We start from the raw sequence: 1,116,725 nt of genomic DNA, 5'->3' as shown, positions 1-1,116,725 counted from the left end.
GCAATATGAACAGTATATACTTGATCATGATTATAAATGACTATGTCACTGATTTATGTATTGACTATACTATACTTTTTGTTATTTTAAAGTGTGCTAATTCTACTGATAAAAAAAAATGATAACTGTAAAACAGCCTCAGGCAAGTCCTTCAGAAGAAGGCATTGTTATCACAGGAGATGACAGCTCCATGCATGTTACTGCCCCTGAAGACCTTCCAGTGGGACAAGCTGTGGAGGTGGAAGACAGGGATATGGATGATCCTGACCCTGTGCAGGCCAAAGCTAATGTATGTGTTTGTGTCTTAGTTTTTAACAAAAAAGGTTTTGAGCAAGTAAAAACTAAACTAAAAACAATTTAAATAGAAAAAAGCTTATAGAATAAGTATATAAAGAGGCTGGGCGCGGTGGCTCAAGCCTGTAATCCCAGCACTTTGGGAGGCCGAGACAGGCAGATCACGAGGTCAGGAGATCGAGACCATCCTGGCTAACACCGTGAAACCCCGTCTCTACTAAAAATACAAAAAACTAGCCGGGCGAGGTGGCGGGTGCCTGTAGTCCCAGCTACTCGGGAGGCTGAGGCATGAGAATGGCGTAAACCTGGGAGGCGGAGCTTGCAGTGAGCTGAGATCCGGCCACTGTACTCCAGCCCGGGCGACAGAGCGAGACTCCGTCTCAAAAAAAAAAAAAAAAAAAAAAAAAAAAAAAAAAGAATAAGTATATAAAGAAAGAAAATATTTTTGTCCAGCTGTCCAATGTGTTAAAAAGTATCAGTAAGCTAAGATTAACTTATTGTTGAAGAAATAAACATAAAAATGTTTTTATAAATTTAGTGTAGCCTAAATGTGCAGTGTTTATAAAGTCCACAGCCTACAGTCTACAGTAGTATACAGTAATGTCCGCCGCCTTCATATTCATTCATCATTCACTTTTTGACTTAGCAACTTCCAGTCCTGCAAACTCCATTCATAGTAAGTGCCCTAAACAGGTGTACCATGTTAAAAGGTACAGTAAAAATATGGTATGAAAGGTTTTTAGGACACTAATATAATGATTTTTTTTTTTTTTCAGACATAGTTTTGCTCTGTCTCACCAGGCTGGAGTGCAGTGGCACGATCTTAGCTCACTGCAGCCTCTGCCTCCTGGGTTCAAGCGATTCTCCTGCCTCAGCCTCCCTAGTAGCTGGGACTACAGGCGTCCACCACCATGCACATTTCACACTGATCTCTTCCCTCATCTTGTGGCATTCTCTCTCTTCTCTCTTTCTCTCTGTGTGTGCATGTGTGTCTGTCTGCAAACTTCCCCTTTTTATAAGGGTTATATTAATGTCTACTCTAATGACCTCATTTTAACTCGATTACCTCTATCTCCAAATAATGCCATATTCTGAAGTATTGGGGGTTAGGGCTTCAAGATATTTTTTAGGAGGGAGGATAGAATTTAACTCATAACGATGAAAAGAACTCTAATCTGTGTAAAATGGAAGACTGAATTAGAAAGATGAAGAGAGTATTGAGAAATTCACCCAAAATATATACCAGAGAGACAAAGATGTGTGTGCGTGTGCTTGTGTGTATTTATTCTGAACACATAGATGTGTATTTGTTTATCTCTTTACTTCAGTTAAGATACAAGAATGATAGACTGAAAGGTTCCAACATTCCAGCATATCTAATAGTTTTATTGTAGAAAGCATTGGTGGCTGCCTACCCAGTTGCCATTGCTTTTTCTTCATCCTTAATAGCAGAATGTTGATTTTTCTTTTCAGGAAGACAATGTGCCTAGCTAAAAATACTTAACTTCCCAGCCTCTCTTGCAACAAAGATAGTCATGTGACCAGTTCTGGACAGTGAGGTAGCAGCAGAAGTTCCTAGGCTGACCATTCCTTTCTTAGTACAAAGTCAAAGTCCCATTAGGAGAAAGTGCTTCACCCCATAGCAGTTTGCCCACTACTCCTGACCTTGAGACAGAAGTCCCAGTTGATTTTCATAGAATAATTTAACAAACCTTCAACAAACATAATCTCCACTGTTTGAAAAATAGTGAGGAAAAGCACTCAATTCATTTTATGAAGTTATTATACTTTTGTAACAAAGCCGTTAAAAAAAAGACCAGTATTTCTCATAAATACAGATTTAAACATCCTAAATAAAATGTGTGTGTGTATATATATGTACATTATATATATACATACATTATATATATATATATATTTCCCCCTCACCCCATGGCCAAGGTTAATTGATCCCAAGAATAACATACAATCAATTAAGAGGAAAACATATGATCAATGTAATAGATACAGAAAATAGAAAGCACATTTGATAAACCTTTATGCATTCTCATATTTATTCATTTAAGGGGAAAAATGAGCAGAATTAGTGTTGGGAGTAGCAAGTTGCTATCATATAAAGTGTTCCTTTTATAGATGACGTTTGAGTAGAAGAGGTGAAAGAAGTAAGAGAGCCAGCCATGCTGATATGTGGGGGAAGAATGTTAGGAATATGGACTTGAAGATGAAAGCATGGGTAAGGCTTTTCAATTTATGTAGAAACAAACAACTAAACACTTAGCACTAAGGGATAGAATACAATACTCTTAACTGCACAAAAAGTGTCTATCAAAATCTTACAAACATTAATGATGAAGTTTTGTTACACTATATTGTCACAACCATTTTACATTCTACTGAACCTACGAGACAATGCAATAAGATGAGAAAGAATGGAAGGTATGAAACTTACGAAGACATTCCAAAGCAGATCTTATTTGCAGTCCACATATTTGACTCCATAGGAAATCTAAGAGAATCTACACGAGTTAATTAGAAAGTCATTGAATGCTGCTAGATCCAAGATCAATATAAAAACATTTTATTTCTATATAACAGTAATAAGCAAATTGCAACTGTAATTGCAATGATGTATCGTCAACAATGGCAATAAAACTGTAAAGTGTTTAGGAACAAATCATACCCTTTAGATTAGCAAATTAAGTAGTTAATTTAAAAGATTGAAAACAATGTGGATAAATGGGAACTTTCATATACTGGGAATGGGAAAGTAAATTAATACAACTGCTTTGGAGAGTGCGTTAGTCCATTTTTGTGTTGCTATAAAGGAATACCTGAGATTGGGTAATTTTTTTTTTTTTATAAAAGAGATTTTATTTGGCTCATGTTGCTGCAGGCTGTACAAGAAGTGTGGTGCCAGCATCTGCTTCTGGTAACAGCCTCAGGAAGCTTTCAATCATGGAAGAAGGTGAAGTGGGAGCCAGTGCATCATATGGTGAGAGAGGGAGCAAGAGAGATGGGGGGATAGCCCAGCACAGTGGCTCATGCCTGTAATCCCAACACTTTGGGAGGCCAGGGCGGGTGGATCACTTGAGGCCTGGAATCCCAGACCAGCCTGTCCAACATTGTGAAACTCGGTCTCTACTAAAAATACAAAAATTAGCCAGGTGTGACGGCACACGCTTGTAATCCTACCTGCTTGAGTGGCTGAGGTGGGGGAATTGCTTGAGCAGGAGGCAGAGGTTGCAGTGAGCCGAGATCACGCCACTGCACTCCAACCTGGGTGACAGAGTGAGCCTCCCTCTCCAAAGAGAGATGGGGGGAAGTGCCACACTCTTTTAAACAACCAGAACTCAGAGGGGGAACTTGCTGGCACTAAGCCATTCATGAGGGATCCACCTCCATGTGCACAGTTCACAATAGGGTTGGTGCTCCTGTGAGAATCTAATACCTTTGCTGATCTGATAGGCAGTAATGCTCACTAGCCTGCTGCTCACCTCCTGCTGTTCAGACCCATTCCTAACAGGCCATGGACCAGTAGGGGTCCGTGGCCCAGGGATTGGGGACCCCTGTTCTACAGAATGTTCAGCACACATACTGAAGGATACATATACAAAAATATTCATTGTAGCTTTTCAAAACAATAAAGATTTGATAACAAAGCAAATGATAATCCACAGGAAAATACTGTGGTCATGTAGCCAATAAAGTAAATAAATGAACTATACTTACATGTATCAATTTATGTGATAAAAGCAAGTTTCACATAAAAAAGAATAGTGCTTCATATAAAGTTTAAAAGCATGACATCCAATATTATAGAGGTACATGTGTAGGTAACACAACATAAAGTGCGATGAAAAGGGGTAAACATTTGGCCGGGCGCGGTGGCTCATGCCTGTAATCCCAGCACTTGGGAGGCCAAGGCAGGTGGATCACGAAGTCAGGAGTTTGAGACCAACCTGACCAGCATGGTGAAACCCCATCTCTACTAAAAAAAAAAAAAAAAAAAAAGAAAGAAAACTACAAAAATTGGCTGGGCACGGTGGCAGGCGCCTTTAATCCCAGCTACTCAGGAGGTTGAGGCAGGAGAATCGCTTGAACCCCAGTGGCAGAGGTTGCAGTGAGCCAAGATCATGCCACTGCACTCCAGCCTGGGCAACAGAGTGAGACTCCATCTTAAAAAAAAAAAAAGGATAGGCCGGGCGCGGTGGCTCAAGCCTGTAATCCCAGCACTTTGGGAGGCCGAGACGGGCGGATCACGAGGTCAGGAGATCGAGACCATCCTGGCTAATATGGTGAAACCCCGTCTCTACTAAAAATACAAAAAACTAGCCGGGCGAGGTGGCGGGCGCCTGTAGTCCCAGCTACTCGGGAGGCTGAGGCAGGAGAATGGCGTAAACCCGGGAGGCGGAGCTTGCAGTGAGCTGAGATCCGGCCACTGCACTCCAGCCTGGGCGACAGAGCGAGACTCCGTCTCAAAAAAAAAAAAAAAAAAAAAAAAAAAAAAAGGATAAACATTTAATGCCAGAAAGGGACTTCTTATGGGCATGGGAGGAGGAAAATGTTATAGGAGTTTACATATATTTGTAAAGTATCCCTTCTTTTAAAAGATCTGAAATGACTAAATGTTAATGTTTGATAAAGCTATTAGGTACAGGTATTCTTTTAAGTATTCTGAATGTTTGATGTATTTTACAATATTTTCAAAAGTGAGATGATCTTCCAGGAAGCTGACATTTTTTATCTCATGGACCACATCCGGTGTTGCATAACTTCAAGTTTCTGCCCAGTGAGTACTCCAATTCTCTCTTAGTTCTCTATCTCCCCTTTGGGAGTTAGTTTGAGGTCATGTCTGTGTAATCACCAGGGAAGCACAACAAAAGCCAGCTATTTATTTGTTCTCCCTATGGCTTTTCTTTTTTTTTTTCCTGACATGAATTAAAACTCATGTTCTGATTTCTATCCCCATGACGTTGCTCATCAATTGACATTATTAAACAAATACTTCAAGAACTTTGAAATTTCTCTTACGTTTCCTCAGGGTGTGGTGATAATTGTGAGTAGAAAGACAGTCAGATGGGATTACCAGGCAAGCTTTTGTTTTCTTCTTGATTGAAAGGATTTACTCCTCTTTTTAGCTTCTCACTGAATCCTTTCTCACTAACAAGTATCTCACAGCTTTTCTCTCTCTTTTTCTAAAGCACAATTTAATTCATTTTTGTCCAATAAAGCATTTTTTGCACTTCCTTTCTATGTCTACTCCACATAGAAGAACTTTACTCATCTCACAGAACCTTTGCGTCCTCATTTTACTTTCCTTTGCAAATCTTGAGCAAGCCTCGCCCTTATCTCCACTCCCTCCATCTTGGTCTCCCAGACGCCTTTGTCTTTATAATATTTTCAAAGGCAAAACAAATCAGTTAAGAGGCCAGTAATATTTTTATCTCTTAAAAACCCATTTCCTTGGCCTTTCCTTTTTCCTTGTTTGGGCGGGAATAGGACAATTTTTGATTTAAAAAACTCAGAGTTCCCGGCTCAAAATCCTCCCTAAGGTTAATTCATTTCTGCCCAGTTTTATGTTCAAAAATCCTGTCCTTGTTTTTTATAGGCAGCATGCCTATGATTAAGCATAAACAGTGAATATCCTTTTACATACGAATCATGCTTTCCAATGTATATTTTTTTGCGCATTAATTTTTTCCCCAATAGCTCTGTGAAGTAGACACGACAGAGAGAATTGCCCTCATTTTACTCCTGAGGAAGCAGAGGCATAGAGACATTTACTCCTTAGAGTTTGTCAACTGAAAAAGGTAGACTTTAATTGAAGTTGATAGAAGCAGGGCAGTTAGGAAATGGAAAGGCCCGGCTGCCAGGGGTTACAGACACAGTCAATTCCCTATGAAAGTGCTTTCTTCACTTGGCTTCACTAACCGGATTTCCTTGAGGCAGGGAGTAGGTGAGTATGCCTGGTGTGATAAAGGTTCACTCCAATACATGAACAGAAAATATTTCAGTTCAACAAAAGCAGAGCCTGGGAGAGAAACCCAGGGGGTTTACACCAAATCTGGAAGGAGGCAGGAAGCAAGCAGAGGGGAAAAGGACAGAAGGAAAGTGAGCGGGGAAGGAGAGTCAGTGACAAAGGAGGAAAAGGTGTGAAACAATTTGCTCCTAATTTATCTTTATGAAAATTCCTCTTTGAAAATGAGATAAAGAAGTAATTATTTGCATCACAAATTAACTCTTCACTTCAAAAGAGTATTTACCACAGGTGTGATTCTGCAATGTGAGGCTTTAGAAAAGAACATGACTTGGGAGAGGTGGGAGATTCAAACAATCAAATCCTGATTATAATATAATAGGAAATAATTCCAGTGATAAAGGGGGAGACAGCTAAAGAAGGAGGTGGTTATACAGGGAGCTCTCTGCAGAGCTCAGGCTTTGAAAAAGACATGAACAGAAGGCAAAGGGAGGGGATTATAGATAAGCTTGAACACAAAAGACTATCATGAACCTTCAAGAACAGAATAAAGGAGGCTAAAGCCAGCAATCAGCTGAGCTTTACAAAAAAGCGCTAAAGGCCGCATTACTTAGAGTAAGGAGAAGCACAAACATGGAGCAACCTGCTCTTTGAGGAAGTAAGGTAGTGTAATGTTAACAGAAGTTCAGCAGTGCTTACTTTTTTCTAGTGTTCATTTTGCTTCTGTCTTCTCCTAGGTGCAAAAAGTAGTTGTAACTGATATTTCTCTTAGAGAGAGACTGTATTTGTGCCGAAGGAGCACACTGATATTATCCCACTAGGGAAAGGGACAGAGATCCCCAGAGTCTCAGCCTCAAAGATAGGAGAAGACTTAGGAGCTCCCTGGCCACATTTGCGAGAAAGATGGTGAGAAGCAAGTATAGGAGCGACAAAACCAGGAAGACAGTGATCTACCACACCCCCTCTTCCCTGCTGTGCTCAAATCTTGTGTAATTCTTCTAAAACTTGTTAATTGCTTCGTGTGAGTGAATTTCCCATGGAAACAGAAGATGAAACTCAGCTTGGCTCTCTACGGCACATGGTGAAAATGAAAGCCAACTTTCAGATTAAGGAGCCAAAGGAAAGAGACATAAGGATATACAACCTTCAATTTTTTTTGTTTGTTTGTTCTGAGACAGAGTCTTGCTCTGTCACCCAGACTGGAGTGCAGGGTACAATCTTGGCTCACTGCAACCTCTGCCTCCCGGGTTCAAGTGATTCTCCTGCCTCAGACTCCCGAGTAGCTGGGACTATAGGCACACACTACTGGGCCTGGCTGATTTTTGTATTCTTAGTAAAGCTGAGGTTTCACCATGTTGGCCAGGCTGGTCTAGAACTCCTGACCTCAAGCGATCCACCTGTCTCAGCCTCCCAAAGTGCTGGGATTACAGGTGTGAGCTCCCGCCCCTAGTCTACCACCTTCAATTTTGAAAGGAAGGTGCAATAAGAATTGAAGTCCCACATAGGTGAGAAAATTAAGAAAACATGAAACCTGTCTAAGTGGATTTAAGTTTCTAGAGCTAGGGGAACTAAATACCAGGAAATTGAAATAATATGCAGTATCTGAGACCCTCTGTCAATAATCTGTTGGGAATTGCAGCAAATGGGAGAGCTGCCTGAAGGCTGAAAACTTTTCACAAAGGGGAACGGAGTAGATTCTATGAACTAGAGATCAATAAGCAAGCATTGACATCTATTCCACTACAAATGATTAATTCAAGACTAAGCCAATCATGGTATTCCATTCACCTTGCTAGGATGGATTGCTGCTGTGATTTAATCCTGGTTAATAAGATACAAGGGGGAGTTCTGGGAGTATTGGGCAAAGAAATGACATTAGGAGAAGAGTGGTTCTGGATTTACCGAACATTGTTGTGTCAGATATGACTCTTAGAATGGCTCCATCATTACTTATGGAGGTGGAGGTTGGGGAGTCAGCTCGAGAGCAAAACAAACCTCTGGAGTTAGCAGACAGGGGAGATGGAAAGAGCTTGGATCCATGATGACACTGCTAAACCATTGAATCTGCCAGTCTGAAGCTCATACTTCATATAGACTTCTTCATGAGTGAGTAAAATAAACCTTCTCATTGTTGAAGAAAATCTGAGTCAGGGTTTTCTGATATTTGGGGCAAAGACACATTCTAACTGATACAATGATATATTTGGCAGAAAGAGTATGTGATATTCTATGCAAGTACTACAAATAGCATATGACACTGACTCTGACCCTTAGGATTTAGGCCTCAGTGTTTTTCAATAACATGACAACATTCCCTTTAATGTATTCTTCCGTTTGAAGATAATTCAATTCTCAAGGGAAGTCTAAGACAGTAGCTATTGTAATTTAAATTCAGTGACTAAGCAGGCTGGAATGCTAGGATAAAACCAACAAGTCGAATAGATGATGAATACAAGATCCAGCATTGGTTCCAAAAATCTACATCCAAAGTTCAAGACCAGGCGTGGTGGCTCACACCTGTAATCTCAGCACTTTAGGAGGCTGAGGCGGAGGAGATCGAGACCAGCTTGGCTAACATAGTGAAACCCTGTCTCTACTAAAGAATACAAAAATTAGCCAGGCGTGGTGGCACCCACCTGTAATCCCAGCTACTCAGGAGGCTGAGGCAGGAGAATCACCTGAACCCGGGTGGAGGAGGTTGCAATGAGCCGAGATCATGCTACTGCACTTCAGTCTGGGTAACAGAGCGAGATTCTGTCTCAAAACAAACACACAAAAATACAAAAGTTCAAGACTTGGTTTAATAGAACTTTAGTGGAAAACATCTGAGAATTTTAGTTGCGCACATGTAGCAGATGTTATAGTCTACTGCCTATAGTCTTACATCAAAACTAAGGCAGTTATTCCCCCAGCTGAAGGGAGTGTTGGTTACGTATGGCCAGTGGCTCTCAGCTAAGTCCCTGTCCAGGACTGGTCCTCAGCTGAACAGAACCATCACTCTTAGGTTGTGCCTCCTCCCTGGAGACAGATACTTCTTATAACTCAGTAATATGGGCATATAAAAGTCTGTTTTGTATGCCTAAAGGCAGAACAAGTTTGAAGGTCTATCCCAGAATCTGAGATCCCTATGGGATCTGCCAAAGTCCTTGTTACGATTGAATCAGAGTCCCACTCTTCTTCCGCCCAGGCTTCCTTTATCCTACATGAGTGTGGATCCTCAAGTTCCAATAAACTTTCTGCATGTGAATCTCCAACTCAGAGTTTGTGTTTGTTAGGGACCCATGTCACCATGGACTTCCTGTTGGAGTGAGATCATATGGGAGCCAGGTAGTACTTGTAACATTGGCCTAAGTGTGACTCATGGTGGGTCATTTTCTTAGTTCCCAAATGTGTAAATTCCAATTTAAAATTGGGATGGACATACGTGGCAGTTGGCTGAACCATCATTGTGTGCTTGACTTTGGAGAACTAGTGTAACGGGGAAGGCCAAGTGGAAGCTTCTGAAACTTCCCCTCAAGGCAAGATAATAAATTTTATTTTATTTTATTTTATTTTATTTTTTTTATTTATTTATTTATTTTTTTTTGAGACGGAGTCTTGCTGTGTCGCCCAGGCTGGAGTGCAGTGGCCGGATCTCAGCTCACTGCAAGCTCTGCCTCCCGGGTTTTTACGCCATTCTCCTGCCTCAGCCTCCCGAGTAGCCGGGACTACAGGCGCCCGCCACCTCGCCTGGCTAGTTTTTTTTTGTATTTTTTAGTAGAGACGGGGTTTCACCGTGTTAGCCAGGATGGTCTCGAACTCCTGACCTCGTGATCCGCCCGTCTCGGCCTCCCAAAGTGCTGGGATTACAGGCTTGAGCCACCGCGCCCGGCCTAAGATAATAAATTTTAAAAATGGGGGTAGGTGGGATGACAGAAATTAGATTGACTATTGAAGATCTAATGAATTCAGGGTTGATGGTCTCCAGTAACGCATCAGTCTGTCCCCTCCAAACCCTGGAGGGTGACAGGAGACTGCCACACAGTCAACTAAGTGGTAGCCCCTAATTGCAGCTGTGGTGCCAGATGCGATGTCTTTAACATGGCTTCAAGTATGTACTATGAGGCCATTAATCTGGTGTGTTTATGTGTTCATATCCATCCCTATTAGTAAGGAAGATCAGAAATATATTCACTTGGGAAGAACAAAAGTTTACATTTACTTTTTCTTGCCTCAGGACTATACAGATTCTCCCATCTGCAGACATAATATAGTCCAAAGGAAGCTGGACTACATGGACATTTTGCAGAACTTCTCATTAGTTTGCTACATCTGTAACATCATATTAATCAGACCAAGTGAACAACAAGTGGCAAGTGCGTTGGAAGCCTTGGCTAGACACATATACTCCGAAGGGTGGGAGATTTTAAAAAATACTCTAAAGATTCAGAGACTTTCCACATCAGTAAAATTTTTAGAGGTCCAGTAGGCTGGGGTATGCTGAGACATGCACTCCTAAGTAAAGGACAAATTATTGTAACTTGCATTTCCCATAACTAAGAAGGAAACCCAGCACCCAATAAGCGTCTTCTGGTTCTGAAAGCAGCACTTTTCACACTCAGAGACACTACTCTAGCACATACACCAGCTGAATCATGAGTCTACCAGATTTGGAGAGAGCCCAGAGCAGGAAAGGGCTCTGCAGCAGGACCAGGCAGTAGGGCAAGCTGCCCTGTCATATGATGATTTTGGTCACATGATGTGGTAGAGCCTACAGTATAGGAGGTATCATTGATAGAAAAAGGCTGTGTACATTTTATGGCAGGCCTCAATAGGAAAACACAAATAGACCCCTAGAATTCAGAAGCAAGACAAGCTATATGCAGCAGAGAACTATAAGTTTAGATCAATATTCCTGGTGCGCTACTGGTTCCTAGTAGGAACACAGCACGCAACTATGGGATGCCAAGGGTCCACACAGCAAGGACTGACCATAGCAAGTTCTGACAGACCCCCATATCATGAAGGCAGGCAGGCTTACCCACAATTGTAAGAAAGGAAATGATACATTTGGGATCAGCCATTAGCAGAGCCAGAGAGTACAAATAAGTTGCACATGTATGTGGCCCAGACTCCTAGGTCATCCACCACATTTGCACTGATGCCTCACCCTTAGCTCACACTTATGGCAGTGTGGGGTGAGGACAAAAGCTGAGTTTGATTTATGGATGGGTAAGATTGGAATGTAGTAGCAAGCTAAAAATAGACTATTGCTATATAACAGGGCTACATCCTCAGTGTGTCCCAGAAAAATAGGGATGAGGGAAATTCTTCCAATGGATAAAGCATAAGACAGTGCCTTTGTCAAGAGGAATACTCTGAGATAAGGTATGTACCACTTATAGGCAGTAGTGAATGATTTGGACAGTTGACTCTATACAACCTAGGAAGTAGAATGTCTTAGCCAGCTGATGTCAGCCAGCTCTTATCAGTGCTGGCACAATAGGCACATTAATGGACCATGGGTAAGGAATGGAGACACCATCCTAACAAGACTAATTGACTTTACTTTCCTTTTTTTTTTTTTTTTGAGTCGGAGTTTCACTCTTGTCACCCAGGCTGGAGTGCAATGGCGCCATCTTGGCTCATTGCATCCTATGCCTCCCGGGTTCAAGTGATTCTCCTCTGTCAGCCCCCTGAGTAGCTGGGATTACAGGCGCCTGCCACCAAGCCCTGCTCATTTTTGTATTTTTAGTAGAGATGGGATTTCACAATGTTGGCTAGGCTGGTCTCTAACTCCTGACCTCAGGTGATCTGCCAGCCTCGGCCTCCCAAAGTGCTGGGATTATAGGTGTGAGCCACAGTGACTGGCCTAATTGACTTTCTTAATCAGGAGAAGATAGCTCTTCTCTTACATGATGGTGACAGAAAAGAATTCTCCCTTGCCTAATTTTGATGGTAAATGGGTAAGTACAACAACCATGACTGAGAAACAGTGGTGGCAATGGAAGCTATTTATAGGCCCAACAACATGGGCTCTCACTTGTTAAGGCTGATCTAATTACTGCCACTGCTGAAGATCCAGCCTGACAGCAATAGATACCATCATTGAGTTCCCAATACGGCTCCATTCCTCAAGAAGACCACCAGCTTCTTAACGGCAAATTTATTACAATGGGTCCTTTCCACCATGTGATTTTGATATGAATTTGACGCTTATCTTTCCTATTCATACAACTTCAGCTGGACAATGCCTATGTAGCATTTGATCCACTGCAACAGGATCCTGCCAAACATTGCATCGGTCTAAAGTAACTGCTTATGTTAATGGAAGTATGGCTGTGTGGACATGACAATGTGATCCACTGCTCCTATTACACACCACACCTCTCTGAAGTTTCCAGCCTAATGGAATGTAGAACAGCTTTTTAAATGCACGACTGAGGCATCAGCTTGGAGATGATACTTTCCGATGATGAGATACCAACTTTCAGACAACAGTATACACTCTAAATCAATGATCATTGTATGTGTTGATCCGATGAATAGAATACATGGATCTGGGAAATAAGCTTTCTTGTGTCTTTTCTTATAAAGACACTAATCCTATCATATAAGGGCCCCACTCTTATGATGATCTCATTTAACCTTAATTACTTCCTTGTAGGCCTTAACTCCAAATATAGTCACATTGGGGGTTATGGATTCAACATACGAATTTTGGAAAGCTCTTCTTTCCCCATGGATTGTCTTTGTTGAAAATCAATTGACCATAAATATAAGGATTTGTTTCTGGACTGTCAATTCTGTTCCATTGGTCTATATGTCTTCTTACTGCAAATACCATACGGTTGATAACTGCAGCTTGATAGTTAGTTTTGAAATCAAGGAGTAAACATTCTCCAACTCCTTTCTTCCCACCCATCGAAAACCACCAATCTTTTTTCTGTCTCTATAGATTTACTAGATATTTTTATTCTAGATATTTTTCTTTTTAAAAAGTGTCTTTTGGCTATTCTAGGTCTTTTGTACTTCTATGTAAATTTTACAATCTGCTTGTCAGTTTGTGATAAAAAAGGCTGGTGGAATTTTGAGAGGGATTGCATTGTCTGTATATCAATTTGTAGAAAGTTGCCATCTTAACATATTGAGTTTTCAAATCTCAGAACATAGAATGTTAGAGGTCCCTGGTCTTTTTGAATTTTAAATTTCTTTTCATAATTTAAACATTTTTTCTATTAAGGTAAAATTCACATAGATAAAATTAACTAAAGTGAACAATTCCGTGGCATTTATTACATTCACAATATCCTACAACAACTACGTCTATCTAATTCCAAAATATTTTCATCACCACAAAGCAAAACTGTGTACCCATCAAACAGCTACTCCTCTTCCCTTTTTCTCCCATCCTTGGACACCGCCAAACTTCTTTCTGTCTCTATGGATTTACCTGTTACCTCTGAATATCTCATATAAATGAAGTCATACAACACGTGACCTTTGTGTCTGACTTCTTTCATTAGCACAGTGAGTGTCTTCAAGTTTCATTCACATTGTAGCACATATCAACTTCATTCCTTTTGATGGCTGAATGATATCCCAATATTCTTTCTATCTTTTGGCTATTGTGAATAGTGCTTCTATGAATATTTGTGTACAAGTACTCATTTGAATACTTGCTTTTAGTGGTATATAACTAGAAATGGAATTGCTGGGTCAGATAGTAATGCTATGTTTAACCTTTTGAGGTAAAAGTCCTTGTTCCCATATGTCCTCGAGGGCATAAAAATCCCATTAAGCTCTAAGTTATGGCTTCCACCTAGTCATTTGGAGCTCCTCATGCCAGAAGACAAACAACCAAGTGATGGAGCATCATGGAAAGGATGATTAAATCTTGATTTTTCAGGAGAAGGAAGGAATGTTGTACAGTGAGAACATGGAAGAATGCATGTCGTACTTGGGTGATTCACTGAGGTGTCTCTTTACATCTCTTTGCCTAATTTTGATGGTAAATGGATAAAATGCAGCAACCATAACTTGAGAAAGTCACCATGTCTCTCAGAGTCACTCCACCACTGTGATGGCTAATTTCAGTTATCAACTAGACTGAATTAAGGAATACCCAGATAGCTGGTAAAGTATTATTTCTGGTATGTCTGTGAAGGTATTTCCGGAAGAGATTGGCATTTGAATCAGTAGTAAGGAAGATTTCTTTTTACCCAATGTGGGCAGGAACCAGCCAATCAACTGGGGATCCAGATAGAACAAAAAGGCATAAGAAAGGTGAATTTGCTTGCTTTCTCTTCTGGAGCTGGGACACTCATATTCTCCTGGCCTTGGACATCAGAACTCCAGGTTCTCTGGCCTTTGAACTATGGGATTGCAGCTGTGGTTTCCTAGGTTCTCAGGCCTTGGGCTTTAGGCCCAGAGTTATACCATCAGCTCTCTTGGTTGTCAGGCCTTTGAACTTGGACTGAGGTAAGCTACCATCTTCTCTGGTTTTACAGTTTACAGATGGTGTATTGCGGGACTTCTTAGCCTCCATAATTGTGTGAACCAATTTCCATTATAAATCCCCTCTCACGTATCTATATCTACACATATCCTATTGGTTCTGTTTCTCTGGAAAAGCCTGACTAATACAACCATCTAGACCAGTAGAGTGCTAGTCAATAGTGAGGAGAATCTGGAATAGATCGTAGAAAAGGGTGATGATAATTACTTTGGCTCTGAGACCAGCTGCTGTGACAGAGAGTACAGTTCGTCCCACTAACCTTCCCCAGGAAGTGATACCAGCTAGATTCCTGATAAAGCTGTTTCTAGCATTTATTATTTGAAGAAACTAGAGCCAAGTGGCATACAGTGTAGACTACAGTGGATGCTGTGATGTGCTACCAAGATCTTACTGGGGAATTTGTTCCCCCAGTTGTTGGGAGTGTTGCCTGCTGAATACTTTCAGTTGAAGAGAGCTTCTTTGTCTAAGCATGCATTCTGCCAGAGGCAGCCCCCATTTAATAACTGTCTGGGGCCGTAACTGTCCTGCCCTCTACAGAGCTCCCTATGGGATTCTCTAATCTCTGTGTGACTGCATTATAGTACAACTCTTTCCTGTGCTGAAATCTACTTCCTTCACTCTCCTATAGGTGTTGATCCCTAAGGCATACCTCATTAAACTTATCCATTCTGCATGCAAATCTCCTTCTCAGAGTTTCAATGAGCCCTAAAAAGTCAATGCAATTTCAGTTGGGTCATTAAAAATTGAATATTCTAATCATGGGAAATAATGAGTTCGTGGCACTCTGAACTGGTTACACAACATTTAGAGGATTGTGTCCTATTTGGGGTCTAGTATTTTAAGACAAATTAATAACATGACTACATCCAAAGGAAAGCAACCAAGATGGATAGTGTAAGAAAATATTACATGAAGTAGAGGTAAAGCAATGGAAGCTTTGGAGAACTATTTTAATCCCACAAAGGCTGCGGTGGGGAGGAAAGAATAGAGATTCCTGTGCTAGAGGAGAGAATAGGAATCAAAAGGTGGATTTTGTAAGGCAGCAGATTTTGGTTTAATGAAGAGAGGAATTTTCTAAAGGATGACCTGTCATGTGTCTTAGGAAGAAGTGAGCCAGCTTCTTAATACAGCTAGATGACCATGGGTCAGAGATGTTCCAGAGAGAATTTCTGCAATTATTAGCAGACCGGGCTCAAGTCTCTTCCAACTCTCAAATCCAATGATTGTAGGTTGTGATAAATTACAGGCTTCTTGAGAGTCTTTCATATGGAGTCTTATGGAATCTGTCCAAGCATAATACAAGACTCAATTGTATCAGTTTTTCTTAAAGAGAAAAAATACCCCCATCACCATTAGTCAGTCTGGACTGGTGCTGCATGAAATAGGATAAATACATGATTTTCCTTTTTCACTTTCCCCAACTCCAATGAGTCTGCTATTAAATTCCTTTTTTAAGACACAGAGAAGCAACAGATTGTCTTTGTACAGGTTTAATTTTTATTAGTAAACATATTTACAGGTTTTTAGGGCTCAGAAGATAATTCATGTCCTTCTAGAATTATTTTTAGCCTGTCTTATCACAGCCTTAGGAATCCAGACTTGCTGTTATTTACTGATAAGAAAGTTGAGCTTTAGTAAGTTTACAGACTTGACCCAGGCCATCAAAGAGACTACATGCCAATGCTGGAAGCTGACATCTTGTATTCTGAATGAAACAGCCTTAGCACATTTCCCCTAGTCATCCTGCCTGTCATACCACCCTCACTATATTTTATGGGTTGAACTGTATCTGCCAAAAATATTTGCTGAGGTCCTAATGCCCGGTCTTTGATCCTGTGTTGAAATAGGAACTTTGCAGATGTTATCAAGTTAAGATAAGGTCATATTGGATTAGGGTAGGCCCTTGTGATTAGCCTCCAGAATGGTGAGAGAATAAGTTTCTGTTGTTTTAAGCCACCCAGTTTGTGGCACTTTGTTATGGCAACCCTAGGAAACTAATACACCATATCCAACGCACGGCTCCCAGGCAGGAAGGGATGGAGTAAGAGGAAGGGATGTCAGGCTCAGATATCAAAAGGGACAAAGACAGAAAGTATTGAAGAATAAATGTGTTCTGCACCTCATTTTCTGGCCAGAAGAGGAACAGACTACCCAAGAAGCCTTTGGCAAGCAAGTATCTGCCACCATCAGCCTGGGTATTAGAGCATAACATACTTGTGCACTGGACTGTGTAAGCAGGAGAAGGTGCTCTGTTAGGTACTATCCATTTTTCTAACAATCAGACTACAAAGTCAACCAAGTGTCCTGGGCATGTATAGGGAATAAAAGACAAGAGAAAAATCAGATTTTATGTGAGAGGTTGAAAACACTATGCCAAGTAAATAGGGTCTGGGTGGGCTATGAACTAGACAGACATGATAGGAATAATTGCTTAGGGTGAAAAAAAATAACAAGAGTACCAATAATAATAATAACCTCTTACATTTGTTAGGACTTTACAGTTCACAAAACACTTCTGCTGTGGTTTGAATGTTTGTGTCCCCTCCAAAATTCATGTTGAAACTTAATCTCCAATGCAATAGTATTAGGAGGTGGGACCTTCGGGAAGTGCTTAGGCCATGAGGGCTTTGCCCTCATGGGTGGAATTAGTGTCTTATAAAAGGGCTACAGGGATCTACCTGTGCCTTTTGCCCTCTGCCCTTTTACTACACAAGGACACAGCGTTTACCCCTTCAGGAGGACTCAGTAACAAGGTACCATCTTAAAAGCAGAGACCAGGCCCTCACCAGACACTGAACTTGCCGGCATGTTGATCTTAGATTTCCCAGCCTCCAGAACTGTGAGAAAATAAACTTCCATTATTTATAAATTTCCCAGTCTGTAGTATTTTGTTACAGCAGCAAGAGTACACTAAGACAGCTTTAAATATGTGATTTTTATCTAATCTCCAAATGTTCTAGTAAGGAAGATTGGGCCGTGACTGGGCACGGTGGCTCACGCCTGTAATCCCAGCACTTTGGGAGGCTGAGGTGGGTGGATCACCTGAGGGCAGGAGTTCAAGACCAGTCTGACCAACAAGGTGAAACCCCATCTCTACTGAAAATAAAAAAATTAAAAAAAAAAAAAAAAGAAGATCGGGTCTTCAGGTCACCATTTTATTCATGAAGGAACTGAAACTCATAGACGGTAAACCACTTGCCCAAAGTAACTTGTCTGTGCTAGCACTAGAATGCCAGTCTTTGACTCATTTCTGTTCATTTTATTTCCCACAAGGTGGTCAGAACCACCCTAGGTTCAGCCCAGCTCCCTCTCTGGGACACATGTATCCTCAGAGGCTTATAACCACCACTGACTCCTCTGAGTGCCCTGCACACTATACACAAAGCAGAGAGTCAATGCATAATAATGGAGATGGGGTGATTAATTGAGGTGACGGTGGGTGGAGCAAGAGGTCCCAGGTCTTGTGCTTGGCATGACTCTCTGGTTCTGCCTCTGCCAGTGTGTGCTGCAGACAGTTAAGCTAATGCTGGCATCACCTGCACTGAGTCTCTGTGTCATGAGGTAGTCATGGAAACTCACTCCCTTCCTAAGGTAATGAGGAGACAATTAGGTAGAAAGGAGGAATCGAGTTAATTGCCTGTCATCCCCTCTCTGCTCTCTGTGTATTAATTCAAATTAAGCTTTTTCAGTTTTCTGGTGTCAGCAGATACCAAGGATCGGAGCACAGGCCTGGGAACCAGGACCTCCAGAAAACAGCCAGTTCTGCATGAATCACTTGCCCTTCCTGCCTTTTTGTTTAGTCCTGACCCAAGCATTCAGGAAAACAAATCTCTTTGCCTGACCTCCCTTGGCTTCTGACCGAAAGTCTCTGAATTGACTTAATTTTAACCATCTCTGGCTCCACATCCATTCAGCTAGACATTTCTCTTCTTTTAGAGAAAAAGGGAGGAATTCAAATTAAATTCTACATTTGTGGAAATCCAATGTAGCTCAGAGAGATGTAGTTAAATAAATTAGTGATGGATGTTTTGTGGTGTGTATTGTCCGCATGGATGGTAGAAGAGGCAAGACCTAGAGGTCATTTGTGAGTAGGGTCCCCATAGGCTCAGCTGTCACTTGAGCAGAGCAGGAAAAGATCTACCAAGATCACACCTTTTCCTTCCCTGTCCTTTCCCTTCCCTGTCCTTTCCCTAGGGTCTCCTCTCTACAGCAAGATGGAATTATTTGAAATTCCTTGCATGGTCCTTGCTTCTACTTATCTTTAGCTCTTCAGAGGTCTGCTCTGTCTAGAACGCCTTTCCCAGTTTTTTATTACGTCTCAACCCTGACAATACTTGTCCAAGAAGCCTTCTCAAGGTGGAATATGGAATACGGGGCTTCCAGGTTCACAAATTTCAAGAATTCATGGGTTTCCAAACACCATGAATTTCTCTTTTTTATAGACAACAAGCAGCTCATCACTGTACACCTAAGTTCTACTATGGGCTGGAAGCTTCTGGGGGCAGGAACCATATCTTCTTTATTTTTTGAGGTGGTGTTTCGCTCTTGTTGCCCAGGTTGGAGTGCAATGGTGCAACCTTGGCTCACTGCAACTTCCGCCTCCCGGGTTCAAGTGATTCTCCTCTGTCAGCCTCCCGAGTAGCTGGGATCACAGGTGCCCGCCACCATGCTCGGCTAATTTTTGTATTTTTAGCAGAGACGAGGTTTTACCACGTTGGCTAGACTGGTCTTGAACACCTGACCTCAGGTGATCCACCATCCTCAGCCTCCCAAAGTGTTGGGATTACAGGCGTGAGCGACTGTGCCCGGCAAGCCACATCTTCTCTGATGATGTTTCCCAGTACTAAGCACAATGCCTGACACATAGAAGGTTATCAATCAATATTTATTGAATAAGTGACTGATTTAGTAAATGAGTAATGGATGGAGTATTAGAGGATTGTGTCCTGGAAGAAGAAAATATTTACATAAGGTCTAGAGTTGAATGTTGGTTATAATCTATGTGGATTTCCATGCTATTTGCAGTTTACCCAAATAGTGTGGGCAACTATGAGACTTCTTTGGATCCAGAGTAGATCTGCCCCAAGAATCCTGCTCTGTTTCATTCAGGCCAACCTCTTTCCTGGGATGTTTGGCCATGCTGGCTCTGAAGGTAGTGAGCTCTGAGACTAAGTGTGTGAGTTCATGTGGGGACTGTAGAGGCAGAGGAGGTAGAATGAGGAGTCTCAGCATGAAGAGGCTGAAGTGCTAGCTTGGAGATTTGTTTGGGATTCCTCTAGGAAGCTCTTCCTGGATCAAAAGAAAATGCTGGGAAAAAGATGTTGTCTAGAATTAGGGATAATAGACACTATCTAGAAAAGGGGCGGCTCACAGTTTAATGGTGGAGGTGACTATAACTTTCACTTTGTATCTGCATGAAGTTTACAGTTTTTATAGGGCCCTTAGGAATGCAGCAAAATAGAAAGAGTACAGAACTAGGATTCAGCACATTCGAGTGCCAGTCCGTCATTAACCAGCTAGGGGACAACACTTCTGGGCCTCAGTTCCCTTTTCTGTAAATGAAGGAGAGGGCAACCCAAATATGCTCTAAAAACTGTTCCATGATTCTATAAAAATAGATGAGTTTCCCATGCTACCATTTTAGAAACTGGACGTAGCAGGAAAGTAAATTAATGTCTTGGGTTGGGTTCTTGGGAAAGTTTGGGGTGCAAGTGGATTAGGTAGGATGCGGCTGCCCCAGGGATCTTTGTTCCATCTTTTTCTTCCCCCCTCTTTCTCCCCTCCCCTTTACCTCTCTGGTGGGAGGCAATGTGCTGTAGTGGCAAATTAACTGGACTTGGAAATCAAACAGAGATACATTTTAATCCATGCTCTGCCACTTATTGACTGTGTGTGACCCGGGGCAAATTTCTTAACCTCCCTCTGCTTCAGTTTCCTCATCTATAAAATGGAGTTTATCTTCCTGAAGGCTATCATAAGGGTTGAATATTTGATGTGAAAAAAGGACACAGGAGGTTTGTTATTATTCTTCCACAAATATACTAATACTGGTGTTGTTTATGTTTTTTTTTTTTTTTTGAGACAGGTCTTACTCTGTTGCCCAGGCTGGAGTGCAGTTGTGCAATTCCGGATCACCGTAGCCTTCATCTACTGGGTTCAAGCAATACTCCTGCCTCAGCCTCCTAAGTAGCTGGGACCACAGGTGCCCAGCTAACTTTTAATTTTTTTGCAGAGACAGCATCTTGCCATCTTGCCTAGGCTGGTCTCAAACTCCTAGGCTCAAGCAATCCTCCTGCCTTGGCCTCCCAAAGTGCTGGGATTACAGGCATAAACCACTATGCCCAGCCCGTTGTTTATGTTTATGACTTTAGGACTCTGATTTCGACACGGAATTCTATGATCTTTTACTCCTCCATCTCATCCATTTTCTGTTTATTTTGCATGGAAAAAACCTGGAAATCATCAATTTTTACTTTTGCAGATTTTAATTGTCTCAAGGCTCAGCTTAGCTCACACCATAAATCTGGATGAGCTGGGTGGCACAAGGTACAAGAACTAATGGGCAGACAGAATTTTCCCACCAAGTTACAATATAAACATTATTATAGGCATTTAAAAAATGCTTACATTGGCCAGGCATGGTGGCTGACACCTGTAATCCCAGCACTTTGGGAAGCCAAGGTTGGTGGATCACCTGAGGTCAGGAGTTCAAGACCAGCCTGGCTAACATGATGAAACCCTGTCTCCACTGAAAATACAAAAAATTAGCTGGGCCTAATGGTGGGCGCCTGTAATCCCAGCTACTCAGGAGGCAATCACTTGAACCCAGAGACAGAAGTTGCAGTGAGCCGAGGTCATGCCATTGCACTCCAGCCTGAGCAATAAGAGCGAAACTCTGTCTTGAAACAGAAAAAAAAAAATGCTGGCATTAAAAGTATTCATGAGTAACAGGTAACCAACTCACTGGGAGTGTATGTATTTCCTTATTATATATTTAAGGGTAAGAGGAATAAAGACAATGCAAGGGAGGCCTTGGATTCCTTGTAAAGTCCTAGTGTACTTTAAAGTTTCAATAGCAGGCTGGGCTCGGTGGCTCACACCTGTAATCCCAGCACTTTGGGAGGTCAAGGTGAGAGGATCACTTGAGGTCAGGAATTCAAGACCACTCTACCAAAAATATAAAAAAATTAGCCAGGTTTGGTGGTGCACACCTCTAATCCCAGCTACTCAGGAGGCTGAGGCAGGAGATTCGCTAGAACCCAGGAGGCAGAGGTTGCAGTGAGCCGAGATTGTGCCACTGCACTCCAGCCTGGGTGACAGAGTGAGATTCCATCTCAAAGTAAATAAATAAATAAATAAGTTTTAACAGCATCGCAGCAGGTATCTGTCATGGTTATACACTAACAGCTCTTAAAAATAAATTTACTGAAGTTCAGGATACTTCATAAATTATCTATAAATTGTATCTTGATTCTGCAATCAATAAAAATAGCTTCTGTAGGTGAGAAGTTAAATGGTGAGCATTTTCAAGTTCCTTCTAAATGCAGTTTTGAATAACATTTACAAATTATTTCTGCTATACCTTTAATCTCAGTTGTTGGAGGGGTGACATTTAGGATCTGCACAAGGACTTTACAAAGAGTGTCCATGTGATGGCTTTGGATAGCCACCCCGCCTGTTGCCCTCAGTCCTGAGGTCCTCCGGCAGTCCAGATAAGTTCCTACCACACTTAAAGAGTAAATGGACGAATACAAAAGCAGGAAGTGAGCTCCTTGAGGGCAGGAGCTGTGTTATTCATTGTTGTATATCTAGAACCTGGGGAAGTGGCTGGCACTTTGCAGATACTACTTAGTGAGTCTCAGAGTCTGAGAGTACAGTCACACGTTGTTTAACTACAGGGATATGTTCTGAGAAATGCATCATTAGGTGGTCTCACTGTTGTGCAAACATCATATAGTGTACTTACACAAACCCAGATCATATGGCCTACTATGCAATTTAGGCTATATGGTGTAGTCTATTGCCTCTAGGCTATAAACCCAGACAGCATGTAACTGTACTGAATATTGTGGGCAATTGTAACCCAATGGGGAGTATTGGTATAACTTACGTAGAAAAGGTACAGTAAAAATATCATATAAAAGACAAAAAATGGTGCACCTATATAGGACTCTTACCATAAGTGGAGCTTGCAGACTGGAAGCTGAGTTCAGCTGTTAAGACTGGGTGAGTCAGTGCGTGAGTGGTGAGTGGATGGGAAGGCCTGAGATATTGCTGTATGCTACTATAGACTTTATCAACACTGTACATTCAGGCTACACTAAATTTATTTAAAAAGTTTTTCTTTCTTCAATAATAAATTAATCTTGGCTTACTGTCCCTTTTTTACCTTATAAACTTAAAAATTTTTTGACATTTTTGACTCTTTTGTAAAATACTTAGCTTAAAACACAATCACACTGGATAGCTGGACAAGAATATTTTCTTTCTTTATATACTTACTCTATATATTTTTTCTATTTTTAAAATTATTTTTTGCATTTCAAACTGCTTTTTTAAAAATTAAGACAATCACACACATTAGCCTAGGCCTAAACAGGGTCAGGATCATCAATATCACTGTCTCCCACCTCCACACCTTGTCCCATTAGAAGGTCTTGGAGGGTGATAACACACAGGGAGCTGTCATCTCCTATAACAATGCCTTCTTCTGAAATACCTCCCGAAGGGCCTGCCTGAGGGTGTTTTATGATTGCCTTTTTTAAAAATAAGTAGAAGTACACTCTAAAATAATGGTGAAAAGTTTAGTATAGTAAATACATAAACCAGTAACATAGTCATTTATTATCAATATTAAGTATTATGTACTGTACACAATTGTATACTTTTACATGACTGGCAGCATCATTTTGTTTACAACAGCATCACCACAAACATATAAATAATGCGTTGAGCTATGATGTTGCAACAGCTATGACATCATTAAGCAATAGAAATTCTTCAGCTCCATTATTATCTTATGAGACTACTGTTGTATATGTGGTCCACTGTTGCCCAAAATGTCATGATGTGGTCCACTATACTGGGTCCCTGTTAAGCAGAAATGGAGATGCCCTGGGTAGGAACATTTGGTAGTGTTGTGAAAAGCATATCTAAGGCATGTTCTGAACCATAAGGTTCAACAGTGAAACTACAATGGGATGTGTCATTCCATCTTCAGATAATATCCCCATCTTGAATAATTCTGGGAGTTGAGACTCTGAGATTTCCTCTAGAGAGTAAAGGAATGGAATCAAAATGCCTTCTTAGCTAAAGTTAAAATACAAGGGTAGCAGAGTTTGAAATGAAGCCCCTGTCCCAATGTGGGACAGTGTTTCTCTTGTGGTGAGAAATTCACCTCACCAAATGTAGCCCATCAAATCCTACAGAGAGGTAGAAGCACTGGCCTTGCCATTCATATTTCCAGATACAGTGAAAGAAAGAAATGACCAAGAGGAATGAGCCTATGAAAGTACAAGGTTAGCCTGACAGTTAATTAGAGGTTTGAAGGAAGACAGATTGGCTGTTCTAGAAGGTGGTTTACTGGCTGATTTCAAGGACCCCTGCAAGTTGAGAATGATGAGATCTGTTCATTTTTCCTTCAGTGTAATGAATCATGCCTCCGATGACAATTTTGTGTGAGTCATGTTTTATCAGCTTCTTTCTGAATGATTGCTTATCACTCGGGAGCTCCCCAATCATTTGAAGATTGTCAGAATGAAGTCAGATTTCAGCTGGGGAGGTAGAATGTTCTGTTTTGGAGGACACATTTGGTTATACCTGACAAGCAGGGACGTCCTGGCTCCAGGAATCTTCTTCCTATTGCATGCCGGAGGACACTGCACAGTCTTTCTGAGTGGGCCGACAGCCTGGCAGCTAGAAATGGGTACAAGGAGTGTTCCCTCCTCTGTTCCCTCAGCAAGACAGGATCTTGAGGAAGGCTTTCCGGAACTCGATATTGAAGGTGGTATAGATCACGGGGTTGAGGGCGCTATTCACATAGCCCAGCCATGTCGTGGCACTGTAAAGCTCTGGGGACACGTGGCATGTCTGGCAGTGGGTATTGAGAACATGGGTCAAGAAGAAAGGCAGCCAGCAGACAATGAAGGCCCCTAAGTTGCCAAAGAAGAGAGAAACTGGGTAAGGGATTTGCTTACTCCTTTTGTTATAACATGAGAATGACTCACGGTTGTCTACTTTATGCCAGCCACCAAGCTAGAAGTTTTGCATACCCACTTACTTTTTTTTATAACAACCCTAGGCTGGGTGCAGTAGCTCACTCTTGTAATCCTAGCACTTTGGGAGGCCGAGGCGGGTGGATCACCTGAGGTCAGGAGTACAAGACCAGTCTGGGCAACATGGTGAAACCCTGTCTCTACTAAAAATACAAAAATTAGCTTGGCGTGGTGGTGCGTGCCTGTAATCCCAGTTACTCGGGAGGCTGAGGCAGGAGAATCGCTTGAACCCAGGAGACAGAGGTTGTGGTGAGCCAAGATTGCGCCATTGCACCCCAGCTTGGGTGACAGAGTAAGACTCCATCTCAAAAAAAAAAAAAAAAAAAAAAAACCAAAAAAACAAAACAAAACAAAACAAAAACCCCAACCCTATGAAGTAGGTGTGATTAGCCAAATTTTTTTAGGTGAGAAAACTGCAAGCTAATGTTTTTGATTCACTTTGGCCTTTGTTACTAAATCAATTTTCTAGTTTAGTCTATAGGTAGTTCTTTACTAATCTTTTTCTTTTCTTTTTCAATTCAATTCAGACATTTATTTAATGTCTACCTATGCAAAACATGATCCTAGGCACTGATAGGTATGAAGACCTTCAAGATGTGACTGACATAGTTTCTGCTGTCGAGGAGATTACATCTAGGCGTTCTAGTAAACTCCCTGATACAGGAGAGGGTTGGGGTTTGTCAGTGACACTGAACAGGATGAATTGCCTTCACTAACTCTATAGCGTACCTGTGATTTATTCATTTTTAATTTCTTTATTTAAATAAAGTTCAGGCTGGGCACAGTGGCTCACACCTGTAATCCCAGCACTTTGGGAGGCCAACGTAGGTAGATCACCTGAGGTCAGGAGTTCAAGTCCCAGCCTGACCAACATGGCGAAACCCTGTGTTTACTAAAAATATAAAAATTAGCTGGGCGTGGTGGTGCATGCCTGTAATCCCAGCTACTTGGGAGGCTGAGGCAGGAGAATCACTTGAACCCGGGAGGCAGAGGTTGCAGTGAGCCAAGATCGTGCCATTGCACTCCAGCCTGGGTGACAGAGTAAGACTCTGTCTCAAATAAATAAATAAATACATTTCATATTTTATGACTCTAAAAATTACCCCTGATTCTGGTGGGATGTGGTGGCTCACGTCTATAATGCCAGTGCTTTGGGAGGCTGAGATGGGAGGATTGCTTGACGCCATGAGTTTGAGACCAGCCTGAGCGACGTAATGAGACCCTGTCACTACAAAAAACAAATAAAAATTTAAAAATTAGTTGGTCATGGGGGCATACGCCTGTAGTTCTAGCTACTCGGTGAGCTCGGGCAGGAGGATTACTTGAGCCCAGGAGTTCAAGGCTGCAGTGAGCTATGACTGTGCCACTGTACTCCAGCCTAGGCAACAGAGTCAGACCATGTCTCGAAAAACCAAAAACCAAAAAACCTTGATTGTATGCATTATGGAAAGCTTGGTAAATCAGATAAGTAGGAAAAAAGGAATAAGCACCCACCACTCAAAGACAATTACTTTGGATATCTTGGTGAATTTCTTTCCAGTCTTTTTTACTCTGTATTTAAAATAATCTAGATTTTATCATACCATATCACAGTAGTGTTTTGCATCCCTATTTTTATCACTTAATTTTTAAAATAACTAAGCATTTATCAAATATTCAATATGTACCAGTTTTATTGAATCATTATCTTATTTATTGTTTGATTTATGTGTTCTAGCTGCATACAATGGACAGCAAAACACAGCTCAGTTAAGTGGCTTGTTCAGCTTCATAAATTTTAGCCTAGGTCTTTTGAATTTCCACCAGAGTTAGCATTTATACACAAATACCTTTCAATTATATTGTGAACATTTGATAAACATTACTGTCATCAAATTTCTGTCAAATGTGGCTACCTTAGCATCTTCCACCAGCTCCACTTAACACAACCTAACCCAACCCAACTCAAGTCAACCCAAACTTACCAAGCACAATGGCCACCATCTGGGTTGCCTTCTTCTCCCGAAGTGGCACCCCCCGAGGTTGCAGGGGCCCCAGCTTCAGAGATGTTGATAATCTGCCATTGCTGAGTTTTCGAACCTCTAGGCTGAGCTTGGGTGCTATGGTGGGACTCAGGGAGTTCCGAGTCCTCTCCTCTCTTTTCAACTCTCCTCCTCTTTCTTGGAAGCCTGGTCCACCCAAGGCAGTGTCTTGGCAGATGCTGTAGTAACGCTTCAGCTCCAGATGTGCCCGGTCAGGAGAGAGGGTCTGCAGGTGCAACAAGAGGGAATCCTGACATTTCTAGGGGTATTGTTTATCTTCTGAATGTTCATGAAAGGGCCAGAGAATTCAAAGAAGGAAGTGGGGGAGCATAGTTGTGGGAAACCTACAAAGGGGACACCTGAGAGAGCGGTGGGACCATGAAAAGTTAAGGGAAATAAAATTTACTTTAGACTATACAACTAAAAAGCACCCACCATATCATCAGAGTGAACAGGCAACCTACAAAATGGGAGAAAATTTTTGCAATCTATCCATCTGACAAAGGTCTAATATCCAGAATCTACAAGAAACTTAAACAAATTTGCAAGAAAATAAACAACCTCATTAAAAAGTGGGCAAAGAATATGAACAGACACTTCTCAAATGAAGACATTTATGCAACCAATAAACATATGAATAAAAGCTCATCATCACTGGTCATTAGATAAATGCAAATCAAAACCACAATGAGATACCATCTCACGCCAATTAAAATGGTGATCATTAAAGAGTCTGGAAAACAACAGATGCTGGTGAGGATGAGGATAAATAGGCACGCTTTTACACTGTTGGTGGGAGTGTAAATTAGTTCAACCATTGTGGAAGACAGTGTGGCGATTCCTCACGGATCTAGAACCAGAAATACCATTTGACCTAGCAATCCCATTACTGGGTATATACCCAAAGGATTATAAATCATTCTACTGTAAAGACACATGCACACGTATGTTTATTGCAGCACTATTTACAGTAGCAAAGACTTGGAACCAACCCAAATGCCCATCAATGATAGACTGGATAAAGAAAATGTGGCACATGTACACCATAGAATACTATGCAGCCATAAAAAAGAATGAGTTCATGTCCTTTGCAGGAACGTGGATGAAGCTGGAAACCATCATCCTCAGCAAACTAACACAGGAACAGAAAAGCAACCACCACATATTCTCACTCATAAGTGGGAACTGAACAATGAGAACACATGGACACAGGGAGGGGAACATCACACACTGGGGCCTGTCAGGGGATGGGGGGCAAGGGGAGGGAGAGCATTAGGACAAATACCTAATGCATGCAGAGCTTAAAACCTAGATGATAGGTTGATAGGTTCAGCAAACCACAATGGCGCATGTATACCTATAAACAAACCTGCACGTTCAGCACACGTACCCCAGAACTTAAAGTTAAAAAAAAAAAGCAGCACCCACCACGTATAGAACATTTGATAATCACAACAGCCCCTTGAGCAGGGTAGCACAGAATTGTAGTCTGGCCTTTTTGAGTTAGAATGACCTGGTGATACAGAGAAACAGATTAAGTGACACTGCTATGACATAAGCCCCAAAATGTGGAGTGTGGGAAACTCCACAAGACAAATGACTCAGTTTCTTCAACAGATAAATTTTAACAACAACAATGACAATACTTAACAGTTGCAAAATATGTGCCTTATTTGAATTGTGATTCAAACAAACCAACTGTAAAATAATTTACAAGATAATTGGGGAAATTTGAACATCAATTGGACATTTAGTGATATTAGAAAACTATTATTAATTTTTTAATGTAATGTGGTATTATGGTTGTGTGTCTTATAAAACAGTCTGTATTCTTTTTTAGTAGAGATGGGTTTCTCTATGTTGGTCAGGCTGGTTGTAAACTCCTAACCTCAGGTGATCCGCCTGCCTTGGCCTCCCAAAGTCTTGGGATTACAGGCGTGAGCCACTGCACCCGGCCAATGGTCTGAATTCTTTAGAGGATCTTGCAGAAATATTTTGGTTTGAAATAACATGGTGTTTAGGATTTGCTTCATAGCAATCCAGTGGGGATGTGTGAACATAGGTGGGATTGTAGATGAAATAAGATTGGCCACGAGTTGATCACTACTAAGGCTGCCTGATGGCTACTGGGGGTTTGTTATATTTGTCTTTCTACTTTTTTATTTTTGAAAACTTCCATTACAGAAAGTTAAAAAAAGAAAGCCCAGGATTTTCTTCTCAGCTTTCTTACTTAGTAGATGTATCTTTAGGCAAGTTAATTTAATATCTCTGAGCTTCATTTGTAAAACAGAAAAGAAATAGGGAAAAATGGGTTTTGGATGAGTAGCCTCCGAGAATGGAAAACTGAAGTATGTTAATTTTTCTGGTATGGACGGGGAGATGTGTGTGTGCCCAACTTGAACTTCTTTTCATGTTTGAAGAATCAAACTCTTGTGTCAGTCTTGAACAGGAGGCAGAACTCAACTCCTCAACTCCCCTTACTGATGCCGTAAAAGCCAGATATTCACTTCACACCTCCATCCCCACACAGCTAGAACTCAGGCACGTGCACCAAGCCCAGTCAACTGCAGATTCACAGCTGAGACTTTGAACTGGAACTTGTAAAGCAGGGAGACTTCAGAACTCCTCCAGTAGTGGTGACATTCAATGTCCAGTGTCCTAGGTCTTCTAACCAGATAATTTCTTAGGCATGAAAAGCATCTTTCTGAAGCTCTTCTTCAGCCTTCTCATTGAGCCTGTGAGCCGCCTGACAGCTCTCCAGTAAATCTGTTTTCTACATAAGTTAGTCAGTGTCAGCAACCAAAACCCCTCACTTTGGTTTCCTTAGTTCAAGGAAGCAGTTTTCTAGATACACAGAGCTGGCACATTGTACATACTCAGAATGAATGAATGAATGCAAGGGGTCTTCAAGATGATTTAGTGTTATTTATTTATTATTTTTAGTAGAGATTAGTTCTTGCTATGTTGGCCAGGCCGGTCTCAAATTCCTGGGCTTAAGTGATCCTCCTGTCTTGGCCTTCAAAAGTGTTGGGATTACAGGTGTGAGCTACCATACCCAGCCAATTTAGGTTTTTAAAATATTAATTAATTAATTAATTAATTTATTTATTTACTGAGACAAAGTCTCACTCTGTCACCCAGGCTGGAGTGCAGTGGCATGATCTCGGCTCATTGCAACCTCTGCCTCCCAGCTTCAAGTGATTTTCCTGCCTCAGCCTCCTTAGTAACTGGGATTACAGGTACCCGCCACCACACCTGGCTAATTTTTGTATTTTTAGTAGAGATGGGTTTTCACTATTTTGGCCAGGCTAGTCTTGAACTCCTGACCCCAAGTGATCTACCCGCCTCAGCCTCCCAAAGTGCTTGGATTACAAGCATGAGCCACCATGCCTGGCCTAGAGTTTTTTTTAAAAATTGTACTCCACAGAGGTATTCTTAGGAATTCTAGAATAATACACATTTTTTTTGAAGATTTAAAAAATTCGTATATAATAATTTTACATATTTATGGGGTAAATGCAATATTTTGATACATGCATACAATGTGTAATGATCAAATCAGGCTAGTCATGGCTTCAAACAATTATCATTTCTTTGTGTTAGGAGCATTTCAAATCTTTTCTTCTAGGTGTTCTGAAATATACAAAAACTGCTGTTAAGCATAGTCACCCTACTGTGCTATTAGACACTAGAATTTGTTCCTTCTATTTAATTGTATGTTTATACCCATGAATCCACCTCTCTTCCTTGCCCCTTCCCCCCATCTCCTTCCTAGCCTCTGGTAACCATGAATCTACTCTCTATTTTCATGATAACCACTTTTTTTTTTAGCTCCCATAGGTGATTGAGAACATGTGATATTTGTCTTTCTATGTCTGGCTTATTTCACTTAACATTACCTCAAGTTAAGAGAATATGTATTTAAAATTTTTTGGTTTTATTTTGATGGCATTTTCTAATAATTAAAATAAGCATATCTCATTTTATCTGAATGCCTATTTACAATTGAGATTATGGTGTGTTTTTTTTGGTGTTGTTTTGTTTTTTGTGTTTTTTTTTGTTTTGTTTTTGAGATGGAGTCTCCCTCTGTCGCCCAGGCTGGAGTGTAGTGGTGCAATCTCAGCTCACTGCGACCTCTGCTTCCCGGGTTCGAGTGATTCTTGTGCCTCAGCCTCCTGAGTAGCTGGGATTATAGGTGCATGCCACTACGCCCGGCTAATTTTTGTATTTTTTTAAGTAGAGTCGGGGTTTCGCCATGTTGGTCAGGCTGGTCTCAAACTCCTGACCTTGTGATGTGCCCGCCTCGGCCTCCCAAAGTGCTGGGATTACAGGCATGAGCCACCATGCCCGGCCCCAAGATTATGTTTATAATTAAACTGGCACCTACTGATCTTCTGAAAGTGACAATATTTGACTTCTAACGCATTATTTCTAAAACTAGGGGATGGGAAACAAATTCTTGGGATTGCCTAAGAAATCCCATATTTAGCTGGGTGTAGTGGATGAGATGAGAGGATTACTTGAGCCCAAGAGTTCAAGGCTGCAGTGAGCTGTGATCACACCACTGCACTCCAGCCTGGGGAACAGAGTGAGACTCTGTCTCAAAAAACAAACAAAAAAAAAACAAAAAAAACTCAGATTTGAAAACATTGATCTAGTATACCCTGTTTCCATTTTACAGATATGGAAATTCAGTCCTATAGTAGGAAAATGATTCTTCCAAGATTATATATTGGTGAGTGTATTTTTCAGCTCTGTGCAAAACCTGTTCACTACTTCCATGACTGACATGAGGAAACACTGGATTTCTCTGGGTCTGGCTGGCAGAGCCCTCCACTCCCAGATGGCAGGACAGAACCTAATTCTCCACACTCTTGGAAATGCCAGCCTCTTGGCTGTCCCATCTCTCGTTTGTATTCAATATTTTTCCTCCTTTTGGCCTTGAAGCCTCCTCAGACCTTGGATCAGCCATAGGCAACTTTGAGCTGCATAGCTATTATCATTTAAAATTATTATCTCCAATTACTATACCAGGCCTGTGTAAAAAGTCATTAACTATACTGAGATTGAACAAAGCTCAGACCTTAATTATTACAAATTTTTGAAGTTTTATTTCTAATGTGGAATTCAGAGAGAGGAATACTGTTCTTATATCTAACACCTCCAGATTCCATTCTGCACTCTGCTAGCTGGGCGAGGCAGGCCTGGCTTGAATTGCAAGAACAAGACTAATGGTGACCATGAAATTGTCTTCATTTTTCCCACATTCAGTAGTAAATATGGCACTTGGAATTTTCCTTTCTCTGCCTGGTTTTTGCTCTGCCCATGTGTGTTCCCTTGACGTCTGTTTCCTCTAATGCAGGTGGCCTTGGATGGCATTGCCACACTCTGTGCAAGAGTCATTGGCTCCAGTCACTAAGGTCAAGCCCAATAGTCATATGCTTTCTGAATTATCATCTGATGAATTCTATTCTGCAGCTTAAATTAGGAGGCATTTCAGATCTTGTCTTATAGATATATGTGTGGGAATCAGGGCAAGGTTTCATTCTGGGGTGAGAGTAGAATCAAGATAAGCCAGTATTGTGGCAAAAGGTCTCTTATTCTTTCTCTACGATCAAAGACATGGCCCAGGCCGGGCGCGGTGGCTCACGCCTGTAATCCCAGCACTTTGGGAGGCCGAGGCGGGCGGATCACAAGGTCAGGAGATCGAGACCACCGTGAAACCCCGTCTCTACTAAAAATACAAAAAATTAGCCGGGCGCGGTTGTGGGCGCCTGTAGTCCCAGCTACTCGGGAGGCTGAGGCAGGAGAATGGCGTGAACCCGGGAGGCGGAGCTTGCAGTGAGCCGAGATCGCGCCACTGCACTCCAGCCTGGGCTGGGCGACAGAGCGAGACTCCGTCTCAAAAAAAAAAAAAAAAAAAAAAAAAAAAACAAAAAAAAACAAAGACATGGCCCACTTACCATTTTTCCTGTGGCGTCTGATGGAAATCGGGCCCTTACTGAAAACTGCCGAATGGGGTGCAGCTGCAGACAAGAAGACTAGGGGTGGAGGGTTGAAGGAGGAACAGTCAGTTGTGGGTCTAGCCATGTTATAGGTAGCCATGTGACATAATAATATTTTGAATGCAATACTTTCATATCCTCAGCCTTGGGTCTTGATCTTCTCTTTCATGGGGATTAATAGTCTTGTTTCACTCAAGCCTTGGGACTTCAACTTAAGAGTCTGGCCTTCATTCATACTTTTGACATCATCAAAGACCTTAAGAGGTCATCAAAGATAATCTAGGTCATCAGGCCGGGCGCTTACGCCTGTAATCCTAGCACTTGGAGAGGTTGAGGTGGGCAGATCATTTGAGGCCAGGTGTTAGAGACCAGCCTAGCCAACATGGCAAAACCCTGTCTCTACTAAAAATATAAAAATTAGCCAGATGTGTTGGTGGGCACCTGTAATCCCAGCTACTCAGGAGACAGAGGCACGAGAATGTCTTGAACCCAGTAGGCACAGGCTGCGGTGAGCTGACATCATGCCACTGCACTCTAGTTGGGGTGACAGAGCGAGACTCTGTCTCAAAAAAAAAAAAAAAAAAAAAAAAGATTATCTAGGTCATCAAAGATTAATCTAGACATCCAAATCGGATCTGCCTTCAAGATCAAACTCAATTCTTACTCTGTCTATGGAGTCCTTTCCTGAGTGTATTAATCTATTTTCATGCTGCTAATAAAGACATATCTGAGACTGGGTAGTTTATAAAGAAAAATAAGTTTAATGGATTCACAGTTCCATGTGGCTGGGGAGGCCTCACAATCATAGTGGAAGGTGAAAGGCATGTCTTACATGGCAGTAGACGAGAAAATTTGTGCAGGGAAACTCCTCCTCATAAAACCATCAGATCTCGTGAGACTTATTCACTATCATGAGAACAGTAGCGGAAAGACCCACCCCCATCATTCAATTACCTCCCACTGGGTCCCTCCCATGACACGTGAGAATTGTGGGAGCTACAATTTGAGATGAGATTTGGGTGGGGACATAGCCAAACCATATACTAAGCATATTGGTTTTTCTCTTCTATAGCCTCCAGAGCACTTCATAATTGAGTGCTTAATTGTCTTCACCTCACATTTGGCAAACATCCTATTCAGCTCTGGGCTCTTTATTAACTTTGAATGGAGGGGTGCTTTATTTGCTTGTCTAGATTCTAAGCTCCATGAAGGCAGAGGCTGTTTAATGTTACCACTGTCCCTTCCCTAGTAGATTTCAAGTGATCGGTATATATCCATTCATGCTTCAAGTACATCGTGGGAAAGCTACTAAGTGCCAGGCAATGGGGTAAGGAGAAATTAAAGCCCTAGAAATTGGAAAGTCATCGCAGAGGCAATGATATTTCTTTTCAGAGCCTAGAAAGAGCCAGTAAAATGCTTTATCAGCACCATATCCCACCGGCTTGTCGGTTCCTTGACACAGGGACAGTTCCAGTAAGGAAAAAAGGTTTTGATGGACCCCAATGATCCTTGGGATGAGTGTTTTAGACAAAAAGTCAGTTCTGGGAACCCACCAGCAGTGCAAGGTACAACTGCTGCACTTAAACTTCAAAACCTGTGGGACATCTGAACTGCTGCCCATTTGGGGAAAATGAAAGACTTTGAAGGGAAGCAGAACAAGCCCAGGAGCTATCCAATCACTTTGCCAGGTAAGGTAGGCTCTAGAGACAACTATCAGTGTTTTCTTGAGATTGGATTTCCTACCTTCAAAGCACAGCCAATATTAGCAGATTACAAAGTGGGTGTCAGATTTGTGTCTCCAATGTAGCTAAACGGCAAAATCGTGCACTGCTGGACACAGGCTGGGAAGTCAGGAGATTGTGTGTTGTCTTCCCTCTACCCACTCCAGGGTGCTTACTTGTTGAGGGAAGCCAGGCCTGACACTGTTGCACTGACTGTTCTGTCGAGTGAGGATCCTTTTCCGTCTCCTTTGTTTTAACACCACATAGATTCTGGCATAGACAAGGACGGTCACTCCAAAGGGCAAGTAGAAGGACACCACTGAAGAGTAGATGACAAAATCAGGATTGGAGATGGAGCAGACAGTGGGGTCCCCTGTGGATGAGAAGGGGGAAGGTAAAGCAGTTAGCAAGTATCAGAACTCAGTAGGGAGGGTAAAACACGGCCCCATGTCACACATGGTGCCCGCACCTTCTGCTGCACAGCAGGTGGGGAGGATGCAGTCTCAGATATGTATACTGTCAGGTCAGTGAGGGTAGAAGGTCTAATTCATCTTTGAGTTTCTCATAGTTTACTTAAAAAGAAAATTTACCAACAATCATGTTCCAGATACTGGGGCTACAAAGATGAATGAGACACCATGTCTGCTCTCAAGGGAGCAAACAGTCTAGATAGATGATCCCTTTCATAGGATGTCACAAGTGTCACACAGAGACATGCAGCCTGGGAGGCTGGGGAGAGCATTACAGGGCAACAGGGCAGAGGCTCCCAGGAGGGATGCAGCCCCAAGAAAAGGGCCTGCTGTTGTGGAGGCATTCGAGAATTGTTGGAATGCAATGAAAGGAAGAAGCCTTATTTGCTGAGAATGCCAGTTCTCCAATTTTGAATCTGGGATGGAGGGCAGGTGGTAGCTGAATACAAGACAGAGATTTGATTTTTCAGGGAATCCCAGCACTTGTTAGAGATGGGGTGGGGAAAAGGCAGGTAATGATATTGTGACATGGAGAATGTGCATTTAGAAAGATCTTTGTCCCTGCTTTATGTCCTGAAATGTTCCTGCCATTTCTCCTTGGGAGGTCCCTGTAGCTTTGCCTTCTTCATAGCAGATACTGAGATTCCTCCAAGGCCCAAGATGGGCCTGAAACGTGCCCCATCTTGAAAAAGAAAAGAAAAGCAAACTAATATCTGTCAGGCAATGAGCCAAGAGCTTTGTACACCTTATCCTACCTAATAATTATGGCAATATTATATGAGGCAGGTGCCATTACCGTCTCTCTTCTCAGATGAGCAGACTAAAACTCAGAGAGGTTCAGTAAGTAGCCCAAGGTTGCACTTGTCAAATATGTTCCTGCAGCCAGTTTTATGCCCAAGCCAATGTTCTTTCTGTAGTTTTAACTCCCCATCCCCCTTTACTGTTGTGAAATGGAACATCTGTGCTTCATCCAGCACTGTCAGCACAACTGTTGGTATACCCAGCCAGTCTTCATAACGGGTTGGGGATTCTCCAACCCCAAAGTTGGCCTTGGAAGATGAAGCCTTAGGTGTGGGCTGGTGGGGAGAGGGCAGTGGCCATGTAGGCTTCTTATTCTGCTTCTTGGTTTTCTGAGGTAGGTGGAAGTCAGAGAACCCTAAGTGTGAGATTCAGGTCTGCTATTTATTAACTGTGTGATCTTGGACGCGTTTCTTTTATTTATTTATTTATTTATTTATTTATTTATTTATTTAGATGGAATTTCGCTCTTGTTGCCCGGGCTGGAATGCAGTGGCTCGATCTCAGCTCACCGCAACCTCCACCTCCCAGGTTCAAGCGATTCTCCTGCCTCAGCCTCCTGAGTAGCTAGGATTACAGGCATGGGCCACCATGCCCAGCTAATTTTTTTTGTATTTTTAGAAGAGACAGGGTTTTTCCATGTTGGTCAGGCTAGTCTTAAATTCCCAACCTCAGGTGATCCACCCGCCTTGGCCTCCCAAAGTGCTGGGATTACAGGCGTGAGCCACCGCGCCCAGCCGACACGTTTCTCAAATATGCAAAGCTTCAGTTTTATTATCTGTAAAAAAAAAAGAAAAAAAAAAAAAAAAAAGATAGAAATATTTTATAGTAGTTGTGAGAATTAATGAGAATAAATGATAGCTATTATTTATATCTATTCATTATTTCTCTCCCTGAGCTTTTTGAACTGAAAGGGAAGGTATCATCTGGAATGGAAATTTGGAGACAGACTTACAGGAAACAATGTTTGTGGGAGAAGGAAGGGAATAAAAGCTAAGAACTAAAATGAAAAGAGTGTGCTCAGTGATGCATTTTAATGACAACTTTGCCACTAGAATCTTTTACAAGCTACTCCTAAATTCTCTGGTTCTCTGAAGAGGAGGTAAAATTCAGGTGAATTTCATGTTGTTTCACCAACACCTGTGTCATCATCCTTTAGAAAATGGCTCACAGGGGCCAGGCACGGTGGCTCACGCCTGTAATCCCAGGGCACTTTGAGAGGCCGACGAGGGTGGATCACAAGGTCAGGAGTTCAAGACCAGCCTGACCAACATGGTGAAACCTCGTCTCTACTAAAAATACAAAAATTAGCCGGGCGTGGTAGTGCGAGCCTGTAATCCCAGCTACTCAGGAGGCTGAGGCAGGAGAATCACTTTAACCCGGGAGGTGGAAGTTGCAGTGAGCCGAGATTACGCCACTGCACTCCAGCCTGGATGACAGAGCGAGACCCTGTCTCAGAAAAAAAAAAAAAAGAAAGAAAAAAGAAAAAAAGAAAAAGAAAATGGCTCATAGGCTCTGCGTAGTTCACCAAATTGGCATCTCCTGGTATTCAGGGGTGATGGAGTTGGCAAGAGGGATGGGGTGGCAGCGCATGGTCTTTCAGAATCTCTAGGGAGCCATGTCGGTGGTGATTCGCCCCTTCTCTGAAGTCAGCTTTTCTGTTGTCAGCATCTGACAACAGACTATTCTACTATTCTTTTAACTTTTTGTGTAACTAAGCTCCCCCTCCCCCAACCTAGCTCCAGTGCCCTGAAAACTAGGTGAGATGTTCTATTGATGAATTCAGATAAATGGCACTCCTCCATTTCCTTCTTTCAAAGGTGGTTTTAAATCCTGCCTATCATGAGGAGGCGTTTCACATGTCTCACGTGTGAGAAGAGGCCAGCGGGGTGGCACTGCCCATCTTGTTGCCATCTTTGGTGTCCTGGATATTCCCTGTTGGTCCCTCTACCTAACTTTCTACCTTTTCCTACCCACTCTGGGTTCTGGGAGGCTGACCTCTAAATTTTATGTATGAGCTATCTCTTCTAAAAAGTCAGGGTCAGAAGGGGGTATGATATGCTTCTATTTGTGTAAAAATGAATACACATACACATATATAAACATATACGTGTACGGACATGCACACTGTTGCAAGCATTATCTTGCAAGAATATTGTTTGTTTCTAGGGAGGGAGATGGCAGAATTTAGTAATATGGGGTAGAAGGGAGACCTACATATAAGTATGTATATATCTCATGACACCTTATGAATGTTTTATGTGCAAACATTTATTTCTCCATTAAAAATATTGAAAGAGAGAGTTGAGAGGGCAGATAGCTATTTCAGGGTCCCTAGTCAACGAAGGCTCTCACATATAATCACAGAACCTGCATTACCATCCCTTCCTTCCTCCCCTGTCTAAGCAAACTGCTTCCCTTCCTTATATCAAGCATTGCAGCCTCTTCCAGAATGTCCCCACTGCAGGCAGAGTGACACTGGAGGTGGGTGGCCAATGAGTAGGGCCTGCCCCAGCCCCCAGCAGGCCTGGCCCTGGGTGTGTGTGTGTCCTGTTGGCAGGGCACAGTGATGCGCCACACAGCAGCAGTTCTGAAATCTTCTCTGCTGTGTACCAAAGAGGTGAGGAAGGCAGTAAGGCCCCCCAGAAGCTGGCTTCCCCAGGAGATGAGGTGCCTTGCTTTGATGATTTAACGGCAAGAATGTTGTTTTGTTAGCACAATAGTTATTGAGCAAATGCATAAACAGTAAATAAATGAGCAAAATGTACAGATGAGCATTTTATGTAAACACATGAGCAGTCACTGACCAGAGGATAATGGAGAAGGCCTGTCCCGGGGGAGGGGAGGTTACTGCTCCTCTGAGATTAGAGATGCTTATCTCAACTAATCTCAACATTTCAGGAAGAAAGGATGATGATGAAGAGTCATCTATTTACTCATTCAACAAATTTTATGGAGCACCTACTATGTTTAAAGCACTGTGCTGGATGAAAAAGGCAAAGGCGTCTATGAGGCTTTTGCGGGCTGTCTTGGGAAACTGAGCCCCATCATGATGTGAACAGCTTGGCTCAGAGCAGGTTTACTTGAAAGATTCATGAACTTCAAACTAATTGACAGATTTGACCCCAACTTGATTCCAAAGACATGTGATGCCAATGAATCTGAGTTTAGGATGAGCCTATTATTCTTTTAACTTTGTGCTTCTACTATTCTTTTAACTTTTTGTGCAACTAAGCTCCCCCTCCCCCAACCTAGCTCCAGTGCTCTGAAAACTAGGTGAGATGTTCTACTGATGAAATCAAATAAATGGCACCCCTCCATTTCCTTCTTTCAAAGGAAAATCAAGCCAGCTGATACAATTTTCTTAACTTTAAGTTTCTCCTCCTTTAAAGGGTTCTTAAACCCTTATCATCAGCTTATTCACTCTTTGCTTATTCATTCTAGTTTTTAAAAATAACACAATAGCTTTCTGATTTAGCAGGAATTTAAATACTAGTTATTTTTCTTATCTATGCAATGAAAGGGTTGGGCTGCTCATTCAGGGATCTTCAGAGTTTCCTTTAGCACCAGCACACCATGCCCTGCCGTGTCAGGGTCTGTTGATGATGTGAAAATTGCCTAGACTGCTGGGCCTCTGCTGGGAGTTAAGGCAACCCTGGCCAGCCAGGCCCCCGCCTCGGAACTCTCTCAGCCAAACCCTGCCTCATGTTGACCTTTTATCTGAGAACAGGAGCAACTCCAAGTTGGAAGAGACTGAAGTTCAACTTTTCTGTATCTTATGTTCTCTGATAATTCACAATTGCATGTGGCAGCCCTTGGCACTAAAAAGAAGAGCTCTGTCAAAAAGTTCTTTTTTTGTGTGTTGCACTTATTAGTGGAAGTCCAGCTGCTTCCAATATCAGGTGTTATTGGCAGGATCCTGCCCTCTCCCCCTCTATTTTTCACAGAAGGAGTAGAAAAAAATGACTGAGAAGAGTCCTTTATATTGGGCTTTCAAATGAACTTGGGAACTTCCTTATAAATGAGAGAATTGCTGCAGGAACCCACATCTATCAAGATAATGAAGCTGTACAGTGAAGGTCAGCTTGAGGCAGAGGAGGACAGCTGGGCCTGAGCTTCGCTTACTAAGTCCCCTAACTGTGTTCTAGGAAGGGGCAACTGATCTCTAAAACCATCAGCAGAACTCTTACGGCTGCAGATGTGTAGTTACATTTTGATGTATAAACTTTTCCAATAAATAATAGCAACCATAACACCAGCTAATATTTACTGAGCTCCTACAATGGAACCTGACACTTTGACATAGTATGTGAATACCTGGAGGGCTTGCTAGAGTGCTATTAATACACTTAAAAGTAAAAGAGAGAGATTGTGAGAGACGAGGGAGAAGTGAGAGCGCACATGCTGTCACAGGCCTTTTCTGCCTTCTCAATTCTGTATTTGAAAATCCTTTTGGAAAAAATTTTCCTGAATTTTGTTTCTGGAACAATAATGATCTCACTGGTGGCAACAACACTGCAATTCATCATTCTTCTTCACTCTGGATGTCGACATTAACCGAGAACTTGGTCTAATGTCAGAATTTGGGACTGTTTCAACTGTTTCCAGTGTGGTGTGTCTGTGAGAGTGAATAAGACCGCCTCCACCAAGAATGAGTCAGGGGAACCACAGTCAGCCCAGCTGATGTTGGCAGGGATTTGCTATTGGCTAGCAGGTAAGCAGTGCCTTGGTCTAGCAGTGGTGAGTTTCCCACACTAGAAATTCCAACTAAGAATGCATTTTCATATAGAAATAAGGTTACAGAAGGTGACTTAGTTATCAGACTAACCCATAAAGCACATTTAGCATTCACCAAAAACGATATTTTATGCCACAGAGTCAGCCTCTATAGCTGTGTTAAAGGATGTTGCTTTGTCCTGGGCAATGTATGCATGTACACACGTGTTTGTGTGTATAAAGTGTCATTCAGTTAACATAACAAAGTAATGAATGGTAAACAGTAATGCAAAGATAACAACACCATAATTTGAGAATAGCCTGGGTTAAACAGGCAAATATTTGTTAATAAGTTGGCTAGTTACCCTTTACTGTGGCAGAGAAACAAGCCAGCCTTGAGTAGGTGGTACGTGCTTGGCATATTTACATATGTTATCCTGATTTAATCCTCATTTAATTGCAAAAATCTCTATGAAGAAAGTAGAGTGGAGTTATATGTAGGCTTAGATTCTAAAGTCAACAAATAAAGTGAAAATTATATAGACTCCAAATTTGCTTTGAAAATCTGAATCACATATAAAGATATACATGGTTTTATTATAACCATGAAGAGTAATAAGTTGTATGATACATATAGTAATATATCATATATCATAGAGTTCCTATGGAACATATAATTTTAGAGATAAAATTGCTGGGCTTATTTGTAGGGGGTCATATATATAAAAATAAATATTAAAAATGTTTTAACTAAATACATAGATCAAGTTCACATATTTTAATTCACTCAAGTGTATGCTCCACTGTAATTTTATCCCACGTTTACCAATGAGGGACTCAGAGAAGTTAAGTAACTTGTTTAAGGAGAGACAGCTAGTAAGTCTGGACTTTGATTGGAGTTTGGACTTAGATTTTACTTGCTCCAGAGCCTATACCTATCTTCCAAAATATATTTTGACTTCTAAATCATTGTCCAGCAAATGACACTTGGAAGATTACTTAAAGTTAGAATTTGCCCATATTTATATATAATATGTTACATATAATATCTGCATACACACAAGCACATGGCTATGTGGCTAGTACATATATACTAGAAATTTACAAACCTGGAATATAGGCATTGAATGAATCAATTCAAATGGACAAAATGAGAAATCCAGATGACCACTGGAACACTTATCAAGCAGTTTTCCCTCAGCACTCAGTGTATATTGTCAATACCCATCACGATATTGTGTGTGTTAATACCTTTCATTCGACACATTAAATTACTGAGGCTGGCCGAGTGCAGTGGCTCACACTTGTAAGCTCAGCACTTTGGGAGGCCGAGGCGGGCTGATCACTTGAGGTCAGGAGTTCGAGATCAGCCTGGCCAACACGGTAAAACCCCATTTCTATTAAAAATACAAAAATTAGTAGGGCATGGTGGTGGGTTCCCATAATCTCAGCTACTTGGGAGGCTGAGGCAGGAGAATTGCTTGAACCCAGCAGGTGGATGTTGCAATGAGCCGAGATCGTGCCATTGCACTCCAGCCTGGACAACAGAATGAGACTTGGTCTCAAAAAAAAGAAAGAAAAAAAATTACTGAGGCTAAAAGATGGACATGGTACAAACACAGAAGGCACTGATTCATCTGAGGTTTTGGTGTCATGCTTAAAATCCTGAGCATTTCAGATATATACATTGTCCATCCATCCATCCATCCATCCATCCATCCATCCATCCATCCATCCATCCATCTAGTAGATGTACCATGTGCCAACCAACATACCCAGAATTTTTTTTTTTTTTTTTTTGAGATGGAGTCTTACTGTCCCCCAGGCTGGACTGCAGTGGTGCAATCTTGGCTCACTGCAAGCTCCGCCTCCTGGGTTTACGCCATTCTCCTGCCTCAGCCTCCTGAGTAGCTGGGACTACAGGCGCCCGCCACCACGCCCGGCTAATTTTTTGTATTTTTAGTAGAGACGGGGTTTTACCGTGTTAGCCAGGATGGTCTCGATCTCCTGACCTTGTGATCCACGCGCCTCGGCCTCCCAAAGTGCTGGGATTACAGGTGTGAGCCACCGCGCCCGGCCCAGAATTTTTGTATTGAAAATAGGAAATACACTCTCCAGCAATTTGGGAATCTATACTGGTTGGTTCTGAAGAATTGGAAATTATTCTTATTGAGTAAAAAGTTAGAAGTATATATCCTACTATAAGACTTTTATAATGTGTTATTTGCATTGTAGGTCTGTTATGAATTGTTATCTTTTTATTAGCAAACCTTGCCTGAATTATTAATATATATCTTGGTTTTTTTAACTGGTACATTTCTGCAAATGAATACAATGACATTTCTTTCAAAATAAAGATGAGCCAGACTTTTCATTAATTGGGGCAGAACTTTACCCCCATGCCAATAATTGATGAGGTTTTGCTTTATATTTTATTCATAACCCACAAAGGCCAAAGCTTTGCATTCTGTGGCATTCTCATTTAATTGCAAAGTACACTGACCGGGGGTCAGAAATTTCAGGGCTGAGCACAACTCACAGCCAGTCATTCAGGTGTGCTGTGAGTCACATGGATGCTAGAAGTGAAGCCATCATCGTTACCTGTGGTATTAAAGCCAAACAGAAGAGGGCAGGACACAGCAAAGGCCAGTACCCAGACGGCCGTGATCATGAGGGTCACGCGCCGACAGGAGCTCTGTCCCGTGCCATGCTGGTAGTGAACGGGCATGACCACTGCAGTGTACCTGAAAAAGCAAGGGAGAGGGGATAGGCATGGTGAGATGGAATGGGATACTTTTCTTTCTTTGTTGCTGTTGTTTTTGGAGACAGGGTCTCACTCTGTCACCCAGGCTGAAGTGTAGTGGCATGATCACTGTTCACTGCAGTTCAACTCCTGGGATCAGATCCTCCTACCTCAGCTTCCCAAGTATCTAGGATTATACGGCTATGCCACCAGCCTGCCTAATTATTTTATTTTTTTGTAGAGATGGGGTCTTACTTTGTTGCCCAGGCTGGTCTCAAAATCTGGGGCTCAAGCAACTCTCTGGCCTCAGCCTCCCAAAGTGTTGGGATTACAGGCGTGAGCCACCAAGTCCAGTGAGGGGCTCCTTTCAAAAGACCAGATGAAAGAAGTTAGTAGAGAAATAATCAGGTTGATACATATGGCATGAGAAATACAATTTAGTTAGAGGAAGAGAGAAAAGCAGAAAGGTCAAAAATAGCAGAAGGGTTGAGATAAGATACATGAAGAACTTATTGAGGGAGGTGAACAGAAAAAGGGAAGAATACAAAAGTAAACACAGCACCACTGAATTGCTGGAGAGCTTCTTTACTGGTTCTGCCTGATCGCCCAGCATAACCGGCCTTACCGTCACACACTCTTCACTCTGAACACTCTGGGTGCTGGTCTATGTGCCTTTACCGTCTCCTGCAGGTTTTCAGACAATGAAAGAACGTACCTAAAGAGGATGTTTACCCCCTGCTTGTGTCCTAATATAAATTATAGCCTTCATTGTGACAGCTCCTCTAAGTAGTAGATGTTTTAAAAATGGAAATGAGAAATGTCCAATGGAGGCTTATTTTAAAATCCAGTTTTCATTCTTTTACATAACCAAAGTCCAGTTCCTTACTATTATTGGACATTGTTGTGGTTTCTTTTGTATGACAATTCTTCATCAGCATTTCCAGCTGCCCGTAGGACTTAGCTGGACAACTGTTCCACAGTCATCTCAAACTCAAGATGTCTAAAACAGATCTCCCCAACTCCCCACGCCTCTCCATCTGGTTGCACTTTCTGCCTTTCTTCAAGACACCCAGACCTAGTACTCAGACCTTTTGACTCTCCCTGGACCCTTTCATATAATTTGCTTGCTTATTTATTTATTTATTTAGAGATGGAATCTCATTCTGTCACCCAGGCTGGAGGGCAGTGGTGCGATCTCAGCTCACTGCAACCTCTGGCTCCCAGGTTCAAGCAATTCTCCTGCCTCAGCCTCCCGAGTAGCTGGGACTACAGGCGCGTGCCACCATGCCTGGCTAATGTTTTGTATTTTAGCAGAGATGGGGTTTCACCATGCTGCCCAGGCTGGTTTCGAACTCCTGAGCTCAGGCAATCTACCCGCCTCAGCCTCCCAAAGTGCCAGGATTATAGGCGTGAGACCCCGTGCTCAGCCTTGGTCACTTATTTATTTAAACTTTATTCAATATTTATTGAGTCCCATCTATATGCCAGGCCCCATTCCAGATATTCAGAGGTTTGCAAAAGGCACATTGTCCCTGTTCTCTTTGAGCTTAGCGTTAAGTGGAGTGAATGAACAATAAAAAAGGAAACAAATATGTTAATATAAAATGAAGAGTACCATGAAAGAAATACGCTGGGTGATGTGTTAGAGAACCAGGGAGGAGGTAAAACTAACACAGAGTGGGCAGGGAAGTGAGTGGTACAAGAGGCAGCCAGCCATGAGGTCAGATGGGGAAGGAACATTCCAGGTCCTGTAAATTTATCCATTGAGATATCTTCCCCATTTATTTATCCACCTATCCCTTTCCTGCTACCTGATTTCTCTGATGGCTACAGCCTCCTCGTTGGTCTCTTGCTGCCAGGTTCCAAAAATAAATTTCATCACGTCTCCCTATCTCCCCAGCTGAAACTTATCTGAGACAGGCAGTACTCTAGGATGGCCCCAAGATTTCTGCCTTGTATAGTCCCCTCCGTTGAGTGTAGGCTGAACCTGTGATTATAATGTAATATCACTCCTGTGATTAGATTACTGATCAGTTGAGGTTGAGATAATCAAAAGGGAGATTATCTTGAGTGAGCCTGACCTAATTAGGTGAGCCCTTAAAGGGGACTGAGAAATTATCCTCTTGGCCTTGAAGGAGCAAACTGCTATGTTTTGGAGAGGGTCATTTTTTAAGGAGATGGCAAAAGGTTTACAGGAGCTGAGAACAGCACTGGTTGACAGACAGCTAGAAAGTAGGGACCTTGGTCCTGCAACTGCAAGGAACTGAATACTCCTAACAACCTGAATGAGTGTGGATGAGGACCTCAGGCTCCAGATGAGAACACAACCCAGTCTACACCTTGAGTTCAGCCCTGCGAGATTCTGAGAAGAGAATCTACCCACACTGTGTACAGGGTTCTGACTTACAGACTCTGCAAGATAAAAATGGGTACAGTTCAAGCCTCTAAATACGTGATAATTTGTTCCACAGCAATAGAAAATGAATACACTGTTGATGGCTCCTCTTTCACCCATAAACCAAGCTCAGCCTTCTCCGACATGACCTCAGCTTATGTTGCCAATCTGACCTCCCACTGATCCCTGACACTCACTCACAGCTCCAGCCCAACTGGCCCCGTGATGAGTACTCTTCAATAGTCAGAGACTGGTGTCTTTGTTCAATTAATCATTCCTTCTCCCTCCCTGGCCAACTTGATCTTGCCATCCATTAATCTCAGATGAACTCAACCAGCAACCTTACCGGTTCTTTCCATCCTACAGAGACTTCTAACTAACTAGGAACTCTTAGCACTTCTATGCAAATCAATTACAATGCCCTCCTGCATGCAGCTGTCTTGCCTCATGACTGAATTTGCCTTGTGGCTGAAGAGAGAGAGCCTCATATCATTTAAGTTACTTCAGGATCAAATCTTGTTGCAACCTTGATATTCTCCATAGGTCCTTGTATAAAGAAAGTAATAAGAAACTGTTAACTGACTGCCTCATGGGTCATGAAGGTCTCCTTTCCTGTAGGAGGGGAAGGCTTCCTTCCCTTCTAATCCTGGCCAGGCTCAGGGATCTAAGGTATAAGCTGGATCTACCTATGGCTTAACATTTTTTGTCTTGTCAGTTTCCAGGGAACCTGGAGCCTCCTTAACCCTTGTTGTGCACCTCAAGGCCTGGGATTAAGGAAAGAAGGACAGATGCTGGGCTAGAAGGGATTGGGCAAGGCTTCCTGATGCTCCTCCTGTGTGTTTCCCCTGCTCCTATGTGCCAGCACTGCCCGAATCTGCCTCTTGTGCAACTTGTTGTAGAGTGATAAGATTTGTATTCCCAAAAGGGCAGATTACAGTCAGCTGTGAGTTCTGAGATGAAGGTAAACTGTGCAGGACTTGGCCTTGACACCATGAGGTATGACAAAGGTGGCTTCTTTCTCAAAAGGGAAAAATTTGATAAGGTCATATTAAGATCCTGCTACTCGCTCCTTGGGAGGCTATAACAACCTAGTTCCCTTCATCTGATGCAAGTTCTCTCTTGAATCCTCTCCTTGGTGTATACAAGAGCAGGTCAAGTAGCAGCTGGTGTTTCTCTAGGCCTCTGGCTCCCCTCAGGGCTTTAGACTCTGCTGGGCTTCCAGTCCAATATGTCTACAAGGGCCTCACTGTTAGCGGTAACTATGAGGAACCTTGGAGGAGGGGCTGAGCCTTGAGTCCTGTTGCTGCCATGACCGAACAACGAGGGGAAGGAATGCTGTAGTAACTCGCTTTCTCCAGGCCTTCCACTTGCATAATATCCTTTGATGTAAAAGAGCCTGGCCCTTCTGTGTATTCAGTGGTGTGCTGGCAAATGGCTAACAATAGGCTCTGTAGTTTACAAAAAGCCCTAATTTGTAATATTTGCCAATTTCTGTGGCGTAAATACTCCCACCATGGCCGATTTTAAGCTACCACCAAAGCTTTAATAACTGACTCAAAAGGTTTCTAAAATTTTGCCAATCAGCTCTTGCTAGCCATGATAAGCTGGCTTCAGCAGACCACCGAGAGTCATATACTTTCCTAAATATGCTAGAACGTTCAGCAACTCCCTGGAGGCTCCATTAATGAAGTGAGCCAGCAAGTGTAGGAAACCTTGGCTCTATCCCATAAAGGAGGAAGCAGAGACGCAAAGATGTCAATTATGAACCCAAGGTTCTGCAGCAAATTGTGGCAGAGCCAAGTCTCCCACCTCTGAGGTGTGTTTCTCCTGAGTGCCCTCCTCCTTCTCAAGGGCATCGACAGGTCTCTGAGTTCTTGTGGGGGACAGGGGCTTCCTCAGCGAAGTCAGCATGGCAAGGGTGGTTAGTGCTTGCAGAGCAGTGCGTGCGACCACAGCTGAGTTTCCTCAATCAGCTTGATTCTGTTAATTGCCTGGGGATCCTGTTAAAATGCAGAATATCGGCTAGGCGCGGTGGCTCAGGCCTGTAATCCCAGCACGTTTGGAGGCCGAGGCAGGCGGATCACGGGGTCAGCAAATCGAGACCATCCTGGCTAACACAGTGAAACCCCGTCTCTACCAAAGATACAAAAAATAACCGGGTGTGGTGGCGGGTGCCTGTAGTCCCAGCTACTCAAGAAGCTGAGGCAGGAGAATGGCGTGAATCCGGGAGGCGGAGCTTGCAGTGAGCCAAGACTGCGCCACTGCACTCCAGCCTGGGCGACAGAGCGAGACTCCATCTCAAAAACACCACCACCACCACCACCACCACCACCACCACCAGAATATCAGGCTTAGTTTCTGGAGATTTTGATTTAGTATTTCTGAGGTGGAACCAAGAAATGTGCATTTTTGTTTCTTCTTTTTAAAAATTATTTTATTTTTTGATAAGTTATTGGGGTACAGGTAGTATTTGGTTATGCGAGTAAGTTCTTTATGGTGATTCGTGAGATCCTGGTGCACCCATCACCCAAGCAGTATACACTGTACCGTATTTGGAGTCTTTTATCCCTCGCCACGCTCCCCTCCATCTGATGCAAGTCCTCTCTTGAATCTCCTCCTTGGGGATTCTCCCCCAAGTCCCCAAAGTCCATTATATCATTCTTATGCCTTTGCATCCTCATAGCTTAGCTCCCACATATCAGTGAGAACAGAAATGTGTATTTTTAGCAAGCAAGTGCATCTTATGATTAGACAGGTTTTGAGAAAGTCTGCGTTACGGAAAATTTCTGTGACAAAGATTTTTGTTCACTTGGAAAAGAAATAAGAGACAAGACTACAATATAACACTGTTACATTAATTTTTTTCTTGCTCTTTTTAAAACATGATTAAACTGTTAGAATAAATGAGGTCCCTGCTTGTCATAAGCCCACTGCGACAGCGAGGCTGTACCGGAATTGGCCATCGGAGGGCACTATAATGCAGCAAGAACTCTGCCAGCACGGCTGGGGTGAGAAGTTCACTGCTCACCTGGGGGCTCTCCAGGCTCTGTGGGGAGGCAGAGAGGGAAAGCCCGGCGCCCTGGTTCCTGGAGCCCTGCAGGGACCCTGCATTCCCACCCAGGCCGACCGCTTAGCCTATGACTTCCTCTGGGAGCGATTGCACGTGACCGACTGCGGGCGAGGGCCGCGCCAAAGCACCCGGAGGGCTGGGCTGGGCTTGGCCGGGAGAGAGAGGCTTGGCCCAGGGCCGCCTCTGAACATCTGGCCGCTGCGCTCGCGGCGGTACTCCCGGGCGCGGACCTGCCAGCCTGGCACTGTGCGTGCCGCCTCTGCAGACCCTGAGCCAGGGCCCCTCCCCTTGTGTCTGAGGTCTTAGCTCCCTGGGCCGTTTCTGATGTGGATGACTCCGCTGACTCCAGCACTGGCAGTGTGCTTGGTGATTAAATCCGCGGGCATGAGAAGCGGACTCATCAGCTCTGAATCCCAGCTCTACCACTGAACTGTGTGACCATGGGCCAGTGGTTTGTTTTTTCTAAGAGTCAGTTTTCTCTCATCTGTACAATGGGGATAATAATTTCTGCCCGAAAAGGCTGTAATGAATATTGAATGATATTTTCTCTGTAAACATGTTTTTTTTAAACCACAGTGCCTAGTGATTAATACTAAACATTTAAAAGACAGTATTAATATTGTTATTATTGTCATTATTATTGTGCTAGCTCAAGGGATCAGTGGTTGTTAATATCAGTGAGTTTGTGGTTGTCTTCCCCTTCCTCCTGATATCAGGGAACTTTAAATTTGTTTATCCACCAAAAAAGTACTTAACACTTTCTATGTGACAGGCACTATTTGAAGTGCTTTACAAATATTAGTTCATTGAATCCTAACCACCCTTTGAGGTAGTTGTTATTATTTCCACTAAACGGATAAGGGAACTGAGGCTCTGACAGGTTAATTGACTTGCCCAAGGTCACATTGCTATTAAACTGTAGAGCCTGGATTTTTAGCCAGGCAGTGTGACTCTATAGCTAGGGAACCCAGAGCCAGACTCACAGCTCAGCATCTCTGAGTAAGGGAGTGTGCTGTAATAGACAGAGGCAGCCTGAACCCTTACTCTTGCACCAGCCAGTTGTGTGATCTCAGCAAGCTCACCTACCCATTCTAGTCTCAGCACCTTTATTTATATAATGAGGCTAATGCATCACTCTCTCTGGGTTGTCGTGAGGGTTAGCAATAATGAATGAAGAGCTCTTAGTGTCTGGCACATAGTACATGCTAAATAAATGGTAACTTTTTATTGTTGTTGCTTCCAGACTCATGTAAGTTAGCATTAGCACAGAGGTAGCCAGGCCATTGAAGGCATAGGAAATGTGCCTCATTTGGCCCAAGAAAATTGTACCTACAAAGGTGAGCTGCCAGCGTGGCCAGAGGCCCTTGCTTGGTGCCCCATCCTCACCTTCACCAATGAAGGTGTCACTTACCGTAATAGAGTGCTGGTGGAAAGTCAGGAGATTCCATTTCTAGTTCCATACCTGTGCTAAGAGGCTGCGGGACTTCATGCAAGCATTTAGCAGTTCTGCTCAAATGAGGTAACTGTGATGTCCCTTCTGACTTCCGGTTCTGTGAGCGGGATCTATATGGCTTGTCACTTACTGAAGGTCTCAGTACCTTGCAGAATTTGATTTCTATCTCAGAGCCCTGTCCCGGGGTGGGAGATGTGTGTGTGTGCATGTGTGTGTGTGTGTGCATGTGTGTGTGTGTGTGCATGTGTGTGTGTGTCTGTGTGTGTACTGACAAGGGCTGCTCTTTAGGAAGCTAGCAGTCCAGGAGGAAAGAGGCCAGCCTGGGTGGGAAGGTCTGACTCTAACTCCCTGCCTGGGTTTAATGAGCCCCAGAGTTCTGTGAGGGCTGCTTTTCACCACCTTTTATTTGGTCAGACAGGGGGCTCAATAAATCTTTAGTTCTGTGGACTCCCCTCCTGGAGTTGTTGAAGGAGAAAGCTTTTTGCAAATGACTGGAAAGCCTTTTGCAAATATAAAGTGCTTATTTAGATGCAAACTAAAAATCCAAGGTGCCTGTGACTCATCTGGTACCTATTGTGCTCGCTGCAAAGACGCGGAGGCTTGCCTGTGTGATGGGTGCCATTTGAGAGCCACTTAAAGAACTCCCTGGTGAATGAATTTGGCTGCATTATTCCTGGGCTCCTCTCGGAGGACTCTGATTCTCACCACTTGGTCGTGTCCTCCTCTTCTGACACATTCTCAGCCCTCTCCCTGAGTTAGTTTGGACCCAGGATGTGATGGGAGGGGGGCTGGCTCCCTGGGGAGGCAGGGAGCTAAAGGAGTGGGGGCTTGTGCTCAGAGGACTTCCCACTCTGCTTTTTAAAAAAGAAAAGGCAGCATTAATCCAAGCATCAGAGCTATGCCTACGAATCTAATGACAATAGTATTACTTGCTTTCAAAAACCCTTTTATCATTTCCTTTTCTTTCCTATCTCTTTCCACAGCATTATTATAGACCAGGGCTTCATGACCAAAAAATAGTGAATCCATTTGGTTAAGTTTGTCAGATTGGTGACTGGCATTGTGTGAAGACCAAAGGTCTGCGTGAATGACTGCATTTTTAATGAATTGACCAGCTATTTGTCATCACATGAACAGAATGTAATGCTATGTACTGCAAACTGCTGTGAAGCATAATGAACCCAGCTTTTCCAAGGCCTGTTTTCATTTCTAGAATAGGAGGGGGCTCCATTTTGAGGTTCGGTGAGAATTCATTGGCCCATATAGAAATATGAGCCAAGAAGGGAGTTTCCTTTTCGCTTGGGATCTAAGACATGGCTGGTTCCTTCAGGTAGGTAGGTGTTGTGTATTCTCAGAGTTTTCCTATATGGGACAGATGCCAACTCAAAGTTACTCTTGTTGGTTGCGTTTTAAGTGGTAAGAACTAGAAGTGTGCGTTAAGCATGGCTTCTGCCAGCAAAATGGTGCTCTTGTGCAAATTAGAGAAAGGCACCCTCTCCTGGCTGGCAAATTGTAGAAAGGCACCCTCTTCTGGCCAACTCTAGGCTTGGAAAAGGGAGTGATGGCTGAATTTCATTCCTACACCCTTGTGCAGGGCACAACCTGCACAACGTCACCCACAGCCCTAAGTGCGTGTGAATATGTGTGGATGGAGAGTATAGGCACGTTCTCAAGAGGGAAGAGAGGAGGCTCAGGAACTAGGAGGGCTGAGGGGACTCTCTTTACACAGTTCTCCCTCCTCACAAAGCGAACCCTCTCCCGTTCTCTCATGTCCTTTCTGAAAGCCTCCTCCCGAAAGTCAAAAGCCTCCTCCCTTTCCTCCTCTGAGTTCTCTCTCTCCCACTTCCCCTTCTGCCTCTTCTCCTTCTCCCAATAATATCATCCATCCACCTCATAGCTCCAACAGGTGACCCCAAAGAAGATCTGCCATTTATTGAGAATTTATCACATTGTGCTAAGCTTTGACACACATTAACTCATTTCATCTTCACAATTCTTTGGTGCTGTTATTATCTTCAATTTCCAACTTCTTAGAGTATTTAAGGAATTTGCCAAAGCCACACCACTAGTAGGGGGCCATGCCAGGATTAGAATTCATGTTTATTTGACTCCAAGTTAATAATCTTAAGCTTTGTGCTAACCTCCCTAAATCTCCAACTACTTCCCTGCTTTCTCCCCTGAGTTCCAGATCACATTACTTCCTGGCTAGTCCACTTGTTCCTATTGTGCCAGATGTTAAAAATTAAACCATTAAAGCGTCAAAGCATCTTGACATGGTGATCTCTTCTTGACAGCATCTTTCTCCTGGAATCTTGTGTTTTGTTTGACTCCTTTCTCTTCCTAATCTTTCATATTCAAGAGGTTCTTGTTTATAGACCCTACTTTTGCCTTTTTTTTTTTCCCCACAATTTCCCCTACTTTTCCTTTCTTGTTGCCTCCTACTTATTTTAGGATCCTATGATCCCTTACCTGAAGTTCTGCTGCACTTTCTAACTGGTCCTTCATAGCACTATCAAAATTATTCCCCCAGAATTAAAGCCCCAGTGGCCATTCCCCCACTCAAAATTCCTCAGTGCCTCCTTGGCCTATTGCATAAAAGTTAGAATTACCTCCACTGCCTGGCATTCAATGTTTTCCACAATATGACTTGCTTGACTTTCTTTCCTTCTTTCTTTCTTTCTTTCTTTCTTTCTTTCTTTCTTTCTTTCTTTCTTTCTTTCTTTCTTTCTCTTTCTTTCCTTCCTTCCTTCTTTTCTTTTCTTTCCTTCTCCTCTTTCTTTCTTTCCTTCTTTCTCTCTCTCTCTTTCTTTTCTTTCTTTCTCCTCTTTCTCTCTCTCTTTCTCCTTCCTTCCTTTCTCTCTTTCTCTTTCTTTCTTTCCCTTTCTTTCTTTCTTTCTTTCCCTCCCTCCCTCCCTCCCTCCCTTCCTCCCTCCCTCCCTCCCTCCCTTCCTCCCTTCCTCCCTTTCTCCCTTCCTTCCTTCCTTCCTTCCTTCCTTCCTTCCTTCCTTCCTCCCTTCCTCCCTTCCTCCCTTCCTCCCTTCCTCCCTTCCTTCTTTCCTTCCTTCCTTCCTTCCTTCCTTCCTTCCTTTTCTTTCTTGTTGTTTTGAGTCAGAGTCTCACTCTGTTGCCCAGGCTGGAGTGTGGTGGTACAGTCTCAGCTCACTGCAAACTCCACCTCCTAGGTTCAAGCGATTCTCCAGCCTCTGCCTCCTGAGTAGCTGGAATTACAGACACCTACTACCATGTCCGGCTAATTTTTGCATTTTTAGTAGAGATGGGTTTTCACCATGTTGACCAGGCTGGTCTCGAACTCCTGACCTCAAATGAGCCGTCTGCTTCGGCCTCCCAAATTGCTGGGATTATAGGAGTAAGCCACCACACCAGGCCTCAATCCCCCTTTTCAATTTCATCTCTTCCCAGGTTGCCCCATATCCTTCTCATGCTCCAAAGCATGATCCTCTTTTCCATAAAGCCCTTTCACATTCCCACAGTCTGATTCAGTCATCCTGGAACCTTCATAATGCTTTCTCTGTCACTATGTTGTGGCATCTCCAGCCTGCCTTTTCTAGAGGTCATAGCACAGGCCCCCTCAATTGGCCCAGTGTTGTGCCCTCTATAGCAACAGCCTCACATTTCCTTTTACATGCTGAAATGGGAATTTTGAAAAATAATGAAAAAATGAATATGAACACCCTTTCCTCTGGTGATCCTGCAAACCAATCAGCTAACTGGATTATTTTTTATTTATATGACTTGGTTGGCTAGCCAACCAAGAGGAAAGCTAAAGAACATGTCCACAATGCTGAAAATAATACCATTAAAGAGTGTGTTTAAAAATAGAGGGGTAGGCCAGGCACAGTGGCTCACACCTGTAATCCCAGCACTTTGGGAGTTTGAGGTGGGCGGATCACCTGAGGTCGGGAGTTCGAGACCAGCCTGACCAACATGGAGAAACCCCATCTCTACTAAAAATACAAAATTAGCCAGGCATGGTGGCGCATGCCTGTAATCCCAGCTATTTGGGAGGCTGAGGCAGAAGAATCACTTGGACCCGGGAGGTGGAGGTTGCAGTGAGCTGAGATCGCACCACTGCACTCCAGCCTGGGGAACAAAAGTGAAACTCTATCTCAAAAAATAAAATAAAATAAAATAAAATAAAAATAAAAAGAGGGGTCCAGGTGCAGTAGTGTGTGCCAGTAATCCTGGCTACTTGGGAGGCTAAGGTGGGAGGATCGCTTGAGTCCAGGAGTTTGAGACCAGCCTGGACAACATAGCAAGACCTCATCTCTGAAAAAAAAATTATAGGAATATGATTGCATAAATCTATAAACATAACAATATAACATCGAATTACACACTTTGAGTGGATGAATTGTGTGGTATGTGAGTTATATTTGCATAAAGCTGTTTTAAAAAGTGAAGAGTTGGGGATTTTACAATATTTTTAGCTCTAATATCTAAGTCTTTTGTATAATTTCTAGACATTTAGTGCACATTTTCAGGAATACATTATTTACAGCAGTAGAGGACTGCAGCTGGTTTGCTTCATTATCATCACCTCAAACTCTTCTACAAGACCGATCACCTGTGACATTCCCTGCTGTGCCCATTACAAAGTCTTGAACAAAGAGTATTCAGCTGAATTCAGTGGTCCCTGTTTGAAGGTAGCCAATGTTTATACCATAAAATAACAGTACCTAAGATAATACATAAGATAATAACCATACCTAAGAATTGTGAAGATGAAATGAACTAATGTGTGTCAAAGCTTAGCACAATGTGATAAATTCTCAATGAATGGCAGATCTTATCTGGGGTCACCTGTTGGAGTTATGAGGTGGATGGATGATATTACTGGGAGAAGGAGAAGAGGTGGAAGGGGAAGTGGGAGAGAGAGAACTCAGAGAAGGAAAGGGAGGCGGCTTTTGACTGGCATCAAGGGCCATAGGCTTGAAAGTGACCTCCTTTACCCCAGGGCTCTCAGTGAGGCTGGTGATGTTGGGAGGGAGTGCGGGGAGGGGGAGCCAGGTAAATCTAAGGCTCAGGCAGAGGAAAGGGGAAAGAAGAGAGGAAGACAAAAGGAGAGGGCGGAAGGGAGAAACAGAGGGACCCAGAGCAAGGGTGGTGAGTCCAGGTGCTCTCAGGGATAGAAAGCAATGCTACTCAGGCAGAACACACAGAGAGGAGTCAAAATCACAGCAATTTACCCCAGCAACCAAAATGTAATTAGAAAACATACTATTCTTTACTTGCTTCTCTAAGCTCTATGAGAGAAACATAGATCACAGCCATGCTTTCTAAAGTTGCCTTTCTCCCCCACTTCTCTCCTCTCTCCCCCTCAAAAATTATCCCTACACCTGCCCCTCTTTCTTTCTCTTTCTCTCTCCCACCTTCTCTCCATCTCTCACCTCCAACCAAACAAAACAACTACAGAATTTCCTACCAACCCCAGTCGGCTCACCTTTCCTTCTTCTCCCCCTCCCGCTTTCCTTCCTATTAGGAAGCCAAAAAGCCCCCAAAGGATGGTGGAAAAGCAAAACCAGAATCCTGTTCAGGGAGCCGGAGGAGGAGAAAGGCCAGGAAAGCTTATAGGGTCATTATTTCCCTCCTGTCGCAGGGGTTTCTTCTCACCGGCAAACCATACTTTAAAAGAAAAAGAGAGGAAAGAAAATGTTCCAGTGTCAAGTTCTACTTGGAGGTGACCCCAGTACCCTCAAGTGCAAAATCTGTCTCTCCCCACTTCCCCAGCTTTTGGGCCACCTGGAAGGGGAATTGCAGCCCTACCTGTCTATGCTGATGGCACAGAGGTTCAGGATGCTGGCTGAACACATCATGACATCCAGGGTGACAAAAACATCGCAGCAAACGCGGCTGAAATTCCAGACTCCACCTGTCACCTGGGTATCAGAGACAAGGATGTTAGTGTTTACCCCAGTGAAGGAGCAACAACCTAGTTAGCCCTATTGTCTTTCCTATGCTGCCTAGTGTAGATGTTGGTTCTCCTGCTCCCTGTGTACCATTGTTCCTACAGGGCAGACGAACATCGAGGGAGTGCCAGGCTATCCAAGATTGGTTGCCTAAAGAAAGGACACATTCACAGAATGTTAGAATGCTAATGCTGGAAGTGATCTTCCAAGTCAATTAGTACAGTGATTCTCAAAGTGTGGTCCACAGTGGGGTGTTATTAAAGATGTAGATTTCTGAATCCTTCCTATACCTACTGAGTCAGAATCTTTGGCTCTGTGGTCCGTAAATCTTCATTTTTGTTTTTTTACATTCATTTTATTTTTTGAGAGGGAGTTTTGCTCTTGCTGCCCAGGCTGGAGTGCAATGGCTCGATCTCGGCTCACCGCAACCTCTGGCTCCCGGGTTCAAGCGATTCTCCTGCCTCAGCCTCCCGAGTAGTTGGGAATACAGGTGTGCACCACCAACCCCAGCTAAAACCTTCATTTTTAAATAAACACTCCTGTACATACCAAGGTTTGAGAATCACTGTTGAAGTTCAAACTCAGGAGGCAACTAATGCTCCTTGTGGTTAAGTGATAACTTACTCATAGATGCTCAGCTGGTGGTAAAAGAACTTCGGTGACTGCCCGATGCATACATTGTGCCAAAACTGTGTCTCTGAAGTCCTTCACCCAGTAGAGAGCTCATCATGTACTCAAGAAATAAGTTAAGAACACATTTTTCATAAAATTTACCTCCAAAGTAAAAATATATCTGGCTTCAGGTTATAAAGCTTGGAAACATTCTGAAACAACATCTATGGGAATCTATATAAAATAAGTCTGTGCCAATGTGACTGCCTTCAACACTCTCCCTCCCCATCCGCATCCCAAAAACCAAAAGGTGGGGAAAAGGGCTGGATTCTGTTTACTACTCAGAATTCATGAGGATGGTTTCAACCTCATGCATCTATCTATACATGTGTTTCAAGCTCCATACCATCCTCTGAGTATGCTTACAGTCAGGAATTTAGGTAACATCATTTATATTCTAGTATATTTCTATTTATTTTTAAAACTTTTGCATAGCCTAATTGAATCAGGAAGATGTGTCAGGGAGATTGTCACCTTTAAAATGTCCACCAAAGGCCACCAATGGACCGCAAGGCTTTGTGCAGTTACCAGCTTCTTGCCTGGGGGGGTGGGCTGTCATTCTTGGGGACCCTAGTTCTCAGGGAGAAACCTGCCAGGCTTTGTGACTCTGGCTGTAGCTAAGTATTCACAATACCCCTCCTGAATAGGCCCAATGGCCATTTAAGAGCAAGAAAGTGAAAAATGGTACAGTAGCCTTCTCAACAAGAAAACAGATACTGACCAAATGACTGTGCATAAAGATAGCGCTATTCCTTCATCTGGATTCTCTATTCAAGGATCTCCTTATATGACCAGGTCACTTTACTGTTCATTTCTGTTTTATCCCAATAAAACAAGGTCCTAAAAGGCCGTCTATCCTTCCTCGTCCCTAATAACTTCTTCCCCTTGGATTTATTTCTTTTTTTGCATCTCATTTTATTCCTATGTTTGGTCATCTCCAGACTGTTTTGAGAAACCCTGACTAATGATTTTTTGTTTAAAAGCAAGAATGAAAAGTTAAAACTAGTGAAGAAATCATCATATTTTTCATTTGGTTTTGGATTTACTCTCTTTCTTTTAGTTTGACCAATTGGCTCTATATAAATAAAGGTTGAATATGAATTTATAGGAATCCTGAGAATAAAAAGCTTTTAAAAGATTGAGAGGTAAGAATTCTGATCTAAAGAGTCATAATAACACAATGATTTAGGGGAACCAGGAGAATAAAAGATGTTTTTGTTCATTATATAGGACAGTTGCATACTGTAAAAGCTTCTTGCAAAAGCTGATTTTGTATGCTAAATTTTATTTCAACATTATATCTACTCTGCAGTTAAGGTTTTTAAAAACCCTTTTTGGCATAACTGTGAACACATGTTTGTTTATGTGTGTTTCGGGCTAGGGTAGGTGAGAAAGGATAATTAGGATAACAGCAAACTTCAGTGTTTGCTGGATATTCATTCATTCATTCATTCATGCACTTATAAAGCAAATACTTGTGAAGCTCTTAGTACTTGCTTTGTAGGAGTGTATGTCATGTGTGTTGAGAGGTTTTACAAAATGTACTACAGAGTCTATCCTTAAAGAATTTACAAGATAACTGGAGAAGTAAGGCATTCTTCAATAAAATACTAGAGATCATCATGATATCCTAATCTTGTTAATAGGAATTAACATTTATTGAGAATTCACTGTACATGTGTTACCAATCCACATGACCCGTTCCACGAATTTCTATAACTTTGAAACTTCAGACTTTGAAAACTGAATTTGTTTTTATTATATGTGTTCTTAGAGATTTTTGAAGACAAGTTATACATTTACTTGATAAGAGATGGAGTTATTGTTACTTAACCAACACCAAGAGGAGCAGGAAGATTTGCTTGTTCACTGCTGCATCCCCACTCCCAGGGCAGGGCCCAACCATGAAAATACATTCTGAAATAATAAATGGCCTCTGACATAATCTGTCATAATAACAGCTAACATTTAGTGAATGCTTACTAAGTGCCTGGTGTTCTGCAAAGCACTTTACATACATGACTTCTATTGCTGATTATAATTCTATGACAGAGGATTATTATCTTCATTGCAGAGGAAGAACCTAAAAGCTTAGAAAGAATAAGCACTTTGTCCAAGGTCACAGGGCTAGTACAGGCAGACAGAGCATTGGAATGTAGGTTGTTACCCACCCTGCTACAGGGAAGTATTAGGCGAGGAGGGGTAGTTGTTGGAAAAGGGATGATACCTTTGGAAGGATGATACCTGTTGGAAGCAGGTAGATACCAGGGGAAAGAAGAAAACCAGGTACTCCTCAGGGATTTTTGTGTGGCAGACCATATCATCTCCTTTCTAGGGAAAGAGACACTCTCCTGATTGCCTCTATCCCAGGGTTCAAAGAATAGTGCAAGAGACAGTAGTACGTGCTGCCTTTGGGGCTGGTGAAAGTACACAGACAGTTTTCTTTAATACCCCTCCTGCTTAGCCCCCAAAGGCCAAAGCCCCCAAGCTGTTCTCTGGCTTCCAGGCCCCCACTGGCCCGTCATCCCATTCTGGCTATCTTCTTTTCCCATCTTCTGATTCTGCCATCAAAATTCTCATTCCCGCCTTGATTTCAGCTAAGAGTCAAGAAGAAAACAATCTGATTAGCTGATTAAAATAATTCCCACTAAGGTGCCATCACTTAGCCTTCCCTGGAGCTTACACATTAAAATTAGTCTCTAATTGGTGGGACTTGTAATGATTTTTTTTTTTTCTATTGGCATCCTCCACATCAAGCAACTAATAGTAAGGGATCAATAAAGTGCATCTAGGTGCCAAGAATATGCTAGTAACTCTCACACATTTTCTCATCACAACCTGAAGAGGTAAATGTGATTTCTAACTTATAGATAAAGAAATGGAGACCTGGAATGGTTGAGTAATTTACCTAACGACACATAGCTTGTAAAAGGAGCTAGAATTTCAACCCCTTTATATTAACCATTACTCTTCCTGCCTCCGAAGGTTAGTGGCTTGCACTTCTGACATGTGTACAATTTAACTCCATTCTAGTATCATAGGAGGTAGAGGAGTTCGTGTGTGTCCATCCATTATCCCTATAGCCATGGTCTAATGAGTGCCCATGATGTGTCTGATACTTTGCTTGGACGGATGTATTGAAACAAACCTGTTTTTGTTCCCAGGATCTCAGAATACAATGTGTGCCTATTACCAGAAGTAATGTGTGAATGGGTATGGGTGAACTGAGGGCCCAGGAGATAGGTACTTAAAAAACAGCTATGAGGCAATGTGATAGGCACCGAAGGTGAGATAGGTACGAAGTGTTGGAGGATTATGAAAGGCAAAATGATTTTTGAAATTAAAACAGATAAAAGTGAAAAAAGGCCGGGCATGGTGGCTCATGCCTGTAATCCCAGCCCTTTGGGAGGTAGAGGTGGGTGGATCACTTGAGGTCAAGAGTTCGACACCAGCCTGGGCAACACGGTGAAACCCCCGTCCCTACCAAAAATACAAAAATTAGCTGGGTGTGGTGGTGGGCACCTGTTATCCTACCTACTTGGGAAGCTGAGGCATGAGAATTGCTTGAACCTGGGAGGCGGAGGTTGCAGTGAGCCGAGATCATGCTACTGCACTCCAGCCTGGGTGATAGAGCAAGACTCAGTCTCAAAAAAAAAAAAAAAAAAAAAAAAAGTGAAAAAAAAATCAGATTGATTGAGGCTTTTTAGAGACACGATTCTTTCTCCTGCATTCTAATGAATAACTCACTTCAGAATTATACAGAAACCAGGTGGTGTTACTCTTACTTGCTAATGAATGTAACTAACTTCCTGTGGCAACACAGAAGTTGAGTAAGCAGGAAAGTGTCCTCAGGTACTGAACTTGTCTATTGATTTCAAAAGACACAGCCTAGGGCAGCATTTCCCAAATTTACTGATTATAAGGCAGCATTTCTTAAACCTCCAGATGCTCCTGTTAAACAAAATGATTCTTAGGCCTCACTCAGAGTAATAAGTCCCTCAAGTGATTCTTATTGTCTTGATTTGGGAGACACTGGTCTGGGGTTAAGGGGAGCATAAAATGATCCTCAGAAATGGTTGTTCCTAAAGCAGAGTTTCTTAAGCATTCTTTATCCTGTGGATTTTGTTAGCTTCATGATCCCCTTCTCAGAATAATGCTTTTTGTTTTGAGACGGAGTCTCACTCTGTCGCCCGGCTGGAGTGCAGTACTACAATCTCGGCTCACTGCAACCTCCACCTCCCGGGTTCAAGCGATTCTCCTGCCTCAGCCTCCTAAGTAGCTGGGATTATAGGCTCATGCCACCAGACCCAACTAATTTTTGTATTTTTAGTAGAGACGGGGTTTCACCATGTTGGCCAGGCTGGTGTCGAACTCCTGACCTCAGGTGATCCACCCACCTTGGCCTCCTAAAGTGCTGAGATTACAGGCATAAGCCACCACGCTTGGCCAGAAGAATGTTTTTAAAGCATGAAATAAATACAGTGGTTCATAAAGGATATCAATTTTATTGAAATATAGTTATCAAAGTGTTTAAAATATATGTGTTCCTTTAATAATTCATTAAATAACAAGATCTAGTGGCAGGTCCAACATTTGTATAATTTCTTAGTAATGATGAGTATAAGTGATGTTTCAAGATGTCTGCAACAATCATAATGTGGTTTGAAAATATAAATATCATCAATGTGCAGGAAGGAGTGTTAAAAAGTTAAACAAAATTTGGGAGGCTGAGGCAGGAGAATCACTTGAACCCGGGAGGTGGAGGTTGCAGTGAGCTGAGATTACACCACTGCACTCCAGCCTGGGCAACAGAGTGAGACTCCATCTCAAAAGGAAAAAAAAAAGTTAAAAAAATTGAGAAAAAAAATCTGTGATTTCTACTGGTCACACTAAAGATTTCTTCTGCTGTAGGTTGATAGCTACATTTGGAATTAAAGGAAATTCTAAATTTCATCTCAGGGAAAATAAGTGAGTAGTTTTTTTACATCCAAGTTGATGGACTCCCCAGATTAAGAACTCCAACTCTAAAGGGATGAATTTTTAGTTATTTGGAAATATCTAAGAGGCAAAAGTAGAAGTACTTCTCTAATTAGCCTCTTCAGTCCATTTTGCTTGCCACATTTGGAGTATTTCTTGGTGGGAGGGTTGCTGTGGGGCAAAACAGAATAATAAATAAGGATTTTTCACTTCTCTGCATCTTAATTTCTCCATCTGTGAAATGGGGGGTTTGTAGCTTATTGGTTCCCAAATGTCATAGCAGATGTCTAGCTGGTTGCACAAGTCATGTAAGGTGGGAGTTGGGCTTGGGGCTCATTATAATTACTCTAGACTTCCGGGGCTGCCCTGGAAATGCTGGTTTGGTAGACCTGAGGTAGACCCAACAGTTTCTATTTTTTTTTTTTTTTTTTTTTGAGACAGAGTCTTGCTTTGTCACCCAGGCTGGAGTGCAGTGGCATGATCTCGGCTCACCCTCCCGGGTTCAAGCAATTCTTCTGCCTCAGCCTCCCAAGTAGCTGGGATTACATGTACCTGCCATTATGCCCAGCTAATTTTTGTATTTTTAGTAGAGACGGGGTTTTACCATGTTGGCCAGGCTGTTCTCGAACTCCTGACTTCAGGTGGTCCACCCGCCTCAGCCTCCCAAAGTGTGGGGATTACAGGTGTGAGCCACCACACCCGGCCAACAGTTTGTATTTTTAACAAGCAGTCTCTCTTTCTCTTATGCTATAAATTAAGTGTGTCCCCCAAAATGCATGTGTTGGAAACTCAATCCCCAATGCAACAGTGTTGGGAGATGGGGCCTAATGAGAGGTGATTAGCCTTGAGGACTCTGCCCTCATGAATGGATTAATGTTGTTGTGGGAGTGGCTTCCTTATAAAAGGACAAGTTCGGTCCCCTTTTGCCTCTCTTCTGCCCTCCCACCTTCCACCATGGGATGATAGCATGAAAGCCTTTCCCAGATGGAGGTCTCTTGATCTTAGACTTCCAAGCCTCCAGAACTGTAAGAAATAAATCTGTTCTTTGTAAATTACACAGCCTCATGTATTCTGTTGTAGCTCCACAAAATGGACTAATACACCTCCTAACGAAAGTTTAGCTCAGACTGCTCAAAGTTTAGGTGCATTAGAAGTATGGAGGAGCTCATTTCAATATGAGACTCCAAGACTCATCCTCAGAGATACGATATCATTAGAATATGGCCAGGAATTTCTTGTGGTTGGATCACACTGTGGAAATGATGGCAAAAATAATCTCCAAGCCTTTCCAGCTTTACTATTCTATGACTTTTTATCAAAATCCAGAGTTTGGTGAAGAGATCGTGAGAATCTCCTGTTTTTGTTTTCCAGTAGGGAGGTCTTAAATTGCTATCACTTGGGGTTTTTTGAGCTGTGGTAAAACTTTCCTTTAAAAAAACTCACTTCTTTATTTTTAATAATCAATATCATTACAAACTCAAAGATTCCTCCCTTCCTAAAATTTTGCTCTTCTTTCCTTTCATCACCATCCGACCTCGATTGCTTTTTCTGTGGTGCGTTTCCTTGCCTGAACTCATCCTGTTCTATCTTGCTTGACTACCTTTCTTAATCCTCAAGTTATTCCTCCTGTCTATACTGGGACCCAAGTAGTCTGAGTTTAGTATTCCAAATGTTCCCCTGGCTGCTTGTACTGCCTTTCTATCCTGATAAAAGTGCTTTAAACATCACATAAGGTGCTTCACTGAGTGGAACAAAATAAGATGTTTGTGCTTGGAGAGGAAGCTCCGGAGTGCAGACGGTAAAGCAGGAAATTAAAATCTTGAGAGGAAATCTGAGATAGAACTATTTGGGATGCCTCAGAAAAGTTGAGAAAATGTTGCAAACTGATTTAAACAGATAGCCAAGCCAGGAGTCCTCTGAAATATAATCTGTGAGGTCACCTGCTTGGTTTTTGTCCTGAACTTCTCTGCCAGGCTTGAGGACAGAGAATACTGAAGAACGTCAGTGACTGGTCCCTGTGAGCCCCCTTATGTATACCCAAGTGAAGGCTCCTCTGTGTCTTAAAGATGAGAATGATACCAATGAAAGCTGACTGTGGTTCCCACTTACAGACTATCCTCTTCCATCTTTCCAATAAATAGGCCCTAGATTCCACTGGGAATCTGTGAGATCCCTGGGCAGTGTCCAAGGAAGAAACACATAACCTGTGTTAAATCAATTTTTCAATTTGGAAATCATGTGCCACAAACCAGTCCAATCAGAGCACATCTTGATACCTCTACTAGAAATTCTAAGAAAAGGATTTTCTCTCTTGCCGTGAATGGTGTGGTGTGGACATGTGAGGCCTATAGCTTGTCCTGTTGCCTGCAGGTAAGGTCAGTATATGGGAAAAGGCAGAGCTGAGAGAATTGTAGGGAAATGGAGCTGGTGCCCTGATGGAACTGTGCCTGCAGCCCACCCTCCCAGAGGACTTTATAAAGTTCCTGGTATGACAGTCAATGCATTCTGTTTTTTCATTTAAGCCAATTGGAGTTAAGTTTTTTTAAACTTATAATTAAAAGTGTCTTAAGTGAGATATTTATGGATCAAAAGTTTTGGTTATCAAAATACTCTATCAGTTGATGACAGCTGTGTCTAACATCAGCTCAAGGTGGAAAATGTTGTTGTCACCTCCATGTTATGCACTGAAATCCATGTCTTCTGACTCCCAGTTCTGAGTCTTTTTCTTGCAGCATGACACTGTGTTGAAATGACATTCATCCCAGTGAATTCCAATAAAGGCAATGTGATACTTTATTGCCTACCTCAGAGCAATTCCCCACCCCTACATCTTTTTAAAATAAAACACACATTTTCATTTTTTCTTTTTTAGCTTCCTTTGCAGCTAAAGGTGGCCTCATGACTAAGTTCTGGCCAATTAAGCTTATGTGAAATCTCTTAGAAACATACTTCAAGCTACTACAGGAAAAGTGCTCTCTCTCTCTCTCTCTCATTTACTGCTGTCCCTATCCATCCTATTTTTGAATACTGCCATGGTGCTAGGGGGCTATGGCAACATACAGAACTAGGCCAGCTTGCCAAGGATGGCGAAGAGGAAGGATGGAAATGTCTGGTCTGTGATGACACCATGGGGCAGCTGAACCAACACAACAATTCTTTTCCTCCAGAATTCTGGTTATTTGAAAAACATTAAATGTAATTAAGTCACAACTAATCAAGATTTCCAATATTTACAGCCAAAACATTCCTACGTCATAAATACTGTTGTCTGGCAAAATGAGCCAATTTTCCTTTGAAGAAGGTGGATGTGTTCAAATCAAAGCACATGAGGCTATGAATTTGGTGAATCTTTGGATCCCAAAATGGTGTTCTCCTCATGTATATCTTATCTTCCTGGGGGCCCTCAAGCCTATAGCAGTCTCGGTGATCAACATTGCACCCTTTTCTTTTCCAAAGGGAGCTCTTAGGTAAAATTTAGTAATTACTAGAGTAGCTACTCAAACTGCACTATCATTAGGACAAGTTAGTGAGAATAACACTTTGCTGCTTCTTGAGGCACATGGATTTATATATCCATAGCCCATATTTTAAGGGCTCAAAGTGCTCTTTTCTTTCATTAAGTTGCCTCATCTGCCTCTAAGGAAAGACAGGAAAACATTTGAGATTAAGAAAAGTGTAGACTGATGTAAGATAGAGAGACTTGGTCCTCTGTATTCTTCACTGGCTTTAGGGCCTCTTTTTGGTCTTACCAACTTGCTTCAAGACCCAGTCAGTGCCTTGAAGCAAGTTGGTAAGACCAAAAAGAGGCCCTAAAGCCAGTAAGGAGATGTCTCTGCTCCCCCAAATCTTCCTGATGTGCATGTAGATTTTAAAAATCATGCTCTTATTGCTTCTCAGCCTTTTGGTTAAGATCAAATGTAAAAATTATGATCTTGATCACTGAATACCTACATGAAATAACCTGTTGGACAGAGGGCAAAGTATTATGGTTTTTGTGGGGAGAAACCAAGAACTCCACCAGAGCTGTTCTCACGGAAGAAAACCTATAGGTACTACTACAGTGATTTCTTTAAGATTTCCTGTCATTTTCTGTAGTCTCAGCTGCCCCTCTATGCTCAGCAGTAGGATAGGAGCACCACTATATCAGAAGGTGTGGCTGGAAGGGGATGCCATGGATTTCTAGTGTGGAAAAGTCATGATGTCCGTCTCCTAAACCAGTATATACAGACGGTTTCCAGTATGGTCCAACCAGAGTCCTATAAATAATCACAAATACGTAGCCAACAAATGCCCCTGAGTGGCTTTGTCACAGACACCAAACGCCTGGTTTTATCTTAGAGGGAATAAAAATGCTCATTAGAGTGAAGGTCCACTGCCTATGTTTCTTTCTGACATTCATCCTTCTGGAGGACTTAAGAATCCTTGGAACATATAGAAATGCACAAAAACATTTTAGGAGGATGATGGCAGTGCTATGAGTCATTGACCAATTCATATTGGCTGGTTGCAACTTAAGTGCCTCATTCTTGAACAGAAATGTCACATGCTTTGAATTTTTTTTCAGGCTCATTATTGTTGGATGTCAAATAACAAATAGCTCATCCCCAAACGTCCTCTCACCAAAAAGTCTGACTGTAACAATAGATAGGGAGGCAGATGGTATTAACAGGAACAGCCCATATAATGCATACATTACAGAGAAGATTCATTTCATCATGCATATACCAAATGTTATAATAGTTAGCATGTATTGTGTGCCAGGTAGTATGTTTAGGCTACAGGAAATGAAGAATAAAGATCTAGTCTCTGACTTCAAGGTTGACTCAGACTAATTGGGTTGACAGAAAAATCAAGATAATTATAAGACCCTTCACCCTTCCCACTAGGATTATCCTAACTGGAAAGAGTAAATACATATTTTTTCCTGAAGAATTCCCTTAGCCTTTAGATCTACCCAGCCTAGTTGTTTTTCTTCTTTTCTTTTTATTTCTCTATTTTCTTTTTTTCTTTCTTCACATCTCCCCCTTGAGATAATAAGTCTAATTTTAGTTCCCAGCCATTCTTTAACAAAGGTATTAGCATAGGCAGTCTATGTACAAGGTTTTTGCTCTCCCATGATATGTCACACTTAATTAACTGTCACTTTTGCTATCAATATTAACTGAGATATTAATTTGATGAATCTTAATTTCTCTTAATCATAGCATCATTTCGATCCTTCAGTGGATACCTCTTTAAAATGACACACAGTAGAGAGGAGAAATATTAATAGTATACTCAGGTTTTTTTTTTTTTTTTTAAATCACATCTTAAGTAACTGCATGTTTTCTTGAACAGATATGGTCATCCTGATTTCCTTGTTAGCAAATGGGTGTTTTGTCTTGACCACCTCCTGGCTCTCTTTTGTACTCCCAATTGAAAATACTTTCAAATTTAATAAATGTTTCTCCCCAAAAGAATTCACCAGGATCTGCTGCACTATCTGTCTGGCAAAGGCTCTGTACTATTCATGGACACATGGAAAATACACATTTGAGGGTTTTGTCTGTTCCTTTGGTAGCAGAGTCTATGAAGAGCTGGTACCCAGGAGGAAACAGCAAAGAGGGACTGAACCATCGAAAGAAGTCTGATCTGTTTGCTGGTCATTCTTTCTATCTTTCCCTACATTCACTAATTTTTTTTTATATATAATTCTTTTTTTCCTCCTGGCCTCACATCCCTCCTGCACACCCTTACCCTCATATACATTGAGCACTGGTGAAGATGCCTTCTGGACTGCCTCACCCAGCCCACCATGTCATTGAGACATGTCTGGCACAGAGAATTAACTCTAGGCCATATTAGGAAGAGTCCCATCACTCAAATCCTGTCACCTGAACACTGGAGACCCACGAACAGAATCATTCTCAGCGCCCTGGTTCTGACACAGGTGGAGGATGGGATGGTGACTGTTTTCCAGAGCTTTAACGCTCTCATTAAAGGGAGAATTAGAGTTTTCCTTTCTTCCTCAGTTCCTGACTGTTTGGGGAGTCTTCTGAGCCCCGAAGGCCGGAACTCAGGGAAGACAAATACAAGCACAGTCATAGAGACAGCATGTGCCTGAAGTCTACTCACCTCCAGGTATACCACCCAGGGCATCACCAAGGTGGCCACCAGCAAGTCTGCCACAGCCAGGCTCACTACTAGGTAGTTGGTGGTAGTCTGCAGGGCCCGCTCCTTCAGCACAGCCATGCACACCAGGCCATTGCCGAAGACGATGGCCAGGATGAGCGCGCAGTAGGAGAGGGCATAGTAGGCATGTGGGCGGGCCTGGCTGGCACCTGTGGAGTTCTCCACCCCACAGGTGTAGTTCAGGTGGCCACTCAGCTGGCTCAGAGGTGCCATAGCCCAGGGGGAGGTACGTGATGCCAAGGGGCTTCCTGTGAGGAGACAGAAAACAATATTAATAAAATCAGACTCTTTGGAGCTTGGTTGCTTAGTTACATTTTTTTATTTATTGCATCAACAAATATTTATTGAGCATTTTCTATATAGTAGGCACTGTTGTGAGAGTTGGAGATACAGCAATGAACAAAACAGATAAAATCTAATTCCTCCCCTTTGAAGCTCCCATTCTAGAGGGGAAGACAGATAATAAACAAGACAAATAAAAGATGTGGTGTGTTTGATAATGATATGTATATTGGAGACAAATCAAGGAGGGGGGTAAGTAATGGGTGAAGATTGTATGTATGTGAGTGAGTATCTGAGTATAATCAGGAACTCCTCATGGAGAAATCAGCAATTGAGTCAAGACCTGGAGAAGATCAAGAAGCAGACCATGCAGATATCAGATGGGATAGCAGTCTGAGCAGTGAGAACAGCAGGTGCCAGCAGGAAGGGCTAGCACATAGAAGGCATAGGACGGAGGCCAGTGAGGCTGAAGACAAGTGAGGCAGGAGTAGAATAGGAGGGTGTGAGGTAGAGAGATTGTGCAGGGCTATTGAAAGTACCATGCTTGGACTCTGAGTGAGACGGGAAGCTGTTGCAGGATTACAAACCCAGCTCTACTGCTTCCTAACTCTGGGACCTTATGCATACTACTTTACCTCTCTGAGCTCCAGATTATTCCCATGTAAAATGTGGGAATAATGAAACCCATCTATCTTAGTCCATTTTGGGTTGCTATTACAGAACACCTGAGTCTGGGTAATTTATAAAGAGCAGACATTTATTCTCTCACAGTTCTGAAGGCTAGGGGAAGACATAAGGCCTGCGACTTTGGGTGTAACCCTGAAACCCAAGCGAAAGTGACTCTTGCCCCAGGCTGAGTCCTCCTATAGAGGAGCCTACTCTGGTCTTCTGCTATGGTTTGAGTGTTTGTGTCTCCCTAAATTCATATGTAGAAATCCTAACACCCAATATGATGGTATTAGGAGGTGGGGGTCTTTGAGACGTGATTAGGTTATGAGGACAGAGCCCTCATGTATAAGATTAGTGCTTTTATAAAAGAGACCCAGATAGCTAGCTAATCTCTTTTACCATGGGAGGACACAGTGAAAAGACAGCCATTTGTGAACCAGAAAGCAGGCCCTCACCAGACACTGAATCTTCTGGTGCCTTGATCTTGGACTTCCCAGCCTTCAGAACTGTGAAAAATAAATATCTGTTGTTTATAAGCTACTCAGTTTATGGTATTTTGTGATAGCAGCCCAAAAGGACTAAGGCACCCTCTACTGGTTATGCCTCTAGCCCCTACAGGATGATGTTGTAACCTCCCACAGTGCCAAGGAGAAGGTCCACTAAGTTTCCAACCCTGTCTAGACCACACTCAGGGAATTCTCTGCCCAACTGCTCAGAGCCTGTTTCCAGGACATCATGGGCCTCATTCTAAATCTGTCACCCTGAGGGAGACTATGACATAAATGTGTAGGGTTCCTGGGGCCAAGTGGTGGCTTTCAGTTAGAGCTCAGTCAAATAGATTCTATGTAGCCTGAGGTGGGGAGATAAGAGTCCAGGGTCCCTGAGGCAGGTTAGGGGTGGGGGCCCAGCTTCTCCTATATAGTCACATTTTGTATGGAATTTTGAAGGGTCCAGGAATCTTAAATTCAAACTTGGCCTTCCACGTTGTTACGAAGGTGTATTCATCAAGGTGGGAAGATGAAACATTTTACTCAATGGTTTGTTGGTTATGACTTTAAAATATTTAAACATGGTACATATGGACCTTTATGGGAACTCTCTCTCCAGGCCCTGGCAAAAGTAGAGGCTGGCTTGGTGGCCAGAATTTGCCCTCAAGCTAGGTATCTGTAGCTCTCCCTTGATTAGGAGACTGGCCTAATCATGGCTGTCATTTTGTACCTCACTTTGAAATGTTTCAGCCTGAAATGTGAAAGAGTTAAAATGAACAAATAATTGGGAAAGGGTGACAAACTTGGAATGAATTTAGAGAATTGTTTAAAAAAATTGTCCTTTATCTTGGCACACTGTTTGCACTCAATGTATTTTAAAACATAATAATAATTCTTGATAATAGTTATAATTTTCTCATTATTCAGAGGAGGGCAGCCGCTACCCTGGAGATAGCACCGCTGCTGCCAAGAGCTTTTGGAAAAATACAATGCTTTCTGATTGTTCAAGGATATTTCCACTTTAAGGCAGGCTCAGGCCCAAATGTCTTCCCTTTCACAACTGGGCCACTTTGGAACACAGTGGCCAGAATCCCTCTTTTCTGGGGTCTGCAGTGGTGAATAATGTCTTAGCTTCCTCTCACCTGCCAAGTAAGAGGGAGGCATAAAACCTTAGGACATTTGTTACCCTTTGGCTGGACTTTTTACTCTGCCAAGAGGTTTGACAGCTACCTAAAAATAGTATAGCTGAATGCCAGTGGCTAATTATACGAAGGGAAACCCTCAACTCTGAAAATCAATTCTGAGCCTGATGTTGGAATCACAGTTGCATGGATTTCTGATTTCTAATTTATTTTTTCCACATCTGATCTTTAGGTCCTTTATAGCAGCAGTTAGGTTAAACTGTGATTGTTCAGGTAGTTTCTGATGAGTTGTAGATGTGGGAGATGAAAGCAAAGATGCGTGAGATGCTAGATTACTCTGTCTCTCAACTAATTGTTTCAACTTCCTCCCTGCTTAGATTTTTTTTTTTTTTTTTTCAAACCAGAGTTGCTTATATAACACAGAAGTGAGCTGGGCTTTCTTCTTTCTTTTCCCTCTGTTAGATATGCTAACAGATAGGAAACGGGTCTCAGGTAGGAAGAAGCAAAGAGCCTAGAGAATTCATTAACTCAATCACTCTCTAAGTAATTTACAATGATAGGCTGGTTTCCTCATCAGCAAAATGGAGATAATCATATCCACTCCATAAGGTCATTATGAAGATTAAATGAAATTTTATACATGAAGTTTGGCACTACTGACAATTTGGGCTGAATAATTCTTTGTTGAGGAGGTTGTCCTGTGCAGTGTGGGGTGTTTAACAGCGTCCTTTACATATACCCACTAGATGCCAGTAGCATACCCCTCCCCACAAGTTGGGACAATAAAAAATGCTTCTAGATGTTGCCAAATATCCCAGGGGAGGGGGGCAAAATTGCTCTCCCCATTAACAATCATCACTCTAGCATAATGTCTGGCACATAGCACCAGAAATATAGTTGCTTTTACTGTTAAGAGGAAAGTGGGAATAGATGAAGAGTTAAATAATCTACAATTGTAGAGTATCTAGTGAACTTGGAAATGATGACGTTCATGGTGACCTCAGCAAACAGTGTTAGGAGTTAAAAGTGGGTAGGAGGTAAAATAATAGAGAAGGCAGAGAAATAGAAGAGTACTCCTGGCTTCATTCTTTTAAGATTCATTACATATAACACTATTTACACATTTTAATGAGCTTTTAAATGCCTTACAAAGTATTGATTTATCTTGGTCTTTATAGTTTGTTCTGGCATCTCTTAGAGTGAGTGCATAACCTATTTAAAAAGGCAGGGGAACAGAGAGTGGTTAGGTCCCCATCAGTTATGACATTTGTCCTGCTTTGCTGATGTTCAGTCCCTCAGTGCTGAATAACAGTCCGCCTGAAACACTCGTGGGGTTCCTCCTTAGTACCTCATTAAGACTTACAGAGTTTTAATTATTTGTTCTCTTTCTGTAAGAGAACAAATGAAGATGAAGACAACTACATCTAGGCTACTACTGTGTGTCAAGTACGAGTACTTTACATGCATTTTAATACTTACAGCAGCCCTAAAGGTGGATAATGATCTATTTCTTTTATGGATTAAAAAACTGAGAGATCAATTACTTTCTCAAGATTACACAATGTGTAAGGGGCTGATTTGAACCAAGCTTTATCTCAGGCATTCTTAAATCCCAAACTCATAATTATCTAATGGGTCTCTGCTGGGCATGGAAGTTGATGTTAATCATTCCCAGCTCTGCTTGGGGGCTCATTTCTGTAATACCAGCACTTTGGGAGGCTGAGGTGGGAGGATCACTTGAGGCTGGGAGTTTGAGACCAGCCTGGGCAAAATAGTGAGACTCCATCTTTGCAAAAATAAAATAAAAGAAAAATTAGCTGCGTGTGATGCCATGTGCTTGTATTCCCAGCTACTTGAAAAGCTGAGGCAGGAAGATTGCTTGAGTCCAAGAGTTAGAGGCTGCAGTGAGCTATAATTGTACCACTGCACTCCAGCCTGGGTGACAGAGCAAGATCCTGTCTCAAAGAAAAAACCCCACAAAACTCATTCCCAAGTTGAGGTGGATTTTACTCAACCCAGAACAAAACACTTCAGTAACAGGGTTCCATGATACATCTTCACTCATTTCACAGATCTCTGGCTGTTGCCGCATCTAATCTTTTACTCAGATGCCTCCTGACACCAGTCTCCAGAGCTTTTCTGGTCTGGGCTATAATTTGGACTTGCTATATTGCCTGATAAAATTAATGATTATAGCTAAAGTTTATAAGCATTATCATCATTCAACCTCACAGCAACCTGATGAAGAAGGTAAGCACTATTATCATGTCAAGTTTTCTAGATAAAAAAGGTGAGTCACAGAGAGGTTAAATATCTTGCTGAGAACACAAACCAGTAAATGATGGAGTTGATTCAACCCAAGATTTGTCTGATTCCAGAGTTCATGTTCTTTTTTTTTTTTTTTTTTTTTTTTTTTGAGACGGAGTCTTGCTCTGTAGCCCGGGCTGGAGTGCAGTGGCCGCATCTCAGCTCACTGCAAGCTCCGCCTCCCGGGTTTACGCCATTCTCCTGCCTCAGCCTCCGGAGTAGCTGGGACTACAGGCGCCCGCCACCTCGCCCGGCTAGTTTTTTGTATTTTTAGTAGAGACGGGGTTTCACGGTGTTAGCCAGGATGGTCTTGATCTCCTGACCTCGTGATCCCAGAGTTCATGTTCTTAACTATGCCACTTAAGTATGCCACTTTTAGGGGTGAGGCAGACAAATGTGAAATGGGTACTAATTTTAAAATCTCACTTGTTCAGAGTATCTTATGCACATCATCTGACTAGGCTTGGTGAAGTAATGCAGGTGCACACTGCTCATAGAACCAGTGGGAGTCACATTGTTATTATTATTAGAGATAGTCTTTAGCATTTCTATGCTACTTTCTTCTTGCAAATTGCTGCCTATTTTCCTAAAAAAGATTCACAAATGCATTGCAATACATAGCATATTTATGTATTTGGGCACATTTACATTGTTGGTAAATGTACAGAGAAAAACTGTTGCTGGTTACTGAGGTCCAGTAGCTAAGATAATGGTTTTTCCCCCTCATTAAACCTGTCTAGTAAAGCAGAGCATACTCACTTTCCATCACAACCTCTAAAGGCTGAGCATCTTACCATTCTAATCAGAGATAAAATGGGGAACTCAGAAAATAAATCAGTAAGCAAATATTAATTGACGACCAACTTCAATGCATTAGAAATTGAATCTGATATTGAGTAGAAACTGTTCTGTATTTGCTTTAATGCATATTCTATAATAAACAGCCTTCTGTATGGATGCTTAAATATTAGGCACCCATTTGGATACTATCAGTATTTTCCTTGCTCAATACCCTTGCTCACTGCTAGCCACACAGACCCTTGAAAATATTCAACTACAAATAAATGAGTGCCTGAGTAAGAATCTTTCTCATCTTGTCTCTACTTCTCCTTGACTATAAGAGATCCCAATGCCATGTCAAGCAGTGGTTCTTCACTCTTACCTAAGAACAGATATTTTACAAACCCTTTAGTATCAATAAGCAAAGGGCTTCACCTATAAAGAGAAACAGTCATGCACAATGAGTTTAGAATCCAAGTTTCACTTTGCTATTGCTGCATTATTATACATGCATGCATTTTGATGGTATTCAATTAAACTAAATGCATGAACTGGAACAAATACCTAATTGCAATGACTTCTGTTGCCCCAGTAAGCTACAGCAAGCAATGGAAGTCTCACAATTAAATAACAACAATACCCTAAAAATCATATACCATCATCAAAGGAAACATACACAATCATCATCTCAAGTACTACATATCTCTGCTGGGAATAATTGGATTCTGACTTGGAAACAGCCTGACTTTAAATAGACCATTGAAAATAGTGCCTCTCCAAACCTTCAGCTCTGAATTGCCAGGGTGCTGAATTGAGGAGTTTAAAATAACAGACCCTTACAATTAAGTAAAATCCTTAAGAGGAATACAATCAACTTCCATACAAATCCTAGAATAATAACCGCTTTTTGTTTTCTATCTTTTAATTCTTCCTTGATATAGCTTCTAGAGTCCACAAGGTACAATTTTGGGGAAAAAAATAGAAGAAAAAGGAATATAAAAGGTTTCTGCTGTCTAACCACTTAGAAGAAAAAGAAAACCATTTCCTCAGGGCTTTGGTTTTTAAATAAGAGTGGGTATTGAGTTTTAATGCATATTTTTAGAGATCCACAGAACCCCAAGCTGATTAAATAACCTTGAGGAAAATACTATGTACTAAATTAGAAACGAAAAGAAAAATTACTTACCCTAAAATTTTCTTCTGATTTCTGGAGACCGAGGAGTTTACCACTTCGGCTCCTGCAGCCATTTACTGACAGCAGACATACCCAAGCAAAGCAAACTTTGCCTTTCTCAGGACTCAGAAACTATGAAATGAACAGAAAGAAATCACCCATTTTTTGCCTCTAAGGTGAAATTACTTGAGTGCTGCTCTTCCAGCTTCTCTATTAGACCTTAGTGCACGTTTCATAGCTGCTTTCGAATGTATCCGTTTTCTGTAGAGGATTTGGGAGGGACCCTAAACTGAGCATTGCTTGGGTCAGCCGCTCAGAGGTTCTGTCCTTGGTGCTGAAAGAGAGATGGAGTAGGCACAAGCAGGATCCGTTTTCTACCTCGCTCTCTTTTCCTCTTTGTCTCTATCTGCTCTGGTACTGTGCTTTTTAGTACATGTGTATTTTCTCCTCAGTGCTCTTTTTAATCTTAGTTTTTCCACTGTTTTTACCTTTATGCTTTAATTTCTCTTGAATAACTCTCACCTTCCTCAGTTTAATTGCCTTTCCAGATTCTGGTGGGTGTAAAAATGATTAGTTCAGAAGAAGGAACAGATCTTCAAATTGATACCACAATTGGTTAATGGAAATCAGTACAATTTAAAACACAATTGACAGGATAATTGAACTTGGAGGTGTAAGCCTGTCTGGGAAAAGAAGGTTAAAGGAAACATATTACAAAGGCAGCAAAACTGAGGCATGGAGTATAACTGGCAATAAAGATGAAATAAGCTTAATACTGTAAGAAATGTTAAATGTTTACTTAGCAGCACTTCTTGTTTTCAGAGAACTTCACAAATATTTGCCAATTCATTCTTACTGCTTCTCTGTGATATATGTGCATATATATCTTTTAAAAAACTGGTTTAGAACAAGCTAAAGTGAGATGCAACCAAGGGCAATATCAGTGAAAGTCAGGAGTAGAACACAAACAATCCTAACTTATGGTCACTTATTCATCTTACATTTTACTGTGGAATCCTAACCATTTCCTGTTATCTCTCTCTTTTTTTTCTCCTCTGTTTAGGCAATGTGGTAATTCTTCGGCTGTTTTCTCTGCCAACAGTGGATGTACTTGGCAACTGCAGTGCAGTCATGGGGAACCTAGTTCTCTTTTGACTATGATGGAGACCTCTGCTGGCTGAAAAAGAAGGCAGCAGCATCAACAAGGTCTAAATACTGCTATTGATAACAACCATCATTTATTGAGCATGTACTTTTAGCCAGTCATTTTAATGTGTTGCTCCTTTTAATCTTTTCAACAACCCTAAGGCAGGTACTATTTTTTGCCACCCTTAATTTATGAGTAGGAAAATTAAAGCATAGAGTGGTTAGTATAATGTCTGAAAGTCATACAGCTAACAAGTGGCTGACCCAGGATTTGGATCTAAACATCCTAATTCTCTTAACCACTATGATATAGTCTTCCAAAGGCAGAAAATTTAAACTTCCCAGAAGACAGATAATATGTCAGAGAGAATAATAATTATGACAATAATAATAATGTTAATAATACATTTGTATGTCATTATATTTAATAATCATTTAGATGATTTAGAAAATCATTTTGTAAATTATGTTCTTGTTTGTACGTTACAGCAATCTTCATAATGCCATTTTTATAGAGGCTGTTATGGACTAATTTGTGTCCTTCCAAAATTCATATGTTGAAGCCCTAACCTTAGAACATGACTGTATTTGGATGTAAGATCTTTGAAGTGTGAATTAAGTTAAAATGGGCCCTGGAGGGTATGCTCTAATCCAATATGACTGGTTTCCTTATAAGAAAAAGAAGAGACACCAGAAATGTGCACACAGAGGAAAGGACACAGGAAGATGGCATCCGTCTGCAAGCCAAGGAGAGGGGTCTTGCAGGAGAGGCCAAACCTGCCAACCTGTTGATTTTAGACTTCTACCCTTCAAAACGGTGCAAAAATAAATTTCTTTTGTTTAATTCACCTAGCCTGTGGCGTTTTGTTATGGCATCCCTAGCAAACAAATACAGAGGCTTAGAGAGGTTAGGTGCCATATCCAAGGTTGCCCATAATTTATTGGGCATAAAAGTATTAGTTATATGATATAACTATATTGAACATGCCCTAAGACTGGAACTCCTGGGTTGAATGTGAACTCCAAGGCTTTTCTTCCCTTGGATAAGGGGACCAAGAGAATATGCACTGCTAAAACTTGGCTTGTCTGACATGTAAAAGCAGGGAGTAATGTTAGGCTGGAGCAGAATGAAGCAAATACCTTCTAAGGAGTAAAGAACCTCATATCACTCACTTTCAGCAACATGGTTTTTACCTTTCAGTATCTTATGTTTATTTTCTTTAACATTGGAAGATATTGTGCCTAATGATAATGCTATCCTGATAATGCGTGAATGTAGTAGGAAGAACCCTATTTCTAGACTTTCTGTGTTGAGAACACATATTCTCTCTTCAAGGGCAGTTGTAAATGCTGGCAAGATACTCTTCAGCATGTTTTTAGTGTCTTTCTTTGGCAAAATTAAAAGGAAGATAAAGAGGGATATAGACTCTAATTCTATGTAGGAACAAGAGACAGGAAAATTAACTGACATGCCTAAAATCACACATCTAGGCAGTCAACTCTGTTCTGACTTAACTCTCTGTGGTAGATTCCTTGACCCCCACGGTGAATGGGGAGGGACTGGTGTGGAAATAGAAGAGAAGCAGGGTCAATGAGGTAATTCTTTCTCTCTGGACTTCACTATAGGTGAAGATTAGCAGTTGCTCCTTTTATCCGGCACTTTCCATTCATACAACACCAAACAGTTTTATACTTTTAAGTAAATGGAACCCTTATTCATGATTGGCATTGAGATATGCCATCTGGGAAGATCTCCAGGACGCCTACAGAACAGATATGGCTGGGCAGAAATCAAGAAAAAGATAATTTTCTTCATCTTCCTTCCAGAAAATCCATCTCAATAGCATGGCTGGAACATTCTCATGTACTAGCCAACAGCCCTTCATCAGGGAAAGTCTTTATGTTTTGAACTTGAAGTGGGAAGTTTACAGCAAAAGAAGAGAGATAGTGGGCTTCTCATACACACAGTTACTCAGTGATTTTGTTTGAAAGGAAATTGATGTGAAGTGTGTGGTGGGAATATTCTCTTCTTGTCTTTGAAATGCTGCTCCAGGGAAAGATACAAGAAACCCTGCCTTGAGTGCCGACCATTGAGTACAACGTGAGTTTCTCACACCACTTTAAACGCCCCCTGAGTTTCCACTCACCAGGACAGTATGGAGACTAAATGAAGCAGTATGGTGAGCCAATTTGCAGGACCTATATGAATAGAGGAATATTTTGTCTCCACGTCTTATTATAACTAGCATTCCTTACTGTAAACTAGAAGATTTGATTATCATGATGACCTTAAACTGCATGGATACTGATCTGGTCTGAAGAAGAGCCTCTCAGTCTGTGTTTCACTAGAATCAGACCTCAAGTTGTAAAAGTGTAAATGAAAGTTGGCAAATGCAGTCAGTGGTCCAGTAGAATGGCTATTTCTTCTTAACCTTAGCCCTCATTCCTCTCCAATGAGATCTGGTGATGGATGAGAACCATCTGAGAAAGTCTTAGGTTTTATGTTTGAATTCATTCTGCTGCTGTAATACAGTTCTTGAAAGAAAAATAGTTCAACTCATTTATTATTGTCTAATACTGAGCACCACTTTCTTCCTTTCTACCAGAGAATGGCAGAAATGACAGAAGGAGGCTTCTCAATCAATCAGATTTGTACCCAATCACTCATTATAGGTAGCAGAGTAATAGTAGGGAAGGAAATAAATAAATGATATCTGTTTTTATATCTGCATCTACCCTTCTGTGTGCTTGCATTTTACCTCCCTTTTCTACTTCTATCTTAACTTTTCAACCTATTTTCCTTCTATTTTTTCCTACCCTCCATCATTGTCTAATTTTTTTTTTTTTTTTGAGACAGAGTCTGGCTCTGTTGTCCAGGCTGGAGTGCCATAGTGGTGTGATCTCAGCTCACTGCAACCTTGCCTCCCAGGTTCAAGCGATTCCCTGCTTCAGCCTCCCGAGTAGCTGGGACTACAGGCATGTGCCACCACGCCTGGCTAAATTTTTTTTGTATTTTTAGTAGAGACGGGGTTTCACCATGTTAGCCAGGATGGTCTCGATCTCCTGACCTCGTGATCCGTCCGCCTCAGTCTCCCAAAGTGCTGGGACCACAGGCATGAGCCACTGCTCCCTAATTTTTTTTTTAAGAGGGTCTCACCCTGTCACCCACGCTGGAGTATAGTGGTATAATCACGCCTCACTGCAGCCTCGACCTCCTGGGCTCAGGCAATCCTCCCCACTTCCACTTCACGGTCCCAGTAGCTGGGACCATAGACATGCGCCACCACACCTACCTTACTTGATTTTTTTTTTTTTTTTTTTTTGAGACGGAGTCTCGCTCTGTCACCCAAGCTGGAGTGTAGTGGCGCGATCTCGCTTCACTGCAAGCTCCGCCTCCCGGGTTCACGCCATTCTCCGGCCTCAGCCTGCCGAGTAGCTGGGACTACAGGCGCCTGCCACCACGCCCGGCTTGATTTTTTATTCCTCTAACTTTTCCTCAATTTCTTCCAATCTCTTCTATGTTTCTTTTCTTTTCCAAAATACATATAACTAGAAGCGATGATCGGTTAGAATTAGAGAGTTCTGAATTTTAATTAATTTATCATTTGTTCAAAAAGGATGTGGGGTTGATAGATTTGGCAGATTATATTTCCCGAAGATGATGATGATGATATGCCCCATTCCTCATGTTCTTCTAGAACCTTGCCATTCCATCCTCAAGAGGTGGAGCCTTAATTATGTCTCTCTTCTTGAGTCTGGTAGGCCTTCATAACTGTGTCTACCAACAGAGTGTGGTAGAAGTGATGCTATGTGACTTTTGAGGCCAGCTCATAAAAATGCCATATATTTCTACTTTGTTCTCTTGAGACACTTGCTCTTGGAGCTCGGTCATCATGTTATGAAAAAGCTCAGGCAGCCCATGGAGAAGCCATGTGGAGAAGAACTGAGACCATTGTGCTGACTGAGCTCACTGCTAAAAGCTAGTACTAGCTAGCCAGCCATGAGTGAGTCATTTTGAAAGCAGCTTCTCCAGTGCCCCATTGAGCTGTCCTAGTTGATGCCATGTGGAACAGAGACAAGCTACCTCTGTAAAGATTTGCCCAAATTTCAGATTCATGGGCAAAATAAATGTTTGATGTTGTCTTAGACCAATAATTTTGTTATGTAGCAATAGATAATAGATAATCTGAGACTCATTTTCTCTAAAACATGGCACATTTAGTATTCAGAAGGAGCACATCTCAAATCCTATTGAGTCCCATCTCATTTTGAGGAAATCACTATTCAATTATTTGGTGTGTTTGTTTGAATCTAGATGCTGTCTATTTCACCTTTACAAATTTTACAAAACCTTTTTTCCTCAAAATATGGGCCAAGGACCAGGACCAGCAGCATCAACTTCACTTTGGAAATTGTTAGAAATGGAGAATCTTGGCCACCACCCTAGACTTAACTGAATCCAGGATTTTCATCTTAAGGTGCACCACTGTTTATTAAAGATGCAGCAACAAATGGTGTGAAGAATAAGCCTGTAAAACAGATGCATCTCTAGACACTAGACAAATAATTTATTATTTTCCACTTTCTTATATTTTTCAATTTTTTATTGTTTTAAATACACATAACATGAAATCTATAATCTTACAGATTTTAGGTATACATTTCAGTGGTACCAAATGCATTTATAATGTTGTACAACCATTACCACTGTTCATATTCATGATTCTTTTCATCTTGCAAAACTGAAATTCTTTACCTATTTAACAGTAACTCCCCATTTTCCCCAAACCCTGGCAACCATTATTCTACTGTCTTTTTTTATGATTTTGACAACTCTAAGTACCTCATATAAGTGGAATCCTACTGTATTTGTCTTTTTCAGACTGGCTTATTATACTTAGCATAATGTTCTCAAAGGTCATTGATATCGAAGTATATGTCAGAATTTTCTTTCTTTCAAGGCTGAATAATATTCAATTGTACCACATTTTGCTTATCTGTTCATCTATGGATGACGCTTGAATTACTTTCACATTTTAGCTATTGTACATAACACTGCTATGAACATAGGTGTTCAGATATCTCTTTGAGATCCTGTTTTCAGCTCTTTGGATATATATCCAGAAATGGAATTGCTGGTTCATATGGTAATTCTATTTCTGATTTTTTTTGGCTACTACCATACTGTTTTCTACAGCAGTTGTTTCATTTTACATTCCCATCAATAGTGCATGAGTATTCCAATTTCTCCACATCCTCATGAGCATTATATCTCCATTGTAATTTATTCTTTGATCCACTGGTTGTTTAAAAGTGTGTTGTTTAATTTCTACAAATTTGTGAATTTTCCAGTTTTACTCTGTTATTCATTTCTAATTTCCTCCCATTGTGATCAGGGAAGACTTTGTATGATATCTGTCTTTTAAAATCTATTGAGACACAATTTGTGGCCTAACATACGGTCCATCCTGGAAAATGTCCCATGTGCACTTGAAAAGAATGTGTATATTATTGTCATTTTGGTAGAGTGTTCTGTATATGTCTTTTAGGTCTAGTTGGTTTATTCTGTTGTTTATATCCTCTATTTTCTTACTTATTTTCTGTCTGGTGGTTCTAACCATGATTGAAGGTGGACTGTTAAAGTTTCCAACTATTAAGGTAGAATTGTATTTTTCTCCCTTTAATTCTATCAGTTTTTGCTTCGTGTATTTTGATTGTCTGTTATGAGGCATGTTAATGTTTAAAATTGCTCTATTTTCTTGTTGTATTAAATATTTTATTAATATATAATACCCTTTTTTATTTCATAATTTTTTGACTTAAATTCATTTTTGTCTGATATTTGTCTAGCCATTCCTGCTCTCTTTTGGTTACTATTTGCATGGAATATCCTTTTCCATCTTTTCACTTTCAACCTACTTGTATCTTTGTTTTCTTTTTTCTTTTTTTTTTTTTTATTTTTATTTTTTTGTGTGTGTGTCTTTGGATCTAAAGCTAGTTTCTTGTAGACAGTATATCCAGCAACCATGTGTTTTTTATCCATTCTGCTGATCTCTGTTTTTTGACTGGGTAGTTTAATCTATTTACATTGAAAGAAATTACTGATAAAGAATGACTGACTTCTGTTGTTTGCTATTTGTTTTCTATATGCCTTACAGCTTTCCCACATTTCATTCTGCATGACTCTTTTTTGTGTGTGTTTAGTTGATGTTTTGTGGTGAAATGTTTAAGCTCCTTTTTATTTCCTTTTGTTTATATTCTTTAACTCTTTCTTTTTGGCTACCATGGAGATTACATTTAACATCCTAAAGTTATAATACTCTAATTGGAGTTTATACCAGTCTAACTTCAATAACATATAAAATATCTGGTCCTCTACTATTCTTTCTTCACTCTTTTTGGTTGTTGATGTCATAAAATTATACCTTTATATATTGTGTGACCCCAAACATAAACTAATAATTATTTTAAATGCATTAGTCTCTTAAATAATATAAAAAACAAAACATGGAGCCACAAACCAAATTTATAACAATGTTAGCTTTTAGACTAATGATTGTTTTCTTTTAAATGTATTAGTCTCTTAAATTATGTAGATAGCAAAAAGTAGAGTTACAAACTATTGTGATAATACTACTAGCTTTTATAATGGTTCTTGCATTTATTGAGCTCTTTGTTTCTTCATACAGCTTCAAGTTACTGTCTAATGTCCTTTCATTTCACCTTGTAGGACTCCGTTGAATATTTCTTGCAGGGAAGGTCTAGTGGTAATGTAGTAATGAGCTCCTCAGCTTTTGTTTATCTGGCAATGTTCTCCTTCTTTTCCTGCTTCAACCCTGCAAGTAGCTGGGACTACAGGGGCATGCCACCATATCTGGTTAATTTTTTGCATTTTTAGTAAAGACAGGGTTTTGCCATGTTGGCCAGGCTGGTCTCAAACTCCTGATTCAAGTCATCTGCCCACCCTGGCCTCCCAAAATGTTGGAATTATAGGTGTGAGCCACTGCACCTGACCTCCTTCACTTTTGAAAGACAATTGTACTGATATAAAATTCTTGGTTGACAGGTATTTTTTTCTTTTGCATTTTGAATACATTGTCCCACTACCTGATGGGCCAAAGTTTCTCATGAGAAATTTGTTAATATTCTTACCAAAGATCCCTTGTATATGATGAATCACTTCTTTTTTGCTGCTTTCAAAATTCTCTCTTTGTCCTTGTATTTCAGAAGTTTGATTATAATGTGTCTTGGTGTGGGTTCACCTTGAAGTTCATTGTGCTTCTTGGATGTTTATATTTATGTCTTTCATCAGATTTAGAAACTTTTCAGCCATTATTTCTTCAAATATTCTCCTCACCCTTTATCTAGCCCTTCTCTTTCTGGTACTGTCACAGTGCGTTAGTTGGTTCACTTGATGGTGTCCCATATGTCTTTTAGGCTCTGTTCACTTTTCTTCAATCATTTTTCTTTTTGTTCCTCAGACTGGTAATTTTCATTGTATCTGCAAGTTTGCTGATTCTTTCTTGCCTGCTCAAATCTGCCTTTGTATTTCTCTAGTGAAGTTTAAAATTTTAGTTATTACATTTTCAGCTTCAGAATTTCTTTTTGGTTTCTTTTTAGTGTTTCTGTCTCTTTACTAATATTTCCATTTTATTCATAGGTTGTTTTCTTGACTTTTTCCAAATCTTCTTTTAGTTATTTGAGACTTTAAGTTAGGTGTTTTAAAGTCTTTGTCTATTAGATCTGCCACTGGGTCTCTTTCAGGAATAGTTTTGGTTGATTAATTTAAAAAATTTTGAATGTGCCATACTTTTTTGTTTCTTCATGTGCCTTGTAATTTTTTTTTTTTTCTTTTAAAGACAAGGGCTTGGTCTGTCACCCAGGCTAGCGTGCAGTGACATGATCATAGCTCACTGTAACCTCAAACTCCTAGGCTCAAGCAATCTTCCCCCCTCAGCCTCCTGAGTAGCTAGGACTACAGGCTTACCATGCCTGGAAAATATTATTTTATTTGTTTATTTATAGAGGTGGAGTCTCACAACGTTGCCCAGGCTGGTGTCTTATAATTTTTTTGTTGAAAAGCAGGCATTCGAAGTTAATAATATGGTAACTCTGTAAATCAGATTCTCCCTCTTCCCCAGGGCTTGCACATTTTTTTGAAAGTGTTTTGTTTACTACTTTAAAAAAATGTTATGTATTGTTTCTGTGTCAAGGATTAGCCTGATGTGCAAATTTAAGGTTTCTTTTCTAAACCTGCACCTTTTCCTAGGTAAGTGCAGTCACTTTCTAATTTTCCCTTTATGTGCATTGTTTTTTAATGTCCTAGTCTTTAATGTCTGACTTCTAAAAGGGGGAAATAGAAAAATAAAGGTAGATTTTTAAAAAATGGAAGTGATTCGCCTGCCTCAGCTTCCCAAGTGGCTGGGATTACAGGCATGTGCCACCACGTCTGGTTAATTTTGTATTTTTAGTAGAGACAGGGTTTCTCCATGTTGGTGAGGCTGGTCTTGAACTCCTGACTTCAGTTGATCCACCCACCTTGGCCTCCCAAAGTGTTGGGATTACAGGCATGAGCCACCGCACCTGGTTTTAAATCTTCTTGAAGTTACTATAGCCAGACAGGGAGGGGCTTATAACAGTGGGGGAGGTGCAACAACTGTGGTAGCATGCTCCTTTGTCTGAGTCTCTGTGATCAGAAGGAGCAATCAATAATCAGACCATAGTTCCCCTCTATTTGGAGGACAAGGTTCTTTTTGCCCACTCTGGCTCCTGCAAGCTGCTCCAAGAATTCAGACACAGCTGTATGCCTCATTGCTGGGAGTGGGGAATGGGTAGTTGCTATTATGCTAAGAGCTGACATGACCAAAATAAACTTAATTTACCATCCAAGCCTTCTCCTGGAAGTTGCAAGCTTTCAATAGATTCCAGAGTTCCAAAATAATTACATCAGGCAGACTCTGGCAGTGCAATTGTTGTCTAGGTGGGGAAACAGATTCCTGGTGCTTCCTACTCCACCATATTTTTGAAAACATCCCCCTTTTCCCATTAGCTTTTATTGCTCCCCCTGGAAATCAGAGAGCTGTGTGTATAGGAGATGGAAAATAAGAGAGATGTGGGAGTGTTATTATGATGGAAGTAGAAACGTCTGAGAAAGTGAAGATCTAGAGGCTCAAAAGTTACCTGGAGACTCTAGACTGGGTGAGACATGTTTCAACTGTTTTATTCTAGGCATTTAGGGACATGTATCACAGGGAATAAGATGGAGGAGTAGTAGAGGCACTTTAACTTTTTCATAGTTGACAACATTCCATCAAATAACAGGTTGCGTGTTTTCTTTCTTTTCTTTTTTTGCAAATGTCTAAAAAATGTTCTCTAAGATTAGAAATAAACTATCATTATTTTTGTCATAAGTTGGGGTTTGTGTGTTCACACACTCTGCTGCTCTTGGGTAAGTGCCTTTATAATGGTTTGATCTCTGCCCTAAAGCACAAAGGAGCTGCTTTATCTTCATATCTTGTGTTTCAAGATACTCAGCATGTATAAAGTATATCTGCAATCCATTTTCTGTGGGTTTAATCCTCAAAAGTTCAGTTCTCCCCAGCAGATAGGACTTGTAGGACTTTGTATGTTAATGAAAATAATCTTGAATTCAATGAAGCTTTTGTTGCTTCCACAGCTCCTTTGCAATCTTGTCATTGATGTTCAGATATCCTACTGCATTGCCATGATTGAAATATGGTCATTCCCAGAGTAAAGCAAAATTGCAGACTATTACAAAGTAGTTGGTTTGAAAAGGGACAAATATTACTATCCAAAAAGGGCATTTGGTATCACTAGAACTCTTGGGAGTTCAAAAACTCAGCTTCATTGGAATGGCTTCACTATCCCTGGAAATGCCCATTTTCTCCTCTTGTCTATCTTATTTTCCCTATGTCTCTCTCAAACTGGCTCCAATTGTTACTTATGTTTTAAAGATGCCATATAAAAGTGCTGATGTTCATAATGTTCTAGTCATATTAGGGTATTTAATAGAAACATAGCAGGAAACTCAGGCAAATGGATTGTGCCTCATATTCATTATGACCAAACTCGTGAAATGAGACACTAGATAATTCGACATAATCATGCTCCCTATGCCCTAGGAAGAGCAAAAGAGAAGCAAATATCTGAGCATCTCTCCTCTCTATATAGGTATCCAAGTGCACTTGGAGAATCAAGTTTATTATTTTGGCTAGCGGTTTGGCAAATAACAGAAAACTCCTTCTCAATTGAATGAAATGATAAAGAGTTGATTATCTCACATAAAAAGTCCAGAGGTAGATGGCTTCACGCGAATTCATTAGGGATCATTTCAACATTTCTTTTTTTCCTTTTTTTTTTTTGAGATGGAGTCTCTCTCTGTCATCCATGCTGGAGTGCAATGGTGAGATCTCAGTTCACTGCAACCTCTACCCTGGTTCAAACGATTCTCATGCCTCATTCCCCCGAGTGGCTGGGACTACAAGCATGTGCCAACACACCCAGCTAATTTTTGTATTTTTAGTAGAGATGGGGTTTCACTATGTTGCCTAGGCTGGCCTCAAACTCCTGACCTCAAGTAATCTGCCCTCCTCAGCCCCCTAAAGTGCTGATATTACAGGTGTGAGCCACCGCACCCAGCCCCATTTCAACACTTCAACTTTTATAGATCTTATCCCGGGGCTGACTTGCCTCATATTCACAACATGGCTGCACCAGCTACATGTATTCATATTCTCAATGCAACATCCTGAGGTGGAGAATGAGAACTGTTTTTAACATTAAGGGAGCTCTTTCCAGAAGTCCCTTGGCAAATTCTCTTTATGTTTCATTTGCCAGATTTACATCACATGTCCATACTTGAATCAATTAGCAGCAAAGGAAATAGGAGCACTGCTGCTGACAGATTTATTAGGACATTCTGGAATCACAAAGGAAAAGAGGGGACACCTGAATAAAACGTGGAATTTTTGCTAGCAAGGAAGAGTGTAGGAAGTGACAAACGTCTACCCTTAAGATTAAAATGAACCCTAAGTAATGTTGTCAAAGGGAATTACCTGAAATACTCCAAAGAATAATATAGCAGCATTACAATGATTTAAAAAAAAAATAACAACATAATCATGCCAGTTTCATTTTGCAAATTTTATTCTAGTCTTTGTCCACTTGTACATATGTTTTACATAGTTGAAATCTTAATTTTGTAGTCTATCTTTACTGTGTAATTATAAATAATATTTGTACACATTTTATATTATGGTTATCACCTTTCATGACTAAGTTCTCTTTTATTCAGTTGATTTAACATTTTAATCCAGCCTGTATCATTTGATCCTTTTATTACTATTAAAATCAGTGCAATATATCTTTAAAGGGGTTATTTATATTAAGTACACATCAAGAGTAAGGTCATTACCAACACATTAGGAAAAGCAATGTCAAGTAGTTGAAAGATCATCAGACTTGGAGTTGAAGACTAGAGTTTTGTCTTAACTCTGCTATATCCTTGTTGCATTTGCTTTGGCTGGTTTATCAGCCTTTTGAGCCTCAGTTCCCTTATTTGGAAAAGATGAAATTGGAATAAATAAATTCTATAATCATTTCCAGCTCCAATTGTCCATGATTTTATGAATTCTAAGATCCTTTGAAAAGCTTAATTTTTGGGCCGCAGACTAGGAAACTGACTTAATAAAGGCATAGAGATGGAAAATTGGTGGCCACGTTATGCCTGTAGAAAACTCATGTTTAGCCAGCCCATTTTTATGTAAAGTGAATGCAAATACTTTTTAGATAGAGCATGCACCATTCAGTTTGGTCACAGTTTTCTCCGCTCCCTGTTGTTTGATACTAGGAGGCTTCATACCTTTATAGTACCTGTCTTGCCCCTAAGGGCTTTGAGTTTGCAACCCCTGGAAGAAGGTGACACTGTGGCAATTGAATGACTCCCCAACCTGAACTCCTGAACCTAGCACCTAGGTTTCCATGGAAGTCTTCCTTCAAAGTATTGTTGAAAGGCAGCCTTATTTGTTCGCAAGATCTAGTGATGGTTTCCATGTTATGCACATAAACACCTTGTCAGGCATCAGAGACAGGTTGGAAAGGATGATTGATGGGAGTGGGCTTGTGAAATCACACCTGCTGTCACAGCAGATGGGGAAAAAAGCCGGAGTAACCTGTGGAATTGCTGATTCTTTTTGGAAATTCACTCATAAAAACATAATTTTAGCTCTTTTACATACTTTAGATAGAGCCAGTATCACAAACCAAACTCTAGGGGAGCAACTAATATATGAGTTTGCAGGAGTATAATTTCAATAAAATAGCAAGAAGCCTTCACCAACCAGGTGAACTGGTATTTGAGCACTGGGGTGGTGAAGCAGCTCTTTCATTGCCAAGCAAAAATATGTCATTCAAGCTGCAATTGCTGGCTGGCTGCCCACTGGGCCTATAAGCATGTCCTCAGTGAATGTTATCCCAATCCATGCATAACTATTGCCTTTGGAGCACAGAATGCATCGTAGAGAGGAAAAAGGAGATAAAATAATTTTTATTTTTATTTTTATTTTATTTATTTATTTTCTTACAGAGCAAACCAATAAACAGAAAATGGGAAACATGGGCTTGCCCCAACAGGGAATCCATGTGGACCTGAGGAAGTGCTCTGAGATCTCCTTTGACTTTATTCTGTTGTTGGCTTTGCCCTGAACAGCTTAGCAATAGTTATACTAATTTTACCTGATATGCATTTAAAATTTTATTCAACAATTAGTTAATGAGTTTCCACTATGTTCATGGTACTGTTGTATAGGAAGTACAAAGCAATGTGTTTGGAAGGGTAGAACATGCACATCTGCCTAAGTTAAGAAAAAAGGAAAGAGTTCAACAGGACTAGACGAGAGACCCCAAAGTAGGATATGATAAAATCCAAATGAATTTTTTGAACAGTCAGAACTGTGTGTGTGGAAAAGGAAAAGACAGATCAGCTGAGTAGAAAACGAGGACTCTCCAGAGAAGCCGAGGATTGATTTGGGCCTCACAGTTTATGGGAGTTAGGGTCAAGCTAGGACATGATAAAGGAGAATAGTTTTACCTACCAGAGTCCAAAGTCTCTGGCAGTTCAATGAGTCATTTATTCATGCACTCCTTTGTTCATTTTTTCAACAAATACTTATTGAGAATTGATTCTATGACAGGCCTGTTTTGGGCCTAGAGAATACAGTGAATAAACATGACCGATAGATCTCTGCTCTGGTACAGGGAGGTGGAGAATAAAACCAAGGAAAAAGAGAAAGTCTCAGATAATGGTTAACATTATGCAGAGAGGTAGAATTGGGTGACAGTGAATGGGTGACTATGGTAGACCTGGTGCTTTCTTTACTTCTCTGAAGAGGTGATGGATAAGCTCATATCTGAAAGACAAGGGGCAGCCAACCATTCAAAGGTCAGTGGGAAGAGTATTCCCAGCAGAAGGAACAGCTGTGCAGAGACTCTGAGATGGCAACACGATTAGCAAATTTGAAAAGGCCAGTGTTGCTGGGTGTAGTGGATGACAAGAGAGGTGGAACAAGGTGAGGCTGGGGAGAGAAGATGCCAGATGGCGTAGGAGTCTGCATTTTATTCTAAGTGGGATGGAAGCCCTTTGAAGGTTTAAGCAGAGAAATGATGTATTTGATATGCAGGTCCCTCTTTCTTCTGTGTGAGAGTGGATTACAGCAGGAGCAAGCCAGGGTGTGGGGAGGCTAATTCAGAAGCAAGTTGGCAGCTCCCTGGACTCCAGTGGTAGTACTAGAGATGGGGAACTGTGAATACATTGGGTTATATATGAGGACTTTCAATGGATGGATTGTGGGGCATGAGGGAAAGGGAGCTGCCAAAATAGTGATTGAATTGGATCTAGTTATTAGGAGTGTGCTGGTTTCTCTGAAATGCCTAAGGAAGTTCTATAAGAGCATTGAGGATCAATCAATCAGAGGAAGCATGCTGTAGAAATAAATGAAGACCAACCAAATAAGACAGCAAAGGCTATTTATTTGGAGTTTTGCTATAGTAAGGGAGTTGGCTATCATCACTTGTGTTTTGGCAAAGTCTCAATGGCAGACAGAGGAGGGGGAAGTTTTATAATGGAAAAAAAGGGAAGGCTTCAGGTGTGCCCTGATTGGAGGCTGGTGGCATGGGGAAACTGTGGGTTAACTATTATAGAAGCAGAATATCCTCTGTGATTGGTTAGGGGTACATATTTTGCTTTCTCTGACTGGTCCTAAGTTGGAAGTGAGGACAAAAATTAGGGAAGCTGTCAGTTATTAATCAAGTCTTGGCCATTTGGGACGGATTGCTATGAATAATTATTGTTTTGCTTCTTGGATTGTCACTGAAGATAGCAATCTGGCTCCCTGCAAATCTGATTTATAGCAGGCTGGCTTCCTGGTTGCTTATTGTAGATAAGGGGTTGGTTTCCTGGGCAGGTTGCTGTAGGTAGTGGGCCAAAGTTCTGTTTTTATGTATGATCTGGCTAGGGTCTATATAGCTAATTTCTCAATGCCTTGATAACACTTGTTTTTATTTGTGACGTAGGTCATACATTTTGATACATTTTTTTCTCTATGCTCTTCCAAATTCATTTCTCTTCATCTCATTGTTGTCTGTCTTTTTCTTTGCTTCAACCTCAGTTCCACTGGTGATTACACTTGCCTTCAATAGCTCATACAACACTTACCTCTCTCCAAGATGACTATTTTATGACAGATATTCATCGAGCTTCCAATCCTAAAGCTTGAGGTTGACTAATGACATTTTATGTCTACTTCTTCCAAGTCTCCAGAGATCAAAGTGTGGTTTATCAATTGATGCTGTTAAGCAAACTTTGCTATTGTGTCTGAGATAAGGTAGGTACAGAAATTGAGAGTAAGTGTCAGAAACACTTATAGCAATTTGACAAAATACTTTTATTTCTGTTGAACTTAATATTTAAATTTTAGGCTTATACACCCCCTTTTTTCCCACTTCATCTTTCCTATAGATAGATTGGAAATTTTAAAAAAACACCAACAGAACTTTCATAACATATAGTTTGAAAAATACTGTGCTAGATTCCTTACAGTTGCCAGCTCTACAACAACTGGAATGAGATGAGAAATGGAGGCAAGCCAACAGTTTAGTGCTTATACATGAGGTCAGAGACAGTGGCTGACCTGACTAAATAAGGGCTGCTCTTCCAACCTGGAAGGCTCCCTCTCCCTGCTTCTCAGAGCAGTTCCTGAGTCAACTGGGGCTATTAAGCTTTCTGTCCCCAACATCTCTAAGATGTGTTGAGCATGCCAACTTTTCTGATCTCACAAAAATGTGGTACATTCTGTCATTAGTTTTTCATGTGATGAACTTGGACTTGCTACCCTGCCTTTTTCTGTTACTCTGAAGGCAAATGTTCTGTCTTGTCTTGCATCCCTTCCTACCGTTGCTTCCTTCCATGGGAAAGACTGACATGGTCTTGGGCATCTTGCAAAGACTTTTTATTTTTTTCTTTTTTTTGAAACCACTTAAGTAAAACAAAGTCTCTTGCTGTCAAGTCATTTGCCACTAATGTTCAGAGAAAATTCTGCTTTTCTTAGTCATCAACAGTGAAGGAGAAACAACTTTCTCCAGACTTAAGGGAACCTTGTCTGCTCTCAATTCATAGGAAATTCCCCCAGGCAGGTATCTCCAATCAGCTCTAATCTACTCATCGGTGATTTTTCTTTCAAAAGGAACCACTTGAGGCTGAGCCAGAGGCTTGTCAAGTACTTTAGGCCTTGTGGGGAACAGGGCGGAATAGAATAAAGGTGGATGAAGAGGGGAGCCATGGAGGAGCTTATAAATCTGCTACTAAATACCAGTAAAACATTTTCTTGAGGTAGAGTACCTGAATTCTAAGGAGGAGAGTGTGATTTCCTGTAAGTTATTTTTGTTTAGTTTTTGTCTTATTTTCAACAACTGGGAGATACTTTAAAAAATCTCCATAAAATGAAGGCTAGGTACATTCAGCCCTAGTGTAGGTAAGGGGTGTCTAGCTGACATTGTACTGATTCACTATGCATAGCCAAGGATGACTGACAAACCCTGGCAAAAGCATGAGTATCAAAATGAGAAAATGTTAAAAGTCTGAAATCACATAGTAAAATGTATAAAATTATGAAAATATTTCCATTATTCCCAATTTAGCTAAGCAAAGCAACTAAATCCCATAGCACTCTTTATTATTTATGTAATAACAGAAGATGGCAAATAGAGACAATAAGATATAAATTGACTTTTAAACGTTTTTGGCCTTGTGATTGAACATCTACATAGTTTTATTTTCAGATTTAAATTTCATTCAAAGTGGGGAGGGGTAGCCATGTATTGCCATCTTGAATAGTACAATTAGGATTCCAAAGGGTTAAATATAAAGTATTTATATTTATAATATTATAAGACACTTTAAAATTATAAAGTATCTTATTCACATATAAAACATCCATTTACATAAGAAGAAGTTGGGGAGATCCGGCTTGACAACACTGCGGGACTAAGACTTGGGCAGAGAATGGTTGATTGGATCACAAGCTTAAAACCAGCAATCTAGTTAAAATAAAGGAGACATCCACAAAACTTCAAAGCTGTGCAACTTTAGGCTGTAAAAACAAAAGTAGATAAAAAACTAGGGAAGGAATATCCCTGTTGTACTCTAGGCTGTCTAGGTAACCTTCGGAATGTCTTTGTGCAACAAGAGCACATTTTGAGCAGGATGGCCATGTTGGCAGAGGGATTGCTAAACATGACATAGGTACTCTGTTTTGTTGCTCACTTGACCTAGTTATTTCCTATTCATGTTGTTTGTATCAATAGCCACTTCTTTTTAATGCTACGTAGTATCCCATTATTTACCAATTTCCAGTATTTGATTATTACAAATAAAGCAGCTATGAACATACATACACAAATCTTTGCATGGATTTATGCTTCTTTTTATTTTACTTTATTTCTACTTTTTCTTTTTTTTTTTTTTTTTAGAGACAGAGTCTCACTCTGTCACCCAGGCTGGAGTGCAATGGCATGATCATAGCTCACTGAAGCCTTCAGTTCCTGGGCTCAAACAATCCTCCTGCCTCAGCCTCCCTAGGAGCTGGGACCACAGGCTCACATCAACATGCCTGATTGGACATATGCTTCTTTTCTTGTGAATAAATACTGAGGCATGGAATGACTGGGTGCTGTTACAGGTATAAACCAGTATCACACAGTTTTCTAAAGTGGCTGTACTACTTTACATTTCCACCAACAATGCATAAAAGTTCCAGCTCTGCATCCTTGCTGAACCTTGTATGGTTGACAGCTGTGTGGCCAGTCTTTTAAATTTTAGTCATACTAATAGATATGACCTGATGTCTTGTGGTTTTAACTTGTGTTTCTCTAATGAATAACAATGCTGGGCATCTTTTCTTGTGCTTGTTTACCATCTCCATGTCTTTGCGTTAGTGTAGTATCTATTCAAATCCTTTCCCCATTTTATATTGGATGTTTGTTTTCTTATTATTGAGTTTTGAGAGTCCATTATACATTCTAAATACAAGTCTTTTATCTAATATATGCTTTGTAAATATATTTTTTCCAGTCTATGTCTGTCTTTTTATGCACTAATAGTCTTTTATTTACTTTTTATTTTTTTCTAAAGTCAAGGTTTGCTCTGTTGTCCAGGTGGAGTGCAGTGGTGTGATCATAACTCACTGTAACTTCAAACTCCTTGGTTTCAGCAATCCTCTGGCCTAAGCACCCTGAGTGGCTAGGACTATAGGTGCATTTGGCTAATTAAAATTTTGTTTTTTGTAGAGAAGTGGTCTCACCTTGTTGCCCAGGCTGGCCTTGAATTCCTGGCCTCAAGCGATCTCCCCACCTCAGATTCCCGAAATGCTGGGATTATAGGCACAAGCCACCGCATCTGGCCTATAATGTCTGTTAAAGGGCATAAGTATTAAATTTTGATAAAGTACAATTTACTAATACTTTCCTTTTGATGGATTGTGTTTTGGTGTCTCAGATAAGAAATCTTTGTCTAACCCAAGGTCACAAAGATTTTCTTCTAAAAGTTTAGTATTATCAGGTTTTACGCTTAAAACTATTATTTCTTTTGAGTTTGTTTTTGTTTATGGGTACAAGACATGTATTGAAGTTCATATTTTTGTATGATGACTTTCATGTTTTCTGCCACCTTTTGTTGACAAAGTTATTCTTTCATCATTGAATTGTCTTTGCAACTTCGTGGAAAATGAGTGTCCATATGTATCTAGGTATATTTTTGGACCCCTCTTTTGTTCCATCAATATATTTGTCTATCTTGACACCGATACCAAACAGTCTTGTTTACCTTGGCTATATACATCTTCAAGTCAGGTGATGTTAGACCTCTCTAACTTTGTTCTTGTTTTTCAAAGTTGTTAGGTTATTCTAGGTCCTTAATATTTCCATATGAACTTTAAAACCAGCTTATTTTCTACCAAAAAGTCTGCAGAGATTTTGATTGGGATTGCATTTATTCTATAGATCAAGTTATATAGATCTTCTATAGAAATCAGTATTGAATCTTTTAACACATAAACAAAAGTATATCTATTTATTTAGGTCTTAGTTTTTCTCAGCAATATTTTTTAGGTTTTAGGGTACAGGTCTTTTATATCTTTTGTCAGATGTATCTTTAAGAAAATCTCATATTCTTAATGCTATTACAAATAATACTGTTTCATAATTTCTGTTTTCTTTCTCCTTTTTTTGGAGATGGAGTCTCACTCTGTCACCCAGGCTGGAGTGCAGTGGTGCAATCATGGGTCACTGCAGCCACAGCCTCCTGGGTTCAAGTGATCCTCCTGCCTCAGCTTTCCAAGTAGCTGGGACTACAGGCATGTGTCACCATGCCCAGCTAACTTTTCCACTTTTTGTAAAGACGGTGTTTCACCATTGTTGCCCAGGCTGGTCTCGAAGTCCTGAGGTCAAGCTATCTGCCCACCTCAGCCTCCCAAAGTGCTGGGATTACAGGTGTAAGCCACTACACTCAGCCTGGTTTATAATTTCAATTTCCAATTGCTTGTTGCTATATATAGAAATACAATTGCTTTTTATAGATTGATCTTGTATTCTGCACCTTACTTATTTAGTTCTAGTAGGATTTTTTTGCTGTAGATTTTATATATAGATTACCATGTCATCTGAAAATTATGACAGTTTTATTTCTTTCTAGTTGGCTAGCTTTTATTTCTCAATCTCTCTATAGCTATAGATAGATATCTATAGAAAGAGAAATAAATATGCACACACATCTACACTTAATTTATAAAACATATAAATATGTTTTTGTTTTTTTAGAGGCAAGATCTTGCTCTGTTGCTCAGGTTGGAATATAGTGGCACGATCATACCTCATTGCAGCCTTGAACTCCTGGGCTCAAGTGATCCTCCCACCTCAGCCTCTCAAGTAGCTAGGACTATACAGGTGCATACCACCATGCCAAGTTAATTTAAATAAATAAATAAATAAATAAATATATATATATATTTTTTTTTGGTAAAGACAGTGTCTCATTGTATTGCCCAAGCTGGCTTGAGCTCCTGGTCTCAAGCGATACTTTCACTTCAACCTCCCAAAGCACTGGGATTATGGGTGTGACCCACCATGCCCAGCAAAAAATTATACCTGTTATATAGAATTTAAAAATTCTTACTGTTTCATTTTTGATAGTTTTTGTTTTCAGGTGAAATTCACTAATCTTTTCTTCCATGATGTCTAACATGCCATTAATTCCATCCAACAACATTTTCATCTCCTGTATTGTCTTGGTCCATTCTGTGCTGCTATGACAGAATACCTGAGACTGTATAATTTATAATGAACAGAAACATATTTGGCTCTCAGTTCTGGAGTCTGGGAAGTCCAAGAGTGTGGCACAAACATCTGGCAAAGACCTTTGTGCTGTGTCATCTCATGGTGGAAGGTGGAAGGGCAAGAGAGGGTGAAAGCAAGAGGAGGTTGAACTTGCTTTTATAATGAAGCCACTTTCAAGATAGCTAACCCACTCTGGTGATAGAAACATTAATCCATTCATGAGGACAGAGCCCTCATGACCTAATCAGCCCTTAAAAGTCCCACCTCTCAACATCGTTGCACTGGGGATTACATTTCCAACACACAAACTTTGGGGGACACAGTCACACCATAACATATACCATGATTTTCATGTCTAAAAATTCAATGTCTTTTTTTTCTTTTGCATGCCTCTATATAACTTTTTAAATATAAAGAATACAGTAACAATAATGATGTCAATGTCCTTACCTGCCTATTTAATATCTGTGTCAGTTCTAAGTCAGTTTTGACTGACTTATTCTTTCCCTCATTATGAGAGTTAATAACTATAGGAACTAATCTCTGAATCAGGTAAAAAGAAATTCTACTGTAACAATTGATTAGAAGGCCTAAAATTAAACAGTTCAGATTATAACATAAAACAAGAAAAGTCATGAAAATTGTCTTCAGAGAGAAGGCAGATAGATGTATTATGAATTGTGAAGAACGTGCAAGTACAAGGTATACTATTGGTGAGAGGAAGGTTAAAACAACAACAACAAATCTCTATAAATGAAAAATATCACCCCTCAGCAACAACAAAGAAATACAATTAGAAACTCAGAGAAAACTGAAAGTGCATATAAGAAATTTATGTTATGAAAATAAAGTAAATTACACTGCATGATATGAGCAATTGATGGAAATGAAAAAGCAGTATTTTCTGAAATAATAAAGCAAAAATTCAGATAATTCAGAAAGATGAAGAGGAACAACTAATGCTTTGTATTCGTGTATACTTTCTTTAGGCTTGTCATAATTACTAAATGTAATTATATTCCTGTGATGTATTTAGTTTTCCCCTTTGAAACTAATGTGTCTTTTTTTATAGGTTATTTTCTTTTTCATAGGAGCTTGTCCCTATTTATCTCCTCCATGGGTTCACACTTAGTGCTTTTTAAAACTAAAAACTCTTCTGTTGTTGTTTAGGCTCAGTAGTATCTTCAGATGCTTAAAGACAGCCGATTAAGTACTGCCTTTTAGAAACGTAAACTTATGCCCATTAAGCACATGTTGAAAGACTCTTCACACAATCACTTAAACCCCTTCGTGTTTTTTCTTTTTCTTTCTTTTCCTTCTTTTTTTTTTTTTTTTTTTTTGAAACTCAGTTTCGCTCTTGTCTCCCAGGCTCACCGCAAGCTCCGCCTCCCGGGTTCAAGCGATTCTATCTCAACCTCCCGAGTAGCTGGGATTACAGGCGCCCGCCACCACGCCTGGCTAATTTTTTGTATTTTTAGTAGAGACGTGGTTTCTCCATGTTGGTCAAGGTGGTCTTGAAGTCCCGACCTCAGGTGATCCGCACGCCTCAGCCTCCCAAAGTGCTGGGATTACGGGCGTGAGCCACCATGCCCGGCCCATGTTTTTTTTTAAATTGTTTTCCTTAACTTCGAAGACAAATTTTTGATGAAACCGTTTTTTTTTTTTTTTAATAAACAATTTTCTGAAGTTCAGTGACACCCAAAGTTTCCTTTTAGTTTAACCGTCAGATTAAAATAAGATTATATTTCATAGCTTTACTTAGAAAGAAAGAAATATGTATTCACTGTCTCCGTGTTAGATGAGAAATTTATCCTTCATTTACTTCCTTCATATTTCCTCTCCCAAGTTCTGGATTTCATTAATAAAATCTGAGATTTTATAGACAGATTACTTTTGCTATTACCATTCAGATTATTTGCCATCTTTCTGACTAAAGAGTTACCTGCGACATTACTTTTACTTTTAAAAGAGGTGAATAGCAATTATTTTTTATTTTAAGGTATTGTAGGTAGTACTCCCTGTGAAGCAGACAGTGAGATGCATCCATCATAGCTCAATTTGTTCCTCTGCTCAATCCTGCTTTCCAGGATCCTTGTTATTTCTAGGTTAGATTTCTCAGGTTTGTCCTCTTGTACTGTCCCCAGGTCCCCTGCAAATGTCACTGCCCTTTCTGTTTTCTCTAATGTCAGTGTTTTTCAGGTTTTTTGTTTTTGTCTTTTTCTGCAGCATTTAATCTGTTGTTATTTGTTTTATGACTGTTTTTAATTATCACAATAATGATTTGTTTCTTTTAATTCCTCCTGAAGTCTTCTTTTTATATTGCTTTCTCTGTATTATTGGTTTTAGTTTCAGAGATACAATGCTCTTTCTTGAAAATTACAAAATAAACTAGAACATTTTGGGGAAATTTCTCCTTCAAAGAGGACAATTTTTTCTCTATTATACTGGTCTCTTTTTTGGATTATTTACATTTTTTTTTAGAATTACATTTAGGTTGATAAATTAGGTTTTTAGTTGTGTCTATTTGTATTACATTTTAGTGGATGCTACAGGGTTTATAATATACATCTGTAATTTTTCATTGTCTATTTAGAATTAATATTTTCACATGAAATGTAGAGCTCTTTCAACTATGTAGGTTCGTTTATTCCATCTCTATCCCTTACGTTTTATTTATTATATGTATTACATCTACATACATTATAAACCCTAACAAAATATTATTGTTGTTTTTGCTTTAAGCAGTTATATGTAGTCTAAAGAAATTAAGAGGAATACATAGTCCTATATATTTATCAGATATTTGCCATTTCTGATGTGCTCCGTTCCTTCCTTAAGATTTTGCTTCACAAATCAACAACCCCATTGAAAAATGGGCAAAGGACATGAACAGACACTTCTCAAAAGAAGACATACAAGTGGCCAAAAAGAGTATGAAAAAATGCTCAATATCACTAATCACTAGGGAAATGCAAATCAGAACCACAGTGAGATACCATCTCATGCCAGTCAGAACGGCTATTACTAAAAGGTCAAAAAGTAACAGATGCTAGGGAGGTTGCAGAGAAAAGAGAATGCTTATATACTGCTGGTGGAAATGTAAATTAGTTCAGTAATCTTATTACTGGGTATATAACCAAAGGAATAGAAATTACTGTACTGTAAAGACATATGTATGAGTATGTTAATTGCAGCACTATTCACAATAGCAAAGACATGGAATCCACCTAGATGCCCATCAACTGTGGACTGGATAAAGGAAATGTGGTATGTATACACCATGGAATGATATGCAGCCATAAAAAAGAATGAGATTATGTTCTTTGCAGAAACGTGGATGGAGCTGGAGGCCATTATCCTAAGTGAATTAATGCAGGAACAGAAAACCAAATGCTGCATGTTCCTACTTATAAGTGGGAGATAATCATTGACTATGCATGGACACAAAGAAGGAAACAATAGACACCAGGACCTACTTAAGGGTGGAGGGCAGGAGGAGGGTGAGGATGAAAAAAATTACCTATTGGATATTATGCTAATTACCGAAGTGACAATTATCTGTACATCAAACTCCTGTGACATACAATTTACCTATGTAACATACCTGCACATGTTCCAATCTAAAATAAAAGTTGGAAAAAAATGAGTTTCTTATGGCTAAAAAAAAAAAAAAAAAAAAGATTTGCTTTCATTTTCCTTCAACAGGAAGAACTCCCTTTACACTTTCTTATAGTGCACATCTGATGGCAATGAATTATTTTAATTTTCTTTCTTTTTCTTTCTTTCTTGAAGGATATTTTTGCTGAATATAGAATTCTGAGTTTATGTTTTTCTTTTGGAACTTTAAAATGATTCTCTCTTCATTTTTGGTATTCAGCAGTTTGACTATGATGCTGCTAGGTATGGCTTTGTTTGTATTTATTCTGCTTATAACTGAATTGCCTAAGGTGGAATCTGTGAATTTATTTTTTTCACCAAATTTAGGAAAATTGTGGCCATGCTTTTTCAAAATTTTAATGCCTCATTTTCACACTTTTCTCCTTTAAAGATTTCAGTTGCATATATGTTAGGCCATTTGATACTGTCCCATGGGTTTCTGAAAATCTATTCATTTTTTTCAATTTTTATTTGCTTATTTTTATTTTTTCAGATTGGAAAATTTCTATTAATGTATCTCAAGTTAGAGGATTGTTTTATTTGTCATCTCAATTCCATTACATCCAAGGAGTAAATTTTTTAAATGTTTACTTTTTTAGTTCTTGAGTTTACACTTGGTTTTTAAAATATAGTTTCTACTTCTCTGTTGAGATTTATTTTATTTCTTGCAATTGTTTTTCTTTACCTCATCAAGTATAGTTATAACAGTTGCTAATCCAACATTTGGGTCATCCTGGAGTTGGTCTCCATTGATTTCTTTTTCTCTTGAGAACAAGTCAACTTTTCTCATTCTTTGTATGTTGAGTAATTTTGCATTTTATTCTGGACATTGTGAATGGTAGGTGTGGATTCTGCCTTATTCTTCTAAAGATTTATTTCACTGGCATTGTTTTATTAGGCAATTGACCTGATTGCACCCTCAAGATGCAAACTTTGCTTTTTAGGTAGCAACTCAAATCTCAGTTCATTTTTTTTGTCTTTAGTTGGAATTTGCTCCACAGAGATATGGTTCAGGAGTCAACCAGAGATTTAGGCAGAATATATACACAGCATATAGAGCTTCCCCTTTCTGACTGCTTTTCTGATTCATTCCTTAATTTTCAGTGGCTGTGGTTTCCCCAGGACTGTCCTCTCATTCTTCAGACCAGGTGGATTATGATTTTCTAGTAGTTTTAGCTGCTTTGAGCAGCTGCTGACTGCAGCTTGCCTTCAGTTGCTGACTGCAGCTTGCTCAACACCATTTGAAAAATGGGAAATTCATCATGTGCCTATTCCTTTTTTACAAGTTTTAACACTCCTCCAGAATCTACCTGCTCTTGTTCACTCTCCAAGGCTTTCAGATAGTTTACTTCTTATATTTTGTGCAAAGTTTATAGCTGTTATCTGTAGGAGAATCAGTCTGGTTGGACCTTGCTTTGGCATACCAAAATTGGAAGCAAATTCCTTTCTTTTTAATTGCAGAAATTGTATAAAGTTCCAATAATTTTTCTCTGCTTACTCATCTTTAGGTTGTCAACATATGCTTGACAATTATTAGCTTACTGTAAAATATGAGTTGGAATGGGTTCTTTAAGAGACTGTGGTTGTCCCTTTCTCAATACTTCAGTCCAAAACAAAGAAGTATAAACTGTTACGTTTAGTTATATTGGAAATCCATGTTACTAGTGTAGAGATGCTGAAGTCTCAAGGGAGTGGAAAGGCAGCTGGAGCCAGGAGAGAACTGTAGAGAATTCTGCCTCTGTGCCAAAGTATGTCTCTTCTATATATGAATTGGGATAACCTTGGCAATGTCTCTGATTTTTGCCCGACAAGGCAACCTATGCCAGATGTTAGATTAGAACTAAGCTTCTTCTATACTCAGCTCAGTGAAGTTACTAGAAATAAGTTGGTAATAAAACCTGTCAATACTGAATCTGAATTCTCATAAATAGTGAGTTGCCTATTACTGGAATCATTCAAGTGGGAGCTTGACGATCATTCCTCCTTTATTATTATTACCTCTATACTTATTAAAGAGGGGTGGCAGGAGAATATATCACTGTTTTCTCCGTGGCACTCAATAGCTGTAGGTTGCATAAACAAATAGTTATTGAATTCATTGCATGAATGAATTAGAAGAGAGTTTTCTCTATAGTATGAGAAAGTATATTTTGCATTCTGAGGAGAAGAAAAAAAGTTAGGGTGAATATTGTCAAATGTCTTTAATTCAGAATATTTTGGTGGGAGGAATCATGGATAGTGTGCTAGAATATTTTAAAAGAAAAGCAATGATTTGATTACAATCAGTTAACATGAAACAATAAGCACACGAAACTGGCTACCACAATAGCTGTTTTAAAATAATTTCAAATTATCCCTGTAGGAGAAATTTAAACTAAGATGGAAAGGCTCATGGCAGGGCCTCAGAACCTAGGTGAGTTCATATGTTCATCTTTGCAAATTTCTTTTGCTATTTCTTTATAATCTTAAAGAAAAGGCTACCTGTTGATTTGTCACAAAATTTGAACAGGTGTTCCTTTGCCTTCTAGTCTAGCTATCCTAAACAGCACAAACAGATTGTTCTAAACAGCACACAAATGAGTCTTATTTCCTACCCAGGAGTGATTGAACAGTCTTGGTCTTCGTAAGTCTCTAGTCATGACTATGCTTCTTTATTTATTCTCAGGAACCAGTGTGCTCTATTTAAAGATATTGGCACAGTCATATTGGCTTTTCAAAACTCTTTGTAATGTAAGGTGAACTGGACACTAGAATGAATCTGGAAAATTTTAATTGCTCTAGGAATTTCATCTAGTTCTCACAGTGACTTCAATCACGGCTATTATCCAGTTCACACCTCCCAATCCTGCCCTCGCTTTATCACACGAATGAAGCAAGACTGCATAAGTAGAATGGCATTCACACAGGAAGCATTCATTAAGTGTTTGAATGAAGAAATGGAAAATGATCTATTTTATTCATCAGATACTTGGAAACTAAAGTTAAGTAATTCTTCCCTCATTTAAAGTTTCACAGACAGATATTTATAATCTTTGGCAAGTGACTGATAGTGCTCTGAAATCATATTAGCGGCCATTTATTGCTCACTTTGATATGTACCAGGCCACTTCTAAATCCTTTATATGCATTATTTCATTTATACCTTACAATATCATATGAGCCAGGCATTGTTATCTTTCTCTTACAGAGAAGAAATGGAAGTATAAAGAGGTTGGTTAACCAGCTCATGATCACTCTCTCAGGAAGCTTCAGAGCTGAGATCCAAGCTCCAGGGTACTTGCCTTCAAGTCCAGAGCCACTGGTCTAGAGTGCCATGGGAAACTAGCCATTACAGAACAGCTGAGCATTTTAAAAACACATTGTGAAATCACATCAAAGCTTGAGGGGAGCTAAGGTGAAAAGGAGATGATCTAAAAAGGCAAAATTTGCTTTTGTGTAAGTTTTACCTGAAACTATGAGCATATATCCCCCAAACTATCACAGGAAATATAGTAATCTCTCCCCTGTTCCTTCTCAGATTAGAGCTAGGAATTTATGGAAAATGTGGTATCCTAGAAATGTCAACCAAGGAAGAAGCTATTGGTGGAAGAAAATTTGACCTTCCTCATCCTCTCCACAATCTCTTTAACATCTCGTATCTGGCAAGGCCACAGAGTTCAAGGCATTCAAACTATTGCCTTCGTGGGTTTCTGCTGATGGTATGATTGTTTGTCGAGCACCTGCTATATTTGTTATTCTTTAAAAATTGTAGTAAAACATATACAATTTAAAATTTGCCATTTTCATCATTTTAAAGTGTACAATTCAATGGCATTAATTACATTCACCATCTTATATAACCATCACAATTTCCAAAATCAGTTCATTGTCTCAAAGAGAAATTCTGTGTCCATTAGGAAATAACTCCTCATTATTCCTTTCTCCCAGTCCATGGTAACCTCTAATATACTTTCAATCTCTGTGAATTTGTCTATTCTAGATATTTCATATAATTGAAATCATGCAATGTTTGTCCTTTTGTATCTGATTTATTTCACTTAGAGAGGGAAAGGGGTCTTAATTCTTTTTTCAGTAACCCACTCTCTAGATAATTCACTCTGCAAAACAGCATTAATTCATTCATAAAGTCTGAGCCCCATGACCTAGTCATCTCTTAAAGATCCCACCTGTCAACATTGTTGCACTGGGGATTATGGACTTTGGGGGACACATTCAAACCATAGCCCCACCTTTGGCTGTTGTGCATAATGCTGCTATCAGCATTGGCTTATAAGTATCTGTGCGGTTGCTGGGTCATAAGGTAATTCTATGTTTAACGTTTTGAGGAACAGACAAATTGTTTTCCACAGGGCTATACAATTTATATCCTTACCAGCAATGCACGAATTTCCATTTTTTCCACATCCTCACAAACATTTGTTTTTCCTTTTTAAAAAAATAGTCATCCTAATAGTTATGAAGTGATATCTCATTGTGGCTTTGATCTGCATTTCCCTAATGACTAATGATGTTGAGCATCTTTTCATGTGCTTATTGGCCATTTGTGTATCTTCTCTGGAGAAATGCTTATTCAAGTGCTTTGACCATTTTTAAATTGAGTTGTCATCTTTTTGTTGTTGAGTTGTAGGAGTTATATTTATTATCTTTAATTTTCATCACAACTCTGCAAATTAGGCATTATTGCTTTACCTTCACAGAGGAGAAAATCAAGGCTGAGAGGCTCTTACTTGTCTGAGGTCCTACAGTAAGTGGCAGAGCCAGGATTTGAATCCACATATGATCGGCCCTCTCTAAGAGGGTGCCCTATGATTCTCCCCTCCTGATACTCACGCCCTCGAGTAATCCCTTCCCGTGGGATATGAGGTGAATGTTAGTGACTCATTTCTAATGGATATAGTATATCAAAAGAGATGGGATGCTGCTTCTGAGATTAGGCAATGAAAGACTGTGACTTGCATCTTGCTTGCTCTTTTTCATTCTCTTGCTTGTTAGCTCTGAGGGCAGCTAGTTGCCACGTTGTGAGCAGCATGATAGAGAGACCCATGTGGCGATCAACTGAAGGAGTCCTCTGGCCAGCCAACAGCCAGTGAAGAGGTGAGGTGTTCAGTCCAGAAGGCTGTGAGGCACTGAATTTTACCAACTATGTGAGGAGCTTAGAAATGAATCCTGCCTTAGTTAAACCATCACATCAGCACACAGCTCTGGTCAGCACCTTGGTTAAAGCCTTGTGAGAGACCTTGGGGTACAGGCATCTGGCTAAGCCATGCCCAGATTCTTGAACTACAAAAATGATAATTAATTAATGTTTGTTGTTTTAAGCTGCTAAGTTTTGAGGTAATTTGTTATGCAGCAATAGGTAACTAACACTTCATGTCTACTACTTTTTAAGTAAGAACATTAAATTGGTTTAGATGCCAAGCAAAGACATTTTAACAGGAGATAATGGGGCAAGTACTCTCTCTGGGCCTGTTTGGGCACAGCAGACATGGGCCAACCTAAAGAAAGAATTAAATTTGGGATGGGAATAGTCAACCTGACTGTGGTTATGAGAAGTTTATTGAAAATAATTTTGTATATTGACCTTTTGGATTGTTCTTGTGAGTCATGGGGTTCAGCCTATACTGTAGTCTCCCTTAGGAGCACAGAAGAGCTATTTTGAGATATGCTTACCTCTTCTCTGAAATCCCTAAGTTCTTCCATTAGACAGAAAGGTACTAGGGAGAGGGACAAATAAGTTATGACTTCTTCCTACTTCAGAATTTTTCTGGATTAAAACCACAATGTTCATTTATCAGGCTTTGGGCACCCATTCACACAAGAAAGCCTATCTATCATCATCAACATCAGTAACAAGTAACAAGTATTGATGGCACATTGTGTTCTGAACCTGTAGTTCTTGAATGGACTATATGGGGCTCAAAGAAGCCTTTGCAATTATAGGCACAGTGATGTATGTTTGTGCAAATGTGTGCATTTGTCCTGCAGAGAGGGGCCATAACTTTCATAGACTCCCAAAGGGGTATGGAATCTAAAACAGTTAAAGACCATTGCTTGGATTTCTTATTAGCATGCTTACTCCTGGCTATAACTGTACCCTTATTTTGAATCTCAGATCAGGGATGGGCCTTTTCTGCTTGTCCAGAGTCTCCTGTTGTTGTTCTTTAGATCACCAGATTGGACCCTTTGGATACTGACAGCAGCTCAACTTGGGCCCAGGTAACCACAGCCTCTTAAGATACTGTGCCTGAGTTGGCCAGGCAACCTCCCAGTGGGACACTGGTCCATCCACAACAGTCTAACTCCTATCTGCTGGCTCACTGTGAGGCTCCTCTGTGCTTTCGTTTTTCTATCTCAGGGCAATTTACTCTTATACACACGTGATAATGCCAAGAAGAGACTTTTTGGCTAATAAATCTCATCTTTAGTGTCAAAATGATAAACAATTAGCACTGAAGGTAAAAGAACTCTAGTCCAAACTATATTATCTTATCACAGTCTTCCTGAAGCTCTCCAGTGTTGAAGAACTTCTATCATCCTGGCAAAGAACCCATTCCATTGCTTGGCAGCCATTCCAATGATTGAAAACAGCTCTCAATTCAAGTTACTTTAAGAGTTGTTTGGCTGGCTGTGGTGGCTCATGTCTGTAATCCCAGCACTTTGGGAGGCCAAGGCAGGTGGATCACCTGAGTTCAGGAGTTTGAGACCAGCCTAGCCAACATGGTAAAACCCCATCTATACTAAAAATACAAAAATTAGCAGGGCTTGGTGGCAGACACCTGTAATCCCAGCTACTCGGGAGACTGAAGCATGAGAATCACTTGAATCCAGGCGGCCTAGGTTGCAGTCAGCGAAGATGGCGTCACTGAACTCCAGCCTGGGCGATAAGAGCAAGACACCATCTGAGAAAAAAAAAAACGAGTTGTTCATGTCATGTTTTTGAGCCCCCTCATCTTGCTCAACTTGAGAGCATCTGTTTGTCTACAATAATGGAGAGGGTTTTTCTCCTCCCTCACAAGGTTCTTGAAAGTAGTCCCATGCATTAAGTCTACCTCTCCCCATCAGTTGTACTGTAATCTATAGGTTGGGGGTTCTAGATCTGAAGGAGATGTTGCTAATGTTATGCTTACACATTATGTTTATGTATGTATGTGTATATGTTTTGTATACGTTATGTTTACACCCACACACCCATACATGTCTTTCCCATTCACTGTCTTTACTCTACCATCCTCATCACAGGGATGGTGGTGAGAATAATAATGAATGTGTATTTTCTAGTCCTGCAGAGCATAATTAATCTGAGAGTATCAGATGGCAATGTCTATGCTTGAAATTGATTGGGAGACCCTCAAACTGATTGAATATGAACTGTTTCCCTTTCAGGCCAATGGAGGCTTAGAATAGATCATATGATTTTTCCAATTCTGTGAAGAAAGTCAGTGGTAGCTTGATGGGGATAGCATTGAATGGAAGACAGTGTGGCAATGCCTCAAGGCTCTAGAACTAGAAATATCATTTGACCCAGCAATCCCATTACTGGGTATGTACCCAAAGGATTACAAATCATTCTACCGTAAAGACACATGCACATGTATGTTCACTGCAGCACTATTCACAATGGCAAGGACTTGGAACCAACTCAAATGCCCATCAATTATAGACTGGGTAAACAAAATGTGGCACATATACACCATGGAATACTATGCAGCCATAAAAAGGATGAGTTCATGTCCTTTGCAGGGACGTGGATGAAACTGGAAATCTTCATTCTCAGCAAAGTAACACAAGAAGAGAAAACCAAACACCGCATGTTCTCACTCATAAGTGGGAGTTGAACAATGAGAACACATGGACACAGGGAGGGGAACATCACACACTGGGGCCTGTTGAGGAGTGGAGGGCTGGTGGAGGGATAGCATTAGGAGAAATACCTAATGTAAATGACGAGTTGATGGCTGCAGCAAACCAGCATGGCACATGTACACCTATGTAACAAACCCACACGTTGTGCATATGTACCCCAAAGTATAATAATAATAAGAAGAATAGATTATATGATTAAAGAAATAAAGATATATAACCTTATTTCACACCTGGGTGCTGTGGAGTAAAATTCATACCACTGCTTATGATTATTTAGTAATATCTTGTTTATGGAGGTTTTCATAGCAAATTTTCCAATTGCAATTTTAACACCACACCAAAGAACTTGTCAGTTTCAGGTATGTGTCTAAACAGAGATGATCTTTGTGAGAAGGTGTACAAGCTGTATTCCTGCAGCTCTTCCTTGTTTATAAAAACAGTATTATTTTTTGTTTCCTGCAGTGGTCTTTTAGGGTAGGCAAGGATCATTACCCTCCATTTTACAGAGGCTCAGAGAGATCAAGGAACTTTCTGAGAGTCAGAGGCTTGGTGGGCCTCAGGCAGGGCTTCAGATGCAGACATTGGGATTCTGAGTTCTGGGTGTGATCAGCCACTGCACACACAGCCAGGAATGGAACTTCCGGGCTGCCCCTTTTCACTTGGTACCAGAAACGTAGGTTGGAGGTGAGGGGGGTCAGAATTGCCCTTCTCTTGGCCTCCTGTATGAGAAATAGAATAGCTTTTTTATAATGAAAGTGTAATTGACCTACAGTAAAATGCACAGCCACGAAGTGCACAGGCTGATCAGTTTTGATAAATGCAGACATTCATACAACCTACATCTGAACAACATGTAGAACATTTCCACTCTGGAAACATTTCCATCACTTCATATCCCTTCTCAATCACCTACGCCTCCCTCTCTGTTCTGCCAGCAACCTCTGTTCTGATTTCTGTCCATAGATTTGGAGAACTTATTTAAGAGAGTTCTGTTTCGGTCACCTTCGGGAAGAGCCAAGCGAACAGCAGTGACTTTGTCATTCCTTTTGGTTGCCATGGTCAGGCGGGAGCCAGTCTACATGTGAGCCAGTTGAATGGGTCTGCCAACTGTCACTGAACAGAGGCAGAGTCTCTGTGACAACAGCACCCTTCTGCATTCTAACAGGTAGTGAGTGTCATTTAAGCAGCTTTGAGATCTTGCCTGAGGTCCTGGTTCACTTGCACATAGCATACTAATGGAATCAAGTTCATGTTGACATAAAAAAGACGTCAGCTCCATCCCATTCTACCTCTGTGAAGAGCAGGTATAAGCCCATAAACATCTATTCTGGGGGCTCCCCTTAGGAGAGAGACCCTCCCCTGCACACAGGCTTGGGAAGACTGAGTCATGCTTTAGAGCCCATTAGCCAACATCTTCTTCAATAGCAATCACCACTACTCCCTTTTATTAGCAATTACTCTATGGTAACTACGTTGAGATGATGTGCATGTGGGGGCCACTGTCCTTTGTGGAAGGAATTAGGTTTGAGGAATTGGACTATTGATAGAAGGTGGCTGGGCAAGTGATGAGTCAGAGTCAGGAGATGGTTCCGAGGAGAGAGACCTGGCTGCCCAGTACTGTGCTCCATATCTGAGCCCCATTTCTAGTCAGGAAAGGTCTTTCATGGGGTGGGGACAGCCAGGATGGTCCACCCCACTTGTCTCCTCCCCCAACTGGCATTCTGGGCAATTCCTTGCAAGGACATTCCTTGTCTTCTTCTCACACGGCTTGAGTGAGTACACTTTGCACTTTGGAGCAAGATCCAGCCCATCCCAGGCTGAGATCCCTTTCTATCCTGGTTAGGAACAGGTGCCAAGAGAGGCTGCCATGGGAAACACACGGCTCAGCCTGAGATGAGCACTCTCAGCAGACTCTACTTCCATTACAAGCAGCAGTAGTAGGAAGCAACGTCTTTGGAGAGCGTCCACTGCACTCTCCTTGGTCTTGCCGGTGAAGGGCAGGGGCGGGGACCAGCTCACCTTCACATTCCTGGCCATGAAGGTGTGAATGGATCCAGACAATAACATGTTTTCATTTGTGGTTGCTTATCTTTTGTCTCCAACTGGCAAGCTACAATGATGTTGGCACCATGAGACAACAGCAGGGAGTCACAGCCTTTTCGTAAATGCGTGGTGAAATGAGGCATCAGCAGGTACAGGTTACAGTGACTCAGGTGGGGCACAGGAATTTCATGATTTTAAAAAAGTGTTCCAGATTCTTCTCCTTGCCAATGGATAATTAATTTTCCCAGTTGCTTCTCTACTGCCCTCATCTTATGCAAAACTGCACAAATTCAAATGACCCCACTTCATCTAGACGAAATCGTAAAAAGAAAAGACAGTCAATCAAGATTCTGCTTGATTAACATCTTGGGAGAAGGCTAACATGAGTCTTCAGGGATGAAAATAAATGGCTCTGAGCCTGGGCTGTGGTCCTAAACATGACCTTGTCACTGCCTAAGCAAGGAAAGCAATGGAGGGAATTAGAGCTCTCGTTCCAGTGTGATTACAATTGTACCCTTAACAGGACATGGCAATGTTTTTTGGCATTCAATTATGTTTTGCTATGCGTGCATGCATAGACTCACATACTCAAACACGCAGAGCTAGAATTGAAATCATCTCAAGTGAGAATTCTTGTGATGCATTTAAGGGGCCTGCATTTGACAGGTTGCTACCTAGTTATGGACTAAAATCTCACCAGGCACCCCCATAGCTTATCGCCTGTCATTTCAAAACAAAGACATCCTGCTTCCCCTTTCTGTGTCACATCTCATCGACTCATTCTCAGCAGACTCTTACTTTCATTGCAAGCTCGGTGCCACGTCCCTGACTTTCATCAGATGAAAACTTGAAAAAAAAAAAAAAAGAAAAAAGAAAAAAAAAAAACCCATTCCATGTTTTGACTTGGACTCTAGGTGTTGTTATTCTCTCAGTCCAGCTCGGGAAAAAAAAAAAAAAAAAAGCCTACCCCACGAGGTGGCAGGCCTGCGTTCCTGTCTCCTGCCACCACACAGTCTCTGAAGTGTGTGAAGAAGAGAGGAAGAGACAATTAACACTCAGCACCAATCTGCATTTCCTTTTTAGCTGCCATTTACACGCTGCTCAGGTTTTGAAAACCAGCATTTCATGCTACTCCCTAGAGAGCCAGCACCAGCTTCAGCAGGATCCATCTGCACAGCAGTCACATTGCTGAAATCTTCAGCCAACCCAGAATTCATTTATTTATTTTTTGAAAAAAAAAATGAGAGAGAGGAAGTGAGGGAGTGCGAGTGAGTGAGCAAGCGCGCAGGTGAAAATAACAGATTAGAATCTGGTAATATTTAATGCACACGCTTGACCAGTTCCTGCACTGGTCCAGGCAGGGGTGAGTCAGTGGAGTTTTTCTTTGATCATCTTCGAGATTAGTGTGAGCAGTGAGCGAATGAGCAAGAGCTTGTGACAACAGAGGATGACAGGCTGTGAGGTTCGAGGCAGGAAGGACACACTCCATAAGTCTCGGCACTGCTCATCAGCCCGTGTGTCAGCACGCTCTTGCTGATGGGGAGCAGCGGGGAGAAATGCCATACTGGGAAGTCACTGCTGGTATGGGACAAGTTACAAGATGCGTCTGGGGGAGGAAAATGTGTATCATCAAATCCTCAGGTCTGGCCAACTTGCTTTATTTCCTTCCTTCAGCCCCCAAAGGGTGGAGCACTGAAGCATAATCGCTTCGATAAGCTTTGTTATTTTATCATTATTATTTTTTAAACTGAATTCACCACCACAGGAGGTCACAGAGTCAATGGTCACAGCTGGCTTTTAAAAAAGGGTTGAGTCATTTTGTGATTGATAAAACAGACTCAGCCTGAGATGAGGGCAATCAGGTTTCCTGCTTGAAGGCATCAGTTGATCACTACAGGGGTCAGAAAGAAGTGTTTTTCTCATGCAAGTTCTGGCATAATAGTCTAGGTGAATGCAAAAAAAAAAAAAAAAAAGAAAGTCTTTTGATTTGTTTGTTTTTGTTTCTAAGAGAGAGCAGAGCTGAAAAGCCCATCCTTACTTTAGTAGACCAACAGTGGTCTGATTCCATCTGGCTCTGCCTGCTCAGATGGCAGTTGTGATGACAGTGGTGCTACAGACACATTTACCAACTAAGCAGTGCAAGACAGTACTCTGCATGGGCCCAGACTGACCTGTGAACAAGCACAGGTGTGCTCAGATAAGGAAAATACCTTAGGGCAGGAGGTGGGGTGAGCACATGGTCGTTAAAATAGAATTTAGTGAGTTAAAAAACAACAACAACAAACCAACACAAGACTCGTAAGTACCCTATAGTATCTGCGGACGCAGTTACATGCCAAGTTAAGCCACATCTTCTCAGGATACAGGGATGTTTTGCAGCTCTCACATTAACACAGACATACAACATGGGCTTCTCAGCCTATCAGAGATGGGGCAAGATAGGGTTATAATAAACAGCTTTTGTTTTTTTTGGCTCTGCCTTTACTAGGGGAGACTTCCAACCTTACCGATTCTCAAATAGTTCTTGGAGTCCCTGGTGAGAAGGATGCCCCTCTTCCGCCATTCTGACTTAATGACACTGGAGCCACACTGCATGGGTTCAAATCCCAAACTCATTCCTCCTCTCAAAGTGTATTTAAGGGAGTGCCTACTGTGAAACTGACATTGTTCTAGATGCTGAGGAAAGAGCCATTCCAAGTTCTCCTGTAATTTTGGTTCTAGGGAAGATGTAGAAATGCAAATAAATAAACAAGTAAATGTATAATATTCCAGATAGAATATTAGAGAGATGCTGTGGAGGGAACAAAAGTCTACTTGAGATGTCTTCAAGAGAAAACAAGAAGAATGAGAGAGAGAGTAAGAACAACCATCTTAAGAAGTTTGCTGCAAGGGGGAAAGAAGTGGAGTAGTTTGACTTAGAAGTGGAATCCAAGGAAATTTGTTGTTGCTGTTGTTGTTTCTGGTTTTGATTAGAGAAATAGCATCACGTTATTCTGATGTTATTCTGATTCATGTTATTAATTATTCTCACATTATTCTAGTTATGATTCAGTAGAGAAGGAAAATAGATGATGCTAAAGCAACGTACTTGGGTGGCATGAGGGGTTGGGATCTGGTGCAAAGTGGAGGTGTTGGCTTTAGGTAGAAAATATACAGTTCATCCAGAGCAGCAGGAGTGAAGGTAAACACATGGACATAGTGTAAGAGATGTGAGGGTAGAAACTTATGTGAGTTCTTTTTCTAAATGCTCCGGTTTTCTCAGTGAAGTAGGAAGCAAAGTTATCAGCTGAGAGTATGAAGGAAAAGAATGTGTTGGAGATTTGAAGAGAGAGAGGAATATGTGAAATAGTCCTAGAAAAGTGAGTTGACTAGAGAAATACAGTAGGCTGCCAGGCTACACTAATGGCTCACTTGTGGTTTGTGATGATAACTTTAAAGTGAGACCAGTCAGCGTGGTTGTTTTCTTTGGGCATGTTTGGCTGCTTAGGTACAGGCATGGAGAAGTGGAGAACTGGCCAAGGGTTTTGTCAGCTGAGTGTGACAAAGGAAGAGAGGGTTGAGACAGTTGAAGGTGTGTGCCGTGAATAACACAACATGGTCCATGAAATCTAAACTAGGTGGGAAGAGAAGTAGGAAATGAAGGGAGTGAAGACAATAAAAAGGCTCCAGGAACAATGATTTGTAGGTCTCTGAGTGGTCCACGAGTTGTTGGAGTTGGCAGACTAGAGAAGGTGAGCTGGTAAGAGGAGGTGGAGGTCTGAGAGGGAGATGGTGAAACATGGTGCAGCTGCAGTTGTAGTTGTTGATGATGACTAGGCAGGGGCATGAACTTGGGATGCTAGTGAAGGGAGAGTAGAACCAGAATCACTGGGGGAGAGGAGGTGAGATAGTTGGGGGCCAGCACTCTGGGAGGAGCATCTCCCTGCAGGTCCGGTACATCTCTGGGAGCGGTTTCCTTGTGGTATTTTATGTGAGTAATGCCTTGCTGGAGCCCAGCTCCATGAAGTCTAAAAGGATGCTGAAAGCACAAAGCATTACAATATAAGTAGCTTTGGAAGGGGTTCAGCCAAACTGACATCTTCAAGCAATGGGTCAGAGGAAAGCGAGGTCAGGAGATGACTGCACTAAGGACCCAGGAGGGACAATGGCTTAAAAGTGGTGATGAACAGAAAGGAAGGCACTCAACTTACCTCCCAACCTAGGGCTCCAAAGAAAAGAGGAGAAGACATTTGAATGGTTGCAGAGACTCCATTTGTTAATTATGTGACTCAGAAAATTATTTAACCTCTCTATGCCTCAGTTTTCCCAAATGTAAAATGGAGATAATAATTGTATCTCCCTCACAGGGTTGTTCTGAGGATTCAATGAGGCAATGTCTGAAATGCACTTATCACAGTACCTGGTGCAGAGTGAGGATGGATAGATTTGTAATTGAAGCAGCTGATTAGCTATCTAGGTCACCAGAGCCCCAGTATTTCTGAAGGGACAGAATGAGCTCTTGGCAGGTGCTGAGGAGCTTCTCAAGGAGGGTGAGCACAGATGCTGATTTAGCCATGACAGGCGCAGTTCAGAGAGGAGGGTAAGGAAAACAGGCCCACAGCCAAGACAGAACAATTAAACATGTAGGGAGTTGAGAGGCTTGACAGAAGAAGTGGAAGTAAAACATGTTTCTAATCAGAGCTATGCGGAGGGTTGCCTGGAGGCTCTATTGGTAATTGATGTGCCTCTGACAATAATTAGAAACAATTTCTGGGGACTTACAGGATACAATCACCTAGTGATATTATTTACCACAGAGAGTAGTGTCTGAGGTGAAAATGGATGTTATTGTTTCCTGAGAGCACATTACAAAGTGACTTCATGGTGAATAGATTTTCCAAGATATTTGACATTCACTGACTTTCTATTTAGCTCCTCTTAGTCACAGAGGCCCTTACTGTAATGACAATACCTGGATTTATCTCTGTTAATGGCAGAAGACATGTGAAAGAGAAATTCTCCCTGTGTGGGCCTCCACATCATGAATGCAACAGCTTTGCCTTCTCAAGCCTCTTAGATATCTGAGGGATTCTGAGAGTGTGGAAGGCCCAGGACACAGCCTCACCCCAGTTCAAGAGATCCTCAACCACAAATGCCAAGGGACAGCACTAGCGCAAATGGTCTTGTCTTTTTCTAATGTGAGCTTTATTTTATGTCACTTGGGACTAAGTAACATAGTGTATATAAAATAGCACAGAGTCTGGCTCATAGTGAGCACTCAGAAAGTGTTGACTCATGAATTATTATTTTCTTGGGTACCTCTGATAAGACCTAGGGGGCCTCCCATATTTGGCATACTCCAAGCCCTGGGGATGGGATCAGGGTTGGGGGAGAATCAGTGGCATTTGGGCAATGGTGCTGGTGAGCTGTATTCCCTTGAGGAATCCCAAGGTTCAGTGGCTTGGGTTTTTCCTTGAGTTGGCTTCTCTTTTTGTATAAGCCTGGAGGCAAGATGCCAAATCGCAGCTCCCCTTCAAGGATATTACGTAGGGGTTTGAAGTCAAAGCTTTATAGATTGAACAGTATCTATTTGCCTTCCACTCTCTCTGCACTGGAAGTCAAATGGGAACGGAGATAGGGTCCAGGGAAGGAGGCAGGAGGGGGCATCTATGATTGTAACCTAGCCTCCAAGCTAAGGGACGAAAGGAGTCCCAACAGCTTATCCCATGCTCTAGCCCAGCTTGCCAAGATGGGAAGCAATACTTACGGCTTGTTGAAGTCTAAGCCCTACAGATGGTTTCCCAAAAGAGCGTTTTGGCATTTTGGGAGGAACGATTCTTTACTAGGTGGGACTGCCCCAGGCAGTGCAGGGTTATAGAACACCTGTTGCCTCTGCCCATTACATGCTGATAGAGTCTCCCATCCACAGGCACTGCGATAACCAAAACTCTCTACACATTTCATAACTTGCCCAGGTTGAAAAGCTTAGTATGAGTGGCAACACGCCTGGCATGTCCTTGGTGCAAATAGACCTCTCTGCAAATGTGACTGCACACGGGCTGGCTGACCAGCTGCCTGGCCTCATCTGAGTCACTCCCTTGTCCCAGTCTGAGAATGGGGAAGGCTGGCAGAGCAGTCTCCCGAGACCGAACAAGTATTTAAAGATTGTAGATCCTGGCTGTCCCCTTCACGGAGATGCGACCCTCTGCGCAAGGGCTGTATTAGTCACACTACCTCCAGTCATGCATAAGTGTCCCAGTTCATCACATACCACCTGCAGGGGGCGTGTTTACTCTGAAGCTAATGAAGCTTTAAGATTCGGAGCCTCTTTCAAGGCTCAAGTATGAAAGAAACTTGATAGAATTCCCAAATTTGAAACAATCCTAAAATTTTACATGACATTACCAATAACGTCTCATCTGAGAAATTTGGCTGTGGAATGATATTAATATTAGCTACTAAGTGTTACAAGTCTGCGTGTGTCAGACAGTATATACCAGGTGCTTTCAACCTTCCTGTGAGTTCATTTTTTTATTATCCCTATTTAATAATTGAGGAAATTGAAGAAGAGGTAGGTCAAATGCCTTGCCTAAGATCACACAGCCAACAGGGCTAAGCGTCAGGATTTGAACTTCAAACTTTCTGATTCCAAAGCCCCTCATGCTCTGCATTAGGTTACACTGCCTCTCAGGCAGGGGTAATCACTAATGCACAGAGATGCTGGTTCAAGGTGTGAAGAGTGGGGCTCCTGGGCTCATCTGACCACAGTGGGTGAAGGACAAGTGCAGGGTCCCCGAGGAGATGTGTGTTTGGCTGACAGGGCAGGGAATGTGCTAGCAGGCTAACGCGGAAATCCCTCTGGGAGGGATGGCAGTCAGACGCAGGTGGAAAGTTGAAGACTTTGACCAGGAAGAATCAAGTGGTCTGTTTTGAATCTCAGCTCAATCTGGAATGTTCTGTTCCTGAAAAAAGGAGTGACGCTCCCCTCTTCTTTGCTGACTACATAACACAGAGCCCTCAGATTTGCAAGTTAGAGAGCAGAGGTGCAGGGTCAGGCAAGCGAGCAGAAAAATCAGCAGCAAGTATTTCCCTGACGGACTGTGCTGGAGGGAGCAGCCATCTGAGGAGAGTTGTTGGTAAGGATTTGGCATTTGAAGTATTTTTGAACGAGTGCAGGTGCTGAGAATGTACATTTTCAAAAAAAATAGTAAATAAAATAAAGTCACCTATACAAGAAAGAGACAATGTGAACGAATGTGGGCAAGAACGGCACCCATCTGGCAGAGAGAAAAAGGATGTCACAGCAGGAGAACTCCAGAAGGGCCAGAAGGAGACACATTTTCTTATCCACAACATTTTCTTATCCACAATAAGCAAAAGTGTTTCTCCAGTTTCTCAGTGAGGAACGGTTCGAAATGTACATGAGAAACCCCTTTTATATCACTGATTCAATCTTGTGTGCAATAATGCTTAAATAAACTATGTGTAGTATTCATCACAATATAGATTTGTATTATCAACGACTCTCTCTTTTTTTGCCATCATAAAGAGTTTAAGATTCCCTGTGTAATTTGACAATCAGCAAAATGAAAATGCACATCTTACCAGTCACTTGTTGGAATGTATCTTACAGAACTACCAGCATGGGTATATAAAGATATAGGGACAAATCTATTTATTATGGCACTTGTTGAATAAATTATAGTTCGGCAGCAGTGGTTTACTACCAATCATTTCACAAGGTTTGAATAGATGTGTTATATTAAGTGAAAAAAGGAATGTGCAAAAATTCTTGTTGTACGGTGTACAGTCTTATTAAGAAACACTGTACATGTGTGCATATGCCTGTAGGTAATCGTATAAACAGAGGAAAACAGTCTGAGAGGACAGTGGATGCTTTTGAGAGCAGAAGTCAGAAATAAGAAAGGATTTTCACTCTTTAATTTATACCCTTCCCAAAAGGTAGAAGAGGTGGGATTGTGGGTGATTTTTACTTATTTATTTTTTGTGCCTTCTTCATGTTTTCCCAAATTTCCTATAGAGAACCTGTGTTCTCTAAATGAAGCTTGTATGATTAAACTTCATTTCTGCCTGGGAAGCAGTGCGGTATAGAGGCTAAGCCTATGGGTTCTGAAGTCAGAATACCCGGTTTCACATTCCAGCTCTACATCTATGCAGGGGATGGTAATTGTGGATGGATGACTTTGCCTCTGTGTGCCATTGTTTCCTCATCTGGAACATAGAGGTACTAACAGTATTCCAGTCCACAAGACTGTTGGGAGTATTGCATGAGACCCTTTGTGTAAAGGGTGTGGTCAGGGTGTGGTCAGGGCCATTATTAGTGGATGTGGAAAGATCAAGCTCAGGGGCACAGGTAGACAGGTTGATGTGAGCAAAGGGCTATGCTTTCCTTGTCTTCCTCTGAGATTGCAGAGAAAGAGCCCAACTGGAGGCAGAAACAAGCTGACGCAGAGGAGAGTAGAGGCCGGACTTGCTCAGGTTGCTTTTCTTCTCTCAATAGAGAGCAGGAGAGAGACCCACAGGGAGAAGGCCTGGAATGACCTTTTGTTTCGGTGACTGCCCACATTTCTCATGGTCCAGCAGCCCTTTCCTCTCTTCTGCAGGCCTTACTCCTGCCCAATTCTCTGGGAATGGAGACTGAGTGTTGTGCAGAGGGCCCATCCTCACCCCTTTCCACTGAGAGGCAGGGACAAGGGATTCCACTTTTCCTTCCAAGTTTTGAAATCCTCTTAGCAAATCCTGTCCAGGCTGAACCCATCACAGTATTTAATTAGCTTCCTCCATTCTGAGGCTTGGACAAATGATTAGACACCAAGAGCTGGGTTCTGCCCACAGCGGAAACTGGTTTCTCAGAATTTACTGTTTGACTCTAAAGCCTCGGTTGCTAAAAATGACTCATGGCTCCATTTGTGATTCCTTTTCAGATAAATCACAGGCCAGACAATCCAGTATGTTTGAAAGCCACAGTGGCTGATTCAGGGTCTCAGCATGTTTAGGCCCTATGACTTGACTGGTTAATGTACCAGAAAAGGCCTGATGTAGGTAAAAAGGGTCACCTGTTGGTCATATAAAGATAACTATACACTGAAAAACAACTGAGCATTATGGGAGCTTCATTTCTGAGAGCAGCCCTCCCTCATGTTAGCTTAGATGGCAGCTATGCCAATTTGCTCTTGAGATCAATCACCGCTCTAAGAATTCAGGTGCAGACACACATGCATTGTCATTATCCAAGATGCTTCAGAGCATCCCACATATTTCTGTTCCCCTCACCTTTGCCCTCTGCTCCCCATGTTTGCTTCTCCAAGCCAGTGCCTGCTCTCCCATGGATGGTGCTTTTATATTGCTTTTCTGATTGACTAATTACAAAACATTCTGCATGACCCAATTCAACTGTAATATGCTCTGTAATGTCTTTCTAGAGCCTTCTATGCAGAATTGATTACCTTTACCTTGGTCCTTCCTAACACTGTTCATACTTATCTCTCTTATTTTCTTTTCCCATTTACTTATTATCTATACTCATTTCTCTTATTGTGGTTTGCTATATAGGTGACTAGTAGTGCTCAAACTTTTGTGGGCATACAAAAATTAAAAGCAGCAGAATCAGTAAGAATCTGTTAAACACCTATGATGTGCAGGCCGAGGATTGAGAAAATAGTGGACTACTATTCCACCTAGGATTGGGAAAACAGTGGACTACAGTTCCACCTAGAAATGGAAAAATAGTGGGCTACTGTTCTACCTAGGATTGGGAAAATATTGGGCTACTAACTAGACTGGGTCTCAGCATCTTATGTTATTGTGTCTCCTCCCCAAGATGAGACCTCTGATCTGGTATCTCTACCACAGAGGCTGGGAATCTTCATGAATTATTAATAATAACCCTGCATGATTCTGATTCAGCTGGTTACAGACACATTCTTTGGGTAACAGTGTAGTAGATTCACAGCTTGTATTAATATAATAAATATCATTTATAAAATGCTGTGGCATAAATTTGAATCCAAGTGCTTTGAGCCTAGTATATGAGAACCAGTCAGCTGGCTAGTGAGTTAAGCTAATTAATCACCTAGGATCCTCATTTCAATAATAGTTGTGGCTCTGTATCAATCTTTGAATAAATGGTGTGGCAATTCCTAAACCAGTATGCGGGGCAACTCAATGCGACAGTATATTAATAGGTGAGCCATAGAAAACGTTAAAACTAAATATGTTTTCTTAATGTAGCATTTATCAGAGCTTACAAAGAGCTATGCACATTGTGACTTTCCATGAGGAACCTATTATAGTCACTTCCTGTTCCGTGAAGTGTGTGTGACGCATATAGGCTCTGAACCAAAAGGCCTGAGCTCAGACTGACTTTGGTATTTGTTAGCTACCTACTCAGACCAGGATTTCCCTTTCTGAGTTTCAGGTTTCTATTCCTCATTTCTTATTAATACTGGTTCTATCTAAGTCATAGGACTGCAATGAGAATAAGATGACTTAAATATATGTAATAAATGCTTTATAAATTGTAGAGTTCTGAGCAGACATTAGTTTTGCAATGCATGGGAAAATGTGCTAGGTGCCATAATTGCAGAATAAAGAAAGTACTACTGGGAAATAGAGGAGGGGGAAATAAATTAATTTTGACTATGATAATTAATTTATAGCTAGCAGTTGAATGAAATGCCAAAAGCAAACAAACATACACAGGTGTTCAGGATTGTTTTTCTGACACCATTTGCTATTCATTTGTGTGTTGCTAACTGTGAGCAGGAGCATGGGTGTAACTGGAGATCTGTGAATGTCAATCTTCGAGAGAAGGAACTGCCAAGGAGGACTTTGATATGGTCAAAGAATTTTATTTTGGATTTCAAATATCTCATTATAATTATACCTTAATATACAATATTGAGATATATTCAATTCTAAGCCCAAGAAAATCATAATATGGGGAAAGAGCTTCATAGAGTTATACAATAACTTTGTAGAATTTTAACATTCCCCAGAGGCAGCACGAGATTATGTAATTTTTTATGTGAGTTACCAATTCCAGAATAGTCTATTTGTTCAATTGGTAGTCTTCTGGCAATCCTCTTTCTCTCTGTAGTAGTGTTTTGTTGATTAGTTAGAGGAGTTAGAAAAAGTCTCTGAAATTTTGCAAGAAACACCACATTTATATCATACATTTATGTATTCATTAAAAAACTCTAGAACTATTTGTTGAGTACCTACTGCATGCAAAGCATAGTACTAAGCACTAGGAAGTCAATACTCCATAAAATAGACCCTGACCTGACCCTCATGTAGACATAGTCTAGTGGAAGCAAGCACATCATGATAATATAATGTGACAAGCTTTACATTGGAGTGTATACAGAGTGCAACAGAGCATATAGAGGGGTGACTATTTATATTTGAAGTGATTGGTAAAAGAAGCCTACAACTTTGGTTCATAGCCCTACAAGTAGGAATGAGGAGTTCCTTGGAAGTCCATTTGCTGACTCATGGACAAATAAGAAAGGAAGTGCAAAGCCAGTAAATAAGGAAAGCAAGAGGCAATTAGAGGCAACAACATAGGGACTGGTTCCTGGGTGAATTGACTCACTCTTCCTGGGAATGATCCTTTAACCTGGTGTTGCTAAAAGCTGGACATCAGTTTGCTGACTTGTGATATCTTAAAGGTGCTGCCAAGGGTCTAATTGTCACAGATGAGAAATGACCTGGCCCTGGGGCAAGATCTCCAAAAAGACTGAGCAAGTCTATGTCTAGTGTCCCAAAGGCCTACAGGTCACTCTTTGGGGCTTGTACTGATGGATTCAACTTCATACAACAGAAATCACTCTAGCTAATTTAAGCAGAACAGGATTTATTAGCAAACATTAAGTGGCTACATAATTATTTGGGGGGTTGGAAGAGCTGGCTCTAGGATGAGCATCCAGGAACTGCCAACCTTCAGAGATATACAGCCTCATCCATAATCAGAAAAGTTACATTTCTGCTGCAGGAGATCACTGAATTAGAAGGTGCTGACTGCAGAACATGCTGCTTCTGCCTCAGTTCATGCCAGATATGGGCTCTGTGTTCCCTTTCTATTCATTCAGTTTTGAATTCAAATCTCCTTTGAGCATACTGGAGAGTCTTTCTGGAATCCTAGCTGCAAGGGAGTCTGGGAAACATAGTTTTGGGCTTCCTGGCCTCTTCAGCACAGGAAAACATGAGAATGAGGTTATAATAAATTTGAAGCAAGTCGATCATAGTATCTGCCACAGGACCATATCCTTTTTAGATTCTAACCAGATTTGAAGCCCAAAAAACATACTTAACTGCCACTCTTTTAGTTAATATGATGAGAGGCTTGGGGATGGAATATTGGATACTGCTGGCCCCCTGAGGGTTGGTGACTTAGGGGAACTTGGTATTTATTCAAAGGTTGTGGGAGCTGGAGAAGGACAGCCATGGTGTGCATGAGGATGTGATGGGAAGGGTCAGGCAGGGAGTATGAGGAGTACAGTGGGAGATGTGAGAAGTGTAATGGGCATACAGAGTTCAGACAAGCAGCTGAGTTTCAGTGTCCAGAGAAAGTAATTGACCTTTCAAGAGCAGGAACTCAGGAATGGCCACCTGGTTGTTCCAATTAATTCTGCTAGAAGTCATGATGTTGGCCTGCTGCTGCATTAATCAGGAGGACACATGCACATCACCCACTGTCTTCCTGGCTTCCTGGTCACTTGTTGATTTTAACTGAGACACAGATCACTCCATTTGATTATCTCATTGAACAGCTTTCCTTCTGAGTAGGCTTGGCTTTTGTCTTCCCTGATAGGATTGGGTCATGAGGCCCACCTGCAGGCCCAGGTTGGACCTATATCCAGAGCCAATCATGGCGGAGGCCAAAAGTGAAAGAATTCCAGCCTCATCATTCAGGAGGATATAATATTAAAACTAGGTGCCCACAGACCTGATATGTGGACTACCAGAAATTCATTCCTTTATTCGTTCACTTAACCACATCTACTGAGCCCCTCTCATGCAGCAGGCACATGGGTGCTCTGTGTAGGCAAGGTCATGGTAAGCAGCCTGGAAGACAGGAAAGACTCCCTTAGGTGGAGAAGCGATGGCAGAGCTGGTCAGGCAGAGACAACAGGAAGCACACAAGCCCTGGGGCTGAAGTAGAAGTAACAAAGGGCAGAAGCCATGTGGCCGGAAACAAGGGGCAGAGGCCATGTGGCTGGAGGCTTGAGGCAGGGCCTGGACAGGAAAGGCCTTGTTGGCCCTGTTAAGGACTTTCGCTTTTCTCCTGAATGTAAAAGAAAGCAATAGAAAAAGGTGTTAGGCAGGAGGATGGCCATAATGAGGGCTGTGTTTAAAAACGGCTCTGGTGATTTTTAAAACATCCTATGCTTGCTTGCTTGCTTGAAGTATTGATAGGATGGGGTGGCAGGTGTGGGGGGCAGTGGAGGTGGGTGAAAGTGGGTGGAGGCAGATCAGTTAGGAAGCCTTTGCAGTAGTAGTGAAGGTAAGAAATGATATTATATCAGACAGGGGTGATGGTGGTAAAGAGGCAGGACTGAGGTATAGAGAGGAGGAAGAAGACAATTGAAGGAGGAAGAGCAGTGTTGTTCTTTTCACTCTAGTCACTTCAAACTCTACTTTTGCTTTTAGACTTGGTTTTCTTTTTTCATATTTATCTTTTCAACTTATATCCCAGTATAAGAAAATCAAAAGGAATGAGATTTATTTAAGAAAATTCACATCACAATATGAATATGCTTACATACAACCCATGCCAAAGACTTGGAAGTGCTATAAAATCTGTATTTTATATAGTGCCATAGTTAAGAGCATGGATTTTGCAGAGAATCAGCTTTGTGACCTTGGACAAACTATTTCACCTTTCTATGCCACAGATTCACCATCTAGAAAATGGGGATGAAAATAGTAACTACCTTGGGTTTCACTAAGAATGAAGTGAGATAATACATATAAAACAGGCATAGAGCCTGGCACAATGAAAATGCTCAGAGAATGTTAATTAGTCTTGTTATTCATAGCTCGTAGCTGACCATCCTCTATACAGTTGATTGATGCTCCCGAAGGTCTTCAGAGCCACCAGTGAGCACCGTACAAGCAGTTACAGCATGACAGACTTGTGCACAGATTGCAAGGACCCTGAAAAGATGGTTCTGCATATTGAATTTAATTCTGCCTGTTTTCTCCCAAAGCCAGGTTCTGCCTCTGGGACTGTGCAGAACTTGTTGGAGAAGCATTGCATGGCGGGGGAAATTGGGAGGTGGGGAGAAGAGGGTTGAAGAGGGTGAAGATTGTGAAGTGGAACACAGGGTTCCCACTCCTGTTGGGTAATTTTGATAGCAGTTTTATTGTGACTCATTTTGTTCTAGGGCTCTGATTTATTTTCTTATTCCTCATTCATCTATGGAACATTTAAATGTGCCAAGCACTGTAATAGGTACTGAGAACTCAGCTACGAACAAAGTTCCAGCTTCCATGGAGTTTAAATTTTGGTGAGGTTATCTCTCTTGCCAGCAAAATTTATTCTCCCAGAGTTCTTAGCTGGCCAAAGTTTGTTCCTCCATGGTAGGAAAGACAGGAACCAGTTGGGCACATTGCCTGTTCTAGAGTCATATCGAAAAGAAAGCCCTACTGTAAATGGTTTGGAGCTTATTCCTTTTGGGGGAAATTTAGTTTGTATTCTATCAGGGAGGGGACTAATAGAGAAGTTATTAACCCCAATGAACTTTCCTATTAGTCCTCAAAATATCCATATGGGTAATGTATTGCTATCCCAGATGAAGAAACTGAGGGTAAGAGGTTGGATGAATTTCCCAAATAGAGGTGAGATTCAGGATTTCGACTTTACCTCCCATGCTTTCTTTCTTTCTTTTGTAAATTGGAAGTTATTTGTTCAATTGCAAGCAAGTAAATGTAATGGCATTAGCTCATCTGGCCGTTGGCTTGATGGTGGTGGTTGGAATCTCTAGTTAATAGAGCCTATAGTGAGTATACGATCAGATAGACTGACCTTCATGGCATGTGACATAGCTCAGTGGTTCCCAAATGCCAGTTCCTGGACCAATGATAGTCTATGACAAAGTTGTCACCAATCTTAGCATTTGGAATAAAGTAAATTTAAATTAAAGGCTACTTCTCTTATGTCTTCTCAACATTCCATTATGGAATGATGGTAAAAGTAGGAGGGTTTTTTTTTTTTTTTTTTTGCTTTTTTTCGCTTTTTTTTTGGGTTATTGTTATTTTATGAAATAAAAAGTTGGCAAACCTCTCTGTCAATCCTTTCCTGTTAAAGTTTCACATTTGGTTTAATTCAAAAGGCTAGGGAAACTTGATATAGCTAACTAAATGAAAAATAGAAGTTCTGTTTCTGGCAATATGAATACTAGATATTAAAAAAATCCTTCTGGTGCAAAGCACCTAAAAAAGAAAGTGAAGTTGGAAAAAATTATATATTTTAAAAAATGCATAGTTTTATTGGCAAGAAAGGAAAATTTTTAGAGGCCAAAAATGACAAGAAAGCACAAATACAGAGAAAGCCATATTGGGGACAGAGTAGACAAATCTCAGGTTCTAAGCAAAGTGGAAATAGGATTAAAGATTCGAAGAAAGCTGGCTCTCCTAAAAGGCGACATCTTCTGTGAAAAAAGGAAATAGAGACTAAAGTGCCCCTCAAGAGGAGTCCAGCAAATACAATTGCCCTTGGAATGCTGGGAAGGATAAATTTCTCCTGAAAGATTCATAACAGTGAGTCACTCCCACTGGATTTAAGTCTAGAATCCCCATTGCTTATATGAGCTGAGAAATCCTAAGCTGATAATTCAAAATATTCTGGGTTACATTGTGTCTCCAGGTGCCCGGTAAGGGCAAACACAAATTCTTCTGAAGGCATGCACCTTGATTCCAAGTCTCAAAAAAATTCCTAAGATATAATTTCAGTTAACATTTGCTCAAAAATAAAAATCACAAAACAAAGGAGGAAACAAGATGTCATGGGGTGGGGGGATCAAAAGAAACATCAAGAATCAGGCCTGTAGAAACTTCAGGTATTAGTGATGTTGAGTATAAAATATAAAAGAGGTATTGAAAGTATAAGAAACTATCAAGCAGATTTTTAAAAAAGAACCAATTAGAACCTGTAGAAATAAAAAATACAACCACTGGCATTAAAAAATTTCAGTTACACAGGTGAAAAGAGAGCTAATGAACTAGAAGGTAGATATGAAGTAATTACTCTGAATGCATAGAGGAACAAAGAGATTGAAAACATGGAAGGTAAGAGAAAGGGAAGATAAAGTGAGAGGGTATAATACACATCTATAGAGAGTAATAACAGAGATAATGGGAGAGACTCATATTCAAAATTATCATGTATGAAAAGTTTTCAGAATTGGAGAAATAAAGAAATCTTGAGATTCAGAAATCCTTATGAACACCAAGCAGAATAAATTAGAAAATCACACTTAGACACATCATATTGAAATTATAGAATATGAAAGACAAATAGACTGTAAAAGAAGCTAGAGAAAAGAAAAATTACCTATAAAGAAATAACAATAAACTGATAGCTTACTTCTCAACATCATTAATGAAAATTAAAGGAGAGATATACATTCAAAATCCTTCACTGGAAAATATTTAGCAAGCCAAATGTCATAGCTAAAGAATTACATGCCCCAAATGCCTATGTTTTATTAGCTTTAGGAAAACACCTTTTCACCTGCAACTGGAATGAATTGCCCCACAAACTTGGAATTTAAATATGGACATTTTCCCTATTTTTCCAGTTAACTACATAAGAGCTCTCCTATGCCTCCTTATCCTGAAGCTCAGCATCTTCTTATGAGAGTTCCCATGCCCTTTAATTGAATTGTCCAAGAACACTGAACACTTGCTCCAAAGCAGGTTGGTCTCCTTCCAATGTGAGATGTAGAGGGAGATGAAATTTAGTCAGTTTATACCACGCAGTGCAGTTACTTTTTCACTGCCATGTGTATTGCAGTTGCATTCTGCCTTGAAAAATTCCATGGATATTTGTTTACTACAAGGGCACTCTAACAAATCCAGATCATTGCATAATCACAGTGAGATCCCACTGGGGGTCTCTTAATTCATAACTTTCTTGAGTGACAATTATAACCTCCTAGGAAGCCGTGGGTCACATCAACTACCTCCACTACCCTCAGATGCAGAAGTACTGTCCCAATGTCTGAGTAGAGGCAGGTTTTCTTTTTTTTTCTTTGATCCCCCCACCCCATGACATCTTGTTTCCTCCTTTGTTTTGTGATTTTTATTTTTGAGCAAATGTTAACTGAAAAATGTTAACTGAAAACTTTCTCAAGTTTCCAAACAATAATTTAATCTTTCTTTTAAAATCTTTTTTTTTTTTTCTAAAAAAAAGTACCAGGTAAAATATTTTCCTGTTTTGTTTTTTCGAGTTTCAACAAATGCTTGTTCCCCTCAGGCCAGCCCCAGGAGTCAGGACCGAGGCTGGGTCAGAGTCTGGAGTGGGGAATGGGACAGTTGGAAACCACATGACTGAGTTTGAGAGTTGCCACTTACCCCGGATGAGGTAGGTGGATCAGAGTCTGGCCAGGTGAGAGGAGGCACCCCAGTGCTTGGACTTGACTCTGCTCCCTGGACACCTTCCTCAGTCACACCCCAAAGCAAGGAGACACAGGTAGGAGGAAAGGGACAACTGGAGTCTGGAACCATAGGTGAGGGGTGGTTAACCTCTGTGTGTGTGCATACATGCACTCTCTCTCTCTCTCACACACACCACACAAAGACAAGCTTGTGCACACATGCATATGTATAATTTGACTTTCAGAGCTAGGTCAGAGTGTAGGGGAAGTGAAGGGACTAGGGGAAGGACAGGGCAAGCTGAGGCTTTGGCTACTGACTCAGTCCCTCTGGAATAAGCCCTCTTCCCTCAGCTGAGGGAGAGCAGTTCTCCTACTCCCCCCACATAAGCCTCTTCCACTCCTGAGGTTGGAGCAATATCTGAGAGTGGGAAAGGAGGGGGGTGATGCCAATGATCAGGTGTGGGAGGTACTAAGTCAATCCAATTTGAATACATTATAAATTAAAAATAAATAAAATAATAAGTGGTCCTTTTTCAGGACAGGGAGGCCACGCTGGCATGACTTGCCTGGGACCTTGCGATAACCTCAGGGTGGCTCCAGTTCCTCCCTACTACCTAACCTGGCCTGGGAGACCCAAGGGAGGGGACAGGCACATGGAGGACCCGAGGTAGGGCAGGGTGTAGTAAGGATCAGAAGCTTCAAACACCCAAATAATCAATCTGGACATGAGCATGGTGAGGGCTTTAACTCGAGCCTGAAGGGTCTCTTGCCATCTCTCCATCTATGGGATGGGCAAGATGGGCAGAGTTGAACCCACATTGGTTCAGAGTGCTGGCAATCAGGGCAAAGGTGAATAACGTGAGTTAAGAGGGGCCTCAGTCACAGCCTGAAGTTCGTAGGGGAGCCCTGTGTCCAGCTCCAGGCGCCCGCAGGAAAAAAGCAGGCAGAGATCTCCATTCTGGCTTAAGAGGCCTGAGCGGGAGCTACAGAACCGAAGGTGCAGCAAGTAGCAGAGGAGGCAGTAGGTGGGGTTAGCATTTTTCTGCTCATCCACAGGCACCAAAAAGAGGCAATGGCACAGGAAGGGCATGTGGCAGCAGGCATGTCCAAGAAGTCAAAGGTCACCGAACATCTTCACCATAGTCTGGTTGGGGTTAAATGTTACTTGCATAGTGCCCACTTTGGGCACGCTGTAACTCTTCCTCCCTGGGGAGTTCAGATCCATGAAGCCCAGGAAGGGGGTGGGGACATTTTGCTCAGAAACCTCAAAGAACGTGACAGTGACAGGCAGTGTGACATGGTGGTGGCAGTAGGACCCACTAGCTCCAGTCTCTGCTTTGAAGCCCTCAATGTGGCCAGATGGTGCAAAGCGTCCTTGCAGCAGTGATTCCTCAAAGTTGACCAGCAGGGTACAGCTGACAACAGGGGTGGGAACAGGGGAGGCACGAGGGGGGCTCAGCAGGCCTGGCCCCTTCCAGCGGCTTCAAAGTGGGCTCAGCTTCGGGTGATGGGCACCTCTCAGCCTCCGCCCCATGGGACTGCAGTCTGTTGGGTCCAAAACAGGCTCGTTGGGCCCAGGCAGCAGGTGGCTCCAGAAGAGTATGGTTTGGGCATCAGAACTGTTGGCAGCAGTGGGGTGGCCCAGGGTTCCCTGGCACCTCCAAAGGGCTGGCCCCTCTTCCTTGAAACTGACATTTGGGGCTTCTCCAGCAGGAAGCAGCCTTTGCTTGGTGGGGCAGGGGCCTGGAGGTCCAGGACTGGGGGTGTGTGTTTGGGACTGTGCCCACTGTCAATGCCAGGGACTCCCTCCCTAGGCCAGAGGCTCCCCCCATTGCCCACCCCAGCCACTGGGCTCTTACCCCTTATTTGTACAAGACTGCAAATCAGTGTCGAGCGTGTGCAGCTGGCCCAGAGGACTGGCCCTGGGGACTCCCCCGGGGACCCCTATCCCCCTGGATCTGGGGAAGCTGTCTCTGGTGTGCAAAGCATTTCAGGAAGCATATGATTGGGGCCAGGGGGGACTCCAGTCCCCTGAAGTCCAATAACAGGTAGCACTACTTCCCTGTTCCACAACACAGAGGTCACAGTGGGAGAAATGGTGGCTGGCCACACCTGCTCCCAGCCCCAGTGCCCCTGGGCCCAAGAGCCCCACAGGAGATGGTTCTTCAAGGGGTAATCCCTCTCTGGCCCCCAGCCCAGGGCCTCTCTCCAGTACCTGGGGACCCTCAGTGGGAGAGGCTGGTCGCTTCTGGGCCCTATGAGGCTCAGAGGCACCAGCTGGAGGGATACCTGGTAGACCCTGGGGGATGTTGCTGCTCCCTGTCCTCCACTTACTGGGCTGTAGCCCATGAACAGGCCACCCCGGAGGGCTCCCTGCCTGACTGGAGGCTGCGAAGGGCCAGCCTCTGGCTGTGAGGATGGAGACAGCTCTGCTTACATGTAGCACATGAAGCCCCCCTTGGGTCAGGGGAGTCACCCCCACATGGCCTTTATGCTTGGCCTGTGCTGGGGGATCTGGGGACATCCGGATGAAGAGGGCTCAAGTCTAGCCATGCATCCCCTCTTCCCAACTGATGCCTCGTTCCTCCCCCTAGCTTGCAGTCTGATACATGCCCACTGCACTGGCAAGGTGACTGCCACCATTCCATGCAGCTCCTGGGCTCAGCAGGGCCCTGTAGTTCTGTGGGTCCCATTGCACTTGAGGAGGTGGTAGTAGAGGCAGAGTTTTCAAACCACGACAAACAACAAAGGTCTTGCATTCACCTCTCCCAGGGCAGTGAAGCCTGCTCAGTCTAGACTCACACTAGAGACTACTCAATGACTCTCACAGAAAAGAGATCTTCCCAAGGAGACATTTTCTCCTCCTAAGCCAATAAGGTCATCTCACTCACAGTCCACTTCCAGGAACTGACCCCAGATGGACAGAATCTACTTATATCATGACACAGCTGCCAACTTCTCTTGCTAAAGAAGAGAATAATGCTCACAAAATTGCCCCAGATGGTGGTGCAACTGTTTTCGGCCAAGTACTACAACTGAAAAGCATGAACAGGGTTTTACCAGTAGGTTACAGGTTAGTTCATATGAAAATTGCATTCCCTGTTTATTTCTAATAGGGAAAATATTTCTGATGGTATATGATTCCTAAATGAAATGATGCTAACAAATGTTCACAAATTTTGTGAGGGAGAACACAGCAAATTGTAAGATATGATCTGCAGATATCAAACTCATTTTCTTTACTGGAAAACAAGTCTGACTGCCTGGCACGATTATGTTGGGAAAAAATGCAGCTATAGTTCTCTTCATTTGGAATACGAACGTATATCACAAAGCTAACCAGATCACATTCATTCAGTAGCAAACACAAATCAGCTGTGGCTAGCCAACGTGTGTGCAAAATACATTGACATCAACATCAGTATGGTGCTTTCTTGTGATCAAATCCAGGGAAATAGAAACTGGCCATCTAAAACCTAACCACATGCAAAAGAGCATTTATGTTACCAGCAATTTAAAGGAAATGAATGTTCACTGAGGAGTAGCCTATGCTGAACTCTCATTTTTACATGTATTCAACTACATATATGCTGGCTCATCATTGTAAAACTATTAACGGCTGGGTGCAGTGACTCACGCCTGTAATCCCAGCACTTTGGGAGGCCAAGGCGGGCGGATCACGGGGTCAGGAGATTGAGACCATCTGGCTAACATGGTGAAACCCCGTCTCTACTAAAACTACAAAAAATTTAGCTGGGCACGGTGGCACCTGCCTGTCGTCCCAGCTACTTGCGAGGCAGAGGTAAGAGAATCACTTGAACTCAGAGGCAGAGGTTGCAGTGAGCCAAGATGCACTACTGCACTCCAGCCTGGGTGACAGAGTGAGACTCCATCTCAAAAAAAAAAAAAAACCAAAAAACAAAACTATATTATGATTTATTAAATGTGATTAGGTATCTATGGATCCTTGGTCTGTTATTTTTTAAATGCATAATAAGACCAGGACTTAAAAAAAAAAAAACACACCCTGTAAAATGTACGTTTTTTAAGAAATAATAGAAGTCACTTTCATTCCAAAAAAATGCTATCTTTATAGAAATACTGTAAACATTTGTTGCAAAAACAATAAATGTTTTTTATTTTTCAAACGTAAGCAATACTTTAGTATAAAAGTAAAAACTGAACGTTGCGTATAACCCCGGTCCATCCCATTTCCTGCAGAGAACCACTATTAACAGTTTTAGGCTTATACTTCTAGATGTAGTTTTGTTTCCTGAAAGTTTCTCTTTTACTAAATACTGTATCTTAGAGATGTTTTGATATCAGTACAGACAGAGATACCTTATTGCTTCACAGTATTTCATAGAACAGATGTACCATAACTTACTTCCTACTGATAAACATTTAGATTGTTCTCAACGTTTCACACATAAAAACAAAACTGCAGCGATTAGTCTTCGCACGCACATCTCTGCATAATATAAGAATATTTCTGAAGATTTCTAGAATTGAATTAACATGTCGAAGGAGCTACATATTTTATATTTTAATACATTGTATTCATCAAAACATTTTTTTCTGGGTTTCTCATTAGATTAGATAAGCTATGTTTTGTTTTGTTTGTCTTAGCTCTTGTTTAACCTCTAGAAAACTAGTGACATGCTCTTGGAGAAGCCCTTCTTACAGAAGGCCAAAGAAGCTGAGAAAGCACAGAGGAAATAATCAAGGCTCACCTGGGAAAGCAACACAGCTTCACCATCATTCTCTTGTCCCTGAGAAAATAAATCAAAACAAACAAGTATATCGAGTGCTGGGTGTTCAAAACCACATGAAGAATTTTTTTTTTAACTTAAAATCTTAAATAGTCTTAAATGATGCAGCAAAATATGCCAATTCAATGTGGATACTTATCTCCTTAGATATGAAATGATTTTATATGGCAGTATTTTTATATTCTACGTTCTTACAAGTTTCACATATTCCATTACTTAAGCATTCATATTTCTCACAAAGACTTACGTTCCTCAGGAGTACAATGTTTTAGAACAAAGAATGCATTCAATAAATCTTTACAGAGTCAGTCTTTACAGAGGACAATTCTCCTATAGACAGGAGTGAATACATATAAAGGACAAATAATGAGGCAAGGCCCTTGCACCTTTCAGGCATCTGCAAAATGAAGAACTGAATTCAAATTTTGATAGGCATGGCTTTCAGAGAAGTCTGACAGAAGCTGTGCATGAATTTCTTTTTTTCTCTTTTACAGTTCCCTTCTTACTTAAAAGAAAAAAAATTCCTGAGGTGGCTTAGGGATACAAACTATGGAGAGAGATGTGGGTGGTTCTTTCAAGTGCACAAAAACCAAGTCTCCCTCCTGGAAAAATTCTCTGATGCTGAGGAAGATATTTCCTGTGGCCAAAAGATTTTCTTCACTAGTTTTTGTCACAATGTCTTTTCCCTGTTTAAGTTCTCTGACGTTGACTGATGTGGGCCCACTTGCAAAAGTCCTTCCCACATATCTTATAGAGTTTATCTCTGGAATGAATTCTTCAATGCCAAGTGAGGAAGAGCTGCAGGTCACAGCTTTCCTACTGTCACTGAATTCAGAGTGCTTCTCTTCAGTGTGGCTCCTTATGTATCAAAGAAAAAAAAAAAAAAAGAAAGAAAGAAAACCCACAAATTCCCACATCATTTGCACTCAACGGCTTTTTTCTCCCGAGTGGATCTTACTAAGTCGGGCAAAAGCAGAGTGGTAGCCAAAGGCCTTTGTACGTTCAAGGCACTCGTAAGGTTTCTCTCCATTGTGGCTCCTTGTGTGTAGAGTGAGGGAATAGCCATAGTAAAAACCTTTCCCACATTCTTTACACTCATAGGGCTTTCCTGCAGGGCGGGCCATACTATGTCGGAAGAAAACAGAGTGGTAGGTGAAGGTCTTCCCGCACTCACTGCACTTTGCAGGGCTTCTCTCCGGTGTGAATCTTCATGTGCCGGGTTAAGGAAGAGTTGCAGTAAAAGGTTTCCCCACATTCTTTGCACCGAAGAGTTTTTCTCCTGTGTGGGTCATACGATGCTGGATGAAGACAGAGTGATAGCTGAAGGTCTTTCCACACTCGCTGCACTCATAGGGCGTCTCTCCAGCGTGGATCCGGTGGTGGCACAGGAGGTGCGACCTGCGGTTGAAGACCTTCCCGCACTCCACGCACTTACAGGGCTTCTCCCCTGTGTGAATCCTCGTGTGTCGAAAGAAGTCGATCTTTTCACGAAAGGCTTTTCCACACTCCTGGCATTCATAAGGCTTCACCCCAGCATGAATCTGATGATGTCGAACAAGGAGGCTGTTCTTGTTAAACACTTTCCCACATTCCTTGCATTTGTAGGTCTTCCCCTCACGAACCAAAGTGTCTTTACTTGTTCCCTGGGAGTCACATTCACGGGGATTGTCTCCTGTGGAGACCGGCTCCTGTAAAACCCATGAGTGCAGACCATCACCTGTCCTCCAGACCATCGCGTTTAGGACTCACCTTCCTCCAGAAAGTCTCCGTGTGGGAGAAGGTAGCCAGACTCAAGCGCCCCTTCTGCATTTCCAACCACTCTTTCCCACACTCACCTCAACCTGGAGGAACTTCTGGCTCCCTGAGTTAGTCTTTCCAGGGACAAGGCTGGCTGGCCTTGGTTTTTACTTTGTCACCTGGACAGCAGTTTTGGCAAAGGTGTCTTCTGCTCTTTTATCGCTGCTTCAGCTGGTAGGTCAACTCCGGTTTGCACGCCCCAGTGACGAGGGGTCTGCAGGTCTCTGGTGTCACCTCCTAGTACAGGGTCCTCTGGGGCGGGTCCAGCTGCTCCCACTTCTTACAGGTTAAGATCATAGACATGTCCTGCATCACTGCCTCAGATGTTTTGTCTTGCAAGGTAGCAAGACAAAAGGTTCACGTGACACCCGTATCCGCATGCGCAGAGAGTACTTCCGACTACAGATACCAGAGAGCTGCGTGCGGCCTCCGCCAGCCGAACTACAAGTCTCAGCGGTTTCAGTTTAATTTTTTAATTCCTGGGAATTTAGCCCTCAATTCTTCTAAATTGAAGTTGATGCCGGTTGTGTCAGGGAGGACCTGCGACCTTGCGCACAAACATGCGCATGAGAACATGCATGTAAGGAACTTGTTCATGCAGGGTGTGGAGAGAGCGTGTCCTACTTACACTTAGTTTTACCCGCTGACCCCATGATAAACTGTACCGAGGGGCTGGGCATTAAAGTCAATCCAGTCGAAACAGTGTGGAGAAGACATGGAAATTCAGGGTCTCTTTTATGTTGTGGAGGGTTCTGTAATTAGTAAAATCACTTTGGAAAAGTTTGGTCCTATCTCCTAAAGGTCTTTCCAAAACAAAGCTTTCCAAGATGTACCAGGAAATGTGTTCCAGAATGCTCACATTAGCGAACACCTGGAGAGAGTTCAGGAAAGAGGATGGCCACTACACAGAATACAACACTGTTCAGCCGCCTGGGACTGCTGCCGTCCAGTACTGCTCCCCGGGGAGCCAGGGAAGCATCACAGTTTATGTTGCAGAATCCTCAGAAATGAAGGGCACAGCAGTACTAAATCGCTCTGGAGCTGGTAAGGAGTGGAAGCCATCATATGGAGATTGGTGGCAGTGACTTGAGCTTTGAGCAAGACCCTGATCCACGCCCTCCCCTTCCCAAAATGCAGCTGGTTTTTAAAGTGAAGAGAGGATCGTGGAACCAGGGAATGAGAGGCAAATTGGAAGGTTCTGGCCAGTACTGAAGAAGAGAACTGATGGTCACTGACATCTGGACCCCTCACTCCACCCCTCTTTGCTCTTCCTAGCAGCTGTTTGGAATGTTCCTCTCTCAGAATCTAATCAGCTCAAGAGGAGAGACCCAAAGACACTGATATTGCAGTTCTCCCAGTGAGGTGGCTTGACGGGTTGACTTTTAGCGAATACTTATACTTTGTTTTATTTTTCTTTCTTCTGTGCTGGCCAGAAACTCTATGTACTATATTGAAAAGAAGAGGTGCTATCAAATGCCATTTTCATTTTGCTGATTAAAAAAAATTCTAATGTTTCATAACTAAGAATGTGTGTAGTGTGAAATTTTGCTGGTATCACCAACTTGATTACTTTTATAAGATGTAAATATTGGGGCCAGAGAAATAAAAGAGCAAGCAGATATGCTAACTGGAAAATCCAACAGAGTTTTCTCACCCAAAGTATTTGGAACAAGTCAGTACAGTCACAATACAAGGCAGAAGGCTCAGCTGTGTTGTCCAGACAGCAAGACTCTCCCCAAGATGGGAGGCAATAGTGGATGGCAATAACTTAGGCAGCTATGCATGAGCTCTTCTGAATAGGTTCTGAACTATCTTACCAGGGACAATGTCCCCATCAGTCTCAGGACGCTGCACATTTGATGGTGAAGTTCTCTCCAGCAATGATTCTCAAAGTGTCATTCCTGGTCTCTGTTTTGTTCATTTTTAAGAGTTAAAGAGCTGGGCCCGGTGGCTCACACCTGTAATTCCAGCACTTTGGGAGGCCAAGCCCGGCAGATCACAAGATCAGGAGTTTGAGACCAGCCTGGCCAACATGGTGAAACCCAATCTCTACTAAAAATACAAAAATTGGCTGGGCGTGGTGGTGCGTTTCTGTAATCCCAGCTATTCAGGAGGCTGAGGCAGGAGAATTGCTTGAATTGGGGAGGCAGAGGTTGCAGTGAGCCAAGATGGTGCCTCCACACTCCAGCCTGGGCAACAGAGCAAGACTCTATCTTGAGAAAAAAAAAAGAGTTAAAGAAAGGCTGATCACTAAATACATGCGATCTAACCATGATCATGTGGGAGGTTACAAAATGAGTTAGTTTTGTTTCTTGGAAATGTCTATTTTTTTTTTCTTTAATGAATTCGTCTTTCAGCATATGGTTTTAATGATATAAAACCGCTCCTAAAAATGATAAAAAATTTCTCTCATTTGAGCTGTCAGTAGCAAAGCTTGCAAGTAATGTGAATATCTCAGCAAAAAGTTGGTACAAATTAAGTCATATCGATAACAATGCCCAGAGTCTGCTCTCTGGAAATTCTCAGGGGGTTTCTCACAAGGGCTCCTGTGGATGACTTAACCAATGTGACTATAGACTATCACCTGCAATTTTTGATCCTTGGATACATTTATGGACCTCCCCCTTATCACTGTAATCCAGGCGTGAACATAATCTCTCTAGCGTTAGACCAAACTGTGGCTTTAACAAGACTTTTCCTAGGACTGGGGATCTCAGAGGGACTTTCACATAAAGAATAACAACTGGCTACTAGATAGGGCTGTTCTTGGAGTCCTCAGTTCCCAGTCCGTTCACCTGGCCTCCATACAGCTGCCTTCTGCTCAGAGCCCATTCTCTTCACCATCATTTTAGGAAGAGGCCAGGTTTTCTCTAACACCCAGAAACACCTCACACATGCCTCAATTCCACAGTGTCTAGGCCCAAGTCAAAGTCCAGACAGAGGAACTAACCCCAATCCAGGCCTATATTCCCCATTTTCTGTTTCCATCTTTTAGAAAGATGCCTAATCAGTGTATTATCTTCTTCCTTCAGTGGAGAATCCACCTTCATTCACACAATTGTGGCCTTACCCTATGACTCCAATAGTATATCCCTTTAGAACATAGTGTCACATTTCTACAAGATATACATACTTACCATTTTGGGTTGAATTGATCCCCCCAAAAAGATGAAGTCCTAACCTCCAGTACATAAGCATGTGACCTTATTTGGAAACAGAATCTTTGCAGACGATCGTTAAAATGAGGTCATTAGGATAGGCCCAACTAAAATGTCCTTGCCTCTAAAAACATGGATTCTCCTTGATTCTTTTTTTTTTTTTATTTTTTGAGATGAAGTCTCTCTCTGTCACCCAGGCTGTAGTGCAGTGGTGTGATCTCGGTTCACTGCAACCTCTGCCTCTTGGGTTCAAGTGATTCTCCTCTCTCAGCCTCCTGAGTAGCTGGGACTACAGGTACATGCCACCACGCCCGGCTAGTTTTTGTATTTTTAGTAGAGACGGGGTTTCACCATGTTGGTCAGGCTGGTCTTGAACTCCTGACCTCAGGTGATCTACCTGCCTCGGCCTCCCAAAGTGCTGGGATTACAGGCATGAGCCACCGTGCCTGGCCGTGATTCTTTATGTTAGAAATATATTCTCCCTTGTATCTCCCTAGTCCTTTATCCTTTACTTCATGCCATCACTTTCTTCCTGGTGATACAGCTATTTGTGCAGCCTGACTCTCTCATCAAACTATAAGTTCTCAAGAGCAGAATTCCCATTGAACTCATCTTTATATCTCTCAGAGCAAGAAATAATGTGCCTTGCATGTGGCCAATGAGCAAATCCATGTTTTGCCTAATTTGATTCCTTTTATAACCCTCAGAAAAAGGTGTTTTATACCCTTCAACCAATGAAGAGGAGTGTGGCCAAAGATGAGAATGACCTGTTCACATAGAATTCTTTCACCATTGCTTATTGCTTCAAACAGTATTAAGTCCAAGAAACAACAATCAAAACACAAAACCCAGCACAGCTCATTTATTAATTATCTATTTTGTGAACCAACTCTTTCTTCGTGTGAGACAGCTCTGTTTCTGCCTGGTAAGGGAGCAGTCCACTTCAAATGCAAAAGCAAATTGTTACTGCAGCCTCAGTTTGAGGACCTGTTTCTCCTCCTTTCTGCTTGTGTGAGATGCCCTAGGGTCCTAGAGCCACTGTAGATAAGCTCAACAGCTGCCTCTTGGATGCCCAGGTGGATTCTGAAGTTCTCTCCCCATGGTGGTTGCTGTGGGGAAGAATGAGTTTCTGTTTTGCTCAGAAAATACTCTTTATGACTGGAGGTTTCCCATGTGCGTCTCGTCTGTTCTACTTGTTTACCATTTGCTGAGAAGTTGCTGAGTTCTCAATTATGTGTGTGTGTGTGTGTGTGTGTGTGTGTGTGTGTGTGTATTCATTAGTATGTTTTCCATTACCAGACTAATAGCAAATCCTTCAAATGTTATGAAATGTCACCATCTCACGCTGTAATATCCCACTAAAAAGCTTCAGAAATAGGAAACAGAAATATTTATTGTTTCTTAATCTAGAAGGGCTGGTAAATTCAAGGTGGAGAAGCTTAGGCTTAAGATGGGACTTACTTGTTGAATAACCTTGGGAAAATTACTTCACCTTTGAAGGGACAAGTAATGGAAAATAAGGGCTAAGACCAGATTCTCCACATCTAGGAATTTTCTCCTTGCCACGTTTAGGTCTCAATTAGTCTGCAGTAAGACTATAGGAGAGAGGCTATGTAGGCCCAGGTATGATAAATTAATAAATCTCAGGGTAGACGAGGAGTAGTAAAGAGAACATGTTGTCAGAAGCAGAATTTGTGAATTCACAGAGCCGTTATATTTATAACTTCAATTTGAGATTTAAAGGGCAAATTTCAGATGAACCAACATGTTCCGTTTTAATTCAATATATCTTAGGATTCTCCACCTCAAAACTCGTAGGTCCTTTGCTAAAAAGTCAGGTCCAGTCTTATCAGTCTTTGATTATCTAGAAATGGATGATCATGCTGTCTTTAAGAGCTCATTAACTAACTCCTCTAATTTCCATCCTTCCTAATAAGCCACTCCAGCAATAGAGCATGGATTAAGATGTGGAATAAGGAACAATAAATACAGTCCACATGAAAGTCTAAGTAGGGGATTTCCCAAGTCACGCCTTCCCATTCTGGGTGTCCTAGCCCTTTCCATAGCTTCTTCTTGTTTTCTTATCTAATTAACGTGTCCTCCATGTTGCTGTTCAGAGTGGTCAATTTGAAGATTCTTCTATTAATGTCTAGACAGGTGTGGCTGTTATTATTTGAGAACTTCAGCTGTCCCTCTGAAGGCTTTTTGGCCTTTTTTCCACAAGGGGAATAAACAGAGCTCATCTGGGGGATACCCTAGTATCTTTTCATTTTGGGTAGAGTTAAGACTGATTACTGTGGTGCTGCTTTCTGGAATTTGCCTTATATAAGACAGCTTGATTTATCCCAGCTGATATGGTTTGGATTTGTGTCCCTACTCAAATCTCATGTTCATTTGTAATATCCAGTGTTGGAGATGGGGCCCAGTAGGAGATGATTTGATCATGGGGGTAGATCCTGCATGAATGGCCTAGCACTATCCTTTTGGTGCTGTTCTCCTGATAGAGTTCTCATGAGATCTACTTGTTTAGAAGTTTGTGGCACCTCCCTTCTCATTCTTTCTTTTCCCCTGCTCTGGCCACGTGAAGACGTCTGCTCCAGCTTTGCCTTCCACCATGAGTAAAAGCTCCCTGATACCTCCCCCAGAAGCAGATGCTTCTGTACTTCCTGTACAGCCTGGGGAACCATAAGCCAATTTAACCTCTTTTGTTTATAAATTACCCAGTCTCAGGCATTTCTGTATAGCAAGATAAGAATGGACTGAGATAGAAAATTGGTATTGAGGTGTGGGGCATTGCTATAAAGATATCTGGAAATTTGGAAGCGACTTTGGATCTGGGTAATGGGCAGAGGTTGGAAGAGTGTGGAGGGCTCAGAAGAAGACAGGAAGATGAGAAAAAATTTGGAACTCTCTAGAGACTTGTTAAGTTGTTGTGACCAAAATGCTGATAGTGATATGGACAATGATATCCAGGCTGAGAAAGTCTCAGATGGAAATGAGGAACTTATTGGGAATTTGAACAAAAGTCACATTTGTTATGCATTAGCAAAGAACCTGGCAGCATTGTGCCCCTGTTCTAGGGATCTGTGGAACTTTGAACTTGAGAGTGATGATTTAGGGTATTTAACAGAAAAAAATTCTATGCAGCAAAGTGTTCAGTAAATAACCTGGTTGCTTCTAACAGCTTCAACTCATATGCATAAGCAAAGAAATGACTTATATTTAAAAGGGATGCAGAGCATAAAAGTTTGGAAAATTTACAGCCTGGCCATGTGGTACAAAAGAAAAACCCATTTTCTGGGGAGGAATTCAAGCTGGCTGCAGAAATTTGCATAGGTAAAGAAGAGCAAAATGTTAATGGCCAAGACAATGGGAAAAAGGCCTCCAAGGCATTACAGAGACCTTTGAGGCAGCCTCTCCCATCATAGGCCCAGAGGCATAGGAGGGAAAAATGGTTTCATGAGCCAGGCCCAGGGCCCTGCTTCCCTGTGCAGCCTTGAGACACTGCTCCTTGCATCCCAGCTACTCTAGCTCTAGCTGTGACTCAAAGGAGCCCAGGTACAGCTTGGGCTGCTGCTTCGGAGGGCATAAGCCACAAGCCTTCATGGCTTCCACATAGTGTTAAGCTTGCAGGTGCACAGAGTGCAAGAGTTGAGGCTTGGGATCTTCTGTCTAGATTTCAGAGGAAGTATGGAAAAGCTGTCCAGGCAGAAACCTGTTGCAGGGGTGGAGCCCTCATGGAGAACCTCTACTAGGGCAATGTGAAGAGGAAATGTGGAGTTGGAGCCTCCACACAGAATCCACACTGGGGACTGCCTAATGTATGTATGAGAAGAGCACCACTGTCCTCCAGACCCTGGAATGGTAGATACAATGACAGCTTGCACTGTGTGCCTAGAAAAGCTGCAGGGACTCAACACCAGCCCATGAAAGCAGCCAGGGTGCTGTATCCTGCAAAGCCTAAGGGGCAGAGTTGTCCAAGTCCTTGGGAACCCACGTTTGCATCAGTGGGCCCTGGAAGTGAGACATGGAGTCAATGGAGATTATTTTGGAGCTTTAAGACTTAATGACTGTCCTGCTGGGTTTCAGACTTGTGTGGAAATTATATGCCCTTTCTTTCGACCAATTTCTCCCTTTTGTAATGAAAGTACTTACCCAATGCTTGTATCTTGGAAGTAACTAACTTGTTTTTAATTCTACAGGCTCATAGGCAGAAGGGACTAGCCTTGTCTCAGATAAGACTTTGGACTTTTACATTAATGCTGAAATGAGTTAAGACTTTGTAGACTGTTGAGAAAGGATGATTGTATTTTACAATGTGAGGATGTAAGATTGGGAGGAACCAGGGGCAGAATGATATGGTTTGGATCTGTGCACCCATATCTCATGTTCAATTGTAATGTCCAGTGTTGGAGGAGGGGTCTGGGGGAGGTGATTGGATCATGGGAGTAGATCCTTCATGGATGGTTTAGCACCATCCGTTTGGTGCTATTCTCATGATAGAGTTTTCACAAGATCTGGTTGTTTAAAAGTGTGTGGCACCTCCCTTCTCACTCTCTGTTTCTCCTGTTTTGGTCACGTGAAGATGCCTGCTGCAGCTTTGCCTTCTGCCATGAGTAAATGCTCCCTGATACCTCCCCAGAGTCAGATGCTGCCATGCTTCCTGTACAACTTGTGGAAACGTGAGCCAATCAAACCTCTTTTAAGAATAAATTACCCATGGCCAGGTTTAGTGACTCATGTCTGTAATCTCAGCACTTTGGGAGGCTAAGGCAGATCACTTGAGGTCAGGAGTTTGAGACCAGCCAGGCCACCATGGTGAAACCCTGTCTCTACTAAAAATACTAAAAAAATTAGCTGGGCATGGAGGTGCATATTTGTAATTCTAGCTACTTGGGAGGCTGAGGTGGGAGGATTGCTTGAACCCAGGAGGTGGAGTTTTCAGTGAGCCGAGATCACACCACTATACTCCAACCTGGATGGCAGAGTGTAACTCACCTCAAAATAAATAAATAAATAAAATAATAACTTACCCAGTCTCAGGAATTTCTTTATAGAAGTGCAAGAATGGACTAATATACCAGCCCAGACTTTTATGAAGAGTCTCTCCACAGACTCTTCATAAAACTGTCCAATTCTATAGGTTTTTGTGTTTCACAATTTGAAACTCCTTCTCCAGAGCTGATAGAGAATAACTCTTCATCACTCTGACATTCAGAGTCTATCCTGTAACTCCAGAGCAGACCTTCCCTAAGAAACTCCCTCTTTAAGGTTCTCTGTAATAGGAGTATACATTCTTCAAAAATACCCAACTGGTCTGGTCCTGTATTTCTCAAACAGCTCTTTTATTTATTAATTAAAGCTTAATTGATATATACCAGTTCTGGCCAAGATCAAGTAGCCCCATTTCTTACTAGTTCTACCTCTTACAAATAAAAAATTCCAGACATAACACAGTAAACACAGGAAGACTGTCAGAGGCAGATGGAAAAAATGTGAACTGCCCTAGAACCTCAGGGCTTGAGGAACAACACAGTGGAGAGCTCCCTAGGTTTTCTTTTGGCCTCTAATCTTTCCTGAACTGCAGGGTGTTAGAGAAACCTGTAACCTGGAATCACCAATAGGCAGAGACAAAAGCAGCTCCAAGAAAATTATATATTTAGCCAAGGACTGGGAAAACAGCAACTTAATAGAACAGAAAATTTTTGGTAACACCTGGCTTGCTTTAACCAAATACCAAAAGAAAAAAATGGCCAATTTGTGGTGACAGATGTATAAAGTGCAAGAGTGAATGAAAAGAGATGAGACTGAAGATATGGGTAGAGCCTATGTGTATGCAGGTCCTTGAGTACTAGATAGAGCACCAAGACTATTTGGACTCTACATTGTGGATTTAGGGAAACTACAGACATGGCTTAAGTGACTAACAACAGGTTCAGATTTGATTTTTAGGTGGATCACCCCAAGTGTTATAGGGAGGCAATTGCAGTTCTGAGATATTGTGAAATCTTCCATTTGGCCTAGAACATTGGACTTGTGGGGGAAAGGAAAGATTCCAATTTAAGGCCTTGGTAACTGGATGTTGGAGATAGTGGTGGAGATAAAACAATGTGTTCAGAATGACTTGTAGCAGCCAAGTTAGTGAGGAAGAACCCACAATGACAAAGTAGGAGTGTTTGGACCACTAGGAAAGAATCTGAAGGATTTATGAGGTCAGACTGCAGTTGAAGCCTGAAAATGACCATTTGATTCTTATAAACGTGAGCCACTTCCACCAGCCCTCAAGAAGCAGAGAGGAACGCAGAGGTTTGAGAACAAGTGTAGTGTTCATTGAGGTCTTTTCATCTGGGTTGAGTTGACTGAGTGGCAGGAAAATCATGGATGATATGGCTAAACTGTAAACAGCTGTGTCAATCTAAAATATGACTGAAAAGTTTTTGAGACTCCTTCTGTTGAGAGGTGTGGTCCATGTTTCCTCACCTTGAATCTGAGAAGATCTGTGACTACCTGGAACAATCAAGCATGGTGCTATGTGAAGTGGTGCTATGTGATTTCTGAGGTTAGGTCATAAAAGGTCATGCCCAGTTTTCTTGGGACACGAACTGCCCTGTAAACTATCTGACTACTTTGAGATGCCCAGGATGGAGAGGCCATGCAAAGACTCTCTAGTCAACAGCTGCAGCTGAGTTCAGGCTTCCAGCCATCCCCACCAAGGTACAGATGTGACTGAAGCCATTTTGGACCCTCCAGACTAGCCCATCTGCCAACTGAGTCCCACTGAATGGCATCAGTGGATGCCACAAGGAGCAAAAATCTCACTATTATGAGCCAAATTGTATCCTCCCCAAAATTGATACGTTGAAATCCTAGCCCCTAGCACTTCAGAATGTGACTATTTGGAGACAGAGTTTTAAAGATGTAATTAAGGTAAAATTAGGTCATATGGGTGGGCCCAAATTCAATATGACTGGTGTACTTGTAAGAAGAGGAGGTTAGCACACAGACACACACAGAGGGCATGTGGAGACACATGGAAAGGTGGCCACCCACAAGCCAAGGAGAGAGGCCTCAGAAGAAATCAACCCTGCTGCCAACTTGGTCTTGGACTTCTGGCCTCCAGAACTATAAGAAAAAAATATTTCTGTTGTTTATGTTACTTTACTTTGTAACCTGTAATACTTTGTTACACAGCCCTAGCAAACTAATGCACTCACCCAGCTAAGAACTTGTCACTCACAGGAATTCTGAAAGATAATAAAGAATAAAACGGTTACTGTTTTAAGTCACTACATTTTTGGGTAGTTTGTTCCACAGAGATAGGAGTGGGAACGAGTTTGAAACTCTGAAGTTTCTCTTGCTCTGTGGATCTGGTTTTCCATCACCTTGTTGGTTTAGAATGGACTGCAGTGGGGAAACTCAAATAATTGATACCACTCAACAGAGAAGGTGGGGTGAAAGACCAGAGCCCACACTTAGGGTTTTTGTGGTACTTGAGAACCAGAATTTTTAAAACAGGTTTAAAAATATTTTCTCATTAGTTTGAAAAAGAATACTGGAAAAAAACTGCATATGATGCATTTTATATAGCTATTTTGTGGATGTGCCATTTGGTCAGGGGGGATTCCTTGGGAGAGAGAATTGCAGTACCAGATTGCAAGCCGAGGGCTCTGTCTGACCTAGATTCTGATTTTCTAGAAGAGTGATTATAGCTCTGGAGGCAGGGGTTAGGTCTCATGGCCTTCACTAGGAAGCACTTTTCTTAGCCATGGGGGATATTACATTACAGCTAATTACAGGCTCTCTGCTAAGATTTTCTAATTACTTCATTTGCATTAGTCTTGTTTTCCTAAGGAGTTGTAAGGTTTCTGGAAGCATCTTGAGGACAGGGACATGCTTCTCTGGGGTTTTCTACTCCAGACGGAGCCCACCTCGGTACCAGACACCCTGAAGACATCAGATAGTAGAGACAGGCAGTAGAACAAGAGATGTGAGGAACATGGGTTCTAGAGTCAGCCTAGATGGGTTCAAATCCAAATTTTGCCTCTCACTAGCTCTGTCACCTAGAGCAAGTTGTCTAACCTTTCCAAACCAATTTCGTCATCTGCAGAACAGGAATGTTCATAGCATGCACTTTACAAAGCACTCGGAACTGTGCCTGTTACCTAACAATTGCTCAATTCACATTAGTGGGTCATGTTAACTAATGTTTTTTTAGATTGACTTAGCTCTAAAAGTTAAAGGGCTCCTACATACTCACTACTGTCAGGTTTGGGATTTGCATGTGGGGAGGGGGTCAGGGAGGTGGGTAGGCAGATGCTGCTGGAGTTAAGAACCTGGGCTTTGGAGGGACCTAAATCCCAGCTCTGCTTTGTATAGGTTGGGTGCATTTGCATTAACGCCTGCCATTGACACAGGGCCAGATGATGAGGATTTTCAAGGTATTGCTGTCACTGCTTCTCTCTCCATCTCTCTCCTCTCCCCTGACAGGTGGACAAATCCCAGGTGAACATCTGGCTCCCAAACCTGGCCAGCTGTCCTGTCAGACCTGGAGACCCCTGCTGAAGCCAGAGAGACTAAGGATCCACCCCACCATAGCAGGGACTTTGAGAAATTAAGAAAGAGCAAGTTAATTAGAAAATGGTTAATTAGAAAACCAGTTCCCTAGAAAAAAGGAAATTAACTGAGAAATAGGCCTTAATCAAGAAAGTGTGGGCACAAGAATCCAGTGCTGGGACTGGCTTGCGCTGGCATGTGAGAGACGGTCGTGCACATCTCTTCCTAAGTTCAGCAGCATCAGGTGGGCAGCTGGAAAGCAGCCACAGTGGGAGTGTTTACACCGCCAACATTCACTAATGTTTCAAGCCAGGAATTTTTCTCAGTGATTTGGTCATTAAATATTTATTTGGACACCTAGTCAGAGGACCCCTGTATCTCTGGTGCTGCCCGTGTAGTAGGTCTAGAAACTTGTAGTGGAAACTTGACCCTGCAATTTCTTTTCTTCTTCTTTTTTTTTTTTCTTTTAAGACAGAATTTTACTCTTGTTGCCCAGGCTGGAGTGCAATGGCATGGTCTCAGCTCACTGCAACCTCTGCTGCCCGGGTTCAAGTGATTCTGCTGCCGCAGCCTCCCAAGTAGCTGGGATTACAGGCACTCGCCACCATGCCTGGCTAATTTTTGTATTTTTAGTAGAGGGGTTTCACCATGTTGGCCAGACTGGTCTTGAACTCCTGACCTCAGGTGATCTACCCGCTTCGTCCTCCTAAAGTGCTGGGATTATAGGCGTTAGCCACTGCACCTGGCCTGATCCTGCAATTTCTTGATTCCTTCAAAGCTAATGCCCCCGAAGTTATTTGCACGATATGAATCATTGGGATGCATAATGATTCCTCATTTTTTATTTAACAATTTTTTTACCAAATATTTTATTTTTTCTATTCTTAATTTTTGTTTTAGAATATACAGAGTATATTATTACAGCCATATATGTACATACTTCATATAAATATACATATTTGACAAGTCTCTGTTTAATTTTTTTTAACTTATGAAATGTGAACTAAAAAAAGATATGGAGATCATTGTTTTAGGGTAAAAGAAAAGAGAATTAGTTCTGAGAAATTCAGACTGGATAATTCAGGGATTATGTGTGTGTGTGTGTGTGTGTGAGAGAGAGAGAGAAAGAGAGAGAGAGAAGGGGGTGGGTATTAGAAGTGAGAGGTGAAGATAAAAGGCAGAAAAGGTGGTTGTTTTGCTATTTTAGGATGGGTTATTTTATTATTTTTTATCGGGGGGTATTTTACTTGCTATCCAAGAAGGGAGGTGGTCACTGTAGTGATCAAGGCAGGAGCATAGGCTGCTCCTTGAAGGTCTTGGAAGGAGAATCCTTGCAGTTGCCATTCGTCAACTAATGACTCTCCTGGAGGGCTTGTTTCAATGTTGATCACTGGGCCCCTCTTCACAGAGATTCACGTTCAGTAGGTTGGAGATGGGGCCTGAGAATTTGTCCTCCTTTTTTTTTCAGGCTTCATTAAAAATTAATATTGTATTAATAAGACTTAAAGTCACAGTCAATTTGCTATGTGTTGCTAAACCTTTATTTTCAATTTCCGTACTTGTCTTCCTGTAGACTAGTAACAGATAGTTTGGGTACTGGCACTGGTTCATGACTCCATTTGGAGTAGAAATGGTGTAAAATTCACAGATGACAATGACGTGGTGTTCCTTAGATAAGTAATCACTCACTTCTCTGAATGACTCTATGATTTTTTTTTCTATATTGTTTTTTATTTCTAAACAAATTGACATAAAATAACTCCAGATGGTTGTGAAGGGAGAGGTAATAAATTCTCAAATGATGTGATGCTGTTGATCCCAGCCCACACTTTGAAAACCAGTGATTCAAAGAAAAGTTTAAAGATAAAAGAGACTTTGCTGATTGCAAGCCTTGAGACTCAAAGGGCGGAATAGAGAGATTTTGGAGTAGTAGAGAGCTGGGAGGGTGGGAAATTGGGTCAGATTAGAGCCATAAAGGAAGAGGGGTCTAGGTGTTGAGCATTGACCTAGGGAGCTTGTACTTCTGGTGCTGGTTCACATAAACAAAGAAATAGAGGCTAAGCTGGGCTTCGCCCTGCAGACTGTAGTGGTGAGGCAGGAGGTGGTTTGGGTTAGTAGAAGAGAGTGGGTAATGTCTTAATAAGAGTCAAACAGAGCCCTGGAGGTCACATCTGTATTTTGACTCCTCTTTCTGCCTTGTAGAATTCTACATGCTCTTAGTTATTCATACCTCACATCATGCCTCACTTTCCTTTCTGAAGACTTTTCTCAGATTCTCTGGAAGGGTAACTTCAATTCTGTAAGGCAAAGATTCTGTTTTCAGACAGGGTAATTGTGGAATCAGAGCCTGACACTTCCCTTTGCCCTCTAGCCAACCCATGAGAGGAGTCATGGTCTCCTTAACCACTTTAATAGGAGGATCAAATATTTATGCTTACCACTTGTCTCTGCCTGACCAAGATGGTAAGCTATGGACATGATCTCCTTCTTGACTAGGGAGAAAGTTACAAGTCTTTTACTGAGATTTTATCATCGCTTCCCTTGAGCCACAACACAATTTACATCCATTTTTTTTTTTTTTTTTTTTTGGTAATGTGTTTTCAAACATTCAGTTTAGGCATGCCTGAATGTCCCATCACGCTTCTGAGGTGTCATCTAGGAGCACGCGAGTCTGAATATGTGGATTAGCACTGCCATCACGACTCTGCACAGGGATTGGCTGCATGCCAATGGTTGTTACTACCTCGACATTTACTTTTATATTGTTTAGACATATCTGGTTGCTCTGAGATTAGACATCCTTGCTTCATCCATAAAACTACCTGTTTCTCTGTTTACCTGACACAAATGACAATCCCATAAATATGTCTTTGCTTGTCTGTACCTGTTATTCACTCTTACAGCTTTCTTTCTGTTTTATATTATTTTTGTTTAAGTATATAACATCTAGCCAGATCGTAAACTCCGTAAGTCAACTTTCTTCTTTATATCAACCATAATGCCGAGCATAGCCATTTTGCAAAGGCAGTTCTCAGTGTCTGTTGATTGATTGACATGAAGAAATGTGTTAGGGCTGTTAAATTTGTTATGACAGAGAATCAAGCAGACTTAGCTCAGACTAGTAACTGCCTATCCAGTATAAGGAATTTGGCTAAATACTGAAAAGCTCCTTTAATTATTATGACATTTTAAATTAATTATATATTTCCAGGTGTATTTTCCAGTTGTGTGCACAATTATTGTTATGCTAAATAGTATTTATACTTAAATGTTTAGTAGTTTATGTAAGTGACTGAAAGTAGTCACTAAAAAATTAGTGTTTTACAGCCAAACCAAATTCATCGTTAATCATTGTGTTCTCACAACCTTACCATTGGTAGTTCCTTTGATGCAATGTGCAGTTTAATTATAATCACCCTATATCATGTGAGATGCATTAAATGGCAGAGGCCTTGAATTTAACCCTGAAACAGGCAGGAATTTCCTTTTCAGGGGCTCTTCCTCCTGAGCCCTGAGTCGTTGTGCTCTATCACCGTGGCTGTGCATCCCACCTGGTGTTCTCTCCCCCTTTTTTTAATTTTTAATTTTTATGGGTACATAGTGGGTATATATATTTACAGGGTACATGAGATATTTTGATACAGGCATACAATGTATAATAATCACATCAGGGTAAATGAGGTGTCCATCACCTTGAGTATTTATCCTTTCTTTGTGTTACAAACAATTCAATTATACTCTTCGTTATTTTTAAATGTACAATAAATTGTTGACTGTAGTCACTCTGTTGTGCTATCACATATTAGATCTTATTCATTCTATCTAATTATATTTTTGTACCCATCAACCATCCATTTCCTCCCCCGACCTGCAGCTACCCTTCCCATCCTCTGGTAACCATTGTTCTACTCTCTGTCTTCATAAATTCAATTGTTTTAATTTTTAGCTCCCACAAATAAGTGAGAATATGCAAAATTTGTTTTTCTGTGCCTGGCTTGTTTCATTTAACATAATGACTTTCAGTTCCATCCATGTTGTTGCAAATGACAGAATCTCATTCATTTTTAAATGGCTGAATTGTACCCCATTATATATATATATATACACTACATTTTCTTTTCCTTTTTTTTTTTTTTTTTTTTTTGACAGGGTCTTTCTCTCTCCCCCAGGCTAGAGTGCAGTGGTGTGATAAAGGACTACTGCAGTCTTGACCTCCTGGGCTCAGGTGTTCCTCCCTCCTCAGCCTCTTGAGTAGATGGGACTAGAGGTACATACTACTATGGCTGGCTAATTTTTTCAATTTTTTTTTGTAGTGACAAGGTTGTGCTATGTTTCCAGGGCTAGTCTTGAACTCCTGGGCTCAAGTGATCCCCTAGCCTTAGCCCCACATTTGCTTTATCCATCTGTCTGTTGATAGACACTAAGGTTGCTTCCAAATCTTGGCTATTGTGAATAGAGCTGCAATAAACATGGGAGTGCAGATATCTCTTTGATATCCTGATATCCTTTCTTTTGAGTATAACCTAGCAGTGGGATTGCTGGATTGTATGAAAGTTCTATTTTCAGTTTTTTAAAATCTCAAAACCATTCTCCATAGTGGTTATACTAATTAAAAATTTTTTTAAAATATTGTGGGTACATAGTAGGTGTATGTATTTGTGGGTTACATAAGATATTTGATACAGGCATGCAATGCATGATAATTACATCAGGGTAAATGGGATATCCATCACTTCAAGAATCATTTTTTGTGTTACCAACAATCCAATTATATTATTTTGGCTATTTAAAAATGTACAATTAAATTATTTTTGACTATAGCTACCCTGTTGTGCTACCAAATACTAGGTCTTACTCATTCTTTCTAGCTATTTTTTTGGTACCCATTAACCATTCCCACTTCCCTCTCACCCGCTCACTACTCTTCCCAGCCTCTGGTAACTATCTTTGTACTGTTTCCATGAGTTCAATTGTTTTAATTTTTAGCTCTCACAAATAAGTCAGAACATGCGATCTTTGTCTTTCTGTGCCTGGCTTATTTCACTTAGCATAATGATCCATACATGTTGTTCCATCCATGTTCTTGCAAATGACAAGATCTCATTCTTTTTTGTGGCTGAATATTATTCCATTGTGTATATGTACCATATTTTACTTATCCACTCATCTGTTGATGGACGCTTAGGTTACTTCTAAATCTTGGCTATGGTGAATAGTGCTGCAAAAAACATGGAAGTGCAGATATCTTTTTGATACACTAATTTCCTTTTCTGGGGGGTATGTAACTAACAGTGGGATTGCTGGATTTTATGGTAGCTCTGGTTTTAGTTTTTCGAGGAACCGCCAAACTGTTCTTCATAGTGGCTGTACTAATTTACATTCCTGCCGACAGTGTATGAGGGTTTCCTTTTCTCCACATCCTCTTCGGGATTTGTTGTTGTCTAATTTTTGGATAAAATCCATTTTAACTGGGGTGAGATAATATCTCATTCCAGTTTTGAATTGCATTTCTTTGATGCTCAGTGAAGTTGAGCACATTTTCATATACCTGTTTGCCATTTGTACGTCTTATTTTGAGAAATGTCTATTCAGAACTCTTGCCCTGAGATTATTAGATTTTTTATAAAATCGAATTTTTAAATTAGATTATTAGACTTTTCCCCTATAGAGTTGTTTGAGCTCCTTATGAATTCTGGTTATTAATCCTTTGTCAGATAGATAGTTTGCAAATATTTTCTCTTATTTGTGGATTGTCTCTTCACTTTGTTGCTTGTTTCTTTTTCTGTGCAGAAGCTTTTTAACTTGATGTGATCCCATTTGTCCATTTTTGTGTGGGTTGCCTGTGCTTGTGGGTTATTACTCAAGAAATCTTTGCCCACACCGATTCTCCAATATCTTCTCCGGTCTCTCTCTCTCTCTCTCTCTTTTTGACCAGCTAGTGCACAGACCACTCTAACCCTGACTCATGGCTGCTGGCCTCCCCAGTGTTTTCTTTTAGTAGTTTCATAGTTTTAGGTCTTAGGTTTAAGTCTTTCATTCATTTTGATTTTATTTTTGTATATGGCAAGAGATAGGGGTCTAGATTCATTCTTTTGCATATGGATATCCAGTTTTCCCATCCTATTTATTGAAGAGACTGTTCTTTCCCTAATATATGCTCTTGGCACCTTTGTTGAAAATGACTTCATTCGCTTTTACACTGTTGGTGGGACTGTAAACTAGTTCAACCATTGTGGAAGACAGTGTGGTGATTCCTCAAGGATCTAGAACTAGCAATACCATTTGACCCAGCCATTCCATTACTGGGCATATACCCAAAGGATTATAAATCATGCTGCTATAAAGATACGTGCACACGTATGTTTACTGCAGCACTATTCACAATAGCAAAGACTTGGAACCAACCCAAAGGTCCATCAATGATAGACTGGATTAAGAAAATGTGGCACATATATACCATGGAATACTATGCAGCCATAAAAAAGATGAGTTCATGTCCTTTGTAGGGACATGGATGAAGCTGGAAACCATCATTCTGAGCAAACTATCGCAAGGATAGAAAGCCAAACACCACATGTTCTCACTCATAGATGGGAATTGAACAATGAGAACACTTGGACACAGGGTGGGGAACATCACCCACTGGGGCATGTCATGGGGCAGGGGGAGGGGGGAGGGATAGCATTAGGAGATATACTTAATGTAAATTATGAGTTGATAGGTGCAGCACACCAACATGGCACATGTATACATATGTAACAAACCTGCATATTGTGCACCTAGTGTACCCTGCACGTTGTGTACCCTAGAACTTAAAGTACAATAATTAAAAAAAAATGAATTCATTGTAGGTGTGTGGATTTGTTTCTGGGTTATCTTTTCTCTTCCATTGGCTTATGTGTCTGTTTTTATGCCATTGCCATGCTGTTTTGGTTACTATAGCTCTGTAGTATAATTTAATGTCAGGTAATGAGATTCCTCCAGCTTTGTTCCTTTTTCTCAGGATGGCTTTCATTATTCTGGGTCTTTTGTGGTTCCATATAAATTTTATGATTTTTTTTCAATTCCTGCAAAGAATGTCATTGGTATTTTGATGGAAATTGGTATTTTGAATCTGTAGATTGCTTTGGATAGTATGAATATTTTAACAATATTGATTCTTCCATTCCATGAACATAGAATATATTTCCTTTCTTTGTGTCCTCTTCAATTTTTTTCATCAATGTTTTGTAGCATTCATTGTAGAGATCTTTCACTTATTTGATAAAGTTAATTCCTGGGTATTTCATTTTATTTGTAGCTGTTGTAAATGGGATTACTTTCCTGATTTCTTTTTCATATTGTTTGTTGTTGGGATATAGAAATGCTACTGATTTTTCTCTTCTTTCTTTCTTTTTTTTTGAGACAGTCTCACTCTGTCACCCAGGCTGGAGTACAGTGGTGTGATCTTGGCTTACTGCAACCTCCACATCCTAGGTTCAAGTGATTCTTCTGCCTCAGGAAGATGGAGTTGCTCTGGTTCAAATGTCTCTTACATTTCCCTCCTCCCTTATATAAGAGAATTGTAATCCTAAGGGTTGTAGGTAGTTGAAGATCCATCTTCTGTAACTTCTTCAGGCTGATTAGAGGTGATGATATTCCTGCCTAACTATTGGGTATCTTGCATTCAGGGTTCAGAGTAGCTCTGTCAGAAAGTGTTGATATGGCAAGGGCCATTCATAAGTCTTGAGTTCCAATAAAATATGATATCTGAAAGATTAATAAGTATTTAAGAAAATGTTGAGTAAACTTATTCTGCATGCCTACACAAGGAGTACAACAGCAATATATTCCACAACTCTAAAGCAAAATTATTTCAAGTAAACTAAATAAGAAGGTTTTCCATGAACTGGGCAACTGTTGGAACCAAGGTGATATGGGGTTGCTAGCTGATTCTAACATGTGCCTAGAATTAGAATATTGATCCAGAGTTTGTACATTACCCATTCCTCTTGTTTCTTCTGAGCAGCAGCCAGAGATCACTGGTTGGTTCATAGAAATAAGCAGGGTTAGTATAAATTGCAGGAAAAAAACTTAAAAACAACTAATGAGACTAGAATCTAATAACAAGTGTAGTGTTTGAAATATATTTTTGTCTCTCCAGTTGCCTGTTTGTACTAAAGACAAATCATAATAGGACCGATTTGTTTGTAAAAATAAGTTTTAGTCTTATACTTGGCCTGATTATTTGTATAAAGTGCATCAAGAATAATTATTTTTTATTTTATTTATGTATTTTTAATGTATTTTATTTTATATGTATTTAGTTTTTATTTATATAGGCTTTTAAGTTGGCTTTGACAGAACTTTGTTCCATAAAAGGAATCTTAGATAAGACTATTTTTTAGTGCTGAGCCCCAATCAGGGTTTGTGCCATCAAATAAATATGAGTTGGGTAAATTACTCTCCTCTTGAGGTACCAATATAACTTGGGGCTCCTGGGCTGTCAGAAAGTGACATTCTTTACTTACCACAGGTCAGGAACCCTGTACAGGGACTGTGTAGACAAGGTATGAGGCCAGTTTTCCCAAGGGGCTTTTACTGGCTCTATAAGTCAAGTTTGATTCGTTAAAGGAAAGCACATCATTCCAGTCAAAGCCTTGGTAAAATAACCAGTTTCTTCAATTGTGTCCTGTTATAAATCAAAACAGATTCTTATTGCACTTACGCAATACTCACAAATAGTCTCCAAATTCTGGAGAAATCAGGTAGAGAGAAACAAACATGCTCCAAATTTTGTCCATGAGAGTATACTTTACTCAGTTGTTAAAAGCTGTAAATAGTTGAAATGCTTCCTTGGCTCTGAAAAACAAAGGATCAGCAACATTTTGAGCAAAAAGTAAAAAAAAAAAAAATTACTTCAGTTTTTTATTAGTTCAGTCCATGCAGTTAACTCCTGTTCTGCTTGATATTTATTAACATTCCAGCTCTCTATGAGAGTTTTGGGTTTTTCCTCTATTCTAATATCATAATCTCCAAAGTTATCAGAAATCTGCATTCAAGAGCACCTGTCAAAGTCCTATAGCTTATTAAAAGCCACCTTTTTTTTTTTTTTTTTTTGAGATGGAGTCTGGCTCTGTCATCCAGGCTGGAGTGCAGTGGCCGGATCTCAGCTCACTGCAAGCTCTGCCTCCCGGGTTTACGCCATTCTCCTGCCTCAGCCTCCCGAGTAGCTGGGACTACAGGCGCCCGCCACCTCGCCCAGCTAGTTTTTGTATTTTTTAGTAGAGACGGGGTTTCACCGTGCTAGCCAGGATGGTCTCGATCTCCTGACCTCGTGATTCGCCCGTCTCAGCCTCCCAAAGTGCTGGGATTACAGGCTTGAGCCACTGCGCCCGGCCTAAAAGCCACTTTTAAAAGAGGATTCAAACAAGACAACAATTGTCTGTGGATGACAAAAAGTTTTAGTGAGGACAGCCACTATTAAAGCCACAATTGACTAGGAAATTTTGGTTCCTTCTGTGGCATACAACAATTTTGCATAACAATTATAATTGTTAATAATATACACTAAGTCATATCAGAATTACAGGAGTTTCCCATAATTTTGGAACACATACCAATAACATATTTATATGAATACAGCCCAAAGAAAGCAAAACAGTATTTTATATTTGACAATGCTTTCTGTATGATTTTTATACCAAATAAGCCAAATTTCATCTTTACATTAGTGTATCATTACTGTTAAACCCAATCCATAATAAAACTTTGTAGACAAATCTATCCAATCTTTATCAGTTTGACCATAAGGTAAGATTCTTATGAACTTTTTATACCCCTTTACAAATTTTTGTTAAAGAGCAGATCAGTGTTCTAAGAAAAACCTGCTGTGCTTTTATTCCAATGTTCAATTTACAGAAAAACTGTATATTACCCCTTTAACTTTAGCCAATATGTTCACACACAGAATTTCTTTTACAATTAATTTTTTAAATAAACCTTCCACAACTTGTTCAAACCTTTAGATTTTCCCTATCTCACTTAAAACAATCCTTTAACCCTTTAATCTAGGCAAAAATGTCCATACTCCTATGGCTTTTTGTAGGATTTCACTCAAAACATATTTCATTTTTATTACACACTTTGCATGAAAAAGTAGTTTTATTTCCCAAAGATTATTTAAGACATGTGAACTAAAAGGCATTTCACTTTTTACTTTTCTGACAAAATATTTGATTTAAGCTCTTATTATTTTTAAACCAATTAATCAAAGCTCTTTCATATCACATACACAACACATATAAATACACAGACAGATAAAGGACTCATTCCCTAAGTCAGGAACTGAACCCTGAACCCAGGCTGCCATTGGATGGTGGAGACCAAGAGAAAGTACTGCCAGATGGTTACAGGGTCAAGCTCCCAAGGACATGAAATAAGATGAGAGGAAAACTTTATCCAGTTTTTTTTTTTTCTTTTTTGAGAACCCGCAGCAAAGTTTATAACTGAACAGTTTGCTGGGCCATCTTGAACAGCAGGCTTATGGGGTCCTAAGCCTGCGTTCTATCCTAAGGCACCCCTGTCCATTATAGAACACAGAAAGATGCACAAAGCGCACCAAATTGGCTACAACTTAAGACTATCCTCATGAATTCTTGTCCCCATTGATTAAAACTTTGCAAAATATAGTGATGTTTACCATTTTCACAACTAGTTTGCATACACACACACACACACATACAGAGAGAGAGAGAGAGAAAGAGAGAGAGAGAGAGAGAAGCATTGCCTGAGGCAGGATGGGGGAGGTGAAGAACTCAGGGAGGCCAGTGAAAGACCCACCCATTGCTGTGACATTGTATTAAAAGTTCGGGCAGTCACTTGTCCGTTGCGAATGGATCTTTTCTAGCAGTCTCATCAGCTCTCAAGTTTTCCCCTTTAGGGAGGAGGAAGCTCCCCATGTCCCTCAGTGCTGTACATGCCTAATGCTGTCACCCATAGCTGTCAGCAAAGAATACAAGGCAGATTAATCCAAAGAGAATAACAGTTAACATCCTGTAGTGTCAAACCCATTCTTAGCTGAGAGGGACTTTACTGAGAGAGGCCTCTAACCCCCTAAATCTTAGGAAGGACTCTAACCTTTCTAAGTTGGTCTTGGAACGCTAGTTTAATCAAGTGTTCTTACCTTTTATTAAGGACCTTTAATCCTCTCTGTCTTAGGAGAGACTTTAAGTATCCTAACTTGGGCCCCTAACCCAATCCCATCCTTTACCTGGGTGAATGCCCCCACTTACTCAAAGTCAGCCAATCAGTGCTGCAGTCTATTTCCTTTGGGTCAGAGGTCTCCTCAGTATCATCCCTTTGGGGTTCAACAAAAAGATGTTACTGGAAAGGGGTCCTGTCCAGACCCCAAGAGAAGGTTCTTGGATCTCGTGCAAGAAAGAATTCAGGACAAGTCCACAGAGTAAAGTGAGAGCAAGTTTATGAAGAAAGTAAAGGGACTGGGCACAGTGGCTTACACCTGTAATCCCAGCACTTTGGGAGGCCAAGGTGGGTGGATCACTTGAGGCCAGGAGTTTGAGACCAGCCTGGCCAACATAGTGAAACCCTGTCTATACTAAAAACACAAAAATTAGGTAGGCATGGTGGCACACACCTGTAATCCCACTAATTGGGAAGCTGAGGCAGGAGAATCACTTGAACCTGAGAGGTGGAGGTTGCAGTGAGCAGAGATGGTGCCACTGTACCTCTAGCCTGGGCCACAGAGGCAGACTTCGTCTCAAAAAAAGAATAAAAGAATGGCTACTCCATAGGCAGAGAAGCCTGATCTTTATTATTTCTTTTCTTCTACTAATTTTGGGTTTGGCTTACTTTGAAGTTTTTCTGCTTTTTCAGTGTAGGCACTTATTGCTATAAACTTTGCCCTTAGTACTGCTTTTGCTATGTCTAACAGGTTTTGGTGTGTTGCATTTCCATTTTCATTTGTTTCAAGAAATTTTCCAATTTTCTTCTTAATTTCTTCATTGACCCACTTGTCATTCAAGAACACATTGTTTAATTTCCATTTGTTTGTATAGTTTCCAAAAGTTCTTTTGTTATTGATTTCTACTTTTATTACATTGTGGTCAGAGAAGATGCTTGATATTATTTCAATGTTTTTGAAGTTTTTAAGACTTGTTTTGTGGTCCAATAAGTGGTCTTTCCTTGAGAATGATCCATGTGCTGAGGAGAAGAATGTGTACTCTGCAGCCATTGGATGAAGCATTCTGTGGATAATTATTAGTCCATTTGGTCTACACTTCAGATTAAGTTATCTGTTTATTTGCCAATTTTCTGTCTGGATAATCTGTCCAATTCTAAAATTGCATCAGAGAAATGCAAATCAAAACCTCAATGAGATACCATCTCACACCGTTTAGAATGGCAATCATTAAAAAATCAGAAAACAACAGGTGCTGGAGAGGATGTGGAGAAATAGAAACACTTTTACACTGTTGGTGGGACTGTAAACTAGTTCAACCATTGTGGAAAACAGTGTGACGATTCCTCAAGGATCTAGAACTAGAAATACCATTTGACCCAGCCATCCCATTACTGGGTATATACCCAAAGGATTATAAATCATGCTGCTATAAATAAACATAAACACATATGTTTATTGTGGCACTATTCACAATAGCAAAGACTTGGAATCAACCCAAACGTCCATCAGTGACAGACTGGATTAAGAAAATGTGGCACATGTACACCATGGAATACTATGCAGCCATAAAAAGGATGAGTTCGTGTCCTTTGTAGGGACATGGATGCAGCTGGACAGCATCATTCTCAGCAAACTATCGCAAGAACAGAAAACCAAACACCACATGTTCTCACTCATAGGTGGGAATTGAACAATGAGATCACTTGGACACAGGAAGGGGAACATTACACACCGGGGCCTATTGTGGGGAGCGGGAAGACGGGAGGGATAGCATTAGGAGATATACCTAATGTAAATGACGAGTTAATGTGTGCAGCACGCCAACATGGCACATGTATACATATGTAACAAGCCTGCACGTTGTGCACATGTACCCTAGAACTTGAAGTATAATAATAAAAATAAATAAATAAATAAATCTCCAGTCATTCTTTTTTTTTTTTGAGATGGAGTTTTGCTCTTGTCGCCCAGGCTGGACTGTACTGGCGCAATCTTGGTTCACTGCAACCTCTGCCTCCTAGTTTCAAGCAATTCTCTTGCCTCAGCCTCCTGAGTAGCTGGGATTACAGGTGTGTGCCACCACACCCAGCTAATTTTTTTGCATTTTTAGTAGAGATGGGGTTTCATCATGTTGGCCAGTCTGGTCTCAAACTCCTGGCCTCAGGTGACCTACCTGCCTCTGCCTCCCAAAGTGCTGGGATTATAAGCAAGAGACACCACATCCAGCTAGCTCTTCTTTTTATTGGGGTTTATCTCTCTTTTTAGCTCTAAAAGTATTTGCTTTACATATCTGGGTGCTCCAGATGTTGGGTGCATATATGTTTACAATTGTTATCCTCTTGCTGAATTAACTCCTTTATTATTATTTAATGACTTTCTTTGTCCCCTTTCATAGTTTTTGTCTTGAAATCTATTTTGTCTGATGTAAGTATAGGTACTCCTGCTCTTTTTTTAGTTTCCATTAACATGGAATATCTTCCCATCCCTTTATTTTCAGTCTATGTGTATCTTTATAGGTGAAGTGCATTTCTTGTAGGCAACAGATTGTTGGGTCTTTTTTTTAAAAAAAAAAAATCTGTTTAGCCACTCTGTGTCTTTTGATTGGAGAGTTTAATCCATTTATATTCAATGTTATTATTGATAAGTAGGAACTTACTCCTGCCATTTCTTTATTTGTTTTGTGGTCTTCTCATCCCTTTTGTTCTTCCTTCCTGTCTTCTTCTTAGTGAAAATGATTTTACCTGGTTGTATGTTTTCATTTTTTTCCTTTGTATTTTTTGTGTAGGTGTTGTATGATTTTTTGATTTGAGGTTACCATGAGGCTTGCAAATAATATCTTATAACTCGTTATTTAATTTTTTTATTTCAATAGTTTTTGGGGAACAGGTGGTGTCTCGTTACACTGATGAGTTCTTTAGTGGTGATTGCTGAGATTTTGGTGCACCCATCAGCTGAGTAGTGTACACTGCACCCAATGTGTAGCCTTTTATCCCTCATCCTCTCCCACCTGGATTCCTCCCAAGTCCCCAAAGTTCATTGTATCATTCTTTTGCCTTTGTGTCCTCATAGCTTAGCTCCCACTTATAAGTGAGAACATAAGATGTTTGCTTTTCAATTCCTGAGTTACTTCACTTAGAATAATGATCTCCAACTCCATATCCAGGTTGCTGCAAATGTCATTGTTTTATTCCCTTTTATGGATGAGTAGTATTTTATAACCTACTACTCATTACCTGCGGGGTGTTTGGGTTGGTTCCATATTTTCACAATTGTGAATTATGCCACTATAAACACATGTGTGCAAGTGTCTTTTTTGTGTAATGGCTTCTTTTCCTCTGGGTAGATACCCAGGAGTGGGATTGCTGGATCAAATGTTAGATCTACTTGTAGTTCTTTAAGGAATCTCCATATCATTTTCCATAGTGGTTGTACTAGTTTATATTCCCACTAGCAGTGTAAACATGTTCTCTTTTCACCACATCCATGCCAACATTGATTATCTTTTGATTTTTTTAAATTATGGCCATTCTTGCAGGAGTAAGGTGTTTCACACTGTGGTTTCGATTTGAATTTCCCTGTTAATTAGTGATGTGGAGCATATGTTTGTCGGCCATTTGTATATCTTCTTTTGAGTATTGTCTATACATGTCCTTAGCTCACTTTTTGATAGGATTATTTGTTTTTTTCTTGCTGATTTCTTTGAGCTCCTTGTAGACTCTGGATATTTGTCCTTTGTTGGATGCATAATTTGCAAATATTTTCTCCCACTTTGTGGTTGTCCGTTTGCTCTGCTGATTTTTTCTTTTGTGGTGCAGAAGCTTTTTAGTTTAATTAAGTCACATTTATTTATCTTTGTTTTTGTTGCATTTGCTTTTGGGTTCTTGGTCATGAACTCTTTGCCTAAACCAATGTCTAGAAGAGTTTTTCTGATGTTATCTTCTATAATTTTTATAATTTCAGGTCTTAAATTTAAGTCTTTGATCCATCTTGAATTGATTGTTGTATAAAGTGAGAGATAGGGATCCAGTTTCATTCTTCTACATGTGGCTTACCAATTATCCTAGCACCATTTGCTGAATAGGATGTTCTTTCTTCACTTTATGTTTTTGTTTGCTTTGTTGAAGATCAGCTGCTGTAAGCATTTGGCTATATTTCTGGATTCTCTCTTTTGTTCCATTGGTCTATGTGCCTATTTTTATACCAGTACCACACTATTTTGGTGATTATAGCCTTGTAGTATAGTTTGAAGTCAGCTAACGTAATGCCTCCAGATTTGTTCTTTTTGCGTAGTCTTGCTTTGGCTATGTGGACCCTTTTTTGGCTCTGTATAAATTTTAGGATGTTTTTCTAGTTCTGTGAAGAATGATAGTGGTATTTTGATGAGAATTGCATTGATTTTGCAGATTGCTTTTGGCAGTATGGTCATTTTCACAATATCTATTCCACCCATTTATGAGCATAGGATGTGTTTCCATTTGTTTGTGTTTTCTATGATATCTTTGAGCAATGTTTTGTAGTTTTCCTTGTAGAGGTCTTTCAACTCCTTAGTTAGGTATATTCCTAAGTATTTAATTTTTTCTGGCAGCTATTGTAAAAGGGGTTGAGTTCTTGATTTGATTCTTAGCTTGGTCGCTGTTGGTTTATAGCAGTGCCACTGATTTGCATACATTGATTTTATATTGTGAAACTTTATTGAATTCATTTATCAGATCTAGGAACTTTATGGATACGTCTTTAGGATTTTCTCGGTATATGATTACATCATTGGCAAACAGCAACAGTTTGACTTACCCTTTACCAATCTGGAGGCCCTTTATTTCTTTGTCTTTTCTGATTGCTCTGGTTAGGACTTCCAGTACTATGTTGAATAGAAGTGGTGAAAGTGGGCATCCTTGTTTTGTTCCAGTTCTTGGGAGTAATGCTTTCAACTTTTCCCTGATCAGTATAATGCTGGTTTTGCATTTGTCATAGATGGCTTTTATTATTTTAAGGTATGTCCCTTTTATGCCAATTTTGCTGAAGGTTATAATCAAAGGAATGCTGGATTTTGGCAATTGGTTTTTCTGCATCAATTGAGATGATCATATGATTTTTGTTTTTAATTCTGTTTATGTGGTGTATGACATTTATTGACTTGCATATGTTAAACAATCCCTGCATCCCTTGTATGAAATCAACTTCATCATGGTGGATTTTCTTTTTGATATGCTGTTGGATTTAGTTAGCTAGTATTTTGTTGAGGATTTTTGCATCTATGTTAATCAGGGATATGTTTCTGTAGTTTTCTTTTTTTGTTATGTCCCTAATCTATGATTAAATCTTTATCTTTTGGAATTGTTCCAGTAGGATTGGTACCAGTTCTGTTTTGAAAGTCTGATAGTATTCAGCTGTGAATCCATCCTTTCCCAGACTTTTTTTGGTGGGAATTTTTAAATTACCATTTCAATCTTGCTGCTCGTTATTAGTCTGTTTGGAGTTTCTATTTTTTTCCTGGTTTAATCTAAGAGGATTGTATATTTCCAGCAATTTATCCATCTCCTCTAGGTTTTCTAGTTTGCACACATAAATGTGTTCATGGTAGCCTTGAATGATGTCTGGATTCCTTTTTTTTTTTTTTTTGAGATGGAGCCTTGCTCTGTCGCCCAGGCTGGAGTGCGGTGGTGCGATCTCGGCTCACTGCAAGCTCCAGCTCCTGGGTTCACGCCGTTCTCCTGTCTCAGCCTTCCGGGTAGCTGGGACTACAGGCGGCCGACACCACGCCCGGCTAATTTTTTTGTATTTTTTAGTAGAGACGCGGTTTCACCGTGTTAGCCAGAATGGTCTCAATCTCCTGACCTTGTGATCTGCCTGCCTGGGCCTCCCAAAGTGCTGGGATTACAGGCGTGAGCCACCTTGCCTGGCCATGATCTTTGGATTTCTGTGGTATGAGTTGTAATATCTCCCGTTTCATTTCTAATTGAGCTTATTTAGATCTTCTATTTTCTTTTCTTGGTTAATCTCACTAATGATCTATAAATTTTGTTTATCTTTTCAAAGAACCAACTTTTTGTTTCATTTATCTTTTGTATTTCTGTTGTTGCTTCAATTTCATTTAGTTCCACTCTGATCTTCATTATTTCTTTTCTTCTGATGGGTTTGGGTTTGGTTTGCTCTTGTTTCTCTAGATCCTTGAGGTGTGGCTGCAGGTTGTCTATTTGTGTTCTTTCCGACTTTTCAATGTGGGCATTTAATGCTATAAACTTTCCTCTTAGCACTGCTTTTGCTGTATCCCAGAAGTTTTGATAGGATGCATCACTATTATCGTTCATTTCAAAGAATTTTTTAGTTTTCATCTTGATTTCTTTGTTGACCCAGAGATCATTCAGGAGCAGTTTATTTAATTTCCATGTATTTGCATGGTCTTGAGGGTTCCTTTCAGAGTCAATTTCTAATTTCAGTCCACTGTGGTCTGAGAGCATACTTAATATCATTTCATTTTTTAAAAATTCACTGAGACTTGTTTTGTGGTCTATCATATGGTCTATTTTGGAGAATGTTCCATGTGATGATAAATAGAATGTATATTCTGCAGTTGTTGTGTAGAATGTTCTGTAAGTATCTGTTAAGTCCATTTGTTCTAGGGTATAGTTTAAGTCCATTGTTTCTTTGTTGACTTTCTATCTTGATGACCTGTCTAGTGCTGTCAGTGGAGTACTGAAGTCCTCCACTATTATTATGTTGCCATCTATCTCATTTCTCAGGTCTAGTAGTAATTGTTTTATAAATTTGGGAGCTCCAGTGTTAGGTGCATATATATTTAGGATTGTGATATTTTCCTGTTGGACTAGTCCTTTTATCATTATATAATATAATAATATATAATATAATAATAATGCCTTTTTTAAACTGTTATTGCCTTAAAGTCTGTTTTGTCTAATATAAGAATAGGTACTTCTGCTCAGTTTGGTGTCCATTTGCGTGGAATATCTTTTTCCAATCCTTTACCTTAAGTTTATGTGAGTCCTTATGTGTTAGGTGAGTCTCTTAAAGACAGTAGATACTTAGTTGGTGAATTCTTATCCATTCTGCAATTCTGTATCTTTTAAGTGGAGCATTTAGGCCATTTGCATTCAACATTAGTATTGACATGTGAGGTATTAATGCTATTCTATTCATCGTGCTAGTTGTTGTCTGAATATCTTGGGTTTTTAAAATTGTATTATTGTGTTATAGGCCCTATAACATTTATGTTTTAAAGAGGTTCTATTTTGGTGTATTTTGAGGTTTTCTTTCAAGATTTAGAACTCCTTTTAGCAGTTCTTATAGTGCTGGCATAGTAGTGGTGAACTTTGTCAGCATTTGTTAGTCTGAAAAAGACTTTGTCTTTCCTTCATTTATAGAGCTTAGTTTTGCTGGATACAAAATTCTTGGCTGATAATTAGTTTGCTTAAGGAGGCTAAAGATAGGACCCCAATCCCTAACAGCTTCTAGGGTTTCTACTGAGAAATGTGCTGTTAATCTGATAGGTTTTCCTTTATAAGTTACCTGATGTTTTTGCCTTACAGCTCTTAAGATTCTTTCTTTGGCTTGACTTTAGATAACCTGATGGCTATTTGCCTAGGTGATTATCTTTTTGCAATGCATTTCCCAGGTGTTCTTTGAGCTTCTAATATTTGGATTTCTAGATCTCTAGCAAGGCCAGGGAAGTTTTCTTTGATTATTCCCTCACACAAGTTTTCCAAACTTTTAGATTTATCTTCTTCCTCAGGAACAGTAATTATTCCTAGGTTTGGTCATTTAACATACTCCCAAACTTCTTGGAAGCATTGTTTATTTATTTATTTATTTATTTGGTCTTTGTCAGATTGGGTTAATTTGAAAGCTTCATTTTCAAGCTCCAAATTTCTTTCTTCTACTTGTTCAATTCTATTGTTGAAACTTTCCAGTGTATTTTTCGTTTCTCTAAGTGTGTCTTTCCTTTCCAGAAGTTGTGATTGCTTTTTATGATAATATCTATTCATCTGGAGATTTTTTTCACCCACATCCTGCATTTTTTAAAAAAATGTCTTGAAATTGTTTTTCATGTTTCTTTGGTGCCTCCTTGAGTAGCTTAATAATCAACCTTCTGAATTTTTTTTTCTGGCAATTCAGAGATGTTTTCGTGGTTTGAATCCATTGCTGGTGAGCTAGTGTGATCTGGCAGTGTTCTAGACCCTTGTTTTGTCATATTAACAGAAGTATTTTTTCTGGTTTCTTCTCAGTTGGGCAGACTATATCACAGGGAAGATCTGGGACTCAAAGGTTGCTGTTCGGATTCTTTTTTTCCCATGGTGTGATCCCTTGATGTGGTACTCTCCCCCTTGCCCTAGGGATAGGGCTTCCTGAGAGCTTTACTGCCGTGATTGTCATTGCTTTTCTGGGTCTAGCCATCCAGTGGAGCTACCAGGCTCTAGGTTGGTAGTGGGGAGTGCCTGTAAAGAGTCCTGTGATGTTATCCATCTTTAGGTCTCTCAGCCATGGATACCAGTACCTGCTTTGGTGGAGGTAGCTGGGGAGTGAAGTGGACTCTGTGAGAGTCCTTGGCTGTAGTGTTGTTTAGTGCACTTGTTTTCTCAAGTGTTGATTACACTAGCAATGAAGTTGTCATGTGGACAGACTCAGGACCTCTGATTAGTCAGGATATTAAACATAGTGGAATTAGCTGTTGTTTTCTCCTTCCTTGGAACAGGATTGTTCTGTTATGAGTTGCTGTAATGGCTTAAGTTGGTTGACCTCCAACCAGGAGGTAACATTTTCAAGACAGCATCAGCTGCAGTAGTATAGTAGTAGTAGTATACAAGTAATATAGTAGTAGTATACAAGAATGCCCTAAGGTCACCTAGATAAGTATTCAGATTTCTCAGGCAATGGGTTGGACCATAGAGCTCCTATAAGCTTATGTCTTTTGTCTTTGGCTACTAGGGCGGGTAGAGAAAAACCATCAGGTTGGGGCAGGGTTAGACATATCTGAGCTCAGGCTTTTCTTGGGTGGCGATTGCTGTGGGCACTGTGTGGGATATGGGAGAAGTTCTCAGGCCAATGGAGCTATGATCCAAGGGTGATTATGGCTGCCTCTCCTGCTTCATACACATTGCCAGGGAAATCAGGGAAAGCCAGCAGTGACAGGTGATATGGTTTGGCTCTGTGTCTCCACCCATATCTCATCCTGAATTGTACTCCCATAATTCACGCATGTTGTGTGAGGGACCCAGTGGGAGATAATTAGGGTCATGGGAGTAGTTCCCCCATAATGTTCTCATGGTAGTGAATAAGTCTCATGTGATCTGACATTTTATCAGGGGTTTCCGCTTTTGCATCGTCTTCATTTTTTCCTCTTGCTGCCACCATATAAGAAGTGCCTTTTGCCTCCCACCATGATGCTGAGGCCTCCCCAGCCATGTGGAACTGTAAGTCCAATTAAACCTCTTTTTCTTCCCAGTGTTGGGTGTATCTTTATCAGCAGTGTGAAAACAGACTAACACAACAGGCCTCACCCAGCTCCCATGCAGCCAGCAATGTCAGTCTGACTCCCACTGGCTCTCCCAACAGCCAAGAGAGCTGAATTTATATCCAGGCTTCTGGTGCATAGGGTTGAGGTCCTGCCTCAGTCTACAAGCCTCCCCATTGAGAAAGCAAGCAGGACTTTCAGCTCTTGCCCCTCCCTGCCTGCTGCAGCTTCTGTGCTTGTACCTGTACTTCTTGTTCACCCTCTTAACCCAACTTTTTTGCCCAGGAAAATTCATGCTCAGTCAAAACTATTACAAAGTTCCTTTGGAAGCCTCCTTTTCCCTGTGATCCTTCCCCAATTCCACTGACTGCCCTGCCCAAGGACCCCTATGAGATAAAATCAGAAATGGCTTCCCTGAGGACTGGGAGTGCCTACAGGGCTCTTCCTGCTGCTACTTCTACTTTTATATTTTGCTTGGCTCTCTACATTTATTTAAGCTTTAGGTAAGGATAAATCCTTCTCCTATGATCTCGATTTTCAGGTTCCCCAGTGAGGATGTGTGTTCAGAGGCAGGCTTTCCCCCTTCACACTTTTGGAACTGACCGATTTTTGGCTGTCTCACGGAGTTTGCAGTGGAAAGCCACTTCTTTCAAAGGGTCTGTGAATCCTTTTGTTTTTCTTGGTATGTTCCTGCAGTGGTTCTTGGAGCAAAAGTTCACAGCGTGAGTTTTCATATGCTGTTCTGTCCATCTGAGTGGGAGCTGCAAGTTAGTCCTGCCTCCTATCTGCCATTTTTTTTCTGAGAGCTTTCAGTTTTACTGCTGTAACCAATTATTTTAAACTGATGATAACACTTTGTTTATGTTTATTTATGACATTGCATGAACAAACAAGAAAAAAGAAAACTAATAAAAAATCTACACTTTAACTTCTTCCTCTCATTCTTAAATTTATTTGTTTCTATTTGTATCTTAATGTACTATGTCTTAAAAAGTTGTAGTTATTATTTTTGATTGACTTATCTTTTCATTTTTCTACTCAAGATATGAGTAATTTACATACCACAATTACAGTGTTATAATATTGTGCATTTTTCTGTGTATTTACTATTAGCAGTGAGTTTTGTATCTTCAGATGATTTCTTTTTCCTCATTAACATCCTTTTCTTTCAGATTGAATAACTCTCTTTAGCATTTCTTGTAGAACAGGTCTAGTGTTAATAAAATTTCTCAGCTTTTGCTTGTCTAGGAAAGTATTTCTCCTTCAGATTTGAAGAATATTTTTGCTGGATATACTATTCTAGGACATTATAGGATATAAGTTGTTTTCCTTCAGCACTTTAAATATGTCATGCTAGTCTCTTCTGGCCTGTAGGGTTTCCACTGAGAAGTCTGCTTACAAATGTATTTTGTTTCTTTTGTCTTACTGCTTTTAGGATTCTGCTTTTGTTTTTTACCTTTGAGAGTTTGATTATTAAATGTCTTGAGGTCATCTTGCTTTGTGTATTAGTCTGTTTTCATGCTGCTGATAAAGACATACCTGAGACTGGGAAGAAAAACAGATTTAAGGACTTATAGTTTCACGTGGCTGGGGAGGCCTCACAATCATGACATAAGGTGAAAGGCACTTCTTACATGGTGGCAGCAAGAGAGAATGAGAGCTTGTGCAGGGAAACTCCCCTTTTTAAAACAATCAGATTTCATGAGACTTATTCACTGTCATGAGAACAACACAGGAAAGACTTGACCCCACGATTCAATTACCTCCCACCAGATCCCTCCCATAATACATGGGAATTCCAGATGAGATTTGGGTGGGAACACAGCTAAACCATATTGTTCCACCCCTGGCCTCTCCCAAATGTCCCATCCTCACATTTCCCATCCTCACAAAACCAATCATGCCTTCCCAACAGTCCCTTAAAGTCTTAACTGATTTCAGCATTAACTCAAATGTCCACATTCCAAAGTCTCATCTGAGACAAGGCAAGTCCCTTCTGCATATGAGCCTGTAAAATCAAAAGCAAGTTAGTTACTTCCTAGATACAATGGGGGTACAGGCATTGGGTAAATATAGCCATTCCAAATGGGATAAATTGGCCAAAACAAATGGGCTACAGGCCCCACACAAGTCCAAAATCTAGAAGGACAGTCAAATCTTAGAGCTCCAAAATTATCTCTTTTGACTACATGTCTTGCATCAATGTCATTCTGATGAAGAAGTGGGTTCCCATGGTCTTGGCAGGTCTGCCTCTGTGGCTTTGCAAGGGACAGCCTCTCTTCAAGCTGCTTTCACAGGCTGGCATTGAATGCCTATGGCATTTCCAGGTGCACAGTGCAAGCTCTCGGTGGATTTGCCATTCTGGGGTCTAGATGGCTGTGGCCCTTTTTCTCATAGCTTCACTAGGTGGTGTTCCAGAAGGGACTCTGTTTGAGGGCTCCCACCCCACATTTCCCTTTCACACTGCCTTAGCAGAAGTTCTCCATAAGGGCCCCACCCCTGCAGCAAACTTCTGCCTGGGCATCCAGGCATTTCCATACATCTTCTGAAATCTAGGCAGAGGTTCCCAAACTTCAATTCTTGACTTCCGTGCCCTTGCAGGCTCACCACATGGAAGTTGCCAAGGCTTGGGGCTTGCAGCCTCTGAAGCCATGGCTTGAGCTTTATGTTGGTCCCTTTCAGCCATGGCTGGAGCAGCTGGGATTCAGGGCACCAAATCCCTAACCCCACACAGCATGGGGAACCCTGGACCCAGCCCATGAAACCACATTTTCCTCCTAGGTCTCTGGGCCTGTGATGGGAGGGGCAGCTGTGAAGACCTCTGACATGTCCTGGAGACATTTTCCCCATTTTCATGGGGATTAACATTTAGCTCCTCATTACTTATGCAAATTTCTGCAGCCAGCTTGGATTTCTCCTCAGAAAATGGGATTTTCTTTTCTATCGCATCGTCAGGCTGCAAATTTTTCAAACTTTAATGCTCTGTTTCCCTTTTAAAACTGAATGCCTTTAACAGCACCCAAGTCATATCTTGAAGGCTTTGCTGCTTAGAAATTTATTCTGCCAGACACCCTAAGTCATCTCTCTTAAGTTCAAAGTTCCACAAATCTCTAGGGCAGAAGCAAAATGTTACCAGTCTCTTTGCTAAAACATAACAAGAATCACCTTTGCTCTAGTTTCCAACAAGTTCATCATCTTCATCTGAGACTACCTCAGCCTGGATTTCATTGTCTATACAATTATCAGCATTTTTGAAAAAGCCATTCAACAAGTCTCTAGGGAGTTCCAAACTTTCCCACATTTCCCTGTCTTCTTCTGAGCCCTCCAGACTGTTCCAACCTCTGCCTGTTATGCAGTTCCAAAGTCATTTCCACATTTTTAGTATATTTTCAACAGCACCCCACTCTACTGATACCAACTTACTGTATTGCTTCGTTTTTATGCTGCTGATAAAGACATACACAAGGCTGCGAAGAAAAATAGGTTTAGTGGACTCACAGTTCCACGTGGCTGGGGAGGCCTCACAATCATGGCTGAAGGTGAAAGGCACTTCTCACATGGTGGCAGCAAGACAGAATGAGAGCTTGTGCAGGGAAACTCCCCTTTTTAAAGCCGGGAAACTCCCCTTTTTAAAGCCATCAGATCTTGTGAGACTTATTCACTATCATGAGAACAGCACAAGAAAGAAAATGCCTCATGATTCAATTACCTCCTACTGGGTCCCTCTCACAATACGTGGGAATTCAAGATGAGATTTGGGTGGGGACACAGCCAAACCATATCATTTGGGTTAAATCTGCTTGGTGTTCTAGAACCTTTTTGTACTTTAATATTGATATCTTTCTCTAGGTTTGGGAAGTTCTCTCTTATTATCCTTTTGAATAAACTTTCTATCCCTGTCTCTCTCTCTCTCTCTACCTACTCTTTAAGGCCAATAACTCTTAGATTTGCCCTCTGAGGCTATTTTCTAGATCTTATAGGCATGCTTCATCTTTTTTTATTCTTTTTTCTTTCATCTCCTCTGTGTATTTTCAAATAGCCTGTCTCTAAGCTCACTCATTCTTTCTTCTGCTTGATTCATTCTGTTCATAAGAGACTCTGATGCATTCTTGAGTATGTCAATTGCATTTTTCAACTTCAGAATTGCTGTTTGATTCTTTTTAATTATTTCAATCTCTTTGTTAAATTTCTCTGATAGGATTCTGCATTCTTTCTCCGTGTTATCTTGAATTTCATTGAGTGTCTTCAAAACAGCTATTTTAAGTTCTCTGTGACATATCTCTGCCTCTCCATAATTGGTCACTGGTGTCTTCTTTAGTTCATTTGGTGAGGTCATTTTCCTGGATGGTCTTGATGCTTGTGGATGTTCAGTACTGCCTGGGCATTGAAAGTTAGGTATTTATTGTTGTCTTTGCAGTCTAGATTTGTTTGCACCTTTCTTTCTTGGGAAGGCTTTCCAGATATTCAAAGGGACTTGGGTATTGTGATCTACATTTTGGTCGCTGCAGCTGTATCTGCATTAGGAGGCACCCCAAGCCCAGTAATGCTGTGGCTCTTGCAGACTCAGAGGTACTGTCTTGGTGGTTTTGGATAAGATCCAGAAGAATTATCTGGATTATCAGGCAGAGACTCTTGTTCTCTTCCCTTACTTTCTCCTGAAAAAATGAAATCTCTCTCTCTCTGTGCTGAGCTTCCTGGAGCTGGGGGTGGGGACACACAAGTGCCCCTCTGGACACTACCACTGGTACTTGCTCTGTGTCAGACCTGAAGCCAGCACAGCACTGCATCTTGCCCAAGGCCCATGTTAAGTACTGTCTGGCTACTGCCTGTGTTCACTCTGGCTACTGCCTATGTTCACTCAAGGCTCTACAATCAGCAGATAGTGAATCCAACTAGGCTTGTGTTTGTCCTTTCAAAGCAGCATGTTTCTCCTGGTCCCAGGTTCAGAGATGCTGTTTGGGAGCCAGGCCCTGGAGTCAGAAACCTTAGGAATCTATCTAGCACTCTACTGCAGCTGAGCTGGCATCCAAGCTGTAAGTAAAATTCCTTCCCATTCTTCCCTCCCCTTTCCACAGGCAGAGGAGTCTTTTCCCATGGCCCCCATGGCCCTAGGCCCTCAGCAAGTACTACCACTGATGTTCATTCAAGGCCCAGGGGTCCTTCAGTCAGTTTGTGGTGAATGTTGCCAGCCCTGAGACTTTCCCTTTGGGGCAGTGGGCTCCCTTCTGGCTTAAGCCTGGTCTAGAAATGCTTTCCAAGAGCCAAGGCCTGGAATTGGGGACCCTAAGAGCCTGCTTGTTGCTCTACCCCACTGTGGCTGAGCTGGTACCTAAGCTGCAAGACAAAGTCCCTTTTACTCTTTCCTCTTCTTTTCTCAAGCAGAAAGATTCTCTTCCCATAGGCACCACAGTTGCAAATGTGCTGGGTCACACCTGAAGCCAGCATGACTCAGAGTCTCACCCAAGGCCCACAGTGAGTACTGCCTGGGTACTGCTACTGATTATTCAGGGCCCAAGGGCTCTTTGGTTAGCAGGTGATGAATCTTGCCAGGACTGGGCCCTTCCCTTCAAGGCAGCAGGTTCTCTTCTGGCACAAGATGTGTCTAGAAATGTCATCCAGAAGCTAGGGCCTGGAAGCACAGTGCCCTATCCTACTGTGGTTGAGTTGGTGTCCAAGTTGCAAGCCAAAGTCCCCTTTACTCTTCCCTCTCCTGTCCACAAGCAGAGGGACAGAAGTCTCTACTGGAGCGGTGAGCCATGCTGCCTGGGGTTGGGGGAGGAAAGGCACAAGCACTCCCTTAGCCACCTCAGCTGGTATTTTACTAGGTCATGTGCCCCCCAAGCCCACTGGCTCTGAGTCCAGCACAGCACAAAGAGCTGCTCAGGAATTTTAGTACTTGTAGCCTAGACTGCCTTTCAAGTTCATTTAAGACCCTAGAGGACTTTTGCCCACAGTGGCAAGGCATGCCAGAACTCAGTTTCAAACCACTGGGATAGACGATTCCCCTCTGGCTAGAACTGGTCTAAATGCTCCCTCCATGGGCACCAGCTAAGTTTTCCCCAGAGTTGCTTTCCACTGTGACAGGCAGCACTGAATTGCAATACAAAGTCTCACAATCTCTGCACTCCTTCCACAAAACACCGAGATTCTCTCTGCACCATGCTATCGCTGTTGGGGGATGGTGAAGGGGTGCCACTGGCAATTCAAGACTTCTTTCCTATCCTCTTCAGTGCCTCTTTCAGAAGTATGAAGTTAAAACAAGGTATTTCCACTGCTTACCTGATTTTTGGTTCTTATGAAGGTGGCGTTTGTGTGGATAGTTGTTGAATTTGGTGTTCCTGTGGGAAGGACACTGGGGGAGCCTTCTGTTCAGCCATCTTGCCCTGCCCCTCCTCCTGGTGCTCTTTCTCTTTCAGCTGCACTTGAGCATCTCCTTTATTTTCATTTTGACTTTTTACTATGAGTTTTGAAAAGTAAAAGAAAGAGAATTATACCCATATTACTATCACCTAAACTTAACAATTAACTTTTTTGCCATATTTTCTCCATTTTTAAGGGTTTAAAAATTACAGACATTTCACACCAAAACACTTCAGTAGAAATCTCTTTAAAAATTGTCCTATATGGCTGGGCGTGGTGGCTCACGCCTGTAATCCTAGCACTTTGGGAGGCTGAGATGGGCGAATCACGAGGTCAGGAGATAGAGACCATCCTGGTTAACTTGGTGAAACCCCGTCTCTACTAAAAATACAAAAAATTAGCCCAGTGTGGTGGTGGGTGCCTGTAGTCCCTGCTACTCGGGAGGCTGAGGCAGAAGAATGGCGTGAACCCAGGAGGCGGAGCTTGCAGTGAGCCAAGATCCAGTCAGGGCACTCCAGCCTGGGCGACAGAGAGAGACTCTGTCTCAAAAAAAAAAAAAAAAAAAAATTATCCTACATAACCACCACAATAACAATATTATTATCACACTGTATTAGTTTGCTAGGGGTTGCCACAACAAAATACCACAGACTGGGGGGCTTAAACAACAAAAATTTATTTTCTCACAGCTCTGGAGACAGGAAGTTCAAGGTCAAGGTGTTGGCAGGTTTGGTTTCTTCAAGGAGGCCTTTCTCTTTGGCTTCAGAGGATCAACTTTTTGCTTTGTCCTTATATGGTTTCCCTTCCATCTTTGTGTCTCTGTGTCCAAGTTTTCTCTACCATAAAGACTCTAGTCAGTGTGGTTTAGGACTCATCCTAAAGACTTCCTTTTACTGTAATCACCTTCTTGAAGGCTCTATCTTGAAATATAGTCACATTCTGATGTACTGGGAGTTAAGATTTCAACATTTGAATTTTGGAGAGAGAAAACTCAGTCCATAACACACACACTTAACAAAACTAACAGTAGTTTACTAATATAATTTAATTCCGAATCTCTAGTTGCTTTTTTACAATTGTCCACCAAATCTGTTTGTTCAAACTAAGAGCCAAACAAGAACCATAAATTGCATTTGGCCATCATGTCTTCTAAATTTATTTAAATATGAAATAATCCCCCCTCCCTTCTTTCTTCTCATGAATTGTCTTATTAAAGTGATTGCTCTACATTTTGCATTTTTCTTTTTGCTTAATGGGTGGTAATTCAACTTGATTTATCTGCTGTACTGAGTTTTCTATAAACTAGAAGTTATGCCTAAAGGCCTGATTAGATTCTGGTTAAACATTTTTAGGCAAGAATGTTTCATAGATAATACTGTACATTTCCCATTGGGTCCCATTTGATGGCATAGTGTGTCTAGTTGTCCCCATTTAAGTGTTTAGATTGGTCCTTGGTATAAATTGGTGACAGCTTGATTTGCCCTTGAGCAATTCCATTTTTCCCTCTTGTGACCAGCAGGCAATCTGTGGGGGCTGCTTTAGCCCTTGGAACATCTGCTTTGCCATCAGGTTTTACCTAATGGTTTATGATCCTTAACTAAATCAACTATCTCATTAGGGTTTACAAATTTATTTTACATTTATTATCTGAAATTATTCTGCAGAGAAGCACTTTCCCTCATCAACTGGGCTATTTAGTTACCCTTAAATAGAATTCCAACTGGAAATACAGGATAAATTATTTTTACCTTCAATTACCAATTTTCAGAAAAAAAGTTGGCAAAGTATCACTTCCAATGTTGACACATGAAATTTGTTTTGTTTGTAGTTTCTATTTGTGTGTGTCATTTAGATATTTATGGCCTTTAATATATTCTTATTGCCATTTTTTTCATACTCACATTGGCCCAATGTTGGCCAGTTGTGATCCCTTCAGATTGATTGGTCTTTTCAACATGATCCCATTGATCTTTACAAGTTCTCTTATTTCCTACAAGAGTGAGATATTCCAGACTGGCTTTGTATATTCTTTGCCCCACACCTGGGGCGAGTTATTTCTCTAAGAAGACTTGGTTTCTTAAATGTGGAATGATATTTTGAAACCATAATCTGGCTCTAGGGATACCCATTGCTACTCGAATATTACTTTTTTTTTTTTTGTCTCTTTCAATGGGCAGAGTTAGACAATACAGGCATACCTTGGAGATACTGCAAGTGTGGTTCCAGAACACTGCAATAAAGTGAATATTGTAATAAAGGGAGTTATACAATTTTTTTGTTTCCTAGTGTATATAAAAGTTATGTTTACACTATACTGTAGTGTATTAAGTGTGCAACAGCATTATTTCTATAAAAAAATAAACATACCTTAATTGAAAATACTTCATTGCTAAAAAATACTAATGATTATCTGAGCCTTCAGCGAGTAGTTATCTTTTTGCTGTTGGAGAGTTTTGCCTCCATGTTTATAGTTGCTAACTGATTAGAGTGGTAGTTGCTGAAGTTTGGGGTGGCTATGGCAATTTCTTAAAATAAGATAGCAATGAAGTTTGCCATATCAATTGACTCCTCTGTTCACAAAAGACTTCTCTGTAGCATGTGATGCTATTTGATAGCATTTTATCCACAGTACTACTTCTTTAAAAATTGGAGTCAATCCTCTTGAATCCTGCTGCTGCTTTATCAAGTTTATGTAAGGTTCTAAATCTTTGTTGTCATTTCAACAATGTTCACAGGATCTTCACCAGGAGTAGATGCCATCCTTGCTCATTCATATGAAGCAACTCTTCATCCATTCAAGTTTGATCATGAGATTGCCAAAAATCAGTCACACCTGTAGAGTCCACTTCTAATTCTAGTTCTCTTCTTATTTTCACCATATCTTCAGTTACTTCCTCCATCGAAGGCTTGTACTCCTTAAAGTCATCAATGAGGGTTGAAATCAACCTCTTCCAAAATCCTGTTAATGTCGATATTTTGATCTCCTCTTATAAATCATGAATGTTCCTAATGACAATAAAGAGAGTTATACAATTTCCTATTGTATACAATTGGCATTAGGAACAGACAACATTCCTAATGGCAATAAAAGGAGTTATATAATTTTTTGGTTTCCTAGTGTACATAAGAGCTACGTTTACACTATACTGTAATGTATTAAGTGTGCAATAGCATTATGTCTAAAAAAATGATGAATCCTATCCATAAGGTTTTCAATTTACTTTGTCCAGGTCTATGAGAGGAATCACGAGCTATGGTAGCTATAGCCTTATGAAATATATTTCCTAAATAATAAGACTTGAAAATTGCTCCTTGATCTAGGGCTGCAGAATGGATGGTGTGTTAGCGGGCATGAAAACAACATTAATCTCCTTGTATATCTCCATTAGTTCTTTTGAGTGAACAGGTGCATTGTTAATGAACAATAACAATTAATGAACAATAATTTTGAAAGGAATCTCTTTTTCTGAGCAATAGATCTCAACATTGAGTTTAAAATATTCAGTAAACCACGCTGTAAATAGATGTGCTGTCATCCAAGCTTTGTTGTTCCATTTATAGAACTCAGGAAGAGTAGATTTAGCATAATTCTTAAGGGCCCTAGGATTTTTAGAATGGTAAATGAGCATTAGCTTCCACTTAAAGTCACCAGCTGCATTAGCCCCTAATAAGAGAATCAGCCTGTCTTCTGAAGTTGAAGCCAAGTATTGACTTCTCCTCTTTAGCTCTGAAAGTCCTAGATGGCACCTTCCTCCAGAAAATCTGTTATTCTGTGTACCCACCTTCATCAATGGTCTTAGCAAAACCTTTTGGATAACTTGCTGCAGCTTCTACATCAGCACTTGCTGCTTCACCTTATACTTTTATGGTACAGCTTTTTTCCTTAAACCTCATGAACCAATCTCTGCTGGCTTCAAACATTTCTTCTGAAGTTTCCTCACCTCTCTCAGCCTTGATAGAACTGAAGAGAGTGAGCACCTTGGTCTAGATTAGGCTTTAGCTTAAGGGAGTGTTGTGGCTTGTTGGATCACCTAGCTATTCAGACCACTAAAACTTTCTCCGTAGTAACAATAAGACTGTTTCACTTTCTTATCATTTGTATGTTAATTCACTAGAATAACACTTTTAATTTCCTTCAAGAAATTTTCCTTTGCATTCACTACTTGGCTAACTGGTACAAGAGGCCAGGCTTTCAGTTTATCTTAACTTTCAACGTGCCTTCTTCACTTAGCTTAATCATATCTAACTTTCGATTTAACGTGAGAGATGCGTGGCTCTTCTTTTCACTTGAACATTTAGAGGCCACTGTAGGGTTATTAATTGACCTAATCTCAATATTGTTGTGCCTCAGGGAATAGGGAGGCTTGAGGAGAGGGAGAGAGATGGGGAAATGGCCAGCTGGTGAAGCAGTTGGAACACACACTTTTATTAAGTTTGCTGTCTTATATGGACCTGGTTTGTGGCACCCCAAAACAATCAGAATAGCAATGTCAAAGATCACTAATTACAGATAACCTTAACAGATACAATAATAATGAAAAAGTTTGAAATATTGTGAAAATTACCAAAATTTGACACAGAGACATGAAGTGAGCACACGCGGTTGGAAAAATGGTGCTGATTAACTTCCTCTATGCAGGGCGGCCACAAACTCACAAACTTTCCATTTGTGAAAAACACAATATCCACAAAGTGCAATAAAGTGAAGAGCAACAAAATGAGACATGCTTGTCTATGTATTCTTTAAAATCATGACTTTGTAATGATAGTTCAAATTCAAATTTAGCATTACAGAGAGTTTTACTTAATTATTTGAGTTATTTTTGTATTATTATTTTGTATTGTTTGAGTTATTTTGTATTGTTATTTCAAAATAACAATACAACTGAATGAATTGATTATATATATTTTTATTTTTTAATCCCAGATTATAGCCCACCAAAGAAATACATAGTGCTAAGTTTCAAACTCAGTTGACATAATTATTTTTTACTGTATGATTGTTATTAATTTTATATGTGATTAATTTCTTTTTTGCTTTAATTTTAGGAATGGCTTTTCTTTTCCTTTTTTATACTACACATACACACATATATCTCAGTCCATTCTGACTACTGTAACAAAATATCTTAGATTGGGTAATTTATAAACAACAGAATTATATTGCTCATGGTTCTGGAGGTTGACAAGTCCAAGATCAAGCCACCAGCAGATTCAGTGCCTGATGGGGGCTAGTTCCTCATGGATTGTGTCTTTTAGCTGTGTTTTCACATGGTGGAAGGGGCTAACAAGATCCTTGAGGTTTCTTTAATAAGGGCACTAATTCTATTCATGAGGGCTCTACCCTCATTACTAAATTATTTTCCCAAAGGCCGCAACTCTTAATATCGGAACATTGGGAATTAGATTTCAACATGTGCATGTTAGAGGAACACATTCAGACCATACCAATATGTATTTTTTGAAATATGTAAAGGCATCACATGTTTTAGAAGTTAAAAGTTATAATTAAGAAATTCCTCTTCCTTCCCAGTCACCTCTCTCCTCATCTGCTTGTCTTTTAGCTAAATGGAACCAATTATTAAAATTAATTTCTTGTTAATTCTTACAGTTATTCTTATTACAAATATAAGTAAATCTGTAGTCACAGTCTTACACCCCTTCACTCTTTCCCACAAAGGTAGCATACAATACACACTTTTCAGCATCTTGCTATTTCACTTAACAATATCTTCTAGGGATCATTTCATACAAATGCATTGAGATGATCCTCATTATTTTTACGGATACCTAATTCTCCATCATGTGGTGGTACCACAGTTTATTGAACCATTCCTCTATTGGAGAACATTTGAGCTGTTTCCTTTTTTTTTTTTCCTAGTACAAATATGCCTAATGAATAACTTTGTGCATGTGTCATGTTGCATTGGTGCAGTTATATCCTTAGATTTCTAGAAGTGGGATTTCTGGGCCAGAGAATAAACACAGCTGTGATCTTGATAGATATTGACATACTCTTCTCCGAGGGAGTTGTATCATTTTGCATTCGTAACAACAATATATGGCAGTACTTGTTTATCTGCAGCCTTACCAATAGAATATATCGTCAAAATTTTGATTTTTGCCTATTTGGTGGGGAGGTATCACGGTGTAATCTTGATGCTCATCTCTCTATGACTGAAGTTGAGGAGCTTTCCATTTGTTTAAGGAACATTTTTATTTCGTTTTCTATGAACTCTCAGTTCAGGTCGTTGGATATGTTCAGAATTGTTGGTCTTTTTCTTCTTGATTTCTAGGAACTATTTATGTTAAAAAGCTTAATCATTTGGCTGTGAAATAAGTCCCAAAGAATTTTTTCTAGTTTGTCACTTGTCTTTTGACTTTTATAATGTTATATGAATGCAAAAGCCTTTTAAAAAAAACTTCATGTAATCAAATCAACACAAAATCCTAAGTATTGATTCAAGATTTTGAGTGACAGTTAAAAGACCCTCTACTTCCAGATTTTAAAGGAATTCACTTATGTCATGTTTTCTTTTAGTATTTGTAGAATTTCATTTAAATACATAAAGGACAGCTGATTCATTCAAATTTTCTTCTTATGGCTTTTGCGCATTTCCTATTAAACTTATTCCTAAGTATTCTGTCTATTTTTTGCTGTGATTATAGATGGAGGCTGTCTTTCAAAACACTTTCAGATTAATTATTGCTGTGACTATAGAAAGACTGTTCATGTGTATGAATTTTATATCTTGCTAATTTTCAGAGTTCTTTTATTATTTATGATATTTTCCCCATTGATTCCTTTGGGTTTTCCACACATATATAATAATCTATAACTAGAAATAGTTTTATCTCCTTATTTATAATTCTTATACCTCTAAATGCTTCTCTTAATTAAATTGGTTAATATTTCCAGTAAGTTGTTAACCAGTCCCATTAATAATGGATACCCTTGTCTTACTCCTGACTTCAGTAGAAATACCTCTAGCATTTCTCCATCAAAAGAGATGCTAGTTAGGGGCTAATTTTACATGTGTGTGTACAATTGTGTGAAAAAATAATTTACAGATTCTTCTTTCACTGAATTAAAAAAAAATCGGTCAGGCTGGGCGCTGTGGTTCATTCCTGTAATCCCAGCACTTTGGGAGGCCAAGGTGGATGGATCACTTGAGGTCCGGAGTTTGAGACCAGCCTGACCAATATGGTGAAACCCCGGCTCTACTAAATACAAAAAATTAGCCAGGCATGGTGGTGCATGCCTATAATCCCAGCTACTTGGGAGGCCGAGGCAGGAGAATTGCTTGAACTCAGGAGATGGAGGTTGCAGTGAGCCGAGACGGTGCCATTGCACTCCAGCCCAGGCAACAAGAAAATCTGTCTCAAAAAAAAAAAAAAAAAAGATCATGGGGATTGATTTTGTCAGACTGCTTATCAGAATCAAAGGAAATGATTATAGGCTTTGAAAAATATAGACCTTATATTTATTAATTAATGAATTTTGCAGCATTGAATCATTCTTGCTACCCTGGAATAAATCCTATATGATAATTATGTATTTTGCTTAATATATTATTGGACTCTGTGTAACAAAATTTTATTTAGAATTTTTTCCTCAATATTTGGAAGTGAGATTCAAATCTGGCGTTCTTTAATTGTGTGCAATCTTAATCACTTTTATATAAAGTTTGAATTCATATCACAAAACTAATTAAGAAATCTTTGTGTTCTGTGTCTGTATATTTTAAGTAACATTGAAATTATCTGCTCTTCAGAAGTTTGTTATAGTCTCTGTGAAATCTTTTAGGTATGGCATTCATTTGTTGGGGGCAGGAGGAGCTCTTGATGCTTGAAGGAGTCTTGGAATGATATGTTCATGTGTACTTCTATCCCAGTTCTAGTTGTCTTGGATGACTGAGGGCTCTAGGTAGGAGAAAGAAGGAAGGAAGTGTTCAGGGGTAGAGGCTACCTTTCCCAAGGCAAAAAACTGGGGTGGATTGATAGCATAAAGGATTGAGAGTGACAATGATTCTTTGCTTGACCAATCTTTGTCAGGCTCCTGAACATTTTCCTAGGCCCATCCATGCACTTCCTTGTAAAATCCATTTTTAGCCAAGAACAAGGATAAGTCAGTTTCTCAAGAATCCCTGTCCCCCTATATCTGATCACCCTTGATATCTTATCAGGTTTCTCATCCTCCACCATTTCTCAGGTTATGTCTGATCTACCCTGGCCTGTCTTTAGCAAGAATCCCATTAGGTCAGTTTAGTCAGAATCTTCTTTACCCGTGATGTTTCCTCTTAGCACTTTTCCATCCACTGACCTCCACCCTGATTCTTGGTGATAAATTCCCATTGCCCATGCTGTACTCAGAATTGAACCCAGTCTCTACCCCACTGCAAAATCCCATTGCCTTGGTCTCTATACCTACTGTGATGGTACAGAATAAAGGCTGCCTTACCTTTAACAAGTGTCATTGCTTAACAAGTGTCAAGAATGCTTAACAAGTATCATTGCTTTAACAAGTTTTCTAATTATACAATAGTTTAATTCCATCTAGGATGGAGGAGGAGAAAGAGGGAAGCAATGTGGGTGGGTAGGAGGGCTGTGAAGAGAGGCGTCAGGAGAGGCCTAAGCTGAGAGGATCAGCTGCCTCTTTCCAAAGATTTTTCTTCTGACTCTGCATTCCAACCTATCCTAGGGGTCTCTGTCCTATTTTCACAGCTGGGAAGAAGAAAGAAATTTCCTATAGTCGGTTGAACTTCTTGGCAGCCTTGGAGGATGGAGGAGATAGATCCTCAGAGTCACCCCACGGGAGGGAGCTTTGACAAACAGAAGTCAGCGGTCCCACCCCAAGTTCTCCTCATTTGTATTTTCCAGTGTCAGCCAAGTCCCACGGCTTAATAAGCCTCAGATCATGGGCAGTCCTTTCGAGTGGAGTCTGATTTTCTGAGGCAGCTCTCTCCACAAGTGGCTTTGGAACTCCATTACTCAGACCGCCCCACTGTGAGGAAGCTTGGCTAAGGCTGCAAGGCAGTTGGGGGTGATGGGACACAGGACGAGCCCTTTCTGGTGCCCTGGGCGGCCAGGTCCCCTTGTCTCCCCTGTGTCAGGGCTCCGGTGCTTCCTCGCCCTTCTCTTCTTACATCTACAGCAGGAGGCAGGGCCTTCTCCCCCCCCCCCGCCATAATACAACCTGCCACCAGGAGGCACTGCTCTACAGAGCGGAGAGTGGGGAGCTTGGAGGAGAGAGCACGACCCCCTCCTGCTGCAGGATGTTGCCCTTGTTCGAGGCAGAGACAGGAGGCCTCAGACAGCTGTGACAGCCCTGGAGCTCTCCTACCACATCTGAGCCAGAGGGAAGACTTTGGAGAAGCAGAAGCCCAAAGACACTGCTGGGAGATTGGTCTGTGCTCTGGGAGAACCCTAGGTTGTGTTTCCCGTGTACAAGTCACGGATCTTCTGGAAGGTACCACCGCTCCCAGCCCCGCTTGGCTGAGGGCTGAGGGCCACAGGTTTTCGGGACTGTGCCTGTGGTTGGAGGCTGTGGACTCAAGTGCGTCTGGCCCGGGAATTTCACAGGGCTCAGGGCGGGCTGGGGGAAGGCCCAGCTGTGAACTATTATAAGGGGGTTTCACAGTCTAGGCCAGCACTTCTTCCCCTTTCACAGGCAAACGTGACATTCCTTTTCAGCACCTATACTCACCCAGTTACATCAAGGCGGACCACACTTGTCCAACTCACAGCCCCAAAAGTCAGGGGAGAATAAAGCACAGTGGCTGATTTTAGCATTTTTAAAATGGAAATGTGAGTCAGCACCTGACGAACCTCACAGATCTCTGCTATGCCGCAGGGGCTGCTGACTAGCCCTGAAGGCTCAGGGTGGCCCCGGGCGCTCTCAGAGCAGGCCTGCTTCTCACAGCTGAGCCGCTCAGTGCTGGGGGCTGGTGTTGAGTGGGTGGGAACCAGCCAGGTTCCCCGTGGAGTCTCTGCAGGAGGCTCTGGAGGGTCGGGGGTAGATTCCCAGGAAGGAGACTTCTGTCATTTGCTTTCCTCCAAGGCAGCCTCAGACTCTAGCAGGCAAGTGGTCACTTTCCTGCAGAAACATCCTGTCCTCCTATTCTATCCGATAAGGAGGGCAGAATGAAGAGGTTGGGTGGAACCCTGGCCTTGGAGTCTGGAGACAAGGATTTTACTCTTGGCAAAGCACATTATATAGATAGGGATATTGTCCTCCAATTTTCCTTTCACTTCCTTAATTAATATGGTTATCAATACTATTATTGATGTATTGAACCCCTGCCATGTTCCAGGCACTGTGCTGAACACTTCACTAAACACTAGTTCATTAAATCCTCACAACCCTATGAAAGAGGTACTCTTATTCCTATATGCAGATGGGGAAACTGAGGCTTCAGGAGGTTGAGAAAGTTTTCCAAGGTCACCAAAAAGGATGATTTTGGACCCAGTCTGTTAATTATCCCCCTGGAGAGCACCATTGATCAAAATGGACCTGACCATGTTCCTCTTTGGACTGGTTACTTAGCAACAAACAGAAAAATTATTTAGCAATTGTTTAAAACCAATTCTAAGTTTCTTTGGATAGCTCATTTCATAAGACAGGTCTCACCTCTTTGGCTCCCACCCACCCCCACTATGGAAACACAGGTTGTAAATTTTTATAACCCAAATACTAGTGTCCGCCACTTTCTGTGCTCTAGTCCCACTAGCTGCTCTTGGCCCTGCCACTCCTGGCTCCCTGGCCTTAGTGAGTTTGGGAAGCATCCCTCCAGTTCAACCTCAGCACCTTGCCTTGTACACACATTAGGTATGATTGCTCCTTCAGTTGAAGACATGGTAGCTATTGAGAGGCAAGACATCTCTTGATGTGAGCCTTGAAGGACAGGTTGAATTGGGTAGGCAGAGAGAAGCTGGTAAGGCATATATTGTCTAAGGGTCTGAAGGTGGGGTATAAGGGGTATACAAATCATAGAGTTGGGAATAGGCAGAACCCAGAGAGGGGAGAAGACTGGCCTGAGATAGAAAACCTTGCAAGGGAGAAGGGCAGGAGCCTGGATGGTGTGAAATGCTAGAGATGCATGGCTGGAATGGAGGGGGCAGGGCACCAGGCTTCAGATGCTTCTGGGTGCAGATGCAGATTTTCAGGATGTACAACATGGAGCATCCCCAAGGTAACTGTATTGAGAGCCTGCGAGGCAGGTGAACGTGGATCCTCTACCCCCTCTCCTGACTGAGTTCACCAGGGAACAAGCTTTGTAAACTCTTTGAGGGTAGGGGCTGTGATTTTTTACTCTCATATCTTCAGAGCCTGGTGTTGAGGGTGGTGCTTTGTAGGCACTCAGCGACTTTCAAATGAATGAAGGGAGGGAGGGAGGAAAGAAGGATGGGTCCATGGTAGGATCTGATGATGGGATGGGAGCTCCAGGCAAATGTCAACCAATCCCTCTCCTGGGTCAGCCCCCAGGGGCTCACCCTTCTTTGCATTTCCAGCTCTCATGAGGTCAGTGTGCACAGGAAAGCTCACTCCTCTAATCTCCTCTGATCCTACTGCACCAGAGAAACTAAGCCAGAATTCAACGAAGTCTCAGTCTAGATAAACAAGACAAAAGAAATAAGATTCGAAGAGAAGATCTCAAAGAGAAAGTTGCTGTGTTTGTCCAAGACCTTTGTCCCATCCATGTATCATCCCTCAAGTAAATGCTTCTTGTTCACTTGTTCATTAGATTTCAAGTGCAGTCCCTGGCCTGTAAGTCCCTACAATTACAAGTTTCTCTTATCATTGCACATTCTTCATCAGGAGGATGCCGGAGGAGCTCAGCCAACAGTTCCTCATCAGTAGCAGATTCTTCAGAACTTGGGCACTACACAGATGCCCTTGAGCTCTTTGAATACAGGTTGATTTTTAGAAAATACATTAAGACAGAACTTAAAAACAATAGATTGACTAATTGTAGTCCAAAGACGAGTGTACCTCTAACCACAATTTTCATTTATTTTTAAATGTTTCCTTCATGGCCTTTCTTGTGGCTCCCCCTATGCAGTTTGTATATTTGTTGAAAACTTTATGTGTTTTTAACATGGTTTTTGCCAAACTTGGTTTTTCTGAGACCGTCTTTTCTCATAGGCTCAGTTTTACCGTCCTATCTGCAGTCGGCTACTTTCGGTGGCAGAAGAGGCCACATCTGCTTCCTGTAGGCCCTCTGGGCAGAAGCATGCGGTGGTGTCTCTTCCTGATCTGGGCCCAGGGGCTGAGGCAGGCTCCCCTCGCCTCAGGTAAGGCCTGAAACCCAGCAGAGCAGCGAGGAGGAAAAACAAGGCTAAGCTTGGTGTGGAGACTTGGGTGCTTGTGTAGGGAAGACTCCAAGAGCATGCCACAGCTGCTTGAGAGAAAGAAATTGCAGCTTTTAGGGTCCTGTGTACTCTCATGTAAGAAAGGACAATCTCTGAGAATGAGGTGCGGTTCTGTTTTTGGTGGCAGATGAAGGACTTTGTAGACTCTCGGGGTTGGGGGAGCCTGACTGGCCAGTACGAGGAGCAGGAGAAGAAGGAGGGCTGGGCAGGAGGCATTGCCAGTTTGCTTTCAGAAGCTCATTCCTGCTCCGGCTTCTTTTCTGTTGCCTTTGAGGAACTTTCCAGGAAAACATTATAAGTTCTCTGTGAATTGAAAATGTCTTTTTCAGAGATTCCAGAGATTCTACCACTAGAGACGGATTTTTTGTTAAATTCATTTCTTCTATATTAAAAATCGGAGTCAACTATTTCTGAGGGAGGAGAACACAAATATTTAAAAACTGTGGTATAAATTAGTTTTTATGTTGCTTTCTGAACTATCTGAGGATGGAGATGTGCCCAGGGGTGCTGGGGAGAGGTTAAGTGCTGAGAAGGTGGTTATGCCTGGGAGAAGCAGGGTTTCCTGCTAAGCTTCCTTTTCTATTGGATTTCTTGGCTTTCCTGAAGGTTTTTTCAGGCACTGCAAATGACAATCAGCCAAACAGCAAGGTTTTATTTCAAAGGATAATGCATCCAGCACAGAACTAGGCTGCGGCAAGAAACATAAAAACAAAACAAAATAAAACAAAAACAGAAGAGGTGGTGTCGGCTGACAAGGGCTTATATTCTAAGTGGGTAGACAAAATAGGCCTATGAAAATAACAAGCTAGCCATGAAGCTACACAGCAGAATATGCTGAGGGGGCAACGGCTAAGTTGTGTAGTCATAAGCCAGGCATTTAGTAAGCTGCTAATTGTACAATACGGGCAGTGAATGTGAAAGGAAAAGGGAGATTGAGATGGGCTGGGGTCTTCTAGGAGGCGGGGAGGGAGTTCAGCTTTGACAAGCCTTCCTGTGGGTGGGGCGTAAAGTGGGGCAGAAGTCGGCTCTGGAAGCATAGGGCAGTGGGTGGGGAGGAGAGGGACTGGGCTGGGCTGGAGTAGAGATGTGTGGAGAAGGATGAGAAGACTGGAAAGACAACCTGAGGGGGACTGGGAGCCTTCAATAACAGGCATGGAGAGGAGCGTCTGTTGAAATGCAAGAAACAGGAAATAATTACAGCCTCTATTGGGGAGCAACAGGATGGACTGGAGAAATTATCATTCCAAAACCCAGTTGTGGCCTCAAAGCCCCTTAGAGTGTTTCTAGGAAGGTTGAAGGCCAGCTGCTGACCCAGGACTCACATGTGCTTTGTCCTCTTCCCTAGGAATGATGACAGGCACAATAGAAACAACGGGGAACATTTCTGCAAAGAAAGGTGGCTCTGTTATCTTACAATGTCACCTCTCCTCCACCATGGCACAAGTGACCCAGGTCAACTGGGAGCAGCATGACCATTCGCTTCTGGCCATTCGTAATGCTGAGTTGGGGTGGCACATCTCCCCAGCCTTCAAGGATCGAGTGGCCCCGGGTCCTGGCCTGGGCCTCACCCTCCAGTCGCTGACCATGAATGATACAGGGGAGTACTTCTGCACCTATCACACCTACCCTGATGGGACTTACAGAGGGAGAATCTTCCTGGAGGTCCTAGAAAGCTCAGGTATTCCTGCTGGAGCAAGTTGGCAGATAAACCTCTCCCTCTAGCATAGAAAATGCAATCCCGAATCACTGCACAGCAAGACTTCTCAATTCGGGATCACATTTGAATCACCTGAGGTGATTTTAAATCCTACTGATGCCGAGGCCCCACCCAGACCAATTCAATCAGAATCCCTAATAGCAGAGCTAAACAGGGGTAGGCTCTAAAAGCATTTCCAGGTGATTCTAACAGACAGCCAATACTGAGAACCACTGTTCTTACATAAGAAGCACATCTTACCTATATTTCCTAGGAAGACCAGTTGATGAGGTCATATGCAAAAGTTCTCATTTACTGATTTAGTATCAACTGTGCAAATTAGAATTAACCCCTAAGTATATAAAGATTAGAGCTGGTTAAAAACAAAGCACAGCCTGTGCTAAGTTTAATTGTACAATAATTTACATTTGTGTGGTACTTCCAAGTTTCCGAAATGCCCTCATATTCATTATCCACCTGCACATTTAAACCAATTCCCAGAGGTTAGAAAAGGATTCTTATCTGAGAGACAGTATAGCACCGTGGTTAAAAGCTCAGACTCTGACCCCAGACAGTCTGGGTGCAAATCCTGGCTCTGCTGTTGCCCTCTGACAGGATTTCTTAGCTTCTCTGTGTATCAGTTTTCTCATCTGTGAAAGGAGGATGAATATAAGACCTTATGCGATGCTAATGTCGGATTAAATTCCCTACTACCCCTTTGCTTTCCATCTGCCCTCTTTCCTCCAGCGCTAACTGTATGGCTGTGGCTAACCAGGAGCTGTCCTGGCCCACTGTGACTGAGTCCCTCAAGGCAGGAGGAACATGTTCTGGGGAATTTGAATTCTGCAGGCACCACCCTTCTCTTATTATGGCTTGGATTCCTAAGCCACCTTTTAGCAACCCAAACCCTTAGTTAGAGGGACGAGATGTCAGGCTTCTGCCGCACCCTACTCCTTTGAAGACTCCCCTGGATACCTGAGTGCTGCCTGAGCTCCTGGGGCAGCCTGGAAACCCACCTTCAGCACGGCGTGCATGGGGGTGATGGTGTTCTTTTTCTCATGCTCTTCTGGGATCAGATCTTATTCATCTCTTCAAAACTCCCCTCCTGCATCTTCTTGCTTCCACTTACATGTTATCTCTCAATGAAATTCACTAGTTCTTGATTTCACTTATGCCACAAATATTTACTGAGTGTTCACTATGTGTCAGATGCTCAGAAAACAGCAAAGGATAAGACTCCAGAGCCTCATGTCATCCAGGGTTTCAAGCCTAGCTGGAAATAAGTGTATCTGGAAATAAGTGTTATAGGCTTAAGGGAAAAGGTTACATGCTTTTTTTCATTTTTATAATTTAATGTTAACTTTAATTTTGAATTATTTTTATTGATGGGATTTCATATTTGAAGTTCAATAAAAGAAAATATTCACTTTCTGAGTTTTTTTCTGGAACTACTATTTGTTTCATTTCATGATTACCAAAAATGATTTTGTCAAATAGAGGAAAGGAGTGTTAAAATGACCTGCTCTGGTGTCAAATATACAAGGTACACCACTGCTCAAAAGATTAGTCATTGATTTCATGATGGGCCAGATGGATACTCTGCTGTTGGGCTTAAAGGTTCTAGTCCCATGGTTACACAAAGGGCCTGATCAAAACTTACCTCTCTGCCGTGAAGCTCAGGCTGCCCTGAGGAAATCAGCTTTACTTCCAGCTTCTGCCACTCATCTCTGTTTTGTCCTCCCTCTAGTGGCTGAGCACAGTGCCAGGTTCCAGATTCCATTGCTTGGAGCCTTGGCCATGATGCTGGTGGTCATCTGCATAGCAGTCATCGTGGTGGTCGTGTTGGCTAGAAAGGTAATGGCTCTGGCTGCACATCTCAGTCATGGGCACCCCTACAGCTGCCACCCTGGTCCTTCAGGTTGTCTTTCCACCCAGAGAGAGACCCAGATGTGATCTTCCCCAGTGCTCTTTGTGCCTTTTTTTCCCTAGCACTTGTTCTGCCTATTAGTGCAGTTATTTATGCTCTTCCCTTGTCCCTCTTGTAGGGAGGGACCTCCTGGACAGCTGGACCTGTTTCCTACCCATCTTGCTGTCATCTGTAACTCCTGGTTTCTGCTTATCCCTTCAGCCACTGCTCTGAGAGTTTAATTTATCTACTATGATTTTGATGCATTCTGGGCGTCTATATGTGCTAGAGTTTTCTGCACATTCGCTCTTTTGATGTTTACAACTCTCTGGTAGTACTAGGCTACCCAACATGTCTGTAGAATGAGAAATAAACACTCCAAAAATGTAGGGCTAGGCCAGGAGCTGTGGCTCACACCTGTAATTCCACCCCCTTGGAGACTGTGGCGGGAGGATCACTTAACTTCAGGAGTTTAAGGCTGCAGTAAGCTACGACTGCACTCCAGCGTGGGCAACAGAGCAAGACTCCATCTCTAAAAAAAAAAAAAAATTGGTGGTAAAGTGGGCATGGCAAGATCAGCAGGTTGTAAATCCCCTGTGTAGCTTAAGAGTTTATGTGGCTGAGAGTAATGAATGGGGAATTGAAAGATCTAGTTTCTAGTTTTGGCACTGAGTGTATGCTTTTAGAAAGTTACTTAATCTTCCAAGGTCTTCATTTCCTTATATATAAAATGGGGATTTGTCTTAGTCTATTTTCTGCTGCTGTAACAGAATACAATATATTGGGAAATTTATAAAGAAAAAAAGTTTATTTGGCTCATGGTTCTGGAGGCTGGGAAGTCCAGGAGCATGGTGCATTTGGCAGGGTTCATCCCATGGCAGAAGGCATCATGTAATGAATGAGTGCATATGAGAGAGAGAGAGAAATGAGGCCAAGCTCATCCCTTTAATTAGGAACTTACTCCCATGATACCTAACCCACTCCTGAGATAATGGCGTTAATCCCTTCATGAGGGCAGATCCTTCATGGCCTAATCACCTCTTAAAAGCATTACCACTTAATACTATTACAATGGTAATTAAGTTTCCAACACATGGACTTTTGGGGGACACATTGAAACCATAGCCATATTATAATTTGGCTTGCTCTATATCATAGAGTTGTGATCAATAAGTGGCATATTTCATGTAAAATCTTTATAAAAAATGAAGAATTATATCAGTGAAATTTGTGTCATCAGCTGCCGGTATTGATTGGGAGGAGTGAAAGAATTTCCACTCCTTGTTTTGTCTGATCTCTTGGGTCATTTAAGTCAGCTCAGCCCAGGTCACCTTAATTCAAGTCACCACATAAATATTTTGGGAAACACAAGTATGTAATTTCTACCTTTACCCTAGACTCACCTCCTGAGATCCTAACCCACTTTTCCTCCAACTCTAATTCCATTCAATTAACAACTCAATTCTGCAGCCTGGTTGAACTGCAGTGGCTGAGATATATGGCTGGTGCTATTGGGAAGGTCAATGATCTATAATATTTTCATTTATGTGTAGGCTATCACAGTAGACATAATGAGGAAATGAACCCTCTAGGGGAAGGTGAGGACAAGAGAAATGATTAAATGGAGGGAGGAGGTGAAGAAGATGAAAGCTGATCTCTTAGCTGGGAATGGAGCTGCTATGGTGGTTGGTGAACAGGTTCTCTGCTGTTAGCAGTGTCCTGATAGTCTGGAATAAAAGAATCAAAGGCCCTTTAGAAGGAGCTGAACAACTTTTTCTGTTGAAGATTCAAGACTGGTTAATTTTCATTCTGGGCACCTGGACTAACTTTGGTCATCTGGAGGGTGGAGAAAGAGAAAAAGGTGAAGAGATCTATTAAGTCCTGTTGCCCCCCTTCTACAGTGTTTGATTTCCCAGCCCTCTAACATTTCCACTGCTTACTATGTAGTACAGGTCCTCTCTGCATCTTTCCTGTACTTTGGCTATAGTTGCCAGTCTTCTCTCTGTCTCTCCTTGCTCAAAGCATTTTATACTTGCATTATTCAGGGTTCCAGCAGGGAACACGTAGTACTTTCAAACTGGGTTGTTTGAAGACAGTTTAATAATAGAATTTCCAGAAGTCGACTAGGATGTAAGGACACCACAAGGAGGAGTAGCAAGGTGTTGTGACCATTCCTAGTTCTTCAAAGGGGACGAAGTGGGAGGGGCTAATTATTGGAGCCTGTAAGAAGAGAATTATGTGGAGGGGTCTCCTTCAGAAGTGCTGTAGTCTTTGCTGGAGGGTCACAACCAGTCCAAGGTCACCCTTCTGAGAGAACAAAGGGAACTACATACCCTCATCTCGTTCCTCTCTCCATTCCCCTACTGTTGCTCTGCATTGGCTGACCTCAAACTTAGGTTGGAGGACAAGGGGACTCATTGATATAGTACATTTAGTACAGTCTTCATAGGGCACAGAATAGGGCGGAGAAGGTTAGAGAGTAGAGCCAAGAGGCAAATGGATGGTATCCATACCAGCAGTGCTCATAGACATGAAAGCTGGACAAAGGATTTTGACTTTCTATGGGATTGGCTGGCTTCAGCCTTCTCTCTTGTAGTCTTGATCTCTTTTGATTATGTATGTAAGCAATACCCTTCTTGGCTGCCCAGCTGTATTTCTCCTGGGCACACTGTGCTCTATTAACCATTTTAATATCCCCACGGATCAGGCTTTCTTGGCTCCCATTGCAGTAATTACATCCATTTTGTTTCTTAAGTGCTGCTATCTGTCCTGTACTATTTTGGGATCTCCTCATCCTCATTGCTACTAGGGATCCAGTTCTGTAAAAGCATCTCCTACTTTAGCCCTAGCCTATAAAGGAGAGATACCACCAAACTTCTCAATGATGCTGGAGCTCCCCTAGCACATGCTTTTACAGCTTAGTAAAAGGGACATTCTTTTTCTTTTTCCTTTTCCCCCTTATTGTTGTTATTATCTTAAGGGATGTTCTCTGTATCTTCCCTAGAAGAGCCAACATAATCAGCTACTGGATTTTGGAAATTATTCAGTACAGGGATTGGCAAAGTGTCTCTGTAAAGGGACAGATAGTATATCTTTTTGGGTCTGTAGGTCATATGGTCTCTGTTGCAACAATTCAACTTTGCCATTGTAGTGTGAAAGTGCGATAGATTAAATATAAATGAATGAATATGGCTTTGTTTCAACAAACCTTTATTTATAAACACTAAAATGTTAATTTCATATAATTTTATGTGTAATAAAATATTAGTTTGTCATTCTATAAATTTTTATTTTTTAATTTTTTATTTCAGTAGGTTTTTTGGGGAATAAGTCCTTTAGTGGTGATTTCTGAGATTTTGGTGCACCCATCACCCGAACAGTGTACACTGTACCCAGTGTGTAGTCCTTTATCCCTCACCCCTCTCCCACGCTTTCCCCTGAGTCCCCGAAGTCCATTAGTCCATTGTATCATTCTTTTTTTTTTTTTTTTTTTTTTTTTGAGACGGAGTCTCACTCTGTTGCCCAGGCTGGAGTGCAGTGGCCGGATCTCAGCGCACTGCAAGCTCCGCCTCCCAGGTTCACGCCATTCTCCTGCCTCAGCCTCCCGAGCAGCTGGGACTACAGGTGCCCGCCACCTCGCCCAGCTAGTTTTTTTGTATTTTTTAGTAGAGATGGGGTTTCACCGGGTTAGCCAGGATGGTCTCGATCTCCTGACCTCGTGATCCGCCTGCCTCAGCCTCCCAAAGTGCTGGGATTACAGGCTTGAGCCACCGCGCCTGGCCATTGTATCATTCTTATGCCTTTGCGTCCTCATAGTTTAGCTCCCACTTATGAGTGAGAACATATGATGTTTGGTTTTTCATTCCTGAGTTACTTCACTTATAGCAGTGGTTTCCAATTCCATCCAGGCTTCTGCAAATGCCATTATTTTGTTCCTTTTATGGCTGAGTAGTATTCCATGGGGGGTGTGTGTGTGTGTGTGTGTGTGTATGTGTGTATGTGTGTATATATGAATATATATACATATATATTCATACACACACACACACACACACGCACACACTACAATTTATCCACTCATTGATTGATGAGCATTTGGGCCGGTTCCATATTTTTGCAATTGCAAATTGTGCTGCTTTTTGTATAATGACTTCTTTTCCTCTGGGTAGATACCCAGTAGTGGCATTACTGGATTCAATGGTAGTTTTACTTCTAGTTCTTTAAAGAATCTCCACACTGTTTTCCATAGTCGTTGTACTAGTTTACATTCCCACAAGCAGTGTAAAAGTGTTCCCCTTTCACCACATCCATGCCAACATCTGTTATTTTTTTATTTTTTGATTAAGGCCATTCTTACAAGAGTAAGGTGGTATTGCATTTTGATTTGCGTTTCCCTGATAATTAGTGATGTTGAACATTTTTGCATATGTTTATTGGCCATTTATATATCCTTTTCTGAGAAATGTCTGTTTATGTCCTTAGCTCACTTTTTGATGGGATTTTTTTTTTTAGTTGATTTGTTTGAGTTCCTTGTAGATTCTGGATATCAGTCCTTTGTTGGATATATAGTTTACAAATATTTTCTCCCACTCTGTGGGCTGTCTGTTTACTCTGCTGATTATTTCTTTTGCTGTGCAGAAGATAATACTTTTAAAAACTTTTTTTGCTTTAAAAAAACACTTAAAATATAAAAGCCATCTTTGTTCAAGGGCTGTACAAAAACCATCAGTGGGCCATATTTGACCCACAAAACTGAGTTTGCCAATTTCTGATTTATTAGGTTTATTCTAGCATTCTTGCTTCTCTGAGCCTTTTGTTTCCCTTTTCCATAGTTTGCCAAAGCAGTGTTGTCATCTCTATTGACAGCAGTATGTCAGAATCATCTCCTGGGCCCTTGTGAGGGTGTTAAATATTGAGTGTTCCAATATTGATACATTATCCCTCATCCAGTCTTATGTTCTACCTTACACCACAATCCATCACCTTCAGAATTCATGCCTAGGCATCTTCTCCCAGTCCCTGCCAGCATATGTTAGCCAGGTCCTTTAGTATATAACCTTTCTCTTCTCTTAGCAGACCCAGCACTTCCTCCATTAGCGTGGGCTGAGATTTCACCCTAATTACAGGTCTGATGGCCAGTAGGGGAGGCAGAGGCAGGGCCCAGCAGGGATTTTCTTCCATCAAGGGGAAGTGGGCCACTTTTGCAGCCCAGATGGTATAAGAGAAGCAGGTGGTTCATGGCTCTCAAATGCATCTTTCCAGAGATCCTCATTCCAAGTTTCAGGAGACTTCTCCTCTACTATCAAGATGCTAGCTTTGGCACAGAAAATTTACCTCGGCTTAGAATCCAGCCGTCTTTAAAGTCCTGTCCTTCTTACAATTAGCTTACGTACCATACCTGGTCTTCAGCTGTGGAGAGATGAGTGTCTCTTAAATGCTGCCAAGGAGGAGCTTTCACTCTCACACTTTGAGTTGCTGATAGGTCTGAGGCTGTCATTTTCTCACTTCAGTCCATCAGTGTAATTTAGCAAAAGTCAATTTTGAGTCCTAATAGTAACTATTTACCCTATACTGTTTACCCAATTCCAGAGTTCTAACAGTAACTATTTACCCTATGCATCTCAAATATTAGAGTCATTGTACCAGCTCATAGTTCCCATCCATCTGTGTCCCTCTCATTTCACCACCAGTCATGGGGTTTGTGTTGCCATCTAGCAGGCAGTGATCCCATTCCGCAATCCTGTTCTTACAGGCTGCCTCCTAGGACTGTTCCCAGCAGCAACTGTTTTAGATCAGGTCCCTGAAAATAGAGCCTGACATGCAAATTCTGGTGAGAGTGACTTATTGGGACAGCTCTGAGATGAAAGGAAATGAAGGAAGCAGTATAGGGAGGGCTAAGGGAAGAAAGCTCAGCATGGATATGGTCTCAGCTGGAGACTTGGCTGAAGCAAGAATTGTACACAGAGTTGGCTGAACCTTTAGGCAGAGAGCTGGCCTTTTCAAAATCCACCTAGGTCAGTCATTACCTCTGGCTGCTCACCAGGGAGGGCCCAAGAACAATTCTGTAGAGAAGGAGCTGCTGTGAGCTCACAGCCTATAGTGCAAGCATCTGAAAAATGGGAGTGCTGGTCAGGTAAAGAGATCTGAGCAGGAACTGTACATTAGTTATGGATCTCCGGACGGGCAGAACCAATAGGAGAGATGGATGGATGGATGGATAGATTAGATAGATAAATAGACAGACAGACAGACAGACAGACAGACAGACAGACAGACAGATAGATAGATAGATAGATAGATAGATAGATGGATGAGGAGGGATTTATTAGGAGAATTTGTTCGTGTGATTGTAAAGGCTGAGAAGTCTCACCACAGGCTGTCTGCAAGCTGGAGACCTTGGGATGCTGGTAGCATGGCTCAGTTCAAGTCCAGCAGCCTCAGAACCACCAAGGCAATTGGTGTAATTCTCAGTCCACGGCTAAAGACCTGAAAACACAGGGTCGGGGGCACTCTTTTAAGTCCTGGAGTCCGAAAGCCAGGCGGCCTGGGGTCCTGATGTCCAAGGACAGGAGGAGAAGAGTGTGTCCCAACTCCAAAGAGAGAAAGACCACTTTTGCCTCTCTTCTGTTTTGGGAGAGGCAGGCCCCCAGGTGACTGGATAGTGCCTGGCTACATTTAGGGTGGCTCTTACCCACGCACTTCACTCAGACTGACATGCCAATCTCCTTTGGAAACACCCTCACAGACACACCCCAAATGGGCTTTACCAGCTCTCTCAGGTCCCTTAATCTGGTTAAGCTGATACCTCAAATTACCTATGACAGGCACAACAGCATTTGCTGCAGACCTTGAGAGCCCGTAGACTGTGTTATTTAGGAGCATGGTCTTTGGAATCAGGCAGTCCTAGGTTTGAGTCCTGACTCAACCACTTGAGTAGCTATACTACCTAACTTTGATGAAGCTCAGTTTTCTCATCTGTAAAATGCTGATAATTATGGCATTACCTTCATAAGGTCATGAGGAAACTTCAGTCAAATAATAATGTAAGGCACTTAGCATCTTTCCTAGCATGTAAGCTGGAAAGTGATTGGGACCATCAGAAGGGATGTTTTTGGGACCATCACAAGGGATGTTTTTGGGACCATCAGAAGAGATGTTTTTGGGATCATGAGAAGGGATGTTTTTGGGATCATCACAAGGGATGTTTTGGAGATCGTCACAGTTTCTTGTGGGGTGTGTAGTGGAATTATGGATTTTCTTCTCGGAAGAATGTCCCTTTAGGCAAAATTTTCTATCCAATTTACAAATCTCCTGAAATCCAGTTATGCATCTCAGGTTAAGCACCCTCCTATACACAGTGGGAGCCACTGAAGAGTTTTAGGCAGAAATATGGACTAACCCAACTGTTGGTTTTGAGAATCACTCCTCTGGTGACCATGCGGAGTTGGACTAGAAGTAAGAGGGAGTCCAGAGACAGTGGGGATGAAGCCCAGGTGAGAGAGAAGACATGGATATAGAGATGGAAAAGAGGGAGTAGATTTCAGAACTGCCTGGGATTAAAATTGGATGAGGTTTTATAGATAAATCGAGTTGAACATTAGCCTCCATATTTCTGATCAGCTGGTGCCATAAACCAGGGCAGTGAATATAGGAGCAGGAGTGGTTTGTTGGAGCAGGAATGTGATGGTTTCTTTTGAGACAAGTTGAGTCTGAGCTTGCTGTGGGTCATCAGGTGATGATACCCAGTGAACAGGTGGACACCCGCGTCTGGAGCTCAGGGCAGAAGCCTGGGCCAGTTTAGATAGAGATTTGGGCATCTTCAGAGGACAGATGGTGGTTGTAGATATAAGAAAGTAGATACTCATGAAGTAACTCAGAGAGCATGTTTAGTGTGAGAGAAAGCAGAGAGCAGAACCCTAGGGGAACCCCATGGTTTGGGGAGCTGATGTGCAAAGAGAAAAGGGGCAGGCCTGGCTGAAGACGAAGGTGGGGGTTTAAAGGAGGAGAAGAGAATCAGGAGAGAGTGATGCCATAGGAGCCAGAGAAAGAGAGCATTTCAGAAAGGAAGAGGTCAACAGAGTCAAGTGCAGTAAAGAGCAAAAGAAAATAGAGAACGGAAAGCTGCTTCACTAAGCTTAGTGAACAGGAAGTAACAAGGTGTGTGGCACGTGGTATATGTAGTAAGTGCAGTTTCCGTGGACTAGTTAGCATTGAAATCTAGCTGTAATGCGGTTGAGAAATTAAGGGTTAAGGAACTGGTGTTGGTAAGAACACAAGTTTGCCAGTGTGCATGTGTGTAAGAAAGGATGAGAGAGATCACATTAACTCTCAATATATGTCATACTTGGGAGTAACTTTTGAATAACATCGCCACATACTCACTTTGTAGTTTGTTTGCTTTTAGAAGAAATCCCTCAGAATCCATTCTGTGGAAGGTGGCCTCCGGAGAAAATCAACTGGACAGGAAGAACAGATTCCCAGTGCTCCCTCACCCCCAGGAAGCTGTGTCCAGGCAGAAGCTGCACCTGCTGGGCTCTGTGGAGAGCAGCAGGGAGATGACTGTGCCGAGCTGCATGACTACTTCAATGTCCTGAGTTACAGAAGCCTGGGGAGCTGCAGCTTCTTCACAGAGACTGGGTAGCAAACAGAGGCATGTTCTGGAAGATCCACTTTTGTCTTGACTATTATAGATGTCTTGACTAATATATAAACAGCTGTATTCGCCATCAGTGTGCGCGCGCGTGTGTGTTCAGTTGAGTGAATAAATGTCATCCTCTTCTCTATCTTCATTTCCTTGGCCTTTTCGTTCTATTCCATTATGCATTATGGCAGGCCTAGGGTGAGTAACATGGATCTTGATCATAAATGCAAAATTGAAAAAATATCTTGACCTGATTTTAAATCTGGCAGTTTGAGCAGATCCTATGTCTCTGAGAGACACACTCCTCTTAATGGCATTGGCCAGCATTTTGGGCTACAAGGTTTTGCGGTTGATGATGAGGATGGCATGACTGCAGAGCCATCCTCATCTCATTTTTTTCACTGTCATTTTCAGTAACATTCGCTCATTCAAAGGCATGTCATAAATAAGTCCTGTTATCAGCCTCTATGGGGAGATTTGAGAGTGACTAAATCTTGGTATCTGCCCTCAAGAACCCACAGTTAAATGGGGAGACAACATTGTCATGAAAAGGTATTAGAGTAAGGAGAGAAGGAGACATACACAGGCCTTCAGGAAGAGATGACAGTTTGGGGTGAGGTAGTTGGCATAGGCTTTTCTGTGCTGAAGTGGCCTGGGAGCACCAAGGGGATGTGGAGGCTGGTCTGGGAGGAGCAGGAGTTTTGTCTAGGGAACTTGTAGGAACTTCTTGGAGCTGAAAGTCCCACAAAGAAGGCCCTGGCACCAAGGGAGTCAGCAAACTTCAGATTTTATTCTCTGGGCAGGCATTTCAAGTTTCCTTTCGCTGTGATGTACTCATCCATTAGACGGCCTGATACAGAGCACGCTAGGCTCTTCCAGCCATGCGTGCTGGGGAAGCCACAGGAAACGCACATCCCCACACAGGGAGCCAAGTCTTAGCATTTGGGCCTTGATCTACCTTTTCTGCATCAATACACCCTTGAGCCTTTGAAAAAGGAATGTTTCCCACTGAAAAGAAAATGTGGATTTTTAAAATAGAGACTCTTCCTAGAGGAGAAACGGGGGCTGGGGTGATAGAGGGTTTAAAAAATAAATACCCTCAAACTAACTTATTCGAACCCTTTTATTCACACCCTGATGTCTTTGTGCTGGGGTTGGGGTAACTGAACTGCTTATTTCTGTTTAACTGCATTCAGGCTGGATCTTAGAAGACTTTTATCCTTCCACCATCTCTCTCAGAGGAATGAGCAAGGAGGTTGGATTTACTGGTGACTGATTTTCTTTCATGAGCCCAGGAACTGAAAGAGAATGTGAAGCAAGGCTGTGTTTTGCCCATGGTTAAAAATAAAGCATTGCCCTGCTTCCTAAGACTTAGACTGGGGTTGACAATTGTCTTAGCAACAAGACAATTCAACTCCTATTTCTCCTTGGATTTTTTTTATTATTATTTTTTCACTTTTCTACCAAATGGGTTACGTAGTTAGGAAGAATGAACTGAAATCTGTCCAGAGCTCCAAGTCCTTTGGAAGAAAGATAGATGAATGTAAAAATGTTGTTTGTTTGCTGTGGCAGTTTACAGCATTTTTCTTGCAAAATTAGTGCAAATCTGCTGGAAATAGAACACAATTCACAAATTGGAAGTGAACTAAAATGTAATCACGAAAAGGGAGTAGTATTTTGATTTGGAAGAAGTGTATATTCGTCAGAGGTTGGACTGAGAGGTATTATTTAACATAATTATGGTAATTGGGAAACATTTATAAATACCATTAGGATGGTGATAAAATACAAAAGGGCCTATAGATGTTAGAAATGGGTCAGGTTACTAAAATGGGATTCAATTTGAAAAAAATTTTTTTTAAATAGAACTCACTGAACTAGATTCTCCTCTGAGGACCAGAGAAGACCATCTCATAGCTGGATTCCTGGAGACATGCACTGTCCACGCGTAGCCACTTTCCACGTGTGGCCATCAACCACTTAAGATGGGGTTAGTTTAAATCAAGATGTGCTATTGTAATTGGTATAAGTATAAAATCACACTAGATTTTGTAGATTTAATATGAATAATAAGAATACCATTTCAGTAATTTTGGTATATTGTGTGTCAAAAATGATATTTGAATGTATCAGGTGAAATAAAATATTAATATTAATTTCATGTTTCATTTTATCTTTTTAACGTGGCTACTGGAGAGTTTAAAATTGCATATGTGGCTCTCACATTTCTATGGGACTGTGCCACTCTAGTAGCTAAACCCAAGCCAAGCTGATACCCAGGGAGGGTGTCTATCTATGTCTATTGGTTTCCATTTCTTTTTCTTTCATTCAAAATAGTGTTTGAGGAAGATTTTCCTGCTTATGATGTCTTTTGGGAAATATGTAGGGAAGCATCACAGAGAAGATTGAGGAAGGGGAACACTCAGTGCTGACAGGAAGTGATGCCAGGCTTTTCCGGGTCCCCTCGTGGATTCCCTAACAGGAGGAGCGAATAGACAAATCTATGAATGAGCATTCAAGGAGGAATACATTACTGATTCCCTGACCACATTCTGAGCCTGGGCATACAAGTCTGATCCGTAATCCTGAGAATTGTACTAAAAAAATGTGAGAAACTTTGAGTCATGGAGCTTTGAGACAGATGGTCTTCATGAGTGAACAGGACTTCACTATGCAGTTTTTGTCATGCCTTTTCCCTTCTCACCCCTGCGAGCCCTGGAAGTGAGTCGTCATACACTCAGGTTCATTCAGATTCCATCAGTGCTGAGCTGGACAGGCAGGAAGGCTGGGTGTGCTGTCCGCCAATGACAGCATTCTGGTGGGCACACCATACCCCACAGAGAGGGGGCAATGGGCAGTGTGGTTGTGGCTGTTATTTGTGGGGTGTGAGTTTTGTTTAGTCTCTTCTTTCAGGTGCTGCTTCATGGCTGTAACTGGTAGTTTCCCACACCTACTCCAAGTCACACCTGTCAAGAGGTACAGGGGGGCTTTTTGTGTGAAAAGAACCTGAGCTTTCTGGAAGTCACAACGGTATACTCAATGTTTGAGATAATTTATTTGCATAAGGTAGCGTAGGACAATGCTATCCAATAGAACTTTCCGCAATTATGGAAATGCTCTCTGTCTGTCCCATCCAGTGTGGTAGCCACTAGCTGCATGCGGCTGTTGAGCACTTGAAATTTGGCTAATGTGACAAAGAAACTGAATTTTAAATTGTATTTTAATTAACAAATTTAAATGTAAATAGCAACATGTGACTGGTAGCTAGTATATTGGACATCACAATTCTAGTAACTGCCTTGCATATAGAGAAAACACAGAGAGCTGTGTTTATAGGCCATTGGATGGCTCTCCAGTTGTTATGCATTTGAAATGGCTACCACCAGGAAGAAACTTGAAGGTTCTCCTCTATTCTCCTGTATCCATCCTCTCTGATCAAGACAAACCATGAGGTCAAAGCAGGCTATACATTTATTTATTTCAGGTTTTTTTCCATTAAAAAAATCGGAGGTGGCCGGGCTCAGTGGCTCACGCCTGTAATCCCAGCACTTTGGGAGGCCGAGGCGGGCAGATCACGAGGTCAGGAGATCGAGACCATCCCGGCTAACACAGTGAAACCCGTCTCTACTAAGAACACAAAAAATTAGCCGGGTGTGGTGGCGGGCACCTGTAGTCCCATCTACTCGGGAGGCTGAGGCAGGAGAATGGCGTGAATCCGGGAGGCAGAGCTTGCAGTGAGCCGAGACTGCACCACTGCACTGCACTGCAGTCTGGGTGACAGAGACTCCGTCTCAAAAAAAAAACAACAAAACTCGGAGGTAGCTAAGTGGCCCTAAGTGGCCCAGTTCACTTAAATAGGGCCAAAACTGTCAAGAAGTTTACGACTCATAGGGATTATGTAGAAATAGACTTTCATCACAGGACTTACCTTGGACTATATTCATTCTGACTTTGTGTAGGCTGTGAAGAGCACCTTCTCTGGGACTAAAACTCTGATGGACTTCACAGAGATTTAAAAAAAAAAAAGAAGTAATTATGGAGTGTAGTGGACTGGGAATTGAGAAACTTGGTCCAAGTGCTGAGCTCTGCAATTAGTTTCATGACTTTGGATAAGCCACTTAACCTAGCAAAGACTCACAAATATGTCCTCATTTGTAAAATGGTAACATACTATCTTTCTAAGATTCTTAAGAAGATGAGGCAGGAATGTGGCTGACTGCTTTGTGAGCTGCAAGATGCTGGGTTAATATTATTGTGTTCTGCCCCAGGAGCATGTGCACCAGGCAGTGCTAATGATGCCACAGAAGTTTTCATGGAGGCAACAAAACTGGCTGGGAGCAACCGAGGTATCTGAAATTATCTATCAATGTTCTTAAAAACTGAGATACGAGGAAAGCTGAGAGTAGCAGATACAGCCTTGGGGTCCACAAGTTCTCTGTAAGCATTTAAACATTGTGTGTTTTAAGTGAAATGATAATCTTTAAAGAAGTCAAATATATCTGGATATTGATAGCCTTCTTATAACAGAGTGTTGTCATTGGTTTTAGCCTCTATGTTTGTGTTTATAATCAAGTTTATTTAAAGGCACAGAAGCTTAATTTATAAATGATTCATTTACTCCCAGATGGGCGGAGCAGTGGAAGACTTTGCTGTAGTTGAACTAATAGGAAAGTGAAGTGATAATTTACTTTGCACACTGTAGTGTAGGCATGTTGTATTCAGAAGGATGTGTGCAGTACACTTAACTCTGTGAGCCACGACTTAGATTCAGCAAAGCATCATCCTATGCACTCATTGTTATTGTAGACATTATTAATTCTATAGTTTTACTTGTATTTAATTAGTAACTTTTAGTTTTATAATTCTACAAGGGGTATAAGCATAGTGAGTTCACCTGTCATTGGGTTTGAGCCTATTTAAGAAGGTCTATAATAAAATAATTTTGCATATTTTAAATTTATTACTAGATATGAAGAATACTCACAGACTCTCTCCCATTGAAGAGGTCTGTGAAAGTATTTTTTTCCTTCATATCGGCATATACATTACTCAAGTTTGAAAATACTGGTATGGTATAAATATTATTGGATTTCAGAAAACCTCACCTCAGGCACTAGTTTATTGTTTTTTATTGGAAAAACACATATTTCTGAACCTCTGTTTTTATAAATTAGTGCAATCATAGCTACATCATAGTATTCACAGTGTAACTGTGAAGATGAAGGATATTAAGGAGAAACTTCGTAAACTGTGAAGTACCATATGAGAAGCATATGTGTCATTTACAATTATTACAGCCTGTATATAAATTGCACCACCATGTTTTTAACAGGTACAGAAGAAAACTCGAGTGTATGGATGGTGCAAAGAGAGATCCAAGACTTTGGGTGAAGCTGGCTGGCATTGTTAAGATGTTGGTTCACAGAAATCTTATAGGGACAAATTGTGTATCATGAAAATATTTTCTTCCTCTTTATACTTCTAGAATATCAATCAGGTTGACTTAGAAGTTCAGTGATCGAGTTGCAGGAAACATTTAAATTCATAGAGGTAATATTGAAATCTCAGGAATTTATTGACATCCTTAGAGGTCTCTTGAAGACTCTCCCCATCCAAAGCTCAGACCTGGATATTTTTGTGCTCCTCACACTGGTGGAAATGTCTATCCACACTCAGCTTCTCCAACTCAAAGCTTAGTGTTCCTGTGAGTCCCCGAACTAGACTGCTTATTCTTTGGACCCTTTCTTGACTCACACTAGCCATTATCAACTTCCTGTTAGTTTAGAAACTCCCTTGGCGTTGAGAGTCTGAATGGCACAATCTAGCTCTTGATTTTATACAAACCTCTCTTCATGTCTAGTTGTTAGATTTTAAGCCTTCTCATGGCTGAAATAATTTCCTGTTTTTTATTCATACATTGCACAGTGCTGAATGAAATACAGAAGACATTGTGAATTTAATTGGTGTTGACTTCACCAAGGACAAACAAGATATAAGTTTTCTTCACCATATTAGCAATTTCTGTAAGAATGATGAGATCAGAGAGCTCTTATGGCCAGGGTCACTATAAGAAATAATCTATGGGTCAAATAGGAGTCCTTTATGAGTCTCCAAAGTCATTAAAGAGGGGCATGTTTTGTGCCATGAACTTTCCTTTTTTGCACATAGAGCTAAGAAACCCAAGAGTTAAAAAGGAGACTCAGTGATCGATTCATGGATAACAGAGTGGGCAGAAACAAGAATAGGTGGGCATAGTGTTATAACATGGGATTATTTCCACAGCAGGCAGGCAGTGATTTGCATGTGGAAAAGGAAAAAATGTGAATCAATTTGTAGAGCTGTAAGTAAGCCTTGTCATTTTTGAGGTTTGAACATGTATAGGATAATACACCAATTTGCTTTATATTTCCTCAAAGTGACTTCAACATCACCAATCCTGTCTGTCGTTCCTCCTTCTTGTATTGAGAGGACTAATATACTCAGAATATTTCTGGCCTTGTAGGTAGAGTCCTCAGTTTGGATAAATAATCTCAGATTAGACATAGAATACAATGTGCAAAAGAACGTGGAGAACTGCCTAAAACCGAAACTACAATATAAAGAAGACACAATAGGAAACCAAGAGAAGAGTTTTTTTTTTTTTTAATTATTCCTTCATATTCAAACTTCACAAACAGTGTGAACTTGTACAATACCTCGGAAAGTGAAACTTACAAAAAAAGTGCTGGTAACATTTAAAAAAAAAACAACAAAAACCCCAAAAAACAAACATCATTCTTAGCAACATCAATTACTCTTCCACACAAAACAGAAACCTTGTAAAATTTATTTTCGTATTTTTAAGGCGTAATACTTCCGTATAAAGTATATGCAAGAGATAAAACTTCACAGTATTCCAAAATGTCACAATAATAATAATAATATAATAGTATAATGAAGCGCTACAGTTAATTTTTCTTTTTTTGAATGTTTTTTTCCTGTTTAAATAACAAATACAAGTCACAGGTAAATATACGTGAGAAAAATACGAGGCTAATATTAAATGGCAGGTAAGGATACTGTCACTGTAAGAAAAAACTGGCAGGATGTGTGTATTTAGTCTATATTTTAAAGCACTTGATAGAAAAGGCGTATGCAAGGTTTTTCCAAACAATTTTTCTGTTTGTTTGTTTGATAACTGACAACAATTTAAGAGTATAATGAGAAAAAAAAAAGGAACAAACTCCTTCTCAAAACTATTGACCTGCTCATCCCAAACCATGTATATGTTGACGGATGGATGTATTTGTGGATATACGGATTTATATCATGCAGAGAGTGATACAAGCAGTGTTCCATGCCCACCTGCAAAGATTGGAGGGTATAGCACTGTAGTCATTCAGCTCAGGTTCCTCTTGGGACATTAATCTTTCAATTTAAAGCTCTCTTTCCTTGCCTCTCCCTCTTTCCAAACTCTTCCTCAATTTCCAGGCCTTTGTTCTGAAAGGACAATCTGGTTAGAAAAGTTGCCCTCCACTCGTAATTCACTGGGAAATGGAAACTGCATCAACAGTGACACAGAGACACTGGAAATACCACTTGAATGAATGAATGAATGAATGGGTATGTGTGTGTGTGTGTATTTTCGATCTAAATATACTGTGTGTGTGTGTGTGTGTGTGTGTGTGTGTACACAGTAGCAATTGCAAAAAAGGGACCATATTCCTTTCCATACTAAGATACAATGTGATAAGAAACATTTCTGTGCAGGGAAAAAGGTTTCTTCGAATCTTATCACAACACTGTGGCGGGAAAATCAGGAAATGGGTTCACCTTTCAGCAGTCACCACAGTAAACTTCATTGAGAACATACATGCCCAGGTATCTCTTCTGTGCACATGTATGTGTTAACAGCTAGCCATTCAGCCAACAGGTAACAGAAAGACAGCAGATAGCAAACACATCAATAAGGTGCTCAAAGAAAAAAGTGGCACCCACTTCTCAAATGGATGGCCACGTTAAGGTGCTTCAAAAAAGTTTTTTTTTTTTTTTTTTTTTTTTTTTTTTTTTTAGTTTTTATTTCAAACATTAAGAGAGTACTGATTTTCACATGGTAGTTCTGAGTCAGGCCAAGGGTTCTGAGGTTTCTGACATCGTTCACTGAAAAGGGCTTTCACTGTAGTAGTTTTGTTCAGTTTGTTGTGGGCCACTTGAGTTTAAAAGTGTTTTTAATAGCCAGAAACTGAAATCAAATCAACATGACTAAAAGAAATAACTGATGAAATGGTATAGAACATTACTGCATTCGCATTGGATCAAGATGGTTTCGCCCATTTTTCCTCTTTCACTAACACTGTTCCTTTTTTTCCTTGTTACAATCCATTCTTTATGAACATATAGAAATGACCAAAGTCACTGCAAGTAGCTGTTTTTATTTTTTGTGATCTGTTGCAAGAGTCCAACCTTGTTTCCTCTGCTGTTGTTTGTGTAGCATCTGGTTTTGTAATGAGCATCTGGATTTGTAATGAGCATCTGATTTTGTTATGTGCATGTGTATATATATGCACATATACACACCTATACATGTATAATATATACACTATATATATGTGGATACATATAGGAAGTGTGTATACATTTATACATAATATAGTGTATATTGTTTCAACTGGAGATAAACTGCACTGGGTTCAGACACTAGCACATGCTTAACTTTCCCCTGCTCCCTCTGTATATTTTAAACAGTCTGGAGCTTTAATATTTTTTAAAGTGCATTTTCAATGCAGAAAAACTGTAATCCACTGATTCCTTGGAAAACATTTTTGATGAGAGAAATCTGACAGTTCTCAGCCCCAAGCAAGAGAAACCTGGGTTTTGTCATGCGGGGGGCTGACGTGGCAGTGCCAGGCTTGTGCCTGAGTGATTACTGGACATTCTGGACTCCGGGCACCTTAGCAGCAGCAGCAGCACCTTTATGAGAAGGTGGAAATAGAAAAGGAAGAAGGAAGGAAAGCTCAGATGAGGAAGAATGAAGTATTGTGTTTACGTATCAAAATTGCTAACTTTGAGTATAATGGATTTGTGCAGTCCCTGTTGGCCTTGACTAAGAGATGCCATCTAGCCCCTTCCCCACCAACTGACATCAAACTCCCCATGGCCCCTGCATGCTCAAACATCACCCATATGTCCCCACGCCTAAGGCTGATTTCTGTGTCAGCTTCCTGTGGGTATGTGAGTGCCAGCATCAAGTAGGAATAAGGCACCAGAGAAATCAAAATGTTACAAAAAGATGCAAACCCCATTTCAAAGAGCCTCTCCCATTGCTCCATTAAAATATTGCATGTGATACCATTCGTTTCTGTGTACCTAAAGTGTGTCAAATACAGTCTCTGAAAGGAACTCGAGGCCCTTCAGCACCAGAGATCTTTAGGAATGCACCTTTTTTCTAAACACACCCACACCCCCCCAACCCCCCACGCCCACCCCACACCACAAGCAAAAGCACCAAATTGGGAGAACAAGGCTGCTTGCCATTGCTCACCTCATTTTTGATAAGATCAAAGAAGTCTATGAAATAGAATGTTCAGGAAATGCTCTGAAATCGAATGGATTTAGGCTGTCATGTACATGGTTACTCAATGCTTTAAATGTCCAAAGAGTGTCATGAAGGGGTTGAAATGTTTGTGTTGAATGTTTAGGGAGAATGTGCTAAACAAAAGTTACTTCTCAAACGATGCCCAAATCTTCCACTAACACATCAACCTCCCCTATCATTTTTTAAAAAAAATTGTAAAGAGGAAGAGGTTCATCTAACTATAAAAGGAAAAGATGAAGGCACGTGATACTATTCGGTCCCACAATCCTTAAGAAAAATGGTATTTTGCAAGTTTGTGTGTGTGCTCGCATACATGAAATGGGAGTCCAAGGGGCCATTGGGGCGGTAGTCCAAGGGAAGCTGGAAAAGCGGAACAAGAGAGAGTTTTTAGACAGAAGAAAGGAGAAAGGAAGAAATAGAGGCCTCTCTTCAGCTTTCTGTCATTGACAGTCTCAATATTCGGCTGCTTTAGAGTCCAGAAAGGAATTTGTTTGTCTTGGTCTAGAAAGTGCCCCAGTTAAATATCTCCAGTTCATCATGGTACAGCTTTTGGTGTTTCCCTTTTCCCTTCCCTCCAGCCAAATGATTTTTTTTTTTAAATCACAGTTTTAAAAAATTATTTTTTCAATGTTGAAAAAATATGGAAAAGCTATTGAACAGCCTTAGGGCACTGCCTCTCCATCTTCACAGTGAGCAGATGGATGGACAATCCACAGAGTCAAAGAGGAGGCGGGCAAGATCCCTTGTGCTCAGTGGTCCCTTGCCCCACCTTCCTGAGGGCTGGGGGGCCTTCACACCACCCACAGCCATTTCCCTCCTTTGGGTCCCTGCCCCCCCACCGCTCCCATCCATGGAATGTGGGCTGCTGAGAAAGGCAGAGCCATGCTAGAGAACGATGATAAGAGTCATAGGAGGGTCTCAGAAGCAGAGGGTGAAGGAGACGGGAGGTGTGCTCTCCTCAGGCAGTGTTAGCAGTGCGCTCTCTTGGCAGCCTCATCTCGGGATGGGAAAGCGTGGTTGCCTACTGAGAGGATGAAGTCCCACTCACATTTTACTTCATGAGACCTCAACTCTCAGGCTCACCACCTTTATGCCTCTCTTTGCATCAGGTTGGCCCCCAGACCCTAAGAAGGCAATGATCTGAGATAAAGAGGCAGAGCCCGGCTGTGTCATACAAAAAAAGGGCAATGCACAGCAGGATTTCAGAAACAAATTTAACTTTGGTTTTTCCAACTTTTTCAAACCATAAAAATTAAAGCAGGGTTTCGGTGGCTTCGGCCATCTGACAGCTGTTATATTTTTCTCATTTGGCAAGGCTAAGGCGGGGGGTGGGGGGAAGAGAAAAGGGGTTTCCCATAATTGGTTGAAGACACAGGGTGGTAAAATGCTTCCACACTTAAACTCACAGTCCAGTGTTTTTGACATTTCATAAATAGCTTTTTTTTTCTCTAAAAAAAGAATAAAACAAGAACAATCCCTTTACTTACTCATCTGAAACAAAATAAACAGCAGTGGGTACAAACTTCTTCTTGTAACAATTACAAAAAACAACAATATAATCCCAACTTTTAACACGCATCTTGAATCAGTTTTTTTTTTTTAACCTCAAAACTGCAGCATATCCTTAAGGGCAAACTTTTCGATTAGTTTTTTTCTTTTTTTTTTTTAAATAATGTCTTCACCAAAAAAACAGTCTTGTACCAATAAAATGCATTCAAAAATAGAAAATATTACACAACAAAAATATGTATCCTTCCTTTCCAAAAAAGATTCTTCACAAAAAAATGTAGAAAAAATTCCAACAATTTTTTTTCCTCTCCTAAACATTAACTTTCAGTCTAGGGCACAATTATTTATTGATTTAAATGTCTGTTTTTGCATAAAACATGGAAGATGCAAAACATTTACTGTATTAGGATTGTGAAGTTACATCCACTCCCACCCCTGCTCTAAAACAAAACAAAACCAGAAAAAAACCAGCAAACATTAAACAAATGATAGAGTCAGTTGGCTAGGAAAAATATCGCTGTTCTTCCCTTTACTGTGCATTTGTATGGGTAAACAGGCCAGTTCCGTATTGGGGAATGCTGAAGAAGGGAGATCAGGTTTCAAGATTGCATTCAAGAGCTTCTTTAGCATATGCTGATACCAATGAGTCACTGACAGTCCCCAGGTTGTACGACTATCCATTGCAAATCCTCATGAGAAGAGAAACACATGAGGTAGCACATAGGAAGTCAGAGGACTGAAGTGTGTCCATGTGTGTACTGTACACATATATCTTGACAAACCACTTTCTCAAGCATATATATATATATATACACACATACACACACACACACTTGTTACATAGCAAATTTGTTTTTAAGTATTTTTTCTCAAAATGGAGCTCAAGCATAGGTTAAAAGGTAATGTGGAAATCCAGTGGTATGAGGAAGGCTGGGGTTATTTCCTCCATACTTTCTTCCACATTTAACCTGTTTGGGCATTAATTGCAATAATGACAAGATCTCTGATCTCAGAGGAATGCTCTGTTTTCTCTACCCCCATTGAACTACCAGGTTCCTTTTACATTTTCAGCATTGTTGTTTAAACTATGTATTTTTCTTACTTGATGATATTAATCTTTCATTTGGGGTGTAGTTTGTATGTGTTTTCAGTACAAATATATTTTTTTCATAGCTTCTTTCCCCTGTTGCTTATTTGCTGGTTTTTTCCCTCATGGTTTTTGCTTTGCTTTGTTTCTGATTTTTTTAAACAGTGAAATGTGTCCAATTTTATTTCCAGTGCATTAAACAAATTTTAAATTAAAAGAAGAAATAAACGTTTCCCCCCATCTTTCTAAAGGAAATGACTAACAAAAGTACAATATAATAGAATCAGGCATTGCCAGAAATAGCATGATGTGCAACCTTAATTACATCAAAGAAAACAAACAAACAAGAATTATAGAACATAAGCATGAAGGAGCCAAGATTACATAATCCCAACTATGGTATGATTGGCAAGCACTGGTTAAAAAACAGGTAAGGCTACTCTTAGATTTCTAACTCGACATAGTTAACCACTGCTCTTCTGTCTTTTCCTTCAATTTTTAATCTTTTACTCCCTAGTTCTTTATATCTTTAAAATGAACAAATTTGTTTTTATATTTTTGGTCTACAGTAGAATTACATATTAATAATATAATAAAAAGATATTTCATTAATAGGTTGGTACTGCATCCATGTGGGGACAATAGAAAAAAAGTACTCAAATAGACATAGCAAATGGACTCTATTCTTATAAAAATAACCACAAATATAAAGAAATTATAATCAGGGGAACAGATTAAAATGAAAAGGGGCGTAGAAAGATATATTTTAGATAATATAAACTCCTGACAAGCTATGCCCTAGAATTGCAGCCTCCAAACCTTGCCCATGATTTCCACCTTTCCATAGCCTAACTTCAAGTTCAAATGGAAATGGAAACAAAATAAAGTGAACAGGTGGTTGAGCCAGCCAAAGCCTCCAAGTTATATTAGGTGGACAGTAAGACCAGGTGGACAGCATTTGAGAAACTGGCTGGACACGGGGGAGCTGCTAATGGTATTCGTATTTAATTTAGAGGAATTTCCAGCCCACTGATAAAGAGAGAAACCAAGGAACCAAATGACTTTTCTAGTAACATATAATATATGAGATGAAATATAATTCTGTAAGAGAGGACATGGTGGCGAGGTTGGAAAGAAAAGAGAAACAGGCAGACTTCAGGCACCATTTCCCTTTGTTTTCTACAATGCATTGGTTTCCTTCTGTTGTGGAGCATTCTTTAGGATTAACTACAGACCCCAATGTCCTCTGAGTAAATATATGTCAGCTCAGCTCCTGACAAGATATCCATGCTTATTGGCCTCTTGGAAGGCTGTGTGGCTCTGGAGGGTCCCTCCCCTGCTACCACTGGCCCTTGCCTTCAATAAAGCAGAGAAGGTGTGCAAAGTTTCAATGGCAGGGGCTCTTTACATTAACTATATCTAACTGATGACTAATTCACACAGATGGTTCCATATGGAAACAAAAAATAAAGAAAAAGAACTGGTAAGAGTTGAACTCGGTAGCCAACAAGTGTGAAGTTTTCTTCCAGGAAAAAAAAACCAAAAAGAAGAAGAAAAAGAAATGGTATCTGTCAGAAAATACTGCTTTTGGTTTCTTTTAACTTTGAGCTGTCCTTGGTTTTTCTCTCAGTCAGTTGCTCCAGTTTAAAGGAGAGTTTAGAATCTAGTGCAAATATCATCAAATCACAGCATTCCAGAGCAATATCCTGTCCCTTCATCCTAAGTGGATACTATCCCTTCAAACCTCCTCAGAAGACTGGAGGCAATGGTCCAGAAAAGTGTAACTGAATAAATTATTAATCTAGTACTCACTACGACAAGAAAGGCACTATCACAACAGATCAGCCTCCAAGCATTTTCCTTGCCATGGGCATGGGCGTTTCAACCACTCCAGCAATCATAACAAAATCCAGACTGTGACTTTTTCAATACTTGAATTCATTGGCCAGTTGTCTGACTCTCTCACCAGTCACTGTTGTTGGCTCTGGCCACACAGAACGCTGATCTGCACTGTGTACATGCTGCCCTATGTTTCACCAGTGACCTTTGTTTGGTTCTAAATGGTTTAGCTCACTCTCTTCCATGGAAGTTTCTTTCTCTCCATCAGTCTCCAGGTCATGACTCTATTAGATAATTTACAGTGTCAAGTAGTGTTGCTTATTTTTTTTTTCTATTTTTTAAACCTCTGATCAAATCCAAAGTCATAAAGATAGTTCAGTACATCCTCTGATGACAAAGTCTCCTGTAAATACCATTGTGAACAGAAGGAAAACCAAAGGGTAATCCCTTGACCACCAAAGCATATCCCTTGAGCCTGTTGTGGTACTTTTGTCTGGGAGAGAGGAAATTGGGCTCTGAAGATTAAAATCTTTGGTGACAGAACTGGAGTGGATATGCACATTTCATGGAAGAAGTTTCCCAAAGCCTCATGAGAAGTATCCTAGGACAGTTTATGTGAATATATTTTAAAAAGTCAATCATTTCTTTCTATAGCTTTGGTTTGGTGCAGTCAATATCCTCTTAGTGATTACCCAATACTTATTTCTAAGTACCTGTTAAACGCTCTGGATTTAGTTTCTTATTTAAAACAGAGATAATGCTTTGAGGGTTTAAGGAATTTCTTATGCTATTTTGGATGGCTCTAAATGGAGTTTTTCTAACAAGGCTGACAACTTTCTGAACAATGTTTAAACTTGGAATAGTAGACTTGGACGGAGAGTAAAGAAGAGAGAGAAAAAGGTTATCAATGTGGTAATCTTAGGAAAGAGGCCTCAACTGAGAGTTTTGCAAATTGATGCCCCACATGTGATAGTGTTCAGAGAAATTCAACATTAGCCATTTATATGGGTTGTGATCCTTTCCTACTGTGCCAGAACCTTCAAAACTGTCACTTTGGATTCTGAAAGAGTCCTTCAGCATCTTTACTCTTGTGTTATTATTTCCCACACAATCTATTGCTTATCCTGTGATGCAATATTCTTTTATTAACAGTTACTAAAGAGCTGTCAAACTCTGATTACTTCTAAGATTAAAAAAGATAATAAAAATAAATTTAACAAAGAAAAGTTAGGGAAAAAACCAATTTCAAAATTAAACTTTTAGGCACTATTAAGGTCTTCTGCTTAGTAAGGATAGTCTATGATGGAGCAGCTAGCATGGTCTAATCCATCATCCAGTCCTTCCTCCAATGTACAAGTTGGCCTAGCTTGTTTCAAAATAAACCTTTCACTTCACCGGTTTTCAGTGTTTATTGCACTGTTCCCTATCTGTCATCTTAAAGGACTTCACCACATGCATGGCCTTCCTCTTTGGTTAGCCTGATCTAGTTTTCACCCAGGGATGGAGAAGCATACTCAGGCTGAAAGGGTAATTCCAATATGGACAAGGCTATGTGTTTTTGAAAGGAGCATATCCTACTGCCCTCTGCCACAGCAAATTGTGCACCAGCAAGGGGCTCTGTGGAGTAGGCCAAGGCAAAGACTTCTACATCATACCACTCAGCTTCTTCACTATTAAAACTCTTACTGAGAGCTCAGTCGGAAACAAGACTGGGTAAACTTTTTCTTAAATGTTCTTAATTTGCTGTACTAACTCAGCTTCTTTACAATAAGAAAACAGATCCTATCAGCATGGCGGTTCCTAGGCCTGATGAAGAGTTGACAGAAATTCCACAGATTCTCACCAACCCTGCTAAGATCAAGCATGATGAAAATAACTCTGCATTTTAGTGATGCTCCTACTTTCATAACTTGCCTTTTTCTTTCCCGTACATAACACACTCTCTCCGAGCACAAGTAAATACATTTCAGTAGTGCAATGCAGTGCAGTCATATTTAGTGCAAAAAAAAGCCCCATTATAGACCCAAAGCTCAACTCTAAACAGCTCTTACAAAGGTTACCAGTGCTACACAAGTGGGAAATTCAGTCTATCTCACACTTATGTGAGTCATCTTTTGTTGCTCCTGTTTGTTTCAGCTCCAAGTAGAGAAACTAGCATGCACCTATGTATTTTTCTGTAAAACATTAAGCCAATAGGCAGAAAATAAAAGGAAGTAGTCTAGTTAAAATCAAGGGTATTATTTAGAAGAGGAAAACAGCTATTTAATGTAAAGGTCAGTAGTGGTTTTTACTTAATAGTTTTTATCATGTCAGATGGCTCTGATGCTAAGGGGAATGGGTACAGAAAAAGATAAAGCTTTCCTGTTTCTTGAAACACAGTCCTAAATTTAACAGTGCTGGGCTTTTATTTTTGAGTAGTGCAATCAGCTATTCCTCAAGGGCTACAGGCAGCAGCCACCTTACATAACATAAATAGGTACACTAGGAGCACTCACTTTTCTACATTGATCACTTTTTCCCTCACCTCATTAGTCTCCTATTCTCTTTTTTTTTCTGACTACACATAAATACAGATATACATACACATACACAGAAATTCTCAAGGCCCCTCTCAGAATATCAATTGAAAATTGGTACAAATAGCTCAGTGACACACTCACACAGAAGTACAATTAATAAATACAAAAGTGAGAGTCTGCATTGTACCTCTTGTGTTATTCCGTAAGAAGAAAAAACATTCATAGTAGGATTTCTTAAGGAGCTTGCTTCTTTCTTAAGATTAGTCTAGAATTAGTTTGGGATGTGGCAATATTGAGTGATTCTGCAAAAATGATTTGTATTTGATCATCCTCAGGAATCTGTCTCTTCAGTTTGTCTGGGTCTTCACCCTCCAAAGTAAGTCTGCTTGTCTGCTCATACCCACACACACATGCTGTAAGTCTCAAGAGAATCAAAGTGTAGTTTAAAATAGATTGTGGGAACAAAGGAATTAAGCATAGTGGGGTCAGCACACTCAAATTATCCTAAAATATCAAGTTACCATAGATTTTCTCTATCACATCAGCTTCTCATCTTTGTCTGCCATGATGAAGATTACTAAGACACCTTGCTTTCATCTACTCTGAAAACTGTAATTCTTTCAACAGTAGTGCAGGAACAATTTTAATTAGATATATGCAAATCACCCTTAATTTATATCTCAATAGGCTCCTCAAGAAAACTGAGGTTCGAATCAATGGGCCCAAGGAAGAAGTTTAGCGGCTGAAAATACCTTTGAGAATTTTCTCCTACAAATCTACAGCTGGTTCCAAATTAAAGTTTGTCCCAAGGAGAGCAAGAGCAGAGTAACCAGCCTTTGTTTCCAAAGATACCCCTAGCTGTGAACATGCATAAAGCACTTTGAACTACAGGAAAATATTATCTGAAATCTGAACTATTATTTTACTTTCAGTGATCTCTCTGTACACTCCTCTTGTGCCTGGAGAGCACAATAGGTAGAGAAGTCAGGAGTTCCTACAATTTCTCTAGATGTGTTTGGCAGCAGGAAGAGAAATCTTTAATCACAAAGAAGTATAGTTACCTCACTAATTCTTTGAATTGTAATGATGAGAGACAGGCAAGAACGACAAGGGGTGCGTAGTGCTAACTTTCTCTGGTAACCATGACAATTGGCTTTAGGAATCCAGACCTGTATGAAATTTGGTCCCATCACATTGTCCTGTTCCCTCTTTGTTTTTCTCTGTTCACTTAATTGAAATTGCAATTATTTTAAAGATTGAGCCAAGAATGTCAATTACAGCACAAAAGACGGGTTACAAAAACGTTGTCAGGCTATCTGTTAATTGAGTTGAGTTGAAAACAGTATGCTTTCAAATGAAGTACTACAATTTCCATTTTTTTTCTTTTAAAAGTTTCTAATTTGTTTTTTCCTTCTTTTGTGATGGAGGGGTATAGATGGGTGAAGTACTGGCAATGCAGTGCCAATCTCCCTCTGTTACTGTTCCCTCTAGTGCCTGGGGTCAGGGCAGGTGCAGGGGTGTGGGGAAGGAGAGACAAGCAATGGGGAAACAGATGTTTCTCTACTTAAGACTTCATGAACACAGTCTTGAAATGGTTAGAAAAGCAACAACTACAATGATAAAAATCAACAGATCAATTGATTTTGGCATTTTAGCAGCACCCCTTCTTTTTCTTTCCTGGGTATCTTGCAGTAGATATTAACTAGAAATACCCCAAAAATTTAATTAAACTAATTTATTCCCAGCCTTATTCCAAAAAGGATTTGAGGAGGCAATAAGGATTGTAGTACAAAAATGCATGGTCTTCATTTGCAATCAATTAAAAATCTATTCTTTGGCCCCAGACATGTTAGTTTAGGTAAATAGGGTTTCTTTCTCAAGGAACAGGTTTTTGTTTTAACTATTCTATCCTCAAAGTAAAGAGAGAATTTCTCTCTTAAAAGCTCATGAGTGCTATTTGAAACGGAAGATAAAATTTTTGTGGAGGAAAAACTCCTTCATGGTAGGATGCAAGGATTTTCTTTCTAAGGGGAAAATAATACAGTAAGGGTGAGCAGTTATTTGACTGTCCATGGACAGTATCAAATTAAGAAATAAAAATCCTTCACTATCTTGAGAAGAAAGAAAGGGAAACAAATAAATCAACAAACAAACTTTACTAAAATACACATTCCTCCAGTTTCAGATTTCTAAAAAGTAACAATTATGCTTAAATCAAGGTTTACAGATAGCAAACAACTGTTTGAATGTGTGAAAGTATTATCCCTTTGCTTTACCATGTTTCACTTTCTTTGAAGGAATTGCATCTATGCACACTTATCCTGAAGTCCAGTGCAGAAAATAAACTTGTTTGCTACCAGCCTCAATCTCAGAACATTTCCTAAGCTATATTTGTAAATTCTAGAGCTACATATCTGTAAAATAAGATGCAGATGTTCCAAAATGCATTGTGTGTGTGTGTGTGTGTGTGTGTGTGTGTGTGTGTGTGTGCGCGCGCGCGCGCGCGTTGGGGAGGGAGGGGGGAGCAAAGCAAGCTTTTTATGGAGAAAAGAAGAAAAAAAAATCTCTTCCTATCCTCACAAATATATACTATAGTGTTTCTGTCTATTATTTTGATGCATTAGTTACTGTTAAGGCTATTGATGCTCCTGACAGGTGTCAGCCTGGAAAGACAGGAGGCTCATAAGCAATAATAAATTCACACCCTGGAGTCTCTAGAATATCAAACAGGATTTAGATATTAATCTGAGACTAACACAGAGGTTGTGATGAGAAATTCTGGGTCTTGGGGTTGGAATACTTCCTGGGGAACTAGAAAGAATAGCGTCAAGAAGGCATCCCAGATTAAGAGGACCAAGTAAGATCTATCAGAACCAGAGCCTCTCCTCCTCCATATTATACTTTAAATGATAGCATTTTAGTATTTAAGTCTTTCTTCCTTTGTAAGCCAGTGCCTAAGGAGAGGAGTACTTTAGATAAAGAGTACTTTAAGAAAAAAAAAATACCAGGAGTTAGAATGGACAAAGAAAAAGAAGGATATAGGATTGATTGGGAGAACATTCCAAGTGAAGATCACAGTCCTAAGCAATGTAAATATTACCTTTAAGAGATGTTGTTTTCCTACTAGACGCATGCCTCATAAAGGCTTTCAAAGCTGCTATTTATTTCATTGTTCTCTATGGTGTGAGTTGATGTTATAAACTGGTTTGATTAAGATAAAAGCTGGGTCAAGTCTCAAGTCAAATAAAAATACATTTCTGATATTAAATGTTGATTCTTTTTGTCAAAGGGTAAAGCAAGAACTGAAAGCATCCCGCCTATGCACTCAAAACCACATAGTACTCTAAATGTCATAGGACTTGTCTTCATTAAAGCTGAGAGGCGATGTGATATCATGGCAAGAACACTGGACCAGAAGTCAGGAAAGACTGTGCTACAAAGTTGTTGTGAATGTGACATTATAAGCATCCTGAAAGGGATATACCCAGAATGGCATCAGTCAGTCTTTTGGGCAATGCTCTGGTGACCAGACAGTTGTAATCCATTGCAGTGAGATCTAGCATGACAACCAAATTATACGGTGAGTATTTAGGTGCTGGGGAGTGCACTGCATGGCTCTTTAGGTATCCATTTAGCCCTGTTATTATTTTATTTAAGCATATATTGTTTATATTTAGGCAATCTCTGGTTGCAAAAACAGACACTTTAAAAACCTTATGGATCTTTTCATCCATTAGTAAGTTACTGCTCAAAGTTATAAACCAATAAATGATTTTTTTTCCAAAAGGTATTAAATAAAAAAATTCTTCCTAATTTTTCCTACAATGTGTTCAAGTGGATGTGGCTTTTCTTGTTTGAGAAGAGCTCACTAAGGCTTGAACAGTTATCAAAATTGCTTTGAAATGTTACTCTTTTCTTTAGATTCCTATAATCTAAAGTCTGGTAAGTAATTTGACTAGTGGAAACAGTCAACATTCATGATTTTTTTTCTCCATCATAAGTGGTTTACTCATATCAAGAACTTGAACACTGTGGTATTTAAAAAAAAAAAACAGAAAATATTTTTCTCTTCATCTTTGGCCAAATGTGAAGGTAAGGGGAATTAATGACCTCAGCTAGTACAGTTGACATTTAAAACTGTGACTCAGGTCCTCCTACTCTCAAAAGAATATTGATAACTTTTAAACTCTGAAGCAAAAATGAAGACATGCTTCACTCTGCCTACGAGTCTCAAGTTTATGAACTCACTCACTTTAGTGTTCTTTCATTAAATAAAGCTTAAAGAAGGATGTTCAGAATGGGGTGGACAAAGGAAGAGAAATGAACAGTTAGGGGTCATTATTATTAGAGTTTTGGGGGCAGTGATGAAGACGAATAGGTAATTTGAAATAGTCTTCAAAAGAAAGAAGAAATAAAGGGAAAGGGCTAGGAAAAGGAAAGAGGGAAATAATGAAGCTGATATAATTTGGATATTATGTGATCATTAGAGAAGAAACAGCCTCACTAACAGTCAATTCACAATTATGTTTGTCTAGTAGAAATATATTTGCTTGAACACTTTGGAGAACAGATTGGTGATTTTGCCATTATACTAGACATTAGCCCTTTCAAAGCAGACTAAGAGCACATAGTTCCTTAGTGAATACAAAAGCTTCACAACTGGAAAGTACTGCAGGGAGCCTGGCTAAGGTGAAAAGGGACTTGCTGGAGAGGCACAGCAGAATGGGATGGGATTAGAAAACAACAGTCTATTACGAAAGATGAAAGGAAGGAATTCCCCAGTGTTCACACTGAGAAGCCTTCATATTGGACCAGTGTGAGAAGATCTTTTATACTGAGGTTTTAAAAAACTGACTTCCTTTTGTCCTGAATGTAGAAGTAAAGGAGGACATTAGTTTCAGGCACCCCGGATGGTGGAAAGTTTATTCAACTGAGGCTTTCCATACGTTGGGGTGAATAGTTGAGGGAAGCTGAAGAAACTCTTTTATCTAAAAATATGATCTGAAAATAGTTATTGTATAGGAAGGCAGGATGCCTGATTTCTGAAGTTTCCTTGATGGCCCAACTAAAGAAGAAAGGCACCAAATCCTCACTTTAACAGGTAAATGGAGATCCTGAGGGCTGGATACCCAAGAGCCACCATTTTATGGATTCTTCAGATTTAAAAATGTCTCAGATAGGTATTTCCAAGTTCTATTCCTTTTTTTTTTTTTTTTTTCTGAGACGGAGTCTGGCTCTGTCGCCCAGGCTTGAGTGCAGTGGCCGGATCTCAGCTCACTGCAAGCTCCGCCTCGCCGCTTTACGCCATTCTCCTGCCTCAGCCTCCCGAGTAGCTGGGACTACAGGCGCCCGCCACCTCGCCCGGCTAGTTTTTTTGTATTTTTTAGTCGAGACGGGGTTTCACCGTGTTAGCCAGGATGGTCTCAATCTCCTGACCTCGTGATCCGCCCGTCTCCGCCTCCCAAAGTGCTGGGATTACAGGCTTGAGCCACCGCGCCCGGCTTCCAAGTTCTATTTCTATTAGCCTCTGTGGATAGAGAGTTCCTCAAACTCTGGTTTTAGTTTTTTTTTGGGAAAAACAAAAACAAAAACAAAAACAAAAAACCTCCCAGGAAAATGAATACTATATTTCCAAGCTGCCGCCAGGGAAAGGTTGCAGACTAGTTAAAATAATTCTAAGCGTATTGAAAAAAAGAAAGTAGTAAAGAACCAGTATTAAAATGAACGTTTGAGAATACAGTGGGGACAACTAGGTAATTCACTGTCTTATGCTTTTCAGAAGACTGGCCCTTTGAAACGCAGCCTGTTATTTTTGGTCAGATCATGTGGCACTTAAGTAGCCCCTTGGTCATACTTTTAAAAGCAAATATAGACAGTGACAGTCCTACAGGGGAAAATCAGATACATTCATATGCACCTCTTTTGTTCTTCAGATATTGAGTGGGTCAGCTAAACAAGATCACTTTGAATGTGAACCTCTTTGTATTAGTCACACCAACAAAAAAGTTTCAAAAACAGTTTTCACTTTCCTACATTTGCTAAGTCTGAGCTTTAACAAATTCTAAAATCCTCTAAAGACAATACTGAAGCTAATAATATAAAAAGCAAATTAGAGCAGTAATGATTATTATTAAATGCACCAGATTAACTGCAGCAGTTTGGTGATGGGTGATATATGCAGAGACATAATATTTCAAAAAGTTAAAATGAATATAATGTAATATATATTTCAATATAGAGTTGTTATATATAATGTGTATGTCCTAGGTTTCAGAAATACTGCAATGTAGTGTATTGTACTTAAGTAAGCATACCTAAATAGTAACTCATATTCTTTCAAAGTCACTAGTACTGTTAATTAAAAGAAAAAAAACCAAAACAACGATTTTTTTTTTCCAGTAAAAAGAAATACCTATGGTTACAGTCACAGACTTCTTTTGGATATAGAAAGACAATATACATTTTAAAAAGTAATAACGACAAAAAAGTGGCAACTGTAAGTAGCCTTACTTAACAGAGGGAGGGGAAAAGTCACCAGAATAGAAGAGGAAAGAAAATGTCCTCTGACTTCTGTAAAGCAGAAATAATCTACAAGTCATAAAAAATAACAAACCATCTAGTAAAAGAAGGGCATGGAAGTGAGAAAACTGAATCCTGAATTCCAGGCCACCAAGCCTTCAGAGTCCATTCATTCAGTACATTATACTAGAGTGGCATTCTGCTTCAGTGTTTGAGATGGGCAAGAGCTATCAATTCCTAGAGATTACCAAAAAATATTCCTCCCAATAGTCTATCGGTTTGCTAGACATGGTAAATAACCCACTCCTGGAAAGACTTTGGCAAAGGCCACATTGGTTTCAGGAGACACAGTTTGTGAACTATGATGATATCCTGTGAGTACAGGCAGAATTAGGAAGCTTTAGTTTGAAAACAAAATATGTGTGTGTGTGTGTGTGTGGGCGCATGCACGCACACTGGGTTGCATGGAGGAAAGGAATGAAGACCTTTGAGCTATGGGATGGCTCAGGCCAAAGTTTATGTGGGCTTTGCCTGCCTGGCATTGGTGCCCCCTACCCCCCTCCTCCTCTAGGAGACCTGAGGAGATGCCCTGGACTGCTGCTCCTTTTTGTCTGCTCACCAGTTGAAGACTTCTGTTATACCTTATTATGGAGGAAAACAGCCTGTCCCTGTGGGTTTGCTGTGGATTCAACAAGCTGCATTTGTTTCTCCCAATTCGGAAACATTACAAAAAGCAACAGAGTGGGCAGGTGACTGCTTCCTGGGAAGGGAGCCACAAGTCTTAAGCACAATGTTGGGAAGAGGCAACTGTATCTATGCACAAGGACCTCTGCCTATGTGTGCTTCATTTGGGGGACACACACACTTCCAGATGACAATAAGTATATACACAAACACACACGTGCACACACGTCAATAAATCCAATAGAACTGTAGAGTTTGTTAAATGCACTGTACTCCACATAAGCATATTCAAGTTTCTCATGAAAGGGATACATAGAAATTACTGATGGTTGGGCTCCTTCAGAATGCCCTAAAGTCTCATCACAGATACTGATGCACTCAACTAAGGCAACAAAGCAGAAGCAGATATGTGAGATATGTCAGACCTTTGACTGCTAACCAGAAGTTCAAAAATGTATCTTGTCGTCACTGGGCAATATGAATGTGAAAGTTTTATGCTGAGGGAAGCTCACACTGTGTGTGCACATGTATAAATAATGTATACTCATTTATAGACATTTTGGACAGCAGTGGTGACATACTGGATGGGTTAAGACTGTTTCATTACTTGAATCTACATATAAACTGCAATGATTTTGCTGGGTAATAACAACCGTTGCAACACTAGTAGAAACAGATGCCCCCAAGGTTTTGTCTTTTTTTTTTTTTTTTTTTTTTTCTCTCTTGGAGGTATCAAAATCTCATTGAGGCATTCTAAACCAAAGAAACCTCTGAATTTGAAAGAGGATTAGTAGGGATTTTATACCCTCATTGGGCATCCCAGAAGCTGGGACTCTCAGGACTGTGGCTAGATTTTTGCCTATGATCTGTAGATTATGCTCTTGCACCGAAGACATGAAAGTTATGAGTTTGCATTTAAACAAAGAACCACCAGATAAAAGAGATGCTCTCTAAAACTGAGGGAAAAAAAGTTGATATATATGCTATAGATAAAGAAAGCTTTTTGCTGGGATTGTTCTCCTTGTTAAGGAAATGTTTAAGCCTAGTACTCCCAGGCACCTGTGATTGCATTTTCTAGGATTCTATTTAGTAGTATGATGTCCATTTTACATTCAGCCCCAACCTATGTCACTGAAATAGAATAGGAAATAGCAGCCACTATCTGAGAGTAGTCAGTTCTAGAGAAGTTTGGTGCCTCCCCAAGAAGTCACTATTTCCATAGTCCTCAATCACGAATAGGGCTTATTTTTGTGATAATGTAACTATTAAACAGCAAGAAATGCCTATAACTTCAGAGCCTTCTCATTTCTATATCTTTTGTTCTCTTCCCAGGGTTTTCTGATTTAAGGCAATAATGCTATACTGTAAGTAGTCTCTTGTGAAAATACCTTAATTGAGGTCACTTAAGATTAGATTTCAGTCTGAAAGTCTACAGTTTATGGAGCAAAAGGTGGAGCCTGAAGAAACCACTGGAATGGCAGGTGTTTTAGTCAGTGGTATAGAAAGATGATATTTCTTGTTTCAACCCATGGCATTTTTACCCCTCATGCAGTGAGGAGAAAATATATAGTTCTGAAAAAGAACCCACACTACGTAGCCCTAATTTTCTACCTCTTCACTCTAAAAAGGATGGAAACAAGCTCTACTATTCTACAGCCATTCCTGGGGATCTGCTAAGGTACACTGCTGACTGCTATAGACTCAGTGTTAAAGGACAAAAAAAAGTCTTCAGAGACTTAGAAAAGTCTTTGGAATATTTTGGTCAGGCTAGATCATCTTGATACTCAGTGCTAGAAACGATGCTTTGGATTAGTAATTTCCACATTCTGAGTTTACAGGAACACTGAGTCACCACAGCCTTTTCTCTTATAAAGGTTTAAGTGACATCAGAAATAGCAACTCTACACAGAAAGCCCTTGGGAATATGAAAATATTCTCTCTCAAGAGCAAGGGCTCTTCCATGCCCCTTTTCTGCCTCTATATGTAGCCTGAGTACCAAGGTACAGATTGCTTTTGAAAGTTTGCCCCATGTAATCTATTTCCTGGGTACCTAAGAGAACAGCCATTTTCTTCATGAAAACACAAAGAGGGGAAAGAGGCTGCTGCTGTTCCAGTAGGAAGTTATGTCTAGCCCCCAAAGCCTGGTGGCTGGGTCAGCTCAAGCACTCTCTTCATGCACTGCAGGCTCAGGAGGCATTGGGTTGCTTTGCTTTTTCTATGGAATTAGGGAGCCTATTGAAATTCTAGTGCACCCTTCCTTTTGTTTGTCACCAAGTCACATGGTTCTGTCTTCAGTGTCCTATTTTTCTTTTTTTTTTAAATTTCTTTTTCTGAGGAACAAAATTGGCCATTTAAATAAAGTTCTTTTCCAGTGAGTAAAGAGGTTTCTCAGAGCCAGAAATCACTCAAAAGAGAGTCTGTCGACCCTACCCATGGAAAAACCCAGAGATTTCTCTAACCACTTCTTGCCAAACTTCCTAGTTTTGTGATTGGATGTTTCTTGGTTTAGCATTGTTTGGTGCTGAATACATTTTGCAATTCTTTTGTTCTCTGTCCTAGAGCTTCCATTACCCTGGACTTCAACTCATTACCAAATTAAAGAATTCTTTTAGAAGATTTCTTTTAAGAGTCAGGTCAGAAAAGAAAGGGCACCCTCCTGTTCTCCTAAATCTCAAGGGCATCTCGGGTTGTGTCTGCTCTTAGTTGCACCTTCCTTTTGTTCCCTTTTGATGTAGCAGCACACTGGCTATAGCAGAGGCAGACCTGATTTGATTATCTGATACCTTTTCCGCAGAAACATATATCCCCTGCTCCCAGCCCCAACTAACCAAATAACATCTTCTAGAACAACAGAGGAAAGCTCCAGAATGGGTGTATATCCTGTGACTCCTGGCCAGATCTACCTTGCTCCCTGTTTTCCTAGGGGTCACAGGTGTTGGGAGCATTATGGAGGAGCCCCAACAAGGAAGTGACATAAGCTTTTACTATGTTTTCTCAGGAATCGTAGGGGTTTTATAAGGGGCATACGGCATTTCTGATTTCTGTGCTGAGAGAAAACATTGAGTTTTGGGCACGGGCAGAGCACAGACAGCTGGTGTGCTTGTGTGAGGGAAGTACATATAGCTCAAGGCTTTAATATGAAACAAACATACCTGGAGGAAAATTTTCTCTTTTCATTTTCAGAATTCACAAATTCTTACCGTTCATGGGTTGAAAAAGAGTATTTTTGGACCTTATAGAATATTTTGGTGATGCAAAATAAAACTCTTATGACTTTTAAATACAGCAAACCCAAGTCTTTCTAAGGCCAAGAGCTACTGTGACCTCTAAGATGACTAGGAATGAACTGAGGCTAGAATATGAGCAGGAAACTATCCAGCACACTTAATCATGGCACAAATAGATTCAAAGCATTAGGAATTTGGGAAGAGAACAGTCTATAAGACTGTTATTAGGAGCTAAAGTTTACCACTCAATTAAAATATACAGGAAACCATTTTGATACAGAGATTTTCATTTCAGATTTTTTTTTTTTTTTTGCTTAGCTTGTTTCTCAGTTTTTCCCCCTGTGTAGCGTTCTATCAGATCCGTGTATTCCAATTATTTTCTTTTTCAGGATTATATTTCACACAGTTGGGGGCCTTTTTTGTACAAATGTTGGCATTTAATAAGGAAAAATTGCCTATGATGCTGAGATAATACCAATGTTTTTAGTGCTAGAAAATATTATTTTTTATAACCATATCTAAATATCTTGAGATAAAAATTCCCCTTTGACTTTTTTTCCTTTCCCTTGTTTGGCAAATTCCATTATAAAATTATAAATTGCTAAAAAGTGTCCTTTCCATACTAGTTCTTCTTCCTTGTACTCATCCTAAGAAGTCTTAAATCTGGAACATTTGCTTTTATCTTATCTATCTGTTTCCTGGCTACTAGAAAGAAATTTTTTTTTAGCACTGATATCACCCTACCATGAAGTTCCAAATGTAAGATGACTGTAGGACTTGAAACAAAAAAAATTAAAAATATCCACACTCATTCTCTCATTTTGAAGCAAATGTCTTTCCCTATTTCTAAAGATATTTGTGATTGTTTAACTTAAAAGTGAGAACTGACAATCTGAAAGCATCTCCATCCTTTTGAAACAGGTCCAGATTGGTTTATTTCCTAAAATGTCACTTTGGAAAGTGGCCATTTGATGGGCCAGGAACATAGCCATAAACAACTACCTCTTTGCTCCTCCAGATTAGATCTCCCACTCCAATCCAGCTTCTTCCTCTTTCCACAAAATAATTTGTCAACTATTTTACAATGTGACATGTTTGGGAAGGATAAACATACAGTAGGAATATGTCTACTGCTATGCAAACCTGGCTGGTCCATTTTGTCATGGACTACAATGATTATATCACCTCATTAAGAATTCTTTAGGGATCCTCCACCCCCTCTCCCCCCCCCCTTTTTTTAAAGAGACACTTCCTTTACAGGGAAAGGATGATAGTCTCCTCAGGGTTTCAAGTCACCTGCAGCTTTTTCTCTACATGTTCTACCAAAAGAAAAGGTGGATTCTAACCCAATTGCTTAGCATTTTACATGGCAAATCAGCATTAAGGCAAATGGGTCTATCTCAGATTTGAGAAACAGAAAGCTACATGTGGCCCATAATGGCACCTAAGATCAACTTTTCAGGAGGTATTAGTGAAAATTCTTCCTACTTTGCTAAATTTGAACAAAGACACTTTCAAGTCTACTACTGTTAAACAGTTAAACATATTTTAAAGTGGCTTTTGGCCTTCTTTCATTTGTAACATGTATTGAGTGATTTCATGTCATTATCTTCTAGCTTTGAGTTTTTTTTCTTAAGGTCAATCTTCTCTTTTTATTTTATGGGTGGAATCACTTGTTTTCCAAAATATCAAAACAATTCCATGACATAGTTAATTAACTAATGCTCCCTCTATTGGTGGTAAGTGGAAATATTAGTTTTACAACACTGATATTTTAAAAAGCAAAATTAGCAATAGAAAAATGAACTTACTTTATTTTGGAAGCTGTTCCTTACTAACTGTTAAAACAGGTCAGTTTTGGACACACAGTTCTTGGTAGGACTCCTCTTAGAAATCACAATAGGTTATACTCAATAGTCAGTTAACCACCCAAATGTACATTAAAACTTCTAGCAAAATATCCACTGAATTAAGCACTGTGGGACCAAATCAAACTCACAAACACTTCAGTTACACTAACCTTACTAAGCGTCACAAAGAACTTATGAAAAAGATCCAAGTTAACCAAATGTCTGAAATATATGAATAAAACCAATTTAGTCATTACAGAGTTGTTTGTGTTGGAAGATTTTCCCTCGTTTGCTGCACAGTTTTTGTAAATAAAATGCTGACAGGAAAATTAGAAGGAAAATTAAATTAAAATGTAATGTAATTTTGAAACTAAAATACTCTCTCCTTTCTTCTTTTTAAAACTGTAGTTTGGTGTTTTGCTTTGTTTAAAGATTTGCTTTCCCCTAAGTGTGTTAAAATATGCCCAGCAATGAAATCACTTTGGGAGTTTTAGCTAGGTTTAAGAAATCCTAAATTTGAGCTGGAATCCCTTCAGGACACTGTCTATAATGAAAATATCTCTATTATAATACCTTGATCAGGACCGAGGAGAGAAATCCCAACTAGGAAGAGAGAGTGGCATCTGGTGTGATGCAATAGATTGGTGGTCTTTTAAGTGGTGGATGTTGGCATCTGGGAATTTTTAAATTTCCCTAAACCCTCTCTAAGAAGCAAGGGTTAATTAGTCATCTGAAGAATGATCATCTTATTTAGCCCTCTTAACCATGGTGGAAATAGTCAGAAGGTGATATTTGAAAGGAAAAAAGTAATTTTGGCATCAATGCATCTTGAACTGTAACAGGCTTCTCATAATGATGCTCTTTGCAGTTGGGAAGGGTGAGGAGCTATGGCAGAGTTTTGTGAACTCCTCTTCCTGGCTGATCACAAAAGAAAAGATCCCATTTATCAAGACTTCTAGACCACTAGTGTTTCACCAAGAAAAAAAGTAAAGTCAATAGAAATTCTAGAATTGTAAGATCTCAATGAAATTTTGGAGAAGCAAGCAATCTCTGAAAGATAAAGTCTCTTCCATGAAAAAGAACAGAATTCTAGATGGATCAGTTGAAAAAAATTATTCAGTGGGGCAACTTAAGCTTGCTAAAGTCAAAGAACTACATATCAAAATACAAAGCAGCAATTCAAATTACAGCAGGGATGGGCTGGCCACAGAGGCCCTCATCAACCCAGGCAATACTTAAAATAATAAAAATTAAGAAAAATTAAAAAAAATATGAAGAAAATATCCTTCCTCTCTTTCAAATATAACTATAGTTGCCTTTTATTCTTTCTATCTGGAAGCAGTATCGCTAACCTTAACAGTCTTGACTTACCAAAAAATATATATATGTGTGTGAAATAAAATAAAAGAGAAGGAATTGGTGGCAGTGTATGCAAAACCAAAATGAAAAAAAATTACTTTTAACAATTTCACTTTTTTTGTTTTTTTTTTTACACAAATACTGTTGTAAATATATTAAAAAAATCAGCATTCTATCTGGTAAACGTCACTTTTGCCCCTCTATAAAATTTTGAATTAAAAAAGCCTCAAGAACTTTTTATTGTTCCCCCCCACCCTCCATTTCTCTTTCTTTTTCTCTTCCACAAGAATATATCCTGACACTTTTTTTTTTTTTTGCAAAGATTGTTGGAAATAATCCTTCTCTTGTACCTAGAAACATAGGTGCACATTTCTGATATCTTTGTTTTATCCGCATTCCTGCCTTTCATGAAAGTCCCTCTTGATTGTGCTGAGGCTGTGGCTCAGCGAAGACACTGAATAAATACGATAGCCACTGTTGCTTGTTGCTTGTCCAAGTCTTCCTGGCTTCTGCTGCAAGAGGGGGATATGGAGAAGGTGGGCCAGGGTGTGTGGGCCCGGGCAGAATCTGGGGGAGAAGCCTGCCATTCGTCTTTCTTTCCCACACCACCGAACCCACTGCCCTTCCCACCCCCACAGCCCTTTTATGAAATCAGACAACGTGGTAGGTGGAAAACAGCAGGGCCTTTCCTCTGGGTTTTCAACCAGAAGTGATATTCCACAGTTTTAACTGGTTACTGTGAAGTCCAAGCGGCCAGAATTGTGAAAATGTCCACTGAAACACTGCAAGCGGTGTACTTAAAGACAGTAGGCCTTTTAGATTTTGTTATATATTTTTTGTAGTGCTCTTCACAAGTGGAAATTTTTTTTTTTTTTTTTTTTACTTTTTTTTAAAAGATTTTTTTGTAAAGAAGGGTTGTATTTAGAGGCCAGTAGCTAGAGATCCAACCAGTGGACCTCTTGAAGCACTACCAGGCCTTAAGGCCACCATCCGAGGGAGACTGGGAAAACTATTATTCACCCAAGCCTCCGGAAATGTAATGTACCAGCAGGCAAAAAACAGTTCTTCATGTAGTACAAAAGGAAACGAAACAAAAACAAAAACAGAAAGTAAAAATGAAACCAAAACATTTCTTAAATTCTAGTGCCATAGCTTTTTTGTTTGTTTGCTTTTTGTTGTTGTTTTGTTTTGTTCATAAGAAAGAGAGAAAGATACTACTTATCCGTCAGACACATGCATCCTCATGTGGTCGTTGAACTGCTCGATTTGGTCAAACTTTGCTGGGCAGACGGAGCAGACGTAAGTGGTCCCCTCCGTGCAGGCCACCACGCCTGGGGGGCCAGCGCGGGCACCTGGGGGTGTGCCTGCAGGGGGGGTCCCATTGCTGGCACTGTGCAGGGCCACGTGTCGCTCCAGGAGGGTCTTGTGAGAGAACTTCTTTTTGCAGATGTAGCACTCGTAGGACTTCTCTCCCCGGTGGAGGCGCATGTGCACGTTGAGGGAGCTCTTCTGGGTGAAGCGCTTGTTGCAGATACTACACTGGTATGCCCTCACTCCTGTGTGTGTCACCATGTGCTTGATAAGGTAATCCTTTAAGGAGAAGGAGCGCCAACAGATGCTGCATTGGTGGGGCTTCTCACCTGTTGATGTAGGAAGAGACAGCAAGCAGGACAGAGCGAGATATAGCAAGGGATGGAGAACGAAGGAGAGAAAAACAAGACAACAAAAAAGAAAAACAAAACAATTAAAAAATAAAATCTGATTGCTTAATGGATCATCCTTGATTGAAAAGTCCAGGTCCTGCTAGCCTCTCATGTGCAGAGAAATTTTGCTTTATGGGGATGCCGGGACAGTTTTGTTTTCCATTTCCCTATGCCATAAAACGGCTTTCTTGGAAAGCTACCAGATATTCCCCACTAAAAGTCTTCAAAGTCACTCTGTGGAAAAGGGAGGGCTACTTTTCAAGGGGGCCACTTTCAGTGTCCTAATTAGGGGATTTAGTGTTTCCCATTAACATTATCAAACAAATATAAGAAATAAAAGAGAAGAAAGATCTCTGGAGACATGGGGTGCTCTAGAATCCTTGAGAACTAAGGATATTGGTCACTATAGCTTGGTTCCTTGGGGAAAATCCCCACTTCTAGTAGTCTGTCTTATAAATACATCTATGTGTTGATTGCGAGTTTTGAAAATATTTGCCAACATAGGAACAAGTCATTTTGAAGAGTTATACTTTCAAGTTTATCTACTTTAGACAGAAATCTTCCTAACATGTAACTTAAGGGTTAATTGTCTGTTCTCTATTGACTGTACTGAGCTGCAGGCTGGCCTCATCGGGTGTAGAGGCTGAGTAGGCAGTGGGCAACATGATGATATCAGACTCAAATGGTCCTATTCAAATCTGGGCACCAACACTCTACACACCACTCTGACAAATCACCAAATGCCTCTGAGGTATATAGTCCTACTTACCTCATTGTGCTGGTGTTGACATAAAATACATATGAAATCACTTTGCAGACCACCAAGAGCAGTGTGGGAATACATGCATGGTATTCTTATTACAAGGATACCTCCCACCCCCATTAAATGCTTCCATATGCATTTTGAACTCTTGGGTCAATTTTTAAAATAGTTTTCCTGCATCCTCCTTTGCTCTCAGCCTGTTGGCAGAAACCCTTGTTTCTCCTCATTTTACTGCTTTGGTTTGGCTTAGAAACCAAATGATCAAGTTCGTTACAAAGAGTAAGGTAAGTAATAATACTCAGTCACTTAATACCACATGAGGTATTCTTAAAGTACATGGGCCTGTGGCATCTCTTTAAGATAATTACTTAAAGACTTATTTTCTTTGTGCTGTTTGGTCTGAGCTCTGCTCCTGACAGGTGAGATGGACTGCGTATTTGGTCGATCTCTCACTTCATTCCTGATTGCCCAGTATAGGCCCTTGCCTCAGAGAAAAAAGTCCTTCTTCCATATATTCTTTCATGATCCAAACTAAAACCCAAAGCCTCTGAAACTCCTTAGGGTAACACTGCAACATTCGAACTATGCATCAAGGTAAGAAATCTTTTAAAATTTGAGCTAACTTCCATTTAAAATATATGCCTTGGCTGTTTTTCCTTTTTTCCCCATTAAGAAACAGAAGAGCTTTGATGTGTCATGGTAATAGCAGCAATGAAAACAATCGCCATGTATTGAGTGCTGACTATGTAGCAGGGTTGGTATTAAGTGCTGTATGTTCATGATCCATTTTACTAAACTTTTTTTCATCAGGAATTTTTTTTGTTGTTGTGTTTTCAAACATAAACAGATATGTTTTGAAGCACACTGACCAGACAGTATGATGCATAAGATCACAGGGTTAGAAGAGAATTCTACTTTTAGATTAGAACAGGAAAGTTTAGGGAAGCCTCATTGCTAATAATCTCAATTTGCTGAAGACTTCAGTCTATGCACAGTGTTTACATTGGTACTTTTTTTTTTTTTTTTGAAGTAAGACATTCCCTAAGAGAGACAGTCATGCATGTTTTTAGCCGAAACATTTCTGTCAGCTGTAAACATGCTTGGAAGTCAACTGGTCTTTGCTATCCTCCTGCTTTCAGACAATTTATAGAGGCTATGATGGGCTGGCCAACTATCATTTAAAATGTGTCTACCTGTCACCTTTTATGGGAAACGTGCCTTCAACTGCAGATGGTATTTTGGCTGCTAGGAAGTTGAAACTTCATCTATGTTAAAATGCTCTGCTGTTTGAAACTTTCACCTTCTGTGTGTTTTTCTTCGAGGCAAGGTCACTGATGAAGCCTTTTTATTTTCACACTCTTCTAATGTGTCTATAAATTGATTCTTCACAGTTGTCATGTTTCTCTCCATAGCATATACAGGTATGCTGTTTGTGTGCATGTAGTATTGGCTCTACCATTAATTACCCATGTGATCCGGGGCTTTTTAAGTGTTTTCATCTCTCTGGGTTTGTTTCATTTTCCGTTTGTGAGGAGTTGGACCAGGCACTTGCCACATGGTCCTTTGTGGATTTAGCGGTCCTCAGTCCATGGTGGACCACAAACCCTGAGGACTCTAGTCCCGGCCTTGTCAGTGAATGACCCGAGGGCAACCTGCTTAGTCACTGAATGCATTACCAGTCCTACATTTTAAATGAGACAAAGTATCCTGTTCCCTTCCCTGCCACAGAACAATGGTATGTTATTTAATAAACAGAAATGTTTGCAAAGCACTTGGGAGCTCCTTAAAGGAAGGTGCTGTCTATAATTATTGAGGTGCTGTGATGGTGGAGTGTAGGTATTTCAGAAACTGTTTTACTAAATGGGGTATATTTTCAGATTAGTGAGGTGCTCACAACCTTCACTTCTGTATGAATTTGAAACGCAGTCACTCAGCAGGAATGAATGATTGTGTTTTAAGAAAAAAATTTTCCCATGATTTTCTTGTGTATTACTTACAGCAATCCCAAAATGGTTTTAGGTATTATACAAAAAATGGATGAGTTCTGTTGATTGTTGCTCTCCAGGTAAAGAAACAAAAAGTGAAGATAAATGGTCAGAGATGGCTTTCCAGGTTTAAGCCTACGGTTAGGAATGAGAAGTCTGATTTGTCAGAAGGGGACACAAAGCAAAAAGTGGATACTTGAATTATAACATCAAGGGGAAGGTCATATAAGTTCCTTCACTTTAAAATGATCCATTTGGGCCTATACAGATGTAGGAGTCAGATATGAATTCCATTTCCTTGGCTGAGTGACTTGGGCCTGTCATTTAACCTCTATAAGCCTCAGTTTCCTTATCTATAACTTGAGAATAATCTAGTAAGTACCTGTTTTGTGAAGGTGTTTTGAAAATGGAAGAGATAAAGCACTTAGTACAGAGCATGTGGTCATTTTAAGAAAAATTAAACTGTTCCATTTATCACAAAGGAACCAAGGATAAATGAAACCAACTGCGAAATGACTTGCATGGCATATGGAAGTCAATCCTGAATTTTTAAAACATTATTTCAGATAATCAATAAAACAAGTGATTATATTGTAGCTATGTAATTCAGAGTTGGGGTATAGTCAACTCTCTCAATTACATATGTGAATGGCAAGAAGTGGCCTATGGATACAATGTCAGCACAGAGCACAGAGGATTTCCTAGGAAAGCCGCAACGGAGCACTGGAGGCACAGAAACCAAACAGCAAGGGAGGAAACTGAGGGGGAGGCAGTGCCCTTTACTGCCTTGCCAGTGGTGTTGGGCATGGTAAAAATACACATTTTTCTCAATTTTTCAATGCCTGCTCATCACCTTCTTCTCATGAACCAGCTCTGACACTTAATCTACTATGACTGAAAAGTGAAAAAAAAAGAGGAAGAACGATACTGCTTAGGTTAGAAGATGCAGAGCGTTCTGCCTGAAGCTCAGAAAGTTCAGGTAAAAGCCATCCTAATGGGTAAAGACACCCAACTTTGAATAGGAACCTCTTGCACTGGGGGCTCAACAAGAACCCACTTATTCTACTGATTTTTTTCCCCTCATTTTAACCAAGGCTTCTCCTGAGCTGTGAAAAGGACAATGAATGCTGTTATCAGGAGATTTTTCAGAAGCACTGTTCCTACCTAACTCTCCTGTTCTCTCTGCCTCCCCATCATTTGCCCTAGTACAATGCCTTCCTCTTTCGTGAGTATAGTGACGGGTCAAAAAACCAACACAGGGTGCTTGATGAGACAGCAGGCAGCAGGAAGGAGAAGAAAGAGGAGAAGGTGGGTAGTGGAAGATGGCCAGTGGTGAGGAGAGCAGAAGGAATAATTGAAAGTGCAGGTCCTCTGAATGGGGAACATCGAGACTGGACCAGAAAATGGGGTACGTTCCAGATTAACAATGGAAGTACATTCAGATGGAATCATATGGAGCTTTTACTGGTTGCAGAGTGTAGTCTCCACCAAGAGACGTCTGTTTAAAAGAGGACCCACATGGTCGGGTGCCGTGGCTCACGCCTGTAATCCCTGTACTTTGGGTGGCTGAGGCAGGTGGATCACCTGAGGTCAGGAGGCTGAGACCAGCCTGACCAACATGGTGAAACCCCATCTCTACTAAAAATACAAAAAAAATTAGCTGGGTGTGGTGGTGGGTGCCTGTAATCCCTCCCAGCTACTCAGGAGGCTGAGGCAGGAGAATCACTTGAATCCGGGAGGTGGAGGTTTCAGTGAGCAGAGATGGCACCACTGCACTCCAGCCTGGGGGACACAGTGAGACTCTGTCTCAAAAAAATGGGGGGCCCACACACCTGAGATATCAGTGGTGTGATTGCCTGCCAGCCTTTCTGTTCATTCCCTGGGATGTGATCCTGTTGCCAGCTTGGACTGCGAGGCTAAGAGGGACTGCCTATTGGGAATATGCTGCATTCACAAAATATCTGTGGCTTCAGTGACAACTAAGATATTTTAGTTTTAAGCAGAACTTTGGAGCGTTTCATACATGTTACTTGACTTTTCTTACAATTTTGTGAATAGAATGGATATTAACATCCCCAGAAAACAGCATCTCCAATTAGAGAGTTGTACTAACATCTTGAAGGTCACCTAAGAAGTCAGTAACACCTGAGAGTATAAAATACTAGCCCAACCAGATTATCTTCCTCTCCCCTGTTAACAATTCTTTGTTCTCTGGATTATGCCGCAAAATGTATGATGCTACTATAACACATATTAATGGCTTTGACAGTTTTACAGCATTCATAATTAAGTGTTTTCACATAAATTATGTTATTCAATTCACAGAGCAATCACGTAAAGTAAGTACTACAGATCTGAAAAACTGAGGCTCAGCTTGGTTATAGAACTTACCCAAAGTCACTCAGTCAGAAAGTGGTAATATCATGGCTTTCTCACTCCAAACCTTATACTTGTTCCTTTACACCCACTGGCTTGATATAATTAATAGTTCAAGCTCCATATGGGGATTAACACATTATCTTCGTATGACTATTATGGCCCAATCGCCAACATTGTTATGCTACTATTGTTACTATGTCTATTTACATTGAATTCATGGCTGAAATAGCTGATCTTCTCAAAGCAATAAGCAAAATTACCATATGTGCAGAGGATACCAATGGGCTAAAAACAGTCATCAATGAATGGGCTGTTGATAATATGATTCAGAAAACGCCAAAACACTTATCTTTTATGGGTTAAAAAACCCACAAAAGTGTGAAGACAGATATATGTACAATGTATTCTCTAGCAAATAAAAAAGAGAAAAAACAAATTTAAAAGTCTTGCTATGAAAAGAATGTATCTGTGTATAAGTCCCTTGAATTAAATTCTCCTGGAAAGCATGTTCACATTTTAAAATTTTCTTTTATTTATTTTATTTCAATGGTTTTTGGAGACCAGGTGGTTTCTGGTGAATGTGCAAATTCCCCAAATGAATGGGCATATGAAAGTGTGATATACATGTGTATATACATGTGTGAAATGTATGTCTCTGTGTGTGTGTGTGTTTCTGCTGTCACAGAGCTTACATTCTAAGGGGAAAGTGTTAAGCGAATACATGAAGATATAAATAATACAAGTCAGTACTGCTAAATACCAGAAGGGATACATTTGCCCTGTGACCTATGTAATTTGGAAAACTCAACTTATCTCTTACATGTGATTAGTTTCTGTGATATAATTTATCCACTACAAAATCAAGCTTTGATCCACAATTTTGATTTACTTTTTCTAAACAGATTCTTAGTAGTAGAATTTTTAAAAATAATGTTACGTAACAAAAGCAACCTGATGCCATCCTTCTAATTACCCAGGCTCACCTCTCTAGGGGATTGATTCTCAACTTCAGCATGAACCAGGGCTTGTTACAGATTGCTGGGCTCCATCGCCTGAGTTTCTGATTCAGGATGTCTGGGGCGGGGGTGAAGGGTGGGGGAACATAATCTGCATGCTGCTAGTGTGGGGATCATGCTGCTCCAGGGTTATCTTTGAATTTTCCCTATTGCTTGCCTTCCATATCCACGTTGACACTAAGGCTTATCCTTCTTATATTCTCTGTCTTTCCCTTTCATTTCCATTCCTTTATTTGACTTCTGCTTTTTTCTCTTGATGGAAGGGGGTAGAGGTGAACACTGCTTTGCTCCCTGACAGGATGGTTTGTGTTATCTTTGGTTTTTTTTCTCTAATTCTGTTGCTTTCAAACATGCCCTTAACTCTTAGTTTCCTTTCTCACAACTTTTATGCAGCTGCAGTAGGTGAATGAAAGAAACTCCTAGAGACAAGGAAGTCCTCTGTGGTTTTTTTTAGCAGTGGATAAAGATTGGTTAGGTGAAGAATTTTCATTTTTACTGTTATAAAAATTGTTAAGGAATAAGAAAATTCTTTTATGAAGAACATTCAAGAGCAATCTAAGGAGTATAAAGTAGTTCCAGTGTTTAAATTCCAAAGAGGAAGGACACATGTCAAGCGTGTATTATTCAGAGACAGGAAATAGAGCACAGCAACTCAGTGTCTCCTGGGTACTAGGGGCGAAAAGTAATAATTGATGAGGATTTTTTATTTTTCTAATTAAGTAACACTTTGCCTCTTCTGAAAAGCTCTCATATGCATCATACGTTTACATCAGAAGGCAGGAAAAAAATCATTTTTATTTTAAAGTCAAAGAAACAGAGGGTTGTGAAATTAACTGACTTGTTGAAGGACACACAGCCATTTAGAGGAAACAAAACTGGATCCAAATCATCTAATTCCAGTACAATCGTCTTTCATTTGTGCCTCTACTTTAAATTTTTGTGTTATAATCACTATGAAATATACTTTACAACTAAAGCTTCCTTGATTCTTAAAGGTAGAGCTTAGCTCCAAAGTCAATATGACGGACTACTTCTTTGTCTCAAACACATTTTTTTTTTTTTTTTTTTTGAGACAGAGTCCTGCTATGTTGCCCGGGGTGGAGTACAGTGGTGTGATCTCCACTCACTGCAACCTCTGCCTCCTGGGCTCAAGTGATCTTCCCACTTCAGCCTCCCAAGTAGCTGGAACTATAGGTATGCAGCACCATGCCTGGCTAATTTTTAAAGTTTTTGTAGAGCTGGCATCTTTCCAAGTTGTCCAGGCTGGTCTCAAACTCCTGGGCTCAAGTGATCCTCCCACCTTTACCTCCCAAAGTGCTGGAATTACAGGCATGAGCCACCATGCCTGGCCCCAAACACTCTTTCATGAATGTGGATCATTAACATAGAGCAGTACAAGATTTTAACTGGACTCTGAATCTTAGAATTGATTCTCTTCATTTTTTTTTTTTTTTTTTAAGAGATGGGTACCAGGTTGGCCTCGAAACTCCTGGGCTCAAGCAGTCTTCCCGCCTCAGCCTCCTGAGTATCTGGGACTATTGGTGTGTACCATCACACACAATTTATCTCTGCAGTCGTTGAAAGCAACTACCATCTATATTAAACTTTGGAGTTACTGAATTGCTAAGACAGTTACTCTGCAGGTCTATTGGTTTGCATAGTAGCTGTGATGGAGACAACCCAAATGTCTTTCTTTTTAACTTTGTCAAGCTATTCTTTCTTTTTAGGATTCTTTTTAGTTAGAGTATGGGTGGGAACACAGAGTCCAACCCTACTCTTACGAGTATCCCCATGCTCCCTAGAACCTTTTTATATTAACATTTGGACTTTTTGCTTTGAATTTTTATCACTTCCACTGGGCTCTTGTAAAGTTTTGAGGTTCCATTTTTTTATGTTTTCCCCAGAAATTGAAAAACGAACCCAGGTCTTGAATTATTTCCACATGTTCCGGCTGTCTTGCTTTTTGAAAATCTAGACCAATTGTTCTAAAACTTTGTTAGGTTAGGGGATCCTTCACTTAGACAAAAGTCTTGAAAGACCGATAGGATTTCCAAACTGCCACTGCCAAATAATTCTGGAATGACAGGGAAGAGCATTACTTCTTTTAAATTAGGGGCCTGATTGATATATGCACATTATTATTTTCAGGTGGGGCTATTTTATACACACCATTACAATAACATTCATAATTTACTGAGGATGTTCATAATTTACTAGAAGACTGAAGTTCACACTTTAAGCATAACTCAGATTTATAAAATGACTCTATCTATAGCTTTTGCATCTATAATGTCTGAGTGCACAAATCCTTTGTTGGTTTTCTCATGTCCAAATCTAGTTATCTCAGCTAACCACAGAATCTTTGGTGAATCCATTGGAGAAATGTATTTATACATCAAAAAGATATTTTTTGGTAGTACACTGAAAATTTTATGTTGCAAATTTAAAGACTTACCTTAGTATGTGATCTAACGGCATGTGTGAACTTTGTATCTGATAGGTCTACTTGAAGAGCCGTACAGAGGGAAGAGTAGATATGTTTATGGATCCAAGACCAGCAAAGTCAAGTTTGGCTAAGGAGATACTTTCAAATGGTCCTTCCTATACCCCTCCCCCCAAGTTCCTTAATTTAATGGCTTATACATCAGCTATCCGGGGGAGGAAAGGATATAAACTATGTGATAACACTCTATAAATAATAAGTTGCTACAAAATAAAAACATTACTATTTGATTACTTCACCTAACAATGGTGATACCTAAACCATATGGAAAATTTATTGTGATTGACCTCAGGTCATTAGCACATTCACATTTATCCCTATAAATACACATAGCGACTTACCACTACCCAAATTTCTTCCTAAATTCAGTAGTGAGTCACTTTGTTTATTTGGAAGTGTGAATACTGTGATCTTTAAAAACTGATTCTCATAAAAGTACACACATTAATTTACATAATGTCCTGACTTACACTGCAAAGAAGGCAAAGTTTATCTTAAGTAATGTTCTATTTGAGTTGTACAATTCCATGTTTGATGCCTTGTCTCCATCTCTGTTGCTTTCTTTCCCTTCAGTCCCCAATCTAAACTTTGCTCTTTTATGTCCTGTCTCTTGGATTCCTACTACTTGACCTGAGAAACAAGGTTGTTTTGAGAAACTAATTTGTTTTCATGTATCAGAATTCGAGTATGTAACTTTTCCCTGGTAAATTATGTGTCATTTAATAAGGGTATTCTGAGGTCAGGCACAGTGGCTCGTGCCTGTAATCTCAGAACTTTGGGAGGTTGAGGCAGGCAGATGGCTTGAGCTCAGGAGTTTGAGACCAGCTTGGGCAACATGGTGAAACCCTGTCTCTACAAAAAATAAAAAAGTTAAACGGCCGTGGTGGCATGTGCCTGTAGACTCAGCGACTTGGGAGGCTGAAGTGGGAGGACTGCTTCAGTCCAGGAGGTTGAGGCTGCAGTGATCCGAGATCATGCTACTGCACTCCAGCCTAGGTGACAGAGTAAAACCTTGTCTCACCAAAAAAAAAAAAAAAAAAAAAAAAGAATTTCAAATATAATTATCATCAATGTTGCAGGTATTCTTAGGTCCAAGAGAATCTAGGTGAAATCAAAATTGTTTAGGTACTCACTTATATGGAGGCACATCCATGGAATGCCCAATTCTATGGGAATTCCATATCTCTGTCCCATTATGGAGCTAAGGAAAAGGACTGGCTGAGAGATCAGGAGATCTTAGCTCTGGAATCACAGAATCTAGGGATGAAACACAATCTTGCCCATCTTGATGACTGAATCCTAGGTACAAAATCCCTAAAAATGTTCATCCATTTTCTCCTTGAATGCCTCTAATTACAGAAACTCACTCCATATAAAGGCAGTCTATCTGATATTAGAACAGGTCTGATTGTTAACAAAATTTTTCTTTTGTTTTGTGGAAAGAATCTCCTGATAGCATCTAATCACTGGTCTAGTTCTACCTTTTGGAGCCAAACTATACAAACTGGACATCTGCTCCTCTTAACCATCTTAATAATAGCTACCACTTATAGAGCACTTATTATGTGCTAGGAACTACCCTAAAGACTTCACATGTAGTAATTTATTCTCAAAACAGCACTATAAGGAAGGTGTATGACGCTTATTCTTATTTTATATGCAAGGAAACTGAAGTACAGAAAAGTTAAGTAATTTTTCCAAGGTGACAAGGTTTAGTAGTGGCTAAGGCCAAATTTAAAGCCAGGCCATCTGGCTCTGGAGCTCCAGCTCTTCCTGACTACAATATGCTGCCTCTGAAACAGAAATACTTGAATATGGCTTATATGATGCCCGGAGTCTTCTCTTCTGCCGTCTGGACATCCCTAGGACATCCCTTCTCCATAAAGGATTTCTGTGATGGTGTCTCTTGGTGGCAGGGTGCTTTGTTCTTATGATGGGAGGAACACAGTTGGGGCTTCTAGAAGAGGCTTGTGGTGGGGTCAGTTTAAAATCTGAAAGATGATCCCAGACCTTCCCTTCTACCTGCCCACTTTGCCTTCCCACAGCCCCCTCAGCCCCTGCTGCCAGGCCTCCAGGTGGGGTGGCACTCACCTGTGTGTACGAACATGTGCTTGACGTAGTTCTGTTTGGCGGTGAAAGTCTTGTTGCAGAGAGTGCACTCATAAGGCTTTTTTTCGCCTTGCCCACTGGCTGTGCTGTGGCCTGCGGATGAGGCCAGGGGCTGTGGCGCTGGCAGCTGTGCAGTAAAGGTCGACAGGCCGGGCTGGGACACTGTCACAAACTGGGTCTGCTGGCCTGCCAGGGGCTGTGGCAGGCTGAAGAGGAAAGGCTTGGGGCCACTGCCCGCGGGCTGGGTAGTGAAGAGGGCTGGCAGGTAGGTGTTGCCAGCTGTGCCAATGACCTGTGTGTTGCTGGTCAAGGTCAGAGGCATCCTCAGGTTGCTGGTGAGAGTTTCTGTCTGGCGTAAGTAGAGCTGGGTACTTGGCAATGGCTGCCCGATGGACGTGTTGACTGAAGGCTGTTGCAGGACGCTCTTGTCGGAGCTGTTGCTGACAGTGATAACAGTGTTGTCCATCTCCACTTCATTGCTTCTCTCCGGAGAGGAAGCACCTGTTTCTAGCTGGTTTGGCTGCGGGCCACCCTCGGCAGGAGCTTCTGCAGCCTGCTCAGGTTGGGCGGGTTCAGCCTGGCCGTCCCGCGCCGCCCCAGGCCCAAACTGCTGCTCCACCGAGTCAGGCTCGGTGCCTATGGAGGAGCTGACGCCCGAGTCGAAGCTTTCACCTTTGGGCTCACTCTCGGTGCCCTCGGCCTGGTCTGTGTCTTCCGTGCACTCCTCGGATTCGTTGCGCTCCAGGATCTGCACCCTTTGCTGCCCGTAGTAGTCGTAATCGTCCTCCATCTCCTGCTTGATGTGGATGTTGCCCACTAGGGTCTGGATGCGCACAGGCCGGGGCTGCTTGCGGCAGTGCGTGGTCTCGGGGGTGGTGGACAGGTAGCGCTCCATCTGCTGCGAGCGCTCATGGATGCGTGTGATCCAGCTGGGGTCTTCCATGTGGTGGTCGCGGGGCAGGCCGAGTGCAGTCTCGTGGTGGCTGACCACTGCACCGCTGTAAAAAGAGCGCTCCCCGCTGCCATTCTGCATGGAGCACGCGTAGAGTGCCGAGTAGATCCTGTCCACGCTGTGCTGTGGGTGGCTCTGCAGGTAGCCCGACTCCGTGTCGCTGCTTTGCCCTGACGTGCCTGACTCGGGAGTGCCCCGCGGCGTGTCCTGGCCCGAGTCTTGGATCCCCGGGAACACATCGCCCACGTTCTGTGACACGATGCGCGTGCACTCGTCGATGACTGTTTTGATCTGCAGGATGCTGGCGGCCGTGAGGATCTGCAGAGCTTCCGACTGCGAGACCCGTAGCACGCCGCTGTACATGAAGTCAATGAGCTTTTGCACTGACTGCACTGACACCACCGACGGGATCTCGATATCGCTGTAGCCAAGCAGCAGTTTGTCCTGGAAGAAAGGGCTGCCGGCTGCCAGCACGCAGCGGTGTGCGCGCAGCATGCTCCCGTGGATGCGCACCGTTACGTCACAGAAGTGGCCACGGTTGCGCTGCTCGTTGAGGGTCTCGAGCACGGAATTGCTGAAGTTGTGAAGGTTGATGCTGTGAATGCGCTCGGTCATCCCCTTGCAACTGATGTCACCTGCAGCATGTCAACGCAGACACAAAACAGGCATGGGTCAGATCTAGCTGGCTGCATTCCTAGCACCTAGGTTTCAGGTGAGTAATGCTCATGGCTCCTAGAAGCACTGCCCTTACATACGCAAGCGGGGAGATGGACAGGCTGCGGCATACAAGCTGTAGGTACGATGGCCTGAGGGAAAAGGACCTTGAATTTTGCTCCAATTCCGGCCTTAGCGCCGCAGCCATTTTGGGTATCCATGTTAATTGCCCAGAGCTTCGGCTGAGTTAGAGTGGCCTAATAACCAGATGGTTTGCTTGCCTGCTATTCCTATAGCTTCAGCAAAAAACTGAAAGGCAAATGGAAGACTTGTTCTTATGGCACACTATACCTCCACTTTATTTTTATTTATGCATTTATTTACTTGCCTTCACTTTAGACAGGCCTAAGCCCAGATTCTTTGGGAGAGTTTACATTTCCCTCAACTTATCCAAGTCCCTTATTTCATTCATACACAGTGACCATATTCATAGTTAACAAATAAACCTCCTTCCTATTAAGTCATGTGGCATATTATCAAAACCCACACCATGTATGCAAAAATTCGTGAAAATTCAACCCAGACTAAGACGTCTACCAAACAGTCATGACCATGCTTTCCGGATGATGGATGGGCTACGGAAAGCAATCTGCTTGCTAAAGGGGCACTCCATGGCTGCTTTCTGTATCTACTCATTCTTCTTGTCATCTCTGACAACCTGTCTGAGCACTTTCTAGGGTGGTTGCATGTGATATGGAAGGTTTTCTGAATTTTCTGAGGCTTAATGAAGAAGGAATGTTAAAAAGGTCAGAGATGGCAGTTCTGACCCAGGAGACTAGAGTACATTGGCGATCATATTTATTATTCAAGCGGGGCACTTTCAAGAGTGAAAGGGAGCATTGTTAATAATTAGGCCAGGATAGCAGGACTAAACCAGAAGTGGGATATATGATCTCCTTGGGTAATAGGGTGCTTTATGTACTTGCCACAGCGAAGTATTAAACAGCTCCCAGGAGGAAGGCAACAGCCATGTGGAGGCTGCGGATAGCCTGACCCAGTGCCACCCCTATAACATAGGCTGTATGACAAGGGATAATATTGATAAGATTTGGATTCAGAATGAGAAAGAAAACAGGTGGCCACAGCAGATCTTAGGGCTTTTCTATTTTTCTAGCTCACCTCTCAAATGGCTCTAGAGAATTCCCCTGCAAATAATTATTCAATCAGATTCCCCATTCTGGCCTTTACAACTGAACAATCAGCTTGAGAAAGTGAAGTAAGTGGGCTTTCAAAACCAAATGGCCCAAGCACTGACTGTTGGCTTGTGACCCAAATCTCTCCATCTTGTGAGAAGCCACCTGAGAGGTGACAGCCTGCAGATAGGAAGAAGGCCTACCTCCTCGAACTCTGACAGAAGACTTGTTCAGGAAACTCAGTTCAATGAGCTTTTCTACCTTGCTTCACTCAATCACCCTCACATGGTATGAGCTTAACTTAATAAATGTTCAATAATACAATTTGCACTAATTTGTGTAAGAGCATTCTTTCTTGTTTTGACTCCATCAGGTCTGTTATGTGCCTAAAATATTGTATTAGGCTACAGATTCCATTGTTTTTACTTATATAAGACAAGTTCTCTTTGCCAGATTAAAGAATTAAGGTGAATCCCCTGTAACCATGTTAATACAAAATACGGCCCCAAAGAAGGGCACAAATAACCTAGGAAGGTCTGTTCAGGAACTCAATCAGCAGACGACCAAATTTCAAGTTCTTGCTGAGTTCAATCTACATACATACCACGATAGTAATCACAAGAGAACATTTTTTAGGGGTTACGGTTCTAACTGCTTTATGTATATGATTTCATTTAATCTTACAGCAACCATGGGGAGTAGATGATATTATTCCCATTTTACAGATGAGGAAACTGAGGCCAGAGAAACTAAGAAACTTGCTCAAGTACGCACAGGCAATTGCTGGTAGACTGGCATTTAAACCCAGGCTGTCTGGCTCTAGAGTTCACCCTCTTCACTGCTTCATTATATTGCATAGTTTGCCCCGGACTGAGGTCTGGCCCTTAGGGATCCATGGCTCTGTTGTAAAGCTGTATGAAAGGCTTTGTCCACCACTACCTCCAGCTGCTTCTATACCTATCCATGATTTACTATGGCTTTCATGTTTCTAGGCTGTCATGCTTCGATATAGCCTCAGTTGTCTAACTTAAATAACTTATTTTTTTAGATGTCACAGTGCAAGAAGTAAGACAACTAACTAACTGGCACTATGGTGTAGAATTTTCGATATACAATTTTACTATAAACAAGGTCTCTTTCATTTAAGAAAAACAATAGGCAGTAAAACTGGTTGTGTCTGTGATCATCTCTGTGTAGGATGGATTTATTACATTTTTTCTATACAAGTGAAAACACTCTTTAAACACACATTTGCTGATAGCATTGGTTACAACAATAACACTAGAGATGTCATATATGACAGAGTTTTCTTTCAGATAATTCTGGGAAGTAGCTCTATCACAATTATCACAATAATTACTATCCACGTAGTATCTGACAGTGTATACAACTCTTTTACATGTAACATCTCATTTACCCCTTATAGCAAGCCTATATGTGTTCCGGACATGTTTTTTTTTTTTTTTTTTGGACAGAGTCTTGCTCTGTTGCCCAGGCTGGAGTGCAGTGGCACAATCTCAGCTCACTGCAACCTTCAATACCCGGGTTTAAGCCATTCTTGTGCCTCAGCCTCTCGAGTAGCTGGGATTACAGGCGTGTGCCACCACAACACCCAGCTAATTTTTGTATTTTTAGTAGATGGGTTTTCACCATGTTGGCCAGGCTGGTCTCGAACTCCTGACCTCAGGTGATCTGCCTGCCTCGGCCTCCCAAAGTGCTGGGATTACAGGCATGAGCCACTGTGCCCAGCCCTTCAGGACAAGTCTTCTTATTACTATTTCATATAAGAGAAAGTTGAGGCTCTTAAAATGTCTAAAAGACTTGCCCCAAAGTTTTACACAGTAGCACATGGCAGTGTTGGGATTAGATCCTATGCCTCTTAATGCTTTTTCCACTGCATAACAGTGGATCACTGAGGAATGAAACTTGAAGTGCCCAAAGATCGAGAGTTACCTTAGTTCTCAGCAGAAAAAAAAAAAGACTCTGAAAGTAATGAAGGTTGCCTTCAGAGATGAGAAATGAACACATAATCACACACACACACAATTTCATGAGAAAAATGCAAACTGACCGGACTGGATTGCAAATTTAGTTCATCTAAACAATCAAGTTATCTCCTAAATAGTCTGAGTTAAGACTTCTGTGATAATATTGCCACCAACTTCATTAAAAACCACAGAGACAAACCTAAACCTGCACACGTACACAACCTGACCTGACATGGCTGGTTGAATTTTATAGACACAATTCTTAAATATCTCCCTGAGTACACTGGCCCCACACTGCAGTGAACAGTCATGAAAAGCTGAATCGTTTTTGCTGATATGAGTACAGATGCGAAGGGGGACCCTGCCTCCCCATTCAAGCGCTCCTCATTCCTCCAGCACACAATGCTGAGGCAATTCCTTTCCCAGGCTTTCTTTTATTTTTAACACTAATACAGTGGGAAAAAGTTTCTGCCACAGCAAGGCAAAGTCCAGGCTTTTGTGAGCATGTCCTTTTCATCCAATGGACATTAATGTATAGATTCCAATGGAATAAATCTGAAATACTCTACTGTAGAAGATTTGTCCCCCATTGAAAACAAATCTTGATTAGATGGTTATTCAGGGAGTGTATAGGAAGGAATGGTGTGAAAATGCTAACTCTATTCTTTCTTAGATTGGCACTGAATAGGCATTTGGGCTATTCAAAAAAAAAAAAAAAAAAAAACCCACCACCACCCAAACCCCAACCCTATCAACTGTACAAAACCACAAAACTTTACATAGAGTATGTGATTATGTGTATTTGGGGATTCTTCCCCACCCGAAATAAAAAATGCACAGTGTTATGAACACAAAACTGATGGCAAAATGAAAAAGTGATAAAAATAGTTCTCTGTTTTAAAATAATAACTCACCTCCTTTTCACTAGAGTAAAAATATAGAGTCAGCCTGTGATGGCATTCCCCAGAAACATGGAAGGAATTGCAGTAATGAACGTCATCATGTATTCTAAGTGACTGTTCTGCGAGAGCACAACACAGACGGGGCTAAAGCAGGGGTGAGTACCGAAGGGAAAATCTGCCTGTGGGGAATTGGGGATAGAGGGCCTGACTCTCTGTTTTGCAGGAACCTTGCTCCTGCCTGTCCCTTAAGCTGCAGGGGTCCAGGGATAGGACTTAGCATGAGAATAAAAAGCTGCCTGCTCACAAGAGAAAATGAGCAAGAAAGGAAACAGCAGGCAATACAATCTCTTTTAATTAGGTGTGAAATCCAGTCCTTTCTCAATCAGGAGAGCAAAAGGATATATAAAATGAGACTAGTGCGAGGGTAAGATGCTATAGAGGGGGATGGGGATTTGAAATCTCTGGACTTGGAAGGAAACACCATCTCTCAAATGAAAACCAATATAAATTTCGGTCCAGTTAATAAGCCTAAGTCAAGTGGCAGGGCCAGAAAGCCTTTGAGCTTTCAATTTGGGGCACCAGATGAGGTTAGTGGGTCTGCACATGAAACAGGGTGCAGCTTGCCAAGTTAGTCACACTAGGAAAGAGTTAGTCATCTCTGGAGAAAGGGGGGATGTATTTTGGTGACTGAGCTCCCTTATTCTCCAAACCCCCTGCCTGGGGTAAGACTTCAGTTACATCTACTTTACCTCTTCATATATGCCAAGGGAGTCCTGCTGAATCCCTGCACTAGAGGAGGTATCATAGTTTCTCGCTCACAGGTTCCATCCAGAGCAAATGACTCTGAACCACCCTGCTCTCTCTTTCTATCTCACTAGTATCATCACAGTCTTGGGACGGTGGCTGGGAGCACTGGAGAAATCACACGCACATGGAAGGTGGCAAGCAGACAAGATCTCTTTCTCCTACCCTGGCTCCACATACCTGGCATATCCCAGCTGTTATTACCTCAGTAGTGAGACTAGGGAGGGTCATCAGCCTAGGGGAGGGAGAGCTGTACAGTTTTACTTACCCATTCTTGGGTGAAAAGGGGGATGTTTTGGGCCATCTCCCAATGAGGGTTCTCCTCTATCTTCCAGATTGTCTAAGCCCAGTCTGGAGGACCCATCAGGGATTTCAGCACATTTTTTTAGCCATTGGTAACAGAATTCTTCACATAAAACATACATCAGTTGTTGAACTTAGAAAAAATTAGACTTTACACTTGCAGAAATTTGACTTTCAAACATATTTGCAGGAATGGCTACCTATGAAAGCTGGGGACTAGCTGGATGTGCTTTTTTAGTCACTACTTATTATTTTATCTAGACAAAGACATTAAAAATTGCTAACTTGTTTACAGTATTTACAACACCACTCTATTTATGATCCCACTACTGTAATTGGGTATGTCTTTAATATTACCTGAATTTTTATTCATTCATAGAACATTTCTAGAGAATACTTAAAAGTAGTTAAAGGTCCTTGGTTTTATGTTTGGGTTTTAGGGGGTATGTATAGTTTTCATGAATGGACATGTTTATACTTTTATAGGAATAAGATCAGTGGCTTTCATCAAAATCTCAAAGGGGTCTGTGTTTTCCCCAAATTAAGAGCTGTGGATTGAGATTCAGGCATCCCTCTTGAAAATACTTGTAACTACTTTCCATAGTCAAAGCTTCTAAAACTGATGCAAACTTTGTGATTGCATTACTCTCTGATGCATAAGGTCTGTTGAACTAATCTTTTCCATTTACTTAAGTTGAGCTGATGCTATTTTGTGTAAGAAAGCAAACAATCTTAGCCAAAACGAGAAAAGTTACTTTTCAGAAGAGAAAGATTTTTGAAAAAGATTGAAAGGGAAGACAGAAATATAGATAACTACTAATACTAGTAGAAATCTGGATTATGGCAGCCAAATCGTTTACAACTGTTGAAGCTAACTATTATTTAGCAAACTTTGTCTTACTCAGAGTAGATACCTTTTGACAGTTAAGACAAATCCACAGAAAAATTAGAAAACACCCTTTAACATTTTTTGACTGTTAAAAATTAGATATTGTGGTATAATTTGAATAAAAAATAAATATAAACTCAATATACACATCTAATCAGCCAAAAAAATAGTTTACTTGCAAGACTTTTTTCCTCCTTCCCTTTCTTCCTTTTTGCTGTTAAACCACTAAGTTTTACTAAGCCTGAAGTATGGGGAACAAGGAGGCAAAATTGAGAACTACAAAAACATTTGCCCTGTGATTTTCGGGCCCATCCCCAAATCTTGACTTATCTCCCATTCCTGACTTCTTTTTCCTCTCTTCACTCCACCAAAAAATAAGAGCTTTGTACTTTATCTAAGGCTGAGAACAGATTTACATTACTAGTGGGATTTTACAGGTCCAAAGGAGAAAGTAATTCCAGAAAAGTCTTTTTATTTGGCCTTAGAGGTCTCACAGTTTCCCTTGGTTAGCCCAGGTCTTTGGCTTGCCTTTTTATGTTAAGTCTGCTGTTAATCTCTAAGAAAGGATGAGGGCATGCCTGCCCATATTGTAAAACTGTAAATACAACTGACTTATGAATGAAGTTGCTTTTGGGGTCACTTGAATTTTCACCAATTCATTAGTGAAACATTTACTGAGAATACTCCACTGTAAATGGAACCATAAGGATACAAATGATCTGAAATCTAAATCAATGAAAGAAATTTATCCATAAGGATCTTTGATGTTGGAAACATACATTAATCAATCAACTTCTCCCAGACCTCAGTGCTCACGAAAAGCTGTGTTTTGCTTTTCTTTGTGGAGCCTGTGAATATCATAACTGATCATGTTTCCCTCTTGGCTCTGTTTACTAGGGAGCTCAGAATAAAAATTTAGGCCCCCTTTTAGCAACTATGTAGGACCTCATGGTACGCTTTTCTATGTAAAATTTTCACCACCCTCATTATATTATCAATTATTTATTTTACCTCTACTCTGATTTCTTTTTTTTTGTAGTTATATAGAAATATATTTCCTACATATTTATTAACAGTTGAATATTATTTTAAGCCACCTTAAATCCCTTACTTATGAGGTGAGGGCATAATCAATCAATCAACAAGTAATTGAGCATCCACTTTATGGAAACCAATTCCAACCATAACTTAAAACTTCAGTCTTGAGTATTATCAGGCTATATGCTTTATGAATTTTTATACTTTGAGCATCCGATTCCAATGATTGTAATGAGGTAAACTGTTGAAGTTTACATTACAGTACAGTTTGTGAAAATTAAGTTTTACTCTGTGAATAAAGGAATTGGATAGATAATTTCAGACAACATTCTGAAAGACACTTATGCCCTCATTCCAAAGTTGAAATGAAATGTGGGGGAGAAGACCTGCTGGGACTAAGGAGAAAAGTCGATGAAATCTGAGGTTGATGCCTTTAAATCCTCTTATATTGTAAACCTTTTGAGATACCTTTTAGGAGTTTCATTTTTTCTATCTCTAAAGCGCTTTTTTTTACAAATTTAGCTACTGCCCTATTGTAACCTTTTCCTTTGTTCACTAAATCTGGGGAACAAAAATACAGAGATGCTACATCCGTGGGTGGGATACAAAAATGAACCAAGTGATCTACTCACATTCACAAAGTTGTGCTGTTTGAACTTGGCTTTGAATAGACCTTAAAGAAGGATCTGTATATTCAATTGTACAGTTAATAAGTTAGGTCTTTTGCTTAAAAAGAAATCATAAATTTAAAAATTGAATATATGAAAACCAGCATCTTCTTACTTAATAATCTGTTCTTGTGGTCTCTACATCATCATATACTTATTTTATAGAAAAAACCAGATTTCTAAATTCAGTGAGTTCAAAGACTCAGTATAACTCCCAGGTATGGCATTTCTTTAAAGAATATCATCACACACTGATGAATTATAGTTAGGTAAGAAACTAATTTTTTGACTTTGGGAAAACTTTCGTCTAGACTTAAATGAGTGAGAAAACAGAACTCAATAGTGTCATTAAAAAAAAAGTGTTCTGACAAAAAATATCATCAAGTTCCCAATTCATAGAACTTCCTTTAGTCCTCTGTTGCTGTGGCATTCTGAAACTACTTTTGAAGCAGGTCCTCAAATTCATGCTCAAATGTTCTCCCTGCTTGGGTCTTTCTGAAAAATAAAAAAAGTTGCTTCCAATTAGACCACTGTTTTTCAAAAGTATCTCTGTTTGTTTGTAGGAGGGGAATGCAAGATTTCTCTCTCTCTCTCTCTTTTTTTTTTTTTTTTTTTTGAGACAGAGTCTTCCTCTGTCCCCTAGGCTGGAGTGCAGTGGCACAATCTCAGCTCAATGAAACCTCTGCCTCCCAAGTTCAAGCGATTCTCCTGCTTCAGCCTCTTGAGTAGCTGGGATTACAGGTGCCCACTACCACGCCTGGCTTTTTTTTTTTTTTTAAGTAGAGACGGGGTTTCATTATTTTGGTCAGGCTGGTCTCAAACTCCTTATCTTGTGATCCGCCTGCTCTGGCCTCCCAAAGTGCTGGGATTACAGGCATGAGTCACTGCACCCGGCCGATTTCTCTATGGACTTGAGCCATGATAGATAATTTTACTGAGGAGTAAAGACCTTCTACCCCAAAGCAACAGGGAAAAGCCAAGGAAAAAGGTAAATCTGTTTTGTTGGATGACTGGTTAAAATGGAAGCACTGAAGTGATTTGTGTGGGCTAGGTTCAGAGAGTAGCTGAAATTCATCTGCGTACCTCGGGTGATCCATTATAGAACCAGGCACAGGAAATCCTTAAAAAGAAAGAATAGGACATAAGTTCCTTTTTAGCTTATACTGAGATGAAGAATAAGTGCTGTCAGATAGAACTCAAAACCTTGGGTGGTTCTGGTAAATAAGTAAAGTAGAAGGCATACTTTGTAATTATTTTAATCACAAGTAGGCATTTTATCTTTATGATATCTTTATATATTCTTTTGTATAATATTTATATTATTTACATATTATCAAAAAAGTCATTGAGCTATAGAAGTCACCTATAGCTATAGCTAACGTTTAAATTATCTGATCTCACTTCACTGATTTGGTTGGATTTGATTTTCTCTAAAATAAAATCTCTATGCTAATCCAAAAGGTTGGCCATTTTGCTTTCCTTTGTGTGGATTACATTCATTTTTACTTCTCTTCTGCTTCTTCTTCTTCACAGTTCTTCAGTTATTGTGGTTTCTCTCCTCACCAAGTCTTATCATTTCCATGAACCTTATTCAAACTTCTTCCTTCTCTGTGAAGGCTTCTGTGATTACTAGAGTTCATCCTGAATTCTCTTTTCTTGGTTTCCACTGGTTGGTGAGGTAATAAACTGAGACATTAATTTTTGGCTTGTTCTCACCGAATAAGAAAAGTTTCCTAATGAGAAGGTAGCTCCCCCTTCCTCCACCTGTAGGAAAGAACGCCAGGTTTTTGTATACTTTATAGGGTCCTTTGCTTGAGGGAGTTGTGGTTTCAGAGCCCATTAAGCCCTAAAGAAGAAACCTTAAAGAGTTTTCTTTACTAATCTCTGTTCTCTAAAATGAATTATTAACCTGGGCCCCTTCTGGGGTAAGGAGAGTGAAGTTGATTGATGCTTTGGAGTTTGAGAATTGGATAGCACTACTGGAGAGAAAAACAATCAACTTTCCCTCAAATGGGGAAGGTAGCAAGGTCTCTACTTGCATACAGCTCCAGTTGGGGTAACTGCTTGGCACACTTCTGGAGGCTGGACATAAAAAGGCACTGCTTTGAGAGGAGCAGTGATCATCTGAGGGCTGGGCCAATGGTCAACAGCAAGGACCACTGTGGAGGGCATCTGTAAACCCAGCTAGTGCAGTAGTGCTGGCACTCAGAAGGAACAGGCTCAATGGCATCTTTGTGGGGTAGTCAAGCAATGTCAATGATGGAGACCATCATGGACTAAGGAATTAGATTTCACTGAGTCTTGTACCAATCTAGGGATGAGAAGGGAGCCCCAAAACTTGGCTGTATTTCTTGCTAATTTGGTGTCAGGGGCCTCAGGTTTAATTTTCTTTAGAAAAATAAGGGAGTTTTTTGTACCTGAATGTTGAGGAGTGTTGGGGAAGTTCACCTGAACTTCCTATACATGTAATACCTAAGTTAGTTCTTACCAATGTATTATTGTCTCTTCTCTTTCTTTTTTCATTTGTGTCTGTCTTATCTCTCTAAGACTCCAAGCCTCCCAAAGGCTAGTATCTTGTCTTGTTGTAACCACAACTACAATGACAACTACAAATATATAACTGGATCGCTCGTTGTGCCCAGCATGTTTCTGTATAATGTGTGGGTTCTATGTGACTGCTTGTTTGGTCAACTCTTCACTACACTTCACAAACATATTGATGATAAGTGGGAATCTCAGGCTGCAGATTTACTCTGAGATACGTCTATGTGATATGGTCCCGAGAGGGCTTTCCCACCCTGAAGTTCTGTGTAATGCTCTTCTTCTTGTCCTTTATTTCCCTACCTACCCACAGTTCTATTTTCATTATGAATTTAAAGTCCAAGCAATTGTTTTATGTGTTCACTCAGTTGCCCACAAACTCTGCTCATTCATTTATGATTTCTGACACATGCCATGCTGTCTCTATCTCCTTGATTCCATTTCCCCAGAGAGACAGCTCACTGGGTCCCCATGTCAACAGAGGATTCAGAAACCAAAGCTAAGCCATACTTTGTAACAAAAAATAAGAAGAGATAACCAATCTATGATGTGATAGAAAAATGATCGGGCCAAACTCCGATCACTTTTGCCTAAGTTAGGGAAGCTACCCTGCTTGGTAACAGATGTTACAGAAATACCTATCAATCAGCATTGATAACAGGGTATTTATATGTACGTTAACAGTAGTGTCAAGGATTGTTTAGAATATTTTCTCTTGGTGGCCACTGGGTGTCCTCATTTACAAAGTAAATATGCAATTTTTAGTGAAGGTCACTGGAGAGAATAAAAGACACTAGTTTTCTCTTTGGCCCTTCACATACTGGGGATAAATTTATTGCTGAACTCACAACCAGGTTATATATTAGTACAGTTTAAAAACCTTCAGGTCAAACTGTTAAAGTTTATAACCAAGAGTAACTTATTCAGGGTCCAGACATGAATTTAAAAGGCTGTTTCCTCAACAGAGGGGACTGTGATCAGCTATTAGAATGAGCCCTTATTCATTTGAAAATTGGCATGGGATTTTGACTATCTGCCGAGAGAGCCAGCAGAGAGGAGCAGAGAAGGTCTTAATTTATTCTTGAAAGAAAAGAGAACACCAAATATCTCCATGGGATATTTGTTAGATTCTGTTTTTATCTCACCTTTTCTGAAAACTAATTAAAAATAATAATGAGAAAGATAAAATATGTCCTTTGCCTAGGAAACCTGAAATAATGTGAAAAACATTACAATGAGCTGGGTCAGTATACTGATTATCAAACATTTCACATTTGAAGACAAAGAATTAAATTATTCCTTTGTGAACCTGTTATCCCACCTGTAAAGTGAAGGTGTGTATGCTTCACAGGGATGTTGTAGGGACAAACAGAATATGAGGCACATAAGGTTTCTAGGAAGAGAAACTGTACATGAGATAGATTTAGAGCATTACTAATATCCTAATTGTGGCTGAGTCACCGTTGTGTATGACTGGTTCCTGCTGGAAGACAGGAGTCAAGGCCAGAGCTCACACAGCCAACAAATATGTACTGATTTGCTGCTCGCAGGCACTGAGTGTGACACACTGCTCAGCAATCACTTAGAGCTCCCTAAAGTGGTATTTTGCATTTCTAGGATTGTCATTGTCTCTTAAATTTATACGTATATACATCATTGATGAGGTTCTTCCCTTGCATGGCAAAAAGAATTTCTGCCTTCCTCCAATTCAAGATACAGGCCTACTATTGAATATATAACAATACAAGGCCTTCAAATGTCATACCTAGCCAATTAGCTAATCCTTTCCCAAAATAAACTTCACTGTAATATTTTTTTTCACTAGCATACATCCCCAGCTTAATTATTATTCTCTGGCATGTTATTTCAGTACATAAATTATCAATATGATTTTGTGTTAAAACCAACAATTTGACCAGGCATGGTGGCTCACACCTGTAATCTCAGCACTTTGGGAGGCTGAGGTAGGTGAATCACTTAAGTATAGGAGCTTGAGACCAGCCTAGCCAACATGGTGAAACCTTGTCTCTTCTAAAATACAAAATTAGCTGGGCATCGTGGCGCATGCCTGTAATTCGAGCTAGTCAGGAGGCTGAGGCAGGACAATCACTTGAACCCTGGAGGTGAAGGTTGCAGTGAGCTGAGATCACGTCACTGCACTCCAGCTTAGGCAACAGAGTGAGATTCTGTCTCAAACAAACAAAAAACTCCCAACAATTTATACAAACAATACCAGGGAAGCTAGGAAGCTCTATGAGTTATCCCTGCCTTTCAGAGATGTTTGATTGTCTTACTAGCCGAGCTTAACAGCCTTTTCTGTTTTTAAAGGACCACCATGCATGCCTCTAGTACGGCAATCTCTAACACTTAATCAACAGTTAAATCTACAGCAATACACAATAGCCAGGTCACTTTCACCCTGAGATTATACTAAAGGCTCACAATATACTCAGAGTGTATGGAAAAGTGTCTCATTTCTTCTCAAGATCCTTAAATTCCTTGCCTTTATAGTATTATCCAACTCATTAATTAGTAGACTCATTTTTCAATGACTGTAACCCCACAGATATGCATCTGCAGAGCCCTCCTGATTGTATTTTTACCCTTGGCCTTTTCTCCTTTTAGTTTCCTCAGTGTGCACCTGCAATTTCACTTTTAGAACTTCTCCAGGCTCGGTGGCTGAACACCACACAGCACAGGCTTTATCTGATGTGCTGGCGCCTGGTGTGGTCTAAGACACACTGGTGTTTTGTTCTTGAAGTACAGGACTGATGTTCTGAAACCTAGACTCTAACACAAAGGAGATCATTAGCTCATTTTAAGTGTCTCTTTTCTTCCCTCCCAGCCTCCTCCTACCCACCCCAAAACTTCCTTAGTCCTAAGTACTGGGAGCAGATGGCAACCATATTCCAAAGCTGAGTATACACAAAATAGTGCCATGGAGAACAGAGTGGCTTCAAAGTTAGCCTTTCTATTCAAGTGGGATGGCGGGGACTTCTGGAGGAGTGAACTCATCTCTCATTCATTTAATCCTCTATTCATTCAGCCAGGAATTTGTTTTCCTACACATCCTTCTACTGTCCAGCCAGTTGAGGGAGGGTGGGCATGAAGCAACTCTCTTGAGGGCCCTTCCAGCAGGAGGGCACTAAGATTCCTATGCCAAGCTCTTGTTTCCCTGGGCCAGCTCTGCCTGCTGCTGATCAAATCATGCCATTCCCGTAAGACGAGCTTGGGAACACAGTGTGTGGGGGGTGGATTTCTCAAGAACTGTCTCCTTGCTAGACTGACAGTCACATGCTGTATTCCCTAGACAAAGATGAGACCCAGGAAAAGGATGAAACAAGGAGGAGGATGTGGGGTTGCAGAAAACTGTGCAGGATGTTACAGCAACGGGAGGTGGGAGTGGGAAAACCTTTCCTTTCTGTTGTTTCAAGGTTTGCTAGAGCTTTTGCCTAATCATCTGTTTGAGCATCTTGAAAATAAGTATCTATTTCCATGATATCTATCAAAAACAGGCACCAGATTATACCACAAAGTTGACCTGCCATATTGCTATTAGAATTAAAACATGTAGCAGCCTACATTCAAAAGAAAGCTTTTCTGTTTCTCCAGCATAAAAAGCAGAGGGTATTTGTGATACACTGTTTTGTAGGTCTGCTGAATGAAAAAAAAAATCATTCAGTAAAAAATTAGTACCTGTATTTTCACAAACGGGCAGAATGCTTCCCAATGCACTACACCATTCTTTTCGCTTCATTCTCTCTACCACATTCATGTATTCATTCAACAAACATTTGCTAAGCACCTACCCCTACTCTGTGTAAGCACTTTGCTGGGTGTTAGGGATTCAGCAGCGGACAAGGTAAACAAGATTCTGCCCTCCTGAATTCTGTCACCTGGCCAAAACATTTAACAAGTACACTGCTAGAATGTTATTTGAGGAAAAGGAATAATTCATCTTACCTAGTATTTCTTCTGCATCTTTCTTAAACATATTTCTTGAAGGTCCAGACTCCTTTAACTAAGAAGTTCTATCTTAAATCTTTCTCTTTCCATTGTTATATTCATTCCTTTCTTGGCTACAATGTTGAGAGTTCAGATTGCAACTGCTATCATTTCTGGGGGGAATGGGGGTGGGACTGTAACCCTGAGAATCCTTGCTTTTCAAACTACACATATATTTTCTCTGTAAATATTGTACCATCTAATTTGCGTCTTTGGATTTTGTTGATTAGCCATCAACATGTGATTTAAGGAATACTGCATATGAGATGCAGAAATCATGACTCAGTAAGTTATTATTTTAAAGCTCTATTTTGGGATTTATACAGACTTGTGTACAGTCTAGTTTGGCTTTCAATCTAATCTGCAACTATTACTAGGAGGCTTGTAGATCAAGTTCCATACCCATGTGTCTCTGGAATTCTACAGTGAAGCAGAAGTGCTCAGGAGTTAAGAGAAGCAAACGTCCGAAATTATCTCCACGCATTACCAAAAACGGTGGGCACCACGGGACGGGGAAAACTTACCAGGTATAATGAGCCAGTGACTGTTACTGAATTTCTTAAGATTATACTTTTCCCAACTACTGCAGACTGCTTCAGAGTAGAAGAAGGTAAGTAAGCAGGGTGATTACAAGCAATCCTCCTCGGAAGTGAAACTCATTTACTCTTCTAAGTTTACCTCTATTTTAAATTATTTCAGACAACTCTCAAGCCATCAAGCTGACTGACTTTCAAAAAAATAAAAGATGCATTTCTTTACTTATAAGTATTTGTCTTTGCAAAGGGCTCTCTGATACGGTAGCACAGAAGTTTGCACATTCTAAGGATCTGATGTTTTGCCCTCTTTGGGCATCCCGGCTGGAAAGAGCTACGGTGAAAGGGCACCTAAGGTGAATGGACAGATTGTAGATGGATGCAGACAGGAAAATGTGCAGATCCTATAATGTATTCTGAGGTAAGACAGCACACAAATCCATTCCCTCTAATTTGAAAATCTCTCTTCTCTTTTTATTTTTTTTGAGACAAGGTCTCACTCTGTCACCCAGAGTGGAATGCAGTGGGATGATCATGGCTCACTGTAGCCTTGACTTCCTGGGCTCAGGTGATTCTCCCACCTCAACCTACGAAGTAGCTGGACTACAAGTGTACACCAATATGCCCCGCTAATTGTTTTGTAGAGACGGGGTTTCACTATGTTGCTGAGGCTGGTCTTGAACTCCTGGGCTCAAGCAATAAATCCACATTGGCCTCCCAAAGTGTTGGGATTACAGGTGTGAGCCAACATGCACAGCCTGAAAATCTCTCATTGACTAGAATGCACTTGAAGACAAGAAGGAACTTAATAGGTTAACAGTAGAATATAATGCTATAATGTTAATAATACTCTAACCCTTCCCTATACCAAGAGGACAACATTCAGAGAGATTTGACACTTCTTTCAGCCCCAGTTTCCTTGTCTGTAAATGGGGTGTTTCGTAAGAATAAGATTATGCATATTAGTCCTCTTTCATTTTTTAGAAAAAAAAAAATACAAATGGGGGAATAAAAGAAGGCAAAAAGATAATGGAGAAGTGTCCCAGTCTACTCAGGCCTGAATCCAAGAAGGGACAAGAAAAGGGGCACTGGCTTTTCTTGAAGTGAAGGAGGTAACTGTTCTACACACAATCTCTTCCCACAGATCTAGGGCTTTTCAGCCTCAGTCACTCTCAGGGGGAAAGGATAGGGACCTGCAACAACTCTCAGTTAGGTTGCATCAATTTTAGTTCATATTACTATTTTCAAACACTTAAAACTGTAGCTGACACTCAAATTCCTGGAGTGCTGGCTGTTTTTCTGGTGCTGCTTTAAGGGCTTTACATATAGTTTTCCATCGAATCCTTCTAATAACCCTATGAGATGGATACTATTTTTATTCTCATTATGCAATTATGCACATGAGGAAATGGAAACATAGGGAGGTTAATTAAAGGCACATAAAATGTATTCATAGGCTGAAGTTCACGTTAAAAAGAGCAAATAACTAGACCATGGGGGTGAGAAAATATTTTCTGAATATTGGAAAATAACACACAGCCCCAATCTTAGTCCATTATCAACATGTTCAAGAAATAGCTTTAGTTCTGTTCTCATACCTGCCCCTGCCCTGAAGGCATGTCGGAGGCCATCAGGAGCCACTCTGCATTGGGTTGTTCACAGGGACCTCTCCTCCTTGCTTCTTAGTTCACTCTGGGGGGCCAGGTTTGAGGATGCAGATTCTGATTAGTATAAGTCCTGAGGAAGTGGCTTTTTCCTTCTTTTAGTTCTCTGACCCCAGTGTAACAAAATCTTTAAACCTGTGTCCCAGAACCACATACAGGAAAGAATATGAAGCTCTAAAAGAAAGGCCTAGTCATGGTACCAGTGGAGTCCAAGACCTTCACGTCAAGAACTCCTGCTCTGGAGCAGGGCTGGGAGTGGGGGCACGCTTTGCCCGTATCACTGCCCAGTGAAACCAGGCCTGCTTTGCGGTGCCTGTTAGCACGTCAACCCAGGATTACTTAGGCCACTTCAGGAATCCCAGGATCTAGTCACCCATCTGGGACCTTTAGGTCAGGAATAAAATGGAATGGGCTAGATTTCTGAGCGTTTTATAAAAACTGGAAAAATTCCATTCAGGCCTACATGTAAAGACCTATAGTATTTCCCTGAGAAAATGATGTATCCTTTCCCCTGGGGTTAACTTCTAAAAGTTTTAGTTCAGAATTTGCATGTGTCTTTTCTATTAGACACAGAGTTATCTTCTGTAGTTCAAACTTATATGCACTTTTCTTTCATTATCTCCTTTACATCTAAATATCTGGTTAAGATATGAGGCAAAGAGATAATCAGTGATTATATAGGAAAGAAAGTGATTACAGCAAAAAATTTAATGACAAAGTTTATTCAATTATTGCTTCTTGAAATTCTTTGTGTAGTATTCTACATGCCACACTCAGCTTTCTTAAAAATTCTGTACTCTTTGGTCTCATATCTTTGTATAAAACTGATAACCTGACCAAGCTAAAACCAGTGAGAATAAATAAGTAGGAGGAAACTCATTTTTAGAACTGGAGAGGAAAGGAAAAAACTCCTCAAGGTTGATTTTGACATCAACTATAAATTCATTTTGGCCTTGTGAAATTATAAAGACTCATGTGCAAAATTCTTCCATGTGATTGTTTATATAATTTTCAGTAGTGACAAAATAATCTCCTTATTTAGTTTTACAGGTAATTTAATAGTAGAACAAAGTATCATTTGATTCAGTTGGTTCCAGATCACCATCCTAAAGTAAAGGTGTATCAGATACTTTGTGAACAGGTGGGATTGGTCTTTGGAATGTCTTGGACCATCACAGAAAGCAGCATACTTTAAGTAAACAAATTGAAACCTACCCTCCCCACCTACAAATAATGAATTTGAGGATGTCTCATGACAATGAAGGAGGACTTGAGAACAACACATAGGTTTGTTATTAGTAATTACAGAGTTATCGGAATTGGGCATATCATGAAAGTAGTACACAGAACATGGCTTTTAAAGAATTACGCTTTGTCATTTTAAAAACCATTGTTTTAAAAAATTATTTTAAAAATTGTTAGGATAATTTAAATGTTCAAAGTATATGACATCTATCCTCTGCTTAGTGTTCAGAGATTACTGAGGGTAAGGAACTGAGTGAATATTTGTGAAGTAGTAATTCTTGCAAAACATTGTTTCTCAATAAAAAGAAGAGAAAGCAATGTTGAGAAGTAGAGAAAGAACCAGTATAATATAATTACTGCTTCACTGGGCTTGGGTAGTGCCTTCAAATTCCTTTCGCATATATTTACCATTCCAATTGCCCTGTGAAATGGAAGATCTAATTCCCTCTCACTCTGCCTATTTAATTGCAGAGTCTCCCTTAACACTGGTTTTTCTCAGTCTATAATGGGCTAGGAATTCTTGTATCATAAAAATATTCGTTACTCCACTTTTGAGTTATTCATTATTTCTTTTTAAAACATTAAAACTTTTTTAAAAAGTACTTTGTAATAGTTGCTTTCCCATTTATCCTATGTTTGCTCTTGAACCCCTCTTTATGGTATTTTTTGTGACACATCTGATTCTGCTTTCTTGACAACAATCAGGAGGCCAGTAATCCCAAAACCCAAGGCAATCTTTTCCTAGGTCTCTCGCCCTCGTTGGTGTCTGTGCCACCTGATACTGACCGCTGACTCTTCCTCTCTCTGATGGTCTCTCTGCACTATCCTGGTTTTTCTCCTATCTCTTAGACCCCTCTTTTCTTTTCCTCTATTTATGCATTCTTCATTCTCTTGCTTATCACTCATGTAAATATTTCCCAAGGTTTTGCTTTCCCTTTTTCTCTCAACAAAGACCTTTTGACGTTTACTCCCATATCTATGGCTTATAGTGTGGCCTTTTGGCCAAAGGGTTTGCTAGTCCTAATCTCAAGCATTCCTGCTGTGCCCCAGGACCCTGTTTGTAACTCAGTGTTAGTTGTCTCCACTGGGAACACCTATGGTAGCTCATACTCAGCACTATATAAAATGGAACTCTATTCGATTCCTTTAAATGCTTTTCATCTTTCCTTGATATCTTGGAGTTATCTTTGATAACTGCCTTTGTTGTAACTAACACTCAGCTCCCAGAGCTGTCTACCCTCATCCACAAAATCTGTTGCACCTGGATCCTCCCCATTCCTCCTGTTACCGCCCCCTTCAGGTCACCAATAGTATGAAACACTGACAGTGCTGTCTGGACCCTCTCCTTCCTCCAGTTGCTCCTTCTCACAACCAGGCTGCCAAATTAGATCTTCCCAAAGTCTTGCTCATGGCAGGCCCCACTTAATACCCTTCCACAGCTCTGCAGCAGAGTGCAAACCCCTCATACCTAGTCCTAATGCTTCATTTCCAGTCTTTGAAAAGAGTTCAAAAGAAGCCATCTCTAATAAACCTAACTAGATATTACTGTTACCTGGATTAAAATATACTTTACAAACTTTCTAAATTCTCAGATGCTCGTGATGTGAGGACATGTATTGTTTTAAGATTCTTGGTGGCGGTGTGAGTTTTTCTCCACCTTTGTGTCCTCACAGAACTCACTATAGTGACAGGCACAAAAGATATATTCTATACATACTCACTGAGTGAGGGAATCAATGCTCCGGTGGGTCTGTGTGTATGGAGACATATCTTTAACCATTCTGCACGGAAGTTGTTTGTGAATGTTATTTGATCTTCTCTACAAGACTCTAAAGTCTCTGAGCCTAGGACTCCAGTTTATAAAACTGCATCCTGCACAATACTTAGCCTGTGGTCCTCCACATTGAAAGCATCCACTATATTGATGGATGAATAGTGCTGACTCTCTTCTGTTCAGAAAACATAAGTTTTTCCAGAAGCAGACTTAGTAACAGGCAGCATAAATGGTGGAAGAAAGAGCAGGGTTCTGTTTCTGACTCTGTCACTCATTATGCTGGGAAACTTTTGTTATGACACTTGCATTATTTGGGCCTCAGTTTTCTCATGTGTACAATAGTGGGTATAGACCAGGTAACCTTTAATCTTGCAGCGCTGATAAAAAGTTACAACTGGTACACATTCCTCAGAGAGAACAAATGATTCAGAGGCAGAAGAAAAGCAAAAAAGAAACTGCCCCCCACAAATAAAAATAAAGCATTCTGCTGATGAAGTAATAAGGTACGTGATTATGGTACCTAGTGTGAGGTGACTGGTGGAAAGATCCGACTTGAAGTTTCCTTAAAGCAAGAAGTCCTTAAAGAATCCTCACGCCTGCTCTCAATCAATCGTAAATATTCCAACTCGAAGGGCAGTAGTGCATGTGGCCTCTTTTATTGTAACTACAGATGTGAGAAGTCTTCACAGATATGGAGAAGCACTAATTTTATATAATGAAATTTGCCCTGAGCAGAGGAAGCACACACGAAACTGTCACTAGCAGCTGTAGATAAGAATTAAAGCGAGGTGGCTCAAGCCTGTAATCCCAGAACTTTGGGAGGCCGAGACGGGCGGATCACGAGGTCAGGAGATCGAGACCATCCTGGCTAACACAGTGAAACCCCGTCTCTACTAAAAATACAAAAACTTAGCCGGGCGAGGTGGCAGGTGCCTGTAGTCCCAGCTACTCGGGAGGCTGAGGCAGGAGAATGGCGTGAACCCGGGAGGCAGAGCTTGCAGTGAGCTGAGATCCGGCCACTGCACTCCAGCCTGGGTGACAGAGCGAGACTCCGTCTCAAAAAAAAAAAAAAAAAAAAAAAAAAAAAAAAAAAAAGAATTAAAGATGTATTCCTGCATTGGATGAGATGGCAAGATGAAGAACAGAACCCTGAAAATCAGCAGTGGGCCCTAACAATTACATGCAGACAACCATATCTATGCACTGTTTGGGAGAGCAATATGACACAGTGTAACTTGAGCCAATGGGCATTGAGACCAGACTTGCCAAGGGACCTGGGAGGATTTCATAAGAGGACAGACTGTTAGAGTCTGGAGGGGCCACAAGTCGATGACACAGTTCCAGCATGACACCTGTAGGTGACTCTGGCTCCATGAATGAACTTCTCTCAATAATTAGTTATTCTGAGCCAGGTGTGGTGGCTCATGCCTATAATCCCAGCACTTTGGCAGGCCGAGGCAGATGGATTGCTTGAGCTCAGGATTCCAGAGCAACCTGGGCAACATGATAAAACCTCATCTCTACAAAACAAACAAACAAACAAACAAACCTCAAAAAACTAGCTGGATGTGGTGGCGCGCATCTGTGTTCCCAGCTACTCAGGAGGCTGGGTGGGAGGACTGCTTGAGCCCGGGAGGCAGAAGTGGCAGTGAGCTGAGATTGCACCACTGCACTCCAGCCTGGGCAACAGAGCTAGACCCTGTTTAAACAAAAAAGAAAAAGAAAAAGAAAATTTATTTTGTGATTTACTGATCAAAATCATCATTAGGACCTTCAGAATACTTTTTTTTTTTTTCTTGAGACTGAGTCACCAGGCTAGAGTGCAGTGGCGCGATCTCAGCTCACTGCAACCTCCACCTCCTGGGTTCAAGCAATTCTACCTTAGCCTCCCAAGTAGCTGGGATTAGAGGCATGTGCCACCACACCAAGCTAATTTTTCTACTGTTAGTAGAGACAGGGTTTCACCTTTTGGTCAGGATGGTCTCGATCTCTTGACCTCATGATCTGCCCACCTTGGTCTCTCAAAGCGCAGGGATTACAGGTGTGAGCCACCACGCCCGGCCCCCTCGGAATACTTTCTTACTTCGACTGGCTATGTGGAAGGAAGGGTGCTTTTGCCTATCAGAAAATAAGTAAGTGTCTTGCTTTATTATATATTTGGAAAGCAAATGTCTCTAAAATGGACATAGGATTTAGCTGAGCTGAATTATAACAACAGACAATGTTACCCAAAAACAAATTTTCCCATGATTAATATGAGGCAAAGAATAAGAAGGCCTCAGTGTCATAACTGAACTGTTCTGTTTTCTGAAAACTCTGCGCTCTCTTCATGCCTCTATGGTTTTGCTTCTTTCTGTTCCTTCTGCCTGGAATGCCATTACTTCTGCCTTCTACTTTACAAATGCCCACTCCTTTATGATCCAGTTTAATGTCATTTTTGGTGTGGAGCTCTTTCCACTGCAACAGGCTCTTTCCTCGGGGGCTCTGTAGCATTTTGTGCATACTGGAACACTTTAATTCTGCATTTGTATTTACCCCATTATGTTCCAAAGTGTCAGGATGGGGTCTTATTCCTATCTTCATCCCTAATCTTAGCTGAGGACTTGGTGCAGAAGGAGGATCTGATAATGTTTGATCAATGACTGAATTAATGACTAAAGGAATGAATGAATGACTACCAGAAATTACTGCATTAAGTGACTATGAGAGAAATCCAATTAAATTGGTATTGTAGGGAAATAACAAGCTTTGTAAAAAGAGGGCCAATTTTAAAGATAGAGGTAGATTAAGATACAAAGTTTGAAGACCTGTGCTTTTTAAAAATAAGTGTGTCCCCAAATATACAAAGTGGAAACTCTGGGAAGTTAGAGCAAATAAAAAAAAAGAACTGGCCTTCCAATGTGTAAGTGCTGAACTAAGCACTAAAATCTCTAAACAAAGGGTATAAAAGGTAACGAAAAAATTCCGAAGAGATTATATATCAATGAACTAAGAGGCAGAAAGGTGACTTTTTAAAAAGGGAAAGACTCTTTGTATGACATGAAATCCACATTTGACAGATTACTTGGCAATGAAATGGCAGAAAAACAGTTTAAATGAAAAGATAAATCTATAGTTCCTTACAGGACATAGAATAAAGCAGAATGCAGAGCACTATGGGGGCAACGAGAGCACTTAGTTATACCAAAGATGCTCTATTACTGCTTAACTGATACGGAATTTATTAGAAAATTAATAACAAGCCATTGGATAGTGACTGTCTGTGGTTGTTATTCCATTCCATTTTGGCTATATTTTCTCCGCAAATTAGTGTGACCCTAAAATGTTTTCAGGATTGTCCAACTTGTCCTAAATTCCATAAATAAACTCTTTCAGAGGATGCTGTTTTTTTGCCATGTCTCTATTACGGTTCTTCACAGATGGACCATTTTTGTCCTTCCAAAGTCTAAGAATAACTCTTTCAGTTATCAAGACATACCAAAATCCAGTTCAGCTGCTCCTGTGGGATTCCAGTTAGTTTAGACACATCTGCTGAGATACATGCATTTGAATCCAAATGAAGCTTTTGTTTGATTATACATTTTGAACATTTATGGAGGTTTTCTAGGGCCAAAATGTTTTTCATTTTTTGGCACACCAAACAGAGATCTTCAGTTATAAACACTGCCTTCTGAGCACCTCCAACAGAAATCCAATCTTTTCATGTGAACAGGTGCCTCAGGAAGTTTTTGGAAGGTTTTACACTGAATCAGCTTTCCGATTGGAAACTTTCTGAACATGCAGTCAAATTTGCCAAAGAGACCTTCAAACTTGCTTGAACAGTTTTCACTCATACAGACATACATTCACACATAGAGACAGCCCAAGTAAAAGCAAATCAGAGCCCTGTAAAACTGAAGTATGTTTCTAAAAGGTTAAATATCATACGCAACCAAACTGAACAAAAAGAAATACACAGCAGGAGACAGAATGAACAGATAGCAAGAGGTTCTTCATTGAGCGTGTCTCTCTTAAAGCCTTACCTAGAGTTTAAGCTATACATCTTTTAGAAAAGTTTTTTTATCTCATTTGGTTTCAAATATATACTCAAGCATTTGCATTTTTAAACACGGCACCATAGAGTATTGCTACTAACTCCTTTCACTCACAAACCCGTTCAAACAGTTATTTTGAAACACTTCCTTCTCTAACACAAATGGGTAAACCAGATTTAAACATAAAGGAAGAAACAAAATTACTCTTTAAGTCAGAGGTTCTTTAGCAAAGTCCTCATCTTACCTGATTTCCTATAACTTTTACTTTCCAGTTTGAATACAGCATAGACTAAAAAGTTGTTATATAGTAAAACAACTTTTTAAGCCTTATGCCTATAAGTTTTTACAGAGTAAAATCACTCCCCCAGTGGGCATGCCTGGAATTCAAGAGGAAATCTGCTTTCAAGTTGTTCTTATGGCCCTGAACCAGATGCTGTAAGGTGGCCAGAAACCTTTGTCTACACCCACTTAGCAGATTTCTGGCTCGTTATCAGGGACTAAAAGGTTTATTCGCAGAAATGAATAATTTCCTTCAAAATATCCCTTACCCTATTTACATGCTCGCATATTCCTTCCATTTTGTTTTCCCCCTACAGCTTTACTAAGGGAATTAATTATCTGGAAGAACGGGAACATACAGTAAGTACATCTGAGTTACAGGATGAGACACAGTATGTCATCTATTAGGCCTGGCTAAGACCAGCAGCTGATGCTAAATGGGAAGGAACATGCACCAAATGTTTTTTAATCACAAAGTTAGTAATTAATTGCTCTTTAAAATACATTTTATGCTTCTTTCTGTCTGTGTACATGAAATGCACATTTATTACATGCCAAAAATTACAACATTATGGTTTAAATGTGACTGGCACGGAAGTCCGGAAATCAGAGCTAATGTTCCCACAGCAACTTTAATTCTGTCCGTGTGCACATGTAGAGCTATAATAGTCTTCCGTTTCAGGATAATACGTATAGATGGTTTTGGGAGGGAAGCTAAAGACCCATATCCTCAACTGTAGTTACAGGAAAAAATCAAAGGATAAAAAGCTGTGCTCCTTTCCACATACGTGGATAAAAACAATGTCCCCACACCCAGTGTTGTGTAATCAGGGAATGAAAGAATCTGCTGTGATGCCAGCACTCAAGGGGACAGTTTCTGTTGCTGTGGGAACCTGAACTTTGCATTTCCTGACTTTGGGGTAATTAAAATGTCAGCCTTAATGTGGCATTAATGGAGTTTGCCATAAAAATCCTCTGTTTTGTTCTCTAAAAAACTGCTTAAAAGTTCAAAATGAGCCAAATGTACTAAAAATTTTAATCACAGAGACTCGGGTGGGTGAAGCAAATGGTTGGGAGCGGGAGGCCAAGGAAGGCGGATGGCAAGAGTTGGAAAAGGAAGAGCCCACTGGCCTCTGTGAGTGTCCAGCCCCAGCGAGTGATGCTACAGAGCTAAAGTTAAACCCACCCACACAACAGTTTGGAAATGTGTAAAGGTTCAATGAAAAATAAATAAAAACTGTTCAAGCGTAAGTGCATCTTGGCAAGGACACAAAAAATGAGACAGTCTGATGAGGCCGGTGTAAAACATGGGAAGGTGAGTCACCACGGATATCAGCTCGCAACAAAAGAAAGACATCAGAATAGGTGGATCTACAGCAGAAGTAGGGAGGACGGCCACAGGGAGGAAAATCACTTCTTTCAATGGGAGCCTTATTTGGGGGAAAACAAAATGGAAGAAATATGCAAGTAAAAGTTCTGGTCGCGTCTATCACATGTATATGACTGTGATGTGCTACAGCTTGATAGCTGTCAAGAAAGGTTTTTCATATGGAGAGCTTCGTCTGCTTTACTGACTTGGTTTAGTTCTGCTTAAGCATTTAAAGGGAGCACTTGGCTCAGCTCATACTCAGCCTGTTTAGTGGGGAACTGCTCTATCAAACACCTAGGGTGTTTTTTACCCTTCAGATTCCATAACTCATCTTAATGCCTTCCATTATCACCATGTGAATTTGCTTACCATTAGATTTTTAGCAATGGTGAAGAGATGATAAGCTAGGGGGTAATGGGGGAATACTGTTAAAAGGAAATTGTGTTAGTAGGTGCACTGCAAAGCAACATACATTTTAGCAGCAATATTAACCTCATCATCTCACAACAGAAAGCATATCTCAACTATATTTCTTCTCGTTTTGAATACTACTGGGATCTTTTGCAAAATTTGAAGAGGCTCAGGAAGTCAAATAGCCAACTGAGAATTTAGGGGGTCAGACTTGTCATCTCTGCTGGAAAACACAGCCCGTGTCCTTCATATGCAAAAAAGATGGTGGGTTACCCAACCATGTCAGTTCACATGCAGAGCTGACTTTTCTTTTGTGGGGATGCTTTATCCATCATGTTTTACAACCCAGTCACCAATATGAGTAGTTGCACATTTTCAAGATGCCTGTTCAGAGCCAGGAATGCCATCTTTGGGCTCAGAACAGAGAATTCCAATAAGAAATGCTCTCACAATGAGAGTAAATCCATAAACACCCCTCAGTACCCAAATGAGTTAACCACAAGCGAGTCTTTCATCTACCTGGGTGTCAATTTTCTCAGTTTTCTCATCTGTAAATTGGGAAGGATCATACTGACAGGAAATGGGCATTAAAACATGACTAAGAATAATTTTGCTAAACACATGACAAATAAAAAGGTGCTATAAAAATTCAGGCACTTGTGAAAGCTTGGAACACTACACACTGGTGGAATGTTTCTGAAGTTAAAGAGACTAACAAGTCAAGGGCACTATTTTTAAATGCCCCAAATCTGTTAGTTCTAAATAGGAACTGAATATTTTACCTTAAAGAAATTAGGCTTTTAAATTAATCTATGGTAAGAATGACATTTGAAAGTAAAAAAAAAAAAAAAAAAAATCCTCTTGAATGCAAGAAGAGCATCCAAAAATTTTAACAGCTTAAAATAAACCTTTTTCCTGTCTTCTCTCAAGCAATCTCCAAATGGACAGATTTCTGTGAATCTTTCCTAAAAACAATTTTCTTCTAAGTGTAGGCTCAAATCAGGACAAACTACAATCCAAATATATTTGGAGGAAAGTATAATCATTTTAAACAACAGGTTGGAACAGAGAAGACTTACACATCTTAATGGCAAAATCAAACTGTCTAAAAACAGCTGGAGATCAAGTTTCTCCTCCTGGTTTGTTCTTCCAACTGAGCTCACATCCATTGGCTTCCCCAGGGCCACCAAGTAGATGTATGGTGACACCACACTCGCGCTGTTCCTTAAACTTAGTTCATGCCAATGCTAAGGCCTGGCCAGAGGATGCTTATGATAAAGCACAGTAAGTGAAGCCCAGTGCTTTTTCTATTCAGCAAAACATTCATTTTTGCTGCAACAGAAGATTTCTGGGCTAAGGCAATTCTATGTAATCCACACCCATAAGGTGCGGCAGAAAGCCAGGTAATGAAGACTTGCGTGTAGAAACTCCAGGCCCTTCACCAGAGGAACAGGCGATTTTCCTGGTGGGAAGGGACAGTGTGCACATGCCTATTGGGCACTGTGCCATGGTACTTTCCAATTCTTTCTGTCATTACTATTACGCTGGAGATTGCCAGGCAAGAAGGTCCAAGGATGTGACGATTAGGATGGTCCTCAGGACACAGTCCCTGCTTCTGCCCCCTGGTTTCTCTACAGAAGCCGCAACTTCGACTGTTCAAATCACATAGGCCACAGAGATTTGGCTCATGTTACTTCCCTTTTCATTTTCTAGTGACAGTTAGAATATGGTCTTAGCCCAACCTTAAGTAGAACAAGCTCTCTTCACCCCAACACTGGCCCCAGGTCATTTCCCTCTCTTTGGAGATTATCATGATGAAGCAAGTGGAGAATGGAATCTCCTGGACCAATCTGTCTCTTGCCTTCTTTGCAGAATGTTATATTTGTTCTGTCAGAAAAATAACAATAAAAGATTTAGAATCTCATTTCCTAATAATTTTTGTCTTTGTGGACAAAATTTTATTTTTGAAATAAAACTCTGTGGGTCTTCTGTTACTCATTTTAAAGAAGAATATGCCAGTTACTTGCATGTTACCAGACATCCTTTATGGAGATCAGTTCAGAAGAGTTGTTGGGCATCTTAAGACTAAAAGGAATATTCTTTTGGATTCGACTCCAAAGTTATTTCATTCCTTTCCATTGTCAACACACATGTTTCTTTTTCTCTGAAGTATTGGGTTACATTTCAGAAAAAGAAAAAAATCTCCTAAACGTGATTTATCAACTTGCTTAAAATAGAACTAGAAGAAGTGACTCCCAGATTAGTGGGAAGATGGCAAAAATAAACAGCAAAGAAGTGATTTCAATAGCGACGATCTCATTAAGCTGCCCATTTCCAAATTTAGCCCTTAGGCAGTTTTTTTAATTAAAAAATATTTTTAACCTGGATTCTCATTGGCTGTGTGAAGTCTGGGTGGCTTCTGAATTCTTGGAAGCCATTCTCTTTTCTTCTGTAAATTTATGCTATCCTTTAACCACTTCAAAATAAATTAAAAACTGGAAAGACAGAAATTCAGCCAAGCTACATGAGACTCCAATAACTAATGCAAATCTGACTTGTGTTATGTAATTTCAAAATGGATGTTTCCTTGTGTCTAACTGGCCTTCTGAGGTCCATGTTTGGTTGTTCAATTTAGTAATTATGGAAGTGCCATTATCCAGATCAAGAATAAATGAATACCAGCAACAAAACTTCTTTTTCTAAGTTAGTGCTATGAAAAGAACGTGGTTTATGTAATTAATTAGCCTTTTAAGGCCAAATGGCATGTCACCTGGCTTTTAAATATACTCTAGCTTTGAAAACATAGAGATGTTGGCTGAATGAAAATGGTGGCACGTTACTTTTGGCTGCCTGAGAAGACCAAATGCAAACGGCTTGCTCTGAAAGTAAAAAAGCCAGAACCCAGGGGAGAAGCACTACTCCGCACTGCGAAGACACCATCACCTTAGTGGAGTACTCACAATCAGATGACCCGGTGTGAGCGTGAGAGTTTGTCAGTGAATGTGTTGAGTGGATGAGGGCTGGGTCTGGAGACAAAACAGCTTCAAAGTTCAGGCAGGGAAGGCCCGGCTTGGCGCTGGATCCACCCGGCTGAGTAATCTCATTCTCCTCAGATGCCTTCTGGTTTTCAGCTGTCTTGGGTTTCTTCCTGAAAATAAACAAAGGGCCCTTTGAAGGAACTGACTGCATATTTGGGAAAAGGCATTTTTAGAATCTGTTAAAGATAACTTGATTTTTTTTTTCTGAAGGGGGATGGGAGGGAGTCCAGTATGTCCCTTGTTTTAAAACAAGCTGATTCTTGTTTTTTTTCCCTCCAGTAATGGCCTAACTGGGAACACATGAAAGCATATGGGCCAAGCAAACAGCACCACATTTGGACTCTGTTGGCTGCATAAAAAGACCCTGTCCCAGAACTTTAGACAGCTTGAGCTACGTATGGCTGACATTATCCAAGAAAGCATCCCTCTTCCCCCCTTAGGAGTTTTAACATGGTCTGGAAAAATACTAGTGGAAGTTTTACCGTTCTAGCATTTGTCAGGAAGCTTAGAGACAGGACTCGTGGAGTAATGGGAGGAGCACTGGACTGGGAGTCAGGAGACTTGAGCTACGGTACTAGCTGTGCCTCTAACTTGCTGTGTGGCCTTGGGCACCTCACTTCACCTCTCTGGGCTTCAGTTTCCTCATCTGTAAAATAAAGGGCTTGGATTAGAAGGCCTTAAAGGTTCCTTCCAACTTTAAATTTCTACTCATGGAATACATTATGGAACATTCAACTTTCTTGCTTTTACTTAGATTTTATCTTAAATAAATTTCAAATCACAATTTACATTTGCAGCCTGTACAGATGAGAGGGTAGTGATGGGAGGTTTCTGTTACAGTAGCAAGTGAAAAGTGAAAAGAAGAGCTTAGATTCTAGTAGCTGAAGAGGGGAAGGTGTCATGCAGAGATTTTTCTACTCCAACTCTTTATTCATCCTACGTCTAAGATTTTTGATTTGGTGCATCGTCCTGGAGTTTAGGGTATGACTGTGTGTTTGGGACACGAGGAAGAGAAGGGTGAAGGGAATTAGAAAGTAATTGTTACTAATTGTTATATGGGGTCAGGAATAGGAAGTAAAACAGCACAGCTATCAGTCAGCTCAGGTCTCCTCTCCCCAGGACAATGCAACTGATATGAAATTAACAAATACTTAGCTTATACTACTCGTACCCTAGACCACAGCCAAACTGGATTATTATTAATAGTTTCTGAACATTTCTCCAATTCCCTTGGATTTGTGTCTTTTTCTATCATTATGTGGACAGTGACCAGAAAAAGCATTTCTTTTATTTGTAGAAGACTATGTGTGGTACAGAATTTGTTGTAAGTAGATTTGTTTCCATGTTTCCCTTGTTTCTATGAGCATGGTAATGGACTTGTTATGCAGAATATTTTGTATTTAAATTTGTTGTGCTGGGTAGTTAAATCTGCCCTCGCAGAATATGGTGTTATGATTAGTATGCTGTGTTTTCAGTCCAACAGGTTGTGAAATAAAATCTGTTTCTTCAGAGGGCAGGAGGCAGAGATGGCATGATAAAGATTAGAATAGAAGAGAGGCTTTCAGACATCTTTTTCAGTATGGAGGAAGCCAATAGAAGAGAAGCAACAAATTATAAGACCTTATCAATTGTTTTTTGAATGGTGACTATGGGAGTAACCCCCAAATCTTGAGTGTCTACATGGACCCTGAAGGAGCTGGTATTCTGGTTTTCAGTCTAAAGATGTAGCCAAGATCAAAGTTGCTAAAGCCCAACTCCTTTACTATAACCAATGCTTTCTCTGAGGTCCGTATCTCTATCACTGTTGTCTACCACCAGGTTGGAAACCTCAGCATCACTATACACCTTCCTCTGCCTTAAAGTCAATTCATCAATAAGTTCTTATAGTTCTGCTTCCTTCGTATTTTTTTTCACATCTGTGTTTCCATTCCAATTTCAATGCAATCACCTTACTGCTTTTTATCTAGTCGATTGTTTACTAACTGGCTCTCCATCCTTCTTCACTCCTCTAGTCCTGTTTCTTTGCATTCACTAAATCTAAGATGACTACATTAGCCTGACACTCAAGGTTGGTTCCGTATCTCCTCTAACTTTTCTCATGTGTCCTATATATTGGCCATACTGGACCCTCAGATTTCTTGAATATCCTCCAGAACATCCTGGGAGTCTACATTCTGGGGTCTACATCTTTGCTCAAGTTTTCTCTTGCTTTGAATATCCCGTATTTCATTGCTGCCCTGTTGAAATCATACTTATTATCCTTCATACTTATTAAATGGTGTCTTCATCTTGTAACTGTCTTGATTCCTCTCTGCCAGATAGGACTTCATTCCAAACACTGAATTCCTCCCTAGGTCTTTCTCTGAAACGCCTATGCTCTTTTTTTTTTTTTTCTTAATCTTATTTCACTCACTCAATTTTATTTCAATAATGGCTATTTATGTGCATATCCCTCTTGTGAGACTGTAAGCTCTCTGAAGGTAAGGAAATGTCTTAGTTATTTTTGTATTCCTTGTTTTCATCTATTCTTTCCTTCTTCCTTCTCTCCTGTCATTCATTCATTTACATATTCATTTTACAAATATTTATGATGTCCCCATGATGTGCCAACATGGGCTAAAGAATAAAACAGGCCTGGATCCTTCCCTCCCAGAGTTTACTGCCTTGTCTATACTATTAAGCAGTGTAGCTTCGACAAAGCTGTCATTCAGTAATTGACTGTGGACAGAATGAAAGGAAGCTGAAATTAAAGTGTATTTTAAGAACAGTCATAGTCTGAATCCCAATGAAGTTTCCTACTTTTTATGCAGCAAGGTAGCAAAACTACCTGACTGGCTGCTTTTGCTTTAAGTCGATGAGGGGCATTTAATAAGAGCAGGACTATTTTGCTCAGCAAGGCTAGGCTGGCCCTCACGATTCATTTAAATATAGCGACAAAACAGTAATGACATATGTCACCTAGCAGAAAAAAATGTTTATTTTTGATATTCGTAGATAGGGCCTAGGATACTTTCAGATGTGTACTTCAGAAAATTAAGAAAGCTTTCTTTCAAACATAAAGACATAGCAAAAGCACCAATATATTACTCTTTTATTTTTAACACTGCAAAAATCATATTGTTCTTCATATCAATGCCCTTGTTTCCTTCCCTAGATTCGCTCTTGCTTCCTGACTGACATCTTGTACCACATCCTCCTGTTGCCTCAATGATCACTTTGGGAGAATATTCATAGCACAGAGGCATTGGAGCTACCTCTATAAACAGGAAATGTTAAAAACTCAACCTTTTTGGCTTACCTCCTTATTTGTCTTATGTCACTTTACTTGCCCTTATACCACTGGGATGTTTCCCAACTGTCCAGATAACAGAGAACTGCTCACCATCCTCAGAGGCAATTCATGTCCTATCTCACCCTTTCTAATGGTTCTCTGGACTCCTTTTTCTGGAGCTGAGAAACCCTAAAATATAGCACTCATTTATGCCTAGACATGCACAGGTGCTGCGAATTGACCCCATTTTTGCACTTCATAGTTTATTAAGGAGGAAAGAATAAGTCCTGTCATAATTAGTTGAAAATACATTTTGAGGCTCTGTAAAAAGAATTATAAACATGGCACATCTGAGGGCAAGTCTTTTCAAGCCTCTGTGGCGATGCACTATTCCCTGGAGCCTTTAGAGGGCAGCAGCACACTGGCTGACTCCAGCGGATTTCAGAGAGGCAAACTCCCGACCAGAACCTTCCTCCTGGTCACCATGCCAAAGGTTGATTTGCCAGGCTCTGGCCTCTCAGTCTCTCTTTTCAGTTCTCGTTCTCATTCTCCTCTCTCTCTCTCTCTCTCTCTGTCTCTCTCTCTCTCCCCTCCCACCCCTTTCCTCCTCTCTCTCTCTCTCTATTAAAATTATACACTCTGATGAAGTCGCTCCTCAACCGGAAAATGAAAGCTCCAATGAAAAAGTTAGACAAGCCAACAACAACAAAGAAAGAAACCAGGGAAAAAGGGAAAGGGGGCTGGTGGCAGGGAAGGACTTAAGAATAAGAAAAGGGCAGATGTTTCGTAAATATATGCAAAGTAAAACTGGGTGTACCCTGAACACTTCCACAGAGAAACAGACCAATCATTGTGCACTTCCTTCCGCCACACTGGTGGAGCTCTGCATTCAAAAAAAGAAAAAAAAAAAAAAACAAAAAAAAAGCGTGGCCGCAGGCACCCGCCTTTCAACGGTCAGTTCTGACATTCTGACTGAACATCTCTCAATTGTCCAAAGAGAACAAAAACATTTTCATCTCCTCACTGCAAACATTTCTGTTATGAGAAAAGGCTGCTTCAAGAACTGGGAGTGTGTTCTAAGGAGAGTGGCGGCTGAGTTAGCCAGCAGAGCCTTCTGGTTTTTAACTCTCATTGTGCTGGCCCCAGTAAGAAGTTTTAGGCTGAAACATAGCAGTGAGTAAGGCTGTGGAGGATGTTGGCTCTTTCCTAACTAGACCATATTGTATGTGGAAAGAAATATGCATTAAAACATATTGATGATATGGTAGGTATTAAGCATGTTAAATGCATGGAAATTAACCAGATCGGCGGCATTTGATGTATATATTTCACACTCTTTTGCACATATTGCACACATACAGTGATGGCAATGCTTTCTGCAACATATGGAAAAATAAATATTTTATCTGTGTGAGCTCTTAGCAGTCTCCAGGGTGTTGAGAGGAGAGCGCTCTCTTCTTTCACCCTATCCCAATTTTCTCTCTTCACTGGGCTCCCACCCTTTCCTGCACGTTAATGTGTCTTTTACTTATCAGCTTGGTCTTTCCCTATCTGATAAGTAATATGTCTGTTACTTATCAGATAGGAAAAAATTAGTTGGAACCTCCTATTGGCTCATGATAATTTAGACCAGTGATGCCTCCCCCAGTCTTGCTGGAGTCGTAACCATTTCCCTACTCTTTTCCCCAGCAATGCATTAAATAGGCTTAGTATCTGGGCAGGAGGGAAAGGGTAGGTGGCAACAAACCACCCCAACAAGGGTGGTAGTGGAACTGTGCTCCACTACCTATTAGCTCTATGCCCTAGGCAGATTACTCCGCATCTCTGAGCCTCATTTTCCTCATCTGTAAGATGGGAATAACAATACCTACCACTTAGGGTTATTGTAAGGAACAAATGAGATAAGCCACGTAAAGTGATTTGCCTTGTGCTGGCACATGGTAAGGGCTCAATAATGGTAGTTCCTCTCATAGGGATTGTTAGTTCTGTGACTTTCATGTTAGTTTTAAGAAGACATTTCCGGGCCGGGCGTGGTAGCTCATGCCTGTAATCCCAGCACTTTGGGAAGTCGAGGCGGGCAGATCATGAGGTCAAGTGATTGAGACCATCCTGGCCAATATCGTGAAACCCCGTCTCTACTAAAAATACAAAAATTAGCTGCGCATGGTGGCATGTGCCTGTAGTCCCAACTACTCAGGAGGCTGAGGCAGGAGAATTACATGAACCCGGGAGTGCAGAGGTTGCAGTGAGCCGAGAGCGTGCCACTGCATTCCAGCCTGGTGACAGAGCAAAAAATAAAAAATAAAAAAAAAGAAAAAAACAAGAAGACATTTCCTTCCCTCATTTCAGTAATCTGTTTAAACATCTAGATTTTGGGCAGGGGCAAATGGATTGCTATTGTAGCAAAGGCAGAAACAATGTTAGGACAAGCAATCTCTTCCTCAACACTTTGATCTCACTCTATACCTCCTGACATCTCCTTTCTGCTCACATGTTTGTCATTGCTGTGGCTACGCTATACCATGAGCTCCTTGAAGCTGAGGGTTGAGCAAGCTGCACTTAGCCTATAGAAGCCCATCAAGCCTGAGCACTATGGTCTATTCATTGAGACCAACCTATGGGACTCTGGCTTATCATGTTTTCTTACAATTTATCATTTCTCTACCTGGTCTGATGTCCTCACATCAATTTAAGATATTTTTGTGACTAAACACATTTTATTTTCTCAATCTTTTTTTTTTTAACCTTGGCAGGGCTGATTTACAATTTTTTTCAGTATAATTTCCTCCTAACTGTATCAGTCAGGATCCTGGCAAAAACAGATGGCACATGCAAAGTTTTTTGCTAAAGAGAGTTTAATAAAAAAACTGTATTTGGAGGTGAAGATGAGGTTCAGGGACCTCAAGGGAGATAGCACCAGGTACTAGCAATAGTGGAGACTGCCAGGTACTAGCAGTAGTGGAAAGCTTTAAACCATTTAAACTGAAGGGGCAAGTAAAATGGTGATGAATTCTGAGTCCAGCCAGAATTGGAGTTGGGAAGGAGGGCTGAACTAATACATTCCCTGACCTCTCTCTTCTCCCACTTTCACATCTCCTGCTGATGTTGCCTTTTGGCCAAATTCAAAAGGAAGTCCAAGGACAAGAGAGCCTGAGTAATGGAGTCCAGAAGGCCAGTCTTCTGGGTCACATACCTGGGCAACGAATGGTTCTGCATTATTTTGGGGGGGGGTAGAATGGGGTGACAAGACTAATCAACATATGTGTTCTCTCTTATACTTTCAATTATACTTTCTGGAAGAAGGACAGAACAAAATAAAATCAGTTCTCTCTTAGCTTACATGTACCTATTATGTTGAACTGCCATTCATAGATCAAGAAAAGAGAATGTAAGCTCAGCTGAGCAGGGATTTTTGTTTGTTTTGCTTGCTGCCGTATACCTAGTTCCTGGAACAGTGTCTGACACATAGTATATGCTCAGCAAATTTTAGATGACTGAGTAAATATACTCACCTCTGCCAAGACAGACTTTATATATAGACACCATGTCATTGAATTATCACAATGATATGGTTAAGTAGGCAGGGCCACTGAGCATTATTGTGCAGGTGGTATGGGGGGTGTGTAGGTGTTAAAATTTAATATATGCCTCCCCAACCCACTTCCAAGCCTTGAGACTAGGCCCAAAGCATTGTCAACCCACCAGAAGAGATATACTTCTGCAAATGGTTCACATTTTAATTTTTTATCCTCTTTATTGATTTTTGCACCTAGCAAGTCTCTGCAAGTTTTATTATTATTTCTCTTTTATACATTAGAAAGCCAAGTTTCTGAATAGCAAAGACTGCAAAGATTATAACCCAATCTGCCCATTCCCTAGGGCCCATGGGAAGTAAAAGCAGGCACTGGCATTCTGCACAGATGAAATACTTCCTATGACAGAAATAAATGCTCACTTGTAGACTTCTCTGTAATTTGTAGGCAACATCAGGTCCTGATTTCTAGGTCTGGATCTGGGTTCTCTGTAGCACAGGAAGGTAAGAGTGATAAGAACTCTTTTCCCTCTTAAAGGATATAGAAACTTTGAAACCCGTCTGCATCATAGTAAGGCTGTGTTATCTGTATCAGCATAGTTACTCTGTGATGAAGAAAAACTCAGAAAACTATCCAGATGTGGGAATTTCTCAGGTATTCCTTGCACTTGAACTTAAGGATGAATGAAGGCATATATAAGTAAGTTCCTTGTGTGGGCGTGGACTGAAGAAACTACGTTTGATCTTTTTTTGTCATGTCTTTAGTCCCCAGTACCCCAGCCCTATTCGCACTACAGAACACATTCCCCTCCTGGAAAGGCAGGCCTGTCTATCACCTACACATCAGCTACCATCAATTATGATTCAGTTGACTGGAAGCATTAAAGGTAAAAGAGTGACACAAAATAAAACAAAACTCTGGCTTCATCCCTTTGGGTTCGATTTATGCCAGAATAGCTAAAGACACAGAAAGACAAATGTAAACATCCTACCTGAAGCCTAAGAGGGATGTTAGTCTCCCAGCTTTAGCGTTTTCCAGTAACATAGAAGTCTGTAAAACACCATCCCATTACCTGCCTCATAACATATAGGAAAACTTGTGAATATAACAACTAGTTATTGTTTCAAAATGTATAATTCAGTTATTTTGCATGCAGAACTTCTAAATAATTCAAATGTCTGGCTTTTCTAGTGGAAAATAGCATATATTCATCTGTTATTTTAGCAATGATGAATGAATACTTGATATCGATCTTTCATTAGTATTTTCCCATAGGTATCATATCTCCTACCCCAAATTGTTTCTGTACCTTTCCTTGCAAGGTCTGTACTTCTCCTACATAAATGCCTTGCATAGCAGGAACTAAATCAACTACACAGACCCATACATCCAGAGAGCAGAGGTGAGCTGGATACAGCAGCTTAGAGATGTGGTGGAAGGAGCCCAGAGCTCCAAGGGAAGGGCAACAAGGAGACAACAGCATGGGCTGCAGCTCAAAAAATAGTTAAATCAAAGCAAGCAAAGCTGCTGGTCACAGATTTGACCAAGGTGGCATGAAATGACAAGCTACCGTGAGATTCAACAGTGACACAGAAGGATGATGAGAAGCAAACAGATTAGGAGGAGCTGCTACCACCACAGGTAGAGGCACAGATGACCAAGCAGAACAGCACCAGTCCCTGCAAGGTGTGCTCAGATACAGCTTGGCACAGCCATCTGCCCAGGAGGGAATGATGCTGCACATGGTGTGCATTGCAGCCGGGAAGTTGAGAACCGCTGTGGGCACCTCAGGACTGAGTCTGGTTACCCTGCTGATCCAAGAAATGAAGCCATCTAAAATTTTGCCTGCTTTCACAATTTTCTCTCTCTCTCTCTCTCTGTGTGTGTGTGTGTGTGTGTGTATTTAACTAAACAAAGTGAACTAAGAAGTGTTTTATTGGAGACATAATGTACTCACAGTAGTTTCAAAATAAATGGTGTCACTCTTCAGGTAAATTACTCCAAGGCTTGGGCCTAGTGCAGATGTTCATTGGGGCAGGGAACAGAGAGCGGCTGCATCTAGATCAGACAAAAAACAAAAATAAGGTAGTTAAGTGAACAGGTGATGGTGATGGCAATTATTTATTTTGATAAGAACGAACTTTGGGACTTCAGTGAGAGGTTGGTTTGTTGGTTCTACATCTTTGTACCAGAAAATGGCAAGTTAGGGAAGGGAGAATGGAGAGGATGTTGTCCAGGCTCCATTTTCAGTGCTTTCCCCTAACTGCCTGTGCAGCGTGGGACATCAACAGTACCCTGTCAGTGTGGGCGGAGCTGATTTTGTGGTTCTGACTTAGAAGCTGAGTTGTGGGTGAAAGTGGGGGAAGGAAGTAGAAACAGTGTCCTTCAACCTTGTCACAGTTGATTCTTCTAGTATCCTTTTCTTTTTTTTCATTTACTATATTTATTTTTTATTCACACATAAAAATTGTATATATTCATGGTATAAAACATGATGTTTTGATACATGTATACATAGTGGAATGGCTAAATCAAACTAATTAAAATATGCATTACCGGCTGGGTGTGCTGGCTCACGCCTGTAATCCCAGCACTTTGGGAGGCCGAGGTGGGTGGATCACGAGGTCAGGAGATCGAGACTATCTCGGCCAACATGGTGAAACCCCGTCTCTACTAAAATACAAAACATTAGCCAGGCGTGACGGTGCACGCCTGTAGTCCCAGCTACTCAGGAGGCTGAGACAGGGGAATCACTTAAAGGGAGGCGGAGGTTGCAGTGAGCTGAGATCGCGCCACTGCACTCCAGCCTGACAACAGAGCAAGACTCCGTCTCAAAAAAAAAAAAAAAAAAAAAAAAAAAAAAAGAATTACCTCATGTATTTATAATTTTTTCACAGTGAGAACACTTCAAAACCTACTCTCAGTAATATATACTACATTCTTATTAATGATAGTCATGAGGATGTACAGTACATCTCTGGAGTTATTCCTCCTAACTGAAGTTTTGTGTCCTTTGGCTGATGTCTCCTCAGCCTCTGGCAGCCACCATTCTAATCTTTGCTTCTATAAATTAAGCTTTTTTAGATTCCCCATATAAGTGAGTATTTGTTTTTCTGTGCCTGGCTTTTCTAGTACAAAAAGAGCATATTTTTTCCCCATATATCATGGACGACCTCTAGATTCATCCATGTTCTTGCAAATGACAAGATTTCCTTCTTTTTGAAGGCTGCATAGTGTTCCACTGTATACTTTTACCACATTTCTGATATTCCTGATTCCACTTCAGTCTCTCTCTCTTTATTGCTTAGTTCTTAACCTATTGTAGTGACACCCATTGATCTGGGCATGTTCTGAACATTCACTCTGTCCTTCACTGCAAATGCTCCATTTTCTTCCACAGCCTCTAACCCTGAGGACACTGAATTACCCTAATTTTTTTCCTACACCTCAGTCTGCTATTCTGCCTTCTTCACTGCTTCTTTTCTTCCTTCTGTTCTCTAAATGTAGACATTCCTCTAGATTCTCTCCTCAGGCTTTGTCTTCCCCAGCCCTCCCTGACCTCAACAATCACTTCTCCATGGAGAGCATCCACATTGCTATCTTTAGTTCTAGCTTTTCTACAGAGCTGCACACCACATTCTAAATAACAGCTGGTTATTGGTTCATTTGTTCCTCTGCCCATTCATTCAGTGTTTATATAGTATCTACGAGGCACCCGGATGAATAAAACAGGGTCTCTAACTTGGAGAAGCTCACATCTCCATCAAATACTACACAGGCTTTTCTAACTCAGAAAGTTTAGAACTGAATTCATTGTCTTTCCTTTAAAATCTGTTTCTTCTCTAGATGTCCCATTTCCTGCCATTGGTATTCTCTTCAACCAGTTACGTGGGCCTTCAGCTGGGGAGTCATCTTTAATTCTTCTGGTTTTTTTTTCTTCCCATATCCAATTAGCTGCCAAATCCGGTGGATTTTACTCTGATTATGATTCCTGAATCAATACCTGTTTTCTATACTAACCCCTATTTCTCCCTTTGCTAACTACCGTGAGGACATCTATGAAAGACTCCTGACTGGTTTCACTTTTTCCAGTTTTTCTTTACCTCTTATCCGTCCTTCACACAAACATTACATTAATTTTTCTAAAGTGCCCTTCTAAACATATCACTTCTTTGCTTACAGTCCTCCTTGCTTATTGGATTAAATTCAAACTTCTCAGTTTGGTATTCAAAGCTGCTACAGTGTAGCCCAATCCAGTTTCTTACTCTTATCTCTACACTCCATTCTACACTCCAGTAGTCCTACTCTTCCCCACCATGTTCATAGTATTTCTTCCCTTCTTTCAAGGTCTACATGTAGCTTCTTCAAGGGCCATCCAAATGCCACCTCACTTATGAAGCATTTCACAAAGGAGATTGCCTTTCTTAAATATTATGAGCACATTCTGTACTACTCCCTTTGCATATTCTACCAATTCGAATGGTTATTTGTGTAATTTGTCTTCCCTCTTCATAAGCTCTTTGAAAGCTGAGGCAATTTTTACTCCGAGTACCCTATAGTGGGCCATGATTTCTTGCATGTTAAGTTTGCACTAGGGCTGATAATCTGCTGAAACGAATTTAAAAAGAATAAACACTCTTGCCTTGAGTCATAGAAATGGGAACTAAATTGAAAAGACCTCAAAACTCATCTACTTCAACCCCCTCATTTTTCAGATGAAGAGATTAAGGGAACTGACTTGCTCAAGGTCACATCCTTGTTAGTGGCTGGGCAAGGATAACAGACATAAAAGGCCACAGACTAATATTTATCAGTGCTTACGTGGCACCAATAGGCCCAGCAGATCATCAATAATGACAAGACCAGAGAGAGGGAGGTTGGGGTGTGTAACCTGCAAAAATACATTGTGTTCCAAAAAATAACAAACTTGCTTCATTTATTTGCTTCAACAAACCGAACGAATAAATAACTTTTATAGTGAAATAATGTCTAAAAAATGATGGTGGATTTAAAAAACAAGGAAGCAAACTTTTCTAACATTACCAGCAGAAATAATAATGACAATACAGTCAACACCACTGGGGAGGAGGTGTGGATGGTTAATGGATACAAAACATAGAAAGAATGCATACGACCTACTATTTGATAGCACAACAGAGTGACTATAGTCAATAATAACTTAATCGTACATTTTTAAATAACTACCAGAGGGTAACTGGATTGTTTGTAACACAAAAGACAAATGCTTCAGAGGATGGATACCCCATTCTCCATGATGTGATTAGTTCACATGCGTGCCTCTATCAAAACATCTCATGTACCCCGGAAGTATATACACCTACTATGTACCCACAAAAACAAAAAACAAATAAAATGTTAAAAATACCACTGGGGTGATAAACTCAGGCTGAAAATAAGAATAAAGACATTTCTCACGCTTTGGAAAAGCTGTGGGTTCAGCTGGAGTTCTTGGTGAAAACATGCAGAGTCATTCTATGGTTAAATTCATTACTTTACAGAAACAAACTATCGGCAATCTGCTGTTATGCCACAGTAACACTTCTTTTTCCACCTACGTTAGCCTAGTACTCATTCTCCAGGTTTGTTTAAATGTTTACTTGTTTTTCCTTATATTACTACTTTACTTATAGAAATGCATAGACAATTGCCTCCGAGTCTGTTCAAATTTTCTTGCCTTATTCTCTTGTAGTAGAAGAAACATTAGTTGTTTCTCTTCTCTATCCTTATCCTCAAACAGAATCATTTTCTCTCACCCAAAGATGAAAAGCCCAACAAAACATGCTGTGGGGATAATAGTGTTTACCTAGGTGAGGAAAACAGACTTTTCCAGGGAATCTCAGTAATTATTACTTGGCCAGAAAAGCTCAGCTCTTAAATGTTAGCTCCAATACTACAAGACTTCATCTGCATCTCCCAGGTGAGCGCTTGACTCACTGTTACTCACCAGAGGAAAACCTTGGTAGTATTAATCAAACTCTTTTTGGCCAGTATGGTGGAGCCATGCTATGCATTGAGACATCCATTAAACAGCATCACCCCAGCTGCCACACAAACAGCAAAATGGGCTCAAGAGCTCTTCACTGTTCTTTCTAACCCGTCATAAGGCTGGACAGATTATCGACACTTCACCAGATAGAACTTCCTTCTACTTTTGCCCCCTGGCAACTACATTAAAATGATAAAGGAAATCACTCATCAATAGTACACTGCAGTGAAAAATTATCTGGCAAATTTACAAATCCTTTGTGTAATTACATAAATGTACATTTTAAATATATCTAACATTTGATTTAAATTGTGCATTTTATAATTAATACAACCATAATATGTCTGTCCTTTAATTAAATCCTTCTTTCTCAGCCCCACATCCTGCTGCTATAATCTTCCTTTCATTTTTTGGCAAATTGTCACCTAGCTCCCTCTTTTTTCCCCTTTTGCCTTAGTACACACCTGAGTGTCTATTAATCAGAACCACTGCCTAGTGTGTCATGTTTCATTGCTTAAAGGGTGGTTACACTCTAAAAAAGACTCAGTGAGAATGACTTCATGGGGTTTCACATTTATTCTCTTTTAATGACTTTCACATCCAGTGCACTCGGTTTTTAAGTCAAAAGATAATTTTGAGGGGCTGCTGATGCCACAAATTCTCCCTAGAACCTGAAAATCCAGCTGTTGTCTCTGCTTCTTACATCATCACTGTAATAAAGAATCTGCTCTTGGAACCCAGCTGGCAAGTTTCCTGATGGTGTCAGAGGCGAACAGACAGTAGGTCACTTCTCTTCAGCCCGTTTCATTGTTGACGTTTCTGCAGATCTGTCTTGAAAGCCCTTAGAGAGCAGAGCTGTTATGAAATACACTGCCACATATCACTGTAAGGAACTTTCTGCAGATGTCAACTTTGAGTATGGCCTGTCCCATTCCTAGGAAATCACACCAAATCATTCTAAAATTATAGATGGGAAGTTCATGATTAAAGTTTACAAGAAAGGTAATAGTAACAATAACAACTAGCATTTATTGGATGTCTACATTTTATTAGGGACTACACCAGGCATTTTTATAAATGAGTATGTTCTTGTTGAAGCCTCATAGCAATGCTATGGTGTATGTTTTAGTATACCCATTTTACAGATAAGAAAAAGTGAGATTTAATGAGTTTATGTAACAGGTCCAAGTTTAAAAAGCTACTGGATGGTGAGACCAGAATCCAAACCCAGATCTCTCGGATTCTAAATCTGTGCTCTTCTCACTATATAACAACTGTTCCAATGCAGCTTGGACACGGGACACATTGCTAGTTCCCACTGTGATCACAGCACAAGGAAGATGCTTATTTTCATGATGGTTCAGAGCCACTGGAAATATCTGGGAGCACAGACTCCAGGAGAAGGAAATATTTCAGAAAACTATCAGTAAGTGTAGTCCCTTCCCCGCCCCCCGTTTCTAACTGAAGATGAGAATGTCTTCTATCAGTCTTCTCAAACACTAATGAACAAATGAATCACCCAGGACTTCTGATTCAGCATATCTGGGGTGGAGCTTGCGATCCTGCATTTCTGACAAGCTCCCAGGTGATGCTGATGCTACTGGTCTGGGACCGCAGGTCTTTGGCCTGACACTCCACTTTCTCCTAGGGCTGTTTTTGAAGGAGCAGTTCAAGCCAAATAACTTGGCTAACAGTTCACACAGCCAGATGACTGGCTTCTGATTCTGGGCCAGTTTGTCAGGTCATCAGGCATTACACAGAATTCAAGGAGTTTCTAGCATAGAGCACATTGTCAAAAAATTGTTTTTAGATCCCCAAGGGGTTTCCCCTCTCTCTGGAAATTCAAAACGATAATGTCTCTAACATGCAAAGTTCCTATTTTTTTACATTATTGTTATTTTTAACAATAATTATCTGGTAATAATTCAAATAACACCTTCCCTCTGAGAAATTCAATGAGCTTTACTAACCTTAATTGTCTAACAGCAATTCCCAGGTGAAGATAAAGCTGTCTCAAAGATCATAGTAAATTTAAAATTGTTCCACTTCCCTCGTTTCTTTGCCCCAAATGTAGTGGTGAGTTAGTGGGGATGGGTTACTAACTGGCAAAGGCCCACTATCATAATTTGAGGCACAGCAAATTTCATAAAAAGGATACATCTAAGAAATAATTAGCAGAGAGGTCACTGTGGGGGATACAATGTTAGAAAAAAAAGGAAGAGTTATAAAGTGTAAGATAAGAAAAGAGAAAGTGAAATCAGGACTAGCTGATGACCTCAGATGGGACATTTAACCTCTAGGTGGCTCAGCTTTTCTATCTGTAAAAAGAGGAGGTTGGTTTTATGATTTTTAAGGTCCCTTAAAACTCTAACTGTCCCCTGAGAAGGAAGATGTGGGAATTAAGCAGCTCATCAACCTGTTAAACCATTACACCTGTTAAGGAAGTCTATTTGACTTTTAACTTTTTATCTAATTACCTGAAACAAATTCCCAAGTCTACATCACCAATCCCACCTCTCTGGAAACTCGTGAGAAAACCATTTAATGAATAAGGCACCAAAGACATCATGGCCAGATAAACTAATCAGGAACACCATCTTCAGCTTACTGATGCTGTGATAACTATTTTACTTTTTAGATTTTAGTTCCTTAATTAATCACTAGTTAATACCCATGTCCATAAGAAATACCTCTGATGGCTTGAAGACCCCTGGGATAGCCCTGCCAACACAACATGGAATCACAATCCCACTGTTTGTCACATTAAATCTATGTTAATTTTCTCCATAGAGACCTCCTGATTCCTCTTTGACAGTTTATAAACTCTGTTAATACAAGTTGCACATCCCATGCCATGAGCCTTAGCATTATCAGATACAGTTGATTCTTGTTTAAAATACGAGATCTTTTGGATCAGAGTACATGTACATACACACACACACACACACACACACACACACACAAAATCATGAATTTCTGGTTTTAATGAATCTGGCCTGGTGATGGGAACCCCTCTATTATGTCACTGGATGCTGGAACCTTCTTGTCCAGAAAGCCTGCCACAGGTCATGTCAATAAGATCATTTTAAACTCTGTAATAAGAATTCTAACATGAGCATGATTTATGACACAGTATTTTATTTGGTATTATCAGGTTTCCTATACCTTACCTCTTGCAGTAAGTATGTGTTCTGGATTAACCATTATAGTTTGTGGTAAATGGAAAAAAGGTACAGAGAAACATCACAGTGGCATTACTCCAGATAACACACTCTGTCACTGTTCCCAAAGTGAACATCTTTTCCTTTTCCTGCTCCCATCACTTCAATAGTAACTTTGGCTATTATTGACCAAATGCTTACTGTGTGGCAGGCATTGTGCCTTTTCACAGATAACTTTATTTTCTTACAATTACTCTTTGAAGTTGGGGATTATACTCCTATTTTATAGATGAAGGAGGTGAAACTGATACTTAGGAAAGGTACAGTTATTGGCCATCAGTCATGAAGGCAGAGGGTAGCAAAGTAGAGTTAAGGGCCAGGTTCTAACCACATGTTCTAGAGCTTAACCTACACTGGGCTCACAATCACCAAACCACAGATCTGCCTTCGCTCCACTCCTCTTCATTTGTGGTCCTCACCATTGGCTTAGGCTAGGTTCTTCTTCATGGCCCTCTCATGCCTTCTTGAATGTTTTTTGAAATTTCTCAAAACCTTCTACACTTGATTTATGTTTTCCCTCCCTATGTTAATACTTTAATCCAAAAACTCATTACCACTTCTTTTCAACAGACTTAACCACCCCTTTTCTTAGCTCTCATACTCCTTCTAAATTATTCTTTTGAAGCCTCACATTTGACGTCAAATGTTCCACATCCAGCTAGTGAACTCACTTTCCCAGAAGCCCAAGGAACCTACGTTTTCAGCTGGTTCATTAGTAGGCCCCAGGTGGCCCTATCAGATGTATTTGTCTAGTTTGATCTGGACAAACTGGCCCCATGATCAACCATTTCAACACTGCCCTCAGTAACCCTGCAGATATCCTTTCTTCTCTAACCTTCTATGTGCAGTGCCTCCTTTTACATTCATCAACCATGAATCCATATCATCCCATTCTCAGAACAAAAGGCTACATATGCATGCCACCTGGATCTATGCTTCTGCCCACTGTTTCCAGGTACAACCTATGGCAGTTTTTCTTAGTTAGTTCTACTTTTATGAAGTCCCATTCTCCATTCTCTTTTTCAGTTGATGAGCTAGCATCCTACTTTAATAAAAGGATCTACAGCATGCAGCGTAGTAAGTGTATTAGCTCTCATCTCCTCTAATATCTCTGAATTTTCATTATTTTATTTCCTCAGGATATATCTTTTCCCATGTTCCCTTCATAACTTGAAGGTTATTCCTTCTACTTCTGTTTATCTTCCTTTGGTTTCAATCAAGGATACTTTCTCTGTAGCTGATAGCATATCCATTTCTAACAGTACTAGATTAATCATCACAACATAGTTTTTTTGGTCCTGCATTCAACTCCTGTCCTTCAAAAATATTTTCAGATGGTATATCTTAAAGTGTGCTTCATACTGGAACTTCAAGATGCATCTCAAACAAAGTTCCTTGGTCAAATAAGTTTAGGAAACACTGAATCCTATATATTCTATTTTCAAACTCGCAAGTGTACATAGCATATTAAAGGTGCTGGAAGCCTAATCTTTGTCCAGGCTTACTGTATTACAGACTGCCCCATCCCCCTTTTTAATGGAACACTTACTTAACCTCAGAATATGCTTAGGGAAAAGATGTTTTTAGGGATTTTCCCTGGTTCCAAACTCTTAAGCCTGGGCTCGGAAATTCACTGACTCCCTATCAAATGAGTCCTCTCAGATTTCCTTTCCATCAATACTCCACATGGTCTGAATTAGTTAACTTATAGGGTGTCAGAAAGACTAAGCACATTTGTATCTCTGAGCTACTGTAGATACCAGTTTGACTGCTTGGAATACCTTTATCACCTTTCAAAAAATTATACAGGACTTTCTTCTCCTTCAAGGTCCAAATATAAAAATATATCCTTTATGAAATTTTCCCTTGTGAAGACTGCCTCAGCCCATAATGTTTTCTGCCACTTTTTAAGTACTTCAATAAATGGTTGTGGTTTACTGACTGTCTGCTATATTATTAGCGAGGGTGTAAATCCTCTTGGGCAGGAACCTTGCTTTATACACTACAGAGACCTTAGCATATACTGTAGTTTTGAGCATAGAAGGATGTTATAACCATGTTATCGGTTAACATAAACAGAAATAGATGGCATTAAGGCATGATGGTTTAAAACACAATTTCTGTAGCTATTGGGATAGTTTAAGATGCTAACAGCCCAGGCGAAATGTTCCATCACAATATTGGGAAGAAACGCCACCCGCCATCACTGCCATTGCCCTGCAGATGATACCATGTGTATCTAAGGATTTGGATAAAGGCTAGATATAGAAGAGCAAAGACAGCTCTGTTCTTAGGTGAAAGTAAGAATTTGCATTAGTTAACACCAAACGGAGATAACGTTAAAATAATCTAGGAACATCAAGAGATCCATGAAATGAATCACTGGAACATGCCAATGGTAGAATTACCATTCATAATCATTAAATCCTGGTAACTTGATGAAAAGAAAAAGGATATTTTCCTACATAAGGAAGTCAGGGTAAGTACTGTCTAAGGTTCCACTGCGTACTGTTGTGCCTGGTATACAGAATGTGTAGCAACTATTTACAGAATCTGCTGCTGCCTTCTAGTCACATTCCAAATTCTATCTCTTTGAATCAGTCTGGAGACACATTACATTGGTGAATTCAAGGCAGCTTGGCAACGACTGGCACAACATAAAACCCCAAACAATGAATTCCATCTTTCCCATAAAGCTCTTTTATTGACACAACACACAACAGCACAGAGCAGGTTGTCTCAGGCTAGTGTGTAATAACTAGATGTTAAGGGGCTCTGAGTTTTTCAGATTAGATGTTATCTGAAGTTGGGACTTAGCAGGTTTCCTAATAGTGAATTTTTAGTGGGTCTAGGACTAGAAATTTGGTCTCTTGATGCTTAGTTGGGGAGTTTTATTATGTGAGAGAAAAAAGTATAGCTTTCTTTCTTAAAACTACAGGAACGAATGACTTCCATATTTTAGCAGAAGAAAAAATGCATTTTATTGGAGTATAACCTGTGGAGTATTTTGCTACCTTCCTGGATATAAAGCAGCATACAAACAAAAAATTTAATAAAAAACTTTTATAAATAAGAATGTTTACTTATGTTTATCTTAAAATAGGTATAGATTGCATTGTGTAACATGTGAAATAGCAGGATAATGGTAAAATTTCATAAACAGAAAATTCTGTGTCAGTCTTTAGTTAAAATTCATAACAGTGTATCAGAGTGTTGATTATTAGCAGTAATCAATAAGTATTTTTAAATTGGAATTTTTATTGCAGGAGATTATTGGGTGGGTGAAGCTAAATGGCCTACATGTTTTCCTGTCATGTCAATACTTAAGAATTGTCTTTCTGGGCAATTTACACATTTGAGAGTGAAAATGAAGGGTGGCCTGCCTACTGGGTGTGTAACAGGTCACTGGGGTAAGACTGCTGTTTTCAGAGAGCCATGGGCAGTTTCTTGGTTTCTGCAATAAAGTATCTGAGTTTCTTCTTTTTGTAGTAAAAATAAATAGTTTACTTTTATGTTCTAGGTGAAGTCTGAGATCTCTGGATCTCTTTGCTGGATTTCACTCTTGGTGGGGGCAGGGAGATACTATTGGCAATGCTTTATATATATTGACTTAGATATGTTAAAGATTATGTGGTACTATCACGAACACTCTAAAAATGGGTTCTCCCTATCATGAGTTGCATAGATGAGGAGATTGAGGTGGATGGGGTGAAGAGGAAGGAAAAGGCAGTTTAAGCTGGCTAGCTAATGAGTAGTAGAACTTAATCTAAAACCAAGGTTTTCAGCAGGAAATGCTTTTTTCCCCTCCAAAATGCCATGGTTGCCAACAAGTTTTGTAGCAAATCGGGGGCAGAGCACTAGATGGAGAATCAGAAGATCTACCTTGTCCTCCTGGATCTGGTAAGAACTAGCCGTATGACCACGGTCAAGTCACTAACTTTTGTGAATCTTAATGTTCTCACTTATAAAGTCATGAGCAAGGAATCAATGAATGGCATGATACTTGTAAGCTATAAAATCTCTCTCTTGCAAAATGGTATTGACAATAACGTATGCTTTGCCTATCTTATAAAGTTGTGAGGCTAAAATAAGCTGATCCATGTGGAAGTGCTTTGTATAGTGTGGAGTACTGAATCAATGTCGTCTGGAAGATTTAGGAAAGGGTCCCGAATGTGTGTGGGAACTGACAGCCAGTCCACTTCCATTCAGGTTTTAGGAGAAGCTATAATAAAGCACTGGCAGCAGCTCAAATCCCACTCCATTCTCTCCTCTCCCAGCACGCTGCAGAGAATCACTTGAGGAAAGTTACTTGAGTGGGTGAGCCAAATGCTGAAGTTCCAACCTTTCTGAGTAGAAGCCACAGTGAGTTCTGAGCCATAGCACAGGTGACAACCACTGTTCCTCCAGGTGTGTCTGAAACACTGGGGGACCCTAGGGAAGGAGGTCAGACGTCACTGCTCCTGAGGACCCATTTTCTCCTGTACACAGCTCCAGCCCACATGATTTCACCTGGCAGCCCCAAGAGACAAAAAAAGATCCAGAATTAGCAGGAGCCTCCTCTCCCGATAACCTAAGTGCTCTGATTGAAAGGCAGAGGGTATCAGGAGAATGGCTGTACCGAGTCGGCATTGATTTCTCCAGCCTTTGTCTGTGTCTGGTTTCTGTCTCGTTTGGAGGTGGTTACTGTTACTACAAGCAGCATGAATCATGTCTCTGTTAAAAAACAGAGCTTCAATTGTCTTACATAACCCCTGGTAACTGAACGTCTAATAATAGCAAGCCATTTCCAGGTAGGGAATCAGTCTACCTCCCAGACACACATACACACACACACACACACACACACACACACACAACTCCCAGTGCTTCACAGCAGAGAGACAGACAGGGAGGAGACAGAAGGAGAAAGGGGACAGCACAACTGAATTTTTTGTATTTTAAAATATATTGAATAATCACGCATCATGGGATCTGATAAGCAATATATTTAACTCAGCTAGTTTAATAAACTGTAGAAAACAAGAATTCTTCTTTAAAGTACTTGAAACAGCAAAGTATCCCAAACCACACCAGACAGACACCTTCTCTAACACACTTATACTGCATAAAAACCCCAAGCCCTACAAACAGAGTGGGGTGAAAATTTCACTGGATTGTCTACTAGCTTGCATCAACTAGCTTCAATTTTCAAAGGATTTTTTTTTCTCTCTTTTTTGTCTGACCAGAGAATGGTATTACAAAGGTTCTTGGCTGCAATCATTGCATAAAATTCCAGAGAGTGAAAAGCAACTGAAAACATGGCTGCAATGTTCCACCATGCAGACTATGTAATGTCAGGCACTGTTGCCCGAGCCACTTTCTTTGATGGAGATGACTTTCCATCTGAGGACTTACATTTTTCCCATGAGTACACTCTCTGGCTTGTAATACACGATGAGGTCTTTTTATACCTGATCCCCACTCAGCTACCCACTAAGGTGACTACTGAAAAAAAAATATAATAGGAGAGGCTGAAAAATGACTTTTGAAAAATCACAAAGGTAGGTTTTTCTTTAAACTACCAATTTGAGAAAAATTTGAGAAGAAATTTGAGAAACTACCAATTTGAGAAAAAATATAGATGCTGGATAGTAAGTTTAAAAGTTTGTGAGGAAAAATAATATAAATGTATAACATATATACGTCCATTTCCTCACTGCTTCACCTGGCCCATCCTAGGAAAAATCACTTAAAGGCTGTATGTTTTGAGTGTGCATTCTCAGAGCGAAGTAGCTGTACATGGCATGTAAATTGGACTGGGGAAGGACTTCACAGAAAATTACAGATGGCGATTACATCCTGCCAGTCATTTGGTCTAGAACCAGAGAAGAAAAACTTTCTTTTCTGTTTTGATCATTCAGTAACATGAAACAGTGGACTAGACTAGTTCAAACCAAAGAATGTCTTAGGGCACACCCACTTTGAGGACCAGCACCTGGCTATTCTACATGCTCTTCAATTGTTTAAGCATATAAAAAGGAATGATGAGATGTTACATGTCAAAACGGCTGTGCTTCCTCCAAACAGGATTTGCTTGGCTTCTTTGCTTTTGGTGTACTCTCCAAATCCATAAACAAAGGAGAATTGAATTGAAGCAGCAAATAGGAGAAAGAAAAAGACTAAAAAGGAAAAGAGAGAGGAAGAGGAAGGAAAAATACTGATTTCCCATTATTCCTATCTGCAAATCTGGCTGGATTTGATAACAAAACTCCTACTACTGTTCTCTAATGGTCTTTGCTGCATGCCATATGGACACAGCTTCTAAAGGGGATGAATTCTAGGTTTTCCTCACAAATATACAAACACAGAACAGCAGGAATCTTGATGACTAAATCACCCTAACTCACGACGACGATCACAGAGGTGGAACATGGCTGTGGGGACTAGATTTTTCTGCTTATTTCATGTGCTTTGTGAATTAAATTGTTCTTAGAGTTGGAAAACTGGTGGACTAAATGTTTCAATAAAAACAGCCATGAGACACAACAGTTTTCTTCACAAAGGCTTTTCCCCCTAGCTACTGTGAACATATTGCTGAATGGTTTGGACTTCTGGAAGAGCAGGAGGTTTGCCTCTTTGCCTCAAAACCCAGGCTTATTCTATGCATCTGGGAGATGATTATACTCACCTGAAATCTCAGAGCACTATGTCACACAGTTCCTTCATAGTGGTGTTTGGTACCTCAGCAAGGACTTGGTGGGCCAAACACATTTAAAATGTAAAAGTGGAAGATTATATTATTTTGCATTGTAACAATGAGAGTATTTCTGGATTGTAGCTGACATGTAGATCATCATAACCATATGTGGCACAACGAACCACACAGCATTGCATCAGAAGCTTGTAGTTAATATTTTCAAATGATTCATTTTTTTTTTTTTTTTGGAAATAGAGAAATGGTGGATACTTTTTTCGACCCCTTTAGACAACCACTTATTGACTTGTCTATTGTCAGTGAGGGACTCTCTCTTCACAGAAGGGAGCTGGGCTATGCCAGAGTCTCACCATGTTCTTTCTCCTCTAACACTGAACAAAATATCAGTAAAACACCAAGTACAGCTGGTTTTGAACCTAATAAGAAATCAGTGTGTAGAAATGGGCCACATTGGTAATAGTTGGAACTGGTGATATCGATGGCAGTGGGAATTACTGGCACAGCAGTTTAGGAACGTCTCAGGGACTCAGAGTGGGTAAATGAGTAAATCTGCTCTCACCTATTTATATGCTCCAACAAATATCTGGAACTCTAGAAACTTCAAGAGTCTCATATGATCAGGCCACGCTTACAGGTATTACAGGATTCATATAAAATAAGGAGGCATACATGTTGATCTAGTGAGCTTCTCCATAGTTGTACAACATTCGGGATATGTCTGAGAACACATTTTAATTTTTAGAATCAGCTATAGAATCTGGCAGTTATTAAAAAGTAAAGTTCACTTCAAAAAAATTGAGAAGCCAGTTGATAATCAAGATATACAAAGCAACATTGGTGGGATAAGTCAAATAATTCTCTAAAATGATTACGGTGAAACTGAAGAAGGGCATGTATCTATCATATGTGGGTCCCCAGGCATGTTTGTAATCTGTTGTGTGATCTTGGGCAAGTCATGAAACTTCTCCTGAGTCTCATTTTTCTTATATATAATGTGGGAGTGTTGGATTAGATGGGTTTTAAGATTCTTTCCAGTAATAATATTTGATGATTCTAAAGTAAGAAGAGATGAAAGAACAATTCCTCTTTCCTCTTGCTTTGGTAAATACTTGCTTTCTCTTGCTCTGTGCCGATGCAGTTTGCAGTATTAGGTTTCTGGACTCAAGAAGTCAAATAGTAAATACTGAAGCTATTTTTCCTTGTACACGTGGACAAATCATAGGGGAATAATCCTTCCTTTCTTTGTATATCAATGTCTCTTCTCAAATCAGACTTATGCCTAAGGTAATCACGATCATTCTGGTGCTAATAAAGATTTTTCTTCATCCTTCCCACAAGGCCCTCACCCATGCTCATGAAAGCTTATGTGATTGGGTTATTTCTATATTTATGTCCTGGCTATTTTTTCTCTTCCAACTTGTTTATGAAGTCCCTGGTAAGCATAAAGCTGCAAAAACAAAAACAAATAAAACAAAACAGCTCTGTTTGAATAATTTACTTCAGTTGAAGCAGTATAAGAAAACATCCTAATGCTGAGGGGAAGAAAACAGGTTTTAAAAATACCCTGGTATCTTAGAAAAGGCTAAATAAAATCTTATATCAATGATAGTTTCACGTTATTGCTTTTCATTTTCAAAGACAATGCTACATATTGGCTTTATAGTCTGGTGTACAGACATGGCTACTTTTTCCCATAGCTCTCAGGTCAGTGCATCCTCAAAGCCAAGAAGGCCCAGAGCCTGCCGAGCTAGCTTTACATAAACAAAGGAGCTACACAGAAAACCCAATACCCGGAGCTTATATCATATCCTGACTAGGCACTCTGGTTACCCATGACTCGCTCTTTTCCATCTGTGCCCTGATTCTTTGCTGGTTTAATTCCCTTCACCTAGAATGCCCTCAGTTTGCCTCCCTTTACTGCTCAGAATTCCCTCTGGACACAACTCACAAGTAGCATAAGCCCCATTTCCAAGAAGCAACTTAGTTTGACCCAGCGATAATTTTCATGGACAGCAAGTGAAAATTAGTCCTTGTGATAACTGGAGTCACTGAGATCACATATCTAGGAAGCACTCAGAGAATACCAGAGAAAAGACTGTCAAGGGTTGCAGTGTCCTCATAGGAGGAAAAAAATTCCTAGCTTTAAGAACAAGCCCAATATAGAAGCTGTGGTATGTAAGAGAAAAGTTGTAGCCATGTACAGGAGGAATTGTGGGAATTGTGTTAAAACAGTCTGACCTCTTTTTTTTTTTTTTTTTTTTTTCCAATAAAGGAGAAGAGATCCTGTTTCTTAAAAGAAGTTTAGTCACTGGATATAGCAACATACAGTATCATAAAGTTTAACTGCATTAATTATGAAGCTAAAATGTCTAAATTTTAGTACAGAGAACATGGGGCATAGATAAATAGGCAAAGACATAGGAATGTGTATACAATTTGAGTTTCACTTCCTCTAAATCTCTCAGTTAGAGGATCCCTCTCAGTCTGACGGTTCTATCATCGACAGCCTCACAAACTCTGACAACACCTGGCTGGGTTTAAGGGATGGGCCATGATGTCTCTCTTTAGAGTAAAAGATGGAGTGAAACTCAGAAATGCTGAATGCTTTTATATATGTATACAATTTTATTTACGTGTATATTTATATATCAATATATACAAACATATATATTTGTATGATGTTTGGCAACCTCGCTCATGGTATTCCTGTGAAGTAGGCATGTGGTAAACATAATTAGCCCATTAAACAGATGGTAGGGCTCTGGCATATCTCACCATATTCTAAAATGGTGGAGCTGTAAGCAGGGACTAAAGAGAGTGCAGTTTGATACATGGCTAACTGCAAATCTCTGTGAATTGCTACTTTCCTAAAGACAATCTGGGTAGGCTGCATTTGGCTGAGAACTGGGGATAGTTTAGGAAGCTTTAAAAATATACAAAGGGACAACTTTTCACATTCATTCAGATATAGTATCTTCATTTTTACTTACTAGAGGCATTTTTTTTTAAAAACAGCTTTTTATCTTAACTCATCTGTGTTCCAAGCAAACTTCCAAATTGCTGAGCAGATTAAAAAAAAAAAAATCCTACATGCCAAGTAGAAACACTGGGTAAATGTTATTTTTTAAAATTGTCTTAACAAAGTGCACTCTTGGAAAGGATAAAGTTGAAAAGACGTTTGGTACTGTAAACACTTAGCTGTCATTGTAGCACAGTGACCAAATATGTCCAAAAGCAGATGTAATGAACTTTTATCTGACTGAGTTATATGACCATGGCATTGCCACTCTATAGTAGAGCAGGCTTCAGAGATCCTGTTATTAAATATTCTAGCCTATTGCTTTATCATTTGAAGTAGGATCTAGCAGAAGTGAAAGAGTTACTGAAATTAAGACATGAATTTACAAGTGTATTTGAACTGGCTTCAGGAAGACATGAAACATCAATACATCTGGAGAATAGAACTTGCAATTGACTGTTCTTTACCATCTGGTCTCAAGAACATTTTCTGCTTGGAAGTTGCATAAGCAATGAAAAAACACACAAACAACTTCCTGTACCATGTTTTTGGTCACTTATAATGACGCATTACAAAGTAAACCAGCTAAATATGAGCAACTGCGCCTTACTCCAGATGACAACATACATTATATAACTAAGATCAATGAAAAAGAACATCTTTATTTTAAGAGACCTGGACTCAAAATATTCAAGAATAAACATCCTTCCTTCTAAGGTGTTCGTACTGAGTAGTTTTGGCTAGACAGGTTTTTAGAGTCAGTACTACAAAACAATCCCTACATTTTTTCAGACTGAAAAAGGATTAAATAAAAGCAAGCTATATTGAGGAATAAAATGTTCCATATATTTTAAAATGTTTTTTAATGACATAAACTTGCCTCTTTAAGCAACAAAATATATTCTAAACATGTTTTTCAGAGAAAACTTTTATATATCTTTGTTTTCTTAAACACGGTAAGTTGATACAATTTATTTTTTTTCTATGATACAGGGTCATCCTCGTGAATATTCATTGTTCCTGTTTTTCAGTAATACACTTTTCTTACTTGTGGTGAGAACCAGCCTCGTCCCTTGGCTCAGCCTAACGGCCACAGACTGAGCTATAGCCTACTATCCACTGCCATAGCTGACTGGCGTCACTGTCCCAGTTTTTCAGACCCATCTCCTCTAAATCCTCTATGCTAAACGTATTTTCTAATGTGCTTTGGATTAGAAAATCAAATAAATAAGAGCTATAGAGACAATACTGCTTGAATGCAGGGTTTGGTAGGAGACTTGGGGGAAACTCATTTGGACACTTGAAGGTCTTCAGCTACTTCTTTGTTCAGAGTTGTAATTCAGAGATCTGAACTACCAGAAATTGGACTTTCAGGTATTATTGTGTAACACAGAGTGAGACATTTATGCACTTTTATTGCAAGGGTTCTTATTTTAAACGAGATTGTCCAGAAATCCATTCTTGATTACTTTACTTGATAGGTCTCTGATCCATTGTATTTCACTCCCTTGATTTCCTCCGGCAATGTAACTAAACATGATGACAATTGGGAAGTAAAGAAATAGCACAGTTTTAGGATAAGGTGAGAGAGTCTTGGTAACTGACTTCATCATAGTGATGGAGGTAAAAATATACAGTCAAGTTAGAAAATGTCCCTGGACTGCTAATGGGAACTCTGGCCTGACTAGACACTGGGAAAACATTAACAACTGTGAAGCTATTTACATTAATTTTCAGTGTTCAGAGAAGTAATGTCTGATCATCTTTTTTCCTTTTCTCCAAAAGGAGAAGTCAAAATAATCCACAATCTGTGATAGGATAAGGATTGTGTTGAAATTTACCTTTTTATTAGCTCTGAAAATAGGATTTCTAAGCAAACTAATAACCTTAAAACTGTTGGGAGGAAGGATGGGGGAAACCAGATGTAACCCATATGAGGGGGGGAAAACGTCTTTAACTACTTTAACATACACACATCTGATAAATTACCGACAATTCTTATTTATTTTGAAGTTAGTGCTGATGAAACTCTACTTGTTAAAACTTAGAAATCTCAGTTCAAACTACATGGAAATATTCCATGATCATGTTTTCAGCTCATTCTAGTTTGTCTGTCTCCCAGTTTATTTGAACTGATGAAGTTTTACAAAATAAACACCTTTAGCTTTCTAGACTTACGTTTTTACCCATGTAATCTGTTTGTTAATTTCTGTAGTGTGCTTATACGATAAAAAATACTACGTGAGTACTGAGTTTGCTTGTTATGGATTATTTCTGGATACAGAGAGTTTGCAAGAAACTTCAGCTTTCCAGCAGCCAAGGTTGCTGCAGACTAAAGCAGAAGTTCGGGTATAAACTTGTCTTCTACCAGTTTTCCACAACTTTGCTATCAACAGCATCTGAGGACATGGTTAATTACTTCTGAAAATCATTCACAACATTGCTAACGTTTTAGGAATCTTATAGCCTTGCCGGACCTTTCCACAATCACGAGAGAAAACCTTTGACGAAATTAGAACCAGTCCTTATACCCTCCGTTCCTTTCTTCTAGTGATTCACTTTTTTTTTTTTTTGTATTGGAACAATCGAAAGATTCAATGTTTTTAAATTCCATAGAAGACTAACGACTGAATAATTTTCTCACATCTCTGTTTGTACTTTCGCAGTCTGGTTGCATTGATTTGTGTCTCACAAGTAGACATTTCCTTTGTTGGTCACAAATCAATGCTATAGAACAAACCTGCCAGCATATTCCACCCCTACCCCCAATGTTTTGCAGTTTAAAAACAAAGCACATTTATATACTTTTTCTTTTAAAAATTACTTTCATTGGTTAGCAATACACTAGAAGTAGACAAAGCCTCAGAGTTAAAAATCCCTGGGAGAAGGAGCTCCTCTCTAGCTGGTCTCTGATTCTTTCACACTGCCTGGAGCAGAGAACTGCCTAGTGGGAGAGCAGCGCTCGTCTGCCGTCCGCTCCTGGTGTGCTCTGTTAACCCAATTAAGGTCCTCGCCTTCACACATCACAAAGCTACCCAAAGCAACACACTGTGATGTCACAGTCAGATATGATTTCACGGCAGGAAAAAACCAAAAAGGCAGAAAAGGTTGAACGTATTCTGCTTTTATTCAAATCTTCTAAGAGGGGGCAAAAGGGAAGATTTTTTTTTTTTTTTTTCTGAGAGAAAAAGAGCACAAGCTTTCTCACGTCAATGTGAAAACTCAGTTCTGAAGATACCCTGGTGCTTTTACCCCAAGTGGATAAGCATGAATAAAGAAGCACAAAGAAACACTGTCATCAATCAGAATGCTCTTGCCTACCCTTAGCTACAGGTGGAAAGCAAGAAGGCACGATTTGATTTACCTAGATTAAAAGAGCAATTTTCTATCTTCTTTTTTTCCTTTTAAAAATAGCCAATCGATTTTGGCCTAGCTATTGCTGACTGCACCAGGTCCATTTTAATACACCACTGATTAAACGGTATGTTCATGGCTGAAGGCACTACAGCAGGAACAAACAGAAGCGGCTGAAGGAAGGGGGTGGGGGACAGGCGAGAGCTCCAAAAAGCACTCACTCCACGAAGGCCACAACTACTCGGCACTTCCCCTGTAAACAGTTGATATAGCACATTTTAGGCTTGAACCAGCTGAAATATAATTCTGGAGTTTGAAGCCTGGAATTCATTTAGCTTTTTAATTCTGACCTTAAGAATAAATTTTACAACAAATCAAAGCTATGTTTTTCAAAAAACACAAATGAGGAAAATATTCTGTACTAAATTGCAATGACATCTGAAATGAAGATGCGTCTCAGAAAGATGCTTCTTATGAAAAACTTAAAATTTCATAAGTTATAGTTATCTACTGAAAGAGGATCTAGTTGTTTAGAGACTTTGTCTAGTGAAATTGCATGTAAAAGAAACAAAGAATATAGGACTTTTATATAGGGTGACTATATGTTGGGATTCATCGGGCAGCTCTCAGAAGAGGGAGAATATCTCTACTAGGTCTGGAAAATAACCATCTTGATTATTATGAGAAAGTATAACCTTTACCAAAGTCTGTGTGGCAGGAAAAATAAATTAGGGAGGGACTTTCTCGGGCAACTCAGAGAGAGATCCAACATCTGGCAGATGTTTCTTCTGAAAAAGACAAGGTCCATCTAACAGGTGAGACATCAGCTGAACAATGGATGCCAGGACATGGGAACCGGCTCTGAGAATCAGCAAACTCCATGTTTAAAACGTCAACCCACTTTTTTTTCCGTTTGCTTACTGATTCCTTGTTCCATTCTCTCCTGTTTTCTTTCTCCAATTATCATTTACTTAATTTGAAATTCTGGCCTTAATGGGGACAGAACCGTATCCAGAGGTACTATTAAGATAAGAAAATTCAGGAAGAAAGATTTAATGAGGGGCTTAGGAGTTTTTGGGTGAGGAAAAGGAAATTAGAGAGAAACAAGGGAAAAACTAAGAAATTAAGTATCAGCCTCAGCACGGTGGCTGTAGAAGAATAGCTTCTGAGAGACACAGATGGTCTGCATTCTCCAGAACAAAAACAAACAGGAAGTAACAGGGCCAGAGTCCCCTCTCCCCTTCATTCCTCTCTCCAGTGTAAATTGGAAAACAACTGAAATGTGTTCACATCAAAAAGTTTTCCGTCAAACTCTAGCAAGTGACCACAGTAAAAGATACGAGAGAGCGCTGGTTCCAGCTGGTAAAATGCTGAAAGGATGTCACATCGTGGGGGTGAGGAAGAAATCAGGGATTAAATACATACAGTTTGGAGAAAAATCAGGCTCCATAGCTAACTAATGATGAATGGAGCAGACAGGTGGCAGATTTGAGGTCTGGAGGAGAGGAAGGGCTCCATTTTGAGCCGCCCATTTTCTGGAGGAGGGGTGGGGGCTGCTGTGGAAAATGGCTACTCCCGGGGTGCACAGGGAGACAACTGACTTAGTGGAGGGAAGGGAAGAAATAAACTAGGGGGTCATCTGGGGACACACCGAGTTAGTGAGGGTTTTAGTTTGGATGATAACAAGCTCTTAAAACATGGCTTTGACTCATAAAAAATGTAGCTGGGACGGATGGCTACTTACAGGGTTAAAAGCAAATGAAGAGCTCTTCTATTCCCAAATCTGCATGCTGAAGTGCTGCCTAGAACAGCAAACATGTACATGCAAAACACCAAAAATACGCAAAGTCGGGGTGCAGAGGAGGTGCAGGATGCACCAGTCACCTCCTTCCCCACACCCTTCAACGGCACAGAGCTCTGGCAGGGTCATCACCAGTAAAACTGGAGTCTCACAGGCCATCCCACAGAGAGAAACCATCCCAGGTCCCCCATAGCTCCAGGCAGCAGTGAGGACAGTTTTCATGTTCCAAAACTAATTGGACAGTAAGGAGTGTCTGTAAGAATAAAAGCGGGTGGGAATGGAGGATGGAAATAAAAGGGGAAAAAAGTGTCCTTGTTGAAAGTTTTAAATTACAGGCTCAGTAAAAAACTGGCATTCCACCACATCCGGTCTAGTTACCAAATGGAAAAATGGGGTCATTAACATGTTTATTTGAATTACATTAGTCCTTCTCTTTCATATTTAATTTATTCTGTTAGAAAAAAACACAACGTTCTGCATGCTGGTGAAAGGCAGGGGTGTAATGGATCAGGGAGCTGAAATACAATGATCTTTACCCATTATCTACCCTGCTAAGGCTTTTCAGAACTTACTAGGATCATTCAGGGATTCTTCCCTCAGGAGGGAGGGAGGGGTACAGAAAGATGTAAGGTACAGAGACACTACTGAGTTTGTTAAAATAATATTGAAGCACATTTAAATTAAGGAGTGGAAGGATGATTTTAATATGGAAAGAAAGTTTATAAAAAGAAGAAAAGTTGGGGATAAATGACGTCTTCTCAGACTGAATGTCCAGATACAAGGTTGGTGCTAGGCTTACGGAACATTCTCCACATGATATGGAAGTTGTAGAACATTGTGTTATTAATATTCGGGGTATTAAAAGGCGAAGTCTGCCGGATGATCTCATGAGGCTTGCTGTCATCCACAAGAGGTCAGAGCAACTTCAGTACAAGTAAGTATAATGCAATACATTCAGGGAAAAATGAAAGAAGGTATATTTTTAGGAAGATGTCCAGAAATGGCCTGGCTATCTTTGTGGTGGTGACATGGAAAGCACATAGACTTAGCATCATAAGGCCAGTCCCTGCTCTACAACTTACTAGCACCATTTGCACAAGTAATTCAGTCAGTTTTCCTCATCCATAAAATGGGAACATGAACAGTTACCATAGAGTTGTGAGGATCAATTGAGATAATCTATGTGAAAGCGTTCTATAAAGCACTGTACAAATGTAAGACATTTATTTTCTGAAGACAGTGGTGTCAAGTGCGGACCAAGCAGTGTGCCAAATATCCTCAGAAATAGGATTGGCAACAAAGTAGGGAATGCTCTGACAAAGCTGAAGAGGACAAGGATCTCCCGGCTCAGTGTGACTGGGTGTATCGTTCACTCGTACCTGAAGGGATTTCTCACCGGGATGCTGACCTTGGGTTCACAGACTGCCTCCACAGTAGGTTGCCACCCACTCATAATGAGTCATTTAAAGTTCAAATCTTACTTCATGCTACCAATGCTAACACAGAGGCAAGCAGTTTTAGGCTTTTTTTGGTCACAGATTTCTGCTGCCATTGTCAAAATAGTAGCCCCAACCTCTAACTGCAACCTAGGGCAGCCAGCCCAACCTAGACTTAGCTCTGGTCACTTTTAGTGGAACAAATTGGCTCGGAAAACATCGCCTTCTACTTCTTCTTTAGGATCTCCAAAATGAGCAAAAACTTCAGTCTCTACTTTTTCCTTAAGACAAGTTTCTCACTTTGCTACAAATGGAATCACATCTTTTTTGTTATGATTCTTCCTCTCTGGTCCAGTTTGTTGAACATTTTGCCAGCTGTTTCTAAGCTGAACTTTGGCTTAAATACAATTGCAGTCACATTAAGATCATTCTGTTTTGAGCCCAGAGAAGAGTGTAATTCTGACAGAGGAAGGGGAGAGTTAAATTACGATGAGTTCTAGTAAAAGATAACGGCAACCCATGTGTGGGACACTTTCTGAAGTACTTCAAAAAATAAATAAATAAAAAGGAGAAAGTTCAGTATTAATTAAAACAATCATGATATAAGATGAAGATTTCTATTTATAATGATAAAATCCAGGCAAGGATATGGTAAATGTCTATAAAGAAACAAAAGGCCTAGGAAAGTGACTATGGATTTCTTTTTCAAATTCTAGTATATATGAACTGGAAGTCATCTTACTACTACTACTTTTCAAAAGAAACAATTTATGACAAACTGAAGAACTACTTTACACAGTAGGCAATCAACTTATAAAATTCATTAAAGGTCAATGACATAAATAGTATCACAAAGGTTTAGCTAAATTCATGGATAATAAGTCCATAGTGGGTTATTCAGAGAAACTAGGCTATCTGGAGGAAAATAACTCTAATTCTTGAAGTTAGCAACAAGGACAATTGTGTCTTATATAACAGTTTCCTGTCCCTGTGATCAGAAAATGAATGCTGAGCTGAAAGGACCGTGGGCCTGAACCAGAGGGGCTTTTCTTATAATCATATGCTTGTAAGAAAGTAGGGACTAACTACAGCGCTGATATTAAGCCTGCTGGGGCAAGAATGTGCACTAATTCTTGAACCTGCAGTCACACATGTCATATTACCTAAGTTGTATTATGCCACTCCTTCTCTACAGCAACTGTTATCATCTCCATATTATAGATGAGAGAAGTAAGGATCAGAGAAGTTCAGAGATGAAAAGTAAATTAACAAAGGTCACACAACTGGTAAATGGCGGATTTGGGATTTGAATTTAGGATTACCTGCTTCCAAAGCTCTGCTACCACACTGCTGCTGTTTTCTGCCCAGTAGCCTGATGTATTAACAGCTTAAGATGACTAATTTAACCTGTTAAAGCGATATGAAGTCTTGCTCTTAATTTCCCTTGATATCTGAACTGTGTGTGCAGTAGCTTCTTGTCATCAAATCACGTGCACATCTATGGCTTTACATTAAAGATGTCTCCAGCTCTCATTAAGAGGGAACGAAAGAAGCAAACAGATCACGAGAAGGTAAAAGGCATATGGCTTTTACATATGTTGGTATGGATTATTATAGAATACCTCAGACTATAATGTACGTTAACAGAAACTTTTTTTTTTTTGAGACGGAGTCTCGCCCTGTCGCCCAGGCGGGAGTGCAGTGGCCGGATCTCAGCTCACTGCAAGCTCCGCCTCCCGGGTTTACGCCATTCTCCTGCCTCAGCCTCCCGAGTAGCTGGGACTACAGGCGCCCGCCACCTCGCCCGGCTAGTTTTTTGTATTTTTTAGTAGAGACGGGGTTTCACCGTGTTAGCCAGGATGGTCTCGATCTCCTGACCTCGTGATCCGCCCGTCTCGGCCTCCGAAAGTGCTGGGATTACAGGCTTGAGCCACCGCGCCCGGCAACAGAAACTCTTCTCTATCAACTACTCATTCTTAATTTTCCTAAACTCATGTACTATAATAGAAGTAATATCTAAGAAGTGAATGAATATGATGAATTCCAACAACTTCCTTGCTTTGGTAACTCTAATGTTGAATGGGATATCAAAATGGAAGTTGAGAAACACAAGAAATAGCTGGGTTGGGAGAGAAGCACAATGAGGAGAAGAAACATTAGAGGAGAATCCAGAGTTTACTTTCCCAGACTCTGATTTAATCTGAATGAGCTTTGTTTTTCCACATTTTGAAGAAAATTTAAGTTTAGTAATAGGAGATTGTGTAATGCAAGAGTGTTGCTAGCCTAAAGGCTGTGATAATATATCTTAGGAGCTCTGTGTCCCTCATAACAAAAGTAACAAACCTTTCAAAATTATTTGTGGCCTTGAAATGTAATACAAAATACCTGTATCTTAATTTCTGTCCTTGTAAGATGGGAACAGTTATTTTTATATGAAACAACAAATACATAAAATACTACACATTTTATATAAAATTATATAAAATATAATTATGAAATATATAAAATATAAAATGCTATATGATAGTATATAAAATACTACATATTTTATATAAAATTATTATATTTGTTTACATGTGAATAGGAGCTATTTATGAGTTTTATTAAAAGTCTAGATAAAAGTAAAGTCATCTATAGTCCTTTCTCTGGGGTTCTCTTTCCTTTCGTTTTGTGTATTTTTGCTCCCCTTTCTCTGCCACCCATCCCCCTGCCCCCGCCCAGGATTTTAGCCACAGATGTAATGGGTTTCTGTAACACTGGCAACTCATAGCTTTTGCAAATGTTCCCTTGGCTAGGGACCACCCAAATAGTGACCAAATAGTGACTCTCACTGGCTAATGAAAAATCAATGTGGTTTGATATCATTAGGACAAGGTCAAAATAATCCTCTAAGCAGAATTTCCTTACATTCCCTCAACACCAGTGTGACAATCTTGCTGCAAACAAGGCATAGGGATGTGGCACTGCTGAACCTGGCAAATCTGTGTCACTGTTTAACTGAACTAAAGGAACTATCAGTGCCAAAGAAGAAAGAGAAAAAGAGAAAAATGTCAGAAATGACTGTCTAGATTCAAAGAAAAACTTGATGAAGGGGCATATAGGGATGGAAGACATCTTCAAGTGATGACCAGCAGTTTTGAACTCTGGTTCTAGCTCTTGATACAAACTTGATGTGTTGAGTGGTGCAAAATCACTACACTGACTAGGCCTAAATGCCTTCACCTGAAAGTGAGGGACTCCTTTCAAATCTAAAGTTCTGATTTCGTGCGTCTTGTTTGGCTGGCTTACTGGGTTAGAACATATGTTTCATAGGGTTAACATTATAGATTCAGTTCTCATATAAATCAGATGGCCTGATATAATACTTTGCACATAGTACTTGCTCAATAAATATTTGTTCAATGAATAAATGTCTTGGAATACAGGAAAACTCTATTTCATAGTCAAGGATTCTAACTTAGGTTTAAATGGAGTGGGGCCAAGAGAGAGCATAGGGCTTGATAGCAATGCATCTGAACTCCTGGGCAAAATAACTTAAAACATGGGTCTCACTGACTGCTATCACCATATAGTGATTGTGCTACAAGAACAATCTTACTATTCAGACTTTTGGAATCACCTGAGAGTGTTCTTGCCAGTAGCCTGTTCCCAAAAGAGATAACCAATCCTGAGAGAATTCCCTGATTTTAAGATTGCATACATAGCTCATCAAATCCTTACAACATTCAGCTGGGATATGAAAACTACAGATATTTTTTCCTCTCCACTTTTCACATGGAAAAACAGAAGTCTGCTTGCATTGCAGTCACCCCATCTCCTACAGGGGTGGGAAATGACTTAACCAGTATTACAGATTGAGCCACTACCTCTTCGTAAATATTATAGTTGAGCATAGAATTTGCCCACGTGTGGTATACCCAGTGATTTAGATGGCAATCACATGCCAGAATTTTGCTTTAGATAATGAGAACCATGTCATAAAAGAACATATGAAAATATAAATTGAGACACTTAAAAACATCAACCACCTGATCATTGTGGTCAGACACATGGTAATTTCAATTCCTTAGCAATACTTAAAAAAAAAAAAAACTAACTAAATAGATTAGAACCTGGAAGATAAAGAATCAAACATTAGAACAAGTAATCTGGGATCATAAATATTCTCTGAAATTTTCAATTTGCTTGCAACATACAGAGTTTTGTTTTGTTTTGGTTTTGCTTCCATGAGTGCATTGTATCCCCCAGTTTCTCCCCTTCTAGAAGCTGGCTAAGTATAGACGCAGATGGTGAAACTCAATCGCAGAGTGCTGACAGAGTTTCTCTTAGGGCCTACCGAACAGATCTACAGAGTCTCACATCTCCTGGTCAGCAGCGACAGGTAAACACTAGCTTTATTTTAGCGGCTCAGTTGCAGCTCCATGGGCAGCTGTCCTTACTGCACATAATCAGTCCCTTTTTTCAGGGGGTTATAACTCAACCATCAAAATACCAAAATATGCTCTGGTTCGAAACTTGGTGTATAGAGTCCTAAGTCCAGGAATGAATGTGGTTTACTTCCAAATTTAAGAAAATATTGAGTTTTGTAGGTTATTTATTTACTATTTTCAAATATGTTTGAAGAATCTTTTAAACTCCATAGGAAAATGTACTAAAAAGGACACACCATTTTAATACCTTGGGTGATTCATTCTGAATTTCAGCACACCACTGAAAGGACCAAATGGTGGAAAAAAAGAGTTTGTTTTATTTTCTTACCAAATACAGATGTTTTGACCACTTGGGTCCTCATCAGTGTTCAAAATATTAGTGTGTTGTAACATAATAAAATAAAGGCATTAACTTCTTTGTTTTGTTCCTTTCAGTGATGTGCAGAATGGATTAACGAGTTCTTGTTTCTGGCCCTTGTATAACTCAAAAACTCGTTTCAACTTAAATAAATTAATTAAGTAATTAGTTCATAATATGGCCTAATCACCTCTGGTATTTTGAAACAAACACAAACACAAAAATGGCTGTTGCACATTTGCATTTAATTACTTCCACATAAAATACTTGTGTGGACTTTATTACAGGTGACATAAATTTCAAATCTAAGCTTTGTGATAGAAAGCCTGGGTTATGGTATTGTGTAGACTTCCATGAAGATTCTGTAACCATCCCTACTAGTTTCCTCAAGAAAATGAAACCACAGTCTACGAAACCACATTCTTGTGCTCTTAATTGGCAAAAGAAAGTGCTTTATTTCAAAAACTCTGGAGAATAAGTTACTTCCTACAGAGGCTCAAAGGATGTTAATATAAAAGGCAGTATCATTTCTGGAATTTCTGCAGTGTTCAATTTTTGCTCTTGGAGTCTGAACAGTTCTTGTTTGCATACACGTCTATCTGGGAATTGCTCTTAGTGATCAGGACAGCCTTATGGAAATCCTTCCAGATGAATATACTCAATAGAGCAAAAAATCTTGCTCTGTCTTTAATGTAAAGGAAAAAAGGATTTTTAAACAACTGTGTAATTGTGAGTTCTAGCCTTAAAGGAACTTTCTTGGCTTGGATTTCTTCTACCCTCCCCTTCAGATACTTAATAATCAAAGTATATGCCAAGAAACTAATGATGCAAACCAGAGTATTGCACATGAACTTGGATCGCTTTCCCATTGTGTAGTGTGTGTAGTGACCAAGATTGGACCCAAAAAGTTGATGATAGAAAATAGGCAATGCAACACAATCAAGGTACGCCTACCTTGGGAAATTTACAAACCCATTTCCTATCCTTCATAAATGCATATAACGATTCTCAGTATAGATTCTGAAACTTCTAGGCTAATCTGACCATCAGCTGTGAAAGGAAGAAGGATCAACCTTGATTAGTAAATTTCCAGGTCATTTGCTTGGCAGGAACCCACTGATGTGCTAGCTGCATACCTCACAATTCTTTAGGTGTTATCTGATGTTACCATGCATTCCTGATACCCTTTGAATTTCAATACAGAAATCTAAGTACAACTAAACATTTCCCCAAGCTGTGACAGCCTTATGGTTATTACTCATTTTAGAACTGAGACCAACTTTTCTTCTGACATTTGACCTGGGAGAGTTTCTCCTTTAGCTTTCTGAGTCATGCAAATTTATTCAAATTCTGTATTACAACCCTTGTCAGTTGTGGCCAGACATTCACTTAGTGATGTCTTACACACAATAGGCTCGCAATAAACATTTGCTTTTCAGAATGAAACTAGCCTTATTATAAGAAAAAAATGGAACAGATTTCAATAGAGTTCTAAATGAACTAGAAGAAAGACTAATAGATCTTGAGTATATTAAAAAAAAAATCAAGCAGGGAGAACAGTTGGGTTTTGATACAGTTTCCCAAGGGAAGTAGTAGAAGTTTCATTACTCAGGGCATTTTAAAGTAGAATAGACAAAACACTAGTGGGGTATGTTGAAATAAAATATGCGTAGTCCGTCTGTGAATTAGTGTTTACTTTCAATATAATTATAAGTGAAGCAACACTGTAATGGGAATTTTTCATACACACGAAAGCTATGGCTACTATGTTTCCACATCGACCATATGTTGCACATATTGGTTGGTGTGGATGTGTATCCCTACTGCCCTCTAGTGGATGAAATGTAAGACCTACCTGATTAACCAGATCTAACAAGCTACTGGTTTGGGGGTATATCAATCTTTAATCATTTAGGGTAGAAAGAAAATAGCTGTGTTGATGCATTTTCCATCAAATTATAAAATTGAAGGGCATTAAAAACAACAGAATCAAACTCTGTAATTAAGACTGCCATTTAATGTTTGTTCGCACACGGTATTCATTTCTGTGTATCCCTGCCAAAGATCCATTGTGTAATGTTGTCCTCACATGACATTAAAAACACCAGTCCCCTGGAAAATATAAAAAAGAAACTGTGCTGCCTTGAAATACATGGAGTTTACTTTCAGAAACAGAACATTAATACAGACACAGTAAGATAATTTGGAACACAAATAATGGCGACAAGAAACTTGAAAACCAGGACTGCTCCTTAAATCTGAGCAAGCATATTAGCAGTCTATGGGTGTGCTGGCTGGTAGTCAGAAGAGGGCAAACAAAATGGGTTTCAGAACAGGGAAGCAGATTTGAGAAAGGACTGACTAAACACAGAGTAATGGGGCAGGAAAATAACTCTAAACACACATTTGGTACTGTGGGTATATATTTAATGCTATCACATTGAGGCTGCTTTTCAAGTGTAGAACCCAGATGCTGTACTCCCAATGAAGAAAGATAGGGACTTGTACAGTTCTTTGGCATTGTGTTATTAAGACACAGAACAAATTTGAAGGCCACTCTCTTTGTATAATTTTAATTATTTTACAGGATTTAGACTTTAATCACTAAGTTTCAGTCTCACACTTAGTATATGAAATAATTCTCCTAAAACACCAAGAGAAAACAATTATACAATCTATGTTGCCAAAACAACTGATATACCACGGAGAATAAATGAAATCCGAAAGTAGAGAAACACACCGTGTGCATGCTGAGTGCACCAGGGCAATGGCCCTTACTAGGAACGTGGGAAATAAATTGGATAAATCTTTAAATATCATAAATTGTTAGAAGCTGGTGATATGTGAGTAGATGTACACTTGAAGGGAGGGGAACTGGGTGGCATGGCCCAGATTGGTCTCTTTGAGTTAGTGACAGTTTTTACAGTACATAATTTGGTTAAAAAGTATTGGTTTAGTAATCAAAGATGGGTCTCAATGGAGTTCTCCTGGTAAACGTTAAAAAAAAAAAAAAAGCAACAGACTTATCTAGATAGAGGTACAAAGCAACATGAAAACTCTCATTACCGGAGTGATCTAAGGAAAATCTAAGTTGATAAATATCCTGGGACTATTGTTTTCATCTCAACTAGATTTACTGTATAGTAGTTAGCATATCTATAGATAGATACGGGGAAGCCCAGGAGAGCTGGGGGTAAGCAGTATGGACCACAAGGAGGAAATACAGCCAATTTCCTACTTAGCACCACGGACAGAGCTGTCAGCAGAAAGAAACATCCTTGGAGTTATCCTTGGTGTTAAAGAAACACAAAGAAATCAGTGTTGCATTTTAAAGACGCTTCTTATCCCCATTGTGACTGGCAGTCTGGGTTGGAATTATGTTGCACTGCTTCCCTGTAGGGCACCCACTGGAGCTGAACGAATAAAAAGGTGTCTTGCCCACCTGTGCACACACAGGAAGAAAAGGTTGATACAGGAGAATGATGTCTCCTTGACCTTTGTCTGACACTTCTGGTTTTTGAAAAATCATAGCACTCTGAAGAATACTATCCAGTCTTTCCCATGTCAAGACAAGTCCCTCTGCATTTCAGCCTTAGGGTCTCTATTGCTCTGGGGCACAACTAGGGAAAGGGAATAAGTAAAGACAACTCTAAAAGGAAGTAAAACGCCTTCTATTCCATCTCATGTTATAGAGGATTGCAAAGAAGACCCTCTTCTTCCTCTCAGTTCTGGCCTTTACTGGGTGGAAGTCACTATTAGATTCCATAACTGAGTAACAGATTCTGGAAAATCAGAACTCTCTCTCTCGCTCTTGAGCAGTGTGGGGGTCTCCTTTTCTGTCCTGCTGAAGCCAGATATAGAGAACTGTAGAGAACCAGTTTTACGAAAGAAAGCACCCTAGCACAAATTATTTGGCATTAAACCATACTATCATTTGCTAAAGACTTGTAGTCAAACCTTTTCTCATTTGATTGTTAATAAGAACCTTATATTTCTAAAAGAACTTGATTACCAGGGAACTTGTGGGTTTCGGCTTTAATCAATTCTGAGGATTTTTCCTATCTTTTGTTTCTTAGACCTTTATGTCCACAGGAGAGTCTAGAGAGTCGAAATTCACTTTTTGCCAGCTCACTACGCATGTTCACCAAATGGTAAAGTTCTCACTTTAAAGCCCAGCAAGACAAGATGAGCTCTGTCTGCCCAGCAGCCTTTCAGAGGCATTAAGGGTAAGAGAGAAGGTAAGTAATTCACTATGCGTTCCCATTTCTATAATGGGGAAGGACGTCTTGATACATTTACAATACTCCTCTGGGGATATTTCATCAGTTATACCTAAACTCTAATGGACAATAATTGATTTGAACTTTCCACTTAGCACAGAGCTGTAAACAGCTTCACTGCAGACGGCAGCAATGAGCCGACGTTTTGTAAAGTGGAGAGAGATTCAGAAAACTTTTGTACTGGGTCATGCCGTAGCCTAACAGCTTTTGAATCCAGGGAAGAAACAGTTTGTCCTCCTCGTTTTAATAGCTGGGCTAATCGAGTTTCAAGCCTGCAGTAGGTATAGGTTATCTTTTGAAGGCATTCCATTTTAACCCCTCGCTATTATGATGAGTTTATAACCTAGCCATAAAAATGTACTCCTAATTTAGACATACATCAGGACACATTCAAAAACATAACTTTCCGAATGTTAATTTCCTGGTAAAGGAAAAAAATAAGACATTAAAGTCATTTTAAGACTACAGATTTTTTTTTTTTTTTTAACTCTCCGTGGGTGGTGAGCCTTTCAGGGAAAATATTCCCTTCTCCTCCAATGTCCCTCATCTGGTTGACATCACCCTGTCTCTCCCTCTCCCTCAACTTCACTTTGTTTCTGGCCATATCTTAGTGCAATCTCCCATGGAATGGCCCCAAAGACTAATCTGCTACAAGGCATGAACCAAGCACAAGTATGTTCCATGACTTTCTTTTATAGCCTCCCTCCAGCCCTGTTGAACACACAAGTAGACGAAGTTTAGAAGAATTCTCACACTATTTAAATCAGCTCTTCTGTCTCACGCAGGCATGACAGAGGGTAACAACGAAGAGAAATGAAAGACTGACTACATTTTACTTAGACCACTACATCGTCTGCTCAGTCTATGGCTTTCCTATTTTGTTCCACACTCCTGGAATTCTCACAATGGGATTCAAAGCTCACCTAGAAGCCACTCTTAGACAACAAAAGACAGAGTCCCCTTTGGAGTTGTTGCTGCCACTTCTCGTGTCAAAGATGTACAAACCTTGTGGCTGTGAAGTAGGACTTTATGAACACACAGCAAGAAAGTATATTTTGTGAATATATTGCAACCGGACATTACCCAGCTTACATGAATTTGACATGGAATATGAATTTTCTCTCAATTCAGCTGATGAGATTGTAAGAGCAAAGGCATACCACTGTCAGAAAATAGATTTACCCGTCACCCCCAATTGTAATTCCCTTTCTAGAAATCTACAGAAAAAATAGGATATAATCCGACAATTTGTAAGATGTTGTCCAGAGTATGAAATGCATTAAAATCAAACTGAACATAACTTGTTCCACTTAGTCCTGAAAATTACATTCTGTAGCTTCTAGACATCAAACTTACTTCTGGTTTTGATGTGACCACTGATTATTTAGGTAACACTAAGCAAGGTACTGAACCTTACAAAGCCTCAATTTTTCCATTTCTCATTTGGGGAGAATGACACCTGTGTGTTCTTATTTATTGATTGATGAGATGAAATTATATCATAAGCTAGTGAAAAAAATGGTGTTATATATATTTGGGGTCAGTCATCTTTACTTTTACTGCAGCATGACCAATGATTGGCAAACTAGTTAAAGTGTACCTCATCCTTCCTGGGTAGAAGGCAACATGGAAAGGATATTTTCCATCATTTGACAGTAAGGGCCTAGCTCTACCCATGTTCTTCTCCAGGCAAGCCCTTTTCTCCCATAATCAAAGGGCAACATTTTAATATTTAATCTTTAAATCAAATATGGCATTCTCAAATTTGGTTTAACCAACGTCTAAACTTCACTGAGCTTTCAGTTGAGCCACGAACTCCCTCTTTCACTGTCAAGCTTCCACGCGACACTCTTTAACCACACAAGTTTGTACAATGGTACCTAGTGAGCTCAAATGATTTTCTCACTGATCAACAATTAGTCTGTAAAGTGTTTATACTGCAGAACATCACTCTGGTGTGTCAGGTTCAGCTCTCACAGACTTAACTAAGCATAAAATGTGCTTTACAAATAAAATGCTTATAAAAGTTAACAAAGAAGTAGATGACTTACATTCACCCTGTGTTTTATATCAACCTTGGAATTCAAAGTTCCATAGTTAATGGAAATGGGAAGAGCTTAGCGAGGGTTCAGAGCAAAGGCCAAAGAACCTTCCTTCCTTGTTTGCCCAAAATATTAAGAGATAATTTGATAATGGTTGTTAGTAAGATGATGTGTTAATAGATGTTCCTTATCTATCACTCAGATTAAACATTTAAAAAGGGGGTTTATGAAGTATGAGGGATTGGGTTTAGTTATAAAATTCTTACATACTTTAGGAGATGTTAAATCCTCATATGAAATACTCTGATGTCCCAGTGTAAGTTTTATGAAATACATTTGATACCTATTTATCTGTGACAATTTAGTTAACATGCTACTAGAAGGCAGGACAGGTGAACCAGAAGAGTTCTAGGCTTTAGCTTTTTATAAAAGTTAAAAATGAACTGTAGAGCTTATCTTGAAATACTCTTTCACAGAAAGTATATGTAGTATATGTATGATACAATGACTGAGACATCCCACATGCTAAGCTGACTACTGTCATAGGGAACCAACCTCGTGTGAACTGTTTGATCCCACTATTGACCAGTCTTTATCAATGCTTGGCAGAGGTCAAGGAAGTAAATCTAACACCTAGAAAACAAATAAGTGATTTCCTTGTTTGCTTTTAAAAATGCCATTTACCGATTTTATTTTTCTTTACAGTTGTTAGCTGTACATGGTCATATTATAATTGTCATATAACAACCTTAATTCAGGGACACATCTTTTGACACAATGTATTATTCAGCAACTTTGGGTAAACATGCAATTTAGGAGTGGAAAAGATGCACACAGAGACAAGTAATCATAGATACAAAGCATGGTGAATTTCTGTGCCATGCACTTCACACCCCAACTCATCTCGCAGGGAAACTAGAGAAGGGGCAGAACCATTTCAATTATGATAATTCACAAAGGGAGGCCATATAGATATGCATGCAAAGTCTCTCCCCACCTCTCCATTTACATGCCAGGATTTCAACTCTGCGACACTGAGTCCCTTCATTTAGCCAATTAGTCTTTCCAGCTTCATGTAATGCACGCCAAAAAGAAGGAGAAATAGAAGTGCTGACGTTCACTGCTTTGAAAGTTGCTATTCTAATGCCAAAGCTGCCTCTTGAGCAATTTCCAGAATGTATTAACATGGGAGCAAAGCGCTATTCCTAAAGACAGGGATCACATTATGCAGGGGAGCCCCGTTCAACATGTCACAATTGCACAGAACCTCCATCCCCTGAACGATCTCACAGTTGTAGTTAGCATGGACTCAAGTTTGTGGTCTTTACTTAGGTGAAACTTAGGAGGTCTTCCTAAAGAAAAGAAGCAAATTAAAAAATATCTAGTAAGCAAGGCATGACACATCTTTTGTACCATGGCATTGACCAAGTCCTTTTACTGTCATTCTGAGAAAGCTGGTCAAGGTGCAAAGCAAACCGGCCTCTCAGTTTAGGACAGAGTGAAGGATTCTTCAGTTTCTGTCTTTATTTTTCTTTTTTAATCAATTAAGTCAAAGTTCAATTTTAATTATTTTAATTTGGCAGATACCCCTAGAGTTTTCCCTCCATATTAAGGACCAAGCTGAAAACCATTACATAATTGTGTAGGTGTATATCTGAATGCCCTCTCACGCACGCGATTCTGATACTTAGCAGGCAATAAGGTGTTGCTCTGAAATTCGCAAAACCACTAATTCTTCAGCCTTTCACCCTGTTTACAGCTGAAGCAGTGATAGAGATTTTAATATCACTTTCTCCCTTACTCTTGGCAATGGATTTACAAAAGCCAGTTTGTGTCAGCCAGGCCCTCTACAAATTTAGCTGTTCTTTGCTTAACTCATAAGATTTGCAAGAGATGATGGGACAATTCCCCCACTGAGGCAGCATAGCAGAGGTGAAGGGGCACTTAAAGTCCTATTTCTTCTACACATTGTCTTTGCTTACTTTGACCATGTCTGTCTTCTAGGTCTCCTTTTCCCAATACACAAAATTTGAATATTGGCTGAGACGATCCTGCAGGGTTCCATCTAGTCCTTTTTTGTTTTTTTACCCTAAAAAGCTCAAAATGACTTCTTTCTCTGTCTGGCTTCTATAATTTATAATCTTCGCTCGATCTTCTCCCTTTATTTCTTTCCTCAATATTTTCTTTTGTATCTCCTAAATATGCTGTCCCTCAAAGAAACATCTTAAGGCCATAGATTTTTCTTCTTATACTCCTCATGCATCTGAGGGGTTCATGCACTCATCCATCTTTTCTCATAATCTTCCTCTTTTAGTTAGGGTTAACTAAGTTAGTTAACTTAGATAACACTTTCTCTTCAGAACATCTCTAATTAGATGGCTGCTAGCCCCTCAAAACCCATAGAACAAAAAGCATTCTCTCTTTCCTTTTAAATCATTCTGCTATACAAATCTATATAACCACAGTCTAACATATCCAATGCCTCAATCTTCTGCTAAACATTCACATTTTAATATATTGCTTCTCATATAGAGCCACTTATCAAATCTAGAAATTTTCTTATGATGTTAACTCAAATAAACCTTTTTTCACTAATATTCTTGGCCAGCTCCTAATCACATTGCCCCTAGGATATGAAAATTGCCTCCTCACTCCAAACATATTCTCAGTGGTTTGACTGTCACAGCTCTCTCTTTAGTCCTCCAGTGAATTTCTACCCTACTTCAGATCAGTTGTGAATTCTAGACTCCCAGCACTGAAAGCCCCCTGTAGGTTTGCTTGTCTAACCTGTCAGCATCCGGTGCCACTAAGGCCCACCTTAATCCACACACCAAGTCGCTTTTGTCTTCTGGCTTCTTTCCACTGAGAATACACCCTCTCCATCTCTGAACTTTTTCCACATAAGCCTGCATCTATGGAATAATCCTTCGTGCACTGAAGAACAACTTTCCTTCATTCAAATGATAACTTACACCTTACTTATGCCAGAGAGATTTCTAAGATGATTTCCAGCCAACTGTTAACCCTCTAAAACAAGGTAAGAACCACTCCACCCACCTTTCCACACATTTCAGAAAAAAAAATGTATTTTAAATTGTGTATTGTAGTTGTTTATAAATTATTTTGATGGTAGCAAAATATGGTATTTAATACAGTTTGATTATTTATTGCCTTGCAACTTTTAAGTATTGATTTCAAATTGGTATAAAAAACAAAAACGAAAACAGTCCTGTTTTGTTACTTTAAGATACACAAAGCCATTTAAGTCTCATGCTTTTTGAGAACTGTCAACTGCTATGCACATGATAGTTATTACTAAACACCTGTTGAATTGGATTGAGGAGGAACCATCTTAAAAACAGTTTACTCACAGAGGAAGGAATCAGAAGACTAGGAACATAAATATTCCATAGCAGCATCTGAGTGTAGTAACAAATAATACTAAAATGAGAGTTCCCCAAATTTCTCTCTCTCTTGATTGTTTAATATTATATTCATAAAACTATATTTTTAAAAACAGCTTTAATTTTAAAACATTAAATTTACACACCAAGAAGTAGACACTAGCAAAGTCTCACAGTCTGATTTATTTCTCTGTAATATATCTGTCTTGAGAACATCAGCAGGAATACACCAAAGAAATATGTCCCTCACGGGATCAACTATATAAAAAGACAGAACACATCATCAGCACAAAAATCATTATCCATCTAATTTCTCCCATTCTAGATGGCTCCGGTGAGCCCCTCGATCATTACTGACTAGGGTTAAGATAGAGCTTAATGGATTAATTAAGCCAAAGCAGGACTGCATTGCAGACTGAAGAAGAGAAGGTCCTGACACAGATGAGGCAACAACTCCGTTCCTCTTTTATTCAAATGTGCAAGACTCACCCACCCCCAAGTGCTACACATTTATACCGTAAATAGTCTCCAAAAATAAGATTTGGTGTCTGCTGTCTGGGTCTTCCCCTCAGCATTCATCAACATCTAATACTTGGGTGTTCATCAAAACTTATCGTGTAATAAGAAATTAAATGTTAAGACTTTATTTTTCTTCAGAAACATGGAGAATGATTGTTAACAGAGGTAAAGCAATAGAGGCAGAGTGCTCGTTTTGGCAATCAAGGAGCACCAACTAAGGGAGAGGTTATTGTTTGAATGTCAATGTGACTCTGAGAGAGGGCCAGGGACACAGAATATTCACAAAGAGCTGAAAGGAAGAAGTGCCCACAGCCATAAAGTCACGGGGACTGGGGGGGGGTGGGGGGCATGCCCAAAGGCAGCTGTCGTAATGGAAACCTTCAGATTTGTTCATTTAAAGGGGATTTTGAAATTCAAATGTAAAAAGAGAACAAGATAATCCAAAGGGCTCAATTTAGAGCCTTTTTCTTCTTGTAAGAAGAAGAGAAAATAGAGAGAATCTCTCCGCCTCCCCAACAAAGTACTATACCATACTGGCAGTCTACTCTCATTTTTACAAACCAAATCCACATATTAATGACATAAAAACCACGTTCACCATGGGGACAATCAGACGCTATCAGACATAACATTAAATACACAGGTATTAAAAGAAAAAAAATGCAAACTACCAAGAAATACCTTACTCGGGAAATGGTAAGGCTGATGAAAGCAGACCATGTCATTAAAATCAAGCACAACAGCAAAGCATCTATGGACCTAGACTGGGAGGGACAGGCCTCATTTGCACCAAAGAGAAAGTGCCCTGAAGGGGCCCAGAAGTGGGAAACTGGGTAGATTTTAGTCTTTTTCTGTTATTTATTTATTTTTTTGGCGGGGGAGGGGAATGACAGAAACCTGACAGGCTCCTCTGGAGGTCTGGCTGGACCCACCATGTTGAGTCCCAGTGTCTAAGTGAGTAATAGAAATGAAAAGACACCTATCTCAATGGTTGTCCTGAAAGAGTTTTAAGAGCAAGTACAAGTCCCCAACCCCCTAGTAGAATACTAATAATTTCATTTGTGATTCTTGCATTAGGGAAAAAACTTGTGCTAAGTTCAAACAATAGGATACCTCTCAAAAAGATATGACTTCTCACTAGAGAGAAAGAATCATATTCTGGAGTGGGAAGTGTTTTTGACCTTAGTGATCTTTTAGTCATTTTGTAAAAGAGGAAACTGAGGACTTGTCAATGGTCACAGAAGTTAATTGTGTAGTTGCAATTCTAAGCAATAATGAATTTACAGATAGATTTGGGGCTATGAGGAATCCAGTGGAATTGGGTCCTTCAAGGCCTTTTATTTAAACAATTATATATATCTATATACACACAAAAAAGATACGGGGGGGAGATATCTATAGATATAGATGAGTATGTATAAAATATATTACTGGGTAGTAAAAATAGGACCCAGTGTTGTAGCATTTTCACTACCATGGTCAAGAAACTGCTGACTAGATTCATTTGTTAAGTGAACTCTCTGAACTCTCTGTGCAAGTATTATAAAAGTAAAAACTGTAAGATTAGACATAGTTTCTGCTGCTTCAAGAAGAGTTAACAATATAGTTGTTTCACATCTGCAATACTACCTCTTGAATAATCAAGTAGTCAAACTAATTCCCATTGGAATAATCCAAATCGTAATCATTAATTTTGAATCTTGAGAGAAGGCATAAACCCTGCATTATATTTTAGTTAGACACTGGAAATAATCTGGAATGTTTCTGGTACTCCACACCTAAAGATTGGATTTCAGCTATTCTATGCTTTTGGATGTTTTTTTTCCCTTTTAGAATCCATCCTAAATTCAATGCCCTAACTCAGTAGCTAAGAAACAGAATTCTCTAGGCATTGCTCTTCTCCTTCTGCCCAGTCTTGAGAGGGTACTGAGGTCGAGGATGGGGATGAAACTAGGAATAAGGCAGAGAACCTTGCTAAGTAATGCTTCTTTCATATCTAACACATTTGTAGTCAGCTCCCTGGCCCTCCGTATCCATAGGTTCTATATCCGCAAATTGAAAATATTTGGAAAAAACAGTACCCTCCAATAAAAAAAATGATACAACAATGAAAAATAACACAAAGAAACAATGCAGTATAACAGCTATTTACATAGACTTTACGTTGCATTAGGTATTATAAGTAATTTAGAGATGATTTAAAGTATATGGAAGCATGTGCATGGGTAACATGCAAACACTATCCCATTTTATATTAGGGACTTGAGCATTTGCTGATTTTGGTATCTGTGGGGTGGGGTGGGGTCGGATGGGGTGTCCTGGAACCAATGCCCTGCTACTGGATATCAAGGGATGACTGTACTTAATCTCCAAGTCATTTCCCTTACAGCTATATTCTAGTATACGGCAAAGCACAATGATTTCCTTTGAGATGAACAAAAATCGAGTAGCTAAAACCTAATGAATACAATTAGTTTAAGTAATCTGGTTATGGAGAAAAATCACTAGTAGTAATAGCTTAAGACTAAAGAAGTGATCATATTATCCAAGGATTTCTCTTAAAAAGAAGAAAGGAGAAAAATAACATGTGAGTGCCTACCACATTTCAGTACTATGCTAGGTTCTTTACACAAATTATCCCATTTAATCCTCATAAACATCTCCTAGAGCAGAGATTATGTTTCCATTTCTTCCAGCAAAGAAACTGAGGCACAGCAAGATTGTGCTTTGACCAGACACACAAAGCTAGAAAGTAATTTTGGGCACTCATATTTGGATCCAAGTTTGTCCATCTACAAAGCTTTAGAAGCCTGCTAAGGGAGAAACCCAAAAATGAAACAACAATGAATGCCGCTGGCAGTCTTTTTAACGAATATCTACTATATGGTGCTAAGTTATGTGCAGAATTAATTCAAATATAAACACACATTTTCTGTCATCTTGATGTTTAAATATACGAGTATGAGCAAACTAACATTTGGATTCACCAAATAGAATATTAATGTAGAAAATTCAAATCACTCATGTATTAAAAAAAATTTAGAAGACAATTTACCTGATGTTGCAAAGTTATCATGCAAAAATTAATGCTAAAAACGTAAAAATATACCCCCTAAACTCTTTCAGTGCCAGGAAAACATCATGCACTGCTCGCTCCTACAAAAACCTGGCACAGTCAATTCCCTGTTAATTGCCAGCAGATAGGGTTTTATCCTTAAAAATATTTAAAGGTGAGCACATAGTCTGCTTCATTTTTACTTCCAGGGTTGGCATTCTCATTGCCTCTACTTACCTTGTTTTCTTTTAAGTGTGGAAAGGAAAACAAATGAATTTTTCTTTCATATATGAAGGCCTAGATGTCGGGAAAAGTTGTTTAAATGAAAACATGGAGTTTCTCTCCTCGTGGTAAGCTGGGGCATTTGGAGAGTCCCCTCCTCCCCGTGCCTCTCCATCAACACACACACACACCCTAGTTCATGTTCTAGTTTCACACGGGATAAGAAAAGAAAAGGAAAAACAGAAAAAGCAAGAAAAAGTACAGAAGAAGAAGAAGGTGGAAGGATAGAAGAGGGCCTAAGGAAGTAGTGCAGTCCTCCCGAGTGCTCCAGAAAGTGAAACGATGAAAAGGGTGAGCTTCAAGAGCAAGGCACCTCCCAGCTCTCCACGGATGGTTCTCTCCATCAGCTCCAGAACTAAAGCCCTCAGCAGACAGGATGGTGCTAAAAGAAGAAAAACTCTGGAAGGGAGTCAGAGACAGATATTGCAGAGCTTTCTAGTGCCTTCTATATACGTATAAAAACGATTATTCAAGAAATAGTGTAATTTTCCAGAGCATGTTCAAATGCAAATAAAAGGTGCATTCTAAGATTAACTATACTATGACAGCTATTCATTATGTTAAAGTTATTTATTATTTATAATTATTTTCTATCTATGACATTGTAGTTTTCCACTGACACTTGATATTCAAGAGTTGACAAAATACCATTTGAAATGCTTTGCTAAAGAACAAAAAAGAGGGATTAAGGTCCATAGAAAGTGTATCCACCAGCAATAAAAAAGGACACACGACTCATATCCCAATATTAATTACAAAAATATCTATAGTGAGATCCTAAGTTCTGGGTATTTGTCTAATTTTTCCACTATCAGAACCAAAGGTAAAAACAGCATTGATGGCTACTGCAGTTTGTTCTGTTTAACAGACCAAATGCTGGGATTCCAAAGATTCACGGCTGGGATTCCAAAGAGTTGTCCATGTTGGAAGCAGCATTCGCAGTAGCTTTCTGGTCAAGCGGTACAAAGGAGTGAAAGGGAGAAAAGGAATCATTAGCACCAAAAATCTCTAGTCATCGTTTACCACCTTGGCATGGGTTAGCTGAAGGCCATGGAGAATAACGGATGCGCAGTTGTTTCTTTCTTATACAGACAGCAGAGAGAGGGGGAGAAACCACACACTTATATTTTGCTAATGTAAAAGTCCCAGTGGAAACATTAGCACTCAAAGACATTAATGTGGATTTGGGACACTCCCTGAAGGATTTTGATTCCATTAGAAAAAAAAAAAAAAAAGACGGTGACAGATATAATCCTGCTTTGATATGTTTAATGCCATTTAAAGAGAAACTGTACCCATTTACCTCAGGCCAGGACACCAAGAGTTCAAAAAGTGAAATATCATTTCTCAGTGCAAAGAAAAAGCTTGGAAAATATTATGTGAAAATTAATTTGGCATGCTTCTTTGAAATTTTAGATTTCTGGGATGAGCAAATGGGTACAGTTTTCTTTTAACTGTTTTTGAACACCATGTGTTGAGAAGAAAACAACAGAATGGCAATTGCTCATCCAAAATGCTAACTTGTGGCATGGCACAGTCAAGATGGCCTGCCACAGCCAAAAAGCAGGTGTGTGCTATGCCTCTCACTTCAGTAGCATGCACGCCACATGTCCCTGCATTCGGCAACCTCTTGCATTTGCTTTTGGAACCTTTCTGAGGGGGACAGTAAACATGACTCAACAGAATGTCTAGCTGAGGAGGGACTGGCTCTCTGAGCCTGCGGTGAGACAGACTTTTTGAGGAAGAACCAAAGGAAAACTGGAATAATGTATTTATTTTGGAATTCTTTGCTATCACTTCCTGTGACCTAACACCAAGGTGACTGGTTCCAGATCATTTTGTGTGGATGAAATTTAGCATCTAATCAGGTTGGAAAGTAATGGTGAAGCTTTTCTGTGACTGGAGAGGACGTATTAAATCAGCTACCTCATTTGGACTGAGGTCACAGTTAATGTAGCTGGTACAGATCATATGAACCTAACCTACAAGCTTAGAGTAATAAACTCCTCAACCCTCAGGTCCATGGATAAGCTTGAAACAGGGTGTACAAAACTATTTGGTGTGCTGGGATGCCAAAGCTTCCTCAATCTGACATTATGAATCTGGTATGTTATTCTAGGAATTAAAATATTTTTACATAGATATAGGTCCTTTTCAACTACACAACAGTCCTACGAGGAAGAGGAGGAAACGGAATTAAAAAAAAAAGATTTTCCTTCTGCCCTGTAAGAAGCCTGATAAAGAGGCCAAGTTAAAAGTCATGACCACGTCTAAGCTCAAGTCAGGAACCACTTGGAATGAAATCTCAGGATATTTGTATTGTAGGAGTAGACAAGGTCTGAAGATGAAGTAGATGAGAATCAAAATTACTATTTTAGAAGACAGAAGTGGGACACCTCTACTTTATTCTATACCTTTAATTAATACATCAATAACAATTTATTAAAAACCTACTATGTACAAATGTCAAGAGTGGGGAAGAATGAACCCTATAAGTAATAAACTGGAAAAAAAAATCCTTAAGCTTTTCTGATGTAACTGAGTGATGTTCTCTGCTTCTGAGTAGAAATTTATGGATTCAGAAAAGGTGATTTATTTCCAAAAACACACATGCTATTGTTAATTTCACTCATTCAAATCACAACATTTACTACTATACCTTTTATTTCTGATGGCACATTCTAGGTGTTGGGGGGGATACAACTGTGTAAATACAGTCTCTGTATTTATTAAGCTTACTGTGCAGTGGCAGGAGGAATGAGACATATAAACATGCTCTAGTATAAGACAGTAAGTAATCAGTGCCACAGGAGACATACAAATAAGTGCTTTAGCAGTTTAGAAAAAGCAAGTCCTCCTGGCCCTCCTGGCTATAGAAGCACCCTCCATAACATACTGAAACGACTCAATGCACAGAAAGGAAGGATCTGTACAACTCTAAGTCAGCTTACAATCGATGTGCATTAGGGGATTGGAGGGTTAGTGAGGCTGTGAGGGGAGAGATGCGCTCACTGTGTCCCCAGCTCCTCTCACACCGGGTTACTCCATAATTAATGTTTATCAAAAACATGCATGGTTAAAGTGTAAGTCAATTGAATGACAGACCAGGTCAAAGGGTCTGCATTAGTTCTAGATATTTTAGATGATTATTAACACCCTGCTAGAAGTTGGCATTCTAAGAACATCATTTTCTTCCCATACTAGTGTAAAAAGTTTAGTTTTTTACCAATTCCAGAGTGATGGGAAGTATAATTCAGGGCTTCATCCTTTCAAATGAGGGAAATACTCGGCCTGTGCAAAATGCTCTTGGTATGGGTATCAAAATGTCTTTCAAAACAGCAACAAAGGCCGGGTGTGGTGGCTCACGCCTATAATCCCAGCACTTTGGGAGGCCGAGGCGGGTGGATCATGAGGTCAGGAGATTCAGACCATCCTGGCTAACACGGTGAAACCTTGTCTCTATCAAAAAAAACACAAAAAAACAAAAAAACAAAAAACCCCCAAAATTAGCCAATTAGCCGGGCATGGTGGTGGGCGCCTGTTGTCCCAGCCACTCAGGTGGCTGAGGCAGGAGAATGGCGTGAACCCAGGAGGCAGAGCTTGCAGTGAGCGGAAATTGCACCACTGCACCCCAGCCTGGGTGACAGAGCAAGACTCCGTCTCAAACAAACAAACAAAAACAAACAAATAAAAAAACAGCAACAAATACATTTCCTGATAGCCCCTCAGGAGTGTGAGTTGGAATCCATGTTCTCTAGATGTGACAGTGGAGTTGGGGAGAGGCAGGTATGCTAGGATCCATATAAGAAGAAAGGTTCCCATGGTAGTGGGAAATAGAATTTGAATGTCCTGGCTTCTAGGTCTGGGTTCTTCTTACAGAAACATCTTTTTCATTTTGTATTCCTCTTGGACACTCTAGTCCTTTGCCTCATGAAGAGTAGCCTTCTGCTGGTGTGCATGTGTGTGTGTGTGTGTGTGTGTGTATCTTTTCTAAGAGAGAGGATAGCCTTACTGATGTGCTTTTGTAAAGGATTCAAGGTTGTCTGGATCCTCAAATAATGCAACTGAAAAAATACTGTTTCTTTGATTCAATGGTGCTTACATTTGGGCAGCGTTTTCTTTTTCCATTCTCACATACAGTATTTGAGACAATCTGCCCACAATAAAAAGGTTTTAGAGCATCAAAAGTGTAGGTGAACCAAATCAGAATTAATCTCTGAAAATGGAGACTCAGGCACATAGAAAAAGTTTAGGAAAAAATCCAGGTGGGAGGCAATCCCATAGAAAGGTGTCTGGCATCTCTCCTGATTCGAAGTGAGGTGGAGTAGGACAGGTACGGAAGAGGGATGAAGGGTTCTGGCTATTCATATGATCCCCTGTCTCACCAAGGCTCATACAACTTGGGGCTGTGTTATCAGGCGGCCATTTTATTTATCATGTAGCCCATGTCTCCTATTGTATGTATGATCCGGAAAGAGGCTAATAAAGGGAAGTCTAAGCTTAACTGGGACTAAAATGAGGTGGCAAACAGTTATTCACTCCAAGAAGACTGACCAGACTGATCTGTGGAGTATCCAGCAGCGTTTCCTTTTATTATCATATTAAAAGCTGTGCATTTTATTGGAAAATAATTTTCTCTTAAAAAAAAAAAACTTGCACACTATAGCAGCAAAAGGGAGGAAGATAACAATGATCAATTCTGAACACCTGGTACACGCTTGGCACTGTTTTTCTTTATGCATGGATTTCTTTACATATATTATCTATTTGATCTTCATACCAACTATGAATGATTGATATTTTGCCCTTTTTTTTTTTTTTTGGTACGAGAATCCTAAGGTTCAGAGAAGTTACGTGAATATCCTCTGGTCACACAGCTAGTAGGGACTAAGCTGGAATTCAAATTGGAGCAGTAGGACACAAAGCCTGTGCTCCTCACCATGCCTTGCCAGGCCAGACTTCATGTGCTTTTCATGGCATGAAATCAGTGTTGGGGGAATTCTGCCCAGCATCTCTGGTTAGCAGAGTGAATTGCTTTTATCATTTGCCAACATGTCACAGAAAAAAACAAAACAACAAAAAAATTAAAACTCCTGGCTCTAGATTTCCTATCAACCTGAAGTTTGGCTTGGTTACATATTATTTGAATATCTGACAATCTTATAAAAAGTCTAACGAGAATAAAAAAATTCTTCATTTATGCTAGCTCCTATGTTAGCTAAAAATCTCCTATTCCTACATAACAATGTGCCTGGGGAACTCGCTCACTGCCAGAAACTCATCTGAAAATGCTGAAAAGTCAGAATTTGGGGCCTATATACTGACTAATGTTACCAGCTGTGAGTCAGCTTGAACATCAGTAATATGATATTTCCCGCTACAATTTGATTTGGTTAAAATGTGTTTGAAGTTCACCCTTTTATTAACTGGAATTACCACCTCCTGTAACTGAACAGGCTGCTGGTGCAATCCAACTTCCCACCCGCCATTGGTGCATTTCCAGGCAACAAATACTCTTAAATTGATAACTACAGAAATAGGTCAAAATGTCTTTTCAATAGTTGCTAATATTCCTCTAATGCCCCATAGCCTCTCTGATTCTCGTGCTAACATTTTTTTTCGATGATTGCAGGAGCAACAACTGTTAAAGAGAAATGACCAGAAGAAAGGAAAGCTGGCTGGGGTGGATGGAGGTGCTCTTAGGAGTTCCCCTAATTATCAGACAGAAAAGCCAGATCTCCCTAGAGGCCCAAGGGCCCCAAACTCAGTTCCGCTATTGAGTTTGGTGACCTAGAAGAAAACCTGTGTCCCATCTGAGCCTCAATATTCTAATCTGTAAAAATAGGAGACTAGAGTTGACTGATTATTCAAATTTGTAAAATGCCCAGAGTTCACAGGAGGTAGAAGCCCTGACTTATCACAAAACATTTGGGTTTTAAATTTGTGTATAGTACTCTTATAATGTTACCTGTTAGGGCCTTGGCTATCCAAGATAGAAACTTATTTTCATACCAAAAAAGTAATACTGTGTCATATCTTCATAAGAGAGACCCTTTGCTATCACAGTGGGTTTATTTACTATGTAAACCTATATTCCCTCCCTCTCTTTCCCCCAGGAAGAAAGTTTGCTTCTCTGAGTTCACATCACATGTGTGATTACAGCAAGGACAGAAGTTTGAGGCTGTAGTGAGACCTGATTGTGGCACTATTCTCCAGCCTGGGTGACTCAGCCAGACTTCAACCCTTTAAAAAAAAAAAAAAGAAAGAAAGGGTTGGGGTGGGTATAGCCACATTGGGAACATAGCTGATTCTGAGGCTGCAAGAAGAAAAGTCCCCTTGTTAAAAAAAGTTTTCCAACACTTCTTCTGAGATGCAAACATGCCACAGAGGGGTTAAGCCATTCATGCCTTGATGCTGTAACCACTTCAACACCAAGAGAGTTATCTCAGTGTAAAGCAGTTTTGGACTGGAGCTGGAGGGAGGGATAGGGATAATTCTGGAACAAGGGAAGCTGAAGGAAGGAATCAGATTAACTAACACAAGGACCCTAGGCTCTGCTGGCAGAGGAGAAGATGAAGTGACTGACAAGGACTGAAAAGAACCCAGTCTGTATTGCAGTTTTTGCCCAGCGCCTTGTCTGGAGCTGGTAAACCACTAAAAAAATCCCTTGAGAGATACCATGGTTTATCAAAAATGCCTTTGGCTCTTCTGTTGCTCCATGGTTGTGCTGTTGCTCACCAGGAGGTCAGCAAACTACAGCCTACTTGGTTGAGGTTAGGGTAGTTTAATCTCCTATAAACTCACAAAGACTATCTCTCCATCAGATCCCTTCTGTTTTCCTTCCTTTCCTAGAGGAGGGAGGAAGAAATGTGTGAAAGTAAGGGCAAAGAAGAAGGAGGAGGAAGAGGTAGAAGAAATTAACCCTTCCTCAGCTTCCAAGTGAGTTAGGCTTCGTGTTAGGTGAGCATCTCTCTAGATCCTTCCAACAGCCCTGAAGATATTATTAGTAATAGGAAATATTTTATAGGCTTTAAGAGGCTAACTAGAGCTCAAGGTGGCCAGTCAGGCTCCTTGTTACACAGCACTCTTTTCTCAGCTCCTATAACATATGTATTTATATGTATATATTTGTCTTCTCCTCCTCCTTTTACTAATGGGTGCTTGAAAACAGGTTTAGGAGCCAGTCATGTGGAATTTATCTTTCAGGAACGTTGAACATCCCTTGAGTTATCCAACGCATACCTGACTAGGAGTCAGGAGGCCTACATGTTTGGGATTAAGGCTTGGTCCTAACAAACTGTCACCATGGACAGGCCCGTCCATCTTTGGGGTCTGCTCCAGGCCTTACAATCCTGTAATTCTCACTCACCAAGGTGATGGCGGGCATTAGTGTGTATGTGCAAAACTCAGCAAGAAGTAGTCTCCCTTAGATGCTATATGTAGACTGAAGCGAAGAACTGCCTCCTGCTAATGCCAGTTGTGTTTTGAGTAAGAAGAATAAAAGGATTGATCTGAACTGAAAGCAGAAGGGAAGATGAGGGGAAGGCCACAGAACACATAGCTAGCAGTGGCATTGGTGGGGGTCTGAGAGAGGCAGAAGCCCAGGGCCAGAGCTGAGAGATCAGCTTGTTTTTAGCACACACGGATGTGTTTGATCACATGATGGTTGGGAGGTACTTAGGCTAAGATAATCTTAATGTTAGGTGCTCATTTTAAAATCTCAATTTAATGACTGAAGTGTATTTTAATGATCCAATAAAGGCTAAAGCCCTCACTACTATGATACAACTATTTTTCCCAAGTATTCACTTCTTGCAAAATAAATAAATAAATAAATAAAAATAAAAAAAAAAACTTGACTGAGAGCTATAGCGTTTCTGATTACAAAACAAGATCACTTTGATCATAATCATCTCAAGGTGCTTGGAGGAAAGAAGGAGAGATGAGTTCTTCTGAACCACATTATGTGGACAGAAATCTTCAAAAAGTTTAATGGAGGAATTAACTTTTGAGGAATTGAAAAAGGGATCATTTTCAGTAAAAGAAAAAATGACCGATATGTTCAACTGGTATGCTAGGGAAAGATAAATTCTAGGCAAGACCAGCTCTATAATTTCTGGGGCTCAAGGCAAAATGAAAAAATGTAGGGCTCCTTATTCAAAAATTATTAAGAATTTCAGGACAGCAACAGAAGTACATTAAGCCAGGCATAGGGCCCATCCAAACATGGGACCTTGTGCAAGTGAACAGGTTGTATACCCATGAAGCTGGCCCTAGTTTTAGTTATTGTTTTTACCAAGCTATTCCAGTCCCAGAGCTACCAAGACCCAAATGGAAAAGCATGCACCACAACTCTCAAAACTCTCAGTTAACCCCTGTCTCCCTACGGTAAGGACACAACTGAATTCTGCAATAAGGATCAGAAAATCCTGGGGTCTGCCAACATATTTGATAGATTGCAACTGCACTGGCTTCTGCGACATTTGTCACAGTCGCTAATCCCTGCTTCTGTCACAACCTAAGGATGCCCAGGATATCAATGTCTGGGAATTCAAACATATTTTCTAAAAACACAAATTTATTTAAAAACAACAACAAAACAAGCAGAAGTCACTAAAAAGAAGCTGAGTCCCCTGGATGAAAGTCTGCTCTTAATGTCTTTCTGGCTTTACCTTGAGTAGGTCTTGGGTGTATGCACAGAGGTTCGGAAGTGCAGGTGAATTACCACAATAACTCTTTTCAGTTTGAGAAAAAATAGTGGAAACAGGAGAATCTGGTCATAGTCCAGCAGAAACTCCCTCATTTCACTGACAGTATGCTTGCTCCCTTTCTTATTATGCTAAGTTGAAGTGATGATTTCACTCTCCATGGAAGCTAAGTTTCTCTTTCCTGGATGCTTGGAATGGGCCTGGGGAAAAGCTATTGGAGAGTAACATCATGTCTAAAAAATGTATGTATGTATGAAGAAAGGAGAGATTTAAAGAGCTCAGACCAACATCAAAGGAATAACAGCAGTCCAAAGTGAAATGAATGTGGCCTCTTTTCCAATGATCTTAGGGACTTTATATATACTTAGCCTACTTCTTGAGTGGATAGACCAGTAGCTTGGCAGATGCCTAGGATGTTTGTACAGGATGAAACTTAATTCTGTCCTTTCTAGTTATCTTTGTCCCATTAAAGAAAAATATCTAATATAGAGAACCAGTTCACTCCTACAGCCAGAATTATACTTTGACACTAGACCAATTGCTATATCCTTGATTTAGGATTTTTAAAAAAGATATCTATTGGCAAAGCTAATCTTTTATTTGGCTTAATAGGTTTGTACTGCTCTGAATAAGGCCATTAGGGTCCATAAGTAGATGGAAATGTGTTTGAATCTCTATAATCATGCTTAGATTTCAAAAGCCTTCCATTTCACAGAGGTGACGTAGGCTCAGTCATCATTTTCAAGTGTTTTAACAAATGGTAATTAGCAGAAAAGGTCTTACTTTTTTTTTTTAAAAAAAGTGACTGACCTTCACAACAGATGCACACATAAAACTCGGATTCATTTATTTTAAAATCATTCTCCCCTGCTGTAAATAGATAGCTACAATATATACATTAATATATGTGTGCACAATCAACCTTAGCAATACTGCTGTGAAGTAGATGAGGATAGATGGTTTTCTATTTATTTGACAAATACACTATTACACAGATAGGTTAAGCGATTTGTCCTGTAAGGAAGGGTGGAGCCGGGGGAAAAAAAATCCTGCCACATCCGCTCTTACATTATACCACTATGGAATTGGGTATCCTTTATTGTTTTTGAGTGACTTGATCTAAATAATGGGTAATGTAATTTTCCTGAAAAAAATTTCACTATTTCTCTCATTCCCTCTTACTTTCTTCCTCTCTCTGCTTCTCCTCTGAGATTATTATAAACTATTGATAAATGTGGTTGCTCTAAATTTACACTTGCTCTTCATGGGCTTTGATGGGTTTCAGCTCCTAAAGAGAGCACAAGGGGAGAAAAAAAGCTCATTTCTGAAAGGCAAAAGGATAGATAACGCTGGAACAGTTTATTTGAATTAATGTCACTATAAAGTTGATACTGGTACGAGTGATGTCTTGGACCCTCCTCTCGCAAGAGCTAGTCCAAAGGCTCTGAAGCGATACCACAGGAAGGAACAGCTTTTTGGAGGCAGAACCTGCTCATCAACACCCTGCTATTCTCCTGGGATCTCAGACAAAAGCCAGAGCTTTCTGTGCACCTTCCTGTTGAACTGCTTTAACTTGGAACTATCCTCAACATTAGGGCTGTCCCCTGTGAGTCCCTGACATTAGATGGTCTTTCTCTATTTTGACACATATTTGCATATCACTTATGGTGACATATTTGATAAAAAATGGGCCTCAGGGTTTTTTGGCCAGGGGAAAACTATTTTGCTATTATTTTAACTCTTTATTACCTCTTTTGTCGATTATTTGTGTGACTAAAAAGATTTCTTGCCTCTTGTCATGCTTCTGGTTACTGTTTCCCAATGTCATCTGGTAAATGCTTAGAAAATACAATTTTATTTTGATAAATTCTAAACAAAACATAATTATGAAGAAAAACCAACAGAGACAAGCATATAATGAATTTTGAAGCTAAATATAATAAATAGTTCTGAATTTTCTGCCACTCTGGCTCACTTAGAATGTAACATTGCTGACAAATTAGTTATTCATGCTGTTTTTTTAAAAATCAGGGGCAAAATTATAAGTTTCATTTCTCCTGATAGGAGCTGTAACCCCTGTAGCATGATAACACTTGAGTAATGTTTGCTATGTGAAACTGGCTTCGGTGATTTCTCCTAAAGGAAACTGCACTATCAAAATCTTCATCAAGGCTGCTTCTGTTTAAGACCCACTGCACTACGAATGTCCCTGTACCCGTCAGAACCTTGGCTGGCTGTCATCCCATCAAGCACCCTGTCTGCAGTTGCCACTCAGACACGTAACGCGTGTGTTTGGGGACAACGCGCAGTGGAATGGGAAGGGATACAGAGCTCTGTTGTACCACTACATTTATTGTAAGGAACTACTTATGTGGCAACTGCTTTGCTCTTTTATATTCTAGGCAACACAGTGGTGAATATAATTCATAATGAACATATTCAACATTTTTTCCATCAGTTCAATACATTATTCATAAATATTAGAGACGGAAAGACCTGGAAGATTATTGAGTCCAAACCTCCTTTTTGTAACTCCTTTTCCCCTAACTGTTGATGGTAGCTCAAAAAATCCAAACCAAAACCAAAACAAAAAAACACCACCAACAAAACAAAATAAACCAAACAAACAAATAAAGTATAAACACACAAGGAAAGCAACAAATTTACAAATTTTATAAGTAAAGTGAAAAGCTCCAAAGCCTGTGTTTGGTGGGGGTTGTGGAGGGCAGGATTGACACTGATGGAGCTCGCTGAAGACTAGGAGTATGGATGACTCTTTGCTTTGAAGACAGGCCAAGGGAGGGAAATGTCAGTTTCCCCCTTTTAGATAACAATTCAAGGTAAAGCCCAAGAGGCAATACCAAGTTCTTGGCCAAGTGTTAACTATCCATCTCTACAGCCTGTTGTGAACTCAGGCACTCTTCTCAGGACTCAGGCACTCTTCTCTTCATTTAGAACTTGAGATACTAATGCTAATGATAAAAAGAAAATGTATAAATGAAGAGAGAGTGAAAACTACTAGAGAATGCTCCCTGGGATTATCTGTACTATCAAGATAGGAAAACTTTGCAGATGCTACTGTCTCTCTAGAGGAATAAATGCTTGCATTTTAATATTCTCAGCAGCTGGTTCCTGTTGAATGCCATCAGGATGATTCAGCCACCCACCAGGAACACCAGTAACAGCAAGTGCACACACAGAAATCTGCAAAACTTTCTTCTCTTGATGCCAACACCATTACTCTGGCAAAGTCAAAATCCTTTATTGAATTACCAGTTCTACTAAATGTGACCTTGTTCCCCTCACAAATACCAGCTCATTCTCAAATAAATGGAACTTCTGGCTGATTAAAATGCAACATTCCTCCCGACTTGAGCACACCCTGCTGTCAGTCTCTCCTCTGCCGTGTTCATGTGATCTACCTCTTTTTCGTTTTCTTGCTATTCACTGAAACCTTGAAGGACTGGCAAGATCCATACACACTCAAAGTCCACTTTGTATGTTGCTCTGCTAACAGCTAAACCCATACATTTAATGCTATATCTCTACCCTTTCATGTCTTAAGTTATTTTATCATTTCCATTTTTTAGACATTTTCTATTTCCACAGAATGTGTTTGTATGTCTGGAAAAACAGAAATGTGTAGCTGAACTGCATTTACCAATGACCTCATTAATATAGAATTACGATGCCATATTCAAGCTAGAGAAAAATGCTATACTTGCCCCCTTCTTCAAATTTAGACCAGATTACACACTAAAGGGAAGAAAATGCCAAAGATGACAGCTAGCTATCAAAAAAATCTCACTGTCTCATTTTCAGGTCTCCAAAGTAAAATCTAAGGACATTCAACACAGATTCAGGTGCTCTCAACAGTCATGAAAATATATGGCTGAAGAGGGAATCTATAAATGTAATGAATACACAATTGGCTTATAACAGATGCAACCAAAATTAAATTCGATATCTTGACCTGCTCTCCAAAGTGAAAGTTTCTAGTTTAGGCTACAGGCAGAGGTATAACAAGCTCATTAATCACATGAACCAGAAAAATAAGCTGACACTTCTGGAGACGCCGCAAAGAGCAACCTTAAGCGGTTGGGGGTCTGTGGGGAACTTGAAAAATCATGTGGCTCCCACAGTCCACAGCAAGCAACACTATTGTATTTTACAATGTACATGGGTCAGGCAATGGCCATGACCACCACTATTTTAAACTTCCAGGACAGGATTATAAGGATCTTTGTAGGGAAATAATAGGTCCAATATGGACTTTTATAAAAAGATTCAATATATTTTTATTAGGTTCCTGTTACGTAAAAATCATTGTGTTCATTGCATGAGGAGATAATGAATTAGGTCAATCTATGACCTTGAGAAGTATATAAATGGGAAGGAACCACAGGCAGGGGAATATTAATAAGTAATAGTAGCAGGAACACTAACAGCAATGCTGAGTGATAACCTTGTACCAGTCATTCTGCTCAGCACTTTACATACTACATTTCATGGAACTCTTACAGTATCCCAGGAAGGCAGATGTCATTTTTCTCCTTACAGATGTGGAAAGTGAGGCCCCGTAAAATTCAGTACATTGCCTAAATTATGTAGACCTGTTCCTTACATTACAAATAAATACATAAATGGCTTGCATATAAAATGAAATATGACAGGGGTCATTAAAAGGTACAAAGTGTTGTAGAAATAAAGAAGGCAGAATGTGTTTCTATTTGGGAATACTAGAGGAAAAAGAATATGGATGGGAAAATGCGTGTGCTTAGGAAACAAGGATTAGTCCGGTTTGTAATGTTCATAAACCTGTTGAATCATCAATGTCTCATTAGAACTCATACTTTGATAAGACAGTAAAATATACCAATCTGTACAGGAAGATTTCTACAAAGAAATACTTCTTTCCAAAAGATCTTCTGACTACAATTTCTCAGAAGTTTTCTTTTCTTGTTATTTATTTTTTGGTGGGGATAGAGGGAGAAAAAAGGTGAGATACAAGACTATCGAGGTCTGGGCAGCAGTGTTAACTCCAGTGTCTCTAGGGAGTCCATGCATCTGGGTGCATTCTGTTTCATTCCTCAGAATGCCTTATCCTCATCACACATATTTGTCCCTGCCACATCTGAGGTGAGGTTACTGGCACAGAAATAGAAACCCTGAGGGTCTGGTTTCTTCCACTTCTTCAAAGTGGGATATCACTTACTTTTTATTTTTATAAATTAGTTTCAGTGGTCAGTCTTTTGGCATAGGAGTACATCAAGAAAACGTGAGCTACAAAACTTGAGTTCTGGTCCCAGTTTTGCCTTGCTCATCTTGAAAAGATTTTATCTCTTCTCTGTTTAAGTTTTCTTAAGTTCTCTCTTAAGTTTTCTTATTGGCAAAATGAGTAGTTTAAGCCTGAATATCATTTCTTAATCTGTTGGACAACTCCCTCACCAATTTTTTTTGATAAAAATAAAACCTCGTTTTAATATAAATCTTGCTACTCTTCCCTATTTAAAATTCCTGGTTCACAGAATACAATATACAGTACCATTAGTTCAGATAATTTTGTAGAGATTTACTTTCTCTATTTTGTTAAGTTTTTCTTGTAAATTTTGTTTTCTAAATGTAAACCATTGTAATACATATGTATTTTCAAATTCTACATGGTCCTTGACCAGATATTCCAATATTCCTTTCTGAAGAGTTGGTTAACCCACTCACCCATATTGAGATATCTAAAGCTTCTTCAAGCTCCAAGATACAGTGATTATGATTCTATAATGCTGACATTTGCTTTGTCAACACTTAAAGCAGAACTTTTCAACTTCAAACAATAACATAATAAGTTGCTGTCACAATTACACTTATATAAATCTTTAAGCAGATGTGCATAACAGCTCTTTACAACTACTATCACACTGGACAACCAAAGCTTATGATGTTGTTATAAATCCCTGCAGCAGTAAATTCTACAGTTAATTATATCCTATAGGAAAAAGTACTGTCCATTTTTAGAATTGATTGACTCTTACTTTCCATATCTGTTAATTTTGCACCCAGCTATAGGCTTTAAATAGCTCCCATAACTTTACTCATTAGCCCCCACTCTGTCATGACTTCTATGTCCCACCCTTCTGACCTTGCCCATTGAGTTCACTCTTACTGATGTAATCAAACGTGCTTCATTGTAGTTACATTCGTCACAGTGCTCATTAGAATTATCATCATTCCTACAGCACCTCAGTTCAATGAAACTGTTTGCCTGTGCAATTTGTTGTTATTTTAAGTTCTTCAGCTAGAATTTAAAAAATCTAGATGGACAATTTTATTTTATCTGACCAATAAATACCTACCCAGTCAAGTGACTCTGAAAAATTGGTAAGAAATTTATTAGAGCAAAATCTTAAGTCTAGAGAGAATTCTGTAAACTTGGACAGCAGCATTTCACTGACCTTGAATCCACAGGTTCAAAATTTATTAGTGTCAAGTTAGTCTTTTAAAACAATCCATTAAAGCAATAAGCATAAAATATGTATGATTTCTATTTATGTATGTGTTGAATTTAATAAATTAGTCAGGAGTCGAGGTATTTTTAAAGAAATATTAAATCTGTTCCACATTGAGCAATTAACTGACTTTCTAACCTTAAATATTCTTTTGCTGTAGTTAAAACCTTTTCTCTTTTTAAAATAAACAGAGTACGTAAACTGTAAGGTGGCAATGTAGTTCACTGTGACAATCTATATATTCCTTAATGTTTGTTCTTTTTATGGTCATGGTATGTAGAAGTAAATAAATGTATAATAGTTTAAAGTCCAGGAATTTTTGCCCAACTAAATTCTAAACACATAGCTTAAATAAAGGGTTGAAAGCTTGGCATCTCATCATTGCTGTTTATATGTTATAAGGTTTGCAGTGCCACCTTATAAAAGATATAGTTGTTTATTTTCATGTTCAATAAGTAGTGTAGGGTTTCAGGACTGAGAATGGATTACAGATTGTTCTCTCCTGGTTATTTTTGGCTTTAAGTATATTGATCATTTTATCATTTTCTTGTTTTAAACTACTTTAAACACAGCACAAATGTTATTCTCATCATGCCAGAAATGGGTTTGGAATTGATTCTGAGTTTCCATCAATTTTACTCTTTGCTCTTTGTGAGAAGTTTTTCACTTGCTTAAATTTGAAAGAATAGTTTTGTTTAAAAGATGTCACAGTACAACATTTAGAGAGCCTTAGCTGCCCAGAAAAACTCAGATTTTCTGCTTTACAAAAGAATAAAAATCATTGCATTTATTACCATGGACTTTATTGAAATCAGTGAAGAATATTCATACGAATACAGTTTCACGAACTTCCTCTCTCTCTTTCTTCATGTAAGTGTTTGACAAAAGCATGTATCTTCTGAGAAGCCGGCCTGATTGGTCCAGGTTGGCACTGTTTCAGTATTTGGCCTACGGCGGCTGCTTAGGAATAATTTCGTCTCATCCTCTCTATTTTCCTGGACTGTATCAAACTCAGACACGTGGTATGCAAAGGAAATCCAAGTCTTTTAAAAATGCTATTTCTTTTGGTACTAAAGCCAAGACCATTTCTACTTTGGCCAAATGATCTTATCAAGATTTAACAAGAGATATTCAGTAATATCTCCAATCTGTGAGAAGACATTCCACTAAGGAAGATAATTTATTACATACAGTTTACATATATTTCTGCACTTGGTACCAGGAAGAGACATGATCAAACTTATTCTATTGGTACCCAAAACAATGTAACACTGACAAAAATTTTGTGGCAATTATTCATTTCAATTAATTTAAAAAGAAATAAACAAGTAGCTCTTCCCCCATTAAAACAGACACTGGAAATCTAATTTCAGTCATTGCTGAAAATATTTTGGCTTCCACAAAGGCACCTTACTAACACACCTACTTTGCCCTCCATTGCGCTGTCACAATTCAGAGCTTGTAACATTTTATTCAGGTTCTCTGGACTAATTAGATGAAACAACTGCATTACAGTATTAAGATGCTTTTGCAGAATCAAATGAAAGGAGTTCTGCACAGTTTGGATAGCGTGGAAGATCTGCAATAAATATCACCAAAATCCTGCAAGTGCAGTATATTTTTCTACATTTACAAATTAGCTAATGAATAAGTGTATTCCACAATAACTGCTAGGATTTAATTTCACACTTAAGAATATCAACAAACACAGGGAGAAATTTAGATAGGTAAACTCCATTTCCCTTCCCACCCCACCCTTGTGCTCCTCCGCACTGTTTGCATTTCAGAACAAATGCTTCATGTCTCTCGAAAAGCGCCAGGAAATCTCTTCTCTAGCTATGCAGGCCTCAATTTTATGTGTGTAGTATGACACACCTTAAAAGAGAGCCCCACAAACTAGAGTGGGACGTTAATTTAAATACAGACTTAAGGAGAAGAGCTCCATCTACTGAATCAGTTAGATCATAGTGTGTACCCTATAGTTATCCCATTCACTACTTTCAACCACTTAGAGGCTCTGGAGAGAACAGAAAAGTTACAGACCTGAGCAACCACAAAAAACAGCTTTGAGCCTAATGCCATTTTGGATATTTCTCAGATACCCTGAGCCCCTTTCCTTTGCCCTTCCGATTTTCAAAGCTTTCCATGTTGCAATATAAAATAAAAATGGATGTTTTGCTATATGAACCATCTCTTGGAGGTAGAAAGTCATTGGTTGTTGAAGGAAACGCCTCAGACAGTTGAAGAGAAAGCTCCAGAAAGAAAATCTCTACCTGGCAGGTTGGGCAGCCTAGGTAAGAAGTGAAAAGAAGAGTAGCCTACTTACTCCTCCTGCCTTGCACCGCTGCTGGGGAAGCCTGCAGCCACCCAGGATCAGCTCTTCTGGCCTCTCCCCGGCTGCACAGTATTGTTGTGGCATTGGGGATTTGCTGTGGCTTCGTAAGATTATGGGGATGTGCTTCAGCAAGCCAAAAAAGTCACAAACAAAATTCAAGGGGAAAAAAAAGTATAAAAACAGCTGATCTTACTGGAGAAGCTCTTGGCATTTTCCTACATATGCCACAATTTTCTTTGGTATTTCCTGGTTCTGTGATCAGAAAAATTATCATATCATATTTATTATTGTTGTTTTTTTCAGGGTTGCTGGTAGTGACGGGCGGTACAGTGAGGGCAAACAGATGGATCGAGGAGAAGCAAAGTAAAGATTACTTCTCCCACTTGTTTGAAAGCTTTCCAAGAGATTGCAGGTTAAAAAGTCTCTCCTTCAGAATACTGAAGACATACAGATATCATATATAGGAAAAGGTGGCCATACTCCTTCTAGATTGGGAAAGAAAAAAACTTCTGACATAGTTAACAGATTTGGAACAAAGCAAACTGTATCAGAAAAAACTTAAACGTTCACATAAAATTCAGCAGCGTATAAGACTTACAAAAATACTTTATAAATTAAGATAAAATATTTGACTATAAATAGGTGTTAAGTATATATATAACTGGATAAAAGCAATTTCAGTGAATTTTTTTATTATAGAAAAATAAAATATAATGAATTAACAAAAGTTTTACAGTAACGCTAAGCTTTTCTCTTGTAGATTAAAATAGAATTAATGTAAGTGTAAAGTGGACTCATGTATCCCTGTGGGTGTGAATGTATATATATACCTGCACAGGTATTACTGACTGACACTGAAAGGTAATATGTTGCAAAGAAATTCAAACTTTGAGAATTATTTTAAATTGGGTGTTTAAAATATCAGCATTAACCTGGCAGGTTTCTTTATCTTTCTTTTTAACACATTTTCAGGTTCTGTTTTAAAGCACGAAAAGAAAAACAGATTAGAAAAGCATTGCACATCAATAAGTATTTTGTAAAATAATTCATTTGCATTTATTAGAATATTCAGTTTTCAAAAAACGGCTAATTGGATTTTCTTCAAGCCTTTTCAAGACAAGTTCAGTTCTGTGTCAAGGATAACTATGAGAAATTTCACCTCAAAAGGTAATTGGTTTGGGTAGTTATAAAGGCCTGAAAAACAAGATTATCTCCACCATAACTATAACAAAACAGCTAATGAGTAAGTATATTCTGGTAAGAATCGATAAGAATTGCAAAGCCTGAGAGGGTCATCGCAGACTTGAGAAAGGTAACCAAGTGAGGAAACATCAAACAGAGTTAAAGCATTCTGAAAAACGGAAAGTGTTAATAATCACTGACAGGCAAGAATATTCTTCGATAGTGATGACAACAACAAAACAAAACAACTAAAAACAACTGGAAATACACATCTCCAGAGGCAAAGTATGACTACTTATTAAGCAAGAGGAGAACCTGCTTCTTTGTCATTCCCTTTGGAAGCCTAGGTTTATAAAAAAAAAAAAAAAAAAAAAAAAAAAAGGTTGCACAAAAGATACATGTGTTCATTTTCTGGTATTATTACAGGCCCACCTAGATTTAGCTTTCGATTCCAGATGAGATCAGGCATGTTCAGACTAGCACATCTTTGCTCTGTAAGCACAGAGCTGCTATCATTTCACTGGCAAATTCTCGTATCCCCAAATTTATGCACAATAGATACCCTTTAAAATCTGCAAATTTTCTATTTCAGTGAAATACCTCATTGAGTTAATTTTTTTTCTTAATTTACGCTGCTAGTATTAAGCTGAAAAGTTAAGGCAGGCAACTCCTATAAAAAGGAAAGTTGAATAGTACTTACCCTAAGTGTAATGTGCAAGCCTTAATGGGGCAATTTGCTTTTGCCTATGATATTTAGAAAGGTGTCCAGGTCTAAACTCAGCTCTCGCCTTTTTCCCTTCTGGAAAACTGAACAGACCCACAGAAAGTGCCTCTGCGAAAGATCACACAAATCAACAGCCTTACCTGTGGCCATTCAGAAGACTGCACTTTGGTGTGTGTTTAAAACTATGAATAAAGTCAGATACAGCGCATGCTCAGCAGGCAATTTAAAAATATTTATAACATTGTTGTTTCAAAAACAAATTTCCTCAAACAAAGCAAAACTCACATTTTTTTATCCATGCCAAGTTTAACGTTCTGAGACAAAGCTGTTTTGGAGTTTTCCGCTGAAGGAAAAAAGGCTTTTAAAATTTTTTGTTGAACGAAAAATAGTTCTCTCTTCCCTTTTGGGTATGCTTAAAGGGGTGGAATAAATTTTTCTCCAAGTTTCAACAAAATTCACCTCTGCCTATGATAAGGCATTGCAAATTTAAGGTCTGTAAAAAACAATTTTAGAGAAACTAACAAGAAACTAAAAACTATGGGTTTAAAGAATGTAATGGTCATCTGAACTTTCAAGGCAGTCTTGCATGTAACTATACAAAAATTATATCCTGATATAAACAGGATATATTATGTATAGATAAGAATAATGTGTATACAACCATATGCATACCTAGAGAAGTTTTATTTTTCTTTTGCTAACTAAAATCAGAACTCTTTAAAACTGAAAAAGAAATACAACAGAAATTTAGGAGAAACCCAGTAATAATATCAGCACAATTCCTCTGTTTTTCATAGCAAGCATGGAAAAGAAGGCAATCATAACAATTGATTAAATTTTGAGATATATAAAATAAAAATTTGATAAAATAAGGTTTTTAAAGTATGAATTGCAGTAGAAATGCCTGTTTGTTTCGTTCCTGGTTGGAAATTTCTTTCTCCTCCTTGAATATCCCTAAGCATTCCATTTTACCATCACCAAACCCTGAACAGCTCGCAGATCTCACAGATCTTATTTAAATCTCGTACTTAATTCTTAAGTCTCTGAATGAATTTCAGCTCCTGCTCTACTTTCCAAGGGTGCTCAGCTGGCCTCACAAAAGCTCCACAGACACATCGTTCACTATCTCTGATGCTTTCAAGCTTAACAGAGGGTGCCAAAAAAAAAAAAAAAAAAAAAAAAAAAAAAATCAACGATTAAAAAAAGTTTATTAAAGTGAAACTAGGATTGCAAATTTGAAGAAGTTGCTTCTACTTTTATTTCTCTCTCAACTCAGCACAGGTGTTTCCTAACTTATACTGCCCTGCATGCTGATGAAGGGGAGGGTTAAATTAAGGTGAGGGAGTGGGCCAAGCGCAGACCAACAAGCATTTAGGATCTCCAGCCTCATGTGTTAATGGATGTGTTTAAAAATGGACCCCCCAAAAAGCCTAGAATGAGGTTTCTTTTTGGCAAATAATTAAACCAGTATACTGAAATAATTAAAGCTTTGTCTTTAAATAAAGCATCAGATCAACAGAACAAAAACAAAGATAAAAATTGCACACACATATGCATGCGCGCACACACGCTCTGACACACACAGATACGCAAAACTAGTGGGTGAGGGGAGAAGGAAATTAAATAAAAGAAAACAAACAGAGTCCTAACAGGCCATTCTCCGAAAAGGAATCTAAATAAAAAGTCATATGATATCTGATAGTGCAGGACACGTCGCCAAGAACTGGAGCGGATTGCCTACAGGAAGAAAGGGCCAGTGTATTCCAGCTCAAAGAGCTTTTCTTTCCTCCTCCTCTATTTTTTCCCCTTTTCTCCTCGACTGTGAATGTGTTACTCTCAGGTCAGATCCACGAAGAATCCCAGAATGACAGCTATCACCTGTCACTGTACTCTTGGCGGCACAACTAGCTGATAGGAGCTGCCTGAGCTGGGATCAAGAAGAGCTAGTGCAGCTTTCAGTAACAGCCTCTTCTCCTAGTCCCTCTGCTCCTTTCAAAGACCCCCTTGGTCACATCAAAAACAGACCAAAAGGAAAAAGAAAAAAGAAAAAAAAGCGGGGGGGGGGAACCAAATGAAAAATTAAAAATGCAGGGACAACAGCCCACAGCAACAAAAGAATTCGGGGGAAAAAAATAAAATACAAGCAAAATGGAAAAAAACAAAAACAAAAACAAAACAACTCTTGCCTTCAATATAAAACTTTTTAAAGACTGAGTTTCTCTTATCTGGATGACATTCTTTTTAAAAGTATTTTTCTCCTTAGGAACTATTAAAAGCATTAAAAAATTCTACAAAAATACAGAAAACTCTGAAAGCAATTCAAGAATTTTCCTAAAGAAAACATGTAACTGTAAGAAGTGAGTTACCCTGGAAAATTCTGGATTTGCCAAAAGTTCCCTTAGTTCTAATATCTTTCAGCGAGTTCAAGTGCTAACACTGGCCACCTAGTACTTGTTTTTTCTCTGAGGGTCATGACTGAGGCAACACATACATAGTAAGGTTTCCCGAAAAGACTCCTTGTTATCAAGTTACTTCAAACATAAGGCACTCACACCTCCCAGCCAGGAGGGTTTTTTGATGAAGCATCAAACTCTGCCCTGATATATATTACATCCTTAAGAAGCAGTTACATAAATGCATTCTATAATTATGGAAAATGTATATATTTTCCCCTACATTTTCCCTCCCCAGGGATATGAATAGATTTTATTTTCAGTTAATAGAAAAAAAAAAGAAAAGAGTTTCTGATTCTTGAAACAACTGTTGTAGCTGTTTTCCACTTAGCAAAACAGTTATCTGTAGTTAGGAATGGTACATAATATATATTTAAGGGTTTTTGTACAGCTTGAGAATTGTTCCCCTTGTTTAGTTTTGTATCTATAATGTACCTTAAAAAGATTTCTAAGTGACAATCAACATATAAATGCATTAAGAGGAGAACTTTCAGAAAGAAAACATTATCCTGGGTTTATAAATCCAGGATATTAGCATAAAGATATAAATGTACAGCATATATAAAAGAAAAATTGTTTACTACATTTTACACATACAGTTCACATATGATTTCTTTTTTCTTTTGTTGGAGCATTAATTTGAAAATGATAAGCATTCTGAAATGTTTGCTATAACACAAATTCATGGTAAAAATATACATGCATAGGCAAAAATTGAAATGGAGAACACAAAGCTACGTGGCAATCAGAATCGTTGACAAAATCTCCATCTAGACTATATTTTGCTTGAACTAGTGTATCATAGATGGGGCAAGTAATCTCTCTGGGGGTTTTGTCATTTACATAATTAGAAACAAGAATAAAATACAAATATCTGCTCCCTTACTATCTTTTCTTAATAACTGACAAGTCACACAAGTGGTACCTTTTAAACAGATGGATGCAAAAACTTGTGAGATCGAATGAACTGATGTACCCCATTGGTATTTTGGGAACCCAAATTCCATAATTAACTTTTTACTCAAGTGGCAAAAGTAGAAGATGTTCTAGTCACCAAATGGATTATTTGATGGACTTTGGTTCTTTCTTCCACAAGATTTTGGCGACCCAGAAAGGGTAAAGAGATGATAACAGAAGATGCATCCTGAACAACTTTTATTGTGAGTAAAAAAAAAAATAGCATAAAGTGAGCATAAGAACAGTTGGATTTGGAAAGATTAAAAGAGAAGAAAAGAGCAACATATGCAACTTAATTAGTCTTTTTCTTTTTAATTTTTTCATGAACACATATATATATATATTGGGATGATGGGGAGAAAAGATAACTGGATTTCTTTTGAATGTCTTTGTGTCTTTATAGAGTGAATGTTCTGTTCCTGTCTCTTTCTTTTTAGGCGAAAAACTAATAAAAATAGAAAAACATATATCAGACATTAAGCTCACTCCCCCCACCCGCCCCCCCCGCACCCTTCCCTTTGTAAAGAACTCTTTGTTCTCTAGTGAAAATGCTGAAAAATCCCCGGGCAGCTACTCCCTGAAACAAGTGCAAAACACTTAGAGGCTTTTGGGCTGGCTGGGAGCCAGAAACCCTCCCGCTGTCTGGTTAGAAGAGGAAAAAAAGAAGAGAGAGGGAGAGGGAGAGAGGGGAAGAGGGAATGGGGGGGGCAGAGAGAGAGGAAGAGAGAGAGGAAGAGAGAGGAAAAGAGAAGGGAGAGAGAGAGAGAGAAAGAGAGAGAGAGAAATTGGAGCTTCCTTTAATAGACATAGGAAGCAGCGTTTTTTTCTTTTTCTTTTTTTTTCAAAACTGGCGGTCAAGCGTTAAGTAACTCCCGTCTAAATCCACCTGCTAGAAATGAACTTGGGTAACCCCCCAGGGGTGCACAAAGACAGGGAAGACAGTAACATACTCCATACTCTTTCCCACCCCCCGTTGTACTGCTTCCATTCTTTCTGCTCTCATACACAAATGCCCACAGCTTCTCACGCCGCCCCTCTTACCCCCCAACAACAAACACAGCAAAATACATGCTCCCTCGGTCTCCTAAAAAAAAAAAGGCTTTTCCATCTCGGTTGCGACACAGTGATAAGGGGTAGCGAACATCTCATACCTGGTGTGAATGCTAATCAGTCAGGAGTTCTCCTTTTCCCAAGACAGGGAACTGTTTCCTTCCAAATTTATTAGAACCTCCTCCACTGCCTCTTTGAAAAACCTTCTTTGTCACCCTCTCCCAAGTCCCGATACTTCTTTAAAAAAAAAATGGCTTCGGAGCTCCTTCTATTCTTGATATTGATTCTCTCTCTCTCCCCCCACCCCTCCTCCTCTCTCCTGTCTGTGTCTCTTCTGAGTGGTCTATTGATAAGTCCCTGGAGGCACTGGGTCAGCCTGCCCGTAGGAAACCAGACACAATGCACAAATCTCCGAGTGCCATTCTGCCATCAGCAAGCAGACCACGTTTAGGAGAGAGAGAGAGGAAAAAAAAACAGTAGAGCAAGAGACAGAGAGAGAGAGAGAGAGAGAGAGACACCAACCGAGGGAGGGAGAGAGAGACTGAGAGAGAGAGAGGAAGAGAGAGGGGGAAGAGAGGGAGAGAGGGAGAGAGAGAGGCAGAGAGAGGGAGAGAGAGGAGAGACGGGGAGAGAGAGAGTGTGTGAGAAAAAGACTGATTGGAACAGGAGAGAGAGAGAGAGAAAAGGAGAAGGAGAGAGAGCGCGAGAGGGAGAGCGGCACTGCCAGTCAGGTTAATCATCCCTACTTTAATTAGCTGTTCGGCTTAGACATAAAACAATTGAATTTGAATGATCTGTCAGCAGGCTCGGCTGAACCAAAGGGGAAAAGCGAATATTACAAAAAGACTGTTGGTGTGTTCTGATAAGCAATACTGCTCGTACTGACAAATCCTCAAAGGGGGAACTATTAAAACTTACAACTAAACAAAAAGTGCAAATACAAATGGCACTAGATAGAGGTCTTTAAAAAATGGAGTTTTCTCCCCTAGTTTCATGAACCATAGATATTTATGTGCAGGTGCCAGCATATTAGGGGTTTTCGTGTAATGTATGAAAGTTTATTAACGATGGTCTAGGAGTGTAGCAGACAGATGCTGCAGAGAACAAGACAGGTACAGTCAGATGCCGAATCTAGATCTTGGAGGGAGATGGATGCTGGAAGAAGAGGCACCGTGGCAAGAGATCAGCACAGACAAAGTCAGTGGGCAGATAGGCAGACAGATTTTAGGCACGGCACGATCTCATCTAAAAAGGCAAAAGTTCTGATGCAATATTAGGTGCAAAACAATCCATCCATCCTCCTCTCCCGGGTGCACTCCAAGGTACAGTTAAAATGGATTAATCTTTGTGACAAACAGAGCTGGCAAGGCAGACTATGGCAGACACTGAAGGCGATTCGCAGACCCAGAGAATACAGAGCTAGAAAAAGCCCCAGAGATCAATCTCTGCCCCTCCCGGTTTAACAGAGAGGAAACTGAGGCCCAGAGTCGACACTAGACACCAGGACTCCAGGAGCCCACCAGGCCAGTGCTCTTTCCACCACACCAGCTAACCTAGAGTATTCTTTGAAGATCTGGCCCAACAGGTATGAAAATCACCCTTGCCTCCCAAATAAGATTACTCCACCTATATATAGTGTACAAACCTCCAATTTTTCAAAATGTTTAAATAGCCAAATGGAAATATAATTACATATATAAATATATTTCCACTTTATATATGTGTTTATGTATGTGTGTGTATATATACACACACGTATATATACACACACACACACATAGAGAGAGAGAGACCATTTTGAATGCTAGGAAAAAGGGATTTAAGTCTTTAATTCATTCTTGGAGAAAAGCAGAAAAATATAATATTGTAGAGGCCTTGTCTCAGCAAGATATAACTTGTGTCACATTTTCAAGCTAATGAAGGCTAGTGGATTGATCTACAAAGACCTCACCCTGAATTTACAATTCGCTCTATGAACATCATCTGCTGTATATCACCATGTGAGAAGATGTGGTTTTCCTCATACACCTCACTTCTAAAATACAGGCACATTGTGGGTGAAAGGGATTGAGTCTTTCAGCATACTATGTAGCTTTAAAGCACTGATGAGATTTTCCACCTGGAGAATTAGGTGTGTACAACTCTTCCGATATATTTCAATTGAAAATGAGCTACTAAAAAGGGGAAACTATCTTTCCTGCCCACGAAAGTGATGTTATCTTTTTGAGGACACATATGATCATGTGCAGTAAGGATTCCCTTTTGACAATGGGTAACTGAAGGTCCAGTTTTTAAATGGCGAAAGAGGTGTTTATGAAGAGAACAGTGCCATCAGATGTTACTGGAGAGATTAGGTTTCTTGCCCTAAAACAAGACTCAGGGTGTGTATGAAAGCGAAAACCATCTCTCAGTCATGCTTCAGCAACAACGTTGCTACTTAGGGAGAAAGAAGAAAACCGAAAGAAATGTCAGGCACCTGGGAGCCCACTCAAAGACAAGTAATCTGAGAGAAGTCATAGCCAGAGTAATTTAATTTATTTGCACACCAACCTCTTCAACAATGGCTGCTATGCCATGCCTAAAACACATGGCCTACAGTCAATTGATGTGGAAAGGGGGAAGGAATCAGTGATTTTGATAAAGGCAGATCCTTTGGCAAGCCCCAAAGTACCTGATAGGCAAGAGCCCAGAAGAAAGCGGTGGAGTGCTTAGTAAATGTGCGTTGGTGAACGGAGAAAAAAGAACAAGAGCTTTGGAGCAAACACACATTTATATACAACACTGCAAAAGTCACAGCTACTCTGAGAGCCTCAGTTTTCCTTTCTGTAAAAGGTGATGATATTGGTTCCATAGGGTTGTCTTAAGGATGACATGAGCAAACATATAAAGTACACAGCTAGTCATTACATGGTAGTTATCATGGAGGAAGGCGTACCTTGAGGGTGTAAACAAAACTGTATATTATGGATGTCCTGAGTATGCTATATTCAAAGCATGTAGGTTCACGACATGAAAGCATATAGCAAAGCAAGGATCTAATATACAGACCTCTACTAGAAAGTATTAGCAGTAGAGATTATAAAGTTTAGAACTAAATTCCTAAAATCTAAACTTCAAGGATGTTAGGTCATCTGGGGTTGTGTTATTTCTTTGTTTCCAGATTTTACTATATTTCCTGGCTCATAATAATAATGACGGCCAACATATTACTAATTGGTTTTGCTCTAAGCACTCTGCTAAGCACTTTACATTTTAAAATCATACTTTAGCATCACAAGAACTCTATGAATGCGGTACTACCAATATCTGCATTTCATAGATAAGAAAGCTGAGGTATAGAAAGATTGTATAACTTTCTCAAGATCACATGCCTAGTAAGTGAGGAGCTGGGAATTAAATCCAGGCAATCTGACTTTAAAGCCTGCACTCTCAGCCACAGTACTATACTGGCACACAGTAGGTATTCAGTCAATGTGTGTTGAATGAATGAGCAGATGAAAAAAACACTAGAATTTTTATTTCATTGGAGATCAGTAATAATTTGTGCACAACCACTTGAGAGAATCTTGTTTTCGAATTATAGAATCTGTCCTTCTTCTGTAGCTCACTTCAGGTGTAGTCCTTTGTCAGAAACCAGGGTGAGCCATGTCCCTGCACGGTGTTGAAAATGGATGAAGGGAAGATTGCTGACCATGACCACCCAGGGCATTTAAATATCTGACGGCATTTTCAGCACTTTGAGGGTAGTGTTAGCACAAGGGTTATTAATTGGCTTAATTCCAGTTCGGATAATTACATCGTGTCTCTTTAATTTTCCCCCGACTATGCCATTCTTCACTTCCTGTCACAAATGTGCTCTTTAAAAAAGCATATGAATACACACAAACATATAGTTATATTTAAGGTTTGCATAATCATTTAGGGTGCTTTTTTCTTCTAAATGATCAGTGTATAGTAGCTATGTAATAAATGAATGGGCAAAAGAATTAAAGTCATTGCAAAACAAAGATAACTATTTGAAGCTTTTTGTTTGGCAATGAAATAAACAGATTTTTAAAACATTTCCTTGGTGACAGAATTCCAATCACATTTTTTTTCTCATGGGCAGATATTTCCAGAGCTGATGACCTGCTCATAAGCTGATTTTTTTTTTTTTGAGGCGGAGTCTTGCTCTGTTGCCCAGGCTGGAGTGCAGTGGCGCGATCTCGGCTCACTGCAAGCTCCGCCTCCCGGGTTCCCGCCATTCTCCTGCCTCAGCCTCCCGAGTAGCTGGGACTACAGGCGCTGCCACCACGCCCGGCTAATTTTTTTTTGTATTTTTAGTGGAGACGGGGTTTCATTGTGTTAGCCAGGATGGTCTCGATCTCCTGACCTCGTGATCCGCCCGTCTCGGCCTCCCAAAGTGCTGGGATTACAGGCTTGAGCCACCGCGCCCGGCCTGATTTTCTTATACTATATAGTTTCCAATATAAAAAAATACCAATGAAAACTCTGATATTTTGGAGTAGAAAATGAGACTAAGTCCTGAGTGGTAGAGCATACTGAACGTATGGGTTTTCAATGACTTATTAACCCATTTATTAGCCCTGCCTTATTTGGCAGCTTTTTTTTTTAAATCTCCAAACATATTACTAGAATAATCTTCAAATATAGAAGAAAGGGACAACATATCCTAATTTAATAAGCTTAGGAAAGTTGGACGGTCATAAACAGACACAATCCCCTCTCCTTTTTCCAAAGAATTCTTGGCCTTTGAAATACTGTTTCTACATGATACTAAAGAAACACTCCCAGAAAAATGAGCTTAAAACATGTGCACGAACAGGTAAATGCACCCATGGTAGAACATAGTTTATTAGGCCTTTTTAGTGTACATTTGTATGAATAAGTCATCAAATATAGGGAGTACAGAAAATAAGAGAATAAAGGGTTAATTTATTTACTATGCATGAAGGTTTCTAGATCTTTGCTTCTTCAGCTTTTAGTTCAAAATTCCACGCATACTCTGCACATAATAATAAATGCCATATTTCAATATATCTCATAATTTGATTTACTTTCAAGCATCTTTTCTGGTTCAGCTCTCCAAGACTTCCTCCTTATAAACTTCCTCCAAATTATTTTTTGTGGCCCTCTGTAAAATATCATTTAAAGCTGGTGTTCTTAAGATGACTCTCAAGCTATAGAGAGATTTGTATCCAACTAGTCCATATTTCCTTTTGAGAACCAGTGGTCAAGTCCTATGCTCTTATCTGAGAACAAGACATAGTACATATATAAAACAGCCCTTTCCCACCTTTCGGACCCCTGTGATAATGATAGCAGTCTCTCAGTGACTGTCTTCCGGTTAGTTACTCATTCCTTGAGACTGAGCTCTTCCAAGACAAGCTCTTTCCACTCTACCTGGTATATTTAATGTATTGTCCAGCATCACACCTGCCATGGTGGTAGATGATCTCCCAGAAAAGCTGGAAGCAACAAATTTTAATTCTCTTCGTTCTTCATGTGTAAATACAAATTTTTCTGTGTGTCAAGTTTTCAACATGTAAAAGGGGCATACTTTATCCTAAGATTAGTGATGGTTGGAAAATAATATCTGAGGGTATAGTATTTAAGAATTAGCTAGTGAAAAGCACTTGTTTTGGTTATTTTCATAGTATCGCCTCTATTTTTATAGCAAGAAGTACTTAGAAAACACGTTCTAAATTCAAAATTTAAGTGAATTTTGAATTCAAAAGAATAGTGGACAAGATTTATCTTGAATATTAGAGATGGTAAGCACTTGGTTTTTACATGCCATTTAGAAACAGCCTGACAGATTTTATAGATGCAGAAGGTATTTAGGAAACTCTCTGGTTCTCTCAGTTTACAGAGAAGAGCTGAGTGGCAGAGAGATTTTATCTGACAAGCTTAAGGTAAAAAAACTTGGTAGAAGTGAACTAGTGCTGGAACCCAGTCTGTCTGTCCCTGGTTCCACACTCTTCTCACTCATACTTCGAAAGATGGCTTTTATACTCTTGATTCCAGATTCCCTCTCTTTTGGACATATTTTAGTGAAGGAACTCTTAAATCCTGGTGCTGAGAAAGGGGTACAATATTCCTAATGTAGTCTGATAAACACACCACAAAGGAACTATAGTAGGCTGAAGAATGCCCCCCCCCAAAAGATATCTATGTCCTAATCCCCAGAACCTTTGAATGGTACCTTACATGGCAAAGGGGTCTTGCAAATATGATTAAATTAAGGCTATTAAAATGAGAAGATTATCCTGGATTTTCTAGGTGGACTCTAACTGTAATCACAAAGGTTCATATAAGAGAGAGGCAGGAGGATCAGAGTAGTAGTAGGAGATGTGATGACAGAAACAAGAGGTTGGAGTTATTTGAAGAAGGGGTCATGCACCAAGGAGTGCAGGGTCCTCCAAAAGATAGAAAAGGCAAAGAAACGGATTATCCTTTATAGCCGCTAAAAGGAACCAGCCCTCCCAACACCTTTACTTTAGTACAGTGAAACTGATTTGAGACTTCTGGTTTCAGAACTGTAAGAGAATACATTTGCATTGTTTTAAACCACCAAGCTTGTGATAATTTGTTATAACAGCCATAAGAAATTAACATAGGGACCGTCAGCTACCTTGATCTGGACATAATCTTTCAACACAGCTGAAGTATTTCTTAGCCCTTTAAAATAATTATTTTAGCAGATATATTACCTTACTGGTTCAAACTGAGCTTGTGATACAAGAACCCTTACCAGTCTTCAGAAAAACATTGACTAGGATAAGTCAAGGAGAGTCCTTTCTCCTGACACTAAGAGCTTCCTTCTAAGTTGACATAAACCAATCAATCTAATGCTTGTTGGTTAATTGATCAGTTGGCTGCAGATCCATCTAATCACATTTGCCTACGTCCTATCTTATAGTAACTCTTCACTGGTGGTTTGGCAATTGTATCTCCAAGTTAATCTACAACAGTAGCTCTAGTTAGAAGCAAAGAGATGGGTTTCAGTGTCCATTTCTTGAGTGCCAGAGACCTAAACGCATTCAGAAGTGAGTGCGCTCTTGCTAGACCCCCACCCCACACTTTTTTCTAAGCTTTCTTAACAGAAGTCACAAAAAAGAAGCATGAGGCAGCCTAGGCAAAAAAACAAAAACAACCTCCCCCTGCTTTTTTTTTTTTTTTTTTTTTTTTTTGGAGACAGGGTCTTGCTCTGTCACCGAGGCTGGAGTGCAGTGGTGTGATCACAGCTCACTGCAACTTCAACCACCTGGGCTCAAGGGATCCTCCAGCCTCAGCATCTCGAGTAGCTGGGTGTGACCACAGGTGTGTGCCACCATGGCAGGCTAATTTTTACATTTTTGTAGAGATGAGGTTTTGCTATGTTGCTCAGGCTGGTCTCAAACTCCTGACCTCAAATGATCCTCCCACTTGGGCCTCCCAAAGTGCTGGATTACAGGTGTGAGCCACTCCACCCAGCCCCTATTCAAACTTTATTCTAATAAGACTCTTTTGCCTTAGTGTGTCATTGCCATTCAGTTACTGCATACATTCTATAGGATAGTGCTCCTAAAAGAGTAGTCCTTGGGCCAGCAGCATCAGCATTGCCTAGAAACTTGTTAGAAACGTAACTTCTTGTGTCTTATTCTAGACCTACTGAATCAGATGCTCAGAGGTGGATGTCTGAGTGTGTATATTTTAACAAGCCCTTCAGGTCATTCTAAAGCCTAGCTGAGAAGAACTGTCATAGGACAAATCTGTGAGGTTCATCAAGGCTAATGAAAAAACACGTTGGACTCTGAGTGAGATCACCTGCTAATCTAGGTGTCATGGTGACTCTGTCATTTGCCAGCTATGTGACTTTAGGTTATGTTCTTAGTCTACTTGTCTCCTCATCTGTAAGACGGAAATAATAATAATTAATAATAATAAATTGCTTTATGTGAAAAGTTAATGTAGGCGTTAACAAGATCATGCATATGAAAACACTTTACAACCTCAGGGTTATTATTATAGAAGAAACATCAATTTGGATTGCAAGGATCCTGGGACCACACTGTTGGTGATATTGCCTTCATATTTAATATTAACTAGGGCTCCCAGGTAGTAATATGGAAAAAAAGATCAGGAAGCTCCAGATGTCCAATTCTCCAGGCCAAACTTAAGGTTAGAAGTCTGTAGATGTTTAAAGGGTGTGATACTGAATGGAGGATCTGCTGGCATTATTAGTCTCTAGAACCAAGTGCTAAATTTCTTGATTTGAAAGTCAACCTATTTATCAGGTAGCAGAATTTAGTGACAGCTTTGAATTCTGTATACCAGTGAACGTCTATGGCTTGTGGGATTCAGAACCACAATTCTTTATCAATTTCCACTGACACTCAGTGTAAAGTGGCCATGATCGCTTTCATTTCCATACCATATTCTCAAATAAGTAAGAAGCTCCAGGGAGCTCACTCAACAATTGATTATAGTCACATATTTTTTCAATAGAAAAAATATATATCCTGGTATGTGGGAAGGATGGTCCTGATCTGGACTGAGATCTTTGTAGATGTTCAAGTCCAAACTCTGAGTAGGTTGAAAACAACTCAGATGCAACCAGATTAGACACAACTATGATTTTCATGGAAAATCATCAGAATTTTATCCAATCTCTGAGGAATGAAAATTTGCAGTATTTCTCAACAGCTCTATATATGTGGAGAAAACCACCTCATCAAAGAGAACAATCTCTTTTCCTTCTTTCGTGAAATCATACTGATATATGACTTTTGGCCTGAGGGCCCATCCTTCCTCTGAAGACTCATGTGTGCACATCACCTTTTGGCAACCCCCCTGTGCCTTGCAGGACAGCTGTGTAGCAAAGATTCTGTTTGGGTTGCTGTTTCCTCTGAGCCAGTCACACTGGTGCATCAGGAGATGCAGCTGTACCTTTTAAGAGCTCTGTGTCCTTAAGCAAATCATCTGTCCTTTTAAATTTCATAGATTTTTCCTTTGTAAAATATGAATAATATGTGCCTTATCAATCTTACAAATTGTTCTGAAGATCAAAATGGATGATGTATCCAAAATGCTTTATAAACTAATAATCTCATTTGGTTGGTGTTACTGATTTGGTTGGTGTTATTTACTCTTTAGCAGGAGAGTAAAGATATATACAGATATATTGGGTATGGTAGGCTTGAGTATTTTTAGACATCTAAGTTGTATATGCCTCCAAAGTTCCCCCTGAACTTACATCCCTTTGTCAGGTTACAGCTAAGGTGGTAACTAAGGATGTTAATTTCCTTTAGGTCCCTATAGGATCTCCATTTTGATCATGATTAGTTTATACATGAAACAGACACTGCTGCAGAATTTACAATGTTTCCATTCTGGCCAACTCAACTTTGAACATATTCCCTAAGTAAGAACAAATTAAGTACTATAAAACTGAAAAAAACACAGCATCCAAAGCTGGTATTGAGGGAGTGAAAATATCTTCGAAGGCTACTTCTTGATTGCTTAATATAAAAAATCTACTTAGAAATGTCCACTAGTTCAACAAGTATTCTTGAAGGAAATCTGTAACAAAGCTACTGCACATCAACATTTAAAAGAACAGGAACATGTAGTCTACCACAAAACAAAGTATTATTGCTTGAATTGTCCAAACTTTGTTTAAACAAAATTGAATTTCGCTTAAGTTGAATTCAGTGAAGAGCTCATAATGCATTATTGCTATTTAGATAGTTGTCATAGTATGTGGTACTCAGTAAGTCCTCTAAAATGGAAGGGAAATTAACTATGTGGTATAATTTCAACATAAATCATTAATTGTGGAAAGAATATCTCTGAATATATTGAATTGCTATTTGAATCTTTAATTGTGTATACAATTCTGTCTTTTCTGCTATGCATCCTTAACTAGACTATATGCTCCTTGAGGACAATTCCTGATTTACACGTCTCCAAATTTCCTGCTGCCTTCAGTACGGTGGTTTTACAAGTGGCACTTGCTTTCAAACTATCTGCTGTTTAATTATATTCACTTTTTATTGGCTTTTCTTGGGGGGCAATTTATGCACATAAAGTGTCCATAGATAAATGCATCATTATCACTGAGGTGAAAGTTGTGATTCTTAATTTTTTAAAAAAAACATATGCATTGGGCCACTTATTTTTCCGATGTGACACTTAACCTAATCACAGAAGTGAATAGAAAAACATGATTCTCTTTTAAAAGGCACACTTTACGTGAAACCATTTTAGGAATTCAGCTAATGTGTCAAGTATAGTCATTCTGCATGATGATGGTGATGGGGAGGCTCTATGTACTACAGTTTTGACAGAAAATATTTTAAATTAAAGCAAGCTACCCAAAAAATTACATAAACATAAATATGCACTCTCCCACAAACACATTTGCACATCTTTAAACTTAGATTAATGCAAAGAAAAGATACATTCTTTTGTTCTAGTGGAATACAAATGACGAAGACTAATAAATGAATAAATAAAGCTCTAGGTAACCAAATCAATGTCTGCTCAATTCTGGTCAAGGAGGTGAAGGGAGGTTTCCCTTTGAGTCAGAGAATGTAGTGGATAAAAAGGACGTGAATAGCTGGGGGGATTTCCTGAGGCCATTGCAGACCAGCTCACACACTGTTAAGAGGCTCATTTTCATGAGACTTTTGGTTGCATTTGTAACACTTGCTCTAGGTCCCCTAGAGCATTAAGTGCCACATCACAGCACTACAATAACAGGACTAAATGCGAGAAGGTACATTACAAGGTTCTTTTTCTTTCAGCTCTAAATATCCAGGAGTTTGTAGATGTTCTCAAGACTGTTTTTTCCCCTTCGTTTTTCCTTCTCCCCCAATCCCCACACACTCCCTTCAAATAGAACTAAGTGGAAAGGACTGCTGTTTTTTAGGTAAAAACCTAAATTCTTGTACTTAAAAAAAAAAAAAAAAAAAAAACCCCGTTGTAAAATCTGTAATGTAATTATTTCCATAGGTAGGAGATATTTTATTTTTTATAAAACCTGGTCTGACTGGTAAGTTTGTTCTAGATTAGGGATTTAGCTACAGTTTGGTGAGTGTTTGTTCTCTATTAGGCTTGGTGCATATTAATTGGTACATATTTTAACATTTCACTACTGTATTAAATTATTAATAATTTGAAATCATTAGCTTGTACTGACACCATTTTTCTGAAACAGTACCACCTGTTTCTTCTAAGTTTGGTCCAGAACAAAAATCTGAAATCTAATTTGTCAAGAAAACAAATGTGTAGTTCAGGAAAAGGATAGTGGCCAGGTGCGGTGGCTCATGCCTGTGATCCCAGCACTTTGGGAGGCCAAGGCGGGTGGATCACCTGAGGTCAGGAACTTGAGATCAGTTTGGCCAACATGATCAAACCCCGTTTCTACTAAAAATACAATAATTAGCCAGGCATGGTGGCACACGCCTGTAATCCCAGCTACTCAGGAGTCTGAGGCAGGAGAATTGCTTGAACCCAGGAACTGGAGGTTGCAGTGAGCCAAGATCGCACCATTGCACTCCAGCCTGGGTGACAGAGTGAGATTCTGTCTCAAAAACAAAAACAAAAACAAAAACAAAACAAAAAAGAAAAAGAAAAGAAAAAAAAGGGCTAGGAATCACCAAAAGAAGGAGGTCCAATGTCCAATGTTAGGATGATTATGCTGATGACAAGGCCATTTAATCTTTAAAACTAATATAAAAGACAGGTATTTCCTGTAGCAGTGCTGAGCTTTACCTCAGGTCTGTGTGACAAAGCCTCATCTCTCCTCTTATACATTCCCAGTCTTCAGACATTTAAAGTCTCTGACTATCCAGGATTTCCTTTGCGACAATAATTAACAAATATATATATGTACATTTGTGTGTGTGCATTATGTTTTAAGCATATAATATATATATGCAGGAAACCTACATCTGCAGTACCACAGTCCACAGGTCAGGACTAGATACTTAAGATTTCTAAGGAAGTGATCCAAATATCTAGTTGCAGCTACGTAGATTTCATGAAACTATCCACAGATTTCAAGAATGCAGTGAGGGGAGAAAGAGTATACTTAATATATGGGTATATATACACTATATATATCCCATATATGTATGCCATATGTAAATAATAATAGTCAACCCTCACTAACACAATGTGCCTCATATTATTGTAAGCACTTTACACCTCCTTACTTTGTTCTCATAACGTCTAAGGTAGGTATCATTATTATTATCATCTAGTTTTACAGATGAGACAAGCAAGGCACACAACTAATAAATGGCGCAGTCCAAGTTCCCGTCTGTGATTCTGTCTTTTTCATGGACCTTTTCCTATCTGCTGCCTCCATGAGAACATATCTCACCTTTGGCCTATTCTTTTTTAGGACTTTGCTCCCTCTTAGGAGATAACAAGTGTAGCTTATCTAGTAGCAGAACTCACATGTTACCCAGCCAATAGTGTACTTAGCTAGGGAACAAAAGACTACATTTGTGGAAATTCCTCACATTTGTACAAGAGAAAGTCCCAAAGCAAGACATTATGGCCTGGAAAATGGAAGAGATAGTTTGGGCAGGTGGATGTTTTGGGTCTCCCAAATCACAACACACGCTCAATGCGCAACCATCAATACATAAATCCAATTTCATTCAATATATATTTAATAAGCACCTGCTGTGAGCAAGGGACTCTGCTAGGACATAAGCTCTAGAAAGTAGCTACAAAGATTAGAAGCAATAATCCTAGTACTTAGAACATGGGAGAAAAGAAATATCACATAACTAAAACACAATGCAAATAAGATAATACCATAAAGGTTGCTAACAAAATTCTGTAGGTTTCAGTGACTTGAGGATATCATTTGATAGTCAGTGGTGGACACTGACAAAGTTACCTGAAGCAGGTAGTGTTTGAGATGGACTTTGGAATATGGGAAAAATTCCAACAATCAGAAATTGGAGAGATAGGTTTTAGGCAAGGGAAACAAAGAATCAAAGCAAGGGATAGGAAAGCACAAAGTGTGTTTGGGGTCAATTTGATTAGCTTCTAGAATACTCAAAGGATAGCAGTAGGAGTTTGAGATGCTGTGGGTGAAACATGTGAAAATGTCCACTGAGCAGCAGGAAACCCACATCTGCAGTACCAGAGTCTACAGGCCAGGACTAGATACTTAGATCTCTAGGGGAGTGGTCCAAATATCTAGCTGCAGCTACGTGGATTTCATGAAGCTGTCCACAGATTTCAAGAATGCAGTGAGGGGAGAAAGAAAGACAAACTTACATTTTGTGGGCAAAGGGAGGATGGATGAAAGATCATTCAGATGAACAGGAGAACCATAAAAACAGATGCTATGGAGTGTAAAGGTGAAGAATGCTTCAAATGCTTTAAGAATTAGAGATAGATGGTAAAAAGAATCAAATCATCAACAGGATACCTAGGACTGCTGTGAGGAAGAGGTATATTTAAGAGTTGGAGTCCTCATCGCTGTACTCATCTTTGAAAGGACCACCTCTTATTGCTTTCTACCCTTTCCCTAAACTCATGCATGCATACAATCACACACATACACATTTTTCTTCTAGGAAAAATGTTGGCATTATTAACTCTGAAGCAAACTATATCTGGAAGTTTTTAGAGTAGTTAGCAAGATCCAAACTTTATGGTTTGATTTTAATTCAAAAGATAACTGAATTTTTATATGCAGGTTAATTATTCCTTGGTGGGAATGTGAATTTATTTTTATTTTATTCTGGAAGTATTTTTGAGCATTTCCTAACTGCAAGGTATTGTGCTAAATGCTGGGATCAGAAAAATTTCCATAAATGCTCGGATGGCTTTTACCTGGGAGCACTCCTTCCTATGGTTGGCAAAAAGCTGACACCTTTGTGATGATGAGTTTCAGTCCTAGCCTCTAAGGGTTTTTGTGGTCAAGTTATTAAGTGCAATGTTTATCTGTATTTTTTCTGTTCCAAGATAATTTTTAAAAGCTTTGAATTTTTTTGTGTGTCATCAAAAGGTGCTTTAGAAGAATAAACTAACTCAAAGCCAACACAGAAACTGATTCTCTTGCTTTGCCAAAGTGGCAGTGTAGCATGTGAGCAAGTAAGAACACTTTTCTCAAGTATTTAAAACAACTACAGAAATCTTATTCTTCATTGTATTCTCTAAAGAATAAAGGTAAGAAGGAAAGTCAGCTTTTGATAGAGAATTAAAAAATAGCTTTAGCATATATTCGAACCATTAGGTCAAAATGGAGTAACAAAGCCCTGTAGAAGGGGACCCACAAAAGCTGCCCTTGGGACTTACTTATTCACTTATTTGTTTATATTTTTTGTATATGTATTTTTTTGGATACTGCTGTGACATATCGCTTTAGCTCTTTTTCTGTATGTATGAATATTCTCCTACAACATAAAAATCTTGATGTATACATTGTTTAGTAATCTGCATTCATTCTTTCAAGATAAACGTTTTAATCCTACATGGTATTCTATTCTAAGGATATATCAGCATAAAATACAATTTAAACAATCACCTATTTTTGGACATTTTGGTTACATTCTGACTTTTATTCTTTTCAATAATTCTCTGTCCAGTATCATTTGGCATAGTCTTTGCAATTCATTATTTAATGAAAAGAAATTTTTGGAAACTTTAACAGGTAATACCACAAGCAAGGAAACTTAATACAACTACCACAAGCAATGAAAGAAAAGTCAAATGCCTCAAGGAGCCAGGGTGGAAGAGTAAATGAGTGAAGTAGGTGTGGCATAAAATATGGGGTGATAGGGACTTTGTCAAATGGGAGAGAACATGGTTTGTCTGAAGCGAGAAGCTGCTACTCAGTTCCAGATATTGGTGCCACGTGTGGATGCAGATCTAATGTTGTCAGATCTCCAATTTTTCAAGAGAAGCAAGAAAAAAAAATCTAGATTTTTTTTTTTTTTGGTGTGAAATCTCTTTAACCTTAAAGTTTGGCTCAAATTATTTAAAATATTCTATGGACCAAACATACATTTAAAAAAAATTCTATCTGCTAGCTAGATGCAGCCCACAGGCCACTTATTTTAATTAAAGAAAGGGCAAGATGGTGTTTGGAAATATATTTCTAGGTAGAGAGTTAAGCAAATAAAGTTTTACTTCAAGTTTTCCTAGTCACAAGGAATGTAAAATGTGGAGAAACTGAACCTCAACGTGTAAATCTTGAAAGATGGGTAAATACTGCTCCCCACTTAACACCCATGAAGAATTAAATAGAAGAGGCTTCTAAAATGTTTTTAATTTCCCAAAGAAACATGCTTTAATGATATAAAACTCTAACCCAGTGTACTGTATGATGATATCTAATGATAATTTCCCTTCATTTCCCATCGGAACAAACATTTCCCATTAACATCCACCTGCACTACTTCCTTTCATAAAGAGGAGGTGGTATTTGGCTATGTTCTGGTTCTGATTCATGAGAAATCAGCCCAAGCCCAACATTTCTGTTCTTAACAGATTTTGGTTTTTAAATCTGTAGAACACAATGTTTCCCTGGGCTGAGTTCTAGCATGCCAAGTTTTGGCTGGCCACAGACTTTGACATCTGAGTGAAAAATCTTTCAACAATGGCATTTAAACTGAAGAATCAACAGACCTTTAATTATAACACTGCTTGTAATTCCCTCCCTCTCTTATCATGATGTTCAAATTGCCTCAAATCACTAACTGCATGGACAGCATGTTATTTCATTTGCCATTGGAAATATCATAATTTAAAAACTTGGGGGCTTGAGATTGTGTATTAATTTTTGAAAAATCAGTATTACTTATTCACCGTAAATTAAAGAGGCATATGGAACGAAGGTCAAAATTACTGATTCATTAGAAATAAAAAACAAAAACCACTCACCACACTATTTCTCAACTTATCTAAAATGCTCAAGATTTAGATAAAAACAATATTGCCGCTTGGAAATTAAGCATTAAAGATACAGAAATATGGAGTCTCTTTTTAGTGAGATTCCACTAAATACCTCTAGTATCTCTCCATAAATGTTACATGATCATTTCTTAATGGCTTTTTAAAAATGACAAAGTTTCAGATTACCCTGTGTTTCCCTTATATAATAACAAAAGACATTTCTACACTACTAAAGCACACAGGAATCCTTTGAAAGTTTCTGTTTTAGAAACTGATGTTGAAAAAGTACTTCATTTATATTTAACCTGCCTATCTGAATATACTTGCTGGAAAAATTAGGGTTAAAAATGTAAATGTGGGAAATGTTTATTTCCATGTTCTATAGTAGTTTTTGTTTGCTTTTAAATATAGATCTTGGTTATATGTGGAAGACAGGCATAATTTCAGCACCTTTTTCATCTTGAAGAGAAACCTGGCTCTCAATTTCCAGGAAATATATTTATTTAGACCCAACAATATGCCAGACTTTTATACATCATTTCTAATCTTCATAATAAGTCTACAAGTTGGGTGTCATTAATCTGTTACTGATAAGGACACTGAAACTCAGGTAAATTTAATAATTTGATCAAGGTGATTTAGTTAGTGTCTTTTTGTCCATGAATTTGAAGTGGTAGAATTTGCATGCAAACACAAATATGACTCCAAAGGCTCTGCTTTCTCCTTTAGGAGAAAAAAACACCTTCCTGAAATACTAACATCTTTTCCTTGTGTAATTGACCATCCTTTCTTAATACAATCGGTTATCAGAGCTATCATATTCTTAATTACCATTAGTATTACCTTACGATTCTAAAATTCATCTCTGTCTAGTGTATAGAATTCACATCCTAAGGTTAGGTATAGAAGCTGTAAGTCTCTGATTTCCTGGAGCAGATCTGGTTTCAAATCTTGTCTTTTATTATCCCCATATATACGCTGCATTTATAAAATTATGTCCTAAGTCTTTGTTCAGAAAATATGTAGTGTCTGACATTATTTTGTGTATACAATGCTAAAAAGGTCACATCCAGGAAACTAGTCCTGACCAGCATACAACACTCAAGAAAGGTTCTCTAAGGTAGAATCAAAGGAGAATCCCAATTGAAGTTGTTGAGGGGAGAAAAGATAATAAATAATATTAACAATAATAACTCCATGCATTGAACTCTTAATATTCTTCATCCTATCTATATTAATTCTTACACTACTCCCATTTTGCATATGAGAAAACAGAGGCTTAGAGATGGTAAATAACTGGTTCAAGGTCACATGACTAGTGGCCTTTTACCCCAGAACTTGTACTTTGTCTACTAAACTCTCTCCCAGAATATGGGAACAAAATCTAAAGAGGTAAATTCAAAGATCAATATTAAGATGATAAATACAAGATGCAGCCAGGAATCAGGGATTGGAGTGGGAACAGATTAGGAAACAAGGTGATGGGTCCAGCATGGTTGCACGGCTGAAGTCAGTAAATGTCTGATATATAGGGGTGTCATGTCACATTGAAAGTACAGTTACATCAGGGAGGTAGAGCTGACTGAGAGAGAGAATATATAAAGGGTGACAGATATAGGACTGCTTGGCTGATTTCATGTTTTTCTTTTACAAATGTAAATAAAACACTGTGTGTTGCAGGTCAGAGGGCCAAGGGGATATAACTGAGGGCTCTACTCAGAAAACATCTCGCTTCACATGCCATTAATTGAATAGGGGAAAGAAACTCAGTTGTCTAACAAGGTATTTTTTAAAATACATATTTCTCCAAGAGGGTTAAACCTCATTCACACCTTGGAGTAAATTACTTTAATGAGGTTACCAGATCACCAAACTGAGTGTAATTAAAGTCAAGAAGCTGCAGTTTGAATGGGGAAAGGAAATGGGTAACTGTGGAACTGAAGAGTGGGAGAAGGGGATGACAGTGAGACAAACAAGGATAACAAGGATTTCCTTAGGGGACTAGAAGGGCACCAAAGAGAATTTTATGAAAAGACAGTTCAGGACTAAATAAATGTAAAGTACTAACGTCATCATTATCATTAGTTCTACTCTGCACTTATGTCTAGAATTTTGGTAGTAGCCAGTGTACAATCAAAATCACTAAATTGGTTGCTAATTTCTGATTTACAAGCTAAGCAGAATTCCCTACTTAGAGTAACTCCTCAAAACATACTTGTTGAGCAAAATGGGACGTCAAAATTTTGCCTGGAAGTTGGGAACTTTCAGATTTTCATAATTCCAACCTGTTTTTACAGTCTAGGTTAATCTGGTCTAACCTATCAAGTTCATCTGAGTCCTCCATGGGAAAAAGGAAGAAAGAGGACATAGGAAGTGAATAAAGAATTGATACCTCATCTGGGCGCAGTGGCTCATGCCTTTAATCTCAGCACTTTGGAAGGCTGAGACAGGTGGATCACCTGAGGTCAGGAGTTCGAGATCAGCCTGACCAACATGGTGAAACCCCGTCTCTACTAAATATAAAAAATTAGCTCGGCGTGGTGGCACAGGCCTGTAATCCCAGCTACTTCGAAGGCTGGGGCAGGAGAATCACTTGAACCCGGGAGGCGGAGGTTGCAGTGAGCCGAGATCGCACCATTGCACTCCAGTCTGGACAACAAGAGCAAAACTCTGTCTCAAAAAAAAAAAAAAAAAAGAATTGATACCTCAGTGCTCTCCTTCCCTTCTGTGTGGCCCAACACAGCATGCTCTTGCCTCTGGGGAAGCTTCAGAATGTTTGTTCTAGGAAAACTGAGGCAATGCTGTAATAGCAAGAGCTATGTGAAAGGTAAAGTATGAAATGTATAATGGAAACCAAACCAAAGAGGTATGTTAAAGATGAGCCCATTAAGGAAGGAAAGAGCTCACCTGTTGGACTGGAATCTCAACTGGCTCTTTTATTCCACTCGAAACCTGTGCTGAGTCTGTACAGACGGACTTCTGAAATGCTTATATATACAACCTGACAGGTACAATCAGAAACAGCACAAGGACTGTGTGCCTCAACAAGAATAGCCAGAGCACTGAAATCAATTGCAGAGCACAGACATACTTCAACTGTGGGTATGCAGACAGTCCCCACGTATGGCTGGTGAACAGCATGCTTTATATGTGCTATGTCCTAGCCTTCCTGGTTTTCTTCTCTTCCATCCTACCCCTTCAGCACCCACTACGTCTTTCACATTTTATAAAATCACAGGAGATTTCTAAATCATCGTGCCTTTCAAATACTTTAAAAAATATATTGTCCTCCTAATAGAAAGGAGAGAGGTGGAGTATTTGGCTGATGAACCTAATTTGACAGTAGGTTTGCATTTTTGATGTTTCCTCCCTTATGAGTGAGTCATGAAAAATGTATATTTTGTCTAAATATTGATAAAGCTTTAGAATGTAAGAGCTGGAGTGAACCTAAGAGGTTTTGTAGCCCAGCGATTTCCAACCCAGGATGTGTCTCAGAATCACAGAGAGGTTTCAGATTCCCAGCCAGGCACAGTGGAATGTGACTGGGAAGGAAGGCTGAGGCAGGAGGATCACTGGACCCCCCGAGTTTGAGGCCAGGCTGGGGCAACACGGCGAGACCCCTGTCTCTAAAAAATAAAAAAAATAGGTAAAAAATACAAATCACAGATTCCTGAGCCTTGTCCTTCCCCTGCCTTCCTCAGGTGATTCTACTTCTATGTCAGTTTTGGCTACTTGCAGCCAGTTACGGAGAGATCTTGATCAATCTCTTCATCTATCTGATGAGGAATCTGAGACTCAGAGAAGTAAGAGGTACAGTGATTTCTCTAAGGTTACACAGTGTATTAGTCTGTTTTTGCACTGCTGATAAAGACATACCCAAGATTGGGAAGAAAAAGAGGTTTAATGGACTTATAGTTCCATGTGGCTGCAGAGGCCTCACAATCATGGCAGAAAGCAAGAAGCAGCAAGTCACATCTTACATGGTGGCAGAGAAGAGAGAGCTTGTGTAGGGAAACTCCCCTTTTTAAAACCATCAGATCTCTTGAGACTTATTCACTATCATGAGAATAGCACAGGAAAGATAGGCCCCCCGGATTCAATTACCTCCCACTGGGTCCCTCCCACATGTGGGAATTGTGGGAGATACAATTCAAGATGAGGTTTGGATGGGGACACAGCCAAACCATATCACACAGGAATATATCACAAGTGAAGATAGTCTATGGATACTGTAAAACTGACCCCATTAGCTATATTCCAAACTAGTTCATTATTTTAGAATCTATTTTGTGTGTTCGTATGCATACAGCAATGCTTCACATATCTGCACACCATTTATGTGGCATTCCAAATATGGTTAAGAACAAACAGAAAGTGAAAAAGACCTGCGAGCAGCCAAAATTGGTATTAAAGAGATCACACATAAACCCTCCAAGTCTCTTTAAAAACCTCTTCTCTTGCTTCTCTATCCAGTGAGGCATAGGTGACTCAAAATCTTTATCTCGAAGCCTGGCCCTTCTGCTGCATTGTAGTCTCATGTCTCCAAAAGCCTAGTGGACCGCTCACAAATACCCAGTCAGCACCTTCACTCAAGTGTTTTCAAAATTAAACGTGTGCTTTCCCCTCCCAACCCTGCTCCTGCTTTGCTGCCCTGTTTCTGTTTATGACTCTACTCAGGTTCAAAATCATAGAGATGTGTTTGGTGTCTTCCTCTCCCTTACTCCCCCAAATATAATGGATTAATTCTCCTGCCACGTCTCATAAATCAGTGTGCCATCTCTGTTCATTCCCTCTGCCCCTGCCCTAGTTAGGGCCTTCATTGCCTTTCACCTGGACTGTTGTAATAGTCTCCTATCTGATCCTGTGTCCTCTGGTCTCTCCCTACTCCAATCCATTTTACTCACTGTTGCCAGATTAATCTTCCTGAGGCACAGCTCTGATTATGTTACTCTGCTACTAAAAACTTTCAATAGCTCCCCGCTGTCTCCTGAATGAAGTACAAATTCCTTGCCTTAATAATCAAGTCCTTTCACTTTCTGGTCCCAGTATACTTTTACCACTTTATTTCCCACTACTCACCTTCACATACTCCATGCTCAAGTTAAACTCAATTACTTCTTTGCAGAATCTTTACCCTTTGATTCTTCCATGCTTTTCTCATGACAGAATAATGCTCTTTCCTTCTATCTTTGAATGCTCAAATCCTCCTTGTTTTTCAAAGCCCAAATCCAGTGTCATCTCTTCTGATGAAGCCCTCAGTTAGCTCTCCTCTGAACTCCAAGAATATCATATCTGTACTACTTTTACAGAGCATTTTACTTTTCACTATTAATTCTAGCGAAGTAGACATATGTCTCAGCTCTGCTGCTAGATTAAAACTTCTAGGGCAAGGTCTGTCTTATCTGTGTATCCTCTCCAGTGCTGAGTATACAAGTGCACGACTCACAGTATTTGTCAAGTGAATGAGTTCATGCATGTACTTTACACACAATCAAAACACAGTTTTTTTTGTTTTATTGTCTAAAGAAGATTAGAAATAATGCATCAGAGAAGGAATGAGGATCTTTGAGACTTGCACAACAAAAGGTAACTTGATAGCGAAAGAAGAAAAATAAAAACTATGAAAAGAAGGCATGAGAACTAAAGATATAGCAGTCAGAGGGTAAAGAAACACAAAAACAAATAATCTTATAGAATAAGGACCAAATGGTTAATTGAGAAGTTTGGAAACCATAAAATAATATTCAAATATGTAGCATTATTTTTATACTTCCACACCCTCATCAATATAAACAAATTTGAATTGTAGTTCAAGATAATAACTCTGAATCACTTAGAAAAGTTTGAATTGTGGTATGTATATTCTTCTTTTTTGGGACAGAGTCTCACTCTGTGAGGCTAGGTAAATAAGCTGTCTTTATTAATGAATAGATTCATATTTTTCTGAATATTAGAGAAATATTAATTTTTCCCTAAGATATGTTCATGATATAGTTAAGAAAATAAAGTAAAAAAACAAAAAATCTTAAAAATCCTGTATTTCCAAGATTCACAATCTATTGTTAAAAAAGGTGTGATTATACCATATGTATTACTATGTATTCTGCCTTTTAACTTAATGTATAGTATAAATAGTTCATACTATTATAGGTTCTTCATAAACATTTAGTGGCTCAAAATTCTATCTAATAGATACGTATACTATACTTAACCAGTACCAGTACCCTAGAGTTGAACATCTAGCTTATTTCCAGTTTTATAATACAAATAAAAATCTGTATTGTAACAAGATTTACCATGAGCTGATAACTGTTGAAGCAGAGTGAGGAACTCATGAGAGTTCACTATGATATTCTTCCTACTTTTGTATATGTTTGAAATATCTAGAACAAAAAGGTAAAAATGCATGTTTATGTCTTAATTCATTTGTGTTGCTGTAACAGAATATTATAAACTGGCTAATTAAAAAAAATATTTCTCACAGTTCTGGAGGTTGGGAAGTCTAATATCAAGGTACTGGCATCTGGCGAGGGCCTTCTTGCTAGATCATCGCATGGTAGAAGTCAGAGGGCAAGAGAACACAAGAGCCAGAGAGCAAGAAGGAGCCAAACTCACTTTTATAATAAACGCACTCTCATGATAACTAATGCACACACTCCTGCAGTGGTGACATTAATTCAATCATGAAGGCAGAGCTCTCATGACCTGATCACCTCTTATTAGGCCTCATCTTTCAACACTTTTCATCAGAGATTAAGTGTCCAACACAAGAAATTCTGGGGACACACTCAAGTCACAGCCATATGATAAATATCTTGTGTATAATGGTTTTTGTTTACTTGTAATTATTTTCTTAGGTTGCAGTTTATGGCTAGACTGCCTGGTTCAAAGTCTTACCCAATCATTACCTAGTTATCTAACTGTGGGCAAGCTGCTGATGCTTTCTCAGCTTCAGTTTTCTCATCTGAAAAATGGATATAATTGTAACTTGTAGGGGCTGTTCTAAGGATCATAAGAGAATATGTGCTTCTAATCCCTTCCACAGTACCTAGGACACTGTTAGTGTGCAATAAATGTTACCTTGAAAAAGCAAAACACTGGTTGCATAATTATGTGTTGTGCTTATAAAGAAACATCACATATAAACTGAAAACCATGCCTGAAATAACATCCTTAAGTGTGCACCATTTCTATTTCCAGGCTAAATACTTATTTCAAAGATACTACCATTGCTAAAATAATTTAGATCCATAATTACCATTATGAAGCATTTTCTATGTGGTTGATATTGGCCTTACTGGGCTACATGTTTGACATGTATTATCCCATTTAATCGTCACAAGAGTTTTCTGATTATAGACAAAGAAACTGATGCTTAAAGGTGAATTAATGTGCCCAAAAGGACACAGTGTGTTTTCGAACACAGGACTGAACCTCTGGAATTCATTTCTAAGCTTCTGAAAATGATCTCTGTACCCTGTACTCTTTCTTTTTTTTTTTTTTTTTTTTTTGAGATGGAGTTTTGCTCTTGTTGCCCAGGCTGGAGTGCAATGGCATGATCTCAGCTCACTGCAACCTCTGCCTGCCAAGTTCAAGCAATTCTCCTGCCTCAGCCTCCCGAGTAGCTTGGGATTATAGGCGCCCGCTACCACGCCCAGCTAACTTTGTATTTTTAGTAGAGCCAGGGTTCCTCCATGTTGGTCAGGCTGGTCTTGAACTCCCGACCTCAGGTGATCCGCCCACCTCAGCCTCCCAAAGTGCTGAGATTACAGGCGTGAGCCACCACGCCTGGTCCATACCCTGCACTCTTTGGCACAGACCTCAGTCTTTCTTTCTCTCTCTCTCTCTCTTTCTCTTTCTTAATTTTTTTTTTCTCTCTCTCTTTCTCTCTTTCTTCCTGTTTTTTTTTTTTTTTGGCACAGTTTCACTCTTGTTGCCCAAAATGGAGTGCAATGGCGCAATCTCGGCTCACCGCAACCTCTGCCTCCCGCGTTCAAGCGATTCTCCTGCTTCAGCCTCCTGAATAGCTGGGATTACAGGCATGCGCCACCACGCCTGGTTAATTTTGTATTCTTAATAGAGACAGGGTTTCTCCATGTTGGTCAGGCTGGTCTCGAACTCCTGACCTCAGGTGATCCACCTGCCTCAGTCTCCCAAAGTGCTGGGATTACAGACGTGAGCCACCGCACCCGGCCTAGACTTCAGTGTTTCTAATCTTTATTCCTCAGAGGCAGATATGAATTTTGGACAAAGTTTTGGTTCAATTTTGGATGTTTAACTGGACCTTTGGGTAAAGTACATTTTTCCTTCCCATTCACTTTAATCAGTATTATTTATTCAACAAATTTTATTCTAGCAAATAATTTTAGAGAAGAAAAAGCAGTACTCAATTAACAAGCTGACCTTAAAAATGCATATTGCATTCTGGAAAAACTAACAGCTATCATGGTTTTTTTTTGTTGTTTTTTTTTTTTTTTTTTTTTTTTGTAGACGGAGCCTTGCTCTGTCACCCAGGCTGGAGTGCAGTGGTGCGATCTCATCTCACTGCAAGCTTCGCCTCCTGGGTTCATGCCATTCTCCTGCCTCAGTCTCCCGAGTAGCTGGGACTACAGGTGCCCGCCACCACGCCCGACTAATTTTTTGCATTTTTAGTAGAGACGGGGTTTTACCGTGTTAGCCATGACGGTCTTGATCTCCTGACCTCGTGATCCGCCTGTCTCAGCCTCTCAAAGTGCTGGAATTACAGGCATGAGCCACTGTGCCTGGCCTATCATGGTTTTAAACAATAATTTTCCATTGGTTTGATTATCTTATGTCCACTGTGAAACAATTCATTATTAAACAATTCGTTATCACACAAACACATATACACATTTAATAACTTTAAAACAGTCCATATTTACATATTTTACTTTAAATATGTAATCTGAAATGTGTATGCATACGTGCATGTGTGAGAGTAAGACATAGACCCTGGAAGTCTGAATTTGGAAAAATCTCGTGAAAGTCTGAAAAAGGTGGTTTTCTACAACCTTATAAATTAAGTCACGGAAGGTCACAATTTTAAAAAATAGATACCAAATTAAGTCTTTTATCCTGGGTTTAGGGAGGCTTCTCCTGTGCAACATACTTTAGACCAAGGCAGTCAAGAAATACTAACGGGGATGCTGCAATTCCTCTGCCTCAGACAGTACATTTATGCATCTGTATTACAAAAAATGTGCCAGCTCTAGCAAGCTCACAGTACTGAGCAAAGTGCTATAGTTACAGCTGGCTCTGTTTACTTTTTTTTTTTCTGGTCTGTTCCTCCATGGGGGGGCCACAGTGGGGTGTTTTTTTAAGATGGGGGGAAGGAGGAAGGAGTTTTTGTGAGTTCTATTTTGGATTTTGGTGAATAAGAAAGCAGAGAATTTGCTAGCCTGTTACTCAGTTACACTGAAACATGATGCAAACTGACTCAATTTGGAGCACAGAAGGTGCTGAAAAATTTTTCTAAAGAGGTCTTGAAATATCTAAGTCTGTCTTCAAGGAAGGACTTATAAAACAAAATCACCATGTAAATAATAGAAATATGTTGCTACTTCTCTTAAACCTGACCTCTTGAGTCAACTACCCACATTAATATACTCTAAAAGTAGCCAGCATGATATTTCAAAAATTACTTTGTGTCCTTTATCCCCAGTAGAGTATTAAAAGGAAGATGCTTGAGTGTACACACACACGTGGGTCTTCTCTACAAAGTCATGTCTACATATGTACACTGTTAGGGGAGTATGGGCTCTAAACGATTGAACAAGCTGTATTTCCATATTTGTATTGTCCAACCTATTTTCCCTTTTCTTATTTTCCTGAATATGCCTGAACATATGTGTTCAGTATAAACATACAATTGTGTGGACGTGTCTATGTGTGTTTCTAATTCCATGCTATCTTGAAAATGGCTCAGCGTTCTAGAAATACAGTCACATAATTCGTTTTGTTTTGAAAAACTGCTCAGCAAATGCATGCAAGGTCATAATGGCAGGTAACAGACCATTTATTGAAGTGCTGAAACAAACAGAAAACAAAGTCCAGGACACCATCACAAAGCAGTGCTTCCCTTGTGAGATACTCTCAGCTAAGTAAGAATTGAGTGAGACAATAATAAAACAAATACCCATAGGCTTTTCAAACAGTAACAACCCGCTCAGGGTTAGCAGCGCTTCTAGACCTTGATGGTACAATGATGTTCTCAACCTTTGCTTTCAGACACTGGATCACTGCTTAAGTAGCCTTTATCTTCCCCCCTAATTTTTGTTGAAGATGACCTTGAAATTAGATTATATTTGTTCCTAACAAAGCTTATGTATATTGTGGCATAACTCTTAAAACCAACAATTGGGCTTAGTTTTACGAAGAAAAAAAATCCAACAACCTTTCATGCTGAGATTTCTCATGCTAGTTCTCAGCACAGAAGTGATTTTTTTTTTTTTAAGTTGCATAAAACCTAGCAAGGTTTAAGTTTTCCCAGCAAGGAGAAAGTGTTTTTCAGCTGTTAAATTTTTCAGATGCTTTTTTTGAATTTGGATAAAACTCAAAAACATGTTTGTTTTAAAATGTAAACCTTTTTATGTACAGAGGTTTGCATATAGAGAAATGCTATTACTATATTTTAAAATACTTGCTTTTGAAATAAGGAGGTCACATGCATTGAAATACAACAAACTGCATGTTGCTTTATGAATGTCCTATTAAGCCTGATGTAAATACGATGTTGTGGAGGACCACTGATGCACACGTTTGCTCATAGGATCACTTATAACACTAGTAGTGGATGTATTTCTATGGCAGAGCAAAGGGTGGTCAGGTTTGAACTGAAGAACATCCATATAGTCAGCTAATATGCTTTTAAAAGACCTTTCACCTTAGTTGCAACACACTTCTTTGTCCTAAACTTGCTGGATTACTTAACTTGTTGGCTGGACTAAAGCTGACACAATATATATTTCAAGCACAAAAATGATAAGGAACACATAGGGATGTCAGCAAAGAGGCAAAGATGATGGTAAGTCATTGGAAGGCTAGTTATTATTATTTTTTTTAACAGTTCAATGTCTTTACTGTTTTCTGTAATATTATCATTTTCCGTTTTGCAAACAAGGGAAAGAACGACGATTAGTTTCATTTTAAAATTATTAGATCATAAAGGGCAAGTTTAGGAATATTGTTTCTAGCATACTAATAGATGAAGTTATTTGTAAATCAATAGTCTTACTTCTCTGTTTAAAAAAATAGCAAAATACAGTATTCTGAGGAAAGTCCTGACAGATTGGAGTGTTACAGGATAATCTGAAATCTGTTTCATTATGGAAGTTTGGCCAATATAGAGAGAATATATTTTAGATGGCTTAAGTATATATTTTTTGTGGATTGTACATTTTGTAAGACTGTTTCAATGCCTTGAGATCCAAGTCTTTAGGTCAAGACTGAACTCTAGAAATGGCCCCATTGAATCTACAAAAGGATACATTAAAAAAAACAAAAAACCTCATTTCCTGTAAGCTGCTGATAGTACTCAACAGAGTTGAAACTCAGGTCACACGCATCCTACCACTCTAGTGCTGCTCCATTTACTAATCCAAATGAGGATAAACCCTGAGAGATCTGTTATGTTTCTACATAAGGAATGTACAAGCTTCTCTTGAAAATCAGTGCATTGGGAAGGATACAGAGAAATAACAGAGGTGAGAATCCCTCCCCGATTTGTTTGCTAAATCCCTGTTCATTCCTGAAGATTCAGATCAAATACCATCTGACTGATAGGTCTTCTCTGAGAAACTCTATTTTGCAGGCAAGTATTGGGATGACTGTATGCGCATCTCCAGTCCCAATGCATCATTTAATATAATTTGTTTCCTCTCTGTTTCTTGCTGCATTACAGGTATCTGTGTTACGTGTTCATCCTTCCCTAACAGTCAGTGGACTCTTTTAGATGAAGGACTGTGTCTCTATGTCCCTATGCTGAAAGGACAATGGAAAGAGATGGTGCTATTGATGCCCGGAGGCCTGGGTCACCAGGGAAGCTGCAGTCACAGCAGGCTTGTTCAGAGGGAGTAAACCACAAAGGAAATGTGGCTGGGATGATGATGACGCAATGAACCGTGGGGGAAAACTCTGGCCTATGCCTTCTACTGACCCTCTCGCCACTCACAAATGTCTCACAAGCACCAAATCCAACTGGGAATCTAGCTGACATGGGTCAGCCACTCTGTCGTAGAGGAAGGGGAGGGTGAAGCTTGGGTCTAAGGGTAAACACATCCATGATGTGGGAGCAGGAAGATGCCTTTGCAGGGGGGTGTCTAGGGACTATGGACTTAAGATAGCCTCACAGGGTCACCATGCCCCAGCACGACCCAGAAGGGCCCAGAGCAAGGAAGACATGACAAAGGAGCCTGAAGACTTGAGGAGGCCTTGGAGCTGGGACAAGGAAGACACATCAGGATCTACATGGACAGGAAACTAAAGACGAGGTGGGCTCTCAGACATCTCAGTGAATTTGAGCTCAGAAGACAACACTGAGACCAGACACCATAGTGAGTAGACTGTATCGAACTGCTGTCCACCCTCACTTTCATACTGCATTTGGATGGCACTCCAAGGAAGGGGAGAGGAGACCACCTAGAAGAATGGAGGCCAAATCTGAGTTACCTCATAGATACAGAAAGAACGCCTGTCATTTTTAATGGGTCTAGTCACTCTTAAATTTTAAGCAAACTGTAGACTTACTGAATAGAAGATATTATCTTAATCTACACAATTTTTTTGTTGTTTTTTGGCAGGGTTCCAAATATTTTTATTCATGACTCACAGCAAAAAGTACACTTTACATTGTGATCTAGTAACTGTTTACACACATACATGGATGTGTGTGTGTTCTGGAGGTAGAAAGTAACCAATCTGCTCCAATTTTAAATATTAAGATTATTCATAATTCTTTAAGTAGTTTATTGTTTGGAAAGTTATAGACCAAGGTTTAGAAATTCAGCAGACCTCTAACTTCTAATCAAGGACTTTAAAAAATTAAGAACACTACCTGATTTCTGATTTAGTCTTTGAAATGCCAATGCAATTCATTCATAATTATTTATTCATTCTCCAAACATTTATTGAGAGCTTACTGTATGCCTTATACTATAGACCTGCAGCACATACATAGGCCCATTACTTCACAGCTGCTTTAGGATTTATGGCAGTATTGGTCAGATGGTTCCTAAAAAGGGAAAGTTTTCAGAGGAAAACAACCTGTTCACAACATTTCTTACCTAGCAGTGAAGAGTCTTGACAGCATCTCTTTTACTTTCTTATTGTGGTTCTAGTTTAATAACATAAGTCTATTTTTACTTTTCATATTTAACCTTAATTAAACATGCTATGAGTACAATCATGAGATTTTAATAAATTAGACTATTTGAAAAAAATTTTCCCATAATGATGTCTTCCTCATATCTTTCATGATACACAAAGAGAATATTTATACAAATATTTTCTTGCTTTGAATATGCAGAAAACTGACCATTATTTATAGTGATTTTGAAAATAAATGAACTAAAGCATGTGCACTTATAAGGAGAGTAAATAAGCAGCACATCATTACCATCTGAGACAGCATGGCTGCTCCCCTCTTGGTGAGGACAGTATAGATACAGCAAGAAGAAGACAGATCATAAGTATTTACTACCAGACTTTCTTTAAGTAAATATATCCTATTCCAGTAGAAAGTATCATATAAGTATATGGCCTGAATTCAATTCAGTTATTTACATGGCTCTACCAGTAAATGGTTAACAGTGGAGACCAGAAATTTAGAAAATGTAGAAGACTGAACGATATATAAGTGATTGAGAACATGAGTCTCTCTCCTCATCATGTAGGACACGGGTTGAGGTCACAGACTTAATTGGTAGGAGTTGCTACTTTTGAAGAGTGAAATGCTTTGAGGCTTTTAAGAGAATTTTAAGTTGATTAACTTTTTATTTGTGGAATTATGATGTGGGCTTTATTAAAATATCACAATTCGGCATTGTTTCATAAACATAATTATAGGCCACCTTTTCAAAAATTGCAAGAGTTACTAAGAAGGTCCTTTGAACCTTAGTTCAAAGGACCTTCTTAGTAACTCTTGTAATTTTTATGGGTACAGTTAGTTGTCTGCATAAAGTCATTCCATTTTCCAAAGCTTCTTACTCTCTGCACAAATGACAAATTGGCACATGCACAATGGCACAGGAAAAGAAGTAACTGCTAAGGTCACATATGTGAGGACATTGCAGCCTTTAAGTATTGGAGGCCAAAGGTACCAGAAACATGGGCAGACAGATTAAAATTGTCCCTTCTTATGTTTGTGCATTGTTTCTATATGGAAAATTACATTTTTCTGAGAGTATATGTGTAAATATGCATCTGCTAGTGTTTTGGCAACTCTAAGTTACCTAAATTAGTTTTGATCAACACTGTCGGATTTTTAAACCCACCAACGTAATAAAAGCAAGTTTAAAAAAACACAAACAAACCCTACAGTACATTGTGTGCTCTGCTGTTCCAAGCCTCAGCTTCAAGACAAAAAGAGAGCGAGAGTTTGTCATTCGCTAGCTGTTAATAATCAAGAGAAGATCTGCCAGACAAGCTCTTCGAGGGCTCTGTCTGTCTGGACCAGGTATATACTGCAATACACAAAGGGCTTTGCAGGGGGAGAAAAATGAGTGTTCATGGACAATGATGCAGCTTTCTTAATTAAGATTTTCATTACTGATACATACATTAAGTTCTGCAACTGCAAGAGCCAAAGCACTGTCATGTGCAGGTAGATGTCCCTGATTCCATCTTCAGGCAGTAAAGCTAAAACATATTAAATGTGCACCCAGCAAACGTTGTGGGAGCCAGGAGAGCTCCAGAAATATTTTTGTTGGAATGCAGAGAGGCCCCATTATAGGCAGATTTGTAATGCATCTAATAGGCAGGAGAAAAGCTCGTATCAATAGAGTGTGTGTGTGTGAGTGTGTGTGTGTGTGCGCGAGCGCGTGCATGAGTGCACGCGTGCAAGCGTATGGAAGTGCTTTGAGGCCCTGGGCCACAGACAAAGGTAACTGTAGCTGATCTAGAAGTAATCCCTGTATAATAATATAATAGCTCAGGCCTTAAAAGGAACTTTGATATTTTAAATTTGCCAATGCTGATTGTTGAGACAGGAAATAAATAACTGATTTGGTAGCTTTTCAAAGATGGTAAGGACTCCTGCATACAGCCGGTCCTGACTCTGCCCCTCCTGGGGTCACTCAGTCTATTTTCCCTGGATCTGCATGCTGGTCTGAAAGTCAATGCAGTATGCCAAAGGGGTATACTATTCACATGAAATAATCCAACTGTGGTATGGAGAAATCTTTTTTTCTTAGACCAAGTTATTTTTACAAAAATAATTTTTCTAAGAAATGAGAGGAAACTAAAACCCTTCACAATCCTAGAAATGGATTACTATCTAGAGTGCATGTTTTTTATTCCATCTTAAGTAAAGCCTAACTCATTTTAGGGTGGCTGGGGCAGTTAATGTGCAGACATCTCTTGGTTGTTTTTCTGGTGCTTTTACTTGCATGCTTTCCTGTTTCCAAATCTGCATCCATATTGGGGGTTACCCATAGAGAGCCTCTGTCTCCTCTCTGAAGAACATCTCCATCTTTTGGTCACTACTTGAGTAGAGATGAGTGATGCTGAACTTAACGAAATATTATTTTATTACAACAGTCAAAAATTATGCATTCGTTTCTTACTAGATGATAAGCTCTGAATGTTCACCACCCCCCAATTCATATGTTGAAACTTACTTAATTGCCCATGTGATAGTATTAAGAGGTGGAGTCTTTAGGAGGTGATTAAATCATGAGAGCAGAGCCCTCATGAATGGATTTGTGCCCTTACATAAAAGTTGTGAAGGAGTTGTCTCTCTCCCTTTTTCTCTTCCACCGTTTGCCATATGAAGAAACAGCAAGAGGCGCCATCTTGGAAGCAGAGAGGCCTTCGCCAGACACCAGATTTGCAGGTGCCTCAATCTTGAATTTCCTAGTCTCCACAACTATGAAAAATAAGTTTCTGTGGTTTATAAATTACCCAGTCTCAGGTATTTTGTTATAGCAGCAAAAATGGACTAAGAGATTGAGTACAAGCATTTATTTGACATTTAAAGGTAATCCCACATTTTCTAAGAAGGAATAAGTCAGAATCCAACAGCAAAATGTTTCAAAAGGAATACTTCAGTGTTTTAGCTGTAGTTCTTTGTTGATTAAATTAAAAAAATTCAAATAATGGTGGTCCGTAAGATTTTGTGTGTGTATGTGTGTGTGTATGAATTCCTGCACTAAGATTCAGATCTTTGAAACTATTTTCTGGAATGTTATCCTACATGTCTAAAAGCTTTTTCTAAGTGTATCAGAGATTTGGGATGGAGTGGTAAATCTCTCTCATAGGTTGCTAGGAGGTGGGGCTTGCCTGACTGGTGATAATATAATGATGAATAAATTGGTTCTTTTTAAGTAAATAGACAGTATACAGACACCCTGTCAACAGATAGTGCATGGTTACTGAGGTAGCTAAACAATGTTAGGATTCTTCCTAACCTTTACTGAAAGGTACTGTTATAAAATTGGTAGAGGAGTGTGTGAAAGCTACTGGTGAAGAACCAATGTAGTGAAGATTATTCAAGCATGGTGGTGGTGATGGATAAAAGCATAGAAAAAAAATCGCAGAAAATTATTTTGATTGAAGACTTTTCATTACTTTTCTTATGTGTCCTTGAGTAGCTTATAAGGACCAGGCTGAAGGTTACTATCAAAAGATTTAGGTGTACTTTTCACTCATGTTCTTTCACAAGACACACAGTTCTGTCACTCAAAGTACAAGGTTAATTTTAAATTAGAGGTGAGAATTATTCTCTATGTATCAAAAAGCCTAGAAATTTACAAGGGATTACAGGTAGAACTCATTTTAGCCTATCAGAGTGTGAGAGGTAAAGTGACCTGTTTAGATGAATATCTTGAAATGATTCTCTGGAGCATGCCTGATCTGTTCTCAACATCCACACATTAGAAAAAATGAATAATAATATAGAGACTACAGAAAGAGACTATGTAAAAGAAGAACCCTGATAAAAGAAAAGAACTTTTAATTTTACAAGTTTCCTAGTAGAATTACTTCTTAAACAAGTAGGCTGTGTGTATGTGGAAGATATATAAATATGTAATATACATTTATATTATATATTTAATATATATTAAATATATTTATATATAATGTATATAATATATAATGTATATTATAATATACATTAGATATAAATATATAATATACGTAATATGTAAATATATAATATATAAATATATGATATACATATAATATATAAATATATATTTTTAAAGCATATATATTTAAACGATATATATTTAAAATATATATATATTTAAATGATATATATATATATATCTTATGTACAATCTCCCTCAAACCCCAGCTTCTGAGTATAACCTATGTTACAGAAGCATGTGGATAATACGTGAAGTCTTCTAGGAGCATCATTAAGAAGGTGAGACATTTGGCACTCTGAACCCTAAGTACACTGATTCAGTGACATGGTCTCCAAGGGCACTGCTGGCAGCACTAAAGCCCGGCTCATAACCATATGTGCACACCTCAAGATGTGTGTGTTTGTTCAGGTAGAGAACAAGCCATTTCCTAGACCTGGTTCCTACCATTCTCCTTAGCTTGCAGTTGGCCTGAAGGGACTTCCTAGACTCTAACATGTTTGCCTCTCTTTTACTTCCTTTCTGGATACTGTCTAAGGATCTAAGACACACGTGACTTTTGTGTCCATTATTTTCTGCTAAAGAGGGGGAAAAATGCCCCAGAGCACGTCATCCCTTACCATCTGCAAATGAACTTCTGTGGTCAAGGAATGCTCTCTAATTACCACCTAGAACAGCTTTGTACTACTCCTGACCCTTGGGAAGACTCGAGGAACTCACTCCCAGAACCCAGATGCTCCCTGTCCCAGAACACAGGGAAGACGCCCTGTCATCACAGTTTGCACTGCAGAGGCGGAGGTGCTGCTGTCAGTGTGGCATTTCCAATTCTCTAGCGTCTTTCACTTTCCCTGAAGTTGCTGAAAAATATTCCATTTCATTAAGTATGTAGTAATACACATGGGAATCAGACAGCGGGGGAAGATGGAGGACGTTGGTGACATGGCCTCTAGCATTTTATTTATGAGAACATACAGAAATCTCCATCTACATCTGGTAGAAGAATAGTGTCAATCTTGCCCTGGAGACATGGATCAGGCAAGGTTGCCAGTGTGCATGTTTCCCTTCCCAATAATTTACTGATTCTGTAGTCTAAGGCATAGCCCTGATGATAATTTTTACATTCCTGTGAGTCAGCCTGGCCCTTTGAGGGCTGGTGATGCCAAATAAACATAAATGTATGTAGCCAGGTGAATACTTACCACCCCCCAACCCGGAAATGTCATCGGTCTCTTATGGTGCTTTGCTTCCCACAACACTCCCCTCAAGGGCGGTGAGGGTAGGTGTTGCCATCAGAGCATAAGCAGCAGAGCTTGAGGTGGCCTTGGAGGACTTCAGGGAGCACTGCCTTTGCAGTAAAGAATGAGACTAAGCAAGCAAACTTGTTAGACTGCTCATCTGTCTTTTCCAATTTTTTATTGCGTTATTCATCCTTTCATCATTGATTTATAGCTATCCTTAAAATATTAGGGATATATCACAAATATTTTTCCTAGTTTAAAAAATGATTTTCTACCATAGTAATTTTTATTTTCATGTAATAAAATTTAAAATATATGTATTTTTTTTAAGTTTTCAGGCTTTGGTTTTATGCCTGGAAAATGCATCTCATACCTCCAGTATGAAAATATTCATGTATATGGCAAAAATTATCATTGAAAATTACAGAATTAGTGAGGAAGCAGAGAAATGGGCAGTGTCTTTTTTTTGTTGGTGAAGATATTAACTGAGGATCTAGAGGATAGTTTAGTAATATATGCATTTTACTTTTGCAGTTCCACTATGATTAATTGATCCCAAGGAAATAATCATGTTAGTGTACAAACATGTGTACACATGCATGTGCATATAAAGATAGTTATTGTGGCATTGTTTAGTAAGAAGAAAGTTCCAAATTCCCAACTGTCCATCAGTAAGTGATTGAGTCAATAAATTATCTACATATTGAAGTGCAATGTCACTGTCAAAAGATAACGTAGATCTCTATTTATTAACATGGTAAATGCCTATTACAATGTTAGGTGAAAAGAGTAGAATACAACACAGCAAGTAACTTTTCCTTTCAGTATGGAAAGAGAAAGAAAAAGAGAAAGATAAACAGGACCTTATGGAAATATATTTCCTAAGTTATTAATAGTGATTATCTCTGGGCTGTGAGATTTTAAAGGAATTTAACCTTGTTCTTTATAAATACTATCAATGCAACAAATTCAAGCAAAACTAAATGTATACTTTTTAGAATTAAAAATTAGAACTTTTACTTTTGGGAGAAAAAGAGTTTACCTAAAACCTGCAATAAGTACTTAAAAATTCCAATATGATTTTCATAGTCATCAGCAATTACTAACTAGCTGTCTTAATAGGGTGACATCAATGTCTGCCTCAAGTTTCCTCCAAGTTTGACAATTGAGATGTACATCATAGTTCTTCCTTTAAAGAATTTTAAAATATAAAATTTCAACTAGTGACTATAAGCCAAATATTTTTATCTAGGGCATGGTTAGGTAAATTCTGGGGGTTATATGTGATAGGATATTATTCAGATGTTATATCGATATTTATAGAGAGTTTTAAATTATATCAGGAATTATTTATTACATACTATTGAATTAAAATGGGATACAACTGTATACATGCAACATATGCTCAAGTATGTTAAAATCTAGAGAAGACACTAGAAGGTGATCTAAAAAATTATTAATAATAGTTGTTTCTGTGTAGTGGAATTATGGATGCTTTCCCCTTACTCTATACTTTCTTAATATTTCACAATGAGTGTGAATTATAGAATCATGAAAAAAGTAAATATTAAAAAAATAGCTGTTTTTGCTCAACAGCTGCCAAATTTTACCCCAGATGTATCTGCAATTTAGTTTTTAGTCAAATGACCCTAACATAATTTCCTAAAGGGAATCTCACAGAATGGAATGTGCCCAAATAAAGATAAGCCATGACGGCCACCACCTCTTTCTAAGCTATCATTTTATAATGCTTAAAATAAATCTGAGTAAGGGATCTTTCTTCTATTGGAAGTTAGAAACTTCCACCTCCTTGAGACCCTCTCCATATCTTCTCTTGCATCACCAGCACCTGAAATTTATAATTAATCTATAGTACCCTGGTACGTTTCTAGGTCTGGAAACTGTTTTTGGAGGCTGATGGTGTAGATCACCATTAGGGATGGAGGATTATTTATTCATTTTAAATGGGAGTTCCCTTGAATAACAAACAAGGATGAGTTGCTACATAAGATCTTGTGTAGTTAATATGCTTTCTTCCCCTTCTATATTTATATTTATTTATTTTTTGTTTTTTTGAGATGGCGTCTCACACTGTTGCCTGAGCTGGTATGCAGTGGTGCGATCTTGGCTTGCTGCAACCTCTGCCTCCCAGGTTCAAGAGATTCTCCTGCCTCATCCTCTCGAGTAGCTAGGTTACAGGCGCCCGCCACGATGCCTGGCTAATTTTTTGTATTTTTAGTAAAGACAGGGTTTCACTGTGTTGGTCAGGCTGGTCTTGAACTCTTGACCTCGTGATCTGCCTGCCTCAGCCTCCCAAAGTGTTGGGATTACAGGCATGAGCCCCAGCACCCAGCCAGCTTTCTTCCTCTCCTTTCCATCCCTCCCTTCTTTCTTCCTTTGTTCCCTCTCTGACCTATATACACTTCCTGTCTCCCTCCCTCTTAAATAAACAACTTTTCTGAAGAGTTAGATGCCAGCTCTTAACATTTAGAGACAATTCACACTATACCAACACCACAGTTCAAGTAGGTGATCTAATTTTTTCTAAATGATCATATTTTAGCAAAAAGATAATGGGAGAAATCAGAGTTGCCTCTCACATATGTATGATGCATATTAGAGGCTTGGTAATAAGGCAGAGAGTAGATATGTTTTTGAGAAAGTAAAAAAACAAAACAAAACAAAAAAAACAACACACACACACACACAAAACTGGGTATTGTCAGGACAGGGCAGAGGGAAGGAGCAGGCATAAGAAAGAAAAGGAATGACATGGGTCTCCTGGTTCTTGCAAAGGTTATTCAATTGCCTGTTCCTGGTGTTTCGGATCAGATGTCAGCCTACAAACCACCTTGGACTGTGAGTTATTTGAAGGCATAGATGGTGTCTTACTCGCCTCTGTATTTTCTGTACTAAACACAGTGCCTGATACAATATACTCAACAGATGCTTGGAGAATTTAACTAAGTCCTTTCACTGCCCTTCCTTACTGGCCTCAGCTAGAATCAAAACGAGAAGCTAAAACTCCTAATGTCACAAATGCTAGGTGAAACCCTATCCTAATTAAAACTCATTTCTTCTGATTTTGCACCTTGGTCCCCAAACTGCTGGAGAAAATGTCATGACAGGCAGATAAGTATCAACATCAACCCACCAGACTCACCTGCACCTTCCACACTGCCAAGGAGAGTCCTTCTGTATTTCTCTGGTCAACTTGCTGTCCCATTTGTCTCAAGAATGATTTCAAATCTCTACTTTCCTTAAATGTCTTCCCCACTTATTCTCAGCAGGACCTTGCCCCTTAGTGCCCATCATTTGGGAAACCTCTTAACCTTTCAGTACCAAATCTACATGCGGGCTTGCATCCGGCTCCTTTCCTTTACTCCTCCTTTCTTACAAAAATAGAAGAGGTGTCCCTCCTTCCATTTCTCCACTTATACTCAGGATTCCATCTCTCTAGCCTTATCAGTAATCTTATACTACCAGTCATCCTATGCTCTTCTCTCTCCTGCACATTGGATCTCTCCTCTCTACTGTATTCTTCCCATGAAAATACAAACCAAAAAAAACAAAAAACAAAAAACAAAAAACTAATGTTTCCATGTTTTTCAAACCTTCTTTTGACCTCACTTCCCTCCTCAAGATATTACACTAGCTCATTTTCCTTTCCTTCATAGCAAAACTTCTGAGTGGCCCACATTTGCTGTTTCTTCACTTCTCACTCTCTCCTCATCCCATTACAAACACATTATTGTTTTGACCACTTCAACAAACCAGCTTTTGTTGAGGTCAACAATAAGCTCAAAATTAATATATGCAATATATATTTGTTAGTCTTTAACCTACTTCATTGCTCAGTAACACTTCACATCACTGACCACCACCTTTGAGGCACTCTCTTAGCTTCTGTGCCTATGTTTTCTGATTTTCCTTTCACTTTCTTAGTGGCTCTTTCTGAGGGTATTTTATGGCCTCACTTTTTTCCAACAGCGGATTAAATATTAAGAGCTCTTCAAGTCTCAATTTAGGGCTTCTTCTCAATATAACCCTGTCCTTAGGCAATGTTCTTCATGCCAACAGATTCATTCAACACTATATGTTGCTTACCGTGAATTCATATCTCCAGCCTTTATGTTACTTCTGAATTCCAGTTTTATGTATATAAATACCTTACAATATGCTCACTATATATCTATCAAAAGCACCTCACACTCAACATCTCAAAAACAGAACTTACAAACTTCTCTCCAGTCCAGTCCTCCTTTGGTGTTTTTATGTAACTGTGAATGACATTATCCTTCATATAGTCTGATAAGCACCAAACCAGGAGTCATTGTTGCCACTTCTCTCTTTTATTTCACATAACCAACCATGAAAAAGTCCAGGAATATTTTACTTCTGAAGTATCTCTCAGTTTCATCTATTTCCCCCTATTTCCACTGTCACTACCCTAGTCTACCTCTTGTGTGGTCTACTGGAATAGCTCCCTCACTGATTTCCTCATATCCATTTTTGATTTCTTCCAAATTATTTACCAAAGTTAAGCAACCTTGATATATATTTTTAAATTTTTAATTTCAAGATAACTTTAGATTAACATACAGTTTTAAGAGATAATACAGAGAGATTTGTTATTCTTTTTACCCAATTTTGCCCAAAGGTAACATCTTATATAACTATACTGCAATATCACAATCAGGAAACTAACATTGGTGCAATCCCAGAATTGGAAAAAACTGCTTTAAAGTTCATATGGAACCAAAAAAGACCCTGCATTGCCAAGACAATCCTAAGCCAAAAGAACAAGGCTGGAGGCATCACGCTACCTGACTTCAAACTATACTACAAGGCTACAGTAACCAAAACAGCATGGTACTGGTACCAAAACAGATATATAGACCAATGGAACAGAACAGAGCCCTCAGAAATACTACTACACATCTACAGCCATCCAATCTTTGACAAACCTGACAAAAACAAGAAATGGGGAAAGGATTCCCTATTTAATAAATGGTGCTGGGAAAATTGGCTAGCCATAAGTAGAAAGCTGAAACTGGATCCTTTCCTTACTCCTTATACAAAAATTAATTCAAGATGAATTAGAGACTTAAATGTTACACCTAAAACCATAAAAACCCTAGAAGAAAACCTAGGTAATACCATTCAGGACATAGGCATGGGCAAGAACTTCATGTCTAAAACACCAAAAGCAACGGCAACAAAAGTCAAAATTGACAAATGGGATCTAATTAAACTAAAGAGCTTCTGCACAGCAAAAGAAACTACCATCAGAGTGAACAGGCAACCTACAGAATGGGAGAAAAGCTTTGCAATCTACTCATCTGACAAAGGGCTAATATCCAGAACCTACAAAGAACTCAAACAAATTTACAAGAAAAAAACAAACAACCCCATCAAAAAGTGGGCAAAGGATATGAATGGACACTTCTCAAAAGAAGACATTCGGCCGGGCGCGGTGGCTCAAGCCTGTAATCCCAGCACTTTGGGAGGCCGAGACGGGCGGATCACGAGGTCAGGAGATCCAGACCATCCTGGCTAACCCGGTGAAACCCCGTCTCTACTAAAAAATACAAAAAACTAGCCGGGCGAGGTGGCGGGCACCTGTAGTCCCAGCTACTCGGGAGGCTGAGGCAGGAGAATGGCGTAAACCTGGGAGGCGGAGCTTGCAGTGAGCTGAGATCCGGCCACTGTACTCCAGCCTGGGTGACAGAGCGAGACTCCGCCTCAAAAAAAAAAAAAAAAAAAAAGAAGACATTCATACAGCCAACAGACACATGAAGAAATGCTCATCATCACTCGTCATCAGAGAAATGCAAATCAAAACCACAATGAGATACCATCTCACACCAGTTAGAATGGCAATCATTAAAAAATCAGGAGGCAACAGGTGCTGGAGAGGATATGGAGAAATAGGAACACTTTTACACTGTTGGTGGGACTGTAAACTAGTTCAACCATTGCGGAAAACAATGTAGCGATTCCTCAAGGATCTAGAACTAGCAATACCATTTGACCCAGCCATCTCATTACTGGGGATATACCCAAACGATTATAAATCATACTGCTATAAAGACACATGCACACGTATGTTTATTGCAGCACTATTCACAATAATCAAGACTTGGAATCAACCCAAATGTGTATCAGTGACAGACTGGATTAAGAAAATGTGGCACATATACACCATGGAATACTATGCAGCCATAAAAAAGAATGAGTTTGTGTCCTTTGTAGGGACATGGATGCAGCTGGAAACCATAATTCCCAGCAAACTATTGCAAGAACAGAAAACCAAACACCGCATGTTCTCACTCATAGGTGGGAATTGAACAATGAGATCACTTGGACACAGGAAGGGGAACATCACACACCAAGGCCTATTGTGGGGACGGGGGAGAGGGGAGGGATAGCATTAGGAGATATACTTAATGTAAATGACGAGTTAAAGGGTGCAGCACACCAACATGGCACATGTATACATATGTAACAAACCTGCACGTTGTGCACATGTACCCTAGAACTTAAAGTATAATAATAATAATAAAAAAATTGGTGCAATCCATCTGCCTTACTCAGGTTTCACCAGTTTTATATGCACATGAGTATGTGTGTGTATATTTAGTTTTGTGCAATTTTACTACATGCATACTCTCATGAATCTAATTAATTAAACTAAAGAGCTTCCACAGTGAAGCTACTGGACAGTTCCATCACAAAAGATCCCTTGCATTACCCTTTTATAGCAACGCTCATCTCCATTTCTACCCCAACTCTCTAACTTTGTCAGCCACAAGTATGTTCTCAATCCTTACATTTTTTTTTCATTTCAAGAGTGCTATAAAAATAAGAATCATAACAGTACACCATCTTGAGATTGGCTTTTTCACTCAATATAATATACCCTTGTGATTAAAACTAGTCATTGTATGTATCAATAATGTGTTCTGTTTAGTGTTGAGAGGTATTCCACGGTATACATATAACAGTTTGCTTAACCACTGACCCACTGAAGATAATCTGGATTGTTTCCAGTTTTGGGCTATTACAAATAAAGCTGCTATGTACATTGGTGTAACATAACATACAGATGTTGTACAGTTATGTTTCCATCTCTCTGGGATAAATGCCCCAAAGTTTACCCTTTTAAAAAACAACATTGATCATGCCACACTCCTTCTTAAATTTGCTCCTCTACTGTCCTTAGGATAATCATAAAAATCCTTAAGATGGCCTACGAAGGACCTGGTATCGTTGGGCCCTATGTATCTCTTCAACCTCAACCTGGGCTGCTAGTCACCTCTTTCTCTCTATGCAGCTATCTTCAGGGACTTCATCCATGCTGTTTCCTCTGCCTGGAATCCTCTTCCACCATCCATCCTTACTTTTTGTTTTTAACCTTCAGGTATTTCAAATGTCAATTTTTCAGAGCAGCTTCTCCTGAATTTCCAGACTCACTAAAATCCTCTTCTTTTATTTGCTCTTAGAGCACATTGTACTTTTATTATGTAGTGGTAAGCACAACTTGTAATTACAAGTTATACTGTGAGACCATTTGCTTAGTATCTGTCTTACATTCCCCAGATTATAAGCTCCAGAAGGAGACAGATTATGTTAATATTCCTCACCATTATACCTTTAGCATTTAGTAGACACTCAACTTTGTGTCTAGTAAAATTTGGCTGAGGCTTTTAAGACATAGTCCTGGAATCAAATTCTATCTCTACCATTTATTAGGTGTTCTTATAAAACAACTCAAACATGCTAAATCTGTTTTCTGATCTGCACAATTAGGATTATAATAGCATCTACTTAATAGGGTAGTTTTGAAGGTTAAATCAGATAGCCATTAAAAGTATTTAGTCCAGTATCTAAAGCAAGGCAAGCACTCAATAGTTATTTCTTATTGTTACTGTTAGTTGAACAAGAAACTAGAGTTTTTGTATTTTTTTCCTAACTAGGCTTTTGTCCATTATCTTCATTACTCGCCTGTTCCCCCAGGTTCTGATTCTTCTAACTTTTGAGACTCTGAAAAGAGGCCCTTAGTTTAGATCTTGAATAACCAGTAGGACTACTGGTTCTTACCCCAGGTATAGAGAGATGAGAGCCTTGTTTAGCCTCATGGTTCTGGTTCCCATTTTCATCTCATTCAGTACCTCCTCCTCTTGTTTTCCAGTCTATGGATGTCAGTGTGGGTAAGAATGCCTCTTTCCTACTCCTAGTTTCCAGATGTTTTCTAAACACTGCTTTCCTCTTGTCTCATTCCTTATACTTCCCCATGGAGGCAAAGTATCCCATTGGTGGGACAGCCCGTGGTCTATATTTCTCAATTAGGTAGAACTGATCTACCCAAATTTGTAGGCACAGGAATTTAGCCTCTTTGTCCTTCCTTTTCTACTTAGACTAGCGGGAGGTGATGACCTGGAAAAATGTTGCTCATATGCAGATCCACATTTTCCCGTGAGAGGGCTTTTGCAAGGTTTGATTGAAGGGAAGAGAGTCAGCAAACCCATTTCCTCTTTACATTAAGCTACGCTCTTCAACCTTTATAAAAATGCTGGTTCCCTAGCTATCAGTTCTTTTGTCTTATTTTTCAATAGGTTTAGAATTTGAGTGGGGAAGACTGATGCTATTTATGGGCCCCCTTGAAGATTCCAACACTTTGGTATATGATTTGCTTGGAATATGATTCTTTTTCTCTTCATCTTTTTTACATTTTAGCCAGTTTTCAAGACTCAGCTGAATCAGTTTTACATGAAACTTTCTAGCCTGCAAGACTCTTTCATGAACGAAACCCTATGGTACTTCCTGGACTGTATCATTCCTTTTGGAACTTACTCATTTATTATCTTGGGTGCATACACAACACTCAACAATGTAACTGCTTTTCCTAACTCAATTTTAAATTCCGCAAAAGCAAGAAAGGATCATGTACTTATGCTATATTTATGCTTTAACTATCCAATAAACATGCTTTGTACATAGTTAAGTGTTTAATAAAATCTTACAGGGTGAATGTGGGGGAGGGTGGCCTACTGACCAGGCTTTGATTTGAAGGCCAAGGTACAATGGAAATGGCTTAGTAGCAGGATGGTTCCTGAAGAGGTTGTGGCAGTGCAGTGGTGAAAGAAAGAAAAGGTTACTATGGGTATGTCCCTGAGGTGTGTATCAGTGCAAGTCTGTGTATAGACACACAAACACACACACATACACACAATCTTTCTCTGTCTTACATATACATGTAAACAGAACTTAATTCTGTCTTGTGCTTTGTTTTCACCTTAGTAATATTTAACTTTATTTCTCTTATTAAAAATACATGGAGCTCACAATCTGATAGGTAGAAAGGCTAAGAGAAATGCAACCAGAGGGAGCTAATATTCCTGGCTATGGTCGATTGGTGTTCAGTGTGTTTTGATTCTCTGAATGAGTCAAAAGATTGAAAAAAAAATAGCCACTCTTATCACTAGCCAAAAGAAATGAGAAGGAAGGGTCCTGAAAATGGTGTCTGAGCAATTTAAGACAGGGAGTATTTTAAAGATCACAAAATTTAATTTATTCAACCTAAATGCATAAAAGTACAGGTGGGGACATTATTTATGCAGGTATATGCAAATCACTTTATAAAATAGGCAAAGCCCTTCTGCTTTTTATAAGTTGCCAAGGTGGTTCCTGATATTTTAAAAGCTATGCACCTTTAATGTAGTTTCCTAAGAGTTGGAATCCCTCTGTCGAAATCACAGTCATTGTCAGAGCAAGTTTATTTTATTTTTTTCCTATCCTCTGGGACATTTACAAGGATCTTATAACCATCACAAAAAGAATGGTTTCCACAGAGATGTGACTGGAAAAATCCCTTGGAAATTGCTGAGGAGCAAGTCACAGTGTTCAAAGCAGAGAACATAGGCTTTGAAAACATGAACCCATCTGACCTCTTGAATTTAGTACAGTGAATTCCTGAGCTCTGAAACATGGGGCCCGGCTGTGCATGCCATATTGGTGCTATAAGACTGGCAGTAGGTTGGCTGTGGCATGGTCTATTTCAAACTCCTTCACAGTGCCCAGTGTTGCATGTTCCCAGATGACATTTGGTTGGCAGAAGCTGGGCTTCCAAAGCTGGCAGCCTGGAATGCAGCCCACTGTGTTTTGACAAACACATAATTGACCATCTGATCACCAGCCTACGTTCTGCACTCAGGTCACTGGGGGACCTGGGCTTTCAATAGGTCCCCACTCCTCGTCTTGTTCATCTTCCCAAACCTTTCTCCAGAAAGCAATATAGAGAAGGCTTAAACACACCCACGCATATCCTCCCATTTGCAAAAGAGAACATAGTACATGAAACATAAGCTGTTGAAAATTTCCTTTAAATTGTCCTGGCAGCCCAAAGTGAACAAGAGAAAAGCACACTTATGGTGAACTCTAATTCAGAGAGAAGGAATGAATACACTGAATTGTTTCAACACCCGGCTGTGCATAAGTTGCAATTCAGTTCAATGGTTTGGAAATTTTGCTTAGAAAAAGGGAGCAATGAGAAAATGATAGGAAATTGGGGCATTGATTGACTTTAGGGGGGCATTATTTAGAAACTGTTTCATTTCCAGGTGAAAGAAGAGAAAAGCAGGACACTGGGAATGTCTTCTCCTTATCTGCCTGCTCTTCCCCCACACCCACCACGGGCAGTAGGAGGTACGCGAGCCTGGCGACCAGCGGGCAGTAGCTCAAAGTGAGGTCATATTCAAATTGAGGTCTTTGCTGAAGATCCCATAAGGATGTATTTTGGTCTGAAATTTGACTCCACACAATGTATCAGCCTTTCTCCTAGAAGGCAAAGATTATGTAATAGGCCAAGATACGCTGGAATTACACAAAGGTTAATGTCTATTTCGACACTACCAAATAGCCGCTCCCCTCCATCCTACCCCTACAGCACAGTTCAGGCCTTTGGCTTTTACCTTTGACCTGGCCTCCCTATTCTGAGCCAGCCTCTCCACTTTCACCAAGTGCTCTTTCTAAAACATACATCTGTTTATAATTCTTCAAAGCCTCCTTGAGCCTGCAGGATCAAGTCCAAACTCCTCTGCATGACATACAAGGTCCTCCATATGGTAGGCAAGGTCCCTTGCCTACCTTCCAGCCCAATCTCATACTACTCTTTCAACCACCATGTTTCAACCACACCGAACTATTCACTCCTCTGGATCTCGTTGTTACTTAATGCCTCCTGATTTTGTAAATGCTCTTACATTTTTCTCAATTATGATCCGCTTTTCTTTCTGCTCTTTCATATCTACCTGGTAAACTGCAATTTACTCTTCTGACTTTAAGACCCAGCCTGGGCAACTTACCACATGCAAATGGGCACTCCTTCTTCATTTCTCTTACTATGTCTTGTATACACCTGCATTTCAGTGTCTATCATATGCTATAGTCTTTATTCACTTATTTATTTCCCCTATGAGACTGAGATTTCTAACGAAAGAAAGCATTTCTTATCTCAGAATTTCCACAACCAAGCATAGTGACTAGCTTTCCATAAATGTTTGTTGAATGAAAACTAAATAAAGAGCTGCGCATGATAATTAATCAAAACGAAGCCAAGTAGTAGTGTTAGCTTTTATAAGCATAGTAGGAGCCCATTAGCAATCTAATGAAGGCAGAAGATCCCAGCAGTAAGGCACTTTCTGATGGGTATGGCAGGGGCTGGTGACTGGCTGGGGTGACAGTAAGAGTAAGGGATAAATTCTGTGATGGAGGAAGGTCTTTTTAACAGAGAATGCCATTAAGGCTGTAAATTAACACCCTTTTCAAGACTTAATATTCAATACAGAAATATATTGCCCTGAGAATACATCTGAATCTGAATTGTAGACAGACCTAACTCATAAGATCCAGGTTTCCCAAATAAGGTAAGTCTGTGCTACCCGCGCTTCAAGGTAGAATGGCAGATTATGGAGGGTTCCTCTTTGTTTCTGCCTAACAGTAATGGAATGGAAAATTCTTGGGAGAACATCTGACAGCTTTTCAGTTCCTATTGAAATCCAGGTCAAATACAGATAGTGATACTGGACTAAATGCACTGCTAAGAAGAGAAGATCGAACAAACAGAATTCTGTACCTGTTTAGAGGAGGCCATTGAAGAGGCACTTGGAGTCAAAGCACTGGGGAGATAATGTTCTGATCTGTTCTCAAGGGACATTGGACATTTCTTTTCCTTTTGTTGGGCCTCTGGGGCACCACCCTGGAGCCATCAACCATCAACTGTGTCTGTGGGGTACTTTAGGATAGTAGGACTGTCATAAGCCCGGTCACCCTGCTGATATGACAGCAGCTTCAAGATTTGGAACAAGCCAAGCAAATATGAAGCCTGGCCCAGGGATGGGACAAGGTCATGGGTATACGAACGGATTATCTTCTCATTACAGGTCACTCCCCCAGCCTTATGTGTAGTTAAAAAATGATGTATTTCTAGAAGCTACGTGACTGATGATTGATGTAGCATAGAACCAGATTTGCATTTTCCTATGAGCCAGAGACAGGCTTTCAACAACACTTTTTATCTCAAAAGTCTCCCCCTTGATTCCTAATTGGTGACACAGGTCCCCTGTACTGCTTGTGTCTGAGGCTCGCCCTATAGCACTGACGTCACAATAGCTGAGCCGTGCGGGCAGGAGTGCACTGTGCTGACTCATCCCGGTGATGTGAGGATTAATGCCTTGTCTAACACAGAGCTATTATGTGAACTGTTTTTACACAAAAGAACTGTAACAAAAATGATTTGCCAGTCAGAGGACTAGAAATATGCAGTGCTAGGTAACTGAGGGGACGGCTGTGCAGATATAAAGTGGTAACCATAAGCATGCATATTGACATCCTCCAAAGCATTAACAGACCCACTCTATCAACACTGAAATAGAGAATAACAAGACTTGTCAGGGGCAGGTAGGACCCATCCCTGTTGTATAAATGCATTATACACAGCTCCAGTCTTTCGGGAGTTTAATCAATCGCCTTTCTCTGTCAAATAAACTGTCACGTTACACTTTAGCCTTAGCATCCTTTGGAGGATTCTGCCTCCCTAAATACATTTGCCACTATCTTCTAGGAATGTTAGTGGAAGGCATGCACAAACAAAATAGCCATGGGAACCTCCATTCTGTGCAAATGATTACAATACAAGAAATACCTTGGAGAGAGGAGTCAGTGAAGCAATATATAATGTGAATAAGGGACAGTGCTCACCTGAGAGTGGGAAGCAGCCAGAGGATATCGATAACTATTTATCACATTAGGTGACTATCACTACCTGTAGATCTCTTGGGTGGTGTCTCTTATAAGTGACTTTGATTATTTCCATTCACTGGCCTAGAATCTCTTTCAAGCAGTTCAAAATGAAATTTATTTAAACCCATTCAATGCAGCCTCGTTTGAACTTTAAATAATTAACGTTCCCTTTTTTTCATATAAAATCAAATGGTCTTTTTTTCCCCCAAATGCCTTTCCATCTTTTCTAAAAAAGAGTGGTACCTTTATAAACCTTCTGGCACATGTGAATCTGGGATTTCTTTTTTTTTTTTCTCCTGTAGACTTCAAAATTTTGCACAAAAGTTTAGCCTATTTACTTTACAGTCTTGTACTTAGTAAAGGGATATTAGAAATTTTGTCAATAAATGAAAGCTCTGATCTAGAAGTTAAAATTAAAAACTACTGGACGTAGGGATGGGTACATAACTGAAGAATACATAATTGCCCAATGATTGACAGGGGAGCAAAAGCCCAACTGTTGCTGGTATTTGGCTGAATAATACAAGCTATACTTTAAAAGAGCAGTGACTTTTGCAAACAGCAGCTGCAGCCAAGTAAAGGGCAGCCTTTATAGAAGTACAGTGTCTGGGCTGCTGGTATTTTCTGCACCCTCATGGTTAGCAACCACCAACAGCATAGACTCCAAACTCAAAAGAAACTAATACACACTACAGAAGCACTAGAAACCACAACAAAATCAACTAGGAAATATGCCAATGAAGACCACAATTTTCTAAACCTAACGCTTTTTTTTTTAAAGGTAAATAAATCACTTTTACTTACGTAAAAAGAAGGGGCAAGTCACAGACTGATGGTCAAAGATCTGAAAATCAAAGAAAAAATAAGGAATTAAAAGCAAATCTATATATTATGCAAAACCAATATATAAAAGCAAAATGATATAGTGGGAAGAAAGCAAGCAAATCTAGGTATAGATGAGACTGGTTGTTCCTAAAGGAGCCTATTTCGTCACTTCTAGCCTCAAAATAAAGGAGATCCAGCTTCACAAAAACTTTATAAAACACCCCCAGCTATGATGACCAAGACAATACTTCCCAGCACAAGGAGTGCAAAGACCTTTCTTTGTCAATTTTTTTCCAATTATCTATCATACAGTGTGTCTGGAATTGGTGGGTTCTCGGTCTCACTGACCTCAAGAATGAACCCACAGACCCTCGCGGTGAGTGTTACAGCTCATAAAGGCAGCGTGGACCCAAACAGTGACCAGCAGCAAAACTTACTGCAAAGCCCGAAAGAACAAAGTTTCCCCGACGTGGAAGGGCACTCTAACCGGCTTCCACTGCTGGCTCAGGCAGCCTGCTTTTATTCCCTTATCTGACCCCACCCACATCCTGCTGATTGGTCCATTTTACAGTGAGCTGATTGGTCTATTTTACAGAGAGCTGATTGGTCCGTTTTGACAGAGTGTTGATTGGTGTGTTTACAATCCTTGAGCTGGACAGAGTGCTAAAAGGAAAAGTTCTCCAAGTCCCCACTAGGTTAGCTAGATACAGAGTACCTATTGGTGTATTCACAAACCCTGAGCTAGACACAGTGCTGATTGGTGCATTTACAATCCTTGAGCTAGACACAGAACGCTACACGGAAAAGTTCTCCAAGTCCACACTAGGTTAGCTAGATACAGAGTGCTGATTGGTGCATATACGATCCTCTGGCTAGATAGAAAAGGTCTCCAAGTCCCCATCCAGTTCAGGAGCCCAGCTGGCTTTACCCAGTGGATCCTGCACCAGGGCTGCAGGCGGAGCTGCCCGCCAGTCCCGAGCCGCGCCTGCACTTCTCAGCCCTTGGGCTATCGATGGGACCGGGCGCCACGGAGCGGGGGTCGGCGCCCCTCCGGGAGGCTCAGGCCGCGCGGTAGCCCACCGCAGGGGAGGAGCTCAGACATGGCGGGCTGCAGATCCCAGCCCTGCCCCGCAGGGAGGCAGCTAAACCGGCTGAAAATTTGAGTGCAGCGTCCGGGGGCCGGCACTGCTGGGGGACCAGGCGCAACCTCCGCAGCTGCTGGCCTGGGTGCTAAGCCCCTCACTGTTCTGGGCCGGCGGCGTCGGCCAGCGGCTCAGTGTGCTAGGCTCGCCGAGCCCGAGCCCGCGCCCGCGCCCGCGCCCGCGCCCGCCGGAACTCACACTGTCCCGCGAGCGCCGCGCGCAGCCCCAGTTCCCGCCGGCGCCTCTCCCTCCACGCCTCCCCGCAAGCAGAAGGAGGCGGCTCCGGCCTCAGCCAGCCCAGAGAGGGGCTCCCACGGTGCTGTGGCGGGCTGAAGGGCTCCTCAAGTGCCGCCGGTGGATGGCGAGGCCGAGGAGGCGCTGAGAGTGAGGGCTGCTAGCACATTGTCACCTCTCAATAGGATTTGGTAGAGCTATGTTACCATATAATACAATAGCACTAGCCACATTTGTCTTTTTAAATTTAAATTATTTAACATTTAATAAAAAGCTAAACATTTAGTTCCTCAGTCTTGGCAGCTGCATTTCAAGTGCTCGATACCCACATGTGGCTGGTGCTGCCTTACTGGATAGCAGAGATAGAAAATATTTCTATTATTGTAGACATTTCTATTGGGCAGCACTGATTAGAATAGGTAAAAACTTTACTATATAGTACATGATCAATTTTAGCTAATTTTGACAAAGATGAGTCAAACCCTGATGAACTTTGTCTCTTTTAAGGTATATTTAGTATGTTTAATGTCCAGAAGTTCCTATGAAGAAATTCAATACATTCGTGTGTTGCTAAGAACTCAGTCCTAAGTTTGCCCTGGGCTTGCCTTCTAAAACTGCCTCTACTCCTTATCACCAGCCTAGAAAGTCCCCTCTATGGTGGAAAATAATCTGTAAAGTGATTTTAAACAAATCATCTGTCCCACCAAACATCACTGTTTGGTGATGAAAATTTCAGATTTTGGAGGAGCTGACCCTAACAGTTTTATTGTTCTGTGTTTAAAATCTGATATTTCACTCTTTAAATCACAAGCCAGGCCAGGCGCGGTGGCTCGTGCCTATAAATCCCAGCACTTTGGGAGGCCAGGGGGGTGGACCACTTGAGGTCAGGAGTTCGAGACCAGCCTGGCCAACATGGTGAAACCCTGTTTCTACTAAAACTACAAAAATTAGCCGGGCATGGTGGCGGGTGCCTGTAATCCCAGCTACTCGGAAGGCTGAGGCAGGAGAACTGCTTGAACCTGGGAGGTGGAGGTTGCAGTGAGCCCAGATCGTGCCACTGCACTCCAGCCTGGGTGACAAGAACAAGACTCTGTTAAAAAAAAAAAAAAAAATCACACGCCAAAAAAGCTATTGTAGGACCGGTCTGCCCATCATTGTGCTTTTTTGTTGTTGTTGTTGGAGAGGGACTCGCCCTCTGTTACCCAGGCTGGAGTGCAGTGGCACGATCTCAGCTCACTGCAACCTCTGCCTCCTGAGTTTAAGTGATTCTCCTGCTTCAGCCTCCCGAGTAGCTGGAACTACGGGCGTGTGCCACCATGCCCAGCTAATTTTTGTATTTTTAGTAGAAATGGGGTTTGCCATATTGACCAGGCTGGTCTCGAACTTCTGAACTCAGGTGATCCACCCACCTTGACCTCCCAAAGTGCTGGAATTACAGGCGTGAGCCGCCACGCCCAGACCCATCAGTGTTTTGATAACTTCTCTTAGAAGGATAAAACTGAAGTAGGGGGAGACCCATGAGAAATTAATAAACCAAAAAAAGATTCTGAGAAAACAAAGCAGGTCCCTCTACCTCGAGCCCACTAAAACATATCAAGGATTTAATACAGGCTGATTCAATCTTGCCTGTCTGACACCATGATTTTAACAACTTCACATAAGGCCTCCAGAAATATGCAAAACAAACTTCACTAAAGGAGATCAAGTAGAAGGACATGATTAAGTATCTTTGGACTGAAAAGGCTAAAGCAGAAAACCAGCAATTAAAGACATCTCCTTTCCTGGAAAGTTTTTGTGACAATTGCACTATTGTAGAGATTTCTTCAGAGAAATGATTTCCCTTTGTGGTCAATGTGAAACCTCGCTCAAGTGCATGCAGGTGTGAAGGATGGTGACAAGACGAGCTAAGATGAAAATCTCCAGCCTGGATCATTATACATGCTAACACAAGGGAGGTTGAAGATCTCCAGTGCTTTAAAATTGTTTCACAAAATTGATGAGTTTAATGAAAATTTTAAGCAAGATAATTAGATTATGTATGATTCATTGAAAGTACATACAAATTTGAAATATATATATAAAAGACTGACTAGTCTTCAAAGATTTTAAAGCTCTAAGTTTTGCTATATTCTAGTCTTCTCTACAAGCCAGGATATTAGACTATGGCACTGGGACCTATTTTCTTACCATTTTCCTCCCTCCCTCTCTCCCTTCTTCCTTCCCTTCCCTCTCTCCTTTCCCACATTCCTCTCTCTTTCTTTCTTTCCCTCTTCCTTTTTTGGACTTGCTGTCTTTTCTAACCTTTGGGGAGAAGAAGAAAATATTAGCAATTTTCTATGAAATATGTTCAATGATTATTTTTCTGTTGCATGTTATAAACCCAATAACTCTCAACAATATTATGCTCTTTTAAAACTATACCTAGTGTTTGCGTTCTTATATCTAAGCACATAACTTTCTTTTCTAAATTTCAATGAGCATTTATTAATAAAATTAGTCAAAATTAATTTTTTTTTTTTTTGAGACGGAGTCTTGCTCTGTTGCCCAGGCTGGACTGCAGTGGCCGGATCTCAGCTCACTGCAAGCTCCGCCTTCCGGGTTTACGCCATTCTCCTGCCTCAGCCTCCCGAGCAGCTGGGACTACAGGCGCCCGCCACCTCGCCGGCTAGATTTTTGTATTTTTTTTTAGTAGAGACGGGGTTTCACCGTGTTAGCCAGGATGGTCTCGATCTCCTGACCTCGTGATCCGCCCGTCTCGGCCTCCCAAAGTGCTGGGATTACAGGCTTGAGCCACCGCGCCCAGCCCAAAATTAAATTTTTGATGTGCTCAAAAGAGATCATTGTAAATTGTACCCAAATTGGCTAATACATCCAAGGTCTGGAGAGAAAAACTATCTTTCCTGGATGTCAAATGACACACAGGCTGGCTGTCAATGATAGGAATCCAAAATGGAGAGAAAAATCACAGTGTGTATGTCACAGTCTAAAGCAAATTAAAGCCAAGTTAAATGGAAAGTTTTTATTGGATATAATTGTTGTACTTATATGTTAATATAAAATGATAATATTGATCCCAAACTTAACACTATGGCTAAAAATTTAATCTCAGAGTTCTTACACAATTCATAAATGTTCATGGGCATCAAAAGATGCCTACTTCTTGACTGAATTATAATCTGCTATGTAATTCTGAGAATATGTTATAATCTACATAGATTTATATTTGCTCAATTCAAATTGCTATTTCATTGATACATGCTCTTTCCACTTAAGTGATCTTCACCTTATATGTCTATAAGTTGTTTTTATCTAAAATGCAAAGAATTATCTATAATGGTTTCACAGAGGATTAAAAATATTTGCATTAAGCACACTTGGTTCAAAGCATAAATATATCTAGCAGAGTATAAAACTGTAAAGCCCAAGTAATTCAGGACATTAAAACATCAGGGTGGAGGGTGGGGGATGAGCAGAGAGAGGGAGATGATGAGGGGTGAAGTTTAATCTTCATCATATAATTAATGAGTTGAAATTATAATATGGTATCAATCTCAAAGAATCAAAAATATTATTAATTGTAACTTTGAAGTCAATTCTAGTGTAGTTTACATAAAGTTCTACAGCAGTGGTTTCAAAGATTTTGAAGTGATACAGATCCCTATGAGAATCTTTCTCCAGATAACTTCTCAAAAACACCAAGTTTCAAGGAACTCCTAGACTCTATGAAGGCCATTCATGAATCCCAGGTTAGGAACCCCTGGCCCAGGCAGAGAGGGGAGAAAACCCTCTTTCAATCCCATAGCTACTCATCTCTAGAGAGTTTTAATGAAACACTATAAACTAAAGCCAGGAGCAAAGAAAATGTATAAAAAAGAGAGTTCTAAGTGGGAAAGGGTATGTGGTTAGAGCCACACAGGCTTCTTTGGAGGCCTGCCAGACTCCTACCTTCCTAGTCCTTTATAATTTCTTTTTTAAAAAAGTCTACAAAGCCTTGGCAACAATGGAGTAGAGGAGTACTGAGCAGAGAGATGATAATGATAATAAGAGTCACTATTTACTGAGTCCTTCAGATACTTTGAAAAATAAATCCTTCTCAAATTTGGATATGAGTATACCCAGGAATGTGAGCAGTGTAACGGGAGTAGAAAAAGCCACAAAATAAATAATAAATACATAGCTGTCTTCCTGGAGGGTCAGTATTCCTTGTGGGCAAGTAATTTAAACTCTTATTTGTACACGTATTCATTTATCCAATAACTATTTATTCGATGTTATACAAACAAGAAAACAGATACTGTTCTTGTCCTCATGGAACTTCTGGTTGAGTGAAACAAACAAGAATATATTGAGGCACTGAAAGCAAAATTTGTATATATATTTTTTGGGTGAAACCTGAGACTTCACTGAAAAGTCTTGTTTGTGGCAGACGACTTCAAGCAATGTCCTGGCGGGCACCCTTAGTATTGGATCACTCACTCTAATTTGAGGATCACCCAAGTGGAACAGTTTGAGAAGCATGGTTAACAGCATATCATTTAATCCCCACTACAAGAGAAAATACTGTTACTTCCAATTTACTACAGAAAAAAGGGAAATCTGAGAAATTAGGAAACTTAGCTCAGATCATACAGCTGCTGGCATCTGAATAAGTGTGTGCCATTCCAAAGTCTACATATTTTTAACCACTAAATTACACTACCTTTAGGTGTTTCCCACTTTATGTTTCCCCTTGAATCTGGGCTCATTCAGGATTACGCAGGCTAGTTTAAGCTTCTCTTTGGAAGGAGACAGGTTTGGCTTGATTTGCATTCTAAATATTTCACAGTGGTAAGGGAAAGCTATTATTATACCCATTTTATGGTGAGGAAGCTGAACCACTTGCCAGCTGAGGTATCTGGCTGGGTTAAAAACGGAATCTGGGTCGTCAGACTCTCATTCCTCTTGACTAACTCCAATCCTAGGCACTATTACTGTCCATGGGCTTTTCTGAACATGAGATTCACACTGGGTGATAAAGAGTGAGACAAATTCTGCTAAGAGAAAACAATAATAGTGCAATAAAAAAAGGGAAAATAAGTAATCATAACTCACACAAAAATTGGTTACTTTCAGCACTGTGAATAGAAAAGGGAGAGATTATTCATCACAAATGAGTCAGAAAATTAGAATGTGTCACTGCATTGATGACAGAGCTGAGGAATTTGGATGAACTGAAGTTCAACACTTACCCTTCTAGCTGAAGAGGGTAAATGGTGTGACAACAGGACAGAAATGACCTCTTATTTCCAATCTTAATTAATATTTCCAATCTTTTTTCTTTAACTACTCTGTCTAAAAGTTAGATGGGTGTATATGTTTGTTTTCTATGTGTAGAGATAATGTTTTAACATCCCTTTAATGTTCTAGAAGTATTGCGTTAATTAATTCTTATGTGGGAGTCATTCCAAATAGTAGGATGATGATTTTTACCTTATTGATTTTCCTAATACCTTTCTGGTTTCCAGTGTTTTCAAAGGATGAGGCACTATTAGATTTTTAGATTTACATGTCTCTCAAAATTAAGTGCCTGTCAACTGATATTCCATCTCTACTCTGGATACATGATTTCCTTTATCTGACAGATTCAAAAAAATTTGTACTAGATTTAATGACATTTCATGCATTCTGAATTTGGAGTTTTTAATTCTCTGTTTTCTATTTGGCAAAAGGTTTACAAGATAAAGCCAGATGCAAGGGTATTTATATGTGCATACAGAACCTGTGCCATCACTCTCTAGATACTTTGGGGTTTCCTGCAGGCCAGATTCTTGATGTATTTTCATTTCTTTTGGTCAGGAAGAAGGAGACTATAAATGCCATAAATGGTCATACATATCTTGGGGTCTGCTTTCCAAAACCCACATTATTTTGGATCCATCTCAAGAAGAACAATAAGAGAATGATACTGAGGTCTCTTTTTCTTAAGATGCTATGATAACAATCCTAAAAAATGGCCAGTCTTCAAAATTTTGATGATGAAATAAGGTTATAATCAATAAAGAGAGAAGATTTTAAAGTTCAGCAATAAGGTCTGGGACTGCTTCTGCACCTGAGACATTGCCAAGATACAATGTAACACTCCATCCCACCCCATGTGAGTCTCCCTGTTCCTTCTTGATGCTTTTGGGGATAGGGTCTGAGAGACTAGAATGAAATGAAAGCAGTAGTGCTGGGAGGGGTGGCAAGGACCGAATTTGTTTAATACATTTAGGATGGTTTTTTATTGCTGCTAAAATAGATACAATTCCTTAGCATGATGACATTCAGGAACCCTTTACAATCTGATTCCAAAGAACCTTCTCTTCTATATCTTAAACTACTGAAATTGCAGCTCTGTAAATTCCAAATGGATTGACGTACCAAGATCTTTGACTTACAGTAAGCTTATCTCCTTAAGGGATGCTGGAAAGGTGTGGCACTGCTATCATGTGGTCTAATCATTTAGACTTGTCACTACCAACTATTTGTTTAAGAGCCTCCAAGACCTTTCACAGTCTGGCTCGGGCCCACCTCTCTAGTTTTAAGAAAAATTTTCCCACCACTACTTCTTTATATACGGTGACAGACTATTTGCTCCTTTCTGAACATGGCCTGGGACATTTATGTCCCTGAGTCAGCTAACAGTTCACACTTGAATCTCCCAAGCCTAACATAGTGTGTGAAACACAGCACGACACTCCAATGTTTGTTGAATAAATGCTGTCCATCTATTTTAGGAGGCAGAGATGACAGAAGAAAGTTGTTAAATCAGTAAATAAATAGCACCAGAGAGAGGTCAAGGAAAAGTTAATTTTAGTGCATTTTAGGAGTGGGGGCAAGATGAGCTTGAAGATTAGGAAAACTGATGCTCTTTATTCCTGGGTCTGGCCAATGCTATGAGTCAGTTACTTTTTCGGGAACAAGTTTAAACCTCAAGGTTAAATGAACACAAATGCCCTGTCCATCAGCATATAATGAAAAAGTTGTGGCTGTTTCCACATCAGCACAGTGAAATTAAAATATGCAGTGCCTCTCTAAGAGGCATCATATATGACAGAGCTTTTAAAAATAGTGCCCTTTGCCACTCAGGTATAGAAAGAGCTATAAAAACAAAAGTAAATGTTTAAAAAACTGGGATAATTTAGCTTAGGGAAGAAAGAGCTGAAGTGTGTCTTTATAGTTTTTTGACTATAAGAAAAGTTGTTACAAAGAGGATAATGATCAGCATTTTTGTCCTAGGGCAAAATGACATTAAACCGTCCAGTGCAGAATTTTAGACTTAAAGATGAACATTCTAAATATGCAAGTGGTAAATAATCAAATAGATTGCTAAGAGCAGTTCTGAAATTTCTTTCTTCCTGACTCTCTTAAAATAGGAAAAATCTTCGTCTATTTTGGATAAAATAAATGCAGCTCTGCCTCCAGTCAGGAGAATGAATTCAATAACTTTTCTAGTCTTGTTTAACTCTGTATGATTCCATAAAATTCTATAAAATGTTAACCCTAAAAATTATACAGAATCACCATACAGTTGAGTAAAATACATTCTACAGTTTAAAGAGAAATAAGCAATACAGAGAGTTGGTAAGTTATTAAATTCAAAATAGTAATATATGGTTCTTACACTTTTGATTCAATTTGCCAACTGCATATAACAAATAAAATTGGCAAAAATGTACCCAAATTTACTAAAGTTTTAACATAGTGATTAGCTAGAGTAAAACAGTCTAACAATTCTTTAATGTCTAAGAAATTTGCTGAATATTTCATAAACCTCTTATTGAATATGTATATAAACTCAATTTCCAATTAAAGAAAAAGTTTTTTAAAGGTCCGGAAAGTAATATATGAAATCACTATTATTTCCTGGACTATCTTCAAAGACAACGGGAGAATCAATAAACAATTCCTTTAAATGACCAAAATGTGCCCCATATGATTAAAAATGTAAATCTAAAAACAGACTCACAGATAAGGTCTAACAGGGGTGGCAAGTTAGTGGCTTTCTTTGTCTCTTTACCTTGTAGCTTTGGAGCTCAGCAGAAGCGTCCATTACATACAGCACAGAGTTAGATGAACAGCTCCAATGACCTTGTCTGAACCAAATTCATTTAAAGCAGTTTGCCACTTTTCTTAAATAGAAGATGAGTCCATTCTATCTATGGCCCAGATTTGGACTGGATCACTGAACTATTGCCCAACTCTTATAAGCAAAGCACTAACATGTACCAATCAACAGGCGAAGGCATCAGGAAGGTAAAAATACACATACATAAGAAACTGGCAGTACATTATAGAAGAAAGCTATATCTAAAGATGGACTTTGGCTTTTAAAGCCTTTGAGTGTTATTCGAACTTTGTTAAGAAAAACAAAAATAAAATCTTCATTCCAATGTAACTTGCAAAGAAGATCCAGTGAAAAAATGAATTTGAGAGAGAAAGAAATGTAGTTTTATTTTGCAATCCATTATTTCCATAAGAACATGAATCAAAGAGACAAACTATGCCAATTTCTTCATAGCTGACTTGTTACAGGATATTGTTCCAGTCTTCACTAATGACTTCTTGAGGTTGGTTACTACTGTGATCAGGAGTTGGGAGGGCAGAGGTCTAACTAAGACCTTTCAAAAGAAACGTTTTGTTCAGTGTGACTACAGAAAATAAAGTCGGCATTAAGCTAACTTTGACAACCTAACTAGGATAATGGTTAGTGTATGTAGCCATTGCTTATGCTGTTTCATAATGAACGGAATGAACGGAACAGCAAAGGAGTCAAGTTAACCAGCAACTTGAATTTTGAAAAGCTGTGGAATAAGCTGATAACATAGGTTGTTAGAATTAGCAAAACTTACTCTCTGCTTCCCTCACCTTTTAGTCCTATTTATTTCCACATCCACATTCCTGTCATCAGGCAGTTGAAGAAACAGAAATGTGGCTGGGATTGCTTCTTTGGGGATACTCTTAGTGAGCTCTCCATCTCCCCACCCTTGCTCTCAGTTTGCTAAAAATATATTCATTTAATTGTTTTAATACCTCTACTTAGGGGAATATGCATTTTCTTAACCGTTGATACAAGGTCCAAATTCAGTTTTTATCACAGGTAATAAGCAAAGTATTTGGGGGGTGTGTGCGCGCGCGCGTGTGTGTGTGGTGGTGGCAAATTCTGTCCTAGATGCTTCGAGTTTTCCAAGTATACTGCTAAAAGGGGTCATTTGCTCCCCACCTCAAGAAGCCAATTGTGCTTATAGTTTTACTTCAAATAAAGATATATACCTATAAATGCATACATTATACACACACCTTCTTCTCAAAAGTCATAAACATTTGGTGACTCTATGTATACTCCATGAAGTGCTGTTACTACTAAAGTCAGAGTAATTTAGGCAGAAACATAAGAAACCCCAAATGGTTTGCACTGAAATTTTATTAACATATTTGTCAGTGTTTTCCTCATGGATAATTTCCATTGGTTCCTGGCTCCTTGTCAGCATATGCTCCAGGAGCCTTTCACAATATCTTTCTGCCCTAGAAATCCTGGCCTGTGAGATTTCCTTGTAAATATCTGCATTCTTGTATTCACCTATTAATGATCCAGGGATCGAGGATGTTTTCTATCTGCTCCTTAACCTCCCACTTCAAGGATTAGATTGTAAACAACCTAGTGGGAACCCTTCAGGCCAAACCACAGCTGAACGAATCTCAGCAGGCAGGGAACCCACAGCAGTCTGTGAAATACCGTGAAACACAATTACGAAAATATGAAGGATTCACCCGTACTTTGGGGAAGAAATTATGTTGTTTCCAAGATGAGACCTCAAAAATAAGGCTAGTATACTAATTGAGAAAGACATGATTTTAAAAAGTGTCAGCAGAGGTAAATTTTTAAAAGTACCAGATTTGCCAGGTCTCTCTCAAACCATAGATTCATTTTCAGTATACGACAGTGGCCTGAGCCGACACTTCAAGGGAAGTCCCTTCGTCTCTGACCAGTGAAGCCCAAAGTACTCACTGCATGAAAGCGTTCCTTTCTTGTTTCCAAAGGCAATCAATTTTTGTCCTAGAGTCTGAAGGTTCATGGGCTTTCTTTTAATTTTGTCAGTCTGCACATGCATGGTTCCTCCTGCATGATTTGGTTCTGAGGAAGTGACCCACCCACCACGCCACAGAGCTAATTAACCCCATACTGAGCTTTTTTTTTTTTTCTCATTTCACACATCCACTCAATGCTTTAAATGACCCAGCAGCAGTATGATCATATGATTTTTTTCCCCTCAGTGAGGAAAGCATGGTGTTGGGAGGAGCAGGGTATATCTGCCCTAATTCAAACCAGCAGTGTGATCCTAAAATATTATCTAATTGCATTGCATCTGAGGGTGCAAAGTACTAAAATATCCTCGAACAAATCTCTTTCATGTCATTCATTTAACTTCTTGCAGTGTCCATTTGAAATAGCAAATAATACATAATAAACATGGAGGTAGAGAAGTTTGATCTATACTCAGAATGTTTAAAAAACATCCGGTCTTACTGGGGGTAAAAGACCGAGAGCTCCTTCCCTATCCTGAATAGCTTCAAGAGAGGGCCTTTTTTCCATTTGAAGGAACAGACTCATGTTTTTCCAGATTTATTTTTTCCAAAGGGAATGCCTTGAAAACTCTAAGATGATCACTGTTTTCTAACTTTTCAAAAAAGAAAAAAAAAAGTGAACATGATGATGGTGGGTGATTTAATGGAATCATCTTGTCAACATGATGAAACTGAAAAAAGCTCTTACAGACTCTGTCCACATGCTAAAAAAAAAAAAGAAAAAAAAGCAACCTTTAACGTCTTTAACGTTATGTTTATAGTATAGAGTGGTTTTTGTCATGGCAGAGAAAATAAATATAATTGTCTTATGCAGTAAATGTGAGGCTCTGCTAAGAATCTCATTGGATAAATCATAGAAATACATCCTGGCCAGATAAATGGAGCCAGACAAGTTCTAGGTCTTGTAAGAAGTTTTCAAAAGAATCATCATATTGTAAGTCTGTCATCTCTGTAAGTGACAAGAAAAATTCTAGGCTATTTCCCTTGGTTCTACTAGTAACATGGCTTCAAAGTTTTAAATATTTAGACATAAATAGACAAGAAAATGACTTTTTCTAAATATCCCATCTTTTAGGCAAACTATCAGATTTCTGTCATTCTCACAAGTAAGTGTAGCAAATTGGTTCACCTTGGAAGGACTTGGTTAGAGATCATATATGTCTTATGTGAACTTTTAACATCTCTTTCCTTTGCAAAGTGATTAATGCATATGCTATTAAATACACAGGAATCCTATAATTCTTAGTTCAGTGAACAGTTAGTACAAGGGAACATCTATCTAATATTTAAAATTTTTGTTTAGTGTCTTAAATCCTACACTTTGGAAATGGAGACCTTATAGATATGTTCTATAAGGTCTTCAGTGTGCTGAAAAACACATTTGCTACTACTCCCTAAGCTTCTCTTAGGTAAGGCTGCCAAATGGGGTAAACTGATGGGTAAAGCTGGCTCAATAGGCAAAGAACAAAGGTCCAGTTAAGTACAGTTTATTTTTATTTATACTGGTCAGAAATATCACAGTTAACAAATAGCCTAAATCCAGCTCTTATATCTAGGCTTCCAGCCTTTGGCTGAAGTGTCTCATCTGGTCATTCTGAAAAAATAGGGTGGTGGTTGTGATTTCAAAGACTCTCCTACCCATTAGACTTTTTCAGGCTCACTGTTGCTTGGGATTCTAAAGCCTTTACTATGGTTTGTTAGACCAATACAGTATGTCCCTTACTACTTGTCTGACTTTATCTCCTAACATTTTCATGCAAAATTGGTCCAATAGACAATAAAATATGCTTACCTATGGGTGTAGACAGGAATAGGAATGTGAATGGGGATTAAAAGTAACTAATTAATAAAAATTAGTTGCTTTGTGACCTTGTTAAATATCAACTCTTCCATGACAGCCTAATAAAATTTCTGAACTTATCTTGAGAGTAGGTTAAGATAGGGGAGAATATACAACTTATTTCCAATACTATGTATTCATTCATTAATTCAACAAATAGTTTTTCAGAATCTATTATTGATTACTCTGCCAACTGGATTCTACTCCTGCCCTCAAGGACCTTCCACTCTAATGTATATTTTGGAGAGTTTCTGTCTCTATTATCACTGAGACGTTATTAGCCCACTTTAGACAAGTTATAAATATAACCACCTGCCCATGATGATTCCTCTCCTCATTCCTTATTTGTTTTTATTCATTTGCCCTGTAATATCACCATTAACCTTTCATGAATGACTTGACCCTTTGTAACCTATATTATCAACTCAGCTAATTTTTATATAGATAAGGAACCCCTTCTCCACTCCCAACTACCTTTTCTTTCTCAAACAGCCATGAAAATATAAAAGTCTACGCAGAATTATTTAAGTTTTTGAAATGAGTCCTTACAATCTGATCTGAACTACCATTTTTTTTCCCTTTCTTTTTTGAAAGAGGGAATGCAGCCTCAGCCCCTAAGATACATATCTCAAATTACAGGCAAATTACATACAAGTCACTGGTCTCCCAGACTTAGTACTCACTCCTCTCTAGGGTAGAACAATTTCTGCACTGAACAGAGGACCATAATCTCACTCAAGTAATCTCAATCTCAGAGAACAGTTAACCAAGTGCATGTTTCTGGTCCCTATATTCCTTTATAAGGAATTACCCTCTTCACTATATTTTGCTATTTTCTGAACCTGGCTACCTTAGGTAAATGTCAGTGGACATGGTAAAAAGAACAGTAACTCTTCCTCAATTTGTTAAACTTGTTTTTTCTCCTCATATGCTTTATAAACAAAAATGGGAGAATTTAATGTATGTACAGAGCAGCAAATGTTCTCTCTGTTGCTTTTCAGACATTTTTATCTTATATAAACAGTGGTGATGAAATTATAAATACCATTATTCCACCTCTATGTTACTACTCTTATTATCTTGCATCAACAGAAGTGAACAAATACGTACATGACACCAATCAATCCCTTTTCTAAAAATGCAGTTTTCGTATTTCTAAACAGTGAAGGAAGAATTTAATGAATTTAACATGTAGTTTACCTATTTATATTTTGAATGTTAATAAAGCAAAACCAAACTATTGCTTAAGTTTTTTCACACTTATATCACCCATTAACACTCTCCATGCTGGCATGGAGTAGGGGGTGTGTAGAACTAACAACGGCAATGGGTCCAAGTCCCCTGGGTCAGGTGGTTAGGGATTTGGCAGGCTAGAGAGGATGTTTAGATGCTGGGGCAGGAGATTTCAACCTGCTTGGCAGGTTAGAGATATTTTCTGGCAGTAAAAGGAATATTTTTTGTAGAAGAAATTGCTAGGAAGAGGTCATTTGGGGGCATTAGGTGAGAGAAATATCAAAACCATACCTAAAAGCAGTCTAAGGGAACTAGGGAAAAGAAAATCACTACTTTTTCAATCTCCTCATTGGTTTCCCTTATTCCATAGTGTACTTTCTCTTTCCATCTTCTATCACTTCATATACTTTTCTCCTCCATTCCTTCAGGATTTTTTCCTCCTACCTCTTTATTATAACAAAAAAGCATTTAGGAAGAATTTTAGGAGACACTGAGACAAAAAAAGAAGAACTTAGAGAAGACATAATAACATACTGCATATTTATGCATGTATGTATGTGTGTATATATAACATATATTCAATTTACCAAGAAGGATAAACGGATTTTTGAGATTTAAAAAATTTACGGTATGTCTGGTCATATTAATCTCCAAACCAGCTGGTTTTTAGCATTGCTAGAGCGATAATAGAATCAGGAATAGAAAACAAAAGGAAAAAAATAAAATTTTACAAAGGATTTATATTTGCAAAGGAAAGAGGACTTATTTAGAGTTGTTTATTGAAATTCCCCCAAAGCTATTTTTTGAACTTATGTATCGACAACATCAAGAGAAGGAGCTTAGGAATTCTCATAGGGTTTAGGAACTACTAAACCTTGTGTATTATGTTCATCTCAGTCCACTCAAGCAAGTAAAGGATAACTAGAGCATGGTATCTCACAGTGCATAACATGGTTGGTTACTTTGCTAGGCTGACATATGGAGACAGGGCCCATAGGAGCAGGGATTTTCTTATGAATACCAGAGAGAGATACCCAGGTTCATCTAAATGTATAGGGCATGAGGGATTAGTGGTACAGTGTTATCTGCAAAGTACCTAAAAGTGTTTTCTAACCAAGAACTAACTTCTTAGCCCAGTCTTCCTGGGGATTAAAAAAAAATCCAATAATAAGTAATGGGAATACTTTCTTTGGTCACTGGGTTGGGGACGGTTGCTGAGACATATGACAATATTCAATCCATAAAGATAGGAGGAAATGAGGAGAAAGAGAAAACACAGAAAGGGAGAGCAAGGGCCAAAAGAAGAGTGTCACCTCTGTAGACTCTCTAACAGAATAAATTGATAATCTTAAGAAAAGTAAAAGAACATGCCTTGAGGGAAACCTCAGTACACTTTTGGAATCCAAGGCAAAAAATAAAACAATTTGCCTCTTGTCAAGTTTATTGCCATTGCCCCATGGGAGGTTCCTATTTATTCTGCTCTTACGTGCACAGGTATTTCTTCTAGTCTTACATTCTTTTCCTAAGGATTAGCATTCTGTGATAATGGTGGTAATGACAGCTGCCTTAAATTAATGGCAAGTTAGGAATGAAACACTGACCACCAGGCTATGTTTTTGGATCCAGTCTATGCCCTATAATGTGTTCATTCTACTTTCTGCAGTTTCTCTGAGACTTGTGGCATAAGACTTGTATTGTAGGGCCGGGCTCCTTACGGGGACACATATGACTCCAGAAAACAAGTACTCTACTTTCTTACCCTGACTTTTTGGTTTTCTTGTTTTTTCCTCTTTTTTCCCAGACTATTATTTTCCAGTTTCTTCTCTACCAGTCTGGATGCCCATTGTTGTTAACTTTAGAGATGTCCACCAGCTCCATCAAATCCCTCATCTACAGTTCTCAACTGTATTTACCTAGTTCTAGAGCTCAGATGAACCCACATGCATGTTCTCCTCAGCTTCCAGGCTGCTGATCCTTGCTGAAGAAAAAGCACAAAACTGTACAGCTTGATTCTCCTGCAGAATTATGGTTTCCAGCATAAGTTTGGGTTTCAGAATTCTTTTTCAATTTTAAAATTTGCTCCTAGTCAGTTTCCTTTTTCACTCCCCAGTTTCATTCATTATTCTATTTAACTAGTTATAACCCATACGCTACTCTTCACTCTCAGCTACTAACCTTGCCTCCTTTTACATAGAGAAAACAGAGGCCATCAAATGGCACTTCCCATCTCTCAACCTCTGCCACCAATGAATCCACCTGTAACATTTCAAAGATCCTTCTGCCTAGCACTGATAACCTCCTCCAGGATCTTATTATATCAGTTACTTTTCCTTTCGTGTTTTCGATTTTCCTACTGCCTGCCAACATGCTTTAGCAGGCTTCATTTAAAGTAACAATAAGAACAATGATAATAAACTAACAAACAACAAACCATCTTTTGCAGACCTTATCTTTCTCTCTTTTGTGTCACCTTCAAGCTTCCTAAGCTCCCATTTATTCCTCAAACCATTACAATCTGGTTTCTCTAGCTGTGTTTCTAATTAAACCATTTTTTTTTGCCAAAGTCACCAAACACTTCTGAATTGCTAGCCTCCAAAATCCATCCTTCAAACTCATTGTTTTCATTCTTTTAAAGGTCAAGTTCACTGGGGTATAATTTACATACAATAAAATTCATCCTTGCTATACTCATTTACCATTCAATAAGTTTTGCTTATATGCTGGAGGCCTGTGTAATGAAGTCCAAACCCCAAGCCCCTTTGCTTCATATACAAATCCCTTTGGCACCTCTCAGCAGTCTTCCCCACATAACCCATTGTCTGGTGACACCACACTACTCAGAATTCAAGAGTATATGCCATATACCTTCATGCCCCTTGGACTTTCTTTATGTTTCCTCTCTATAAACATATATGTCTTGGTATAACACAGTAAATGCTATTTAATATTACCACATCAATTTCCATATAGAATCATAAATCTAGATGTTATTTTGAGAAGCTGATGTTTTCCAAATAGAAGTCATCCATCAAAATGTTACTACCTGAAGATCTCTATTATTTTAGTATTATGGGTTGATTATGTTCCCTTAAAATTCATATGTTGACATTCTGGCCCCCGATTCTTTAGAATATGAATATATTTGTGAATAGGGTCACTGAAGATGTGATTAAGATGAGGTCATGCTGTAGAGTGGGCCTGTAATCCAATATGACTACTTATAAAAAGAAGAAACTTAAACACAGACATGCACACAGGGAGAACATCAGGTGACGATGACGGCGGAGATTGGGGCTGATGCTTCTATAAGCCACGGAACACCAAAGATTGCCAGGAAACCATCAGAAGCTGGGTGAGAGTCATGGAAGAGATTCTCACAGCCTTACAAGGAGCCAACCTTGCTGATACTTTAATCTTGAACATCTAGCTTCTATAACTGTGAGACAAACGATTTCTGTTGTTTAAGCCACTCAGTTTGTGGTAGTTTGTTACAAAGCCCTAGAAAACTAATATACTCAGTAAAAAAGTTCTTCAGTATATTGGAATCAGTTCTTTCACTCATCAAGTACTTATTGAGTGCCTACTATATGCTAGGCACTGCCCTAGGATATTGAATGAATAAGAATTTCATCACGTTATTGCATTTTTTGTTCACTAATAAGTAATCAATCTATCAATCAATTTATTAATAGATGAAATGCCTATCATTTATTTCTTCAGCAAATATTTGTTGAATATCTACTATGTATCAGACATCATTCTAGGCACAGAGGATAACATTAGTAGTGGTAGATCAAGTTCTCCACCTTACGTAGTTTAAATTCCAGTAGAGGAAACATACATTAAACAAGAAAACAAGTAAATAAGATATGTAATTTTACTCTGTGCCCCACACTGAGAGTCATAGGCATTGATCCTCTACATCACTAAACAAAGGATGGAACTAGATAATGAACATGTTACTTCACAGTTCACAAAGTAATGAGGAACACAATGAGGTCTCACACTAGAGGCACGTTAATTCACAGGCAATGCACAGGCTTAAAGTGTTTGGGAAGGACACCCCAAAAGCTAGGTTTCTCAGTCAGTTTGTCAGTCATTGAACACATATTTCTTTTTTCTTTTTTTTTTTTGAGACCAAATCTCTCTCTCTGTCGCTCAGGCTGGAATGCTGTGACACAATCTCGGCTCACTGCAACCTCTGCCTCCTGGGCTCAAGTATTTCTCTGCCCCAGCCTCCCTAGTAGCTGGGATTACAGGCACCTGCCACCATGTCTGGCTAATTTTTGTATTTTTAGTAGAGACAGGATTTCACCATCTTGGCCAGGCTGGTCTTGAATTCCTGACCTCGTGATCCACCCGCCTCGGCCTCCCAAAGTGCTGGGATTACAGGTGTGAGCCACTGCGCCCAGCCATTCGACACGTATTTCTTAAGCACTTACTGTGTACCAGGCCCTATGCTGAAGACAGTAGAACTGTGGACAGAGCCAACATGGTACTAATATCCACTGAGCTCACATTCTAAGGGGAAAAATCTGAACAACAAATCTCACAGTCCATTCTTTATCACTTATCTTCATAAGAATACATAAAGGGGGTTCGGAGATCACCTGGGTCAGAGGACTGGCCCATGAGGGGTTTCCAAGGGGCCTTCCTTGAAGATGTGGTGCCCAGACACTGCTTTAGGGCTGGGGTGTGGGTATTTGTTTGAGCAGGGTCATGAAATCTTAGGTTTCTTCTTCCTCATCCCCTTTCAACCATGTACACACATTTCAAATACTTAAAAGCACTCTTCAAATATACTAAGAACACCAAGAACTAAACACAAGAGGAGGGCTCTCCAGAGGAAAGGGGCCAAAAATAGAAGAGAAAAAAAAAACCCTAATCTCACCATTTGTTTTGAAAACACCCAAAATGATTAAAACATATTATAAACTAAAACATATGAACTAATCACTTGCCAAGTTTCATTTTTAAATCAAAGCCGTTTTGAGGTTCATAAAATGAAAAAAGAATCTTCAAATATGAACTTGTGTTTTCCTTTTCTTGGCCCTCAGTTGGCTTGAAGCATTTGCTGTTATGCTGTGTGGAGGGAAGGGGAACCTGCTAGTTAGGAACATGTGGCATTCATCTACTAGAAGGTAAGCTCCACGAGATCAGGACTCTTCACAGTGGTATCCCTGATAAATAGAAGAGCGCCTGGAAGATAACAGGGGCTCAATAAATACCTGCTGAATGATCAACTACTGAATATTCTGGGCCTTTTAAGGGATTCTCCAACTCTCTTTTCTTACCCAAGCTGCATCTGGCTTTAGGCCAGTGGTTCTCAATCTGGGGCTACTTTTTGCCCCCAATCAGGGGACATTTGTATTTTTTGTTGTCACAGTTAGAAAAGTTCCTACTGGCATTTAGAGGGTAGATGCCAGGGATGCTGCTAAACATCTTTCAGTGCATAGGACAGCGCTGTTCCACAAAGATTTATCTGGCCCCAAAGGTTAACAGGGCCAAAGTTATAAAACTCCGATTTACACCCTTTGTTTCTATTGGGCTGTACCTGGGAGTCAGATCCTCTGCATATTTGGAATGAAGTTCAGTCCTAAAGGAAGCACCCCAGAAGAGCCTCATTGCTTAATCCTCATTCCCTTCAAGACCTAATAGAACTGCCTCCACTCTAAAGCAGGCTCAGAGAGAGCCAATTTTGCCTTTTGCCCTCCCTGGGTCAACAATGCAATTGCTAGGGAAATCATCTGACAGTCTGTCTCCACAATGCAAGTGAATAATTTTTACTTTACATTGGTAATTTCCCTGAGCTTACCTAAGCATATATACTAATTTAGTAAAATTCTCTTGTTTACGAACTAGTCATGTATCTGCAGGAAAAAAAAAAAATCTCAAGTTCAACCAGTTTATCCATGTCTGCTCAGGATCAGTACATGAATCTAGCTTTATTCATGATAAATAAGATCAACTTCAAGAATTCCATCAAACCCCAATAATGTGCCTTTAGAGAGACTGGGTTTATAGCATTTCCTCTGCCACCTTCCTTGCCCTGTATATTAAAATACAAGTATCTGATCCCAGTTTCAATGGGGCAACTTCTGTGGTACCAAAGGAGGGCATGCGCTGATTTCCCCACTCTGATGGTTGCTCCAGTAATCTTGGTGTTGTGGCATGTGTCCCAGTTACCATAGAGACTGCATACACTAAGAGTGCAGCATTGTGATTGGTGGGAAAGACACATTTTGCAGAAGCTTTTCTGGAGAGATAAAGGTAAGACACAAGAAAGAAAGTGAGACTGCCAATAAAGAGGCAGAGCACAGAGAAGTCCCAAACAACCATACATTCTAGAAAATTGGGACAACAGAGATTACAACTACTACTATAAAACCAACATAAACTGTTCACTCAGTGGCCCCTGTCAGGAAAATTTCAAGTATAGGCAGACAGAACAGACACAAGATATTCTAGAATAAAAAGGTAAGCAAGTAAACCTACTGAGGTATAGGGGTGACAAAAGGGAAATGGCACGAAAAAATTTTAAAATGATTCAATGCTAGAAAAAAAAAAGAATATCAGAGAGCGCTAAAATTTAAAGTTACATTTCTGTAGGATGGCTGACTTACAGAAAGGCTGACCTTTGGGAAATTATTTAAGTTCTGAGTACCTCTGCTTCCTTCCCTATGAAAAAGAAAAAGAAAAAAAGAATAAAGATGGAAATAGAATAAAGATGACTTCTCTCTCACTGTTTTACAGGAGTCTCTTTAAATATCTCAATCATTTGACATTATATCAGTTGAATATGATGTACCCCCACACAAAAATTGGACAAAAACACTTAAAGGTGGTGATAAATAGGGGGACATCATTAACAATGCAAACTGCCTCATTCCATAGTTTCTTACAGTAATGAGTCAACTGACTATGTGATCTCATGTACATAATTTTGCTCGGCATGCAATTTTGAGGTATACAATTACTACAGAAATCAAGGCATACCTGCAATGTAAAGGGTAAATCATAGGCATTTTAAGGGAAGGCTGAGGATAGGATGTGTGTTGGTTTGAGGGATGAGGAGGAGTGGATTTAAGAGAAAATCAGTCTAGGAAAATATCACATAAGTGTTTGTAAGTTCTTTGATACTCAGCTCTGTATCCTGTAATGCTTTACTAGACATATTTCAGACTAATATGTCCATTGCCTACTAGACATTCATATCTCCCTGTTTTTAAATACCTTTCAAATCTATATCTTGAGCCATTACTTCTCTCTTGATCTGTAATGCTTTATATCAAATGAACTACTAGACATTTACAATTAGATATTCCAAAAGCATCCTAAATTCAACATGTCCAAAGCTGAACTCATCTTTTCCTTCAAACTTTCTCTTCCTCCTATGTTTCCTATGTGAGTAAATATTAGTAGTATTACCATTCACCCATCTGCCAAAGTTCCATACCTAGGAGTCATGGTTGGTTTTATCTCACCTTCAAATAATCATCCGTGCATATAGATGTGTAATTCTAATAACCAAAGGAGGCCTTTTTTGAATAGAAAGCAATATTTACAGTTAATTGGGTTTCGAACTAATATTAATTTATTAAATTTACAAATTTTAAAAGGCTAGTTTTCTTTATACTTTTACCTGTGAAAACACATACATATATTTTTCTAAGTCTTCATATAGCAATTTTTGCATAAAATAAGAAAAATTACTTTCAGGAAGGGTGAGATTACTAGACAAAAAATTTGGGACCTCAAACTATTTCAACTGTCAGTCAGAGAAAAGAATGAGAGTTAGGGTCTGATCTGGGAACACCTTTCAAATGATTTTGCCAAGGTCACCAGTAGACACATTGAATATTTTTTATAGTCACTCTGACAGTGAGAAATTTTAAGTCTATACCCTACAAAGGAAATTTTACAATCCATGTCCTCTATGTTTAAGTTTCATTCTTATCTAACTCTTTTATAATCACTTTCCACTTCATAGCCTGATAAAGGTAGACAGTATTTTGTGTCTCTACTAATCAGATTTCTTGAATCTAGTGCCCTTTCACTTCATAACGTTTTTCACATTTCTACCTCTCTCATCCCCACTGCACCACATTAGCTCAGAGCATCATTATCTGTCACTTGTAATATTGCAACAGTACATTGTACTATGTTTTCTTAAGTTTCTGAGTCTTTGCACATGTCACTACCTGTGTCTAGAACACCCATATTCCCTGATAAATATTTACTAAATGAAAAAAAAGTTAATAAACGCTGTGGATGTTGCTGCTTTGGGTGCTAAACAGAAATAGTGGCCTATCTAATATTCTGGATAAGCCTGCATAAAGCAGTTTTACTTTCAAAATTAATTTTGAAGAATAATAAAATTTTGCCATGGAGAATCATGGAGCCCATGCCACAACATCATGTTTTGCATTTAATAAAACACCTCTAAATCCAGGGAAAGAATCAGTTATTATTTCCTTCAATTCATACAACGAATATTTACTGAACACTCTCTATGTGTCAGGCTCTGTACTAGGCACTGAGGATTTCTTAGAGCACAGAACAGGCAAAAACAAACAAACAAACAAAAAAACCCAAAAAAAAACCAAAACACAAAACCAAAAAAACCCTCCAAAAAAACAAAAAAACCTTACAATCATGGGGCTTATAGTCCATGAAAAGGGAAATAAATGTGTAAATAAAATATATATTGTGTCTGAAGGTGGTAGATGCTACGAACCAAAAGGGGTGGAGGGTTAAATGTTAAATACAGTGGTTATGAAAGGTCTTACTTAGAAGTGAAAATTGAGCAAAGACCTGAAGATGATAAGCAAACAAGCCTTATCTGGGGAAAACATTTAAGGCGGCCAGAAAAGCAAGTGCAAAGGTGAAATCATGCATGGTAGGTTTGAGGTTAGGAAGGAGTCAATGAAGGTTGAGGGGGGTGAGCTAGGGTGGAGTGCTAAATGAAGACAGAGAGGTAATGCAGAAATTGAATATGGAAGGTCTTGTGAACTATTGCAAAGGCTTTTCTTCCAAGTGAGATGTTGAGCCATTAGAGAGTTCTGAGCAGAGAAGTGATGTGGTCTGACTGAAATTACATTACACATATTGCAAAGCATCACTCTGGCTATCATTTTGAGAATACACTGTAAGTGGTAAGGCCAGAAGCAGGGAAGACAATTAGGAGGCTATTGTAATAATCCGGGTAAGAAATGGTAGTTGCTTGGATCAGGGTAGTAGTGGTGATGAGGATGAGCAGTGGTAAGATTCTGGATTTATTCTGAAGGTAGAGCTGCAGGATTTGTTCAATGGTTGGGTTTGTGAGAGAAATACAGGTCTGGGAGAGAAGTAAATTTTTGATTTGGGCAACGCTAAAGGTGGAGTGTTATTTACCAATATTGGGGAGGCTATGTATTTGCTTGGTAAAATAAGGAATTCCATTTCTGATATGTCAAGTTTGAGATGCTCATTAGACAGATGGTGGAGATGTTGAATAGGCTGCTAAATATGTGAGCCTAGAATTCTGGGTAAAGGCCTGGACTAGAGATACAAGCTTGCACCATAAGCTTGGGTGCAAATATTAAGAGAGTGAATGGAGCTGAAGAGAAGAGCTTCAAAGATTGAGCTCTAGGGCACTCTAATGTTTACCTGCCTGGGAAATGAGAATATGCTCGCAAAAGAGACTGAGGAGGAGTAGACTGTGAGATAGGAAAAAAATCAGGAGACTGTGATGGACTGAATGCCAAGTGAAGAAAGTGTTTTAATGGAGAATGAATAATGGGCCACATAAAACGATTCTGAGAGATCAGGAAAGACAAAGACTGCTAATTGGTTAATGGATTTAGCAAGATGGAAGTCATTGGTGACCTTAGCATCAACAGTTTTACTAGACTGGTAGGCGCAAAAGCTAACTAGAGGGGCAAAAGAGAACTAGAGCATAGGATTGGAGAGTGTCTACAGTGAGTCTAGGGATTTCTTGAGAAGTTTTGCTGTAATGGAAATCAAACAAATGGGACAGGAGCTGCTAGGAAGTAGGGTTTATAAAGGTATTTTTAGGATGAGATAAATTACAACATGTTTGTATACTGATAGGAAAGATTTGATAGAAAGAGAAAATTTGATAAAGCAGAAGAAAGATGTGAGCTTTTTCAGGAGCACCATTTACGCATGTGCAAGAGGACACAGATTCTAATGCACAATGAGGGATGGGCTGAGCCAAGAGTACACAGAGGTTATCCATAGTTGTAGGAGAGAAGGCAAAATACATGGGTACAGATAAAAATGGGAGGGTAGGGGTGCTGGACAGCAAGTATTTGTGAAGTTCTCTTTTGATGGTTTCTATCTTTTCAGTGAAGTAGAAAGAAAGATTCTAAGTTGAGCGTAAGGATGGGAGAGGAGGTGTTAGAAATTTGAGAGAGGGAAAATATGAAATATTCCTGTACAGATATGGAAGAGTAAATGACAAGGAAACATTATATTTGCTGGGCAGCGTTAAGGGCCTCCTTGAGGGATCATGAATTTAAATTGAGAGTCATACATTTGCTTGTGTGTTTTTCTGCAGCCACATTCAGCTGGCACACAGGCATGAAATAGATGGGGAGTTGCATATGACCAGTACAGTTGAGATTTGTCAGGAGAGCAGAGTGAAGCCAGAGAAGGTCAACGGTGTTAAAGGCGCATGCAAGGAAATGATTAAAATCATTGTCCGTGGAATCTACACTATATAACGAAGTCAGCATATGAGAAGCTATGGGTAAAACCAATGAATTAGGGGTCCTAGTGGGCTTAAGGAATTGGTGTATTAGGGGTAACAAAGGGATTGAACTACTAAGACATTAGGCTGTGGTTGGAAAATGGAATGCTTGAAATTGAGATTGTGGAAGATTATAATTATTAGTAATTAAAAGATCAAAAATGTAGCCATGGGAATGAGCAGCTATGGCAGAGTGGTGTATCGATCATGAGAAGTTCAAAAAATTGAGAGGAGGTATTAGAGGGAGTGTGTATTTACACAGTGAATGACCAATAATTGTAATGGGGTAGAAATGGAAAAAGTGTTAGTGAGTTAGGGGCTAACGTTTTCAAGGAATTGGGAAACTTTCCTGGTAGACAACTGCATCAAGGGGGAGTTATGGGAACACCGAGCTTTTCTACTCCCTCCTCAATGTTTCCTCTCTCTCCATCTTTCCAGCTTATATAACTGGCATTACAAACTTTAATTTCTTAGACTAGATAACTACACATCACCTGTATCTTCCCTTTCTCCTCCCTATCCAAACTATCTCCAAGTCTTAAGAATTTCCAATTTTTTTTTTTCTGAGATGGAGTCTCACTCTGTTGCCCAGGCTGGAGTGCAGTCATGCCATCTCGGCCTACTACAACTTCCACCTCTCGGGTTCAAGCAGTTCTCCTGCCGCAGTCTCCTAAGTAGCTGAGATTACAGGCATGCACCACCGTCACACCTGGCTAATTTTTGTATTTTAGTAGAGACGAGGTTTCACTATGTTGGCTAGGCTGGTCTCGAACTCCTGACCTCAAACAATACGCCTGCCTTAGCCTCCCAAAGTGTTGGGATTACAGACATGAGCCACTGCGCCTGGCCTCCAATTTTGAATACTCTCCACTCTTCCCCTTTGGGGCCATCTCTACTCTAGCCTGTCATTATTTTATCACTCAGATTAATGTTCTTCATGACACTAATTGCTCTCTAAACTTAACTTGTTCATTTATTTGTTTGCTTTTTTGTTGGGGGGGAGGTGTCTGTTTTCCCTCATTAAATATAAATGTCATAAGGGGAAAAGTTTTGTTTAATTTGTGCCTGCAACATAATATGCCCTCAATAAATACTTTCAGGATGAATTTATAAATACCCCCCATAACATGCTGATGAATCCTTATATTCTCGGGTTCACACAACAGCTTTGCTTTACTATCCTACCACCTTCTCCCTCCTTTCCTGCTCAAACCATCCATTTCACCCAGTAAAGTCATTTCACTACTCCCGCAAAACACCATGTTCATTTCTATCCAGATAATTTCATCATATTTCTCCCTTGTTTATGTCTATTCCCCACATACCAATTCTTTGAGTCCCAGCTTAGGTCTTACTTGTTGGATGGTTTTTCCATGATTATCAAGAGGCCTGCTGATTTCTCCCGCCTCTAAAGTCCTGCTATCCCTAATAACATCAGCTGCTTTATATTTTCTAATTGTTTCATGTAAGTTATTCTTACCTTTTCACTTTAATATAGATTTTTTTGGCCTGAGGATCCTGACTTACATCTATAGTATACTCAGTAAAAACTAACATAGGGTAGGGCAGATAACAGGTATTCAAAGAATACTATGACCTCCTTGGATAGCTCCATAGACTTCCATCTTCCTCAACAAACATTTTCTACCTTTTATCCTGCTGTTAGCTAAATCTAACTGTTCTTCCTGCTCTGCTGATACTGTCTTCGAGACCAGAACCAACCTCTATGTCCACTACACAGAATTCTACACCCTTGCACTGCAATTCCCACAGCTAAATCGTTGTCATAGCCATTATTGTTCCTGGATTCTCTTGGCAATTTTAGCATATTCAAGGCATAGCTGCCAAGATCATCATCCTCCTTGATTGTTTTGATTCTTTATTTTTTAAATCCCTGCATTTTTTCCCATCAAACTTTAAGTGTTCCTGTGGGATTTGTTTTTCCTTGGCTCCATCCTTGGCCTGGTTCTTCTCTACTTTCTTATGTTCAGTCACTCGATTTGCCCTTTGTCTCATTTGAGGGTATCAGCTTTCACACCTTCTTTTAAACTACCTTGCATATTTAGAATATTTTCTCAAATAATATAAAATTTATAATATTTATGAATAAATGACACAATGCCAAGATATTCTGTCTCTTCTTTCAAATAACATCTGAAGATGCACCTGCACTAGTGAGTTCTATATTTAAGATATTGAATAAGTATCATTCACCCATCTGCTTTCATTCTGTCCTGCATTTTTTAGGACCTGCTTCAGAGTTGTATTGTGAGGTCTTTTGGACGGGGAACTGTCTGGCATAGTTCACAAAACGGCCTTTGCTCTGTATATTCATGTTCCTTTGACAAATAATAATTAATAATAATAGCCCACTGTGCATTTTTACATTCCACTCATAAATCCCTGGAAAAAGAAAAACTAACAACCAGGGATTATAATAGAAACACAGAAACAAAACTAACCTCTTACCAGGTTTTGCTACAGTTAACATATACTTCCATAGACCTATATTCTAACAAATAATTACCTACTTAAGTCATTTGTAAATTGTTCCTTTGCCAACATTATGTATAATAGCAAATGCCTACGTGGTTTATAGGACAGGGAAAACAACTAGAACATTACAGCTATGTGGGGGATCAGTGCAAAAGCAGCAAAATAAGAGGTTTACTCTGTTGGGTGCACAGTTTGGAAGAATTAGTCTCACAAGTAGAACTACTTGACAGAATATATGCCTGCTCTCCAGCTCCCCCTTCACCCCCCTCCAGATAGTTTTTCAATAATGGAAGAAGACTTACTTTCTTTTTTTCAAATCCAGGTGGGAAGTGTATCATTTTGCGTGAAAAATCTGTTTTTCTTTGAACATAACAAATGGTCTGATTGAAGCTGCTCTATGAAAACGGCAGTGTATCTAACGAGGGAGGGTGGGAACTATAGTTTAATGGGTGGAGCACCTCCACATTTAGCTGCAGATGAGCCACATTTAACTTTTTTAAAAAAATTTAAATTTAAAAAATAAAAGAAGGCCAAAATGTAATGAGTGTCTTGTTACTACAGTGGCCACTAGATGGCAGGTCCAAAAAATCTGATTGGAGCCTGACAGGAGGGCAAATTTTAGGAAGCAGATTGTTTCTGGCACTCAATCCAGCGTTGGTTCATCAATAAGCCTTGGCAGTTTGCTAAAATATCAGGTGGATAAGACAATATCCACGTTATTTCACAGGACTGAAGGGGGCAGGAAGCCCTTTGGTATCTAGGTTTGTAGAGTACTGTCATCACATACTCACACATCCAGATACTGCTACATCTTTGGACTTCTGTCCACAGACATTCTAGGAGCTGGTTTTTATATATGTTCAGCTGTATTCCATTATCTAATGGTCTGTGCAATACTGAGACATAATCTCAGGAGTGTAAAAGGTAGTTGTCTAATCTGCCTCCATGGAAACAAATGAAGGATGCTGTCAGGCTAGGGTAAGGGTACATATAGCTGTACTATATTTAACAACATATAGTTACCAGTAATTGCAACTTCATGTTAAATATGTGTATTTCCTATACTGGAGGTTGACCATATATTCATGTTTTGAAAAAGAGAATGTTGATATATAAGAGACTTATTATTTAATAGAATAAAATAACTAAGGCCTATGATTAATAATGAAATGAGTAAATTTAGAACAAATTATTTGTTGTACACAGTAGAGTTTTCATTTTCTTTTACTGTGATGGGAGACTTCTAGAAGTGGGTCTTATAAGACTATAAATAAGTCATTCTTGGGCCAATTATTCTGAAGATAGATTGTGTCTTTCCCTTCATAATTTTTTTTATTTTGGTTACTAGATTATCCTGATAAAAGTGATTTAACTACATGGACACTGCGTACTTTTCTTTATAAGAACTGACCTTATGATTTTTAAAAGTAGAGAATCACAAGCTCTGAGATAATTTATCATTCTCAGTAAAGAATATGTGTTCTAGAGTCAAATTTATTTTTGTACAAGAGCTGTGACATGCATTTTGATATACATTTAAGCATCTATGCCAATTAAAATGTTATAACAATAAAAGCAACAAAAACTCAATTATAGCCACACAACTCAGTCATCACTCACCTTTTGTTCCCTTTTTCTTTGAAAATTTAGATAGAATAATGGTAAACATGTTAATTTCATCTATTCTTGCTCTGTGTATTTGGATTGTGAAATGTCTACATGAGACACAGGAAGAAGAGGGCACTGGTCTTCAAGATAAAAAACAAAAAAAAATTTTCCTAAAGAAGAAATATGGGCTATATTGAATTATGACAGAAGATGTTTTAAATCAGTACTGTTTTTCTTTAGTTTAAAGTAAAATTTAAAATGAGATGACTGAAATAATTTACGATAAAATATCATGGTTATTTCTACATATTTAAGGATTAAAAATGCTCAAACTTATACTTTCCTCACAGAAAGAGCACTGAAATGGGAAACTGAGAGGTCTGGGTTCTATTCTGATTTGATAGTGACTCACTGTGTGAGATGCAGAGAGCATGACCTCCCCAGGCTCCTCACTTCTGAAATGGGAGGGTTTTGAGGACAAAGTCTCTCTCTGCTTTAACATTCAATATCCAAGTAAGCAAACTGCTACGTATTGCAGGTTTTTCTTTTCCTCAGAAATAGACTAATTTCCTCAGATGAAAGAAAAATATTGTTAAGAAGCTGATGTTGAAAGCTAACATGTCCCTGCCAACATTGTAGGCTCTACCCATGCAGGTGAAGCTAGAACTGGTTCTTCCTTCAATCCCCCTTTTCCCTATTCTGCAGCACTCTTCCATGTACTCCCCCATCGTCTTTAAGTCTAAATTCTACCTGAGAGGTCCTCTGTGACCCCTAGGTAGTTACTTGCTAATTATTGCTAATTATTTGATAACTGTTTTACTTTTCCTCTTGAGCACATAGCTAAGCTCCATTTCCCAGACTTCTCTGCAGATAGCTATGGCCCTGTGACCCAATTCTGGTGAGTAGGATGTCGGTGGAAGTGACATATGCTGCCCCAAGCCTGGTCTATTAAAAGTTCCTGTGTAATCATTGCTCTTTCTTCACCAGATTTCTGGCTGGATGTCACACCCACAGCAACCTTGGAAGCTATGTACTGGGTCAACCTGGGTCCCTGACCAGTTTTACATAAGCAAGAGAGAAACTTATGTTGAAACACTGAGATTTGGGAATGTGCATATTATAAAAACTAATGTTACCTTAACTACGACTGTTTCCTAAACCAGAAATTTGTTCTCCTTCCAAGACATTATGTTTCTTTTACCACATTTTCCACCCTTAATAATTTATTTACTGATATGTAAGCTGCTTGAGGATAGTACATTTGTTTCACTAGTGTCCCCACAGAACTCTAGGTAGTTGAATGAATTCAGAATAGAACATAGCTAGTTTGGAAATTATAGAAGATACAGAAGGTAGTAAAAGCAGTTTGATTTTTAAAAATTCTAGCTTTGTGTTTTATCCTATAATATTTAGGTAGAAGGTAGGGATGATGGGTTGGGGTTTTGTTAGTTTGGAAATGTATTGTGACAACCATAGCCTTTTAATATATTTTGTGTACTACATCCCCAATAAACATATTTTCCAAATAATGTGTAAACTAAACACAATTATGTGCTATATAATGACGTTTTAGTCAACAGTGGACCACATGTCTGACTGTAGTCCTGTAAGATTATAAGAGAACTGAAAAATTCCTAATGCCTAGTGATGTCATAGCCATCATAACATAATAGCACAATCACTTTTTAAAACATAAATTTAGTGTAGCCTAAATGTACAGTGCTTATAAAGTCTACAGTAGCATACAGTAATGTCCTAGGTATTCACATTCACTGATCACTCACTCGTTCACTCACCCAGAGTAACTTCTATCTCCAAGATCCATTCATTGTAAGTGCCCTATAAAGGCGCACACTTTTGATCTTTTATGCTTTGTTTGTACTACACCTTTTCTATGTTTAGATACATGAAGACTTGCCATTCTGTTATAATTACTTACAGTATTCAGTACAGTAACATGCTGTATAGGTTTGAAGCCTAAAAGCAACAGGCTACATCATATAGCCTAGGTGTGTAGTAAGCTCTATCATCTAGGTTTGTGTAAGTACACTCTATATTGTTCAAACAATGATGAAATTGCCTAATGATGCATTTTTCAGAATGTATTCCTTTTGTTGAGCAATGTGTGACTACATTTTGAAAAGTTAAAATAATACTAAAGGAAGGGACAAGTGAAGAGCCAACTTGAGAAATCTAAGAACTAGGTAAGTTTTAAAAAGCCCTTTTAGTTACATAGGGTTTCTAACATCATTACCACCTATGAAATTACAGGTATTAAATTCTATCTCAAAATGATCACCGCCCTTTTGATACTTTACTCTCAGTGTCATGGTTGACCTATTTTGGGTCAAGTTTATTGGACATTTTCAGTTTCATTTTTAATTCTCCTCATCCCTGCCCCTCCCTGAAATACTTCACCCCTGGTTTCCTTAATAATACTGGCCTAATTTCCCTATTCTCTATCTTTAGTTTTCTCTCCTCGTTTGTTTGGCTCCTCTTTCTCATCTATTCTTTAAGTATTAGAATTCCCTAGTGTTCTGCTCTGAGTTTTTCTTTCTCTCATAATTTTTCCTTGAGTCATCTCATCTAGTCTTACAGCTTCACCTACTACTTCCTCACAAATAACTCCCGACTCTTGACCTTTAGTGCAGACCTTTCTTTGGAGCTTCAAACCTGTATTGCCTGTAGTATCCTGGGCATTTTAAGAAAATCTAAATATTTTGTGCCACCTTAAATTCAAGTCCCAAACCAAAAGCAATCCTTGCAAGGCAAACATTCTTCCTCCTGTGTTCTGGCTCTTGGTAGATGACATCAATTTAGAAACATTAAATTCTCCTTTTCTTTCTTTCGTGTCCCTTATCTAAATCATCCAATTAAGTTCTAAATCCTATAGTGTTTTTATAGTCCATTTGAGATTTTAGCCTAAGTTTGAGGACTACATAAGTGAAGACAGATGAAAAATAGGACTTCTTTTAACTGTGTGTCAGAGAATTACTACTACAAATTTCTTTACACAAATATGTAAAAAAGGCAAACCATACAGCATTTACAAAAAGACTTTCATACCCTTCCATCATACCAGAGTTCCATTATCAGCCTGAAGAGAACCAGGAGAGCTGTCCTGAGAGGGAGTTTTCTCACAATCAGACCAGTTTGAAACAAAATACAATCAATGGAAAGAAAGATTTTTGGAGAGGGGAGAGAAGCTTTGCTTGCTGCCAGTACTTTGGTAACCACTGCAAAAGAAAAGTTTAAAAAATGACCCTGGCTGGCAAGATGGCTGAATAGGAACAGCTCCCGTCTGCAGCTCCCAGCAAGAGCGATGCAGAAGGCGGGTGATGGCTGCATTTCAAACAGAGGTACCTGAATCTCACTGGGACTGGTTAGACAGTGAGTGCAGCCCACAGAGGGCAAGCCAAAGCAGGGTGGGCCGTTGCCTCACCTGGGAAGCGCAAGGGGTTGGGGAATTCCCTCCCTTAGCCAAGGGAAGCCATGAGGACTGTGCCATGAGGTACGATGCACTCTAGCCCAGATACTATGCTTTTTTCATGGTCTTCACAACCTGCAGACTAGGAGATTCCCTCAGGTGCCTACATCACCGGGGTCCTGGGTTTCAATAACAAAACTGGGCGGCTGTTTGGGCAGACACCGAGCTAGCTGCAGGAGTTATTTTTCATCCCCCAGTGGCACCTGGAATGCTAGTGAGACAGAACTGCTCACTCCCCTGGAAAGGGGGCTGAAGCCAGGGAGCCAAGTGGTCTAGCTCAGCGGATCCCACTCCCACAGAGTCAAGCAAGCTAAGATCCACCGGCTTGTTAAGGGCAGCCAGAGAGAAAGGTCAGGTTACCGACAAAGGGCAACCCATCAGATTAACAGTAGGTCTCTCTGCAGAAACCCTACAAACCAGAAGAGAGTGGGGGCCAATATTCAACCTTCTTAAAGAAAAGAATTTTTAACCCAGAATTTCATATCCAGCCAAACTAAGCTTCATAAACAAAGGAGAATTAAAATCCTTGACAGACAAGAAAATGCTGAGAGATGTTGCCACCACTAGGCCTGCCTTATAACAGCTTCTGAAGGAAGCACTAAATATGGAAAGAAAAAACTGGTACCAGCCACTGCAAAAATATACCAAATTGTAAAGACCATTGACACTATGAAGAAACTGCATCAACTAATGGGCAACATTACCAGCTAGCATCATAATGACAGGCTCAAATTCACACATAACAGTATTAATCTTAAATGTAAATGGGCTAAATGTCCCAATTAAAAGACACAGACTGGGCTGGGCGCAGTGGCTTACACCTGTAATACCAGCACTTTGGGAGGCCAAGGTGGGCGGATCACAAGGTCAGGAGGTCGAGACCATCCTGGCTAACACAGTGAAACCCTGCCTCTACTAAAAATACAAAAAATTAGCCGGGCGTTGTGGCGGGCGCCTGTAGTCCCAGCTGCTCGGGAGGCTGAGGTGGGAGAATGGTGTGAACCTGGGAGGTGGAGCTTGCAGTGAGCCAAGATCACGCCACTGCACTCAGGCCTGGGCGAAGGAGTGAGACTCCTTCTCAAAAACAAACAAACAAACAAACAAACAAAAAAACCCAAAAAAACACATGCAGACTGGCACATTGGATAAAGAGTTAAGACCCATCAGTGTGCTGTATTCAGGAGACCTACCTCATGTACAAAGACACACATAGGCTCAAAATAAAGGAACGGAGGAATATTTACCAAGCAAATGGAAAGTAAAATAAAAGCAGGGGTTGCAATCCTAGTCTCTGATAAAACAGACTTTAAACCAACAAAGATCAAAAAAGACAACAAAGGGCATTACATAATGGTAAAGGGATCAATGCAACAAGAAGAGCCAACTATCCTAAATATATATGTACCCAATAAAGGGGCACTCAGATTCATAAAGCAAGTTCTTAGAGACCTACAAAGAGACTTAGACTCCCACACAATAATAGTGGGCGACTTTAACACCTCACTGTCAATATTAGACAGATCAACGAGACAGAAAATTAACAAGGCTATTCAGGACTTGAACTCAGCCCTATGACCAAGTGGACCAAATAGACATCTACAGAACTCTCTACCCCAAATCAACAGAATATACTTTCTTCTCAGCACCACATCGCACTTACTCTAAAATCGACCACATAATTGGAAGCAAAACACTCCTTAGCAAATGCAAAAGAACGGAAATCATAACAAATAGTCTCTCAGACCACAGTGCAATCAAATTAGAAGTCAGGATTAAGAAACTCACTCAAAACTGCACAGCTACATGGAAACGGAACCACCTGCTCCTGAATGACTCCTGGGAAAATAGCAAAATTAAGGCAGAAATAAATAAGTTGTTTGAAATCAATGAGAACAAAGACACAATGTACCAGAATCTCTGGGACACAGCTAAAGTAATGTTTAGAGGGAAATTTATAGCACTAAACGCCCACAGGAGAAAGCACAAAAGATCTAAAATTGACACTCTAACATCACAATTAAAAGAACTAGAGAAGCAAGAGCAAACAAATTCAAAAGTTAGCGGAAGAGAAGAAATACCTAAGATCAGAGCAGAACTGAAGGAGACAGACACATGAAAAATCCTTCAAAAAATTGATGAATCTAGGAGCTGATTTTTTGAAAAGATTAACAAAACAGACCACTAGCCAGACTAATCAAGAAGAAAAAAGAATCAAATAGACACAATAAAAAATGATAAAGGGGATATCACCACTGATCCCACAGAAATACAAACTACCATCAGAGAATACTATAAACACCTCTATGCAAATAAACTAGAAAAGTTAGAAGAAATGGATAAATTCCTGGACACATACATTCTTCCAAGACTAAACCAGGAGTAAGTCGAATCCCTGAATAGACCAATAACAAGTTCTGAAATTGAGGCAGTAATTAATAGCCTACCAACCAAAAAAAGCCCAGGACCAGACAGATTCACAGCTGAATTCTACCAGAGATACAAAGAGGCGCTGGTACCATTCCTTCTGAAACTATCCCAAACCATAGAAAAAGAGGGACTCCTCCCTAACTCATCTTATGAGTTCAGCATCATTCTGATACCAAAACCTGGCAGAGTCACAACAAAAAAAGAGAATTTCAGGCCAATATCCCTGATGAACATCTATGTGAAAATTCTCAATAAAATACTGGCAAACCAAATCCAGCAGCACAGCAAAAAGCTTATCCACCATGATCAAGTTGGCTTCATACTTGGGATGCAATGCTGGTTTAACATACACAAATCAATAAATGTAATCCATCACATAAACAGTTTAGAACCAATGACAAAAGCCACATGATTATCTCAATAGATGCAAAAAAGGCCTTTGATAAGATTCTACACCCTTTATGCTAAAAACTCTCAATAAACTAGGTATTGATGGAACATATCTCAAAATAGAGCTATTTATGACAAACCCACAACCAATGTCATACTGAATGGGCAAATGCTAGAAGCATTCCCTCTGAAAACCAGCACAAGACAAGGATGCCTTCTCTTGTGACTCCTATTCCAACATAGTATTGGAAGTTCTGGCCAGGGCAATCAGACAAGAGAAAGAAATAAAGAGTATTCAAATAGGAAAAGAGGAAGTCAAATTGTCTCTGTTTGCAGATGACATGATTGTATATTTAGAAAACTCCAACATTTCAGCTCAAAATCTCCTTAAGCTGATAAGCAACTTCAACAAAGTCTCAGGATACAAAATCAGTGTGCAAAAATCACAAGCATTCCTATACACCAATAATAGACAAACAGGGAGCCAAATCATGAGTGAACTCTCATTCACAATGGCTACAAAGAGAATAAAATACCTAGGAATATAACTTACAAGGGATGTGAAGACCTCTTCAAGGAGAACTACAAACCACTTCTCAAGGAAATAAGAGAGGACACAAACAAATGGAAAAGCATTCCATGCTCATGGATAGGAAGACTCAATATTGTGAAAATGGCCATTCTGCCCAAAGTAATTTATAGATTCAATGCTATCCCCATCAAGCTATCATTGATTTTCTTCACAGAATTAGAAAAAAACAACTTTAAATTTCATATGGAACAAAAAAGAGCCTGTATAGCCAAGACAATCCTAAGCAAAAAGAACAAAACTGGAGGCATCACGCTACCTGACTTCAGACTATACTACAAGGCTACAGTTACCAAAACAGCATGGTACTGGTACCAAAACAGATACATAGACCAATGGAACAGAAAGAGGCCTCCAAAATAATGCCACACATCTACAACCATCTGATCTTTGACAAACCTGACAAAAACAAGAAATGGGGAAAGAATTCTCTATTTAATAAATGGTGTTGGGAAAACTGGCTAGCCATATGCAGAAAACGAAACTGGACCCCTTCCTTACACCTTATACAAAAATTAACTCGAGATGGATTGAAGACCTAAATGTAAGACCTAAAACCATAAAAACCCTATAAGAAAATCAAGGCAATACCATTCAGGACATAGGCACGGGCAAAGACTTCATGACTAAAACACCAAAAGCAATGGCAACAAAAACCCGAAATAGACAAATGGGATCTAATTAAACTAAAGAGCTTCTGCACAGCAAAAGAAACTATCATCAGAGTGAACAGGCAACCTACAGAATGGGAGAAAATTTTTGCAATCTACTCATCTGGCAAAGGGCTAATATCCAGAATCTACAAGGAATTTAAACAAATTTACAAGAAACAAACAACCCCATCAAAAAGTGGATGAAGGATATGAACAGAAACTTCTCAAAAGAAGATATTTATGTGGTCAACACACATATGAAAAAAAGCTCATCATCACTGGTCATTAGAGAAATGCAAATCAAAATCACAATGAGATACCGTCTCACACCAGTTAGAATGGCTATCATTAAAAAGTCAGGAAACAACAGTTGCTGGAGAGGATGTGGAGAAATAGGAACACTTTCACACTGTTGGTGGGAGTGTAAATTAGTTCAACCATTCTGGGAGAGAGTGTGGTGATTCCTCAAGGATCTAGAACAAAAAATGCCATTTGACCCAGCAATCCCATTACTAGGTATATACCCAAAGGATTAGAAATCATTCTGTTATAAAGACACATGCACATGCATGTTTACTGCAGCACTATTCACAATGGCAAAGACTTGGAACCAACCCATATGCCCATCAATGATAGACTGGATAAAGAAAATGTGGCATATATACACCATGGAATACTATGCAGCCATTAAAAAAGGATGAGTTTATTTCCTTTGCAGGGACATGGATGAAGCTGGAAACCATCATTCTCAGTAAACTAACATAGGAACAGGAAACCAAACATCGCATGTTCTCACTCATAAGTGAGAGTTGAACAATAAGAACTCATGGACACAGGAGGAGAATGTCACACACTGGGGCCTTTCGGGGAGGGATAGCATTAGGAGAAATACCTAATGTAGATGACGGGTTGATATGTGCAGCAAACCACCATGGCACATGTACACCTATATAATAAACCTGCACATTCTGCATATATATCCCAGAACTTAAAGTATAATAGTAATTTAAAGAAATGACCCTAATGGCTAAACCTATAGAAACTCTAGCTAGGCCTGTGGCTTCTATTCTTTCATGGGTATAATTACAAAGGCTCAAATTTATTTTAAGTGTTACATTTTTCATTGACATTGAAATGAGACTCTCTTCTTGTCTAATTAGCTGCTTTGATTTCTTTGCCCTAAAAATCATTCTTCAATGTTTTCCACAATTCTTCTACCTTTAACTTACTATATAGTATCTGTGGTCCTTTTTCTTTCCCCAGTGTGATATATTTATCATCTATTACTCAAACCTCCTCTTTTGCTTTCTCCCTTTGCACCACCAGCTCTAACATCTTAAATTTTCATTTGACATACTGCTTACCTAAATTATTTCATGTGTGTTCCCATCCATGGAAATTCATTTTTGTGTGACATAAATCCCTACCCTATTCTATTTCACAGTAATAAAACTTTATACTGAATTGCCAGAGAGATAGGTAACCAACCACGCAGTTTAAATTAAGTGCAAGATACACATGTTTGAATATTCTGCTCTCTGTCTAAGATGTGTAGAGACAGGTCCTGTTTGTGTCTGAGCATTCTGTCATCTTATTCAAACTGTTGGAGTTAAATCACCTAAGAACTGTTTTCTCACTTTGATTCAAAAGTAACTTCTGCTATGCAAAAAAGCACAGTTATGAAATAATATGTGCATTAAAAAATCTCATAAATAATGATTAGAGTCGCATTCAGTCTGTGAAAGGAGTAGCTCCATGACTTGAGTACATGCCAATGAGATTAGAACTCATCCGGGGCTGGCATTCTCATTGATTGTTGTCCCTCTGTACCTTCAATGGTTTCCAGTCCTTGTCCAAGTTAACCTTTGCTAGTTGTTGTAGCCATGGTAAATATCCTGTTTATTGGATTTTATTAGCATTTTAAATTTTGACATTTGGAAAAGCACAATCCTCCTTCTTTTTCATCCTGTCATTTTTAATGTATAAGTGTCCAGGCTCCTTCCAATTTTAAGTTTCTCTTTCCTAGCTTTAGAAGATTATAATTTTGGAAAGTCACAATTATTCTGCTAGTTGGTGGCCAGAACATATCAATTGCATATAACAAAATTTTAGTCAGATGTGTCATTCATACATTTTAAGTCTCATAGTTTACTTCTTTCATAATTATTTGACATTTTTGGTGAAATGAGTTTAGTTCTGAATCATGCATTTTGTTATGTTGATTCTCCACTATTTTTGGTGATACAATAGTAATAATGTGAGACATTTGTATAGCAGTGTAAAGTTTTTAAAGTGCCTTCACATACACAGCTCTTATTTGCTTCTCGGTATACCTTATGACATAAGCAATGAGGTGTTATACCCATTTTACAGATAAAGAAACACAGGAACAGAGTATTACTTTGGATCACACATGGTAACTCTCAAGGACAGAATGAGCTCCTGTACTAGTATTCTTTCCTTTGCATCATATCATTACTAATGTTTACTTACACCTACATACTTACTGCTTTTCAAATATCCAGATGTCATCCCATCTACTGTACCAGTCTATTATCACTTGTGTCATACTCTGTTTTTATCTCTTTACTAAGGTTATACTCATCCTTCCAGTTCCCCACTGCCCTCACTAGATTCTGAGCTGCTTGAGAAAAATGATTCATCCATCTTTGTATCTCTAGACCCAAGTAAGATCCCACAACATTTTTGCCAAGTGTCTCTTGTGCTATAAATGTTCATCTTCTCTTAGTTGTAAATTGCTTTCAACCCATGTTTTTTTTTTTTTTTTCTTTAAACTTTTATTTTAAGTTCAGGGGTATAAGTGCAGGCTTGTTATATAGGTAAACTTGTGTCATGGGGGTTGTACAGATTATTTTAACAATGAAGTTATTAGTTATTTTTCCTGATTCTCTCCCTCTTCCCATCCTCCATGCTCCAAAAGGCCCCAGTTTGTATTGTCCCCCTCTATGTGTCCATGTATTTTCATCATTTAGCTCCCACTTACAAGTGAGAACATGCGGTATTTGGTTTTCTGTGGTTTTCTTTGGTTGCTGTGTTAGTTTGCAAAGGATAATATTACCACTGACCCCACAGAAATACAAACAACCATCAGAGAATATTATCAACACCTCTGTGCACATAAACTAGAAAATCAACCCATAATTTTTAAGTTTATATTGTAAATATTAGTATTATCTGAGAGGAAGGCATTACTTCCATAAGTAGAAGGGTGGAAAAATAAGGAGAGTGAGTGATTTATTTGAGAGTATCTGTTTTGTTAGTGAAAGAGGTATGAAACAAACCCTGGGCTCCTCCTACCTAGGCTACATCTGCAACACCAAAGTCCAATGTACTGGAACCAAACAGACTGGCTCTTGTGGGAGGCTGTGTAAGCAGCATGGACAGTATTCCCCTATCCCCAGTGCAGGCTACAATTGCTTAAAAGAACTGTGGCAAACCGGACATTTTGTTCCATTCTAATTTATCTGTGTTCCTGTAGCCATGTCTCCACTTCTAAACGCTAATCACTTCTCTAGGTGAGCTTAAGTACCTAATTATTAAGAGCCCTCCAAATTTCTAGTGTCATCTTCAATATAGTTAGTGTCCTTTCTGTCCCATTTGCCCCCTGTGCTTGGCACTGAATCAGTATAGCAAATATCCCTAATGAAGATCATGGTACAGGGTTAAATTTACAAATTAAGCAATTCCTTTAGTTTTTATGTCAATTCCTTTTATCCTTGTATCCCCACCCTCCATTTGCTTAAAATTCATCCCACTGAGAAGCTGAAAAAACAATGCTACTATGACGATTTAAAGAGAAATACTGAACCCTCTGACTTTTTCCTGAGATTCTTGTTACCTGTAAACTCTTGCATATAGGATCAGATTACCTAGGCTTCCAGGGAACAGTAGGACCATACATTAGCAGATTTAATATTAATCTCTAGAATCCCAGATTTACTTCTTGTCCAGGTTAAATGCCCTTTTGATTATTTTAGCAAGAAATAATACAAAAAATTGATTACAACCATTAATGGAGGCTTAAAATACTAACTCCAATAGCTTTAACCCAGTATCTATAATTAAATGCAAAAAATCTAAGTTAATGCGATGTTAAGGTTGAGCTTCTAATTGCACAAAAGTCATGAAATTTAAAATTAAGGTTTCTAGCGCTACGCTCTGTCATTTCCACAACATTCCTCCAGTGGTTTTCTACAAGATATGTTTCATTTAAATGTGTGTGTTATAGAGTTCCCGGGAAAGAACATAAAGCACAATAGATCAGGATTCAACTTGTGGATGCCTAGTTTTACATAATCAATATTACTGGAAAAGTGTGATTCTTTTTTAAACTACAATGCCCTATTTGAATGATTACCATATTCCTGTTTACAAATTTGCCCATTTCCTCTATAAATCCTTGAATCTTCACTTCTGATTACACACTAGCCATCCCCTGGAGAAGGAAAGAGCATTCATGTAAGAAACAAACCAAACAACCCGTGGACTGTGATAGTACCTGCAGACCTTTTCTTCAACATATGACAAAGCATATTCACGTGGGATTAATGCTGAAAGAGTAACTCAGAATATTTCGGTTTATGGGTGCATCTAGCAGAACAAGTAAAGGTGAATAGGGACTGGAATCCTATTAATGCTATTGACTAGCTAAGGAAATTTTCATCAAATTATTAAACCTCTCTGAATCTTATTATCAGAGTTAGAATACCTGCTTGTAGAACTATTATGAAGAATTAGTGAAGTATTATATGTAACACATGCTCTGTAAACTTTCTTGGAGTTTATAGTAATAGATCAACTATTACTATTAAAGAATGAATAATCATAATTTAATGATCATCTGGATGTCTACAGGTATTTTGGAAATGTGAAACAATGATAACTTAAAATTCACTTTATTGAAAGATACCTAGAATTATTTTTTTCACAATAGTTTCCTTAAGGTAGGTATTTGTTTATAGCCTACTATGGAATGCCCAGATAACATTTAATACATGATGCACTGAGCTGCATCAGCTAACTCTGAAGGCAGGTGAGTTAAATGAATTCTTGGATATTGGGCTGCCATGCCCAGTATTTTCTTCAAATTTTATGAAACATTTGTGTCTAAATAGAAAATGTGCTTGAGAAATTCTAGCCCAACATGCAATTTAAAGAGAAAGTTATAAATCATAAATATAAGAGCTTAGAGCTAAAGTGCCACCTCAACCATAACTATAATAAAAACTCCTAAGTGCATTCTGGCAGGAATAAATAAAAAATGGCAAAGCCTGTTGTGGACGGTGCAGAGCCCCGGAAGGTAACCAAGTGAGTAAACAGCTAAGGCAGGATTATCCTCATTTGGGAGGAATCCATTCCAGACAGGAATTAAAGAGGAGGGGCTGGGGAAGGGAAAATGGAGGTTGTGGGAGAAAGCGCTTTTGCATTTGAAAGCAGCTAAGTTACCTTGTGGAATGAAAAGGAAATTTGTTTTTTCCTCTCAACAGTAATCTCATTTGAGGTCTAGCAGACTGGTACACAAAAGATACATGTGTTCTACCTACTTGGTTTTTCTCCTCTGGCAGTGAGGTACACAAGAAGGGTTCAGGTGAATCAGAGCCATTCAGAATAACATAGCCAATTTCCTTTCCAAAGGTTTAAATACCTATTCTTTAATAGCTTTCTTCGATAACTTATTGCACTGTTCCTGGCACATTCGCAACCAAAATTTGTTCCCGGGAGTACTACAATACAATGCAGCACATGGGTTTAAATGAAAGTTGGAAAGATCTGTACTGAAACTATGAATCACAATTACTGAAAGCAAAAAAATCTCATACACATATAATATCCAGAAAAACATACAGTTGTCCCTTGGTATCCGTGAGGGATTGGTTCCAGGATCCCACTGCAGATACTAAGACTTGCAGATGCTCAAGTCCCTCTTATAAAGTGGCACAGTATTTACATATAACCTATGCACATCCTTCCCTTTTACTTCTCACCATCTTTAGGTTACCTATAATATTTAATACAATAAACGCTAGGTAAATAGTTGTTATAGGGTATTTTTAATTTGTCTTTTTTTGGTGTATTGTTACTTTTTATTGTTTTTTTCCCCAAATATTTTTGATGTGTGGTTGATTAAATCTACAAATGTAGAACCCATAGATACTGAGGGCTGACTGTATAATAATTTCTGAGTCCTTTTGTCTCTCCCTATGTTAAATCAATGGTGTAGATGAGATTTCTCTGAACAGAGGGGAGCAGCTGGACCAATAAGCTGCGTTATCACTTAGAGTTATCAGGACTATATCAACCGATTCAAGCCTTAGCCCCCATCTCTGACTTCCTGTGATATGCACCAAGTTGCCTTTCTTCCTGGTACTTCTGTTTCTTAACAACAACTAGTAAATTGACTATAAAACCCTTGGCTAATATAAACTCTATTAGAAAATTGGCTGCTTCCAGCATGAGCCAAGGACTCTAGCTTTCGATACTCAAAGATTTATATTTCTCAAGTTTCTTAACAACACCAGCTGTATTTATTACAATACAGTTTATACGTTTAAAATCAAGCAAAAAGTTAAGATTTTAATGGTCATAAAAATGAAGAAGGCATTGGCTATTTTCTGAGTAGTGAAAAAGTTCTCTTTTATAATAGCTTAACTCAAGAACTTTTGAAGTCTTTTTCTTCAAAGATTTTTCAAATGAAAATTACCTTTGAGAGTAAGCATGAAAAAATCTCAGGAAGTAGGTAAGTATTGTTAATTTAAATGCCTCCCTTTTCACTCCAGGAAACATTAAACCAAATGACAAAGTACAGATGATTTATTCCACAACTATTCGTTGAGCACCTACTATTCTCTGGCACTGTGGTAGGCAGTGAACAACTCTGCTTTAACAGTGAGAACAACATTCTTATCTCCTGTAACCCTTAAGGAAAGACTAGCTGTAGTTAGACTTACTGGATTTGGTCACAAAGATAAATTAAATATAAAGCAGTAACCATTTCAGTTTAATTATATTAGAGAAAATTTGAAACAATAGCTTATTTAAATCATTTAAGTATTTGTTTACAAATTTTTACCTTCTTTCTAAAATGCCAAGAATTGCCAACCATGAAATTATGAAAAGAAATCAATAAAAAATACAATGATTTGAAGAAAAAATCTATTTAATATAAAAAGGCACATAACCTAACACCAATAAAATTACCTGTAGTACTCTTAAAAACTAGATTTCTTTTTTCTTTCTCTCTTTTTTTTTTTTTTGAGAGAAGGTCTCACTCTGTTGCCTAGGCTGGAGTGCAGTGGCATCATCTGGGGTCACTGCAGCCTCTGCTTCCTGAGCCCAAGCGATCATCCTACATCAGCCTCCCGAGTAGCTGGAACTACAGGCATATGCCACCACGCCTGCCTAATTTTTGTATTTTTTTTTGTGGAGATGGGATTTTGCCATGTTAACCAGGGTGGTCTCAAACTCCTGAGCTCAAGCAATCCACCTGCCTTGGCCTCCCGAAGTGCTGGAATTACAGGTGTGCACCACAACAAATGGTCCAAAAACTAGGTATTCAAATGTATGGGGGTATCTCTCAACTATGTCAAAAATCCTATGAGTCATTCATTCAGTCTGTATTTAATACCAAAACATGGAAGATAGTATCTCTAGGAACTAATTTTACTCCAACAATAAATCTAGAAGAATGAGTACCTATTTCATGTGGTTATCATGAAAAAACTCTGTCAGAAAACTAAAATGAAATGGCTCATGAAGTTGATGTATATATGAAAATATAAGAATTCTGCTCACACCTTTTCTTTCTTCCTGGGTGTATTATCCATGAGCATCATCTCTGTATACGAAGGAGGGAAAATCTGCTTTGGATATATATGCTTCTGGGTAGTCTAATCAAAAAGGAATATGAACTCTTTTATCTCTGAATGCTTCTAAATACCACAGAAGAATAATTTATGGAGTTCTGTATATGACTAAAAGAGCTGCTAGTACTTTTAGAGTATTCATTCTTTCTTTTTTCCTTCTTCAGCGTGATCTGGAAATTGCCTTTCCCAGGACTTTCTGTCTCTCATATACACTACCATCTGTATACCACCTTTTAGGTTGCAAAATGCTTTCACATGTATTGTGTAATTTAGTTAGAAGGCAGCAGGGTGCGAGGATCAAGAACACTGGCTTTAATACCAGAGATATCAGTGTTTACCAAAGCTACTTACTAGTGGTACACCATTGTGTGAGCCACCTGATCACTTTAAGCAACAACTTTCTCTTTTGTAAATTAGGGATAACAATATCCACCTTGCAATAAGGTAGAGATTAGCAATAGGGTAGTTAAGGTGTTATTATGATTAATAACCCATAGTAGGGACACCAAGGACTTCTCAATAGTCTGTTTCTCTTCATCAGGCTGGAGAAGGGGGTCTTCACAGTTACTTATGAGTACATATTACAAGCTTCTAGTTAAAGTAATGGCCTCTTCAAATCTTAGATCTGAACCATCTTCATAAAACAGTTCTTTAATTCATGGCCAAAAACAGCCTTTCCATATACTCTCAGAGACAGAGTTCTTTTGGAGCAAGACATAAAGTTTAATTCTAAGTCTTTTTTTAACCCTGAAACTATTTTCCCTGAAGCAATCCATGTGCTGCCATCAGATTTTATTAGGTGGGCTAAAATAGAGTCAGAAGGAAATTTCTTTACATAATAGCTGTCCCTACAGACACTTGAGACAGTCAGTTTAAAAATTCTTTTTAATGAAGAATTCTCGAGATCCATAAGTACAGGAAAAAATTTGATGGTCTTTCTCCCTTACTGATTCATTGATAATTCTCAAACACTGGGCTGGCACAACTAGAGTAAATCGGTACATCTTACACAGTGGAAAGTGGTGGGTGTAGATGTTTTTGGAGCCAGTCAGTCTCTGGCAGCGGATTGAGTCACACTTGTGCTTTGTTGCCCATTTACATCTTCAGAAAGCAGCCTGGGTGGGCATGCTTATCAAATGTGTTCATTTAAGGATAAACCCATTTGAATATTATAACAACATTTGGCAAACTTCCTCTACCGAATGGTGGACCTGGCCCACTGCCTCTGAAAACTATTGCCTGGCCAGGCAACATAGGTCCTTTGACTTTCTTTACATGGTAGAATATATCTGAGACCTTCTAATCAAACACCCAGGAGGAGTCCTGAGTGCTTTACCTGTTCTTCAAGCATTCTGAAGCTCCTAGTCTGGACTAGTGGGTTATGGATATATGGATATGCAGTGAGTCCTTCCTTTGGCAACATACACCTGTTTTTTTTTTTTTTTTTTTTATCCAGACTGGAGAATTCAAATGCCTTGTTAATATCTAGTGGTCACCTATGGCATGAAGAAGTCAGCAAACATTTACTGAAAAAGTTGTATGTGGAGAATTCTGTATCATAATTAAGGAGATGCCCTCCACTCCCTAAAGATGTTTATAATTCTTGCTGGGAATAAGGGAAAAACAAAACCTATACAGGCAAAACTGCACAGCACTTATAGACCAACACAAAAGTGTGTACACACAGTGTACAAAGACTTAAGCATAACAAATAGGGTTAAAAAAGAATTTGGAAGAAAGTAATGGATATATATTTTCCAAGGTGAGAGAGATGAATACCATAGAATGAAGAAAGCATAAACAGAGGCATGGAAATGGGAAGTGGAAAGCCCACCGACTTGGCTAACAGAGAAAGCAGAGCAGTAGAGTGGCGGGTAACTACCGGGGCATGGGGCTGCATGAGGAACCAGTTCGTAAAGATTACCAATGCTAAGCCAAAGCTCTTGTGCATTCCATTCCGGGAAAACAGAAGTTGATGGAGACCTTGGAGCTGGAAAAGAAGAGGAGGCCAAGAAGGATAACCAGTAGTAGAGTGGCTTTACAGCCAGATGAGGAATATGGATTCTAGTCTTCAGGTAGAAAAGCAGCAGTATAAAATCCAAGGCCAAGAAATGAGACATAGAAAATTATGTGTGGGAGCAGGTATCCTAGATGGTTAAAAAAATTGTTTTGTGAAGATAGTCTGAAGGAAGGGTGGCCTATTCCAGTGGTTCAGGAAGGAGATAAGGGGCCACTTGGTTCACTGTGAGCGCTTGAAAATAAATAAAAGAAAGGGGCCGAATGAAGAGACATTATTGGGTGAGAACTGGCAGAGTTTAGTGACTGACTGACTGTTAATGAAGGGCAAACGAAGAAAAGACTTAAAAATGATCCTAGTGCTGGGGCCTCAGGAAAGGGTCCCATGGACAGTAATTGAAAAAGAAAACTGGTCGGTTGTAGAGCATCCAAATGATTAGGGGTTGTATGCATGTGAATGCATGTGTGTTACTATAGGCACAAGTATTTAGGGGTAATACCTCCTTTGCCCTAATGTTACATAACAGCTTACAATTTTCTTTCATCTGAAATCTTTATTTCAAGTATTTATTAAGTGCCTACTAGGTATAAAGTTTACAATAAGACTATGTGCAAGGTTTACAATAATGAAACATAAAAAAGTTCTATAACTGAACAGAAACTAGTTTAAACTTTACTGCAACATTTTACTTAAAGAGTATATTTTCATTTTTATATTAATTTTCTATTATTTGTAATTCTTAGGCCACTGACATAACAGTGCTTTCATTAGTGCTAGATATGCCACCTTGACACAATTTAAAAATCAATAATTTTTCTTAGTGTACTTGGATATCTTCTTTTTCCTAAACAGTGGTTATGCATTTGGATGAAGCCATTGAATAAGATGGCTTTTGGTTAAATTTCTACTCAGATCAGTCTGGATAGAAGGCCATGTGGTTCTCTGTAAGGGACACATGTGCATGTGCATGTGCATATTCTCTGCCTCACTCAGATTAGCCTTATGGCCATGGTATCAGAACTGCAAATAGTTATATTGTGGATTCTCTCTTGTTTGTCAGTGAGAGGAGAAAGGAAAAGTCACACTTATTTTGAACAAAGCACCATGTAGACATCCAACTGAAGTGGGCTCTGTTCATCCTCAATTCAGGTGTGATGAAAACCTGCAGGGAGTTGACCTTCAGTACTGACCTTTTACATTATCTCATTTCTCTCATGTAACTTCTGTCTAACGATCGCAAGATACCTAAGAGATCAATTAGTCTCAGAATTAAGTTCATCTACAGGTGCGCCAAAAGGATATCAAGTTTTAAAACCATGACTGTAATATTTCTTTTGTTTGTTTTTCTTTTTCTTTTCTTTTCTTTTTTTTGAGACAGAGTCTCACTGTGTCGCCCAGGCTGGAATGCAGTGGCGTGATCTCAGCTCACTGCAACCTCTGCCTCCTGGGTTCAAGTGATTCTTATGCCTCAGTTTCCCAAGTAGCTGTGATTACAGGTGTGCATCAACATGCCCAGCTAATTTTTGTATTTTTATAGAGATGGGGTTTCACCATATTGGCCAGGCTGGTCTCAGATGCCTGGCTTCAAGTGATCCACCTGTCTTGGCCTCCTAAAGTGCTGGGATTATATGTGTGAGCCACTACACTTGGCCTATGACTGGACTATTTCTTAACATTAATATAAAGCAAAGGTTGCAAAAACAATGGATGTAGGAAGTTCATTCCTTCATATTATTAAGAACTGAAAACCTACATTGAAGAAAACTAGTCATGAATAAGAAAATAACTTCTTCACAGTGGTTAAAGAAAAAAGGTACTGAAAGAAGTAAACAAACATATGAAAGCCTCTTAATATACTAAGGTATTACTATATTTATTTCTGACCTTTGGCTACTGGGAAAATGTGAAAGATGACAATTCTATAGCTATTCTATATAACGCCAGATGCTCTTCTTATTCCAGGAAACAAAATCCTTTTATGACATTTCACTAAATATGTAATCAAAGAGTATTTTATGTGCTCATTTCAGACAGCCTCATTCACTTGTCCTTATAACTTTAAATGAGTTATTAAGCAGGCCACCTTGCGTATTATTTATGATAAAATACTTTCTTTAAGATGGATTCAGTGTTAATTTTGTACTATATGACTTAGTAGAGTGGGATAATTACATATAACACTTCTTCTATCAGCCCTGTGTTTCTATGTTCTTTACTAAGATATTATCAAAGTAATAGCAAAATCCTGTTAAATGTTCAATGTATATCTTTACTGCTAATTTTTTTTCAGCATGATAATATTACTGGTACCACAGTGACTCTTCATATCTTGAATCTATGCAGTACAATTCATTCTCTACTACCATCATTTTCTTTCTGTAAACAGAAATTTGGCTTTAACACAACAATTTCCACCAAACTATACAAGTGCTAATGATGTCCAATTTAGGACATAAACAGTTTACTACTGTCCTTCTTTGAGCCTCTCTCTTTTTTCATTTCTCTAATCATCACACTAAGGATTTTTTTCTAGAAAGCTATGGGCAGAGTTGATTTCACAATGGGTTACGAGTTGACTTTTTTTTTTTTTTTTAAACTGATGGTGTTAATAGACGTTTGGTGACTCTATCAGTTAAGAGATATATCTTGTACCTGACATTTTTCTTGCTTGAGCAACTGGCCCCAACTAACTCATTTTTAATATTTTGCTTTTCTGTTTCCTCAATTTTCCTTCCATAAAATATTTTTTCTACTTCTATATAACTTCTTTTTTCTTTTTTTGAGACGGAGTCTCACTCTGTCGCCCAGGCTGGAGTGCAGTGGTGCGATCTCGGCTCACTGCAAGCTCCACCTCTCAGGTTCACACCATTCTCCTGCCTCAGCTTCCCAGGTAGCTGGGACTACAGGCGCCCGCCACCATGCCCAGCTAATTTTTTTGTTTTTTTAGTAGAGACGGGGTTTCACTGTGTTAGCCAGGATGGTCTCGATCTCCTGACCTTGTGATCCACCTGCCTTGGCCTCCCAAAGTGCTGGGATTACAGGCGTGAGCCACCGTGCCCAGTCTATAACTTCTTTATTTATTTTTTCTTCCCTTATCAAATTCCATCTCATTTTTCTTATGCAATTAAAATATGTCCTCAGTACATTTTGGGTCAGCAGTCCATCATATTTACATCACTTTTTCCATAGTTTGGATGGTGATGTGCATAGAGTACATACACTAGCCAAACTGATCCACATTCACTGCGGATAGGCTGAAGTCCAAATTGCAAGTTGATTTGTAAACAGCTTTGAGTAAGTCTGATGCCAGACAATATTTTAATTCTTCAGTGATATTTCCTCTTTACTTATGAAGGAAGCCTTGAAAATGCAAGTTAATAACTGCATTGTTTTAAATCTGTAAATGATGCTTTTTGGGGGGTTGTCTTTAAAGATTCTCATTTATTTTTTATAAAGAAAGTTATAATTTCTTATTTTCTGGTTCCATTCTTGATCTCTTTATTTTCTTTCAGTTTGTGGATTTGCTCTACTTTTAAAAACTCATAACTTATGAGTTATTTTACACATCCCAAGATACAGTTTGTTTGTTTTTTGAGACAGGGTCTTACTCTGTCACCCACACTGGAGTGCAGTGGTGCAATCTCTGCTCACTGCAACCTCTGCCTCCTGGGTTCAAGCGATTCATGTGCCTCAGCCTCCTGGGTAGCTGTGATTACAGGTATGCGCCACCATGCCCATCTAATTTTTGTATTTTCAGTAGAGACGGGGTTTTGCCATGTTGGCCAGGCTGGTCTCGAACTCCTGGCCACATGGGATCGGCCCAGCTCAGCCTCCCAAAGTGCTGGAATTACACACTACAACTGGCCAAAATAAATTTTTTTAAAGAGGATACTGAGCATCTGAAACAAGGGGGTTTGTAGACTCACAACAATTAAAAATTATTTTGATTGTCTTTCTCATTTTGAATATAGTGATGCATTTATCAGTCTATCATTCTGTAAGTAGTATGAAAAATTCTGGAAAAAAAATTCCTGTTCACAATAAAAGAGATTCAATTTGTATAACGATATTTACTGTGTTCCTACTGTGTCCTGTCCTAAGACACAGTATTAAAGTTCTTTCACTTAAACAGTTCATACCTAGCAGAGGGATTAGACAAATTTATAGACAATTATGCAAATTAAGTAATAAGCTTTATAAAAGAAGTACACAAAAGTTTATTGTGGGTGGGTGGTATATAGGAGAAGTCAATGATTTTCCTTGCATGGGAGAGGTAAAGAGAAGTAAGCAAGAAGGGCCTTATAAAGGTAGAGGCATTTGGGATGAGCCTTTGAGGACAGATAATATTTGATATATGGAAATGAAGATAGAGATATACATAAACAACAAAGTGAAGAAAAGAATGATAGATTGGAAGTGGGCCATTCAGGAAAAAAATGCTTTTCTTTCGAAACCATGGATAATATTTCAGTTTCTATTCTTATAAATTAGTCTTGACAAAGTTGCCACTTATCATATGCTCAATATGAAGTATTTTCCTTGCCTATAAGAAACATTACTTTTGAAGTCAGAAAGGATGTGAGTAGAGGTGAAACAGAGAGTAGATGTGTCCCAATTGTGCCCCAGATGTTTTTGTAAACTTCTCAGTATGGTTTCCAAAGAAATAAAGCTCACAGAACTTTTACTAAGAACACTTACATGTCTATAAATAAATGGAAACTCATCTTCAGCTAAAAATATAGTGGCGGCTCACGTCTATAATCCCAGCACTCTGGGAAGCCAATGTGGGAGGATCACTTGAGGCCAGGAGTGTGAGATCAGCCTGGACAGCATAGTAAGACTCCTTCTCTACAAAATATTATTTAAAAATATTATCTGGGCATGGTGGCTTATGTCTGTTGTCCCAGCTACTCAGGGGGTGAGGTGGGAGGATCATTTAAACCCAGAAGGTGGAGGCTGCAGTGAACCATGATTTGTCACTGCACTCCAGCCTGGGTGACGGAGACCCTGTCTCTAAACAAAACCAAACAAAACTTGGAAATTCTAGATATCCAGGTATTTCTTCACTATCACATAGCTTAACTGTATTTCCTTATTATTTTGTCTCTAGCTGAAGTTCTCTGGAATGGTCATGAAAAGAGAAGACATCAAAGATTAGGAAATATACCCCAAAAAGATCACAAAATCAAGGACAGTGACACCTTTTTGAGCTTTTTACTTGACTCTTCCTGGGTTTTTTTTGTTTTTTTTTTTTACTTCCCTTTGTCATTCACTAATCAGTTCTCCTTTAGAACCATTAAAATAATAGAAAAGTTACAGAAACTTGGTAAAATGTTTCTCTGGCCTATTTCCAAACCACCCAAAATTAATGGGAAATGGTTAAAGTCAAAAAAGCTTTTTCTCTGACATGGATTTCTAAACAATATAATTATGGTTCACTCCATGGTTATGAGCTTTGGGAGCTCCCACAAAAAAGTCTTTGCTGCAGATGTGGCCACTGGCTGCTATACCAGGCAATTTGATTCATGTTTGTTGTTGTTAAAAAAATACATAAAACTCTCTTATGTTGGATTAAGAGGCTTTTAGGAGGAAGATAGACACAAAGGCCAGGTCTCTGTCTATTTGCTCATTCATGACAAAGGTAGAAGCTTCAAATTTGTGATACATGTGAAGAATGTGTCTGTTGCTTTGTGGTACATTTTGCCTTCAGAATTACTGTTTTCAATCATTCTATTTTATATAAACGCACAAAAAATAAGTCCAAGCTAAACTAGTGATGCTGGGTCACTCCAAGAAGTCTCCTCAATATAGCTTCACAAATGTACCCTTTTCTCTCCAAATCCACATTTATTTCTTGAGACAGTTATATGATGTTTTACCAAGAAAGCAACTGGGAGCAATGCCTTATGTTTAACTGGGCTTTTAGATTTGAGAAGCAATCCAATCCAAGACTTCCACAGCAATTGTATATTAGTGACATATAAGGGCCTTAAGAACTCCACCATTTTATACTCTATATAAATGTATGATGTGGTACATAAAGTATTAATACTTCATGAGCATAGTAGCTCTGTTTATACCAATTTCTAGCAATGTATATTAAGCAATTTTGTAGAAAAAATATAATAATTGAAAGTATAATTTAGCTTCCACTCCCCAAACACTTAGCCTCTTCATACCATCCTCCTCCAAGCATTTCTTTGGTCCTTGGAAAATCAGTGAAAAATCTGAAACACTGGGATTTTGTGTTTGATTATATGTACTTTTACTACAAGTATACTGGGCTTTCCTTTTCTGATGCTATAGAGATGAACTATAGCTTTCCTAACTCAATCTTATTATTAGCCAGGTCCAGTTTATATTAGTTAAAATGAACATCATAAATTTACAGTATAACTTAGCTGGTACATTCCTTCTATTGTAGTTTGAAAATGTGCCATCCAGGACTGAAATGACTCAAACATAATCAGATTTTATTTCTAGAGAAGTAAAGTCTACACTTCTATAATTCTGTGAACCCATCAGCAATTAACTTTGTCCCGGTAGAATTAATATAGTGTTCAAGTTCAGGATTGAGTAGATGAGAAGAGGAAGGAACAATGAAACTCATTCACTCCCATGCTAGGTTCTGCAGAATAGCTTCCATATTCCCATAATGTGATATTTATCTTCCTTATTATAGCACATTTAAAATCAGTAACCTAAAAATCTCCTACATAAAGGTTTGCCTCTTCCCCCTTAAAAATGTACAGATGAACTTGTGATAAAGAGATGACGTCTCCTGCCAAACTGTAATATCAGATAGACCAGTTACCAGGCAAAGTATTGAAGAAGCAGTCAAAACTTCATATACCTATCTATCCTTGTCAGCCTCACGTATTCATGGATAGGGTCACAGCTTGTCCCTTTATCCTTTTTGGTTAGAAAGTCTTTCCAGATGAAGTCATCATTTTCATTACTCTGTTTCTTCCTCTCTCACTAGAGTGTCTTTCTAAAGGCAACCAAGGACCACTTCAGTGAAATATTGAAGGCAGGGGAGGCCTGAAAAATGATTAAAAGAAACAAAGCTTTCCCATAGCACGTGTCCTTTTCTTTGCAAGGAGATGAGGTAATATATAATCTTCCCATGTTACTACCACAAGGGCAATCTGTGGGAGGGAGAGATGGATTTCTGGGAGTGAAATCCAACTGCATAGCAAGGGCTATTTTCAGAAGGGCTCATCTTCAATATCCTCATTTCAGAATTGGTCTCTTTGCTCAGAGCAATACCTTGGGCAACACTGAGAACTCCCATCTCTAAGGTAAGAACAAAAGTTATTTCCTCATTGACGGAATATCTGATGAAGAAAAAGGAAGACAAAAAACAATAAATTATTCTTATAAAAGCTGATGCATATGAATAAATGTCAAATCCTTCTACTATTTCTCATGTGGCTTGTACACAAGACTTCTATTTGATCTTTGGCTCTGCAGTTTCTACCACTAGATGACCCACATGTGTAATCTGGATAGGCAGCTAGTTTGCTTACATATAAATTAAACAGCCTCAAGTTTCAGCAGACCTCTGTATCTTTTTAATATCCCCCAAACTGCTTCAAGTAGGAACAGTTACAAAGAACCTTACCAAAGGACATGGAATTCACACTTGCCAAAGAAATCACTGCACGTGTAAATTAGAAACTAATCATCACTTCCTCTCTGGTTACAGTGGCAGCTTTGCCTTATAGTTTATGTTGAAATATACATTTTTATGAAATATTTCCCACTGTAGTCAGCATCAATTTAGGAGTATCAAACACTGATTCCCAGTTCCGGCACACCAGAAAACTAGAGACAGAGAAGTGCAGACAAAGGGAATTGACAAAGGCCTGGACTTTTCTTATACTTGAAGATGCTAATTGTGTTTGTAAATTTCTGGTTAAAAACCTGACTAATATCAGATCTGCCACTGCAAGGCTATTCCTCAATTTCTTCATCATATATTTTTCCCTAAAGTCTCTCAGAGAAGTAAAGGGCTTCTAGAGATGAAAATGAACTTGACAATCACGTTGCAACTCAAACTGATCTTGATTCTTTTCGTCACTTTTTAATTCATTGCAGATGGTGTAAATGGGATGTTTACTGGCTGGCAGGTAATGAGTCTTGTTGTAGATAATAGTGATGGACAGAATCTCACGCCTGTCAACATCCCAGCATCTCAGCAGCTATATATGGTTATCATCCATTGCTATGAAGCACATATAATATTGTGGCAGGATGCACAATATTTCCCCCATAGAAACGATGGTTGGTACACCTGAATCTCACTAGTTCACATATGATTTGTCCTGATTCCATCCTCACTGTCCACATGAGTAGACATTCTAAGATGTGATCTAATGGAAAATGTAATCTGTTTAAACATCCAAACACTCCTCTTCCAGGTACCAGCATTTATCACAACTGTCAGTGCCTCTGTGGAAGAGTAATGACCCTCAGGCATGGGATAATGCTCCATAGGGGACTTATGAATGCCACTGCCAGGTATAGAAATTGATCGGTTTTCAGTGGGGATGGTATGTGCATCATGAAAGAGCTGCTCTTACTCACTAAATTACAAGTGGCTGTTTACCCCTTATACAACAAAATCTAGGTTAGGAAGTCACAGACCCTGCTGTCTTTAATTGTCCCAAACATGTGAGTACTAGATTTGGACCTGACTTTAAAATGGGCTTAAGCAGCTTGAAACTGGAAATTGGATCAGAGTCATTCAAAAATACATTGAGAGATAACATAGGTATTGTTACCTTCCACTTTTTTGCCTTTTTAAAAATCCTCTCTATCAACGGAAGATAACAACATCCCACCATCCACCATTAGCGATTAAAAAGTAAACAGAGTAGAAAAGTTAACTATTTGTTTCCTTCTTATAAGCTTCCCTTCATCCAGAAGAAAATCTGGATCTGGATCTGTTCACATATTGTTTCTACAAAGCAGAACAAAGATGAACAGTTATGTGGTATGAACTCATGACTTTCAAGTACCTCCCAATGGGTCTATTTCCTCATTGATGATTTCCTTGAAGTCCTCCCTACCTTCCCAATCTCATCTACATTTTCTATCAAATTGCCTTAGAAAATAGGATCACTTGCACTCTACAAACTGTTTACATCTCAGTAAATGCTCTATCGCTATGAAAGTTTCATCTAAAACATATCTGTTCCTCAGTGCTCAGACATCCTGAAGATAACCTTCAGGATGTAGCATCCATATGAAGTCACAAAATACCAGCTGATCTTATTGTGGAAATTGTTTTCCAACCTATATGAATTGAATGGCTCAACTAAATAAATGAAGAAAATAAAATCTTTTACTCACAGTGATTCATTCCATATTAAGAAAATATACTAAGTAATGAATGGCCCCTATGAAATCATAACAGTTATGAGCATCTTTTCTACTTGAGAGATCTCTGTTCCCCTGGCAGTTGAGTTATGCCCAACTTAACTAAGATTTTGGTATTCACAATGTTGTGATTATTTGTATCTCCGAAGATGGGACTAAGACACTTTCCTGAGAGGAGAAACTTACAATTAGATACACCTTAATAATTAATAAAATTAATGAGATAATGAAATTGGATGCTCTCAGTATACTGCTGAGGATGAAGGAATCTTTTTGACAATTTGGAATGTTCTAGAAGACAATAAAAAAGATCAGATTGTGAACTGAGCAAAACGACCTTTGATGTGAAGTGTCAGCTAGAAATGTCAATCCAATTCAAGACTGCATACAAAGGGACATTGTGTCTTTGAGCTGAGAGGTATTAAGTTACCTGATTATCTTCTCTGGAAGAATGCATTATGGTTTAGACACTTTTATTACCTGAATGATGTAGACAAATTAGGGAAGATTAACAACCAGTTTTATTAGGAAGTAGCAGATGAGCTGGTGTGAATGGTACTGGTTGTTATGAGTTCTGTATTCTCTTTTCAGCTTTGATATGCTCTCATGTGGGAATAGTCATCCTTGAAATTTAGATAGGATAATTTATATTCTTTTCTCCAGAGAAAAGACACTTTGGGAATGAAAGGGAGGGGAAGTGTTTAAAACGGCACAAGGACCTGGGGTAACAGAAGGGTCAGAAATTCTATTATAGAATTTTTCAACTCCGATTTAAAAAAATACAATCAACAATAACCAGTTGTTAAACCTTTATTTGAATAAGCTCGGTACATTTAGTATTTGCAGTATGTTTTTCATATATCATATATAGTACCTAATTGTTTTTGGTACACAGAATAAGGCTATTCCATGATACTATATTATTATGTTCATGTTTCCCTGGAAATATAATTTGCAAGGTCATTCTAGGAACTCTGATTATGAAATTCAACATCACTTTAAGTCAGTTACCCTGAACTCTAATGCAGTTTCTTGTCTCTTCATACTTACCCTGGAGCTATAACCTATAGTCTTATAGAAATGCCCTTTTGGAAAAGGCTCCCATTCCTTGCCTTCTGAATGACTGTCTAAATATATTTTCATCTGTAATTGCATACTACACCAAATTTGCATTATATATGAATGCCATTGAGAAATGATTAAGATAATTGTTTAGTTTATTAGTGAAAATAAGTGGTACACAAGCTAAAATAAATTATTATTTTTACACATGGCATTATTCCTAGTTGTATTGATTACGATTTACCATTTACTAAAGTATTTCAATTGGTTGACAAGGAATAATAGCACTAAACTTCCTTCAAGCAATACTGGTGACTCACTACAGCCCTAATATTAATACATTCCCTCAGACTTAATCTTTTAATTCTATTGGGAAACACCTATAAACACAACAGAATTTTTTCCTTTTCTGATGTTCATTCAAATTACATTACCTATTTCCACCATTCAGTGTAGTAATTTCTGGGAACTACCTTGAGGGGTGGATGGTGGTAAAGAAGCAGGACATTTAAACCTATATTAAAAAGGGATAGAAGAAGATTTTAGGTCACCTGTGATCTTAGGCAGCTTTCAGGAAACAGAGGAAGCACATTCGTGATGAACCTTAGTAAAACTGGCCCATATTCCCAATAATTCCCTTACCTATTAAGATTCCTGGTTGCTAAGGGCTTTATCAGTTACTTCAACAATCCTCCCTCCCCGCTAATAACAGTACCTCATTTGCGAACCATACTGGACTGTATCACAATTCCTTTTCCCCTTTCAGAAAGAACACTTTTAGGCCCCTAAATAGTCCTATAAATGGCCAAAGACATAGGACATGCTATACCTCATGAATCAGTTTCTGTCCTCTTGGCTGTTCAACAAAAGACATTTCAAATTCTCCATGAGGCAATATATTACACTGCCATGAGATTACTTTCTGTCTTCAGCTTTGGACATTTCTTAACTATTAACTGGGATTACTTCCTTTTTGCTCCTCTACAACCCATTCTCTATACAGAAACTATAGTGATTTCTTTCAATGTGACATTAGATTCTACTACGTAAATCACCAGTGGCTGCTTACTGTAACTAGAACAAAATTCAAACTTCTCACTCTGCAGTCTATATAGTCTGGTTCCTGATTCCTTGTCTGAACACATCGCCAATATACTTTTCCTAATTCACTGACCTGTCATAATTCACGTGCCTAGCTCACTTGAGCCTCAAGGCCTTTGAAGCTGCTATTCCAATTTGCCTGAAATGATTTTCCTTCACATCTTCATATGGCTAGTTTCTAACATCATTCAGGTCTCAACCAAATGCCATCTCCTTACATGCCATCTGTATGAGGTTTTACTTTTATTTTCTTCATTTCATTCTTCATTGTGTGTTAGTAAGTTTACATATTTATTAACTATCTCCCCTAACTAGAATGTTCTGGAAGGAAGGAGGGCTTAATGAGTTCTGATCACTACTATATTTCCAGTGTCTGGAATAGTAGGTGTTCAACAAATACTTGCTGAATGAATGAATAAATTAATGACCCAACAGTAAATAAATAAATAGCAAACAAGGCCAATATCAATGTTCTTTATTACAGTAGTTATTTAAATGTACCTCAAAATACTGTAAAAATAAATATGTGCTTTCCCTGAACATTAGGATTAAAAGTACTCATTTTACTAATTAAAAGCTAGGACCTCAGTTTACATTAATGACTGGTCCAAGATCATATGGTAAATATGTATTGCATAATTCTGGTCTCAAATCTTGTCAGCCCAGTCAGTCCTGCAGTGATTTTCTTAGAACACAATTGTGAACCAGGGATAATTAATTTGAGGTCCCCTGATAGGCTTGAGGGGGTTTGTGAATCCTTTGAAAAGGTATTGCATGTTCTTTTGGGAAGAGGGTCCATAGCTTTCATCATATTATCAATGGAAGCCATAGACTAAAAGAGGCTGGGAATCTCTTTAAGCAATACCATTCTCAAACAAATTATTCTGAATCCTCCCTAGGTAGATTGGAAGGCTGCTGGCTTCAACATTTTCTGTTAGAGAAGGAACACCTGTGAAAAACCTATCACTGGCTGACTAGACATATTCTCCTTTCCAGCACCAACTCTGGGGCATAGCGGGCCTCACAGGCTGGCTAACCCTTCTCGGAGGTCATGGGAAAAAGATGTCTGGTTCAATGAAGATGAGAAGGGAAGTATCATTCTAATCATGTGGAAAGCTCACTGTGCTCTTAGTTTGTGTTTGTAGCATTCTTAGCTTAATTTCAGGGATGTTACTGTAGCTGTGAAGATTAGATAATGATAAGAAAACCAATTCTTAGGCACCAGACAGACAATATGAAAAAAATACATAATTCTAAATGTAGGTCAAATTTTATATTTATCAGCATTGACGTAGTGTTGTGGTCTGTTCTTAAATTTGTTTTTGTTTTATGAAAAACAATGAATGCAATAATCTTCTAATACAGTGATTAAGAAACAGGGTATATTTTTCCACATACTATCAAAGCAGAGTAAAGAGTGAATTTTGCCATGGGAAATACTATATTGCTATAGTATTTATAGTAAGTAAGAATATTAAGTTTACCAAGTTTTTCTAGACTGAAGACTTAACACTAAATAAGGCACATTTTCCCTGTTAAGGTTTCTCTTGAGTCTGTTACTTTTCAGTAGATGATGATGATGATGATGATGATGACAGCAACAGCAGCTAACATTTGTTGCTTATTATGTACCAGGTACTGCTCTAAGTGCTTTACATGTATTACTTCACTTAATCCTCCCAGCAACTATGTCCATGAATTAGGTATTATTATTATTTATTCTTAGAGATCAGGAAAGTAAGATGAGGAGTTATTTAACTTGGTAATGAGGGATAAAACCAAGATTCATATCCCACCTGTCTGATGCCATGCCCAAGTCTTTCACCACTATGCTTTCCTGTCTCCCTCTGTGGTAGTGCAGTGATACTCTGGAGATGTAACATATCTTAATTAAAAATACTTTATTGCTGAAAAGTGCTCACCAGCCTCTGAGCTTTCAAGATTACCATCTGAGTGATAATCTTTCTGCTGGTGGAGGGTCTCGCTTTGATGTTCATGGCTGCTGACTGATCAGGGTGGCTGTGGTAATTTCTTAAAATAAGACAACAATGAAGTTTGCCACATGATTGACTCTTCTTTTCACAAATGATTTCTCTGTAGCATGTGATGCTGTTTGATAGCATTTTACCCACAGTAGAACTTCTTTCAAAATTGGAGTCAATCCTCTCAAACTCTGCCATTGCATTATCAATTGAGTTTATAAAACATTCTAAATATTTTGGTCTTCATTTCAAAAACATTCACAGAATCTTTACCAGGAGTAGATTCCATCTCAAGAAACTCACTGCTTTGCTCATTCATAAGAAACTACTCTTTACCTGTTCAAGTTTGATAATGAAAGTACAACAATTCAGTTATGTCTTCAGGCTTCACTTCTAATTCTAGTTCTCTTGTTATTTTCATCACACTATGTACAGTTACTTCTACTGAAGTCTTAAGTGCCTGAAATTCATCCACGAGGGTTGGAATCAACTTCTTCCAAATGCCTGTTAATATTTATATTTTGACCTTGTCCCATGAATCACAAATTTCTTTATGACATCTAGAATGGGGTGGATACGTTCCAAAAGGTTTTCAATTTACTTTGCCTACATCGATGACAGAAATCACTATCTATGGTAGCTATAGCCTTATGAAATTTATTTCTTAAATATAAGACTTGTAAATCAAAATTACCCCTTGATCCAAGGGCTACTAATAGATGTTGTGTTAGCAGGCATTGAAACAACATCAATGTCTTTGTACATCTCCATCAGAGTTTTTTGATGACCAGGTATTGTCAATGAGCAGTAGTATTTTGAAAGAAATCTCCTTTTTTCTGAGTGGTAGGTCTCAACAGTGGGCTTAAAATATTCAGTAAACCATGCTATAAACAGATATGCTCTTGTTCGGGCTTTGTTATTCCATTTGTAGAGCTCAGGCAGAGTAGATTTAACATAATTCCCAAGAGCCCTAGGATTTTCTAAATAGTAAATAAACATTGGCTTCCAGTTAAAGTTACAAGACAGTCAGCCTATCCTTTGATTCTTTGAAACCAGGCATTGACTTCTCCTCAATCACTATAAAAGCCCTAAATGGCATTTCCTTCCAAGTAGAAGGCTATTTCACCTATATTAAGAATCTGCTGTTGTCAGCCACTCTCATCAATTATCTTAGCTAGATCATCCAGATAACTTGCTTCTCTATCAGCACTTGATACTTCACTTTGCACTTTTATATTACAGAGATGGCTTCTTTAATTAAACTTCATGAATCAATCTCCACCGGCTTCAAACTTTGCTTCTAAAGCTTCCTCACCTCTCTCAGTCTTCATAGAATTGAAGAGTCAGTGCCTTGCTTTGGATTAGACTTTGTCTTAAGGGAATGTTGTGGCTGGTTTGATTTTTTTTTTTTTTTTTTGAGATGGAGTCTTGCTGTGTCGCCAGGCTGGAGTGCAGTGGTGCCATCTCAGCTCACTGCAATCTCCACCTCCTGGGTTCAAGCAATTCTCCTGCCTCAGTCTCCTGAGTAGCTGGAACTACAGACACGTGCCACCGCACCCAGCTAATTTTTGTATTTTCAGTAGAGACAGGGTTTCACCATGTTGGCCAGGATGGTCTCGATTTCTTGACCTCATGATCCGCCTGCCTCGGCCTCCCAAAGTGCTGGGATTACAGGTGTGAGCCACTGTACCCGGCCTGGTTTGATCTTTTATCTGCACCACTAAAACTTTCTCTATATCAGTAATAAGCTTGTGTTGCCTTCTTATCATTAGTGTTTTACCTAGAGTAGCACTTTTAATTCCCTTAAAGAACATTTTCTTTGCATTTACAACTTCCTTACTGTTTAGTGGAAGGGGCTTAGCTTTCAGCCTAGCTGGGCCCTCCTCACTCAGCTTAATCATTTCTGGCTTTTGATTTAAAGCGAGAGATAATGTGACTGTTCCTTTCACTTGAACACTTAAGAGGTCATTGTAGGGTTATTAACTGGTCTTATTTCAATATTGTGTCTCAGGGAACAGGGAAGTCCCAGGAGATGGAGAGAGATGAGGGAACAGCTAGTTGGTAAGGCTGTTAGAACATATAAAACATTTACTGATTAAATTTGTCATCTTATATGGGTGTGGTTTGTGGCACCTCAAAACAATCAGAATAGAAACATCAAAGACCGCTAATCACAGATCCCTCAAACAAATATAATAATGATTAAAAAGTTTAAAATATGGCCAAGAACCACCAAAATGTGACACAGAGACATGAAGTGAGCACATGCTGTTGGAAAAATGGTGCAATAGACTCACTCAGTGCACGGTTGCCACAAACTTTCAATTTGCAAAACATGTAGTGTCTGGGAAGTGCAATAAAGTAAAGTGCAATACAAAGAGGTATGCTTCTATATCCTCTTTTCAATACAAAGATGCTAGGTAGCCAATTTCTACCACTGTCTTTGTCTGTTTGGGTTATGCTCACTTTCCCCTACAACTTTCCCATGACTTTTATACTGTCAACTTTTTCGAATAGTAGATGAGACACACACTTGTACCCTCAGATCTGCAAAGACTCCTTTGGCCAGTTGGAACTGAATCCCATTTTTAACTGAACTTGATGAAAATAAAGTACATTATTAGCCTGAATTTTGCATAACTCTAAAATGTATTAATCTTGGTAAAAATTTTATTCTTAGTTTTAGAATCCTCATGAAGTACTTAGAATGTTTAAATGAGATAACACTGGGTATATTAAACGTTATGAAATTGCCATTTCTGTAGCTTAAAAATGGTCAATTGTTGCCATTGTCAAGTGGTTAAACCTAAGGTAAGTACTCAAATGTTAATCGCTATTGTTTGTTGTTAAGAGAAATTATTCTCACTCTACAATCCTCCCTCCCTGAAAACTTTCCTAGTTTGGAATGTACTGCTGATAACTGGTGCTAGGGAGACAGGGTTGAACTTGCTCATAATTTTAATTTGTAATACATAGGCTTTTAAAATTCATATCATAGCAGATATACCTCCAAATGATACCACAAAGACAGGCTAGAAAATGGGCCTTAGAAGATTAAGTTAATAAAGGCTTATTATTTTTCCTATGAATGTACTTTTAACTAGATAACTTATCAATAGAAATCAAGTTCATGAAGCAGGTTTATGGGACCTGTATTAGTTTCCTATCACTGCTGTAACAAATTAGCACAAACTTATAGTTCTGGAGGTCAGAAAGCCCTAAAATCAAGGTATCAGCAGAGTTGTTTTTTTTTGGACTCTTTAAGAGAAAATCCCTTTCCTTCAGTTTTCCAGTTATTCATTGGCTCATGGTCTATTCCTCCCTCTTCAAAACCATCAATGCAGCATCTTTAAATCTCTCTCTCTCTGACCTCTGCTTCCATCCCCACATCTCCTCTGTGAGTCCTGCCTGCCTCTTTCCTTTAAAATGCCCTTATAATCATATTAGGCCCATCCAGATAATCTGGTATAATCTTCCCATCTCAACAATCCTTAGTTTAGTCACATCTGTAAAGTCTCTTTGCCATCTGAGGCAACATATTCACAGGTTCTGAGGATTAGGATGTGAACATCTTTGGTGGGGTGGGGAGGGGGGCATTAATCTGTGTGTCACAGAGACCAAAATATTCTAGGTAGCCAAATTTCAAATAGCAAGCAAGATGGTATCTCATTTCTTTAAACCTCATAGCATGGTAAGCTGCAAAGACATTTTTACATATACCCTCATCATTATTTAAAGAGATTGTGATTTACAACTCTCCAGTCTCTCTTTTGGCACAAGTGTATGGAAATCATGGTCTTAGCTTTGGTTTGTAGAACCAGATTTTACTCCTTTACCCAGTTTTAGTTAATCCCATTTATATTTAAATTTGTCCTTTTTGAGCATTCATACTGCTATGCTTAGCCAAAGAATTATTAGTACAGCAAGTGCTTCCTGCACTTCTTTCTCCTAACTCTAGGAAAAAAAAGCACATGTGTTTAGTTGAGAACCAACCAATACAGAATTCTAGCACTTCTCATTACGCCTTTTTTGCGCCCTTCCTTCAGGCACTATGTTGACATCTCAATAAGCAAATAACATCAGCATTGCAGGTGTTAACACCAATGACTATACCATGAGAAATTCCCTTATGTCGCTCTTTGCATGGGTAAAGTTAACTCAAATGTCTTCCTTCTCTTACCTAAAATATCTGCTTGCCTGACCTACATCTCCCTTGTCCATTGTTTCCAATGAACACTAGCCCTTAAACACTGAAGCTTCATCAGCACATGCCCATCATAACAGCATAACATCCTTGTCCTGCTGGAAACTATTCAGCATCCAGAGGACCATCTTTATGCTGATAACACTAAAATATAAAATAATGCCAACAGCTGGTGCTACAAATGGCTTTTAAAAACGATGTTCATTCACTAAAATTCCTCTTGCTACTTTTGACATGAAACACGCAGTCTCTAATTATTCTGATCAAGACGGTGAAATACAAAAACAAACTTTAATTGTGTTTAACAGATATTTAATCAGGACTCACTGAACTACAGATTAAAGCTGAAATTCATAAACCATAATTACCCGATTGTCGCAATCTTTTGGTCCACATTCTCCTTCCGTCTGGGCGTCTGGCACCTTGCCCCGAATTTCTTTTACTGTCTTCTCAGCTTCGTTACTGTTCATGTTTTCCAGCAGAGATTTAGCACAGATTACAAAATATCTGTTCTTGGCAACTTTCTTCATTAGCTTTTTTCCCCCTTGCAAAAAAGTTTATTTTTTTTCCTACCAGAGTAGCTGGAACAGGCATACGTTTAGGGTGCTTTGATGACACAAACTAATTATATAGTTATCAGGAGATAATACGGTAGTGATAACTAAAGTTACTATAGTTATCATGTAGGTATCACGCAATTTCTCCAGTATACCATGCGGTGTGTCCCAGTCACCATGTAATTACCTAATGTCGCTACTGCATTGTTTCATGGAAAAAGCTTATCTCACCCCAACAAAACCTTTTCTGCCACATTTAGAGGAAAAATAAAGAAGTGAAATTCTTAGTTCTTATTTCCAGTACTGTTCATTCCCAGTAAGATGTTGTTACACAAATTTAAGGGAAACACCTGTCCTCTCCTGAAAATTTGCTTTTACAGGGAGCAAGTGGAGAAATTCTGTTTTTTTTTTTTTTTTCCTGCCTCACTCTTTCCAGGGAAGAGAAGTAATTACCAACAATACATACATTTTTTCTTTTGTTTTTTTAAAAAAGAAACCAATCACCCCAGCCCCGCCCCGAAAGAAACACCCTATTTACTTAGGATTCGTTTAGTCTGGCACTTCCCCCCTATACTCTTTCCTTTCAAATTTCAGTCACTCACATTTGTTTTTCCTAGAATTATGGTGTAAATCATTCTTAACAAGCTAACTTGAAACTTCTCTCACTCAGTAGAAACACAAAATGCCACTGTAATTGAAACACGGAAGCTTGAAACTCTTTCTATCCAGTTCTTTTGGGCCACTCTTCAGAAGGACATGCCGAGTTTCCCTCACAGTGCGGTAACCCCGGTGTCACACAGCTAGGATAACATCACAGACCAAGGCAAGAGCATAAAGAGAAGGCACTGGCTAAAGAAGAGGTGGGTGGTTCCTTTATTCCTCCCAGTTGGGCAGTCAACCCTATGAAGCAAGGACTGTAGTTGCTACTTATTTATCTCAAGTTGATGGCTTGAAGTCTGACCTCACTAAGACCTTTAGATGTGACATACCACCTGAGAGTTCCAGTTTAAAACAGGATGTAGCAGCTTCCTTTGCAGCACAAGTTGAAAGCTATTTCCATTTCTGCTTTTATTAGTCACCTCCCAATCTGTGAGCTGCCCCTTCAATTGTACACTTAACTCATGTCGGGGTAAAAATCACCTCCAGATTTAGAAGGGCCAGAAAAATTGCTATCCTATCCTAGCACATTGTTCTTCAATCACACAGTTCCTCTAAATACAGTTGACAGCCTTTGAGATGCAAAATGCATCACTTTAATGTAGTAGAGGTCCCCTTCACTGCATTGCCAAATCTATTTAGCAGAATCTTCTTGGAATAATCTGTCCCTAGACCTGAGGATGCACAGTGATTTTAAGCATTTTAAGCTAACGATAATAGTTAGTGCTGAGAACAGATGTACCTGGCTGTGATGTGATCTATTCCAGTAGGCTTTTATGAGCTGTTCATTCCTATTGACTTAGCATTTTATGTCTGTGCTTTTGCCTGGTGTGATGGTTGCATAGGGGTGTCATGTGTGTATTTTCCTGATGTGTGATGGCTGCACAGGGGGCTGTGTGTATTTTCTCAGTGCAATGGCTACACAGGGTGTTATATGTGTGTTTGCCTGGAGTTATAGCTGCACATGTTATTGTGTGACTTTTCTATTTGATGCTTGCTCGCAGGGTCCTATGTGTATCTTTTTCTTAGTGTGATGGTTGCACTCATTGCTGTGCTAATGATGGACATTTCTAGCAATTATCTATCTACAGGATCCTCAGGAAAAAAAAATTGCAGTAAAATCAATAAACAGTGCTAGACAGGCCCTTGTAAATATGAAATGACACCATGCATAAATGCCGTTTCCTACTATAGCATGTTAAAATCCAAATTCTGTTACGTTATTGGCATTGGGATAAAATTTCTATGGTCTCTCCATCTCCTTCATATATTGCAATCTTTTGGGGGAAGTTGAGATTACTGCTGGTTGGAGGGCTTTTACACATGAATCTATGTAATAATACTTTTTGCTACATTGTCCTACACATCATCTCTTATACTCCATTCTGACTTATCCTGGCATAATAGCTGATATTCTAAAAGTGAATATGCCTTTCATTTATTCCTTCAGTCTCACCAAGCCCTCCCCATATGCCCCCTACATCACACATACAAAACCCCCTTGCTTGCCTCCCTCTCTCTAGTTTCTCTGTATCCCTCCTGTGTTCACCAAATGGAAGTGACAAAGGAAACAACCAATGAGATTAAAATCTTTTGAAACCCCTGGAATACAGATGAGCTGGGAGGCATCTGGAAACAAAACCAGACACTTGAAATCAAAGAGACAAGTAAATTACTATCCTAATCTAGGAAGAATAACTAAAGGTGTCAGTGGGGTTCCATTGATAGCACTTGGCTCTGGGCCAGAATGCTAAGGGTTCAAACTCCACACCAGCTTTGGGCTCAGGCCCAAGACTTGCTACTGCAGGGGGCAGCAGCATGTGCTGCAGCGTTAAAGGTGTCAGCCTTCTGCAGAGAGGTTAAGTCCAAGTCCTTCTGCCTGTTTGTCATTACACCCCAGAGAGACACAGAGATAGCCCTAGCTTTCTCTTTGCTGCCTTTCTCAATAGAACAGGCCGAGGAGGAACTAGTGCTCAGCAGCAGTACTTGGTAGTACCCGTATTACACAATTAATTAGTAAAATTCCCCTTTACTGATAAGGCTGCTTGAAGTATGTGCAAGAAAATCCACTGTCCCTCTCCCCACACGAAAAACCTGATGTTTGTCCTAAAGATTCTTCCATCAATGCAAAGAGCTAAGTTTGGAAACCTAAAACCATGTGTCTAAAAGAAAGAAAATGTTTTCATTGGAACAGCTTACATGTCTGGTACACTTGCATAAAAACTATCGCATAGCATTTTAGAGCTAAAATTGCTATAAAATGCTTAATACAGTAAGAGTAATTATGAGATTTTGCATGCACAGCTGGTATACAACTAAAAGTCTCAGCCACATATTCAATGGAGCATGGGAAAACCATTTATAAAAATTCCTGGTATGCCAGTTTAACTCACCATCAACAGCCTATCAACACTTCATTCTTTAAGTGGATAGGGAAGACATTTACCTACCAAATGCTTTATTTCTTCTCTCATGGATGTTATCAAGACTTGATTCAAGGAATTTGAGTTATTACTTAGAGAGTAGAAATATAAGCTGTTAACAGGACATAAATGACCTGAATGCAAGGCTTTTCCACTGAGTGAGGAAGTTACGATAATAGTAGTAAATAATGAACCAAAAGACCTAAATAATGAACCAAAAGACCAAATCATTAAATCTACTTGTATCTTCCCTTTTTAACCTCCGCTTTTGCTATCTTCACATATTCTTATCTCTCTTCATTTCTCTAAGATTCAAATCCTTGGGTGAGTTCCTGGGTACTCTGGACCCCCTTCCATAGCCCACCTGGCCTTGCCTTCCCCTGGGTAACACCCTGAAGACAGAGCTCTTCCTTTACATTTTCCCCCAATCGAATTATAACAGGTGTTTGTTCTCCATTCCCTTTAGTTCCAGCTACATCACTTGAAAAGAAGCTGATTTGGATGAGTTGTTAATGGTTAATAATAATTTAACAAAGTTTATTTCTTGATGAAAACATTGATTTTAAGAGTCAAATGAAGAATCTCTTTATTGTGGTCTTTTAGGCTCTATGGAAAATGCCATAATAGGTGAGATGATTCTAATCAGAAGCATTGATGGATGCTCCATTGCACTTTTCTGGGCATATGAAAAGGAGCCAGTGGATATATGGGAACTCCCAGGTGGACAGGAAGTTTGGGGACACAAAGGCAGCATGACACAATACAAAATGAACTGGAACAGAATCAGGAAACTCAAGTTTTAGGACCAACAAACTTTGCCACGAAGTGTTTGGCAGACATTCAGTTTCTTAACCTGAGAAATGAGGCAGGCCCTGGGATCAGAAACTCTCCATGATCCTTTCTGGCTCTTATATTCTGTGACTCTCTGACTGCAGGTCGGTCAGCTCTCCTGGATCAGCTAACACATCCAGTTAAGAACTAATGGTTCTGAATAAAGATGGCGGTCATTCCACACTGAGCCAACCTAACTAAAGAGGTGTTGATGTCCATTGGTGAGTTTTATCTGTTTGCCTACAACCTGCATACATTACTTTTGAGTTGGCTCCTTTATGCTATACAGTATTTCTTAGCATTTTGTTTTCCCTCATTTACTTAATTCGGCAGACATTTAATGAGCACTTTCTATACATGAAACAGAATCAATCACTAAGGACAGGATTGAACAGGGCACCATCTCTGTTGCACAGATGATTTTATTATTCTTGTCCATTATCTCTCTCTCTCTCTCTCCCCACCTTCACTTTTATGCATAAACAGATATACTTCTAGAACTATAAAAGTAGTATATAAAAAATAAGAGGAATTAGACTTATCTGAGCCAGTCTGAAATACTGTTTATTTTAAACAAAGGAATATGATAATAATTTGTGTTGGCAAAATATATGCATTCAATTATGCACTTCAATAGTATGAAGGGTATTTCTCAACATGTATTTTGAGGTCAGTAATTTGCAATAAGGGTAACAATTTGGGGGAAAGAAGATTATAAAGGTAAAACTTTCCCTTCTGTAGAATCCTGATAAAGTCCTAGGATAAAATCTGTGACTTGTGTAAATAACCTCTGGGAAAGTGAGATCATAGAATATTTTTGTTTAGTTTTTGTTTTTCCTCTAAGGATTTTGGGTTCTTATCCCTCCAAATTTTATTTCCTGACTTAAAAATAATAACTGCCACTTATTGAGTAAATATTAAATTCCATCCACTTCAAATACATTATTTTTATAAATACAATATTAAATACAGTATATTAATATATTGTATAATACAATAAGATATAATATATTGTAAATATTAAATACAATATGCTATTAAAGCAACTCTGCAATATAGATATTATTACTCTAACAGACACGAAAACTGTGGGTCAGAGAGGTGAAGTAACTTGTCAAAAGTAATGCAGTGTGCAGAGTTGGAATTTAAACTCAGGTATGTATTTGTCTAGGCAATATGGCTACATAACCATTTCTTGGTTCTGCTGAATCTAACTTTATTTTAAAAATGAGTAATCTTGCTTGAATGCTTTGTTAGCAAGTAAGGAAAGCACACTTTATACTGTTTCTTCACATTCATTCATTGCATTACATATAGTTCAATGAAAACAGGAGATGGTTAAGATTTTTTCAGTGTGGATCTGGTTGCCTTTTCATATTGACTTAGACTAAGATAATTAAATTTGGGCTCTCAATCAAAGTGAAAGAATAAGCAATTTGCTATCTGAATAAGTATTTGTTATTAATTGATCAGACACGGATAAGGTGTGTTATTACAACTCTATTTGTAAGGTATGGTTTACGTTGTTCTCCTGCATATTACTCTGTGCTGTTTTTCATTTTCTTGCACTTTGGACTTTTTGTTTTGTTTTTATGAATTTAGTCACAGTTGGTTGTGTTTTGAACTTTGTAAAAATGTAATACTAAGGAAATTAAAAAAAGAAAGAAAATATTTTCAAAATGATGTCAAAATCAAATCTACCGCTCACTAATTTGATTTGTAGGAAATGGAGAACAAAGTATTAGAAGCAGAATGCTTTTAAATAATCCTAATTACTTCAATGTGCAAATGCATCGACTAAATCGAAGCATGCGTTTAACACTTTGCACTTCAATTGTGCTTATTCATCTAAGTTCTATGGATAGCAATTCTATAAAAAACAAGAGATATAGCCAGCTGTTCCAAAGTTATTGGGGGAAAACTGTTGTTCTAAAATTCAAGCTTACCCCTCAAGTCAACCCACTTTTGGACTAATGCAGATCATTAGGTCAAATAACACAAAATAACATAATTTACTGTAACTACTCAGGTTTCCCCAATTGACTCTGCCTTCCCTATTCGTTTTTTCTGCCTTCAGTGGGGTGGGGTGAGGATGTAGAGGAAGGAAAGCTTTTGTTAGCAAAGCCACGGAGTGGAAACAGCAAGGCTTTTGGTAGTCAAGCCACACAGCATTAAGCAGGGCTAATCTTGAGGAATGATGCCATGGGGTTAGAGTGGTTTGTGATCAAGGCTGAGATGGAGTCATGATGCCAGGGTTACTTAGTGCTTGGTCTAGGACCAGCTGCATCAGAACCACCTGCTGAGTATGTTAAAAAGACACATTTCAGGGTCTCACTCCAGAGCAAACCAACTGAATTAGCATCTCTTGAGGTGGAACTCAGATCTCCATTTTAAATAGGCTCCCCAAGTAGTTTTTACGCTACTGAAGACTGAAAGCACTGGCATATGCACTTAAGCTCTCTCTAATTCTATGTCCAGTGAGAGCCCTGCTGCTACACCTGTACACTCTGTCCCAGTTGTCAAGAGGTATGTGCAAGTCTAACTACTTGTCCTGGGAGGCATTAATGCTAATAATAAAGGCCCAACGGCTTAGCTAGGCATGATACTATTTGACATGCAGTATCTCATCCAATCCCCACAGCAAACTATGAGATAAAGATGATTACTATTCTCATCTTTCAGATGAGAAAAGTGAAATTCAGAAAGACTTAGTAACTCATTGTGGGTGCCAAAATAGTAACTGAAAGAGCTCTTAAGAACTATACTACTGTACTTTAACTCTTAGCCCTGCAGAAAAATATCTTGAAAGATGTTTACTTCCAAAGGTGTTCATAATTTGGTGATATCATCATTCCAAAGAAACTTGCCTAGATGCTAGTAAGATAGATTATGGAATAACACACAAGGTGTAAGCATTTCTATCCAAGGAACTTTTCCTTAGATTATTTCATAGAGACTTAAACTCTCGAAAACTAGGCTAAGAATACTTCATCAGTTTGTTCAACAATTATGCACTTTGCTAGAACCTAAGGTATACAAAGATAAACAGGACACAGTCTCTGCCTTCACTAGACTTACAGTTCTGAAAAAGAGACAAGCTTGTGTACAAATGGTTCTGGGTTAGCTTATATAGTCAGTGGAGGCCTGAAGGAGAGAGAGCAGTTCATTCTGCTGGCAGAAGGAAAAGAGGGTGAGGTCTGTAAAGTTTTAGTTACTCCAGCACTGTGCTATTGGCTAATGTAAGGAATTTAGATTTTAAAGAAGATTATATTTTTACTTGTACAGTTTTGTTACAAAAGGGGCAGACTAAGTTACTTGTATATTTTGAGCCAATAAAACTTTATCTGGTTCATTCTCTCTGGCATCAAACTGTTTTTTTTTTTCTTTGGGTAAATTTCAAGGTACAGAGCCAAGTAAGTTGTTACGTTTATTCATTCTTACACAGAGCAGCTAAGATTCTATTCTTGAAATGACTGCCTAATAAATTTTATCAGTAGTACTTTATTCCACCCAATAAAAGTGGCTCTTCGGTGACATACTGACTGTGTCCTTTATTTTCATTTGTTTCAATGACTCAGAATGCTATTATTAGACTGGCATATTTTTATAAGACAAATTTAGAAATTAAAAACAATTGAAAACATAAAGAACAATCTAGATTCTTTCCTTTGTGATAAAAGAGGATGATCTCATATACATGTAAATGTGGTTTGAGTATGTTAATGTCAGAAATGAATGAAGAAAACAAGATTCTAAAGAAAATGAGGGCCGGGCATGGTGGCTCATGCCTGTAATTCCAGCACTTTGGGAGGTCAAGGCGGGTGGATCCCCCGGGCTCTGGGGTTTGAGACCACCCTAGGCAACATGCTGAAAACCCATCTCTACTAAAATACAGAAAAGTAGCCGGGCTTGGTGGCACGCACCTGTAGTCCCAGCTACTCAGGAAGCTGAGGCACAAGAATTGCTTGAGCCTAGGTTGCAGTGAGCCGAGATCATGACACTGCATTCCAGCTTGGGCTACAGAGGGAGACTCTGTCAAAAAAAAAAAAAAAAAAAAAAAAAAAAAGAGAAAGAAAGAACGATGAAAGAGAAAGGAAAGATGAAAGAGAAAGAAAGATGAAAGAAAACAAAGAAAGAGTAAGAGAGAGAAAGAGAAGAGGAAAAGAAAGAGGAAAGAAAGAAAAGAAAAAAGAAAAGAAAGAAAAGAAAAGAAAAAAGAAAAGAAAATGAGGTGCTGGAATGTCGAAGTTCAGGCTAATCACTTAAGGCAAAGGTACAAGGATCCATAAAAGAAAAAGAAATTATGAAATATGATATGATTCAGTTTGGGGAAACTGAAAATCTATGTATCCCATATTTCAGTAACTGAATAAATTGGAATCAGACATGTATTCTTTTCTAAGTTGAATTATTAACAAATTTGAGATTCAGTGTTTAGATTATTTACTGCTTGCTTAAAACTTTTATTTTTCAAATTATTAGAGTAATTTTCAAGCATTAAGAAAGTTCAAGAAAAAGGAAATAGAAATATCAAGTAATTCCACCATACAGAGATAACTGCTCTTTATATTTGAATGTATTCTCTAACATCATTATCAAATACTTTCGTTTTTGTATTTGGGATTGTTTTAGGTATATGAATTTATTTGTATCTTTTGGATATGTTATTTTATAAACTTTTTCGAATAAAATATTATTTAAAATAAGTTTAAGAACTATCTAATTTGCATATATATGTGGTGATACATATGGCTATTCTGTAATTTAATACTTTCTTGAATTTTGTTATTTAAGATTTAAAAATCTTTTTTCTCTTTTATAAATGACATTGTGATAAACATCTCTGTACCTAAATCTTTGTCTGAGATTCTATTTCCTCTACATAGATGCCTAGAAGTAAAATTAATGGGTCAGAGGATATATTTCTAAAGCAAGGTTCTTGATAATATAATGCTGTATTACTTTGCAGAATTTTGTGTTAATATATAGATCTCCACTATCACTGTAAGTGTCTATTTTACTGTACCATTACCAGCATTGAGAATTACTATTTTTCATAAATCATGACTTTGAATCCTAGTGAATTATACTTTTTCATGTTTATTAGATATTTGTATATCCTTTCATAATTTTTCTCTTTATATATTTTTTGCCATTCTATTTGATTGAACATATATCTCAATATCTTCATATTTGTTGCTTCAACTTCATCTCTGATTGTATCACCATAGTCTGAGCTCTCCTTACCTTGCTCTGAATGATGGCATCATGTCTGCCTGGTCTGTATTCCAGGTTTCTTCCATTCTGATTTATTCTGCACACTGATGCCCAACAGTTACTTTGAAAATATGCTTTTATCATGTCAGTCCTGACCAAGAACCTATGACAACTCCTGGTTATTTATCTATCAGCTACATTCACCTGCCTTGTTCAGGGGAAAATTCATACCATTCTTGGATACTCCCTTATGAGTTCTGTTGAATAATTTAGGTTATTGCTATATGGACCCTATATGCACTTATGTTTTTATAAGTGGGTATTTCTATACAAAGACAGAGAGACACAATGCGGAGTACTAGAACACAAGAACTGGAAGGGGCTTTAAAGTACATCAAAACCAATTGTCCACATTCATAAATAAAAAAAAATTGGCCTACAGAGTTTAATGAATTACCCATGGTCATGGAGTCAATTCAGTGACAGAACTAGGACTAGAAACTAAGTTTCGTTATTCTCGTTTAGTGACTTTAAGATAGAGAATAATAAAAGTCATTTTTACAATTTAAAAAATAGAAACAGCTAGGAAGGCAGTTTAATTTCAATCTGTTGTTATGTATAAAAGATTGTTAAAATCATGCCACATAGAAGGCTTGAGGGTTCTTTTAACATGAATAATATGTACTTCTTATAAATCGATCAAATGTGTCATTAGAATTTCCATCAAAATTTGCACATCAGCAAATGACCTAGTTTATTTATACTTTGCTTATTTCCTTGCTAATCTATATTGTTTTATTTAATCTGCTTTGCTACAATAAAAGCACAGTATTTTTTATCCTAGCATATTGCAGATATTCACTAAGTTTCTTAATAATATCAATAAAAAATTCAATTTTCCTAGCAAATTCATATAAAAGATTTCTTTTGACTATAGTTAGGGATTTGAAGAACTACCCTTATAAAATAAAAAAAAATAGGAACTACTTCAAAATGCCTCTATTTAAATAGTAAACAACACGAACTATTGTGGAAGAATATGGGCTGTCATCCATTTAATATGATATGATTATTGCTATTTATATTCAAGAATCCCACTGTATTTGCCAAATGAAAACTTGATGGTAGTCACTGGTTTAGAAATGAGAGTTACCAAATATATTTATTATTTGTGGAAGAAGGGTAGGACAGAAGAGGTAAACGTGGAAATAGCCATGAATGGACCTAACTGATAGAAGCTCAATGATTTCCAAGGGCTGATTAACAAAGCACGTGTTTGCCTAACAAAATAATTGACAGAAAAGGTATTTATTAAATCACAAGGTGATTCAACTGTTTATAAAATACAAGGTTTAAACAAAATGGTAGTTCATCAGCAGCAATGAGAGCTCAGCTATGTTTTCTTTCCGTGTGCGCACGTGTGTAACCAAACAGGTCCACTGTTCACTTAACACTCAACCAATGTTTATTAAGCACCTGCTTTGTGCTAGAAGCCCTCTACTACCCAAAATAAGTAACCCTGTTATTCTGTTACAGAATACTCGACTATTCTGGACTACTGTAGAATAAAAATTAATAATAATTTATACCTGATATAAGGTGTTATAACAAAAACAATAAATTGAGTGATAAGAGGAGACAGATGAAACAGCACCCTAAATTTCTCATTTCATGTAGTATATTACTTCATTAATGACAATAATTAACCAGTCTTGAATGTTTTTCAGAAAAATAACAGTGATCATTACTAAAAGAATAAACTATACTTTAAAACTTCAAATTGCTAGATTGATAAAAGCTAAAAAGGTAATCATATATGAAAAGAGAGAGAGAGTAAGAAAGTGAGAATAGACCAAGCAAGCATAAAAACATGGAAAATATAAAAAAGATTTCTGAGATAGGACTAGATATATTTTTTACAAAAGGAATATTAGTTAATTTAATTAACATTAAAATAATAACCATAATAATTATAAAAGATAAACATAATTTAACCATAGGATAGCAGTTTAAGGACACTAGTTTTGGTATCAAAAACAGGATTCAAATATTATTCTGCCATTAACTTGTTATAATCTCTTTCCTATTGGTGTATTTAGTCTATTTACCTCAACTTTCTGCTCTAAAAAATGGAAATAAGAATAACTAAATGTAGAAAGTATTGGGAAAAAATAGTATGCAATGCTTAGTGACCAGCACAACTAAACATTCAATAACTGTAATTTGTACTATTATGTGTTTTAAATGATGTATCTAACTATGTACCCATACAAATTAAAAAAATAGAAAAATGGTGCTGATTGTCTCAATGCAGAGTTGCCACAAGCCTTCAATTCGTGAAAAAACTCAGTATCTGTGAAGTGCAATAAAGCAAAGCACAATAAAAATAATATAAAAAACATAATAAAGAGAGATAAGAATCAAAGGAGTATTGTCCAAGATATATTGTTACCTTAAAAATTCCATGAAATATAAAATGTGAAAATCATAGAAACACAGTCAGACTTAAAAAGAAGATGATTATTTACAGAAAGCTACTAAAAGCGGCCCATGGTGCTGAAGCCATAGGCCTGCTGAAATCTGGATCCAGAATCACATCGAGATACCTAGTAATGAGGTCAAAAAGGCTCCATTTGAAATGGTGGACCTGAACCTGGCTTACTACTTTATCACAAGGCTGCAAAAATTTGGCCAACTGCTGCCTGGGGAAACAGCTTATATAGGGCTGTAGGACCTGTGAGGTGGAAGAATAAAGATACAGCATTATGATAAAATATTCATATAAGAATGAAGCTGAAAGCTACCATTGTAAGATCTGGATTGTGACTGAGAAGATCCAGATAAAGGCAACTATAAAAGCACTGGTTAGGTACATGTGAACAAAACGAAACAAACAAAATAAAACCTGTAAAACAAAATTCTAAAACATAAACAAGTAACCTAATGGTAAGAAAATCAATCAATAATTGTAACATTCACTCCAGATAAATCTGATTTTATAAAATTATCTGACAATGACCTCAACATGAATATGCTTGAGATGCTTAGTGATAAAGTACTCATACCTAAAAAAGAACATGATTAAAGACAGATAGAAATAAAATGAGAATAGGTGAATAAGAGTAAAAATTAATCAGAAATCTTAAAAAATTAAAAATATTCATTAATAAAAAAGTACAATAAATGAAATAAGGCAATTTCAAGGACAGAATTAAGTGAAATGGAAGGTAATGTTAAGGAATTCACTCAGAAAAAAATTGTAGTGAGAAGAATTAATTTTCTGAAAATGAAATAGCAATTGAGATACTAATCAGTAAGTTGATTAGGAAATACCAATGTATATCTTATACAAATTCCAGAAAAAGAAAATGGAGGTAATGACAAAGAAACAATAAAGAAAAGGATAATAGCTGAGAATTTTCCAAAATTGGAGTCCTGAGATTAATAAGTACGTCCTGAGTTCATGACTAAAAATTCAAAATAAATCCACATCCAGACACATTTCAGAGAAACTACAAGACATTAAGGATATAGAATAAATTTCAAAAGCTACCAGGAGAAAAAGCAAATTACTTATAATGAGATAAAAACAGATTGATAGATTTCTCTTAATTAAGAATAGTTGACAGAACAATAGTCTAAGATATAATGGAGTAATGTCTTTAAAATACTCAACAAAAATACCCAGATAAATTGCTATTTAAGATAAAAAACAAAATAAAGACATTTTTAGATATATAAAATATATGTATTACCCAAGATTCTCACTAAATAATTACTAAAAAAATGTAATAAGAAAAGTGAACCCAGAAAGGAAGCCACAGGATCTAAGAATAATGGTAGGCATAGTAATATCCAAAAAATATTAGTAAATAAAATTAAGCATTGATTATAGAAAATAGTGATCACCACTTTTGAATATGGTTAAAAACAAATAGGTAAAACTAAAACTTCATTACACAATTATAGTAACAAGATTGATACCTAATAGGTAATTAAAAGATGCTATGCTAACCACCTTTTTTATACTAAGAAGAAGGTCAGAAATACTAAAAGGTCGATTTCATATTTTCTTAGAAAAATATATAGTTCAGTATACACAAAAGAATTTTAGAATTAGTGCTAAAGAAACAGATAAACCACCTACAGATTTCAAGCCAGAAGTAAAATCCATGTACCAGATAAAATCACAAAATAAACCAAAAAAATTTTTCAATTAAAACCATATAAACACATCATTTTATTTTAATGCATTTAAATTCAGAAATAATAAAAATAGAGCAAATATGTTTACAAAGTAAAAATATACCCTTCTAAATACCTCAAGGGTTAAAAATAAAACAGATATTATGAAATATTTAAAATTGAACAAAACGACATATCAAAACATGGTATGCAGCTAATGAGAAACCAGGAGAAAAATTTAGAGTCTGAAATTCATTTTTAAAGATAATAAAAATTATTGAAAGTAAAAGGGTAATAATTCAATTCAAGAATCTAGAAAAAGAAAAATGGCCTAAAAATATAAAAAAATGGAAGGAAATAATGCTAATGCTGATAAAAGCAGAAAGTATTGACTTAGGCTACAAATAAATAATAAAGTAGATAAGCAGAATCAAAATCCAGTTTTTGTACAAATGTAAATGAAACAGAAAAATGTCTAGGGTCTAATAAAAGAAAAGACAGAAGTGTCAAATAAATAATATTATGAATAAGAGGAGAACATAACTAAGGACAAAAAATTAAAAATCATAAGAATATATAAATAACTTTATACAAATAAATTGAAGAATAAACTGTGAACTGTACTTAAAAAATAACTTCCCAAAATTGACTAGAGAAGAATCAGAAATTTCCTCTATGATTATTGGTTTATTTAGATATTCTGATATTCAAGTCTGCCTACCTTACAACCTACTGATGAAAATTACCAAGTTCAGATGATTTTAGATGCAAGTTTAACCAAACACTCAGAATAAATAATCCCAATAATATGAAAACTGTTTAAGATATAGAAAAAATGAAATATTACTCAACTTATTTTGTGAGGCTAGTATCACTGTCACAGCAAAACTCTACAGTAACAATTAAAAAAATAAGAATTAAAGATTGACCTCCCCATGTAAGCATACTACATATCAGTAAATTAAATAGTAGATTAAAAACTACACCAAGAGCAAGAATATTTTTTCCAAGAATATAAGAAATGTTTAATATCAGGAAATATATTAATATCATATAAAATATTAACATAGTGGAAAATTTTATCATAGTATTGATGCAGAAAATGCATTACATAAAATTTAACTAGTATTTCTGATTAAAAACACTTAGAAAACTATAAATAGCTTAGGAATATATTAAGAACTTCCTTAATACAGTAATTTCAATTTCTCAAAATCCCAAGCAAATGTTATGTTTCTAAAACATTTCCATTAAAATAAGAAATAGAATAGATATTTTTAATATGACTATCCTATGACCATATATACAGAGGTTTAGTAATGCCATATGACAGGAAAAAATTGAACATTTAAGAATTAGAGTTTAAGAGAATGCCTGTCATTATTTACTGCTGACATACATGTTGATGTAGAAAACTTGAGAATTTACCAGTTTAGTAATTCAAAGTACTAAGAGAGCTAAGCAAAGTTGCTGAATATATACCAATAATAACCAATAAACAATGAAATGGAAAACAGATATGAATATAATAGTGTAAGAATCTAAGTTATATGAGGAAAAAATTTACAAAATAGGTTCAAGAAATTTATGATGGAAACTTTAAAACATTATTAAATGATATGAAGATGATCACAAATAGAGGGATATAGTATGTCACTGGGCAGCAAGACACATTATAAAAATGTCAATTCTCCCCAGATTATTTTCTAATGTTAATGTAATTACAAATAAAATTCAGCAAGACTTTTGCTAAACTTAACCAACTAGCCCTAAAATTCATATTGAATAGCAAAAGACCAACAGAGCTAAAAGAATTTTAAAGAGGAACAAGGTAGAGAGACTTATCTTACCAAGTAGAAAGAATATTATAAAGCTATGGTAATTAAGGGTTATGGTGTTAGTACAAGGATAGAAAAATAGTGCATTGGATCAAATAAAGATCATATAAACAGATTTGATATAGGCAAAAGATGGCATTACAAATTAGTCAATAAAGAATGACTAATTTTTTAAATAATGCTGGGATAATTGGGTTATCCATATGGAAAAAGAATAAAATAGGGTGCATATAAGGTACCATAACCAAAAATAATTCCAGAAGGATTAGAGATCTAAATGTAAAAGGGAAACTTTTAAAACTGTTAGAAGAAAATACACAAAAGGTAAATGACCTTGGCATGTGAAAGGATTTCTTAAATGACATAAAAGCACAAATTATAAAGGAAAATATCAATAAGCCTAACTGAGTTAATATTAAAAGCTTTATAAAAACAAATACTACTGAAGCCACAGTTAAAAGGGAACCTAAAAATTGGGAAAAAAATCTTTGTAATCTCTGTGGCCCAAAATATGAAATCCAGAATATTACAACAACAGCAACAACTAATACCAAAAACCAAATCAAGTCAAACAAAACAAAACTCTTCCAAAATAATAACAGCACAATAACAACACAACAAATAACCCAATAGAAAGATGGACAAAAGATACAAATTAGGCAACACAGAAGAGAAAATCCCAATGGCTTGCAAGTAAAAAAAAAAAAAGAAATATTATTTAATTTCGATCAGACTGACAAAAATTTTAAAAAGTCCGACCATCAAAAATGTTGTGAAGCATGTGGAGAAGCGCTCATAGATTGTTACTGAGAATATAAACTGGTACAAACACATTGGAGAGAGATTTTACAATACCTAGTAAAGTTCAAAATGCATATTTCTTAAAGTTTAGCAATTCTACTTCTATGTATATACATCTATAAAAATGTTAACTGTGGTCTTGTTTGTGATTGGGAAACATTAAAATAATGTCCAACAATGAGAGAATTGATAAATAAATTTTAGTAATACATACAGAAGAATACATTTCATATAAACCAAAATATATGGCTTATGTAAAACTAATTCATGATGACAGAGGTGACAGTGGTTTTGCTTGTTTTTTACCTTTGTTAAAACTTTGGAAAATTTCACCTTCAAGGGGCACATACAAAGGACTCTTCTTAGGTGTTATAAATATTCTGTATCTTGGGTTGGGTGTTGTCACATGTATACTCATCAAGGTAAACACTTAATTTGTCTAGTTTACTGTATGTAACCTATAATAAAATAATAAAAAATAGGTTCAGAAACAAATGTTCCAAATTATTAAACTTTGTTTAACCTGGGTTCTGGATTCTTGTACTTCATATTATCCTTTATACTTTTATGTGATTTAATTTTTTTTTTTTTTTTTTTTGAGACAGAGTCTCACTCTGTCCACCAGGCTGGAGTGCAGTGGTGCCATCTCAGCCCACTACAACCTCAGCCTCCTGAGTACAAGCGATTCTCCTGCCTCAGCCTCCTGAGTAGATTACAGGCACATGCAATCATGTGTGGCTAATTTTTTGTATTTTTAGCAGAGACAGGGTTTCGCCATGTTGGCCAGGCTGGTCTCGAACTCCTAACCTCAAGTGATCCTCCCACCTTGGCCTCCTAAAGTGCCAGGATTATAGGCGTGAGGCACCATGCCCAGCCTGTGTTTTAAATATTTTACATTAGAAAGTGTATAAGGCAAACACCACAGATCTTCCTAACTAGAATTAATCGAGGTAAAGGAAAGCACTAGTGTCATCTTCTCTTCATTATCTCTGATAATAGAGCCCAATATTAATAAGCACTTCACAGCCAAACATGCCTACAAAGTGATCATTTTGTTGAATCAAAAGCAAAAGTTTTCATTCATTTCTTGACTGACTGTAGAATCTCAGGTTTCCTTAAGTGAGTGACCAGAGGGATATATTGTTGATACAGACAGATGCTGCCAATGCACAAAAATCATCCATTTAGGATTTTCAGTTGAGGAAGGGAGGCATGCATTGCTAAAGGCTTTACTTACATGAATTAACAGAACCAACAGGTGACTTTGTATCAATACTGCTATTGGCTGGCGGGTTTCACCTCTGGTTTCAGAAAAGAAAGAGACGATAGATACCTTTTCAATGCTGCATTTCAAGTCAACCGTATGAAAAGCAAGATTTTATTCCAGTCACTTTTCTTTCTCTCACAATGTGGGAGAAAAGTGCCAGCCACTGCTACTCTCGCCTCTAACCACGGTACAGATGTTTGAAAAATACGAAAACAGAGAAATGAAACAAAAAGGAAACCCTCAAAAATTAAGTTTTGCATAAATGAAAAATCAGTATTTATGTATTATAACTGCAAAAAGATCAATGGACTTTTTTGTCCTGTGTTAAACAAAAATAAACACAGACATTGATTTTTTGACTTAGTGTTTTGTTGAAACCAGCAATTACAAGGACCAACTCAAACATGGCTAAAAGTGGGAATAAAAATAAGATTTCTTTTAATCTGATAAAAGACTTTTTTTTTTAATCTCCAAGAACGTTACAGTATGACCTACTTAAGTGAATACTTATTAAAGAAACAGATTCATTTAAAAAACATGTTTTTAGGTAAATAGGAATGGTGCAAGTGTTTCTTTGAAATCTTACAAAAGATAAAAATTAATTGAACTAAATAAGGTTCCTTACCCTAAGCAAATAAGAAATGGCTTAGAAAGAAATGTCTTCAAACTATTGGAATGTATATTCCTTAGTTGGTGTAACCAATGTGAGGTCTCAGTTACTCTAATAGCAAATGTCCTATTAGATTTAAGCACCTCAGTGCAAATTATTAAAATGAGACTGCCTTTGTTTAAAAGAAAGCTTTCAAAAATGTAATGTAATCTCTGAGGGAGTATTGCCTGAAATGAAAGTTTTAGGCCTAGCTCTGCCACAATCCTATTGTGCATCTTTGTTCATCTGATTAAACATCTTTGGGTCTCAACATTCACATACATTCACATTTCTAAAGTGAGTGTGACATAAAGTCATAGCTTGATCATCAAACTCCTTTCTAGCCCTAAAATTCTATGAATCTAATGAGATTAATTTATCATGAGGTGTTTTTCTTCTTTCCTTTGTTAATTTCCTTACATTAAAGAGACTAATAAATGATCAAATAAGCAAATAAATAAATATTAAAAACACATACACACACTGATAGCTATCCCTCCGAATAGGAAGAAAGACCTTTTTTTGTTTGTTTGTTTGCCATTATCTATTCCCTAATGTGTATTTAAAAAGACAGCTCCCACAAAAAGATTTTTATTTTTTTCTAAATCAAAAATAGCATACCATTTGTTTGCCATTTAAGTTCTATTAAGAAAGAAAACACAAAATCATTATGGAAATCCTATTAGGAACTTTAGAAAGAAAAAGCTGATGAAATTCCATTTACAATTCAAATTGTTCATTCACGCATTTTCTTTTGCAGAAACTTTAAATGCTGCCTCAAACAATCTTCACCTCTTTTTCCAGGGACAACATCCCTAACTCTGCAAAAAAACACAAGGGTGTCTTCTCACACCCTTCCCACCTGTCCTCTGAGGTAGTTGTTCCACAAAGCTAAGGTATAGATTACAGCAAGAGATATTTGGGATAGGACTAAAACATTTCACCCTGGAGACAGTACTGTGTTCAGTTTGCCAAGTCTAAAAGAAAGTTAAGCCTCATCATCACTTTGGCAAGAAATCTGGTTCTCATGGATGGACAATGATTATCATTTTTACACAAAACTTTTGAAAATGAAAGTACCTGATCACCAGCCAGAAAATAAGTCCGAGAATGCAAGTTTTTCACGTCAATATTTAAAGCAGACAAAACACTATCAGTGTACCCTTAACAGACCTGAAGCGTCTAGAAAGAATACAAGGCAGCTGACACCTTGGTGAATAAGAGCAGCTCAGTTTTATGAAAAGGCCAAAGTCTTAGGGCAAACTCTCTATTGTTCCAAGTGCTGATATACCTATGGCATCAACAAAGGCAAAACACTGTGGGGGGCAATAGGCAAGGCTTCTATTACAGGCAAGGCTCCTATTAAAGGCTGAGACCCTCTGGACTGCACACTCAAGGAACCCCAAGGGTGGGTCCCTGAGGGGAGGAAGTTTCCTCAAACAGAATGGCGAGAGGCCGAAGTTACACAGCGTAGGAGTACTCCCTGCTGGCAGCTGAGGTTGGAAATGAACTGGTGATGTCCTAGAGAGGGCTGCCTAAATTTTCTGTGAGGAGGCTAATGGAGATACAGTGCTTTTGAGGGGACAAGAGCATGGGTCTGATTAGGTTTAGATAACTCCAGATATTATGCTGAGTGAGGAGGAGGTTAAGGGAAGGTACCGATGGCAGGAACTCCAACAACTGACAAAAGCTATGTGTAGAGCTGGTATATACAACTTTCACTTAAGTTTCCCATCTAGTGTCATTCCATAAAGCATACACAGCTGTATGTGCACATGTGTGTGGGGTACAGAGCGTGCAGGAAGAAATCTATTTCTGTGCAGTTCATTTTACCCCTGCAAGAACAATCTTTGAAACAGTCTAATGTATTCACAACATTTATGTTTCACAAGGAATCCTATCCATAATTCTGATGAACCTGCCTGGTATGCCCCCTGTACCACTACACCTAAGCCCTAGACAGGTGGTCTTTATATAGGCCTGGGGCAACCACACGGGTTTCTCCTCAGTGCTCTGCTCTGTTAGGGTTCTTCTGCATAATAAAATGAAGGTCAAAATGGCAGCCTGCTAAAAGCAGCAGTATTTCAGTTGCAGGAATAACTTGCTTGTCATCAACTTGTTAATGCAATAGTCAAACATTTCTCTGATATGTACAGTATCAGCTAACTTCAGCAGATAAAGGGTCTAGAACAGGAAGATGCTGCAGATGCTTTAGCTCAGAGGAAGGCTTAGCAGAGCCAAAACGTCAGCAGGGCCTGTTTGTTCCATACTTTCCATCGGGCTCTGTGAAAGAAACGTTAGATTACTGCAATGACAAGTTTGTGACAAGCAAGTCATTTGTGCAACTGGTGCGCTCCTGTTTTTATCTGTTTACCATTCAGACTTGTGAATGCCATTTCAAGCACTTAGAGGATTTCTGGCTCCCATTAAGGGGAAATGGTTCCTCCATGTTTAGAATTTTCTACCTCAAAGAGAATTACTAAGCAATTATTTGTTCGTGTGGTCAGTGTCACACAAAAGCACTCTTGAGTTGTTTAGTTGGATTCTGAATCATGAAATGAGGTCCTGAAGACTGGATAGCTTGGAGCATCAAAAATTTCCCATCTAGTTTATTGGAATGACTACAAAGCAAGCCTGTGAGAGTCAATAAAATTATGGCCAGCTTGAAATACCTTGCCCTTTTGCTCTGGGATCATATATCAAGCCCATATGCTTCAAGGCACATAAACTCACTTGTAACAAGTAGATCCTGAGAAGCTAAGGCCTGGCGATGTCATACACTGACATGTGATCTAGCATATGATTGTTTTGGTGACAAGGACCACATTAGTTGCTGAGAAGAGAATTTACACTGACTTCTCTCCATACTTTGTGGGTAACTACAGGGTCATTACTAATCCAGAGAACATTTTAACTGTGGTAAAATAAAGTAACATAATATCAAAATAATAACTAGGGTCATCCTCACTAGGCTGACTTTTTAATAGTGAATGGAAACCCTGGTGGAGTGGAGATCAATAATTCAAGATCCTCTCATTAGATTCTTCACCTGAAGTTGCTGAGTTTCTTCAAGTCATTTTAACCTCTTGGGAGGAAGGTAGAAAATAACAGTACATGTGCCTTTTCCATCTGACACAAATGGTCTCAGGGTCAGTATTACAAAAGATGAAGAGTGCCTTCAGAACTCAAGAACAAGAATGCTACTCTCTAAACATCATTTATTCTTTCTACAATTTTACATTTTTGCCCATTGTTGGTACTGAATTTATACATAACCCTAGGTATAACTCTTATTTATTTATTTATTTATTTATTTATTTATTTATTTATTTGAGACGGAGTCTCGCTCTGTCGCCCAGGCTGGAGTGCAGTGGCCGGATCTCAGCTCACTGCAAGCTCCGCCTCCCGGGTTTACGCCATTCTCCTGCCTCAGCCTCCTGAGTAGCTGGGACTACAGGCGCCCACCACATGGCCCGGCTAGTTTTTTGTATTTTTTTTTAGTAGAGACGGGGTTTCACCGTGTTAGCCAGGATGGTCTCGATCTCCTGACCTCGTGATCCGCCCATCTTGGCCTCCCAAAGTGCTGGGATTACAGGCTTGAGCCACCGCGCCCGGCCTTATTTATTTATTTTTGAGATGAAATCTCACTCTTGTCGCGCAGGCTGGAGTGCAATGTTGTGATCTAGGCTCACGGCAACCTCCATCTCCCGGGTTCAAGCGATTCTCCTGCCTCAGCCTCCTGAGTAGCTGGGACTACAGGCGCCCACCACCACACCCAGCTAATTTTTGCATTTTTAGTAGAGACGGGGTTTTACCATGTTGGACAGGCTGGTCTTGAACTCCTGACCTCAGGCAATTTGCCCACCTTGGCCTCCCAAAGTGCTAGGATTACAGGTGTGAACCACCGTGCCTGGCCCAACTCTAGGTATAACTCTTAAAGAACGTAACAGAATGAGGCTTTGAAGCAGACACAGATGTACACTATCTGGGGAAGCAAGTCAAAGCCGGAACAGGGGGAATGTCAAGGACTAGACAAAAGTAATGATGTAAAGTGAAGCAGAGCTTAGAAAGGGCTACTAGAGAATGTTACAGAAAGCGATAATAGTACTCATTGAATAAAAATTGTATTGTGAATGATCCTTTGCCAGACACTATATGTATTATACAATTTACATGTGTAATTTAATCATTACAACAATTCTATGGTATATGCATGCTCAATATTTTTTCAGATGTGAGAACTAAAATGTAGGGATTTAAGTACTTGACACCATAAACATGTAAGCTGCAGAGATTTGAAACTAGTTTTCCCATATTCCAAAGCCCATATACTCTTAACCACAAAAGAACAAAAGTCATTTCCACTGCCTTCAGAAGTCTTCTCTCTCTTGCTTACTGGAAAACATTTCAGTCTGTAAATGTAGGAATTCATTAATTTCATACAAAGGGGCCAGTGAGAAGATTCAAGTTTTATCTGTGTTGCCATCCTTGTTAGGCCTCTGAGAAAGCTGAGTTTCATCAAGATGTCATTCCTTTCTCCAAGCCTGACCTATTCCTACTTTAATGCACTAGGGAAGAGGTAAGTGATTCTAACCTAATCACGTATCTCTGTGCTATGAATGGAGGGTGTTTGGCGGCATCTCCTTGTGTCCATGCCAATTCCTTTCTCTCTCTTCATGTGTATAGCCTTTAGTTCATCCTACTCTTTGCTCCCATATTACTTCCAGGGGGCCTTCTTTTGTCACTTGTCTGCTATTCTTTTTTAGGTGGGGGAAGGGGCGGACAGCTTTCTTACCATGACAAGGATCACTGAAACAGTCTCAACTTCAAACTTTGCACAGAATGTATCCTTTGTTCGGTCTTCTGCTTTGTTTCTCTTTAATGATAGCTTTGCCATGAGTCCCATTCGTATGTAACTCAGAGCTATGCAAATCAAGCTGGTAAGCAAGCATTTGCAGTTACTCAATCTTAAAATGAATATGTGTCCAACCAGTGGAAACCTGAGTGAGTAATGTCTCCTGAACATTATGTGTGGAATGGCCGCTTTCCTTGATGGGTGGCAAAGAATAAACTCAGTGAGATCTGCATTATATTCCCAGGTCGCTTTTTAGTGTGTGTTCAGAGTGTGTCACAAGACTGGTTTTAGCTTATGTAAAATTTTTTCTTATAGTAGTTCCACATTTTTTTTTAACTTCTTGGGGTCTCCAAAACACAGAATTCTTAATAGCTACTGAAAAATCCCCATGCCTGAAGAATCCTAAGATCCCAGAGCAAGAATATGGTAAAGAACATTAAATAACCCATGGTCTGGGTCTTAATCTGGTGCTCACAGTGATCATTCAGTCTCTGCTGCATACCACCAGGGCACGGAACTCTCCACTGTAAGACACTTTAGTCTGATCTGTTCTTCATTATGTTGAATCTTAATCTGTATTAGTCCATTCTCATGCTGCTATGAAGAAATATAATCTGTATTAGTCCGTTCTCATGCTGCTATGAAGAAATATCCAAGACTGGGTAATTTATAAAGAAAAGAAGTTTATATGACTCAGTTTCACATGGCTGGGGAAGCCTCAGGAAACTTACAATGGTGGCGTAAGGTACCTCTTCACAGGGCAACAGGAGAGAGAATGAGTGCTGAGCAAAGGGGGAAAAGCCCCTTATAAAACCGTCAGATCTCATGAGAACTCACTCACTATCATGAGAAAATCATGGGAGTAATTGCTTCCATGATTCACTTACTTCTCACCAGGTCCCTCCCACGACACATGAAGATTATGGGAACTACAATTTAAGGTGAGATTTGGGTGAGGACACAACCAAACCATATCATAATCTATCTTTCTAAAATCCCCCCTAGGGCATCTAGTTATTTCTCACCCTAACTTTCAGTTCACAGCTTCAGAAAATTATTAGTTTAATGGCTCATTTAATGACAACCCTTTTGTGTATCACACACCAACAACTGGGTTTAGATTGTCCTACCTTGTCCCTTTCTCCTCACCCAACACGATTTAAGTTCCCACTCCACCCCTCTGACAAGCCAGGGAGAAATAAAAGCTAGTCACACCCATTTCTCATTTCCATTTGGATGTAGGTAATACATATGGCAAAGCATTCTTAATCTCTTTGATATTCTGTCCTATTCTGTGGAAAAATCTTCCCGGACAACCTCAGGTATCTTTGATTGATATGGCTATTTATAGATTGACCATTTAATTTATTGTCTAAACAGGGACATTTGTGACAGTGAAAGGGCCTTATAAATAATTATACCAAGACTACAGGCTTAAACCGAAACTGTCCCAGGCAAACTTACATAACACCTTGCATATACTTTTACTTCAATACCCATCTTTTTGCATAAAAATTTTCATGTCTGTTTTTCCCACCAACTTGTGAGTACTCTTTAGCAACAGCAATTTTACCTATATAGCTTCAGTTCCTAGAAAAGTACTTACAAGTATAAAGACCTGGGGGTAAATATGTACTGATGCACATGCATATGCATATATGCATGTGTATGTGTTAGAACTGATGGTGTATTTTTCAATAATTACATTCTGTGGATCTCTCCCCTTATTTCATGGCAAATACCACCAACACATGTTAACTTCTTATTTCTGGAGATGAATCAAAAATGTTTCATTTAATGCCATAGGAAGAAAATGGTTTCAGTATATTGGTAATGGGTTTGCTTTTAATATTGACAGCAACAAACAGAAAGTGAAATGTGACAAATTTTCCACTAAAAGTCTACTGCACATTTTTTTTAACAAAGCACTGAACAATAAGCTCTAATCCCTTTCTTCACAAGTATTATAAATTGTTTCAGGCCGTGCACGGCGGCTCATGCTTGTAATCCCAGCATTTTGGGAGGCCGAGGCAGGCGGATTTTGAGACCAAGAATGGCCAACATGGTGAAACCCCGTCTCTATTAAAAATACAAAAATTAGCTGGGCGTGATGATGGGTACCTGTAATCCCAGCAGGAGGCTGAGGCACGTGAATCGCTTGAACTTGGGAGGTGGAGGTTGCAGTGAATCCGAGATGGTGCCACTGCACTCCAGCCTACAGCTTGGGCGACAGATTGAGACTCCATCTCAAAAAATAAAAATAATTAAAAAAAAAATGTCAGCAGCTGTACCCACAATTTCAAGTTTGTAGTACATCAATTATTATAGGAAATGATGGTAACTTAAGGGTGCTCCTTTAATCTCCACTAAAATATTGGTGGCATTTCTATTGCTTTCACCCTGGTCAAGCACATTTGGAAGTCCTGGTAACTTCTGGCAGTTTTTTGCTTCTGAGTAACAGTGGTTTTAAAAAAAAGAAAGGTAAGGAGAAAGCGCCTGGAAAATGTGAACCACTCAGAGAAGTCATTTCTTCCCTTCTCACTGACACATGCAGACCGCACCAGAAAGATGTGACTCTACACTGGTTAAAGAGCTTCGTAGAGGATAATCTCACAACTTCCCTTTCAGTGTTTAGCACACACTATTAAGAACCTACCTCATTATCAAACCTTAAGATTTTCTGTTGCAGCATATTTTGTCATTATCAGACCTCAGTGAAGAAAAGAGAGAAAGCCTTGTTTCCCACTTCTCCTTACTTGCTTAACAGCTACTATTAGCTCTCTACTTTAACATTCCTTTTTCCAAGATAAAAAAGTCAATGTTTTTGACTCTTCCTTGAGAATTTTTTTTTAAATGTTAAATATAAATTTGTTTGGAGGGGTTTGATAATTCTGTCTCTCTAAGATGTTTGTATTCAGTTTTATCTGAAATCAGAACAAGCATGATTAAGTATCTAATCTATGCTCATAAGAAATAAAAGAAATATCTGTATTCTGCATGCTTCTTATACATTCCACTATTATAGCTATTTAAAATTTCAGTTTGACATTTCGCACTCTTGATTAACTTTCTATAATCTACTTCTAGATGCTATTTTTCCCACAGAGGAAGTCATTCTTTATTTTCAGTCCATCAATGACATTTACCAAACCATCATGGATAATGAAAAATATAAAACTTACAAGATTCAAAAGAAACAAAGTTACATGTCTGTTATTTCAGAGTCTTAAATATGTGGAAAAAAGAAGACAATCTCACACAAAAGAAGAAACATGGATAAGCATGCTCAGGTGTTTGGTGCTAGCTCACCAGCTATTAGTACAGGCAAACTAATACAGCTATATGGAATTCGCTATACAAGTGATAAAGAAGCAGTGGATGAAATGCCACTTTTGAGGTCTGCTTTCTCTCCTGAAGAAAACTAACGATAACTTTTATTTAACAACATTTTGTTTATTCCCAGTTTTACTGAGTGTTCATTTCAGTCCTCCCTCTGAAGTGGTTATACTTATCTCTCAAATTGTTGTTATTTGGACATTGTACATAAAAGCATTGCACTTTGAAAGCATGCATTCCTTGTCCTCAACATCTAAAATAATGATTTGCAACCATTTAGAAGTTCTGGTATCCTGTTGTTAATGTGATTTTTGCATCACTCTTCCCTGCCTATTCCTTAAAACATAATTTTAAATGAAAATTAATTTCATTATGAGACTTTGAAATGTCTCTAACAATAATTTAGAATACACTGAATTTGCCAATATTGGAAAACATGTATCTAGTCTAGATTATCAAGCCAGAATCCAGGACTGACCTCAATAGCATGTCACTTCTATATCTCTCAATACTGAGTCTCATCCCCTACTAATCATTTCCTGAGAATTCTGAAGTGCTTGCCCCAAAATAAATAGGTTAGAATTTTTTATTTTTTGGTCATTTAAGACAGAATTAAAGGCTCTGCTGGTTACATGGAGTTATATCATAATACTAGCTTTGCCTTAGTTCAGCAAAACTTTCACTGGGCTAAGAAAGAAGACAATATATTATCAAGGCATTGTGTCCTGGTATCATCAAACAATGGGTAAATCAATTTTACCAGGTCTCTCCTAGGATATTTCATTGAATAAAAGTTAGAGTTTCATGTCTATAATTTGCAGGACAGAATTATTAAAAATGGTTGTATTTAAGTGCATTTTCCCAAATAGTGAGTTTCCTTTTGGCAGAAAAGAGACAATGAAGGTAAATGTGAGAGTATCATCAACCACAAACTAGTAAGCTGAACTCAAGTATGATAGCAACCTTCCTGTGTGATCCGCCATAGAGCACCATTTGTGCAAGAGTCTGAAATTCTATACTTACTTATTTTTAAACATAACAATGTTTTTAATAAGTGGCTTATCTATTAAGTTTATAGAGAACCTTCCACTAAAGAGATTACTTATTCTAATCTATTCTTTTGTCCAATCTTTTCTCCATTTTTGCCCAGTGTTTTGTTTTTATAATATTTTATTCTATAAAAATCTATATTATACATTTTCTACCTGCCTTATCTATTCTTATACATTCACAATCTATTCTACTCTTAGTATACAATTTGAACAGATTCACATACATAAATCAACATTCATTACTTCTGGGCATATAAATGGTTGCTGGGTCCATGACTGCTGGTTAAATAGGTAGCTTCCAGGCCACTATGACATAAGCAAAAACTGAAAAGTGTTATGTTTTATAATTATTGAGGAAAAGAGGATTTTCATTATGGAGACATGTACAACTATCTCAAAGGCTTATTTTTCCAAAAGGAACAATGGCAATGTCCCCATTCTGGGATATGTGCATTGAAAATTCAGTATCAACCTCTTCCAAAAAGGTAGATATTTTGAGGTATTAAAAAGCATTCTTTTATTAGTGATAACACCTCGTACTTGGGGTCCTTTTGAGTTGAAAGTTGGCAAGTAGATTTTTCAGTAAGGCAGGGCTGGGAATCACTATAAATTCATAAACTAAAAAGAAGAATGACAATTTGTTGGCCCCAAAATAGGGGATGGGGGAGATTTCTTTTGTCTTTTTTTTTTTTTTTTTGAGATGGAGTTTCGCTCTTGTTGCCCAGGCTGGAGTGCAATGGCGTGATCTTGGCTCACCGCAATCTCTGCCTCCCGGGTTTAAGTGATTCTCCTGCCTCAGCCTCTTGGGTAGCTGGGATTACAGGCCTGCGCCACCATGCACGGCTAATTTTGTATTTTTAGTAGAGACAGGATTTGTCCATGTTGGTCTGGCTGGTCTCGATCTCTCTACCTCAGGCGATCCACCCACCTTGGCCTCCCAAAGTGCTGGGATTACGGGCATGAGCCACTGCACCTGGCCTAGGAGATTTTGGAATAAAGGTGTCCCTGTGACTAAAAACATAGAACTGGTCATAGATAGTCTGTTTACCTCTAGTGTCTTTTGGAGCAAGGGTGTGGGTCTCTGTTGAGTGGTGCCTATCATTAGGCATCACAGCAACATCAACAAAACTCATCTCCATAATATAGTAGATTTTACATCATGTTAAGGTAGACCTTTTAAACAACTCCTTCAAGTGTTCTGTTGATTTCCAGCCAGACAGTCAGAGAGCTATTTCTTTTTTAGCAGGAGTAGTCAAGGCTAAAGTCAATACATGTGCCTTCCTTGCTGAGGTAGAATCAGGCATATTCCATCAACACATATGTCCCACTGTTCTCATTTCTCTCACTTTACTCTGTGATCAGTAGACAAAGTATATACTAAAGAAGAAAGAGCTGAGGAAGTTGCTAGGATTTCTAAAGAAGAAGAATCCAAATCTTGCCTACTTTAGGAAAAAACATTCTAGTATTAATTGAAAAGAGATGGTTAAATTGCAACCCATAAATTAAAATGTAGTTCCAAAGTGTGTCTATAGTGATCTACAAGCAAATACAATTTCTCATATTCTTTTTTTTTTTTTTTTTTGAGACAGAGTCTTGCTCTGTCACCAGGCTGGAGTGCAGTGGTGCGATCTCAGCTCACTGCAACCTCCACCGCCTGGGTTCAAGGGATGCCTCTGCCTCAGTCTCCCAAGTGGCTGGGATTACAGGCACATGTCACTACACCCGGCTAATTTTTTGTATTTTAGTAGAGACAGGGTTTCACCATGTTGGCCAATATAGTCTCGATCTCCTGACCTTGTAATCCGCCTGCCTCGGCCTCCCAATATATTCTTAAAATATATTCTGCAGGCTAATTCTATGTTCTCATCTCATTCCTGTTTCTTCCTCTGTTCCAGAAAGGATTAGTGTCTAGCATACAACAAACAGTATATAATAAAGAACAGATAATACATACTCATAAAATTCTGAATCCACAGCAAAAAGAGGGTAAGGTCTTAGTCTAGCAGGTAAGTCTTATCGACAGTAATAAAGGCATATTTCTAAGCCATCCATGGAAAATACCAAAAATGTTTTCCATTATATCTTGAGGTGAAGTTTTGGTGGTATAAAAAATTATGGTTAATGCTGTGTATGTTATGTTTTATTTGGCTTCATTCTGGGACCACAAAAACAGATCTAACTATAGATAGGGGTAGGAGAGCATTTGTGTTTCTTCATTAGAAGCTGTGCATGTTAGTCTATTGTATAAGAATTAGGAAAACAATACCAAATCCCTTGATGCAGGCCATGTCATAAATCCATTTATAGTTATATAATATTTTCCTTTTTCTTATTATTTCAACCTTCATGCTGCTTTCTTCATTTAAAAAACTTTGGGGTCAGCCCTCATATTACCAGATGATTTCTGGTAGTTGAAGCCCTTGGAAAATTCATTTGTCCATCCATGTTGCCTAGTTTAGTACAACACTCCAAGGGGAACATCCTTCTACCAAAGGCAATGACTAACTGGATTTAAAAAATAACTTCTATAAATATGACATAATATCTGGAGGCCACATTTATAGCTGGTCAAATGCACTGTTAGTGCTACAAAAGGCTCATGATTATGAGGCAATAACATGTACATTTCTCTTTCTGACGAGAAACTATAGGTCCTGAGTTGTATTAAGACTGCACCAATACTGTTCGTTAAACATTTCTTTTCTGAGTCTCAACAAGTCACCTTAAAATCTATGGTATATAGCAGATCTTGAGCACCTACATGAAAAGCAAGTACTCAAATGTTAGAGATCTGAATTGAAATCAAGATTGAGATCCATCCAACTTAGGAGTTACTGCTGGTTCAATGAGTCCAAGGAAGAGGCCATTTAATGATTCCTCCAAGGAGCATTAAGAGCTCCAGGGTATTCCCTTGGATATCTGGAAACCTGGGTTACTTGATCTGAGCACGACTAAAAACTGGGCAAAGTCTTGCATATTTATCCTAGGTTGGACACAGATCTCTAAGATAAGACTGGTATTTGGTAAGCTCTCATCTTTCCCATTCCTTTCTTTAGAGTTCAGATTCCTGACGTATTCTTGTCACAAGATATGGTCAAGGTTACACATGGGTTAAGAGCTCACAGTAGTTCAATAACAAACATGTTGCTGTAATACTGGTCTCCCCTGTAGACCTTGAAAGTCCAATATGCTATCTTCTAGGGCAGTTCATGGGAAAGTTGACATAATAATGCTTCAATTATTCAATTTATAAATGGGACATTTAACTGATAGAGTAGGGAAGACAACTGAGAAACGCTTGAAAATGTAAATAGTTTTTGTTTCAGAGAACAACCTTATCTCCCCAACACAGTATATTTCTTCTTTATGTAGCCACATTTCTCTAATGCTAGGCTCACACAGAAGCTATGGAGACTTCACCTAGAAGGTCTCAATGGCCTTAGAGCCATATATATTTCTACCATAAAACAGCAACAACAATTTTGGCCTAAATATAACCTAAGCAAAAATACAAACAAAATCAAACAGACGAAAACTACCTAGAATATAATTTTAAAAAGTACTGCCTATAAGACATTACCATGTATGGTATAAAACCCACCAAACTTAGATTGCACAATGATGCCATTTTCTTCAATTTTTATAATACTGCTTTTTGAAGATTCTTATTTTTATATGTAATGGGAAACATGACATCATATAAATGAGGCAGGAAAACAGAAAGGTGTAGAAGGCAAATGCAAGGTGCCTATATATTGTCTGCCCAGTGTTGCCAGTTGTGAAAGGATTTGACATGCTAATATCCATTCATTCAGAGACATTACGGAGACACTAAGAGCATGATGGCTGGCAGGCTCTGCATTTAAGTGCGGTTATCGAGGCCCCCAAATATTGACAGAGTGCCAGATTGTAAGACACTATTGATGTACACAGCCGGCCACAGCTCCAGACACCTCTCAGACAGAGTCTTTAAATGTCACAGATAAATGAATTTTCATGAAACTGAGAGAGAGAGAGAAAGGAAGAGCAAGAGGAGAGAAAGAACACAGAATGAGAGGCAGGAAAGAAACAAGAAAGAAGAAAATCACTTCCATAAGACTGACATGAAAGCATGTGGCATCTCATCTCTAAAGCTCAATCATAACTCCTTACACAGGATGTGAGATCAAGTCTGCTGAATGCATTGCATTACCAAAGCACTCAAGCACATTTAATCATTTCATTGCATGGTATTTTAAAAGTTAAAGGAGATACATGTTACAGAATAGCTTCAACAAACTATTTCTGAGCAAAATATAGTTCAAATATAAATATTGCCCAACTCAATCCTAAAGCAAATTCAAAATAAAAAAATATATATATAAAGGCCCATAGGCACAGATAAGTATTGAAGCCTCCTAAGCAGTTCTCCATATGCATAGAAGGTGAAAAGTCAAGGTGTCATGAAATCTATTTTTTGCCAAGACACAAATGTGTCCTCTGACATTTTCTTCTCCATAGTCCTACTGAAAGTAGTGACCCCTAGTGGGTTTATTGCACGATATTGAGGGATGCCTTCTTCCTTCACCTCTCTTTTCCTGCCTTTCCACAGAAAACATCTGCCAGGAAAATATACGAGTCAGTTACTTGACACATGATAACAAAAGTGAGCCATGGTTATAACTAGAACGACCAAGTATTCCTTAGAAATCATGTGTAACTCAATATATTTTAAATGTAAAGGAAGCTTTTTTACTTTGAAAGTTTTCCATCTGCTGAGGGCAGCTTCTCTTGACCTTGATACACTGTGCCATTGAAAGCAGTCACACTTTCAAGGTTCGAATATGGCTTGTTTGTGCATTTACTGTTCTATATTAGAGTTGTGCAATCTCCACGTTTTACATAAAGCGATCACGCCAAGGCCCACAAACAAAATTCTTCTTCTAATTCAAAAGCACATGGGTAAGTCTTTTGTTTTGGTTTTTAACCTGCAGCAACATGGTTTCACAAAGCCCTAGCTGCCTTTTTACTAGCATCACAAAAAGCCTTGGTGTAAGTTATTTTTCTACATCTGGCTCTCTCTGTTTTGGATACATGGGACATTAGCAGGTATATACTTGGAGAAAAAAGTTCCATAGCTCAAATGTTCAATAGAGGTTTTGTTTTTGCATCAACTTTTCAGTAATTTCTTAGTACTTTTCTTTTTTATGTTAGGAGATAAAATGAAAGGATTTAGATTTCCTGCCATGGGAAAAAATAATTATTTTCTCTGCCTTTAAAGGCTTTTATTTTGAAGACAAAATCAGTTTTAACTCAAATGGAAATTGCAGTAAAATCTCAGACACTGTAATCAGTGACTGCATTAAAACTCTCAAGAAGTAAGCCAACTTCCATGTGAGGCCACATTTCAGCCAGGATCACAAAGAGACTTTATCCACTTTGCCTGTGGCCATTCTGTCATTTTAGACTGTAAAATTTTTATCCTGTAAAATTAAGGTTCAAGGAAATCTCTAACTTTCACGTACATACACATAAATACAATGATTTTCCCCTGTAACCATATAATAAGCAAAGAGGTTTTGGCTTACTTTAGATATAAGTGTAGAAGACACTTAATAAAGATTATTAAATTTCCTCCATTATATAAGTAATAGTGTTCAAATATTCAGTGATTAGTTAACACAAACTGTGTTATACACCCTACAGAGAATACTGTAAAGTTGCTAAAAAAAAAAAAAGTAGACTTAAATGTGCTATATGACAGGCTATGACATTATATATGCTAAATCCCTCTTGTATAAAGAAAATTAGTATACATATATACACATATTTATGATAGATAGATAGGCATATACACAAACATTTTCTTCTGGAAGTATATGTAAGATACTTTTGATGTACTTGGGGAAAATAAGATGGAGAATTTTACTTCTAATTATATATTTTTCTATTCTGTTTGAATTCTTCAAACATATGTTTAAAATATAATGCCAATAGGGATGGATATCTGAGTGGCAAGATTATGAGGAATATTTTTCTCTATATTGTAAAATTTAATATATGATATTTCAAAAAGGAAGCACCTTCAAAATAATTACGTAATAGTAATTCATGTTAGTTACAAGAAACTTGAAAATACTAAAAAAGCATGAAGTATATCAACAAAAAGCCTTGTAATTCTCTGACGCAACAATAACCACTGTTGAATTTTTGCTGGGTTGTATCCAGTTTGCAAAGTCTCTTCTCCTTTGTACATTGTAAGTAAGAAAGATCCTTTACATTCCCTTAAGGAGGGGGACCCAAAACAGCTTTATGTGTCATTTGTTCTGCTATATACCTTCTTAGATACCTTCACCACTACACTGTTTTTAGTTGCCAGGACATTGTTGAAATAGCATGGGCTATATGTGACACTTCCCTAAATTACACAGGTTCTTTATTAATCTGCTGTTGTCCCCTGAAAAACATGATCTCTGTGCTATTTCATAACAGTACATGGCATTTCATGATGGAAGCCATGGAGTTGAAAGCAACAGTGGCCTCATGCTCCGTAATTATTATAGTATACATACTGAAATAGTTTCTGGAGGACTCAGAAATTTCTATGTTCTTCTCTTCTGAATACATAGAGATGCTTCCCTGTAAGGAGCTCTGCCTTAGAACTTCTTTAAAGGCTAATAAAGTTGAAGGAAAAACACAGAAAGGTGATATACTTGGTGTGATATTTTAAGCAATTGACCTAGTAATTATAATACCTTTTAATATTTTCTTTGCTGAGGATCATTTTCTGAAGAAGGGTATGAACCCTCTCTTTCATGCAAAATACCTTGGTATAACTGTTCGTCTTTTAAGTATCTTATTTGCCTTTTGGCAAATTTAAGAATTTTCCTAACTTTGTTGTTGCTGTTATTGAAAAGAAGATAATAATGACAATAATAATTTTATGGCTAACTCTTACTGGTTGCTTTCTATAGGTTGGGCAGTTTACTTACATTATTTGTATTTAATTCAAAAAATAGCTCTATTATTATTATTGCTGTTATTCCCATTTTATAGACGAGAAAACCCAGGCATAGAAATGTTGAAAAACTTGCCCAATGTCACAAATCTACTAAGAAGTAGATGAAGAAATCTACATCAGACTCATTCCAAATCTTCCTTAAGATTATTATCTAGATTAGGGTTACACGACTGTACTGAGAGGTCCAAACCATGTCCAGAGCTTTCTTATTTTTCTAATACTATGGGGGGTGAAGGGGACTGGGAGGAGAAAGAGAGTGAGTACACAAGATTCCAAATAAAATGTTATAAAATTTATGTAAGACTTCATTTTCCTCACCTCCAAAATGGACAGCACCCACCACAGAGGTTTATCTTGAGGACTAATTGAGATAATATAAGTGAAAGCATCTAGTACAACTAAAATAAAACACCATTATTGCCTTACAAGTTTCCTTCCTTTGCATAATGGATGTGTTCTGGATAAGGTGATTATGAAAAGGTATGGCTTAACTTCTGTTATCAAATCAAAGAGCAATTACATTATAACATCTCAGAGAAGGATTCCCAACAGATTGGGATGAAGACCTAATGTAAGGCACGGGTTCAGGTGGAGGCTGGGTCTACAGGAGATTTACTGGGAGCAGTCTGTGGGTTGGTAACATGTTCTAGATCCTCTTACTTCTCTCTCCTCAGGCTCCTTGGTCTGAAAACTCCTGAGTGAACTACAGCAGTTTCCAGAAACGTTTTCTTTCTTTTTGTTTTATCTGGTTACAAAGTCTAGTGGAATTTATATGCAATGACAATACTTCACTTGAAGGCTCTATCCCACACATTATGATATATAATAGTTAGAAATTCCTTTAATGTGAGATTCTCAATCAGGTAAATTCATTGTGCTGTATTTACTCTGGATGTTTGGTTACAGGTTTCAGTCATGTTATTAATAATACTTGCATTAACTTCATCATATTCATTACATTGAAAGGCTCTGAGTTAGAAAACATGTATTCTACTTTCTTGGAAACCCTACACTCACTAGTGAGACCTATAAATAAAATGAAACTTTAAATAGTGCTAACTTCACCTTCAACTCATAACTAAACCAGACTCTGGGCTTAAAGTACTATTTTCTCCCTCCAGTCTCATCAGATATAAGTATATCATGTTACCAACTGATGCCAAGCTATATACTTACACAATTCACCTCATACTAACAACCTGCTGCATTTTGCTGCTTGCCTTTTCTTGAGGTACTGGGACTTATTCTTAAATTAATGCCTTAGTTTTTTTTTTTTCCTAGGGACATCCTTTTACTTATGGAAAATATTCAGAAAGAATGGAATTTTTAAAATAAGCCATCTGCTGCGCAGACCTCAAGAAAAACAGTTATGTTTGAAAATACCAGATTCAACTAATCAGGGGCACAACAGCCTTATTAACTGTATTAGCTTTCTTATCTTTAGAGCTCAGGTAGGAAGTAATATCTGACCTCAGCATGCCAACAGGTGTCAAGTGAGAGAGGTCAGCACAGTCTACACCCTTATGATGTAGCTTAAACACATCAGCTCAGAAGCATTCTTCATAAATTCTAAAAAGAGACCTTCTTCCAGATTATCTCACACATGGCAGCAGCCTGGGAAGCCTCAAGACAAAACTCTCTAGTTCTAGAACAATTAGAATAATTCAAACAAGGTGCATTTACATTATATTTAATATTTTGCTATAAGCAGACAATACAGTCTACTCAAAACTATCTCTATTTTACTGTTTGCCCATATTCCCTTATCCGTCCTCTATTTCTCAGCTTGTATCTTTCTTGAATTTCTAAAGATAAGAAATCTAATTTATTCATGTATTCATTATACAATAAATATTAAGTATCTCAGAAAAGGGCCAATAAATAGATGATAGATGACTAATAGATAGCTAAATATACAGACAGATAATAGATAAATAGCTAGCTAAAACAGAGATGAGTTATGACCTGAAGAAATGGCTAAGGAAGAAGATTCCATATTGAGGATGTTTTAAACTAGGTATTGAAGGATACTTGGGATTTGGAAGTATAGAGAGCAAGGAGAAATCATTTCAAGCAGAATAAACTGCATGAACAAAAAGGTCATCACACATTGGGAAAAGCAGATCATTTGGTTTGTGAAAGAGAGTAGTAAAAATAAAACTGGGAAGGTAAATTAGGGTTAGATCACAGGAGAGTTCGAGTGCCAACCAAGGAATACTACTCTGTCAATAATCTAGGTTTGAAGAAAGCACAGTCAACAACTCTCTAGCTTTCATAATTTCAGTAAGTAATTATGAAATAATAAGTAAGTATTATAATCCACCAAACCTCTGGTCTTTAGGCTCCACAGGGGATATGTTAGATCAGTGGTAGAGAAAAGGTCCTCATATCTAATGAGTCCTCCTCCAGCTGAGATTATCAAGATGCATGTATTGAATCATTTCACATGATTTGAACAAGAATTTCACTGGCTCTGAATCACACTAGCACTGGTCCTTCATTCTCAATAACAAGTTCTATAGAGTTACCTAAAGGCTAACACGGAGGCTGGCTGAGACGAGAGAGGTGAGTATTCCAAGCATATGTGAGATGTCTGTCGAAAAGTTTGACATAAGCTGTCATTTGATTTTGAATAAAGCCAACAAGTTCACAGGGGATTGGTTACTTATATATATCTAGTTCAGGTTCTCCCTATGATACAGAAAGTCATTGTAGTATACGTGGAACTCTAAGATCTCCTTACACATCTTTTAAGGCTCACTCCTAACTGTTTAGGATTCTTTGATAGAAGGTGCTTTCCCAGCACCTGCTATTATGCTCCCTCTTTATTGTTCTCTATTGGATTTACTGACTTCTGATATGCTTTGTTTTTATGTATGTATTTGTTTACTTTCTGCCTCTCCTCTCCAAATGTTAGGTCTTTGAAAACAAGGATTATTTGAATGTGTCTTTTTTGCTCGCTGTTGTATCTCCAGCATCTAGAACAGATACCTATTGAAAGACTGCTTTCGAAACTGAAGACAAAATATAGAGGAAGGTAAGCACATATTAACTGGTATATGGGGGAGAAAAAGGCTTCTGTATAAAACTCTGCCCCAAAACTCATATACTACATAATTTGAAAATATCATCAGCTAATTATGTCATGGATGAATTTGCTATAAAACTCAAAGCACTTTTAAATTAAAAGTAGCTACTTTTTTTCTTCCTGTTACTGAAGTAACATCTCATTCTCTCCATTTTATACAGATGGAAATCATGACAGAGAGAGACATACTCTAAGAGTACAGCAGATGAATTCAGAGCTTCTGACTCCAAGGGCCATCTATATTCTATGCACTATTTAACATTAGTTTGTATTTCACTATCAGTGAGATTCAAGTGCTGAATTGAATAGAGTCCTAGAATTTGAACGAATAAATAATGTTATTAGCTTACGCTCTTTCTGCTAGCACATGGCCTTCTCACAGAAATAAGCAAACAAATAAATAAAGAGCAACACAGAAAGAGGAAAGGTGAATAACTTAAAGGGGTGAACATGGTTGTTCTTATTTTTAAAATCCAGATTGTTCATTTTCATTGTAATTGTATTGTATTCTGCTGGCAGAGAGAGATGAGATTTAGTGTACTATGCAAATTATAGTAGGCCCACCACAGCTTATCAAGTTCTGAGAACGGTATGGGTTCTTTTTCCTCAGATCCTCTTTTACCCTTAAAATATCTTCTGGATTAAAATTCTCATTCAATGAATCACATCTTTCAATGTAAACAATGAAATTATAAAAGTACTAAAAGAAAACATTGGTAAATTTCTTTATAATCTTGGCATAAGAAAGGACGTTTTACCTATAACTCATTATCTAGAAGCCACATAGAAAAGATTAGTAAATCTGATTATGTTTAAAAACAAACTTCAGTATGGCCAAAAAATCCATAAGAAAAGTAATAAAATAAGTGGAAAAAATTTATGCAGCTCAGATAGATAAAAGGATTATCATCTTAATGTATAAATAGCAAGAAATACATAAGAGAAAGACTAACAACCCAATAGAAAGAAAAGGCAAAGGAGATGAACAGACATCCTATAGAAAAATAAATGCTAATGCCATTAAACGTATTTTAAAAAGATGATTGACATCACTTATAATTTTGAAAATGCAAACTAAAACTATACCAAGATACCATCTTCTATCAATATAATTGGCAAAAATCCAAAAGCTTAACCAAGCACTATTTTGTTGAGGCTTCGGTAAAAGGGTACTTTTGTATATGCTAATGGGACTGCTAATTGATCCAAACCCTGTCGAGATCAATTTGGCAAAATTTTTCAAAATTCAAGATGCATATAACCCTTTGATCAATAATTTTATTTCTGAGAATTTATCCTGCTGATAAACTTGCACATCTATGAAATGATTTGTATACAAGGTTGTTCACTGTAATATTGTTTGAAATGAAAAAAATAGTTTATCAATCAGGACTGAATAAACCATGATGCATTTACATAATGGAATACTGCAAAACTATAAAAGAGATTAAGGTAGTTCTCTATGTATCAATAGCAAAAGACCTCCAAGAGATACTGGAGAATACAAGATTGAGAACAGTGTATAAAGTGGTTCAAGTTTTGTGTAAGAAGGTGGAAGGAGGGAATATATATTCGCTTTTTTTGCATAAAAAGACCACTGGAAAGTTACACAAAAAATTAATAAATAAAAGTGGTTACTAATGGGAATAGAAAGAGAAAAAGGTAGATGGGGAGAAGTGAAGACGTTTTTACATAGTTTTAATTTTTGAACCCTGGAAATACATAGCCTGCCTCTTCGACTGAACAAATATATTTAAAAACTAAATAAAAGATAATCTCATATTAAAGTAAAAATGAGAACGGCATAGCAATGATAAAAATGGTTCCTGAGCTCCATAAATTTCTCCCAACTTTTAGCTACCAGTGCAGCCAATATTTGGGTAAATGTGGTAAAACAACTTGGCAGTTTGGTCCAAATGGCATCCTTGGAGCATAAAATGATTCAGGTTCTTCCCTTTGACTTTGTAGCATTTTTAAGATGTTATTAAACAGTTATTCCTTTCTAAGCTCAATAGAGTTACCAGTAAAATGTAAAATGACATTACAGTGTTGCAGCTGTGAACTAGTTGAGATGAATTCCCTTTAAAAGCCTAGGATGATTTCCATGTGTTGAGTAGAGAAGACCTGGATGTTCGCTTGTTGCTATGTAATAAGAAGAAAACACATTTCTTGAGCAATTTGAAGTGTAAAATTATTTTAAAAAATAAGTAAAATCTATTAATTATATGCTATTTATCAATCTTCTATAATACTTAGGTGATGTATTCAGTATGCATAAAATTCTTAACAGGAGGCAGAATACAGCATTAGACAGATGATGTATGTTGAGTACTTAGAAGTTCCTAAAGGAGAAGCCTAGAAAGACAGTACATTATAATTAATAACAAATGTAATAGTATATTTTTTTGTAAAATAAGCAACATATTTTTCCACTAGTCAGAAATTATAGCTTCAATTCAATAAGCTGCTTTCTCATATTTTATTTATACTGAGAGTGCTGACTAGAACAATCTAGAAGCTACAGACAAGAGCAGGGGTGAATGCTCCTCAATTTCCCATTTCCTTTGTGCCATGACATTTTGTAAAAAGATAATCAGTGAATTACCCATTTTGTATAAGAATTTCTTCCTCTGGGTTCTGTTACATATTTTAGGCAATGATTTAAAACATGGAGGTAGGTAAGTAGGGAGTATTCATTCAATCATTCATTTGTATTAATTAAATGCCAAGTATGTTCTGTGTGTTTCGCTAACATTAGAAATGCAGAGAAAAAAGACATAATTTTTGTCCCCAAATATTTCAGTCTAGGGGGGAGAAAGGAAAGTAAATACCCAACTAACTACAACAAAGGGTGATAACCTGCCGTAACTGAGTTAAGCATGGCTGTGAGAGAACAGAGGTATGGGACTCTGACTTTTAAGGAGGAGGCTCAGTAACAGGTTTTGAGGAGTTGGTGCCTTAGCTGAAACTTAAATGATGGAAGAAGTTAACAAGCCAAAGATTTGAGAGGATGGAAAGGGATTCTAGGTATAGGTAACAGAAAAAAAAAAAAAAAAAAAAAAGTACAGAGCAAGACAGAGTATGATCCATTCATGAACTGCAGGTGGTTCCAGACAGAGGATAGAGTGATGATTGGGAATGCCAGGAAATGACTTTTCAGGCCCATCCAGATTGTGATGGAAGCACTACTTTAGATAAGGTGATAAGGGAAGGTGGAGATCTGAATGAACAGAAAGAGTCAGCCATGAGGGGCTTGGAGAGAACAGTGTTCCCAGCAGAGAACTGCACTTATTGCACGTATATGCCTATTTTAAGGAATGGTTAAAGAGCTAGGGGAACTGATTCTTCGTTGTCGGAGATGAGCAGAACTATTCCAAATACTCTTCCCCTGACAATTATCTAATCTCTTTTGTTGTCTCTGGAAGCATGGTTCTCTCCCATCAATGAATTCATTCAGTCCCTGTAATCAGCTCTGATTAGTGTTGTTTAACATCAATCTTTTCTACTTTTTTTCAAAGAAAGATACCAATCAGTTGCTGCACACCCCTGCTTGTTAAAAGCAGCACCTCTCCTGCTGACTTACCGTTCTTTTAATCAAAAGGGCAGGAGGAAGCAGTTGGGATTCACTTTTCTTTTTTTTTCTTTCAAAGTACACAAATGTCAATTTCCTTAAGGATGTCTGGCATAGCTGAGTTCAGTCATGTAACATACAGAGTCAGCTTGATCAAAAGGTTGCAGGCTGCCCACTGCTAAAATGGAGGAGAAAAGGAAACCATGGGCTTCCCTGAAGTGTGAATGAGTGCATAGGCCACTGCCACGTGTGTATTTATACTGACGACATGCTGGGCTGACAAGGGAGATTAGGAAACGTAAATCCCCACCACTACACTGCTCTATCTTCACCTTTGAACCTCTGGAGCAGCACTTTCTCTCTTTCCTATTTCTTCTGTTGTGCCCAGTGAAGGAGTTACCATATAGCTTTATAGCAACTGCAAGCCATGGCTATTTTTGTATACTTAAAAAGACATTTTTGCGGCCAGGCACTGTGCCTCCCTCTTGTAATCCCAGCACTTTAGGAGGTTGAGGCGGGTGGATCACTTGAGGTCAGGAGTTCGAGGTCAGCCTTGCCAACATGGTGAAACCCCGTCTGTATTTAAAAAATACAAAAATTAACTGGGCGTGGTGGTGGGCACCTGTAGTCCCAGTTACTTGGGAGGCTGAGGCAGGAGAATAGCTTGAACCCAGGAGGCACAGGTTGCAGTGAGCCAAGATCACGCCACTGTACTCCAGCCTGGGTGACACAGTGAGACTCAATCTCAAATAAATAAATAAATAAATAAATAAATAAATAAATAAATAAATAAAATAAATTCTTTTTGCTACTAGTGCCCCAACATTTAGCTGAAGGTTATAATTCTTACCTCTATGGACTTCAAAGTGTTAATAACTAGAAAAAGCAAAAGATTGTTCATTCATTCATTCTCTTACTCTTTTTTTTTTTTTTTTTTTTTTTTGAGACAGAGTTTCATTCTTGTTGCCCAGGTTGGAGTGCAATGGCATGATCTCGGCTCACCGCAACCTCTGCCTCCCGGGTTCAAGCGATTCTCCTGCCTCAGGCTCCCGTGTAGCTGGGATTACAGGCATGCACCCCCATGCCTGGTTAATTTTGTATTTTTAGTACAGACAGTGTTTCTGCATATTTGTCAGGCTGGTCTCGAGCTCCCGACCTCAGGTGATCCGCCTGCCTCAGCCTCCCGAAATGCTGAGATTACAGGCATGAGCCAACGCGCCCAGCCACATTCTCTTACTCTTTTAATAAATCAGTATGTATCATGTGACAAACCTGTATCTGCAATATGACAAACCCTTGTCAATAATTCTCCTGGAAGATGCTTCTGGCAACCCAGAACCAGAAAATAATTTTTCCAAAGAGTTGATTATCTTAGACTAAACTATGACTCAAGTTGGTTTTACAAATAGGGAACACTCTGTAAATACTCATGGACATATCTAAAGCTGAACATACATTCTCATTAAGCACAAAAATCATCATATATGGTTACAGCCCCCAAACAAGGCTGCAGAAGAATTTAACATTTGTAACAATGTACAGCTAGTATAATTACATTTTGTGCAACCTCATAATTCTTTAAAAGTACAACTGAAGTGATGAGAAGATGCATACTGATATAAGGTAACACAGCTCTATGATCTAGCCAAAACTAGAACTCAAGGCCCATAATTTTAATCTAGGAACTTTTATGTGATGACCATTTACCAGAAGGAATGGGAGTAAAAAGCATAAGGTAATTGATACAGAGAAACAAGGATGCTTTTATAAAACAAAAACACCAGTCTAAAATAAGACTCTTCTTTACTCACTTGAAATGGCTCTGAATTCCTGGGAAGAGCATAGGAAGAAATGTAACTATAGGATCACTTTTATGTGAGTAAATTGATAAATCATTTCCCCTACGTGCTCTAAGAAATCTTTTAGAACAATATTTCCCAAACTTCCCTAGTCATACCAATTGACTAGTTTCTTGTTTCAGATCCAAATGCCAAGGCCCCTTCAAGCAAATTTCTTATTCTCTAGGTTTATGGTAGACTCAGGAATGTGCATATTTCAAGGGTGACCCTGATGATTCTTAGTTCAGGGATGTTTGGGAAATACTGTTGTGGTGAAACCTTTGTACAATAGCTAAAACATTTCTTCATTCCTAATGAATCATCCCATTTTAATGTTTCTGTGGTGTGTCTTAAGCAGGTGCAGACTCTCATAGCAAACCATAAACTCCTATGTTCCTTTAAAATAGCTTAAGATACATTTACTGACTTTTCAGGATTAGCAAAAAGTCAAATAGGGCTGTTAACTAGCCCATTCCCACAGAAGCACCAAACTGTAATTCCCAAGTATCAATTCTAATGTGTTAAAAAATAAAAGCATATGCTCAGTCATGTAACAGAGGGTTTCTTTTTTTACTTTTATTTCGTTGTCTGTCAATCTGGTTGATCAGATTACTAATTTCTACCTACTAGAAGTGATCTTTAGAAAAATATGTCTGCCCTGTTTGCATTACAGATCCATTAACAATAATAATGATTTTTAAAAAGTAAACCAAACATAAATAAACAGGAAAAGAAACCGCCATATTTGAGTCCAGTCTTTGTCCTGCCTAGTGAAACATCTGTCTTATACCTTTTTGACAGGTAGAAATAAGACCTTTCACATCATCTCATCTCTCTGATAAATCAGTCTGTTTCCTTACAAATTTGGTTTGAGATAAAACTCTTCTGTTCTTCCATTTACCACTTAGAAAGGCACAGTCAGGAACACCATCGAAGACGAGCTCACTTCCGGTTGTCTTTCAGTTAGACTTCTATTAAATGGATACCAAGAAAGCTAACCAAGAAACAAAAATATTCCTGTCATTTCTTTTGCAACAATTCAACAAACTTGAGGAAAACTGAATTTTGAAGAAAAGAATGGTCTATGCCATCTTATAAGCATGAGACGGAGGAGCAATGACTATAAAGAATATTCGTTAATTGTGGTTGTACTGTAGTTATGTTACAAATTGCACAATTAATTCCCACTATCAAATTAAACTGGTAAACAGGCCTAGATTAAAAACACAAGCCTGTTCTGCTTGTTTTGCTCTGTTATACGCAAAGTAATCTTAAATTCAGTTTATTATCATTAGTATGGTTTCACTTTGGGGGAAAAAAAACTCTTTTTCCTCATAAGGCATATTGCATATTGAGATGATGAAGACCAAAGTCAATGCTGTAGAGAGTTGTAGGGATATAACTGCTGCTAAAATAAGCACTTGGTTTAGCAGACTATTTCCCTTAGTAGCTTGGAGCACAATAATTTTTTCCTGCTGGGAGACAATGTATATCCTGAATGGGGTAGGGCCTGAAAGACAGTGAAACACAGCAGGAAATACACCTGATGGCAGAATCCACCAGGATCAGACAGCATCAGGACAGCATTAAACAAAGTGTTTGAAGATAGCAGAGATATGTGGACTATCAAGGAACACTGAAAGATTGCACATTGTAGGTGAGCATGGTTTTGAGAATCCATCTCTGCTGGCCACAAGAATATTGGCAGTCAACATTTGCAAGGTCTGTTTAATTATGTCAGTGACCACAGCTAGCCTCCCAGGTTAAGTGAGAACGAGAACTAACAAGCTGCCCCTAGCCTCCTTTAGGACTTAAATGACAAAGCCATGGCAATCACAGCAGCAGCAGCAGCAGCAGCAGAAGCAGCAACAGCACCAGCCGAAGCAGCAACAGCAGCAGCAAGAACATGGTTTTGACCCGCAGTTCTTGCCCATCAAAGAGCTGTGCCCTGTCTGCTCCCACTGACAGGGAGATAAATACAGAGATCTGTCGGCAGTACATATTTATGTATATCTACAGCTTCCTCACACAGACTTACAGGGAATGCATAACAGCTTCTAGTGGTATAACAAATGCACCCACTAATGGGGTGAGACCCATTACTCACAAATGGGTGAAAAGAAGCATCAATATGCAGGTCTTAACCCCAGTTTGTGGGCAGAAACCTGTCATTCCATCGCAGGCCGATAGGTCTCCTATTCACACAGTCCTTGTTTAATTTTCCAAACACCCTTTCTCTAAATGGTGCTACTCTGAGCTGTGTAGTGCAGACAGACAGGTTTGACAAGCAGAGTTGTCAATTTCACATTTTTTATCCCAACTGCAGGGCAAAATCAGGCTTTGTATGCAACTGGGGTTGACTGGTTGGGAAGGCAGGAGAGGTTGGCATTTAAGAGGTATTTTCCACATTAGAAACTCAGGACTCAAGATAGAAAACTCATAAAGGGTTGTCCCTATTCAAAATCCATGAAATCAGGAGAGTCCAAATATGTGTACTGGTGGTCTACTGTGGGGCATATACATTTTGCTGAAACGAGAAGATGAAGAGAAAAGTAAGGCTTGGTTCTATCTAGAAGGAGCTCTGGGTACGTAAGCAGTGAAAGACACTCACTCAAATATCATAATATAAAATGAGGCACTTGCCGTAAGAGAGGAACATAGCAATGTGTACACACAATTCTTGGTTAACCAGGAAGTTGAAGATATAAGTAATATATTAGCCAAATTTTTGTCCTTCGGAAAATGTTGGAATTGTCCAAAGAAAGGCCAACAGGATACATGCTAGGTAATAATGGGTGGATTAGGCGTACAACGAAAGCAAGTTAACGAGCACTGTTTCTAACAATCAAGTCCCAGAATATTCTTGGGATCTCTGGGACTATCTCAAACATATAACAGAGTCTGGGATGGTTTTGAAATCTCTGCTAGCATATGCTCTGCCCTGAGGTTTATTTTTGGTGCTGATTTGCTTGAACTGAAGAAGGAAGGGAGAACACATAGAAGAAGGGTTCTCTATTTTCAGGAGGCAGTCCTAATTATATCAGTGGTATAGTTAAGAACCTACAACAAATGCTCCTCCAGAATCCCCTTGTGCAGATTAACACTCTATGGTATATGAGATTTCACAGAGTCTTGCATATCAGAAACTCGCAAATGGGAACACAGAAGAGTCTGTGTGTCCCTGAGTTTATGCTCAACCTGGCAAACATCAAGAGTAATTTTATGTTGTTCAGGAACATACTATAACAAAGCTCTCACAGGTTGAAGGCTTCAGTGAACCTGAGGGCTCACTTCCCAACCTAGACTTACACCATAAAGAGTAATGGACTTTGCTAATATCAAATCAAAAGGCAAAGGAAATCTGGCATTTAGGAGGTATTTTATAGTTACAATTACCCAATCCTAGGTGAGACTAGGATTAGAGTTGGTGGGGAAATAGACATGGAAAGTGCTGTTAAATGTTTTTTGAAATGTCCCTTTTTGATCCCCATAGTCATGAGAGTATTTGAGTCTTGATTGCTCTATACTTAAATTACTGTCATTGCCCCTCAGTTGGCATCTCTGACTAATCTCAACCCTCTCAATCTACTCTGCACACTATAGCCAGGTTAACTTCTAAAACACTCCATTCACTATTTTTGCTTGTCTCTCTAAGTGTTTCAGTTATTCAGCAAATCCTTATTGCATTCTAACTGTATGATAGCTATTGTTCTCATCACCCACAAAAAATAAATCTGAACTCTGCCTGCCTTTTGAAATTCACATCCTAATCTTCAATAACGTGGCTCTCATTTCTAATTTCACTACTTCCTGTATACACCAACTTTATTTCCACTGGTCGATATTTTTATTCATCCTCCCTACTTCTCTCTTTTCCCATATCACACCATTGGCTACCATCTTTGCTTTTTTCCAAAGGACCTTTCATTCCATTGTCTTTCAATGTCTAGCTTTTACATCTACAGCTAAAGTTCTCCCTCTACTACTAATCAAGCCTTCTATACGCCTTTCTTGGCCACCATAATGCAGATTCTTGTAGTACTTACTACCTTTCGTTATTGCTCATGTTGGTGCATAATGGTAGACTGGTAATTTCCAGTTAGTTTTGTGATCTAATTACTAGTCTCTGCAATAACAGTATAAAAACCATAAGCTCTCTATGAGCAGGTATCGTGTTTCTGATAGTAACATTACTAACTGTTGTGATAACTGCGAATTAAGTTTAGCATCATACTTGTTTCTAAATTTAAATTGTACCACTTCTAACAATATTTTCTCCATCGTTTTATTTTAAAAAAGTCCAAAAGAGGATGACAATAACGGGATCACAATAAATATATATTCACGTGTAATGGTTAGTGGTCTTTTCCAGCGACAATAATGTCGCATTTTGCTGTTACCTCCTTTCTTTTTTACATGATATTCACTATTAGACATACTACTACACTAATGCCAACATTTTCCAGTTAAAATCGACAGTAATTAAGCTTTGGTTGTTGCCAGCACTAGCCTAGGGATAGAGTAGGTATAGGGCCAATGAGACCAAGTTCAGGGTATAAGATCTCTGATATTCATCAAGGAGCTAAGATAAGAAGCATAATGAAAGACAAAACAAATGGTACACCATATAGTATGCCGAATATTTTTAATGCTGATTTTTGTAGACAGAACTTGATATCAGCTTTTACTCATTTGTTATTGATATATGTGTATTTTCTTAAAATATAATAAATATAGAAAGGGTTTGTGAATAACATAATATGAAGATCAGAATCAAGATTAGGGCCAAGGGCATCAGATTAAAATGCAGATGAATAATTAATCACCTGTAGGATTAAAGTTCCAATTCTAAATGGAAAGAAAGCATTGGCAAAGGCATAAAAACATGGTTGTAGGGTGGTGTTCACAGTTCCATGAAGGAAAAGATGAAGCAGATAGGAAGGTGGGCCTACTGTACGGACTGAGTACTGGTATTAAGGGTTTCATATTAGGCAAGAATACAAAAATAATTAGGAGAGTTTGGACTGGAAGATTGGGAATGATAACCGGGGATAGTGAATAGGGTGGCCTAGGTGTACAATGAAGTCAGCATTTAGCACATCAGGTAGGCAGGACTAGGACCTAACCAAGAAGCTGGAAATAGAAGGAAACTCATTTATTCATTCTCTGACCTTACATTTATTTATTGAATAATAGTAGTAGACTGATCTATAGACCTAAACCAGTGGACTGATCAACAGACCCAGACTAGACCATGCTTAACAGAATTTACAGTTTGGAGGGAAAACAGACATGAAAGACTTAAGTAATAAGATGAGAGCGGCCAGAGACAATGAGTACATAATAGGAGTGAGGCCCACCAAAGAAGTGATCTCATATCAGCTACTTGAAACCAGTGATGAAAGTAAACTCAGTACCAAGCTCACTTCATCCAAAGCGTGGATTCCTTATATGTTCTCTGCTTGGGATAATATTAAGATCAACCTGTAGGTAGAGCTTACACAGCTAGGACGAGCAAGCATTCCTAGGTCAGAGGAGTGTGCTCATGTGTGATGGTGTCTGTGCATGTAGGTTTTTTTCCTAACAAGTATAAACCACGATCCTATAGCATAAGAATAAGTGATGATGAGAAGAATGATAATGGTAATGATGATAACAGCAGCTGTTTATTGAGTGCTTATGATATACCAGGTATTGGTTTAAATATTTTACATTTATTAGATTAGTTACTCTCCACAGTAATTTTATAATAAAAATAAATTTATGGTTCCCCTCCTCCTTCTCCTCATCCTTAATTTACAGATGAAGAAACTGAGGCATGAGAATTAAATAGTTTTCCTAAGGTTACAGTGTTGTAGAATCTACATAGTCTTCACTCTTAATCACACTGCTCTACTGCCTAAATTCAGGCAACCAACAAAAGAGTTGCTCTGCCTCATCTTGGAGCTTATATATGTCTACAGAATATATATTATTTACATTCTCATAAATGAGAAATGATTTAAGGATATTCTTACCAGAGCAGTAGCCATTCTCAAAATTATCACAATGGTGTATTATATTGTTTAGACATATAATGAGAGTATTGGGGTAACAGATATCGGAGATTTGGCTCTTACAGATTTTAATTCTTAATTGTACTATTTAAGAGAAAAATTAAGTATTGTGAGGAAGCACTGGAACAATGGAAAAGGTAATACGGAAAATAAAAAGTTGAGTCTCAGCCTGGTAAGTGTGGCTCTCTATTTCTTCAAGTTTCCTTTCTTAACAAGGTGACATAAGGGTTAATAAGATGACTGTAAAATACAGTTACCTTATGAAGAATGAAAAATTCCATTATTACTGAGATTTTCCAAATCCTGATAATTCTGCTGGGATTTTCTGAACCATGATAATTCTGCTGGGATCTGGTATTAAACAGCATGTAGACAGATTAATCCCAAGCCCAGAAAAAGAGTGAACAAATAAAACCTAAGTAGCATAATGACTGAAGAAAGTTAGATTGTAGTGTCCAATCTCATAGTGGCCACTTTTTGTTTGCTTGTTTGTTTGTTTGTTTTGAGATGGAGACTTGCTCTGTTGCCCAGGCTGCAGTGTGCAGTGGTGTGATCTCAGCTCACTGCAACCTCCACCTCCCAGGTTCAAGTGACTCTCCTGCCTCAGCCTCCCGAGTAGCTGGGATTACAGATGTGCGCCACCACACCCAGCTAATTTATATTTTTAGTAGAGACGGGGTTTCACCGTGTTGGCCAGGCTGGTCTTGAACTCCTGACCTCAGGTGATCTGCCTGCCTCGGCCTCCCAAAGTGCCCAGAGTACTTGGGATAACAGGCATGAGCCACCATGCTCGGCCTGTAGTGCCCACTTTTGACAAAGTTGATTGTTTGTGTGGGAGCATGAACATGAAAATTTAATTACAAACTAAGGAGAAACATCCTTAACTTTGAATCTTTCCTATTGGTTTATTGGAGTCAATTTTAAAGTATCACTTAATAAATACTATTTGACAATTTGCAAATTTATATAAATGTATTTTCCTTAGAGTATAAGCATTCAACTCCAATATGATGGTTTCCTATTTTCGGTTTGTTATACACCAAGATAGAATGTACCTGTAAGATATTTAGGAAATCACTTTTAGGGGACACTATACAATACCTTACTAAATACCAAGACTACAGTACTATTATTTTCACAAATGAGCATGGGTCAAGGCAAAGAAGGGCAAGTCGGGGTAAGACTATATAGGCTGTTAACCTTGCTGTACAGGTAAATGTAAAAGTTCCTTTTTTCTAGCCTCAATATGCTGGACGATCCTCACCTTTAACTGAGTAGAGAATGTCTTAAAGCAGAGAAACAAGAACACCTGTACTCTGAACTTTGTTGGGGAGTTCTGGCCCCTTTTATCATTTGACCGTCAATGATTAATATAACTGCTTTTAGCCCTTAAGCCTGTGCCAGCTGCAAACATGACAGATACCTGTCATATTTTAGAACAGCTTATCACCTCAGCCTCTGGAGTGATTGAGTATTTATAGATACAAAGATAGAAACATAAAGCACATATGTATAGGCAGGAGTCCCCTGGAGGTGGCGATTAGGACTAGGCAGTAATTTTAGCTTGAAGCTCCTATGACTTAAATAGCCACTTGAGCTCTGCTCTTGCAGTTTACGATGTCAATAGAACCCCTAAATGAAATTACAGCCTTCTGATACGCAGCAGGATATCCTTTCTTTGCCATGCAATGTACACGGCCAGGAGAAATTGCTCTGTATATGGAGTTTCACTAAAGCAGAATTTATCATAAGGCTGCTCTGCTAAAATATCATTATGCTGTTATTCACTGGATAACACATCTAATGACTCGGGGTGCACTTGATAGCCATGTTTCAGTGAACACAGACGCACGCCCTGATGTGAACTGGGCACTCCAGTGCTTCAAAGCACTATCGATTTCAATTCTACCATAATTTACACCTGGCTTGTTTTGCCAATAGCTTGAACCCATGCTAACACTGGAACATACACATACAAACAGAAATGAGCTGTATAGCAAAAATGCATGCAGCAAACTTTCCAGGATTTTGCCTTTATAATCATCTCCCTTGGTGCCGATCAAATATTTTGCACGATTTTCCTAGTTAAGTTTGGGCATTGCCTCTGTTAGCATTATCCTATGGTTGGTGATGATAGTAATAAGAACCTCTTATATTTGGACAAGCTATGGACACTTCTGCAGCAGGATCTGGGTGCCAGTCATCTTCGTTCTCCCACTATCTAGCACAATGACTGGCATATAATAGTTGCTCATGATAATCTTCTCTGCAGGCTCCTCTTCCTCTCTCCATTCCAGAAATGCACTGTATATAAAGGACCTTCTCTCTTTGGTTATCTTTCGATATATTTTTCCTGAGAAATGTCCACTCCATAATTTTAACTATTACCATGATTTGGATGATTCAGATGACTGCCAAACTCTGTCCCTGACTTATCTCCAGTATTCCGACTAAATCCAACTGCCAGTCTGGATGCTCCCCTAACACCCCCAAATTAAACACATTCAAAAGCAAGTTTGTAATCTTCCCCCATCCTCCAAAATATGCTCTTCCTCCTCATAGCTTTTCTTGCTTAGTTGTACGAGGTAGAAACCTGGGAGCAATCCAAAATTCCTTCTCTCCATGCCCAGCCCAAGGGTTATTAAATTGTGTCAATTTTGCCTATCTCTTGAACATGTCTCCTCCTCTCTGTCTATTCCCACAGTTATTGTCCTAGTTCAGGGCTTCATTGTTTCCTGTCTGAACACTTTCAGTTGCCTCCTAACTCATTTTCTTGCCTCTATTCTCCCATTCCTATAATCTATCCTCTCCCTGCTGCCAGGGTGATCTTGTATCACACAATTTCATCATTAACGTTCTCTACTTAAAACCTTTTAATGGCTCCCCAAATGCCACAAGATGAAGTTAAAACTTCTTTGCATGGCAATCAGGGTCCAACATGATTGTTCCCTGCCTGCATCTACAGCATCGTTTGTCTGTACTCCCCTACTACACATCAGTGATAGTGTTCCCCAGCTCTGCCATGCTATTTCTAGTTAACTGCCTTTGCCCCTGCTGGCCCCCTTACTGAATGCTCTTCCTCCCTCTGACCATCTGGGAAAATCCTTCAAGTCCCAGCATGGATTTATCAGCTCTTCCGTGAAACTTTCTCTGATCCCCTACTCCAAGATACGTTCAGCTGAACACTCACTATTTTGTGCCTCCAGGGTTCCTTGAACATCCTTCAGTTATGGCACTTAGCATAATGGGATTACCCCAACTTGTTTCCCTATCTGTCTCTCCTCTAGTGAGCAACTTGAGACCATGTTGTATTCATCTTTGTATCGTAAATGACAAAGCCAATGCCTTCACAACAGCATATTAGGGTCCATGTGATCAGACACCCTTATCTCCCTTACTTCATCTTCTACTAGTCTCCTGCTTACCCACTCAGAGTCTGCCACACAGACTTCCTTGTTATCACTCAAATTTTCCAGATACATTCATGTCCAAGTCCTTTGCACTTGATGGTTCCACTGCTGAAAATGCTTCTGCTTAGATATCCACAAAACTTGCTTCTTCACTTTCATCGAGGTCTTTTCTCAAATGCTGTCCCCTCGATGAAGACTTCCCTCTCTACCTCTCCATCCTATTTAAAATTGCAAACTTATCCCTGACACCAACACACATGTACACACTCTTTCTCCTCTTTAAATTTTCTCCATAGCGTTTATGATAAAATGCCACATATTTTACATAAATATATTTTATCTTCTGTCTCTCCTATCTAGAAAGGAAGTACTAGGAGAACAAAGATTTGTTTTTTAAAAAATCTACTGCAGTATCCCCAGTCCCTGGAATAGTGTTGTACATAATATGAATGCCTCAATAAATATTTATTAATAAATTAATCTTTAGCTTCTAGAATAATAATTGACACAGAGTAGGGATTCAAAAATGTTTCTTTCTTTTTTTTTTTTTCTTCTTCTTCTTCTTCTTTTTTTTTTTTTTTTTTTGATACACAGTCTTGCTCTGTTGCCCAGGCTGGAGTATGGTGGTGCAATCATAGCCCAGTGCAAGCTCAAACTCCTGGGCTCAAGGGATAAGGGATCCTCCCATCTCAGCCTCCTCAGTAGCTGGGACTACAGGCATGTGCCATCATGCCTGGCTACTTTTAAAAAATTTTAGTAGAGATGAGATCTTGCTATGTTACCCCGACTGGTTTAAAACTTCTGGGCTCAAAGGATCCTCCTGCCTCGGCCTTTCAAAATGCTGGGATTATAGGTGTGAGCCACTGCATCTGGCCCAAAAATGTCTCTTAAACTAAAAAATAAATGGGTGAATGAATGAATTAATGTTAAATCCATGTTTAATGAATATAATGGAGAAACAGTCTGTGTACAGTACAGTCTGTGTACAGTAAGTTTAATAGGTTACTATTTATCCTCATTAGACAAATGAAATAGATGAGTCCCAGAAAGGTTAGGAGCCAAAATTAAAGCGACTATACACAGCTTAAACAGGTTTGCTACTCTTTTTCAATTCACTATTGAAAGGAACAGACAATTCTTTGCACTTTGTTCATGATGTACCTCTAACATTTGTTATATAATTTTGCTTCCTCTTGACTAGGAATGCAATTAGCAGGAGGTGCAAGGTGCTAACACTTTTTATTACAATTTATGTCTTTCCATATTAGGTGTTTCTCACAAAAAGATCCCCTTTCTTTCATTTTCACAAGTGGATTAGGCACTCATATAATTTTGCCCCTCAGAGTGGTTTGTACATGACTACCCAAGAGGACATCGTATTACAAATCCTGCCAGAATGAACTGGAACGTGAATGCAGCATTCATAGCTTAAGGATGAACAGGTTGTTTGGTGCCAGGTTTGTACTAATGGAGATGTTCTCCATTAGTGTTAACTCCCAAAGGAGAATAAATTCAATAACAAAACATTTCAGTTTTTGGCATTTCTATGGAGAGTTAACTTTCCATTGTTCAAGGGTTAATTATCTATTACGTGAATCACTTTTCTTTCTATGGCTGCTTACATCTAGGAATTCAGTTTACCAGAGAGTGAGTAGGGAAAATAAAGAGATGAAAAGGAATATTCTATATATATAAACTCCAGGAAAAAAATTGGTTTAGGGGACAGAATTAGATAGAGTTTGGGGATTGCTAAGTTGATTGACAATTGAAAATGGGTAAGATTAAAGCATGCTTTATTATACACAATATTTTGGGGTTTTAAAATTGTTTATTAGGGTCAGTTTGTAGTATGTACAGTTATTCTCTGGATGTGATTTTTGTCAGCAGAATACCATCTAGGGTGCTAGAATGGGAATTTAGCAAATGGTACTTTAGAGGCTAGCTCGACTTGATGCCCCTCTCCTCTGAAGAAGGCTTAGTGTGCTGCAGCTTAATGAATGAAATGGCACTAAGCGATTCCACCAATTTCTCTACTCATTGATGAGAAACAACTGCACTAGGCTATTTTCAGCTATTATTTACCTCAAACAGGGCATTTAATTAGTGCTTGTTAAGACAGTGCAAATGATTTGGCTGCCAGTCTTCTTGCCCCTGCTCTTTATTGTGCTGTATGTCTGCCCCGCCTCTCTCCTGTCTAGTTCACAGGGCATCCATAGCCAGTCTTCATGCCTTTCCATAACTGACATCAGCCTGACCTCCACAGATGTGGAGTCTGAGGAAAGGAAGAACCAGTGAGTAACTATAAGCAAGTATTGACAAGCTGGAGAGACTGTTGGTTAATATGATGCATTATAGGTAGGTCTGGTACTTTCTGACTACATGAGCTGATCAAGCTGGATATTTAGTCACTCTCATAAGTCCAGGAAAATTAATGGAACTACTGCAAATTCAAGATCCCATGTTCCATCAGAAATTACCCAAGCATTGTGGGGATTAGAGAAGTAACCTTAGCAAATGGTTGGAAATGCTGTCAGATAGTTGGAAGATCTAACACGGGAGTTAGGGAGGCTCAGATATAGAAGACTCTACCAATTTGTGTTCTAGACATGGACCTGTTTCTTTTTTTTCTTTTTCTTTTTCTTTTTTTTTTTTTTGAGACAGAGTTTTGCTCTTGTTTCCCAGGCTGGAGTGCAATGGTGTGATTTTGACTCACTGCAACCTCCATCTCCTAGGTTCAAGCGATTCTCCTGCCTCAGCCTCCTGAGCAGCTGGGATTACAGGCATGTGCCACCATGCCCAGCTAATTTTGTATTTTTAGTAGAGAGGGGGTTTCTCCGTGTTTGTCAGGCTTATCTCGACTCCAGACCTCAGGTGATCTGCCCGCCTCGGCCTCCCAAAGTGCTGGGATAACAGGCATGAGTCACTGTGTCCGGCCGTTTCTTTCATCATGATAAGCAAGATGTATTCACTGTCAATGCACTGCCATGTAGATATTCATTCGTTCATCACCTATTCATTGATTCTCCACTCAGACTGAGGCAATCTGACATTGTTTGGGAGAGAAATTAACAAACCTAAAACACAAAACCTGCCCTCTAACCACCTGCAGTTTCATACATAGAAAAACTTCAAATTAAAAACATATATAAATGCTAAATGAAGATAGATTTGTAAAATGCTACCAATGTCAGATCACTTTTAATTTGGGTTTTATACAAAATTTCAGAGAAAAAGTGTGACTTGTCAAGGATATGATTTGGCTGATCTTGAAAAGGTATCAGAAAAATTATGGTTGCTGATGCTAATATGTAAATACAGCATCAAAATATTTAACATACAGTAAAATAGCTGAGAAAATAGAATAAATGGGATCATTTGTATATGTACTCAGTTTTATAAAATAAAATGAATTCATTAAATGTATGCTCAATTTTAAGATAATATCAATTAATTTCTTTCTACTTAATTTTAAACTGCTTTATATATACAGCAATTAATATTTTGAAGTTGTACATAATAGAATTTAGGTTGATAAGCTAACGTGTATATTTGCTGACGGATAATTACCAAACTTATCAGCTAACTACATCTTTCTTTTTGCAAATACTGTTCATAAATATTTGTGTAAACTTTCGGTGTTGTCAGCATGTCAAAAAGTCAACTATACTTCATTTATGGTCATTATGATGAAAACATTTGACTGAAATCAAAGGCAAGTAAGCCTGTCTAGAATTTGGTCATATTTTTAATAGTTGAACATAGATATATGGTTGTGCATATCTGTAGGCATTTATAAGCTAACATACATATACAATCATATGATGCAAGCAATCAACTCCTTTTTAAGGTTTTAAAATATATGTCTTTCTTAGGGGAATCACATAAATACTAAAAACCATTTCTATACAAATAAGAAAGAACAACTTCTTATTGGGGTAGTGACAATTCTGTTATTTAGCAATTTCATTTGTGTATATTTGCGACTGCCTAATTAAATGAATATAGCGTATAGGAAGTACTTACAGCCAAAATATGCACGCAAGGAAATATACATTTCACAACATGCATCCTTACTAATTTAATGAAATTAGAATTTCCAGGTTAGCACTAGGAAACTGAGTTACTGATAGTACGTTGTGAAGGCTTATAATCAAGGTATTGAAAACATAGGTAATATTAATATAGCCATTGAAACACAAAGAAATATATCATTGTCTTGCCTTTGTATCGCAGGTATACTAATCAAATTCTGACTTCTTATATATTTCAATTTAGTCATGAAATTCTTCCACGGCCACTTGGAACTCCAGATCTCAGCCACTATAAGAGAAACCTCTCTGGCAGATTATATATTTTTAAAATGTCATGTCTTGGGAATACTCTTAAATATGTGTTTTCACCTATTCTCTGCTTAAAGTGGCTTATATAATTTCCTATGCAGTCAATAATAACATGTTTTCAAAGCGTTAGAGATCTAGCTTGCCCTCAGTGCAGTTCTAATAGACATCCCTACCAGAGACTATGAGATAGTTTTCCTGGGAGTCTGCGCAGTTTGAATATTAACTGAGGAATGTTAACCTCCTATGTAGGTCTTGGTGGTTATGGCCTAAGAGCTAGTTACATTTTTTATACCATATTGTAAACATTTAACACCATTTCCCTTTAAACTTTTTTTCTTTAGAAAACAAGATAACTAATGAAAATTACCCAAGAAATTCACATAAATAGTGTAGTACTAACTAACATGAGCTAACTACAATAGGCAAACTTTACTATTAATACAACATTAAACTTTTACCATACTAGCCCTAATAAAACTCTGAGACTATTTCCTATCACAATGACAGCTGAGGAATTTAATGTGCCTCACAAACTATAGGAATTGTGATAGGAAGCTGATTCTGTCCTAGAGGCCACTGACAAACCTGATAGGGCTGTAGCAGAGGTCAGTCTCTAAAGGAAACTTGGGATATACGAGCATGTATGAGTTCTATGGTTAAGAATCTGAATCACTCAGTATAGCAGACAAAATTCCAAAGCTGAGTACCAATGTAATATGCTGGATCACTGTACCAGCTTGGACAAGAGTACATGCAACAGGCACATACAATGCACATCTGGTTAAATGTAAAATCATCCATTGCTAAAGTATTTTAAACTTCTAGGAGAAATCTACTGACAATGTGTTAATAGCAAGGACAACTAAAACAATAAAATAGCATCTCTCTCCTAAAATTTAAGAACATCGAGTAAGTGCCCCTTAGGCTGGGTTGTGATTCCTGGAAGTTTCAGCCTATGAGAACCATATTGGGGACATCAAAGACTCCCCCTCTTTCCAAAAAGCAATTCACTTCAGATGCTGCCACACAGTCGAATGCTTTTATGGCCACCATGTTTTTTTTTCTGGTTTTTGTTTCTTCTTTTGTTTTTTCCACACTTAATATTTTAGAACATACCAGATTCTTGAAATTAGAAAGAATATGAGAAAACTCAGTAAGATGGAATACCTCTAGAAAAGAAACCAAGCAGGGACCTGATGGTAAAGGGTAAAAACACATTCCAATAGGAATTCTACTTTTAGGGAGAGTATGAGTTATTAAGAAGGATATGGAAGGCACATTTTGGCTATGAAAGCTGGTCTGTGGACTCCTCTGCTAGTCTCACATCAGACAGGATGCAACCACCCCCACTCCATTCCTTCGACAGCTTCCCAGAGCACTCTCAACCAGTGTCCCTTATATTGAGGACAACACTATATTTGGGTTTAATACTGTGAGGACAGTCATTTAGTTTTCCTGTGGCAGGATGATAAATTTCCCCGGAACCAAATAAGGATTCTCATTGCATTCTTCTGCTTGATACTATGAATGCAGAAGAATAAAGAAGAGGGTGTGACAAATCATATTTTCCAAAGGTCGGGTGTGGGGAGGTTCCCTAACATTTAAAAGCAACCAGTTAGCAAAGTGATCTTTAGAACAGTATTAGCAAGAATGTTTGCTCTACATCCAATATAGATATTCTTTCCTGCTTAGCTGGGTATGTAAGTACTGTGAGCATAATGTAAATACTCAGAACAGAAATGCATGGAAAGCTGGTGGAGTGAGACTCCAAATGAACAATTAATCCCACTTTCACTTCCCCCATCTACCTCCCTGAATACTACCTCCCTGCCCCCACTCACCTATCTTCCTCCCCCCACAAGCATGTTTGCTAGGCATGTCAAGGCTGACATCCATCGGTGGCAGTATGAAACCTATGCCTGCAGGCTGCTCCTGAGCATAGTCTCAAGGCTCTGCCATTGTCCGTAGAGTGCTCTCAGTTGTGCCCGCTAAAAATCTTCATCATTCCATTTGACTGTTTGGTAGTATTTCTTTAATTGTATTTTTTGCTTGTTTGTTTTAAAAACACCCTTTATTTCCTGCTTGCCTTAGAGACACCAAGAATAAAATCCTTGACACATCAAATTCTGGAACCTCACCACTCACCAGGACTGTGGTTCCTGATCCAAGGAGTGACGACTGAGAATCAGCACACAGTCTCTTGAGGGTGTCCAGGCCTGGCTGTTAAGCTCCCTGCTCTGATTAGTTTGTCGAGTTCACAGTGTTCCAGAGTGCTGAAGCACAGAAATTAGGGAGGGGAGGTGGAAGGAAAATCACTGGAGCCTCTTACGATCTAACTTCCACTAACTGGGAGGAAATGTCTTATAAATAAACAACAGTAAGAGAAACAAAAAAAACCCATCCCGTCCTGCCAGAGGAATGTACATTATTGTCTCCCGACGGAAAACTTTACACCACACCAGAATGCAGCCATGTCTCCTGAAACTACCTCCCTCAAAACAGAAAGAAAAAGAGAATCAAAAAGGAAAGGAGAACAAAACAGAACAAAAAAGATTTCATCCCCTTGAATTCTGTTGGGAAGTTCATGTGAGTTCCCAGTAGACAAACTAAACTAAGCAATTTCAACAGTGTCACTGTTCCAGAATTTTGTGCAGAGGCTGCTTATTAGCCAAATTTCATTTCTGCCCAGATCACTGCTGTACCATCCAGACATTTTCAGAAGGGAAGTTCAGGGAAGGGGGGAAGGGTACGACTGTGGAGAAGAGGAAGAAGAGAGGACAAAGGAAAACTCCTGATGAACCAGAATGCCCTAGCCACGGCCATGATAGAGCGAGCCCCCACCCGCCACCCGACTACTGCTTGTTGAGGACTTGGTGATGCGGTGTGTTTTATCTACTTACTCTTTCTGCTCGGGAGGCTGAGGTTCCTACATTTCCAGCTCATGCTGGACTGTACCGTAAGCAACAAGTGAAATGAGTTCAGTGATCTCATTCTAGTCCTTCGACTCCTGTCCACATCACTAAGCGACTGCACAGCTTGGCACAGGCCAGGATGAGTCAGCAGTCTCTGGTCATGAGAGGCCAGGCCTGGAATAGCAGGGGGGTTTAGGTCAGGAGCAAAATGAAGCAGAAAGGCAGTCTAGATGGCAGGACTCTGTTCTGCAATATCAGAAATCCCGCAGGTCAAAATGAAAGCGCCTCATCAGCTCTGGGGTGAAGATTGTAGGACTGTAAGAAAAGAAGCATCAAGAGAAAAAAAAGCTGCTTACCAAACATAGCAAGGACAAAACAGAGTGCCACAGGCAGAAAAAGAGGGCGCTGGTAGAGCCCTGGAGGATAAAAGATGCTCATTAAGGTTTCTGAAATATCTTTTCTTCCACATGCTCCCAAACGTGATTAAGAAATGGTGATTTCCTATATACTATCCTAGTATTTTCGCACTGTTTTCCCAATTCAGTAAGTAGCAAAACAAATAAAATGCAAAGCACTGCAGTTAAATAGCAAGAAAAGCCTCATATTTCATAAAATAATACAATTATGAGTCTGATACCTCAAGTACATTAGGGTTAACAGTGTCTGTATATAGCCTGTATGAAATGGTTAAAGAGGAGTACTCTTTAAATTGAGCTTGGGAGGGGATAGAGAAGAGCTTAAAGAAAAGAGAGATACCAGTTAATGATAAAACACAGGGGAACTATGACACTGTGACCATATTTCTACTCAATGGGACCAGCATAGACCTCCATTAAACCTCCATCAAGAAGTGATGTTCCCACTAACAGGACTTCAAACACCTCTCCCTCTGCAGCAGTATTGTAATATAGCAAGGGGAGACGGAAAATAAAATAGACAGAAAAACAAGGTTCAACATAAAAAAAAATAGTGATAGACATTTTGTTTCAGAGGAGGCAAATTGCTCTATAAGTCAACTGATACAAAAAAGTCTTGGTATCTGAACAGACTTAGAGAAATCATATCTAGATGAGGATACCAAGGTGGAGACTGATAATTGTCAGGAAATGATAGTAATGGCCATAAAGACGGAAGAAAGTAATCTCAAGTCACATGATGTAGAATAAAACAGCATGGAAAACAGAAGGAGAGCAACAGACTTGGGGAACACAACTAAAATATTTCTTTAAAGTCCTTTCAAGAGGAATAATGAGGACCCACCACATAGTTCCTAAATGTTGTCCCTTAGAGATGCACAGATGTATATGGGTAAGAAAATGTAAAATAAACTTTCAGCTTTCATTTCAGAGGGTATTAAGTCATCTCAACACATATTTACTAACTGTTTAACCTTGGGCAAATGAACTTTCTAGTCTCAGTTTCTCCCTCTTTGAATAATATTGTCATCCTCATGGAATCATTATAAGCACTGAATCAATGTTCATCAACCCTTATCACAGCGGTACCTGTCATATGGCGAACATTCAATAAATTGCTTATTATTCATATTATTTGATTATCACATCATATCATCTGTATAAAAGTACCCAGTGAAAGAATCCCCTCCAGCATTGTTCCACTGGATTGAGTGGCATCAATATGAAGACTTTAGTAAAATCAGTTGAGTAACACTGCTGACAATGCTGCTTTAAAAAGATTATTTCTGTCTGGGTACGTTAAACATTATACTTGAAGACACAGGATGTTGGAAATCTATTATGTGAAATCCTTGAATTTGGGTATCTATGTTGTCAAAGCAACTTGGAGCCTAACAGTTGTCCAGTAACTAGAGGCCCAAAAAAGAAAAGAGGAATTTTTAGAAGCTTCTCCAAAAGCAACAGGATAAAAGTGTTATTGGCCTTAACCGCATGATGAGGGCTTTTTACCAAAGGGGAAAACGTAGTCCAGTTGATCATCGCAGCCTAATTGATTAATTGTAGGTCTGACCATCTGGCTGATGAATGCTGACACCCAGCAGTGATTACTGTGTAACACAAATCCGGATGTGCTCTCCCTGATGCCTCCCACAATAATGGCAACTCTGAACTTAAGGTTAGTTTATTCAGGCCTCTTGGCTCAATCTCTTCATGGAATAGCGGTTGTGGCAGGGAATATTTTACTAGACCTGGTCAAGCATTATCTTCTCTTATTTCAGTTACCCACTCTTTTCCAACTCTACTCCTACCCACTCCTAAGCCCTCTCTTGTATATAATCACTTTTCATGCAAAGCATTCCATCTGTAGTTTTCATCATATTATCTGATTCTCTCATTTCTGGTTGCTCTGTTCTGAAAAATATTTGACTAAACTAGAAGATCTATACTGCTACAATGCTATTTCACAGGGGATCCTATTGGGACATTTTTATTGTATCTTATTTGCTACTGGTTTACTTCAAATTACTCTGTGCTTCCAAACAAAGAAAATTATTTCACCTATCTCATTAGCCTGATTAAAAGTCCCACATATGGCCCAAGTTTTCCATGAGGTTAACAATACAAGGGTTAACAGAAGATAATTCTTACATCGTAAGCCTACTTCTGACCCTCAGTTAGGAGTATCCCATGAAGAAGATTCCCCTGGAGCATACTTTACTGCTAGAGAAAGAAAGTCAGACCCATGTAAATGACAAGGTTCAATAGCAATGCCATCCACAAACCAATCTACACCTGGAGATGACTTGTGCATGGAGAATTCGCCAAGCAAATAAAACCTGTACATATAAATATAAACCCTGCGGAATTAGAACCAAATAATTTCACTGTATTTTGTGGGAATGCACAGGGGAGTAACTGACACAAAACATCTTATACAACCTTGACCAACAAGTCACAATGACAAATCATCCGTTTCCTCTTTTCTTTTCCCAGACTGATTTCCACTCTAAATTCATCTTTTCTTTCACTCCCCACAGATGCTGAATTCTTCTATGTTCCAGGCTGAGTTAGTGTTAACTTTCAGTAGAGGACGGCAGTAGCATGCTGAACTGTACAGTTCCGGGCTGGGAGTTGGGAAATGTTTTTGGCCTGACTGTCAGTAAACAACTATGTGTCTTGGGCAAGTCAAGTCCCTTAACTCCCCATGTCTCAGTCTCTTCATTGAAAAATGATAGGGTAGGACTGCATAAACTCCATAGTCTCTGCCAGCACTAAGATTCTATGGTTCTATAGCTCATTTCCTTTTTTTTCTCCCTTTGGCATCAACTGCTCAACAACTCTGCTTATAGTAATTTCTATGCTCTCAGTTACTAATGGAAAAATATGTCCTTCATTTACTACTTGGTATTTTGTATTTGTAATCTCTCTTTTTTTATTTGATGCTAGATATTTTGAGTCATAAACACCAACATATCCAAATAGATGGCTTTAAATCTGAAGGCGTTTAAGGAAAATAGCTTTCCCATGTAGAATATTTAGTGTAGCTGGGCATGGAGAAAGTCAGCCATCCAAAAGTGGAGCAAAGGGGCCAATTCACAAATGAGAGAAAGCCTTTCATAATAAGAGTCTCCAGACTCTTTAACTTAGATAAAGCTAAAATGCTACCGACTTCCAACTACTTTTCCAATCAATCCCAGACACCATCACAGACCCTTAGGACTACAAATCTGAGGACCAGCACTGGCAGCAATGCAGTTCTTATTTCACCTCCACCATCCATTGCCAAGTAGGATTTAGGATGGCATAGTAATAAGAGCCAAGAGGACAATCTGTCATTTATTTTCCTCCAAACTTTTTGAAATTTCCCATTTGGGCTCTGTTTCCCAGTTTTAATTTGGTAACTGCCATTTTTCAGCATTTCCTTTAACAGGTTACTAATAATTTCGGATACAGGATCTCATATTTCATTTTATGCTGTTAGAACTGCAGTTAATATTTCATCTGCCTTCAATTCAGCTCTGAATAAAGGCTGCTGGGTTTTGATACACTGTTAACACTTTGGTTCTGGGGATTTGATCACCATGTTCATCCAGTTTGTCCATATTTTGTTAAGAAAAAGTAATAGGTTAGCTAACTCAGAAATATCTCAGCGTGTGCTATATACATTCTATGGATATGTCAGAGTTGTCTTTTTCTGGATCTTTGATGAAAACCAACAAAAGCAAGTATCCTGCATTTGTTTTCACAAATGACTTGCCATTTGCTTCAGTGTCAGTATTCTGGAAGCAGGGGGCAGTGGTTAAGATTCAGGGCTCATAGGCAGATCTAGGTTCACATTTTGGCTCTGAAATTATTATATGTACACCTCAGGCCAGTTCCTTAACCTTACCAAGTCTTTCTTTTCCCATTTGTAAAATAGGGATGATAATAATATCCACTTCTATTAATTAATATGAGGATCCAATATATTAATATAAAGTATTGAGGACTTTCTGAGTTCTCAATAAAGGATGGTTATCATTATCCTAGCATTAATAATATACAAATTTACATTATAGAATTATTATTTTGCAACATCTTTTCAAGGTCAACAAATTATTTTTCAGTCCAACCTTTGTTGTTTGCTTCATTATAGCTTACATTTTTAAAAAGTCTCAGCAAAATCATGTAAAATATTTAAAAATTTGATCTTTAAACTGTATATACAGTTAGACTAATATATAGCACCATATTATTGTAGCACTTTCCAGTGTAGCAGCAAATTCTCAAAACTTTTTGTCCATCTAATAGCCAGCCCTAGATAATGCACATTGTACCAATACTAATCTGTTCTATAAAAAGATGACTTATAATATTTACCTTCTCCTACTCCCAAAGAATATAGATTATTTTAATATTCTTTGGGTATGTGTCAGTCAGGGCCTGTTTGTAGAGAGAGATCATACAGCAATTTGAATAGAAAAATTTAGTTTAAATTATTAATAATAACAGGTTATTAAAGTAATGAGAGTAGCTAGTAAGATGTAAAGAATACTTTAAAGAATGTAAGAATAACATGGGCCAGACGCAGGGGCTCATGCCTGTAATCCCAGCACTTAGGGCCGAGGTGGGTCTTTAGCCTACGAGCTGAAGACTAGTTTGGGCAAAATGGTGAAATGCTGTTTCTACAAAATATTAGTCGAGCATGATGGTGTGTGCCTGCAGTCCCAGCTACTTGTGGGGCTAAGGTGAAAGGATAGCTTGATTCCAGGAGGTTGGGGCTGCAGTGAGCTGTGTTCATGCCACTGCATTCCAGCCTGGGTGACAAAGCAAGACCTTATCTCAAAAAATAAAAAAGAATAGAAGAATAACAAATGTAAGGAACAGCTATTATTTGTAGGGCTAAGATAGCATACCCAAGGAAGAGTCTCCTCCATCCCTGGGCTGAGATCTAGATGTAGGACTCAAGATAAAAATCTTCTGGACCCCTGGACCAGGATCCAGACCTTGTTAGACAACGCACAGTCATAACTCATTGAATGGCGAGAAGTTGCTGGGGAGCTGCATCAGTAGAACCTGCACTCTAGGGTGCCAATGAAAGCTATTTACAGGGAGGTATCTCATCTGAGGCACTCTGCTATAAATTGCCCAATGTATGTGTACACGTTTGTGTATGGTGGGTGCCAGGGGTAGCTGCTACCTACCAGGTACTAGAGAAGCTATCTGTGCTTCAGCTGCTGGGTACCGGGTTAGTTGCATTTGCTGCAGGAGCTAGACGCTGTAAAAGTTGCTTACATTGTAGAAGCCAGGCTCTGGAGAAACCGTGCGCATTGCAGGAGGCTGCCAAAGTAGTGCATGACAACCAGGAAGGAAAATTTCTTCTTTCTGCAATGTCTCTCTACTTTCTCTACTGACAAAGCAGCCTCATACCAGCTAGCAAAGAAAAAATATTCAAAGAATCCAGATACATTTTTGCCGAGCAGGCAAGGAGGACTACATTTGGAAGGAGGCAATGGGAGGTAATATATTGGTAACTGGCACAGACATTATTTGCTCACACACTTCATGAAATAACGCACATTAGAGATTATAATTCAATATTTTCAACTGATTGCACTACTGTTCACGTTTACTAATAAACCAACTCCCTGTACATAGTTAAGCAAATACTGTCAGAATTAAGAAAAATAAGAGGCCAGTAAATAAATGCCTATAATAGAATATTTAAAAAAGTTACAGTACCAGTATATGTACAATAACCTTTTCCCCCAAGTGCTGCCCACATACATTTTAATTACATGTTTATAATTTACTTAAGAAAAAAATGTACAGAAATACTAAGCTATTGACCTAAATTTATGCAACAGTGATCTCACGCCAGAATCTCAACTAAGTGGGTAATCAGGAGAGTCATTACAAACAACCAAAAGCTTTGAGGTAAAAATTGCTTCAATTATCATTTTTCCTTTCTCTTTCCTTTTCTTTTTAATTAACTCTAGAACTCATATTTTCTTCTTCTATGACAATTTTGTGGAGGGGTGGCTCTTAAATATAGGGTTTTTTTTTTTTTTTTTTTTTTTTGAGATGGAGTCTTGCTCTGTTGCTCAGGCTGGAGTGCAGTGGTACAGTCTTGGCTCACGGCAACCTCCATCTCCCGGGTTCAAGCGATTCTCCGGCCTCAGCCTACCAAGTAGCTGGGATTACAGGCATGTGCCAGCACACCTGGCTAATTTTTGTATTTTTAGTAGAGACGGGGTTTCACCATATTGGTCAGGCTGGTCTTGAACTCCTGACCTCATGATCCGCCTGCCTCGGCCTCCCAAAGTGCTGGGATTACAGGCATTACCCACATGCCTGGCCAAATATAGGTTACTGTTTTTCAGAAAAATACATATTTAGAAATTTTTCTTATGATTCTTGTCCTATATTGTTCTACCCTTAATATTAAATAGAGAGGCATCAATAAATGACCAACTTGGTAAACTATGACATTGTGATCATTGTTAGAACTAGTTTTACATATAGGGAGAGAGTATATTCCAAATTACCTCCCCTGCTTTTGCCTAATTCCGTTAAGAAGGGAACAGGTACTTTTGCTCTATAATTAGAGGTAGGGTTTAAAACCACAAACACCTGACATTAGCAAGGAGTACGGCTGTGAGAGGCTGACAGCAGAAAAGCTAATTGGGTGAGGAGAGTTCTATGGAGAGTAGACTGTACTGAAGTCAAGACCACAGAACACCCTTCTCACCATTCATCCATTTTTACCTATGCCTGGCCATCAGCAGTACTATCTGTTCTCACTACTATGGAAGGGGTCTACTTGTTACTTCACAGTTGTGTTTTCTGAAAGCCAGTGGTATCCGCAAAGCAAGCCATGTTGGGTTGTCTCACAATCACACTGTAGGCATCTCTGCCAGCTGCAGGTGGTTATCCTTATGATTTCCTTTGGTTTGTGTTATGTGTGGTACTGAGGATAAACTTAATGACCCTATGTTTAGTTCTCTCCTCCAACACACATACACACCCCCCTCTCCTCTGCAATTCCTGAGTTCAAAAAGAGATGATGACAAAGGAGTGTCATAAGTCCTTGTCAGGCAGGCGACTCCATTTTATTTTAGTTTGCCCTTCTGTTCTGTTGGCTTTTCTGCTATGACCCACTATACTTACCCTGTCGGCTGTTCTTACTAGCAACATGCCTTTTTAATCAGCCTTCCTGGGGTCTGCATTTGATTACAGCATTTGTGTTCTATTTTGATTCTTTTGTACTGTGCCCTGTGGTGTTAGCTTGAAAGGTGTTATTTATAAAATGAAATTCTATTGTATTGCCAGTTGGATTCAAAGAGGACATATAATATTAATGCAGAATGTATTTAATAATATCTTGAATCTATTAAATCAATTTCTTCATGAGAATACAGAATGGAAGCGAGGCACGTGGGCTGATAATCAGGTAATAAGACTTAAGAATCACCTGAACTTTTTCTTCACAAGCTTTCCTGAAAGCTGGCACAAGAATCATTCTCTTAATGTCAGGGTTTCCAAGTGGAGGAGACTACCTTTCTTCAGCCAGACCAGTGCAGTGCGCACCTGTTTAAACATTCAACTGTGCAGGCCAAACATTTTCCTAGGCTTTTAGATGCAAATTTTTTGACTAAGGAAACTATGAGACCAAACACGAATATGGTTTTTTTACTACATAGGAAGATTTAGGTTATGAAGGAAATGTAATCACCTATTTCTAAGGATCTACTTTCAAGATTTGTAAAAAGAAGTATATTTGTTCTCACACTGACTCTTCTCAAAAGCAGGATAGGAAAATTCTAGTGATACCAAGAACTGATGCAAAGTTTCCAAGGTGGCATGTTCAGAATGATGTTCTCAAATAGCAAAAGGGCAGGTTTCATTATGGACTTCTGGGCCTACAGTCAAACGTTTCTAGATTAGATTGATGGAGGAGTCCCCAAGTTTTTTCAACTTCTAATTTTAATTCCAACTAAAGACGGAAACATTGTACACTGTATCACAGCTTGCACAGCACACTTCTTGCTGCATACATTCCATTCTTTCACCACAATTTTTTTTCCTGTTGATATATCTGAAATCATCAACGGCTATGCTGCTGTTTGGATAGGGAATAAGAAAGAATCTGGTTTGAAAGATGATTTAGGAATCAGGCTCTGCAGAACTTACTAAAAGAAACTGTAACGTACAAAGGAACCTGGCTGGGCAGTCTTGAGAGTTCCTGCATTTTTACCTGTTCTCATTCAGTGGCATATTATATAACTCCAGAAAAATCAGGTCCAGTTTTCTAATCACTAAAAAGGGAATAACTGTCCTTTTCTACTCGCACTGGGCTACTTTAGTGATGGATAAGAAAATGATTCCAGAATCTTCTAAATGCTTGGCAATGAAGGTGAAATACAAATGCACAATATTATTAAAATGATAGTTTAGACCCCATTTTTGTTTCTCCAAATCTAGAGATGAAAATAGTAACAAGGAAATAAATTTCTTCCACTTCAAAAAATAAATAATATGCCCTTATTTATAAATGACATGTCAAACATAAGGAACTAGGATGTATTGGGGAATACACATCTCAATTTTGAAGGCATCAAATTATAAGCTATTTGCATGAAGGAATCACATTCATCTCTGTATCCACTCAGGTTCTACCTCATTGATTTACATTATGTAAGTATTCCATTCATTAACATATGTTGAATTGAAATGAAAAATGAGATCGCACAAGTTTAGAGCTCAAATTAACTAGAGACCATGTTAAATCCTGTTGCCTCTTTTTGCAGATGATACAACTGAGGCCCAGATAAGTGACTTATCTAAGTCCAATACTAAAAATATAACAAGTTTTACAAGAGTTATTTTAAAGATCCGCCACTGAAAATACATCACTGAATTAAAACAAAATAGATATTCTTCTGTCAAAATAAGAAGCACTATTCAGCTCAAATAATTTGATGTATCCTAACCTAATCAAGAAGGCTGAAGCCTAAAGTAACAAGTAAACGTAATCAAATAGCTATAGACCCATAGGCATGTTAGAAATGCCAAGTTACTGAGTGGTGCATATCTTAACACTTTGTCTATCAGCCAGTTCAAATGGCATATTTTTTTTCAAGTAAAATTAATGTCTTAACAAATAATAGGGGTGAAGTCAGCAAAATGGCAGAGTGGAAAACTCTACCTTTCATTCTTCCACAGAAATACTGATAAAACAATGTTGGAACCAAAATACCTTGAAAATATATTCAGATTGTAGCTGAGAAGTAGAGGTACCCTAGAGGATCCCAAACTAAAAGCAGTTGCATTTGCATGGGTTAAAAGTGCAATTTCACTTTAGAATGTCATGTCACTACTTCCCCCAGACTGGCTTAGCGCATCACTTAGAGGATTGCTTCAGCTCATGATTTCTCCTGTGCCGTAGAAAGTGGGATTGGAGTGTGCATCTGGCTTCCTGGCCTCTGGCCTCTGAGAGAACCCTCTGTTGGGTCAGTTCCTATATTACCTCATCCTGAGTACTGATGCACCTGTAGAACTTTGTTCCCAGGGATGGGCAGGAACAAAGAAATGAGGAAGGCAACTCCTTACAGTTGGAGCTGCCTTGCAAGACTAGGAATAGGGGCAGAACTGAGGTTATTCTTTCACGAGGGAGGAAAGGGAATGAAGGGGGCCTTATTCTCAGCATTTCAGAGTGCCCTCTGTGAAGCCAGTTTCCATTTCACCTTGTACGACCATTAGAACTTGGTTCTGAGGGCTAGTTAGCAAAAAATAAAAGGAGCAGGCATCCTTTTGCAGCTGGCACTGCTCTGTATAATAAGAAAAAAGCGCAGAACTAAGCCTTTTCCTTGAGAAGGCCAGGAAAGAAGTGTAAAGGGCCTTGCCCCCAGTCTTAGACTGTGCTCCCCAAGGTGTTTGTCTCTATCTTGTCTCATATTAAGCACCATGAACTGGTAAAGGTCTCCACTCATCAAAACTAGTCTATAAAGACTGGGAAGATAGCTGCTACTTCAAATGTATGGATCACAAAGAAAATCTATAAGGAACAGAAAGAGTCATCTCCAATAACCATCCTGAAAGAAACAGAGATCCCTGAATTAACTGACAAAGAATGCAAAATAGATGTCTTAAAGAAGCCCAGTGAGTTACAAGAGAACACTGAGAGATAGCTAAATAAAATTAGGAAAAAGATACAAGAATAAAATGAGAAGTTAAATAAAGAGATAGAGATAATAAAAAAGAACCCAATAGAATTACTGAAGCTGGAGAACACAAAAACTGAACAGAAAGATTCACTAGAGGAGTTCAAAAGCAGACCTAATCAAGCAGAAGAAACAGTGAACACAAAGACCGATCATTTGAAATTATGCAGTCAGGAATACAAAGAAAAAAGAATGACGAAAAGTGAGGAAGGTCTAAGTGACTTATGGGACTCCAACAAGTGAATCAATAAACACATTAGGGAATTCTTGGGAGAAGAGAGGGAAAGGGGTAGAAAGCCTATTGAAAGAAATAATGGCAAGGAACTTCCCAAATCAGGGGAGAGAAATCAACATCCAGATTCATGAAGTCCAAAGAACTCCAAAGATCTACATTAAATTAAATTATAATCCAATTGTCAAAAGTCAAAGACAGAGAATTTTGAGAGCAACAAGAGCGAAGCAACTCATCACATTCAAGGGAGTCCCCATAAGACTGTCAGCAAATTTCTCAGCAGAATCCTCACAGGCAAAGAGAAAGTAAGATGACATATTCAAAGTACTGAAGATCAAAAAACAACAACAACCTGTCAACCAAGAACAGTATACTCAGAAAAGCTATCCTTCAGAAATAAAGAAGAGGTAAAGACTTTCCTAGACAGACATGTTGAGGGGTGTTCACCATCACTATACCTGCTTTGCATGAAAAGTTCTTTAAGCTGAAAGGATGTTGATCAGCAGCATGAAAAGATGAAAGTATAAAACTTGCCAAAAAAATTAAGTGTATAGTCAAATACTAGAAAGCTCTAGTGCTCTAATGATAGTGTGTAAATCACTTTCAACTCTGGTATAAACATTAAAAGACAAAACTATAAAAATAATAACATGATTTGTTAATAGATACACAGTATAAAAAGATGTAAATTGTGACACTAATAACATGAAGTGTGTATACAGGAGAAGTAAAAGAGTAGAGATTTTGTATGTGATCAAATTTAAGTTGCTATCACCTTAAAATAGATGATTATAAGTTGTTTTATGGAAGTCTTATGGTAAATACAAGCAAAACACCTGTAGTAGATATATAAAAGATAAAGAGAAAGGAATCAAAGCATATTGCTACAAAAGATAATCAAATCACAAAGAAGACAGCAACAGAGGGACAAAGGAACTACAAAACAACCAGACAATAATTTAAAAATGGCATAAGTTCTCACCTATTAATAATTAAGTGTAAATGGATTAGCTTCCCCAATCAAAAGATACAAACTGACTGAATAGATATAGATTAAGAAGACGACTAACCATATGCTGCTAAAACAAAACAAAACAAAACAAAACAAAAACACACTTTAGCTTTAGGGACAAACATAGACTCAAAGTAAAAGGTGGGAAAAATATACTCCAAGCAAATGATAACCCGAAGCTAGTAAGAGTGGCTATTCTTATATCATACAAAATAGACTTTCAGCCAAAAACTGTCACAAGAGACAGAGAAATCCCTATAACAAGAAAGGGATTAATTCATTAAAATGATATAATAATCCCCTTGATTAGGATCTTTTTGATTGGAATCTTCTTGACTGGAGTAGAACAAAAACTGAATAACTGTAAACTATTATTCTGCAGTAGAGATCTCCAATACACTACTTTTTATTTTTCCAAAGTTTTCCTGGAGATCACAGAGAACTGAACATGGAGAAAAAGTGAGCAAGAGACAGAAGTAGGCTTGATGCTTTAAATGGCTGGATAGCTAAAGATTATTGTTTGTGTATTAAAAAAAACATGATTCTAGAAACATAATTGGGGTTTCACAGATCAAATTCAAATTATTAACTTAGTATTTCAGCCTCCATTACTCGCCCTGTCTTGCTTAGGCATCCTAGGTTCCAGTACTTCCCAACAAGTGTTCTGTGGTGAATGCAGACTATGTTAGTGTTTCCCTTTATTTTGGTATTCCCACAGGAGACCTAATTTTAAATTTTCTATTCTACTATCTCCATGATTTCTTAAATTATGTCTAGACTTCTGGATTAGAATATTATTCATTTACTTACTATGATTCAATAAGCACCTTCTATGTGTGAGACAGTAGGAATAAAATACAAATAAGACTTATTTCCTATCTTCAAAGAATAATGGAATTCACAATATAGTGGCCACTTACCACGTATAACATGTGTTCCTGCTTTTAAGCTTTTATTCTTTCTATAATTAGAGTATCCTACCATTATTTTATTGATTGAATTCCTTTATTATAGTCCAGCTTATGTTCTGCTTCTTCCATAAATTAATTTTTACTTTTTATAGCCCATGCTAATTTTCCTTTCCCCCCCACTATTACAGTGGAAGTGGGCACTATTTCCTACCCAAACTCCATTTCCTCATTCTTCCTAGCCACAGACCTCTATTTTGTGCAGAGTGGCAATGTGCTCAGTGCTGGATGATGAGTTTTGAAATTTATAAGCCAATTATGACAAGTGTATTCTCTAATTTGCTTGCTTCCCTAGCAAAGAAGGGTGGCCTAGGGATTCAATTATAGCCAATAAGATCTATGTGGCAATCCACTTGAGAGGCAAGTTTCTGAGAAAGCTTTTTTTCCCGTTACAAAGAGGAAGGTAAAAGGCAATCCTTCTGTTTCCTCCTCCTTCCCTCTTTGAACATAGACATGATGCTTGGAGTTGTGGCAGCTATTTTGTGATCATAAAGCGACAAGCAAGAAAGAAAGACAAAAAGAATCCCAGAGATGTCAGCACATACTTTATCACATACCAGGAATTCCCTACCTCTCAACTTTTGGACTTCCTATTAGGTGAGAAAACTGAATCTCTATTTGTTTAAACCACTCAAGTCAGGATTTGCTACCTGCTGCTGAACACATTTCTAACCAAAGTAATAATAACAACATTCATAATTTGAATTCACCAAATTGTTCTTCCTAACTAGATAACAGACATTGGTCACATTCTTGGCACTTAATAAACATTCATTTGCTTCACATCTTGATTAAATATGCTAGACTTTTATATGTAATGAAATTCTCACACAGAAAGGAAGGGGGGAATTTGGATTAGTATCAGAAAAGAGGATTAAACCAGGTCAAAAAAAGGAAAATTAGAGTCTATAATAAAAAATTATATGACAAGAATTTGTTACAATGTAGCTCATTATACACAATATATAATTATTATATACATATTATATATAATTATAGCTCAATTATTATATACAATAAAAGCAAACTTTTAAATATTTTCCAAAATTAATAGCAACATATTTTAAGTAAGAAATAAGACAGTAGAATAAGCCCCCAAACAATAAATGTTTTAAAGAAGAGATGATATAAACAAGTCTTCTATTAAACATGAAGACAATCCTATGCAGTTCTACTTCTATTGAAACTAAGTGAGGAACTAGCGTTTGTCAAATACCACTAGCAATAAGACTCCTTCTCTGTCCTTTAGGTTGTATGACTGTGATTCGCCCCAATGCTACAGGCTCATTAGCATGCTAATTATTTCTAAAATTTTTTCACCTGAGGTTTGAATACATGACTTAGGAAACTATTATATCATTTGCTTTTGGAGAAAAGACTACATAAGTTGGGACAGAAGCTATTTTTAAGCCTTCCAAATATTACAAGTAAGTAGTAGGGAACTGTTGAGGAGAGAAATGAATAGCTTTGGGTCATTTTAGGTTAGTGACCTTGAACATAAGGCGTGATTTAATCAGAAGCCAGAGTAATTATGGCAGGAGGTGGGGAAAAAGACTCAGAGCTGTCTGGAGTTAGGGAGGACTTTGGTGGCAGCTTTCAGCTTGAGCTAAAACTGCAGGATTCTGTCAGAGGCTCCACAAACAAAGGGCTGCATTATGTAACGCATCTTGTATGTCTTTGTGAACTATTCCACAACAAAGTTTCATTAGTTTTTTTTTCTCTCCTAGAGATTTTACCACTTCCAGCGTGCAAATTGTTGCTCAGAAGGGAAACTTTCTACCTTAAATAAAAGTTTAAATCGTAAGCAAACTGACATTTTTTTCAGGAACAAATCAAATTAATTTGAACTTTATAACAACTGGGAAAATGTTTTTTAAGTTAGGTGGATGATAAGTAACCTTATTTGAAGAATTTCCCAATAATTTAGCAATAGTTAGCAATAATTTAGCAATAGTTAGCAATACTAGTTCATCTCTCTCTCCCTCTCTGTCTCTATCATTTTCTGATAGTGTTAGTCTGTTTACACATGTAACACTTTTGGGTCACCTTTCAATGGAGCATTTCACAGGCAGAATTGGAAGACAGCATGTCACATGGATGGCACATAGCAATATGTTCTCATAAATAGTATCTGTTTTCAAAAGATAATATTTATTTTGTTGCCCATTATGAAGATATTCTAAGATTAATTATAGTCCTAATACTGTCAAATTTAGCTTTGATGTACAAAACTCTATTTTTTTAGTAGTTTACTTTTTTTTTTTTTTAAATCAATTACTAACTTAACAGGCTTTCATTTTACAACACTATTTTGGTCAGTTATAAAAATAATTTAACTGCCAAACGGATTTTCCCATTTAACATTTCAAATGTTGGTTTAATGCTTATCACTTAGACCTCTATGAAGATTGACTAAGGTTTACTGGGGGATATTGCATAGACCATGTCTTCTCGTCCAACAGTCTGGGCTGTGAATAGTCTAAATTTGCATGGAAGCTCCCAACTACCAAGTTATTCAAAAACTACAGGGACAGGGTGGGGGGAATGATTCTCAGCAGGTGGCACTCTTCCTTCTAATTTGGTCTTGAATGAATGCACCAGCATTCTGCTATCTCTTGGGTGGAGTGTGAGATTGAATCATTCAATAATGCTTATAGCGCTTAAGAACCAACTTCAAGGGAACTGTGGAATGAAGGCAAGTTATAGGTAACATACATGGATTTTCATTCTGCTGGACTTTTTCATTCAAAACAGCATCACTGTCAGACTCAGAATTATGGATAACCATGCCTCTCAGTCTACTCAGGATAGTTCCAATTTCAGTTCCAATGACCCAGGCACAATTATTAGTAGTGTTCACTTTCACTCTCAAAAGTGTCCTAGTTTGGATGATAAATTATGGGGTTACTCTGTATATAAGCTTTGAAAAAGTTATTCATAACACCATTTACAGTGATAATCATTCTATTTAGGACAAATTAAAATAGACTCTACTGGCCAACTTCTATAAAAAGAAAGAGATAAACTAAAATATCATTAATTTAATCTCAGAACTTTAATCAGAAAGACCCTGCTATCTAAAAAGTTTATTTTACGATGACAACAAAATTTCTATGAATTATTTTGGATTTCTAATTTTAGGTCATTTTTTAAGCTTTATTTTATACAAGCAAGCACATATGCCCTTAAAATTTGTGGTGCAGAAAGAAGTACAATATCTGAAATAAAGTTCTTTGAATCTTAGGTTTGAATTCTAATTCTACTGTTTACTCAGTGTGAAAATTTAAATAATTTCTGTGAACATTATTATTAACCCTTTCTAAAATGTGTTTAAAAATATTTTTAAAACCAGAAGGGAAGAACTACATATGCTATGAAAAGCTGTAAGTTATTAACAGTTACTATTATTTCTTTTTACAAATAATGATAGTTTTTCCCTTTTCAACTTCTATGACACTTTTATAGACTGTAGAAAAATTTGGCCAAGCATGTGGTAGCATAATCACCTTTGACACAGATCCACAATATTTCTGGGTGACATCTTTGCATGGACACTGATGGCCTAAAAGACCTAGAGAAGAAAGACTATAGATCTTGTACACCAAGGCCAAAGACTAAAACGCTGAAATTTAAAGTACAAAATTCTTGTGAACAGTTTTGTTAGTGGTATCATACATACCACTTATATAGATAATTTTTCTAGTATAGTTATAAGAATAATTTTTCTTATATAGATATAAAATAGGGTTCCTTATATAGATAATTTTTCCTTGGAAGGAAGGGGAAACTTGAGGGGAAAAGTGGCTGGAGTAGAAAGACTAGTTTGTAAGGCAGAAAGAGTTTCTAATTACTAGGTAGATTTTATTTTACTTTGTTCTACTTATTTTTACTAGCTAAATTTTAAAAAGAGATTCCGAGATCTCTATAGACACGTTCCCCTTTCTTTTTGCTGATGTTTTCGTATTTCTTTTCTGAAATCTTAATTTGATTAGGAAAAAAAAATGGTGTTCCGATTCAATTCTCTTAGTTTACATGACATCAAAAAGTATATGGAGGGTGTCTTTAGTTTTTTATTTATATGAATGTAATCAAATAATTTTATTTTTTAAAAAAAGACTCACTGTCATTGTCTAAAAGACATTTCTTTAAAACTTTGAAGTAGTTATAGAAAATGCTCTCATAAATTATCCCTCCAAATTAACTGGTAGAAAGTGCTAATCCTGTTATGCATGCCATTTTTGTTTGTTTAAATTGACTACTCTGAGAATTAAGTCTGTATTACTTAGTTTGAGGCCTCAAGATTTTCAGGTATACACAAGGTTCTATCAACTAATTCTTTGTCTCACTGATGATCCTTTATTTTAAATATATTCTACTTGCAAAGGTGGTAGGGTAAAAAGAGGAGTGGCTGGCAAGAGACTAAAGAGGGGAAAGGATTCCCAAGAAGGTGGTACTTAATATCTCAGGGCTGAAAAAGAGCATTAGAAATCTTCTCCAATCTCTTGGAGAAAAAAATATCTTTCACACATTCTGCCTATTAGAACTTCATTTGTGTTTAACAAGCCCCTCTTTTAAAATGCAAATTTGCCTTGTGAACCTGTAAACCTCGTTCACACCTTATTGTTAATTACTTTGATGTTCTAGAATATGATCAACACTTAACTGATATTGGCAATCTAGGAATGAACAAATTGTTCAGGGTGAAAAAAGGAAAATTTTGGTGGAGTGGGGCTGTAGGTGGTAGTGTGAGAATTTCATTTGTGAGAAATAGAGCATACTGATATCCTGAAGTTTTGTCTAGGAGAATGGCAGTAGTTAGGGTACCACAAAACGAGCACTTTTCCTGATTGCCGATGTCTAGTTGAGATCAGAAAAAGTCTGGAAGCCTGCAAACCTAAGTTTTAAATATTTAGCCGTTACAAGCTAATCAAGCTTGCTATTTTCTAAAAACCTTTTAAGTTAATTCGTAATAGCTCTACAACTCGGTGACCTTGGGTTCTAAGACTCATTTGTTTCAACCTTCCAGGTTTAAAATTCAACTGATAAATGAATTCCAAGGAAAAAAAGTGAATATGGCCTAGTCCTTTTTTACTGTCTCCCTACTCATTTACTTCAGAGATTTTGGAATGCAATCCTAGAACATACTGTAAGCAATTTCAGAAGAATACACAGGATGCAGTATTTATCTATGTGTCTTAGTAAATGTCACTTGACCTGATATATCAAAAGTTTGCAAAATTTGAATTAGACTTTAGTTGACTTAAGCGACACATCTTAGCTAGGCAGAAATTTAAGGAAAAATTATTTTATGGCCTCTTGTAACATTATTAATCACCCCTCCTTTTATATAAAAAATAAATATGCTAAACTCTTCACTGTTCAGAAAGGGGGTCATCTTTCCTGCCAACATGGCTAATTTTAGTTTTTATGTAGTTGGATACATTTGTAAACTATTACATGAAAACATATGGTTGGAACATGCTTACTCCTTCATGAGTGTTCCTCTTTTGAGGCTGCAAAATTTTCCTTAGTTGCTCCATGTGCTACTTTGTTGTGCTGATGACTTCTTGTTCTAAATAATTTTCTTCCTTTTCCATTGTTAATGAAATGAGTTCTAATAAGGAACAAAGAAACCCTCTGATGAAAATCCCTTTCTTGTAGAATGGACTGGGAACTGATATAGGACACAGGGGAACAGCAAATGCTGTGTTGCATGTTCTTCAATCAAATGATCCCTTTGTAGTTTACTCACCTGAATGCATTTTGGCAAAGAGTGAAGCAATAGTGGGAAAAGGATTGTTTGTGTGGCTAATCTTCAGTTACTCAGAAAGTACTAGACATGTTTTCCTAACTATAAAACATAAATCTACACAGTTTGATTGGTGAATCACCATTTTAAGGTATCTAACCCATAAGGAAGAGTGAAAAACTTCCCCAGAGGTATTGAAATTTCACTAAACCTCTTCTTGGAGTTTTGGTGTATGATTCTCAGTTGATCTCTGAGTGTAACAGTCAACTATTAGATTGACATGACTGAAGTACAGTTTTTTCAAATAGAAGAGTATTTTAGAACAAATGAGAATTCTAACTCTTTAATTCAATTTCTAACTTTACATTTTGCCCGTACCTCTCCTTGTAACATTCTTCCCTTTTTCCCTACATATTTTTACCAGTAATCCTTTCATCTGCTCCTTGACAGTGAGATTCTACTGTTCTGGTACATTATAGGTTCTCTTTAACTATTTTTTGAGTGCACAAATGACCATTTGGACAAATATTATAAAGTGAACCATTAAAAAACCTTAATTATGCAAATTAATAAGTCTATACCTTTGGGAAAAAAGCCATGATAGTAACAAAATGAGTAACAATTCCAAGGATATTTAGGAAGGATAAAGCCTAGAAGATTAAAAATGAGATATTTTAGAATCATAAAAAACCAAACAAAACCAAATGACTCAATACAACTGAAAGCACATGTATGTGGAAAGAAGCTAATACATTATTGTAAAAAATTAAATGGAAAGAAATTAGAAATCTATTGGTATTATTACATCAAAAGCAGGAAGTTACTTCTTTCTGCTTTAGAGAGAAGAACAAATTTGCCAATGCCACCAAAGGCAGAATAGAGAGAGATGTTTGGAATTTAAGAATTACAGGTTATGTATGGTTCGTTCATATCACTGCCATCACCGCAGTTCATTCATTTTGTGTCTAATTATTGATGTTGCCACTGTTGTCAATAAATGCTCAGCATTACTAATCATCAGAGAAACGCAAGTCAAAACCACAGTGAAATACCATCTCATACCAGTCAGAATGGCTGTTGTTAAAAAATCAAAAGACAACAGGTGCTGGTCTGGCATGGTTGTGCTGGAAAGGGAATGCTTACACATTGTTGGTGGGAATGTAAATTAGTCCTACCTATTAGGTACTGTGCTCATTACCATAGTAATTAGGGTGGGATTCCTATTCCAAACCTCAGCATCACACAATATTCCTATTGACTAAATCTGCATATGTACCCCCTGTATCTAAAATAAAATTTGAAATTTCAATAAAGATGGAACTAATCCCTTATATCACAGAATTATGTAGTTGTGGGTAGTCAGGATAAAGAATATTTAGGATATAATTTAAATGAGTTCACTAGCTCTGGAGATGAAAGAATAAACAGAAAACTAATCTAGAAATTAAAATTTTTTCTTTCCCTAAGGATAATGAATAGTCCCTAAGGATAATAGTCCCTAAGGATAATGAATATTCATTATCAATATCAACAGCATATTGTAATAAATCATATGCATTTATTGTTAATATAGTTTATTGCACACACATACACACTATGAGTTCCACGATGTTCCTTGAACTGAATATTACAAAGTTTAAAGACCTATGAAATTACAGCAAGAGCTATCCATATAAAAATAAAATATTAGTGTTTGGAAGGACCAATTGTAGGAGACTATATTGGTGAGTTAATACAAAAGATCATCTTTTGTTTAAGAGTTCATATATTTTTGTGTAAATTATACTTATTTACAGAAATTTTCTTTACTACCAACTGTTCTCAAACCCATGCACTAATAAATAATTACTACATGTGATTACTTAATATTTACCTCAGACCTTTATGAATATCACTGAAAGCATTATTGGCAAATGTAATTAATTATGTAGGCAAATGGTAAGGATCTCTCAACCTCATCTTTCACCTTCTTCCCAATCACTCAAAGACTGACTATATCCATTTGTCTTGTTATCCAGCAATTGGCTTTATTTGTTAATTCCAGAGATGTTTTAACTGTAGTTTCAGCCAGCTGTTTCCTTATATCTTTCTGGGTGGCATCAGTTTACAATGGATAGTATTGTTGAGGATCAAAGTTATTTTATTTTGGTATTATTATTGGATTTTTCCCCCAGTGCCTCAAAGGGGAATGTTGAGTCATGGAGATGTAATGTGACTCCTTAAACTAAGTAGACTTCTACTACAAGTATACTTTTATTATGGAGAAGCCAAATTAATTTTATCAATTAAATGAGAATTTATTTACCATTTGGCTTTATCAGATATTTCGTTAGACACAACACCATTCTCAGACTTTACACAATTAAAAAAGATGTTGTATAAAAACTATCTATAAAGCAGGAGATATTTCATTCTTAGTATTTTGCCGAACAAATTTTGTAGCTTCAAGGAATAGAAGGAAAAGAAATATTGATGAAATACAGCCCTCAACTATGGCATAAAGTCCAAAGCACAGAGAAGGTCAGAAAAGAATGCAGCAGTTTTGCAGAATTATTGTGATAGGAAGTACTGATAAAGAAAAGTCAACTTTTTGTCTTTAGTCATTGACTGAGGCCCTTTATTAAAAATAGAGCATAAACATTTTAGATATAATTTTTTCTCAATTTTTTTGGGGAAAAAAAAAAGCATTATGTGAAAAGTAGCTAAATGGGAGGAAAGTAGGGGTCTGTGGGTGAAACAAGAGGTTACCATTGCAAACCCTGTCCTTGATGCCCTCTCTCAGTAGGACTGGTGGATGGAAGACATTTGAAAAACTTTTATGTAGAGATGAAAAAAAGTAGAAGCCCTAGTTTACAGAGAACGATAGACACATTTTTCTCCTGTGTAATAGAGTTTGTATTTGGAGAAGGAGGAGACTCCTTTCTTCTGATGAAAACTCCTTTCAAGGAAAAACTCCATTAGGAAACATGGAGCAGCAATGGGTGAGAGAGACCAGGTTTAAGATTTGTTTTGGAGGTTACATTTTTTCTGGAAGTTCATAGAATGTGGTGAAAGCAAGATACATTGTAAAATAAGCCAAAAAAAATCTTTATTCCAGCCCATTGTATTGGAGAGTTAGTTGACTTTTCTACTGTAAATGTAAAGAAAACAAAAGTTTCATTCATCCTCCTGTAATGATGCCAATCTAATTTGCTATTAAATTTCTATTCAAAAGCCCTATTTTGTTTAGTTACAAGGGATTTGATCCCCTTAAACTTTCCCAGGCAGTTTGTATGGAAAGGCAGTTGCTAAGGGTATTCCTAAGGGAACTTGCAAACGTTGGAAGATAAATAACCTCAGTACAATATGCAGATTAAGTAGAGGCGATGGTTTAAGAGTTACCTTTTGAAGGAAAAATAAAAGATTCCGAATTCAGGGTTAGAGTTGCTAGTTAATCACCGACTTGAAGGTACTTAATCAAGGCAGTTTTATACTTCCCAAGAAAGTAGAACTTTCACATTGTTCCTCTTGGGAACAAAGGTAAAATTATCATGGAGAGGAAACTGGGGAGAAATGTTCACTATTTCCCCCTTATATTCTTCCTTTCTTTCCTCTCTCTATCTCCTCTCTATCTCTAGAGCTCTTCCTCAAAGATTTAAATAACTAAAAATAGGAAGCCATGGGTGGCAGCTTGGAGTTCTCAAAAATCCAAAGCGAGGTTAAGCTTATGACCAAAACTTTTGGCAATTTCCTTAGGTCGAGTGAAAGAAGCAATGTGAAAAAGCATGAGTGTAGAGTCAGTCAGCCATCAATTTAAAATCAAACTCCACTATTTATTATTGGTGTGATCTTGAATACATTAGCCAACCTCTTTAAATTCCAGTCATTACTAAAGGGATGATTATCTATGAAACCTGTATTACATATACAATGTGTAAGTACTTAGTAAATACTCAGTACTTCTCTAGTATCTCTCTAACTTGGATTTGGCTAGTAATCATGACAGTTGTGGGAGAGAAAGAAAAGATATTTAATCCTGAGGGCACTCAGTCTCTGTAACAATCATCTGATAATTAATCAAGTGATACTTTGTTGATATCTCTTTAATTTTCCAATTGAGAAAACATTAGGAGTAGAAGAAAAATGATTAATCTCTAACTTCTATCGTTGGAAAATAACTAAAGATCAGAGCCATAAAAAGCATAAAACTTTTCTAGATTATTAAAGTTAACCTTTTAGACATTTTCCACAATCATATGGTATGTAAATTTTAACTAAATTATTTCACATTAAATGTATTTTGTGCTATGTTTTGACTAGTTGATTTTACTGTAGTATAGAATGTATTATAACATTCCTTCCATTATCCTCTTATTACTTGTTAAGAAAAAATTTGCTGAAAAAACAATTAATTATTATAATTAATATTTATTATTTATTACTAGTAGGCATTGTACTAATTACACTATTATTGGTATTTTAAATGTCATTAATAGCTATAAACATGTTATACATAATAATAATATAAACCATTTGAGGAGTGCTTACTGTGTAATACATTTTGCTAAGCATTTTATATACATTCTTAAAGTTAATAATTTCAAAGATTTAATGAGCTAAGTGTCACCAGATAAAGGAGAAGACATAATAATCTTTCTTTATTAAAGGAAAACTTGCCATATCCACACAATCTTCCAAAGCACTGATAGAACAGAATGATGGTATCTTAAATTTAGAAAGTGTCATTCATAAAAGTGTACTGTTAACTACTAATTTGTGCTATCTGCAATGATAATATTATATTACACAAGATTGAAAGGCTACCCGCTAAAAGATAGCATTTGATAAATTGTACATACAAATCTAGAAGAATAAGAGTATAACAGAGGAGTGAAATTTGATCCCGAAATACAGAAAAAATTAAGAAAAACAAAATATGTTAGCCCTACTGGAATTTGTCTCAATGTATTTCAAGGTTCAAAATATAGTAGAGGAAGATCATTGACATTGTCAGAATATTATCATTAAATTTCAACCCAAAGGCAACTAACTCAAGCTATGCAGATATGGAAAGTAGTGTTTCCTAAAATGAAACTAAGGCAAATATTATTTATTCTAGCTTCTACTCTTTTGACAAATCAGCTGACCCAGAAATTAAATATTTAAAGGCTTAAAAATTATATAATTTTAAGCAGTCGACCTATACGTTACTAAATAAAATGATCCTCGTTGTATTTGAAGTAGCTCACCATTTACAAATTTAATCTATGCCCATCCATTTTCTTTCTTCCCAAATAATACAATGATTTAATTACCCCATAGTTTGACAGAGGAGCCAAAAAGATACACCATTCCTTTATTGTTAACTTTAAGGAGAAAAATATACTATAAACTGTATCAGAAATCTTATTTTTTGGATGGCCACCACAATGTTTTCACTACTAAATCCCTTACTGCCTGAATACAAAATGTTACCATTCAATCAGACGAGTCTCCATGAAGTGAGAAACATTCAAGTGAAACTCATAAAATAAAGAAGATATACTCTAAAAATTCCAGTTCTTGAGAAGCTGATTACACACAAAAGGGCTATTAGAAGTGAAAGGGTAAGTAGAAAATCTTCTGGACTCATTTAATAAAAGAATGTAGAGTTCCATGGAATTCTTTTCTGAAGAAACCACTAACAGTGTTGCAGATCTACAAATCCTAAAAGAGTGCATAATGGACTCAAGTCTCTGCTTTGTGACTCATGGGTGTACTTCATCAGGATGTACTTCCTCTTTTAGGGGGTCATATAGGTGAATAAGCTGACAACATCTTCAGAGAGAGAAATTCCACATGTGTCACAGGAATAGAATTTATTTGATCTCAAGCTTTCTATATATAGTAAAAAAACAAATTCTAATCCAAACTTTAATGAATTCAGTACTGTTGTTGTTGGTTTGCCTCTAGAATGTCTTTTCACCAACTCATATTACTTTAAATTTATACTAGGTAAATTATATATTTCCCAAATCTTTTATAAAAGCATAAGCTAAATGAGATAACATCAAAAGGCTGATAGCTTTCCTTTTAAAAGCAGTCATAAGAATAACAGCAATAATAATATAACAAAAATATACACTACATTTTGGACACCATGCTTCAAGTTTATATACACTAATATTATTAAGGCAATCAGTGCTTTTGAGAAGCTACTCCAGACTAGGCACTACACAAACTCTGCCACACACACAAGAGAGAAACAATTTTAATTACAAAGAGAGCTAGAAAATAAAATGGATAAGAGTATCATGAAAGATTTTTTGTAAAACTGAATAGATCCTTTTATATTTCTTGGTTTTAATCTCTCCAAATATCTCTATTGTCTGCTTTTTAAAAGAAAAAACACTGTAAAAATTCTGAAAAAATTATTCACAAAGAAAACTTCCATTCATTTATGTAAAGCATTCATTCTTAACTTCATAACATGCATAATGTCATCTACTATTTCCGAAAAATCATTGAAAAGTAGCCATAAAAACTTAAAAAATTGAAAATAGTCTTTAGAGATCAACAGGCCAGGAAGAGTTCTTAGAATATGCATTGGACTTTACTAACTGTTTTCAATGCCATGCACTTTTGTCTGTCAATAGTTTCTCCTGTTATTTTTCATATCCCTAGATTAAGAAATATTAACATCTATTTACAAAAAATGTCCTAACAGTTGCCCCCACAAAAGCATATTCCCATGAAGACCAAGAAAACAAAAAACATAACAGAGAGTCAGTATCCTGAGAGCCTTTTAGTCTTGTTCCTCTTGTTCCTACTATTATTACTAGGCCTACTGCCTATTACCAGTAGGCTTTTTAAAGGTGTTGGACATAAATATCAGTTGTTAAGTTGCTATTTTCATGGCCATTTAAAATTATTTCAACCACAAATGCTTTTAATTTCCTGACTATCTTAAAGCTGTCTAAGTATAAGTATTCTCCCATTATATTTCTCTATGCTAACACAATAATCTAGTTGGAGTCGTTTCATGAAAATAAGAAAACTGGTACATTATAAACATTTTAAACACTGAAAAATATACATGATAGCTGTAGGATGTAAAGTGTAGTCAGGTCTGTAGAACTTCAGATGCATCATTTTAAAATATCATTTATCACTTTGATAAAGCTGAGGTCAAGTTTCTAAAAATACAACTTGTTAAAAGCAGGAATAAATGAATGAGAGATGAGTCAGCTCGTTTGATGGAAAGGGTTTAAAAAATACTTCAAAAGCGTACCACATGACTTGGTAAATATTCAGTGTATCAAAATGTATTTGCCATCTGGCATTGATAGACTGGGCTAGAATATGTGTTAAAAAAGTACAAGGAAGGAATAATTCAGCCAGGTTAATGTGCACTTGTCTACATTTCATGATTCAGGTATTAAGTGCTTTAATAAATACTATTAAAGAAAGGCTGCATTACAGTCAGACTTGGGCAGTATTTGTTGGGGACAGCTAGAAAGAAATGAAAGAAGACAAGACCTGATGGCACTTAAGGAAGCTAAAAACAACAACAAAAAAGTGGTTTAGGTAAACAGAATTCTCAATCATATGGTAATATTGCCAGAACACTAGCATCACAGTTAAATGCAGGGAAGTGGTAAGCTTATATTTGAAAATAAACTGAAATCTTGATTATTTTTAGCTTTGAATATTTTAATTATTCTTTTCTTTGGCTTTGACAATTTAAAAGTATAGAGAAATCCAGGGAATAAGTAAAACCATTGGTTGGGTAGTAAAAAAATAAAAAAAAGGAAAAACGAAAAAGTCCTGACATTCTTTGAAGTTTTAAAGCTAGAGTTTGCTATTAACTTTGCAATACGCAACTAAACAAAAAGTAAATGTGAAGGACTCCTCTTTTCTCCCTCTTGCTCAAGAAATAAAATATATTTAGAAAGCAGTATCATTCACAAAAGAGAAAAGTGAACACGAGCAGTGAACGCTTGCCCAAGCATTCGACTGTCCAAGGCCGTATCTGGGCTTGTTAATTAGATATTTCTTCCTTTAACCTTGAACATTTCCCAGATTTCCAAATCTTGACAATTTATGTTCTACCACATCTCTTGGAATCAGAGCAACAGGCAGAAGAGAAAAGTTTTAAAACAGCTTTAAAGGTTAATTAGGCCAGGTACCAGGGCAGCCATTAGGAAAATAGATGAAGCACTTCAGGTGAGAGGTGATTAGAATCAACATGAAATTTTTCAGAGTTGAGGTATAATTTATATTCAGCAAAATTCATGGACGTCAAAATGTACACAGAAAGAGTTCTGATAAATTGATACACCTATGTGTATAATATTTACTACCATAACAGAGACATAGAAAGTTCCTTTGTGGCCCCTTCTAGTTAATTTCCACCTCCCATAAACAATCAACATTCCGATTTTTATCACCATAGAATAGTTTTGCCTTCACATAACTTATGTGTACTCTTGTGTTCTGGCTCTTTTGTATACCACGTTTCTGGAATTCATCTACATTGTTGTATCATACTCTGTTTTGTTTTGTTTTATTTGCTTATTAGTATTTCATTATATGAATATACCACAATTTGTATATCCACTTTCCATATTTGGGTGTTTCCAATTTTAGGCTATTATAAATAAAGTCACCATAAACTTGCCTGTACAAATCTTTTTGAGGGCATTGTTTTCATTGTTTTTTGGTAAATAACTAGGAATGTAATTACCAAATAATATGGTAGGCATATGCTTAATCTTAGAAGATATTGATCCAAGATTCCAAAGTAGAACTATATATTTACAGAAAGTCTTGAAATTAGGGATGTGAGTCTTTCAACTTTATTCTTTTTGTAAGTTTTCTGCAATCTCATATACATTTTAAAATAAATTTGATAATTTATCTTAACATTAGAAAAACAATCTGTTGATATTTTGACGGTGATTGCATTGAATCTACAGATAATTTGGGGGGAAATGACACCTTAGAAATACTGAGTATTCGTCTATAACGGATTTTTCTCTAAGGCCTTTTAAAAATTTGAGTGGGGAATCTTACATGTTAAACCTTTGTTAAACTTTTATCTAAATATTTTATATTTCTAGGCTACTGTAAATTGATTTTAAAACTTTATTTTCAAATTATTTGCCAGTACTATATAAAAATGCGATCAATTTTTGTGTATTGATCCTGTGACCTTCCTAAATGCACTGTTAGCTATATTAGTTGTTTTGCATATCCCCTAAGAGTTTCTAATGTAAACAATCATGGTATTTGTGAATAAACACAATGTTACTTCTTCCTTTCCTATGCTTATACCTTTAATTTAGTTTCCTCGTCTTATTGCTCTGGCTAGGATCTTTAGAACAATGCTGAACAGAAGTAGTAAGAACATATATCTTTGCCTTCTACTATATCCTAGGAGGAAAGCATTCAGATTTTATCATTAAGGATGATATTAATTATATGTTTTCATTGAGGCCCTTCATCAGATTGAAGAAGCTTCAATCTATTCTAATTTTCTGAGAGTTTTTACTATGAACGCCTGTCAAATTTTTTCAGTTGCTTTTTCTGCATCTATTGAGATCATATTTTTCTTCTTTATTATGATGAATTTACAGTGATTTATTTTCAAACGTTAAACTAAAGTTGCATTTCTGAGATAAATCCTACTTGATCATGAGGAATTACACTTTTTACTTTTTATTGTTGAACTTTGTTTGCTAATATTTTGTTAAAGATTATTGTGCCTAGAACCATGAGGAATATTGGCCTATACTTTAATTTTCCTGTAATATCTGTCAGGTTTTATTGTTGGGATTATGCCTGTCTCATAAATCAGGAAGTGTTTTGTTTTTACCTCCTATGTTTTCTGAAAGAGGGTGTGAAGGATTAATATTATTTCCTCCTTAAATGTTTTATAGGATTCTCCAGGGAGACTATCTAAACCTGAGCTTCTTTTTTTAGGAATGCTTTTGACAACAAATTCAATTTCTTTAATCAATAAAGGAATCTTTGACTTCTTTGTGTTTACTATGCCAGTTTTGGTAATATTTTTAAATAAATCTACCTAGTTTGTCAAAGTTGTTGAAATTATTGACATGAAGTTTTCATAATATTCCCTTGTTATCCTTTAATATTGCCATCATATGTAATGATAGTCTCTCATTACTGATATTCGTAATTTGTATAATCTTTTTTCTTGATCTTTTCTGTTATAGGTTTATAAATTTTGTTAATGTTTTCAAATACTCATGTTTTGCTTTCATTAATCTTCTTTGTAGTTTGTTTTTATTTCACAGTTTTCTGCCTTTGTTATTTGCTTTTTTTTTTTTTTTTTTTTTTTTGTGTGTTTAAAATGATTATACTTTCCCACTTTCTTAAAGTGGAAACCTATGCTATTGATCTTAAACCTTTTTCTTCCTTCTAATTTAGGATTAAAAGCTCAAAATTTCTGCTAAGCCCCTCTTTGGCTCATATTATAAATTTCAATATATTGTATTTTCATTTAATCAATTTCATAGCTTTCAATATATTGCATAACTTAACTATTTTAAAATTTCACGACTTTTCAACCATGAGGTATTAAGTTTGTTGTGTAGTTTCCAACTGGCCTTTTCTAGATATTTTATTGTTTTCTTGTTTTATTTCTAATTTAATTAATTAAAACCAAGAAGCATATTTGGTAGTATCTCAATCATTTGAAAATGTTTGAAACTCATTTGATGAACCAGATTAGGGTCTACTTTAATAAACAAAGTAGAACATACATACAGGACACTATTTCCACCTGGTGAATGTGTGTTCTTTAAAACACACATTCACCAGGTGGGAATAGAACACATTCTCCAAGTGGGAATAGTGTTCTGTCTATGTCAAATAGGTCAAGGCAGTTGATGGTGTTTTAAATTTCTTGTGTATTCTTACTGATTTTCTATTTGTTCTATCAAGTTCTGGAACAAGGATGTTAAAATCTCCAGTTGTTACTGTAGATTTCAGTATTTCTCTCTAGTTTTCTGTCAGTTTGTGTCTACATGTTTATGACTTAGCATTCATGATAATTTCACACATATGATTAGGAAATATCCCTCTTTATCTCTAATAGTACTCCTTGGCATAAAGTCTATTCTATGTAATATTAATATAGCCAACCTAGCTTTCTCATGCTTATTGTTTGCATTGTATATGTCTTTCTAGCTTTTCACTCTCAAGATATCCATGTTATTATATTTAAAGTGTATTCCTGTAGACAGCATATAGTTGACTCTTGCCTTTCTATTCAAACTAATACTCTCTGTCTTTTAATTGTAGTATTTAGACCATTTACAGTGAATGGAATTATTGCTATGATTAAGTTTAGGTCTACCATTTATTTTATTATATGCTTTCGATTTTTTTCCTTTCCTTTTTTAATGGATTAAACTGATCAATTATTTTTCCATTTAACTGCACAACTGGCTTTTTAGCTGTACCTTTCTGTGTTATTCTTTTAGCAGTTGCTCTATGGATTACAATATGCCTCTTTAACTATCACTGTTTACACAGAGTTAATATTTTACCACTTTATGCAAATGTGAGAATCTTATAAGTATAATTTCATTTACTGCCATCCAGTACTTTGTAGTATTCTTACATACTTTATATCTGCAAGTACTATAGATTCATCAGAAAATATTATAATTTATGCATTAGTCAGTTTTTCTTTTAAAGAAATTAAAAGAATAAAAGGATATTCTTTTACATGTAAATAGATACTTTAAAATTATTAGTGAAAATTTTCTGTAAAACCAAGTTTCTATTTTGGTTGATAATGTCATTTCCCTTCACCCTGAAGCACTCACTACCTTTCACATTACTTACAGGAGTTCTACCGACACCAGAAAATGCTTTATTTCTTCATTATTGCAAGATCACTTTGCTCTCTATAGAATTCTGGTTTTGCAGTTGTTTTTCTTTTCAATCATTAAGAAATGGTATTACATTTAGTATGAGGAATGAGTTGATGTTTAATTGTTCCCCTATAGGTGATCTATTGTTTCCACCCTTATGGCTGCCTTTGAGATTTTTCTTCGTATCTTTGGTGTACAGAAGTTTGAATACAGTGCCTACATGTGATTTTCCTTGCATATTTTTGTGTTTTTCTCAGCAAATTTTGGACATTTTCAGCTATGATTTCCTCAAATATCATTTCTGTCCCATTTTCTCATCTGCCACCCACAATCTGCTGTTAAGATTCTCCAACAAATCATTTTTTATTTCAGATTCTGTACTTTAACCTTTGGTTCTTTTTAGTAATTTCATTTCTTTTTTCTTCTTCTGAGACATGCAAAGTATAGTGGACTGGTTGATACTGTTGTACAGATCACTCTGCACATTTTTGAATCCTTTTTACTGTCTGTTCTTTATATTAATAATTTCGATTGTCCTGTATTCAAGTTTACTGACACTCTCTTCTGCCATCTACAATCTATTGTTAAGCCACATCAATGACTCTTTAAAAAAATTTCAGGTATTACACCTTAACTTTTTACTTATTTTTAATAATTTTCATTTCTCTGCTTATTTTCTCATCTGTTCCCTCATTATGACAACATATATACATATATTTTTTGAGACAGGGTCTCGCTCTGTTGCCCAGGCTGGAGTGCAGTGGAGCAATCTCGGCTCACTGCAACCTCCACCTCCTGGGTTCAAGTGATTCTCATGCCTCAGCCTTCCGGGTAACTGGGATTACAAGCATACGCCACCACATCTGGCTAATTTTTGTATTTTTAGTAGAGACAGGGGTTTGCCATGTTGTCTAGGCTAGTTTTCAATTCCTGACCTCAAGTGATCCGCCCTCCTTGGCCTCCCAAAGTGCTGGGATTATAGGCATGAGCTACCGCTCCGGGCCTGAAATTTTTTTTTTTTTAATCCTGAATATATTTATAATTTCTGCTTTAAAATCTTTGTCTACAACTTCTGACTCATCGAGGGATCTATTTCTATGGACTTTTAAAAAAAGTACATGTCACATTTTTCTGTATCCATCACTAGTAATTTTTGAATTACAGTTGAACATTGTGTATGATATGTTATACAAACTCTGGGTTTGGTTATCTTTCTCTAATGCAATGCATTTTTATTCTAGCAGGTTATTAAATTACCGGTTGATCACTTTGATTTGAAGAGGACTGGTTTTATGATTTGCTAGAAACTTTCAATACTTTAGTTTTGTCTCTCCATTCTAGAACTAATTTCTTAGTTCTTAGTCATCATCTATATTTCTAACATTTGATCCTTCTGGGATTCATAAAGCCTGAGACATTTACCAAACCCTTCTAACTTTGTAAACTCAAACTCCTAACTTTGTCTCCTCTTCATCTAACATATCTGTTCAGCTCTTTTGGCCTTCTAGTTGTTCCTTTTTTCCAGGCACTTATAGGCTCCCACATACATGCACAGTTTATATCAGCCAAAATGTTAGGGTAACTTACAGGTAGATTTATGGGAGCCTTCCCTTGATGGCTCTATCCTTTCTAACACTTCCTTCCTCAATTTCAGCTACTCTGCCAATGCCAGCTCCATTCTCTAACATCACAAACGAATAAGATTGTGGTTTTCTGCTTGAATTCTAACTTCTCTATACCATACAGATCAGTAAGTTCCTTGAGGGAAGAAGCTGTAACAAATGTGAATTTTACCCGGCACAGTTCACTCCAGATTCTGACTGCTTTTGGTCACTCTCCAGTGCCTTCAAATAATTGTGGTGCATGTTTTTTTAAAAGTTTTTAATTGGAGTTTAGTTTTATTTTTAACCCTTAACCATGGTTTGGAACTGTTATCTGTGGAAATATTTGTCCTGAAACAGTACAAGTTACTCCTTTATTACCAAAATCAGAACTACCAAAATTGTGGTTTTATGTTAGATAGTACTTGAACTGATATGAAAAACTACATTAGAATCAAAGCCCTCTTCCTCTCTCAATATTCAGTATTTTTAAAATTGAGACAAGACTATTTTTTAACCTTAAAAAAATCAGTATAGTGCCTAGGGAAGTGCTAGACATTCCACTCAAATTTGTAAATATGGTCAATGAGTATTTCTATTATTAAATTTAGCTGAATAATCTATGTGAATAAAATGAAACAGAGCTATACATAAAGAAAACTACCTTAAGGAACTTGCTTGGGAGATTAGTGGTATGTGATATTTCTAATTATGACAGAAGTTGAACATGTGGTACAGTTGTGTAGAGAAAATGGATAACTCTTATCTTCATTACTTTTTAAGTCTTATTCTAAGAGAGGCATTTGCTAAGTAGTTTATATATATGAACTTATATAATTTTCATAACAATTTTTAAAAATAGTATCATGACATTATTTTGTAGATGACAAAACTACAAAGTATCCCAGGCCATCAGTCTCCAGAGTTAAATTCCAACCATTCCCTCTAACTACCTGCTCAGAATTGAGATCAAACTCATCCACAATAGTCATCATTTTTTCTAAGAATATATATCACCTATTAATGTTCTTTCCCATCTCCCATGTCAACAACTTTCTTCCTCTGTCATGTAAACTTGCTCTCTATCATCTCCATGCCTTTCTTGTTCATTTCATGGCACAGCCATAAAATAGAGAACAATTGAAGCAGTGAATAGCCAAGAAGTATCTCTGGAATCAATGAACCTGAAACAGCCTGTTCACTTCTGTCCATCATTCTTGTCCTTTAGAACTCAGTTTCAAATTAATCTCTTCTAGACATTCATCTCTTCCCATGTTTAATCTGGAACCACCTACCCTTCCACCAGAACAATTACCCTGGCAAATTAATGTAATAGACCAGTATTAATTATTTGCTTGTATGTCTTAACAACACTCTAGGTGCTCTGCCAAAAACAAATGAAGAGCAACACAAGGTCTTCTGGTTACAAGCACATTACATTTTGGTTGGGGAGATTTTGACCCATCTCACAGTCATAATCTTCATCCAAGTTATCTCGTGAACCTCTATGTATGCATATATTCCAATATGTTGTTTTGCTTTTCTTTCTTCCTTGTAGTAATTTCGCACAGACTATTCACTTCATGAACCTAACTAACTTCCTGTTGGTACCCAATCCTTTAACTCTGGAGGGTCGAATGGAGCCCTGTGGCTCCTGGCAATGTTCCTGAAGATCAGGTCCCTCTGGTGGAACTCAGTGCTCACTGCCTTATCTAACCTTTCTCACTCAGCTTGTAATCAACTTAACTTTTAAAGTCTGTGTACACATTAGGTAATATTTGTTCTCTGAACTCCCAGAGGGGCTGTGGTAACAGCCCAGCTAGGAAGCCCTACCCTTCATTATTCAGCAACAGCTTGAAGAATATTCTAACTTTCCGCCCTCTGACAGACCAGCTGCATCAAAGGCTGTGTTCCCCTGTTTGTTTTTTTCCTGAAGCAGAATCACCATTTCAAACTAAGTAATCTATGAGAAAAGCAAGAACTCTGGGTCCAAATTTTTAAAACATGCCTCTTCTGTGAACCATGGCAAATCTAAACTGGATTATGCCTTATGCTGGAGTCAGAACTTAGGTGGTCCCTTGTTCTTTGCCCTCGGGATCCCCGCATGCTGTTCAGGGGAAGTTACTGGCTTTTGCACTGGCAGTTTGAAAATGAAGGCATTTTTCTTTTAGGGAGAATAGTCCTTCAATGATTTAAACAACGAGCCTTGTGATCAAAATAATTCATAAAGGAAAAGATTTATGAAGTGACTTCACTAGCACACAATGCATTTTTAAAACTTTGTTTTTTAAATAAATCTGTCAGTACACAAGCCAAGACAACACATCTGAATGCAATATCAGTGGACACACCCTGAATCTCTTCTCCTTTGCTTGTCCAAGACTGTGGTAGAAAAGGGAAATGATTCTCTTTGTCTTTTCTTATTTAATATTATTATTAAAATTTTTTTTAAATTCTAGTTCCATGAAAAGACTTTGAAAAATTGTGCATACTATTGTTTCCTGCAGGAAAATCTGCCTTTAAAAAATGTATTTTCCATTGACCACTTGTGCTTGTTTAAGAAAATAAAAAATAAATAAAGAAGTCCAACTTATAATGAATACCTCTGGCATTAGGGAGCCTGTTCTAATCTCCCTTTATCAAGTTTGAGTGATAGTTCTGCTCAACGAGTATTGACAGGGCCGTCCTGTTTCTCAGGCTTTCGTTTCCCTCGGTTGGAGAAGGATACAGTGCATTTTCACATTCTCAAAGTCTGCAGTTGTTTTTATATAAGAAGCAATTTGCTTGGGTCACGTCAGGTCGAATGGGATGCCTGCCCAGCTCTTGGTTTTAAAGGAAAAACATACAGAAAGACACAAAAACACAGCAGTTTCCTTCATTAAATTCCACTCTACCTGCCATGGGCTTCTAGCCACAATGGAATTTCCCACCCTGGCCTAGCCTAGCCTAACTTTTATTTTTAGGGATTTTTTTCCCCTTTAAATCTTATGAGTTTTCTTTCAAGTGAACTTTGAGGTAAGGATTATTAAATGATAGAGTAATTGCCTGGTTAAAAAATAATCAGACATAAAAAACAAATGCCTAGTGACCTTCCATAATATTGCTGGATAACCACCCCCTGGATAACAGCCTTTCAAAAACTGTTCATAATCAGCACAAGAAGACAGGTCATGTAATTCAAAATTAAAACCTGAATCATTTAATGAATAGGGATCAGCATTTTTTTCAATAGTACCCTCTTCTTACCTAATTGCATTGGATGGAGATAATTTTGGAGAAGAAAATGAATAAATGAAAACACAAGGAACTAGATAAATAGATGGGGCGGGGGGGTGGGGGATGGAGAGAGAGAGCAAGTTAAGAGAGAGGAGCTTTTGGACCTCTCTCTCCAAAAAGCCATTTATGCTTTTCTCCATTGCCTAGGGGCAACTGATTTAATCAGGATTGTTCATGTGGATTATCTAAACTATGAAAAGCAACAGGGAGCACTTCCCAAGAAATCCAGACTGGGTCTGCTGCAGAATACTTGGTTTGGGGCCTGGAGCTAAGTAGACTGTTCACATTGTACTCAGGATCCTAAGAAAAGTGGCTCAGTGTCTCTGTAATTCTTTGTCCCTTTGATCTACCTCAACATTTGGTGTCTCTTGGCATTAGGAAAGCTCACGAAAATGACCCTGCCTAGTTAACAGATTCATAGTCTGGGCACACAAAAAAAGGGTAAGAAAGAAAACAAGCTTTGGTAATGAGGGAGAAAAACGTACCTTCTTGCTATCTTTGCTGGGCATAAATAAAAATTGAAAGATGTGATTTTTGGGGATGTGAATCCCGTTCTCCCCACATTTTGTAATAGCCTTTTCAGAGCCAATTCAAGACCTTCTATCAACCACCCCTGTTAAACATATCAAGTTGGATTTCTCATTCATTATTTTCAAGCTGGATTTTGCATAATCTTCCTTCAAATGAATAAGTTTACTTTTCAAACATGTCATTTGCTCTTAGCACTGTTGTTCTCCTTCACCCATTTTGGCTTCTTATCCTCAAATCCCTGATTCCTTATTAAAGTTGATTGTTAATGCAGCCATTCTGTAGCATCACAGCACATTTATACACCAAAAATTAGTTTACTCTGCCTGGCTTCCAAAACCATTTGCTGCTTGAAACCATTTCATGAGTTTGTCTACTCATGTGAATAAATAAAAGCTTGCCTATAATGTGAATCTGGGAAAGGAAAGAGCAACTACATGAAACAAACTCTACAGAGGCCAAAATTATTTTCACCAGTTTCATGGATTCAGCCCTTGCATGTGCCATTCTACATTAACTTTATCTCTGATATTAGGATTTTGCTTCTTAAGTAGATGTCATTTTTCTCCAGTAAAACCAATTGGTTTACCCTGGCATTTAATAATAATTTAGTGATTTCAGAGTTCCTTCTAAATCTAAAGTAAATGTTCATGAGACTCATGAACTTGTATCTAGACAATTAATCTGAGCATTTTAACACTTCCCTGAGGCTACATATAATCTCTCACAACTCCTTGCAAACCCTGAGATTTTGAACCACTGTCAAGTTTGTGGTTGCCCTGGTAAGCAGTAAAGCAAAATCATTACTTATGGCAACTACCACACAAACATTGTAGTGAACTGGAGTATAAGAAAATCACTACTATACTTTAGACAGAACATTAGGATTAATGCTGGTAACCAAGGAACTAAGAGCCTGTAAATACAACTGGCTTAAGAAGGAGAACAGGATTAAACAATATTGGAGTTTAGAAACAAAAGTAGTACTGTATCAACCAGTCACTATGCAGCCAGTCATTACAATAAAACTAACCAAAGGATGGTGGCAGAAAAAAATAAAAGCATTTTTGTGTATAAATCTTCTTGAAGCATTAATTGAATTGCATCTGTAGGGAACAGGTCTCATAGGTCTATTATTCGTCCATCTCCCTAACACACACACACACACACACACCCCCCCACATACTAGCCTAGGCCTATATCTACTGTGGTAAGTTTGCATCTGTGAGTCACTGAGCAGCTGCTTTATATATGCAGCATAGGATGAAAGTGAGAAAAATGGGGGTACTCATGGTTTTTGTGTAATATCACAAAGAAAAGAAAACAAAAACAGGCTTAGAGAAAGTTAAAGGTAAATGGGCAGTGGTACCTCATGGTTTTTGTGTAATATCACAAAGAAAAGAAAACAAAAACAGGCTTAGAGAAAGTTAAAGGTAAATGGGCAGTGGTACCTATACAGAACAAGTTAGGATTCCCCAGGAACTGGTAATAGGACTAAACTTGTTTAACATCTATCAAAATGACTTACTCACTCCAGGGTCTTGCATATACATAGCAGAAGCTCAATTAATTTTTGCTGAATGAATAATCTGGAATAGGGAATATAAAATAAATTATCGAAAAATGTTGATGGAGTGAAACTTTTCTGAGCAAGGAAAAGCTAAACTGATGGAACACAATATTTGTCCAGGTGTGCAGAAAGGTGCCAGTGCAAATATAGAAAAACAAAATATTCAAATACAGTCATGTGCCATGTAATGACATTTTGGTCAACAATGAACCACATATATATATATACCATGGTGGTTCCATAAGATTATAATACTGTATTTTTGCTGTACCCTTTCTATGTTTAGATATGTTTACATATGTAAATACTTACCATCTACTCTGTTACAATTGCCTAGAGTATTCAGTTCAGTAACATACTGTACAGGTTTATAAGGTTTATAACCTAGGAGCAATAAGTTATACTATATAGCCTATGTGTTAGTAGTATATACCATCTAGGTTTGTTTAAGTACACTCTATGATGTTTCCATGATGATGAAATTGCCTAAGGATGCATTTCTCAGACTGTATCCCCATCATCAAGTGATGCATGATTGTATATGAAAAGTTTAATTGTAAGTCTTACCTAGGAAAGGAACTTGAAGGCCATGAGCTCTTTCAGGCAAAAAGGCCTTCAAAATTTTGGCACTCATTAAGTAAAGTAATGAAAATAAAGTTTATAATTCCCTTATATTAAACCCTCTGAAATTATGCGAAACTATCTGTACTTTGAATGCCATGTTCCTATAACATAACAACTCAGGGTGTCTTACACAGGACAGTCATTAAATAATTTAAGGCAGATTAAAATAATCTGCATTAGTAGAGAACAAATTATTTTGCGGTATTAGAACAATTCATTGAACGTGAGATAAAGCAAACAAACATGCTTGTTAATAAATGTTACTTAACAGACATCACACTGACATTTCTTAGTGACTGGCTGCCATGGAAGCTTCCTAATAAGTCTAATTTTTTCCCACGTTCTGAGTTTATAAGCTAGCAATATTGTAGCTTTGGGTGTTTACCTTTGTTTATTTATTGGACGAAGTTTTATTGAGTGCCTCCTCCAGCTGTGCCAGTCTGGTAAGATCAAATGGAATCCTTTAGCTATTGTCACTATCCTAAACGGACCCCATGCTTCCTTTGTCCCTTGCATTCTCTGCTTTTCACTGGGGGTTATCTATCATGGCTTTACATCCAAGTCTCTAATCCTGTCTCCTTTCTCATCTGTTTTTCCTGATTTATTTCACTTTTCCCTTTGTATATTTCCCTGTGAGGAGCCAAGAGGCTGTGTAGTTCTCAGTAGCGGTAGTAGTGCTGTCTAGAGTTGATATCCAACAGCACCAGTGTTATAATACACTTTCTACAATCAAGAAATGATTTGATTTCCTTGCCTCAGTAGAAATTTTACAAGTTAACAGTGGTTCGCCTGATATAAACCATAATATTTCTATCATATCATGAAAGAACTCTAAAAAATCTTTTAGACTTTCTTCTACAAGTTTGCCTATTTCCTCTGAATACAGTGAATTCACCTGGCAACAAAGGAGATCAGCTATTTCTTTTTGTATGCAGACAGAAAGAAGTGTGATCTTTCTTTGCCAATAATAACTTCTGGTAAGTGGTGATAGACTTCAAAACCCTTCTTTTGATTTGAAAATCACGGTTCAGTTATCAGGAATTCCAAATTCAGAATCTAAGGACAGTGATCCTATAAAGTCTTGTGATTTTGCACATGCTAGGGATTGGTAAACTGCTGAAGACTTCTTAAATAAGAGAGGAAGCATTGTTCTCTTCATTTGCAAAGAACCAGGAGGTATATTAAAAGAGGTATTAGAGTAAATGGAATGTGTGATAACCTGTTCACTTTCTGTTTTAAAACTGTCCATGAGGTTCCCTTTAGAGATAGGATAGACCACAGAGAATGTGGTGTCTCATTTCTATGGGTAGAAATTCCACAGAACAATGCTTTGCAACGAGTCATACCACCAGTTCCTTTTCCTGTGAGATGCAAATACTAAAAACAGATATGGGCTGGACAAGATTATTTTAAAAATAAATAGAAGGCAATGAAAGCTTTGGTGATATTCTAGATTACATATGAAATGTGTAAAAGGGTAAAATGAAAAGTTCTCCACTTTTCACAAGCTGCATCAAAATTTCCTTCCTACACTGTAATCATGCCCCTCAACCCATCTATGCCTGAGGTTGCAATTTTTTGAATTTTTGCAACCAGATCATGGTGATGACCTTGAACAGTAGGATATAAATAACTCCTACATGCTTAGCGTTCCAATAATGGAACACTAGGCATAAATGCGCTAAAACATAAATTGCTAGGTTCATGATAAACAGAGCACAACTGTAAACAAAATAACTTTTAAAAAATGTGTCTACTCCCAAGACTAAACCAGGAAGAAGTTGAATCCTTGAACAGACCAATAGCAGACTCTGAAATTGAGGCAATAATTAATAGCCTACCAACCAAAAAAAGTCCAGGACCATACGGATTCACAGCCGAATTCTACCAGAGGTAGGAGGAGGAGTTGGTACCATTCCTTCTGAAACTATTCTAATCAATAGAAAAAGAGGGAATTCTCCTTAACTCATTTTACAAGGTCAACATCATCCTGATACCAAAGCCTGACAGAGATACAAAAAAAAAAAAAAAAAAAAAAGAGAATTTTAGACCAATATCTGTGATGAACATAGATGCAAAAATCCTCAATAAAATACTGGCAAACTGAATCCAGCAGCACATCAAAAAGCTTATCCACCATGATCAAGTGGGCTTCATCCCTGGGATGCAAGGCTGGTTCAACATACGCAAATCAATCAACGTAATCCAGCATATAAACAGAACCACAGACAAAAACCACATGATTATCTCCATAGTTGCAGAAGAGGCCTTTGACAAAATTCAACAGCCCTTCATGCTAAAAACTCTCAATAAATTCAGTATTGATGGAACTTATCTCAAATTAATAAGTTATTTATGACAAACCCACAGCCAATATCATACTGAATGGGCAAAAGCTGGAAGCATTCCCTTTGAAAACTGGCACAAAACAGGGATGCCCTCTCTCACCACTCCTATTCAACATCGTGTTGGAAGTCCTGGCTAGGGCAATCAGGAAAAAGAAAGAAAAAAAGGGTATTCAGTTAGGAAAAGAAGTCAAATTGTTCCTGTTTGCAGATGACATGATTGTATAGTTAGAAAACCCCATTGTCTCAGCCCAAAATCTCCTTAAGCTGATAAGCAACTTCAGCAAAGTCTCAGGATACAAAATCAATGCGCAAAAATCACAAGCACTCTTATAAACCAGTAACAGAGAAACAGAGAGCCAAACCACGAATGAACTCCCATTCACAATAGCTTCAAAGAAAATAAAATACCTAGGAATCCAGCTTACAAGACATGTAAAGGATCTCTTCATGGATAACTACAAACCATTGCTCAGTGAAATAAAAGAGGACACAAACAAATGGAAGAACATACCATGTTCATGGATAGGAAGAATCAATATTGTGAAAATGGCCATACTGCTCAAGGTAATTTATAGATTCAATGTCATCCCCATTAAGCTACCAATGACTTTCTTCTTTAAAGTTCATATGGAACCAAAAAAGACCCTGCATTGCCAAGACAATCCTAAGCCAAAAGAACAAAGCTGGAGGCATCATGCTACCTGACTTCAAACTATACTACAAGGCTACAGTAACCAAAACAGCATGGTACTGGTACCAAAACAGAGATATAGACCAATGGAACAGAACAGAGCTCTCAGAAATAATATCACACATCTACAGCCATCTGATCTTTGACAAACCTGACAAAAACAAGAAATGGGGAAAGGATTCCCTATTTAATAAATGGTGCTGGGAAAATTGGCTAGCCATAAGTAGAAAGCTGAAACTGGATCCTTTCCTTACTCCTTATACAAAAATTAATTCAAGATGGATTAGAGACTTAAATGTTAGACCTAAAACCATAAAAACCCTAGAAGAAAACCTAGGTAATACCATTCAGGACATAGGCATGGGCAAGGACTTCATGTCTAAAACACCAAAAGCAACGGCAACAAAAGCCAAAATTGACAAATGGGATCTCATTAAACTAAAGAGCTTCTGCACAGCAAAAGAAACTACCATCAGAGTGAACAGGCAACCTACAGAATGGGAGAAAAGTTTTGCAATCTACTCATCTGACAAAGGGCTAATATCCAGAACCTACAAAGAACTCAAACAAATTTACAAGAAAAAAACAACCCCATCAAAAAGTGGGCAAAGGATATGAACAGACACTTCTCAAAAAAAAGACATTCATCAGCCAACAGACACATGAAAAAATGCTCATCATCACTGGCCATCAGAGAAATGCAAATCAAAACCACAATGAGATACCATCTCACACCAGTTAGAATGGCAATCATTAAAAAATCAGGAAACAACTGGTGTTGGAGAGGATGTGGAGAAATAGGAACACTTTTACACTGTTGGTGGGACTGTAAACTAGTTCAACCATTGTGGAAGACAGTGTGGCAATTCCTCAAGGATCTAGAACCAGAAATACTATTTGGCCCAGCAATCCCATTACTGGGGATATACCAAAAGGATTATAAATCATACTGCTATAAAGACACATGCACACGCATGTTTACTGAGGCACTATTCACAGTAGCAAAGACTTGGAATCAACCCAAATGTCCATCAGTGACAGACTGGATTAAGAAAATGTGGCACATATACACCATGGAATACTATGCAGCCATAAAAAAGGATGAGTTCGTGTCCTTTGTAGGGACATGGATGCAGCTGGAAACCATCATTCTCAGCAAACTATCTCAAGAACAGAAAATCAAATACCACATGTTCTCACTCATAGGTGGGAACTGAACAATGAGATCACTTGGACACAGGAAGGGGAACATCACACACCAGGTCCTATTGTGGGGGTGGGGCAGAGGGATAGCATTAGGAGATATACCTAATGTAAATGACGAGTTAATGGGTGCAGCACACCAACATGGCATGTGTATACATATGTAACAAACCTGCACGTTGTGCACATGTACCCTAGAACTTAAAGTATAATAAAAAAAAATGTGTCTACATATATAATTTTATTACTTCTAGAAACACAAGTGTTATTAGACTTAAAGATAGCCAGTGAATTGAATCAACTTATTCTGATATGAACTGCAATGTGATCTGATTGCAGGCGGCAATGATTAACACATTTTAAAAGCAATGGGTCCACACTATGCTTTCCAAACTGCCCACCCTTCTGTTCTTCTTATGCTACAGATTTATGGCAGCCTAACCTCCAGTCAACAAGTTAGAGAATTGGGTAAGACATCATTTTGGGTTTTTAAAAAAAATTATGGATAATAAAAAAACATGACACAAAAGATTTAGTGGCTATTATCAGGGTGTAAACTAATAACTAAAGGCATTTATGTGTTAGGTAATCATGATGCTTAGAAAATTAAAAACATCAAGATGCTCTTTCAACAACTATATTCCAGATGTAGGAATTTTGTAGGGGATATAGCATAAGAGTGCTAAGAAATGTATACTTTTTTGAAAAGAAAATAATAAAGTCTGTTTTATTTATTATCTAAGTTCTTGTGTTTTCTGGGAAAAAACATATTAATAAGAGGTAGCATTATCTGATAGTTAGTGGAGAGTAGAAATCATCTGTTACAGGCCCACATGCTCACAAGCAAAATAATATTCTCTCAATCCTCAAATGGAAATGGGGATTTTAAAATGCTTTGAGACTCTGTCAACATTTCTGAGAAATTCTATGAAAATTTTATGTTATATATTTAAAAAACTGTGTACTATGATCATAACATAGTTGACTATTAAATATATAATCTTTTCTTTCAGATTATTCTTCTTCCTTAAATCTAAAGGGTATATTATTTTCTTGATTTATTCTTTTGGATAAATATCCTGTTCATAGATGCCTGAAATCCAGCCCATCAGTTTCCCTTTAAATTCTAGCATATTTTAAAGGGCCTTAAAAGATGACTGTGGAGTACTGCCTGATTTGGAACTTGCCTCTGTCTCTTACAGACTGTATGACGCTGGGCAAGCTACTTAACTTCTCAGTACTTCAGTTTCATCATCAGTGAGAACAGCACAATAATAGTACCTAGCTCCTATGGTTACTATGAGGATTAGTGGTTTTCATACTGTCAATAATAAGTTGCCTTTCTGGGTCTTTGAAGTACTTGAAATCAGGTTGCTTAAATTAAGCAGAGCTTTGGTCCCTTTGTTTGACAAGTAATCTCCAATTTTCATTTCCAGGTTCTGATCCCCTAAAATCAGTGGAATAAAACTTTGTGTAACTGCCATCTTCCTGACCCAAAGCCAAGATGAATTTACCTGTTGGTTTTCGTTTTCACTAGGTCTCTCTTTAGCTAGGTGCTTCTAAGGGTAAAATATCAACTATTAAACTATTTGAGGCAGGTAAATGTTGAAAGGGGAATTTAATTGTTAAGTCAATAGCAGTGTGCCAGCTTAGTCTGACTTTCAGAAAGATCACCACAGTAATAATGAGACCAATAAATAAATAAAAAGTATAAAATATACATCTATGCAGAATCTTAGAACCCTTTCTCTAACACGTAAGTCATTAAAGGAAGCTCTGAGGTCTGCCTATGTGATTCAACATTTACACACATCGTAGTTCTATCGAAGAAATTCTCAGTTGAGAACTTCCAGCCTTCTTCAGATTAGATCAGATTTTTCTATATTCTATTATAAACAACAATAACAACAACAAACAAGTGAACAACAACAACAAAACTGTAGTTGTGGTTCACTCCAGTAATATATACTACCAATTCAGTGGTTTTTAACTGGGGGACCATTTTGCTACCCCCTTCCCCACCAGGGGAGAACTGGATGTCTGGAGACAATTTTGATAATAATAACTGAGGGGTGCTCCAATGGGCAGAGGTCAGAAATACCACTAAACATCCTACAGTGCACAGAACAGACATCTACCCTGCATCCCAGCAAAGAATTATCTACTCCAAAGTATCATAGTGCCACTGTTGAAAAACCCTGTACTAAACTAACATCTGAGAGCCACTGGCCTTAAACCATCAGCCACATCAACACGTAAGACACTCAGCCTATGGGATGGTCTAACAGTTAAGGAAGACACCTTAGAGGGAATTACTTCAAAAATATATAAACTGACATGTGGATACGATACTAAGGAGAAAACTGGTAAAACAAGTAGTTGTTTGAAAGCTTATTATGCCCATTATTATAAACCAATAATTTCAGATTACTGAACCAACCAACTAATATTCCCTTTCAATTCCAGGGGGTATGAAAATATGAAGTCATGGACTATGCAACATTATCCTGTTATGGAGACATTCTGAAATGGTTTATAAAAGCAGTGAACACATTAAAAAAGAACTAGCCCAAATGAGCTATGCAAAGTTAAAGTCATTTTTTCTAGGACCAGTTATTTTTTCTGTGCATAGTGTTTTCCATATGTACGACAAACATTCATTTGTGTGGAATATAGCACCACACTTCTAATACAACTCCTCTCTGAAGACTAATCAGGCTAAAGCTAAGAGTTTCAGAACCATTTCTGTATGAGTCATTTTTAGCACAACATGAGCCCGAAGGTAGAGTAAAATTTATTTTCTAAATAAGTCACAATTATTCTGCAAACATTTAACCTAGCACCACTCAACTGTTAAAGAATGACAATTATATATGAAAGGAAGAACAGATACAAAGGAAATTTGAAAATCAAAATTTTTCTGAGAAAAATTTGTGAGAATTATTATGAATATAGCTAAAATTCAAATATGTGACATCTTCTTTTTTTAAGGGTTTCTCTGTCAAAGACAACACATATTTTTTCTAATGAAAGAGGATGCCTGAAGTTGACATTCATAAGAGCATTTGGATACCACCAATGTGAAGTTGTACAGATTTACTTATCTCTGCAATTACCCTCTTGTGTTTGAATTCTACTTTGGTTAGTGGTAGCAAGCATTAAACTGTATTGAGAGCTTCAGAAAAGTTGGCTTTATTTCTTTACACTTAGAACCCCAAAAAGTTGCTTCCTAGGCAGATACTAGGGAATCACATCTTACTGAGGAGGAAATAAGAGGTGGAATAACTGGACTAGCCACACAAAGAATGAAAACTCAGTAATTTCTGAGTTGGCAGTATCTTTTGTCCTCTTTTTCTCAATTTAAATTTCTAGATTTACCTTCAAAACACTTGCCTTTTTCTACCTTAAGTGAAGTTCTAGGATCAGGGAGATGGAGATAGAGAGGATAGAGATAGTTTCAGGTTTTCATAGCAGTTCAATTAAAAACTGCCAAGTACCTCCTACCAAGAGACTACCACGAAAATTTATTTCTAGAACAAGGCACAGGGAGAAGTTTTTAAAAAGGAGAAAAATAAAAGGTAGAAAGCAGCAATGTTCTAGTACTGTAAAATATTTGGGGAAAAAAAATCTAATTTCTGTTCTTAAAATGCTTACTATCTTGTTCTAGAGGAAAACATAAACTCTCTTAAAATAACAGAAGAACAATAAGAAACAGTATAATTAAGTGTAAAAATGGGTGGTAGAAGCAAAATGCTCTGGGGCAGCCATGTGTCTTACATCTTTCCAACACAGAGAAAAGAGACAATGGGTCAAATGTAGCCTACTCTAGTCTCTGATATTAGTTTCATTATACAGCTATAATCCCATTACAAAGAACTTGAAGGAACTGTTGACATTTTTTGCTGCCCTGGAGTTTATTGTCTCAAGTATTGCTTGAAATACCAGGCTACATGCAGAGATGTCTGCTCTAATGGTATTTGTTGACCTACATTATGTTAGGGTTAGCCTGAATAAATGGAGAGGAATGCTACATGGAATCAGTTAGATTGTTTGTAAGTAGGCGTGCATTATTTTTACCATGTTTTATTATTTTTAACCTAAAGACTAGGCATTTAAAGTAGGGTATTATCTGTAAGTAATCTTGTTGTTATATGAAACAGTAATATTTATTAAAAGTGCTTTTGTAAAGCCCAAAAAGGGGATCTGCAGAGGCAGATTTACTGCATATTTAATGGAGCTTAAACCTCAGGGACCTTCACTTGCACAGCCCCCATTCCAAGGTCCTGTACTTAATTTTGTAATCATAATTTTGTATTCTTTTTCTTCAAGAGGATCCCCCAATAGTTTAAGCTTCTGGCAAAATCTTGATCTAGCCTAGATATAAAATAATCTTGAAGGAATCCAAATTGATATTTCTAAAAGGCCAATGCTGAGAAAGATACAAAATGTGCTTTTACAAGGATATCATATCAATTATATTTTCCAAATGTATCTCTCTTATTGTTGTTGCCCCCAGCTTTCCTGCCAATAAATAAATGCCATTTTTTTAACCTCACTGTTAAAAGGTTATTAGACCCTTTTAGATAAGATTGGTCTGTTCAGTGACTGGGAATAACCAGAGTGTTAAAAAAAGATGAAAAATTCAGAGGCAGAAGATAATTTCCAACAATGAAAAGATATCTTAGAGAGACTCACAAAATGTTTCATTAAAACAGCAATAATTATTATCCATAGCTAAGGAGTACATGCATTTGAGAAAAGGAAGGGCATGGAAAGTCTCTCAGTACAATTTACAGTAGTACCTACTGAAAAGTGTGGTGAGTTTACACAGAGTGTGGGAATTTTTACCACCAGTAATACCACGTGTCTGTTTTTCTGGTTTCTGAAAACCCCAAATAAATCCCACAAGCACCTCTAAACTCCACCATGGAATTCTCACACTTCTGAGTAAGAAGTTCAGAACAGAATAAAAACTTTGGATGCAGTATGTCTGTCTACAGTTTTTCCTATAATGCCTTGTCCCAGTTTTTGAAGAAAACTGAACAAAAATTAACTCAAGAAAAAAATGCATGAAATTACCCCAAATGGAATATTAAATTGAAAAATAATAGTCAAATCGTTCATAACCATTTCCTGTTAACTTTTTTTTCTCTTTTAGAAATGGAGTAAGAATGCTTCAAATAAAAAACGTAAAACCCATCCCAACCCATAAAGAGCCCACTCACGTAAACAGGAAGCTTATTAAAAGAGCTTTTCTTGGTTTCCTGGCAAAATCCAGTTTTTATTTTGGTGGCAGCATCTATTAAGCAGGACACTCATTTTGTGGGCAGGATGAAAAATTAAACATTGCAAATCCATCAGGTACTTGCTGGATTAGAGTTAGCTGACTGACTTGTTGGCTACAGAGAACAAGGTAGTTCTGAAACCAAGGAACAAGCTGCCAAGGAATAGTCCAGCCCTGCCCAAAAGATGATGGTCTTCTCCATCCAGGCAGCACAAATCAACTCGAGGTTCCAAGAGGGCCAGTAGACGCCAGCCCACCTTAGTGTAAAGTGTCTCACATGCATATCTAACTGTTCTCTCCTTTCCTTTATATTGAATCCTGCTTCTCTGCTTTCCCTTTCCTGGAAGCACTGTAGCTTAATTAAAAGAGTATGAGTTTTGGAATTTCAAAACTTGGTTTATAGTCCAGCCTCTGCCAAATACTGTGACATGTTACCTGCTTGAGCCATCATTTTCTGATATGTAGAATGGGACTAACAATTCCTTAATCAGCTCAAATGTCATAAAATATGGGTAAGCATCACGTGACTCAGAATCAGCTGAGGTAAAAATCCAGATGTTAACGGCCCCTTCTTGACTTATTATATTAGAATCTCCATGAGCTAGAAAGTCTTGGAATCTGAATTTTAAACTTGCTCCCAAGTGATTTCTATACACACAAAAGTTTGGGAACCACATCCCACCTTGTCTTGTGTCAGGATTAAATAAAACCATACAGGTGAAACTTATCTGTAAATTGCATGTCAAGACATGCTTAGCTGCTCTCAACAGTGTCATTTTCCAGATAGCCCAAAGCACCAAAGTAAGGACACAGGGCCATTTTCTGAAGATCTTTCTTCCAGCTTTTCCCTGCCATGCCAACAGCATTCTTCTTTATCTTCAGGTAGGCAGGGTAGGTTCACTGGGGGTTGGGGTAGAGCTCAGCGCTGTGACACAGGCAGTACTTCTGTAGAATTTCATTTATGTGACTGTACCTACCCCACAGGGTGATATAAGGATTAATTCCTATTTGGTAATTTACTGTGTGTAAAATGCCTTGAGCCCCTTGGAGGAAAGTGCTATATAAATGTAAAATAATTATTATAATAATAATAACCTCGACTATTTAACTGATCAGTGAATTAGCCAGAAGATTTAGGCTGCCAAGGGACGAGGCTGAAACCATTATAAGTAGAAACACTTTACATCATCATATCTCATAACTGTTATCACAAAAAAGGGAAACAAAGGGTGAAAATTAAGATAAATCCATGTTCTCAACTGATTTAAATGACAGAGGATCACTAGTAATGATTCATGAAAGCCAGGAAATGCAAAAATGACAGCTGCATTGTAATTCTAACTCAGCCACATGTCCTGAGGTTTTATACACTTTGGTCTTTTATTTGTAGGGAAAATATCTCATCAGTGCAGCATCTAAAATTTAGCATTCTGAAGGCACTTGACTATGCTTTTGCTTAGTTGAAATACAGTCATAATGTATCCCCTATTTGTAGGTAATGATTTTTCTACCTAAAAAGTATTGATACTATTCTATAATATTCCAGGTAAATTTTGAATCGGTTGTTTACAATCTGACTCCCCACATACACACCCTAAGAAATACACTTTAAGAAAACAATGGTGCATTTCTAGATCTAAATTTAGGAAATCAAAATTTATAGGAGATACCTTTTCTTCCCAGGAAGAAAATGCTTTGGTACATAAACTCACATGAGCTCAACTGTCTTCAGCTCTTACATTATTTGTTTTATTTATTTATTAGATTCATGAAGATTCTTCTACCAAAAGCTCAAGGGGCTGAACCCAGAACTTTCATATATTGAATGTGAATCACTTCTTAAACCACAGAAAGGAAAATAAAGGGCTATAGAAATCTTAATGGGCAAGCTCCAGATGCTCAAAAGCAATTGTTTAGTTACTCTACTTAGTTATGCGTCATTCAAAACACTTTCTAACAATCGGGCAAGAAAGGTTCCTTTGTGAAGAACAGGCTTTGGGGCCTTGGACAAGTTTTAATTCTAGTTGTTTTATAGCTCATACAAAATAGTTGTGGTGCATATGTAAAGAGGTACTGTACCTACATGCAATAAAATTGGCAGATGAGTATTTTGAAAATCAAAGAAAAGAAAATGAGGGAGGAATAAGCCTGTGGTACCTTGCTCTATTTTTAATTATTAACTTGTAGCCTCAAAGATTTCCATTTAGTAAAAACACATGTAAACTACAATGAATGAGTACTAGAAAATAAAGTCAATCAGTATAACTCAAATTATTTTGTAAAATGTGAAATTGAGTTTTAACCTGTCTATGTGGGAGGGTGATGAATAAATGAATGAGTGAAGTAAACAATGAAAGATACAGAGTTGTAACTGATTTTCTTTGCATGAAGTAGTAAATATTAATACTAGAAATATCTTTTGATTTATATAAAACTGGCCTTGGGTATATACTACACAACACTGAAAAACATTTCAAATGTGGTATTTGTTTAAATATATACATACAGAAATACACACACATACACACACAAGTAAAAATATGGGTGTTCTGGTATAGCTTTCTGCCTTCAAAGGGTCTCTGGAAAACTCAGAAGAAAAAGTATCCTATGAACTGTTTTTGCTGAGGTCACTAGTAGAGAGCAAATCTAGGCAAGTGCTGCCCAAAATAATCTCTATTACAAACATTTAAAAAAATCTATCTTTCCTTTATATATATATAAAATATTTTTTAATTTTTAATTTTATTTTCTGTATAGCTAACAGCATAGCCAATGCCCTGGTCTTCTAGCCATACTGGAATTTCTTGTCCTTGCATCACTAGCCCAGCTATACTAATCAAAGTGGAAAAACTGACAGCATTGTCTGAAAGACACAGCTTGGGAAAACTGCTCCTTGTAGTTCCCCTGTCAATGAATATTATCATATTTTTCTCATGGATAATATTACTGTACTTTTTTTGCTGGGGGGTGGGTGTAGATTTCTACATATTTAGCTGTTTGTGGAATGGACTAAATGTGACAATGCGAACTGTAGGGTTAGTATTCCCAACATTCTGTTTTAAAGTTTTTGTGTGCATATCTTTAAAAATAATATTTCTTTATGTGTTCAGAAGAAGTAAAATCACAATGATATTTTACTTGACATTACTATTTTCTTAAGGCGGCTAACAGAAAAATCAATGGGTGGGCATAAAGAGAAAGAAATCATATGAGGCTACCAAACATATTCTGTTACTCAATTTCTTCCACCTAAATATACAATGGAATGCTTTGAATTGTATGTTTTCTTTTCCCATCATATTATACTACAGCAAAGTTCTTGGGCTAAAAGCAGAAAAAAATTGCTTTAGTGTTCTAATGACCCACACCTTTCACATATTCACTTCGCTTAAAATTCTAGATGCTAACTCAATAAGAAAGAAACAAATTCAGAGTATTTCAGTCACCAATAACAACAGCAGTAACAATAACAATAATATTAATATCAGCTAACATTTATTTAACTCTTAGATATACTGGGTGCCATTGTAATCACATGTATTAACACGCTAAATCTTCACAATAACTCTACCAGATAGTACTGTTATTACTCCAATTTTATTGGTGAGGAAATAGAGGCACAGAGAGATTAGAAACTTACCCAAGATCACACAGTCAGTAAGTAGAGGAGTCAGGATTCAAACCTAGGAAGCCAGACTCTGTCACAGGATGAATATTTTGGTTCCTAAAGGCCCCATCTTCCTTACTTCTGATCCTCTTCCCCAACTGATCAGCTTGCAGCATTCATTTTATCTTCTCAACACTTACACATTCATTTGCATACCATCCATTTTGAATAACACAGTAGTTAAAAACTCAGGCTCTGGAGTCTAATATGAGGGTTTACCGCCACATATCAGTAGTGCTTAACTTTTCTGTGCCTCAGTTTCCTTCTGTGTAAAGTAGTAATAATAACAGCAATTTCATGTATTTGTTGTGAGGGTTAAATGAGATAATGTATGTTAGAGCTCAACGGAAGGTCAATGTTTTATAAACATTAAGTTCATTATTATTGATTTTTATCTCTTAATAAATAGAATCCCTATTTCCAATTAGATTGTTTTTCAGAAAAATTGTGAAAATGAATCTTTTTTGTCTTGTGTAGGGGTTCCCAAATGTTCAATATGTTGAACTCTTAGATGTCCTAGGTACCACTGAAATCACGTGTATTAACTTTCATAAAACTCTGTCAGGTAATACTTATATTTACCCATAATATTATAAATGATATAATAATGTCTAAAATTTAGTGAGAACTTACTCACTGGACAAGTGCATTACGGCATTATCTTATTCTCCCTCTAAGCCTCTGAACTAGGGGATTTTTTTTTTCTTTTTTGGAGATGGAGTGTTGCTCTGTCACCAGGCTGGAGTGCAGTGGCACAATCTTGGGTCACTGCAATGTCTGACTCCCTGGTTCCAGCGATTCTCCTGCCTCAGCCTCCTGAGTAGCTGGGATTACAGGTGTGTGATATCACACCCAGCTATTTTTTGTATTTTTAGTAGAGATAGGGTTTCACCCTGTTGGCCAAGATGGTCTTGATCTCCTGACCTCGTGATTTGCCCACCTCGGCCTTCCAAAGTGCTGGGATTACAGGTGTGAGCCACTGTGCCCAGGCAACTAGGGGATTTTTATAACTTCAAGTTTATACAGGAGGCAACAGAAGCTCATCTAGGTCATCAGCTAGTAAATGTTCACAAAGGTAAATTCTTAACCACAATATCATACTACCTGCTAAAAAATGAATTTAAGGTAGGTCTTTATTATACATATTTGGTCTTGATGATGAATCAATTGAATTCTTTATTTCTGTTACCAGAAACCTTGCACTTACAACAAACTAATGTGGCCTTGACCAGTAGTCGCCAACACCCAGGCTTCAGACACTGGTACCCGTTAGGAACTTAGCTGTACAGGAGGAGATGAACAGCGGACAAGCGAGCATTACTGCCTGAACTCTGCCTCCTGTCAGATCAGCAGCAGCATTAGATTCTCATTGGAGCACAAACCCTATTGTGAACTGTGCATGTGAGGGACTGAGGCTGCACACTCCTTATGAGAATCTAAGAGGTGGAACAGTTTCATCCTGAAACCATCCCTGCCCCTGCAGTCCATGGAAACGTTGTCTTCCATGAAAACGGTCCCTGGTGTCAAAAACATTGGGGGCTGCTGGCCCAGACAATATCATTCATTCTGTTAACTGTTGAAAAGAGATGACTGTGTGTCAGGTACATGCCAAATACTGGAAATTTGAAAAAAAAAACAAATATATATATATATATGAAATATATATAATGGATCTAAAACTGTCTCATTAAAAGTAGCTAATGATTTAATGTCATTTAATTTACTATAATATTCTATGTTTACTCTTATAAAAATCAAACTTCTTCCTCTCCCTTTCCTCTCTCTGCCTACTCTTTCTTATTCCTTCTTTTAAATCAAAGTTTTACAGTATTAACCTTATACAGATTTTTGCCCATAAGAAGCTTATATGTTAACGCAAGGAACCATTTTAATTATATTTACTCTTCATTTTGAGTGTATTTCTTTTTCATACCTGACAAAGACTTCTGAAATGACTAAAGAAAGGCAAAGCAATCTGATTCTTTATAAAAAACTTGCATATACAATCTTTTGTCTGTAGTTTTCTCATAATAGCTTAGAAATTTTAAAAGAAGGTTTTAGCTCGTTTTGTTCTTTTCAAATTGGCAGAATTTGATTTTTTTCCCCTTCACATGTGGATTCACTTTAAATATCAACAAATAAGAAAATAAGAACATACTCAATTTAAAAAAAACGCTCTCCATTGGTTCCTTGGCATCATCAACCAATATCAGCATCACTCTGAAAATCATTTTTATTCTTTTTTTAAAAAAAGAATTTTAAAATGCACACACAAAATGCACTTAAAATTGGTCCTACTGTATTAAGGAGACAGAAAATTTAAGGGCAATGGAGAGCTTTGCTGTAACCAACTCTTCAGTCAACTATAGGATCCTGTTAATACTGCCTTTACCTCCACACTGAAGATGTAGGTACCATTTTGACTGTGCTTTTGAACAATATATATTCAAAGATTTGAAGTGAGTAACTTCAAAGTCAGTGGTTTTCAGGTATACGTCGCAGAATCATTGCATCTTATATATGACTTTAAGTTGTATTAAGTCGATAATTTCAAAAAGAGAGACTTTCAATGAAAGAAAGTTTCTGAAATTTGGTCATTAAATGGTTTAAATATGCAGAATTACTTAAAATGTAATGCCAAAGAAAGGTATTTTGTATTTATCTGGAATGCATGAGCATAAGAATGACCTTAGAAAGTTAGTATATTATTTCATTAAAGATACATTTCTAGTGCATTTATTATGTGCTAGGCCTTATAATAGACAACAAAAATGCAAAGAACAACAAATGTGGTCTGAAAAGCAGTAAAGGTTAGGGAAGATGGGACTAGTAAGAGAGAACAGAGGTGAGAAAATAAAGTGATTATAATTGTAACTGCCATGAGCCGAGGGCATATCATACATTGAGGCAAGGTCCTAGGTGCTTAATATGAACAAGCCCTGTAAGATAGGTATCATAATCTTTGTCTCACGGGTGGTGTTGGGAAAACTGGCTAGTCATATGCAGAAAACTGAAACTGGACCCCTTCCTTACACCTTATACAAAAATTAACTCAAGATGGATTAAAAACCTAAACGTAAGACCTAAAACCATAAAAACCCTAGAAGAAAACCTAGGCAATACCATTCAGGACACAGGCATGGGCAAATACTTCATGACTAAAACACCAAAAATGGCAACAAAAACCCAAAATTGACAAATGGGATCTAATTAAACTAAAGAGCTTCTGCACAGCAAAAGAAATGATCATCAGAATAAACAGGCAACCTACAAAATGGGAGAAAATTTTTGCAATCTGTCCATCTGACGAAGGGCTAATATCTAGAATCTACAAGGAACTTTAAACAAATTTACAAGAATAAAACAACCCCATCAAAAAGTGGGCAAAGGATATGAACAGACACTTCTCAAAAGAAGATATTTATGCAGCCAAAAAACATGAAAAAAAGCTCATCATCACTGGTCAATAGAGAAATGCAAATCAAAATCACAATGAGATACCATCTCACACCAATTAGAATGGCAATCATTAAAAAGTCAGGAAACAACAGATGCTGGAAAGGATGTGGAGAAACAGGAACGCTTTTACACTGTTTGTGGGAGTGTAAATATAGTTCAATGATTGTGGAAGATAGTGTGGTGATTCCTCAAGGATCTAGAATCAGAAATACCATTTGACCCAGCAATCCCATTACTGGGTATATACCCAAAAGAATTATAAATCATTCTACTATAAAGACACATGCACATGTAAGTTTATTGCAGTGCTATTCACAATAGCAAAAACTTGGAACTGACCCAAATGCCCATCAATGATAGACTGGATAAAGAAAATGTGGCACATATATACCATGGAATACTATGCAGTCATAAAAAAGGATGACTTCATGACCTTTGCCGGTACATGGATGAAGCTGGAAACCATCATTCTCAGCAAACTAACACAGGAGCAGAAAACCAAACACCGCATGTTCTCACTCATAAGTGGGAGCTGAACAATGAGAACACATGGACACAGGGAGGGGAACATTACACACCGGGGCCTATCTGGGGGTCTGGGGTTAGGAGAGGGATAGCATTAGGAGAAATACCTAATGTAGATGATGGGTTGATGGGTGCAGTAAACCACCATGGCATGTATATACCTATGTAATAAACCTGTATGTTCTGCACATGTACCCCAGAACTTAAAGTACAACGTCAAAAAATTTTTTTTAAAGATGTGATAAAATAAAAAAAAAGAATTAACCACAGTGCCTTGGCTATTCTTCTATAACAGTATCTACTTCACTCTATTTTATATTGAAGCTATTTATCTCCAAGTTTCTTTCTAGAATCTAAACAGTTAACAGCCTGAGGGCATTGACCTTGACTCTTGTCTAAGTTTTACAAACAAAAAAAGATGCACACTGCATTGATATACTTGGCCAAGTAATGATGTCCAAACGCTACAATGTCATAACCAGTGCTCAGTAACTATTAGATGAATAAGATAGAGTCATTCATTCAATCATTCTCTCCTGCCTGTTTCATTCATTTAATAATCCTGTATGCTTGTTGAAGAAATTAAAAGCTGCTTTATGAAAATGTTTTCTGTTAATTTGAATAAAAACCTTTACACATCAACTAGATACAAAAGAGAAATCTATTGTTTGACAATGATTGTTACTGAATCAAAAAACAGTGGGGACATCTGCAGGGTACAGATCATGCTAGAGTCAGGGAAAACTGGTGATAAACTGCAGAAAGCCAAGAAATATACCAGCTTACTACTTAGCACCACTGCCTCCATACAGTCTTTAGATAATTATTGACTGTCTCACACTAATGCATGAGTGCCTGTGGTAATGGTAAAAGTATACAAATTTACCTGCCCAGTTGTATCTGTTAAAACAAATACAACTATTTAATGGCAATGCAAGAGAAGAAAGACTAACATTTACAAAGCCATTTCTTATTTAGGCAAGATAGTAGACTCTAAACACATATTATCTCATTTAAATTCTCATTTAAAAACCCTTAGCTTGTTAGTATTTACCCATTTTAAAAACATAACTGAGTGTACAATTTTTATCTTATTTTATTTTTTATTTTTATTTTCACTCTTTTTGAGACGGAGTCTCACTCCGTCACTCAGACTGGAGTGTGTGGTGCGATCTTGGCTCACGGCAACCTCTGTCTCCTGAACTTAAGTGATTCTTTTGCCTCAGCCTCCCAAGTAGCTGGGACTATGGGCGTGTACCACCAAGCCTACCTAATTTTTGTATTGTTAGTAGAATCGGGGTTTTGCCATGTTGGCCAGGCTGGTCTCAAACTCCTGACCTCAGGTGATCCACCTGCCTCGGCCTCCCAAAGTGCTGGGATTACAGGTGTGAGCCACCATGGCTAGCCTGTAAACCTTAACTAAATTCCCAGAGGCAAAATTATTAGAAGGCTGGGAGCCAGGATTAAAAATCATAAAGTCCTTGGCTTTTCCATTTATTTTACATCGCCTCTTCTTAGAACACACTTCTACACCAAAGAAGTTAAAATCAATGTGGATTTGAATTTTAATAGAAGGGTTTATGGAGTAGTGGGGAAGATAGCAAATAATAACTAATGTTTATTGAATACTACTGTTCCTAACATTTTGAACCTATCCGATCATTTAATCCTACAACAATCTTTTGGAGGTGAGTGCTATTATTATTATTGCCATTTTGTAACAGAGAAACTAAGCCAAAAAGAAGATAAATGTTTGAAAAGTCATAAAGCTAGTTAGCAGCTGTGCAGCTGAACTAGACACCTATAGCCCACAGAGTTTAACCATCATGCTATATTGCTTCATTAGGTTGAAAGATTATTAAATGAAATGGGTTAAACAAAGTTCTAGGCACATGGCACGGCACAGAGTAGGTCTTCATGAAATGTTAGCTTCTTTTTTTCCTTCAATCTCTAAAATTCTGTAATAATAATAACTATAATACCTTTATTTTCAAGTTATATTCTGCTTTTTAAAGACTTTATGACATCTGATTTAAATTTCACAAAAAAACTATGGTGAATGTAGAATAAATCTTCACTAAAATGACACTGAAGATTATTTAAAGGCATAGAATGTTACTCACAACACAGATTTAAGAGACAAAAGTAGGAACAGTGTTCAGTGTTTTACCAAAAACAAAAAGGGTATATATACACAGGAAAAAAAAAAAGATTATAAAGGTATATCCTCAAAGTTTGAAAACAAATTACTTCTAGATGATTATAGGTGATTTATTTGTCCTCTTGTAATTTGTGCTATGCACAGAATTCTACACTGGCTTTTGTATGCTTTCTATACTAAGAAAAAATAAAAAAGAAGAGTAGTATTCCTTTTTCGAGATCATAATACTGAGGGGGGAAAATCAGTAGAAATGTGTGAGATTTCACCCTCAGTGATAGAGCTGGAATAGAATCCACGCTGCTCCTCTCTATCCTACTGTGTTTTATCTGACCGTTATTGTCTATTCAGTGCTTACCATAATTGATGAATTCAAAAGTAATCTATGATGAAATCCCCTGAAGGTGATTAGAGAGACTGTGATTGTAAATGTGGTATCAACCACTAACACAAAAGTCCCTTATACCTCATCAGGCTTCTTAAGTTTTTTATTCAAGCCATTTGTTTCTGAGTCCAAACCAATAATACACATGATAGACTGGATTACTTTCTCTAATTCTTCACACCCTCTCTATAATAGAACTTTACATCCGTAAACTTTACCATAAGACTTTAACGTAACTCTCAGTAGAGTATGTGTTAATGTGGGAGATGGGATATATATCTCTGTCCCTTGGCTTTGAGCTTGGTTAAGTGACTTGCTTTGACTAATGAAATATTACTAAATATGAAATGAGCAGAGGCTTTAGGTATTTTCTGGGGGAACAAATTCTGTAGTTGTCAATAGTTTATCTTCCTACATTAAATGTTTGATAAACTTTTCTAAAAGTAGGAATTTTTTTTTTTTCAGAGAGAAATATAGCTAACATGGAATATCATGTCCTTTTGTACTTACCTGGAGCCAAAGTAAACTACTTGGAAAATTAACGTACCTTTTGCTAGACTATTCCTCATTCTTTAGTTTCTTCAGTCCAGACGGGGACATTTGGTTAAAGAGGAGTAGGCTTGTGATTTTAAGGTGATCATCTTGGTCACCATACCCCAGAAAAAATCTTTACATATCCATGTCTTGGACACTGAGGTACAGAAAGAGAGTTCTGAACTCTACATTCCATTGTCATTTGCGTTGGGGAGCCTTATTAATCTGTCTCACGGAAGGTGGACTCGTCACCAGTACTCTATGGATAGAGTGGGTCTTACATTTCTGTCTAGGAAACAGACACCAGCAGGACTTCACTATCTCTCATTCTAGGCTGGCTTCGTATTATCACAGCAACAAATATCCTCCAAAAAGAGTCACTTAAAAGCCTGTTGACCTGGAGATCGAGACCATGGTGAAATCCTGTCTCTACTAAAAATACAAAAAATTAGCTGGGCGCGGTGGCGGGCGCCTGTAGTCCGAGCTACTCGGGAGGCTGAGGCAGGAGAATGGCGTGAACCCGGGAGGCGGAGCTTGCAGTGAGCAGAGATCGAGCCAGTGCACTCCAGCCTGGGTGACAGAGCGAGACTCCGTTTAAAAAAAAAAAAAAAAAAAAAAAAGCCTGTTGACCTTGAGCAGATACTTCAAATGGTGGCACATACTGCCACCCGGGTTTATATTCCCCCGGGTTTAACCAAGGGTTATTTGCAATTTTTTGGAGTACAAACTAAAATGTCATCTGTTTTTCTCCCACTTAATAAAGCATATTAGAAAACATAAGTGTAGAAGTGTGACTTTTTCATAGGAATAATCTTGTGTTTGTTTTAATTAAATTTTTAAAAGAGTAAACCATATACCTATACTTCAGGTCAGGCACAGTGGCCCACGCCTGTAATCCCAGCACTTTGGGAGGCCAAGGTGGGTGGATCACTTGGGGTCAGGAGTTTGAGACCAGCCTGGCCAACATGGAGGAACCCCGTCTCTACTAAAAATATAAAAATTAGCTGGGCATGGTGGCCTGCTCCTGTAATCCCAGCTACTCAGGAGGCTGAAGCAGGAGAATCGCTTGAACCTGGGAGGCGGAGGATGCAGTGAGCTGAGATCGCACCACCTCACTCCAGCCTGGGCGAAAGAGTGAGATACAATCTCAAAATAAATAAATAAATAAATACATACATACATACATACATACATATTTTTTTCAGAAATTTATTAGTAACATTTATTGTAACACACTTCACACTTAATTGAAACAAACCTAATATCTCTTATTATTGGCAAAACTTATTGGTGTAAACTATGCATTTAGTAGTTCATTCAACAAACATTAATTAAGCACCAGCTATGTTTCTGGGGTGTGCTAGATTCAGGAGGCCACAAGTGAATAAAACAATGTCTCTCCCTTCATGTTTTAATAATATATTGAGGTGAGCAATTGGGCTTCTATCTAGCTTTGGGAATCAGGCTATGAATGGACAATAAATCATGGGGGGCAGTCAACAGTAGAGAAGAAGTTGATGCAAATTGATTAATACAAACAAACCAACCTGAGTACCTGGCTCATTTAAGGTTCTCTCCAAAGGCTTGGGTGCAGGCAGTAACTTAGAAGGTAATCTCAGAGGGCAAGACAATAACAAAGAATGGCCAGGATCTCTGAGATTTGTACAAAATGGCTACAGAGGTAGACATTATAAAGAAATAGAGGCTGGAACATCTCTTTTTTTGGTTCTATTCCTCCTTTAGTTGAGAGGTTCCCCAGGGCATTAAGTTCGACTTCTGTAAGCCCCGCTCTCCCCATCCTAGACTTTTTGAGATCTCCCAGCATTGGAAAAGGTCCTGGGGCAGAAGGAAAAGCATACTTGAGGTGGGAGTCCAGGTTAGCAGAGAACGGCTTCAGGTGCAGCTGAAGGGACCATGGCAGTACTGCCTGACATCTCTGAGGGACCATGACAGGATTTTGACAGACATATCTGCTACAGAAGCCTATAAAGACTTGGGGTGGGGGGCAGTGGTGTATAATATACTGTGTAGTCTGATATTGCATCCTTTAACGTATGGTCTGGGGAAGGTTAGGCTGCCTCTTCTTTACTAAATGATATTCCAAACAAAGTGTCTCCTCTGACTCCTGCATGAAGTCAAACTTTGGGACAGTAAATCCTACACTGTCCACCTAAGAAAAATGACGTGTTGTTAATAGGCTTAACTGATTCTCTTGCTATGATGGCAAGATCAGATTTTTAGCAGAGCTTATGAAAATCCTGACACTCATTCACCAATTATTTTCTTCTAGGAGTCTAATATGTATTTCATCTTCCCATATTTCTGGGAAGAAATGGTTGAACGACTTTAGGGAGCTTTTCCCAACATGCTGATGCATTTTTGCAGCGTTTTGCCATAATGGGGCCTATTGAAAATTTTTCTGACATTCTGAATTCATGGCATTAAGATTTGTGTTGTTGTTTTTGTATCTGGTTTGCATTTACTTTTGTTTTTATTAAAGTACAGGAGAAACTGGGAAAGGTTAAGAGTTGCACCTAAATGTATGAAGCTTGAGGTCTTTGAACATAAATGAGTTAGATATACAGAAAGTTATTAAGACCTTTAAGCATTTGGAAACATTTCATCATTGCTGACAATATCTATCTACTTTAGTTCACCCTGCCTGAGCAGCTCCTGCATTGCTACAAGGATGAAGGTGGGGTTATTTAAAAATGTACCAAGCTGTGAAAGAGTTTTCTGGAGAAAATTGGTTTGGGGGCTCCGAGCATAAGGATAAACAATGAATACTTTTATGGTTGCAGGAGAAGAGTTGATAAACCCCTCATTCCTCTAACATAATGTATAAAGGAAAATATTGTATTCCTGGTCCTCACAAATGGGGTGGTGGCAGGGTAAGTAGGTTATATGAACACACATGTCTTCCCTTTGACAATGAGTGGGCAAGCTTTTAAAAAAAAAAGGTCTAAAAAAATAAAGAGCCCTGGGGACCATTTAGGTTCTATCAGTGAGTTCTATCCTGAGATATCAAATCCAGTTGCACAGAATCTAAATGTCAATATTTACAAAGCTCTTTCCATCTTATATCCCGCTTCCTTTTTCTTTTATTCTCTTTCTACCCCTTTTCCTTCCTCCCTATTCCCTTGATCCCCTACATCATTCTGTTTTCCCATTTGCTCTCATTTCCTAACAACCCCCATCCCCATTAGTCAGTCCAAAATCTGTTCATCCCGGTATAGGCTTCAGTGATGGAAAAGAAAGGGCCCCAAACAAAGCCACCATCCAAGACAAGGAGCTCCAGAGGGTGGTGAATTGGTGATTGAGGTAAAGCCTGGGGACTGAGAATGTTCACCGCTCTGGAGGTTCTTAGCCCGAAAAGTGATTAGGCATCAGCAGGCTTGATAGCTGTATCAAGCCTCATGATTTCAAAGCTTTCATGAGCTGACAAGGACTTGCTAATTTCAAACTTTCTAACCAATTACAATCACAAAGAACTCAGGACAACAATCAGTGAGCAAAATGAAACTGCTGGAGTGAAGCAGCCCTCGGCAGGTTTCACTCTTGTAGCTCTGCTACGCAACGTGCAGCTGGGACTCTGCTTCAATAAGTAAATAAAAATACGTTATAAAATACAAACATACACAATGGATCCCACTTGCTGTCTTGTTCCCAGTAAAGGGGTATGTAGGAACCCTGTCTTGCATTCATTCAGTCCATTAATTTCTGATGGTGTTAATTAAAAACTTTTGATGCTGGTTTGAATGGAAAATACCTCAAACAGTGTTTCCTTTATTGAAACACCAAGTTCCAAGTCTGGATTATTAGGTTAAGCTCTGTCAGTAGTGAGACCAACATAAATGCTTTTCATACCATATGCTTTGACAAAAGAGAATAGTAATAATAATAATAAATAAATGAAAAGGAAGAAGAAAAAGTGTTTAGATTGAAAACTCCTTTACTTCACAAACCTGTTTTTTTAAGGACTAAACTGAAAAACCAGGTCCCTGAATGTAGAACATATAATTTAAAAAAAAATCTTTTTTTCAAATCTTTATAGAACATTCAAATCACCCAATGTTCCAGAACCTGAATTTTTTATATTTTAAAATGAAGAAAGCTGCTTAAAATAAGTGAATCAGCTGCTAAGTGATTTCTCTCTGTCTTTTCCTCTACTCTCTCTTTAAAAAGACTGAAAAATGCTTAAAATGGTATATGCAATTGATATGTGCAGCTTAAGAAGCTTAATATAATTACTGAGGACTCAGACTTTCTATTTAAAAATAAGATATGGTAGGGTAATAGAAACTCTGAGCGGTGAGTATTCATCCCTTGTGACAGTGAGGTGTGGGAAATGTTTCTAAATGTTTAAATCCACTGAGCAAGGTAAGGAGTGAGAAGCAGCTATTCACAGAATTTTCGGTCCTTCTGAAAACCTAGGGAGGCCTAGGAAACTCAGAGAACAACTGAGGAGGATAGTATGAGAGATGCTGCGCAGGAAACAAGCAAATAAAATATCCATCTCTTCAATCCAATGCTTTTGTGAGGTATTCAGCAAACCACCAAAACATTCTGATTGATTTTTAAGACTCTTCTCTAATTTTATTTTTTAATTACTCTTCGAAACCTCTGTGTATTGGGCCTGAAGCCTTGGGCACCTATTCTGAGAGGTCCTATAAATATGTCTCATATATGCCCCTTTCTCTTTTGTTTTCTAATATACCTTTCTCTATCATTTTTCATTTCCCAACCTGTTTATTCGCACTGTCTGCAACGTCATCTGAATCCTTGAAAAACCACAAGACTTTCCCTTTATTCCCCCTGAAGGCCTTCATCACTCTTGTTCTTGTTTTGATCTACATATCTCTAACGAGAATGAAGTTCTCCACAAAGGCTAAGCAGTTTGGCAGAACTTCCTTCCTTCCCTCCCTAACCACAGGCTGTATTGACCTCATCCTCTTGGATCAGTTTGCAGAAATGGTCTCCAGACTTTATGTGATATGATAGTGAACCTTCAACAACAATGACAACAACAACAACAACAACAACAACAACAACAGCAACAGAATAACTTCAGTATAAGGCATGTGAGAAAAATACGCAGAGTAATAGAACTAAAACTCCATAAGGGAAATGGGCCTGAGCAAACCACAACATGGGTCTATTTGTTCACAAAATGTATGATTTTTCCCCAGAGTACATTGATAGAGGATATTGCCTACGAAGGACCAGTAAATGTAAATTAACTAACAGATATGTAGCAAATGAATGCATTTAAAGATGATTTCCAGCTGAAATGATTTTTTTTTCTTTTTTTTTTCTGGAGACCAAGTTTTTGTTAAACTTAATCCTTACTCTCTTTCCTTTCCAGCAGCAGAAACATCTGGTCGGTTTTAGATTCCCCTTGGATTTCCAACTTCAAAGGGAATTATAAAGAATAACAAATTCATGTACCGGCACTAAAAAAAATTAGAGCAGCAGGAGAGAATGGTAAAATTGTCCTTATTTGACTGCTAGTGACAGGCGCCACAGGCAGAACTATGAGAAAAGACAAAGGCAAGATCACCAGTTGACAACCAGAGTTCCTGCAAGAGACTGAATCTTTGGCTACATGCAAATATGCACAGGGCCCTTAACAATCCATAAGGAGATTTACTTGCTTAAGGAAAATAAATAGGTAAATAAATAAAAGGAGTTGAAAGGTTAAAAAAAAAAAAGAAAAAAAAATGAGTTCACGTTTGCCTGTCACATAGTTTGTTGAAATAACAACAAATAAACCAATAAATATTTGTTGAAAGAATGACCTGGAAATAATTTTAAAGATCCACTTAGCCCCTTGGGTTTTATTTGATTTAAAGAAAATTGTGAGAGTTCTGATTCTACAAAGGGCTGGATAAGTCATCCAAGAAATAATACAGGCTCTTAAGAGCCACTAGGTTTGGATCTCCAAAGGTCTTAAAAGTAGTTTCTGTTTCTTCTTTGGCTCTGGATCCTTATTATCAAAAGATGTGACCAGAAATCAAAGTCTTCCCAGTGGTCGGGCGTGGTGGCTAACACCTGTAATCCTAGCACTTTGGGAGGCCAAGGCAGGTGGATCACTTGAGGCCAGGAGTTTTGGAGACCAGCCTGGACAACATGGTGAAACCCTGTTTCTACTAAAAATACAAAAATTAGCTGGGTGTGATGGCACATGTCTGTAATCCCAGCTACTTGGGAGGCTGAGGCACGAGAATCACTTGAACCCAGGGGATGAAGGTTGCAGTGAGCCAAGATCGCACTACTGCAAGCCAGCCTGGGTGACAAAGTGAGACTCCATCTCAAAAAAAACAACAAAACAACAACAAAAAAACCCCAAACTAACTGTTCAGTACATGCTCAGTACTTGGGTGATGGGATCATTCATACCCCAAACCTCAGCATCACACAACATACCCAGGTAACAAGCCTGCACATGTATCCTCTGAATCTAAAATAAAAGTTGAAAAGAAAAAAAAAAAACAAATTTGTAACTGTGTCAAGTTGTGTTTGACATCACTTTATAGAAATGAATTTATTCTTCTCCTCTATCATTTTCTCAGCAAAACTGAAACACACTTCTAGAGTGCAGGTCTTGATATAATCAGACATGAGAAAATGAGAACAGTTAGAGAAAATACAATTTTGCCATTGTAATTACCTCTTACAAACAGCCTTTCCTCTTTCCTGTTTTATGTGCAATGTGTACAGCAACAACAATAAAAATAAACAAAGACATGATTAACCAATCAACTTGTTTCTCCAAAGAGAGAAATAGTTAAGGGCTAAAGTGCCTTTCAATAATTAATTATAAGAGTCTTTAAACAGTATTCAGAGGTTACAGATTTCCATACCACAAATATATTAGGTTGATTCACAGAGTGGCCATCAAATACCCAGAAAGCAAATTACTTTTGACCAAAATGTATACATCAACAGTACGGTTAGGAATGTCTTCATAGAGGAGGACAGAACATACAGAACCAGTTCTCTATGGAGCCTAGCATAGTCTCCCGTGGACCAATCCACATAAGATAAGACCATCTACAGAGCACATTCTTCATATCACAGACTCTAGGTAAGAAGAAAGTATTCTCTAGGTAAGAGGAAGAAAAAGGTGAAGATTTCTCTCTTTAACACTTCCACTATGAAAGGAATGAGCTGACTACAGAACCATTTTCTTGAATATTTTTGTCTTGAGTGGGGATTTTATTCTTCCCTCACCACCCTAGGTAGAGCAGAATCACCAAAGTTATCTCATTATGGTAATGCCATAAATCCCATCTTATGGCAGTTGTGCACGATCCTGTGTTATGCGTCCAATAAAGTTTATTCAGAAAATATGTCAGCTTCATTAAACAGGGATCTGATGATCTGAACAAACCACTTATCTTGCTTTTGTGTCATATATTGGTATCCTTAGGTCTAAAATGAAAATCTTGGTTGGTGGGGCTATTTGCCAAGGATTCCCTGCCTTATGTAAGCAGAAACATCTAACCACAATTTTGAGCTTAACTGTGGGGAAGGAGGTGGAAGGTATATTGTACTAGTTTTTTCTAAGAAATGTTTTATAGCTTGAGGATATGTGAGGTCACAAATGTAACAACAATTGAACTAGTACCAACAGCCAAAGAGGCCAAGGATAAGGAAACCTGAAGCAAGAGAAAAAGGTGTATGTGTACATATACCAAGAAGCAAATGTTATCATTAATAATAATTATTGTTATTACAGCTATTAGAATGATGAGGCATTGATGGTTCACTTGGGTGAAATATATAATACATAAGCTAGAAAGAACCGTGGATAAACTTATGGCTCTTTTTAAAAGGCAGTTTATATTCTAGGTTTATGTGATATGAGACACATAATTTAATACCACATGTAAGAACAGGATGCTGAAAGAAGTGGAGAAGAGTTGCAGCTTTAAAATAGTATAGTGGCTAGTTCCTACTGGTCTTTTCTTGTTACACCTGCCTTAGCCAAGCCACCGATATAGTTCTAACCTTTTCTGATATTTTAATAATGATGACATGCTCAGAGTAAAGGAGACAAAATAATCAGAAGATTCAGAGGGGAAAAAGAAATGGAAAGAAAAAAAAAAGAGTTTGTATTGTTTATACCATCTAATCTGACAAATTTTATATATGCTCTCTGTTTGCTTGGGATAGTTTATTGCTGATGTTATGACTTTCTCTCTTTTTTTTTTTTCCATATGCTTTGCTCTACCGGTTTTGGCTGAAAATATTTTGTATATGTCCATACTGTAAACCCTCATATTTTTCTAGAGATTTAGTGTGGTGGAGAAACTTTTTTTCTTCCCCAAGGGTTAGGCACATCAATATTCAAGCTACTCACTTTCGAGGCCAATGGAAAATGTGCTCCTAAGATTAAATAGACCTGAGTAACACATAAATTCAGTTTATACTGATGCAGTATGTTGCACAGTTACAGCCTGAATTTCTGATGAGTGTAATACACCTGTTGGACAACACATCACTACTGAATAGTCACTGACCTACAATTCGAAGACAGCAAAACAGCCTAAGTCTCCAGATACAGGTTCTCTACAGACAGCCTGATTCGTACACAGCATTCCTCATCTGTGGAACTCTGTATGTAAAGGATCTAGGCTAGCTATGGAAAGCTGGCTCATAGAGGGTTCTCTAAAATATTTTTAGAATAAACTAGAGCAATAATACAAGCACAGAGAGTACTCTTTGGTATACAACGCATAATTTCTTTCCCCCCAAACATGGTGTTTAAAAATACGATTCAGATTTTTATTACACAATTCCCCCTTTTACATATTTCTAAATGCCTCACATACCCATCACATGTTTTCCATGTCTGTCAATAACCTTAATTAAAAATTATAAACTTTTAAAGCCAGTGTTACATTTGATTTAAGTAGATTTGCCATATTTATCTGGTATTGGTTGGCTGCAGCCAGACTGGAGTTCTAAGTAATCAGGCAACTATGCTTTCCTTTCACCTCAGGTAAAGAATTGTATTCAACACATGCTTAAACCCAATAATAAGTATAATTAATGCTGTATAGATCTGGCATGCAAATTATCATCCTAAATTTGAGTCAAGTAAAAAAAGGACCAAAAGAAAATAGTTCCCCCAAGAAACCTAGCCAAATCTGTGAAATATTTCTCTAGGCAACCAAATTGCCCTCTGGCTTAAAGATGTGTCTAAGAATATTAGGGAACTCACTGATGAGATTTTACAATCAATTGTTACATGTTAGAAAATACGATGTCAGGATACTATGAAGAAAAACACTACTATATACAATAATAAGAACTATTTATCTGAATTGTTTTAACATTAACATGTAAAAAACATCCTGATGGATCTGAAATAATGATGTACTAAATGCTACGATGTCTGGGGTTTGCTTCAAAATAACATTGCGATATAGTGAGAAAATAACAGGCCATCATTGTGCAAGCTGGTGATGAATACATGGGAGTCCATTATAGTAATTTGTCTATATTCATGAATTTAAGATTTTTATGATAAAAAATTTAAAAACATATACTGATTTGAACTTTTATTTGTTTATTATTTGTTGACTGATTCATTTACTGTTTATGCAAGGTATTAAGGAGATATAAAAAATAGATAATAATAATAATGATGCTCTTGTTGGGCATTTAGGTTAAAAGAGCTATTCCTCTGCAGGAATATTATATATTTATTTTAAATGTTTACAAAGCCTATGTAATTACATATTTCTTAGGTTAAATTTTGAAAGCAGGACACAAAATTATATAGAAAGTATGATAACATCATGTTTTAAAAATATATCCTCAGGGGAAAATGAGAGTAAGGAAATATATCAAATGGTTATTAATGATTGGATTTAAATTATAGAAATAATTACTTTAATTTTTCTTCATTTTACTCCTATGTGTTTTTCTAAATTATTTTTAATGAGCATGCATCATTTTAAAATGAAAATAAATATTTATTCATTAGTGGAAAAGATGTGTTGTCCTTTCCCAAGGAGCTTTTCATTTACTGAAACAGAGAAACTGCAAACACACAGCATTGCCCTGATAGCTTAAATCTTCATACCTAGAAGGGAAATACACCCACAGGAAAAGAAGCATCAATACAGATTTTATCTGATCATAGAAACATAAAGAGCTTTCTCTGTGTTGGATAGAAATAGGGAAGAAACTAGCTTGTTTGCAAGCCAGCAAAAGTGTGAAATTCAGGCCTTTTTGTGATGAGATCATTTTGTGATAAATGCAAAAGGAGCGACAAATTAAAGTTACCAAATAAGACTTTCCCTTGAGCTCCTGAGGCTTACAATAATATGAGTTTCTTTTGGGGTAGCATAGCAAGTAAAGCATGGGAGTGGGGAGGGAGGCGGAGCTACAATCCTGAAGGCTCCTGGCCTTCACTGGTGAGATGGATACGCTCTGAGAGACAGAGGTAGATGTGCAACAGAATCAGAAACAACAACACAGTGACAACTATGGATTATGCACAATGGATATGGAAAGTCTCTTTAGAAAACTATCTTTATTACCGCAAGAGATTATTTCCCTCATTTTATGCACATTCATATAAAGCGAAGTCAAGAGTGTAATTTTTAAAGATTTGGATGAATATGATGTTCATGACCAAACAGGCCTAGAAGGAGCCAGGCAGAACACAGTTAGATGCCAGGCAAGTCACCCTTTTCCTCCTCCTCCCTCTCCAGTATATTTGCCAGTGTATTTCAGTGCAGGTCAGCCTCTAGTAAAGTAAGTTGTTTCAAGCTCTGATTGGATAATACTTTATCCATACACCCCCAGTCTTGACCTGCACTCTTCTCCCAGTCATGGAAATATCAAGAATTCTAGAAGGCCACAATACCAATCTTTTCGAAACTTTACAAACTTTACAAATTTTCACTAAAAGACACCTAGAAAAATCTTCAAGCCTATGCTCACCTGTAGCCCTGGTCTTGGTCCTCTTACTTAACTGGTAAAAGAGGATAGTCATATTCATGTCTCTAAAGGGTATTTTCCCTTTAGGCTTGTTGGTAAGTACAAGAGCAATCATGCCTGATTTTAAGATTGATCCAAATGAAGCCAATGCATTTCAAATTTACAGAATACCACAGAATACTAATGGGTAGTTCAAAGAATCACCAAATGTGTTTGGAAGGTTTTGAGGTTTTTTTCAAAACATACAGCGTTCCACACAGGAAACATCAGTGCCCAACTTCACCCTATCACCCTTTCTGTCCACTCAGGAGTCTCCTTTGGAAATGTATCTCTCTGGAGGGTCTTCCAAACAAGTCCTTAGAGTACTTCCATCTTGTTTAGCAGAGTCATTCTAAAATATTTGCCAAAATCTGTGATAATAGGTTCGGGAGGTCACGTTTCTTATTCTTCTAAATGCTGGTATTTCAAATGAACAAATAAACAAATAGGATATTAAAGATCTATCCTTTACCAATGTCAAAATATGTTCTGTCAAAATTTAGTATTGCTAAAGTTTAGACCCAAAGACTCACCACAGCCTTTGGATCTCATATTTTCTGAGGTTCATGGAAATATATTTGACTTCTTTGCACCTCAATATTTTGGACTGCCATTTAGAGATAATGAGAGTTACTTACCAGACAGCAATGTCATGAGGAATATCCTGTTAGTAATGATGAAACATTCTGAAATAAAAAGAGTACGGGTAAGTGCTAGGTATTTATTTTAATAAATGTATGACAACATGGTAATCATAGAAAATAACCCATTTATTCCTCACTTTGGGATACTGACTTAGTGGTAGTATACAAAAAGTAAAGGATGTTTCCCTTTGGGAATGGAAATGGAATTGTGCACTAAGAAAGTAGCTTTCGTAACTGCCTGCACGTTTTACTTTAAGGTCTCTAACCAGTTGCAACCAGTTATGAATGACTTGTTGCCCATTTCTGCAATTCACTGTAACTTTGTACTGAGAAGGTTATGTTTTATGGTTAATTATCCATGGTCTGTTTAAAAAAATAAATCAAACCATTGTAAACCACTAGGATTTGCAGCTCCATTTGAACTTTACTGTAATTTTGATCAAACATTTTGTCAACAAAAACAAACTGGTTTCTCTTTGTTTTTAGTTGTTTGTTATTCGTGTTATAAATATTGTGGCAATGGTGGGAGAATAAGCTATGGATTATTTACCCTCGGTTTCATGAGTTGTGAGTTATTGGCCTTATCCTCCTTTATGAGTATAAATAAATGTATAGTATTATATTCCAAGTCCTGTAAGACAAATGGAACGAGTGAACTGAAACCTTTTCGATCCAAAATCTTTTATGCGAAGTCATAGAACAACAAAACAAAACCCAAATTAACATTTAAAAAGCTTCTACTGTGGAGCAACAAAGTCTTTAAATATTATATACTCTGCATTTAAAAAATTGCTCGTCTAACAGGCAGCAGTCTATCAATCATTCTACAAGCTTTTCAGTGCCTTTAACATTTAGAAGCTACATGTGGTTTTCCCACAGATCACCCAGCACCCCCAATACCACTACCACAATGAAAGCCTTGAAAATGGCCAGCATGATTACTTTAAGCCAAAATAGATTTAGAAAAATCAGGAATTCATGTAGCTAAAAGTAATGTAACACTATATAAAAGAAGAACCCTATAGAATTTTTTTAATAGTTACCATCCTCAGACCTACATAAACAAAAGAAGTCCAAAAACAATTGTCCAGAGAAAATAAGAAAAGCCAAGATTCAAAGGACCCTGTGGCAGAGTGCATGAGGAGCATATTCGATAGCTAGAATCATAAGCACCTAACACATTTGCATATGAAACTTAATGAGGATCACCAAAGTAGCTTGCCAAAAATTATGTCTGTTAAATGAGCCAACAGTCTATGCAGCACCAACCCCTAAAAAGAACCTCTAGGAAAGACGTAAAATTGTCTTCTGAAATTTGCTTCTTTTATAAAGGCAGAAAGGATAACAAGGGTTTCCTCATAAAATGAAGTGATTGGGCCACTACTAGAACCTGAAGAGTTCTGTATCAGATTTCTTCTTACCCTTTATTACTTGCAAGGCTTACTGCTTACCTGCATCAGCACTCTGAAGGGATGGCCATAGCAGGTCCCTTACCAGTTCACTGAAACATGGAAAATATTTATGATGGTACTACTATGTGCTAGACACAACTGGACTGATTCTGCTTGAAAAGGTAAGTCAGTAACTGAGGTTCTTGTTGCGGCATTAAAAGAAAAAATCTATCCCTACTGCCAACAACAATAAGAAAAGCTAGGATGAAAGAGTTGTTAAAGACTTATGAAAAATTTGAAACTGTTTAAAATTCTCCCTAGCTTCTTTTCTTGCATGTCCACAGAACAGAAAACTTAGGCCTGCCACCTGTCCTAAGCCTGGATCCCATATTAAAAAAATAAAAAGAATAGAAAAATGAGAAACAGCTAATGTGTTCCCAAGGCCTTGGTTACAACAGAAAATGAGAGCCGAGAAGTCTACATTGGCACACATCGAGCTTTGAAAGGTCAGTCCTGCCCTAGCATGGTTCAGAGAGCGTGAAAACCCACCAAGATGAAAATGGAAGCTATTCTGACAACAGGAGGCAGGGAGAAAGTTCAAAGAATTTTCCTCTGCTTCTTTTATAACGAGATACCTTCAACTATTTTTGACAAACAATAAAATGCAAATCTCCCTCACTTTTGTGTTGTAAGTTTTTTTTTTTTTTTTAAATCTAAGCAACCCATTTGAAAATTAGGGTACTCAGAATAACTTCTTGTATACAGAACTACACATTTAAAAAAGCTTTGTGCAGATTGTTAATCATATTAAAATTACATCATAAACAATGCACTTTACATAGGGCAAATGTTTTATGTTTTTTTCTTTTGACAATCAGGCACCTACATGCAAAATTGCATATTGGAATCCAAACTCAACTATAACACATGTAGAGGAACCCTTAGAAAAATGCATGTGGGAATATGATTTCCTAGTCAGAGACGAGAATATTCTGACCAATTTTCATTACTTCTCTGCAATAAATTTATCTGAGCTATAGATCCTGTTAAGAAAATAAAGCTAAACGGAAATGTATTGATAAAATACATTAAATATATATACTAGCTTAGGCATTATTCATATTAAGATCAGAAAAGATTTCCCCAAGTCATCATAAATACAGAAATGGGATAATACCAATAATCTTGATCACCCAGTTATTGAAACAGAGAACCACATATGTGGGCAATAAAACTTTTGATTTTTATCTTGTGCACCGGATTTTTCCATACAAAGGAATTCTAAATTACAATAGTTAACATATAAGACAGTGTTAAAATAATTCATAACTTGAGTAAAATCAAATGAACCAATTTCTTATGGCTTTAATATCCAGAAGTAACGTATGATCTTAAAGAATGATGCTGATCTGAGATACAAGGAGATCAAGTGCTTCAATAGTTCCTCCTCACACACTAATGATAGCATCCATCCTCTCCCCACCCACCTCCCACCTTTTCTGGTTGTATTAAAAACAATCAAAACTACCTTGCACACACCTGAACTTAATTTCTTCTAAGAGGTGCCTAATAGTGCCTAGGGCTGTACTACCACTTTATATCCATTTTATGACCACTTGATAGGCAGAAACTAAAAAGGAAGACCAAAACAAAACAAAAAATCCCTCCAACCTCCCTTATCAGACGAATGCCTAGTTTCCAGAGGACATCAATCAGTTAAGCAAAACCAAATATTATAACAGGGAAGAAGGACTGATAAATTGCATACGAATCTCACTGTGCTCCCACTTAAGCTGGAAAGGGAGTTATTCCAATGAAAGAAAGGGGCGGGGCGTTGTGGAAAGGGGTGAAGGGCTACAGAAAGAGCGAGAGAGAAAGGGAGAGAAAGACATTAAGAAGGCAGTACAGTGAAACCAAGGGTGTTCCAGGGAGAAATGTGACAGAAAGTTCTAAATGAGAATTACAGAAACTACTCCTTCTTAAATAAAACTGTTGTTTAGATGATAAATTCTATAGAAAGTCTCAATTAACTGTCTCTGTTGTAGCATCTAGATGTTTTCTCTTTCATTAAGACTTTGGGGTTTGAATGTACTTTGTCCAAAAAAAAAAAAAAAAAAAAGAAAAAAAGAAAAAAAAAAACCCAAAAAGCATTAGAGCTTTATATAGTTCCCAAAGTAAAAAGCAAGAGAAAGATGGGTTTATATAACTGGCTTTTTTACATAAATATTACATCAGGATACATTTCAAGTGAAAACACACAAACACACACACACCCGTCTTCCTTATACTCTTTCTATTTTAAAATTCATTTCATACTTTAAATGTTGTTGGTTTTTCACAAAATAAGTAAAAACGAAGTCAAAACATCTCAAAATAAGTTGCCTTATATCACCTGGAAAATTAACCCACCATACAGGTCACAATGTCTCGTTTAAAGCCAGTTAAGGTGCTGACAATTATGGGACATTTTGCTGCAGCCTAGGGCAACTAGAAAGGGCCATGGATGTTAACTAACTCCCTTCTAAACAGTCTGAGAAAAGGGAAAAAAAAAACTGTAAGTTTCCCCATCTGTTATTTCCCTTTTTTCTTTTTGGCTGTGGAAAAGTAAAATTATGCAAGAGCTTTTGAATGTAAAGGCTGTGTGTGCTTTTTCCCTTTTTGTCTCTGTGTACCGGTTAAGTGATGTTGCGTAACTGAGTACAGAGTAGGCGGTTAGCGTTTACTATTGATTTACACTATGCCATCTAATGAATTCAGAACACTAAAAAGAAAGGAGCAGGAGAGGGAGGGAGGAAAAAGAGAAAGGGAGAAATAGGGAGAGGAATAAAAAGGAACGAAGGAGAGGAAGAAAGAGCTTATTCAGAGAAACAGTTCTAATGACTGGAATAGGTTCATTTTTATTTCTTTTAGCTCTGACTTTTGGTTATTGTTCAGCTCTCACAAAAAAAATGGTCTTGGGCTGGTGACCCCAATATTCCAATCCTATTTCCAATAAGGATTAGTGGCAGGTGAATGTCTGAAAGTTCTAATGTGGCAAATTACTTGAAAACCATTTCACTAAACTGTCAGACTCCTCCATATGCATCTATTTATGATTCTCTCTATGCATTTGTGAATCTGTATCTGTGATCACCATTGCTTTGGTCCTACTGGCTTACCCAATCAAAAATATTATTTGAAATATACCACAGGAATATCATCAGGGCAAAGAGAAATACATTCTATTTTACCCATCTCCTTTAAAAATACATAAAGAACATACTTAGAAATCTTTAAATAGATCACTATTTTACTTTGAAAACAGACATGCCACAAATTGTTTGGCTGAACAAAACAGCCCAGTATAGGACAATAAAAGAGAAATAGGCAAAATGAGGAAGAACACTAAACTGAGGAACAATATTCATAAAGAAATTTAAATAATTTCTTATGTCTATGGAGAGCCTTTAACATTTGTTTGGGTGGATTGCAGGCATTCTCAGTCTTTGAATGCTGCTCAGTGCTTCCCATGCCATATAATGAATTCCCAAAGCTTGGACCAGAAAGAAAGGGTGAAGTTGTTTCTGCTGCTAGGTACAGGTCCTTCCTGTACCTGAGTGCCCTCCTATGGCTGAGAACCACCACTAAGGTGAGAAAGAGAAAGAGAAGCTCTCTTTAGTAATCAGCTGAAAAGCTGGGCAGGGAACTTGGTTTCTCCATCAATGTGTGTTTGCAAATAATGACTGGGAGAAATCACGGGAGGTTATCCAAAGGAAAGAACAAGAGTTGGGGTTTCTAGTCATCCAGTTGTCTTCTCTTTTCAGCCATCTGAGCTTAGAAAATATTAAACTGATGCCTACTCTATCCAATTCTCAAAGATGCTTTAATGACCAATGGTGGTATGCACACAGTTGTATACCCAGCACTTACCATGGTGCTTGGCACATTTTCTATATTCAGCAAATATTTATTGAAACTGAAAAATGATTATGGGAGAAATATCTCTGTAGAAAGAGTGCACTAGAAAGGCCTCAGAAAAATATATTCCAATGTTTTCAAGAAATCTTAGGCTATATTGCTCTATCATTAATCTGCAGACAGAATAATACTGTAAAAGAAATATTAGGCTGTTATTTAGGGGTCAGTTGACTTCAGTTCCATTTTATTAGGAAAAAGCTTAACAAAAATTATAATACTGATAACATCAGCAAAGTTTTGTGTTCATTTCCACCAGCCCTTTTGGGCTGTCTTTCATTTCAGTCTTGGGCACAGAAAAGTCCATTTTAATTTCCATGGACACATTCTAAAGAAAGTCATGGGATATCAACGTAATTCATCTTTTAAAAAATACTGAGACAAATATAGGCATTTAGTAATGGAAGAGAATATGGCTTTTTGTTTAAGGGCAAGGCAGGTTGAGTTTTGATTAGGTTACACAAATTAAAATTACTAGAAGGACAACCAAGAATGTACTGATTTCCATTTTCTTGGTTAAACAGTTTTTTTTTTTTTTTTTTAAGAAAAAAAAATTCTGGCTTAGAAAGTCAGAAATGCCATCTTTCAGTTAATTGGAGAATAAGACTTTTAGAAAAATAATTGCAACTACAATTTCTCAAAAATTCCAGTGGAAGATTCAACTTAAAGCATGTTTAGCAATAGTAGCTATATTCTTTTAAAAAATGGGGCTACCATCTTGTTAATTCTGTAGGACTAAGCACGTAGATCTTAGTCAAAACCTTCAGGAAGCCTTTTCTCTCTCTCTCTCTCTCTCTCTCTCTCTCTCTCTCTCTCTCATTTTGGTCATCTGTTTAATGTAATCGGATTCAGCAACTTCTTTCAATAAGCATCCTGGCAGTATGTCAACAAGATCATTCCATGTACTCTTTCATTTCATGATTCTTAAAAGTGGATGAGAACTTGCCTGTCCTTCTTCATTTTATATATGAAGATTCTGAGGCTCAGAATTAATTTCCTCAAAGGCATATATTTTGAGGCAGAGTTGGGACTAGTATCTAAAGCTCACAGTTCGTTTTTTTCACAGCACAGACTAAATCAAAGTTGTATAAATTCAATCTTATTTTAAATGCCATAGGGGAAGATTTCAAAGGATTCTTTTATAAGACAAGGAATTCTTACATTATGTAAAATGTTCACCTCAAAGCTATCTTATACTTTTTTTTAATCTTAAATGTGAGCCTGCTATTCAAATTGTTGCTTCTCCTTTTTCTAGTCTTAATTTTTGACTCTTCAGAGTCTTTGCCTCCTGTCCTCTCACTTCTACTCTGTGTCTACTTCATATATGGCCCTTCCTGACTTTATATTCTTCCTTTTTTCTCTCTTTTAATCTGTTTATCCAAACTTTTATTTATTCTTGTTCCTCATAGAAATGATTTCCTTGTTAATGTGATATCCTCAGAAATTATAAAGGAACAAAAAGTGTAAATTTAGTATTATTACAATGAATAGGCCTTTGATTTATATTTAAAACAAAACTGCAGTAAGATATTGACAGAGTAAACTAAAGCTATAGGCTGCCCTATAGAAAGTTACAGCTGTCTAGACCTCCATATTATCAATATAGGGGATAGCATTTCAAAGTATCTCATCAAAGACAGAGAGCAAAGGCTCATGATCTCCAGACCACTCATTTCCCACCACACCAGGACACCTTTTGTTTCCCTTTTCTTTCTTTCCCTTCTACATTACAGATATTTGAGACTGATTACGGCACAGCAGGAGGAGATCCAGAGAAATCTCAGTGGCTTAATGTGGTCAAACTCTCTCAATTCCAAAAGAAAGTCAGAAAGACCTGCACACTAAAATTGTACTTACACAGAAAATGAACTCTGAGGAGGTTAAAAGAGTCTTCTGACACGAGAAAGTAGTCTCTGGATAGCAGGGACATTGCTGCCAAAATCATTGTAATTAAGATTGGGTCATTGTTTCCATTATAAACCTTATGCTTATAGGGTTTGTAATTCAGTTAAAATGATCAGCTGTAGGCTGAAATGCAGCTCCAAGTATCTTAGAGTGGGAGGTGTTTCTCCCCTCCTATTCCTTAAAAAAGAAAACACATAGCAACTATTTAATAATTTCAATGAGAGTTGTATTCTGACCCTTCCCCTACAAAAGGTAGTTAATCAATGAGCTTAATCTAGAGTGAGCCAAGGTGAGCAACATCCACTGTGGAATGAAGCACATTAACCTGGCATATGAATGGGCAATAAAAGTATTTCCTATTATTTCATAAGGCTTAATGTACACCACTCCATTCCCCTGTATTGATGTGAACAGGCTTTCAGCAACACTTTGTTGAAAAGTCTTCCACTTCTCTTTGTTAACTTAATATTGTAGGAAACATTACAATTACAGGAGACAGGAATTTCTGATGGTTTCCTTAGATTTCTTTCCTCCTAAGCTCGTTCTCAGGGTCACTATTAGATAATCAATAATTTCTAAAATCCCTTGCTCCTGTTTCTTTAGCATTGTCTACAATATCTGATAGTTACAGTATAATGCTATGTGCCACCATGGTGTGGAGGGACTGGGGAGGAAATCATGGCTATATATTAAAATTAACAGGCCGAGGAAACTGGTATTTATTGAGTACATACTATATGACATATATTCCATTAATATTATGTCATTTAATACAAACCTGTGGTGAAGTAGCTGTGGCCCATGTTTTACAGATTAGCAACACAGTTAAAGAGCTGTTAGCTAACCTGCGTAAGGAAACAGAGCGAATTAAAAAAGTGGCGAAGTGAGGTTTGAATCAAGATCTGTTTGACTCCCTGGCCCATATGCACTGCAATGCACTGCAACACCAGAAACAGAATATGAAACCAACTAACTGAAAAAAAAAATTCTCCATGCCAATGATGAGAGAGTTACCTCATGCTCCAAGTAGGAGGTAGAAAGGGTAAATGACTCCTAAAAAGAGATTCTTGCTTTGCTCTTGGCTCTGATAAATCCCTGTTTATTCATATGCAAATATCCAAATGCATATTTGGAAAATGTTTTGTCTTAGATAAGAAAATGCACAATCTCCTAGAAACCTTTAAATGAGACCAGACATTTGAATGTTTACAAAAATTCCTTTAAAGATTTATATTAGGAGAAAGTTTTAAAACATAACGCATAAAACAATCAGATGATTGGTTAGGCATGGTGACTATAGTCACCATGGGAGTCACTTTGGGAGGCTGAGGTGGGTGCATGGCTTGAGCCCAGGAGTTCCAGACCAGCCTAGACAACATGGTGGAACCCCACCTCTACAAAACACAGCAAAAAAAAAAAAAAAAAAAAAAAAATTAGCAGGCATGGTGGCATGTGACTGTAGTCCCAGCTACTCTGGAGGCTGAGACTGAGGCTGAGGCTGAGGCTGAGGATTGATTTAGCCCAGGAGACTGAGGCTGCAGTGAGCCATGATCGTGCTACTGCACTCCAGTCTGAGCGAGAGAACGAGACCCTGTCTCAAATACCCCACCCCCAAAAATCAGATGATTAATACAACATTAACACTTCAATCTGGATGTGTGTTTTGTGTGTGTGTGTGTCTATGTGCATATAAACATACAAATATACACATACACAAATTTTTTTGTCTTTGCCAAAATTTCTGGTAATTATTATAAAGTACTTGACAAAAGCTAAACAGTAAATATGCTACACCAGGAGAAAAGGAAACAGAACAAGAAAAGAGGAGTACGGGTATGTAAATACTTCCCTCAGAAATCTAACCCTAAGACATTTTGTAAGCTAAATGGGACATAGTGCTTTAGTCTAAATTGTGTGTGTGTGTGGGTGTGTATGTGTGTAAAGATAAAGGAGTTTTAATATGTTATTTTGGCAAGTGATTATTTTTCTAAAATCTTTGCTGAATTGTTTTATGTAGATATACTATAATACCCTTGAATAAATAAACACTTGTTCAAGTTAACATTAGAGCTTATCAGGTAAATAACAGAATTTAAAAAAATCTGTAGTCTGAAACACTGTAAAGTGTGCCAACTTTACACATTACATTATTTGTTCAAAATAATTTGTAAATTGAAAAGTACTCCATTTTATTCACACAATGCAATTTTTTAAATGAATCTTACACAAGTTTGTGTGTGTGTGTGTTAGAGAGAGAGAGAGAGTGTGCGTGTGTGATCCTCAAGACCACTAAGGCAGTCTTTAAAAATATTTTAAAACCATAATTTGGAGAAGAACTTAACAACAAAGTACTGAAGCCAGATTTGAGAGAAGAAGAATGAACAGTTCTTCAGGAAGCACCAATACATTCCTTAACATTCAGTAAGTCTTTATTGCTTTGCCCTTCCTTCCTTTTTTTCCTCCAGTCTAAACTCTGATGTGGAGCAGAAGTTACGAGGAACACATATTCTGGACCCTCTTCTCTCATCCCTGTAAGGAAAACCAATGGGAGACTAATGGTAGACTAATAGTAGACTAATGACAGAAAAAGCAATTGCAACAACATTGGCAGTTTTGTGGTACTGGGAAAAAGTAGGCTTTGTATTTGTACATTTCAAGGAATTTCTTCAAATTTTAGCTTCTTTGAATGTTCCTACAACAAAGCTGAGGAGGAGATAAGATCTGTTAGGGAAATAGATGAGGTTTACAGAGGGAAAAAGGAGGCACTACTTTTTTTTTTTTTTTTTTCCAAATAGCATTCAAACACATGAGCAAGATATAACTTGCAACATTAAAAAGTAAATTAGCTAGCTAAAAATAACTCACAATACCCTTCTCACTAAAACAAAATAAAATAAAGCAAAAACTCACAACCAATTATTTTGACTGGTAAAAACAGACAGTGATATGAAAGTAACAGATGGAAGCCCAGTTTTACTCACACAACACACTCACTAAAGACAATTGCAAGCATCCCCATGACAATAACTTAACAATGGTCACTTTAGCCTGAGATATCTCCTTTAGGTGAGTTTCCTTAAAGACTTCAGAGGGGCTTGTAGAAAATACTGTAGAATGAAACCAACTCATCTGTCTATACCTAGAAATAGGCGAGAGTTGCAAATCACAGCCTGTGGACAAAAGGGATCCAGGTGTCACATTTGCCAAATCTTTTTGCAAGACTGGAATAGCTTTTCTTATTTATTTTTTGTTGTATGGCAGTATTTGTAGGAGAGGTGACATTTCTGTACTTTGAAAAACGCAACACTACACAGCACCTAAAAACTTTCCTAAATCAAATAATTAACAGTAATAAATCTTCCTGCTAATTTCTCCTCAAAGTTGAAAGAAAGGTTATTTTCTTACCTTACACTGTGCCTTCTGATATGACAGTGTCACTCAGTCAATAATTTCAATGTCAGTTACTGATTTCCAACTCTTTTATTACAAAGATTTCAAGCAATAATGAAATGGTGCTGATCTGCTTGCTTTCACTCTATATAACGTCTATATTTATATGCTTATGCTTCTATTTGGATCTATATTTATCTGCTTTATCTGCCTACAGTGCATCTGTTTCTCATACACACAGACATATATTTATATATATACACACATACTGTATATATATAGGTTATATATAAACACACATACCCACAAAAATGTATGAATGTATGCTAGTGTGCTTACTTCAACAACCATGCAGGTGTATAAATATTCAGGCACATGACAAATATACAAAGAACATAAATGCACATGTAAACATAGTTACACAGGAAAAAGAATATCTTAACAACAGCCCTGTCTGCCATACTTGGCTGTTGGCCTTTTAGACTTACACACTGTTGAATGATATGTCATAGACTACTCTGAGATGGAGAAAAATCTTCTGAAGGCAAAAGTATATAACTAAATCAAGATAATGCATTCTAACTCGCTCATTTTCACAATGAGGAGTTTGAGATACTAAGGTGAAGAGCAAAGATTTTACAGCTTTCTGGAGGCAGAGCTGTAAGTTTTACTCAAGTCTCTGCCTGCTAGACAAATGCTCTCTCTACTACTATGCTTAATTGAAAGGATGAAAACAATTTTTTCAAACTCAATATCATTATTTTCTAATTGCCACTCTTTCCCATTCTTCCCTTTTCTTGCTGTGTGAAATGTAAACAACCAACATTCACTGAGGATCAGGCACTGTTCTACATATTCTATATGGACTGTATCATTTAATCTGTATAATATCTCTATATAGTAGGTATTATTATTCAAAATCTTAGTTTAGTGAATTAAATAACTCATTCAAAGCTACACAGCTAGTAAGGAAAAGGGATGAGCTCCCATAATACTCAAGACCCATGTTTTTCCCACTTAACTATGATGCCTTCCTTAATACATATTTGAATGTAATACTAACCCTTCCCTCACCATTACAGCCTGATAGTCTCAGAACTCTAACATTTGATCGTTTCAGAACACATGACAAGTTTAAAGCAGAGGTTCTCTCAGCCTGAGGGAAAAAGGAAAGATAAGTAGAGCAGGTAGAAGTTACATCCCTACTATGCAGCACATGCCCTACACTAGAGAACTGAAATATGCAAAATTCCCCCCAAAATTATCCCAATGATAGTGTGAGGTGATTTAAAGCCTTAATAACTTACAGTCTATGAACATTTTATGTCTTTTGCAAAGGATTATGGCAAATTGGTAATACTGAATCAGATCAGAAATAGGACCACAAGAAGGTAAAGGGAGAATAGCAAAAGGAAGAAAGACCCACACCCACTTCTTCCTCTCTTGGCACAACACTTCCAAAAACAAACACCCATTAAAAACAACAAAGCCAGTATCAAAATTTGGTATTTTCCCCCACTCAAGTGTTAGAGACAAATTCAGAAAACCAAGTCTACATAAGGTAGGTAGTTTTATACAAATCTCTTCAGATAGTAACCAGTTGTGAGCCATCCCAGCACAGATTTTACACTTTGGCCGGCCAACCCAGAATTCAGCACAGGGAGATGTCATGTGGATTTGTGAAACTCCCTGGGGCATACTGCATCCATAAGCCAAAGAACAGAAATTATACTGATCCATACATGCAGCTCTTCATCTGTGACATATTGATAATTACTCTTCATTTGCAAATTAAATCCTAGTTATAAAAACAAGTTTCAGACATTTGTCACAAATGGCACCTTTTACTTGACTCTTTCATAACACCATCTAGCCACGGTCTATAGGAAATTGGGGCTACCATACTCCCATATAGGTCGCGATATTATAGGCAGAATATGACGTGGAGAAAGACAGAGAGAGACAGACTTGAGTTCAAATCCCAGGTTTTCCATTTATTAACAATAAAGCTTTAGGCATATCACTTAAACGGTTCTGAAACCTCATTTTCATCATCTGTGGAATAAAGAATAAAACCATCTATTTTGCAGGAACATTGTGAGGATTGGAGACATCCCAGCACAAAGTCCCCCTCATAAAAAGGGGGCATTAAATATTAATTATTATATGTTTAAGAAGGCTATTTGTATGTGACTTTCTCTTATATAAATGATACATAAATCTGGGAGTAACAGAAGATGTGAGGTACTTTTTATGCTGTTTTAATCAAAGACAAACTTTTTGGTGATCACATGTGTTCCACGTAAAAGTGGAAATAAAAGCATATCACAGTGTAACATTTTCAGTGGACGATTTTAAAGCACTTAATAACCCTTGACTTTTTGTGATTGCTGGCATCCTCATTTAACAGTTGGGCAAAATGGGGTTCAGGGATACATCCTCCAAATCAATAATAATAATAAAGAAATCACCAGCAGGGGTTAGTAGAATGCCTGTTTTCAACATGTAAATCCCACAGTGTCCAGCTAAGGAATAATTGCTGCAAGGTCACAGATACAAAGGGCCACACTTTCCCCAATGCTCTTCGAGATTATTCACTGAGGTCAAAACATTAGGTAATGCTGTGTACATCTGCTGAGATAACAAGGGTGAGTCAGGGTTAGGTCACGGTTTCAGGTTAGAGGGGTGGGGTGAAGAGCGGCTTTCAGATCAAATGATGAGAGTAGTTTAATTTAAGCAAAGAACAAGCCATACAGTATTTTAAGTAACAGGGGAAAAAGGGGGGTGCAACTATAACCAAGAGAAGGTGGGTGGGAATACAGACCCTGTGGGGCTCAAATGGGTAACTGTGGCTCAAAGAGGAAACCCACCCATGTTCACACACACTGAGAAGCGAACAAAAAGCCCAGGGTGCAGCATAAATCCTGCTATCCCAATAACACACACAGATGTTCCACCATTGTTTTCTTTTATGCACATTTTAATTAAGAGATCAGAATCAAGCATTACAATGTTATTAAATGGCTTGTTTACATTTTTGCTATATGTCACTTATAATGCATTTTCTCAATGTGTGTATATCTATTCAGAAGGAATATCTGGAATTTTTATATCAGTGCTACAGTTGTCCCACTAACTCACAACCATTTTTGCTAACCAAATATGTGTCAGAAATCCTTTTCAGTTTAAGCTATGGGACAGGAGCTCTCATTCTTTAATTCTCAGTCAAGCAATTCCCTATCCCCAATCACACCTCCTTTAAGCATGACGAAGTCCACCACAGTACTTCAAGACAATAGGAAGGCCAGGTACACTGACAACCTTTCTGATTTTTCACAAGAGTCCCAATTTCAAATATTCTCCCATTGTCCTCACAAGAAAACAGTCTTCATATACATGCCAGATCCTTTCCCTAGAGCAGTTTTGAAAATGTCAGGAACTTGAAGCTACCACATGAAGGACCCTGACCTACGAATGTCCCCTGGAGGGGACACAGTGGAAGATGTGGGAACTAGTAGATTTTTTTTTTTTTCCTCCCCACAATCCATCTCCTATTTGCAGTCTACAACTTACCCCTATTTGCCTGGGCAGGAATTTGAGTTCTCTACATTATTCTGGAGTTAAAACAAGTATGCCTTTCCCGTCTCTCAGATTCCACAGATATCAAGACTGATGCATGCAATCCACCTGCACATGTGGATCACAGGTATCCTGTAGTCTGCCTGCATCATATAACTTAATTACTTTTAACCACAGGGCATTGTCCTAGAAGCCCAGTATTTATATTGTACCTTATCAATCATGGTACTTGGAATTGTAGAGTCTCAGTAAGCAGGAATCACATCTCCTCCATGTTCAGTTAAACGCCTAATGCATTGTGAGTGTTCAGTTAGGACAAGTAAGAGAGGTAAGGTTTTTTTCTTTCTATTTGTTTGTTATCCAGGATAAGCAGAATGCTTGTACAGAACATGCATAAGAAAGAAATGCAATCTAATCTCACTGTCAATTTATATTCTGTAAACGGTCTCATTTGCAGCATAAATGTCTACAAAAATGTTTCGGTTACTCTAAGTGTAAACCTTAAGGTAAGAGTTAAATTAAGTCCACTACAACTGGTGGACCAGAAAGGACTCAGAGAAAAGCAACAGCATGGCTTTGAATTGAGTCACTTTTGGAAGAAAACTTTAAGATGTTACCACCGAAAAAATAAAACTGGCAAAATGCTCTGGAGGGCATCTTAGCAATACACATCAGAAACTTAAAAATATATGAAGACTGTTGACCCAGAAATCTCCACTCTAGGAATGTATCTAAAGGAAATATTCAAAGATCTACACAAAGATTTAGAAGCAAGAATATTTATCATGGCATTATTCATAATTGTGAAAGACTGGTAACCTTGTCTAACAATAGAGAGTTGATTAAATAAATGATAGTACATTCCTAGACTTAAATACTATGCAGTTTAAGAAATCATATTTTATATACCACTTAATTATATGAAGAAATAGTTTTGGAATACTGTTAAGTGAAAAGGCATATAACCAACAATATATGTACAGGAAAATACATTGTTTAAGCAAATATTGCTAAGTTAAATATTGTTAACTTAAATATTGTTCAAGAAGTGATAGTTGTGTACACGCAAGGTGGAAAAAGACCAGAAAACACTAGAAGTGCTTGTTTCTGGGTAGAGAAATTATAAATAATTTTTGTTTATTTGAGCTTTTCCATAATAAAAGCACATTTATTTTATAGTAAAATATTACTTAAAATATTCATCTATACCAACCTTCCTTCTCTAAAGGCCTAAAAGTGACTCTCTGTAGGCACTTTTTTGTCTCTAGAAGTCTTCCTTCTCCTGTTTTTATAGATGTATGTGTTGCATTCTAAAATCTTAAGTATTTGGGACTATGTAGTTATAAAAGATACCCTACCTCTTAAACAAATAAAAAATCTTATTAGCTCTGTGGTTTTAATCTTAGGTTCCTCCATAGAAAAAATACCAATTTCTCTTTGAGTCCTATATTTTGCTTTCAATTCAGCCTCCAAAGTATTAATTAGCTACATTATTTAGGCCTATAGCATAACACTTTCATGGTACTTCTCATTCTCACAGTTCTTTGTAAGAGACACCACCCCTCTCATGGTTCTTACTCATCCCTACACCCACACTTGACCATAGGTAATTGTGCAAGAGACCATAAAGTAGAAAGAAAATGAAGGAAGCCTTAAAAGGCCAAGGTAGTTCCAAGTTATAAAACAGGGAAAGGCTGTTTATTAGTACTAAAGGAAAATTTAGGCAGAATTGTGGAGAAAATCCAAGCCATAATACTTAACAGTGAACTGGAGTAAAGATCCAGGAGCTCCTGGTGCAGGGAGAGACAACTCTACCTATCAATCCAGTACATGCTACTCACATAGGACTATTAATTCTAGTAAATCACCACAGCTTTAGGAGGGGCAAATTGTTCTGGAACAGGCTCCCTGTGGAAAATACAAGTGCTAAAGCCTTTCCATAGCCTATAATCAGGACTTCCAGAAGTAATATCCAGGCATCTTCATTTTAAGCTCCAAATGTGATTCCGAAGTATACTAGAGGTGAGAACCAATGGGCTACTGGGGAAGTTCAAATTCCTTAGCTCTAGCCAACTTTTATAAACTCATCTCCCTTAACGTCACAAACACATACACTCTGCTCATGCTAGGCCAGTGTCCTTATTCTCTAACCTTGCTCCGTCATAAAGAGAAAGCTAGTTTATGTCTTTGTACAATCTACTTATGACTTTATATCTTGAAAACCCTGACTGCTCCTTACTACCTATTCAAATGTTCACTAATTCCAACAATGGGTTAGAGTTTCACCTCCCTACTAATTCACACTGATTTTTCCCCACGTTAAACTACAGAATCTGTGTCTTCCCCTACTTCTACTGTTATATCATTATGAAACAATAATTTATGTTTGTCTTACATCTCAATATGATCATAAACCATATGTGTCCTTAGAAAGTGTTCATATGGTTTTGCTGGTACCTCTTTGCAAGGTATATCAGGTAATTAAAAAAAAAAATAGCAGAGTGAATTGACAGCAGTACTTGCATGTTCATCATCAAATAATATGGAACATGTATATTTGTCTCCAAAAATTCTCAGAGTTCATTCCTCATACCCTGTAGGCTTATGCTGTAAAGAAAATACATATGCAGAAATAAAAACAGAGTTTGAATCTCCAGTCCTAATCCTTCCTGTGAAGTCCTGTCTCATGTATCCAACTGCCTACTACATCTCTTTATTTGGAAAAGAATTTCAAATTCAACATGCTCCAATACTAACTCATAATTATCTCTTTCCCAAATCTGCTCATGTCTCCAAATCCCCTATAGCTCCCAACTCCATGGGATATGGCCATTTATCCAGTGACTGAGGTGAAACACCTGAAATTCATCACACCTCATGTCTCTCTCATGTAAAACCACATTGAGACCCTCAGCAGCTTTTGTCAGCCCTATCTTCAAGTTATGCAGAGTTGAACCACTTTTCATTCCCTCCTGACTGCCATTGCCCTTCGCATAACTGGGCTACTACAATAACTACTACATGTTCTTCCTCTATCACCCTGGCCCTGTTAGACTGTTCTCCACAGTGTAGCCCTGGAACTCTTTTAATATGTAAATGAGATCATACATGCTTAACAAAATCCTCTATAACTTTCTGTCAGTCTTTACCATGGCCTACGTGAGCTGGTCCCTGCTTATCTACATGATCATTCTGACTTAGGTCCACCTGAGCCACACATTTCTTCTTGCTCTTCCTGGAAAATTCCAAGTTTTTCTTACTTCAAAGTCTTTATAATATCCATCCCCTTTCCCTAAAATGTTCTTCCTGCTCATCACCACATGCTTAGGTTCTTCTCATTATTTAAATATTTGCTCAAATATCTTCTGCTCAGTGAGACCTTTCCTACCTACCCTATTTCAAATAACACTTTCTAAATTATATATCCCTATTTTCTACCTCCTTATTATGCATTATTTTCTTCCTAGATCTGATCATTATTTAAAATGATATTTTTTGTTTACATAATTATTGGTTGTCTCTCCTTCCACTATAAAACAAGTTTCATAGGAAACTTTGTTTAATTTCTCACTATATTCCCAGTAATTAGAACAATGTCTGAAACATTATAGGTGCTTGATAGCTATTAAATGACTGAATGAATAAGTAGATGAATAAAGTGTTCCAGTACTTATAAATCTCATCCCAGTCACATAAACTTTAAATAGAAAATCTTTATTCTGCATGGTGCAGTGGCTCCTCTGGATTGTCCCAGAGGCCTCTATTCTTTCCATCTGACTGCACAGGCCAGTCTGGGAAACCACCTACATGCAATAGCTCACATCTTATAATACGCTTCTTGGGAGGAGTAAGTCAAATTAGATAGTTAACTAAAAATGATATCGCTGAGTTTATAAAGGAGATGTTTTCCCAGCCCAACTGGTCCTGGTAGGTTAGACTGGTATCAAATGCTGACATGGCAATCTTGTACTTGATGAACTGTCAATCTGGAGAGGAGTGAGCTATACTTTTATACTATTCATTTTGTGAAAATTCCAAGTATAGTTCATCTTTGTACCCACAATGTTAAGAACATTGCTGAGCAGACAGTAGAGCTTCAATAAATGTTTATTCAACAGACGAACAAACTAATCCATGAAGTAAACAACATTCTAAGTGCTATTCTTCTATGTCTAAGCTTTGACGACATATGCTATATAAAATTCATTCTTGCAATTTTCCTTCATAGATTAGATTGAAAAACTCATTGTGAAGGACCATGTCTTATCCATCTTGTATCCCAAGTTCTTAGTACGGTGCTGGATGTAAAAGGAAGAAAAACTCCAAAGCAAAGGACAGAGAAGTTAGAAGTCCTGGCAGCAATCAGTGAGTATTAAAGAATGCCAGTCTGATGTGATTATCAGATGTTAGGTGATGAAAATCATGCCAACTAACATATGGATTTCTACGCTGTTTCTGTGTAAGACTTGAGCTCTAAAATTAGTTCCCGAACACAGGGGATCAGAGTTGAAGGTGATTATTTACTATGAAACTGCTACTTTCCAGAGTTACATGATCAAAGTGCTAGAAACTTAATGCATGAAAATCTACACTTCTTTACTCAACCTCTCTTATAGTTATATAAAATTCCTTAGCAAATTAATGCTATAAAAAAGAGTTCAGGCCAGGTGCGGTGGCTCACACCTGTAATCCCAGCACCTCGGGAGGCTGAGGCGGGCTGATTACCTGAGGTCGGGAGTTTGAGACCAGCCTGACCAACATAGAGAAACCTCGTCTCTACCAAAAATTCAAAAAAATCAGCCGAGTGTGGTGGCACATGCCTGTAATCCCAGCTACTCGGGAAGCTGAGGCAGGAGAATCCCTTGAACCCAGGAGGCAGAGGCTGCGGTGAGCTGAGATCACGCCATTGCACTCCAGCCTGAGCAACAAGAGTGAAACTCCATCTCAAGAAAAAAAAAAAAAAAGTTCAGTTTGTTCACTAAAGGGCTCACTTTGTTCACTAAATAAAATGATACAACAGTTTGTTCATGAAATCAAAGCCTTTTCAAATATAAGAAGCAACAGAGATGACAAAATATATAATGTAACTATTAAATCAATATGCCTTGCAAGTATCCATCATGGTTATAGTACTAATTGTCTTGGTTTATCCAAGACTGAGGACGGATGTGAGCTTTTCCGTGTTCAAACAGAGAAAGTTCCAGGCTAGTCAGGACAAGTTGGTCACCCTAATAATGGTATAACCTGCTAAGTTGAATATCAGTTATTCCGATTTATTTATATGTCAGATCTATAGGTACATGTAGAATATATCATAGATAACTAGGTATTACTAGGTTATAAGATGATTAAGAATTAGTCTGTACTAGTATACCATATGAAGTGCAAATCCCTTGTTTTATTTTCTCTTCATTTCCCCTCCCAATGTTGGACTTCTTATATTTTTAAATTGTATACTTATATTGATTTTATTATAGTCAAATACATTAATTTGGGGTGTTAGGACAATTTCTTTTCCTTCAGAAGAAAAGGGAAAGTGAGTAGCAGCAATGGAAATGGGTCTCAATTGATGCACGAGCTCATCTGTTTTTCACAACCCCAAGTGTGGTAATTCCCCACAGAATTAAAATTTCCTAACACAGAAATTAAAATTTTCCTCACTGAAAATGCCGGCTTTTTACATATTCCAAAACTGAACACATGAAGATTGAACTCCAAAAGTAAGGCAAGATCTACAGAACTATCCCAGCCCTAATTCTGCCTAGATATTTATTATAAGACAAACAAGACAGTCCCCTGTGGTCTCCTTACGGTCCTGATGGCTCCCTCAAAGCGTCATCTGGCTTTAAGAGAACTTCAAAATAGTAATTGGTCTTTGGGCACAGAAGAGCCATTGGAATCTGGATTAGAGTCTGAAAAATACTGCATTTTCCAAAGAGATTACAATGCCAGGCTTTGAACATTGAAGGGTAATATCTGCTTTCTAAGTATCTCTGGTCAGTCTCAGTAACTAGACCTACTTTTGAGGCTCCATTTCTGTCTTTTAAATTTAATGATAAAAAAGAAATATCTAAATTTATAATATACGTGAAACAGTGAAATTAGGAGAAAAATTCTATTTGATGTGTGTCTATTTTTTTAAGCTCCCATGACTAAAAAGATCAACAGTTACCTACATTTGTAATATTTATGCCTCCCAGACTCGGTGTAATGAGTTTCATCTCTGATCGAATTTTTATAACTGACTTTCACTTACCTGTGAAATAGGTAATAGGAAGCTTTGGTAGGTGTTTTCCCTAAAGAATCAGATGCAAAAGTTAGACCTACTGCAAAGAATAAAGAGAAAAAAATGTCACTCTAATATACTACTACTGTATTCCTCTGCTTTTTGCAGGAAAGGAAAGCTATCATCCTAGACAGAAATACTGAAATAAGTGAAGTACAGACGAGTGATTAATCAAAATCTGAAAATCATAGTCTTCAGCTTTCTCTTCCATGAAACCATGGTGTGTCCTCTTAACTTTGGCCAAGTGCTCCGCTAAGATAATTCTTCCATGAGATGAACATGTTTCAGAGCAAAACCTTATTTTAACTGATGGTTTTAAAAAGCCCAACTCTACATTCTGCTCAAGGCTTTGGTTACGTAGGTAAGCCAAAACAGAGGAGACATGACTTCCTCCATTAAACTGGCTGGAGCCCAGGTTACACTAATTCAGCCTAAATAGAAAACCTCTGCTTTTCAATCCCTTTGTTCTCTTGGATGTCACAGCTTCCTGCTCTATTCGCTTCCTTTTATAGTCTTCTCTCACCAAGCATTTCAGGAAAAAAAAAAAAAAAAAAAAAAAAAGCTAAATAAAGATCACAGCCTGTTCCATTGTGTCCCTTTCTTCTTCATCATCTTCTTTTCCATTTGTGCAATGTTGTGGCACCTATTAACTACCAATGTTTTCAGAATGACATTATACAAGGTGCAGGCTGTACCACTGTGCCCTAAAAATATCAACAACTGCATTAGTCTCACAATAATTAATGGCAGGCATTATGCAAATGACAACTTTTTCGCTGCAAAATAATGACATTTCTTCATTTTGAGCAGAGTTATGCAAAACAATGAATTTAGGATGATAAATCACACAGGAGAATTAAGAAAGCCATAACGTTCCTGCCCAGGCAGGCAGAAAGATAGACAGACCAACAATTTAGAAGACATTGTTTGTTCTCACACCACTATAAAAAATCATAGCCAGTCGGCCATTAATGTGTGTAGGTTTTTTTCCTTCTCCCCTTTAGGCAACAATGCATAAGGGGATACTAAATTCTAGCAATTGGATCATTACAAGTCACAAGCAAATTTTTCTTTATTAACCTTAATAAGTCATTCACTCAGAGACTATAGTCATCAAGCAAATAAAAAGTATCACATGCCATTCTGCTACACATTAACTAATTCCTTATGCAAACATCACAACATATAGCAATTACTGCCGCTCAAAAAAACAAAGTCATTTTCAATTTATTTTATTGCTTTTATACTTGGCCATTTCCTGTAGCACATTATCGTTTCTTTCCATAACAACCCGAGGTGGAATGAAGAAGAATTTCAGTAGCAATGAGCCCCTTCCTCTAGCCACCTTTGTCATACCTTTTTCCCCTCCTGGGGGCTTTTAAGGAAGGTTAGGGATAAGGTATGTGTGTGCTCCTTGACAGGAAATGTCCATCAAGCTCTGAGAGAAATGGTATATTCAGCTCCTATTCTTGCAGCACAGAGTGTGGGGTAGGCAGAAAGATCCAAGTCTGTCTCCCACATTTGCTACCATAACACTGGCAGCTTTCCTTTATTCAGTAAAACAAGGTAAAAGTGCAGGCTTAGAGCTGTCCGTAACAGGTGAACATTAAAGTCAATATATGCAATGTTGACCTGGATATAGTAATGGTTAATGAGAATTATGAGGCTAGTTCGTCTTGCTTCATTCAGCACATTAACTTGTCCCTTCCAGAATGCTGAATGAAGAGCAATAATAAATACTGAACACTACCCCCCAACATGCACAATATTAAATAAGATCTTTGTGTGTGTGTGTATTATGTTTTTAATTCTATAACATCCTTTATCCAAGACTCCCAGGATGTGAAACAAATGCTAAACAAACCTTACGCATTGCTAGCAGATTCTTTTAGCCCATTTTACAGACTGACAAATGGGTTCTGAGCAACTAGAGGCTTTACACAAAGTTGGACTGGAACAGGTCAGACTATCTTTCTAATGTTCTAACCTCTGAGGCCCGTGGCCTCTTTCTCATAATCATGAGCATTCTTTCCTGCTGATAAACAATTATGCTGTAAACACCCAGTACATGTCCCTTTTCACACAATAGGATGATAATCTCTCTCTGTTCTCCTAAATCCACAATCCATTCCCCCCTTTTTAAGGTAGAACATTTCCAAAATACACACGGGAAAAGCTCCCTTTTCAGTTTCTGCTCCTGAAGGTAATAACATTTTGCAGTTCTCCTTAAATAAAATCCAGCCCATGCTGGATCAATAAGAATGATGCCCATTTCCCTAATGGCAGCCGATTGCCATTTGCTATTCAAATCAGACTAGATAAATTACAGTACATGCCAGGGAACAGGCCAGTGAATTAAGACAGGCCTCCAGAGGACCAGCGATATTATTAATCTTTTAAGACACTATCATATTTCTTCTTGACAGTGTGCGTAGACTCACAGACACACTGCACCCAGATTGAAATATCAGCTGCTGAAAAAAATCAATAGTGTTAGAAACACAATAATTTTTGGTCTGCAGGGCCTACACTAAGCAACACTTGTACCCCTCCTGTGCCATCTCTTCTCCCACTTGCCATTTGCCATATTCGCCTCCTACCTTTTTGCTCTTCCCTTTTCATTCTCTGGCTTTAAAAGCTTGTAAGTCCAAATGACAAGATATTATGAAGAGGTTTCCACTGCTAACACTGGGCATTGTGGTTACAGAGTTGATTTTTCATGGGTTGTTTGAAATGCAATTTTACTAGTCTGGCAAAATGTTTTGGCGTGGGATTGTTTTTCCTATGAACTTAATATAGATCTTCAACTCTTGTGCACTTGATTCTGTATTACAAAGAAATGCAAATATTTAAAGTGGTGGCCATACCTGAAAGTTCTGAGGAAAGTGAAATGGACAGAAAGGAAAGTAATGGAAACCTGGCCCAGAGATGAAAAAAAGTGTGTGTGTGTGTGTGGGGGGGGTATTCACTGAAGATTCAGGAGAATAAACAAAACAAAACAAAACAAAACAAAACAAAAGGCTATAGGGGAGGTGTATGTAGAGCCGAACATGGTAGGAAGAATATTCTACTTAGATTCTGAAAACTTGTGGTTGACCTCTGCCTCTGCTGCCTGCACACTGTGTAATTTCACCAGTTACTTACCCTTGAAGAGCCTTGGTTTCCTTTTCTGCTAAAATAAAACAATATAACCACCTACCTCATAGCATTCTTGTGAGGGTTAACTAACAAGATGTGTGTGTTTTCTAAATAATAAAATGGTGAATGATATAAACTTATTTCTACTAGAGAGAGGTTTATGAAATGTGTCTGCTTTTTTCTTTTTTCATAGATACAGAATACCATAAAGGAACTTTAGATGTTAACAATAAATAAGCAAACTGATAGCCACAGAAAGGTTATTTAGGTTCACATTACCAGTAGCTAGTAGAACTTTAAGTAGACCAAGATCTGTTGGATCTGAGCCAGTCCCTTTTACATTTTACCAGATAGATTTTGCCTTTTCCATGTCTCTTTCTACTAGAGATTTGAGGCTTTGATTCTTGTCCATGTTGCTTTTCCACTGGGGAGTCAGATAAACAAAATGCCAAATAAGAAAACAAAAACAAAAACAGAAACAAAACCTACCATGTTTGTGTATATTTATATGCGATTCTTTTGATCCCAAGTCTCTCTCCAGTTTACCCCCATTTTGATTCTTCCTTTAATAACAAACTTTATTAGAAAAATTGTCCATATTAGTTATTACCATATCTTCACTTTCTATTCTTTTCTCAACTTACTCCAATCAGGCTTTTATTCGTTCCACTCTACCATATCTACTGTTGCCAAATGCAATGGTCACAATTTTCATCTGACTCAACTTCTTGGCAACAATTTAACACAGATAACCACTTCTTTTCCTTCTTGAAACTGTAATATCTTTTGGGATACCCCTCTTTTCAACTTTCTCTACTATCTTACAGGGCACTTAAGCCTATTTAAGTCTCATCGAATTTGAAATCTGTTACTAGTAATTCATTCTTATTTCTGAATTGGGATAAACACAGTATATTTGGAAAAACAATGGACTCTCAGAAGGTGCTTGTGAGATATCCAGGTTTTGATGGTCTTATTTTGTGACTTTGATATACAAAAAAGAGTAGAAAATTTTATTCTTGGTTTGGCTTGAAGCTTTTTTATTCCACATATCTCATGGCAAAATTTATTAACTACTTTTGAGAATTCATAAGTGATCATTTACCTAGATCCACTTAATCACTCCACCCAGTTTCTTCAAACAATTGTTCTTTGAGGTCTACATGGAAAGAAGTAAATACGAAATCCATTTCCAAGTGAATTTAAGTAACCTGAATATGTTTTCTGTGTTAGGTTGCTCCCCTTACCCACAGCAAAAGCATGAAGACTTCCTTTAAGAATACAAGACATATTCTAGGTCTACCAGTTACTACCACTCTGTCTTCTGATGTCAGATGGAGCTAACGTTCACTTTCATCTCAAGAGAAAAAACAGTCGTTCCTGACTTACAAACATGAGTGGAGGGAAGTACCTGAACACAGGGATTGCTTTCCTCACATCTGGCTCTAAGATATAACCATACTGTAACATATAAAAAAGTCACTGACATGAGAAAATATTGCAAGATATTAAAAGGATAATCAAAGCCAAAAAATATCCAAACCCACTTTTGGAGAGAATCCCAAGAACTTCTTTTGAATGTGATAATAAAAATAATCTGAATAAAGATCATTTTCTTAAGAAAAAAAAAAGAATGTTTCTATCACTTGCCTGCTACTTGCCACTTAGGAGTAGACTCTGGCTCCCTTTTCTGCTTAAATTCTTCCACAGAGTCAGCTTGCCAGACTCTTAACCAAGGTTTTTCTTTTATCTAGACTATAACAAATATTCCATTTTGGGTCATGAGAACATAGCAGCAAAATTCCCAGAGTTAATACTTTAATTATATACATATGTATTTATTATTTTGTATGTGTGTGAGCTGTTCCACCAAGTTAAACTTTAACCATATTAATCCAGGAAAAAAATCCCTGATTATCAAGTAACAATTTTGTAAACAGTTATCTCACAGGTTAAATATTAACTCGAAAAATTTAACTCAAAACTCCACACAAGCAGAAGGAGCCAAAAGGCCAGGAAGAAGAAGTAAAGATTAGCTGCCTTAGGAGGAACACAGTCAGGAAAGTGAGCATTTTGGTGGTAGCTGGATAATGTGGAGGAAGTCCAGGGGGTTGTGCAGGGGGAAAATAGAAGCAAGAAGGGAGCCTGGAAGACACCTGCCGCTTATCATAATATCAAAACATAAAACAATGAGGTGAGACCCCATGGAAAAGAAAATTCATGGAGCTATGAATCCACTGATAATGGCCATAGGAGTTCAGGTGCAATAAAGGTTTGGGCCTCAATAATACGGATATAGCTAAAGGTCCAACACAAGGCTTGCTGGAGCGGACTGCCTGCCACTGAACATTACAAGGAACATTCTGGGGTCCCTCTCCCACTAGAAATAATGAGATGAAGGCTGATCTGTCTGTCCTGTTTCTGTTTCCTAACAATAAAACAAAGCTGAAGTGTCTCCCTCCAGTACTGGGTTACTAGGGACACCGATTATAAGTTCTAAGCCTTTATCTAACTGTCCATCAATTCTCTCCCTGATTAACAGAACCATATCACGGAAGAAAAAGTTGGAACTAGGCAGCAGACTAAGTCAGAAAGGCTTTTCTGTACCGGAATTGCTGAACTATAAATATTGTTCTCTGGTTAGGATTTTGACTGAAAAATGTCAAGAAAATCCACATGGTCAGAGAATTTGCACAATCTTGATATCTGAGGTGTAGGGTAAAGTTGATTTATTTTAATGCTGTTTTAGGAAGATTAGAAACTGTTAAGATTCTTCCTGTCAGTATGTCAAATATCAGATCAGTCCTGCTTGCTGATTTTTAAAGAAGTCATTAAAAAAATCTTCCCAGTGAGTAGCTTTCAAGGAAGACTCCCATTTGCCCTGCAGATCTAAAGAAATAATGAGGCCAAATAATGCAAGTTTCTCAAGAGAGGTGTAGGATTGAATGAAAAAAAGGGAAGATATGCAAATGTAGGAGAAATAATTCTTACATATATAATGTATAATGTATATATGTATATATTATGTATATATTGTTTATATTCAAGAAATATGATATAGCTTATCATATATATTACTTTTGATATTTTTCTTATACATCTAGTACATGAACACATGCTTACTGGAAAAGTACAAGTACAAGATGTAGTCTATATTATCTAAATATGTTATTTAAATATATATCTAAATATATTATCTAAATATAGATGACACCTCGTACTTGTAAAGCTTTCTGAAGTTTATAAAATATTTTTGCATAAAATATCTTTGGCTTTCCTGACAACCACAAAAAGTAAAAAGGGCGGGTTCTATAATTTCTGTTCTATGGACATGCAAGTATTACTCTACCATTGATGTAACTGGTGCAGAATAAACTTGAATAGTGGAAGTAGAACCCATTAGCAGCCTGGTTATCCATATCCACATGCCAAGTAAGAAAGCAGCATGATGACTATGGAAATGGAAAGGCATTATAAGAGTGATTGTTGGAGAGGATTAAGGAGGGAGACATCAAAATAATTCAAAAGGAATTTTAGAAGGAAGTTTAGAAAATCAGTAGAAATAAAGGGCTAAATTTGGAGTAACTTTTTTAGGAAAAAATGGTTGGAGCAAGGAAAAAACTCCCAATTCAGACCATGTATTCATTTGGCATATACTAATTGTATATCTATGTTTGATTTTCTCTGATAGATGCTATTGGGCAAATAATGATGTGTATGGAGACACTGACCTGTGCCTGATGCATTTAATATCTATTTGTTGTGATAATGCCCAGAAGTAATTATTATGCAATAACATTCAAATGTTCAGAATAGGGGTTTAGAGAGAAAATCGTCACTTATATGTAGGCTGACAAAGGAAAGCTTCAGTATGATGAACAAATCTAGTTAGGCTTTGAAAAACATGTCAGAATTTGGGAGGTGATAAGACAATTCAAGTTGTGTGATGGGCATGAGAGAAAGCAAGGAAGCAGAAAATTGAGATATGTATTTGGGAGCAGCAAATAAACCAGTTAGTTGGAATTGTAATAGGAAATAATGCTGGAAAGATGGGTTGAGTGTGGAATGTGAAAAGGGGTCCTTGAATAATGGGCTGAGTAGTCCACTTTATTCTGTGAACACAAGAGGTCTATTAAAGGCTTGTAAAGTAGGACACTGGCATGGTTGCAGTGATATGCTAGAAAATAAGTAATTGGGAATGGTGGGCAGAAAAAACTGAAACAGGGAGAGCATAAAGGTAATGAGAGAGAAAGAGAGAGAGAGTGCGAGCTTGTGAGAGCTACAGAATAAGTGATCCACTGCAACAACCCAGGTACTATGTGATAAATATCTGACTTCGGTAGTGTCAGCAGAAATGTACAGGAAATAACATGTTCTAGAGACATTGTGGAGGAAAAAATAACAATATTTACTAAAGTTCTACTCTGTGTCAGGCACTGAACTGTGTGCTTTGTGTAGATTAACCCATTAATCTCCATGCTAACCCTAAGAGGTAAGTAACTTTATTGTTTCCATTTTACAGGTAAGGATTAAGCAACTTTTTCAAGGTTATACAGTTAGTAAGTGGTGAAGCCTGGATTCAAACCAAGGTAATCTGACTCCAGAGCCTGTTCTCCTAACCCCTATACTTACTGTTTGTCCTAGGTACAAGGGATCTTTTTGATGGATTATATATGACAAGATTTGATATAATTTGATGACTGACTACATAGGAGCAATAAATTCCTGAGATTCTTGGGATTCTCAATTCCGAGATTTTTGGGTGATATTATGAATAAAAGAAGGAAATAAAGAAGATCTTCTTGACTTCACATTGTACATTTGTTCCCAGCGGTCCAATTGCCTTTTGGACTTAAAGTATCAATTTACAATAAAAGTCACAGAAGCAACTGAACCACCAAACCTGAAAGCTCTTTGAAAATGATTCTTCTTTCTAGTTTCACTAATGTATATCTGGAGTATAGCATAGTTCTTGGCATATAGGGGATGCCCAACAATAACAAGATGAATGAGTCAACTGGAGAAGTATTAATTGTAAGTAAGTGAGAATAAGGGGGTGGACAGTGGAAAAGTAAAAAGAGTATGACCCAGAGTCAGACAAATACTGGTTCAAATCCTGGCTCAGGCCCCTTTCTAACTACATGACATATGGAAAGTTACTTTAAACATTTTGTGTAATACGGGGTAATTATTTGTAGGAAAGCTAGCTACCTTACTGGATTCAGGACTTCTATATAAAGGCAATGGGTGTTTGCAAACCTAGAAAGGAATGCTCCCAAAGGCTGTTATCTCTGACAGAAGAAAATCTGCAACCCCTTTATCTTTCTTTAACTTACAAAACCACACGAAGATCTAAGAAAAAAAAATCTGCCAAATAAATTTCAGTTACAAAAGGAAAATAAATTATTTTGAAAGTAAAAACTATAGTTTCAATTGAAGAAGAGATTTTAATTGCAGGGAGATACATCAGTTGAATGGTTTATCTTGGACTTGAGAAATCAGTAGCAGCCAGTGGGATACATATTAAAGAAAAAGCCAAGTTTAATTAGCTTTAAGATTTTATACAGCTTGACTCTTCCCTCCCACACCTAGTATGATTCCATTGGGTCAGCCTCCTTTTCGATCACACTCTCTTCCATCCTTTTCTCAGTTGCTGTCATGACAAGCCAACGGGAGAATGACATACAGATGAAAACAAGGTTTGAGTCATTACTGCACTGTGGCTGGTTGTTGCTTGGGTATCATTTTATTTCTTCCAATCAAACAGATCCGTGGACTTCACAGCTCTGTTTCAGATGGGGGTGATGCTGATTATATTATGACATTATAGCAAAGACAGGCAGATCAGATGAAGTGAATTTCACTCAGTAATTAAACTGCAGTTTCTTTCGTCTAAAGTCCAGGGCAGGATTAATCGAAAGGTAGCTCTTTATCATTCCGATTAATGCTGGGATTTGAAGAGTGAGCTCTGATTTGATAGCTAGCCCTGAGTCAGGCTGACTGGTGTCCCCAAATCTGTCTAACTTGCAAAAATAATATCAGATCAAGATACATTTGCAAGGTTATACCCTTCCCTTTTATTTTACTTCTTTTTTGATAAGGAAATGCAAATAGATTCAAATATGTTGCCATTTCCACTACCTTGTTTTCTATTACAAAAATGTCTGTGAAAAAAATCAAGTCCTTCCAAACCCATAGCATTTTACAAATGGTTTTCCATAATTCCACTTAACACCATGCTCTAATGGCTTCTAATTTTGTGATTTTTCATTATCTGAGACTCAATAGGAATATTTGGATGGCCCAAGCGACAGCTTTTCAGAGGCTCAAAAGTTCTACTTTTATTTTAAAGGACTCATTGTGGTACTTATATAGAGATTTTGCCACATTCAATCACTCTTTTAATGCATATGATATCACCAAATTCTTTAAGAATTATGAGTTGGATCACTGATTCTCAACCTGTGAAGCATTGTAAACAATCAATCTCCAGTCTCCACTCCAGATCAGAATCTCCACAGATCAGAATCTCTGGGATTTAGACACATGATTTTATATATTCTTAAACTCCATAAGTGATTTGAGTGTGCAGCTAGAGTTGAGAACCACTGAGTCAGCAATATATTAGCTGTATTTGCAAAGTATTTATTAGAACAAGCCATTGTTCAGGGAAATTAGGCCTCATATTATTGTGGGAGATCTCTCAATAAAATAATAAAAAGCTTATTCCAGTAGCCCTTTGCATGGAAAAATATATACTTGGGTTTCTTAAGGGAAGTAGAAGAAAAGGAAGACTGTAAAAACAGACAGGTAAGTGTTGACGGGGCTTCCATTGTTCTCTCTGATAACACTGAAGGTGATGGTTTACTGATTGAGCTCATCACATGATAACACTATAGCTACCAACCATATAATTTAAGATGACGGTTGACTAACATCATAGAATCTCAGAGTTTGGACACAAACTTGGAATTAGCTGTCATCTATTTTAACCCTTTCTCTATTCAGCTGCCTTTTTAGAAAGAGAGGCAGAATTTAGAAGACTGTATTTCGAATTCTGTTTTCAGTTCTATTTCAGAGTTTAAGAATACACATTCTAGAGTCAAACTGAATTCAGCTACTAGTTGGTGGCCTTAGGTATTTACTTCTCTAAGCCTTAATTATCCCTTCTTTAAAATGCGGCCCAGAATATGTATCTCAAAGAGCTATTTAGGTTTTATATTAATTAATTTAGATAATAAACTAGAATGCCTGGCACACAAAAGTATCTGAACTCAATAAGCTAAGTTTATTGAAGGAAACTGCAATAGTCACTTTTAAGGTTGTCACTGAGACTCTATGCTTAACAACTATCAGTTTGGTGACTCACAGATCAGTTTTCTGGAGGATTTGATTCGCCAAAGAGAAAGAGAATGAGTCCAAATAGGAATGGCTTTCACATTTAATTGAGCCATAAAATAAAATACATTTTATTAAATAAATTTTATTTTAATGATCACCTGAAAATGATCACTAAAAATGCAAATTTCTGGGCTCCAATCCCAGAGATTCTGATTCAGTTTGTAGGAGTGGAATCCAGGAACCATCCAGGTGATTCTGACTCGGGGTCAAGGGTCTTCACTTTAATAAAGGCAGTTATAAAGGAACAGAAGCTAGCCAAGCATTTATCCGCCAAATAACTACAGTGCGGCTTGACTTGAAAGAGACCATGCTTTCTATTCCTTAGGTCAGAATTCGGTTAGATGAATGTAAACCATGTGCAAATACAAAACGTTTATAGAGAATGTTTACGCACACGGAGTTAAAAAAATCTATTTCTCTTTAAACATGCCTTCTCAACAATGATCATTTAGCCACTAACATTATCTTCATTTCTTTTCATCACTAGAGGGTACATGTAAGTATACAGGCAAGGGTCAGATTTGCTATTGACTCATCCTTTTTCTTCTTACAAAATAATAAACAGGATTTATAAAAATTGGCAAATTCCTTGAATAAACAAAAGCAGTTATTTCCCCCTTTAAATGCATTGTAGAATAAAGTATTTTCAAAATGCATTAATCAAAATTGATAATGACAGTCAATATATAATTGTGAGTTGAATATTTTAAATGCAATTGATTACTTCGCTAAAATGAATATACTCAACTTACAAATGGAGACTGTTCTGGACCTAAGCAGAAATTTAAACATTTTCATTCTCAATCAGCAAAATCCCAGAAATGTGTTTAGAGTTTCTAATACAATATGCCAACAAATGTGCATTAACTCTCTATATTCTAAAAGTTACTGTGTAAGAAATAACAGGAGAATTATGGTCTCTAATTGCAGTTGAATATAAAATGGATCTGGGGAGAAAATAAGGCATCAACATGAGAAAAGTTTATCAGTATTATAAGACAATATAGGTTAGTGGCCCAGCGTGAGGTTGAAGGAGAATCTTCTTTTTAGTACACACTGTGTGAGGCAGGGTAAGCTACCAAAGATCTGCAAAAGTCAGGCACAGTAATTCACTGAGGGGGTTGTGGTGACCACAGTGGGTAATGAATAAATGTAACCTATTATTTATTGTAACAATTGACAGTTTATTTTAGTAACACAAGATATATCACAGATAAGACTATGTAACAGGTAAGACTTTAATGGTACAGGCACTGAGACTTACAGGAAGCCAAAACTGAGAGAATGCTGGCATGACTAGTAAGGGTTTTGTAAAGAAGAGGCATTTGAATGGATAATGCAGGATAGAGAGGATTTGGCTAGACAGAGGAGCAAAGATCATTTCAGACAGGGTGGGGTGTTTTGTTATGAATTGCAGGTCAAAGTTAAAAACTGTTTAAGGGCTGTTAAATAAACAGTTTAGGATGAAGCCATAAAGATAAATTTGAAGTAGAACAACAGAGGGTTCTGGATTCCAAAAATCACTTGTAGTTTCTGGTAGAATTTTAAATTGTCAAAATATTTTCTCAGTGGAATTCAATATCTCTTTAGATCAGTGGTTCTCAAATTTTAGTATGCATCAGAATTACCTGAAGGGCTTGTTCAAATACAAATTGCTGTGTTCCACCTCAAAGTTTCTTATTCAGAAGTGTGAAGTGAGGCCTAAGAATCTGCATTTCTAACATATTCCTAGGTAATGGTAATACTGCTGGTCACTTGGAGAATCACTGCTTTAGAAGACAGTGAGATAAGCCGTGCGCAGTGGCACACGCCTGTAATCCCAGCACTTTGGGAGGCTGAGGCGGGTGGGTGGATCACGAGGTCAGGAGATCACGATCATCCTGGCTAACACAGTGAAACCTCGTCTCTACTAAAAATACAAAAAATTAGCTGAGCATGGTGGCATGCACCTGTAGTCCCAGCTACTCGGGAGGCTGAGGCAGGAGAACTGCTTGAACCTGGGAGGCAGACGTTGCCGTGAGCCGAGATTGTACCACTGCACTCCAGGCCTGGGCAACAGAGACAGACTCCATCTCAAAACAACAACAACAAAACTCAGTGAGATAAGATAAGAGTTGGATGAAGAATTTCATGGATAAGAAAGAGCTGGATGATTATTTCCTAAAGTCACCATATAATGGAATAGCCCTCTTTATTTCCTATAAAATTTCATCCTCCCTTTTACACCAACTCATAGAGGAACCTATGTGGAGATTACCTAGGGATCAAAATTCTTCTTTGGCCTTCTAATCCCTTTATTGGGTTCAGGTCCTTAACTGTGGGAATGAGGAGACCAATGATCAAAAGAGCCCAGGCCCACCAGCCTGGAAACTTGAAGTCAACTTACTATTAAGGATATTCAAGAATTCAAAATAACAGAGCCAAGAGACTAAAGAAAGAAGGTGGAATTTTTATTCCAAAAAGCCTCTATCAATTCGTGTTGAACATTTTGTACTTGGGCTACACTTAACTGCCAGACCCTTAATCCACAAACTATTATCATCTCACCTTAGTTCACCTTTTTCTTTTCTTCAAGAGGCAGTCAGAAGCGAGCAGGGGCAATGAGACCTTTCTACCTAGGCGTGGGCCACTGTTCAAGCAGCTCCACCTCCTGCTTCAAAATCTTTCTCCAAAACAAACTTCCACTACGTGGTAACTATACTGTAAGAAATAATTTGAAAGGCAGAAAGAGGAAATGAAATGCTCTGAGAGACTATTTTCTCATGCATAACTTCAAGGGCAGTATCTCACAAGTCAGTACTTTATTTTTGACGGCAGACCAAAAAAAAAAAAGTTGTGTTTGAAGATTCATGTAGAAATCTTCGTGAAAAAAGGTCAAAACTGGATTTAAAATGTTCAAAATTCCAAAAATCTCTAAAGAACAGGAGCTTGTTTATTTCCTAGCAATTTATCTTTCCTTAAAATAAGAAGCTATATAATTACAAAGTATAATTAATAATAATAACAACAATTACCACAAACACAACAGAAATAATGATAGTAAGCACCATGGGCCCATATTCCCATAGTTACAAAGGATAACAATTTGTCTCAGTATATTTGAGAACAGACAGCAGCCCGATAATACAGGAAAAAAAATGGAAAGGAAATAATCTTTCTTGTGTTCCCTGGAAAATACCACAGAAAAATAGACAAAAAAATTTAATACCTGTTGTTAAATATCTTCATTGTACAGATTAGGTCAGGTGATTTAAATAGACAACAACATGAGGCTTCTAATGTCTCTTAGGAAACAGTTTCAATGTAAATTCCTAGGTGGTCCCGATTCAATTTCTAGTTAAGCATCCCCATCCACTCATAACACTCATAAGAAGGAGAAATGCATTTGTATGGTGTTTTACAGTTTATAAATTATTCTCACAAACATATTATTTGATTGTCTCAAAAATCCTGTGGGGTAGGTAAGTAGAGAAAGTATTAATAGTATACCCATTAGAAGGTGAAAGAATTAAGGATCAGAGAAAAAAGACATAAATTAATCTTTATTAAATATCTACATTGGGTCAAACTGTGCAGACCTGAAAAGAAGTCCAAATATAGTTTTACATAACATGAAAAGGCTTGGAGAGTTTGTTAACTACCCAAAGTAAAAAAAAAAAAAAAAAAATGGAAGAGCTATAACTTGAATGCAGATAATGTAGCTCAAGATGTCATGCTCTTTCCATCAAACCCATAGACTAAACTCTCAATTGTAAACATCATCTAGTTACAGTAACTTCCCCACTCAAGAGGAGGCTATTCCATTACCAAGAAATAAAACCGCGAATAGTGTTCAGGGTTTTTGTTTTTAGTTAGCCTGAAAAAAAGCACATACTCCTTGAGAAGATGTGCATCTTTTTAACATGACTTAGTCTGTCAAAAGAATAAGAGAATGTATTATTTCATTCATGTAGAATACTGACTTTTAAAAGTCACTCAATTTCTCTAATGATCAGTGATGTTGAGCTTTTTCTCTTACGTTTGTTGGCTGCGTGCATGTCTTCTTTTCTTTTGAGAAGTGTCTTTTCATGTCCTCAGGGGAGGACGGTGTGGGGGCAGAGAGAATCAAGAAAAACAGATAATGCATGCGGAGCTTAATACCTAGGTAATGGGTTGATAGGTGCAGCAAACCACCATGGTACATGTTTACCTCTGTCACAAACCTGCACATCCTGCACATGTGCCCCAGAACTTAAAATTAAAAAAATAAAAAATAACAAAACTGACTCTAGCTACCCATGGACACAAGAGACAACACGGTCCCATTTTTCACCAAAATAGACAACACAGTCCCATTTTTCACTGACATATTCTTTGCAAGAAAGATAAACTAAAAGATTATTCAACATCAATGGCTAGATTCTGGCATAGTCTCAGCTTAAACTATTAGTTTCTAAATAAGTGGCAATACATATGCATAATAAAATAGAGAATAACAGCAATGGATGTATTAACAAAATACATTTTCCATTAATTGTTGTGAACTAAAAAGTCTTGAGACTTTGAAACCTCTTGAACAAATTAACATATCTCTTTTTATTTTTACTTTATGCATGCATTTACTTGTGTAGTTGGTGTTGCTATGTTTTCTTAAATTTGTTTTTAAGATAATTATATTCTCCCTCTACTTTTATACATATATCTTCTGAGGCATTTAAAGGTTTGGCAAAGCAATGTCTTCCCACAAGAGACAGAGGTTTCACCTAGAAGCCATCTTGGGAATTTGGGCTACAGAAATCAAGGGAGGTCTGGTACATAAGTAAATATTAGGGCAATAATATTAAATTTTTGAATACTAAAGGAAAATATTTATTGAAAGAAAATTGCTTTATATCTTTAACAACTACCTTGCTATTGCGGATTTTCAGAGAATTGCAGAATTTCAGAGTTGATGCTATATGGAGGATTTTCTTTTCTTTTAATTTTTTTTTTAGAGACAGGGTCTCACTCTGTCACCCAGGTTGGAGTGCAGTGGCATGACCATAGCTCACTGCAGCCTTGAACTCCTGGGCTCAAACAGTCCTCCCATCTCAGCCTCATGAGTAGCTGGGATCACACAGCTGGCTAATTTTTTTTTTTTTTTTTTTTTTTAAAGACAGGGTTTTGCTTGGTGGCCCAGGCTGGTCTCAAACTCCTGTCTTCAAGTGATCCTCCCTCCTTTGCCTCCCAAGGTGCTGGGATTACAGGTGTGAGCTACTGTGTCTGACCCCAAAGATTTTATTTTTATAATGACAGAATATCAGTGTTAGCAGACTCCATTAAAATTATATATGACAATCATCTGTTTAACCCATTTATGCCAAAGTTTGCAATTGTGTGTGTATGTGTGTATGTGTGAAAGATCAGACCTTGGTGATGACCTTGGGCAACAGGATATACATAACTGCCACAAGCTTAACATTCCAATAGTGGAACGCTAGGCATAAATGGGTTATGGCTTCAATATCCTGCAAAATATCCCTGTAAGGTAGTTTTCTATGCTTAAACACCTTGGTCTTAGGAAACTAAGATTTGTGGATATTAGGCAATGTTATGGGCTGATTGTGTCCCCTAAAATACATAGGGTGAAGCCCTAAGCTCCTACACAACTATATTTGGAGATAGGGCCTTTGAAGAAGTAATTAAGGTTTAATGAGGTCATAAGGTTGGCAGTCTAATCCACCAGGACTGGTGTCCTTATAAGGGCAGGAAGAGACATCAGAGGTTCTCTTGAATTCACAAAGAAAAGGCTGTGCAAGGACACAACAGCAGAAGGCTATCTGCAGTCAAATAGAGAGGACTCATGAAAAACCAAACCTGATGACACCTCAATATTGGACTTCTAGCCTCCAGAGTTGTGAGAAACCAATTTCTGTTTGTTAGCCCACCAACCTTGTGGTATTTTGTTATGGTAGGCCTACAGACTGATATGGTGCCTGTATCAGTGCCTATACGGTGCCTATCTCACCACAACCTGCAAAGTAGGAATTGCTTAAAGCCAATTTATAGGTATAGAAACAGACTATGGAGCATTCAAGAAATGTCCCAGGAGACAAGGATTCAATAAGTGGCATAACTGAGATTTAATCTCGGTCTATCCTCCATATTATTTTTTACCCTCCTATTTTTTACCTTTGAGCATAGAAAGCTGCTACAAAGTTAGTGTTTCATATTGACTTGAGTATTTTATTTTTGTAGGTTTCATCACTGGCTCATGGTCATCTTGTTGGAGAAACGGAAAGCAACATGATTTATCTTTTAGATGACTGTTATTCATATACTTGAAGATAGTTATTACATTCCTTCCTCCTGAATTTCCAGTTAATCCCAGTTCCCTTAACCATTGCTCATATCACACATTTCAGTTCCCTACCATTCTGGCCACTTATACCTGAAGATGTCCCTATCTATTTAAATTTCTTGTACTGGGTTGGAAAGTCATATCTCTGCTATGTCATTCATGACTAGTCTTTTTAAAATATAAAGGCAATATCTTGCATTTATCCATTTAGAAAATTTCATCTGTTAGATGTAGCCCATAATTCCAGTCTTTCAATGTCTTTGGAACTTGATTACTTCATTCAACAACTTTTCTATGTATCTGGACTCATGTCATCTGCAAATCTAATGAATATGTTTTCATTCCAGTCATTGAAAAAAACTTGTGACCAAGATAAGGCCAAAAATATCCTTGCAATACACCACAGGAATCCCCTATATTATGATATTGAGCCATTTGCTTGTACCTAATAGTGTGGTCAATCAAACAGTTACTAATCTAGCTGTACCCAGATTAGTTACTAATCTGTCTATATATCTAACTCAGGAGAGATCAGATCACATATTGTAGACATCTTTTTACTGAAGTCATTCTAGTATCTAGTAAGCACCACTTCTTTCAGCAGATCATGATACATTATTTTATGCTTCATTGCTGTAATAATCCATTCTAGACTCTTGCTCAGGACTAACAGCAAGTTGCTTCATCATCATAAACTGCCTTTTTATACTTTCTGAAAATCAGAAGATTTCCACATCTCTAGCTATCTAACATTTTTTCTCTTCTCAAACATGGATGGTAGTAATTGATGATCTCACTGACAAATCCTCTCATGAGTATATGGTTCTATATCCCTATTTTTAGGTTCTTCCCCTTTTCCTTTTTTTCTGTTATCTTCCAAGGAAAGAGCCACTCATGTTTAATCATGAATGGTATGCTGGTCAGAGATAGACCTGCAAACTGGAACAGTTGAGAAGATTTAAATAAAGTGTTGTCCTAGAGTTCCTGACTGTGCTGGTAGAGGCAAATGTGCTATGATTAGGTGAGGCTTTGCTCTCATCTCCACACAGGGCTCTGCATGGCTTTTCTATTTCACTTCTGGCAGTACTCCTGGGGAGGGCTACATCCTTTTCCTATTCACTCTAGATGACTTCCTTTGCCAAAGATTCAAGACAGCTTTGTATTTTTCAGTCTTTCACTGAGAAAGGTTGTGATATATAATGCCTTTATTTTCCCATGAAGGCTTTCTCTGAGGCAAGCACATAGCCACGACCTTTACCTAATCAAGAAAAGTTGTTTGGGCAGTGGGGGATGGGGAGGCAGGTTGGACTTTAAATGCACAAATCAGTTCTAATAAAAACACTGAGATTCAGGTGCCTGAGGTTAGAAATACTGGAGGGAATTCAATTACACTAATTAATATTTAAGAAGGGCTAGAGATCACATAGTGAATGTGGGAAACTAGGCCAGTCAGCCATGAGCATATGGGGAGGGCAAGATCAACAGATAAAAGTAACAAACAAATCATACATAAATGCTCCAACAGGAATGAAACAGAGAATATAAAATAAATGTTCCAACAGACACTGAAGAGGAGGTAAATGGTCTACCAGACATAAAAGCAAAATGTTCCAACATACACAGGACGTTTTATTGGTTTTATGTAAACACGTATATTAAAAAAATGATTTTTCCAAATAAGTTAGTAGGAAATGTTACCCATTTATAAAAACAGACTTACGGGTTCTGTGAATTCACAGCATACTATATTTGCTCTCATTTCCTCACTGGCTCATCATGCAGGAGTCTCAGTAAGGCTTGACTTTCATAGCAGGTAGTTCTCCAATGCCTAAGCCTACCTGGATACCCAATGCCTGATAGAAGGCTGAAAAGTTGCAGAGTGTTCCTGCTTCTGCACAACTTTTTCTAGTTCTGATTGTTCTAACGTGATTTGGTTGGTGTCACAGCTAATACCACATTCTCTATTTGATCTGATTTTTCATTTCTGGCCCAGACAGTTGATTCTGATTTTTGGTCATTCTTTTATAGACTTGAAAGTTTTCTAGAGAAGACACTTGTGGTGCCAGGACTACCTTGCTTCTTTCTGTCCTGTCTACACTAGCATTTAATTACACTTTTCTACCTCTTTTCGACCTCTATGCCCTCTCTCCCTCCTTCATCTTGGGAGTTTCAGAAACTAGAAGCCAAGAGAATTAACTAGGTTGCTTTATAAAAATTGTATATAGGAAGGATAAACAAGACATTTTGATGTATATTGGATTGCTTTTGCTATCAATGGCATCATGTAGAGGTAGCAATAGACGCATGGAAGGATAGAAGAAAGGACTAAGACTGAGACTTGGATCCCTCTTTCAAATTTTCTGATGTATACATATAATAACTAGATGGCCTGGACTGCCTATGTACATATGGAATTTTAGGCTCCTGGAGAAAACAAATCAAAACAAAAATAAAAACAAAGTCTTTGTCCTTCAGGAGCTTTAGCTTTAGTAGAACAAATGATTCACATATACCAAAACCCACAAGATACGGTATCCCCAAAAAGTTAAATTGTCTCTTACCTAATAGAGGATCAGAGAAAGAAAAGAAAGTTATTTCCTAAAAATTGTTTGAACCAAATTTGTGGGTTTCAAACTATGCTTCATGGTCTCCAGTCTTACAAAGAGATGATTACGAAAAGATTATCAAATAGATATAAATAAATAAATACATAAATAAAAAGAAATAAATACATATATAATAACCTGTGGTAAATACATATATATATATATATCAATTTCCAATTGTGATGAAAATTACATAGAAATTTAAATGTATTATATAAATTAAAAAAACACTGGAGACTGATGTGTTATTACAAGTTAATTATGTAGAATAAGAATAAGCAGCTTTCATGCAAGCCTCCAATTAAGGCTCTCAGATTGGAATACAAGCTGTTAAAAAAAAACTGTTACAATATGCAACTACTTATCAGTCTCATGATTTTTTTGATACCATATAGTATAGCACAGAAAGTCTTCACTTAATGCCATCCATGGATTCTTGGAAACTATGATTTTAAGTGAAACAACATGTAATGAAAGCAATTTTAACATAGACTAATTGATATAAATAAGAGTTAAGTTCTTATGGCATATTTCTGGTCACAGAAACATCATCAAGCTTCTAAATAAAGACCAAAACACTTTTGATATTAAACACTGAAATAAATGTGAGCTGTATATACATTTAAGAAAGATTAATAAAAGCAAGAAATAAATGTGAGCTGTACATACATTTAAGGAAGAGTAATAAAAGCAAGTAAGATAATTATTTACTCAATAATTCCAGTTCAGGGTCATGAGTGGATGGAGCCTATCTCAGCAGCTCAGGGAGTAAGGTGGGAACCAAGCCTAGACAGGACGCCATTCCATCTTAGGGGGCACTCACACACAGCCACATTCACTCAGACACACCAATGAGCCTAACATGCACATCTTCGGGATGTGGGAGAAAACCCAGTACCCAGAGAAAACCTATGCAGATATGGGGAGAAAGTGTAAGCTCCACACACACAGTGGCTCACTGGGAATAGTTCTTTTTTTTTTTCTTCCCATCAGCATTATAACACCATGTTATGTGAGTATCTGCTACATTCCCCATACAAGAATACATTGATTTTTGAGCCAATACAATAATGCAATGCTGAGTTTTTATTCCTTTGTATATTTGCCATTATATTCTTAGTGGATGACTTTATAATATTCAATATGATAATATGAATTTAAAAATAAGTTTATCTCAATTAAAAATTACTCATTATTCCATATGTTAAGTTTCTAATAAGATTTAGTTTGAAAAGAGGATTCTGCTTGTTTAAAAGAAATATGAAAAATGTCTGGATCAAATAATATATATGTATCTTGTAACTTAAGGCAGTATGAGTCTCATATGGCTCCAGGCTGCTCAGTTTCTGAATTTATCAACTTGCTGGCTTAGACCACTGTATACAGCAGATGTATTGGGCCCAAACTAGATTTTATATATGGGCCACTATTCCTCCAGGCTTAAGAACAGTATTTTTGTACTGAGGAATAGCTTATTTATTATGAAACCATCATACATCAAAAGAAGTCACGTTGCCTTAAACTTATCCAGTATATGAACTATATCACCCTCAAAGTTCTAGATTATCAGAATTTAATACATTAGTTTAAAATATAACCAGTGATAACCAAGAAATAAGTGAATGGAAACCTCTTCAATTATTTAAGCAGCACATCTTGCTTATAATTGTATAACTTACAGATACATACTCATTTATTTTTCACTCAAAATACATTATATTAAAAGACTTCAGAAGATTTTTTTCCTAATATTAATCAACATTACCTATAGTTAGGAACAGAGTGAGCCAAAAAGGATTTTCACCACCACAGAGAATAAAACTAGCAAACCTGAGGAAAGATCCATTTTCCAAAACCTGAACTACACTCTATGATGGTAACGTTTCAAGCATTTATAATACTTAAGCATAAGTCAAGACTTGATTGAAGGAGGCCTTTCATGATCTTTATATACAGTAGTCAAACCAGAATTATTTATGTATTCGTTTATTTTTAAAGGTTCTCATTTGAAAGTTATCACAGTATAAAGGTAAAGGATGCACCTGAGTTTCCATTCTGACTCCACATTCCTGGCTGTGTGACTTTGGACAATTTAGTTAAACTAAACTTCAGTTTTCACTTCTGTAAAATGAAGGAAACAGTAGAGGTTCCATTGTCATGAATTTCTAGCAAGAAATCAATGAATAAATGAAATGATGAATGAATGTTGCTTAGCATGTTGCCCGGCACATAAAAAGCTCTCAGTAAATATTAACTGTAATTAAAAAATATCTAAAGTCCAGTTGCTGTCTTTTTTTAAAATATGACTTGGTTTTATTCATAACTTACTGACTATATTTTCTTCCCTTCTGGAATGATGTTCTATTGAGGTTTCTTTTTCTTTTATTCCAGAATGTTCTCTGAGCAATCTCTTCATTTCTGCTTCATTCATCAGATAGGATTGCAGGCGTTCATTTTGGTAGTTCTGCATTTGGTTTTCTGTCACTGTTTATGCTATTTTCTTGTTCTTACTCAGTGGTTTAAAAAGCAAAATTCAAGGAAGGACTAAACATAAGAGAATTTACTGGGACTAATGGTTATCAAAATTGGGTGTAAAAGGATGTTATTAAAAATAAATCACACAGAAGGAGAACAGCTGATGACAGCAGCTGTGAAATGGATGTACATGGTGGGAATCAGTGAGCCCCAAAGAAACAAACAAACAAAAAACGCTGGAGGGCCATGAAACTTACATGATTTACAAGGGAAGCCCAAGCTTTATGAACAGCCTCTGAAGACTACAGAGGCCAAGAAAGTCACTTCTGGATGAAAATTTGGATAAGACAGCAATACTGAAAGGAGTTATGTTCCCTGATCAAATGGGAGCTACAAGTAAGAAAAGAATGAGAAATAAAATGAAAATCTTTACTGAGTTTGATTTCTTTATTGTATCACCTGCACTGAGGGGACACTATCGCTGGGTATACCACTATAGATAAACTTACCAAATGGTTGGTGATTATTGCAATAGTTACAAGAGAATATATTTTAAGAGCCAAAGTTAGAAACCTATGGACAAGATGAATTAAAATTAGAGCCCATGTTGAGAGATATAGGGCCCAGGTAGTCTGTGACACGAAAGTTTGTGTTTTTATTTAAATAGAACTCTAAACACTTAGTTGTTTGAAATATATTTAATGTAGAGAAACTTTTTTTGAAAATGTGGTTTACTGTAAAGATGAATGCAGATATCTAACTTTTTGCCTTTTTTCTAGATATGGACCTACCTCTCCACTTTCATGAGCATTAAATTAAGTTAAAAACTTAAAACAAAAATATTGCCAAGGAGATTGAGATGGTAAAGTAACATCATGCCTGATAGAATAAACTATCAAGACAGCATGAACAAACCCAACTGAAATGGAACAAGCAAGCTTAACACAAGTCAAGGAAGCTCTCTATAGTGGTAAAATGAAAATACGACTAAACAGAACCAAAACTGCTATTTATGGGAATAGAAAATGAAGAATTTTCCTCAGAATCTACATGGATAACTTCTATGAGATTATTCAAAATGTGGAATTTTTTTCCAGAATTTTTCTTTGTTTCCAAATGGAATTTAATACCTTTCATGAAACAAATGAAACTTTATCAGAAATAAAACATTTAAATAACCAAAAGGCTAGCCTCCTTAGGAAAAGAAGTTAGTCACAAATGTTGGGCAACTCTGTTTTAGGAAGACATAGTAGAAATATTTTCATCAAAGCCCTGATCATCTTCCCTTTTTGAGACGAAATCACTCTATTCTGCTGGAAACCTATATTCAGTTATTTACAAACCAGTATTAAATGTATATTGTTTCAAATCTCTATGTAGGAAAAATATCTCACATTCATTCCCAATTTAGTATGAACCGTGTAAACTTCTAAAATCATCATGAAAAGAAAAACATCACCCTTTCCGCTAATTAAGTGTTCTTGCTTTTTTCTAGTAATGGGGATTTGAAAAATAACAATATGCAAGAGTATGATCTTACAGTGAATATAGCCACTCGGTCAATATGATAATTTAATGTGAGACTTTAACATTGAGCTTTCCTTTTATGCTACTATTCTATAAATAACTTATTTGTTATGATTAAAATATATTTTCATCAAATTTGATATAAATATATTAGATATGATAAATATATTTAATGACTTAAAATGACAACAATTGAATTGAATAAAGACTATATCATTGCCCAATTTTTATTTTGATAAAATCTTTTTAAGTGATATCATTTCATGTTAGGCTTTTTGTGCTGCTTAATATTATAATTAATAATTCATATTTTTGTCTTTCTCCTCTCTGACAACTTTTATTTTTAATCGGTGGGCATGTGCCAAATTGGTTTGTTATTTATTTATAAAGTAAAATGACAAGGGAATTGAATATGTGAAATAAGATAGATTTTCTTTCATATGACAAAAATTTCTTAGTAATGGGGATGCTTCTTGCTTACCCTTATAGATTCAAGGGTTTTAGAGAGGTTAGATCAAATGTCACACTTCTCATATAACATGTGGTAAGTGCATTAAACAGACTGTTCATTTTTAAAAAATTCATTTTAGTTTTGTGAAGACCTCTGGGCAAATGCATAAAAAACAGGACAAAAGAATATCAAAATTTGTAAGACTCCCCATTCTGATAAATCCCATAGTGTCAATCAAGTAAAAATTCTGACCAAACAGATGTATTTGTATTCTTTCCTAAAAACTAAAATAGGCAAATGTAATAGGAACAAACAGAGAACGTTTCAAAGATACAGAATTTCCATTGAAAGAATCAAATGTTCTGTCTGTAGGACTTTATAGAACATTAAATAATCTTTTCAGTACTGTTCATAACCAGAAACCACATAAACTGGATACTAGAACACTGACTAGTTATGACCAAAAATTCACAGTTTGATCTCAAGGGCATCAGCGATCCTGGGCTCAGGTGATCCTCCTGCCTTGGCTTCCCAAAATGCTGGGATTACAGGTGTGGGCCATCATGCCTGGCCATAGTGCCAACTTATTGAAGTGGAAAGAACTAATGCTGAGCAGAGAATGGGCCATACCTGGGTGGTTTTAAGAGGTGCTGCTATAATGAAGAATCACAGGCTCACCCAAGAACTACCATGGAATCAGAACCTGTAGGGATATGGCCCTAGAATCTGCATTTGGACCCAGTTCCCGAGGTGCAATTCAATTTGAGAACTACAGTCTTAATGGCAAAACCTTTCTATCTCACCAGAGCTTCCAACTGTCAGGCCCTTTCAATCCACCCTTTGTGTCAAACCTTAGATAATTCAAGAGACATAACAAATGTGATCATGTTACATGCTTCCTCACAGATTTCAGTGTCTCCCATTTCTTCCATTAGTTTAAAAAACATAGTCCACCATCACTGGGCCCTGCTTAAGCCAGCTCCTCCTCTCAGGCTCTGCCTTTGTGATCAACCTGTGCAAATCTTTGAGGCTGTGACATCGCCTAGTCAGTCTCCAACATCTGGAACAAGAGAACTTTTTCTAACAATTTGGTCCCAATTCCTATTTTAAGCTTAAGCATTATGACGGCTGTATCTGTATATAATATCGAACACTTCAAAACAATTTTAGATCTTAATTATTTTGTTATTAAAATGTGTGTGGGGGGGGTTTAAGTCAACATTGAGTCAGATGTAGGAACTGATACACAGTGAAGTTAAATCCTTTAACTAGGGTAAACTCATTCAGTGGTAGAGGCTGAACTACAGAGCCTAGGCATTTTGACATTCCACCACTCTGCTTATCAGCTTGCTCCTTGAGCGAACCTTTCCCTACATTTATAAGAATATGCCCATTTTATGGGCTCTGTATCTATGAGATATTTTACGTATGCTTATGTACACATGGTGTTTATCTTTCAAAGCTGGACTATGGAAAAGACTAATTTTACAAACACGTTAGTAAAAGATTATGTAATCTGGGGTGATTATGTTTAAAATGGCGATGATAATATATGTTAATTCCAGTCCTGTGAGGTACTGTTTCTGATCTGGAAAGAGTAGGTTTTTTTTAACAACTTATTTTTTATTTTCATAATCCATTTTAAGGTTTGGTATTAATATAGACAAGAGAAATAAAATATAACTGTTGCCATGCCAAATGTATATCAAAAAGTTGCTAGTAGCCATGACTACTATTTGGTCAACTGTATTTCACAATTTAAATAAAATAATGGAAAATGATATGTCGAGGATCTCATTCATAATAACTGTTATATAATGAAAGACAATAGAAACTATTAGCATAGGTATGATGCTAATGAATGGTAAATTTTCAATAGAGCTCCATCTGACCAGATTGTTTGAAAAATGTTTCCTGTGGGTAGGAAAAATGTACACAAACACACACATGCATCAAAATATCCATAATTAAGTTTTTACGGAAAAATACCAATATATGTTGGTGAAGGACTTTCACTTAAATGGCATTATAGACCTTTCAGAAATGAGAGTTGATTTATATTTCAGTATTTTGGTTCCCAAAGGTTGGGACAGTGGGTGGCAGAGGAAAAGTAGAGTAAATGGAAGATACACATGTATGTGTGTGCATATGGGCAACTTTAAGCATGTTGAATTTAATGAACAAAAATGTCATTATTCTGTGTTTATATATTTTTGTGTGAAACAAGTACTTTTCTCTATCACTGGAGTTTACATGGATTGTATCATGATATCTTTTGAGAATCTCTTTAAACACAAAATGCATTTTTCCAAATGAAGTCTCCCACAATTCTGCTTTATTAACATCTGAATGAATACATTCATTGATTTGTCCAGAAGAAGGAACTGAGTACTGTTTAGAGTGTAATCTTTTTCATGATAATTGGCAGCAATGTTTCCCTACTATCAGGAAGAAAACTATAGAAATACAAAACTTTAGATAAACATGCAGATAAAAATAATATTATAGAATCCAACTGGTATCTTTGAGGTGAGGACAGGCTGAGATGGACTCCTTGGCTTCCTTCTGTCCAAAAATTTCCTGTTTCCCTATTTCCTATGGTTACCACCATGGAACATGTTAAAATCTCAGTAGGGACTCTGTTTCAACTTTTCCTGTCAAAACACAGTGAAAAAGCTTAATGGAAAAAAATGTCCTTCCTATCTCCATGCCAGGCACAGTGTAAGATCCACAAACTTAAAAGCCAGGAAAATATTCTTTTATGTGCCCCAAAGCTGGGCAAGTGACCTAGTACTACAAAAATTCCCAAATAGGCATGTGACCTGACTAATGTGTGCTGCGAGATGAGTCAAGAAAAATGGAACCATCTGTACTTTTATTGGACAGTCAAATAATTTCTTTCTGTCCACCCAAAAACATAATTTCTATGTTAAGAGAGATACAAGGAGACTTTTAAAAAGTCTAATTTTTAAAATCAGAGATATAAAAAGACATGAAAAACATAACCTATTAAACACTGGTGGAGATAAGCAGATGGGCTTATGAAATCATTATTGCTTTAAAAATTTGTTACCTACTCATTGTGTACTAAGGCTTAAGACATACAGAAGAGATTGGGTGTGGTGGCTCACGCCTGTAATCCCAGCATTTCGGGAGGCTGAGGCAGCTGGATCATGAGGTCAGGAGTTCAAGACCAGCCTGGCCAAGATGCTAAAACCCCGTCTCTACTGAAAATACAAAAAAAAAAAAGAAAATTAGCCAGATGTGGTGGTGGGCACCTGTAATCCCAGCTACTCCAGAGGCTGAGGCAGAGAGTTGCTTGAATCTGGGAAGTGGAGGCTGCAGTGAGCCGAGATTGCGCCACTGCACTCCAGCCTGGGTAACAGAGCAAGACTCTGTCTCACCAAAAAAAAAAAAAAAAAGACATACAGAAGGAAATCAGGGAAAATGGGAAAATGAAGGGAATTAACAAATTGCAACAATCTTTAAGAAGTAGAGTATGAACAATTTTCCTTTTCAAGGATGAAAGCTACCAGCAACTGAACTCTTAGAGTGAGTGATGGCAGAAAAAATAGCAATCAAGAATAGGGGCATGTTAGCTTTCAGACATGTTCACAAAGCTCTGCTTTTTATTTCTTAAACCTGTAGGTCAACCACCCATCATACCTGCATTACCCCATATAAGAAGGGGATTTGTTGTATGTTTCAAGTTTTTCATCTTGGTGGGAAGGGGGAGGGCAGATAAGTATTTATTGGTAAAATATAATAAAGGTTGAGCCTGTCAAAGACTGTACCTAACAAAAATATGTGTAGCAAGTAAGAAAGGCAAAAATGAAGCTGGGTAGGATACTGTGGATACGGTGACAGACATGTATCTATATGAAATCCCAAGATATTTGTCCTCCATTTCATAAATTAAAGTGCCCCTCCTTTGCTTTACAGATAAGGAAACTGAGGTGCATTATAATAGCAAGAGCAGCTAATGTGTAGTAGATCCATACCACAAGTCAAGTACTATGTTAAACATTTAAATGTATCATTTAATTTAATTTTCACAGATCTCCTACAAGACAAGTGCTATTATTTTCATTTTACATATGAGAAAACTAAAGCTGACAGAGATTAAATAACTGTCCAAGGTTGCATAGTAACTAAGCGAAAGAGCCAAGATATGAACTCAGATCTGTCTGATTTCAAAACCCAGGCCCTTAAACACTAGGCCAGTGGTTTTTTAACCCCGATTGCACATTAGAATCACCTGACAAGCTTTTAAATCCTACTGAGACTCAGACCCTACCCCAAAACAGTTACATCAAAGTTTCTTGTACCTGGGCCCTGATGTGGGTGTTTGCTTCAAAGCTTTTCTGGGTGACTGTAACATATAGCTTGGGTAAAGAAGAATTGTTTTGTGTCTCCCATGGAGGCCAGCAGATCTGTGCAAATATGTGAAGCAGCACAAGACTCAAGTGTCCTCAGTCTCTCTGCAGTGGTTTTTCCCTTGCCCCATCATGTTCACCTTGACACTTTTTTTTTAAAATTATGACTATTGGAGAAGTAATATACATGTGAAAACTTTTTTACAAAGCATTGTCACAGCAGAATATGGTCATAAGTCCATCAAACAGAAACCTGTTCATACGCATGTACAGGTTATGATGAATGAATACAAAGAAGACTTACATTTATTACTCTCATCCCCAAAAGGGAAGTATAAAGCTGGCCTTAAAAGCTGTTCATACCAAAGCTAATCACTAAAATTTGGAGTGGCTTCCTCCTCTCCTTTCACAAATGCAATAGGGTAGCTACTGGATGTAAGGAGAAAACATCCAATTACCACTCTTTACAATGCTTTTTCACTTAGGATCTCAAGACGACTGACAGTCATTCAAAACATTAAAGTAAAGTGAAAATGTCTCTAGTAGAAGTGAAAAGAAAATGTCTGTAGTAGGAAGACAGTAAAATTTGGAGTCAGAAGGCCTAAATTTGTGTCTACACTCTGCCACTTTACCGCAATGACTTGAGGCCAAAAGTAAAGTGGCAGAGTATAGACACAAATTTACTGCCATGACTTGAGCCTTGATTTCTTTTTCTCTACGTACTTAAGCCATCCTTAGGGCAGTGATCCAAAAAATTTGGTCCCCATCAGCATCATCTAGAAACATATCAGAAGTGAAATTATCAGTTCCTACTCTAGATTCTGAATCAGAAACTTGGTGAAGGGGCAGTAATCTGTGTCTTAACAAACATTGCAAATGATTCTGACCACCTCCAGCTGACTCTGATGTATCCACCTCCATGGGGTTTTTGTCTAAGGATAAAAGGAGATGGTCCACACAATTGTCAGTTTTTATTACTGTCTACTTAAATCAGAAATTTCAAATTCTCTCACAGAGATATTTTAGAGAAATAATGTTACAGCCTACAGTAGTTAGATAATAACCTCATTTCTGAATTTCACTTTGAATGTGTAGACGAGGCACAAGTCAACCAGAGGTTATGCAATTAGCTTGGAGTCAAAGAGAAAGCAAGGAGTAGAGCTGAGAAGGAAACCCCAGTGTGAACTTGATTTTTATTCAATCAAACTGTTAAGGTACCAACCACGCACTTTCATCTATAATCACAAAGAACCTTTTAATAAACATGTTTCTATCCTCTTAGCTTAAAAAATATAACAGTAGCTTTTTGGATTTTAAAACAGATTGACTTCTATACCTCTGGGCTAAAGGCAGCTCAAGAGTCAATAAGAATCACAAGCTTTCCACAGTGAGAAGAAAGTGCAATTGCCCAGTCCTCTCTATCTATGAAGTGCAGACAGAATTCCTCTTCCTCACCTCACACTTTCGATTACTGCAATGGTGGAAACCATGATAAATAAAAGCGCTTATCTAGTGGTTTGGTTTTCACTTAAATTACAGACTTGTATAACATTATTTGGATACCGTAAAACACAAACCAAATTTTAGGAGATGCTTTAGGGTGTTTTTTTCCCCACCCTCCTGTCAGAAGCACTCTATCTTTTTACTGTAATTTATCTGATATAGCTACCAAGACGCTTGATACTTTTACATGCAAGGTTGCTGAAAAACAAAGAGCGAGGGAATGGGCTGTTAATGAAATTCTCTGATTGTAAAAAGCACTCTGGAATGATCAGGTGGTAAATAATAATAAGAGGAAATAACATAAAGTGCTTAGGTGCTACAGCAATAGTCACCATATAAATGCAGAAGAGATCAGACATGAATAGAATTTGCATTTTATGCAGCTGCTGTGTGTGTATATAGAATATACAGTAGCTCATTTTTCAATAATACTGGTAAAATATTGTTCAAAATCTATTCTTGTTGTTTTCTCACTTTAAAAGGCTTTATATAGAAAAACACCCATCTGTCCTAGTGCAATGGTGAATGTGTGCAAAGAGCCTAGAAAAAGAGTCTCTTTGCATACATGAAAAAAAGAACTCAAATAAAGGAGATAATGAAGAAGAGACAATAGTAACACTATTAGAACAGCTATGCAGACATGCGCAAAGGTGATCTTTGAAAAACATGAGGGATACATAACTCTGTTAATGTGTGGCAGAGAAACTACAATTAAGATATACAGTAATATACCAAAAATATAGAAATGCTTTTATTTTGTCTACTGGGCTATTGTGGTAGTGATGGTTGTTTTTGAATGGAAAGGAAGAAGAGAGTGGGAAGTATGATTTTGTTGTTTGTTGTTACTGTTGCTGCTCAGTTTAGAACAACAACATCAACTACACACCAGATCCTTCCAACAGTTCCACAAATAATGCTTACCGTGAATCTGCCCTCAATTTTCTTGTTGTTATTTTCCCTTAATACTTATTCATAGCCCACTGCCCATTCGTTAGGTATGCTAAATCCTCGTCCATGGTTACTCTCCTTTGGAAGAGACTGAGAAGATGCTAAGAGGGATTTTCTCTTACACATAAGGGAAGAGTCTTTTTAGGAATCTGAGAAAACAGAGGCCAGGATAAAAAGACCACTAGTCAATCAATATTGAGCACCTAAGATTGAATCACCCAAAGATACAATTCTCTCCCTTCCTTTGTTCTGTCTCTTAGTCAAATAAGGATTGTTTGTAGAACCTTTTCTGTTCCTGATCTCTAAAAACAGGACTGGACTTGCACATCCAACTATAATTCAAAATATCTCACATTTCCAACTTGAAAGAAGACATAAACTGTTTCAAAGAAACTCAAAGAAAGCAACTGCATATTCACAAAACTTTCACCTATTCCTAGAATAGGAAAATGGAGAGATAACTAACAACATAAGAAAGGGCTAATAATAATAATAGTAATAATGATGATATTAATACAACACTTTGGATTCTAGAGAATGATTTATCACAAAAATTCACCTGTATTAAGGGAGACTCCAGGATAAGGAGGTCATTAAGCTACATTTCCACCTTCAGGATTCAGCCAAACTCAGACTCTCCGGAAAGCTGTAAATGCTCTCAGAACAGACTTTAGTAATGAGATTGGAATGAACACTGGGCCTATGGCATAAAAGCATCTCCCTGCCCCTTGTTCTAAAAGTTAACTATTAAACCATGTGCGGTTCATCCTGATTTGGTTTACTCAATTCTAGAAACGAGGACGTGCTGATCAGATTGCCCTGGGCAATTGAATATCTACTGAAGCCTTTGGGAAGACAGTGTTCTTCCCATTACCCCTACCTAAAAGGTTTCTATTATCAGACTATCAATTCTGTGTTGCTGGTGGAGGATAGAAAGTATCTTCTTTTGAAGGACAAGTTTTTCCCTGAGTTTTCTGCTTTGGGTATATACTCAACATGTTAAGTGCTTAATCTTTTTTCCCCCATTCCCCTTTTTCTACTGTAGTTTTTTTTTTTTTTTTAAATTATTTACAGACTCACTTGTCTGGACACTTCGTTCTAGTAGAATTTGGCTGATTTTCTTTCCAACACCTTTTAGTGGAATGCGGTAACAGATGCATGGGGAGAGAATTGGTCTTAACGGTATTTTTAGGTTTCATCTGTGTCAGATAGAGATCTTTTCCCTTTATTGATTTCTTGCATACACTTTCCACACTACAGCTTGAAATGGCTACAACAGTGTTTGAAAAATTGGTTGTTCCTCACTGTCCAAATCATTTTTCAAAACAGTTGTTACAAGCTTCATTTTACTTTCTGTTATAAGGAGGGTTTTGTTTGGGTTGGTTTCATTTTCTTTGTGGCGTCATGCTAGCAGAGAAACACAGTCAGCAATAGAGCTTTTAAATATGGTATGATTGGGATTATAACCATATTGGAATCTATATTGAAAATTTATTAGATTGAGCCATGTGCAGCTAAAAAGAAAGAGGTCAGAAGTCTTCAGTATTTTTCGCAAACATGAACACCATCTCATCTCATGCAAACGTTAAAATTCACCAAGCAAATGATACCCCACTGTTGGAAATATTTTCTCATGTCAACAACTCAGGAAGGAGTGGGAAGGGAATGGGACATATATATGTGAATTTTTTCTCTATATTTTTGATAATAACTATCTGTGAATATGTCTTACTACCTAGGTAAAGCTTACATTTGTGAAAACAATATAGTATGTCAGAAAGTCAATTTTGAACAAACCTGAGAATAGCAAACTATAATTTTTAAAATACTAATCTTTTAGAACTGTCATGTTCACTTATATTTCCAGGACTCAATATTTTAAAGAGAAGAATAAAAGTTGAAGATCCTTGGGATTAAGAGAAAGGGTGCAAATAGCCAAATATATTCATATTTTTGGCCAGGCACAGTGGCTCATGCCTGTAGTCCCAGCACTTTGGGAAGCTGAGGCGGGCAGATCACTTGAGGTCAGGAGTTCGAAACCAGCTTGGCCAACATGTGAAACCCTGTCTCTACTAAAAATATAAAAAATTAGCCAGGCATGGTGGCATACACCTGTAATCCCAGCTCAGGAGGTTGAGGCAGGAGAATCGCTTGAACCCAGGAGATGGAGGTTGCAGTGAGCCAAGATTGTGCCACTGTACTCCAGCCTGAGTGACAGAGCAAGACTCTGTCTCAAAAAAGTAAAATAAAATAAAAAGACATTCATATTTTTAAAATATAGCAATATTCATTTGTTTAAAAAACAAGATTGGGAACAGACCTATATAGTGACTTTTGATACAGACACAATAAAACTTATTTAATTTTCAAAAAGTGAGAAAAAACTACTCTGCTTTAAATTTAAAGTAATAAATAATAATGAAGACATACCAACATTGGTAACTGTCAAGAGTGAGAAAAGGAAATTGAACATTCAATGTGACCAGAGGAAGGGTGAAAATGGGAGATGCTGCCCAGGAAAAGCACTCATCATGAGTAATCCAAAGACCCAGAATCTTAACAAAAACTTTTTATAGTTTTTTTTTCAAGGCAATATTTGAAAAAAGATGGTTCTGGGGTTTTTGTCTTCCTTCCTTCCTTTCTTCCTTCTTTCCTTCCTCCCTCCCTTCCTTCCTTCCTTCCTTCCTTCCTTCCTTCCTTCCTTCCTTCCTTCCTTCCTTCCTTCCTTCCTTCCCTCCCTCCCTCCCTCCCTCCCTCCCTCCCTCCCTCCCTCCCTCCCTCCCTCCCTTTCTTTCTTTCTTTCTTTCCTTCTTGGGTTTTTATTGTAGCTTTCTCTCTCTCTCTCTCTCTCTCTCTGTCTCTCTAGCTAAAAGTTCACTCTAAATTGCAGGTAATTTTCAGGAGCTCCTTTTAGAGGTTCTGACACAAATCCTGTTGTGGCAAAGTTACAAACTAGTCTACACTAACTCTCAGTCTTTGTTTAAAGCAAAATAATGGAGTTTGGGGTGCAATCTGGTGAACTCAATGGTCCAATTGCATAAAGGCAAAGAGGAAAGCCAGGCTTGGGCACTTCCCTAGACAATGAAGATTACTGGTTTGAAGGCCAGTCTTCCCACTGCTTCACTGTATGTGGCGACTATTGTTAAATTAGATATCCCTATTCTGATGAAAAGGCAATGTGCTATTTGTTGGGTATACATGTTCCAAGCTGTAAACTGCAAAGTGCTGTATAAAAGTAAAGTGGTGTTAATGCCTCATAAGATAAACATATAGATTGATGATGGATGCATTTAAAATGCTTTAATTGCCCACTGTAATAAAGCACTAAATAATTATAACAAAAACAATTCTTCGGGAAATTTGGTGGGAAAAAGGTCTATAGGATATGTTTGCTAAGAATAATTAGATTTTTGTTTTGGAGGAAGAGGTAGGACAAGTCACAGGAGGCACTCAGCAAGAAGTCGGAAATGCCTAGTACATAGGCCACACATTTTAAGTCCTTTAGTTTCTTCAAAATTGACAGTAACGTGTCCTCCAAAACCAAAAGGAAAATCAAAGGATATCACCCATACTTATGTACCTTTTGCTACTGGAGATCTAGTGAATCCATAGCCTTGGATTCATATTTCTATAACATGACAACATAGCAAAATCTCACCATCACTTTGTTTTAAAGAAATTGGCAGCTGGGCGCGGTGGCTCAAGCCTGTAATCCAAGCACTTGGGAGGCCCAGGCGGGCAGATCACGAGGTCAGGAATTTGAGACCAGCCTGATCAACTTAGTGAAACCCCACGCTACTAAAAATACAAAAAAATTAGCTAGGCGTAGCGGTGGGTGCCTGTAATCCCGGCTACTTGGGAGGCAGAGGCAAGAGAATCACTTGAACCCAGGAGGCGGAGCTTGCAGTGAGCCGAGATGGCACCACTGCACTCCAACACAGGTGACAGTTGGAGACTCAGAGAAAGAAAGAAAGAAAAGAAAGAAAAGAAAGGAAGGAAGGAAGGAAGGAAGGAAGGAAGGAAGGAAGGAAGGAAGGAAGGAAGGAAGGAAGGAAAGAAGGAAAGAAGGAAGGAAAGAAGGAAAGAAGAAAAGGAAAGAAGGAATTGGCTATGCCTCCAACTGAATTATACTACAAACTTCTTTCCCAATACCAATAATATAAATATATAACCAGGCACAAGCATGAGGAAATGGAGAAAAGGATGAATGTTGGTCTTAGAAACTTTGGTTTGTATCCCATTTCCACCTTTCAACAAGTCATTTAGCCTCTCTAGGTGAAAATTGTCTTACCTATTAAATGAAGATAATGGTACCCATCTCACAAAATTGTTTTAAGAATTAAATGTAAAATGCTTGGCACAGAGAGGTCACTCAATAAATGGCAGCCAAGTCACCACATGCAGTAAAACCCAGATAAAATATATTCAGCCAGGACTGTTGCTCTCTGAGTAGGTCTGGTATCCATGCTACAAAATCCATTAAGCCTAAATAATTTGGTCATTTTAGCAATACTCTTTAGAGATTTTTTAATGACATTTCCCAAAGGTCAAGCTAGCTTATGGTTATGTGGAACTGCTGCATTTATAAGAGAGCTTTCGTAGGTTCATAAAATAAGTCTTGCTCCCCAAATCCAGGATCATAAAGACCTTCTATCATAAAGGGTAAGAGTGACATTTAAAAAACCAGTTTTTAAAAAACGATGGTAGCCAATAAATGCAGATGATCAGGATGACAGCAAGTACCCCAAGTCAAAGCAACACGGAGAAGAAACAGGCCCTAGCCTGCAGATGACACTGTAAACACTGAGGAGAAATGGGAGAGTAAAGAGCAACATTGAGCCTCATCAGACTATAGGTGAAAAAAGATTCAAAATCTGACTCTAAAGCAAGAGGTAAAGAAATATTTTAAAATGCATATCTGTAGGAAGAAAAGCAATAAAGCAGAATTCCCAGGAATTGAGAAACACTTAGGAATAAAATGCTTAAGTAGTAGTTTCCAAGGTGAGGCTAGCTGAAGAAAATACAAATATTTATGGGTTAAATCAGGACTGAGGAGAATATAAAGCCAAATATGGGCAGCTCTGAGGGGGAAAAAATAGGCGGCTTGGTACTCAACTGTCATCACAATTCATTTGTGTTTCACGTCCCACTGTTTGTGACATTAACAGAATTTTGAATTTAGCAATGGACTATTTTTGTATTGTGAATCTCTGCAGCCATTTTCCATATGTAGCTACCACTGTAACTAGCAATAACAGCCTTTTGAGCTTTAAAATGCTTCCAATTAATAAGATTCAAATTAGGGGTCACCTAAGAGTTTTCCAAGTTAATTCTCTTTGTCTGCTCTTTGAAATAGAGTGGTATGCCTGCTATTTATTTGCATTAAGCCCAAATTATTTGACCATTTCAGTAACAAATCCTTAGGTAGCCTTTGCTTTTATTCTCATTTTCCAAAGGATTAAGTTAGTTTTAGATTTTTGAACTGTGTTTTCATTTAACTAAAATAACTAAAGCAATCTTTTAATGAAGGTATTTATTTATTTATTTATTTATTTATTTATTTATTTATTTATTTTTGAGACGGAGTCTCGCTCTGTCACCCAGGCTGGAGTGCAGTGGCCGGATCTCAGCTCACTGCAAGCTCCGCCTCCCGGGTTCACGCCATTCTCCTGCCTCAGCCTCCCGAGGAGCTGGGACTACAGGCGCCTGCCACCTCGCCCGGCTAAGTTTTTGTATTTTTAGTAGAGACGGGGTTTCACTGTGTTAGCCAGGATGGTCTCGATCTCCTGACCTCGTGATCCGCCCGTCTCGGCCTCCCAAAGTGCTGGGATTACAGGCTTGAGCCACCGCGCCCGGCCGAAGGTATTTAAATAGATCAAATTTACACCAAGTTCCTACCGTGTGTCAAACATTAGCAAAGCAATTTAAAATGTTATTATTTATGTATCAATGCATACAAATCATATGTATTATATATTAATGAGCTTATAGCCATTATACACAGGATTTTCATGTGTTATTATTGTTGTGGTTATTTCTGTTGTTAGCAGGTATTATTTATTAAATATCTATTATGTTCCAAGAACTCTACCAAGGACTATACACACTCACCATGTAATGAAGATATTATTGGTTTATTTTCCATTTGAAGAATTAGTCACAAAAAGTAACTTGTCCATGAGCATATAATTTGTGCATTCTCTTAAAATCACTTCCACTTCCACATAACACCTGGATTGACATATGCTTTTTCTTATAAAATATACTTCAATTCTTTAGTCACCTACTATGTGGCAGTTGCTAGGATAGTTATCTTTGTTTGCTATTATGCTAAATCACAGATCTGACCACTAGAATCTCTTCCTTCCTGAAGATACCCTCTTTAGGTAAAACTGTATTTCTTATCATTTTCCATCACTGATTGAATAAAGAAAGGTGGCACTATCTGGAAAACATTAGAGTGTTGGATTTACAATTTTCTTTTAATAAAACAAACCAAGTTAATCACAAATTGTTGAAACAAGATATGTGACATGAAAGGCATTTAAGGCACTTTTAGGCATTATTTCTATCTAGAAACAGAAATTTAGTCCACATAATGTCATTTATCTACTGAGCTAAATCATATTATAATTTTCATCTATAAAATCCAGATTCTTAATATGTGTTGCCAAGATAACATATCTGACCCACTCTTGAATGGTTTTGTAAGAAATGTGTCTTGAATTGTTTTGTCAGTAATAATAATGGAGTTGTACTGGACAAAATATATTTTCAGCAAGTTTCTCTGGTAATAAAAATAACTGTAATAGTAGTGATAATACTAGTAATCACCAATAAATAATAGATAGCATTTATTGAACTCTACTATGTGCCAAGTACTGTGATTAGCACTTTACATGTATTATCTTATTCATTTCTCAAAATATTACATGAGGTAAGTACGTACCGTAAATTCAATTTAACAGAAAAGCACATTGAGATATAGAAATCCAAAAATTTGGTCAAGATCACACAGATAGAAAAGAGGTACAAGTCTGCATTGGAACCCAAGGAATCTGACTCTCATATCTACTCTAGGTGGGGGTTACAGCAGGTGCTATGGTGTTTGTTCAAGAGAGTACTGCATTTGTGTTGTTTTATCTACATCATTAGGGTTGGGGCCCATTTGGTCTGTAAGCCAAATCTGAAGACAGCTGAAATGAGTTAAGGTTTGAGTTGGTGCTATTCACACTATCTGCCAATTAAAATGCTCCCTTCTGAGAAGCTGTAGCCGGTTGGCATAACCTTAGGACATAATACATGCTCAAAAAAGTATCTGAAGAATGTTAACAATGGTTTCTTTAAGTGGTGATTTTATTCTTTAAAAAATACTTTTTCCTATTGTCTGAAATATTTTCAACATGGACACATTACTTAGGTAATCAAAGGGAAATTCAGAACTTTACTTAAAGAATGTTTTTGTTTTGTTTTACAATTAGGTTGTTAGTCTCAGTTAAAACATAACTCCTGCTGGGAAACCTTTCCTGTTGCTCTACTCTCTGACCTTTTGAAGGACAGTACTCTTTACTCTGTCTGCCTCAGAACCTTATGAAGGCCATATACTTTTGTTAATTATCAGTCTTCTCTGCTTTATGTAAAGTCCCTTGAAGATTGACCCCATTACTTATCTACCTCTTAGAGCTCTAAGCATCTTGAGTGCCTACCACTCAGTTCAATGAAATAACCCAGAACACACATACACCAGAACAAGCCTAAAAGATGAAAACAAATTATTTTCCGGTTGACAATGCACACTCTTGGTATTTACAGATGACTTGTTTCTCCCCTTATATTATGTGCAGCTCCCCATGGAAAGAAGTTTCCTACAAGAAGTGTCTTGAATTTACTGGTCTATTCTCTGGAGGATTTTACAAATGCATCAAGGACTCAACATCAAGACTCAACATATGACTTAGTATATAGTAGTTCTTAATAAATGATAACTTAAAAATTAAATAATATTTTTTAAAATGGTGAGATATGGCTTAAGGGTGTTCAAACAAATTCAGAGTTTTTGTCTAGTCTAGGTGTTTCTAGATTTATGAGCAGGCAATCACATATTATTGAGTATTATGTATTAGTTAGTGTTAGTTAGTGTTAACTATTATGTATTAGTTTTATGTATTAGTTAGTTTTAGTTAGTGTTAATAAAATATAATAAACCCTCACTGATGGTTGTAGAGAAATCCTATTTTATGCTCATATACTAGAAATGTTTAAAGTCACAATTTTAAAACAGTGAACTTCAAACTTTATTATGCACAACTTATATAACAACTTTATTATAAGTTGGGCACTTTCCTAAACTGCAGATCGAGGCTACATTCTCAGAGCTTCTTATTTAGAAATTCTGGAATGGGGTTCAGGGAATCTCCATTTTAACAGGTGCTCTAGATAATCCTGATATAGGTAATCCCTGGGTAATCCTGATACAGTTGGTCCTTGGACTACTTACCAGGGACTAGGCTACAAGGTAATATAATAATAAATCTATATAGTTCACCTTTTCAATATGAAGAGAAGACTAGCCTATTAAATGTGACTTAACTATCAAAATTACCTGTGAAAAGAATAGGCAATTTGCTAAGACTTCTCAAAATGAACCAAGGGAGGACATAAGGGCAAGAAATATTAAATTTCAAGCCAGAAATGACTCTTTTTAAAACTTCAGTGAGACTGACAATCTGCTTAAAGTAAAAGTCGAAGAAGAATGGCAGCAGTACAGCAGTGTTTTATGAACAACTTAGGAAAGCAATGTTGATTTAAGAGGTTTATTTGATAACATGTTTTAGTGGTTATTATAAAAGTGAATGCCTTCTAAATCTTTCATTTGCTACTAAAAATATATGTATTTATTTACATGAAATAATTTTTTAAAATTCCCCCTTTAACTCCCTACTTTCCACAAATTGTTAGCTTACCAACATTACTGCATTAATCGTGTCTTTTTTTTTTTCTCTCTAGAAACACATGCCCAGGGATTAAAAGGGGATTACTTTGGTCTACTTCCACATCCATGTCCCAGGGAAGGTACTGCGTCTGCTTCTGACCTGACCTTTAGGTATCTGCAGCCTTAAATTCTGTACAGTGGCAGCTGCTTTAGCATTGACTTCTTTGAAAACTAAGAGCTCTTTTCAAGAGCCATTTTCAAGACAAAAAATGAAAATTATTTTCTTATGCTTACGGATGTTATAAACTGTGTAACAAGCTTTTCTCTTCAACTTTCGCTGCAAGGAAGTTTAAAGGCAAATATACAGCACTTCACTGAATATAGTTTGCATGCTGACCTCACTTCTAACTCCATCTTTATATCCTTTCCTTTATTGTTTTATTTTTCTTACCTACTTCTAATTCATGTATTTTGCTGCATTCATGTATTTGTGTTTATTTTTTCATTGTCAGCCATTTTAATTCCCTTATTAGAGCAATAAATAGTAAATAAGACAAATAAACAAAAAAACATATTGTGTATATATATTTGGTATTTACATCACATGTACTCAATATAAAAAATAAAAACTAACCTCCTAAAATAATTGACATATTTCATTATTCTTTGGGCTATAGATTCACTTGACTGTAGCACTTCCATTTAGGGAGACATAAAATTAAAATCCCACCATGAAAAAATCCAAATGAAATTTGACATAGGTATTTTCAGCCCCAGGTCATTAATTCAGTTCTGACTGATATCTTTCAGGTCTGTTTTAAAATTTTTGTGTTCAGTCTTTAGATTACACACACAAAAATGTTTTGGCTTAATCAGCCTAATAAAGCATATATTTCTGAAAACATTTTTTAATTAAACAAATATAGAAGTATACATGATACATACACATACATTTTTTTACTTGGAGTCTTCAAACCAAATATTTCAGTCCTTTGCTTCCATTATTATTTTCTTTTAAGTAAATGCTTTTCATTAAGCAACAAAGAGTAATAGTCATCTCAACAACAAAAACTTATATTCAGGCTAAATTTAGTCTACTTTCTATATTCTCCTCTGAGAATGATCCAGCCAGTCTCAGTCTGATTCTAGTAAAACTCAGGTAATGTAGAAGAACTCTAATTGAGCATTAGACATTTTAACAATTATATTCATATTGATATGTCCTTATACGACCAATCTAGGTGAAATATTACTATGCCTGGGACTTAAAGATGATTTTTGTTCTTTTATTAATTTCTGAATGTCATATCCTTCCAGATACCAAAGGAATATAGTACCACCTGGGAATAATGCCAATTTGCACTTAAAAAAATATTTTGTTGCTTTTCCCCCTCAGCATTGGCAACCAATAGCTGATTCATACTTTCATTACATCACAGTTGGACTACAGAAGTTCTCTTTAGTCTGGCCTCCGCATGTCTCTTGCAACTCATTTGTAGACAGTCCAGAAACTAGCAGCTGGACTTCATTTTTGTTCCAGCAGTCACCATTTTATAATGTTTCTCTAAGTCACTGTGAGTTTCACTGACGACAAGTCTAAAACTCCACAAGGTATTCATATGTAGTGGTTTAAATCAGAGAGAAAAGATTACTATTAACTTTCTATAGGTTCATGTCACTCAACTATACTTTGCCATTCATTTCCCATATGTCAAAAAGGTGGAATAATACTATTCTCACATAGAGGACTAATAAGATATACTTAGCAAAAGTAGGTGGTTGCAAAACATATTTTTAAAAATCAGAGTGCTGTATTTTTAAAATTTTGCATAGAACTCTGGTTCAATTTTTGAGTCTTTCCAATTTCTCATAACTCTGCGGTATTCATAATAAAGCAAGCAGATGGTTAAGTCTCTGAACATATGCTTTAAATGCCCCCTTTGCTATTTCTAAATAATGGACCAAATTTTGCCCTCAAATAGTCACAAGAAACTTTAAGGAGGCTGCCTCTTGAAATCTGAGGACAGAATGTGATCTAGTGGGAATTAAACCTTTAAAAAATATATTTTCTAAACTTTCTTATGAGCTCTATTCCCTATACTAAGGATCACATTTTTAAATAAAATAGGATATAGTAAGAGAAAAATCCTAACCAATACAATATTACATGGTTCAAGGAATAGATTAGAAGGCAACATATGTTTTATTTATTTATATTTTAAAATTCTGATTTTCTAAAACATGAGAGTCATCTGATTTAATTTCTGTGTCATTACCAGATTTTCCATTTTTATTATTATTCCTATTACTAGTATCATGTAGATGTTATATTGTTAAAGCATCTGGTAATTATTAATTAGTTAATTTAGTCTAAATTATGATTATGCCTTTGTTTTAAATCAATGTTTTTCATAGTTATTAAAAGCCAAAAGCACTATTTTTCCAGTCACTTATTTTCATTTCAAAAACAGTTTGTTGTTGATGGAAGTCGAAAAAGCATTTTCCAGATTATCACAGAATATGCAATTCATCTTCAATGGATATATATATTCTGGTAATGTTGCTCCCATAACCTAGCTGTACTTGTAAGAGTATCTCTATTTCTTAATGTCTATATTTTATACATGGAATTAACCTTCATTTGCACAGTTATATTTCTATGTATTTAAATTTAGTCCTGAAAAACCTCTAAACTAGTCTCTCCTGTCTTACAATGTCCACAAAACTTAGCATCTGATTAACATTACAGATAAAAAGACCACACAATTGACAATAAGGACACTTTAGTTATTATAGAAGTCTGAAGTTTAAGTATTTCCAAACTATAATGTCCCTTTAGGAATTCTCAACAAGGACTAGCTTGGTCCTAATGAAAGCAGTGTTTACTTTTAAAAATAAATGCAATAGTTGTACCCAAATATGTTCGAAACACTGTATGACGTGTCATAATCAACAATGTTGAAAATAACTAAAGATCTTTAAATCAACTGATAATTTTATACATATATCCACAAATGCCTGAACAAAATTTATAAATACTATTGGGACAAAACATTAACATATTCTTCTGCTAATGAAGACAAACAACTTTGAGAAAATCCTCTCTCATTCTCACGTCTCTAACTTTCACAATAAATGCAGCACTGAAACTAAATTCCCAACTTAGAAATACGCTGAGCTCCAATAAACAAGTTGATTTTAAAAACTCATCAGACTAACAGTTATGCTTCTTCCCCTATCTTTCCTTTGCTTTCCCTTGTTCTTTCACTTTCCATACACACACAATCACACTTACCTGCACAAGTCTGAAACATCAGTCTATGTATTTTTTTTGAAATGTACTCTGTACCGATGCATTTTTCTGTGTTTCTTTCTAACCCTCGGGAATGTTAAGAATTTAGGAAGAGAGCCACAGCTTAAGAGAGCAATTATTTGCCAGTAAATACTCAATTTGCTTGTCCTGTGATTTTTCTTCTAACTTGCATATTCAATAATCCGTCCCTGACTGCGTCACGAGCACAAAAAGTCTTTTCTCCAAAGGAGAACACTTTCGCCAATCAACCTTCAGCCATGCCAGGGCACAGCTCGTCAGGGTGATTTGTTAGCTTTAATTAATAATTCCTCACACTGGCCATTTTCACAAATAATGCAGTGAGGCTGGGAGGCTAGATCGCTCTGATTCAGACAGATAAAACTACGGTGGAAAGGGGATGGGGAGGGGTGTGGGGGAATTCAGACGCCGTTTATAAACACCTCTAATCATACTCTTTCAGTTTACAATATAGAGGACATCTCAGCTGAATTACCACGTTATGTCCACCACTTTGTATTGAGATGGAAACCATATGTTCCTCCACTTTATCTGCTAGGGCCTCCCTGGTGCCAACACAGTCATTGGGCAGACAACATTCACAAAAGAGGTCTCTAGCCTCCGGATAGCAAAAGTTTACTGCAGGGTGAAGTTGAGAAATCAGACATATACTGCACTTCTCAGTGAGCTTGTGTAACAGTCTGGAAACACAGAAGTATGAGTTATGAGTGTGAGATTTTCTCTTATCCTGCTGTGTGATACTGGGCATTTCATTTAGCCTTAAAAAAAAATCTCATACCTCATCCTCAAAACAGTTTGCAACAATGACTGATTTGTTCATGCATTCCATGAACATTTATTGACTCCCAAATATATGCCACACACTGTATTAAATGCTGAGAATTTTGCTTGAAAGTAAGACTTTTCCATTTAACTGGCATAATCCATGGGCTTGGACAAAGCCACCAAACAGATAGTGTGCAAATAAAAATAAGGATTCCTAACAGTTTCTGTGTGGCTAAACCAAATAATCAGTAATTGACAACACACTTGAGTCCATTGTGCAAAAGTCATGCTCGGGGTAAAAAAGAATATACAGAGATTAAAAAATAACTTTTTTCAAAGATTAAAAAATTTCCCTCAAGGTGACTAGAGCACTAAGAAACATATTAATATGTTCATAAACAATTTCCAAAGATTCACAATCACTTTAGGAACATGCAAAGAAAAAAATTGTATTAATGTCCCTAATCTTTTATAAGAATATATGCCTGTGTGTGAGACTGCAAATTTATTAATTTATTGGATACTTATTTATTGAGCATCTACTCTATTTCAGGAACTGAATAATATTGGAGATAAGTAAAGCACAGCCTCGTCATGCAAGAAGTTCACAATTTAGTCACCAGACTCTAAAAGAGAAAACACACATCTCAACTGAAAACTGTAATGCAATATAGCCAGAGCAATGACACAAATATATATAAACATATAGGATGGGCCTCCTAGAAGTGATGCATCAACTATTTGTAAAGGTTGAGTAGAAGTACCAGTGGTAAGAACATTCTAGGGAGAGTCAAACCTTTGAACCCTTTCTCAAACTGTTACTAGAAGCAGAACACCAGTTCTAGAAAAGATGGGATTTAATACATGACAATTTCAGATAAATGTTTCAGATGGTAAATATTGCAGGATTTAAAAATAAATTTATTAAGAAACAAATGTCCCCCAAAACTATAACGTCTTGATATCATCAAAAAAGCAAGCAGCTTTCTCACTTTGTGCACGTCTTTCTCACTTTGTGTGTTTCAGTTCTCTCAGGCAAATATGAAGCATGCTTGACACACACTGCCTTTCTGTGTTTTCTTGCCCATTTATCTTCTTTTACTATGGGCAGGCTTGTACTGCTTCTGTTTTCATTGTACCGTAAGATAAATCATATCTGCATGACTGTTAAAGGAAGGGGAAAATCTATGCCCATTTTGTGGCCACACATATACCTCTAGTCAGATAGCACATGCTGTATGGGACTAACGGTGCAAATGTTAAATGAGAAAGGAAATAATACTCCTAAACCCCCAAAAAGCTCTTTCATAGCTAGTAAATATTCCTGAAAACTATGTAGAAATCTTGGTGTTATTTAACATTTTGCTTTATAGTATATTTAACAGTATAAGGCAATAGCCAGAATACTACATTTACCATAGATCAGTAACATCTAGCCATTTAAAGAACTTACAGTTTACTAATTCATTAAATATGTATGAGTTGAGCTCCTACTATATACTGAGCACTTATCAGTAAATGTTTGATTTTTATTCCCACAATGCTTATACATAATAATAGTTAACATTAACTGAGCGTTAACTATATGCTAGGGACTAATCTAAAGACTCTACATATAATATCTCATTTAATTCTCACAGTAACATTGTGAGGTAGGTACTATTAATTACCATCTCCATTTAATGTATTATGAAACTCACAAGTAGAGAAGCTATATATACATGATGTGAATTCATTCTACCCAATGAGACCAGGGCAACTAATGTCCAACTAAAATCAGATTTATTACTTTATAGTTACATAGTCACACATAATGTTTATGTCATGAAAATTAAAGAAAATGAGTCTGGGCGCGGTGGCTCACGACTGTAATCCCAGCACTTTGGGAGGCTGAGTTGGGTGGATCACCTGAGATCAGGAGTTCGAGACAAGCCTGGCCAGCATGGTGAAATCCTGTCTCTACTGAAAATACAAAAATTAGCTGGGCATGGTGGCAGAAACCTGTAATCCCATCTACTTGGGGGGCTGAGGCAGGAGAATTGCCTGAACCCGGGAGATGGAGGTTCCAGTGAGCCGAGGTCATGCCATTGCACTCCAGCCTGGGTGACAAAGCTAGACTCCAACTCAAAAAAAAAAAAAAAAAAAAAAAAAAAAAAGAAAGAAAGAAAGAAAAGAAAAGAATAGCACAAAATCTAGCCCAGAATAGGGGTAAAATATATGGCATTTGAAGTATTCAGAGTTAAAGGTTACCACATACAACTAAGACTTACTGTTTCTGGACCAAATGACCATATATTATTGAAGCTTATCTTAGACAATAAATGTAAATAAATCTTAGTTAAAGCAAATTAGCCTTGGTAGTCTGGTAGGTTTTCCTTTGAAGATGTTAATAATATAGTTGAACTGGTTGTGTTTAAGAAAACAGAGCTGACAGAAAAAATAGAGATAGATGACACAGGAACTTACCAGTTAATAATAGAAAAAATTCTTGTTTTTCCAAGTGATTAATACAATATCACATTGTATTTAATGTAGATGAAAAAGCTTATTTGGGACTCACTGGGGAAGCTACCACTCAGTATAATCATATGCTCTTTTCAGATAACCCCACGCTGCTAACTTTACGGCTAATTGCCAGCATTTGCCAGCTCCGAGCACTCTGATGCCCTCTCCACATTCTTTCTTTTCTCTTGACATTGACTAAATCCAGCCAACTCTAATTCTTGACCTAAACTATGGTGCAAATATCCATGGAACACAACATTTTGTTATGGTGATAAAGCTGGTTCTAGATGAAATGGTGGTATTTCTTTATGGAGGGGCTACAAGGAGGCTCTTTTCATTTGCTTGTGTGTGTAAGTAAAGTTTCTTCTTTGGGATAAAGGACTGCCTGGACCCTCCATTATTGGTCTTTATTCTGTGGATATTGGCTGAGATGTTTTGTATGGGAAAACCAGCAGATGAGTTCATGAGCATCTGTCTGAGCCATACTAACCTAGTGGCACCTCCTGGGAAGCCAGGGCTTTCTAGAATCTGTTTATTTCTCAATTGAAAATCCTAATTCATAGAAGTTAAAAGTATAGAAGACAACTTCACGTCCTCTTTCTTCATGATACCTGGATTGGTTACAACTTAGTAAAATTTTAGCCTGTTTGGTCCCTCCTTCCTTCCTAGCTATCTGAGTCTCTAGTCTTATATAGGGAAACCTTGTCTTCTAATTGAAAATGATCATAAACAGAAGTTATGACAGACACATTTCAAAGTAGATGCTATTTTTCCAAAATAAATTCCACATACATTCCAATTTCTGAAATTATGTATTTTCACACACATTATATAAATACCTAATACTTTAAAATGTTTTGGTGAGACCTAGATAATGAAGGAATGAAAAGGTGACTTAATCCCAGTTTTTCTAAACAAGAATTTTAGAACTCACGTATTTTAAACTTGTAAGTGGTGATCAATACAATGGGCTGTATATTTGTTTGAGAGTTAAAAATCAAAAATTTTCTCAGAGTTCTTTAAGGCATTGCTTTCTCGACCTGGGAGAAATCTTCGACCTTCACATTCTCAAAAGGAGAAAAATGTTTCCTGTCAGAAAACTAGTCATGGCTAGTTCATATGAAGAAGTCCAAGACTGTGTCAGCTTCTCTGTGACCTTGCTATGAGATTTGCTACAAGTAATTTAATGCCTTTCTATGTCTCAGGTTACTTTTTATCTATGATACCTCAATGATATTATTAAGATAATGTGGATCAAGTGTTTTGATCATTGCATAGAACATATGCTAAAGCCCTAAATCCCCAAATATCAGAATGACAACTTGAATTTTAGAACGACACTAACACTTCTACAACATTAAATAGCATATTTAGCACCTCAGTATCTCCACTTTTTCAGCTATAAAATGGGTATAGTCATCTTTACATTTCCCATCAAATAGTATATTGGAATAAATAGAGATTATTACAAAATCTGTTGAAAGATTTCAACAAAATGTCATACACGCAAGTGAGGTGATGAATATATTAACTGGCTTGATTAAATATTTCTACAATGTATACACAGATCAAAATATCACATTGTACCCCATAAAATATATAATTATTTTTCAATTAAAAATAAATAAATAAAAATTAAAATGTAATCAAACCTCTGAAGCTGATTTTCAAATATATTAGAGGAACTGATTTTAAAATATCAAAGCGTAAGAAGTAAATGTTTTCAAGCATATTTAGATACTTATGAAGGAAGACTATTAAAAGACAGGGAGCAGGACTGCCTTTCCTTTGTGTGGCTGGCTGCATTTTATGATGGATTCAAAACCCCAGTAATGAGAAAACAGAATCAGAAAGAGTGATTTTTAGCAGGCTGTTGAATGACACATAAAATAAAATGTATTCATTAATGAGTCAGCAAAAAATGTTATGCATGAGCTTTTAGAGCCAGAATTTTTAAGCAGCTTTTTCATACTTGGTACAGTCGTGTTCCTGAAGTATCCTCTAACAACCCCCTCCCACGTCTCTCTCTCTCTCTCTCTTTTTTTTTTTTTTTTTGCCTTATACTGCCAGATTGGAATAATGACCAAAGGGAGGAGCAAAACAAACAGATATGCTCACTGTGGCAGAAGCCACTCCAAAGATCAAAGACCCGATTCAGCCATGGCTGCCAAAATCAGAACCACAGTGGGTGCTCATCAGCATGGTGCCCTGAGAACCACGTGGGCTACCCTTGATAGGTTAGCAACTGGGGGTGCAGGCCCCACATCCTGCTTAGAACCACCTGATAAGAACTGGATGTGCACATTACCTTACCCACTCACAACATTTGATTTCAACTAAATTCTGTTCTAATATTATGTTTATTGAATGATGTAAGTCTAATAGACACTGTAAAAATCACACAAAAACATAAGTACTGTCTACTTCAATTTCACATCTTATAGTACCCAAAAGGGAAGTCTGATTTTCCTGTATCAGTGAGTAAAATCTTGAGCAATTAGTAAACAAGATCATTTTCTTTTTCGATTTTCTATAGAAGTTGGAGATGGCCTTGTCCACATATCTACAGTAAGTGAATTATATCAGTAAATATAAGAATTACAGCTTAATTTCACCCATTTTCTGTCTTAAATAATTCATAAATTAATTAGTCATTTTATTTTATTCATTGGAAAAATTGTGTCTTAGGTGATGATATCCAAGTAGGGACCCAAAATGTTAAAAATGAAGATAAGAAATAGATACTACATTTTTTCCCACTGATTTCTATGGATTTTCTATTACAGAAATAACTTCTGCAGAGCACTAGTACTTCACAGAACACAGTAGGATATTCTCAAAACCAGGATGGTGACAAAATGAATACAATCAGCATCAAGTGATGAGAAGCAGATGAGTAAAGGAATATGCCACAGCACTAAAATAAAATGGGTCCTTAATTTAAAGAATGCTTGCTTAAATTTTATCTTATGAAGAGAAATATTGAAAAGAAAAAGGAAGAAGGAGAGATGAAGGGAGAAAAGTTGGAAGGACAGAAGAAAGGAAGTGAGGGAGAAAGGAAGGAAGGGAGGAAGGAAACAAATGGGAGAAGGGAGGGAGAAAGGAGAAAAACAGTGAGTAAAAAAGCAAGAAAGAAAGAAAGGAAAAAAAAAGGTAAAGCCATTAGAGACCCACTGGCTGGCCCTCTAATCTTCCTTCTCTGCTTCCCACCCCAACCCAAATGTCGGGGACACAAGTGGGATAGTTGGGAAAAAGGGGAAAAAAGGAAAATTTCTTTCTCCAGCTGATGCTCACTTTGGTACCAATAGCTCTAACTCAACAGTTCCAAGGGTTTTTAATCTCATGTGGTCCTTTGAGAATAAATTAAACTTATCAACCTTCTCTCCAAGGAAGGGGTGGGGAGAAAGAAAGGGCATATTTACAAATACAAATAAAGTATACATTTAGATAAAATACAAAGTATATTTGCATACATTTTTAAAGGGCTTATATAAACTTTGAGATTCATCTCTGCACCATCTAATTATCCATTAGCTTAATATGAAAAACCATTGGCTCTAGAATCTGGACCAAGCTATAATAAATGGGTAGGGATAGGGATTTGGAGAAACGGAAATGAGATACAAAACAAACCAACCAAAAACACACACACATTAAAAATAAAAAGGTATTCCTTCTCTCCAAGTCAACCCTTAAGCTTCTGGCTCTTCATTGCTTCTGGAATTTAGATCAAGAAAAAGTATGATTTAACCAATAATTATTTAATTAATAAAAATAGATAAAATTATACAGCAAGATATATAATATTATAGCAATTCTTCATGTTTTTAATCATTAATTCTACATTCCTTCCTGTTAACTGTCTTTGATAGTGCACTAATATCTAATACTGCCCTGATTTTGAACATCAGCTCTCATACATACAATAACATTGAAATCCAACACCACTTAATATTGTGATTAGCAACTCATCAGACATATAGAAAATTACAAGGAGACTCTGCAACAGATACAACAAAGCAAATAAACAATAATAAACTAATTTCAAAGTTTTAACGATTATATATAAGAGGACACAGACCTTGCCTTAACTGTACTAATGGGAATTGTCTATATTTATTTAAAACATAATATAGTTTTGAATAGTAATTCATAATCTTTGAATGCCTTAAAGTATATTTAGCTCATCTGATGTGAATATCAACTCTGGAAAGTAAATAGGAGAGATATCATTATCCTTTTTTCATAAGTGAAGGAACAGAGGCTACAAGCTATTAAATGACATTCTTAATATCACAAATCTAACATGTGGCAGAGCAAAGGCTAGAACTCACAGGTTCTGATACCCAGTAATTTTGCTACTATGCTACACAGTACTCAAAAAATATTCGTTATACATAGCTTGTTGAGGCACCTGTGTTGTCTTACTTTGGAAATTAGGACAATAGCATATATCCTCAAATGAGTTTATGCCCATAGCATTTATTCATTCACAATAAAATTTTATTTTGGCACACAGTAAAACAGCAAGTATACTAGCTATTTAAGAGGTGCAAATAGATATATTTGAACGTGTACTGCATGTGTTATGGATGATGTTTGCATGTAGTATGTGTCCATGTGTGGGGAATAGTGTATGTTTACTCATTTTGTTAGAATTTTGCTAGAAAAACAATACTGTTGAGTTAAGCCTGTGTTTTATTGTTAATCATGCATTTAGTAACAGCACAAGTTGACAAATCACTTATAATTGCTACATATTATAGCAGCACAATTCACAACTGCAAAATCATGGCACCAACCCAAATGTTCATCAATCAATGAGTGGATAAAGAAACTGGTGTGTGTGTGTGTGTATAATATACATATAATACACACATATATGTTATATACACACTATCATATATACTATATGTATACTATTGCAGCATATATATGCATATATATACATATATATGCAAATACACACACACACACACATATATATATGTTAGAATACTATGCAGCCATAAAAAGGAATGAATTAACAGCATTTGCAGTGACCTGGATGAGATTGGAGACTATTATTCTAAGTGAAGTAACTCCAGAACAGAAAACCAAACATTGTATATTCTCACTGATACGTGGGAGCTAAGCTATGAGGGTGCAAAGGCATAGGAATGATTCAATGGGCCAGGTGCGGTGGCTCAGACCTGTAATCCCAGCACTTTGGGAGGATGAGGCAGGTGGATCACTTGAGATCAGGAGTTTGAGGCCAGCCTGGCCAGCATAGTGAAACCCTGTCTCTAATAAAAATACAAAAATAAGCTGGGCGTGGTGGTCTGCACCTATAATCCTAGCTGCTCCAGAGGCTGAGGTAGGAGAATCACTTTAACCTGGGAGATGGAGGCTGCAGTGAGCTGAGATCATGACACTGCACTCCAGCCTAGGCAATAGAGCAAGACTCCATCTCAAAAAAACAAGAATGATGCAATGGACTTTGGGGTCTTGGAGGAAAGAGCGGGAAGTGGGCAAAAGATAGGAGACTACAAATATGGTGCAGTGTATACTGCTCGGGTGATGGGTACACCAAAATCTCACAAATCACCAGTAAAGAACTTACTCGTGTAGATCACCTGAGGTCAGGAGCTCAAGACCAGCCTGGCCAACATGGTGAAACCCTGTCTCTACTAAAAATACAAAAAATTAGCTGGATATGGTGGTGGGCACCTGTAATCTCACCTACTCAGGAGGCTGAGACAGGAGAATCGCCTGAACCCAGGAGGTGGTGGTTGCAGTGAGCTGAGATTGTGCCATTGCACTCCAGCCTGGGCAACAAGAGCAAAACTCCATCTCAAAAAAAAAAAAAAAAAGGAACTTACTCATGTGCCCAAATACCACCTGCACCCCAATAACTTACGGAAAAAAAAATCCACTTCACGTAGTAATATACGATAAGCACTTAGTAAATGCCAATTGTTATGTTCTTGCCTGGCAACTTTTGGTTGTCAACTGAGTAGAAAAAAGCACCATCTTTTAGAAACTTGTAATTCCTTCTTATCTGTATGTTACCTTCATTTTCATAAAAGGCAAGCAGGAAAGTGTGTTGTATCATACAGTGATGAATTTTGGAAATTATGCATAACATTTTAATTATAGCTTGAATATCCTTTATTTGAAATATTTGGGAGCAGACGTATTTAGGAGTTTAGACATTTTTCGGATTTTGGAATATTTTCATTATATATTTACCCGTTGAGTGCCCCCAGTCTGAGAGTCTGAAATCTGAAATACTCCAATGATCATTTCCTTTGGGCATCATGTCAGTGTTCAAAACATTTCGGATTTTGGAGCATTTCAGATTCCGGATTTTCAGATTAGGGATGCTCAGCCTGTACTTTAAATATGAAAGACATGCACTTGTTAAGGATTTTTGCAGAGATTTTATTTTGCAATTATGAGTCAGCCCACATATGACTTCTGTTATGCAATTACATATTTCTCAGAACTCCTCTATTTTTTCATTTATATTATTTAAATGTTTACTTAACTGAGAAATAGAAGATTCATTTTTTGTTAAAGTGCAAATAAATGACAAAACAAACTTAAATAAAAATTAGTTGATTTAAATACTCAAAAAAACCCAAAATGCTTCATGAATAGCATAGTAGAACATACTTCGAGAAAAAAATATAAACACACATACATCTGACTTCAACTATCTTCTTTGTTAGTTGATTTGTAATTAACGTAATTAAATTTATGAAATAACTAAAAACTGACTTACAAATTTATAATCATATATTCAGGTTTCTGTTGTAATTAGAGTAAAAAAGTAGTTAAAGAGTTACAATCTTATTGCCCTGATCTTTCCTATTTTTACTTGAGAAATTATCTTTTTACTCAAAAATTTTACTTCCTGTTTTTATCTCTGAAATATATAGTCTAATATGAAAATATACAAGATGGCAGATTGTAGGGGTGAGCTCATTTCTTCCTTAAGGAAATGATATAATAGAAATTATAATCTAGTGGATTTACCTGTACCATATTTCTCTCTTAAAATCCAAAGCAACCCTTCCATCCCAAATACCAGAACCAACCTTGAACAGAATTCCAAAGTGTAGATGAAATTTACCTCCAGTTCCTCTTCCTTATCCCCTCTTTGTCCATGTTTCCTTTTGACCTTCTTGGCCCTTCCTTTGACCTTGTCTAAAGATGTTATTTCTGGTGTTAGAAAGTGTTAGAACTTTCCTCCTCAATTTCAGCTTAAACTGAAGTCTTTATTTAACTTGGATTCCTAACTATAGCATCCTTAGCCCATATTGCCAACCCATGAATTGAAATGTTGCCATCTATCTGACCAACTTAATGTCTTGCATCCTGCTCTCACGTAACAGGTCACAGTCTCTTAGATACCAGTGAAATATTTTTCTGTTTCCTGCATTTATCTCAGCCTTCCATGTGAGTCACCTGTGTTAAAATTGTAGTAATCCCCACTTTCGGGGGCTGAGGTAGGCAGATCGCCTGAGGTCAGGAGCTCGTGACCAGCCTGGCCAACATGGTGAAACCCCGTCTCTACTAAAAATACAAAAAATTAACTGGGTATGGTGGCATACACCTGCAGTCTCAGCTACCTGGGAGGCTGAGGCAGGAGAATCCCTTGAACCTGGGAGGCGGAGATCAGGTCACTGCATCCCAGCTTGGACGACAGAGTGAGACTCCATCTCAAAAAAATAAAACAAAATAAAAAATTAAAAAAAATTAATAATCTCATTTCTGATTCACTTGATCTGGGCTTTCTTCCTTTTCCCAGTTGGGTTCCCTCTATGGTTCTAGTATGCTTTGTAGTGATTAAAAGGGTTAGGATAAATAAAACCACTGCCATAAACCAAAAAATTTCCAGTCTACCTCAGGCCCTAATGGTCAACTTGGTTTTCCCTGACCCCTAGTTATTCTGTTTATCAAACAGAAAATAAATATTCTTTACCAAGTTCCATAAGATACATATTTTTAAAATCTGCTAATAGCATTTAGAAGGTGAGTATTCATACTGAATTTTCTACTTCTAGACCAAAAGCACTAGAATACTCAGGGTACTCTAGAAATTTATAATGGAGGTAGGTGACTCTTCTTTTAGAATTCGTCTGTGGGAGGCAAAATAATTGCACCCCAAAATGCCCACTGCCTAAAGCCCAGAACCTGTGGTACATGGCAAAATGTTATGTTACATGGAAAAGGGACTCTGTGAATGTAATGAAGGTTGCTAACACTAAAACAGGGCGAGTATCCTAGATTATCCAAGCTGGCCCAGTCTAATCACCTTAAAAGCAGAGAACTTTTTTTGGCTGGAATTTGGAAAAGAGGTGTGGTAGTATGGGAAATTTGAAAGATGTCAAGTGTGATGATTCCAGGTGCTGTTGCTGGCTCTGATATAGGGACAGCACATATGCAAGGAGCTAAAGATGGCTCCCAGCTGATAGCAAGGAAATGGAGATCTTAGTCCCACAACCATGAGGAAATGAATGAGCATGAAAGTGGATTTTTTTCAGTCTCCTCCAGTTAGGAATCCATCTGACACCTTGATTTTGGCCTTGTAAAGCCTATAGCAGAGAAACTGGTGGAGCCATTCTAAACTTCTGATCTGCAGAACTGTGAAATAATAAATTTGTATTGTCATAAGCTGCTAAGTTTGTGGTTGGTACAACAGCAATAGAACACAAATATATTATCCAACATACTATCCCAGTCTAAAGGCCAATAGACACATAGTTTAAAATCATAGAGTAAAGAATTAGGGCAGGAACCACTATTATGAAAACAGAAAGTTCTATAAACATATTTTCCCTGATATTCCTTCTTTTAGTCATATCCTCAGAGAAAGTGAAATACCACGGGACTACAGGAAAAAGAACACGGGGAGTATATATTTACTTAAGTGCAAATTGTCCTCACCAAGGAACTTCACAAACGTGCTCTTCCTCACAGGTAAGAATACTATACTAACAGTGCAACATTACTCAAACCAACTAAATCTGCTCTCTTCAATAGGAAAAATCTGAAAAGAGCTTAAAAGATTATAAAGGCATGAAGATAATGAACATTTAAGAAACAATGAAAAGAAGAGAAAACAAGGCCAGGCAAATGTACCCAAAATTCACACATCATATGCCTACTGGGGTATGTTTTTCCTACTATACAAGTTTTCTAATAATCATACATTTAAAGGAATTTATCTTCAAAAATTATAATTATTTATTTTTATATGTCATCACCAAAGCTAGTTTTTAAAATGTATTTTCCAAAATGAATTTTATTTCTTATTCATATTTTTTACACAGCTAGCTTCTGGTCTTCACTGAACAAAGGAATATTGGGAGAAAGGCAGTTATTTCCAATGATTTTTGGCATGGAAGGTTTAGAAAACTTAACCTTTGAAAATTTACTCAACTTCAGAACCTAAAACTTTTGGAGGTATAGAACTACCAACAACATGCTGAAAACAAATACTTTTGCAATCAACTAGAAATAATTTTCACAGTAAAAGGTAAATTCTCAGCAGGTTGCACATATTCTACTTCATAATTATATCACAGTATGAAACAATATGAAAGAAAATAAGGGAAAAAACAATATAGCTACTTAAAATTCTTATAGAAACAGGATAAATGAAGTTAATTTTATATTTCTGTTGAGATAGAAAATATACTGAGCTAAAAATTACTAATACCACACTTTGAATCTTCCCTTTTGTCTTCCATGGAGGCCACACATGGAAGGATAGCTCCAATGACCTGGGTAAGAGCACTGCAGAATAGAAATGGCAATGCGAGATAATGTACACATGTTCCTTTCTTTTGAATATCACATTCTGCTTCCTAGAGGTCCCTGTAAACTTATTAAAAACTTCAGTCATTTTGTAAGGAGATACCATAATTTCCAGGGGCTTTGAGGCTCATTTATAGCAAATTAATCCCCATTTTACGTCTGTCCCCATTTGGCATTTCTAAAGGGGGTGGATAATAAATCCCGCCAACTCTCTTTTTAAGGGCTATTCAGATACTAAATAAACCAGGAACATTTAAAAATACAATCTCACAAAAATCTGCTTTGCTTAACCTTCTCTCCTTCTTTAAAAAAATAAGAAAGGCATGATGTTCTTTTTTTGTTAATTAATTCATTTTAGACAATTCCCTAAATTTTCATTTTAATAAATTTTTGTGTGGGTGCATTAATTACTCTCAAAGATGCTTTACAACTGTTACCTATTAAAAGCCTTTGTTATTGAATAAAAAAAAAAAAGAAAAGAAAAGAAAAAACTTCCAGCATGCTCCCTTCCTTCTCTATTCTGAGCAGGTCCTTGCTATCAACTGCTGGAGTATGCTTGCTTTGCACCTAGAGCTATAATTATTTTGCTTTAATTTTACAAAACCTTTTGTTCCATTCCCACGAGCCCACCTGATCCTCATATTACACTCGCTCTATTAAAACACTCATGCAGAACAAAGCATGGCTGTACTGATTCATAAGTAACTTTTTTTTTTCCTCAGTAAAATGCCACTGGCTAGGGTTCGGGACACAGTCCTGGGCTTCACTATCCTTTGCCAATTTTCATATGTTAGAAAAAAAAAATATGTTGTATCAGAGTGTGTACTCTTCCCCAAGATCCTTCCTTTGCCCCACTTGTTTTTGTGTTTTTAAACATATTTTATCTTATACTTAACTTTACTTTGGGGCAATATACGTGACAGAATGTTGAGGATAGTGGATATATTAAAAGTTTGTAATCATGTTGAGATTTCTTTTATTTGTGTGGTTAAAATTCTTAAAAATCACTTCTGTTGCCTTCTTTAATTTTTGTTCTTTCTCCTTACTCCACCCCTTTTCCTTGAGATCGTGCAATATATGTGGGTTCTGGCAGAAAAAAATTGCAGTGACTCATCAAGAGAACTGTTTGTTTGCTCTGAGGAGCACCCTGAGGACCCTCTGGGCTGCATAGGGAGCCCTTTGATCCTAGAAAATTTATTTCTTCCAGATGTTTTCCCCACAGCCACCTTTCTGCAATGTCCCTCTTCATTATGTAGCATAAGAATAAATACTCAAGACCCACTGCTATGGTATACAGTTTTCCTGAATGTAGTGTGACAGGGAGTTGACATTTGATTGAGCTGTTGGGTTCTTCTTGCCTTAGGCACAATGATGGAGGAAGATTAAAACTGAGGAAAGCAGAACTGGGTCTGTTCAGGTACAGTGTCTTTAGGATTAGGATGCAAATTATATGAACCAGGCCAAAGAAATTATGTAAAATCTACAAATCTACAGACCATTGATCATGGACCTAGTTTTCTCCAACCCTGTAAAGCCTTGATGCCTGGATCTGCCATGTTACTCCTCCAATTTTTTATTTGTTTATTTTTTTTTTACCTAAGTACAAAGTGCGGACAGGAAAGTGAAGCCATTGGACATCTCTTGTTTTTTCTTGGCTTGGCTGACAGTGCTAGTGGAAAGGAGAAGGGAGAACAAGGGAGGAATGCAGAGCAGGTACAAAGGTAAAGATGGTGTGATGGGCTGAATAATGACATCTCAAAATATGTCCATGTTCTAACTCTTGGAGTCTGAATATTAATCTAAATGAAAAAAAAGACTGTGCAGATATAATTAAATTAAGGATTTTGACACATAGAGCTTATCCTGGATTATCTAGATGGGTCCTAACTACAATTCTGTGTATCCTTGTAACAGGAAGATTCCACATAGACAGAAGAGGCCAAGTTAATGTGACCACAGAAGCTGAGATTGCAGTGATGTGGCCACAAGCCAAAAAACAGTGGTGGTCAGCAGAAGCTGGAAAAGGCAAAGAAAAAGATTCTCCCCTAGAGCATCCAGAAGGAATGCAGCCCTGCTGACATCTTGCTTTTGGCCCAGTGATACCGATTTTGGACTTTTGGCTTCCAGAACTGTGAGAGAATAGTTTCCTGATGTTTTAAGTAACCGGGCTTGTGGTAGTTTGTTATAGCAGCCACAGGAAACTAATACAGATGTTAACTATTTCAAAACTCCATTGTTCACAGCATTTGTGGAATCACTGAAGTCTCAGGTTGAAGGCACAGTGTAAAACAGTATGCCAAGGCTTGAAGACAAAATTCTCTGTGGAGATACTGGAGATATTAAGGGCACTTATAATCTACAGCAAGTTGGGAACTAAAACAGGGCAAAGAGAGTGCACAAGGGCATTCAACAGAAGGTTATACAGATTATGAATGTAAACGTTCTAATTTTCTAATGCTGGTTTGCATTTTTTATGAAGTAGGACAAATCTATATTTTCCATTTACGTTAATGTTTACATATAATGTATTACCAGCCATTTTTCCCCTAAATCAATTATCAGTATTATTAACTTTAGTGACATTTTATTTGGCAAATATAAACTATATTTAGCATATATATACTGTATTATAAAAATAAAGATCATCTATCTGCACTTGAGGTAACTTTCCTTTAGCTATTCAAAGAAAAATCTATTTTTAAGGTTTAACCCAAAGATAATATGGTACCTAAACCCAAGAATTCTTAAATAGATATATTAAAACAATAACTTGGCTGGGCGTGGTGGCTCATGCCTGTAATCCCAGCACTTTGGGAGGCTGAGGGAGGCCAGGACTTCGAGACCAGCCTGACCAACATGGAGAAATACTGTCTCTACTAAAAACACAGAATTAGCCGGACATGGTGGAGCATACCTGTAATCCCAGCTACTCAGGAGGCTGAGGCAGGAGAATCTCTTGAACCCAGGAGGCAGAGGTTGTGGTGAGCCAGTATCACACCATTGCACTCCAGCCTGGACAACAAGAGCGAAACTCCGTCTCAGAACAAAACAACAACAACAACAATAACAAAAAACCTCCCCAAAATCCAATAACTTAAATCTGGAAAAGTCCAATAGCAAAATTATTGTGACCAAACCACCCAGTTTATCCCTTTCTCTAGTTCATCATTAAAAACATTTGGCAGCGGCATTATTAATAAAGAACTGAAAATACACCTGAACTCCATGATTCTTCTTAGCTATTTTACTTTTCAACAACCAAACCATTAATCTTCATAATTACCATGAAGCTAATAGATGTAGACCACAGATAAAGATGAAGAAATAAAGTTATGGAAAGCTTAAAGAGATTCTAGATCAATCAGCAAATGAGAAGAACTGAGAAAATGAAGTAGAAACGCTGGCTGCATTCTCTAGTACCTTTGAAAAACTATTAGAGATAGAATCCTTCTTTTGGAGAAAATAGTCCAATGACAGAACATGTAAAAGATGAACAGAGTCATTTATTTTTTGCTCCTTTCATATTAACACAGAGTATTCATTTGGCAGTAGGTTTAAAAACAGGAAGAATAGTCTATTTTTAAATAAAAATTTAAAAATTTGTCTATTTTTAAATAAAATTTAAAAAATTAACTGATGATTAACATAACTACTGTACCAAAAGAAAGATATCATAGTACCAGCAGGCTAAAGATATTCTAATAGTTATCCCCATCTATCTTCATGTCAATAAACAGGAAAAATGAGAATATCAATGTGTTATCTTTTCAATTTCCTAATAATACCAGGGGGACCCAAGGCAGTTCAAATCTCAGGACTTCAGAGGCCACTGAGTTCCACTATCTGAGGCGCTGAGCAGTCGATATGAATTCCAACTTCATACTCTCCTTGTCTCCTTATTCTATTTGCTTTAACACTATGTACACCTAACTTATCTGTAGAAGGACAGGATGCATATCCTTTCTATAAAAAAAAAAAAACTATGCAGATTTTCCTAGTGCCATATAATTACAGGTACTCTTTACTTGTTTATGAACCCTTCAAGAGGCAATTGTTAGCATTCCCATTTATCACTATCTCACCTATTTCAGAGTTCCTAGAGGGTTGAAAACATTCTTTTCCTGTTACTATCTTCTCTTAATTCTACCACACCTGGTAAGAAGTTAAGTAGTAACTAGTTGACATAGAACTCTTGGCACAGAAGAATGGGTGGCCAGCATCAGTGCAGATTTGTTCATTTGGGTTTGTAACCTTTGTGATAAACTATTGAGTGCTATAGAGATAAAATATAAAATGATTTTTTTAAATCCTAATACAAAACTACCTTAACCCTTTTAGCATAGATTATGATTCTGAAAGCTAATAATCTGTACTGTGCTATAACAAATATAGGAGGATGAATTTAGTATGATAAAGTTTGCTGTGATGAAGAAATCGTTGAGATAAATGGGACTTTAAAATCAAGAGTCAAGGACATTTGGAAAGATATAAGATGTACTTAGGAATCTTACAATTGAACAAGGACTTGTCTCTAGTTTCTTTGTCATAATGTTTCTAAGACACAAATTAATCAAAATCCCAGGTTATCAGTTACTTAATATAAATTTTCCAATAAACACATCTTGATTATACACGTAGGTCTTCAAAGTGGGTAGATTTATACAGTCCCCTCTACACAGGCAAATTACATACACAAAAATTATGAAGTTATTTTTTTTTCTTTGAAGTAGTTTAGTGAATCTTTAAAAATCTGTAATGAATAAAACCAGACTTTAAATCCTCAATAAAAATGTTCTATATCAATGATTGTCATGATATGTGTCTTGGTAATAGATTATTGCATAATGTTTTTTCTTAATAAAATGGTATCTCCATCAAACACGTAGATCATGGAGTCTTCCCACAGGGACTTTTAAGATCATGTAATCCAATCCTTCATTTTACAGATGAAGAAACAATATGTGAGTGTTTTAATAAAGTCTACTGTAAGTTTTGCATTGAGACAAAAACGGTTGTTGTACGAAGAAAAAAGGAGAAAAAGAATTAACAGTAGAAAGTTGGAAGTGAAGAGGGAGGAAAAACAGAAAGGCTTTTTCATTGGTGCAGAGCACTAAGCAGAGATGCATTCTCTAATATATATCCATGTCATTGCTGGAAACTAGCTTAAATACAGTACGAAGTTGGTAGCGTCCTTTTTTTGTTTGTTTGTTTTTGAGACAGAGTCTTGCTCTATTGCCAGGCCGCAGGCCACAGTACAGTGGCGCAATCTCGGCTCACTGCAACCTCCACCTCCTGGGTTCAGGCGATTCTCTCCTGCCTCAGTCTCCTGAGTAGCTGGGACTACAGGCACGCGCCACCACACCAAGCTAATTTTTGTATTTTTAGTAGAGACGGGGTTTCACCATGTTGGCCAGGCTGGTCCCGATCTCCTGATCTCATGATCAGCCCACCTTGGCCTCCCAAAGTGCTGGGATTATAGGCGTGAGCCACCACGCCTGGCCTGTAGCATCCATTTTTAAAAGAATCACTTAGATTATAAACATATAAACAATTTACACAGATTTTCCTCTAGGGAATCACATGACTTACCATAAACAAACAAACATATTCTGTATTAACAACATGCTAACTGTTCATTCATTTACACTGTATATTGCCTGTCACTTCCCCAGCATATGTAAGTTGAAGGAAACATAACAACCATTGTTAAACTCTATTTTAAAATAAATATTATTCTATAAATACAGAAAAAACATGAATATTTTTAAGAGTCATATAAAGACAAATTTTAATTTGAAGATTTGATACTAAGGAATAAATATATATACCTAATATATATTCACAAAAGTTAAAAACTAATTTTTTAAATGTAGACTGTGGAATCAGACTCCCTGGGACTCAATCTTGATTTTTGCCCCATCCTTGACCTTGGGCAAACTTTTCCTCTCTGTGCCTCAGTTTCCTCACCAGTAAAATTAGGATAACAATAATGACTATTTACAAGAGTTGTTGTGAGGATGGAATGCCATAAATTTACATATAAATCTTTTAGAACAGGGACAGGCACATAGTAATTAATAAATGTTAGCTGTTACTTCTAATATGTACAAGTCTGTTAAACATTTTGCAGGGGGGAGATAAGGTGTCTCTCATTAACGGGACTTGTTAAGGCATTTTGTCTTTCAAATGTCTGCCTAACTTAATTCATATTGATATTTTGTTTCAGTAGGATTAATAAAATAGTATGAGGAAAAGCCTTAGTTTGGTTTGTTTAGACGTGTTTGAGACAGGGATTCTCATCCTTTTAAGGGGAGTAACCTAAAACGTTACACCCATTCCTGGCTTAAAGTAACTGAGAAGTGACTCTCACAAGATGATAAGGTTTAGCTGTATCCCCACCCAGATCTCATCTTGAATTGTAGCTTCTATAATTCCCACGTGTTGTGGAAGGAACCCAGTGGGAGATAACTGAATCATGGGGGCAGTTTTCCCCATACCGTTCTCGTGGTAGTGAATAAGTCTCATGAGATCTGGTGATTTTATAAGGGGTTTCCCCTTTTGCTTGGCTCTTTCATTCCCTCTTCCCTGCTGCCATGTAAGATGTGCCTTTCACCTTCTGCCATGATTGTGAGGTCTCCCCAGCCACGTGAAACTGTGACTCCATTAAACCTTTTTTTCTTTATAAATTACCGAGTCTTGCATATGTCTTTACTGTGAGAACAGACTAATACACAAGGTAAAGGAGAAAATGGGCGAGTAGAAGAGGCTTAGCAGGATGCATACATCCCCTGATGTGGAGAACATGAAAGCAGTCACAGAGGAAAGTGGAGGTGCTGACTCTTCAGCAAGCAAATATTCCACCTATGTGCTCCCACAGTATCTTATACATGTCTCAAAGCCTTTAACTCGCTGCTTGTAATGATTTGTTTATATATACATTTTTTTTGGTTATTATATGGTCTTCTACTTGAAGACAAAAACTGTCCCATTCACTTTTGCTCAGTAGTTGCTCAGTGGCATATTTATGGATTGAATGACTTAGTTAATTAATAACAGCTACTACAATGGGGGAGGCTATTGATTAAAAAGCGAGAGCTAAGACTCACAGGTTCTATCCCATGGAGGGGCGTGTTGAGGTAGAAGTAACTAGCTATCATGGTACTGACAATGGGTCTCTGATCTCTGTGCTGGGGATAAATGCTCTAAGTGAGCATGAAATATTTTTGAAGTTTATACATGTGTAAGTTTTTTTTCCCCTTAACCATAATTTTCTTTTTTAAAAATGCATGAATATTTGAGTAACTAAGTGCAATTTTGGGTGCAAATATAATCTGCCTAATAAACCATGGGAAAGGCCTGAAAATAAATTCAATAAAAAGAGTCCTAGATAATGTGTTGTGGGAGAGGGCAGAATAAGCAATTAATTATACATGGTGGAATTAAGGTAATTTTAGTAGAGAAGGTGATATATTTGCAGGATCTTGATGCAAATACTAAATCTCAATCTGTGAAAATAGAGCTTATATCCTTAATGTAGAAATTGGCTGATAAGCAGAAATAAGTGCAAAGTTCTGTGAATGGGTGACGTAAACATCAAAGGTATTCATAATTCCCAATATACTTGAAAAACTGGCTATTATTTGATGCATATATCCCTGTATGGCAATCAACCCAGTAAATAAAATAATAATAATGTCCTTTAAAAAATTCATTTATTCATGAATATTCATTCATCCATTCACTCTTTCAACCTAATGTGATAATCTACTGAACATCAAATTCCAAACTGTGTGCTGAGTACATTGCAAACCATGGTGGTCAAGACAGAATAAAGTCTCTGCACAAGAAGTAGGTTCAGACAATTAAATTAATAATTATAATGTGATACATATTATGTTAGGTAAAGTACTAAATGTTATGGAAATATGTAATTATAAGCAGTTTATACTTAAACTCATTACAGAAATATGGCAGAACTATATCTGGATAAATATAAAGTGCTGTTGGTTTTTATTGACCTTGAATTCCTTCTGATTTTGTCCTTTTTACCTACAGAGTAGATTGCCACATCTGGGTCTTACTTATACTGTTTGCTATTCAAAATCTTGCCTCTTGAACTACCTATTTAATTATGGATTCATAAAGCACAAATCAATTTATTTTCTTAAATTCCTTGAGACTAAAGATGGCAGCATTTTTCCTACTCCAGTGTTTCTTTTCTGTTAAGATATATCTTTTATTATAAATGACAGCAACCTCAGGAAGATGATGGTGATGATGCATGAAACAGAAAAAAACTATGCTTCCTTTTGTGAGATTAGATCTACAGGGCTGAGAAGAGTAAAATCTTGTTTGGACTAGTATATTGAACAAAAACCACATAGGAGTCACAGTGGAAGCAATTATAGTCTATACCAATTCTTATCATTTTAATGAGGCAAAGTTAAAGTTGGTCTTTTCGTTGTGGTTCTTAAATTCAAGGTATAACCTATAGCCCATGACAAATTTTTTCTTTAGAAATTATCAACCACACAGTGAATTTTCTTTAGAAACCAAAATTCTAGAATTTTTAAAGCAAAAAATGTGCTGTTCTCCTTCATTTTAATTCTTTTGGAGGAAAGGAACTTTTTCTTTTCTTTCCATAAAAAATGTAGTTAACTAGAGTTGCCATAGGTAAGAAGACTAATAGAGTAAAATACTAAATGATCCAATATATACTGCATTTATCTAACTGGATTTCATCTAGCTCAACATCATGGCTTTGTAGTCTAAGCAGTAGATGAACAGAAACAATAAATTGGGCAAGTAATGTTTTGTGTGAATAACAGAAGAGTGAACAGAAATATAACACTTCACCATTGCACAAAATACAATTAAATATGATTTTTAAAAACCCAGTCACTGATCCACTGCCCAATCATAAAACAAGTGTAATCAGTTCAAGTAGTCTTAAATATAGTGAAAATGCCCTCAAGACACACAGCTTGAGAGAATAAAGAGTTTTCACTCTCATCTGCTGGACTCAGGGAAGGTGTGCTATGTGGCTATCATTTGAGTGTTCTGTGTTTAACTTAATCAATATTATAAATTATGCATATATTTTAGAAGTTCATAATTTCTATTAACTTGTAAAGCTTTTGTAAAGAAGGATAAAAACCATACTACAAAAATGAGAATGTGAATAAATGCCAGTTTTTTCCTCAGATTACAGATGAGATAACATCGCTCCTATTTTAAGAAAATGAGACTGGATCAGATGTGAACATTTATCCCTTCTCTTTAGGATAGTCTATGAATTCAACACATTGACGCTAATTATTACAATAGTTAACAGTTACTTGAGTACTAACCATGTGCAAAGCACTTTGTAATTATTTCACATATATTATCTCATTTAATGCTCAAAACAATACTATATTATAAATAAGGAAACTGAGGCAAAGGGAATTCATTTACTCTAGATGAATGGCGTAGTAACAGGTGGACGTAGGATTCAAACCAGACATACTCCAGAATCCATACAATATTAGAATAGTCTGACCTGAAAAGACAAAACAACAACAACAACAACAACAACAAAACGGATCTAACCAATACCTTGGGAACATCATCTAACTTTTCTGGGCTTTAGATCCTTCAGCTGAAATAGGAATTGACAAACCTTTTCCATAAAGGGCAAAAATCTTAAATATTTTAGGCTTTGTGGGTCAAGAGGCAAAATCAGAGATGTCATGCTGTTTAGGTAATGATATAATTGGAGAGAAAACTTGCTGTATCTCAGCCAGTTAGATGAAAAATACATAATACAACAGGAAAGGATAATCTTCAAACTACTAAATTATAGTTCTCTTTGTACTTCTAATGTGGAGACAAATTATATTAAGAACGTGGTAGCTGAAATAAAATTATTTGAGATTAGCACATCAGGTGTTGAGTGTTATCAGTGGTTATCTTAGGGGGTGACAGAAGAAGATTTTAGGGACAGTTTTTTCACTTCTAGTTAAAATTAATTTTTTAAGTGGTGGAACTGATTGTGATTTATTATTATTATATTTTACTTTGTGTTTTGGGGTAGTTTTCAGTATTTTCTCCTGGTTTTATTGAGGTAAAACTGAAAAAAATTTTACATATTTAATATGTACAATGTGATGGTTATCAAATACATATTACCACAGGCAAGAGTATTAACATATCCATCACTTCATATAGTTACCTGTGTGTGTGTGTGTGTGTGTGTGTGTGTGTGTTGAGAACACCTAAGATCTTACCCTCTGAGCAAATTTAATGGATGCTATTCAGTATTCTTAACTATAGTCACTATGCTGTATATTTGACCACCATAAGTTATTCATCTTATAACTGAAAGTGTGTACCCTTTGACGAACTTCTCCTGATATCCCTGTCCCCAGCTCCTGGCAATCACCATTTTATTCCCTACATTTTTGAAATCCACTTTTTTTTTTCTTAATTTAATTTAAAGTTCCGGGATACATGTACAGGACATGCAGGTTTGTTAATAGGTAAATGTGTGCCATGGTAGCGAATAGCCATGTTTTCAATACATCACAAGCCATAGTAGTGAGAAACAGCATTTCTATTTTTTTTCTTTTAAAATTATTATTATACTTTAAGTTCTGGGATACACACACAGACCTTGAAAGTTTGTTACATAGGTATACACGTGCCATGGTGGCTTGCTGCATCCATCAACCCATCATCTACATTAGGTATTTCTCCTAATGCTATCCCTTCCCTAGCCCCCCACTCCCTGACAGGCCCCAGTGTGTGATGTTCCCCTCCCTGTGTCCACGTGTTCTCATTGTTAAACTCCTACTTATAAGTGAGAACATGCGGTGTTTGGTTTTCCATTCTTGTGTTAGTTTGCTGAGAATGATGGTTTTCAGCTTCTTTTTAAAAAGATTCCACATAAAAGTGAAATCACACAAGAAAGGAATTTTAGAAAAACTAAAAAATTGAATTAATATACCGTCATAGGAAGAAACAGAATTTCCAAGATGAGTGGGGGAAAATAATAGTATCAGAAATATAATAATAATAGAGCTTTTTCCTGTGGAAAATAGTACATGGAAATAGAATGTACTAAAAAGGAGAATCAGAAAAGATTATGGCTCCAGAATCACATTATCTTCTACAGTTTGAAGAAAAGAAAATGTGGCTAAAAGAAAAAATGTACTTCCATTGCATACCTTTTATAATGACAAGAATAAAGAAATACTAACAATATCAAGTATTGACAAGGATACTGACAAGGATATGGAACTACTGAAACTCTTATCCATTGCTAGTGGGAATGCAAAACTGGAAATTACCGAAATGTCTTTCAGCGAATTAATGGTAAATGATCTTCTGTATATCCATAGAAAGGAACACTACTTAGCAATAAAAAAGAAACAAATCATGAAACATGCAATGACATAAAAGAGTATTTTATTTTATTTTTTTTAAAGACAGGGTCTCACTCTATTGCCCAGACTATAGTGCAGTAGCATGATCATGGTTCACTGCAGGCTCAACCTCCCAGGCTGAAGTGATCCTCCTGCCTCAGCCTCCCAAGTAGCTAGAACCCCAGGTGCACATCCCCATGCCTAATCAATTAAAAAAAATTTTTTTTTTTTTTAGAGATAGGGTCTCTCTGTGTTGCCCAGGCTGGTTTCAAATTCCTGGGCTCAAGCATTCCTCCTCCCTTGGCCTCCCAAAGTGCTGGAACTGCAGGCATGAGCTAACCATACCCGGCCATGAATGAGTCTTAATGCATCAAGCTGAGTGAAATAAGTCAGACTTAAAAGGCTATATATATATATATATATTTCTCTATTTATATGACAACTCTTGGAAAGACAAAACTATAATGATAAAGAGGAAATCTGTGGTTGCCCTGAGTTAGTGGTGCGAGGATGGATAAAAGAAGTTCTTCAGTGTGATGGAACTCTTTCATATTCTGATAGTGGTGGTGCTTGTTACATAAATCTATATATACGTTAAAATTAACAGAACTGTATACCAAGAAATTTATTAATGTCAGTAAAACTATTCAACATTTTCAGAGGAAAAAAGGGAGCAACTGATTACATATTGAATCATTGGAAAATACAGGCTCAAGTAAAGCCATGGTTTCTCCTACCAAGAAGATAATTTGGTAAGATATAACATTGTGGATGAAAAAGAAACCTGCAGTTCTACCTCTCTGCCATTAGTTGACCAAAATGAGAATGTCTAACATAGCTACAAATTTAAATAATTCTCTGCTTGTTTAAAATATAGTCTCTAACAGTTCATTATAGTCATTACTGCCTGTGAATCAAGGAGAATACCAGTATGTGAATTTTATAAGTATGACAGCAAGGTAAAGACTGTTACTTAAGCCAATAAATTACTATATTTCATAAAACTCTAATGATTCTGTGAACAGACTATGTAGTTCAATTTTTCTTCTAAACCCTGTAACTGCAATGTATTTTCACTGATATTTTTAACAAGTTTTCAAAGGTACATTTTTTATTGTGGCAAAATATATATTAAAAATTTACCATTTTAACCATTTTTAAGTGTACAGTTCAGTGGCATTATGTATACTCACACTGTTATGGAACTATCACAACCATCTCCATCTCTAGAATATTTTAACTTTTCCATATCCAAACTCTGTAACCATTAAATAATAATCCTATTTCCCCTTCCTCCTAGCCCCTGATAACCTCTATTCTACTTTCTGTCTCTAGGAATTTGACTATTCTAGGTACTTACTTAACATAATGTATTAAAGTTTTATCCATCCTATAGCATATGTCAGAATTTGATTTCTTTCGAAGGATGAATAATATTCCATTCTATGTATGGACCACATTTTGTTAATCCACTTGTCCACTGATGGACATTTGGATTGTTTTCACCTTTCGGCTATCAACTGTGCATTCCTTTCGACATTATTGTCAGCCACCAGTTTTTTCCTCACTAGTCAGACTCAAGTCATATTCTGACACCCTTTAGGAATAAAGGACATTTCATTTACAATAGTTAGGTTTAAACAGGATGTATTAGTTTGCTCTCACACTACTAATAAAGATGTACCCAAGACTGGGTAATTATTTTAAAAAGAGGCTTAATGGACTCACAATTCCACATGGCTGGTGAGGCCTCACAACCATGGCAGAAGGTGAAGAAGGAGCAAAGGCATGTCTCATATGGAGGCAGGCAAGATAGTGTGTGTAGGGGAACTACCCCTTTATAAAATCATCAGATCTCATGAGACTTATTCATTATCATGAGAACAGCACAGGAAAAACCGCCCCCATGATTCAAGTACCTCCCCTTGGGTGCTTCACACAACACATGAAGATTATGGGAGCCACACTTCAAGATGAGATTTGGGTAGGGACAGAGCCAAACCATATCAGAGGAATTTTTAAGTTTGGTCACAAGGTCTAATTAATTATTTTCATGCATAGGATCTAAAGAGCAATTGTATATTTATCAACTTATGTGTTTAAATTTGGTCATTAGCTTAACATATGTGTTTGTATGCATGTCACATGCATGTCTGTGTGATGATACATAGAGCTGTATTATGCATAATGTTAAAGCTTTACTATTGTCTGGTTAGAGAAGCAGTCATTATCCAGAAAAATGGTTTTCCAGTGTGAAGCAGCAGGTTAATTTGACTTCACTGAATTGAAAATTTTAAGATGAAATAGGAGATGGGTTCCCATAAGGGGTTAGTGTGCAACTAGATTCCATCTTTTACCAACCAAAACAGAACATCTCGGTGGGTACAATGCATTAACATTTAAAAAAAACTTTATAAGTTTTAACATGCAGCTAGAATTAGGAAGTTCTGAGATAAAATGATCCTGAGTTGGGGGAGCTAAGAGTAAATAAGTGAAGGTAATTTTAAAAGTTGGTTAGGGCCTGGAGCATACTGAGAGGAAGGGAAGAGAAATTTGGAATTATAAATAGCAAAAGATCCACTCAAGCTAGAAAAGATTAAGTATCCTTTTAGAGTTAGGAGTAGAAGAGGGATCAGTTACAAGGATAATTAATATCTGGATTATAAGGATCTGCTATTATAACACTTATACTAGAACAAAAGTCATGAAAATGGTCTGCAGAAGTCATGAGGTGAGAATAAGATAAACAGGGAAATATTTAAGCAGATTATAGAGTTCTGGAAATGTCATCAAGTCTCTTGATTGTGTATATTTTTTGTTCAATTTAAACACTTGTCCTGAGGTTTATAAGTGAAACATGATGTAATTTATCACCTAAGTAACCCTTTATCTTATATACAAAAGCATGGTGAATACACACACACACACACACACACACACAGAGACATTTTCATTAACAAGAACTAGTACCAACTAGAGCTCAGGAAATATTTGTTGATTAAATGAATCAGTCTACTTAGAGTATGCATCTTCTTTTGTGCTACAGAAGTTGAGGCAATACAAATGAAAATAAAACTTCTGTGTGCTGATTGATTTTCTCAGTCTGCTTATCTGAGAATTAAAGAATTAATAAAATAATAATTTTATTTATTAATTGGCAAACTTTTCTTTAATAATAGATGTTCATTGTAACTAGTGAAACAACAAAAATTGTTTAAAGAAAAAATTAATAATCTTTCCTGATTCATTTTTTTGTTCCCAACTCTGTGAAATAACCAATGTGAAGAATATTGTATGAATTATTTTCTATAGCTTTCTTCATGTTCATATAAACATAAACAATATATTTATTCATAAATACTCATTACCATGAAAATTATCGTTATTCTTCCAGGTTAATAGCTATAGATATAATTCATTCTTGTCCTAATGGTTGCATTATCTTCAATAACATGGATGTATCATCTGTCCATATCATATGATATGCATGTAGTCAAATTCATGAAATCAGTGTACTTTTTTTTTTTTTTATACAAATTTTACCGAAAGTACAGGATGCTCAAAAAACGCTGAAGACCTATCCGGTACCAGCTTTGGTAACTGAGAAAGAAAATTAGTGAGGTACTCCTGGTTTTTTGCCCTCTAGAAAGTCACTGACTATAATAGGAGAGACATAACAGTAAGTTGCTTTTTTTAATTTGAGAGAACCTTCTCAGAGAATTTATAGTAACAAATGCTTTCAAAGCAACAGTTTAAAAGAAGTAATATATCACTAGCAATTCATTCTTCATTGTTTCCAATGTATGATCAGTACTTAGTAACAACAGAAGACCTCCCTAGATGATGACTCAAAAACAAATTTCCAACCACTCAGAGCTCAGATAAAGGACCTTACTCTTGAGACCTCAAAGTGATTTACATTTGCACTAGTACTTCTATTGTAATATATGATATTTATAAACTAGCCTTATTCCATGGAACTCTAAATAATACTCCATATATATCATTTGACTTTTTTGCATATATCTTTAAGATAGGAGAAAATGTCCCCTACAGATAAGGAAAATGATCTTAAGACAAAACTGACAACACCTGAATCAAGTCTCCAGGTAGCCGCATACTCTTCCCTTTCAATTATACTTGCTGCCTCGCTAGTGGTAAGTGCAATTATAATGTAGACGGTATTATGTCATCAATTAGAGAGTCTCACTTAGCTTGATATAATCAGTTTTTATTTAAAAATGAGAGCTTTCCATGCAAACTGTTTTTCTATCTCCTAAAAGGCTGGTGACTAAAACTTCACTGACAAGTTTTTTTTAGATGAGATGAGCGTAAGTTAACTACTGAGCAGCCAGAGTCTAGTCAGGCCCCTCAGACTTTCCAGTGCTACAAAAAGATGAGCAAATATGGGGTTAGATGTGTAACCCAGGTTCATAGCTGTACCTGCCAACCCTAACCTAGAGAAGGGAAGAGAACACTGACGGTAACAATAGCAACAGTAACAATGCTACATATCTATCACTTATTGATTATCTAACAAAGTCTTAAAATATCAAGTAATGTAAGCAAAGAACAATTTAGTGAAATTTTAGCAAAGGTTAGGCAAATTTTATATGGTCAAGATAGTACATTTGCAAACAAGTAGAAGACCTTGTCAAAAATCTGAATCTTCTAATATCCAGTAACTCTCTTGTCTGAGCCAATTTATTTTCTTACATCTTTGAAGACATTTTATTATAAAAGGTTATAACTGAGCATTCGACACTAATCAGAAGAGTGATCTTCATTCTGTATTCAGTGTCTCCTGACCCCCTGAAAGAAACTCAGCTCAGCATGGCCTCCTCCCTTTCCAGTTGACTCAGAGAATGGTGCTTTCAAATCGTCTTTTGGGATACATGAAGGGGTGCATTTAGAGCCAACCTGAAGTGTAACACTCTTTATTGTTCCTGAGAAACGTGTGCCTAATTCCCTAGAAATTTACTGTTTCAAAGAGTCACAAGCTCCTGATTGCTTCTCATCAGTCTTGAAGAGATTAGATAAGCTTCCTCCCTCTTACAAAAGCTTTTTCTTCATTCAAAATTCCTTTGAGAACAAAACATTGAACCAGAATTGGATTTTTAACAAAATATTATAAGATTGTTGAAAACATTTTTTTTCTCCTGAGGAGACCCAGTAATTCAAAAGACATATTAATGCACATTCTGATTTAGGACTACTAGCAACATATTGCAAAGAGCAAGGTAGTAACAAAGAACAAAGTCCCTTCTGCTAAGCTGGAAAGATATTTTTTAACTGGCTTACTTTAGAAGACTTGAATGGACTGCTAAGGGCTTTCACACAGATAATCTCAGAAGTCAAAGCTCAAGAAGCAGGGGGAAGAAACAACTACTGGAGGACCCCAACGGGTAGCATTGCCTCTAATTACTGTAAAATTGTTATGTATACTGAAGCCCCACATCCCATTCCCAGACTCAGATTATTATTCTACAGTGAGATTTGGCTTTAGAACACTTGTTTGAGTGTGTCAGTAACAGAATATGACCTCTTCAGAAATGGGGGTGTTTACATGCAGTGCTCCTAAAGTTGGCACACATGGAAGGTAATTCAGGGTTATGTTTGCAGTGGCACCCGTCATCAGCAATGTTTCAATCCCAGTCCATCTCTCTGTACTGTTTTTTTTTTTTTTTTATTATACTGTAAGTTCTAGGGTACATGTGCTGTGCAGTATGTGCAGGTTTGTTACATATGTACATTCATTTTCAATGTAGTCCTCAGTGGTCTTTAGAAAATAGTGATAGCAATTCATAAGCATGTTTGAATTTTCAAAGTTTTGCTTTTTTTTTTTTTTTTGAGATGGAGTCTTGCTTTTCTTGCCCAGGCTGGAATGCAATGGTGCAATTTCGGCTCACTGCAACCTCTGCCTCCCAGGTTTCAGTGATAATCCTGCCTCAGCCTCCGGAGTAGCTGGGATTTCAGGCGCCCGACACCATCCCCGGCTAATTTTATTTGTATTTTTTAGTAGAGACGGAGTTTCACCATGTTGGTCAGGCTGGTCTCGAATTCCTAACCTCAGGTGATCCACACGCCTCGGCCTTCCAAAGTGACGGGATTACAGACATGAGCCACCATGCCTGGCCTCAAAGTTTTACATTTTTTATAGTAGCAATAAGGCTGAGTACCTTCATAGGCCTTTACCTCTGATCACACTAAAGGCTTTAATTAAGTTAGTCTTAAGAAAAATGTAAACCAAACTCCAATTATTAAACATTGGAATTATTCCTTCTTATTGGTCTAATAATTACAATTTTTTACTTCTCATTCATTTTTCAAAGGTTTTTTTTCAGTATGATCTAGGTTATTGGAACTATTATATGTGATATGATGGGGTGTTTGGCACAGACACACAGTAAATCAAGATGATGCAGAAACGAAAGTCTAATGCTAAAGATTTTACCAATCTTCCCACATCCCCATTTTTCAAAGGAGGAAACATATAGAGAACATTATATTTATTTCCAGCCATGATGATATAATTATAAAGAAACCTCTCAATGCACTCTCTCTTTTTTGGGAAGTCTATGACAGCAGGTATTACAATTCTACTTTGCCAGATGAGGTGTGTAAACCATAGAAAACTAGCATCCAAGAGAAGAACAGACTTGGATGTGGGTAGAATAATAGGAGGAACACTTACAGTCAGATAGATCAGAGTATGAATGCAGGCTCAGGCTTTTTTCCACTAAAATGTATAGAGCAATGTAATCTCACTGAGCCTCAGTTTCTGATACTGTGAACTAAGGATTATGACATCAATCTACAGTCAATGCTGTAAGAATTAAATGTGAAGAGTTTTATGGAGAGGGTATCTGCTAAATGTAACTATTTTTCTTACCCTCCTAAATTTTTTCAGTCTTTTAGACATTTGGGCTATTAGAGAACTAATGACCTCTGTGACCACACTAGCTCAGGCAATAACTAAATGCAACAGTTTTAAAAACACCAAGCAGGAGATAGCACAGAGTTTGAATCAGTTAGGTCTAATAGTAATACACACCTCACTTACTGGCTTTGCAATTTTAGATGCTACTTAATCGTTCTGGGGCTCAGTTTTTTCATTATAAAATGGGAATGGTTCCTACTTTGCTGGGTAGTTGCTGAGTGTGGTAGCAAGGATTACAGACAACTCTTTATAAAGTATTTGGTATATTAGGTAAAAGTATTGTAATATATATTGTTCAGATTTTTTATTAATTAAGGTTTGTACATAGACTCATCTCCTGCACTTAATATTTCTTTTTCTACCCAAGACCTTGAAAGGGTTATGACAGGGGCTTTGATCACATATTAGCTGGTTTGGCTGTGGTAATTTAGCTCCTGAGTATTGGGATTACAGTACCAGCCCTGCCATTAACTATTTAACTATGACTTGGATAGGAATTCTAGGCCTGAATTTTGTTCGTCTCCAAAATGAAGAGGCTAGAATAAATAATTCCTAAGATTCCATGTCGCTATAATATTTTCTGGTTCCAGGGTCTTTTTACTGAGCTATAGCAGATAAATCCTCATATCTTTAGAGCTTAAGCTACTTCTCTATGGTTCAATTTCCACATTCCCTCTACTCTATTTCTTCTTTAATTGCAAAAGGGGATAATTTCCATTACTTTGCAAACAAACCAATATCTCTATTCTGGCTTAGTGGTTATTAATGCATCATACTTAAAAAAAAAAAAGCCTGGATTGTTCTCCAATCCAGAAATCCAGTAATGTTGTAGGTAGTAATAATGAGAATAATGATGATTTATTTTCAAGGTTTTCTATGCCTCCAGGTCCCCGGTCATTGCACATGATAAAATACACCAAAATTAAAAATGAGATTAAGGTTTAACAGATAAAAAATACAGTCTAGGAACAAAACACATTTTTGGTATGCATCTCTACATTACACAACAGCCACTTAAAAAATAAACAAAAATAAGAAATCCATTAACCAACAACAGAATTTAATAATTATTAACTAGAAAGAAAATAAAATTAACTTGACCTTATCTTAGAAGGTTGTCGGAGATCTACTCAGTTTATCCAAGTGAAAAATATGTTTTGAAGTATAAGACCTCAATTTCAGAAGTCCAAGCTCTCCTCAAACTCAGAGGTAAACCTTCAGGAAGGATTTAAAATAAATGTATGGATTTTATTAGCATGTGTATATTATTTACCTTTGAATTAATTTTGCTTTTGTCCTATTCTTGAGCTATCCTTCAATTGGTATTTTTATGTGTATCTACTATGTGCTTTCCCACTGCATTAGGAATAAAATTTAAATTCCTCACTCTGGCATTTCTCTGACCACAACTCCAGCCATTCTGCTTTGCTCACTTTGCTCTGGCCACTCTGAAGTCCTTTTAGTTCTTTGAATACAGAAAGTCTGTATTCAAAGCTTTGCATTTGAATACAGGATTTTGTATATGCAGTTTCTATCTGGAGCTTTCTCCCTCCCATACTCCCTTCCCTACCCCAAATTCTTCACCTGGCTGATATTAATTTCCGTCCTTCAATGCTCAACTCAAAGGACACTCTCTCTGAGAATTCTGTCCTGAGCACCCAAAGGAAAGTATAAGGGATTTCCCCCACTCAATGTTGTCTTGCATACATAACTCTTTACAGGGACCACAGTTTGTAATACTGTAATAATGTTTGCATTTATTTCATGTCTAATTTCCTTCGGAGACTATCAATTTCATGATGAAGGTGTAACGAATCATTTCTATATTTCTAGTATTAAGCATAGTTGAATAATGAGTTAATGATTCTATTGTGGTAGATTCAGTAGGGCTAAGAAATGTTAATTAAATATGGACTATTCCCTTAAAATTCTATTTTCTAGTAAGGGAACAAGGCATACAGATAAAGTGCTATAAAATGTAGAAAGTAATTCGTGTCTCAATAAAAGTGTAGATGAGTATTGTATTAGTTTCTTAGAGCTGCTGTGACAAGTACCACAAATTTGTTATATTTATTATATATTTATTATATTGGGTACTGTCAAAGGCATGATACCAGGAACAAAATTTAACAGTTTTGGAGGCTACAAGTCCAAAATCAAGTTGTCAGCAAGGTCACTACAGGTGGTAAGTAAATTTGGTGGTTAGGGGAGAGTGGATTGTTTCTGTCCAGGTCAAAGAAAGAAGGATTCATGAAATTAATAACATTGGAAAAGAACTTGTTAGGATGGGTTGGTTTTGCATATGAAAAAATTGAATGATGGACATTCCAGATGCTGGAACAATATGAATAAAGGTAAGTGAGAGAACTTGGCCTGAGTACATAGTACATATAACCGGGTAGGTGACAATTAACTAAGAAATGGGATTAGAGTTAGATTTTAGGATGTCATGTATATTGATTAGGGATTGTTATACATAGAATTATTGAAAGTTTTGTCTGAACAAAGGCGACATAATCTTAGTGCTCCTGTTTTAGAAAAGTTAATGGGGCAGCAGTGTTTAGGATAAACTGATCTCCCTGCTCCATCTCTTCCAATTAGGAGATTTTTGCAAGCAAGAGAAGATAAAATCCTGACTAGAACAGAGATATCAAAGAAAGAGAATGAGACTTGGCCACTTACTGGACATCTAGGAGGAAGAAGAGGAAAGAATGATATATTTTGAATAAAGATGTCCTAGGGAATTGGAGTTAGAAAAGCTACGATAGTCAAAAGGAGGATGGTTTTTAGGTAGAGGAATAAATTTAGCTTTGATATACTGACTCAGAGAAACTAGAACGATTTCTAGTTGAAGATTTAAATAAGGATGTTGGAAATATAGGACTAAAGTTTTGAAGACATATCAGGATGGGAGGTATAAATTTCTGAGTTATCCATGTGAAGTAATTGAAGTCATGTAATTCTGAGAAGCTGTGTCAAGTCATGAGAAGAGTATGAATGTGGAGTATGACAGACGTGATCACACTCTGTGTCTACTATTTACCTGTTGTATAACCTGGGGCAAATTGCTTAACTCCATCATTTTCTCATATATAAGGAAGAAGATAATTTTATCCCTTAATTAGGATTACATGAGTTAAATGCTTAAAAGCTCTGCCATGTTTAAGCTGCTTTTATATTTTGGGGCATAATTCTCAATAAGAAATACACTTATTTTGCCATCTAGTATCTTAAAAATACGTGATGTGCTTTAAAAAATATTTATTTTCCTGTGATTCTAGTACATGTGATCTTTTAAACTTTCATGGCCTACTAAGGAGTTACAACCCACACTTTGGAAAACTGATCCTCCCATACATTATGGTTGTCATCCAATTCCTCCTCTAGTCACTGGCCCCAACAAGCATTCTGAAATCACACCAATACTATTCAATGTTCTCTTGACTTTCATTTATTACTCCCTCTTCATAGGCTTCTTGCTAGTATCACATTATTCCTTCATGGCCCAGAAAAAAATGATAACCATTTACTTCCTCTGCTATACCATATAACGTTTTGTCTATAAGAAAGATGTGTTTTTCCCAGATAAATTATGAATTCCTTCATAACAGAAAATATGTGTTATTTATCTGTGTTTTTTGGTAAAATATTTTGTTCATAGGAGGCACAGAATATTAATTCATTATTATAAAGAAAAGGGAGAAGAGGTTTGAAAAGAGAACTTTGCTGGACATCTACATCTAGGACCCTGCTCTGGTATCACCATGTCTTGATTCCTCCATCTTCTCTATATGCCAAAGCTTCCATGGAATTTTTAAAGGGCAGAACTATTGTCTCTTTGTCTTTGAGGCACAAAGACTCAGGCCACTGACTTTCAGTATATGGCGGAGAGAGGGAAGGCCTGGATGGGTTAATTAAAATAATGGAAGAAACTAGAAAATGTACAGAATTTAGCTTTGGGTAAAATAACAGAAAGGTTTTTACCATAGCCTCTTTGGATTGGTAAATGACAGAATCCAATGAAAGCAATGTGAAACAAATGACCAGAGCAAGTAATTCATTTTAAAATATTAAAGCTTATTTCTTTTTTTTTTTTTTTCTGACTCTGGAAAACGTGCCTCTGATGGAAATGACCCTGGCAACAGTGACATTCTGACACCATGCATGGTGCACACCCTTGGGAAGTTTGAATTCCACGTCAAAACGGCTCTGCTCAGATTACTGGTTTCATCATGCCTGTAAGCCCAATTAAACTACTGGAGTTTCTAGTGGTCTTATGTCCACTTTGTAAATCATCATAAAGAATAATAAGTCTACCAAATAAATTTGCCTCTACAGGACTCGTTGCTCAACCAAAGGCATGATACCAGGAACAAAATTTAAAAAACAAAAACAAAAACAAACAAACAAACAAACAAACAGAAACCTCTTTTGATATCAACCAACGTTTTCAGGATACTCCTTTATATATGAATTTGAGATTTTGATGAAAGGGACTACAGTTCAACAAGTCTCAATAAATGAACCCAAGGCAATTTGCTCCTCAGGAAACATTTCTCAGACCCTGACTGTAGAGAAAAGGTTGAAGCCTCAGATTGTAAATTCAGATAGACTACCACGTCTAGGTCTCTAAGGATGAACCGTGATGGTGGTCAATATACTTTGTGTAACGTTTGTGCCCTACCCTGTGCCTCAATTTACTTATTTAAAAATGAAGCGATTAGACTTTGTTTCTTACATCCTTTCCCACTATAATATTTGGCAATGCTCTGCCCTTACATTTGCCTAAACTTTTTAATCTTAAAATATATAAAATGTTTTTTATAAAATTCTTTTATGTCATTAAATGTTATTGAACATGATAACAGTACAATTCACTAAGCCTAAATTTCATCATTTTAGTATTGCCTCAGAGGTCAAGTTTTATGAGAGCCTTAATTTGCATCACCAGAAGCTCATTTAATAAAAATGAAAGAATCCCTTTTGGAAATAAATTTTAAAAAGTGATGGTGGGGAAGAGGGACAGAGAAATATATGTAAAAAAGAAAACAAACAGGAAACTGAACTTAGAAGGTGTCAAATGGTTCTGAGTTCTAAAGAATATTGTGGTCATATTAGTGTTGAAAAGCTGGTCCTAGCATTTTATGCACTAAAAGTACATTCTGTTAATGGTTCCTTCCCAAATCCCTGGCCTCTTGACCCAATATTTATTGTACCACTTGTCCCGTTTCCCTGAAACAAAATCTATCATATGGCAATAAGGCAAACTGAGGTATCAGAGCATCATCTACCCTGGAATTGGGCATATTTATCCGTGGAGTCGACTCTAGCATGTGGAATATAAAACACATAACTTAAGTGGAAAACTGCTGAAGACCATTTCATAGGTGAAAAGGATGTGGTATGAATGGGCAATTCTCACTTTGGTCAGGAAAAAGAAATGTAAAGTCAATGAGGTAAGGGGCTGGGAGACGGATGCCTCGTATGATATGATAAGCAGAAAGGTTGTGTTTGGCAAATTCCTTGACCACCTTCTTCCTGACTGTCAAAAACTGTATTCAACCTGTGTTTATAATAAATATTCTCTGATAGCATGAACCCTGGATTTCTGACTTTTAAAAAGTTTTGAAATTAAACTAATAACAGCTGTTTCATGATTACATATTATTGTATCAAGGGTTAGGAATTACAAAAATGAGTAAGAAAGAGCCCCTGCTCTTAGAGACCTTACTGTCTGTGGGTTTGAACTGTTGTAGTTATGACAACAATAACAATAATCATCATTTATTCACTGATATCAGCCAGGCACCATGCTCAGTGGACGACATACACAAACTGCCAAAGTCTCCTTCGTTTCACCGATGCAATGACAGTGAGGTGACCTTGCTCTGTCAATGCATCATCTCTTAACAAAAATGAACTTAGCAGGAATTCACACCATAGGCAGAGACATGTAAGCAACTCCAGAACTGTCTACTCTCAACACACAAGAACTACAGTCAACAAAAATGCAGTGAACTAGAGTGAAAAATGGAAGCAATTGTCTGAATCACCTTTAGTGTACTCTGTTGATTGGGGGCTGTGACACTCTAAAAACCATGATGCAGTAGACTCCACATCTGGCATTCCAACAATGGAAGGTTAAGTGTTTTAAGACTCTTAGTGAAAAAACTTGCAATACATTAACTGTAAAACTGAGGAAGACATCATAAGCTTCTGGATTTTATTACCAAAATGTACATTTTGATCTAAAATTAAAAATAAAAACAGATTGACTTTCCTTGTAGTATTTCACAACCTTTGAGTGCAGCATTAAAAATGCTTTTCTTTTTTTCTTCACCAACTATAAGCTTCTGTTTTCTTACCCTGGGCGTCTGAATCTTTTATATGCTTGGGTTCTATTCACTGCCTGTTATTCAGACGTTGAAATCCCAAATGTTAATTGTTCTTCCAAGTACATTGACAAAACAGCAGCTAAATAAGGGTAGACCAGACTGTGGTAGACTCTGACATGCATTTATGGAACAATGGGGCTCTGAGAGACAGCCTTGTAGCTCACGGGAAGACATAAGATGTGCTATTTTGACTGCTTCGTAGCAGAATGGGGAACACACGCACACAAGGGAATTATGCATTTTACTTAGTTTTGCCCAAAGTCCTCAAGGCAACAGAATCTTGTGATGTCATCATGAACTTTATTTCTCTCCATTTCCATTGACACAAAGGCTAAAAATTTCTAATGACATCACAAAGGAAAAAGAAATCTACTTTGATTCCATAAGAAATCTTTCACCTTCAGTGAGAGGGGTTTAAAAAAAAAAAAAGCAAGAATCTTTCCAGACAGGGTGTGTGTCACTGTGCTCATGCACAGTGGGTGACACCCTCTCTAATGAAATTCAAACCAGCCAAAAGAAAGGATTCACAATTTAGGTTGGATAAAAAAGACATCCTGAATATTGAGACCAACAACTTTTTTTTTTTTTTTTTTTTTTTTATAAGAAGAAAATCATTTAAACATATATTTCTTCAGGGACATTCACATTTTTACTCGTGTCTGGTTACTATGTTACCAATGTTTTTGTCCTTTTTTGGGTTGGTCACAGAAACACAGAAGAAGGTACAGGAAGCTTTGACTTATAGGAATACAGTGCAGCTCAATCTTTTGTTTTTAAGGTGCAGTGATTTCAGTCTCTAAATGTAACTTCAGGCAGTCTGAAAAGAAACAGGTTAAAATCTCTTTCAGTTATAATTGGTATTTCAGATTTAATTAAAAATTAAACTTTCATAATGTTTCACCATCCAAAGCAATGCATTATCAGTCAAGCGTGGCTTTTCTTTTTTTCTTTTTTTTTTTTCTGTTAAGGGAAAAAAAAAAAAAAAAAAAATCCCTCTTCCCAGAGTAGTTTTTTAATGAAAAGAAAAGGATCTAAAGAGAAGAAAAAAAAGCAATTTTGAAAAACAAAATATGCCTCCATGTTAAGGACTTCATAATGATATGACTAGAAACTCAATGTTTCTGAATTTTAGCTATATTCTGATTAAAAAAAAAACAACTCCTAAACAATTTTTACAGCCTAAAGATTACAGAAAATATTAAGTTCAGGAAATAAAGAAGAAAATCTATGTATCTGAATACCCATATTAAAGGGAAATTATGACTTCAAATAGAATTGTAAAAAATTCTAGATCTGCTACTTTCCAGTGACTGAATTGCTGGTGAGATAGATGGTGAAGTAGGGCTAAATGAACATATTTAACAACACAAAATGGCCATTGAAATGTACTGTATTATGGGTTTAGCGTGCCCCATTTCACATCATATTGTACATCTTGTCACATGCAGCCACTGCTGTTTGAAGCAGCACAGGAAGACCAAGAGAGTCTGAACAAGACTCCCTGGTTTAAATAACTGTAACCACATTGCTTATTTTTTAAATATGTATTTTTAATTCTAAATTAAGTAAGAGTCCAGGCATTAAGAGCTCCAAGTATATAATAAATATTGGGCTTAAAATATACTATTTTTTCATCATTTCTTTCTTCAAACAACACCATTTATAAATAAGATAATAGTATTTTTTAAATTAAAAAAATCACACACTAGAATTAAATCATCCTTACTTTTAGCTTTGAAAAACTGATACAATGGGATTTAGAAAAATTTAATTTTTAAAATATAAATGAGGTAATATAACTCGCTTTCTTTCATTTCACAGCATGGCAGAATACTTTCTACATATTTGTAACACTAAATGTCATATGTTTATGTCCAATTTCACATTAGTGCAAGGTAATATTTTAATATTTCCCCATAGGAGAGCATAATCACAAATCACCCCTGAAATTGTACTATTATTAGAAAGCATATGTAGTTCTTACTTGTGATTCCTGTTTTCTTTTTCTCTTGAAATGTATAGAGGAATATTTTGGGTAATTGTTCTATTTGATATACATAGATTTTAAGTGTAAACATGCTCAGGTTCACACTAAATTCACTCATGAATGAGATCAGATTTAAAAGAAAAATCACTGACATTGACTACTAAACTTTTCCCCCTCCTCTCACATGCCTGAATTAGGCTAAAAATGAACCAGCGTAAAGGCAGAAATTATGGAGGCGTCACCAGGGACAACTGAATGAGAGGAGGGGAGTGCACATATTTCCTTTTAAGGCAGCAAAACATTCATAGAAGAAACTGACAAAAATAACTTGTGCTTAGAAATTATATGATATATAATATAAATATATTGAATAACAATAATCTCTGAAAAATGATTCAGAAATGTAAAAACTGCCCACCTCTGGATAAATCTGAACCACCAACTGGCATTGTTCTACTCACCAACAAAATACGGTTAGTGAAACGAATTCACTTTCTAGTTTAGACATGAAAAGGTGATAGAAACTAGGCTGAATATTTACATATAAACATTTAACTGACAACTAGTAATTCAATTCAATCAGTCAGTTTTCCTTTTCCTCAATTTGCCAGATGTTGAATGAATTGAACTATCAGCTCAAGATAATTAAATCAATTATATGAGTAGATGGTCAGTGTACCAATTTTCATTTCCCCCCTCCTCCATGCCATTTCTCCTTCTCCTCTTCGATCTTTTTCTCCTATTTCTGCATGTTTCTTCTCTACTTTCACTTTCTTTCTTATTCTTTTTTCCTTCTTTTTTTTTTTCTCTTGGTGAGGGTAATGAGGCTCAAAAATAACATCTTGTATCCTGTTGAGGGAAACTTGGTCACAACTATCCTTCCAGATGACAAACTCATTCTTAAATGTCTGTTTCCCAATCCAAAGAAAACAGAGCAGTTGAAAAAATAGAGACTCAACATCACTTACAACTACCAACACCACCCCTCTTAATTCCCATGCTGTATTCATCATGAGGAGAACTGAAATTTATTTACATTATATCTAACCTCAAATAGGACCACAAATAAGACTAATAACAGGACCATTTTGTGGCACTCAGGCAAACGGCTGGGCAAAACAGATGGATCTTACTTTGCGCCAGGACTCAAAAAATATAGTCGCCAACTCACTGTTGGCGACTACATATCTTGGCCCAAAGATGGACCTGGAAGTGGGACCGGTTGTCTTTGATATGAATAGTGCTCCTCTTCTTATCTCCTCATGAACAAATCAGTAACTCTGTCACTATATAGTGAGGTTATCAGGTAGAATTGCTTAAAAGACTGGTCATCAAGGATGTAAAATATTCTGAGGGAATGTCAGGTGAGATGAGGAACAGAAAGTCAGAAAAAATACCTTATTTTTGGCACTTTTGTCTATTTTCAGCTTTCTGTGTTTTTTAATTCAAATTCACTACTGTACACTGAACCCACCTTTAAAATAGATTTACAGAGTATGTGTCAACAATAAGAAAACTTGCTTCTCGCATTTCAGGTTCCAAAATCTGTTAAAATTTTAAGTCACATAGATCAATCTCAGTCATTATTAAAATTGACAACCAGTGTCAGACTTCTTTAATCAGAACAAAACTATGTAAGGCTTTATAGATTACAGTCAACATCCAATGATGCACTGAGCAACAGCTCAGTAATCAATGCAAATTACAAAATCCGGAAGAATGCTTTTCTGGCAGAGACCCTTTAGCAAAAGAGTTGTACATTCTGCACTCCTTAAAGGTTCTGAATGGCTTTCCAGAGAAGTAGCAAATGCATTATATTACAGTAACCTATCTTGTAAGTCACAAGGCCACAAACAAAGCCTCTAGTCAATAAAAAAAAAAAACCTGAAGGGGGGTGAGAACTATAGATCTTACCACTGACTACAAACAAAGGGCTGCTTCTGACCACATTCTACTTTTTAAAATCCTCACACAGAAGGAGTTTTAGATATCACCAGGTCACAGAACTTCAAGGAAAGAACAACAAAGCATTCCAGCTTAGGAGGTCTATGTTAATTCAGGCACTTCTCTTATTGCTCTTCCAACTATTCAGTACTGATTGTATCTTGCTCCGATTGCTTTTGAGAGTTCACTCATCTCTCTATGATTTATTTATTCAGACATTGTACAGATTTGATTTTTAAGAGACAGCCCTGTTTGTGGTCAGCATAGAAGGCTAATTATAATACTTTAATTATTTATTTTAGTATTTTTTTCTTTTCAGTATTTAAAAACTTTTTATTATAAAAAATTCAAATATATGCAAGAGTACAGAACATAGCAAAATGAACTCTCTAGTACCCATCACCCATTGTCAATTGTTTTTCCAATTATACTCTCACTACTTTTTCTTCAACCAGATCATCTAAAAGACAATCCCACATAGCTTATTATTTTATGCATGAATACTTTACTATGTGTTACTGAAAGATGACAATCAACTAATATCATTCTACATCGAAAATAATAGTAATTCTTTAATGTCATTAAATATCCTGACCATGTTAAATGATTGACTTTTAAATGGTCTTTACTTTTCATAGCTGGTTAGTTTGAATCAGGATCTAAATAAGATCTACACATTATATTCAAATGATAATTATCCTTTAATCTATAAATTCTCCATTCGCTTTTTAAAATTTTAACTTTGTATTTTGGAACAATTTTAGAATTATGGAAAAGTCGCAACGATAGTACAGAGAGTTTCCATATTTCCTTCACTAGTTTCTCCTAATGTTAATATCTTACATAACCATGGTAAATTTGACAAAATTAAGTAATCAATATTGATACAATATTATTAACTAAACTACAGACTTTATTCAGATGTCATCGATTTTTCCATTAATATGTTTTTTTTTTTTATCTGTTCCAAAAATCCAATCCAGGGTACCATACTGCATTTTAATTGCCATGTTTCCTTAGTCTCTTCTGATCTGTGATAGTTTCTTAGTCATTCCATGTTTTTCATGACTGATAATTGTGAAGACTAGTGGTCAGATATTTTGTGAAATCTTTTACAACTTTGATTTGTCCAATCCCATAACTAGATTAGGATTATAGGTTTAGAGAAGAATACAAAAGAGGTGATGTGCCCTTCTTATAACATAATATCAAAGTATATGTTATCTCTGGGTATGTTAACCTTGGTCGCTTGCTTAAGAGAATGTCTGCCAGGTTTCTCTATACTTCTCTTAGTTTTAATAAGCATAATTTCATTTGTTAACAGTTTATTGAGATATAAATTATATAACATACAATACACTCTTGTTATGTGTACAACTCAATGACATTAAGTAAATTTAGAGTTGTATAACCATCACCACTATTCTTTTTTTTTTTTTTTTTTTTTTGAGACGGAGTCTCGCTGTGTCGCCCAGGCTGGAGTGCAGTGGCCGGATCTCAGCTCACTGCAAGCTCTGCCTCCCGGGTTTTTACACCATTCTCCTGCCTCAGCCTCCCGAGTAGCCAGGACTACAGGCGCCCGCCACCTCGCCCGGCTAGTTTTTTGTATTTTTTTAGTAGAGACGGGGTTTCACCGTGTTAGCCAGGATGGTCTCGAACTCCTGACCTCGTGATCCGCCCGTCTCGGCCTCCCAAAGTGCTGGGATTACAGGCTTGAGCCACCGCGCCCGGCCCACTATTCATTTTTAGAATATTTTTGTCACCCTACGAAGATCCTTCATACCCTTAGGCAGTCAATCCCTAGACCCAGACAACAAATATTTTCTGTCGCTATAAATTTGCCCTTTCTGGATATTTTTATTAATGCAATCAAATAATATGTGATCTCTTTCATGTATCTTTTTCACTTATCATAATTCATTTTTAAGATTCATTTGTGTTGTGGCATGTAGCAGTAGTCTATTACCTTTTGTTGATGAATACCATTCCATTGTATGGATATAACACATTTTATTTATCCATTCATCAGCCAATGGACATCTGAATTGTTTCCAGTTTTTTACTGTTATGAATAATGCTGCCATGAGCATTCACATAAAATACATCTCTGTGTGGACGTACTATTTTTCCCCTCTTGGATACCTTAAAGTGGTATTGCTGGATCATAAGAGTAAGTTTATTTTAACTTTTAAGAAACTTCCAAACCACTTTCCAAAGTGACTATACTCTTACATTTCCCCTGGTAATAATATAGGAGGCTTCTAATTCGTCTTTATCTTCCAACACTTTTTACTATCTGTCTTTATTATAGCTAGTGGTTGTGAAGTAGTATCTTATGGCTTTAATTTACTTTTCCCTGGAAATAATAATGTTGGCCATGTTTTCAAGTGTTTATTAGGCATGACTTCATCTTCTTTGGTGAATCACTTTGGTGAATTGTCAAATATTTTGCCCAATTTTTAGCTGGGTTGCTTGTCTTTTTATTATTGAAGAATTCTTTATATATTATGCATAACAATTTTTATCAGATTATGATTTGCAAATCACAGTCTTGCAAATATTTTCCCCCTGTCTTTGGTTTGTCATTTCATTTCTTTAATGGGTCTTTTGAAGTGCAAAAGTTTTAAATTTTGTTGACATCCTAATCACCAAGAATTTTATTGAATCAAGCTTTTGGTGTGATAGCTAAGAACTTTTTCTAACCCAAAGTCATGATGATTTTCTCCTGTTTTCTTCTAGAAATTTTATAATTTTAGCTCTTACATTTAGGCCCATGATTTAATTTTTATGCACGATATGAAATAAGAGTCTATGTTTTTACAGTCCTAGGTTCATGAATATTTATTTATATTGTATATAATCCTAGCATCAATTACAAAAGCACTACTTATTGAAAAGACTATCCCTTCCACTGACAAATTGCCTTGGCACCTTTGTCAAATTTAATTGATCAAAAATATAATGGTTAATTCTGTGAACTTTGAATTCCATTCCGTTGATCTGTATGCCAATATCATACTCTATATAGTAAGTTTTAAAAGCAGAAATTGTACATTATCTAATTTTGTTTTCCTTTTTCAAAATTATTTTCACTATTTTGGGTCTTTTGCATCTTCATGTAAATTTTAGGATTAGCTTGTCAATTTCTGTAAAAACGCCTTTATTCTTTTTCACAGGATTGTGAATTGAACTGTTTTCTTAATTTCATTGTTCGTTGCTAGTATACAGAAATATAACTGATTTCTGTACAATATCTCTTCTTATATCCAGTTAACTTGTTGAATTCCTTTATTAGTTCATGTGTGTGTGGTGGGGGAGGTGTATGTACATTGTTTAGAACTTTCTATGTACAGGATTATATTGTTGGCAAAGAATTAGTTTTACTTTTTACTTTCCAATCTGTATGCCATTGATTGTTTCTTTCTGCTGGTGTGTCTACCCTTCTCTTTCCCTTCTGCTCCCCCTCCCCTGCTTCCTCTTCTTCTTTTTTTTTTCCCCTCTAATTTGTTTCTCTCTCTCTTTCTTTCTTGTATTTATCATTCTGGACTGGATTGAATCTCCTGTACAATGCTGAATAGAAGACATAAAAACTGACAACCTTGCTTCTTTTCCAATCCTAGGAGTATATCAGTCAGGTTTTCATCATTACATACATTAGTTATAAGTTCTTCATAGATGCCCTTTGTCAGGTTACAGAAGTTCTCTTCTATTCCTTTTGTTGAAAGTTTATATCACAAGAGGATACTGGATTTTCTTAAATGTTTCTGTGTATCTATTGAAATGGTCATGTTTTTTTTTTCTTTTTTCTATTAATCTAGTATATTGTATTAATTAATTATTGGATGTTAAGTGAAACTCGCATTCCTGGGTAAATCCTCTGTGGTCAGACTGTATAATGCATTTCTACTTTGCCACATTTGGTTAGTGAATATTTTGTTGAGTTTTGGTGTCTATATTCATGAGGGAATCTGGTCTGCAGTTTTCTTTCATTGTGATGTCTTTGTCTGGCTTTGCTCTCAGTGTAATTTTGTAGAAATAACTGAAAAATGACCTTTCTTGCTCTATTTCTAGAAAAGTTTGTGAAAGATTGGTATTGGATAGAATTCAGCAGTGGAGCCATCTACACCTAGGATTTTCTCCTAACTATATATTGTATCTCTTTACTATTATGAGTCTGTTCATATTTTCTATTTCCTCTTGAGTCAGTTTTGGTAATGTGTACATTTTTAAGATTTTATCCAGCTAACTGCTAACAACTGTCCAGTTGCTAACAATTGTCTAATTGTCAAGCAATGACAATTGAGGTCAACAAATGATCAGTCACAGGTTGTATTTCTAACTATCAAGCAATGAAAAGGATTATGAGGTTATAATATTTGTTCACAGTATAGTATGAGATCAGGAATGAGAGAGAAGGTATCACCACCAACCCTATAGAAATGAGAATGATTACGAGGTTATACTATTTGTTTATAGTATAGTGTGAACTATAATTATACTTCATAATCCTTTTCATTTCTGTGGGATTGGTGGTGATACCTTCTATCTGATTCCTCATTTTGGTAATCTGTCATCTTCTCTCCTTTTTCCTTGATCAGTCTAGCAAAAGAAAAACTGTTTTGGTTATCTTTTAAAAAACTAACTTTTGGTTTCATGAATTTTCTCTATTATTTTCATTATCTATTTCATTGATTTCTGTTCTTATCTTTGTTATTTCCTTCCTTCTGTTTAAATAGAATTTAGTTTTATGTTTATATTATATCTATACTTACCTACATAATGACATGATGAGGTCCTTTTGTTTAGGTGAATTTTAGATATGTTTTTGTCATTTCGTTTCCACTTAAAGGATTTCCTTCAGTATTTCTTGTAAGGCAGGTCTACTAGCAGCAAATTGTCTCAGTCTTTGTTTATTTGGGATATCTTTATTTTATATTTATGTATGAAGAACATTTTTGCTAAATATAAAATTCCTAAATGACATTTTCCCTTTTTTTTCCTTCTGCACACTGAATACGTTATCCCTCTGCCTTCTGGCTTTGTTTCTAATGAGAAGTAAGCTGTTAATCGTAGTGTTGTTTTCCTGTATCTAATACTCTTTTTTTTTCTTGTTACTGTCAACATTTTCTCTTTTTCTTTCAAAAGTTTGACTATAATGTGTCTATTTACAGATCCTTTTTGTGTTTATCCAACACAGAGTTTCTGTGCTTCTCAAATGTGTAGATTAATGTTATTCATCACATTTGGGAAGTTTTTGGCTACTATTTCTTCAAATATTTTTGAGCCCTTTCTTTCTTTCCTCCTCTTCTCTACCATTACAGATATGTTAGTATGCTTGATGGTGTCTCACAGGTCTCCGAAGCTCTGCTCATTTTTTTCATTGTTTTTTTTTCTCTTCAAATCAGACCATTTCTATTAATTGATTTTCAATCTCATTGTTTGTTTATTCTGCCATCACAAATATTCTGTTGAGACTCTCTTGCAAATTTTTTATTTCTGTTATTATATTTTTTAACTCCAGAATTTTTGTTCCTTTTAAAATAACTTATCTTTATATTGATACTCTCTATTTAAAGAGTAATTACGGTAATACTTTAATTATTTAACATGATATCCTGTTATTTGAACATATTTATAATAGCACTTTCAACTCTTTGTTTGCTAAGTTTAACATCTGCTGTCTCCACTTCAACCCAGACACAATTTCTAATTTTTCTTCAGACACTTTCTTTTAACCGCTTTTTAAATTGGGTATGAGTCACACTCCTGTTTATTACATGTCTCATTTTTTTCTTGAAAATTGACATTTTATATACTATATTACAGCAACTCTGGCTTCTGACTTTTCCCTGTTGAGGGTTGTTGCTGCTATTGCTGTGTTTGTTTATTTAGGACTTACCTAACGTAACTCTGTGCAGCCTGTCTTCCCCATGCTGTGCCACGGCTGATGTTTCTGCTCAGTTTGTGTAATTTCCATTTTTGTTTTTAAGCTAGGACTTTCCCCTGTGTTAACACAGTTTAGTGGTCAGCCAACGATCAGTCACAGGTTGTACTTAAACACCTATGACTACTATGCTAACTAACACCTCTAGTTGATATATATGTGTGTGTGGGGTGGAGAATGCACTCAAAGTTCAGGCAGTTTAGAAGTCTTTTTTTTATTTTTACTTTCCATTTGTTCTCTCTTATCTTCTCTCTGTGTGCCCAAAGCCTTAGGTTCAGCTAAGGATAAGTGGACATCTTGGTCCTCCTCTGGTCTTCCCCAGAGTATGTGTGCAGCCTTTCAGACCTCTAGGAATATGTGGTAGTTTACCAAGGTTCACTATGATAGTATCCTTTTCCAATTCTCCCTGCTAAATTTCTGACCAATCTGCCAGTTCTTTTCTACTCTGAACTGTAACTTCAGGCTACATATGATGTTTATTCTCCCTGCTTGTTTGCCCCTGAGATTGTCACTGTTTTGACCAAACCTAAGGGCATGGGGTTTTTCTATGTTCTGCTCCATCAAATTATCAAATCACCCACTTTCAGCAGTGAAGTTGTGGGTTTTCATGACTTGTCCTGCCCTGGCAGAACTATTGATCCAACAGAACTGTGGGGAGGGGTAATTGGAGGAAGCAGTCCTGGCTAAAACACTGGGGGCTCCTAATTGTGCTAGTTGTCACAATGTAACTTTTAATTTGGCCCCTTTCGCTCCCAAGTATCCAGCTTCTGTGATATGATTTATGACCTTTTAATCTATAATGGGCATAAACGACTTATGCCATTTCTTCAGCAAATGACCATTGTCTAATTCTTTTCTTAGTAAAGCAGGAATCAGGGGCCTAGCTGCAGGTAGGCATGCATGTGGGGTGGGGGTGGAGGGAGTCTAACTGCCATTGAATGAACATTTTCATAATAATTACATGTGTACAGAAAATCTTCAACTGCCCCTCCTACTACATCTCTAGAAGGTTTAAAGGTTTGCGGGGGTGTGGGGGGGGGGATTAAGGATTTCTAGGGAAGTGTATGGGATATAGGTCTAAGGTTACCAAAATTCTCCCATGGGAGATAAATAATTTCGCCTCACTTTATAGAGTTTGGAGAAACCACTCAGCAAGAAGGACTAGAATTACTTTGGTTAATAATGAGTTGCTATGAACTTTGGAGCTGGACTGAGTTGGAATAAACCTATTCTAAGCAATTGTAAAGAATATGTCATTTAGACTTAATCTTATACAAAACAATAATAGCTCAGAGATCTAAGTAGGTCCAAATACTTACTTGTATCAGGTTAGTATTTGCCAGCTTATTTTCTCACAGATTCCTGTGCTCACTCAGGTTATACTTCCTTGGGAACATACAAAGGGAATAAGCTCCTTTTGGAACTCAAATAACTTGTAAATCAGAAAGTTCCCATATAGATATAGAGAATAATATTTACTATAAAATAATTTTTCCTGTACATGATGATCCACAATAATGCCCCCTTGAGAATAGACTTCCCTAGAGCATTTAAATTATGAACAGATTTACAAAATAACTCCTATCACATGAAAAGAGATAAACATATAGTATCTGCTTCTATGAATTATCTAAACTTTCATTTTTCTTCAGAGACTGAAATAGAAGAAAAAAAATCAGCAAACTTTGTTCAGGAGAAATTAAGAATGTATAAAGCATTAATTATGAATATCTTACTGATATTTTTGGATCAACATAATACTTCACTTTTACAAAATATTGAGGAAATCAAAGTATTCACCAAACTTCATCTCATTAAAGTGTCATAAACTTTAATCTAGGAACCTGTAATAGTAAAGATTACTGTTTCTGTTTGGAAAACAAGAAATCTAATCCATGAAACAAAACCTTGAAACATCACACACATTGCTTAAAGATGTAAGTCTGATGATGGAGAATGTGATGAAACTCCATCACCTTGTTGTATAAGGTTATCAATAGGGCAATATCCAGGCTGCAATGAAAAAGAAACTTGAAGCCTCAAACTCCTATTGTGTATACATTCGAGTGGATTCAAAACAAATATTTAAACAGATTTCTGTTCCTGTGGAATGGTATTTTTCCAGCAAACCTCTCCAGTGATTGTTTTTATTAGGCTTTGCAATTTCTATAAAAGGATATCAACCCTATCCCAACTTGATTACTATTTCTGCTATTAATTAACAATAATAAAAAAAATAGGCTGGGCATAGTGGCTCACGTCTGTAATCCTAGCATTCTGGGAGGTTGAGATGGGCAGATCACATGAGTCCAGGAGTTTGAGAACAGGCTGGGCAACACAGCAAAATCCTGTCTCTACAAAAAATGCAAAAATTAGCTGGGCATGGTGGCACACACTCGTAGTCCCAGCTACTTGGGAGGCTGAGGCAGGATCGCTTGAGTCTGGGAGGCAGAGGTTGCAGTGAATCAAGATGGCACCACTGCACTCCAGACTGGGTGACAGAGTGAAACCCCATCTCAAATAATAATAATAACAAAAATAGTTGTATTTCAAGTAATACAATCCAGATAATCTAATATAATATAATCTAGATAATCTAGACTTCACTGTTATTCAATGAATTATATCTATGAGAAGTGTTGTCTATTTGGGCCAAATCTTTTAAGAATGGGAATACTAAAGTTCACAGTAATAAGATGTTGTCAGTCTACATTGAGGACTACAAAGTAGAATTTCTATAAAATATACTTTGTTGCTAATGAAAATTAATATTTATCTTGATATTTACATTATAATACAGTGATCCCTATACATACTGAAGAGCATCCTAGGAAGATTTATTTTTCTTAGTATCAGCATTGTATTTCTTTAAAATATATAATCAGAGCCCAATCTGTAAATGCACATAAGATTCTTTATAGGATGCTTTTTAAATGTAGGTCAAATTCTTGCCCCCTTCTCATATTTTTTCCACTGTTTACCTATTTTATTTTTTATTTACTTAATTTATATTATATATTTCATTTACTTTCATTTATATTTATACAAATATATTTCTAAATAAATATATTTACATTGTTCATGGATGTATCATTTAAGCTATCTCAATTTCTTTTTGTAACAAAGAAATGTCTGTCTCTACTGTATATTTGTCTGTCTACCCTTCCATGTAACAATTCATCTAAATTTACTATATGATACCCCAACATTTCAGATGCAATTTGAAAATATCAACTTTAGATCTTCTATAAACTCATCTATGTTTTTTTGGTGACTTTAGTTTTCTTCTACCTTCAAAGCTATTCAAATCAGAATAGCCTCAAATCTGCCTTAAATTTGTCTGAGACAAAGTAACAGATTTGTATCATCAGAGCTCAATATTAATTTAAAGCTTAGCTAACCACCTCTTTGCTAAGTCACCTGAAGATGATTCTTGCCTTTCTGTGCAAGAATAAAATAATTTGGGACCTATGGAACAACACCAACCATTTTCAAATAACTAATAAGGCATATAACATAGAGCAGACCCAACTGATTATGTAGTTTGTACCCTGCCCAAGGCACCTAGTCCATGAGTGTGTTCCACTCAATAACCCATGGTCCCTAGCCCAAGCTGCATCTGCTTGAGTAAAGCGTTTCTTTTAATAATTTGCACAAAGGTGTCCAAACAGGCAACTTTTTTTCTAAGTTGTATTAAACCTCTATATAAGATAAGGGAGGCCCTCTATAATATGTTTCTATAGTACCTCTACAGAATATAAATAATCGTATTAATATTAGCTGGCTCTCTAGCTGTTACATGTAACATAAATATTCAGGTAACCTCCTAGTAATGACTAACCTCATGAACTTAGGTCTACATGACTTGCACTAAAGAATGCTTTAAAAATAGAATGTTAAGTTCTGAGACAATGGATTATTTGTACAATAAAATACATTTCCTTTAAATTTAGCTTCTGGCTCCCATTCCTTCAGGCAGATTTCATATATTAGTAGTTACATCTTAATGAATTATCTACAGGTAGGCCATATATAACACATTTTTACATTAACTTTTTGTGACTATGACATTAATACATGCCCATGGCAAAAACAAAATAAAACAAAACAGTACACTGAAAATACAGAAAGTATGATGAAAAAATTACGAGCATCGATAGTCTGATGACACAGAGACAATAAACCACTACTGGACCTTCAGGATTTCATTCCAATGTGACACATTTTAATCCCAATTTGGCTTACCCATTTTCCCTTGCACACAATGAATAGCCTCCTATTTTTACTATATGGTATTGTGCTTAAGCAACAGAAATATTTCAAGTATTTCTATAGCAATTGTTTTCTACAAAATTAATTTAGTAATTGATCAAGTACTATTATACATTAATAGCCCTGATATTGATCATTATTCATGATACTACTCATTGTTATTGCTTATTCTTTCATGAATTTGGTTTTATACAACCATGTCTTATGGAGATTTTATACACACACACACACAACCTGATACTAAGTAAGTATTAAGCCATTTCTCTGAAATAATATGGAGGTTAGAAGTAGCTTTTAGATGAACAAAATAAAATGGTAAATTGATGCTTAAAAGTCAGAAATTTCATATCAATGCCAAAGATACATTATTTGAGATAATACTCTTTTTTCTTTATTTTTATTTTTACTATCTTTGCTACAACACTACAATATCAATATGGAGAACTGTGAGTCAGCTACGCCTATAAAGGTAAAGTGCCATAAAAGCCACAATGCGTCTCTCTCAAGAGTCTAATCTTATTCTGTCTGAGGAGCTATCCTCTTTCTGTGAACTCTGTCATGTAGAATTACATCATCTCCCATGGCTCAGATTATCTCCAATTTATAAAATGCTTTAACAAAAACTGTTATGAAGTGGGCTCTGTTATATATTCATATAACTTCCTCTTCACTTTGGTTAATACGGAAATACACAATACATCAATATGTGTTTCATTAAGACAGTTGTTTCAATATAGTAACAAGCTGGGCAAATAGAGGAAGTGTGCTGGGTGCAATTTATTTACATTTTAATAAGACCTCAAACAAATGATACCACACAGGAAGCTCAGAGATAGGTTAAGGAGAAATGGTGGCTAGAAAATGCCTTGAAGTTTGGAAGCTGTAAGTATTATCTAATCAATAGTATTACTTTTGAATTAAGACAGAATAACCATTCCACAGGGACAGGTATTGTGGTCTGTGACAAACATTATTCAATGCAGACATTAAAAATTTAGGGGAGATATAAATTTTCAAAATTTGATAAATTTTTAAGACTAAACCTTAGAATATATGCCAAATGCTAAATCTTAAAATGGATGGGTCTATGAAATAAAAATCTCATGAAAACCCAAAGTATGGCAGTTTTCTTCCTTAATATACCAAAGCTTACTGCTAAAATCCCCATTTAATAGAGACGATAACTTCACTGTTCACATTTTGGGTTTCTCCTACTATGCATGTTAATTCTTTTTGAATAGTTCTAAAAATCAAGACAAGTATGTACTTTAATGAAATAGGAGATTCAGAAAGCAATGATTTTCAGTCTACAATATAGTAGCCTGCACTATTCCTATTTCCAAACTCTGAGCAGGGTCACCTTTGTTTGAGACAAATTATCACTAGTAATATCTTACAGATTAATGTGCATGACATTCGTCTATCCAGTGTAGTTCCCAAGACAATAAAAAAAAACTTACAAAAGTAAAATTATTTAGGCTGCCAGTGAAGAAACAATTGTAAAAGTACAATAATGATAGGAAAAGCATGAAGAGGCCAGGGTGAGGTAAGTACACAAAAGGAATCTCGTAAGAACTGACACATTTGCTAAAAGAACAAGAATATGATTCCGTGTGTGTGTGTGTAAATCTCTCTCTATATGTCTATATGAAATACATTTATACAACATATATATATACATTTTATATATATATACACACACACACACACATAATAAATCAGGCCTGGCTTAGTAGTTCAAGCCTATAATCCCAGCACTTTGGGAGGCTGAGGCGGGCGGATCACATGAAGTTGGGAGTTTGAGACCAGCCTGACCAACATGGAGAAACCCCGTCTCTACTAAAAATATAAAATTAGCCCAGAATGGTGGCACATGCCTGTAATCCCAGCTACTCGGGAGGCTGAGGCAGGAGAATCACTAGAACCTGGGAGGCAGAGGTTGCAGCGAGCTGAGATTATGCTATTGCACTCCAGCCTGGGCAACAAGAACGAAACTCTGTCTCAAAATAAAATAAAATAAATAAATAAATGAATGAATAAATAAATAAATAAATATCTATATATACACACACAGAGCCATACATATATGCCTCTATAAAAATAAATATTTCGTTAGGAGTTTTGCAATTTGCTTATTTGTATCTATCTATGAACTAGAAAGTAAGTTCCTTGAAAGTATGACATAAAGTAAAACATAAGTTTTCTGTGTTGTAACTGATAAAAACTAGCATGATTCTGAGCAGAAAATTGGTTCTCAATAAATATTTGTGTGAAATATAAAAAATCTAATTTCATTTCATGCATACTATGTAAAAGAACAACATTAAAGAATTCCCAAAAATAAGACAAATGATATCATTATATGGGGAAAGCAAGTTAGATTATGCTACACTACACTGAGCCAATAAAATTAAGACCAAAAAAAAAAACCCTTCAACTGAAAATAAATCTATGTAAATACATGCTGAAATCCTACAGATGATTCAGACTCCAGAGAAATGAAACCCCAATGACAGCATCATGAAAACGAGTTGCCCCAATATCACATATCATTTCTGTCATGCTGTATAGGAAGTGGTAAAGTGTGATGAGAAATTCCAATTTCCTAATCACACAGAATATAAACAATCTATATTATAGAAGTCTATGAATTTTCTGAGGCATTATAAACTTTTATGGACGTTTTTGATTAGAATCTGAACACGATGGTGTTTCAATATAAAAACTCATAATTTCAATTGTGAATCACCATTTTACATTTAAACAATTTTAAAAATTCACATTGTGGCAAGGAATACCATTAGGTTATTTTAAAAAACTCTGAAAGTTTTCTTAATGAGGTCATAAAGTTTTTTTCTAGTTATGCAAGAGCAATTTGATAGTGGGAAATCAATTATGCTATTGCTGAAGTGTCACATTTCAAATTATCCTACAATGTTTTAAAGGGAAAGGGATATGCCTCTTACTCCCAATGCCTAGTGAACAATTTCTGGCATATAGTAAGTGCTGAATAAAATGTATGATGAATTAATTTGAGTTGAAAAATACATCTCAAGAAAAATCTATGTCCATGAATTATAATTGGACAATATTTACCAGAAAAAAAATTAATAAAAGTTAACACCCATTCCTAATAATCAAATAAGGATTCAGAAAATAGTCTTTTAATCCACTTTACCAATATATTAAATAATATCTGTCTTAAATCAATAACTAATATTTGCCTTAAATATGGAAAAAAAAACTAGAGAAAATACCAAATAATAAAGAACAAGAAATGTGCCCTCTATCACAATGATTACTTAACTGTTTTGGAAATTATAGCCAATGAAATAGGATATTAAACAGAAATAAGAAAGGAAATAGACAGTCATCTTTGTTAGGAGATAATTTAATGACTTTGAAACCCTGAAAGAACTTAAAAGAAATTATTAAAACTATTAAGAGAGCTGAATAAAATAGCTAGATCATAAATACAGATAGTCCCCAACTTACAGTAGTTCAGCTTAGGATTTTCCAGTTTTACAATGGGTTTATCAGAATGGAACCCCACATAAGTTGAGGATCATATGGATTATAAATAGGAAGTGACTTTTCTACCAAAAAATTATAAATGAAATACAGGCAATCGAGGACACTAACAAGAACATAGCATGCCTATACCTAAATATACTAAGGAATTTGGGGATCTATATGAATAAAAAGATACAATCCATTTATGTATGAAAACATACTATGCTTCTGAATGGGAAGACTGAATATTGCAAAGATACTAATACTAATTTATAGGTTTAATACAATTCCAACAAATATTCCAATGAAACATTTTTATGAATTTGACAAACTAAACAAATCCTGACTAATAAGTAGGTGACGAAAGCCAAAGCATTTTTGAAAAAAGAAAGATAAGGAAGGATTTGACCTAAAAGATACACAAACTTATTTTGAAGCTGCAATGGAAGCAATATGGAACCGGTGAAACAACTGAAAAAGCAGATAGTCCAGAACTAGATCCTAATGTTGATAAAAATTAGGAGGCAATCAAGATGATATCAAAATCGGTGGGAAAATGATTCTGGAACAATTGATTAACCATTAAGAACAAAAGTAAGTAAGATGTTTACATCATAACATGCTAAAATAAATTCTGGGAGAGACAGACAATTAAAAATATAAAATAGAACCATGATCATACTACAAAAAAAGGGTGAATATTTACTAAATTTCAATCTATTTAAAAAAGAAGATAAAAGTAATGGACACAGTCACAGAGGAAAAAAATAAATGAAATTGGCCATACAAATATTTAACATTTTCTCCCATAAAATCTTACAAATCAGTAAAACAACATGAGTAAAGGCCATAAGCAAACAATTTATAAAAATAAGAAAACAATGACAAACAAACATGTAAAAAACATTCTAGTTCCTTATTAATCAAATCAATGCAAATTAAAACAATATAGACCAGTTATTTTGCCTACAATTTGTCATATATTTATAAAATGCTACTATTCAAAACAGTTAAGAATGTAGTTAGAAAAGCACTTTTACATACAATTGCAGAAGAATTCTCAAAGGAACCTTGAGAATTTTACATCCTCTAGCCCAGAAATCAACCTTCTAAGGATGTAAGCTACAAACACAATCCAAGACGCAGATAAAAATTTATATATAAAAATGATCCTCAGAGTAGGAGAAATAATAGTGGAAAATGACCTAAATGTCAAACATGAAGGAGTTAATCAAAAATTTTGGGTACATAATTAAGATACAATATTACACAGCTGTTGAAAACGAGTATTTTATGACTCGTTTTCATAAAATAAAATTAGGCTAAGTGAAGAGATCACTATACAGACTATACAATCTAAAATGTTATTTAGAAATATACAAACACATATATATAAACACCTGTACACTTTAAAAACGCCCATATACTTGGAAAGAAGCAGAGCAAATACTTAGAATTGTTTATCCATGATTGGTGGTGTCAAGTGATTTAAATTTATTCGCTATATATATTTTCTATTTTGATACGTCCTTTCAATAAGTATACATTGCCTTTTAATCTGGACCAAAAAAGTTATTTTAAGCCTAAGATGAATTTATATGGGTTAGAATTTCACTTAAGGGAAAAAAAAAACAGATACTGATAAAAATAACTTTTCATATACATGTGGAATTACTGTGCTCTTTAATCTGTGAATGTCCATACTTTTGGCAATAAGGAACATCTATTGAGATATTGAGGTACTTGCTTTTTTTTAGCGCTGAAAAACACAATAATTTTCCTGAATTAAAACTCAAAGAAAATAAAGTCACTCATAAATACCATATTTGACAACAGTGTTCACCCAGTGCTCTGATGACCTTTCCCCTTGTTGACTTATTGATAAAATTTACCTATATTGCGAATATTAATAATTGTTTTGGTATCAATTTCAGGAATAATCAATCTGAGAATGTTTACTTGGCCCATTTAGACAACACCAAGGAAGACACCCCCAAGTAACTGTAACCAGCATTGTGAACAGTGTATTTGCGTTTTCACATTTCTTTTCCCTGGAATACCAACCTTGCCTAGTATTTTGCAAATAACAATGGATGGAACTTAGATTTTCAACAACAGTGCTTAAAAAATAGCTGCCAAAGTCAAGACATGCAATAACCTTCTAAGTAAGTTTGCTGGCTCTATATTGTGTTCGAAGGCACACCCCCTCCAAACGTCTGCACTCACCATCTGCTACTCAACTGCAGAATAATGCACTGAAGTCTGGTGTTGTTTGGCATGGGCAAAGACAGCCAATGTCCAACTCCATTCAGACATGTGCACCATATCAGGAACCTTATGACACAGTCCTCAACATCAATGCAGCACTTTCAAGCCCTGCTGCACATCAATCAAGTATGTATGACAGTCAAGCTGATAGATAAAATCTAAGCCAACTCTAAATACCTACTGTGCATGGATCTCTCTAGTTTGCCTGCAGCTCACCTTCTATTAAGATGATAGCTTTGGCCTAGTCTTCCATGCCAAAATAAGTGCATGGAGTCACTCTGGCAAGAGGAAGGGTCTATATCAATGTCAACAAACAAGTTCCTTGCGCCCGACCCTACCATCTGTCCTCCTGCTTCCCACCTACCATACTTTATGTGGACCTTGATGAATGAGATTCTAATAGTCCAAGATTCTAGTTTAGCCAGCCTTTGCAGATGGGGTCAACATGACTGCCCTCTGGCCAAATACCCAGGGTGACATAGCTGATGGGTTACCTGGAAAGTGCCTTTTTGCAGATTTAATGTCAGAAATAAAGCAAATGAAGGCGTTCCTGCAGGTTTTGAGTTTCGGGTTTATGGAAAAAAAGTGATACATTCAATGCTTAAAGTGAAGATAATTTTTCTTTTAAATTATTTGAAAATCTTATAATGCTAAAGTATTGATAAATTCCATTTTAACACTATAGGTAAGGGAAATAAAACGAATGAATAAAAATAAAACTGGGGCTATTCTAACGTATTTACAAAGCAGGTTTGAGAGAAAGACTTGAAAAAAATCTCAGAAATATGTAGAAATATGACTTGATATTGTAACATTAATATAGAAGCATATTATTTCATTCTGCATTAGATGCAACAATATTAGAGCATATTGCACAAGCTAAATGGGGAATAATAGCTTTCATACCTACTCTACAGAAGTTGTATGGCACTTGCAGATTTCAAGGTAGAGCAGTAAAATTTAATATAATATTAAGTATGAGATATAAATAGTTTCTGGAGAAATCTAATTGTTTTTACCTTAAAAAAGATATTACATGAAATATGATAAATCAGTATTATCACAAAAGTAGTATATAAAATTACTTTTTTTTTGAACATGTTGACAAACCATTTCAATTAGCTCATTAAAAAAACACTGAAGACTGAACCTGATGGCATATGAAACAAACAGAAATTTCAGGAAATGCCACTAGTTCCAATCCAACTCAATTTAATATGATGATACAATGATAAGACCTTATTTTTCCTTCAAGGAAAGCTAAATATATTCCTTGCATGGTCTCTGGACACACCAAAAATAGAAAAAGCAAAAACACAACAACATTCTACCAAGGAAACAACATCATCTGAAACTCTAGACAATTTAAGTAATAATAATAAAGTGAATCTTCACCAAATGAGTAAATGAATATGAAAATATGTTACATACCATAAAGCACCATACACAGAATTTATTCACAGCATCTAATAAAGTGCTTTGTACATAGTAAGCATTTACTAAATGTTTGTAGAATTGACTAGAATTTAATTGAAAAGAGAAGTATAATGAGACTTCTACAAGTAGAATCAGATCCTTTTAATACCATGGGAAAAAGTTTCAGTCAAATTATATGACTAGGTACATCCATTGTCTTTGATGTTATGAATCAAGATGAGATCCTATTATATCAAAAGAAAAAATATTTTTGAATTTCTCTTCGGAGAAATCACACTAAAATGAAAAGCATGATTATTTTTAATTTCGAAATATCTCCAAATTTTATAGCATTCTTTGGTCAACTAAGATAATGCTATAGAAATCCTACATAAAACTTGAACTTACAATGTCCTGGCCTAATCATCTGGCTAATCTCTTTGAGTTTTCCTGAAATATGCTCACATCCCATTTTCTATGGGAATTCTCCCACTGATTAACACAGAGAATGAGAATTTGGCCTGTGCTCTATAGGCACCATTGAAATGTGGCCACCTGAGGCATGTAGGGAGGGCATCCAGCTGGCACACCACATGTTGCCCTGGAGTAGTGTACAATGAGAGGGATATTTTGGCTAAGAATACCTGGACAATCTCTATTAAGGTCCTGATTATGAAAAGGACTTCAGCATTATCATTGTCTCATGGGCATGATATGAGCCAGGGAAACTTCTGTTTCTAAGTTCATATATTTTCCAAAGAAAGGACTTACAAGAATACAAGAAAAAATCAAAGAGCTCTATGAAAGAGAAATGCTGGGCCATTGATACTAGATTTTATGTACTATCCATATCACTAGAGGAAACTTTTTTGAGAGCTCCATGCATTTTAAAATTTATGCTAAAGCACACTATAGACTTGACCATAAAATAAAACATAATGAAATCTGTAAAATAAAGGATGCGAAAACAGCGTGAAAATTTATGTCTGTAGTGCAGTTGTTATACTATATATTATAAAAATCAATTAAGTTCACATACTACTCACGTAAGAAATATCTGCTGATTTTATTTTTATTTTATGCAATTTGTGAGGAAGAAAATCCATGCATTTGAACTGTAGTGCCAATAAAACAATTTTGTCAATTTTGAGTCTATTTTTTCAAAACACCATACGTGATTAAAACACATAATGCACTAGTATTTTTGCCAAATTTTGTTTTTAAACCAAAGCTGTTTTTGAATTACATAAGCACAAAATCAGAATTTCAAAACCAGCAAACATATTTAGGGGTGAATTTTTAAATAAGCCCACTTGATTCATTGTTAGACAAACTTTGAGTGCCAGGGACATTTTTGTGAAATTCCACTGGGGTAAATAGGGTAGCTAGGAAACACTCCTCAAAGTGAAAAATAAGTATATGCATTATTTTCACAAAGTTTTGTTAAGCATTTTCACCCTCATACTAAGTGGTTCTGGTGATATTTACAATACAACATGAGCATAAATCTTAAGGAATTTATGATGTCACCAAATGCTAAGAAACGATTACAGCTGGGTTTTACATTTGTGTTTATGTGTTATTTTGCATATAGATCCCAAAAACCAATGAAGAGAAACTTTGATACAAAACATATCCTGAAACTAAAAGACAGCTTCTATATATCAATATAACCAGTTGATAGCATTTCTAAGACAGAGTTTGACAGTAAGTGAAACAAACAAACATAATGTTTTAAATATGCCATTTCAGCCACTCCAGCTGTCATTCAAGAGGCTTTTTTTAATATCATTAATTCAATGCCACACAAATAGGAATTCGGTCTTTTCAATAAAGTTTGGTGACAACTTGTCGGCAGAAAGGAAACTAATATATATGTGGAAATTTTTATTTTGTCATCATGTATGTTTGTTTGAACTTGCTTAAAATATTGTACTTGTGGGCCTAATTTACACCTTTTTTCCTAAAAGCTCAAACAAATCACAATGATCACAGTGTCCCTAAGACTAAGGGGTCCCAATTTATACCAGAGAAAATAAGCTCAGAGAGCTAAAGAGTACTGGCAGAATATTATACTGCAAGAATAGCAATAGACTAAGTATACTCACTTGAAATCCTAATAAAACCATAAAAACTACCACTTTATATTTTTGATTAGCTTATATTTTTACTTAATTCAAAATATTTTGCAGAAAAGTTTTCTTTTAGCTTTATTGCTAGGAACAGAATAACTTTTATTAATTGAATTAATTTTTGTAATTTGTGACCAGTGAGGTTTGACTCACGTCATGCGTATTCTTTAGGAACTCAGATACTTCATAGATCTTAATCCCCTGATGAAAATTTAAGTCCTAAAAGGCCAGGAAATACTGAGATTCAAGTTGGCTCCTCCACCATCTTTACTGACAGAAATCCAGAGTGCCAAAAGTCAGCACTGCTGGTTGCTGATCATCATACCTAAATATTGATTCTTCTAAAAGGTGTATTTTGAGACTTGCTTGATTTTAGAATTACAGGTGGAAAGTCACTTCTCTTTGATATAAATTGCATGCAATAAAGAAGGAGGCAGTCCTACACAATAAATATGTAAGGAATGGTTTTCCACCTCTGCATGCTGCAGAAAATCCCACTGAGTTAAGTAGGGTTCTACCAAGGCCACTTAAACATATTAGCCTATTATGCTCCACATTTCTTTATTGTTCTCAAAAAGCTAATGAAATGTTCCAGTGTAATGTTTATGCTGGAGCACTTTTAAAGGCATTTTAGAAGTGATGTTTCTCTCCGAACTCCAGAAGGGGGTTCCACTTCCTAAAAACATTTAGTAGGCCATGAGGAGACCATGCAGCCTCTTTACTCAGACTGTTTAGACTCATAGCTGGAGAAGAAAATCCTTAAAGATAATCACTTAAGAGTTTCAGTGTGAGCTTGAGCATCATTGCAAAGCGATAGGAATTAAAACACTGACAGGCATACACGGTGTACTGTACTACTGAACAGATAGGTTTAAAATACTGTGTACTGTCTATTCATAGATAACATTGATTTACATTGGTAAATCTATTGGTTCAGCATATCAGTGCAATATTTAAGCAATCAATTGTTCCTCCAGAGTCAATTATTTTTAGAAAAATAAGGAAATGTGACCTATCACTGAAAGTCAGTATGTAGAATTGAACTTGGCCAGTTTTCTTCTTTGCTGGGGTCTTAATTTTTTCATCTGTAAGATAAATGAATCAGACTTGTCAATATCTGTGATCACTTCTAGCATTAATGTTTTCTAGTTTTAAGATTCTAAATACCAACACTGTATGTTGAGGAATAGCAAAGTAGGAAAAGAACTGTGAATAAAACTATCACTGAATTATTAACTTTTCAACAAAATCAAAATTATGTAATTTTGCCTTTAGTTGCCATAAACAACCACCTCACCTTCTGAATACCGACAATATTTATTGCCATAAACAACCACTTCACCTTCTGAATATTAACAATAATATGAATGAAGGAACATTTGTATACTAAGGTCATAGGTGGTATGGTTGAGATTAAAGCCAAGACTGAGAGTATAGTAATGAACTGAAGAATGAAAGAATCATACACTTCTGACCTAATATGTAATATGCCTTCCCAAATCGTCATTTTATACATTCGTTTTCAATGGAAAACAACAACTTGAATATCTTAGAGGTTATTTTCCCCAAGACATCAGGTTGTAATCTCCCCCCACAAAATTTAATACAGTTCATAGCTCATACCCCTACTGGATAATCCCCAAAATGTCTTGCTCCTTTTTCAAATTAGACATCAGCATTCAGTATAACAATTAATCAATGCCAACAATGCTCCATATGCTTTATTAGCATTCATTCACCTAATCCTTCCATGAACACTAGGAAGTAGGTACTAATAAAAGCAGAAACAGTTTTGAATCTCAGAGGTGGTTATCAGTAATTCTAGAATATCAGTCTGACATATGGGTCCCTGTGCTTTTTTTCAGTGCACAGCGTGAACATTGTGTGGCACAGTATTTCAAGAATTAATGTTTGATGTATATCAAAGCATTATGCTTTTTACTTCATCTTAATAGTAATCACAAGAGTGACTTATTCCTCCATACATGAAAGCAGAGATAGAAAAAAGATGACCTTGGAAGTTACACACTTTCTTTTCCTGTAAGTATAAAGACATGTCCATAAGTTATTAGAACCATAAAAAACAAAAACTAATAAGAATAAAATTGTGAAACAATATTGAAGCCTCCTTAATAAGCAGGTTCTTGTAGGATATTGAACAAGGCATATATGTTGTAGTCCTGATGCTGTATTTGTGTCATATTGAGCAAGCTACTTAACATTTAGGTGCGTAAGGGTTTTTTTCCCTAAAGTGGGAGGATTTAGGTCTCTAAATTCCTTATCAACAATATAATTTTAGAGCAAACTATCTATAAAGTCAATTAATAATTTTCCTTGATTCATTTATTATGTAATAGTTGCTAATCAAAATGAATAGTGTTATACTCACAGATTTAACTAACTTATAGCTAAGATCAGGCTTGCTTTGTAAACATCTCTCTAAAAACTCAGAAGTCCATAAATACTAAGACTTCGTTACTCCTCCTGTAATTTTTGACCTCTACTTGAAATCTCACCTGCTACCCTTGACCTCGAATACTGCAAGTATTAATACAGTTTCTGTAAATAGTGTACTTAAGTCAAGAGTCAGAGGCACAAGAAAGGTAATGGCAGGGACAAAGGTACTGCAATTCAGCTACACACTTGTAATGCTTCCCATTAGTTCTTTAGTTATATTAGTTGCAGAAACTATTTTAACACATGACAATAGTGGAGGTCATGTGTGGTAGGCTGATACTGCAAGCAAAAACAAAAGAACAATGAAATAGTAGGTCTTAGTGTTTAAGCATATCTACTAGTAGTAATACTTGACAAGCAGCCAATCTTCTTTGTGATCTTGAAATGATTTGATGATAAAGCCAAATACTAGAAATATAACTGCTATCTTTTGGGAGATCAAAGGTCATGTGAGGGGGAGAGCTAAGGTCAAGAGCAAGCCCCTTAAGCCTACTCCAGAAATTTCACTAGAGGGTGCTCTTGGGCTTTTATGACTTCTCGATACTTCAATAAGAAACAAGTATTGCTTACATAATATATTCTGCCTAGCATAACTTGTACTCCATCATGGATCCCATATCCAACACTTCAATACAGAGTTAAAGATATCTCAAGCAGGCCCTGGGCCTGGTTTTTTATTTCCCTGTGTAATTTCCCTGTTTCTATTGATAGTATACTTGTGAGTTTCACAAATTTAAGACACATAAGAGATCTTAAGAGGTCTTCAAAAGTCTACATTCTATTAAACAACCACAGGAACTTCCCAATACGTCAAAGTAAGATTAAATGGGGATTAATGATAAAGCTATTTTTGCAAATATATATTTTACAAACATTTTAATCTTGTAATACGTTCATAATTTATATATCTATTGAAAGAATTTTTATTATTCCATAAGATCTGTAGAAAGTCTGATTGCCAAATAAAATAAATTTCAATTATTTATACATGTATTATTCATATGTCTCATGACATCAAATATTGAGCACCGAATAAGCACTTAATAAATATTTCTTGACCCTTTATTGCACATACATATTTTTATACCATGTTCCAACAGGATGACATATAATTAAATTTTAATCTCTACACCATATGTTTGAAATTTTTTCTATAAATGCAGTTTCACCTTTCTGGAATTCACATTTAATGACGTATTCTGTTTATTTCTAATGATAGAGCTGCTTTTTACATACTTCCCATTTTTGCTACATTGTTAAGAGAAAATGAAACATGGAAATTGTTTTGTTATGTGATTAACTTTTTAATGTTTCCATTTGTTTATTAGAAGATTAAGAAGGTTATTTGTTTCTACATTAAAATATTGGCAATGGCATATATCAATGCATAGTGATTTTCTTAAGAATTGCAATGAGTGACTAAGTAAAATTCTTCTTCACTTTTAGGATGTAAAGAATTATGACCACTAGCCATTATGCATGGTGACGTTCTTATCACACATATTTGAAAACTCAATAGCTTTAGCATCTTTAGGGTTGACAGTAAAATTCTGAGGTTGACTATGGAATGCTAAGTCTTTGACTGCATTTCCAATTTGTCTAAACTTACAGTTTTGTTATTCCTTAATTGAATTAAGTTTAAGTTTCTCTTAAAATCAGCTTGATGCTTTTGACAAATCAGAAATTTGGGACCTGAATAGTAGCATACAATATATAAATCTGCATAAAAATGTGTTTTAAATGCACATTTGATAAAAAGGTAAGCCTGGTCACTTGTGAATTCCAGCTCCTTTCAACATCCTGCATGGATTGCAATCAGTGTGAAAAGTTGGGGAAAACTAAAGTGGTCTCAGATCTCTTATAAAGCAGTCACCTGAGCTCTTAAACTATATGGTGCTTCTCAAAAAGGGCTCCTTAAGTATCCCATCTGATGCATGTTATTCCCCAATTCAACTTGCAAAGGACAGAGCCACGAGCATATATTCAAACTGTATTTCATCCAACTGGGTTGTCAATAAGCTGAAATTACTCTATGAAGAATTGGCAAAATTCCCATGGATACTGTGAAAATAAAGGGAATCAATGAAGAGATATAATTATTTTAGTTTCAAATTTAATTAATTTGTGGGAGAGGTCATTTTCTCTCAAATATATTCAAGTTTCTTCAAACACAGGTCAATGTTTGCCAGCTAATAGGAAAAAAGAAAACATTTAGTCTGAGTTTCCCACATTTATATTAATCTCTATATCATAGCTAAATAAAATGTTTCATGAATCTTCATATAGGCAAAAGAGAGTTCAAGCTGAGGCAGAGTAACAAGCATTGTCAATAGAAAACAACCTCTTAAGTACTGTTTCCACTATTTCCTGTTCCAATTTTTCTGTTGGAGAGAATGAAACAAAATAATTTCACATCTGGTTTTATGTATCAGATCACTAAAGATTCTAGGTAGAAGTTACACAGGAGATGCAAGTATAACTTGATTGTTTTACAATTAGAACACGAAGACAAAGAAAGAATAAAAGGGGCATGCTATCCCATGCCATGCAGTTAGTATATGGCAGATCTTACTCAGAGTCCCCAGTTCCTAATCTAGTGTTCTTTCTACTGCACAAGTTTCCAATGCTGTTTGGTTTTTCATAAAGAATCTGTGTATCATATCAAAATTTCATATTGACTTTCCTTGAAATTTCAGAGAAAAAGGAGGCAGTATGAGAAAAATTACTCTTCATTGTCTAACTCTTCAAGTCAGACAGCATTCCTATGTGCAATGATCCTTGATATAGTCTAGGTCAACTGATCTCCATGAGTTTTCATACTCATTAAAACATATACATCACAAAGTACAATTACTGTTCTCACTGACTTTAGGGACTTTGCATGTTTCATCAGTTACCTAGCCTATGCCATCCTGAATCCAAGAGGCACCCTGTATTTCTCTGGAAGTCCGCCCAGCATGAAAATACTGAAATAAGAGTGCAGGTGTACTCTTTGCTTCAAGAAGACACAATAAGCCAAATTCTGAACTTACCAAACAGACAAATTAGGGGGTGATTATTCACATTTTAAAAGGATTCACCACAGGATGCTTTTAAATCATAAGCTGCTCTATTGCATTTTAAATAAGTTGATTTACAAAGCTTCCTTTACAAGTATTTTTCACCATCCAGGGTTCATGGTTCCTTACCCAAAAGCAATGAGAGATTGGTGAGCATAGTCCTATTACCTGCTAAGCCAAGCTTCCTTTCCCAAATAAGAGAATAATTAGCACTGCAGTTCATTTTTGAAAAATTAAAGAGTCTCTCACTCTTGAAAAATGTAATATACACTGAGCACTTGCTATGTGCCTGGCACAGTGCTAGGCATTTTAGATAATGATCTCATTTACACCTCACCACAACTCTAGGAGATTAGTACAATTATCCCAACCATGGATGAGGAAACTGGGACTCAGAGAAGTTAGAGTTAAGTGACTTGACTAAATTCTTGCAGCAAATAAGTGATTGTGCCAGGATTCAAAGTCAGATCTGTCTGGAGCTCTTGCCCTTACATATTTTACAATACAATTTCAGATGAAATTTAATGACATCTCTTACCTCTGACCTAACTAAGCAAAATTGTGCTCCAAATGTACTATTCCCGTGCAGCAATCCTGTCTATAGCAATAGGGACCAGTCACACAGCCTGAATACAGAAAGATAGGGGGCTCACTAACAAGGTCACCTATTCTGGTCACTGCACTGCCATATTAAGCCCGGATTTATTTCCTGTAATTCCTACCCATTGGATCTAACTTTGCTCTATAGTCATTGAGAACACTGAAAATCCCTTCTCCCTATACCTATCATATTTCTCTTATGGTTTCCTTTAATTTATTTTTCTTTTTAGTATCCAGTGCCTCCAACCTTTTAAAAATATAATGGGTTTGTCTGCTGTTTACATATATTTTATTCTTTCTTGAAACTGCTTCTTCTGGAACACAGAGAACTCATGAATGCTATTTCTAAGCATTTATGCAACTAAAAATTATTGGAACAATACACACCATAGTAGATAAGGGCACAAGCTCAGAAACCCAGACTGCCTGGGTTCAAATCCAAGCTTTACCAATTAATGGCTTGATTTCCTTGGTGAATATATTTAAGGTCTCTGTGCCTCAGTTTCCTCCTTCAACTATGAAATGAGGACAACAGTACCTAGTTAATGTGGCTCTTATGAAGATTTAAAAGAGGGGCAATAATAAGCAAAAGGCAATATAAGGAAAATTACTCTACAGTGTCTAACTCTTCACATCAGGCAACATTCATACAGCAATATTCATATAGTGCTTACAGCCTGCTAGGCAGCAATTAGGGTACTGCCTAGGTTGTAAGCACTATATAAATGTTTGTCATTATTATTGATGGTATAGGAGTGAATGAATACTTAACCGCCTTGGAAAAATATAACCTATATCATTGTATGAGATTGATTTTATTATCCAGATATAAAGAAGTCAAGTTCAACTAGAAAAGGCACTTGACTGGAGACCAGAGATGTGCTTCTAGTCCCAACTCTTTCAAACACTCCAACTGAAAGATCTTGGACTTTATCTACTTCATCTTTTTAAATAGAGGAATGGGACTCTACCTCTGCATCTAAAATGATATGTTTTTATTCTAGGATTCTAGGATCCTATTCAACCTGGACTCTGCTTAAATTTCATTACTCATTATGTTTGAAAACTACCATTACACACTAACATTTCATCTGCATGTTTATATTATATCTGTTGACATTTCAATCAGCTTATCTTCATTGTTTTCATGAAACAGAATAAGCCTCTGAGAGTCTATAGACAGGTCTGAAAAAACAAAAGTTGTTGTGATAGCACAGAGAGGAATTTAATGTCACTTTGGAGGAGATAACCTAAAGTTCTACTCTGCCAAGCCAGTAAAATCCTGTCTTCTGTCTGCAACACCTGGCCCAGTCCATGCTATCTTGCTGAATTTCAGTGCAGCCCTTTGGATAAATGCAAATTCGGGTTTGGATGGAATGCCAGGTTGATACAACTGTCATTTTTTTTCAACGAAAGTGCAGATTAGACTACCTTTTACCTACCAAAATCACCTCATTCTTTGATATATATAACATTCAGCTAATTTTATTATGACTTAGTATGCCAGTACTCCTCATATACTTTATTGTCCATCTCCAGATCTAGTGAAGGCATGGTGACTGGTATCAATATCAAGGCAATTGTCTTCAAAGAATGTGGCAATCTATTCTAACAAAGTAAATTCCACAAGGGAACAAGGGGACAGCCACCCTAAATTAACTAACGACAAAAACTTTGGCATTTTGTAATTAAGTACAATGCATTATTCTACAAATAAAAATGATGTCCTTGTAAATCTAAAAGCTATGCAATGTTATATTTTCTATTTCTAAAATTCTCTAGGCTCAAAGTCAATATGTAAGTCAATTTTTTTTTAAATGCACAAAAAGCTATGATATTTCAAATCTTAGATACTAAATTTGTGAACTGAATGAACCTGGCTTCTCCTGCTTAGATGTGAACATTCCTGTTAGTACATAAAAATTAATAAATATTTTAGGCCAAAATTTTGTGTTTGATGATTGACTTACAGAATCAGTCTAAGTAGGTGTAAAGGTGACTAGACTTATTCTGGAACATGTACAATTTCATAACAGTAACATGGCCTTTAAATAATTCTGTGTAAATGATATTTAACTCTCATTTTAACTGTTAGCCCTTGCAATATGAAGCAGCTTGATGCTGAAGTAAAGCTAAGATTTCAGTAAAAAGAATAAAAGCTTTATATTCTACAAGGTAGAAATCCTAGAAAAACCAAAGAAATTAAAATTTTGGAAGTTTTTGATTCATATATTTTAAATAGGATTCTAAAATAACATATCTCTTCTATACATAAGAAAATAGTCTGGTTCACATATATTGATTTACTGAGAAGTTATTACAATACAACTCAGGTTGCCCAATACTAACATTGCTATACCAGCTTTGTTTTGGTAAATGTTTGCATTGTAACTCTGGTGGTATTACAGCAAAACACTCAGAAGAAAGAGAGTCACTTTTACACATATTACATGGCATATGTACAGTCGTCCCTTAAAATGCAACAATACAACTGCAATACTTTAAATAGTTTAAAATACAAATGCCTTTGAAGACCATAATTTATATACTATTTATTAATAGGATTAAATCAACATTTTTATGGCTCTCTAAGCTTATCCCAGAAACTTTTCCATTATTTCACTCAGTAACAAGAGAATTTTTTTTAATTGTTTATATATTTTTTTAGATATGGTTTCACTCTATCACCTAGACTGGAATGCAATGGTGTGATCTCGGTACACTATAGTCTCTACCTCCTGGACTCAAGTAATCTTCCTGCCCCAGCCTCCTGAGTAGCTGGGACCACAGGTGTGTACCACTACACCTAGTTAATTTTTTTTTTTTTTGAGATATAGGTTCTCACTATGTTGCCAGACTGGTCTTAAACTCCTGAGCTCAAGCAATCCTCTCCTTGGTCTCCCAAGTACTGTGATTACAGGCATGAGCCGCTGCACCTGGCCGAGAGTCTTACAGATAGGTATTATTAACACCATTTTGCAAAATTTTAAAAATAAGGCACAGAAAGGTTAAAATAAATTATACAAGTTCAACAAGTAGTAAGTGAAATTCAGCCAGACTTTGAACTTAGACATCCTGTTTTAGAATCTTAATGCTCTATTTTTCCCAACGCAACCTCACTAACTAATGTACATATGAGATTGCACTGACATAGTAAGGACAAAGAAAACCCATTTTCTGTGTATATGCTATTGCCTTAGAAAATAGCTACTGAAAATACCTTAGAAAATAGCTACTGAAAAGACCAATGCTATGAAACAGTTTGGTTATACCTATTAAAAATTTTAAATCTCTGCTACACTGTATTAATATTTTGTATCTTAAAAAGTTAAAGAATAATAGAGCCTAACTTAGATCCTTCCAAATTTGTAATTCTTCAAAATCTAAAATGAATTTCTAATTAATGACTTATAACTGCTCAAGTAGGAAACTATGACAAAACCAGAGACAAGCCCTTCCAACAGTGCCTATGACATCATAGATACACAAATCTGCCCCATTTTACAGTACACAAAGAAGACCGGAATTCAGCTGTTATCAGACAATAATAAACTTCTTCTGCTAAGTCAGTCTCTTAGTCTTAGATTTACATTCCCACTGTCAGTAAGAATTTTTAAGTTAAACATTTTTGAAAATTAAAAATTCAATAAATAGCATTTATATTATCCACAGAATGTGTTTTCGTTGCTTTGGTGCTAAAATATTTTATTTTAGACTGTTCTTTTTTCTCTTTTCCATTCATCTCTTAGCTGCTTCGCTCCAATCCTTGCCCCTTTCCACCCTTGTTCTCTCTCTCCCTGAAGCCTCAGGGAAGAGGGCTGCAAACTATCTGGATGCCTGGACCCTCACGCTCCTGAGATTAAACCCAGACCCGCCCATGGCAGGAATCCCATTCTTTGTCTGAAGCAAGTGTCTGATTGAGTTAGATATGGAGTTGTTATCACATTGAAAAGAAAACCCGGATTTTTTTTTTCATCTTTGGTATTAAAAATACGTTATATTTGTATTAAAATATCCATCTAATAAACTCTCCCAAAGAATATAGTTTCATTATATTTTCACCTTATTTTCTCATTCCATTCTTAAAGCCACAGTGAAAGGAAAGTTGTTATGGTCACCTCAAAGTATTATTTTCCACTTCTAATCAAGATCAGGTTTGGACAAAGCTAAACAATAATTTTTATTTTGTATTTAAGGACGCCGGCTACTGTTTACCTACTGATGTTATTTATACCAACAGGGGTTCTCCGAAGTGATACCTAAAGCTTGCCACTTCATTGGCATTATGTCGTAGGTTTCAGGAGGGCTTTTGTAAAGTCAATTTTCTCCCAGTAGCACTTTATCCCCACGGAGAGTAAGCAGATGGGAGAGTTCTTTTTCCCTCAAAATAAGGCTTATAGCATTGACCAGGGCATTTAAATGTATCTTTACAACTCTCAACTGGATCCCCCAGGAAGAGCTTTTATAGATTTGGATTTTTATTTTTTTGTCATAAAGTATTCTATTTATTTCCCAGCAGCTGGTGTCAAAAAAGTTGTTGTGTTTTTTTTTTAATATTCCTTTTAAATAAATAAAATCTGTTTTCATATTGTGTAAAATTAGTTTTGCCTGCTGTGAGTTTGTGGCATTATGCAGTGATCATTTCTTCCCATGAATTATTTAAAGTGAGGATATCAAAATCTGATGGAACAATACAATGAACTATACAATACAATTTAATTTTATAATATGCCAGTTCATACTAGTGTCTCAAAATGCACAGTAGTTGCAATACATTGGTTCAGAATTAGGAGATGAAGTATAAGCCCCTCAGTTTCGTATTTTTGTATCTGAAAATTAGTTCTAAATTTTCTAGTGGGCTAGAGAATCATGCATATTTGGTAGTCCATAGATACCTGAAGACCTTTTGCTAATTCCTCATGCCAGGCACTGATGTTTGCCTAGTCTAGATGACTTTTTTTTTTTCTTTTTTTAAATCTTTAAGACATTGAGTTTGACAGCTGTTAACCCTTTCATTACAAAACAATATTGGTATTAATAGCATTTCCTCTGGAGTTCTCTGATCACTTTGTTTTAGGGAACAAATGCACCTATGTAACCATAATTATTCCTACTACTTACTCTCACTAAAGAGCTTCTAGAAGAAGGGAAACAATGATCCACTCAAGTGCCCCACTGCACTTATAGGACTTATAGCAAAGCTGCTAAAACTTAAATTTTAAGGTGAGTGAGGTGGAATAAGGGAAATGAATGAGCTACTAATGAATAGGGCAAGACATGATTAGAAGCTATAACAAAGTCTGAATCAAGGAAAGGTCAAAGGTTACCTTGTATTTGATATTATGTTTTAATAAATTATAATCACAATACTACACTGATTTTTTTCCTCAGTGGATTTTTTAGCATTCTGTAAGAGACATTTTGTCTGATTAACTTGCTATATTGAAAAGTGGGAGTCAGTATATATTACTCACAAATTCTCAAATAGCCTCTGAAAAAATTCCACCACAAAGATTTTTAAAAAATGGAAGTACATGGGAACAAGATCCCACAAGATGTTGGGAGTGGTTTTCCAAAGCAAGAACTGTCTTAAAACATAGAATAGCAATAATGAGCACCTTTCTTGTTAGTTGTACATACTGCAAACTAACTTATGCCCCAAACAAAACTCTGGATTCCATATTACCCACGTTGCCACTTCCTCCTCTAACCTAACTGTATTTCTCTCGTCTCAGTGAAAGGTGACACCATCTACCCAAACAGTTGATCAGGCCAAACATCAGCAACTCTTTCTGCCTCATCCACCACATCTAATCCAACAATAAGCTCCATTAACCCAAACACAAAAGTACATCTAAACCCAACCATTCCTCACTATCTCTATCACCAACCAAAATCACAATTGTCTCTCATCTGGTCTCCTAATTGATTTCTCTGCTTCCACTGTTGTACCTTATAATCCATTACCTAAACAGAAGCTAGAATTCTTGAAATGCAGGAAAGATGGTATCATTCCTTTGCTAAAATTCTACAAGTTATATAGAGTGCAGTAAGAATGAAATTAAAATTCAAAACCATGACCAGTAAGTCTCTCCATTATCTGTTCATGACCATCTTTCTGTTCTCATCTTCTAACATTTTTCCTTTGTTCACAGTGCTTCTTTGTCCATTCTGTCTCTCAAACAAGCCAACCTTATTCCTATTAGCCCTGGTCTAGCTCTATTGCCTCCACCCAGACTGCTCTGTTGCTAGACTGCTCTGTTGCTACATCTCTGCGTGGCTGATTTCTTCACTCGTAGCTCAAATATTATCTCCACAGAAAGGTCTTTCCTTATGTGGTCAAGATATCCAAAGCATTCCCAATTCATTCTACCCTGCTTTACTTTTCTCTTAGAACTAATTACTAGTATCTTCCTTATTTACATCCTGTATGTATTTGAGTATGCACATGTATGTGTGTGTTCATAATCTCTATTACAGTATAAATTCCATGAGGATGAGGTTCTTGGATGTGTTAGTTGTCTATTACAGCATAACAACTTACCCCCAAACTTAGTAACTTAAAAAAGCAAACACCACTCCATAGTTTCTGTGGGTCAGGAATCTGGACTCAGTATAGGTAGGTGCCTCTGGGTCAAAATTTCTCATGAGGTTGTGATCAAACTGTCAGCTAGAGCTGTGGTTTCATCTGAACTCTCAACTGAAGAGGAGGAGATTTGCCATGTGGGGGTCTTCACACATGAAGGTCTTCACACAGGCGTCTTCACACAGGGCTACTTCATGACTTGACCTTTGCTTTTTCTCAGGGAGAGCAATACAGGAGAGAGTGATAGAGGGACTCAAGAGGAAAACCACAAGCTTTTTAAAAACTTAACCTTGGAAGTGACATCCTATCACTCCTGTCCTTTATCAGAAATAAGTCACTAATCCAGCCAATACTAAAAGATAGGAAATTATACAAGCAGGTGAAAATAGAGGATGTGGAGATCATGTGGGGCCATCTTAGAAGCTGCCTATTACAATTGCTTACCAGTACATTCTTAGTGTTCAGAATAATTTCTGGCTTTCAGTAAATTAATGAAAAAAAAGACTCTCATGAATTAGTTCCATTCGACATTTTTCCAGTGATCAAGAAAAGGTAGTGAATAAAATTTCATTCAAACCAAAAGGGATCACCCCAGTAGGAAGGTTTCATTAGATTGTATAAGCAGAAAGTAGCAGTACAGTCTCAGTTTCTTCATCTGTAAAATATAAACAGTAGTTGTACCATATTGTCGGAGACCTAATGAGGCAATTCGTGAGGGCCTCATGAATCAAAGGCAGTGGATAGATGTTAGATATTATTTATTCTTAATAAGTACAAATGCAAGGGAAGCATTTTTGGGGAAAATAACACAAATAACGTTTTTACGATGATGGTATTTGATATAGCAGGTATAACTCAAAAACGAATTTATTTATATTAGCTTAAATATGAGCCCATAACCAAAAAGACTAATAAAATTTTGCAACTCATCAAGTGTACTGAAAATAGGCTAGAAAGCTTTTCATATATTTATGTAAAGTTTTGACATCTTCGAATGGACATAATGATGCATTTGCAATCTCCACAATCATGAGGGCCTAAATGGAGAGAGATGTGTAGATCCCTGGAACTGGAAGATCCATAGTGTGACTGGGGGCGAAAGTCTCTGAAAAGTTAAAAGAAGACTGGGCACTGAACCCTGATCTAATATGTAATGGAGTTATGAAATTTAGGCAGAGGATAATCATAGAATTGTTCATGAAATCCTAGAATATTAATACTAAAGGTCAAGCTTCATATTCAGAAAAGTACAATTAGGGTCAGGTAATAAAGCACTATTCCATATTTTTTTTAATGCCTGCCTTGGAAGGTAGAAAAAGGTAGGAAGTTGGAGAAATTCATAGAAGATATACCAATACAGTAGTGGATATATGGATTGGAGGTTGCCATCGGAGAGGCAAACAAGGATGTCTTTAAACTTATTTAATGATGTTTCCATTTACAACCAAATGGGGCAGATGCATCCCAGATTTAAAGAAGCCACTCCAAAAGCATGAACAGCACCCCTGTAAGATGTTATCATTCCTGTTCTATTAATTACAGTGTCACTCGCTCTTTTACTGATAGCCCTGATGGATAATCAGCATGAACCAGCCATTTTCCTCCCTGTATATACATTAGCAAAGCTTTGATTATTAAATAGTTCAAAGATAGGCTTGGCTTGCTGGCTCAGGTCTATAATCCCAGCACTATGGGGGGCCAAAGTGGGCAAATTGTTTGAGCTCAAGAGTTCGAGACCAGCTTCGGCAATGTGCCAAAACCCCATTTTGACCAAAAATACAAAAATGTGCTTGGTGTGTTGGTGTGTGCCTGTGGTCCCAGCTACTTGGGAGGCTGAAGTGGGAGGATCACTTGAGTGTAGGAGGTCAAGGCTCCAGTGAGCTGAGATCACACCACTGCAATCCAGTCTGCACGCTGGGTGATGGGGGCGGGGGGGGTGGGGGGGAGAGAGAGAGAGAGAGACAGAAAGAAAGAAAATCTCAGATATATCTATAACAGAGGAATCTCTCAAAACAATTTCTGCAATATCCAGTGTGGTGGATCTAATGGTGACCTTCCAAAAGAAACGCCTACATTCCAACCCCTGAAACCTGAGAATGTGACCTTATTTGGAAAAAGGATCTGTGCAGATGTAATGAGGTTAAGGATTTCTAGACGAGGTAATCCTGGATTATCCAGGGAAGCTGTAAATCCAATAACATTTTCTTGTAAGAGACAGAAGAGGAGAAGACAGAGAGAGCAGAAGGCCATGTGAAGGCAGAGGCACAAACTGGAGCTACATGGCCACAAGCCAAGGAACCTCTGGAGCCACCAGAAGCTGGAAAAGCAAGGAATGATTCTCCCTTACTTAGAGTCTTCTGAGAAATTGTAGCCCTGCCAACACCTTGATTTCAGACTTCTGGCTTCCAATTCTGGAAAAGAATAAATTTAAGCTGTTATAGGCCATCAAGTTTGTGCTAATTTCTAATGGCAACCCTAGTAAATTAATACACCCAGAACAAGTAATTATGTTTTCCAGAGAGGTAATGCAATGTAGTAAAAAGAACATTGTGAGTGAGATAGATTTAGGTTTAGACCTGGGGTTTCTCTATACTAATTGGGTGCCTTTGAACAAGTTACTTTATATATCTATCTTCAGGTTGCTCTTTAGTAAAATGACGGTAAGTCTCCCTTGTAGTGTCGCTGTGTGATATGTTATTTCTGCTCAATATTCAGTACTCAATTAACCTGTTAATGATAAATTCACACATGTGCAACATGTCTACAGACGTTAAAAACTGTTGTTTTCCTTGAAAATCAACATACATTTTAGCAAGGTATTAATTAGAGCATATGGGATTGATTAATGTGGAAACTAGTTGTGCAATACCAAATGTTTTAACAAACCTTTATTACAACCTGACTATTCATGTCATTTTAAATAACTTTCCTGGTTGTCAGCAGAACCATATTCAGTCTGTTCTTCTACTGTCTCATCCTTAATATCTTCCATAATTTCTCACAGAGAAATAATGAAAAAGCCAGAGTATTAGTAGAAAACATCTGCATCTAGCTTGGCCTTCAGTCAGATATAGAGTCAAACTTGTGATCACAGAATTCTCCTAAATGTTAGTCTCAGAAAATTGACAAGGGCATAATAATTTCTAGGACAGAGTAGTCAAATTCATATCCACCATTGATACTTTCCCATCCTTGATATTAAAGCAGACAAAAGAAGTAGTTCTCACAATAATTTTATAGAGGAAGAATATAGGAATAATGCAGTTTAGGTATTGCTTATTCTGGAATAACTCCTTAATACTAAATTGAGACTAGTGAGAGCTATTCAAAATGCATACACAAAAGTAAAATAAATTTTCAAGAAGCGATCTTTCTTACTTTTCTAGGGACAAACTTTTGAAAAAAATTTAAAAATTTTAAAAGTAAAAGATGTAATAAATTAGCTATAATATCATTTGTAGCTATTGTAATTTATTTTTTATTCATTCACTCAACAAGCATTTATTAAATGCCTAGTCAATGTCAGGCATTGCGTTAGGCACTAAAGACACAGCCTTGAACAGGACGTACTATTCCCTACCTTAAGGATGATTTAGGCAAAACAATCAATGATAATAAAGTGCACATCACAGGAATGCAACGTAAGGCAATTATAATTAGGGAATCAGGGAGGCATTCCATAGAAAATAAGCTTTAAATTGAGACTTGCAAGATTGGTTTTATGTCAGCGGAGGTGAGAAGATGGGGGAAGAAAAAAGTAATGAAGAGTATTCAAAACAAAGAGTAGAACATATGCAAAGACCAGAAACGAGAGTGAGCGTGGTGCACTGAAGGCATGAAAAACACATTTAGTATGATTGGAGCATAGAATGCTAGGGGGAAAGGGGCATGAATCAGTCCAGAAAATGAGACAGGAGCCAGATTGTAAGATTAATATTAAGGAAGTCAGAATACTATTGCAATAATTTAGGTAAGATAAGATGGTACCCCGGATGAGAGTAGTAGTTCTGATATGAAGAAGACTGAACAGATTAAGGACATTCTTAGGAGGAAGATCAAAAGTACCAGGTGATTGACTGCATGTGGAACAGCAGAGGATGTGGAAAAGGTAATGTCAGGTTTCTAATGTCGGCAATTATGTACCAATACTGGAGGTGAGAGCATGTTTGGGGCAAAGAGCTGAGTTTAGAACATGTTGAGTATGAGGTGTCTGTGAGACATCCAAGAAAAGAGGTCTAGAAGGCAGTGCTCAGAGAGAAACCTGAGCTGGAGAAGGATGTGGTGGTCATTCAGATGCAGATGCTAATGAAACCTATGGGAGAAAATGAGATTGCCTGGGAGGACTGTCCAAAGTGAGGAGAGAGCCTAAGAGAGAGTTCAGAGAACATCAACTTTAGTACTGCAAAGGTTAAGTAAGACTAGCATGGCTGCCTCTAATGAGACTTTATACAACCCCCTTCATAATAAGGTCTTACTTTCTACAGCAATTAAGGACTCACACTTCTCTTCTCTCTTTTGACTCTCAAACAAAATTGTAAGATAAGCAGGGTAGGCAACAGGACTTCTTGCAGATAAAAATAATCTAGGTTTCAAGAGGTTAGGCTTGAGGTCGTGGATCTCTTTATTTCCAGATTAGTTTTCTTTCCATACCATTACTCTACTCCCAAGGATTAGTTCCTTACAGCTTCTTCTTTGTTGTTAGCCTGGACTGTTGCCTGCGTGTCATTTTAGAGGGGTGAAACTTTACTGCATTATATTGTATTAAAAATTTCTCCATCTGGAACTGATGAAAGGACAGAAGGGCTAATCTGAGGCAAAATTCGAGAGTGGGAGAACTGTTTCTTAGAGCTTCCAACCTCCCTCATCTCTACCTTACCCCTTCTTTAAAAACTTTTGTCCATTTACTCAATAATTAGTTATTAAGATAATTTGTGGATATGGAAATAAACAAATCTCTACCTTCACGGAGCTTACACAATAGTAGAATGGCAAACATAACAACCAATGCACTAAAAGTTAAGAAAGAGAGGAGTGTGGAACCAGAAGACACCAACGGCATACCTAACCTACACTGAAGAGGGTAAGGAATACTTCTTAGAATAAGTAATATTTCAACCAAGATCTAAAAAATGGTTGAAGTTGACTGTCTTGGCCACTGTTGCAAGGAGAAAACTGATTCAACCAATGAATTTAGAAAATTGCAATGGAAACACATAAGTTAGTGTGCCATCCTTTTGTATTTTTCAAAAAAGAAATCCCAGAATTTGCAAGACTTGATACAAAAAGAATGAATCTCCTCAAACTGTGGAATTCCTGCACTAGTACGGATACAGTTTAGGCTCTGTGTCCCCAACCAAATCTTAGGTTGAATTGTAATCCCAGGGACCTGGTAGAAGGTGATTGGAGCAGGGGGGTGATTTTCCCCATGCTCTTCTGGTGATAGTGAGTGAGTTCCTATAAGATCTGATGTTTTAAAAGTATTTGGCAGTCTCTCTCTTCTCTCTTCTCTCTCTCTTTCTGTCCTCCTGCCACCATGTAAGACATGCCTTGCTTACCCTTCTGCCATGATTATATGTTTCCTGAGGCCTCCCCAGCTGTGCAGAACTGTGAGTCAATTAAGCCTCTTTTCTTTATAAATTGCCCAGTCTCAGGTAGTTCTTTATAGCAGTGTGAAAACAGACTAATACAAGTACTATCCAAGTATAAGAGAGAACATTACTCTCACCTATCTCAACTCATACCATGTAGGCAGGCCCTTAATCTATCTCCTCCTGATTTGAAGGCAAGGAAAGAACTCTACGTATCTTGTCTTATTTATTTTTCAGGACTCTAAGTTATATTATCTCCATTATACAGTAGAGAAAAATCATCTGAAAAATGACACAAATGTGCCTAAGATTTCAAGCCAGTAAATCTTGGAACTAGGTCTTCATTGTGGTCAGTTGGCTCCAAAGCATCTATTTATTCTACCTTGAATACATATACATACATACATATATATATGTATACACACACACACACACACACATATATATATATATATATATTCGTACAGATGGCGTTTCACTATGCTGCCCAGGTTGGCCTTGAACTCCTGGCCTCAAGTGATCCTCCCACCTCAGCCTCCTAAAACACTAGGATTATAAGGCATAAGTCCCCATGGCCAGCCAAGCAGAGTTTTTATTTTTGTTGTTGTTTGTTTGTTTGTTTTGAGACAGAGTGTCACTCTGTCACCCAGGCTGGAGTGCAGGGGTGCAATCTTGGCTGACCGCAACTTCTGCCTCCCAGGTTCAAGTGATTCTCCTGCCTCAGCCTCCCGAGTAGCTGGGACTACAGGTGCCCGCCATCACACCCAGCTAATTTTTGTTTTGTATTTTGAGTAGAGACAGGGTTTCACCGTGTTAGCCAGGCTGGTCTTGAACTCTTGACCTCAGATGATCCACCCTCCTCGGCCTCCCAAAGTGCTGGGATTACAGGCGTGAGCCACTGAGCCCCACCATGTTTTTATAAAGACTTGTGCACAGATGCTCATTGCTACTTTATTTATATTGTCAAAAATTGTAAACAGTCTAAATGCCCATCCTTAAGTGAATGGATAAATAAATTACAGTATATCTATACAGTGGAATACTATACAGCAATAAAAATGGTGAACTATTGATATGTGCTACAACATAAATGGATCTCAAAGTCAATATACTGAGTGAGAGAAGGACAAAACAAGTACAGAAGATTGTATTTTTATAATAGAATTCAAATTTTTATAAAATTCTAGGAAATGTAAGCTACTGTGTAGTGACAGAAAATAGATCTATGGTTGCATAAGAAAACTACTGGGTAAATAAATATATATATATATATATATGAAAGCTGGGAGTGGTAGTGCATACGTATAGTCCCAGCTACTGGGAAGGCTGAGGCAGGAGGATCACTTGAGCCCAGGAGTTTGAGGTTACAGTGAGCTATGATCATGCCACTGCACTCCAGGCTAGTTGACAGAGTAAGTCCCTGCCTCAAAAAAAAAAAAAAAAAAGCAAAAAAAAAAAAAGCTTTCATTTCTCTTGTGTAAACATGTAGGCATTAAATGGCTGGATAACATAGTAAATACACGTTTAACTTTTTAAAAACTGTCAGACTGTCTCCAAAGTGGCTGTACCATTTTACTTTACTGCCAGCAACTTATGAGGCTCCCAGTTTCTCCATATCCTCAAAAATCTTGCTATGCTCAGTCTTTTAAATGTCAGTCATTCTAAAGGATGTGTAATAGTGTCTCATCGTTTTAATTTGCCTTCCCCTAACGATTATTGATATTGCGCATCATTTCACGTGCTCATATACCATCTTTTCCTTTTTTTTTTTTTTGGTGAAGTGCCTGATCAAATCTTTTGCCCATTTAAATAATATGTTGTATATTATGGAGTTTTCAAAGTTCTTTATATTTTCTGGATATAAGTTCTTTATCAGATATATTCTTTGCAAATATTTTCTTAAAGTCTGTGGCTTACCTTTTCATTTTCTTAATAATGTTTTGAAACAGCAGAAGTTTTTAATTTTCATGAAATCGAATTTATCAACTTATTCTTTTATGGGTCATTCATAAATGAATTGTGCACTAATCATCTCCTAACATATACATGAGTTACTTATCTTTTCACTGATGGATCCCAAGTGGCTAGTAAAGTACTAAATACACAGTAGGTACCAATAAACATCTGATGGATAAATTAAAATTTCAAGTAGTGAAAGGAAAATTATAGAAACTTAGTTCATTGGCAGCATAGAAAATAAAATAGCCTCTAGTGCAAAGCCATATTCAATTTTTTGTTATCTGATCTAGTATGAAGTTTGATCAATACAAGGTCCCAAATTTATTAAATCTTGTTAAAGAACCTGATGCTCTCTCTCTAGAGACAATTCTTTCTTCCCCAAAACAGAAATGTGAAATTCTATAGAACTTAAATGTAAAGCAATAAGTCCCCTACCCACCTCTGTGCCTCACTTCACCCCTGACTCAAATGCTATATGAACCCCTGTAAATAAATCAAGGCTGCTGAATTCTCAAAAGCTCTAATTGTGCAACTGTAAATAAGCCTCAGGATGAATTTCAACCAGCAGTGTCCCCAAAATCATTACCTGCAACTATAATCCATTATTTTTCTTTTATAATTAATTTTTCTAACAGGTCAGTACTATTTCTTTTGTTTAAGCGCTATTCCAGCAATCCCATTTTACCAACAACCAATGTCTACTGTAACTATATACATATTTTCTATTAAATACAACAAATACATTCTTATGCAAAACACTAAATCGGGCAGTGAAAGTTTTGCTAATGATTAATAATTTAATATGCTACATTGGTCCTCAACTGCACTTGTCTTGACCATGTGAATTAAGAGTCTAATGGAAATTTATAAGCACCTTGAAGACTTCCAGGTATGTGGGTGCTTAAATAGGTACTCAAAAGATGCTGCTTATTTTCATAGATTTTAACCTCTGAATCAGTGGGAACAATGACAGTTATCAGAGATATAGATAAGGTGGTTAGATAAACACACAAGAGATATGTATGTTAGAGACATACATATTAGAGAGACTATAATAGGGTTGTATACACACTTACATATACCTATATAATGTGTGTGTGTGAGTGTGTGTATTTGCATGCATGTGTATGAAATCAAAATGCAATTCACTGAACACTGAAGACAGACAAAGCAGTCAAGCAGCTGAAAGAATTCACCACACTGATGAGCTTGCTTCCTCAGACAGCTTGCTCCTCAGGCCCTCACTCAAAGTCTCTTTATTCTTTTTAGACACAATTCTAAAGAGTTTGGGTATCTACTTTTCCATCCACAACAGACTAAATGCTGAAAACTCGAGAGCATAGGTGAGCTTGTGTTTGATACTAGCTGCAAGCAGCCTGACTTAGGGAGAAATAAGAACTCTCCTAGAGCCAGTCTGGGGAGTGTCCTGGTGAGGGCACTGAGACCTGCTAGTTAGGAGGAGGTCTAGAGCAAACAGGCAAAATTGCTTGGATGAAGGGTAATCAATCTGAGCCTAGTTCTTTAGGATGAAACCTTTGAGAACTCAATGACAAGGGGATATGGATCCAACAGGAGACTATAGAGAATACAAATTCATTATTTTGCTATACAATGCTAGTTGCTTTTTAAACAATTGTTTCTCTATGAATTTTACTACCAGGCTTTTCTGAACCATTCTGTGTGAATTCAATACTGCCTGGATTTTTAAAACCACTTCTGACACTACAAACCAGACAAATCTTTTTTAAAAGATAATAAGAAGATGGGGCCTTGCATTTCTCATAAAAGGAAAATGACTCCACCAAAAGCGTATTCATTACACACTTTGAGGCATGAATTCAGGGAAAATTAGACTGAATATGAGATTACCATCCTCACTTTCTGAAACACTCCCGGCGCTGTCACCAGAGTTCTTAATTCAAATATTTACTCTTGATCTAAAAATATCTTAGTCCAAGAAACTGAATGATTACTCCACAGTTAAAGTATATTTAGTGATCTGAGAAAGGAGAAGTTTCATTTCACTCAAGCAAATGGTTTTAGTACCCCAACCAATTAATAGCTTCATCATGTGGGAGCTATGATTATAAAGGAATGGGATTAATTTTTTAAACAAATCTATAGCCTTCTAACAAGGGCTATTTTTCACAATGTCACCTTGGAAGAAAGTTACTCCAGGGATACTGTCATTACTTCAGAGTTGGGACCTTACCTTTAGAATTGGTTCATGAGGAAAAAAAAAACACTTTATGCTTCACAGTTACCCTCCCCACCTAATACTCCATATCCCTGATTACCAACTTTGAATATTCCTCATTTACACTGATCAACCAAAAGCCTACTCCTGGAGATTGGTATCACGGCCTATTTATCCGAGGCTTTGCTGGGAGGGTGGGGGATGAAGATGGTTTATAGGAATTAAGAGAGTCTATTTTTAATTATTGCATCTGTGAAACATATGAAATTCCTTTGGCCAAAAATGCAATATAAAACTGAGATTATCAAGGGCCTTTTCGTGGGACGAGTGAAATGGAGAAAAAAGTCTCCATGACAAAATAGAGGACTTCAAGGAATCCTTTTTTCTTCTGAGGTTTGCATGTGTGTGTTTCCGGCTTGACTCTCACCTGAACTGCTCTTTCATAATCTACTGTAGTCATTCGGTACCTGGAATCTGGGAAAACTCCAACCTTACCCCAGCACTTGTGCAATAACACAGTAAGGCACATGGAGTCAAGTTTAAGCACCTAGTCCAGGGTTCTTTGCACCCTGTGGGCCTTCAGTAAGTACTTGTTGATTGACTGAATGTGTGGCTCACTATCAATGTGAATTAACTATATACATATTGCATTAAAATCAAACAACCCAAATACTTTCTAGCTCTCCGGAAGTAATGCATCTAATTGACAGAACCACTCTTATGCTTCCTAATCCCCACTTCCTCCAAACCAAATCAAAGGAAGAGAGAGAATATGAAGAAGCGAAAACGAACATAAGAAAAACAATTAGCTGATGCACTCTGCAAAGCCTGTAATATTATCTAGAATGACAGCATAGCCATTGTTCGTGCTGCCAGAGCCCTGCGTGTTTGCTAGCTCACCCGAGGTCCTGGGAGAATAATAAACTAAGCAGATTAGATGTAGACTGATGCCTCCATGCCACCACCAACTCACACAACACACACACTGTTCTGAGTGTCTGAACACATGCGGGCAGGTAAACCCAGAAAATGGGCACTCCATGTTGGCAGGAGGAGAAGAGGCTGCCAACAAACAGGGCCTGTTTATTATTTAACAGTTGGTACTGCTAGAGGCCTGGCACCGCTATAGAGCACTCTCTGTTTCAGTGCAAGTCAGCCTGATTATGAGAGCGTGTGAGCCAAATCGTGTTTACCATAGTCTGTGAGAACCTCTGTGCCCCCAACAGACATGGAAATTCTTACAATAGCTCTCGTCCAAACAGAAAAATCACTCCTGAGATGGAGGTAAAGGGCCCCACGTGCTTAAATTTTGTCTGATCAGCTGGCTCAGTGTCTCTACATGTAGTTGCTTTTTCCCTGCTCAAGACAAGTCATTCCTCTCTAATGATACAGTTTCTAATCCTCTGCCTTTGGTTACTTTACCTTGGGACCTAAATCAACCAAATAATATGTCAATCACCCATCTACTGATATTGCTTATGCTGTCCTGCAGGCTTTGGCTTTTCAGCAAAAGAATCTGCTGCCCAGGACGGCTACCTCCTGCTTCTCCTTCGCCAGGGCTGCCTCTGCAGTAAGTCTCTTCTCTGCCAATGTGGGCCACAGGTGGATGCCTTCCTACAAATCCAATCAGCGGGATAATGTGCTACTATCACAAGAGTGGACCTTAATGACAAAGAGCCCTGCTTAGATGGTCACCCCATTAACTTTGATTTGATTATTCTGCCCCAGCAGAACACTTGGCTTCACAACCACAGATGGCAACAGCCCAACGTAAAACCTGTAGAGAAAGTAGTCATGTTGGGTTCATACATTTTCAAAATATTAAATTTCATGTAAAAATATAAACATGATAAGTATTGAGAGAGTCCCTGGTTCCCTAGGAAAGCAATGTTTTCTTTTCTTTTTTCTTTTTTTTTAATAAACCAAGGTCAGAGCACATAAGACAATTGTGCTAACTAGGCAACAGGGATAATGTAATCATTTCTTTTGAAATTCAACATAAATCAACATTTCTTTTAAGTGTAAGAACCTGGTTTTTATCTTCCATATACAAGCAAGGCAATCTTTGATACTTTATGTGACTCTATACAATACAACTGTTTATAAATTCAAGATAAAATTGGCTCTATATAAGCTAGTTCAATATTTTGAAATTTAATTGTACCTTGGATACACTTCCTCTGTGACCACAAGTAAATCATTAAAATGCTTTCTACCAATGAGAATAAAGGCATAGCAAACTATAAGTCTTACCTGAAACTGTATGCAGTGATTGTTTTGTGTTTTGTTTTCTAATTGACAGTTGATATTTATATGCTAAATTATTCAAATATGATTTGTTTTTAATTAAATCCTCAACTTTGCCACTAAAGGAAAATGATATATGCTTTGTATTGTTAAGTAAATACATAATTTTATACTTTCCATGTTATTATGGTTTTCAAAGAAAGTAGTTGTCCCTAGGTCACAGATTATATACACATACATAGCAAAAAAACTTTACAAGGAAAATATGAAAAAATAATTGCCTAGCTCGGATCAAGTGAACCCCTAGTTTATTTTAATCATCTCCTCTACTGAGGATCTGATAAGAGATGCTTAATAAACAGCCCCAAATTAAGGCAGTAGAATCAGGAAATCTTTCTTTTTTTTGAGACAGAGACTTGCTCTGCTGCCCGGGTTGAAGTGCAGTGGCGCGATCTCAGCTCACTACAACCTCCGCCTCCTGGATTCAAGCTGTTTTCCTGCCTCAGCCTCCTGAGTAGCTGGGACTACAGGTGCCTGCCACCACGCCTGGCTAATTTTTGCATTTTTAGTAGAGATGAGGTTTCAACATGTTTGCCAGGCTGGTGTTGAATTCCTGACCTCAAGTGATCTGCCTGCCTCAGCCTCCCAAAGTGCTGGGATTACAGGTGTGAGCCACCGCGCCCAGCCAAAATCAGGAAATCTTTCCCCAAACATCCTGCATATAGCAACATTCATAACTACTACTTTATGGCAGAATAATGGACCCAATTATAGGTTCACATGGAAAAAGTTGGTATTTCAACCATGACCAAAATATAAACGGGATTTTTCATAGCGAGTAGATAAAAGGTGGTGTGTTCATCTCTGTGCTGAGATACTTCATCATAACTAGTAAGAAACATAGTAATAGCTCACATTCATTAAGAGGTATGCTGTAAGAGCTTAATATGTATACACACATTTAACCTTCATAACAACCTTTATTTTTTAGTGACTACTATTTACAGTGATTACTATTTTTTTCTCCACTTTACAGATGAGGAAACTAAAGCACAGAGTGGTTAAGTAACTTGCCCAAGGTCCTGCATTATGTAAATAAAGGGGCTAAAATTTGAACTAAGGTGGTCTGGCTCCAGAGTCAAAGTGTAATCACTGTGTTCTGCTTCTCATAATAATGATCATTCTTTCTGAGGCTTGTGTTCAATTTAAAACTGTATATTCCCTGAGGCTGTCGAATGTTAGAGCTGAAGAAATTTAAAATGATCTAACCCATGACCTAAAGATCCAGGTGGAGAGAAGATGTTTGGGAAGATGGTGTAGCCTCGAAATTCTGTGGATAGGCACACTTATCAGGGAAAAGAAATGAACCAGTGATCTAGTCCAAATGTCTCAGTTGAGAGATTAAAAAAAAATAAGGCCACAAAGCAATGGCTGTAAATGCTGCATAGTTTAAGGGAGCAATATAAGAAGAACGAAGCCCAGAAACCAGGGCTGTTTCCATTATCCTGTCTACCCAAACTCTCTTAGGTGGCTCCCCTAAAGGCAGAAGAAATCTGTGTGAGGGATGCCGAGGCAGCCTGTATCTCTACTTGGCTCCACGTGACTCAGTAAAGCAAATCACTGAGACAAGATAGCTACTGATGGAAGAAAGAACAGAAACTCTAGTGTGATGTTTTCTTGACTATTCAATGCTAATGGAAAAAAAGTTGGGAACATATTTAAGAGGTAAGAAGAAATAAAATTGTCTCTTTACAAAGTTGACTGATTTATTCATTTAGCAAATACACACACAGGTATACACACACACACACACACAATTTATTTATTTTAGTGATAGTCCAGAAGTTTTCTGAATTTCTTTTGTATTTCTCTTGAGTCTTTTCTTGTAATTTATATTTACCTAAAATTTATCCCTTATGTTCAAATTTTTCCCATATATATATATACACATATATACACACACACACACACACATATAAATATATATAAGGTATTCATTATAATCATTTCAATTTCCTCCATTTCTCTGGTTATTTCCCCATTGTATTGTAATTTTGTACATTTGTGGGATTTCTCATTTAGTAATTAAATCATGTGATATTGGTTTGTTTATTGTTCTGTTATTCTCTTTGAAACAACCAACTCTTTGATTTATTAGTGTGTCTCTTTTTTATTTTCTAATTCCTTAACTCCTGACTTTTTTTTTTTTTTTATCAATTCCTTCTTTCTACTTTGCAGATTTGTTTTTTGTTCTTTTAACCAACTTCATGAGATGAATGGTAATACGTTTATAATTATTTTCTTTCCTGTAACAGTCGTGTTTAAAGATATGGATATTCCTCTGAACACTATTTTATCTATATCTATACATACTTATTTTCTGTAAATTCTGTAATGCCTCTTAAGCAACAAATTAATTTAAAAAGTTGTTAGTCTTTTTTCTTATCAATTCTCATGAGCTCTTACTTTTTTGAGATACTATTTTTGTCTGAGATATGAGTTGCCAATCAAAATGATCACTTTTTCATATCATATAAAAACTGTTTTTAAAATTTTTATTTGCTTGAATTTTCTTATTCACAATTCTGGTAATATCAGTAGAAGTTCTTCTCCTTCCTCTCCCAACTTTTTGCTTCTTATATGGCTTTTGGTCCCATTACAGTTTTATTTTCTTTTTCCATTTCCTTCTTGCTCTCTCACAGACAATTTTATTTCTCCGTATTTGTCTTATCACTTATTTGATCCTGTTTATCTAGTTTTTGACATTTTATTTTATTTTATTTTCTGAGACAGAGTCTTGCTCCGTTGCCCTAGCTGGAGTGCAGTGGTGCGATCTCGGCTCACTGCAACCACCACCTCTCAGCTTCAAGCGATTCTTCTGCCTCAGCCTCCCGAGTAGCTGGGATTACAGGCGCCCGCCACCATGCCCGGCTAATTTTTGTATTTTCAGTAGAGACGGGGTTTCACCATGTTGGCCAGGCTGGTCTCGAACTCCTGACCTCAGGTGATCCACCCGCCGCAGCCTCCCAAACTGCTGGGATTACAGGTGTGAGCCACCGTGCCTGGCCTTGACCTTTTATTTTAAAGAGGCCATAATGTCTTCTATTTATTTGCTAGTATGGAAAATAGATATTATTTCCTTGTAAAATTCTTCTGGTATATGTTTTGATCTGGTTTCTTTGTATTACTTTTGTTTTTGTTTAATGCTATTAGCTTTGCTTAGCTGATAGCTAAGTATGGGTCCAATATAGGTTCCTTTCTGATTATTTTTCATTTTTCACTGAGTTAATTCTATCAGCTGTTTGCTGCAGGAAAGAGGCTGGCAAAGTAAACTGAGGACGTCAGGGAGTTTCATTTTGGTGCCATATTTCCTGCTATGTTTTACCTTTCTCACCAACTCGATGTGCACATTGTTCAAGAGATATGGCTCTGCTTAGTGTTCTCAGTGTCCTGTTTTCCCCATTTAGATTAGTGGGAGTTCCGAAGGGCTTGCACAAAGTCCTGCCTGTTATACATTTTCCAAATCATGATCTAATATTTCTTTATTTCTCTTCTCCTGAAGGTGATCAACAGTGGCAAAAGCTGGTGTGGTTTATCATCTCTACCTTGCCACCCATGCATCCTGCTTTTGGCACATGTGGCAGGCTGGTGTCATTCCTCATTCACTGCTACCTCCTCTGTTATCCTCTGTTGTAGAACAAGCCTTGGCAACTCTTCAGCAGACCACCTATAGCCTCACACTTTCCTGTTGCATGTAAGTAACTGGAGCATGTGTCCCTCAGGGTCATTCTATCAACTTTTGGATGTTCTGCCTCCTGCCTATATTTAAAATACTCTAAACACTGTCTCTGTTCTAAATTTCATAATAACCCATGGTTTCTGATTTGAGATTATGCCTGCCTTCTATAAGAAAAGGCTTTTTATATGCATCTCATTTTTTGTTTGTTTGTTTCACAGGAACATATGGGCCAGTATTACATTGCTTTTTCATCCATGGCCTCCTAATTGGCAAAAACAAAACTTCACTTATTAGCTCCTCTCCAACCCTTCTCTCAATCAAGTCCTTGCCCATCCTTGTCCTTAAACCCGGACTAATCCCTTGTAAGGTGTCAACTACAGCATTCACATTCATTGACCATTTATATTTCCCCTCATAAGCATATTTGCATTTAAATAGGAGATTTTAAAAATCTAAACTAAACTTTAGACTACCAGATGAAGTTATAAATTAAAACTTTGATTGTGGAATGACAAATAACATGGTATATGTGGAAAAGAAGTTAGAGGACCCAATTAGTGTCTGTAAAATGACCTCATGTGAATAATAAAGTTATGTTTGAGTTGCTTTAATCTTTAAAATTAGCTTCTGCAATGTCTCATTGTTTTCTATAATAGAAGAGTAATAGGAAAAGGAGTCATTTGTTGTAAGTACATTTTCTAGTTGCCTGTTTAAGCAGTTTACTTTTAAACTTTAAGATGAAAATCTTTACAATGAGTTCCTATTTTCTGAAACAAATAAGTGACTTGACATGGTAAAAATGTACTGGAGTGAGTAGTTCTGGATTCTTAAGCTCTTTCTGTTAGTTATTATTAATAAAATTTCGACACATCATTTAGCCTACCCAAGAGTCAGTTCTCCCATCTATAAAATAGGAATAGCAATACTTCCTTTCTTGCAATATAAGTTTTCTGTGAGTGGAAAATGACATAATACATGTCAAAATACTTTGTATACTAACAACTAGAAAATGATAAGAGCCTTAATATTCAAAGATAATCCAAACAGAATATTACACTACTATCAAAGATAATAGAGGCTCACAGGGCAGGTATATAAATACTTTCATTATTCTTTTGTATGTTTTTTCCTAGTGGTTTAGCCAAAGTACTGACTTCTATTTCAGTTCTCATTGCCATCAGTGAATCTGCCTCTAGAAAAAACACTTTCTGTCTTCCCACCTCCTCTTCTCCAGTACATTTGTATAGTTTCTTTGGTATGTTTTCTGTGGTTTCAAATTGGCTGCAAAAGACTGCATAGAGTAATGAAAAGAGAAAGCAGCTTTGGAGTCAGACAGACCTGGTTTGAATCCTGACTCTGTCTTTGTACTCACCATTTAACATCCCTGAATCTGTTTCCTTATCCATAAAATGAATTTAATCACTGATACCCTGCAGGGCTATCTAATATGTGAAGTTCTTGGATTTCATCAAATCTAATTTGCCTTCTTAAAAGTATATTTTGCTTATTTCTATGTTTTTAATTGAAGCGTTATGACATTTGACAATGGATATATTGCTGCACTGTGATCAATAATTATTTTATTCAATGAATCATTTCACTTTTTTTCTAAATGTCACCATAGAATCTAGTTTCCTTAAAATCTACTTTTTGTTAATTTTCTTGACTAATCTTATAGTTCCAATAGGTTCTCTGCTTCAATCAGCTTCCTTTTGTCTAAACTTCTTCTGTTTTCTCTTGTAAAATAATTTATCCTAATTTAATTATTTACAACAGAGACCATATCTTCTTTGGTCATAATGCATCGAATATTCTGTAAAAACCACATCACTATCAAGCAATAATTATGTATGTGAATGTTATAGATCTCATAGAACTTATCCACTCTGCCTTAGCTTATTCTTAGAAGATCACAGATTACTATCATATAGCATTTGTATAACTCTTTATCATTTGTGAACCTTTCATAATTATTTAATGGAGGTCTTCAAACTACTAGTATAGATTGATTTTGTTGTTTCCATTTTTGGGAAGGGAAAACAAAGAAGGAATGATGAAAACTTGTCAGATATATCCCATGTCACCAGGAAAAACAGGATTAGTACTCAGTCTTATTCTCTGATCTGCTGACATTGTGTTGAGCTAGCATTTTCCTAGCATGAAAGGAAGAAATATCTATTCATTTCCAATTATTATTTTTTTGGAAAAGGTATTATGGAGATGGTTCTTTTTATGTGGAACTTGGGAGAAAGGGGAAGGTAAACCAAATGCTAGGGCCAGAGAGCAAGAAGGAGGTAAAAGGGATCCAATTCGTGGTGGGTGAATCCTCATCCATCATTACATGACGGAAGTATTTAAAAAGGAAAACTACTATCTCTCCTCATCTGAGGCTTCCTCCAGAACCCTGTAGGAGAGGAAGATACACTGCTGAGTCTTCATTTGGGGAGCAGCAGGAGAAGGCAGTGCCTCCTTAGCCAAATGAACCCTTCCTGACAGCTGTGGGGATATGTGTTTGTGCCACCAGGCCCCTTAGAAAATTATACCTAAAATAACTAATGTTTAGTCAGTCAAAACAACAACAACAACAACAGAAAAATACCAGCTTCAAAGAGAAAGTTATGTGGAGAGAGTAAATAACCCAAACTTAATGTGACCTTCCTAGCATTATTTTAAGGAGGCATTAGGGTACAAAGAGTGAAAAACACCCTGAGGTGTGATTTACAAGTCTTACGTTTAGTTTCAGCAGTTTCACTGTCTAGCTGTGTGGTATTAGACAAGTGGCTTAACCTCTCTGGACCTCTCTGATCCTTCATATTTAAAATGAGGGGGTTGATTACTAAGTGATGTCTAAGAGCCCTTCTAGAGGTAAAAATTCCCCAATCTATGATAATAATAATTAACATTTGATGGTCCTTTACCACCTACAAATGATTTCCACATACATTATCTAATTTGATCTTCATGCCAGTTCTGAGGTAGTATTATTATGATTATGCCCATTTTTAGAAGAGAGATTCAGAAACCACAAAATGGCAGAGTTGGCATTGAACAGATGTTCCCAAGAGGCAAATACCCCTTCAGTAAAAGAAGCAGCTGATGCTAACAAGGATAAGTAAGAGCAGACAATTCAGCCTGTGAGCTCTTGTTTAGGGGTACAACAGAATTTCTGGAAGCTGCACTGGGGTAATGATATTGCACCATGTGGAATGTTATCTGATGATGTATTTATCAAAAAAAACTAATAAAAAGAAAATTAAAAAAAGATACAATAATTGTTACTGCACTACACCCTAATGAATTATTGTGTTCAAGGTTCTTACAAAAAAAAGTAATATTATACTCGGCTTATGTTTTAATTGATTTATTAATATTTTATCACAGGAATGTAATTTAAGCTCCTCATGATTTAGATCTCATAAACCTTTAGCATTTTGCAAATTCAAATTCCAATTTAAAGCCAGGGCGAGCAATTAACTTTTCTATCATCTTGTCAGGGGAGAAGGTTCGTGTTTAATTTGAGACAAAGTGACAGAAATATATATACACTGTATGTATTACTCCAATTTAATTTATGAGTCAGCACCATCCACCTTCAAAATGTAGATTTAATAGAAGAGGAGGAAGAAAAGGCCGTGCTGTCATGATAGGGCTGTAATATCTGCCCTGAATTTCTTACATATTAAAAAAAAAAAAAGTCACTGGTTTGTTGAGATACCAAGCTAGATTGATTGCAGGCCTATTTCCAGTTCTTTTGTTTCACACTCCACTTCCTGATTCTTTTCTCATACAGCAAATAATCTCATGGATATCACAGGGAGCTCCTACCCCCACTTCTACCTCTACTCCCACCCCATCCTCCATTTTCATGCATAGCTGCTTCTACAGGTTTATCCTAAATCTTGACAAGTAAGATATACTATGGTAAATATTGCTTTGAGATCACGTCTTCATCACCTTTCTCATCTTTCCAAAGCCACCTTCTAAGTGCTCTTTACCTAAAACAAACAAACACTAAACCTCCTCACAATTTTATATTTTAATGTGCACGGTGTATCTGGCAAGGTAAAACACTGGCACTTTCCAGTGATCCTTTACAAAATATTTAAGCACAGGATATGAATAAAGAAGCTAACACCACAGAAGGTAGTCAGGTGAACTGTAGGGAAGTACTTCCCCTTGGTGGTTATTAAGCACTGGAACAGGGCTGCGGAGAGAGGTTAAGGAATTCTTACTAGCTCCGTTATACTATAATTCACCAAAGGCACACAATGCTCTATGCTGATGAGATGAGTTACATGACATCTCCTCCCTGGTTCAATCAAAGAAAAGCAATTTACATCTCAAACCAGTTCTCTCATCAGTGGGACATAAAAACTGCAGAACAGAGATGCAGCAAATGTGCTTATTTATACAGAATCAACTCAGTTGCCACTGTTCTTTATTATTTTCCTTCTCTCCCACCTCCCCTGTATGGTGGCCATTTTGAATAGGATGCTTTAAATTCTAAAAGTGAGAAAAAGAACCAAGAACAATTCAGGAACAAAATTAACTAAAGATATCTTGTGCTTCTAACAATCAGTATCCCTTGTGGTGTTAGGCCAATCCCTTTGTTCTACTTAAAAATAAAATCAGATTCCTCTTGCTGGCCACAGGAAAAGAATTAGAAGACGATTAATGGAAAATTCTGGAAAATAGCCTCATAAATGTTTATTCACTTTTCAGGCATACAATGTTGTGGTACATAAGTGAATACAGTGCATTTGTCAAAGAAAGGCTATGTTGAATTAGTGTGAGGTCTTCATTCATAAAACAAGCTTATTTTTACTAATAGTCTCTATTAATCTCAGTTTAATTATATTAGGCATTTTGCACTTGGATACAACGTAAAAATGGCCAAAACTGCATTTACTGCACCTGCTTAAATGTAGTCATATCCCTAAAAACTATTGCAGGGAACAAGCTCCCACAGACATGGCTTTTAGGCAGAATATGGGATTATGGCAGAGGGGTTTAAATACAGGAGGTAAAAATGGTAATCATATTCATCAACAACACAAAGAAGTAAAAACAAGAAGCTCTAGATAATTCTTTTTAGTGGACTCACTAAAATAACAATAACAGCTTGATGAAGAGAAAATGATTGTCGAAAGCTTGTCCATTTTACATTTTCTCTTTACATAGTGCGATAAAAAGGAAGCACCTGCAGTTTCTACTTGTGTGTGTGTTCGTGTGTGTGTGTGTGTGTGTGTGTGATGTTGAAAGAAATCATGGACATCATACTTGCTTTAGGAGCTACTAGTCTAATCTTAAGTGCACATTTCCTACCCTAAAGTTGTATTTGAGCCCTCTAGGACCACCCGTGCAGTGCAGAAACATTCTTCAGCTTAGAAAGTACAGTCTTTGCTTCACACCCTTTTCCTTCATTCAGACACATCAGCATCTTATCACTTTGGACATTGAAGTAAAACAGACTTCTTTGTCATGAATATTTTTAGATAAATTACACCAAAATATCATGTATTTTCCATTTTCTAGTGGAATCTACTTTACTGACATACACCAGCCCACTGTAACATCACTGTTGTGATGTCCTACTACTTATCTAAAAAAGTACTATTAACTATATATCGCAAGTATTTGAAGTACATAAGAAAACCATAAACTGAATTACATTGTATGACTGGTGTGATCTCACATGACGTTTGAGCTATCATTATTAAAAATAGAAATTGCATTTAGTTAATGCATCTTACAGTAAACCAGTCAACTTTCAAGGTTGTATGATGAGAAATTTTTTTAAAAAAACAAAATGTTTGAAAAATTTCATAAGAGCATTTCACATGACAAGAGAATTCTTCCTCTCTCCCTTCTGCTGCTTTTCTTCCTCCCTCCCTCCCTCCCTCCCTTCCTTCCTTCTTTTCTTCCTTTCTCCTTTCCTTTCCTTCTTTCCTTTTTCCTCTCTCTCCCTCTCTTCATCTTCTTTCCTTCCTTCTTCCTTTTCTTTTCTCATGTTTCCCTCCCTTAGTTTCTCTCTTCTTTCCTTCCTTCCTTTAATTTGGTGGAGGAGGTGCTAAAATTTGAGTAAGAAAATAACATTTTTGTTTCAGAATCCACATGCTTTTACTATTCATCATGCTGATTTAGGGAGAAATTTAGATAACTTCTTATGGCCTTTTTTTTTTTTTTTTTTGAGTCTATAGATATCTTTCGGGGTCAAGCTATTTCCAAACATTCTATTAATGGCCTCCAATACTCCACACTGCAATATATAGCATGCCTTAAGCAAAGGTAGTCTTTTATAAAAGACTGCAATGGCTAGTGAATAAATACTTTTTTCAATTACTTTTATAAAGGCACAGAGCAAATGACAGTATAGTATGTGCATAAATAAAGCAAAGGTTCAAACTGCAGTTTTACAACTACAATGTCACTAATAGACATCATCCCCTCTCTGCTGTTCTATATATCTAGGTTGAAATCTGAGGCTTAAAACAATGTTTTAACAACAAAACAGAATAAAGGACTAACCCAATCTTTCAGGTTCCAAAAACGGGACTGAAGAGTTTTCTACTTTATAGGTGTTTGTCACTATGGACATTCAATATATATAATTCTGAAATTATGGCTGGGCACGGTGGCTAACACCTGTAATCCCAGCACTTTGGGAGGCTGAGATGGGTGGATCACGAGGTCAGGAGATCGAGACCATCCTGGCCAACAGGGTGAAACTCCATCTCTACTAAAATACAAAAAATTAGTCGGGATTGTTGGTGTGCGCCTGTACTCGGGAGGCTGAGGCATGGGAATCGCTTGAACCCGGGAGGTGGCAGTTGCAGTGAGCCAAGATCACACCTCTGCACTCCAGCCTGGCAACAGAGCAAGACTCCAAGAAAAAAATAAACCAACAACAACAAAAAATTCTGAAATTACAACAAAATTAGGATTTTAATATGTGTTTTACAGGATGATTTGCCATAGGCCTTCATGGGGGAGATGGCAATCCCTAGTATATCAAACACTGTGGTTTAATATTTTTTTAATATTCATAAAACTCTTCAAGAATGGTTGCCATAATGTAAGAAGTGTCAGCATTATCAGAACAATCTGAGATTTCCATAGGCAGAAGAACATTCGAGATTATGTCATTACAACAGATAGCCCTCATATTCAATGCATCTTACATGGTCAGTTAAACCAAAGGGTAGGAGGCACTATAGGATAATAGTGAGAACAGTTGCTTTCCAAGTGGAAGAAAGGTGAAAATAAAGCACCTGCAGTGCTGTGCTTTCATTTTACTTCCTGCCCTCACAGTCATCCTGGAGATTTTACTGGTGTACTTTAACTGTCTTGTGGCATTCTCTTTCAAAAGCATCTTCAGGGACTAAACTTCAGGTTTTATCAGAATAGACGTAGTCCTGTGCCACTTGATGGAAGGCACTTTACTCCTTTTTATGGTTTCACTAAAATCAAGGGTATCATAAAAACATCTTAAGATCTGAAACTGGGAATTGTCTCGTGAGCATGTCTTCCAGTCCTACAGGTTGTATAAGGCAAGTATGTGTAGATCGAATGGAACCCTCTCTATCTGGTTCTTCAGTATTTTAAAGACTTTCAAAGCTCATTAAATACTTCTTTGCTGGTACACACCAAGCCAAGTCCCACCTCAGGGCCTTAAGACCTTTTGTTACCCATGACAGGAAAGATCTTCCTCTAGGGTTTAACATGCTTCTCTCTTTATTCTGGTTTCTCCTCATATGTCAACTCTTCAGGAGACTTACACTGACCATCACATCAGAAATAGCTTGCCAACTTTACCTATTTCACTTTTTTCCATAGTATTTATTTTTTCCTAAAATTATGTACTGCTTATTATCTATCTCCTCTAATAACATTTTACTTCTCTGAACCAAATACTTTGTCTTATTCCTTAGTTTATCGCTAGTATCCAGTACTGTGCCTAATATATGGTAGGTGCTCACTATATATTTGTCAAATAAATAAAACTTAAAATTAATTTACTCTCCTTTATATTGTACAGTTTAAGCCTCACTTTATTTTCTGCTGATAAGAGGAGGTATCACCTACAATGACCCTTCACATTCCAGACAATTAATGAAGTCTATATGGAAGAAGAACTATTCCAGGAAGAATGTGTTCAGACCTGGTTTGAAATCACAGCCTGTTGCTATAGGGCATTTACTACCTACCATTTAGCTAGATTACTGAATACATGGAGTTAACCAAAATGCTGACAAGACACACACACACACACACACACACACACACACACACACACCAAAAAATGAAACCTCACCCATCCAAAACTCTCCTTACTCTTGTAATTGGAGTGCATTGCTACTTTGCTCCAAGCCAAAGAACAGATAAGAAAGAGAAGCAAAAATCAGAAGAACTTTGGAAGCCATTTCACTAGAGCTGCCACCTGTCACTTACGTAAGAAGATGCAATCATCCATCTGTCCAAACTGGTGAATCATAAGGTCTTAAATACTATTTACTTTCCCCAAAATAGTGAGTCCCTTGCAATTTTATACCACATAATAATAAAAGGACATGATTTTTATTTGTTTTTCCTTTAGATACACATAGAACATTTTCTTTAATGTGGCATACAACTTAAAAAATATAAACATCAATTCACTGAGGTATTTTTTGGTAGGAAAAAAGTGTCTATCATAATTTTAGTAGCAATAATAGTGCTGTACATTTCTTTTAGCAATTACAACTTCAGATTTCTAAGCACTGTGCAAACATTAATTTACTAAGTTCTGCTGTGTTCTCTTTGTGAATTAGAATATTATCATATCTTCATTATTTTTAGGTGAGAGTCACATAGCTATGAATTGCCAGGGCCACACGGCAAATAATTTTTTTTAAGTGGTAAGATGCCTCTGTTTTGAAAGTGGATGCCCAGGGAAGATTAATAAAATAGGATAAGAACATATCTAAAATGGCATCTGTTTTTGTTTTGTTTTGTTTTGTTTTTAACCTAGTGCTTCCATTAAAATTTCGTGTTGGGACATGAAGTAAGCTGATAGCTCAGTTCAAAACATCGAATAAACATCCTTGAAAATAGTAGGGTTATTCTTTAAAAATAGTAGTTATCAATTATTGAGTGTGCACCTTGTGCCAGGCACAGTTCTAAGAGATCTAGTTCTGGGAGGGAAAGTGTACGAGTCCATGTGAACAAGGACTTTGTGTCTTATTCACTACTGTATGCTCCGAGCCTACACCATACCTGGACAGTAGTGAGGGTTGAGTTGATATTTGTTGCAATAAATGTATAAATAAGGGAAGCTTTCTTGGTTCCGGAAAACTAAACTGTCTGAATTTTGAAATATAACCTATTTGTAAGTTGGGGACATCATTTTAAACATTTTCTTTTGGAAGCACAGGAGAAGGGAAGAGATTTTGTTTGACTCAATATATAACTAAATCTAGGATAATAGTGATCCTCTTTACAATAAAGTTCATTTATTCAACAATTATTTATTGAATACATACTATGTGCCAGGCACAGTTCTGAACCTCTTGGAAGAGGTTCTAGGAATAAAGACAAGGTCCTTGTTTCAGAACTTAAATTACTTTTTATGGGTATAAGAGGAAAATATCTTCACATACAATGCAGCTATGAGGCAAGATTTTTCTGTAATCTAGTGACTTCTGTTTGTTTTTACCATGTTATCCTCCTAATTTACTAAGGCTTCAACTACTTGGTTTTATTCTGAGGAGCCAGAAGGAAATTATAGCAAAAAGTAAGTATACTGATTAATTATAACATATATCCATAAAGTGGAGGGGATATCTGAAAATCACCTAGAGAATCTGACCAATATCTAATAAATTAATTTAGGTCAAATGATTAGTTCTGAAATGTCTGAGTTATCTATATTAGTTATTCATATTGCCAATTCTTAACTTGTTCTATACAAACACAATCTGAAGCTTCATCTGGGCTTCTTCAAATTGGAACCTAGTTACAACTCTTAATGGATAAGTTCAAGAATAATGCCACTCCAACAAAAAAGAAATAAAGAAGCACACAAAGTATTAGAAGATAAATTATCTAGAGATTAATAAACTCTTTGGTAAGAGTTTGCAACTCTATCACATATGGGCTAAGTGAAAATCATTGCTTCCAGGGCTAATGACCTCATCTGAGGTTACCCTGTGGGACAATAACATGGGCTACCTCTGTCCACCAAACAAATTCTGTCAAAACATAACTTACCAAAGTACAGCTTGTTGAGGAGTATACATATCTGAATTTCTTTTACTCTGATAATCTGCCTGAGAGATTATGTTACTTGAAGACAATATCATTTCTTTTGGCTTCACTTGCAGGAAACAAAATGCAGTTTTTGCAAATATTTCTGCTTGTAAACTAATTCTTCAGATATAGTACATAAACTTCACTCTATAAGAAAACCAAAGAGGCCAAGGGACCTTAAGTTTGGTGTTTAATTGCTTATAGCAATTAAATATTGCTAGCAGCCCACTTACATTTTCTTTTTCCCCTAAAAATGAAGCTGAAACATATCTTAGAGCTGAGAGTTCAGTAATGCTGAGAAAACATCCTAAATACATCTTGGCAAAGGAAGAAAAGAAAAAAAAAAGTGATATTGATGTATTTGCTTTTCTAGTATATTGAAATCAAGAACTAGATACAGGTGACAGATCTGCTTCCACCTGCTGGCTCAGTGAATTTGTAAAACTGAAATCTGTTATCTAAAAATCACTAGTATATTCAGAATTACTTAGCATTCCCTTTCTGTTTGTACATGTTCATGACAATGATAAAACAGCCCCAGGCATTCCACTACCAATCTTCATGTGTATGTTCATTGACATTGTCTCCATCAAATGCAATCCAATAAAATTAAATGGAGTTAAATAAAGCAGTCTGCTTGAACCTCAGTATCTCTCATTTCTTAGTGTATTGTACCTCTTATCATTTCTTATTTATTTAGCCAAGGTTAAAAAAAATGGTTTCTGGACTCAATTATATTTTCCCTCCTGGTCTCCTATTTCTTAAGTATTTTTTACTTTTTATTTTCATATAATTAAAAGGATTTTTTTTTTTTTTTTGCAATTGACATACAACATTATTCAAAGGAAAAAATACTTAAAGTAATAGCTACTTTAAGGTAATAGTAATAGCTATTATCTTACAGCAAAGAGGACATTTCCATGTATGTTTACCATAAAAATTTTCACTGTATTCCAACATTTTCATATAATACTATCTACAAATATTGCCTGCTTTGAGAAGACAACAAATTGTAGGAGGTAGATGGGTGATAGGTAATGCATGGAGGAAGTTGGTAAAGACGACAAATTTCTAACTACGACTTCAGGAGTTAAATTTTAAAAGAAATTGAGAAGTATACAAAAGTGTTAAGACTGATATACATACAATTGGCTTACAATTTATACAAACACTTGAGACAAGAGGGTAACTCCAACTTTTGCCCCTTCATTGCCACACTTCTTCAATCTGCATATGGATTTTATGTTTCCCCTTTACGGCTGCCTTAATATTAATTTTAACCTCATATGAATTTTTTTTGGAAGGAAGAGTAATATATACATTATGATTTTCTCTGGAGTTTTCTTCCCATAAGCAACAGTCAGATGACAACCAACTTCTCATTAATCTCTTGAAAAACAAATCAGAAAGTTTCTTATGTCCTTCATACAGGATTGCCATCTATTATAAACAGTGCTGGAAGACCCCACACACAGCAAACTGAAGCATGTGGCATTTAATCCATCACACAGAAGGATCAAGAATTGAGTCAACACTTCTAGGGCTTCTACCCCTCAACTATGCATTTCCATGGTATCCATTTCCATGGTTTTTAGAATTTTAAACAAACACATTTGTCTAAAAACAAATACATATGTAGGAAACAGTTCTCCAGGGCTCTCGCCTTTTCAGCTGCTTTTGGTTGACAGATGAGAACCCATATACAGTATTCTGAAATTCTGAGTCTTCTTGTCTTAATTCTAGAGAAAGAAATATTTGGTCCTAAGTGGCAGATCTTACTCATATCACTTCTATTAAATGGGCAAGACAGAGTCACAAAAAGAGGACTTACAGCTTTCACCTTATAATGGATTCCTTCTTGGCTTCCTTCCACCTCCTATCCATTGATTTGAACTTCATTTTGAAAACACTTACAATTATTCTGAATCAAAACTATCATTTTTATTCTCCCTCTCAAAAAAGTTTCTGAAGTAATTTGTTGCAAAGCCATGCTATCTGTAACATTATTAATATGTTAGCATATTTTTAGTACTTTACTAGATTTCATAAATCTTACCCTTATCAATAACAATCAGTATAATTTGAAGGAAAATGGAGAAATCTTGTGTCTTAAATTATATCATTTAAAATTCATGGATGAAGGTAGTATCCCTAGAAATGATCTGATTCTATGTGACTCCGGGAAAGATACTATTTCATTTCTGTTTTAGAGATGAAGAAACTAAAGTACAGATAAGTTAACTAACTTGCCTAAAGCCTTCTGGTGAATGAGATAGCCAAGATTCGAACCAAGGAGTCCAACTCCAGAGGCTTAACCACTATATTATTATACTTCTGTGTTGAGATTAATAGGAATTAAATGCATAATTTTGGAGGCAAACAGCTTAAGTTCAAATCCCAGTTTCACCACTTACCAGCTACGTGGTCTTGGGCAAAGATCTTAACCACTATGAAGCTTTATTTCCTAATGTATTTAAATAATAACTGTCCTTCACTGAGTACTAAGTTATGTTCCAGTTATTGATGCTGAGTGTTTTACATGCATTATTCCATTTAATTATCATAATAACTCAACAAAGTATGTAGTGTCATCATCCCAGATTTAAAGATGAAGAAACTAAGGTTAAGTAATTTGCCTATTGTTATGTAGTAAGGGGTGAAGACAGAATTCTAATAAGGGCAATCTCACCCTAGAAACCATAGTTTTAGTCATTAAATTTGGTGATAATAACCAATAGTGTCTACTTCATGGGGTTTGGGGTTGTATTTTGGTCAGGATTAAATTAGGTAATTCAGGTGTAATGGCTGATTGTATAGGTCAACTTGACTGAGCCACAGGGTGCTCAGACACTTGGTCAAACATTATTTGGTGTACGTTGGTGAGAATGTTTCTGGATGAGATTAACACTTAAATCAGTAACTGAGTAAAGCAGATTGGCTTCCCTCACCTTCAAACAGTTGGAGGCTGGAACAGAACAAAAAGGCTGACTCTCCCACAGGTAACAGGGAATTTCTCCTGCTTGACAGCCTTTGAGCTGGAACATTATTATTTTTTTTCCAGTCTTCAGACTCAACTGAAACATCAGCTCTCTGCAGGTCTCTGGCCTAAGGAAGTTCAGACGAGAACTATACCATTTGCTTTCCCAGGTCTCAAGACTTTGGACTCATACTGGGGCTATGGAATTGGCTCTCTGGGGCCTCCACCTTGATGACTGCAGATCTTGGGACTTGTGAGCCTCCACAGCCATGTGAGTCAATTCCTTATAAAACATCTCTTCTATACAGGTATACATTTTATTAGTTCCATTTCTCTGGAAACGTAGCACACAGTTTCTGACACCCAGAAATAGTTAATGAATGTTTCTTAAACTGCTTTCCCAAGAAAAGCCAACAAAAAAAGAATCATAGGATGAAAAAGCCCCCTTCAGTAAGAGCAAAGATAGGTCCAGATGAGGAGGATAATGTTCTGTGGGCACTGGGCTCTTAAGAGAGGAGCAGCAGTAGGGGCAAATTTTGAAACACAATCTGCAGCTAGGTCAGATGATAATCTTGTTTATGTGAAATAAGAGATGGTAGGAAAACCAGGTTGATTCAGATATCAAGAAGAAAAGCCACTTTTATCTTCCACTACTCTAACTGGAAGGGAATCTTGGTTCCTTACCATGGTAGCAAGCTGACTAGAAATATAGATGTGATCTTTCCCTTTGAAAAGTAACAGGTTACGGGGAAAGTGAAGGAATTTATAGAAAAGGTCAATTTTGTTTAGTGCCTTACTGTGTACTACTTCAGCCAATTCAACTCTTATCACCCAGGTTGGAGTGCACTGGCACAATCTTGTCTCACTGCAACCTCCACCTCCCAGATTCAAGTGATTCTCATGACTCAGCCTCCCACGTAGCTGGGGTTACAGATGCATGCCACCACGCCTGGCTAACTGTATTTTTATTAGAGATGGGGTCTCACAGTATTGGCCAGGCTGGTCTCAAACTCCTGGCCTCAAGTGATCCACCTGCCTCAGCCTCTCAAAGTGCTGGGATTATAGGCGTGAGCCACCACACCTAGCCCCAGTCGAACTCTTACATACATACTTTGTTTCCAGCTATAAGCCATAGGGGGATAAAAAGACTTCTCTATGGAACAGGTTAGGTCCCTGAAGTTTTCAGGTCTAAACATGCTGGAGATGGCAATTAAGGTGTGCTAATATATGCGAGTTACATTAATATCTTTGAAATGCTCATTCAATTATCCCAGCTCATCACCTATTACACACCCTCTCTGTCAAATCTCTTCTGAATAACTTTGTTTAGTTAGGTTTGGGGCCAGTATCGTAACTTCACGTAGTTTGTGCAGGAAGAAAATAAGTGAGCTTTACTCTGGATCTCAGGGAACATGTGTTTCTCCCATAATTTAAGCTAAAAAACAAGGAAGCTGCAACAGCTGGGACAAGAAGGAAAAGCCAATTTGATTTTTAAAGAAAATAGAAAATAAAAGCAATTTGTCCAATTCCAATGTGTGGTATCTATGCTGATTTTTCTCAAGGAAAAATGCTTATCATTGCCAAAATCCCTAAAGTAACCACAGCTGACACACTTCTCAGCATCAGAGCACTTGGCAACTGACAATAAGACCTGCTCCTTCCCCAAGCAGATAAAAAGCCAGGAACTCCCCAAACAAAACCAACAGCTTTTCTGTACGCTTAGTCTCCCTTCATATCTTCTAAGCACAGTGTATTGTCCTGTGTAATTGGAGGTTCATGTAGCACGCTGATTTTACTCAAAGCATCAAAACTAATATAATTAATTTATATAATCTGCTAGTTACACTGACTATAGAACTTACCTTCACTACCTACTCAAATGTCTGCTGCTCATGTATACATATGATTGCACAAATGTCTAATGAGTACTGTCAATAAACAGAAATTTAAGTCTGCTAAAAATGCTTAAATATACAAAGAAATGCAAATATAAGCTCTCTACCACACACAGGATCTCTGTTTATACCAGTTGCACATGATCAATGGAAGAGGACATTCAAAACACTTTTGAATAAAAAACTTATCATCTTGCATTAGCTTGTATCAATAGAATACTTCAAAGTATTTTTGTTCATAATAAAATGTGTATAGGTTGGTTTGATTACTTGTTACTCTTATCATGGCAACTCAATATAATAATACTGTGCAGGTGGAAGAGGGAAGAGGGGAAAGAAGCTGCAAATAACCAGTTTAATTACCCTAACGGTCATTTTTTTGTAGGAAAAAGGTTCCATATGATAAGAACGTTTGTTCTGATCAAGTATCTTTGCTCTATAAAGGCCTTATGAATCTTCCTTCAACGTGAAGCTAAGCTGCTTCTGAGGAGCTACTGGCACCTCCTCATTTTTTCTAGAGGTGTCCATGTTCTAAAAATCTCTAATGATGACAACTTAGGAGGTTACTGAAGCTATATAAATGTCAAAAGAAATGATAGATTTACATTTCTCCAATTTCTGCATTTGTTACACAGCATAAATTCATGATAGAAAAAAAACAATCCTCAAAACTGCTTAGAAGCTAGCTCAAAATCTTGCTTTAAGTCTACTCAACCCAAACCAAGTTCTGCTTTGTGGTAGTTTTTCATTCCCAATATTAAAATAGTCTTTTATTAATTCTCCTTCACATCATATTTTTCCTTGACTACTAAGTCAGGTCTATATTTGTTGCTTCTATGTTTTTGACATCATGGAAGAATCTGGAGCAGCGGTACATTTGGCTATTCAGAGATATTTTATTCATTTAAAATGTGTGATTACTAAGGGGTTTAATCTAGTAATACTAGATTAAGTACTGTCAAATACCATAGGAAAAAATTCATCAGACTTAAGGTGTTTCCTCTTAAGTAGAAATAGAAAGCCAAATTTCAAAGCCTACCATGTTAATAACAAATTTTTACTTTTATATTTTCACCAAAAAACAAGCCTATTTCCTTATCTAAGTTCTGTGCAAGTCTTTCTGATTTTCTCACAATAAACTATATGTGTGAAATCCCATCAGTGCTATCACCAATATTTATTCCTGATGGCCACAGCTTTTCTAATCTTTGTGTAGCCATATGCTTAATGTTACATAACCCACTTGGAATTCCTTTCTTACAAACAAATAGCAGAAATGTAAGTTTATGAAGTATGCATTCCTTTTTTAATGCCAAAAATAAAAACAGAGCAAAATTTCTAAAATGGACATGTGACGATACATAAAATCTATCTGATAAAAAGTGTGTAATTACTGTCACAAAATCTTCACACAGCCTTGAAATCTCAGAAGTAGGGTGGTACAAAGTTCCCACACATCAATTAAAGCATGTACATATATGTCATTGGCGATAGGTCAGTCTCACAGAGAATAATTTCATGATGCCAAAGCTATCCTACCTGAACTTTAATTCCTGAATAACAATGTTGGCTAATAGTGTTTTACTGGATATTGTCTTACTTGCTAACATTTCTTATGGGGATCTTGATTAATTGGCTACCTAATCCCCAAAGATTAGTCCAGAAAATAATAATGCCTGAAAAGTAGAGGTCTTTTCTCTCACCTATGCACAAATTTGTCATAGTTAATATGAAATTACTTTGTTCATCTGACCCCTAACAAGTAAAAACGCATGAACTAAGATCAGCGTGTAGGTGAAATGCACAAGAAATTAGGGCCATCTTGAGAGGACTGTTGTCTGGTATGAATCACATACTAGTTGGCCATTCTCCCTCCACTCCCATATTTTATGGGGTTATACTTAATACCCAGAACAAGTGATTAATGGAGCATTAATCACAGAAGTCTACTGACTATAAAGAACTGAAAATTCTGAGCCTTGCTTCATCACTGTGTTGTATTGGTGATGGTGGTGGGAATGTGCAAACAAAGTTGCAGCACAGGTAATCCCTAGTTGATCCAAAGAAATAGCAGCCAAACAGAAACAGACAGACAGACAGACACACACACACACACACACACACACACCCCAATATATATTAAAAATTCAGATTTTCTTTCAGTTTCTCAAGAAAATATCAAGAAGAGTAAGAGAGAAAATCTCTGTTCTTAGTTTTGGCCACTTTATTCTCCACATGGACAACCACTGGGCATCAAAAATCTCTCTCTACCCTTACTTTCACCTCTAAGTCTTTTCTCCATCCCATCTATCCCTTATGGGTACTTTTCTTTCCTCCCTCTTCATTTTTCCTTCTATCTCTAGCCCCTTGTTTTTACCCAAGTAAAATTTTGTCACTTTTGAGTCCCCCTCCCCTATGATCACTTTTCCAGTTCTATTTTTCATTCCCCTGATTCCACACTACCCAAGTTTTGACATCTAGTTGGCATGAAGAGAGTTCTTAGAAGAAATGCAAGAGAATGAGAAGAACAAGTATCTTCCGTGATAAAAGAAAGGAGAAGGCTATGATTATTGACATGAAATTAATCTTGTCTCAACCACAGACATGTACACCTCAAAGCTTTGTAAACCACTGGCAAATACCCTCTTATTATCTCCCCTGCCCCATCTCCCCTTTCATTTAATTTTTTGGTTAGTTACCCATCATAGGAGTTAACTTCCAACATACAGGGTAGACAAATCAGGGCAATCTATGATCTCTTTAGGTCCATGGATTGATGTTCACCCCCAAATGCAGAGCTCTGCCAAATACATCTTTCAGTATCTCTGCCTTCTTAGATAGTCTAAGTTATAACTCTACTTTTACTTTTAGAGGCCCCTTTTGCCTTTTTCTGGCCAGAAGAATATTGTTCTTATATGTCTTCCTTTTTATCTTCCCAAATGCCCTAACACCAGCTTAGGCTAAATGTGCTACTGGTATAAAATGTATCTTTTTCCTTAAAAAACACCAATTATTCTCAAGCTCCGGGATCCAAAGCATCTGGAATAGGGGCCCTCTTCAATAATAATCAGTAAGTGAGTAATCTTAAAAGATATGTGGTTTAGGAAGATGAAGTTCACTATTTAAGGTCACAAATCAAGTGTGGAGTAGAGTTGCAACCCATATCCAGACATTCTTTCTGACATGATCTCTCATTGTCTTTTTTCTTATATTCATTGGTTGTTAAGTCTATTTCTTCTTCATAAAAAAAGCTAATGATCATATTATTGCAACACCATACTCTCTATATCACAACCATATATACTTACTTTAGAAAGCTAAGATTATTCATGTAAGACTAAACAACACATAGGCCCTTCATAATATGCTCCTAATCTTCCCTTCTTGTCTTCCTGTCTGTCTCTTGGTCCCAGTTCCTCCCGACTTTATGTATGCCTGAGTCTTTTCATGATCTTCTCTCTGCCTAGAGTTTATTTTCACTTCCTGCCAGGAAAAAAAAATAAGTACCCTTTTTAAATAAGCAAACTAAAATATTATTTGCTCCATAAAGCCTTCTCAATATCTATTCCATGAGCCTTTTCCAACATCTCCACTTTCCTACTAACAGATCATATATCCTGTTGCTTTAAAATTCCACTGAGAGATCATATATCCTACTGCTTTCAAATTCTTTCTCCTTGCTAGATTGTGAGATGCTTACTGGCAGAATCCATGCTAGATACTGGGAACACAAGGATTAAAACCACAACCCTTGTACTCAAGAGGTTTCCAGTACACTAGTAAGTAAAAAATATAAACAATTACGGTACAGGTCTGATGTAGAAAACATATTTCTATTTAATTGACTTGAATTACAGTTGCACACATTTTGTGTTGTAACCAAGATTATGTTACATATGATGAATAATTTAAGTAACCAAAAGTTGACTCAGGTTGAGTAGAGAAGTAAAAGCACATACAAAAGAGAACAGGAAGAAATAAAACTGTAAAGATCGAATGGGAGAGAAGATACTGAGTTAACTAAGTATTGACTTAATGCAGAAAGAAGATGTTTGAGGAAAGGAAGTTGAATTAGTTGAAGACATTTTTGGTAACAAGAGTCACGAAGGTTACAGTTGCCAGAAATGAAAAAAAAAAAGACTGACTATGGAGTATTTATTAAATACTCATACTCACTGTTTGAAGTAGAAACTAAGAGGAATCAGAGGATCAAAGCGGTTGGTTATGACTTGCTCAGCTAGTAACTGCAAGTGCCAAAATTCAAACTGTGGAATATTTCAAAGTCTGCCCTTTCTACATTCAATTTTGGCCTAAATTCAAGGAGGTAGTATCCACAGATTTAGCTAGAAATTACTTATTTCCTAAAAGATCAAAGTCTCAAAAAACTCTGTATGATCCCAAGGCTGCTCATATGGTAATAGTGGATAAATTTCACTTTATAGTCTAATCAACTAATCGACTTTAGGACAGCGAATATGAATGACATGAAGGTGCCTTGGGAACCGTCGAGTCCTACCTCTTATTTTGAGACTAATTGAAGACACTGAGGCCCAGCAGTTGAATCATATAGATTATTAAAAGAAGTTCTGAGAATAAATGAAATACAAAAGCTTGGTTTCTAAGGCTGAATATCATGAGAAACTATCATGTCGTCCTGTGTCAGTGAGCTCCACGATGCCAGTATCTTATCTCTTTTTTGGTCAATAGTATCTCAGTACCTAGGAGAGTTTATGGTACTATAACTAGCACATAGTGAACACTTAAAAAAAAATAGGTGCTCAAATAACACGGTTTAGTGAAGGAATTAATGGGTTCATATATGGAAATGTGTGTAAAGTGGGTGCAAGCATGCAATTAAATGGAAAACGGGTCATATTTAGTTAGATGTGACTAAATTTATTTTTATTTGCCATTTGGATCACATGATTTTCTCCTTTAAACATCCCAGTGACATTATAAATGTTTTATGTAGCAAGGTCTTTGTCTTCAAATGCCTTCACCAGGAATTAAGAGTTTAGTATACTATCAATGAATAGAATTTACAAAGTACCCTTTGGGCAGAATCATTAAGGAATTAAGAGAAGTTTTTAAACATATTGAGAAATAACTCAAAAGATTCTGAAAATAAAGGACAATATGAATATTTCATCCTTATCTTAGTTTTGGGGGGTGGGGAACACAGAAGCAATATTTCATTTCTAAAACCATGTTCCCATGAAGCTGAGCAGAAGGACTGCTTATAACATAATTTTCCAGCCAAATTCCCAAAGGGCCCCCAACAGGCTTTCTCAATTTGTGGGCGCTGTCCTCTAACAATCTATTTCTTTCCAGACTCTCCTTGGAAACCAAAGATTTATGTCATTCTCTTCATATTTTAAAATGAAATTGTTCCAGGTTAAAGAAATTATGAAAACTGAAAGCCTGTCTTTATCCAAGAACCAACACCGCCTGGACAAATAACTTATGAATACACCCTATTCTGGAGGTATCATCAATGCCTTTGCCTCTGTAGCACTCTTACCATTATTTGGACATTTCCAGAAATCAAGATCACTTCAGGCATTTGTGAAGATGAGCTGTGATTAGACATAGGCTTAAAAAGAAAAGGTAAATAAATACTCTGTCAGGTTATATAGGGGGAAGCAGACCCTCCCTTTTATAAATAACATACACATTTGCTTAAACTCCAGAGTAAAGGAAAAGTCTCATGGACTGAAAACATTTTTTTAAAAATGAATATTCACTAAGCAATCCTGAAATGCTTTCTGCTCTCTGAATACATTCAAACAAGTAGGTATCACAGCATTTCATTGATAGCTTATCAAACCACAGAATAGAACAGGAGGACAGAATACAAAGGGCATTCTTAAGGGAGCACCATCATGATTGTTCTGTAAAAACATATGAACATATTGCTATAAACTCATCTTCACAGGAAGTCACCCAGCTTAATAAGCACAGACCTGCAAGTTAATATTAAAATTCACTTTGATTTCAGCAGCAGCAAAGCCGATCCAACTAGGAGCTATTACATAAAACCCTTATTGTCATATTCGTCATCAGCACTCTCAATAGAGACCACTGCCAGCACCAAGAAGCCAACTCTCAGTTCACCTCAGGAAACAGGCTACACAGACGACCATCCCAATAACAATGCAGCAGTGAGATGGCCCTGTTTATTTTATCAGAATGGCACTCCCTTAATTTTTCAATTCTCTTTATTGATGTCCTTTTTCATGTATAGGTCTATTAGATTCTACTTCCTTTACTGTCCTCCCAGGAATTGGTGCTTGCCAACTACAATAAGTTGTTTTGACAACTTGTCTAGCTATACAATACTCTGTTTCTTTCCCTCTGCAGTCTTTTTGGCTTCAAATGAGTGCCTTCAAAATATAGCAGAGACTATCCAACCAAACTATGCTACAAGGGAGAAGAGCTTTCTATGTGTAAGCAATGTCCTGCCCAAACTACAATCTTTCATGTGCTCCCAGTCCTCTTTCTTTTCCTATTTATTTTTATGGATAAATCCCCCTTGCTATCTTGTCTACTCCTATCTTAATAAGGAATGACTGCCGTGACTACCCCCATCTAGCTATGCCATTCACCGCCAGCACCTCTGCTCTCCTCATGTGCTTCAAGAAGAACTGATTAGCACTTTGCATAATTAACCTGATTAGCACTGTGCATAATCAAACTGATTAGCACTTTGCATAATTAAAAAGAAATAATAATAATAACAATAATAAGCACTAAGTAATATCAAAAGCTGTTAGTCCCACAGCCCTTTGGTTACCTCCAAGATTAGTTCAGTGCAGCATATTTTGCACCTTCACATTGAAATCTTTTCTTTAACTCAAAAGTCAAGAAAATAAATTAAAATATTTGCAATCCACAGACTCATTATGGTTTTCATATCCATACCAGTTACCAAAATAATCAGTTTCTTACCCATACACATCTCTCTCAGTTTGGGTCTTACATATTTTACCCATGTTAAAATGGAGAAAATTGGCATATAAAACCAAATCAATAAAAAATATTTAGAATAAAATTAGAAAACTAGATATATGATGCTTATAGGAGCATATAGAGTTATATAGAACTATATACTATAGAATTATAACTATATATAGAACTATATATATAGAACTATAACTCTATAGTATATAGTTCTATATAACTCTCTCTTGTGTTGCTTCTGGGTGACAATGAGGCACGTGGAAAGAACTGGACAACCTATCAGGAAAACCTGGCTATGACATTTAATGGTTAAGTGATTTCACTTTTTGGAACCTCAGTTCCCTCATCTGCAAAATTAAAATAATAACACCAGTTCTGCTACCTCAATAGTTGTAATTAAAATAATAATTTAGGAAGGTGCCTTGTGAACTGTAAGACACTTTACATACATGAGGTATTCCATTCTAGGTCCCTAAATCTCCTATCCCCCAAATTTTATTTCACACCATGGACAATATTATACATTATGAATAATAAATTTTAGGCTTGGTGCAGTGGCTCACACCTGTAACCCCAGCACTTTGGGAGGCCAAGGCAGGAAGATCACTTGAGGTCAGGAGTTCAAGACCAGCCTGGGCAAAATAACGAGTTCCCCATCTCTACAAAAATTTTTTTAAAATTAGTGGGGTTTGTTGGCATGCACCTGTAGTTTGTTTGTTTTTTAAATTTATTCTCATAAGTTATTGGGGAACAGGTGGTGTTTGGTTACATGGGTAAGTTCTTTAGTGGTGATTTGTGAGATTTTGGTGCACCCATCACTTGAGCAGTATACACCGCACACAATTTGTAGTCTTTTATCCCTCACACCCTTTCCCCCTGAGTCCCCAAAGTCCATTGTGTCATTCTTATGCCTTTGCATCCTCATACTCAGCAGGCTGCGGCAGAAGGATCGCTTGAGCCCAACGGTTCAAGGTTGCAGTAAGCTAAGAAGGTGCCACCACACTCCTGTCTGGGCAACATAGCAACACCACATCTCTAAAAAAATAAGATAAAATAAAAATTATATGTATAATGCATTACAATTAAAAAGTTATGAAGTCCTGTTGCATGCTTTGCCTTATGTCTTATTCAGGGCTGAATGTGACTAAAATTTTGACTTGGAGTTAAAACTGGACTCTAGTAATTATTGTTTCCATCACAGCTCTCATTTGTGTTTCTGCGGAGGTTAAAATCAAGCTGTTGCTGGAAATTCACAAGACAGTAGAAGAAAATCTAGTACATTACTATTAATTTGGGACTACAACATAGAGAATTCAGCAACTCTGCTTTTCTCCACCCCACCATAGCCAACCATCTGTTCCTTACCAACTTCGAGGCTTAGTTCAGTTCCACTTTCCTCCAAGAAACCATGTATGATACTCATAGGTTGGAAATTCTTTCTCTTTCATTCTTCCAAAATATTTTATCTCATGCTTCCATAGTACAGTGCACTATGTATTAAATATGTGTATATTTATATTTATCTGATACCTTTAGTAGATTAGCTGCTCCTAAAGAGAAACTATGCTGCCTATTCATCTTTGCCCCAGAAATAGCCGCCACAATAAATAATGTAGTGTTGAACACTCAACACCTTTGTTACAGTTGACTTAAGGAAACTGGATGGTAAAATATTTTTTTCACCAGGCATTTACCGTATAATTGTTAAATACAAGCCTGAGAAATTGTTTCAATAACTATATGCTAAAGAACAGAAAGGTGTTTGACATACCCATAACTACTTAACCATTAAAACCAATCATTCACTTATTAAAAATAGATATGAGTGCTAGTAAACACTAGGCATTGTGCTAAACACTGAATACAGCATTGATAAGGTTTAAAAGGAACTGTTGGTTCCTCTCAAGGAGCTTATAGTCTAGGTATCTTTTAAGAAGCTCATATTAGAAGAGAGACTGGAGTGGAGTAGTGTGGAAAGGAAACCTTAAAATAGCAAGATACACACCACGGAGCCATTAAGCCTCTATGAACCTATGGGAAAGGAACCCAAATAAGCAGTCAGTGTTCTTGGGCAAATCATTCATTTTACAATTCATTTAATTCAAGAAGGAAAATGCTGCTGTGGAGATTATTCAAGTCCAAATGTTCCTGGTGAAGGTGCTTCCAGTAATTCTGGGAAAGAAGCCAATCCCCTAGTTTTATATGTAAATATTTTTAAAACACACACATATATATAAGCACAAAGGAAAGGTCAGGAAGACGTAAGTCTTTTAAAAATCTATTTTAATAATTTTTTCTATAACTGTCCACAAAAGTTTGGGCTTTTTTGTAGCCTTACATTTTCTTTTACACAATACACCTGCTTTTTTTTTCTAAACTAAATATTTCTTCCATCTAATGACTCTCTTTATTAGACAGCATCTAATTTGCATACATTTACATACAATTTAACTGCTAGCTTGTGAGAACAAAGAAATGGCTCTGTATTGTACTGAAGGACAATAGTAAAGGAAGGTATAAAAACCAACCAGCTTGGTGACTGTGTAAGCTCTTTGTTTCAGATATACCAGGCTCCCTCTCTCTCTTTTAACATACCATTTAAAAGGGGCAAAAATTATTTCATCAAACAACGAAAAAAAGAAACAGCCCTACTTTGTTTAACTGTCCATTTCCTCTCCAGCTTGGTTACTACAATTCAGGGGTCCAAGTTCCCTGAATCTACTACAATTTCCTCTATTATATTTGATAGATTTAATCCCTTTATCTATTTTTGTTTCGTGTCTCATTCCTAAAACAACCTGGGATTCCACTGTGATAAAGCTCTGTTCTGATGCTAATTTGTGCTGCCATCGGCCTTGTCCCTAAGCAGACAGGGTAGAATATGGCATCATGCTCTCCAGTGAACAATGCATACACTTACCCTTAACAGGTTAATAGATTTTATTGAGACTTGGGGTCTTTATCATATGAACCAGCTCTTCAAAAAGAAATGGTTTTCAGCATCTACTGGAGAGATGATGGAAAAGAAGACTTGAATATAGGGAGGGAAATGGTAAAAGAGATGTTAGGGGTAAAAGAGTACTTGAGTCAAATGTTTCTCCACTCAGCAATGCTATCCCTTTGTAAGTCTCCAAACCTGCATGACTCTTGGAGAATTAAAAAAAAAAAAAAAAAAAAAAGAACTGAAAACCAGGGACCCTTGACTCTCCTTTGAAAGTAAATTCACATACTCTGTGACACAGGGTGAGTCACTATGACTCTTCTCTCTGTAGCTCTCATCCTTGACACATGGAAAAGGAGATTATGGAAAGCAATCTTGAAGAGGTTTGTTCAGCGTTTTGTAAATATTAACTATTGAAAACACACAAAATAACTAATAAAGCTGCGGTCACAACCAACTGAAAATAAACACTAGGTGCATTCAAGTTTCTGAAATGCCATGTCTAAAATATCACACAAAAAAGAAATATGGTATACAAAAATGCTTCAGGATTATAACAAGTTATACAAATGTAAAGCAGGACATAAGGGCAAACTGAAAATTTTAAAGCCAGGTACTAATTGGCACCAAAGGCTCGATAGAATTACTATCCATATCTGGGTGCTGCAAACGGTCATGGGAGATGCATTTCCTTGGACATATAATTGACATTATTAATTTGGCCTATTTTCTGCATCTGATAATGCATATTTACAATTTTAGTGGCCCAAAGAAGTGTGAACTTGTCAGTGATAAGTGAAGAAATTCTACCACTCTGTGGGGCTGCAGAATGCCCATATAATTTGGAACCTTTAGCAGCCAAACAGATTGCACAATCTCAACTAGCGATCTTGAAGCATGTTTGATTTTCCACCTGGTGAGAAGAAGCCTGAGTTATCGGGACCGTATGAGTGCTGGAGTGCTGGCATAGACCAACTCTGCCAACTTGTTAACCCATAAACAATTATGAATAATGATCAAAAGAGCACTTAAAAGAAATAATTCGACACTGCACTTTAAAAAAACCCTCAGTAGTGACTAAAATCTAGTCACTAGAACGAGTAGTCAGGAAGTTGTTGATCCTCCGAAAACCATGGCTTAGTTCTAAAAACAGCCTTAAATCGCAGAGAACCTGACCCTGACCTTCAAATCCCTTGCTCCATGAGGAAATGAGACTACCACCTCCTGAGTGCTGTAATGTCTGTTCTTTCAGAGACTGTTAGTAAGTTTTACAACACAATTCCTGTTTCTAAGGCTCATTAGATCTTTCTTGTTTATACAGATTTGAGATAGTACTTGTTTTCATGTGATAGAATTATCTGTGGGTATCCCACATCAGACCTATTTTCTACACTCTAACATATTAAATTCTGCCTTGTTTGTTTCTAAAGCACCTCTTAATACCAACTCAGCCAACATCACCTGTGCTGGAGGTGGTTAAGATCCACCTCCCCAATGCATGTTACCACGGTGACAAAGTAGTGACCTAATTTACACACACCTGCTGGGTTAATTGGGCCAAAATGAAAGATGATATATATGCTCAAAATCCAAAACTGATTTTTTTCCTCAAAATGAAATATTTGATTTTTTAAAAATTAGCAGTTTCTAAAGCTAAGTAACATACTCCAGGTGTGCATTTGCCAGTTAATGTACCCTGAATGTTTCATGACACTTGAGAGGCAAAATATATGGAGTGATGAATACAAATCTTTCATGTATTTTCTGTGTGCAATGATTAGTATGAGTAAGTGGTCTCGATCACTGAATGTGATTGAAGGGTCAGGCCACTGCCTTAAAGCAAACAAGGACATCTCAACTGTGCCAAGTTAGCACGCAGAGTCTGGGCCGCCTTTGAAAATGCAAGTTTGCTTTGGAGAAAGCTGTTCTCCATAGCCTGAGGCAGCCTACAACATCTCTTAGACAAAAACATCACTTACCTCTGCTTGACCTCTTCCCACCTCTATGTATTCATTCTTGCCAGACCACTGAGAGTTTTTCTTTGAACCATATAAAGTTGTATGCCAAGAACTGATGAGGGTATGAACAAATACTTTCAGATACTGCTGGGACAGACACAGCAATGTGTAAATGGTATAGCTAAATGTATCAAAACCTCTAAAATACATATCTCTTTGACTCAAATATTATACTTAAGTATTTACCTGATGACATAATCAGGGATGTTTATAAAAAATATTGTCACAATAATATTCATCGTAATTTATGTTTACTAGAGAAAAATTGGAAGCATGTCCAAAAATAAGAGATTGGCTAGGTAAATTATAATACATCCATTGTATGGAATACTATATAATCAATAAAAAAGTCATGTCACAAAAAATATTGACAGAAACAAATATTCATAATATATTGCTAGTTGAAAAATCTGAATCATAACCTTGCATAATCCTATGTTGTTACATGCATACATACATATATACACCAAAATATTAATAACTTTTTCTTTAAGTGGTAATAGTAATATCAATGGCAATTTTCTTGTCTGCTTTCTGTCCTTTTGTGTTTTCCAAATAGTTTTACATTGATAGTGTACTACTTGTAGAAGGGAAATATAAATATTATATTAAAAATAAAAGGAAGAGTAGGAAAAAAGTTAAATGACATTTCCTAATCCCTCTCTCCTAGTTATATTTCACATTTCACCCATACTTACTTCTCTCCTTGTCAACTACAGATATAAATATAATAGATGTTAAACTGGACAATGCTCTTTTATTGCTGAATATTCAACTTTTCTAGCTCAATGGATCTTTCACTTATTTACAAATCTTACAAAGATGTCAGTCAGCACAACCGTTAGAAAGAGTCTCCAATCTGCTTTTCATGCTTACAAAAACCATGTGAAATAATTGACTTTTAATAACAATGATTACTTGAAGTGAACTTTTCAAGGTACAAACAAGTCTATTTATCACTAAGCTATTGTGTCCCGCTTAAATTACAACTTTCACATTTTGATTTCATTTGTACAGATATAGGGTCTTACTGATAAGTAAGTGCTTTGCTAAGTAAGTAAAATTAATATTACCATATGAACTGGATTTGCTGTTAAAAGTATCTCACTAGGGGTTTGATTTATTCTATGATGGTTTCACTGATTTAATCATTGCTTAAATTAGCAAAATATAATTATATATTTTTATAAACAAGATGTTTTCTTGGGATTTTCCTATATTACCAAGAATAGACATCAGGGATTGATAAGTAATAAAAAATGTCAAATTTTAAATTACATTTCTCGGTCTAATACACTTTCTTTTTACCTTAGTGATGATCGCTGCCTTCCTAAAAAGTTCACAAAGTTTCAGAAAAATCTAAAATTCACAAGAATTCAAAGAATTAAAAAATTGATGCTCTTATTTCAAGTGATAAAATTAAACTTTATTTTCACTCTCAAAAGTAAGTTTTGGTTGAATCAAAGATATAAATATTAAGAGGCTAAATCATAAATGTGCTAGAAGAAAATCTGAGTAATTTTTTGGGTGTAAGAATTTTTCTAAGCCATAAAGGAAATGATTGAAAAATGAGTGGTCGCTTCAGCAGCACATATACTAAAATTGGAAATGATTGAAAAGTGAAACTACATAAAACAATTTTCTACATATACAAAACTCAAAAAGCAAATTAATAACCAAGAAATATGTTTAACACATACTACAGAAAATTTATTTTTCATAATATACAGAGGCTATACAAACCAATAAAATATTTTTAAAAGTCAGTATAAAAATACAGAAAAGTATTACAGCCAATTCACAAAAAAAGTAAAAATAGTGTAAATGGCCAGTGAAATTTTAATATGTTGTTTACTCTAACTCATAAGTAAAGAAATGTAAATCAAAACAATGGTGAAATAACATTTTCACTTTTCTGATTAGGAAAAATTTGCTAAAGCCCAGTACTGATGAAGCTGTGAGAAAGCAGGAATTCTCATATGATGTTGTTATATGTATGTGTCAGAAACATGTTTTTGAAGGCAAATTTTTAACAGGCATCAAAATTTTAATTATATAAACATATCTAAGAAAGTATGCTATGTGGATATTAAAATAAAAGCAAGGATATATTTAGAAAGTTGTTTTATAATATTTTTAAACAGCAAAGAAACTGTAAATAACCAAATTTCCATAAATAGGCAGTGGTTAAATACATTTTGTGACATCCATAAAATGGAAATATTAAGTATCTGTTTAAAAAGTGGAAAAGATACCAAAATATAAACAATGTATCTAGAATATATAAAATCTCTAAGACATGGCATTAAGAAAAAAGTACAAATGTATTTGAACAGTATGATTCCCTTTCTGTTTTTAAATTAAAGGTATATAGATATATTTCTCTACACAAATACAGTTGAAATTTTTTATCTCTGGTGAATAGTACTATCAGTCGGTAAAGACATACTTTTCATTTTATATCCTTGTGTACCATTCAAACTGTTTTTTGACCCTGTGACTACATTTTAAAAATACAAATAGCACAAAGATTGTTCAGTGTAATGGTAAATGGTGAAAGGTATATACATGGAAATAAAGAGTACTGGACTGTTAAATTTCTCATTCTAGACTTGTTTAGTCCCACGGTAAATCATTCAACTTCACTGGGTTTCCATTTCCTCACTGTAAAATAATAACTAAATTAGTTCAGAGAATAATCTGTAAGTTACCTTATAGTTCTAACAGTACATAATTTTGTGTGTTAATAATCCAATACAGAATGGTGGAAAAATATGTTTGAGACTTAAATATCCATTTTGAGCACCTATGCCTACTACAATAAACAAATCTCTACTTGGTATTTTGTATGTAGACTGTAGCCATGTCTTTATAACAAAAGCAAACAATATATACACTGAACATTCTGGCTCATTGAATAAACTAAATATTATCTTAACGACTATCCCCAGGCACAAGTACCTCTGGGTCTCAATGGTTTAGTTCTGTCAAGGTGTTAAATCAAGACTATCAAACAAGACTGATGAGAAATGTATTACTTACATACTTTACTGCCAACTTAAAGCTGCAGCCACCAAGCTGATTTGTTGAATCTACCCTTGATATATGCTCTCATATAAACAAAATGTCAAAATATCAAAATTCATTTATAATTCAGGTATATATTGCCACAAGCACTCTTAATATGTTTTTGATATTGGATAACCTGATACTGCGTGCTCACAGTTAAAATAGTAATATCTACCTTTTTTAAAATTTGTGGTACTTGAGGCTTCAGTATATTAACGGCCTTCTTCCACTGTGACTTAATATTCCTATCATTTGGATACATATTTTTAAAGCAAAAATCTCTCAATCATTATTGAGATGACAAATTATATGGTCATATCAGTTAGATATAGGAAAGTGTGCACTGTGGTATTTCTAAGAAAGCAAGTAGTCCATTCCTCCATTTCTGGGTTCGATTGCGATAAGGATAGAACCATGGAATTCCCTTGGTAGGATTCAAGGGTATAACTGGCAAGAATAGTTTCGTTTGTAAATTAGGATGTGGCTAAAGCCTACTAAAAAGCATATTGATAAATTTTTAGTATTTGTAGTGAAAAATAGTTAGACTCTCACATCAAAAAACCTAACAATTTCTGAAACTGTTATCTGACTGTATTTTTCAAATGTTCAGAGTAATTCCTTGTGCATTTTTTCACATAATATCAGCCTGGGTCATGGTAATACTATTATCTGGTATAACATCAAGCAATGGGAAAATAATGTGGTGAATGAAAAGTTGATTAGACACATTAAACTCAGGAAAATTCAATCAAAGATAATCCGTTTCAATGATTTACTACCATACATCTTTGCTTAGTTATGAATAAAAAAATTCTGAATGAAGCTTTTGGTGAAATTTCGGTTTCAAGATGAAAGTAGAAATGAGAAAAACAGATTTCCCGTGCTCACCTTAAGTGGAGAGATAACTATATATTCTGGAAAAGTTCTATGTTAAATCTTGGGCTCCTATGAAACTAATCAAAAGAAATCAGTTTAACCCTTCATTTTCAGTTTCAGTCTTGATATACGGAAAAGGAGGAAAAGGGTTGATATTACTACTTGAAGAAGTGATTTACCAAAGGGAGAAATGATGACTCAAAAATCCCTGTAGCTTCTCTAACAAACCCTGGTACCAGAGCAGACAATGAAATTGCTGGGGAGAGCTAAGAGTAGCAATGAATTCAATTCCTCCCTTTGTGGCCAAACTTAGTACAGATTTCAGAAATAACAAAATTTTAGGTGATATGGTTAAAATTTATGGGATATGGTAAAGTTTAAGGAGATATGATTAAGCATTTTTAATCCATTCCCAAATGCTTACTATGGCTATATTTAATACCAGGATAAAGAGGAAGATCAACTGGTTGCCCCTGAAGAAGCAGACCTCCCAACTGTACATTGTTAATAGTTGACAGAACACTCCTCCCTTGTCACAGTTACTCTAACACACACACACACACACACACACACACACACACACACCTTGGATGCACAACCCTGCATAACCTGTAATGATTTAGAGATTGCATTTCTTGTAAGCGAGATCTTCCCTTGAATGGCTCCTTCACGTTATTCAAGTCTTAGAATTCAAACTTTATTTCCTCAAAAAGGCCACCTACACCCTGCCCCCGGATTACCAGCCATTCTTTATCCTTTTTGTTGTAGTTGTGCTTCATGAATAGCACTTACCACTTCTTGAATGGATCTTATTTATGCATTTGTTAATTTGTTTAGTGTCTCTCTCTGGGTCTTCTAGTTCAGAGCTCTGTCTCTAGTGCCTGGGATCAACTGAATTGTAATCGTTTACTCATGATAGAAGAGTAATCCACACCAGAAAGAAATCTGCTATCTAACAAAAGAATAGTTTCTTTTCTTTGTTATTATCGGCAACAGGTACAAGACAAACTAAAATAGGTTAATTCAATTAATGTGTTTTGGGTGCAAATCCCAGTCTGGTATTATCAAAGGCATATTTTTACATTTAACTATATTAACATTTCAGGGCTTACTTAATTTTCATTTTCATTTATATTTCATCCTTTTTTTTCTGGCAGGGAAGCCTAAGCTCATTTGTAAAATTTTTCTGTCCTATGAGCATACAATTATATTTTATCCAGAACAGAACTGCACCAAAAGGGCTGAAAGCTAGAGAAACTGTTCAGTAGATGAGACCTATAATACTGGTTCTGATTAATTCATATAATCACTCTATTAATTATCTATGTTTAAAATTCGAAGTGTTGGCTTATTGAGCATTCTTAAAGAAAATGTAATATCCCAAAACCATGAGGTGGAAAGGGTCAACAAATGCTTCCAATTATATCCCAATTCTTTTAGGAATGGTTTACTTCACCTTCTGCTACCTCTACCCACTCACCCTAAAAGTGGTCTGCTCCTTACTTACAAGGGGAAAAACACAAAGATTTCCTGCAGTTTGAGAATCAACTTGGGAGAAGTAGAAAAAACAGGTGTCTGAGTTGAGCAGAGCTGAGTTTAGTCCTGTCTCAGCCACTTACTGGTTATTTAAAGTTAAAAATTAACCTTCTGAGCCTTGGGCTTGCTGTTTTAATCTAGACCTGGATATTCATGATTCCAGTGTTCATTTAATGGATGTGTATTTGCATGTGTGGCCATATCCATAGTTCTCTAATAAAGACCTGGCCGATGCTAAGTACAGAAATTAGATGGATTACCTTGTGGTCTCAACATGCAATCATCTAGCACAATATTTTTGTCCATCTATGACACAAAATTTCAATTGTATACTTGGCTTATAGAATCTGGAGATCATTATGAAAAACATTTTCTACAGCTCATGATTTATTTAGGTCACAAGTAACGTTATGTGAAAGTGCCATGGACTATAAAAGTGTATTTGGCATCTCAACACACATGGATTCACAGAAAAGATGGATGATACCAATGTCAGTTTTTCGTTCTGCAGTCCATCTGCAGACTTAGTGACTGTTGGTTACCTATTCTATACCTCAACTTTGTCATCTATAATGATAAGTTTCAGTAGTTAAAAAAAGTATGACAGAAAATGATTCATAATTCCATGAAATTCATAAAAAATACTAAGGTGCTAACGCAACAAGTATTCTAAAAACAGAGGATAGGATAAACTTTGTCAACTACCGAGGGGAAAAATAATTAACATGTTAGCATATGTCTTAGTCTCTTTTCTGTTGCTTATAACAGAATACTTGAAACTCAGCAGTTTATAAGAAAGGAAATTTATTTCTTACAGTTGGAGGCTGGGAAGTCCAAGGTTGAGGGGGCAAAACTGGTGAAAGCCTTCTTGCTGTGACAACTCTCTAGAGAGTCCTGAGATAATGTAGGACATCACATGGCAAGGGGGCAGACTGTGCTACCGCAGGTCTCTCTTTGTCCTCCTATAAAGCTACCAGTCCCACCCCCATGATAACCCATTAATTCATTAACTCAAGAAAAGACTCATCCATTCATGGGCCCTCATGACCCACCTCTTAAAGGCCCCAGCTCTCAGTACTGCCACACTGGGGCTTAACTTTCAACATGAGTTTTGGAGGGGACAAATATTCAAACCATAGCAGTGTGTAAATAAGCCTTCCAAAGATATTTACTACAGAAAAATAAAATTACTCTCTATAGTAGGTTGAATTTTGACTAGAGTCCCCAAAATGTCCTGTTCACCTGGAATCTCAGAATGTAACATTCTTGGGAGACAAGGTCCTTGCAGATGCAACTAATAAGAATCATCAGATAAAATTACCCTGGATTTAAGGTGGGTCCTAAATCCAATAACTGATATGCTTTTAATAGGAGGAGAGGACACAGAGAGATACATACAGAGGGGAAGGTCCTGTAAAGATGAAGGCAGAGTTTGACGTGATAGTGCCAAAAGCCAAAGAATACCTGGGACCATCAGAAGTTGGAAGAGCCAGGGAAAGATTTTCACTGCGAGCCTTCAGAGGGAATGTGGCCCTGCTACATTTTGATTTTTGATTTCTAGCCTCCAGAACTATGAGAGAATAAATTTCTGTTGTTTTTAAGTCACCCAGTTTATCATAATTTACTACAGCAGCCATAGGTAACTAGTACACTTTCCCTGTACTCTCTAGGACTAAAACAGAGGAAGAGGTACAGCAGTTTTGTAAGTGTAAATAGTGATCTCAAAGCCTCCAATTGATAGAAGCACATAAGGACAAATAAAAATCAATGAGAAAACTTAGAGGTTGCAGTGATGGTTTCTGGTAGTAGTAAGCCTCAAACAAAATGTACTGTCCTCTATTTGGAGTTGTTCCCTCTTAAATCCAACGCAGATGTCCTCCAAAAGTGATACGTCTTCTAATCCAATCCTTTCAAGAAAGCCAGAAACTGATCTTAAAGTGGAATTGGTCATTAAAAAAAAAGAAAAGAAAAGAAAATTAATAGGCTGGGTGCAGTGGCTCCTGCCTGTAAATCCAGCACTTTAGGAGGCTGAGGCAGGAGGACTGCTGGAGCCCAGGAGTTTGAGACCAGCATGGGCAACATAGTGAGACCCCCATTTCTACAAAAAAATTTAAAAATCTGCTGAGCATCGTGGTACACACCTGTAGTCCCAGCTACTGGGGAAGCTGAGATGGGAGGATTGCTTGAGCCTGGGAGGTTGAGACTGCAGTGAGCCATGATCATGCCACTGCACTCCAGCCTGGGTGATAAAGTGAGGCCTTTATATTTTTAAAAATTCAAGCGGTATATTGACGTAAATAATTAATATTTGACAATGATATGTGGTCAATAGCAAAAGTATTCTGGACATTACTTAATTGGACATAAATCAGTGAGCAAATAAAAAATTATTTATGTTCCTGAAGAACTTGATTCAGATACTATATATTCTAACTTTTCATCAATAGCAATTTAAATATAATATCAATAACAAATTTACACAGAAGAAAATCAATTTTCTTTTGGTCTAGAGTGTATTACTATCATGACACTTGGCAAAGACCCTAATAAGTATACAGAGCATGGCTTGAGGCATCAGACCAGCATGATTAAAGATTATGTTTGAATTGTCTCCCGACACACAGAATTAACCATTTCTTAAGTAATACTAAACTCAGCTATCCTATTTGCTACACAAATATAAGCCATTATAAAAGCAACATTTTTGTTAATTTTCAATATCTCTATTTATTTTCTGTGCATATCGTTATGTAGTTACACTTAAATCTTAAATTTCAGATAGTCCTACCTTATTTAATTTTTTATTGTTAAAAAGTCATAAACTGTGGTATAATCCTCTTTTGATATGCTTAACAAAATATAAGAATGAAATATAGTGTAAAAAGTTCAAATACTTTTAAAAATTTATTTTTAAATAAGAAATATATTTTGAAAATATATTTCACACAAATATGAATGTGTGAAATATCTATTCACACATTTTTACCCTAAATGTAGAGGAATCCTTTTGTTTAGAAAAATATAAATTGTATTAATAATTTCCCTTAAAGACTCTCAAAACCATAAGGATGATACATGCAGATATTAACTATTAGATATTACATGCTTAAAAGATGAAAGAATGAAAACATTAACTTCCTAGGAAACTGCAATATCAAATTTTTTTCTTTTGGTTTTTTAACTTAAGAGGTGTGCATTCATTACTTAATTAATTAGTCACCAAATATTCTAAAGGTGGGAACAAAAGGTTCTTACAACTCAGAGATGAATCTATTTATATTTGACTTTTTTTCTCAGACACTGGTCTCCTAACACTTTATAAGTTCAATGAGATGTGAATATAGATAATTAGGGTATTCCTATATAATCAGGTAGAAAGTGAATGCATTTGTGTCAGTAGCTACAATAATTTGAATTAAATGAATGAATGAATATAAAATAAATCATAAAAAGGCACTGTTTGGGATTGGTATAAAACATTGACTTTTAATACATAAATTATTTATATTAAGCAGTTATATTACAAATGACAGAGAATTGTTATTGAGGTACAAATAGCTCAACAGTAAATATTAGCCATGACTAGGTTATAGGGTGTTTCTGGAATTCTTGCTTCTTTTTAGATTAGTATAATGCTCTACTCAAGGTGTAAAGTAAATCTGCAATAGCTAGAGCAAATAATAAGTGGTAGAAAAAAAAGGACCTATACAGAAGACCATATTTCATTACATGGTTTCAGAATAGCATTATGATTATGATGACTAACGAGAGGAGGAAGAAGAGATGTTTTAAATTTTAAAGTGCTTTGGTACGTTGTCATCTCTAATTTACAGATGAGGAAACAGTGTAAAAGCACATGAAGGGCTGCCTATATCTCACAGCCAATAAGTGATAATGGAGAAACTTAAATCCCTCTCTTCTATTTCTAAACCCTGTACTCTTTCTACTCTATTATATTCTGTCTTTATTCCCTGAAACCAGAGATATGTATTAACAGTATAATTCTTAAATACTACAGTTAAAATAGAAATTCCTCCAAGTCAGTTTTGAAAGTGCCACAGTATTTATAAAAATAAAAATCAGCTTCTTAAAATTATTGTTCTTTCATTTTCTTATATAAATTTAAAAAGAATAAAAACTTCTTTGAGTTCCCCTATATTCCTCACACAGAATTTTGGCAGTGATAATCTGCACCCAAAATTGTGCAGTAAATTGTGTACATGAATGAAAACAATAAGAACCTACAGAAACACATGGGAGATCAAATTCAGATAGGATGGTCTGAGTAGCATAGGGACATGGATGAAGCTAGAAACCATCATTCTGAGCAAACTATCGCAAGGACAGAAAATCAAACACTGCATGTTCTCACTCACAGGTGAGAAATGAACAATGAGAACACTTGGACACAGGAAATGGAACATCACACACTGGGGCCTGTCGTGGGGTGGGGGAAGGGGGGAGGGATAGCATTAGGAGATATACCAAAGGTAAATGATGAGTTAACGGGTGTAGCACACTAACATGGCACATATATACATATGTGACAAACCTGCACGTTGTGCACATGTACCCTAGAACTTAAAGTATAATTTAAAAAAAGAAGAAAAAATATTATCACATTTCACAGTTTACAGTCTAGCAGAGGAGAAAAACATTAAACTAATGTTTTTTCATTAGTTTATTTCATTAGTTTATATATATATATATATATATATATATATATTTTTTTTTTTTTTTTTTTTTTTTGAGACGGAGTCTCGCTGTGTCTCCCAGGCTGGAGTGCAGTGGCGTGATCTCGGCTCACTGCAAGCTCCGCCTCCCGGGTTCACGCCATTCTCCCGCCTCAGCCTCCCAAGTAGCTGAGACTACAGGCGCCCGCCACCATGCCCGGCTAGTTTTTTGTATTTTTAGTAGAGACGGGGTTTCACCATGTTAGCCAGGATAGTCTCGATCTCCTGACCTCGTGATCCACCCGCCTCGGCCTCCCAAAGTGCTGAGATTACAGGCTTGAGCCACCGCGCCCGGCCTCATTAGTTTATATTTTTAAAATATGACCACTTATTTGTTTATACCTGAGGTCTACTCATTATCTTTGACTATGCCATATAATTCCAATCTTAATTCATTTGTACACATTACTCAGCTTGGCAATGCTTGATGTTCTCCTTTCTTATTTCCTCATGTCCTACGTTTCATGCTTTTTTTCAAGGCCCAGCTTAAGTTCAGCCTCTTCCCAGCAGTTCACAGAGATCTCTGCCTCCACTAAATATGTTTGGCACTTAATGATATTTTTTCAACAATGGTAAATGGGTTTCCTATTACATGAAACTTCCAACAATTGGTAATGGTTGTCTAAAGTACTGTCTTCAGAGGGACTCTGAGGTCAAGTTTTGGTGTAGAGACAGAGACAGCCATAACGGATTAGTGTTGTCTCATGGACAGTGAAGGAGAGACAGGGGATGCTGAATTTAGAACACTGACTTCACAACTAGACTGCCTAACTTAAAAAAAAAAATGTTTGCAGCATTCATTTTACAACAAATCCAGGTCTCGAGCATGCAATTTGACACTGAGAGCGCCTTATTTTATTTTTTTAAAAACCTGTATCATGTCTCCTCAAATATCATAAGATTCTTGCAGTCAGTACCATAGATACTTCTCTGTGCTCACAGCATGTAGTCATGCCTTGCAACACAGGCATCTGCTGATGACAATAAATTACCATTTTAGAATTCACTCTTATTACCATTATTTGTGAACTCCATTTATGTCATAGCTTCTCTCAAAATATTATCAATATTAAACCCATTTTATAAAAGCTTTGCAACATAAGCTATAAAATGTAAGTAAATATGTTGTCTTTATTATGACCAGATTCAAATTAAACATTAGGATATTGATAACACTTAACGATTAAATATATGCCTGCCAAATAATAAAATGAAACAAAGAGAAGATAAACAACTCCTTTTTAAATGAGTTTAAACATTTTTTAAAAATCCAGTCAGATGTGGTGGCTCACGCCTGTAATCCTAGCACTTTGGGAGACCCAGGCAGGTGGACTGCCTGAGCTCAGGAGTTTGAGACCAGCCTGGGCAACACAGTGAAACCCTATCTCTACTGAAATACAAAAAATTAGCCGGGTGTGGTGGCACGTGCCTGTAGTCCCAGCTACTCAGGAGGCTGAGGCCGGAGAATTGTTTGAAGCCAGGAAGTGGAGGTTGCAGTGAGCTGAGATTGTGCCACTGCACTCCAGCCTGGGCGACAGAGCGAGACTCCGTCTCCAAAAAAAAAATCCAAGTCTGTGTATTTCAAAATATATTTTACATACTTATTATGTCCAAAAATTTTTATCTTTTTAGTATACTTCATTTTCCTGCACATAGTAAGTGTTGAAGAAATCCACGGCGGTTAGTTTAGACCTTATATTAGAGAGATAGCTCCATTTTACATTCCCTCTTGCTAAGGAAGTGTATTCATCATATTCCATAACAGCTCACAGTTTGTTATACATTATCTGCTTATTCTCTGTGCCAATAAGACTGTGCTGGAACAGCAAATGAATTTGGTGCATTCATTTAAATGATTCTGCAAACCACAGGCTACCCAGTTGTCTAATGATAAGAGAGCCCCAAAGCCACCTGATCACCATTATACTCCCTTATTTTTTTGGATTTGCATGGTCAGTATGTCAGGATCTGCATACGGAGAAGAATGAGAAGTAAAAGTATACCTCAGACCTAATCATGAAAAGGGATTTTATTAATTTCGGCACCAGTGATGATGTGGCTAGGTTGGAAGGGGAATGGGATATAAGATCTGGAGTGCTTTATCTGCTCCAAGACCAATGCTGGTTTTGGCACTTCTCTCACTCTAGTGAGTTGCAAAAAAACAAGCAGGTGCTAGCAATCTGAGAGACCACATGCCAGCTACAGCTGCTTCAGAATGATTCAATTACATCTGCCTGAATAGTCCCAGGACATCAAACCAGTTGAAGAGATCCATAGGTTTCAAGGAGACTTTGTCTATCCTGATGTACAACTGTCTCTGAGATAATCACCTGCAAATTTCCAGGTTGTGATATAAAGTGATCATTCCATCACCAGGCATGAGAGAAAAGATGGGGGAATGCGATGTTTTATTCACTTGAAAATTAAAAATTGGTTGTAGAAAGCACAAAAGGCCCCTTTGAATTTAAATCTGAAAGTCACTGAGGCCTTATGGATACCTTGAAACAGCCCAATTTTGTGAGAACATTTCCCAAATCATTGGGTACAGCACATTTACAGAACATGCTCTTGGGATCCGGACTTCGCTCCAAACCTTGTTTGTACAAAAAGGGGCCAAGCAGCTGGGAAATTCTGGAGTGGAGTGTGTCCTCATTAGTTCCCATCTGCCACCAGAACTCAGCTCATGGCAAGTTTGGCTAAGTCCTGGTGTACTCAGGTCCAAATGTGGGTCAGTTTTAATTACACTATACAGAATTCAGTGTGCAGTTTTAAAATCCTTATTATACAGCACAGAGGAATGGGCAGCTCTCCAGCTAATCAATTTTTTAAAAGTACATATATAAAAATTTTAAACCAGGCTAGACAGACAGTGGGTGGAAAAAAAAATCTTTAAATGAGTACAAGGGTTACTTAAGAGAATTATTAGTGAAATTGGGTCATGAACAAGTTCTGCTTTAAAACTTCAAAGCGAGAAACAAACTGTTTTCATTGGTAAGATGGAAAACTTACATAAGGTACACAATGTGCCTGGCTCTTTAGCATGGATAACAATAAGCCTGTGGCCAGGGTGTAGTACACACCTACAAGTGAGCTGGCTTTCCTGTAAGCAGAAATGTTGCCAATTTTGTGACTCTTCACTCCATCCCCTTTCAGTGTTTATCGCTTACGGCAACGATTGGATAAAAGAAAAAAAATCACAAGCTACCTGGTAAATAGTGAAAAAACAAAGATGAGGAAGGAGAGTGAGAGAGAGAAAAGGACGGTACAAAGCACATGTGCTGAGTAGGCATGGGCATGGCTTGGGCATGGCTTGTCTCTCAGTGTCATCCATACAAATGGGGGCCAGAATCAACCCTTGTAGTCTATGTTCAGATTCCACCCTGTCCAAAAGCTTTATCAGGTTCAGGAGTGCTAAACACTAAGCCTTCAAAGACAATTGTCAGTAAAACACTCAGGAGTAAACACATTGGCAGTCAATGATTAGGCATTTATGCGCCATTTTTGATAGATAAAATGTCCCTTGGCACAAGTTCTAATGACAACAACAACAAAAAAACACAAAAACCTCAAATGTTCAAAGTATCTTTGGGCTTTTGACTGAGTTGTTACCAGGTTTATCCATTTAAAAAGCAGCATGGGATGCTAGGTTCAAATACCAGCATTGAATATTTACACGCTATGTGACTTTGGACAAATTGCTTATCCTCTCTGACATTTTGTTTTCTCACCTGCAAAATGGGGGAAATAACATCTTCCTCATAGGGCTGTTGCAAGGATCATAAAATATATATACACACACATATATTGGATATGTACATATCTATATATACATACATGCATATATATATACACACTCACATAAATGTGCATATATATATATAAAATTTGGAACATGAAAGTCACTCAATAAATGTTAACTATTATTAACCCAATTATGATGAACTGAATTTTATTTCCCAACCCCTCCAAAACAAAACATGTGTTGGAGTTCTAACCCTGAGTACTTTCAAAGGTGATCTTACTTGGACATAGGGTCTCTAAAGAGGTAACTGAGTTAAAATAAGGCCATTAGGGTGGGCCTGAATTCAATATGACTGATGTCCTTATAAAAGGAGAGAAACCTAGGGACAGAGACAGATACTTATAGAGGGAAGACAACATGGAGAGACACAGGAAGGAGATGGCCATCTATACGTCAAGGAGAAAGGCTGGAACAGATCGTTGCCTCACAGCCCTCGCAAGAACCATCCAGGCTAATAAACCTTGATTTCAGACTTCTAACTGTGAGAAAACAAATTTCTGTTTAAGTCACCAAGTTTGTGGTCCTTTGTAATATGCTCAACTAAATAAAAATTCCATTAATCATCAATATCTACCTTGATTCATCATGGTCAAAACTATACATTTGATGTTAGGCAGGTCTGTATTACCTGTGGTGAGTATAATCAATTCTATATATTATCTAGTGATTTTTCCATTATTTTAAAAGAATCATTTTCTGATTGCTGTTCAAGAAGATATTGCTGCAATATAAACAGCCTGGCAGAGGAAAATGGTTTACTATAATTAAGATCATCTAGTTTTTATTAAAGATAATTAAGGGAACATCATACATATAAATTCACAAATCCGCTTTTCTACTGTTGAGTTTGCATAGAAAGAAATCAGAAAATCTTACCACACTAATTTCCTTCTCAAGAAAAAATAAAACCTTACACAGCCATTTATACACTGACAACTATGCTCACTAAACCTGGGGCTGCTTAGATTACCAACAAGACCACTTTTAAGTCACTTTGATGCATGTGAAAGTAACTCATCAAGCATAGGTTCTTCATCATTTGCAAGAGACTGCTTTTAAGGATATCTGACTTTCAGAAGAGGGATGAGAGTTGTCTGGGTTGTGTCAACGGGCTTTCTATTGCAAGACACACCTCCATAATCAACAGACATTGAAGTGAATGTGAGCATCCCCATCTTGGTTTTCTTTAAACAGCCTTAGCCTTCTACAGAAATGCAGCATGTATAGTTAGAAATTATGAGTCTAACTATGTTGAACTGAGACAATCAACAGATATCACCAGAGCCATAACTTGACCAAAGTTAACTTTCTTAATATAAGTGTCCCACACTTCCTTGAAATTCCTATACTACTCATTATAACACTTTTTATATTTTGACAGGAGGAAAGAAGAAAAAATAATATATAGAGACTACTATGCAATAATATATAGGTGGTAGTGGTGCACAAAAGAAAGTATTTTGTATCCCTGACTTACTTTAATCCACATATCCACCATTAAAAAGGTAGGTGTTGTTACCACCATACTGTACATGGGAAAGCTTGAGGCTTAGTAAGGTCAGTCGACCTCAATGAGGTCACACAGCTGCTGAATAATGGAGCTAGACTTTTGGTAAAGGTCAGTGGGAAGAAATTCAAAGCTCCTAAATTCAAACTCAAGCATGAGATTTACAATCCAGATATCCTAAGTGCATCATTGGGTTCCAAGATGCTGATTTATTTAAAGTAGTCACAGGCTTGTTGAAAGCATCTGAACTCACATAAGCAGTAGATGTGTTCTTGATAAACCTAACTCAACTTATTCTCCTTATGAGGAAATCAATGCTATTCACAAACTCAACCTAAAAGGCTTTATCCAATTTAAATGAAATTAATCTTATTATAAGAACACATGAAAATGGAATTACCATACAATCTAGCAATTCCACTTCTGGGTATATACTCAAAAGCACTGAAAGCAGGTTCTCAAAGAGATAGTTGTACACCTATATTCATAGCAGGATTGTTCATAATAATGAAAACATGGAAGCAACCCAAGGGTCCACTGACGAATGAATGGACAGGCAAAATGTGGTATATACATGCAATTAATTATTATTCAGCCATAAAAAAGAAAGAAATCCTGACATGTACTACCACATGGATGAATGCTGAGGACATTATGCTAAGTGAAATAAGCCAAACACGAGAACAGAAATACTATATGATTCCACTTATATGACTACATAGGGAAGTCAAAATGACAGAGACAGACACTAGAATGGTGGCTGCCAGGGGCTGGGGGTGGGAGTGCAGAAGGAAATGGGAAGTTATATTTTAATGGGTATAGTATTTTAGTTTTACAATATGAAAGTGCTATATAGAGATGTATTGTGGTGATGGCTGTGCAAGCATTATAAATATATTTAATACCATTGAACTGTACACCAAAAAATAGTTAAGATAGTAAACTTCATGTTATGCGTATTTTTCCCCAATACAAAAATTGGGGAAAAATAATAAAAATATCACATGAAGGTCTTTTAGATTCAGTACACTGCTTCATGATGTTTATAATATCTTCTAAGGCCAGGGAAGCAGAGGTAACTTTGTATAGAACCTTTGAATACAATCTATGTGATAATGCCCAGACCAGGATTCCTGCTCTCAGGCAATTAGGTGTTCTTTTTTCAGAGTGTGAATTCCAGTAGTGGTGATGGTGGTGGAACTGGGAGTTATAGACATGACAGTAGTATAGCTAAGATTTCTTCAGTACTTGCTATGTGCCAACCAGTGTACTAAGAATCTTACATGTAGTGTGTTATTAACTCTCAGACAACAGATACTATTATTTTCCCAGTTTTACAAATGAGGAAACAAAGGAACAGAAAGATTAGGTAACTTGATTGAGACCATACTAATAATAAGTGGTGAAGTCAAAAAGAACTCTATTGATATATCTTTGTCTCTCACTAGCCTGTATGCTCTTGAGAACAAAGATTTTGTTGTATTCATCTAGCCTAGCACAATTTCTAGCAAACAGCAGACATCCATTCACCATGCAGAATAAAATGAAATGAGGAAAGGAGAGAAGGAGGGAGAAAAAAAGAAATTATATTTAGGCATGCTATGTTCTCAATCAATGTGGACTTTCTTTATTTCCTTAACCCTGAAATCACAGGGGAACCTGCAATAATGCTCAGGAATCCTAGGGATTTCTCCCTCTTCAAGATTCCAGGCTAATTCCTGACACAGGACCCTCAAAAAGCTGCTACTATCTGTCTAGTTTAATGATTAATATTCTAGCAAATATATATTCTTGGCTCATCTCTTCATTTCTAATATTGAGACTAACAGAGAGATAGAGTTTAATCTACCACACTAAGGTTCACTGGAAAAAACTGATGTCCTTGATATTGGACTCTTGCCCACTGGTGTGAACTGAGGTAAAAGAAAAACTGTTCCCAGAGGAAAGGTAGTTCCAAGCCTAAAAGTCCGTATGTCATAAACCAGTGGTACTAAAATTTGGGAAGCCTAAACAAAAGGTTTTAATGCAATAGATACTGGCGTATTATGAAAACTGTGCCAATCTTATGTGACGGGCTTATGCCACACAAAATGGAACACTAGAATCTATCTAAAGCAAGTCTTAACTGCTCTCTTTTGACTCTACTCTTGCTTGGCTTTACCTCTATTTATAGTTAAAATTTAGTGAGTCATAGAGACCATAATTATAAATATGTATACAGTAAACACAGGGTCCATTACTTTTTGCTTAGAAAAATAATTACAGATTTTTAATATTCTGATCTTAACTGACCCAAAGGAATTAAACACACATTTTATTTTTGTGTTTTAGTGAGATAGAGATAGGGAGGGAGAGAGAGAGCACAAGCCAGTGCTCAGGAAAGACGAGGCATTAACCATATAACACAGATGATTTGTTTATTTATATGCTGCAAAGTATTTCCAAGGTGACAAGTAACTTAGCCATGAATGCCTCAGCCTTATATGTATAATGGGAATAATATACAGACTTCTTGTAGTAAGTAAAACTTAGTTTAAAGCATATTGCAAATAGTGTTATTTCAATTCTTCATTAAAATAGTCAAAGAGGATCAATTCTTATACATTAATTTCTCATTTTAAGGACAGAATTTATCAGTATTCTCATCTCTGTATAACTGGCAGTATGAGAACTAAAGTAAGTCCATCAAGACTCATCCAAACTGTATAACAAGTAATAAATTTTAGGACACAATCCCTCTATTTCTAGCTCCAGAAATGTTTTATTCATAAATGCATTCATTCAACATTTACTGATCAATTACTATGTACAAGGCATTGTATAAGAGGCTGTGGCAATCCTCTACTTACCTTTGTACTGTGTTTCCTACTTCCAAAGAGGATAGTTAAATTCATACCAAACTGATTTGTTAAAAATACAAAAAAAGGATTCCAAATGGGCCAATAAAAGGAAAAGATAAACCAACTCTAAGACTTCAGATTTATGTTACTAAATACCGACGGACACTCCTCAGCATTTAAAAGAATACATTAAGGAGAGTAATGCAAGTCATTTGAATGTTTTCAATATTAGAAATTTGAGCCTACTGAATAAATTAAATATCTTTAATATTGAGTTGCAGTTTCCTATTGCATTTATAGAACTTTACCTACTAGTAAAATATACAATCTATAATAGCCTATCTATATCAAATATATAGATATCTGTCAGAAAACATACAAAGCCATAACTAAAATAAATTTAATACCATTACCAGTAACATTTATGAAAAATACCAAGCATCTAGCATTTGTTAAATTAAAGAATAATATTCCATAAAATGTACATCTGGATTTTAGCCCCCCTTTTAGAATTACTATTTAATCTTCACTTTTTTTCTCTCTCACTGCTACCCCAACAGCAACAGAAACACATACACGAATTAAGAAATTATCTTACAATATACCCTTAAATTTTCTGAATATGCCCCATGTGTCCACTAATAGCCAAATGCTTTCAAATCTGTTCAGCTAAATGGATCAATAACTACATCCAGCCTCACATAGTGGGGCTGCCAACACGGTGAAATTGAGCCAAACACAAAATGTCTCTACCAGGACAAAAATTATTATCAACCCAGTTATCTGAAGAGATATACTCTCCCAGGTATTCTTTTGAGAAGTTGGCATACACATTATCTAGGGCAGTCAACAGCTACTAAAAAAATATATTTTGAGTCATAAAACAGAGGATTTAAAGAAAATATTTAGAAGCTAAAACCGGTGAGTTTTAGAATAAACCAATGTAACAGTTCAAGGTCTACATCAAGTAAGAATCTTTCAGAGTCAGTGTACACAAAATACGTAAGAGCACAAGCACACTGCTAACAAGCTTCTCTGTGCTCTCACTCATATGACACAGCTGCAAGCAACAATTGAGCAGGTGCAACCAAGCTTTTGAGAATTCCTGCCTGTTGCCCAGGAACCACAACACCGCATGGTTGAGATTTTAAACAGGTGCAAACATTTTTTTCCCATTCGTCTAGTGCTTGAGACAGTGCAGCAGACAGTACATCTGCAACCACTCCATACCTAAAGCAACCATCACAGAAAATAAACTCAAAAGCAGCAAAAAAAAAAAAAAAAAAAAAGTTTGAATAAAACAATAATGACAAAACTGTGGTTTTGCAATGGTCTGACTCCACATCACCATTCACTTTAATAGTACAATTCCATAAAATAATCTCTTCAACAGATGAATGCTTTGTAATTAAAATTATTCTGCCTCATCAAATCTTAGAAATGTTTACCTGATTCTCACAAAAGAATAAAATAAAATATATGTATAAAATGTACTATCCTTTGAAACTGTCATTATCTGTAAGTAATCAAGAATTAACATGTTTACATTATGAAATCTATAAGCAATTTTAATACATAAAAATATAAATTCTTAGTTAATATATATATTTACACAGTTATAGGTAATTCATATACATACCTGTGCAGCTGTGGGGCACAAACTTGCAATTTATCAGGTATTCTGAAATGTAAAAGAAATATATAAGTAAAAATTAATTTACTAAGTTGAAACCAGTATTTATGTTGCAACAATTCCTGCAGAGAAGTAGGAAAAGTTTCAGTGCATAAAGAGGCAAATTATTTTTTATCAATATTTTCCCCATAGGATATTTCATATATCTGAATACACACACACACACACACACACACACGCAGAGTCCCTTAGCAGTGTATCATAAGCACCAGCAAGGGACTCTGACTCACCATGGCCTCTGAAACGCAAATGCTTTCGCTAGAGGACGAGGCAAACACTTTAAAATGATTTTTTTTTTTTTTTTTGGTATTCTTCCAAGACTATTGCCTTCCTAATACAAATATGACTGCTGCTCTCTAAAATGAAACTACTCAGATTCATCTGCACTCAGTTTGGATAGAATGTTGGTGAGGAAGAAAGGCGCTTTTGTAGAGCAGTCCACAAAAAAATGCATGAATAAATAAAAGTAAACTTTGAATGTTCATTAACTTTAAGTTACAACAGCAAATAGAAATGAAATTGATTGCTACAAGAAGGAATGCTAACACCACATCAGATATAATGCAAAATGCCTCAATCCAACACACTTTGACAAAACTGCCAGTGAAGTAGGTATTGATACAGAAGACTATGTAAGTCCACATTAAACAAAAGTAGCAGTTTACAATTAGACCTGAAAAACATTTGGATTTAGGTGGAAACTGTATTGAAATGTGCAGCCTTGGAACTACTAGTACCCTTAAAAATATTTCCTAATTCTAGCCAGGTGGGGTGGCTCACTCCTGTAATCCCAGCACTATGGGAGGCTGAGGTGGGCTGATCACCTGAGGTCAGGAGTTTGAGACTAGCCTGGCCAGCATGGTGAAACCTCATCTCTACTAAAAGTGCAAAAATTAGCTGAGTGTGGTGGTGGGCTGTAACCCCAGCCTGTAATTCCAGCTACTCAGGAGGCTGAGGCAGGAGAATTGCTTGAACCCTGGAGGCAGAGGTTGCAGTGACACGAGATTATGCTATCGCACTCAAGCCTGGGAGACAAGAGCAAGGCTCCATCTCAAAAAAAAAATTCTTTTTGAAAGCAAACTGACATGTTTAATTTATATAGTTCTTCTGAGCACAGCTGATGACAGCAACACATTATAGTCAGTAAGTCTACTTTATAATACTTGTTTAAAAGTATATAGAGGTAATAATTTTGATGACGGCTCAATAAAATAGCATCTTCATATACTTCTGATGGAAATGTGGATTACAAAAGGGTTCCTAGAAACCCATTGACTACTATGTATCAAGAACTCAAAGTTCAATATTTTTACTCAGTACTTTTAGTCCCAGGAATCAAACATAACAGAAAACCAACAGAAGTTTATGTAAAAAAGATAATTTTTATGATCGTAAAAAACTATAAGCAACCTAAATATCTAATAGAAGAATAATTAAATAAAGCATAGCACATCTATATAAAGGAATATTTGGCAAAATTTAACAAAGTACTTTAAAGAATATTTTAAATTTTATGGAAAAATGCAAATTTATAGTATTATGATGCTAAAATATTATATAAACATATGGTACCAATTACATGAACAGTATGAAATTATATGAATAAGAAAAAGCAAAGAACAAAACACAGTATTAAGAGTGATTATATCTGGATACTAAGATTTTGGGTGATTTTTTCTTTTTACTTTAATATATAGTTAAATTCTCTACAATAAGCATTACTTTTATAATAGGAAAAGATAACAGTAGGCAGGGTAGGGGTAAAAGGAAAAGGTTATAAAATGCTATATGGAATTCATAAATGTAACCTTCCTAACAGAAATAAATTAATTCAGTCACAAATAAAACCCACTAACTGTGCCTACAGCGAGAAACACCCTCACTGCTTCCTCAAAGGGGTATAGCCAGGGTCTTTTATCCCACTGCTTTGGAATCTACACAAGTAATTCGATAACACATTTTTAATCATCTTAGTAAAACTTCTTTACTTATTATGCAGAGTGAAATGATGGCAATAATAATTTAGGACTGCAAATCTCTTCAACCTAGTACAACCTTATTCACTAATTCAGTAACATTCAGTGAGCATATACTACCTTCACGGTGCTGTGTTTGGCATTGCAACGTGCTAAAAGATAAATTAGGACACACCTTACCCTCACTGAGCTAACAATTTAAAAACACTAAAAAATGTCTAGACAGAGCTCACATAAAGATGTAAACACAATACACAAGGCATTTGTGACAGATTTGGTATACTTGAAAGCAAGAAAACATACACTAGGTTTATTCTTTTATATTTCTAAGCAAACACTTATCTTTAGGTAACAATAAAAAGTCATGTGTATTAGTGTCACCTATTAATGCACTAGCAAATTAAATATTTAAGTTTTTTCCTTGTGTGATCTATTTTTTGTTAATGGACAGTTACATAATAGGAGATTAAGTATGAAGGAATAGTGACCCAATCTGGAATGCAGATGTGTAAGATTGTCTCAGTTTATCTGAGGCCACATAAAACACATGCACAATTATTAACAGGCTGCAGTTATTTATTGGAAACCAAAGCAAACAAGTTAGTTACTGGTTAATCCTGCTAAAAGCACTGTTATGACAACACCACCAGGGAAAGAAAAGAAGATAGAGCAAACCACTTTTGTTATGCAGATAAAATGATTCAGCATAGAGATTCTCTCAATAGCAGTTCAGTTTCCTGGTGGCCTGTAAACATAATCAGCATTGCCCTTCTGAGACCAGTGTTGCAGGATGATTCCAACACTGAGGTCAGTGGGGTCAGCCTGTGTGAACTGGTGATAAACAGTAAGAGAAGCTAAGAAGCTATTTGTGTGATCAATGATCCATAGACTGGGGCTCAGAGTTCTGGGAACCAGTAGAGTTATGAGGTAGGGTGGTAGTTAAGTGCTTAGCTTTCGCCATCAGACAAACCTGGAATCAAATTCCAGCTCCCTGTCTTTAGTTTTGTGATCCTACGCAATTTAAATTTTCTGTCTGTAAAATGGTGATCATGTTACTCACCCTATGAGGTCGTCTATGCAGGTTATATGTTTCAGCCATATAAAGGAACTAGCACAGTGCCAGCCATGGAGTAAGCATTTGATAAAAGGGAACTAATAGTGCTATCACAGTTGTATGAAAAGGGAAAGCATGTCTAAGCGAAGGGACTAAGCTAGGCAGGGAGAAAGGTGATAAAGGAGGCTTGTTCAAGACATCACCCTACAGTCCAGCAGCTCATCCAAAAGTCAGTCATGTGCTCGATGTTCACAGAACATTTCTGAATCAGGAAACGCTGCAACAACAGTAATAGCCACAATAACAATTCTAACCAGCACTTTTAAGCCCCATTCCTATGACCAAAAAGGAAGGCAGTAGAGTCTAAATAATACATGCAGCAATACTGCCGAACTTCTCTGGGTGAAAAATGAAGGATCATTTTTCCACATTTAACTGAAACAATCAGGGAAAGGAAAATAAGGACAAAATGAATGTAATTACTCAACTGGAATTGGACCAAGGTGCCGTGTGATGGTCTTAGCAATCACATGTACGCACTTACCACCTTTTTATGTATTCTAAGAAGATCCTGCTGATGACCAGAGCCTTATATATGAGGTTTGCAACTCTAAGTTAAAAAAATGTTACAGTCAGTTTTTTCCTTATGGCTGAGAAGACAGAAATGGATGCATACTGATGTTGTTCTAGTCCTTATTTGTGTTTTGATTTAAAGGACAGCACAGATCCTGAGTTGTTAAGTGGTGTGTCTTCAGATTCCCACACAGATCATGTACTTGCTAGAGTTGTTTCAGTCACATTGGGTGGAGTTACTATTAGCACTATTCCAGATGCAGATATACTATAGAGTGTTTGGGGGTTTTTTTACTATTTTTTTTATTTTAAAGTTCTTTTTATCTCGTGAATGGCACATCTGTGTTCTCCAGTGGGATAGGTCCAATTCTATGTTACAGAATACAGAAATATTTCATTTTCCCTTCATACTAGTTGGGACTGGCTGGAGATGCTCCTTAAGCCATTAATAAATCTACTAGCTAATTCACTTAGAGTACTAAAAAGGGTCTCACTTGGGCCTGGGGGTACAGTGACTCCATAAAAGAGCTCTAAACCTAAATTTAAACAAAAAGAATTTCACCCATGACTGAGGAAGCATCCACAGGACTATTTTACACGCTTTACATTTAAATTTGATATTTTGAGAGAAGACTATGTAATCCAAAATAATTTTATTTTATTTAATATGTATTTAGTTCTCCTCGACCCACTATAGAGCTGGATGTTGTATCATTATTATACAGTTATTATAAAATGTACACTTTTCTCATCAATAAAGCCAATTTTACTTTTGAAAATTGAGGTGCCTGGCTTCTGTGGGTTCTCTCAACAGAAAGTCCTATGAAGAGTAAGAACTATAAATTGTCAAGTAAGAACTTGAAAAACTTATGCTTATTTTGTAAAATACTGAGCTAGGTCTGGCCCTTCATTTTGAAAAGCTATCTGCCTATAAGAAAGGGGAAGTATGAGGAGCGCAGTTATCTATTTATCAACACTGTGAACTGGAAACAGATAAAGTGCAATAAAGAAGGAAAAGGAAATCATATGATAAACACCGTTAACCCAAGGGCACAGTTGATCTGTCTAGACCTTAGGTCAAATCAGCTGTAATAAAGCTACAAAATCCATGAAAAACTAAAGCTTATTTACAAAAACTGCCAAATTTGAATTTTCTAGTATTAATGGCTACCACTTAAAAATGAAACAATTTAATATCAAATTTCATGTACAAACATGATGAATTTGAACTCTCAAGTAGAAACCTGATCTACAATACACTAAGTGTTGATAATTCTATTTGTCCTATAATCCACACTTCACAGCATATTCTAGAGAAAACAGTTGTTGGGTTTTTATGACTTTATTTAAACTTAACAACTTTTAAAATAAAAGTTTAAGAGCTAATTAAAAAATGTATTTAAGAACCTAAAATTTAGAAAATATCAAAAATTATATTTTCAAAATATTCTCAACTTGAAGTTATGGCTATTGAAATCAAGGATTTATTCTCAGAAAATATGAAAAATTTACTGGCCTGCTTGTATACATCCTTGGGGTCTTAGTTTAGATATTATCTCTTCCAGAATCTGATATCCTGTGTCTCATCTTGTCATAATAATCATTTTATTGCACCGTAATTGTCTTTTACATAAGGCTGTAAGCTTGGGGACAAGCATTTGTGTCTTATTCACCATTACATCTGTAGTTTTTACTTAGCACAGTACATGATATGTGGTAAATATGCCTTAAATATTGGCTAAACGAATGTTGCATGAATTGTGTTAGCCTGCATTATTGATTATTAAGAAAATTCATACTGCATAAAAAATTAAGGAATCTCATTTGTAAACAAGTTATTTCCAATATTTAAAGGACTAATCTTCCAATCTATTTTCTTGTACTTTTTCTACCTAGTTTTCCTCTTAATCAGTACAAACTTAAAATATGAGAATTTGAGTCTCAAATGGTAACACCAGGTTAGAAAGCCTGGTTAGTTTGGCCCCACAGTGGACAAGAGTGAGTCATCCAAATCCTACTTGTTAACAGATACTCGGTATGGGAAAAGCTGATACACAGAGTTCATTGAAAGAGTTCTGCAGTTCCTAACCAAGTATGTGGTTCTTATACTTTCTCTAAAAAACTTCCTCTAACTATAGTTCCTGAGACAGATACCTCGACTATTTTATTCTTTTGCGGCATATATGACAGTTTAAATTATTGGTGTGATTATTGGCTTATGGGTTTATTATCTCTTTCTTTCCCACTAGATTGTATACTCCATAGAGGCCACACTACTTTATTCACTACTCTCTACCCAGGGTCTAGTTTAGTGCCTGACACACAGTCAACACTTAATAGTATTTGTCAGATGTATAAGACAATTATGACTTCAAAAATATAAGCAGTAAATTTAGAACAGGAGCTTTCAATCAAAAGAGACTATAAAAGTAGGCAGCTAACAGCTACCCCTAAAAGGTGTTTTCATTTCAACTCTGTGGAAGCCTTGATGATGTAGAAAATCTTGTATTGTAAATTCTATTCAATCAAAGGCAAGGTAGAAAAACTTCAAAAGCAATTCTAGGTAGGATGAAGGTATAATATCTAGAAAAAGCAATGGAATCACAACAGCAACCACTTTCAATTAGAAGTTTTGGGTTTGAAGTAAAGTTTACTAGGTATGTGCCCTAGGTAAACTTACACACCATCTCTAATATTCAGCTTAATCATATTTAAAATAAGGGGATTTTATATAATATTTTTATATTACATAAAAATATAAAAATATATATTATATTTTTATATTACATAAAATTTTATGTTTCTATGATGACTTAATGGGATTATATGTATACAAGTAGCAATTAGCATTATTTATGGCATTTAGGAGAAGGGGCTCAATATCAATTAGTTCCTTTACCTTGACCAGTCAGTGTCTGCACCAAGATCGAGTTATAACTTCATCAAGTAACCAGGATAGTACATTTTAGGTAGGAAAACATAGATGAAATAAGGGCTTAAATGCAGAAAAAAAGTAAGTAGGTATTAGAATTAATAAATTAAAAAAACATGTGTAAGACAGAGTAGCAAGGATTTCACAGCAGTTAGAAATGGAAAAAGATTTCAACATGATACAAAAACTGCCAAGAAATCTATTAGCTTTTCCCTTAGGTGACGTAGTCTTTCCCTCATATAAATAAAATAATTGCTACTATTATAGTTGGAGAAAAATCAACTGAAATGTACATTAAACACATATTAGAGATTTAACATTCTTCACATCATTTCACATGCTGAAAACTCAACCTTTGTAAATATAGCCATGAACCTTATTATTTACTATAATAAAGTAACAGGATATCCTTTTCTATGTACTACTTGCAGAAGTATAAAAGGCAAATGTGTTCTCGCTTTTTAGGTACAATTACAAGGCAGCAGAATGTAGAGTTAGGCCAATTCTTTGCATTTTGTGCTCATCAGACAGGGGCTACCAACTCTGGAAGAAAAACCTGGTACCAAAAATACTTCACTGGAAATTCTATTTTCATACTTAGTTGCTTTCATTATTCTTACTAATTTGGTCAAACTTACATCAGCTCCCTCATTAAAATTGTTTTCTGTCTAAATCATTATCTTTTCTGTGTACGTATATGTGTGTATGTGTATTATTTGGTCAATATTCAGATAGAACAAGTCTGAGATGCACTGCATATCAAAAGCAATCACCCTATCCCCATACTTCTCAGGGAATATCCACCTGGTACCAATAAGCTCATCAAGAGTTCATTTGAATTCATACCCTTTGTCAATCACAGCTGATAAACTATGATTTTAATAGTCTATGTTCCCTACAAGACCATTGTCTTCATGAGGGCTAGAATCTGGCTTATTTTCTTTCTTTTGTGTCATCACCACCAAGTTCAGGACAAGGCACACAATATACAACCATTGGATACTTCATTCATTTATTCTAAAATGTTTATTGAGTACTTACTGTGACAGGCATTGTCCCAAGTGGTGGTGATTTAGGAATGAACAAAATAGATGGAAATTTCTGATCTCATGGGGATTATATTTGTTGTGGATCCCTGATAATCAATATATAGAATGACAGACAATTATCTGTGCTAAGGAATTAAAATAAAGCAGGGAAAGGGGAAAGTAAATGATGGGATTGGGAGTTGAGGTTGAAATTTTAGGTAGGGGGACCAGCAAGGAAATTATGGAAAGATCACATTCAAGTGAAGACCCAAAAGAAATGAAGGAGGGAGTTAGCCAGAAATGCCTTAGAGAAAAGGCATTCAAGTCAAAGGAATAGGAACGAGTTTCCTTTAAAATGCCAGGCTATATTCACATAGAAATGTTTTTATTAAAATATAAAGGTATAGGAAAGGTATTCAAGTCAAAGAAATAGGAAAGAGTTTTCTTTAAAATGTCAGGCTATATTCACACAGAAATGTTTCTATTAAAATATAAAGGTCCTAGAGAAACATTTCTGTGTGAATACATAAACACCATATACATAAAAGTTTTAAAATGTTTTATAAGAAAGGAATTTAGAAATCAAGAAGATAGAGCTAGGGTATTTGGCATTACTATGATTCTACCACAAGCCCCCATGGGAATTATTCAACTTAGTAATAACCTGAGAAATTTAGGGGTAGAAATAAAGTTTGCAATAACTGTAACCACTGAGAATGGTAACCTACTAATATATCTGGAATACCTAGAAGAAACGAATCCACTTTAGCAGGACACCTTCAACAACTCAGGTCACGTGGGAGTCTCACAGAGAAAGCAAAGACCAGTGAAAAAGAGTTCATATATCAAAAATATCAAACCCGAAGAAAGGCTCATTCATAAATGAGTCAGCAGATGAAAAACTGCAAATGAAATATAAGCATTAAGTTCAAAATAGGGCACAGTCTCAGGGAACTAATCTAAGGGCCAAAATAAAAAAACAAAAAGAAACTATGAAAAAGGCAGATTTGATAAAAATACAGAGATTTATAGAAATAAAATTGTCATTAAAATTAATATCTGAAGTGAGAATGCATCATATTAAATGGAGCTAAAGGACGGATTACTGAACTGAAAGATAATTCCAAGGAATTTACCCAACACAAAACAGAGATAGAAAATATTTTTTAAAAAAGATTAGGAGATATAAAGGACAAAATAAAAAACTCTCACACATTGCTAATAAGTATTTGAAAATGAAAAAATAAAGACAAAAAGGCAATATCTGAAATGATGATGAATTTTTTCCAGAACTGATAAAACCTCAGATAACTGTAAAACAGCATCAAGTAGGTCCTTCAGGGAATATTCCAGAAGAAGGCATTGTTATAGGAGATGACAGCTCCATGCATGTTATTATGCCAGAAGACCTTCCAGTGGGACAAGATGTAGAGGTGGAGGACAGTGATATTCATGATCCTGACCCTGTGTAGACCTTGGCTAATGTGCACATTTTTGTTAGTTTTTAGCAAAGTTTAAAAAGTAAAAAAAAAAAAAAAAAATTAAATGGAAAAAATATAGAATACAGATGTATGGAAAAAGTATTTTGTACGGCTATACAACGTATGTGAGCTTCAGGCTAAGTGTTATTACAAAAAATTCAAAAAGTTAAAAAATATGTTTATAAAGTAAAACACTTGACAGTAAGCTAGGGTTATTTATTAATGAAAAAATATAAAACTTTTATAAATTTAGTGTAGCGTAAGTGTCCAGTGTTTATAAAGTCTACAGTAGCATACAGTAATGTCCTAGGCCTTCACATTCATTAACCACTCACTCACTAACTTGCTCAGAGCAACTTCCAGTCTTGCAAGCTCCATTCACTGTATTAATGATAACTTAGGAGCAAAAGACTATACCATACAGCATAGGTGTATAATAGGCCATACCATCCACGTTTACCTAAGTACACTCTGTGAGGCCCACACAATGATGAAATCACCTAACAATGCATTTCTCAGAATGTATCCCTGTCATTATGAGATGCATGACTACATACCAAAACTCATGCGATGCAGCTAAACAGTTTTAGGGAGCAAAGTACAACTTTAAGTTAATATGCTAAAAAGACAAGACAAGACTAAAACTATCAAGAAATTAGAAAAGTTACAAAAAAGTAAAACCAAAAAATGTGAAAGCTGAAACATAACAATAATACCGAGCATAAGGGAAATGAAAAACAAAAATGTAAAGACAGTCAACAAAATTAAATGTTGCTTTTTTTTTAATGACTAATAAAGTAGAAAAATCTCTGGGAATTTTTATTATAAAAAAGAAGAGATAAACACAATGAAAAAGAAAAAACAAATCTATTTGGACATTTAAAATGATTACTGAATACTATGAAATACTTTATGCTAATTTGACTTAAATATTCAAGTTATTTTACAAGTGAGATAATATCAACAATTTTGTAGAAAAATATAACTTGCCTGAGAAGAACTAGAAACTCTGATTCGACAATTATAAATAAAGATATCCGATATATGGTTAGAAATTTATATAAACACACACATGCACACACACACACATATTACCAGGCCCAAATACATTTAAATATAAAATGTAATACACATTAAAACTCTGTTGAGGTCTATGTCATAAAAATTGGACCACAGAAAACAGGAAAGCACCTCAACTCTTGTAGAAGGCCCTTGAACACTGATATCAAATCCACATAAAGGCATTATGAGAAAGAAAAATTATTTACCATGGTTAGGATTTAGAAGAGGTACAAGCTAGCCAAAAGAAACTCAGAAAAAGAAAAGTAACAATAGCTATTACTTATTTAGCTACTACTAAGTGTTTGGTAAGAGTTTTGCATATATTATTTAATTTGTATATCAGCCATATAAGTAGTTTTATTTTCTTTATTATCACAATTGTATAAAGAAATAAAAGAATGCTCAAAGAAAATAAATGGACTCAAAGTCATAAAATTAACAAGCAGCAGTGGTTGATAGAGAGAGACTCTAAAGCCCATGTACTTAAATACTACCTTCCACTACTGACTCACTCATCTTTCTTAATTATGTTCATATAGGATATTATGCTGTCTCCCTAACACTTACCAATTTTAAATAAAGTATAATTTTTGGTTTTTAGCAGCTTTGCTATGATGTTTCCAAGTATTGTTTCCTTCAAATTTATTGTATTTAGAGTTCACTAAGCTTCATGTCTTTCACAAAATTTGGGAATTTTTAATCTTTCTTCTTAAAGTCTTTAAATATTTTCTCTGTCCTATTCTTGTTCTTCAATACCCTACATGAGAGAATAGGCAGTCCCTCAGACATATACCGTCACAGCAATAATAATTTTCTAGCTATCCAAGAAAAAAAAGTGCCATAGTTGAAACTTTGGGACTTAAGTAGGGGGTTGTGAACACTAGTGACACCCAAGACCTAAGAAGGCCATTTTGAGAGGGTAGAATCAAGCCCACATGACAGACTTGCCAATGATGGTCCCAGCTCCAGACTTGGAAACGGCTCCATCCTCCTGCTATCAAAAACATCTACAAAGGGGCCTGGAAGAAGTCATGCACACTAATGCCTCAGGTGACACTCATTTGTCTTAGCTGAGGATCATAAAAGGGAGCTGCCACTTAGTTCCAGTTCCTCTTGGATGCTCTCTCAGAGCAGTCCTGCCAGCGCAGGGAAAAATAATTCAAAATAATCATTTTCAATAAGTCCAATGAGATGTAGAAAACACAAATAAACCACAAAATATAATTAGGAAAACAATTCATTAAAAAATTAGTTTAGTTTAAATATTATATTCCGTTAAAAAAAAAAAGGACCAAACAGATATCCTATAGCTGAAAAGTACGAAGACAGAAGTGAAAAATTCAATACAGGGCTTCAACAGCAGACTCAATCATACAGAAACAGAATTGGTGAACATGATGACAGGTAATTTAAAATTACCCACCTAGAGGAACAAAAACAAGAAAAAGACTGAAAAAGAGTGACGAAAGTATGAGGAACCAATGGGACAATACCACGTGTACAAACATATGAATTAGGAATTCCCAGAGAAGAAAGACAGAGTAAGAGGACAAAAACTAATATAAAGAAATATTAGCAGAAAAGTTTCCAAATTCTGGGAGGCATATGGACATTCAGATTCAAGCAGCATAAAGGCTTCCAACAACGCTCTAAGACATACTATAACCAAATTGTCAAAAGTGAAAGACAGAGAGCGATCTTGAAAGTAGTGAAAGAAAAGAGCCTTGTCCCATGTAAGTAAACATCCAAAAGACTATCAGTGGATTTCTCAACAAAAACCTTGTAAGCCAGGAGGGAATGGAATAATGTATTCAAAATGCTAAAAGAAAAACACCTGCCAAATAAAAACAGTATATCCACAAAAGCTGTCTTTCAAAAATGAAGGAGGGATAATGACATAACCAGACAAAGGAAAACTGAGGGAGGTCATCATCACAAGACTTAAAAGAAATGCTAAAGAAAGCTCTTGGAGTGGAAATAAAAGGATACTAGATGATAAAATAAAATTATGTGAAACAATAAAACTTACTGGTAAAAATAAATATATAGCCAAATTCAGAATACTCTAATACTGAAATGGTGGTATGCACATCACTTTTTAATTGGGTTATTTATCTCTTTATTATTTGTTATTAGGTATATTTTTTAACTTTTTATTTTAATATTTTTGGAAACATAGTAAGTATATATATTTATGGGGTATATGAGATATTTTGATATAGGCATATAATGCCTAATAATCACATAAAGGCAAACGGAGTATCCATCACCTCAAGCATTTATGCTTTGTGTTACAAACAATCCAACTATACTCTTTTAGTTATTTTAAATATGCAATTAAATTATATTTGACTAGTCACGCTGTTGGGTGACTTTCTAGCTATCGTTTTGTACTCTTTAACCATCCCCACTTATCCAGCTCCTACTCCCCATTACCCTTCCCAACCTCTGGTAACTGTCATTCATTCTACTCTCTATCTCTGTGGGCTCAATTGTTTTAATTTTTAGCTCCCAGAAATATGTGACAAGTTTGTCTTTCTGTGCCTGGTTTGTTGTTACAAATGACAGAACCTCATTCTTTTTTATGGCTGAATAGTACTCCATTGCATATATGGGCCATACTTTCTTTATCCATTCTTCTGTTAATGGACACTTAGGTTGCTACCAAATCTTAGCTATTGTAACTTGTGCTGCAATAAACATGAAAGTGCATATATATCTTCAATAAACTGATTTCCTTTGTTTTGAGTATGTATCTAGCAGTCAGATTGCTGAACCATATGGTAGATCTGTTTTTAGTTTTCTGAAGAACCTCCTGGCTGTTCTCCATAGTACCTATACTCATTTACATTTCCACCAACAGTGTACCAAGATTCTCTTTTCTCCATATCCTCAACATCATCCATTATTGCTTGTCTTTTGGATGCAAGTCATTTTAATGGGGGTTATATGATATCTCAATGTAATTTTGATTTGCATTTCTCTGATGATCAATGATGTTGAGCACTTTTTCATATACCAGTTTATGATTTGTGTGTCTTCTTGTGGGAAAAGTCTATTCAAATCTTTTTCCTATTTTGTATTTGCATTATTGGATTATTTTGTATATAGTTGTCTGAACTCCTTATATATTCTGGTTGTTAATCACTGTCAGATGGATAGTTCGCAAACACTTTCTCTCATTCTGTGGGTTGTCTCTTCACTTTGTTGATGGTTTCCTTTGCTGTGCAGAAGCTTTTTAGTTTGATGTGATCCCATATGTCCATTTTTGCTTTGGCTGCTTACGCTTATGGAGTATTAATCAAGAAATATTTGCCCAGTCAAATGTCTTGGAAAGTTTCCTCGGTGTTTTTTTCTTTTCCCCCCAGCATTTTCATAGTTTGAGGTATTAGACTTAAGTCTTTAATTCACGTTGACTTGATTTTTGTGTATAATGAGAGAGAAGGGTCTAGTTTCAGTCTTCTGCATATGGGAACTCAGTTTTCCCAGCACCATTTATTGATGAGACTGCCCTTTCCCCAATGTATGTTCTTGCCACCTGTGTTGAAAATGAGTTCACTGTAAATGTATGAATTTGCTTCTGGGTTCTCTATTTTGTTCCATTGCTATATGTACTGTTTGTATGCCAGTACCATGCTCTTTTGGTTACTATAGCCCTGTAGTATAATTTGAACTCAGGTGATATTCCTAGTTTTGTTCTTTTTGCTCAGGATCGCTTTGGCTATTGTGGGTCTTTTGTGGTTTGCCACAAATTTTATAATTGTATTTTCTATTTTCTGTGAAGAATGTAATCAGTATTTTGATAGAGATTACATTGAATCTGTAGACTGCTTTGGGTAGTATGGGCATTTTAACAATATTGATTCTTCCAATCCATGAACATGGAATATCTTTCCATTTTTTTGTGTGTCCCTTTCAATGTCTTGCAACAATCTTTTATAGTTTTTATTGTAGAGATCTTTCTCTTCTTCAGTTATTTCCTAGGTATTTAATTTTATCTGTAACTACTATAAATTGAATTACTTTTTAAATTTCTTTTTCAGATTTTCACTATTGGCACATAAAAATGTTACTGATTTTTGTATGTTGATTTTGTATGCTGCAAATTTACTGAATTTATTGATCAGTTCTAATAGTTTTCTGGTGAAGTCTTCAAATATAAGATCATCTCATCTGCCAACAAGGAAAATTGGACTTATTGCTTTCCAATTTGGATGAACATTATTTCTTTCTCTTCTCTAATTGTACTAGCTACGACTTCTAGTACTACATTGAATAACAGTGATGAAAGTGAGCATCCTTGTCATGTTCCAGATCTTAGGGTAAAGACTTTCAGTTTTTCCCCACTCAGCACAATACTAGCTGTGGGTCTGTTGTATGTGGCATTTATTATGTTGAGATACGTTACTTTTATACCCAGTTTTTTGAGAGTTATTTTTTTAATCATGAGGGGATATTGAATCTTAACAAATGTTTTTTTCCAGCATCATTTGAAACAATCGTATGGTTCTTGTCCTTCAATCAGTTGATATGCGGTATTATACTGATTGATTTGCATGTGCTGAATAATCCTTGAGGTCTGGGATAAATCCCACTTGGTCATGATGATCTTTTTAATGTGTTGTTGAATTTGGGTTACTAGCATTTTGTTGTGGATTTTTACATCAGTGTTCATCAGGGATAGGGGCCTGTGTTTTTCTTTTTTCTTTTTTTTTTTTTTTTTTAATGTGTCTTTGGTTTTGCTATCAGGATGATACTGGCCTCACAGAAGGTGGTCACATTCCCTCCTCTTCTATTTTTCAGAATAGATTGAGTAGAATTGGCATTAGTTCTTTAAATGTTTGGTAAAATTCAGCAGTAAAGCCATCAGGTCCCAGGGTTTCCTTTGCTAAAGGACTTTTTATTACAACTACCATCTCATTACTTGTTACTGGTCTGTGCTGGTATTGGAATCATGGTTCAATCCTGGTAGGTTGTATATGTCTAGGAATTTGTTCATTTTTTTCTAGGTTTTCCAAGTTATTTACATGTATTAATAGTTGCTTATAGTAGCTTCTAAAGGTCTCTTGAATTTTTGCAGTATCAATTGTAAGGTAACATTTTTCAATTTTGATTTTATTTATTTCGGTTTTCTATCTTTTTTTCTTAGTCTTGCTAAATGTCTGTCGAGTTTATCTTTTCAAAAAACCAACTTTTTATTTCATTGTTCTTTTGTATTATTTTCTTCATTTCCATTGCATTTATTTCGGCACTGATCTTTATTATTTCTTTTCTTCTACTGATTTTGGGTTTGGTTTGCTCTTGCTTCTCTAGTTCTCTAGATGAATTGTTGGTTTTTTTTATTGAAAGTTTTTCTACTCTCTTGATGTAGGCACTTATCACTATAAACTTTCCTCTTAGTTTTGATATGTTCTGCTTCCATTATCATTTATTTCAAAAAACTTTTAAAATTTCCTTCATAATTTCTTAATTGACCAACTGATCATTCAGGAGTATACTGTTTAATCTCCATATATCTGTATAGTTTCCACAATTCTTCATTATTAATTTCTAGTTTTATTTCATGGTGATCAGAGAAGATATTTGATATTATTTCAAATTTTTGAATATTTTAAGGCTTATTTTTTAGTCTTAGGTATGATCTATCCTTGAGAATGATCCATGTGCTAAGGAGAAAAATGTGTGTTTTGCAGCCATTGGATGAAATGTTCTGTAAATATATATTAGGTCCATTCAGTCTATAGTGTGGATTAAGTCCAATGTTTCTTTGCTGATTCTCTGTATGGATGATCTGTTCATTGCTGAAAGTGGGATGTTGAAGTTTTCAGCTATTATTGTACTGGGGTCTATCTCTCTATTTAGCTCTGATAATATTTGCTTTATATATCTGGGTGCTTCAGTGCTGGGTGTATATTTACTTACAGTTGTTATATCCTTTTGCTAAATTGACCCCTTTATAATTATATAGTGACCTTCTTTATCTCTTCTTATAGTTTTAGTCTTGAAATCTGTACTGTATGATATCAGTATATTTCAAGTATACTTACAAATATGATTACATTATTATAATGTTGTTTTTCTATGTACATAATATGTACAAAGTGCTAGTACTTTTATGCAATAATATTATTACCTTTACTGCGAGTTTTGTACCTTCAGATGATTTCTTTTTGCTCATTAACATCCCTTCCTTTCTAATTGAGGTACTCCCTTTAGCATTTCTTGTAGAACAGGTCTGATATTGATGAAATTCCTCAGCTTTTATTTGTCTGGGTAAGTCTTTATTTCTCCCTCATGTATGAAGGATATTTTCACCAGGTTTATTATCATAGGGTAAGAGTTTATTCCTTCAGCACTTTAAATATGTCATGCTACTTTTCCCTGGGCTGTAAGGTTTCCACTGAAAAGTCTGATGCTAAATGCTCTGCTGTATGTTATTTGTTTCTTTTCTCTTTCTGGTTTTAGGGTTCTTTCCTTATATTTGCTTTTGGGAATTTGACTATTAAATGCTTTGAGATAGTCTTCTTTAGATTAAATGTGCTTGGTGTTCTTTAACCTTCTTTGTGCTTGAATAATTATATCTTTCTCTAGGTTTGTGAAGTTCTCTGATATTGTCCTCAGAACAAACTGTCTACCTCTCTCTCTCTTTGCCTCAATTTTAAGACAAATAACTGTTGCCCTTTTGAGTATCTTGTAGACATGCTTCATTCTTTTTTATTCTGTCCTTCTGTCTCCTAAATATGTTTTCAAACAGCCCATCTTCAAGCTCACTAATTCTTTCTTGTTTGATCAATTCTCCTGTTAAGAGGCTGCTGCATTCTTCAGTGTGTCAACTTCATTTTTCACCTTCAGAATTTCTGCTTGATTCTTAAAAATTGTGTCAATCTATTTGTGAAATTCATCTGATAGGATTCAAATTCCTTCTCTATGTTATCTTGAATTTTACTGAGTTTCCTCAATAATTCTGTCTAAAAGGTCACATTATCTCTGTCTGAGATTGATCCTTGGTGCCTTATTTAGATTGCTTGATGAGGTCATGTTTTCCTGGATGGTCTTGATGCTTGTGGATGTCCGTTAATGTCTAGACATTGAAGAAGTAGGTATTTATTGTATTCTTGGTGGTCTGGACTTGTTTGTACCCATTCTTCTTGGGAAGGTGTTCTAGGTATGCTAAGGGACTTGTTTATTGTGACTAAATTTTTGGTCAATGCAGCTATGTCTACAATGGGGGCACTCCAGGGTCAGTTACACTGAGGATCTTACAGACTCATAGAATTACCACATTGGTGGCCTTGTACAAGATCTGGAAGAATTCTCTGGATTACCAGGCAGAGACTTTTGTTCTCTTCCATTACTTTCTCCCAAACAGAGTCTCTGTGTGTGTGTGTGTGCTTAGCTACCTGGTGCTGAGCTGGGGGAGACATAATACAAGTTCCCCTGTGGCCATCACCACTGAGACTTTGCTGGGTCTGACCTGAGGCCAGCACAGCACTGGATCTTGCAGAAGGCCCGCTATAATCACTATTTGGCTGCTACCTACATTCACTCAAGGCCCTGGGGTTCTACAGTTATCGGTTACCAATACCAGCCAGGCCTGTGTCCTCTTTTGCATGGCACCGAATTCCCCCAGCCCCAGATGGTTCCAGAGGTTCCCTCTAAGATTCAGGGCCTGGAGTAAGAACCTTTGAGAATCTACTTGGTGCTCTATTCTACTGCAGCTGAGCTGGCACCCAAGCCACAAGACAAGTCTTTTCCACAAGCATAGAAGTCTCTTCCCTTGGACACCACTGCCACAGGCCCATGGGGAGTACTAACAATGTTCATTCAAGACCCAAAGGTTCTTCAGTCAGCTTGTGGTGAATGCTGCCAGGCCTGGGACTCATGCAGGTGGTGAGCTCCTCTCTAGCCTAGGGAAAGTCCCAAAATGCCATTCAAGAACCAAGTCCTGGATTCGGGGACCCCAAGAGCCCACTTCCTGCTCTACAACACTATGGCCAAGCTAGTATCTAAGCTGCCACACAAAGTCCCCTTTTCTGTCCCATCTGTTTTTCTCGAGCAGAAGTAGTGTCTCCCTGTAGCGACCACAGCTGGGAATGTGCTGGATCACACCTGAAGCCAGCATGTTTCAGAGTCTCACTCAATGCCCATGACAGGTACTGCCTGGATATTGCTGCTGATTAGGCAAGGCCCAGAGGCTCTTTAGTCAGCAGGTGATGAATCCTGCCAGGGCTGAGTCCTTCTCTTCAAGGCAGCACATTCCATTCTAGCCCAGGGTATGTCTAGAAATGTTATCTGGGAGCTAGTGCCTAAAATGGGTGCTTCAAGACTCTACTTTGTGCCCTATCCTACTGTGGCTGAGTGGGATCCAAGTTGCAAGACAAAGTCCTGTTTACTCTTCACTCCTCTCCTCAAGTAGAAGAAAGGAGTCTCTTTCAGAGCTACCAGTTGCATTGCTTGGGGTGAGAGGAGGGGTGGTAGAAGCCCTCCCTTGGCTACCATGTCTGGTGTCTCACTAGGTCATATGACCCTCACATCCACTGACTCCAAGCCTAGCAGAGCACTAGGACTTGCCTAGGAGTTGCAGTCCTTGTGGCTCAGACTGCCTTAAAGTTTATTTAGGACCCCAGAGAATTTTAGCTCCTAGTGGTGAAGTTTGTGGATTCCTGAGTTCCAACCACTGGGATGGACAATTTCTCTCCTGTAAATCACTTTTAAGTCTAGCATAAAAGATAAAATACAAAAAGTATCAAAAACAACTACAGCTAGAATATTTATTAATGGATACACAATATAAAAATGTATAAAATGTTATATAAATAAAGGGGGGGGCTGGGGGAAAAGCAAAGTATAGAGGTTTTGTATGCAATGGAAATTAAGTTATCAGTTTAAATTTGATGGTTGTCACTATAAGATGTGTTATATATGCCTCAAGGTAACCACAAGGAAAAAACTTCTAGTAGACACAAAAAACATGAATCAAAGCAAAAATTCAATAAAATACAAAAGAAGACAGCAAGATTGGAAGAAAGAAACAAAAGAACTACAAAACAGGCCAGGCGTGGTAGCGCGCGCCTGTAATCCCAGCACTTTGGGAGGCCAAGGTGAATGCAATATGAGGTCAAGAGTTCGAGACCATCCTGGCCAAGATGGTGAAACCCCGTCTCTACTAAAAATACAAAATTAGCCAGGCGCAGTGGCAGGCGCCTATAATCCCAGCTACTTGGGAGGCTGAGGCAGGAGAATCGCTTGTATCTGGAAGGTGGAGGTTGCAGTGAGCCAAGATCGTGCCATTGCACTCCAGCCTGGGTAACAGAGTAAGACTCCATCTCAAAAAAAAAAAAAAAAAAAAAAAGAACTACAAAACAGTCAGAATTTGTCAGTAATTATTTTAAATGTTAATGGATTAAATTCTCCAATCAAAATACAAAGACTGGCTCAACAGAAAAAAAATATGTAAAATCCAACAATATGCTGTCTATAAGAGGTTCACTTTAGCCAAAAGGATACATACCCAAAAAGTGAAGACATGAGAAAAGATAATCCATTCAAATGATAACCAAAGGAGAAAAGGAGTGGCTATAGTTAACATCAGACAAAATAGACTCAGTCAAAATCTATCAGAAGACATAAAGAAGGTCATTAAATGATAATAAAGTGGTCAATTCATTAAGAGGATATAAAAAATTGCACATAATACATGCACTCAACATTAGAGAATCTAAATATATAAATTAAATGTTAACAGAAGGGGAAAATAGACAGCAGTACAATAATATTAAAAGATTTCAATATCCCACTTTCAAAAATGGATAGATCATATAGACAGCAAATCACTAGGGAAACAGTGGTCTTTAAAAGTACTACAGACCAAATAAACCTAACAGACATATATAGAACACTCCATCTAACAGCAGTAGAATATACATTTTTCTCAAGTGCACATGGAACAGTCTCCAAATAGATCAGATGTTGGGCCACAGAACAAATCTTAACAAATTTAGAAAAAACTAAAATTATCTCAAGTATCTTTTCTGACTACAATATAAAATTAGAAATCAATAAAAGAAGAAATTAAAAATGAAAAAATAAAAGTGAAAAAAATCACAAATATGTGGCAATTAAATAATACACTCCTTAATAGCCAACGTGTAAAAGAAGAAATCAAAACCAAAATCCTGAATTTCTTTAAACAAATGAAAATGGGCACACAACAAGAGGGAAGTACATAACAATGAATACCTACATTAATAAAAGAAGAAAAATCTCAAACGACTTAACTTCACACCTCAAAAATTAAAAAAAGAGCAAACTAAGTGCCCAAAGTCATCAGCAATAATGCTATATTAAAAATTAGATCAGAAATAAATGACATAGAAAATAGAAAAATAATAGAAAAGATCAGTAAACCTAAGAGTTCGTTTTTTTGAAGATAGATAACTCTTTAGCTAGATTACCCAAGAAAAAAAAGAAAGAAGACTCAAATTTAAAATTTTGTAATGGAAAATGGATACATTAAAATGACAGAACAGAAACACATGGAATTATAAAAAGACTATATTGAACAATTATATTCCAACAGATTAGATAGCTTAGTAAAAAATAAGTTCCTAGAAACATACAAGATGCCAAGACTGCATCATAAAAAATAAAATTCTGAATAGATCAATAGCAAGTAAGGAGATTGAATCAGTAATAAAATGTGCTCCCATCAAAGAAAAGCCCAGGACTAAATGTCTTATTTTTTGAGACAAAGTCTTGCTCTGTCACCCAGGCTGCAGTGCCATAGTGTCCTTGGCTCACGGCAACCTCCATCTCCCGAGTTCAAGTGATTCTCCTGCCTCAGCTTCCCAAGTAGCTGGGATTACAGGCACCCACCACTACACCCGGTTAGTTTTTGTATTTTTAGTAGAGATGGGGTTTCACTGTGTTGGCAAGGCTGGTCTTGACCTCCAGAATTCAACTGATCTGCTTATCTAGGCCTCCCAGATTGCTGGGCTTACAGGCGTGAGCCACCGTGCCTGGCAAAAGAACTAGATGTCTTGATGAACAGATTCTACCAAGCTTTAAAAAATTAATGCCCATCCCTCTCAAACAGTTCCAAAATGTTTACAAGAATGACACACTCCCTAACTCATGTCAAGGCCAGCACTGCCCTCATACCAAAGCTGGACAAGAGTACTACAAGAAAAGAAAATTACAGAGCACTATCTCAGATGAATATAGATACAAAAGTCTTCAACAAAATACCACCAAATCAAATTCAATAGCACACTAAAAGGATCATACACCATGATCAGGTGGGATTTATCCCTGGGATGCAAGGATGATTCAACATACACAAATCAATAAATGTGATACATCATATTAACAAAATGAAGGATAAAAATCATATGACGATCATCTTAACAGTGTGGAAAAAGTGCTTGACAAAAATTAATGCTTTCTTGATAAAAAGCCTCAAAAAATTTGGTACAGAAGGAACTTACCTCAACATAATAAAGATCATATATGATAATCCCATAGATAACATCATACTCAGTGGTGAAAAGCTGAAAGCATTTCCTCTAAGATTGGGAATGAGAACACATACTCACTCTCACTATTTCTATTAAACATAGTATTGGAACTCTTAGCCAGAGCAATTAGGCAAGAAAAAAATGGGAAAGGAAGAAGTTAAATTGTCTCTGTTTATAGATGACATAATCTTATATGTAGAAAAACCCTAAAGACTCCAGGGGAAAAAAAAAAAAAAAAAAAAAAAAAAAAAAACTTTTAAAACTGATATATGAACCCAATAGTTTCAGGATAGAATGTAAACATACAAAAAGCAGTTGCAGTTCCATATATTAACAAAGAACTCTCTAAGAAATTAAGAAAACTATCCATCTTAGTCTGTGGGCATTGCTATAAAAGAATACCTAAGGTTGGGTAATTTATAAAGAGAAAAAAATTATTTGGCTCATAGCTTTTCTGGCTGTACAAGAAGCATGGCACCAGCTCCTGGTGAGAGCTCAGGCTGCTTCCACTCATGGCAGAAGTTAAAGTGAAGCCAGTGTGTGGAGATTACAAGGCAAGAGAGAAAGAAGAGGCAGCTGACAGGCTCTTTTTAACAATCAGCTCTCATGGGAACCAATAGAGCAAGAAATCACTCAATACATCAAGGAGGACACCAAACCACTTATGAGGAAACTACCTCCCCTTAGGCCTGACCGCTAACACTGGGATCAAATTTCAACATGAGGTGTGTGGGGACAGATATCCAAATTATAAAACAATTCCACTTACAATAGTATCAAATACAATCAAATACTAAGAAATAAATTTAACCAAGTTGATGAAGGATTTATACACCGAAAACTCTAAGACACTGATGAAAGAAACTGAGGACAAAAACAAGTGTAAAAATATTGCATGTTCGTGAATTGAAAGAACTGCTGTTTTTAAAATGCCCATGCTACCTAAAGCATTTTCAGATTCAATGCAATCTATCAATATTAAAATGATATTTTTTACAGAAATAGACAAAATTCTGAAATTTGTTAGCCACAAAAGATCACAGACAGCCGTAGCAATCTTGAAAAGGAACAAAGCTGGAGGCATCACACTCCGTGATTTCAATTTGTCTTATGAAGCTATAGTAATCAAAATAGTTTGGTACTGGCATAAAAACAGACACGTAGGTCAATGGAATAGAATAGAAAGCCCAGAAATAAATGCACACATCTATGGTTAACTAATCTTTGGCAAGGGCTCCAACTATACACCATAAGGAAAGGAAATTCTCTTCAATAAGTGGTTTTTGGGAAACTGGATACTCAAATACAAAAGAATAAAACTGGATCCTTGTCTTGCATTGTACACAAAAATTAACTCAAAATGAGTTAAAGATTTAAATGTAAGATACAAAACTGTAAAACAAAGCTTCTTGACACTGGTTTTGGCAAAGAGTTTTTGGATATTGACATGAAAAGCACAGGTAACAAAAGCAAAAATTAAAAAAGTAGTAACTGCAACAAACTAAAAACCTTTTGCACAGCAAAGGAAACAAAAACTGAGAAGGCAACCTACTGAATGGGAGAAAATATTTGCAACTATATATCTGATGAAGAGTTGATATTCAAAATGTATGTAGAACTCACACAACTCAATGGCAAAAAAAATAATACCAATAACTCAATTTAAAAATGAGAAAAAGGCCTGAATAGACATTTTCCCAAAGAAGGCATACAAACAAATGGGCAAGAAGTACATTAAAAAGTGCTCAACATCAATAATCATCAGGGAAATGTACATCAAAACTACAGTGAGATATCACGTCATGCCTGTCAGAAGGGCTAAGAGATAAATATCTGCAAGAATGTGGAGAAAAGAAAACACTTGTCCACCGTAGGTGGGAATGTAAATTGGTTTTGCCATTATGGAGAATAGTATGGAGTTTCCTAAAAAAATTCAAAATAGAATAATCATATGATCCAGCAAGCCCACTTCTGGGTTTATATCCAAAGGAAATGAAATCAGTGTCTTTAAGAGATATCTGTACCCTCATACTTATTGCAGCATTATTCATAATATCCAAAAGATGGAAACTACCTAAGTATCCATCAATGGGTAAATTGGATAAATGAATAAAGAAAATGTGGTACATATACACAATGAAATATTATTCTGCTATAAAAAAACAAACAAACCTGTCATTTTCAACAACATGGATTAATCTATAAGACATTATACTAAGTAAAATAAGCAAGATATAGAAAGGCAAACAGTCTGTGATCTTGCTTATATAAAATCATATACAAAGGTGAATCTCATTGCAACAGAAAGAGTGATGATTGCCAGGGAATGGTGGTGGAGAAAATAAGGAGACGTTGATTCAAGGGTGCAACCTTTCAGTTATAAGTTGAACAAGTTCCAGGGATCTAATGTACAGAATGGGTGGTGAAGAATGTGTGAATTAATTTGATTGTGATAATCACTAAGAAATGTATGCATAAAAAATCACAATGCACACTTTCACTATATACAACCTTTGTCAATTTAATATTTTTAAGTAAAAAATAAATAAAATTGTACTTCTGTTTTCTGAGATTCTGCTTATTTTTTATCCACTCTTTTTTCTCACTCCTTTTTAGATTAAACCCCTCCTCCATTATACTGTTAATCCTACTAATTTATTTATTTAATATAATACATTTCTCTGTTTTAAAATTTCTTTTTTTTTTTTTTTTTTTTGATATGGAGTCTCATTCTGTCGCCAGGCTAGAGTGCACTGGCACCGTCTCGACTCACTGCAACCTCTGCCTCCTGGGTTCAAGCAATTCTCCTGCCTCAGCCTCCCGAGTAGCTGGGACTACAGGTGCCCGCCACCACACCCGGCTAATTTTTGTATTTTTAGTAGAGGTGGGGTTTCACCACGTTAGCCAGGATGGTCTCAATCTCTTGACTTTGTGATCCACTCCCTCGGCCTCCCAAAGTGCTGAGATTACAGGTGTGAGTCACCGCGCCTGGGCCATTTGGTTCTTTTAATAATTTCTTATTTCTCTGCTGAGATTTCCTATCTTTTTGTTCATTTCAACCATATTCCCTTTCATCTCTTAAAGCGCAGTTTTAATACCTGCTTTAATTTTCTTGCCTAGTAATTCCAACATGTGGGTGATTTTAAGATTGCCATCTGTTGATTTTCTTTATCCTTAAGAAAGGGTAACATTTTACTGGGTTGAAGTAATTATGGGATTTTTTGTTTGCTTGTTTTTGTTTTGTTTTGTTTTAAGATGGAGTCTCACTCTGTTGCCAGGCTGGAGTGCAGTGGCACGATCTTGGTTCACTGCAACCTCTGCCTCCTGGGTTCACACAACTCTCCTGCCTCAGCCTCCCGAGTAGCTGGAACTAAAGGTGCCCGCCACCACATCCGGCTAAATTTTTGTATTTTTAGTAGAGACATGGTTTCACCATGTTAGTCAGGATGGTCTCGATCTCCTGACCTCGTGATCCACCCACTTTGGCCTCCCAAAGTGCTGGGATTACAGGCGTGAGCCATCGCACCGAGCCAATTATGGGTTTTAACTTAGACATTGTCAATGTTAATTGTGGATACTCCAGATAGTGTCACATTGAGCCAAAGAGTGCTACTATCTTTGTTTTCACGGGACATTAATTTGGCTAATCTCATATTGAAAAATTTGTGCTTTTTGGATTTCAGTTTGGATTGATTTCAGTCTGCCCTGTGCATGTGCAGTTCAGGGGTCAGCCAAAGACTTAAGCCATAATTTATACACACAATTTCTCATCTCTGTCTCTTTACTTTCCTATGTTCTTCCTCATTCTCTGACATCCCTGTTCCTTCCCAGAGTTCCTATAGCCTACAGAGAAAGCAATGGGCTTTCTCTTGGAGTTTAATTTTCCCATGTTGCCACTACACTTGGAGACGCCCTCAGAAAAAGCCTTAGAAATGTGAAACTCACTTCACCTCATGACATTGGCTTAATACAAAGTTTGAACCTATTTTGAACTATTTCTCTAGTCTCATCCATTCTCCAAAACCTTTAAATAGCTGTATTGTGTTTTGTTATGCTTTGCTTTTATTTTTTGTTTTTGTTCAGAGTTTATAGCTACTATTTGCAGGCCGGTTGTTTGATTGGATGTTTATTTCTCCACACAAGAAGCAAAATTCTTGTATCATTATTAATCCTGAGAACAGAAGGTTACAGAGAAAAAGACAACAGAAGACTCTAAAAAAGTACCAAGAGATACAAATAAAACTTGAATAAAAAAAAAAAAAAACCGAGAAACATGTCCCTGGCTTCTGGGAGAGGGCTGAACAAAGGCAGATGAAGAGGCAATAACGTAGGTAATAAGTACATTTACAGAAATATGTACCATCAAATAGGTAAGAATGCAAGCAAAATTTATATATAACAGAAAGTTTTGGAAGTAGAAAAAATGTTAGTAAATAGTTTGTATTGTCTAACAATCTGTCACCCAGGCTGGAGTGCAGTGACACGATCATAGCTCACTGCAGTTTCAAACGCTAGCCTCCTGAGTAGCTGGGACTACAGGCATATACCACCACACCTGGCTAATTTTCTATTTTGTTTTTTGTAGACACAGGGTCTCACTATGTTGCCCAGACTGGTCTTGAACTTCTGGGGGATCAATCAATCCTCCCTGCTTGGCCTCCCAAAGTGCTGGGATTACAGTGTGAAAGGAAAATAAATCTTGGGGTCCAAAATCACTACGCTAAAGGGAAAACTCAAGCTGGGAACTGCTTAGGGCAAACCTGCCTCCCATTCTATTCAAAGTCATCCCTCTGCTCGCTAAGATAAATGCATATCTCATTGCCTCTTTGGCAAGGCTAATCAGAAACTCAAGAATGCAACCATTTGTCTCTAATCTATCATTGGCCTGGAAGCCCCCTCCCACTTGGAGTTGTCCTGCTTTTGCTTCGAGTTGTCCTGCCTTTACGAACCAAACCAGTGTTCATCTTACATATGTTGATTGATGTCTCATGCCTGCCTAAAATGTGTAAAACCAAGCTATGCTCCGACCATCTTGGGCACATGTTATCAGGACCTCCTGAGACTGTGTCACCGGCAGGCTTCCTTAACTTTGACAAAATAAACTTCCTAAATTGACCGAGACCTGTCTCAGATTTTTGCAACAGGCATGAGCCACCATGCCTGGCCTCAAAAGTTTCAAAACCAACACTCTTCATCAGATCCCAGAACCAAAGAAGGAAAAAACAATTGAAGAATTTATGTCCGCAGTTATGCCAAGATTTACACTAATGCATACCACATCTCAAAGATTGAGGAACTCTCTCAAGAACTGGCAATAATTAAGTTCCCAACCAAATTATATTTTCTAAATTAAAAATAAGCACACACCCAAATATAAAATTTTTAAAAAACCCTGAAGCTAAAGCACATTCACGTTATAGAAAAAGTGGAGTCCATATCTCTCTATTTTATAAATGCATTTTCAGACTTGATGCATTATAGGACATGGTAACCTCAAACAGCAAGGAAAAAATCTTATTTAAAACTCAGTAAGAATATAATCTCTGCAAGAAATCTATAATTTTAAACAATTTCATTAAATTGTTTTTTCCTTTGGTATACCCCTGCATGTAACACTATTAGGTTATAGTGAAAAACACCCTCAATTAACTATCAAAAAGTATGGTTCCACCATTAAGCAACTATGAGACTTTGGACAGGTCCCTTCACCTATCTAGGCTTCAGTTTACTCATGTGAAATGTGAGGCTAGAACAGATGGTTTCTGCTTTCCAGATGCAAAATTCTAAAACTACATAACCTTATTTCTAGGCTCTTCAATAATTGAAAGATTCTTGTACAATTTCTAAAAAATAGATTTGGCAAATTCCTCAGATCTCAGGCCCAAAGAAAATATTTCAGGAGAGATATATTATGCCTTTCACACAAGTGCAAAAAAATTAAAAATGTAGACTCCCACATACAATCTCAAGCAAATCATCAACTGACATCTGATGCTGTCTTATCTACAGAGATAAGAAGCTTGTTTACATCTGTACTTCAGGTGAGTGTGATAATTTTGTGAATGGTATGTTAAAAATAATTTCAAATTTGAGGATTAAGCAATGAGAAATGTGCTGTAAATTTCAAGAAAAAGATGGTGCAATATTGTTTAGGATTCTGAGAACTTTAGATCTATCTTCTTATAAAAACTTCTGCTTAGAAACAAAGAAATAAACAAAAACCAGGATAAACAATACAATGCTCTTTCCAACTTGCTGGAAGTACATTCACTCAGAAAAACATTTATTAAGCACCTAATTGGTACAAGGTGTACTGTCCTCTATGAGACACACACACACACAGAAAATAATTTTATATCTGCTTTAGTGAGTTTGTAATATGCCAGAATAAATACATGCTAAAAGGCATATATACATAAATAATATAATGCATTGCAGTAAGAGGTAAGAGGTAAGTACTATGATAGAGGGACACAGAAAGTCCTGCGCCTCAGGTTTTACTCCCTGCAGGGCACTAAGCTATTTTGAATCAAACTGCAGGAGGTGGCCAACCACACAGCATGCAGTGCATCAGTACTATCCAGGGAAGAAAAGACTACTACATGGTTAAGAGAGCCTGAAAAAACAGAAGCAGAGAGGTGGACCTAGAAAACTAGCAAGTCAGTTGAAGGTCAGTATGTGCCTACCTGGAAAATAGGGTCCAATTACTGGGCAGAAGGCTAGGACCCAAGGGTGATTCTGTGCAACTGGGGGAGGTGAGAAAGGAGAGAAAGGAAGTGAGTATTCTGTTGTGGGAAGAAGGGTATTCCAAGATGACAACACACCAAGAGCATAACCATAGATGAGGGAATTCTGAATTTCTTCTAGTTTCCCATCTCATGATCATGTCAATATAAAAGGAAATTACCACAAAATGTAATAATTTCTACTAGTCTACAGATTCTGGCAGGCTAAATTAAACCTGAAGATAAACACAAAATTATATTCCAGTTCCTACTTACAACTTCTGTCACATAAAGGGGTACTTACATAGTTCATATGTGCAAACTGAGTTGCATCCTTTCTAAATCGTTTTATTTAAATGTGAAATGTTTGGAATTGGGTATCACTGGTCTTCATTTTGTTTTGAAAAGGCAATATGAATGAATTAATCTATAATCATGCTAATAACAAAATAAGAATTTTAACTCCTTCCTTTGAAATGAAAAGACACATCCTTTAGCCAAGAGCTTCCAAGTTTAATTTACAATTCACAAAAATCTACAAACATAAATTACATAGTAGAAGTTTCCCTTATTCTTACTTGAATATAACTCTAATCATTTGAATATCAGTTTTAACAAAATGAATAAGAGTACAACAGAGTTCAGATGAAGCTCGTTTCTTGCCAAAATCCGTATGAATGCCAAATACCTTCCAAGCACAAATAAATCCTGCCCTCCATTTAAACAAACAAATAAATAAACAACAAACAAAACACCACATTTCCTAAGATTGGGCAATCACTACTAAGTGACTACTAAGTAGTGAGTAAGAGCTAAGGGAAACAGAGTGAACTTTAGGTCACCAGGGCATCCTACACTGAAAAACATGTGCTGCGCTTCTTCAGAAACAAGCTACAACAGCAGAAAGACAAGGTACCTTATATCTTGTTTATAAATCTTACTTTATAAAGGAGAAAAAAGAATGGAAGAAAGGGAAATCATATTCCGTTATATCCTATTTTGTGCTAGGCACTTAGACAACGTTTTATCATTTAATTGAAACTTGAGTTGAATCGTTAGCAGGAGCAGAGAGCGGAACCCAGAGAGCCCTGAGCAGCTCCATCACCGCCCCCGGCCTAGTTACCCTCACCTCAGAAGGAGTCACAATCCTGCAGCCAGCAGGTCACCATCACAGCAACCACAACTCTGAGCAAAGATGCCCAGGCAGCCAACCCCAAGCCGGCACCCCCTGCAGAGGCGCAGGTAAGGGCGACCTCACAGGCGGCGCCTGCTGGTGGGGATAAGATCATTGCAAGGAAGATTTGGGGAACAGTAAAATGGTTCAGTGTAAGAAATAAACGGTTTCATCTATGGGAATGGCACCAACGAAGATGCAGTTGTATGCAGAATGCCATACAGAAGAATAACCCCAGAAAGTACCTTAGCAGTGTAGGACACGGAAAGACTGTGGAGTTTGATGATGTTGCAGCAGAAAAGGGTGCAGAGGCAGCAAATGTTACAGGCTCCTGTGGAGTCCAGTTCATAGCAGTATATAATGCAGCTGACCGTAACCATCATAGACGCTCTCCATGTGGTCCTCAAGCAATTACCAGCAGAATTACCAGAATAGTGAGAGTGGAGAAAAGAATGAGGGATGGGAGAGTGCTCCTTTAGGCTCAGCCCAACAATGACGGCCCAGCTGCAGGCGAAGGTTCCCGCCTTACTACACGCGGAGACCCTACGGAAATCGACCACCATATTCTAACCCTCCCTTGCAGGGAGCAGCGACAGAGGGTGCTATCAACCGGGGTGCAAAAGCACAAGGTAGGCCAGTGAGGCAGGATATGTGTATGGTTTATAGACCATGATTCTTCAGGGAACCTTCTCGCCAAAGCCATCCTAGAGAGGAGGGCAGTGAAGAGGGTAAAGAAAATCAAGATGAGACCCAGTATCAGCAGCAACCTCAACATTGGTGCTGCTAAAACCCCAGTTATCTATGTAGACGCCCAGAAAACCCTAAACCACAACATGGCAAAGAGACAACAGCAGCCGGTCCAACAGTCAAGAATTCTGTGCCCGAAGCAGAAGAAGGTTGAGTAAATGCCCGTCTACCATCTCCACCATCATCCAGTTTAGTCATCCAACAAGAAGAAATGAATATGAAATTACAGCAATAAGGAATGCAGGAAAGATTGGGGCTGAAGACCTTAAGTGCTTGCGTGCTTGCTTTTTGCCCACTGATCAGATAACCAGAACTACCTGCATTATCTATGAAGTATGGGGTTTTTAAAATTATTTTTACCTAAAGACATGTCTTTTTGGTAATAACAAAAGTTGTTGTTGTTGTTGTTGTTGTTGTTGTTGTTGTTTGTTTGGTTCGTTTTTCTCAACATGCCTTTAAAAGCTCTGAAATTGGTTCATATGTTCTCAGGTTGAGATTTTTAAGCACTTCATTTTTAATTTGTAATAAAAGTTTACAACTTGATTTTTCAAAAATGTCAACCAACTGCAAGCATCCATTAATAAAAGTCTTAAATAATAATAAAAAAATTTAAATTAAATCAAACGGGATTTTAACACCATATAATACAAAAAAGAAGTGAGGTTCGAAAATTCCAAGTTCCTTTTGTGATGCCACGTGTCACCTAACTGGTAGCACAACTTGATTGCAATCTGACTCTGAAGCTTTTCTTCATTCCCAGACATCTTATTTTTTTTGAAGTCCTAGATTTTTAAAGTATAAATTTTTTTAGGAATAAAGCTCTGGTAGGCAGGAAATTCTGCTGAAGCTGTTTCTGGGCAACTTGACTTTGCCAGGGCCTTTGCACTGATTGTGTTAATGGCCGCCTCCTCTCCAGATGTAGGGTTATGGATCACCTGTAACCACCTGTAACCTGTACAACAAGCTGAAGGAGTATTTGCGTAATATCCAATCCACAGAATTTATTTCAAAAATGGTGAGCTTCACTAAGGTGATAGCAGCAGCCCGTCCACAGGCTGATCAACAAAATTTTGTCTTTGATCCATGGTTTCTGCTCCTTGGAGTCTCCCAAGGTACATTCTGCCACTGCCGGACCTAGAATCATAGTCTCCTTTCCTGCCAGCCTTCTCACCCTGCCAAACTTATCATATCTAATTATTTGACATCATAGATATTATCAATCCCTAGGCCTCTCCAGCTTTCTGCTCTTGCAACTCGTTTTACATTGTTTTTGTCACCTAGCACAGAACCCATACAGAAGCCATCACTATTCTCTTGGAAATATTTTCAGTTCACTTCTTGGTTTTCCTATCTTACTTACCAAGCTCTCTTAGTACAGATCTAAGATGAGAATTTTAGTACAAATAATTTATGTGGGGAACAACCCCATGGAACACTGGTAAGGAAGAAAGGATGAAAGGTGGAAAAGGGAAATAAGATAGAATGTTTGCAAAGATAACCATCAATAGTTCCTCAAAGCCTTGCTCTAGCATGTTGCTCTTCCCATCAAGAGGCAGAGTTTGTTTCCTGCACTCTTGAATCTGCATTGACCATGTGCCCTTTTTTGAACAATAGATTGCGGCAGAAGTGATGTTACGCTAGTTCTAAGCCAAGGCTATAAGAGTCCTGGCAGCCTCTTCTTTTGCTTTCCTTGGATGCAGATCCATGTAAAGAAGCTCAGGCTAGATTAGTGAATGATGAGAACCAATGGGAAGAGAGAGGCCCAGACAGACCCCAGACATTCTACACATTGCGCTGAGGCCCAAAACCCATAAGTAAAGCCATCATAGTCATTCCTGATCCAGACAGGCAGGCTTCCAGTCAAGTGCAACTACATGAGTGACCCAAGCTATTACTAATCTAAGCCTGGGCACACCAAAGATTGGTAAAAAAATAACATATCTTTGTTGTTTTAAGCCCCTTTGTTTCGGGGTAGTTTGTTACATTGCCATAAACGAAATGGGGACAAAGCCAAAAAAGGGTGCAATTACTAAGCAAGTTACTGCTATGGGAAATGAGTTTAGTCCTACTGGGATACTTTGGAAAACAGTATAGAACATGCTTCACAGTTATTCCATGTGAAGGGTAAGGATGCTAGTGTAATCCACTAACTTGCTAAGAGTTATTTGCTTAAGTCTTCTTCTAGTGACAGTTACTATTTGGTACTTAAAGCCTGTCCAACACTGTGAGCCAAACCTGCTCAGCAGCCACACACAAAAAAATGCCTTCAGGCAGACAGTCACGGTATCAGCAATAAGCAGTCTTCTGTGACAAGAGATGAACAGTGGAAGGAAACAGGAAGAGCATCAACACAGGTGAAAACCCAGGCCTAGAGCAGTCCAGCTATCTGCTTTCTCCAATCCTAGAACTGCAACAGCTAAAGTGGGTCACATACACTCACAGATTATAACCACTACACATCTATAGCTTCTAAGCTTAGCTGGGCCCCAAATGTTGCTTAATAATCCTTCCATGTTTCCCTAATTATCTGTTTACTTTAGTATATTTTACATCTATTTCAAATTTTCCCACTTTTATTAAATCTCCTATTCCACTTACCCCGTCCCCTTCAGTATCAGCAATCTGCTCTCTATCCCAACGAGAAAACAAAGGTCATCAGCTCAATTTTTTGCTACCTCACTTGCACTGCATTCATAACCATCCTTCCTCTCTTCCCTACTAATAGCACAGGAAAGGGTCAAGGTAAATGCAGCATTAATCTGGCACCTCTCCATCTCTGAACACCCCACCTTAGAACACAAGAACCCCTTATATACTTGCCTTTTTCTGTCTCTCTTATATCCCTAATGCATGAATCTCGAGTTATTGATCTGTTGAAACCCTACACCTATGGGTCTTTGCACCAAGCACTGTTCCTACTGCCTAAAATGTACCCTTCCCCAACTTTCCCATTTCTAGACTCTTCCCTGGCAGAGTCCTCTTCATCTTTTAGATCTCAACTTAGCTGCGACCTCTTCAGGAAAGCCTTCTTTACTTTGCTGCCCACCATTCCTCAAATCTATGCTTACCTCTGCCACAGCACTTTGGTCTTTTCTGAAATTGCTCATTCCTTTTTCTGATATCCTTTTCCTCCTCCTTTACCTACCACTGAAAATAAGCTCCTCCAAATCAGGTATTTGTCTTATATATTTTTTAACCATAGTATCTACGCCTAGAACATACTTAGGGATTAACAAATAGCACCAAATTTGAATAAATAAATCAATCATCTCTTTTCCTTAAGTTACTTTCCAGAGTAACTTTAGTGGAAGCTGCAGGCAAGATTTATGTGTACTGTGGCCCTTCCTCTTTCTATCCTCTTTTTTCTTTTTAACATTCTAAGACGTATCATACAGGTCATGATAAACTGAGTCTCTTCTAAATTTGCATATAGTGAAAAATAACAGGTCAAAATGCATTTGCTTAGAAGCTCAGAAATCCATTGTTCAGTTAAAACTTGTTGCCTTGTTATAATGTTATGACAAAATAGGCTTCCATATTGGCTTTTAACATATAATTGTTAATTATCATCACCAAAGTTTCAAAATTTCTTCAGTTTTAAAAAGATTTTCATAGGCAAAAATGCATATAGTACTTGTATACTCACAGTGAGCTTATTTAATAATATGTTTGTAGAAATGTAAAATCGCTTTCTGTTTTATGGTCAGATTTGATATGCCTATAAAAATTAGTTTTTATAGATATGGTTTCTACTTTCATCAAAAAATGAGCCATCAACTTTAAGAGAAATGAAAAAATCAATTTGGGTCATGGTAACTTCTAAGCCCTACTACGTAGGCCTCGAATTTGTTCTTAATAGACCAGACTCTCTGCGAAAGACTTTGAAACAAAGAACATATACTTTGTCTCCTCCCTACCATGTTCTTGGCAACTAGGGAATGTGGGACATTTTAAGTCTTTAAGATAAAATTAATCACACTGATTTAGAATAACTAAAATCTTGTCAAAGTAATTCCTACCTTCTCCCTTCCCCACCACGTTACCTTTAGGAAGAGGAGACACACTTGAGGAAGCTCTTAAAGGCTGGTCTTCAGGGAAATAAAGACATTGAAATTCCACTCCAATTATTTTTTATTTCCTGCCACCTTGAATCCAGAATACATGTTACATTATGAAGTGTTGTATTCTTGACTCAAAACATCCTTCCAATTAAAATTTTCTTTTTAAAAAAAATTATGTTAAAGCAAAAATGCAGAAAAGAAGGGTAAATAAGATTAGTAAACCATCTGAAAATTATTGCATTTTGTAAACTTTGGTGAAATGTATGAAGCAGCATGTTTTCCAGTCTACTTTCTCGGACTGTAGATACCTGGGACATAATTCAGTTGGCCATCCCCTGTTCCCAGATCAGCTCAGTCTTTGTTCAGCTCCATCTTCAATCTGGCATATAATTACTTCTTCAGCTCCTGTGCTATTTGGTTTTAAGCACCTCTTACCCCCAAGGCCTCATGGCTCTAAGGGCTTGTTGAATTTAAACAAGCACATTTAAATCTTTGTCTTTAAATGAGTAAAATAAAAGTCTTAACACCTAACGCAGAGTACTCTTCTATCTACCTACACTCTAAATGTGCATGTTGTAATTGTCTACCAGATCATAATGAGCATCTATCCATCCTCAAAATCAGAGAAAGGAGGGCTCATTCTAGAGGTAAATTTACAATAAATGGCTTTATTCTTGATTAGCTATGTGTGTTTGGGGACACAGAGATTGGCACCTGCATAATTTAACTACCTGATAGGAATCAGATGATCAGGGACACCTTGGAAATAAAGGTGGAAAAACGACAGTGGAGGAAAAACAAAAGAAAAAACAAAATTGTTAAAAGAAATTAATAAAATACAACTTAAGGAATTTTAAGCTTTACCTCTCATCCGAAAAACACTGCAAACTCATACAAACTCATACACACTCACACTGATGCATGCACACATGCATGTGCACACACACATATGCAATATAATCATAGAAATGTTAAAACTATTTGTCTTTCCTGAGAGTCAGGAGATGGTGGATTCTACCACTACTGCTGCTGGCAAATCATAAATACCATCTATGATTTTAGTTTAGCCTGAGTAAATGAGCAATCATTACATTTCTTCCACATACATACTTTACTCCAAACACTGGTAGATAAGTATTGAATGAGACCCTCATTCAAATACACTGTCAAAAATGCCACAAAAAAAGTATTATAACTATTAATTATAAGTAAAGTTTTTTAATGAATGAATAAATTAGTAAAACGAATACATTTTAATAGATAGGAGAATGGCACGAACCTGGGAGGTGGAGCTTGCAGTGAGCCAAGAATGCGCCACTGCACTCCAGCCTGGGCACAGAGTGAGACTCCGTTTCAAAAAAAAAAAAAAAAGAAATTAAAATTAAAAATAAAATAAAATAAAATAAAAAATTTGTTTAAAGTTCTGTATAGATTCTGGATATTAGCCCTTTGTCAGATGGATAGATTGCAAAATTTTTTTCCCATTCTGTAGGTTGTCTGTTCACTCTGATGACAGTTTCTTTTGCTGTGCAGAAACTCTTTAGTTTAATTAGATCCCATTTGTCAGTTTGGCTTTTGTTGTCATTGCTTTTGGTGTTTTAGTCATGAAGTCTTTGCCCATACTTATGTCCTGAATGGTATTGCCTAGGTTTTCTTCTAGTGTTTTTATGGTTTTAGGTCTTATGTTTAAGTCTTTAACACCCATCAATGATAGACTGGATATAGAAAATGTGGCACATATACACCATGGAATACTATGCAGCCATAAAAAGGATGAGTTCATCTCCTTTGCAGGGACATGGATGAAGCTGGAAACAATCATTCTCAGTGAACTAACACAGGAACAGAAAACCAAACAACACATGTTCTCACTCATAAGTGAGAGTTGAACAATGAGAACACATGGACACAGGGAGGGGAACATCACACCCTGGGGCCTGTCTGGTTGTGGGGGGGTATGGGAGGGATAGCATTAGGAGAAATACCTAATGTAGATGACAGGTTGATGCGTGTGGCAAACCACCATGGCACGTGTATACCTATGTAACAAACCTGCATGTTCTGCACATATATCCCATAACTTAAAGTATAATAAAAAAAATATTCTAGAAAAAAGAGTTGCATCTGTATTGAATATGTACAGACTTTTTTTCTTCTCATTATTCCTTAAACAATACAAAAAAGAAAGTCTCAGCTAGGTTGGTAGGGAGTCCCTGAACCAGAGTTACCCATTAGAAGAATCTAGTGTTGGGCAGAAATGTCCTGGATCTGGTATTCCTGACATGTTCAGTCACTGGGTGGAAGCAGCTCCAAAGAAGGATGGTTTTGGTGTGAATGTTGTGGTGGATCCACAGGTATAGCAGTTGGAGGCTGTCAATTATGCTCTCCACAAAAGCTCCTCTTGAAAACAGAGCTGAGAAAGACACCTGCATGACCACTACATATGACTTTATTCCAGTTCTAGGAATCTATCTCAAGGAAGCAATCTAAATACCAAAATAATAATGATAAAAAGCTTTATGAACAAAGATGCTCATCACAGTCTTTTAAAAAATAATTGAAAGGTAGAAACAATTTAAATGTCCAAGCATAAGGATTGGTTAAGTAGCTATAGTATGTCTACTTTACCAAAAATGCTGTGGTTATTACAATGGAAAAATACTTATATTTTAAGTAAAATTGAAAATAGAGATAAAATATGGTATAACTTTTAAAATTCAAGGCTTTGAAAAGATACATATTTTAAGACTGGCAGAAAGTAGACCAATATGGTAGTAATAGGAAGCTTTTTTTGCATTTTTGAATTTTCCAAATTTTCTTTATTAAAATGTATGACCATTAGCTGAGGGAAGGAAGCATTCAAAATAAAAAGGCAAAAAAAGCAAAATAGTTAAAATGATTTAGAATCGAAGTAAGCAGGGAAATATGAAGCTATAGAAGAGAAAACAAAGATGACAATAAAAATATCTGAAGAATACTGTCTTAATAATTATGGGACTAGTTGTGATGGCTCACTCCTACAATACCATCACTTTGGGAGGCCCAAGCAGGAGGATTCAAGGCCATAGTGAGTGATTATCATGCCACTGCACTCCAGACTGGGTGACACACCAAGACCCAGTCTCTAAAAACAAATTCTGGAAAACAGTTTCATGGCTCCAACATAACACTGAACAAAGCCAAAGATGGGAAAGGAAAAGAGAATGGTTTTATTTTAATTGTTGTATTGGGTTTCTAAATGAAAACTGATGTTTCATATGCTCTTCTATGACTATTCAGTATATGTGTTTCACCGTCATTGTAAGGAGTATCTTCTGTATATGTAGGTATGTGTGTTCATTAGTGCATTCATTTTTCAACAGGTGATTGAACAGTTTGAGAGTAACCATTTGCCAGGTACTGTGCAAGCAAATCAAAGGTCACAGTGTAAAATGAGAAAGGGTATGTTTTGGCCCTCTATTCTAGAATTGTTTATAGAAAGTGCATAATTTAAGCCCATATGTCCCATATCCTAAAGATACCTGTCCATTAAATACAGTGCATTTCATTGCCTTTTCAGACTCTCTTCATTATGCACATTAGTGACAATGTAATTGCAATTTGATTAATTCACATAAACTAAGAAAGGAGGAATTATTCATTCATTTCTGATTTTTTTTTTTTTTTGGACCATGGAAAGTATCCTGAGTCCTACTATAGTCTGCCAAACCCTCTCAGGGTAGACCTCTATTTGCTTAAAAGAACTAGTTTCACAGACTGCTGTCATGCACCCTAATTAGACAAATGTGTTTTCCAGGTCTATTTGAAGGACATTCTGATGTAATGCATACCTATCTTCTTAATCTTCTTATTCAGCTTATGCATATTTATTTTCCTTTAAAATCCATCAATAAATGATCTGTGATCTTTAAGTAATTAATTTAATGATTACATGAATTAAAATAATGCACATTGCCTTAAAGGAGTTAGTATTTTCTGTTTATGTTACAATATTGGCCTTGGATAAATATCATCCATTGCCTGAATTTCATAATGGTTCAAGGATAAACCATTTCCTCTTTGTAATTCAGTAAGTTTGTTCCAGAGGAGCCTATCGCTCCTCTACTCAACAGTGAATGAAATGCATTCAAGGACCTTACGGGACCTATTCTTAATAAGATGGAATCCTTTCCCAGTTTGTTAAATTCACTGAATTTATAACTCATTGTTACTGATGAAGGAATTAATCCAAGCCTATTACCAAATTGATCTCCTAAAATTCATAGAGTGAATTTGGTGTCATTTTAAAAAAGAAGTAAAATAACAAAAATAAAAATACAAAGGATGTCAGTAAGTTACAGATAGGAGGGCATACCTCACATTCATCGCCTGGCAAACTACAGAAAAGTTTCATCAAAACTGTTTTATGCGTCTGTGCAGTGCTAAACTCATCTGCTACCATCAGCACTAATAATGACAGGGATAACAATAATAATCTCTTACATTTACATAACAGTTTTTACTTTGGGAAAAGATTTTCACATACATCTCTTCATTTAGTTCTTATAATGACTTTGAGTATCTAACATAAATGTTTTACAAGTCTCATTTTGTGAAAGAGAAATTATAGTACAAAGAAGAGACTGACCTGACAATAACATTTAGCTGGAGTTAGACTCCTACTTCAGGTTTTTAAAATGCTTTCAAATCAATAGAATTCATGATTTGCAATGTTTTCCCAAATTCTGTAAAAACACGCTTAGAACCATAAATTTTCATCAACCATAACAGGCAACTGGTAAGCAGGCATGTGATAAACAATTGAGATGTTAGAAAGAAAGATATGTCTCTGATGAGTAGGGCAAAAGTGAATGTAAGTCAAAAGATAACTAAAGACTATAGCTTCTGGAATAATAAACTGGTAGTTTTATTTTTCATTTGTTGTTTCAGAAAGTGTTTAACTTTTGATACTATCACCACTGTAAAATATAATAGATTATTAGTAACAATAAATAAATCTCCATGTTGTCCAAATAGGTGTGCTTATCCAGGTCCACACTGTTCAAGTTTTATTAAAACTGTTTCATTTTAACCAGGTTCCCAGTATTGCATCTCCTAATACAAACACTGATATTTATCTGCTGATGATTGTTTTACTAACCAAATATTACATTATGCACGGTTTATCACATTATCCAGGGAGGTGACAATATTTCAGGAAAAAAATTAACAAATCAAAATAACTTTGAAAACTGTTTATATCCCATGTACAAAAGTACTGTCTATGCCTAGTTATTCACTACTATATCACTATGTATACAAGATATACATAAATCAGTTTTTAAATAATACCGACTTCCCCTTATAAATTCCTTTACCTATTGTGAAAGGAACCTAGCACCATTATGACACAGTTAAGCATTAGTCACAGTTTAATAAATAATTTAGTTATAGCCTCCTAGTCTATTATTATTATTTGGATTCTCAGAATGCATGTAATTACCTAAATTAGAAAATTTCCTTTGTACCAGGGATAACCAACTTTCTTTTATAAATAATGTTATTTTTGGTGATTTTTCAATATCAGAACAGTATAGTTTTAGCTAGGGAAATTACTATAAGCATTCAAATAGAGATTAATCTATTTATATAATGCAAATAAACTTCTTTTTGTACACTTAAATACTGAAAGAATAATATATACATTCAAATATTTGTAAGAAATTCATATAGAGGGGAGTATAAAATACATATGGAAAAAGAGGTATGTCTGCAGAAGTTACTTTGTAAAGAAACATAGTGGTTAACTACCACCCTCCCTCAACTATCATGTCAATCAAATTAGCATCATAAGAAGAACTCCAGTTCTACTATGATAGAGTAGCTTATATCAAATCACCCCTCTCATTGAGGAAAACTATTAAAGCTGAATAAAATGAAATTATTTTAAAAACTATTTGAAGGCACCAGGCACCAACCAAAGTAATTTCAACTCAAAACTCAGTCGTCCATAAAGGAAGTAAACACATTAAAGTAAGCCCTATGTTGTTTACTACTTTTCAAATTCAAGGCATTTGCTGTTTCCTAAGTAGAACAGGATGCAAGACGGAGCACAAAGCTCCAGATTAGAACATTAAGAAGTCTTGTAAAGAGAGGAGGGCACAAATTACACTTTGGAGCTGTCAGCATAGTCAAGACATGAGGAATAGAGATCCTGGATAAAATGTAAATGCAATGAGGTGAGGCCTGTATTGTTTTTCCACTTTTAACCCCTAAAACATTTCCAGTTCCTCTTTCTTGGAGTGAGAAAATCAAAAGAGAAACAAGCAGAAAACAGCAACCTGAATACTAGGACATTAAAAAGAATATTCAGTAGTCTTATACCAACGAAGCAAAAAACTGGATTTTAGTGACGACTTGAAAAGCACTCCAGAATTTTATTTGAACCTCTAAATGACTATTTGTAAAACTAAGGGAAAACCATAACTAGAGTAGCCATCACAAAGATGGAAACCCAACTGCGAATTGTCTTAATCCTTGATTAGATTAAGGTAAATTACCTTTATTCTAATAATCTGTGAGGAGAAAATTAAATCCCCATGGAAACATATAATACCATACAAAACACTCTAAATTTTTAATATGTAAAAATCATCAAACACGCTAGGAATTAGGATCAAAGAACCAAACAGAGAAAAAATAATAGACAAAAACATAAATTCAAAAATGATACAGATTAAAGAATTATCAGATACAGTCTTTTAAAAGAAAACAGTGATAAATATGGTTTCAGTGGTAGAGGAAAAATAGTTACAATAATCAGAGAACTGGGATTTATATTAAAAACCCAAAGATTATTCTAGAACTAACAATAAAACAAAATTAATAACTCAATTGCAGCCAGTTAGACACAACAGAAGATCCGATTTGTGAACTTGAAAATAGGTTAATAGAAAATATCCAGAATAAAACAAAGAAATAAATAAAGATGATAACAAAAGAAGAAGCAGTAGAGATATATAGGAAAAAGGTTAAAAATGTTTAACATACAAATATCTCTAGTCCTAGAAGGAAAGGGTAAGGAGAATAGGCAGAAATAAAATTCAAAGCAATAATGGCCAAGAATTTTCCAAAACTGGCAAAAGCATCAAGCCACAAATTCAAGGATGTCTACGAACCCCAAGCAGGATAAACACACAGAAACCAACTACAAAAAAAAAAAAAAAAAAAAAAAAGCCTATTTGTAAAACTATTTAAAAATATACAATAATCAAAAAGGCAATCTCAAAATAGCCAGAAAAATAAAAATGCATTACTTTGTAAGGATTAGTAAGTTGGATAACTGATTGCTCATGAAAAACAACTGAAGCCAGAGAACAAAGCCATGATATCTTTAAAATGCTTTCAAAAAGTAACTATCAACCTAAGAAAACCAAACAACAACAAAAACTAAATAACCTGATTAAAAAATGAGTAAAAGATCTGAATAGACATTTCTCAGAAGAAGACATAAAAATGGCCAACAGATATATGAAAAAAATGCTCAACATTACTAATCATTAAGGAAAAGCAAATTAGAACCACAATGAGATCACCTTGCACCTGTTAGGCTACCTCCAAAAAGTTAAAAGATAGCAAAGGTTGGCAAGAATTTGGAGAAAATGAAACTCTCATACATTGTTGGTAGGAATACAAATTTGGTACAGCCATTATGAAAAACAATATGAAGACTCTTCAAAAACTACAAATATAATTACCATATGATCCAGTAATTTGACTTCAGGATATATATCCTAAGGAACTGACATGAGTATGTTGAAGAGATATCTGCTCTCCCACATTCATCATAGCATTATTCACAATATCTAAGATATGGAAGCAACCTAAGTGGCATCAACATACAAATAGATAAAGAAAATGTGTTCAATACACACAACAGAATAATATTCAGCCTTAGAAAATAAAGAAATCCTGTCATTTACAACAACATATGTGGACCTGAAAGATATTATGTTATGTGAAATAAGCCAGACACAGAAAGACAAATACTGCATGATCTCACTTAAGTGTGAAATCCAAAAAGGCAACAGATACAGAGAGCAAAATGGTGGTTAGTAGAGGCTGAGTGTTGGATGATGATGAAGAAAGGGGACATGTTATTCAAAAAGCACAAAGTTTCAGCTAGACAAGAAGAATAAGTTTTAGAGATCGATTGCACAGCATGATCACTATAATTTATAATAGTGTATTATATATTTTAAAACTGCTGAAAGTATACTTTAAATGTTCTTACCATAAAAACATAAGTATTTGAAGTGATGAATGTTAATTAGCTTGATTTAATTCTACAATGTAAACATATATTGAACATCACATTGTACCTCATAAATATATATAATTACTTGTCAATCAAAAGTAAAATAAAAATAAAGCAAAACACATATATACACAAAAAAGTAAATACCAACCTAGAATTCTCTAACCAATGAAAGTATTCTTTTAAAAAGTCAAAATAAAAATATTTTCAGAAAGACAAAACTGCGGAAATATTTCACCGAAAGATTCATACTACAAAAGAACACTAATAGGCATCTTTCAAGTAAAAGGAAAAGCATCTCAATGATATAGAAATGCAAAATAAAAAAAAGTACACAGACAAGGTTAGTATGTGTACAAATATAGAAAAATAATAAAAATAATGTTTTAGGAATTAGAGCACTTGAAGAATTATAATTCAGGACAATGATAAGACAAAAAATGAGAGAGGGACAAATAAAAATCTTCATCGAAAAGAGATAAAAGGTATAAGCTACAGAAGAGCTCATTAGGGTAACCACTAAGAAAAATTAAAAATATATAATTAGCAAGTTAAAAGAGGGGGAAATGAAATAAAAAGGCTGATTAATAAAAAGAAGTTAGGAGAGAAGAAATGGGAAACATAAAAGTGGTAGAAAAAATAGAAAAGTACGGTAAGATGATAGAATTAAATCAACAAATATTAGTAAGTGCAGTTAATGTAAATTTAAAAGTTGCATTGACAGACAATGTCAGACTTCGAATTAAAAATCACCATTAATAATATGCTATTTGCAGGACACATACCTTAAAAATAGTATACAGAAAATGTGAAAGGAAAAGTACTAAAAATAATTTACCAAACACCAACCAAAAGAAGGCTAATATCACTATACATTATAGTATCAGTCTAAATAGAATGAAAAGAAATAGTACAAGAAGAGCATTACATAATACTAGTTAATCTACTGGGAAGATATCACAGTTCCAAATCTGTACAAACCAACAACATAAGCTTAAAATGTAAAAATTGACCAAACTAAAAGGTGAAATAAACAAATACACAATCATGTTAGAAATTTTTGACATATTTCTCTCAGTAAATGATAGAACTTGGTAAAAAGTTGGTAGATAAAGGTTTTGAACACCAAGATTTAGCAAATTTGATCAATTTATATGTACAGAATCGTGCACCCAATAGCTACAAAATACACATATTTGCAGGTGCACATAGAACGTGTACCAAAAGTATCCTTAAATTGAGTAATATAGCAAGCCTCAATAAATTTCAAAGTATTTATATCATATAGAATATCTTCTCTGACCATAATTGAATTAAGCTCAAAATTAATAACAAATGGTTATTATAAAATACATCAAATATTTTCAAGCAAAGCAATAGATAAACTTGATAAAAGTCAAAAAATGGTGTATTTTTGTAAAGAAAGACAAATATAGTAATAGTCCTCTAGAAACACAAATTTTAAAGATGGAAAAGGACAAATAATCTTAACAGGAATGAAAAAAATGGAGTATTCTTACAGATGCTATAGACATAGTACAAAGACAATAAGATCTGTTGAACAAGTTTACATCAATAAACTTGAAAAATTTGATGAAACGTATAAATCCCTTGAAAAACACATATTACCAAAATGGACACAAGAAGAAATGGAAATCCCTCATAGTACATCTTTTAAAAGACATGAATATTTGATTTGGAAAACTCTTCTGGACACTGGTCTAGAGAAAGAATTCATGAGTAAGACCCCAAAAGCACAAGAAACCAAAACAAAAACAGACAAATGGTACTTAATTAAACTAAAAAGCTTCTGCCCAGAAATAGAAATAATCAAGAGTGAACAGACGACCTGCAGAATGGGAGAAAATATGTACAGACTATCAGTCAGACAGAGGACTAATATCTAGAACTTACAAGGGACTCAAACAACTCAACAACAACAACAAAACAAATAATCCTATCAAAATGTGGGCAAAAGACATGAAGAGCCATTTTTCAAAAGAAGTCAGACAGATGGCCAAGAAACGTGTGAAAAAAGGCTCAACATCACTAATTAAAGAAATGCAAATTAAAATCACGATGAGAGATCATCTTAGACTAGTCAGAACAGTTATTACTTAAAAAGACCAAAAATAGCAGATCTTGTCAAAGAACTGCAGAAAAGGAAATGCTTATACACTGTTGGTGGGAATGTAAATTAGTACGATCACTATGGAAAACAATATGGAGATTTCTAAAAGAACCAAAAATAGATCTATTATTTAATCCAACAATCCCACCATTTGGTATCTAGCCCCCAAAATAAATTATTATACCAAAAATATACCTATACTCATATGTTTATCATAGCTCTAGTCACAATAGCAAAGATATGGAATCAACTTAAACGTCCATCAATGGATGATTGGATTAAAAGTGTGAAATATGTATGCAATAGGATACTATCCAGCCATAAAAAAGAATGGAATCACATCTTTTGCAGCAATAAGAATGGAAGTGGAGGCCATTATTATAAGTGAAATAACTCAAAAACAGAGAGACAAATGTCCTATGTTCTCACTTATAAGTGGGAGTTACCTAATGTGCACACATTGACATAGAGGGTGGAATGATAAACAGTGGAGACTGGGAAGGGTGAGGAGGAAGGGGGTGGATATGAGAAATTATTTAATGGGTACTATGTGTGTTATTCAGATTATGAATACACTGAAAGCTCTGAATTCACCACTATGCAATATATCTATGTAACAAAATTACAATTGTATACTTAACTTTATACAAATAAAAGATAAACTAAAAAAATATTTCCACAAAACTTTCTGACTCAAATAGTTTCACAGGTAAATTATTTCAAAAATTTAATGAAAAAAAAATTGCAACAATCATATACAACTCTTCCAAGGGTAGAAATAAAGGGAATACTTCCCAACTCATTTTATGAGAATAATACAACTATGCAGAGAAAACCTGACAAGAACATTAAGAGAAGGTAAAATTACAGGATAATCTCTCTTTTGAATGCAAATAGAAATATCTTAAAGAAAATATTAAGAAAATCAAATTCTCTATGAAAAGGAAAATACAATATCAAGTAGAGTTTATTCTAAGAATGCAAGGGTGGATTAACATTCAAAAATAAATTAATTAAATTTACTAGGTAAACATATTAAGAAAACAAAAATCCTATGATCTCAATAAATCCAGAAATATATGTGAATATTCCTTGTGATTTATAAAACAACACAAAACAAAATAGACAACACAGAAACACATATATAAAACAACAAGATCAACTCAGCAAACTCACGAGTTGAAGAGAAGTTCTCTAGTGGATAAAGGAAATTTACAATTTTCAAAAAAGCGAAACCCAAACCTAGAACAAATGTTATACTAGTGGTCCTAGCTGTGCACACAGTGGTCCTAGCTAGTGCAACAAGTCAAAAATATTTGTAAGTTAAAGTTATATGGAATGAAAAGGTAGAAATAAAACTGTAGTTATTCACAGAAAACATGATTGTGTTATAAAAAATTCAGAAGAAACCACAAAGTCTAATACAATTAATAAGTAAATTTAGCAAGTTTCCTGGCCAAGGTGAATAGGTGAATCTCTCTCTCTCTCTCTCTCTCTCTCCCCCCCCACCCCCGTGTGTGTGTGTGTGTGTGTGTGTGTGTGTGTGTGTGTGTGTGTGTGTCATAGATAGACAGATAGGTAGGTAGGTAGATAGATAGATATGAATTGTTTTCCTATATAGTAACAATACACATTTAGAAAATAAAACTTAAAATGCTACCAATTACAAGAGCATTAAAAAATCTAATTGTAGAAATGAATCTAACAAAAAGTATGCAAGTCCACTGTGCAGAAAACTGAAGAAATGAAAGAAGAATAAAATAAGTGGGAATTATAATACATTTATAGATTAGATATCGGTATTCCCAAAATACCATCTCAATCAAAATCCCAGCAGATTACATTTTGTAGAGATTAACAAGCAGATTCTAACATTTTTATAGAAATAAAATGGAACAAGACTAACTAAAAGAATCTAAAAAGATGAGCATAGCTAAAAGATTTACACTACCAGATATTAAGATTTCTTCTAAATGTTCACTATTTAGTCATGCATCATTGATGCAAGAGTAAATAAACAGATTCATGGAATAAGAGTCCAGAAATATATCCATGAATATGTAGGCACTACATTTATAATAAAGTTATTGCTGACGTACTCAAGGAAAGGACAACCTTTTCAACAAATGGCACTTGATCAATTTTTTAAAAAGAAAAAATGAATCCTGTCCATCCTTGTCCCCATCTCACACCTAACACACAAAAAAAATGAATTTCAGGTAAAATGCAGACCTAGATTTTAATGGCAAACAATAAAGATTCTAGAATATAACAAAGAAAATGTCTTTATGATATTGTAGGCAAAAGCTTTTCCATTTTTTTGTTTCGGTTTTAAACAGGATATAAAACACTAGCTCCACAAGAAGAAATTGATCATTGAGATACATTAAAATAGAAAACTTTTGTTACCAAAAGACAACTATAAGACCAGGCGTGGTGGCTCATGCCTGTAATCCCAGCACTTTGGGAGGCCAAGGTGGCCAGATCACCTGAGGTCGGGAGTTTGAGACCAGCCTGGCCAACACGATAAAACCCCATCTCTACTAAAAATACAAAAATTAGCTGGGCATGGTGGTGTGCGCCTATAATCCCAGCTACTCGGGAAGCTGAGGCAGGAGAATCACTCAAACTCAGGAAGCAAAGGTTTCAGTGAGCCAAGATCACACCACTGCACTCAGCCTGGGCAACAGAGTAAAACTCTGTCTCAAAAAAGAAAAAATGACAATTATAAGACAGTAAAAACATAAGCCTCAGAATAAAAGTAGATATCTGTAATAAGTATATCTGACAAAGAAGTATGTATCAGAATATAAAATGAAATCCCAATAACTTAATAATAAAAACAGTAACAAACCCAACTGGAGAATGGGCAATACCTTTCAACATGCAAATCACAAAAGAGGATACCCAAGTGGAAAATAAACATAGGAAAAGATGCTTAATTTCATTAATCATTAGAGAAATGCAAACCAAAGCCACCACCGGCTACCATGTCACACATGCCTGAAAAGCTAAAATGAATAAAGACAGATAATACTAAGTGTTTTCAACAAGTAGAACAATAGGACCTCTCTTATACGGTAGTCCCCCTTTATCCATGGGGAATACACTCCAAATCCCTTAGTGGATGCCTGAAACTACAAATAGCACCCAATCCTACATATGCTATGTTTTTTTTTTTTCCTATACATAAATACTTATGCTAAGATTTAATGTATAAATTAGGAACAGTATGAGATTAACAACATAATCATAAAATAGAACAATTATAGCACTATACTCGTTATATGAATGTGGTCTCCCTCCCTTCTCTTCTCTCTCTATTTCCCTCTCAAAACATCTTTTTGTACTTAAGGGTGAGCCCTTCTTGTGATGATATGGGATGATAAAATTTGGGCTGCAGTTGAATACGGATAACTGAAACTGTGGAAACTGAAATCATGAATCAAGTGGAGGGGAGGGCATTACTGTGCTGCTACTGATAATGTAAATTGGTACAATAACATTGAAAATTATTTGGCACTATCTACTAAAGCTGAACATAAGCATACCAGCAATATCACTCCTCAGCATATACCCAGTAAGAATGCTTAAATATGTAAAACAAGACGTGTAGTAGAATATGCATGTGGCCACCACAATTCATAATGGCTTCAAACTGGAAATAAGCCAAATGCCCATCTATAGTAGAAGAGCTGAAAATAATAATAATAAAATTGTGATTATATTAATACATGGAAATATTATAAAGCAATAAAATAGTTTTAAAATCTGCAAGCACATGTAAATGCAACATAATATACATGAATCTCAGAAATGTGAGCATAAGAAACCATATACAGAAGAATATATAATCACATAATTCTATTTCTGTATTTTTCAAAAATAAACTAATATTAGAAGTCATGATAGTGGTTATCCTGAGGAAGTAGAGACTGGAAAGATGGATAAAGGGATCTTTGTGGTCTGCTCACTTGTTTTTTATCGGTCTGGTGCTGCTTATATGAATATGTTCACTTTGTGAAAATTCACTTATCTATATTTTTATAATTTCTGAATTTTTAACTATGTTTTCCTGCATTAAAATACTTCGTTTAAAAATTATCTTTAAAAACAGTTATGGCCATAGAATTTCCATTGCTTTTATTTTTTTCTCTGTTTTCCTGTGACTTAGCTTTAAATATGGGCATAGTCACAGAAATGCGCATATGAGGTAAATAAAGCCCCAGCTTGCTGGCTGGAGGACACAAAGGGGAGCTCCAGGAAAACTAAAAAATACTAGTGAAAGAGCACAGAGACAAAGGGACTGCAGAAAGTGACCTTACAGGGTTATAAAATTCTGGGCTCATCTTTAGCTGTACATGCATGGATCTGATTTTAATCAGCATATGAATAAAATTGAGAATGAAATTAACAGATAGACCAATGCCTACATCCAAGATTGTTCACTGGTATACACACAAGAGACCTGAAAAGCACTGTAAACAAATCTGACATTGAAACCACAGAAGGAATCTTGTATCTTACAACCTGAAACTAACCAGGTCAATTGCCTATTAAAACAAAAATGTCAGCCTTCCCCACAGAATTTAAACATGACTCAGAATCTCATAACATGATATTAAGAATGTCTAAGAAATAATCCAAAATCACCAGGCACATGAAGAACTAGGAACATGTCAACTCACATGAGAAAACATAATCAATGGACATAAAACCTAAAACAACAAAGATGTTGGAACTGTTTGACAAAAACTTTAAATTTACTATTCTAAAAATGCTGAAACAAGCAATGAGAAACAGGCTTAAAACTGAAAAATAAAAATTTTTTAAAATACAACAAAATATTACTGGATGGTCTCCAACAAAATAAAGATAATACAGAAATTAGTCAATAAACTTTAAGATAGATCAACTGAAATTATCCAATGTGAGCAATAAAGAAAAAAAAGTGGCTCAGAAACCTGTGGGACAATAACAAGAAGTCTAGCATTCATGTCATTATATTAACAGAAGCAGAAAAGAAAGAGTATGCTATGTGTTGAATGCCCCCTCCAAATCTCATGTTGAAATTTAATTGCCATTGTAACAGTGTTGAGGGTCAGGACCTTTAGGAGGTGAGTAAGACAGACTAATGTCATTAATGTGGGAGTTTATTAGTTATCACAGGAGTGAGTTGTTGATAAAAAGAATAAGTTTGGCCCAATTTCCTCTCTGTCATGTGCTTTCTTGCCATATGATGTCTTCCATCATGAGATCACCCTTGTCAGATGCTAGTGTCATGACCTCAGACTTCTCAGCTTTTAGAACTGTGAGCCAAATAATTATGTCTGTTCTGTATTAATTATCCAATTTGTGGTATTCTTTTATAGCAGCAGAAAATTAACTAAGATTATAACTCTGAAAAGGCATTTGACAAAAGAATGGCTAGAAAATTCTCAAATTCTGGGAAATACATAAACCCACAGAGTCAAGAAGTATAGCAAACCCCAAACAGAAAGAAAAACAAAAACAATCAGTCTCTGGACACATTAAAACAGAACTGTTGGAGATTGAAGACAGGGAAAACTGTCTTGAAAGCATCCAGAGAAAATCACGTATTATCTATAAGGAAACAGGATTCAAATGACTGTGGAAGTCTAATCAGAAACCATGAAAACCCGAAGGAAATGGCACCCCTTTTCTAAAGCACTGAGAGAGCACAGAGAATTTTATATCCTGTATAAAAATACCCGCTCTAAAACGTTTGCTAAAAGGAAGTTCTCCAGAAAGAAGGCAAATGATACAACACTGCCATTGATATAAACACTGAACATCAGGAACGAAGGAAGAGGAAAAAAGTGACAAACCTATGAGTAAATATAAGAAACGATTATTCTCTTGGGTTCTTTAAGACATGTTTGACAATTTAATGCAAAATTACAACATTATCTGATAAGGCTTCCAATGTATGTAGATATAATATATGACACAACAATAATGCAAAACTGGGAGAGTAAAACGACTTATATGGTTTTAAGATTTCTACATTCTATTTAAATCTATAAAATATTGATTCTAAGAAGAGTATAAAAAGATATGTATATTGAACAACTTTAGAACAACCTCTAAAAACAACTATACAAAGAAATATCATCATCAGAACAATAGATAAATTTGAACTGAATAGTAAAAAATGTTCAAATAACCCAAAACAAAACAGAAAATGAAAAACAAAGGAAAACAGAAGAAACAAACAGAAAACAAAATATAAAATGAATGACATTAATTGAAATGTAACAATAATTACATTAAATGTAAATGGCATAAATATACCAATTAAAGACAGAGATTATCAGAATGGATTTTTTAAATGACCCAATTATACAGTTTTCAACAAATTTACTTCAAATATAATGAAAAAGGTAGGTTTGAAGAAAAGTACATGTGCTGCAAACTCTAATTATAATAAAGCTGGAATGGCTATATTAATATTGGACAAAGTAGATCTCAAAGTGAACAAAACTGCTAGTGATACAATGTGCATCATATAATGTTAAAGAGTTAATCAGACAGTAATATATAATAATTCTAAATCTGTATGCCCTAACAACAGAGTTTCAAAATACATGGAGACATAAAAACTGACAGAACCGAAAGGTGAAATGGAAAAATCTACAATTATATTTGGAGATATCAACACCCTTTTCTCAGTAATAGACTAGTAGATAATTAGTAAAAACATAGAACTGAAAAAATTAGCTTCATAAGAAAGGGCACATGATCATTCAAAAACTTAATAGCATTTAAGAGATTATATTCCTTACCAAATTTTTAGCTCAACATGAGTAAGGTTTTTTTATATAGCCAACTACAGTTTTGGTGAGAGTAATGGTTAGTTCTCTAGAGAGAAATCGTATCAGCAGAGGCAGAAAGCTGAGAATGGGGGAGGTCAAATCTTTGTAAGATGGAAATTGAAAATAAAGTTATACAGAAATGAATTTCTGCTAATCTCACTGTGAAAGTGCAGTTTTCATACTTTTATGAAACAGGCTTGCTACTTTTTTTAAATATTTGTGTAATCCAAATGGTTTTGACTTCAGTTAAGTTGAATATTTGATTTAAATATTTGTTTTTAAACCCCATTAATCAATTCTTTAGAATGTTATATAAAAGGTAGGTGGTTTCTGCTTAGGAAAATAATCAAAAATCAGAAAGTGGCCATTTTAATAATGTGAAATGATTTCACAAACAGAAAACCAATATTTTCTTGTAAAATCAGTAAAGTGGTTGGTAGGTAGCTATAAAAATATGTATATTTTTACTACATATTAATCCTTAAAAGAAATCAGGTAATGAGTCTGAAATAAGTTTAATGTGTCCTTCTTGTTTCTATTTTAATTACACACACACACACATATACACACACACTCTTACAGATAGCAAAATATGCTAAATAGGAAGTAAACATGGTACTGTGGTATGGATTAATAAGAAAGTCCTACCTTAGATAGCATTATCTGAGAAAGTGTTTTTGACTTTAAGAAGGATTCGACTAAGCAGTGTGAGTTTAAGTGTTAGTGCCGGTGCCAGCATGCTTCAATGAGAACACTGAGAATAAGTGAAAGTTGAATTGTCACTGGTCTCTTCCAAGCTAAGATAAGGTTTGGGGCACCTAAAGTGCACTCAACTGCAAATACTGTTAGAGGCCACTCATCTTCCAAGGGAAGTATCAGAGAAACATAAAACTTCATTGAGTTCTGGCTAGAACAACATCTTATGAAGCTAGGTAGACACCATGTTGCCCTAGGTGATACCAAGGAACAAAGGTAAACAAAGATGTCTTCACTTGCAGTTGCCATTGCTGCTGACAAAGCTCATCTACCCACAGAGTGGTGAATAGTAATTCTAAAGGAACCTTCTTGTCTGCCAAGAAGAAGTCTGAAGTTCTGTGTCATCCCATACAATTATCCCATAAAGAGCAGTTGAACCCTGAGGTGAAGGATACTACTGCCCCTACGGTTACCTGAAAGTTGGAGATCAGGCTTTGAGCCCTTCACCAACTCAGGGTAAACCAGCACAATTAGCCCTCCTATAACTATGAAAGAATTCTGATAACTCCAGCTCCAGAGACCCTTAGACAAGTTACTAAATGGCAGTAGACAAAGACAGGATAGCTGCACCTTCAGCTGTATACCTGAACACTCTAGCTGAAAATCAGATATATCTATCCATGCACTAAGTGGTGGAGGATCAATATAAACAAAACACAGTTGTCTGAGTTCTGTTTACAGAGCACATACAAAATTGTCTTTCTTTTTCTCTCCACCTTGTTTTGCATCATTCCTAACCACTGAATTGAATTCACTTGTTAGTTGCACTATAGAAGACTATCGTGCAAGTCTTCTGATCTTGCTTTACTGACTTAGTAACAACCACTCTCTAAAGACTGACAAAAATCACACTGTTTCTTTTCACCCTGCCCAACACAAGTGGGCCAAGTTCTTATTATCTTAGCTCTAGTACTTAACCTTGAAATCGTCCACAGAGATGTCTTCCATGGAAGATATTTCTCACTATAAGGGAAAGTTAGGGCACTGGTAAGTCATCATCTTCAAATAGAAATGATAGCTCCAAAGGGGAAAAGGAAAAACAACCATCATTCCATCACCTCTCTGACTCTGGCTTTCTAGGGAATCAGTTCTTCTGGGTAAAGTTAAACCAACCAACCAACAAACAAACAAAAATGGAGGTCGGGGGTATATTTTATTCTGTTTTGTTTTTAAAGAACTGACCTCTTTTCATAGATAGAGTGATGTAAGTGGAAAATAACCAGGAGAGGGTTTTAGTGAAAATGGACAAGGAAAAGGCAAATTTTGTGACATACTAGGTCTAATAATTGTTTAAATCTAAAGTTTGGTGCCAAATAGTGTTGGTTTTAATTAATAGATAGATCTGAAACACCCATATATCATGCTAAAGATTTAGTACTAAATGTGTTCTACTACTGAAAATAATACCAAGGTCTCTAACAACAAGATAAACACATGCTATATGGACAAAAGTATGTAAAAAATGCTAATCAAACTCAGCTCATAGGAGCAGGAGCTGAATGGAATGATCTTGTTCCCCCAAAATATACTTCCAATTCACTACTCAAGTTATTTTCCAATTGTCACTGGGACAACACAACAAAAGCAGGGGACAAACTTAAACCCTGGCCTTTTCAGTCAAACTAGTGGACAAATACTCAAGACAATAAACCAGAAACAAGGAAGATGACAACAGAAAATCCCCCATATTCAGTTCACCCCTTTGTGACCAAACCCTGTTCTGCAGGTCTTCTGATGACTCAGACTTTAAGACAGCAAGGTAGACATCCTGGAAATAGGCCAATAACAATCTTCAACTAGGAAGATATACTGAAATCACTAGGGAAGCTTTTTTCAACATAACCTTTCCCTCCCTCAGCTGAGAATCATAGATTAGATTTAATTTGTATAATCACTTCGGTTTGAAGTAGGTGGATGACCTGAAGAAAATTAAGGTATAATGGCAGGCTTCCCATCAGCAAGTATGCTTCTACAAACATTCTGACAAGCTATATCTGGAAATATCCTGAGGATCCAAGAATCTTGGTTAACTTTATACAACTATGATAAATTGGGCACTACACCAAAAGGCTACTTGACTCTGCATTTTCCTCAATCAACAACATGTAAGGGAGAGGCCTAATATACCAAATCACCATAGAACAGCTTAAGGATGACTCACTTTGACAGGAAGAGCAAAGTGTTTCACTGTCATCTCAGTGAACCCTGTTCATATTGACATAATGCCACACGGTTCCTAACATGCAACAATGTACACTGTTCCAGCAACATAGAGGCAGATTTGAGCTTTTGGATCCAAATTTTGTGAGTGAGCTGGGCTAGAGTTTTCTGTCTCACTTCCCTCATTATCATGGCAACAGAGGTCAAAGGTGGCAGTTAGGCTTTATGCCTGGAGTGCTGGCATACAGGTCCACACCTCTTCCAAAACAAAATTTGGACAATAGTTACACATGAAAATTTTGGGCTCTGCTTAGGTTATAAGGAAACCAAATGATACTGCAGGCAACTCTTCAGTTATTTTCTCTTTTATCCTATCTTCACCAGGAAATTTAAAGAGCTCTAAAACAGTTTTTCTCAAACTGTAGGTCACAGTGTCAGTGCTCTTGAAATTAAGATAGGGGGCTGTAGACTTTAAAGAAAAGTTAGGATAAGATAAAATAGGATAGGATAAGCTAAGATAGGATGGGATGGGATGAGATACTAGAGGACAGAATGGAAAATGCAACACATAGGAAAGGTAAATATTGTCTTATGAAATTTTGTTTTAATTATATGACTGCATGTAGACAGTGTCATGATTTAAATGTATTTATCTCTGTGGATTATTAGGAAAATGTATGAAAACCACTGCCATAAAGAACATCTATCTTATTGCCCTAATAGCATTTCTCTACAGAAATACTATTGGCTTTGTGACTGGGCAAATCTCTTTTCTAAGTAATTTCAGCTATTCATGGCAGAATTTAACGTCATCTCTTTCCCCTATCCACTAAATTCCAGTAGTGCTTCCTTTTCATCGTGACAATCACATGCTTTAAATGCTACCTAGGAGGAGTTATCACTGTCTAGAGATAAATATGAATCCATAGACAAAAGGGTGCTAGCTCAACTCATATCTGATGAGAAGCAAGTGTTTCCAAGTATCCTTTTGTATCTAGAGTTTGTCCTCCAAGATGAATGGAGGTCAGCTTTGATAGCTCTTATCTGGGTTGTGTACACTGTTCCAGCTACTTATTCTGCAAATTAAGTCTTCCTTTCCTAGCACCCATCAATCTAATACTAAATTCATTAGCAAAATGAAATGAAAAGAACACAACATACATTGCTATTAATGGAATTCCATGCATGTCACTCCCCACACATTGTACTAAAAATGAACTCATCTCTATTTGAGTGTCTCTACACAAATATCTGTGTTTATTAATACATAGCATTTCAGAAGTGACATTTTCCTTAAAGCCGTAAAGACATTTGCTTTGTCAAGCTCCCTTTTCAGGGAAAAACTTCAGGAATTTTCACTGTCAATTTATGTTGATTATTTACTCTTTGGTGGATCTGCTATTCTGCAGACAAAATCCAATAAGGAGAAATCATGATTTCCGTCTAAAGAATTTATTTTGTAACATTTTTTCTTACTTCCTGTAACTTACTTTGTGTGACAGTAATAAACAGTTCATAATGCTCCATCTACTATCCTCATCCATAAAATCTAGGAACAGTTCAACATTTAAAAATGTTTTAATGAAGACAAAAATCAGCCGGTGACTTTCTACTGGAGCACAAAATTAACACTTGCACTGGAGTGGGTGAGGTTTTCTTACTAAGAGCAGAATACAATCTTTATCTTAGGGATTTAAAAAACTTAGTTATCTTTCCCTAGCTTGAAATAATGGACATTTTGGGCTGGGCGTAGTGGCTCATGACTGTAATATCAGCATTTTGGGAGGCCAAGGTGGGCAGATCACTTGAGGTCTGGAGTTCGAGATCAGCCTGGCCAACATGGTGAAACCCCATCTCTACTAAAAATACAAAAAATTAGCCAGGGTGGCGGCACACACCTGTAATCCTAGTTACTCAGGAGGCTGAGGCAGGATAATCACTTGAACCTAGGAGGCGGAAGTTGCCATGAGCCGAGATTGCACCACTGCACTCCAGCCTGGAGTGAGACTCTGTCTCAAAAAAAAAAAAAAAAAAAAAAAAAGGAAAGCTATAATAGGCATTTTGAAGACATCAGGAGAAAAAGAGAAATAGCTAGAATTCGTAAATTACCCAGAAGTGATAACACTGTACTTAGATTTTTCACATATAAATTTTCCTATTCCTGGATAGCATGGGACCAAACTATGTATAACCAAGTTTTAAGGTGACCAAAAATTAAAATTCATAAATACTCTGAATGTCTCAACTACTTTCCTTCCAGAAACCCAAGAAAAACTGAAGTGATTTCTCACTTCCCCTAATGAGCAATAATGACAATTAGAGATGAACAGCTAACCTTAAACACACTTAAAATAGTGTTTTTAAAACAGAATACCACACAGGTTGTTTAAGGCTTACCTTCAAACATTTCCCTCAATAAAATGTTAATAAACAAAAAAAAATTGACATAAGGGAAAAGAGAATCGGAATGAAGAATATCCTCCTTTACTTTTAAATGACAAAATGAACAAACATGAGAGAAAATACCATTTTTAAAATGAAAAGATCGCTCAAATGAGAGAAGGCAGATCACATAGTGGAATGTCTAAGGGGTAATCCAGGTGGATTGCCCACTGGAGTATTCAGTTAAAAAATACCCAAAGGAAAAAAGAAAAGACATTAGATATTGGGAAAGGTAAGTGAGTAAGTAAATAAATAAATAAGAAAAATGATGACAAATTTGCAAGGGACACCAACACCAAATGCGGTTTTTGTTTTGGTTGTTTTTGTCTATATACCAAAGAAAATCAGTCAGCTAGTAACAAGTAAGGAAATTCAAACAGTAGTTGTTGTAGGTCAAAAACAAAACATATATATCTACACACACCACACACACACACACACGTCTCTATTTATATATACACACGCACACATATACACACACACTTGGAGACTCTCATGCCTCAAATATATTTTGAAGCATACAAATTTAGACGGTCTATATTTAAAACAATGGCAAATACAAAAGTCTTTCTTAATTAAAAAGCTAGCTGCAGATAAGTAACTAGCATCAAGCAGGTACCAATCAAAATAAAACTGTTCAGAAAGACTAACCTGTTCTTAAAATGGCCATTTTCACAAAGTACTGAAAGATTGGCAATGTGGCCAAATCTCCCCCAAAAAAGGGGGTTTAGAAGCAGCCCCTTTGTAACCAAAGGCAAACAGTGGGAATATGTATAAAACAGGAAGATCCACAAAAAGCTTTTGCCCTCTTGGTGAATTGAGTCTCTCTATCTAAGGCTTCTTGTGGCATTAAATAAGCATCTGCAAATGCAGTAACTAGAATATATAATCTATTCAGATTTTCAAAAGGCTTTTGAGAAAGTTTCATAGCAAAAACTGTGCAAATAAATTTTGGGTAAACATGGAATTAGAAATACGTATTTTCACAAGCACAAAACTATGTTAGATATAGGAAGAAAATGTGAAGTGGAAATGATGAGAAAATGCTTTTATAAATTTTGACTGTGGAATTCAAAGTGTCAACTGTACATGTTTATATTTCACTATCCTTTTCAAATAGTAAAATATCAAACCACAGCATCATGGAATCCTAAAGAGCTGGGATGACTCCCTACGTACTACAGATTAAGAAACTGAGACACAGAGGATTAATAATTGCCCAAGGTTAAAGCATACAGACATAAAGAAGATTTTATAACACTTACAAATTTAAACAAAAAGTACCACATGAGCTCCCCTATGGGGATGTGTTGAGTATTATATTTCACTAGTGATAAAGAATACAAAACTGTTCACATAAATATGGCCTTTAAAACATGATCCCTAAACAAGAACCTTAAAAGAATTATAATACATTCCCTGAAAACATTTCAATGTGTTCTGATTAGAAAGATACCCAAAATTCTAGACATCGTCAGAAGTGCTTTGCATCCAGTCTTAGGGAGATCCAACATTTAATAGCTGGATATCAGAAAAAAATGCCTGCAAAGGACATAGTGAGGAAATGACAAGGAGCTTAGTAAGAAAATCAAGAAAGCATGATGCCATGAAAAATAAGGGAAGAAAGCATTGCAATAAGGAAAGAGTGGTCAGCAAGGTCAAATGCTCACTGAGGTCCCAGTGAGAGCTAATTTGGAGAAGTGATGGAGGTCTCTGAAGCAGACAAGGTGAACTGCTGAATGGATTGGTAAAGAAATGGAAAGAGAGAGTAGAAACATTTCTTTGAAGAAATGTGAGTGTCCTTCTGCAGGTAAAAAAAAAAACATACACATGATAACTGGTCAATCTCTGAAAGTGTGGGCCCAGTGGTTTTAAGAGGAGATTCAATAGTACCCACCATCAAACTTTTTTTTTTAACCATAATTCCTAGTCAAAATATGTCATAAGCCCAGGAAAAGGCTCTTGAAAGAACTTAGAACTATCCTCCTTTAGTACAAAAAATAAAAGGCATCTGGTTTGCAGTAGGGTTGCAGACCTTGCAAGACTTCTGCATTTTGGTTTAATCAGAGATTTTCCAGAAGTCTAAAAATAATTATTCATCTTTGAAAAAATAAGGGTACCATACAGCTAGCTAGCTCTGTAATCCAAGGAAAAATCAATTATCTTAAAAGATGCCTTATGAGGTCATTGTTTCCCATGATAAAACAAGAACATTAGGAGGACAAGTCTCGGTTAGAAGTCTCAGATCACTCTAATTGTTCTAATTGATGAATCTTCTTCAAGGAAAAAAGTGGGCTCCATTTCTGTTTTTAAAAATCTAGAGTATCTGTAATAGTGCAACTAATGACAACCTTCCCGTTGTTCTTGCCTAAGAGGAAACCCTATAATAAGAGCTTCCCAAAATGTCAAATAATACTTGTCTCATAACAGGGCTTCTTTGTTCATTCACCATGTCTCTTTTGATATGCACAGATAATAAAAGTTCATGTAAAACTAAAGGTAATATAGAGCAGAAGCCAACACTAATTCTGTATAAATATGTCTGATTAATAAGAATGCCATTGTTATGGTTATTTCGTAATGTCACGATTGTTACAAGAACAGAGGATAGAAGTAATCTTACTCTTACTGTTTTCGTTCATCCTCTGTCATCCAACCAGTTTGCAAATTTCTGTTCAATGGGAAAATGAAGGATAGATTTTTGTCCATTAATTATTTCTGCTGCATAAGTTAATCTCATAAATTGTGAAATGAGCATTAGATTCAGGGAAAAATTAGGGGTTTTATTTTAAAACTGAACTCCACATCCACTACAAAAATGAACACATGCTCCAGGCTTACTTTCCATGCTCCCTTTTCCACATGCACAATTGCTATATTCCTCTGGTGCTCATGAGCACATGAAAGATAATATTTGGCATGATAGCACTAAAATCTAGGTAAGAGCCTAGTATATTATACCTAAATTGTGGTTTAATACAACAACCATACACAAGACTGTATATGGGATTTGGTCCCAAACATTAGAACCCCACCCTGGTGAAGTAATAAGAAACCCCACCCAGATGTGTGTATCTGGTCCCTTATTGGAAAGGAAATAGAAAACAAGTAATAAGATAACAGTGTATACTCACTGCAGATGGACAGCCTGATAGATTTTAAAGAAAATTCTAAGGCTGGTAGATAAGTTTGTATTGTCATTATTTTGCTTTTCTCTTTAAATTCTCATCTCCTAGATCCTGGTATTCCCCCTTGGGGCAGCAGTATAATATAAAAGTTTAACAGTCCATCTTAAATTTAGCTGACATTTTTATATCCTTCAAAACATACTTTTTAGATTCCACCCAAGAAGGAGATTATTAAATAGTAGCAGGAGACCAGTTAGTGGACCATTTTGACTGAACAAAAAACAGCACTGTGCCTTCTTTGTTGAAAAGCCAAAAAACATTTATATAGTCATTATAATCAATTTCATAAATAAAAGGCTATTAATGACTGAGAAAAAAAGGGAAAAATTATATTTCTTCCAAGTCTCTTCATCCTCTCTTAAACTCCATATTAGTTTAAGAAAGTGGAGGAAGCTATGCATGAAAAAGAGTGTACTTAGTTGAGCTGGAGTCTCTTGTGAAACAGGTTCTGTCAGTCAGAAGGCAAGGGTACATTTCTGTAATTATTTAAGCCTATTTTTTTGTAGTAATTAGCCAGAGCTCCATTTTGCTGGAGCTGGCATCACTCACAGCTCACTATTTTTTTTCAATTTAGACTTTTCGTTCCTTTTTATAAAATAAATTTACATATTTTCAGTCTCTCAATCCCTTCTATGTTTTATTTATGAATATAGCCCTTCTTGATGGTAACTCTAATGTGAAAGAGGTAGTAATTAATGTCCCAATCTGCTAGGTTAATCCCTTTCCACACTCTCTATAGAGAAGTTTAAGGTAAGTAACAGTTTACAGTCAATATTAGGTTTAATTATGCTTAATGAGAGTTGGTGTCTCTGTTTACTAACTGCATTTAGGTGTGTGGATCCTAGATGAATTTTCCCTTGGCCTCATTCTGATTTGTTAATAGTGCCACTGTGTACTGTATACTCAGTGCTTAAATCTATAAAGCTGCTTCTGGAGAACAAAGCAAGTAAGGCACCTGTTTCAGTAGAAACATTATTAAACAAATGAGTGCAGTTTTACCGCAACCACATCTTTCTTTGGGAAGGGTGCTATTATTTTATAATGCTTTCCAAACAGATTCATGTAAAAGGCTAATTGCTGCCTAAATTCAAGATCCTAGGTTAAGTCTATACATATTAAAAAAATGTTTCAAACTAAGTACAATAATCAATGATGAGTATTTTAAAACTATGGAGTATTAAACACTTCTAAGACTTTCTGTATTAATCCTTCAATGTTTTCATTCCAAGTACTATAACTGAAAACTACTTTGACAAGTAGTGTTTTTTTTTTGCCTTGAAAATGTCTTTTGTCTTAAAATTATATTTAATTTTGCTGTGTATAAGATAAAACTTTTGTTTCCTTACTGAAACTATAGAAATAAGCATCAAACTCAAACACCCTGGCCTCAAGGAAATCAGAGAGTAAGCCGAGGGAAATTTAGCAAACAGATTTTTAAAGAACCCCTTTTTGCTATATTTCTGTTATGGATAAATTCTGTATACAACTGACAGTGTAGTTTCTTTAAGTCCATTCATAGGCTAAACAATTTAGTAAACATTTATTCAGTACATACTTTGAGTTAAGCACAAAAATGAACATGACATACTCCCTTCTCTCAAGAAGTTTACCATCTAGAAAGGAGCCAGGCATGAGTTAAAAACTTTAATAGGCTGGGTGCAGTGGCTTACACCTGTAATCTCAGTATTTTGGGAGGCCAAGGTGGGTGGATCACCTGAGGTCAGGAGTTCAAAACCAGCGTAGTCAACATGGTGCAACCCCATCTCTACCAAAAATACAAAAATTAGCCAGGTGTGGTGGCGCACGCCTGTAATTCCAGCTACTTGAGAACCTGAGGCAGGAGAATTGCTTGAACCCAGGAGGCAGAAGTTGCAAGGAACCGAGATTAGGCCACTGCACTCCAGCCTGGGCAACAGAGTGCGACTCTGTCTCAAAAAGCAAACAAACAAAACACAAAAACACTATGCTACAATATGGTAAATCATACTCATGTATTAAGGAGATACAGAAAAGATCAGTTGATCTGTAGAGGATAAATAAGGCCTCTGCTGGTGAAATAGCAGTTTTTTCTGGGTCATGTGCAGACTATAGTAGGCTAAATGAACAGTAAGAGCAAAGGCAGAAAGCATGGCAGCCACAGTGTATTTAAAAGACAGCAAACAGTGAAGTGTGTATGGAAAGAACTATGTGCCTGGGTGGAGGAGGTGGGGGTGATGGGAAGAGAGATGGGAGTTTAGAAGTTAGGGGTTCAAAGAGTGGACTGAGACCGAATTAAGAATTTTCAGTGTCATCTTGTGTTAGCTTTTATGTAATATGAGGGATAGGAAAAGGTAAAGAGGTATCACTACTAAACAAGGATAAGGTCTGAATGAATTCCTTCAAATTAAACTGAATTCTTCTAAGCTTACTGATCTTTGAAAAACATTTTCAAATTTCAACCTCCCATAATGTAATTTGGAAGCCCTTGCATTTAGATCAAATAATTAGTTTGTGCCATGGGGAAAAAAATTCCCAAAATGTGTCTATCTGAAAGATGGGATGATAACGTATTAATGGAAGCTAGTAGAAAGAGAAGCTGTTAGGTTTATACCCCAGGGAATCCTGAGAAATCTGCAAATAATAAAATGTACTTCATGACATAAAAATCTGCTTATAATTAATTTCAGAAATTTTCTGCCTTTTGAAAATTCTCCCTTAGTTAATATATCATGACATTGTTTTTGCTTTTTAAATTTTAATTGACAAGTAAAAGTTGTATATGTTTATGATATACGACATGCTATTTTAACACATGCATTACTCCACATATTTTTGTAGTGAGAAGACTTAAGGTATACTCTCATAGCAATTTTTAAGTATAGAGTACATTTTTATTTACATGATATACAATGTATTTCTTCAACTTATTCCTCCTAAGTGAAATTTTGTACTCCTTGACCAGCAGCTCCCTGGTCTTCCATCCCAGCCTCTGGTAATCACCATTCTACTCTCCATTTCTATGAGCTTGACTTTTTTAGATTCCACATATAAGTGAGATCATGCAGCATTTGTCTTTCTGTACCTGGCTTATTTTACTTAACGTCCTCCAGGTTTATCCATGTTGTCACAAACAACAGCATTTTCTTTTTTAAAGATGACTTACATTTCATCATGTTTATGTATATTATCCATTCCTCCACTGATGGTTACATGATAATATCCATTCTGACAGGTGTGAGGTGATACTCACACTGGTTTTAATTTGCATTTCTCCGATGATTAGTGATGTTGAGCATTTTTTCATATACCCATTGACCATTTGTATATCTTCTTTTGAAGTATGTCTATTCAGGCCCTTTGCCTATTTTTCAATTGGGTTATTTGTTTCCTTACTATTGAGTTGTTTGAGTTCCTTATATATTTTGGATATTAACCCCTTATCAGCTATATATTTTGAAAACATATTCTTCCATTCCTTAGGTTGTGTCTTTACTCGGTTAATCATTTGCTTTTACTTTTGCTTTTAGAAAAATTAAAAAAAAAGAGGCAAACATTTCCTTAAAATCCATAATTTTAAAAGAAAAGTTTTAAATCCATAGTTTTAAAAGAAAAGAATGCCATCCAAACTACATAATCAGAAAGACTTTCTAAAGCTTAGATCCTGTTTTTATAGTATTTTAGAAATGTCTAAACACATGGCCTATGATAAATACTTGCCTCTTTTTGGAACATCAATTACTTCTTTGTAACAGTATACTGATTTCCTTTTAAGGCATAATCTCTTTCTCTTCCGGTATAGTATTGGTGAAATGGTAACTCCAGGTTCAAAGATAAACATGGGGAAATCAGGTAGATAAAAATAGAGAACATGCCAAAAAAAAAAAAAAAAAAAAAAAAAAGAAGCACACGAGGTGAATGAAGAAAAACGTAGCAAATGTATCAGAAAGATTGAAATTGTTTAAAAAAGTTTCAATATTTTCTAAATATGGTGAACATTTCTCCAGTTTAAATAATCATCAGTTTTTAAACACTTTCTATGTGTTAGGCATTAAATTCATCAATTTATTAATAATATCTCCAATCCTAATTATAACCCCAATAGATAGATGTTATTTTTTTCCATTTTCTTTTATCGGTGTGTAGGCTTAAACCCAGAGAACTAAAGTAATTTGCCCAACTTTCAGTAAATAGTTCAGCCAAGACTGAATCTCAAATCCAATGGAAAATAAAATGGTATTTCCAGTATAGGAAGTACAAAACATATACCTATCAATAAGGAATTCCAAAATTACATCAGTCTGTTAAAAACATAAGCCACTCAAAGCTCTAGAGTCAACTAAGGTAGTAACATAATTCTGAAATTAGAATGAAAATGTTTACATAAAGTAAAATAATTTTTAAATATCTTTAAAAAGTACACTCAGACATCCTGGAAAAATATTTTCATGGGAAACATTTTAGGATAATACTATCTATTCTGTAAGAAAAGAGTCACTTTCCTGAAGAGTTCTTTGCTTTCAGTGCTGTTGCCCAAATTAACTTTCTGTTATGAAACACATCACGCTAGTTTTAACCTAGAGAATAATTTGAACAAAACCAAGTTAACCATTTCCAAAATACTTAAAATACAAAGAGGTGGTTGTGTACCTTTAAGATAATTATTCAGATGTTTTTAAGCATTCATCTCTCCATAGTATTTTAGATTTAATTTTGTGAATTTAGCAACAGAGAACACAGTTTAGCACAAAATGAGAAAACCTGTTCAGAAGTGAAGAAATCATCAAAATATTAATAGATTTTATTAAATAGCAGCAGAAAACGATATACTTGGTGTTATTTTCAGCTATATAAATATCTTATTTTTATCCAATAAAAAACATACTAAATTCCTCCATTTCAAATACTGATGATATCAGCAAAGTGTTCACACATCTGGATATCTTTCTGTGTTTACCTAAACTGACCTTTCTGGTATGTACTGTACTTTCTATCTCAGTACCTTCAGTGTACATTTGCAAAAACTACTTGAACAGTTTACATTTTCCCACACCATGCTACTTCAAATGGTCTTCAAGACTTTCAAATTACTGTCAGACACTGGGCATTTTGTAGGCACATACTTTTGCATTCCTGCTCAAGGGCAAAAAAAGGGAAAAGCCTAGATTCAAATGGTTATAAAGTCTCTTTCACCCTGATAAATACATTTAAAAAGTTGATCTCTGCTGGGCACAGTGGCTCACGCCTGTAATCTCAGCACTTTGGGAGGCCGAAGTGGGCCGATCACCCAAGGTCAGGAGTTTAAGACCAGCCTGGCCAACATGGTGAAACTACGTCTCTACTAAAAATACAAAAATTAGCCGGGCGTGGTGGCAGGCACTTATAATCCTAGCTACTCAGGACGCTGAGGCACGAGAATGGCTTGAACCCAGGAGGCGGAGGTTGCAGTGAGCCAAGATCACGCCATTGCACTCCAGTCTAGGTGACAGAGTGAGACTGTCTCAAAAAGAAAAAAAAAAAAAAGTTGATCTCATTCTGATGCTAGAGTTGTATAAAATAAGTAAGAGCTTATGGTAACTCACAAGATATTATATAAAAATCTTTATATGTATGTATACCAATGTACTATGCATAAACACATTTGAATGTAGCATGCATATACATGCTATCTATTTAGTATATTTGAATGTATGTATTACAATAGATACATATGCATTTACATTTCCACATTTATTCTGAAAACTTACAGAGAAAATACTTAAACTGTTTTCAAAATACAAATTCTAAATGAAATAAAATGTTCTTTAAAAACTGTAATTAATGGCTGCTATGTCAAACTGTGAACCAAAAGGTCAAACCTTATAATTTACAGTTTGAGAGGTCATAGCTCAAATTATAACTTTAAAAAACTGATTATTTGTAAGTAATTTGACAAATGCATCTAATATAAACTGAATGCTTATAAAATATTTTTGAGAGTAAAAAGAATGTATGTCCAAGTGGACAGCTGATGGAGGAAATGTCTTTTACTGAACAAGGCTGAAGTCCAGCATAATGACTTGGAATGCCTTTGAATGAGCATGCAGGCTGGAAGGCCAAACAGTACACACATCCAAAAGGGAGCATAATGAACAATCTGATCAGAAGACAAAAATACTCCACATACACTTCCAATGAGAAAAAAAAGAAACACACTTCCATCACCTCCTCTTTTTTCGTCATTACTATACCCCAATTCACGAATGAACTCTGGGCTATTGATAAATAATCATCAAAAGAAATGATTTTTATAATTTAAAAATACTAGAAATTTCTACAATATTTCAATCTGGGATTTTCAAATGTCTATGGAGATCTTCTATATCATATAAAGTAAGCCAGGTTTACAAAACTGTTTACAACTTATCTTGCATGCAAATATTACCACATCTAGCTTCACCTCAAAGCCACCTGCTCCTTAAAACATAATCTGAAATAGTTTGGCCTCTCCACAATTTTTAAAGTAATCCACTTTTAAGAAGGCAGATCATTGAAGATAATTTTCTCCACTGTAGACTCAGTTCCCTAACCCAAGCTAGAATTGAGAAGATTAGCAAAATAAGTCATTGTTTAACACATCTATGTCAGTAATATTTATTTATGTGCTTATTATATCTCCCTATTAGACTATAAGCTCCACAAGGATATAGACTAAGTCTCTCTTGTTCAAGATATCTATAACATCTACAAAGTTTCTGGCACAGAGCTGACATTCCATAAATATTTGCTGGAAAATGGAAAGAAGGGATTGACAGAAGAAATGAGGGAGGCCTGAAGTTAGCTAATCTCCTCTGGTATTATTTGTGCAATTGTGGAGAGAAAAATCCCTAAAAATGTACAGTGTATTTAATCAATGTACCCATCCAACAATTCATTGATACATCTATCCTTGAAACCAAAAAAATTTAAAATGGCTTCCAAAAGTACACAATTATAGAATAAAATAAATTAAAACAGATGAAAAATGAAAGGGATACAAAGTATAGTGGGGAACAGGATATTTCCATATGTATACCGGTAAAGTCAGCTAAATCACTGGAAAGAGAAGGAATTTGCTTTTTAATTTCTCCAATTTAACCTTATTATAACTACTTTTATAATAGTGTTATAAACACTAAGCAAATATTTACTAGTTCCTTGTCTAACCATTACTATGGCAAATACTCTATAACCAGGTACCTTATATCATAAGCCAGGCAATCTGTTGGATAAGACAAATACTCAGTTATAAGAAAGTGTAATATGTATGTTATAACAGTAAAATTTTAGATTTTTGTAGGAGAGAAAAGTAGCATTCTCTGAACCAGCAGAAATATTTACATGGTAACTGCTGAACTATGATCCCAATACTTCATGTACCAAAAGATTTTTCTGATACAGGTAAATATGCATAGTTCTTGATACACAGGGAAATATATGGTCTCAAATGTTACCAGTACAAATGAGACTTGCACATGTAAATCACAATATGATAAGAAAACACATTTGAAAAGCATTTTCTTGTAAGCGAAAGCTTAACTCTGATTCCACTTAGCCTGGTAAGTGTTTCTGTCATTCCGTGGGGCCAGCCCACACATACTGGGCTCTTGATAGGTCCTGGGCTCGACCATCTGGCCCTTTGTGTACTTAATTCTTTTTTAATACTGACGAGTGTATTAGTAACACTTCCTTGATCACTGGTAAATATACAGCCACCATACAACTAAGATTTTCCTTAATTCTGAAATTCACTAATTAGTTGTGGGTACGGGTTAGTATTACAAAGGTATGTTGAGTGGTACTACAATGAGTAATCTAATTCCCAAAAAGAAGTGTGTTAATTTACTTCCCACTTCATTAGAGGAATAAAAAACATCTTATCATCACTAAAGGATACAAAAAGAGACTTGGGTATTTTAGGGAATGGTAGACAGGGAGAAAGCATGAATGCAGCATTGAGGCAAGAAACACAAATCACCTATATATCTTGGACAATGTTCATGCTTTTTCTTAATACCTTCTGATTGCTTCATTTATTAGTGTGTTTCATGAAAACATTTTATTCAATTTAAAACAGGTTTCCAAAGAAAGCAAATAAGGTAAATGATTCCTATTTTCAAAAACTTACCATTCTACTGGTACTTAAGTTATGCATTAGCCAACTCTGGAAGCTGCATTAATCTTTTCAAGCCAATAAGGTCTCAATCAATTACTTGAGATAGCAGAATAAAATACAGGCTTAAAAGAGATAATGCAGCCGGGCGTGGTGGCTCAAGCCTGTAATCCCAGCGCTTTGGGAGGCTGAGGCGGGCGGATCACAAGGTCAGGAGATCGAGACCATCCTGGCTAACACGGTGAAACCCTGTCTCTACTAAAAATACAAAAAACTAGCCGGGTGTGGTGGCAGGCACCTACAGTCCCAGCTACTTGGGAGGCTGAGGCAGGAGAATGGCGTGAACCCGGGAGGCGAAGTTTGCAGTGAGCCGAGATCATGCCACCGCACTCCAACCTGAGCGACAGAGCGAGACTCCTTCTCAAAAAAAAACAAAGATAATGCAATTTCCAAAGGTGCTACCAAGTCATTTAGAGAGAATATATGGTACAATTATAAGTATCAAAACTGGGAATTTATATATTTTAAGCCTTCCATAAAATATATTTACTTTTTTTCTTTTGTTGGATGAGAGATATTCTAATGCTGTTTATTTTTCCAGAAGATTCAGATTATTCAAAGTGTATCAGCTGATTGTTATGTGTGTTAATTCAAGCATTGAGTTTAAATAATCTTAACTCCCTAAAACTAAAGATTCTGTGTAAGGTTAGGCCAGTTGCCCTCATTCTAGAATCAAACCATGTAAGACCAGACAAAGGTCTCTTAGAGATTTTGGGGGGTCCAGTCTTTCTCCTTTGTCCATAGACATGTTAGGGAAAGGACAACATTTCCTTATAGTACTTACCCCAAATAACTAAAATCTCAATTGAAAATGTATAGAAGTGGGGACTGTAGAATAGGTGTTAATAATTCCTTAATCAAACCTTGTAACTAATGAAAAAACACTAGTTTATATGCAGAAGTAAACTGATGAAAGGATGAACAGAATAAACAAGGAGGAAAAGACACATTTTTAAATATGTAATTTAGAAACTGTCAAAAAAAAAGTGGGACATGTCTTATTTAACTGGTGTATGAGAAGAATGGATGCTTTTACAGCCACATAAATGCAAGTACAAAAAGGTAATAGGAGCTTTGTGTTACAGTGGAACTTAAACTCCTCTGGGCAGTGATCAGCTAAGATGGAACAGAGACAGTTACAATGCAATGATTAACTAGTGGACAAAGCTATTATTCATGGCAGGTATGTAAGCAATTGGAGCAGCAATGTTGGAGGCCTCTTCTCATCAAGCAGCTTTGCCAGTACAGACTGGATGCCTGGAACCAGGAAAGACACAAAAACAATAAAACCTAGAGCCAGCTAAGGGAGATTCAATGCAATCCATCTCCAAATTTTAAATATTACTGGAAATCTACACTGAAGAATGTTTTCCCTTGGGCTTGGCATACATTGTAGTTATAGAATGTTGACCAACACTTACCTCTGTTTATCTTACTATGCAAAGCAATATGCTTAAAATACCTACTTGGAAATTCTCATTATATTACAGAAAAAGGAGATTCTAACATTAGTTGGCAAAACTTTTTGTTGATAGGTATGACCATCAGGTCATTACATGAACAGATGGTTAAAGTGAATCCATTTCATTGACAGTACATATTGTGGGTCTTTTTATTCTGAACAACCAAACAAAACAAACACACAAGAGGTCATTGTGCCCTCCCTCATTTGGTTGGCAGCTTTATCTGTAAAATATGAAAATAAAAAACTAACATGGACTACAATCCTGCATGTACCATTGGTACCTGCATAGCACCATTTCTGCATAATATTTAATCAAATATTTTATTCATATTCAGAAATCCTGATATTTGTGAAGATGAAAAAACACATGAGATATTTTTAACTTTCAACTTCATGATCTCCAGTAAAAGTAGAAAAATAATTGTATTTCACATTATTTGGTTTTTTGAGCTAGCCAGAAAACTAATAGTATACAAGAAAAAAAGGAAGTTACCACTCTTTATTTGTCTTCAGGTCTTTTAATGTAATCTCAGGAAAAAAATATATTGAACAAAAAAGGAAATTATCATGTTAAAATCTATTCCACTTTGAAAGGCTATATTCTCTCTCCCTCTCAGATAATTTTAAATATAAAAGCTGAAATGTTTATAACCAAATAAATCATCTAGCAGATATCCAATCACCAAACATTAATTTTGCACCATGAGGTTTCTTTAATCTCTCTCTTTCTCTCTCTCATAGACACACACACATACAAACACATACACACACACACATTCACACACACAGGTTGCTAACTTGATTCTTAGTATGGTAACTTAATCTCTATAACCACTCCAAAATATACTTTACCTTGATTTTGTGAATAAAAATAAATAATCTTATGGGGCAAGGCAGGGATAAAAATTAGAAGTATATTTCTAACTATAAGAGCTAATAATAAAAAGAACAGCACTGAAAATTATATTGCTAAAATGTATCTGTACATGTGGCTGTGAAAACTTAGGTGCAAAGAGAATTCTAGTTAACTACCTTCAGAAAGAGCTAATGAAACATAAGGTTTAAGAGTACATCTTTAGTACTTCTGTACCTTAAAATATTGCCGAGTATTAATTTTTCATCAAGTTGTCATTTTCTCTGACATTTGGTTTTATTAATCAAGGCATTTATCATTAATTTGTAGAAAATATCGTAATTAAGCCAAATAAAATAAAATCCTTAAAAGGTTAAAATTAGAAAGCAGGTGAATTAGAACTTTGACATTACCCTATTGACATACAGGAGCTTTTTGAAAGTATGAGAACGAAGTTTTTTTCAGTGAGTTTGGTGCCTTGATCTTGGGGTTGGCTGGTTTTTAAAAAATGTTATAAAGATTTGATTTAAAGCTCTCTGACAGTTTTGACATTCAGGTGAAAGTACTGCTGCTGCATTTGGAACAATTTGCATATCCCACTGCTAAACGGAATGTTTGAGGTGTGCACTGGTGTAAAGAAATTAAAAACAAGCTATCACACATGCTTAAGTGTATGTATTCACAGAACTGATGGTTGGATCGCACCACCCCATCCCCCTCCAATGTAATCTGTGATTTACTCTTCTATAATAAATTACCCTACCATGTTAGTCTCTCTGGAAAATCTAACCATGCATGTAAGAAGCAAAGTAATTACAGCCCCCTCTTGTCTAAGAAGCCTCCTTCAATCCCTATGAGCTCTTTATACACAATGCAGCCACACGAGTCTATTGTAAACTTCTTGCCTGAAATTCTGGACTTCTGACTATCAGCAGCCACTAAACATCATCTGAACAGTTTCGTTGTCCCCAACAAATACAATTTTATTTCTTATAGTTAGTTGTAAAGCTCTTCCTCAGGAGAAATTGTTACTGACATTTTGACTTTAAGCCATTTGTCTATTTAACGAAAGAACACAGTTTAAAATTTGAGTTCCAAATCAGTAAAAAAAAAAAAAAAAAAGGAGGACAGAGGGACATAATACATAATGAAATAGAATGAAGAAGAGTTATAGCAATACTTAATTAGACTGAAATATTCAGAAAGAGTATAAAATTTCTACATCTTTTACTTACAATTTTGTATTATTTTTAGGTATACATAGAAAAAGATATTTAATGTGCTTAAGGACAATAAAAGAAAAACAATAAAATAAAAGAAAATTTGAGGTAGCAAATCCAAGACCTTAAATATCATAAGACAATTAAAGAAGATAAAGCCCATTCAGGAAAATATTATTGGACATTACCTTTAGCCTTCAGAGTCCCAAAGGCAATTCTTGACACTTCTTTTTATTTGTCTGTAGAAAAAAGAATACTTAAAATTGAAATCTTCCAAGGAAAACATTTGCATTTCTATAATATCTTTATGACTCACATAGCTGAGTTTGTGTATGCCAACTAATATCTAGTTTTAAAAAGAAAACTGAAAGCTAACACATTCATATGTGTACAGGTACTCAGTAAAACATGGCCCAAATATACACTGCATATACATTTTTGAGAAGGGATAGCATGGTGCTTGCTATAGTATCATAAGAATTTATCTTAACTCATAAGGATATTTGCATTTTTATTTTCATATTTTCATATTTTCTTTTAAGAAAAGTAAATCCCAAATTGCTTTTAACCTATTTACTTGCTCATTCTTATTAACAGAGAGTTTGCCAAGATCTATGATATATAATGTACTGGTCATCACTGGTGAGTTTAAAAGTATGCAAAGATAAAACACAAGCCCTATTCTCAAAATAGTAGGTAAGGTTAAGAGACATTTGCATAAACACAGATAATCCAAAGAAAATAAAAAGAAAATGGGTGGAAAGAAATAAAGATGCAAAGGGTAACATGTTCAGTACAGTTTAGTACCCAAGGCATTGACATTAAAATGTGACTTAATATTTCCCATCTTAGCAGAAAGGCTAATAGTAGGGTCCTACTCCTATTTAGATGCAAGGATGCCAAACAAATGGATGGGTTGCTTTTAAATTTCTTTAGTATAGAATTGAAGCTGGACAGGGAACAGGCAGGTTGAGGTTACTTTAAAGCCAATTTGGTGACTTTGACTATCGAAAGACTAAAAACAGCTCCCCTATTAAAAACTGAATTCGATGTTGTGTTCCCATTAGAAAATGATCTCTCTAAATTTGCTATGAATTCTCAATGATGACCTTGATGCCATATTTACTAATAATCTCCACAGAGATTTGGCGATTCAAAGTTTCAAAAGTAGTTGTAATAATGGAAATGCAATACATAAACATATGCTGATTCTATAGTCTAGTACATCTACAGTAAAATGCCCATTAGAATTTTTAAAATCTGAGGATTTTAATTGACTATATCATTAATATGCATGCACAATATTTTTGCAAACAACAAACCACACTAGTAAACCAAAACAAACCTAAGGTTTGGCTGCACTAATAGACAAATACGTTCCAGAAAGGGAATCTGACAGTCTTGTTATATTTGAGGTACATCAGCATTATTATAGTTATTCTGCATCTGCAAACTAGGAGAGATGCTAAAAGTTAGTAACTGCTAGGAGGAGTGAGACCAGAAGAATTAATGATGAAGACTTAGGATGATTAGGAACAGAAAAGAAAAAATGTTCTGATCATAGAGATAAGGTGGAGGACACCTTTGAGAAAATTAATTTGGCCACTACATGATATATTACCAAAGTTATTTTTGTTAATTGATTATCTGTCTCTTCCCTCTAGAATGGAAGTAACATAAGGGCAGGCACTTTGTCTTTTTCACTGTAACATCATTTTCTTGAATAGTGCCTGCCATATACTAGGAAATCAATGAGTATGTACTCAACGAATGAATGAACAGCCTAACCAATAAAACAGGCACTAACTCTGTATCTATTCACAGATGAGAAATTCAGGCTTAAAGAAATTACATCACGTATACTAAATTAAACTACAAACTCCTACAATGCATTGTTTATTCCTCCATTCAACATTCATTCTAGCAATAGGAGAAACAGGCAATAAGCAAATAAATTGTTAGATGTATAATGTCATATAATTAGTACTATGAAGTCAGATAAAACAAGATAATGGCACTGAGAGTTACATGACCTGATATTTTAGATAGATTTGGACAGGAAAGCTTCTCAAAGGAGGTAAGAATACAAGTAACCTGAATCAAATAAAGAAAACAGTCAAAACAAAAAAATCTGAAGGACTGGCCAGGTGCGGTGGCTCATGCCTGTAATCTGAGCACTTTGGGAGGCCAAGGCGGGTGGATCACCTGAGGTCAGGAGTTCGAGACCAACCTGCTCAACATGGCAAAACCACATCTCTACTAAAATACAAAAACTTAGCCGGGCGTGGTGGCAGGTGCCTGTAATCCCAGCTACTCGGGAGGCTGAGGCAGGAGAATTGCTTGATTCCCAAGAGGTGGAGGTTGCAATGAGCCAAGATCGCACCACTGCACTTCAGCCTGGGTGACAAGAGCAAAACTCCATCTCAAAAAAAAAAAAAAAAAAAAAAAAAATGAAGGACCATCTGAATTGTTTTAGGATTAAATAACACGTATTTCCTTGCCTAGTATAATGGCCAGCATATACCAAACAGTGCACTCAATATTTTTTATTATATTGCTAGTATTTTTATAAATTGTGAATTTCCCCACTAGATTACTTTGTCAAAGGCATTTACTGTTGTTTCCCTTAAAGTTCCTTAAATAGTGCCTAGCAAGAGCTCAATAAACATTTAGAGAACAAAAATAGAAAGACACAATTTTCAGTTCATTAATTAGAAAATAAGCAGACTACATGAATATGAAAAAGTCACCATCTTTCATATGCCTGAGTCAATCTAACTCTGTTAAATCAATTTCACAAAATATTTCATCTTTCCTAAATTAAAACAAAAAAGAAAAAGGGGAAAATGTATAAAATGGCTAGGCCCAAGAAGTCATAGATAACAAAAGAATAAGAAAGAATCAGAAGAAAATTAAGTTATTAACATGAGGTCACTCGCTTTACCATTTCCATGCTGTCTGACTCCATCAGATTAACACATTTTTCCAGTGCAGGGACATTGCCACACAGATATCTGATTCATTTATGTATTCCTAATGCAGGCACAAGCCTTGTTATATAACAAACATTCAAAAAAATCTTCGTTGTACTGAAATGAACTAAAATGATTTTTAGTAGTTTTGATGCTTTAAAGCTAGCTCAAAACAATAACAACAAACCAGGGGACTAAGAAACCTAAAAAACAAATTTATACAGAGAAAACATCAAGTATTAGGTTTGAGTCCTGCAGCAAAGGAGCAGAGAACAAGGTAGGTTCTTTCCAAAAAGTGAAATATAAGTGACAGTGTGATATTGGCATTGGAAGAGACAGATCAGTAGAAGATGACAGGGGGACTCAGGTATGAGGTAAATATTACAAGTAACATTTCCATGAACAATGTTAAGATAGCTGACTGATTACATGTGGAAAAATAAATTCTGTTCTCTAATTCTTATCAGCACTAAAATATAAATCAGGTCAGTAAAACTCAATATAATATATAAAACAATCAAGGACCTCTAAGAAAATACATATGTATAATTTTCTGAACTCCAACATGGGAAGGACTTTCTAAGTACATACACAGTGGTATATAATATAAGCATAAAGATTTATGATTTTTACTACTTAAAATTAAAAATTTTAGCCTGGGCAACATGGTAAAACCCTGTCTCCACAAAAAGTACAAAAATTAGTTGGGCGTGGTGGTGCACAACTGTAGTCCCAGCTACTCAGGAGACTGAGGTGGGAGAATCACCTGAGCCTGGAGAGGTCAAGGCTACAGTGAGCCATGATCCTGCCACTGTACTCTGGTTTGGGCAAGAGAACAAGACCCAGTCTCAAAAAAAAAAAAAAAAAAAAAAAAGTGTAAGGCAAAAAATATCTTCAACAAAATTCAAAATTAAGAGGCCAACAAAAAATAAATATTTTTAAAGTGTATAATGTTCATTGGGCTAAGAGTCTTTATAAATAAATAAACATATTATTCTACTTTTTAAAATGAGCAAAATACATGAATAGGCAATTCACAATAGAATTGTGAGTTATCTTCTAAACTATGGAAGGCATTTATAAATATATTTTAACATATATAAAATATATTTTAAACTATATATAAAATAGTAATACTTATTAATTATTAATACTGAATAATACTATTAATTCTAAATAATACCTATAAGTAATAAGGTGAAATAAGAAGCTAAAATACATATGTAATAATATTAATCTGCAATAGCAATGAAAGAAATGCAAATTAAAAACTAAAATATGAGGGGCGGAGCAAGATGGCCTAATAGGAGCAGCTCCAGTCTCCAACTCCCAGCGCGAGCGACACAGAAGACCGGTGATTTCTGCATTTTCAACTGAGGTAATGGGTTCATCTCACTGGGGAGTGCCGGACGATCGGTGCTGGTCAGCTGCTGCAGCCCGACCAGAGAGAGCTGAAGCAGGGCGAGGCATTGCCTCACCTGGGAAGCGCAAGGGGGAAGGGAGTCCCTTTTCCTAGCCAGGGGAACTGAGACACACAACACCTGGAAAATCGGGTAACTCCCACCCCAATACTGCGCTTTAAGCAAACAGGCACACCAGGAGATCATATCCCACACCTGGCCGGGAGGGTCCCACACCCACGGAGCCTCCCTCATTGCTAGTGCAGCAGTCTGTGATCTACCGGCAAGGCAGCAGCGAGGCTGGGGGAGGGGCGCCCGCCATTGCTGAGGCTTAAGTAGGTAAACAAAGCTGCTGGGAAGCTCCAACTGGGTGGAGCTCACAGCAGCTCAAGGAAACCTGCCTGTCTCTGTAGACTCCACCTCTGGGGACAGGGCACAGTAAACTAAACAAACGCAGCAGACACCTCTGCAGACGCAAACGACTCTGTCTGACAGCTTTGAAGAGAGCAGTGGATCTCCCAACACGGAGGTTGAGATCTGAGAAGGGACAGACTCCCTGCTCAAGTGGGTCCCTGACCCCTGAGTAGCCTAACTGGGAGACATCCCCCACTAGGGGCAGTCTGACACCCCACACCTCACAGGGTGGAGTACACCCCTGAGAGGAAGCTTCCAAAGCAAGAATCAGACAGGTACACTCGCTGTTCAGAAATACTCTATCTTCTGCAGCCTCTGCTGCTGATACCCAGGCAAACAGGGTCTGGAGTGGACCTCAAGCAATCTCCAACAGACCTACAGCTGAGGGTCCTGACTGTTAGAAGGAAAACTATCAAACAGGAAGGACACCTACACCAAAACCCCATCAGTACATCACCATCATCAAAGACCAGAGGCAGATCAAACCACAAAGATGGGGAAAAAGCAGGGCAGAAAAGCTGGAAATTCAAAAAATAAGAGCGCATCTCCCCCGGCAAAGGAGCGCAGCTCATCGCCAGCAACAGATCAAAGCTGGACGGAGAATGACTTTGATGAGATGAGAGAAGAAGGCTTCAGTCCATCAAATTTCTCAGAGCTAAAGGAGGAATTACGTACCCAGCGCAAAGAAACTAAAAATCTTGAAAAAAAAGTGGAAGAATTGATGGCTAGAGTAATTAATGCAGAGAAGGTCCTAAACGAAATGAAAGAGATGAAAACCATGACACGAGAAATACGTGACAAATGCACAAGCTTCAGTAACCGACTCGATCAACTGGAAGAAAGAGTATCAGCGATTGAGGATCAAATGAATGAAATGAAGCGAGAAGAGAAACCAAAAGAAAAAAGAAGAAAAAGAAATGAACAAAGCCTGCAAGAAATATGGGATTATGTAAAAAGACCAAATCTACGTCTGATTGGGGTGCCTGAAAGTGAGGGGGAAAATGGAACCAAGTTGGAAAACACTCTTCAGGATATCATCCAGGAGAACTTCCCCAACCTAGTAGGGCAGGCCAACATTCAAATCCAGGAAATACAGAGAACGCCACAAAGATACTCCTCGAGAAGAGCAACTCCAAGACACATAATTGCCAGATTCACCAAAGTTGAAATGAAGGAAAAAATCTTAAGGGCAGCCAGAGAGAAAGGTCGGGTTACCCACAAAGGGAAGCCCATCAGACTAACAGCAGATCTCTCAGCAGAAACTCTACAAGCCAGAAGAGAGTGTAGGCCAATATTCAACGTTCTTAAAGAAAAGAATTTTAAACCCAGAATTTCATATCCAGCCAAACTAAGTTTCATAAGTGAAGGAGAAATAAAATCCTTTACAGATAAGCAAATGCTTAGAGATTTTGTCACCACTAGGCCTGCCTTACAAGAGACCCTGAAGGAAGCACTAAACATGGAAAGGAACAACCGGTACCAGCCATTGCAAAAACATGCCAAAATGTAAAGACCATTGAGGCTAGGAAGAAACTGCATCAACTAACGAGCAAAATAACCAGTTAATATCATAATGGCAGGATCAAGTTCACACATAACAATATTAACCTTAAATGTAAATGGACTAAATGCTCCAATTAAAAGACACAGACTGGCAAACTGGATAAAGAGTGAAGACCCATCAGTCTGCTGTATTCAGGAGACCCATCTCACACGCAGAGACATACATAGGCTCAAAATAAAGGGATGGAGGAAGATTTACCAAGCAAATGGAGAACAAAAAAAAGCAGGGGTTGCAATACTAGTCTCTGATAAAACAGACTTTAGACCATCAAAGATCAAAAGAGACAAAGAAGGCCATTACATAATGGTAAAGGGATCAATTCAACAGGAAGAGCTAACTATCCTAAATATATATGCACCCAATACAGGAGCAACCAGATTCATAAAGCAAGTCCTTAGAGACTTACAAAGAGACTTAGACTCCCATCCAATAATAATGGGAGACTTCAACACTCCACTGTCAACATTAGACAGATCAACGAGACAGAAAGTTAACAAGGATATCCAGGAATTGAACTCATCTCTGCAGCAAGCAGAACTAATAGACATCTATAGAACTCTCCACCCCAAATCAACAGAATATACATTCTTCTCAGCACCACATCATACTTACTCTAAAACTGACCACGTAATTGGAAGAAAAGCACTCCTCAGCAAATGTACAAGAACAGAAATTATAACAAACTGTCTCTCAGACCACAGTGCAATCAAACTAGAACTCAGGACTAAGAAACTCAATCAAAACCGCTCAACTACATGGAAACTGAACAACCTGCTCCTGAATGACTACTGGGTACATAACGAAATGAAGGCAGAAATAAAGATGTTCTTTGAAACCAATGAGAACAAAGATACAACATACCAGAATCTCTGGGACACATTTAAAGCAGTGTGTAGAGGGAAATTTATAGCACTAAATGCCCACAAGAGAAAGCTGGAAAGATCTAAAATTGACACTCTAACATCGCAATTAAACGAACTAGAGAAGTAAGAGCAAACACATTCGAAAGCTAGCAGAAGGCAAGAAATAACTAAGATCAGAGCAGAACTGAAGGAGATAGAGACACAAAAAACCCTCCAAAAAATCAATGAATCCAGGAGTTGGTTTTTTGAAAAGATCAACAAAATTGACAGACCACTAGCCAGACTAATAAAGAAGAAAAGAGAGAAGAATCAAATCGACGCAATTAAAAATGATAAAGGGGATATCACCACCGACCCCACAGAAATACAAACTACCATCAGAGAATACTATAAACACCTCTACACAAATAAACTGGAAAATCTAGAAGAAATGGATAATTTCCTGGACACTTTCACTCTTCCAAGACTAAACCAGGAAGAAGTTGAATCCCTGAATAGACCAATAGCAGGCTCTGAAATTGAGGCAACAATTAATAGCCTACCAACCAAAAAAAGTCCAGGACCAGATGGATTCACAGCTGAATTCTACCAGAGGTACAAGGAGGAGTTGGTACCATTCCTTCTGAAACTATTCCAATCAATAGAAAAAGAGGGAATCCTCCCTAACTCATTTTATGAGGCCAACATCATCCTGATACCAAAGCCTGGCAGAGACACAACAAAAAAAGAGAATTTTAGACCAATATCCCTGATGAACATCGATGCAAAAATCCTCAATAAAATACTGGCAAACCGGATTCAGCAGCACATCAAAAAGCTTATCCACCATGATCAAGTGGGCTTCATCCCTGGGATGCAAGGCTGGTTCAACATTCGCAAATCAATAAACATAATCCAGCATATAAACAGAACCAAAGACAAGAACCACGTGATTATCTCAATTGATGCAGAAAAGGCTTTTGACAAAATTCAACAGCCCTTCATGCTAAAAACGCTCAATAAATTCGGTATTGATGGAACGTACCTCAAAATAATAAGAGCTATTTATGACAAACCCACAGCCAATATCATACTGAATGGGCAAAAACTGGAAAAATTCCCTTTGAAAACTGGCACAAGACAGGGATGCCCTCTCTCACCACTCCTATTCAACATAGTGTTGGAAGTTCTGGCTAGGGCAATCAGGCAAGAGAAAGAAATCAAGGGTATTCAGTTAGGAAAAGAAGAAGTCAAATTGTCCCTGTTTGCAGATGACATGATTGTATATTTAGAAAACCCCATTGTCTCAGCCCAAAATCTCCTTAAGCTGATAAGCAACTTCAGCAAAGTCTCAGGATACAAAATCAATGTGCAAAAATCACAAGCATTCTTATACACCAGTAACAGACAAACAGAGAGCCAAATCAGGAATGAACTTCCATTCACAATTGCTTCAAAGAGAATCAAATACCTAGGAATCCAACTTACAAGGGATGTAAAGGACCTCTTCAAGGAGAACTACAAACCACTGCTCAGTGAAATAAAAGAGGACACAAACAAATGGAAGAACATACCATGCTCATGGATAGGAAGAATCAATATCGAGAAAATGGCCATACTGCCCAAGGTAATTTATAGATTCAATGCCATCCCCATCGAGCTACCAATGACTTTCTTCACAGAATTGGAAAAAACTGCTTTAAAGTTCATATGGAACCAAAAAAGAGCCCGCATCTCCAAGACAATCCTAAGTCAAAAGAACAAAGCTGGAGGCATCACGCTACCTGACTTCAAACTATACTACAAGGCTACAGTAACCAAAACAGCATGGTACTGGTACCAAAACAGAGATATAGACCAATGGAACAGAACAGAGTCCTCAGAAATAATACCACACATCTACAGCCATCTGATCTTTGACAAACCTGAGAGAAACAAGAAATGGGGAAAGGATTCCCTATTTAACAAATGGTGCTGGGAAAATTGGCTAGCCATAAGTAGAAAGCTGAAACTGGATCCTTTCCTTACTCCTTATACAAAAATTAATTCAAGATGGATTAGAGACTTAAATGTTAGACCTAATACCATAAAAATCCTAGAGGAAAACCTAGGTAGTACCATTCAGGACATAGGCATGGGCAAAGATTTCATGTCTAAAACACCAAAAGCAACGGCAGCAAAAGCCAAAATTGACAAATGGGATCTCATTAAACTAAAGAGCTTCTGCACAGCAAAAGACACTACCATCAGAGTGAACAGGCAACCTACAGAATGGGAGAAAATTTTTGCAATCTACTCATCTGACAAAGGGCTAATATCCAGAACCTACAAAGAACTCAAACAAATTGACAAGAAAAAAACAAACAACCCCATCAAAAAGTGGGCAAAGGATATGAATAGACATTTCTCAAAAGAAGACATTCATACAGCCAACAGACACATGAAAAAATGTTCATCATCACTGGCCATCAGAGAAATGCAAATCAAAACCACAATGAGATACCATGTCACACCAGTTAGAATGGCAATCATTAAAAAGTCAGGAAACAACAGGTGCTGGAGAGGATGTGGAGAAATAGGAACACTTTTACACTGTTGGTGGGATTGTAAACTAGTTCAACCATTATGGAAAACAGTATGGCGATTCCTCAAGGATCTAGAACTAGATGTACCATATGACCCAGCCATCCCATTACTGGGTATATACCCAAAGGATTATAAATTATGCTGCTATAAAGACACATGCACACGTATGTTTATTGCAGCACTATTCACAATAGCAAAGACTTGGAATCAACCCAAATGTCCATCAGTGACAGATTGGATTAAGAAAATGTGGCACATATACACCATGGAATACTATGCAGCCATCAAAAAGGATGAGTTTGAGTCCTTTGTAGGGACTTGGATGCAGCTGGAATCCATCATTCTTAGCAAACTATCACAAGAACAGAAAACCAAACACCGCATGTTCTCACTCATAGGTGGGAACTGAACAATGAGATCACTCGGACTCAGGAAGGGGAACATCACACACCCGGGCCTATCATGGGGAGGGGGGAGGGGGGAGGGATTGCATTGGGAGTTATACCTGATGTAAATGACGAGTTGATGGGTGCAGCACAGCAACATGGCACAAGTATACATATGTAACAAACCTGCACGTTATGCACATGTACCCTACAACTTAAAGTATAATAATAATAAATAAATTTAAAAAAAAAATAAAAAAATAAATAAAAAATAAAAATAAATAAATAAATAAATAAAATTCTGTAAAATAAGTAAAAAAAAAAAAAAGATAAAAAGATGAACCAAAAACAAAAATAACATTTTAAGACACTGAGTGTATAATCAGATATAAATAGAAACAAACAAAATTAAAGAAAACAAGGGGGAAAAAAAAAAACAATAAAACAAAAAAAAACAAACAGAAAACAAAAAAAACTAAAATATTCCAGCATAGTGAACTGGTTAGATAAATTATATGTAATAGGATATTAAGTGTTCATTAGGCAAGTGAAAATATATAATACATCATTAAGCTTAGAAAACAGGTTATAAAATGGTAATAATGATAACATACCAATATTTAATAATTTTTCTCTATATAATATAAATACAAACTATGCACAACTTTTGGTCATATGCATATACAAGTATAGATCTGTATGTACCAGGCGTATGTGTGTTTGTGTGTGTGTGTTTGCATGTATATGAGAAAAAGCATGTATGTGACTGTAAAAAACTTAAACTACATTATTCTTTGAATTTATCTTAAGATTATGACAGATTTTTTTCTTCTTAAAATTTATTTCCAAATTTTCTATAATAAAAACAAATTATTTTTATAAACATTAAAAGCACTAAAAGAAGGCACCTAGTTTATGTTTCAGGAAAGAAAAATTTAATGTTATATTATTAGAATTCTTGAATGTTAAGAAAGACATTTGAAAATGTCATTTTTGGTGAAACCTTTTTAACTGCATAGATTTTTTTAAAAGAAAAAAATGTAAGGAAGGAAAGGAGAAAGGGCAGGTGTTGTGAGGAAGGGAAGAAAGAGAACAACAAAGAAAGAAAAGATTTATAAAGATAACAGCAACAACCCATAATGGTATCTATTAGGTTCCTAGCAACCAACTGTTAACTGGTAACATCTCTAATTAAATTTCAAAGAAAAGCACAGACTGGAATGTAGAAAACTTAAGTTGGAGGTTACATTTATACTGTAAACATATTTTACAAGAGAAAATAGATAAAATGTTCATTGATTTCAATGATAGGACTACTGTATAAAGAGAGACAAAATATGCCATGAGAACATAAGATGCTCCAAATCAGTTTTGGAAGTAGGAGTAGTATAAATTTCAATTAAGTAAAAGTTTAAAGTAAGCAAATTTTAAGTAGCTATAAAATCATGTTCATTCCCATATAAGTAATACTTTTCAATCCATAGTCCTTAACATGTCATTCAAAACATATGACCCTACAACATATGAACTATGACTTCTGGTTAGTTGTTTCAATGGACATTATTCTGTATAAGGCCCTCCCAATGAGTACAAAATGAATAGAAACTGTTAAAGACCATTCTCTATCAATAATTACAGCAAACAAGTCTTCATTAAATAGAAATTTAAACATGAGGTTTAGTTGTATTTTATTTTAAAAGGCAAATGAAAGCCAATTGATGATCCTGAAAGACCATAAAGAACCTGTACAGTTCCATTGTCAAGAAGACAAGATACATTCCTTCAAAGACTTGAAAAGCCTTAATTTCAGTTCATCCATAATCATGCATCCTAAGGTGGAGGTATTCATTTTGGATTTGGATATCTTATTAGAGTTTTTAAAACACCAGGGAAATCTGGTAAGTTCTATGGTATATTCTCAAAGAACCCTTCATAAGATTGGTCTGGCTAAACCCCATACTAAAACCATCTGAAATAAAGTCAAATTCCATGGAGCTGGAGCTCGAGAGCAACAACAAAAGACCATTCACTGACTCAGTTATACTTACTCTTAGGTATTTCAGGTTCGCTTCTAAATAGAGGGAAAAAGTACAGAAAGATTAGGTACTAAATACTGTTTTTAACTCTAAAATGCAATCAAGTTTTTTCTTTACTTTCTATTTAAAAGTAACCCAAGCCCTTCCTTTTATTATGTGAAGCTTCACTCTGTTTATTTTTATTTCCCAGGAGCAGAATGCCTTAAATAAATTCTAAAAACCAACACACCAACAAATAAATAAATTAAAACTCAATGACTATAAAAAGTACACAATCTAACCTGCTTAATTATTAACAGGTAAATAGAATGCACTTCTAAATTATTTACTTAATCCCCTTCAACTAAAAACTTTAAAGTTTTTTGCCTTGAAATGTATATCCTTTCTAAGGATCCATAAAACAATTATTTAAAAATCTTCTATTAAGCCATTTTAGTAAAAGCAATTTTAAAATACCAAAGTAAATATGCACTTAAACATCTACATAAGTTCATAAAAAATAGAAGACTTTTAAAAAATTGCACAGGTCAGTAAAATTATTTTTCTTCCAGCTTTCCCTAGTCTTCTGTCAAATATTTTACTCTACCATGAGCAGACATATTCAGTACTAAATTATATTAGATTGATATAATAGTTTTGAAGTAAGCATTTATAGAATACTCTTATTCCTAAGCATACCATAAGGAATATATAATTATGAAACTATGAAAATATTAATAATTTTGAAACTTCAAGAAAAAAAGAATGAAAAAATTCAAAATCACCATTTTCTAGATAAGACTGGATTATTTTCACCAGCATAGCTAATCACTGAAGAATGACTGCTGCTTGATGCAAGTAACCATTGATTATCTGAAATGTTGGTTAGTTAAATGTTCTGGTTAGCTAAGGGTTCACCGGGGGGAAAGTGTTTTTGTTTTTAGATAGTTTTAACAAAACATGTAAGATGCTCTAGTAGATTTCTCTGCCTTAGCAAATAGGGAACTATAATTTTATCTTTCACTTCAAATGAAAAAATTATGTTGCCTTAGAGGATGGTTCTTGAACTTTTGGGAAGTCAGAAGGGGCTCTGGGATGATGATTTAAAAAAAAAAAAAAGAATCTTTTTTCTCTATAAAAGTGCATATGATCACGAAATTTTGTATAAAATTTCCAGGGGTCCAGAGACCCACATAAAAACCCCTTGCCTTCTAATATTACAGAATTCTAAGTACTTAAACATATGAGATTGCACCCATACAGTAACCCCCAGGACAAAAGGAGAATGTTTGAAGTTCCTTCTGAAGACATGCCTAACAATGAGCTATTCTGTTATGATTTGTATCCTTTCTTCTAAAAGGGGTGTGTGAAAACAATTCTGGATAATTCAGTCTTGGTTAAAGTTTAAATATGTTTCCTTTAAGGACAATTGCATCACAAGGTATTTGAGCTTTGAAACAAAATAGTGCTGCCTTAAAATCATTCCACATTTTAGAAGTGACAAAAATTTTCTTCCTATATTTTTGAAACAATAGAAGGCAGAGTCGAAGAGAAAGCTATTTAATTTTCATCTTTACTTCTAAAGATTAACAGATAATAGCAAATACATGAGCAGTCCCCATATTCAGGTTCTGTTCAAAGCACTTTTATTTGTATTTACTTATTTAAACCTCACAAAAACTCTAGGAGGTAGGTAATATCATTATATCCACTTTATCGACGTGTAAACTAAGGAACAGAGGGAGTAAGTAATTTGCCAAAGGACACCTTTTTACTAAGTGGCAGAACCAGGATTTATGCCCCCGTCAATCTGGCTGCAGAGTTTTGATTCCTACAGACCATGTTCCACTCCTAGAGAACATGTTCCATTTCCAGCTTCAATCTTTCATGAGTTCTTCAATCTTTCATTAGTTGATGGTTTTTCTTGTGTGTTATTATATTTAACACAAGTCTACCTCTTCACTACCATGCAAGGAACTTTCATAATGGTTTTCCCAGAAAAACTCATTTGGTGAATTGTTCATAAGATGCTGACAAAACTGGCCCCACCTCTGTGCAGCTGGCAGTTTTATACCATAGTAAATTTCCCAGAGTCAATGCCCAAAATTGAAAAAATAAGATACCACCAGTTCAGTAAATGTGGAATTATACAATGAAAGCTGACCTCTCATTTCTTTTTTGGAAACAGTTTTCAGGGGATAAATACGTGAATGATTATATATTCTAAAGGCAACCAAGACAACAGTATAAATGGGCAATATTATCATAATAACTTCTCAAAGGTAGGATTGTCTGCTATTCCTAATTCGTCTGATGAGAGGTACACCAGTCAATACAACTTTTACTTTCTAGTCCTAAATCATTTATATGAAATAACCTATCAAAGTAAAATGCATACTTAGTGAGGGCCAGTAAGTGGCCAAAATTGCAGTATGAATATTTTCTTGAAATATCCTCTTGGCAGATTGTTACCAAAGACAGCAACCAATTTGTAATGCAGGATTTGCTTTTAGTGTACCAATCTTTATACATTGAGTAATTCCATGAAGAGCAAAGGCTTTAGATATAAATTCATTCAATTTAATTTTTATTGAATTACTCCCTAAAAATAAATGCAAACAGGCAGATACCAGTGAGACACAAGTATAAAAGGGCAAACTAAAGCAGAATGTTCAAAGTCCTAAAATATGGTTAAAAAGCAGGTATACAGAAAAGAAGGTACAACTGAAGGCAAATGGAAATACAAAAACAAGATAACATAAGGAAGAAGCTTGATAATTAAGGCAGTTTTTTGTTTTTGTTTTTGTTTTTTTAACATTAGACCTATAAACGTTTATGAAGAAACTCATTTCAATGCAGCCAAGCTAGGCTGGGAATGAGAACCTGGTTAATATAAAAGTATGCCTGGAATAAAATATCATCCTTTGCCTCTATCTATCTCTATAGCATCCTATACACCATAATAGAACAAATATTTGAAAATCATCTAGTTATTTCCTGTAATAGTTCCTAATCATTTACAGTATCAAGTCTTACACACTTGGTTTTCAAATTCCTCCATAACCTGGTTCCATTATATAACCTCACTTCCAAATAATGCAGAAACTATACTGTCTCATCCAATGAGATAAGATTTTAAATAAATATACATTGTTTCACCAAACAATTATTGGGTCTACAATGTGTCATGCAATGTTCATGTAGCTGAAATATTTTCACATATATATCAGGCTTTTCCTATGCCCTCAACATGTCCTTCATGATGTCCTTCCTATATAGTTCAGCATGAGGTACTTGTCTCTACTCTGTCAATTTCTGTTAAATTCATAGTGAACCCAAATTAATTTTAACTCGAGAAATGCCAGTTAGAGAAATTAAAGTATGATATATAATTGCACTGAGGAACCAGATTTAGAACCTGAGCAGCATTGTTTCTCAAGGCCGTTCTTGTCTTCATATTTCATGGTCAAAGGTCAACGTTGAAAAAGCTGATGAAAGCTAATAGTAAAACTCACAAGTCTGTTACCCAAGCAAAGCACCTGATCAGTATCTGATCCAAGCAAGCCAAAAAAGGAAAGAAGTTTGTGTATAACTTCTGGCTTCAGACTGATATGAAAGGCTTCATCCTTTCAATTAAGGCATAGACTTCCCTATCTGTGATATAAAATATATTAGCAGCTATAGACTAGGAATTTTTACATTTAAGCCAAAATACAGCCAACAGAGTTTAAATTTTAAGTATTTTGTTAAACTAAATTAACTGAATTTTCAATTATAGATTTTAAATGCTTATAAATTTTCCACACTTTTGTTATAGACCTCTTGTTATTTTCTAGTTTCAAAAATGTCTCTCTGCATAAACTCATGGTTTTCAGGTTTTTCACAATTGCTTCAATAAGCATTACAGTAATGCTTTTTAAAACAAAACTATTTCCTTTGCTATATTACTGCCCACTTGACTTTCTTATCCAAAGCCAGTTTTGCTCTCTGAATTTACTTTTTTCTTTCTTCTCCCCAAAGGTGTATTGATATGGTACATACTCCTATTTCCTGGTGCAATTCGAACATGCCATCCTCCCAATCATAATCCAGTCCATCTACTAACAACCTATTTTTCTTCTGTGAGGCTGGCATTGATGATGGAGATCATGGGGTTTAGGATGCCTCTTTTCAGTCATTCAGCCTGGCCCATTCGCAGTCCTAATCTTTTCCTTGTTAAAAATCAATTATATATTTTTAAAAGCTTTGTCCTTTTCTCAAATCCTCCCTCCAACAACAGGAGGCAGCTTTCTATAAATGTTCCTGCTCAGTTACCATTTTCTGTGAACAAGTCTCTGCTCCATCAGGATGCACAAGAACTACCCAGACCCAGGTACTGACATTCCAAATAAGCTTCTCTTTGGTCTTGGAGCCAAAGAACCAAGTACTAATTCCCAGTTTCTCCCAAACTTTCGCTATCTCAATGTATTCTCTCTTCTCACTCTTATTCCTATCAAGACACCTATGAATGGCCTTCTCTTTTATTGAACAACGGTTGATTCAAATACAATCAATTCAATAACTCTCATTTTAGATATGAAACATACATTTATGTTTAGAAAATACTAATCAATTGAGTACCTTAGAAAACAAACAAGGAGCTAATTTTGTGTCCTGTTCCCAGGCGCACTCTCACACAGACACAAAAACACACACTCACACTTCCCTACACACAAATTGTTTTACTAAAATCCAGCCACACTACGCTTTTTGTCTTCCTTCATCAGGCCACACTTGTTTGGGGCTTTTGAACATGCTCTTCTACAAGGCTCTTCTCCCAGATCATTTCATGATGGCTTCCCCTTCTCATCATTCAGTCCTCAACTCAAATGGCACCTTGTTACTGTTCATCCCACCCTATCTGACCCAAGTCACCTTGATCCCACTACCCAGATTTCTTTCCTTCACAGGATATCACTATCTGCAACTATTTGACTTATTTATAAGCTGATTCACTGTCGATTTTCCTACATTAGGGAGGCTATCTGTCTTATTCTCTGCCAAATCACTTGCCCCTAGGTGTCATGCCTGGCACATAGTAAGCATTGAGAGATCTGAATAACGAATAAATGAATTTACAAAAATCATTAGCCATAAATATTTTTCAAGTGCTTACAATGTAGAAGGTAATTTTTTTTTTCCAGTTCAATCTTAGGCTGAAAAATGCTCTATCCCTCAGCATTAATGGGGCACAGTAAGTCTACTTGAGAGATGGGTCCAAGATCAAGTGGATGACACTTATTTTGAAAAAGTTCTAAACAAAATATATTGCTACCCCATTAGACCTAAAATGTCTTAATACATAAGACTAACAACATTGTTCTTCTCAGCTATTGTTTCCTTCACATTTCCCCATTAAACTTTTGATATGTCATTATGTCCTTTTATGATGTCAAGAACAATTGAATGGAACTGAATGAAAGTAGTTACCATGACACATATCCAATTTGGGACCTTTACTGCCAAAATAGATGGGTCATTCCTGACGAAACATGGGAATATTCAGGGTGAGACCAAACCCTGAATCTTTACATGTTCACTCCCTCCCACATTCATGCAATGTACAAATATTCAGACTATACCTAGCCTTAACAACAATTATAATGCCTTTACAGGTGAAAACATTCATTCATTTAAACAAGGACCTTTATCTATAAAGTGCCAAATAATAAATCTTTTAGCCTTTGCAGGTCATACAGTTTCTGTCTCAACTACTCAACTCTGCCACTATAGTCTAAAAGCAGTCATAGGCAATAAACACATAAACAAATGACCATGGCTGTACTCCAATAAAATTTTGTTTACAGAAGGGGGTGGGATGCATTTGGCAAACCCTGATCTAACCCATCAGTGAAGCCTCCAAAATTTATATATGCGGAGATTTAGCAAGAAAATTTGATCAGAAAGTGTGTTGGGAGGACTTATGTTAGCATCTACTTTTCCGTGATACATATTTTGTTTTTATATGAAATATATGTGTATGGGGTGGGTTGGAAAAGATTACAGGAAACCTGAACCCCACAGGTCACTCTTGTCACTGCCACCTAATCCTGCAATCCATTTGAGGGTGTTCTTGGCATTACATTTTGGCCTTCTATAGATTCATCAGCTTTCTCTGCATACTTTATCCATCAGATTATTTATATCGTAAATTTACAATTATTTTTGAAAAGCTATAACAAAGACTTGGTTGAAGTTCAAAATATACATTCCCTTTAACCATGCTAATTCTGCATTCTATTTTAAACATTATTAATTTTGTCAGGCATGATTTGTTTATAATAAACTCATATTTTTCATCACTCATGATTCCTTTGTCTTCAAGATGTTTATTAATTTCTCTTACAGTGTTTTATGAGAATGTTGTCAGATACCCTGCAAGTCATTTAACATTACATTTACATCTACTGTAACAATTCTTTCTCCCTCACAATCTTTTAGGTCTTCTAAATTTCCCAATTGGAATATACTTTTATCCAAAGTATAATAAATACACCTTTATCTGTTTCTGGTTGACAGCTATTTTCAAAAGGCATTTTAAACACATTATATGTTTTTTAAAATTGTGTTTTAACACCAAAACAGCCACACAATTAAACTAAAATTTAGTAAAGATTCTAAATGATAACACATTGATTTACACAGTCACAAGATACATTACATATTAATTAGTAATGTTATCATTTTCTACTCTCTATCTTATAGTTTCTTTAATAAATTCTACTGCCAATCAGCTTTCATTAAGATATCAGCCCTTCTAATCATGATAACCAATAAATTGTACTCTATGCTTCTGACATCCAATTCTGCTTTATCTATTCTGGCTACATAAATCTCTAAAGTCTATAGTGTCAAAATATTTTTGTAGCTTCAACTAGGGTTTGACAAAAATGCTAAAACTATAAAATCTAAATGTAAAGTTTACCATTAAATTATATCAGCATGTCATACAATCATGATTTTTAAAATAAAATGAAAAAGTACAAAAAGTGAGATTTTAGATAACATGATAAAGTCTGCTTCAATTTGATTCAGTATTCAATAAATAAAACCACTTGAGAATCCTAGTAAAAGTAAACCTTGAGATGGTTGAAATATCCATTTTAAATAATGGGAACTTTTAGGTAATTGTCTGTATAAAACAAGAATCAGGCTTTTGAGGTCATAAAATGCTTGACCTTCCCAGGTACAATGAATGCAGAAAGCTTACTACTAAGTTACACAATAGGGGTAAGATTGTTGAATCTATCTGAAAAATAACATTTTCAAAAGCTCCACAAAGTAACTGATTCATTAAAGAAATAATTGGAAAGATTATTTCTCTTTCCTCATATGAAGGAGAAATCACAAAACATTGCAGTATTTTCAAAAGAGGATGAAGTGCTCACATTTCACTTGTGAGGTTTCAATAGCTTTATTACCTATGCTCTTGCTATGTGTTCAGCATGCTGAAGAAAAGTATTTCCAAAATAACATAGGTTTCCTAATCCTTGGTTCCTGATAATATCACATGATAGGATAGGAGCTTTCAAACATAAGCAAGCTGACAGTCACTTGCTCTGTATTCAGAGGGACCAATTTTTCCCTACATACATGAATACAGCACAAATAATAGAGTGCCAAAAGTTGAGTGTAAGTGCAAACCCTTCAACATCACTCAGGTATCAACAAAATTACCTGTTTAGCTACATATAAAAGAAGTCAGGTACAATATGTTGAAGGGGAGGGAAGATTGGAATTGAAATAATGTATCTGTCTCTGCTAGTTAATCTGCATCACTGAAAAGAATTAAACCAACCTTGCCAAAGATAAGTCTTGTCTAGGTAGAAACTGTCTTATCAATGCCATCTCACCTACTCCCTGTGGTCTTCTTATCTCTCTTTCTCTCCTAAACTATCTTTTTTTTTTGTAATAATCTCTCTCTTCGCCTAAACTTTTCAACTTCTCTCTCTTTCCTTTTTACTCCCTCCACTAGACATACACACATTCTCTCTCTCTCACACACACAAATACTGTATGATGCTAACTGCTAACTTAAAGGAGATTCAATTTTACCAATCAGATATGATTATTGATGTGACAGTACAGGAGTAAATATGTCAGCCACTGAAAAATTAGGGCAACATGATCTAAATCAAGTGCTAAATACATTAATCATATACATACTATGCATTTCTGTAGAACACTTATTAGGCTACAAGCAATCATAAAGATTAGCATAAATATCCTAAAATACCTATTAAAAGTCAAGACAGGCAGATTTGGCTGACATAGTTGTATCTCTCTTTCTTTTCATATAAAGAGATATTCAGTATGATTTTGCTAATTAAGAAGTGAAACAAGTTAGAATGAAAGCTATAAAGGGAAATCTCTGGGTGTCAGACAAAAAGAAAGAACTCAAAGCTAGAGCAGGAGGTGGAGCTGAACTCTTGGTGTTCCCCTACAGCACCACAGCCACATATATCCATATATTTGTCCGCAGTGTGGGGAAACAGACAAAGCCTGAAGCCAATGACAGGAGTGGAACAGAAACTGAGACTCACACTTATTAATGGATGTCCCCTCCTGCATCTGTAAGATTTACACTAGAAAAGTCTATAGACTAGCCTAGAGACAAAGTAATAAAGCTAGACATCTTCTTAGGGCTCTGGGTAATAAATAAATAAATAAATAAATAAATAAATAAACACATAGAAAATGAAACCCAGATACGTGCCATGGATGCCTTAGGAATCAGCACTGCACTAATTGGGAGAGAAAACTGAAAGCCAAAAATTAACACAAAAACCAATGAGGTTTTCCATAGACCACTACAGGCACACACATCTTGGGTTACACAATAGAAGGAAATACTAAATTACTTTGGAAGGACCCACAGAACTCACAGAGAAAACAACCTTCTTCAACTGAGAATGAGCTAACCATAGGATCAAAAACTGATACTCTTTTGTTCAATTCAACATCTATCTATTAAATGCTTTTTTAGGCAGATACTATTTTGGACCCTGAAGATACATTAGTGAATAAAACATAATTCCTGTTCTCAGCAAGTTTATATTCTCATGAGGAAGACAATGAATACAGAAATACAAAATATAATGTTCAGTACCAATAAATGCCACAAGAGAAAAGTAGTACAAAAGAAAATAGATGAAGAGATGGAGAAACAGATATGTTGAAAAAATATTTATAGAAACACTCTAAGAAGGTGATATTTGAGCAGACCCCTGAACAAAGTAAAGGAGTGAGTCATGAGGCAGAAGGTACATCAACAGGAAAGAATAAAATTAGAAAAGACACAGAAGGTTTAAACTACATCATTTTGAACTAACTGATGTGTAAAAATTTCCCCCCTCGAACATTGTACATTCTTTCCAACTAATGTGTAATATTTATAAAATTCAACCATTATGATCTAAAAGAGGTATTAACAAATACCAAAGAATTGATATCACAAAATAAGGTATCTGACTGCAATGGAATAAAATAAGAAATTAAGACAAAAAGATAGATTAAAAAGCCCTATATATTTAGAAACTAAAAAAAATTTCATAAATATTCCATGAGTCAAAGAAGAAATCATAATTGAAATATTAATTATTTAAAATGAACACAATAAAGGCACTACATATCAAAACCTGTGGGATGCAGCTAAAGTGGTTCTTAGTGGAAAATTTATGGCTTTAAATGCACATATTAGATTTTTAAAATATGTAAAATTAATTAGTTAAGGATCTAATTTAGCAAGTTAAAAAATAATAGCAGAATAAATCCATGTAAAAGGAAAGCCAATAATGATTAGAAGAAAAATTAATAACATGAAATAAATGTACAATAGAATCAACAAAACCAAAATTTTGTTCTTTAAGAAGAGGTGTAATATATTAGGGTAAATCCTATTTAGTATTCAACCCATAGTAAAACTTATGCTGATCAAAAAATATTAATCATTAAATATTTAAGAAAGAAATAGAGGCACTAATTAGAAACTTTAGGAATGAAGAGAATGTATCTCGAACAATACAGGAAAGATTCAAAATAACCTGAGAATATACTAAACAACTGAACAACTAAATGGCCATCAATTTACAAGTTTGAGTTTACAAACTCAAATGAAATAGGCAGTTTCCTAGAAAAGTGTAACATAAGAAGACTATGTAATTAGAAATAGAAAACCTGAATAAATTTATGATCAATAATTGAGAGAAAAAATAATCTCCTGGCAAGTTACATCTCACAGGGTTTAACAGTTGAATCCTGCCAAGTCTTTACGGAATGGATAATCTCAGCCTTTTATAAACTATTACAGAAAGAAAAATAAATATCCAAACTTCATTGTCTTCTTATTTTTTTTTCAGAGTACTTAGTGTCTTAGTAATATTTTCACAACAAACAGCTTAAAAGTATGTAACAGATCCATTAATTTAGTCGTTAGGTCTAAACAACTCAGTAAGTATTTTTGTCCCAGCAATACAGCCCTATAGAAACAATAAACGTAAATTTTTAAAAATTATTTTTACTTCATTCTTATATAGCCATCTTTAAGTTTATTATTATTGGGATACGTGTGCCTGTCAGGCACTGCACAACTTTTCAAACCTTGAAATCTGACTGGACACTGCCACACTTATTTCCTGTTCTATACTGATTTTCATGCAGTACCTGCTTTCTATGACAGCAACCACCAAAAACCAAGCTTCACAAAGACATGACACCATCAGGATGAATTTACTGAAATCCCATGCTAAAACTGAACTATTCAAGCTAGTGTCTGACCTGGTGTCTGACAGATGTTGAATATTGCTACGTTTCTCTTAAAAATTTTAAATAGCTCATGGCCCACCTGTGAGTTCACTGTGGCCCTACAGGAGTGCCTTGGAACAGAGATTGCAAACCATGGCATTATGGTGAGAAATGATTTATGTAAATTTTTAAGTACACAAAACTGCACCGAATGTTCATTGATAAGTGTATGCACATGTGCATGCATGAAATGAAAATATAAAAATAGCAAAAATATGAACTGAAAGCATATGCATTAACTTCAGAAGAGTGGTTACCTCTAGGGACAAAAGGTGGAACTGTAAACACAGGGAACTTCAACTATTTCTGCAATGATTAATTTCTGTAAAAACAAAATTCAAGCAAATATGGCAAACGCTAATTTTTTAAAAATATGGGTGATGGATATTTGGTATTTATTACATTAATTTTGTTCCTTATTATATTTTTGAAATAGTTCATAAAAGAAAATAAGAAATGATAAGCATCGTGAGTTTTCAAAAGCTTCATATAGGCTGCTACTTTTAGCATGCCATTCTAAATCCCAGGACATCTGGTTACTGTTAAACCTGCTTTTCTAGTTTCCATTTAGAATCATTAAACTATCCATTGGGAGTAGTCTTAACATTTAAAGAAAAAAAATCATATAAAGACCCCTATTTCCTAAGCTTCACCCTAAGTCACAAATGCTGCTTTTATTTAGTAACTTTGAAAAAATCTCAGCAGAAATCAGATACAAGTGCTTTCTATTCACTTATTTAAAATACACTTATTTTCTCATTTCAGTTATTGAAAATAATACCACAGTATGATAGAACATAACATGTATTCATTTAGTGCTATCAAAAACCCCACAAATCTCTGGTCAATTGCAAGAAACATACTTATTCTCAAATTTAGTATTAATTATCTATTTTGTAGGATACTAACCAAGTCAAAAATGAAACTAAATTGAATTAACAGATGATTATGCCAGATGCACATTAAGTTGGTGTTAGTAATGTATCCCAGTTCCTCACATCCATCTTCCCTTTACCTTCTCCCAACCCCAATTTTTTAAAATAAAATTAATATTATTCATTAGAAGCAGGAAACTATAGAGGGAATGTCAGCAAATGTCAGGAGTTCCATGTATCAATCAAAGATCAAAGAAGTTCCATGATAATAACATGAGTTATAATAATAAATTAAAGAAAATAGCAATTATCCCACCTTACTCTGAACTGGCCAGATCATGGCATGTATCTTATATAATGAGGACACTGCCTCATCAAAAAGCCTAAAGAGAAAAACATATAGAGTGGTGAGAAATATTTCTTTTCTTTTTTTTAATTATTATGCTTTAAGTTCTGGGGTACAGAACGTGCAGGTTTGTTACACAGTTATACACATGCCATGGTGGTTTGCTGCACCCATCAGCCTGTCATCTACATGAGGTATTTCTCCTAATGCTATCCCTCCCCTAGCCTCCCAGCCCCTAACAGGCTCCAGTGTGTGATGTTTCCCTCCCTGTGTCCATGTGTTCTCATTGTTCAAATCCCACTTATGAGTGAGAACATGTGGTGTCTGGTTTTCTGTTCTTGTGTTAGTTTGCTGAGAATGATGGTTTCCAGCTTCATCCATGTCCCTGCAAAGGACATGAACTCATCCCTTTTTATGGCTGCATAGTATTCCATGGTGTATATGTGCCACATTTTCTTTATCCAGTCTATCACTGATGGGCATTTATTTGGGTTGGTTCCAAGTCTTTGCTATTGTGAACAATGCCACAATAAACATACATGGACATGTGTCTTTATAGTAGAATGATTTATAATCCTTTGGGTATATACCCAGTAATGGGATTCCTAGATCAAGTGGTATTACTAGTTCTAGACACAAGTTAAAACCAAACAACCCAATCAAAAAGTGGGTGAAGGATATGAACAGACACTTCCCAAAAGAAGACATTTATGCAGCCAACAAACATGAAAAAAAAAAAAAAAAAAAAAAAAAAAAAAAAAAAAAGCTCAAAACTACAGTAAGATGCTATCTCACACCAGTTAGAATGGAGATCATTAAAAAGTCAGGAAACAACAGATGCTGAAGAGGATGTGGAGAAATAGGAATGCTTTTACCCTGTTGGTGGGAGTGTAAATTAGTTCAATCGTTGTGGAAGACAGTGTGGCGATTCCTCAAGAATGGTGAGAAATCTTAAACAGTAGGGGCAGTTGAGGCAACTAGGGAGGGTTAACTTGGAAAACAGAAGACAAAGAGAGAAATCTCCAGTATCACCATGTTTTTGATAGAGTATTATGTAGAGAGATAATCAGGTAGTTACAAATTACTGGAAGAGAAGAGCATGGATCTCCAGGAATGACTGCTAGATCCACAGTGTAGAATCTTTGGGGTGATTAAAATGTACTGGAATTAGATAGTGGTAATGTTTGTACAATGTTGTGAATATGCTAAACTCTACTCTTGAAATGGGTGAAATTTTATGGTATGTGTAAAACAAATTTTTAAGTGTTCATTAGATTCAGTAACATGATTAGTATAATCCAAATAATACACGAAAAGTCAAAAAGCAAACAATAAAAACAATGGTTTCCAAAGAAATGAAGTAATTTTTCAAGGCAGATTGAAATGTTAGGAAAGAGTTTTCTTTTTCTTTTCTTTTTTTAAAAAAATAGTGAAGGGCTTGAACAAGTTTTAATGTTGATAACATGGAGTTTACAAAGAGACAAAGCATGAAGACATAGAAAAGATAAAATTAATCAGTAGTGCAAAATTTCTAAAAAAGTAGAATTAGTGTTCAGAACATAGGTAAACAGATTAGTCTTTTTAAGTGGTATGTTAATTTCTTTTTACAAGACTTCATGAAAACAGGATACCACTAGCTAGTCCCTCTCAGCTGACCCAGGATATTTACGGATTTTATCTTGGGATGTTAAGCATGTATTTAGATGAAGGTGTCTACTTTTTTTTGACTAGATGATAACGTAATCTTCTGGGGAGAAGAAGGAGCAAAGGTAGAAAGGGCAAATAATTTGTTCAACATTAGCCAGCTAGAAAATGATAGATTTTATTTTTAAAACCATTTATTTTTTTAGTATATATTTAAGGTGTTCAGCATGTTTTGCTATAACTATAAATAGTGAAATGATTACTACAGTCAAGCAAATTAACATCTTTTTATTTTGAATTGATTATATATACACATGAAGTTGCAAATTAGTATAGATAGGTCAAATTTACCCATTACCCAGCTTTCCACATTGGCACCATCTTACATAACCATATACATTATGAAAATGAGGAAGTTGACCTAGCACAATAAAATAAACAACAAATTTTATTTGTATTTCATCAGTTTGTGCATGCACTCATTTTTTGTATGTCTTTGTATCACATATATTCATATAATCACCAACAAAATCAACAGAGCTTTTGTGCCATCACAAAAGAATTTGTGACCTCTTTATATGCCTGACCTTCTGAAACCTCTGAAAATAACCAGACTTAATCATAAGAGTAATGGGAAACTACCAAAGAGTATTAAGTGATAAAGTCACATGGCAGACTGTTTCATGTTTCCCTTTATCTCAAATAAAAACAGGGGTGCATAACTGAAGAAAGAGGCAGCATTAGAATATTATTTCAATAACTAAGGTAAAGCATGATGATGCAGAATAGAATAGTGACTCTAGATATGCAGAAGACTGGATAATTTCAAAGATGTAGATTCAAAAGAATCTGGTAGTTAACTGAATATAGTAGTCAGGAAGGGATCAAGTTGAGCTTATCTGACTTGGGTATCTGGGTTGGTGGTGATACCATTCATAGAGATGTGAAACATGAGGGAAGTGGCTTGGATGTGCTAAGTTTGTTTCTTTATATGTTTAATTACTTACGGGTTATTCAAATGAAGATGTCTAGAAGGTAATTGGTATTGGAGTCTGAGGTTCAGGAAGAGAATCGTGTTGAAGATAAAGATGGGGCTGTTATCAATCCATATATAGCAACTGAAGCCATAAAAATGGGTAAGATCAATCAGAATATGGTATCATCAAAGTCAAGAGAAAAGAATGAGGAGAAGGGAGAGAAAAGGATGGATGGGAAAGGAGGGGAGCGGAGGGGAAAAGGAGGGGAAAAGAGAGGAGAGGAGCAGGGAAATGAAAGGAGGAGGGAAAGGAAAGGAAGAGGGAAATCAAAGGAGGAGGGAAAGGAAAGGGAAGTAAAAGGGAAAGGGAAAAGGGAGAGGGAAAGGGAAAGGGAGAGGGAAAGGGAGAAGGAAATGAAAGGTGGAAGGAAAGGAAAGGAGGAAAATGAAAGGAAAGGAAAGCGGGAGCAAAATGAAAAGGGGGAGGGAAATTTTCAGGGGAAAACAGAAAGAATGGAAGGACAGAAGGATGGAAGAGAGGAAGGAAGGAACTTGCACAAATTGAGGGTACATGTAAAAACTTCAAATATCATGTAATCATTACACATAATTTGTGCTATATAAAACTTAATGCAAACTTATCAGCTTTTCTTTCTGAAAGGAAGAAATTTTTTTCTACATTTTTTTTTCTTACTGTTTTTCCATCAAAATTTCTTTATTCTTAGAAGGAATTTCCTCAAATATTTATACTCGATCCCAATATTTTTTCTAGAATGAAACATCTCTACTTTCTTGGCCCAAGAACTGTGGTAACTAGCTTGAAAACAGTGCTATATATTTGTTATGTCAGGAAAAAATATAGTTGAATGAAGTGTTCTATTTCCCATAAAGAAAAAAGAGTTCCAAGCTACATTTAAGTTTTGTTTATACTACCACCTCTCCAAGCATTTCAGCTATCATTGTTTTTTAATTGCCTCTACAATATGCAGCCAAATATTCGTAGATATTAAAAGATATCAAAAGATATGTTAGCAACAACAATAAAAATAATAAAACAATTCTCAATGATAACTGAAGCTACTGCATAATTTAAATAAAATGGAAAAAGTCAGCATCAACTTTGAATTCATTGGCCTTTGTTAATTTATGTTGCAATCTTATATTTGTTTAAGGCATAACTCTGAATTCATTTAATGACCTAGACTATTTTGTGTTGGACTTTCATTTTTTAAAAAAATAGCAAAATAAAATGCCATCTTGTAGAGTGCTCTTTACCATATGAGATCCATCTGGCAATACCATGGAATATTTAACTTTGAAGGCACAGTTATCAAATAGTTGCTCTAAAGTGCTTATAAGAGGCAAATTCTTCTGGTTTTTCTTCTAAGGCATATTAAATTACTGATAACTTTAGTATAACAAATCTGAATGTAGATGATTTTAAATGTTGATTATGGTGCATTATTTAATATTTTAAATATTAACTAATTCATTTTCAAATTATTTGTAAATTAGCAGAATTTTTCTTTTATAAAATTAAATATTTTGTATTCTCCCACCCCACCGCTAGAAGTCCTAAAACATAAACTTTAAGGGAAATATTATGATTTTAAAATAAAGGATTTAAAGTAACATTTTCCTGTTAGTTTTGTGGCCTGTTTTCTTTTCCAGTAATACATTGAGACCAGTTCACCATGACTTACATTTAATATCCTTTCACATTTCCCAAACCCTAGAAACACTTAACAGATTTTTCTCTCCATAGGTTGGCTATATTCAAAAGAAACACTGGCCTATCAGGACCTCTCAGTATTGATGTTGTGGACAAGACCAAAGAGAATTTAACACTTTAGCTACTTTAACTTATGTGTGACTCATAACCATTTAACTCAGTGTTACTCAGCGTCATGCTGCCAAAAGTAATTTTCCAGGTTCCAAATGCTATATCCCTGGATACATTGTTCTCCAAAAGCAAACAAACAAAAAACCTCATTATATATATTTTTTAAAAAAATATGGTCCCCACTACTAGGTCAGCAGAGAATTCTGAGAATATATAACAAGTCCTATGACTTCAGTCCCAAAAGCTCTGGCACAGGAAAACACTATCAACTTCTTGCAATAACAGAATACCATCAATACTAGCAAGGACATACTTATGTCTACATTTAGGTGAACTAGCAAAATCTTTCATCTGATATGTACTAAATTCTTGATCATTAGAAAGAAAAAAAAGTATATCTGCTGTGGCATATTCTAAACGTGATGAATTTCCCACAAATCAAAAAAACAAATTTCTCACAAGTTAAAAAAAAGGAGCCTATATTACAAACTATTACCTGTATTCTAGGCTTCTGAACAATTTTATTATATTCTTCAGTGTTTTCCAGGTTTGTTAAAATAAGCACTTTAAAAACAGGAAAAAATAAGCATCAAAAGATAAATTCTAGCACTCTACTCTTACAAGACAAAAAAGTCAGACTACTCTTTTATATCCAATGGAATACATGAATTGGACTTACAAGATAGTTGGAAACATACCACACCACATTTAATACACATTCCAGAAAAAACTTCAAATAAAAACATGAGCTGTTGACCAATAGCAGTATTATAAATTGATAATGGGGAGCTTTTTTAAAATCACATATTAAAAAGAAGAATTGGGAACCATATGGAAGCAAAGAGCAATTTAATATACTTACACAAGTTTAGGGATTTTTTTAAACAGAAATTGGGAGTCAGGCAGTAAAGGTATACAAAATTTGTGTTTCAATATATTACCAATTAAATATTGAAATTTAAAATTGAAAGCATAACACCTACACTAAGACCAAAAAATTAAATAAATTCTTCATATAAAATCTAACAAAATATGTATAAGATCGATATGAAGAAAACTACAAAACTCTGATCAAAGGTATCAAAAAAGAACTAAATAAATTGAGAGATATTCCATGTTCATGGATAGTATGACTCAATACTATCAAAATATTACTTCTTCCCAATTTAATTTTTAGATTTAACATAATCCCAATCAAAATCCCATGAAGTTATTTTGTGGATATTCACAAACAGATTCTAAAGTTTATATGGAGAAGCAAAAATCTAGAATAGAAAACACAATATTGAAGAAAGAGTCAGAATGCTGACACTACCCAACCCCAAGACTTACTATATAGCTACATGAGTCAAGGTAGTGTGGTATTTGCAAACATATAACTAGATCAATGGAACAGAAGAGAGAGGCCAGAAATAGACCCACATAAGTCTATTTGACAAAGAAGTAAAGGCAATACAATGGAGCAAAAGTCTTTTCAACAAATAGTCCAATAACTGAACATCCACATGAAAAAAAATCTAGATATTGACATTAACTTCATAAAAATTAACTCAAAATAAATCATAGACCTAAATGTACAATGCAAAACTGTAAAACTTTCAGAAGAAAATAGGAGAACATCTAGTTGATCTTGGGATTGGCAATAAGTTCTCAGATATAACACCACAAACCAGATTTATGAAAGAAATAATTGATGTTAGATTTTGTTAAAATTAAAACTTCCATATTTGTGAAAGACAAATCACAGACTAGAAGAGAGTATTTGCTAAACACATTTCTGATTATTGACAATTATCCAAAATACACCAAAAAGTCTTAAAACTCAAGAAGAAAAACAACTTGAATAAAACGTGAGCAAAAGATCTGAACAGACATTTCACCAAAGAAATGCAGATGAAAAACCTGCATAGAAACCGATCAACATAACATGCCATTAGAGAACTGCAAATTAAAGCAATGAGATACCACTAAACACCTATTAGAATGGCTAAAACTCAAAACACTGGCAACAACAAATGCTGTCAAGGATGTGGAGAATACAAACTCTCACTCATTGCTGGCGGGAATGCAAAATGCTATTTGGCAGTTTCTTACAAAATTAAACATACACTTACCATATGATCTAGTAATCGTATTCATTGGTATTTTGTTGAAAATTATGTTCCACAAAATCCTGCACATAAATGTTTATAGCAGCCCAATTTACAACTGCAAAAAAATTGGAGGCAATGAAGATGTCTTTAAGTAGGTGAATGCATAAACAAACTTGTACATCCATACAATGGAAGATTATCCAGCACTAAAGAGAAGTGAGCTATTAATCATGAAACTATACAGGGAAACCGTAAGTGCATACTGTTAAATGAAATAAACCAGTCCAAACAGCTACATCTTGTATGATTCCAACTATACGACATTCTGGAAAAGGCAAAACTATAGATACAGTAAACAAGATGTCGGGGTTTGGAAATGGGGAGGGATAAAGAGGTAGAGTACAGAGGATTTTGATGGCAGTGAAAGTAATTTGTATGATACTACGATGGTGGGCACACGACATCATGCATTTGTCAAAATCCATTAAATGTACACCCAGTGAACCCTAATGTACTATAGTTATAATAATGTATCAATATTGGTTCATTAGTTGTAGCAAATGTACCACCATAGTTAATAATAGGGAAAAGCGGGGAGGAGAAGGGTGAATGGGCATATAGGAACTCTACTTTCTCCCCAGGTTTTTTTTTTTTTTTTCTTTTTTCTTTTTTTTAAACCTAAAACTGCTACAATAAATAAAGGCTACTGTTTTAGTTAAATCCATTTATTTCTAACATTAAAAACAGGAAACATAAAACAACTAAGTTTAAGAAGCTGAGTGTGGTGATAGGAGCCTATAATCCCAGCAACTTGGGAGGCTGAGGTGGGAAAATTGCTTGAGCTCAGAAGTTTAAGGTGAGCCTGGGAAACATAGTGAGCACGCCCCTACTAAAAAACAAAACAAAACAACAACAAAAACACCAAGTTTCACAAATACTATGTTTTCAAGTGTCAGGTGACAGGCATGTTTCATTTTTTTCAATATTACCTGTCTAGTGAAATCAGATATAAATATGTAGCTGAATTTTACTTACTGTGAACAATCAGGTGGTTTGAATTTCTCTTTTCAACAGTAGAAACAAATGTTTTGGAAATCAATATGGATTTTAAAAAGCTCCAAAAAACATTAACTCGTATTTATCAATATTATGTCTTCATTATTATATTGTCAGAACAAAAGGATTAAGATTATTTATAAAATTTTTAAAATGTGTGTTTTTACCTAGGAATATAGTCATTTTAAAATTAATGCTACTGTCAGGATGAAGGCAGGGAGCTCCGATACTTTTCAAACAACCTATTCTAGCACTTGAGATTGCTGCAGAATTTGAGCCTATATTGTCATGAGAACTTGGGATTTCAATAGATCTGCTCATGGTTTCAATCTCTAGTTGGTCTGCAAAGAAATTAACTCTGTGCTACTGCCCAAAACTATCCCCCAACTTTCAAGGTCTCCTGTCTTGAAAATATGCACATTTTGTCCTCAAAGAGCACAGAAACATACCTATAAAATCTGCACTGCTATTGTTTAAAATGACCAAAAAAAAGCCTTGCCTATAATCTCTGTATATGCAAGACTGAAGATTACATTATATGGAAGTATTCTGTAATCAAGAGTCTTTGCCTTTAAAACAAAATATTTTTTTTTTCCTTAGAGGATAGCTATTTGGGGACTTAGAAAATCTGGACAACTCTCAGAAACAAGTTTTTCTTCCGTAGAACACACACTAGGGTTTGTGCCTCTTTTCTTTGTTCAGTTTTATACATGTATAAAGGAAAGACAAAAAACAAGAGGGTCTTTTCATTTTTCCACAGTTCCCTTTCTTGGGTGCCATTCCTCTCATTGTTCACAGATGAATATTCAGTGTATTCTTCTCACACAGAACACTCGGCCAGTTTTTCTTTTGCTCTATTTTAAAGGGCATAATATTTCTTTAACTGAGGAAGACATATTTATAATATAATTTTGGATTAAGATTTTTATTTACAAATCATTTCATAGAAAGTTTCTCTAAATTTTTAGCAAGAGATATTTGGCTATAATTAGTCAGATTTATCTGTCTTCATTTCAAGGATCTCTATGGTACTGAAATTTCTGTTTAAAGAATTTTAAGTATGTTCATTTATACACAGTTCATGCAACTTATTTACTTATCCCCCTTCTGCATGTCAGCCATTTCTTTCCAAATGTTAAACAGAGTTTCTAAAAGTTATGTGTGTGTATGAGTGTGTGTATGTGTGTGTGTGGGCCTGTTTATGAAGGAGAAGCAGAGACAGAGGGAAAGTGGGCAGTCATTGTACTCAAGCCAACAACCCCATTTCAAAGGAGAGGGATTTTTACCCTGAAAATTTGTTTTCAATTCTTCACTTTTAAATTAATACATTTAGAAAAGGTTTAATAGAATGTGGCTGAACCTAACTTAAATAAAAATTTCCACCTCTTGGTTTTATATTTTTTGTTTTAATTAATTAGTCATTGGGTTTACCTTTATACGTTTTATCTGTATTTGTATTTATTATATCTGTATTTGTATTTATTTGTATAAATTTAACTGTATAAATTTTTCATAACCCCAAATATATCATGAAAACATTTAAATGTTTTCCCTTATCTAGGAAATCATACACACGTTTGAAAACCAAACAGTTTATATCTGACTACATGTTTAGTTACTATTACTATTTTGAACTTGGAATGGACTTATTTTTAAATAAGTTATTTGTAAAGAACTGAGATTTACTGCATCCTACCTTATGTCAGGTACTCATGTCTCGTCTCAAATCATGTTCTGAACATCTCTTTGCATTAATATAATTAACCCCAGTTTACAGAAGACAAAATTAAGAAACAGAGAGAGACTGGGTAACAACCAAGGTGATTCAGGACTTAACTGACAAATCTATCAACTTCTCTCTACCTCCACTGCTGCCTTCTTAGGTGACTGTAACTTCCATCCTGGACCACTGGACCACTGTATTCATCTTCTAACTGGATTCCTCACCAACTGCCCTGATAATTCTAATCCATTCTGCAACAGAAGCAGGTTTATTATGGGACTGTGTCATAATTTCCTGGCTTCCCATTTCATTTAGGGTAAAATTCTATAAGGTCTGTCTCTCCATTTCTCTTTAACTTCATTTTAATCTACTCTCTTTTTAGCTCACAGCATTCTACCCACATTAATGTCCCTTTTGTTCCTAGACATTGCCAAATTTTTGTTTTCTTTTTTCTTTTTTGTTACTGCTTTCTGATCTACTATAAAATGCTTTTCTTCTATGGAGGCTTCAAACATACTATTCCTTGCCCTGGATTTCTGCATCACTTGATCCTTCTTATCATTTGAGTCTCAACAGAAACACCACCTCTCAAAACGGTCACCCTCTGCTTCTTGCCCAGACCTTTGTTAGTTACTGTCAGAGAAAAATAACTTCTTTATTTACAACGAACTAGTTTGCTTGTTTGTTTGTTTATCATCTATTCCTCCACTCTCTCTCCATTCCCTCTCCATAGTATACTGATATCTCTATGAGGACAAGAATATTATATTTTATTTACTACCCTCATATAGTTCCTAGCACTTCAGGTACTGAATAAATATTTGCTGGATGAATGAAGTCTTTGCTTTCTCCACTCTAAAATGTGCTCATATTAATTAAATATACTCATAAAGTTTATTCACTTGGAGATATATATATATATATATATATATATATATATATATATATATATCTCCATTTGTCCTTAGTAAAGCTTGAAATATGTGAAATGATGGCACTTCTTTTTTTCCCCTGAATATTATTTCTTGGTCAGAACATTATCTTCCTCCCTGGCAAAAATATATCGCGCCTTTATGTTTTAGTAAAGTATCTCAAAGAATCATATAACCATAGCATAATGGAGCTGAAGGGCACCTTAGAGCCCACCTACCCCTATCGTGCACCTGGCATCTGAGCCTATTCTACAGCACCAAGTGGCCACTGAGACATACGAGGCTGGAAGAACTAAGTACCATTTAAGGCAACACATCTAATTCTTAGTGTGTTTTAATAGCCTAATATTTATGTTTAGAGTTTTGGTACTAAGACATTCCAAGTTTCTACTGTCCACTGACTTTTCACTATTTGTTCCCTTTGATATTCATTTGAAATCTTTTTAGTTTAACGTGATTTTGTTGTTTCTTTTTATTTAAAAAAAAAAAAAAAAAAAAAAACTTGAGGTAACTTCTTTTCTGATTTAATGTAGCAATACCAGAAAATCCTTTTTGGGTTTAGTCTTTCAGATTGTTAGTAAACTTAATGATCAAAATAGGAGTATTTGTTATTTTTCTGCAAAATACTTCCATCTATATTTCTTTCTACTTCTCATTGTGCCAAGTCCGTTCTTTCATTAAGACACTGTAATTACATTAGAGTCAGTATGTTTTAAGTAAAATTCTGAGATTCATTTACTTTTTCTTGAGGCGTCTAAAAAATATTGATAAAATCAAGTGAAATATCCTTTATGACTTGAACTTCTAGAAATTCTTGTCCTCTATATATTTTATCAATTAATTTGCCAATTATGTCTACTCCTTTTGAATAAGGAGGAAACACCATTTTCTGAAATAAAAAAAGAAAGAGAAAGAGGAAAAAAGGAAATTAGAGAATATTTTAAACAACGTGTTCTGTGTGTTTTTTAAATGTCATCAAACTCATTCTTCAGGACTTTACTCATAATAAGATGTTCAATGAATACTTATTTAACAATTGCTCTGTGTTCTATTACTTATCCCTTTTTCTCACCTATATGCTCAACTTTTTCATTATAAGCCCTTTATTCTTAGCATATAAACATGCAGGATCATCTCCCATCAAATATACACAAAAATAAGCATACAATAAAAAAGAAAGAAAATCCTTTTTTGAATATTTGCTGTTACCACTTTCTTCTCTCTTATTTCTAGTCAAATCTTTGAAGAGAGTTTTTACTTCTTTACCTCTCATTCTGTTTACAGTCCACTGAAAACTGACTTCTGCCATTAAAATATAATTTAATTATTCCCACCATGATCACAAATCACAAGACTGTTAAATCCAATTGAATACATTTTGACTTGACCTTACTTTATATCTCAGATGTTTTGACATTCTTAACAACTCCTTTCTTTCGAAAACACTGTCCTCTCACTGGCTTCATACTTTTTGGCTTTTCTCCTGCCCTTCTCTCTTCCTTTGCAGGCTCTTCTGCTTCTTCCTGACCCTGACCCTATATATGGGTTCTTCTTCTGCTTCCCAACAGTCTCTTGCTCTCATATTATCCTTTTCCTTGAGTGATTATATTCACATCTTCAACTTCAAACATCATCTTTATTTTGATGACTCTCAGGTCTGTAGCTCCTGCCCTTATCACAGCTCTTCTATAGCTCTTCAGTTGGATACATACTGCTGACTACGGAGTATCTTTAGCTGAATGCCCCATAGATACTTCAACTTATGACATATCAAACTGCAGTTTTTCAATCTTCACTCCAAAGTGATATTTTTCTGTTCTTCTCATATCTGTTAATGGTACTGTCATCCACCAAGGGTGTTTGGAAGAACCTTGAGTTCAAGCCCTTTCCTTTGTTTCCCTACAGTTGCCCTGTAATCTGTATGCTGAGGGTTAAAGGCAGGGCTAGGAGAAAATATGTTTATATTAGATGAGATGTATCATCAATATTCAACTGGTATTAGAAAAATAACCATAAAAATGCTCCTGATAATAAGCAGCTAAAACATAAAGAACATCTTTTTGTAAGTAACCATGAACAATGTTTGAGAGGTAGAAGGATCATTCAACAATCTAAAAATTCTAAACATAATTTTACATATTAAAAAAACAGTCCTAGACAGGAAAGATAAATGTCCAATATAAAAGTAAGTTAATGAAAAAGTGTGGACTAAAATCTGGACCCATTTCTGTAATTTTTGTATTTCCTTGGTATTAGAAGTAACTTACTCCTCCCTGTCCCTGATCTACGTAATGGCAAACATTTTTTCTTGGTAGGAGATAAATCAGGTCATACAAACATAGAAAGCAAAATTTAAACAAAGTATATCTGTAGTATAAATTTCTGCTAGCAGAATGTACCCTACATTTTAAAAAGTGAGAGTTATTTCTCAGCTGCTGTCTAAATAACTTATACTATTTATGCTCCCACCAATCCTGTATATTTCTTATGTGCTCACAAACCATGAATATTATCTAATTTGTAAAACCTTGTCAATCTGACAAAGAAACTTAGTAGGTGTGTATATAAGATTGAATATTTTTATATGTTATTGGACACATTTTTATGAATTATGTTTTTATATCTTTGAACATTTTCTATTGGGTTATTTATATTTCTTGTTTTTGAATTTTCTTCTGTTTCTTGGATAAGGTTTTCTTCTGGAATATATTCTTCAGACTTTTTTTAATGGTATATATTTTTGTTCTGTATTATTTTTACAGTTATGTCATCTCATTTGAAATGTACAATCACTATATAGCCCTTAATCTGTATGGTTAAAAATTGTGTGAGTAAAAACTCTTTGCCACTCTCCCCCCCACCCCAATCTGAATTCAGATTGACTTACCCTCTGAGCTTTTATTCCAGGACTAAAATTTTGCTTTAACAGAGCCAATAAGCCCAGGTGCTTACTTTCTCTTACATACCTATTCTCCCAACAATGCTTTTGCATCCCCTTTCAGGCGGTGAGAATAAATCCAGTAAAATAATTACATTCTATCACAATGTTAGTCCAGAGTTGGCAAGTAGAGGTTACATATGTACCTGTGCATATGCCTCTACACCAGCTTCCTCTTCCTGAGAGGACTGGGTATTTGCTATGATTTGAATGTATCCCTCAAAGTTCATGTGTTGGAAACTCAATCTCCAATGCAACAGTGTTGAAAGGTGGGACCTTTGAGAGATGATTAGGTCATGAGGGCTCCATCCTATTGAATGGATTGATGTTCTTATCACAGCAGTAGCTTTGTTATAAAAGAAAGTTTGGCTCTTTCTTGCTCCCCATTTGATGAGCTCTTTCACCATGTGATGCCTTCTACCACGTTGGGATACAGAAAAAAGTCCCTCACCAGATGCCCAACACCCTTTTATAGGACTTCACAGACTCGAGAACTGTGAGCAATAAATTTTTCTTTATACATTACCCAGTCTTTGGTATTCTGTTATGGCAACACAAAATAAACGAAGACAGTATTATTTATTTTTTCTTTTGTTTTACATTTTACTAATTGCCTACTTATTCAAAAAGGTAATTAGTTTTGGTTAATTATCAAAGTTTTGTCTTTCCTTTCCTACTTTTCTGCCACTAAGCAAAAAACAAAACAATGAGCATTGACCTTTACCTTTCTCTGGTAAGGGAGTATGGAAGGTTTTCTAGTACTTTGTAAAAATACTGCTACTCCCATATTAACGTTGTCACACTTCTCAGTAATGTTTCTCTAAATTGGGATTAAAGTTGCTTTTTTTTTTTTTTAGGATTTTATCTAATAAATTTTTTTAAAAAAATTTCTGGTGGGAAACAATGTTAAAAATTAAGTTATATTAGTTGTCTCTCTCTTTCTCTGGCTGCCACTTTTCAAAGTTATGGAAGAAAGTTGTGTTCCTTCCTTTTGCTAATTATTGTTGGCAAGTTTTGGGGGATGCATAAGAAAAATTTTGTCAAAAGTATTTACTGAGAGAGGGGCCGAGTAAGAATGCAGAATAGAAGGCTACACCAATCATCCACCCTCTAAGGACACCAATTTAACAATTATCTAAACACAGAAAAGCACTTCATGAGAACCAATCATCAGGTGAGTAGGCACAGTACCTGGTTTTAACTTCATATCACTGAAAGAAAAACTGCAAGAAGGTAGGAAAGACAGTCTTGAATCACCAACACCACTCCTCCCCAACCTCTGGTAGTGACTGTGTGAAGAGGGAATCTGTGTTTGGCAGAGGGAGTGCACAGGGATTGTGAGAGAGAGTATCGAACTCAGTGCTGCACTGTCACAGGAGAAAGCAAAATCAGGCTGAACTCAGCCGATCCCAACCCACGGAAAAAATATTTAAACCAACCCTAGGACAGGAGCAAGATGGCAGAATATTAAGTTCCACCAATCATCCCCTCTGCAAGGCCACCAAATTAACAACTATTTACACAGAAAAAAACACCTTCAAGAGAAACAAAAATCAAGTGACCACTCATAGTACGTGGTTTTAACTTCATATCACTGAAAGCAGCACTGTAGATATAGAAATAATAGTCCTGAATCACCGACACCAGTCTTCCCCAGCCATGGCAGTAGTGGTGTGGTGCTAAGAACTTCTCTGGGCACTGAAGGAGGAACACAGCAATTGTAAGGCAGTGAACTCAGTGCTGTACTGTTAGGGTAGAATGGAAAACCAGACCAAATTCAGCTGATACTCACCCATGGAGGGAACATTTAAAGCAGCAGTAGCCAGAGGGGAATCAGGAGGGAAGAGTGGAAAGAGCAGTGTCTTGTGGTTTGAACCCTTGCTCAGTTCACAATACAATAGACTGCAAAATAGATGTCTAAGGTTTTTGACTCTAACCCCTGATTCCCGGATGGTACTTCTGGGTCCATGTAGAACCTGGGGGTCCTTGCTGTCCTGAAGAGAAGTGCACAGGCCTGGCTGGCTTTTCCACTTACTGATTGTAGAATCTCAGGCATTGAGCAAATATAGGCAGTAGCCAGGGAGTGGTTACATCAGGCCTTAGGTGAAACCCACTGCTGTGCTGGCTTCAGGTCTGACCCAACAGTCTTAGTGGTGATGGCCACAAGAGAGCTTGGGTCACTCTGAACTTTGCATAGCTTACAGCAGAGAAAGAAGGACTCTGTATGCTTTGGAGAAAATAAGGAAAGAGAACAAGAGTCTCTGCCTGGTAATCAAGAGAATTCTCCCAGATCTTAGCCAAGACCATAAAGCTGATACCTCTATAAATCAGCAAGAACAACAGTGTTATTAAGCTTGGGATGACCCTAAAGTAGATATTGCTTAGATCACAACACTTGGGTCTTTTCAAATATCTGTAACATCTTTCCAAGAAGGGCGGCTACAAATAAACCCAGAAGGTGAAGACTACAATAAACACATAACTCTTCAATGCCTGAACAAACACCTGTAAGCATCAACACCATCCAATGACGTGACATCTCCAAATGAACTAAATAAGGCACCAGGGACCAATGCTGGAGAAGCAGAGATATGTGACCTTTTAGACAGAGAATTCAAAATATCTGTGTTGAGGAAACTCAATTAATTTCAAGATAACACAGAGAAGGAATTCAGAATTTTATCAGATACATTTAACAAAGAGATTAAAGTAATTAAAAAGAGGCAAGCAGAAATTCTGGAGCTGTAACATACAATTGGCATACTAAAGAATGTCTCAGAGTACTTTAACAGCAGAATGGATCAAGCAGAAGAAAGAATCAGTGAGCTTGAAGAAAGGCTATTTGAGAATATACAATCAGATGAGACAAAAGAAAAAAGAATAAAAACCAATGAAGCACACCTACAGGATCTAAAAATAGCCTCAAACAGGAAACCTGATTATTGGCCTTAAAGAGGAGGTAGAGAAAGAGACAGGGGTAGAAAGTTTATCCAAAAGAATAACAGAGAACTTCCCAACCCTAGAGAAATATATCAATATTCCAAGTACAAGGTGGTTATAGAATGGCAAGCAGATTTAACCCAAAGAAGACTACCTCAGAACATTTAATAATCAAACTCCCAAAGATCAAGGATAAAAAAGGATCTTAAAAGCACCAAAAGAAGTGTAACAAATAACATACAATAGAGCTCCAACACATCTGGCAGCAGAGTTTTCATTGGAAACCTTATAGGCCAGGAGAGAGTGGCAGGTAATATTTAAAGTACTGAAGGAAAAAATATTTTACCCTAGAATAGTATATCTGGTGAAAATATCCTTCAAACATGAAGGAGAAATGAAGACTTTCTCAGACAAACAAAAGCTGAGGAATTTCATCAACACCAGACCTGTTCTACAAGAAATGCTAAAGAGAGTACTTCAATCAAATAAAAAAAGGATGTTAATGAGCAATAAAAAAAATCATCTGACAGTACAAAACTCACTAGTAATAGTAAATACACAGAACAACACAGAACATTATAATACCATAACTGTAGTGTATAAACTGCTGTCTCTTAAGTACAAAGAGTAAATGAACCAAAAAAAATAAATAAATACAACTTTTTGAGACATAGTACAGTAACATATAAGTACAAACAATAAAAAGTTTAAAAGTCAGTGGACAAGGTTAATGTGTAGAGTTTTTCTTAGTTTTCTTTTTGCCTGTTTGTTTGTTCATGCAAACAGTGTTAAGTTGTTGTCACCTTAAAATGATGAGTTATAAGATAGTAGTTGCAAGCTTTGTGGTAACTTAAAATTTAAAAAAATACAATGAATACACAAAATGTAAAAAGGAAGAAATTAATCATATCACCAGAGAAAATCATCTTCACTAAAAGAAAAGAAGAAGAAAGGAAAGAAGAGAAGACCACAAAACAACCAGGAAACAAATAACAAAATGGCAAGAATAAGTTCTTACTTATCAATAATACATTGAAGGTAAATGAATTAAACTCTCCAATCAAAAGACACAAAGTGGATGAATGAACAAACAAACAAAAAAGATCCAATGATCTGTTGCCTATAAGAACACATAATACCTATAAAGACACACACAGACTGAAAATAAAAGAATGGGAAAAGATATTCCATGCCAATGGAAAGTAAAAAAGAGCAGGAGTTGCTATACTTAGACTAGGCAAAATAGATTCCAAGATGAAAACTATAAGAAGAGACAAAGAAGGTCACCACATAATGATAAAGGGGTTGATTGAGCACAAGGATACAACAACTGTAATATAGGTACCAACATTGGAGTATCCAGATTTATAAAGCAAAAATTTTTATAGCTAAAGAGAGATATAGACCCCAATACTACAATAGTTGGAGACTTTACACCCCACTTTCAGCACTGGACAGATCTTCCAGTCAGAAAATCAATAAAGAAACATCAGATTTAATCTGTGCTATAGACCAAATGGATCTAATAGATATTTACAGAGCACTTCATCCAACAGCTGCAGAATAAACATTCTTTTCCTCAGCATATAGTTCATACTTAAGGATAGACCATATGTCAGGTCACAAAACAAGTCTTAAGACATTCAAAAAATTGAAATATTATAAAGCACCTTTTCTGACCACAGTGGAATAAAGCCAGAAATTAATACCAAGAGGAACTTTGGAAACTACACAAACACGTGGAAATTAAACAATATGTTCCAGAATGACAAGTGGTAAATGAGTAAATTAAGAAGGAAATTTAAAGATTTCTTGAAACAAATGATAGTAAAAACACAACATACCAAAATCTATGAGATACAGCAAAAGCAGTACTAAGAGGGAAGTTTACAGCTTTAAGAACTTACATGAAAAAATAGAAAAACTTCAAATAAACAACCCAGTGATGCATATTAAAGAATATCAAAAGCAAGAGCAAATCTAACACAAAATTAGTAGAAGAAAATAAGTAATAAAGATTAGAGATACATAAGTATAAAATGAAGAAAATAATACAAAAGATCGCTAAATGAAAAGTTGTTTTTTAAAAAAAGGTAAACAAAATTGACAAACTTTTAGACCCAAATAAGTAAAATCAGAGATGTAAAAGGAGACATCACAACTGACACTGCAGAATTTAAAGGATCATTAGTGGCTACTATAAATAGCTATATAGAAAGAAATAGAAAAATCTGGAAGAAATGGATAAATTGCTAGACGCATGCAAGCTACTAAAATTGAACCAGGAACATATGCGAAATCTGAGCAGACCAATAACAAGTAATGAGATCAAAACCATAATAGGAAGTCTCTTAGCAAATAAAAGCCCACTACCTGATGGCTTCACTGTTGAATTTTACCAAACCTTTAAAGAACACCAGTCCTACTCAAATACTCTGAAAAACAGAGGAGGAGGAAATACATTCAAACTCATTCTATGTTTGACAGTATTACCCTAATATTCAAATCAGAAAAGGGCACAACAAAGACATATTTTGGATCAAATGGCTTTGATCCAAAAGACAGTAACAAATGCTGGTGAGGACATGGAGAAAAGGGAACCCTTGTACACTGTTGGTGGAAATGTATATTAGTACAACCACTATGGAGAACAGTGTGGAAGTTCCTTAAAAAACTAAAAACATCTACCATAAGATCCAGCAATCCCTATAAATATATAGGGGTATATATGTATATATACACACACATATATATATGTGTGCATGTATAGTATATGTATATATACACACACACTAAAAAGAAAAGAAATCAGTATATTGAAGATATATCTGCACTCCCATGTTTATTGCAGTGATATTTACAATAGCATCAACAGATGGCTAAAGAAAATGTGGTATTTAAACAGAATAGAGTACTATTCAGCCACAAAACAGAATGAGATCCTGTCATTTAAAACAACATCGATAAACTGGAGATTATTAGGTTAAGTGAAATAAGCTAGGCACAGAAAGACAAACTTCACATGCTTAAACTTATTTGTGGGGGCTAAAAATTAAAATAATTGAACCATAGAGATAAAGAGTAGAAGGATGGCTACCAGAGGTTGGGACAGATAGTTGTTCGGGGTAGTGGGAAAAGTGGGGATGGTTAATGGGTTAAAAATAGCTAGAACGATTGAATAATACCTAGTATTTGCTAGCACAATGGGATGGCTATAGTCAAAAATAATTTAATTGTAAATTTAAAAAAAACTAAAAGTGTACAATTGGATTGTTTGTAATACAAAGGATAAATGCTTGAGGTGGTGGATACTCCCTTTACTCTTATGTGATTATTACTCATTGTATGCCTCTATCAAAACATCTCATGTACCCCATTAATATATATACCTACTAAGTACCCACAAAAATTAAAAATAAAAATAATAAATAAATATTCATAAATATTTTTTTCTGTGAATTATACGATCTCCTAGGCTGTTAGTCTGCTGGGAGATGTAGCAATGAATCAAAAAGTGTTCTTATGGATCTTAGGGTATACTAGTTAACGTAGAAGGGTTGCTCTAAATTTCAAAGTGTTTGTTTATCAAAGCATCTATGATTCTCAGTGTCTTTTTTGTTTTTTGTTTCCTTATTGTTTGTTTTTCATTTGAGTACTTTTCTCATTCAAACACTAGCTTAAGCAACATGTCAAGGAGTACTGTAAGACAATACAAAAGACAACAAAACAAGCTTTTCATTGCATTGCCTCACCCATAAACTTATAAAGTGGCTGTCACTTTATAAAAGCCTAAGAAAAGCTATTTCGTTGAAAACCTTATTGGCTGTCTTAATGACATCACATTTGTAGTTCTGTTATGAGGTAATAAATCATGGAAGGAGTGAGGAGAAGTTTAGCAACAGTTGTGATGTCTTACCTGCTGTGTGATGGGTCTCGGATGCCCTACATGCTATGCAAGTAGAAATCATTGCTTATTATTTTAATGTAAGATTGACTGGAATGCGACTAATTACATAATAGTTATACAAAAAAACATATTCTAGATCAGCTAATTAAGATGAGCAATATGATATACAATAAGATATGTTCTGTGCACAAATAAAGAAACATGTTGTTTCTTTATTTATAGTAATAAGATAGGTAAATAAAGTTATTTTGGACTGATAAATATTTTTTTCAACTTTTAAAATTTCCAGGGTACATTTGCAGGATGTGCAGCTTTGTTACATGGGTAAATGTGTGCCATGGTGGTTTGCTGCACATCAACGCACCACCTAGGTATTAAATCCAGCATCCATTAACTATTCTTCCTGATGCTCTCACTTCCCCCAACCTAAACCCCTGAGAGGCCCCAGTATGTGTTGTTCCCCCTCCCCATGTGTCCATGTGTTCTCATTGTTCAGCTCCCACTTATAGGTAAGAATATGTGGTGTTTGGTTCTCTGTTCCTCTTTTAGCTTGCTGAGGATAATGGCTTCCAGCTCCATCCATGTCCCTGAAAAGGACATGATCTCATTCCTTTTTATGGCTGCATAGTATTCCATGATGTATATTTACCACATTTTCTTTATCCAGTTTATCACTGATGGGCATTTGGGTTGATTCCATGTCTCTGCTACTGTGAATACCGCTGCAATGGGCATACATGTGCATGTATCTTTATAATAAAATGATTTATATTCCTTTGGGTATATACCCAGTAATGGGATTGCTGGGTCAAATGGTATTTCTGCCTCTAGATCTCTGAAGAATTGCCCCACTGTCTTCCACAATGGTTGAACTAATTTACACTCCCACCAACAGTGCAAAAGCATTCCTTTTCCTCTGCAACCTCACCAGCATCTGTTGTTTCTGAACTGTTTAATAATTGCCATTCTGACCGGCATGAGATAGTATCCCATTATAGTTCTGATTTGCATTTCTCTAATGATCACTGATGTTGAGGTTTTTTTCACATGTTTGTTGGCTGCATAAATGTCTTCCTTTGAGAACTGTCTGTTCATGTGCTTTGCCCACTTTTTAATGGGATTGTTTGGTTTTTCTTGCAAATTTGTTTAAGTTCCTTGTCAACTCTGGATATTAGACTTTTGTCAGATGGGTAGAAAGGAAAAATTTTCTCTAATTCTGTAGGCTGTTCACTCTGATGATAGTTTCTTTTGCTGAGCAGAAGCGCTTCAGTTTAAGTAGATCCCATTTGTCATTTTGCTTTTGTTGCAATTCCTTTTAGCATTTTTGTCATGAAATCCTTCCCCATGCCTACGTTCTGACTGGTATTGGCTAGATTTTCTTCTACGGTTTTTATAGTTTGGGGTTTTACATTTAAGTCCTTAATCCACCTTGGGTTAATTTTTATATAAGGTGTAAGGAAGGGGTTCAGTTTCAATTTTCTGCATATGGGTAGCCAGTTCTCCCAGTACCATTTATTAGAGGGAATCCTTTCCCCATTGCTTGTTTTTGTCAGGTTTGTTGAAGATCAGATGGTTGTAGGCTTGTAGTCTCATTTCTGAGTTCTCTATTCTGTTCCATGGGTCTATGTGTCTGTTTTTGTACCAGTACCATGCTGTTTTGGTTACTGTAGCCTTGTAGTGTACTTTGAAGTTCAGTAGTATGATGCCTGCAGCTTTGTTCTTTTTGCTTAGGATTGTTTTGGCTATTTGGGCTCTTTTTGAGTTTCATATGAATTTTAAAATTCAACATCCCTTCATGTTGAAAACTCTCAATAAACTAGGTATTGAAGGAACATACCTCAAAATAGTAAGAGCCATATATGACATACCCACAGCCAATATCATACAGAATGGACAAAAGCTGGAAGCATTCTCCTTCAAAACCGGCACAAGACAAGGATGCCATCTCTCACCACTCCTACTCAGTATAGTATTGGAAGTTCTGGCCAGGGCAATTGAGCAAGAGAAAGAAATAAACGTATTCAAATAGGGGGAGAGGAAGTTAAATTATCTTTGTTTGCAGATAACAAGATCCCATGTCTAGAAAAGCCCATCATCTCAGTCCAAAACCTTCTTAAGCTGATAAGCAACTTCAGCAGTCTCAGGATACATAATCAATTGTGCAAAAGTCACTAGCATTCCTATACACCAACAACAGGAAAGCAGAAAGTAAAATCACAAATGAACTCCCATTCACAACTGCTACAAAAAGAATGAGATACCTAGGAATATAGCTGACAAGGGAAGTGAAGGACCTTTTCAAGGAGAACTACAAACCACTCCTTGTGGAAATTAGAAAGGACACAAACAAAAGGAAAAACATTCCATGCTCATGCATAGAAAGAATTAATATCACGAAAATGACCATACTGCCCAAAGTAATTTATAGATTCAACGTTATTTCCATTAAACTATCATTGGTAAATCTTTTTAAGAAAAATTTATAGTATAAATTAATAGTTTAAAGATGGCAATTTTTATTTAGATAGGTCAAGAAAAAAAATGCTGTCACAGAGAGATGTGAATTGAACTACCTATTGAGGAAGTATGCTATCATTAAGGCTTTCTCACAATTTCTTTCATATTCAGGATTTTAAAAAGTTTAAATATGTACAATTTCATTTGTATCACTGCTATAATTTCTTTATCAAATACGTGTTGAGTAAATGCTATGTTTCAGACATTGTGCTGGAATTGGAGATACAATGGTAATGAAATGAAGGATGGATCATGGATCTTACAGTCTAATTGAGGTAGAAATACAAACACACATACATATATACAACACACATGCACATACTAAATAATCACACAAATATATGAATATGTGCTTCAGAAAATGTTACTAAATTGTGGTTATTTCCGTGCTGGCAAGAAATACCCAGTTCCTTGAAATTTATATTTCAATGACTTCTTCCAAATTTAATCCTGTTTATGCCTAAGGATTTTTGTTGTTGTTTTTTTAATCTCTTAAAGTTTCAATCACACATTGAATCACTGCTGATTTGTATGTATGAAGTTACCAGGACTTCTAATTTTGTACAAAGTTTATATGTGCTAATATTTTCCATTAGTAAAGAAGACTGAAAGATGTCTTGGTTGCCTGGAATTTATGCCACCAAGGAAGAACCGTGATTAGTGTGTTTAAAGAGTTAGATCTTTGGGTTAATCATGCTCTGCCATAGTATCATTGCTATCCTTTAAATAAATTTTTAAAAAAGGTTTAGTTAGAAAATTTGTTAACAAGATAAAATTAACCACAGACTATAAAGGAAAGTAATTTCAGCAGGATTATTTATTCTCCCAATGAAAGTTGAAAAATCAACAAACCAAAAAAGGTGTATATGTGACATCTACTTAATTTTTTAAATATGATTCTTTCCATCTTTTGTTCTTTGATCTCCACATGAGCAGAGACACATAAAATGGCAATGGGGCCAAGGGTGCTAGATGTCTTGGCATTCATTAACTATGGCAATTAGCACCATTTAGATTGATATGTTTCCAAGATGAAAGTAAGAATTGGACTAGACAAACAAAAAATGATGATCACACTTGTGAAAGTGGAACAACACTGACCAACAAGAAACAAAGAAGCAAAGCTCACCTTAAAAGACTTGGAATATTTGAAAAATTGATTATATGATAAGATAATTTCAACATAAGTACAATTCCTTGCAGAGTTATTAATGCTTCGGTAGCATTAAAGTAAAATGAAAAGACACCAGGGCAGTCTGCTTCAATAGCTTGCTGGCTTGAACCCTAATACATAATGTTCTTGTAATAGTTTATGGGTGACTGCAGTAAATTGGTAGTGAATGTTTTTCATTTTTTTGGCTCTTCATATCAGATCTTCTCTTGGAGAACATTTTGTTCTGAGAATATTATGAAGGCAGTTGATCTACTTTAGAAGTTGCTTGACAATTTTAATACAGTGTTAACTTTTCTCCCCTCCAGATTTTGTGCTTTTTTGTCCTTTGTACCCGACATCAAATTATAGTTTGAAATTCAGCAATTTGCTCAGTTATACTTTACCTACCCTGACTAAATATTTTGTAAGTGCTGCCACAAGAAAAGAAAAATCTAATTTTTCCTGATGTTGTTGTTACCCCTCTCTATTTATATAGCAATTTAAATCTGCCCTTCATCTTGACAGAGAAAAAAATTTAGACAGATTAATTATGAACCTACATAATTCATTGACAAATAATTTATGATCATATTCAGGGGTTGTTTTGGGGCAAAAAGAAAATTGCATTGAATGAATTTTACCAAGTGAAATCATGGTATTTTAAACAAAATGAGGTTTATAATTACCTGGGATTTAGTGAACAAAATTATGTAACACAGGAATCCCTGAAGAATTTAGTGCATGTCCTATGTTTAGTGCTTCAAGCAGCAAATATTATGTAAATACAATAAAAAAGGAAGTTTCAGACTTAATACATACTGAAATGGTCTCAATGTTAACATTAGACTCATGAAAAATTAGCAGACATCTGAGTACTTTATTTGTTCTTTTAGTCTTTGCTGTACCTAGGAACATTTGTTTCATATAAAAGTTATATTACAAAATTAATGGACTAAGGGTGGAAAGAGAATTTGAAAGAATGTGAAATAAAGTCTGAATATATATACTGAATGCAGGTGGAAGATGTCTGAGGAACATTAATGACAATGAAGTGCAGTCTCTTCCTAAGGTACACACATCCAAAACCAAAATAAGAGTCAACATGGTTATATAAAACAGCAAAGAAAATCTTGGTTGGACAGAGAACTCCGAAGAGGCAGTAAAAGGAAAAACTGAGCAAACTAGGGAAGACACACGCAGAGAAGAGTTAGAAATAATTAGAGAAGAAATAAAATGCTTCCACAAAAATAAGAACAACAAAAATCCAGAAGGTAAATGCAGAACAGTCCAGCTAACAGAAAAGGATTTTTGAACTGTGCATGCAAGAAGCAGACAGCATGATTGGAAATGAAGTATTTGCTCTTTCCTCTAAGACTGGAAGGACAAGACATTCCTGGGCAGCACAACTCTGCCTAGGATTAGTTGCACTTCCTCAAATGTATTTTCAAGCAAAAAGCTGAAACCCAAATGTCTTGAGCCACCAGAGTACCCAGGCTCTTATGTAATACAGGCTTTAGTGTTTTATTGCTTATTCAAAAAAGACAAATTATATTTTAAAATTGATATATGTGTGAGCATGGTTATGCTATACCTATAGATTACCAAAAATAATACCAATTGCAGCCAACCAACAGTTTAGCCTCAGTATTTTCACAACAGTTCAAAATGTTTTGTTAAATCCCATGAAAGTAGCTTCAGTGACAAAGGTTTCAGATCTTTGCAAATGATAATTAATTCAGAGGCATATAACGGGAAACACTACAGTCAGGTCTAGACAGGTTTAGATAAACTAATGACCCAACTAGTTATGGCAGCTACAGTTTTTAACTTCGAGTAAAGGAATCTCAAAAGCAGTTCAAGGAAGAAACATTTTCTTTCTTTTCCTTTTTAAAATATTTAATTGTCTTTTTCGAGGATGATAAAAGATAAAATCTAGAGACTTTATTGTACTGTACTCATTACATTCTCTCCCCTGCCTCATAGGTAAATCCAGTTTGCTTCTTCATGTTTATTCATCTCTACTTTAAATAAACATATTGTACATATACTCTCTCTATACACACACACATATAATACCTATTCTCTTCCATTTATGCTTACATTGTACGTCTTTTAAACATTTATTGAAATATTTTTGTTGGATTGACTTTACATTGAAGAGCTTTATTATAAATGAAAGACTTCCCTTATATTAAACGAAACTTTCTTTTAATACCACTATGAGGCAGAACATTATTGCTATGGTATAACTTTGTAAGATCGAATGTCCTACTGGCTAGATCTGTGAGTTAATTTAAATTTTTACAGGCTGTTAGATGGAGTAAAAGGCAGGATACAGCCATGGACTATAGGTTTTTTATCCTTTAGTTACTTCTTTTATTTTTACTTTACATTAATGGACAAGTTTCATCTAGTCTAATTTTATGTACCACTTGAGTCTTTCCTCATATTTTTGGAATGCCATTTTTAATTTAGAGTGTTTTCTAAGTAAAAGTCTTAATTGTTCTTTTCCCGGATAATAGCTTGCATGAATACAAAGAACTTTATGTTTGAATTTTGGATTTAGTCAACTTGATTTTTCACTGAAATCAGGCCTAAACATATGAAGTTCAGCAGCAAAAACAAAATCAAGCTTACTTACTGAAAACGCATTGTCTTTCTATAACAAGCTTACTGTAAAGATGGGGGTAGTATGTATATTTCCATAGATACATATATATAGTATCTGTGTGTACACACATACCCATGAAGTTAAGAACGTTTGTAAAAAAAACTACACATATGCAACATTAGAAATATTGTTAAATGTTTATGTGTAATGAAGCTGTTCTTTTCAATGATGTCCTACATTGTAAAAGTTTTATTTAAAAATTTTTATATAATGAATGCAAACTTGAGTCAATGTTCAAACATGAATATTTTCTCAAATGAACATATTTGCATGTGTTATGCTATATAAACTAAGTTCTGTAAAAAGGATCCTTTTTCTTCTGCTACCAAGAAATTCTACTTTTACAATTCAAACAATCTACTCTCTTCCACGCTCAAAATAAGTCATCATTACTTAAAATATGTGGAGTCTAACAATGGAAATGTTTGTATATTTGTCAAACTAAATATTATGTTAAAATATTTTATACATTTCCACTGAGAATGCTCTTCTTAGTTAAAAATAAATTTAAAAAAAACTTGGAGACATTTTGAAAGTGGCTATTCCAGGTAAGATAAATATTTAATTTACTCCGTAGCATAATAATTTTAGGAATCCCTTCATTTTGAAAAATTATTCTGAATACTAGCAACATTTTGGCCTTTAAGACACTTTAGTAACAATTTTGAAGAAAAAGTTAAGAGACATTTGTTCAAAAGATTTGAATCTATGGAGATGGAGATAAAGAAACAATGAGACCAGCCCTGACTCATGAACAAATAGTGAGGTAAGGAGATAACCTTCAATGACTACTGTGAGACAGATTTAAGTGTTCTTTTGGAGTTAGAAAGCACTATATAAATACAGAGAGAGAAAAATTCATTTTAACTGGAGCATGACATTTAAATTGTACCTAGAAGGACAGAGATTGAAACCTTAACAGGTCGAAATGGAAGAAAGAACTAGGAGGAAGTAAGTTTTCAACGTAGCATAGGGTTTCTATCTTTAAAAAAAAAAATGGACAGTTTACTTTCTATTCATAGCTTACACAGTAAAACTGTGCTTGTTTCAACTTTGCTGGCGCTACACGACATGCCTAGATTCAATTCTGTTGAATCCCATAAACTCTATTTTTTTTGTTTTGTTTTTCATTCTGTCTTTCTATGCCTGTGTCCCATGTGTTCTTTCTCAGCTCTCATGTCTGTGTCTTTTTCAGTTCTGCATCACCTTCTTTTCTTCTACATTCCTTATCTCTGCTATCCCTCTCATAGTCATCTTCCCATCTTGATTGTCATAAGGAATTGAAATATACTGTACTTCTCTTAGACAAATCCAAACTTGAGTAAACTGTTCCACTATAGAGTTTTCAACAAATCCTTACTCTTTGTACTTCTTTCTTTCCTTTTTTAAATTGTTCCTTCCTTTCACTTAATTTCTTTGTAATCTGTCCAAATTTTATATTCTCCCTCCCCCACTTTTCTCCCTTTTCTTTCTCTCCTTTTTGATTCTTACATTACACTACTGGTGTACTCAGAGGGGAAAAATGATGCTAAAGTAAAGAAAATGTTCTTTACAATCAGAATATTTTTAACCAGTACTTCCAAGCATAACTAGTTCAATCATAAAAATTCAATTAAGATTTTAATGATTCCAACTTATATCTCTTTATCTCTATTTGAGTCAAATATTAAATGACTAGTACTTCAAAGTTAAATGTATTTTACTGTATAATTTTTGAAACTGGTATTTATATTTGATATCTATATCTCATTTCATAACTAAACTACATGGGTTAATGTATAACATATGGAAAGTTTTTGTAGTTTACCTCTTCTTGCAAGACTAAATGAGAGGACTACTGTTGGGAGAAAGCAAAGTTGGTCAAGGCCAAAAATAGGACTGACAGTGTTTTCTTTAGACTCTCCCTTTTTCTTCCTTGTAATAACCCCTAACTCCTAGATTCAATTTTTTCCTTTATTTATCCAATAAATATTTACTGAATCCTAACTATTTTCCAGGAACTATGGTAAGTGCTATTGATAGATGAATTAGGCATTCTTTGACATGGAAGAGTTTACAACCTAGGTGGAGAGGGAGAAACTGCAATATAAATTGATAAGGCCCATAATGGGACTAAGAACAGTCTACTATCCTGATTATACATCTGGTACTCAGAGACCTCTACTTGATTCCTTGGATTTTCCCCATACTCGCAACCCACCTTTTTATCCTCCTCATTAAAACTTAACTGTTATTGAGTCTCATTTTCCCTTAAGGCACCCCTTTTGGATTGGTGCTTTGGGAAAATAATCTCACAAATTAACTCACACTGGATATTAAAAGAGTAAAGCATATATCTCACATCCCTCTTGCATTTTAACAAGTCACTCCATTTGAAAAGAACTGTTTGCTAGTGATGGGAATTTCAAGAACTGTACAGTAGGCCATTAGAAAAGTAAGACTTTCCTCATACACTTCAATCACAACAGAGAGGGGTTAACTCTACCACATAAAACTTCCCTTTAGATGCCCTAACACTATTATTATTTAAACAACATAGCAGCTACATATTCACTAAGAAAATACAATTGAATTTAATTATTGTTAGTAGTAGTAGCTACCACTGGTAACTACTGTTACTAAAATAGAAATTATGTATCAATTTAAAATTATAAAATTTGCCTTATTCTTTTTTTTAACTTTGTTCATTACAAAGGTAAATTTGTGTCATGGGGGTTTGTTGTACAGATTATTTCATCAACCAGGTATTAAGCCAAGTATCCATTAGTTATTTTTCCTGATCCTCTCCCTCCTCCCACGTTCCATCCTCTGATGGGCCCCAGTGTGTGTTGTTCCCCTCTATGTGTCCATGTGTTCTCATCATTTAGATCCCACTTATAAATGAGAACATGTGGTATTTGGTTTTTTGTTCCTCTGTTAGTTTGCTAAGGATAACAGCTTTCAGCCCTATCCATCCATGTCCCTGAGAACATGATCGCATTCTTTTTATGGCTGCATAGTATTCCATGGTGTATATGTATCACATTTTCTTTAACCAGTCTATCATTGATGGGCATTTAGGTTGAATCCATGTCTTTGCTATTGTGAATAGTGCTGCCATGAACATACACATGCATGTGTCTTTATAACAGAATGACTTATATTCCTTCGGGTATATTCTTTGATATTATTATGAAGATTCACTTCAGATACCTGAAATAGCAAGGAATGGTTTTCTAGTTGGAAAAGCATGATCCCCACAATAAAAGTAATAAAATATAAGAAATATTTACATATATCAAGAAAAAATGATTCATAGGATCACAAAATAAAAATTATACAAATTGAGGAAAGCCTTATTTAATATAATGTCTTTAGGAAAAAAATTGTATCTGTGGACCTGGGATTCCTCCCCTGTAAAATGAAGGGTTTAAATAAGAATAAACTCCACTTTCCTGCTTCCAGGCTTAATACATATGTGAAGGATTTGCATAAATATTTCTCAATTTTCCTATTACATGAAGGTAATTAGCTTTTATCTTTCTGACACAAGCTTAAAGTGTTTGTTCTTACATTAAGGGAAATTTGTCCATTTAAATTTATACTAAAAATATTGTGTTACTGACAAGGCAAGAAAAGAAATCAATGCTGCTGAATCACGCACTCTTATGGATATTCTGTCTCTTCCTATTCAACACATTTTCCTTTGGCAATCTCTTTTCATGACCTTATCAACTACCAATGTATTGATAGCTTCAAATTTCTCTTCAGGTATGAATTCTCCTTTGAGCTTGAAACTCCCATGTCCAAAGGTTTCTTGACTATATCCTATGGTGTGTAATGCAGTCCTTTGGATTCTGCATTAATAAAAGTAAAGTATTCTTATTTCACAAAATATTCTGTAAGTAATTACCCAATTTTGTTAATCAAGTAATATGGAAGACAATGCACACACACACAAAATAAAGAATAAGAAATGTACTACAAATATTCATAAAGCATTAAAATATGTCAAAATACTATTACAGATATATATAATAAAATTGAAAATCTCAGGACATAACCTTCTAAGAGAATATAAATTTTCAAAATTGACTCTATAAATGGAAAATTTTAAGAGGCCAATAAATTTAAAAATTAATTACAGAAAGGTTCCAGAAACAGGTGGTTCAAGAGAAAATTCTATTTAATTTCCTTTTTCAAAAATTGATAGATAAAATTCTATGTATTTTCCATGTATACCATGATGTTTTTAAGTATATATACCTTGTAGAACAACTAATTTAGCTAATTAACACATGTATTACCTCACATAGTTTTTTTTGAGTAAACATCCACTCATCATTTTTCAAGAATACATATATTATTAACTATAGTCATCATGTTGTACAATAGATCTCTTAAACTTATTCCACCTAATTGAAATGTCATATCATTTGACCAATATCTCCTTAAACCCCAGTTTTAACAGAAAATTGAATTTCATTAAGTTTTCAAGGATCAAAATAAACCCATAGCATAGTAACAAAAACAAAATATTTCCAAATTCATTTTCTAAGGCTAGCAAAAGCCTAAAAATGTGACTTCACAGTACAGCAAAGGAGGCTACTGAACACTGTTATTTGACTCCGTTGGATTAGGATCAGATGCAAGTGTAAAGCATCAGATTTTTAGAATTCACTATAAAAAACTCTAAAATAACTCATTACCATTTTCATATTACATATTAAAATGGTAATATCTTGGCTATATCATTTTAAATAAAATACATTATTAAAATTAATTTCACCTGTTTCTTTTTGCTTTTTAAAAATGTAGTCACAAGAAAATTTTAAATTGCATATATGGCTCACATTGTATTCCTATTAGTATTAATATAGATAATTTTGCTTATAAGGATATAAAACTTCTCAGCAAGTAATATATAACAATATATTAAAAATAATTTGTGATGACCAAGAAAGTTGAAATAGTTTTCCATTAGAATATCTACTAATATATTATATGATAAATTTAGATAATAAATATAAGTATGATAAAAACAATAATTTTGATAGTGCTGAAAATGCATGTAATAAAAATCAATAACAATTCTTAATTTTAAAACTCTTAATAAACTATGATGAAACTCTTTAACATAATGAAGAATATCTACCTATAAAATGGTTGACACTACACCTAATGGTGGAAAACATTAGTGGTATTCCCACTGAAGCCAAGAGAAAAACAAACTCTTGCTAGCCCTTATTATTATAATTTGGAAGCTCCAGCAATACCACCTAACATGAACTATAAATATGAGAAAGGAGTAGAATAAAAAAAATTAAGAAATAATTAGAACTTATAAATCAGCAAGCTCCTTGTTTACTATACGCGCGCACACACACACACAGACACACATACATACCAAAAACAGCCATTTAAAAGTGCAACAGAAAGAACAATCTCTTATTACCAATGATAAAAAATAAAAAATACATAGAAACTAACACTACAAGAAAAATGTTAGACTTATATGGAAAAAATGTTTTTCTAAGTAATGTTAAAAATATCTTGAATATATTAAGACATCTTACAGATAAGAAACCTCTATGTCAATTTTCCCCAAAACAGTTCATAAATTTAATGCAACCATTCTCAGAAGTCCAATAAAATTGAAGTGGGGCAGGTAGTGGTAGAGAGGCCTTGATTAAATAATTCTAAACCTCTTATTAAAAATTGGTTAAGAATAGCCACTAACCTTTTAAAATGAAAAATACTAAAAAGAAACTTTCATTAGCAGGTTTAAACTGTATTGTAAAAGCCACAATAAATAGCATAGTCCCAGTAAACCATATAGAAACTGATAGAACTGAAGAGAAAAAATAGGCTGGAAATCAAATAGAAAGGCAAGAAACAAGCCCATTTGTAAATTAAGTATTTAGCATATGATAAATAATGCATTTTAAATCAGTGGGAAAAACATAGATTTTTTCAATTGATGGTGCTGAGACAACTGGTTAAATATTTAGAACAGAGTAAATTTAGAGCCTATCTCACACTGTATATCAAAATAAAATTCCAGATGGTTTGAAGAGTTATATGTAAACAATAAAACCATAAAAGAACTAGAAGCAAATATAGAAGAATTTTTAATCTTATCTTGGGTTGGAGAAGGTCTTCCTAAGCATAAAAGCAAAGGCAGAAGCCATAAAAAATGTAATATGTTTTTTAAAAATAGAATATTTGAACACATAAAAATGAAAGGTCTGTATAGCAAAAACAAATGAAACTAAAAGGCAAACAATAAATTTAGAAAAAACTATTTGCAACATATGACAGAGTATCATACAGCAGCTGAAAACAATGTCCTATGAAAAATAATTAAGGACCTGGGAAAAACAACTAGCATATAGTGTTAAACGGAGAAATTGTTATAAAACAGTACATACATTATTATAGGAACTTTGTAAAATACACTTACATTTGGGTATAATGACTTCCCACATATACCATGTTTATAATTTCCATGCTTTTATACATATAGTCCCCTTTGACTGAAGAGATCCTCCTTCCTTCCCTGTCTATACATCTCCTGTTCATCTTTCAAGGGTCATTTCTGACATCCCTTTAGACAACAAGAAGTCGTCTTTGAATTATCAGGCTGGAATATGTGGCCTTCCTTTGTTTGCCCATAGTACATTGTTGCACTATTTAATGCTATTTAATATTATCTGTTTACATGTATTACTCCACCCCTATGATTAAAGTTCCTCAAGAGAAAGGGTAACATTTTACCTCTTTCTCCTTGCTCATTTCCTAGTATTATATCTGTCAATTAGTACACATTCGAAAATATTAGTTTGAATTATTGCTAAAATATCTTCTAATTAAGATTATTCCAAAATGAAGCTAACGTCAATAGGGAAACAAACAACACAAGAGGCATCAAACTGTGTAAGAAGTGTGAAAGAAAAAAAAAAGACAACGTAATGAGATCATTCTGTCCTCCTTTCGACGTTATACCACAAGCTTCCTTCAGGGTACAGCTCAATGAGTCATCCTAGAGTATTCTAGGTATATATTGATATTCCTAAAATTCTAAACACATGTACCATATACAAACTGTGTCCCACAATTTATCACTTGAAGTTTATTGTTTTTAAATGATTTCTCATTTATGAGTCTTTTCTCTCATTAGATGTTGATTTCTGTTATGTGAAGAGGTCATGCCTTATCTAGGCAGATATCCTACAAAGTGTTTGGCTAAGTACCCTAGTACTTTAATAAAAAGTCAATATGCATAAAATTTCTATATAACTTTAAGTAATTTTCTGTTTTTATTTACATACATCCCTTCATAATTTTCTAAGAAAATCAGGATCTACTCCAGTTTCCTCATTGCCCGTCATCATCCAGAATGATGAAGAGATGTATATATTAAGAAAATATTTGTGTTTGCTGAGTAAACCTGGTATTATCTAATCAAAAGAACAGCTTCAGCTGTGCTTCTCCTAGCTGTGCTAGTCCACACAGCTTTCCCAGTTTTCATGAATTAGTGGAGGTAATGGTAAACCACTTTTCTAGTAAGAGTGCATAAGGATATTTAAGTGAGCTCATCCCTCTAACAAAGGAAAGAATAATTATCATTAATCATTATTCAACAGTACATCTTCTTGAACTAAATCATGAGAGGAGGAACTTATGATGTTTTTTATTAGTCAAAACATTTTCTATATAAGCCTAGTATATACAACGTGCCAAAATACAGAATTCTATTTACTGCTAATGTCGATTTACCACCACATTGCTTGATATAATTCAAAGTTTTCCAAGGAGCTATTTGACCTCCTTTAGACTGAAAATAAAATCATGAGATTTAAATTATTTAATGCCAAAAAAGAAAGTCATCCTTTTCTCCTTCTTATGTCTTTGTTTCACAAAACTATTATCAGACAGTCCATGCAAACAACTAAAAACAAAAAATTATATGGTGTAGTTAATTGAAAAAATGCTTTTGCTACACACAGAAATTGACACTAAGTGCTGTATTAGAAGGAAATCAGTGATTTTCAATTGACATTGCACAGGAAATCGTTTAGTGTCAATTGATATTAAATGGGTAAAATTGTACTGAATTAGTACAAAATGATTTGGTGGAAAAAATGTGCTTCCATTAGGTGACTTGATATTAAGTGGGCTCAAATGTAATAAGTTTTAGAGGTCACTAGTCAACAAAAATTGGGGCATGCTATCCAACCCTGAGTACATCAGACTGCTTGCTCTTAATACCCTTATCAAAAGATAAGTTAGTGTCATATTATCATGACAAAATTGTCTTCCTTTGGGCTTTCAAGGGAAGTGGGAAAATTCAAATTGTTTAAATGAGCTAAATTAGCCAGTGGTAAGAACCATGACTTCTTAGATATATCTGGTGGTCCTAATCCTTTAAAAATATAATTTTTTCTAGAATTTTTGGCATGAAATGAAAGGCAGTATAACAGCATGTATTTTATTTAATACGGTCCAGATTGAGCTTTCTCTATAAAATGGCTTTGACAGTAAGCACACAATAAACTATATTGTATTAGGGAGTGATATGATTATATATAATGAAGTAACCACTTTATTGATCTTTTAAGAAACCTATGTTTTTAAACCTGAGTAATGAGGAAAGAGAAGTGTGTGACTGCAGGAGACACAAGGAAGGAGAAAAGACAGGAAAAGTTACATTACACAGTCACTACAAGAACAAATTGAATAAAATATTATAGATATTTTCTGGGAACAGAAATGGGGGGTTGTAAGGTACAGAAAACTGTAAAACTAATTTGTTAGTAATACAAGGAACAATAACAATAAAACAGACATACTGGGAACACTCCACCCAACAACAACAGAATACACAAGCTTCTCAAGTGTACATAAGGCAACTACCAGTGTCCAGGATAGACCACATGTTAGGCCACAAATTAAGTCTCCATATATTTAAATAGACAAATATCATACAAAGTATCCTTTCTGACCACAAAGGGATAAAGTTAGAAATCAGTAACAAAAGGAAAATAGTTAGGCAACATACTCTTAAACAAAGGATCAAAAAAGAAATCACAAGAGAAATTAGAAAACATCTAGAGATGAATGAAAAAGTGTTATCCCATATCAAAACTTAGGAAACACAGCAAAAGGAGTGCTAAGGGGAAAGTTTATAATTATAAATACTTACATTAAAAAACAAACAAGATCTCAAATAAGCAACCTAACTTTACAACCTAAGGAACTAGGAAAAAAAAAAAAAAAGAAATTAAACCCACAGCTAGCAGGAGGAAAGAAATACATATTAGAGCAGATGAAAAATACAGAATAGAAAAATAAGATAAAACCAATAAAACCAAAAGTTGGTTCTTCAAAAATATTAACAAGATTGACAAACCTTTGGATATACATACTAAGAAAAAAAGAGAAGACTCAAATTACAAAAATCAGAAATGAGAGGGGAAGCACTACTACTATTCTACAGAAATAAAAATGATTATAAAAGAGCACTATGAGCAATTGCTAGGCCAAGAAATTGGATAACCTAGTTGAAATGTAGAAATTCCTAGAAAAACAAAACCTACTATAACTAAACCACAAAGAAATAGAAAATCTGAATAGACCTATAACTTGTAAGGAGATAGAATCAATATTCAAAAATCTCCCAATAAAGAAAAGTCCTGGACCTGATTGGTTCACTGGTGAGTTCTACCAAATATTTTTAAAAGGGCTAAAATCAACTAGAGGTTCCTCAAAAAAACTAAAAATTGAGCTACCACATGATCCAGTATTCCCACTGCTGGGTATGTACATACCAGCAGAAAGAAAGGAAATCAGTATATCAAACAGATATCTGCACTCTTATGTTTGTTGCAGCACTGTTTAAAATAGCTAAGATTTGGAAGTGTCCATCAACAGATGAATAGATAAAGAAGATGTGGCATATATACATAATGAAATATTATTCAGTCATAAAAAAGAATCCCTCTCAAACTTTTCCAAAAAATTCAGAGAAGGAAACACTCCCTGGTTGATTCTATGAGGCCTGTATTACCCTAATGCCAAAACCAGACAAAAACACAATAAATAAAAACAACAGACCAGTATCTCTATGAGCACTGACAAGAATTGAAAATCCTTAACAAAATGTAGCAAACCAAATTCAGTAGCATATTAAAAGGATTTTACCCTATGACCAAGTAGGATTTGTTGTTGAAATGCAAGGATTTTTAACAGATGTAAACCGATCAACATAGTATACCACATTAACAAAATAAAGGGAAAAAACAATAATCTTGATTAATGCAGAAAAACTACTTGACAAAATCTGACATCCTTTTATAATAAAAATCCTTAAAAACTAGGAATAATAAACAACCTCAACATAATAAAATCCATATATTGAAACCCCACAGCTAAAATAATACTCAAGAGTAGGGACTCTTCCTCTGAGATCAGCAACAAGGCAAGTACTATTCCACATAGTACTGAAAGTCCCATTCAGAGCAGTCAATAGGAAAAAAAGAAATGAAAGGCACCTAAATCAGAAAGAAATAAGTAAAATTACGTTTTTTATTTGAGTATGACAACAGGTCATAGGCAATGACAACAAAAAACACAAATTAGGCTTCATAAAAATTAAACATTAAATGCACATCGAAAGTCACCATCAACAGAGTAAAAATGCAAACCACTGAATGAGGGAACATATTTGCAAGTTTCATATTGAATAAGGGGCTAATATTCCAAAATATATAGAGAACTCCTAAAAACACAACAACAACAACAACAACAACAACAAAAAACCTGAATCAAAACTGTGCAAAGAACTTGAACAGACTTATTTCCAAGAAAGATATACAAATGGCAAACAAGCACATGAAAAGATGTTCAACATGACTAATCATTTGGGAAATGTCAATCAAAGCTACAATGAAATGGAATCTCACACCAATTAGAATTGCTTCTATCAAACACACACACACACACACACGTTTTAGTAAGGATGTGGAGAAGTTGGAACCATTTTATGCCTTTGATAGAAATGTGAAAAACATCATGGCAGTTTCTCAAAAAATTAAAAATAGAACTACCATATGACAGAGCAATTCCACCTCTGGGTATATATTCAAAAGAATTGACAGCAGGGTCTTGAAGAGATATTTGTTCATATGTTCACAGCAGCCATATTCACAACACCCATATTCACAATTACTAAAAAGTAGAAGCAATCCAAGTGTCTATTGGATGGAAAAATGGATACACAAATTGTGATGTATATACACAATGGAATATTATTCAGTCTTAAAAAGTAAGGAAATTGTGACATATGCTACAACATGAGTCAACTTTGAGGACATTATGCTAAATGAAATAAAGCCAAACACAAAAAGACAAATACTGTATGATCCAGTTTATATGAGGTACTTAGGGAAATTAAAATCACAGAGACTGAAAGCACAACGGTGGTTGTGGGTAGGAAAAATGGATGCTGGTGGGGAGGAAAAATGAGGAGTTATTCTTTTATGTGTACAGGCTTTAAGTTTGCAAGATGAAAATAATTCTGGAGATACTTGGTGGTATTGGTTTCACAATAATATGAATGTACTTAATGTCACCAAACTGTACAGTTAAAATTGAATAAGGTGGTGAATTTTGTTATGTGTATTTTACTCCAATAAAAAAGTTGAAAAAAATGGGAGAAAAGCTTTTTGACTTTTTTTTCTTTTTTTCTTTTTTCGAGGAGTCTCACTCTGTCGCCAGGCTGAAGTGTAGTGTCGCGATCTCGGCCCACTGTAACCTCCGCTTCCCGGGTTCAAGTGACTCTCCTGCCTCAGCCTCCCGACTAGCTGGGACTACCGTCTTGCTCTGTCTCCAGGCTGGAGAGCAGTTGTGCAATCTCGGCTCACTTCAACTTCCGCCTCCAAGGTTCAAGCGATTCTCCTGCCTCAGCCTCCCGAGTAGCTGGGACTACAGGCGCGTGCCACCACACCCAGCTAGTTTTTGCATTTTTAGTAGAGACGGCATTTCACCATGTTGGCCAGGATGGTCTCGATCTCTTGATCTTGTGATCTGCCCGCCTCCGCCTCCCAAAGTGCTGGGATTATAGGTGTGCGCCACGGCACCCGGCCACTTTGTGATTTTTTTTAAATGTGACCTGCCCCACCCAAAAAATACATATATAGGGAACTTTTCATGGTAATCACTGGGCTTGAAGAGACAGCATTAACTTTTTTTTCTAATATGGCCCTGAGACTGAAAAAAATACATATCTGTAGGGACTCTAACCCATATAGAACTTACGATGAATGTCCACAAAGTAAACCAAGAACATTCCTCCTAGCATTAGCAGAAAGCATTCTAGAATATAATTTAGTTTCATCATAGAGGAAGCTTACAGTGAAACTGGAGCTACAGTCTTTAAGGTTCAGGAGAATGATTTGCTGATTCAAATGGACAACAGAGAAATCTGATTAAATAATAATATATTTATGATCATTACTGTTTATTGAGCTTTTACTAATACCGAGGATAATCTTGAGCATTCCTCATTAAATATCATAATCATTTTGCTTAACAATCTGGTAAGGTCCACCTATTTCAGAAACAAAGATCGTGAGATTAAGAAAACTGACCAGGTGGAAGGGGCGGAGGGAGGAGGTGGAAACGGAGTCTCACTCCCTCACCCACGTCGGAGTGCAGTGGCACAATCTCGGTTTAGCGCAACCTCCGTCTCCCAGGTTCAGGCGATTCTCCTGTCTCACACTCCTGAGCAGCTGGGATTACAGGCATGTGCCACCATGCCCAGCTGATCTTTTTCCATTCGTTTTTAGTAGAGGCAGGGTTTCACCACATTGGCCAGGCTGGTCTCAAACTCCTGACCTCAAATGATCCACCAGCCTCGACCTCCCAAAGTGCTGGGATTACAGGCGTGAGCCACCATGGTCGGCCCCAAGTAAAGAATTTTTAACTAGATAATTTGGACTTTCAAAACTGGGACAGAGTTGGTAATTTAAAATAAAAATCCTCTTGCAAGAATATCTGAAGCTAAAATGTTCCAAAGCACAATTGGAGCTGTAAACAAGTTAGTAGTCTATAAGGAGAAGTATAAATACATTCTAAGAATTAATCCAGGGGGAGGAATGTGGTTTAAGCAGTAATTGATAGGTGAAGATGAGCACAAAAATCAGGAAACACATAACTGTACCTATAAGTTGCTATTTCTTTAAATCTTGCCTTAAGTGTTATTTTTAAATAAATAAATATGCTAGAAAACATTTATTCTTTGAGGTTTTAGTACACAGAATATTTTAATTTCCAAATACCACAAATGAGGTCTAAAACATGATTAAATAACTAACTCCATTATCCTTACAACTATTCAAACAATGAAGTTTCACACGAGTGATGCCACCTCCTACACTGTCACACATTACAAAGTTATAGTCACAGGTTTTTAAAGAAATAACATTGGGAGGCTAAGGCAGGTGGATCACGAGGTCAGAGGATCGAGACCATCCTGGCTAACGGGGAAATACAAAAAAATAGCTGGGTGTGGTGGCAGGCGCCTGTAGTCCCAGCTACTCCGGAGGCTGAGGCAGCAGAATGGCGTGAACCCGGGAGGCGGAGCTTGCAGTGAGCCGTCGCGCCACTGCACTCCAGCCTGGGCAACAGAGTGAGACTCCGTCTCCAAATAAATTAATTAATTAATTAAAATAAAATTAAAAAATAAATAACAGCTTTTCCGGGTTAAACTTCCAATCTCAAGCCTATTCATGATGATAAATGTCACAGGGTCAAAAACCTACAGGGAAAATCTATGTTAGCTCTAAGGTGGGTTAACCAGTACATACTGGTTAATCCAAAATGCATTTATTAGGAACAAGGCAAGTACTACACACCCTTCATTTTGAAGATACTCATAAACTCAATTAACAATTTCCAATAACAAAGCTTGTCCCTTTTATGTATAATAACATCACAGAACTCTATGATACAAGCACATACAAAGCAAGGTGAAAACTGACTTGGCCATAAAGGTTTACAATATAACTAGAAAGCGTAAATATCACAAATAAATAGGTGTAAATACAATCAGTACATTGATAAACATACTTTATACACTTATGCAGTAAATACTCAAAAACATAAGCAATGAAAATAACATAGAATACTTGTTGAATGGACGAAACTCATCCCAGTGAAGTTTCCTGAATATATTTTTCCTTCAATTTTTATTGTAAAACCAAAGCTAAATTTTCCCTAAACAAGTTTGTCCCTAAATATAAACAATGCATCCAACATTATAGAAATCATCAATTTTTAAAAATCTGTTGCTCGTAAACTATTAACATCATTATATTCAAAGGAAATGTTAAAATTAAAATTTTAATATTTTAATTCTAAATACTATCATCAACATTTGCTTCACACATCTGCAATATGAAAGTGGTAACATCTAAAGATTTAACATTTTAAAATAATATTTTCACCACCTTTTAGCCATTGTATTACATCTAAGTTATGCAATTTTTTACCCTTTTATTTTTTTTTTACACTCTCTCCCTTTACTGGAGATTATTGCCTTCTTCTCTGACATCATAACTAGATAATATCTCAATGACCTGTTACTGTATCCTCGGATAAGATGAGATAGCATCTCCAGTAAGGTCAGATATGAGTCAACCATGTGATATGGGTACTGAAAAAATCCAATTAAATGTTAAACTGACCTGACAGAATAACAGTATCTAGAATAAGGGAGATGACATTCCCACTCTCATCAGCAATGGTCAGATGGCATGATCAATACTGTGATACAGATGACCCAGAAGCACAATAATATTCTAAGAAGGGGGAAAAGGAAGGGTGAAAGACTAACATCATAACATATTTGGAATGGCAGAAAGAATCAAGGGTATTACATGTTGACTGTGCAATTAGGAAAACAATCGGGATAGAAAACGTTTCAAATGTTTGAAAACTTCAAATGAGACTACTCTATACGTTCCCAAGGGATATACTCTTAATAAAATGATGGGTTGAGAATACTAGATATAGTTTCAACTCAAAGTAAATAAGAACCTCTCAACATCAGAATTGCTCGCAGATGATGTGTTGCTTGAAATATTAGTCAACATAAAGAGACTGGAGGTGTTTATGCCAAAAGTGGGGAGTTGGCCTAGATTACCCTTAAAGCAGTTATACAATATGATTCTATCAGTCTTCTCAAAGCTCAGAATTAAAATACTTAATAATGTTGAGTGGTGGATGTTTTTCCAATGTGGCCTGGAATCTGCAGTTATCAACCTACAATTGTCTGATTTTTATCAGCAAAGTATTAAAAAGTTTTTCATTTTCCCAATTTAAGAAGTTTATGCACTGGACATTGCTTTTCAAAAGTTATTTTTTGAATAGTGGTGGTAACCAAAGGTTGTGGCTTGGGGGGTGTGGAGAATGGGGACATGTTGGTCAAAGGGTACAAAATTTCAGTTAGACAGGAGATATAAATTATGGCGATCTATTTTACAGCATGATAACATATAGTTGGTAATAAATAATGCACTACACACCTGAAAATTGCTGAGAGTAGATTTTAAATGTTATCACCATATACACACATACACACACACATACAAATGATAAATATGTGAGATGACAGATGATAATTAGCTTGATTATTTCACACTGAGTGTGTATATATATATGTTAAAACATCACTTTGCTCACCATAAATATATACAATTTCATTTGTCAATTAAAAATAATAATAAAGTTATATACATAATTTTTTTAATTTCAAGTGGTATGGCTTTATATAATTCTGAATGACTCACTGACTGATTGAATCATTGTCATTCATTCAACAAATATTTATTCAGAGCCTGGTATGTGCCAAAGACTGCCAAGTGGCATACAAAAAGAGAGAATAAGACAAAGCCTATGCTTATAATATGTCAGGGTAAGCAGACACCCAAAAATAATCATTTCCAAAGTGTAAGATCTTATTCTAGAAGCCTGTGCTCTGGGAGCACACTGGAATGGCATTTAACTTTCCCAGGAGAATCAAGGAAGACTTCACTGAGGAGGTGATATTTGAGCTGGGCTTTAAAAGATCAATAGGATTTCACTAGACAGTAAGGGAATGGAATGATATTTCAGGCAGAAGCAGCATTATGTACTCAGAGGCATGAAAGTACATGGTGTGGTTAGTGAAAAAGGCAAGAAATTTGGTAAAGCTGAAATGTGAGGCATACAGTATGGAAAGAGTGAAAAGAAGATTGACAAAGCAGATCATGACTAAATATCTGGGGTCAATATAAGCCATGCTAAGGTGTTTGGGTTTAACCTTGCGCACAAAGAAATGTTTTCAAGTAGAAAGGTGACATGCTCACATTTGCAGTTTAGACAATATATATGCATCATGTGTGAGAAACTCATTTCTATAAATACTAGTTTTTGCCTTGAAACATTTCAGGGGTAGTGGAATCCTCAAATTACTGGCACCAGCAAGGGTAAATTAATGGGCACTAGATGGCGACATAGAGTGCCCAAGTCTTCATAACATCAGTTATTATTTCTGAGCCTGTATTTTTGACTTAAATAATTCCTTTATTCAAAAATCCCATTAAATGAATATGTACTATTTAGACTGATTGGCATGAAGTAATAGACTACTGTAAGGGGAACATGCATTTTTTAAAAGAGGTAAAGCCCATGTTGGTGCATGATGGAAAAGGCAGTTGAGGATTATAAAAATATTTGGAGAAAATTAAAAATACAACCTTGAGTTCAATGGAATCTTAAATTTCTCTTTCAAAAGTTGCCATTTGTTTTTAAATAATAATAATACATAATATGTAAAACACCTAAAATTCATAAAGTAATTTTATATTCACCATCTCTCCTCTTCTTCAATTACCACCATTACAATATGGACAAACATTACAATTCACATTTTACAAGGAATGAAACTGGGGCTCATGTAAATTATTTTCCCAATTTATATGGTACAGTTAATAAATAATAGTACCAAAACCAAAACTCTAGTTTTTGGATTACAAATCCAGTCTTTGGTTCACTTTGTCATGTTTCACAACTGAAAAACAATTGAGAACTAGGACAAGATTAAGACAAGGAAATGATAGAACCAAATGATTCTAATGCCATTCTGTGATAAACAGAGAGGAAGAGAATGCAAATGCTATAAATTGGATTGTATATTCATTAAGCCCATGGTTTCTAACAATTATTTTGGAAGAATTTATATGTCAAAGAAAATTATGACCAATATTTAGTTATACCAAGGAATTTACATTGGAGAAGCTCTATATATTTTTATGTTTGGTTGATAATATGTTAACATGATTAGTAAGAAACACAAAAATAGTTTGTAACTTAGGATGTAAAATGTTCCAAATAACTATAAATTCCTTATAGAGAAGCAGTTCTGTTTGCCCCATGTCATCACACCTTTAAAATTAGACACAAAAGTTTGAATACTCAACAGTAGAATTGTTTATTTAGTAGTGTGGAAGGTCTCCCTCTGTCTATTTCCTGAGGGAAAGCGGCTACAATGAGCCTGCTTGAATTATGAGAATAAGGTTTTCCTTTTTTAAAGAGTTTATTCTAACAGATAGGGGGTAACTTTTATTTCTGCCTTCCTCTCTTGCCACTCCATCTCCAGCTAAGAATCCAATCCCTTAACAGCTGTCCTCGTTTTTCTTGTTGTTGATGATACTCTCCACCAAGACAAACTAAACCAGACTGAGACCATGCCATTTTAGCATTATGAAACAAGAAAGAAAGCAAAAGTCATAAGCAGAGCAATACAGGAATTTGAGATGTACAGAGGAATTGAAAAAAGAGGAGCTGATAGGAGCATTCTCTTTCAAAGCTCAATTTAGTGTTCCAACTACTTAAAACCCTATCACAATATACTCTATGCCGTCGGTGAAGAAAAATGCCAGTTTTAAAACATTATGTTCACTTTTTTATAAAAGGTAAAACATGTTAAGGTCCATATGTAAAATCTTTCCAACAGATCAGTTCATCTGCAAATTAGTAGCTGAAGTCTGCTCAAATGCAGAGGAAACTTCCATTTAGGTCTTGAAAAAGAATAGAGCTCATTTTAAAACATCTTTATTTATTTGTGCAACAATGAGTTTAGAAACAAAGTATCCAGTATATTTTCCTAGAGTTAAAAAAAGAAATATTTTTATTGAGTACATTCCAAAACAATTAAATTCTCTTACCCCACCCTTTTCCCCAACTGAATAGTTTTCGTTTGACCTTGAATTACCCACTTACTGATTTACAAACTGGTCAAATTCAGCATATATACCCACACTCATACAAAATGCATTCAGGTTTCCCTTTTTGGATTAAAAACTAAAATTTTATTTTACAGTGAAAGTTAATTTGTTAGGTAAGACCCAATTAAATCAAGAAAGAGAAATATAAACTTACTTCTTCCAAATTTGAAAATTATCCATGAGATCTTCACCAATAAGCTACATCTTTTCCATGCGTTATGATCATACTCCATTTTTTAAACCAAATACAAAAGTATGCAAAGAGAAAGGGGACTATTATCTTTGATCATAAGTGTTGATATCCTAAATTAAATCTAAGATTTGGGGCCTTATTAATACAAAGGGAGAAAATAATTAACTGAAGATGTCATTAGTAAAAATTTTCATTAACTTCTCTCTCTATAATTTCTGGCCTTTCCAGCTTTTGGTTGCAGCTTTCTAGAAATGCATGTCCTTTTCCTAGCCTTAGCTCTGAAAATATTGCTTCTACCCATAAAGTCATGTTGACAATGCTTTAAATATTGAATTATAAATTTTCTATATAAGAATTAATGAGCCTATTTCATGTTTTAACACTGAAAACATAGTCTAAGAGTTTACAACGTCTTTTAATAATTTGTTTAAAAAGCAGTTGAAGGTCAGGCATGGTGGCTCACACCTGTAATCCCAGCACTTTGGGAGGCCGAGGTAGACTGCTCACTTGAGGTCAGGAGTTTGAAACCAGCCTGGCCAACAAGGTGAAAACCCGTCTCTACTAAAAATTTTTTAAAAAAATTAGCCGGGTGTGGTGGCAGCCATCTGTAATCCCAGCTACTCGGGAGGCTGAGGCAAGATACTCACCTGAACCCAGAGGCGGAGGTTGCAGTGAGCTGAGATTGCACCACTACACTCCAGCCTGGGCAGCAGAGCAAAACTCTGGTCTCAGAAGAAATAATAAAATAAATGAAAGTAGTTGAAACCAGAAAAAAAGAGAGCATCTAACATATAGGAGTAGAATTTTGAGATACAAAGTTTTACTCCACATTTTCTTTGTCACTAATATTCCCCCACTATTCCTTGCATTCATAAGCCCTTATTTTCAGAATTTATTGTCTCTTATGGTTTTAATATGTGTCCCCTCCAAATCTCATGTTGAAATATGGTCTCCAGTGTTGGAGGAGGGCCTGGTGGGAGGTATTTGGATCATGGGGGTAGACACCTCATGAATGGCTTGGCACCATCTCCTTGGTAATAAGTGAGCTCTCACTGTGAGTTCACATGAGATCTGGTTGCTTGAATGCATGTGGCACCTCCTCACATCCTTGCTCCTGCTTTTGCCATGTGAAGTACCTGCTTCTCCTTTGCCTTCTGCCATTACTGTAAGATTCCTTAGGCCTCCCCAGAAACCAAGCAGATGCCAGCACCATGCTTCCTGTACAGCCTGTAGAACTATGAGCCAATTAAGCCTCTTTTCTTCATAAATTAACCTGTTTCAGGTATTTCTTTATGGCAATATAAGAATGGCCTAACACACTCTCCAAGAAGTTTCAAATCACATAAGACTAAATGTTGGTATTCTTACTGCCAGCCAACTAGTGTAGGTTCACCCTCTTTTATTTTGCAGTGAGAAGAAAAAAAAAAAAAAAAAAAAAAAAAAAACTAAATTCAGACAGCTGATTTTGATTTATAGATACATTCATTTTATTTATAAGTATCAGGCATACTGTTTTCCAAGCTTCAGACCTCCAATGAGCAGGCAAAGCTTAATGTGACTCGGTCTTATTACCTGGCTAGTTTGAAAGGCAAAATAAGTGACAGTAAAGAAATAAAAGCTAAACCAGATGATGTTGGTTTGTAAACTTTAATGACTACTTATTAAACTTTTGCAAAAAATGAAATTGGTTATTATCTATATCAGTGATTTCCAATGGCGGCTACTGTAAGAATGGCTTGGGAACCTTTTAAAACATACCAATGCCAAAGACCTGCCTTACACCAATTAAATCATATTTGGCAGTGCCAAGTTTAAAACATACCTGAGATAGTATTTTATTAAGACTGTTTAACAAAGTTATCAAGAACACAAGCTACTTTCAATCTAAACTTCATTTTCCTCATCCCCAAAATGGGCAGAATAACTACATTATGTGGATACTGTGAGAATTAAATGAAATAATGCTTAAGAAGAATCCAGAACAATGACTGGCTCACAGTATGCACTCACTTGTAGGTGGTATTGCCATTAGAGCTCCTGCTGCTCTGCACTGGTAAAACCGGTAGGTGTTACAGAAAGGAAATGGTATGCCTATGAATAAGGAAAAGGAAGAACACTCTTTAAACATCAATCGCAGCCAGCAATGTGCTATACCCATGAGACAGGATATACAGCAGCAAATCATACTTAGCATTCCTGTGATAGATGTTAACCTTAATGAAGTATCTTCATGCCATACGCAGGACCACAAAAGCCTCTGCGGGACCCAACATACAATTTCCTGTAATAACTCGTGAATCCCATTCATTAAGTTAGTCACATTGAACATTCTTATTCAATTTCTCTATATCTAATGCCAATAAACTACAAAACATGTAGTATATGTTCCTATTTATATCTGCATGTAAACAAATACATATTTTTACATAGATATGAAACATTAAAAAACAAGTAATTTTTTGTCTATATAATTTTCCTGTAGTGGCCGAATTTCCTACAATAAGCATACATCATTTTTATAAGTAAGATTACATAGCTGATTTCATTTTAATTAAACAAATAAAAAGTCATATATTTAAAACTATGAAGACACTACACCTTTCTACAATGAATTTATTAGAAGTTTATTTACAGATATTGTTATTGTCTGCACTAACCTTAAGACTCCTTAAAGAAAAAAAAATGGCAAACAGTAAAATGCAATCAATCCAGTCAAATTCATGGTGTTATAAAGTTCTTCAGAACAGCACTAACATGGAAGAGTTTTATAACAGGAAAAGAAAAACCAAATAAGAGAGAAAGAGAATGTAAATAAATTATTTAGCCCTCCCTTTTAAAAAGTAAATATTTTCAGAATAGATTATTTCTTTAATTATACTACTGACATATTCTTTCCCTAAATTCTAATTCTGATCCAAATCTTTTTCTCTACTTCTTTTTTCTCCTCATATTTTAAGATTATAAGACTGTTCTCAAACTGTTGGCACCTGCTAGATCACTTGATGAGGGTTCAACAAGCATGTGGACCACCAGTTTTAGTTGGAGGAATGCCATTGTTTACAATCTTTCATCAAGGTACCTCTAACTGGCTCAGTGATAAATTGTGTGAGCCATAGATCAGGTGAAATTTTTATCCAGAAAAATAATTTTAAAATCTCTTTGTTTTTTTACTGAATCAGAAAATCATGACATACTTCGAGGTCACTGAGATTAATACTGAATTCGAGATGGCTCTGTCAGGTAGTTCTAGATAATTTGCAACAAGCATCAACCCAGAGGTTATGAAAAGGTTTCTCACTGAAGACTACCTTCAAAATGTAACAGATGCTAAGTCAAAAATTCTATTACACACAAACCTAAAACGTTGAAGGTCTTAACTTGGAAGATGGAGAAAAAATGGATTCTTAATTCATCTTTTGACAGCACTCAGTTCTATAAAGTTGTTAGAAAAAAAAGTATTTCTTCATGTTTTGCACCCGGAGATTATTTTTAAAAGGGCTTAATAATGTGGCATCAATTATTTCCCCCCCAAATGAGTAAACACATCAAATTTTGGGTAAGAGTCATGTTCTCAATGATCATTGAGCCATAGGTACCAAAATTTATATTCTAAAGAAATTCTGCTATCTTGTCCTCAACTAAAAATCTTGTTGATCTTAAATTAATAGGTCAAGGCTACTGAAGGATTGATATGTATGACTTAATAAAACTACTTGAAACTATAGGAATAGTTTTTATAGGATTAACAAGTATTATGAAGAAATATTTTTTCATTTTTTCATTCATAGTTGCAAAATGTAGGTTATGAAATAACTTTAAAAAACAACATTTCCATTCACGTAAAAACCTCCCTCTCCTTGCTATGGGCAAGTCTGGTTCTCCATACTGTCACAATGACACGTTCTCAATCAACATCACAGCTCAGGAAATAATTATTAAAAACAAACACACACAAATATCTATTATAGAGTATGGGTTTTCAGTGATAAGAAAAACAAACGTCATCAAGCATTTCTTCACATATTCACAGAACAAATGCCAAGAGCTTATTTAGACCTTCCAACTTAAAATTTAATTATCTGCTACCACATACATTAGATAGTATCCGTTTTTCCACAATACAGTAATATGTTGATATAATGCAAAATCCAACAATTTGGTATGATAAAGGAATTTTATCAATACTTTCTTCTGCTTTCCCACTGAACATACTTGTCATCATCTTTGAGGCTGATTTACTAGTTTTGAAGCAATCCTGCACATTACTTGTAACTGTTTTTGCTATGAGGAGTACAATTCTGAATGAAGTCTTTGTAGTTTTGATCTTTTCACCTTTAGTAATAAAAGTCACCTATTTTGTACCAGAAAACAGTAAAATGGCAAAAACAAAGTTTCAATAGCTTCCTTTGATTATTTGACAAAGTTTGAGAAAAGACAACATACTTGGAACCAGAGAAACCAGGAAGAAAAAGGACTGCTGGTATTTGTCACTGGGCTTTCTATTTGTGCTTCTTAAGCCGATTGTACGAAATCCTTCCACTTGCATGCTCACTTCTCCCAGCACTTATTAAATGTACATTTTATTGCTCCAGAAAACTATTCACTATTTATACTTATAATCATTATTGTAAATTATTGTTAGAATTTTCATATTTTTATATTTTAATGAATCTACTTTAAACTACTGATACATTTTTGTGAATTGGAAATAGAAAGGTAACAATGAATAATGCAAAATTTAATAAATGTAAACAATCTGCAATTTATGTAAAACATATTAACCCAGACATACTATATATACTGTATCCTCTTAAATGACGGTTGGTTGAGATAAACACAAGCAAATCAGTTTCAGGATCTAATTTGGTGGTGAACAGCTTTCACTATACTAAAGTTAACTTCATGCATAATGAAATTGTTTACAAGGCCTGCATTCCACACAATGACCTGGAATTGTGATAATTCCTCAGTCCCAGAGATGCTATATTCATGATTTTGTAATAAACAAAACTAATAATTATTAAGAGCTAAGAAAATTTTCTGGCCAGGCACGGTGGCTCACGTCTGTAATCCCACCACTTTGGGAGGCCGAGGCAGGTAGAACACGAGGTCAGGAGATCGAGACCATCCTGGCTAAGACGGTGAAACCCCGTCTCTACTAAAAACACACAAAAAATCAGCCGGGCATGATGGCGGGCGCCTGTAGTCCCAGGTACTCGGGAGGCTGAGGAGAATGGCGTGAACCTGGGAGGCGGAGCTTGTAGTGAGCCGAGATCGCGCCACTGCACTCCAGTCTGGGCAACAGAGCGAGACTCCGTCTCAAAAAAAAAAAAAAAAAAAAAGCTAACAAAATTTTCTAAATTAAATCCTAAATCTTTTCTTAATTGGATCACATCTTCACATACACACAAATCTACTATTTCTATCTCAATTCAGTTAGCTTTATATTCCTGACCTGGTTTGACTCAGATAGAAAAGTTCCCACACAAGCCTATGCAACAACTCATTTTGAGACCATTTCAAGGTCTGCCTATTTAATGTAGTTTAAATCCTATGTCAAAGTCAGGGCCTTGGGTTTATAAGATTTATACTGATAAATCATAATGATAATCATAATAGTATCCCAACAGAAATGTCTGTCATTTCAGGTAAGATAAATAATCTTGACTAAATTAAAACAAATGTTGAGGTGATTATCACTATGTACATTTCAAAGCAACCATAAGCTTCACAAAATGAATCAAATTCACAGTCGCTACTCTCACAAAGTTTATGTATTAAGGACTATTGTGAAAGGTCATCCATTAGTCTTTTCTCACACAAATAGGAAGTGAAACCAACAATTTGCCCTTTGTTTATAAAGATGTGACTATTTTTAAATTGTTATTTACACTTAAATTGAGCATTTATTTAGCACTTGTCTTAAAACAGTAATTTTTGGATGATATATAAAACAGTATTTATTAAAGGCTTCTATGTAAAAAAGGATTTATAGCAATCCATGCATGTATTAGCTTGCTTCTACAACCTCACCTTTCACAGGTACACATACTTGAACCTCCAAACTTACTCCATTCATACTGAACTATGTGAACGATATGCAAACCCGTGAACCTGTCATATACTTTTTTTTTTAATGCTAAGCTTGTTAATAAGCTGTTTCTCTTCTTATAAGACACTTAATACTTGTAACTCTGGCTAATTCCTACTCAGCTTTTCAGTGCTCTGTTAGCCATCATGTCCTGTAAGAAGTCTTCCCTGACTTGGGTTAAGTGGCCCTTCTTGTGACTCTATACCTCTCTGGTATATATAGAGAGAAATTATCACTCAACAGCAATTATTATAGGATACTGAAAATGTCCAATGCCCTGCCTGACTCTCCCACTATACCATACATTCTCAAAGAAAAGGAGTATCTGGTGGTTACTTTTGTATTTCTAGCACCTAGACAAAGAACAAGTATTGACTAAATATATTTCAGAATACAAGTTGGGTATTCCTTATCCAAAGTGTTTCATATTTCAGATGTTTTCAGAGTTTAGAATATTTGCATACACATAATGAAATATTCTTACAATAGAACCCAAGTCTAAACACAAAATTTATGTTTCACATATACCTTATATATGTAGCCTGAAAGTAATTTTGTACAATATTTTATAATAATTTTGTGCACCTCTCAAGTACAGTTAGGTGTGAAATTTTCCACTTCTGGAATCATGGCAGTGCTCAAAAAGTTTTGGGCTTTGGAGTATGTTACTTCAGATTTTCAGATTACGGATGCTCAACCGGTATAAGGCAAACTGTTTAGTCAATGTTATTTCTCAGAAGAAAGACTCTCATATTATGGGCCACACTTCCAATTACTTTCTTATAAACAACAAAGCACTATTTAGGAAAGATTTATTAGCAAGAAATGACCTCAATTGGTATTGGTTTGTCACGGCTTTACAGGTCAATCGGCTAGAATAGTTAAAAATAGAGGCAAAATAAAATGTAATACAAGTTTAGTTTTTATTTCTGGAATCTTTTTTCACAATTGCAAATGTTAGATGCTGATTTAAATATGCCTCGCAAACATCATATAAAATAGCCAAAAGATTATATCGTTATATAGTAGAGATCATAAATATATGCTTAAAGAACAAGTGTTGAAAAAATTCCCATAAAGTTATGGAAATGGTATTTGTGTCTTCTGATGAAATTTTAAGTGATAGTATCAAAGATGAATTTAAAACATGTTATAACTGAAATAACTTAGGTAAAACCAAAAATGATGTGGTTCAGAAAACACTGAAAAGGTACTAATTTTATAAATGTATGTGAAGAATATGAATAAAACTTTCACAAAGTTAGGATTGAAAATTAATATTAGTAAATTAAAATATTATTTTATATGACTAGTTAAAATTATGCATATTTTATGAAATTATAAGTAAATATTTGTCTCTCATATCTAAAGCTCCCTTCAAAAGGGTTTTTTATGATAAAATATGAAATTCATTAACTTAGACTTACATTATTTAGGGGCATGTATGACATTTGATAAATATATGATTAAGTGAATGAATTAAGCTCTCTTCATCTTAGAAATCAAAACTAGAATTATATTATCAAACACTTTTATGTTTGTTTATATAAAAACAATTTTAATATATTTTATTAATTATGATACTTTAAGAATATATGCATTCCTATGGGTCCTCTGAATCTCTCAATGATTTCTTAACTTTTATTTCACTTTCTATAATCCCTACCATAAATATGCAGTCACACACCATCTCACGCATACAGGCTAACTGGCATGTAAACTTAGGGAACTTTTTACCAAAACTTTTATGTGCATATGACAGTTCTGATTAAAGGCTATGATCAATATGTCCACTGATACGGACATATGGTTAAAATATCACTGTGTAGTTTTCCCTACAGAAAAGGGTAACAATAAAAGGATGGTAATAAGATGAAAGCTACTCTACAACTCTATTAGAAACAACAGAAAAACAAAGTCAATCCAAAATCATAAGAAGACAAAATTACAAATTTTTGTTTTTAAAATAATGATCTATCATTTTTTAGCACAATCTTCAATTTCAGGTGTAAGCTTCAATTCCAATACTCAGAAATTCCAAAATGCTGTTATTTAAATTATTAATGACTTAACAGAAATTTTACCCCAATACTAAAACTTAAAGCTTAAGGTATCTTGGCTAAATATTTTTGCTAGGTACATTCACTCAATAATTCATTCAGACATTTAGATAATAATTAAATGACTATTAAGGTCCTATTATATTTTGGGTAGTATGTTAGTTCCTATGGTGACAATGAGAAGAAAAAAGCAGACACAATTCTGTTTTCATATTACTAATGCCTTGTGGGAAACAGACATTAATCAATAATTGTAAAATTATTATATAATTATAAATAGATTTTGGAGAGAAAAATGAGATTCCATGATAGCATCTGAGGAAAAAAAAATTGACATGCTTGGGAATATTTCACTGAGAAAGTGATGCTTAAGCTGATATGATAGATGGGCAGGAGTTTAGAGACCAACAAATTAAAGCTAAGAGGGGCCAGGATTAATATGAAGAGGTTCTTTTTTAAATGAATACATAGATATTCATAGGAAGTAAGAGCTGTTGATTAGTAAATTGTTGGGACAGGAATTAATGTTGTTACAGTTATAATAGTTTGTTCTCCTAAAATAGTTTGTTCTCCTAAACTGGCGAGAAATCATTCTGGAAATGCTGGCCATAGTATCTTTGTGTTTGACAAACCCGTTTTTTGTAAGACAAATTTCAGCAAGTTCTTTTTCCAAAGAATTATCATACATTTAGAATTATACTTTCTGTCTTCATCTAGTTTCACACTGCTATGAAGACCTACCTCCGATTGGGTAATTTATGAAGAAAAGAGGATTAACTGATTTAACAGTCCCACAGGCTGTACAGGAAGCATGGCTGGGAGGCCTCAGAAAACTTACAATCATGGCAGAAGGTGAAGGGGGAGCAAGCATGGCTTACCATGGAAGAGCAGGAGAGAGAAAGTGAAGAGGGAAGTGCTACACACTTTTAACCAACCAGATCTCGGTGAGAACTCACTCACTATCATGAGAACAGCAAGGGGGAAATCCGCACCCATGATCTTATCACCTCCCACCAAGTCCCTCCCCCAACATTAGGGATTACAATACAACATGAGATTTGGGTGGGGACACAGAGTCAAACGATACCAGTGAAATCCTAATTGATAAGACTTTAGCCACAATTTAATGATATATAAAACTTTCTAAAGATAAAAGTGTGGTTAGGCACGGTGGCTCACGCCTGTAATCCCAGCACTTTAGGAGGCCTAGGTGGGCAGATCACGAGGTCCGTCCAGACAATCCTGGCCAACATGGTGAAACCCTGTCTCTAATAAAAATACAAAAATTAGCTGGGCATGGTGGCACATGCCTGTAATCCCAGCTACTCGGGAGGCTGAGGCAGGAGAATCGCTAGAACCAGGGAGTTAGAGGTTGCAGTGAGTGGAAATTGCGCCAGCGCACTACAGCCTAGGTGACAGAGTGAGACTCTTTCTCAAAAAAAAAAAAAAAAAGTGACTAGACCACAGTACTATCTCGTATACTAAAGAAATATGGAGTTAAAGAGATGAGATTATAATTATGCTCTAATAATAAATGGAAATTCATCTTCCTGCAAAGTTTAACTAAAAGACAAATATCTTGTTCATGAAGAAGCTTGTCAAGTTTTCATTCCTATCACTGATTATCCTACACACACACACACACACACAAAAGTGAGCTAATTTAAGAAATCATAAATTTAAATTACTGAGAGTTTTGTTATCATGTTTGAGGTATATCTAATTTTCACTATAAACAATAAATGCTATTATAGGAAACTCAGAAAATGCAAAAAGCTAGAAATTTCAGAAAATAAAATTATTCAGAATCCCATCACTGTAAAATGAGCACTGTAAACATTTTGATGTTTGAATTGTTTTTATTAATAACAATTTTCTTTAATTGAATTTTTAATTAATTTCAAAAATCTTTATAGCTAATCAATCTCTATGGTCATTCAGTTTTTTGTACTCTTCAGTTTTTTGTACTCTTCACTAAAACCCACAGTGAAGGCTAATCTGAATGCTGACATCATTGCCTATAATTCTCTCTGCTGTGGTTTAGCCATTTTAGCTCCCCTTTCAAGAATAGTAATTCACCCTGAACTAAATATTGTTAACCACAGATAAAGAAGTACAAAACAAAGCCTATGTTGTTTTCCTGTGAAATCCAAACGAGAAATAGTGACTTTAAAATATTTTATCTATCCCTTTAAAAGATGTAACACATTGGAGACTATAAATCTTCTCCCTATGAATCCAACAGAGCTTTTCTTTTCCTTCATCATTGGAACTGTTTCTTGTTTATTTGTTTTGCTTTTATTTCAGTTCAAAACCATATAAAGTAACTGAATTGGTTTTAGGTCAAAGCTATGTATTTTTGGGTGTCATCAAATATTAGAACCATTCAGAATGGCAAGATGCCCACATCCTGAGAAGTAAACAGGGATGGAAGCCAATCATAACTCCAATCTCTCTCAGAGCGGTGAGTTCACTAATCAGCAAGAGCTTATTTAAGTGGAATAGTGAGAGTACTTGCTCAATAATTTGATATAAATTTCTTTTTTAAATGAATGCATATAGTTAAATTTGTGTAAATTAAATGTGTATATCAACTTACATTTATTGAAGAGATTCTACTGTATTTCATCCTAACTTTCATTAGAATACATATACATTCTATAATTTAAGAATTTCCGTATTGAAACCTGCGAATAATTTGTTCTCTGCTTATATTATTTGAATGCCCTATAAACCAGTCTGATACTTAAATTCTGAATCAAACTTCTAAGAGATTAAGATGATAATATCCAGAAAAATAAAGAGGAAGAAAGGATGAAAACAACAGAATGTATTGGTATTAGGACACGTTGCAAAGATTTTATTGGGTTTAGTTTGTGGTTGGTTTATCACTACATTGCAAAAAACTCTCCCATAAACTACGAATGATTGCAATTTCAATTAAATTGGGCTTTCATGTTAAATTGTTTAAATTAGTTCTTTACTCTGTAGGCATAATCGTAGCCGACTGTCTCCCATTAATCAATATCTGCTTTGTAAAATTAAATATTCCAAATTTTAACATGTGAGGCATTGAAAAATACACAATGCTTTTCACACACCCAAGACAGAAAGCCTATGACTCAACTTATGAAGACACAAACTATAGAGAAATAGCTGTGAAAAAATACTTCTTATTATGATAAAAATATCAAATGATCTGTTTATAGGGAGCAATAAAAGCCACCATGTCAACTTTCAACATAGGTTGTTCTTTTTCATTTGTATTTCCGGGAAAGCACTGAATAGTCATCCAGTTTAATTATTCTTTAAACTTTTTTAATTTAAGCTCAACAATTTGAATCATAGCAAGTTTGTAAGCTTCTCAACTAACGTCTTAATATTAAAAATGAAGAACTTAGGCTTAGATAGATGGTATGAATTATCTCACATTTTTGCACTTACTCAGTAGCAGCATTAGAACCCCAACTCAAATCTTTTCCCAGTCAAGTATTCCATTAGAACACTACAGCATGTTCTATTTTGAGTCTCTCTAGGCTAAGACTACATAGTTCAGTGAAAATTAATAATGCATAATTAATTATTTGCCAAACAGGAGGAATATTTAAGGTCAACCATTATCGTGCAAGCAACAATTACTTAGATAATACAAAATCAACTGATTTGACACTCTGATTATTATAAATCATAAAACAAATAAAAAACTAGGAATGGCTCCCAGGTTGGTCCATAGTGGGATGATTAATATCCCTACATGTATTCATAAAAGTAACACAATAATTTTGATTTTTCTTAGCTCTTTATGCTTTTCACACTCAGTACTTTACTCTTATAGTGACTTACAGGCATCAGGAAAATGCAGAAATTAATTATAAGAAGGGTTAGGACTTGCCTCAATTCTCCTGCTAATTCATGTAGAAGGTCTTCAACCTCAGGTCTGAGTTCTTATAGAAATCAAAACTTTTATAGGAGTCCATGTATTCCTGACAGCAGAAAAACATTCCAGGGGCTCCTTGAGACAAAGCCATGTACACAATGAAGGTCCCAGTTTGTTGGACTTCTTTCTCTTATCACTAATATATATAGCCACAGAGTAATTTTAATTTACAAACTTTTGCTCCCTCTAACTTACAATATTTTGCTCCCTCCTGGTAACCTCTCTCTCTCACTGACCACTAGCCTTGGGAGAAACCAACTGTCATGTCATAAGGACATTCAAGCAGCCTTACAGAGCGGACTTTGTGGTCAGAAACTGAGACTTCCTACCGAGAACCATAGGATTAAGCCATTTTGGAAACAGATTTCTCTATTCGTTAGATGACCACTGACCTGGCCAATACCTTCACTGCAACCTATAAGAGGCTCTGAGTTAGAAGCACCCAGTAAAGCAGCCCCCAAATTCCTGACCCACAGAAATAGTAAGATTAATGTTTGTTGTTTTAAGCTGCTAAGTCTCTGGTAATTTGTTATATGACAATAGATAGCAAACACCCAGTATGAAAAATCAGGGTTAGCTACTGAATCTGTTTCTTCACCGTTACAATGAGATAATAGAGATACGAATATCTAACATATCGCATTGTTGTAAAGATAAAGAATTTTAAAAACACTGTCCCTAGAAGACAATAAAAGCTCAATGAATGTCATTTTTTATTTTTCTATTAATATTATAACTTTATCATTATCAATCACAGAAGTTTACCATGTTTCATAATCTTTTGCTGGCTCATGTTTACTTCATTAGCTAAGCAAGTGAAATTCATACACTAAAATAAATACAGAGCATTGAAATTAATTATAGAAAACAATACAATAAACGTATTATAAGAAAACACTAAGAATATTTTCATAGCTTTGGGGTAGAAAAATGTTCCTTAGCATAATCCAAGGTAAAGAAACCTCAAAAAGTTGAGAGATATGACTACATAAAAACTGAAAACATCTTTAGAGTAAATAATTCCACATAAAAGTTAGAAGTCAAATGCCAAAGGGTGAAAATATTTTATATATATCAAAAAGGGAATATCTTTAAATTACAGTCTTACAAAATAATGAGATACATATAAGCATGTATGGGAGTATGTAAAACATTTTTACAGCAGAATAAAAAACATGCAAGTAAGTGAATAGAAATTTCACAGTAGTTCAAATGACTAGTAAACATATAAAGAGATACTCAAAAAATAAAGGAAATACAAAATGAAAAGGTCATGGGTATCACTTTTTACCTTGGCTTAGACTGAAAATGTTTAGTATCAATGAGAGGGTAGAGAAACTAACACAATCCTGTGAGAGGTAAAGCATTTCTGAAGAGTATTCTGGCAATATGCATCATAACCCTATATGTGCTCACTCATGCCCCTGCAACCTGGCAATGATTTTATCCTAAAGAAATAATCATACAAGTCATGCATGATTTGCAAAGAGTCATGGGCACTGATACACATAAATACTTGAAAAACAAGCATCTTCATATTTTTGCATTTTAAAAAGTTAGCTTATAGAATAATATGTGTTATATGTTGCCATTTTTGCATTTTAAAAAGTGTCTTCTCTTCAAAAGTCATTTTTAAAATACCAAACTATACTAATGGTTGCCTGAGGGTATGTGGATAGCATCAGGAGGATCTTCTGTTTATATCCAGAAAATAATAAATCATAAAGCTACCTAGATCTTTAGTAGCCAAATCTTACCATCTCAATTTTGTTATACCATTTACGTAAGTGGTTATCCATATTTCATTATAGGGTGTTTGGGCTTAATATGAGAAAAGGAGGAGCAAAGAAGTAGAATAAGAAAGAATTTATTCTCTTTTTCTTAGCCAGAAAATTTGGATTGAGACATAGCTACTTAACAATAACAGGTTTGTGTCTAATGAGAGCCTCAAGGAGTTGGAGTCATTCTGTTGCAGCATACTTTGAGCTTATCTATTCCAGAATATATGTGCTTGTATAAATTCTCTGTTTAGAATAAAAATAATCTACATATTCTAATTACTTAAACATATTTTTCAAAATTATTATAGAGTCAAAACAGTCAACACCATTTCATCATCCTTCTGTCTTCTCCAACACCCCTGGTGGATGAGCTGCTATTGCAACTGTCATTGCAATTATTGACTGCAATTTTTGTCATTGCATTTATTGATATAGGTTTAAATCCATTAACTTTAACTTCGTATGTCTTTTCTGTCTCATGTGTTCTTTATTTTTTTTTTCTCTTGGTCTGCCTTCTTTTGAATTAGTTGAGTATCCAATGTTCCATTTTATCTCTATTTTGGCCTTATCGTTATATCTCTTTATTTTGTAATGATTATTGTAAGGTTTACAATATGTAACTTTAACTTATCAAGGCTACCTTGAAATAATAATATACCACTTCATATATAATATCAGATCATTTCAACAAAACATTTCTATTTCCCTGCTCCAATTATTTATGTAATTTATGTCAAACATCTACTATATAACCCACAATACACTGTTAATTATTTTGCTGCAAAGAGTTATCTTTTAAATAAAATTTTAAAAGAAAAAAGTATGCTATATTTACTCATGTATTTACTATTTCTGGTACTCCTCTTTACTTTGTGTTATTATAAATTTCCATCTTACTTGGTTTCATTTTCCTTCTTCCTGAAGAACCTCCATTAACACATCTTGTAGTGCTTGTCTGTGGGTGATGATTTCTCTTTCCAAAAATCTTTATTTTATAGAATTCTAGGTTGACTTTTTATCTTTCAGCATTTTAAAAATGTCTATATTAGTCCATTCTCACACTGCTAATAAAGATATACTCAAGACTGGGTAATTTATAAAGGAAAGAAGTTTAATTGACTCACAGTTCAGCACAACTGGGGTGGCCTCAGGAAATGTACAATCATGACGGAAGAGGAGGCAAACACATCCTTCTTCACATGGCAGCAGCAAGAAGTGCTGAGCAAAAAGGGGAAAAGCCCCTTATAAACCATCAGAGATCACTCATTATCATGAGAACAGCATGAGGTAACCACTCTCATGATTACATTACCTCCCATGGGTCCCTCCCACAACACAGGGATTATGGGAACTACAATTCATGATGAGATTTGGGTGGGGACATAGTCAAACCATACCAATGAAATTCTAAGTCTTCTAGTTTGTATTGTTTCTAACAAGAAGTATTTAATATTTTTGTCTTCCTCCTGTATGTAATGCCTCCATTTCCTGTCTCTTTTGGGGATTTTCTTGTTATCAATTGTTTTCAACAATTTTAGTATCATGTGTCTTGATGCCATTTCCTTCATTTTTCTCCTCTTACTTATAATTGAAATCTCTAGATCTTTGTAAATATAGTTTTAGTTAAATCTGAAATATTTTCAGTGGCCAGGCATGGTGGGTCATGCCTCTAATCTCAGCACTTTGGGAAGCTGAGGCAGGCAGATCACTTGAGGTCAGGAGTTTGAGACCAGCCTGGCCAACATGGCAAAACCCCGTCTCTACTAAAATTATAAAAATTAGCCAGGCAAGGTGGGGGTTGCCTGTAGTCCCAGGTACTCAGGAGGCTGAGGCAGGAGAATTGCTTGAACCCAGGAGGCAGAGGTTGCAGTGAGACAAGATGCGCCACTGCACTCCAGCCTGGGCAACAGAGCAAGACTCCATATATATATACACACACATATTTATTTATTTACTATATATATTTTTATTTATTTACCATATATACACACTATATATTATATACTATATATAATATATATACACTATATACACAAATATATATATATAAAAGCCTTTCATTATCCAAGTAATTTTTCAGCTTTCCTTCCCCACCTCCTTTTTAGGACTAACATACGTGTTAAACTGCTTTGTAGTGTCCCATAAATCTCTGAGGTTATATTTGTGTGTCTGTTTCAATCTTTTTTCTCAGATTGTGTGTGTGCTTCAGATTGGATAGTTTCTATTGCTATGTCTTCACATTCACTAATCCTTTTTCTGTAGTATCTAATATCCTGTTATACCAATGTAGTAAACTTTTTCATTCCAAATATATTTTTCGTCTCTAAAAGTTCCATTTAGTTCCCTTTTATGTCACTCATTTCTCTCTTCATCATAGTCAAGTTTTCCTTTAAATCCTTGATCATATTTATAATAGCTGTTACAAAATATTTTTCTTCTAATTCCATCATCTCTGTCATTTTTGGATGTTTTTTCATTGGTAATTTTTTTCCCAGTTACATATCACATTTTCCAGCTTTATCATGTAACGTAAATTTTATTTTGATGTCATTCATCATAAACTTTTTGTTGTTGGACTGCTGAATTTTGTTAAATTCCTTTACAAAGTATTAGACTATTAGACATTTTTCTGGCAGGCTGGTTAATAGCTTGCAATCAGTTTGGTTCTTTTGAGTCTTATTCTTAAGCTCTATTAGGGCAGGCTTGTTAGGCCCTACTGAAAAAGAATTATCCTTTTTGGGATCTCTTTTCCCTGGCTATTAACAAAGTCTCTCCGCTTTGGCAGAAAAAAACTCAAACACTTCCCATCCCCGAAAGCTCTAGGAGTGGTTCACCTCTTCAGCTCTCTGGTTGTTCTTTGCTGGCCTTCTGGAGGTTTACCCAAAGTATGCACAGTTTAATATTCAGCATTCAATAGGCTCAAGGCAATCCTTTTGCAGATTTCTGAAGCTCCTTGTCTGTATATCTCCCTTCCTCCAGTATTCTACCTGCAAATTCTACTGCCTCATCTCCCTGAATTTAAATTTCTATCTCCTAATCTCAGTGTGATCACGGTGCTCTGTTTAGGTTTCCCTTCTGTACATTATGATCAGGAAAGTATATCCAAGCTAAAATTTTTTCTATGCAACAGAAGACATTAATTTCAAGTGTATACCTCTCCCTATTATGTCATACAAATTTCAGGGTTTATGTCTTTTATATGGTATAAATATAAATATATACCATATTTATATGGTATATAAATATAAATATATACCATATTTATATGGTATATAAATATATGCCATATAAGATACATATTTTTATATATATATAAAAAAGACAACCATGTCTTTTATATGGTATCTGGTTATGTTGTTAATATTTTGAAATAATATACCAGAATTATATTTATTCAGTGTTTTATCTTTGAACAACCTGAAAATTGTATAGCAATTCCTTATTTTCTCACCCAAACCACTGATATATAAAATACTATTTAAGACAACAAGATCAAACAAGGTCATTTACTATCTTCCTTTGGGCATACCTATATTCTAGCCATGTTGAACTTTGTATCATTACTCAAACAACCTCTTTAACACCCATTTTCTTGATTCTATTTTTAAGAGAATGAGATCTATGGTAAACTGTCTTAAGTTCAAATCCTGATCCAACTAGTTTATAAAGCAAGTTATACTTAAAGCATCTTTGACTTCATATTACTATGTCCATGTAGAAATAATAATATAGAATCTACCTCAAAATGATTGTTATGAAGAATAAAGGAAACAATATATAGTCAATGAATGTGAGCTAATGTTATCACTTACAAACTTTTCCCCTATTTCTTTATATGCAAACCCTATCCATAATTCAATTTCAGTTAACATGCCACCTCTACAGGAAGGCTTTCCCCAGATCCATGCTGAGAGGATTCTTTCTTAAGATATTCATCACAGGGCATTTATGTGATTTATATTTTTCTTCTTAGCTTCTATACTAAGCAATTAAGTTCTTGAAAGGAGCTTCCATGTTTTACACTCTCTTTTTTCAAAAAAGGTATCCCACAGTGGATAGTAAATTGCTTTGTATTTAGTAGGCTATTCACAAATACTTGCCTTAGAAAAGAAAATTAAACAAGACTATATGGGTGAAGTTTTTCAAATAACTTATGAATCTCCCTAAATCAACTGCCATCATTTTGTCAAATCCCTTGTTTACACCAAGATATATATGTTTTCAAAATTTTCTTAGCTAACAACCTAGTTAACTTTATCAGAAAAGGAGAAATGAGATTAGTATGACATGACTTGTTCTTGGTAAAATAACACCTTGGTTTCTACATGCTCACAAATAATCTATTCAATATTTCAGAATTTTGCAGGAGATAAAGTTAACTCTATAGGTTAGATAATTCATCTTTATTTTATCTTTAATATTTTATATAATTGCTTGTGTCTATTATTTTATATCTTCCAATTCTCCAAATGTGATCATTTCTGGAAGTTATGATGTTCAGTTAAAAAAAAGTATAGACTTTGGAGCAAAAGTCCATAGGTTTGGATTCCAGTTGCTCTGATAGACAGTAGTATGGCTTGAAAAAAAAATATTTACTTTCAGTTGACACAATATTTTCTTGGGGTATGGTGATTATTAAATGAGAATAAGTGAAAACGTATGACCTACCGCCTACTGCTTAATACTTGCTAGTTGCTTCCTTTTGGTTTCCTCACCTGTAAAATGCAAAGTCATCCCTGTTTACTTTTCAGGATTCCCATAAGGGTTCAGTGAATACATACATTGTGATGCTTTGAAAAACACACATTATATAAATATGCAAATTTTTTTAAAAATTATGGTCAATATCATTCTTGAATAAAAGTTACCAAACTGGATTTTGATTGTAAATTTGCCAAAATAGTCTCCTATTAACCAATTTATTGATTTCCATTCATTTCTTCTAATTTGAAGATTATTCTTCTTGGCAAAGAAAAATATAGGCAAAATATTTGTTCATCATCTCTCCCTTCTCTGTGTCATCTCTGAACGTTACGTCATATTCTCCTAAGTAATGCCTCTATCTATGCAGTCTGGGGTGACTTTTCAAATCTCTTCTAAAAGTTTATGATTCTAAAAGAGTAAATTAGAGTGTTCTTGTACACACACAAAAGAGGGCAAAAAAAAAAAAATCAGAACAGATTTTCACAAACAGCTGAAACTATTTAATATGGGTATCCTTAAAAAAATACAATATTATGAGCAGTAAAAGTCAATTATTTATTTTATGACGGAAATATTTCAGTGTGATTATATCTGAGTGCATCTTGAATTTTTTTTTGTTCAGGCTGCAAGCATTGGTCCTTTTTACCAACCACTACAAATTATGCACCCTAAACATTATGCACTCTATGCTATAAAATGACAATATAAAAATATATTCCAGTCTACATTAATTGAACATAAAGTACATTCTGATACTCAGCTTAGACTAACCATAACACAGAATTTGTCATTAAATGTTCAGTTCACACACATACACTCAAAACTGATCCAACAACTCCTATTATGCCAGTTACCAGCATTGCCAGCCCCTTTGCCCTTCACTGCCTGGAGAACGTCCATCAGAAACAGGGAAGCAGAGCAAACTGCCACAATGCACCATTGATGTTTGAGCAAGGCTGCCCAAGCAGCTGCAATAACAGGGCAACTCTTCAAAGTGTCAGCATTGAAACTTACAATTCTCTCTCCCATACACTATCAATGAAAACCTTTATAAGCTACAATCAATTACAAAATAAATCTTTGAGACAAATCATGTTCTTTCTTCATTTCTTCTCTCCTTCTTTTCCTCCCAAAACCAAACGTCCTTGGTTCAAAGAAAAATTCAAGGAGAAATTTCCCCCCTTTCTATCTTGGTCTCTGCCTCTCTTATGTTCTAAAATTTCCCTCAAGGAGGTTTAAGGATGTCTGCTAAACACTTTTGTTTACAAGACAAGTTCTAGGGTTTTTTGTTTGTTTGCTGTTGGGTTTTTATTGTTGGAATGTTTTTATTTTAAAAATTCATAAGTCACTTGATATTTTGAGCACACTCATACTAGATTTTTGGCAAAGCATGTTTTTGATTATTAAAAGACAATCTAAATTCTGAAATGCATGCACCAAATCACATAACCTCCATATTTTTGTAAACCACAACAAAAGTGCCTCATATTAGCTACAGATGAATAGCTAATGAGTCAGCAAACAGTTAAAACATTCCGTGAGCATAGATGCACTAGCCATGCAAAGTTTTTGAGGGGAGAAATATATTAAGTATTTAAAAACTACTTAGAATGAAGGGAAACTATTCTTTGTTTAACAAAGCAACTATGTTTAATTTGTCTTAGGATTATACCTACCAAACCAAATGAAAGTTTATCTGTCATTTTTTATTTCTCCTTAGCTATCAATAGTTAATGCCTTTTTAAATTTTGTAACATATATTTAAGGTCTTAGAATTGTAGCAACAACTTTTAGATTCTTCATCATTGCTTTTACCATTCAAACAGCATACGAAAACCCCTTCAAATATAATGTCAAGGTATAACTCTAATTCCTGCAGATAACGAAAATATATACACTTCATCATGAGTTAATCTACTACCTGAAAAATCAAAGTCCAAAATACTTGGTATCTTAGTTCAAGCTGCAATAATAACAAATTACCACACACTTGGTTAAACAACAGAGTTTAACAAAAAAAAAAAAAAATGTATTTCTCACAGTTCTGAAGGCTGAGAAGTCTGAGATTAGAATGCCAGCATGACCAGGTTCTGGTGAATGCCCTTGTCCTGGTTTGCATATAGTAGTCTTCTCACTGTGTCCTCACATGATGGAGGGCCAAGAGATGGAGTTGAAGCAAGCTTCTATAAGGGCACTATTCCCATCTTGAGGGCCTCACCTTCATGGCTTAATTATCTACAAAGGTCCCATGTATAAATGCTGTCACATTAAAGATTAGGTTTTCAATATATGAATTTTGAGGTGACACAAACATTCAGCTCATAGCATTTAGAAATCTGTTAGAATTTTTAGTTATTTCTCATTGTTGTCAAAGCAACACACACACACACACACACACACACACACACACACACACAGTTTACCAGTTAAATAGGACCACAAAGTTTATACAAAATACAGCATCCCGTATCCAAAACTTTGACCCTCTGCCAAAACTCATTCTAGTGTTTGCCTCATTTCTAAATAATATGCTTATACTGTTATGTTTATTTATAAATTTTAGACATATTAACTTCCTATCATGGCAGAAGACTTAGTTCTTTGACACTACCTCATTTCCCTTTCTTTCATCCTTCCAGTAATCAGTGAAGTAGTATTTTTGAATACATTTGGTACCTTGAGTAGTAACAATATTTCCTTCCTAGAGTTAATATTGTCACTTTGCCCCCCCATTCCCAATGTTTGCAACAAAAATGTAAAACCTCTACAAATATAATATTTCACACTCTTACACATGAAGAATCCTATTCTAATTTTTTTCCCTTAAGACATCCCTTTCTGGAGTTCTCCATTGTCTAGCTCAAGTAAAGACTGCTTATTTTAAGATCAATGCACCGAAGTTATCCAGGAACTTCCCTTCATGTTTCTCATCTCATTTTAATCACCTGTTTCCTGAACCCTCTATCTTGGTCTTTCCTCCTCAGTTTTTCCTCATTTGGATGTAGCATATCCTTGAAACAATTCCTGAGAAAGCAAATGTGGGGGGTATATTTGGAGAGCAATGTGTCTAAAAATAAAAAATTTTTTCTACCCTTATACCTAATTGGTAGTTTGGGTGTGGAATTCGAAGTTAAGAGTAATTTTCTCTCTTATTTATTTATTTATTTATTTATTTATTTTTAATGAGACGGAGTTTCGCTCTCGTTTCCCAGGTTGGAGTGCAAGGGCAAAATCTTGGCTCACTGCAACCTCCACCTCCCAGGTTCAAGTGATTCTCCCGCGTCAGCCTCCCAAGTAGCTAGGATTACAGGCATGTGCCACCACACCCAGCTAATTTTAAATTTTTTAGAGATGGGGTTACACCACATTGGTCAGGCTGGTCTCGAGCTCCTGACCTCAGGTAATCTACCTGCCTCAGCCTCCCAAAGTGTTGGGAATACAGGCATGAGCCACCGTGCCCGGCCTTCTCTCAGAATTTTAAAACCACATCTTCTAGCTTTGAATGTTGTCATTAAGAAATCAAATACCATTCTGGTTCTTGAGCCCAATGTATGGGGCCTATATTTTCTCTCTGGAACTTTCTATTATCATCTATTGATTACTGCTATTCTGAAATTTTCCAATTATGTATCTTGGCATGGATTTGCTTTCACATTTTTATGGGCACTCAGAAGACCCTTCCAAACTGGAACCTTGTGTCCTTTAGAGCTGAAAAATTTTACTATATACTTTTATAACAGTTTCTTCCCTATCATTTTCTTTGCTCTTGCCTGCCTTCTGAATTTCCCATTAATCAGATTTGTTGAATCATTTGTCTGATTTTATCTTTACTCTCCTATTTTCCATTTATTTGACTTTTTTTGCTCTATTTTCAGGAAAATTTCAATCATATAAAAGCTATTATTTCAGTTATTATAAGAGTGCTTATTCTCTGGTTATTTCTTCTTTTTATACAATCTTGTCATGTTTCATAGAAGCAGTATTTTCTGCTATCTCTCTAAGTATATTAATTACACTTTATTTTTACTTCAGCTACTGTTTTCCACGGGACATACTGCCTCTAATTCTTAAATAGGTTCTGGAGTATGAACTGTCTTGTTTCTCATTGATACAACACTCTCCTGTCACATGTATTCAGCTTTCCCAGTTCTGCCAATTCCTCCTTTACATCTTCCAAAAGTTGGGTCTCTTTAATATGTTGCTTCCTCTTCCTTATGCCTGTGGATTTATATATTTTTTAGTCTTTTGCTCAAATTTTTAGTCCCTTACTAGGAAGGAGCAAGGAAAAACATGTGTTCAATCACCAAGTTTAACTGGAAGTCTGCTGTTAAATTTCCTGAAGATGTTAATCCTACAGTTATAATCATGCTATTCACAGGGTCATAAAATCATAGGGCTCTTACTATAAAAAGGTTATCAGAGATCATCTGATTCAACCCTCTTATTTTAAAAGTAGGAAAATGGAAACTCAAAGAGGTTAAGTGGTTTGTGCAAGATTATTTAAATAGCAATCCATACATTTGGTATTTGACTTGCTTTCATTACCATAGTGCCTCCTCAAATAGATACCCCCTTAAAGTAGTGACTCACCAAAGACTCCCAGACACATTCTAAGGTTAACACATTTGAATAAGCCAGTCTAGCTTTTGGATATGAAATGGAGGAAAGCTGTCATTAAAGAAAATCTGGGAAACAATGTCTCCAAAAATAAATATTTGGCTCTGGACATCCTATTTTCTACTAGCAGAAATTCCCTAATCAATACTCTACATGAAACTTATTCCCCTTATTCAGCTTCAGCATAACACACTTATTCTAACTTTTACTCTTTCAGGTAACAGAATCACATCATGTTTTCTCAAAGCAAGGTAAATTTGTGTTTGAAATTCAAATGAATCTTTTATATCTTTCCTAAATTTCTACCCTCACTTCCTTCCTGACCTCTTGCTGCCCACCAAACTCCTACTCCTAAAATAGTCCTTTTTTTTTTTTCTGCAAATGGCACCACCCAGGTACTCAAGAAAAATATCTTGAGAGTCATCCTAAACTTCTCTGTTTCTTTAACAGCACCCAACTTCCATCCTCCACCGATGGAGTACTCAAATCTTATCAATTCTACTTCCTAAAAATCTCTTGAATCTATTCCTCTTACGTTCCTCATAGCTTCACAGTCGCTGTTTCAGTTCATGCCCTCACTATACTTCACCCTGATTTCCATTAATTGTCTTCTAACCGTCTCACAGGCTCTGGTCTGCTTTCTTTCTACCCCTTCTTCCAGACTCAATTGCTGAAGTGCTTTTTCTCAATAAAATTAAGAGGTCATTTCCTCACTTAAAACCCTTTAGAGGATCCCACCTCATTTCTGGCTTCTTAGTATGGCATATATAAGGCACTTCATGATAGGCACCTACTTATCCCTCCACCTTCGTCTCCTGTGGCTCTTCACCTTGCATGTTATGGAACTAGAAATCAGAAAATCAAAAGTCTCCTCTTGGGGTTTGTGGGGAAAAGAAAGAGAGATCAGACTGTTACTCTGTCTATGTAGAAAGAAAGACATAAGATACTCCATTTTGTTTTGTATTAAGAAAAATTCTTCTGCCTTGAGACACTGTTAATCTCTAACCCTATCCCCAACCCTGTCCTTGCAAGAGACATGTGCTGTGGTGACTCAAGGATTGATGGATTTAGGGCTGTGCAGGATGTGCTTTGTTAAACAAGTGCCTGAAGGCAGTATGCTTGTTAAAAGTCATCATCATTCTCTTAATCTCTAGTACCCGGGGACACATACACTATGGAAGGTCCCAGGGACCTCTGCCTAGGAAAGATAGGTGTTGTCCAAGGTTTCTCCCCATGAGATAGTCTGAAATATGGCCTCGCGGGAAGGGAAAGACCTGATCGTCCCCCAGCCTGACACCCGTGAAGGGTCTGTGCTGAGGAAGATTAGTAAAAGAGGAAAGAAGGCCTCTTGTAGGTTGAGATAGAGAAAGGCATCTGTCTCCTGCCCATCCCTGGGCAATGGAACGGCTTGGTGTAAAACCCTGTATGCTGAGCGCCAGTGCCCTGGGCCCACTTTCCTTTCTCTATACTTTGTCTCTGTGTCTCTTTCTTTTCTCAAGTCTCTCGTTCCGCCTGATGAGAAACGCCCACAGGTGTGCAGAGGCAGGTCACCCCTTCGTCTGGCGCCCAACATGGGCTCAGCATACCGAGGACCCGTGCCGGCACCGGTCTCTGAGTTCTCTCAGTATTTATTGATAATATCTTTACCATCTTTTAGAAAAAGGGGAAGTGGCAGGATAATAGGGTTATAGTAGGGAGAAGGTCAGCAGAAAGACATATGAATAAAGATCTTTGTGACATGAGTAAGTTTAAGGAAAAGTGCTGTGCCTTGATATACATATGCAAACATTTCCATAAACATTTTCAGTGCATAAAGAGCAGCATTGCCACTAGCACGTCCCACCTCCAGCCCTAAGGCGGTTTTCTCCTATCTCAGTAAATAGAACATACAATCGGGTTTTACACCAAGACGTTCCATTGCCCAGGGACGGGCAGGAGACAGATGCCTTTCTCTATCTCAACTGCCAAGAGGCCTTCTTTCCTCTTTTACTAATTCCTCAGCACAGACCCTTCATGGGTGTCAGGCTGGGGGACGATCAGGTCTTTCCCTTCCCACAAGGCCATATTTCAGACTATCACATGGGGAGAAACCTTGGACAACACCTCGCTTTCCCAGGCAGAGGTCCCTGCAACCTTCCGCAGTGTATGTGTCCCTGGGTACTTGAGATTAAGAGAATGGTGATGACTTTTAACAAGCATACTGCCTTCAGGCACTTGTTTAACAAAGCACATCCTGCACAGCCCTAAATCCATCAAACTTTGAGTCACCACAGCACATGTCTCTTGTAAGGACAGGGTTGGGGGTAGGGTTAGAGACTAACAGTGTCTCAAGGCAGAAGAATTTTTCTTAGTACAGAACAAAATGGAGTATCTTATGTCTACTTCTTTCTACATAGACACAGTAACAGTCTGATCTCTCTTTCTGTTCCCCACATTTCCCCCTTTTCTTTTGAATAAAACCACCATCGTCATCATGGCTCGTTCTCGATGGTCGCTGTCTCTTTGGAACTTCTGGGTATACATGCAGACTAACAACAGACAGAACAGGCACACAAGGATTAATACGAAATTTACAATAGTAGTACTTCTGATGCTCTTAACCCAAGTGACAGGGTTAAGATTTGTGAGGCCATCAGCAACTCCTGCAATTGCCTCAGTTTCTGGTACCAACACAGAGATCACATACTTCACAAGGTAATAAAATATCACAAAGCAAGTGGACGCAGGGCGAGATCACAGGACCGCAGGATGGGGCGAAATTAAAATTACTAATGAAGTTTCCGTACGCACTGTCATTGATAACATCTTATCAGGAAACAGGGTTTGAGAGCAGACAACCTGTCTGACCAAAATTTATTAGGCAATAATTTCCTTGTCCCAATAAGCCTGGGAGCGCTACAGGAGACCGGGACTTATTTCATCCCTTCAGCTTCAACCGTAAAAGGCGGTCACCCTCAGGGGGCCGTCTATAGACCTACCCTTAGGGCGCATTCTCTTTCTCAGGCATGTTCCTTACTGAGAAAAAGAATTCAGCGATATTTCTCCTATTTGCATTTGAAAGAAGAGAAATATGGCTCTGTTTCGTCTAGCTCACCAGCGACCAGAAATCTTATCTCTCTTGTTCCCTGAACATTGCTGTTATCCTGTTTTTTTTCCAAGATGCCCAGATTTCATATTGTTCAAACACACAGGCTCTACAAACAATTTGTGCAGTTAATGCAATCATCACACGGTCCTAAGGCGACATACATCCTCCTCAGCTTACGAAGATGACGGGATTAAGAGGTTAAAGTAAAGACAGGCGTAGGAAATCACAAGGGTATTGATTGGGGAAGTGATAAGTGTCCATGAAATCTTCACAATTTATGTTCAGAGACAGCAGTAAAACAGATATAAGAAATTATAAAAGTATTAATGTGGGGAACTAATAAATGTCCATGAAATCTTCACAATTTATGTTCTTCTGCCGCAGCTTCAGCCGGTCCCTCTGTTTGGGGTCCCTGACTTCCCGCAACAGGGTTTATATTCACACTGGATTTTCAACACCAAATGCCAACATGCCAACTGTCCCTTCCCCTGTCTTCTCCCAAATAAAGGAATCCAACAAAAGAGAGTGAAAAGATTAAAAACCAGTTAAAACCATTTAAAATTATGAAAGTGTTTTTATCATAATATTTTATATTTATATTTATAATATTTTATCTTTATCTTTCAGGGATTATAGTCTGTTTAAATATATTGGTAGTACATTAAATTCAGTATTCAGAACACTGAAGATGTAAATTAAATATGTGACCATAACAATAATAATTTTATCATGTGAAATAATTAAGGAATTAACACATGATTATAGTAAGGGCCAAATCTAAGAAATGTACTATACCATACCACTAGACTACACATTTTTAGTAGACATGACTGTGTCTTAATCATCTTTACATTCCCTACTATGCCAGATACTATCCCCAGCATAATAGGTGCACAGTGAATTAGTAAATGATTAAATAAAATTATAAATAGGCCGGGCGCGGTGGCTCACGCCTGTAATCCCAGCACTTTGGGAGGCCGAGACGGGCGGATCACGAGGTCAGGAGATCCAGACCATCCTGGCTAACACGGTGAAACCCCGTCTCTACTAAAAAATACAAAAAACTAGCCGGGCGAGGTGGCGGGCGCCTATAGTCCCAGCTACTCGGGAGGCTGAGGCAGGAGAATGGCATGAACCCGGGAGGCGGAGCTTGCAGTGAGCTGAGATCCGGCCACTGCACTCCAGCCTGGGCGAGAGAGCGAGACTCCGTCTCAAAAAAAAAAAAAAAAATTATAAATAATATCACACCCACAAACCCAGGAAGCAATTGTTTGTCTACTACTTGATGAGGCCAATAATTCAATGGTATTTATTATTAGTTGGTAGATTTAGTCAAATGTCATGAGTACCTATGAAAAACTTTATATATACACACACATTTTTCAGCAGATCTTCATATGGAACATCAATCTAATCTTTATTTGGGCATATGTTAAATCATTCAATGGATAACATAGTAAAAATTTTCAACATAACAGAAAGACATATGCTATTTGAAAAATCAGTAAAAACAAAAAAAAGATGATTCTATTGTTGGTATTCTTATCTTCAGATTGTCCTCCACAGCACATCCCTCTGATACAGAGAAATAAAAACTTTCTTACCTAGAACTTTGATCAAGTTACTGCCTTTTATACCACTATAATGATATTCAAACTGCCTTCAAAGCAAACTAGAACAGAAACATTGCACACGCACATGCACTTGAATTGTACACTTCTTCTATCATACCAACTTCATGTACCATGATATGCTCGCCATTAATATGCACTAAAGCTAACCTGCTTGCCTGCTGCAATTTTATCGTTGCAGCAAAGCAATGGTGGTGGATTAACCCATCACCTCAAGTTAGCAATACATCCTGGACCAGTTACAGATATGCATTAATCCACAACTTAAAATGTAAAATATCAAGGAGCTGGGTCAATACAGGAATATGAGTCAAGAACAGAGTACTTCAAACATATCCAAACTGAAACTGGTTCTTTTCTCTGCCTAGAAAGGTACTTAACAATGAGTTCTGAATATCATGTTGACTGACAGGTATGTCATATAAAGAAGGAAATCCTCTCAAATCTTACCTCCTTAAAAATATCAGGTTTAACAAAAGTGTATGATGTGTAGATCCCTACTGGATAGAAGCCTGAATACCTAACCCATTATATAAATAGTACATATAGTATAGTATGTAAAGGCTGTGATTTTCTGGGCTGCTGCCTACTTTTTATGTTTTACTGTTGTCTTCATGTAAAGTAACTATATGGAAATGGTGTATCTCAGGAAACAAAATGGGTGAAATTTAAATCAACAAACTAAGGATAAACAGTATAGGTCAAAAAGAAGGATACATGTTAACAATATGATGACACACAGCAAAATAAAGAAAATATATGAAGAATACACATCTGAGGGCAAAAGGCTGAGGACAGTTGAAATTGATAGAATATGTAATGACTGAAATAAAAGCACAAGAAAGAGTAGAGAAGAAATTTGAACAATAGTTATAGATAGGAATGAACTGTGAGGATTCCAATGCCATGATAAGGCATGATGTAGAACGACTGTATTTCTTTTATCCCAACAGCTTCATGACGGGTAAACATAGACTATAATCCGAAGAACAAATAGGCTTAAATTCCATTACAGGCCCAGAAAGTGACCAATAGTGATACTTGTAATATTTAAGAAAGCAAATGAGCACTTAACTTTAGATTATGCCATTTAAATTTTTTTTAACTTGGGAAAATGTTTCAAATTCCACTTTGCTGCCTACTGGCTTTATTTTTTAAAAAATTAGAGAAATGTCATGTAAATCACTGTAGAGAGCATTGCATTGCTTGTTTGAAAAAAAAAAAAGTTGATAGTTTGATAGTGCATTCATTCTTATGCCACCAGCACTGAATCAACCATTATAACATTCAAACCAAGAGGAAACTTTCAACAGTATTGATGCTGTCTCCTACTCTGAAGCGTGAGTCTCTTTTCTATGAAGAGCACATGCTTAGGGAGGAAAACAGGATATGAAATTATACAAAAATGTGTGTGCTAGCATTCAGAAAGAAAGCAGGTAAAAGCTTAATTCTCCTCCAAAAAAAAAAGCAGTTTCTAAATGTGGATTCATTAATGAAAACTTACAACCTAGCAGTTAGCAGAAGCATTTAGGAATGGAAAGCATACAGTCAATGCCAACTATTAGAATCAGTGTTCTACTACCACCCAACTATTCCAGCTTAGCTAACAGTCTTTTTTGTCAAGACTTTTGTTTCTTTTTCCTTTGTTTCCTCTGTTTTCAATTGGGAGAGAACTGTGTGCAGCTGAGTGTTCATTTAAGTCAGAAACACACTGGCTAGATCTAGGTTCAGTGTGGGTGAGTATTGCGTAAGCATTCCACACACCTCCACCAATACGCCGCGAACTCTCCATATCCTAAGCTTTCTGATAGGATTCAGCTGAGACTACACATGGTGCTTTTACTTATGTTACACATACGATCTCAGGTCTCAGCATGTACTGACATACGTAGTTACCATCAAACTTGCTCTTCTCATAAATCCTGAGAAAAAAGGGGAGGGTGGAGGTAGAAAATGGACAGAACTTCTCTGCTAACCTAAACAGAACTAGTATGCATTGCTGCTAAAATATTCCAATAGCTGGCAGCACTGATCCATAATATTATATTTGTAATATAAGTATACATAAACCCTACAACAGATGATCTCAGATTGTCATTGATAATGATGACGGCTAATTTTTTTTAGTATGTTACTTGTACCAAGCATCACTCTAGGTACTATACATCTCATTTAATCCTCATACACACACACACACACACAAATTCTTGTTGGGTAAAGTTATTTTCATCTTCATTTTACATAAAAGGACATTGAGATACAGAAAGAAACTGGTTACATTGATTTTAACATATTTAACTTATTTAAAGTTAAAACGTGACATTATTTACCAACCTTTTGATGTAGGGCCAATGGCTGTCACTGCCTCTTGATCTGCTATGTAAAGTTTCACGTCTTTCTTCTTGCTTAAACTGCACCATGATGTATCACCTATGATTTCCTGTTTTGGATTACTTAAACTCAGTGACAGCTTAAAGGTACTTGGAAAGCAAACTGAATGAGGGATCCTTCCAGGCTTTTTACATTTTTTCACCCCTACCTCAGGCAATCTTTCACAGTTGTCTAGCCCACACCTATTTAAACTGCAATTTGTTTTAGCAACTCACCTTTAAAAAGTCTTTCCAAAGCACCAACTTAAATTTTATAAAATCAACAAGTCTTTATATTTTTGAACTCATATTTCATCAGTTTGCATAATTAAATTACAATTGCACATTTATTCGGCATAAACAAATTTGAAAACAAACACAAATGACGCTAGATAAGCGGAGCAGCAGGTAAACAGATGAACAGAAACATACCATTTTTTCAGAGTATTCTGTTGGCCAGAAGCAGGAATAACCTAAAAGGGAGTCGACTGTATACCTATCATTTCCTAATTATAAATAGTACTATTTAATAGGTATACTAGCTTTCTGGAAGAATGGATTTACAATGGAAAAATACAAACAAATTTAGCAAAGAGGTTCACAATGATACCAAAATTCTACACTAGAAAAGTAATACATTCCTTCTTATCTTTCTTTAATTAGAAATTGTAGGAGACTTCTTCACTGACAAAAACTAAGCACAAAATTCCACCCCAAACTCAATTCAGCATAAGACTCCTACCCAAAGCATAAATACATACACTCACATACAAAAAGAAAAACAAATTTTAAATTAATAAAGAAATTAAGGTCTTATGAAAGAAACTTTCTCCCTACTAGAGAAAACCATCACCTCTTGATGGGGAAAACTCTGAATTTAAAGTTCAGGTTCAGGCAATTACTACTTATTTGATGGGGTAAATCACTTCACCTCTCTGAGCTATCATATCCTTTTCTGAAAAAAAAAAAAAAGAGAAAATAATAATGGTTCTCTCCTTCTCACAAAACTATAGTCAGAATTATATAAAATAAAATATATAAAGACACTGCAAACTATCTATCATCTTATACATATAAATTGTTATTACTGGAAATCCTAACTTATATTTTCGACAGAGAATTTCAGAGTCAAGGGAGGTCATTTCACAAATGACAAGGCTGTGCTTCAAAAGCCTAAATTACTTTCCTACTTACAGTGGCATGGATGACAGAGCAGAAATAGAGAATTCTTGATTAACCAGGAAAAAAATATCATAGGCATGGGTGTGAGATCAACTGGAGATTCAAGGAAGCTAAAGTGCCCAGAATGAACTACTGCTGTAATGTAGACTGTGAGCAGAGATAAAATTCCAGAAGCCAAGGAGTGTTGTACAGTAAGTCCTGGCAGTGAGGATATCCTTTGGTGAGGATAGTAGAGAAGAAATAGAAAAATTAGTCAAAAAAATTTCGGCCATACCAAGTAAGTATTCCATCCTGCACAGTAAAATTTTGATGCCTTTACAAACTAAACAAAATAGGGAATTTAAGATAATTCCCGTGTTTATGCTGTTTCTTTCCACTGGTCAGAATAATTAACCATAGGTTAGGAAGTTAGGAAAACAATAGGATAGACGTCAGTGAAGTTCAAGTGCTTTAATTGGATTCCTTTGGGTACAGTTTGTTTCCCTTTTTCTCTGGCCATTAATCCAGCAGAGGAAAGTGATCTAACACAGCACCATGACATGAAGGGACGGACCCTGAGAGCCTGTCTCTCTATGATGACTGTTCTTGTGCATCCAGGCCGCCTATTGAAACTAACAATGCCTGCTGCTGCTGCCGAAGAGGATCATCCAAACTCTGAAAATGAAACACATCACACAAAGGGATGAAAGAATTCTTATTCCACAGGGTTTAGCTTGCAGCTGGTCATGCATGCCAGAGGGATGTGCCACGAGGATGACAAAGAAGCTTCCAAAGAGAATGGAAGGGGCAGCCAGCCGGACATTTTGAAATACTTAGAAAACTATTCTTTTGAAACTAAGGCAATAAACTAGACTTCTTTATGGCAGAACTTGAGAAAGTCAGGGTTTTTTTTTTTTTTTTTTATCTCTGCAATTCACCCACATTTAAACATTCTTGTGAGTAAAAGAAACTTGAATAATTCCTAACTGGTTATACATTTTTGAGGATTTCCCATTTATAAGAAGAGATCATATTATATAATTGATTATTTTTTCCTCTGGGTTGGAGCTCAATATCACTCCAGAGTTTAAAACTGTATGGAAGAATAGGTGTTGGACTTTTCTGTAATTGATGTAGAACAATGTATAATAAATACGCTTGTTACACAAAGTAGCATGCTGGTTAAGACCACAGACTTTGAGGTCTCAGTGATGAAACTGAGGGAATACTCATTGCATGGCATCAGGTCTCATGGGCTCTAAGGATCCCAAATAGCTGTGCCAGGTAAGAGTTTGCCCACAGGAAGTGCTCCAAATAGAATTAATAGTCATAAGAACCTGCCCTACAGCTGCCATTGCTCTTGGCCACTCAATTGGTCACAGCAAGGCATAATCCAGCTCTTAAGCTGCCTTGGATATCCATGTTTAAAGAGTGTCAAAAGCAGCACCTAAAGTTTTGAAAGACAATGCTGCACTGGGGCATCGGCCTTTTCTGATTAAGTTCACTCATTCATAGCAGTCTAAAAAGAATACTGGCTCTCCCTCCCTGGCCCTTATCCACTACTGTTCCAAAAAGCTCACCTTCTTCTGTTTACAGAATAAATGCGAGAGGCTCCTTTCATTGCCCTTAATGGTATACACAATAGACTTAGCAATCATTTCTACCAATTATATCACTGACTCATATGAACTCTGCATAACCAGATGTGTGACTTTGTGGACGTTATTTCATCTCATTTAGCCTTAGATTCCTCATTGGTCAAATGAAAATAATATCTGTCTTATGAGACTGTTGTGAAGAATAATAAGATAATATTTACCTCACAGTTTAGTTATAAGCACAAAGGGTGATTCAATAAATGTCAGTCATTACCAGTGTCATTTTCTATAACAGGAGTAACAAATAGTTCATGTAAGAAACTGAAATAAGAACTGGAACACAGTATCAAAAATATTCCCCTATCTTGTCAAGATACTATTATTGATTCAAACATTCTGTCATTTATTTCAGGTTAAAACACAGTTTAAGAAAAGCATCGCTTCCTCAAAAGATTATGTCAAAGTGAAAATAAATAATTGGGAGAAATATTTCTTTTCCATGCATTCAGCTTGTTCGTTCTAATTAATCTCCTTCAAACTACTGTAAACAAGTTCTTGTTAAAAGTGTTTTAACTTCTCAAATGGCTACTATTATACAATGTTTTATAGATAAATCTTTGGCATTGGAGGGTTTCCCTAATTGTTCTGATATTTCTTATTCCCCATTCCTACCATCCACTTGCTCAGAAGCTCTTGCAACCTCTCTCAAAGAGAGAAAATAATTTGAATGAAAACCAATACTACAAAAGCAACGTTAAAATATATTTGAGAAAAAATGACTGTCACTCTAGGTCATGCTACAGGCGCTGTACCATTCAATGGCACAAAATTAACTTTTAGCCCTAAGTCCATTACCAATGAATTCTAAAGACTAAAGAAAGCACAGGGAAATAAAAAATATTTGTAAGTATAAACAAAGAGATTATAATGAGAAAAAAGTGTACATAAAGAGATAATATTTATAATATAATTTTAAATTAACCCTATACAATAAAATTTAACTAATAATAAACCTTTCCCTAAGAATTATATAATATTTTAAATTCAAACTTAATACTAGTAAATAAACTAAGAATTTACATAAATCCCTACCATTAATTACTTCTTTGCATCATGAAACTTTGCTCCCAAAATTTTATGCTAATTTTCCATTTAAGTTCTAAGGACAAAAAAAAAAAAAGAAAACCTTACTATTTCATTCTAAAAGAATTGGTCCATAATTAGTGAAAATCTAAGTCATTTTTCCCACCTTTCCTTTCAGCAATGCCCATCCAATCAATCACTAGATCCTGTCAACTCTTTATTTCCACTATTATAGCCTAGAATCCTAAATAATCTAATTATTTCCAACCTCTTACCTCTTTCATCCATATTTATGCTTCAATAATTACCTTCTATTAAAAAGAAAGGCTCAAGGAATTTCCCTCACCTCCTCAAAAACCTTAAATTGTTTATAGAATAAAATGTATCACTAAGCATAGCATTCAGTCTTTCACAGTGTGGCACAGAACTACAATTAACAGTAATTAAATAAATGTAAAATGTATTCATTAACTGCCTGATAGGTTCCACACTCCAAACTTGATAGTGGGTTGGTAGTGGTGACAAAGATGAGCTCAACACAGTACCTATTCTCAAAGAAGCCAGTTTAGTAGGGAAGCAGATAAGTAAACTAAAATTTGTAATGCCCTTTAGTGAGTACAAAAAAAGGTAAGTAACTACATGTGCTACTAGAATTAGATGGTAAGTCCCAACTCATTGAGGAGAAAGGTAAAATAGAAATATGTTGGTTTTCTGCTTCTGAAAATGATGAAGTAATAGAAACAGCATATACTTCCTGCCTTAAACGACTAAAAATCTAAACAAAAGATATAAAATATTTGCTTGCAGACATTGCACAACACGCACAGCACAGCAATTGCTGAGAAAAGGAAATTAACGAGGTTATTCCCGCTATTGCTGTAGCATACTATCTTGAGAAAGTTACCAGACCATGACTCAGGGAGGTAGAATCCTAACAGAGACTGCTTTATCCAGGGCCACACTAATAGCTGGGAGTGGAGTTGGGCCTCTGATAGGAATCTTTCTAACTGCAAAGTCCCCAGAAGTTTTAATTTTTACTCACCTCTACCTTTCTATTTTTTCTTTTACACTATAGAAATCATACTTCAAAATTTAAACACTAATTCATTCAGTGAATCTCCCCAATCCCAACTGTCCCCAGTCACAATGAAAATATTACCATCCTCTAAATATTGTATTACTTTATGTTTACTGTTATATAACATAAACTTTCCTGCTATATTTGATAATAATTTTAACGTGAACTAACATTTATTGAAGCCTTACTACATTATTTTACGTTGGTAAGAACACTTAAAATGAGATCTACCCTATTAGCAAATTTTAAGAGTACAATATTTTTAAGTGTGCAGTATTGTTGACTACAGGTACAATGCTGTACAGCAGATCTCTAGAACTTATTCATCTTGTTTAACCGAAACTTTAGTTATTAGTAACTTCCCGTTTTCCCTTTCCTTCAGCCCTTGGCAACCACCACCATTCTATTCCTTGATTCTATGAATTTAATTATTTTAGATACTTCATGTAAGTGGAATCATGTAGTATCTGTCTTTCTATGACTGGCTCATTTCAATTAGTATAGTGTCCTCAAGTTTTAGTCATGTTGTCTCATTACAGTATTTCCTCTTTTTTAAAGACCGAATAATATTCCACTGTATGTATATACCATTTTCCTTATCCATTCATCCATAGAAGAACATTTAGGTTGTTTCCACATCTTGGTCATTGCTAATCTTTTTCAGATCCTGATTTCAATTCCTCTGGATAAACAACAAAGTATCAATAGAAGTGAAGTACATCAACATGATAAGGACATATATGAAAAGGCTACATACCAGTTTTCAATGGAAAAAAAACTGAAAGCTATTCCTCTAAGATCAGCAACACGGCAAGGATGTTCACTCTTGCCACTTCTATTCTACATAGTACTGGAAGCCTTACCCAGAGCAATAAGCCAAGAAAAAGAAACAAAAGGCATTCAAATTGTAAAGGAAAAAGTAAAACTGTCTAGTTGGTAGAGTCTATGATTTTATGTATTAAAAATCCTAAAGACTCCATTAAAAAACTGATAGAACTAATAAATGAATTCAGTAGAATTGCAGGACACAAAATCAACATACAAAATCAGCTGCACTTCTATATATTAACAAGGAACCATCTGAAAAAAATTTAGAAAAACATTCCCATCTAAAATAGCACCAAGAAGTATAAAATACTTAGGAAGACAATTAAGGATATTAAAGATTATATACTGAAAACTACAAAACATTGATGAAAGACATTCAAGATAGAAGATATCCTGTGTTCATGGATTGGAAGACTTTAATATTGTTAAAATGTCCATACCCAAAGTGATCTATAAAGTCAATTCTACATTTCTGTAATTCACATGGAACCACAAATACCATGAATAGCCAAATTGATCTTGAAAAAAAAACAAAGATTGAGGCATCACATTTTATTGCTTCAAAATATATTACAAAACAAAATAATCAAAACAATATGGTGCTGGCATAAAGATAGATATATATACCAATTAAACAAAATATAGGGCCAAGAAATAAATCTACACATAAATGGTCAACAAATTTTTTACAAGGGTGCCAAGAATACACAATGGGAAAAGGATAGTCTCGTCAACAAAGGGTGCTAGGAAAAACAGCAAGATAATAAAATTGGATCTTTATCTTACAACATACACAAAAATAAACTCAACATCGATTAAAGACTTAAATATAAAACCTGAAACTCTAAATCTTTTAGAATAAAACATACAGGAAAAGCTTCGTAACATTCATCATAGTAATGATTTCATGGCTGTAACATCAAAAGTACAGGCAACAAAAATAAAAATAAACAGTTAAGACTATACATCAAACTAAAAACCATTTGCACAGCAAACAGCATAGTGAAAAGGCAACCTATGGAATAGGAGAAAATATCTACAAACCATATACCTCAGTGATTCCCAAGCTTTTTGGCACCAGGAACTGATTTTGTGGAAGATAATTTTTCCAAGGACAGGAGGGTGGTTTTGGGATGAAACTGTTCCATCTCAGATCCTCAAGCATTAGTTAGAGCCTCACTTATGAGGCTCTAGATCCCTTGCCTGCACAGTTCGCAATAGGGTTCACATTCCCATGAGAATCTAATGCCACTGCTGATCTGACAGGATGCAGAGCTCAGGCGGTAATACTCACTGGCCGGACACTCACCTCCTGCTGGGCAGTCCAGTTCCTAATAGGCCAGGGACCATTATTGGTCTGCAGCCCGGGGTGCGGCGGGTGGGGAGGAAAACTCCTGATATGTCTGATAAGGGGTTAATATCCAAAATACATAAAGAACTCCTATAATTTGGCTGGGCGCGGTGGCTCAAGCCTGTAATCCCAGCACTTTGGGAGGCCGAGACGGGCGGATCACGAGGTCAGGAGATCGAGACCATCCTGGCTAACACTGTGAAACCCCATCTCTACTAAGAAATACAAAAAACTAGCCGGGTGAGGTGGCGGGTGCCTGTAGTCCCAGCTACTCCGGAGGCTGAGGCGGGAGAACGGCGTAAACCCGGGAGGCGGAGCTTGCAGTGAGCTGACATCCGGCCACTGCACTCCAGCCTGGGCGACAGAGCCAGACTCCGCCTCAAAAAAAAAAAAAAAAAAAAAAAGAACTCCTATAATTTAAGAACAAAAAGAAAAAAAAACCTAATAATCCAACATTTAATAATGGACTATGGAATTTGCTAAGGTCTGAATATTGCCCCTCCACCAAATTCATATGTTGAAACTTAATTGCAATGTGATGGTATTAAGAAGTAGGGCTTTTAGGAGGTGATTAAAGCATGAAGGCAGATCACTCATGAATGGGACTAGTAATTTTAAAAAGGGATGATGAGCTGTTTGCCCTTCCACAATGTGTGGGCAAAGAAGGCACCCTCTATGAAGAACAGGCCCTCACCAGATACAGAAACTGCCAGTGCCTTGACCTTGGACTTTCCAGCCTCTAGAACCATGAGTAATAAATTTCTGATGTTCATAAATTACCCAGTATTTTCTTAGAGCAGCCCAGACTAAGAGAGACTTGAATAAAGATTTCTTTAAAGTAGACATACAAATGGCCAAGAGATACATTTAAAAATATTTAACATCACTTATCATCATCAGAGTAATTCAAATTACAACCACAATGAGGCATTGTCTCACACCTGTCAGGGCTGTTAATAAAACAAAAGGCAAATGTTGGCGAGGATGTAGAGAAATTTGAATCCTTGTACACTGTTGGTAGGAATGCAAAATGGTGAAGCCACTACGGAAGATAGTCTGAAGTTTCCTCAAAAAATTAAAAATAGAACTGTTATACAATTCAGAATTCTTACTTTTAGGTATTTATCAAAAGAAACTAAAATTAGTATCTTGAAAAGAGCTTACCACAGAATTTCTCTAAATGCTGCACTTGTACCAAATCATTTAATCCTCAGGACAACCCAATAGGTACTACTTTTAGCTTCAATTTGTAGATAAGGAAACTGAAACCCAGGCTAAATAACTTGCCTAAAGTGAAATAAGTAGTGAGTTTCAGAATAGGAATTCAAAACAGAAAATCTGGCTCCAAAGTCCATGCACATAACCTCGTTGTTTCCCTATCTGAATCACCTAATAGACTTCTTAAATATAGAGACAATTCATAACTAATCTTGTTATGTGTATATTTCATACTATCTAGAACAACAGTTATTGCTAATAGCTAGTCTATGTTGTTTTTGACATGAATGAATGAAGAAAAGAGCAATATGAAGCTATGGAGGAATAATCACACTGAGTGCTAAGCCAGAACTCTGGTAAACCATAACTATACATAAAATGTGCCGAAAATTCTTTATGAGAAATTATTTTTCATCCTCACAACTCCTCAGAAATTTTATCCACAAGTAACTAAAGTTTTCACAGGTTTCACTGATAGGATCTTCACTCTTAGCTAATTTCAATATTGGAAAATCATAGACGATTATTTTATATCTATTTTTAATGACTATTATGACACATATTTCATATATTTTAGTCTACATATAGAACATTATCAGTAACAATGTGTGTGTGTGTGTGTGTGTATATATATATACATATATATGAAGACTGAGATAGAGAGCGGGGTAGATGATATGGGGGTTGAGGTAGTTGGGAATGAAGAAACCAGCAATGGTAAAAACAAGATAATAGAAATAAAAACAACTAACATTTTCTCAAACACCTACCAATAGCTAGGCACCTTATTAGGTCTTTTAAGTTCATCATCTCACCTAGTCCTCACAACAACAATGAGGTAAAAATAAGTTGAACCCTGAAATTTTGATATTCCTTTTCTTTAACAATAGATTGTATCAAGTGAATTAAAAGAATGTATTTGCAAAGTGAATAACCATTTTATTAAATTAGAGTAGAAGCTTAAAAGTCATTGGACTGCTATAATACATGAACTACATTTTTTTCAATTAGTGCTTTCACCAACTTTATAAAAAAAGTCATATAAAGGGCTGACAATCACTATTATTCTGTTTATACTGATACCATCATGAGTTCACATATGATTAATATTTATTCCACATAAACTTATTCACAAGTTAGTACACTATTCACTAAGAAAATATGGTAAAGTTGTCAGATTCTTGAGGTAGGGCACGATAATAAGTGCTAGAATCAATGCACTGTATGAATTGCCTTGAATAATTCTCTAGGTGTTCAAGAAGTTTCCACTTACTCTCCAGGTCTAATGAGTATTACATGCAATAATCATAATTAACACAGAAGTAATGGAAAAATGTGCACATAGCTACAAAATACCATAATCTCAGAATTAATCTTCAGTCCCTCAAGTCTTTTTTATTTTTTATTTATTATTATTATTATTTTTTGAGATGGAGTCTCCCTCTGTCACCCCGGCTGGAGTGCAGTGGTGCAATCTCAGCTCACCGCATCCTCTGCCTCCTGGGTTCAAGCGATTCTCCTGCCTCAGCCTCCTGAGTAGCTGGAATTATAGTTGCCTGCCACCATGCCCCACTAATTTTTGTATTATTGGTAGAGATGGGGTTTCACCAAGTTGGCCAATCCAGGCTGGTCTCGAACTCCTGACCTCAAGTGATCTACCCACCTTGGCCTCCAAAAGTGCTGGGGTTACAAGTGTGAGCCACCATGCCCTGCCTGTAGAGTCTTAAATCACAAATGTTTATCAAGAAGTTTAAGTTTTGTTCATTAATTTAATTCACTCCATTCTTCGTAAAAACTCTGATATGCTAAACCTTCAATTATTCAATTGCATATTATCCATACTTTAAAAATAATTGCTCAAGTGACATATCACATGACATGACATGACATGACATTATTAATGGATACTAGTAATAGAGTGCCTACTATGTGCTGGGGAAAATATTAGTTGTTTACTATATGATCTTATTTATTCTCCATCATTCTAGTTTGGCTTTCTTATCCGCATTTTACAGATGAGGAAAATAGCTCAGTGTTACAAACTGAATGTTTGTGCCCAAATGTATATGTTGAAACCATACTCCCAATGTAATGCCACTAGCGGATGGGGCTTTTGAGAGGTAACTGGGATTAGATAAAGTCATGAGGTTTATGGGATTAGTGCTCTTATAAAAGAGACCCCCAAGAGCTAGCTTGCTCTCTTTCTACCAGAACCACAATGAAGAGTTAGCAGTCTGCAGCCCAGACGAGGGTCTTCACCAGAACTCAACCATGCTGGCACTCTGATCTTGGACTTCCAGCCTCCAGAACTGTGAGGTTACAGCAGCCCAAATTGACTGAGACACTCAGAATAAGCTATCCATGGTCTTACAAAGATCAAGCATTGTATTAGAACAGGAACTCAAATCCACCTCGGGCTACCACAAACAATAAGAAAATTTTGCAGACTAGGAGACTATAAAGTTAACATACAAAAATCAACAGCCTTCCTACACAGAAACAAATGCCAGTTAGAAAATATAGAAGAAAAGAGCCTGTTTAGTATAGTAAGGCTGTAAGAAAGTAAGCAAGTACATAAATAAGTGAATACAATACCAAAAGGTAGACTTAATAATAAATGTTTAAACCTAAAGCCAAAAGGAAAATTAAAACATTTCAGCAAGACACAACAGTTACTGGGCAAATGGAAATAAAAAACAGATTCTTGGATAAAAAGATTCACCCTCAGAACATTAATTGTTGTGATGTTAATTCATAAATTCCTTAAAATTTCAATAAAAATGCCATCAGGGATTTTCTTTTTCCTCAAGATCTGCTAGTTGATTATAAAGTTCACTTGGAAGAACAAATAAGCAAGAAAAGCCAGAAAACACTGAAAAAGAGTAATGGTAGGAGCAGGGAGGGAAGCTAACATTTCAGATATAAAAACACGTTATAAAGCTTCTATAATTAAAATAATGTGATAATTTTCACATGCATAGACAGGTCAATGGCACAGAATAGAAGAATATAGAAATATGTCTGATTATATAGAAAAACTTACTACAGGGTATCATGCAAGTACTAGAAGAAACATTGATGAATTCCCTTACAAACTGAGATTGGGAAAACTGTTTCTAATTATGCTTCAATGTGATAATATCCAAGAAAGTCAACTAAACAACGGCGTATTAAAGGCAAATACCTTTTTATCAAATAAACATCATTCTCTCGATTCTATGTAAAGTAATATCTAAAATACCCCTGGGAATCACATAAATCTCAAAATTGTTGAGTAGAACAAACTTTAACAGTTTCTGTTCCTTCATCATCATTTTTAAACCCCAGCAGAAAGATCATAGTAATATCACCAAAACCTAAAAGAGCCTAAAACACACATCTGTAGGGTTTGGTTGGAAATAAACTACACTATCCTACATCCAATTCATATCTAAGACTTTTCCTTGCATTTCAGTACAATGATGCTTATGTTTTAAGAGGGATTACAATCCTTGAATATCTCAATCCATAATTTATATTAAAAAATGTATAAGTAATTTATATGTGCTAGAGGGCAAGGGCCCTTAATAGATACTTAGATTTATCCTATAATTAAAAAATAATAATAATGCAAATGTATGTCAAAGCTCTGTAAACAATATTTTCAGAAAATTTGTTGTGGAGAAGGACCCCTGGTGTCCAGCTGGATTTAAGCCAGTCTATAATATAGCTGTTGACTGCATTGCCTTCAAGTCTATTATCAGACAAATCTTTACTTACCTTGAAATGTTTGACTTCACCATAAAATATATCAAGTTTCTAAAATTTGTAAAGATTATATTTAGGAATAAAAATATTGGTAGTGTTACATTATTTCCAAATAAACACTCTGAGAAGCATGATACAGATTCTTTAGAAACAGAATACACCATCACTGACTGGCAGGAATGTATCTCAGACACAATAGTTACGGTGTCTGATTGGTGTCTCTGGAACATATAGATAGCATTTACATTTATAAAAATAAGTACTATATTCACAAGTGGCTTCTGGAAAAGCTTCTTTTAAAAACCAACATTAAAATGGCACATTGGCAAGAGACATCACAGCCTTGCTATATACTAACATTGCTTTGCAAATGAAAACCCTGTACTATTCCTTATGATCAGGGTTTCACCCATTTATTTGGTTAATCATTCAAATGGCTAAACAGACCTCTAATTTGAAAATAAAAATCAATTGATGCAATCACAAACAAGTTCTAAAATTGCGGTTTATAAAAATTGAAATCTTGTTCTAAGCCAAAACACACACACAGTTACCTTTTCCTAATCAGAGCATTCATTTCTCCTCATTATGATCTCACAAGCACATTAAAATCTTATTAACATTAATTACTTCTGAGCGCCTATGCATGAGCAGTGACAGTCGTGAGTGTGCGCGGGTCTGGATCATATCTACATTTATATACCTTGCTGCACTTTGCTTATAAAACATGTGAAAATATTTCTGCTAACACCAATTAGCTAATTTCACACACACACAGATAGTAAACTGCTGTCTCACTGCACAGCCTATCAGAAACCAGTAAACATATGGACAAACGGACGGGAAAGAAAGCAGAAACACCTCTTGAATGTGAAAACTAAAATGCCTTGTACTTGAGCCTGAATTCTTAAGGTGAAAACAAGTTGGGAGGACAAAATAACAAAAACAGAAAATAATTTTAAATGATGAAACCAAGCATTCTATTTTCTACACAGATGAGTTCAGTGATAAAATGACAGAGACAAAGAAAAACTGGCAAGCTAACAGGAGCAAACACAGGAGAAATACACAGAAATGAAAATGTCCTTCTTTACATGTGTACATGCACAAACACACATATATCTGCTCCTCTTAAATATGCTCATATTGTAATTTGAATAAAAACAATATAAACTTTACTCTGACCATAAGGTAATAGCACACTACATTTCAAAGTCAAACAGGTCTATCCTCACAAGCAAATAAATATTCCTGCTCAAACCAAATGCTTTCTGGATTCTACTTATACAAAGAACACTATATACAGGAGCCATTAATACCTACAATGGAAACTCAAAGTAAATGCAAAAACCTAGGCAGTTATAGCCACAAAGCTACATATAATTCTTATCTCTTTGCTTCACAATCTCCTCCTCTCAGAATACAACTATTTTATCATTCATACATATACTCCATCAATTTGTGTCCTTCTTTGCCTCATCATATGTCCTTCATTAGGAATATTATTAAAGAATAACCATTGATCATCACATTCACATTTTCTTTTTCGATCCATGTGCCTATCTTCTCCTCACAGCCTAGAGTATGTAAATCCAAAGTCCTAATAGATACCACTGTATCTATGTAGCCTTTCTGCCATCTTTAATTTCTTTGTTGCCATCAAACTATACTGTTTCACGAAGAAAATACCAAAAAAGTCTGTATTCCATAATGAAATTTTCAGTGAGGAAAACACTTAACCTCATTGGATTATGATACCTATGTTTGTAAACAAAAGCGAATAATAAAACTTAAACCTAAGAGTATTATACTTATTACATTATTTTAGAACATTTGACTACAAAATAAATACAGAAAGAATATGATATATTCAGCCATCCAGCACAATTCATGTTAAGTTGATATACACAGTTAAGCTATAATTATAGCTCATGCTATAATTCCAATTTTCTACCTATTGTCCAGCAGGCTCACTGGCCTATAGTACAGCGGTCAGTGACCCATGGCAGTATAGGTATGCATCATAGAGACAGGCTACATAACAAAAGCCTAAGTGCTCTCTCTGTAGAGTAGGATATATATTGGAGAAGAAATGGTAGGGAGCAGAGAGAGGGTTTCTAAATATTTTTGAAATAGTATTAAAATATTTGACATTGGTATTAATATAAAATGCAAATGGTAACCAAGAATATACTGTATTTTGTTTTAATTTAGTATTATTCAACGTGCTCATAACTGAACAAAGTTTAGTGGATACTGTCTGTGAAAACTAAAACTTGCTAATATAAGGACTATTAGCTAATAAAGTGTTAAAAATTTTCATAAAGGATAGTAAAATAATGCTAGATGCAATAAAATGGTATTTAAAGATGAGAAAGAGTTATTTCAAGTAATTTCCAGTTTACCATAACAATTTACATATTAAAATTATCATCCTTATGATGTTTACATAGACTTTGTATAGGTAAGTAGCAACCGTCACAGTAATAATATTTACTACTTGTAAACATTCTGACTTAACCAGGCTTAGCATACTACATGAAGAGTGCCCTAAAACAAAAAAAAGAAAAAAAAAAAAAGCCTAGAGAACTAAGAAAATAAAAAGTTGAAAACCTAATAGAATTAGTGGTTACCTGTATCATAACACAATAGCACTCTATGCTTTAAAAAAATGGATTTTTAATTAGTAAACACTGAAATATTTGTTTATAGGCCATTTATAGCCCACTAAACAAAATCTTGGCACCAAAAATTAAAGTATTACCAACAATTGCCAAATGAAGGTCAATCCATTTTTTTAATATCTAAATTAACAGATCAGTGGAAAAAATATGGGACTTGTTTTTTTAAAAGTTCAATTTATATTAACATTTTCAAGAATACATTGCATTAAAATAGATCCCAAATGATCAGAAAATTATGGAAAATCAGGAGTGAACAAAGAAACAATCTTGAGTAAATATAAAAAGTATCATCATGTTAATCAGTTAGCTATGCTGCAGAAAGCATCCCAACAATCCACTGACATATGGCCAAGACAGAACTAGCAAAAAGTGCACAAATACATTGAGACTCAGAACCCACCTTCTCTTTCATAAATGCCCCATCACAAACTGCAAAGATTAGGTGGCCAAATTTCAACATCAAAGATTCACTTGGCATTTTGAACCAGATCTAAGAATCATGGTCTTTATTTTCCAGTAAAAGCTAATAAGCTGAGACTTACTTAACTCTTTCCTGTTTTGTTTTGTTGCTGTTGTTGTTGTTGTTGTTTTGAGCTTCTCAAGGAATACTACATGTGAAAACGATAGTTCGTCATTTCCAAAAAAGATACTCATCCAGATTGTCCTCCAATCGGTGAAATCTGAGATGTCTAAAAAGTCTTCTTTGTGAAAGCCTTACAAATATATCCAAAGATGTTGAGTCCCATATGGCTCTGATAAATGAAACCCGTTATTGTGAATTTCAAGCTCTTCCTTAAATCAAAACACTATTGGGTGAATTTGGTGCTCATGAAATAAAGCACTAATTGCGTGGCCTAACAACACTGAATCCTCTGCCTAGCAGACATTTTAAGTGGTGCCAAATTGGTTTTGGGATGTGAACAAATATCCTGGAGCCAGACTCTCTCACATGCACACACTACTCCCTGGAAGTAAGTTGGACACTCTTGGAAACTGCATTAACTCTTTCAGGCCACCAGGAAACCTAACTCTCACTAAAGGAAAGGCCTCTTTTAAGATAAAAACAAGTCATTTCATCTAAAGTTAAACCTACGAAAGAGGTAAAAGAGCAAAAACTAATTCGTGGCTAGTTAAACACTAAAATGTCCACAGACGTAAAATAGTCCCTATACCCCAATGGATGCTTTTTCAGATGTATACAGAAAACCTTATTTGGGCATAATTTCCAAGACATTAATAAGAGTTGTGTGCATTCAGGAAAAGAGAATTCATTTTAAGCTTAATATGCCACATTTGCCTCAGGCCGAGTGATAAGAAACTTTTGTTTCTTTGGTAATCACTCTCAGCTTATTATATCAGGAAATTTCTTGAGTTTTTATTTCACCACATGAAATATGATTTCCACACTAGAAATTTTTTTTATGGTCTTTTTGTTCTGGTTCAGAAAGATGCCTACAAACATGAAGCTGAGTATTTAAATGGCAATTAATGTAATCCCATCTCCCTTGCTCTCAAATTTAGGAGTTTATAAAAACAATTTTTAAAAGCACCTAAATATAAGAAAAATGTACAAAAATGGGCTTTGTATTTCTTTCTCTTTTTTTTTAGTCTTAATTTCTTCAGCAGTAATTTCTTAGAAATAAGTTGTTTACTTTGGTGGGGCATTTTAATTAAGCATTTTATTTACAGTATGATGAAACTACAGCATTTCTTTCCCCTTTTATCTCATTAATAAATATCCTGGATTATATTTGTCCCCAGGATTACCTAAACTAACTACAATTTTACACTTTTAGGTCACTGTCATTTTGTTGCTGTCATTCATCTTTCACCTTAAAGGCTTATGAAGATATAGATAAAGCAAAAACTACTTTTTGTAGATGGAGATACCTAAATGCTTGTGAAAATGGTATTTTTCAGTCATTTCTAGTTTAAGGCTTCTGTATTTCTTAGAGAACCATATTTATTTTGTGTCAATTGGTGTGAATTTAAGAATATTACTAGAACCCTATGTTCCACCTCCAACAAAGCTTTATATTCTAACAATTAGCCTGCATGTGCTGCTGCCACTGACTTTTAATAATACATAAAAAAAAAAAAAAAAACTACCCTTGTCAGCCAACCCTAAAAGGAAACTAGCTGCTATTTGCAAGTACACAGGACACAGTTGTAAATCAAATGTGTGTAGCTGCTTCTGGCTTCTATTGGTTCAAACTGCAATTCTTAGAATGGAATACAGGCTATGGGTATGTCTATACGAAGGATCTCTACCTGATTTTCACTGGGGTTTTTGGATCTCTGAATAATTCATATATTTCCAAATCAAAATTTAGAGGATCTGTTAGAGCAGAGGATCTGTTAGAGCACTGGTCTGTGTGTTTACTATGTCTGATGTGATGGCATCACTTCTAAGTTCTGTTGCATATTTAGTTAGCTGCTGGTAACCAAGTAAAACTCACATTCTAGTAGTACTTGTTTGGTATCTAGAACCTGACTAAGGACACTAAGGGGTAAATGGTAATATTCAACAGATACCACATTAAAAAGTTTTCAGTAATTTTTAAGTCAACTATTTATCATATCAGTGAGAAGTTGGTCCAAAACATATTCACAACTTAGACAGAGTGATACTAGGGCCAAATAGCAACTTTCCCCTGGTGTTCAAGCACAGAGGCTAACTGGGACAGTTATAAACTTTATGGAAGTCTAAAATTCTGATTCATATTTCTACCATGGTCCTCCTTTCCAACCTAAATCCATCTAATGATATCAATTTAGGAGGAAAAGGTATCAAAATTTAGCTTATGTTCATTTCAAATACCTCAGATAACCGTAATTAGGAGGTAAAGATAAAAATGGCCTATCTTTAAATAGGTGTCCATCACATTTTTCACATTTAGAGCTCTGCCATGAGCTCAGAATTACTTATTCAATGACATTTCCTTTTTTTTCAGTTATATCTTCATTACATGATCCAAATAAAATAGAGAAAAAAGGCTTAACATGATGCACACTGTCCTTACAGTTCAGCTAATTCTAAATGGTTTTAATAGTCTAAATATATTTAATAACTAGCCTCTACACCTAAGATTATCAGCAGAATACTTTTTTAGATGTTAAAAGACAGTAGCCAAAGGAGAAGAGGAAAGAAGAGGTGAGTAGGGATATTAGGGGAGCATATTTATCAACAAAAAAAAGCTGGATTGTCCAATTTCCTCACTGGAGCAATGAATAACCTAGTTCCTAGTAACAACCCCAACACTGAAAACTGCTGTGTAACCGTAGGCAAGTCATTTAACTTTAACTGGCTTCCACTTCTTAATCTGTGATGCAAGCGTAATACAGCTTAAGGCACCAACTGCTTCCTGCATCCCTATACTGGCTAGTATCTTTTAAAAATTATTTCCTGGCCAAAACCTCACCCACATGCCATCAGTTATTTTCCCTCCTTTTTCCTGTCTCCTTTGCCTCTGCAGGGAAATAAAATTAGCAGTCAAAGTTAAACATGCCCAGTGGGCAAGACAGACTTTGGTTTAAGGAAAGGGATGGAGTAAGTTGTGTTAAAGCGCTTATTTGGCCCCAAAAGGTTCATTGTTGGGATACTACCTCCCACAACTAGCTCCACTGGAATTTTTCTCAGGAAAATGGAGAACTGTTTTAAGATAGACATGCCCTGTAAGCTGGTCTCAAATCAAAATAAATTTAGGATATTCAAAAAATGCCCTACAGGATTTTCCCTGTGGAGCCTAAATAAATCACTGACCAAATTTTCCAATTCATGCTCTGCTGCTAAATGGGACTTTCTGCAAAATCATGTTTTAATTTCTACATCTGAAAAAGGACTATAGGTGAAGTTCTTCACTTTGGGTTTTCATTCTTCTCTCTTCTCTGATAGTATTCTGAAAGAATGCCATTTGAGAAAAGACCACTCTTAGAGAAGAAAATTGAAATATAATCCCAAATTTCAAATAAACTTGAAACTCTGCTAAAGACAAGACTATATCCCCAGTTGGTGATTTTGTGGGTCTTCTTTTTTAAAAAATGAACCTTTTAATACATAGAGAGTTGTTAAGAGTATCCCAAAAGTGTACACATATCTAAATTTATAAAATCACTATTTTCACACCTAAAGGATATATTTCAGTGCTCCTTTAAATTGTGACTGCCCTTACTGCATTTTATTGCATGTTAATAATTTGCATATTATTAAATGTATGAAAATATATAAAAATTACATTTTTAGCTATTCATACAGGATAAGTGAGAAATTGTACAAGTTTGTATACTATATGGCATACACGTGCTGTCTTTTTGTACTATGAGGCATTGTTTTTTTCAGACAAGAACATCAGGAATGCTCAGGAGTCAGTTTTTAGATTTTATGAAGCACTGAGGAATTGATGCTGTTAACACTTTCATTGAAATTAAAATGCAAACCAAATATTGCAAGACCAATAACAATGGATATGCCACGAAATTGTTGTGTTTCACAGTGTGTCATAATAGGTAAAATTGGAATTTTCCTTCAAATAATCTGTCCCATCCAAGAGTTTTAACTCTCAAATAAAAATACAAACAAAAGATTATTCACTTCAACCGATTTCCCTAGAGGATTATGCATTATTAATTCCAAACTTTACAAGATTTAAGAAATTACTGGACTGATTAAGTGTGGCAAAATGGTTTGTTCCCTACAAAGGAAACAAACTTAAATCCCACAAAGTTTAATTAGCATTTAGTGGCTCAACAAATAGAGGGACACCCTGATTCTGAAGAGTAACTGCAAAGCAGAGTCAGAAATTTTATATACTACTGGTTAACTTTGCTGTGAAAATTAGAGTGAACCGGAATTCAATCCCAGTTCTGCCACTTACTAGATCTGCAATCTTGGGTTAACCACTTAACCGTTCTAAATCTTTCTTTCCTCATCTTTAAATAGGGTTAAGAAATACCTCATAGCAAAGGCATGGTGGTTAAAAGAGATGCCATAGGCAAAGTTCCTTAACAATTCATTAACTATGATTATCACTACAATTTAGACCCCTTCTGACCATTGAGAACACATGAATTCTACATCCAGCTAAAAACCATTCTTCAATAGAAAAATTTTTTCAAAACTCAATTTACATGGTCTAAGCAACAATTATGATAGCATGTCGGGGCTAATGTGGTGCCCAAAGTTAGACATTATCATTTAACACAATGGGAACCTGGTAAAAGATTTACTGAATGAGGAAAAAATATAATAGGATGTAATAGAAAGAACAGAGACTAAATCTTGGCTTTGACTCTTAGCAGCTGTGTGAATTTGGCAATTTTTTCTGTAAGCTTCAGTTTTTTCATCTAAAAAATAGGCAGAAAACCAGTGTATGCAACAAAGTTGTTGTATGCAAAGATTAAATTAAACAGTTTGTGTGAAAGGTGCTTAGTAATAGCTCACTTCCTTAATTTTGGCATCATAGGACAAGAGTTCTAATTGGTTTTCAAGCCTAAACTTTATTCTTATATAGCAGTATCAACTCTGGCCTCCTACATAAAGTAAGATTATGTTTAGTTAAGGCATAATGTGAGAGATGAGGATAAATTCAGGTGTGACAGTAAATATATTTTAACAATATACCCTAGAAACAAGAGTAATGATTCTCAAACCTTGCAATATTGTTAGGATCTTTGGGGTAGTTTTTGCAAAATATAGTTGCCCAAATACCAGTCTAGAGACTCCAATTTTAGATATGTGGGAGTAGAACCTAGGAATCTGTGTATTTTAAAATCCCTTAGCTGATTACGACATATAATAATCAACTAAAGTCGAGTTTTCTGAAGTATGTGGGCCAGCTACAACTCAGGATGCCTGAGTTCCATTAATAATGGAGCCCAGAAATTTGAATTTTAACAAAAATCTGAAGAATATCTTGTGTATACTAAAGTTTGAGAACCCCTGGACTAGAATATAGTACAATAATATTGAAAAGAATTTTTTTCATATTTGGCTATTTAAACATTTTCCTTCTATTTTTAAATAAACATTACTGTCAAAATTTATGAATGATGGGTAAAAATTTTACCTAAAGAAAATATTAGTTTTAGGGTACGTATTATCATTATTACTACAGGTTTCAAAACCAAAACGGGAAATAGAGATAACATTTTAAGTCATCTACAGAGGGTCTACCAGCACAGAAAAGCATTTCACCTAGGAAATGCCATGCGTTTCAGTGTTTCTTAAATGTGTGTGTTTTGCTTTGACTTAGTTTTTTATTATCCATTCCTTCTTTAATTAGAGCAGTAATGCCAATACATAATATTTGTATACTACTTTACTATCTATAAAGAAACTTCATATATATTAACTTAATCCCTACAATAACCTTGTGAGGTAGATAGGAAAGGTAATATATATTATCACATTTCCGCCAATAAGAAAACTCTTAAAAAGTTTATGCAACTTTCCCAATCATAAGTTTGCTGGTATTTCTGGTGATATGTGGACTGAAACCTCTAGATGTAAATTTCATGCAAAACTGTGTGAAATTTAAAACTTAGGATTCATTTCTAAGTGTTGTGAATCAAACTCAAAATAGCATGAGAGTCTCTAAACTGCAAGTAGGCCATAGTCCTCTACCAACCTGTGGGTTCATCTTACTATATAAGTTCATTGTACTTTATTTATTATATGGTTAAAGAATAGAAGGAAGGTGGAGCTCAATTAACCAAAAACAAATGAACAAAAAAGTGAAAAACAAATAAAAAATTGGAATACTCATCCATTATAATACTATTTACCCTGCCTACTTGCAATTCAATCCCCTATAAGCCCCTTTGCCTCAGTTTCCTCTTCTAAAACATGAAATATCAAATGGCACTTTCAAAGGCTAGCAATTTCCTTCTCAGCTATGATGTACTTTAAAAAGTGCAACTAAATATACAGCTAGAATAATACTGACATTTGCCCAGTCCCTACAAAAATGCTGTCAAATCAACTAGTCCAGTCCACTCATTTTATACATAGGAAGTAGACCTAAAAAAAACTTATGTTACCCCAAATAATAGCAAATTTGTTGTAAAGCTAGAATTTTTTAAAAAAAATTATCTTTACATCAAAGTCAATTACAATACACACTTGTGAATAGGCAATGCCTTGTTTTCATAATCAAAAAGAGAAAATGGTCATTTTAATACAAAAGGAAGAAGGTAATTTATAAAGGGATGTTTAGGCAGGAAGTGGTATCAGAAGCTGTTTTTCCAAAGTAAAAAGGCTCCAAATTTATTTACAACAAAGAAATGTGTAATATATATATATATAAAATATACATATAATATATATATAACACACACATATATATACACATGAGAATGTTATAAACCAGCTAGACATAATCATTTGTTTAGACCTCAAATATTTGTATAGCTCTGTGCTGAATGCCAATAGAAGGTTCTGGAGGATGAATAAGACACAGACGCTATCCTCAAGAAGCTCAAGGTTTAGTTGGAAGATGTGCTTACAAACAATGGCAATACAATGTGAGAGCTGATATTGCCAAGTTATGCATATAAACGTTGCTGTGGGAATGTGAAAGAAGGAGCACCTCAGTGTCTGAAATGACTGAGCTTAAGTGAATATCTCTGACAATCCCTGTCTTCTCCATTTCCAATTCTAAATTAAATGCATCCCTGTTTATGCCTAGAATTGTTAAAGAATTTTTTATATATACACTGGTAGGAGAAAAGTAGTAAAGTGCACACATCCTAACTTTTCCTTGAGTAAAAACAATTTTGGAAAACTAAAATCTATTACAGAATTTTGGTACAGCTACTACGAAATCAGGGTCTGAAACAATTTGCCAATTTTTTGCAAATGTCCTGTTCTTTTTTTTTTTTTTTTCCCACTGACTCATGCATCAGTTACTTGCACAGCAACAGGGACACAAGGTGGCACTGTCGTGCTGACATTCATTTCAGGGCCCTTTCTAAATGGACAAATTTGTAAGAGGCAAAATAGACCCTATTGTGACAACTAACACGAGTTGTAATACTGGCCGCCTTCTGGGTCTACCAACATTAACACTGGCCTAAAGAGGAGTATTTTGCATTTCATGAATATCATATCATGCCTATATAGAAATAGGACATATTCTCTGATGATTTCCCCAAAATGTCATGTGTGTATTCATAGAAATGTCCAAAGGCATAGAGTGCAGCTTTGCCATTAGGAAGTCAGAAGTGAACTGCTTGTTATTGGCAAGGCAGTGGACGCGGATCGCCTCTCCATCTAGTGGCCAGTGGAGAGGAATGGAGCCATAGTAACCATGTTGCACTTCATTCCATCAAAAACAGTCCTTTTACCAAATCACCCATAGGCAATTAAGTCCGCTTGTCTGACAAACAACAATTTTTGGTTTATGGCATTCATTCAATCATTGAACACATTCAATAATACATTATGACATGTAGTTAAGCTAAGAAAAATCATCACAAAGTTAAGGTGCCTGTGCTCTCTCAAGCCACATAAATGTCTGTTATTCTTCCCTTATTACCCACTCTAACTTTTCTCCATTTATTTGTGACTTTTAGACAGAAAATGCAAGCAAGATTATCTACATACATAACTACTTAAAATCATACGGTCTTTAAGATGAAAAAAATATTTTAAAAAGCTTTTCCCCTCATTTTACAAGAAGGAAACTGAGAGACAGAGAGATGGTGATTTACTCAAAGTCACAAAATCAGAACAAAAAACCAGACCTCCAGATTTAACCACTTTAAATCCTTTTTGGTATTGATTAATACCTCCTGATTCCCCAGGAAATGCTTTTTATACCACACCATAAAGTTTCTTTCAACATACCAGGAAAATAATTTCTTAAAATGTTTTTTATTCATATATTTTCAGGCTAAGGTGATATGAATGAAACTATTGTGTATAGGCCCTACCACATCTTCATATCCATAGGTATATTTTGAATGTGTTATAAGATCACAATTATTTTTATATTAAGGAATTATATTCATTCAACATTTAGAAAGCAAAAAAGCAAGTGGGGTAGGGAATAGGTGGAATGTGCTGGTCAAAATTACTATACAAAAAATGGTTTCAGAAAGCCATTATGTGAAACAAAACCTGAATCCATTCAGACTGCTAGAAGAGTTGTTTTTTGTTTTGTTTCATATAAATTATTTGACTTTATTTTGTTTTTAAAAAGGAAACACACGTACATTTATTCAGCTAATCACTTCATCTATTTTAATTCAGCATGTGATGCAGTTTGGGGGCATGTTTTGGAAATGCTTTGTTGGTAAAGCTTCTTATCAGAACAAATTAAATCTGTCCACCAACTATAAAAATCTTCTCACAACTCCGAACCCAAGAATTAAAGGGCAAAAGGTATGAAGGAAACTTGGCAGTGGATGTTCTAGAAATGTGAGATGTTTTGACTTTCTCTTCTATGATCTTCTTTGGTGGTACCACTGGAATCTGCCTTGGAGTGCAGAGGGAATTTAGATAGATATGCTTTAGAGAGATGCAAAAACCAATGCTGTACAGATAAGTCAAATGCCTTTTAACGGGAGTTAGGGAAAAAGTATTTTTATTTCATTATACTTCTAAGTTTAGAAGCTTCAAAAGCACCAATCCCTCAGCTACCCTCAGCTATACCCCTGTACCCTCAGCTTTATCCCTTTACATTATCTCAACTTATCTCTACTTGTTTCTTAATCATCTCTAGTTGTCTCCCTTCTAGAAATGAGGTGAGGGGATAAAGATCATTGTTGATTTGGAGAACTAGAGAAAGTAAGGACTAATATAAAAAGTAAGTTATTTTTGCCTTACCTAAAGCTAAGATAATAGGTAAAAGTCACCAAGAAGATGGAGAAATTAGTAAATATGTTCAGAACCAGAGTGTATTTATTGGGCCAAGAAGAATTTTAATGTGTCCAGTATTTAAGAAGAAAAAAACCCAAAAATTTTATAAGGTCACCCTTAAAATGTATTTGTCTAGTCTATTTAAATAATAAAAGAAAGGAACATTTTTCTCACCGTTTAAATGTCCCTAAATAAGGTATTTTTGTTTATTTAAAATGACAGCCACATAGTTTTCACATACACATATATATATCAACCATTACATAGCCTGGAGCATTTCTAGTTTTCTGCTAGTAATAGCTTTTTTTTTCTTTTTTTACAAAGTTTCAAGTTGCTACCTGAAAAAACTGACAACATTAATTTTCTCTTAATTACATTCCATTTATAGGAAAGAAGCTCATACTATAAAAGGAATTGCAACAACAAATCACAATTTAATTACAACAGTAATTCACAGAAAATTTTTGAAAAGGTAAAAATGGCAAATATCTAAGCTAATTCAGTAAAAAACAAAAAAGTAAAGCCTTCTAAAAATTAGAGAAAATTAAAATTTAAATAATTTTAAATGTTTGATTTTAAAAAGTTTAAATTAAGAATTTTCCCCATAACAAAATAGTGCTACTATGTATAAGATTCATAATTATTGCCATTTCTACATTTTTAGTTACAACCAATTGGGCATCTTTTTGATATCCCAAAATCTCAACCTCATACCATAATTTTATATTTATTGAATGTAAATCCTTACATTAGTAATGCAATATAAAAACTTCCAAATAGATTGACCTTTTAAATGCATAATATGAACATTAAATTCATCATATCTCAAGACACAGAAGTATTCAGTGCCAAAATTACTTCCAATACCAAGAAGGTAAACATATTATGCTATAATTACCACATTTTCTATCAGAGTTTCAAAGGTAAGACTGAATATTCAGAATTAATAAAAATATGTTCTTCTTCCCTCTGGAAACTAGATGAATCAATGAACTCATAGTTCTTGTTCCTTGTCTTAGTATTCTCACTTGAAAATCAGTAGCCAGCTTTCCCCAAGTTAAGACAATTACAAAGGTTGCATTGGTTAACTGAAGTACAAAACACCAGGGCTAGAGTTTCAACTGAGTGTCAAAAGATTCCAGAAAGGCAAGCTCCGTGTCCTCAAGCTGATTACTTTCAAATGAACTATAGAATTACCAAAAGGCTTGATCCTGGAGTATAAGAGACGTTATGAAGCCAAAGTCAAGCATAATTTTTCCACAGTTTAGTACAGAAATAGCATGCCACTTATTCGTTATTACAGTTGAACAGCTAGAGTGGCGAAAAAAAAAAAAAAAGCCCTTTTTCTTATAAGCCCTTGAATACTGTTTCTAACATAGGCTGTAGTGGTTACTACATACATGATAGTAATTATAGATAGCATATTTCTTCCCATAGCCTCATCAGCTTGCCTATGCTGAATGAGAACTAAGGGAGCTCAAGGATATTTTGATATATTAAACATAATTGTCATCAACATTATTTGATGATTAATGTGTAATATCTATGTAATAGAAAAAAAAAGAATTCAGGCATTCTCGAGAATATCTAGGATATGTGTATTGCCTTCAGGCTTTTGGTAAAGAATAAAATTGATCTTGCTAGTTTATTTGACATTGGCTGTAGTTCCTGGCGATTATGCAAAATGCTAGAATTTATTTAAGCAATGGGAATATATGAAATGGGTTTTTCAAGAAAATTACAAGTTTCAAGTTTTGTAAAATACCTACACACCTATATATGACTTGAAAGCTTGGTGTAAAGTATCAAATGTAAATGCTGACTGTATTAGCATTGCAAATAATCCATAGGAATTGTATAAAAGAACAAAAATGGCTTACACAGTATGAAAAAAACTATTTTAAAGGTTTGGTTTCTAATTTAATAATAACTCTGGCAGGTACACAATTGTCCAATTGCTAGTGTTTATTGTCCTTGATGGAGGGTAAACTGTTTCTATATAGGTAATACTTGATTTTTAAAATGTCCCTGAAATAGTTACATAGCCATGCAAATGAAAATATTTAGAGTTTCTTTTCAGTGCTTTGTGACTTCTCATGGTAACTTAGAGCTTCACTGGTTAAGAAAGTAAGGGATGAGGATACTATTTTACTTATGTTGTACAGTAAAATATGTTTCCCACCAAAAACGTAGCCTGTTAAAATATATTTCTAAATTGACCTCCAAGATAAGCCAGGTTTAACGTCCATTTTCAACATTTAGACTTTTGAGGCCACCCTTGAAGCTGAAGAACCCGGGAGCTAGCAGCATTCAAAGAATATCAACACCAGTTATTCTTTTGCCAGAAAAGATCACTAGTTAGCAATATTAGCCAGGTGCTGCTGCTTCAACATATCTTGCCAGATGTTGGGGTAACACGTTTGCTCACGGCCCAAATTTGGCTTCCTATGTGGCAGCATGACCGGCCACTACTGAGAGTTGGGCAAGTCCATGAACACATCCACTGATAATTTCTATATTTATAGAAAGCCAGAACATGTGTAGATAATCACACAATTAGATATTTATGTAGTGCCAGATTTTATGAATACGAGAATTTGTTAATTAGCACAAGGACTAATCATTAAAATTCAAAAATAGATAAATAAACAGGAATGCCATTTATTTGTTAACATTTCATGGGGAAAGTATGCAGCTGCTATCCTTTTGATGAATATAGACTTCTGGAGATAAAAATGTGCAGAATAAAAAATATCTGCAATTTTTGAAACCCTAATGAGTAAAATTCAATAAATCACTATATAGCCTTTACATTAAAAATAATCATAGTGATTTAAGTTAAAAAAAAAGAAAAAGTTTAAACTGGCAATGCTTAGCATTTGAATTATATGGTCTGGTATTCCTTTTTTTTTTTTTTTTTTTTTTTTTTTGAGACAGAGTCTCACTGTGTCACCAGGCTGGAGTACAGTGGCACGATCTTGGCTCACTCCACCTCCCAGGTTCAAGGGATTCTCCTGCCTCAGCCTCCCCAGTAGCTGGGACTACAGGCGTGTGCCACCATGCCCAGGTAATTTTTTTATTTTCTTTTAGTAGAGATGGGGTTTCACCATGTCGGCCAGGATAGTCTCGATCTCCTGACCTCGTGATCTGCCCGCCTCGGCCTCCCAAAGTGTCCTTTTTTTTTTTTTTTTTTTTTAAATCTACTGTTTGGTCCTTTTCAAAGAGCCAAAGCTGATTTTCATCAGATAGGAGTTAAAAAGCACACACACGTCACTCAGTACCAAATTGTTTTAGCTACAGGGCATGGCAAAGCATGAAATAACAACTTTAGAGCACTTCCTCATGTGGGTGTGTTAGATAACTGTCTGCTCCAACATTAAAATGAAACACACTGTGACCTGGCCAAGACTTTGGGGATCTAAACAGGCAGATATCATGTGCTGATAGGAAGAGCCCACTCTAACCAATAAGGCTGATTAATGAATTTTTCTGGCACTCTGTAGCGCTCCTGTGACGCAAGCCTTTCAGCTTTCCAAATCCCTATACAGTAGAGTACAGTGGTTTTAAGTTTATTTATGTACATTTTATAATGTCCTTCTGTATTTAGATTGTGACAGTCCCTTCCAGAAAAGGCCAAGATTATTTTTCATACTAAAAATATTTTAGATCTACTGAAGGTTAAGAATTATAATGCAAAAGAAAACAGACACATTCTAAAAATTAAACCAAACATAAAAATGACTACATTATTACTTGCTTTTATTCTTGCTAGAAGGTTAAAGGAAATTTTCATTTTCTCTTGAAACTCTCTCCATTTTTTGTTTGCTTGTGGTTAACATAAACATACATGAAGTGAAATTTTTAAAAATATTGTATCTGAAAAGAAGCTGTGATGTATTTATCCACACATGTATGCCTTCGTGTCATACATGTACATGTATGCACAGATATCACTACATATATGTGTGTACAGAAAAAGAGAATGACTGATAAAGACATAGACAAAAGATTTCTATTGATAAAAACAGTAGAATTTTATATGGTCCTCACAAAGCTCACATAGAAAATGACAGGTGCATGAGACATGCACACTTTTAACATACAGTATTAGTTTTGAAACAAATTTTTGGGTCACAGTCGGAAATGGCATAAAGTATATATAAAATTGTATTTGGTAAACAAAATTATTGTGTACCATATTAACATAAAAGACTCTCCTAAACTTCCCCTTAGACCTTAAGGAAAAAAAATCTGACGAGACCTGATTGAGCGTACTTAGTATTTGTACTACTCTTGGCCAAAGCCAGCCTATCCAGTTTAAAAAAACAGTTCAGGCAAGATAAGCAAAATGAAAGTCTCAGAATAAATTTTTTAAAAGAAGAGGTAAAAAAGTCTTTCAGCGCAAAAGTTCATCACCTTCCTGAAATAATGGATTTTTAATAAACATTTTACTAGGTTTGAACCTTGAGAATGTGTTTGGGAATCTGCTCTAGCGTCCCAGGTGGGTTAAGAATATTGCTTTATGGACTTCTTTGTGTTGTCAGAGAGGCCTAATGGAATTAAGGGGGGAAAAAGTCTGCCACTTCTATTAAATAAATAATTTATTACAAAAAGATGATTGTTATTATCAAAGATCTCTACAGATCAGCATCCATTTTCTAACATTGCTCTGTATATGCCGAAACATTTGCGTGTCTATGTGACTCAAATTTTACCAAATGAATAGCAGTTTTACTTTGACAAATCTGAAATAAAATTCCATTAAGAAGTCCATTTCAAATGGACCTTATTAAAATAATCCTTTCAATTTTGAAGAACACTATTCTGGGAAAACTCTTCAACAATGTCTGCTAGTTTGAAATGTAACTTTTCCCACTATAAAAGGAAAAAAGAAATAAAGGAAAAGAAAGCACCACAAAACTGTATTTGAAATAAAAATATATTATTTATGCTCCCCAAAATGTTAAATGAATACTTACAGTTGTTGTGCAAGATGGCCTGATATACTTCATAGCTTCCACTTTGTAAAAAGATGGCCAGCCCCTCACTCCACCCTCCCCAAGCATAAATAAACAGTAACATACTAAAAGGAAACTGTCCTAGGATAAAAACTGGTTGTTAAGAAAGTTCGCATTCTTACTAACCAAAGTGATATTCCTATAAATGTAAAAGCCCATCTGCAAAATAAAAGTTAGAAAACAGAATACCTTGTTTAAAAATACATCCCCCAGATGCAATGTTTCTATGTGTGTGATGACAAAAATAATTACTCAATTCTTACCCACCCTCAGCAACTACCCCTCACCTTATGTCCAATGGCATTAAATAAACATGCTGGCAAAAAGTATTCAACCTGCTTCAAGGATTTAAACTGTAAATATGGACTTTAAACTTCAACATAAAACAAAGAACAAGAGTCTCACTTTAGTAATACCCACACTGGCAATGCAGCTAAAACTCATTGGCAAATAACTAACAAAACCGAGTTAGCAATAAATAAGGACAACATGATACATAGACAGACAGATGGAATTGCATAAACAGACAAGAAAAGCAAAGAGACAAACATACGGAAGGGTCTGTTTTAAAAGAGTGAAAGATTCTGATTTATTTGGTACTTTAGTGAGAAAAATAGATTTGTTTGTAATTATTTTTAAAGTAACAAAACTGAATCACAAGGGCACACCCCTAAGTAAGTAGGAAGAAAATTAGTAAAGGGTAGGCCTCCTACAGATGTTCTAAATTTTAAGCTAGCACTAGCTCTGTCAAACTTAAATCTGCAAATTAAAATTCAAGGAGGAAAGAATAAAGGCATTGGGGGCTAAAGGAGATGACAGAGGGGGCATTGAGGAAGCAGGAAATTTTTTTTTTTTTTTAAGAAAGTTGTCTGCCCTACCTTCTTCCCCAGCGCTGAGTTTCTCTTCTTATAATCGGTGTCTCCCTGGAAGTACAGTGTGAGTGGTAATGACTGCCTGCCTCCCTAATGAGTCCATTTTCCTGCTCTTGATGTTGTGTATATACACACACTGCAACCTACCTTACAAACCACAGAGACGGGAAGAGAGAGAGAGAGCAAGAGAGAGGAGGGAGGGGGGAAGAGAGGGAGAGAGAGACAGAGACAGAGCAAGCGAGTAAGAGAGAGAGAAGAGGAGAGAGAGAGAGAGAAAGAAAAACAGAAAGAAACAGAGAGAAAGGCACAGACAAAGCCCTCCTACCAGACAGCAGACAGCTCTCCTTCCCCTATCCAGCAAAATGCAACTCGTCTAATGCAGCAACAGGTTCAGTATTGCCAGGCTAACAGAGTGAAAAAGGTATATTCTCTATATCATTATTGCTTGCAAATAAACAGTTTAAGAGCAGCTGGCTCCACCTTCTTTATTTATGCTCCATTATGAGGAATGTATTGTTTCAGTTCTAGCAGTACATGTAATTATCATAAATACATTTTTTGCATATAAGCAGGAAATAGTGAAATGCACAGCTTATTTATGCAATCTTTTAAATTTATTTTTTAATGTGAGAAGAATGTGAACAAATCAGCTCTGACAAAAGCCTAGTAATGATTTTAAAGTCAGAGCAGTCTTAAAGGAGGCTCTGTAAGAAACAGACTCCATACAATAGGAAAACTAATCTCAGACGAAACTGATAACTGCAAAGAAGAAATCATGGCTCAGTTAATAAATCAAGACCATATACAAAATTGCAGACTTACAAAATTACAGACCAAAACAGAATTAAGCTTAATTAAGTAACTAATAGGCTAGGACCCTAGAAGAAGGGAGATTGGCTTCTCATTTGAAGCATCTAGCTGTACAAACATCACAATGCAATGTACTCTGTGTGAACAGGTGCAATGCGTATAGTACATAGTGGTACAACGACAGAAATAAATCCCATAAGAAGCTACCATCACAATGAGGACAAGATTTCATAGAATATAGGACTGAAACTACAGCAGTTACCCTTAATCTTTTATTAGGAGGGAAAAATAAAAATAATCAATGCTTCCAAATAAACTTGCCTTAAAAGATTTAAAAAAAAAAAAAAAAACAGTTTTTCTTTGTCTGATACTTCTAACCAGATTTTTCCTATATTCTGGTTCCAAAATTACGCTGTTATTATACTTCTCACCCCATCATACGCTTCCCACCCACTTTCCCCATTCCCAGGTGCCCTTTCCCCTGTAAGTGATATATTTGCAGCTATAGAATTACAAAGATCAGAAAACAGAACTAGTTTTAAGCCAGTCTCCTCATCCCCCAATTTTTAAAAACTAGACTCTACTTGATGAGTCATATCTCCTTCTAGCACTATATCTATCTAGACACCCATCTCCCTTAATATATTTCTATACAGTTTGGCTATGTGTGATTTAGATGGGACTTAAGAACATTATAATACAGGTAAAATTTTCTAAAGAATATTTACACACAAATAAAAAATGTAAGTGCATTTGACTTATTCAAACCCTGCGTTTTGGCAACAATAATCCTAAGTATATTAATTGTAAAAATCATCCTTTGTATGTGGTTTTGTGTATTAACATGCTTCAAAAATTAGAATATGTCTCTCTGCATAAACAAAACTACCTTGAAACAAAAGCTTCAATTCCTTTGTTTAAAAAACTCAGTTTTCAATTAAAAATTAAATAACTCTTTCAATATATAACTTATAAATCAACTGTATCTTCACCTTATTCACAAAAATCTTTAAGAATGTCAAATAAATTTTGGGTCATATTTAGAATACAGATCAATATTGCTTTAGCTATTTTCAGGGTGGATAACCTACAGCATAGACATTAGAATGCAATGGCTACCTATACATTATACAAACTATCTTGGAAAAATTTCTAGTAAGAAACTAAGAGTCCAGACCACTCTAGTCTCATTGTAATCCACCAATTCAACCTCTCTAGTGCTGCAGTAGTATATTACCCTCCCGAGGGTGGATGATTAAGCGGAGACAGACACACACTAAAAATGATTTAACAGTCCCCGACTTCAGGTCACTTGTCTGTAGAGAAACTTTTCCAAAATATATTTAGTGTGCCCAAGGTACCAACATGTATCTCCTCCTCACTATTTGGCCTGGCAGCTCTGCTTTTCTACTATTGCCCTATTGTTTCTCCAAAGATTTATTAAAATGTGTTAAGAAAAATGTCAATTAAAAAACACATAAACCTCAGAGTTTGACAGATGAATTTGAATTAGATATTTGTATTTTCTGAATTTTTAAAATAAGGTTCTAGGTATTTTATTTTGTTTCATTTTGTTTTCATTAAAGGAGAAGACAATATTTGATTTCTACCAGCAGGAATCAAAAGGAACATAAAGGACCATGAAGGCTCTTTTCTAAAAAACAACCTGAGAGCTAAATTTAAAAGGAAAACAAATCTTTTCCCTTAGTGAAAAATGAGACCGGGCACAGTGGCTCACACCTGTAATCCCAGCACTTTGGGAGGCCAAGGCAGGCAGATCACAAGGTTAGGAGTTCGAGACCAGACTGGCCAACATGGTGAAACCCTGTCTCTACTAAAAATACAAAAATTAGCTGGGGGTGGTAGCACGTGCCTCTAGTCCCAGCTACTCGGGAGACTGAGGCAGGAGAATCGCCTGAATCCAGGAGGTGGAGGCTGCAGTGAGCCAAGATCATGCCACTGCACTCCAGTCTGGGCAACAGAGCAAGACTCCGTCTCAAAAAAAAAAAAAAAAAAAAAAAGAAAGAAAGAAAGAAAGAAGAAGAGGAAGAGGAAGAAGAAAAATGTACAACACCTCAAAACTTTTCCCATGTCTGTACATTTTACTAGATTCAAAGCACAATAAGTGGTACATTGTTAGTACTTACTGGAATTCAAGATATTCTTTCCCTAGTTGGGACTGGAGACAATAAGGACTGAAGAAATCATTGTAATTGACTACCATACTATGGAAGTTATAAAGTTATTAAATTAAATTGCTTCATTTGTTGATATGTCATGGGGCAATTTGGTTCTGTAGAAAGATCCTAAACTGAAAGTTAAAAACTGGTTCTATCCCAACTTGATCTATAGATTCAATTCAATCCCAATCAAAATTCCAGAAAATTATTTTGTGGATAAGAACTCACTGATTCTAAAATTTATATGGAGAGGCAAAAGACTCAAAATAACCAACATAATATTGAAAGAGAAGAACAAAGTTGGACAAATGAAACTACCAAACTTCAGGACTTACTATAAAGCTACAGTAATCAAGAATGTGTGGTACTGGCAAAAGAATAGACACAGCAGATCAATGGAACAAAACAGCCCAGAAGAAGGTCCACATATGTATAGTCAACTGATCTTTGACTTAAAAGGAAAAGCAATACAATGGAGCAAAGATAGTATTTCCAAGTGGTGACGGAACGAATGGACATCTACATGAAAAAAAAATAAATCTAGACACAGACTTTACACTCTTCACAAAAATTAACTCAAAATGGATGGTTCATAAACCTAAATGTAAAATGCAAAACTCTTAAGACTCCTAAATAGGAAAAAATCTGGATAACTCTGAGTTTCACAATGACTATTTTAGATACAACACCAAAGACATAATCCATGAAAGAAATAATTGATAAGCTGGATTTCATTAAAATTAAAAAGTTGTGCTCTGCAAAAGACACTGTAAAGGTAATGAAAAGACAAGCCACAGACTGGAAGAAAATATTTGCAAAAGATGTATCTCATAAAGGACTGTTATCTAAAACATGCAAAGATTCTTAAAGCTCAACAATAAGAAAATATTATAACCTGATTAAAAATTGGTCAAAGACTTTAACAGTCACCTCACCAAAGAAGATATACAGATGGCAAATAAATATATGAAAGGGGCTCCATATTATATGTCATTGGGGAAATGCATATTGAAAATAACAACGACATCCCACTATACACGTAATAGAATTGCCCAAACTCACAGCAATGACAACATCAAATGATGATGAGGATGTGGAGCAACAGGAACTCTCATTCATTATTGGTAGGAATGAAAAATGGTCCAGCCACTTTGGAAGACAGTTTGGCAGCTTCTTACAAAACTAAATACATATACAGTCCAGCAATTGCACTGGTTGGTATTTATGCAAAGGAATTGAAAACTTATGCCCACACAAAACCTACACACAGATGTTTATAGTAACTTTATTCATAATCGCCAATACTTGGAAGAAATTAATATACCCATTAGTAGATGAATGGATAAAATATGGTACATCCAGGCAGTGAAATATTATTTAGCGCTAAAAAGAAATGAGATATCAAGCCATGAAAAGACATGTAGGAAACTTAAATATATATTACTAAGTGAAAGAAGTCAATCTGAAAAGATTGCCTTCTATACACTGTATGTATCTATACACTGTATGATTTCAACTATATGACATTCTGAAAAGGCAAAACCACGGAGACAGCAAAAACTCACTGTTTGCAAGAGTTTAGGGTAGAGAGAGGGATGAACAGAAGAACACAGGATTTTCAAGGCACTGAAACTACTTTGTATAATACAATAGTGACAGATACACGTCATTATTTTCAAACCCACAGAAGGCACAACACCCCAAGAGTGAACCTTAATGTAAACTATGGGCCTGGAGTATTAATAATATGTCGAAGATGGCTTATCATATGTAACAAATATACGACTCTGGTGGGGGATATTGATGACAGGGGAGGCTGTGCATGTGTGAAGGCAGGGGGTATATGAGAAATCTCTGTACCTCCCCATCAATTTTACTATGAAACTAAAATTACTCTAAAAAAATAAAGTCTATTAAACAATAAATCAAAAGAAAATTGGTTCTGGTCCCAGCATTGCCACAAATAGCTTGCATACCCTGGGCAAGTCATGCAACCATCCTGAGTTTCAGTTTCTTCCTATGCTAAAAATAATAAATTTAACAGGATGGAATTGAACAGCATATCATAATAATAGTTATTATAGCCAATGCTTAAGTGCTTACTATGTGCCAGGAACTGTTCTAAGTACTTTTTATTTCTTAACTCTTTAAAGCCTAACAATTGCCCTATGATTAGGAATTATTTTTAGTCTCATTTTCAAAACGAAGAAAAAGAGAGATTAAGTGACTTGCCTGAGATCACATAGCATAATAATAATAATAGGATTTGAACCCTGCCTGTCTAGCTTAGAGTTTATGTGCTTAATCCCTATACCATACTGTTTTACCCAATACCTAAAGATAGTTAAGGCCCCATCCAGCCATAAGATTCTGTGGTTGTGAGTCAAATCCAATAAGTCCTAATGATTTCTTACTCTATCTGGCTTACTAACACAGAATAGTGAAAATTTGCTGTTCAATACCCATAGCTCTCAATACATTTGGTTTAATGGTACAGCAACTCCATCTAAAATACATACTCTATCATGCATTCTTAAAGGTTGCATAGTTCAAGATTCAAATATCTAATAGTAATGCAAATAATTGTTTAAAGAACTAAATAATAAACACAATAAAACATTTCCTATTTTCTATAGGCTGAGAAAGGAATGAAAAAAGCAAGAATTCAATTGTAAAGGATTGGTGTATTTTGGGGGTTTTGTTTGTATGTTTGTTTTTTGAGACAAAGTCTCGCTCTGTTGCCCAGGCAAGAGTGCAGTGGTGCAATCTCGGCTCACTGCAATCTTCGCCTCCCCAGTTCAAGCGATTCTTCTGCCTCAGTCTCCTGACTAGCTGGGATTACAGGCGCACGCCATCATGCCCGGCTAATTTTTGTGTTTTTAGTAGAGACGGGATTTCACCATGTTGGTCAGGCTGGTCTCAAACTCCTGACCTCGTGATCCACTCGCCTCAGCCTTCCAAAGCGCTGGGATTACAGGCGTGAGCCACCACTCCCAGAGAGCAAAAGTCTGGGATTAGTGGGTCAAAATGAGTAAGTGCTACACTAAGTAAATGACTGCCATTGAAGACACCACCATAAAGTTAATTGTATGTGGCGTAATTAGACAATAGTTCTTTTTTCTTCTTCTTTTTTTTTTTTTTAGACCAAGTCTCACTTTGTCGCCCAGGTTGGAGCGCAGTGGAGCGATCTCAGCTCACTGCAAGCTCCGCCTCCTGGGTTCACGCCATTCTCCTGCCTCAGCCTCCCAAGTAGCTGGGACTACAGGCACCCGCCACCACACCCAGCTAACTTTTTGTATTTTTAGTAGAAACGGGGTTTTACCATGTTAGCCAGGATGGTCTGGATCTCCTGACCTAGTGATCTGCCCGCCTCGGCCTCCCAGAATGCTGGGATTACAGGCGTGAGCCACTGCACCCGGCCCATTAGGCAATAATACTTAACCTTGGTCATCTGTTTTAAAATTGTATCCCATTGGGCCCAAGGACAATAGTAGGCCAGGAGTACCATCCTTAAATGGGAAAAGATGTATATCTAATTTAAATTCTAATCAACAAATGTTTAAATTTAAAACTAAAATAAAGTATTACATGTAAACTATGTAACTGGAAGTACAGTTATTATGGCTGGAGGATTTTATATGCCTCCCCTCCCTACTAGACTAAGAGACTCCCTCCCCACCATCGCCACCTTCTTCCCTTCTGCCCCCCAGAACAGAGGCCTTACTTATTAAGCTTTGTTGGTCTAGCATCTGGCAGTACACCTGTAATATAACTGAAGCTCAAAAAAGTTTTCTTGAATGAATGAATGACTAAAGAAACAACAGTACATAGCATTTATAAACCTTGGTTAATTGAAAACCAATAAATTTGAGATATAAGGATGATATAAACAAGTAAACAGCGCTTTGAAAAATGTATTAAGTCACATATTAAACATATCCTTATCTTAAGATCTTGTGACAAAAATAGAAAAAGTAATCTTCAACTTTGCTGTATGTTTGGAAGAATTTCACAATAAAAAGTTTGATAAGGCTGGTTGCAGTGGCTCATGCCTGAAATCTCAGCACTTTGGGAGGCCAAGGTAAAAGGGTCACCTGAATCTAGGAGTTAGAGACCAGCCTGGACAATATACTGAGACCGCATGTCTATAAAAAAATCATCCGTGTGTGATGGCACGCACCTGTAGTCCTAGCTACTCGGGAGGCTGAGGTGAGAAGGTGAGAGGATTTCTTGAGCCCAGGAGGTCAAAGCAGCAGTGAGCTATGGTTGCACCACTGCACTCCAACCTGGGTGACAGAGTCAGACTGTGTCCAAAAAAAAAAAAAAAAAAAGTTTGATTAAAAAGTTAGTCATATCTCACACCACTCAGAATGGGGATTATTAAAAAGTCAAGAAACAATAGATGCTGGCGAGGCTATGGAGAAATAGGAACGCTTTTACATTGTTGGTGGGAATGTAAATTAGTTCAACCATTTTGGAAGACAATGTGGTGATTCCTCAAGGATCTAGAACCAGAAATGCCCTCTGACCCCATAATCCCATTACTGGGTATATACCCAAAGGAATACAAATCATTCTACTATAAAGATACATGCACACATATGCTTACTGCAGCACTATTTACAATAGCAAAGACATGGAGCCAACCAAAATACCCACCAATAATAGACTGGATAAAGAAAATGTCATACATATACACCATGGAATACTATGCAGCCATTAAAAGGAATGAGATCATGTGCTTTGCAGGGACATGGATGAATCTGGAAGACATCATCCTCAGCAAACTAACACAGGAATAGAAAACACCGCATGTTCTCACTCACACGTGGGAGCTGAACAATGAGAACACATAGACACAGGGAGGGGAGCAACACACACCAGGGCCTGTCGGAGGGTTGGGGGGCGAGAGGAGGGCGAGCATCAGGACAAATAGCTAATGCATGCAGGGCTTAAAACGTAGATGATGGGTTGATAGATGCAGCAAACCACGATGGCACACGTATACCTATGTAACAAATGTAGAATTTCTGTACATGTATCCTGGAACTTAAAAAAAAAAAAAAAAGATATTCCCATGCAACTAGCAGAATTTCAATAAACAGTATTTCTGAGAAGAAAATTCAGCTTCCCTTCATATTTCATTTATCTATTATTTCTTCACATCTATAACATAAGTGTTCGTAAAAACCTGAAGTTGGCTTCAGAGTATTTCATAGCAATGGAATTGTCCTCTTTGAGGAAAACATCTTGATAAGCTGCTGGAGTCAGAGAGTGAGGCATGAATAATTCTTGTGGGGTTAAACTGTACTACATAAAAAATGAGTAACAATTTGAAGTTAAGGGAGCACAGAGATGAGAGGGAGGAAGAAGAGGAGTAGTGGGAATTCCCAATGTAAACATGGACAGATTTATTTTAAGTAATGCCTAATAATAAATTCTATGAAGCTTATGTTTTGTGATGCAAATATTCTCCTTCTCTCCAAACTTTCAGGAAAAGAAAATATATATTATACAGTCTTATATAGTAGTAGAATGAAGAATCAAAGAATGAAAAAATGAAGTTATTGCCTCACATTCGCCCATATACTGTAGCCTTTATAATCACAGCAGTTGCCTATTAAGACAGAAAATATTCCCACAGTTCCTCGGAGTGACCAGTGGTAGAGTGAACAGTGGCCAGTGAATAGTAAATAGCAAAGAGTAGAAAATCAAAAGTATCTTTAATATAGAATGACTCATATCCATATGTGGATGCACATATGGATCATCCTCCATATGTGGATATGAGTCATTCACCCTTTTCCACAATTATAAAGGAGAAATATGACCATGGGGAAAAGTGGCATGGAGTTTAATATCTGAATAAGATTATTATGCTATTATAGCTGTTGTTACTACTCCTATAAGCTGATCTTAAATGATATGAATATCTTCAGAAATTCAGAAGAGGGTACTTTTGTGACACAATCAATAAATGCTAAATCAATGGATTACAAAACATAAAAATGTTATTTGTAATAATTCCCTGGCTCCAGAACAATGTATTAGACACATATACCATATGAACTCTTCCTGCGGACTACTCAATCCTCTCTACTAAACAATCTACAACAACGCCAGCAACTATCTTGAAAGTTTCCACATCTACGTAATTTACTTATATGTACAGTTTATATTTAATACAAAAGGAAAGAGAAACTACAGAGTGCATTCTATAGGAAAAATAAGAGTCACTTTCATTTTCTATAGGAAAAATAAAAGATATAAAAGATGCATCTTAATTGCCATAGATGTTTGTCAAGCAGGTTGGTGAGATCCTTACTGTTTGGCCTGGTGAGGCTATACTCAAAAACTCAATAGTCTTCATATCTTTCCAATATACAAAAATTGCTACTATTAATAAGAATGCTTTCTTAAAAGTTATCTCTACTACATGTGTCAGAAACTCAGCCCAACATATACTTTCTCATTTAATCCCCCAACAGCATTATAAGAAATCTCATTTTCAGATTATACATAAACAAAAAGAGGCCCAAAGACACATACCTAATAAGTAGCAAAGGTCGGGCCTAACATCTATCCAAATGGAATGTGTGAGGAATAGAAGGAGGGGCTTTATAAAATTACTCCAAAAATTATCTAGAATAATACACTGGTAATATTAGGTAGGAAAAGAAGACTAATGATGGGGAACAGATTTGAAAGGATTTATGTTCCCTAGATAATTTCAAAACTTAAATTTTATATTTGTTTGAGGAAAAGTATATTAGGTATCTCAAAGTAAAATTTAAAGACAGGATAATGGAAAAGACTAGTATATTAAAAAATAACTTTCGAAAGTGACGAAAGAAAACATACCATGAACCAGTTTGATTAAGGAGTTGGAAACATTAGGCAGGGCACGGTAGCTCACGCTTGTAATCCCAGCACTTTGGGAGGCCGAGACAGGCAGATCACCTGAGGTCAAGAGTTCACGACCAGCCTGGCCAACATGGTGAAACCCCATCTCTACTAAAAATACAAAAAAGTTAGCTGGGCGTGGTAGATATTACACAATATTTGATAACATAAAATAATTAGATAATTAAATTCTGAACTTTTCCAGGCACTACATTTTTACTATTACCATTATTTTAAGTTACCTTAATAGTGTATAGAAATAAATAATAAATTAGAGAAGTTTTAGGTAGTGGTGAGTAGCAGTCAAAATATTTATAGCTCATAAAGAATGGGCTCAGAAGAAATGTTACCATGACTAATCAAAACAGATGCTGGCTTTAAATACAGTGTGTATTCCCTGAATATCAACTCTAGCTTTAGGTGTCAAATCAAAATCCATCTCTTAAAGCAAATCAAGAAAAGTTATATGTAGTTTTACCACTAAGTTCCTTCCCCTACTCTCAAGAAATTGATTCTCCAATAATTAAAAAGTATACGCTCCATCAGTAAAAAATATTTAAAACACTACACAGATCACTGTCTGTTCTCAACTCCATTCCTATCTAAATTTTAGATTATTACTAAAATTTTAAGGCTCTTCCTTATTTGGGTGTGTATTTTCTATTACTTTTTTTAGTGTTTAGATTTACCTTTTATTTTTTAATTGACATATAGTATTTATACAAATTTATGGGGTATAGGAGATTTTTGTTACATGCATAAAATGTGTAATGACAACATCAGGGTATTTAGGTTGTCTATCACCCTGAGTATTTATAATTTCTATGTGGCTTTTTTTTTTAATTTATTTTATTTTATTTTTTTAGTACACTCTTCTAGCTATTTTGCAATATAGTTTTTTGTTTTGTTTTGTTTTGTTTTGTTTTTGAGATGCATTCTCGCTCCGTCGCCCAGGCTGGAGTGCAGTGGTGCGATCTCGGCTCACTGCAAGCTCCGCCTCCCGGGTCCACGCCATTCTCCTGCCTCATCCTCCGGAGTAGCTGGGACTACAGGCGCCCGCCACCACGCCTAGCTAATTTTTTTGTATTTTTTTAGTAGAGACGGGGTTTCACCGTGTTAGCCAGGATGGTCTCGATTTCCTGACCTCGTGATCCGCTTGCCTTTTTCCTGACCTCGTGATCCGCTTGCCTTGGCCTCCCAAAGTGCTGGGATTACAGGCGTGAGCCACCGCGCCCGGCCAGAATATTCTTATTAACTACAGTTACCCTACTCTGCTATTGAACATTAGAACTTCTTTTGTCTAACTGAACGTTTGTACCCATTAACCAATCTTTCTTCATCCCCAACCCACTCAATCCTCCCAGCCTCTATTATCTATCATTACTTTCTGCCTCCATGAGATCAACATTTTAGCTCCCACATGAGTGAGAACATGAGATATTTGTATTTCTGTGCTTGGCTTATTTCACTCAACATAATGACCTCCAGCTCCATTCACGTTGCTGCAAATGGCATTTCCTTCTATCTTATGGCCAAACAGTATTTCATTGTTTGTATATATGCCACATTTTCTTTATTCATTCATCCATTGATGGACACATAGGTTTAATTTCATATCTTTGCTACTATGAATAGTGCTGCAATAAACATGGGAATGCAGGTGTTCCTTTGATATACTGGTTTCTTTTTGAGGGGGATACTCAATAGAGAGATTGCAAGATGATCTGTTTTTCATTTTTTGAGACATGTCCATACTGTTTTTCATAGTGGCTGTACTGTTGATGGGCTGTATACATTCCCATCAACAGTGTGTAAGAGTTCCCTTTTCTCTGCATCCTTTCCAGCATCTGTTATTTTCTGTCTTTTTAATAGTAGCCATTCTGACCGGCGTAAGATGTTATCTCATTGTGGGTTTTGATTTGCATTTCTCTGATGATTAGTGATGTTGAGCATTTTTCCTATACCTATTGGCCATTTGTATGTCTTCTTTTGAGAAATGTCTATTCATTTCCTTTGCCCACTTTTTAATGTAATGAATTGTTTTTACTGTTGAGTTGTTTGAGTTCCTTATATATTCTGGTTATTAGTCCTTTGTCAGATGAATAGTTTGCAAATGTTTTCTGCTGTTTAAAAGGTTTAATTTCAAAAAACAACAACAATGACATCCTACAGCAGTTATGTGTCTATTGACTTCAATTTATTCACTAAAATAGTTTGCATATAAATGATGGGTAAATTCCCCTTCCAGGCACTCTTTCTATAGCAGAAGTTAAAAACTACGATTCTCAGATGGCTTTGCCAGAATATGAAGCATTGGTATAAGATCAAAGGCAAAGACAGACTTCTTCCCCTCTCCTGCTTTTGGCACTGAAAACCTCAGCAATGGTGCTCCAACAGGCTCTGCAGCACAGAACTCGGGATCTGGGCTCTGGACTGCTGATTGCAACACTGGTTATGCAAGTGCAGAACAACAGCAGCCACCACAAGTAACTGGAAGCTCCAGCAGCTGTGACAAGCACAACAGAATTCAAGAAACTACATATTATCCTGGATTTTTGAAGTGTCCATAAGAGTGTGGATACACCTGGCTTCCTACAATGCAGTGAGATTGGTGATTCCAACAACCACAGCGAAATGTGGAAGCAGCAGCAGTGGCAGCGTAATACTTATAAGCTCTGGATAACAAAACTATCCCTTGCTTTCTGAAGGAATTTGTTACTAAATAATATTGCCACCTTCTGTTTGCTCCACCAGACTTTCCAACACTTTTGTAATCAATTCCCTGGATTGAAGTTCCTCTGTTCTGAGTCATTTCTGTTTGTCTGGGCATTGATTAATATAAGCCCATACTCCAATATATGCATAATTATTTATAATATACATACATTACTACAATACATACATTACAGAATATGCAGCAATAGACATTTTGAAAGACTGAGGTAAACAAGAAGTAAACATTCTAAATTTGGGGCTCTATTTATAAACAATTTAAAAACATTTTGCTCTTACTGAAGAGCAAACTGCTCTTGATGTTCTTACTGAAAAACATTAAAACAAAAAATTTGAGTAAATATGTGTCATTCTCTATGCCTTGGCTTGGTTTTACACTTTGTAAAACAGTCATTTGAAAATACAGTACTATTTTCAGGTTACTCAGATATAATGGTTGTCATGGGTGCAGAGGAGGGGTGGTGGTAAGTTAAGGGAGAAAACCTCACAAAATAGTAAATTCAAATGGAAGAAGAGTATCAATGGCTTTGCTTACTACATCACAATAATCAATTTTCAAAACTAATGACCAATTATGTAAAACACTTTGTTGAAGTTTGACTAGTAAATTTCCATCTTCACAGATGTAGTAAGTCATTCCTATAAACTAAGAGGTGTATCATTTTATTTTTTAACAAAAGAATTTTAAAATTAATTTAAAGATTGCATTTGAAAGATCTTAAAATAAGTTATAACATTACGTTCCAAGTTTTAAAAATATGCCAATACATTTTTGTACAATTTTCAATATATATAGAAACTAGTTTTACAATTACATTGGTTTTGGCAAGAAAATCACATTGTAATGAAAAGAATTACAAACATTCAATATGAAATGTTTTCTCCATAACCACAGGTCCTTCAAAAAGCAGTTACCTTCTCAGTCATTATTAGTACTCTACTTTAAAAAGACAGATCGAATATGTTACTTTTCAAAAATACATATTAGAGAGCATAGTATTGACAGTCACCTGTCATAACAGAAAAGGTGAGCAAAATTAGAACCCTTGTCATCCTGTAAAAGAAAAATGCATCACTGCCATAAATTTCTTATTACTCTTCAATACTCTACCTCTGGATAACCAGGGAACCTCAAGTGGTGCCAATGATATTCATGGACCATTCTCCATCTTATTACAAAGTATCATAAAGGTTCCACTAAAATTTTAGGATTCTTTCACATTTGGTAACATTATTTTTGACTACATTTTAAAGCTTTAAATTAAAAAACGAAAACAAAGTGACCACATCAATGATGTCCTACAGCACTTGTGTATACTTCTGACTTGCAATTTATTTGCTAAAATAGCTTGTCTATAAAAGACTGAAGGGATTTCATGTGTAGAAGTAGTTCTGTAACCTGACTCAGCAAGCCTTTTTCTATTCCATTCCAACCAACCACTCCAATGTTCTAAAACTATGTAACTATAGATAACATAGGTTTTCAAGAACACACTGTTTTACTGTAGGAGAGTATTTTGCTGTTTAGTCACAATCTTCTCCAGTGATTATTTTAGTGATTTATAACAACATAGTTCTTCAAATTATTTCAATTGAACCTAGCAAATATCATTGGATGAAACGTTAGAAATATTGGTACTTTCATTTAACTATACAGTAAACATTCCACACTGCATAATTCGTCCAAATACTTGCTTTTGCAAATCTTCAGCAGTTTTCTATATATAGTCTAGCAGTATTTGCTGACAAATGTGATATTGTTTGTTGCTATATTATTTTTCATACATCATTTCAGCCATTATTGCTCTTGAAGAACAGTGTTTCCAATGGTAAATATGTTTGTATTTTAATATTTTTTTTTAATCCCCAAAAGTCTTCTAAATACTAATTTAATGATTTTGTAAAGTCTATACTGAGACTCATGTGACATTAAACACTGCTTGATTCATGATCTAGATAGATTTTATTTTATTTTTTTTTTTTTTGAGACGGAGTCTCGCTCTGTCGCCCAGGCTGGAGTGCAGTGGCCTGATTTCAGCTCACTGCAAGCTCCGCCTCCCGGGTTCACGCCATTCTCCTGCCTCAGCCTCCCGAGTAGCTGGGACCACAGGCGCCCGCCAGCTCGCCCGGCTAGTTTTTTGTATTTTTTAGTAGAGACGGGGTTTCACTGTGTTAGCCAGGATGGTCTCGATCTCCTGACCTTGTGATCCACCCGTCTCGGCCTCCCAAAGTGCTGGGATTACAGGCTTGAGCCACCGCGCCCGGCAGATTTTAATGCCTTACCAATGAAATGGTCTTCCACCATCACACACCATACACTGAGGGTGACATTCTTTTTCAATGGCAGTGAATATAAATCCACATTTCAAATAGACTTCTTGATTATTTTTGGTTGATCAATTTTCAAATATTGCTAAATCATCATTGTTCTTACCTCATAATGTAGTTTACCAAGTGTTCATAATATGTTTTAGGGATGCTCTTGTTCAAATGGGCTTGGATTATTAGTATTATCTTTTCTATGCTTTTTTTCAGTCAGTTGTCTGTTTTGTTAGAGTTAGTTTTAGTTAATCTAATCTGTCACTAATCTGTGACTCCACATAACAAGGCATAGATAAAATTTAGTAGCTCCAACTCTTTAACGAACTCCACTCTCTCCCATCAGGATGTTCCATTTAAGCTGCAATGCATGTAAATAATGCTCTGATATTGCCCAGCTCTATCTGGGCATATTAACTACTGGTAACTTTAACTTCTTAGATTTTTTTTAAATAAAAAACACAAAAAACAATTTTTATTTCTTCTCAAACCCTAATGTATCATCTTGCATATTTCTTGGAATGGACGGACTTTATTTTTGAGGCCACTATTCTACAGTATGGGCTTTGGACTCAGATTTAAAAAATATTTATTGGCTATGTATACTTAAAGCAGGTTACTTATCCATGAATCTCACATAGCTCATCTATAAAATGAGAATCAGAATAACTATATCCCAGAACTGTTTGATAATTACATTAGATTGATAATAAGAGATAACATTTTTTGTGAACATACAAAGTGCAAGGCTCTAGTCAAAGCACATGAAATTTATTAATTCTTGAGTACGGTGTCTATACACAATGAGCATTTGATAAATATTAGTTTTCTTCCCCAGGAAAGAGAGAGAGAGAAAGAGAGAGTGAGAGAAAGAGAGATTAACTGTTCAAAATAAGCAATATTGATTAGGGCGAATAAAGTTGGTTGTTTACGTGCCTATTTCTTCCACAAAACCTCAAGGCTTCTAATCATGCTGTAGTCACCCAAATATTGTTAAGTGAATATACATAGGGTGACACCATAGCTTGCTGTTTATTATCTGTAAAAATTACAGCAAATCCAGCATTGACAGGATGTTCCATTAACTGCACAACCATTGCAAAACATGCTATTGTTTTTGCCAAATTCTATTATACCGTTGCAGAAAGGGTAACACCCTCCAGAGCTTTTGAAAATACAATAGTCTTTGATTATTTGTACTAACAGATGGGACATAAGGTATGGATAATCCAAAAATAATTTGTTTGGGTTTTGAAATGTGTTTTCATATTTATATCTAAGCATTGGCATACCTAATATTCTATAAGAATGAATGTACTTTGAACAACAAAACTAGAGTATGAAAAGCTGACTTAGAAAAAAGTTTAACACAAATTGGTTTCTCTTATCTTTTTCCTTAATACCTCTGTGTAACGTATACCGCTTTGATTACTCCAACTACAAAGAACTCACCTTTTCCCAGACCTTATCAGATTATCTAAATGTTGGTTTCTACAGGAATATTTTGTGTATAAAGCAGGAAATTCTCATCAATAAATCTGAAATCAAGTTTGTGTAGGTATTTAAAAAATCAACAGGAATATAAAATATGTCATCTGCTTCACAATCAGGAATTTTTATTTTTAATAAATTATTTTATTCCTTTGCATATTACAAACCATTAATGTCCTCCACAACTCTTTTTTTTTTTCAGTTAAGAAACAGGAGGTAGAGAAAAACTAGCTTGTGATATACAATATTTAGTTATGTAATCCATCTGATATCTCACAAGTTTTCCTGTCAAATTCATACTGCTCTTCTTTTTTAAAAAGATAAATAAATTATTGTGAAATGTTTAAATATAGTAAAAGGAGGAATAATAAATACAAGGTATCACTGTGTCTCAATAAGAAACTGAAAGATTAGCTTTTCATCTTACTCTTAATTACTCATGGGCCATACACTCTATCTCTAGGTGTATGGGAAGCAGAGTGCTTCGGTAGAAAGAATGTGGGCCTTAAAGTCAAAGCCTGGATTTGAAAGAAGCTTCCACATTCACTACTTGTGACCTTAAACACTATTTTTCCAGAATTTCAGTTTCCTCATAGCAAAGAGAAGGCAAAATTATTAAATGAGAACATAATAAAGTGTTTAACCCTTAAGAAACATTCATTACATAATAATCCAATTTCTACTTTTTTTCCCAAACCAGAAATTCTCAAATTTTGTTGTACTGTAGATCTGTTCTTTTTTTATTTTTATTTTTTAGAGATGGAGTCTCACTCTGTTGCCCATGCTGGACTGCAGTTGTGTGGTAGTAACTTACTGCAGACTTAAACTCCTGTGCTCAAGCAATCCTCCCACCTCAGCCTCTGCAGAGTGGCTGGAACTACAGGTGTGTGCTACTGTGCCTGGTTTGTATTATAGATCTCTTCTAACTACTAATGATTCACATCAATAACTGATACTTCTCTATCACATAGTTATAAAATTTCTTCACATAAACTGTTGAATTAAATCCTCACTGTCACTCTGTAATCAGACTTTAACCTAGGCCATCCAGTGCACTCAGCATTCCATCAAGCCTGCTCCCCTATTTAAAAAAAAAAGTTCTCGCCAGAACTAACAGTTTTACATTAAGAAAATGATATCTAACAATAATAAATATTATTAAACTATTTGGGTAGGTCCAAATAAGGACATATTCACATAAATATTACTAGTGGTTCTAGGACCTAAAACTTTACTGGGTAAAAATGTTTTTGTAACACTTTCCTACAAAATAGCTTATGAAACAAATTAAAGAATATATGCTCACATGAAAACTTTTAATAGCTATTATGATTATTTGAGAAGGGGAATGACCCTCAAGTAAAATTCAGTATGTTTTCTATTCTTTAGTAACACATTAAATTTCCTCAATATAATTTATTTCTTTGAAAACGATATTGAAAAAATAGATAATGTCTAAAATATCAGGTGGTTCATCAAAACAAGATCCCCACTTAACCTAACCAATTCTGAGAGAATAGTTGTTTAATCACTTAGATTATCCTAGGGCCACCTCTTAAGACCACACTTTAAAAATCATTTATTAAGTCTTTACCTTCTCTTGAATATGTTTCTTACTAATTAGAAGGAAACAGAGCACAAAAGTTAAAGGTATGTGGGTTCTGGATTCAGACTGCTTAAGTTGAAATCTTGGCTTTACTTTTAGATGAATTCCTTAACATTATTAACCCTTTTGTACTCATCATTAAAATGAGGGAAATGAAAGGACCTATATTACAGAGTTTTGGTGATGATTAAATAAGATAATTCAAGTACTGGTAATAAAAGTTGCTAAAATTTATCAGGCATTTTACCATATTCAGACACTGTGCTAAATATTTTACATATATTATTTCATTTAATATTCGCAAAACCCTGTATAACATATCTTACAGATGAGAAATGTGAGATCCAAGGTGCCACAACTCACACACCAGAACCATGATTTAAATCCAGCACACTAATTCTACAGTACAAACACTTAGATGTTAGGTGTATGGGAAGCTCAATGCCTGGCACATAGAAAACATTCAATAAATTTTAGCTTGTGTTTCTTTCTATTTTATCTAAATGCCAATTTATTTGAAAGTTCTAAATTGAATAAAGTAATTCTCAAATACTCAATTTCACGATTCCAATTCCTTGCTTTTACCCTATCCAACACCATTGTTCTAAAACAGAGAGAAAAAGAAAGCACACAAGTAAGAGTGTAATACTGTGAATTACTTATATGACAGCTAATAAAAGTCAATAGATGCAGGAGACTTTAATGCATATTACTAAATGAAAGAAGCCAATCTCAAAGGCTACACACTGTATGATTACAACTATATGATATTCTGGAAAACGCAAAAACTATGGAGACAGTTAAAAAAATCAGTGGTTGCCAGGGGCTGGGGGAGAGAGGGATGAACAGGTAGTGGACAGATAATTTTTAAGGCAGAGAAATTACTCTGTATGATTCTTATAATGGCAGGTAAATATTATTATGCATTTATTCAAACCCATAAAATGTATAACACCAAAAGTGAATCCTAACATAAACTATGACTCTGGGTGACAATGATGTATCAGTGTAGTTCATCAATTGTAACAGATGTACCACTATGCTAGAAAATGTTACTAACAGTGGAGGCTATGTATGTGGGGGTAAGACGTATTTTAAAAATCTCTGTATCTTATGCTCAAATTTGCTGTGAACCTACAATTGCTCTAAAAAAAAGTCTATTACAAAATGTATCATGTAGTAGATCTTGTATAAAGTCTCAACAATATCAAAGAATTAACATCATACTAACTCTCTGAGCACAAGCAATTTAAGTTAAAAATCAACATAAAAATTTTTTTGAGTCAATAGGAGTTATTTTGGGAATAAAACACAAAGTAAGGACTTGAAGGGGATGAAAACATCAGGATGAATGTAAAGCCAGATGGGGGCAAATTACAGAATGTCAATGTGCCTTAATCTAGGAAAGACAAATTTCTAAAAATGATACCAAATGGTTAAAAATCACTAAATGAGAAATTGAAGAGAATTTCAGGTTAGAAGGTTTTAAAGAGTGAAATAATTGTCCAAAGTCACCAAACTAGTTCATGGGAAAGCTGGAACTAGAAACTCATGACTCTAAATCCAGCACTCTTTCCACTGTAACAGATTGGCACCATAGAACATGTTTGACTCAAGGTAGTAAATTAAGTACACTGAAGAAAAAGATAAGAAAAAAAAGTGATAAAATGTAAAGTCTTTGATTCAGACCCAGGTATTACAGCTGGTATGGCAAAAAAAATAGCCACAATTTCTAAATGACTTTAACCAGGGAAAAAAGAAAGAGATGGGATTTGAAAAGGAATTAAATTTCAAGAATCAAGAGGAAGTGATGACAGACTTCCTTATTTGGTAATTTCAGACCTGAACTTTTGTCATTAAGGTAATAATTCAAAGTGCTTTAATGCCTGGACTGACCACACTAAATAACAAAATTATAACCTGTTGAGCTAAGGTCAGTTTTATAAACTGTGCCTAATATTTCTTGAATTCAAATCTGATTATAAATTCATCTGTTCATTGGGCTGATGTATTTTACTTTATTTTCTGGGTGCATTTAAAATAGTTTTTATTGTGGAAACTTTCAAACATACAAAAAGAGTACATAATCAATGAATTATCTTGTACTCATCATTCAATTTCAATAACTCACATTTTGCCTTTCATATTTTACTTATTGTCACTACCATCCTTTTTTGTTTTTTCTGGAGTAGCTGGACTGATTTAAGATGAAGAAGGAAAAATAAAGAATGAAAGGAATATTTTCAATCTGTTATTCATTGAGACTCTAGCCAAAAAGATTCCAGATTATGAAGCAAAAAGAAAAAAAAAAGACAAGAGTCAAGAAGTCAAGAACAATGAAGCTGAAGTCCATTAGTGAGATGGTCTAGATGCATTACTTCAAAATAAATGGAACTGCTGTCTATGGAGGAGGCGATTTTAACAAATTATTTTCCAATAATTTAAGTTTGACACAAAGAAGAATGGCAGAGAATGTTGTAAAGCTTCATTGATATTATAGTTTATAGAGATGGGCTTATCTTCAAGAACATAATGATTAATCACATCATGTTTAAATTCATATAATCACTAACTTACCATATTCCAATAAGTACCTATAGGAAGAAAAGTTTGTGCTATTTATAAAATTTCAACATAACCAAGTCTTAGTTTATTCTTAAAGCTCAAAGTTCATTTTTATTTCCCATGAAGACTGTGTTTTTATGTGCTTGAGAAAGATCTCTCCATTTTTAAATTTAGAAATTTTAAATTAAAATTTAAAACGACTTTCGCCAAGTTCAGTGGTCTTTTTAAAGTAATATTAATAAAATTACATATTTCTAGACCTTGAAGGATTCTTCTGAGCATTTAGAATCATACTGCAGTTTCCAGACTAATCACTTTAGCCAGAGACTATTAGAAGCGGGCAATGTGGCAAATACAAGCATATCAAAACTATTTTGATCGAAAAGAAAATGTGGATAATGTTATGCTAAACCATCTCAATTTTTGTCATGAAACAACAGGCAAAACTTGGCAAGTAAAGATGAGAGATGAATTTCTAATGGGGGAAGAGGAGTTAAAACTGAAATAACTAGTGAGGTCTAATTGAGGTTTTAAAGCATGAATCTAGATTACAAGATTTTTTTTCATATTTGGTTCCTCCCTATTGACTTTTGATTGCAAGACCAATGGACAGCAACCATCGAATTCTCTTCTCTATCTTCCTTAGCAAAATGTTAGCATATAGCTGTCTCCTGCTTCCCATTCTCCCTTAAATGTAAAAACGTTCCTCAATCAAAAATATTACTTCCTACATTTCATATAAATCAAGTCAAATTATGTCTCCATACAATCCTATATCTCTGAGGAGATCCTTGGTTCTCCATGAATTTTAATTCAGTCAAAATGTGTCACAGTCCCTCAGTGCCTTTATTTGTCCTGTTTCTCCAGAAAGTCTAAGCTCTGCCTTTCCATTGAACATTTGTCTATGAAGACTTTCTACATATTAATCCTATTCTTCATCTTTCTGACCATACATTCCTAAAATGACTATACATTCTGAGGAATACATTTCTATGCATTACAGATTACCCATTTTAAGTAACTGAGTGTCCACAGATCTTCATCCCCTACTGACAATCACCTTTCCACAAGCCTACATTGGCATAGCTAGATCATTTACCAACTACTGCTCACTCCTCCAAGTTCTGCCTTGTCTACAGACTAATTTTCAGGGTCAAACACCCATTCTTGAGGCAAACACATATTAATCAAAAGGTCAGAACCCAGTAAACTGCCTGGAAACTCTAATCACTGTGAAAAACATGCATGATTTTTCATAAAGGTCTAATTATTGCTCTTTTTTCCAAATAATCTGTCATAGGCTAGTTCTGCGTGCCATGCTACAATACACTTCTTTCTATGGTATCCACTTGAGATCAGTGAAGATTCTTCTATTTTCTCAAATTTACATTCCCCGAAGATATTTTGTCAGCAAAGATGAGAACTATTAGGACTCTCATTAAACATTAGCACTTTGCCAGTATCTCTTAATATTTTTGTGGCACCTATTTTCATTCCATCCCAGAAAACTTCTTTCCCTATAATATTTTCCCTTCACATAATTTAATAATATCTAGAATAGCACATTAATAGTTGAAGATGTTCTAATGTATGAATTATTACTAAAACAATTATTTACCTATCTGATCATATAATTTATTTTAGAAATCAAAATAGACACAGAGAATAGAAAACAAAAGAAATAAGCATTCTAGAAACACAAAAGAATTAAGAATGGAGGCAGATTAAACTGTCAAAAAGTGTTTCTTTACTAGAAACACTGAGTAGAATACTTGTCAATTCTCTGACAAATATACCACTTTATAAGCTCTGGACACCTGAGAAGAGAAAACGGCAATGACTGAGGGAAGTTCCTCCAGCCAAAGCTAAATATGACCTAAGACCTGACATACGTCACATATACAATCAACTTATTGCTCAAAACTAGTAAACACACATCCAATCCATCATTTCCAAGGTACTTGTACATATTTCTCAATGGTTATGTACTTTATATTCTTTATTCCAAGACTGACTTTGATGCTAATGTTTGACTTCATTCTCCTGAATAAAAATACGTGGCAGTAGTACAGGACTGAGGAAAGGCTGGGGTTTCTAAGCTATCAAAAAGTTAGTTCTGTTTAAGGATAACTCAGTAAAGATTTCACAAGGCAGCATTCCTTAGCACTACCCGAATAAACCCCATATAAACAAGCTACCAAGCCACCTAACCACTCTTGGCCTTTGTTTCCTCATTGATAAAATGAGGATAATAATGTTTACTACCTCATGGTGTTGAAAGGAACAAATGAGTTAAAATACGTTAAGCACTTAAATGTTGTCTGGCATGTAGCAATATTAAAGAACTAAAAATGGTATTAATAGTACCTGAATGGATGTTATTCCATTGAGTAATTTAGATTTATACAAAGCTGCTAAAAAGTAATGTAAGTGAATAGTATATGTTTTATATTTTGTTAAATTAAGAAATTATGATATCAACTTAGAGTCTTAAATACACTGAACTTGTAGTATTCCAATTGAATTAGTTTGAATATTATAAGGCTGCCATTACATTTTGTTGGGGCTTTTTTCCTTTCTATCCCATAGGTTGACATCATCAACAAATGTAAGCCAAACAAAGCAGTTACTGTAAGAAATGCTTTAAATAAATCTAAAGACATTTTTTCAAATACATATGCATTGATAACTAGGTTGTATATATAAAAATTGAAGCATGTACTTTCTAAATTAACATTTAGCTTGGGGAGGGGTGACTGGCCTTTAATAAAAAGATAAAACTCAAGAAATAAATTGTAAGATACTTGCCCAACCATATATAAGGACTTACTGTAGAGCTCTACTAATTAGTAAAATGTGTTACTGGTATAGAGATAGTCCAATCAACCAAGAGACAGAAAACAGAGCCTATAAACAGGCCCATGCAGATACAGACCCCTGTTAGACAAGAGCTGGCATGGCAAATCACTGAGGAAACACAAGAACATACAGTAAACATAACTGGAAAATCGTGTTTCTCTTTAGAAAATAATTTAAACTTTTATCTCTAATATATAAAAATCAACTCAAATAAACGATTTATTTTAAAAAATTAAAAATCATGAACCATAAAAGAAAATCTGTATGAGCACATAAAAATTAAGATTTTTATGTTTATTAGCATACCCTAAAGATGACAAAATAATCTGCACAACAAACCCTGTGACACGAGTTTACCTATAAACAAACTTGCACATGTACCCCTGAACTTAAAGTTATTTTTTTTTAAAAAAAAAAAAAAAAGGAAAATGTGATATACAGGCCCGGCATGCTGGCTCATGCCTCTAATTCCAGTACTTTGGAAGACCAAGGCAGAAGGATTGTTTGAGGTCAAAGTCTGAAACCAGTCTGGGCAACATAGTAAGACCCCACCTCTCCAGAAAAATTTAAAAAATTAACTGAGCATGGCAGCATGTGCCTGTAGTCCCAGCTACTCAGGAGGTTGAGACAGGATGATCCCCTGAGCCCAGGAGGTCAAGACTGCAGTGAACCATGATTGTGTCACTGCACTGCAGCCTGGGCAACAGAGCAAGATCCTGCCTCAAATTAAAAAAAAAAAAAAAAGAAAGAAAGAAAGTGTGATACACATATACAACAGAGTACCATCCTTCCTTAAAAAGAAGAAAATTCTGTCATTGTGACATCAATGAACCTGAAAGACACTATACCAAGTGAAATAATCCAGGCACAGAAAGACAAATACAGCATGTTCTCACTTGTGGGAGCTAAAACAATGAAACTCATACAAGCAGAGAGAACGGTGACTACCAGGAGATGGTGGGTGGGGAGATGGAAGAGATGTTGGTTTAAGGATATAAAATTTCAGTTATACAGAATGAATAAGTTCAAGAGATGTACAGTATGGTGACTATAGTTAATAGCAATGTATTGTTTGCTTGAAAATTGCTAAGAGAATAGATTTTAAGTGTTTTCATCACAAAAATGTAAGGTAATGCATGTTAATAAACTTGATTTAGCCATTTCATAATGCATATGTATTCTAAAATAATGTTATACAACGTTAATGTACATAATTTTTCCCAATTAAAAATAAGTTAAATTTTTACATGTAGAAAATAAAGCTAATAACCATTTTTTAAAATAATACACACATACACACAAAAAGAATACCCTAAAGGAAGTGAAAAGACAAGCTACAAGTGAGAAGAGATAGAATTAGTATCTATAATATAAAGAACTCATACAAACAACAGAAAAAGAATCATACAAATTTTAAAAAAGAAGAAAAATAGGTAAAAGAACCAACATTTCACAGAAGGAAAAGACACATATACATCTTCACAGCTTTGTTTCTCAAATTCCCATCAAGACTACTATAAGATATTTTTTATTTACTCAGGTGGCAAAAATTAAGAAGTCTGACAATATCATATGTTAAAGAAAATATGGATCAACAGGGATATTTTATACAATGCTGGTGGGAGTGTAAATGGCTAATATCATTTTAGGAAAAGAGTTTGACAAGTTTCTGCAAAGTAGACCATTCATACATCTTATAACATAGCAATTCCAATCTCAGAACATACCTAAAAGAATGTCTTCCAAATGTCACCAAGAAACATGTGCAAGAATGTTTATTCTAGCACAATTCACAGCCGCAATAAAAGGGAAACAACTCAAATATCCGTTAGTAAAGAAGACATTCATACAGTCAACAGACACATGAAAAAATGCTCATCATCACTGGCCATCAGAGAAATGCAAATCAAAACCACAATGAGATACCATCTCACACCAGTTAGAATGGCGATCATTAAAAAGTCAGGAAACAACAGGTGCTGGAGAGGATGTGGAGAAATAGGAATGCTTTTACACTGTTGATGGGAGTGTAAACTAGTTCAATCATTGTGGAAAACAGTATGGCGATTCCTCAAGGATCTAGAACTAGATGTACCATATGACCCAGCCATCCCATTACTGGGTATATACCCAAAGGATTAGAAATCATGCTGCTATAAAGACACATGCACACGTATGTTTATTGCGGCACTATTCACAATAGCAAAGACTTGGAATCAACCCAAATGTCCATCAGTGACAGATTGGATTAAGAAAATGTGGCACATATACACCATGGAATACTATGCAGCCATAAAAAAGGATGAGTTTGTGTCCTTTGTAGGGACATGGATGCAGCTGGAAACCATCATTCTTAGCAAACTATCACAAGAACAGAAAACCAAACACCGCATGTTCTCACTCATAGGTGGGAACTGAACAATGAGATCACTTGGACTCGGGAAGGGGAACATCACACACCAGGGCCTATCATGGGGAGGAGGGAGCGGGGAGGGATTGCACTGGGAGTTATACCTGATGTGAATGACGAATTGATGGGTGCTGACGAGTTGATGGGTGCAGCACACCAACATGGCACAAGTATACATATGTAACAAACTTGCACGTTATGCACGTGTACCCTAGAACTTAAAGTATAATAATAATAAATAAATTTAAAAAATAAAAAAATAAAATAAAAAATAAAATGGTTAAAAAAAAAAAAAGAAAGGATAAATTATACTGTGGTATAGTCACAAATATTATATACAAGTGAAAAGGAACTCTGTATCTCCAGGAGATAAATACAGCAGATTATTAATGAGTTATTGAGCTACAGCTAATAAGTCAATAATTGGTATTATTTGTGACATCTACAGGAGTAATATTAAAAGTAGTTTATAAGTAGTAAAGCTATATATATTATTTATGAAAAAAATGGAACAATAAGCACAAATTTTAGGATGGTGGTTACCTCTGGTTGAGGGAATATAGGTGTAAGTAGGAAATGTGAGTTTTGATGTTCTAATACTTTGGTTAGGTCTTGGACTCATAAGTGTTTCTTTTGATTTAAAATAATGAATGAATGAATGAATAAAAGAAAAAAGGAGAATGCATGGAAAAATGACTATGAACTATGTTATGATTCACCAATTCTGTGTGCTTAAAGTCCAATTCTTTTAAATGATAAATGATTTAGTAATACTTCTCACACTTTCTGTACATATGAATGACTTGGAATTTTGTTAAAATGAATACAATGATTCCTTAGGTCTGAAATGGAGTTTGAGATTTTGCATTTTGAGTTTGTAAGTGATATGAATGCTGACAGTCCAAAAGAATCTATGTTATCTATCTAGTCATTTCCAAATATGAGGTGCTGGGGAAGATACAAAGATTGAGACTATTCAAGGCAACAATGAACGTCAAGCCTTGTCAATGCAAAAGTTTAAGCAAGTAAGCATTTTTATTTGGTCAACTCAAATCTTAGTCTTTTAAAAAAGGAACAGGCCAGTTGTGGTAGCTCACATTTGTAATATCAGCACTTTGGGAGGCTGAGGCAGGCAGATCACTTGAGGTTAAGAGTTTGAGAACATCCTGGCCAACATGAGGAAACCATGTCTCTACTAAAAATACACAAAGTAGCCAGGCACGATGGCACATGCCTATAATCCCAGCTACTGGGGAGGCAGAGGCACAAAAATCACTTGAACCTGGAAGGCAGGGATTACAGTAAGCTGAGATCATGCCACTACACTCCAGCCTGGGCAATAAAGCAAAACTCTGTCTCAAAAAATAATAAAATAAAAATAAATAAATTTTAAAAAGGAACAGAAAAAAGCAAAACCACCGCCATTGTTTTAAGAGTGAGCATCAGCGATTCAAGAAATTCAGAGACTTGAAAGAGAAATCAAATAAACTGAACTGACCACTGAATAAGATAATAGGTATCATATTTTGGAATGTTTATTACAATGCTAAAAAATAATTATTTGATTTCTGTCTATTCCAAAGAGAAGTAGGTCTTGATAGAAGACACTGGAATTCAGAGTTTATGTTGAAATGAAAGACACTTACTTCTTTCCTAAATTATAAGAAACTGAAATAATAAGAATTAAGAGAAGATGAGTTTGGTTTCTTGAGGATTAAAATAAACAGATCACTTTAATTTCCTATTTCCTTGGTGTTCTCTACAAAACTGCAACTAGCAATTGGGACTGGTGGTTAGAAATTTTCTTGAACAGAGAAAGAAAAAAACAAATTAAGAAATGACTGGCAATGACATATGAATCCAAGAATGCACACAACATATATTAATAGGTCCTACTACTCGAGTTAACATTAGTGCTATTGAGAAACAGTGAAGAAATATATTTAAAAATATATCCATCTCAATTGCTTTTAATTTCACATTTAATAAAGATAATACACAAGTGGAAGGTGAAAATGGATTTGATTTATTACAATGGTTTCATTACGTGAAAGATATAATATCAAAGAGAATCAATTCAGGTAGTTATTTCTACTAGCCTTGCCTAAAGTCTATTTACAGAAATGAAAAGCAAAGATTGCTGCATGTGGTGACTCACGCCTGTAATCCCAGCACTTTGGGAGGCTGAAGAAGGCGATTGTTCTGAGGTCAGGAGTTTGAGATCAGCCTGGCAAACATGGTGAAAGCTCGTCTCTATGAAAAACATAAAAATTAGCTGGGCGTGGTGGCGCATGCCTGTAATCCTAGCTACTCGGGAGGTTGAAGCATGAGAATAGCTTGAACCCAGGAGATGGAGGTTGCAGTGAACCAAGATCACGCCACTGCACTCCAGCGTGGGTGACAGTGCAAGAGTCTGTCTCAAAAACAAAGAAAAAGAGAGAGAGAGAGAGAGAGAGAGAGAGAGAGAGAGAGAAGGAAAGGGCAAAGATTGTTGTCCCTTTTAAGATTTACCTTTGGCAGGGCATGGTGGCTCACGCCTGTAATCCCAGCACTTTGGGAGGCCCAGGCAGGCCAATCACGAGGTCAGGAGATTGAGACCATCCTGGCTAACACGGTGAAACCCCATCTCTATTAAAAATTAAAAAATTAGCCCAGCGTGGTGGCAGGTGCCTGTAGTCCCAGCTACTTGGGAGATTGAGGCAGGAGAATGGCGGCGTGGACCCAGGAGGCGGAGCTTGCAGTGAGCCGAGATCACAGCACTGCACGCCAGCCTGGGCGACAGAGTGAAACTCCGTCTCAAAAAAAAAAAAAAAAAAAAAGATCTATCTTTTCAGCTTTCTTATAACATCGTGTCCATTACTGGAAGAACAGAGAAACTGAAGAAGATTAAACTAAACATATTTTTTAAGAATATTTATGAAAAAAGTAAAAGTCAAATGATTAGGGAAAGAAAATTTCAAAATGGAGACATACTTTGGAAAAAGAGTCCGGTATCATATATTTAGACTTAGACACATTCATCCATTCAATTTTCTCCAAACCAGAATCTAGGTATCTTTAATAGTACAGTACAGACTCCAGTGTATTAAGATGACACTTACATTTCTTACTATAAAAGAACGTCTAAGTTTTTAGCCTTTTATAGTGGTGTTATCAACCAACTAATGTAGGTATTTCCTAATACTCTCACAACCAAAAAATGGGACAGTGGCAAATTAGGTGTCTGGTAACTAAAAGATGATAAAGATTTTACTATTTCAAAACATTTATGCTAGAGTCACTTTTAACTGCAGCTACAAATTACAAGGAGATAATTTCCAATGAAATATAACAACAGATTACAAAGCTGTATTTAGCTGTCTGTGGCCATTCAATAAGTCAAAACATAATGCAGCACTATCATTATGTCCAGATGTGACAAAGGTCCAGACTTCCCACAAAATATTCCTATCTCTATACTAGAATAAGATATCACCAGGAGATGTACTTGAATAAAATCTCCCCTCAATGACCAGAAAAATAAACGAAGAAATTTTAGAGACCTATCTTAGACTTTAAACAATTAAATGTATTCACACCTTCCATGCATTCCACCCTTTTATCTGTCTGAGGTTTATATAGCTTCATCAGTAATATATTCCATTGCTGACATATCAAAAGGCTTAATATCACACATGCAGCTTCAAATATATATATAAATGTCCACTAGTGTAAAAAATGCCTTCAGATTTTCATTATCATCATTGTATCCACAACGCATCATGCTTTTTAAAGCACTTCAACATTTATTATTTTACTTGACTCTCACAAAGACTGTGTAACTGAGGAAAATGTCTCTATTTTAAAGATAAAGATCCTGAGATACAAAAGCCAAGTGATTTGCCTACAATCATATTCTATGCTGACTTCTAGGGTTTTTTCCATCTGATATCTTTAAATTCTTTCATTTCTGCATTCTGTTACTTTGTTGAAATCATTATTGTACCTGTAATCTATTAGGTCAAATCAGCAAATATTTATCAATCAACGTCTATATGTAAGGACTCAATTCATGCATAATTGGCATTATTAACTTATTTGTGACATCAACAGGGGTAATATTAAAATTATTTAACAAATGACCCAAAAGGTACAAACTAAAGAAACTGAACACTGAACAAAGTGAAACATACACTCTAAGTTTTACCAAGAGGTGTCAACTGCACGTCAGCTCTGATGTGGGCATGACCAATAGAGTCTGATTTAATCATAAACTACACATCATTTATAGATGTTTATTTGGCCTGAAATGCTAGAAGAGTATCTAAAGATTTAAGAGAACATGTAGAAAATTCTGGTAACACATGGTCCAAAATTAACTTAAATAAAATGCAAATATAAAGGAAAAAAACCTCCTTGGGTGCCAAGATTCAGAAATATGAACTAATTACTACCGGAAGTAGCCATAATATTTTAAATTATTTTAATTTCTTTTTTTGTTTGTTTTTTGAGACAGTTTCGCTCTTGTTGCCCAGGCTGGAGTGCAATGGCGCCATCTCGGCTCACCACAACCTCCGCCTCCCAGGTTCAAGCGATTCTACTGCCTCAGCCTCCCAAGTAGCTGGGATTACAGGCATGCACCACCATGACCGGCTTATTTTGAATTTTTAGTAGAGACGGTGTTTCTCCATGTTGGTCAGGCTGGTCTTGAACTCCCGACCTCAGGTGATCCGCCTGCCTTGGCCTCCCAAAGTGCTGGGATTACAGGAGTGAGCCACCATGCCTGGCCAATTATTTTAATTTCTTTATGCATATATATTCAAATATACCTAATTTTAATAAAATACGTAAGTGGGGTTTTGAACATGTTTTTTGCACAATTTTTCTTTTCCTTTGTTTTTTGGCTATCTGCTCCTCTCATAGTTATCCATTTTTATAACTTAGTATGCATCCTGCTATATTCTTCCTTTAAAAATAACCCTACTATATGGTAGATGTATACATATGCAGGTATTACCTATAAATATACATAGTCAAGGATTTTTGTCATTATTTTTTAAAGGTTGAATATTATAGACACTTTTCTATACCTTGCTCTTCTCACTCACAAAAAACTCCTGGAAATTCTTCCAGAAGATCTGAGATAGCTTTAATTCACATCATTTAACAACAGCATAATATCCCATGGTTGGGTTTCCATTATTTACTAGCATTACCTCGTTAATGGGATTACTGTTTTCTGCAGTTTTACCACTACAATAAAGTTACAACAACCTGGAAACCAAAAACTACACATGTTCTTAAAATACTGCTACCTATATTTCTATGGAATATATTCCCCAAAATGAGACTGCCAGGTTAAAGTACTTGCAAACTATATGCAAATTATAATTTTAATAGGTTTTTGTTAGTCTTACAAGACTGAATTTTATAACAGGTAGAATATATCACATTTCCACCAGTAACAAATAAGTTGCTTTTCCCCATATTACAACTAGCAATAAATGTTAAATCCATAAGACTAACACAACTTTTAAATGCTAAGAGGCAAAACCTCACTGTTAAGGTGGAAAATGGGAATATACTTTCATTTTTTCACACGGAGATCATCAGTTATGCCAGTCCCATTAATTTTTAAAATCCTTCATTTTCCAACTAAGTTGTCATCTTTTTCAGAATTTGCCAATCATTTCCACTGATCTATTATGTATGACTAGGCCATCACCATGTTGTTTTAATTAGCTGACTTCGTAATATGTTCTGGTATGTGTAACGCAAGTCCCTCCTCATTGCTTTTTCTTATTTACTTGCCTTTCATTATCATTTAATCTTCCAAGTAGTTTTAAAATAACACTGTTGACTTCAAAAAAGAAAAATAAATCCCCCGAGATTCTAATTGGAATTGCATTATATAATTTATTAACGTTGAAAGAATATTTTTGTTATTGTTTTCCCATCCTAAAGCAGTTTGTCCTTCTCTTAATCAGATCCTGTTTTATGCATTTTAATATCTTTGCTTTCATACAGTTCCTGTACCTTTCTTGAAAAACTTATTAATAGGCATTTTGTAATTTGTGTTTCTTTGGAAAATGGAATGATATTTTCCCATTAGGAAAAAACTCTCAGAGATGTCCAAATTCCTCCAGAGTAGAGTTTTTTTCATCTTATCTTTTATCCAACTACCTTATCAATTTTTCTTACTCATTTTTCTAGATTTTAAAATTCAAGTTTCTAAAACATTTAGATCATATATCATCAGCAAGAGACACTTCACATTCTTCTCTACAAATGTTAATGTTATATCATTTACCCACTGTATATGATAAAGCCTCTAAAATAATGTTAAATAATTGTGATGGTTCCTTGTCTAATTTCTGTTGTTAATTAAAATATTCTTAGGATTTAACAGATTTGGCCATGTGCAGTGACTCATGCCTGTAATCCCAGCACTTTGATTGGAGGCTGAGGTGGCAGGATCACTTGAACCCAGGAGGTCAAGGCTGCAGTGACCCCTGATCGTGTCACTGCACTCCAGCCTGGGCAACAAAGTGAGACCCTGTCTCAAAATAAAAGACAAAAAAAAAAAAACAACTCAAAATTTAGAATACTTTTTGCTATTTATTGAGATAAACATGGTTTTTCTCCTTTGATGATGTAATAAATTAAATTGGTATATTTCCTATTATTGAATCATGCTTACATTCCTACTTAAAAATATATTTTAAAATAGCTCCTAGTGAGTTGTTATTTTGATTCACTGTTAATATTTGCTAATATTTTCCTTAGAATTTTTTAATTTATTTCATAAGTGAAATTATATGTTTTTTACTATATAATCCTTAACAGAATTAGATATTAAATAAAATTATGGAATATTTTGATATTTTTCCATGGCCTAGAATGATTTAATTTACATCGAAATTATGTATTCCTTATGTTTAAGTGACAACATTTGGTCAAATTCTAATCTTTTCTACGCTAAGTAGTATCTGCTTTCTACATCTTCTTAGGTCAATTTTTATAATTTGTATTTTACTAAAAGACCTTTTATTTCTCATGGGTTTTAAATTTGCCACATAGCTACATTCTTATTTATTTTAACACTCTTTTCATCTTCCAGTTTTTTCTTTTTCATTTCTAATTATCTACTTTTGTCATTCTTTATCCTAAAGTTTTATTATTGAATTAAAATTCATATAACATAAACTCACCATTTTAACTGGATTAAAGTATATAATTTAGTGACATTCACAAGGTTATATAAATATCACCAACTACCTCCAGAACATTCTCATCACTCCAAAAGGAAGCCCTATATCCATTAAGCAGTCATTCCCCATTTTTCCTTCTCCCAGCCCCTGGCAACCGCTAATCTCCTTTCTGGTTCCACCTATATGCCTACTCTGGACACTTCATATAAATGAAATCACACAATATGTAGCCTTTTGAGTGCGTCCTCTTTCACTCAGCATGTTTTCAAGGTTCATCCATGTTACAGTATGTATCAGTACTTCATTATTTTTTATGGCTAATATTATATTGTATAGATATATCATGGATGAATAATTTTTATTCAGTCATTCAGCAGTTAATGGATGTGAGTTGCTTCTGCTTTTTGGCTAGTATGAATAATGCTGCCATGAATATTTGAGTATAAATTTTATGTGAACATATGCTATCAGTCCTCTTGAGTATATACCTCAGAGTGGAATTGATAGGCTCATTTTCTTTTTTGCTTTATCATCTTCACAAGGAGTTTATGTATCACATTGATCTTTCCAAAGAACTAGCCTTTTTGGGTTCTTTGGGAAAGAACCCACCTTTTTGGGTTCTTTGGGTTCTTTTGGGTTTTACTATATGGTTTTTCTATTTCATTACTTTCATCTTTCTAACAATCCCCTCATCTTCTATCTTGTATTATTTTTTATACTAACTTCTTAACATTAGGTTATCTTCATTTTCTATCTTCCTTAATAACAAAGGCCTTTAAGGCTATCAGTTTTCCTCTGACAACTGTTTTAGCTAGTTTTCATTGGCTTTTACAGAAAATATTTTCCTTTTCATTGCTTTCTAGGTGATTTCCTCTTTATTCAAAAGATATCTAGGAATGTTTCAATTTCTATGTAGTTTTTTCAACCTTTTAGAAAAACTGTTAAAATGTGATATATGTTAGCTTATAGTCATAGAAAGTGCCTGCAAAATCTCTGCTCTCTAAAACTCAGTTTTCTTAGCAGCCAAGTGCAGAGATGTTCAAAATATTTAAAGAATGTCAGATTCTACATGTATATCAAATCAAGTTTATGAATTACTCCATTTATCTTATTCATTGTTTGTGTGTAACAGAACTGTCTAGACCTTTCCAATAATTTGTACTCTATGTAATTACTATAAATAAACCTGCCGTATACAGATTTTATGTGGTTATTGTCTTCACGAACTGTGCCTCTTATTATAGTACCCCTTCTTTCTTTTTTAATACTTTTAACCTTAAATTCTATCTTATTTAATAAATGTTGTCATTCATATTTTGCTATTTTTCTTTTGTTTGCATTTGCCTGATATCTTTATGCTCCTCATTTTACAAATAACTCTTCTTCATAACTTGGTCTTATTTTTCTAGTAATATAATTTAGCTGGCTTATGTTTTTTAGTGTAGTCTGATATTAACTGTCTTTCAATGGGAGCATTTAGTCCATATACACTCAATGTAGTAATTGATGTGCTTAATGGTATATTTTTCAGTTACTTTATATTCTTATTTTATATTATTGTTTCCTCATTCCCTTCTCTATTTTGTTTCATCAAGTGGCTATGCATTCTATTGTCTCCTTGTTAATATGTAAGTTCTACGTGCTATTTCATTGCATTAAAGATTATCTTCCCTTTCTATACTCTAATAAACAGATTAATATACGTAAAAGATACTTCCCCTCCACCACCAAGAGATTCTATTCCCCCTTTCCCCTTTTCTTAAATAAATGAGATCTTTAGAATATATTCACTTCCCTCCCTCCTCTTCCTCCTTTCCTCTCATCTCCCACCACCCATTTTCCTCCTTTTACTTTCCAGCTTCCCACCTTCTCTATCTCCCATGTTCCGAAGAGACAGCTTAGTACATTTTAAAATGTTCTAAAGAAATATCCTTGTATTTCAAGAGCCTCAAATTACCTAATGTATTTCATATTGCTAGCCACTTATCTCTGTTAGATAAAATTAATACACACACACACTTATATATAAATGCTCATTATTCCTACCATGTTCTTTCCTCTTCATCTTCCTCATCTTAAAGTCTTTGTTCTAGTTCATTTGTTGTTTGCTTATAATCCAGACTGGCATTTTCTCAGAGGGGATATAATCACTACACATAATGAATTATTGCATATTCTTAAATGTATTTCTTTCTCACCTTGGCTTGCAAATAACTTTCTGGGCATGCAGATTCTTGAATTATAGTCATTTTCTTTCAGCAGTCTGCAAGTATCATTCCACTACCTTGTAACTTCCAGTGTTACAGATATGCAAATGTGAAGTCCTTATGATACTTTGATATTTTCCCCTTTATAGGAATTTGTTTTTTCTACTTTTGTCTCAATTTTTAGATTTCAGAACTTTTATTAGGATATACTTAAATGTGTCTTTTCTTTCAATCAAGACAATAAATCAGTAAACCCTTTAATCCACAGACTCCAATCTTTCTTAATATCTGATAAATTTTGCTAGTTTGTAAAAATTTTTACTTTGGGAGGCCAAGGCGGGCGGTTCACAAGGTCAGGATATTGAGATCATCCTGGCTAACACAGTGAAACTCCATCTCCACTGAAAATACAAAAAGCCAAGCATGGTGGCATGCACCTGTAGTCTCAGCTACTCGGGAGGCTGAAGTAGGAGAATAGCTTGAAGCTGGAAGGCCGAGGTTGCAGTGAGCTGAGATCATGCCACCGCACTCCAGCCTGGGTGATAGAGCGAGACTCCATCTCAAAAATAAATAAATAAACAAAATTTTACCTCTTCATTATCTATACTAATTTTTCCCACTGTAATTCCTATTATTCACATTTTGATGTCTAGATCTATCCTCCAAATCTCATCTTTTTTATTCAATATTTCACCATGGGCTTTTTTATATGCTTGGATACATTTCTTGCATTTGGTCTTTTCATTCACTAACTCATGTTTCAACAGTGACTATGCTCTCCCACAAATCCTGAGTTGTTCAAATGAGATATATTTAATATCTGAAATTATTTTCTGTTCTTCGAATTTCCTTAAGTGCTCCCAATTTTTGTTTTCAAATTCAGTTTTCATGTTGTTGCCAGTAGTCCTAGTTATCTGGAGTTTGTACTCTGATCTTTCTCTCTCACTTGCTATGGCTCTTCTTAAACGAATTGCTATTTTTCGCTAACTCAATGGAGCTCAGATCTGATTGCCAGATTATCCTAAATGGCAGAAATATCACAGGTGGTGAAAAGCAAAGGTAAACAGCCTGTCAGTTCCCTGCAAAGGCACATGGAGAAAGAGCTCTGTTGTCCTATCTTTATTTCTTTTTAGCCTCAAAAGACAGAGAGGACTCCACCAGGACATTCAGCTACTTTAGCTTTTTAGCTAGTTGGAGACACTTTGGTACTTAAAATGGGTAAATACTGATCTTCTCCTACAGGAGTTCACAAACCTCTAAAGCCCAAGTTCCTCCTCCCAATATCTGTTGCTTTCTCATATTTACCCATGGACTCCAGCACCATTCTCCAGTTGCTTGCCCAACTGAAGGCAGAAAAGTTTCAAAGCAGTGTTCCTCTGTCCAAGGTGTCAGGACAGTTGTTTATAGGTCACAGCAGCCATTTGCTTCAGAAGGGCAGGCAGCTTGGAATTGGAAGAAGATAACCATATATAGCTACTTTGTTTTCAAAGTCTTTAATTTTTAAAAAAACCTGGAGTGGAGTAGGGTATGTGGGTGTGAGGTATGTCTGGACTGCATTATACTTATTCCTAAGAATCAATAGTTTCCTCAGAAAGCATATTCCTGAATATATAAAATGACAATATGGTCTTCTGCATGCTCTTAGATAGAGATCATGAAATACACTCCAGCTATTAATCACTTTAAGTAAGCTTTAATGCAATCCCAGTTTTAATTATTCCAGGACTTAATTATCTTTTGTTTTGAAAACAACTTCAAATCAATTTGCTGTAGTTTCAGTTAGAAAGACAAATTATGACTTTAGCCAATCACGTTTCCCAATGTCTAACAAGTTTTATATATACGAAAAAGTATGTCAGTTATTTATACAGGAATTACATGTGTCCCACATATGGTTTACATGATTTTACCCTCTGTATTGTTCACAACCCAATTACCTTTTTTGCTTTGTAGAAGAGCTAAGTAATTATATTATATTATCACTAATATTACAGGGTTTAACTGGATGAGACTTCTAAATAACTCAGAATATTAGGTAAAATAATTAAAACTATTTTTTAATTGTGTGAAATTTTATGAACATTCCTTAAGAATTAGAAAGCTCATATAAAAAGTTCAAAATCTCAATTGCAATCTATGAATTACAAAGCATACTGTGCTTTGTTTGTCCCCCTATCCAGATAGGAATCATATAGGATATGAAATATGGGTTTCATCCTTAAATCAGCAGATAATATAATTCTGTGTACTCTATTCAACACAATATCCTGAATTGATTGTAGTAGATTTGCTTTACCACTGATGGGAGATACCTGACATATTTCTTTTCTGAATCACAGTAAATGTAATTTTATTGGAACTTCTGCCATGATAGAATTTCATTAAGTACCTAAAAGGATAGAAAACTGTGAGCATGCACAAACACATTGGGTCTTGGAAAAGTACAGGGAAAGTCTATAATGGGTAATAACAATTTTAACAATGCTAAATTTGAACTCCAATAAGTAAATGGATAGCCTAGTAAGGAAAAAAAAAATTTCCTAGGATAAGTACAAAAAAGCCTGATCAACAATTTATTGAATTCCTCCTGTGTGCCAGATATTAGGCTAAGCACTAAGGCTATAAAGATAAATAAAGCATAGTACCTGTCATTAAGGAACTGCAGTTAAGTGTACTAGAATTCTAAATGTTACCTTTCCTAAGTGATGAAGATCAAAGAATTTAAGTTATAAGTTAAACTGCATATAAAACATCACACTGAATCAAACTCACTTTACACCAGATGTGCCCATTTTTGCATAATAAAACTCATCATTACACATATAAGACAGAAACAGAGTTATGCATACCCCAAAGGACAGAAACCACCATTTATTTGGCTCTTACACACTTTGGTAATTCACTTAACAACAAATGTTGAGACTGTAATGTAGGATATTTGAATCAGAAGAACCTAGAATTTTGTTCATTTTTCCCATACTGCTTTTCATAGCATACCCCTTTAACATAGTATTGCCTTGTTCTCAATCCCTTTCTAAAACAATAAAGATTATTAAAAGCATGAGTGTTCAAAAGTATTTCTCTGAGGATCAGATATATAAAGGACAGTGAGATACAAACAACATAGCTGTTAAGAACACTAGGTACCACAGGCTATCAAAATTACAAGAACAATAGAGTACCACTGATGATGAACTTGAGGAGAAAGGTGCCATGCACAAACTGAATGCTGATAATTTTTCTAACTTTAAAATACATTTTTCAGTGATGTATCCATTTGAATTATATAAAATGATTATTATACTATACTTCTTAATGTACTAGAAATAAGAGAATAAAGAAAATATCAGATATTCTCATAAGGAACAGTAAAGACACATAAGGGATGGATAGCAATTTCACTATTCTTTGACTGCATTCGGATGATACAGCTCATATATGTAATATAGCTTAACAATGAATATTATCTTTTGAAAACTTTTTAAGTTTTTAATACCTTGTATACAAAGGGTATATGAGTATGTATGTATACATGACACACGTACTTGGTTGGCGGTCATTTAAATTATTTGAAATAAAAATTTACTTTAAAGGTTACTATAATTCCTTTTAATTCATGCATGCTGACTATACTAAATACAATCCAAAGTCATGTACACTGACTTTACCTGAACTGATTTGAGACTACTACTCTGATAGAAATGCATTTATACTATCAGATAAAATTAAATCTTTCTTTCAGTACAGTGACAAATCAAGGAAAAGTTAAAGTACATAATAAAAGTCTAGACTGTATTCCATTCAAAGCATAGTAGAGGCTGTTTTAAAATTCCATGAATACGGGAAGGAGGAGACAAAGGCTAAATTCCATAATAAATAAAACAAAATTAAGGTTATATAATATTTTACCCCTCATATCCATCACATCCTCAAGAAAGTTAACAGATGTGTTCTTGTTTTTGAAAATTGGACAGCAAACAACAATGTAGATTATAAATGCTCCTAGAACAGTGATTTCCAAATTGGGTGGCACACAGTAGGCATTCAATAAATGGCTTACCACATAGACTGTGCTAAATTGCAAATCTTTGTCATGCACTTAAACTTACTGCCTAATTCTAGGTTAGGACTGATGATCATGTTTTTGTGCCTAAAGCATAGCAGTCTTTGTATTCCAAACTCTCAGTGACACATATTTAAGCCAGCTATTGGTTTCTGAAACAAATGTTCAGGGCACAAAGAACAAACAAACACAAAAGCCTTCCAAAGTCATAGGATCTGCTACCCTTTGAATATATTGTTTCTGGTCTCTTTCACCCCTATTTCTGTATGATACCTGGTTCTCGGTTATTCAGTTGGGTTTAATTTAGTTTTCCTTTTTGACCTCTACCTTCCCAGAATTTCCAGTAATGCTTCCTTTGTCCTGCTCCTACCCATGATTTCCAAGGCCTGCTTTAACATGGTACCCAGCTCCACTGTTGCAAACAGACCTGAATCAGGCACCACTTAAAGTTCATTCACTGTACAACCTTTAGACAAATTCTCTATCATCATTTTTAATTCTAGATTGAAGAGTTATATTTTAAAAAGACTCTATCAGAGCAACCATTGTTCCTACTTACAACTCTTTCACCTTGCACCCTTCTCTAGAACCTTCTCCAAATCTATGCCTTTCTGAAATAAAATCGCCATTATTAATCTGGGCAGGCACTGAGTTAAAATGGTCCCAGAATAGAGGTCTGATGCGGTGGTGATTAACAGCTTAGGTTCTCCAGAGCTGTACTTGAGTTTAATTTCCCATGTGTTTTATACTTAGCTGTGTGACTTTGAACAAGATACTTACCCTTTCTGGGCCTGCGCATATCTTTAAAATTGGGATAATAAAGGTACCTGTCTCATGGGATTGTGGAATTAACTGAAAAAATGCAGATACAACCAATGACTGCAACAAAGTAAGATCTCAGTAAATGTTGGCTACTATTGGTGTTGGTGGTATAATTAGTATTACTGTTTAATACAAGGATAGAATGCATTTAATTTTCACTGTGCTTCCCACTAATAATTTTGCTAGTCTTTTTGGTACTGATGGCTCTAGAAGAGTTACAGTGATTCTTCAATACGTATACTGGGTTTCAGTTAACACTAGAGCCAGCTTCCTTTAAGCACATTTAGAGTATCTTTTCCATTATTTGCATGCATTGAAGCATCCATTCCACCTTTTGTGTACAACAATTTATCTAAAATTCTTACGATTTCTCCTGATTGGCTAGATGTTTAGTAAGCTAAATTAGCATTATCTAACAAATTAGAGAGTATATTTTGGCTAGGAGGTGACTTATAAAATATTATATGATCAGTACCAAGAACCTCTGGAGCTGTGGGTGGATATGAGGAAATGAGAGGATACAGGACAGCATAGCTTCCTGTAAATTGCTGTTTCCATCTGTGAATAGGTAATGTTAGATACCTTTAAGCCTCTCACTACCATTCATGCTAGCAAAAAGGATGAGTCAATTAAACAGAAACTGAGAGTGAAATTTAAAATGAGGACTTTGAGGTTATCATTAAAGATCAAGTAGGCACATATAAATTGTATATAGTTGTTTCTTTCAAGAAACAACTGTTATCTATAACATGACAATATTTGCAAAGTATATTCTAACAGATTATTTCTGCTGTGAAACATCAAAATAGCCAAATTTCTTTGCCTACCTTATCTTCCTTCCTATGTAAATCTATCTGTGCACGGATATAATATAGGATCAAAAACTAAATGCAGTAGTTAAAAATTACCAATTTTATAAGATCTGCATGAGGTGGTTCCTGATTACTCAACGTATACCTATTTTTTGCTTAGAGAAGAGAATCACAAAACCAAATTTATCTTTTATCTTTGAATAAATGTATCTATCTATAGATTTTATAGAAATAGAAAATGTGAGTTGATTCATTCTGTTGTTACCTGCATCCTCAATTTAACAACTTTATGCTGTATGAAATGCAGAGTCAATTTTACAAATTCTCTTACCAATATACTTTTCTGAGTTAAGATGAGTTGGCAAAGTATTTATGTAAACTAATAGATTTATTATACTTACCCACTATGAAAGATTGTAAGTACTTAATATCATATATCTATACCTTACTAGTGTGCTGTTAAAAAGCAAGTATCATTAAAATTAAACTTTTATGAAAGACTAAAAGTGGAAAGCAAAGTCAGGTATTTTACATATACTCTTTCTAGGTGTCCTAAGCATCAGTTTCAGTAACATTACCAGAAGCTAAAATAACAATTCAATTGTTGAAGGAAACAAATTCAGATTATTAGAACTGAAAATGACCCTAAAAATGAAAACTCTTAAGGCGCTAAGGTGGAGATCCACATAGATTATGCAACATGCCATGGATCATATAACTAATTACTGGCAGCAGTAGACCTAGAACAACCTCTACTAACTCCACATCTGAGATTTTTGACAATGTATAATAAAGTAAGAGTTAAATTTAATATATGAGATTGAAAAGGTAGATATTGTCCCCAAGTTAAAAATCTTTGGATGTAATTACTTCTACTTACTTTATATTCCTAAGACAACACATTTAAAATACCATAAAATTGTAAAAACTGGTTAGAAGTAATGAAAACTACAAACGAAATTTATGCTTTATCTTAAATCAAAATCATGGAAAAGGCTTTATATATTCAAGTCTTGTATTTCAAACATTTTCTTATGTCCAAAGGAAGCCAGAGATTTATTGAAAAATGTGTGTGAGTGAGAGAGAGTGTGTATGTGTGTGTGGTGGTGGTAGGAGTTTTGTTTTGTTTTGTTTTGTATATTGCTAGAGATTGTTCTATTAATAGTTTCCTTTTGCAATGATAATCTGTGTTCCAAAATGAGGGCACACTAAAATGAATTTGTTATAATTTATAAAGCAGTGAAATACAAATAAATTTCGGCCGGGCGCGGTGGCTCAAGCCTGTAATCCCAGCACTTTGGGAGGCCGAGACGGGCGGATCACGAGGTCAGGAGATTGAGACCATCCTGGCTAACACGGTGAAACCCCGTCTCTACTAAAAAATACAAAAATCTAGCCGGGCGAGGTGGCGGGCGCCTGTAGTCCCAGCTGGTCGGGAGGCTGAGGCAGGAGAATGGCATAAACCCGGGAGGCGGAGCTTGCAGTGAGCTGAGATCCGGCCACTGCAGTCCAGCCTGGGCAACAGAGCAAGACTCCGTCTCAAAAAAAAACACAAATAAATTTCTACAAACTTACTAGTGACAGTAAGAAAATGGGTACCAAGAGTTTCAAAACTAAAAATCAAAATCTTTTTAACATTATGTTGAATTAGAACATCTTTTTAAAGGCCAAAAGTAATTGAAAAGAGATTAAATTGGTACACTCAACTCTCTAAACTGTGTGTATATTTTTCTTAAAGTGCATATCCACGAGCTGACAGTAAAGACAGGCTGGCTGCTTTGTCTGACTATAGTTCTGTTTACTTCATACTGTCAAGAATGGATTTTGACACAGTATTAATACTGCTATTTTTATTGATATAATTAGCACTGCTATAAATAATTTCTTGGGCTGCCATATGTAAGTATATCATTACAATCAGCAGTATTTAGTGCTTCTTTTTCTTATATGACACCTTGAAAATAGACTGTTGACCCAAAGAACAAAAGTGACCTCATGATACGGGATTCACTGAAAAAAACATTGCCCTGTCAATAGAGACTACTGTTTTGTGTATGACTTCACTAAACAAACTAGTTTATATTTGTTTGAAACTAAAGTTTCTCACCAATCTGCTGTTTCAATTTCACATCACACCATATTGTACCTAAAACAGGCAATCTGGATTCCTGTTGCTACTTTTTCTTCCCCCAAACAGCTCAGGAATGGGTTTGAAATACAAGGCTTGAATATATAAAGCAAAATAATTAAGACACCCAAAATTTAGAATGGGTGGGTGAAAACAAGTACACTTTAAACCATTTGTGTAACTACTAGTGGGTGGCCCACTGTGAGTTTTTGATTATATGAAAGCAAAATCAAACATATTTTATCTTGCCTCTAGATCACATCAGCTGTGACAATAACCTTATCTGGACCTTGAATAGTTTGTTCATAAAACAAAGTAGGGTGATTGACCCAGTGCATATTCAACACAGAGTATGAAGGCCAAAAGAAAATGACAATACAATTCAAAACAAGTTTGTGGAAATTTTAGACTAGTATATTAAAACCTTTCTTTGTCTCTATCACTTGACAGATGGTTAGTCTTCACACAGCCTAGTATCGCTGGCAAAGAAATGACTGTGTCTAGCCAATAACACCCCAAATTTTGACTTAAAATGCACTGTACACTTGCTTAGACTTACCTTACAAATATGAATATTAATAAACTTAGTCATGCTTACTTTATTACTATAAAAATTTGACAGATGTCAAGATTTCATCTTCTGCCGTTATGAATACCTTCTTGAAACTCAACTATCTTAGGTAGATGTAAGGTTCTATGAACTCTGCACTTCAGATTTCATTCATTTTACAGGTTGGCTGGTAATCATGCTTAAAAAAAATACTTCCAAAATAACATTTCATCCCAAAAATATTATAAAATTTATAGAAATTTAATTAGCTTGTGTTTCTATGCTATCCACAGTAAAGTTTTGGTAACAAAGTGGCTTAAACAAAATCACCAGGGAACCCTGAATACACTCCATGTCAAGGACCACAAGGCAGGACTGGAATTATTTATCCAGTATTGATATATCTTTATTCAAAAACTGCTCATTTATAAATATATACTCACACACACACGCAAACACACATTGATCAACCATCCTTACCAGAAAACAGGAAACAGTCTTACTTTTTAACATTCTATTCGCCATTCTTCCATTTTGCTCTCTAAAAAAATTCAACTGAGGTTGGGCGCCGTGGCTCATGCCTGTAATCCCAGCTCTTTGGAAGGCCAAGGCGGGCAGATCACGAGGTCAGGAGATGAAGACCATCCTGGCCAACATGGTGAAACCCCATCTCTACTAAAAATACAAAAAAAAATAGCAGGGCGTGGCTGCGCGTGCCTGTAGTCCCAGCTACTCAGGAAGCTGAGGCAGGAGAATTGCTTGAATCTGGGAGGCGGAGGCTGCAGTGAGCCAAGATTGTACCACTGCACTCCAGCCTGGTGACAGAGCAAGACTCCAACAACAACAACAAAAAAATCAACTGAAACAATGTATTCCATTAGTTATAAAGTCTGTTTCCTCCTAAATCTTCCTATTTATAGCTTTCAGATGCTAGTAAGTCTGTATACAAATAGCCAGAGGCAATCACAAACTGCTCTAAAGTGCATTAATATGTACCCTTTCTGGAAGAGGCTGATTATGTTCCAAATTAGCATAAATAAAGATCTAATGTAGGTATAGTGCAATAAACCCTCAGCAGAGGATGGGAGGACTGGTGGAGGGAGAATTGTATTAAAAAAAAAAGTTATTCCACTTAAGAAGTAAACTTGTATTTGGCTAACAAAGTAAGACTCACCATGACAGAGGGGAAAAAAAATTAAAAAGAAGAACTGTTATTTGAGAACTATGAACTAGATTTTGGAAAGGTGAGACACCCACTACTTGAAGTCACAAACTCAGCATTAAATCATATATTCATTTAACCAGGTACCAACTTTCCTTCTGTTAGAAACCCAGGATTTTTACACCTACAGACTAAATGATTAAAGTATTGCTGAAATCTTCTGTAATGTTCCTCTTGCATTGCAAATAAGTCTATTAAAGCAGAAAAGTGCCAATCAAATGCTTTTGAAAAAATGGTTTAAATAACAAAGCATTTTTTGCAGGTCTCTCTTCTTCTCTTTAATGTCACCTATAAACTAATTACAACAAATTTTCACCTTCTCTTGATAAAATCACAACTGAAACTAGGCATGGTGGTATGCACCTGTAGTCCCAGCTACTGGGAGGCTGAGGCAGGAGGGTGGATCACTTGAGCTCAGGAGTTAAAGTACAGCCTGGGCAATAAAAGAAGATTCCCATCTCAAAAAACTAAAAAGAAACCCAGAACTGAAAAAGATTTTTCAGATAGCTTCCTAAAAATATACCCTAACCAAAAACTAACAAGATATTCTAGCTTTTGTTTTACCACATTTTGCTAACAAGGTAATACTATGTAGGAATTTTATAGTAAATTTCAAGACACAAGATTTTTTTAATATAAAGCAATATTTTATTTATTTCAAAGACATTATTGAAATCATGAAAAAAAAAATCTCTACCTGTTAAAATTACCAACTGAAATATATGGAGAAAGTTTCATGACAGTAACACAAAGTACAAATAAGAAATAAACTAAGATCTTCCTTTCCTATCACTGCCAACTGGTAAACACCTTCCTAGCTCTCTCAAATTGCAGTTCCTAAAACAAGAAAGCAGCTAGGTTTTAAGTTTCATTCAAAAATCTCCTCCCCTAACAATCTAAAATGCACAAAGTGTATGTGACATTAGAACGTAAGCTCCACAAGGGCAGGCAATTTTCTCTCTTGTTCGTTATTATACTCCAAGTGTGTAGAACAATATGATAAATTTAACCATCCATTTCAGAAAAATATGATTATTTCAGAGACTAAAGCAAAGCACATCAATCTCTACTTCTGTATTCCAAATGTTTTAAAGAAGTCTCTGCTTGCCACTAACTCTCTGAAGTTATTCAGAATAATATGTAATTATTTTAGAAATTATAGATTGCAGGAACTTAGTTGTAGCTTTTATTGCCCTTCTAAAATGACCTAATTATTCAGACTGGCCTTTTTTTCTAGAAAGTCCAATTTACCTAATTATTCAGACTAGCCTTTTTACTAGAAAGTCCAATTTGTCTGAAAAGTCTTTTGAAGACTTTCACTAATGAAACAAAACTAATTCACTTAAAATATTTTTTTCTTAGATTTTCTTCCTATACCAAGTAGTCAAATTCTTATTAACAGGACAACAAGAGGAATTAGATATTTCCGGGTCTCAAAAACTTTCTGATCTAACTATATAAGAAACTGGCATCACATCAACTGGTAGTTCTAAACACCCCCTTCCCCAATTATAGCCCACACATGAAAGTTTCTCTTTCCTCTAGTATTCCACTTAATCTCATATTTTATTTTAGTAGCTAGTCAATGTACACATGACCTATATGTGAATTTTCTTCGTTTTGTAGTAATCTTAAAACACGGGCCTAGCTGGGTAAGCATAAAGACTTCTTCCTGGAAATGGATAAAATTTGACAATTTTTAATCTGATACTTTCTTTAGTTTGTTAAAATTAGGACCTCACCATGACAGGGCATATTGCTGTGGCGGCTGGTAGCCAGCAAACTTGTCACCTGATCTTCATGTGCACAAGGCCTGTATTCCACTGGTCTATAAAATCTGAAATCATAAAACCAAAAATATCCAATTGCCCAACTCACTGAGCAGCTAATACAGTTCTAGAAATCTCACTTTTCTTCTTCTCACCTGTTTACTTCAACACCATGTGTCCCCAAACCTAAGGCCCTCCAAAATTGAGCTCCATAAAAATCACAACCCCAATCTTGAAAATTAAGCCTTGAGTACTGAACATCAGCAATTCTTCAAGGGCAATTCCAAAAGCTTTCCTAGGAGACTACCGGAATGATGGCACAGGAATATCACCATGCACTATGTGTGCAACAACTTTGTTATATTCTAAGAATTACAAAGAACAAAGGCAGGAAAATCAATGTAAACTTTTTTTCTTTCACTAGAAAAATACAGATTCTTCATTTTAAAGCAAAAACGCAGAAAGTAGCCACATCTTGACTAGGCAAACTTACAGCTGACCCTCAGTATCCATGGGAGATTGGTTCTGGGACCTCTCTAGGAAACCAAAATCCACAAATGCTCAAATCCCTTACATAAAATCGCGTAGTATTTGCATTTAACCTAAGCACATTCTCCCATATACTTTAAATCATCTCTAGGTTACTTATAATACCTAATACAAGTAAATGTTATGTATTAACAAATCATTGTTACACTGTATTGTTTATGGAATTGTGGCAAGAAAAAACGTCTATATATATTCTATTCCATCTATTCCCCGCACCCAAAATATTTTTGCTCTGCAGTTGGTTAAATCCACAGATGTAGAACCCAGGGACAGGAAGGGTTGACTGTATGTAACTGGGGGTGGCGGGGGATCTATATAAATATTCCCACAAGATGCAAAGGGTACTTGGGATTGGGAACAGGGGCAGAAATGAAAACAAACCATTATAAACTTAAGGACGACGGGTTATGACTTAAATTTGGTGTCTCTAGCTATATAATTTATGTATAAAATGGTGATTGTGTTTTAAAACTTTGGCAACAAGTTACAACAGTAACATCAGAATCGCGTTCACTTGAAAACACTGGGTGAACGGTCTCTATAATTTTTTTTGCTGAAATTTATACACGGCCACGCAGTGAGAAAACTTGACTTTAGCACCATTTTGGTATTTTTAATAGAAAAAACAGTGGAGATTTTCACATGTCTAGAAAGGTAACATGTTCAACTCAGGTTTGGTCAATGCTAAGGACAGTACTACAGCCGCAAGCTTCCAAACTACTTCCTGAATCATTCAGATTTTTATTGGAGAGCTGTCATCCTGCTACTGACCTCATTCAACCCGGTTCGGAGTGAGAGATCAGAGGATTACCGCGCTAGGTAGCGTAGCTGTACGCCATATTGTGTTTTTCGCTCATGTTTATAGTTTGTGTGCCTAGCATATGTTTGTGCAAGTGTGTTTATCAATAGAACTTTTAGAAAATCCCTGCCTCATGCCTCTTCAGCATCCTTAAAAAGGATAACAGCTGGGGGCGGGGGGTAGGGGGAGGACCCAAAAGCCACACAGACAGGAATGCATTAAACAATGTACGAGAGACGGCATTCGTTTTAAACTTTCAAGAACCTTCCAACCATTTTTATCTCAGGTATCAGGAAGTGTTAACATGTTTTAATGTTTCCAAAGTGGCCCAAAGGAGAAGAGAAAGAAGGAAAGGTGTGTCTTCCCTTCCCAATCCCCCTCCTCTCTAGTCGTAGAAGCGAAGCAGGCGGGGGCCGGGAGCTCCGGCGTCTGGAGAGGCATCCAGCGGCTGTGGGGCCAGGACACCTCCTGCCCCCCAGTTCTCTGAAGACGCTCCAGAGACCGCGAGAGCCACGGCAAGCAGGGGAGGGCGAGGAGGGAGGGGGCAGAAGACAAGCGGGCGCCTCTAGCAGCTCCTGAGCCCCGGCTAGTCCCCCTCAGCTCCTCTTCTTGGAAGCAGCGGCTCCAGGCGCAGGGAGTAGAGAGAAGAAGGCAGAAAACACGTTTCCAGCTGCGGGACGTCCCGCCCGCCCCGCCACGCCACCCGCCGACCCTCCCGCGCCTCCCTCCCGCCTCCCCGCCTGGTCGGGCGAGGCAGCCTCCGGGCGCTAGGAGGGGCGCCGGGGGAGGGGGCGCGGGCGGGGCGGGGCGCGGGGGCGCGCGCTCTCGGCCAGCTCAGGGCCCGCTGGCTCGCCGCTCTGTAACTCGCTCCCCCAACCCCACCCCGCTCCCCTCCTTCCCAGTCCCGCCGCCCCCCACTCCAGGCGCCTCGCAGACGCCTCATCCCCCTCGGCACGCACACACTCCTCCCTCCCTTCCGCCCGCCCCACAACAAATTAGAGTTTTTGGCGTTACCTCCTCGCGCTCTTTAATCTTCTTTCCTCAACTCCTAAACTTCCCCCCGCCCCTACTTCTTCAGCAGAAGGCATACATTGGACGCCTCACTCCGCGAACCCTCTATCGCTTGCCGCTATAGGATTGCCCTCACGCCACTCTTGGCTTCAGTGAGCCAATGAGAATGGGACGCCCCTCGTGAGGTTGCCGCCCATAAACAAAATACACTCTTCCTTCTTCCCTCCGCCCCCCGTCCCCGCCCCTTTCTTTCTCTTCCCTCATCTCTGTCACCTTCGATTGGGCTAAAAGAGGCCCAATCCGCTATCGCAAACATCCATTGGGACGCGGAAACTTCGCTCAGAGCAGTATTAACAGGCGATTGGACGACGGTCCTTCCACTTCGCCCATCCCCACACCCCCCTCCCCCCGCCGCACCTTCACCCACTCTGAAGAGGTCAATCGTTTCTCGTTGTTCAATGATCCGGGAGGTGGATGGCTATTGGTTCAGGGAGCCCGTCAGACCGGACTGGAGTGAGCCGTGATTGGTCGACACAGGCGCAATCATGTTCGGTTGCTTACTCCTCCGCTCCTCCCTCCTTTTTCCTCCACGCCCCCGCCCCCCCACCTCCCTACTGCTTTTACTTTCTACGCATTTCTATTTCCTCCTTTATTTATTTATTTGTGATAAACTTAAATGACCCGGCGATGGAGGCGGTACTCTAGGAGAAGGCTGAGGATGACGAGCGGCGGCCCGGGGCCAATTGCCGAGAGGGCTGCGGGGTGAGGGGCAGCGGCGGTGGCCAGTGAGAGGCAGGTGTCTGGAGCGCGCCGGGCCTATGGAGCCGGGATGCCCCAGCGGAGGCGGCGGTTACCCGCTGTCTGGCGCGGCGAGCCGCGCGGGGGGAGCCGCGGGAGCGGAGAGGGGGTGTCGCTGTCGTGGACTGCTGTGGCTGCGGGATGGAGGCTGGATGTCAGGCGGTGGGTGAGAAAGCGGGAGGGAGGGTCTGGCTGGCGGCGGCGCGCAAGGCCGCACCGGGTCACGCCTGATGCCCGCGCAATGGGGCGCGGGTTACCAGACCGGGTCCCCAGGGGCCGCCTGAACAGTGCTAGGGCTCAAGGAAGAATTTGTTCATGCTGAAGATTTAGAAAAATACTATGTAAAACAGTTTGGAGTAAGCCTCCCTCAATATAAATGAGATTTATTATCCTGCCGGAAAAAGCAGATTGTTTCTTATTTCTGAACGCCTGAAGTACCAATGACCCAACCAGAGCCCGCAGAATTCAATATCCTGGGTAGTATAAAGAACAAATAAAGTAACACGGAAAATTAAGTGTGATTCAAATGCTTCAATAAAACCTTCGTCCTCAGCCGTTTGTCACTCAACATAGCGCTCCCCAGAGCCAAATTCTTACCAAATATTGGTCCAGTACTCAGGCATTGAAGAAAAAAATGAGGCTGAAGTCCAGCAGGAAGCCCAGGATAGATTCCTAAAAAGGATTTCTTACAAGGGCCAAGATGGGAGGGTTGGGGAAATCGCTTTTCACTATACAAAGAAAAAAATTACTGCCAAAGTAAGTTTTACTTTTTTAGGGAGCTGATATAGCAATAATTTCTCACAAAATCAAAAGTACCATGCATGCAAAGAATATACTATACTTGGGATTTGAAAATGACATTGTTTCTAAGACATGGATTTGATGTATAGTTTCCAATAGACTTAAGTCCTCTGGATTTTAACCCAGGCTTCTTTGGAACGTACAGCATGCTTTCACATAAGATGCCTGGTTAGAGGTCTTTGACAGAAACTAAGCAAAATAAATTGGCCCTGGTGAAAAAAAAATTTAAGGGCCTTGACCTCATTAATACTATTAAAACTATCTTATGAGGATTATATGTATGAGGCTCTGAGAATCCAGAAAATTATTGTGTTTGTTGACAAATTTGAAGTCTGGGAATTGCTAGTGAGTTTGGAAACCAAAATGCTTTTAAACTTATATATAAATCTTAGCTAAAAAGTGATATTGACCGGGCGCGTCGGCTCACACCTGTAATCCCAACACTTTAGGAGGCCGAGATGGGCGGATCACTTGAGGTCAGTAGTTTGAGACTAGCATGGCCAACCTGGTGAAACCCGTCTTTAATAAAAAATACAAAAATTAGCCGGGTGTGGTGGTGCACATCTGTAATCCTAGCCATTAGGGAGACTGAGGCAGGAGAAATGGCTTGAACTCGAGGCAAAGGTTGCGGTGAGCCGAGATCACGCCACTGCACTCCAGCCTGGTGACAGAGCAAGACTCTGTCTCAAAAAAAAAAAGAAAACAGAAAAAGAGAAAGTGATTTAGTAAGAATAAGTGTTCCATACAGAACAATCAGCAGCAGATGAGAAAAATCAGTAAAATTTAACATTGGTGTTCAGTTACTCCTGTAACTTCAAGGAGCGGTGGCCACTCCTTCCAAGTCATTCTTAAAACTCGTTGTTTTCAACAAATTTTTAATGATATTATTCAGCATATTGGCATGAGAGTTAAGATTATGATAGGGCACTCTAGGAAAGCAGTGCAAAATATTCTAATTCGAATAATAATGATAAGGTGAAGCCCTAGGGATTACTGCCCCTATTTAAGGTGGTGGTTATGTCCTGTTCTTGTGATACACGCCATATTGTGTTTTTCGCTAATGTTTATACTTGGTGTGTGTGCCTAGCATATGTTTGTGCAACTGTGTTTATCAATAGAACTTTTAGAAAATCCCTGGGGAGGATTTCGGGAGAAACGAATTATAATCTGTCTCTAAGAAATCCCTCAATTTTCATATTTACATTACACGTCTACGTACCTTGATCACACAGATACACAAACACCCCAAAAGATGTACCAAGAATTCCACAATTATGTCAAGCGTCAAGAGAGATGTTTTCTTTGTTAGCAAATATCAGAATTGAGCAAAAGAATAAAACAAGCAAGATGTGGTAAGAAAGGAAGGGAAGATAATACCAAAAAATAGCTGGGTGTGATGGCGCGTAGTCCCAGCTACTCGGTAGGCTGAAGCAGGAGGATCTTTTGAACCCGGGAGCTGGAGGCTGCAGTGAGCCGAGATTGTGCCACTGCCTCCAGCCTGGCGACAGAGCGAAACTCTGTCTCAAAACAAAACAAAACAAAAGCAGAAAGGAAGGGAGATGTTGAAGGCAAGATTGATAGAAAATGAAAATACAAGTTACTGCTTAGAGAAGAATTTTAACGGACTTTTATACTTCTTTCAGTCCATTAGTCTATTGCCTTCACAGATTATAAATAGTTTACAGTTCCCAAGGCTTCAAAAGAGGCCAAACTAGTAGCAAACATAATCTATTTATGTTACTAATGGGGACACAGACTTCGAATACTTTATCCAGTGTTACAAGTAGCAGAGCTTGTTTTTAAACTCAAGTCTGTCTGCCTCTTTCCACTATACTGTTTACTCATTCAACAAGTACTAAGTGTGTATATTCATACTAACTATAATTATTAGACATTTAAGATGCCAGGAACTTAGAAACTAAGCATAAGAATTGGCATTTTTCTCCAAAGACTTGACTGTGTCTTGGAAGAAAGAAAGAAAGGAATGAATTATGCTCTGTACACATATGGCGTATACAACACGGGAATACATAGCAAAGAATGCCTAACTAATTAAGAAGTTGAAAATATTTGTAACACACTGAACTGATAACTATACTGAATTCAAAAGTTAATCAAATGAGATCTTGCTGCCCAGGGACTTAGATTTTAATAAGGGCAAGAATTATATATATACACATATATACACAAACCCACACTAGCCAAATGGAAAGAATAGTAGAATAAATAGTACACTTTGAGGAATGGAAGTGCAAAATCAGGGAAGCAGTAACTTTTGAGATGTTTTTTCTGTATCTGTTAGAGAATTTTCCATCCATACACACACACAACCACATATGAAATACATGTCACTTCATATTTTTTGCCATTTGCCTAAAAACAGATACTACTTTTCTACACATGAGCTCATTAATAACCTGAGCGGGTAACAGCCAATAAAACAATACTAAAGGAAAAAGTCTTTTTTTCATAATGAAAGAAAATTAAACCATCAAAATTTGTCAGAAAAATGTGCAAAAAATTAAGATTAGACATTTTACATCCAAAGCAACTTAAAAGAGGTTTCTATAAATCCTTGTGTAATACAGATGTGAAACAAGTTATTCTGCACCTGGAAACGTATATAAAATTTGCCTTTGACCTCCAAATCCACAATATGGTAGAAATCTGAGGCCCTTATTTCACTGGATTTGCAGGGGCTTATGCTTTCCTGGTTTTTTGTACACCCACATTTTCATTTCCATTCAGTTTTCTCTTCTACACCAAGCCATTGATTTACATGGGAAATTCACATCAGAACCAAGATTAGTTTCAAACAAACCCTTACTCACATAATAAGTATATAATGGAATTGACTGAAGAATGGGTTGTTATAGAAAGGAGAATAGGAGAAAAGGAAAAAGAAAAGATGAAATTTATTAATGGTGAGGTATACTGATTAGATGAACTGAACATGGAAACAGAATAGAACCCAGAAATCAGCTCATGCATAAATGCCAATTTGATTATGTTACAGATTGGCAACACAGATTACTGGGAGAAAAAAGACTATTCAATACGTGGTATTGGGAAAATGGAAGAACAAAGAACTTGGATCTCTATACAGCACACACAAATCAATTTTAGATACTTTAGGAACTAGATTATGTGTTCAATCTGTAAATACAAGGTGGGAACTGTAATTGGAAGTTCTACTGGAATTACCTAAGTGGATTTGGGGAGGAGCAGTCCATGAAAGGAGCACAGGATAAATAAAACACATGTCCAGTATAACAAAGGCCCATTTACTTTCTTGAGTCCCTAGACCCAGTTGTGCCTAAAGACCAGCTGTAACTCCTGTCATTCCTATTACCACAAACCTATGACATTTCTTTCAATTGGTTAAGATTGTTTAAATTGGGTTTTTATTACTTGGAATTTGACATTTGTAAGTCTTAGTTGATGTCTAAAAATAATTTTACAGTTTTATTTACATAGATGCACAGTGTTTCAAAATCATTATAAATGTTTTACAGTTTTTTTACACAATTGTAAAAAGGAAATTTTTTCCATTACATTTTCTCATATTGCTGCTGTATGAGAAAACTACTTATTTTTACATGACAACTTTTTATCCATACATCTTTATGAACTTTTATTACTTATCATTTTTTAGTTGATTCTCTTGGTTTTGTTATATTGACATCCGTATCCTCTCCTAATAGTGATAGTTTTTTTCTCTCTTTTCGGTGTTTGTTACCTGTTGTTTCCTTTTCTTATTTTGTTAGTGACATGGTTTGGCTGTCTGTCCCCACTCGAATCTCATCTAGTAACTCCCATAGTGCCCACGTGTTATGGGAGGAACCTAGTGGGAGATGATTGAATCAATGGGGCAGGTCTTTTCCATGCTGTTCTCATGATAGTCAGTGGGTCTCACGAGATCTGATGGTTTCAAAAACGGAAGTTTCTCTGCACAAGCTTTCTCTTTGCCTGCTGCCATCCATGTAAGATGTTACTTACTCTTCCTTGCCTTCCGCCATGATTGTGAGGCCTCCCCAGCAGTGTAGAACTGTAAGTCTCATTAAACCTTTTTCTTTTGTAAATTGCACAGTCTTGGGTGTGTCTTTATCAGCAGCATGGAAACAGACTAATACAGTTGGTCAGAACTGCCAGCAAAGTATTGACTAGTACTTATGGGAGTATACGTCTTTGTCTTATTTCTGAATTTTTGATATCACATCTTTAAGTAGTTTTTTTTGCTGAAAATTTGATTAAAAGTTTATATATTCACAGCTTGCATTGTATTTTAAAAATTACCAATAAATATTAAATTTTACCAAATGCTTTTTATAAATATATAAAATAAACATAATTATTATTTATTTATTCTGTTAATAAACTGAATTATAGTGATAGATTTACTGATGAACCATCCTTCCATTCCTCAATAAAAACTCTTTAGTTTTATTACTATTTTAATGTGTATGTGTTTAATTTACTAATATTTTTATTTTGGAATTTGCTGACTTTATAAATGACATTGAGATTCCTAAGTGGGATGGACCTGTGCAATCTTCATCCAGTTTTTGGATTTGTATTAGGCTAGCCTCATAGAATTAGTCAGGGGAATATTGTCTTGTACAATGCTCTCAAGATGGTAAAGCTCATCTGTAAAACCATCTTGGCCAGTGGGCTTTTTTTTTTTTTTTAGGATATGTCTTCTCAATTCTATAGTTTTTGGGCACTGTAATTTTCAATCTCTTTCTGAGTCCTTTTAATCATTTAATTTTTCTTAGAAAAGTATTCCTTTTTTTCTAGATTGTCAAATTTATTTATATAAAATTTACATAGTATTATTTTAGTTTTAAATCACTTTTTAAAAAGTGGCCATAATTGGTGTCTATCACATTACTCTTTTTATTTCCTTGTGAGCAGATTATTTTATTTTTGTATTTTTTTATATAATTTTATTTGCAACAATTTTATGTTGTTTGGCTTTTAATGTTTTAGCTACATGCATCTAAATCCTCTTCTTACATTTGGGGAATTTTCAAATTTTATACCTTATCTATTGCTGCACTCCAAACCACTTCAAAACAGCAGCCATTTTATATGTTCGTGATTATCTAAGTTAGTAGTTTGGGCTAGGTTCAGCTGAGTGGTCCTTCTACTCTTGCCACTTACGAGTTTGAGCCTTTGTTCCAGATCACACAAGCATCAAAGTTTCACTTGTTCCCTTTATGCTATTGGAGTCCCTCTGTTTGTGGTAAGCCTTACTTTCAGTCCCTGCACAGACTCAACAGATACTCCCAGAGAAAAAAAAGTAGTTGAAAAATTCAGCTTACCCAGGAAAAGTGCTTAACTGTCTGGTGTGTTAGTTCATCCATTTCTTTGACTCTAACCCTCCTGCTTCCCTATTATGAAGATCCTTGTGATTAGACTAGGCCTACCTGGATAATCCAGGATATTTTCCCCATTTCAGGATCCTTAACTTATTTACATCTACACAGTCCCTTTTACCATGCAACAGTTTCACAGGTTCCAGGGATTCAAATGTTGACATCTTTTGAGGGAGAGGGCAGTTATTCAGTCTACCACAGAAGGCCTCTTACCACTCTTATTATTATTATTACACTCTCAAAAAGCCCAAGGAATACTGGGCCATCATTTTTTAAATTGGACTTAATTTTCTAGACACAAGTCCCTATGTCTTAACTCTCCTTGGGTATATCTTTCTTATACTGCAATTCTATAACCCAAGAACTGAACTACTGAATTTTTGTAACTGAAGGATTTCTGGACTCTTTCTTAATGTGTACATCTTTGAGGGTTGGTGTGGATGAAGCAGGGATGGCAAATAGTATTTGTACATTACTGTATATTTTTAAGAAAACAGGCCACAGTTTTTCAAAGTCATGCTACAAGTTTCAGTGTGAAAGAGCTCCATTTATCAAATATTTATTACATATTTCTAGCACATGAATGGAAAATTCTGGTCAAAAATTTCAGCCAGGAAGCTAGGGTTAGAGGAAAAGCAATGAACACCACCAAGGTCCTTCTTTGTCTCCCTGCAGTAAGCCGTTTCTCTAACAGAGTTATTTTATTGATTTATTTATTTTTGTTTATTTGTAATTGGCAGAAAGGAGCAAAAAGATCTTTGCTAACTTGTTTTGTTTTTAAGCATGTGGATTTACATTATGACAGAGGTCACTAACTTTGCAAGCCATGTCAAAAGCAGATCATGCCTCTAGGTAAAGAGATACTAAACATCACCACCTGGTAGGGGAAAGCATAAAGGAAATTTAAGAGACTAGTTCCTTTTTGCAAATTGTATACCCAAGATGATGTGTGCAGAAAATTAATCTGCTCTGTATTAAATCTGCAGAGAAGATTTGTTTAAAATATCTTTTAGTAACTCCAGTATTTTTTCAACATCTTAGAATTTCAGTGTTTCCAGGTTTGTGAAATGCACCTGAGTGAATGATATTCTAAATGCCAAGGACACTGAAAGTTTCAAAACAGGTTGCCTTTCTGAGATCCCAATTTAGATAACTGTCATCATAAAAATCTTTGGAAAATACTGAAGCTACAAAGGAAAATAATAATAAACTTTTAAGTTTGAGGATTGGACATTTTGAGAAAATATATGTGATGCCTATTTATGACACCTTTTGCAGGTATACAATAAATTTGTTTGTTTAAGAATAGACAAGTATATTATGTTTAACTTAGTTTTATTGGCATATTTAGAGAGATCATAAACCCCCCAAAATTGAAAAAAGGTTTCCTTCCAGTTTTAAAACAAGTTCACCATGAAAAATATTTTCCTTGCCTTCTAATTTTGCTATTTCCTCCAAGCCTTCATAGGTTATACACTTTGCAAATAATATTCAAAATTGTCAGGCTGCAGTGCTGTCATTTTGAATGAAAAATATTCACTGAATCCATACACATTTGTTATTATGGCCAGTACTGATAAATTATAAGGCAGAAGACTGGTTTTGGAGCCCAGAGCTTTAGAAATGTCCAAGAATTTTATTGAAAAACTAATATTATTGAAAGTATGTAAGAAGTAATAAGTATGTAAGTAAGAAAGCATGTAAGAAGCAAGCACTTGTACTGGTTATTTTACCAGAAAGGTATCATGATCCAGACCCAAGAGAGGGTTATTGGATTTTATGCAAGAAAGGATTCACTTGAGTTCACAGAATAAAGTGAAAACAAGTGTATTAAGAAAATAAAGGAATAAAAGAAGGGCTGCTTCGTAGAACATTCCCAGGGGCTACTGGTGGCTATTTTTATGGTTATTTCTTTATTATTTGCTAAACAACGGGTGGATTATTTATGAGTTTCCCAGGAAAGGGGCAGGGATTTCCTAGAACTGAGGGTTAGAACATATATCATATCTTTCAGATATTACCATGACATTTGTAAAGTGTCATGGCGCTGGCCAGAGTGTTTTTTAGCATGCTAATACATTATAATTAACATAAAGAGCAGTGAGGATGACCGGAGATCATCTTGGATTTGGCGGGTTTTGGCTGGCTTCTTTACTGCATCCTGTTTCATCAATGTGGTCTTTGCGACCTGTATCATTTGCCGGCCTCCTATCTCATCCTGTGACTAAGAATGCCTAACCTGCTGGGAATGCAGCCCAGCACGTCTCAGCCTCATTTTACCCAGCCCCGATTAAAGATGGAGCTGCTCTGGTTCAAAAGCTTCTGACAGTTATATTTTTAGAAAATTGGGATGATTTTGATCTGAGGGACAAGCAAAGGAGTGGTTCCTTACAAAAAACAGATTCAGGAGTATATAAATAATCAGAGCCCTTCCTGCCTCTTCTACTTCTTTTCAGTCCTGAAACATTTTAGTGTCCCCCATCAGTAGTGTAAGACAGGTGATATGGTTTGTCTGTGTCCCCTCCTAAATCTTATCTTGAATTTTAGTTCCCGTAAACCCCTTATGTCATGGGAGGGACCCAGTGGGAGGTAATTGAATCATTGGGCCGGTTACCCCCGTGCTGTTCTTGTGATAGTGAGTTCTCATGAGATCTGTTGGTTTTATAAGGGGCTCTTCCCCCTTTGCTTGGCACTTCACTCTCCTGTGCCCCGTGAAGAGGTGCCTTCTGCCATGATTCTGAGTTTCCTCAGGCCTCACCAGCCACATGGAACTGTGTGTTAACCTCTTTCCTTTACAAATTACCCAGTCACAGGTATGTCTTTATTAGCAGCGTGAGAATGAATGAATACAGTAAATTTGTACCGAGGTAATGGGGTGCTGCTATAAAGATACCCAAAAATGTGGAAATGACTTTGAAACTGCGTAACAGGCAGAGGTTGGAAGAGTTTGGAGGGCTCAGAAGACAGGAAAATGTGGGAAAGTTTGGAACTTCCTAGAGACGTAGAGGGTTCAGAAGACAGGAAGATGTGGGAAAGTTTGGAATTTCCTGGAGACTTGTTAAATAGCTTTGACCAAAATGCTGATAGTGATACAGACAATAAAGTCCAGGCTGAGGTGGTCTCTGATGGAGATGAGGAACTTGTTGGGAACTGGAGGAAGATGACTCTTGCTATGCTTTAGCAAAGAGACTGGTAGTCTTTTGCCCCGCCCTGGAGATCTGTGGAACTTTGAACTTGAGAGAGATGATTTAGGGTATCTGGCAGAAGAAATTTCTAAGTGGCAAAGTGTTCAAGAAGAAGCAGAAAGCCTAAAGCAGGATCCTCCCATGAAGAAAGTATCCAAAGAGAGGAGATTTCTTAAAACAATAACTATAAGGTAAAAAATGAAGCCACAGGGATGCCAAACCCCTTTGCCATATTGGAAGTTTTAGCCCTTAACATTGGAACCCAGCAGTGCTTTTAACCTTGGTCTACATAATCTTTCTTCATGGTTTTGGTGAAAGAGGAAGCCTCAGGCCTCCTTTGAAGCCTGCAATGTAGTACAAATAATAATCATCCTATGGGAGCATATAGTATAGGCATTAACCAGGTATTAAGGGTGATAGAATTTATTTAAGCCATTTTCAAACTTTTTCTGTATTTTTTAGTCAATACTATCATTTAAAGTAGTGAATTGGTGATTTGGACTGAAAATCAACTTAAATTCAGTTTTTCTGACCAGTGGCTATATTATACTTAATTTAGTTCTGAAAGACCATTATATTTATTTCTTTGTTTTATTTTCAAATCAAGTTCCCATGGTGGTCCCTTTTACTGAAAAAATAATCAGATAATCATTTCAGAGCCACTAAATTGTGCAAACCAGAAACACTACTGAATTAGTCGGTACTCCACATTTGCAAGTAGAAGAAACCCAACTCAGATTAATTTAAATAAGAAAGGATGCTGCATTAATTAACAATGAAGAAGGGACCTCAAGTGATGTCACCAGCAATCAATCTATCCTGCTTTCTTTCCCAGTGCTGCTTTTCTTCACTTCGACTTTATTCTCAGGTGAGCGCTCGCCATGTAATGGCAAAGATGTTAATGAAAACTTTAAGCATACATTACATGATCTTCAGCACAAACTGCTTTAAATAATAAATGTATTGGTTCACATAACTGCTAAGTATCCAGATGTAGTGAAGCTTTGGATGTGGTTTGATGTAACTCTCTGGGATTCTCTTAGCTTTTCTTTATGTGTCAGCTGTAGCTGTAATGGTTCTAGTCATCACAGATGCATACCACATAAATCAGACCAAGAAACAAATCTTCCCCCTCAGTTATTCACAGAAGTCCTGTATTTCATTCTGTGGGGACCAGTTTAGGTCATTGCCCATCCTGGACTCAGTATCTAGGGAAAGAGGGATAAGAGCTTTCTTGACAGATTGCCTTATACTAAACAGGATAAGCCACCTCTGGACTTGAGAGTTGTGTCTGTTCTACTAAGTCAAATGGCTGCCGTATAATGAGTGACAAGTGAGATGGATACTGGATAATGTATTACTCATGATCCCAGAAAGATAGAATGTGTATTTCTCTATTGTTTCAGCAAAAGTCCTGGATGCGCTTCCCATTGGGGGAAGTTCCCACTGGTTGATTCAAGCCTCAAGCTCATCTAGGTCCAGTTGAACTAAAAGCAGGGTGAGTGAGTCTCCATAGGCAGAGAATAGTTTTGGGAGCAAGCCAAATAATATTTGTGTGTGATAATATGCTTGTAGACCACATCTCCACTTGCCCTATTTTATATCCTTGGTGAAAATAAATCTTGTCTACTGCCATGGACACAGAGACTAGAAAAATTACATTTCAGAATTCTTGAACAGTAACAGTTGAACTTTTATTTAGAATATGAAATGATTAGATAATATTTTCTAATGGAAGGGAAAATTGGATATTTCTAGAAATGACATTTCTTACAGAGAATGAAACAATATCTATTTTTCCAGAAATGAAAGGTACAATAGAATAAATCATGTTTTGAAAGAAACTGTTAAAAAACAGTTTCTCTCAATTGTTTCATAAGATGTAAGATTTAGCATGGCTTTCAAAGGACAGAAATGCAGTGGTGACTGATATATGGACTTCAATCTAATAAGAAAGACACACAGGAGAGTCTCTGAGATTAGGAAGGATACTTAGGCAAAATTTTTTAATTAGAAAAAAATAGCAAGTATTTTGATCCTGAATACATTTGTAAAACATATTGTTGCCTTTCTTGTTTCTGTATTGAATATTTTTTAAGTTAAAGTTGAATTTTTAAAAGTTTGTAAATGTTTCAGATTCAAGTATAGGCTTTCAGAGAAGGATCAAAGTTGTAAGATGGAATTTAAGAATATTGCTAAATAAAATATTTCCAAGGTAACCTGCCTTTGATTTATCTTTTCTATTAAAGATTTATAACTTGAAATGTCAAAATAGCACAGACTTGAGAAAAATTTAAGCCTTGTAGAGTTACTCTGTATACTTACCTATAACAAGCCTCTAGCATGCTGGCAGAATGCAGTGTGCAGATGAAGGCTGAGAGATAATATCCTACCTCTTCGGCTTCAGCGTCCCAGAGTGGGTGTGGCTAGTGGAGGGGAGTTCATACAGCTGATAGTATGCTTGCCCGATATTTTCTGGCTCACCCTCATTTCTCACAGTGACTCTTTGTAGGTTTTTTTGTTGTTGTTGTTCATTTCACCTCCAGGTATGATTTTTATTTGTGCAAAGAACTGAGGGATGAAAAGTTTTGCCAGCAGACATAGAACTGGTCTAAGGAAGTTACTGGCCTAGACTCTGCTCTAGTGGAGGTAAGTCAAATACTGGAGAAAATAATAAGTTAGTTAAATTATTCTGTTCTTTCTGCTGTCGGGGAAGCCATTATGTAGGTCATCCCACACCTGAAAGAAAAAATTCAACTGTAATTTTTGAAAATAGCACATAACAAATACATTTTGGTATAATTTTAAAACTGATTTCAGAGAGAATTTTGGGACTGCCGTCAATCCAATTTATGTTCTTCCTGAGGGTCTCAATGCGTTAGATGTCTGTGTTAGCTTCCTGGAGAAGATATATATTTCTACTGTTAAGGAGCAAATAGTCTCACTAAATAGGAAGACAGGCATACAACATGCAACAAAAGATACAATAGAGCATGTAATCAATGGTTGTTTTGTTAGTTATTTTAATTTTCAGTAATGGACTTACTGGGGCTTTTTATTAGAATTCATTTAGTGATAAGAGAGATGGGATATCATGGAGCTCCAGGGTAAAAGTTCATGCCACACATGAATAGGAAGATAGGAGCTGGAGACTTGTTCTGGATTCAAGGGAGCTTGAAGGATCCCTGCACCAGTGGTCTACCGTTGACATACTGCGGCTACTCTCTGAGGTTATTTTTCTCTCTGTCTTCTACCCCCACTCCTGTTCTAGAGTTCAAGTTCAAATTTCTGAGGCTAAATCTGTTTGACATAGCTAACTATTCAAATCTCATTTAGGCTGAGCTTTCTCACCCAGCCATTGCCTAATGGGTGGATTAGCTGGTGTTGTGTCAGGTGACCGTTCCTGACTTCCTTATCTGTGGCCAGGGGTGTTTCTCAGAGTTGGGGATAGTGGAGTGTGATCTCTGATGAAGGACACAACTCCCTTGGGATGCCCCTTCCACAGTGCTGTGTGTTAGTGTGTGGCAGGGGCCCCATAACCAACACAGAAATTTCAGTAAGCATACAGCTAGTAAATTCTCTGGGAGATCAAAGAAGAAAGTATTTGATATGGAATTGATAACCTAATGAGACTTCACACCAAGGAGGGATTGGCACCATGTCCTGAATGATCAACAATAATCTAATTTAAAAGAGTAGGGAGGAGAGAATCTAATATAAAAGTATTGGCCTGGATAATAACTACAAGTAGGCCTTATCTTTACCCATTTTTTAGTATAACTTTAAAAAATTTGATTGGGAGCCCAAAAACACTCATAGCATTTAATTAATCTGAGTAGAACTAATTTTCTGGTTCTGGAAGTGAGGCCAGGAGCAGTTTTTTCTCACCACTGAGTGGGTCTTTACACAAAGATATGTCTCAGGGTAGAGATTAACGTAAGCTGACTTTTGGCCACTTCCTGCCTCACAGAAATTAGACAGGAAGCTCCCTAGCAAAGAGACGAGTTAAGAAGTACAGTTTCTTACCACTGCAGGAAAGGTACATATTAATTTCCTTTGCTTCTCTGTCCGCTGGTGGAAGCCATATTCACCAACAGCTTTGCACTTCCATGGTTTGGTTATTCTAAGCACCTAGGTGGAAACCAAGTTCTCTTATTGGACAGAACTCTTGTATTGGGCTACCTCATAAGTTGATAGCCACAGTAGAAGGTTGCTCTTGGATCAGATACTGATTCCTGACTCAGTCAGTGGTATGAAGGAGTGTAATCCTGTGGTTCACAGCAAGGAAAAGCTGTGGCAGTGTGGTAATTTGCATTAATGGAGTTATTTAGTCATTCTGTATCTGTGCCATTTGCCATGGGACTTTGCATTCTTCCTGCTGAAAGGCAGAATATATTTTCTCATTATTTGATTAAGTTTTGTGCTTGGTCATGTGACTTATTTTGGCCAAAAGAATGACACAGAAGTACACAGAAGTGGTAACATGCCAGTAGAGAGTCTCAGTGAAGAGGACTTGTATGTTTCTCCTTATCTTTGTGCATTTCTGCCATTGCCAAGGGAAAAACATGCCTGTACCAGCTTTCTGGGCCAGGAAAAGAATGAGAGACATGTAGGGTATACGTAAGTGTTTCAGCTGGATCACCCCTATGGGCCCACTCTAGATCAGCTAACCTCTAGTGAACCAACTGATGTATGAGCTCAATAAATACCGAGATTTAGGGGTCCTTTGTCACATAGCAACAGTTAACTGACATAGGCAGATTTGCTCAAAATGAGTCTGTAAATTTATTAGCTTTAACCAGAATGGGGACGTGGCCATAACAAGCCCTCAAGCTGCCACAGACTTCACTCCAGCAAACAGGTGATTCCCTTACAGCGCAAGACAGACTGTAAACAACCCACAAGACTCATCAGACCAAAACCTCTGATGAAGGAGATGGTATATTTTTATGTAAGTACATATACAAAAAATTTCAATCCCTGTTGCTCTAGACTCTGAGTTTAGCTGATAAATCCAATGAAATAGAAAACCAGGGGTTAAAACCACAAGGAAAGGAGCCCAGGCATCTATTAGAAGGGCAAGTCTATTTATTGGTAGCTGAGACCTTCTAATGTGTTTCCATAATATCAGGCAGCATTCATGGAAAGCTGTGGGAAATGTAGGACTACATATCTATTTGACAGAATCAGGAAATACACACAGAGTATGAGGTGTGACCCAGGTCAAAACCCAGAATCCAAGATCAGGACTCCTTTTGGGGAAGAATCTTGGCCTTATGAGATTGGTTGGAAATGTCAGTGTGGCTGTTATCATTTTCTGGAGTAGATTTAGACTATACAGAGACTTTCATTCTTTCACAGGAAATGAATGGTCACCACGAAGATGCTTAGGGCATTTGTAAGGATGTCAGCCACTTTTGTGATGTGCCTGTCACAAGCTGCTCAGTAATTTTGGCTTAATTTTATGTAAATAGCACTTTCTGTTGGCACTCTATGGATCGCATGTTAGCAAGGAAAAGAGAGGAGTACGCATAAAGCTCCTTGAGATGTAGAATAAGATTTTCCCAGGCATAAAGTATAGCTCAGACCTACAAAAGTGTATGATACCTAGAGGTGTAAAGAACAATGTACAACATTTTTTCTCTGTCCTTCATGTGTTTACCCCGTGGTTGAAGAGACAAATTCTCATATAAAAACAGTTATGTAAGTATGGGAAAACATTAACCTACTGAGAAACTTTATAGCAAAGTCTTATTCTATTAAGAATTTTAAGATAATATTTAGCATAACGGAAATAAGATTCTTACAACAGAGCTTATTTTTTCCTCTTTCTACCTTGGTAAACAAATATATCAGACAGAGTAAGCAATGTTATAGTCTGGGACAAATTGTACTATTAATTCTTTCAAAGACTTTTAATTTATGAGAAGGTTATGGCAATCTAATCAAATAAATGGAATGGAAATTCATGTAGGTATGAGTCAAATAATCAAACATTATTATTCTTAATCTATTATACTTTTATGACCATAAATGCAATTTTATTTCAAAATATTAAACTCGTGATAGTACAGGAAAGACTTCATCCTTAAGATGTTGGAGCTGAAAATTTTAGGCCTTAAGGACTAATCCTGATATTTATGAAATAGATAAGTTTTCTTGGTTTTTATGCTAGTAATATATGTGGTATAATATACTACTACAGAAGTACCCCACTTGAGACATATAAATAACAACAAATACTACTATAATAACCACCTTGAAATGAGTTTTTAATTGCTTTGATGACTATAGTAGCAATTCCCAAAATATGCTAGCTCTGTTTACTTTCAATTTTATTCAGCATATGGGCGTAGGAAAGCATTAGCATTTTCCAATTCCAAGGATGAATGTGTTTAATGTTAAAATAACTCAGAACAGTTTTATGTTTTTCATCATGAAGTTCAAGTAAGAAATATAAATACAGAAACTTGGGTGTGCTGCTATTCTGCCTATAAATTTGGTCAATCTGATGAGGATGTGACCATAGAGAGCTTATGGATCAACTATTTGGGCTTCCTTTTACTACCAACTAAAACACATGATGCAAAATTATTTCCATCAATAGAACAACTATTTGGAAACATTAATACTGTGTAGACATGTTTTTAACCTCAAATTTTCCCATCAATTCTGAATATATTTTTCATGGGGGCTGGAGGTTGTAGTGGTTGGTGTCATACCTAATAGTGGGGTATCAGAAAGTTATGGGAATTTGGGCTTGAGTGTCAGTCAACACAGGCAGCTTGCAAGAAATATAACTATTATCATGTTTCTCAACTGAACTTAATTTTGATTATGAGACACCATTCTGCTGAGTGTTGGAAACTCAATCATTTTGGAGTTACAGCTGTGTTTTCCCAGTGCAGATTCAGTGACCGTGAGACTTGTAAAATGCCAAGGAATGGGGAATAGGGATGGAGGAAGAATTTGGCATAGGTTGTCATGTGTCAGCCCTGGCATCTTCAGAGACAGCTTTTGTCTCATCTGATCTTTAGTTGTCTATCAACACAAAACACTTCTGAGTTTCTATTTTTCCTGACAATTATATTCTTTCAAGTTTTCTCCATAAACTTATTCCAGTGCCAATCTCAGATATTGTATTTATTTGTGTTATTCTTGCACCATGCACTCTCAGGAGACTTGCCAAGTTTAGTTGAACTCTTCATTTGCATGCTTTGCTTAGGCATTGTATTAGTTCATTTTCACACTGCTATAAAGGTACTACCCAAGACTGGGTAATTTATAAAGAAAAGAGGTTTAATTGACTCACAGTTCTGCATGGCTGGTGAGGCCTCAGGAAACTTACAATCATGGTTGAAGTGAAGGGGAAGCAAAGACTTCATGTGGTGGCAAGAAAGAGAGAGCCAGCAACAGCAGGGAAAACTGCTTTATAAAACCATAAGATCTCATAAGAACTCACTCACTATCACAAGAACAGCATGGAGGAAACTGTCCCATGATCCAATCACCTCCCGCCTGATTCCTCTCTCGACACATGGGGATTATGAGGATTACAATTCAAGATGAGATTTGTGTGGGGACACAAAGACTAACCATATCATGTATGTTAGAATTAACCTACTACCTCCTACATAATGCTGGAACTGACATAAGGGAGAGTTCTGAAAAAGCCTCAGGCCAATCTCTTTAGACATACCATGTGACCATTCCAACTCCAGGTTTCATTTGCATGCCCATCCTCATCCAGGCTAAGCAGGTCTCTTCGACAAACATTAGCTAATACCTAATAGTATGGAATTACTCTTCAGTGTCTGATATGAGCCCTAAGAACCCTGAGAAACAGATAGTATCTTTTAGCATTTAGAGCTTAGACTAGGTCTTAAGGGAGAGGATTCCCTAAGGAGGTATTAAGTGAAACAGCCACAGAAGCTTATCTGTGACTTCCTTTTTTTTTTTTTTTTTTTTTTGAGACAGAGTCTCACTGTGTCACCCAGGCTGGAGTAGAGTGGCGCAATCTCTGCTCACTGCAACCTCCACCTCCCAGGTTCAAGCTATTCTTCTGTGTCAGCCTCCCTAGTAGCTGGGACTACAGGCATGCACCACCATACCTGACTAGTTTTTTTGTGTGTTTTGAGTAGAGACAGGGTTTCTCCATGTTGACCAGCCTGGTCTCGAACTCCTGATCTTAAGTGATCTGCCCACCTCGGCCTCCCAAAGTGCTGGGATTACAGGCATGAGCCACCATGTCCAGCCTGTGGTTTCTTATAGAAGTCATCTTTTTTCCTGTGCTGTTTTTCCTCAAACCAGCAACCATGGTTTAACTCAAGTGGTGCTGTGTGCAGAGGGAGAAGCTACCACAAAGCTGGAGAGCTGCTTTTTGACCATTCTTTGGAGTGCCACATTCTGGTGTGATTTTGCTCCTAGAATAGGTGGTTTGCTCTACACCTTTGCAGAGATGCATACAAATGTTTCTGCAAAGTACCGTAACACCTTAAAGAATGCAGTGTTTTCCCAGAGACCATGTGACTTGCAATTTTTTGTGTGTATGTGTGAATGTGGGGATTTAGGGGAGTGTGATAGGGTGAATAGGTGAATATTTAATTGAATATTCTTTAATTGAATATGCTGATATGAATTTTATTAATGTGGAGGTGCTTTTTTGGAATGTAGAATGACTATCTTTGCCTATTATCATTAATTTGTGTTATAGAAATAAATATTAAATCAAAGAAAAAAGAATTCTTAAAAATTAGAATAAATCACAAAAGTTTATATAGTGCTATTGGAGACAAAATAAATCTAAAGGGTTCCATCTGCTGGTAGAAATAAAAAATGAATACGAATTAAAATATGCATTGTAAAAATTATCTGGCAAATGAGAAGTGATAGTCACAGAAGTTTAAATTCAAAGAACAATCATCTACTTCCTTTATTTTAAAAACTATCATGGAACATGAAAATAAATATATAGTTGTTTTAAAATAAATTATATAAAGCACACAGATAATAAACTTTTTTTTTTTTTTTTAACTATAAGCTTTGTGAAGGTAGGGGCCATGTCTATATTGTTCATTAATATATTCCCAACTCTTGGTAAAGTGCTATGCAAATATATGTAAATAATTTTGTCATATGACTCAGAGTTGCATGAAACCTAAAAAGATGTAACAGAAAGTTTATATTTTAACTCAAGGAACCATAAAGTTATGTTATGAAATTATAGAAAATGCACTTATAATAATTTTACTTCTCAAATAGAGCTCTCCATTGAAGAATTTAACATCAATATGTAATGATACATTTTATTTCTCAGAAAGGTAAGTCTAGCAGTCAGGATAAACTATGTTATGCTAGGGTAAAAAATGATTCCCAAATCTCAATCTCAGTGACTTACAACAACAAATGTTATTTTCTTGTTCACATCCATCATGAGTTTCCTGCACTCTCCTCCTTATGTGTGTTCATTCTGGGACCCAGGCTGTTGAAACACCTCCTATCTGAAACATAACTGATCGTTTAATAACAGTTTTATTGAAGTATAATTTCCATACATTTAGCCATTCTTAGTGTACAATTCAATGTTTGTTAGTAAATTTACAGAATTGTGCAACTGACCACCACAGTCTACTTTTAGAACATGTCCATCACCCCCAAAACATCTCCTGAGTCCATTTGCAGTGAATCTTCATTGCTACACCCAACCCTAGAAAATAATGAATCTGCTTTCCGTCTAAAAATTTGCCTTTTAAAGATATTCCGTATGAATGAAAACATATATGTAATCTTTTATGTCTGACTTCTTTCACTTAGCATGTTTTTGAGGTTCATCTGTGCTGTGGCATGTCAGTAGTTTTTATGACTTTTTAAGAAACTGTTAAACATTTACAAAGTGACAAGTCATTTTATATTCCTACTAGCAACATATGTGGGTTACAGTTTTTCCATATCTTCACCAACACTAATTTTTGTTTGTCTTTTTTTATAGCCATTTTAATAAGTAGGAAGTGGTTTCTCATTACAGTTTTAATTTGCATTTTCTAATTCAAATGACTTAATGTGATTGAGCCTCTTTTCATGTACTTATCAGCCATGTCTTTGGTGAAATGTCTATTCAAATTCTTTGCCTCTTTTGTGTGTTATCTTCTTATTTAATTATAAGAGTTCTTTATATATTCTGGATAACATTTTTATTAAGTCTGTGATTGGCAGATATCTTCTGCCAGTCTCTGGCTTGTCTTTTCATTTTTCTTAAGTGTCTTTTGAGGGACAAGAATTTTTTAATTTTTATGAAATCCAATTTATCATTTTTTTCTTTTATGCATTATGCCTTTGATGTTATATCTAAGAAATCTTTGCCCAACCCAAGAAATTCCAGGGCCATGAAGATTTTCTATTACGTGTTTCCCTAGAAGTTTTATAGCTTTCATTCCTATGTTTGGGTTTATGATCCATTTTGAGTTAATTTTGTGTTTAGTATAAGGAAAGCTGTCTCATTCTTCATTTTTTCCCATTAAATTTCTGGATAGTCCGCTAATCTGTTGCTTGCTCTAAGCTTAATCACACCCTAAGGCTAGCTGTGATGTCATCCCTCCCCAATTATTTGTCACCAAGATCACTGTTGTTTTTGACAATGTCTTGGACATGGGGACTTCTGACTCTACTCCAAAAAAGTCAGTCCACTTTGGCAGTAAAGATGATGGTTTTCCTGGTCCATCCTGTCCTAAGGTGGTGTGGGCTAAAATGCCATTAAATAACACCATTCTTACCCAAGGTTCAGTAGTTTTCTTAAATATAAGTTTTTGAGTTATTTGTAAGCCTTTGGTTGATTTTGATAGTTGGAAGTTTTTTTCAAGTGTCCAATTTTATTTTTGCTTTTTGGGGATAAGATTTGCCAATCTCTTCACTCCACCATTCCAGAAGTCTCAGCCTCTCTGAGGTAGTTTTTATAATAGGGGCATTTGAATACCTTAAAACATTATAAAATGTGTTATTTTTGTCCAGAGTTCATGAGCTTAAAGCAAGTCACATAGTCATTCCTTTGTTCAATAGAAAGAGATATAGAATCCTCCCATAGGAAGGAACATCACAGGGATAAAGTGGTAGGCAGTTTATGACATAGTTTCCAATGTCACACCTTGGTGTCATCCCTTTCCCTTGAGTATGGTGTGGACTTAATCACCCTCTTCCAGAATAGATAGAATTCAGTAAAACTGATGGACTGTCATTTCTATAATTAAGTTAGGAAAGACTACTACTTCAGTCTTGCTAGCTTTCTCTTTCTTGTGGGCATTCTCTCATTCCATCTTGCCTTTTTGGGTTGCTCACATTGATGAAGCAAGCTACAATTTTGGAGAAACTCATATGGCTAGGAATTGAAGGTGAACCCCAGCCAATTCCCAGCAAGGGACTGGGGCTCTCCTATTGAGTTCAATAGCCCACAAGAAACGGAAGCCTGCAAACAAACAGTGAGCTTGGAAGCAGATTCTTCCTCAGTTGAAGCATGAAATGACGATAGCCCTGGCTGACACCGTGATTGTGGCCTTGTGAGGGATCCTGAAGCTGAGGACCCAGTTAAGCCATGTCCACATTCCTGATCCACAGAAACTGTGAGATAATTCATGCTTGATGTGTTAACCACTAAACTGTAGGGATAATTTTTTGTACAATAGTATATAACAAATACAGAGAGTAACTAAAATATTTAGCTAAGAGTGAAAAATAATCCACGATAATAGGTATGGAGCTGAACAGAATATTGCTTACCATACATCAACACTTCTAAATGAATCACATTTTAATCAGGGTGACTTTCTGTGGGTCTCATAACCTGGCATTTACTTTGAATAGCAAAGTAAGTATTTTTTTTAAGACGAGATTGGAAAAATATATTTTCTTGTGCATTATTAATAGTGGTACTCTAATTTCTCATTGATATTTTGTAATTGGCAACTGTTTTGATGACTGTCTACTCTTTATAATTTAGTGTTACTTTAAATAATATGTAAATACTAAAATCAATAAGCTTCACTTATATAGAAAATAATCAGTTAAAAATGTAAGGGAAAACTCTTCCAAAAACTAGAGTGTCGGAAAAAGAGACCAAAAATGTAACTTGACAGTGGAGAAACCTGACAAATATGACCTTAAGCCAGGTGATTGAGGTTAACATCAATAGTGATAAACCATATTTGATAGTATGTAGCCTTGATGTGATGTGATGTGATGATAATACCACATTTCTTCTATGGTCTTCCTTCCAAAAAATATTAGCCCAGTCTAATTGTTTAAAAAAAATAGGCAAATCTCAATCAAGACAAATTGTGCAAAATACCTGAACAGTAATGTTCAAAACTGCCAAGGTCATCAAAACCAAGGACAGTTTGAAAAACTACCACAACCAAGAGGAGCCTAAGGAGACATGACTACTGAATATAATGTGGTATACTTGATGTGATCTTGGAACAGAAGAAAAGACATTAGGTAGAAACTAAGGAAATCTGAATAAAGTATTGACATCAATCAATGATAATATATTAGTATTGGTTCATTAATTGTGACAAATGCACCATAATGTTTTGTTGTTGTTGTTGTTGTTGTTTGTTGTTTGTTTTTGATACAGGGTCTTGCTCTGTCTCCTAGGTTGGCATGCAGTGGTGCAATCTTGGCTCATTGCAACCTCCATCTCCCGGGTTCAAGTCATTCTCCTGCCTCAGCCTCCCAAGTAGCTGGGATTACAGGCATACATCACCATGCCTAGCTAATTATTTTGTATTTTTAGTAGAGGCAAGGTTTCACCACGTTGACCAGTCTGGTCTCACTCTCCTGACCTCAGGTGATTCGCCCGCCTCAGCCTCCCAAAGTGCTGGGATTACAGGTATGAGCCACTGCTCCTGGCCCACTTTTCTTTATTATTAATATTTTACATCATTATGGTACATTTGGCCAGTTGTGGTGACTCACGCCTGTAATCCCAGCACTTTGGGAGGCCAAGGTGGGTGGATCGTTTGAGTCCAGGAGTTCAAGACCAGCCTGGGCAGCATGGAGAAATCCTATCTCTACTAAAAATACAAAAAATGAACCCGACCTGGTGGCACACTCCTGTAGTCCCAGCTACTCAGGAGGCTGAGACAGGAGAATCTCTTGAACCCCGGGAGGTGAAGGTGGAGGTTGCAGTGAGCCAAGATCATGCCATTGCACTCCAGCCTAGGCGATAGAGTGAGACTTCATCCCCACACCTCCTCGCCCCCCAGAAAAGAAACAGAATAACAGAAAGTAAAATGAAAGCTTTTATTTTTTCTTTATTGATCTTAAATATAACAGTTTGTTCAAAATAAGAATATCAACAATGTATTCAGTTATGTAATTATGTATGCTTACGTATAAGTGAAATGAATGATACAAGCAATAATACAAGGGATGAAAGGGAAGAATTAGGATTATTTTATTACAAGGTACCCACACTATGCATGAAATTATATAGTGTGATGAAAAATGGACTTAGATTAGTTGTAAATGTAGATTGTAAACTCTGGGGCAACCCCCAGAATTTCTTTAAAGAAATATAGCTGAGAGGTTAAGAAATAACAGAAAATTGAATTCTAGAAAATGCTTAAATAAAACCACAAAAAGCAGAAAAAGACTGGAAGAGCAAAATCAGAACAAAGGACAAGTTCAATGAAATGAAAACAGTAGCAAATATAGTAGATATTAATCTAGCTGTATTCACAATTGCTTTCAATGTTAATGGCTTAAATATACCAATTAAAATACAAAGATAGAGTGGCTCAAAAAACAAGACCCAATATATATAGTCTCTAGGAAACTCACTTTAAATATAAAAACACATATAATTTAAATGTCAATGAATGGAGAAAGATATGCCATGGTAAAACTAGTCAACACATAGTGAGAGTAGCTATATTAATTTCAGACAGAGGAAACTTCAGAGCAAGGAGAGTTATCAGGTATGAAAAGGGTCATTACATAATGATTAAGGGGTCAATTCTCAAAGAAGACATAACAATCTTTAATGCATCTGCATCTAACAACACAAAATCAAAACACATACATAAAAACTGATACAATTCTGAGGAGAAAAGATTAATTCACTGTTATAATTGGATACTTCAACTCTGCTTTGTCAGAAATTGACTGACTTAGCAAACATAAAATCAGTAAGGATATGGGTGAACTCTACAATACCATCAATCAGCTGAATATAATGGACATCTGTAGACTACTTCATCCAACAACAGAATATTAATTCTTCCCAAACTAACCTGGAACATTCACTAAAGATCACATTCTGGGCCATAAGGCACACTATAACAAATTCAAAATAGAAATCATACAATGTCTACTCCCAGACCATGATAGAATTAAACTAGAAGCCAATAACAGAAAGATAGCTGGAAAACCCATTAATACTTGGAAATTAAACAACGCACTTCTTAATAACAAATTGGTCAAGAGGAAATCTCAAGAGATATTAAAACTATTTTAAAGAAAATAAAATGAAAACAATTTATTAAAATTCACAGATACTGTAAAAGCAGTGCTTACAGGGAAATTTATAGCATTGAATGCATATGTTAGAAAAGAGGAAAAGTCTAAAACATCTAAGCTTCTACTTTAGGAAATTAGAAAAAGAAGAGCAAATTAAAGTAAGCAGAAGAGAAATAAAAATTACACCAGAAATCAATGAAATTGAAAACAGGAAATAATAGAAAAAATCAATGAAAACAAAAGCAAAATCAACAAACCTCTAGCCAGGCTAACTGAAAAAAAAAAAAAAAAAAAAAAAAGGCACGAACTACTAATATTAGAAATGAAAGAAGGAACATCGTGACAGATCCCATGGAGATTAAAAAGATATTAAAGGAACACTATGAATAGGTCTATGCCCACAAATTTGATGATATAGATGAAATGAACCAATTCCTTGAGAGATAGTTGGCCAAAACTCAGGCAAGAAGAAATAGATAATCTGCAGAAGCCTATATCTGGTTTAAAAAAAATCAAATCAATAATTAATTACCTCCCAAAACAGAAAGTATCAGGCCCAAGGGGTTCACTGATTAATTCTACCAAACATTTAGGAAAAAGGATACCAGTTCTTTTTTTTTTTTTTCTTTTTATATTATACTTTAAGTTCTGGAATACACGTGCAGAACGTGCAGTTTTGTTACATAGGTATACACGTGCCATGGTGGTTTGCTGCATCCATCAACCCATCATCTACATTCAGTGTTTCTCCTAATGCTGTTCCTCCCCTAGTCCCCACCCCGCCAACAGGCCCCAGTGTGTGATGTTCCCCTCCCTGTGTCCGTGTGTTCTCATTGTTCAACTCCCACTTATGAGTGAGAACGTATGGTGTTTGGTTTTCTGTTCCTGTGTTAGTTTGCTGCGAATGATGGTTTGCAGCTTCATCCATGTCTCTGAAAAGGACATGAACTCATCCTTTTTTATGGCTGCATAGTATTCCATGGTGTATGTGTGCCACATTTTCTTTATCCAGTCTATCATTGATGGGCATTTGGGTTGGTTCCAAGTCTTTGCTATTGTGAACAGTGCTGCAGTAAACATACAGGAAACATACATGTGCATGTGTCTTTATAGTAGAATGATTTATAATCTTTTGGGTATATACCCCGTAATGGGATGGCTGGGTCAAATGGTATTTCTGGTTCTAGATCCTTGAGGAATCGCCACACTGTCTTCCACAATGGTTGAACTAATTTACACTCCCACTAACAGTGTGAAAGCATGCCTATTTCTTCACATCTTCTCCAGCATCTGTTGTTTCCTGACTTTTTAATGATTGCCATTCTAACTGGCGTGAGATGGTATATCATTGTGGTTTTGATTTGCATTTCTCTGATGAGCTTTTTTTCATATGTGTGTTGGTCACATAAATGTCTTCTTTTGAGAAGTGTCTGTTCATATCCTTCAGTCACTTGTTGATGGGGTTGTTTTTTTCTTGTAAATTTGTTTAAGTTCCTTGTAGATTCTAGATATTAGTCAGATAGGCTAGATTGCAAAAATTTTCTCCCATTCTGTAGGTTGCCTTTTCACTCTGATGATAGTTTCTTTTGCTGTGCAGAAGCTCTTTAATTTCGTTAAATCCCACTTGTCAATTTTGGCTTTTGTTGCCATTGCTTTTGGTGTTTTAGTCATGAAGTCTTTGCCCATGCCTGTGTCCTGAATGGTATTGCCTAGGTTTTCTTCTAGGGTTTTTATGATTTTAGGTCTTACATTTAAATCTCTAATGCATCTTGAGTTAATTTTTGTGTAAGTTGTAAGAAAGGGGTCCAGTTTCAGTTTTCTGCATATGGCTAGCCAGTTTTCCCAACACCATTTATTAAATAGGGAATCCTTTTCCCATTGCTTGTTTTTGTCAGGTTTGTCAAAGATCAGATGGTTGTAAATGTGTGGCATTATTTCTGGGGCCTCTGTTCTGTTCCTTTGGCCTATATATCTGTTTTGGTACCAGTACCATGATGTTTTGGTTACTGTAGCCTTGTAGTATAGTTTGAAGTCAGGTAGAATGATGCCTCCAGCTTTGTTCTTTTTGCTTAGGATTATCTTGGCTATGTGCGCTGTTTTTTGGTTCCATATGAAATTTAAAGTAGTTTTTTCTAATTCTGTGAAGAAAGTCAATGGTAGCTTGATGCAGATAGCATTGAATCTATAAATTACTTTGGACAGTATGGCCATTTTCACAATACTGAGTCTTTCCACCCATGAGATGGAATGTTTTTCCGTTTCAAGGAAATCTCTTATTTCCTTGAGCAGTGGTTTGCAGTTCCCGTTGAAGAGGTCCTTCATATCCCTTGTAAGTTATATTCCTAGGTATTTAATTCTCTTTGTAGCAATTGTGAATGGGAGTTCACTCATAATTTGGCTCTCTGATTGACTATTATTGGTGTATAGGAATGCTTGTGATTTTTGCTCATTGATTTTGTATCCTGAGAGTTTGCTGAAGTTGCTTACCAGCTTAAGACGTTTTTGGGCTGAGATGATGGGGTTTTCTAAATAGAAAATCATGTTGTCAGCAAACAGAGACAATTTAACTTCCTCTTTTTATATTTGAATACCCTTTATTTCTTTCTCTTGCTGATTGCCCTGACCTGAACTTCCAATACTATGTTGAATAGGAGTGGTGAGAGAGGGCATCCTTGTCTTGTGCCGGTTTTCAAAGGGAATGCTTCCAGCTTTTGCCCGTTCAGTATGATATTGGCTGTGGGTTTGTCATAATAGCTCTTATTATTTTCCGATACGTTCCATCATTACCTAGTTTACTGAGAGCTTTTAGCATGAAGGGGTGTTGAGTTTTATTGAAGGCCTTTTCTGCGTCTATTGAGATAATCATGTGTTTTTTCTCATTGGTTCTGTTTATGTGATGGATTACATTTATTGATTTGCATATGTTGAACCAGACTTGCATCCCAGGAATGAAGCCGACTTGATCGTGGTGGATAAGCTTTTTGATGTGCTACTGGATTCGGTTTGTCAGTATTTTAGTGAGGATATTTGCATCGATGTTCATTGGGGATATTGGCCTGAAATTTTTGGGTTTTCGTACGCATCTCTGCCAGGTTTTGGTATCAGGATGATGCTGGCCTCATACAAAATGAGTTAGGGAGGAGTCCTTCTTTTTCTATTGATTGGAATAGTTTCATAGGGAATAGGACCAGCTCCTGTTTGTATCTCTGGCAGAATTTGACTGTGAATCCGTCTGGTCTTGGACTTTTTTTGGTTGCTAGGCTATTAATTACTGCCTCAATTTCAGAACTTGTTATTGGTTTATTCAGGGATTTGACTTGTTCCTGGTTTAGTCTTAGGAGGGTGGATGTGTCCAGGAATTTGTCCATTTCTTCTAGATTTTCTAGTTTATTTGCGTAGAGGTGTTTATAGTATTCTCTGATGGTAGTTTGTATTTCTGTGGGATCAGTGGTGATATCCTCTTTATCATTTTTATTGTGTCTATTTGATTCTTCTCTCTTTTCTTCTTTATTAGTCTGGCTAGTGGTCTATGTATTTGGTTAATCTTCTTAAAAAACCAGCTCCTGGATTCACTGATTTTTTTGAAAGGTTTTTCATGTCTTTATCTCCTTCAGTTTTGCTCTGATGTTAGTTATTTCTTGTCTTCCGCTAGCTTTTGAATTTGTTTTCTCTTGCTTCTCTAGTTCTTTTAATTGTGATTTAGGATGTCGATTTTAGATCTTTCCTGCTTTGTCCTGTGGGCATTTAGTGCTATAAATTTCCATCTAAACACTGCTTTAGCTGTGTCCCAGAGATTCTGGTACATTGTGACTTTTTTCCCAATGGTTTCAAATAACTTATTTATTTCTGCCTTAATTTCATTATTTTCCCAGTAGTCACTCAGGAACAGGTTGTTCAGTTTCCATGTAGTTGTGTGGTTTTGAGTGAGTTTCTTAATACTGAATTCTAATTTGATTGCACTGTGGTCTGAGAGACTGTTATGAATTCTGTTCTTTTGCATTTGCTGAGGAGTGTTTTACTTCCATTTATGTGGTCAAGTTTAGAATAAGTGCGATGTGGTGCTGAGGATAATGTATATTCTGTTGATTTGGGGTGGGGAGTACTGTAGATGTCTATTAAGTCCAGTTGGTCCAGAGCTGAGTTCAAGTCCTGAATATCCTTGTTAATTTTCTGTCTCATCGATTTGTTTAATATTGATGGTGTGGTGTTAAAGTCTGCCACTATTATTGTGTGGGAGCCTAAATCTCTTCGTAGGTCTCTAAGAACTTGCTTTATGAATATGGGTACTCCTGTATTGGGCGCATATATATTTAGAGTAGTTGGCTCTTCTTGTTGAATTGATCCCTTTACCATTATGTAATGCCCTTCATTGTGTTTTTTGATCTTTGTTGGTTTAAAGTGTGTTTTATCAGACTAGGATTGCAACCCCTGCTTTTTTTTTTTTTTTTTTCTTTCCATTTGCTTGGTAAATATTCTTCCATCTCTTTATTTTGAGCCTATGTGTGTCTTTGCATGTGTGATGGGTCTCCTGAATACAGCGGGATGGTTCTTGACTCTTTATCCAATTTTCCAGTCTGTGTATTTTAATTGGGGCATTAGCCTGTTTACATTTAAGGTTAATATTCTTACATGTGAATTTGATCCTGGCATGATGATGTTAGCTGGTTATTTTGCCCATTAGTTGAGGCAGTTTCTTCGTAGTGTTGATGGTCTTTACAATTTGGCATGTTTTTGCAGTGGCTGGTACCGGTTGTTCCTTTCCGTATTTAGTGCTTCTTTCAGGAGCTCTTGTAAGGCAGGTCTGGTGGTGACCAAATCTCTCAGCATTTGCTTGTCAGTAAAGGATTTTATTTCTCCTTTGCTTATGAAACTTAGTTTGGCTGGATATGAAATTCTGGGTTGAAAATTCTTTTCTTTAAGAATGTTGAATATTGGCCCCCACTCTTTTCTGGCTTGTAGGGTTTCTGCAGAGATATCTGCTATTAGTCTCATGGGCTTTCCTTTGTGGGTAACCAAACCTTTCTCTCTGTCTGCCCTTAACATTTTTTCTCTTCATTTCATCCTTGGTGAATCTGATGATTATGTGTCTTGGGGTTGCTCTTCTCAAGGAGTATCTTTGTGGTGTTCTCTGTATTTCCTGAATTTGAATGTTAGCCTGTCTTTCTAGGTTGGGGAAGTTCTTCTGGCTAATATCCTGAGGAGTGTTTTCCAACTTGGTTACATTGTCTCTATCACTTTCAGGTACACCAGTCCAACGTAGGTTTGGTCTTTTCACATAGTCCCGTATTACTTGGAGGCTTTGTTCATTCCATTTTCATTCTTTGTTCTCTAATCTTGTCTTCATGCTTTATTTCATTAAGTTGATCTTCAATCTCTGATATCCTCTCTTCCACTTGATCAATTCAGCTATTGATACTTGTGTTTGCTTCATGAAGTTCTCGTGCTGTGTTTTTCAACTCCATCGGGTCATTTATGTTTTTCTCTAAACTGGGTCTTCTAGTTAGCAATTCCTCTAACCTTTTTTCAGGGTTCTTAGTTTCCTTGCATTGGGTTAGAACATGCTCCTTTAGTTCAGAGGAGTTTGTTATTACTCACCTTCTGAAGCCTACTTCTGTCAATTCATCAAATTCATTCTCCATCAAGTTTTGTTCCCTTGCTGGCAAGGAGTTGTGATCCTTTGGAGGAGAAGAGGCGTTCTGGTTTTTGGAATGTTCGGCCTTTTTGTGCTGTTTTTTCCTCATCTTCGTGGATTTATCTACCTTTGGTCTTTGATGCTGGTGACCTTTGAATGGGGTTTTGGTGTGGACGCCCTTTTTATTGATGTTGATGCTATTCCTTTCTGTTTGTTAGTTTTTCTTCTAACAGTCAGGCCCCTCTGCTGCAGGTCTGCTGGAGTTTGCTGGAGGTCCACTCCAGACCATGTTTGCCTGGGTATCACCAGTGGAGGCTGCAGAATAGCAAAGATTGCTGCCTGTTCCTTCCTCTGGAAGCTTCATCCCAGAGGAGCACCTGCCAGATAAAAGCCGGAGCTCTCCTATATGAGTTGTCGGTCAACCCCTGCTGGGAGGTGTCTCCCAGTCAGGAGGCATGGGGTCAGGGACCCACTTGAGGAGGCAGTCTGTCCCATAGCAGAGCTAGAGCGCTGTGCTGGGAGATCCACTGCTCTCTTCAGAGCCAGCAGGCAGGAACGTTTAAGTCTGCTGAATCTGCCCCCACAGCCACCCCTACGCCCAGGTGCTCTGTCTGAGGGAGATGGGAGTTGTATCTATAATCCCCTGAGTGAGGCTGCTGCCTTTCTTTCAGAGATGCCCTGCCAGGAGAGGAGGACTCTAGAGAGGCAGTCTGGCTACAGCAGTTGTGCTGAGCTGTGGTGTGCTCCACCCAGTTTGAACATACTGTGGCTTTGTTTACACTGTGAGGGGAAAACTGCCTACTCAAGCCTGAGTAATGGCAGATGCCCCTCTCCCCACCAAGCTCCAGCATCCCAGGTTGACTTCAGAATGTGTACTGGCAGCGAGAATTTCAAGCCAGTGGATCTTAGCTTACTGGCCTCCATGGGGTTGGGATCCACTGAGCTAGACCACTTAGCTCCCTGGCTTCAGCCCCCTTTCCAGGGGAGTAAATAGTTCTGTCTTGCTGGCATTCCAGGTGCCACTGGGGTATGAAAAAAAAAACTCCTGCAGCTAGCTCAGTGTCTGCCCAAATGGGTGCCCAGTTTTGTGCTTGAAACCCAGGGCCCTGGTGGTATAGGCACCTGAGGGAATCTCCTGGTCTACAGGTTGTGAAGACCATGGGAATAGCATAGTTTCTGGGCCAGAATGCACCATTCATCACGGCACAGTCCCTCACAGCTTCCCTTGGCTAGGGGAGGGAGTTCCCTGACCCCTTGAATTTCCCGGGTAATATAACACCCCACCCTGCTTCAGCTCACCCTCCATGGGCTGCACCCACTGTCTAACCAGTCCCAATGAGATGAGCTGGGTACCTAAGTTGGAAATGCAGACATCACCCACCTCTGCATTGATCTCACTGGGAACTGCAGACTGGAGCTTTTCCTATTTGACCATCTTGCCAGCCACTGTTACCAGTTCTTTACAATCTCTTTCAGAAGACAGAATGAGAGGGAATACTTGGTAACTCATTGCATAAGGCCAGCTTTACACACACTACCAAAACCAGGCAAAGATACTGTAAGGAAAAAAAAAAACAACAACCACCAATAAACCAATTTCTCTCATGAACATAGATGCCAAAATCATCAACAAAATTTAACCAATTAAACCCAACAATGTATAAAAATTATTATATACCACATCCAAGTGGGATTTATCCTAGATATGTAAGGCTAATTCACCATTTGAAAATCCATTAATGTAATACATCACACCAACAGGCTAAAGAAGAAAAATAACATGATCATATCAATAGATGCAGAAAAGCATTTGGCAAATTCCAATACCCATTTATGATTAAAAAACTCAGCAAACTAGATGTAGAGGGAAACTTCTTCAACTTGAGAAAGAATGTCTACAAAAAACTCTACAGTTAATGTTATACTCAGTGGTGAGAAACTCAAAGCTTTCCCATTAAGATTATAAATAAAGCAAAAATCTTCCTTCTTGTAATTGCTTTTCAACACCATACTGGAAGTCCTCACTAAAATAGTTTAAAAATAAAAAGAAGTTATATAGGTTGAGAAAGAAATAAAAAACTGTTTTTGTTCACTGATGATATGATACCTATGTAGAAAATTTGAAAGTATTGGTAAAACCCCTGGAACGAACAGCAATTAAAGCAAGGTTGCAGGATACAAAATTAGCATTAAAAAGTCAGTCATTTTCCTATATGCCAGCAATGAACAAGTAGAATTTGAAATTTAAAACACAGTGCCATTATATTTGCACCCTGAAAAATGAAACACTTAGGCAATAAATATAAAAAATGTACAAGATCTATATGAGGAAAACTATATAAATCTGATGAAAGAAATTAAGGAACTAAATAAGTGGAGAGATATTTCATTTCATGGATAGGAGGCCGCAAATTCTGACTTGATCTGTGGATTCAAGGTAACCCCAATGTGATGGTTAATATTAAGTGTCAACTTGATCAGACTGAAGGATACAAAGTATTGTTCCTGGGTGTGTCTGTGAGAGTGTTGCCAAAATAGGTTCATATTTGGTCAGTGGACTTGGAAAGGCAGACCCACCCTGAATCTGGGCAAGCACAATTTAATCAGCTGCCAGCATGGCCAGAATAAAAGCAGGCAGAAGAACGTTAAAGTACTAGACTGGCTTAGTCTCCCAGCCTACATCTTTCTTCTGTGCTGGATGCATCCTGCCCTTGAACATCAGACTCCAAGTTCTTCAGCTTTGGAACTCAGAGTGGTTTCCTTGCTCCTGAGCTTGCAGATGGCCTATTGTAGGACATGACCTTGTGATCATGTCAGTCAATACTCCTTAAGAAACTCCTCTTTATAAATACATCTGTCCTATTAGCTCTGTCCCTCTAGAGAACTTTGACTAATATACCCAATCAAAATCCCATCAAGTAGTGTTGTGGATAAGGTCCTTGTTTATAAGGAAAGGCAAAAGGCCCAGAATTGCCAATGCAATACTGAAGAAGAACAAAGGTCAAGGACTGACACTACCCAACTTCAAGCATTACTATAAAGCTGAAGTAGTCAAGACAGTGTGGTATTGGCAAAAGAACAGACAAATAGATCAATAGAATAGAATAGGAAGCTCAGGGATAGACCCACATAAATACAGACTGCTCATCTGTGATTAAAAAGGAAAAGCAATACAATGGAGCAAGGACAGTCTCTTCAACAAATGGTGCTAGAGCAATTGGACATCTACATATATAAAAAAAAGAATCTAGATGCAAACTTTACATCCTTTGCAAAAGTTAACTCAAAACGGCTCAAAGAACTAACTAAAATGCAAAACTCTTAGACTCCTAAAAGTTAACATTGATGAATACCTAGATTACCTTGGGCTTTGCAATCACTTTTTAGATAAACACCAAAGGCACAATTCATAAAAGAAAGAATTAGTAAGTTGGACTTCATTAAAAGTAAAAATTTCTGCTCTTTGAAAGACATTGTCAAGAGAAAAAAAACACTGGGAGAAAATATTGTGAAAGATATATCTGATAAATGAGTATTATCCAAGATGTACAAAGAACACTTAAAACCAACAAGAAAACAAACAACATAATCAATGAAGATGCCCATCAATGGTAGATTTGATAAAGGAAATGTGATACATAGACACCATGGAATACTATATAGCCATAAAAAAGAATGAAATCATGTCCTTTCAGCAACATGGATGGAGCTGGAGGTTATTATCCTAAGCAAAGTAATGCAGAAACAGAAAACCTAATACTGTGTGTTCTCACTTATAGATATACAGATGGCAAATAAACATATGAAAAGATGCTGCGTATCATATGTCATCAGGGAAATACAGATGATAAATAAACATGAAAAGATGCTCCACATCGTATGTCATTAGGGAAATACAAAATAAAACAATGAGATAGCACAACATACCAACTAGAATAGCCAAAACATAAAACACAACACCAAATGCTGGTGAGAATGTGGAGGAACAAAGAACTCTCATTCATTGCTGGTGGGAATGCAAAAGGTTATAGCCACTTTGAAAGACAGTTGGGCAGTTTCTTACAAAACTAAATAGACTTTCATGCAATCCAGCAATTGCGCTCCTTGGTGTTTACGCGATGGAGTTGAAAAATGTCCACACAAAAACCTGCATACCGATGTTTATAGCAGCTTTATTCATAATCGCCAAAACTTAGAAGCAACCAAAATATCCCTCAGTAGGTGAATGGATAAACTGTGGAACAGTTTGTTGATTGTCTGTGGAACAGACAATGGAATATTATTCAGTGCTAAAAAGAAATGAGCTATCGAGCCTGGAAAAAACACAGAGGAAACTTAAATGCATATTACCAAGTGAAACAAGCCAATCAAAAAAGACTACATACTGCATGATTCCAACTATGTGACATTTTGGAAAAGGCAAAACTATGTATATAGTAAAAAGATCAGTATATGCCAAAAGTTGGGGGAAGACAGAGATGAACAAGAAGAGCACTGAGGATTTAAAGGCAGTAAAATTAATTTGTATGATACTAAACTAGTGAAAACATTTCATTAGACATTTGTCTAAACCAAGATTGTACAAAAATGAACCCTAATGTGAGCTATGGACTTTGGGTGATAATGATATGTCAGTGTAAGAGCATCATTTGTAACAAGTGTGTTGCTTTAGTGGGGGATGTTTATAATGGGAGAGGCTACTCGTGAGCAGGGTAGAGGGTTTATGGAAATTTCTGTAATTTCTTCTCAATTATGCTGCAAACCTAAAACTGCTCAAAAATTAAAGTCTGTTAAACATTAAAAAAATGAAAACAAAAAGAACACAGTGGGTAAAGTAACAGTCAGATACCCCCATTGTATCTTGGAAGTAACTAACTTGTTTTTGAGTTTACAGGCCCATAGAAAGAAGGGACTAGCTGGGAGGCTGAGGCAGGAGAATAGCGTGAACCCGGAAGGCAGAGCTTGCAGTGAGCTGAGATTGCTCCACTGCATTCTAGCCTGGGAGACAGAGCGAGACTCCGTCTCAAAAAAAAAAAGAGAGAAAGAAAGAAGGTACTAGCCTTGTCTCAGATGGGATTTTGGACTTTGGACTCTTGAGTTAATGCTGGAATGAGTTAAAACTTTGGGGGACTGTTGGGAAGGCATGATTGTATTTTGCAATATGAAAAGGACATGAAATTTGGAGGGGCGGGGAGGGGGGCGGAATGGTATGGTTTGGTTGTGTCCCAGTCCAAATCTCATGTTGAATTATAATCCCCAGTGTTGGAGGTGGGGCCTGATAGGGGATGATTAGATAATGGGGGCAGTTTCTAATGGTTTAGCACCATCTCCTTGTGAAAGGAAAATAAATCTTGGGACCTCAAAATCACTAAGCTAAAGGGAAAAGTCAAGATGGGAACTGCTTAGGGCAAACCTGCCTCCCATTCTATTTAAAGTCATCCCTCTGCTCACTGAGATAAATGCATATCTGATTGTTTCCTTTGGAAAGGCTAATCAGAAACTCAAAAGAATGCAACAGTTTGGTTTGTCTCTTATCTACCTATGACCTGGAAGCCGCCGCCCCTGCCTCTTCGAGTTGTCCTGCCTTTTTGTGCCAAACCAATGTACATCTTACATAAATTGACTGATGTCTCATATCTCCCTAAAATGTATAAAACTAGCTGTGCCTGGACCACATTGGACACATGTAGTCAGGACCTTGTGAGGCTGTATCATGAGCACGTGTCCTTAACTTTGGCAAAATAAACTTCCTGAATTGATAGAGACTTGTCTCAGATATTTGGAGTTCACATTTGGCAATCACAAAGGGATTCTGAGTGGAGGTTCCCGTGACCTTTGACTTATCTCCTGTTGCTGCTTAGTACCAGTTTGAGCTATCTTTATGGCTCAAACCAATGGAATAATTTGCTGAGGCTTAGAAGCATCGCCTTCAGAAAATCCCTGATCCCTCCAAATTTGATCAAGATCTAAAGTTTATTCTGCTGTAAAACTCCTTTTTCTTGGTTCAGGGGAGGGGGAGTTTTACTTGCTTCCAACAAAGGAGGCAACTTTTCCTGCTTCCACAACGATGAAAGGGAGGTCACTCTTTTCTAGAGTTTGACTTTGCTTCCAGAAGGGAAGGTGAGTTTGAGTTTTTTCCTGTTTCCAGGGTGGAAGAGAGCGGTCTTCAGTATGAGACCCATTCCTAGATAAGTAGGTGAATTGGGGTTTTGTCTTGGCTAAAGTTAAAGATTAACAACCAGTTGATCTTAATTTCGCCTTCCCATTAGAGTGCTCAGTAATCATATTGTTGGTTTTGTTGTTGTTGTTTGTTCTGGTCCTTCTCCTTTCAGATTTGACCAACCCTACCTGACTTGGTCAAATCTTAATGAGAATTTCAAAGCATGGTTAACAAGGCCTCTCTGAATTGGCTAAAATTCCTCACAGCTGTAAAAGAGGAAAAAACAAAAACCCAAAACCAAGTATTTGGTTTCTCTGTTTGCTTCCTGTCTAAAAAAAAAAGAACTTAAAGTATTTAAAAAAAAAAAAAAAAAAAAAAAGGAATAGGAGGGAGTTGAGTATAGTCATAAAAGGCCAACAAAAGGGATCCTGTGGTGATAGAAGTGTTCTATATCTTGATTATATATCATTGTCAATGCCCTGGCTGTCATAATAGACTGTAGTTTTGCAACATTTGGGAGGGAAACTGGGTAAAAGGTACATGGGATATCTCTATTATGTCTTATCTGAATCTCAATCCACAATTATCTCAAAATAAAGTTTAATAAAAACAATTTTAAAAAACAAAACAAAACAAAAAAAAACAAAAAATAAGAAACAAAACAACAATTGTTCTTCTGTTTACTTTTCTTCCACTACATACCTCCTTCCCCCTTTGCCATCTTCAGTACCAATAAAAATCTAGAGAGAACGCTTCTAATGACTCAAACTCTTTAGAGAACTCAGAACAAAGGCACCACTCACCCCTTTTGGGGTATTCTGTTTTCTTTGTGGAGTTTCAAGAGTCATGGGCACTTTCTTCTTGGGTCTAAAGCTCTGCTCTCCTGTATTGCATGACCTGACCTCTTTGGCTTTGGGGCTACCAGAGACTAACTTGTACTGTGAAAGATTTGACCTTGATGTGTGTAATGGTATGCAAGAACTGCAAAGTTAGGGGTGGTTGAAGGTGGTTTACAGGAAGTGGTTTTGGCTAATTTTTTTTTTTTCTTTCTCTCCGAGGAAGTTGTTGTTTAAGGATTCTACTTCTAATTCAGAGAGGCATTCTAAAGGGTCTTCTCAATTGCTTTTTTCTCCCAGAATTAATATCAGTTTGGCTTCTATGTGCGCATTTGTGTGAGAAACTGAACTGTTGTGTTCATAGGTAAATGAGAGATTTAGTTTCCTCAGCTTCAAAGAGAATGAACATTTTGCTTCACCCAGCTGAAAGGCACACGTGGGTGACCAGGAGCCTTGTGGAAGTGTAGAGAGGGTTGACCACCTGTGATTTGCAGCAGCCCTATGGAGAATCCCCATCAAACTTGTTTAAAAAGGGGCTCATCCAGGAAGCACATATGGGAGCTGGTCACTGAGCTTGGAGCACTCCTGGAGGTGCTAGACCTCCAGAGAATGAAACTGAGACATGAAAAAGGGTGGCAACAACTCAGTGGTAACACACTATGGAGTCCCACTCACAATCAGCACACACCACAAAAACCCTAGGCCATAGCTCAGTTCCTCCTTTTAAGAACAAAAAGGAAAAGAAAAGTGGGAAATAAATAATCTAAAAATGAGGATAAAACAAGGAGAATGACCCCCTTTTGGGAGCTCCATTGGTTTTATGGCACCTCTACTTGTTAGAGTTTGTGTAAAATGGAAATATTATGGTCTTTGTGCACATTTACATGAAAGAAAAGGGGCCCTAAGATCGACCTTCAAACTACAGAGTTCTTAAGTTCTCTTTTTCTCTATTTTCTTTTCTTCCTGCTTTAAAGCTGCTATTACATTTTGACCAAGATAAAATCCACTGTTAGAATCCAACCATTCCTTTTCTTTACTGTTTTTGTAGACCAATAAGTTTGTATTAGTATCTCATGGCTAGAGTTCTGAAGTAACAGCTATAGGATCTTTAGTGTATGAAAATGTATGTGTGGGCCGGGCGCGGTGGCTCAAGCCTGTAATCCCAGCACTTTGGGAGGCCGAGACGGGCGGATCACGAGGTCAGGAGATCGAGACCATCCTGGCTAACACGGTGAAACCCCGTCTCTACTAAAAAAAATACAAAAAACTAGCTGGGCGAGGTGGCGGGCGCCTGTAGTCCCAGCTACTCGGGAGGCTGAGGCAGGAGAATGGCGTGAACCCAGGAGGCGGAGCTTGCAGTGAGCTGAGATCCGGCCACTGCACTCCAGCCTGGGCGACAGAGTGAGACTCCGTCTCAAAAAAAAAAAAAAAAAAAAACAGAAAATGTATGTGTGTGTTTATGTGTACATACATGTATTTTGCTGTGCTTTGGCCACAAGGTACCAAACTGGCTTAATGGTTACTCATAAATTAAATAATGAACCCCAATGCTTTTCAAGTTCATGTGACTTAAGTAAGCTCTTGAATAAGCTAGCTTTAAAATTATTGGTAAAAAACAGTATAAATGTCTTAAGAATTTTCAGCATGCATGTTTGTTTTCATTTATTGATCAAGAAATTTCATACTTAATAGGTGTCAAAATTTGGCATAAGGGATACAAAACTATAAACCCACCCCAAAATAGAATTATCTTTGCTTGTGTAAATTTTTTTTTTTTGGTTTAACTTTTTTTTTATTACACTTCAAGTTCTAGGGTACAAGTGCACAATGTGCAGGTTTGATACATATGTATACATGTGCCATGTTGGTGTGCTGCACTCATTAACTCATTTACATTAGGTATATCTCCTAATGCTATTCCTCCCCAATCCGCACACCCCACAACAGCCCCATGTGTGATGTTCCCCTTCCTGTGTCCAAGTGTTCTCATTGTTCAATTCCCACCTATGAGTAACAACATGGGGTGTTTGGTGTTTTGTCCTTGCAGTAGTTTGCTGAGAATGATGGTTTCCAGCTTCACCCATGTCCCTACGAAGGACATGAACTCATCCTGTTTTATGACTGCATAGTATTCCATGGTGTATATGTGCCACATTTTCTTAATCCAGTCTATCATTGAGGGACATTTGGGTTGATTCCAAGTCTTTGCTATTGTGAATAGTGCTGCAGTAAACATACGTGTGCATTTGTCTTTATAGAAGCATGATTTATAATCCTCTGGGTATATACTCAGTAATGGGATGGCTGGGTCAAATGGTATTTCTAGTTCTAGATCCTTGAGGAAACGCCACACTGTCTTCTACAATGGTTGAACTAGTTTACAGTCCCACCAACAGTGTAAAAGTATTCTTATTTCTCTACATCCTCTCCAGCACCTGTTGTTTCCTGATTTCTTTAATCCATATATTATTTTTATTTTTTGCCTCCCATTAGCCAAACACACATATATTATTATTACTTTTTAAAAAACTGCATTAGTATGTTCTAAAGCTTCCTTTTCTTTTCTTTTTTTATTATTATACTTTAAGTTCTAGGGTACATGTGCATAATGTGCAGGTTTGTTACATATGTATACTTGTGCCATGTTGGCATGCTGCACCCATCAACTTGTCAGCACCCATCAACTCGTCATTTACATCAGGTATAACTCCCAATGCAAACCCTCCCCACTCCTCCCTCTGCCATGATAGGCCCCGGTGTATGATGTTCCCCTTCCTGAGTCCAAGTGATCTCATTGTTCAGTTCCCACCTATGAGTGAGAACATGCGGTGTTTGGTTTTCTGTTCTTGTGATAGTTTGCTGAGAATGATGGTTTCCAGCTGCATCCATGTCCCTACAAAGGACACAGACTCATCCTTTATTGTGGCTGCATAGTATTCCATGGTGTATATGTGCTACATTTTCTTAATCCAGTCTGTCACTGATGAACATTTGGGTTGATTCCAAGTCTTTGCTATTGTGAATAGTGCCACAATAAACATACGTGTGCATGTGTCTTTATAGCAGCATGATTTATAATCCTTTGGGTATATACCCAGTAATGGGGTGGCTGGGTCATATGGTACTTCTAGTTCTAGATCCTTGAGGAATCGCCATACTGTTTTCCATAATGGTTGAACTAGTTTACAATCCCACCAACAGTGTAAAAGTGTTCCTATTTCTCCACATCCTCTCCAGCACCTGTTGTTTCCCGACTTTTTAATGATTGCCATTCTAACTGGTGTGACATGGTATCTCATTGTGGTTTTGATTTGCATTTCTCTGATGGCCAGTGATGATGAGCATTTTTTCATGTGTCTGTTGGCTGTATGAATGTCTTCTTTTGAGAAGTGTCTGTTCATATCCTTTGCCAACTTTTCGATGGGGTTGTTTGTTTTTTTCTTGTAAATTTGTTTGAGTTCTTTGTAGGTTCTGGATATTAGCCCTTTGTCTGATGAGTAGATTGCAAAAATTTTCTCCCATTCTGTAGGTTGCCTGTTCACTCTGATGGTAGTTTCTTTTGCTGTGCAGAAGCTCTTTAGTTTAATGAGATCCCATTTGTCAATTTTGGCTTTTGTTGCCATTGCTTTTGGTGTTTTAGACATGAAGTCCTTCCCATGCCTATGTCCTGAATGGTATTACCTAGGTTTTCTTCTAGGGTTTTTATGGTATTAGGTCTAACATTTAAGTCTCTAATCCATCTTGAATTAATTTTCGTATAAGGAGTAAGGAAAGGATCCAGTTTCAGCTTTCTACTTATGGCTAGCTAATTTTCCCAGCACCATTTCTTAAATAGGGAATCCTTTCCCCATTTCTTGTTTTTGTCAGGTTTGTCAAAGATCAGATGGCTGTAGATGTGTGGTATTATTTCTGAGGACTCTGTTCTGTTCCATTGGTCTATATCTGTGTTTTGGTACCAGTACCATGCTGTTTTGGTTACTGTAGCCTTGTAGTATAGTTTGAAGTCAGGTAGCGTGATACCTCCAGCTTTGTTCTTTTGACTTAGGATTGTCTTGGAGATGCGGGCTCTTTTTTGGTTCCATATGAAGTTTAAAGCAGTTTTTTCCAATTCTGTGAAGAAACTCATTGGTAGCTTGATGGGGATGGCGTTGAATCTATAAATTACCTTGGGCAGTATGGCCATTTTCACGATATTGATTCTTCCTATCCATGAACATGGTATGTTCTTCCATTTGTTTGTGTCCTCTTTTATTTCACTGAGCAGTGGTTTGTAGTTCTCCTTGAGGAGGTCCTTTACATCCCGTGAAAGTTGGATTCCTAGGTATTTCATTCTCTTTGAAGCAATTGTGAATGGAAGTTCATTCATGGTTTGGCTCTCTGTTTGTCTGTTACTGGTGTATAAGAATGCTTGTGATTTTTGCACATTGATTTTGTATCCTGAGACTTTGCTGAAGTTGCTTATCAGCTTAAGGAGATTTTGGGCTGAGACAATGGGGTTTTCTAAATATACAATCATGTCATCTGCAAACAGGGACAATTTGACTTCTTCCTTTACTAACTGAATACCCTTTATTTCTTTCTCTTGCCTGATTGCCCTAGCCAGAACTTCCAACACTGTTGAATAGGAGTGCTGAGAGAGGGCATCCCTGTCTTGTGCCAGTTTTCAAAGGGAATTTTTCCAGTTTTTGCCCATTCAGTATGATATTGGCTGTGGGTTTGTCATAAATAACTCTTATTATTTTGAGATACGTTCCATCAATACCGAATTTATTGAGCCTTTTTAGCATGAAGGGCTGTTGAATTTTGTCAAAGGCCTTTCCTGCATCTATTGAGATAATCATGAGGTTTTTGTCTTTGGTTCTGTTTATATGCTGGATTACATTTATTGATTTGCACCAGCCTTGCATCCCAGGGATGAAGCCCACTTGATCATGGTGGAGAAGCTTTTCGATGTGCTGCTGGATCCGATTTGCCAGTATTTTATTGAGGATTTTTGCATCAGTGTTCATCAGGGATATTGGCCTAAAATTCTCTTTTTTTGTTGTGTCTCTGCCAGGCTTTGGTATCAGGATGATGTTGGCCTCATAAAATGAGTTAGGGAGGATTCCCTCTTTTTCTATCGATTGGAATAGTTTCAGAAGGAATGGTACCAGCTCCTCCTTGTACCTCTGGTAGAATTCAGATGTGAATCCATCTGGTCCTGGACTTTTTTTCTTTGGTAGGCTATTAATTATTGCCTCAATTTCAGAGCCTGCTATTGGTCTATTCAGGAATTCCGCTTCTTCCTGGTTTAGTCTTGGGAGAGTGTAAGTGTCCAGGAAATTATCCATTTCTTCTAGATTTTCTAGTTTATTTGCGTAGAGGTGTTTATAGTATTCTCTGATGGTAGTTTGTATTTCTGTGGGGTCAGTGGTGATATCCCCTTTATCATTTTTTATTGTGTCTATTTGATTCTTCTCTCTTTTCTTCTTTATTAGTCTTGCTAGTGGTCTATCAATTTTGTTGATCTTTTCAAAAAACCAACTCCTGGATTCATTGATTTTTTGGAGAGTTTTTTGTGTCTCTGTCTCCTTCAGTTCTACTCTGATCTTAGTTATTTCTTGCCTTCTGCTAGCTTTCGAATGTGTTTGCTCTTGCTTCTCTAGTTCTTTTAATTGTGATGTTAGAGTGTCAATTTTAGATCTTTCCAGCTTTCTCTTGTGGGCATTTAGTGCTATAAATTTCCCTCTACACACTGCTTTAAATGTGTCCCAGAGATTCTGGTATGTTGTATCTTTGTTCTCATTGGTTTCAAAGAACATCTTTATTTCTGCCTTCATTTCATTATGTACCCAGTAGTCATTCAGGAGCAGGTTGTTCAGTTTCCATGTAGTTGAGTGGTTTTGATTGAGTTTCTTAGTCCTGAGTTCTAGTTTGATTGCACTGTGGTCTGAGAGACAGTTTGTTATAATTTCTGTTCTTGTACATTTGCTGAGAAGTGCTTTACTTCCAATTATGTGATCAATTTTGGAATAAGTGTGATGTGGTGCTGAGTAGAATGTATATTCTGTTGATTTGGGGTGGAGAGTTCTGTAGATGTCTATTAGGTCTGCTTGCTGCAGAGATGAGTTCAATTCCTGGATATCCTTGTTAACTTTCTGTCTCGTTGATCTGTCTAATATTGACAGTGGGGTGTTGAAGTCTTCCATTATTATTGGATGGGAGTCTAAGTCTCTTTGTAAGTCTCTAAGGAATTACTTTATGAATCTGTGTGCTCCTGTATTGGGTGCATATATATTTAGGATAGTTAGCTCTTCCTGTTGAATTGATCCCTTTACCATTATGTAATGGCCTTCTTTGTCTCTTTTGATCTTTGATGGTTTAAAGTCTGTTTTATCAGAGACTAGTATTGCAACCCCTGCTTTTTTTTATTCTCCATTTGCTTGGTAGATCTTCCTCCATCCCTTTATTTTCAGTATATGTATGTCTCTGCATGTGAGATGTGTCTCCTGAATACAGCAAACTGATGGGTCTTGACTCTATATCCAGTTTGCCAGTCTGTGTCTTTTAATTGGAGCATGTAGTCCATTTACATTTAAGGTTAATATTGTTATGTGTGAACTTGATCCTGCCATTATGATATTAACTTGTTATTTTGCTCATTAGTTGATGCAGTTTCTTCCTAGCCTCGATGGTCTTTACATTTTGGCATGTTTTTGCAGTGGCTGGTACCGATTGTTCCTTTCCATGTTTAGTGCTTCCTTCAGGGTCTCTTGTAAGGCAGGCCTGGTGGTGACAAAATCTCTAAGCATTTGCTTGTCTATAAAGGAATTTATTTCTCCTTCACTTATGAAACTTAGTTTGGCTGGATATGAAATTCTGGGTTGAAAATTCTTTTCTTTAAGAATGTTGAATGTTGGCCCCTACTCTCTTCTGGCTTGTAGAGTTTCTGCCGAGAGATCTGCTGTTAGTCTGATGGGCTTCCCTTTGTGGGTAACCCGACCTTTCTCTCTGGCTGCCCTTAAGATTTTTTCCTTCATTTCAACTTTGGTGAATCTGGCAATTATGTGTCTTGGAGTTGCTCTTCTCGAGGAGTATCTTTGTGGCGTTCTCTATAGGTCCTGGATTTGAATGTTGGCCTGCCTTACTAGGTTGGGGAAGTTCTCCTGGTTGATATCCTGAAGAATGTTTTCCAACTTGGTTCCATTTTCCCCCTCACTTTCAGGCACCCCAATCAGACGTAGATTTGGTCTTTTTACATAATCCCATACTTCTTGCAGGCTTTGTTCATTTCTTTTTCTTCTTTTTTCTTTAGGTTTCTCTTCTTGCTTCATTTCCTTCATTTGATCCTCAATCGCTGATACTCTTTCTTCCAGTTGATCAAGTCAGTTACTGAAGCTTGTGCATTTGTCACGTATTTCTCATGCCATGGTTTTCATCTCTGTCAATTCGTTTATGGCCTTCTCTGCATTAATTATTCTAGGTATCAATTCTTCCACTCTTTTTTCAAGATTTTTAGTTTCTTTGCACTGGGTACATAATTCCTCCTTTAGCTCTGAGAAGTTTGATGGACTGGAACCTTCTTCTCTCATCGCGTCAAAGTCATTCTCCATCCAGCTTTGTTCCGTTGCTGGCGATGAGCTGCGTTTCTTTGCAGGGGGCGATGCGCTCTTATTTTGTGAATTTCCAGCTTTTCTGCCCTGCTTTTTCCCCATCGTTGTGGTTTTATCTGCCTCTAGTCTTTGATGATAGTGACGTACTGATGGGGTTTTGGTGTGGGTGTCCTTCCTGTTTGTTAGTTTTCCTTCTAACAGTCAGGACCCTCAGCTGTAGGTCTGTGGGAGATTGCTTGAAGTCCACTCCAGACCCTGTTTGCCTGGGTATCAGCAGTAGAGGCTGCAGAAGATAGAATATTGCTGAACAGCGAGTGTACCTGTCTGATTCTTGCTTTGGAAGCTTCCTCTCTGGGGTGTACTCCACCGTGTGAAGTGTGGGGTGTCGGTCTGCCCCTAGTGGGGGATGTCTCCCAGTTAGGCTACTCAGGGGTCACGGACCCACTTGAGCAGGCAGTCTGTCCATTCTCAGATCTCAACCTCCGTGTTGGGAGATCCATTGCTCTCTTCAAAGCTGTCAGACAAAGTCGTTTGCGTCTGCAGAGGTTTCAGCTGCTTTTGTTGTTGTTGTTGTTGTTGTTTAGCTGTGCCTTGTCCCCAGAGGTGGAGTCTACAGAGACAGGCAGGACTCCTTGAGCTGCTGTGAGCTCCACCCAGTTCGGGCTTCCCAGCCACTTTGTTTATCTACTTAAGCCTCAGCAATGGCGGGCGCCCCTCCCCCAGCCTCACTGCTGCCTTGTCTCGAGATCGCAGACTGCTTTGCTAGCAATGAGGGGGGCTCTATGGGCGTGGGACCCTCCCGGCCAGGTGTGGGATATAATCTCCTGGTGTACCCGTTTACTAAGATCCTTGGTAGAGTGCAGTATTGGGGTGGGAGTTACCCGATTTTCCAGGTGTTGTGTGTCTCAGTTGCCCTGGCTAGGAAAAGGGATTCCCTTCCCCCTTGCACTTCCCAGGTGAGGGGATGCCTTGCCCTGCTTCAGTTCTCGCTGGTCGGGCTGCAGCAGCTGACCAGCACCGATTGTCCCGCACTCCCGAGTGAGATGAACCCAGTACCTCAGTTGAAAATGCAGAAATCACCTGTCTTCTGTGTCACTCGCACTGGGAGTTGGAGACTGGAGCTGTTCCTATTTGGCCATCTTGCTCCGCCCCCCTGTTTCCTGATTTTTTAATGACTGCCATTCTAACTGGTGTGAGATCGTGTCTCATTGTGGTTTTGATTTGCATTTCTCAGATGGCCAGTGATGATGAGCATTTTTTCATGTTTCTGTTGGCTGCATAAATGTCTTCTTCTGAGAAGTGTCTTTGCCCACTTTTTGATGAGGTTGTTTGTTTTTTCTTGTAAATTTGTTTAAGTTCTTTGTAGATTCTGGATATTAGCCGTTTGCCAGATGAGTAGATTGCAGAAATTTTCTCCCATTCTGTAGGTTGCCTTTTCACTCTGATGGTAGTTTCTTTTGCTGTGCAGACTCTTTAGTTTAATTAAATCTCATTTATCAATTTTAGCTTTTGTTGCCATTGCTTTTGGTGTTTTAGACATGAACTCCTTGCCCATGCCTGTGTCCTGAATGGTATTGCCTAGGTTTTCTTCTAGGGTATTTTATGGTTTTAGGGCTAACATTTAAGTCTTTAATCTGTCTTGAATTAATTTTTGTATAAGGTGTAAGGAAGGGATCCAGTTTCAGCTTTCTACTTATGGCTAGCCAGTTTTCCCAGCACCATTTCTTAAATAGGGAATCCTTTCCCCATTTCTTGTTTTTGTCAGGTTTGTCAAAGATCAGATGGTTGTAGATGTGTGGTATTATTTCTGAGGGCTCTGCTCTGTTCCACTGGTCTATATCTGTGTTTTGGTACCAGTACCATGCTGTTTTGGTTACTGTAGGCTTGTAGTATAGTTTGAAGTCAGGTAGTGTGATGCCTCCAGCTTTGTTCTGTTGGTTTAGGATTGTCTTGGCAATGCGGGCTCTTTTTTGGTTCCATATGAACTTTAAGGTAGTTTTTTCCAATTCTGTGAAGAAAGTCATTGGTAGCTTGATGGGGATGGCATTGAATGTATAAATTACCTTGGGCAGTATGGCCATTTTCACGATATTGGTTCTTCCGATCCATGAGCATGGTATGTTCTTCCATTTGTTTGTGTCCTCTTTTATTTTGTTGAGCAGCAGTTTGTAGTTCTCCTTGAAGAGGTTCTTCACATCCCTTGTAAGTTGGATTCCTAGGTATTTTATTCTCTTTGAAGCAATTGTGAATGGGAGTTCACAGATGATTTGACTTTCTGTTTGTCTGTTATTGTTGTATAAGAATGCTTGTGATTTTTGCACATTGATTTTGTATCCTGAGATTTTCCTGAAGTTGCTTATCAGCTTAAGGAGATTTTGGGCTGAGACGATTGGGTTTTCTAGATATACAATCATGTCATCTGCAAACAGGGACAGTTTGACTTCCTCTTTTCCTAATTGAATGCCCTTTATTTCTTTCTCCTGCCTGATTGCCCTGGCCAGAGCTTCCAACAATATGTTGAATAGGAGTGGTGAGAGAGGGCATCCCTGTCTTGTGCCAGTTTTCAAAGGGAATTTTTCCAGTTTTTGCCCATTCAGTATGATATTGGCTGTAGGTTTGTCATAAATAGCTCTTATTATTTTGATATATGTCCCATCCCTACCTAATTTATTGAGAGTTTTCAGCATGAAAGCTGTTGAATTTTGTCAAAGGCCTTTTCTGCATCTATTGAGATAATCATGTGGTTTTTGTTTTTGGTTCTGTTTCTGTGCTGGATTACCTTTATTGATTTGTGTACGTTGAACCAGCCTTGCATCTCAGGGATGAAGCCCACTTGATCATGGTGGAGAAGCTTTTCGATGTGCTGCTGGATTTGGTTTGCCAGTATTTTATTGAGGATTTTTGCATCGATGTTCATCAGGGATATTGGTCTAAAATTCTCTTTTTTTGTTGTGTCTCTGCCAGGCTTTGGTATCAGGATGATGTTGGCCTCATAAAATGAGTTAGGGAGAATTCCCTCTTTTTCTATTGATTGGAATAGTTTCAGAAGGAATGGTACCAGCTCCTCCTTGTACCTCTGGTGGAATTCGGCTATGAATCTGTCTGGTCCTGGACTTTTTTTCTTTGGTAGGCTATTAATTATTGCCTCAATTTCAGAGCCTGTTATTGGTCTTTTCAGGGATTCAACTTCTTCCTGGTTTAGTCTTGGGAGGGTGTATGTGTCCAGTAAATTATCCATTTCTTCTAGATTTTCTAATTTATTTGCATAGAGGTGTTTATAGTATTCTCTGATGGTAATTTGCATTTCTGTGAGATCAGTGGTGATATCCCCTTTATCATTTTTTATTGCGTCTAATGATTCTTCTCTGTTTTCTTCTGTATTAGTCTTGCTAGCAGTCTATCAATTTTGTTGATCTTTTCAAAACACTGGCTCCTGGATTCATTGATTTTTTGAAGGGCTTTTTATGTCTCTATCTCCTTCAGTTCTGCTCTGATCTTAGTTATTTCTTGCCTTCTGCTAGCTTTTGAATGCGATTGCTCTTGCTTCTCTAGTTCTTTTAATTGTGATGTTAGAGTGTCAATTTCAGATCTTTCCAGCTTTCTCTTGTGGGCATTTAGTGCTATAAATTTCCCTCTACACACTGCTTTAAATGTGTTCCAGAGATTCTGGTATGTTGTATCTTTGTTCTCATTGGTTTCAAAGAACATCTTTATTTCTGCCTTCATTTCATTATGTACCCAGTAGTCATTCAGGAGCAGGTTGTTCCGTTTCCATGTAGTTGAGTGGTTTTGAGTGAGTTTCTTTATCCTGAGTTCTAGTTAGGTTGCACTATGGTCTGAGAGAGTTTGTTATAATTTCTGTTCTTGTACATTTGCTGAGGAGTGCTTTACTTTCAACTATGTGGTCAATTTTGGAGGAAGTGAGATGTGGTGCTGAGAAAAATGTATATATTCTGTTGATTTGGGGTGGAGAGTTCTATAGATATCTAGTAGGTCTGCTTGGTGCAGAACTATGTTCAATTCCTGGATATCCTTGTTAACTTTCTGTCTCATTGATCTTTCTAATGTTGACAGTGGGGTGTTAAAGTCTCCCATTATTATTGTGTGGGAGTCTAAGTCTCTTTGTAGGTCTTTAAAGACTTGCTTTTTGAATCTGGGTGCTCCTGATTGGGTGCATATATATTTAGGATAGTTGTTTCTTCTTGTTGAATTGATCACTTTACCATTATGTAATGGCCTTCTTTGTCTCTTTTGATCTTTGTTGGTTTAAAGTCTATTTTATCAGAGACTAAGATTGCAACCCTTGCCTTTTTTTTGTTTTCCATTTGCTTAGTAGATCTTCCTCCATTCCTTTATTTTGAGCCTATGTGTGTCTCTGCATGTGAGATGGGTCTCCTGAATACAATACACTGATGGGTCTTGACTCTTTATCCAATTTGCCAGTCTGTGTCTTTTTATTGGAGCATTTGGCCCATTTACATTTAAGGTTAATATTGTTATGTGTGAATTTGATCCTGTCATTATGATGTTAGCTGGTTATTTTGCTTGTTAGTTGATACAGTTTCTTCCTAGCATCAATGGTCTTTACAATTTGGCATGTTTATGCAGTGGCTGCTACTGGTTTTTCCTTTCCATGTTTAGTGCTTCGTTCAGGAGCTCTTGTAGGGAAAACCTGATGGTGACAAAATCTCTAAGCATTTGCTTGTCTGTAAAGGATTTTATTTCTCTTTCACTTATGAAGCTTTGTTTGACTGGATATGAAATTCTGGGTTGAAAATTCTTTTCTTTAAGAATGTTGAATGTTGGCCCCTACTCTCTTCTGGCTTGTAGAGTTTCTGCTGAGAGATCCGCTGTTAGTCTGATGGGCTTCCCTTTGTGGGTAACCCAACCTTTCTCTCTGGCTGCCCTTAACATTTTTTCCTTCATTTCAACTTTGGTGAATCTGACAATTATGTGTCTTGGAGTTGCTCTTCTCAAGGAGTATCTTTGTGACATTATCTGTATTTCCTGAATTTGAATATTGGCCTGCCTTGCTAGGTTGGGGAAGTTCTCCTTGATAATATCCTGCAGAGTGTTTTCCAACTTGGTTCCATTCTCCCTGTCACTTTCAGGTACAACAATCAGATGTAGATTTGGTCTTTTCACATAATTCCATATTTGTTGGAGGCTTTGTTTGTTTCTTTTTACACTTTTTTCTCTAAACTTCTCTTCTCACTTCATTTTATTCATTTGATCTTCAATCACTTATACCCTTTCTTCTAGTTGATCGAATTGGCTACTGAAGCTTGTGCATTTGTCACATAGTTCTCGTGCCACGGTTTGCAGCTCCATCAGGGCATTTAAGGACTTCTCTACACTAGTTATTCTAGTTAGTCATTCATCTAATCTTTTTTCAAGGTGTTTAGCTTCTTTGCGCTGGGTTCAAACTTCCTCCTTTCGCTCGGAGAAGTTTGATTGTCTGAAGCCTTCTTCTCTCAACTCATCAAAGTCAATCTCCATCTAGCTTTGTTCCATTTCTGGTGAGGAGCTGCATTCCTTTGGAGGGGGAGAGACACTATGATTTTTAGAATTTTCAGCTTTTCTGCTCTGTTTTTTCCCCATCTTTGTGGTTTTGTCTATCTTTGGTCTTTGATGATAGTGATGTATAGATGGGGTTTTGGTGTGGATGTCCTTTCTGTTTGTTAGTTTTCCTTCTAACAGTCAGGATCCTCAGCTGCAGGTCTGTTGGCATTTGCTGGAAGTCCATTCCAGACCCTGTTTGCCTGGGTATCAGCAGCAGAAGCTGCAGAACAGCGAATATTGCTGAACAGCAAATGTTGCTGCCTGATCGTTCCTCTGGAAGTTTTGTCTCAGAGGGGTACCCGGCCATGTGAGGTGTCAGTCTGCCCCTACTGGAGGGTGCCTCCTAGTTAGGCTACTCGGGGGTCAGGGACCCACTTGAGGATGCAGTCTGTCCATTCTCAGATCTCAAACTCCATGCTGGGAGAGCCACTACTCTCTTCAAAGCTGTCATATAGGGACATTTAAGTCTGCAAAAGTTTCTGCTACCTTTTGTTTGGCTATTCCCTGCCCCCACAGATGGAATCTATAGAGGCAGGCAGGTCTCCTTGAGCTGCAGTGGGCTTCCCCCAGTTCGAGCATCCCAGCTGCTTTGTTTACCTACTCAAGCCTCAGCTGACTTGCAGTTCGATCTCAGACTGCTGTGCTAGCAATGAGTGAGGCTCCATGGGCGTGGGACATAATCTCCTGGTGTGTAGTTTGCTAAGACCATTGGAAAAGCGCAGTATTAGGGTGGGAGTGACCCAAGTTTCCAGGTGCTGTCTGTCACAGCTTTGCTTGGCTAGGAAAGGGAATTCCCTGACTCCTGTGCTTCCCAGGTGAGGTGATGCCTCGCCCTGCTTTGGCTCACACTCGGTGTGCTGCACCCCCTGTTCTGCACTCACTGTCCAACAAGCCCCAGTGAGATGATCCCAGTACTTCAGCTGGAAATGCAGAAATGACCCATCTTCTGTGTAGCTCATGCTGGGAGCTGTAGACTGGAGCTCTTCCTATTCAGCCATCTTGGAACTGCCCCTCTGCTTGGATAATTTTTGATAAATAAGAGGCTGATATTGATTTAATGAAAATAGCTAAATATTGAATTATTTAGTGAAATAGCCATAACTTCTAATCTATAGCTTTAGGCAGTCAAGTCCCCAGGCAGGAAGGGGGTTTGTTTAGTGAAGGACTGTTATCATCTTTGTTTCAAAACTAAACTATAAACTAAGTAACTCCCAAAGTTAGTTCATCCAATGCCCAGAAAGGAACAAGGACAGCTTGGGGGTTAAAAGCTAGATGGAGTAGGTTGTGTCAGATCTTTTTCATTGTCCCAGTTATAATTTTGCAGTGATAGTTTCATAACTTTAAATGATGACTATTGCAGATTTCATAAATAATCTAGGTAAACTATTAAAATAATTAGGTAAATGTAATGGGATAAATATTTGTAGACAAACATCATAATTTAGAGTCTAAATTAAGTAACAGATATTTCATCAATTGGGTATTTTCAAAAAAAAATTGTAGGAAAACATTCTTTCCAAAAAAGTGTGCCCTTTTTAAAAGGTGAATAATTGTTGTCTAATTCAAAGCCTCTTTAAAGGTTATGTATACAACAACGAAAAAGAAACCAGGAAATAAGAGAGGTGTAAAGAAAGTTATATTAATATAATTAAAAAGGTATTTTTGGTAAAAAAGCTTAAAGAAAAATAACTTTATATGCCAAAGAAGCTTATATGGTAAATTTTGTCCTAGAATAAAATAACTGGTTGTTTTAAAAATGAGGGATGTTCAGGACAAACCAGAATATCCAAGCATGTCATGAATGGTCAGTGTAAGTTGTAATAAGAGGATTTATTAAAAAAGAAAAAAAATTTTATGTGACCAAGCTGTCTATAATTAGAGGAAAGCTATAATGGTCTTTCTAGAGATTGAGTTTTGATTAAAAAAACACACTTATACATGAAAGGATTGGTTCAAACTATGACATTTTCTTAAGGCATTGCTCGACTCTTAATAAATTAAAAGACATTATAATTTTTAATGCAAATTTTAACATTTATTGTATCTTGCTGTTTTCAGGTTTCTCTCCTCTTTTAAGAGACCTGAAATCAAACTCTATATTTTAACTGATTTCCAGTTCCTGTAAGTTTTTTTTTCCTTCAGTTTCTAACTGTTGTGACCTGATGCAAAAGAAAGAAAGAGAGAGAGAGAGAGAGAGAGAGAGAGAGAGAGAGACAGAAAGAAAGAAAGAAAGAAAGAAAGAAAGAAAGAAAGAAAGAAAGAAAGAAAGAAAGAAAGAAAGAAGAAGAAAAAGTTTTATCTTAGAAGTCTAAAGGAAATGTTTTCTTCCAACATAATATTCCCCATAGGGAGCAGCAGTTGCACTGCAGAAGGTCTTTTATTTTTCCCTTGAGTAACTGTCCTAATAATTAGATCTTACACTTTATCAAAATAATTCCTATGCCATTATTACTAAGTTTGGTTTGCTTAGAAAAAACTGAGATTAAAAATTTTTCTTAAAATTAAGATTATTACATCTGCGTAACTTTCTGTATGTGCTTTTAAAGTCCTTGTGCCATTAAGTTACAGAGCTTTGACTCCTGGGTCTAAAAAGGACACCGAGTCCTTCTAAATCTTAACACTGACAGTAGTTAAAGTGTCATCTTCAGACCCAGTAAAAGATGCCAATAAAATAAATCTGGTTTGTGAGACACAAGGCCAGAAATTAAAGATATTAAACTCCTAAGGATCAGGGACTATCGTGGAAGAGGTGGGTGATATTGTAAGGGCTAATTTTGAAACATAAAATAAGTTCAGTTTCTCTATAAATTAACCATTAACGTCAAAGGCACACTGATGCAAGACCAGTATATGGGCCCCTATGTCATATTAACAAAGTTTCCTTGAAACATTAATCCACTCCTTAATAAAGGTTATAAAGGTTATAAAAGGCTTATAGAAATTATATCTTATGGTCAAGATGATTAAAATTTTATAGATTGTTTATAAAAGTTTGAAAAATAAATTTAATTGGCCTCATGCTGTTTTTATTTGGGATTATTATTTGGAAAATTAAGTCTCCTGTCTCAAAGAATAACAGTTTTCACCTTGTTTTTGTAATCTTTGAATTATCACTTTGGTTAAGTTAATGACTTATTTTACAATGACCTGTGACCCTATTTTGTGATATCAAGCATTTTAAACCTTTGATATTTGACAAACTTTCTAAAATCAAATTATAAATTATGTCTTTTTCTGACCTAATTATTCCTTTAAGATATTAGGTTCCCTAAAATCCAAAAATGACATATATGATTTATTTGATATAAAAATCCTACAGGAAGTACTGTCAAATATGAAATGATGGTGTTTGGCTTTCTTTAGAGTGTATTAATATAAATATGTTATTGGTATGTGTTTTAAAGTTGTGGGAAACTCATATTTCTGATATGACTTAGTGTATGTTATTAGTAATAATTACAATTGTTATGTTAAGTTATTGTGTGCCACGGAAGTAATAAATTTCCTTGTCAGTTGTGTCTTTGACTGTGGGTGCACTAAAGCTTTTTGTCATCCATGGACAATTGTTTTCTTGTTTTGGTCCTCTTTAGAAGGTGGTTTTATAATCAGCTTTTATAGCTCTAAAAGTTGTTCTTTAATGCAGGGTTCTGATAACTTTGGAGATTGTGACATTAGAATGTAGGAAAACTTTCAGGACTCTCATGAAAAGATGGAATATTCATGAATGTCAAGCAGAACAGGAGTTAACTGCATGGACTAAACTAATAGAAGACTGAAGCCTTATTTATTTTCCAAATCAAGATAAACCAAAATCAAGACCCAAATATAATCACAGACTGATGTAAAGAGAGATGTAAAGACCGAATACTTCAGAAGAGTGAAGTAATCATTTAAAAAAAGCTTGAAACATTGATTATTCTTTGTTTTCTTTTCCAGAGTCAAGAAAACTTTGCTTTTGGGTTATTTACAGCTTGTCGCGATTGAGTAAAGTATGCTCCTGTGAACAAATTTGGATTTCTGTGTCTCAACCTGATTTCTCTAAAATGTGGAAACTATTTGTGAGTATTCTTAACTTATGGCAATATGGTTATTTGCATAAGTGCAATAAGAATGTTTTATTTTGCAACAGGACACTATTGGAGAAACTGGTGATTTTACTGGAATGGTGTGATTTCCTTTATAGAATCAAACTTTATAGAATCAAACTTAAATAGAGCCAATAAAAGCCCCTTGGGAACAATGGTCTCATACCTTGTCTACACAGTCCCTGTGTAGGGTTCCTGACCTGTGGTAAGTAAAGAACGTCACTTTCTGATAGGTCCAGGAGACCCAAATTATCTTGGGATCTCAAGAGGAGAGGAATTTACCCAGCTCACAGGCATTTGATGGTACAAAGCCATGGCTGAGCTTGACTTTAAAGCCATGGCTGAGCTTGACTTCAATATCACCCGAGATAAGAATAAACCATGGAAAGCATAACAGCTGCAAATCTCCCACCCAGATGAGAGAACATCTCTAGAGAACATCCCTAGAGAGAAACAAAGACTTTAAAAAAGTCTTATCTGAGATTCCTTCTATGAAACAAAGTTCCATTAAAAAAGCCTATGTGAAAAATAATCATTCTTGCTGTATTTTATACAAATAGGCCAATTGTAAAAAAAAGTAAATCAGTCCTACCATGATTTGCTTTAGTAAAAATAGGAACCTGAAGAGAGAAAAATTATGTTTCAAAAAGTATAGTGCACCTGTCATTAGATTTTAGACTTGCCTAATGTTTTTCAATTTTTATTATTTTCTACAGTTGGACTGAATTCTAAAATTTTTCCTGGTGGTAAGTCTCCAAAATATTGTTTTCAATTTTTTTCTTTATTTTTCTTTTTTCTCCTATTTTTCCTAATTTGAAATAACTGGAAACTAAGCTGTGCTTTTCTTAAAGTCCTGTGAACTAAAGGTAGACAACTTAAACTTCAGAAGAAAATAACAGCAACCTATTTACATACATAAGCCACTTTCACAACTGCCTACTGATATATGGACTTCAGAGTAATATGACCTACATTGATTTTCTAGGATTGTTCTTTTTTGTTGTTGTTTTTTCTCCCTTCCTCCCCCTATTTTCTCTTCATAGGACATGAGACATCACAACCTTCTAAAAACGAGCTTTTCTAATAATGCAGGACCTACTCTTGTAGAAATAAACCATCCTAGCCATGAGAGATCAGATGAAACCTGAGACCAGAGACTCATTTTCTTCTAAAATGATTTCTCAGAATGATTTTAAAAATAAAAGGGGTAAAATGTGAAAGGAAAATAAATCTTGGGACCCCCAAATCACTAAGCTAAAGGGAAAAGTCAAGATCGAACTGCTTAGGGCAAACCTGCCTCCCATTCTTTCCAAAGTCATCCCTCTTCTCACTAAGATAAATGCATATCTGACTGCTTCCTTTGGAAAGGCTAATCAGAAACTCAGAAGAATGCAATCATTTGGTTTTTCTCTTATCTGCCTACGACCTGGAAGCACCCTTCCCGCTTCAAGTTGTCCTGCCTTTCTGGACTAAACCAATGTACATCTTACATGCATTGATTGATGTCTCATGTCTCCATAAAATGTATAAAACAAAGCTGTGCCCCCAACCCCCTTGGGCACATGTTGTCAGGACCAGGACCTTGTGAGGCTGTATGGGCATGTGTCCTTAAATTTGGCAAAATAAACTTTCTGAATTGACTGAGACCTGTCTTAGATATTTGGGGTTCATACCCCCTTGGTACTGTGTAGTGAATGAGTTCTCACAAGATATGGTTGTTTAAAAGTGTATGGCACCTCCTATCTGTCTCTCTTCTTCCTGCTCTGGTCACGTAAGACGTGTCTGCTTCTCTTTTGCCTTCCACCATGATTGTAAGTTTCCTAAGGCCTCTCCAGAAGCCAAGCAGATGCCAGAATCATGCTTCCTGCACAACCTGTGGAACTGTGAGCCAATTAAACTTCTTTTATTTACAAATTACCCAGCCTCAGGTATTGCTTCATAGCAGTGCAAGAATGGACTAATACAAGTGTTATAGATATTGAGTAGGTAAAAATCAATAGGATTTAGCAATTGGACCTAGAGACACAGGAGTTGGGGAGATTTTTTAAAAGAGGTGATTAGAAGAAGAATATTGTCATCATGGAAATTAGAAAGTTAGGTTTATTGGTGAAAAGTTGCTGAATATTCTTCTAGATATTTTGAGTTTGATGTACTAATGAGGAACAGGTGGAGACCTCCATCATACACTTGGAAATTTAGGACTGGAGCTGGGAGACAAGTGGGGCCAGAAATAAAGGTATGCTCCTTCTGCTGTCAACCCACCATGGCCTTTTAGTGGGATCAGTGGAAGCCCTGCAAGTAAGTGCCTGGAGTTAGCAAAATAGTGTGGAAGGACAAACTGATGCCAGAACCTATGAACTGACAGCATTTAAGGGGTGGGAGGGAAAAAAGAAAAAGCAAATGTGAAAGGAGATCAGGAAACTTAGGCAAGCCAAATAAGAGAAAATTCTTTCAAGTGTGAACTTCCTTATATGACATTTATGATTTAAGTCCAGCTTATATCAAGAAATTAAGAAAGAAAATTGGAAAAATAAATAGGGCTTTATGTGTTTTAGGGCTTATGATGATGATTATGATATAGGATGAAAATAAAGTGTGGGCCGGGAGCAGTGGCTCATGCCTGTAATCTGACCACTTCAGGAGGCCGAGGCGGCGGATCACAGGTCAAGAGATCTAAATCATCCTGGCCAACATGGTGAAACCCACCTCTACTAAAAATACGAAAAGTAGCTGGGCTTAGTGGCACAGGCCTGTAGTCCCAGCTACTCGGAGGCTGAGGCAGAAGAATTGAACCTGGGAGGCGGAGGTTGCAGTGAGCTGAGATCATGCCACTGCACTCCAGCCTGGTGACAGAACGAGACTCCATTTCAAAAGAAATAAAGTGTGGACGGCAGGTATTCTAACAATTGTAATTAAAGAAATGCATTAATAAATAAGCTTTCATATTTTCCTACAAGTTATTTTCTTAATACTTGTCAATATTATATGCCATAAAGCTTTTTTTCTAAAATAACAAAAATCGTGTTTTGAAAGTATATTTTATAATGCCAAGAGGCAAACATGATGTAAGAGACTAAGAGCAGGCTTATCCAGCAAATATAATTTCATCTGTAAAATGGGGATAATAATATTTCTTATCAGCTTGTCTCAGAGAAGTGTTATATGAGTTAACTGAAGGAATGATATAGCATTTTATGAATGTAAAATCTATAGTAATGTATAATATAATTGATATTTAAGTACTTTTTGTGCTTCTGGTCTTATGCTGGTAAAGTTGTTATTACTTTAAATAAGTAATAAATATCTGATTTTTGCTCTATGTTCAGGAAGCACATTTTCTCATCTTTTTTACACTTAAAAATGTACTATAATTTTTCCTTCTGTGAGATGTTTGTATTTATCTTATTTTGGTCAATTCCTGCTCTGGCAAGTACACACAAAATAAAATGTTAGCATCAACAAACAAACATTTTTGTTGGGTGTGTCCTCACTGTCTAAATGTGTTTGGTTTTTTTCGGCCAGAATTATTTGTTTCAAATACTTTCATGAAACATGCATTTACTTCTGGCCCATCTTAATAGCTCAAATATTCCTGTCTACATTTCCTTAGATCACCTTCTATTCAGTGCTTCTTTCTTAAGAGTTCTTCTGTCGGCCAGGGTTTTTTCTGAGGTTTCAGTAGTTGCCTGGTAGGAATGCTTGTGAAAACATTCGTGGATAGCCCAAACATTTTTTAATAACATTTTCTTGGAAAAAAAAATTTTACTGGCAGTCGGGACACATTATTTAAACATATTTCAAAATATTTACGCATCCTTGCAATACTTTGGTGGCATCTTGTATGGTAAGGCTGAATTGATGATTTTCTAGTTACCTCTTTTTGTTTGCTTGTTTTTGGCCATTCATAATAGTTGATCGATGAGTGTTTGATAGAATTTCCACACTGTTGATAAACTCAGTAATAAGGTGGTTATAACAACCAGAGGTTTTTGAACTTTCTTCTCAGAGACTTGAACTGTAACAAATTAGATGAACTTTATTGTAATCCTGTCAGATGCTTGATTTTCAGTTGCTATTTTGCTTCTTTTTTTTAGTATTCACTTTTTCAAAAAATTTTCAGCTTTTATGTTAGATACAGGGGATATATGTGCAGATTTGGTATATGGTAATATTGTGTGATGCTGAGGTTTGGAGTACATATCCTGTCACCTTGGTAGTGAGCATAGTGCCTGATAGGTAGTTTTTTAACCTCCTTGCCCACCCTCTAGTAGCACACAGCTTCTATTGTTCCCATATTATGTCCGACTTTAGGTAGTTTTTTAACCTCCTTGCCCACCCTCTAGTAGCACACAGCTTCTATTGTTCCCATATTATGTCCGACTTATAAGTGAGAACATGTGGTATTTGGTTTTCTATTCCTGCGTTTATTTGCTTAGGATATGGCCTCCAGCTCTATCCATGTTGCTACAGAAGACACGATTTCATACTTTTTTTATGGCTGCATGGTACTTTTTGATGTATATACATCATATTTTCTTTATCCAATCTACCATTGATGGGCACTCAGGTTGATTCCTTGTCTCTGCTATTGGGAATAGCACATCAATGAACAGATGAGTGCAGGTGTCTTTTTGGTAGAATGATTTACTTTCTTTTGTGTATATACCTAGTAATAGGATTGTTGGGTCTAAGATAGCTCTGTTTTAAATTCTTTGAAAAATCTCCAGACTGCTTTCCAACCATCTCATACCAGTTGGAATGGCTATTGTTAAAAAGTCAAAAAACAACACATGCTGATGAAACAGAAGAGAAAAGGAAACACATATACACTGTTGATGGGAATGTAAGTTAATTTAGCTGTTGTCTCACTTTTTCCTTTTTCTCCTTCTCAGTGGTAATTCAGAAATTAACAGTTGTTGGTATCATTTTGGCATTAGTATTTGGTGATAGATGTAGCTTTAGTGAGACCTGTGGTTCTCTATATAGGGCTTACACCTTATTTAAAGTTATTTTTCATACTCCACGACTATGTCTAAATAAAAAAAGACAATAGATAAATTGTTGGTGCATGTATGTTGACTAGCCAAATCAAACTTTGTGCTTTTTTTGGCCGGGGACGGGGGGCATAGTGCGGGCGAGCAGTGAGCGTTTTATTAGTAGGGCTCAAATTTTAGTATTTTTTCCAGAATAAAGAGATAAATTTAGGTCTGTGACTATATATGGGTCTTGATTTTGGCTTATCTGATCTGCAGAGGAAGAGCAAGAAATATTACCTTAACTTTTGCTTCTAGGGGTGGCAATGCTACATAATTTAAAAATCGTTAGTACGTGTATGTTTAAAAACCATATTTTAAGAATTTTAATTGGCCGGGCGCGGTGGCTCAAGCCTGTAATCCCAGCACTTTGGGAGGCCGAGACGGGTGGATCACGAGGTCAGGAGATCGAGACCATCCTGGCTAACATGGTGAAACCCCGTCTCTACTAAAAAATACAAAAAACTAGCCGGGCGAGGTGGCGGGCGCCTGTAGTCCCAGCTACTCGGGAGGCTGAGGCAGGAGAATGGCGTGAACCCGGGAGGCGGAGCTTGCAGTGAGCTGAGATCCGGCCACTGCACTCCAGCCTGGGCGACAGAGCGAGACTCCGTCTCAACAAAAAAAAAAAAAAAAAAAAAAAGAATTTTAATTTATGAAAGGTGTCTTCTCTCTGAGTTTTTTATCCCATGTTGCTAAGTCTTTCTGCACATCTTTTCTTGCATCTCTCTCTTTGGTATTTTTTTCTTTATGTGTTTGTGCTGTATTTTAAAAATGTGACTTTCTCACTCTATAAAACTGTGTATATACATCTGATTATGTGTCATTTCCTGTATTCTTCTTGTATGTGTGCTTTTTCAACTGTGCTCAATCAATTTTTATTTGGGTGTCTCTGTTTCTTTTGATCTCTGTCTATGCCTTTTATCAGTGAATATTCCTGTGTGTCTTTGTGTCTGTCTCTCTCTCTTCCTGTGTAGATGTATATGTGCTTTGTGTTCTCTATTTCTGTGTCCATTTTGATGTATCCCTCTGCTTATGTGACTTTGTTCTGGCCTCCCTCACCATCTTTCACTATCTCTGTCTCATTATATATAGTCTTTCTCAATTTTTATTTGATTTCAGTTCTCTGTGTATGTCTTCCTTATTTTGTGGTTATAACATTGAAGTTTTGCTGTAGTGTTATAGTTACTAATTAAAATTTAAAGTTTCCTGTTTTATGTATCAAAACACTGTGTTGTACATCATAAATATATACAATTTCTACTTATTAATTAAAAAATAAATAAGAAATAAGTCAGCTCTGAAAAAAAATTAAAAATAAAGTTTCCTGTTTTATTTCATTAGAAAAATGAGTTAAAATCATAAAAGGCAATTCATAGAAAAATTGTAAGTGTGGTAATAAATATTAAAAAACAGACATGATCTTAATAGAAGTTAAATACAGGTGAGTAAAATAACGAAGTTACATTTGTTGACTATTAGATTGATAAAAATATATGTGTGGGAAAATAGTGAATTATATATTATAATGGCATTGAACAACATTTCAAGAGGACAACATGAATCAAAACTTTAAATATACATTAGCTTTGACTCAGCAATTCTTCTTTAGGAATTTTCCCCCAAATAACCAGATAATTGTACAACTGTTTATTTCAGAATTGCCTTTGTAGTATAAAATTGAAAGTAAATGTCCACCAACAGAGGATAGGTTAAATGAATGATAGTACATCTATATAATAGAATATTATAATCTATTGTTATAGAAAAGTTCTGTGGTCTATTGATAAAGGAAAAAAATCAGATTACAAAAGGTGTGTACAATGCACATATTGTATATGCCATTTATTCATTCAAATAATATGTATTTTCTACATGTACTATGTGGTAAGTACACTAGAGCTGCTATAGAGATATCCATATTGTTTTATATGGAGTGTAAGATAATGAAAGAACTTCCACCTTCTCTCTATTATGGAGTTAATAAGCAAGTATTATGAAAAATAATACAGTTGCATCAATTTTGGAAAATTTTCTGTTCTTAAATTTTAAAGCAGATGTATTTTTTATTTTGAAATATTAAATTAAATTGATCACTTTTCATAGTTTTCCTTTTCTTTTCCCCCCTCCCCCACATGTGAGGGATCTGTGATGCTCTGTAAAAATTGATTCCCCATCCTGACCAAGGCAATTTTCTTAGGTGTTCTGGAAATGTTATGCCTTGGTACATATTGTCTTAATGAGTTGTCAAGAAACAATATTTGTTTAAAGCCTTTGGAAAAATAGAAAAAAAATTAAGCCATGTACTTGTCAAAATGTCATTCCCATGTGAAGCTCAGAGAGTCTGAGTAAATACAACGTGAAACAATAAAGGTGAACGCTTTGCTCAGTCGTTGGAAATTGATGCTAATGTCAGTGGAAAACTAAACTTGAAAATGTAATGTTTAGTACAGTGATTCTATAACTTTAATGTGTATAAGACTTACCTAAAGAACTATTTTTAAATGCAGATTCCTGGACCTCACCCCCTGAGGCTCGAATTTGGTAGGCTGGGATGGGCATAGAATCTATATTTTAATAAGCTTCCAAGGTGATTCTAATAGAAGAGGTTTAAGGGCTACGTTTCACGAAATGATGTTAATGGGTAATTATAATAGCTAATCTACTTTAAGAATTTGACAGATTTCCCTTAAAGCACATCTACTGGATATATTTCTAGGAGGATTCTTTAGACAAGCTTATTTAAGAAATCATGGAAATTATGTAGGGAGATTATGAGTTCATAGGCGGGTCTACATTCCATTTCAAGACCGATTGGTTTTCTGGACCACAATTCTGAGCCAAAATTTTAATGAGCTGCCAGTGTTTACTTCCATCAAATAAAAATTGGCACTCCTTTTCCTCAAACAATGGCATTAATATTTATAGATGTTCTCTCATACTTATAATTTTATAGTATTGGGTAGATAGTGTGAATTCCCAAGAACCTGGCCATAAAAGTGAGGAAAAGAATATGAAAAAGAGAGCGCTGCAAATGTAGAATTCTGATCAATGAAAGCAGCTATGTAGTATAAATCAAAGACTACTTTAGAGCAATTTGACATAATCAGACTATCAAATCTATGAATCTTAAGTGACTAAATGAATTACAATAAATCTGTCAGTCACCAGAGTAGGTATGCTGCAAAAGCAACTCTGAACTTTCTTGAAAAACAGGTCATCAGAGGTGCAAGAAATCTATATGTTGCCGTAGTATATTGTTATAACCAAAGTATACACTAAACAATTTAACATTTTGTGATCATTTGATTTAAAAACTGCTTATAATTCTGATTTAAATAAAGTTTATGGGAAGAAATCCGAACAGCCTTCCGTATTTGTAGTTGATTTATTGAGGCATGAAAATATCTGCTCAATTCAGATAATCAGAGTGTTTTTTTTGGCTGGAAAACCATTTAGTTATGAATATCTCAAGCTTTTTTTTCAATATATTTGTTTATTTTTGAGACAGGGTCTTGCCCTTTCTGTCACTCGGGTTGGAGTGCAGTGGCACAATCTTGGCTTGTTGGCAGCCTCCACCACCTGGGCTTAAGCAATCCTCCTGCCTCAGTCTCCTATCTGGGACCACAGGCATAAACCACCAAGCCTGGCTAATATTTCAATTGTTTTATAGAGACTGGGTCTTGCCATGTTGCCCAGGCTGGTGAATTCCTGGGGTTTTGAATTCCTGGGGTCAATTGATCCTTTTGCTTCAGTTTCCCAAAGTACTGGGATTACAGGTGTGAGCCACTGCACCTGGCCATGTTTCTCAAACTTTAATGTGCATATAAATCACTTGGAGATCTTGTTAAAATGAAAATTCTGATTGATGGTCCAGAGTGTACAATCTGAGATTCTGCATTCCAAACAAGCTATTGGTCCACCCAAGGACCACACGTTGAGCAGCAAGGATTTATTTCTACTCCTTTGCTTAATAGATGAGGGACAGTCCATGCTTCACCTGGTTTTTTAGGGCATCATCATGACTTGGGGAGCCTTGAAGTCATTGGAACTGAATGTTATTAATGTCAGTTTCTCAAACTCTTACCACTGAAGTCTCTGGTGAGGCCTTGGTTGCTACCTTTCCTGAGTTGAGGTTTTCAACTTTTTATTTCATTCAGTGTGAGAACTGAAAGATTACTTTTAATAAATGTTATTTTTCTTTTTTCCTTTTTTTTTTTTACCTGAGTTATTCAGACATGGTTTCTGTTGCTTGCAGTCAGCATAATATAACCTATACAGGGTATATTTTGGGACTTACCTGGCAAAGAAATATACTATAGTTGCATCACAAGGGAATAAATTCTTCTTTCCTCAGAACATAGCACATAAATATATTTCCTTAAAAGCTTACACAAATCCACTGGTGACTCACAAATGCCTTTCTCCAGCATGATCTTCTTCCTCATCTTCCTGGCTCTATCCAACTTCCAAGTTGATACTTCTGTTTGAATATCTAATAGTCATCTCAGACTTAACATATCCCAAATCCAAAATTGAACCTTCCAAAGTTGATGTTTCCATAGCAAATGACACTCTTTTTACACAGTTGCTCAAGTAAAAACCTAAGAATCATGCTTGATTTCTATTTTCCCCTCCCTAAGTTCAATCCATTAGCAAGTTCTATCAGTTCTGCTGTAAACATCTAGCAAAAACCAACCACTTGCCATCTCAACTGCTTGTCCTAGTCTAAACTATATTAATGTCTACCTTACACAACTACAAAAGCCTTCTAGTTCTGCTTTTCGCTCCCACTCTAGCTTTTCCACATGGCAGCCTAAGAAATTCTTTTAAAATGTAAACAAGATCATATTACTTTTATGCTCAAAGCTGTTGAGTAGCTTCTTACCCCACTGAAAATACAATCCAAACTCCCTACCATGGTTTGCAGAGCTTACGTAATCATTGCTTTACTAAACCTCTTTACTTCTTGTAAAGAAACATACCGTCTTATGCTGCTCTCCCCCTGGCACTCCCTGCTCCAGCTATGCTGGCCTCCCTCTTCAACTGGAATGAAAGTCCTAAGGGCAGAGATTTTTGTCTGTTACTTACTGTTGTATTCCTCCTACCTAGAATAATGCCTGTCACAAAATAGATGTCGATTAATAGTTCTTAAATGATTGAATGAAGAATGTGCAATCAATTAGGCAACAGTAAATAGACCCAGTCACTGGGACTCTGGCAGGAAGTGGGGATTGGTCACAGGAGACGAGACCTAGGTTTTTACTACTAACTGTTTATACTACTAACCATTTATATCACTGATCACCCATATGTGATATTACCTTTAATTTTGAAGTTCAAGGCTTGTTCCAATAAACTTAGAGCAAGGCTAGCAGTAAGGTAGATTGGGTAAAATGGCCGTCATCTAAGCTTCTCATTTTTCCCAACCAGAAGAATATAGCATGTAAATGGCCTTCAAATGACCCTAGCTGGGAGTAGTAGAGAGATGCTAAGGTAGGCAGCAAAGCAGGTGATATGTTGCTGTTACTGTAGAGAGTTGCTATGGATAGTTTCTGTAGCTTTAGGAAGAAAATAAAGTAGATATCTTGCAATATATCGATTAACCAAATAAATTGATTGCTATTCATTCTTAAGCCTGCTCTCCCAGAAAGAAAATGGCACAAAATAGTCACAAAAGCTTTGTATAAGATAATTGTGGCTTGGAAATCTTATGACTAAAAATAATGATATGACTGTGCTCACAAGGACAAAGGAATAAACAATAAGTAGAGATTTAAAAGATCACTCAACAAACCTGTGCCACAGAAAGAAGGTATTCCACTTTCTATGGAACAGTGTCTATGATTATTCCTATTCTAAAGCCATTCAAGTGTCTCCTAGTTCTTTAGCCCTCATTTTCTTACAGATATGTTACTTAGTTCTTGCTTTTTCCCAGTCTTATCCAAACACCAGCACCAACAACCTTTCTCCTATAGGTTAAATTCTGCAACTCCCTGAACCAGTGGAAACCAAACTTGTCAGTACTTTAATTGTTCAAATTTGTAAGTGAATAGAGTCTGGAAATGGTCTGTGGCCTCCACGCTGGATTTTAGTGTCCTGGGCAAAGCCCTTTGCCACCTGCTTCTGCAGTAAGGGGCAATCTGCCCAGCAATATTCAACGTATGTAACTAGTCCACGTGCATGGTTTCTGCTTCCTGTCTGGTGTGCAATCTAACTTCCTGCTCTGACCATAGCCTTGATTTAACCTCCTCATCATTGACCTAATACTCTAATCCTCTTTCTTTTTTTCTGTAAATCTGCTTTCTCTGGGGACTGAACTTTCTTTTGGGCCACTTTCAAACTGGACTAACTTAATTGCAGACAAAAGTGTGCCCAGTAAGAAGTATAGCTACTATCCAGAGACTCTTCCTATAGTGCTCTGCTTTCTTAGGTAGAATCCCCTGAATATCAGCATAAGTCTGGACTATTTATACTCCTCTTTGAAGACCAGACCGACCAAGTTAATTTCCTTAGCCCCAATTTTGCTGGTTCTGGCTGACTCTTCCATTCCTTTTTTCTACTATTGACAGCATAACATGTCCGAGTACAGGGTCCACATGTGTTGGGACACATTCCTGGAGGTCTGAGAGCAGGAAATAATGAGGATAGTTGTGAATTCCATTGTGTCATGGGGTTTAACTTGTTACACAATCCTGTGTCCTGGGAAGAAGGCAGAACATTGATGGAAGTAAAAGTTACATATGGCTCTGTTGAGGACTCATGAGTCCACGATATTTGCTGTTGGTTTCCTACAACTAGGACAGTCACAATAGAGTTGGATCTCCATTCTCAAATGTGTAGAATAGTAATGCTGATTTATGGAAGGGCTATAAATTCTGTAGTTGAAATAAAACCATTTTTTGTCTCTTGGAGTTAAAAACTCTGGTATTCATAGATGGATTATTACTATTAATATCCAGTTTAGGATTAATAAAAAACTTTGAATCTAGTAAATTCTTTATGTCCTCTACTTAAGACTTTTCTCTCTTGGAGATGGTAGGAATGGAATCCTCTTGCAGTGAACCCAGCCTGACTAATTTACTGTCAACATTAGCAAACATGAACTGATAGACAGGGCAAGGATAAGGATAAGGCTAGGCCATTTTTAATTTTTAATTTTAATTTTTTGTAGAAACAGACTGCAGATTGAATTCCCACATAGGCAATTCCAGAATTCTTATGAGACATGCATTAGGACATCAGCAACAGGTAAGTTTAATAACACCAATGAAAATAATTGGTTAAGACATTACAGTATTCCTCAGGGGAGTTGTTTGGTTCTAGGGAATGCGCTTCTCCAATTTTGATAGAACGAGTACAATGTTCTCCATAGAGGAAATGATATTTTAATACTGGATTTCAAGAAATCACTGTCATCAGGAAGTATCTATCACTGCTCTTGAAAGAATTAAGAGCAGATTTGAAGGTTATGTGTACTCTTTGGAATAAGAACAAGTGGGAGATGAGGAAAAGGAATCATAGATTAGTATATAATAGATTTTTTTCCACAAGAGTTCCCACAGTTCTGATCAGGTGACTATGACCAACACTTTACAGAAGTGTTAGTTACAAAACAGAAAAGATGGAAATATGTAATCTGGTACTGACCAGAAGAGTATCTATCCCTAGAATATTGTATTTATATAGATTGGATAATAACATTTTATGGTATTTAGGTCAAAAGGTACACTGTACTATGACTAAGATTTTCTCCCTGCATTATCAGAAAGTAGACATGAGCACAAAAAGAATGATACGCTATCAAGCTACATGACCTTCGATAGTCAAAAAATGTTTTAAGAAGTGTGTTCTTCCATTCATGTATTTATTCAGTCAACAAGTAGAGTACCTAATACTAGAAATTGTGTAAGGCACTATACACAGAGGAAAACAAAATGGTTCCTGACAGTTTACTGATTATAATCTAGTGGTGCATAGAACACACAATAAAATAATAATTATAATAATTAAAACTGTGACTAGTGCTATAAGGGTCAAGACAATAGAGTCTATTTGAAAAGCAATGTGATACTCTTAACTTGATTTTATGAGTAGAGGGAGCCAATGAAAACTTCTTTGAAGAAAAAATAGTTATTTAAGCAAGGACCTGAGGGATACTATGTTAACAGGACAAAGAGAAAGCAGCATAAGGAATACAGGCAGAAAGAGCAGCCTAGGTGAAAGCTCTGAGGTGGAGAGAGAAGTTAGCATGTTTGGGGAACTGAAGGTTCATATAGTTAGGACAGAGAGTTAGGGTGATAATGGCTCTAAATACAGTTGCAGAGGTAGGCAGGGACCCTATCTTTGCAGAGCCTTGTGGTTGTGGTAAGAAGTTTATGTTTTAAGCATAATCAAAAGCTAAAAATGAAAGTCTGATATGTGCATGAGGAATCATATAGACATTATCTTTCTACCACAGGTGGTGCCAAAAATAAAAAGCAGATTAATTTTAAATGGGATGATTTTATTGAATTGTAGACTAAAGAACTACATAGACCAATGCGCCATATTCTATCTTGCCTTTTCTTGGCTTCCTTCTAGGAGACTCATTATTTTTGGCTACAGAGTAAGTACTTTCCAAATATACATATTTGTAGTTCATATATATATGCACACAAACACATATATATACACAGGTATATTATATGTGTATATATGTGTGTGTGTATATATATATGTGTATATATATGTTTTTCCAAATAACATTTGGCTCAGCTGAGAGCTCTGTGCAAGGTTACACTCTGGAGAAAACTTTTAGTCATTAAGGCTGCATTGACAATTGAGCAATCCATCATTAGTTGGTGAATTTGTTTTGGATATGTCAAATTTGAAGCCATTACAGGACATCTATATTGAATTGTTCTAGGTTGTTATGGTGGAAAACACATATTCAAGATTAAAATGAAATTATTATTGTTCATAAGGCTGGCATTATAGCAAGGAAGGAATGGGGTATTCATAGCCATACCTGGGGACTAGCATATTCTAGTCCCTTAGAACATCACACTTACATTTTTTTTTAATATACAAAAGTATATCCTAAAACTTCTCTGAGAATTGCTTTGCGGCCAGAGGCAGGAAAGGCCTAGTGACCCATATTTAGGTGGGAAATAGGAAAACAAGTGACAACTCAACAAGGAAGGGGAAAAGGATTTTGCTATGGGTGAACAAAGTTCAAAAGTCTTTTTGAAAAGACTTTTAGCAAACATTCAAAAGTGGTCACATATAAATAATAAATATTTTGTTTATATAAAGGAGTTGCAGTAGTTTCCTAGGAGAGTAAAATATTAAAGATTTTTTTAGCTGTGATTTAAATTTTTAGAACATATGACACGAAGATCTATCTAATGACCATGGAAGGACTGATTTCCTCATCAGTAGGCATTCTGGAAATTTGAGTCTGGAATATAGCAAGAGAGGTCAGAGATAGAGATGCAGACTGGAGAATTATTATTACAGAGATGATTAAAATCATGTCCATCAATTGATAAGCTGATTCAGGGAAACAGTGATGATCAATGGTTCTCAGTTTAGGCTACCATTAGGATCACCTGGAGAGTTTTTGAAAACCACTGAGGCAGCCCCACCCAAAAGATTCTGCTTTAGTTGATCTCGAGGACTGGGCATCCATTTTTTTAATTACTCTCCAGATAATCATAATAAACAGTCAGGGTTGAAAACCTTAGCACAGATAGAGATGGGCTAACAATGGAGTCCAAGGAAGACTTGCAGTGATATAGAATCTGTTAGGCAAAATGTTAGCCTTCATGGTCTTCATTCCTGGGGTTACTCCTATGAGTATGTCAAAAGGTCTTTGAAGATGTAATTTAGGTTGCTAATCAGCTGATTTTAAAATAGGGAGCTTCTCGGGATTGTCTACGTGGACCTAATCTACTCATATAAGCTCTGGAAAGCAGAGCTCATTTTCTGCCTGATGGTAAAAGAGAAGTCAGATATTTGAAGCCTAAGAAAGATTAGAACTGTCCTCCTTGACTTAGAGACTAAGGGAATCATATGTCAAAGAAACAGGAAAATGAGTTCCTACAATCACAAGGAACTGAATTCTATCAACACTGTAATGGGTTTGGAAGCAGAATCTTCCCCAGAACCCCAGATAAGAGCCAAGCTGATGCCCTGATTCCTGCCTTGTGAGGCCCTTAGCAGAGGATCCAGCTGAGCTATTCTATTCCTAGACTTCTGACCCACTCATGGTGAGATACTAACTGGGTGTTTAGCCTTCTAAATTTGTGATAATTTGTTATGGCAGCAATAGAAAACTAACACACAGAAATAAAACTGTAAGAGCCTAGTATCACAAAAGCCAAGACAGAAAGAAAAGATGTACTTCGTACTTTTCAGTTAAGACGTCATTTACTTTTTTTTTTTTTTTTTAATGAGACAGGGTCTCATTCTGTCACTCAGACCATAGAGCAGTGGTGCAATCATGCCTCACTGCTGTCTCCACCTCCTGGTTTCAAGCACTCTTCCCACCCTCAACATCCCAAGTAGCTGGGACTACAGGCATGCATGCACTATCATGCCCTGCTAATTTTTTATTTTTTGTAGAGACAAGGTCTCACTATGTTGTCCAGGTTGGTCTCAAACTCCTGGGACCAAGCAATCATTTTGCATTGGCCTCCCAATGTGCTGGGATTACAGGAGTGAGCAACCATGTCCCATCATCATTGCCTTTTGATAAAGTAGTTCCTCCTTCTTAATGAGTAAGGTGTTTAGGACTAGGGCTTCTTCTAGTAGCCGTATGGCTTATACAGCTTGCATTTGAAGTACGATACCCAGCAAACTTAGCCTGACATTACTCATTTCTTATATATAGCATTTATCTTTTCCAATACATTTAAATAATTTCAGTTGAGTACTGAGTCTTTTCTCAATCGAAAGTAGCACTATCAGTTCTAATAAGAAGAGTTTTGAATGGGATTTTGCTATGCAGGTAAGGTTCCAAGGTAGGAGTCGGAACTGAATCTGGTAATAGAGGGTAGGAAAACATAGATAAAAGTAGAGGCAAATCTTCTGTGGGAGTCAGGATGGGAAGCAAATGAAGACTATGCAAACGGGAGCAAAGTCCTGTGTCAGAAGAGTATGCAAAGGCCCACATGTGCTAGAAGGCAGGGAATCCGCCCACCTTTTACCTAGTGGAGGCTAGTAGGTCTGTTCTGGGGTCTCAAAGGAATGGCAGGGAGAACAGCAATGTCTAAAAGCGATTAGAAGAAGGGTTGACTTCTGGGAGAATAACTGGGATGCCAGTGGAGGGATGAATGTAACTGCAAGTTAATACCGAGGGAGATAGTATTAACAGAGAGGTAAGCAGCCAGTAACAGGAGAGGCCAGGACATGAAGCTGCATGGCCCATATCCACAAATGGTAAGAGCCTCTTCCATGGGATGATGTTAATAAGGGCCTGATACAGAAAACAGTTTTTGTTTGCTGCCATGACCTTAAGTTTTTTAAAAAATATCTTTTCAGATCAATGGAGCCTGGGGCAACATCTGTTATGTAGTAATACTTTTTTCTAAATCCATCTCCAAATTGTTCATTGTTTGATGGTTAATTCAGGCTTTCACTATTTCTCCAAGTGCCATAGTTAGTGCTTAAGTAGGCTTTCACCTACTTTGCATATTTAGGACAAAGCTTTTTTTGGTTTAGACTGCAGAAAAAAAATGGAGGCTTCTTTCCATCCCTTCATTTCAGATGCCAAGATAGCATGTGATATTTCTAGCTCTTTTATGTTAAAATTCTAGTTCATTTTATGTATTTTCCTGTTATTATCACCCTCTTGCTCGAAACAGATCATTATATTATAGACTTAAGGTAAAATATATGAACTTCTGTTAACTTGATTTCTGGAGAATAAGCATGGAAACAATCTCCTTTCTTTATTTGGAGGTTTCTTTGTGGAGTACTTCATTTGGACCCTTGGTTTGTACTCAAGCAGCTGGCTTAAACACATATTCCTTATTCTCACCTCTCTCTTTATTTTGATGGCCACTCATTTACTTCAAACCTTCTTATTTTTTGATGGGACTAGTAAAATACTTTACCCATCTCTGGGCCCAACCACACTCATAGCTCATACCCTACACCCCATAGGTAAGAATGGCTGTTTATACGCACAAATCCAATTATGTCATCTTTGTTCACTTCAATGGCTTAACATTGCTGATAAGATAATGTTCAAATGCCTCTAGGATAGAGAACCAGAACTTTAGTGGCCTCTATCTACCTCTCCAACCTCATCTTCTTGCCTCTTCTAAATAAATTCTGCACTTAAGCAATACTAAACTATTTGCCTGGCCTCTGTGCTATTTCTTTTTTCTTCCCCTATATTGCTGGCTCACCCTGTCTCTGTGCTCCAGAGCACCATAATCATATGTCTATTGTAGTGCTCAGTCATGTGGACAGCTACAATGTAATGTGTCTTCAAGTAGATGGTGAAATTCTGGAGGTCTGGAATTATATTTAGTTATTTTTTTTTAATTAAATGAACAATTCAATCTCTAACTAAAATTAATGATGATTTGGTATATGTTTCATGCTGATTATGTTTCTTTTCCCTTTTAAAATGTGCATGTTTACTTTGATACAAAAAGTGTGTTATCATCCGGATATAGGCATTACCTGGGTATGGGTGTCACCTAAGAGCTTCTTACAAATGCAGAATCTTGGGCTCTTAGACGTAGTAAATCAGAATCTGCATTTAAGAAAAAACCCCAAGCTGATTCATATTTCCAATACAGTTTGAGAAGCGTGGATCTGGGAAGTATTTCATCTAATAGTTCTATTGCATTCAGGACATTCAGAAACCCCGTGCCAGTGTCTCACATGTGTACTTTGGTGGAGTATACAGCTTTAAGAGTTCATAAGCTTTTCTCACCAGCCCCAAAATCCTTGCTTTACATGACAAAGTTAATTTCTCTGACAATAATCTTTATCATTTGTTAAAGCAACTTCTGCATCTGAATTGGGTAGTATTCATATGGTGGATTATCCAAAATAAGCTTAAAACAACAACTCTAAGACTGTGAATTGGGCCAGCTCATCCCACCCCTGATTTTTTCTGTGGACAGTTCTAACATTTGCATTGACCTTTCGGCCTTCCCCAATGAAGATAACTGCTTTTTTGTTACCTATTCTCCACAAGGACACTTATCTTGGGCTGCTTCTCTTTGTTACTTTTATTGTCTTTGAAAGCTAACTCTAATTTCCCATTTTCTTCTCTGTCTCATATTTCTTCTTTGCAATTATATTCATCCATCACTCTGTCTATAACATAGTCTAATCTCAGCTCTTGTCTCAATAATATTAATGAGATAAGTATGAAAGGCTGCATATCAACAATTTCATAGACTTTTGTTTCTTTAGTTCTATTCAATCATCCCAGAGTCTTGAAAAGTGCATAGAATCTTTATATATCTTCCAATACCTTTTATGTAAGTCTTTTCGTATATGCATTATTACTAAATATTTAAGTATAGGCATCAATATATTTTTTTGGAGTTGTGCCCATCTATCTCTAACAGTGTTCCTCCTCGCTTTGAAGTCTTAAGTATTCTCTAAAGGGAGATTTATATTTAAGGTCTAATCTCCTGCTGTTCTGACTAGCCTTTTTCTGCTTAAACTATTCCAGATTTTTCTTAAATAGCATCATCTCCACTTCATTTTTTAATAGCAATTGGTTTGTATTGTTCTACTTTGCTTTTGCAAATGTAATAACTGACGTCCTTTTTTCTAAAATATCCTCTCCATGCTGCACCTTTCAACACAGGCCAACCCATTTTTGTTTGCTCTTACTCCCATAATTTTCATTCAGTGTGTCAGAGGATATGTCCTGTTAGCAGAGCTAACAGGCCACAAAGGACTTAGGGTCTCCTTCGAGTCCTTTTTTTAAAAAAAACTTCATGGTCCCACAACACAATGTGGTAAAGCAAGGTAAAAGGAAGGCAAGGGACAAAACAGGAAATTATACTATTACAGGAAATTGTTGTAATAAAGTGAAAAGCCAAGGAAGCAAGTGTCCAGCAAGTCATAAAATTCTAATCATGCAGCTGGGATAAATTGAACCTTTACTCACCAGCTGGCAGAGTTTTGTATTGTTCTTTTTGTCTTTATTTACATCTAAGTGCATACCTTTGTAACTTGAAAGCCACCTGGTCATTTTACAGTTGCGGTAATGAAGACGCAAAAATATTTAGTGACATTCTTAAGTTTTCACCATAGTTACTGGCTGAATCTGGGCTAAAATGTGGATCTTCTGACTCTGAGAGCAGGACATTTTCTCTAAGAATTGAAATTTCTTAAAGATCAACAGTTGTCAGACCCTGTCTTTATCAAATTTTAATGTGGCAAATCTTCCTCACAAGACTTTACAAGGCCATTCTACAGATAAGAAATCTGAGGCTGAGGGACGCAAACATTAAGTTCATCATTGTGAAAGTGCTCTCTTTTATCCCAAAAGTTAGGTTCACATGCATGAAATCACTTTCCAAAGTAAGCATTAATGTATTAGGGACCTGAGAGGGGCAGAAAGAGGAACATACTTCTTTTCAAGAAGAATAGGTGCCCTGTAGTTGCTATAGCAACTGGGAACTGATGTAAGGCATTCCTGCTAGAACATTTTCACGTATTGAAGGTGTCTTCCTGTCTGACCAGAAGCTGAGTTTGGTTAGCTTTGTTAATTAAAGCAGAGGTATCTAAAATGGGAAGCTTGCACCCCAGGAAATATGCAGTTCAGTCTTCTAGGTTGCCTGTTCTTTGTCCCCTACACTGAAAAAAAAAATTGTGTAATTTTTTTTTTTTTTGGAAACAGAGCCTTGTTCTGTCACCCAGGTTGGAGGGCAGTGGTGCCATCTCGGCTCACTGCAACCTCAACCTCCTGGGTTCAAGCAATTCTCGTGCCTCAGCCTCTCGAGTAGCTGGGACTACGGGCTCATACCACCATGCCTGGCTAATTTTTCTATTTTTAGTAGAGGTGGGGTTTCACGATGTTGGCCAGATTGGTCTCAGATTGGTCTCGGATTCCTGACCTCAGGTGATCGCCTGAGGCCTCAGCTTCCCTAAGTGCTAGGATTACAGGTGTGAGCCACCGCGCCTGGCCCACATTTTTAAAGAAGTATAATGTATACAGACAAGTGCACATAAGTGTATAGCTTACTAAGTTTTCACAAACTGAACATACCTGTGCAGCCAACATCAATATCAAGAAATAAAACCTTAGTAGCATTATAGAAGTCATGCTTGTTCTTCTTTCTAATCAATATTCTCAAAGTTAATCACTGTCCTGACTCCTAACTCTACACAGGCATACCTTGTTTTATCACACTTCACTTTATCACACATCACAGATAATGTGTTTTTTACCAATTGAAGGTTTGTGGCAACCCTACATAGAGCAAGTCTATTGGAACCATTTATCTAACAACATGTGCTGTGCTCACTTTGTGTCTCTATGTCACACTTTGGTAATTCTGGCAATATTTCAAACTTTTCCATTATTATATCTATTATGGTGATCTGTGATCAGTGATCTTTGATATTACTAGGTTGGAGCAAAAGTAGTAACGGTTTCACCATTACTTTTAATGGCAAAGACCCCAATTACTTTTGCACCAAACTAACACTATTGTAATTGTTTTGAGGCACCACAAACCATGCCCATATCAGACGTCAAGTTAATTAATAAATATTGTGTGTGTTCTGACTGCTCCACCAACAGGTCATTCTTGTCTCTCTCCCTCTCTTCGAACCTTCCCATTCCCTGATACACAACAATGTTGAAATTAAATCAGTAATAATCCTACAGTGTCTACAATGGCCTCTAAGTGTCCAACCAAAAAAATTAAAAAAAGGAAGGAAGAGTTGTACAACTCTGATTTTCAATCAAATGCTAGAGATGATTAGACTTAATGAGGGAGTCATGTTGAAAGTTGAGACAGACCCAACGGTAGGCCTCTTGAGCCAAACAGTCAACAAAGATGTGCATGCAAAGAAAATTATTTGAAGGAATTAAAAGTGCTACACCAGTGAACATACAAATGATTAAAAAAAAAGAAAGAAAAGAGTGAAACAGCCTTATTGCTGATATGGAGAAAGTTTGAGTGGTCTGTATCAAAGATCAAACCAGCCATAACATTCCTGTAAGCCAAAGCATAATCTAGAGCAAGGCCCTGGATTCAATTCTCTGAAGGTTGAGAGAGGTGAAGAAGCTGCAGAAAAAAAGTTTGAAACTAGTAGGAGTTGGTTCATGAAGTTTAAGGAAAGAAGCTGTCCCCATAATGTAAAAGTACAAGGTGAAACAGAAAGTGCTAATAAAGAAGCTACAGCATGTTATCCAGAATATCTAGCTAAGATAATTGATGATGGTGGCTACACTAAACAACAGATTTTCAGTGTAGATGAAACAGACTTATAGTGGATGAGCCATCTAGGATTTCATAACTAGAGAGGAGAAATTAATGCCTGACTTCAAAGCTTCAAAGAACAGGCTGACTCTCTGGTTAGAGGCTAATGCAACTGATGACTTTAAGTTGAAGTCACTGTTCATTTATTGTTCTGAAAATCCTAAGACCCTTAGTAATTATGCCAGATCTACTATGTCTGTGCTCTACAAATGGAACAACAAAGCCTGGATGATGGCACATCTGTTTATACCATGGTTTACTGAGTATCTTAAGCATACCATTGAAGCCTACTGTTCAGGAAAAAGAAATTCTTTTAAAATATTACTGTTAACTGACAAGGCACCTAACTCAGACCCAAGAGCCCTGATGGAGATGTAGAAGGAGATTAATGTTCTTTTAATGCTGGCTAAAACAGCATGCTTTCTGCAGCCCATGGGTAAAATAGTGATTTTGACTTTCAAGTCTTAATTACCTAAGAAACACAGTTTTAAGGATATCACTACCACAGATAGTGATTCTATTGATGAATATGGGTGAACTACACTGAAAACCTTCTGGAAAGGATTTACCATTCTAGATGTCATTAAGAACCTTCATGATTCATGGGAAGAGGTCAAAATATCAACATTAACAGGAGTTTGGAAGAAGTTGATTCCTGTCCTCATGGATGACTTTGAGGAGTTCAAGACTTCAGTGGAGGAAGTAGCTGCAGATGTGGCAGAAACAGCAAGAAAAAATAGAATTAAAAGTAGAACCTGAAGATATTTCAGCCAGATTTGCTGTAATCTCATGATCAAACTTGAATGTATGAGCAAGTGCTTCTTATGGATGAATAGAGAAAGTGGTTTCCTGAGATAAAATCTACTCCTGGTGATGATGCTGTGAACACTGTTGAAATGACAATAGAAGACTTAGGATATTACATCAACTTAATCAATCAACAAGTGGTAGGGTTTTAAAGGATTAACTCCAACTTTCAAAGAAGTTCTACTGTGGGTCAAATGCTATGAAACCTTATCTCATGCTGTAGAGAAATCTTTTGTGAAAGGAAGAGTTAATCAGTGTGGCAAATGTCATTGTTGTCTTTTTTTTTTGTATTACACTTTAAGTTTTAGGGTACATGTGCACAACATGCAGGTTTGTTACACAGGTACACATGTGCCATGTTGGTTTGCTGCACCCATCAACTTGTCATTTACATTAGGTATTTCTCCTAATGCTGCCCTTCCCCCAGCCCCCCACCCCATGAGAGGCCCCAGCGTGTGATGTTCCTCACCCTGTGTCCATGTGTTCTCATTGTTCAATTCCCACCTATGAGTGAGAACATGGGGTGCTTGGTTTTCTGTCCATGTGATGGTTTGCTGAGAATGATGTTTCCAGCTTCATCCATGTCCCTGCAAAGGACATGAATTCATCCTTTTTTATAGCTGCATAGTATTCTATGTTGTGTATGTGCCACATTTTCTTAATCATTCTATCATTGATGGACATTTGGGTTGGTTCCAAGTCTTTGCTATTGTGAATAGTGCTGCAATAAACATACCTGTGCATGTGTCTTTATAGTAGCATGATTTATAATCTTTTGGGTATATACCCAGTAATGGGATCACTGGGTCAAATGGTGTTTCTATTTCTAGATCCTTGAGGAATCACCACACTGTCTTCCACAATGTTTGAACTAATTTATACTCCCACCACTGTTGTCTTATTTTAAGAAATTACCACAGCCACCAACCCTCAACAACCACCACCCTGATCAGTCAGCAGTCATTAACATCAGGACAAGATCCCCCACCAGCAAAAAGATTACAACTCAGATGATCACTGGCATTTTTTGGTTAAAGTATGTAGATTGTTTTTTAGATGTAATTCCATTGTACACTTAATAGGCTGTAGCATA

At 37.2% G+C, this 1,116,725-nt stretch overlaps 4 protein-coding genes, 3 long non-coding RNA genes and 2 pseudogenes across 64 annotated transcripts; 5 read left to right on the top strand and 4 right to left on the bottom strand.

Moving 5' to 3' along the window:
• Positions 1-23,585: 23,585 nt before the first annotated feature.
• On the bottom strand, positions 23,586-75,427 carry LOC105470374 (dopamine receptor D3). 2 transcript variants are annotated; one of them, XM_071092393.1, is made up of 8 exons: positions 75,036-75,422; positions 68,125-68,429; positions 56,219-56,331; positions 43,375-43,517; positions 34,966-35,162; positions 33,027-33,104; positions 27,007-27,289; positions 23,647-24,919 (listed from the first exon to the last, which is right to left on the bottom strand). In XM_071092393.1, the coding sequence occupies exons 2-8, from the start codon at positions 68,392-68,394 to the stop codon at positions 24,723-24,725; spliced, it is 1,281 nt and encodes a 426-aa protein (XP_070948494.1). In that variant the 5' UTR covers positions 68,395-68,429; positions 75,036-75,422; the 3' UTR covers positions 23,647-24,722. The 2 variants fall into 2 exon arrangements, with proteins under 2 accessions (XP_011720580.2, XP_070948494.1); XM_011722278.2 differs by lacking the exon at positions 33,027-33,104 and having other exon boundaries at positions 23,586-24,919; positions 75,036-75,427.
• Positions 75,428-128,075: 52,648 nt separating this feature from the next.
• On the bottom strand, positions 128,076-129,685 carry LOC105470371 (atos homolog protein B-like; annotated as a pseudogene).
• Positions 129,686-132,875: 3,190 nt separating this feature from the next.
• LOC105470372 (zinc finger protein 80) lies at positions 132,876-133,818 on the bottom strand. Its single transcript, XM_011722271.3, is given in 4 exon segments — positions 132,876-133,196; positions 133,198-133,274; positions 133,277-133,733; positions 133,735-133,818. Coding segments are annotated over 4 exon segments (879 nt in total). The 3' UTR covers positions 132,876-132,935.
• A 47,956-nt stretch (positions 133,819-181,774) lies between these two features.
• LOC105470373 (T cell immunoreceptor with Ig and ITIM domains) lies at positions 181,775-200,179 on the top strand. 3 transcript variants are annotated; one of them, XM_011722276.3, is made up of 5 exons: positions 181,775-181,994; positions 184,671-184,819; positions 186,243-186,575; positions 188,341-188,447; positions 196,904-200,177. In XM_011722276.3, exons 2-5 carry the CDS (start codon positions 184,759-184,761, stop codon positions 197,138-197,140), a joined length of 738 nt encoding a protein of 245 aa, XP_011720578.2. In that variant the 5' UTR covers positions 181,775-181,994; positions 184,671-184,758; the 3' UTR covers positions 197,141-200,177. The 3 variants fall into 3 exon arrangements, with proteins under 3 accessions (XP_011720578.2, XP_024645054.2, XP_011720576.2); XM_024789286.2 differs by lacking the exon at positions 181,775-181,994 and having other exon boundaries at positions 182,526-184,819; positions 196,904-200,178; XM_011722274.2 differs by lacking the exon at positions 181,775-181,994 and having other exon boundaries at positions 182,527-184,819; positions 196,907-200,179.
• Positions 200,180-224,387: 24,208 nt separating this feature from the next.
• LOC105470366 (zinc finger and BTB domain containing 20) lies at positions 224,388-1,038,887 on the bottom strand. 50 transcript variants are annotated; one of them, XM_071089342.1, is made up of 12 exons: positions 1,038,805-1,038,847; positions 947,566-947,612; positions 890,712-944,115; positions 860,081-860,131; positions 787,996-788,037; positions 587,673-587,720; positions 393,248-393,287; positions 278,811-278,911; positions 270,532-270,695; positions 269,972-270,159; positions 239,748-241,352; positions 224,388-228,947 (listed from the first exon to the last, which is right to left on the bottom strand). In XM_071089342.1, the coding sequence occupies exons 9-12, from the start codon at positions 270,540-270,542 to the stop codon at positions 228,526-228,528; spliced, it is 2,226 nt and encodes a 741-aa protein (XP_070945443.1). In that variant the 5' UTR covers positions 270,543-270,695; positions 278,811-278,911; positions 393,248-393,287; positions 587,673-587,720; positions 787,996-788,037; positions 860,081-860,131; positions 890,712-944,115; positions 947,566-947,612; positions 1,038,805-1,038,847; the 3' UTR covers positions 224,388-228,525. The 50 variants fall into 50 exon arrangements, with proteins under 50 accessions (XP_070945443.1, XP_070945455.1, XP_070945453.1 ...); XM_071089354.1 differs by lacking the exons at positions 947,566-947,612; positions 1,038,805-1,038,847 and adding exons at positions 414,445-414,499; positions 727,533-727,596 and having other exon boundaries at positions 890,712-946,144; XM_071089352.1 differs by lacking the exons at positions 947,566-947,612; positions 1,038,805-1,038,847 and adding exons at positions 414,445-414,499; positions 667,182-667,279 and having other exon boundaries at positions 890,712-946,144.
• Positions 241,285-312,425, top strand: LOC105470365 (uncharacterized). 6 transcript variants are annotated; one of them, XR_011618536.1, is made up of 6 exons: positions 241,285-241,429; positions 245,481-245,609; positions 256,486-256,656; positions 306,649-306,766; positions 311,250-311,411; positions 312,239-312,425. It is a non-coding gene; the product is annotated as an uncharacterized lncRNA (long non-coding RNA). The 6 variants fall into 6 exon arrangements; XR_011618537.1 differs by having other exon boundaries at positions 306,634-306,766; XR_011618546.1 differs by lacking the exon at positions 306,649-306,766.
• On the top strand, positions 343,733-374,435 carry LOC139360989 (uncharacterized). The gene is made up of 2 exons (XR_011618574.1): positions 343,733-343,820; positions 372,500-374,435. It is a non-coding gene; the product is annotated as an uncharacterized lncRNA (long non-coding RNA).
• LOC139360984 (uncharacterized) lies at positions 459,147-495,853 on the top strand. Its single transcript, XR_011618572.1, has 4 exons — positions 459,147-459,274; positions 462,430-462,546; positions 495,443-495,562; positions 495,775-495,853. It is a non-coding gene; the product is annotated as an uncharacterized lncRNA (long non-coding RNA).
• On the top strand, positions 781,146-818,471 carry LOC112424691 (Y-box-binding protein 1-like; annotated as a pseudogene).
• Positions 1,038,888-1,116,725: the final 77,838 nt, after the last annotated feature.

This window comes from Macaca nemestrina, chromosome 2 (genome assembly GCF_043159975.1).
Source record: "Macaca nemestrina isolate mMacNem1 chromosome 2, mMacNem.hap1, whole genome shotgun sequence".
NCBI lineage: Eukaryota > Metazoa > Chordata > Mammalia > Primates > Cercopithecidae > Macaca > Macaca nemestrina.
This window is presented reverse-complemented; position numbering and strand designations above follow the sequence as displayed.

What these genes read in the sequence shown, in the direction of transcription:
- LOC105470373 (XM_024789286.2), top strand. Translation starts at nt 184,558, where the DNA reads ATGGCCTTTCTTGTGGCTCCCCCTATGCAGTTTGTATATTTGTTGAAA. An exon ending in GGAGGTCCTAGAAAGCTCAG is followed by an intron (nt 186,576 to 188,340) that starts GTATTCCTGCTG and finishes TCCTCCCTCTAG; the next exon opens with TGGCTGAGCACAGTGCCAGG. An exon ending in TGGTCGTGTTGGCTAGAAAG is followed by an intron (nt 188,448 to 196,903) that starts GTAATGGCTCTG and finishes GTTTGCTTTTAG; the next exon opens with AAGAAATCCCTCAGAATCCA.
- LOC105470366 (XM_011722248.3), bottom strand. An exon ending in TCACACCGGGTCATCTGATT is followed by an intron (nt 241,353 to 269,971) that starts GTGAGTACTCCA and finishes GACATGCTGCAG; the next exon opens with GTGACATCAGTTGCAAGGGG. An exon ending in GCACATGTTCGTACACACAG is followed by an intron (nt 228,948 to 239,747) that starts GTGAGTGCCACC and finishes CTACATCAACAG; the next exon opens with GTGAGAAGCCCCACCAATGC.
- LOC105470374 (XM_071092393.1), bottom strand. Translation starts at nt 68,394, where the DNA reads ATGGCACCTCTGAGCCAGCTGAGTGGCCACCTGAACTACACCTGTGGG. An exon ending in CCTGGGTGGTATACCTGGAG is followed by an intron (nt 56,332 to 68,124) that starts GTGAGTAGACTT and finishes TCTGATACCCAG; the next exon opens with GTGACAGGTGGAGTCTGGAA. An exon ending in TGTGCCATCAGCATAGACAG is followed by an intron (nt 43,518 to 56,218) that starts GTAGGGCTGCAA and finishes TTGCTTTTTCAG; the next exon opens with GTACACTGCAGTGGTCATGC.